This window comes from Grus americana, chromosome 3, assembly GCF_028858705.1.
Source record: "Grus americana isolate bGruAme1 chromosome 3, bGruAme1.mat, whole genome shotgun sequence".
Taxonomy (NCBI): domain Eukaryota; kingdom Metazoa; phylum Chordata; class Aves; order Gruiformes; family Gruidae; genus Grus; species Grus americana.
The window spans coordinates 71,712,287-72,739,425 of NC_072854.1; the positions used below are offsets into that span (position 1 = coordinate 71,712,287).

The following is a 1,027,139-nucleotide window of genomic DNA, read 5'->3' on the forward strand; positions in this document are numbered from 1 at the left end:
TGCTTGACTCTGTGATCTCTTCTGTGTCTCTGTATATCTTTTTGTAATTTAGTTGCCTGCTTCTATTGTGGTTTGTTCATATAGCGTACTGCTGCTGTATTCTGGTGTTTTCTTTCCCACTGCTTTCCACTGTTGCTTACCTTTACCTGTTTTGATATAAATAGCTTAGCCTTCTTATGCCCAGAATCACAGGTGGAGGCTTTTTTCTATCCTCTGATGGCAAGCAACATAGTCCCCTCTTGGAGCTGTGAGAACTAATTTATGGGAAGAATCTTTCTCTGTGCCTCTACTTGAATATTCTTGTTATTGTGTACTGTATAGTGTGTACATACTGAGCAGTATGTACTCAGTCTGATTTAGAGGTTCAGTATGTATCTTGGGCATGGCCCTTTCCAGATGAAATCTGCAGGCAGCTTACTTGAAAAATCCTGTTTAACATTAAAAAAAAACCTTAAAAATTACATTTTGCATAAGATTTATAATTTGGGCATAATCTGGGGAATTTGTACAAGAACAGGGGAAGGAGGCATGTTTTTGAGGCAGAGTACGTTCAGTGTGAATGCTGAGACCAGCACAAAGCATAACAGCATGGAAACTTTTTTGATGAACGGTGCCATTTGTAGTATAGGGAAACAAAACATTTTCCCTTAACCTGTTTTGGAAATATTAGAATATATTTGAGGCAAAAACTTCAAAACCAAACAACAACAGACCTTGTACAACTAATTGGCCAAAGACCACAATAGCCATGCTTCATGCTTAAACTTCTACCCTGAGCCCCTAGTGTGGCAGAGATTTTAATTAGCAGACAACAGGGTCTTATAATGGAAAGTTCTGACAACTGAAACTGCAGTTTGTGCTACCAGCTCCAGCTATGACTAAAGGAGTTTTATTTTCTGAATAGTTTCCATGATGTTGAGTTGTTTTTCTGTTCTCTTGCTGTCTTTTTTTTTCTTTAGTATATTTTGACTCATCCTTTTCTTAGTCCGACACACGTTTCCTGTATCTTCAGCCTCTGTGTTGATATTTTAAGAGTATATTTTTGAATCGTGCTGTTTGACTTGATTCCAGAGGGCAGAAGAGGTAGGGTGTTATGGCTTGCTTTTAGTAGGTAACAGGATGTGGGTCTGGAGCAGGAGGCTGCATTACCATGTGAGTTTGTGAATGGGATTTGGTTGAGGTTTTTTTTTTTTTTTAATACATACAGGTTATGCTTCTGCTTGAGATCTATATTATGACTGTTTCCTTTCTGTGGTTTTTGGTTCCTTGGATTTTTATTTTTATTTTTAAGATAACTGGATCAGTGGAGGACTATAGCTTATCCAGTAGATTTTTGTGAGCTATAGGGGCTTCCTGACTTTCAGATTTCTGTAGTGCATGGTTTTGGCAAAGATATTGATTATTCTGGTTTTAATTTCCTGTTCTTGCTGCTTATTGGGCACTGTTTTCTTTATATTCAGGGTCAAGTTTGATCAAAATCTCTCTCCTGAAAAGGCTGTTTCTGATTTTTTACTCCTTTTAACCTTTAACTAGTGTGCTTAATGTATGTAGAGGTGGCGTATTTGTTCTATTTTTGTGGTATTTCTAGCTGATTTACCTTCAAGTGCAGTTTAGCAAGTTATTATTTTTGACAAAGCCAGCCATGAACTTCTGGAGAAGTGTATTTCCCTCTTTTCATATTTCCTTCCACATGTGTGTTCACCAACACAATGCTGGATTAAGAACTGGGATTATCATCACTTATTGACTGATAAGAGGCTGTGATCCTAGATTGAGAAATCTGGACTTCAGCAGTAACAGCCTGTTTTTAACTTGGCATGCTTTTCTTCCTCTTCCAGTTGGAAAACAGCATGTTTCTGACTTACAGGGCATAAAAGATTTGATTTCAAAATACCATTATTTTTAGTAAGAGTATTTAAAAAATTGACTTTTTTTCTGTGCCAAAGACTTTAAAAAGGCACAATCTTATTTAAGGGGAAACATAACCAATTTTGGGGGGGAAACTAAGATGCAATTAATTCTATTAATTAAAATTACTACTTTTTTCTTTATACTATGATCATATTAGCTACTGTAATGACCTTTTTGTGGCACTTTCAGACTTGCCCTGTACGCCTATACTCTAAATGTTTCTGTGAAGGTCATTGTGCTTAGCTGGCTCCATGCTCATGTGACTTTTTAATCCTTTCACTAAGTTGCCCTTTTCTATGGCATTGAACATAGGCTATTTGTCTTCTCTAACCTGTTCCCTGCCCTGACTTGGCCAGTAGCCTGTCTCCAGTGTCGGCTTGGTAGATTTTTTTCAACTGATTGCTGTTCTACTTTTCTCCTGTTTCTCCTTGTGCTGGGAGGAAACTTCAGCAACAAACCAGCTAGAAGGAAGCAGTGTATCAAGCTCACCATCTGTTTTTCTGGCCAATATTTTTGTCTTGTTCCTCTCTAGTCCACCACCAGCCTGTCCATCTTCTGATATTTACTCAGACCTTGCCACAAAGGGGCTTGAAACCTGTTGTCTTGTTCAAACAGATGGAGGCTGAGGCATTTGGGTACAAGAGTAATATGACTGTGCATCATTCTGAAAATGAAGGGACAAACGTCTTATAGCTGGGATCACCGCTCCTTTTTGATGGAATCATATTTTAATATCTGTACTGAAATAGAGTTTGACAGTAAAGATGTGGAATAAACATTTGGCCACCAGTGAGATTACTGTACCCAGCAGTAGCAGAAATTTTTTGTTATCTAGATAAAGATCAAATCTGTGATTATTAATGTGTATGTTGGTCCAGGGATTTTATGTTGCTTCTTTTAACTCTAGTATTTCAGCATTACTTGCATAATTTGAAAGGTGGTGTTTGCTCTGGGAACCATCCTGATCACTGCCTTTCTGGATAAAAGCTCTGCTTCGAGTAGAGGATTTTGGTTTTTGTTTTTTTTTCACTATTCTTTTAAATAAAGTTTGCTTGTTTGTACATGCAGTATAGGTTTTAACCATACAATTGTGAAAGCTACTGTCATGAGTACATGTTTAGAAAAATGAAAATAGTATCTGAAATTAAGAAAGAAATACTGTGTAATTTAATGCAGGCATTTTTCATAGTTCATAAAGATCTGTGTTTAATAATTGTGTTATTAAAATTCCATAAAATATCATCTGTCTGCTGGAGCATATAGCAATACTAAACTTTGAAGTGATCGTACCTTCAAAACAAAACCGCCAACCACCTTCTTAATAGCAAGTTGTATATGTATCTTTCTGCAGGATTCTGAAGCTCCTCTTGTATTTTGTTTCACTGTATATCTTAGTTGAATAATAAGATCAAAATAGTCTTCAGCAGTGCTTGAATATGTTAGTTCACATGCCAAAACTGTGTTATGTATTAAGAAAATCTTTAGAGTTCCTTCAAATGCAATGGCAACTAAAGTGATCTTTATTTTTTTTACTTTTAAAATTGCCATGATGCTGTGGCCTGTACGGGTGTTGATGTCTCCACATAGTTGTTCTAGCATGTGCTGTGCCATAATCTCGTTAGTGTGACATTTTACAGTCGGAGTAATTAAGCCATCTTTCCTTCATTTACTAATACACTGTCTCAGTGGTTTCATGCTGTCTGCCTAGTGCACCAGGTGAAGCAGGTATTCTACTGACAGCAATTCCTCCTCTGTTGCATAAACCTCATTTCTTTCCAGAGCAAATCCATTCTGTATGCTGAGCCGCTCAGTCAGCATTCTTGGTGACAATATACAGAAAGCCAGGGAAATTAAAAATTTACTCATTTTGGCTACCTGAACTGACAGCATTTTTTTTTTAACATTGTGCGTGTTCTGAAACACCATTACCATTTGTGGTACATATTGTTGGTCTCTCCTTTTTAGGCCATTTTAAATTAGATAGACTTTTACCCCTTAGAGTTTACTATCTGTGTAATGAGTGTATCCTCATGTATGATGGGCCATACCCATCAGCCTACAAAATACAACTAATTTTTCATTGCCTCATTATCATTTGACTGTACATTTAAAAGAATTAGATTCTCCATATTGCCTTTCCTAGTGGACTTCAAGCTTCAAGGAAGTTAAGTAGTTTGTGTGCATGTGTGTGTAGTTTTGGTCTTCGTAACTGTGTCACTCATTTTTCCACAGCCTAGAATTTAGGCCATTAAGGATTATTACAGGCAAGTCTTAAAAAGTGTTCTGCATCTTCATAGCACTGGAATGCCTGTGGGGCCTGAACCAAAACCTATGATTGAAATACTTCCATTGCTTAAGTAAGAAGTCAAAATCCAAATCTAGCTTAGAAGCTTGTGTGATGCTTATGAAGAGTTTGGTAATATGCATCTGAGTTGAATCCCTGATATAACCAGTTTTTGCTCAAGCTACCTAGGAAATACAAGCAGCAACATGCCTGGCAGCCATGCTTTTTTCCATAAATGCTGACAAAAGCTGTAGACTTTTCTTCTTCATGTAGTTACAGTGGAGGGGGGGTTTATGCGTTATCTTTTTGAAATCATCATGGATGCAAATCTGTTTCGGATAGTACCAGCCTTAGCTAAGGAACCACCCATGCTTGACTTTTTTTTTTTTAGTTCTCTTCATGTCTTTTCCCCTTTCGTCTGTAACTGTGTATCTATCCAATTGCTTTAACAGGATTCTGATCGAAAACACGAAGGAGAACGCTGCAGAGAGAAGATAGAGAGTGAGAAGAAAGACTGGCATCGGAGCCGCAGCCGATCTCAAGAGAGAGACTACACTTACAGCAAGCAAAGAGACAAATACAAAGACGACTTCAGAGTAAGAGACTGGGATAAAAAAGCAGACAGAAGCAGAAGTCCTAAGAAATCAAAAGACAAAGAGAGGTCCAAGTACAGATGAAGAATGAGGAAAAGAGAGAGGGGAACTAAAATATGTTTTCTTCCAGCATTTCCAACATTGTCTCAAATGGACGTGCAGTTACTGGGTAACAGCAGTTGCCTTCTGTTGGCAGCTTGGCATTATAATTCAGTGAATGCCCAGTGTATGGCTGTCGGAGTAAGCCTTGATTCCAGAAAGATTGTTTCAATAAAGTATTTCACATTAGTGAAATGGTAAGAAATGTTGTCTAAAGCTTTTTGGAAACATAAACATGCACTAACAAGTGAATTGCCCTTCTCCACTGTGAAGAGATTTGCAGGATGTACCTCCCCTTTCTACAAGGAGTTTGTATTTATCTGTCAGTACTTTCATATGCTATGGTAATGAGTGTGATAGAAGACCTGGGGCGACAGAAACGTGCTGTGCACGCTCCTTCCAGAAAGCACACAGATACAGAATTTTGAGTATTCTCACACAAATGGTATTTCCTTCCTTTAAGTGCTTCTTGTTGGCTTAGTCCTGTCAGCTCGATTTGCTGGCACCACTGTGCAGCAGTGGTTAAAGGCACTGAAGTACTACTGTGCCGCTTGCAATGGCGATGGAAGTGCTGCACCACACTGAATTAATAGCACTTGCTTACTTATGTATGCAGATAACTTGACGTTGTGACATTGCTGGAGGATGCCTCTGAAAACTGAGATTCACTTGATACTTGGCCCATCTGGCCTCTGTAGTGTTGAGGGGGATACAGCTGCTATGATGTCAGGCAGTTTATGTTGGGTGGGTAAGAAAGAAGAAAATAGTCACTAGCAGAATTAGCAGAAAAATAGAATTTGTAACTTGCATTGTATTTGCCGAAGCCTAGGTGGGATTAATTTTCAGGTTTTGTGGTAGAAGCAGGTCAGTTAATAACTCTTCCTCTACTGAGGAGTGAAGGTGATGTTATCAGAGCCTGGCTTCTGGTGAAAGTTGGCAGGCTCTTAAATGCCTGGCTTGCTCTGATAAACAAGACCTTACCTTTTAAACAGTGTTAGCCAGTATGCATACATTTTAAGAACATGTATGTCGTCCAGAGGAGAGGTCTTGCATTGTTAGGAGGGGAGATGTCTTTTCTTCCCTTCCATGGAATGTGTGATGGCTTGGAGGCAGTCTGCTTAGATGAATAAATTAGCTTTTTTTCTTTTGTGACTGTGGTTTTTCTGTAATATTTGCTGTAGCATCTGATTGTAATATGTCATAAGATTTTATAGCTTGATACCTCTCATTGGAATGCGATCTGCAAGACAAAGACTAAAATTCAGGGCAGCCAAGAAGACACACTGCAAATTACTGTGCCCTGGAAGGGCAGTAGCTGTGCCTGGCTAGTGCATTTGAATGGACTGTATGAAGAAAGTGAACTTCCGATTAAGATGCTTCTGTGGGAAGGCTGGTACTAAAGGAATAAAAGCAGCTGTTTACCCCATGGCAGAAAATTCTGACGAAGTAGGCCAGAATATCCAGACCCAAGCTGAGCGAGGATACGGAGGGTATTGTATACAGGAATGTGCTTTCCAGCAGCATCTACCCTGTCTTTGGTTTGTTAAAGGTTAAGCGTATTTGGCTAAGAAGCTGCAATTGCTGAATCTCTCCAACTTTTGTGTGCTTGAAAGCATGCAACTAGAAATCCAGCATTTCTATAACCGTCTCCTGACAAAACATTTCTAAGTCACTGGGGACTGGCAGGGGCCTGCACAGTCTGCGGACTGAGCCAGAGCGCAGGGCCTGCTACCCCAGAGGAGAAATAAATGGGAAACCTGCTCTTGGGAGTCTGTCAGGGGGCCTAGGCCTGAGCACTGCTCGCTGTACCCGTCAAGGGAGTTTCTGCCTTCAGTCTGGGCATAAGAAGACTTCCAGAGAACTGTACTAGACCAGGATATGATGCAGTTGGGGAGTGCTGTTCAGGCAGGAGGTTTTCTCTCGTTCTTCCTGCTTTTAGCCTGCTTTGTTAAAGAAACAAGGTTTGCACTGCCATGCCATCCTCAGTTCTTTTCCGCAGCACGTTTTTAACATGCAAAAAACACTGGCCAAATTTGACAAGGATGTGGAGATGGTAAAGCACTTAAATTCTTGCTGCTTTTAGGAAATGGTGGTCATAGACAGGGTGGGGGAAAGCTTCCATTCTGAGAAAAAGTTGGATTCCTGGTGAACACCAGAGGTCCTCTTATGGGAGAGATGATAAAAGTGACTCAACAGTGTGAAGTGTTTTCACAGACCTTCCCAGGCTTCAGCTAGCCCTCAACCACCTGTGGGACCTATGGAACTTAATGTTTACAAACACCCTATTACTGGCAAATGTGCTCACTTCTCAGCAGCAGCAATGTTTGTTGGGGTTTTTTTTTCCTCACAACAGACAACTGCTTAAGAACTGAACATTTATATCAGTAGTGTATGGAAGTAAATAGTCAATTTGTGTAGGTGGCCAAAGAGTCTTCAGAATAAAGGGTTAATAAATACATCCAAAAGGTTTCAATTCTCTGATTTTTTAATATGCCTTAATGCTTTTAAAAATGTATCCAGTATCTTCAGATGGATGAAATTATGTGTTTATATTTTTAAGCAAAAACTTTCAAATTCAAAATTCAAATTCAAAATTTAAAATCCAAATTTTAAAATTCAAGTAAAAAAATTAGGTGGCAGCATGAATTTCCTATTTGAAGGTAGGTACTTAATTTCAGGTACTGCTAAATAAGACTGACTTTCTGTGCTACTTCTAACACTGGAGGGATTGCAGATCACCTGGTGCACAAGTGAAGTGCTGAGCACTCAGATGGGGTTTACGGTCATTGGAAGTCATGGTTATGTACATGTTCTTCTGGAAATGACACAAATGAGCTCTATGGTCAGCTGAAACCACAAACATTTCCTGCTCTTCCTGTCCTCCCAGAGGTGTTGGAGTGGACAGGACTTTTTATTACCTAGGAGTTGAAAAGTTGGCTTGTTTTATTCTAAAGCGAGTTCACACTTCCCTATCCTTGTTTCCTTTTCGTCAGTGCTATCTACAACCTCAATTTCAGTATTGACCTTTGGTGCTTGTGGTAGTTAACAACCAAGAGAGAACAAAAACCCCATCTTCCTCTATAAGGTTGAGAATAACATTGAAAATGTCACAGTAGACACATCAGCTTCTTCACTTTGACTTAGTGGAGGCCTGTTTGAAGGAGAACTCCATGCTTTAGGTTATCTGTTCAGAGGTTAAAGGCTTAAAAAATCAGCTCCTCATAGTTTTCTGTTGGATTCTCTTCTACGTAACTACTTAAAAATATGATGTAAACTCTGTATGCTCTTGTAGTCTATGGATAAGAGGAGGTTAGAGACCTATTTTGTAGTCATGCACTACAGTTCCTTTAGTTCTCTGTAGGCTTGAGGTGGACTTGACCAAAACCATCTTATGAATGGGGCCTGGTCTTAAAGCTCTAAAGGCAAGTGCGAGAGGCCAGGGTTTTGCAACAAAGATCTCTTCGGTCCCATGGACATCACACAAATCAGTAGAAGTAGCATAAGGATTGTATACAAGTGGTTGGTGTTCCAGCATGGGTGATGTGAAAGCGGTTACCCAAAAACATTCACGATAACTGCGTTTATCCTGGTGTGTGTTCTGCTTGATGGCTGTCAGCCTTCTTGCTGATGGCTTCCTGTTTTTCTTTTCTCAAAGATCGTTAGTGTGAAACTCCCTGAGCATAAACCCAGGTTGTGCTCTGGGTGGGTTAGGGACCTGGCAACACGTAAGCGTTCTTCATCAAAATCCGGTTTTGGCACAATGCCTTGGTGTGTTTGCTCTTCCTCTGGGGTGTGTGCTGAAAGAGTTGTTCTGCATAGTCCCATGCGTGGAAGGAAGAGTGTGCCGTGTGTCCCTGGTTCTGGGCTGCCAAGAATCTTTACTTTCCGTAGGTAAAGCTGTTCCTGCTTCCTTCCACTTGTCAAAAAAACCTCCACCCTAAAACCCATCCAAACAACAAAAAAAGAAAACCCCAAAACAAAGCACCCCCAACACCCCCTTAGTTATTTGGACAAGCGTTTTAATTGCATATTTAAGAAGTTACATTCAAAATTTTCAAGAAATTCAGAAGTATTTCTGAATCTGTTACTGCTCTTATCTTTGTTCATCTCACCCTCTGATAACCTGATTTTTTCATATAAATCTTGTATGTTATTGACAGGATTACAGGTTTTGCTTGTAAGCTTCCTAGAGCATGGATAATGTCAATCCTATTGTATCAGTCACCTATCGCATACACAATGATAGTATAAGCAATTTGAAAAATGTTCAATTACACTAAGAATTATGTAAGTGCTTGTTACAGGGTAGTATTTTTGTGTAAAACTCTTGGTCTGCTTACTGATAGAATGTGCTTTTTCTCAGTGAGCAAGCCACTAGCATCTTGGTGAAACGCAGTAGCTGTGTTAAAAGGCAGCAGTAAAACGTAATACGGTTTAGGTCTTTCAAGCGTACGATAAATCATTGAAGCTGAAAGCCACTTCCAAGAGCTTTCTGAAATCTTAAGCTGAACAGCCGTAAACTTTTGAACTAGAAACTTGTTTGGGACTTTCTGATTGTAAAAGGTACTTTTTATTGTAAGCCTAGTGGAAAACACTTGAGTAATAGCGGTATCTTTTTATATAAAAGGCAGAGGAAAAATAGATATTTTAGGCAAAAATGAGTTGGGATCCCGCTACATCAGATCTTAAGATGGGATTGTAATTTTCCAAGAAGTAAATGAAGGTAGCATTGGCTGTACTATTGAAATCAGTTCTTCTCTATTCTCCCTGTTCTGTGGTCAGATGCAGTGCTCGCTACTGTGCCATGGTTTTGGGGAGGAAGGAAAGGTGGTCATTTTGGCAAGCATGTAAAAATACCTCTTCTAAAGATACCAGCTCTTTACCAGCCTGAATACAGGATTGCCCGTCAATAGCTGATCTGACACTCTAGCAGGACCTGTTAAGTTAGTGATGTAAATTTGGGGGGTTAACACCTATCCCCAAGTCAAAATTTCCAGTGTCTCCAACAGGGAGAGAATTTCACTGGCAGAAAATGTCTAGACTTCGACTAATAGTGTGTAAAAATCATGTTTAAAATTGGGAGCATAGCTTGTACTGTGTAATGGTGACTTCTTGTTCTTAGTGAACCAGGTGATTGAACTGAGGGAGGATGGCTTGAGGGTCTGACCCAAGCCTTGCTGAAGGCAGTAGGGAGATACTCTTCCTCAAGGCAGGGTGGGGAAGGTATTAATTCCAGGAACTATTTAAAATATTCCTGGCAGTAGACCCACATTTGATTAAGCACTTGTTTTATACTGATTGTCTTCTGCTGGTTAGAATTTTCACTGTGATACTACATCCACCTACGCCTGTTTGATTTTCCCAGCAGGTGAACTTTTTCAGATGAGGAAGATGGTAATAACGTTTTTCTCTGGTGCTGATGCAATAAATGACTGTTTCGTTTAGCAAAGCAAATAGCTCGCTGGGGTGTGTAGACCAAAACACCTGTGGTGTTCCACACTACCAGTTTCAAGAGAATGCTTTTTCCATATGAAAGTCTAACACCACCAGGAAAGTGGTTTTGCACAGAGAGCTTGGTCCTCATCATAGCCTCCAGGAGCTTCCACAACAAGGCTGTCTCACTTTGAGGTTGGTAATGATTCTTTCCGGTGTTTCACAAACCAATAAATCCTCTGTCTTCAACTCATCATAGGAACATCCATTAGCGGGGGGATCTTCCCCTCTGAAAACTTCTCCTGCTGCAGCTCTTTCTCTCTTTGACATAACAATGCCATTGAGCAGCAATAAATCTTTGTGCTGGGAAAATTCATTGTGCCTGTCAGCGCAAGGGAGCACAGCAGAGAAAGGAAATGTCTATAAAACCACAGCCTTGGGCACAATGTTTATCTGAGCTGGTGAGCGAAAGGTTTTGAGACAATGTGAAAAATTAAATATGATCCTTTATTTCTCATGGTCTTCTGTCTCTCAACTAACAATCACCTAGGTAAAGGCTCTGAACAGATTCTTAACTGATTTCAGGAACTGGATAAAGGTCTTCCTGGCTGGCTATGATTTGAATTATGTTGAAGTCTTTTGCTCATGGCTTTTTACAGTATATGGGTTTAGTCATTTCATTACAAATCATAGAATCACAGAATGGTTTGGGTTGGAAGGGACCTCAAAGATCATCGAGTTCCAACCCCCCTGCTGTGGGCAGGGACACCCTCCACCAGACCACGTTGCCCAAAGCCCCATCCAACCTGGCCTTGAACACTGCCAGGGATGGGGCATCCACAGCTTCTCTGGGCAACTTGTTCCAGTGCCTCACCACCCTCACAGTGAAGAATTTCTGCCTAATATCCGGTCTGAATCTACCTTCTTTTAGTTTAAAGCCATTACTCCTTGTTGTGTCACTGTATGCTCTTGTAAACAGTCCCTCTCCAGCTCTCTTGTAGGCCCCTTTTAGGTACTGGAAGACCACAATAAGGTTTCTCCGGAGCCTTCTCTTCTCCAGGCTGAACAAGCCCAACTCTCTCAGCCTGTCCTCGTAGGAGAGGTGCTCCAGCCCTCTGGTCATCTTTGTGACCCTCCTCTGGACTGCAACAGCTCCATGTCTCTCTTGTACTGGGGCCCCCAGAGCTGGACACAGTACTCCAGGTGGGGTCTCACAAGAGCGGAGTAGAGGGGCAGGATCACCTCCCTCGACCTGCTGGTCACCCCTCTTTTGATGCAGCCCAGGACACAGTTGGCTTTCTGGGCTGCAAGCACACAGTGCTGGGTCATGTTGAGCCTTTCATCCACCAACACCCCCAAGTCCTTCTCCTCAGGGCTGCTCTCAATCCATTCCTCACCCAGCCTGTAGTTGTGCTTGGGATAGCCCCGACCCACGTGCAAGACCTTGCACTTGGCCTTGTTGAACTTCATGCAGTTCTTACTTGCCCACCTCTCCAGCCTGTCAAGGTCCCTCTGGATGGCATCCCTTCCCTCCAGCGTGTCAACCGCACCACACAGCTTGGTGAATGAAATGAAATGAAATGAAATGGCAGTGCAAAACTATCTTATCTGATTTTCTTCTTGTTTCTTTTCATAAGCTCTGCTTTGTTCTTATTTATAGAGTAAAAAAATGTTTTACTGAGAAGTAAAAGTTAAAATGATACCATGCTATGTCATATGCTTTGTTCTGTTGCCTTCCAGAATTATAAATAGCATAGCAATTTTCTCTTTCCTTTCTGATAGTACTGCTCTGTGGTGGTCTTGTGATGAGGTATGTGTCATTCTGCAAGTTTAAATGGAGCAAAGGAGGTCCTTCTTCTCCAGGGGTATGGAGTTAAAGGCCTGGGTGTTCTGCTCTTATAGCTGTTCCAGGCAACAGAAAATTAACATGTTTCTTTAGTTGTGACCTTAGGAACACTTTCCTATTTCTGTAGCCACTAACCTGCCCAGCCAGACCTTTGTGGATGAGAGGAAGCTTTGTGCCAGAGGCAGGATAGAAGAGGCGGTGTGCTGCCCTTTCATCCTGTGGCTGCTTGGGCACCGCTGTGCACAGCAGCGGGGCAGCCTGGGTCCCAACGAGTTCCCGGGAGCCTGGCATAACCGTCAGCTGGAATCAACTGGGAAGCAGTGGTGAGGCTTGCTTACCGGCTACCAGTCTTTGGATTAACCAGGATGCCACTGCAAAGGGTTTGGCCACCCTCCTTCCTCCCTCCCACAAATTACGCAAGTAGGGGAGAATTTCTGGGAAAGGGCAGCCCTGCTCTGGTGTTGTCACCTTGTGACAGCGGCAGAGGTGCTCTCCTCCGGCAGCGGGGCATCCCCACCCTCCCTGGCCCTGTGGGCAGAGGGCACTGAGCCTGCGGAGCTGTCTGCAGCATCCAAAGGGACCCAGAAGTTAACCCCTCCCTGAGTCTCCAACCCTCCCCTCTGCCTGCAAGTGGATTTGGGGTGTGGTTTTTTGCAGCAAGGTAAGGAACAAGCAGAGGAAAACCTCCGATTTCTATTGGGAAGTGCCTGTTGGTCTTTGCTCTGGACAGGCTGTGTGTCTCTGAAGTAGTCTTCCAATTGAGGCACCAGTAGGTTTGGGGTTTAGTATTTTGCTGTAGTCTCCCAGAGCAGGTGCCCGCAGATGTGGAGGTGTTTGTTTGAATGAGGCTTTGCAATATCAGATGCTAAGCAAAATACTGATTTTTTTTTTTTCAAATATTTTTTTTTCCATGTGTCCCAAAGGTCAGAAATTTGCCAGACACAAGGGGAATGAGATGGAAATAACTTGGTAAAGCATTCCCGGTGGAAAACCTTTCACTTTCCCCAGAATTCATGTGCCATTTTCATACTGCCCAGTGTTGTGGATCCCTGCCAGAGTGGGTTTGACCGATCTTTGCCTGTGACTCAGAACAGAGATGTGTTGGGAACCTCTTTTCTTTTTTTTTTTTTTTCCTTTCCTTTTGAAAAATGAAGTGAAAGTTTATCAACCTGTAGAGTTAAATGAGATCTTGGCCAGCCAAATGAGGAAGTAAAACCTTCCTGTAGAATGAGTTCTAACCTGCTCACTGCACTTGTTTGCTCTCAGTTGATATCAGCCTTGCCATAAAGCCTCTAAACACAGGCTGATGACTTCCTTGTGAGCCCGGTACTGCTCTGAATCCAGCTCGTGGCTCGCAAATGGTGGGACGGTATTGCTGGGACGCAGCTGTCGGGTAAGGTGCAGAGCAAGCGGGGCTACCTGGGAGTACGGCTCGCTCTCTGGGGTGTTTGCTGTTGTTGGGTTTGGCAAACACAGCAGGGAAGGTGGGGGAAGAAAAAGGCAAGTCTTTTTTTAGTCACGAAGACAACAAGTGACTGGTCTCGTTACTAAGAGTTTGCGTGCATCTGTAATTTGTGAAAGTAAAAAATCTTGTTTTTCTGAAAGCAGAGCAGCCTGTCTTCTTTCAGAGAAACAGCTCGTGGAAGGGCGCGAATGGGCTGGCAGGCTGAGGTGGTTTGCAGTGTGATTCTCTGGGACAGAGGAGGAAGAAGAGGTAGCCCAGACCTAAGGCGTGAGGGGGAACGCTACCGTGACAGGGAGCTGTTGCTGTGCTCCTGGTGTTATTTGGCATGCACGCCTAGTTTAGAGAAGACTCAAACCTGCTCTGCCTTGACCGATGCCAGGTCTGGCTGGGGCCGTGTCCCCTCTGCCCCTGCTCGGGCAGGATGGGGCTTTGGTGGGGGCTTTGGGGAGCCCCAGCTCCCTCTGAGTCAAGCTGGTCCTTGCTGTGGTTCTGTGGCCTGAGGCCGCTGGAGGTGCTGCTTAAACACACACCTGCCCAGCACCCGGTCCTGCTCTGGCTGTTTGCAAGTGGAGCAAACACCTGGTGGAAGGACTAGGCAAAAAAGGACTTCTTTAAAGTCATTCAAGATGAGGAATTAGAATATAACCACTCATTTTTTGGAAACTTTTTACAAAAATTTCAAACAATTATTTTCTCATCTTCCAAATCTGTCAAAATATAAAAAAGACAGAAGACCTTGACAGGTGTCTCGATTTTTTTTGGTCAAAAGTAATTTTTTTTTAATACCTAAAATGTTAAGATTAAAATAGAAGGAAGACGAAAGCAGCTTCCCAACAGGATCTGCTGAGGTGAGGGGGGGAAAAGTGGCGGGAGGAAATCTAAGTAGTTTGAAAACGAAGGTCATAAAGTTTATAAATGGGATTTCACAACCTGTTTGTCTGTGATAGCAACAGTTGGACTCTGTGATGCACAATTTTTCCCTCATCATATGTTTTTTGTGCTGGTTTATAAGCACCCAACCGACCTGTTGGACTTGGGCACGCTACTGACTGTTTACTAATGTGAAAGCTAGTGATTTTATTATCTTTTAATTCTCTCTTTAGAAGGGTGACCTCGGTGTTGGCTATGACCAAGGCTTTTATCTCAGGGTTGCAAACTTGTTCTCTCTGTGGTGAAAACCCTGCAGTCACAATATTACTAATTTTTAATATCTGGCCAAACTGCAGCAGAAATCCAGTGGTTAACTTTGCAGAACTAGCGCGTTGCTGGTGATGGCTGATATTGCATCGTATCAACCCCAGGCAGCAACCCAGAGCTCAGCGTTTCCCATGCATTGCCCCAGCTCACCAAGCCGAAGGGTGTACAGAAGGGCCGAGCCTTGCAAACGCTGCCTCCACGTGCTGGGGTGCAAAGTGATCAAGATGTGGATCACGGGCTCGGGGCTTCCTGCGATGGGGCCGGAAAAGTGATGCGGTGAGCAGCCTTCGTGCAGCACGTGCTTGCGTGTGTTGCTGCTGGGGCTGCGAGGTGCACGCTGCGAGACGGACGTGGCCTCTGCACCCTCTGCAAGCTGGAAAGCTCTCTGGTAAAAGTCTGAAGGATTGAACTGAACCTATTTTCCTACGAAATCCAGGACAAGCATACATACAACACAACATGATGCTAATGTGGGAAATTACTCTGAGATATATATATATATAAAAGCATCAGAATAGATAGAAGTACAGGTTTAAAAAATAATAGCGATGGCTATTAAAATAGGTATTAAATATTTTCTTTTCCACCTGAGGGCAGCTAGCAACTGAAATTTTTCATTTACAATAATTTGTTAACATAATCTAGACATAAAACCAAATCAAGTAGTACATTTTAAGTGTTTGGAGCCACTGACCGCACACCTGGAAGCAGGGTTTGCCACATCGCTAGCCCAGCTGTGACAGCTTCAGCTATATTTGGGTACAAAGATACATTAATGGATCTCAGTTCAGAGAGGAGTTATTTCAAAGCTGAGAAACCATTTCAGTAATGAAAAAGCAGGTCAATACCTTTTCATCTTCAGTCCATGAATTAAAAATAAGGATTGGATGTAAAAACTGCTACACTTGTGGAGCGCACTGTGAGGAAAACCAGTCAAGCCTACTGGCTAAAATAAGCAACATTTTGGTACAGATAGAAAATTACACATGGTTACTGCTCTCCCCTTATGTATATGACATACTTAAGGTGTTTTTTATTTTGCTGATGCTATTTGTCACTTCTAATAGAGTGCCAGATTTCTTCCACAGAATAATACCTGAAAGTTACACAGTTAGGTAGAAAAGTAAAGGTCAAAGTTGTATGAGGTGAGTTTATTAACTAATTATCAGGTTTTCCTGCTGAACTCATCAGTTTTATATGAACTGAACCCAATGCGGATTTCTTCTCCATAGCCCAAGGAGTCCTTAATGCCTTGGGGAGGAGCTGCACTCAGGCTCCTCTCCCATCATCTCCAGTCCCTCCGTGCCTTTCTCTAGATGGTTTTTGGCTTCTGAGCTCCTGGGGTGGCCCACTGCTGGGCAGGGAGCAGGTAGCAGGCTGGCGGCATGCAGGGCGGGCTGGGAAGGGGAGTTGGTGGGTGCAATGTGGTTATGGCTCTGGGCTCATCATGGAGGTAGTTGTTGGGTCAGTTAATTCTGCATCATTTGCTGGCCACAATTAGTGAAGGGAAGAGGGCTGCCCTTACAACCTGCATGTGGGTAGATGAACCAGGCACAGCTTTTATCCAGGTGGCACCAATAATTGCAGAGATATGACGAGAGAAGTTTCGGTGTGAGCATGCCAACAGTGACCTAAGATGTTTGGCTTGATGGATGAGCAGTCACCGTGCATGTCCTGCTCTTGTCACGCTTGTTGGGCTGAAGCAGCTCTGGGTACGCCTGCGTATGCTGCCCATCACCTTCAGTTACTGGGTAGACCAGAAATGTAAACAGTGCAGTTCTGGAGAAGTCTGAAGTAGCTTTCTGCTACTTTTGCACACTCATTTCTGAATTACCAGTTTCTCTTGACAAAAAAAAAATCCAAGTGAAATTGAAACCGCTTTTAAGATCACTTGCTTCCAACCACTGCCACAGCGGCTTTCAAAAAACAAGCCACTTCTCTGAATATAAAAGCCCTCACTGAAATAGCAAATAACAGGAAAAGAGTAAGTCAGGCATCATCGGAACAGATGAGTGACAGAATTTCATAAGGTATGTCTGTGTATACACAGACAGACACATACTAGGAAAGACAAAACTATAGAAAAAAGTTCAGAGTTCCCAGCTACTTTGCGAACAACGTGTTTCCTTAAAATCACTTGAAATTTGCTATACTTGTTGAGTTGCTATGGCATCTGAGCTCATCCAACAACATTTGACAGGTTTTCTCTCTGTGGCTCACAAACCACACTGAGCAAATTGAAAATCCCCGGTTACACCATCCTTTATATCATTTCCTGTGAGATAAATCTGAAGAACAAACTTACGCATAGAGCGTGTCTGTGTAGAGACAGGCTTGCATAGCTCATGTAGTAGGATGACACCTCTCTGACATAACGCCTGGAGAGTGACAAACATCACATGGGACACTCCGGTGCTTTTATAAAAAAGAGGGGACCAGAAAAATGCTGAAATGTTGAGAGAAGACCAGACAGTCTCTTCAGAGAGAAGACAGCTGATCAGATAGTCTCTTTGCTGTGCACTACTAGGCAAATAACTGAGATTGCACGTTCTTCCCTAACACTTGTGTTTTGTTTTTTTTAATCTTTTCCTCACCTTAAGCTGATGCCTGTTGGATGAGGCTGGGAAGACAGGAGCACTGGGTTTAAAGGAACGTAAATGCCTGCCAAGATGGCACTGGCCAGTTCACTTTCTGGCAAGCCAGTGCCACCACGCTCCAAAAAAGTTTCTACGGCAGGAGTGGAAGTGCACCAGAGCAAGCTGGATTTTTTCTGCAAGCTGGGCTATGGTAAGCAAGACATCTGCAAAGTGCTGGAGAACCTGGGCCAAGAGGCCCTGGAGGATGATGTGCTGAAAGAGCTTATTCGGATGGGGAGCAAACCTCAAGCTCTGGAGAGCCAAGCTCAACCTTCCCCACTAAAACTTGTTGCCCGTGGATCATGTAGCACTTCACCAGCGTCGAAGTGGCTTGGAGAAGATGACAGTGATTCTACTGATCATTTAAGACCCATTGTGATCGATGGCAGCAATGTTGCAATGAGGTAAGATCTGTTTCCTAAAAGGGATCTCTCTTCCTCTGAAGTTTTTGAATTTTAAAGCTGGTGGCTTGAAGTATGTTTTTTCCTTCAGGTGAGAGGTGCATTGATGTGTTTGATGTGTAATGTACGAAACACTGCTTATTCTTGTTCTTTGGCTGAGGCAGAGCTTCTAGGGACTTGCTGTCTCTACACCCATAAATACGCACGCCAAACGCAATCACTGGCTCGCTCTGCTTTTTGACCTTTTACAAGCCGACAGCTAGCTAACCACCACTGTCCATGGCAGTATGATTCAGCAGCTCGTTCTCCCTTTTAGTTCACCATTGATGTTTACCTGCCTTTTCAAATGGGTACCTAGGATTCCTAAATCTATACACTGAAGTGTTTTCAGGAAAAACTAAAGACCAGATAGACAGAACAGCCCAACTAACCTAAGGAGAGGGAAAATAGAGATGGGTGGCTGTGGTTCCTGACAGCATCACAGTTGTACTGTTTTGACTTGCAAGTAAACCCCAATAATGTTCCCGGGTTGTATATTTTTGTTGGTTTTTGATTTGGCTTCATTTTTATGGAAATATCAGGAAATCAATAGTTGAATTTTGTACTAAATAGCCTAATTTCTTCCTTAATTAATTCTGTTTCTGCAAAAGGTCATAGCAACCCACTCTGGCCAATTCTATTTCCTAAGCAGTGTCTTGACACTGTGAAAGCACTCCTACTGATGGGGAGCCTGGCACGTCCATGGGGATGCGAAGTCCAAAGACAGCAGTGGGCTGGCCTCTGTTTACCGGAGCAATACGAACAGCCAAAGGCCCCGGCAGTTGAGAGTCCAGGACGCACTGGCTATCCACTGGTTTTCCCTGTTAATTGCCTTTCCTGCTCAGCATGGCCAAGCCCAACCTGGGAGGCTGGGACAGGGTGGAGGAGCGCTGCCTGTTCCCATTAGCTCTGGTGTGAGGTGAGATGAGACCACATACCCTCTGGTTAGAGGGCAAAGGGGACAAGCACATTCAGAGCAACTCGAGACTAAGCAAATTATGCCATCTTCTGGATGAAGGGAGAAATCCCAGCCAAAAATGAGGGGTTCCTCTGTCAGGGCAGTACAAGGAGTGAGAAGTACACAACAGAGCAAAATCCCTCAGCCTTGGCCAGGCTGTGAGCTCGGTAGCCAGGTGTTAGGATCTCCAGCCCCAATGTGCATTTTCACCCTAGACCCTCCTTAGGGTGTCCTTCTTGCCTTTCTGCAGAAGAAATGAGCACCCGTCCAGGCAGAGTGGCTGAGCTGAGCACCGACCCTTTCATTGTGTTGGGGGCAAAGCTACCCCTCACTGGCCATGTGCTCCATTCTCCTGCGTAACCTTGTCCTCAGCAATTTACCAGGCCTTTTTTAGAGCAGGCAGAGGTGGGCAAGGCAGAGAACAGCATTGATTCTAAGATGGCAGAAGATGCACCCTTGCCACTGAGCAGGAGGCCCAGAGTAGGTTGGTGGCTAATGAGATAATGCATGTTTTGAGCTTGGAGTGCCCTGGGAAAGCTCCAAGATCATTCTGCAGCACTAGCCCACGCATGGGAGCTTGATAGACAGAGATTATTTAAAACAAATGTCATTACAGGTATGCGCAGCAGATGGCTTCAGCTAGCATGTCATATTGCTTTCCTAGACCACATGCCCACCTAAGTGGGTTTTCAAGAAGCCACCCGTGCTTCTGGCATGTAAAATGTAAATCTTTTTGTAGAATAATTTCCAAAATGTGAGGCTGAGAGACATTTGCCTGCTAGATTATTGAAGGCTGGTGTTCTGCCATTTGTTCCTCATCTTTCACCTAAAAGGAATTAGAGGAATGTGAAGTACTTTTGAATTTCAGAAAGGCAAAGGTTTTACAGCTCCTCTCAGACATCTCCAACCTCTGTCTTGATAAAGTTAAAAACCACTTGGCAGAATAGAGAAGACTATTGAGCTTGTTAGTTCATACTGAACTGACACAGCCTGGATGAAGCTGCTTTCCTCTCCTGGATTCCTTTCCAAAGTGGTGCTGAATGGCATTTATTTTGGCTAATGCAATGGGCTTGGTGAGTGCTTTCGGCATCCTTGTTTTAATTTTTCTGGTTTGCTGCTGTCAGACAGAGAAGGGCTGTTTGCAGCCTAGTCTGGGAAAAGCATTGTTAGATTTCCTTGCCTTGAAAACATCATCATCGTCTACATCAACCATCAAAGTGCAGGAGAAGCAGCAGTTTAGGGATGAAACTGTCAAAAAAGTTGAAACTTGGAGAGGCGGTTGCCTGTGTGGAGAAAAGCACCTTGAGCATTTGTATTTCTGTCTTGGGACTGGTTTTCTGGAGCATTTCAGAGTTGGCATTGAGGGTCCATTGTGGGGTGCAAGGTTTTGAAAAAGATGCATGTGATCCAGGGTAATAGAGTGATTTGGTGGTCTCCAATCATCAATCAACCTGTCCATAGAAACCGAATGGAAAATAACCTTGCCTTCAGCCAGTCTCACTAGTCAGATACCTCAGTACGCTTTGCATTTCCACCAGATGTAATGAGAAACTTAACTCTCTGCCAGCCCATCCATGGGAAGTGGGCAGGGTGGTTTAGCAAGGCTAGTGGAAAAAAACCAAATCAAGTTGTGTTACTATGAAAAGGGAACAGTTGTAACCCTATTTGCTGCACACCGAAGAGGCTATCTAGTCTCATGCTTGCACTTACACCAGGTTTTAAGCTGTGATAGGTACAGAGGCCTTTTCCCAGGCCACCGGAGTCCTGCGTTAGGCTCTCTCCCTTCTGCCAAAGCTGTGGATGATGCTGTGCCATGGCCAGGTGGAGACGGGGCCATTCACAGTTTTCAAAAGGAGTTATTTTTGAATAAACTTCTCAAATTGCACAACTTAAAAAGGCTCCACTTCATGCTAATTATGGATTAATTGCTGGAGTCAGAGCCAGGCCAAATTGCTGCTTTGCTTTCTGAGAGATGGTCCCTGCTGATCTGTGACCCAAGCGCAACGTACCGTGTTGCTGACAGGATGGAGAGTGATGGGACTGAGTTATGACAGATCAGTTACGGTCCATGGACTACAGGGGTGCATGGGAAAGGTGACTGACAGGAGCCAATCTCTTGTCAGGCAACACAAATTCACTGCGCAGGAGAATGAAAAGGTTTAAAGCCCCCAATCCGTTGCATGGCAGACACGGTGTTCCGTTGTGTCGACACTGCCATGCACCATGTGTGTACATAGTTTTTTAGATACACGGTCCCCAAGTTTGGCTGTAGCAATATAGCAGCAGCTGGATTAAGTGCTAACACTGAGAAACAATTCCAGGTGCCTCTTCTCACTTGTTCTTCTTGTCCTTTTGGCTGAATCACTTGTGCTTGAGTGCTTTACCTTCTGCCCTAGGGATACATCTAGAATCACTTTCCTAAAGCTGAAAAGGTTGTATGTATGAGTAGTCAATGTTAAAGCAGGCTGTTAAACTTTGTTTGAGTCATGGCATTAAAGATATACCTAGTTTTCCTTTTAAAGGTTGTTATCTGAAAAAGTCACCCGCACTTCCAATTCACTTGTCCAGGTGACTTTATACCTATCCTGTGTAGATCCTATCCTTTGAAACCAATCGAAACAGTTGTTCTAGAATGGAGATGAGATGTGTCAAGCACTTCAGAATACTTATTATTGGTGTGGGGTTTTTTTTGTTTTGTTTTGTTTTTTTTTAAGATTTCCTGATGCCTGGGTAACTATTAATAAACAACCAGGTTTCCTCTAAACCACACTGTTTTTCATTTGTGGCCATGCACTGAAACTTTTATTAGGGGTAAGATGGAGGTCTGATTACGAGGCTGATCTAGGCAGAACCTAGATTGAATTCCTGGGGGATGGTGGGGAGAGAGGCATTTAAGACTGCGGCATTGTCCTTGACTGGTCCGTCACTGCAGGTATGTGTAGTAACTGAGAGAGTTGTTTACAAGTACATTTTGCAGAGGTGAAAGCCTAAGTGAGACTGCGGTGATATTATCCAGAAAGCTCAAAGTACAAGGATGAGATTTCTGTAGATACAGTGAGGGCGTTTATCCATTTTAGGACTTTGTGTAGAATTTATTTTTGTTTCCTTGTGCAGAGTTAGTTAACAAATTACCTTCCTTTACACGTGCACTGCACTGTAGTCAAATTTTAGATAAGCGAATGAAAAGCAATAAGAACTTCCAATGGGGAGGAGAAACTCAGGAAGAATATCACCCCTAATAGTTCTTCTTGAAGTTCTTCTCTGTGCTTGGTCTGAATATTGATAATTCTCCAGAACTGACCTTGCCTGCATCCTCTACGGTGCCTGTCCTTGGGCTTTCCTACCTCTCTGTGCAATGAAGACAAAATCCACCAACTAAGGCAAGATAAAGATGGGCCTGAGGTGCCTGTGGCCATCTCCACTGAGGTCTTGTCCATTTTTGGTGTCCTGGGTTAGGTTCTCCATACTTCCCACCCTGCCTCTTACCGTTTTCCTTCCCCTATAGTCTGGTTCCTGTTTCCAAAAGAGGTCAGCAGCTGAATGACCTGCGATCACACTTGCAGTCACTTCAGACATTAAAAATCCCTAATGTCACTGTTGCCACACAAGAACATTCCCACATTTTGTTTCTCATAGGAGAGCCTGATGGGTTTCTGCTTGTGCTGGGAGTAACTCTCACTCCTCAAACCATTATCAGACAAGGCACATGAAGGGTCTGACAGAGCCTAAGATCTTCCTGGTACTTTAGGACCCAAGTCCATCCAGATACAGATGGAAGCAACAGCCTTAGGTAGCAGGCAGGTCATAGAAATGAGGGATAGGATACCTCTGTTTTTAAGTATCCAAACTGCTTCAGATAACAAGTTTCTGGTTCTGCTTGAGGACATGTTTGCATCTGTCCAACCAGGAGACCCTGCCACATTGTTTTCTTGGAAACTGGTGAATGACACAAAAGCTGTTGGTTTTGTTGCCTTTTCATTACTGGCTCAGTTAAAGAGAACGCTCAGCTTCTTGAAAGCTTTGCCTCACCATCCTCCTTTTTTTTTTTTTTTTTTTTTTTTTTAATAGTCACGGAAACAAAGAGGTATTCTCCTGCTGGGGAATCCAGCTGGCAGTGGACTGGTTTCGAGAAAGGGGGCACACATACATCAAAGTTTTTGTCCCACTCTGGAGAAAGGAGCCCCCTCGACAGGACAGTCCAATTGCAGGTAGGTCACCGTCCTGGGCATCATTTGGCAACTATTTGGTGCAGTTTGGAGGCAGGGGGTGTGAAGACTCCAGTACAGTTTTGCTCTGTAAAGACAAGCACAGTGCGAGTTGTGTATTAGGTTTCCATCACTTAAACTAGTCATTAATTTAATGCCGCACGCTCCTGGCTAGCAGCTAAAACTGCATACAAGTCTTTGTTACACTACTTCGAGCCTTCTACTTCAGAAGCACAAGTTGCTGCCAGCTGAGTTAAAGAGTGACTGAGTTTGTCAGCTCACAACAAGTCTGCAGAGCTTTTAAGGCCAGCCAGGAGGCAACAACATCGTTTCACACATTATCCAAAGGCGGCAGTATCCAAAGTGTTCACTACTGCATGACTATTACCTGTTAGCCTATTGCCCCGATACAGGACGTACATGGCTTCCTCTTCCCAGAGAAGGAAACGCACCAGCTGAAGTCTCTGGAGGGTGGCGAGATTTAGTTTGTATGGAAATAGATCTGCCAGATTTATGCCAGCAGCTTGGCATCTGCAGCTGCAGATGAGGCGGCTGGGGATCTGCTTTTCTGTGTAGCAGGAATGACAAGAAGCCAGAGTGTCCTCAATGGCAGCAAAAGAAGTTTCTTTGTTTATTTATTTATTTTATCTCCCAGTAACGCTCATATCAGGGCTGGTTATGAGCCTTCTAGCATCTAGTGTGGTAAAAAGGGAACTACAGGGGTTCAGCGTATCTCTGGTGTAGAATTCAAGCCATCCTTCCACGGAGAAGAACTAAAAATTAAAAAAGATGTCTCAAATTTTAAGATTAGGTGCTTTCATAAAAGACCTAATTTTCAAATTGCCAAATAGCCACCAGGTATCAATGCATCTGAAAATCACACTGCTTTAAGTTGCCTGAAGTGCTGGAACATCTTTAGATTCCTGTAGGTTTCTAACACATGATTGAGACCTGGTCATTATTAATTGATTTTTTTTTTCCCCTTCTATTTGTGCCAACCACCCCACCAGACCAGCACATTCTTGAAGAGCTTGAAAAGCAATCAATTCTTGTGTACACCCCATCCCGAAAGGTGAAAGGCAAGAGGGTAGTTTGCTACGACGATCGCTATATCGTGAAAGTTGCTTATGAGAAAGACGGAGTCATTGTTTCCAATGACCATTATCGGGACCTCCAGAATGAAAACCCTGAGTGGAAATGGTTTATTGAGCAACGACTACTCATGTACTCTTTTGTCAGTAACAGGTAAGAGACAGTTGTTGTTTAACAATCTTGAATTTAAACGTTATGGGCCAAATCAGCTCCAACATCAATGCACCTCCCACCGGTAGCAGCGTACATGAGCTTTTTTCTGAAAGGAATTTACTGCAACTTTTCTTATCTCATTTCTTTAGTTCCTGTCCCTCAGCTTTGGTCCTCAACCCTCATGTCACTCTTCAATGAACTTCTCTATTTGAATAGCAGCATTCATAATCAGCTCTGCTTCTTGCCAAACCAAATTGGGATGTGAACCCAAGGCTTGGTATCTTTTAATTTCTATTTCCTATAGGAAACAGAATTAAATCCGTGAGAGGATGCTGGCTGTCTGGCTGTATTTTTAATTCCCCTACAAGGCAGAACAGCACTTTTCCCTAAGTTTTTGTAATCGTAACTTTCTAGAAGAAGAGAGATGAGAAGCGGCCTCTCTGGCCCTTAACCATCCCCACTGGGAAAGTTTTTGATTAAGGCACTTGCACTGTGCCTGCGAAGCCGAGCTGCGTGCTCCTCCGTCTGTATGGACTAACCTTGTCTGAGTCTCCCGGTAGCAGAGGCGTTCGTTAGCCATCACTTTGGCTGGGGAAATGCACTCGGAGAGATCCAGTGTGCATGGGCGAGTGCGAGCGGAGAAGCCGCCTCACACAGCGACACTCTCCGTGGGTCAGGATGGAGACTGGGCTCTGCCACCACCTAAGTTGGAAGGGAGTACTTGGCAACGGGTTTTAGTTTCCCTGTAATGTTGTTCACAGAAATGCAGTCGCTGAACATCAGCATACTGTATTTCTTGAGACTCCAGTCCATTATCTCCAACTACCACTAGGCTTCTTCCCTAGTTACTAATGGGTTACAAATACTTGTATGATATTTTCCTTCCTATTTCATAGGGATTTGCCAGACCTTTTCAGAACCCTTCCCTCGGAATGTCTAGCTGTTACTGTGAAGCCTGTTTGAGTAGTTTCAGCAGGACCTTCTTGCACAGCTTTGGGAACCTCTTGTGGTGGGTTGACCCTGGCTGGGGGCCAGGTGCCCACCAGAGCTGCTCTCTCACTCCCCTCATTCACTAAACAGGGGAGAAAAAGTACAACGAAAAGCTTATGGGTCGAGATAAGGACAGGGAGAGATCACTCACTAATTATCATCACGAGCAAAACAGACTGAACTTAGAGAGGGAATTAATCTAATTTATTACTAAGCAAAACAGAGTAGAGGAATGAGAAATAAAATCAAATCTTAAAACACCTCCCCCCACCCCTCCCATCTTCCCGTGCTCAACTTCACTCCCGCCTTCAACCTCCACCCCCTCCTCAGCGGCACAGGGGGACGGGGAATGGGGGTTATGGTCAGTTCATCACACGTTGTTTCTGCCGCTGCTTCATCCTCAGGGGGAGGACTCCTCTCAACATTCCCCTGCTCCAGCATGGTGTCCCTCTCACGGGAGACAGTCCTTCATGGACTGCTCCAACGTGAGTCTCTCCCACGGGAGACAGTCCTTCACAAACTGTTCCAGCGTGGGCCTCTCCCACAGGGTGCAGACCTTCAGGAGCAGACTGCTCCAGCGTGGGATCCCCCACAGGGTCACAAGTCCTGCCAGCAAACCTGCCCTGGCGTGGGCTCCTCTCTCCACGGGTCCACCGGTCTGGCCAGGAGCTTGCTCCAGCGTGGGCTTCCCACGGGCCGCAGCCTCCTTCAGGTGCCTCCACCTGCTCCAGCGTGGGGTCCTCCACGGGCTGCAGATGGAATCTCTACACCCCCTCATCCTTCCTCCATGGGCTGCAGGGGGACAGCCTGCTTCACCGTGGCCTTCACCACGGGCTGCAGGGGGATCTCTGCTCCGGCGCCTGGAGCTCCTCCTCCCCCTCCATCTGCACTGACCTTGGTGTCTGCAGAGTTTCTTACATCTTCTCACTCCTCTCTCCGGCTGCAAAAGCTCTCTCTCTCTAAGTGTTTTTCTTCTTCTTCTTCAATATGTTATCACAGAGGCGCTGATTGGCTTGGCCTTGGCCAGCGGCGGGCCCGTCTTAGAGCCGGCTGGCATTGGCTCTATCAGACACAGGGGGAGCTTCTAGCAGCTTCTCACAGAAGCCACCCCTGTAGCCCCCCCGCTACCAAAACCTTGCCACGCAAACCCAACACACTCTCTAAAACCACAGCCTGAAGCTGGAGGTCTTAGTCCCATTATGTGGATAACCAAACTCCCCGTGTGCCTCGCTTCCCCTCCTGCCCACAACTCCCTTCATCCAACAGAGAGTTGTTCCATGAGGGGGTGCAGTGCAGATTCATTTGCAACAAGTCCAGAGATGATAATTAGTTTTCTTCCTGAAGCATCACATTCGGGTATAGAAGAATAAACAGTTTTATCTGAGCATTTTGCAGACCTTGTAGCTGGAAGCCTTTACTGAAAAAAAAAAAAAAAAAAAGGCTGGGCTTGTTTATCACACCACATGCATGATCAGCTGTAGCTCTGAATTAACTGCTGGCTTGTTAATCCTCATTCTCCTACAAGTATTTAGTAAGAGAAAAGTGAGTTTGCTGTGGAAAGGACTGATGGTGAGGATTGCGATGCTGGGACCATGCGAGAGTTTGCAGCTGCTTCAGAGAAAAAAAGTGATGCTGCAACGCCTGGGACTGCTGGCAGCCGGAGCTACGCCAAGCTGCCATGCCTTTCCAGTTGTTTTAAGTTATTAGGAAAAACCAACAACTACTGAAGCTGAAGCATTGTTGTCTTCACAGGCAGCAGGGCACTGCGTCTAGTAACACAGCCTGACTCCTGAAGGCCAGGCCATAAAAGGATCACAAGGACTCTCTGCCCTAAGCTTGTGCCACAAGCTGTGATGGCACTTTAGCTCCAAAAGCTCGAGGTATTTTTGTTACCCCTGTGACTTTTTTCTTTTTCAGATTTATGCCTCCTGATGATCCGTTAGGCCGGCATGGACCCACTCTTAATAACTTCCTCAGCAAAAAGCCAGTGCTTCCTGAACCAAAATGGCAGCCGTGTCCCTATGGTGGGTTTCTCTCCATGCTGTGAACTGCCACCCGTCTTTCTCCTGCCCCTTGCTTCCCAGTGGCGCTTTCCTTCGGCTGAGGGCGAGCGCCGTTGCCGTGCGCTGTCCTGCTTCGTGTGGTAGGGACTTGGGTCTGGGCTGCTCAAACGTGTGATGCTTTGTTCCTTTCCTGCTTAAGTAGCTTCAGCCTCAGCGGGGGCAGCAGCTGTTTCTGGCTCCTCCATCCTCCCCTGCATGCAGCACCCAAACCAGGTGCCGCGGCTGTGCTGATCCCCCCCCCAGTCTGCACACGCTTTTCGTTTGGCAGAGCGGACTTGCATTGCAGTGCTTGGGCAAGGCCATCCAAATACTTCCCTGCTCTCCCCTCCCAACAGCTTTCCAGTAATATGGAGGTTTCTCAGATGTAAATCCCTATACCCTTTCTTAAAGCAACCCTTTGTAGCAGCAGGTCTCCCAGCTCACTGAGTGCAGCAAATGGAACATAAATTAGTTTCAGACACTTCCAAAATAGCAGAAACTTCCTTTCACTGCTGCTTCACCCTGCTATTTAGGTCAGCAATATTTAAATCTGGGGTCAAAAGTACTGAATTGGAAAATGGCACTTCCTCTCTTTGCTGTTTTTGCTCATCACGCCACTGCAACTGCAGAGTGCTGGGGAGAAGCGATGAGTTCGTTAATCGACGTGGGTACTAGTGACAACTTTCTGTTTTGTTTTTTTTTTTTATTCTTTCAGGTAAAAAATGCACCTATGGCAATAAATGCAAATTTTACCACCCGGAGAGACCACATCAAGCTCAGCTCTCAGTTGCTGATGAGCTCAGGGCCAAAATAAAGGTTCCATTAAGTCTGGGGAAAGAGGAGAAGTGTAACCGCTCGCCGTACAGGACCGGAGGAGAGCCTGCACTGCCTGACGCAGGCACAGAAATGCTGCGAGAAGCCAGCGGCTGTGCAGGAGCTTCCTGCTACCCAGGGTGGTCCCGGGGCAGCCGTCCTGAGCTGCCATCTGGCACCTGGGCTGGTGGCCCCAGCTCTGACCTGGGGCTGGACCAGCGGTTGCTACAGCTGGAGCCACTGCGAGACCAGCCGCTCCTGGAGAAGATGTCAGCGTTATCCATCGGCGATGACACCTACGGCTACAATCGGTCCATACATACCTCTCAGGACAGAGAGGTGACGGACAGCCATCATCGCTGCAGTGACCTCAGGCACAACCCATACTCGCTTCATCACCCCCACAGCTTGGACTGCACCTGCCTACCGGGATGCCCTTTCCAGCATGCGGTGCTCCCTCCTGTGCGGGGCGGGAGGGTCCCAGACCACAGCTGGCCTCAGGAGTGCTGCGGCATGCACGGGATGGGTCAGAGGAGCCGCTACGTCCCTGATGGCGCTCAGCACAAACAGGCCCTGGAGACTCAGCACCACGTTTTGCCGCAGACCGCAGCTCTTCCCCATGACCTGCTTCACTTGTACAGGGAGCATCAGCTGCAGCAGCAGCACTGTTTCCCCAGCTGGCCCCCACGGCAGCCCTTTCTGCTGGACTCCAGCAACAGGCTGGGCTTCTTCCAGAAAGCCCATACTTACCCCGATGCCTCTTACAGTGACTACTGCTCCCCCCCAGCTGCAAGGCCACCCTCTGCCCAGCAAGCAAACACACTGGGAGCTGTGCTCCCTTTTCCCTTACGGCGAGGTGAACCACGTCATGGCTTTGTACGCCAGTATCAAGGATATTGCTAGCTTGACTTTACTGATTCAAAGACACAGAAACTTGTGAAGCCTCCAGATCAAGCCTTTCCCAACAAGCACAAGCCCTGGGGCAAAAAGATGCTACTCTGGGGCTTAACTAAGTGTTATTAAAGGGCTTTATGGCAAGGGTTATAGCTGTTCCAGGAGCACAACCAGCTCCATGTTGCATGGGGCACCAAGTCAAGGCAACCGCTGCTGTTCACTGCCATGGGATCTCATTCACCTCCCATGGAAGGGAAGGGGAAGGCTCAGGGTAACTGGGCCATCAGCATTTGAACCTTGCTGGTGACTGATTTCAGGATGGCATGGATCTTCATTAATGCCTTGTAACACTAGACATGTTTTTAAAGTCCTAATCTATTGTTTAACTACCAAAAAAGAACCATGCTCCAAGGTCTCCAGTAAAGGGCTCTCCATAGACTGCCCCCCCCATGACTACTTGCTCAGCTAGTATAGAAAGTAATTTGGCTTAGTTCCCCTAATCCAGGGCTGTGCTGTCTGCCAGAAGGCATCTTTAGGTTCATGTTATTGCCTGATACAGGCCCAGCAAGCTTGCAAAGATCCATCTTGTGTTTATGAACCAATGCTGTGAACACATAGAATCCCTGGCAGAGGTGGTGGAGGTGCACCGGAGCGCTAGAAGATGGCTGCAGGTACGTTTCTCAGGGATCACGCACAATGTAAGTCAAATCATGAAAGTCATCTTCAATGTGAGTCCTGGTGTGAACTCGGGGCTCGGGGTTGTTAATTCAAAAACAAAGAAACCCAGGGGGCGGGGGAACTTTAAAGCATCTCTGTTTCATCAAACAAGAAAACTATTGTTTACTTAACCCTTAGTTACCAAACATGGTCCCGTAATGCAATTATACAGCTGACCTATGATTACAAACATTTAAACTGTGTGCTGCTGGGACATGTTTGATTTTTCAGTAAGATGTAAAGCTGCTAATCTCTGCATTATACCACTGAATTCTTCAGGTTATAATACAAATATTAAGGTTGATCCTGAAGGTTTTTGGCATTATACCAAAGTCTAAGTATGTCAGTATGACATGTTTTAAAAATGCTTTAACACATAAACTGGTCATCTAGAACACTTTGTTCTGAATAATGTAGTCTTTTTTTCTTTTTTTTTTTTTTCCCCCATTCCTCTTAGTACTGATGCTTCATCAAGTCCAACATTCAGGGGACATTTAGAAGCTCTCTGCCCCTGCAGTATCTCTGCTAGGTTCTTCTCTGAAGTGCAGTTGGTAATGTTGGTCCCAGGCAGGAATTAAACACAGCCCTCACTGACAACTTGGAATTCTCTTGCTTTTGAAAAGGTGACTCAGGAGTAGTAATTTGCCTTTGGTGACATTATCACATGATACATTTTGAAAGTGGTGATAGTTTGACCTGTTTCCCTCTGGAAGCCACCGGCAGCTTTTTTTTGGTGGTGGTGTTTGAACAATCTTCAGGAAATAAGTATACCGTATCACTTCAATCTCTTATGGCCATGTGGTTGGTTCCAAGAGATTCTAATTTAGAGTTTGGAGGTATGTGTTTTCTTCACGAAACATGATAGTTTTTTTCCATATGTCATGAATAATCCACTAATTATACTCATAATATATATAACTGGATCACCAGAATGGCTTATAAATTTATCCACTGCATATTACATAAAGATTAGCAATGACATTAAAACAAAACTATGGAATAAACACCCTGAACTGCTTTGAAAAGTACTTGAGTTCTACAGCCATCCTTAGTTGCGCTGAAACGTGCCATGCACCGCTCTTAACACACGGAAGCAACCCGAGACATTTAATGCCCATTTTGTGCCTATGCAAGGCCAGGCTCATCGGCTTGCCTAACAACCTGTACCAGAGCTTTCCCAACTACTGCTGTACGCACACACGCACACACGCACACACAGACACACACAGACACACACACACTTGCAGAGAAAGCGTGATGCAGAGGGGGAAATACCTTCCACAAACTGAAACAGAGCAAGTCCCAAATGACAGCATTCAGAAAATGCACGCACAGCAATGGAGCAGGATACGACCTTACATGTCAACATTTATTTTTATGTCTGGAATGTAAGTTACATATTTCAGTACAGAAAGCACTTAAAATCTATAGGAAAATTGGCACGCTGCCTTTATAAAGTGCCCTTGGCTTGCTGGAGACATGCATAAGCTTTTTCTCCTTTTCCTTTGAGGATGCACAGGAATTTGGTGGTCATTCAAAACCCTCTCTTGATGTTTAATAACTTATTTTTCTTTCATTTCTGTCTTATTTACTAGGGAATCAGTAAAACACATAGAATGTGCATTCTGCTGAGAAAATGTCTGAGAAAATAAATCAGACTTTGGCACTAAACAGAACTTGATTTCTCTTGGCTCTTCTGCTCACCAGAGGGGGTTTCTTTCTCATGGAGCTTTTGTTGGAAGGGCAGCTCAGCAGCAGTGTTGTGTCAGTGTCTGCTTGAGATGAACTCTGCCGCTGGCCACGAGCCCACAGAAAGCACAGCCTGTTTCGTTATTTCACCGCAGCACAAGCATCTGGGACTCGGGAGTCTCTGCTGCAGAGCCTTTGGCACTTTCCAAGGCAGGAGGATTTCTTTTTGGCTTTGTCAGCTCCTGAGGTAAGGGAAGGGGCTGCTAAGAGAAAGGAGGAGGCACCTTTTGCACAGGCAGGGTAGGAGGCTGTTGCTATTTGGTGTCTCTGCTGAGATGCATTCGAGTCCAGCTCTTGCTGCCAAGTTGAAAACGAATCCGTAAATCCCAACAGGCTCAGAAAGTCCTTGATGTTCTTTGCTTTTTAGTTGTCAAGACTCTTTTAGAAGAGGACTGAAGCAGTGGGAGCAATCCACTAGGAGACTGGCTGCTTTCCTAAGGGGGCTTTACAGAGTAGACAATTCATTTTAAGATTAAAAAAAAAAAAAAAAAAAAAAGGCATAAAAGAGACTCGATGACTCTTCCCTTCTCTACTCTCACCCTTTCCCCAAAAGTTAGGAAGCCACAGACACCCTCCTTTATGAGGGGCTAGGGAAACTAGATACAAATATTTCACTGAAAAGTCTTGGGTGAAGACCCCTGTGCGACAGCTCCTCTGTATAAAAAGAGGGAAAGAGGGTGGTCGTCTGCACCCAGTGTAGTCCTGGGTGGCTCACAGTACCTCCCTCCCACCTCTTCTTGAATATAGAACTTTCTCCCTCACAGAGCATTGATGACAAGTGTAATAATTTGGTGAGCTTAGATACCGTAAAAATGAATGTCATAAGACAGTCTATGAAGTAGATAATAATCTCGCTCTGTATCAAACATTCGTATTTGCCAATTGTTCTGAGTTTTGTTAATATTTTAACTCACTTCCCATAAAAGCTGGCACGATTTACAAGCCAGCTTCTGAATCACAAACAATTAAATAGAACAAGACAGGTTTCACGGTTTGTCTCCTCCTTAAAGAAGTTGGATTGCTGGGGAAGAATTAGTAAGCCCGCCAAATGCGGTAGACCACCTCTGCAAGTCGAAAAACCCCAAAAGCCTTTGGTGAAAGCCTTTAACAGCCAGACTCCTACGTAGGACACGGGTGCTTTACATGCACATCTCTGAGATAGTAATTTCAATATTTTCTTTCACCTTTTGCATGGACTTTCCCCAAGCCAGGAGTCAGAACATCTCAGTTTTACTCTTGGAGCCGTAACTCATTCACTCTGCCACCATAAGCCCTTTGCTTCTCTGCCTCAGGGTACGCCTGCCCTGCATTCGCTCACACACATACAAGACCGGTGTAGTATTTACCTCTTAAACACTGGTGGGACTGGGATGCTTCGAACTCTTGAGAAGAACAGTTTAATATTACAGCACCACTTGTCATTAGCATTATTAAGAAAGCGCTGTGACTTGTGATCGATAGTGAAGAGATTTTTACAGCATTTTAGCCACGTCCCTTCTCTGCCCCAAGTTGGGCTCACTGCCTTGATGTCTTGCAGGAGGAACTATTTAAGTAAGATGTATTGGTGTGCTGATTTGGCAAATGCAATCAAATTGGACATACCAATGGAGTAAAGCTGTGAATACAGTGATTTGTGGGGACAGCAGAAGCAAGATGGCAAGGCAGAAAGTCAGGACAACGCATGCCGGGCTGGCAGGCAGTAAGGAAATTAGACCACATGCCTCTGCCGATGAACGGCAGCATCAGAATTGCTCACTAACTGCGCTGCCAGCTCCTCCTCTTTAGCTTTCCTGTGTCACATAATTTCCTCAGCTTCCCTAATTTTTCCACATCTTTTTTCCCCCGTTCTCACTGAGCTCAGGATTTCCATCACACTCTTTATGGAGTAGGTGACAAGTTACAAAATGCTTCCCTGTCCTAACCCCTCTCCTTCCCTTCCTCTCCACAAAACCACACTCCCCACCCACAGCCACCCCAAACTCTCGTTTCTTCCCTTCCTTTCTCCATCCCCATCCCAGTTGCTCACCTCCTCCCTTGCTGGGCCAGGTACTCCTCCCACTCAAGATAGCATCTGCTCTCTCCCTTCAACCCTGCCCTCCAGGTGAAGGGGTTTTGAGGTTCTTTTTTTTCCTTGTCTTTTTTTTTTTAATATTGTTTGGGTTTGGTTGTTGTTAAAACCATGACACAGATACCTTCAGCCTGGCAGAGACCTGATATGCTCAGGCTGTTTTCCCATCCTGCCTTAAAGCAGCCTTCCCAGCAAAAGCTGTTGGGGAAGGAAACGGAGGCAAAGTTACATTCACAGGTGCTCGCGCTGACTTCGCACAGCTTTCTTTTCTCTAAGGATCAAACAGGATGCTAACAGAAATTCAGCTGCCATGCTCTCTTAACTACCTTAAATCCCCCTGTAAAAGCAACATTTGGCCTTCACCTACCATCACCAAGACTGTACATTTGAGGGAGTTACTAACACTAATGGTTTCATACAGAAGACTAGTGGGCATTAGGACACTGAATGGCAGAACAAACCCATAAACTAGAAGCAGACAGCAAAACATGGATGACCAAAAAACCCAATCAAACTGGACAAACGGAAATAAATCTTTAATACAAAGGTATTAAATAAAATTAAAAGAAATGTAGTGCTGGTAGAAGCAAGTATTGTATGGTATGATAAATCTCGGAAGGGTGCTGCTGTGCAAAGTAGGATTGAAGAGGGTGGCTGCATCCATCTGCACACTTGCAACACTGAGCAAAGCGGGGCCCAGCTCTCCTGTGACTGTCAGCTTGCTGAATTTAATATCTGTAATTAAATACCTGCAGAGACTACAAACAACTGAGAAAACTGCTAAATAAGAAGCAATATCAACTATAGTAAGTGAATGAACTACAACACTGAACATAAAGACAAGACAAAGATACCATCGCTGTCTGGCAATTTGGTTTCCAGATTGGATCTAGATTTACTACAGGAATAACGTTCTCCTCGCTTTGTCAGCAGAAGAGCTGCAGAGAGACAAGAACTGCCTAACAGGACTAAAGAGCAACCAACACTTGCTAAGGGGGGTAGCAGGAGAAGCACAGAGGAATGGGAAGGCTTTTACCACTTGAAATGGCAAATGGCAAAATGCACTTCATAAAACCACATTCTGCAGCTCCAGGGAAACTGAAGGTATAAATGCCACGGTAGCCTGGCAAAGGCTGCAGTCCATCCGAGCACTGCTCCAAAAGCAGTGCTAAAGAAATTTTAGCTGGGAAGCAAACTTGACTATCACTTGTTATTGCCAAAAAATACACAGCTATTGGCAGGCAATTATAAATGTTACTCAAAACTATCATCGGAATGAGAAATACTGAGTTCTCCCCACAGGAGGTCCTGTTAGGAAGAGACTGAAGGGAGTACAGAAGCTTGTAAAAATGTTATTTCCAGCAGGGAAACATTCTCGGATAAGAACTTCAGCATCTGAATAGCCTTTTGCTCATAACGTAATATATGACACGTGGTAGATTTGGAGCCCTGGCTTCATTTAAAGAAGCAGACAGAAGATCTTTAAACCTTTAGAGCATCTTTATTAAGTTACATAGGGCATATTTAAGCCTTGCAGAAGAGGAAAAAAAAAAGTTAGTATCATTTCAACCTGAAGTCAAAACAACATAATATTACAGAACAGACAGAGAATGCAAGTTCTAGATGAGTAGTAAGTAGGAAAAAATACTCTCCGGTGGTTACTTCTGTTCATCTTTCATGATATTGCATACGTAACCAAGGATGGCTGTTGGGAGACACAGGGTTAGGTCAGCACCTGCACTTTGCTCTTCGATGTTCTGATATTTTTATTTGTCCAAAGGAGCTTAAATAGAATCATTGAAAGAAAAAGTATGAACAGCCAAGCGGACTGCCTCTAGGAAATGTCTAGCAATTGACATCTGTAAGACATACACCAACACTGTATTTTTAAAAAACCATGATGGCCAAGTCCACCACAAGGTGTCAATGTGGTAGCACCAGAAACAGGATTTGCTAACTCCAGGGCTGACTTTCTCAAGCCAGTCCCATCCACTCGCATAAATCCCATCAGCAGGGGTTGCGCACACTTCAGCCGTGCGCGGAACGGAACCAACACGACACGGCAGCACGCGTCGGAGGGTTGCACAGTGGAGTTTGGGGTCTGCTCGGCACGAAGACAACTTCGCCCAGGCCTCCTGGCCAGGGAGGCTCCCACGGGTTGGAAGAAATTAATGTACCCACAGGCAAGGCTTGATCACGTCAGCTGCACTGATTCTGCTGCCTTCTCCTGGCTGCTGCTTCATACAGAGCTGAAATACACTGCATTGTTAAGCATTTACACTGTATCTTAACTTTAGCCCGTGTTTCATGTTTAAGCAGCCCTTAAAGTGCTCACGGCAGCGCAGACTGTCTTTGAAGCTGCTGCACCGCATCAGACTGCGGAGCGGGGAGAGCCAAACATGAGGTCACTTCACTGACGGGTTTCAGAAAGGGGGCATTTTAAAGAATCCACCCTTTATTCCGTCTTTTTATTCTCCCCTCACCTGTGGCTCAAGCTACGGCTGCCCTGATATCCGTGGCTCGGGATTTATCTTGGCTGGGGCCCAGGCATTGCTGCCAGGCTTCCCTTTCAGGGCAGCAGCCCTGGGAAAGTCACTCGGGGTTAAGTTTAGAGTTCCAGGTTGGCACATTCTTAACGCAAGCCAAAAATAAGTGTGAATGGGGATCAATTTTATGAATTTGCTGAGCTGCCAATTATATTTTAAAGCTGAAATCTGAAACTAGGTTTGCCAATTGGATAAGTATCACAGCCAACCCTTAGACAGAAATTAATTGGAAAAACACTTTCTCTTCGAGTCCAGAGAGCATGGCCTTACAAATGTTATCTCTAAAGTCTTTCCACGTTTACTTTAGACATTATTGGTCAATCTGAACACAGGAGATTTTAACTAATTAAGTTTATTATCTTGTATACCTGTCAATCAAGATTTAGGCAGATATAGAACAAGTATTCCAGGCACGCAGCTGTAAGGCAGCATGGGGCAGGGGATGACGACGACTTTCTTCCAAAGCAATTTAAAATGCCACAATTTCCTGTTACATTCCTTTTACACCTCCTTTCCTTGCATTTTTGGGGAGTGGGGTCATCACAGCTGTACAGTTGCCCAGGGTCGGATAGCTGGGTTGTGCACCTCCATCTCCGTAAAACTGGAAATAAAATTCCCCGCTAGCGGGGCAGAGGCTGGATGGGCAACACAGCGCATACGAGCTTGAGCTCACAGCTATCTGAAACCTGCCCGCAGCCCTGTTTCTAAGCTCCTTGCCAGAGGCACAAATAACCCCCTCGGTCCTGCTATCGCGGTGCGGGCACGGCAGCGGCACAGGCTGGAAGGCAGGGTTTCCTCAGCCCCCATGGAGCCCTCTGCAGCCCACAGGCTGGCAGCCGGTTCCCAACGCTGTGCCATCCTTGCTTTCATTTATTCAGGCCTGCTCTAAATACTGCATCTGTGGTGCCAAGCTCTTGGCTTTCAGGGCTCAAAAGGCAGTCTTTTTTATGTTTTGGAGAACGTGGTTTCTGCCCTGTTTCAAGGCAGAATTGTGTCACAGCAATTAGTAATAATATTACAGAAGTTACATGTGCTTTCTAGACTTTATTGTCTGTACAAGAATGCGTAAAAACAAAAGACACCTCCATCCTTCTCGCACACATCTCATTAACAGGAAACTTTTACACTTACATATTTTTAGTAAAATCGCTGTCAAGAGATTGCCATGGTGAAAACAAAGACTGCAAGAGGAATTCAAACCAAACACGCTTAACTGATTTCTTAAGCAGTTGAAAAACTACTGAGTTGTACAGGGTATTAAATTCAAATCTATACGGCAATCCACCAAGAAACTTCCAGAGCAAACCTCACGGAGGACACAGACGATGCTGTGACGTATATACCCCCTGCACAAAGTCAGGTCACATCGCAGCGACACAGAGCCGGGCCCCAAAAGGACCCGCAACCCAGGCTGCACATGGGGTTTTGCTGGCACATCCCCCATGGGTGCTGCTGTGGCCTTGTCTGGGAACGCTGTTCTTCAGTACGCAGCATCTGCAGTGCAGGGTGCTCTGCGCTGGAAGCTGCACACAGCTGAAAGCAAGGATTCCGCCAGGCCGGCCTTGACCCGATTTTGAATCAAGCGGGAAGCACCAGCTCCTCTCCTGCCTGCTCAGGGACCAGACAGCTCTCTGTGGGGTTAAAAGTACAATAAAACGTTGCCAGCTCAGGACTGACTCAGCAGCTTGTGTGCATTACATCAAGCCCTGCACCATCACACACACACTAGCAGGAAAGTCAAGAGAGAACGACAAAGTACAGTTTGGGAGCTCTCTGCACCCATACCATGGTATAACCCTTCACAACACTGCACCAGGCTTACCCGCTCCAGGGCGGAAAGGTCTAAAAATGCAGGGAAAGGAAACTCTATCAGCCTCGATATCAGAGGCTGATGAAAAAACATCTGGAAAATGTCAGCAAGCATGTTGGCTCACGTTACTGCTTGTGGACACACAGAGAGAACTAACTGTGCCTGTGTCCTGACAGCTGGCAGGCACCCCCTCAACCACCCAAAAAAAATTATGGAAAAAAAAATAAAAAGATAGAAGCAGTCAACAGAAACTGCAGGTATGGAGCTGCTTTTGTAGCAGAGTTTCAGACTGGAGAAGACCACAGAAAGCAAGCTCTTTCAAACATGAGCAATGGCTGTTGCTTTAGAGGATCACACAGGAGTTGCTAACAGATGACTAGTGACAGACAAGAGAAGCCTCTGAGCAATCCAGTTTATGCCACCTACCTCAGACTTTGTCCACAACCTCTTCACTCGTGTGCTTTACTTGTTGATCTTACAAGTCTGGAGGTAAATGCTTTTACTCTTAAAAAAATGGTAAGAAAAAGAATTTGGTTATGGCAGTAACAGCAGAATCCAACTGCGCTGTGAAATGAGCTGTCACCTTTCTGAGGCCTTGCTAGAGTCAGAAAATTAAAATTCAGAAAAAAGTGAATTTAATCAACACTTGATAATATCTTCCTTTTGGCCTCAGTAGAAGCCCTTCCACACTAGTTACAAAATGGCAGCTGTGACCAAATGATGGGCAACGCTGAGATTAGCCATTCTCTGTCACCCCTGGGGAGGGTGTACCATTCTGATGCCACAACACAAGATTAATGGATCATTAATAGCTCCACAGAGAATGGGAACATCACGGAGTACAACCCTGTAAACTAGTAACAAGGACACTTCCAGCTGGGGGGGGTGTGTGTGTGAGATGCAATCCCTGCCCCGAAGCATTACTAACACATTCAGTCTTAAAGTCTCCCAAGATGGTTTTCACATGTGAAATTAGAAGATATTAAATGAGTTGAAACCACTACATCACAGCCTACCACCTTCTGGTGCAGTACTAGAACTAAAATGTTTTAAAAACCAAGAGAAGAGCATGTCTGCCATGGAGTCACAGACTGATGTTCAAGAGACGTCTAGATGCTGACTCAAGTTTTGAACTAGGACCACTGTATGCACTCAAAAATCAATATGTTCAATCTTGATAGCAGGATACAGGTATTGATCCAGGAAAAGAATGGGATGAAAAGATAGGAGTATCAAATAATTAAAAGAAAATGAAAGCTAACATGAAGCAATACACCAGGAGATGGATGATAGTTTTTCAACAAAACTACGTAAGACATACCTTTGCATGTTACTTACCTTATATCCACTTTGAACATGGCTGGGCTCTCAAAGTGGGAAGGAGGTATCTGAGCACAGCATCACACGGCGCAGCGATGCCTGACAGTTATCTCGGGTGCCATTATAAATCAAGAGAATAGTAAATTATTTCTCTCCATCACCCAACTGTGCTGTTGCTTCAGGAAGCATTGAGAACTAAAACGTATCACAGTTGCCTTGAAAAACTGTTAAAGCCTGTTTTTCAGAGCAAAACGACTGATAAGTTTGGAGCACAGCTTGATGGCCAGTGTGGTGGGGCTCGCAGAAAAGTGCTCCCAGGTAGATCCCCTGGGGCAGCCGTAGGGTCCGTTAACACAATTAAATTCATTCTCAGCCCCTGCCAGCCGGCAGTTCTGCTTCATGCAGTCCAGAGCCCCAGGGCCAGGAGTGAAGCTCATAGGGCCAGAACATTGGCCCGGCAGCACAGCACTTGGTTCAAAAAGCCTATGCAATTTAAATTAAAAGTATCAAGCTCCAGCAGAAAAACAACATGTTAGTAATCATTATTATAGAGGTAAAGCTTTTGTCATGTCCTTCAGTTCAAAAACCACTAACGTGACATTATTTTCTTTTTCATGTAGAGAGCACCCATGCCAAGGATTAGGAAGGGTTTCTAAAGGCAAGAGTTAAGCTGCCTTTACTTAAGTAGAGCAGCAGCTTACTTGCACTGGCACAGTATGTGAACCCCACTTCTTGAAAAACCTTAACATGGATAGAAGACATGAAGAGATACATGCACCTCCAAATGCTTTCACAATCACAGGGGAATTTCACAAGAAACACTGCAAAAATGGAAAGGTCATACTGCCACCATGGAACCTGGGCAACTTTCTCCAAACCACCCTGCAAGTCTGACACAGCATCGAATTGCATTCAGACTTCAAGTTGGATACCCAATGAAGGCATCCAATATCCTCTCTATGACAGTAATTTTAATCTGTGGAGTTTGGTTGCCAAAAAAAAAAAAAAGAAAAAAAAGATTCTTGCAGACAGAAAACGTGTCACATGACAATCTCTTCATAATTGTGCCAGGTGTCTCTGTTGGAAAACAATGCTTTCTTTCCTCAGGTCATACTTAAATTTGATTTCTGGCCCCAAAACACAGAGGGAAGGAAAAGGATCGTGAAAGAAAACAAAAGACATATCCCAGTTTTAACCTGAATTTTCACTGTAGCTACCAGATAGCTGCAACAAAATGTAGGAAACTTGAGTGGTTTAAGTCTCTAGAGAGGGGAAAAAGGAAAGCTGAAAAGACAAAGCCAGAGGCAGAGATAAGTAAAGAGGCGGATGAAGGCACAGGAACAGCAAAATCTTGGATTAACATTCTGTACACTGCTTGGAGCAGAGCTGCCATGTCACCAGAGCAGAGCATCTTTTAAAAAGTGAGCCAGTGAAATAATATTGCTGAGATAAATGCTTAGCCTCAGATGGCTGTGGTACTACTGCACCTGTGGTATCTTCACAAGTTTGTTTAGTATCTTCTGTGATCCTTTGACTACTTCCCTGCCCCATTCTGCCTGCATTAGCAGCAAAAAATGCTACTGCACCATCAAGATCGTGATAAAACAGCTATTATTTTCAGGATGTCTTTACAGGTTATACACATGAGAAGGTACAGACTGTGAAGTGGTGTTGCAAGCCTTCCAGCAAAGTAGCGCTGGACCTGCTGCTGCTGCTGCTTCAATTGCTGCCCAAGAAGGTGGTTCTTACAACTTTCTTGAGTTGCCTTCCCTGTCCTCTCCAACGAACAGGTCCCTTTAGACAAACTTAGTTTTGGCCAAATGCCTTGTGAGTGGCATTTCACACTTTTTCACTACTATCCACAGGCTCCCAGTCAGCTCCAAAGTAACTGGAGGAGCGGGAAGAGGTGTAACACATCCAAGTATATTCTGCATTGTTCTTACCAACAGCAGCTCCCCAGACCAGGTGACAGTAACCTTTCGTTACAGTACTGTAAGACACTAAGCAAGTCATTCTGGAAACTTGACTAACACAAAACAAAACAAACAACAAAAAGTAAAACTGATAAATTGAATGCTGGAGACTTTTAGAAAATAGGAAAATATTTTGTAAAAAATAAATCTATCAGTCCAATTATGTTCTACCCAGGATACAGCACATGAAATGTCAAATATTAAATAAAAAAAAAGTGCTCCCTGACTTCACAGCTGGGGATGCTATGGATGCTATGCTCTAAGTTCCTGACTCTTCAGCTTTGATGCCTTGTTTATCACATTTTAGTTTGCAAGTTACAGTGTGGTGCAAGAAAAGCAATGCCGCTTGCTTCTGCATATGAAGAACAAAGGGCACAGCATTCCTTAATCCATTTCCTCTCCATCATCTTTGTCTCAGCCCTGGATCTCAATCACTTGCAACAGGAACTTGAATTTAGGCAAAGCTTATCGGTCACGGGCTGATATGGTCTGCTGAATATCTACTAAGAGAAAACTGCATTAAAAATGCTTAATATACATTTCTCCATTCATTTGTTACCAAATCAACTATATCACACTTGTATTGGCACTCCAGTCCTGCAAATGGTGTGGAAAAACAGCAATCACAGAATTTAAGACCGTAACACAATGCACATCCATAAAAAATGGAATTAGGTTTACACAAGCATTTCAAATTGCTCATTTGAGCAATACCCAAATTGATACGCTACTTTTCTCCTACAAAATCTGCACTCACATGCAATATGATAGTGTTTTATTATTTTAAACAAACTTGCAAATAACAGGCAGTTTGAATCTACGTAGATACTCTTTTTGGCTCAAAGTCCCCATAACTACACATAGATATCTGCAACTTAAATCAATGAAAAGAACGGGACACTGCTAAAGAGTGTCAGCTAAACTCATGCCTGCAGCACTTGGCGGGAGATTAGTACACTTTGGTTAAATATAAAAAATATATGCATATTTGATGAAAACAATTATATCTACTTACACTGCTGAGAATCAACATGTCTAAAGTCCAACTGAAGCAAGGACTTCTATGAGTTCTACCAGCTCTGCCTCTGAAGGTGATACCTATTTGAGAACCTCAAGCAAGCACATCACTGATACAGAACTGCTCAAAGAAAAACAAGTAAAAAACATCGAGAATTGTGTAAAAAAAAAAAGTCAGACTTTAGTCTGATTGCCTCATGTTCAACATTCATCATCATTTGGTTGGACTTGGTGATCTCAGAGGTCTTTTCCAACCTTAAAGATTCTATGATTCCCAAGTCTTTGTATAGCACTTGGGCTCATCAAGGAGCCCGAAGCCCTCAAACATTTAATACTAACTCATCTTGTTCTCTCACTCTCCAGTAATTTTTAAGTAGTTTACACAAAATATGAGCTTCACAAGACATTTTAGACTGCATAAAACTAAATACTCTTCCTCAAAGTTAGCACTAAAAGAGCTATTCAAGCAGTCCCACTTGAAAAAGGAATGCATTATAATCCTACTATTCTGTACCAATGAAAACCATCAGAAGTTGAAAGCTAATTCATATTCTGTTCAAATTATAAGGATTTATCAAATAAGAGAGAAATAAAATGTCAAAACATTTCCTTGCTATTTAAAGTTAGAAATAAATATCAGTAAGAGTTGTGACATATTCACAGGATATACTATAGAGGCTGTTAATTAACTATATTGGAGTTTCTGCCACTGGTTTATAGCAATACTCCCACTTCAGAATACCAAAATAGTAGTATATAGTGTAAATACTCGGATTTCAATACTTTTTTTTTTTAATACTTGTTCAACATCTTTAATCAAGTCTTCCTTTAATTTGTGTCCAGGCTCCAGTGTACATTCAAGGTAGCGGAATTTGATTAAAGAAATGCAGTACTGATAAGGATACTTTCCTTAAAATGAAGGACATATTCTCCCTGGGCATCTACAAAATATGCTGAAGGCAGACATTTCAAGATCATAAAATCAATTAAGCTCACACAAATCAAACAAATACACATAGGCACAAAGACCGATGGTGCAGTTTTAAAATCAATCTATCATTAGCTTGAGACTGAAGATCTCAAACTGCACAATTAATTTGAATTTCAGGAGTGCCACACACAACCATACTCCTGGGCAACAGAACAGCTCTACTGATCAGAGACCACAGAAGACAAATGTTTTTCTAATTTATCTAGAAAGCTGGCAATGTGAACTGCAGTCAGTTCTCCAGAGCTGACATGACACAGCAGCCCAGTTACCAGCTCTTTGCCTCAGTTTTTCTTTCTGCATTTCTAAAGGTATCCAAAACTCTGAAGCTTGACCAAGTGATGAACATTTTGCACATTCATGAAAAACAAACAGGAGGATCTCCTAAAGTCAGGAAGTGTACTTCTCCCTTCCTGCTAAAGACTGAAATCCATCTGTTCGGGTTTTTTAAAAATTGTAGAGATCTCTGTACAGAAGACAGTACAGAAATGTAGTCATAAATCAGCAAAGATAAACTACTGATGTTCGCAATATCAAGTTTAACCTTACTGCAAATGGTTCATTTTTTCTATCTATCTTCTATGAGGAAAAAGAAAAAAAATCAGCAGTGAAATCTAGTTCTACTTCATCCTTCAAAGTTTAAACCCTTAAAAACCTACCCTTTAAAAACATACAATAGCAATATGCCAATATACTGGCATCAATTTGAAGGAAGAAGCTAATGAAAGAAGTGACCTGAAATATAGGAAGAACATAAACCCCCCGAAAGTCTGTGGAACAGATGACCCTGGAGATGTCATTTCTCTTGTCCCACTGTTCCAGGATCAGTTGTTGAAAATACAGCCTGGTACACTCGTGTGTTGATGGCTCTACAAGGCCAGCTGGAGCTAGGATGTAAATACTCATTTTTTTCCTTCAGAAAATAAACACTCAAATGTAGGGAGAAGATCAATTACACATTTGATAAGATGAGCAGAATTCCATTTTACATTTTTCCCCAAACATGCTTTTCCCACCCCATAGCTGACTGGAACGTGTGTTTGCTTTTTGAATACAGCTGCCCTTCTCACTCCAACCATTATCTTTCATATGGCAGATTAAGGCACTCCAGTTGATCAATCTGTGTTAAGGAATGTTTTTTTTGCTGGATCTGTAGTTAATCTGTTTACAGATGCCTCCTGAAGGGCTTTTACACAGCACCGCTGTGTCTTAGGAAAGCCCAACTCCACGTACCAGACGTCTGTCTAGACAGGGTCCAAGTGGGAAAGACATGTCCAGGAACACTCCACATCTCATACCACTATAATATACACAGCACCAACATACAGTTTAACCCATATTAATCCTTAAACTGTGCTTACATTAACAGTACACACAGGATGTCATCTATTACCTTGGACAAAGTAGTTGCCCATTTTGAATCGGAAAAATATTTTTAAAATCATAAACCCTTAAAGCACGAAGTAAAAAGGGCCTGTGCCTAGCTTATTACTTTACAAATAAGTGAATGGTTCTTTGATCAGGACACAAGCTTGTCAACGCAACTTTATGGCATGTATTCCTTACACTCACTAAATTAGTATTAAACAGAATAATGCACGGCAGGAAGGACATGAGATTCAACAAAACAAAGGCTTAAATAAAGTCTCTGGTCATAAGAAATCAGCCTACTTTTAATACTGTTAATGCTTATTGTTTCATTGAGTATTCTGTTGCTCCACAGCATGGAAAAAGGCAAACAAATCACAAAACCAAACATTAGAATATAATTTTTTTTTAATTTTTATAAATAACTTATCTGTTACAAAGACAGTTTACCCAGCTAAATCACAAAACCATCAACTCAAGATATCCAAATTAGGTTTTATTAATAAACAGGTAAAAACTGATTTGTCGATCTTCACATAGAACTGCAGATGAAGCTGAAAAACAAGGCCTCATTTTATAAACAAGATGCATTGAATGCAAGTGCTTTGGGTCTACTGCCTAATTACCTGGGATCGGCATTTTCTTCCCACATAAAAAAAATGCAAAGCCTTCAAAACAAAGGCTTCTGTGCATTCACATAGATCACTTGTAAAATTCCTAATAAAAGTGTCCACTGGCAATTGTTTACAGTGGGTGACAGTCTACTTTGTCTCTTGCTACATTGTTAGCACTCCCTCCAGCCTCACGCTAAGTGCTGCTACATAATTCTTTGCGTGCCGTCTTTCATGCATACTGTACTGGAATTCCATTTTCTTGATCTTGGTTACATACATCCCCGATCATGTGAATATTTTCCTTAAAAAAAAAAATCATCAAAATAAAGAGATGCTTGAGGTTGCTTCAGTGTTCAAGTCTGATTTCTCTTTTCCAGCCTTTATTTCAGTTGTCCTAAATATTGCTATCCTTGTTTTCTATAAATACGAGACTTCACCACAAAGTCAGGTTTAGAAACTGGCTGCCAAAACAGGAAAGCATTTAAAGTCCTTGAACAAAGCTGTACGATGCTGCTGCTGTTGATTTTGGCACTGTATGTACTTCCCCAATGAATCTCTCTTCAGGAGTCTGCAAGATACCCAGCAGATGAAGCAAGCTTAAATCGGATGCTGATCTGTTGGTGGGTTGAAAGTTTCTTAGTATAAAGTTTCCTCACACCAGACAAAACGCTACCTTGTGTCACCCACCGTAAAACTCAGTGTACAGAGTGAACTATATGCATAACTCTTCCAACTTTTCCTGCATTTTTACCACGCTGCATCTGCAGGTCTTCACAGATCATCAGCATTTACAAGAGCAATGTACAGAATGAGCAGAGGAAAGCTATTTTGTGCATAGTTTCTTATTAATGCTCTTATTTTAAGGCATTGCTTCTCTCAGATAAAAGCTTAAAAAAAGGGACATGATCGTGCTTAATCACTTAAAGGGAAAAAAAGAAAGTTAACAAAAAGACTATTACACTATACATACAGAAGTACAAGAAAATAATAAAGGTGAAGAAAAGAAATCACTTAAAGCAGGCTCTAGAGCTATGTACAGTAGGAAAAGCTTTGGGGTATTTCACTGTGTGTATTGTACAGACAACGCATGCAGTTTTTCCTTTTCATCTTTAGATGTGATTGTACTGATTTCTGGCTTCACAGAGATGTTTTCAGGGAAGACAAGGCAAAGAGTACCACTGATTCGTGAAGTTCTTCCCTTTATCGAAGGCACTATGTGGCAGCAAACACTTTAAATAGTTAAACCTTGTTCCTTTTAGATCCTCCTCTGTGCATGTAGTGTTTCACTGAAAGCTCTGAAAACAAAAACGCTAGCACGCTATTCCTTTCCCCTGTCAAAATTCAGTAGTGACATCGGGGCAGGGAAGAGGATGGGCAACACCCAAGCACTGAACATGGTGTGTGTTACTGGGATACTGGTAATACTGTACATGGTTCAGGCAGCTGGCAACTGAGTCTTTCAGCAGATTACCTTTCAGTCGATGAAGTTCAACTGCCTGTGACACAACACTGAGGTATTACTAGCTCTGTGGGCTGACATTTAACATTAGCAAAATACCAACTCATCACACCTTCAACAAAATCCTACGCATAAATGCTTTTTTTGCCCCCCAATGACTGGATAGTTCCTTGTATGTTTGCTGTGGTTTTACAAAAGGCAATGGACCTGTTGGCTCAGAAATGCCTGGGCATTTCACACTGTTCACAGCGATTTAAGGCCGGATGATTTAAAAAAGTACAGGCAGTACAACTCCACTGAGCTCCCTCATCTTCATCTGTGTCTGGAACAGTCTTTGGTGTTTTCACAATGGACCTCTGATCTGTGACACAAAAGAGATAAGATAAGCAGTTACTAACCAAGAACAGCATGGAAAGAATTTTGAGATTATTTTTTTTTTTCAGTAACTGAGAACTATCTTGTTCCTCTCAGAGCTGCGCAGTTATTACAAGTGACATAGGCAGCTTTTTACCACCCCCTTGACTACGGCTTGATTGTAAGTCAGCCAAATGGCACAAGGTGAAACTATAAAAAGCAAGTTTCCCATCCCTTCACTCTTCCCTTCTGGTCTCTGTTCAAAGCTGTTGCATGAAAAGGAGATAAAATTTAGAAATTAATCAGCACAGGAAACATGTACAAGATTTAGAAGTCTGAGGTCCATGGACCACTCTAAAAATCATTAGGACAAGAAAGAAGTGCTCTGTAACCTTTTGATATGTTTAACATTTTGACCCTAGAATGAGTATCAGCAGCTCTTCCTCAAACCAGATAAGCAGATACACTAAAGAAAAATCAGTGCCTAGCTCTGTCATGCTATATAGTAATCCTCCCAAGTCTACCTCTTTCTGCATGATGTGTTAGACAACAACCTTCAACTATTTTAAAAGAGAAAAGATAAAGAGATAAAAAAAGATGAAAAGAGAGAAGAGTGACTTCTGAAGTTAAGGGTTCCCTATTTAGGCAACTGCAGCAAAATCTTTTAGCCAATTTTTTCAACTGGAAAGCATCTCAATAGCAACTAGCCAATTGCAACTGCTGCAAAATGGCAGTGACAGCTTCAGGAAGTACAGTGCTACTGATCACCGCTGCAAAAAATTTTTTTTCACTCTTTTGTGAACAGTGGTAATTTTGCTTTAAGTCACAGCCTACATCATTGTTAAAGCGAAACTTAAAATGAACTGAAAATTAAAGCTAATGAAGGACTAAGATACAATAGTGATTCTTTTTCTTTCTTTTTTAAAAAGCAAAACGATAAGAGGAACTTCAGAGGTTTATAAACCAGTCAGGGTTAACTTTGCATTATCAAGATAAGAGTGTATCAAATTATTAAACACTAAATTTGTGAGTTCCTAGAAGATAAGTCAATGCAAATGTTAACAGCTGGTCACAGAAAATTAATTTTCTTCTTTGATAGGTTAGGTTTCTTTTACTGTAAAGGGAACTATGTAATTGACAGAACTTCTGATAAAGTCTTCATGATGCAGCTGTTAAAACACGTCTCAGGACTGTGTATGGATTTGACTTTGCTCAGTACTTTCACTAACAGCTCAGATAATGAAGCATCAAAAAACCCTTATAAAGCATGAACAATAGTACCAGTCTGGAGGAGTTACAAAGTCTGGAGGACAAAAAAAAACCCTCAATTTTTTTAGACCATTTTGAAATATGGAAAGATCAGAAATCTGTAAAATGAGATTCTGTAACAACACTCACTGCACAATACAAGGACCAATCACACACACATATATTATGTGAAGAACTTCCTGGACAGCAACACTGCACAGAAACATTAGTGGATTATTTATTTCATTTGGTGGCCTGCCTATAGGTCATCGCATGATGCTGCTGCAAACAAGTTAATTCCGTTCTCTGCTTTATATAGCACAAGAGGTAATTACTCTGTTTTGTCTGACATCTCATTAGGGCAAAAAAATAAGTAATGTGTAAAATGTAATGACAGAATGTTCAAGACTGACTAATAAATTCAGCAATACTGACTGCCCTATTGGACAGCATTCCTCTCCTCTTCAACTATCTAAAACTATATTTAACAATAGTCTGAAGGGGCTTTGAATACAAATTCTACAGTAGCCAGGAAGTCCAGTCAGGGTGACCAAACCAGGTTATTGTAGCATGTCAATAAATCCACTCTTCCCCAAGGACAATGATGAAGTCATCTAAGTGAGTTTCACTCGTCCCTAAGCAGCACATCTCGCTCATTTTTAAAAAAAGGTGGATGCTTCCATTTACTTAAACTACCTCCCAACATATTATCCATCTTTAAACATACCCCATTTAATATACTTCTCTTCCCTGAATGTACGAATAGAGAGGAAACAAGAGCAAACAGAAGCTTATTTACTGCCAATACAAATAAAATGCAAGGTTTGTATACTTTTGAAGTAATCCATTTCATAATCAACATTTAAACTAGATTCACAGACTAGAACTTGATATTAGATGCAAACCAGATACACTACTATTAAATGCAAATTTTATAAGTACAGTACCTTTGGGTTTTGGCGGCACCGGACCAAGAAATCCAATATTATCATAAAAATTATGAATAGCGCTGGGATTAAAATGTGGTCCTAAAAATAAATAACAAGTGCAGCAGTTTTAAAAATAAACTTGGGTAGGAAAGCAGATCAGGTTTTTTCCCCAGTAATTCTGAAACAGTACCATTATTCACTTATTACCAATGTATCAATACAGACCCAAGCGAGATATTATTGTCAACAATACACTTAAAGAAACTTATTGCCCAAAATATGCAATATAAAGTCAGAAACAGGATCAAGCAGAACAAACTCCTTAAATATCTTTTTTCTACCACTCTTAAATATTTAACAGCATTTTATTAGCAAATTTTACCTGAGACTTTTTCTACATTGTAACTGTACTGAAAGAGATGTACTAATATGCAGATTATATACGCTTAGATTTAATACTTAGAGGAACTCCTAAGTCCAGTTTACTCTAACAACACACTTTATAAAATCACATGCAATTTGGATATTCTATTCAAAGTCAAGTTTTTAGTGCAGCATTACTTTCAGCACACCTGTTTACTTGCTCCTTATCTGCAGGTACATTGTCTGAAGGGGAACTCGCATGGCTCATGACTGATCTGATCTAACAGCTTGCTGCTGAAAGTGGAAAGCATTAGCCCCTTCCCTCTCACTATCTCAGTTCTCCCTTCCCGTGCCTCTCCCTCACATCAGCTGTAGCAAACTTTTCCAGCAACACAACATTTTTCACTTGGCTAGTGAGCAGAATCAGCTCTACAAAGGGTCTAAAAAGCTAATACAGAGCCAGAGCACAGTAAGTGGGAAGACAGAGGGACCTCCCGTTGGCAGCTCTTGAATTGGCTCAGCTGTCTCATAATTTCACCCTCATGACCAAAGGCTGTGTCCCTGCAGACAAGGAAAGTGGAAGGAGGACAGCACACTGGAAGTTACAATTGTACTTTATATTTGCTAACTTGGGAAGCTGCATACAAGACAGAAGTGGAAGACAAAAGAGAAAGATGGACACATATGCATGGCTGTATCATTTAGAAAACTTCTCTCTCTACTGTGATACTCAAATAACCAGATCCCCCTCCACTCCCCCCGGCAGTTATTAAATAAATGGCATCACAAGTTTCTCTCTGCTGAGCCAAGTATGAGAGAGGAATGACCGTGGGATTAGGAAAATCATAAAGCCAACAAAAACAACAGGCTTAGAAGACAATTACTTCCATGGTTTCACTGAAACTAACGTGATGACTTTGCAAATAGTGCATATACCCATCATTTATAACACAGACTTTTGATATATGCAGACAGTGAAAGAAGAAAAAAAAAAATCAACATTTATAGTTGCTGATGTACTAAGACATACTGTACCTCTTGCTTGAAAAAGGTCAATCTCTTTGGTTAGGCAATCTATGTCTATCTGCAGCTGTCTGTTACAACTTCTTAACTGTTGCATTTCTTCCAGCTGAAAAAATAAATCTGCCTGTTAGACTAAATATTCCCATTTTATTATCCGTTATCATTCACACATAGGTAGGCAACATTTAGTTATTTCAGAAGTGAAGATAAAAGAATCTTCCCTTCTAATGACCTTTCTTTTAACCCAAGCATAATCTTACAAAAAGCTTTCAGACCCACTGAATTCTTCTCTCCCACCAGATTTAAGAGCTGACTGAACAACTCCAAGATTGTGGTCAGGACAAATCCAATGGTCCACCAGATCAATGGTGGATCTTCTGGCACTGAACACTGGTGCATTGATCAGTTTCTCTGAGATTGGTATATGCATGAAGACCAAAAAATATTTTGTGTGGAAAGCAGTACGAGTATTAAGTTGTAATCTGAAACATTAGGTGATCATGCCTTTAAGAACATCTGGAAGGACTACCAGGTCAAACCTTTTGTGACTGCCTTTAAAAGCAACACTTCACAAAACAATTAGTGAACTGAAAGGTTGTGGTTACATAATGCATAGTCATACTTTAAACTACACTGTTTACCAGTTTAATTCTAACTATACTGCCTGTCACTAGTATACTGTCAATATATGAGCAACTGTTCTTTTAATTTATTGTGAAAGACCACACTCGTGGTTTAGGTTTATAGCCTACAGACGTTTCAACTTACTGATGGAATTTGGGAAACAGAATTCGATCTTTTCAGGCGCCTTCGTGTTAGATTATTCTCCATTTCATTGACCTCTGATTTTAGTTTATCCAACTTTTTCTTTTGAATCTCAAGTTCTCGTTGAAGTCGCTCCATCCTGGCCTTCTGGTGTACCAGTAAAGCTGCAATATATAAAGTCTCATTTTATCTACTTTATTATCCTTCACACCGCAACATCAGATAAAGATGAAAGTTAGTATTCTTTTGGGAAAATACAGACAAAAACATTGCTACAGATTGCTTTTCCATTTGCCTCAAGTAAGTATCTGCCATAAACCAGAAAGTGTTGTATTTTTTAAAACAGCACAAATCAGTTACAGACAACAAGCAAATACAATGAGAAAGTCATACAATGTAACAGATGACCATGCAAAACTTAGCTGTTATCTGTAAAAATCTTTTTCAAGAAACCAACCAATCTACAAGAACGACTACCAGAAACCAACAACAAACTTTTGCTTGCATTATATTCAGCCCAACCATTGTAAAACAGGTAGTATGAAGAGGATTTCAGAGAGACAGCTACAATACAGAGCACATATGCTAAAAAAGCATCAAGACTTTGATTTTTATTGCTATTTGGACTGGCAGATAATCCAGTATTCTTGTCATAGCAGGAGACACCAAATGAAACTAAACCAGAAAGTACGAGCAGTATTGCTGGCAAACATCAGTTATATTTATCACAGAGGCTAGATTGCATGCCTTTTTATCCCTAAACTCTGGTGCAGAAGCATTAGCTCAGCTTCTAATTTCTAACACTGCTTACTATTTGTAAAGAAAATGGCACGAGGAGACATAACTTAGAAACAATGAAGTTAGCATTTAAACCACAGCTTTTTAAATCTATAAAGAACATAAGTAGCAGAAGATACAAATTCATACAATTTAAGGAGTTTATTTCATTAAAGGTAGGTATACTATTAAATACGACCACATAGGCAGATAACACTGCTTGCTCAAAGCAATAATCCCCTGCTATAAAAATGAAAAAATATTTCATTAAATAAACCCAACAATCATTTCAACTTCTGCACATCCATTCATTCATCCATGAAATTACTAATTCATATAAACTGGGATCAGTTTCAGACTATGTATACCTTTATAGCAGTGTGGAAATTATAAAAAAGTAGCAATAACAAGGTATTTTAAAAAGATTGAAATTTGCCTCACAAGGTGTAAGCAAAACTCTGGCTGGAACATGATGTTTAGCTCACCACCATCTCTTAAGGTACCAAAAAATTAGAAGTACTCAAATTTGGTTGGTTAAGTTCCCTGAGTAGTAGCAAAGGGAAAAATAGCACAAAGATGCAACTTTCCACATCTTCGGAAAGCAGAACTGCCCTCTGCTGAAATTCCTGCCTGTTCATTCATTCACATACCATATTTTGTCTTCCAGTGGTTCTTCAAAAGGAGGAACCATGCCAAACTATTTTTATACAGTGTTACAGAACTGCAAGGCCTTACTGAGATTCAGCCTGGGCTTTTGAGTTACATGTGTTCAAAAGATACTGAAATGACAAAGCTGCTTGAGCTTCTGCTTGGTTTTGTTCAATTTAGAGATGTTTGCATAAATAGGCACCTTTACTTGGGGTAACCACTAGTCACATTATAGTTAAAGTTGGAGCTGTGGTCATACGTAATATAAAAACATAGTAACTGAGATCCCAAGATAAAGATTTTTGTTGAAGACTTGGAATCATCAGGTAAGTAGTCTCAAAAGACAGCCTCCCCTCTTGAAAAGCCTTTCAGCAGTAGCTGAAAGAACTTTTTCCCATTTACAAACTCCAGGAGGTACAAATGTAGCTGCAACTATAAAAAGAGGAAATCAAAGACTATTCTTCTTGCAGGGACAGTACAAACCCTTTTCCCTTTTACTCTTTATTTCCACTTTTAGATAGTCTCTTCCATTTTCATTGCCTTGGTATTACTGCTGAGGCAACTCCCTGAAACCCAGGACATTGGTACTTTACCTGCAGCAACACGGCTATGATCTACCGACCAGGCTCAGAACTCTTCAGACCTGTCAAACTGTGGATGTAGGCTGCTGGTGAGCAGCCAGTACACTGGACGTGGTAAGCAAGGAACAGTGCTACCAGAGTATCTCAGGACACAGGGCATGGACTCAAAAGTTAAGACTATGAATCTTTGCAGAACTTTGCCCTGCCTCCCTCCTCCTCTTTTTTTTTTTTAAGCTACTCTTGTAAAGGGAAAAACCCTGTAACTTCTCATTTCAATGTTCTCCCACTTCTGTGGTTTAGAAATTAAGCTGTTATTATGGAACCGCGCAAGGAGCGGAAGGCGCTGATGGATACCCACAGCACTATTACAAGCTCTTCATTTTCACATCACTTTCCAGACATGATCCAATTTATTCTCCTAGCAGCTTTGTGACTACTTTACCATTTTACAATTTCAAATCCCAACAGATTTTAAACACACTCATTACAAAATTACCATTATGATTAAAGAAAAAGAATAATTTGATATTGCTATGCTAAACTTCTATTAAAAATAATTTGGATAAAGGACTGGCAAAACACTGGTTTAAGTGGTGGCTTTCACATACAATTTTACTTAAATACCAATTTGGCAACTGTAGGAAAAAAAAAAAATGGGGTATGGAAGACAAAGTCCCCCCATATCCCACTGCAGTATTTATTAATGGAAAAGAGCAATTTAAGTATTCAGCTCCCTCTGCTGTTTATCAGAGCTACTGAAAATGTTAAGAAAAAACTGCAGTGCATAAAATCATTTTGGTTGGAAAATACCTTTAAGATCATCTCTGAATCTAGTGCAATTCAGCTACTAGATCCAGTTTACACTGTCCACGAGGAGACATTTACTGGTCTTTTTGATAATCCTGTGCTTCTTGCAGGAAGGGGATTCCACCTATGTAGGCAGCATAGGCACACTCAAGTTTACTCCACACAGAGTAACCTAGAATCCAAGCCAGAAAGCCTCAGGCTTGCAGTTGTTTATTCAAGCATCCTTAAAAAGAAGCTGTTTACTGTAATCATCCTAGCAAAAGAACTACAACTGCCTCCTTGACTTGTCATTATTGTACCACAACCAAAATAGATTTCATGTTCAATTTTTTAATTATGTGCAAACAGGGTACTGTGCACATACTTTTTTTTTCCCAACCTCTGCATATTCACATTCAGCAGATTGGCAAGAACCGTACGCTTCAATGCTCTGGCAGATGCCACTGTTTCCTTTGACATTCAAAGTGCACATTTTCCACAAAAAGGTTGTAAATCAAAATTACAGGGAGCATGAAAGTCTGGAGGACAAAAGTTCACTTTTCCTTGCCTAGAGACCTACTCAAACACGTGCTGAATATACTTGTAAGTTTGAAAATGTATGCATAATTGTTTTCTCAAAGCCTCTGAGTCTGAATTTTAAAGTGTTTCTAAGAAAAAAACTAACCTAGGAACACAATGATTTCACCCTATTCTACAGGCCTATAAATTTCTGAAATTTCTTAGTTTTCCAAATATGGAGGAAAGGGGAATTCTGGTAATGCAATTACTCTGTGCCAGTAGGTTTGTGACATTCTTAGGATATACTTATGTTTGTGCACATTTTCAAAATCTGTATTTGAAGCTGCATAAAAAAAAATCAGTCATTTAATACGTACTTTCAACAGTTCACATTTGACTTTTTTGTTGTTATTCTCCCTTTCCAATCTTCTTTTCATTTAATTTTTTAAGAAGAGTGTCACTCAAGAGTGGGTCCTGACACAGAGCCAAATATAAGGTTGTATTTTTTCTTAAATCACAACGTAATGGGCTTAAGGCCCCTTGGAGCATGGGGCACAGCTGTCTCTCACTCTTTTAAACATCTGCAAGGTCTGGTGAGGATTTTAAGAAATTGTTTCCTGCAGCTTTTTTTCTTTTTGAACATTTTAAAAAGCTCCCAGAAACAAGAGAACTGTGCAAAATGTCAAGTTACTAAACTTTTATCAATTAATATACTTACATTAAAAGCATGGTGGCAAAAATTGCTAAGCAAACATACATCCCTACAGTTTGTACCCATGATTAACTCTATGCATACCTTCCTCTCCCCAAGTTAAATAATATGAAAAACTCAAGACAGTCAAAAGCCAAATAGGGCTGAACTAAGGGACTTAAGCTCCCTAGTCTGAAAACATCAACCTAAAGATTTTATTACATGATTATGTATTTTCTTGCTAGGATGCTTGTTCATTATACAGATGGAAAGCTACACACAGAATGAGCAACTATTAAATAACTGTTTAGCCTCACTATTCAACATATGACTGCATGCATAACGTACATCACAGAAAACATTCCTGAGTACAGAGTTTTCAGTTTCTAACAGGATTTCATCATTTTTCATCCATATGACACTTTATACTAAAGGAAATTATATATTGAAATCTCAGGTAATTACTTCGTAGTAATAAAACTAGTAATATTAGAAATTGAAATCTCTGTTAAGTAATGGAAACTGATACTCCTGTACACACACAGAACTGATACTAACTAGATTAGCATAAAAATGCATCCTTATTTGGTTGTCCTTTTCAACATGCACTTAGCATTAGTTTTTTCACAGCATTATTAATTCTTACTGACTTCAGTATTGGATAAGTGCTCTCAACATTTCCACAAGCAAATCCACAGTATCTCAAACTAGAATCCCAGAAAATTAAAAACATCAATTAGCAACCACTTCTGAAAAGTCTGGTGACAGTGAGTTTCTTAGCATCACAAACTCAGTGGCAGAGATATAACCTAGCATTCCAGGGTAACAGTCAATGTCTTCATTACATTGATTTTATCTGAGCAGTACCCTACTCCTTTTCACAGCACATCACCTCCAGTTCTGGTGGCAAACAAGACAGAGATCTGTGGCAGCCTTCTACTTCCCACTGCAACTTACTGCAGAGAACAGCAGAGGAACACCTGAGAAGGACTTGGGGGTGTTAGTTAATGAAAGGCTCAACATGACCCAGCAATGTGCACTTGCAGCCCAGAAAGCCAACTGTACCCTGGGCTGCATTAGAAGAAGCATGACCAGCAGGTTGAGGGAGGTGATTCTGCCCCTCTGCTCTGGGGAGACCCCACCTGGAGTACTGCGTCCAGCTCTGGGGGCCCCAGTACAAGACGGACACAGACCTATTGGAGCAAATCCAGAGGAAGGCCACAGAGATGATCAGAGGGCTGGAGCACCTCTGCTATGAGGACAGGCTGAGAGTTGGGGGTCGTTCAGCCTAGAGAAGAGAAGGCTCTGGGGAGACCTTATAGCAGCCTTCCAGTACCTAATGCAGGCCTACAAGAAAGCTGGAGAGGGACTGTTTACAAGAGCGTACAGTGATAGGACAAGGAGCAATGGCTTTAAGCTGAAGGAAGGTAGATTTAGATGAGATATTAAGAAAAAAATTCTTTACTGTGAGTGTGGTGAGGCACTAGAACAGGTTGCCCAGAGAAGCTATGGAGGCCCCATCCCTGGAAGTGTTTAAGGCCAAGTGGGATGGGGCTTTGGGCAACCTTGTCTAGTGGAGGGTGTCTCTGCCTGGCAGGGGGGTTGGAACTAGATGATGTTTGAGGTCCATTCCAATCCAAACCATTCTATGCTTTTATGAAATCAGGGGAGGAAAAACAGAAATCTAATCACAGAAAGAGACTGAAGTGCCTAAACACACCATAACTGAAGTAAAGCTTCTCAGGTGGCAGGCAGCAGCACCTGCAGATAGGTCCAACACACCTTCTATTCTCCTGGGTTGGACCATGCATATGAATGTATTTCACTGGAAGAAAGGGAAGGAAATCTTTGACACCAAAGCAACTCCACATTCCACATTCTTTCTACCCCAAGCCAGTTTCAGTTCTCCCTGCCAAGATACGGAGCATTCTGGGCAGAAATGGAAAAGCTGATTAAAATACATTTTTGTCTAATCACGGCCAGAGAAACCACTCATCTGTTCTGGCTAAAATTAAAATGAGACAAGCACCTAGCATGGAAGGTTTTTTGCACAGTCTGGCTAAATTATAAGCAGCTTAGACCATGGCGTCACAATGGAAAGCATCAAGTAACTCACGTTTAGCATGTAACAGAAAAAAAACCACCTCTAAGTAAAAGATTCAAGTTTAAAAGCAATAATTAGGACTACCAGATATCAAGATCATACAAGTAAGTCTATCACACACTTCCCAACTTCCCAAAGACTAAATAACAAATTTAAAAATACTGCACTTGTTGCAGCAGAAATGGAGCAACACAAGCCAGAAAATCTAAACACTTCTGAATGTAAAGAACTTCAGAAGTATGAGCGTACTTTAGATGAACTAGTGAAGGACACAGAAGGATGGCATTTCCCTAAGGTCATCCCAAAGTCAAAAGCTGCACCAGCCCACATCATGCATCTATACTTATCTAAAAACTGCATTTGTTTTCTTGGCTTTAGGAACAACTGGGCTCCACAGCAGGTATAAGCCAGTCAATGCTTTTGAACTCTAGGCTGCATAACAGAAATGGGCATCACAAGCTTGCCTCAGCTTGAAAAACTGGATGCTGATACCCACAGACCGTAGAGATAGTGCAGGAAGTCAGGTTACAGTAGCCATCGCTACCAGAGGTACAAGAGATGAAGGGCCAGACCAAGTAGAAGTCAGTTCTATCAGAAAGGCAGAACAGGAGAAAGGGACACCCTTCCCAACAAGTACCTAAAATACAAAATGCTTGGGAAGCAGGTTTATGATCTCAAAGAGTATTTAGAGCTTAAGGACAAGATTTCAATTGATTAATTTCTGGATATCTAAAGTCTTCTGGAACTAAAACAGCCAGCCAAGTCTCCCTTCAGAGTAAGGAAAGGGAATACCACTTCGGGAAGGCAATTTGTTTTGCTTTTCTACAGATGAATAGTTTTCTGAAGTTCTCTTCATTAATTGCAAAAGATAGTCAAGGATGTTAGTTTTTTGGTTTTGACACCTAATCTTTACACACTTGAGTTAGGATGGATTATTCTCTCAAAGATTCACTTCATCCAGAAATAGTGCACAAGCTATAATCAGTTTTTTTGATTTACTTTGTTACTACAGTAGTCCAGATGCAGACCAGGCTTCCAGGATCCTGATCACTGTACTTAGTTACACAAAACAAAATGGCTAAATGAATCTGAAGAACATTTAGAGTAGTTGTGGAACAAGCCAGTTTTTGTTAATGCTGAATTGTTTGCTAAGTTCAAAGAGGACCAATGAAGTCAAAGAGAAATTATTTTGACAACCTATCCTGAATACTGCTTAAATACAACTCATTCAACATCTTTGTACAAAGAGTCCACAGGAAGGTTAATAAACCATCAAGTTGGTAATAAAAGCACGCAATAACACGAAGACAGAAGAAAAACACTAACAGGTTGGGTTGCTGTATCAAATATTTTAAGTTTTACCCTCCCATTACACCACTGATCCTTTAAAATAGCTTTTGTTGGTGTGGTGTTCCTTCTCACATTTTATAACATAAGTATCAAGACTTTAAGCATTTTATTGTCAGGCACACATTAGGAAACATGGAGGCCAACACTTTGTCCCACTAATTGCTTTTGAAGTCTGCTTTTCCTGCTTCTTAAATAACACTCACAGAAAGTAAAAAATGGGAACGTCACCCAGTGGAAGCAGTATCTTAACTGATTCAAAAATCTGCCAGTAGACTTGCAACTTTAAATTGTTAGGACAAATTGAACAAGCTTAGATGTTTCTTTCAGAACAACATAAAATCAAAGATGCTATGACTCCACTTCATTAAACAGATAACATATCTAATTAAGATAAACAGAGCAATTATCTCCAAGTATTCAGTTACAGGTCTTCACCATAAAAAGGAATCTATGATTTGCTTATAAAGCTTTTTTATTTAGGAAATGTTCATGAATGCTAAAGTTGAAGATACTGTATTAACATCAAAGATTTATCAACTGTTTCCTGTTCTGTAATCTACATTCTGAATTGACAGCTTGGTTGAAATCTCTACTATTTATATTAAGAATATTACCTTGCGTGTAGGCAGCATCATCAGATCCCATACTCAATTTCCGTGCATCACTGATCCTATCCACATGTGCTAAAACAGGGTCAGTAAGATGCTGGATACCCTCTGGTTCAACATAGTGATCAGGAAGGTTTAGAAGGTTTGTAGGTTCAAAGGTTGGGGACACTACCCCTGGGGAAACTGCAGGGGGCTTATTTGGAGAAACTGTAATTTTAAAAGTATATTTTGTGTTAGGCTGCGTAACCACCACTCGAGGAGAGGTTGCAGTGGTGCTGTTGCCCACTGCTCGACTCTTGGGTGGATGGTGATGAATAAATGCAGGACCCATGCTTACTTGACCAGACATATTCCTAGAAGTGGTAGATACTCCAGGATTTGTCGATATGAAAAGCGTGGGCTGGTTCCGCACAACTTGATCATCTCCTGTTGTGGCATTTGCTGAAATGTAGACCTTGGGTTGACTGCGTGTGATCACTTCATCAGTATTTGGAGGACTGGCCGATATGTAAACAGTGGGTTGACTTCTACTTAATGTCTGGCTATTGAGGGAAGAGGGAGTAGTGGAGGTCCGAGGGCCAGTTGAACGCAACTTAGAAGAACTGTTTCTTTGTGGTGGTTCAAGTTTGATTTCAATTTGGTTTTTGCGAGGTCCTGTGGATATATTCTGAATGTTGTATTGGCTATGAGCAGAGGATTGTGAGCTACCAGATGAATGAATCATAGGTGCCTGTGGAGTAGTAGGAGAACTGATAGGCATATAGACATGAGAAGTCTGGTGGCCTTGCTGATTTGGCTGTGTTGAGTGTTGCGATGAGGTATGTGGCGTGGTACTGGATGTAGGGAGAGTAGTCCAGGGACCTGGCTGCGAAGGCTGGTAGACTTGCTGAGGGTGCATAGGATTAAACTGAGATGCCCAGCCTGGCTGCTGCTGCGTCTGTCGAGCGGTACCACTAGGAGTTGTGATGTAAGGCCTAATATAGATAGAATTTCCCTGTGGACTGTTAAGTACAGGAGGAGGTACACCATGTATGTGCAAAGACGTAGGGGTATTGCGACCAGGCTGAATGTTTGGGGCTAAAGTTACCATAATGGGGTTGAATCTGGGTGTTTGTTGAGACAAGTTAGATACTCCTTTGCTGCCTAGGTGAAATCCAAGATGTTGCCCTGGATTAGAAGTACTAACTGTATTAGCCATCCCAAAGACATTAAATCCTTGTGGAACCTGCGCAGGTGCTGTCTGTGGTTCCTGCTGAAACAGTTCATTGTTGGACTGACTGGTTTGAAGGTGTCCATCACTAACACTGTGAGCTAGAGTCCTACTTCCATTCATTCTACTTCCTTCTCTTCCATGGTGATACACATTCTGTGACTGCAAATCCAAATTAAGAGATGTCATGTGATTTCGTAGTCCAGGAATCCCAGAATCATCCGAAAAACCTAGGTCTCCTTCACCGTAGAGATACTTTGTGCTCTCCTGAGAGAGAACTGCACAACAGGCATCCAAATTATTGTTATTCTATAAAAGACAGATGAAAGTTTGACATTACTGATAAAATACTATCACAGTTTTTTATATATATATATATATATATATATATATGCATGAAATCACCATTGGAAAATTAACAAGGTAGCTGCAAACAGTAAGCTTTAGGTGGTTGGCTAGCATAGCTGCTACACATGAACAAGGGGCTTGCACGTGAAGCTTAACTATTTTGAGAACAGCAACTATGTCACTTGGCACCAAGGGTGGAAGTTTGCATTGCTGCTGAAGCAACAACAGGGAGATCTTGGACCTTGACAAGCTAACACCATACAGTATGATACACCTTGGATGAATACTTCCACTACTCCTTTTCAATTTCAGAACAATCTTCAGCAATGACCAAGTCTCTTGTTTGAGGGGGAAAATAACAGAAGGAATGGATTCACAGCACCTGCATATTACTGGTTAATAACTTGAAAACAACAATCAAAATACATGTTTATTTTAAATGTTTTCCCAACCACTTCAACAGCAGTTATGCATTACCTCCTCCTGAAAATGTAAAGTGAGTCTTACACAGAGAAGAAACATGCCAATCCAAGGAGTTGTACATGACTTCAGAAGAAATGTAAAAATTCAGTTTATATAAATATAGCATGATTACTCTTTTGTAAGATGAAACTATTAATAGAAAACCCAGGGGACATTTGTATTTTCATTTTAAACCACTGCTCGCAGAGCTTTTAAATACTTACATTTGCATAGAGTTACTTTATAAAACCTGTAACAGGATGACTTAGAACAAAACCCACAACCTAGCTAATTTGCTTTTTAAGAACATTTCAGAAGCGAACGGCTAATCCCTCTCTTTTTCCACATGTTTAGTAATATTGTACTCAGATCTTCCCAATTTAGTTTCCTACATAAGGATTTTTACAGAAAAGTGAACATGCATCAGTGGCATCATTTCTTACTACTGTGCTCTGTCCATATTACTTTACTTACAGAACTCCTCCCCCTCCCAAGAAATAGCAGTTAATATTTTCAGCCAGAAGAGCATCTGTGGAGGCCCAGATATTACTAAAACTAAATAGGTGTCAAATTCATCCAGCACACAGAAACAGTTACTAGAAAGAATGCATATGATCAAGGCAAAAAATAGAAAAGCCAAGTAGTAACATTATCAGTTAAAGAATAACACAAGCAAGATAAATAGATCCATGCTACATGCTTTGTATCAAGTTATTTTTGTTAAACCAGCAGATAGTAGCTCTCATCTTTCAAACAGGATGACAGGTCATAGTGTTGTGCAGACATAGCAAGACAGTCTCTACCTCACAGATTTAAAAAAAAAAAAAAAAAAGAAAGATGGACACAACAGAAGTGGGAGAGGGAGGACAAGGCTAAACTCCACCCACAAAACAAAGCTATGTGTTGTTACAGGCCAGATACAGTTCTGGCTTCTTAAAAAAAAAATTCCTGCAAAAAAACCCAGCCACAAAACCTTTTAAAATAACAGGATTCCCTAAAGGCTAACTAGCCAATTGTATATAAGAATTGTTGCAGAAAAGTCTTGAGAGGTGAAAATGGGTGAAATTGATTGTATGCATATCAGCTCTAGTTTGAAATAAGCACCAGAGGACAAAGTAATCAAATGAAGTTAGTAGTGAAGAAAGGAACCACACATAGACATAACAGTGGGTAAGAAAAGATAAGAACAATAGCCTTGTATTTGTTGCAAAGGAGAAAAGGGACCGAGATAGGATGCCACAGAAAAACAAGCTAGAAAGATCTTAAAGGCAGATTTTGCATGAACTTAAGTGAATTAAAATTATTAACAGAAAGGCCAAAAATACCAAACCAAAAAGGAACAGGCCAAGCTTGCAAGGCCCTTACATTCAGCTTGAATGCATTTCTTTGGACAATTTTTTTTCTTTTTTAAGACTGCATCCAATCAATTCCAAAATTTCAGTGACGTCAATGAGCAAATTGGAGAACTCAAAGGGGAAACGGGGGCACATGGAACCCCTGGCATCTTCTGGCTGGCAGAGGCAGAGTTTCAACCGCTTCTAGCTCTTTATAGATCAGAGAACCGGTTGATGGCAGAACTGAGCATATTCCAGCAAAACAATACCCCTCATCTTAGCTCTGCCCATGTCCCAATTGAGTTTAAAATGTTGGCACCCTGAAAGAGAAAGAAAAAAAAAGAAAGAATAAGAATGTTGGAGGGAAATGAGGAAGCAAGGAGAGGACGCAGACTTGAGGAGCAGGTGGTTATAGAATGCTCCAGACAAAAAAGAACAAAAGGGGACAGTGTCCACAGACTGGGGACACTGCAGAGACTCCTTTAAATGAGGAGAAGGGGAGAGCTGAATGCAGGAGGCTTGTTGGGAAGAATGGAGAGATGCAAAACTTTTCAGGAGCATTCAATGCTGTCAGCCCAAGAAAGCAATAAAACTTTTTACTCCCTAGATTACACAGGTTTAAAATTTAATCCTATTAAATTTTTGGTGGTCCTCTTTTTAATATCCTAGATATTGTTTAGATACTTCGACAGCGGGCTACTCATGTCGAGACATTTGCATACTCTCTTTATCCTTACGTTTTTCATTATAAGCATATAATGCTATAATCCTTCCTTTAAAAAAACAAGCTGAAAGTGTGTGGCTAAAAAAATTCAAAGAGGAGGACTAAAGTATCTGTATAGTTTTCCTGCATAATTCACAGTGCTCTGAAGTAACTTTTCTTGTTATAAAAGCCCTCCGTCAATACCATTACAAACTGCATAACTGCTCACACTCTTTCAGGTTCTCTCCTGGGATCTCTTATACTTCCTGGTTTAAAAATAACTTCACCCTGACACATGATGCTTGCACACCAGGTACCGTGGGGGCAAGACGAACACAGCATTCCTCATACCCAATAATGTTGTTAAGTACTTATCTCTGATCTTAACCATAGTTACTGCATTTATCGGAAATTCGTTCCACTATGCTCAATTACAAAAAGGCAGAACTCAGAATTCAGACACTGTTCCAACAGTATTTCAATCACAGGCAAAAGTACTTTCAAATTCTACTTTCCAGTCTTTACTGCCAGTCCAAGTACAAAAGTTGTTGTTTAAAGAGGTTAGACTTCTTTTTTTAAAGATACCTATCTTAGAGTAGCATAGCTAGAAGCCAACTGATTCAGAGAAACCAGAGCTCACGAAATTTCAAAGAACCACCAACATGACAGGATTTTGTTGTTGAGTCTTAGAAGCACTCAGTTAACAACAAAAAAAGTACCTTTCTAGTGTTAACGAAGTAGTGTAATAGTATTGCACATATGGAACATTAATTACCCTACACAATTTTTGAAAAAGTCTCTTAGGAAAGCTGATCTGAAACACTCCCTCAAAATGTAAACCCTTCTCCCGTATCTCTGTCAAAGTATGGGATGTGCAGAGTCTTCAGTTATAAGGCTCCTTTTTATGTATTAAAAAAAAATAACCCACTGTGTTCAATGTTATAAAGATTGTTGAATCTCTCAAGAGACAAGCACTAGCTTTTAAATTTATCAAGAATTACATTCAAAAGGTGATTACCGATGCATTCACTCTGTCAAGTCCATTGACCTTGCTCAACAAACAGTTCTCAGTCTGAAGAGCAAAACTGTACTTGTAGTCTAAAAATTAGATTAGTCCCACAGAGAACTAATATAAAAAACAGCGGTGTACAATCCTGAGAACAAATACAGGCAATCTATAGTCTGGTTCAGTTTCTTCTTCAGCTAAGTAAGTAGAGAGCAAGGGTTGGGAAAAGCTTGAAACCTCACAAGCCCTGAGCAGAATATTGCCCTCTTGCAAATCAAAACCAATTCTCTCAACAAACTGCACTTTTCACAACTTCTTACTCTAGCATGAATGCAGAGTCATGATAAAGTCTTGAAAATATGAACATTAAATTGGGACTGTCACGCTTCTACTCCCAACAGCACAGTCCCTGTTTAGATGAGTGTGTGATACATATGTAAGTATACACATATATGTATTTTTACATATAAAATACATATGAAAAGCAAGACAATCAACATTCTTTATATCACAATTGTATCATAACCACAGATGTCCTAGTCATAGTCCAGAGACAGCTAGCTTCTGGGAACTCATGACCCATTCTTTTTTCAATCAAGTTGTGTATACTGATGATCAGTATGAAAATTCAGACAATCCTCTTATTATCCAGAGTACTCAAAGGCTGAATACCTCAGATAATGAAAAAAATTCCAATCAGTATGGATGCTTCGGGATCACTGGAAAATGCAAAGCAAACATGTCTAAGCAACACAGTTAAGTAAGCCTATCAGCATTGGTCACCTGAATACCTAGAATTAACCCTATGTCAGGCTTTGGAAGGGCATATTAATTTATCTTCTGAAGTAACTGTGATGTTATAGAGCAGAAGTTGATAGAAAATATGAGCAGATAAGTATTCTGACAGTGGCAGTATAGAAAACATAGCTGGAGGTAGAAGTTGATGATATGGCAGTTCATAGCCTTAGCACTACCTGTAGTACCAGATAAAAATGCTTTGTTACTTCCAAGCCCATTAGAAATCTATAGATTAACAACATGGACTCCAAAGCTACAATAAACAAACAAAGCCCATCTGGCAGCCAAAGCCCTGGGAAGCACTGGGCAGGACACCAGTGCATTACACCCACTCAAGTCTAACACAGTGGATGCTAGGCTACAACCACGTAGTCCTGCCTGATTTGGGCTGACTCAGAGAACTTTGGTGTGCCTGCATTACACTCCTAGGCTCCCTAATGCAGAAGATATGTAAGACCACCAGCACCAGCTGTGCAGCCCAAGGGAGCTAGGAGTGGAACACAGTGGGGCCAACCTGCATGCAGGCAAGGGCCTTCTAATTACCTTGAAGCCTGATGGAGACCACGTAGTAAAGTTGCTTCTGGACCTGCCCCTCAAAGAAAAAAACAGAAGAAAAAAGAAAAAAGCTGCATTTGTGTAGCACTGCCTTAAATTGTCCCTGCTGGACTCAAGTTGGCTTTGCATCTTTCCTTTTACCACAGTTAGTTTTGGCTCTTGAGATGGCCAAAAGGCATGAGCATACTGATTGGCAAGATTTGGTAGTCTCCATGCACACACTGATTTACAGGCTGGTTTACCTTGGGCCACCCTGATCAGACATGGAAAAAGAGAGGCCAATTTAATACTTAGCTTGCTGTGCAACAAAAAAATTGACTATGTATATTGTTGAAAAAAAATCTGCTTTCAAAGGAGACACCCACAAGTAACACTTAAAATAAGCGTCACTGCTTACTCATACAGTCACGAACAGAACACTGACCTGTAACATGCATCTGGATACAACACCTTCAGGTACCTCAGGAAACTTCTGCCGCAGGTCATGTAAAACCTGAGTATCAATTTGCTGGCTTCCTTGGGCCATTCGTATATTGCCTGGTCAGGATTGGTTTTCAACAGGCAGTTTTAGGCCTTAATAAAGGGAGTACTCATCTCTTCTGTCCCAGCATTTTCTGGAAGAGGAAGGAAAACCTTAAGACACTGGAAGCAGACACTTTTGATGTAACAAAGCCTAACAAAAAACAACCAACGCATATACAAATCCCCTTTCCAATTATGAAATACAAGTTTGTATTTTATGTTTTCCCACACATCACCTTTGGCTAACTAATTGTTCCTAACACACTCATAACCTTGAAAATTGCCCATTTATAGACACAACTCCTGATCAGTTTCCTTCTATCCTGGTTTTTATATTGACATTATAAAAGTATATTAAGAATAAAAAACCCCTTGATTTATCAAAGTATTAAAATTCATAGTTTTAAAACAGCATTTTTACTTATTTAACACACAAGTAAACACAAAGAAGTCCACATCAAAAATAGGAAGACAGTGTTCATTCAGCTTTTGAGTGTACCTAATCTGTTACCTTTATCATCACTGTTATTGTTTACTATCAGAATATGGTGGCTAGAAGTTCAGTGTTTCTAAGTTTCAGGATTTACTAGCAATAGTCTATTTGTTTTTCGCCCAACATACTTAAATATTCTGAGATTATGACTCAAAGGAAATAACTGTTTAAACACTCATGTTTCTTCAACTAATTCTGTTTTGCCTTTGAAGGAAATTATGGAGACTTACGAAGAAGATTGTATCACAATCACCCAATCAACACATTTATACAAGTTACCTGTCCTGGCCATATGATATCCATAGGCTTTTACCAAGAATTTCAACCAATTAAATTTGGAAGAATGCACCTATGTGTTAAGCAACAGAATGGTATCTTCTTCATATAAACTAATAATAGACATAAATGTGACCATATGGTTTATAAAAAAAAAAACCCAAAGCAGTAAACTCCAAAGTTCATTTACCTCTTAAGTTCGCAAATCTTATTCAAATATCTCTATCAATTTATTCAATTTCTCTTCCCCTTCGCTAACCGCTTCTCTTTTTTCTTTGCCTCACATTCAACATGCACTATTACCTCATGTGCTGACTCACAGCAACCTGCAGCAGAGAACTGCCTCCACTACCATAAGGCACATGTACGTGCTGCTCCCTGGGTCCCATCAGCCCAAGTTCTTTCCCAACAATCCGACCAGGACACTAATTTTGTAAATGGGCCTGTGTGTTTATGTTTCTGTACTTCTATGCACTAAAACAGGACTAGTGGCAAGTTAATTGGGGAGCATTAATCACAATTTTCTAGTGCATTAACACCACTTGTGATTCAAATGTAATGTACTGCAATGCTACAACTTCCCTTGAGACTGAAAAGATGGAGGAAAAACTACAAAGAACTGAGAAAGCACAAAGCACACCATTTTCAGCAGGGACAAGACAGGTGTAATACTATTCCAGGACTGAAGTCCTGAACCACTTGATAATAAGACTTGATTTCAACTCCTATGTCTTCTCTGAAGTGATACAATTACTGGTAATTGGACTGAAGCAGAACACCTCCAATAACAGCTGAACATGATCTGAAAAGGAACATGTTAACCAGTTCAACTTTCTGCCAACAATTTAAGAATAGCTCTGAAAAAAGAAAGAAAAAACCAAAACCACCCCAAAATCTATGTTACTCTGAAGACTCCATCTATATGCACTACACATGGGAAAAACCAACTTGCTAGATAATAGAATAGTGAAGACTGGAAGTCCTAAGAATATTCCAGGAAAGGAAACATCTGCTCATTATTTTATTCCCAAAATGCCATCTTCTCTGATACTGATCTCCTCTAAGCACAATACATGCTTAATTAAAAATACAAGCAAGAACAGAAGTTTTTGTTAGAGCATTCAGAGATGTTCTGATAAAATACAGATCACAATCCTACTGACAGTTTTATTGTACATAACACAATATTCCACCATTGAAAACAGCACCACAATTCAAAACCACCTTAACGTATGACAAGTACCAGCCAAGACTGCTAGAACTGGAAACTCAGGTTATGGTATTCCTTCTCAGAATACACATCCTGTTCATCTGACTATGCAAGTTCAGCTTCCCTCTTTTTTGTGCACTTTATTAATGGAGCCAGAGCAGCCCAACTCTTCAGGAGCTAGAAGTCTAGTTCCATTCAGACTTGTATGATTAAAAAAAACAAAACAAAAAACCAAAAAAACCCCCACAACAATCTGCAAAGAGGTGACCAGTATGAAGATCTGGGAAAATAGCAGGTAAGACAGGATTTTGGGAGTCCTACAGAAGTAATTAAAAGTAGCGAGCACACATTTAACACTAACAGTCACAGTGTGATTACAATTTAATTAGATACACACCTGCGCTAATCCTGTAAAAATTTACTCTGCGCATAGCAAGAATGCTATCTCAAAGGGATAGAGAAATATTGAAGACAACTGCTACACAAGGCATCCTGTGGCAGCTGCTATCAGTACCCAAGATCACTAATTTAAATACAGCATGGATATGCCTAAACAAGCTGTGGTCATACTTTAGACTGAAGTTCAGACACACCTAAGAGGCCTCAGAAACTGCAACATTGGACAAGCAGAGGATCAAAATATTTTGTTTTGAACAACTCAAGCTATACATCTGAAAAAACACTGTGGTTCAAGAGCTAAGTGAAGCAGCAAATCTTGGCTTACACAATTGAGAAAAATCACCCTGGCCAGAGAGAAACACAATTAAGTATCTCATCTGAAACAAAAAGCAGTAATTTATTTTCTACCAGAAAAAGTGGGAGGCTTTTACTCTATTATAGAGAAAAAGTTACATTAAACATAACGTTAATATGGTTAAAATAAGGGATAAGAATTGCAAAAGTTAAAATGAAGTCATGAAACAATCTTCAGACACAAATTCCAGCACTAAAGAGTTCCTTTCCCCTTCCACGCGTTGACTAGCACAATGTTCAGTATGCACATACACTGTTAAAATAATGCTAAAGCCTGTTTACATTTACTCAGGTTTAAAGCAATTCATAAAGGTTTGGGAACAAAGAATACTGTAGGAGTCCCTGAAGTCTTGGAGCAAATGGCTGTTCATTACGGCAGACCCGAAGGAAGAGCTGACGATCTAGGCAGAGCCAGAGCAGAGAGCAGGCCCTTGAGCACACACATCCCCCTGAAAGTGCCTTTAGCAGCCACCTGCCCCCGTCTGGGATTAACAGTGATGGGAGATCCTGCTCCCAATTGTTTAAAATACATGCCCTGAGACAGGAATATGTGTGCTGGGTTGACACTGCTCTGAAATCTTGCATTCTTAAACTCGGAAAAAGTCAACTCTGTGGCAGCGGTAAAATGAACGAATCCATGCCTCACTAAAAACACAGCCCTGTTATTTCTTCAATGGTTTAGAATGCCAGACAAATCTGAGCAGTGACAAAACGCTACTGATCTTATTCTTTTTTTAAAGCAATTATCACTATTCAGCACAGAAAAAAACCACAAGAAATTAAGCAATTAAAGAATTCAATTGTTCATCAATGATAACTGTACTGCAATGCTTCTTTAAATAAAACCAAAGCTGGCACGATCACAGCAAATCCAGAAAAATACAGGATTCTATTAACAAGAAGGAAACTGGTTTGCCTTAGTCCAGTATCAAATGACATTTTTCCACCCCTCTTATTCTGAGTAGCCAATTAAACTTACTGCTAAATAAACAGTTAACCTCCCCTCAGTCCTCCTAAGACTTAATTTTTTCCCAATTTCTCTAACATACCTTTGAAGTAATCCATACCACAATATACTATATCATTATCAGAACAGTAAATTCTATACTCTCCATCTTAAATTCCCTGTACAGTACTAAAAAGTTTGTATTTACTCTTTATATAAATTTCCATCTTTTGCCCGATTAATCAGATTGGCAAAACAGCACTTTCACAGCTCTTACAGCAAAACTGCATGGAAAAAGATTCATGCATCCACTCTTTTAATAAAAAACCACGGAGTAGATTCAAAAACATTATTTAAAACACTTAAAACCAGGAGGATGTTCTACATCACCCTAGTATTTCATTTTAATAAACTATTTTTTATTCTAGCTCATTTCTCAGCATCTGTAGTCTTCGTAAAACACACAATGACCACAATTTCCATGTATCACTCCAAAACAGCAAAGGTTTTTTTTCAGTTTCAATTACAATAGGTGCCTAATATGGCTTCACTGACAATACAGCATATGAAAAATGCACTTGTATCATATGAATATTAAGGTCTCACTCCAATCATTGCTTAAAAAAGAAAAACCTATTGCAGAGCTCAAAGAAAGATTTATTAATAAAACTCAAATTAACCTTAAGGAAGTCTGAAGTGGCAGGACAGGCGCCTCGTGAGGCCTCTCTAATACAGACAGATTAAAAGCTTTTTCTCCCAGTTCTTGATGTTGCAAAGGAACTATAAAAAAGACTCAGCATCCATCTTGCTAGAGGAAAGCTTAAAGGGAACTGAAAGTTATTTTGACAAATACAAGCCTAAGGAACAGAAACCTAGTGCTGTTGCAGCCATGGAACTCAGAATCTGGCAGCAGGACATCCAGCATATTGTTAGAAAGTTATATATACCAGTGGAAAATAAAAGGAACCAACGCAAGAGTGAACAGCCAAGACAGCCAGTAACAAACACAGCGCAGACGAAAAGGGTACCAACAGGAGGTAAGGGAAACTGCTGGCAGCAACGTTTTGGCTTCATTCAAACGCTCAGGCATAAAATAAGGGCAATACAGTATTACAGAACTAAACTGAAAAATCTATTCAAGAAATTAATTATCAGCAGAAACAAAATCCAGTAATGGTGACTCAGAGAAAGAACTCTTCCTAAAACCATTAAAAGCAGAGTTTACTTACAAAGGAAAACTTTTAAATATGGAGTGCAGTACAATATAAAGCTATTTTTGTGGTAATGTCCATTTACTAATCCTTACACATACTGCTTTTAGCTATTTCAAAAAACCCTTCAGTGTGACTTTATACTGTTGAAGAGACATGCATTTCAAAGATCCTAGCGCTCACTTATGCCAGAAATACTAAATAAATGGAAGAATTAATTAGCTGTGTTCTTTTAAAGACTACTGGCAAGATCCCCAGATAACTTAAAAGGCCTGGCAATTGTAACATAATGGAACATGGATAGAGATCCTGTTGAAGCTTTATTCTGTGAAAACTATTGATATGAAAGTAAACAACGTGTCATCTGCCAAAGGCTACTCTGAACCGTGAGTATGAGACAAAAAATAAACTGCTTGTTTATTAAAAAACTCAGAGAAGACTTAATGTGAAATATAATTCAGATGCCAAATACTAGGCTGTTACAATGGTGGACCAATAGCTAGACAAGAAAGAAATAAGTTTTTAAATCTCCTTTCCTCTGACAGAGCACATGTTCAACAGATCAGAGACAATTCTTCAATACAAACCTTAAGCTTAATATCATGTTGACTATTCACAGAACACTTCTAACACAAATGTTCTTCAGAGTAAACTCTGCCAAAACTGATTTTATTAAGTAATTACACCTAAAAAAATCTAAACAAAGCAGCTGACAGTCTAGAATGTTATCTGCACTTCTTGCTCATGACGAATCTTTTCTTACTACAGCTTTACACACAGTCTGTACCGCAAGAAATATCAAAGGTAACTGTGCAAATATTAACATAACTGCTGTATTGACCAATTCCAGTTGACCTGATGCACTGATAATGACTGAGGTCCCATTTATGGTCAGCTACCACGCTGGAAACAGTGAGTTCAGGTCAACAGCTTTTGAAAATATGCAGAACACTGCAATGGTAAACATCATGCCCTTCACCTTCCCCAAAAATCAAATAAACAAAACCTTTACAGCTGCCTTTATCCTTCAGTTACATCTAATAAGTAAATTTCTCATGTCTTTCTGTAGTTTTAATCTGGACTTTTATAGAAGATGAACTACTCTGGATCACGTGTTACATGGCTAAAAATGCTATAAAAGTAATCCATCTAAGAGCTTATTTTAGAAATCTGGCTCTAAGTATTTAATAAAAGGGTACTGTGAATGTAGAAACAACAGGACATTTCCTGTAGCATTAATGGTGCAGATTATAGGCTCTGCTTAAAGAGACTGCTGTAATTACAGCAAATTAGATGTTACAAGTTGCAATGCAAGACCAGTAGAGGTTGCTAAAGTGCCTGTTCAGATAGCAGCCAAGGGATTTCTGGCATTTCTTTTGATGGATCCAAGAAGTGCAGAAAGACAGCAGAAACTGATAAGCAATTATAAAGATGACTGGAAAAAGTCCCAAACAACCACCAACAGCCCAACCCCTCTACATTTATCTCAGGTTCCTTCAGCAGGACTCAGTAGTTCCCTAATTCTCCCAAACTATTCACCTATCCACTGGAGAGCTCAAAAAAGGAAACTTTGTTCTCCCCAATCCATGTTCTTGAGCAGTACCATCCTCCATATATGTAGCTACTTTTTTTTGCTGCTATCTTATCTGAACACCTATCCAAGCACCAAGTCTACAGCAAATACTAAAAAACTTTTACAGACCCTGCTTTTCAGCCAGACCTCAATTCTGATGTATCACTCAAGCTGTTAATTCAACTGCAGGCCAAACTCAGGTCACTTTCCATTGAGGATTTCCTTACATTGAACAGCTCAAATTATAAAGTATGGCTGATACAGATATTGCTAGCATTTCTTTCATCTTTCAAGAATACAACGGTGTCTCTGGTCTATACTTAAGACTGGTAATCACATTATAAGCTTATGAATCTCTATCCACAAGAAACCTCTCCTAAGCAGGATCTCATTCCTCTAGCAGTAACAAGCATTGCAAGTTTATTGCCAGTTTACACTTCCTTGCCATGTGTCAACACTCTCCCTTAGAATTAGGCTAGGGACATATTTTTGTATCCCTATTGCTTGGAAAAAAAATAAAATCAGACTGTAAGTGCCATGTTCTCCTCCTGCAACCTGCAAGTCCTTGTTAAATGTGAGACTAGAAGCTCGCACTACATGTGCCTAGCAAACAGAGGAAAGAAAAAAAAATAAAACCAAGAGATACCACTGCATGTAAGGCCAACTTTCCTCAAAGAAATAGGGTCCTAGCTCCAGGGAGGACTGCACAGTTTTAACTATAAAACTGACAACTTGAAGGCAGGAAAAAAGAAACCCCAAGAATAATAAAACCAAAATAGTATGATTCTCTGAGAAGCAACAGTACAAAATACATTTACAAATTAAACAGCAAGAAATAATGAAATAGTCTTTCCCTCTCCATCTAACCCTAACACGCTTTTTTCCCCAAATGCTTACATGGAGTCAAATATCAGGATGCCTGAACACACTTTTTCTTAAAATTTAGAGTAATTATGTAAGGGAGAAAATATAGAAACAAGAACATACTACCATATTCTCTCTGCAAAAGAGATTAAGAAGTGAAATGATAGAATATAGAAGCTTACACTAACATCCCTAATACTTTAAATGCATATTTTAAAAGTGTGAGAACTAGATGATGGAAGCAGGATTATTAAATATTCCTAGCAGAACTAAGACACTACTCAGCTTTTCCATGGCTATTTTGAATCATTTCAACAGCCCTTGCAGTATCTCTAATTAAAACAGAATAATCTTATCAAAACCAAAGTGTTATTCTCCACACACTACCATCTATCTACTAAAAAAAAAAAAAAAAATAAATTCAGCTCATCAAAATAAGTTTCTGGTCTCATCCTTAACCTCCTAAACAGTGATACTTCTACTTAACTATTTGCCAGATCTCTACTCTGCACTGTTCTGAATCCAAACAAGAATATGAGAGAGGATATAAACCCGATTTCATCACATGACCACGAAACTGAAAAAATCAGAATTACAAATAAGCATGACTAAGAGTTCCCCCCCAAAACACACTATTGGATTGGATTAGACCAGAAGACTTGTATCAACTAATTAATGTGACCATGATCAGAGGAAGATGGAAAACTCTGCAACAGTTCAAAGAAATATGTTCCTACGGAAGATCTATTTTAAGTGACCCTTGTCCCCCTCCTCTTTATCTAATGAGGATCTATCAAGCTGTAGTCCCTATATGTAATACCTGGAAGTGATTCATACCTTGAAGCACGAGTTGGTATTTTTTCTCCCTCCAAATTCATTGCAAATACTCAATTCCAGAAATAAACCTTAACACATTTCAGAATGTCTTTTTAACTTCTGGCCTGAACAATCTAATATAATGGGTCCCACAGCAAAAGTGTGCACATATAAAAAATTTAAAGAGGTTTAATCTGTCAGGTATTTCCTTGGAAACTATGAGCACTTACACAATTACTTTTTCTAGGAAAATTAGTTGAAGTTGTACTTTTTTTCCATGTTGCACAAATAAAAAATTAGTTTAGATTTTTTTTTTTTTAAAAACCAACCTGTGAATCATTTTAATTCTTGCTAGGTCAGCCACGCTAGCATTCACATTAAGGGATCCTATTAATGGATTTTACATAATTTTTGAGGTTTTTTCCCCTCCCCTAGAGAATTAATTAAAAACAAGGCCACCTTCCTTTACTGTGGGCTATTATGTGGATTCTGCCAAAGCATAGCTGACTTTTTCATAGCTCAGCAATGTTAGCAAACTTTATACATGAGCACCTTAAAAACAAGGTTTCTCAGGTCACAAGAAATAATTCCTCAGGAGTATGGTTTCATTAGAGAAGAAAACCAACCACAATGGTTACCCAGTTCACCTCAAGCTATTGTTACAGTTGACAGTTTGAAATTTGACCTGCATTTTCCACACAGCACATTAACAATAGAAATCTGGATCTGAAAGCTTTGAAATTTGCAAAAAAGGGTTTCAACTCTTTTTTTACTGGAGATAAAGTAGAGGTGAGGAAAGAAAAGCATCTCTAAGATGGTTGAGAAGGCATTCTGAATTCTTTCTGCGCTTATTCTCAAGGGCACACCAAACCATTTAAGAGCAATGCTTCCCATGTGCTCTCCTGACCACACAGTTCTTCCAAAGCCGCTAAAAGCTTTGCATCACAAGTTAGCCTTCAGGTTAAGAAGGGAATGTACCAGTTGTGTGTCTGTCCCCCCCGCCCCCCCAAACAAATTTATCACACCAAGTTGAAATTAAAAGGTCACAAGGAGAAAATCTAAGCATGCTATTTTTCTTCATTTTTTCCCCTAATAAATACAGTGAAAGTGCAATTAATTGCTATCAAATAACCAATGATTTCTTAGGTATTCACATGAATCTGAAAATAGGGGCTCTACCCATTAAGTTACACTGGGAATATATGTGAAGATAAAAATCAAGATGATCAAACATCATAGGTATGCTACAGTCCTTACTGAAACTCAGAAACTCAGTCTCAGAATCTTATAAATTTATCTTGATGAAGCATTTTCTCTACCTCAGAAGCAACCATACACTTTGCATGTGTCTTGCAGCACCTGTTTCATGGCAACTGCAGGATGTCATATGAAAATGAGGTAGACAAAGTAAAAATTGCATTACATAACCCAGTCAGGGTATTTTTATTAATTAATGAACTCCATAGTAACTCTAAATTCTGCCTGTATTAAGATTCCAGTCTCAGCATCCTTCACGTCAATTTCACTCAGGTAATCAATTCTCTGCACCTTGAAGCAGATTTATTCCCTTCTTTGCTATCTACATATTTGCTTCCGTTTATCAGCTTTCCAATCCATGAATATGAGAAAGCTGAAGGAGATTCCACTTTTTTTTTTTTTTCATTCTGCACCCTCAAAAATTTCTCTACTATGGCTGCAACATAAAGTTTTCATTAAAATAATCCTCTATGAACTCCCTGGAGCATACTGTCGAATGCAGGTATTGCATTTTGAAGAATATGCATTATTTCTAGTGCAACTGTTCTGAGATGTGGAGAAAAAGAAAAAAGCTTAGACAAAAAAATGCCAGAGAAAGAGGCAGGAAAACACACACCTATATGATCAGCCTTTATTAAAAAAATAGTTTGAAAACAATGACGTAGTCTACACAGAAGCAGTATTTGCTTAATTAAGCTCATTATTTTTCTCTTCTTTTCAACTCACTTGTCTAGATTTCCTTTAAAATCTGGTTTTGGTTGATGATTGACAAATAGAAAAAAAAGCCTTCCAAAATGAAGTGATGATTTAAAACAACCAGTTTAAATCTAACTAGATGCTATAGTCTCTTACAGATTCTCTGATAACAATGCGCACTAATGTAAGAACATAAAAAAAATATCCCACTAAGTCGGACAAACAGTCATTTTAGCTCAGTATTATCTGCAACAGGGGCAACAAAAAGCAATATTCAGGAAGAACACTGAAGCCTGAGCCTTTCTGTAGTACGTTCCTCTCATTCTCACGATATATACAACTGAGTGATTAAGGAAATTAGAGAGCAAATCCTTGTCTATTCTCATTACAGACCTGTTGAGATGTTCACCAAATTCCTCCTCTTAATCTGCTGAAATCATCTGCCTCCAAAACACCCTGTGGCAAAGGATTCCAGAAATTTACTACTATGTGCATTTAAAAGTAGTAGTAATAATAATTACAAAATTAAAAAAAAAAATCTCTCAGACTCTTTCTAACCAATTGTCCTATAAGATTTGAGTGCTACACAGTTCTAAGTTTGCAGGGTTTGGTGAGTAACAGTTCTGCATTCACCACCTTCATGAATTTGTAAGCTCCACTCATAAACACTCCCATAATCTTTCCCTCTCCAAGCTGTTAAGTCTCAGTTTTTTAAGTCCCTCCTTGAAAGGCAAGAGCCATCATCTTCATTACAAAAAAAACACCCACCAAAAACCCCAAGAAAAAAGCCAAATAACCCCCTCCCCACAAAAGCAATCCTTCTTGCTACCTTCTGTAATACCAATATATCCTCCCTGAAATATGGTGACCATAGCACCCAGTACTCAAGAGGAGGGCTCACCAGGGCTTTACACAGGAACGAAAAGACACTTTTTCTCATGTCCTCAGTGTCTTTCTGATGATGCCCAACACCTCTTCAGGCTCTTCTGGCTGCTGCTCAATATTGAGCCAATAGTTTCAGGTAACTGCAATGAATCCAGAATGTCTCTTCTGTATTGTAATCAGAGTTCTGAACATAGTACCTGTAAGCATCACCAGGCCTATTACACACCACAAGACTGCCTACTGGAACTTTAAATCACCTATTCCTACCCCTTGCTCCCACCTATATGTTTCCTTCTCCATATTTAGTTCCTTAAACATCATTAACTGTGAAAGTCTGAGAGGTTTTCCAATGTTTTACCTCTTCCTAGTTTGTTGAGTAGGAGATAGCTTGGTAAAAGCCACAACAGAGAGTCAAAGTCCTTAGTACCTCAAAGTCAGAAAAGTGTTAAGTTTGCGATACAAAGCCTGTTGTAGATGCTGGTTATGACCGCAGTAACAAGTAGGGTAACAAGCACCTGAAAGTGTTAGTTTATTTCCATCCCTCTGCTTTCATGCATTTTAATCACTAGTCCACACACAGAACAATTCTAAAAAGAGCTGCCTCCAAAGCAGTTTGTAAAGTTCCAGTTTTTATATCCGACTTCAGCTGAAATCAGATCAAAGTCTTCCTTGAACAAGTTGCCCCTAAAAAGCTGTAGATGTTCAGGAAACTTGCCAGTAGCCTACTGCCAACAGCAGCAATAAAATGGACATGAATGACAAGTTCATTCAATAGCTTCAGGAACCTCTACAATAGTTGACTCCGGGCCAATGGGGACTACCCTGTAGCCTAAGTACACAGAAGCCCATCTCAAAACCTCTTGGCTCCAAACACCCTCTCAATAGTATAAAACCACACTCCAATTAGACCTGGAGCTGCAGAGCTTTCAAACTTCTGGCTCCATCACTGAAAACCACAGTCCAGCATGACTGGCTGCTTCAGAGCTGTCAATCTGAACTCTGGAGTCACTAGTCCCATAGTGGTTTCACTGAATCCACGCAAGATTCAGCTTACGCTTGCTAAGCCCATATTTCATTTAAAAATCTTCAGTTAAATGAAACAGACACCTGATAAAACAAGAATTATGGTTTCTAGGAAGCTATAACCCTAGGTATTTTGCAGTACTTTTTGACAGAGATTTCCCAGTTTAAAAACAAGACAGCACACAAACTAGATATCAAACCGTTCAGAACAGACTGAGGTACGTGATTACTATATGAAGAGCCACCAAGGGACATCACCATATACGAGGTGGCACATAGGAAGATTACGATGCTTTTTGCTCTTAAAATACTGCCAGAAATATCTCAGGCTTCCTCAACGTAAAGCTCTCTTCAAAATTATAATAAACAATGTATTTTTATAAGACATAAATATGACTTATCAGAGAAATAAATTGACATGGAAACAGTTTGAAATTAAATTTAAAAAAGCACAAAGAGAATCAAAGTAAAGAACAATTGCTGGGTTTCACACTGATGAGCCAACAGCTTCTGTGAAACAATATATTTCTGCCTTAACATACATACAACCATTGTAGAGATCACCCTTTATTACACCATTGCTACAAAGTTTCTCACAAATCAAAGTTATGCATAGCTTGCTGGCACTTTGCATATCTTGGGTCTCATTCTAAATAGAATAGCAAGAAGTGTCATCAATTCAGAACTAAATAATAGTACTGTTACTACACCCTTCTCAGCGGGAAGACTGTATCAGAGGCACTTCGAACCCAACTGTTTTGAAACTGAAATAACTGTCAGATTTATCCATGAAAAAAGTTTTGGAAATAATATTCAATTTTGTAATTGAAAGTACATTACTGTTTTTCCTATATTGCTAATTCAAAGATGAAAGAAGGCAAAGGTCTGAAAAAGTGCTAAGCTACATGTATGATATATAATGGTTTTGCTCTCATTTATAGTGACCTACAATTGTTGAATGTAAAATTATCTTCTTGTGACATTTCCACAACAGTTGTAAGCCTGAGAGCGAACTTTATGCCCTTTTACTATGTTCCCACTGACAGTATTACCACATGTCTTCAAAATTCATATGAGAACGTAAACAAGACAAGCAATGTTGTGCCATGTTTTAGCTGCTTGCCAGGTAGTTCCATTTCTGATACGGATTTTGGGCTATTCAGTTCACAGCAGGAAGCTCTGGAAAGCCTCTGTACCCAAACAAATATCTGAACTTCAGCAGTTCAACACAGAAGCCAGCAACAGCATTACAAATCTCAAAGCTTCCATTATGTAACCCAATCTTACAGTGGTTTTGCTTATGACTAGACTGGTATTTGAAAGACTTCTTTCTGTGCTTCATACTGATACTAAAGCAAGTACTCCTAAAAAATGCAAATAAGTTCCATTATCCTACAACTGTAAGCCAGAAATGAAGCTAAGCAGAGATCAAGGGACATAACAGCATTTTAAGGGAAAAATTCCAGAATCAAAGTATCTCAGTAATTGCCCATACCTACAGGCAAACAACTCTGAAGAATGGGTAATGGTTTTAAACTAAAAGAGCGTACATCTAGATTGGACATAAGAAAGAAATTCTTTATGATGAGGGTGGTCAGACAGTGGAACATGTTGCCCAGAGAAGCTATGGATGGCCCTCATTGGAAGCGTACACGTTGGATGGGGCTTTGAGCAGCCTGATCCCGTGAAAGGTGCCCCTGCCCACAGCAGTGGGCTTGGACTCAAATGATCCTTAAAGACCCCTTCAGATCTAAGCCATTCTATGAATCTGTATCAGTGATGTCCAAACTGAAGATAACTGCAATTCTTCTAACTGCATCAAAATCCAATGCATTAAGTAATGTCTTAAGATTATTTTTTTTTTCCTGCAACTAGATGACATTGCTGAAGTGAGGCTATAGAGCAAGTTGTATGCATACAATTACATTAGAAAAACATATCCACAAAAATCCTGGTAGTAACAAGGTATGTCAATTGTTTTCTTATTCACATTACATGCTGTATCCTTTTTGCTAATCTGTGCATTATATTTCTCCTTATAAGAAAGAAATTGCTTGCTTATAATATTGGCCTAAAATGTTGTTATAGCACACCTAGTGTATCAACACTGAGATTTTCTGAAACAAAAACACTCACCCCAAATATTTTTAAAAATTAAGTCAAAGCTTTCTTGCTGCTTTCACTGAAAACATTAATTTATGGAAAAAGAATCCTAAGTCATTTACATCTCTCTCTTTCTTAGACACATATAACATACAGGCTATTTCCTGGTTTCATGAGGAAGTTTTTCTAATTATTTCCCTGATTTCATTAAGTTAGTCTCCATTTTTTACTTAACTTACCTTTCTATTTTTTTACTTGTGCAACCCCAGACTCACTTTGGCGTAAGTTGGCCACTGCAACATGGCCCAGCAAGACAGAGGTGTCTGCTGTCAGGAGATAAAGATACAGGAAGCAAAGATCTGAAAGTCCTGCTCCAACACCACCTGGTCTCATCTTCAGGAAACTGACCTATGCAGCATGGGGCTGAGGGGAAGGGAAGGAGGGAGAAAAGCCAAGCCATAATACATAAAATGTATTTTTTTTTTAATAGGCTATGATTTATCCCCTTCTTCCACATCTCTCTGTTTTTTTTTTTTGGGGGGGGAGGGTGTTTTGTGTGTTGGTTTTGTTTTTTTTTCTTTGGGGGGGTGTGTTGTTTTGTTAAATCTGAAATGTTTATATGAGTACAGAAAGAAACAAAGATGATCACACATTTCAAGTTCAGGACTAGTTGCACCTTTGACAGTCTCTCCAGTTCTTTAAAATTCAAATCAAAACTTACGTGTTCTTATTTGGAAGTTGTTCACCTTCAGCAAATATGTTGTGGGTCTTTTTTTTTCCCCCCCGTTGTTCCCTTTACATCTCTTGAATCTGCTTAAACCAGGTAAGTAGGTAACTATAGCTGTGGTTTAGACAAGCAAATGAAACAAATTCAGAAGATGTTAGTACAGCCCCATATGAGTTACAATAAGAGTGTGTGCTGATTTGAGCTGGGATAGAGTTAATTTTCTTTGTAATAGCTAGTATGGAGCTATATTTGGGGCTTGTGCTAGAAACAGTGTTGATAACACAGAGATGTTTTCATTACTGCTGAGCAGTGCTTACACAGAGCAAAGGCCTTTTCTGCTTCTCACACCACCCAACCAGCGAGGAGGCTGGGGGTGTACAAGAAATTGGGAGGGGACACAGCCAGGACAGCTGACCCCAACTGACCAAAGGGATATTCCATAACATATGACATCATGCCTAGCATATAAAGCTGGGGGAAGAGGGGGGCATTTGGAATGATGGCATTTGTCTTCCTGTCATGTCTACACATGATGGAGCTTTCCTGGAGATGGCTGAACACCTGCCTGCCCATGGGAAGTGGTGAATGAATTCCATGTTTTGCTTTGTTTGTGTGCATGGCTTTTGCTTTATTTATTAAACTGTCTTTATCTCAAGCCACAAGTTTTCTCACTCTTCTGATTCTCTCCCCCATCCTGCTGTGGGGGGAGTGAGCCAGCAGCTGTGTAGTGCTCAGCTGCCAGCTGGGGTTAAATAATGACAGAGAGGCAAGTGGTTGTCTAAAGTTTAACAATTCAATCTTCTTACTGAGGATGAAATATAAGGGTAACTATAAGGGTATAAGGGAATATAAAGCACATAAGGCTAACTCTTGCCATAGGCAAAAGCTGGAGAAACTAAAATGCTGTTTGGGAAAACTGATTTGGAGGGAACTACCACCTCTGCTCTAAGACAAGAATCTTGTTTTCTTTGTAATGTTCCCAGAATAGAGTCAACCAGTCTGACATCTCTCCATCCTTCATTTATTCTGTTGCTCTAAGGGTTGTTTCTACTGCAGCAAGGGCAACGCTGATGCTGATGGTTTCGAATGTAGTTGTCATGGCACAATGCTGAAATCTTCAAGCCATACAATTAGGAGGAAAACTTATTTTATTTTCTAACTCAGCCAACGAGATGCAGTAACATTTCATAAGGCAAGCAAGAGAGGTCTCCAGCTTGAGGAATCCTCATTATCAAATTTTGAAAATGAGCTTCTGACAATAGGCATATTAGAATAATAATAAAGAAGTCTTTAAAACCCCAATTTCCTGTTACAATAAGGCTACTATGAACAATTATTACGAAGAGTACTCCTGCTGGGTCTTTGCCCTTGCAGCCATGCTATGTACTGTCTACCATATTCTACAAAGTCAGACCAACTGACTAATAACAGGCCTCAAAAAAGCATGAATGTACCAAAGGCAAATGAAATCTAGTCGTGATACTTTGTATTACTTATAAATTTAAGGATTATTCAGTCATAACAGCCAAACTCTAGAAATAGTACATACTTTAAATATATCTTGCTTTTTAAGATATAAATTAAGAATAATTAATTAATTGGTGTGTAGTGTTCAACAGTTGATACATCTACTGCAGACTATATTAATGGTGCCTTAACTCTGTAAAGACTTTAAATACACATCCACATAAAATAACATTACTTTTGAAAAAAAATAAATTGAAAAATCAAGCACAGGGAAGTTAAGAATAAAAACATTAGAAACATCACAAGCCATATGATGTGTATTCATACGCACATCACTCAAGTCCTGCCTAACATCATGCAATAACTCCACAGTAATGCCAGGAATAGAATTGCACACTCTGATTTTAACACACTGGAACACAACCAAAGAGACAATTTCTCTCTTCTTATCATACTCCAGCTCAATCACCATCTTTCTTTTGTATTTCACTAGACAAAACACTATGCTTCTGAACTATGATATCCTTCAGTCTTATCAATGCAGTCTCTTTGCTGATCTCATTTTAAAACATAGCAGCAATTCTAATTTGTGAAACAAGAAGTTTTCCAGGTCATAGGGTCAAAATCTCTGATTCGCCATATGCTAAGCAGGCACTTAGAGAAGAATACTAACATTTTGCAAAAAATTATAGCAAGGGCTCTCCTATCTGTGGCAGTCACACAACCAGAAACTGTCAGCACTAGTATACAATGCGCACACACCACACCTCCCCATTCAGCTTGCTGAAGCCACATTCATGTCACATTTCACCGTGATTCACAGACTACTTTGAGAATGTCTGGCTTATACAAAACACCACTCAAAAGAAAAGTGTTGGAAGTGAAAATTCCTGAGCAGTACTACTGACTTTAGAGGGGTTATCTGCTTAGAGAAAACAAAAAAAGATACCAAGGATAGCCTGAGCAATAGTATTTTGAGCAAGTCTGTAAGCTATTACAGGTTACAAACTGTATGATTTAAGAGCAAAATAAATTCATCACATACCACCTTCAGTGTTCTTTCCTATACAGCATAAACACTCAGTTACCCATACGTAAAAGTGTACCTTAGGCACCACACACACGTGTAGTTTGAAGCTCTGGTGGTGGAATTTGTGATCCTGTTTACATGAAAGCTATTGCTCAAAACAGTAAAATAGATCATCACCAACCCATAGCTGTATGCTTGGACTGTTAGTGCACTGCACTAGAAGAGGAAAGAACAAGCTGTTTTACTTCCTCCTAGTTGTCATACATAGCCATGATACCACACAACTTCCTCCTAGTAGTCATGTATAATCCTTACCACACAAGTTTTTGCTTTTCAAGCCACTGAAATTCATATCCATAGTTCAAGCCTTCATTACCACAAACCAAATCCTTTCACTCATGTTTCAATGAAGATGTAAATGAAGTTTAAGTTCTTGACTTGTATTCCTAACTCAGTACCATTAATTAACCAGTCAGTTAAGATCACTCCTTGTATATCAAAGTTTCCTTATGAAACACTAATATCAAAATCATTCCTGTGAAATTTAAGTAGATTTATACCAGGCATAGTATGATGGTTAGGACAAAAGGCTTTTGGACAGTGTGAAGTCCAGGTTCTCTTCAGGGTAGGAGCCTGCTTTCCTCTCCATTAGCACCTGGGCTAGCACTTCCTCCTTCTCCCCTGAGCAAGGACTTGTATGAAAAAATTATGTTATTTATTCAGAATACATCTTAGTCTACTTAGAAATCCCATTTTTTTGGGCTAAGTTAATTTGAACCTAAATCATTTTTCCCAGCCTTGTTCATCACACTGCCAATCAAATGCTTGTGCCAACTAGAGCAAGAGAGGCTGGTAGAAGCTGTGCCAGCTAACATCATTCTCAGAACTATGATCTGAAGATGAAAAGCTGTTCACAGAATGCTAATGCTTGCTTTCTTCCCTGATACTCTTCCCTAGAGGCAAAAAAAAATAATTATTTAGTTCCAAAGAAATAAGCTTTTGCGACGTTTTTTTAAAAGTATGTCTAGTAAGACAGGTACTTTATTTTCTTTAAAATCGAAAAGGAAGGAACACAAATTTAACACCGAAAGAGGTTTCAGCTAGTGTCTTCAACTTTATCCACAGTATAAATTATGTGTGGAAGACAGCTAACAGTTTTTTAAAAATACCATTTACAGAGAAACTGTAAGTAGCTTTGGACTGTTAAGTTTCAAGAAAGCATCAAACAACAGAACACAAATAGTTCAATTTTGTATATATCGGACTTGAGAAAGTATTCAGACAGTTGCTAAGCAGCAGTCAACTATAGGCATCACATGAGATTTTAGTATTTCACTGATCATATATTAGAGAAAGTCTTGGAAAAATCATTTATCTAAATATTTTCTCAAAGTAACTATTTAGCCAGATTTCAACAAAAGTGTATTTTGAAAACTTATTGACCAAACACTACCACAACTAAAGCAAATACAGTTACTCTTAGTGTCACAAGTAACACATATCTGTATTTCAGTAATCTAGAGCAAAAGAATAGAGAACCAAATAAAAGAGAAAGCTTTTAGATTTTGGCAGTGAGCTTTCCCCCTATGGACAGAACAGGCTGTCCCCACAAAACTAGTATTTACCAAACAAGGCTCAACGATCAAATTACACTTTGTCTGGCATTCACCAAGCAGTGAATGCATGTGTCACAAAAAGCCACAAGGAATCAAAAAAGTTTAAGAGTAACTCCCTTTACTTTCCACATACTTCTTTCAGAAAGTGCTCTCAGTTCCCTGCTCTGTATGCAAAACGCCCCCTTATTTTATATATACATATTTCAAGAACAAATAATCTCAATCAATTAAATTAATCTAAAACCAATCAAGTAACTTAAATCATTGGTCCAGGATGGTAATGATACTGATCATAACATGTCAAAAGCAGGACTTTTCTTATAATTCAGACTGCCAAACTAAGAGAATGTTTTATGGCAAAAGCTACACATGGAAAAAGAAAAAATGAATTGCTAAAAAGAGAATTATTCAGATTAAGGACTCCACAAGTAATATTCATCACACTCTTCCTGAAGATTCATAACTTTCCTGTTCTTTGTTAATAAAACAACAACATTTATTTGAACATACTAATGCAAAATAGTAATCTCAAGTTTTACCAAACCAAACTATTTAAGGCCTTTTATTAATTATTCCTTTCCCTCCAAAAGAAAACACTACTTCAAAATATTTTAGCTAAAAATCTACTGTCTTCAATACAAAAGAAAGCTGGCTAGTGAGCCACTTAAGATTTTTCTGATTTTCAGCTCTTCAAAGTAATTTCAGAATTAACAATCTAGCCTACTTTACTTTTGGAGAAGGAGTAGAAAAAAAATCTTCTGAGTATATATGCCCAAAATCTCTATGAACCTTCTCAAATCAAATACAAAGGCCACTCATTGTTGCAGATGCAAACAATGAAGCTCCAGCATTAATATTATTAGATCTGTCAGCTGCTTTCTGTAGCACAAGTCCAGACTACAAGCTACCTTAGCCAGGAAAGGCCAGAACCATCTTGAGTTGATTTGGGGTTTTTTTAACTTCAATTTCCAGACTGCTTATGAGGAATACGCAACAAGTCCACTATCACTATTCTCGGTCACTATGAGGATAAGATTGTCAAGTTAATCTCCCCCTTGATAAGAAGACCTGAGATCCTCTATGAGATGCAAGATCTGCACTGCAAGTTAATTGTCTGGAAGTAACAGTCAACCTTGCATGTTCCTTTATTAATGAAGTGCTTAGAGATTTAGTGTGAAACTACATGAGAAAGTCAAGAAGACTGAAAGCTTCAGTAAAAGAACATATCTTTCCTTCTTCCTCCACTCGGCTCCCAGACATTGCAGTTCTGCCATCTTTCTTGCTCTGGCCATATTTGTTGGCCTCTTCTCTGGGTCAAATTCAAGTAATTAACCTATTAGAAGACAATACCTTTTTTTGTTGGATTATTCTTTATGCTTCAGCAGCAATAAGCTGCTGCATAAGCTCAAATCATCTTGGGTACATTCAGCCATATCACACCCAGCAGATACTAGAGCATACTGGAAGATCCTACCATGCAAAAATTCTGGAATTCCATTATTCTGAAATCAAAGATTTCACTGCTAAACTGAGAGGAACAATGAAAGAGGCTGACATAATCTACACTCGCTTTCCAAGAACTGTAATTAAGAATCTGAATTACAGACCCTGTAAGCATGGCTAGACCAAAAGCTGAATTTGAGTAGTGAGTTATGAGCCACGTATTACATTATTTTAGCAGCCAGCATTGGATCGGTGGTATGACTGCATCATTTGTATATTACACTCCTATGTCCCTGTGGGATTGCATATTAAACCAATGCTACAAATAGAATAGGTGCATAAGAAGACTGATTGCCTAAAAAAACCCACCAAACCAAAACATTTCTAAGAAACATGTAAAAACATATTCTAGGAAGCACTAGTCTTGACTTATGCAGCCTCAAACAGACTGGAATTATATTATCTAAGACTGCTCTGTTTCAAATCACCTCCAACAGCATCCCAGATAAAACAGTAGTGATCTGCAATGTTTTCTAAACTTGGGACCTACAACTCTGAAATACTCTGCAATAAAAACCGCTTTCATAGAATCACTGAAAAATTTAGGTTGGATGGGACTCCTGGAGGTCAACAGCTCCAAAGAGCTCCTATTCAAAACAGGACTAATTTCAGGTTTAAACAAGGTACACGGGGCTTTGGCCAGCCAAATTCTAAACATCCCCAAGGACAGAGATTCTACTAGGTTTCTGGAAAACTTCCTCCAGTGTTTAATCATCCCCACTAAAACCAGCTTTTTCCCTATGTCTAATTGGATTTCCCTTGCTGCAATCTTTAACTTACCCCTTGTCATTTCGCTTACTGCCTGAGAAGAGTATGCCTCTCCCATCTTGCCTGTAATTCCCATTAAAACAACTTAAGATTATACATAAATACACCTTCAACCCTCTCTTTCCCAGATTAAGATGCTGAGTTTCCTCAGCTTCTCCATATATATCACTAACTATCTTAGATGCCCTCAGCTGAACTTGCTCTGGTTCATCAGCATCTCTTGCAATGGCCCTCCTCTGGACTCGCTCCAACAGGTTCACATCTTCTTGTACTGGGGACCCCAGAGCTGGACGCAGTACTCCAGGTGGGGTCTCAAGAAAGTGGACTAGAGGGGCAGGATCACCTCCCTCGACCTGCTCATCACACTTCTTTAGATGCAGCCCAGGATTCAGTTGGCTTTCTGAGCTGCAAGCACACGTTGCCAAGTCACATTAAGCTTCTCATCCACCAACACACTCAAGTCCTTCTCCTCAGGGCTACTTTCAACCCATTCCCCGCCCAGCCTGTAGTTGGGCTTGCCCCGACCCACGTGCAGGACCTTGCACTTGTCCTTGTTGAACTTCATGCGGTTTGCACGGGCCCACCTCTCAAGGTCCCTCTGGATGGGATCCCTTCCCTCCAGCATGTCGACTGCACCACACAGCTTGGTGTTGTCAGCAAACTTGCTGAGGGTGCACTTGATCCCACTGTCTGCGTTGCCAAAGTTGTTAAACAGCGCCGGTCCCAATATTGACCCCTGAGGAACGTCACTTGTCATTGGTCTCCACTTGTACATCGAGCCATTGACCGCAACTCTGAGTGTAACCATCCAGCCAATTTCTTATCTACCAAGTGGTCCATCCATCAAGTCCATGTCTCTTCAATTTAGAGACAAGGATGTCCCGCAGGACAGTGTCAAATGCTTTGCATAAGTCCAGGTAGATGACATCAGTTGCTCTTCCCTCATCCACCAACACTGTAACCCCATTGTAGGCAGCCACCAAATTTGTCAGGTACAATTTGCCCTTAGTGAAGCCGTGTTGGCTGTCACCAATCACCTCCTTATTTTCCATGTGCCTTAGCAGAGTTTCCAGGAGAATCGGCTCCATGATCTTGCCAGGCACACAGGTGAGACTAGCCAGCCAGTAGCTTCCCAGGACTTCCTGTTGTCCCTTTTTAAAAATGGGGGTTAAGTTTCCCCTTTTCCAATCAGTGGGAACTTCACTGGACTGCCACGACTTCTCAAGTACAATTGATAGTGGCTTAACAACTTCATTTGCCAGTTCCCTCAGGACCCACAGATGCATCTCATCAGGTCCCATGGACTTGTGCACCTTCAGGTTCCTTAGATGGTCTCTTTGATATCTTCAGTCTGAAAAGCCCCTTCACCTATGCTTTGAGAAGACTGATACATTGGGAAGTACTTTGAAGTCCATTTAGATTCACAGCTGCTGTCTGAAATACGTTTTTTGTTTAAAGCCAGGTTAATTAACTTGAAGGTTTACAGTGCTTTTGCATCAGCAGTTATATTCTAAATGAAGTAAAAATAGGTATCTAATATAATAATTAGTATAGAAATACTTCTCTACTTTACATGTGTAGTATTTTCAACATTTGAACGTACTTTTAATTATTTTGTGAACACACACACACAACCTGTGGAATAGCATTCAGTTTCACAGCTGCCTACTTAAGAAACTGAAGTGGGGAAAAACGTAGAGAAAAAAAATTATGGGGCTCAATATGCTATAAGAAAGAGCTACAGCAAAAATTATAAGCCTCAGCGCATTTTGTGACTCTGAGTCCAAATTAAATTCAAACCTCTGTGCCAAGTATTTATCTGCTACTGTTGCCCTCTATGCAGATTCTTAATCAGTAGCTTCTGAGTCCCAACTGTTTTTCTAGAGACCTTTAGATACCTCTCCACTAACTAGAAATTTACGTGTTTCAGTGGAATTTAGTTCCATTTGAGCAAGACTTCTTTCTAGCCCAGAGAAATGTCCTTTCTAGACATCACAGACAACCCATTTAAACGTTTGAAACTCAGATTTTAAAACGCCAAAATTCTTAATGCCAAAAATCAAAGCCACTGCTAACAATATTTTCACAGTAGGAAACTTTTAGATGCCAGTATAGACAGTGGAAAACCTTTTTCAATATCCTATACTGCAGTTCAGAAAAAAATTGTCAAGCCCCACATCTTCCCATGCTATGGCAGCTGGCAGAACTTGCTCTGCCTTTGTAGATAAATTCAGGATGGCCATTTATTGATTAAGAGAACAGTAAACCTTGGAAGTCAAAGAGCATACAGATATCAAAAAAGGCTACTATGAGTTGTTACTGACATCAGTCATTATGAAACTAAAAAAAACCCCATAAAAAATACAAAACCAAACCCAAATGGTTTCAGATGGACTTTTAAACTTAATTTTCCCTCCACTGCCTTGAAAAGCTGCTTCTTTCCAATAAGGAATGGAAACTGCTACACTTTCCATGAAATAAAAGTTACCACCATGTTGCAAATGAATGGTTAGTTATTTTAAATGATGTGGTATAGTTAATTCCTTATGTGGAAATAAAAACGATTAAAAATATTTTGAAATGCTGTGGCTTCCTCTTACCCTACAGATCTTCCAGAAAACCTGCTGATGAGTCTGGAGACAGACAGACATGCAATCACTTTTGGTCATGACATAAGTTGTCCTCCAAACAAAAGCAAACAACAACCTGTGAAACAATACTGAAAGACTACACCTCCTTTAAGCTTCAATGTCTTTCTACCTTACTCTTCAAGCTATGTTCAAGCTGTAAAGAAGTCAGTAATCTGCCACATCTGGAAATGCCACATCATCATTCTGACACTGTCAGGGTACTGTTACACACATTTTAAAAAAGGAGCAGTTCTAGTGATTGGGCCACCGAGGGAATCAAACAGTGTAAGATTCCAGGTATCCCTGGAACCTGGCCCAGTCTGTTGATGATGAGGCCTCTCACCTCCATTATAACAGTATTAATGACACTGACCAAGACATCTTAACCATTTCTTCGGAGCCAGGAGGGGATAGACAGCAGCCTGGTGCATAATAATAAGTAACTACATCACATCTGGACAAAGTTTCAAGACATTGCAGCATGAATGCTGACCAAATGGTGCCCTTTTACATCAATGAGAGCTACATAGGTTTAAAATATGTGACTAATTTTAGTCTCTTATAGAGAGGCTTAGTTATGCTGGCCACAGACAGCGTCCAAGGAAGCAAGTAAAATGCAAAGCAAGTCTTCCACGGAATCCACTGAATTTGTCATAATGCAGCACAGTTTACCATAAATAATTTAAAAATAATAAATCTACAGCCATTCCGTTTCAGAATATTAAAACATATTCTGGAACGTTCACACTTGCTTCATTGTTTCAACTACAGTAAAAATCAATCCCTTTTTACCATCAATAAGTCCTACTAGGATTGATTGCTCCAGTCAAATCAAAACTAAATGCCAATACTAATACCACCAACCTGAGAGGCAAGCTACAGGCATGTATTTTTCAGGAACAAGACAAACCAACATACTCTAGAACAAGATCTACCACAAAGACTGCCATTTCAGTTATATGAATTTAGAAAGAAGAATTCTGAAATGCTCCTAGGCCTAGGTTAATAGAATATATTTTAATCTAGTATTATACATATTAATTTTACTATCTACTATAATGTTTCACAGTAAAAATTAACAAGTTACTTGAACTCTACAACAAAAAATGTAACCTGCCTTTGTTTAGAAGTATGCCTTGTATCTCAATTTATATCATAAATAAAAGGCAGTTCTTCTCATAACTTAAAATTCTATAAAGAAATCCCCCTTACTAACAACACTGGAAGTCAAAAATACATTTCTTATAGATTCAAGAGCCAGGAAAGCTACTATTACGGTGAGATGAGTTGCTCATATGCCTTTTTCCAATTTTAGAAGAAATTCTGCATGAGTTTTCTTCATAGCTTCTGAACTATTGCGTAATTTTCTCAAATAGCAGTGATTTTAGCAATTTCACTCTTGCACAGATCAGTAAGTTTACCCACATACTAAAGTTTCTCTTCAGTGCTTAGGAAAGCTACAAAGAGTCAGCAAAAAACCGTCTACAAAGACCAGATTTGTGTTTCCTTTCCAAACCACAAAATGTAGACGTTTAGGAGCTGCTTCCCCCCCCTTCCATTTTAATGAAACCTTAAACTTTGCATAATTAGAAAAAGCTCTTTCCAGTTGTTGCCATAGGGATAGTGAACTCAAAGGAATATGCAAAGCACAATTTTTCTACTGTAACACTACCTTATATTTCTCAATTGATACATGATAAGTAGCATTTGATAAAAGTATTTAGAATACTAGTTTGTTTCAAAACCTAAGTTTTCTCGTTGCCCCTGTATTACAAAGCCCATTCCAGACTGGTATTTTACAAGTATTCCAAGTAGACAGCACAAATAAACAGAGGATGCCTTGACTTTATAGTTCTTTCATTTTCTAACAATCCATAGTAGTTTAAATCTGGGTTTTATACAAAGAATAATAATTTTTATACAGAATTGACAGACATACGTTGTGTATATACATTTTGACAACATAGAAGTATCAGAGCAAATCCCACAATTATTCTTTTCTCCATTCCACAATCAAAATCAACAGTACTGATGAAAACCGCATCTATGTGAGAAATATTTTACCAGCATAGTATAACTCTACCAGCAAAACACCTAGAATACACAGATTAAGCCATAGGCTATAGTTTCACTACACTTTTTCCACTGCCATACCAGCTTAAGCAGTCCTCATCCCTCAGCTGTGCTGGCACAACTGTTTGTGCAGCTGAACAGTGAGGCTGGTCAGGGAATTGATCCAGGTTAAAAATAATATTTTTCTGATGGTAAATTCCACAATCTGCTTTGCTGCATAGCCACCTGGAACATTAACTAGTTATACTAGCACAACTGAGGGGCAAGGCAGGAATAAGAAGCTAAGGTCAGGGCAGCTCCTATCAGTGCTGACATGGAAAGAAATGCTCATAGCAACTACACCCTTGGTCTTTAAATGTTTTGGCATTCTCTCATTAAGTGTATTATCCAAGTAGTGCAGAATAAAAAAGAGAAGACTACTAACTCACAAATGTGTAAAAAAAGCACAGGAGGCTTCCACCCACTTTTCAGGGAATGCTATGCCAGGGCTATACAAAATTCTCTTAGAAACTATTATTTTTTAAAATAAAGGTTACAAACTGCCCCCCCTCCCCCCCGTTTGTGTGGAACAAGTGGATTCTGTCATTTACTGTTTCTTTCACCAGTTCACATGCAAAACTTGGTATTGGATCTCTGCCCTTCAGGCAAACGGGCAAGATTCTACTGCATTTGTTCTCTTAACAAATCCTGGACAATGGAAAAGGAGGGGAAAATAAACTTTAAGCTATGACAGTAATATCCATTTACAGCACCTTCATATGTAAGCAAATATTCTGTGCTATGATAAAGTAACAACAAGAGAAAAAATACAACTCATCTCACAATACTAGCTACCCTGTTTGTGTAAGGGCTACACCCTACCTCCTTGATAAGATTTTAATCTTCAGCAGCAATAGGACAAGCCTTTCTGTTAGTGATCTGCCTTACTCATCGAGTTTTTCAGTCAAAAGGAATTATTGGATAAACATGTCTACAAGGCCAGGAAAAAGTATGAAAAAGCAGCATCCCTGGAACATAATCTTCCTTGTTCTGGTTACAGCACAATTTTTGAAAGGATTGCAGTAAATACCCAAAAGCAAATACATGCTTTTATGTAAAACAAACAAACCAACAAAAAAACCACCCCCAAACAACAACAACCACCCACACCCAAAACCCCACAAAACCAATCACACACCAAAAAAGCCCCACACCCCACAAACAACAACCAACTAATTTGGGGAACAGTCTATTACTTAAGTTCCTAACTTATTCACATACATGGGCAAGTTTTTGTACATATCTCAGAAAAGTTAATAAATCATATGATTCTTTTCAAATGTTTAAATTGAAAATACATCAAACAGCTAAGTCTGACTTTTGTAGCTTCTTTCTATGAATTTGCTTCAAAGCATTTATGAGATTTTAATACTATTAACTTTGAGAATAAGGGTATAAATGGATTTTTTCAGTTAACTTCAAATGTTTATCATTAGATTTGATTCGAAGTACAGTTTAGAACTTGAAGGGAAGAATACTGTAATTAAAGAATGAGTCTTATAAAACTTATTAATATAATACTTATTTATATTAATTATATAATATCAATATAGTAATAAATATATTAATAAAATAATAGAATACAACATAAGAATACACTGTACTCTTTCCAGCCACCACTGGGCAGAGGGCACTTCTCAGATGGATCATGAGCAACAGGTCTTGTTCAGTATTTTGATTTTTTATTAAACTTCCAACGGATTTTACAATATAACAAACCAGCAACAACAATACAGGAAAACCTGTTGACTCAGGATTTAAAAAAAAAAAATCCAAAACCAATCCAAAACACCACCGAACAAAAAACCCACCCCACCTCAAGGAGGGATGAATTTAGTGTGAAACACTGACACAGGCTTAACTCAGGTTAAGACAGAATTACCCTCTACCTTGAATACAACTTATGCCACCATAGATGCTTATCCTCCCAGGAGTTAAAGTTGTGCAATTCCAAATCCAATTAGATAAAAACACAACCCAGAAGTGTGCACTTCTTCAGCAACTAAGAGGCACAAAATAATGATAAGCAGCGTATTTGTCAGACCTAGACCAAATGATCTCAAACTACTGATCGTCCTGCAGTGTAATTCTGCAGTAGTCTGTATGGTAAAGGAAACACCACACTGATGTCCTAAGACAGAAGGCTGGTTTCTCATTTGGTCTGAACACACCTCTTCAGGGGTCAGGTTTCACCACACTACTCTGCTACAGCATGAATTCTGATAGACTACAGTTTTGTTTAACTGTGAGTTTGTGGGAGCCCATGAATACACAACTTTTTTTAGGTACTTGTTCTAGCACCTTATCACAGTTGTACAAGACCAGGTAAGAGTCACAAATTTGATGTGCCAAATACACCACCCAACGCAAGTACTACCTGTTCATGCACAAAAAGTAAAACGCATTATTTAAAATACGTTTCCTCTCACATAAGTCTTACCATATCATTATGGTAACACAGATGTACCTAAATTAGTCTACCTTCTCAGAAAATCCTACAACAAGTAGTTGAGCAAACATCAGCTTGCTGTCACTCGGAGAGGTTCCTTTCTAAACACTACTGCAGAGCTCTTTCGTTAAGTGTCCTCAAGTTAAGCATTCTGCATCACAGCAACTTTCACAGAGTTCTGAGACAAATCCTTTAACAGGATATTGTTTATTAAAAGCTAGCAAGTTATCTTAAGTGAACTTTCTTCATATATCTGTCCTCATGTTTCTCTCCCCTCACACCCTCAATTCAACTCAGTTCAACAGGTTGCTGCTGCCACCTACCGGAAGAGGTCTTTCCTTTCCCTGCCACAGTAACTTTTCTCTGGCTCTTCTGGATTGAAAGCAGCCCTGAGGAGACGGACTTGGGGGTGTTGGTGAATGAAAGGCTCAACATGATCCAGCAATGTGCGCTCACAGCCTGGAAAGCCAACTGTATCCTGGGCTGCATCAAAAACAGCGTGAGCAGCAGGTCAAGGGAGGTGATTCTCCCCCTCTACTCTGGGGAGACCCCACCTGGAGTACTGCATCCAGCTCTGGGGGCCCCAGTACAAGACAGACATGGAGCTGTTGGAACGAGTCCAGGGGAGGGCCACGAAGACGACCAGAAGGCTGGAGCACCTCTCCTATAAAGACAGGCTGAGTTTGGCTTGTTCAGCCTGGAGAAGAGAAGGCTCCAGGGAGACCTTATTACAGCCTTCCAGTATATAAAGGGGGCTACAAGAGAGCTGTAGAGGGACTGTTTATAAGGGCATGGAGTGATACGACAAGGGGTAATGGCTTTAAACTGAAGGAGGGGAGATTAGATATTAGGAAGATGCTCTTCATTGTGAGGGTGATGAGGCACTGGAACAGGTTGCCCAGAGAAGTTGTGGAGGCCCCATCCCTGGAAGCGTTCAAGGCCAGGCTGGATGAGGCTTTGGGCAACCTGGTCTGGTGGAGGGTGTCCCTGCCCATGGCAGAGGGGTTGCAACTAGATGATCTTTAAGGTCCCTTCCAACCCAAACCATGCTATGATTCTGCTCATTGGATACTTCAAAGAGGCAATCCTATTTGCCAGTAGAGCAGAAAGCTATTTTTCAGTGGGTAAGGGGGAGCCTGAATTAGTCTCTAGCAAGTTGAGCTGGCTAGAAGAAGGACCTAAGAAGCACCAATACAATCCCACATCTAGGGGAACAGTACAGACTAGGGAGATATTTCCCTTCTTAACAAAAGGGGACTGTTAGATTGGCACTCTTATTTCCAATTATATGAACAAGCAGAATGACTGTTAAACTCTAGAGCTAACAGCGAAATAACATGTTGCTAGTTATAAATAAAGTGACCATTGCTGCTGTTATCATCAAATATCTAACCATACCAATATTTCTTACAGAAACCATAAAAAGTTGGTTTCTCAAGCCTACGACTTTCACATACACCATTTAAAGACACTTGATCCTTTAAAGATAAACACTTAGCTGACTCTAGGTATGTTCTATAATTCTTGGTCTTGTATCATTTTGTGATTAAAATATAGTCTGAAGTACTGAATTAATATGAAGTAAAGATCATATATATTTGATTCCAAGCTTTCAATGAATCTCCGAAGAGTTAAGACAAACTACTTCTTTGTTAGCAATTGGTCTAGTACCCATCAGGCTGGTAAGAGAACAGAAAGTAATCTCCAAATACCAATTCATCTTTCCAATAATTTCCTTAATATTTGACCCAAGTCCCCTGAAGTTGCAAGTGAACTAGGGCAAAGAGACTAAAATCAAGTCAGCCCAAGTGCTAGATATTCCATGAACACATCCACAGAACAGTTCTACCCCAACATGAAAAAAATACAAATCTGTTGCCCACAGCATGAAGCAAGAGCAAAGCATATCAAGTAACTGAGCTGTACAGTTATCTGGTAATTCACAAAAATAACAGTTTCAAGCTTGGCACCAGATGTGCAATGGTGACACTTTTGCTCAGATCTGTATTTTACCACTCAGTTGTGAAACCACTTCAGAATACCAAATTTTCAACTGAATAGTTTTACAATTGTAACTTTACAACAAATGTAATTTTACATCAATTATAGTCATCCTCAGCATGAAACTAACTAGAAGTGTTTGCAATTCCAGTTTTAAAAGTAAGAAACAGTCATTAAAAGAAGGACGTTGCGACAACCACTGACTGAAAGACTTCAAAGGGAACCTGTCTTACTGTTGCAGCCCTGTCTTCATCTCTCCTGTTTTCCCCTTTCATTTCCACATCACCCAGAGTCCATCCACTCCAAAGATTAAAAAAGAAAAAACCAGAAGCATTCAAAATAATCTGGTTCAAAAAAAAAAGATTAATCTAGAAAACACTAGGTTCTTGTGGTTTCTAGAAAGACTCTCCCCAAAAGTTTTTAACCTTGAATTTTTATATGTGCAAGCTATGTTCTGCAGCCTTGAAGGACAGAGACTTGTGTTTTAAGAACATTCAAATTCTGACTTCAGGAGCTGGAGCTCAAAGAACGCTAAGTATCATGCAGCTCATTGAAAAACCGCAAGAGCTGGCACAGTGTTTCTTCTGCTACTTGTTCCTGTCATTTCTTCATGTACATCCTACCAGTAAACAAAAAAATATATTCAGAAATCACAAAGCAAATATACTCAGAAACCAACACTTCAATTACCCTACTGCCTTTTTTCTCCACTCTCTCATATGTTAAAGAGCAACCGCAACAAGAAATTTCACTTTCCAATCATAACAGAAATCCCACTTGCTACAATCAGCAAGACAAAACCAGCTACAGATGTAGTTTGAAACAGATCTGTCACTACATGCTGGAGGAAAAACTTAAAAACAGGTATAGAAAGAACACAGTCCCGATTCCCTTGTAGGACACTCAGGAAAATGAAGAACAGAGGAGAAGGGTACTGAAAAACAATCACTAATGAGAGTGATGTAGTCTGAAGCTTTTCATAGCAGACAGTTTAACCTCACATAACACAGTTTAAACTGCAAACTTTTGGAGGTGACAGATGAGTTACTAAGGTGAACCTACTAGAAACAGTTTTTGACTACCCTTTATAGAATTCCTCTAACTTATGCGTTATTGATATAAATCCTACCAAGCAGCATTTACAACAGCAAGGTCCCCAATATAAAAGTCCATGTGCCTACAACAACTTGCTAATCCACTTCTCGGAAACTTCAGCTGCTCTTCAAAGATAATTTTACTGGCTCCTCTGCTAAAACTCTCATCTACTTCAAAACATAAGACACCAGCATCTTTTTAAGACTCAAAGCTCAGTCTCCCCCTCTAATTCCTGCAGTTTTCAACATTGTAAATTTCATTCTCTCAAAGAAAGAGGTGACTGAGCTGCAAGAAGAAAATTGCCTCAGCAACTACCTACACAAATTTGGACGATGGATTTCACATGTAGGGACAATAACAACAAAGAAAATCCTTTTTTTGTCAAGGAAAGAAAAAATAAATGTAAACAACATAACTGAAAAAAGAGGAGTAGAAGTCTCAGAACAGATTATCAGAGACCTCCCCACATACGCAGTTGTACAGTCTGACATCCCTGACTTGCTATTTTCTGAAATACTGATGAAAGCAAATATACGTTCTGCACACATGATGCTAAAGGTAAAAATAAACAACACATATGGAATAAATTTAATTATGTTATCAAGACATTTAAGTAATTATATTGCAAATACCTAGAAACTATCATCATGGTCCCTTAACCGAGCAAAGATACTTAGAATATCATTATCCCTAACTGCCAATGAAAGAGGGAAATTAAAAGGTGTCTTTAAAAAAATAAAAATATTGGTGATGAAAAACTCCCAATTCCTTTCCCTCATTAAAAAGTAAAGAACCTTGAATCAGAATTGTCACGAGATCTGAATGTAACCATAAAAGAGATTAAATGAATAATCATTTAAACCTCATTGAGAACTAGTTTGTTCAGAATATTCAGGCTCAAAATTAGGTTCTCCAGCTTTTCAAGGAAAGCATTCTCTGTCTTCCTCTTGACACCTTTTACATACAGCATATTACTTTCCGCTTAAGAAGTTTCAGTTAAAGTGTTTAATTACAGACAATACCACTTGAAAATGCTCATACTAGTTTAATCCAGAAAATAAACAGTCAGCATATTAAAATGTTTCACATATCAATTAAAGTATACCATGCAAAATTATTATGCCTAAATCTGTATCAAACTGAAAAACAGAAGTCAGAGAAAATTATTTTTTTGAAATGTGAATTTCTTTTTTTTTGGAGGTAGAAAATGACTGACTAAAGTAATCAGTCATAGGTGTCTCTTACTCCAGTGAAGTACAAGCTAAGTTGTTCTAATGGGGGCAAAAAACTTTTGGTTATTTTAAGGCTTTGGGGAAAATTTCCATTAAAGAGTTTATCCAAAGAGGTCATCTTCTGAGAACAGCAGGCTTAAAGATACAGCGTAATAACCAAATGTATGATTAAAAGATATGTCCAAACAGAACACATCTTCAGTTTTGTGCATTGCTGCACTTTATTTCACCCATACTTTCCTGAGAAAATAACTTGTAGTCAAAGTTAAATTTTGGGGTTTTTTCCTTCCCATTTTGCCACACTTAAATTTTTTCCAATTACACTTGGAACTGGCATGGTAGGAGCAAACTCAAGGCAGCATCAAACCCAACTCTCTCTCCTCAGGCATGACCAGTGATACCTTGTCCTGCAGCCTCCAAAATGGTGAAGTTTCTTATGGTCAACTCCCATTCCACAGCAAACTGATCAGCTAAGAGGAGGGTAGGTTGAAGGAGGCTAATGAGCAAAGAAATAAATCCACCCACTCCCTGGAAGCACACTGACTATTTTCAAGACACTTTCACTTTTTGTAATAAATATGATAGTGTCACTTATCACTACCAATTAGTAAAAAGAGTAAGATGTGTGACCACTATCAGGCACTTAGGTATTGACAAGAAAGTCCCATGTCCTATTTCCCACAGAAATAGATGCAAGCAGAATGAAAGGTCTGAAGCACCTGGACCAGAAGGCATGGAGTCAGATAACTAATCAGCTAAGTACCATGAGCTCCAACTTCCCTTCTGTTCTCTAATCATAAATTGAGCAACTATAGGACTTCTACTCCCTTCTCATTTACCCTAATTGACTCACCTTGAGAATCATCTCAGTTTATTTCATGAACTTTGAGATTTAATTTCCCAATAACCCTCGTGCTATTCTCTCCTGGTCAAGGAGCACAAAGGAGTGTGTCTCACATACACACTTTTACTTCCAGGTTGGCTGAATGTTTTCTTTTCTATTCTTCTCCTCTTTCCAAAATTCAAATAATTGCTTTAATTGATAGGAGAGGTCTCACTTGTAAATCCAGCATTTGGGTAAATACCTACTGAAAGCCAGACTGGCAAAAAAAAGAAATTCCTTTTTCATCTTAGTCAGGGACTTGACTTGTTTACTCATCATGTTTCAATGACAGTAAGGCTAGGTATTTCAGCCACTCCTTAAAATGCAGTTCCAAAACAATTCAATACTGCCACTGTCATTCCCCCTCCTCCCAGGCATGCGTTCCCCCCTCTCCCTCCTGTGATCTAAGCCAATGCTGGCACTCATCTGATCCTGCAGCAAGCCAGTTCACAGAGCAAAACCAAGAGGGGGGAAAAAAAGAAAAAAAAAGTAGTGTTAATTTTCTGCTAGTTTAGCTTTGAGTCAGATGAATGCCAGTGTGAACCCAGGGAAAGGAGCAGAGCCAACTTACACTAATTTACAAATCACACCCTTAAGTCTTCCTGAGGGCAATCTTGGAGGAAGGGGAAAAAAAACACCAAACCAACCAAGGTTGTACTCAACACTAAAAGAGACTCTTCTGATTTTACATTACCTTAGCTCTAGAATAAACAGTCAGGAAGTTAAACATCTAGCCCAACTACACAAACCTGTCTCTGGCAGCTGTTACAAACAAAACCCAATGTGGGCATGTAGGGTAAGAGGAAGGAAGAGACATACAAGTTCTACAGAAGAAACACAAAAAGGGTTAATAACAGAAAACCACCTCCTGGAGTTGTGAGCAGCTAATTGGGAACAACTGTGTGAGAAGGGGGCACCTGAAGTGAAAGCAGGTGGAGAAGTTTCAGAAAGATTGGTAAGACACCACCAAGAGGGAAGCTACCACCAAGAGGTAGGGAAAAAAGACCTTCAGCTATTTAACACAGTTCCATAAAGAAAAGAATGGCTATAAAAGTCCCCTTTTCTGTCTCTCCTCTTCTCTAGACAGGAAATTGAGGCCCTTGGATAGGAAGGGTGCCCATATTAGGAAGAGGCCTACAGCTGGGCTGCCATAGTCTTAGGCCAACAGAGCTTGACTTTGTATCTAAGCGCAGTTATCTTCACCCATGAGACTAGACTGGCAGAAGGTCCTGGGGTCACAGAGGACTTCGACAGAATAGCTGCCAGGGCAAAGGGGGAAAGAAAGGGAGAAGCACGGTCATGGAAACTAGGAGCTGTTTTTTTTGTCTCTGTTAGTTCCCAAAGTAAAATATTTAAGGACAAAACCAAGACCACCATTGCAATATTTGGGAGGAAGCCTCTAGTTTCCACTTACTTTCTGCCAACTTCATAGTAGTAGGGAAAAATAAAAATCCATTAACCTGGGAAAAACCCCTGTACCAAGATGAGGTAACAGATACTAATAGGCAAGAGTCAAACAGAAATACTCATGGTGGTGTCAATACAACTTAGCTTTACTGTTGCTTTTCTTCAAGGAGCATATTTTATACACAAGGAGGGAAAGTAACAGCCAGCTCCCAATTATTTTTCCATACTTATGTTCTAGGATAAGATACAGATTTCCTTCCTAGGAACCGATAATACATAATTTTAAATTTCGCTATTTATCCCTTGAGTTTCCCATGTTTCATTATGAACTTTCTTCAGAGAAGAGAAGAATGCTACTAGTTCTCCAACCATCTGTAAAGGAAAGATGTAATCACTGCACTTTGTGCTCTGTAAGGGACTAACAACATTAACCCTTTTTTCTGCACTTTACTCCACACAGGATTCAGGGAGAAAAGATTAATAAGGGAAGGGGAGAGGAAAGCTGGGAAGACCAGAAATGCCTCCAGTATTCCAGGCTTCTCAATGTGTACTGTTTCCTGCTGTTATAACCTTCAAAAGATGGCCACTAATCCTTTTACAAATTAACCTATCTTCTACCTTAAACAGTATCTCCTTACAAAGGTCCTGACACCAGATACAGACTAACAAGACAACTAAATAGTCAAAAGGAAAAAAATAAAAATAACCTGCTCTGAAAAAGGCAAATGAGGAACGTAATAAAAAGAAGTTGAGAAAGAATAGAAAAGATACCTCATAGTGCAAGGCAAGAGCTTTTAACCTTGTAAGGTCCTCTACTTTGTCATGCTGCTTGGGAAGAAAAGACTTGCACAACAGCAGCAAGATTTACAGAAGAATAAAATTCACATTAAAAAAAATCCAGAAAACTTGCAACTATGATTCTGTCCCTGTCTTATCCCTATTCCAAGGCCCTTTCTTGCAAACTATGGACAGGGGAACAGAGGGAAAGCGAGAAAATAAACCATTGTTTAAAAAACTAGAAATCAAGATTGAACTATCACCTAGCAGCAAAACCAGAAAAGGGTTCTCTGAAACTGATGTACATGTATTATTAAACTATGAAATCTAATAAGCCTTTTTAATTATAAAACCACCATATTTTGGACATATTAACACACATGCCAAAACCAAAAAAAGTTAATGTTTAATTACTAACATGACAAATTTTGTTATTAACTTGCCAATCATTCTAAAAAAAGAGATAATTTCCCACTCTATTAAACACTTCCCATTCAGACTTTGACCTTCCTCTGTGTTTTCTGGATATTGTACCACCTTATAGCCTTTAACTAAGAAATTAGCTGTGTTTTATCTTTCTCTCTACAACTGGAGTTAAACACTGAAAATATAGAAAGTACATACAAGTAAGAACAACAGTTGAGCCTCAGTGTTTAAGTTTACTCTTCTAATCACAGATACAGCCATGTATCAGGTGTCTTCAAGAAACTAAAGACAGCACTGAGATCCCATTTTATAAAAACAAGTATTAAACAACCCCATGGAAGAAAAATAACTGCTAGTCTGGATAGCTCTTCACAGCTTAGACATACTAATACATTTCTTGCATTTGCAACAAAGATAAGAGGCCTGTTAATAGTAGTAGACCAACTTTTGAAAGATAAGATGAACAATGTAATGCAGATAATGGCAAAGTATTTGTAACTATTATACTTAGCTTCGTATTTCAGAAAGTTTCAATTTTTCACCCATTCCAATTTTCTAACTCTTGTCCTGCAAAAATACTAAACTGTGGATTACAGGCAGGCATAATTCAAAAACACAGATGTAGACTTTTCACAGGAGCTGGCAAGAACAAAGGTATGAAAACACTCCTGTGTTTTAATTTTGTGATAAAAGTGCAATTTTTTCTCCATAAATGAATAGCAAAATAAATATTATTCCTTCCAATTACATATAGTTTCATTGTCACAATAGGTTCAGAAAATAATTTACTGTCACTGTTTTGTCATCCTAAGTTTAGAAGGCAAAGCTGCACTGATAGGCTTCTCCTAAATCAATTTAAAATCCTAGTCAATGCATGTACATCAGGCAAAGCTACAGAAGCCTGAGAAACTATACAGCAATAGTAAAACATGAAATGAGAAAGCGCTTTTGAAATCAGTGAATTTTGACAGTCTGAGCAGTCACTGTAGGCATTCTGCAACATTAATTGACATGACAGTGCAAGGTGATGACTTGCCCTTATCACAAATAGGCAGCAGCTTGAAGTCACACAGACAAAGCTAAAATACTGTTTTGCTCTAAGTCTCATAAAAACTTCAAATCAGAAGACAACTGGTTTTTAATTAACAAAATCTCATGCTAGTATAACTCTGGATATTTTTCTAGCTAAAGTATTTTTTTTCAGTATGAACTTTATTATATTGAGTCAAGTTGCAGGTCTCAAGATCTCATTTGCGTTGGCAAGAATTTCCCCACTCATTGATGGGGAGTGGAAAAAACATTCCGGAGAGTTGCCATTGGCTCTACACTGAAGAAACACAAGCTACAGTTTGGCCTGTTCTTTTGGCTAGCTTCAACAGGAAGGAAGCCTGTAGCTCCATCAACTCTGCTAACACCATTAGGTGGTACTTTGACTTTAAGATACTCTGTCACAGGGAATTTACTTGAAACTAAAATCCACAAAAAAAGTTAAGCAAAACCAATATAATAAACACAACCAAGAAACAAGAAGGAAGTAATGTCAAACTTCAGCAACTAGATAAGGCTTAAACACTTGTGTTTTGTACAGCATTTTGTATACAGATGGACAGTTATATTAAGGTTTAGCTTGAAAAAGTATCTGCCAACCTGAAATCTGAACTAGCAGGCCAGATTGGCAACTACTGTTATGTTCTAAAGTCCATCCAAAATCTGCAATTTAAAGAGAACACCTACACATTAATTTTAATTTACTCATCTTTAAATGAAGGTTTATATTCACTAACATGGCTGAATAGCAGATTATAATTTAATAGATTCACCAGGTTCCTCTCATAACCATTAAAGGTTACAAAAGGCTCTAACTCTAGGCCAGCTCAAATAATACTCCCCTGTAGTACACTGGTGAAATGGGAGTATCTTTACAAACATCTGGTTTGTTATCCCATTTTAACCATGTCTTTCCTCAAGCGTCAACAAGTGCTGCACCTCTTTTCTAAATGATTCTCTCCATCTTTCCCTCTTTCCAGAGTTTACATACCTCATTGCAGTTATGCTTACCTATTAGCCACACTTTCACCAGTTTCAATGGGACTTGAATTTCTTACTCCACTGCAAAACTGGACTACAACATTCAAAGACTAAACATCTTAGAAAAACCTAGCCATTCTTACTGACAAAGAGAAGACTGCTAGAATTCTTACAGGCACCATCACTTAAAGCTCACTAATTAAAACATGCCTGCAAGAAGCATTTAAGACTCCTTGATTATCTCCAGAAAACAGGCGAACAGTTACTGTTACCATCTTTCACCCAGGCAGACCATTGGTGAAGATTTCACACAGCAGCAGAATCCACATATCTGGGTTCTGTGGTGAAGTCAGTTCAACTAGTTCCAGCCCTACTTTTTGAAGGACTAGCTTGTAATTTGCATCATTTCTGCGATTCAGTCAGTGACTCTGTAAACAGCTGCAGTGCCACAGACGGGCAGAGACGAATTCTTGAACTGATCTTCCTGCTTGTCTATTGTAGCACTGCTCTTAGATCTACAGTTTCATGAGAGGCTTTCCCCATCAACAATACCAGCTTTATAAACTCTTATCTCTTCTTCTACTTCTTTGCCATACCTCAGTTGTACAGAAAAGCCTATTTGTGGGATCATACTATAAACCACATCAGTGACCTAAGGAGAAAGGATGGCAAATCCGTACACTGTCACTGCTGTAGTACAAAACATCCTCCTCAGTGTGAGGTTATAAGAAACTACTGATCTAACAGCTCCTCAGCATCCAGGGGTTAGTTTCACTCCATGAGATAGCAATCAACTTTTGCTGGTTAGTTTTCTAACCCCCAGTACATAGACTGACCTGGCTCACAGACAGATGAGACAAGTACCAGAGACCAGCTGCTTGCACCAGTTAAAGAAATTGTCCCTGTTCAGTCACAGCAAACTATCAGACTTGCCCCTGATGCTCACAAATGCTTGCGTTCTTCCATTTTTTGCTTTAAACCTGCTATCTCAAAGCTGTTTTGTTATATTACTCCAGGAGTATTTCATTTACACAGAAATACTGACAAAAAAGGTAAAGCATCCCTTTCTTGGCTGCAAAGGCATACTTTGTATCAATAAAACAAAACTACTCATCCAAGTCAAGGTTAAAGCTCTTCCAGAAAAATAGCACCATTTTGCACGTGCAACTGCAGCTACACTAGCAATCTCTACATGCATACAGCTACATTATGGAAGGATGACGCTTTCACAAATCCAAAATGATGCAGCCATGTTGGTACCATTCACAGCTTTGACAAGACCTACACCATCAGAAGAGTGAAGATAACAGATTATCATATTGTTTTGTTTGTTGGGTTTTTTTTTTTCCCCCTCTGCACTATGTGTATGAAAGCACTGCTGGAACTGATATTTTCCTTTCAGTCTGGAAACCACAGGGGTTTTCAACCCCATGCAGGGGAAAAGAAGAAACAAATAATGGGTATTTTCTCTGAACCTTACCTCTTAACACATCACCTGCTAGAAACAAGAGGTTGGAGAGAACAGAAATTTCCACAATCTGAACGACAGTTCTCTCCCACTGCTTACAATTTATTTTTTTCTCCTTCACCAGATACGGTGGAAAAGGAATCCAAAAAGTGTTACACTTCTTTAGGCCTGGGAAAGAAAGATCAAAACATGCTTCTTGTAGAAGAGTAGGAACTAATTCTTCAGCAACCCCTTTTATACATAGTGAAGTCCTAACTCAGATAACACAACAAAGTAAGTTATATTGCTTAAAATATTTGCTAGTGGCCAAATTTCTCTATGTATTCAACTGATTTTACAAAAAAATGTTCTCATTATGACTGAAGTCCTAAGTGTAAGCATCATAGATGCCATCCACTGTCACAACCTTCCACAGAATTCCCACCTTTGATACATTTACCTCCACCCTAAGCAGCTACCAAGGAATACAAGCTGGTGGTCTAACTCAAGTAACTTCATAATTCTTGTATGAATTGTTCAAACAAATCTTAGAAGTCATGTGTCAAAACAGCTAAATGAATTACAGGTATTAAAGACAGTTAATTCATTTTTTAAGATTGGCACGGTTTAAAATGACTGAAGAACTAACAGGCATAAGAGATGAAAGATAACACAAATACTTCGCTAAATGTCTTTGTCTAATCCAATATATGCATCTTGGTAAACAAACTTTATTATTCATGGGACTGCAAACTCTTCTGGGACTGACTTATTAAATAAATATTTATACAGTGCCTTGCACAAAAGGACCTAATCCAAGCCAAACTCTAGCCAATACCAAAACATAAATAAAATACAATAATCTGGTATTGGCAATTATTCCAGCAAGACAGTTTAAAATACACAGTTTGAGACACACATACAAATTCTTATCCCCATTTACCAAAGACAAGACCAATATTTTTGAAAAAGGGAACAAGATGCCAACATTTTTTATCTGAAGCCACTTCATAAGCCAATGTGAAACATACTGCTTTGTACTTATCAACCTAAAATGCCTTTTTAATCATACTTTTGCTGAGCCCCTGGAGATTCCCTCTTCCCAGGCTTAAACCTGTTAGATTAAAGAAGGCTCTCCAAGAAAGATAATCTACCATTCCCTTTCAAAAAACCCAAGTGTTTATCTGACAAATGGAAAGTAGCAGTTAGAACCAGCTGAATGAATTAAAAGAAATCCAAGTACAGAACTCCTGACACTTTCTTTTTCTCTCATTCTCTCAGGAAAGCCTAAACGGAGCAAGGGCAAACTTAGCAACTGATACCCTGAAGATGAAAGAGAATGAGAAAGAAATTACAAGTGCTGAACTTGTCTCTTAAGAAGGAAGAAGTTTCCAAGAGGAAAGATTAGAAAAAAAAAAGTGCCAAAGAGAAGTATAAACAAGAGGGCACTAATGTTTCAGTTATAAAATATAGATCATATAATGCCTAGGCAAGGGAAAGGGAAAGCGAAGAAAGCATATGAATGAACAGATCTCCTCTTTTCTAGCTTACCTGCAACGTGATAGAATGTCAGTAAAAAGGTGGTTGGAGTAGATAAATTCCACATGGCACAGACTTAAAGAATCAAGAAGAAATAAACAGAAGAAATATGACTGCTATAAAAAGACAGAAGAGTACTGTAAAAAGAGATACATAGCACAGTATGGACACAGGAGGTAGAGACTTTTCTTAAGGGTTTAAACACAACATGAATTATCAAAAGATACAACTACATGCCACACTGTACAACTTCATTTTTTTGAAGTGTATACTTTCTTTTTCACCCTATGTAGGCAAAACCATTCATATTTTTTTCACCTGGGGGGGAAAATCAGGCTTAGGACTTACATGTGGAAAGACTTCTCTGCATTTCTAACCTTTCAGTGGAAAGTAGAAACTGATTTCCAGCCACCCCCAAACAGCTTGAGGAAAGCAGATGATTTATCTGGATATACATATTAGTCATAGCTTCTGAGGCATCAGATCAGAACTAATGTCTTGCAGGGTGGTAAGATGCTGAGACTTACTGTATTTATTTTTTCCCCAGTTAGTTTACCCTGCTGAAAAAGACATTCTGAGAACATATTGATTAACAGATGGATCAACAAATGATATTTTTACAAACATACAACACAATTTCTTTTGAAAAATGCATTCTAAAGCCCTAGCTTTGACAGCCTCTAAGAATCTTCCTAATAATTACTCCCTAAACATATTTATGCTTCATCTTTCTATAAGTCACCTATGAAAATCCCTGGTAACAGCAAAGCATCATCTTGAACAATAAAAATATGCTACAGCAAATAATACTAAAAGTTTGCTGTTAAGAGTGTTTCACATGTCTGCCAGTGATTTCTGATCCATTTCTACTAGCATTATCTACAAAATAGAGGTATACCAGATAAATAATTATTTCAAGATTCAATGAACTACACAAAAATCTTTAGTCTGTAATAAATCTTTAACAAAAAGCAAATAATTTCAGGCTTGTTAAAACAATTTGATACTACCATGGCTCATCTTCACAGATAGATCTGTTAGACTTGGAAGTACCTTAAATATACCATTGTATATGACAGCCCACAGAGACATGACCGAATTATACTATTAGCATGAGACAAACTTCTAAGTCATGTTACCTAAAGAAACCAGAACTATATAAGATGCAACAAAATGCTGCTTCGATAAAGTATTTTGAGAATAACATGTATTTCTTATGCAGCTTAAGTAACTCCTCCCTTACACGTGCACATTCTTGTCCCATGCTGGTACACGCACTGCGTCAGTCTAGGTGTTAGGGCAATCACGTTCAATCAGACCCATACAAACACATAGACAGACGTAGAGGCTCTGTGTGCATGGAAGCAACAGTATCAGCAAACATCTAACAGCCACCTCACCCTAAGAGTTTCTATCACTGTAGTCAAAAGCATGCGACTGTTACAACACAGTCTTAGCAGCCCAGCAGTCTGCTCAGCTACCTTACATCTCACCCTTTTTTCCCCCATTTTGCTTCTTTTTTTTTTTAAATTTTCAGTCTTCATCTTCTTAAGAACCTATTGTAACTGTGATTTTTGTTTAGTAAACCAAAACTGGCAACTGCTGCTAACCCTCCTCTTAAAGGCACTGTCCCATAAACAGCTACAACTAACAAAGCCCCAGTTCCCATAGATTTGCATTCTGTCTCAGCCATTGCCCCTGTGTTCCAAGTAGTCACATTCCACTTCTATCCCAGATGCCTATTATCTTACCCCCTCTCTTCCAAGCACTAGCCACAATATACTTAACCTCTCAAGTCCTCTAACTACTGACTGAAGAAAAGAGTACTGCACTTCATACCTAGTTCTTACCCCACAGACAACTGTTTGCTGGCCAACTGGCAGGCTAAATACAGGTAACTGCTAAATACATGCAAAACTTTCCCCTAAAGAGATGATCTTATTCAATGAAGCCATCAATTTCAACAAAGTTTGTTAAACATTATTAAAATGTAAAATCTTTGAGATCTTGCCCCTTGGCTAATTTCTTTACTGAAATTAGCTGATGAGCTCAAAATGTATTGGGATACAGGACTAAAGAAAACATAATTGCTCGAGATTTGTGCCTTTAGAAAGGTGATTTAAAGATGGTTTATACATTGCACAAACATAAAAACCAAGAGCAACTCTATTTCCTAAAAAACCCCACAGCAAATAGATGCGTCTCCACATCTTATCCATATGAGAACAGCTGATTCTGAACTCCCAAATTGCAAAAAATTATTTTCTAGCATGTCTAATTAACTGAGGTTTCTTACTGCATTTTCACATTCTATTTGTCCATTTAATAAGTATTTGCATCCTTCGACCATTTCAAATGCTGTTTTAAAGGAGGTATAAAAGTCTCAAAGCAAAAAGGCTTCTACAAATTTTGTGAGAACTGGCAGCTTTGTAGAAAAAAGAAACTCGAATTCATGCCTTCAATGACGGGAAAAGCAGGTGGAATTCTGCCTTCTCCACTGGCAGCCCCAGCAGACCAACCAGCCAGCATGCACACTGCACCAGATCTGATTAATTCTGGAACAAGCTTTAGATACTTAGTATTTGAGTGTTTATCTAACTTAAGAAAATCAAAGTATTGAGCATATATAGCAACTTTGTCCTGGTTTTGGTAAACTCTAGCAAGCCTAACAATATAATGACTAGTAGGTGCAGCTTTGGTTGTTCAGGAGGGGGGTTGGGGGTGGTTTTATTTTTCAAAAACTCATATATGCAACCTACAGAAACGTATGTGTTTTTTCTACCATTGTGTGTTCCTAAGTTAATGCTTTTCTAAACACTAAACATCCATTCTGAAACACTGGTTTTTAAACAATGGAAAAATTAAATTCTGCTCATAGTACAACCAGGATCTGAATGAGTTTTAAACCGCTCATCATTAAAGACAGTGAAATTTGATCTATGTTCAGAATAGGAAAGAGCTACACATTTGCCGTATCGCTAAAAAAATTGATTACACATAGCATTTTTCTAAGAATGTAATGCATATTTTAAACAAAATAATCTTTTCTTGTAAAATTCTATGGCCAGATACTAACTTAAAAATTAATTTAGCACATTACTATAAGTTATGCTTAACTTCTTGCCACCAAAAAAACCACCTAACATTCTAAAAATATTAACTATTTAACTACATCTTAACCGCACCTATGGCAACAAGAACATCCTGAGCGATGCTGTTCATTCAACAACAGATATGTTCCATGAATATCAGGATATCATATACAAATGACACAGATCTTTTAACTTTAATTATGTCAAGCTATTTTACTTGGTTTCACTAGAAACCAATAGCTACCGATTAAGGAACACCAAAATTCAAAGGCAGCGTAACACAAAGCTAGAAAGAACTCAGTAAACATCTGTACACTGTTTGGAATACGTTCTTGCATGAGAGGTGAGCCTGCTGATCAGTTCAATAAAAATAAGTTGCTAACTTCGCTATAATTAGGAAAAAGGCCTACAAAAACTTTTGTCAGGGACAGCATTAATATCATGACAGTGATTTTTTGGTAAGCATTCTCAAGACAGGGTGAAACTGAAACAACTATTATACTGAAACCTGACTACAATTAAGACTTTATAAAAAATGTTATCAAATTATGAATTAGACAGCTTTCTTGCTCTCACAGTTGCATCTGGAATCCAATCCAGATCAGTTTGCTAAGCAGGGCTCAAGATATTTTAGAACATCCACCAGCATTTCTCCTGTTTGAAAGTGTATACTCTTCCAGCTGAGATAACCTACTATGCAATTAAAGAGAAAAAAAAAAAACAACCTGAATCACTGTATACATTAGTGGGAAAAAAGTTAACTTTCATTTCAACCTTTTAAATACTTGAGTTTTGAGTATAGCTTTAAAAAAATCCAGTTCTGAATCACTGGAATTTTTGTTCTATTTCCTGTAAAAGCACCAACAGCAACATCGTTCAGCATTCCGCTTGCAGCAGTTCAGAAAAGATCAGCCCGATCCCTCAGTCCTAAATTTACATTCATTTCATAAACTTGAGGTCACATCTGACCAACTTATTTCTTCCAATGTTTCCAGCCATGGTGATCATGATAAGGAGGTGGCACTTGCAATATGATGAAGAGCAATCTAGTTTTATGCTTCAAAGTATAGTCTCACAAAGAAATAGTTTGCCAAAAGCACTGTAATCTGCCTAGCAAAAAAAAAAAGACTCTATATATATAAGTTTGCTGAGAATAATCTCTTCAACAGATGACAGGTTTAATTCTACAAGGCTTGAAAAGTATATCAGTTATCTATAAAGCCAAAGACCATTATGAAATAACACAGGACTTCAGCCTTCAAAGCAATGCTATGGTGAGAAAAACTATCATCTTCTTCCATCCTGTCACTGCTGGAAAACAGAAGTTTCTAACAAGACGTGTCATAGGAAGAATGCCCATTTTCAAGAATTCTATTTTTATATCAGCAAATTTAAAGGAAGAGAGAAGAACTCTCTGACTTCTCTTGATGTTGAGAAGTATATTGGTTTATATTTCACAAAGTCTTTGAAAGCTGGTGTAGGCAAGGGTAACAGCAAGAAGATGGCACTGCCCCTACATGTAATGATAGGGATGATGCTTTATCACATGTCTCTCAGAAACAAAATTGGGATGATTGAAACTGAGTATCTCCTCTGACAGCCTTCTTTTACCCTTTGCAGATTCTCCTGTGAAGCAACATAAGAAAAAACACCCAGGTCTTCCCAGTCTTTAAAAGAAATCGAGCGTCAGCCTAGCCAAACTATTACCTACAGACAAGCCTCCATAAGTTTAACATATGGATAACAGCCACAAGTGACCAAAACTTTCTTTAAATTGAAGTGCAGAACTTACTGAAGCTGATGACATGTCTCCTAATTTGTCAGTGGAACTTCCCTCTTGCCAAAAGCAGACATCAAAATTCTGAGGTTTGGCAAAACCCAATTACAGTAATACAGATGAACAACAAATAATTGAAATGTGTATGAAATGGAAATGCCTGGTTATCTGGTAAATCATTAACTAAGCTGAAAATTATTCCTGATTTCAGCAAATTGTGGCCAATCATGAATATAGTGCTATTGCTATAGAGTCGCTAGCCCTCCTTGCTGTAGTGCATGTGCAGCACCGTTTTGGTAGCTAAAGTTATGATACAAAAACGATTTGAATAGGCTAAAAGAATGACTCTGTATTAAACATATGTCTTTTAAACACCTACATAAGTCAGAGTACTGAAAATTATATGCAACACCATTTTGAGCGTTCCACAGTTGAACTTCAGAAACTGCTTTATTCAGTCTATATCAACTACCCAAAACTTATAAGGACTAAAAAAACCACACCTGAGATCTACTGCTTGCTAAGACACATTCCTTTGGAATTCCTTTTTTAAGTATGTACTTACTATCACTAATACAGAAACACCTACAGGTCTTGGGCACAAACCAGGGTCTGCTGAGCTACCAGGTACAGCACAAAGAACACAAGGTCCCTGCCCTGAAGGCTTTGCCATATCTAACCGGACAGAGCATCCAGACTTAATACAAGCCTTTCAATGAATGAGATAAAGTCCTACACACCTCCGCATAGCGTTCCCAGCTCTCAGAGTGACAAAACAGAAAAAGAGAAGAAAAAAAAAAAAAGAAGCTGTATGCATCTCCTCTCTTCAAAATCCTTCTTATCAGAACCATTTCAAGAATTTCTACTCAACAATTAAACTGACTTGAATAATGGAAACTAACGTTCCCAAATATACTATATATGGAATCGAGCCCAGCCAGCCCCCGCAAAGACACCAGGCACCAAAAGATCGCACCTCTGACACCCAGTTACTCATCCTCAAATGGCGGAGTCTCGCCCAGCGCACTCACACCTGTCACCTGCTAGGCGCCAGGCCAGCCCCCCTCCCTCCCTCCCTCCTTCCCCCCCAGCAAGGCGAGCCGCTGGCAGGCTGCTTCCGCTCCTCCCCGGGCCGCTGCAGCCCCCCGCCGCGGGGCAGGCCGGGGGCGCCGCCACGCACGCCGCCCCGCGCCCCCTGACACGCGGGCCCGCCGGGTCCCTCCCCGCGCGGGGGAAGCTTCAGCGACTGGCGAGGGAAAATAAGTTTCCATTTCTCGCTGGACGCCCCGCTGCGCCGTGGCTTCCCGTCCCTGCCCGGCCCTCCTCTCCCCTCCCCGCCGGGGAGGCTGACTCCCACCCCCACCCCGCCCCACCACGCCGGGATGAGCGGGGTGCCGGAGGGTGCTCCCTCCCGGCGCTGGGCCTTCCCTGAGCAGAGCCCGGGGCGAGGAGAGGGCCCCCTGCCCCTCTCAGGCCTGCGGACCGGGCTGGGCCGGTCCCCCCGCGCCTCCCCCTGCAGCCCCCCAGAGATGGGACCAGCCCCGCCGGGAAGCCAGCCCGGGGAGCTGCCACCAGGCCCGCCTCGGCGGGGTCAGCCTTACCCTGTTGCTGCTGCTGCTGCTTCTTCTCCTCCTCCTCCTCCGCCTCCTCCTCCGCCTCCCCCACCACGGCAGCCGCCGCCACTACCGCCGCCGCCACCAGCGCCGCCGCCGCCTCCGCCCGGCAGGGGGGACCCCGCCGACCCGACCCGCTCCGCAGCCTCCCGCCGCCGCCGTTCCGCTCGGAGGGGGGAGGAGGAGGAGGAGGAGGAAGGGAAGGGGGGGGTCCGTGCTGCCGCCGCGGGCGGGAGAAGCGGGGAGTCCGGGGGTGGGTGGGTACGGTGGGTGGGTGCCTGCGGCGCCGCTCCCGTCCTCAGCTGGAACCGCTCCGGCTGCGCGTCGCTCCCGGCCCCCCCTCCCCCCGCTCGCTGCGCTCCAAATCAAAATAGTGTCACAATATGGCGGCGGCGGCGGCCCAGCATCGCGAGACCGGGCCCCGAGTGCTAACGGGATGCAGCGCGCGCCAATGGGCGCCGGGGGGGAGGGGGCCTCGGGGGCGGGGCCTCTACTGCCCCCGCCCCCAGGGTGGGGCGTGGGATGGGGAGGGGGCGCCGGGCCGCGCGCAGTGCGGGCGGAGGGGGCCGCCACCTCCTCGCTAGGCGGGGGCGGGCGTCCCGCGCCGCGCGCCGGCTGCCCCGCCTCCCCCCGCCCCCCCCCCCGCCGCACGCGCGAGGAGCGCGTGGGGTAACGGCGGCCTCCTGGGCGACGGCCGAGCCCCGCCCCCCTCTCCCGTCGCCCCGGGCTGCGAGGCCAACGGCGGGCGGCCCGGCCCGGCCCGATGCTGCGACCCTCGGCGCCGCGATGTGCGGCACTTGCGCTCCGCCCCGGCCCCTTCAGCCTTTTCTCTTCCCTTGCCCAACCGGCTGCCGGCCCCCTCCCCCGCTGGCTGTGGCCACCGCTCCGCCGGGCCCGGCGCCAGGGGAAGGAGGCGGCGGCAGGGGGTGGGTAGGTGGGCCGCCCGCCTGGGAACAGGGAGGCCGGCGGGAAAGGAAGCAGGGTTTAAGAGAGCTGAGGGAGGAAGGGCAGCCACCAGGCCGGGTAGCATCTGTTGGGGAAAAAGAAACTAGGAAAAGCTGGATTAATTAAAAAGCTCACCTCTATACCTGAAACAGTTGTTCTGAGGGAATTGTCAGACACTTTCTATCAGAAATACTGGTGCTGTCCCTAAATTCATTAATGCTTTGTACAGAGAATGTGATTTCCATCATCCCTCTGAGGTACAGCTCAGCCTAATTCTCTTGTTTCCACAATGCCGAGAGGCGAGAAGGGGCCTGTACGCTGACTAGCAGAGCCCTCCTCTTCCCCCTGCTCAGCTCAGCAGCCACGACACCTGCAGAAGGAATCCCCCAGCCAGTCTGCAGGGCCAGCAAGGCCGTTATCCGTAGGAGGGGAGCCTTGTGGCCTCTGGAGCAAGGAGGCCCCATGGGCCCTAACATGCAGACTTGAAAACAGGGATCAAGTTCCTCCTCGGGTGGAAAGACAGGCATCCTTGGGTTTAGTGGGACATTCAGGAAGGTCTTTTTATTTCCATAATTCGGGAAGTTTCATCTTAAATGAAAAGATAACTTTCAGATGAGGTTGTAAAATCCTTCAGTATATCACTTGGGTTTTGGGAGTCTGATACCTTACACCGCTTACTCTTTCTTACTCTTCTTGTATTTCCTTTCTTCCTGCATCTCTTGGATCCTCCTTCCTCCCTGTGGTGAGCAGGTGCTACCCGTGCTGTCTAACAATGGACAGTCTATCCATCCGTTCTTGGGTAATCCTACTCTGCAAAATACAGTCAGAAACAGAAATGGTTTAAAAGTAATCTTTATTACCTGCAGCGGAAGGAAAACTGTCTGAAACTCTGCAGCCTGGAATGGGGCCTGGCAGGGAAAGGGATGTGGTGGGGCTTGCCGATTTCCCCATACAACCCTGGTGCTGTGTGGAAATTGGTAGAGAGATTTTTATTCCCCACCTTAACTCCCAGAGGCACCAGTGATTTCCAGCATGCTCCAGTATATGAAAGGAGCTACAGAACTGCCAGGCCATAGTCATCTCAGACCTTAAAACCTGCACTAACCATTGCAATGGTGTGATAAGAGGGGGCCATACTTTCTTCATGTGACACCAGCTGTCAGACTGGCCCATTGACAATTGTGAGATAAAATGGCAGAAACTAATACAAAAATAACATGCGCTAGGCAGAAACTAAGTTATTCGTGACAGTTTAGGCTAAGCGTTCTGCTACAAGAAATAAAGTTGACTTTGCCGTTGCAACAATGGATATTTTCAGAAACATTTGAAAATATGTTTTCCAAATGAAAGTGTTAACAAGTGAAAAAATAATAACCTTTCAACTGCATTTAGTTAAAATTGTCAAACAGAGAGAATCCCAGGGTAAGTGCCTGCAGAGACTAGCTTTGCTTAGAGTAGGCAGGGAGAGAGAGAAGACAACACCAACGAGTCTTAACAGTGAGTTGTTATACTGGGAGGGAAAAAAAAAGAAAAAGGGAAAAAGGAAGACAGGTTTTTTCCTCCATGAAATGGGGAAATATAGGTGTGTATATATATTCCAGTAAGAATCAGTTGTTTTCATAAGCTACAACAGAGAAGTCTGCAGTTCTTTTGTACATCAGTAGCATGGTGCATGAAATATGTGTCCAAAGTTTATTATTCAGCCTGTATTGAGTCAAGGTTATATCGGGCTGAGAATCTGCTGAAATTTGTTTGTCAGTTGTAAAGAAAATAGTATTTCCCCAAACCCAGCTGGAAATTAATATAGTCCCTTACAAAAATGAGCAATGTGGCATCTGGAAAGAAGATGCAATGGAAAGATCAGATCACAGAGAGCTGTACCAGTGTTGCTCCATTGTAATTGTTCATGTACATTAATCAAACCTTTCTCTTTTGCAACCCGTGCTGTAGACAATTCATGATCTGCCTGGTCGTCCACTCAAGCACACTGCTGCTCAACTCTTCCAGCACAACTGTTTCAAACTTTGCTAAGCCATACCTGACCTTTCAGACAGATAGGATAGTATACTTACACAAATACTTTTTGTGCACTAGAAACTGAGTTTATTTTGCTAAGTTTAATACCAAGTTAAATATTTGACCCTTCTGCCTGCAGTTGCTAAAACAGGGATTTGCTACAGGAAAGTGGAAGACCATCTCTCACTGCTTCATCAGCAGTATTTACTGCAATGCTTAAGCACTGGGATCATGTGGGTGAGCTGTGCCGTTCTTTCCCTCCTCTCCCAGACTCTCCATGCTGCATCTATGTCTGAGCCGGTTGCTAAAGTTGCTCTTCGCTATAGAGGCTAATTTTGAATAATTTTTTAACACCTTTCTAATATCAAAGAACAATGTATTTAAGAAAATCATTCTGTGTACTGAGATTCAGAAAAGAACTCTTTTCCTATGTATCTGTAACAAGAACTAGGAGGGTGTATCTAATATTAAAATCTGGGTGTAACTCTTACCGTGATGCAAATCAAGGCTTCAGTCACGAGTGAGGCACAGGGAGCTGCCTGCCCAGCAGTCTGGTTGATTCAGAGCCTTACTTCTTTCCCTGCAGATTTTAGATATTACCCATTTCTTTTGGCCATACAAGGTATGAGTTCATGTTTTTAAAACCTTCATCAAAGTGTTTATACTCTTCAATGCTACAAGGTGGAATTAAAAATAGGATTGGGGAATTATTCTAAACATACTGTACAGGAAAACTGTTTCTGCAAAGTACAGTAAATTTTGTTAGCTTGGTACTGACATTTCTGATGCTGAAATTCCCTGAGAATGCTTTTTAGAAAAGGTAAGAGAACAAGTCGAGTTAAAACCAATCCACAACAACTGGCATGATTATTTCTGAAATTGAGTTTAAAATTAGTTTTCCGCAATGGAAAAAGGTGATATTGGCAGCTTTAAAAACACCACTTTTCCCTTTAACATTCACCGGGCAATTTCTTTTTTGCTCTTCAAGACAGAAAGTCTGTCAGTTTTCAGCTTGACAAAAACAGAGGTAGCTTAAGGACAGTCCTTGAAAGCTCCCAGTCTGAGGTTACATCCATAGCTTCTCCTATAAAAACAATAAGAATGTAGATTAATAACGTGACAAGGAAATACAGAAATTCACCTTATGTCACAAGATTCATGCATTGTACTTTTTCTGTTCCGTCTAGAGGTTATCAGCTGTGTACCACAGTGCCCTAATTTGCCCAGCCTGGTGTAGAGAAACGGATATTGCTGGATTTGGAAGTAAATTCAAATGCAGAGCCTCAGCATAAAGCCAAAGCTGTGATCAATATGCAGCATAGCTTTGCTCAAGTGAAGCTTCTCAGCACTTGTCTCCCCTACCCCACTATGAGTGCTTATACTATGTAATAGCTTTAAAAAATCCCTTTTTTTGATTCCAGTGTAGGACTAGTCCAGCTATTGATGTTTTCTTGGAGGAGTGTGTTAGAAACTGTAGTGTCAATATTCTAGTTTACTATCTTTTCCTTCTGTTTTAAATGTCAGTGTAATTCTAAGTCTGGTTTAAAAAACAAACTGAACCCAAACCACTCTTCTTTAATGAGAAACATGAGCTCTAGGAGATCAGCATTTATGAACAATCCTAAAATAACAAACAAGTATAATCATTCAAGTAGAAGAAAATGTTTTGGTAAAGAAATGCGTTTCAGGTCAAATTGTTCAAAGACGATAGTGAGCTCCAGTTGCTTAGATTGCACATGTGTGCAGTTAGGAAAAGCTGTTGTGCCCTGATGTTTTTCTTTTTGATCCACAGTACACAAACAGCTCCACTATCACTGTTGAGACTCCCCTGGTTTTCCAGGCTGCTCCCTTCCTTTCTTCAAGATAGCACCACCTTTTTACTTCCTAACAGCTCATCTATTTAGGAGTAGAGAGCAAACATGACATGTGAGATAAGGATATGATTAAGAGGTGCCTTAGTGGTTCATGAGTTCTAGCAGCCTTGCAAGATTTGGATAAGGCCTTTGCATAGGGGAAATCCATTGAGAGAGACAGCCTACCCTGGCATTTCAATTTTAAAAGCATAGTGAGCTGTGTTACAGTGGAGCGTTACTGTAGGCTATGTATTAATCTGACATGCCAAAATAATGTGTTTTTTGAGACATGGTAAGACTTTTTTTTTGATAGCTTAAAACCCCATTCATTTATACTGATCATGAGTGTCTTAAAAGAATGTTTACACTTGAAGGAAAATAGCTTAGCTTAGCCAAAGCAATTCTGAAATTTTTTAAAATAATTGTTTTAAAACTGGGAAAGAGCACCATATTAAATCAATCTTTTGACTAAGCCAGAAAAAGTGCATCATCGATAGCATCAATGATTTACAGATCTTTCAGTGCTCTGAATAAGAGAATTAAAAATGTATGAATAAAGCTCAGAGATGTTCACATGACGTACAGCTGAGTCAATATCTACTAGGGAGATGAATTTAGTAGTATTTAATGCTACCACGTGCCTCTTTCATGAAAATATTTTTTGATAACTCAGTGACATAAAATATAGAAAGCCAAGACCATTTGAGGCACCAAGATAGTTCAGAAGAAATACTGGCTATGTTTGTTCCCAAATCCACTGTTTCCTATGCTTGGTGGGGAATTCAGTAGAAAGTAATGATAAAAATAAATTTCCGCTTTTCTTGAGATTTATGTAATACTCGTGTATAGTCACTGCATGTCTTTAGGATCTTGATTCAGCAAAACACTAGTCTCTTGCTAAAGCCCATCTTTATTCGGGATACCTTTCAACCACTTGCTTAAACTTTACGCCGTCTTGAAACCTAAGGCAAAGAATGGGCTTAAGTGTTTTTCTGGACAGGTATAACTTGCTGATTTGAGACAGGAAACCTACCTTGAAGTCCAAACAAATGACTTTCCTGTTCCAGATTCAAACCAGGCATGAGTGTTTTCATAGTAAAAACCCTTGCAAAACATCTTACAGCTCTTTCATTTTCCAGCTACTGATTTTAACCTCTTCTGTCTCATTGACTTCAGCCAAATCCCTTTCCTTTACACACTTTGTAAATGTGAGAGTGAGTGCATAGTGCACTATACTTAATCTTATTATATATGTTAACACACAAGGTGCAATAATTATATTGTGTTTAAATTCCCCCAAATGTGGAGAAGGTTATTGGTAGGTAGCTAGTATATTTTTAAAAATAACCCAAAATACTCTCTAAACCTAAATGGTTCACAGTATTAGATTTCTCCATCATCTTCTGGCTCTCTGCCTCACTGCTGTAATTACCTTAACTCCTCACCCAATAATAAAACTCTCTGAACAAATCCTGTGCCTGCTATTAAGTAAAATTAAAGCTTAGTACAGATTCTCTGCATTCTTTCTTCTCTTCAGCTGTGGTGCTTGACAGCTTGCATGGTACAAACAAAACACACAAAGACTTTAAGCCATCCCATGTTAAAAAAAAAAGAAGTAACCCAGAGCTTTCTAATGCTGATATATATATATATATTAGAAACAGTTGATTTTGGTGAAGAGCAGTACCAGATTCTCCATTTCTTTAGAAAACTCACTGGTGTAACAAAAGAAAATCAGCCATGTAAGCTTATATACACACTGTACCGGTTTGTTTCCTCCTGGATCTCATGCAAGCCCTTGTAAGGAGAAGGCAGCTCAGATTCCAGGTCCACTCTGTCCTAGGTCTGTCTGCGATTGCCGGCAGAAGTGAAAATTGCAGGAATACATTTCAGTGTGTAACCAGCTATCCTCTAGCTACTGCGTCAAAATCACCAAGTTCCTGTTCTACCTGTGTGACTTTCAAGTTCCAAGTTGCGCTATGGTTCGGTCATCATCTCTCAAGCTTTTACTGTTCTGTGGGAAAAGATCACTCATACATACCCACAGTTAAAAAGTGTTTCAGTATCCCAGAGAAAAATATGAAGAAATATCGAACTTCTAACTCATCAGCTCACTAGAATTAAGAAAGGTCATCCTGTCGCCAAGCTAAAAAGCTCAATACAACTAGGAAAACCGATACAGAATAAGGTGGTCATTCATGAAAACAATCAGCTAGTATCTCAGCTGTTTTCAGCTACTACAATGTCATACGTAGAGGTGGAAGAGGAAATTGTGGGAAGTTTGTTAGGAGTTGTATAACGTATATTTTTAAAGGAATGCATTAATGTCCAAAATTTTAGTGTTTACTTGTCAGTACATTTTCCTTCTCAAGATCTTCTGATAAATAACAAAATACCTTTAAAGCTCATGAAAGTCTGTTCTTCCATCAGGAAGGTGCCCATTCTGCAATACATACAGTCCTACAGAAACTATAACCCCAGCTAAGCCAAATGCAAATTTGTGCTTAAATTTAGGCGTAGGAACAGTTCCGTTGGCTTTACTCACATGCTTAAAATTAAGCATATGTTTTAACACTTCACTGGATTAGGGCCCATGTCAGCAAAATAAATTTATTGGGAAGAAGTAATAAAAACGCAGCTTGCAGTGAGGGACAGCAGAGCCATTCACAGCTACAGAAGCTTTAAAACACTAGCTGGTATTTATATATTTAAATAAGAAATCAGACATTAAACAAAACATTTATTTTAGATAGCTAGCTAATTGGTCTGCTACAGAAGCACCTTCATTTTTTTTAATTTGATAAAAAACATTTTTTGCATTCTTGCATCCCTGAAAGCAAATTAAACTACACATCAAGGACAAAAATGTTTTGCAAGCACAAGCTTCAAAAGCAACTTTCCCACTGTTTAGTAACAGCCTGGCTGTACCATTGCATTCCCTGGAGAAGGGGACAGACAGGACGCCAAGCTTTTTAAACGCTGAGTTTCATTACACTCATGCACCTGAATTTGCTCATTCAAATGATTTACGCAACAAATAAATCATATAATTGCTTATATGCAATAAATGCCAGCTAACTAATTCTCTTGTATGCATTGTGCACTGATGTGTATTTATTTGTAATGCTAAGAACCTCTCTAAATATTTGGTATTGTACGTCTAGCCTTTAAAGAGAACTTACATCATTTACAAAACCAGAATGGATACGATTCTAGTAGACTGTATCTACGTTCATTTTATTTTTTCCAGCAAAAACTTTCTGTTGCTAACAACAGTGCAGCAAAGTATGAATTCTAGTGTAGATATAGCTCCTTCGGCGTTTTAAGTGCAGCGCTATCTGGCCCCGTTCAGAACAGCTCTGTCTTGTATATCGAGACACCAGTGGTCACAGCAGCTTACTCTGCAATAGCACTTTGGCTCTTCCCAGTAGGAGTGGAGCTGTACCAATGGGCAATCCTCTCACTAATACCCTTACACAGAAAATGTGTTAAACTCTTCATTTACAACAGCTTCATTTATTCCTTCAGCATTACTTCACGCCTGAATCACCAGGCAAGGCACGTGCATTGTATTTTCTGCATTTTCGAAAGGCAAATCCTTCAAAGGACAAGACATAATCATTTGGTTTCAAGTTAGCTTTTTCTCCCACCTTTAGTAGCCCTCTCCTTATAGCAAATTTTCTGAAGGGGACAAGGTTGCTGAGTACACAGCCCACAGGTCTTGGCGCTCATCCCTCCTTCCCAGCCACAGCCTCCGAGCCCATTGGACAATTCCAGACAGACACATTTATAATTCTCAAATTTTTCAGAAAAATATGAGTCTGGGGTGTCCTTGCAAAAGGGAAGAATAAGGATGGGGCTTCCCTCACCCGTATTATGCATGAGAGAATCCACTGGGAACCTCCGCCTTCAGACATAGATCTACAGAAAAAAAAGATTTCATGACTCCACTGTTACCAAATTCCTGATTTCACCAGGATTCAAAGCTCAGCATCCTCAATCCTCTTTTTGTATCTTATTTGTGCAGTCCACTGCTCAGCGAAGACCTGTTCAAGGTCCCAATGCCCTACAGTACAAACAAACATTAAACAGTAAATTTATTGACTGCATAAAACTAATGAGATCACAGATGGGAAGAAAAATGGCTCCAAGAGAACGTTTTCTCCAGTAATCTTTATGCACAGTGATGGGACTCTGATTATCAGGGTTTGTAAAAAAAAAAAAAAATTCTATTCTTCTTCCTACCGCTAGTGTCAGAGGTTGCCTTTTCTTCAAAATTGACCCCTTCACCAACACTTCTGAAGTCCTGTTTTGATTTCTGCAGTGATGGCAGTGATGTATAGGGATACCATTAATCAGGTTAGAGTTTTAAATCGTTTTTAAAATTGCACACTTCTAGTAAACCACTGTGATAACCTGTTCAGCTGGAAATAAGCACTGTGGAACCCACAGCACATGCCAGTCACATCTCACTCCCATTGTATGCCTGTCATCTTCTACCGATGGGCAGGAGACCTGAGCACAAATTGAAGCTGTGTCGTGCTGCATGTGTGCAGGTTTTGTGTCCGGGCAGTGCTGCAAAGAAGCCTCGGCACTCAGCTGCACATTGGCCAGAAGTGTGGGAGAAAGGAAAGTTTGATTTATCAGCAGTAGCAGCGAGGCTGGGGCTAAGTCAAGCTGGCCAGCTAGGCCGAGATGCGCTAACCTGTGTGCAGAAACCAGCCCCGTATACCCGGCTAAGATACGAGATGGCCAGACTGACAGTTCACATTCACCAACAGTTAACTCAGTACTGTGTTTTTAAATAGCTGCAGTAATGGAACCATAAAAACTCCCATCAGGTTGAGGTCTCCAGTTTGGGAGCTTTTTCCTAGTGTACTGCATATTTAAAAGCTTAATCATCAGCCCTTCTTCAAGCAAAACTCCTACCCATTTCAGTTAATCTTTGTCAGAATCAGTCCTGGTACCGGGTAGCAGGCTGCAGTTAAAGTAAAAATTAAAAACAAGTTTCTAATCACAGAAATGATGTTCTGAAATAGTCTTCCAGCAGTAATGGGGAGTGGAAACCAATTTCAAAATGGAATAAAAACATATTATTGCAGCTTCATGGAACTATGTTCGATGAACCACAGAGGTCTCATCCGGCTCAATTTCCTACCTATCAAAATCCAATACCTGAAATTTGTACGTGCATTGAACCCATTAAAACAATTGCCACCGAACATTTATTTGAGTGAGACCATCCCTGTCAGAAAAACAGAAGATATGAACCACTGTTAGTAACTATATTTTTACAATAAGCCACTTGTCAACTTGCTTGTAAATAGCTGATGCCCAACAGCATAAACAGACTTTGGTTTTAATTTAGAGAGAGTCAGTTTTATTTTTAGGAGTAATATTTCTATCCAGAAATTTTGCTACGGTACTATGCACAAATTTTTTTCCAAATAATGAAGGTCTACAAAGGCAATGGATAAATTAAATTACAAAAGCACCCATGCATTCCTAAGGCGATAAATATTCAAATAGTAAGTGTGTTTCAAGTATGATTAGTGCTCTTAAGAACTTTGGGGTTACAAATCAGTACTTTGAAATCTATACTAGCTTCTACCCATCAGCTTATATAGGAGAGAAAAAAACCCCAAATAACATACAACAAAGGACTCAGAAAAGAAAGTTAGGTTTCGATTAGTTACCCTAACCCTTGAAAAACAAAAGAAGATCACAATGAAAGAAAAACAGATGTGGAAAACAATTAAGACACGACATTAAACTGCTGCAGCTGAGACTCAAGGTACCTGTATAAAGAACAAGTGACACAGCATGCTGCACGAGAGGAGGCCAGAGGTGATTTTTAAAGTGTCTAAGTCAAGATGCCCTAAATAACAGGTTTCCTTTTGGTTGTTCATCTGTGATAAATCATTAATTTAATCTATCCAACCTTTAGTTTAAGAATGTATAAGCCATTCATTGAATCACAATTCCACCTACTTTAATCTGCAGCCTGTATTTCTTGTGCCTGTAGCATAAGTAAATTTGTAGTTTGCAGTGTAGATAATTCAGCTTCAGAAAAGGAATGACATAGACCGCGTGGCCATGTAACTGGGCAATTTAACTACAAGTGCTTTCTGTTTCTTTTAGAGGTATGATGAGTTGTACAGGAAAATTACATACATGTAGTCACCCTGAAGCAACGTAGTGCTGAAAAAAACAATATCTGGTATCATTTCAGAATGGAATCCAATAGAAGTGTTGTAAAAGGGAGGGGAAAAAAGTTGCAGTACAATGTGTAATTTTCTGCTGAAATGAAAGGACACACTGTCATAGATGATGCAATAAAATAGTAGCGTACAGCGTTAAAACATGATGCATTGCAATAAAGGGGTTGGCTTGCAGATAGTACACCTACGTTTCCTGTAAGGTGCTTCATGTTGCAATTGTCTCACTAAAATGAAGAACTCTTTCATGGATATCTTGGGGTACACATTGGCTTTTATTCATGTTGATTCATAACAATTCCTAGGAATTGCTCTAACCATCTTATAATAAACAATAAAAAGTGTATCATTTTGAAACAGCAATAATTTGGTACAATTTTTAAGAGAAAATATGTATATTACTTTGGGAAACACTTTTAGCACTACTGTGGTGGTACCATTTCTAGGCACTGAAATGAGGCTGAAAATAGCTGTTGAAATACAGGAGAGCTGCAGTATCTGTATCAGTTTACGTCTTCAGATAATCCAGTGCCCTGCCTTTAAATATGCAGATTAGATAATCAGAGTGTTTAAAAGTACACGTAAAACGTGCTGAGCACAGCTCCAGTATCGCTGCAATGTAGCTAGCAGATACTTTCTGTTCTGGTTACCTGGCCAAGCATTGAGTTAATAGACGTTTTAATCTTTGTACTTCAGGAAAAGATCAGTAGTTAAAAAGAACTTGTTTAACAAATCGGTTATGTATTTTAAGAGGCCTCATTACTGTGCGTTTTGGTACAAATAATAAGCATTTTGAACTCCACAAAGTCTGTGGTGCTGTGAGCATTAATTCCTGGTTTAGTACTAGCTAGGAGAGCATTTAAAACATAAATCTGAAGGCTTTTGGTCATTGACCTTGTGGAGCTGACTAGAGTAGACTGTAGTGAGGTCCTGTGTTCGTGGCATAACTCCACGTAGTATTAGGCAAAATTGCTCTGAGCGTCATACCGGCAGCAATGCGTGCTATGTCAGATCACTCTCTGCGAGCAGAAACTCTCCCATCTGGCTCATAAGAACCTCTGCAGAAGTAGAGGGAGGAACTCAAGGCTGCAGGAAGTACCAGGCAGCCGTTTGTGGCACACAGCTACAGCCCCAGCTGGCTCTGCAGCCCTTCTCGAAACAGACCCCTTATTAATCAAGTTAATTTTACGAGCAGAGTTCTTTCATGTCACTACTCAACACGCAGTACCTGTACCGCGGTGGCAACTTGTGCCTTAAAGACAGCCTGCTGAAGAGTGTGCAATCAGCAGGTACTGAAAGCAGTACGATGTGCCTTCTTATCGCATTGCATAATGCAGGACAGTTGTTTGCATGTGCTCTGTAACAAGTACTGTTTATATTGCTGCCCTGGCAAAGTAAGGGTGGGGACGGGAGAGGGAATGCTGTCATCTTATTTTTACGGGAAAAACAGAATGAAAAGTGAACAAGAGGTCAGTAGCAAGGCCTGAAACACTGTTAATAAAGCCATTGGTTGAGTGCCGTAATTCCTAACATCTGAATTCTATAGGAAGATGCTCACCTGTAGAATATTTATTTCCTTTTGTGGTACAAAACCCCCCTGACTATGTGCCATCCACCTAATTCTGGAGACATTACAAATGTCTTAATTAAAAGGCAAGCATGTAGGACAACACAGCAACAAACAGATTTGTAACGAACAAATCTACATGTAGAAAAACCTCTCCAAAAGCCAAAGAGCAGCGGAATTACCTGGGCAAAGGATGGGTCCTTCCCCCTAGTGCAGAACAGGTTCCTTGGCAGGCACTGAGAAAGCCCAGGCTGAATGGAGGCACACGGGGAGCACAGAGCCATTGGCATTTGGCATGCATGCAACACAAAACAACCTGAAAACACAGAACCCCCTCACTCCAACAACAGCAAAAGCTGGGAAATAGATCAAATGCATCTCCGAATTATTTCAAAATACAGGACAGTGCCATTAGATGAACATTTTTTCTCTTCCATGATACTCTCAACATAACATTTCTGCCTTGTATTAGATAAAATTTTAACTATTATTAGAATTCCTTTAGTTTCCAAGATGCTTAAACAAAAAGAAATGAAAACTTCTACTGCTGTTTGCTGGGTCATTTCTACCAGTGTACTGTCCCTTGGCAAAGCTCTACAATTCTTAGATTTAAACTTACAAACAAGCAGCTCTCCTTGTTATTTGTGCTTCTGTGTTTCCTTTTAAAACTCAAAATCTATGCCTTTTCATTGTGCAGGGTTTTTTTGTTGTTTGCAGCCTATTAAAAACATTTCTACTAAGAGCCAGTTCTTGGTCATCATTCACATTAGTTTATTTCAGTTCTTTTTTTCGAAAATGCCTGGCTCACACGTGTTCTCACCTTCGTGAAATGATCCTTTTTTTAAAACAGGAAGAACTTTCAAGTAAACAATGTCATATTAGACTTTATAAACAAGAGTACAGTCAGCAAGATAAAGAAAGTAATCTTGCCCTCCTCAGCACTGGCTTTCAGAGTTCACTATGGCTTCAGATCAGTTTTATTGAAACCAGAGAAGAGCAACAAGGAAGGATTAGAAGTCAGAAAAATGCAACCTATGAGGAAAAGATTGAAAGAACTGGTGCTGTTTGATCAAGAGAAGAAAAGGCTGAAGACAGATAAAATAACAATCTTCAAATATGGAACAATTGCTTAAAAAAAAAAAAAAAAAGGTTTCAGTTGCTGCAAGCTTTGTGACTAGACCTTAGGAGAACCTTTCTGAACAGTGGGAGCAACAACAGCATTGCAATGGCCAGGGGAGTTCACACAGTTCCATCTTTGGAGATGTCTACGAACAGGTTAATGTATAAACACCTGTCAGGAATGCTGTAGGGTATAGTTCATCCCACAGGGGATGGATTAGATTATGTCTTTAAGTCCCTCCCCAGGCCTATTTCTATTATACACGATCCTGGTTTTACAATAAAAAATTGTAATTAAGATGCAAATATTTTTGTTAGCTTATCACAATTTCTTACCGTTGTGATCAAGTTCTTTATCAATGTAAACCAGTACCATGTTAGATACATGCAAAAAACTGTCATCCAACGTAAACAGAAAAAAGACTTGCATTTTTACAAAGTCTTAAGGTTCACAAGAGGGCCTACCTCTCTTCTTTACCTCTTCCCTCAGACTAACAGGTGATGAAGGAATAAGCCACTTTATTCTTTAATTTGGTATTAGAAATTATCATCTCGTGCACTATCAGTAGGAAGACTGGTCCATGAGTATTCCAGCTCTTATATTCCAAATTATATACAAAAGATTAGAAGGGATCTCCTGGGTCATCAAGCCCAGGTCCCTGTTATCGGAGTCAGCCCTGTAGTCTACAATTTATCAAGCTTAAACTTGTTTGCAAAGTTCTGTCTTAAAATGCTGCTCCCATTATACTGACTGGGCAGCTGTTCCAGACCTCGCTCTTCTGATGTTGCAAAACTTCTTAAGTTTTAACTTCTTAACTTCAATGTAAATTTAGTTATGACAGTTTATACTACTTTTTTACCTTAAATATCTCTTTTCTGTCCCTCGGTGACAGCAATTCTATCCCTCTTGTTTTTTAGATTGAATTTTTGTTGTCTCCAACTGGTCCCTTAGCCACCTTTCATTTTCTCCTATTAATTTTCATCATTGCTGCGTTAAGTCTTGTTTTCCCTGATGTGTTTCTTTGACATCCAGATGGATTGGATCCACTGCTTTCCTTGTCAGCAAGAAGAACAGTTGATAAAGACAGACATGTACCTCATCAGTATGGCATAATCTACTCCTGAAGTAGATGTTGTGCTTTATCTTATTTTTGATTTTTCTCAATATCTTCAGTTTCATTTCCTTCAGTGTTTAAGAGCCTTGTATAGGACTGAGATATGATTGATGGATCCAACTGATTATGTTGTAGGCTTTGCTTCTTCCTAATCATAGGCACAGTATTTGCTATTTATGTCCTTTCCTCACTATCTGAGGGACACCAAGTCTTAGGTATTTATTCAAAATCTTTACTTCCGGATTCCATTTCACGTACCAGTTCTTCCAATATACTGGTTATTTTAATGTATTATCTCTGACCCAGCCTTCAAAGGAGCACATTCAGGTCTTTCAACTTTGCTGCCACCTCAGGTGTGCTCATTTCCATTTCTCACTGTTAAACACCCTTCTCCTGAAACTGTGTATTCCTTACGCAGTAACTTAGAGGCAATACCATTTTTTTACATATGGTTTCACTCCCTTTACTGGTTTCCATGCTCTGTCTTTCCTCAAATGGTTGGTTATTGGCACTTATTTAAAGCGGAGGACACCAATCAATATTCTCACCAGCTACATTTTGTGTGGTAGCCTACAGCACTTACCAGAAAGGAGGCAACTAGGATTTGGCACCCTCCTCGACCAAGTCATTCCTGCATGAACGCTCTGCTCACCTACCCCACTACGGGCAATTCTCACGTAGGGCCTCCCGCATCCCATCTGTTGGCCTGACTTACTGCATAGTTCAAATAGAGAAAAAACCTTATTGGGGCCAAAGGTGGAAGGAGGAAGAAAGAGCTTGTGCCTACAGCCCAGTGTCAGGGTTTTGGGCAGAGGTGACTCCTGAGGTGCAGTCCCCAGGCTGTTGGTGCATTTCACTCGGGTGCATGGCACCGGCTGTCCGTACCAGCTCTCCATGGATCAGATGCAGAAAGGTGGGTGCTCCAAGATGAGATTCACAACAAAATCACCCTGAGTGAATGGGAAATCCTGCGTCTCGTTCGCATTTCGGTACCTACTGAGGGCGCAGGAGAGAGAAACCCACCGCTGTGGTACAAATGAGTGTGCCTTCGGGTGGAGAGGCCGGCTGGGTGTTTTGCAGGCTGCATGGCTATAGTTAGGCACCTAAATTCCACTTTAAACCAAATGTAAGCACTTTGGTGCTTATGAAGTTACTTCTTTATCAACGATTTGCTGATAAAACCTGAGTCCAACAGAAATTAAAGTGAAGCTTTATGGCTGTTGATCACCTGACTTTCCTAAGCACTTCAAACTCGGTAACCTCTGCAGCTTGCCTGTCTGTAAAGGAGCAGTAACACCCTCGCAGAGTTTATGTAACTGCTACTCAATATTGCATTAAGCTTCCTCCATCTGACATGTAAAACTTCCACCTGCTCAGTCACCCAAGTCCTGACTTGAACTAACAACTCTTGATACTACAGTGCTATATTTGCTCCCAGCAAGCTGATAACAAAGTGTACGGAGGAGCGCCTGATTCAATTCATGCTATAGCCTGAGACAGTAATTGTTTTATACTGGCTGTTATCACCTACCAGCAGGATCAGTTTAAGTTTGTTGCTCTCTAGAGAAGGAAACCACAAATACAGTGAGAAATCCATGTGCCGTGGTGTTTTAAAATGTCAGAGAGCCACTACTGTATCATTAACTATAATTTTAAGCTTTGTCAATGCTGTCAATGAGTCTTGGTATTTTGTCATCGCTGTACTATTTGTAAAAATCTGTTTCTCTCCATTGGCGGCTTCTTTCATCTCTGTGGTTGGCAGCCTTGTTATTTGTTTTTCTGTCTAATGGAAATTCTAGAACTACGGGTAGAAAGTGAAGTGTTGCTATGAAAAACACATTATTCCCTTCCCCCTTTAAATACCTCTTTCTTCCTCTCTGTTTAAAAATGAATACTTTACAATGTAAATGAATACTGTTTCCTCCTCCTCCCAATTTGTTCCAAAGGCAGAAGCTTTTAAAAAGCTGTTTCTCTCTAAACTTACCAGTGAGATAATTCTGAGTCACTGTGAAAAGTTTGTTTCTGTCCATCCCCTTCTCTTTTGCACAGAGACATTTTCACAAATCTCCTGTTATCAGGCAGTGCTGAGAGTAGAACAACTGTGTAGTGTCTAAAATGCCCGCAAAGATGATTGAGTTTGCAGTGATAAAGTGCAGGAATAAACAAAACAATGTAGCATGTTTTAAAGATTCAATCCTGCTCTTCGTTTGAGCATTTCCTTTGCCTCATCCACACAAAATAAATATAAAAAAGGCCAGCAAGTACAAAATAAGCCTCTATATTCCACTAGAGCATACTAAAGCAGCTCATAGGCTTTCTCTTTCAGAAACTGTAAAACTCTGGTTTTATCAGTGAAGCTTCCAAACTTCTAAATCTGGCAACTTTTGCTACTACCTTTATGTTCATTTACAGGTCTCCAATCTCCAATTGCCCCCCACTGCGCTCCGCCCCCCCCCCCCCCCCCCCCCCCCCCCCCAAACACCTCCTGTTCCTGCTGATGTATGCAGAATCAGCTTTCTGGATGTTTCCTCACAAAATACAACACAGCTCAACTTACCACCTGTAAATAGCTCCATCTGCTCCAAAACAATTTGTGTCTAAAAAGAAACGAAGAGAGAAAGAGCTCCATTCACCTTGCTAGAAGGCAGTCACTGGCAGTACTTGCTCCCTCTCTACAATGCTCTGGGAAACCAATTTAATGAACCAGCTGGGCAGTCCCTTCCCGTCATTCCCTGAGAAACTACAAGCTTTGCGGTTCCCTTCTTTTCCCAGTTTTTACCTAGTCTGGGAACTGCAGAAGAGAGGTGAGGTGGAAGGTGGTAGCATCACCCTGGCTTCTCCTGCCTCGCAGGTCATTTACAGTCCGGTCCCCAGTGGAAACCTTAAACTCAGCTCTTCCAAAGAGCAACCGGATACTTCAGTTCTGACCCACAGCTAAAGTAATAACCAGCAAGAAGCATGGAAATCTTGCAGGTGGTTTTAAGCCTGTCTGTGGGAGTTTGGTGTAACCATCGCCGTAGAGGCGTCAATGCGAGCAGAACACATCGAGATGCCTCAGGGAGGTTGGACATCTCGGACACAGCGCCTCCCCTAATCGCTGAGTCCTTATAAGATTCTCCTGGGTGTCAGTGAAAGAAATTGTCATCATTTCTAATGCCAATAACCCTCTCTGTCTCAGAGGTTTCTTCTGCTTCTAAAACCCATCACAGTAGCTGTATTCTGATGCTGACGTTTGTGTGGAAAACCTTCCCCTTTGCAATAGAAACTTTCCACAAATTGTGAGAGAAACTAGCTCTAAAGGCTTTATTCAGCCCCTAGGCTAATGTAATGTAATGTAATGTAATGTAATATAATATATATAATAAAATAAAATAAAGCACCTGTTTGTTTCATTTTCACTCTTCATTTGACTGATCAAACACGAGTTTTTAAAATTTCGGGGGCAGGGCTGAAAGCAAAAGGCTGAACTTGATTCACCCAGTTCTTCACAAAAGGTGTTCACCACGGTGTAGCCAAACATCACCATTACAAGCAGTCAGCTCTACCTCTTCCAGGGTGCAAGTGATGAGGGATGCATATGCAAGGTGAGGTGTGAAAATGTCCAAGAAAACTCGGAAGACAGAAGTTCAGGAGAATTCAGAAGGCACCATATAGAACATGACACAAACTCATGTGCCTGAGTGCTGGATTTCATCTTCAGAGCTCTGATTTAGGTTATGAAGTTGACGATACCCTAGGTAAGCACACAATCTTCTACTCCCAAAGTTCTTCTGACCCTAGTTCTCAGGAAGCATATGAATAACTGGCAGATAGGATTAAAACAAGTAATATGTAATGAAATGCCAACTTAATCTGTTGATATTAGCAAGGACTTCATAAAGAAGGACTCTATCTTGTTAGAAAAAGAGTTTTGTGCCAAAGTTACTTCTAAACTGTGAAATACATCTATATCCCATACTGCATGTGCCTGTCTGCAACCAAAGGCCAGAATGAGCATTTAAGAGAGAAAAGAATAAATGCAATGGTGTGAAAAAAGGGACTGAGGAATTAGAGAGTTTGCTTTCCATTTCTAGAGGCACAATGAATCTAAGTGCTTTGCATGAGAATCTAAGTGCTTTGCACGAGCTACCTAGCCAATAGCTTAAAAACATTAGGAAAGGGGCATTCTTTTTGTGCGCATGACCTTTTCAGCAGCATGGCAAATTAAATAAATAAAGAGAGTAGGCCAAATCCAGAGGTGGGTTTATATTTAAACACAAAGTTTACATTCAAGTTTCTAGGAGAAGAGTTGGAACAATGTGGAGTAAGCTTGGATTTTCTCATTCTCTTAAGATCAAATTGCATAGTATTTTTAGACTTTAATACTGTACATGTTTTGACCCAAAATGCAGTTAAAGTCTTCTTTTGTCTTGGATCTATTGTGAATTATTAGCACTTGACATCCTATAAACTGGGGCTGGCATAGACTTTCATAGACATAAACCCAGAATCGGAGTGGGGCTGTTGGGTTGTTGTTTTGGTGTTTGGGTTTTGTTTTTTTTTTTTTTTCTTTTCAGTAAACACAGATTTATAATGTGCCAAAAACTACAGATCCCTTCAATCGGAAATCAAGGGGAAGGCTTTCAAAACATTCTAGGCTTTTTTATTTGAGCCACTTCATAGCTTTTTGTGCAGGCATTCCTTCCCAGCAAATAGCACAAGAGCTAGCATGCTGAACAAATAAGTATACACAGGTTACTGAATGTATAACCCTTTCCTTCCAAGCAACCTCCTCCTACCCTGCATGCACACACTGCAGGTTTGAACTGCAAGCATAATTTTATTCCCTCAGAACAAACCAAACCAAACAAACCCCATAAGGATTCAGAAAAAAAGATTATTGAGTTATGGCAACTTGTTTCATGTGTGAGCTGAAGATCAAAAACCTCCAAAAATAATTTCTGTTTGTTGAAACATTTGTTTAGACCTCGCCTTAATGTTCATGAGGGGCTCCTGTGCATCCTCACCCCTCCACAAGGAAAGACGTGAAGATTGCTGATGAGAAATACCAAGTTCATCTTGTGAGGTTTTCTGACTTGTAGCAAGTTCCTAATAACCATACCTAGCCCTAATGGCATCTTGTTCAGTGCTCTGGTTATATACATGGGGTGAACATGACTGAATAAGGCAAGTAGTCTTGTGCAATAAGGTAAGTTTTTTCCTAATCTTAAATACGTAAGGCAGATTTCGTGTCTTTAAAAGCAAAAAAACCCAAACAGCTCTCATGAAAGAGTTGCTTTGGTAACGCTTTTTGCTAGTGTACCTCAAACTTTACTCACAGTGTCACAAAGCTGCACCTCTCAGTCTCAAAAATGAAGCTACTTTTTCCATAACTAGCCATCTCTGAAACAGGTAAACACACCCAAGGAATTAAAACCAATTGCCAGTTACCATAACTAGACTGGTTCACTCTAGCCAGAGATGAATTTTTGTGCCATAAAAATGATATACTTTTGGGCTCCCAAGGACCAGACCAGAAGTCTTCAGCTTAAAAAAAAAAAGAGAGAGAGTAAAGGAAAAAGAAGCACCCTTACCACAGTATTTCACAACGCCGTATCTGTACGCAAGGTTCACAGCCAGTCCAAGTGCAGTGATAAGGGGTGAGCTGTAGCGTGCTCTGCATTGTCAGGCAGCAAAGGCCACTTCCCCGTGTGCGCACCCGCAGCCGGGCCAGCTGCTTCTCCTGCGGCGAGCCCTGTCGCAGCTTGCAGGGGAAGGGAGGTGAATGGGCTAAGCCTCTGTTTCCACTGCTACTTTTCACGTCATATGAAGGCTGAACGTCTTAATGGAATTTTTCTAAGGTTTTATGTCAGATCATTTGGATCTAGGTCCTTTTGAAACACGTTGTTTACAAACAGCATTAAATCTTTGGAAAAGATACTTTTATAGACCTTTAAACACATAGTTGGAAGATTCTGACCCAGAATTTAATGTTTCCTATGCAACTGATAAAAGCAGACTCTTTCTGCCTTTTCTTCCCTCTATGAAAGTGGCATTAGGGATGCATTAGATGTGAAGAGGTGTTAGAGATCCTTTATCTACTACCTAAAGCACATTCACCATCTCCTTTTTCTCCAAGGAGGGCAGTACCATTCCCTCTTCATCTCCACTTGTTTGTATGGTGGACATCACTGACATGGCGTGACTGGCAGAGGAAGTTCTCCATTGCAGCAGTCACCTGGTGCAATACACCCAGTGATTGCCTTGGGGAGGATGGCTGTATACACAGGAAATCCTTAGGGTTTAGCGTTTGTCATTATATTTTCCCACGAAACCAGAACTGAAAGAAGCCCCAGTTATCAAGAACCGTTTTGAGTTGACCTAACGATCTACTAATTTGGAGTGTTTCTCTGGGACTTGAAAAGCATTAGTAATACGTCGGGCAATGCAGGTATAGAAATAAACCCTACACTTTTACTTATCTCTATATTCACTCTTATACTGCAAACTTTTCACAGTAAGAACTGGTAGAGGCCTGCCATAGTGCAGCACAACCATTTAGAAAAAGTGGTAGCATTGGTTAAGGGCAATAAGAATATAAAATCTAACCCATTTTTCACCTGTCAGCTAAGAGAAAATACTGCCACTAGCATCTCGGGACAGATTTCTCATCTCCTTTGCCATGTCAGTGTTATTCAGTGGTTTCTCCCACTGCTTCCTTTACATAAGTTTTCTGTTTCATGTATTATCTCACCTCGTATATTTCCCAAGGCTCAAGCTGTTTATTCTTCCTTTATCCTCTGTGCCCAGCAAGATTATGGAGCAGATCCTGGAAACTATGCTCAGGCACATGGAAAATAAGGAGGCGTTTGGTGATAGCCAACATGGCTTCACTAAGTGCAAATTGTGCCTGACAAATTTGATGACCTTCTATGATGGGGTTACAGTGTCCGTGGATAAGGGAAGAGCAACTGATGTCATCTACCTGGACTTGTGCAAGCCATTTGACACTGTCCCGCATGACATCCTTATCTCTAAATTGGAGAGACATGGACTTGATAGATGGACCATTCGATGGACAAAGAATTGGCTGGATGGTTGCACTCAAAGAGTTGTGGTCAACGGCTCCATGTCCAAGAGGAGACCACTGACGAGTGGTGTTCCTCAGGGGTCAGTATTGGGATGGGCACTGTTTAACATCTTCGTCAGCGACACGGACAGCGGGATCAAACGCACCCTCAGCAAGTTTGCCAACGACACCAAGCTGTGTGGTGCGGTCGACACGCTGGAGGGAAGGGATGCCATCCAGAGGGACCTTGACAGGCTGGAGAGGTGGGCCCGTGCGAACTGCATGAAGTTCAACAAGGCCAAGTGCAAGGTCCTGCACATGGGTCGGCACAATCCCAAGCCCAGCTACAGGCTGAGCAGAGAGTGGATTGAAAGCAGCCCTGAGGAGAAGAACTTGGGTGTATTGATGGATGAGAAGCTCAACATGAGCCAGCAGCATGCGCTTGCAGCCCAGAAAGCCAACCATGTCCTGGGCTGCATCAAAAACAGCCAGCAGGTCGAGGGAGGTGATTCTGCCCCTCTAGTCCACTTTCTTGAGACCCCACCTGGAGTACTGCATCGGCTCTGGAGTCCCCAGTACAAGACAGATGTGGACCAGACACGGACCTCTGGAGTGAGTCCAGAGGAGGGCCACAAAGAAGACAGGCTGAGAGGGTTGGGATTGTTCAGCCTAGAGAGAAGGTGGCTGCGGGGAGATCTAATTGTGGCCTTCCAGTACATAAAGGGGCCTACAAGAGAGCTGGAGAGGGACTGTTTACAAGGGCATGGAGTGATAGGATAAGAGGTAATGGCTTTAAGCTGAAGGAGGGGAGATTTAGATTAGATATTAGGAAGAAATTATTTACTGTGAGGGTGGTGAGATACTGGAACAGGTTGCCCATAGAGGTTGTGGATGCCCCCTCCCTGGCAGTGTTCAAGGCCAGGCTGGATGGGGCTTTGGGCAGCCTGCTCTAGTGGAGGGTGTCCCTGCCCATGGCAGGGGGGTTGGAACTAGGTGATCTCTGAGGTCCCTTCCAACCCAAACCATTCTATGAACCAGCAGAAATTTTATTTTCATTTTCCATTCCCTCTCCATTTGTCTTCTATTCACAACTTCATTTCTTGCTGGTGGGTTTTCTGCTTCCCATTTCTCTATTTCACTTCCTGGCCTTTGTTTTCATCTATCTCAGTCTATTATCTTGGCTTTTATTCCTTCTCTCACTCCTTATTTTCACAGCCTCTCTTGACATGAGTGAAGTCCTGTGTCACTACAAATAGCCTGCTAAAGTCTCAGTAGCTGTGTGGTTTTGCATGAGGGCACAGAAACACACACACACAGAGACACAGAAACACACTTACTTTGTTGCTTAATTAATTGCCTTGGGCTATCTTGGAGGTCTCCCCCGTTCTTCATGATAATTCAACTGCACAATCACTTTGGGACTCTTAAATGTACTAAGGAGGCTGGTTCTGAAAGTGCCCATAATAAAAAACTCCTTCAGCTTTTCCCATTTCACAGAATGCAGTTTTTGCCTGTCAGAGCCATCTTTAACTCTGTGAGTGCCCAACTAGCCTGCTCCCTGACCTCCTGTACTTTACTGGTAGAAGTCTCTCCTCAACCTCTAACTGCCTGTGCTGCCCACATTCAAAGGAACGTATGAGAAACACACATTTGCTCCCCAGCTGAGATTATCTGGGGTTTCTGATGCATGCAGACTAAGCAGTAGCTGCGAAATAGTCTAGTCCGTAGTTCACATCAGTTCTCTCTCTCTCCGAAATCCTCCAAGTCATCTATTTGGGTTTGCCCTCCTGCTGTTTCCCTGTGTCTTCAAGCCCTGGACTCCCTGGGAAAGGCTACGCGGTGCCTGGCCACAACCAGCTCCCAACCCCCGGGGGTTCCCCAGACACCCCCGCGGTGGGAGCACCCCTACTGCTATGATTAGAAATGCCTATCGCTATTTTGTCGCCACGTTCATCTCGGCTATTCAGAAATGGAGGCCACCCCAAGAAGAATGGCCAGGCCCCCGATTCAATCCTTTGAACTCCGTGTGTAAATACAGCCCGGTTGGAGCGAGGGCTGGATCTAGTCCTTCATCAGGCAGTGAGCGCAGTAGTATGGCTAAGTATAGTAACCACTTAGTTTACAGTACAGTGACCCAATAATTATGCAAGATAATACTGTATGCACTTAGCTCGCCTGTACCATTCAGAGCACTTGCCAATAATACACGAGCACATTTCATTATCTCAGGGCTCTTTATAAACGGTCTGTTTTCTCCCGAGATCACTGGAGCTGTGGCACAGAGGGCTGTCTAGGTATATTTAACCCCGTGGATCATTCCAACATGCTTCTTTAAAAGAAGATCATATTGTTTGTCCTGCTTTCCATTTTTGAAAGGCTAGGCTTTGGCCAGAGGGTACTTTACATATCTGGCTGCAAATAGACTGCTTGGAGCCAAGCAATGCGGTGCCTTGACTAATTTCAGCATTCACTTAAGCTAAATTATTTATGATACTCTCTGCACGGGCCTTTCTCTGTTGTTGTTGTTTTAATGTTGTAATCGCAGCCAGAATAAAAGGATAATTTGCATGCGTTTTCAGCTACTGCAGTAGCTCACACATGGTTCTGAAGACTGAAGCCAACTACAATATATTCAAAGTTTGAACTGAGTGGCCAGAAAAGGGAAATTTTGACGTGCCAGTAAATCATGTCCCTAATGGTGAGAAAGCTTAACATTTTTACATAAGCAGCTGAAACAACATCAGAAACATTTTCCAGCGATACAGTTATTCACTTGTATCAAAAGCTCATCACCTTTGCTGCAGTAACATAAATCAGGATGATGTTAAGCTGAGAATGGTCTATTTTCACCTCCGAGCTGGTATTATGAGTCCAAGTTCATCGCCAGCAGAGCATGGCTCTGTCGTCGTGAGAGCGTAAAACACCGTACAGAAAGAGGGAAGAAATACAACGGTGTTTTTAAGGAGCCTTCTACTTTCCAGCAGGCACGAGGCACAGGAGATAAAAACAAAATAAAAGTTACGAGGGAATGCAGAGCAGAGAGGTACCCCCCGCTTCACCGGCTGGTGGCTTGCCAAAGAAAACAACAGAAGCGGGGATTAGAGCTTGCGACGTGCGCATTAGAGACTACCTATTCCCTGCCTTTTCTCCTCTGAAAAGCTGCCATGTGAGGAGAAACATTCCTTTTATTATTTATGGGGACAGCCACTCTTGTTTATTATGCTCATGTTACTATGCTACATGCCAAGTACAAGCCCTCTTTTTCATAGAGAGGTTTTTCTTTGTACAGAGGGGGAAAAAAAGGAAAGAAAGAAACCCCATCCCTGTTTGCAGGATTAGGGAGGAAATTAAAGCCAGGGTGTAGAGAAAGGAGGTCTTTCTAGAGCGTCGTGATTCTGCTTAGAAAGGTGGTAGGAGTAGAGCACTGCAGTGCCCCGACGCCGTGGTGCTCCAAGGGATTGGCAGGAGGAGATCCGCCTCGGGAGCGTTCCCGCTTGCCCAGCACCGCTCAGGCACCTACAGCCCTTAACAGCCCAAGGAGCGGAGAAGGCACAGGGGCAAAGAGATTAAACAACCGATAATCTGAACATCAGCAGTTGCACCACTTGTAGGACATGGATATTTCTTCCCCCTCTGGGTTTGGAAGAACGTTGATAGGAAGGAAAGAAAAAGTTTATTCCTCCCCCCTCATTTTTTCTTTCTTTTTCTTTCTTTCTTTTTTTTTTTTTTTTTTGTGAGGCAGCTGAAGGACAGCTGACCTATTTTCTGAGTTCTGCAGCACAGGAGGCTCCCCAGCACCTGACCACTTCTTTGTGCCTGACCCCTGAAGCGTGTTTAACTCCCTGGTCAGTGACTGCAAAGGAGGAAACCCTCGGCTGCTCTTGGACCGCGGCCTTCGTACTGAATGCAAGCAAGGATTTGAAACGGTCTGCCGAATGCAAAGCAAATCCCAAAGCAGAGGGAAGGGAATCCAGGCAACAGTTCTTTCTGTGGTAAATGGCAGTGGATTTACCGCCTGGCAGTTCACAAAGTGCCTACAGCTGGGGGAAATTGCTAGTTCAATTCTCCCATGTTTAATGTGATTACTGGTACTAGTTCATAGGCTTAATTTCATTCCCTTGAATTCCTCTCCACTAACAAAAACAAAACAATCAAACAGAAAAAAGCACAATAAAAATCCCTTCCAGAAATACAGAATATAAAACGCATTTTTCAAACCATGAACCTTCACTCATTCTGTCTTCGGAAGAGTTTTTTCTTTTCAACCAAATTATACACAGAAAAAGCTTATTCCAGAAAATGAATATGCTGTGTTGTGTGGAAGGAAGAGAACTCTTTCTCCTTTCTCACTGGAGTTTTTAAAAAAGACCCTGACTGATGCCCCTTGACTGTATCATCTAGGAATTCAATATTTGGATATGGGATATAATGTATTTAATACCTTCCCAAGGCAGGTATCTCCAGATTATTGAATTAAAAAAAGTGATAACTTTCTGTGCTCTTTCAGACTTGCATTGGTGAATTTTGCAGATACGGTTTCTTCCACAGACTGAGCATGGATGTTTTATTTTTAATTTTTCTCATAAAGAAGCAGAAATCATGGCTATGTTATAAACAAAATATTTGATATATGGCAATGCAATACTGCTCTCCTAGTCCCTGTATTATGCTCTGAGTCCACTGTGGAATATGGTTTTCCTTGCTGATTTTACTACCTGTTAAATATATCTTCTCTGTCACCAAGACTGTCCATTTAACTCAATTTACATCTGCTCTGCAACTACTATAGTATTTAAGCATTTCTAATCATGCTTGCCAATGATTGTCTCACTGTCTCTAATTTGTTAATTAGCATTTATTACATATCTGATTATATTTTACTCATTGTTGGCTTAATTTACATTGAATAAGCCATAAACAGTTCTTAGTAGTTATTAGCAGTTTAGCTTCTTACACGATTAATGTTATGCCATTGTTGACATAAAACTACAGTGAATAATTCACTTCACTCCCGTCGGCCTCAGCCCCATGGCAGGCACAGAGTTATTCTCCTGCTGTTGGTACCCCTGACTGCACGGCCCTGCCCAAGCCAGGCCTTACCCGGCAGGTTGAGAAATGAACTATCTTCCAGAGCTTTTGCATCATCACCACCATCATCATCTTCTTCTTTCACCCCCTCGCTGTCCTCACCTAACGAATGTCAAACCAAGTCCATTAGCTTCAAGGGAATTACTTTTATTTACAGCGGGAGGTGGCCGGGCTTAGTGAGCTCTACCCTCCTGCCGCATCCTGACAGGCACGTCTCACTCCAGTGCCCTAGCAGCCTTATCTTCTTTACTCCTTCATTTTCTCCTACTTCAGGCTTCCTTCTGGCTGCCTCCCCTTGTTGTTGGTTTGGGTGCTACCAGCTGAGCCCTCCCAGTCCTGCCCAGCGCTTCTTTTACTGCAAAGCCACTGATCCCCTCTGTGCTCCTCAGTCCTGAACATTTCCACCTGCATTCCTTCCACTCATCAACTTCTTAACAATTTTAGCCACTGTCTTATAATAGAGGGTGTCTGCAGTCTCTTAATACCTCCCTCCCAATCTTTGTGTATTTATAAAAACCACAGATTTCATTTCTGGTGGACTGAGATGATTTTCCCTCCCAGTGACTAGACCTTCTCAGAGAGAAGGAACAAGTAGGCAAGGAAATCCCTTCTCCCAGCCTCAGTGGACCTGATGTCTTCCCTCCTTTTACTAAACTTCATCAGTCCTCTCTCACACCATCCAGACTCTCAGAACAGTACAAGACCACACACTTCTCTCCTTCTCAAAGTCCTCCCAAACTTTATCCACTACCGTCAAAAATCCTTTCCCTTATGAAGGGCCCTGTGCTCCCCCTTTGGTGACGCCTACTGAAGCCCTCGGTAGGGAAGAACCGCAGCCGGGCTCCCATCGCGGTGGCCGTGCCTTGTCCTGCCAGCCCAGCGCCCTGTCCCTGGAGCGGGGGTGACACGCTCTGGGGTGCCCGTCAAACTCAGCACCTGCAGCGGCCAGGCCCCAAACTGCACGTCCAGCTGGGCTGCTGGGGAACTGCTCACACGCCCAGACCCACAGTCTGAAGGCACAGGCTAAGCCTTCTCCAGAATCCATTACCGGCCCTCTCTGGAGGCTGAACAGAAGCCTTTATTTTGTCTGAGGAATGCCTCTTCCTCTTCTGAGAAGGACGGATATACCGGTGTCCGCAGCACTGCCTTTCCCTGCAGTCGTTCGAAACCCTCCCCGGTCGTGTTTGCTCACAACACATGTCCAAAGCCTCCACGTGATTTTATTGTATTGCTCTTCCTGGCTCCAGGCCGGCTGACTGCGTGCTGGGAGTGCACGGTCTTGGTGGGAGAAATGGTATTGACTCGTCTGTTTGTAAATCATTCTGCAAAGTCTCGTTATGATCATCGTGAGGAGGCTCTGGGCACCACTACAGTACTAATAAATAGTCGGTAATAATAAAAATAAAAGAATAAACTAAAACCAAATAGCAGCAGCGGGAGCTGGGAAGAGCCTAGAGACCTGAATGTTTTCTTTCCTTTGACTTTTTATTAAAGTTAGTAAAAAAATTGTATACAAGAAGTTTTTTCCAGCAGAAAAAGCCTCTTTTTTTTTTTTTCCCCCAGGGAGAAAACTCACCACAGAAACACAAAAGTTTCTACAACACCATAGTCAAATTTACTCAATCCACAGATATGTTAATTTACTGAAACAAACCATTTTAGGCAAATGCAAACATTCGATAGGAATTCAAAGAGGACTTTTTAAAAATGTTTAATAAAAATGATGGAAATGCTGAAGAAACCTCAAAAATGAGTAATTTTGAATACTGTCACACAGATCCAGTTGCACAATTCCTGCTAAAAATTTGCAACCTATTTGCATATATTGAATACATAAGTGTGTGTGCATGTACTCTTACATACATACATACGTACAAATACCTATATGTGCTTAACTGTTTGATGGCCTTAGAAAAATGTCATGACCCTCTCAGCTGCCGACATTCACTGCCCTTGCTCTGAAGCAAAGTCTCTGGAAAGACGGTACCTGCTAGGCACTCGCACTACGGCTATCAAGGGTTATACGCAGCCCAAACAGGTTGTTATTCATCAAAAGTTTGGCTGTCCTTAAATGGTATAGGAAGTGCTTTGCTACACTGAAACAAAAGCTACTGGGTTTTCACTCTGTTTCTGAAAGTGCCTCAGCCTCCCTTGCAGAGGAGCTTTTCTTGCAGCAAACCCCGGTGAGGGCCACCCAGCAGCCAGCCTCTGCTCTATTAGAGAGGTGCTTTTGCTCCTGAAGTGCAATAGGTTACCAGCTTTAAAAAGTTTCACATTCCCACCTTGAGTGGAGCAATAACTTTTCCTTGTTATAAATAATGTCATTGTAATCTGGGTGTAAATTAAGGGCCCTGATGATTAGTTTCTCATATTTGTTCTGCATCCCTAAAGGAAAACAGGTATCCAATTAATCCCTCTTCTGTTGATTGAATGAGGTTACTATTATTTCTAAAGACTTTAAAAAACATGACCTGTGCTTCTGTGTTTAATTTTATTATTCCTGACACTTCTGGTCAACTTAATGCAATGCTAGGGCCTTTGGAAAACTTAGGTTTTATAAATAACGTTCACTTTCTGATTGCATTGTGGAGTGTTCCTTAGCTCACATCATTGGGGCAAGCTTGGACTGTATGAGTATCTGCACCAGTCGGTCTGATCCAGTATCCTGTTTCTTACCAGGGACCACAGCAGATGCCCAGAGACAGAAGTAGTAGGGACAGGGTGATTCTTTCTCTGATACGCTCTTCAGCAGTCAGCAGGTAGGGGACTTCTGGAGCAGGAGATGGCATCTGGATTGTTGCATTAATAGGTCTTGATTGAGCTATTCTCTATCAATTGCGTAATATTTTCTTATGAATTAATTTATTCTTTTGGCTGCTGTGGCATGCTGTGGGGATGAATTCCACAGTATAATTGTGCTCTGTGTGTATTGATTTAAACCCGATGCCTGATCATTCTTTTGGGTGATGCCTGTTTTTTCTGATATAAGACATATTGAATAAGTGCTTCCTATGTATTTTCTCCCTTGCCACATTTATTTTACAGCTACCACATCTCCTCACAATTATCTCTTTTTTTGGGGGATAAAAAATGGCAACCTCTTTAGCTTCCCCTCACATTCCATACCTCTTAGCATCTCATCTCTCTTTCCTGACCCTTCTCTCATTTGACCCACTCTTTCTGAGACAGGGGAGCAGAAATGCCTGCAATAACCACTGTGTAGGTGGATGATAAATTTACACAGTGAAACAATGATGTTTTCTGTTTCGCTCTCCTTTCCTTTCTTAGACACTGTTTGACTCTTTCTGAGCCTAATGTAGCCATTTTCAGAGAATTAGCCACAGTGACTGCAAAGTCCCCTTCCTAAACAGCAGTAAGCAATTTAGTACCCAGCATTCTGCGTAGGTAGCTTGATTTCTCTTGTTCCCTGCATCCCCTGGCTTGTATTTCTCATCACTGCATTTCATCTGCCACTTTATCCTCACTCTGTAAAGAGTTAATTCTGAATACAGGGGGTGGGAAAGAACAAATGTTACACGCATTTCTGATGCACACACACTTCTTGTCTTTTAATTGTCTCTCTCTCTGAAAAATGTACTGTCCCCCTTGCTCACCAAGCTACGTTGGTCTCTCACTGACATCCCCAAATCAGAAAGAATTGCTTTGTTTTGTAGCAGCATAGACTGCACAACGTTACGAGCTCTACCAGAAACACCTTGCTGTTTATTCTCTCTGAGAAGTAATTTCTTGTTAGAATATCTGTACTGATGCTTTATTGATAGGACAGAAAATGTCTAGTACATTCTGATTAACACTGCTCAGTTTTTCATAAACATTTTCCATGGACATGTTCCAACACTTGGACATGTTATCACAGCCAAATAATGTACAATTTTTAGCACCATCTTAGAGTTATGAAATCTATATCATGATGATCTGCTTTTTATTCTGTATTTTTAAAACTTTAGTGTTGGATACCTGTTCCATGCAATGTCAAATAAGAACAGTAATTATTTATTCACTGGGAATCAGTGATCAGGATCTTTGGGAATTCTTGTGGCTGAAGGATTTTCCTGGCATAAGCTTGTATCTCTGCGGTAGGTGTGTTACCTCCCTGGCTCCTTCACATACCCCTTCAGGGCTGTGCTGCTTCCCTAATACCCGTTTGCAGCACCTGACTATTTTCTGCACAGCTACAGAAAAATGACGCATTTTGCTTCTCAGTTACTCCTCTTGCCTTATGTCTAAGTTTTTGGCCCCTGTGAGGGAAGAAGTGTGATCTCAATAGCTAGTACTTAAGAATTTGGGAAACAAATGAACATGATCTGGAAAACTGGTTTCAAAAAACACCCCCCCCTCTTTATTACACATTATTAAAATACAAATGAAATAGTTAAGAAAAAATAATAAAAAAAATTTCTCAGAACTAGTGACTACAGATACCTACAAGCTGACATGATGTGGGGCAGCCCCAGAGCTGGAGGTGTATGCAAAGTGTCCATGCCTGAGGGCTGGGATCCCCAGGTGCTGAGTTTTGGGGAAATCCCTCCCGCAGGCACAAACCAGCTCCTCCTTAGCAGTTAGCAAGCAGCAGAAATGATCTTTTGCTTAGAGAAGCCAGGTTGCCACATATTCTAAACATGTATTTTTAAAAGGGATTTTTAAAGCTATACCCTCATTTTTGAATAGTTAAAGCATAAGATGAAGGGACAGGACCTAATTATCATGATTACTATGTGATGATGCATGGCTTAGTTTCTTGTAACCATTTCTTTGAACAGGAACTTTTGAGACTGCTTTTGAAGGACTTTCTCATTAGGTAGTTTGCCAGGAGATCAGGTTATTTCAGAGACTTTGAACTCAAAAAAGTTACATGTAAAAGAAAAGCTGAGTTTCACAGCCATGGTTATGCTTCACGGGAACTAGAGGAAACCCAGGGCAAAGGCAGCAGCACAACATGGATGCAGCTGCCCCACTCCAGGGTGGACAAACCCCGAGCACTGTGAATTTGAGCTGGTCTTTACCACTTGGCTGTGGAATTATAACCTGGAGTTATGGTTATGACACTGTACATAACAAGAAGATATGCTTTGTGTCTTTACAGCCTTTGAGGAAAGGATCTCAAAGCAATTTATGAACACTGAGTTTCCAGGGAGCCTTGTGAAATTCCTGTTAAGAGTTTTGGAGATGAATGAAGCAATGTGCTGTAAGTTTAAAGTACTCATTCATCATCACACAAGTTATTTAGCAGCAGAAGCCCAAAACCCAGAAGCCTTTCTGATGCCTGGTAAGCTCACAATAAACATTATGAGATGATAAAGGGTTACTGAGGCAGGGGCCAGGAGCTGATAAGGCAAGAGTTGCATTCCAGCCTCCTATCTCACGTCTGCTTCAATTTGATCAGTGGGCAGCATTCTTTCCAGTGAAAGGAATAAAGTGGGAATCTCCTTCTTTCCTTCCTTCTGGAGGGCTAGGCTCCATTTCTGGGCAGAGTGTAAGGGTTTACCTTATCAGGAGAAGCTCCCGTGCGGCACAGACCGACAAACAGCTCAGCCACACACAACGTCCGTTCGCGTGCTGTGGCGAGAGGAAGAGCTGGCGGAAGGTGCACTACTCCGCAATATCTTGGGGACAGATAATACCGTAATGACAACGTGATCAAGTCCAAATGGTCTGGGAGCTTTAATGGCTTGTAATGGAGCTCTGCCGCTGGGACAACGTGGTGACAGAGGTTATATGGTCTGCGTAGTTCAGAGCATTCCCCAGTACCTCAGCCCGCGCCAGGCAAACAATGCAAGTTTTAAACTCTCTGGAAAGTTCTTCCCCTGTCAAAGTCACCGGCCAGGGTTTCCCGCTCTGTCATGCGAATGCAGGAAGGCATGGCAGCTCCTGCTGATAGCAGGAATAAGTCTCGGCCTCATGAGGAATTGTTTTTCTCAGAGCTGTCAGGAAGTCCTAGCAAAGGCATCAGCAGCATGGTGCCCTGGAAAAGCCTAAGGCCAAAAGGACACGCTGCTGCTAATCTGTTCAGACAGACACTGCCAGTCCCTCACAGTGCAGGGGGTGCTGGGGGCCGAGTGCCTCGGGACATCCGTAGGAGGGCAGGATGGCTCTCACCAGCTGGAGCACAGCCTGTGGCCCTGGGGACCCGCGGCCAGCACTGCTGCACCCACATGCTGCCTTGTCACCCGGCTGAGTTTGGTTAGCAGCTATGGCATTAAAGGCATCTGTCTGGTTCATCTGGCACCCTTGTTGACAGTGTCCTCAGGGGGAATAAGGAATTAAAGGCACCTTGAAGCTTCACTACTTTTCCCTCAGAGGTGAGGCCCTACAAGATGCAAATATCCTCTGGCAGGGCAGCCTGGGGAAGCTTCTCCCCTAGCTATGCTTGCTATATATGCCCTGGGGATGCCCAAAGGATTTCAGTCTCCCTCTGTCTGCTTTAATAAACGTTACTTCCAATACAAACAATTTAAAAGAAAAAATTTTGGATCGCAGGCTCGGTTTACCGGGGAGGAACACCACACTTAGAAGGAAAGGGAGCCCTGGGATGCACTCAGGGCAGTGGATCCAGCTGATCTCACTCTAGCCATAATCTGCAAGAGCTTTTGCTCAGCTTAGAGGAAACTCCCCTCCTTGAAGCTCTGTTCAAGCTCCTTTTCAGGACCAGCACTGGAAGAGCCCCTGCCTGCATCACGCCACACTGCAGAGTCACTTACCTCTGCCCATCCTGCATCTAAATAAATCCCTGTATCAGTTACTGCATCCCAGTCAAAGGAACGATGTTTTGGTTTAATGAATGTATAAGTTTTTACTACTCATTGTGGAATTTTTGTCAGTTTGTCTCTGCAGGAGGGGTGAGGGATTAACTTTTCGTCTGTATCTGAGACCATGCAAAGATTGGACTTGATTTCAACAGGAGCCTCTGGGCTCGTGTAACACTGATAATAAATAATTAAGCACATTGGGAAGGGCAAATTACAGCAGTTTTTCTTTCAGGTTGTAGAGCGGTGTCTGTCAGCCAGATAGCATCTTTTCCAAAAGTAGAGCATTGTGTCTACAGGTGGGATGCTCTACAAACAGTGACAACTGCATATTCCCAGTACCTTTTGCAAAAAATCTCCAATATCATCTGTTAAAAAGCATCTGGAAAATCCACCTTAAAAAAACCACACCAATGAAACGGCCTGCCAAGCTGCAGCTTCCCGATCCTTCCATTATAAAGAAATTTGCTTATGGTGCAATTTATGTAGGCTCCATATTCCAGCAAAAATACATCAAGAGGTATCAGGTTACCAGAATCAGTCCTAAAGCAACTGTTTCCTAGAGGGGGAGGAGAAAAAAAAAAAAAAAGCAGCAGCAGCTTTGCTTCACATTCAGTAAGTCATGGTGACACAGAGCTCTGAGGGAAGTAACAGGAACATGAGAAATGAGTTTGTTTTGTTTTTTTTTTTTCTTGTGAAAACCTAATATGGTAACTAAAAGCAGAGGAAACACCTACTTTTCAAAATTGAACTGTAATCAATTTTTCCAGTAAGGAGAATGTGTCCCAACAGCAGTCTATCTGCTACAACAAAACAACAACAATAATACCCCTCCCCTCTTCTTTGAGAAGTTTCCTGGAAAAGACATTGTTATCTCTAAATCTTCAAATGCTGTAAACCCCCTTGTTCGGGGGGTTTGAGGGTCAAAATGCTTTGACCCCCTATTTGGGCTCAAAGAGGCTTCCTGAAAGATGTAATGCTACCACCTCCCACTCACTACAGATAAGCTTGCATTCTGTCTTCCAGCAGAAACTCACGTTTCAAAGACATGATTTGAAATAAAACTAAAGGGGTTTTCATCTTTTGCTGAACTGCTGAAGTTTTTCTGTAAGGGAAGCAAATATTAGCAGAAGCCAATGCAGCTGCTACAGAGTTTGATTTTTTTTTTTTAAAGAAGCTACATAGACGCATGAAACAAAACTAAACCACATGTTCAATCAGTGGGAGTTAGAATAATTTCGCTAGAATCCACAATCATACATTCATCAGCTGAAAACATCAGTTTTTATATAGGGATTTTTTTTCCTTACTTTTCCCCACTTATCTGGAGCAGAAACAGCAAGCACAGAAAAAAACTTGAGCCCAGAGAGTTCCTTATTTCAGAGGCTAACCTGACTACTAGAAGAGCACTTTTATACAAAGTGGAAGTGACCTATTTAATGACTGTGACTCGTTTTCCTTTTTCTTTAGGCTGGTAGTTAGCTGCCATGCCCCTGTTGCCCTCACTCTCAGTGGAAGGGATCTTGTTTTGCTGAGCGTATGTGTGTAACTTTAACTGCTAAGCATTGCAAAATGTGCTCTGGAGATGAGGGTGAGCCTGAAGTACCAGGATCTACACAAAGCTTCAGCTTTACAGGAGTCTTATTTTGGCAAGCAGTAACCCTGTAGTTACACAGCTGGGTATTATATTGTCTTACAGGGTAAATCCAGGCAGGTACATGCTTGTTTAGAACATTTTAAAAAATTAGATCTGCAGAAGATACTGGCTTGTCTACTTTCTCAGCTGATGCGATCACCTGCTCCCACTGCTTGACTTCTTGAGCCGAAAGAACAAGGTGATCCTGAAGAGGTGACACCCATGTGAAGTATTTCACTTACATACTGGCAACAGCAATCGAACTTTTGGAGCTAATGCGGCATTATGAATTTGGATAAATGTGAGTAAGAGTGTGACGCTGAGTATTTGATCTTTTAAGTTTCTTTTTGGAAAATGTGAACAAGGGTGCATCTTGCTTGTGGTATCCAAACTTGCCTGTGACTTTTATTCATGCAGCCATGAGCTCCTAAACATGCCATTTAGTTTCAGGGCACTTCATAGTAATCCTCTCATGAATAGTCACTATGCATGCGGAGGAAGAGATTAAAACCGAAATAGTTGACTCATGCCAATCTAAAGACTGGCACGCTGCAGGCTCATTAAGGGATAGCTCTCTGAGCTTCCTACGCGCATACCTGCCGCCTTTCTGGGACTCCAACCTGCCGCTGTGACTAGCAGCTGGGTACTGTGCTCTCCCCTCACACCCAGACCTTCCTCCCAGTATGAGCTGCCAGAACCTACCATCTCCCCAGCCTGACCATCACTGGTGGTGTGGCATCTATTCTGGGGAGCTGTACAGCTGCAGATCTATTATTACTAGCAGACTCAGAGATGGGCCTGGGTTGTCCTTTGCAGAACTGTCTGTGGCTTAGAGAGGAATGACCAAGATATCTGGACCATTTTCTATGCACACAGCCCCTTTAAAAACAAAGGAAAAGAATGGTATTTGTGTAGTTTTCCCTCTCTGTCCATCTGGGAACCATTGCTTTAAATAACGACTGTTAGACTCTTTGATAGTTTAGTTTCACAATTCCAGATTAAAAATAGGTAAGAGTCAAAACTGGGGGCTAGAACAGCCTTATGACAACCAGTGGCATTACAGGGCATTAAACTGAATAAACTAAGTCTTTGAAAAACATCTGTATGCCTCTTGCAGTTTTCCATTAAAAAGAAAGAGTGCCTGTGAGCAAAGTGACTTTCTTATGTCAACATATCTTTACCAGATAATTTCTTTCTTACACGCAACTTACCTTGCTAGAAGAGTCTATGTACAATATAGATTGAAATTTCTTACGGTATTTACAATGTTACTACAAAACAACATCTTATCATATGGTAAAATCATCTCTCCATTTGAGTTCCTCTTTCTGCCAGTGCTTGATGCTTCTCTATCTCTTGTAGCTTTTCTTACCTTATCTCCTATAGCCCTTTCTGGAGATCATTATTCTGGTCTTCTCTGACAACCATAGCGATGTCCTCTACGGGCCAGTTCTTACAATCATGCCATGTGCAATTTATATGGTATTAAGCATGAAAGCTAAAGAAAAAAACCCACAAATAATGAAACCAACCCTAAAAGCTTGGCCAGAGACTTCTCTTTACCTGGTGTTCTTTCACCACATATGTTCAGTGCCAAGCTGGTCTTAAAATAAACTTACTTCAACAGTTTATATCCTCCAACCTGCCCCCCCGCCCTCCCCCCGATAGTTCCCCTCTTATCAGCCTCTTTCATTTTGCAGGTGAGTTTTTTTGGATACTGTATAAACTAAGAATCCAATTAAACAGCAATCAAATTAAAATACTTCATCACGGAGTAAAATGCATAAGGACTCATGCTGCGGGTGTGAGGAGAACTCAGCAAGCACAGAGCAGAGACTGCCAAACGGCTCAGAGGAGCACACACACAACCAGGCCTCAGTGATGGGGTGAAATGTATTTCCTAGAAGATCTTCTCAGAGGAGATTTTGTTGCAATACAGAAAGTTCCTGAGCTGCTGAACTGAGAGGAAGCCTGTAAAAAAAAAAAAAAAAAAGAACCCTTCCTGCCAGGACACAGTGGGCAAGAAGGAATTCAGTTTCCAAATGCTTTCATTTCTGTTTTGTCTCACTCTAAGTTTTATCTGTTTTAAACCCGATGTGATCTAGTTTATGTTAAAATAAAACTTGGGTTTGAGTTTAAAAGGTCTTTTGCAGTCTTCCGAGTGGCCAACTTAAGAAAAAAAATTGGCAGATCTACCCCAATGTTCCAGTCAACTTGGAGTCCTACCACACCACCTTAGGTTGTGAAGAACACATCCATTTCAGTAGGGAGTAACAAGAAATAAGCATTTTGAAGTGCCAGGCTTTGTCAAAATACCTTGCAATATTGTGATAGATACCTATGTCCTGCCTTCAAAGATCTGCATGGTATTTTTACTTGGGGAAGAGACATTTGCTTTCTCTAGTGAAGAGAACACAGAATTTGTCTCAAAACTTTCAGAGTAACTAAGATACAACTATATACAAAGCACACATCAACACAACCTTTTTGTCTGCATTTACTTGCGTAACTCTTGCTGATCTTTGCTGTCATATGAGGTTTATATCTTGATTGTATTACAGTGGGGAATCAGAACAAGCTGCATAGGAAAAAAGGTCATTGGAAGAATGAAGAGATGAATCAAATGGCTTATTTGGGCAGCTAAAGAAAATGGGACTGGGTCTTGCAATACCATTTTTGCACAGAAAGGCAAAAGGATGATTACTGTTACCTGATACACTACACAATTCCTTAGTTTGCAAAAGTGGAGTCATTTGTACTGGGCTCATCACCATCATATTTGAGTATCAGACCGACTTTTCTTTCTTAATTGGCAGCAGCATATCCAGTCCAAACAATGGCTGGGAGTCTTCCATTTGTTAACTGAAAAGAACCCACATTTTTGATACATACCCATTAAGGCACAGCATAAACATAAAAACCAGAATAATTTAGGTTGGAAGGGACCTCTGAACCACCCCACCTCTGCTGTGCAAAGCAGGGATAACTTTCAGGTCATTCAAAGCTTCATCCAGTTAAGTTTGGAAAACCTCAAAGGATGCATTTTATTTCAGTCAGGAGTTCCCTGTTCCCAAGCCGATCCCCTGCCAGGACCGGTCCATTCCAGTGGGCAAGGAAATGAGCATTCTGGGGCTCCAAGGAGACTCTTCTTGAAGATCAAACAAATGTGAACCTCCTTCACACTGCTCTATGGCAGCCTCCCATAGTATCCTGAAGAAGATGGAATCTGCTCTCCTAAAGTCCGGGATTATCACCCTGCCTTCCTTTCTTTCCTTGCATATTTAAATTTTATCATTTCATGGTCACAAAAGTATCAAATTGGGATGTAAAGGCAGGTTGTTAGGTAAACAGCAGAACAGTCAGAATAGAATATCAGCTTATTTAACAGCAAATAGTTTCAAGATAATCCTTTATAGTGCAAATATGAAGCTCAGAAAAATGTTACTGTGATGCAAGGCCAAAATGAGATACCAGTGGGACTGACTAGTGTATATCTTCCTATTACTTGTCATTCTAGTTTTTTCTTACAAGCTTTACCTTGCAATGAAATAGTTAACAATACTAAACTGTATACTGCCACATGACTTAAGCAATAACATGCCATTAGGATTAATGGCAAAAGTTCCAATCTTTGAAGGTCTTGCTCTGCCTGTGGACGCCTTTGTGTTACTTAGCTTTAGCTTACATTTTCAAAACCATCCTTACAACCATTTGAGGGCCAGCAGGATATCTGTAAAATATTAAAGCCAGGGGATAGAGCACAAAGTGGCAATCTCTGCAAGACAGACTCATCTTGTGCTGCCTGTGAGACAGCTCAAACTGCCCACACAGTATGTGTCCACATGATTTGTATGCTTCTCTTGGGTCATATACTCCCTTGCTCTTCCCTTTCTCTTCTGTATCTTTTTATAACTGTTTTAGGAACCCTTTGTACAGATGGAACAGCAGAACAGTGATACTTAGAATGGACATTGCGTTATCTCACTTGTAAAAATACCCACATGTGTATATGTATGTGCGTGCATGCATGCATGTATGTATGTATATGCACATTAAAGTTTAGTGATTCCTGTTTTTCTGCCTTCCCATTCCTGCCTTGTTGACATCCGGAAAGAAGTTGCCATTAACAATAGTTTGGAAACTAGCGAGCATGAATTTATGAATAGAATTTCATTGCTGTGCTATTTTGTCAGTCATTAGTACTTCATTTTACATGCCACCCATAACATCCCCAAACCAGAATCTGGTTGACTGAATGTGTTTTGGCTTTAGCTAATAATAACTATTCTATTTTAGAGACATAAACCATTGCTGCTAAAGTGTGGTCCTAATGAGGAGTTTGTGTTTGAGAAAATCAAGGTCTTGATTTGACCATGGCAGGGAGTTACAGCCAAAACACTTCTAATCTTTTCCTCAGTCTGCCAAACTTCTAATCTGTTCTTCAGCCTGCTTCTGTCTGTCGCTGTATTTAGGCAGTCAGGCAAAGAAACCTCTAGAATTTCAAATTACTTCCGATGTATATACCACATGTAAACCAGAATGCAAATATTATGATATAGTAAATAAAAGCAGGAGAAACTCCCAATAGCATGCACATCTTGAAAAATTCTGACAGCTCAGACTTTCACAGTTCCTCTCAAAATGGATGAAAAGCAGTCTGTCAAGAAGCAGCTTAGTAGACCTCCAGCTCCTTTTCTGTGTCTCCAGACTGTGGCCGAGATCTTAAAAGTTATTCAGCCACCTGACTCTCATTCAAACAGCTTTGGGGGTCTGGGCCTCAGGGTCTTCTGTCAGGGTCATGCAGATCTCTTTAGAGTTCCTGTTACTTGGGGCTCCCTTTTTCTTTTTCATTTCCTATTAGAGTTAGTTACTATTCTGTTTATCACAGCAGCACGTACGTTAGTGCAGAGCACTGCTGAATATACAGATACAGGTTCTCCTTCTTCCCTCATCCAGCCTGCGACTAATAGTGCTGCTCCTGCACCCTTCCCAAGTCCCACGGTAGTCATGGATGGATTGAAAGACCTGACTTTAATGAGGTGTCAGCTGCCCCCACAACCCACCTCTGTCAATGCAATAATCTGGATCTGCTTTGCTCCCAGCAGCTCACAAAATACTTCATCTATATCATCGACTCTCATCTGCTGCATTGCTCACAGCATAAGCTTTCAAATCTACGATTGTAATACGATCCTCTTAGCAATTGCTATTGCTTTTAAAACCAATTTGTTCCACACTCAAAGGCCTCTAAGCTCCCATAATATTAGGATTGGTGCCTGCACACTAAACTCTGCTTGCTAACAGAGGTCTCGGAAAGCTATCTGGTTACACATCAGGCTGGTGCGGAAACAGCGAAAGGAGAAAAGGAAAGAGGCACATTTAAACTACACTTACTAGTCTTTCTTCCAGAATTGCAAGTTTCCCTCTGTTCTAAATTAATGATGAGCAGTTCCCCGCATACTTGTGTGGCGTAATGGCTGTTTGAAAGCTCTTTCTTATCACAACCAGGAGTAAAATGCTCATCTTGCACAGTAGTTCTGAAAACAGAAGGTAGAAAGCTGTTGTTTTAAAATATTTGTAAATACACTTAATGCACTATTACAGTTGTTGTTGGATGAATTTGAACTACACAATGAGGGAGGTAAAATAACCCCACTCCCTGAGTACTTTGATCTCGCTTAATAGTGCGAGAGTTCAGAGGAACAAGGTCTTATGCAAAGCCCATCTGCCTGTCAGCCCTCCTCCCAGTAACTCTTGAACCCAGTGGCCAGTTTCAATCATGTTTGAGAGAGCAGCAGCCTCTTAAAACTAATTTCACAGAAATCCATGAGGAAAGAGGAAGGAGGGAAAGAGAGACACCCAAACTAGTACCCTTCCCAAGGGAAGGGCAGCCATTACCTGTGGCTTTGGTGAGCGTGCAGCTCTAGCCTTGACCTTGCACACACAGCCTCTTGCTCACCTACCAGGCAAAAGTGGTAGATGGTGAAAATATGAGGAAATATTTGAGTTGAGGAGCAGGATGAAGTGAAGTTATCACTGTAAGGGAAAATGCTGAGGACCTGGGATGAAGCAAAGGCTTAAAGGAACCAGAGAAGAAATCGTTCTGGGGACAGGGAAGAACCTGGGGATATTGTCATGAGGAAGCCTTAAGAGACCAAGAAGAAGATGGGGTTACTGTGGTGGAGACCATAGGAGACAAGGGATGCAGATACATGGGAAACCAGAGCTCCCTATTTATACCTCTTATGGGTCAGTAACATGTACTAATATACTACATGAGTCTGGAGATTATTTTTATGAGGTCCAAAGCTTTCAGTAGAAAGGATTCAAAGCTATCACTCATCTGGCATTTCAATGTCTTAGGAATGGGACTGATTTCCAAAGCTAGACCTAACTGTATAACTACACTGATATAAAGACTTGACCTTGATACTACTTTTAACCAAATGGCCCAAGCCGCAGTTCTCCACCCCATCATACTGCATTGTCCAGCCCACAGCATCCACATGGTGGGCCTCATTTGCAAACTGGAATCTCTCTAAAAGCCTTTCTAAGGGTTATTTGCCCCTCCTGATGAGTTTGCATTTAGCAGTGGGCCTTAGAAAGAAGTAGCACAGTAAAAAGGAACGGGAGGGCAATACAAAGGAACTGCTGCTGACAGCTTCTCCTGTTCAAGGGCAGCGGTTATCAGCGGACACACACTGGGAAGTAAGTTTGAGTGACAACATGAGGCAACTGGGGAGCTTCCAAGGTAACAAGCCAGTGGCAAGCCCAAGGACTCCTGGTAGAGCTGGTCAATAGCCCACAGACTGACCATAAGGGTTGACAGTGGCATGGACTGGTGTGCCTGAACTTGGAGCTTTAGCATAAAGGTGTCACCTCTGACCTCAGGAGGTTCCTCAGGCACCAGATGATGAAACTCAGCAGCACAGGCCACTTACACTCTTCTGTAAGCATTGCCTACCAGCTACTGTATGACAAGGATATTACACTGGGGGACTCTTGTTCACACCCTCTTGGCCATTTTTACACTCCTATAAACCCAAATGCAGGTTGCACTGTCATGGCACTACACAGGCCAGCTGCTCCCTAAAGCAAGGGGAGCCAGGAGATGATGGGAACTCAGGGCCAGCAGGGCCCAACCTCCCCAACCAGGGCCCATCCACAGTATCTGAATGAGGTGAGCAGGACATACCTGAAGATAATGAGTGGAACCAGCTGAGAGTCCAGATCATAAGGCAATACCACAGCAATGAGACAGGTCTGAGGTCAAGCTGGAAATTCAGTCTGTGGGTCAGGGTTAAGATCAGGTCAAGCAATGGCTAAGAAGGGTCACAACAACAAGGCTGGGCTGAGGTCATCTAGCCAGGGTGTCAATCTGGCAGGTTGAGGTCTAGATCAACAAAGCCCATTGTGAAACAAAAGCATGGCCAAAGACACAGACAAACTGGAGAGCAGCACTCCTCTAATATAACTCAGCCAGGAGCTGACAGCCTTGGGCTGAGCTGAAATAGAGCTTCTGGGCCCTTGGGTGTGGGTGGAAGCCCCAGCTGGAGCTGACTAAGGCTGTTAAGGCTTATTAGTGCACTCAGGGGCCTGACATACAAACTTGATAAAGAAGATGGGGAGTGGCTCAAAATGGTGGTCTGGGATATTTGAATCTATTCAGCAGTGACAAAGAGCCTGTGACAATATCCCAGGAACAACAAATATGTACTTTACTCTGGCCCAGAGGCTGGTGCGGCTAGGCTAAAAACTTGCACTGAGGATGGCTTGCTGCAGTGGTGGGAGTTGCATTCTCTTGCTCACGCTGTTGCTGTCTTTTCATTTCCTCTGTAAAAACATACTGGGAAAAATAGAGCTAGCATCTTGTTAGCTTTAAGACTTCCTCATACCCACCTGAATCTTAACTGAGAAAAAAAAAAGTCAGCTTCAAAGGGCCAATGTGCCGAAAACACATACATACAACACACACATGTGCTCGCTTTTTATTGAACTTAGATCTACAAATGTAGATCTTATGTTAGGCAAAGCAGACAAGTGTCTGTTCTGGGTACTCCTTTTGTACTGCAATTCATTTTGGCATCTACTGAAAGGATAAGAATTATATTAGTTCCATGAGAGTGATTATGCCAGCCAGTTGATGATACGAAAGTGACTACATTAAAGCTTTTGCTAGGCCACTGAGCATTCCCAGCGTGAGCTCCAGAAACATGAGCAAATTCAGGCTGAGCTGAATTGCTGATTCCGCGATTAAAACTGCAGTGAGTCCTTGTCAGCCAAACCTGGTGCTTAGCAGAGTGTTCACCATCTGCCCCCCGTGCAATACCCATAAATGTTGCAATCAATATACAATTTGAGATGTTTGGGCAATGCTGGAAGGTAAAAATATTCTTTCTTTGCCAGATATGTGTTAATTGGTTGTTTCATTTTGCACACATGGGACAGTAAAATGTATTTGTTTTCTTGCCAATAAAGGAACATTTTCCTATCACTCCTTAGTCACATCATATCTACAAAAGGAGAAGGCTCTGATGTTTCCTGTTGGGTTTATGGTTTACATTACAATTCATACACAAATGCTTTTTGGCATCTAAATCCTGAGCTAGAAGTATTTTTTAAATTATGTCCTGAAATAGGAACTTCAGAACACTGTGTCGGCATCTGGCAGATATCTCAAGAGTGTCATGAACTGTTACTACTTGAGGAACTTGGCAGGCACTCCATGAGCCCTGTGTACCTTACAAGTGTGTAGGAGTCCACTAACGGCTTAATTGTTGAGCGTCTGTAGAGCTAGTCTCTGTAATGGGCATATGTCCACCCACCAACCTCAAAAGCACGTGGTGGTCCATGCAAATTTCACAGGATATGTCTGAGCTCCTGAGCAATGAAGGCTGCTCAAACACGAGTGACAGCAACCCACTATTTTATAAAAGCAAGCATTTCCTCAGGACAAACCCTGAACCACTAATCAGTCTCACTGCTTGAAGAATTTGGCATGTGTGTTTCCATCCCCATGTGCTTTACAAAGTGCTGATATGCATGCTAAGGCTGAAAGCACTTTATAAAGTGTTTGGGATCTCATGTACAGTAGTGTTTCCTGGTAGGAGAGCACAGGGAGCATTCCTGGGGCCCTAGGTGAGAGACAGTGGTGAAGCCAGTGGGCCCCAGAGTATGCACGCATGGCTGGCGATGACCACCGTTCTTGCCCCAGGATGGAAAAGATAAACCACTCCTGGGAAAAAGTAGCGCCATGTTGGGACCTAGAGGATACTGGGTCTTATTGTAGGACTTTGCCGCCAACCTAATTGACATTATAGCCATGCTTTGTGACTGCTCAAGAGCAGAAGCAGCTGTGCTTGTAGACCAAAGTTTGCCTGAAAAGCAGATCTCATATGCATTTGCTTAGCTTGGCCTTTGCAGAGGCCTTTTGGTTGGAGTTGTATATGTGATGTCCTTCAGAACATCTCTGGTCTGCAAACATGCTCTTTCTGCACAAACTATTGCTCTTTTAAGAAGACACACATGCACCATACATTTCCCTATGGTTAATGACGGGGCAAGACTTTTGCCATTTTTGAGGGTCTTCATGGAAAAAGGTTGCATAAGTCTACACAAAAATGTGAATATTTTTTCATGGTTTACTTATAATTTTGGCACAGAAACCACATAGCTCCAGCACAAAAAACAATGGATTTGGCACTGTTTGAGCCATGCAACTAAGGACTGGAAACCCAGGAGCCCGGCTGGGGCGAGCAGCAGCACCAGGGACCTAGGAAAGGGAGTCGAGGCAGATCACCATTTTCAACCTGGGTGTGCATGCCACCATGAAGTGTAAGACAGCTTTTCCCAGATGCCTCAGTGGTACTTAATTCCTTCACCTCCTATTTTGTAACAGAGCAGAGAAATCCCCCAAATTGGGAAGACTGTGGAGAGAGGTGCAAAGGTCAAAGCAAAGTCCATGGAATGAGTTGGTCCCACAGCCCACCTCCTGTACAGGGCAGGAGAAAAGTAAGAAAACTGGAGTGTCAGAAGAGCAGGGCCCTAGGTGAGAGGCAGGTCCTCCTTTGAGGTCTGTGCCACGTGTGCTTATTTAAGACACCAGCTTTCCTAGAGCTGAGCGCCTTGTCAGCCCCGTCCTCTCCAACAGGAGCTGGCATCTGCCCTGGGGCTGTTAAATTTTTACAATTGTTGAAATGAACCAGAATGCTCCTGCTGTCGATCTCTGGGCCTGAGCTGCTGGGACCAGGCAGGAGGACTCATCCCCCCAAGCTCTTGGCTCCAGTATTTATTATTTCTTGCCACGCAGTTTGGACAGTTGTAGAATGTGTTGCAAGACAAAACTTTTAACTCTGGCCTTTATTTAATTTGCCACTGGGTGAGGCCTTTGTTCTGCATCTTTCTTTAGTGGATAGAAAAGTCTTTGGTCTATATTAATTTTTTGTTCTGTACCAATGGTTGGCATCGATTGGTTTCAGTTTTTTTACACTATAAATGTTAAAATAAACAAACCAAGGTCCCAAGTGGTGGTCAGGGATTTTGCCAGACCATGGGAAGTAGTGGGCCCCAAGAGGCTCTGAAAACCACCCAGAGAAATACAGTACAGAAGATCTGCACTGAGCAGGGATAATAATCCGTTCCAGAAGCTAGAAAATATTTTCCAGGAGACTTGGCAATTGTGGCTTGAGATAGAGAAAGAAAGAAAGAAAGAAAGAAAGAGAAAGATGGATAGAGAGAAGCTACCCTTTTTCCAGGAAAAATGGAAATGTCTGAGAAAAGCAAAGCCCCTGCTATTGCAGGGTACTTAGCTACAAGGAGAGATTGACTCAGCAGAGGGTTTGCATCTCCAGAAATGCAGAGACGGTTCTCGCCCACCCGTAGACTCCAGACAGGCGAAAGCTGCAGGAAGTCTTTGTTTACAAGAGAGATGACAAATAAGACTGGTAGATAAGAATTTAAACAATTAAACTAACCTGTACTAGTCTCTTAGATCTACAAAACAAGGGCTGAAGAGGTCAATAACTCATCTGGTCTGAGCCTCCTGAAGCCAGTTAAGTTTCAGTGCTTGGGATGGGCCACTAGGTTTTGGACAGTCATTCTCATAAGAAGCCCAATGGCTCGTCTACCAGAAGCTCGTCATTTAGAAAGGCCTGGAGCTTTGATGTGACGATAGCTTCACATGAAGAACCAACCACTATCTTTGGCAATTTGTTTTAATGCTTACTCTCACTGTTAAAAGTTTCTGATTATTTTCTCATTTGAATTTGCCAGGCTTCCGCTTTCAGCTATTGGCTTTTGTTGTGCATTTCTCTGCTAGATTAAGAGCTCTTTAGTCCATGATGTTTTCTGCCAGGAGGGAAACATCCTCCGTAATCGAGTCGTTTCTCATTTTTTACAAGTCTTTATTAAACTCAACAGACTGAGTTCTCCGAGTCTTTGCTATGGCCTTTTTCTCTAGACCTTGCATAATTTTGGGGGCTGTTTTCTGCACCCACTCCAATATTTCAACAACCTTTTAAAACCATGGGCATTGCAACAATCTCCCTAATACTGTATACAGGGATAAAAGCACATCCCTGCTCAAACTGGATTGGGGTAGCAAAATTTTCTGCTTCTTATTCTGAGGTGATTTTTTTCAGTCGCTATCAGGAGCTGACCTGAATTCCAGTCACTAATGAGGTCCCACTCCCTTAGGTGCTTTGCTGCTGTCTCTTGCTCACATGCTCAAAGTCACACCGATCACCTGACTTGGCTTTGAAAGGTCAAATCATCAAGGATCTTTGTGAAGTTTTCACCTCTTTTTACAGCAGAGATCAGTCATGCATCTTGCACTTGAACAGTTCCTTGCCTGTGTGGCAAGATCAATTCTGCCTCGGTCTCACCTGTGACCCACAGCTGATGACTGAGATGCTGTAGTCAAACTACAACTAACTGCTTGTTGGTTCGGTCTGGTCATATCTAAGCAGGACTGAATAACCTGCTGCATAAAGATGGCTATCTGAAGGAAACGAGGTAAAGAGCTCTTTGGAGTGGCTTCAAGCCCTATGTTAATGCCTTCGGAAGAAACCACACCGACACTGTATATCATTAGTTTCTTTCAAGAATGCTATCTTGTAAGCCAGCGTAGACTTCTAGTGACTGTGTTCCCATCTAATTTAATTAACAATTCATTTTTCTGCTGCCTAGGATCACTTGTCAGGCAAACTAAGCTGCAGTGCTGTCAAGCATGCTGGTGACCTACTGTGACGTTGGCTGAACACTCTGCATTGTTCTAGTGTCCTTCTGGTGTTTCAAGATTCGCTAAAAATTAGTATTTCTAGGCCAGGCTCTTCCCCATCATCTCTGTAGGTCTCTTGACTGCAAGTTTTCTTGTTGTGTGGATCACTTTAGATCAGCTTTTGGTCCTAGGTTACTTCCTTTTAACTCAAGCTTTCTTTCTCTCTTCAGTTTTACCAGATTACTAAATCAGATATAGATGACTGTCGAACACATTTGCTCTAAGTCAATAATCATGAGTCTTCTACCTACTTTTTCTTTTCTCCCAATTCCTCTCAGTTCTGATAAGCTGTTTTTATGAAAATATGTCTATGACTTGTCAGCAGTGTCTTCCATTTACCCCTACTGACTGTAATGCTGCTACAGGCAGGCTACTATCAAGTTTCAGTCCACTAACTAATCACCTTTATCTCCTCTAAAGAAAATCAAAAGATTTACATCTATGGGGACAATACCCTTTTGTTAGAAATTCTTTTCAGACAGGGATTATCTTGTAAGGGAATCTTACCTCTTCAGAATTTTTTTAAAAATAAAGCAGTTAGTCATATCTGCTCCTCCCCAGCCCTCCCAAAGTCTCCATCTGTGGCCTTGTGCTGGAAACAAGAGCAAAATGGGAGGAGGGGTAGGGGCAGACAGACAGAGTAAGGCTGATTGAGAGGCAGACAAATCAGTGAACTTTTACTTCATGGACAGTTTTCTCAACCTTAATCTATTTCTGCTGTATTAAGCAGTATACTTTATTTTGATCTCTGGAATGCCTCTGCCTCCTTTCTACTTAGACATAATTAACCAATACTTGTATTTACCCCAAACTCTGTTTATTTGACACTCCATGTTATTAAAAACTCAAAGCAATATTGCTTAGACTATTTTCAGTGTTGACAGTATTTCTTCCAGTGTACAAATCTCTGATACTGGTGCAATAAGACACCATGTGGGATGCAGTATTCTGATTATAAACCCCCTGATTTCCCTTCGGTAGGCTTTTTTGCTTTGTTTTTCCTGTAACAAAATATTCTTATCAGAATGAAGATAGCTTAAAAAAAAGTTGCTGTTTACTTGTGGCTGAGTTTTAAGTCGCCATTCCAAAAAGCAGAAGAAATAGAAAATGCTGTTTGATGGCAAGAAATTACAAACGTAGTTCATCCATTTTTTTTGTGTGTGAATAGACAGAGCTGTTCAGGGATGCCTCTGGCTGAACAGTTTTCTTAGTTTCTGTTGAGACTGAACATAAAATTGTCTCCTGTACCTTGCATATCAATATTTTTCCTACCATTGTGATGATAGGTAGGGAGTCGTTAAATTCAAACCCAGGAACATAACTGGATAAATAAGCCTAAGGGATCCCAACCCGTAGAGAATTGGTATCCAGGTATTCAGCCAAACCAAACTGAAAATGTTTATGTAAGAAAAGCACTTGTATTTCCTGTTCTGCGCCAGGCCCCTCGGTAATTAATGTTCCAATACAAAACTCTTCATTCACCAATGCCATGCGCACGTTGTGTGGAGCTCTTGCAAAAGTCCTCAGCAGTCCCAAGCTCAGTAACAAGCATAAGCTTGAGCTGTCTGACACAGGTTTAGTGGGAGCCAGAAGAAGCAGGAGTGGGTAGGTGGTAGGAAAGGGAGACAGAACAAAACATACGTTTCAGGTACGAGGTAGCCTATAGCAAACCCGAAGCAACAAATAACCTTAAATCCCAGCACAAGGTCACCTCCAAAGGAGCAGACTGTATCCCACGCACTTGCTGATTAACATTTCACACTGAAATGGCCAGGGAAGACCACTCAAACACTCACACCTAGACAACTGGCTGGTTAACAGAATTCTACAAAGGAGGAATCAAAGCCAGGAATCTCAGTGCCAATTTCAGATGTACATTTGCATTCATCCCCCAGTCTCCTTCCTAAATCCTGAAGGCAGCAGGTCAGACAGTCAGGCAACACCAGAGAGTAATGTCTGAGATGGTTGTTTAATTGCTGAAAAACCTGAATGGTATTTTGAAGCAAAGATTTAGTTTTGGGCTAGCCAAAACTGAAGGCACTGAGGAGACTCGTCAGAGCCAATGAAACGCAATCCCTTACGCCAGTATTTTGCACTTCCAAAGTAATCACAGAGCTGTATCCGTAAACATGCATAGAGTCTGTGCAGGGCCTCGGAGCAGGAATAAGGAAGGAAGGGAAAGTCACTTACTGTGTGACCAACAGTGCTTGCTGTCTGGCATATATGGTCTAAAACAAGCCTGGAATTGAGAAATTTATCTATTGTGCTTTTTTTTGTTTGTTTTAAGAAGCTTTTGCCAAAGAAGATGCCACGCTACCAGGAAATTACTTTTTGACGTGATACCATATTTTCTGCTGAGTTGTTCTGGACAAGTGACTGGACGGAACACCTAGCTCCATGAAAACAATTGAGATCAGGCCTTCTGATACAAAGGAGCTGTTTTCCATTGACACAGGCTGCTTTTTAAAACTATTTATGAAGGCACAGTAAGCATAAGCGACACTGGGAAGACTGGTGCCATCAATCTTTCCAACCTGTGTTGATACGCTCTTCTCAACATAAACCTCTTCATCGCCTCCTGAAGCGAAGCTGATGTGGGAACAAACACTCTCTCTCTCCTCGTTTCACCTGAAGCTGCTCTCTGAGCTAGACGCCAGGCACAGGACGGTCCTAGCAAGACCCTGATGAGAAGACCTCTCCAAACTGCACTTTGGGCAGAATTTGGCCCATTGAATGGTGAAGATGGGCAGGCACATAAGCACTCCTTTGCTTGGTGTTTTAATTTGGCCAGTCCCTCAGATGCGTGTAAACAATCGCTGGCCAAGATAAGCATGGAAAGAAGAAACACGCTGACGGGCACATGGCTGCATCTAGGCTGCCTGTAAAGCGAGGCAACGTGACCGCTTTCAGTATTAGACTTGTTTACCTCCACCTTGCGTGGGTGAGCACCATGGTGAGCCCCAGCTGTGCTTGTAGAGTCCCACACCAGGCACGTGGATGGGACCCACGCTGTGCTGTTTGTGGAAAGACTGCCCCACAGGCACCACATCAGCCTCCTCCCACGTCTACGGTGGCTGAATCCCAAAGTGCCTACCAATCCCCCAGGGGCTCACGAGCCAAATCCAGCCATTCCTATGGGAACATGGTCCACCTGCCAGCTACCATCCACAAGGAAGGAAAGACACTTGCACTGTAAAGGAGTGAAAGATACGTTTGTCTCCCCTTTAAGGATAAAGTACTGGCTCTTTTTTAGCAAAGTATGTGTAAAAAGAGTATGTTTTGATCACAGCAAGGGTCACTACTTTGCAAAACATGAACTGAGTTTCTCTTGGTAACAATTTTCACAGGATCCATTTTGGGCACATCTATCTGATTTTCAGTAAGTCGTTAAAGATATACCTATCCAGCATAGAGGTTGGTTCTGACACAGTTTGCTTCCCACAGCTCAATCATCACTTGGAAAAAAACCCCTAAAAATTTCTTTTCAAAATCTGTGCAGTCATGATGTCTGTCAGGGGAGCAACAAGGGGAAAGCCTTAAGGAGATGGGAGATTTAACTGGCATATATTATCAGTAAGACTGACTGTGGTTGTGTACGTTGTGTATCTTTCATATCGTGTTTGCAGTGAAAAAAGAGTTATTTGAGTGCTTTCCTGCATTTCACCCTAACTTCAAGTTGAACGAGATAGTTAGATCTGACCTGCGTCATCAGGAGTCAGCTATTTCTGAAAACTTTCTTTGGATAGCTTGCTCCAGTGGCTTATTTGGCTCACTACAAAAAAACCGATCATTTACACATGAACTTGGCAAATGTCAATTTCTTCCATTCCAGTCTGGGAGGTTTTATTGCACTCTCTTGAGAAGAGTGGCAGTTGTGTGAATAAGGCCTTTTAAGTTCCATTGGCAGCACAGAAGGGGCTAAATTTGCCCTGTTACAAAGAGCAGCAATTTTCATGATTCTTAGCAGCAGATCTGTCGCTCAGTCTTGCAGGCCTGTCCAAGAAGCCCGACTGGGCTATTATTTCCAGATTCTGAGCTAATAGCTTTGAGGAGACAGCAAGTGCCTGCTGGTCTGGAGCATCGATCGGTGGGAGCGGCGTAGGTTGGGCAGTTCAGGCAGGCCCCCTGCAGCCGCGGGCTCCAGAGCAAGGGGGTGCAGACACTGGAGCATGAGTGAGAAGAAGGTGCAGAGAGATCAGCTGCAGATGACCATGGGCTGGTGTCGGTCTGTCTTCTTTGCTAATTGGTTTTTTTTCTGAGCTAAACGTGGTGCTGGCGGGCAAATAGAGTCCCTGGAGCAATGAAGGGAAAAGCTTCACCGGACGTTAGAAGTTGGCTTTCAACCATTGTGCACAGTGAGATTTTTTTTTTCCTTGATACTAATTTAACAACTCAGCAAACATAAAGCCAATGACCAGATGAAATATGATGAATTTCCCAGACTAGCTAGAAATGAAACGCAAGCAGTGGTGTCAGTGGGTAGGAAGCAGCCCTCTGTTGTAGAAGCTCCTGCAATTTCGTTAGTGTTTGGGAAGCTCCAGTCCAAACCCTGCTCTGTCACACCTGGGTTTACTGGCATGTCTGAGATATCCTAACCATCACAGCAGTGAAGAGCTCGCAGGCCAGATCCCAGCCCTAGGACTGCTTCTAACTTCCAGCAATTTCTTGTTATTGATGGAAATAAAGGGAACAGGAGCCTGAGCAGCAGTACAAACCATTGTGGCTCTGAGAATGAGAAAAATGTTCACACAACAATGGTAGAAAAATATTTTGGATTCCAGCAACAACTACTATGAGAATACGAGTTTTTCTAGGGGCATAAATTTGTTAGTTCTCTAGGATAAGTATGCCATGATACAATATAGCAGTAAAAAAATTACTGACTGAATTGCTGGAGATGGTGCATGGAGAAGGCAGGAGAGGTAATGCTCATAAATCATTGTCCTGTCCAGCAGGCTTCCATAATTCAGAGAGAAGGGCAATTACGAAGGCATACCGCTGCCCCGCTTTCAAAGTTTAACATTCCTGTTTGATATCTGATCTAGCAAACAGTGTTAGGAGGTATCCACGCAGCATGCACAGCACTTTAAACGATTAAGGGAGCAGGGTGCTTGAGCACGTTGGCATTCTAGGCCATAGCTCTCCAGCAATTAAAGACATACATACATACGCATCTCCTTAGATATTTACTGATATGGCACAAATTTCGTTTCACTGAGAAGGGGAAACCACATTCCAGGCTCTCTCTCACTGGTGTGAGGTCTGAGGCTGCTGCATCCCTGAAACAGGTGGGCTTACACTGCCAAAATCAGAAGCTGCCTCCACTTCTTTCCTGTCTAAAGCGATGGTTGTGCTCCTACTGGACTCCAGCTCTCCACTTCCAGAGAAAGGTCACTGAAGTGCTGGCAAGATCGGGTGGGCAGTTCAGACACAGCCACTTCCTCATCTTCCCCAAATAACAGGCTGGTTGGCTCCAAATCCAGTGACTCTAATCCCACAGGACAGATTCAAACCTAGAGATACTTGTGCTCAACTCAGTGAGTGCAATGCCTATCCTTGAAAATAAACCATAAAGCTACAAACTTGCTTCAGCACAAAATTGCAAATACTTCAGTTTCTGCATCTGCATTTATCCCCTGCTATCATTGGAGGGCTGACCATGAATTAAGGAAACAAAAATCTTTCATCTGATTGCATGATTGCCCATCATAATCTTGCTGCCACCTTCCACAATGGTCCCAGTAACCTCTGATAAACTGGAGAATGCTGCGCCACAGGTTGGGGCGTTAACTCTTATCTGGGGTCCTTCCCATTGACCTCGGGTATGAGCCTGGCACCCTGCCTTGACTCTAAAGCCCAGCTACAAAACAGGGCTAACGAGACTCATCTGTCTCACTGGGGCGTGCATTTGTGTGCATGTGCGTGAACATAAGGCTAAGGACTGCAAATGAGATGCTGTTAGTACAGCAGTGACACTGGAGTTAACATCTGGTGGTGTGCACTGGGAAGTGAGAAAGGCGTTAGATGGACTAACAGAGGTAAATTTTTATAAATATCTACTGGACACAGAGTCCAACTGGCTGTACAACCCAGTATGGACTGGGAGTTGAAACATCACTTTGGCTTGCCTGACCTTTAGACTCACATCTTTATTTATGGTTTGAACCACCTTCTCCTCCCCCGAGCACGGTCAGGGTTTAATCATCTGAAAAAGGGAGGCGGCACTTGGAGTAGCTCTAGCAGTGGCAGGGTAAGGATAAAAGCCAGGCAAGCTTTGCAGGGAGAGGTACTTACTGTGCATTATTTCCGTTTGCTTTTGAATGCTTCAACTTTCCATGCCACTTCCGTGGCACTTATCAAGCCTCTTGTGGGTTCAAAAGTAATTTACAGAGCAGGGAGAGAGCTTACTGGAACCAGCATCCCCATACTGCAGGTCAAATGCGCTGTTGTTTTCACTCCTCTTGGCCAGTGACACGGCCGTCCCCTTGCCACTGCGCTGTGCAAGGGAACTTGGAGTGGAAATATGCAGATGGATAGGCAGGGCTTCAGCCTGCTAACCCCGAACTAGTTATGGGTATATGACGTATGCCTTTCATAGTACCTCACATCAGCTTGGGTTGTCAAGTTCAGAGGCTAAAAGCTGTCATTTGTTTTCTGACCAAGATACCCATTTCATTCAGCTGCTACAGCTTTCTTGTGGCTTTCTTGTGGGGAGGACCCACAGAAAAGCTTCTTTCCTGTGGAAAGACCCACTGATCTACCTGACCTATGTTGATTGCCCTTCAGCTGCCAGGCCAGAGGCTGCTTACTGACAGCGATGGTCACAAACAGGCAGGCATCCTGTCAGCATGAGCTCCTTCCTCTGGGTAGTATTTGCTCTGTAAGTTTATAATGGTGGTCCTCATCTCAGTAGTTACTCTCTCATTGGCTGTAATGTTCTGGCATTCAGAAGAGAGATGCTTTCACTTTCAGCAGAGAAAAATACACAGGATCAGCAATCTGCCATCTTCATCCTCTCAACCTTCCTCCCATCTTCCTTGAAAAAGTTCTAGGAGCAAACACATCTATCTGGATGGTTTGTGCTGGATCCGAATGTCCCATCAAAGAGACCCCCAGAAACCAACTCTCTACAAAAAGAAGCTCACAAGTCATGTTAGTATCACTGTGACCTCTGAAGTAAAACACCAGGCTTTGCATACATGATTCTTTGCTTCTTTCCAAGTTTTTGCCACCTGCCTCAGGTAGCTTTTTGTTACAAGCAGATGTGAAAGGCTTTTGAACAACGCATGGTGCAGTCCAACAATCCAAGTGGATTTGCCTGCACTCCACTCAGGAGGCTGGGCAGCATTCTGGTCCAAGGGACAAGGTCTTGTCCATATCAGCAAAATCCAAGGGCAGACATCAGTGGAACAGAATGCCAACAGAGCCTCCATCTGCTTTGCTTTTGCACCTACTGATGACTGTGTCAGTGCCAGCTGGAACTTTTGGCTGAGCTATCAAGGGGAAGTACTGACATGCAGCACCTGAATGGAAAGGTTTCATGTTCCCAGAGACAAAGCCATGGGTACAGCATTTCATACCCAGACAGGGTATGCAGTCTAACCTAAAGCAACCTCAAAATATGGACTGTCCAGGTCAAACCTTTATGTTCAGTGGACGCATTCATGCACTCACATGTGAATGCATCCACACAATGCTACTAAACCAGCATTAATTCTTGTATAAAACACTAATAGCACCCTTTCATTATGCTTAGGCTCAGAATGTTATGAACTCCCCAAAAGACTTAACTGGACTAACCTACTGTTCAAGATCAGTTACCCTGTCATTGGCCATTTCTGTGTTGTAGTAGTAGTACCACTGTTGCCACTGTGAGGTGCACAGTGCAGTAGATGAAGACCTCTCCTATGCTGCTGTAAATTGTAGATGTTCTGTGCTTGGGAGCTCACTTGCTAGGGCACTTGCCCTGGCCACTGAACCACCTAACAGAACTGCGTGCATCTTAACAGAAGGCAAACTGTTCAAGCTCTTGAGTTACCCTCTCTCTTTTGTGCCCCAGGAAAAAGTGCTGGTTTGTATCTCATTTTCTCCAGTCAAAGAGCTTGTTCTGAAAACTAGCTTCTAAGCACTTCTGGTTTAACCACTGCTGACCTCCGAACCCCAAAGTATTCACTCAATAGATATTTGAAATGCCTAAGTGAACTGCACCTAGGAGGAATGCAGGTATGGGAACTTTATTCCAGGCTGCAGAATATTAACTGGTTTTACCCAGCTGACACTGGCAATTTGGTTTTCATCACTCAACATCTTTGCCTCAGAAGAACAAATGCACAAATTGAATTTTTGGCAATGTGTGCCAGACCCCCATTCCAGAAGATGTTTATTACCAGCAAAAGAGCAGAAAGAGGCTTTTCAGAGAGGTTTCATCCTGTTCTCTTGAGCAATCCTTGAGTCATTATCTCAGGATCTCACATTTCAAATACTGTAATAAATGAAACTATTCATTAGGAAACAGGCAGCCCACGGTCACCTTCTGATATCTCTAACTATTCTCAGAGTGACCTGGCTGAGTAAGTCTCTGATTTGGATGGGGGAACTTTTTTCCACAGCTGTAATAAACTCATTGTGACAGTGAAGATCTGTCTGGACGGCCAGTATTTGCTTGGAGACATAGGCTCAATATTTTCCTTACAGTAGTGAAGAATTCCCTGTAAAGATTTGGAAAGTCTTTTCTGACTAACATCCTGGAGGCTGGACTCCTGTAATGCACCTTTACCTTGGATGGCCTTCCCACAGCCTGGTGAAGTGCCACCACCTGGGCACCAGACTTTCCCAGACATAGGTGAAAGCTCAACTTGTCCCAGTGCTAGCAGACCGTTCATCCTGGAGAGACACGTGGAGGAAAGAGAGGCCTGCAGTGCCCCAAACCTACTGCTCTTGTCAGACAGATGTGCTTGTGAACCTGAAGCCTGAGAAAAACATCTGGGTCCGTCAACCTACAATGAGTGCTGATGCTCTGAGCTGCAGAGGTAGCTTCGATTTGGCTATGTAGCAACATAAACTACTAGCAAAAACTGGCCATTCACCACAGCACCTTACGGGCTTTAAGAACTGACCTGCCACATGCATTAAACAGCTTTGTCACTCCACTGCTAGCCACAACCACCCCAGCTGGGCACATGTCATATTCACATTCCAAGAAATTTCACACAACCACACATAGAAATAAGCAGATAAATGTCCAGCAGAAATGGATGAAGCCTTCTGTGTATTTTTTGGTGGCTTGAAAGGTTCTCTCTGACCTTAATGCCCACAGGTATGCCAGCATCTTATGAAAAGAGAGGAAAGCTCAAAACATGTTGGCTGCCTCTGGGCACACTCTGATGCACGGAGCACGCGCAAGCCCCTGGCCACTGCAGCTTCTCACGGCAAATGACAGCTTTGCTTGTGAATGTGCTGAATTTCTCTGTACCGATCAATTATGTCCCACTTAGTGTGAATGACCAACCTCTTGAGCAGGACTGCACTGTTTTCCTGCAAGGGTCAAAACTACTTCTCTCCAATCCAAATCCCAAATGTTGAATCCTAGCCTACACTAATTTATAGTATCCTAAATAACAGGACTCACAAGAGTGTTAGTTTTAAATTAAAAAAAAATAAATCTAAGTGAAATAAGCTGTACTTGAGCTATGCTTATACTAGCAACTTATTAATCCTATGTGAATGAGTGTATGCACACAATGTATACAAGTAATCTGCCTCCTTCTTCCTGAGAAAGCAGCTTTAATAAGTTGTTCTGTTAGCTATTTGTTGAGGATGAGACTGAAAAACAAACCTGAGCTATTTGGATCATCTGCCTTAGAACATCTGAGCTATGTGACTCCCTTTGCCCGTTCCTGACAACAGAATCTCTTTTGCTTCTTACCCTCACTTTGTTGCTGCAGATAATTCTACGTAGCTTTTGGATATCAGCTACGGAAACCATGCCAGCTTCTCCAGAGTAGGTTTTGTTGGTAGCTTGTCACAATTCAGTGGTGAAACTCAGTTTCATTCCTGCATTTTGGAGCAAGTTAAAACACTATTTGATATTTAAGGGGCCTTTGTTCTTTAGCACATAGCTGTTTGCCATTCTACTTTGGCGGCTTCTTCTGACACCAGCACAAGAGGGTTGTTTCTGTGGAAGGTCTGAAGTCCCGAGTTCCTGCTGCTTGTTTCTGCCATGCTGTGGTGGAAGATGCTGTTGGGCCTTGCCATGCCTGGGTGAATCCGACACTTGCTAGGAGCTCTGGCTTTCTACCCAGGAGCTGCTGCAAGTATCCATTCCTTTCTTTCTAAAGTCCTTTCCATCCCTTTTCCCCCTGTCCTTCTGGGCCATACTCAGACTCCCTCATATATCACCTATGCTCAACAGCCATTTTTGAAGGAGCATCCAGGTGACCCAGACCCGCAGCTGCTTCTAAGGTCCGTAGAGAGGCTGGTGTGACAGGCCTATTCTCTTGTTTTAGTTGTTTCTCTATCCCATCATCAAAATTTAAACAATCCTGCTCACCTTGCTCTTTCTTGCGGTCACTTATCCCGACTGCAGGGACGTGGTGCTGCTTCCACGCTGCTCCCTAGCTCAAGGTCTCTGAAAGGAGTGGTAGGAGAAGCGCTTTGCAGGGTGTGTTCCCCAGCAGGAGAGAGAGCTGATCCCACAGGGCATCCCTTCCACCAAGTGGACCGGATGACAGGAAAGAAAAAGAGTAATCATTCTCTCTAAGACCTGTACCCTGCAGAGACAGAGCCACGGACTGCCCAGGTCCTGCCTCCTGCCATTCCTGCAGGCGCAGAGGCAGGCTGCCACGTGCCACAGCCGTAGCAGAGAAGTGGGAGGTGGAGGCTAATGGAGAACGAGAATCAAATCCCTCTTCCCCAGATCATGAACTATGTGCCTTTCAAAGGCAGACATTGCCAACACATTCATGCCTAAATTAGCCCCCACTACCATACACCAGATCTTTCTGATATTCAATATATTGTACCAGCTTCTGCTTCAAAAGGGCTTTCCGAGGTCTGGCAAACTCCCCTAGTGTCTCAGATGCTGGCAAGTTGCTTTTTAGTACTCTGTGCCATTGCTACTTAGCATGGTGTGAGAAATGAGTGGCTGCTCTACCCAGATCCCACCTCACTTGTATTTCCATAGCCACGTCAGGAAAATTACAAGCAAAACAGAACACCTTTCAGCACAAATTCCTTTTGTTAAGAGGCGACCATAGTCTTCCCGTAATGTCTGAGCAAGAGACTATCACTGCCACAACCGCTTGGGTGTTGCTTCTGGAATTTGGAAGGATGAAATCATCACACATCCCACCACCCTGCTCACTTTGAGGCATTTCTGACTAGCCTCATATGATGTGGTTGCCTCCAATTAGAAGGCACTGGGATCAGTGATTCAGGAGGTGACTTCCAGTCCTGCAGCCCTTAAATAGCACGGAAAGACTTAGTCTGAGGTTGCCAGTGGAAGGCAACGATAATTGTTAAAAATGGCTCAGGGGCTGGTAGTGTGTGACTAGGGCAGGAGAGGGGAGATTCGGGTCCCAGCTGTTGCTTAACTCAATTCATGAGTTTTGGCAAATCTTTAATCCCACTCTCCTTTATGTTCCGAGTAGGTTTGTCCCCTGGGAGGGATGGCTCTTCCCAGCCCTGCAAGGCCCTGTGATCTGCGTGTATCCTTGACTCATGCTGGCTCCTGGCAGTCAGTCTGGGTCAGCAGCGATACACTGACTGACCGAATGATTCAGTGCCATTAGAAGTGGCCAGCAGACTTGTTGTACTCCATACAGTTCTGTACCGGTTGCACCTAGATCAAGATGGATGTACTCATCATGTCTGCAACTATCCCTTTCCTGCACTCCGATTCTGTCCGGGCACGTCTCCTTGTAGGATGCAACAGGCACCATTGTGCCTTCGGGTCCAACCCTCTGCAGGGCAGTTACAGTTCAGGAATATGCTTTTCTAATGCAGCTAATTGGCTGGGAAGGCAGCTTTAAGAGCCTTTACTCCTTTAAAAAACCCAAAGTCAAGCAGTCTAATTGACTATCACAACATAAAGCCCTTCTCTTTTTTCCCACGTGCCTGCCCAATATTAAACAGCATCCTCTTGTCCAAACCGGGACAGATCCCTGCACACCTTGGGCACACAGAGCCTCCAAGGAACTTTCTTACACAGGGTATGAGACCCGAAATATTTATGCAGAAATATGTTTATATGGATGTGTTTATATTCACATGTAATTATGCAGCAGTGAGGCATTTTACAGGCTTGTCCTCTCTCTGTCTCCAAAACAGATTGTCTTTAATGTCTCAATGATGTACCAATTCAATGTTTACATCGCTTCTTATTGTCAAAGCAATTGTATGATGTTTGACAGCAATATTTCCTGTCTGTTATAAGCAGCACCAACAACTGATTTTCATTTCCTTAAAGAAGAAATCCACATTTGTGCTCTCTGAAGGCAAAAAAAATGTATAAAACGTGTTTCCTGAGGAGTAATTTCTGGGCATGATGTGATGCCAGTCTCGAGCCCTGATGCTGAAAATTGTTGTTCTGTAACTTATTACAGCTAGTTCCTCCTTTAGTCTGCAGATGAGAGTGCACGTACTAATAACTCAGCAGAATAATACATGTGGTAAGATATTCAGTGATATTCAGCTTTACCCATGCATTCTTTCTCCTCTGTTTTTGTACAGAGTTCCCCTTCTTCTTACAGTTAAGCCTGGACATATTTTTCTATTTTAAATTTTCCAATGATTTGTACAAGAGAGTATTAAATTGCTAAAGGGCATATTAAGTATTACAGCTCTGTTAAACTTGAATGAAGCAATGCAAGTCTGGAACGCATTTAATAAATCTGCAGCTTGATAAGCAAACTTTCTTTGCCGAATCTGACATTCCTTTGCACTAATCACCTACGTGAAAGAGTTGCCTCTAATTCTTTTATTCTTTTAACTTCCTCACCCCAGGACCAGCTGCAGGCCTGCCCTTCTCTTGGCACTATATAATTTAAAATCCTTTCCATAGCCTTCAGAGGAAGGTGTGCAGGAGCTGGGCCTCATTGGAGCACCCCTTGCTTACATTTTTCTAGCTTTTTTTTTGTTCTTTTTTTTTTTAAGTTGGAGAATGAGCACATAGCATGCTCTGCTCTGAGGAGAACTCACAGTGAGTGTGTGGAAGTTGTATCAAGAAAACACCTATGTCAGTGAAAGCAGGGGGAAGAGATCAAACCAGGCCACCCAAAATTGCCTGGGAAAGCTTGGAGACTTAAGACAGGGGTTTTTTAAACTTTTTTAAAATTTTATTTTATTGTTCTTTCACTTGAAAAGCCCATAGGTCATCCCCAGGGTGATTCACCTCCTTAATTTCGCCCACAGGGGCAGTGGCCGTTGGATTGGGCTCCATGCGGAAAAGCTTGTGAAATGTGAGACTGTTACAGTGGCAATGTAAGGTGACAAATCAGTTTTGATGGATGACAGCTCTTCTAGAAGGTTTTTCTTTGCGTTCTGGTTTCTGCTGGTGGTGTATCCCACCATCACGTCTGTCTTGCTCGCTGTACCTTCTTGTCTCACAGAGTTGTTCTGGCCTATTTTCTGCATGCTACACTTATGTTTACCATATTAAATGAATTCGTCTGGGAAGATTATGAAACCCACTTCAACAGAGATTTCACACCTTAGGAGGAGCCTGTATAAACTCTCAGACCTGTTGATAAAACAGCAAAGAGAAAAACCTCCAGGCCTCTATGATGAAAGCTTCTGCTTTCTCATATCATATGATAAATAGCCTTATTAGGGTCAACACTTGTTGCCTGAGATAGCCTCTTGCCCAGCCCTAGACTTGCTTTTGCTCCTAAACTGGAGGGGAAGGCTGACAATGGCAGAGCATGTACAGAGCTACCTCGCTGCCGTGCTCCTGACAACTGCTTTATTCTTAGAGCTGCACCTGTGGTGCTGGACAATTATTTGATGAGATTTAATGCCGCCATTTAACGTCCCCCTTTGCAACGTCTCATAGTAACTTCATTTTAATGTGAAGAGCGATGATTAAAACAGGTGAGCACTATTTTTGTGGCCCTTCACCCAACATGGCTTCACAAAAGAGAAGCACTTCTCTTCGTGGAAGTATGGGTGCTAGAAGATGCTTAAACAGCTGATGTTGTGGGGCTGGCAAACTCAAGGGGAGTTTCTCAAGTCCCTTGACAGCTGTCATCAGGAGACCAAAATTCATGGCTGCTGCCCAGGAACCCAGGCTTTCCCCGGGGTGTAACGTGGTGTAATTGTGTCTGCAGGGACTCCCAATTCCTCCTCACCAGGCTGTTAGCAGAAGGATGTCTTTGAAACAACCCATTTCTGACTGCTCACGTGTTTGAGAGTCTGCCCAGCTGTGTGTCCCTGTACCCAGGTACCGCCTGGGCACTCAGCTTCATGCCCAGCAGGAGCTGGGGAACAAGAGAGGAGGGTGAACAGGCAGAGGAGAGGACAAGGTGCCTGCTAGGTAGGAGGTGGGATAGCATGCAACCTTTTACTCAGGAGGAGAGAAGGGCAAATGGTCATGGCCAACCGGTAGCTGCTGGATTGATGGTTCAGTCCTTGAGCTTAGTGAGAGGAAACTGGGTGCCCTTCTCCTTTAAAGTGAACGTACAGTAAAGGGTCCCCATGCCGTGTGCCAGACTGGCAGGACAGAAAAGGAAAGCCGGTCTGTGTGAAGAGGGCAAGTACTGTATTGACAGCGGGAGCACAAGGCTCCTCATGCTTTTCTGATGACACATTTCAACCCAGATCAAGCTCTTTAGGAGTGAGCTGCCTCATGTGTCATAGCCCTCAAATCCTTGGCCTCTGCACTGAGACTACCAACGAGAATGCCAGCTATGATGGTGGGTTTATTTTCACCAGACTGAATGGACTTCCCTCTCATTCCACAGAGAGCACGAGACAGCTGTAAGTTAGCAACAGCTTTTCCTTGGAGAGGGGCCCGAGGCACAAGATTTAAACCACCTAATCTCTCTCTGTGCCCGTGTCCCAGGATCTATGTTCTGTCCGGACCAAAATAGCGAACAAGGAACCCTGGGCGAGTTCACCTATTGATAACTGCCTGTCCCTCGTAGGGTGCTGCTGGAGGAGAGGTAACGGTAAAGGAGGAAGCATGGGGTGGAAGGCTCCTGTTTAAAGCAAGGTGCTGTGAAGAGACCTAGGCTCCGTTCCTGAAATGTGGGACTGGGTAAGTCACGTGCTCCTGAATGTGCCTGGCAAAGCTGGGATTATAATAGTGAATGATCTCTCAAGAGAGCGATAAGGTTCAGACTATTCATCTTGACTGGGCTTTGATGTCGCCAGAAGAAAGGTACCATCTGTGCAGAAGTTTAATTTGTTCTTCCCACTGCCAAAAGTCAATGGGAATACGGTTTTGCAAGTTTTATGTTTGTTCATCAAAGATTGCTATAGCCCCAGCTTGGAAAGGACTTCTCACATACTTGGTTTCTCTGGTTGGCTCTTGAGAGCAAGCTGTATATTATCATTTCAGTACGCAGCAAGACGCTTCCTCTCTCTTCCTCTCTCCTCCAGCGAGCCTGTCCTTGCTGTGATCTCCAGAGACGTGGCCACTCCCCGGTTTTCCTCTTCTAATATCCTGCCACATCTCACATCATCTCCCGCCTGTAACCTCTTGCCTTTCTCGGTGCCTGGATGCCCGCTGCCTTCCAGAGCCGTTTGTTTGGCTCTGTCCAGGCTCTCTCAGGCAGCTCTCCTCTTCTGCCAGCCAGCCAGCCAGCCGGCCAGCCAGCCCTCCTCCTCCTCCTCCTCCTCGCCGGCTGCCCCGGGCTTGCCGAGGGCCTGCAGGTACCCGGGGCCCGGCCGATGCAGACGGGAGGGAGCGAAGCAGCGCCGGGGGTGCCGCCGGCACCGAGCCACAGCCGAGTAAAAGCGCTAATCCAAAGCGAAGCCACGGAGCCAGCTCCGACAGCAAGTTTCAGGGGTTGTTTTACGATCGGGAGCCACCCCCGGCGCTGCTCCCCCTGCTCCGGGGCCGGGGCCGGGCGGCGGCGGGCGGGGACGGCTGCGGCCGCGGCTCCCTCTAGTGCCCGCCCGGCGCCGGGCCGGGGGAAGAGCCGCGGCGGGGCCCGTAGCGCTCCCCAGGCAGCTCCTCTGAGCTGGCTGCCATTCTTTCGGGCTGCGGCTCAGGGGGCAGAGGGCACCCCGTGTCCCTGCGCGGAGAGGATTACTAGCTTTATCCACTGTTTTCTCCAGGCGGTAATTCTGGGGGGAAAAAAAAAGACAGTCCACCCCCGAAACAGAAAAGAAGCTAAGGGGGAAAGGAAGACCTTCACCTCTTGCATGAAGAATCATTTGTTCGCTTTCCCCCGCTTCTCATTATAGAAGCTATTTTTCCCAAAACAGGATGTTGGGCCAGGGAGAGGTAATATAAACAGATGCATTCTTTGAAAGCTTGCAGTGCATTTTTGTGGAGCACAAGCTCTGCATTGAAATGCAGAGACCCATGAGGTGTGGGAACAAGGGACCTCAGCAGCAGAAGGAAAAACCCTTGCTCTGACAAAAATGAGTCAGCCCAGAGCCTCCTTTGACTTTTTTTTTTTTTTTCCTGGAGAAGCAGAGGGCACAAAGTTGAGATTGAGAGGTGAAGAAAACCTTTAAACAAAGCTGAACGTGGCCAGCTGCTAGAAAAAAGCTTGAAACAATATCATAGGCAGCCTTGCTTCCTTTTAAAGATGTGCAGCATTAGTTAATTTGCACCAGCAGTGGCCTTCACTGACGGGAACCAAAAGGAAGAAAGGATCCTGCCTCTACTCGCCTCCCCCCAGATCGGCTCCAGCACCTGAAAGCCAGTGACTTCCAGGGTTGTTAAGCAGTTTCACCTGGGCCCGGTTTGAATCCTTTCCCTGTTGCTGTGTGCTCCTGTCTTTTATCAGGCGTCGGCTTTTCACAAAATGTGCCCTCAGCAGCAGGGACAGGGAGAGGGGAGCCAGAGAAGCTGTAACTGGCCTTTCTACCAGCTCCCTTACAGATATCCAGCTGCTTAGTACCTGCACCAGGAGTATCTTTCCTCGCCTCCCCTTGCACAGGGTTCTGCTCCTTACACCTCGCCATGCATCTCACCTCTTTTCTGGTTTCTCTGCTCTGGTCTCCACCCTTCTTTCAAACTTTATAGAAGCAAACCTGTTGTGTCTTTCACATCTAAAAACCCTGTTGAGCTCCAGAGGGCCACAGCTAGCGTTCTGAAGCCATACACATATACCTGCTTATGTTCCTATGCAGTGCAGAAACCTAACACGTGCTAACTGCGTAACTGCAGTGCTACGGTGGGAACTTGCCATCGCTGCGTGTGCCAGCATGGTTTTGCTCCACTTGGTTATTTCAGATTGCAGTTCCCTTTAGGGTGGCACCTTCACGCAGGCTCCATCAGCCCTGAGCAAATAACAACAACCATTTAGACAGTTTCCAAGCCCGAAGTCCCAACAGCTAACGCAGCGCTTCCCTGGGAGTGAGCTACCGAGCCCCAGTGCAAGCTTTGGGGCTTGTCCACACCATTTCTCTGCCAGGTCTCCTCCTGAGCAATGCAAATGGGAATGATGAGTAAGGGAACAATACCTTTTGACTCACTGGACTAAAGCAAACCACTTTTGGAGGGAACAGGCTGAAGAAAACAATGGATACTTGGGTTTGGCTTGGCTTGCTATTTTTTTCTAAAAGGCTGTTTCATCTAAACTGAAATGACTGGTGTGCACAGGAGGGGAGGGAAGAAGCAACAGCTAGCTATGCCCAGGGCATCGAGCACTGCAGTCTAGGCCTCCTCAGCAAGAGGCGCTCGCAGTTTAACCTGCGCTCATCCACCTCCCGTGTAAGGCTTCCTCTGCATAGAAAGCATTTTTTTGGTTGTTTTCAATTGCAGCATCTACTGTTCAGTTGAACATTAACACAGTGAGGTAAACACAATATTATTATCATTACTATGTTATTACTATTACTACTTGATCCTAAATGTTGCCTGTAAGAGCAGTCTTCAAGGATATGATGTGACACCGCTGGCTTCACAGTACATAAGGGCTGGCTAAAACCTGAAGAGGTATTTTGGGCAAAGTGGGGATTACCCTGTCCTGTTTCACATTACTTTTCCCAGCTCACTATCTGGCAGAAAAATAAGGAGGTTTTCCCCATGGAAAATTTCCCCAGGTAAATTCTCAGTGCCTCCTTTTTATTTCCGGAGGAATATAAACTAGTGCAAAGTCCCCGAGTGGTTTAGAGAGCGACATTCAGCTGCCTTCCAGTGGTGCCTGGGCTCTTGCTGGTGCCTGGCCTCGACCCAGGAGGAGGGAGGTGGAGGCCGAAGTGCCCGGGGCACGCTGGGCAGTTGCACCGCAGCTGGATTTTGAGCGGTCTGGGGCACTCGCCACTGGGATCGGTGGGAGACAGAGGAGCACGATTCCTGCCTGCAGAGACTGCACGTAAATAAGGCAAACAGCGCAGGCGCTTGGGTTTGCGAAGTCTGGCTCCACCGCAGCTATTGTGATCCCTGTTATTCAGGAATTCTACAAAAACCGTACCAATTCTCATAAAAGTTTTGCAGAGTAGATAAATACTACACTCCAGCCTTCGCGGCGAGGGGAAAAGGAAAGCTTTAAGCAATTAGGCCGGGCCACACAGCGATTCGGCAGCAAGCCGGGTCGCCAGCTGTGCGGGGCTCCCAAGGCAGCGGTGCCGCTGCCTCCTCTTCTGCCGCCTGTGACAGCCTCGGCACGGCTGCGGCAGCCCGGGCAGCGGCCGTGAGGGGGACTGGGGAGGGGGCATCGTGGAACCACGGACATTTTTTTAGGAAAAAAGGGGCCTGACCTTCCTCATGTTAGCAAGGAGCAGGCAGCTTTCTTAAAAGATGCCGACCTGTGGCTAAGTGCGATTGCCCTGGATTGCTCCAGTAAGCTTTGCTATCTATTTGGCACTTTTTTGTCTATTTTGCAGAGAAGTCAGAAGCTCTTCACTTTGGTCAGAGCTGTTCTTGGCCAAGGTTTTGCTGATGCCTCCATTCCCTTTCCCATGGTGAGAACAGAGAAATGAGTTGGTTTTCATCTCCCCTTCCTTGCAGGAGCCAGCTACCATGGTGCTCTACCTGCAAAAGACGAAAATGCTTTAGGCTCCTCTGGGGTGACTGGTACGTGCCCATGAGGGATCAGAGCAAGTTTGGGAAGAGCCCCCTTCCCCCAGGCAAAAAGAGGACATTCTCTTTTCTTTCTGAGAAGCAAAAAGCTTTTTCCTTTGACTCAAAAGATATTGTTTTGGAAAGTCAGAGCTGACCACATAATAATTCCATCTCCTTCTCCCAGTTTTGGAGTGATAAGACATGCGCGATGCTGCTTGACACTGTGATATTTATAAGACAAAGTAGAGGTCAAATTTGCTGAACGGTTTCCAAATTCCAGTGAGGTTTATCACAAAGAGCCCCATGCACGGACCCAAGTGGCGTGACTGACAAGGGCTGGATTGTGGAGTCACCAGAAAGCTCAGTTTCCAGCCAAGGCTGATGGGCCAAATCACGTTCTTTGGGGGTAAAACCTGCTGGAAAGCTACAGTTGTGCGGAGACCCCAGGGAGTTTTCACAGCAGAGTTTCTAACAAGAAACCCCATTGTGAGGAGCTGGGTTTTCATGCTTCAAGGAGCAACACTGTCCTCTATCAGCACCGTCCTGCCCGGGTCTGGTCAGAAACAGCCCGGAGCTCAGCCCCCCGTGGGGCAGGTAGGCAGGAGGCTGCTGGCCTCCCCCCCCCGCACCCTCACATCTCCCCCGGATGCCTCCAGCGTCCTTGGAAGAGAGGCGCTGCCGGGCTCTTCTTGCCAGCTTTCTGTCCCAAGAAGTGTAGGAAGAAAGGTTTTTCCCACAGCAAGTGCTGACAGGACTAGCACAAACTTGTCCAAGGGAGATTTGGCAGAAATGCCCACCAGCTAGCTACGACTGAGAAACTGGCTCCGTTTCCCTCTCCCCGCTCAGACACCGGCCTCCAGGGCTGCTGCTGACACCGAGCGTCTCTGCTCACGTCGGACTGACACTGCGGAGACTTCTTTGCGCCCTGATGCGCTCACCTGCCAGCGCATTTCAGCCTCCCGGCCCGAAGCCAAAGGGGACGGATTTGGCATTGCTAAGCCTCAGTTATTTCAACAGACGCAGGCCGGGACTCGCCCTAATACTCAGAGAAGAAACTAGATCTGGAGCAGGAACAAAGCTGACACCTACAAGGTGGGATCAACCTCAAGAGCCTTCTCCCAGTATCAAAGTTTAGAGCAAGGCTCAGCAGCTCACGCTCCTCCACAAAGCACGGGCACTTGGACAGGGGAGTTTGGATTACGGCCACGTTTCCTCACTCTTCCTTAAGATGCTCCCCAGAAGACGTAGGCAAAAGCTTTAAAGATGCGTACTGTCCAGGTAAGGGATGGACTGGGAGGAGATGAGGGGAAAGCACCCCATCTCTTAACTGAGAGGCATATATCCCTGTCCGATAGCTGGAAAAGCTTTCTGCTTTATGGATACACTGGACAAAACCAGCTAACATGGTGAGCTGAGCGAGAACTGTCTTTTCACCCTGTGTTGATGCTGGTTGCTCTAAGGCATCCTTCACGTTCTGGGTTTTTAAGCACTGTTGGACAACAAAAGAAGAAACAACTTCGATTACATACATGAACACAGATTTGATGACTTTTCAGGTAGGCTACAGGCACCACATATTTCAGGAGGAAGTGTGACCATATTCTTGCTAAATTTGCAAGATGTGACTTCAGCCGCCCGTCCATTCACTTATCTTACTTACTACAGGATCACTTCGCCCAAACATAAAACTACCTTGCAGCCATGCTGTTTCTGCAGGTGTTCGTTACGCAGCTAAATAGATAAGATTACGAATTAATCGTTGTCCCCAAAAGACATAAATGGTCTACTGAAGGGCTACAAAATCATTCACATTTAGGCTGCTATCTGAGAAGTTTCCAGCATGTTAAGGAAAAGACAAGGGGAGACAACTCCATGTAACTAAAATACCCCGTTGTTTTGCCTTCTAAAATCTAGGACTGATTTTAGAGCAGGAAAGAAAGTTCAAGGAGTAAGACACTTGGCTAAATTATCATCATCGCTTTTTCAGAACCTTCCTGTGTGGCATTGTGAATATCACTTACCCACTTGCTGTATCCATTCCCAATGTATGAAATGGGGATAACAGTACTGCTTTACCTCCACTGTGGATCAAAAGGATAAAGATATTAACAATTTTCCAAGATGTTCAGACAACATGGTTAGTGCAGCAATACCCTACAGAGATTGACCTTGGGAAATACACCAAATACAGTCTATGGCTTGTTCGAAGACAAACAACTGGAGAAAGTGAAAATGGGAAAGGCTCACAGCTCTTCAGTGAGGCATAGGTGCCTCATTGCTGCTGCTTCTAGCACGTCTCTCCAGCACAGTCTTGGGAATCTTGTAGTCTTTGGGGAATCTGACACTAACGACTGGAGTTGCTGTCCCCTCCCTGAGCTTACCACCGCAAAAACTAGATCGGAGGCTCCTAGAAGAGAAGTTCCCGTGCTGTGGGAAGCCATACCCTGGACTGTCACTCTTATGTCTGCCGTGGGCTGTAACAGCCTTTTTTTTTCCCCTGCATCTGAACTGGAGATGATCACGAGTTCAACACTGGGAGATGCAACTGGCCTTTGCTACCTGACAATGCTTCCATAACCCTGAGGTTATCTAAAGTCTCCTGTATCATCCTGGCCTGGTAAACTGTAAAACTGCAGGAATATTTTCCCTTGTGGCACAGTAACTAAGTATTGCTCGGCTCGTTAGCAGCACCACTGTGCCGAGAAGGATTTGTTTCACTCAGCTCATTACTTGCACTCAACCTGGAGAGAGGTTTGCTGAAGGATCAAATCAGTGTCTCAGATCAGCTCCTGCACATCACATACGGGCACAGGCTGTGTGCTTATAATCTGCCAGCTTTCTGAGGTAGAGAGACAAATCAGAAGTGCATGGAGAAAGCCAAAAATTCTAACTTGATACAAATCACAAATCTGAAGCAGCATTTGATTTTGAAGCATGATCTCAGTTTTCCAGATGAGCCAAAGCCATAGAGGGAGCAGTTTGTATAACACTTCTGCTGGGTGCTCTAGTATTTAGATCATTATTCTTAACCCTGGCGAGCATCGCCTCCGTGTATTCCTGCTAATCTCTACTTTTCACAGCGCCAATTCCCCCGCGGTGTGGCAGAATGCTTTGCCATCGGCCTTTTTGCCCATCGGAGCCAAAGAAGGGAAAAGAAGGATGGCAAAAGTTCGCATAAAACACGCTCCTGCCATGCCTGCCTGACAGCAGTGTTATTAGCTTACCCTTTCAGCCACAGTTAAATACAAAACCAGACTCGCGTTCTTCCTTTCCGTACTCAGAAAAGGAAATCCACATGTTTATATTCAAAATCCACATTAAAATATACCACTGGCCAAATCTTACAATCTTACGTCACCTGAAAGGCCAAATATGTATTTGCAGAAAACCTCCCCACTTCTCCATCCCCTGCTGCCCCCAGAACAACCTTCCACCCCACCTCCCGGCTCTTCCAATACGACAGCATCAGACATCGGTGCCTGGACACGACCATTCCGGCGTGCTGGTGCTTCCATTACACACATTTGCTTGCAAAAGCTTACAGCTGAGCCTTGAAGGTCACTTCATGCTGCAGCTTGGCATGCAACGCCATTGCTGGGCAAACCGAAGAAAATATATGACAGTTTTTCAGTTGTGAGACATCAGCAATTGATTGATGCTGGTTGAGATTTAACTTTTGACCTTCAGAATAAGATCCCTTCCATTCACTTCTAACATTTTACAGGGGATTTTTTCACCCCCCAAAGGCTGTTTCTCACGGAGCTGCCTCCCAGCACCCTTCCCACCATACCTGTGGGCACCTAAGCAGAGCCTGACTTTGCCAACGCTCCCTTGGGCCAGGCCCTGCAGACGTGGTCCCAGTGGTTCCAGCACCACCAGATGGGCCCTTCCTTGGCTCTTCCCATGGAGTCCGCGTATGGAGGTCGATACGTAACAACGCTCGGCTCTTTCCTCTGGGCTTGGCCCATGCAAGCAGATTGATCGACAGTGTTTTATATGTTTGCTGAACTCTTTGCAATAAAGGCTGATTCCTTAAAAATAAACTAGAAGGAATGCTGTGGTATTGTACTACAGTATTCTAGCTCTCAAAAATGTTGCTATGTTGTTTTAGGCCATGGTCTAACGTCACAGATGTTCCCTTTCTTAAAATGGAGGGAAAGATCAGAGCACTGTTACCCTTAACTGGGAATTACAGACCTTTATTTTTAAAGAGGATATAGAGTTTTACTCTTTGGCGAACGATGTTTTTTCATTTGATAAGAGGGCCCAAGGTGGCATGCAGTGGGGCTTCCTTTGTTAGTAAAAAAATCTACCTTTACATTAAATATTTTTATTACATCAAGTGTTGAAAGGAGGAAGAATTCAATGGCTGGAATCCACAAATCTGTTCTCCAGTGTTTAAAATTCGTAATTTTGTTTGTGTCTTTTTGATACTATGTACCATTCTATATTAGAACATTTAAACAATTCAGCAAAGTTCCAATGATAAATAGTCACAAATAAATGGAAATGCTTCCAATATACACCGTCAGTTTCACGTACCGTCAGTTCTGCCAAGCTACTTCTCTACATACAAGTCGAGAACATTTCAGATACTCGGATTTAGCCTTGCATCATCAGCACAATTTATGTGGAAGAGAAGTTATTTAAACAGGAACCAAAAAATGCACCGTTTGTCACTGTCACTTGAAACGGAAGACTAAAATTTATTTTTTCTGCTGTATTTTAACAATGGCTGATTCTCTCCTTAGTGTGAAAGCACTGATGTTTCACTTACATTACACCACCACTCTGGACTGCTGGAGCTTTTGTGCCTGGCCATCAAATATCAAGTATGGAGACCAAGCTGTTTCTCTCCTGGATAAAACTGCTTTCTACTTCGCAGCCACAAAGCACGTGAGACAATGTACTTCAGGGTACTTACTGCACGTCGCAGGTGAGTAAAATAATTCCACCTTCACTCTCACACCTCCGGACAGTTCGGGACGTAGAATAACCCAGGAACAACCTACTCCCATCTTGCTGCTAAAGTGTGACTTTTAGATGATGAACTATGCCGTATCCATTCCTGTTCTGCTAGGTGCAACGCCAACGTCTTACCCACAGCTGCCATACCCAGGCAAAACGCTAGCGTAAGCAAGTGGACTATGGTGCTAGGAAGAAATGTACAAGTTTTATTTTTAAACATCACTGGACCAAAAAATAGAGAGTCATATGGCTTATTTATATTTCAGGAGATGGTAGTGAATAAGTTAAAGGATATTTCATCCCAAAACATATGTTGCTTTCATTTATAGCTAAGCTAATGTACACATACGTTTTCTTATTTTCATAAATGTCAAGCACCCACCTTTTTCCCCCCACAAAGATTTACAAGTACATGCATGGCACTTCCTACAAAGCTGTTGTGGGCTAACGGCTTACAAACAATGATTTTTTTTTTTTTTGAATCAGAAATATTCATCAAACCAAAATATAATCATTTAAATCAACTTCTTCCTGAGCAACTTAGAATTTGGAATGTGCTGAAAAGTTTCAATAAATAAGTCAAAGATTAACCAGCTTAGAACGTATCTTTTAACAATTAAGTAAAGTATATTTCATGACAGATGAATAGGCTGTAGGACCAGGAATCTTACATGCTATATGCCAGATAAATTTATGAAGTACCATTCAAGGAGGAGAGGCCAGGTTGATTGTTACGAAGAATACAACATTAAAACCTAGCGAGTAAATCATTAAACAGGTTTTGTATTCAGGCTATAAGTAGTGATGGCTGAAGATACCATTAAATAAACAGATAAAAATAGACTTTACGGTAAGCGGTAGTGAACTTGCAGGAAGGGTGAATGTGTTAAGTGACTGATTATTCTATTACAATGCTGGCAAAAAGGATTCAAACAGAATTTCAGAAAGGTGAGAATATTAGTTTTCTTTGCAAAATATAACAACTCCACAGTGTGTAAACTAATCATTACTCTTTCAATGTAATTTCATAGAAACCACTTAAAATATACAATGCAGCAGATTCGTATTTTAGCTAATATGTTAGTTGCTATCTGTGCCATTTTCAGCTTTCTTTAACGTGCTCCCCCCACGGTAGTGCATTGCTACCACCAACCTGGGATGTTAATAATCAGAACAGAATCTTCTACATAATATTTTCTGTGAGTTAGCATCTTGTCCTAACACGATTATACTTCTTTATTTTCGTTCTCTGCGTGTAGGTACAGTAAAGACTGACTGGTGATGAAGATGGGCCATAATGTTTATTGGCTCTCAGCAGGCTCGTGGAAGAGGAAACCCTTGGAAAGCACATTCGAGCTTAGCCCGAGTTTATATGCCTCGTCCATCACAAAATAACTTTTGCTTGTTATTGCAAACCGAAGTTATGACCTTGCAGACGGCAGACACGCTGCTGAGGCAGTCGCAGAATAGGAAGCAAAAATTGTCCGGTAGATGTTTGAGAAGGGACGTGAGTTAGGCAGAGGTGTGTTGCCCCTGAAGCGTTACTGGGACTCATCCTGGCAAGGAGCTGCAACTCGTTGGCTCTGCTTCTTTCCTGTGCTCTATCGCAGGAATTTATTGCTATTATCCTCTACTAGTCGAGCTTCCTCTGGCAACAATGGTGCACAAGATGCCAAGGCCTCATCAAGACCCCCAAATCCCCCCTATTCTGCTATGGAGCAGATGGCCAAATAGCTCTGCCCATTGCTGCATGCAGGTCTGTCGCTTCTGCACCACTGTCCTGGCAGGCTGTGGAACAGCCGGCAAGCCCGCACGTCACAGGGAACCCTGGGGACACCCACCTTAAGGACAGCAGCATGTCAGATTTTGGAGTTATTGCCCTTTCCCCTCCCAGCCTCCACTGATCCCATTGCTAGCGTCTGCTGATAATACTTGCAGTGATTAACAAGGGCAAACTTCCACAGTGACTCTCGTAACAACGTATCATTGAATCAGCTTTGGTTTCAGAGAGTATGCCGCCTTCTTTTCTTTGTTTTATCATTCTGAAATATTGCTACTAGAGAAGCTGTGCATGTCCACATTGTTAATTTTACTTCTAGCCATGCTAAAAGCAGGCGCCTGGTATTTGCGCTGGTGGGGCCGCTGCATTCAGCTTCAGAAGTGAACCACTAAATTCCGTGATCGCAGAAATACCGGTCATAGGAGTTCCAGATCATCTACATTTTTTAATGAGTGACTTTTTCTGTATCTCTTTGGATTTGTGACCCATAAGAAGAATAAAACTCTACAAATACCCTTCCCGAACATAAAAACCATATGCTGCACCTTTTCCTTCACAGTCTAATAGAAAAGTACTCAACTGCAGAAACAAAACTACTGTTTAGGCAACCCTCCCCTGGCCTTTTCATCTGTTGTTCCCATTCACTGACCAGGAAACTTTTTCCACTCTATGAACTAGAAGGGTTTACCAAAACCATCTAGTTCCCGTAACTTGCCTTATGTCCCCTAATATTAGTTTGCCAGAAGAGGAGCCTCGCTCCTCCCGGGCAGGGGAACTGAGCAGGCATTACCTAGCCCCGTTCTGAGCCTGCCCCCCTCGATGTGCACAGACACGGCAGTGGCTCTGGCCGTACCACTGGGATACCGGGGTGCTCTGGGCAGGAGGAGGCACTCTTCCCAAATGGCTCCCTGCCGGTAGTTAATGCCGCAGTGCTGTGCAATGAAGACTTGTTTCTAGAGAAAGAGAGAGAAGAGCCTGTAAAATTTACTTTGCAAGACCACCTAATCTATTCTTTTATGTTTTGCAGGTGCCCAGAGGACTATTGTGTACTCCAAAAGTTATTTTGTGATAGACAGTAGATATTTCTCTCTTGAACTACGTTATAACAAGGATGCTGTAGAGCCAACATCATATAATGAATCAAACCTGCAAAACCAGGTACCTCCCGATGGCCCCAGCATGTGGGAATGGTCTCTTTTGTTCCGTTTCAAATGCTGCTGCGCATTAACTCAGTTCCTTAAGGAATGACTTTTAATAATAATTAAAAAAAAATCTTAAGAAAGCTGGAGGGATCACCAGAAGAGAAAGGATAGTTCTTCCATCCATCACCTTTTATAGATATCCTCTAGCCACTTTTCATCATCTTCCTCATCGTCCATCGGTTCCTCTGTTTCCAGGGGAGAAGGAATGAAGAACTCAGGTCTGGGACGTGGTTTCCTGATATGAGACTTCAGTCCAAACTTGCGCTTTAGCAGGTGGAACTGTTCTTTGACATAGTAATAAAACTCGTATTCATATCTCATGCGTTGGTAGAGGATCTGTATTGCTTCTGGAGAGGGGACGGTCTTTTTCACTGTCACAGTCAGATTGCCAAGTTTCCTATGTTCTGTAAAAAAAATCAACAAGCAACATGGTGGGTGCTGATTAATGAGACCAGACCTAAACTTTTTTTTTAAAAGATTAAGGCATGGGCCTACTGCATTACTGATACAAATGAGCTCAATCTGTCTACTTAGTAATGGATTTATTTTTCACGAGAGACGAAAAAATATAGATGTTTGACGTTAGACTTGCACGTTTATGTATGGCTAGTTCATAGATGGCATTTGGCATTGCATATAACCACCAAGGATCTTAACTGGCAATAGTTATCTACAAATGCAAATTAGGTCATACCAATTATAAGCACAAACTGCATGTAGAAAACCCCATAATCTTGCCTCGCTTTGGAAATTTTGCCTGATGCATGTGAAGTATATATCCAGCACACAGCTGAGCTGAGCTAACCAATTACTTCCTATGTGACACTCTATGTTGCGTCTCAGTTGTCCTCTATTATTTTCAGATCTAAACACGTATGTATCAGTCTGAATCCACCTCAGGCTAGCACCAAAGCATTGTTGGCATCACCACATGACACTTCAAGACTGAATGTCCCTGTTCACCTTCCCATCCTGTTATACCTGTTAATTAAACTAGGCTCACCTTCCTGTTGTGCCCGGGACTGGAAAATTTCAGTATGTTTCTCTTCACCTGACAACTTTTGCTTTGGTAAACTGAAATAAAACACCTTTATTGATGATAGAGAATGAGAATTACTAACAACAATATGGCGTTGCCTCTTTGCCTCCTCTCTGTATTTGAACAAGGTGTAAAGCAAACTCTCAAGGCACTAACTTTTCTGTTTTCTACCAGATGGCAACAGGCTGCCAGAACATCCTAAGTATTTTCTTCTTCTGCAAGACAGAAATATAACTGAAAGTCAACTCTGAAGAAGAGAACAGTAAAAGCTGGAAGTACTGACCTGTAGCATCACTGTATCCCCCCTAACAACTGCAACTGTCTTAAGGAGAAGTGGAGATGAATGTTACACTGCTGAAGTACTAGCTTCTACAATTAGGTTTTCTGAAACCTCAGTGCTCCAATCCAGTAAGTCTCATGCGTTACTCTGGGAGAACGTGACGCCCAGGGAAATGGCAGTAATAGCCTCAGAACAGAGCTGGGTCCAGACACGGCAAGATGATGGGCTTGCATGGAAGCAAGGAGATACCAGTTAGACATGAGTAAAAAGTCTTCTTCATGGCAAGGGTAGTTTGGCAGTGCTGTAGAGTATACAGGTTACAAAAGCTGTATCCCTGGAGGATTTTAAGAGCAGACTGATTCTCTCCTGAGGGAAGCCACTTGACTAGGGGACATCTTAAAGCTGTATTCCATGACTCTAAAACCAGTAGATTAACTTTAGTCCTGTCAGTCCTTACTTCGCTTCCTTGCTCTTTGCTACAACAGCAAGGTCTGCATGAGAACTGTATTTTTTGTTCCAGGATAATGTCTTGGCTTCTGATGCTCATTCTTTTCTTAATATTTATATCCTCTATTTGTGCTGCTTCAGATGCCAAACAGAAATCCCCATATTCTACATGACTACATAGATAAACGGTTGCAATGAGGCAGAGCTGGATTTTGATACGGAAACCTAATTCTTATTGTAACAGCAGTTCTGCAAGCTGGAGGAATTCAAAAGGGTGAGGCCACGAAGCATGGCAAAGAAAAAACTTACAAGGAGGAGGCAGACAACAAAGAATATCTCAAGTTTCCTACCGGGTCCCAGTGGCAAGTGACCACCCTCACTTCCAGAGGGAGTGCCTGAATCAAAATGGGATTTTATCATGGGCAGAGTTTTGCTCGCGTGAGCAGTCCAAACAGAGGTCTTCTGAAGCACCTGCCAGCAAAGCTAAACACGTGCAGAGAAACACGTTTTCACAATCACTTACACATAATGCTAAGGGATGGATTGACGGTTCCTAGTAGGGAAAGTGAGTTGTTCTTGGGATTTCACAAGCAATACATTCATCCAAGAAAAATAACCAAAAATAACTTTTTAGGGAAGAGAGGAATTTTAACCAAAGGCAAACCCATTTATTTCAAGACGTAATAAAAGATGAGTAAGTCCGGCTAGCGAACACAACAGCAATGACCTTCAGACAAAAAAATATGTATTGTACAAGATTTTAAATCTTAAAAAGTACAACCGAAGGGTACAGCACAGCTATGTGAACATAAACGGCTTTCTTTACATTTTAAATGATTAATGTTCATATAGCTTAGGATATACACACCTATAAACACGTTCTAATTTTCAGACAATGGACACACATTTTCCTACTTCAGAGTAAAGGAATTAAAGAAAAACAACTGAAAGCCATTCATGTTAATAGTACTACACGAGACAGCAAGTGATGCTGGGCTGGACATTTTCATATTCATTTGACTCCATTGCGTCACACACATCTGGTGCAGAAGAAAAAAGTTGTATCTGAAAGAGGTATTCTCCCTCTCAGTTTTACTTACCATTTACAGCAGAGTAATTTGAAATGTAGGAAGAATATGATACAAAGAGAGAATAGGTTGACTAGCTTATCAAACGTAATGCTGTTCTAAATCACAAAAAAAATATTTAAAGCATTAATTCTATTTTGCATTTTTACTTTTAATTTCTTCTCTAAAGGAAGGATGGTTTTCATTAGTTGGTAACAATTAAAACATGCTGCTCTGTAATTAAATGGAGCTTTTACACCAAACTTCGTAGTCCTTTACACTGAAATCTCTGTCTCTACTCATATATCTAAGTAATTAAACAACTTAGGACACAGAGTTCTTTGTTCTTCAATTACAGTAATGCATGGAGATATATGCTCTACACTTACAGACTGTTCACGGTTTATCAATTTCTGGAGTTTTATTTAGATGGGAGTGAAATGATTAAAATATACAAAAACTGAATTAAAAATAAAGAAGCGATCTTTAGTGTGCTGTCTAGCTAAGAAAAAGCATAGAGGAAGGATTGTGAAATGCTTGCATTTAAAATAGACATTATTAGCATAGAAAGCGCTACCTGTAGCTAGTGAATGTGGTGAAATATTTTTGGTGAAAATATTTGGGTTCCCCAAGAGCTTTCTACACCACTTTTACCCATAGACCGGAATAGACTAACAAATGTCCCATCTTTTCTGCACTTCTCAGTCAGTTGTTCGAGTTGCCATTGATGGGTATTAGATGAACACGCTCCAGGAAGAACACTGTACTGAGGCTGTCCCTGGGTGAGAAGGCAACTGCTGCCTTATGATTATTGAGCACTTCAAGACATTCCTCTTTCGGTGCTTAGCTGGTAGCTCTCGCCAGCTTTGCAGTCTGGTTTTCTTTACAAACTCAGCAGCAAATATACACTACTAAATATTGCATTTATTAAGCTTAAGCCTTTATACTGCTTGCCAACCTCATTTTTATTTTACAGAGGTTATTTCTGTTACAGAAAACTCCATTCACCTCGCTGGAAAAAGCTCTTTACTTATACGGTCCCTCCAGGACTCTAAGCGGGAAAAGCCACTTCTTACAGCTCCAGCTCCCTTTGGTGGCTGCTCCTCCCAGCAGAGAGAGGCACTTGTGTTCGGCCCAGGAGCGCTGCCAACCGCGACAAGGTGAAAAGCGCTGGCCGGGTGTCCTGGGGGGGCGGGCAGTGTGGGGCAGGACCAGCCGCAGGGTAATTTACTGGTGCGGTGCCAGGTGGGGAGCAGCCCGACGGCACCCGATCTGCCAAAGCAGCCAGGTGCTGCGTGCCACCCTCGCGGCGGGCAGCGAGAAAGCAGCGAAAAAGCAGCGAAACATACTCCTCCTCCGAATTTGCAGTAGTCACAGCATAGAGGATACCTGGATGTGTGCAATTCTTGTTTGCTCTATGCACAAACCTATGCCCGTAGATATATACATATGTACAGACAGAAACACCCACACTCTGGAAGGCTACAGGAGCAATGTAGATTTTCTGGCTTCCGTTGGTTCGCTTCGCAGTATAATCATGAGTAACCGCAGTGCGTAAATAGCTGTGAGGTGCTGGCTGTCAGGCAGCGCGAGTTGGGGCCGTGCCTGGATGCAGGCTCAGCCTTTTGATAAAACAACTGAACTTCGCTTTTTTGCACTTGATTTTTATTTAGACTGGTTTCTAATCTTAAATACTCTTAAAAGGCTCTTTAATAACAAATATGAATGAAATCACAGAACTGCCCCTTGAAGTCACCTTAACCACCTCTCCTCATCATAGAAGCAAAATGGAAAAATTAGGTAGATTTGGCTTAAAGCCAAAATAACAATCTGCATATGTTACATAAACCCAGCTGTCCCACCAAAGGACCCCCATTTTATGACCTTTGAGAGAGCTAACCATATGGAGGGCAACAAACTACACCATTTACTTTTTAGGGTTCTTTTTTTTAAAACTGTGTTTGCTTTGGCATTCTTTTAAATTACTAAAAAGAATGTACTATACAGTAACTCAACCTCCCAGTGCAGCCTGCTCATGCCTTAAATTAAGACTAAATTGGTATGCAGAAATGGATGAAGAAAATTAAATTCTTTTAGGTTACCAGGTGATGAATATTTACCATTACTTTCCCCACTCTCACTTACTTATTTTTTTTTGGTTTTGTTTTTGTTTAACTAAGAAATTGGTGTTACTCACTGCAGCAATCCAAACCATAGGGAAAAGTGGTTTTTATACTTTGTGGCTCAAAAACCCCTGGATTGCCATATTTAGACAAAATGATCCTAAAGGCATTTTCCACCTCAAAAAGAGAATTTCGGAGTGACGCTCTCTCCAGCGCCCTGCCGTTTCAGCGGGTGCGATGCAGAGGTTTGCTCCCCAGTGCTGCTCCCGGACGAAGCCCAGGGAGCCCAGCGCCCTTGGGGATCCGGTGGGGAGAGGTGAGCCAGGCTGGAGCCAGCGCAGGACGGCTGCAGGCGAGTGTAACCGCAGGCTTGCCCAGCTAAAGCTTGCGCTGGAAAAACCTCATGCGGAGCTCTGCTGCTCTACGGCTGTGCGAACACGATGGCTGTCACAGATATAGTAAACTCATTTCCTGGAACTGCACGGGGAGGCCCCGCGTTTCAATCGGATGCAGCTGAGCTGCAGCACATACCTACTTCTCCACAGTTTTAAATGGAAATAAATGTATGTCACTGCGGTTAGATGTGACGTATGAATCAGCGAGTGCCTCTGCTCGATATGCTACTCAAAGGATCGCTGTGGTGCTACAACAGGGCTCTATTGGCTATGCTAGAAATGATCTCCCCCCAGAATATCTAACTGCAGCTCAGCAGAAAATTTTCTGGCACACCTGATCCGCTTTCAAACTTGAAATTTTTAGCTGGGCTCTTGAAGGGTATCCTGGAAAGATGGTTTTGGGAGAACAGATGAGATGCCGATGTGTTTGGGCTCACGGGCTGTCTCTCTGATGCCCAGGAGATGGGGTCCCAGGTCCAGGGTGGGAGGAGGGGGGTGACACACCGTGGCTGTGCTGCACGACCGAGCGCCTCACGTAGGCTCATCTTTGCTAAAGGAAAGCAGAGACGGTGGGCAAAACCTAAAAGGGTCACTGACGGGGAAGAAGTGCATTAAAAACTAAAGTTGATGAAAAAGTAAGTAATAATTTGTCCCATTGCATCTAGTAGCTTTGTCTAAAATATTATGAATCCCAATTATTAACCTCCTTACTGCTAGTTTACTCTCTTCTCAGTTATTCACATCAACAAGATAAGGTGTAAGTTTTAACAACGTGTAGATAAAAATTAGACACTCACGGGCACACTGAGGACAGTTACACTAGGCCCACTAGCAATGCTTGCTTTGTTTTAGCATTTCTGTCCTGAATCATTGTGCTGCTTTGATGGCGTGGAACGACTCCTAACTCCAGGGGATCAGGAGAACTCTAGCCTGCTGGCACACAGAAATGTCCCGTCTCCTAAAGGTCAGATATGGATCTCTCTGAAAGGACAGCTGTCCAGGGGTCATAGAAACATCCAGAACTCCAGAGACCTGCAATCCTAGGCAAATCAGATGTTCTATTTATCAAATAGGGAGCAAATACATGAGACTGTAATTAGCACAGTGTCGTGGTTTAACCCAGCAGGCAGCTAAAAAAACAACCCCACAGCTGCTCGCTCATTCCCCTCATCCCAGTGGGATGGGGGGGAGAATCGAAAAGAAAAAGGTAGTTCCGGAGCCACGCCACCTCCCAGCCAACTCCCCAGTTATATATGGAGCATGACGTCATATGGTATGGAATATCCCTGTGGCCAGTTTGGGTCAGCTGTCCTGGCCGTGTCCCCTCCCAACTCCTTGTGCACCCCCCGCCTTCTCGTTGGCAGGGCAGTATGAGAAGCTGAAAAGTCCTTGACTGCTTGGCGACAACTAAAAACATCAGTGTGTTATCAACATTATTCTCATCCCAAATCCAAAACACAGCACTACTCTTACTGCTGGGAAGAAAATTAACTCTATCCCAGCTGAAACCAGGACACACGGACACTGCAAAACATGGCCGCCAATGACAGAGACTGATCTAAGTGAGACAGTTACAGCAACGCTCTTTCTTCTTTCTTACCACTACAATGAATAAGCAATCCAGAGGGACGAATAATGTCACCGTTAACCTAATACAATTTCATTATTAACATTAACATGGACAAAATACAGAGAACTCAGAGAATGGTAACCTGGCAGAGAAAAATGGAGGGATGCCAAAACAGAGAAGAGCCAGGAAGAGCTCGCAGAGGTAATCTGAAAGACACATAATCAAACAACTACTAATGCTCAAGGATGTAAACATCAAGAAAGCATGGCACAAAATCAGAACAAGGAAGAAACATAAAAGAAAAAAAAAAAAGAGAAAAAAGAGAAAAAAAGAAAAAAAAAGAAAGAATGCTAGTGATAAACGTAAGCAGTATCTTGGGTCAATAAGGCTGAAAATACCAAAAGAAACATCTTCCTACAGTGAGCAAGTAACATATATTGAGAATATATTGCAGAGGTCAATACTGCACTGCTCTGGCTGTCAACTGGACAATGTAACAGTGATAGGCATCCAACAGTGCTCTGAAATACTACTTAAGCTATTGAAGGCATTATATCACTACTATGAAACACCTGCCTTACAACACACTCGGCGATGCAAATACATAACTTTCTCTATAGTTCGTAAACAGCTACCACTCTCTGAGGTCTCTTCTCCAGACAGGAAGTATTTATCATGAAATCTCCAACTCTCTTCTTGGAAACTTCACGGTGTTATGCCTTTGCTCCTACCAGTTCAGAGCTGTGGATCCAACAATGTAGATTTCCAGCTGCATCAGACACCTCAGCCAACCCTCCTGTACCACACGCTGCCTCTGCTGCTGCCCCAACCTGGAGATACATACTGTATCTCACACGTGACCAGATAACAAATCTCAACAGGATCTTCTAAGAGACTCCTTTAGTTGGTGCACTTTAATGTTGTATTCCCAGTTAAGGTAAGTTAACACAGAAGGAAAAAAAAAAAAAGCTAAAAATTAACTCACATTGGTTGAGCAAAAAGGCAGATTCCTATGAGAATGTGGTCAGGTACTTTTATTGCTGTTAAGCAACTTCTAAGTTGAACTAGACAGAGTTGGAGGTGCCAAAACCAAAGTCATCTGCAGAGGAAATGCCAGGGTTCTCTGGTTCGAGTTGCCAAGAGAATTGCTATGGTTGCAATTCACATGCAATTTCTAATGTACCTTTTATAGCTGTATAACTATGAATGGATCCAGTCAAATCTGGATCTGACAAAACCACAATTTAAAAATAGGTCCTTACAGATCACTTGTGAACAGTGTTGCACAGCAGGTTACGCAGATACTAACATTATTTTTTGCAGAGAAAAGAGCAAGTTGCAGTGATTGAGACAAATTTCAGCAACACTCACAAGCAGGAAAAGCTTCACCACAGGTATGCTATGCAGAAAATCTGCAGAGATACAGCCTGGGACTTGAGAACTTAGAGCAGGCATCTTGCCTTTGTGCTCCAAGTCACAGTAGACGGCTATCTGTGATTTTTTTGTCCACAAGAAGGAAGCGATGGAAGAGGCGTGCTGTGCAAGCTTAAGATGTCTAAGAGGGATGGAGCGAGGTGGAGGTGTCTTTATTTCCATATATAGTATTGATGAGTGCAACGCTGGCATATAGCATCCAGTTTTGTAACCACATCCTAAATCAGACAGGGTATGAAAACAGCCTCAGAATGAATACTGGGATTGGAAGGGACACTTTAGAGAAAGATGATAAATTCACTCTGGTCAGCTTACCAAAAAAAGAAGATTGAGAGGTGACTTGTTTACAGTATCTGCATATTTTCATGGTGAGAAAACTATGGATACTGAAGGGCTGGAAGCTGAAGCAAGAGAAATGCGGACTGGAAGTAAGGCACAGCTTTTTAAAGTGGTGAAGGTGATTAATCACTAGAACAAAGTAAAAAGTGTTTATTTGCTATCAATTGATATTTTTACATCAACGCTGGATAACTAAACCAACTCCAATTGCTGATCTCTGTGCAGAAGTAAGAGAAACTGCGTGGCCTGTAGCACGCAAGAAGATAAACTGAATGATCCAATGGTTCATTTAAGTCTTTCATAGAATGCAAGTTCCCAAAGTCTTGCATGTGTCAGCTTCCAAGTCTGGAGTAGCACTTGTGAAAGCCTTTTTGTCAGTGCCTTTGAGATACCTCAGTGTCAATGTCATTTTTGGAAGATGTCTGAACACCTAATTTGCTACCTTTTCCAGTCGTTGGCTGTTCAAACCTAGTGGTAATGACCCTGCAGCATCAGGCCTTGCAGGTTGTGAAGTAACACTAATTTTTTTTTTAAAACTTTGAAAACATGGCCTTAAAAATTATTAGTTCTAAGTGCTGCATTTTCCCGTCTTCCTAGAGTGTACATATGACTGCTTATTGCTTTATATAAGAGTAGAATAACTACTGAAATGAGAAACGAAAGCAAAAATACTAACTAGGACTAAAGTAATGGCCAATAATAAAATCTATGCACTGCCAAGGTAAAACTGCTACAGATAGGGTATATGGGACCGGAAGATGCACATTACTGTATGAAAGCTGCTATGAAAATGGAGGAAAAAAGAAAAAGATATCAGTTCTCTTCTCCCTTCTGAGAAAGTTGCCAGTTCCAAGAAGATTTTCTCCCAACTATGTCTGCACACAGACAACTGAAAGCCCTGAAACGGCTTTATTTCTTATTATTGCAAGTTACAGGCGGTCAAGAGAAAATTCTCTCTTTTGCCCTTAGGTTCTTTTGTGTATAATGAGTGACTGAAGGCGGCCAGGGGCTGAGGCACTGGTGAAGAAGGAAGAATGCTACCAGAGCAGAAACAACACACTGTTCCTTTCAAGTTCACCCCGTCCTGGCCCACAGCCTGACTGCCTTGGCCAACTGCCAGGGTATCGGGACAAAGGCTTCCTCCTCTGGCCAAAACCGAGGAAAAGGGTCTGTTGTTTAACACAGGCAGACTTGTTTCAGCAAGAGAAAAAACTAAAAAAAAAAAAAAAAAAGAGGGGGAATTATATTAACTGGAAGTCCTGGGAGAGAAGAGTAATCTCCTAGTGTGGCTAATGCAATTCTCACCCCATGCTTTTCCTGGAGAGGGAATGTCTTGATTCTCTACCATTCAGGCTAGAAGGCAAAGTATAATGTCTCAACAGGACTAACACCCTAAGGCTGCCAGGGTCTTCGCATCCCCCTAGGTTACTATGAACCCAAAACAAGAATGCATCTTTCCTCCTTCCAGGAAGCCCCAGGTGACCCACTGCTCCCCTCCATGCCTGCACTAACAATCTCGCATGAAGGGCAAGCGTCCTCGCTCATAAAAAGACAGAAATGTCTATGCACCTCGCAGACTTTGAAGAGCCTGACAGACAAATAAGCCAAACATTTAGCTACCTCAGGACTTCATAGTGAAAGAGGCTACTGCTGGATTTCCACAAAGTCATTAAACCCAAGTCAAGGTGAATTCACACCTGGGCTTTCTGCCACCTAGGTATCAGAGCCTGCAGCCCTGCTCTGTGATGGGGAACTTGGGACACCTGGGGCTGAGTCACCACAGGTCATCCCCCTCCCCAAAACCTCCAAGGGAGATGCTGTTGCAGAGGTTACACAGAGACGCAGTGGCTCTTCATGCCAACCTCAGCACCGCTTCAGCAGTACAGCCGCAGGTGAGGGCTGAGGACTTGAAAAAGGGAGAAGAAAATCCCTAGGGCTGGCATGATCCATTTGATTCTGGGCATGGAAGCGCTTGGATGAGGTGGGCTACCTCAGAGGCAAGTATCACAGGATGCAGTGTCTCAGCGAGCTATGGCACGAGACTTCCCTAGCAATTATTTAGACATCTGAGAGTTTTTGGAAGCAGGCCCCCAGTTCAAGAAGTGTGATTTTAATCTGCTTGGGTTAATATAAATTAATACAGGTAATTTTTAGGTGCTTAGACGCTGTTCAAATACTATTGAGATTTACACATGCATGTACTTGCTCTGTACTCCAGGCAATAGATTTTCCTTCTGAAAGGGGGGGGGAAATGGCATTTCTGACACATACTTTGCAGACAAAGGCCTCCTGATGTACCCCGTTCATCTGCACCAGCCAGTAGCAAAGACAGCCTCCCTGTAGTACCCCTCATCTGTCTCCAATGACTTACTTCATCAGCCCAGCACACCTTGACCGTTCCTGCTCGTGCATCAGTGCCAAGAGCAATCCACTGAGCAAACAGCGTTTGTTCAACGATCCTTTTTAATTCAACTCGCATTCAGCATTACTGCGCTGACAGGGAAGAGATACATGGGCACATCGTTCTGCCATCTATCACCTTGTTACAGGAAGTGTATTCTCAGTAGCCTTAACTCTACTGCAGGTTGAAGGAATTAGATGAGAACTGTGAAAACACCCACAAATCAGAACAGGAGATTTAGAGGGTATGAAAAGCCACTGCTCCTGCACTTAGTCCTGCAAATTGTCTTATGTCTGCAATGTTTCAATCAGTAGTTTCATTCCAGTGTTAGAGAGACTGGCTAGTATCAAAGTTTCCAGGATGACTGCACTGTTTTGATTTAATGACAATACTAGCCCTGACATAATGACTACTGTGCTTCATGGCTATACCACACAAAACTTTCCCTTGTGCTTAATAAAACAGGAGACAAAATGACCTGCTGTCTTTTTCCATTTCAGTATTTATGGGCACATGTAAACATTAACACCTCTGAATGATGATAAAATGGGACAGAAACCAGGAAGGATATGACAGCAATTAGGAAGAACTCTTCAAGAAAAAGGCATTTTGGGAGGGAGTGAGGTTACTAAAAAGAACCCTAAACCTGCAAGAAACCAGGCTCTTGTTCAAGAACATTGCCATTTTCTACAGTGCAATCTTCAGGTGTGGTGAAATAAAGGCCCCAAACATTATTCACGAGACATGCAATGTTAAGAGTTGCACCAAGATAGAGAGAGAAACCCCGCTGTGGTGTGTTGACCAGCAGCCAAACACCCATGCAGCTGCTTGCTCAGTCCCCCTGCCCCCACAATGGGATGAGGGAGAGAACAGGAAGAACAAAAGCGAGGAAACTCATGGGTAGAGATGAGGACAGTTCAATAGGTTGGGGGGGGGGGTGGGAAGAGGTGGGAGAAAAAGCAATGCAAAGGAAATCCCTCATCACCTCCCACAGACAGACCAATGCCCAGCCAGTCTCTGAGCAATGGCCACCTTGGAAGCCAAAAATCCCCTTCTTCCTCCTCCACCCCGTATTTATTGCAGAGAATGACATTATATGGTACGGACTATCCCTTTGACCACTTTGGGTCAGCTGTCCTGGCTGTCCGCACTCCCAACCTCTTGCCCGTCCCCAGCCTACTGACCGAGAGGGCAGAGTGAGAAGTAGAGAAAGCCTTGACGCTGCGTGAGCTCTGCTCAGCAACAGCCAAAATACTGGTGCGATGTCAGCTTCGTTTTAGCCACAAATCCAAACCACAGCACTATACAGGCTGCTGCAAAGGAAGTTAGTTTGAACCCATCCAGAGCCAGCAGAGTAAAAATGGCTGCTGTCAGGTGTGGGCAAACCTGACACGCCTGTCTCTGGGAAATTTCAAATACACACAAAATACATATATTATAATGCATTTAACAGGCACAATGGATCAGATGAAGTACCCACTTAGTCACTACACTGAGTATTTGAATGGTGGCCAGTACTGGATGCTGGGAGGAGGAGTGGCAGAGGCACAGAGCATCTCGCAGCTTCTGGTGCTCAGCAGCTCTGTGCCCCTCCAGCCAGAAGCTGCACGGGTGGCTACTAAATGTATATGCACAATAAACTTCTTCACGAATGCAGAGGTTTTGCAATCCTACCAAGGTTTTGATCATCATCATGGTGTGTTGCAGGGAGTTCCACACTATAGTTATTTGTTGACTAAAAAAGCCAAAATCACAACCAAGACCACCCAACCCTTTATGTCTATTTTAAACTTTTAAAAACTGATTCTCCTTGAGAAATCAAGACTAATCATTCTGCATTCAATCTCTTTGCACCACAGTTCATATTTTGTTTCTAGCATATCCCACTTCAGTTGTCTCTTTTCCAAACTCAGAGGTCTATTTATTAAATTTCTTTTCCTATGAAAGCCATTCCATGTCCCTGACCATCTCCCTTGCTCCTGCTTTGTACCTTTTCTCTTTCTGTTTTGTATTTCTTTTTTTGGGTTTTTTTTTTTAATTTTTGTATTTTTGTTTTTCTATTTCTGTTAGATCCTTTTTGAGATGGTGTGATTAGAGCTACAAATAATTAATGGAAAATGCTGCTATTTGTGGTTAAAAAGCCATATGACATAACTAATTTTAACTTTTTTCATATTTAAGAACCAGAAGTAAATGATAGCCTATGTGCCTTTACCACAGATTTGAACTGTTGCTTGTCTCAAAGCACAGACTGAGAATACTTCTTTTACTTTAACAAAAAAGGCAATTCAGGGCAAGAGATTTCTTCGACTTCATAGGCTAATTCTAAAAGCAAGACTGCAACCTATAGGTAAATTTAACTTATCTGGTAAAGTAACACAGAAAACATCATTAAGAACCAAGACTTACCATTTCAGTGCCCAATTTCAACAGATATTCCTCAAAACAACAAATCTGATTCTGAATCTATGAAATCTATTCAATTTGCTAAGCTTACCAGAAAAATAAATGCCTAAATTTCACTCCTGCCCCATGGTTCAAAGAAATCCTGAAAACATAAATGATCAGCTTTTAAAAATCTGCAGACAGACTGCACCATTGAATATATTATGGTTTTTTTTTTTTTTAAAACAGAGTATTTTAATGAAGTTCTGTGGAAAACATGATGAAAAAGTTATCTGAGAGAACAGCACATTCAGGATTTCCATAGTAACAGAAACAATTTAAAACAATAAAAATCAAGAGAGCTTTGTAAAGGCCTGTCCAAAAAATCAAAAATTAATCTCTGGGAGGCTTGGTGTATGTTTGCGTAGAAGGGACGCCTACTGCAATGGATGTATATATGCACTTACACATGGCAACAGGGCACTAAGGCACATGCATTGACCTAGGCTCAGCACCCATCGGAAGACCAACGTGTGCAATCAGATTTTGTCTTCATGCTGAGTATATAGGTCCCAGAATCCAATTTGGTGTCTAGATGGAGGCCAAGTTCTCCTGTAAGCCCGTGGGTGCTGGGAATATGAAATTATGACTCCGAGCTCTTTAAAAATACATTCCTCACAGGCTCCTCTGGTGTGGCCAGTCACTATGGTCATCACTTTCTAAACAAACACGGTAACCCAGGCACATCATGTTCAGCTGACACTTCATCCATCTGCTTGCCACAGTGGTTGACAGCATTTCTGGCACATTCCCAGAGCATTTAATTTTGTTAAGTACATTTACTGAAGAAACGAAAGCCCCCAAACTGAGCAAATACAGAGTCCTCATAAATATAACTACTTTTTTTTTTTTCTTTTTTATTTGGTCTGAGTAACAGTGGGAAATGAAAAACCACAAGGCTGAAGGAAGTGAAGGGACTATTTATGTAGCATGGGAAAAATTAAACTAAGATTCAACACTTTAAAGTGGGTGACATTTGTTTATCAAAATACTTTTGTTGTATCTCTCTTGCCTTTGATTATCCAATCTGTCTGCTAAGACTTAGAAACAGGGATGCGGTGCTAGATTTGATTTTAGTGGCAATCTGTGTAAGTTCTGCCACTACTTTGAAATCAAAATGTTGGTCTGGCATTGCCAATTGCTAATAAAATATACCAACGTATCATGTGCCATTTCTTCACAAAATTACTCACACATGTGTATACAACATGAAAAGATGTGTGGGACTGGGAGCTTTTCCCTTTCTACACATGAGATACAAAGTGTCTATGAGCTAACTTTTTATTTCTGTTAAACAAAACCTGTTGAACAAGTGGGATGTACACCAAGATGTGGTCTGGAAGGGTAACAGAAGCAGTCTGTGAATTGAATAGCTGAATTAAGCAGGGACTCAAACCATTGATTTCTACAAGTAGCTTGCAAAAACATGCACCAAGGAAAATAATTTTCAGTGATTCAAAGCAGAACCTTTGGCTAAGTGGTGAGTCTGCTCTTAAAATAGGCTAAATAACGTATTCTGCAACTGCACAAAGTACTGGAGCCTGCTGGGGACCACACGCCATATTCCACCAGCAGCAGAAGGCAGTGCCAAGTAAATACTGAAATTCAATACACAAATATGCTTTGCAACTTTACTGCTCTTCTGTTAGTAGAAGTTCTAGATGAACTGGGCTGACATTTTTGGTAAGCTGTTTGCTAAAGTATAAGATGACAGACTGAGGTTTCTTGCTATCAGCCACCTGCACTGGCGCCGCTGCACCAAACAGGCAAAGTTGCACAAGCTGCAATTTGTTCCTGTTATTTTCAGCAAATAAGAGCTGAAAATGGTTGACTACAAAAAGGGTTTGCAGTCCCATGGAAGCTGTTCTTGGTTTATCAGGCTGTATGTATATGTATATCAGGCTGTCTGTGTGTATATATATATATATATGTGCCTATTGGGATAATGTCTTTCTTTCAAGGGTTTGGACACCAACAGCACTCATCTCACCCTTTTTCACCATGCTCACTGGAAAAAACAATTTTTCATTTGCAAACAAAGCAAAACAATCTTAATCTGTTTCATTGTGCTTAAAAAGAGCATACATCCTCTATGCTAAACATCACACCTGCTCATTAAAGAAAAATCAATTGGTTTAACACACAAAATCATGGGCTAAACTAAGTAACCAAAACCAGGAAAGACCATGACCTCTTCAAAATGCTATTTGGCATCCAGGATTCACAGATTATACCCTCTCTCTAATGGCTTTCAATCGCCATCACAGACACTCCAAATTTACCACTGAGTTTACCACTTACTGAGCTAAAGAAAGAATGGGAATGGATAGGATAAGAATCTAGAGGGAAAAAAAAACCCCTGCAACAAACCATGCCTGAGAGATCCACAAATCCTGAAATAATAACCCCAAGGAAGACATGGAAAGTATTATTACCTGATACCTTTATGGTGAAACTGGACAAACACTAGTCCCTGTGAACCAGGATTCAGCACAGAAAAACAGACTGAGGACTTCTCAAACACTGAAAAATAAGCTGTGGTCAGCGCAAGACCAGAGATGCATCTCATATGTGCTGCATCCAAAAAGCCTTGGAGAGAACATGGAGGAAGCAACTGGTGAAACTACCTTGCTGCCAAATACCTGAGCAGGTTTGTTTGACCATCGTCCCCTACCCCAGCAGGTCCTGCCACGCTTCACCCTCTTCCAGGTCCCTTCGCAGTTTTACTATCCAAACTCCTTCGCCAGGTTTCCTATCTTCCGCAGTTCAGGCACGCTAAGCACTCTTCTAGCAGCTGCTTTGGTCACCATGCAGGGGTTTCTCCAGAGTTTACTCGAATAGGTTTTACTCTTCATTCATCTCCTTTGCTCTTGGCAAGGAAGCCCTGGGCTTCTGCTGTGTTTCTTTGCCCCAGAGGAAACTAGGTCACAGACTTTGCTCCTGGAAACACTGCAGGAAAAGATACTACCGAGGGCACTAAAAAAATCCCAAACAAACCCCACAACCCATCCCCCCCAAACAATTCCACCAAAAACTAAGCTCAAATAGCACACAATGATGCACACAGCTATCTGTTGGATAGACAAGGAGAGCACTAAGAAGGCATGATATAAACTTTGTTTTTATATGCATACTTCTCCTTGCTCCTACAAACACTACCGCATGCCAAATCCTTGACAACATCCATCTCTATCCAACGGTATGCCAGTATACAGCACAAGTGAGAAATATTCCTGCTGCTGAACTCCAGGCAGCCACTCAGGGCATCAAACAAACCCCCAGAGAGATACACAGCCACTTATCTCTCTTCACTGATCATGCAGAGAAGTTCGGTTTCCCTGGTACGTAATTTAAGCACCTGACATTAAGTAATATCAATACCCAGTGAAGTAAACCAGGTTTGTCAGCTGCCTGAAGACCCTTCACAGATCAGTTCACGGCTACTGTGAAATTGGCAGAGCTCTTACAGGGACAGTGGAGAGCGGAAGAAAACTTAAAAAATAAAAATACGACTTCAATGCCCAGCAAAATATTTAGTGGTATTTAGGTTAAAACAGAGTTTTCTGTGAATACTTTCATTCAACATTTTAAATAAATTTGCTTTGGCTATGCTCTCATTCCTGTCATGTCCAATTTCCACTACCTTTTGGGAGATGTGTATCAGCCACCCATTAATCCCACACTCTCATTTTACGTAACAGGAAAAGCACATGTTCTTGCCCAAGCAGTAAACCTCCAAACCTGCTAACATCCTGAAAACCCCAAGAGCGCAGCTCTGCAAAGCACCAGGGGCTCTGGCCAGCCTGTGCACAACATGCTCCTTGCAAGGCGGGCATGCACCAAATACTCTGCCGCAGCAACATCGGTGCGCTCCACGTCTTCCCTCAACACAGAGCCAACATAACCAGCCACTGGGCTCTCCCAGTAACTTGTGTTGCACTTCTTTCAGGCTAGACGCAAGCAAACAACGAAACAACCCACCTTCTCTCTCCTCTTTTTTTGCTAGGTCCAACGGTGCTCTTTATCCAACTCCTTTTCCCCCTTCCAGTCCACAAAAAGCAAGAAATCAAATAATGTAGCTGATTGTTTGGAAATGAATCGGAGCACGCAAGCAGCAGGAGGAGCAAAGACTGAGACAAGCACACCAATTTTGTTCTGAGCCCTGCGTTTGCATGCTCTGTAATACCGGAGATGTAACAGTCATAATGACTTACAGGTACGTGTGTACCCAAAGTATAGCAATACATCACACAGTAACGCAACTTCATAGACTCTCCAAAACTCAACTGAAAGAAACACTATGGAAGAAGACAGACCACTACAATTACCTTGTGTAAGATTTTCACTACACAAAAAGTATTAGATGGAATCATACCACAACAGGCACAGGAATAGGGTATATTGTTTTATCATTGATCTGGCAGAACACAAGAAGAAAGGTTTCTTCCTATGGTGGATGCGCAGAGCTGATTAATCCCACAGTTACAGGGAAGCCAGACCAGAGGAGTCAAAGCAAGCTGTGGGGAAAGCAAAGGGATTGTGAAGAGAGAGTATTTCAGGGCCTGAGAACAGAGCGGGAGCACTTGCGTGGGCAGACAACAGACGCTGCTCCAGACTTTCAGCAAGCAGCAAAGCGGGGAGGGATGGGTAAATGCTGGGGTTTACTTGTTGTTTTAACTTGAGCAACTGGAGGAAGATGACAATTTAAGGCACTGCCCCCTGGACAGCTCTTCTATTTCTCCTGAGTCTCCAATTATTATTTTTTTCTTTCTCTTCAATACCCTCATTTCCCTTGAGTATGCACTCATCAGCAACTTGCATTCCCCAGAAATCCTCCCACTAGCTATCTGGAAAGACATTCATGCTAGAGGGCATAACACTCTTCTAACATGTAGATGCCTTTAAAACCACAAGTCATCTTCAGAAACCAAATTACACAGAGGTGCATGAAGAATTCCTCCAAGATCTATTTTGGAGGCAAGTGAATTCAGCCAACTCACAAACATCAGCAGTAATTTCAATCCAGTAAGCATGTTTGGTATTCTCAAAATCTTCCCCCAAACCACACACCTCTTTGCACGTGCACCTCTTTTAAAAATACTTTTTTCTTGGTCTGTTTTTATGCTCACTTTTTGCCCTCAGCCTATATGATACAAATGTTTTCTGGGTGAGCCCTGGAGAACTGAGCAGACCAAACACTAATGCTCATATGGAATTTATTTAGAGGGGGGGAAAAAATCCCTTAAGTTGAGTAGTTATGTTATTTTGAACTGGTTTTATATTTTATGCGTACATAGTGGAGCTGGAATTTCAGGGCTGGCTTTTGTTTGCATTCATCATGAAGCATTTGTTATATGAGCTGCTGCTACTGCTACCAAAACAGCTGCTGCTCACTGCTAGAAAACCAGAGACCAACTCAACAATTTCTTTCTTCCTCTGCTAAGTCTAGCTGGTAAATGAGGCCTGGTGTTTCTACAGAAAATTATCTTTGTTTGGCTTCACTGTCATCCTCGCCACCTCTTGCCTACCCAGACCACGGACTTGAAAGAGAACGGATAAATTGGAGCAAGAGCAGGTATGCACTGATGCTCCTGAATCACCTACAATTAAATGTAGGTCAGAACTACAGCTGTGTGAACTCCCTGCTTTGCAACTAAGGCAGCACCTCAAAACTGAACATCTTTTTTTCAGCTGCTCTTGAGAATTAGCCAGGATTTAGCCTTTCTGTCCTGCGTCATCATTTTTTGCCATCTGGAAAAACGGAGCCGTGGCTTGATCTAGCTTTGCATGAAAATTTCTTTGCCATGGAAATGCTGCTGCCCAATAGCTAGGGTGATCTGTAGGGGACTGCTTCCCCCCGCAGAAAGAAAAAAACCCCACCCATCTGACAATCTGTGCACTTTCCTACCAACCTGGACACAGACCAGGACCCCAAGCATCAGCGGACTGCAGTCCTGCGTGCCGAGGACAGACCTTCTCAACTGCACATAAGCTGAATTTTAATGTGTTGCTTTGTTATGATTACTAAAACACTTCAGTGTTGCTCTTGTTGCTTCCTGGGAATTTCACATTGGCAGTGACTTCTCTCACCTCAGTCTCATCTTTTTAAGAGAACATTTGTCCCAGGCTGGAGCACAGTCCCTGCAGGACTCCCCTCTTTGTTTAAAGTAAGGGGAGACTACAGAACAATTAATGCCTACCTCCTTAACCAATTTTACCCTGCCAGAGAACATTCTCTCTCATATCCTGACACTTTGTTTTCTTTAAGAGCTTTTGGACAGAGACCCTGCTGAAAACCACACCTGTACCATCTCATATCCCTGTGCTTGCTGACTCCTTCAAGGAACTATTTGATTTGTGAGGCTGTACAAACACCATACTGACCTTTCCCAACTGTCTATTAATCCTGTTCTTTTAGTTCCTACCAGTGCAAAAATTGGATTCTTTCATCTGTTGCTCTCGAAGTGACCACTGCAGCCCTTTAAAAGCTCGTAGTCATGCTAACGACCTCCCATTCTTCCAAAATAGCTGCTGATTGAATGACAGGACACACTGCAGAGTTGGCAATTTCAGTTTCAAAGAGATCCTTGGTGAATACTAGCTCTGACAGCAGCACTCCTGACACTGCCAAGGAGAAAAGATAGGTGAGGAGAAAAAACCGCCACACCCTAACACCAAATCTGTAATCTGTATTATAGATAGCATCTGCAAGTAACTAAAAAGTTATTTAAATTGAGTGCAAGCAGTACAAGTACAACTCATGTTTTGAGATTTATAAAGTGCAGTAACAATTGTACAAATGTTGGAGATAGAAAAAGCAGCCCAACTGGAGAGAAGATACTAATTAAAGAACACAATGGGAATGCAATTTGGAAGAAAAGGAGGAGACAGAGAAGATGAGCCTAGAGAGCAGCGGAGGGAAGGACACTCTTACTACATTTCTAAATTTATGATCCCGCTCCAACAACAGAGAAAAAGAAGAAAAAAGGAATCTTCCTAGTCATATTTAGTAAAAACCTCTCCTCTTCCTATAGCTTCTTGGAGAGCAAGTTTTCAAGAGGGACAGATCAAAAAGGCTGGGAAATTCCAATAAACTCCAAGAAAGACTCACTCTCTGAAGAGCAAGGGGTCAGCTCTCCAGCACCACAAACTGCCCCCAGGGCAGGTAAAGCAAAGGGGCTGGGAGGCAGGAGCACAGGCATGGTGTGAAGCTGTGCTCAACTAAGCAGATTATCCCCTCAGGAATGATGGCTGGGAGACATATCAGAAGACTCCTGTGTAGCAGCTGAGAGCTACACTACTAATATATTTCATTCATTTTAATTCTTATAACTTTGTAATCAAGGACCAACCTTTGCACTTTGCTGAAATTTATTCTAATTCTTTCCCTTCTTTTCTAATAGTAGTAACAGTGGTATTAAGATGACTTAGAGCGCAATACACCGTGTCCTCTGGGAGTAACTGGTGTATTTATAGATGTACCCTGGGGTTGTGCCTTCCCTGGGAGCGCCTCCTTGCCACCTCTCCCAGCTACCCACTGTCTCCCTCTCCCCAGCTTTCTGGTGGGCCACCTAGTTCTGATGTGGTTGAAAAAACTCTTTTGGTATTAGCTTTAATGCCCTTAGCAAGCTGTATGCCCGAAAGTGCCTTGCTATAATTTCACACCTCACTTGTCAGAATTTATGCTCTTTCATGTTTTCATCATTTTAATGATTACAGCATTTTAATTATTATAGCAGCTCATTTTTATCACTGTATAAACTTGATTTTAAATTGCAATGTTTATATGAAACCCCAAGTAATTCCTTAGGAAGGGGTGCTGGTCTCTACAAAAAACTACAGGCAAAAGCTTTTTTTTTTTTTTTTATAATTAAATTTCTGTAGTTACTTTGCCTTTAATATTTTTCAAAACATTTCTGAGTCATAAAAGATACTCACATTGCTCTTGCAAGATGCCTCAGGGATAAGAACAATCAGTTTAACCTGTAGCTATTCTACCACTGATACAATGGGCAGGACTTAATGATTAGTCTGAGGGGAAAATACAATAGCCTTCTTTGAAGACTGAAAATATGATTATGCTCCTAAAAGCAAAGCGAATACTCAGCTCTGTGATCTGCTCCATACTGTTCCTGTGTCTTCAATGCCCAATACGCTCAGTTTTCAGTTATAACATGTTGCTCCCTGAACACCATCCCTGAAAACATACTGTGGGACACAACGATAATCAAGGTAAATTCTCAGTTGTTTTGGTCCTATTATTAAGAAAAGTTTTTCAGATTCCAGCCCCAGCCACCTCGTGCAACTTGCTTGTTTCCACGTAGGTGAACTGAAGATGTGTGCAAATGTCCTGGATCTGCAGCTGGGAACAGAAGTAGGCTTCTTAACTGGGATTTAATGGCTGCCCGTTGCCTCCTCTATGCCTTCTGTTGCCTGCATAGAGGTCAATATTGTTAAAGAAGCACTTTGCATAATCTGTTACTGCTATAATTTTTATTCAAATGCTATTTTTAAAGCAGAAGGAGTAACAGAGGTTTAGCTGGCATGTTACTGATTAAAATAGCATTATGATTTTATTTAGTAAGTCAAGAAGGAATGAACTGTCGTTGCAAGCTTTAATTGTCTGTCATTAAAAAGTTTGTGGTGTTTTGTCATCAGTGACCCTGGATTATTTATGAGACATAGCTAACGCTGCGCCCGAACACAGCTTTCCCTCTGTACCAGGGCTTTAACAAAGCTGCTTGTCCACGGGTTTTTCATTTTGTTATACTAGGAACAGGAAACATTCAAAAGATGCATCAGGGAATCAAACTCAGATGAATAGCAGGAGCACTGTTATAAACCATAACATCTTTAGTGACTGATATGCTCATTAGATAAACATGACAGTTGCTTGAAAGATACCAGCACCAACCCTTCAAAATGATCTCCTGACACACAAAAAAATACACACGAATTCTTGATATGTGGGATGCAAGGGTTTGGCTGACTGGCCCCTTGGGATTTAGACTACAAGTAAGTTTTGTTTTTACTGCAACGAAGTATGAAATTACATCTGCGTGGGTTTAGTCCAAAAGCAGACAGCCCATCAATAGATCTGATGAAAGGAAATTGAAACAATGCGAGCATCATGAAGATGTGGGATGAAATGCAAAATCTGGAGGCTGAAGTCTTTTGCAATTGCACTAAAAGCTGAAGATGATGCCGCAGGTGGTCGCAGCCTTCATAATCCTGCAGGTATAAACGCATTATACAGAAAATTTAGACAGGGGAAACTGTGCTCATGATGGAGAGGCTCAGACAAGGGACTGCAAAAAAATAAAGCGTGTTTGGCTTCAGGTAAGGACCTTGCCAGTTGATGGGGAAGAGCAATATGAAAACGGTGGTGGAGAGGAAAAGCAAAAAGGTAGTAGACTGCAGAGCACAAGCTCTGTATATACAATATGTATTACAGCACAAGGAAAGGGAAGATTCAGTAATTCTATGAAAAAATACTTAGCATCTCTCTACAATACATTGTAGGTTGCCAGAGCCAGTCTATGAGCTCATGTGTCCATAAACTTTAGTAGAAAAGAAACATTTGATCTAGGTTTTTCAAAGGATGATTTAAGGGAACATGGACGCCACCTTCCACTACAACGCATTCCAAGCATTTAAAAATTCAAGTCCCATGAAAATCCAAGCCTAAAATAAGTCTTCAAAAATCTGCATTGTAACTGGCAAGCAGAGAAACCATATCCTCCCTTTGCCACGTTCAGTGGTGAGACCTGGAATGTAGCCAACCTCCTCCAATGCCAGAAGCGCCGGGCAGGGGCACTGTGGATCAACACTGGCCCTCCTCATTCCTCCAGTTCACGAACCATGCCCACCATCCCAACCTGCCAATATGAAGCACATCAATTTCTCACCTGATCTAAGTGATTATTGCTGGTGCTGCTGTACTTACAAAGACAACCACACATCTTGACTCTAGGAGAAAGCGGTACCATAGTAATATGTTCGGCAGATGGACCAGTAAATTGCACTTCCCTGCACTGTAAGCTGAGGGAGCAGATTTAGAATCATATCATAGAATCACAGAATGGTTTGGGTTGGAAGGGACCTTAAAGATCATCTAGTGCCAACCCCCCTGCTACAGGCAGGGACACCCTCCACTTAGACCAGGTTGCCCAAAGCCCCATCCAACCTGGCCTTGAACACTGCCAGGGATGGGGCATCCACAACTTCTCTGGGCAACACTTATTCGGAGTGAGTATCATTGTTGTGTCAGGCTGCCAGCCACCTCACCTTTCATCTCAAAATGCGTCATTCGTTTTGGGCCACAAGATATATTTATAGGCATATATAGGTATATTTATTTACTCTGCTGCGTAACTATGCACATACAAGCTAACTCCAATCTAACAAGCATATGCTAGCAGGGAATAGTAAATACAGCGGAGTTGAGCCTGGATGCATACAAGGTCCACATGGGCTTGGAAAGCCACACCAAACTCTATTGCCACACCTTTACTGTTGCCTGTATTTTAGCAATGAGACTGATACTATCATGGATAAAGCTTTTGGTGCCACAGTTATGTCTCTCATGCAACACACACATAGTCTGGAGTGGCTTTACCTTCCTCAGCAGAACAGGAACCGCAGCTGTTACGAGCTGCCAATCTTGCTGCAGAACTTGCCACAGAGAAGTTTAGCTTTTAAGACAAATCTTCCAAAGACCTAGCAGAGCTTTTGAAAAACACAGTCATGAGAAAGCCCAGAAGTGCTCAAATCCTTCCAAGAGCTCCTATTCTTAAAACTGCTTAGTTTATCCACAAAGGGATTTGAAACCTCTGAAAGACAGAAAACACCACATTTTCCTTGTATGGAATTGGAAAAAGAAAGGGTATTTCCACTGATTTGGCTTATCACTGATTGGTGCATCCACTAACTTCAAGGCATCTCAGATCAGGCAGTCCAATTTTGTCCTTGCTCTCCAAACCTTGTGTTTTCATTGCTGAAGAGCTAAATAATGTGTCTACAGCTTTTGATACTACCTTCAGCTTTATAAAACAAACCAAGGAGCAGAATGTCCTAGATGCTATCGACCTAACTGGGAACAAACGCCCCTCAGGGATATGCGCTGTGACTCTTCCTCTCTCCTGCCTTTCTTGCACACAGAGAACTGGGAATTTGTTTTACAATACAAGAAACAAAAATAAAATTAAACACTGTTCCTAGAGCTCAAATTGCCTATTTTAGCATACACATTGTTTCAGAGCATTCTAAGTAATTCTGAACGTTCAGACTTCAGAGGGAGAAGAAAGGAACGGTTTGTTCACATTTCCTATTTTTATTTTCTATTTTCAGAACAGGATGTTGGGTGATAAAGAAGAAAATGCCACCCAGGCAGAATGTACATTCACATGTGCTATTACCACTGGCAGCGTTGGCGTCCCCTGAAAGTCCCGAAAAAGCAGGGAGATTACACCACCTTCTGGACAAAACGTTTTCAGTCACACATACAGTTACTTTGCTTCATGTAATGGATGGGAACGTGCCATGGAAGCGTTTCATGGTTAGTTACTTCCCATGTCCCATCTCATGCTTTACCTCCACACAAAATTTAGAATTTTCCTCTTCTGTAGAAAACTTTCATACACAGTGATTCCTCCTGAGAGTACTATTTAGGGAAAACACAAAGCTGCTTTAGAGTGTGAGGCAAAAGAAAAGACAGCATGTTTGGAGTCTCCAAAGTTTTTGAATATATGAATGTGTTCAAAGTTTTCCCAAATTCTGTTTTTAGAAAGTAGCAGATGCAAAGAAGTAATGAAAAAAAAAATCAGAATTTAAACTGAATCTAATCCAAGCTGCTTGTAGGAGAGAGAAAGGTTGTGCATTTGTGCACAAGAGATGAGCCAATGTATTCCCTTTCCACATACCAGTCAAAACCCTCTCCAGAAAGTACAGCTCATGAGAAGCAGGCAGACTATGGGAAGCTGCAGATCACTTGTTCTCATTTTTTCTTTCTTTTCATTTTGTGCTGAACAAAGGCAGAATATAAGACGATCACTTTTTAAGGACACTCACAAAAAGCAATGCCTCCTTCCATCAGACTTCTTTGAACATTTCTTATTCAGAGTTTTTGCTCTTGGAGGTTGTGCCTGCGAAGACATCCATTCCAGTTCCTCGGAGGAGTAAAAAACCAGTGGGATCTTCCCTCCCACCCTTTACTTTCTTCATATCACAGCAACTCTTCCAGCAATGACTCTCAGTTCCTGAACATTTCCAAATGCATAGCATCCACATCTTGCCAGAGCAGCCCAAGAACAGGGTGGGAGAAAGGCTGCCACAAGAATTTAGTACTAAGGGTGTCAGTGAGATTATAGGGAGCACTGCTAAAAAAGTGATAGCCTGGAAGGGAGGATAAGGAAAGAAAGAAAAGCCTCTCTCAGCTTTCTCCACTTGCAAAGAGTTTCATTTTGACAAGCAGTGGGAAAACGCTCAGGAATCATCTGAAGGCATGCCCCACCTTAGTGCTGCCCCAGCACAGGAGCAATCTTCAGCACAGTTGCAAAGGCTTCCGGGGTTGATCCCATCCTTTTCCTACCTCCTTCAAAGGTGGCTTCACCATCCGCCTCACAAGACCTCAGCCTTGCACTGCTGACAAATGGCAGCATCTCCCTCCTTACTGAGTTTAAAGAGAAGGGAAAGCTCATAAATAGAAAGCATCAAGACTGTGTCACCGTATTCAGGAACAGAATGGATTTAAAAAATCAGCAAGTTTATATTACCATGGATAATACTACACTACAGTTAAAAGCATTCCCTGTAAATGTGATTCTTAATGAGACTCACATTTCTATTGCATTTTCAAAAAAAGCACATTTTACAGTTTACCTGAACAATATATTTTCTTCCAGCTGACAGCATGGGTAATTTCATTGCGCTCAATAAAAATCACTGTTTGAAAAGCTTGTCAGTCTTCTTGCCGTAGAGTAAGATCTACACATTCTCCACGCAAAATTTAACTTTCAAGAAACAAAGATTTTTTTTCTGGTATTGGGAAGAAGTGGTTTTATAGGGCTTCTAGTGCCAAAGAAAATTTATGAACTCTTGCAGAAAGGTGAGAGGATGTGGGCTATTTCTGAGGTGATAAAGATTTTATTGCCTATTCTTTCAAATTAGATGCTGTTAACTTTTACCCCATGACACAGAAGTTGACAAGACAGAATAAAATTCTATGTTTTGCTGTGTATAGTGTGTATTTTCTGCCTCTTGAAACCACCAAAGATATGAAACCCAAACATGCCCATGTCAAAAGAAACTGTGTAAGCATTCTCTGCTTTCTGGCTACCGGCCAGGCTATGGAAGTGAGCTACAGCCAGCAAAAATGAACAGGACTGACCAATTATTTTTCCTTCAGTTGTGCTCCTGAGACTGAGGAGAGATTTTACATGTGAAGTTATGCTATAACTATTTCAGGTCTTTCAAAGAGTTAAGTGAATACTACCAAATTTTGAAGTAAATATAATCCAAGGCTCTGTGATTGGACCCTATCTGCTCTGATGCTGGGGAAAAAAGACAATTTTGAGCAAATTTTACTGTATTAGCAAAGAAATCTAGCAAACACAGTAATATATATCTTATTTTAATTTATTCTACCCATCTATTGATCCATCTATCTACTGCACAATCCATCTTCTCTCCCTCCTTTTGATCTCTTGTCAAAGGCAGCTCTGGCTGTCGAGGCAGGAAGAGTGTCATTTTGGCAAAGACAGGGATCAAAAAAGAGAGTCCTTTTGCAATTCTGGACTTGGTATGAACATTACAAAAATACTTAATTTCAAGGACAGAGTGGAAAAAGAGAAAACCAAGAAGCCTGTAGCTCTAAAGTATTCTACAAGATAAAACCAGATTGATTCCAATGAAAACTTCAGCACCACAAAGAGCCTTTACATTTTGTTGTGCATTGTTACAAAACACACAAGTCAAAATATTTGGCATACAGATTAGCTGAATGCAACATTTTTATTAAGGCAATGAAGAAAATTATCCTCCTAGTGTCCTCTGAAACTAAAATTTCCTGTCACGCAGCATTACCAACTCACAAAATTTGAGAAAAATTGGCATGCATTTCAAAATGTGACACCTTCAAAAAGAAAAAGCCAGCACAGAACAAATACACAGGAGCTGGCAAGTAAAATACATTAAAAATCTCGATAACCAACTGTTAGTGATAATGTCTGAACCAGACAATTGCATTTCACTCTTCTAATTTTTTTATATTTCACCTTTCTTCACAGTTTCCTTCTGCCAGCTTATGTAAAACATATCATTAGCATCATCGACAAAAGCACTCAAGTCATATTGCATTAAGCAGTTATCTGTGTCATCACATATACAGACTGACATCCGCACTCACATTTCTGTGCTCTCTGATGTAAATGTCCCACTATCTATCTGATCAATAGAGCCACAGTTTTACTGATCTTCTGCTTCAGAACAATAGCAGCAACGTATTTTTGAAGGTGAAAACACTACAGGCTTTACTTTCTAGCTAGGAGGAGGACACTGAGCAAATGTTCCTTAATAAATGTTGTTACAGGTTGTCTCAGATGAGAAATTTTACCACAGACACAGAAGAAACAAAGAAGCTTGAATATGGTTTGCATGCTTAAAAGAAACAGAGATGAGAAGAAGTTTCCAGATCTCCTGATTTGTATTAACATCAACCTATACCGAAGGCTCCCGACAGTAAGAAGTTTGCTTGGATGGGAGCTGTAGTGATCTGGTGCCCACCCAAAGCACCTGTAACGAGGGTGGAGGGTCCCATCTTTGGGAAGAAAAAGGGGTTTAACCCAGAACTCCCACAGACGTATTGAAATGCACATGTGATTTTATGGGTTTAGTAACATCCAGCAGTTTGCTTCCTACAGCAAGAGGTAGATGCTTTTAGTTTGGTTTAGATTATGGTGTTGGTGGGACGGCAATCACCAATTTCCTACTCTACTTTCTAATCTATGTAATCCACTAAAGCAACACTGGATGGAAATTGCCTTCCTTCAGTTACTTTCTGCTTCAAAGCAGCTCTACAAATCCAGTTTTTGAATTGTGTCTAACCCAGAACTGCTTATTGCAGTGGACTCTGGTGCAGAGATTCACTGACCGGGAAGTGTATCACCTTTCTGTACACAGTCCTTCACTGTGTTTTTCTCATCTCAATATATTCAACTGATAAGAGATAAGTTCTGGAAAAGCTTTACTTTCTTCATATGAAAAGAGAAAAGACTGCCATAAGAGTATCTTGGGTAGAGCAGCAGGTCAGCAGTCAAAACTGTAAATTGTATAGATTTAATCTGCAAGTGTTAGTTCCCACAAAACGTCGGTTTTGGTCCCAAGTATCTGCTGCTTTCTGGGATCGCTACACAGCTGGACAGAATAACATCCCTTCTTCCCAGCACTTCATGATGCAACAGCAGAGGGTGTTGCAGATCAGGTCTCAGGTGCCCTGAGGAGAACGATGTAGGATTTCTTATACAGCACTTGGGATTTTTTTTCTTTTTCTTCTTTCTGGCTGATTCTGTTAAGTTTTTTTGTAAGCATTAGCACCAACTCAGAAATAACCTGAAAATAATTATGACTGGAAAAAACTCCCAAACATACGCATGTATGAAAAGAGGAGGAGAGAGTTAACACAAGGAAACTGTTTCCTTTCTATTCTTCCTTGTCAATAAGTGAATGGGAAAAATAAAAAATTAATTCGCACGAAGAATACTGAAGGAAAGAGGTGAACCTTCAGACATGACAAAAGAGCAGTCTTACACATGAAATCCCAGAGGAAATCGCTGTCCTGAAACAGGGGATCAAATTTCCCCCAGATACTGGAATATACACAGAGAAGAGAAAGATTATTCATCACTTAACTATTCTGGGAGATTGCTTATTTCACACCTGACTGTTTTTAGGGCACTCTGATGAAAATCGAGACCCTGCATGCTGTTTGTCAGCTTCTCCCTATGTAAGAAAAGTAAGAACCTATGGTGCACAGAACAGCTGAGGAAGTCCTATAGACTTCCAAAGAAAAGTCCGCTCATTGCAAAGAGAGCATCCTTCTATTGATCCCCTTGCCTCCCTCTCATCTAACATCCCCATGGGAAAACCATGGAGACTGAATTGTGCAAATCTTTAGGAAGACTTCCATATACTACAAACTTAGATCTTTTTATTTTTTAATGTACAAAGAAAATAAAAATAACCGATTCAAAACTGGGCACTGCTCTCATGTCAATACCATACCATGCTCTCCTTATGTCTGTTACTGAGTAAGATAGCTCTATGGCTGGATATAGCACCACAACAAAGTAACACTCACACCTTCTAAATAGCTGCCTTAACTGCCTTATTGCAAACAGTAATGACTCACTGAAATCATGTTCAGAGGAGGAATGACACGCTGTCCCTGTAATAACCGTATCATTGCCAAATATGAAATTTTCAAAGATGCATCCTGGAAGCAGGGATTGGTGGACAGTCACCCATAAGTCCTGGTTATGGACAGAAGCCCATCATTTCTCCAAAGTGACTGATTACTGTGATAGCTGCTCTCAGTCAAAAGCCAGCCATCAACTGCACGCATTACAAACAAAAATCAATCTTTGATCCATGCGTTTTTAATATACAACTTGGTACAAACCACATATTTCAGTGGCTGTAGGCATTTCATGCTGACATGAATGCAACCCAGACACCGAGCAAGAAGGGAAGTTTTACCCCTCCTTGGTTCATATGGTGTTGATGGCCCAGCCAAACACAAGCAGGAAATCAGTTCTGCTGGAATGACATGCACAGCCCCACAGAAGCATCGTGTTTCTTGGTTTAGGCATAGGACACAAGACTGTCTTCTAAAGAAGTTAGCAATAAATAAGCGTTGGGAGGGATGGACTGACACAGAGAAGAGAGAACCCTTTCAGATTGACTGTGGAGTGCAAATTAAGGGGTAGGTTAAGTGCTCTCTGTTTTCATTTCTCTACTCAAGGCTCGTAAGTCTTCCTCCTCAGCATGCTACTTAAAGTGCTGTAAATACGTGGTCTTATTTGCACTTTACCTAAACTCAGTTTAACTGAAGGTTCGCTTCATTTCAACTCTTAGTCAAGGTTGAGGGAAAATAAATACCCTGGTACTGGAGAATCTCCAAAGCATCCAGCTCCCCAAACCATTTCTTGAAGGTTTACTTAGGTTGATATTGCTGACATCATGTTGAGAATATTTTGACAGTATTATTTGAGAGCTGAGTATGACAGAATTAAAAAAGAAAAAGCCACTGCAGTGGTAAACGGGAAGCTTTCTGGCATGTAAGCAAGATCAGTGGAGCACCAAGTGCTTGCCCAGGAATGAAACCCACACAGTAACATTAAGAATAAAAGCTGAGTATGTACGCTTCCCCATCAATCAAATCTGCTCCCTAACAGGGAGATAAATCTCTTCATTGACTAAACAAGACATAAACACATACCTTTCAGCAGCCACGCACATTTTGCAGGAATTTCTGTAAGAAAGGCTTTTTAATGGAAAAAGTTACCTGGGTTTTTGTAGATGCTAAGCACATCCTTGAAATAATGAGGTAAGAATCTTTCTAATAAAAGCAGCACATCCTCCAACTCCTCCAGAATGCCCACAAGCAGAAAATTTTCATTAACGTTCAGCTTTGCTCGTTCAAGAGCCCATTCACCAGGCTCCCTGTATGAAAGTAATGGAGGGAGAGAGAGGGAGGAGAAAAAAAATCCAGAAGTTTAAATACACATTTACTTCAGAAATTCAAGCCAAGAACACAACTGAATCAAAAAATATTCAGTGTTGTACTTCTAACAGAATATTAAAAAAACCCCCCACCGAACCTGAGTGGCTTACTGAGCTTTTCTGCACAACATCTAGAATTGGTTTGGCATGTAAAAACACGATCACGTTAAAAGGAGGTTAATCACTGCGTGGAAGTACTCCGTTCTGAAGACATCTTCCACCAAGTTGTTTATAAGTTCAAACTTGTGAACTCCTGTATTTCAACTTGGAAACACGACCCGTCTCACAGGAGGAATGACTTCCTTGGGTGACGAAGGGTGCTAAGGGGGGGTGGTGTCTCTGAACCACATCAGAACTGCTGTGAGCAACCACTGCCTGCTGTTACCCAGTGAATACCACACAGGAGGCTACTGGACTGTTTCCCACCTTGTCCTTCATTTTATCTTCTGCCAAAGTCTCCATGAGCTTTCCTTGCCCTGACATTATCTGCGGCTCCACTACAGGATTCACATTTGTTTGCTCTGACTGATACTGGTTTTGAAGATCAGTTTAGGGTTATTCAATCTTTTCCCCCAGTGGGAGAAGCTGGCAGAACACCAGTACGTCTTTATGCTTCTCTCATAGCTTCCTGGAAGCACAATTTGGTTAGACAAGCATGTGAATCCTAAATCCCTTAGACTAACTCATATCAGTTATGTCCTGGGAGCAGCAGTCAGCATTCATATTGATAGGGGATATAATGCCAGTGTCCCAAACTAAAGGAAATCAGCTTTTTCACAGGGTCCAGCTGATGTGATGAACATCTGAGTCACATATGCTACCTCTGAGTGGCTGACTTGTCTTCCCTGACTCTATTAGGCTATTGCAAACTCTATATAATACTGAATTTACCAACATTTGTCAGAAGCTCTTTTGATGACATGTGGAAAAGCTTATTGCTTTACACTCCTACTAGAGCAGACTTGGAGCAGTGTTTTAATTCCCTACCACTTTCTGTGCACTGATCCATTTTCCGGAAGAGCAGAGTGTCCTAACAAATATTACGAGCCTCCTTCTTGCAGCTCCTTCTGAGACTAAGAAGCAGCTGGAGGAAGTGCAAGGGCATGATAAGAGACAAAGATCTGTAACAAGCAATTTACTGCTTAGGAACCTCATAGAGATAGGTTGTGAAACTATTCAGGTATGTGACTGTTGTTAATGGGATTACTCATGCACACAAGTTAAATGTGCAACCATAAGCATTTGCAAATGAGGACAAAATACATTAACAAAAAATGTGTAATGAAAATGAAGTCATGAATCTGTTTTGTTTCTTAATCACAACTTCACTTATGCCAAAAAACTAAAGCATGATTTTACAGCAAAGATACTTAGAAACTGATACATAAGAAGGAACACATTTTCACTTGTTATTACTGTGACAATAAAGTATGGCTTTTGAAAGAAATTTTTGAAAACATGTACAGTTTTTCCACTATGGAGAAGCAGTAACAATAAATAAATAAATAGAATACCTTGAAGTTGAACAAACCTAATAAAGAACATGCTGTGACCAACAACATAAAAGTATTTGAAAACAAGAAAGTATTTAAAATTATTCACGTATTATTGCATAAAAGTTTACTATGCAGTATGATTAATACAGCAATATGAGAATGGCATAAAGAGATATTAAAAATGAGCTAGCTCAATTACAGCAGTAGAAAGCTGCACTTTACAGAGTCTTAAGTATGATTAGTATTTCTTACATGGACATAGAAACCTGGAGTTCCTCATATATAGACCTGACACGAGCATCTGAGCAGACCTAAAACATGTATTACAAAATTACAGTGCAGTTAAAATGAGTAGTGAGTGCTCACTGCCATTCTCACCTTGTCAACCCAGGAAAAAACCCACACATAAATACATTCAGATTTGATGAATTATTCAAGTATTAAATCAAGAAAAAAAATAGTATTACATTTGCATTACCCTCCTTACTCTAAAATATACGCACGCAGTTACCACATATAGCGCCACATTATACTTACACTTTTCTCTTGTACTTCAAATAACTGTTGCCTCTCTATCACCAGGTTCTGATGAAATGTTGGCAACTATTGCTGAATCAATTGGGAAACCTTGTATATATTTACCTGCATCTTGGATGCTGTCCACAGAAATACGGTATGATGTAAAATAACCTGGGATTGGAACATTCAGGGTAGTTTTCAAGGATACATACATTAATGTCCTGTGGGGGAGGAAAGAAAAAAAAAAAAAAAAAAAAAGAGGTTGAATACTGTATTTCCCTTTGTCTATTCAAGTGTTTTCTTTATCTCATATTTTATACAGTCATCTCAGAGTCAAAGAATTGTGCTGAGGCTATGCCAAATACCTTAAAAGTCATCTACCGGTCAATTTACCTACTTCTAAATATGATTAGAAAGTTTCAGGAGGGGGAGGGGGAAAAAAAGTGATTTTGTCCTAGAATGCAAAAAAGACATTTTTTTTTCCTTGCTGCAAATAACACAATTATTATATTGAGATTACTGCATTACTCAAAGCAGAACACATGCATCAACTTTCATTTTGAGCTATATTTAAAATATTCAGATTATTTTCAGTCTCTTCTTTCTTCTAAATACACCTGAGGGAAACCTAAAGTAGCCAGAATAAATCAAACTGAGACAACAATTATTTTCCTTTTTTTTTTTTTTTATTCTGCTTCATTCAATGACTGGAATGAACAGAAGTAAGCTGTAATTCACACATCTTACTCTTGATATAAAAACATACATCACTTGATTACAATTCTGTACATTCCTCAGATGTTCAGAACTGAGCCTATTGTGTAAATCCCCACTGAGAAAAGGGCTTATTAGGAAGTATTTATTATTTTCCTGATTTATCATTCATCTAATTAGGAGCTATTTATCATTTTTCAAAAACTAGGCATAGCTACTGAACCCTGAGAAAGTGTATTCCATTTCTAGCTTTACTCTAGCACAGTAATAAACGTACCTGCAACTGGGATTGAAATCCACTATCCTTATCTAGTCAAATAGACCCACTGTTGGGGGTCTATTTGCTTGGGGGCAAGCAGATCCACTGACTCCAGAGAGACGTACGGGGGGGGAAAAAAAGAAAGTGCAAGACAACATAAGCAAAGATGAAAGCATCTCATCTTCGCAAAACCAATCTTCGTTCTTATTTAAAGGCACGTGCTTTTATAATACAATAGGCTTGATACACATCAATATCAAACCAACGACTAATCAAATCCATGCTTCATCTAGTAAATAAAATGTGATAGAGAACATTCCAGTGGGCAGCACACCCTTCCTGGGCTGGGAAGTAAATCACATGGTGAGGAACTATCAAAGAAAACAACCTAAAAATTGCCAATTAGGCAACCCATCTCCCCTGCTCCCCCCAGTGTATTCCAGCATACTGAGAAGGGCTTGCCTTAAATACATAGAAGTTTTATGGTCAAAACCTGGATTTTGACATTCAAGGCTCTCAGCAGAAGCTAACCAGCCCCCCACTCTCGATGCAATGAAAAAGCAATCTATGCTAATCTATGGTAAGAAATCTACTGGTGGCACAGGAAGGTGGCACAGGCAATGCGTCCCTCCTATCATCCCAATAGGGTTTTTTTTAACATGAATTAAAAGTTGCAGTTCTTTAAAGGTTTTTATTGTGCTTTTAAAATAGACACCACCAGAGAAGTTTTCAGGGATACATATTTTCGGTCTCCATAAGAACCTACAGAGACCTCCAACTTATTCATAAATTGCTTGGATTTTAAAAAATCTGAAATATTGTCCTGACAATACTTTAAATTATGTCCAAGCCAGCTTGCACTTGATTGAAGGATTAACCGAAAGGCAGAAACACCTACATAAGACTTAAAAATCATTAGTAACACCCAGTCGAGAACCATTCCTCTTTTCTCACTCCGATACAAAAGTGAACGGACATTACCTCACAACAAAGAAACTTATCGTTTCTTTGCAAGAATAATGAATACAGTGAGTCAGAAAATATTCCCTGAGATAAATAAGTATCAATACCCAACACAAAAGTGTAACAGGGACCTTCTTGTCATTCTGAAAAAAATAGTTGATTAATACAGCTGGAGAAACATCCATACAATAAAAGCAACGTCAATGCACATGGAAAATCCTGCAGCTTTAACTAGTGAAGAGCTTATAATTAGTCAAAAAGAGATTTTTAGTACTCCCTTTTAGGGTAAACTGCTGTAGGATCACTGAAACAACCAGGACAGCACTAATCTAAACTATTGAGTGGTAACTCCCTTTGAATTTGATTTGTGGAAGGAATGCAAAAGGATGAGAGAGAAAAATCCCCCCCCTCCTCGTTGATGAACTTTAAGATAAAGGCTAGGTATGGTTTCATCTGAACCTACAATTTTTTGCCACACAACAGCACACATTTCACATTCCCGACATCAGAAGCACCAGGTTTTCTCTGCAGTAAAAGCACTGCCCCTTTCCAGTCTCTGTTCACCACCACCACCGTGATCCGTGTTACAGCTGCCGGAGGGTCCTGATGCACTTCCAGCACCTGCTTGCCTTTTCTATTTTACTGTATTCATTATCTGTGAAATAAATGAGCAGCCACCATCCATGCCCTCAGAGGAGATTTTACTTGATGATAATTACGCAGCTCCGTGAGATGTGAAATCAGAGTTTTTAACCAAGAGGTGGGGAAAAAAGACAGGTTTGCCCGAACTGTGTGCTAGTCATTACAAACCTTAAACACACCTACAGGAAACTGCTCTTCTGTTGCTAGCAGGACTTACAGGAATTTCTGGTGGTTTTTTTTTCTGAGCACGGAAAGCTAAAGTGAAATGACATTATTCTAGGCGCTGTTATTCTGTTATCCTAAGCAACATTAATGCCACATTTCCCAGTAAGTGTGTTTTCCCAGCAGGACACGGATCTTTCAGGATAGAAAGATTTTTATGTGAGACTAAAAATTTCAAGGTGACAGATTACAGCCTTGCTCATTTAAATCACTGGAGAAGCCTTGTAAAAAAATAATTATTCCAACACAACCAGGAGAGATACAGAAAGAAAACACACACAGATACTTTGATCATATCCCTCCACAATAAAGGAAGAGGAATTTTATTGTATTCCTCAGCTCCTGGCTACAATCCACACTGCTTACGTCCCGCTGGGCTTCTGTCTCCAGCAGGGCAGAGGGATGCCCGGGAACCAGCCCTGGGGCTGCAAGTAACAACAGAAACTATCTTTCTTTTTATAGCACCGCATTTTTCCATTGTTGTTACAATTTTGGCTGAAATGGTAAATTGGTAATGTCTACTTCCTTCCTCTGAGAAATTGTCTTTCGTACAAAAATCACAACATGCCCTAATCTATTAATCTGTCAACGAGCCAGACTACTCAACTATCAGAAATAGATAAAAGGTGTGTTGTTATATATTTTTTTAAAGTTAAAAACAAACTGGTTTATTTGCCATAGCAAGTTCACACATGTCGTAAGAGGAAGTCAACACATGATTAAAAATATTTCACGGATATGAAATTCCTTGCAGAATTTTAATGCTATCACAAAAAAGGGGCAAATTTCAAATATTTTTTGTAGAACAATAAACAATTTACTTAAGTTAATGTCCTTAACTCATGGCAAAAACTGTACCATATACAAAAGGATGTGACCTTAATTTGAGAGTTTGATTTTTTTTTTTCTTCTAATATAAAATCCTAAGAGTACTGAGGGAAATAATAACTTTTTTTGTCCAGTAGAAGGAACATCTAAGTTTTTTTCAAAAAAGAAATAATTCTTGAGCTTCAAAGCATTCCCTATTTCTTGATCCTCAGTGTCTCAATCAAAAAACTACAGAAACACCAGATTGTGCCATGGATGTACGACAATTCTTAGTACCCCATACAATCAATCGTAACTCAAATAGATACATGCCTTGCAAAGATTTTTCCATTAATCTATGGGAAGCCATAAAAACAGCCTTTCTGTCACAATCAAAATGAAAAATATGACATGTCTTCTTTCCATGCCCTACTCGCATGGGATACTGCAACTTCTGTGGAACCAGGAGACTCCCGCTTACAGCCCAGCCACAGTGCATGCTCCTTACTTAAGTCTCAAGTTGAGGTGTGTCCTGAAGGCTACGGAGGAAGCAGCAACCTAAATAAATACCTTTCAAGTTTCCACAAAAGGAAATGAAGTAAAACGATGTGGAAAACCAGTGAGTGAGCCCAGTCTACGGTGACCTGTCCTGCTTACAAGGCTGTTCTTCATACGCTGCTACAGTCAGCAGTGCAGTCTAGTCCTCACCGTCGCCAGCCAAGGAAAATTCTTCTGCTCTGCTGAGAGCCCCCAAGAATCCTCTTGTGGCTTGTAAAATGTTTTCTCACATACTTGCTCAGTGTTTGTAAAGGGGTCAAACTGACCGTTACATCCTGAGGACAATGTTACATCATATGAACTAAATACAACCGCACTGAAAAAAAAAAAAAAAAAATCCACTGCTTTCTCTGATCCCAGCTAGGGAGCTCTGGGTGGCCGTAGAGTGATGGGGAAGAAAATGTAAACATGACAGCTCAGAAAAGGGCTCACGAGTGTAAATATGAAACGAAAGAAGGAAGAGCACAACTTCCTACAGAGAGACGTTGAAAAGTCAAGGTACAGTTGGCATGAAAATTTTCAAATATAAGTAACATGACTTACTAAATCTTATTTAGGAGCACAAATTTACATATTTTTATGGAAAAAAACCTACAATGCAACACATTTCTAACCCTAATTAGAGAGGTTTTTACTTCATCAGGTGATAGTTAATGTTTCTATTCAACCTCAATCAAGTATTTGGATAACGAGAGTCACACAGCAGCAAGACAATCCATTTCTTTCAAATTCTGGAGTCACCTGGTACTTGTTCGTGCAGCTATGCTAATGGCACTGGCAGCAGACTGTCGTGCATCACTTCCCAACCAGCATTGCCAATGCAACCAAAGCCAAGTGTTTTCCAGCCCATGCTATTGCAGTACTGAGCCCTTCCAAGGAGGGCTGGATTGTGCCAGACTGGGTGAGATGATGGTCCTCTGGAGATGACAGCGAGCTGGACAAGCCTACTGGGACACCAGTGGCAGGCTGCAGAGTGAGCAGTGGGCACTTCAGGGAGAAGCTCCATGATACGGCAGAGCTGATCTAGCAAACCAAAATGTGGGTTTCTGTCCCCAGACCACCCCCTGCACCAGCTGTGATTGCCCCTTCACTCCTGCGCGGGCTCTGTCAGCTCAAAAAGCAACAGAACCCTTTTCTTTCCCTCTGTCGCCTTCTGATCTTCTACCAGAAGAGTGAACAATGTGGAGCTTGCTCACGGAAATACCGTGATGCCACCACAGCACCTCTGCACTCCAGCTGCACAGGGCACATCCCTCTTGGAGTGACACAGGCCACATTTAATGACTTTAGTCACCACGTTTGTTTCTTTTAGTCATTTTGTTAACGCAGTCATTGGGAAACAGTCACCTGAGCACATGGCCGTTTCAGCCCAGCACTGACTCTCCCCCTATGCCCAAATACTGCCACCGCCGCAAGAGCCATCCACACTCCCAGCATCATCTTCCGTGGCACCGTGAAATCCACGGATCCCAGGGACTTCTCTCTCTGTAGCTACCTGGCAGATCTGATGTAGTTACTGACACAGTAGAGGTGGGCCTCACGTTTCATGCTGAAGAGGATCTCAACTGCTGTGAAAGAGAAGACTACAGCTATGAGAGATATCCCCTCAGGATAATCCTCTGGTGGGTCCATGCAACAGATTTTGGTCTGCCCTGTGAAGACAGATGCTACAGCAGATGGAGGCCAGTGACAGGATTTTGGGGTCCAGAGCACAAAAGAGGGAAGCGCCTGGGGCACCAAACAGCTCGGGCTGTGCTCCCCAAAGATGAACTCTTCTAGCTGGCTTTAACCATTGCTTTCCTGCTTAAAGGTCAAGAGGTATGTTGCTTTATCTTCAACACACAGTACATTTGAAAGCTGAGCTAAGGTTTGCATTTTAAAACTAGTTTTCAGTCACAGATAATATTCCTTTCAACTCTTTCTCTTCTGAATGTTTTTGTACAGCTCTTTAAAGGCCGCACAGACATTTCATACCTTTGCAGGTATTCAAGTTCCTTTCCTCCACATACTTGTCAGGAGTTGAAATATGTTTCTTTTTTTTAAAATAAATCCTTGATCTCTTTAATTCCCAGAAAACCCTCATTATCATTTCTTCAACAAACTGCTCTTTGCCTTCAGCTAAATCATGTATTGGATAAAAAGCAGCAGCAAAAGCAATTGAAGAATGGAGAGAAGAGCCCTCTCATGACCCATACTTCTGTAAAGGCCCAGTGCACTGCTACAGAAGGAGACAGTAACAGCCTACGCAGGAGATCAGAAGAATATCCTTTAGAAAGCTTCAGGGACTCCTAGCAGCAGCACGCTGGACAAGCAAAAGCACCCCGTAGAGTCATTTGATTCAAGCTGCTGTCCTCCAGCCATCTTATTTAAAGGTTAGTTCAAAACAGAAGCTAACATGTAAAACAAAGCAATGTACTCTTATAAATGTGTTGGGTTTTTTGCCCCCTCAAATAAATTTTCACTTATTATTATCTGGAAACATACTCGCTTCCCTTCTCCTCTTTTCTGATTTTTCAGATGCTTCCTACAACCTCTGCTTCTGTCAGCAAATCATTAGCCACCACCCACTCTGACAGGTGGGGGAGTTTACCTATGAGCTACAGTGAAGTCCCTCTCTTGCGGAGGACCGGCTTTCCCGCAGGCGAACAGAAGTCCCGGGGATCGAGGGGCAGTGGCAGTGCACTGCCAGTAGCCAGGGACTACAACCTGGCATCTTGCAGAAAGTTTCCGGGAAGCAATGAGGACAACTGGATCCTGCTATGTTTTCCTGGTTATTCACTGGGCTATTTTTGAAAGGACTCTTACGAAAAGTTACCACATACAGTTGTTCTGGAGAAACAACAGCCATCTATGGACGGAGGCAACGTTCAAGTGCCTGCAATTCAGCTATTCTCCATATCAGCCATCTAGCTAGGCTACTGCAAACCAAAAGGCTCCAAAGACATTTTGTTCCATCTCTGAGAGTGAGCTCCCTCTCTGGCATTACTGGTCTGGGTAGCAAGTCACACCAATATGTTGGCTTGAAGCCAGTCAACCATGTGTACAAGCAAAAAAAATATTAAAAAAGTGGGGAACATAAAGGTGTCTGCTCTAAAAAAAAAATCTTTCTTTAAATAAAAACGCACTTTAGAAGCTTGAAAAACCCCTAGTTCTCCAATGTTTAATCTGAATAAAATTAAAGGAAAATAAGCAATTTTTGTTCATTCTCTAGCATGGCACTCTCTCTCATGAGCAGGACTGATACACTCTCCTGTTTGGAGTCTCCAGCTCAGAGACAAGACGGATGGAGAAGGCAGGCCAGACAGCTCCCCTTCCCTCCAGGCAGGGAGAAGTCCATCAGCCATCTTGAGAAGGGGTGGAGGGAGCTGCCTGCAAGTGCTTAGTTGACTTGAGAAAATAAAATTTGAAAGTATTTCTGGTACTTATGATAAAACCTTGGAAAGCCTGGAAACAGTATGGTTTGGGGTTTTTTCAGTTTCACGTCCAGGGAATGAGTTTTCACCAATTAACATGTTTAGATCAAAACTGAACTCAGTACCCAAAACAGCATCCAAACTTAAAGGTTTGAGTAGATATATCTGCTGTTATCTATGTGTAGTATGACTGCTGTTCTCACAGACAAAAACGGCTTTAATCTAGACAACATGTATGGTCAGGTCACCTCCTTGCTGCCCCATATCTTTGGGGTGTGCAAAGCATACCACCACACGGCACCACTGAGCAGCAGCAATGCCGTAACTCCCCATGGCTTTCTGCTAAGCCTTCCTCACCTACGGTTACAAGGACAGCTTATACTAAATATTTCTATATCACAGGCTCCAGGGTAGCACATTAGTGCTGCATTTGAGAGAGGGGATGGGAAGCTTACAGAACCCTTGGCAACTACTGATCACTTGAGATCAACCCTAAATATCAGCAGAGATAGTATAATACGGAATATATACACCTTCTATTCCTTTCCTCAAAGCTCGATACTTTTCCCGAGTAACTGCATTAGTAGTTGCAAGTTAATAAAACTTCATTTTGTTTCATAGTATGAGATATTTTTTCTTTAATTAAAAAAGCCTGTACAGTAAGAGTAAAATTATTCAAGAGAAAATTCTATTATGAAAATCTGGAGAAAAAGTTAAAAGTATTTTCAAGTGTTAGGACATGAAGGCTGGTTCAGTTAAGTCTTCTTTTAATTGTGCTCTAATGAGGAAACTTGACTTTTTAAAGCTAGCCTAGGGTAGCCTATGGCTTGCTTAGATTCAGTATGTGCTGTCTTTACATCAGCTTAGATGTCCTTGATTTTTTTTTGTGTGTGTGTAGAGGATAAATCTGGGTTTTCTTTGAATTGACTTTCCACTTTTTTTCTGGCAAAATATGTTTTTAATTTTTTCCCCCAGACCACATATGCAAATAGGCTGCCAAGTTTAATTCCCACTTTTTTTTTTTGACAAACTCTTTTGGCTGGGCTAATTTGCCTGGCTTTTCTGCCAACAATGTATTCAGCTCTTCTTCCTGGCATCTTAGCAAGTGAAGCAGCAGCTAACAAAACAGCATCTTCTGCTAACCGCCTACATTTTCATTCAGTGTAGGCATAAATTACTCATTCATATACAAACTTTGCCAGTATTAACACAGCAGAGGTGATGAACTATGCCCACAATGTTACTATTTAGATGTGACAAACATTAAACACGTTTGCAGATCCCAATTTTCTAACTTAAAATGATGTACAACATCGGAAAAATATGTAGGTGGGTATATTTCTCTTTTCTCTGTTAATCATAAATCACATTAGTATTTTGTCAAAGACCAGTTTTACCAATTGGAACAGAAGCACTTCATAGTTGTAAGTAGGCACCTTCTCATATCTTCCTTTTCCATTGCTTTTGTATTTTTTACCTTGAACCATCTTAGTACGGGAAATATATGAAAAAAATAGAAAGAAATAATGCCAAGAAAAGGGAGAGCATCATCCAGCTGGAAGAAGTGTATAAGCATTAAATAACCATCCTGTTACAGAGGGCACAGATCCAGGGAAGACCAAAAATACAGACCATTATACTGCAATCAAGAATGAATCCCAGTGGCAGCTAACAGCAGGGAGACAGTACATCTGTTAATTCTGTTTACTAACAACACCTCTTCATAAAAGAACCTGGAAAATTAGTCTGCTCAGATGATGACCCTTAATAAAGTCAATTAGGGATGGCACATATTAAATTCTGTAAACGCTGAGCAGGAAATACTCCCCACCCCAAGGATTCTCAGCCCTCCCTAATGCAGCGCTGCTGGACCCTAGTCAACAGATGCCTGTGAGAAAAGCAGAGAGTCAACAGATATATCCAGCAATTTAATGCTCACAAAAGGTAGTTCTGGAACACAGATAAAGTTATTCTTCAACAGATGACAGCCTCAGCCTGGAGCTGACTATGAGGCTGAAGTCAGCAGGCTGGAAGTGGACAGAGATGCAGCTGGTGGGTGAGGGTCCCCCTGGCAGGGTGGTCTCACCATATCTACCTGGTGAAACGGCGCAGTCCTGGCTGCTGCCTGTCCCGGCAAGAAAGGCTGCTACACAAGACCCAGGGCATCGAGAAGCATTTTAGTCCATCCTTTCTAAGGAAGAACCAAGTTTATCTAAAGTAGGGCTGCCATTTGTCCAATCTGTTCATAAAAATGTTCATATGTGATAGTTCGTATCAGTGCTTTACTGCTCCTACTTGTCAGAAAACCTTTACTAGTATCTGATACAGAACTACCTTAATGTAATTCAAGGAAACTCCTTTTTGTCTTAATCTTGATGAACACAAGGAATAACTGCAGGGCATCTGCTTCATAGGACATTTTTATTCATCTATAGATTTACACTTCCCTAAAGTATTTCCTTTTTAAGACCTTTTTCTGAACTCTGTTCAATTTCTTAGAAGTCCTAAAACAAAACACTTTTTAACTTAGGTGTTTTCAGCTCCAAGTAAAGCAGAAAAGACCCTGTCAGTGCCTTACATAAGTTCTCAGCTGAACAAGAGCATGCTATGGAGGGAATTAAGGAATATTTTCATGTCTCTGGCTCCTGGAACCCAACATCTTCTGTTTGACTTGAAATGTTGGATCCCAGAAACTATTTGTGCTACACATTTTTTAAAAACCAAATTGGAGAAGACACAGAGGAAACCATCATATAACACTGCAGATCATCACCTCTCTAATAAAGCACTCTGTTAATGTTAAAAAGCCTTGCTGTCCAGCCAAGCACATTATGACAGTAAGACTCAGTGTGTCCTGGATTGAGAGCGAGTCCTGCTCAGAGCTGAGCAGTGATATGCATTACAGATTGCTCAGAATGAAAAATCAAGTCACAAAAAATACAGGAGATCTGGGATGCTTTCACATACAGAAAAGGGTCCTCAAGAGGGCGTAGGTCAGGAAAAAAAAAAGTGACAAAGATGCTTTAGAAAAAATGGATAAAATGAACAGAGGACCTGCAGAACTAAGTAGTATTAGAAGACACTATAATGAAGAGCACAACCATCAAGGACAAAAATCAACATCAGCAGAGAAAGCTGTGGCGCTCCAACTCCCAACAGGTCTTTGATTCAGCCACTAAAGATGTGATAAATGCAGTCCTGTGTTCCTCAACTCTCAGGGGAAAAAAATAAGAGGACAGGCTGATAAAGGATAGGAAGCTAAGGACGGGAATAAAATGGCAGGTTTTCTTAGTGAAATGGGACACTGAGTACGGTCACACAGCATCTGTGCTGAGACATGTCTTGTGCATGACAAAGAAGGGTTAACAGTGAAGTAGCAGATTTGTCAGGTAATATTAATGAGAGCAGGTAAGAAATCTGACCTCAAGGAGTTATAGAAGGACCTTATAATGCTGACTAGGCAATAAAATGCCAGAAGAAATTTAGTGCTGGTAAATGCACAGGTCCTTGCAACAGGATACTCTGAATGACAAAGGTGTAACTGGGTTTAAGAAAATCCCCAAAAGAATAATTAAAAAAAGATATATTCATAAAAGAAAGGTCTATCAAGGGCTATTAAACACAGATACGGAAGCAATGTCTGGCTCAGGAAATTGGTAAGCTGAACAAGGTCAGAAGCTGGGAGGACACTGGAGGGGAAACAACCCTTTAGCCTCTCCCCAGCTTCTACCATCTTCCCCAGGTTCTACCATCTTCCCCAGCTGGGCTGGATGGTGCTCGTGTCTCAAGAAGGGCTTAATGCAGAAAGTTCACACCTTTACATGTGACAATGTCATTTGCACAGATATCATGGGATTGAAATGTTTCAAAATAATACTTTGTTGCTACAATACAGGAAAGCCTATTTTAATAATGAGAAATTTCTGTATTTCACATTTTTCTCACATTTTCTTTCCCAGGTTGAATGTTGTCATTCCTTTAAAGCCTGACTGCATGCACAGAAATTATGCTCAGCAGATTTTTAGCCCAAACCTCAAAAACACACAGACTAACAGAAACACATTTAATGTCTATGAATGCCACAACATCTTGAAGCTAGCATTACACTGTTTTTAGTAGAGGTCCACAACAATTAGTTTTAAGAGTACAAAAGTTTGAAAGAGGTTTATTAAAACTCATATCAGAGTTCTGAATGTTAAAGATGTCATCAGAGAGAAGCAATCCATGAGCCAAAAGGAAAGGAATTTCATTGGCTGTGAGTATTAAATATTATTCCTCTCATCCATCCCATCAAGACAGAGGCAAAACAAACAAGAGAGATCATTCCATTTGCATATATTTTGACAGAACTTCACGTGTCAAGAATTAGGGAGAAAAATGCTTGTTTTTTCAATATAAATCTTCACAAATAAGAGAGAGATACATGGAGAAGGGAAGATATGCCACAATAAATATAAAAAAAATATTGCAGCCTTCAGGAAAGCAGTAATTATTACGCTTCTCTCATGTGCAGATGTAGCAAAATTTTCAGTAAAAAAAATGAACACTGGCTAGCTGATGCATCTTAAAAGTTTTATTTCAACATACTGTTCAGTTATAGCATAGACTATCTGCTGTCATGAATGCCAGTGATACAACTTCCTTTCACTGATGCTAAAGGGAGAGGGACTGTATCCAACAGCTTGCGATGTGCACCTGAAATAATCCAGTCGCATTGAGTACACTGCCTAACAAAAAAGAAAAAGAAACCTGCTGCTGACCTCTCCATTAAAAAAGAGAAAATATTTGATGATCATTAAACAGTACAGGTTATAAAAAAATGGGCAAACCGAAAGAAATTTAAGTTAGATGATAAATCTTAAGAGCACAGTACTGACTTTTAAGAAAAAATAACTGGCTTCCTCATAGCAGCCAGGTCTAAATGTCTTATGTCCCCTCGACCTACCACATTTGTGGTGGCACTTTAGCACAAAGCTCTTGAATGGTGAGAAAAGAGCCAGAAGTGCGAGTTGGGTGCTAATTCTGCTTTCTTATCAGTCTCCTGTCCAGCGTCGACTGACTTTGAATCTCTCCCTTCATCTCTCAGGGCTGAAATGCAAAAGGAGCTGCAGAGCAGAGCAAACCACGCTGCCGCTGCCACATGTGGCTTCCCTGCTGCTGCAACTGGGGGTGGTTTCCGCTCTGGTGCCCCTATCTAATTTCCCTAGTTATAATCTTCCCCCTGCTGAACAGCTCTAACGCTTTTCTGGAAAATTACTAATGCTTTGCATCATTCGTAGCGCTGCCATTCTGAATAGCAGCCACAAAATGGAAGAAACATATTGATTCCACTTTTCAGTTTGACAAGACTATTGCTGCATTGAGTATATACTCTGAGTATTTAAATACTCCTAAAATTACAAGGTTCAGAGGAATAATTAATGTTCCTATTTGCCTTTTTTTAAAATTTTTTGAACCTTGAGTCATCTGCTGAAGTTCTTTTCTACAACTATGAAAAACAAAACCATGCTCTGCCCCCGCCGCCATCTCTCAAATCCCCTCATCTCAGGTGCTATGGCTTCAAAAAGCACAGCAAGTAACAAGATAAATTATAAAATCATGGAGGTTAATAACTCTGCTAGAAGGAGGGGAAAAGTGTAAAATCTGCTTTTTTTCTTCCTGTTTATCAAAGACATCACCTCTTTGGATTACATTCTGAAGAAATTCTGTTTTATTTTTTTTCCTTCAACCACTGATGAACACTTTTGTTTTTTCCTTTTAAAGAAAAATAATTTCAAAAAAAAAAAAATCACATTTAGCAATTCATGTTCACCATGGAAAAACTTCTATTTGCTACCAGTTAATGGATTTTTCCCCAAGAAAAAGGAAAAGGAAATTACTCTTGACAAGCTCAGTTATGAATAGTGGCTGGCTTTGCTTGGATCAGAGTTCATAGGAAAAAGTTGTGTTCAAGGTAACCTGACTAGACTGTGTTTCAATAATTCACTGAGCAGTAGGCAGCTTTGCTGAAACAATGGCAGTTCATTTTTCAGAGTCCAGAACAACAAATAATTAGCTAAACACTCTTTGTTAGGTTATTTTTTGTTTTGTTTTTGATTTTATGTAAAGCAACTACAGTTAGAGGGATATAGGAGCTTTGAGAATACTAGTCAACGAGAAAAAACGAATGCTTAGAATAAAAATCAGAAAAAGTCAACGCTGTTTTTACTTGAAAGGAGGATTTCCCTACCTTGTTCATGGGCAACCTATTTTCTCACCTGACACAGAAGGTCTACTGACCTTCTTATTCTGAAAGATGGAATTACCTTTTCATTCAAGACAGGCCCCAACTGCCCCCGTGATAGCTCACGACCATGCAACATCATCCACCAACTGGAGAGGGACATGTGTATTTTTGAATAAGGTTATTCCGCTTTAAATAGTCATCTTAAGGGGGAAAAAAAAGTGTATATGAAACAGCTGACACCTGTTTCTTGTTTTCTCTCATTTCCTTCTTTAAATAAGGTGGAATTATAAGAAAGACAAAAAAAATTAGTTCCTGGCAGCAATACCCTTCCTTAACTTGACTGACTATAAGGAAACAATGGCCAAATGCCCCAAACCCCAGCTCAATGTCAACAAATACAGGTTTGCAGTTTGTCATAGTCTGTTCCCTCACATTTTCTTCTGGCAGCATCATCTCACTAAGCTATAAAAAACTGGTTTTATTTTTTCTTTTGAATTCAAGCAAAATCCACCACAAAAAGGCTGAAGGAATCAGGGTATGCATAGCTTTCTGAAGGACTCACTGTGACCATCGGTATCTCTCAGATGCCTGGGTTTATTTCCATTGGTTTCCCATTTCATTAAGGTGCCAAGATGCCTTAGTGCATGTGGTTTGAATCCATCCTCATCTCAGGGCACAGAGGCCATTAGTCTTCCCAAAGACTGCACTGAGCAGCAAAACTTGCCAACTGCTCTTTTGACTGCAATTGCTTATCAGTCTGGCAAAGGCAGCAATCCGTCGCCTCATTGTCTGCTATCCCTTCAGGAAAAACATGAGAAGGAAGGACATCTAATACAAGTCTGGAGCCTCCATACTAAAAAAGTTCATTTAACTGAAGGTATTAGTATGCTGATAACCTCATAACACAAGTTACACTCTTGCAAAAAAACCCCACCAAACTCTAAGAAAAAAGAAAAAAGAAGAAAAAGAAAAACATCTGTGGCAATGATCTTTATGCCCATATGGAAAATGTGATTTCTGGAATATCTGACACCTGAAGAGCACTCCTGTGGGAAAGCACACCAGCCACTTGCCAGTCACAGCCAAGTAACCGGAGAGAACATCCCAATCCAGTTGCCAACACAAACCTATGGCATTTGGTTGCTGTTTTGCAGAAACACAAATGCACATTTCTACATCACAGGAGCATATTGAAGCAAACAGAGCAAGACTAGACAACCAGCACCTGTATTTTGGGAAAACTATTCCCCAGTTCAGATCTGTTCATCCTGTAACGAGACAGAAACAAAACCTAAATTCACACCTCTGTGCTTCACTTTCACTACTGTACAAAGAGTTCTTTCCTTTATTTGGGTGCGTTTAGTCAGTCAAGAATTATAGTCAATTTTATTTTTAAATGAAGAGACATTACTTAGCATGCAACCAGTTGTGTTCACAATATTGTGAAAGCAAGACCCTTACAATTTAAATATTTTTTGTTACATTTACTTACTACTAACACTACATAGTTTTCATTCCACAAAGTAGGATGCTGATACTTGACACTGCAGATAAACTCATGCCTGTCCTTCTCTGCTCATGAGAGAGACAGAGAGTGCTGATCACAGCGATGCACAGGGAGGTGTCTCTTGCATAGGGAAACGCTCCCTGTCCTCACGGTTTCCAGTGGGACACTCAGGGTAAAGACTGTGTGCTCTAAAATTGGAAGTGTTTCTCTGAGAGGACAAGCGAGTCTGAAGAGTGGCTACAAGATGCTCTCAAATCTCACATGATAAGATTTTTATTGTTGCATCAGACATTACTGCTGGGATTGTTGACATCAGCCCTTTTAATTCAAGTAGCCTTTCTTTTTTTTGTCCCTTCCTCCACTTAACTAGAAAGACCCGAACAAATAGCAACACCATCCTGGAAAACATCATGATCCCTGCACTGAGGATGTGGATTTGAGACTTCTCCTTAAATTCCCACCAGCAGCTCCCCCTCTCCTCTCCTCCATCCACTCCTCCATCTCCTTGCTCTTCTTGGTCCTAAGTTCACGTGATACCCTAATTTGCAAGATTACACTGTCAAACTAAGCAGGGCTGGCATCTTTTCCATGGCGCTCCAGATTTTTCTTCATTGAGAAGCCAAACAGACAGTACTGGATAGGGGTATGCCTCAGCAGAAGATGTATTGATCACACGCAACAGTAGTTTTATTTATAGCCTGGGCAGACAACAATGCACCAGCTTTAGCACCTGAAAGAACCCTGGCCAGTGACCCTTCAGCACCAGTACCTGCTGGGAGGGTGCGTGCTGAGGCAGCTGAGACACCGTGCGGTCACTGGGCAAGGCAGAAGGCAAGAAGTTGTGGAGGCTTGGCAGGCCCTGCCCAGTGGGCACCTCCCCAGCGTGTGCACCCCACCTGCATCCCATGAGACGGGCATTCAGGCACCCCGTGTGCACGCCAGCTCCACGGACGTGAGCTTGGGCACTGACCAGAAAAGAGCACCCTGTGCTCCAACAGGCCCCGGGGTCCATGTAAGCTGGGACAAGGACCAGGCACAGGATTTTACTCTGTAGCCTGGAATAAACCCTAGAGACTCCAGAAGAACTAGGATAAACTAAGTCTTGAGTATGCCTGGGCACTGAACATCCCTTTTTCCTGCAACATGCCATCTCTGCATTCATGTGGTTTCAACATAAACTACTTGAGAGTCTTAAAAACACAGAATTCACAAGTGTGATCCAGTCATTCTGCAATCAACAGAAGAGTCCACACCACCACCAAAAAATTACACGATAGGAAAATATTTTGTGGACGACAAACACCTAAAAGCCCAGGATAGCCTTGGATGCTTTTATAAAAACATAGCCATCCCACACCACGTCAGTCGCGCGCCATGGGCAGCTAGTTCTCCTAAGTCCACCACCCTGAATCCTCCCTGCCATCCACCACCTCAGAGCTGCAGCTTTGCTTTAGCCAACAAGCTTTAGAGATCAGGATTTCAGTTTATTTCACTTTGCTGGCAGCGCTGACAGCCAGAAAACTCATGTATGAGCCACAAAAAGGAAAGAGAAAGGAGAATGACAGACAAGGAATAAAACGGGCAAATAAATTGTTTTATTCTCATGGTTGTTGGTTCCTGCAGGTTCTGACACCTACAGAGTGAAGTGAATATCTGACTGCTTGAAAATACATTATCATGCCACAGCCTGAACGTGTTCAATATATTGGCAGTAAGGGGAGGGCTGCCTCTCTCTGCCCTCCCTCCGTCAAGAGGACTGAAAGGTTCTGCAGTTTCCTTCCCCATCACACTGCCAATAAAACAGTTTTCATTTAAGGTGGTTAGAGCATAAAGCAACCAGGAAAAGGAAACAGGTCTGCTCCTAGCAAGGAGTGTACTTAGGAGGGTATTTGGTAAGTTTTTCTAGGGAAGGCTACCATGATTTCATTAGACAAGACTTCAAAACATTTTTAAAACATGAATACAATACCAAACATTTCAAAAAGTCAGACTTCTAAATACTCTAACACACACATATACATATATGATTGCATTATATTTTTAAAACAGACTATTTGCTGGTCAATGCCTCATCTCTGTTATTTAGGCCATGTATAAACTGTAACTTTAAAAAGATTAATTTTAGAATTTATACTAACAGAAATGGAAATTGAAGGCATTCTTCTGTATAATAAAACATTGCAGTTCTAAAAATCATCCTATTCCAACTTTAGACAAACAAAATGTCAATCAATAATTAGCTTTACTTGATGGCTACTAAAGACAACTCCCCAGCTTCACAACGCACAAAATGTTGTACTAGGCACTGAAGATAACATTCACTTCACACACAGATTCACCTGCAATGGTCACTTGCCAGCTAATTATTGTTAAATCATCACTTACTGGGAACCATTTAAGCTTCTCCTTAGATGTGTCTTCCTGTTGCTTTCACATTAACAAAATATATGAGAACTGAAAGTGCAAATACTCAAACTGAGACTTACAAAAATTATCAAACCACCTGAAACTCATCCATACTGAAACTACTGTACATCAAAACCAAGAGACTTCTACGTTCTGGAAAGCATGCACTGAAAAAAATGTTTAAACCCACTATCTTCAGGATTTTCACATCTTCTGTTTTGGTACCTTTACTATTACCAGTGCACAATGTGAACTCATGGATGCATTCCATACTTTAAATGTATCTTCATATCTTAGCCTTTTCAGATAAATTTGAGAACAGTCACGACAGTATTAACAAGAGCTGCAGCGTCAGTTTGGAAATTACAAAAATTCATTTGACTGGCAGAGCTGTGAGACAACAAAATGTCACTATGGCATAAACCCAAGAACACTCAAATGCTTTAAAAGTCAAGATACAATACATTCAGCTGGAGATGTCTATAATGGTACCTATCTTATATAAATCACCGAGTAGCAGAATTCATTTGCAAGCATGCAATTACAAAGTTTGCTTTTGCGTTACACAGAGCAGTCACTAATTTCAGAAAATCAGCATGGGCTATGAGGACCATCTACTGTATGCACAAGTACCCTTTTCTGGGTACCCCCAAGGCGCCGGCAATGTACTTATCAGACATTTTCTGATGAAGAGATCTTGCCTGGGTAATTAATAGCCTTTGAGGGCTACATAGTTACTCTTTTTAAATAGGATAGAGTAGAATAAACTATTTCAGCTGGAAGAGACCTATAAGGATGTCCAACTGTCTGACCAGTTCAGAGCTGACCAAAAGTGAAAATAAGTTATTAAGGGCATTGTCCAAATGCCTTTTAAACACTGACAGGCTTGGGGCATCAACCACCTCTCTAGGAAGCCTGTTCCAGGGTTTGACCACCCACTCTCTAAAGAAATGTTTCCTAAAATGTTTCCTTTTTGAATACATATAAACTGTTATCCACAGCAATGGCCAGCAAGGACTTTCACAGCTTAATTACATGGTGTTTGAACCACTGCATTTTTCCGTTCTTTCCTGGATCTGGCAACTGCCCATTCCAGTTGGGATCTTCTAGGTCTCGCACCGAAACAGCCCACAAGCAATCATCCTTCATGCATTTCCATGCCTCCTGGAAATCTGTCTTCTCATATCCTTTTCCTTGTTTACTTCTACCTCATCTGAAGAGTTCTAATCTTCATCATTCCTCAAATGGAAATTATTCCATCCTTTCATTGTAGCTCCTATCCATTTCTGAGTATTTTCCAGTTCTTCCAAACCCATTTTGGGAATGGGAGGTCACAAATGTCAAATGAAGGAAGTCTTATGCAGCCACATTACAGATTTATACACAATAAGGTTCTCTCTTTTGTTCTCTATTGCTTTTGATTTGCCTTTTTTTGACTGCTACTGAGAACCGAGCTGATGCTATGGTAGAACCATCCACCACACACACAAGATCTCATTCCTGACTGGTAACAGGAGAACCCATCGCCTTCTATGTGAAATAAGGATTATCCCTCCCAAAACCACCTTCCTGCCTTCACTGAAGGGAAGGCTGGCTTTTATCCCTGGGCTACACAAGAATGCTCATTTCTGTTCTTGTTTCAATCTCCAAAAATATATCTCTTGAAAATATAACACGGACATACCCTCTTTTCTTACACAGTTTATACGGCCTTAGAAGGCAAGCATCAATATATTAGACTCTTTGTTCTACGTTTGGCATTTTCCACTTTACAAACAACAGCTTCCTATAGAGAAGCTGGAGACAACTAGTTCCCCAGGCTACCACAACACATAAACCCCAAAAAAGAACACAAAAGAGAACATCAAGATCTATGCTGTATTTCTGCTCAGAACAGCACAAATAAAAAACTTGGCAAAATCACCGTAAAAAGGAAGATTCATCATTCTCAACTTAATGCAGCTAGGTCCTTAAATAAAAGAACATAAATTACTATATATACACTAATGTCTTGAATACCATATACTGCTTATTGGCGTTACTAAGACCCCACAATAATGTTAGGTTTAAGTAAGATTGTGGGTACTTAGTGCTTGGGACTCTTGCTGCTTGGCTTCTGGTTTCTCGTGTAGTTTCTTAGCATTTGCAACAGCCAGAAATCTTCAGACCAGTACAACATTGCATGAAGAAATACCTCACGTTTTTACGTTCTGAAGCAAAATATTGTGGTTATCCTGCATCCTGCCTCCGCGACAAGGAATGCAATACCAAATGGTAACATTAAAATAAAAGCATGGTATTAATAAAATCCAGATCTTTTTATCTTTGCTATTAATATAAGTATTATGAATTACATGAAAGATTTTAATGCTGCAATCTTAACCAATGGTATATTGCTTATTTACTATGTGCAACTGACTCAGACTAGTAAATGAAAACAGATTAGGAAGGCACATTTCCTTGCTCTCGTATAATTGCACAATGCTGCAATGTTTGGAATGCAAACTCTGCAGGGGAACATTAAAAAATATTGGTTTGTAAATTAAAGTCACTGAAAAGTAAATGTCAGCCATGAAAACATTTCCTTTAATACTACATTTTATAAGTTGTTCAATCAGTCCCTCCTCCAGCTGAGGTCTGAATTATCATTAACTTTGTGGTTCAATAAATTATTAATACAAAATGGGAGAATCTAAGGGAAAGATGGGGCTTTAGAGCATACAGAGCAGAAAAGAGTTAGAAAAAGGGGCCAGAAATTTTGCTGTGAAGAGTTAATGTAGTAAAAGGGAACAGCTGGAGACTATTAAAAGCACTCATTAGAGGGAAGAAGCAGCAAACTGTTCTAATTAGGTCAGCTGACAGGTGGCTGTGCTTCAGCCGTGCCCTCCCGGCACCCCAGCGATTGATGCTACCGTGTGATCCTCGAACCAGACCTACATCTGCATAGCTGCCCTGCAGCTCAGGACACGGTGTGGAGCATCCAATGACCAGTTCAAACCATCTCAGCGCCGATATGTAACACAGGGAGCGAAGTGACTACTGTATGTATGGGAGTAAGTTAGGGAAAACACTGACGGTGCATAAAATGTTTAGTCTCTTAACTACAGCTCAGAACCCAGTAACTGAAAAATGTACTTTTTTATTTATATATTTAACTCCCTAATGTCTGGTATGTGCTGCACAGACATAGGCAAATCATTTTAACTTCTGCATGCCTCAGATTTCCTATCTAAATAATGTTAACCAAGTTCACCAGACCCTCCCCAAAAGGTCCAAGGTTCAATCGACAGACACATGTAGCCCCTTGTGAGGTCCTCAGCAGAAAAATCCCATACAGAAATGAACCCTCTACTCCCCCCTCCACCAAACCTGCAGGCAGGCAACTCTCCTCTCCCACTGCTTTTTTTATACAGACAGACACTCGTGAGAGTGTCAGGCAGGAGGTGGAGGCATGGGCTCCATACCATCATCCCTCCTGGAGGCCATGTCCCCGGCAGACTGAAAAGCTTCAAGAAACGTACCTCAAGTCATGAAGGAGAAAGCTCAATGTGTTACTACTGATGACAGTTCACAATTCAATTAGCCATGGTTAAATAGTTCTGTTATCCAGATAAAGACAGGAACTGAGGCAGCTAGCTGCTCTCAGAAAACCAATGCGATTGGGTAAAAGAATGTTTTTCATTGTAGATAGAAATTTGGGGACATAAATAATAAAAATGGTTAAATGTATTTAGTGAATATTCTTATTTTAATGATAAACAATGTAGTCATAAAAGGAAATTCTCAAAATTCGGGAATACAAAAAATTGTTCTGTGGAGTTTAACTGTTCGGCTTTTTCTATAATTTTGTTTGAACTTTATGAAATAACCTAAACAACACTGGTTTAAATATTTAGCAAGAAAAGCCAATCTTTGCCGCAGGAGAGGTCCCTATTGTAAGAAATTTGCCTTGAAAGTTCCCTGATGTCATTTCAATTTTACTTCCCTTCTTTGCAGTAATCCTAACACACTTTATACAAATATTTTAACATTTAATTTAAAAGACAAAAAGACAGATGCTCCTTTATGGGATTACTTGCATGAGTAATCTTTAGCATAACTGAGGCTGAATATTGTTAGAATATTTTTATTTTTAGCTGAGAAAAGCATATTTATTTTCAGAGTCGAAGTTGAAAGACTATGCTGAGCCTGACAGAGATGCGGTGCAAACTTAACCACTAATTATAATGAAAATCTGAAACATCCTACAGGAAGGTGACAAGTTCTTAATTTACTGAATGATCCTTTTTATACAAAACCTCTCTCTTCTGATAAATTAGCTCACAGGTGTTTAGATCTTGTACTTGAGTGGGTTAGGAGCCATGCTATTTGTGAGCCTAACAGAAATCAGAATCGCATATAACCAGATTTCCTGCAATTCAGGCAACAATACACAGCCCACATCGCTTCACACACTCCTTCAGCCTCAGCTGTCTTAGATCAAAGTTTTAGCAAGTATTAAGGAAAGATGAAAAACCCATACATACCTTTTATATTTCATGTCTTACGCTGCAGTCGTAATAAATACTAGGTAGTTACTAACAAACCTTCTGGAAAAAACAATTCTAATACAAAGCTTTCTAATATTTATGGTAGTCCCTCTCTTTATCAGTAGTGCTTCCTACCTTCTGCACCTTCAAGCCTTAAACTAAATCATCTGGTGCATATTTTTCTTTTGCCTGGTACCAGCAGCACTCACAGCTGCACTGATAAGGGGTTACTTGCTTTATTGAAGCATGTTTACTCTAAGAACTCTAGTTCAACCTGAAACACGTTTACTATGATGGATTTAAACTAACTTTTGTGAATTTATCTCATCTTACAGGACCACAAGGTAGGGAGACTCTTGCATGAGTGTGCTTGAGACTTGACCTGTGGTGCCCATCACCGTTTCAAACCATTAGTTCTCTGCCATATTGCACGGTAACACGTTGCCACTATTCATTCTAGGGAAGCTTGGAAGTGCTCTCTTTAGGTGACTGACAGTAACTCACTCCAGCAGAGGAAGAGCCGGGTCAGGGCAGGGAGCTGGCTGATCTGGGTGGAAAGTCTCACATTGCAGCAGCTGCCTCTGCCATATCTGACTTGTGAATAAAGGGCTTGTTTTCTATCCTGGCTTTCAATTAAATTTTGGTAAACACAGACATTTACCGAAACATTTAGAACAATTTATCTGACTCCTGAATGAATGGTTGTTTTCTCTGGAACAGAGTCAAAGCCTGAAGCTCTATTCAGAGAAAATTTCAAATGATCAGTGAACAGTGGAAATTTCTGTCTCCTTTTCTGATCTTTGCAATGTCAGCAGTTCAGATTTTCAAAGTTAAAAAAACAGCGCCCAAGGTACTACAAGACTTCAATTTTTTTCATTTTTTACTTTTTTTTTTCCAACACCCTTTTCTTCTTAAGGATCAGAATTGAGCAGAGGGAACGTCTCCATTAAGGATATCACAACTCGATGGCCAAGTAGGAGTTCATCAGAAACAAAACCTGAACTTAAAATGCTTTTCCTCCCTTAAGACTCCACTTTATAGAGGTGATGAGCTCCCACACTTCAGTTTGAGAGAAAACGCCTGCTGCCCTCAGGTTTTCAAGGGAGAAGGCCAGTGCTGGCAGCTACTGACCAAGATGCTGGGATGGCCTGGACAGGTTCCCAGTTGCCCACGCCATCTTCCAAGAGATGGGAAGCCAGGAACACCATGCTTGAGAAAAGCACAATATAGGCCCTAATACCCCAGTTTCAAAAGATGTCTATTTTCCCGCAGGCAAACCTGTCTCTCCTGGTAAAACAGAGGGTTTACATTTACAGCTTCTCTGGTCCATTTTGTAAGTCTATAACTGCTGTCAACACAATGCTTCTCAGTCTCTTCAGCAATGAACTCAACACTGTGGAGCAATCAGCAGTTTTGTATTTTCCTAGCTGTTGATCTGAGGCATGATGGAAGAAGAAAAGAAAAAGCTTCTTATATCTTTCCCTCCACTTTCATGCATCTGCTCACAGTCAGGCACACCTCATCCCAAATGACTTGGGTTTAATACTGTGATCAATATAGAAACTATTTAATATGCTAAATCTGAGCTTATCCTTCAAACAGTCCCCTGTAGAAAAGCAATGCTTTATGGTGAGCTTTCAATTAAAAGAAAAAAAAAAATTAGGGAAGAATTGCAAAAGGTATGAGGCCAGCATTCAGGCCAGCCATTGGCCCTGTGCTAAAGAGCCGCACTGGCTCATGCTCAGAGTTAAAACCAGCTGCTTACTTTCTTCACAGCTAGGTTGGGCAATTGATTTAGCAGACTTCTGAAGCTACCATTCCACAAAATCCATTACCTGAATTTTAAAATATATGGCAGGAGATTTCCTTGCACCACTGAGGAAAAGATTAAAATGCAGTCATGCAATACATTATGTGGTTGGATAGAACAAGTCTTAAAAATGCTTAACATTCAAAATGAGTGGCTTTTCTTAAAATGAATTTCACTGGCGGGTGGCCTATACGTTACTGTGACAGGAGTGACCGCCCTCTTTGAGCAGTGCAAGTGACAGCCAAAGTCTGCCAAGGAGAGATGGAGGACACACTCCAAAAACGTCTCCAGGATTCTAACACTGAATTACCAACAGAGAAGATCAAAACGAAAAAGCGAAAACAGTTTTTATAAAGGATGCTGACGGTGCCTCAGACCAACAAACTGCCTTTTGAACAAAATGACTACTGACCTCAGACAGCCACTTTTTATTCCTTTTCATTATAGCTTTTGTAGTGATCTGTGTATGTGTACATATGCATGCGTGCATATAAATAATTTCTTTAAGAACATCCCAACGCAAACGAAAATGCAAGGTGATTTCTTTCTACTAGCTTTTAAACCAACACAAACAACAGGGATTAGATCTATTCGTTTCAGTTCTGTTTGAAGTAAAATTTCACTGGCTGTACATATCACCTTCCAAACTGCACAGGCGTTACTGAATTAATACCAGCTTTTATAGAGTCAGTCAGTTGTGACAGGTGCCAATCACTGCACATTCCACTTCACATGAGAAGTAGAGGCACTCAGAGTGAAATATAGACTGTACCTCTCATTTTTAATGTTTTCAAAAAAGAAAACATGACAGCGCTAACAAAATAATGGTGTAGTAAAAACCCCATCCTGCATTCGTTTCTGCAAACCCCCTGTCCCATTCACAGACAGGGAAACAAAAGTCCACGCGCACAGCATGTAAAGCTGCTGGGGCTGCCTTCCAACTCTGCACACCAGGAGGTCAAAACCTGCTCAGCTGACGCAGGGACCTTTTTGGTATCTCTAGACATATAGCAAACAAGAAATCCTTTACAACGTTATTGTCATGAGTTTATAGCTGTATAGCAGATGTCATTAAAGTTTAAGGCTATATATAGTTACACTGATACCCGTCTCCTTTAATTATTCCTAATTTCTAAGCTTATTTGTTCACAGGGCTTTGCATGACAAACAACAGTAGTAAAGTACAAAAGAAATCAACACAGCCCTGTCATATGGTGAGACCTCCAGCCCGCCTTGGGTCCATCTGACCTCAGCTAGATCTGAATCATGTTGTGCGGCAGTCGTTCAGAGCTGTGTTCTCTACGGCTCACCCTCACCACATCCTGTACTCTACTGCCCCTCCAAAACATCATCAAAATAACCTCTCTCCTTGTTCTCTAAAAGCCACAGCCTTCTCTTGTTTTGACATTACATCTGGCCTGCAACATCTCACTGCAGACCATCAAGCTGTCCTGTCATTCCTGTGTTTGCACATTCAAGTGTGGCAGAAAGATGAGTCCAATCAAAGTGGATCTCCGTTATAGAAAGGGTAAGAATTCATTGTTGTCTTAGGGAGGTGTCGGTGTGCATGCAAAGAGATCATTATCAAACAAACCGACCACTTCCCTAGCTCCAGTGTTTCTCATTCAGCATTTGTACAACACCTACTACCATGGGACCTTGGTCTGTGACAAAGGCTGACAGGAGATATGACAGTTCAGCAGTTGCACAAAATATAAAACTTACTATGAACAGCTTATCCAGCATTACTGCCACCTTCTTAATCCAAAAAAGGCAACAAAACCAAACCAAGAACTGAGATCAGAGCCCCGGTACAAAGAACACCATGCACAGCTTACCAGCAAGAACGTTAGAGGCTTGGGCTCACTGAAATGCTCCATTTCCCAATTTTCCTTCAAGGCTGCACAGTTACAGACATAGCTTCAACCTAAAAATCTGTCTGAATATTCACAGTGATAAATATAGGCAGAATTATTATGCCTAACCACTATCCAGTGCAAATCCAGCTCAGTGAAAGGACCATAATTCAACAGTGGCAATCTGGGACTTGCTGTCAGCTTATACAAGATGAAACCGAATCACTGAATTCATCAGCAACACTATACATACTAAAGCTGACCAAACTAAGGACCAGGCAAGACAAAGACAGAGGAAAAAACGCAAGACAGAAGATGCCCCAGTCTCCCACTTTTCAAGCATCCAGTTTGAACATCAGAATTATGTAACGATACTGGGAAATCGGTAATCAGAGCCTTTTATTTAAACATACCAGATATCTTTCCTCCTGTCTCATGCTGGGAGTACGGATCATGTGATTCTGTTCGCCTCTCCAGTCTCCAAAACGTCGAAAAAAATAATTGGATAAAAATCGATTGACAGGATCTCTAATAATATTGATGTACACCGGCTGGTCTCCTCCAAACCTGGCGGGAAGAAAAATAGGTGAATCTCATCAGAAGGTTGCACACAAGCACACGTATCCATCTTTCATCTGAATGTTTTCAAATTACTCTCTACAGAAGTTCAGAGCTTTTACAAGGTTAGGAGTGAAACTGAGAAGCTTACAACTAGTTATCAAAACTTTGTGAAAGGATGCATGATCTCTTTAGGATGAACGGTAAATATGATATCACTTTAAGCTAAATGCGTACTACTAACATTTCAGTTTAAGATCATGTTTTCTACTACGTCAATAGTTTTGCTTCTTGAGTTTTCTCCTTTCTGTTTTCACATGAAGAACCTGAATTGAGCTGAATCAGAGAATAAGCATTTCTTCTTCTCAATACACGTTTCCCACCTGGGAAGTCATGTCAGAGCAGGCACTGCCGAACACCAACTGCCATAAGGCAGCCTTGGATCGCCTTCACCTGTACAGTAAGTGTAGTAACACGCACAGGATTTTGCAACATTCGAGCTTATTTCAAAAGGCTTCCTTTGGATGAACTGACAGATATGCATGGTATTTCCATCTTTATATATGCTGGAACTTGTGCAGATCTTCCTCCCCTCACCCCCAGCTCGCACCATCGGCTGGATCTGAGGTTATGGCGTGGTTATGCAAAGCCTTACGCTTGTACTACACTTCATAAAGTTTTTTTTAAAAAGAGTCAATATGAAAATTCCTGCTTCAAAAAAGAAACTATCAATTTCCAGTACAGGCAAGGAAAAGGAAATGGTAAAACCAGCTGTGACCAGGCTCCGCACAAAAGCAAAACGCATTATGCAATTTAGAGATGAGGAGAAGATAAATCAGTGCAACCTCATCAGCTCGACTTTACCCTCTTGTACGCCGCCTCCTGGTAGTTAATGACAAACATCTTCAATTTAATAGGTGGGATACAAAAAGAAGAAAGGAGGAAAAGGGAGTTTGAGAAGGTCTGTGATAATACTGTATTTTCACAGTATTAAAATATATTGACTGCATATTTTATGCCAACACACAGCATCAGGAGAACAGGCCTAACTGGAAGAAAAAAGGAAAGTTACTTACAGTCTTCCGTGGTCAAAACTGAAGAATGGACATTTATACTATGGAACAGAATTATGGACTACATAAGATAAAGAACAAAATAAAACCTTTTTGGATTGAGAAGCTCATAGGATAAATTCAACCTGGAATTTGCCTGATCTAAGAACATGAATTACGTTTCTCCCTTCTGTTTCCCCGATTTAGGAGACCTATTCTTACTTAAGCACTAGCTTATGCTTTATTTTTGGGAGCCTGAGAACACAGCCAAATTTAAATGCTGTTCTGATGATTTTCTGAGTCATAATTTATGTTTTTTCTTTTAAAATGTAAAATATTAGATTAGAAGAGAGAAAACTGAAGACATCCTTTAGATTAAAAAAACCTTCTCGGCTTCTCTTCATCTTTTGAGTCAGATGAATAATTGAATATGTATAATAAAAGATCAGGGCACCTCATAAATATTAAAGAGCCAGCAAAATTGTTTAAAAATATGAATTCTAGTAAAAGACAAGATGAAAATCCCATAGAGTTTCACCTTGATTTTTATTCTGCATGACTCCCCAGACCACTAAATACAGTCTGTGAAGGCTTGTCTCATGAATAACTATGCATTTCAGTAATTTAATTGACCTCAGTGTTGGAGGATCACTGCCATAATTTGAAACTGCACTGATAGTATAAAACTTTAAAACAATCCAATGAAGAAAGCAGATGCTCCTTGCTTCCTGATTAATGCATAGCCCAGTTTGGACATGGGTGTGCAAAGGAAGTATCCTGAATTCTTCTCTGAGCTTGTCTCTGCTGGTTTTTGTCTTTATACAGAAATAATACCTGCATTAAAAAAAGGCATTCCTGCAAATACCACAGGACAATTAATGAAGGCATAAAGCTTTGACAATATTTATTCAAATAGAAAGCTTTTGGTAAATGCCATGGTTGGTAGCCATGAAAACTAAATTTTTCAAGTGAAATTGCTGTCAAGAATAGGTTGCACCTAAATTACTGAACATGTTATCTTCCTGCTGCTCAATGCAGATCAGCAATAATCTAAAGACAGAAGGGAGTGGAGAACAGCAAAGAAAAGGGGAAGCAATGAAGACAGTGAGAAGCAATGACAGCGAGAAGCAATGACAGCAGCAAGCTGTCTTAAGATAGGGCCAGAAAGAAGCAAAAGAGCAGGGACATCCTGCCCCAAGTTTTGTAGAGGACGCCAAGCCTAAATGCTCCTCAGAAGAGAGAAAAATCAAAAGCAAGCAGCTATTAGTTGTCTAGATAGAAATATTCAACACATATTGTCTTTTCCAAAGTAAAAGGAGGGGTTGGATTGCATAACCAACCCACCAAAGTGTCAGAGCCCATCCTTTTGCTGGTAAGGTCGTGGCCCTGAACATGTGAACTGTTAAATCCAGTATCAACAGCTCTGAGAGGAGGCACATGCAAGCTTGTCCATCCCAAGAGGACAGCTGAGACGGGAGGTCACTCTTTCACACAGAGCTACAGAGAAACTTCTCATTTCTGAAATAGAGACCATGCCCCCCCAAAACACAGGGACAGCCTGAATTTCTGATTTCCTGCACACTGTAACCAGCCTGGTATATACCCAGCTACAGTTGCTCCACCAGGCAACAAGCAAGGAATTTTTAGAAAAATTAAGTCTGTTCTGGGTCTTATTCAAATCTGCATTTTTTTAAAAAACATAGTTTATAATACTTCAAATTCTAACCATTTGTTTCTATGGACTGTACTGAGACTCTTTTATGGAAGCTAAGCAGCACTCGTGTGGCATAAAAAAATCCTACTGGTTAAAAAGAAAAATAAATCAATAACCTTAAGCTATTTAGAGGAAAAAAAAAGGCCAAATCGATGCTCCATTTGTTCAAGTATGTTCTGCATATTTTTAGGTACCTATCAATCACAACATATTAAATATTACTTAGCTCTCCAGAGTGAAACTTTCCAAATTAACAACACCCACATGAAAGTGCTCTTGCAAACAATAACATATTGTGCTCTAATTATAAATCATGCCACCTTATTTATACTCAAATACCTATTATGAAGGATTCAAAACCGGACACAATCATATTTTTCTAGGCCTGAGCAGAAGGCTTACCTTCTCTGAGTGGGATCAAGACTGGATCCTGCATGATAAAGGTACCTGCTCATTCTCATGCCCAGCAGCACATCGCTGAACTGGGTAGAGTAGGCCAGGACACCACCACTCCAGCAGAGCACTGGAAATGCATACAGCGATCCTCTGCGGTGCTCTTCCTGTACTTAACTTCTCCTGATTTATTTTGTACACACTATTAAATCCCATCAGTTTTAACTGCTCTGTTGTGACAAGTATATTTTTGGAGTCCTCATCAAAATAACTAGAATATTTCTAGGCTTCAATCAATGACACTTAGGTTCATTAGTAATATATTCCCCCATCCCTTTTGTAATAAAAGCGGGGAAGAAAAAGGCAGAGATGTATGCCAGATGTTGCAAGTCTGCCACATCTCTGATGAATTCTAATTTTATTATTTTTATCAATTAGATGAGCAAAATCTTTGTTCAAAACCATTTACAAACCCCCTTATGAGTTTTTTAAAAAAATAAATTAAAATTTCAACCAAAGTGATTTGCTTGGCTTTGAAATGGAGGATCTCTCAGCTCCTATTATTTTTCATTTCACTTCAGGAGGCTGCTGCACTTCTGTTCAGCACAAAACTCTTTGCACAAGCAGAAGCAGGCTGCTTCATCCCTGCAGGAATCCACACTCCTCAAGGAAAAGAAGACTCCCAACCTATTCTCTTTAAGAACTTCAGCTGCGTCTTACTCTTTTAATGTAAAATGTCTCCCCTTAAACAAATAAATTGGTTGCTAGAAATAAAATATAACAGAAGCAAACAAGAACTGACAGTCACCGAATATTAATAAGGACAGGCACATTGTGTCCTTCTTAGAAAAGAAGCCCAATTTCTCTTTACAGTTTCACACAACTGAGAATCACACGCCAAGAGCACAATTGCCCAGCCAGCTTTACTCATCAATTATGTCACAGCTCCATAGGGAGGCCACGTAAAAGCACTAATGTACAACTTTTACCTTTTTAGGATTTGAATAAGATGCACTTACACCAAAATCTATCTTCTGAAAAAGGTATCTTAAAAGGAAAAGTTGTTGTCACATCTTGTATTAGCATGCACTTGTGGCGAAGCAACCCTAGTCTGCACACAAGGCACCAGGCACCTCTGGGATGCTCCAGCGACCCTCCTCAAGGATGAGCTGCAAAGATGCCCAGAGGAGCGGGCTGAGGTACTGCCTGCCTGGGACTATGTGGTATTGCCAGCCTCCAAAACCTAGGAGTTTCTCTTCTTGCTTTTGTCTGTAGTGCCTCGCTTCCAGCTTTTGTGCCTTCACCCTATGCTGTAGTCACATTTTCAAGCTTTTCTTTGGAATTAGGAGTGAAAAAAGGAAAGTGAGTTGAAATAAATCTTTGCGTTGGGTTTGCATGGCAAGGTTTTGGTAGCGGGGGGGGGGCTACAGGGGTGGCTTCTGTGAGAAGCTGCTAGAAGCTTCCCCTGTGTCTGATAGAGCCAATGCCAGCTGGCTCCAAGACGGGCCCGCCGCTGGCCAAGGCCAAGCCAATCAGCGCCTCTGTGATAACATATTTAAGAAGGAAAAAAAACAGTTAGGGAGAGCTTTTGCAGCTGGAGAGAGGAGTGAGAAGATGTAAGAAACTCTGCAGACACCAAGGTCAGTGCAGATGGAGGGGGAGGAGGTGCTCCAGGCGCCGGAGCAGAGATCCCCCTGCAGCCCGTGGTGAAGACCATGGTGAAGCAGGCTGTCCCCCTGCAGCCCATGGAGGAAGGATGAGGGGGTGTAGCGATTCCACCTGCAGCCCGCGGAGGACCCCACGCCGGAGCAGGTGGAGACACCTGAAGGAGGCTGTGACCCGTGGGAAGCCCACGCTGGAGCAAGCTCCTGGCAGGACCGGTGGACCCGTGGAGAGAGGAGCCCACGCCAGGGCAGGTTTGCTGGCAGGACTTGTGACCCCGTGGGGGACCCCACGCTGGAGGAGTTTGCTCCTGAAGGTCTGCACCCCGTGGGAGAGGCCCACGCTGGAGCAGTTCATGAAGGACTGTCTCCCGTGAGAGGGACCCCATGCTGGAGCAGAGGAACGATGAGAGGAGTCCTCCCCCTGAGGATGAAGAAGCGGCAGAAACGACATGTGATGAACTGACCGTAACCCCCATTCCCCGTCCCCCTGCTCCGCTGAGGGGGGAGGAGGTTGAAGCCAGGAGTGAAGTTGAGGCCGGGAAGATGGGAAGGGTGGGGGGGAGGCGTTTTAAGATTGGGTTTTATTTCTCATTCCTCTACTCTGTTTTGCTTAGTAATAAATTAGATGAATTCCCTCTCTAAGTTCAGTCTGTTTTGCTCGTGACAATAATTAGTGAGTGATCTCTCCCTGTCCTTATCTTGACCCACAAGCTTTTTGTTGTACTTTTTCTCCCCTGTCTTGTGAATGAGGAGAGTGAGAGAGCGGCTCTGGTGGGCACCTGGCCCCCAGCCAGGGTCAACCCACCACAATCTTTTAATTTCAAAACTGCATCCTTGGCTGGTCTGGCCTTGCATAGGAAGTGTGCGCGGGGATCCAAAATGCCCAGTGGTTCAAGGTTAACAGCAAAATAGTGCAAACTGGCAACGCTGCACTCATTAATTACCGTTTCTGGAGCTGTGATTTCAATATAAATTTCAGCTTCTGAGGTGATGTATCTGGGTAACATCATTGTAAAAATCACAGCTGAGTCTTCTGGGAATTGCATAGCAAACTGCCTCAGACCAGCAAATGGCTAAAAGATTACACTATAAAGCTTTATATTTCTCTATTCCACTACCCTGTAAATCTCCCAGGATATTTTATGTTGTATGTCTGTCAGTCTCTTACATTCATGCATGCTAAACAATGAGGGTTTTTTTTTTTTTCCTATGCCTTTAATTATGCTGAGGATATCGAAGTAGTTTAATAAATAAATTCATAATGAACAGCACCAACACTGATACAAATCCTGCCTGGGTCTGTATAATATCCCCAACTCAAGTAAAGGCAACACTTGAGAAGGAAATACTAACTGTGTTTTCATTTATGGAACACAGAGTTACAGCTGGAAACAAGTAAGAGAGAAAACACTAATGCTTCACAAAACACTAACAGCAGGTATAGTCAAACTCTGCATTATTTAAAATCACTTAATTCCAGATACCTTCTATTCAAGACTTCCTAAAGGTCTGGCTCAGGATCCCTCTGGGCCTCTGATTAGCATTTCATTATAATTCAGGGATGCAAATATTGCACATTATATAGAGGATCAGAAAAACTAATTATTACAATAAATTTCCAGCAAATAGTAGAACAGCTGATACAGCTCTTTGGAAAGTATTAAATCAACAAATGTGGTGTGTAGAATAGATAGATCTTCAAAATTGGATGAGACCACAGATTTGGCTGAGATAGTTATGTTCATATAAAATCTTGAGACTCGACTTCTTAGGAAGGTTATAATGCAATGGATGTTGCAATGCACTCGGCACTGCATATACAACTTCTTGTATGAATACATTTATCAAGAGTGTCATGGGTGTTTCCAGCTGTCCTGTGGAAATGGCTGTCACAGAGAGCTACTCAAGATAATGCCAGGAATGTTTATATGGAAACTGAAATACAGTAACTTGGGTATAATAAAAAAAATCACTGTAAATTGGCAGTATGTATCATGCATACGATGTATAGAACATGAAAATCAATGTAACTGAAATTGAAAACATGGCTGCCCTGTCCCACATAAGAAATTCTATGTAATTACCATCAAAGAGAGGGAGCTGTGGAGATCATAATGCTCGAGGCTTTGAATCTACATAGTTTAACACGATAATCTGTGATTCAGAAGATAAGTGCAAAACCACGGAGAACATTTTTTCAGATAACAGAGTTGCAAAAGGACAGAATAATGAAGGGAGCAGTTTACTGATGAAGAGCAACTTGAGCCACAGGGCAAGCAAGACATAAGCAAACATCATGCGCTGTAGTATGGCAAATAAACCACAAAGCATCTGGAACCAGAAGCAGAGGACACTCACGGGGAAGGAGCAGTTCTGGCAAGGACTGGCATGCCTCAACAGATTATCAGCAGCGTGTGAGACCTTACAGGGCAGAATAATCCTAGTTTCCCTTTTTCTGAGAAGCAGGAGCAGAGAGGAGCAAAGGCCTTGCATAGCACTGATGCGACCACTAACAGAGTCCATTTTAAACAAAGCATGCACAAAGTTCACTGCACAGTCACGAGAAGGATGAAAAAATGCCTTGCAATGGAAAAATGTCAAGAAACTGAAAACCTTCAGTTTGAAAAGAGAATGAGAATGGAAAAAAGTACAGAGACTGCTGAGAGGTGACTGTACCACAGCGTGTAAGAAATTACCATGAAAGCTTACATAGGGGAAAAATTTGATAAAAGGAGTCCTTACATAGTGGGCAAATATACTCTGAGATCCAAGGAAAAGGAATCAATTGGATTTCTCAGAAAAATTAAGAGGAAAAATGACTCACAATTTACAATCTGAGAGAACAATTCAGTATTGGAAGAATTTACCAAGGGCAGCAGATTCTCCATGACTGGTGATTTTGAATCAAGACTTAAATTTCCTTCCTGAAAGATGAAGGTTTTAGGTTTAAACCTAAATAGTCTGTACCACGCATTACACAAGGGTGAGAAAGACTAGAAATGACTTAGGACTGCCACAACCCATTTTTTCTGCCTTAAGACAGGATCAGCTACGTAATTGCCACTACCAGCTCCAAAATCCTTACGTACAATGTATTCTGTTGCTTCGCTGTCCTTGTTGTTCAAACCTTTTCCTAAGTGTCTGATCTAGAACTGTGTCAAAGCAATTTAAGACCACCACTTCTCCTATCTACTTATAAAGAACCATATCACCCCTTTAGCTCTGCAGAACCTTTTTAATCTAAAATTCCAAAGTGCTGTCACAGTCCGCTCTTTCCCAGTCTTCTCTATTTGTTTTTTCTTTCTCTGCCCTTTCAACCTTTCCTCATAGGTCTATTTTTTGTATCTCTGATCATTCTCTTTATTGTCTTTTGGACTCTTTTGGACTAATGAACATGTCTCTTAAATTAAGGTACTCCCAAACTGGTAATATAATTTACAGTGTGAATGTGAGCACAGAAACCAAACAACAGTAAAAAAAAAAAAAAAGGATAATTTAGGTGGTATGCCTGATCCCACCTTCAGTAACTAAATTTCAAGCATCCATCTCCGTTCTGAGAATATCGTATTACCAGCTGAACGAAAGCTATATGTATATCACGCAAAGAACACAGGAAATCTAGGGAAATAAATTTTAAATCAGATAATCTTAAAATCTGTGGAAAACACTCACCATAGAGCAATGTTTTTTAAAAAAATAAACCCCCAAAAAACCCCTTAGACCATACAAAGGTCAAACTGCACATTAGATTTGTGCTTAGCCTTCCATCAAGTCACAGTTAAAAAACACCATCACACACTCAGATCAGTAAAAAAATGTAGTATAAAAAAGGAAAAAAGATGTAGGAGGGATCACAGTACCATGTGGCCTTTCATGAAACGTATACTTTACAAGGCAGACCTCACATGACGGTAGAAAGTATTTCATGATGTGTTAGCAAAAAGTATAGATTGTAATGAACACACATAAAGACACAGTGTTAAGGCCATGCACGTAAGTTTAGCTGACATTTCCCTACTTTTAAGAGCTTACCCAGAGAGTAATTATTTTTTCATTACCATATTTTTAATAACATTTCCTAGGTGTGTACGGGTTTTTTTAAAGGAGAAAAAATCCACAACTACTTCGGTAAATAATCTTAAGCTGCAATCATTGTTTCAAGATGTTGATTCAAGGAGGCACTGAAAGGGCCCGATCCCTCCCACAGCTGAGCTGGACAGAATCAGTGTGAGCTGACCGAACCACTGCCGTTCATACAAAGTACACCTGAGTTTGCATTCAAAGGGTCATGGACATTCAGCATCTTGTTATGCCAGCTCCTCGCACTTGCCCAGCATGCTATTTTCAAAAGCTAGTGGAGCACACTTGAAAAACATAATAGGCATGTTCTGCAAAACTTCTACACCCTGTGTGGTATTACTTATTTCAGAGAAAGGGATAAAACAAGAATCCTCGAGTTTTATTAATAAATCTGAGTATTGTGACAAATATTCCATGACTCTGTCTTAAGTCAATGAAAACAGCATCACAGAATCACCCTGGTTTTACTGACCTCTTGCCAATCAATACAAAAATTTAAAAGTGAAATTTTATTTCCAAATCAATGGACCAGAGACACATACATAGGTTAAATCATGGCAAAGCAAGATACTTATTTGCCATAAAATATGGCAAATGTATCATCCAACCCTTACAAAATATCAACCACCTAACATGCAATGCTTTCAAGCTCCACGCTGTCAGTGCAGTGTGCTCCTGCTTTCAAATACGCAGCTTACTCACATGACACACAGTCAAATTAATCCTTCAAGATTTACTACTTTTTTTTTTTGTTGGCTATGGACACAATTTACAGAGCACAAGAACAGGGAATACTAATGTCAAAGCACTATGTTAAGCTGCAATTTTTAGAGCTGCTTCTGCATTAGAAAAAACACAAAACTAATGAATAACAAAAAAATCTGCACAATATTCAGAAACTAAACTTAGTTTTGGGCTTATCCAGAACTGAATCTCTCTGCCTTCATTCAGCATGTGATTTACTGCTACCTGTAATTCAGAATTCAGGTCAGAGTTGAAGGAAAGCGTCCAAACTGACCAGCACTGCTGCATATGACACTGTCTGCTGCTATAGCAGCCTGATTTACTCATTTTTATTAGTTAGTGTTGGCCATTGTGTCTGTTTAAAAAAGTAGTACTTAAAAAAAAATATCAGTAATGCTGATACAGACTGTCTACCAAAAAAGACTTTTTCAAGCAAAACAAGAACTTTACTCATTAGCTCTGCTAATGAATAACAGAAAACCAGAAATATTTCTTATGTTGGCAAGTACCTTCCCAAGCCGAAGGCTCAACAGATCTTTCTCTTCTCCCCAAAACCTGTCCCCCCACACCCCTCACGCAGCAAGCAAGAGGGAGACGGCAGAGCTGGGGGTGGCATCCAGGCAGGCTGCAGGGAGGTGGCTGCTGGCTGTGACCCAGCAGAAGGTCCAGCAGCTCTGTTTTCCTTGGCGTTCCCTTCAGCAGATGTATCTGCAGCAGTGTGGTTGTCTCCCAGTCTTCTACTGGCCTTCCAAATTTGGCTAATGGGTTCAGAAATTATTTCGGAATTAGATGTGGGGGGAAACTGGAAAGACACGCAGAACAGCTGGAACTGCTGTATGAGTCTTACTTCCTTAGAAAATTATGCTAAAAGGGAAGGGTCGTCCCTTCCCCTTGAGCACACGCACACATATGCTAAATACACGCCGCAGATATTAAGCTGCAGCTGAGAGGAAGAAGAGGGCAGCAGCCCGACAGCGCAGAAAGGATGACTCCTCACATATTAACACCGGGTGATAATTCATCCTGGCTTAGAACAAATAAGACATACTGAACTGAATTATAAGGGCTAATTAAAATGTAAGATTAAATTGTGTCCATGCTTTATCTCTGCATCTCCTCACCACATCAGAGGAAATTTTAAAGGAGACCATTCCCCAGCGGCCTGTAACTACTGCAGAAAGTAAAGAATTCACGGCTCCAGTGAGACATGAAAAGGCCTGTTTCTCTCTCTGGGTGGTCTTTTTTATGCTTCTCCCTCCTGTGACTTTATCCTGACCTAATCAGCCAGCCTTTAAACAAGCAAAAGCCACTTACCAGTCACTGACTGAGGCACATCTTTAGGTTTTTACACATTTCCCTGTAACGTTCATTTACCCCAAGACAGGAGGGAGCGGCCAAGCTTCCTGCTCTGCCCAAACTGCCCGCGGTCTGTAAGTGCACGCTCGGAAGATAACAGTTTGGGGTCGGAGGGAGGAAAGCTGTCTTCCTCTGTCCAAAACAGGAGTTGTGCAATCTTCCCCATCCCTGACTCATCCTGACCCAAAACCATGGCCTCACCACCCCCTGTGCATTCCTGCAAATGTTCTTTCTGCTTCTCTGAAATCTGTGACACTTGGAGCGCACACCAAGCATCTTGAGTAGCTGCCCAAAGACTGTTATAGTTAGTAATCTTCTGCTGAATTAAGTCAGAGGTCAAGTGGGGCTTTTCCACAAACTTGAAGCTTCTTCCTGTTTAATTTTTTCTCAGGCTAAGTAAATAAACAGATGACAAACAGCATTTATGATAAAGCACAGTGAACAACCTGCAGCTATCCTGAAACAGCTTTTTGTCTCTCTGCAGGTTATTCCAGTTCTTCACCACTTCTGTACTCTAACACTGTACTGCTTGGGTCTACCAATATCAGCATACAAATCTTTTTCTGCTTAAAGTACAGACATTCTTTAATATTTGCTTCTGATTAACATTTTGGATACTTTTCCTAGCAATATTAGTATACACACTTCAATCCAGAAAGAGACAAAAAAAATTATCCATATTTTTACTAATTTAATGGCTCCCACATTTTTTTTTAAATACATGCAGCATTGACTTTGAAAAGGAATTGAATATGACAAAGATAAATGACAGTTGTCATCCTGGTCCTGCAATGTGCCCTTTTCAGGCACACATCCCTGTGTGGAGACAAACCTCCTGAGTTCCGCGCAAGTGGAGGTGGGTGCCTCTGCTCCTTGCACTGCAGACCACAGCACAGGTTATGACCGACAATTTCTAGAGCTCCTTGGGCACATGAGAAAAAAAGTTCTTTGTTTTTTCTTGTCTTTTGTTAACATAGGCCAACGGATCTCAGCATTCTGAGAGTACACATAAATATCAAGGGAGATTTTCTTGGGGTTTTTTTATTTTATTTTTATTCAAAGAATTTTCTACTTCCAACATCCACTGCAGTAGGACAGTGGCTAGTAATTTTGCATGCTTCATGTTGCTCATTTTTTTCCCCTTGGTTGACACATTTAAGAATAAGGCATGAAGGAACAGGAAATGACAGCCTGGTAAACAGTGACTAGGAAACGCACTGGAAAAACAATTTGCCTGGAAAGACCAGATTGCTCTGGTGGAACTGTAGCTTTAGAAGATATAAGCGTAGTGACTGCAAAAGGGTTTTTTTCCTAGATATAGGTCCAGAGAACAGTTTTGATGCTTACACTTAATGAAGACTATGGAAGTACTGGAGAAGTTTCAGAGAAGATTCACAGAGTTATTAAGCAGATGAGGAAAACACCCACTGGCAAGAGGTTTGAGAGTACCTGTGATCAAAAGGAAGAGTGAAAGGTGTTTGGAGACAGTAGTGGCAGACAGATGCATGGGGAGAAACACCAGGGAACAAAACTGGCATTTCAGTCAATAAGGAGCAAAAGCCAGAAAGATTCACATTAGAAATTATCCACAATAATTTGACAGTAAAGCTGACAGACAAGTGCCCAAGGAAGTGGCAGAGGCAGCATAACTCAATGCCTTCAAATGCAGCCTGGATGCTTTCATGGAAGACTCCTGAGAAATAGACTCTTTCTCCAATCAAGAGCAAGAAAATCCCAAGCTTGGCTAGCCCCAGTAGCAACAGCCAGTATGAAACCAAAAAGCACCTAAACGTTTACCTCTGGGTATAAGAACATTTCCAAGTAGGGTTATTAGAAGAAAGCCAGGTATGGAGAGGTCAGTCCAGCATTTAGGATGAAACAAGCAGGACAATGACCACAGAGCCATAATGAAAAGCCTCACCCAGAAATCACAAGTGAAGGAGAATTCAATAAATAGCACCACCTTCTCTAATAGAAACGGCCCCAAAATGGACTGGATGGAGTAGCCACCCTCCCGAGGCACTGGGTTGTCTCCCAAAGCTAGCCCTAGCTGCACTGGAGAGACTGGGGAGAGAAGCTGCAAACCACTGGAAATACAAGCTTCACCTGTTGACAGGTGCTATGTAGAAATGCACTCACATCAAAGAAGAGAAAGAAACTTATTTTTATCTTCTGTTTGAAGCTGTAATTACTTGGATTTATGTCTGTAAAAATTCACAAAAAAGATTTGCTTTAATGCATCCTTTTAAGATTTATCTTTTTGTCCGCCTCTTTGCACTACTTTGGATTGAGAAAAGATAATACTGAGCTAAAAGATGAAGATGCAGTAGAGTAAACGACGATTCATTTATTCAGCTGAACCAGCAGGCACTCTTAAAACACTGTTCAAAAATGAAGGGAAAATGGCCCTGGCAAGCATTCAGGTCAGGATGAGATTTTCGAGTTTTTAGAACTTTGTTCAGCAAAACTAATGGTGCCTCAGAAACATGCATGTGCTCAAATTCACCACTGAAGGCTTAGCTCACTTCCACTAGAGATTTTTTCTGGAAAGAAGATATAGTCCTTTTTTTTCAGTTGGAAACAACCATAAGTAAATGCTGTGTTGCTTTTCTGAATAATCAGAGAGCTTTAAGTGCTGACAGGTTTATAAGCAGGTGCAGGGTGCAAAGAGGGGAAATCCAAGTGATTTGTCATTGCTGCTATTCACATCAGTGATGTCAAACAAAAATCCAGTTTATTTTTCTTACTACTGTTTGGGAAGCTGAGAAGCATCAATAAGTGAAAACAAAGCAGACTCCTGTTTTGCACAACTCTGCTTATATTTTCTCTGCTTCTCTAGAACCTTTGTGATATGCTCTAAACAGCTTAACGCAATCACTACAGATCTTGAAAGCACTCAAGTAGAGAAGTGCAAGGTGAGCGGAAGAGAGTCCTTTTGTCCCAACAGTGACCTTCAAGCTTACCAAAAGAGTAGCAAAGATAACATGCCTTCTATCTTCTACCTGTCTGCCAGCTCAATACACACAGGAGGAAGGAGAATAAAGCATTCCTTATCCCTTCCTGCAAACAAAAGCTTGGTTTCAAAGGTATAAAATGCCAAACAGGAGAAGCAAGTTTAGTCACTGGATGAATGCCCAGGATGGCTGCCCCTGCAAAAATTCATGATTTCTACTACGATGCCATGTAGAAAGCCTCATCCCTTTCCTTGGGAAGGAGCAAGGGTTTCACCAAAATAGGGTTCTTCAGTCTTCAAGCCGAATTTTGAGAGTCACGGATCTGAAGCTGCCCTAAGCCTGCAGTCAGGAGTCACTTGTCTCCTACCCATCCCTGGGCATCCGTCCCACTCCCCACGGTGCTGGCTGCTTACGGCGAGCTGCTGTCTCAGGTCTTCAGCTGTCGGCCAGGAAACACCGCATTGATACTTTGACCATCATTCTTTCAGTTTCTGGGATATTGCATGGCTTTTATGTTGAGCTGGCAGAAAAGCTGGGGTAAATGGGAAGGACCATATTCCATAGACAATTTGAGTTCAGCTATTCACTACAGATAGTCTATAAAGGAATAGTTTCAAAAAAATCAAGAAAAACTAAAACACTTTCACAATACTGTAATATTTATAATGTGTATAAATCACATTCTTGAAATGTCTGCAAAATCAATACTTGACACTCCAGTTCCTAATGAAATTCAATTAAAAAAAAAAAATCATCCTAGAATTAAGGAACAGAGAAAATATTCAAAATCCTATTTCACTATTAGGTGTAACACCACCAATAACTTTTGAAACTAAAGACTAAAACTTTCATAAATGTTTACTTTATTAGAAAACACTAGGAAATGCTAAACCAAAAGTAAGCAATGTTGATGGACTTCAACGATGTCTCACTTCAAAGATTCATCAGCCTTTTCACTACTCTACAGCCACCAGTTAAACCAAGTATCCTCCCAATAAAATGAAAAATACATTTTTCAGGTTTGCAAGGAACAGCCAAAAAGGAAGCTCCACATACCTTTATACTTCTTATATAATATTTATATATTTTCAAAAATTTGTATTGGAAGAAAAATGTAGAGCTATTTAATCTCATGGATACACTACAGAAGAAACATGTTACCTATGTGGCAAGGATGTACCTATGTGGCATAGAAAATGGGATCTTGGGAGGAGCAAGAGGTAACAATGTTCATCTTTTTCGCATGTACCTAATGTTGTGTACCATCTCTGAAAAATCAGTTTAATTCAGAAACACCCCTTTGACCATCAGGTGTGGCTTCTTGTTTGATCTTCTATTTCAGCAGAGAGCTCATTTACCAAAGATGTGAAGTCCTATTCAAATGACTTTTATTCTTTAAAGAAATGGAACTCTCATGGAATCAGTATAGGGAACATGGAAGACGGGAATTTTGTTTAACTCGTTTTCACATAATGAAATCATGCCCATAGTTAAGTTATAGGTCAAGGAAATTTCCAATTGCTCAAAATATTTTATTTTCTAAAACAAAAAACCCAACAGCCCCCCCCTCCTTTTTTATCATTTCTTACTACACTGTCTACCCATGCCTGAAGCCATGCATTCAAAGGGCATACACCGACATTCCTACGTAAACAAAATAACAAAATGCTGGAAAGTTAGGCAAACTCTTGCAAAGGTCTGCAGAAAATTCACGCTTCTATAAAGAAGAAAATTTATCTACATGCGAAGAGTCCAGCCTAGTGGCACAGAAGGCATGGTTCCTGAATATAACTTCCAAATTAAATTTACAGCCTAGGCAATAACCATCTGCAGTCAGTTTTAACCTCTGTGTCCTGGCTAAATGCTAACTGGCATCACTCATTCACATCCTTCCAAAAATTCCTCAGAAGTTTCATCCAAATTCAATTTTCTTCACATTCCATGCTATAAATGTCTCTAGAATCTTGGTGCATACTTTTAAATAGCTGCCAGAAGGGACTGCACTCCCATGATACAGAGCACAATCCGTTTGCACGGTTTATAAATGCTTCTGTATCCTGTGGAATGGGGACTATTTTGTCAGAACAAAATTAAATTGGTTAAATTGATGAAGAGTCATTCCAGGTACAAAATTAATGAACTCAGTGGAGTTTTCAGTCTTGTATTAGCATCTGACTATACAGAGATGAAACATTCACAACAGTCTGCTGCCACTTTTAAAATACAAGTGCACAGTTTAAAGATCCAAGTTACCATCTCATGTTGGCGGGAAATGTAATAAACCAAGATCATCACGGAGGCGAAGGCGTGCAAATAGCATCCTGGCTTTTCACAAACATACTGCACATAACTATTCTGTAGCAAAGAGAGCGCAGCAAAAAAAGCCACAAACCAACTTTTGAATGTGACCTCCAGTGCCAGAAAGGAAGGAGAAAAAAAAAAAAGCAGATTGTATTGTTTATATGTAAAAAAGGAGGGAAAATGTTCTATGTATTACAATTAATAAAAATCAATGAAAAAGGCTTTTAACTGAAAAAATGCCTTACCTTGAGAAGTTGAGGAAATGAACATGTCTAGTGAATAAATAGGGCTGCTCAGCAGTGCTTATGTTTTTAATCAATTCCATCTAAAAAGAATTAACAAATCAAATGTTATGTCAATGCACATTTTGAGACAAGTATCACTCTCAAACAACATATGATGATGTAATTTTCAAGTCTGAATTACTCAAGAACTCTATCCCCACTATCCCTCCCAAACACTGTCATCAATATAGCATGACTACCATTTAACGTCTAAGCAAGAAAGGTTAAGCTGCAGACACCATCCTGCTATCATGGAGTTTATGTACTTCCAAAAGTGGGTATCAGTTTAAAGAAAGGTATAAATTAAAGGAAAAACCTGAACCCTGCCTAAATATGCACCAGAGCTTTGCAAGTGGCAGCTGCCCTCTGCAGACACTGGCTCTATTCACCAGAATGCCAAAATGTAAAATGTCTGAAACTGTAACAGAAAGCAGCAGCTGAGCCAATGACCATTTTCATATAACAATAAAAATTGCCAACACTGCCAAAACACTGACTGATTCGCCTGTTTAAATATTATAGAAATCAGCACTTGCCATTCCTCCTACTATTACAGCAAATTAAGAGCACAAATTAAATGGGCACTTTTAGAAAGATGATGCTAAGTTCTAGTACAGGCACATTCACACCATTTTGTTTTTTTTTAAAAGATACAATATTTAAATTTTCAGATTATTAAAACAGAATAATGTAAACAGCATATGTTGCAGACTGCACACCATGGATATGATTATCTGTGTTGTGCAAGTTGACCTCTAGCTATGATCTAGAGGAAACTGAAAGTGTCTAGTGGAGCATCACGCTAGAGAGTTGAGATATCCTGGTTAATTTTGCTTCCTCACTATTAATTTCCTAAGATTTATTTTCAGATTTTCTATTCTGCGCTCAAATGCAGGTTATATTATGGATATTGGACACAAATGCATTTGAAATGATAGGTTTATTGATTTTACAAACTGGGTAGTAGAAAGTAATACTGAAAGTAACAGAAATTCATAAACTGGAAAAAAACCATATAGGAGAAGGTGAACCAAATATTCTGGTTTGAGTTACATCGATTCATGTACTAAATTTAAACACCATTAAGGATACATTCATTAAAAACCTCCCTATTTCTTAAAGCTTGAATGCTACAGCTGACATAGACAAAATAAGGAAAAACATGGGGTCCAGCCTGTTATGTGGTCAAGATAAACTGACTGGCATATGATGACTTACTGCCCTAAAAGCCTGAAGAGCATGGTAGAAAGTTATGCCCGTGTCGTAAGAAATATTAAACTACATTTAAGGGACAGCAATTGCCAATTTTTTTCCTTTTTATTTCCCACTTTTGATATACTGATATTTTGACATTGTTTTTACACTGTATGTCATATTTTACTGCTTCTCATCCACCTTCCATTGTCCATTTTTTCCTAGGATACATAACCTGTCCTCTTTGTTCAGACAACACAAGCTATAGCCATTTAACTTCTAGGACTGAACAACAAAGCGCTTACACTAACGTGCTTTTCCCTACTTTTCCTCTGCCTTCAACAACTTTATACACATACATGTATAACAAGCATTGAAGCAAATAGTTTAGTTTGTCCGTCTTCTCAGGATGGGCCTTTTCCGGTCAAATTAGTTCAAGTCCCTCAAGGCATACTAGGTCTGAGAAACTATATCAAGGTATATTAGTATATCAAGGTATATACTAGGTCTGAGAAAGGCTGTAAACCCAAGGGAATGGAACATAAAGAAGAGACGACCACCAAAAGAAAGACAATACGAAAGGAAAAGAGAAAAGAGAAAACAGACAGAAGATGTGTGGTTTTTTTTTTTGTTTTGTTTTTTTTTTTTTTTAAAAGGCAGGAAGGGAATAGCCCCCTTGCCTTAATTAGTCATATCTGGACTCTGGACTACTTGATTCAAGTACAAACAGGTCTTTATACAGCTCCTTCATAAATGCTATGAGCAAGAAATTCATAAACCTGAAGAGCAGAACTTGCCCAGATCAGAATTAGAAAGGCCAGGAAACTTTGCAATAATTGCCACAAAGTAATTAGGTATTGTTTGTTAATGCTCTGAAGAGACAAAGGCCTTCCTAGCAAACCAAATAAGTGGACATTTCTTTAGCACTGGTAAGTTTCTTTGCCAAAAAGTTATATTCATTCACCTTGCAGAATGAAACAAGGGGAGACTCTAGAGGCTGGGCATCAGATGTCTCAATTAGTGTCTTTTCTTGTTTTTACCCAGACAAGTTACAGAAGTGAAATTCTTAAAACTGTACGAAGCTTTATGTCATATTGGCATTTTACCTGTGTTACTCCATCTGCATGAATGAAAGAAGGAAGATGGCAGAAGGAAGTTATTGATATGGGATAAAAACTCTATTCATGCCACTACAGTCACCACTGTAATTTCATCTTGGAATAAATGAAATACCATCATTAGAGTATAAATACGGAGATGTAAAGATAGTATACCCACACAAAGTAATCCCACTGAGTTTAAAAAGACAGGCAGCTTTAATACAACACCGCTAGATAAATGTGTGTGTGGGGATACATGTGAGTGTTACAAAGCCTCCCTCGCCCTGGGGCAGGTACCAATTCGGCAGTGCCAGGCGGCTTCCCACGACAGCAGCACCACGGTCACCACGTTTCCCACGGCACTTCACGTGCTGTCAGCGGCAGGCTCCTGCCAACCTGCTGCTGGATGAGCAGAGCCACTTCTGCCTTGGGAGCAAAGGGAGTCTGGAAAGATGCACAGAGAGCAGGACAGCATCTGGCTCCTGGCTTTTTTTTTTTTTTTTTTTTTTTATCTCTTGCTACCAAACTCAATCTCTTGAGCTTTGATAATAGCTTACTCCAAAGCAGACACAGAATTTTGTTTTGACTTTAAGTACCTTCATATTTAGACACTTAATGATCAACTGGACTTGTAAGCAGATGTGGATAAAGCTACAGTGTGCATATGGACAAACAAGTAGAAAACATTCTTTTAAAAACCCTGCCAAAAGGGTAAGTAAGGCTCAACAGAAACAACACACAGATGTCAGGAGGGAAAAATAAATAACCGTAATGGCTCAGGGCCACATGCAAATTGTGGCCATATTTCCCATGGGCCTCTCTTTCTCTCTGATCCCACTGTGCTGAACTGATTTCAGCCTAACAAGCCAAATGTATTGCTCAGGAATACCTAGTGATGCATGCCTGGAAAAAAAAAAAAGAAAAAAAAAGAAGAAGAAAGAGGAAAAAAGAGGAAAAAAGAAAAAGAATAAAAAGATCTTCTAACATCTCCCAGAAGAATAAAGTCTCTAGTGTTTTTTTTCTTCTTCGTGTTTTTTTTTTGTTTGGGATTTTTTTTTTTTTTTTTCACAAGGTGATTAGTGTAGAGAACCCACAGACAGGAAGAGTGACCAGAGAATGAGAGCTCATGAAAGCAAGTACCTTTGGATGGAATGAGTAATAAAGGAGAGATACATACAAGCACAGATAATCTAGGAGATCATCTTAGATTAAACCAATCTAAGTTTGAAAAGAGATGAAAAGGCAGAACCAGCAGAAGATAAACTACCCTGGAAAACACCATTAGGGGAGATAAGAACCAGAACCATCAATGTTTGGAGGGAGAAGATGTAAAAATATCCAGAGGAAGCCTGAAAGGAGCACATGCCCGCTAGGATAAGGGCCCACAAAGGGCCATCCCTTTCTCGCTGCTGCCCTGAGCTCTACTGTGGGAGTTAACTTTTACCTGGTTCACTAACACAGTGCTGAAAAAGACAGTAGTCTGCTTTTGAAATGACCTAATTGCACCAAAGAGTTAATGCTGCTGAACAAGGATCCAAGCAGAGGGAGAGGAAAATGCCAGGACACAAGAGCGTGGCGGGCGAGGCAGACGGTGGCACCCTGTGCCCACGTGCTCGCATCCACCAGTGGAGCCCAGGGCATTGCCCTGCCATTGACAGACATGCCTGGGATTTAAAGATAAACTACATGGCCATAAAAAATCCAAATCAAATCTATCTCTCACCCAACACCAATTAACTGTAAGGAACAGTCTTTAGCCTAAATGCTGATTTGCTCCCTAGCATAACATCTTTCTACCTTTGTGACTCCTTGCTTAAGCTTTTATTCTAAATTTTTCTCCAAAATTAATTTTCTGCACTGACTTTATATGGGACCTTTAAACAAGGCCACATCCACAAACAGAGGCAATCCTGTAAATCACAAGCTGTTTTTGAATCTTAAAGCCCACCTGAGCAAGAACACCAAGAGGCAATACTCCAAGGGAAAAGTTTTTTCCTCAGTCCACTGTCCTACTCTACCACCGTAGGATCTCAGTTGACCATACTGAAGAAATCAAACCATAATGGCTCAGCATCATCCGCGTATTTGTACTCCGCTGTTGCTGCATTGTAAATAACAATCCAGCAGATGGCACAGCGAAATGACTCTGAGAGAGACAGGACGGGGCCCTCCCCGAAAGGGGAGAAACGTGGAGGATGGCTTTGCTCCAGCCACAGCATTGTTCCTGCACAGAAACTCAACTCAGGCTCGTGAGGGAGGACACCTTCTTTCCCTCTTCTGGAAATGGCCAGCCCCCTGTGCTGGCTGCTCAGAGCAGCCCTGTTTGGTTCAAGATTTGTAAGAGGTAAATTCTACTGGGAACAAAAAGAAATAATCAAAATAATAATCACGCCCAGACAACAGTCAAAAATGTTGCTAGCTTTTTAAGCTGCTGTACTTCATTGGGAGAATTCGAGGTCAAAAATGTATAAAAATGGAAAGGCAACTGGGATCTTCCAAGTGAGGTCAGCTGGATGACACTATGGTCTCCACCAACATGGATACAAATAGGACAAAAAAAAAATCTCTGTATCTGTCTGTCTTGCCAGTTCTTTACCTTCTTCTACTGTTTTCGGTCTCTACTGAAGGCACGTAGGGTCCAAGAGGCACAAGTATCTACAGGTATTTGATATATCACTTTCATCTCGGTATTCATTTCCAGAAACAACTCACAGGTATGAGACTAGATCTTCATTTTCAGCTCTCAAAAATTTGGAATGGTTTCAAGAATTTCTTCAGTTCCCCAAGCTGCTATGACCAATCTCTGTCTTTAAAAGTATTTAAGAAAAATTAGTGATGGATTTTTAGTGTGTTAAACTAGAATTATTTATAAAGCTGGCTGCACGGCCATAAAGACGGGTGGTAGAAGGAAACGATATGGGGATAAACTATCAGTTACACCCATATGTGATCGGTATTTGTATCTCTATAGGCATACTCATTCTTACTTCTCAAAATGCAAAAAAATGGGGGGTCGGGGGAAGTCAGGGAAGGGGAAGAATTAATTTTGCAACAGTTCATGTGTCATTTTAAAGCCACATCAATTAGACTGACTTTGTATACATGAACACTATGTATAATTTTCTGTGTTTAATTTACTTAGAAATATTATAGTAAATGGTAAGGCATAGATTAACTCATCTGTTTCCAGAACTCACTCCCTTATGCCCACAGATGTTCAAAGGCTGCACTTCTAATTGCTGGCAGGCACACATAATTCGGGAAAAATTCTTAGTAGGAAGGAGACTGGAAAAGGCAATGAGAATATGGATTCCAGTGATGTGCGATCTCCGTAATCATTATGAACACCTACGTGCTTAACTTCATTTAACAACAGCAGACTGCATAAGCTAAATATTTACAGAAAAGTCTTGGCTGGATCAGGGCTTTAACCAAACACAGAACAGACAAATGACAGAAGGAGGAGAGACGTATCGTCTCGAGCAAGAAGCCTGTGCTCACACTGGGAGCCTACCGCCCAGCCCAGCTCTCTTTTCTCTCGTTCCAATGCCTGGAGCTTGAGACCATCCATTCTCTTAACTTCCTCTTGTGTGCGCCACATTAAAGGTGGGAGAAATAATTTATTTTTTCATATCTGCTCATAAAAAATGAGAAGACAACTAAAAATACCCTGAACAACAGAACAGTTACTGTCTCCAGGCATGTTTCCTGGCAATCAAAGGCACTTTTCAGCAAAAGTACTCATTAAATTATGAACCTATTGTAACTATGTAAATAAGTCATAAATTAAAATAGACTCAAGTTATAGTAGGGCAATCTATAGAGTAAATCATCAGCTCTGTAGCAATACGTCCAGCACCATCTGTGTTCCAGCACACTCACTGTCTAGTAACCTAACAGCTTCTGGAGTGCAAAACATAATGCAGATATTTATCCTCTGTCTGTTGCATCAAAAATAAGTCTGGACCTCTCTGCAATCTCCACATGCTGGACTAAAGCACAGAAGACTGCTGCAATGTGGTCTTGTATCACGTTTAACAAAGGGAAATCCACCTACCAGAGAAAGGCAGAACAGAACTGAAGTAGCTGATGAGGGTGAAAACTGGTGATTATTAATAGCTGTAAGGGTTTTAGGTTTTATGATGCATCTCCCAATCAGCAATGAAACTCAATGAAGGATGTAGTCAAAACAAAACCCAAACAACTTGAAACACAAAAGCTGTCATACCCACAGAAGTCCCCTATACCACTTCCAACAGTTAGGCAAAAAAACTAACTAGGCAGACTCTGCAGCACAGGATAGTTTGACCCTGACCTGACGGGACCATTTGGCGAACTCTCCAGGCTCTGTGGTGCTGCCAGTGGGATACAGAGAGGGATGCTGCAGTAGCTGCAGCCCAGGGCTCTGCTCCTTCCCTATGCCACAGGCAGAGGCAGTGGGGGGAAAGTGTCCTCCCCGAAAGCCTTTCACTGGGGTGTCACACCCAGCCGCACACAGAAGCCTTTGCGCTGGCATGGCAGCCCTGGCCAGCCGGTCCCCGCCTTGGGCTGAACTTGAGCGCCATGTGGGTTTGTTAGGTGAGCCAGCTGCTGGTGGGACCCCCATGGCTACCTTGGAAGGGAGGAAGGTGGGACCTGCAGGAGCAATATCTGCTCCCAAATTTCCATTTGGAATGAACTGCTGTATCTAAAATACCAAACGTATGCTCATAAACAGGCTACAAATAAATCACTCCCGATCACAGCACAGGCCCACATCCATATTTTGATCTTTGCACACGTTCCTCTGTGGTTTGCAGGTTGCTACTCCTAGGAGTGACGCAGGCAGTTATTGTGACAGTCATATGATCAGCAGATCAAAATAGCAGCTGTGGGCAATGCGTGCAACAGTTGTGTGTACAGCATCCGACTACATCCGTGCACTTCAGAGCCTCAGGTTTTTTGTATCACTTGCATCAATACCTAACCGATGGCAGTGATACTTACAGAGGGCACATGGTTACCCTAAATACAATGGAATTAAATATTTGGATCCTTTGTGGAATCAAAGCTGCAAAAATAATGCCCTCTATAACTTTAAGGGAAAGGAGTGAAAAAGGGATGTCTGGGTAAAGAGGTTTCATGTGGTATTTTCATTTGCTTTAGTGAGGGTTGTGTGGTAACATGAAAAAGGCAGATGAGCAAGAGGCTGAGATAAAAATCAAGGACATGTCAGATTACAGAAATGTGGGTTAGCATGGCCCTGGGAAACAACTTTTTGAAGCTAGTGATTACTAGAAGTGAATTAAGTAAGCAAGCAAAAAACCCCCTGTTGGCTATTATTTACTCCTGCTCTGCTTAAAGTGATTCAAGGTAGGTCTGCATAAGATGGCTTGCTTATACGATAAATGGCTGTGCCCTGCAGACACATTAATACAGGTCCCAGAAGCTGTTAGCACCTAACTTCACTTGTACTAACCCTTCTTGCCTCACTGCTGGACTAACTGCTATGCTGACTAAATTCAAGAGCTGGCTCACTGGAAGTTAGTTTTTTTGGTTAGCTTCCACATCATGTTGCTCTTGGCTCTATAATCCATTTCTCCTATTAACTGAAGCCACTTAGAGGATGATGAATTCTGGCTGATTACTCAGGTCAAAGTAGAAGTATGCTTTTTCAATACGATTTCTGCTAGCATATGCCTTTGTTTCTCGCTTTCACAAACATAGTAAGAAATAAGAAGAACAAGAATAACCTACCTGTTCATTTTTGGTCAGTCTTGTTTTGTTATGGATGTCAGATGTAACCAGGTTGAATCCATGTTTTTCTGATAAAATTCTCAAAAGCAAAACCACAGTTCGACTCCCACACTTTCCAACTCTGTTGTAGACCACCTGGCTGGGGAAAGGAAGTACCTAAATAAAGATTGAAAAAAATGGAGTTAGCGTATCAGTATTTTTGTTTCTGTGTACGTCTGAATCACAAAATGTTTTGATTGTAAACCAATGGATATGTACAGGGGAATTTCTAGGACCCTGGCCAGGTCAGAAGCATTCACTTCCACCAGCGAGCTCTATAGAATAGAAACACATGGCTCACGAAGTGGCAAACCGAGATTTCCCCCTCATAATCCAGTTTAAAGTAACAGTGCAGATTCATACCTACTCCTGAAACACTAGGTCACTGCTGGTGTCTTCTAGTGAAGATGATGATGGGCTTAAGCTTGCCGCTTGTAACCTCACTGCAAATAGTCAGCTTTAGTTGACTGCTCCCATACAAAGAACGAAGAGGAGAGAATTTGCACTACAGTTTGGCAACTCAAAGTGAAGTTGACATAACACAAGAGGAATGCTGGAATTGCAAAATTTCAGTTTAAAAACAAAAAACCCCCAACCAACCACCAGTTGTATAGAGCTAAAATTAATCAACAGGAATCTTCCAAAGAGACTCTGAGAACAAATCATGCCACTGGCTAGGCATGTGGAATAAACAACGCCAGGGGCCACAGGTGGCCTGGAGGCCAACTGGCACAGTCCAGTCACATCCGTTCAGGTAATGTTCACTAAACCTCAAAACAGAACAGCCACATCCAGCCTGCCCACTGGGAACAGTCTCCAGCCCACGCTAATTCTTGCATCATGCTCTTCTTCCCCGGAAAACAGAACAAGTGCATAGTAATTGGCTGTCCTGAATTATATTGGATGCAACCTTGTTTTGTTCCTGGGTGATGTCCATGGGCTATTCTTTCAGTAAAAGGCATTCTGAAGTCACACTATCGCGCTGGACAAGTATTTGGTGTATAGCATATAGCAGCAGCATCTGATAAAATAGGCCAAGAGCCATCTGTTTTCAAGCCTTTTGAATTGGCTAATATAGTCCGGAGCTCACAGTTTCGTCCACAGCAGTGCATATACAGAACTCACTATGGAAAGTTCAGTTTTCTATTAAGATGATGGCACAAAACGTTTCCCGACAATGGGGCCTGCATCTGGGTTCCAGGCAACGTGTTCAAGTGCCAAAGCGATGGTGTGTCTTAACCTATAGTTACTTCTGCTGTTGATGCAATCACGTTCTCCTAGCAAAAGGATTTCAAACATAAAAGCAGTCACATGAGGCATATGGGCTTCTGGCACTTCTCATGGTATCTGAACAGCTAATAGATCTTCATCAGGGAAGCAAAATGATTCCTCAGGCAACCCTTCACATTACTTTCAAAGACGACTGCAAACCAGAACAAAAACCAAACCAACAAACAAAAAAAGGAGAAGAAAAAAAGGAAAAATCTGGATTTCCTTATCTATCACGGGAACATACTGGCACTTTGCTATCAACGTTACACTTCATGACCAGAACAACATTACTCTTGCTACTGGTCGCACTGTTTAGAATGTCCTTCACTGCAACATAAACATGGAAGCTGTCATTCTCCAAATTACCTGGGCAAGGGGTAGGTATTTGGTGATCATGGCCTCAGTTAAGCTTTCCAAGTTCTAGGACACCACATCTGCTGATTCAGCAAGTAAACATAAACCTCCCAAGGCTCATACAAAACCCACATAACATGCCAAGTCTTACTATTTTGTAATGTTTTTTATAGTTTTCTACGAGAAACCTAGCCCCCTTACTCCATATCAATCTTTCCTTCAGAAGCCTTGCTTCCTATGAAATGCAAAATCCCAGCCTCAATGATTAGAGAACTCCAAAGGTGATGAATTTAACATCTCTGTGCTACAGCAGTAGCTAACCTTTTCCAAAACAATTGCTAATGATGTCTGAAAGGTTAACATTTGAACACATTTTATTATGTTGATTGTAACACCAGGAACACCATCATGAAAGTTTTTCGTATGCAAGAACATGAGCCATATTCTGGATTGTCCCTTTTTTGATTCATTTCTTCGCATAACGAAACCCAGCATCAGTATTTGCCACAGCCCTGCAGCACTATCCATGCACCACCACTGCAACTTGTGGAATGGGAGTTTCTCCTCTGCTCAGACATGCACTTTTGACACACTTGCACAGCAAAGTATGCCAAAGTCTTCAAGAGAAATGCTAAGCAGACGCTGACAAGTGCCAGTGAAGGAGCAAGAGCACATACAGTGCGTGTTTGCCTAGCATCATGGAAATGTGGTAAACGATGACAGTTTGTAGGGCTATGGAAACATTTAAAAATGCTTCATAATTATTAACTGCTTCGATTTTCATAGCAGAGTTGCACTTTGCAATATAGCAAGCAAAGTATTTTTTTATTGGTACTTCATTCAAGTGGAATTTCGCTGCACGCAGGTTACATTCAAGCTCTAATTAAATCCCTGACTTGAATTTTATTAATATGATTCTTTAAAAAAGAAATAAAATGAAAGCAGACCTTTGTAAAGTCTCAGAATTCTAAGTGCAAACAACTTTACCAGCTAAAAAAAAAAGACAGTTGCTACCAACTTTGGCCAGTTCTCACCTTTGTTTCTGAAATGCACCTTCCTACGTGACACAATTCTGTTCTGCGCACAGACGATAACCATGCCAACCCCCAAAAAGAAACCATAAGCAAACACTGCAGACAGAGAAAACTGAAATAAAGGACTGTTATGTTCAGGCAACTGTTTAGCTTAAAGGAGGCCAATATATCAATGTCTTGATTCAGTAAACACCTGAATGCACTTAGGTAAAATCGGACAAGATTCAAGATAAACGCTACAGCTCAAAGCTCGCTTCAGAAGAACACAGTCATTAACAGTAATCAAAACTTCGCTTGCAGCACTGCTGAATGTGGCAAGCTTTAGGGCTGCACTGCTGAAGCTCTCCTCATGTTTTGCCTGTTTACATCACCGTTCCACTTACACACCTCAATGCACCAGCGGGTGTGCCCAGCACACAAAGCCATGCACCACACATACTTTTGGTACCTATGCAAGTATTTGTTTAATGTGACCAGTTCCCTTAGGACACTGCAAATTGCTTTCTGCATTTTAGAAAACAGCTAAGTAATTTCTTAGAAGAGGAAATACTTCTTCCAGAAACTTGAGTTTGAATCAGGCAGATATAGAAATGGAACAAATTGAAGACTTTTTCAGAGAGGAACTTCTTTCATTTCCCCTTCACAATACTCACAACAGACTCAGACAATACAAGAGATGGTGGCAGAAGAGCCACTTGAAAAGAAGGCTCCTATTATACTAGCAGAAACAAGATGGAAAACAGCAGTTACAGATTTACAAAATACTAATTGGATTACATTTATATTTTACAATGACAGTACATATCATGTAGACTGACTAACTGCTGAGGTGATGCTCTGGCAACAAGATATTCATGTAACAATATATACAACTTCAAAATAATTACAGACTGACTTTATCGAGCACTGCAGCAAAGCCCAGAGGTAATATAAACAATTCAAACATGTAATTCACTTTGGAGTTACATGAATTAGTACTTACAGCTATAAAAGAGTAAAACCCACAGTATAATTACAACAGCTCTCTCCAAGGGTTTGGAAAGTTATATAACAATTTACTTGTCAGTTCAAACTGAGTTTTCTTTTCTTTTGTTCCACAGTTAAAGATGATGTCAAGAACCGTGGCAAATGAATTTGAGGAGAAGAAAAAGCAAGTCTAACCCAAAATCAGTTTGCATTATGAACGATGACTGTCAAGCAGCTCTGCAGGGTAGGTCTGCCAGTCTCAGGAGTGGAGCCATTTCTCAGATAGCCTGACAAAAACCCAGGCTTCCATCTTCAGTGGTGGCTTTGTCTCCAGGTAAACCTTTGCATCATTTAAAAAAAAATTAAGCTGGATAATTACTTGCAGTGTCAACAATTTAGGGACTGACCCAAAGGCCTAATTCATTCCACTTTTACTGAGCCAAATCCAGTATAATTTTGCACATTTGCCAAAAATTTCCCAGCTCAGGTACAATTTGCCCAGACAAATAACTCACATCAGAGATACATGTTCCCAGAAAGCAATCCATTATCTTCACAACTTCTGCAAGTAAGTGACCCCAGTCCTTACTCATGAGAGGGGCCAGAAGCCGGTGCCAGAACTGGCTTCTCCTTTCTGAGCAGACACTAACCTGTGGCCAGATAGTGCTCTGTGTTTATCAGGTGAATGAGGCCAACACACGCAGGCACAATTGGTAAGATCGTGAGAGCAATGAAAAATTTGCTGACATCACACATCTCTATATAGCATCACATCTTCCCAGTGCAACCTCTGCATTTTATTTTCCTGCCCAACTGAGACAGAATTGTAAGAATTTAAAAAAATGACTTACTGGGTCAAAGCAATGGCCCATCTGGCTCGTGAGTGGTGAAAGATGCTCGTTAGGCACCTGCAAACCTGAGCACTGTCAGCAGTCCATTTCTCTCCAGCATCTCCCCTCCTGCTCCAGCGCCCCCAAAGACTGCATATGGGATGTTAGAATGCACATCCTTGCCTGTGGCCTGAAGAATTTCTTAGGCAACCTGCTATACCAACAAATTCCAGAATTTTGTTACCCACTATGCATTTCATTTTTAGCTCATCTTCTACCATTTCCAGAGAATATCTGTTCTGACACTGTGGGTTTCATAAAGACAGATCAGATAATTCAGTCACCAGCTTTAAGATCTTAGATACATCAGGTGCCTCTTTGCAATTAGGGTTTGTCACAAGCCTGCCACGCACTATTTAAAGACAAACTCTAACACCCCTGAGAGATAATGTATTCCAAACCTAACTTCCGGAATTACTGCACAAAATCTCATTCCAAACAAATATCAACTCACTTTTAAAGCAATTATAACGAAGAATTGCTAACACAGAGATACGTCAGCAGAAAACATGACTGAAAGATGAAAAAGAGAGAAAACAAAATAAATTACTAGTTACCCTCCTTCTTCCCCAGGTAAACCACACAGATCCAGTTATGATAAGATCCACCTGTAGAATATAGTAACACTGGACCTCTAGAGACAAGCTTTTGGAATTAACCAACTCTAAAGTAGACCAGACAGTATGATCTTCTCTATGGGTCACCGAAAATACACTAGAAACCACAAGAAAGATAAGGGTGAAGTTTGTTTGTTTTCACAGTTTGAAAGCCATATAGCTGCAGTGGAGGACTGAAAATAAGGCAGAAGAAGAAACAGAAGATTCTTCTGTTGCATTTTCATTAAGCAACTAATTTAATTGAAAAAGGATGACTTCTCCTCCGCCCTGCTCCAAACAATACATTTCATCTGTTTGGCAGCTGACATATTTGGAAGAATAAGTTAAAATGTGTTCTCTAATGATTCAACATCCCTAAGTACCAAAATAAATTGAAAACATAAGCATGGAGCAGAAGCAGCAAAAGGAGACTGGTTGCAGACATAGTCCTCAAACTTATTAAGACTAAAGAAAAGCATTACTATGAAGTGTCTGCCAAAACTAATGGTTCCCGATGTGTCCCATAAAACAGATCTGTATAGCCAATATCAAAACTTCCACTAATTTTTCTGTGAAGTAGTACTGCACCCTTATAAATCTAAAAAGACCTCAGTCCAAAGCACAGTAAAGTCTCCCTGTTAAGTCTCCGATCAGGTCCTACTACAAGATACTACGGTTACACATACAGCAAACTGAAACCATGATAACATCCATAGCAACCTGGGAAAATTACCAAGAAAAGGGTCAAAGATCAAGTTTTCAAAGTTTTGGCTGCCTCCTGTCAACACATTTCATTTTGCTCCTTTTCTACCTTACACCTGATTTACTGTCTTACAACAACAGCTTCCAGCTGAACAAAACCTCTACTGCAGAACCAGGTTTATTTCAGGTATGTGAAGTTACAGCAACGTTCAAATGTACACGTATACATAGAGTCAAACAGGTTGGTAAAGAGCAGATGCTCTGTTCACTCAGCACTTTCAGGTGGTCACTGAGGTTAGGCAGCCTCTGGAGGTGCGAGCAGGACTCCTGGCTCTCACGGCTCAGCAACACCATACACAAGCGACGGCAGCTCCGGTTCCTCTCAGGGCTGAAGCAGGTGAGAAGGGATCACCCTACCAAACAGATAATTGCTGGGGGAGGGGGTACAACCAACACCTGCTAGATTAACCAAATCTTTTCCTTTTGCCCTATCTTAACATAACATGCTTTTCAACCTCCTCTTCATTCTTGTTGCTTTCCTCTGCAGTTCACAACTTGTTCACCTTTTCTGGGATCAAAATTAGATATAGTGCTGTATCTTGTCACCCTAGTGCCAAAGAGAACTGAACAGTTATGCTTCATATCCTGCAGACATCCTGTTTAAATCTTCTCAGGATGGCATTTAGAAGAATCAAAGCATATGGGACTGTCGCTGGTATAGAGAGGGGTGCAGAACATAAAGCCATCACTACTCTTCTTTAGCCTACATGAGTGTATGCAGATTACAACAGAAAAAGAACAGGAAGACCCTTTTCTTCTGAAAAACAGTATTTTCATCTCTTACTTCTAAAGTTCATGACATTGTGGAAGTCATCTTACTGGTACACACCTATCTCGTAACAAGATAGAGGAGATAAATGATATGAGGACATGGTTCACTGACGCTGGTATTGGTTATGGGAACTAGCATGAATTCAGGTAGGTTAAGAATTTTGGTGTCACTTTAATTACCCAATTTTCCACTGGAAGGTTTTCCATGTAATATCAAAAACCTCTTAAGCTGCAGAATTTGTGCAAGCCAGATTTTAACTCCAGAGCAGCTTCACTTTATATGTATATGTATCTTGGAACTGTTAAGTTTAAAACTGCTGTTTTTCCTCCTGAGCCCAGGGTTTTGTACACTCTGTGATGTGCTCAGAACACACTGGCACAGTTATTCTCTGTTTAAGTAGTAAATCCTATCACATCCAACCCACATGTTTATATTGGATACTTACAAAATGAGAGATATTAAGTAGCTAAGCCTGGTTTTAAAGCTTTTTATAATACATCACAGCACTGGTGTTCCCTTAAGTAACCTAACTACCTTACAGTAGTTTCTATCCTTCCAATGCAATATTCACGAATTCACTCCGGGAGCCAATAATATTGGATTTGAACGTGGTGAGTGGTAGACTAAATAATTTATTCCTCTGTATGCACTTGTCTTTCTTCACATTAAAGTTTAACCCTTTTCTACCTGTTGTGGTTGACTGTCTATTAGGCTGCAGCTAGTGCAACAACTCATGGTTTCACCATTGCCAAGGATCTGTCATACTGTGTTTCAGTTTGCCCTCCTGTCCTTTACTTTAGGCCCCCTTCAGAAGTTTCACATTTTATTTTAATGTCTCCAGCATGCTTGTCTTTTCCACTGCACTTTGTGCAGGCACTTTATAAGTCAATTGCAGTATGAAATAAAGGTTGTTTATAGCCATAATTGGATTTTAATTTGTAAAACAGGCCAGTTCTGCTAGACTGTAACCCACAGGCTTGTTACTGATGAGCTGGCTCTGAGATGCTCTCGCTCTGTGTGCTCAGAGGAACTCAAAGGGGCTGAATTTCCATCACAGCTTCTGCAGGTAAGAGATTCAAATCTAGTTCATGACAATGTGTCACCACCTGGAAGGAGCAACACCAAGAAGCACTTACAGGAAGGACAACGTGCTGCTGGCCAACTCTTCCAGCAGAGCCAGAACATAAGCAAAAATTCCAGTGTCATCTAAAATTACTCAAAGGCCCAGAATACCTTCCCCAACTGACCACAATCTACATCTGAGTCACAAGTGGATCCTCTGGTGTTGGAGATGCCACATGTTGGAGGCAACAGTGGACAAGGCCCAGCATCAAGTGCTCCCATTTCACCCTTCTGCAATCTGAAATGATTAATCTAGCTTGCTCAGGCAACCCAAACCTCATTCCTGCTGACCAGGGCAGGACTCCTTTCCATTTCAATGCGGGGAGCTTCTCCCTGCGTCTACTCAAAATCCTCAATGGTGCCAGCAGGACGCTGGGTGTCATGAATGCTGTCCTGAGAATTACCTATCCATATCTGCACTTACCCTGACCTTACATTATTTGCCCAAACTCCTCCTTCACCTGAATTACCATGGTACCATTGCTCTTACATAGACCCCTTCAGCCCAGTCAAGACACTCCACCCTCTTCACCTGATGTTTTGACTCTATGGTTGACCACTCATAGGTGAGCTCATAATTTCATTTTCGATTACAGCTTATGGCCCTTATTAGAGTATTTCACCATTATTTACTGTTTCCTGAACTACACTTTATAGTTTTGTAAAGCCTGACTAGAAAACTGCCAGGACCTACCAGTTCATCGTCAAAATCAATAGGCTTTCAAAATAATACTAGAATTCTTTGTTTTTTTGGTTTGTTTTGGGGTTTTTTGTTTTTTTTTTTTTCTTTCCAGCTTTGCAAGCCTCCAAGTTTCAAGTTTTCAAGTTTTTCTTCTTCAAACATTGTAGCTAGAAAAATACTCCCTCTTTTTTCAAGTCAACTGAGATTCTTTCAGAACTCTTTAATGATAACAGTTAAGGATGTAAGAACACCATCAACAAATATAAGACTCACGGTAAAATCATGAGTGTTACTCAGCTGAGTCACAAGGCTTAGCAACATCAACCAAATCAGTCTGTCACTTCCAAAAGATGCTACCGCTATCCAGAATGGCAGATTTTTGTTTTTCCCACTGAAGGTTTAGGTCATCCAGACCCAGCTGTGATTGGACTTCAGTATTATAATCCAGCACTTCCTAATAAAAATATAATGAAGGTGGTCATGATTGAGTGGATATGATTGAGTGGTTATGACCTCCTCCTACGCTATGTTAGTTTATGAATACCTTCCTATCAAGGAAAGAAGGGGAAGAAGAGGGAAATGTATTGGACAGCTGGAAATTTAAAACTGTAATCCGCAAGAGACAGTCATATGCTGTGAAATAATCTGCATGGATGCTTTGCAGGTGAACAAAAGTCAACTCAGAATGGATTGTGTCCTAAATTTCAGTGAAAACACAGAGGTCTACCAGTTTCAGAAGTGGGGATGCTAATGCCTTGGGTAGATTTTAGCTATGCTATGTGACAAAGAACAAAATCTACAGGTTGCAAAACTGGTGATATCAGAATTTATTTTATGCAACAGTGGGTAGGCTGCTGTGTTAATGCCAGAGGCAAGCAAAATTCACCTTTAACTATGCACGCAGCCTGACAAGTACAAACCAAATGATTAAATATTTCCCAAGCATCTTTGAAATCAGATGTATGACAACCACAGACTACTGTCATTCACAAAACCTGCAAGCCTGTTGTCTCTCGAAGTCTCAAAATTGAGAGGCTGAAAATGTCAGGCTTAGTAGAAAGCCAATTCACTACTGTTGAAACTTCTGCAGGATGTCAGCATGCACAGTACCCCTCACGGATTTATCTTCTTGTGACAGGCAATCTGGCTTTAATTTCCCAAGTCTCTTTGTACTGTCCATTTACTATCAGTCAGCCTCCCCATATCGACACCTTTCTGATATACTATAAACAGAAGTAGTAGTAAAAAATAAGTAATCAGCTTCTCTATTTTGGTAAATAATGGAATAAAAAAATTTCTTGTCTTGAAGATTCTTGATCAATAAATTAGTACGAACAAAAAAACCAAATTAGTACTCTAGTACTATTCAAATATTTTTATGACCCAATTCACACTTAATAGTACAGATTCAATTCTAGCTTTTGGCAATATCTCTGTAATACCAGTGTCCTATATCATTCACCACCTGTAGCTTCAGCAGGTTTCCAACTGATTATAAATGACAGACAGTGGGGAAATCTGGAAAAATCACATTTTTCTTCCCTTGAGATATTGTCATTTATAAGGAAGGAGAACACAATTTAAAAAGAACATGAAATAATTATTCCCAATACTTCTACAATTACATTACATCACCTTTAATAAACTGAGGGAAGTGGAGAAATATTTTATGTTTTTTAAAATCACAGTATTTTATTGACTGTACTAGGCTCAAAAGCTCAGTTATACAGTAAAACAGTACTTCAAACTATAGAGGGGATCTTTGTGGTTAAGGCACTTACTGGATTCTCTTCTAACATTTTGAGTTTATCAGCCAGGTGTTGAGTCTGGTAACCACAGGAAGTTACTTACTTAATCTATTTTAGTGTTTCTAAATTCTGACAATTTTTGCTAGCTGAAAATTTTCACACTACACAATCATCTCATAAATGACTCTTCATTTTAGAAGCAGGATAGGGCTTTTTATAATCACTGAAATCTCCTCCCACCCTGCCATGAATAGATTGCTTGAAAGATTATCCACCATTTGTTTTAGAATAGCTGAACAGAGAATTGAAACTCTATCAAAAATACACACTACTATTCTTGCTCTTAAAACTCGTCATGAGCATGCACCTAAAAGGAAACAAATCTAACTTGTTTTTTGGTTTTTTTTTTTAAAAATCAAGCACTTCATCCCTAGCAAATCAATCACTTAAGAATGTACAGTGCTGAAGGGGTAAACCCATGTTCTCAAAAAAGATGGCTAGAAGTAAAACACAAGTTCAAATGAAACAGGAAGTATCCACTAAAAAAATAAAACTAAAAGAAAAATGCACAGCTCTTGGCTGTTATCTTAGTACTGTTATCAAAAGAATTGGAAAAAACAAAGCTGATACAAACCCGATGAACATAAAAACTCAATGCAATGGAGGCAATGCTGACATCAAGTTTAATAAGATAAATAAAATTAAAAAAATCTTCTTGACAACAGAAGTTCACAAGGACTGTCTACAGTACATACATACTAAAGGCCACTCAAGGATTCTGCTATCTTTTCCCATAGTCGTGATCCATAAGGAAAACATGAACAATTATCACATAAGTACTAGGCTAGAACTGAAAGAATGGTGAAAAGGGTATTTACCCACTTTCCAGCTTCAAACCAATAAAATCAGATCAAACCTATTTTGTGTCTGCATTTCTTTTCATTTTGACCTCATCCTGATCCACATCCATTTTTATATTCACCTAAAGCTTTGAAGCACTGTCACACACGTGCTAAGCACAGGGCTTTGCTGACACCTAAACAGCTGCCAAAAGACACTGGGTCCATGACAGGCATCCCATGGGAAAACTGTCAAGAAAAGGAGAATAGACCACTTGAATGTAATTTATCTGTCATCTATGTGCACAGCTCCTTTACACATATATATCAGCTGCACCAAAAGAGGGACACATCCTGATGCTCTTGCTAAGTTCTCAGGGGAAAAACTTTCAATCAATAGCAACAGTAGGTTTGATAAAGATCGCATCATTTGTCCTAAAGGTCAGCTTCACCATCCTGGATGGAGGAAAAAACCTCAGAAAGTTTTGCTAAGGAAATAGCTAGCCCAAATACTGGAACAAAATACATCAGTTTTAGTCGCCAAAATGCTCAGACATGAAATGTGTCAACTGAACACCATCAGTCACTAATGAACAGCAATTTCATAGGTGTTTTTTAAAAACAGGCTATGATCATCTAAAGGCATCACTTCGACTCCAATCTATAGAGAAAGGATAAACAGATGATCAGTTTGCAAAAACCTTAAAACTGATTTTCAGATGCGTATTAAAAAAACCCAGGAGGCAGTGAGATAGAGATTTGAAGTAGGAAATTCAAGTGCTCTAACTTGAAGAGTTAATTTTTACTGACAGAGTAGAAGGTTACGTTCGGCTCAACTATATTCCCTTTTTATCTGTCACGTACTAACACCAGCAAGACCAGAGGCATGCTAGGGTTACTGGAGGTTGCATCTACCAGCAGAGAAGCACACACAGATCTGTATTAGAACTCGTGAAAATCTAGGATTATTCAAGTCTTTGGTGCCTAAGGGCCAAAGAAGAGTGGCCTATGCCAGACACATAACCTTCATACCACTCGCAAGGGTAACCACTGCTAATCTTTAACAGTTGAGTAAACCTTTAGTGGGGGAAGACTTGAAAAGCTGGTTCAACTGGCCTTAGAGAGAGAACCAGAACCACGCCAACAATGTTCATGTACAGCGGTGAGCAAAGCTCTCCTTCTCTACTTGCACTGAGAAAATTGCTGCTGCCACCTTTATTTAAAAAACCAGCCCAGTACCCTGAGCTCCTGAAATTGGATGATGGTATTCCTTATTCAGAGAACAAGTGCTATTTTCAGTTCTTCCACTGGGAAAAAAAACCCAATGTAGTATTTAAAAAACTCCCAAGTTTTGGCACCTAGCCATGACAAAAAGCCAAAACCAATATGATTTCCAACAAAACACTGGAATGTACTCCACAGAACAGCTACAGTCTGGTGCACATCAACTGTTGGTGGCCTTTCGCTACAGCTAACTACATACTGCCAATATTAGCTATCAATCATTTCAACCCCAGGTAATGGATTGTTGTTCATTATCTCAATTTCTAGTTTTTAAGCATTTTTAAGCAGACACATAAAATTAGAATCCTTTTAACTCTAAAACTTACTTCCTAAACTTACCAAATCCCCCTCTCAATGTTTTCATTTCACTCAGGGCATGCTGTAATTCCCTCTGATGAATATGGCGGGCATTAGGAAAACGCTGAAGAGCTTCATATAATAGTGCCACGTAAGGACTGACCACAGCTGAACGCAGCAGGCCAAAGGTATGCTTTCCAGGGCAAGTGACTGCCAGGATTGAAAGAAACAAATCAAGGGCTTTTTCATCTGTGCATTACAGGTGCTACTAAAGAAAGGTGCATCACGTCATCTGAGTGTTGTGAGGATCATGACTGAAAATACTATTTGTAATGAAATATTTTGAATGTTGGATTCAGGATGAATTTCTTCTGACACCTTTTTATATGTCATTTAAACCATTCATTGACCATAATTATCTATTAGTTTAAGTGTAGACAGTTACCTAGTCAAATGACTAGAGGCTACCTGAAAGATAATGACAATTACAGTGAATTTAGTTTCACTCACACAGGTAGAGTTCACAGTGTGGAGCTGAAGCTGTAGGAGGGCAAATAATGGCACTTAGCCAATAATGCTATACATGAGATTTGCAAAGTGAGAGCATCTTTGTGCAAAACATGACCCTAAGCAAATACCAGGAATTACCTGTCCTTTTACCAATCTCCAGTCATGTTTTGATGAAAAGAATGAAAAACAAAACAAAACCCACCCAAGAACAAGCAGGCTCACCCACACATTGTTCAAGGGATGATCAAAATACATGCATCCATCTTTCATCAATATTTCTAAACACAGGCAAGTAATTCGAAAAGCAAAATACCTGTAATGTATACAAGGCTACAGCCTGTTATTCCACTGAGCTATTCACCAAGCTTTCAGGAGTGAGGATGATTACTGAGGAAGCCCAAAAAACTTTACTGACTGTAAGTAGCTAATCAAAGAGTACCAACACAACCAATCGTGTAGGTATCTAATCAGCTGGCCTTTCTATAGACAGCTGAACAGCAGCTGGATGAAGCTGTGTGAACACAGCCCAAAATTACATGTTTAGATAGGCAAAAGAAATAGTCATAATGTAAACAGGAAAGTGTCTGGGTTGGATAAATCTGTCCAACTGCTATCGCCCATTGGAGTATAGTTTTCCATCCACAGCACCATTAATTGGTAACGCAAAATTCCTGAAGTAAAAGGACCAAAATATGAATAAAGTTTTCAAGGCTAAAAAGTCTCACGTAGATTACAGCCTTTTCCTTACTGGCACAGCTAGGCATTTCTGAATGGTATCGCAGGCATGAAAAATACAGGTTTGGATTAAGTTGTGCTTTACTCTTCTGAGCTGAGTGTTCACTGTGAAGACCTGACAAACATAATGCTTTACTCCATGCAAGCTGCTGTGCTTCTGGGCAAGAGCAGCAGATGGTACCCAAATAGCAAAAAAATATCTTTCAAGAGCACAAAAGGGAACTAAATAAACTTAAATGTGAAACATTTGTTTAGCCTTAGATCCTCCCATCCCATGTCAGTTAGTAATGATGAACTTAACAGGCTGATTTTGTCACTTCTGTCTACATCCATTTGTTTTTGTAACTGTGCATGCACAAAAAGTAAGTAATGTGTGTTGAGAGGAAGAAAATAAGATGTACATCACCCCTCTAAGTGAGATGTCTGAACTTTAAGAGTATAACAAATTTCCACATGTCAGCTGAAAATTAAAGATCTCATGCACACGGAGTTTGCAGCAAAAAGGTGAATAAACCCAGATTATTGCAGCTTGCTTTCACCAATAACTAAGCTAAGTCAAATCACTTTCCACATTACCCTCCTTCCGCTGACCAAAAGCCAACTGTTTCACCACACTGATGCACGCACATGGCTGAGCATTTAAACTCAAGGCCTGGTGACTCAGGATGTAATTTCACAGCCAGTTTGAACCAAGACTCCCACCTGGAGTACTGCATCCAGCTCTGGGGTCCCCAGTACAAGACAGACATGGAGCTGCTGGAGCGAATCCAGAGGAGGGCCACGAAGCTGATCAGAGGGCTGGAGCACCTCTCCTATGAAGACAGGCTGAGAGAGTTGGGGTTGTTCAGCCTGGAGAAGAGAAGGCTCCGGGGAGATCTAATTGCAGCTTACCAGTTTCTGAAGGGGCCTACAGGAAAGCTGGAGAGGGACTGTTTATCAGGGAGTATAGTGACAGGACAAGGGGTAATGGGCTTAAGCTGAAGGAGGGTCGATTTAGATTAGATGTTAGAAATAAATTCTAGAGTGGTGAGGCACTGGAACAGGTTGCCCAGAGAGGTTGTAGATGCCCCATCCCTGGCAGTGTTTAAGACCAGGTTGGATGGGGCTTTGGGCAACGTGGTCTAGTGGAGGGTGTCCCTGCCCGCAGCAAGGGGGTTGGAACTAGACGATCTTTAAGGTCCCTTCCAACCCAAACCATTCTGTGATTCTTTGATTCTATGAGATGAGTGAGGACTACTATCAGAGATAGTGGCTGTTCACCTCACCTCACCTCTAACTACTCACTCTCACCTGCTGCACTTGCATTCATGGTGGGCCACATCAGTGAAATAATCAGTCTGAAAACTAAACTAGAAGACAGACATGTTTTCAGATAACTGTTCTAGCTCACCCACATCAGCCCAGTGGGAATCCTGCACTGCTGACATAAAAAAATGACCCTTTCATCAGCAGACTCCACTTTTTGACTAGAAGTGACCATGGAATCTCACCCTTTCATGGGGAGTTCTTAAAACAGGTAAAATTTCTACTTAAATACCAAGAGAGCTTACAAAAGCATTCAGGCATCTAAGTTCCATTAAAACAGTACTACTTGAAAAGTTTAATATTAAAGAAAGCCATAAGCTATATTATATAAATTAGCCTATGGCTAATTATTATTATATACGTAATCACAGAATTATAGAATGGTTTGGGTTGGAAGGGACGTCAAAGACCATCTAGTTCCAACCCCCCTGCCATGGGCAGGGACACCCCCCACTAGACCAGGTTGCCCAAAGCCCCATCCAACCTGGCCTTGAACACCGCCAGGGAGAAGGCATCCACAGCTTCTCTGGGCAACCTGTTCCAGTGCCCCATCAAAAGGGGTTATGATAGACTTCTTGTCTTCTATCTGGAAAGACAGGCACAAGACAGTACCAAATCATGTTTTAGAGAATAAACCAACACAGAGTAAAACAAAAGAAAACAAAACAAGAGACCCTAAATGTCTGCTTCCACTTTTTTGTCTTGAAGAAACCATCATGACAGTGGTCCTCACTTGAAATGTCACGAGGTGCCATGATGATGGTGAGGGAAAAGTCAAGGCTGCACAGTCATACGCGACGGGAACAGTGTACCCTACCCCTATAAAAGGGCTCATTACACACATTCATTAAAAATATCCTACTGCTCTGCTTGAAAACATTGCAAGGGTAGCAAAGCCCATTGTCGAGGAACTGCTGCCAGCAAAAAGACCATCTTCACTTGACTTAGCTCCAACTGTGGTGTCTTGGTTTTCCATGAAGATGCTGACAGACAAAACATCACTAAAATCCTGCCTCCCTTTGATTCAATGACAAAAATTCTATTAGTTTAATCACACAGAGATTTAACCCAAGTTACTTACAAATGTCTGAAAACACCAGGGGAAAAAAAAGTCAGAAAGGCCAAGTGCCGTTGATGTAAACTCAGCAGTTGCTTTGCATAAAAGTAAACATACAGTTAGTTAAAAACAAAACCAAAAAAAGCAAGAAGAAAGCAAACGCAAAATAACAGCAGCTCACCTTTTGAGGGGGTGGTCCGTGGTCATCCAAATAAGTGGAATTTCCTACAAAAAGAAGGTGGAGATAAACAAAAGTCATCCAATGCAACTTGAAAACTTGCCAATCCATAGAAACAGTGTATCTCTATCCCACTGGTTCTGTGGTGTCAAATAATTCAAGGAAAATAAATATCCTCTGCTTTAATTTTTGATTAACAAGAGAAAAACAAAACTAATTTGTTTTGGCTACAATTGTGATAAAAGATTAGATGCACATTGTCATTTTAGCATAAAACTAAATGTGCCAAAGCAGCTTTAATTAAATAATCATGGCATTCAATTATTTGCATGGCAAAAACCGTCAGCTGCATCCTTGTACGTTTTAAGCAAGCGAGCACAGTTAACTTCAAAAAGATTTCTTAAATAATAAAGTATCAAAGGCCTTCATCAGATTTCGGTCTGATGGAGTTGACAAGCATTCACTTATCTCTCTTCTAACATGGAATTTCCCCAACCTCCAAGCTACTTTTTTGTTCCCGAACAGTATCAATTGAATGGGAGTTGTATTCTGATGTAATTACACCTGCCTTTTCAAGATGTTCTTTTCATTCAGACAAAAAGCTTCAGGGGGGGGAAAAAAGCTTCTAAAATTTTTACGTGCTCCCTTCTTTGTTAGCTACAATTAAAAAGGCAACAATTGCAGACTTTTTACCCATTATATACAAACACACACACACTGATATATAAAATGCACCATCCCACATACACCCGTATGCTTTCCTCCCTGCAACTGTCCTTCCTGAACCCTTCTCTCAAATGATTAATCAGGAGCTTTCCCAACATGTCCCAGCAGAAGATGAAACCTTGCAGTGAGTCTAAAAGTTCCCCTGGGGCCACACATGCCTCTCCTTTCAGTCATCCTCATACCAAAGACAACAAAAATACCTCTGCTCTAACCTTATATCAGTATGGAGTATAAGAATAATTTTTACAAGTGCCTACTAGATATCCAAATGTCAGGTGGAGGAGGACTGTAATAACCATGTCCCACTTGTGAGCATCTCCATTCCTGGGGTGTTGAATGGGCAGCAGATCCCACTTCCGGGGCAACGCAGGCTAGTGGGAGTAAAACTTAATTCGGCACCAAAGACCTTTTCTCTTGTCAATCCGGCCAAAAGAACATGGTTTCACATTGTTTTTTGGAGTACCAGAAAAAACAGAGATTTCTGGATCCATGAGGCAGGAAGGAGAAGTTTGTATGTGAGTAAGCGTGATAAATTTCCACGTACAATAAAAAGTCAGGATTACTTTGCAGAAGTGTTTTGCTTTCTGCTTTTAATATGCTTTTCTAGCATAGGTTATAAAGTTATGAAAACTTGAGTCAAAAGGCTTCCAACTCATCTAATGTCCTGATACCCAAAAGTCATTCTTTTACAGATGTAGGTACCTTGATCTTGCGAGAGTTCGTACAACTACAAAAGCCTGAACAGTAAATTTTTGACGGTCATCTGAGATCATGAATCATCTTCTAAAGCATACCAGAAACTCATCTCTCTATACATTTGACACAAACAACCATCCTTCAAACAACCCAGTTGATTATTTTAATGTCATGGATAATATGGCTGATTCCGTATATTCAGGATAAGTTCTATTATCCATTCCTCTGATACAATTGCAATTGCCAGGGAAGCAATTCAGTTCCCAGACTGCTAACAGAGTTGTGGGTGGCTTTCCAATAAAGTAGCTATTCCATACACAATGAGATGGACTTGAAAAGAAGGATTTCAGGAAAACCCAGAGTCACACTTGGAGAGAAGCAAGCAAAGCTCTGTTAGTGCCTTGCCTTTCACACTCATTCAGGATTTAATTTTGCTGTAGGATCAGGCTGTTACTGTGTAGTTCATAGCAACTTTCTCCTCTTTCTAATTAATTAAATTGAAAGACTGCCACTGTTGTTGATAAAAATAACTTTTGTGGTTTTCTCATTGTGTCAGGAAAATTGTTTTATTTTGATCCATGCAAAAAAGCATTTTTGTTGTCTAAGTAAGTTAACACATTAGAAATGCCATAAACATTATAAGAAAACTACTGATTTCTTAAAAGGAGTAACAAAACTTAGAGTTTTATAATTTGTATGAAGAAGGACACATTAATAGTCATATATACTTCTCATCTCCCCAAAACATAGGCAGTTTATGTTTACCCAAATAAAAAGAAATATTTGCTACATATATATATGCACACATTAACTGTATCTTTAGCAATGACCTATCACAGCCTCTTTTGCTGTAGAGAAGGATTTGAATTACCACCTTCTCTTGAGAAAATAGATCATTACAGTCATAGTTTACACAGCACCTTAGAGAGCAGCGTCAAGAGTGTGTAAGCTATATTACAGAAACCTTTCTGAGATATTCTTTAAAATTAAGGAGCCAATAACATAACCAATTTTACCTTTCCGTGTCAGTAATCTATGTTCTTAGTATGCATGCTGCATTTTCTTTCCTTTGTAATTTTTTAATGATTACAAGTAAATCAAAATATCCCTGGATTTGAACAGGCATCCTGTAGGTTTGATTTCTACTTTGAAAATGTTTTGGGGGTTTTGTTGTTTGTTTGGGTTTTCTTTTTTTGGAGGGTATGCGTGTGTGTTTTGGTTTTGTGGGTTTGGTTTTTTAATACAGCACAGTCTATTTACTACTGTATCCACTTAAAAGACAACAGTACAATTTTGGCCCATTTTAGCCTGGAGAAGAGGAGGCTGAGGGGAGATCTTACTGCTCTCTACAACTACCTCAAAGGAGGTTGTAGTGAGGTGGGTGTTGGTCTCTTCTCCCAAGTAACTAGCAAAAGGACAGGAGGAAATGGTCTCAAGTTGTGTTAGGGGAGGTGCAAATTAGATATTAGGAAAAATTTCTTCACCGAAAGAGTGGTCAGGCATTTGAACAGGCTGCCCAGAGAGATGATGAAGTCACCATCCCTGGAGGTGTTAAAAAAAAAAAATGTGTAGATGTGGCACTTCGGGACATGGTTTAGTAGACGTTGTGGTGCTGGGTTGACGGTTGGACTTGATGATCTTAGAGGTCTTTTCCAGCCTTCTATGATTCTATCAGGGTTTTTTTCATGGCAGTTGCTTGCTCAAATCCAGAAGCAATTAATGGTGAGAGCAACTAATTGCCAGGCAGACACAAGTGATCAAGGAAATTAAGAATACTGATTTGAAACCTAGTCAGAACAGCTTACCAACAAGGAGCAGAGGAAGGAAAGCTGCAGACACTCCCCAGTGCGTTACACTGCCCCAAAGGCCACGTGCTGAGCTAGTTCCCTGCCCTGCCCCATCTCCTACTTCTGCTCTTAAGGCACATGAACCAGAGCCGATCTCAGCATCCACTGCATGCCACATCAATTCAACAGTCTGAACTCTTTTGGGTTTATGTTTAAAACGAGTATTTGTTTTCAGCAATAAAAGTGAAACATTTCGCTGTATGATTCATACCATACCCTAAATAAAAACACTAAAATAACTCAACAAATCCAACTGCGATGGAGCGGAGCAGGCAGGCTCTGGAGTAGGCCGGCCAGTTCCTTAACCCCACGCAGCCCTGCATGAGCTCTCACTGATCATCGTATCACAGAATTGGGCTTGTTTCCATTCTGCTTGCAAAGCAGGGGCCACACTACAGGAAGCTTAATGCATGCAGAAATATCCTGAAAAACGCGCACCTAGGTCAGAATATTTCTGCAGAAAAGCTGCAAGAAAGAAGATGACTTTCTAACACAAGAAGAGGCTATAAAAAACTTACTAAGCATGACTCCCAAGTTGGATATTTATAAATTTTATGAACTTAACACAGGATGCAGCTTTCACACATAGGGCCACTTTTCAGCGAATACATATCAGACTAGTTTAGTTTAAAAACAAAAGAAAAATTCAGCATTATAAATATTACAACAGTGGAGAAATACCAAGGTAATGCCAATCTATGAACAATTGTCCACTAAGAGATGACAAAGTGGTACAAAAAGGAAAGTTGCACAGTAAAAATCAGGGACTTAGGAATTCATTCCATAAACACTGAAACCACTGTTCATAAGCTCATATGTTTAACTACATCAACATGACAAACTTATCTAAGATGGCAAACATTATTATGCAGCTTTCATATGCTCTGGCACAGACAGCATGTGTTTGACATCCCTAAGTGCCACAAGAAAAGAAGAGGTGGAAATGATAAAGCGATAGAAGAAGAGGTCATCTTTCCTCATTAACAATCTAGTCCATTGCCCTGAAGCAACCTATGTGATTAAATTATTATGATGACTTCAGAGAAGTCCTTTAATAAAGCTTTACTAAAGATATCATTGTTCTTGTCTGTTGTCTGACAAGACACTTCTAGATTAATTTTGTTTTTCCTGGAGTATTTATTCTTTAAAAAAACAGATTTTTCTGCCTTATAATATATTCTGCCTTCCTGTAATAGCATGGAAGTTTAAGGCATTAGAAACAAGTCAGACCGAATAATCAAGTCTCAGAACAGTGGTATCCCGCATTACACAAACACGCTCAACAGCACACTTGAGCTGAATGAACATTCTCTTCCAGTCTGTCAGGAAAAAAAAAAAAAAAAAAAAAACAACCCCAAAAAACCCCCTCCCTCAGCTTTATTACAGAACATGGTGAATATGTGGAAGCAGTCCAAATTTTTCCATAATTTATTATCTTTGAGGTTAAGTGAATCAGCTGTATACAAAATCTTTGGGGAAACCTCGTGGTTATGTTCCTTTTTTCTTGGAATCACTAAGTGTGGGGGTTTTGCTTGAAGCGAGCCAACTTTATACACAGAAAGATGGTCAGTCACCAGAATTAAGGATAAATATACTGTGTCCAGTTCACGATCATGGAAAACAAGGACAACTGCAATCCTGGATAAAACCTTTCCAAAAAATGAATGGGGAGTACAGGAAGATGTGGTGAATGGGTTGATGTATGAATGGAAGACCCTTTGATAGCAACCGAAACAGGATCACTCCATTTGAACAATTTAGATATCACGCGGAAAGAACGGAGTAGAGATGAAGGGAGAAAGCCAACATGGAAACTGTGGAGTTTTGACTGTTTTCCTGGAGCAACGTTTTCCCTTGGTGGGAATCACAAGCAGCAGTCTAAAGAAGCTGGGATCTAGCTACTGCCAAACTAATGTGTCTTGTGAAAATTGCGCTTTGTTCTCTTCACTTGGCCACTGTCTCAAACTTCCAGGCGCCAATACAACCTTTACGGGCATACCGTCCCTTAGATCATCTGACGTCTAAAGGAAAGGAGCAGTTTAACAGTTGTCTGATGAGTCTTCTGGTCTGGAACTCAAGGCTTTGAAGAACAACTCCCCCACCAAGCACCCCTAATCATTAAGAACTGCACCTTCAAAATAAATGAAGGTGCCAGACAGCAATCAGAAGAGGATGAGTTCTGCTCTGCTTCCAGACAAAAAAATTATTTAAGCAAGAAACTCGAAATCCACCCACAATCAAAATCAGTTCATGGCTCCCCAGTGCCAGTTACCATTTTATGCTACGCAATTTCCTTGCTCTTTTCCTTCCACCATGAAGAATTTCCTGCTACAGAAAACAGTGGGGAGGCTCCACTGGTAGGAGCGTTAACTCGAACAGGATGCCCATGGCTGGCAGCACGTACCCAGGTCAGGCAGGACTGCTAGGAACAACAGACTAGGGGTGGTTTCTGCAGTTTATTCTCAGCCTCCTGCATTTTATAGGTGTCTTTTTTTTCTTCCTTTTCTTTATTTTTTTTTCCTCCTAGCAGAACAGTGAATATCCTTAGAAATGTCATAGATTTTTACACATCTGAAATAATAAGATGTTCTTAGTAATCATGCCATGGAGCCATTTGTGGTCCAAAAGCAGGAAGGGGGCTAGGGACTACAACTTGAAAACTAACAGCTTAGCAGAATGACGTAGTCCAGCTCAAAGCCAACCTAAAATGAAAACTCTGCTATAGCTGAGGTCAGCAAAGCCATACCAGCTTTAACAAAGGGAACTTTTTCACAGGTGTGCAGAGAAGATTAACATAGCAAAACCCCACTGACCAGTCTGCACTGGAATACCAATTACTGCAATTTCTTCCATTGTAGATAAAAGGCTCTGTACCTACAAATGGTTTCCTCTGTGCAAGACTAACATCCTGTCAAAATTTTCATTTTGACCATGAAGAAAATGTAGAGTAAGCATTATTTTTTTAAAAAAACATTCTGAAATGGATTTTTCTGCTTCTTTTCTTGCCTTTCAAAACATTTTGGTTTTTCCTTATTTTTTTAAATCATAAATACCATAAAACCCCAACTCCAAAGCCATACATTTAAGTCACTCTACATCACTGCATGCAATGAAGTAAAGAAGCTGGAACATGATAAAAATACCTATTTGGCTTTATTACCCAGTCAACTGAACCCTGGAAACTTCATTAAGATATAGTTCAGATTTGTTTACCTACCAGTTTTACACTTCTAACACAATTAGGAGAGAAACTGGCATGCATAAGCGCAGTTTTTTAAAACTTACTGGTAATTCTGTATATGTGATTTATATAAAAGTACCACTGGAATACCGATATAAAAGGTTTGGATAATGGTGGGTTCTAAATCAATGTAGAATATACATCAGAGAAAGATTCTGAATGAAGAAAAATACTTTTATGAAAACAAATATTAAAGAATACTGACTTGCTGTATACTTATCAGTTTGTCCAAATCTATTAGTGTTTAAATTTATACGCTTGCCTTTTAGCATACTCATACCCATAGATCAATTTCTTTGGAAAAGTGTCCACGTTCACTGTATTTGTTATAGTCAAACATACTGAAATGTATGATTATAATTCATACAGAAGACATTCAAAACTTTCAGTGGTTTAGGTCAAATAAAAAAAATTGAAAAAAAAATCAAAATTGTGATATGACCCTATCTATCCAAATTATGTGATCTACAGAAAGCACCTCAAAGGAAATATTGCAGACATTTGGTTTACTGGTGATATTCCTGGTGCTTTTTGCTTTTGTTTCTACTCTTTAGTGACAGACTTTCCAGCCTATAATTCTACAAGATGAAAGACCCACTGTAATGAACGTTTAGAAATGCTGGCTAGATGAAACTGAATCTGAATATTTGATAATGAAAACTCTTGGCTAAAACTGCTTTCAAATAAAGAGAAAAATCCTTCCATCTTACAAACTCAAAAGACAGACCTAGGTGGCCTGACATCAGAAAGTTCATAATCTTCCTACTACAACACCCACATTGTGTATTTGTCCTATATGCTTATCAAGCAGTTGAGTATTTTGCTCCGAGACTCTTGCTGAGAGATTTTTCCTAACTCCCAATTGCTAGACACATGCATCTGATCTTTGCTCTGGAAGTCTTCCACGACAAGTTCACATCAACTTTTTTCTTGTACTGGCCTTTAGTACCCAGAAACCTTCATAGCCCAGTATATACTGGCCCCAGGCCAACATACCCACAAACAGCAGTCTTACTCTCTGCACTGCTACTTCTCAACCCCCTTCTACTCCTCTGAGATCCTCCTCGTCTTTCTCCGAGATCTTTGCAGGTTCAGTCATCCTTTCTGCACCTGACGGCAGCACATCACCTGTCCAGTTACCCCAGTGAGAGGCTGACTGCTGTCCTGCTGGTTTCGGCACATGCAGCAGAGAGGTGCAGGCAGGACAGAGGAAGGTGCACGCTAGGCACAGCCCTCCTCCTGCAAAGAGAGGAGATTCCAGAAGGCAAAGCTGCTCTGAAATCACAGATCCTCTCCAAATTGTGTGGTTAAGCCTTGCTTCAATACACCTTATACAGAAAGATAACGAGCATTTCAAAATGTACAGACAGGTGTTTCATTTTATTCTTTGTTTTGTCAATAAACTGCTTTATTACTACGGGGGGCAGTGAGAGGGGAGGGAAAAAAAATAAAAATCACATCAAGTAATAAAACCAGCCTCAACAGGTATTTTCCTGCAATCAAAGAAAAAGTAGATATGTATCTCTTTGTCAAGACAGTGCAGAGAAAACCTAATGACCAAAGTAATATAAGGTGCCATTAAGCCAAACTATTTCCATTTTATCTTAATGTGTTTTGCTATGAAAACAAAGACTGTGATCTATCTCTGCGGCCAGGTTGCTCTCTACTACATGCATTTCAAAGTCCCATTAATCTATTCTTCATCTTCACTCTACTTTTCAGCTCATTCTCAAATTCTGTTTTCCGGTATCACATAGTAAATGGACACTGATTAAATATGGGGTCTCCCCCTACCCGCCCCCAAAGAAGTTTTTTATCCTACCTTCTGTCACAAAGTGTACCAGATCTCTTGTAATGACTATGACTTGTATTCCTTTCTTGATTTCCTTAGCAAGATTTACATTAATAAAAATGCAGAGTCAGTTCTATAAATACACATAGTACTATGTTTCTTGGTGCCGTTTAGGGTTTCCCTGGGAAAAATTCTCCTCCCAAAACGTGCGGTCAAGCAATACTTAAAGCTAGGCAACTACAAACAAAGCTGTTCAAAATTTAAGGGGCGAGTTGGGAAAAGCTCACAGTTCGACAGCTGAACTGCCACCCACTGAAACTGCACAGACAAAGACTGGGCTGGTCTCCTACTTCATTTCCTAAGTGGCTAACATGAGAAGAATAGTGGAAACCGTGTCAAATTACTATGACTGAATACAAAAAGGATCGGTGTAGTACAGAAACTAGCAAGTTAGACAGTAGTTAGAAATATCTGATGTTTGGAAATGAGCTAGACTTAATGACATTCAGGTAGCATAGTTAGGAAACTGCCTGTGGCAGTCTGCATTAACAGTTACCTTTGAGAATTAACACAGAATGAATGAGTGAAAATCTGGCTGAAAGACAATACTCTGAAAGTAGTTATCAAAAACTAACACTCTTAAACTGGAAACAGACAAATGTTGCAGTAAGTCGGGGGATGCACGCTGGCCACCTCTGGGGATCTCCAAGAGCAGATTAGACAGGCATCTGCCAGGAATGACCCAGGTATTGTCACGCTGCTTTAGAACTAACAGGCAAATCAAACCAGCTCCCATTCCAGCCCTCTTTCTTTTTACTGATTTTTTTAAAAAAAAACAAACAAACAAACAAACGAACTTTCCCTGGGTGTTCTTCTGGGTCCTATCACTCAATATCCTCATTCATGACTTGAAATATGCATTAAAGAACGCTGGTATTAAATTTGATAACAATACCAAATGAAAGGATTTGACATCTGCTGAAACTCTGGGGCGAACACAGAAAGATATTGATCAGTTAAAGTGGTCTGAAAACACAAGATGCAATTCAGTAAAAACAAGCACAAAAATTTCAACTTGGATAAGAGCAACATCTTCATCAAAGCTGAACGGAAACAAAGGGGAAATTGCAGAAAAGAGTGTGGGGAGAGATGATGGGAGGTGAACACCAGTTTCCTTCCTTTGGATCTCTGAGCACTCTGTGAACACTGAGGAAGATCTTGTCACTCCAGCTGAATGTACAGCAATAGTTTCACTAGCTTGGCAAGAAGCCTGTTTTAATTGATTGTCATAGGAAGAAACTTTTTAAGGCTTAGGATTACTCCATTTCCACTTTTCCTCCTGAGTGATAGACAGGTGCAAGAATATTTGCGTCTCTGCATCAGAGAAAACTTTTTTCACCTCTACCCTGCAGAATGCAAGACACACAGGAAGAAACTCTGTGGGTCAAAAGATGGTGGCAGGGCCATGACACTTCCCCTTTCAACGCGCACGCTATCCCCTGCACAGAGCAGCACACCAAATGCAGGAGACCTCCCTCTGTGCATCTGAGGTACAGGACTGCAACTCCACAGATAAACCTTCTTTCTACAAGGCTCTCCTTACCAAAGTGACGACAATTTAAAGGTGAGGTTGAGGGCTGGACAAAGGACATAATGATGAAGCTTCAATGAAGACCCTGTCACTTGCGAGGCCTCTTAGTCTCCCTTCACTCTGCCATTCAGGCTACAAACTCCAGGGAATCTGTATCTGACCAGACCCTTCTCAGATGATACCAGTCTCAAGAGTTTCCTATTACATCCATACCAGACATCCGCTCTGCTCTTTTGCGTGAAGTTTTTCCAGAGACAAGGATTTTATTATTCAAACTTAACTCAACTTGCAAGCTGTACTCCTGTCCGTTGCACTTACGCAGATACTTTCAGATATGCGTCTCTCTTTTCCCCCTGCACAGGCATGCTTGGAAAAGAGCAAGTCAATGAATTTTGGAAAACACCCAGCTGGCAAGTCACCAGTTATTCAATGAAAAACTTTTATTACTATTATTAGTATTATTAAGTACTAGGCTGCAAATGCTGTCCAGAATGGGTTGTTTGTTGGACGCTTGGTTAGAAGCTCCTGTCCCCGGAGGCATATTTCCAAGAAGCTGCCTAGGTCTGTGGTCTGACCCCAGCAGCACCTTCCTAGCGGAGAAGAAATGAACATGCTTCACAGACAATTGGTCACAGAAAGCTCTAAAGAATTATTCATATTTTTATCATGCTAAAGCCAAATGAGTTTGCCTTGCATGTGCTTTTCATAACATCTCGAGTCATACAGTTACTATAATTCTGTCACACTTCTTTACAGAGGCAGCTGCATTTAGGATAACGGACCCCCCATATGAGGATCGAGCTGTATGTCTGTACAGTTTTCCACTGTCTTCAGAGTTCAGGTTCTCTTTCTATCTGTTCTCCAAAAGTATGACTGAAAATAAAAAAAGAGCTTTTATACAAGTCTGTCTCCTTTTCCTCCTCTCTACCATTTTTTTGTGCCACGAGAGAATCACTGTAAAACTCTTTCCTATACTTGTATACATCTTGAAAAGCAAGAGTAGTCTATGTCAGAAGTGGTTATCTTTAAATTGCTTTCTTCTCTGAAGATAACATTTTTAAAAAATTACAAATTGTTTAACCACTATTAACTTCCCATCCTCAAAAGGCCTAACAGGCACAAAATTGGAAGTAACATTTCTTGCCAAGGTCTGTTAGAAGCCTGTAACTGCAAAACAGAATATATAAGTAGATCAGATAAGGAACATACTGTACCTAAATGAGCTATTTCTTCTTTATGACACATTAGCATGAAGTTTTATTAATCTCTATTACACAAAATACTAGAGCTTCAGATGGTTTTCTAGACTTCAATATGATTTAATGCAAATATTTTCCATTACTATAAATGCTTTGGCCAAACTGCTCAATTTTCACACCATCCAGCTACTGGCTTCTGTTCATGAAGACATTTTAACTCCTTTCTACCCGTCTCAAACAGATGCCATTTCAGTGACAAAAAGACTTCTCAGTGCAAGTGTTTTGTATTTTAGGAACTTAAAAATAGAAGTTGCATGTTTAAAAATCCGAGGCAAGATTTAGCAACCACAGAGCATTGGACTTGGCTTAAATCTGCCTTTGCATTTCAGCACCCATTCATCTGCAACTGTGAAAGGAGGGGATTAACCCCATTCCTGTCATTCCAACCCCTTGCAATATATACTTTCTACTGCAGATTTTAGCCTTTAGTGAGAAAAGAGTAATTTCAGTACATGGAAGAGATAACTTTAAACTCAAATTTTCTGAAAGAATTTTCTTCTTCTACAAGACACTGTAAGTGCACAACATTAACATCACGATTTCTAGAAAGATAGCTTTTCCTGCCTTCTTCCTCATTTCTCATGATCTTAAACAAGATTTGTAGCTATTTTTGTATGAGTGCATGATTTGTTAGACTGATTCGTAGACATTCTGTAGGATGCCCTACGAAAAAATAGTTACATGTATTGTTATAAAAACCGTTGCTCTTCAAAATCGAATGCTGTCCTTATTAATGAAGCCTAAGACCCACAATGCGTAGACAAGGCTTACCTGTGTGAAAGAGGTAACACAACCCTCATGACTTTCATCAACTCATAAATGTATCCAGCAGTAAATATAAATATGTACTGATGTTTTTTTCCTAGATTGTAAACAGCAAAGATTTGGCTATCAATTATCGAGCATTTAGTATGCTTTCAATTTGCTAAAGACAACAGACACATGAAGAGTTTTCAGCTGCATTAATTCTTGCAGCCTTAAGCTCTCCAATGACTAAAACAGTATCTCAGAAATGTCAGCAATGTCAGGTTCTGCATTAACATCTTTATGTTGAAAAGGTAACTACATTGGATGCAGCATCACACAACCACACAAGCAGTCCAAGTTTCATCAACCTCAGCAGAAGTCTTCAAATTAGCACTACTTCTCTTGTGCTCTCTACCTGTCCCAGAAAGATTTGCACCTTCTATATATACTACTAACCTAAATGGTGAGGAGTTCAACTCGATGAAGGTGCTAAGAAGGTCTAAAATGCATTTTGACTCACTCGGATAACTGTTTATTTAGGGCTGCTCTTGGGTGCTTTGACCACACTTATGAACTCTGAGATGCAAACATTCACTGCTGGTAACAATTACCTAGGCATGCTCTTTCTTTTTATATCATTTTCCTGTGTTTTATTTAGCTTGGAGAACCACATCAGGATGTCACCACTAAGATGTGGCAGTTTAATAGATCTCTAACTGCCACTCACCAGCCCTCCTGCAGACCATGCTTCTTACAAGAGACATCTTAAAATATATGAAAAACATCTGTGCCATGCAGACTATCACAAAATAGTAGCCATTATCTAAATTCAGCTTCTCAGTGTACATATGCATTAAGAGACTTTTTTTTACTACATCTACATATAACTATATATATCAGCTTGAATGGTTAGGAAACTCCTAAACAACACAAAATTAGTTGTTTAAAAAAGTTAAAATGAAGGTATTCATATTGGCACGTACTACAGGACAGTATAACTTAGACGTATTATTGCTTTATATTATCAGGTGGTGTATTATTTTTAGGACATGCCTGCCAGCCTTCTTTGTAAAAGTAAAAACACTTTTTTTAATTCCAGAACTTTATGGTAATACTTAAACTTTTGCTGAAAGGTGAGAATAGGCTTTTTATTCTAATCATATAGCAGGCAGAGTGGTGTAATTCTACAACATTTCACAGGGTCATTTCAGCAACAGTATTTCATTTCTACAAATTTCCATTGAGCTTGGCTGAGATAGAGTAAAGAAATTGCAGCGCACTGAAATTAACATTCAGATACATGAAAAATGCAATTCTTCGTCCTTTATTCTGTATTAGATTTTATGTTTCTCAGAAAGATGACATTTGTTCACCAATAATGATAGAGAAATCTACTTAGAGAAATCTAATCTAGAAAATTATTTATTGTTTTATAGAAGAGAAAGCTTGAAAACCCTCTAGAGCTAATCCATGCTACTGTTTAATGTTACCTAACTGCCAACAGCAACACTTGTTAACATCATTTTATGAAAATTTCATGATTAACTACTAAAAATAGGTTCTCACTTTTTTATACCTGAGAAAGCAAGAAGAATACAAAAATAATTCATCTTATACAAATGTGATACATAAGTATCTTCTCCTCTCTTACAAAGTTTATAGAGTTCTGGTTTTCTGTGTATTAGAAGCTTAAATACTAACTTAAATACAATTATAGCACAAAGGAGTAAACTGAGCTATATGTTTCCTTAAGTAAAAACATTCTTACAAAGCAAGATCATCCAGATCTCGCTCATTAATTTTCTTACGGCTTTGTCTTTCTTCATATGGGATTTCTGTCCCTTTACAGCAGAGGTTCTCTAAGTACACTAATTCTGAAGTTAAATTACTGAGTTCCCCAGTTAGCAACATATTGCAAAACTCCCTTCTCCTAAATGAGCCCCATTTAGCATGACTGGCAGCCTTTACTCAGGAGATGTATAATGGAGATGCATTCACACAAGCACCACAGAAACAAAATGAAATCTCATTCCATGTATTGAAGTGTTCGCTGCTCATGGGTTTTGTTTCGGGTTGGTTTGTTTGGGGGTTTTTAATGCTTATGTTTTAAAGCCATCTAACAGACTGGATACCTTGCGTCTTGAAAGAAGCCATTTTCAGAAGATAAATGCTCAGATTTTTCTGAAGCTAGGTACCTAAAACTTAAGTAACCTAGCATCTCCAGACATAGAAACGATGGTCTGCAGCGTAAAAATCATCAGGGCAGACAGATGACTATGTGGATGGTGCCTGCAGTACCGATATTGGTTACTCATGGAGAATTTAACACTTCTGTTGATTGTCCTGACCTCTGATCCAAAGACAGAGGATACTTTCTGATGAATTCTGAACTCTCCCTCAAATGGACTCTTATGGGGAAGGGATTCTATTTCAAACACCACCCAAAAATCAGTATAATGCCAAGACCAAATTTGTTTCAATCCGAATGCAGTCTTCACACTTTAAAGGAGCACATTCAACTGAACTGCACTACCACAGCAGCAGGCACGCTCAATTTGCCACCCTGCTATGAAAGTGAAATTATTGTAGCAGATTGCTCAGGGCTTCAGTGTCTTTGGCCTGACAACGCTCTAGGCTTTGGGACACGTGTCAGGACTTTTGTGGCATTATTTTCCTCTCCAGCTCTCAAAAATTAATCTCAGACTTCCTACCACAAGTCATTTCATTCCAGGTCTTGACATCCTTATGGATCTGCTATCGGCGGCTCTCATGCTATGGTCAGCCAGAGTGTCAGCTCCTCAGCTCCCCTAACTCCAAACAAAATACAGCTGTGAAAATACCTCCTCTCTGCTGCCGCTGCAACTTCACACAAGCCCTTTAAGAGGTCTCCACTGTTTTCTTCTCGTTTCCCACAGCAGTTTCCACTGTATTACATTATTAACCAATCAAGAGTCCTCCAGAACTTTTTTGTCAAATGCTAAGAAAAAAATGTAATTCCCCTAGCTGCCTTCTCAAAAAATAGTACATTATTTTTTACTCAAATTAAAACAACTAGTTAAGAAAAAGAAGGAAAAAAAAAATCAACCTGAGAGATACTTCTGGCACTGAACATATGACCAGCTGAAACTGTTGAAAATTAGGAAGCTGAAAATGGGACCTTAAGGAGGTAAAACTGGAGTAGAAACCTTGACAAAATGCCGTGGCACTGGGATTATCAATATTCGTATTTCAGAAGACACCAGTGTATTTACTCAGAACTGTGAGGTCGCAGCCAAGGCACAAGCAATAAAGTCCTTCAAATGACTCAGCTGGGGCCAGAGCTCCTACTCCCATGCTAGGCAGTATTCCTCCCTTCTTTACAATCCTTCCTTAAAGTAAGGCAAAAGAGTGTCACCCCAAACATCTCTAACAGCATTTTTTTTCCTTCAGAGTAATCTTAAAATCCAAATAATTGTTTGGTCTATTTTGTAAGAGCTGTTATAGAAGTAAACTGATCTAAAAATCCTGTGAAAGGTTACTTTAGTACAGTAGTTATTGGAAAGCCATGAGAGCAACTGATGAAATAAGTTTTACATCAGTAACACCTGCAGGATTGAGCCTTCAGATGAGCACCTCTTCAGAAAGAAAATCCAGCCTTCTGACATGCTCATATAGGGCCCAGCACTGACTCCACAATTAATTAAAACACATCAAGTTTCCAACATCCCTAAGAGTTTATTATACATTAAGTCCAGGACTTCATGTACTCTTATACTTTTTACTCTTTCTTTGGGATGTAAACAAGCATTACATTTAGCTCCTAAGAAACCCTGAAATATGCTGCCATTTTAGTTCGTGGAAACTTAAAGGAAGAGGCATAAATATGGTGCTATCAGCTGGAACACGCAGCGAGTGAGCACAAGCAGGGTTTTGCACAGGCAGCTATACAAGGCTTATATAAAACTACACAATTTTACAGCAAGACGGAGACTCTCACATACTACCCTGAGTGGAAACCAGCGTAGTTGAGTTGCTTTTGTTTTCTTTCTAAAACAAATGGCCTGGCGCACGAATCACAGCACGAAACCAGTGTACACCACCCCCACTCCCCCCCCCCCCCCCCCCCGAAAAACCCCAAAAAGCCTAAAGCTCGACAGCAGAACTAGAAGGCCAGCTTTGCCCTCATATATCCTTTTTGGTTTCCATTTGTTTGGTGCTTCTGTCCTTCCCCCTCACCAGCCATTTTAGAAGTGTGTCTTTATTGTTATGGCATCATATGTTATTCTACATACAATCTCCATAGGAAGAAAAGCAACTTTGCACTTGTTTTATCATGTCGTATTAAGCTACAATAATTCTGCCTGGGCTGGGAAGGATGCCATACCCTCTTCCGCCACCTTCAGTCAAGGAAAAGATTTCAGGGCCTTCTGCTTCTTTCTAGCACTCGACAAACTGTAGCTCTGATGATATTCTCCCATTTTATAACACAGCTGAATACAGGATACATTTTCACCATGTATTCTCATGGCACTCGCTGAATGTTTAGTCAAATTTTAAGTACCACGACTGAAAGCTATTAACTAACAGAAGTCACCCCTTGTGAATTCCCTGCAAGAAGAAAAAACAAACAGAAATATGGATATCAGCACCTCATCACTGACATTGCAAACTCTCAGCCCTATGCTGCAGCCTCCCAGGCTACTCTGGCAGCCGGGCTGCTGCAGGTACACAGACCCAAGGAAAAGCCCAGACCCCATGTAAAATACCAGCCTTGCTGCAGGGGGTTGGGCCATGTCCTCAATCTCTTCCACCATCACTGCTGAATCTGGGAATGCTACCAGCAACAGCAGAACCACTTTTTTTTTTTTTTTTTTAAGTTAAACATCTACAGAGCCTGAGAGACAGTTTACACAACTGCCAATGTCCACAGCTCCCAGGAATCACAAGCCTTGGTTTAGACTGCAGAATCATAGAATTGTTTAGGTTGGAAAAGACCTTTAAGATCGTCAAGCCAACCTTAACCTAACACTGCCAAATCCAACCCCTAAACCATGTCCCTAAGCACCACATCCACACGTCTTTAAAATACCTCCAGGGATGGTGACTCAACCACTTCCCTGGGCAGCCTGTTCCAGTGCCTGACAATCCTTTTAGTGAAGAAATTTTTGCTAATATCCAATCTAAACCTCCCCTGGTGCAACTTGAGGCCATTTCCTCTTGTCCTTTCACTTGTTACTTGGGAGAAGAGACCAACACCCACCTGGCTACAACCTCCTTTCAGGTAGTTGTAGGGAGCAATAAGGTCTCCCCTCAGCCTCCTTTTCTCCAAGCTAAACAACCCCAGTTCCCTCAGCCACTCCTCATAAGACCTGTGCTCCAGAGCCTTCACCAGCTTCGTTGCTCTTCTTTGGACACAAAATTTGGACATGTTTGAATGCAAACTCAAAGTTACTGTGGGAACCAACACTGAAAAAGGGCAGTGCAGATGAGTCCCAAGACATGTGGAGTGAAACATCACAGCATCACGTGGACCCCTCTCCTCTTTTACCAAAAACGAACTAGAAAACAAGTATCAGTAAGCTCAATAGTTGTTAAGGAGTTTTCGAACTTCTGTAGTTGTTTCTCCAACTTCTGAATTCAAAAGAGCTGACCCAATACATTGACCGACATTGGTATCCTTGCTGGGGCTAAGGCAGATGATGCACGAGAAGCAAATAGGTTGTATCATCACATTAGAAAATAGTGCTCTAGCCACAAACCACAAGAAATAAAACCAACCCAAAAAACCAAAACAAAACAGAACCACCATTTACCTAGGGACTCCTGATGTTCATTTCTCAACCCTTCTGCAGAACAGATACTCAGGTCATCAGAACCCAAATGAACTTTAAAAAAAATCTCTGCTGGAAGCCAGTTCTGAAATCAGTGGAAACTTCCAGCTACCTAAGTTTTGGTCATGCAAAACAGTTTCTGCTCTAAAGGAAAGAGAGATTTTCTGCACAGACCTGAGCTTTTATAAGGTAGACATTTCTGACACTTCACTTTCCGTGCAATATTCTGACAATATTAACTCAAAAATACCAGTCAAGGCACACTTTCCAAAGCATGCACGCATCCATAAGTGAATAACATGCAAATAAAAAGTGACTGAAGCTTCAAGGACTTCAACGTGTTTATATGACTCTATATGACATTGCTAGTCAGCAATGGCTTCACCCAGACAGAATAGGACAGCAATGTATGTCAGAAGTAGTTAGGGTAGGTTGGGAAATGTGATTTCATAGTATAACTGAGATCTAGGAATAATTTAGTCACTCAAAGATCACAAAGGGAAAAGCAGTTTTACTCCTCCCAGCCGCTGACCAATATCCTGGAGGAGCTACAGTTTCTGTTAAAACAATCACAGAGAAACAGGCATTTCACAGTTTGCAAATTTGTTTTCAGTACAGAAATAAGTGAAGGCAGTTCACACTTTTCAGGAAACTCATAAATGCAGCATAGAAATGCCAGAAACCCAGTTACGATGTCTTCAGTGATTAGAAAATTTCTGCCATTACAAATGGAAGAATATCTTCATGTCTAACATAACACTGTTTTCACACAGCTGAAATTATAGTCTTTTTTATTTCTTTGCAATCTGGCACGCAACCTGTTTTTGACTTGACTTCCGTTGTTAGTATGCTATTTAGTTCTCAGAACATTATGCAATTTTGGCATTTTAACTATTTTACTGCAATTATGCCAATTCCATATTTTTCCACAACTGACCTGTTATTTACTGTCACCCTAATTTTTCTAGATTGTTCCGAAATGTATCTCTGCCCTTACTAGCTTTTACAACATCTTTACTTTAAAATCATCTGCAAATATAATCAAAATGTTAACTCTCCCCCGTCTAAGCATTAAAGCAGACATTGCACAAAACCAGAGTACTGATCCTTAATAGACACCTTCCTTAACATGTACATATGCCACTATAGCTTAGCACCGTGGTATATGAAAAATATAAACTCATCACTATTATTCTCATCAATAAAGAATATGTGCTAATGGAGAGTGAAGGTTAAATGAAGTAAAGAAAATTTGCTTCTATAAAACATTATCAGGTTTCTGATTATAACTGCAGTGTTGCACTCCAGCATACCCTAAATGACACACAACCACATCCAGCAATCAGGCCCTATTCCAAACCAGCAGCATCCTCAGCATTGCAAGAGACCATCGCGACCAGCACGTGGTCATCCCTCTGCGTTCTGCAAACCAGCCTTGAGCTATCCCTGGGCGCAAATGTGGCACCTGCATCACTGACCCCCCAGTACCACCATGCAGCACCCAAACTGCCTCCCACCGGCAGCAGCCTCCCTCCACCTTGCCCAGCCATGGCAGCCGGACCCGAGCTGCACCTCGGGGGTGCTGCTTCCCTTCCGAGTGGGACTGGGGAGTGTCACACCACCCACTCCACGAGCAGCTTTTTCAACACAACCTCTGAGCGCTGAACCACTGCAGCAAGACTGTCATTCCCAGTGTGCAGCAGTTGTCCTCTGGCTCCTCTATGCATTCTGTAAAGCACTTGGACAGTAACGTTTTTATGGCCAATAGCAAACTGTGTGACGCTACATGTGGTGTTTTTAAACTTGAATTAGTTTATGACTGAATCAGCAAATGCAGCTCCAAATGCTGCAGAACTACAATGTGGTATGCATGAAATTATTCACTGAGACACAATTATTTACTGTATTTTCATTTCTAGCAGCCCTGAATTGAAACCATGCATTGTGGAAGTAGGACCCTCGATAAGCTGGTTACTTCAGAGACTTCTGGTTAAAGTGATGAAGGAGACACATGAATTACAAGCTGTTTTGAGATATTCTTTTTTCTCTGTTTCTATGGAAACTGAAGCTTGTTTGCTTTCTCTTCCTTCTGCTGCTTTTAGAAAGACTCAAGTACATTCACACTTTCATTTAATCTCGCTTTTACTTTAGCAGAAATCCCCATTCTGCAAAATACTTAAATAAAATCATACTTCTGGTGTGACAAGAGCATCCCACACCAAACAGCGGCAGAGCTGTGCTACTGCTGCTGATCTGCTTCTTCCTGAACTCCTCCTGATTGGGTCACTCACCTGATCAGCAACAACAGGGGAAATTAGTACAGAGAGAGAAAACATTCAAAGCAATAGCTGAATAACCCTCTAGCGCTCAATGATATTTGAGATTTTGCCAAATTAAACAGAAGGCCAGCTAAATTGCTCTTCCAGTATACTCCATATGTTTAGATTTCCTGTAAACACTTCAACAATGACAATTCTGCACCTTCTTCACCTGTTAGGAATGCCATTTTAAAGCCATAACAACAAAGAAAAGCCCCAATCCACAACCCCAACCATACGAAATTTAAGAATGACAGCATTTGCTCAAGCACTACAGATAGACTTCACTTGCATTACAAACCAAACTAAACCTCCCGACAGTCTCTTGCCGCAAGTCATGGCAAGGGTACAATGCAAGCCAGGCGGGCATCAATTCAGCCTTACAGTCCCATCAGCACTTCAACCACCACCCTACTCAGCACAGAAACTGAAGTCCCCAGCTGAGCTGAGCTGACACATCTCCTCCAAGGGCCTGTTACAGCTTCCCCACCAGCTCCTGTGCCAGCCAAACCCCACGGGGCCCCACAGCAGCGTTTTGCAAGCCTGGCCACGAGGGACCCTTGAGCAAGGGCACCATGGAAAACTTAATGCTCCCCATGCCCACAGGCACCCAGTAGGAATTTCTGCCTCACGCAGAGGCACTGTGGTCCTACAGTAACTCTCAGACCTGCAGCCACGGTGAGTTTGCTGCGGCCACACAGGCAGCCACAGTAGTAATTAATCTAAGGAAAGCTCTTCAGGGCAACAAGCCCTTTTGCTAGTAAGACAGGCCAAGGTACACATGCCAATGAAAAGCATTAGCAAGCACGTAATACATGTACACATGTACATAGCGGCTGGTGGAGTTACAGAACAGTCCATAAAACAATCTCCCTGCGCACAGGGCAGACAAGCATCCTGCCTGAACTGCAGCTGGTGTCATTTGCGCACCTAAAGCTTCCAGAAAGCTGACCAAAACATTTTCCTTTTGGTGTCCAAAAGACAAGGAATACTCAGTTTAAAATGACCTGCAAGCACATGGACCTAACCGAGCTGCCCACCGGAGCACCCGCTGCAGAGGCAAGAACGCATGCCAGCCTCCAGCGGGGCACTGGTGCCGGCAGCAGGAGGCTTTCCTCTCCCACCCTGCCACTTTCTGCCTCACTTGGGACCAGTCTTATGCTGGCACCTGATGAAGATGAGGGCAGCCTGCCTCCCTGCATCACGGATGCAACACAGACTCCTGCACCTATTCTCCAGCTTCTCTACTTATGCTCCTTGGCATCTATCACCAACACTTTTGATATACACTGTCTCCTGATTTTCCTTCCTTGGTCCTTGGCAGCGGTCCTGACGGCACACCACGCTGCCCGGTGACCGCCTGGCTGGGCACAGGAGATCTGCTCTCGACCTTCCCAGGTTGACAACAGAACAACTAATTAAGAAGGGTGACTACTTTTCATGAAAATGGCGAGGGAAACATCACCAATATTTTAACTATCAAATGTCTGCAGCTTCACATGCCATTATTACAACTAAACAGTCACTTTTACTCATCTCCTTCCCCCAGCCAAACCACTATTTTCATAATGTGATATCATTTCTGGCATCAAGTCATGTTAAAAGCAAGGTTGAAGTGAATTTTTATAAATGACATTATTTTCTGAAATCTAAAGACTGCAGAATGTGTGAACAGCTTTGAGCATTTTCCTTCTAAAGTCTTATAATTTACAAAGACTTGTAAAAACAGTGAACATATATTTTGAAACGGATTCTCAAGCTAGACATAGAAATTGTAGCTGGAAACACAACCTGGTTTTTCACTGAGCAGAAAAAAAGGAAAGCAAGACAATACATACAGACAAAAGCTTGATATTGCACTACCCAGACAGTTTTCAGTACACATAAGAAACACAATTATAGAATAAGAAACAAAAGAAATTAAAACTAGAAAAACCTTTTTGCTGAACAAAAAAGTATCCTATTTTTGTGTTTAATTGAATGTTCTCCAGACAAGACATCTGAATTCCATTAACAGAAGTTTTGTTTTAGGGGTTGCATATTTTTTTTTTTTAGTGATTTTGTTTTGTTATTTTAAGTACTGAAAATTTAACTATGTGAACTCATTATTGCTGAATGTCAGGATCACGGGATGGTAAAAGCATAATCCAAGTTTTGAATAGCTCCTTAGGAAAAGCTGTGTGCAAAATAAATGTGGAATGTGATCACGTTGAAATACTGCAGTGAGATGTGCAACAGTCATGCCGTTACAAATTCATATATTCTGAATTTCAGTAGTTGTTTATCCTCAAAGTCTTGAGCATACAGATGATGTGTTAATTTGTTCCCAATGGTCTCATTTTAATGATTTTTCTTCAGAAGATAAAGATTCTTTTTATTCCTGATAATATAAAGGCCGCTCAAATAAATCAGTAAACTTGAAAAATGCATGTAATTAAGAGTTCTTTTCCCCTAGTAATTCCAGATACTGTTCTGTACCCGATATGTGGAGATCGATACACAGAAAGTTCTGATGCAACAACACAGAAATAGTCAGTAGCTTTTTTCTGCTGCGCCTCATGACAAGTTGGGTTTCTCTGGAAGCACAGCCCTGGTTTCAACTTTCCAATTTCTATTTGAAGTATGTCTTATAGGGACTTGACCTATGGGAGGTTTCCTTTGCCTTCCTTTAAGAGGTGTGAATGACCACCCAAACTTACACAACTGCTCCTCCAAAACCTGCCACAATCCCAATGGATCCCGACTACGCCTGGGGCAGACAGTTGCTGTTAAAAGACACGGAGGAGCAGTGGTCTATTAGGTCTGCGAGAACACGCACTGAAAGCCATGAAATCCTGAACACCCACAAAAATCCACAGCAGTATTAGACATGGCACATGGGAGGAAGAGGGAATAGTCTTGCTTAAATATATTAAAATGGACGCAGGCTGCTACTACCAATGAGAGAGAGAGGAGGAGTTTGGGGAGGGAGATGGGTTTTAGCTGCTGATACAGTCAAGCCATTCAATACAGATAAAATATCCATTTCGGACATTTTCAGACACTGATTAATTTGTTAACAGATCACAACAGAATCTTCTCCCAGTCTTTTTGGGGGTGCTACTCTGGCTAACATGCTACATAATATTCTGCATCAGGAGATGCTTCCTCTTCCAGAGGCTGTACATACAGAGATGTCTCAGGCTGTTGTGCCTTGCACAGGTGTCATGACTATTCTTTTCTTATAAAAAGAAAAAAAATCACCATTCTCGTTTCTCATGTCTGACAAAAATATATTGAAGAGTTGTTTGCACCAGATCTACCTTCTTTTCCAGAAGTATTTGTTCAAAAACAAGAGCTGAGACAGAAGTACAGATCTCAGCAAGCAGAGGGTGAGAGAAAGAAGCCTTCCAGCACTGTCCACGTGAATACTTTCCTCTGCACAGCTTGAGCCCATTAGCTTCTTTTGTTGTCTCTACACTGTCCAATAAAAGTAACTAAATCCAGCCTGATTTGCAGTATCCCATTATTTAAATGCAGGCATTTATGCCTGCCTCTCCTCCAGCTTAAATACGACAAGTTTCCCTGGACTAATTAATTGGTCACCCTACTAAATCTCCAGCTTTATGGGAATAAAAGCCTGGCTTATTACAAGGGTGGGGATGTGCATCTTGTGACCTGTGAGTCCTCTGTGGAATTGTAAACACATCACAAAAGACAACAAAATACTCAAACCACACAACAATATCACAATATCTAATCAGCCATGGTAAAGCCAACTCTCATTTTAAGGCATTTTTTTTTTTCTCCAAAGTAGAAAATGTCGGTTTCAAAACAAACAGATTCAAAATTTGAGAAACTTGCTCACACTCTCTGCAACCAAAGCACACACCTTCGAATGAGACTATCAAGCACTACAGAACATCATTAACTTCCATGTAAAGCTGGCAAGAGACGCTATACCATTTCTTGGGGTGTTTGTGTGAGAAGCAACTGTCATCTCTAAGTTCAGAAAAATCATTTCTGTGCCTCACACAGTTTCAAATTACAAAACACTTCTTTCCAAATTGTTACCTATCACGTCTGACTTAACAGCACATTCACAAGAACAAGTATGTTTGTTTTTCCTAAAACAATTCTACATACAAAATTAGCTTGTTTAGTGACATTCTGGTGGTGATCCCAAGCAAAAGCACTCGTCTAGTCTATCTTCTAGTCTATTTCCAGCTCACAGCTAACACTGCTAATGCTGGGTATACGCGTGTTACTCCTGACCCATGAAAGCCTAGGACTAACTGCAATACTGAGGAAGAGCACCTGGGATTATTCAGTTATGACCGAGGGCTAATCTCCTACTTTTCCTCCTATGTTACACTAAGGAATATAGGAGGAAAGAATCATCACTCAGTATGTTTAGTCCTGTTGCTCAAAACATTAAGAACAGAAGTATAAAAGGTCCAGGTACCGTGAAAAGACTGCCTGCCATCCATTTGAAGATGGAATACCCAAGTATTGCAAGGCCAATGTGGAAACAGGGCACTAACACTGATGTTGGTACTTGGCACTGGTTTAGAATTGCTTGGAAATATGCGGTGTTTTGGGAAGGTATATAATATTAAACTGGACATCTGCTTTTAAACCACAAGAATTCATGTGCTTTGCTTTTTGATTTCCAACTTCACTTTTTCAGGAGGTCAAACTCCAAATTCAATTTGATGCTAACCCCCTTGCTGTTTTCTACGAAAAGCTCAAGACAGAGATCCAAGAAAAGCACAAGCAAAGCTTTCTCCTGGCACGTACAAACATTTCCCAGGAGCTGCTATGATTGTTTCGCTGGTCGCTTGGCTCTGCTTCTGGGATAGTCCCGCTCCACTGCCGCTGTCAGCTGTGAGACCTGGCTGGCCGGTGTGGCCGAAGGCAGCCCTTGCTTGCTGGCCGTGCTCTACAGCGCCTCTGCCAGCCTCCCTGGCTCTCGCTGCCTCCTCCCCAGCCTGCTTCCTCCCTCTGCCTGTATGTGCAAAACACAACCCGGCTCCGTCAGGTTTGGGCTCAGCGAAGCACCCTCCCTTGCCCCCGTGTCTCCCAAGTCACGTTGCGCCCACAAGCTTTCTTCTTCCCTTGCAGTCAAAAGGGATGATGATCTTGAAAGGGGATCATGTGGGAGAAAAAACAGATAGGAAACCACTCCTGTTATAAAACTTGCTCAGTGAAAACTTACACAGCTTGTTCGGAGCTCACGGGGAACTCCTTTCCACAACAATGTTGTAGGTCTGCTGGCGACGTCGTCTGCTAGAGCCCAGGAGCGCCCCTCTCCCTGACTCCCACACAAGCTACTTGTTCAAGGCAGCGTCATGAGTAAGCTATTATCCGCAGTTGTTTATAATACCAAGCCTCACAGCGCCTGTAATTTTGTAAAGGGACAAATATTCAGCTCAAGCACACAGAGTTTAACCCTTGGGCAAAAGTATGTAGAGTGAACAAACAGGGCCAAAAATGCCGCATAAAGTTCAAATTCTTTCCTGAAATCAGAAAGCATCTCCCTTCTCTAACCTCTTCTGGCCTGTGGGAGGGGAGTCTCATATGACAGCCCTGTACAGCAGGTTAGGAAATTTTACCCCTCAATTACTGCCCAGTTCTCCCACCCATAGAGTATTTACAAAGTATTTACAGAGTCCATCTGCTTTCAGTGAGAGCTGCCATTTTTGAAGGCAGAAGAAAAGCAGTTGATGCTGCTCAAAACAGCTCAAGTCCATTTTGACAAAGACTGTTGCAGCCAGTTTTATTTCAAAGCTGAAGTGCCACAATGAGGTTGTACAAAAATGACTTATTTTTGGAGTGCTGAGTATTACAACACTAGTATTTGCAAAAGCAAGCAGCAGAACTTTTAAATTTTTCTTTTTACAGAAAAGACATATCTTTGAGTCCTTGCCACAAGAAATGTTTTTGTCCTACATTTTTGATAACCTCCCAGAACATTTTTTCTCCTCCCTTAATTAAAAAATGTGAGTTTTTTCCACAGCTTCTACACAAACAGCATAGGAAAGCCAAAATGCTTCTCATAATACAACTTTCAGCGAAGCACTTACTACTGATACTGACCTTGTTACAGCCAGATTCTCCACAACAGATTTTTCTCTTCACGTATCTTATGGTTGTCCCCAGTTCTCCACATAATCACATTATCGTTGCTATTTCCAATTCAAATTTATCTGACTGCAACGTCCAGCTATTGCTTCCTGTTATGACTTTCTCACATGCTGTCATTTCCTCAGTATTTCCTCCCTGCAAAGGTACTTGACCACTGTGATTAAGATATGGTCCCAGTCTTCTTTATGCTAAACCAAGTTTCACATTGCAAGGCATTTTTGCCAGCCCTCAAATAATTTTCCATGTTTTTTTTTTTCCCCAGTACTGTCTCAAATTTGTTTTTTCCTCCTAAAAAATGTGGTTGTTCAAAACTACACGATGCACAGAGATAAATGTCATCTCACTGTTGTTCTGTTGATGTGTATCAGGAGCAAATCATACCTTTCTTACCACAGCATCAGTCTGAAGGTCATGTTGACACATAGGATAAAGAAAATTACATATAAACACAAGCTTAAACTTGAATATTGACCTATACAATTGAGTTATTTTATGTATTTAAGTATTTGCAAGGATTCTAAATCTGATTGGCACAAACATTATACTAGTGATGTAGTGACTGCTGCTTAGGCCAAAATTAACAGGTATTTAAAGATGTAAAATACCAGTCTATCTCTGCGAGACTGTGAGGATTTTTCAGATTTTAACAACCAAAACAAGTTTTACTCCTTAAATTACTATGCTTGATACTGGCAACACTAATAGCCAAGAAAAGCTGAACAGGATAATGCTGTTTATTAAATAGAGTTTACAAGTATTACTTGTCTGACTCATTTTCCAGATTAGTCTTTAAAAATACTGCCTTTGACCTATGGATTGGGAGTCATTTCCACAGACACAGTATTAAAATCAAATATTTTAGTCAGAGACAGCAGTTACTGACCGATTCTAAATAGACACCAGCAACTGTAGCTCTGTAGCAAATTAATAATAGCTATAATTTAAAACCGCTATTTTGTCAATAGCCATTGAACTATACGTCATGTCGGTCAATGTCATTAAATATTTCTGAAGCAAAATTGTACATCTACATTCAAAAAATTAAGTCTACAGCAGCAGAAGTCAAAGTACGACTTCTAAAAAAATTTATCATCATCTTTGGTCATCATACAGGCGTCACGTTTTGTACGACAACGCTGTTTTACAGAATGACTGGAGATATCTTCCCCCCATATATATATTTCTGCATAATTCATGATTTTTGAAGTCTTCCTTTCGTATGAAGGAAGTATTTGACTGGACATAGCCAAAAAAGCTACAACATCTTAAACTCCAAAGAACTTTACTTGTTGGGTTTTTGTTTTGTTGGGTTTGGTTTTGTTGTTTTTTTTTTTACCATTCTGTAGGTTTTTCCCCTTTTTTCCATAAGTAGAGGCAATTTCCTACACTATCGTGGTGATTTAGTCAGATGTACACAGAAGTGCACAGGCACTTCCTGCCTTCACCTGGGCTTAGCTTTTAAAACAAGGCAAGAAATAGAAATACTTAGCATCTGCCCTTTCAACACTTAAACAACAAAGACAATGCCTATAGAATATTTAGAAGGTTCTTAGGTCCTTCAGTTCCCCCTTTGTATTTAATTATCACAGCATTTATATTTCAGATTATTCTTAAATACAGATCAAGTGAATCTGAACTAGCAATTTCAATTCTAAATCTCTCCAAATGTTAGCATATTCCTCTGCAAGCACCAATTCCTCACTGATCTGCTGGCAGACCTTTAAATTTTGAAGCTCTGCTAGTACCAGAAACAAGAAAAACATTTTTTTCATGTTCCATTTCCATTAGAAGTTTTCCTCCAAACAGCATTTCTCTCCTGCATCTGTTGAACCACCCTCCTGTTGACAAGTTCCTCTTGTAATAAATGATGAGCATCATTAGAGCTGGCCATAAAATTGGTGGAAGGCAAGAAAACACTTAAACATATTCATTTCTAGATTTTGCCAAAATATACACTGATGACAACATGAAAGTATGAAACTGTGGACACCTCTGTGACCCACAGTGGGTGGTGCAGATAGCAAAACCACACCTGGAAACAGGAAGGGATTATCACCTCAATGGAGGGCTGGCACTCAGACTAAGACACTATAAAGCCAGAGTGCACCAGAGTGTGCCGCGCTGCCGATGGGACAGCCTTGTCCAGTGACGCCATCCTGCTGCCCTGGTCCCGTACACGGGAAACATCTGCCCTCACCAGGCACGGGCGTCTCTTAGCTTAGCGGTGCCCCGAATGGAAAAAACCTTGTGGACTGAGATAAAGACCGTTTAATAGGATAACAAAGGAAGAGAATAATAAGAACAACAACAACAACAACAACAACAACAACGTGATGCACAAATGCCATTGCTCACCACATGCAGAAGGAAAAAAAAACCCAAACAAAAAAAACCCCAGCCCGTTGCCCAGTCTGTTTCCGAGAAGCGAATCTGCCTTCCAGCTCACTTCCCCAGTTATGTCTGGAGCATGGCATTATATGGTATAGAATATCCCTTTGGCCAGTCTGGGTCAGCTGTCCTGACTGTGCTCTCCCAGCTTCTTGTGCACCTGGCAGGGCGCAGGAAGCTGAGAAGTCCTTGACTTAGTGTAAGCACTACAACTACCCAGCAACAACTGAAAACATCAGTGTGTTATCAATGTTACTCTCATTCTAAATCCAAAACATAGCACTATACCAGCTACTAGAAAGAAAATTAACTCAGCAGAAACTAGGACACACATCAAACCTTTGTCTTGTGCTGTAGGCTTTCAGGAAGTAACACTTAACATATGCAAAAAGGAAGTCTTCTCTTATCAAATAGGCAAACAATAGCAATGAATGACTACCTGAGAGAGAAAGCACTTGTTTACCTCATCATGAAGAACTGCCAGTGGTAGGTGGCATAAATCTTACTAAGGCGTGCACACGCTTCGTGAGAGCAAGCCAGGAAAAACTGTTTGGTGTAGTACCCCACTGACCCTGTGGATTAAAATAAGGGGGTTACATACAAGCTGAAGAGCAAAACAAACAGGACTTCTGCGATACAGGAAAAGAAAAATATTGAGTATATCTGCAGAGCTAATAAGAAATCCTGCTCTCACAAACTAGTCATCTCAGCTAGCAAAGATTTTTTTATGGAGAAGCTTGTTGGTTTTTTTTTTTCCTCCACTCATAACTGTTATCTAATAAAAACCTTATCCCTCTTTCCATAATGGCAGAAATGGAACATTTTTTCATCTCTTGAAGGCAGAGCAGCTCCAGTACTTCTGCCTGAACATAGCAGAAGTGTCATTGATGCAAACACACGATGGCTTCAACCTGATATCAATACTCAGTAGAGCACTATGGATTTCACCCCATTCATTTCTGGGGCAACTCTCTCTGATACAGTATCCACAGTTAAGACAGTACAAGATATAAGACATAATAACTTCCAGATTTTTCGAACAAAAATCATTTCAATAGTTATGCATTTGCATTTTTATCTTTTGATGTAAGCATTCTTCTCTCTGAAGTCTAACAACAATGTGCGTGCACATGAAGCATCTAGCAGAGAAAGTAAAACTTAAAACCAAACAGTATGTAAATCTGTGATATGACCCCAAGCACCCAGTTTCTAACAGTTATAAACATGTGCACCTTTTTAAAGAAACTGCAAAGACATCTCTGTAACACAAGTGACTCAAAGGCAGTAACCAGAAGCCAGTGTGACAAACGTGCCCAGCTCCTTCCTGACGCAGCATTTTCCAGCCCGTGTTGAGGGGCTCTCACTGCCTCCAGAGCTGACTGGAGCGTACACAGAAAACTCTCAGCACCCCCAGACAAGGGACTTGAGATATCTGTGGTGAAAATATCAAAAGGCTTAACTTGTCCCTACTTGCAAGACTATCAATTGTTTTTCTAAAACTTTTTTTTTTTTGGTGAAGAAGGCAAAATATGAACATTCAAAAGGTCATTTCTTTCTTGACTTCAACTGATCATTTCTCCTCTCTCATCTTTTGTCTTATACAAGAAAGGATGGGACAACTGTAAAAGCTTCCTCCTTCCCCTCTGTTTTTCAGGTCATTATCCACCATCTCCTTTCCCAGCTCTCCAAACAGAAAGTGTCTGTTTTGTAACTATTCCTATCTATTTCCAATGGCTAAAAACCTTCACAAGCTTCCCCAGAGCCTGTACCTCTAGAAGAGTGGTGGCCATCAGATCACCACCACCACAGCCCACAAAGTAACTCTGTCACTGTGAGTAAAATTACTTGTGTAAACAAAGAGAGTAGGCAGGAGGTTTGGGAAGGGAAGGAAGGAATTACACCTCCTGAGACCTGCCACGACTGCAAGTATCACATTCTCCACTGCTCGGTCTCCTGGCATCTCCTTCTGCAATGGTGTGAGCTCTCCCCTGCACAGCTAATTCATCCTCCTCTTGCCCCCACCTCCCAAAATAAGAGTTTCACAGCATTATTATTGAAATAGGTATTCCTAAATAAAGGATTCAAATTTTTCTTCCTCCTAGGAAACATTAACTGAAGTAATATCTTTCATTATTATATAATCCCTATGCTTTAGGCAAATTATCTGAATCTACAATAAGACCTTCCAGCACATGCATGAAATCCCACAGCCTGGGGATTCCAGCACGCGGCAGTTCATTGCCTCTGTGTTGGTATTGTAACTCTCCTGCTTAGTCACCTAACTATGAAAAGCCCAACATGTGTCTCCCATCTTTTTGTACATCTTCAAACCCCTTTGACCTACTTTACAAACAACTGCAACCAGCACACTATGAGCAGAAAAGCTTTCTGCTGGCTTCATACAATAATAATTTCCAGAGAAACAGCAGTAATTACACTCAAATACCACCCCATTTTCTGGAATAAACATGCCATTTGAAAAAAGACAAATTAATTATGAAGAAATAACAAGATTTGTTCTCTTTGAAAGCTGTTTCAAGAGAGGAGGCCCTCACCTGTTTGACAGAAGCATCACCTCTGATGCAGATTCACTGCAGTTTAAATCCTTCTCCCTGCATGTAAGGAAGCAAGAATGCAAAAGCAGAAGTTGCATATGCTCAAACACTTTAAAGATTGTTACAATGAGGACTAAATCTCTGCTGTGCTCTCTGCCTACTGGAGTACCAATTTCTGCAAATATGGGTAACTCCACATATAAATTTTTTTAAACCTTGATTTGTCTGTGTCATGAATACGGATATGGAAACATTTCAAGGTTTTTGCACAAGAAGTGGTATCTGGTCTGAGGGAGAACTATTTGATGTGAGGGAAAAGGATCTAGGATCACAGGCTCTTTCCAAGGACAAGCAGTAGATAAATGCTAAAAACCTCAACTGCTTTCCATCATTCCCTTTAACTGAATGAGTTACACAGAGAGACCCAAACAGCTGCTCCCATTAGCCATCATGAAGGCTGGATTTGCAGACTATGGCCACGACAAAGATATTCCTCGTTCTAGCAAAATCAAACACACGGCCAAAGGAAGGCAGACTGTACCTAGGACAAGCTAAACATAATACTGTAGGTTTTTTTCCTATGTGATGATTGCTGCACTCACCAGAACTGAGATGTAGCCTGACCAGACAACTAGAAAGCTCTTAGGGCACATTTGCACTGCCCAGTGAAGGCCCATGGGAGACATCCAGCTAGTCCTGGAAACAAGCCACTCTGATATTGCATCAGTCTCACTGCACTAGCACAGTACTCTGCTTGAGCTCATTATCCTGGATTGGTATACAAATTATTAAATTAACTAAAGAAAACTTACGGAGACTACAGATTATTCTCTTCTTCTTCTCATCTTCAGTAGAATTGTAGCATTCTGCCACTCCAGTAAGCTTTTTAATGACAAACATACTTGCCCATATTCTGACCAGTATATCCATGTTTTTTCCCTTTCCTGAATGACAGTGGATCTCCTTGGAGACCCTTAACACCCAGGATCTTGCTATTACTTTCTCTCACTTTCACTGCTTTAAGTCTTCCTTGCAACATGGTATGAACAACACAGCTTTACAGTATTTGTCTGAACTCACAAGGTTAGACACCCCAAGTACCTAAAAGTACTCGAACAAAGCTCTCCATCCAGCTTCACCAATCGAAACAAAATTGTCCATCTCCCTATGAGCTAAAACTGCACAGTCAGTCACCACTGCATAAGGAAGGCTGTCTTGGCAATTCCTCAAAATCGCTGAGTTTGAGATCCATCTAATCACTTGAGTCACATGGCATACACATGACAACATGACATTTGAAAACCAGCAGATCCAATCCTGAATTTCCTACTGTTTCAGTCATTTTCGTTAACCTTAAGCATTAAAGATATCAATAGGTTTTGATTCAGATGCATCCTGATAGGTGCATACAGATGGGGTTGTTTGCTTTCCAACCTTCTTCAGGTTAGCCCTCCTTCTTCTGCGCTGGGATATGAAACTACATGCAATAAACCCCACTGTTTTCCTGTGTCTGTCCTACCAGTTAATGAGTAAAAAGGTGACCCTCCCTGGTTCTTATGGTTTAAGCTGTGGAGCCAGCCATTGCCTCTGTCTCGTACTCCAGAAGTTCTGATGTGTAACACAATCTGTTCGTACCACTTGCCATTAAAGTCTCTAAGCAAAATTTAAATACAAGGGAAAACATAGGGTTCTTCATTGTTTTTACTAACTTAGTGAAGGGAAAAGTCTCTAGACTAGATATTTTTCCAGTTACTGTTTAACCTTACTACACGTTTTGAGCAATGCTTCCTCATGACTCTCCCTGAGAAAGGATTGACTCTGATTTCTTGATATCCCACTGCATCTTAATCCTTAACAGGCCAATTACTCAGGTGTATCACAGAGGTTGAACTGTTAATGTGTAAAGCATTAACCCAATTTCCTATAATAAAGCAAAGATTTTATTTGGGAATAAACTATACTTTTCATAAGGTTAGCGGAAGAGGCAAGAAGCTGACTTGTGCTCCAGTGCTCTATCGAGCGGCAAAAACATCAGTCGGGTTTCTTAGGGAGGAACTGTAACACTTTTACTCCCCTCAGCTCTAAGCTTTGAGAAGTATCGTGAAAGTTATTGGAATTTTACTTCAATGCAACTTCAAATAAAATAGTTTGAAGTATGACACGGTGTCATTTTTCACAGTTAACTTAGCTCTGTCAGTTTCAGGCTAGAATAAAATCAAGAATTTCACATAGAAGATGGCTGGCCTCTCCTGCGTTGTTTAAAGACAACCACGTATAAAGCCATTTTAAATGGAAATACATTTACCTAGGAGTGTCAGCAAAATCCACCAATGTTAGGAAGCTCACTGTAGTGCAGGATCACTCCTCTGATTTCTATTCAGCCTTGAGTCTTAATCCACCACCCACTCTATTCAAGGCGGGCGCCTGATGGCCATCCATGCACAGCAACAGTTGAGAAGACGACCAGAGAGAATAAAAAGGCCAGGGTATTAATACACGCTATCCTCCTTTTATTTTGTGGGCCTGTTTTACCCTGCTCAGCCTCTTAGAGGGAGTCCTGGCATGAGGCTCTACTGCACTGCAGCAGCAGAACACCATGGCAATGATAATCAAAACCCAGGGCATCAGATTAAAACCAAACCCAAATCTCCTCCAGCCCTCATTGGAGAGGGGGAACAGTACAAAACTGAAGTGGTAATCCACTCTTGGAACTCCTGGCAAATGAGGACATGATTTCCAGAGGCTAAATACACCACACGCCATCCATCACGCTGGATGTATGTACAGGTCCCATTGCAATTAGATTCTCACAAAGAAGTTGCTTCTTGAATTCTGTATCTTCCAAAAACCATTTGTCTGACATTTGCTTTCCTACACATCCATGATCATGTTAGTAATACCAATTGTTCATGTAAGCTACTACTTCTTTCAAAATAGCCTAAACTATTCCTAACAAAATTCCCTACATCAGGTATGACACTACCAGCTGGTCTAACTACCTGTTCAGGACTGAGAGCAGAAGCACCTGATCGGACAAACCTGCAGCTCAGCTTCAGCACTACTGAGCAGATTGCTTGAGCACTTCAAAACATTTAGTGCACTTCTCAGCATCTAGACAACCTTTCTGTCATTTAACAGATAGAAACAATTGCTCTAAGAAAGCAAAACCAACATACTTAAGGCATTTTAGAAAGTTTTCAGACAGCAGATGTTACTTTCCAAGCAGCCCATTGCTGTGTTATCAATTGCTTAATTCAACAGGAGGAACAAGAGCAGATACAGCCACTCCAGGGCTACATCTTGATTAGGGCAATTTAGGCCAACCTTGCACAGAGCCTATCTGCAAGTCTTTTTAGTAGGGCTTTCTTGCCCCAGCATGAAACTCACCCTAGTCCTCCCTCTACCCCCAAATTCAGGGCCAAACGCTGCCTATTTCCAGCACAAGAAAACATCAGAAGGCTGTCATTTGCAATAAAACACTCAGGTACTTTGGCAACCTTGGAAAACTCCAAGAGCGAAAACAGACCACCCACATGTTAAAGCTCTACACAAAGTTTCTCTTGCAGATGTGCAAGCCTTCTTTTGCTTAATACATCAGATCTCACAGGTTTTACGAGGTACAAACATCTATCCTCATCGTGACAGTTCATTTGCTTTAGCAGACGTACAAAAATATAGGAGACGACAGAGGTCAACAGTCAGAAGTATATCACGTATTTAAATGATGGAAAGATACTTTGATATCTCACATAAATGACTCCATATGTTTTTCCAAAAAGAAAGTCTTCTAAAGGCAGCCAATAATATCCAGAGTCAGCTGCATTATATTTGGCACATGGAAAGGGAAAGGTAAGCAGCTTATACCTAACACACTAAGATTTTACTTGTGGTATTTACTCATAAAATAAATCAATACATTCCCAGATCTTATAGCAACTGTTGAAATGGCTCCATACTGCCAAGAAAACTTTTCAGCACATTATGGTACAAAACTTTTCAACCCTACCTCTAAATCCAAACCACATACATAGAAACTGCCATGACGGAAAATAATTACTTACCTTAAGTTAGTACAGTAATCTTATTCTTTATCATGGTCTTGTAAGATTGTGGACTACAAAACTAAGCTCCCTTCAACAGAGATTTGTCAAAAATATCACTTTAATATTTTTGAAATTGAATTAGAAAAAATACTAAATAACTGTAGGTCAGTGATTTATTGGTTTTTTCCAATTAAAAAAATATCAATGTTGGGAATTTCCAAGTATTTGATGTTACTATTCAAGAAATAAGTAACTAACAACAAGCCTTCAAAGATCCAGTCAGAGCAATCACCCACACATGGATCTCATCCTTTTATCTTGAATTTGGTCTCCTGTGAGCTCTGCCAGGGTTGTGGAAGGAACGCACTGGACCTCACACATAAACTGCCACAGAACTTCTTCAGGTACAGAGCAGAACACATAAACAAAACAGGTGAAAAGTAACAGTAACCGTTATCTAGGAATCTTAGAGTGTTCCTGCTACCATCCATCTCAGACTTACATAATTTCTAATTGTGTGTTCATATTTTGCAAATACATTTGAAGGTATAAGGAAGTGAAATGGCAAATTCGGAGGCAAGGGCTTGTTTGATCTTAGTCTGATATTCTAGAATTGTTACTGTTTCACATGATGACTGTAGATCAACACCAAATCAAAACATGACAGAATTTGGCCCTCTGCTCTTAACGTAATCATTTCTGCCCAGGATAAACAGAAAATAAGTTTGTAACTGTATAATAAGAACCAAAAGTTGCACGAACCTTACTTTGGACATGCTGCAGTCTATAATCAAAATGGCATAATTTTGGTAATTACTTTGGGACAAAGGTTAGGACGGCTGTAATGAAGTTTCCTGGCAACACAAAGCTGGAAGGAACTGTCAGCAGAGGACGATTACAACATAGTCCATGGAGAACTGTGGCGATGCTGAGGGTTAGAGTAACAGAAATGAGGTGAAATGAAATAGTACAAAACCACACATTGGAGGGACCCTCCCTAACAGGACAGGAGCTTTTCACCTGGAAACAACGGACATCAATTAATGCGTCCGTATCTATAAAATTATGATAATGAATGTTAAGAAAAGCAAACAGGACTGTAGTGCGCATTAGGAAAGTTATGCTCATTGGAGGAAAGGAAGTAGTAACACCACTGAACACAGTCTTGCATGAGACTTTATACAAAATACCATATACTATCCTTGTCCATTTTGTTGCGGAAAGAGTAATTTGCCCTGTAACAGGTGCAAGAAGTGTTACTAGCATCATCAGAGGAAAGGAGGGAGTGCAGCCAGAAACTAAAAGCACTGTTTTTCTTTACGTGAAAGAGCTATGTTAGCTTTTACAGGCTCAGAGGAACAACAGCTATTTAAACGGCAAAAAGACTGTGGCACAAGAAGAAAGATGAATAAAGATGCCTGAGTGAAATGTTTCAGCTGAAAATGAGAGGAATTTTCTAAACATTAGAGCAGTGTTGTTAGGTAACAAGCTTTCACTAGGAATGCAAATGTAAACAAACCTAACTAGTTTTAAAACATTTTTAAAATGGATTCTAGGAGGTAGTTGCTTACAATAGCAGAGGATTGGATTGTAGGGTGTTTCCCTCCTGTATTCCTAGCTTTGATTTCTGCATTACATAGGTCACAAGTCTCTAGCTCTGCTCAAGAGAAAGAAAAGAGCACTTGAGATTTCTTCAGGTAGCACTTGGCAATTTTCTCCTTGAAGTTTGGTAGCCTGACAACCTAGCTGATATTATTGGTTATTTTTTCCCCAGTATAGCCGGTGTCCATAAAATTGTCCTTGAAAACAACATTTATGAACAAACCTGTAATCTTTATTTGTTTATGGATTCATGCATATTCTTAGAAGAAAACACAAGGGCAGGGATTTCAGCTGCTGGGCAAGACCCACCCCCTCCAACTCCCTCCATAATCTCATGTTGTTGCCAAAGAATGCAAGTTGGGTTCAGGAGCTCTCCAAAAAGAGGCAAGCTTTCAAAGTGACCCTGGAGGCAGAGAGAACATGAAGGAGAAAGTGCACTGAAGTGGGACGCCCAAGAACATTGCTCAGCCCTTAGCCTACGTTCCTAGAGCCGGATCTTTAAGGAGGCCTCAGTACATTATCTTAAAAACATCCCTCTACAGTTTCAAGTCTATTTGCAAGCTCAGACATCTAAAAAAATTAGTGATTCATGATTAGAAAAAATTATTTTGCTAAGAAGGAGGGGAGAGTTCTCACCTCAGCTAACTAAAGGGGTTGAAAGACCCACACCCAAAAGCTATTACTGTTACCACTTGTGTTCACAGCTTACTGCTCCAGTGACGTGTCTCAACAGACAGAGCAGGGATTCAGCACAAGATCACCGCCCCCATAAATCCAGCCCTTCACCTTACAGCTCAATCAACACACAGAGTCAGCAACTGGTAAGAAATGCACCGGGGAGTCACAGCTACCCAAGAGCTAGACACACTAATCTTCATTTCAATAAAACCTATTTCAGATACTTCCAAAACATTTATCACCATTTTTTTCTCTCTTTAACTTGCATTTCCTTTTTCTTGTTTTCAATTTGTAGCAAATGATGTATGGTGATCTACATTAATAAAAAAATTGCTTGTAAGAAGAAAACATTACAAGCTAGGCAATTTCTAATAATTGGTTGAATGCACACTCAATAGGGGAACTGAATTCCTTCACTGCGGACTTCTGGCAAACGGTGGCTTCCGCACTCTGTTGCTGATGGCCAGCATCCCCATGAGAGGGATGGAATGTCTCTTCAAACACGGCGCCTCATTTATGCTGCGGAACATACAAATCAAGTTTGGAAGTGGTTCAGCATCAGATTTTTTTGGGCTTATTTGCAACTTTCCACACTTGACAACACAACAAGAGCTAATAAACAGAAAAAACCCCAGCCTCATGTTTTCAGCAAATTATGCCACATCATCTTGAAGTTTCAGTTGAATTTTAAAATTCAAGTGTATTGAATTCAAGTGTAAGAGATAGAGTCAACAACTTCTAAACAGGCAGGTTTGCTGATATGCGCTTTTAAAAGCTGCTTATTTTGGTCTGACTCAGACAACGCCAAAAGAGTAGGTTCGATAACGTTCAGAGTCATTCCAGTAATTACACATCCAGAACCACCACAGTGTGGCTTACTATTCAAAAACAAACAGCTTAGCCCATATGCTTATCAAAAGGGAAAATAAAAGTAAGCTATTTTAAACAACGTACCAAATATATCCAGTAGTAAGACACATATATAGAACATCCCAAGCCTCTAATCATGTTTTCCTCCACCGAATTGTTGTTACAAAAATTTCTAAAATGTCGACAGCTCTAACATACAGGAAAAAATTGAAAGAAAACATCTTAACCACAGTATTGCAAAGGTTGTTGGTATCTGGGGGAGATGCACATGACATAACAGTGGTTTTGACTCTTAGCTTTACGCTACAAATGCTTCCATAAAGCTACTGCTCGATGCACGCATTTTCAACACTTCCATATAATGCACTAAGGAAATGTCTGACATCTGCGAAGTTCAAAATACAAAGACAGCACTCCCGGGGAACTTGGCAGGGCTCAAATCAAGAAGTTTACTGCAATCAGCTTTCAACAGCACTAAAAAGCATCTGCAAAACCTAATCCAGTTTATCATCTCCAGCTTTTCTAAAATGTCATTCTCCAAGATCTGCAGAAAGGGCTCAGGCATTTAATGTAACTAATTTCTTGAATTTCGAATTCCCAGTTTTATTATCATCACACAAAACAAACTAGCAAACATTTACTTTCCCATTCAAGTGTTAACACAATTTGAAGCAGCATGATATAACCAGTTAGGACAGATGGGATCTGGTATCATAATCAAGGCCAGAGCGCCCCTTTTGACAGGCAGGAGATTAATTGTTTAGAAAATTCACAAGTGCAGCCTCCCAAGATTTACATCTAAATCCAAAGACAAAGTTAAGGATAAACATAAGTAAATATAGTTTACATATTGTTAATTTATCCAATACACAGTTTATTTCCATATCTCACAAAGTAAACCAGCAAATTTGTTCAGTTTGTTTATCAGTTCGCCACTGGTAACTCCATGACTTAGGATGGGAAGAGAGGACACACGCCTATGGGTGTATTTCAGGACCGGTGCAGGCACCCAGATGTTGCACAAAACAGCACCCTCTTCAGCCTCTGCACCCCCATGGCCTTGTCCACAGCTTCTAGATTCACCACAATACATGACAACTTATTCTACCACACCCCAAAAAAGCTAATGCAGAGCTACAGGGTGCTGGTCCAAACACAGTCAGTGCCATTGCGAGAGGTATTGGCTGGCCATGCAGCCCCTCAGTCAGAGCCCAGAGCAGACCGGGAACCTTGCAGAGGGGGGTTCATGCTTTTTGGAGGAAGGCAAGGATTTATATGTAGCTTAGGTGCCCTGTTGGTAAGGCTGAATGAACATCTTCTGGTCAATACACCGCAAAGCCCTTGCGTGTTTACTCCCACAACCTTCAAGCCATTTTTGGTGTTGGTGGTAGCATTCAACAGCACAAGAGCTACACAGAGCCTACAGTGGCATATCCTGTCATTCTGCCATGGTCAGCACTGACGATTCAGCAACCATCCAACTAGTATTACTCAGCTAATATAATTCAATATTTTAACAGGTAACACTGACTACACTATCCCTAAGTCAGTCATTGAGACTAACAGAAAATTGCAGCTCTGGCAGGGTGACCTCCTCAGCCCAAGACACACCATTTGTGTACCCCAAGGGAAGCTGGCTTTCCCTTGCACCCTTCGCTTCCAGCTCTACAGGAGACATTCACCAGCCAACATGACCAGGACACGGCCTGCAATTACCAGAAGACATGGCTACAGCATGTCCAAAACAATATTCTCATGCATCTGCTCTGTTTATTTTGGGTTTTAAACATTCAGATTTTTTCCCCAGCTGTTCAGTATTACTAGAAGCTTTAATACAAAAATCTGTATTACATTCTTGATACCATTTCACAAAACTAAGGAGCTTTCTAATTTGTCAAAGATGTGCCTATCCCAGGAGCCATCAGATTTTGAGAATGTCTGAAGAAAACAACTGAGTTCATGCTAAAACCTAAGTACAGACAAAATGCACAAATTACTACAGTTCCACAACTCCGAAGCCACAGAAAAAGTTTGTGAACTAAAATATGAATAAAGCCAAAATGCTACAACTTCTGAAAAACCTTCAAAGTTTTATCTTCCTACTGCCAACATTCTCTTTCTCTTTTATTCATCTTGCTTGTGTGCCACTGCCACCACCTAACTTGCCATTATAACATTTTTAAATGCCTTTCACAGAAAGCTAAAAGTGGCTAGTAAATGTCAGGGTCTTCTCCCCCTTATGACTACAATAAAAAGAAAAAAAGAAAAAAGTGGCTCACCTTTGTTCTTCAGGGAAGTAACTTCTGTATTTATGGAATAAATCTCATATGAGCTATAAAACTAAAAACAAATTAATAGTTTTGTGCCTTCCATAATTAGTTTTTTTCCTCTCTTCCTAAACTGTGAGATGTTGCAAAAACAATGTTATTGCAACCACCAAAGATGGTGTTAATTAAAAATAAGTTTGAGTATTCATTTTGTCCCAAACTACCTAGCATGACTCCACAAGAATCACTCAGGACACTACCAATTGAAATACACTTTCAATTAAGTATATTAACATATCATAATGTTCACAGAAGCTGTTACTAAACTCAGATGTTTATTTTGCCACGTCCTTTCAAAGATTTGTTACCAAGGGCCATGTTAGCACTATTTCTCCACCTATTGGGGAACATTTATGTTGGTACATCAGACAAATTGTGCTCAAAACTACACCCAGTGATGAGGACCACTGTTCTGACCAGAGGGTGCTCCACGGCCAGATGAGGTGAGGGGCCCCAGGGTAGCAAGGCCGGGGACAGATTCTGCCTGCCACCTTCCCAGCAAGGAAAGGCTTTTCAGGAGCCAAGTATCAGTGAAGGAGCAGACAGACAGATCCTGGCTGCATGTTAGTGTCCCTGTCAAAAAACAATGTAAAACATTACTTTGTATGCTTGGCAACAGCAGCACCCAAGTTTCTAAAAACACCAAGCAAGTTGCAATCGTCTTGCCCTTGAAAATTACTGGGTTTTATGCAGAAAACAAAACACCATATGCTCCTAGGAGGAGTAAACTCTGCTCCCTCAGTAAACCAGAACTTTGTAACATGAACCCAAAACCAGGTTACCTCTTTGGAAATTAAGACAATCGACACAATTTTTTTCCTGCATGACAAATTATATTCATGCTACCTAGAAGATGCCAGTGTTACACCCTTTCTAAAATACAGTGCATTGGCTAAAACATAACAAACAGGAAATAAATGTTCTTTTGGCTTGGAGCAAATAAAGCATTAGGCTTATTTTTGTGGAGTTCAAAAATAAGATACTGCATCCTGTGGCATCTGGAACAACAGACACAACAGCAATGGAGACAAAACACTCCATGATGGAGGCAAAGTTCTCAGTAATAACTGATGGACATAATACTATATAAAACTTGGAGTCACTTAAAGCAATCATTGGAAGTCAGATTTTACAGCAGTATTGAATTTATATTCACTAGAAGATGATTAGTCAAGAGCTTCTAGTTTGTAAAAAACTTCCTTCCATATGACAAGCTCTAAGTACCTTTCAGTGAAAGGTACAGAGTGATATTTGGCATACCACGATGCGCACAAAAAGCTGCATGAATACACACCTTCATACTTACCACTCTTTATGCTCACCGCTTTTTTTTTGTTTTTTTAGGGTAGTTTCCCTAATTTTAGTCACAACTTACTCTCTTGTTTCAAATCTGCCACATGCAGATTCAGCTGCAGTCTTAACTGAAACATGACATACACTTTTTGCTCCTTAACGAAGGGGTCACACTTCCCTCAACGCAGGAGCCCACCAAGCGGAAATACTTTATTAGGCCACTGCCACCTATTTCTAGATGATATTCCTCATTATCCAAGTGAACCAGGCATAAGGCCTTTTTGGCCAACACATGCTCACCAAGTAGCTGCAGAGATGCTGACTGCAGAATACTGGACCTGCGATCCCTATCCGACAAACGCTGTCACAGAAATGCCTAAGAAATGCTAGAAGCACAAAGGTAAGAGAAACCAGGATGAAGTTATTCTAAAAAAAAAAAAAAAAAAAGTATCGATATGTTTGTTTTAAGCTGAGAAATCTTTAACCCTACTTCCATATGTAAAGTTACCCCAAAAGATATAATTCTAGCCTGAAACCAAACGCCAGAGGAGCCAAGGCAGGCACTGCTGCCTTTGAGCTATGCTATTTTTCAGAGCACAGCTGTTCCCTCTCTCGGTTCTGTTTGTACATTAGCTGGCAGCTACAGCCGGCTGCATTTTTCTGAGAGAAGGGTTTTGATGCAAGTCCAACACTAAGCAGTGGTTATTTGTTCTCTTTAGATCATGCGGTTTTCTTAACTGTTAGTAGTAAATGTCAGCTATGTGATGACAATTACAATATATTTCAAAATTTACAGAACATATTGATATTCACTTTCAGAAAGCCAGATTCAAATGCACATCCAAATTCTTTAAGAGAAAAGCAAAAGAGATATTCAGAAATTCCTGCAATTTCAAACATTCCTCCTTGAAGCTTAAAATACTGCTAACTTTCTGGAATACCATCTGATTCCTGGTTGTTTCTAGATACTTGTTCATGTGGTACAGAGAATGACACACTGTCAGAAATAAGCTTAAAACTCAAGTAATTTCTCATTCTTCCCTATAGCTATAAAAGGTTCCCTCTTTGTAATTCTTGTCTATCTAAATCAAAGTTTGTATTTCATGAAGTTCAGTTTCCTCTTTCTCGTCACAAACATTCCTTTTAAGATATCTGTGCTGGGTTTTTAGTGTTGGTTTCTCATAGGCACTCTTTCTACAACCTTGCTCTGATTATCTAAATTTTTAACTTCAAGACTTCTCCCATTAGTTAGTAAGGAAATTACAATCCAACTGGGGCACGACTTTGAAAAAAAAAAAATTAATCAAAAAAATATGAATCTCCTACATGTAAGAAGAAATCACATAATCATTTTTCCAAATAGTAAAACTCAGTCACAGTGTAAGGTATTGTATGTATTTTAAGGAGATAAATTTTAATTTCCAATGCAACTTCAAAATAATTTCTTTGTGCTATTGCTTACACTCCTGCCTTTCCAAGAAAGGATAGCCTGGAAAAGCAAACACAGTGGATGAGGGAATGCTGGCTGCCATATCATAATGTTGCCATCTCACAAAGGGCTGACAAACAACTCTTACCCAAAGGTTACTTGGAATTTCCTATTCCTTGCAACTGCATGTACAGTTCTACAGAGCAACAAAGTATAGCTTTCTAAAAATAGCATACAAGTCTACAATAATAAAGCACGATTGAATATTCACTTTACAGTATCAACGCTTATCTGTATTCCTAACTCTCTTTATTGCCACTGTTTATTTCTCAGAGCAGAGAATCATCAGCTTTAAATGAGGGCTGGTCAGCGGTGTGGTATCGCAGTCCCCCTTCCGTCTCAAGGCCACCCTCTTGCCTGGCTCGTGCTTGCAGTTTGGGTGCTAGCGGCCACCAACAACGTCATTGAGTCCAGTTTACATCAGAGAGTCAGCTGAAGTGACAGTGAAACAGCAGAAACACTTTTCATTTCTCTCAAGCCAGCCCACCACACTAAAGGAAACAGATCTTTTGCATGGCCTGCAACTAAACAGGGCACGTCCCCGCTCCCAGAACGACAAAGCATTTGCCAATTTGAAGGGACCATTACACAGGCCTGTTATCTGAGAATTGCTGCCCTCTTGTTTCATCTACTTGACCAATTAAAATTTTGACAGATACCCTTCCACAAAGGTCACAAGTAATCTTTTAAGTATTTAATCCTTTTTATTTTCCTTTGTTTCCAAAAAACCCCAACACCTCAAAAACTAGGAAGTGTCCTTCACCTCTCACCCAATGGTGATTCAGTGGCAGACTCCATGTGATAAGCTGAGAAGTCACTTAGCTGGTTTGTCCTTTTCCTGCTACTCTAACTCAGAGGTTCGGGCAATCAGTAGGCAACTCAGTGGGGAGAATTGTAAAGAATAAAGAGAGAAAGCAAAGCCTTTTAAAAGAGGAAAGTACTTGGTATCTGTTTAAATGGAGAACATCACAAGAAAGACTTCTATGATCTATTAAGACATCTGAGGAAAAGGAAGTGGGCAAAAAAAGAAGAAAAATAAATTAAATGCAATTATATACCTCAATTCTATTATTTGAATTATTCAAATTAATTGTTTGTCAACCTGCAACATCACTGCATCCCTTGAACCTCTGCAAAGATATCAGAGCCTGCCCTGATGAAACAGCACCCATCCTTGCAGTCTTGACCCTTTGAAGGTTTCCTTTGAAATTTCTTCAGAAACTCTTAGCCAGTTAACTAGATCTAGTTAACACATGCAATTACAGGGGGACTGTAGGAAAAGGGACGTAAAAGTACTCAATTTCTCTTCCGTTACTCCAGGAAACGGAAATAGTGCTGCAAAAACCCAAGAAAAATTCCTTCAGATAGGAATGCTTACCAGTGCCAAATATGAATGTCATGTGTTTGAAGGAAAATCGCAGAATATTACTGTTCATCTCAGTAAATAAATTAACACAATAGCAATTCCACTCTCAATCCAAATGTAATTTTAAGCTAAGCTTGCTATAATTTTTTTAATATTAAACTATAATTGAAAAAGTTCTTTGTTTTCTTTTGTCTCCTTAAACTTCAAGACTCCCATCCTTGGCACAGCCATCTGAATTAGATCCAACTTGCCAGAGGTATCAATTTCATTGAAACAAATCTGCTTCAATATTTTTCACTTGAAAGAATTAGACCATGCCTTTGCAAGATAGAATCACACTGGAGTCAGAGAAACAAAAACAAGCAGGCTAGATTCTGTCTGACTTTAGCTACGAGACTGAAGCATCCTATCTTTTGAAGTTCATACGTCCTAGAGGCACAATGGATTTACTGTACTACTTACCCGTTCTAAGAAATTGCTCTCCTACTGACCCAAGAGAAAAAACACACACAGTAAGAAGGGGAAAAAAGTGATGGCGCTAGAAGTGGTAAGTGATAACTGGAATTGCTACGGAGCATTCCCTTCCCAACACGATCATATACACCCTCTCTTGGATTTCCTACCCATTCTCTTTCTCCCTCACTCTCAGACACACACATTATCTAAGACTCTTTTTTGGAAAAACATCTTTGTAGAATACATACAGAAGCTAATCAAACAGTACTTCTAAAATGTCTTCAGCTACAGTAAATTGTAGTTGAAAATTGTAAATTTTGATTCCTAGGCTCAAGTCCAACTTGATATTTAACTGTGTGTAAAACATAAACCCAAGCTTATTACCAAAGTCACTACTTATTTTTTGCTTTAATCACTTGGTATATCCTTCTTTGAGTATGACGTGATGCAAGACGACAGGTAGATTTCACACAGCTACTAAAAGAAACCAACGCAAGGGACACCATGATCAAGAAAAGCTTGCAGCACTATATTCTACCTTCCAGCCTAAAAGAATGAGTAAGATTCAAAGTGCCTGAAGTTAGGTAGTTAACAGTCAAATAGTCTGTCCTTCCCTTTGCAACACAAAACTTACATTCTTCCATGTTCAATTAATCAATTCCCAGAAAATAATTTTCCAGAGTCCTGAAAAAGAAAATCCAAGTCTTAGAAGCAACTCACAAATGTGACATGCAATTTTGACATATCAATCTCCTTTAGGCTGTGACTGATACTAGGACCCAAGCTCAGTTCCTAGACCTCCCACTAATCAGCAACATGCCTATCATGGCCATCTTTCTTAATACATGTGTATAGTAGAGTGTAAACAGCTCCACTTAAAGTATACTACTGCAAATAGTGAAAACTGGCTACATGGACTGGACTGTCTTCTCACAGTGTTCAAAGACTTAATTTTACAAAATCTCATCTACAGCAAGACATACAGAGTAGTACAATGAATGCTTTTTGCCTTTCCTAGCACCAGAGAGGAAACATTTTCTCCATGCTTCACGCTAGAGCTGCCTTTTCACTCCTACTCCTAACCAAATTTCTGAAAGGTCAGCACACCGTTAGATTGCAGAGGCAGAGCCTCATGGCACAGCAGGGTGGGAAGGCACCTCAGCAGAGCCTCTTGCCTGCTCTGACCCCCTGCTCAGAGCAGGGCCAGCTGGAGCAGAGTGCTCAGGGGTGGGTTTTGAGTATCTTGGGGCAACCTGTGCCAGTGTTCAATCACCCTCACATAAAAAAGTGTTTTCTTATGTTTAATTTCCTGTATTTCAGTCTGTACCCACTGCCTCTTTTCCTGTCACTGGGTATTACTGGGAAGAGTCTGGCTCCATCTTCTTTACTGCTCCTAATAATAATTAAAATAACAATACCCCGTGGTATTTGTACACATTGATAAGATCTGCTCCAGGCTGAACAGTCCCAGCTCTCCCAGCCTCTCCTCATATGACACATGCTCCAGTCCCATGATCATTTTAGTAGCCCTACACTGGATTGGCTCCACTAAGCCCATACCTTTCTTGCACTTGCTGAAGGTGCACTCTTTCCCATCATCTGGGTCATTAATGAAGATGTTGAACAGTGTTGAACCCGGGATACACCACTAGTGACTGCCTCTGTCTGGACTTTGTGCTGCTGATCACAACACTTTGAGAGTTCACCTGGCAGTTCAGCCAGTTGCCACTCAATCTCACTGTCCACACTTCACCAGTTTGTCTATCAGGATGCCAGGGAAGATGAGAGTCAAAAGCCTTGCCAAAGTTGAGACAACATCTGCTGCGCTCCCCTCATCCACTGATACACTCATTTCACTGCAGAAAGCCATCAGGTTGGTCAGACATGATCCCCCCCTTCATAAATTGTTGCTGACTATTCCAAATCACCTTCTTGTCCTTCGCATGTTCAGACATGGTTTGCAGTATTAATTTGCTCCATCACAAGGATCAAGGTGAGGCTGACTGGCTGTTCTTGCCTTTCTTAAGGATAGGATTGACTTTCGCTTCTTCCATCCCTCAGGAACCACAACCTTTCAAAAGATAACCAAGAGTGGCCTTGCAGTGACATCAGCCAGCTCCCTCAGCACCACTCATGGGTATATCCCATCGGGCCCCGTGGACTCGTGTATGTCCAGTTTGTTTTAATGTTCCCTAACCTGATCTTCTGCATCTGAGATCAAGTCTTCCTTGCCTGGAATTCCTGAAGGCAAACCTCACCAACAAAGGCTGAGGTGAAGATGGCATTAAGTACCTCAGCCTAGCCTGTCCTCATTCAGCAGCAGGCCCTCATTTTCCCTGCTCTTCCTTTTGCTGCTGATGTGCTTGTAGAAGCCCTTCACGTCCTTCACTAGATTCAACTACAGGGGGGCTTTGGCTTTCCCTAACCCCATTCCTGCTTGCTCGAACACTTTCTCTATGCTCCTCCTAGGAAGGATTCAATACAAACCTTATCAGAAAGTCATCAGTGAGTTCATGTGCAGTAACTTATGAAAATATTTAAGAAGTTTGCAGTATAAAGCAACTTTTTACAGAAGCATTTACATTGCTGTCTAAGCTTCTAAATTCCAATACGAGACCACCCAGACAAACCAAAGTTACTTTCAGCAGCACCTCAGACCAATTTCTTCGTAGGCATATTGGTATCTACATTCATGGGCAACCTTGCCATTTTCATCTTGAGAAGAATTTGTATGAAACAGATAAATATAGAGAGTATTTGGGATCAATCTACTAGGTTATTTAACTCGTATACACAAAACTTATTAACTACTTCAATCCTTGCTTAATACCAGCTATCTATTACCACAGATGTAGAACATACATCATCAAGCATTTCTCACCTGAACTTCATGGATAAAGGAGATCCAATGGTGTTTTAATTCTTTATATCCATTCCTTATTCACTTTTAACTCAGAGGGAGGACACAAATACTGACAAGTAGCAAGGCAAAGAAGAAAGCACTGTTTTAAACAATGTATTACACATGCTTCAGCTTTATATTATGCATGAACAACTGCATCCTTTTCTTGTTGATCAAACTGTGTGTAACCTAGAATATGATTTCTGTTTTCATACTTATTTTCACACACATGTACTATTGATTTTTTTTTTCCCAGAAGCAGACTAGGTCTTATTTCTATTACAGAAAAAGTCCTGCAAACCAGTATCTAAGCTTTGCACTACATTTATACACGGCAAAAAATTACTATTAAAGAAAAAGATCCTCCTAAGAAAGAAACTATGGCACTACAGACTGAACTCCAAATAAAACAAACTGAAGATAGAGTTGCATAAATAAAATAATATTAAATAATGAAATGTAAATTCTAAGCAATTTCAAGATATGCCAGTATAATAAACCTACTTTGGTCGCACACTCTATGTTATTTCTAGTTAAAGAAAATAAACATCAGGACCTACTGAACTGTAATTCTCAGCAGGAACCTAACTTTTGTGTCACAGACAGACTAAAGCTGGTAAAACTCACATAATAACCATTAATGCAAACTCTGACTTTTTAGTTGCCTAATACAAACTTCCCAAACTCTAAACTCCTTTTCTCTCCAGGATTTTTAAGCTGGTAAAGCAATTATTTTTTTGTCAAAGAAATTGCAATGCATTCAAAAGCACACAAAAGAACGTTTCACAAGTTTATACTTTCTATAAACTGTTCTTTGTGGTTCACAAAGAAGTACAGCTGCAGCAGAACACATGAAGTCTCACATTAGTGCTAACATCACTTTGCTTTAAGTGTCCAAAAACATAGTGAATGAGGGAAAGAGAAAGAACGCTTTACAGTTTTCCTTGTTCTTTCCACCAACCTTCTTTCCCAGTTGAGCAGGAGCATTTTCCAAACTACAGGTGTGACCAACTCTGTGTGGTATGACCAAAAGCAGTATATGGGTACGTACTAAGAAATTTACCTAGTGATGTGGCATCAGGAACTAAAAGTCCACAGTTCTGCAGTTCACAAACCATTCCCTGCACCAGCATGCCACTAAAGCAAATAAAAGAGATGTATTGAAAATAAGAGAGATGCCTGGCCAGTGAGCAGGACCCAGTACAGTCAGAGATCAGGAGTGCAAACAGTCTAGAACAGAAGTGAAGCATGGGTGTTTGGAGAAAAGGAGCGTACTTATGATGTTATTTATAGAGTATGAGTAAGGAAATATCTTTAGCCAGGGCCATATTACAACTGAATAGCTAAACCTGTCATTTTTAACTCGGACTTAACTATACATTGAATCCCTGTGGGTTTCTTATTTTCTTTGATGTTGACCATATTCACAAAGGAATAGTCTGAGACCACTGCATTTCTTTCTTACAGAAATGAAATTTCAAGCTTGAATGAGGATCCAGAGTACTCTGCCTGAAAACAGAAAATTTTCAAACTTTGTGAGCCAAAACATAATCATGCTGCAAGAGCAAAGAGCTAGAGCATAAGCCATTCAACTGACCTACCATAAAGTTTCATAATTATGTTGTGCTTGTGACACGATAATGATTCTGTTAGAACAAGAAAACAAGTTCTCTGGCCATTTTTCTCATGCAATGCAACTGTTACCTCAGAATTAAGGAAATCTGTGGGTGTAAAATGTTAGCCAAAAATAGCTAGAGGGCCTAACAGATGGATAAAATTTGCATGAGCCTCTCATTGACTCCCTCACATTATGAGCTCCTTTGTATTAAAAGTATTTCTGTCTTCAGAATAAATAAGTTAAAGAAACATTTCTGAGGCTGACTATACAGCTTTTAAGCTGTGTTGGCTACATAAAGCAGCTGTTTTAACATCTACCCGTGCCACAAATACAACTTTTTCCACCCACAGTAGAGGCTTTACTGAGCAAATTCCACAGAGGTGTTGAAGACAGCTGCAGAAAGCAGCAAGAAATACTTTTCAGAGGAAATAGGCTCCTTAACATGCCGTTTATTGCTTATCTGCTCCCCCAGTACTATTCCTGTGTCTCGCAGGCTCATTTTAAGCAGAACACATTAAAAGGTATGCTGTTCTAGATTAAATTGGGAAAGTTTTACCCAGCAACCTGTCCTTCTCTCACCTCATTTTTTCCTCTCCCAGCTATCATTCCCTCCCACACGCTTCTCTGTCATTTTGAGAGTCCCGAGTCTGATGTACAGTTCTGCAGTGGCAGGCTTCCCTGCCGAAGGGAACAGGGTGAGAAAAGACTCTAAAAAGTTGCCGCTTACTGACAGGAAAATGCAAGTTTCAATACCTATCTATGCTGGATGAAGGCTCTGCTGGGTAAAAGCTGCTCCACAGTGTGGTAGACCTGGTTTCACACTTTCCCAAACTATCTTGTGCTTCAGAAGCCACATCAGAAAAATAACTTCACTACTTTTCAGGAATGTTTTGCAGCTATGAGCCCAAGAGATTGTACAAACTCAAGCCACCCCAGCCAGGAGAGGGGTAAGTGCTGAGATAAGGACAAGCAGCAGAGTTTCTGTGTTGCTGAGGATCAGTGTTTTGTCAGACACGCTGCACACATTTCCAGGCAAACCCCTGCCCTTCTAAGGGTGCCGGGAATCATGGCCCTATTCTTGACACTGCTATTGATCAGCCAAATGACACCAAGGCAGGCACGTTGCCTCTCTGTGCCCTTTAAATAATAATAAAAAAGGTGTTAATATTTACCTTCCTCTTTGACCTGCTAGATGGAAAGTGCTGTATAAGGATAAAAACCAAAAAGTTGTATTCTCTCATCAGCAGTAACAGAAAGAGAAGAAGAAACAAGGACGACACTTAGCAGCTCATTTTGCAGAAAATAGAAAGATTTCTTGGTCTATGACACCTAAACAGGAAATTGCTTTTCTTTTTTTTTTTTGGTAAGGAATAATTTTATCATTGATACAATAGCTCCAAACACACACCTCTAACTATGGAGCAGGGTAGTACAAAGAAATCTACTATACAGGCACAGCTCTTACCTTGGGGACAGTTAGGTCCATGCCCCCACAAGCTTTATAACCCTCAGTAACATCTTTCTGAATCTCATTTGCCTCTTGCACTAAGCACAGACAGCGCACATGCCAGCACCAAGCCCAGCATCACAGCACACAGAAATGGGGAGGAAAGTGTAGCAGCTCATTGGGATCCCCACCAGATAAAACCCATTGGATCCTCCACTGCTGCTATACGTTCCCACGCTGGCTTGACATGCTGTATCCCTGAGCCAGTAGAGTGAAGAGGAGAGTAACTGTGCCAGCAATGGTATCACAACAACTTACACAATGAACTTACTGCACGTGAGTCACTGAACATCTCAGCATAGTAATAAGATCCAGTGACCATCAACCTCAGCTGTATTTGAGCTGGGGTCAGAAGGTGAAAGACACTACACGCTATTTAAAAATCTTTCAGCTTCTAACATTCATAAGCAAAACGTTCCAGGGGAAAAAAATATGAAGCTGTCAGCTGTTTCCATGTAGCATGGTGCAAAAACCAGACAACTGCTGAGCTATAAAGAATCGCAGAGCTTTGCCAAAATTTGTCTCATTGATGAGACAAGTATCAGATTCAATACTAGAGAGGGGAAATGCAACAGGCTTAATAGAGTAAGGCTGTTTATCAGAAGATTCAATAACTCGCACTGAATTTGACTGACTCGCCAGAAAAATATTCTTGAATGGATGAAATTAAGTGATTGGTTTTGCTCATTATTAGTGAGGCACTGCAGAGAGCTCGCAGTTAGAGAACGAAGCAGTTACTACTTCAGCTTTCATTTAATCACACTTCTGAGAATGGCTACTTCACATGCAAAAGAGTGGTAATATTACCTGGTTCTTAACCTGAACTTCCATCAGCTCAAAAGTGATTTAAGAAACAAATCTGCATCAGAAAGACAATATACCAGCATGTAGTATTTAATTGGCTTTCTCTCTCCCTCTTACATGTGCTGAAAAGACCTCTAAAGAAGCCCCTACTTTGCAAAGGACTTCCCTCGCACATTCTCAAAGCATGTTCTCTTGTCCAGAAGGTGAGGCCACACTTGGAGTACTTTGTCCAATTCTGGGCTCCTCAGTATGAGACACATGGACATACTGGAGAGAGTCCAGTGAAGGGCCATGGAAGATGATAAAGGGACTGGAGCACCTCACATAAGGAAAGGCTGAGAGAGCTGGGACTGTTCAGCCTGGAGGTGAGAAGGCTTAGAAGGCTCTTATCAACATATATAAATACCTGAAGGTAGAAAGGCAGAGCCGGGCTCTTTTCAATGGTGCCCAGTGACAGGGCCAGAGGCAATGGGCACAAACTGAAACACAGGAGGTTCCCTCTGAACATCAGGAAACACTTTCTTACTGGGAGGGTGACCAAGCACTGGCATAGGTTGCCCATGGAGGTCGTGGAGTCTCCATCCTTGGAGATACTGAAGCCACCTGGACATGGTCCTGGGCAACCAGCCCTACGTGGCCCTGCTTGAGCATGGGATGTTGGACCAGATGACCTCCAGAGATCCCTTCCAAGCTCAACCACTCTGTGATTCTGTGAGGGTGGCTGAAAATCATTTAGTTCTGTCAGAAAATTAAATTGATTGGGAAATACTCAAAAATCAGGGGATGTGTATCTACAGCAGCTGCTCCTTGGTTTTCATAAAACATCAAACTTCCTCCCAAATTGCCTCTGGTTTCAACATTTCCTCAGCCAGTAAGCAGCAACGCATCCTCAGATTGCAGCCAACTTTCAGTCTCTCCTGCCTCCATGCCTGTTCCTAATGGTAGCCAATATGTTTGCTACAAAACACAACACCCAGAAACCCAAAAAACCCCTCAAATAACCACAGGTGGTAATGTTTAGGCCCTGCTATTTTGTTACTCATCCTAATTTACTTATTGTCATATCTCCCAATGGGCAACACAAAAGAAATCTGTACATTTGTATGGCGAGTTCTGATAGGAAAGAACAATCAGCTGCAGATATGAAAGGAATTGAGAAGTAAGCATTTTCACAGCCTTTGCCTTATAATCTGAAATGTTGCAGCAGATATTCTATCAAAGCAGTTCTTTCACACCCTTTTCATGGAACTGTAAGACTTGGGGAAAAACGAACATGGCATCAAATCTACCCATCAAACGGAGATAGATATCCCCTGCAGTGGTATTCTTCCAGGGCTTTATGAGGTCTTTATTTTTAGGCATCCTAAGCACTCAGGCTTCAATGACCCACTGACATGAAGTGACCTATTGATCTAAAAATCTAGCTAGTGTAACTTCCCCCCTCCTCCTCCTCGGAAGCCTTCAACTAGTCATTAACCAATGTTTCTACGAATAAATACCATGATGACCCAGGTTCTTCCCACCAAACTTAAAGCATTTCTCCATTTACAAGTCTGGGGCCCAGCTGCCATAAAGATACAGATAGCCTGAGTTGTTCTTTGGAGATACCTCTGCCTCTCCCTGCTGACTTCAGAGGGAACCTCTGAAAGGAGGAGTCAAGGCCTTATAGACAAGCCATACACAGTCTAAATCTCATGTAACTTTTTCTGATCATCAAGACAACTGTCCGTCCCCTCTTCCCCCCACTAGCTGTCTCCCACTAAAAAAATGTCTTCGTGGCACTGTACTGCCCAATCTGAATGCCACTTCTATCTGTAATCTCATCAAACTTGTACAGAAGAGGTCTACCAACATCCCAGCTCCAAGATCCTTCTGTGTATTTCGAAGTATTTCATTAACATTTTTCCTTACCTTTTAAGAAGGCAAAGGCATGGGCTACTCATGGGACACTTCTTCTAAGATCCCACTTCTGATTTTCAATGCACAGATTCAGATGGCTCTTCTCTAGATGTAGGTCAGACAAAAGAGGCAAGAGTATTTGCTTTATAATGCAAGCCACTGAGGAAAGATAACCTGGCTGAAGGAATTAGGACCACCAGCAAGACATGATTTGGAAGCCACCAGCTGTTATACATGGTCTGGTGTTATACAGGAACAAGAGGACTGGGCAACTACCTGTAAATACAAAAGGAGTGGAAGGAAAAGGATGTGCTCACATCTTGGAAGGCAGTAAGAAAACAGATGAGAGAAAATGAGACTGAAGAAGAAGAGTACATTGGTACTGTATTTATAAACTCCTTTCTGATGAAAAGAGAAGAGAAAAGGGAGAGAAGAGAAAAGGGAGAGAAGAGAAAAGGGAGAGAAGAGAAAAGGGAGAGAAGAGAAAAGGGAGAGAAGAGAAAAGGGAGAGAAGAGAAAAGGGAGAGAAGAGAAAAGGGAGAGAAGAGAAAAGGGAGAGAAGAGAAAAGGGAGAGAAGAGAAAAGGGAGAGAAGAGAAAAGGGAGAGAAGAGAAAAGGGAGAGAAGAGAAAAGGGAGAGAAGAGAAAAGGGAGAGAAGAGAAAAGGGAGAGAAGAGAAAAGGGAGAGAAGAGGAGTGGCCATACTTAATGCTATCTCCTACTAATTGCTAGGAGATAAATGCAGTCATAATAACACTAATCAATTACTGTGGGTATTCACAAAATTACTGTGTCATCTGAAATTGAAGCTGAAATTAGTATATTGTGAGACAAATTCTCTAACACTTTCTGAAACATCATAAGGCTTGTTTTCTTCTCACATCTCCCCATCTGCCCCAATCCCTTCAAGTCTCAAGTCTGTTTAAACACAAGTCACTGCCATGGTGCAAAAGTGTACAACTTCATATTATGAATAGACAATCAAAAAAAAAAAAATCTATTCAGAAAAACAATGCAAGTTCTAATCTGCACAAGAATTCCCAAAGTTTAGCAGATGTTACAAGGTAAAGAGACACACAGCTGGAATTCAGATTTCATGAGCAAGCTTTCAATTTTGGGCTGAAATATTCTGTAAAAAAAAAAAAAAAAAATCTTTGAGATGATCAGAGTTTCCTCCAAAGTAACCAACTATTCTGAGCAAATGCCAAGGCCTGATGGAGACTTCACGATAGTTCCTAGTAGTAACGAGGCAAAAAGGTATGAAACATTCACTTATTTGTCACAAAACTGTTGTACGTATTTTAGAAACACCTAACGTTAAACTACAAGGACAGTTGTAGGGAGCACCTTCTCCCCTCAAACGTCCAAGATTTTCCAAACTGAAAAAAATTGAAATGATGATCGAAAATCCCCTTGACTAGCAGTTTTTAATCCAGCCACTGGCAGCTCATCTCACAGATTTGTCACTTGCTAGCAGTTTGGTGACCTTGTATGAGTACAAGGCATTGTCTCTCTGGGGCAGATACATTAAACTGAACTAACTATCCACTTGACCAGTAGAGGCTTTTCAAACAAACATTCTTGGGGGTGCTAAAACATACTGTTTATGTATGGCAGAGATGCACTGCTTCTTTACTCAAACAGCCATGGGCTCCATGATCTCCGTCCAAGTCTCCTGATGACTTCTACCCCAAATCGTGAAGTGTGATAAGAAGCAAGCTTTGGCAAACATCCCAATGTCTGTTTCTAAAGCATTAGTACTCAAAAACTGTAATACAAAACTAATCATTGTGCTTCCACACTTACAAAGCCATACATCTATTTTCCACATCAGAAGGTCTGCTTCCCCCAGTGCAGCTCTAAAAAGCGAGAGAGTAAAATAAATTTCAGTCAAATAATTGCTCTCCACTTCCTATCCACCCATTCTGTCTCCAAACATCCTCTAACCCAGATTCCAAAACAAAGAAAAACAAATGCCTCATTATATAAACATATGGTATGTTTGAAAATCTACTTGCCTGCTCACCAGTAATGATGGGGAAACCTTCCTTGGTGAAAAGTCATGTGTCATCATTTTCCACAGCTTTCACTTGAAAGTTAAAAAAGTAATAATAATAATAAAAAAAACCAACCCACAACCTTTAGCATAAGCTTTTGAGCCACTGCTGTACTGGTCAGATTAGATCTTACAGGTAAGCACCTCCGCTGCCCAGGGAAAGGCAGCAGCAGCAGTGTACTCAAGCCTGGTGTTCCCTTCCAAGTTAATGGCAACAGGCTACAGATGACTGACATCTCTGAAAAGGCCTGATCCTACTTGTATCATACATCTACCATAAACTGTAATGACCTGGAAGCAGCTCTCACCCCTCACTGACAAAACAGGAAATCCAGATAAATAGCTGAGAGTGATATGAATCTTACAGCAAGATCGAAAGAGACAGTCAATTCTCACCAATTTCAAAAGGATTCTCATGCCTTTCTTGCGCCCATGTAAGAACGAGCAGCCCTCGCACCCTTGTAAGCCCTGGCACCAAAAGTTACTGCTCCAAAAGCACAACAGCACAGAAGGGGGGCAGGAGGACCTCCCCCATCCATCCAATTCTTCAAGAAAGACAATCCAATTACAAAGGGCTGTAAACACATCCTTAAAAACTATCTGCCCTGAATAACAATGCGGTAGTTTATTTTGGTTAAGTGTGTTCAAACACACTCATGAGCACACAGAGTGTCTATTCACCCCCTTTGGCTGTACTCATAACAGCGGAAGCACACAGGGCTTCCTTTCACAGCGCTGCAATTTAAAACACCGCTCGCAGGGGGTCAGCAGCAGGTGCAAAGTCACAACTTCCAAAAAAAAAAAAACCCCACCAAAACAAAACCCAACCAACCAAACACCAACTATAAACAGACTTTTTCCTCCAGTCCAAGATGAAAGTGTAAACTTTTACATCTCACCTGCAAATTTGTCTTTGCACAGAGGGACAGTTACAAAACCAACATAACCAGCAGTGCTGCTCTTGAATGGGTTACAGGAGCCAGAAGCTAACAACGTGCAAGTACTTTCACATGAGGCTAAGACAACAAGCCAGAAAGAAGGGCTCTCTTAAGTGCCCAAAATTTATGTCCAAAAAAAAGGGGTGATTACCATACAAAACACACTCAAGCAATTTCAGTAATTCCAGTTTCTTGCTAGACACAAAAGACATTAGGAATTCTCTCTTGTTATTAATATATGAATTTAAATGATGGGATGGGGGAGAAAGAATCGATTACTGACTGGAAACAGGGGGTACAACAGGATTTCAGGAAAATATGAGATATGAAGAATAAATATATTGATCTTTTTATCCCTTTGTATTTACTGTTTCAAGCTTGTGTCAGAACAGTCCTAGCATCTCATTGGACCTGTTCAACCATTTTACAGAGCGTTCCCACCAAAAATCACATCAAAGTCAAATCCCTCCATTATACCTTCATCATATGTTCTACAAATTCTGACAATATAAACCTATACTAAAATAACAAATGAAAAACTTCCACTTACTGTCACTGCTGATTTTGACATGCACTATAGATTTCAAAACAATTTTAGCAGGAATCAGTGCAGCAGAGCTAGCACAGATGTTAATCTCAGATCCTTCACTAAAGTTAAGGAAAAAAGTTAGCCTTTATTTTCCCCACAGAGCATTAAGTGTCAAAGCTTTTGTATAAGTTACTTTTGCTAGAGTCTCCCTTTCTGACAGCCTTTGATGCTTATCGTTCTTTGTCAAACCCTAAGCAAAAGCAATCTTCCTCCTCCCGAATTTAGTATGAAAATATGAGAACCACTGCATTAACCACATTTTTCCTCCCATGACAGCCACGATTCATTTTAGCTGAGTATTCTCTGACAGAGCACAAAGTGCTTGCCATTCACTTCGGGTGAACGAACCTTCAAGAAACTCTATTTTTACTTTCATTTTTGCAAATCAAGTCTAAGCAGCATCACTGGAAAGAAGAAATAAGTGACCCAGTTGCATTCTCCTGGACATGAAGTCTTCTGCATGAGGACACATAAAAAGTGATGCCCGTTGAGGAGACTCTGGAAACCAATTATAGCAATAACTCCTCCAGTAAAACTGCACAGAGACTGCGTTAATGACCAGTGGCAATACCCTTGAAAGAAAAGTAGCTGGACCACTGACTTGGCCTCAGCCTACAGAGGAGCTCCCTTCTAACGCTCTCTATCTGCCTTATCTCTTTGACGTGGCTAAAATCCCTCCATGACAATAGGATTTATCACAAGTATCCTTTTCCTTTGAGTATTTCTATGGCTACAATCACTGTAATATCAGAGAATATCATATTCTGTTACACATTTATCTTCAAAATGTCCTTTGGACAAAAGGGGATTATATATGTAGACAAAATTAGGACACAATTTCTTCAGTGTCATGTGAAGTCTGTCAAGGCAGGGAACTGAAGCCTCCCTTATCTCCCCAAGCACAAGTGGAGCATCCCATTTAACCAGTAGACTTGACCTCTCACAGGCATACATACACCACTGTCATATAACCTGAAAGGAAACCAAAACCAAATACATTTTTGAAAAAGCTGTAGTAATATTCCCTCTCATCAAGAACTGAATTAATCCTTTAAATCTCTTGTCAACAAAGTTGACAATATGAAACGAAAATGTACACAGTTGCATATATGCAATACCTGATTCCCAGACTGGAGTCTGATTTTGAAAGCAGAAAATACATCTCAGTAAATGCTGTCTAATTTTCCAAATATATTTAGAATATCATCACAACACAGTCACATAGTCTTAAACATTTTTTGCTATGACTTCACTGTACACAGTGTTTTACAGCCAGCCAGAATAACGTAGTCCAGTGACCACTTCATCTTTTTGAAAGGAAAAGGCTCAAGTCAATCATAAAACAAAGTGCACTCTGGTTCTCCGTAGAGTATTCCTTGACAGAATCATGCGTTAGGTAGAGCTTTATTAATCTTACAATCAGACAAGCTGTGAGTGATGAGCAAGTCATGCAGCCTTTTAGCAAAAGCTTCTTGGAAGATGAGGTATATCTTTTGTATTCCAAAAAAGCTCACTTATAACTTGAGAGCTTACAACGTAAGTAGAAGTCCAAACATATTTTATCTAAAAGATAATATGTACCACATTCACAACAGCAAAATGAGGAAGTCCAAAAAGGACAGAAGAGTTAATGAAGAAAGATATAGCTACAGACTTGTCATTTTGGTTCAGATCATCTCTTTTCAAGGTTTTAGGAAGCAGTTTCTAAACTGACCTTTCAGTTCCTTACAATGTTAATGAATTTTAAAATGTAATAAATTCCGAGTGCAATGACATTAAACAATCCACTGAAAAGCCAGAGAAAAATCAAAATGCTTTAAAGTACAGAAGAGTTCGTTCTTGAAAACAATGAGAAAAAAATTGTCAATAAGAACATAACCACAGCCTTGTTAAAAGCATATTCATTTCAGAAACAGGTATTGTGTTACCACACAGTAATCTCATCTATAGACCTGACTGTCTTTCCTTAAGTGTGTTTCTCCTACTCTCACACCTAAAGGGCCTTCAAAACTGTAAAGGATTCATGATCCATGTGCAAAACAAAACGAGATGAGACAACCCTTTTTGGCCATAAAAAGGCAGCTTGCTGTCTACCTACAAGGGAGCATGCTAGGTGCTTTTATTGTTTAGAAAAGCTTGCCCTGAATAATTCTGTGCCTTCCATCATTTTAGATATAAATGTAGAATTAGCAGAATAAAAAACCCAACCCCCCCAAGAAACCCCAACTGTTGTTCCCCCTCTCCTCCCTTCTACAGCTTCGGAATAAAATCTGTATAAAAAAACCCACTGTCAGTCACTTTTATTGTTTGCTTTGGAGAGTCAGTTTTTCTTTTTTGTCTCTCTCAACACATTAACAGGAAAAACCCAGACATTTCAGGAAAAAAAAAAAACCACAACAAAACCGACAATCACCAACCCCCAAAACACCCTACCGAAATAAAGCCAATTCATGGGACCTCAATTAAAAAAGTTTCACTTTGTGTTGACTTTTAAATATTTTGAAGATTTTTGTTACAACTTCCCCAAATACTCAGATTCCTTTCTGCTTCTTCTATTTGAGAAAATTATGGTTAAATTCCCCCATGTGTCCAAAATAAACGTAACTGTTGTTGTGACAACTTTAAGCCTACCGAGCACATCTGGCCAAAATACCTGAGAGCCTCCAGTGGCATGAAGAGTGAGAATAGAGAGCAATTTAGAGATTGTTTGAAGAACACAACTGGCCACTTAAGTCTTTTGTCTCACATAGGAAGCCACAGCACAGGCAACTTCCACGTGCAATCAAACCAGCAAATTTGTTGGCAGGCTCCTGGGGAGTTCAACAGGGGAAATGCTTCAAATGACATGAACAACAAGTTTGCACTGTAAATACTGAAGATCAAAAGATTTTATTTTTTACTGGCCATTGCTACCAGCCCTTGGAAATACTAACTTCTGTATTTTGAAGCCTGTATGTATCACAAACCAAAGCAGGGAAGAATAAAGCAATGCAAAACCAGTGCAGCTGCAGGGGAATGGAGTCCCCAGTGCTTTCCCCAAAAGCCACAGGGTTGTCCAAGATTTATGATTTCTGTCTTACTCATCTAAGGGAAGACTCTTCTCACTTCCTCCCACTGCTGCAGTTGGGTTTTGATTAGTGAGCCAGGATTACCTTGGCAGAATCAACAAGCAAGACCTCATAGATGTCGTGCAAGTCCCAATATTCCAGTTTATTACTGGAAAGCCTGGCAGTTTTTAAACTTTCTGGTTTTTGGAGCTTGTAGATTGTCCAGGACTGGTACACATCCTCGTACAGCAAATTTAAGCCTACTGGCAGCAGCTATGCCTTTAAGTATCTTCCACAGATTCTCTAGAAATAACCCACTAACATCCATGCCCCCAGTTGATTACATGCTGAAAACCAGGGCTCTAGATCTATCCTCATGGGACGCCTACAGTGTGCAACCTGAGCTGTATCCCTGTGAACCACAGCAGATCAGACAGCAGAAACCATTAGCTTTCCACAGACCTTTCTGTCCTCCAAACTATTATGAGCTTGAAGTCAGACTGGGATAAATAACAAAGCTCAGCCTCGTAGCCATTAATCTATTCTCTCATTTGCTCCGTATGAGTCTGCTAGAGTTTACAAAAGAAGAGAAGGCAACGCAAAGTGGAAATACTGAATATAGATACCCTCTTCCCTACGAGCTGCCATAATGTTTTTCTAACATGTGCTCCCCAATCAGTATGGCAATCAAACGAGAAGGGAGAGGCATGTGAACAGGACACCAGAGAAGCTGATCCAAGACACCAGAGGAGTTGGTCCAGGAGAAAAAAAAAAAATTTTACTAACAGTCTGAAAATACACTCATCCCCACAATCATCAAAGGAAAGTTCACAGAAGCAGCAAATCTTCACACTTAATTCCTTTGAAAATAAACTTATTCCTCCTCCTCCACAGTGTATGATGCAGGCCCAAGAACAAAATGAAAGTTTCTCAGCCCCAGTGTTTTCACTGCCTAGATTGCATTTTATGCACACACCTGCTTGATGCAGGTGTGATTTCTATCCTGATCGCTATTGAAGTTCTGTGTTGTTACTTAGGAACACCCTTTCAAATTTTGAGGTAAAAAAACATCCAAGCATTCCTTCCAAATGCTTCTACGTAACTTACAAATGCAAAGTAACATAACTAACCATGAGCAACATACTGAAACTTGCAATGCAAATAAAAAACCCAAAGCCAGACAAGATGACCCCTCCTCACACTATGGAGGCCACAAAGTAGTTAAACTAATCAATTTTCCCTTTGGTCTAGTCCTTCTTGGTTCTTGTAGACTTAAACGCAATAAGGGTGGTTGCAAAATTCACACATTGCACATATGGTTTGCAAATGAACTGCTCCTTTCTGCTTGGGGATTTAAATTTTAAAACTATAAATTGTGGGTTGGAAGGACTGGAAGGAAAGAGTTGCTTGTACACTGGATTTGTGGCTTCAAGGAAAAAAATGTTTTATTTTTTTAATGTCATGAGATTGTTGTATAAAACACACATCCAAATATGTAGGGCTTTGGGAGTTAGCTGGACTGGATGTCAATACCTACTCCTCCAAACACTTCTGTTAGTCCCTCAGGAAACAAGCAGACTACCTGCTTACAAAAAAAAAAGTTCATAATTTACAAACATTGCCACTTGGGTACTCCAAGGAATGTGCACTATTCTTGCAAAACCTACACTTAGTGCAAACCCCCTCAACAACAGTCTTTAGCAATGTCATCCACATGGATCCCCTTTGACAGCTCAAGTGAAACTGCACACCAAGGAAGTGTAAAATAACTTTAGAAAGTAGTATGCCAGCATGCACCTTAGCATCTAGGCAAAATACGTTCCGCTCCTCTGCAGAGGCAGCAGCACAGCTTGCTTAGTGGGTACTAGGACTCCAGCCACAAGGACTCTGCTTCCCTCTCAGCCATCGGCCTGCTGCAGGATGCTAGGCAAGTCCTTGTCTTCTCAAGATGCCAAGTGACTCAGGCACAGAGAGAAAATTCCTATACTAATTGACATAACAAGTGCAGAATTTTGTTAATGAACAGATATTAACAGATCTGTCTACCTTCTCCTGAGAGGAGTCAACACTTCAAAAAAAACCCCAAACCATTTTCAAAGAAGACTGCACTCCTTCCCCAGAGGCTCATCACGTTCAGACACACACAATAAAGGCTTTTCTGCACTTGCACAAAAATGATCATGACCCATTCATCAAGATGCAGTGGTTTCCAAGCCTTTCATCTGCAGGCCTCAGAAGACTTTCCAGCAGACACACAACTACAGGCTAGAGCAGTTAGGGTGGTAGATCCTAGCTTTATTTCCTGAATCCCTCAAAAGCAGTCAAAAGGCCACAAAGCGAGAAGCTGCGTAACCCAGTGTTTCTCACAGTCTATTCCCACACAAACCAAGCAGTGTTCATCCCTGATGAAGATTAAAATAAATAAATAAAAAAAGGCATTAACTTTGTTTTGAAAAATAGAGAGATCTGTGTTTAATCCAATTAAAGAGTCTACCAATTGCAGCAAAACCTGCTTTCATCTTGGTGGAAAATTTGTCCTTTTCCTTTTCAATTGAGAAATTTCTTCCTAATTGTAACATTAAAGGAAGGAAAAAAGTCATTAAAATCCAAGCCTAAAAGGCATTATGTTCTCCTGTTCTCATTTGAGTTTTCACTTATGTTTTTCTCTGTTACAGCAGAATCACAGAACAACATGAACTGGAAGGGACTTCTGTTTACCTGATCCTATCCCCACACCCCCATCCCAAAGCAGGGAAAAAATGACTTTGTTTGCTCAGGGCCATGTCCAGCTGAGTTCTGAATATCTGCAAAGACATCCCAGCCTCCCTGGGTAGCCTGTTCCAATGTCTGACCACCCTCACATTGAAAATTTTTTTTTTTGTATCTCATTGGAATTTCCCTTGTTGCAACTTGTGTCTGTTGCCTCTTGTCCTACCGCCATGCACCTCCCAGAAAAGCCTGGCTGTGTCCTCTCATCTCTTGGCCGCATACCCCCTCATCAGTTAACTGAAGACATTGGATAGTTTTCCCTTAAAGAAAAGCAACACACACAGTTGTACTCCCAAGATGTTCATAAAATATGTACACACAGATACTGATTTTCAGCTTATTTTTCTGAAATACAAGTACTGTCTATTTGTTTGCGACCTAACACTGTCTCTTATGGATTGCCCTTCTGCAGCGTATACCACCAAAGGCTTACCTTCACAGACAAGTAACAGAAAGTATCTAATGTGGTAAAAACTCACACTGCAAATTATTCTGTAGTAGTCCTCCCATACGGACGAACCCTTAGTTTTTGTTCCCTATTTGAACTAGTCCTGCCGGTCTGAAGTACTTACATGACCTCACGATACGCTCTGTTTTTTACAACTTCTCTGTTAAGCAGGGAAGCGACATTTAGCAATGTGGAAACCGGGCACAAAGAAAAACCACGTGCAAACTTGTGGTCCACATGAGGATGAGGACTACAGGCCACAGCGTGGGGCTTGTACCGGCTCCGCCGGGGTCACGCAGGCCGTGGCAAAGCACCGGAGTGAACTCCGGTGTTTGAGCGCTGCTGCTCTGACCCTGCCAGCACACCCTGCTCCTGCCATGAGCCATCTGTAATCCCGTTCCTCCCCGAGCAGGCACAGCACCCCCCTCCTGCGCGCACCTGAGCGGGGTGGGGAGGCGCTGACAGGACGCTCCGCCCGAGCTCCCTGCCCTCCGCTGCCGCCTCAGACCCCACCTGACGGCAAGAGGTAGCCGGCAGATCGCGCTCTGCGACGGTCCCCGGGCAGACAAAGAGCCCCCTCCGGCCACAGACCTGTCCGGGGTTTGAAGAAGGGTCTCACGGGGACTCTACCTCTCGCCAAAATTAACTTCGGAGAGGGCGCATCCCCACGCCCTGCTCCCACGGCGCCGCCGACCCTTTCCACCTCGGTGTCAGACCTCATCGCCCCCCGTCCCGCCTGCCCACCCCTCCCGGGCAGACCCGGCCTCCCGTCGCCCCGGCCCTGCTCCCGCCGCCCGGGAAGCCGGGGGGCCCCGGCGCCGGAGGGAGGCCCCAGCCCAGCCGCCACGGGGGGCGAGGAGGAGCCGCAACAAGTCCCGCCGCCGCCGGCCGCCCTTACCCAGATAGTGCCGCAGGTCCAGCAGAAAGTGCGGGGGCCCCCCGTTGAGCTGGTAGAAGAGGGAGCCCAGGCAGAAGAGCAGCAAGGCGGCCATGCAGAAGCCGTAGTCGCGTAGCGAGAGAAAGGGCAACAGCGAGAGCGGCCGCCGCCTCTTCCAGCCCCCGCCCTGGCCCGGGCCCCCTCCCGCCGCCGCCGCCGCTGGGGGCCGGGGCGCCGGGCAGTCCCCGCCGCCGGGCTGCTGCTTCTTCTTCATCCTTCCCTTTGCCGCCGCCGGGTCACGCAGCCCGCCGGGGAAAGCGCATCCTCCATCCGCCTGCTCGGCTCCGGCTGCCCGCGGCGGGGAAAGTTCCCGGGAGCTCAGGGAACCCGTCCCGTCCCCATCGCCGGCTGCCCCCGGCCCCACAGGCAGGCGAAAGTTCCCGGCGCTGCGGCGGCGGCTGCTGCGGAGCGCCGCTAAGGGGAGGGAAACGAGGTGGTCACCATCCCGCTCCCTGGGGCTCGGCTCCTCTCCTCCGCCGCCGCTCTCGCTCCCTCTCTCCGCTCGGCCTCTCGCTCCGGTGTCAAGTTACAGCCAGCGCTCCGCCGCCGACCGCCTGCAACTCGCGGCCGACTTGTGCGCGCCGCCCGGCCCCGCCGCCCGCCCCTCCCGGCCCCCTCCGGCCGCCCCCGGTCACCGCGACGCGCCCGTTGCCTCCGCGCGAGCGACCCCTGCGGGCGCCGCCGAGCGCCGCCGCCCCACCGGCCCGGCTGCGGCGGGGCCCGGCCCGCTCCGGCCGACCTAACCCACCTGCCCCGGCCCGCCCCTGAGCTGCGGGCTGTCCTTGGGGGCCGTGGGGCTGCGCGGGGAGCGGGGCTGGTACCCGTGGGGTACGGGTTGTGACGGGCCTTCTCGCTGTCCCCGGTCGGGGGGATCTGCCCTCACAGCAGGCCCCGCGGGGAGCAGCTGTTGGGCCCGACTTGCCCCAAACCACCATGGCCTCCTGCCCACCTCCCTCCCGCTGGGACAGGCCTCGGGACACCTCTCCGGGGCCTGGGCCAGGGGTCTCATCCCACCTGGCGGGTAGCAGGACCCCAGTGCCCCCTCCCAGCTATGTCAGGACTGCAATTTCTTTCCCTACAGTGATGATAGCAGTAAAAAGGTTTCATATTCTGGTGATCTAGACAAGTCTAACCCAACATTAAGATCCTGCACCTTTATACTGTTCATGGGGGAAGAGAGGGATCACTCTTGTTGCAGCTTTGCTGGGATGATTAAAGCAGGGCTTTAGACGGAAATTACAAAATCAAGATTGCTCATGCAACCTTAATTTGACCCCCTTGCACATATGGTTTATGATACAGCCTCTAATTACTCGATCATGCTATTTTTCCTAGAGAACCGCTTCCCACCATGCATAGGGTGAATGGCATTCACTCAGCGCTGAGCTGTTTAATAGCTTCATCCTCTTTATACAACATATGTCCTCAATATGTCCTGATAGCTTATATGGAGCTATTCTCATCCTTGGGCATTGTCTGAAGTAGAAATACATTTCGTTCCCTCACGTGGCTGCATTGCCAATGCAGCAGTGTTGTGAGGAGGGCTTGGGGTGGTATTGCCGGTTCACCGTTTCGTTTTATGGACCTGGCTGGAAGGGGGGGCCTTCCCCAAGATCCTGCTCATGGGATCACACAGAACTCTTCGTTTTCATTTCTAAGCAACAGCAAGTTCTATCCACTGTGGTTTGGGAGAAAAGTAGGAAATCATGACCCAAGTACAACTCGCCAGGTCAGAAATTAAAAAGCAATCAACCTCTTCCTTTTTAGGCTTAAAAAAATGCATCGTGATTTAGGGGGCCTGACTCATAATTTTTGCGCACATGCAGCTGGAAATTTTGCTCAGGAGACTGTGTTCAGATGTTTTTGCCACTTATATTGAAAGGCTTGGGTAAATGCCTGAATCTTACCTACGCTACTGGCTTCGATTTTTTACTGGCGTCCAGCAGTGAAGGGCATCTGCTGAAATATGGAAATTAATCTTGCTGGTGTGGACAAGAGCACAAAGCCAGAATCTGACAATAAATAACCAATCCCATTGCATTCCTTCATAAAAAATATCCACGTACTGGCTGAAAGAGCAGATCTTCTCCTACAGTTCAGAGAGGAATCTCCTGGGTTTAGTTACACAGTTTTATGGCATCACTGCACAGATCCTTCACAATCTTACACCAAACCTGTGGCAAAGACAAAGTTAGGAATGACACCTCATTTTTGAAAAAGAGAAAAGTAATATGATAGAAGAAATAATTCCACTTTGGGCTAGTATTTAAGCACTAAAAAAAGAGACAGCAAAAGGTAAACCTTTAGGACTGCAGTTCACTTTAAACAGAAATATCCAACAACTTTCACCAGATAAAGTCGTTACTGGAATTGCACAGCAAAAGTACTACTTTTTAATTTTCATGAATGTTGCTTTGAAACACTTAGGAAGTATCGGGGGCTTATTCAACATGCGCTGCTGCCGTGGATGTTTTGTCTTGCACTGCTTCCACGGATACTTTGCATCACTTTATATTCTTTTGAATAGTTCCATATCTACTGGCTTGTTTGTAATGCCCACGCTGCAGATTTGTTTAGTAGCGCTAGTTGGTGTTGCACATGCGAAACAGGTAAGCACTTACACTGAACATCTGAGAAAAATGGATGCTTTGACAAGAAGACAGACAACACCTGTAAGGTGAATCAATAAATCTTTATTTTTCTGGTTGCAAAGAATGTCTTTGATCTCTAGAAAGAGATTTTTTTATTAAAAAAAAAAAAAAAGATGGAGAAACAGACCAATCAATGGCGTAAAACTTAAGTGGGAAGACTGTACTGTTGAGAGACTACTTGCCGTATTTCTAAGCATCGACAGGTAAAAAATTCTCTTGGGAGGAAGAAGAAATATAAATCTTCGTTGCTGGAATATATACTTAAATGTATAAATCAGCTGTAAAACCAGTTACTTTCACATATATGAACTATCACAACTATAGTATGCTATCAGTTAAAATGCCAAAAGTAAAACTAGGACAACAAGCAGGAAAATAAATACTATTTACTTTGTGCTATAGCTTGATACAGTGCAACTGTTTCCCTATTTTTAATTCCCTTTACTCGTCTACTTTAACAAAAACAGTATGATTTTGCATGCATAGCATAAAGCAGTTAAAACATACATACCTCCTTAACTTATTACATACCCATTCACTCAAAAGATCCCAAAGAATCCAAAACACAAACCCCACGTTAAAGGAATATTACAGTTGAAAAGCCAAGTGTCAACACTTTAGGTTAATTCAAAGGTAAGGTTTTTTCAGACAAACTTCTTTTGAATTGTAGAGGGTATGACTTACAATTTAGCCTTGAATTGTGAGATGATACTGTTTTGCTCAGAGGACCGCTGCCTTGTACAGTGCATGGGATAGATGCTGTTCACTGTATGTGCAGCTTTTCAGTTTATTTTTAATCTCTTTGTTCAACATATGTCCTCGGGCTTTGTTTAAAGCTATTTAAAGCCTGCTTGTAATGTGGAATTATTAATGTCATAGCAGGCTTTTCTACAACATTCATTGTTACAGTACCTTGAGCATATGATGAATGTTTATGAATTCCTTCCATGACATGTATCTAATATCACCATTTTATTGATTGGGAAATGAAACACAGAGAGATTAAGGTTAAATGTGTCTATTAATTTTGGTTGCCAGCCTTGAGATGACTGGGGTTTGCCTTGGTGAGATAGTTAGCATTATGCATCACTTTGTATGTTCGAAGCGTAGCTCCCTTTGACTTCAGATGCAGCTGTGAATGCTAACTACTTCTACAAATCAGACCCCGGGCTCTCAGACTGAACACCAAGCATAAAAAGAGTACTCGCTGGCCACCTGTAGTTCAAGTAATCTGCTTGACATCATATAGGAGTGCTCTGATGCTACAGACACAGGATCAATAATTTTCAGAGCGGTAGTCACTGCAGCAGTCCTCATCCTCTGTTTGCCTTGACCTTGTCCCACTCTTTCTTTTTCCTCCTCTCCTAGATCTAGTCTCAGCTCCAGGATCTTTGTCCAAATCTGTTTCCTTCCATGACCTCATCCAGTCTGGGTCCAGCTTTTGCTCAGACTGAATCCCCCTCCAACTGCAATGGTTCCAGCAAGAAGGACATTGTGAGAGCAGGGGCACTTCCCCAGGGCTGGAAGAGGATGCTCCGTGCAATGAAAGGAGCAGAGAACAGAGCTGCTGAAAATTTCAAAGTGGGTCATACTGGTGCTGTGCTAGAGATTCCTGAGCTGATTCGTAACTCCAAATGGATGGATTCAGAAACAAGTTCAATGAGCAAGGTAGAGAGCGTGTGGAGGTTGTGTGTCTGGCAGTACTTGGCAGAGAGACTCGTTTGGCCACATCAGCATGGGTTACCCACCAGCTAGTCACTTCTGCTGCTCGGTCAGCTCAGTTGTAACATCTTGCCAACTGGGCTGTGCGCTCCTGATTCTGAGCCTACATCACTACTAGCTTGTCTGGGAATGTCTACGCCAGGCTGCTGAGGTGCTGCAGCTCTTTTTTACTGAGCACACATAATCTGAGGTTATGCAGACATCTCTAGCAAAACCCACACACCTAAAACCACACTAATGCTCCAAGGAACAGATGTACTATGATTTCCCATTTTTGCAGTGGTAGGATTTTGCTTCTAACATCAGCAAAATATCTTTCCCTTATTCTTAGAAACATCTGAACACTATTTGTTGAAATGTTCTGAATAAATAAATTCTCTAAATAAATTTTCATTAAGCAAAATTCCCCAACTGGGGATATTTCAGAATAGGCAGTTTGCAAAGGTATAAGCAACTAGAAAGGGATAAGATATAGCCTGGGCCCTAATTTTCATAAGACAGTAAGGATAGAGGAAATGTAGATGCAAGACTTCACTGGGTAAAGGTTCACTGGTATAGCAGAGTAACATAAAGTCATCTGAGAAGCACCCGTGAAAGATCACAGCTTAGATTCCTCCAGCACTCTCTGATTCAGGAAGGGTTGAGAACATAACAGAGTAATTGGTGGCAACTGTGCAGGCTTTATTTTGCTTTGTTCAGCACCAGTTGATAATTTGATGGAGATCAAATAAGGGTGCACCATACCCTTGCATTTCATGCATATGGAACACTTGCAAGTTTCACGTGCCTTGACTGAACTGGAATTGCAGCCCTGTGCTGGCTGGTTGTATTCATCACTGTCCTTTGTGGAGGGTTCGGGGCTATATCCCTGGGAAAAATATGACAGTAAGTATCTGAAGAGAGGGAAATGAGCTTGTGTGCCACATGGATACAACTTAGTGACACTCTGATGGAGCAGGTTCACTTCAGAAGAGGTGTTTATAATTTGTAATTGAAATAGTGTTTGGAATTGCATCAGCATGTTCTATCAACATCACTTGGAGTGTGATGGGTTTATCCAAAGGTATTTATATTAATCCCTTGGCATTGCTGGCTGTCTCCAGCAAAGTGCTACTCATGGGGCTATCCTAACTCCTGATACCACTATTTTTATTTCTTTGCTTGATTTTCTCAGAAAATGGGTAACAAGAGAATTCAAGTAGGATGCTTTCCTTTTTAATCAGCATGCATATGATTCAGAAGAGGTAATTGAAGCTAGAGGTACAAGAGAATGTTGTATAATGTATAGTCTTGAAGATCAATCCTTTCCTCTCGTAAATACCCACTCAGAACCCCCTGAGTTCCCTTTGACTTTGTGTCCTCTATGTATTGATTTTCCAATAGCAGTCTAATTCCTGCATTTGTCTGCAGAAACTACTAATAGAAAGGCAGAAGTTGCAATGTGTAAACATGAGTTTTCACACAGCAGACCCATTAAAAGCTCCATTTGTTTAGACAGTTAACAGAGTAACACCATATGATGTACTGGACAGATTTAGACATATAAAGATGGAGACAGTCACATGGGGAAAATACAGTACTGGTGCTAATTAGGCACTAATTAAAGTAGATAGTTAGGCACTTATGTCTAAACCCAGGAAATTAAAAAATATGTTAGAAACACACAGCTACCTCCAAAATAGCTGGTGCGTGCGTGCACCTCCATGCAAAGCTATGCCATTGTAGTACCAGGGAGCAGCAGAGCTGAGTTAGTGCACGGCTCTCAGCAGGAATAGCCAGGATGGGCAGAACGCCATCCTGGCACTGGTTTACCTCGGCCGGTCCCAGAGCCATTTTACAGCTCCCCGTAGTGCACCGCATTCTGTAGCATGGGAAAAGCTTTGGGGAGAAGTAAGCTAACGCACCAGGGGGTGCATTGGTCTTGCAGCTGGGAATGTCACAGGGGGATGAAACAGACCTTGTCAGACAAAGCCATCTCATCTAGCCTATAAGAAACCTCAGTCTACACCTCTGAAACCACTCCTAAAATTAATATTCTAACTCCTAATATTCTACTAATAATAACACCAGCACTGCTGTCTTATCAAATAAGGCAGACCTACAACCAAGGTCTCTCTTTCCTACAGGTGAGGGCTCCAACTGGTGGGAGAAGACTCTCCAACTTGTTTCTTGGTTTTAGGGATTTTGGGGGTGGAAAAGGTGAGGGAGAAGGAAGGCGAAAAGCCAAAGTTAAAAGAAGTTAAAAAAGTGTGAAGCAAATTCATATGAGGAACTGGAAAAGTGTGGTGCACCAAAGGTGAAGACAGAGAAGATCCGACATCTAATGTGGTATGCAAGGTGGGGAGGTGATTTGTATTTAACGGGGAGAAGAAGGAATTTCCTTCCTAGTGGGATGGGGAAAACAGCACCTGATGTTGGTGCATTTAATCCTTAGCAGTCTCAGACTCCAGGTGGGATTTTCAAAAGCAGCTGTCTGAACAGCTGGGGGTCTAAATTCCTCAGTAAATTTGGCCCTATGTTTTTTCAGCTCATCTCAGATCTTATACATGAAACAATTCACAAGCTGAAAGTTACTTTATTGAATTATTCATAGACACATTGCATGTAATCAAAGTATGTCAGAAAAACTGTTCATTTATCAAAAAGCCAGCAAATGTCAAGATCTTTAGCATGGATCCCTCACTTGGTAATGTGGTACTAACCAAAAAAAATAGTTATGCATTCGCTGCTTTTGTATAATCTGCCACAGGGATGTCATTACATATGTTAGGTCAAACCGGAAAGAGCAATACACAAGAAAGGGACTGACCCACAAGATAAAGTTTACAGTAAAGTCTGTAAATCAGGTCACTTCATCTTCTAACCTCCCACACGAGTGGTGCCCCCACAGTGCATGTGCTGCACCAAACTGCCTTTGCTCTTCCTTCAGCTACCGATGCCCTGCTGCCTCCAACCCCAAACCACAAGTGCACCATATTTCAGATGATACAAACTTTACTCGTGAGCTACAGCAGAGGGAATGTCCTTCAGAACTGTTTGCTTTTGCTGTATAGGTAACTTGGTCTTTTAGGCACTCAGTTTTATCAGCAAATGTTTAACTGTAGAGTGGTGATACATTGCTGAGGACTGAAATGGAAAGTCAAAATGTAAAAACCTCAAGCCAACAGAGTAATATTCCAATTGCTAGAACAATATACGATATTTCTCCCCTCATATCAGGGACTGGAAAAGAGTGGTGCACCAAAGGTGAAGACACTGTCCTGTGTACAAGTTTGCACACACACATATATGAGGTAGCTATAGGTGTAAAATGCTGACTTAGACTCAGGCAGCTTATTGCAATGGCCTAGAGAGTTCTTCTTCTAACTTAGTTTTGACTCATTTCCCAGACAGTTACAGTAACTTTGGCTTCTGATCATTTCCTTGACACATGCACATATAAACCTGAAAATTTTTAAGTTGTGTGTAAAGTTTCATTTTGATTCTATACAGTCAGATTAGGAGTTTTATTCAGTGTCAGCTTGTAGAATAACTGTGGGAAATATGGAACCTTTTAATTTTTTAATTCAGTAAGAATATTTCTCATTTAAATAATTCATTCTTGTTACTCTTGCAGTTCCATGTTGCTGTTAAAATGTGAAATAGGCAAAGCAGCAAGTAGATCTGCATATCATAAACTATCCCCCCCCCGGCTTTTAAATTAGATTCTTTGGCAACAGTATTTCTGGAATGCAGTAAGTGTTTCTTTTAAACCTATACAAAATACATCTGGAAGATAATGCTTACAAAAATGCCTGTTGAAAAAAGTAGACTATATAAATCAATTATTTAGGACCTCTGAAGCAGAGCAATAAAATCTATAAAATGAATATGAAAAGATGCAGTGCAATTAACATAGTCATGAATGTTTACACAAAAATAGCAGCCAAGTATTTGCAAGAGGAGAAAGAATGTCATTCATTTATAATGAATTAAGGCAAATAAATCAAAGACTCCTTGCTCAATTTATTGAGTTTTACCCAACATCAAGGCTTCCTCTGGACCAATTTGATTTTTCTGCAGTCTTTGTCCAGAGCCACGTGACTGGAGCAAAACTATGAATTGCTTTAAGCACTCCCAGATGCTGGGGTTGTCAGTCTTACCTCATACTATTTGCAATTTTCGTGGAAAAAGAAAGCATATATTCTCATTATACAGGGCCTTCAACTGAGTAATCTCCTGATTGAGAGACTTAAGTTTAAAACCCAGAGCAGCAATTGTGATCAACTGGTCTGATTTCTGTTGCTTGATGAAATAAAAATTGACTCTGTTGTTGCTGCTGATATTATTTTGTCCCCCCAATATTTTACTTCCCTGCCTCTTGCTGCAGCCACCTTAGCCGTTTCACTGGGACTGTGTGTGTGCTGCTGGTTGAGCTAAGCCAGACTTTAACATCACACCTTGTAAAGGCAGCTCCTACTGCCCTTATGGGAGGCTCTTTCAAAAGATGTCACCTTTTTTTTCCTTTTCTTTTTATCTCAAATTAACACAAGCAGGCTCAACCATATGTCATTTGCATTTAAGAGAACAGTACGCCGTGTCTTTTGAAGATCTGCTTAAAGTGACGTTGCATTTTCATATTCAAACAGAATACAGCAAAAAGGCTGTATGTTTGTAACTTTATGAAAAATCTTTGTTGGTTTACTGTAAAAGAAAGGGCATATTGCCTTCTTCCCAGCCTTGCCTTTTTATTTCACAACCACATTTATCCATGGACAGAAAACTGTTGCAAGGGCTGTGTATGACAGTCCCTGCTTACAGCCTCAGATGAGTTACAGACCTCTTACATTTGTAGAGTCTTATGTTGGCCGAGGGATGGGAGATGACAGATGTGCATCTGGGTAGGAAATCTCACCCTGAATTGCTTCATGGAAACCCCCAAATACATACGGAGGTCATGTGGTATGTAAATCCCTCTTTCCTTTAGGAGAGATGACAAGAGAAGGGTGGCAAGACAAGGCTATTGCTCCAAAATCTGCATATCGCACCAGCTGCTTCTCCACTCTTCTGGACTTCAGCCTAGGTTTCTTGTGCCAAGCACAGTGTGATGAAGAATTATTCCTCCTGCAATCATCTGTGTCTGATCCCAGGTCAGGAAAAAACTACAGCACTGTGCTGCAAATGTATGAAAAGCAAGTGCTGTGGAAGAAATTACGATACAGGGTCAAAAGTGTGATTCTCCCACTGAATTCAGAGATTTGACTGGCTTGTTGATCTCTGCAAGAGTTGAATTTCACCCCAAGAGGAAATTATGATACAGGGTCAAAAGTGTGATTCTCCCACTGAATTCAGAGATTTGATTGGCTTGTTGATCTCTGCAAGAGTTGAATTTCACCCCAAGAGGATATTTTAACAGTTACTTGAATTGTTATTCATTTGAGTGTTACACCATCAGCATCCATATAGTTATGGATCATAGCAATTAGAGGATAAACTGCACCTTTTATCCTCATACAAGCTCCCCTTCCAAATGACTGCTGTGTACCTCTAAATCTTCTCAAGATAGAAAACTAAAATTGCTCACACAAGTAGCCAAAACGTCTCTGTCTTCACAAATGTAGTATGTTTGCTCAAGCAAGGGGAGGTAGGTGCAAAACTGAACACTGATGTTTTGAAAATTCTCCTTTTAACCAGAAACATAAATATTAGATGGAAATAAATCATGATTAGGCCAAGCCCTCAGCCAAAACCAAAGGAGAAAGTTTGTTGTAGTGATGAGACATTATTTCAGCAAAATAGGAACGTCAAAAGTTTGTTGTGTTTGGTTTTGTTTTGTTTTGTTTTTTAAATTCCTCATGCTTTAAATCTAAGCTTCAGAAATGTGGAAATGGCTTCATTTTTAGCCTTGAGACTTGCCCCAGACATGATCCCCCACAAGGACAAGTGACTGTGTATTGTATATGCATACAATGGACTAACTGTTAGACTAATGGGGGGCTGCAGGAGGTTTCTGGGGCCCCTTCATTAAACTAATGACAAACATTCATCTCTTATTACAGAGGATACATTCTCTCCTATATCCCTTTTGAAACTCCCTGTATTTTCTCTTTTTAAAAAGGCTTTTCACTTGTGTTCTCTGAATTCTTAAGGGAATATAAGATGAGTAAAAGACTTTTATTACCTATTAATTATCAATCAAGTTTCTAATATTATTAGACAGCTGAGGCTCTTGTAATTGCAAGTCTTATAGCTGAGACATTTCAACTTCTCTGGGCTTGTGGACATGGAAGTCTAAATCCATTGTCTGTGTGGTTTGGATGCAAGAACTACAAGCCCAGTTATTTGCCATAGTGTTGAAACAGCAAGCTGGAAGTTTTATTTTTATATATCACTTTTTATACGTCTAAAACCAGGAATACTGAGAATTCAGCACATGAGTTGCATGTGCCACCTACAACATGAGTCCATTAAATAACAGACTTGGTCTGGTGGTCTCCATGCTCTTTAAAGGTCCTTTTTGGAATATTTCCAGCTTACAGTCTCCCACCCTGCTCCTGTATCTTTTGCCTTCTGAAGGCCGGTTTTATTGCCCTGCATACTGAAAGTCAGGACTCCTGTTGCCCTCAAGTTGCAAGGAAGCAACATGCCTTCCTCTCCTAAAAGCCACACCTGTCTCCTGATGATATACAGAAAGCCAAAATCTTGGGTGGCACAATTAATTAATCTTCTCATGCAAATTCCTTTCCAGCCTCTGCAAAAATGAGCGACCAAATGCCCACATAGTATAAGCTTCTAGGTCTTTGCTTTATTTGAAAATGTTTGAAAGGATATCCCCTTCCTACAAGTCTAGAGAAAGGTGAATGAACCTTCAGCTTATGAACCTCATAGGCTGCTTTCCCAAGTCCTTCCCTTTCCTCGGGGAACCCATTTGCTGTTGGGGCAGAGCCACAGCTCACCTGAGGATAGTCCCACATATTTCCCGTATCTCAACCAGACAGATGTTCCTTACACTGGGTTTTTCATCCAATAGATGGAATAGGTTTGCTAGAGCAAACCTATAGCTAAGCAACCAAACCTGGGAGGGGGCGATGGCAGTCGTTTTACTGGAGTTTTACAGCTGGGAAAACTCTGAGAAGCAAACAAATCAATATAATTTCAGAAGAGTTTGGATAACACTGCTTAATGGTGGGACTTATTAAATGGGGAACGGTGAAGGCACATGAGTACCCCACGTGCTGTTTTTCTGCATAGCTCAAGACTTTTGTAAATTAAAGCAGGGCTGGAAGATCCCAAAGAAGTTTGGCAGAGAGACTGTGAAACATTTTATAACATTTACATCATTGTCTTATGTTTTTTAAGGGAAATTACTCATAGTGTGATTTCTACTGTAAGTAGAAATCTACTCCCTCCTGCGGCACTGCACGCTAACTTGCAGAGAGGCAAGGATTAGCTGATGATAGCAAGGTGAGAATTCCCAAAGTTTGTCCAGTGTCTCCTAATTTAAACTCTATCGGTCCTTTACTGAGTGAATGTAAAAACATGTTAACGCTTTGGGGATGTCTGCGGTGAGCAGCTGAGGTGGGACGCTGAACATACTGTGTACATCTCGGCTCTTTGCTTCAGAGGGGCTGCCAGATGTTTGCACTTTGAGCATGCTTTGTAACATAGTCTCCAAAAGGAATAATCACATACCTGCTTTGGCAGGTGTGTCCAACTAGAAGAAATCGTTAAAGACATTGCTTCAGGGACAGCAATGCTTCAAAGAAAAGCTTTTGAGAAAGTTAAGATGTGAAAAATACCACAAGTCTTGAAGTGTGCAGAGCACATCTAACAACAGCAAAATGGGACAAGCTGTATTCTTGCAAGCAGATACAGTTCTAGTTAAATGAAAGCAAACCATAGGAAGGCAATGCTAAACATGAAAAGAATGCAAAAAAAAAAAAATTACAGTAGGGAAATTTCCAAATTCAGAGTCCAAAAAAATTTTCCATTGCCACTATTTTCCAACAGTCTACTTTTTGCTAAATGTGAAATACACATAACGTCACCTTATCTTTTAAAGAAGACATTGCCTATCAAATATAACTAAACTGCCACCGCAGAGTTCAGTTTTGAGCTGTGACTACCGTGTGATGCAAAACGTTCCTTTCGCACTTAAAAATAGTAGTACCAGACTTGTCAGGAATGAAGGACTGGATCTTATATTGAAAGCAAGTGCTACATCAAGAGGTAAGGTGAAGCCTATAGGAATTCTGCTGTGTTTTCTTTATGTTATGCTCTAGAAAGTGAGAAGAAACTGCTGTCACTGAAACTGTCAAGCCCTGTTGGGATTTGGCTGACTGGGAAATGAAGAATGCAAATAACTGAGAATAGGAGAGTGTTTTAAGAAATTCCAAATGCATCATAGTCAGAATATGTGCAATTTTTGCAAAAGCCAGACACAGACAATCTGACACTGTCCCCAAACATGGGTCCTGTGGCTGGCAGGGTGGTAAATGTGCTGCGAAGGCAGCTGTAGAATATGTTCTGATTAAAAATAGGGCCACATATGGAGACCACCTTGCTGCGCCTTAGTGCTGCTTTTTAATTTTAGGTTGAAACCACTCTTTAAAATAATTTGAACTTTGTATTTGTTATCATGTGGACTTTCCAAGCACGTAATTATTGCATTCTGTTATTACAGTGGTAGAATCTGCAGCAGTCTTTCATGCCGACATTTTAATCGCTAGTACTTCCTATTGCAAAACTTCTCAGAGGCAGAACTGATTTGTAAAATCGAATCTTACATAATTTACAGGATTTGACAGCTTACATAATTAACTAATTTACTATACACCATAGGTCATTGATTTTCCATGGAAAAAACCTTGTTAGACTGAAACTTGAATCTATTATTTTCTTCCAATGGATCATTTTGCCTGCTGTAAATGTTCCTTTTCTTATCCATTGTCACTTCCATTAGAGAAATTTTATTACTTGGATAAATGTGTCATGTCTTGCAGTCTGGTTTTCAGGATTATTTCTCTTTTTAGAAGTGCAGTTTTTCTATCTGAATGTGGTTGAAGTAGGTAGTCCCAGAAACTTACCTGACAAAAGGATCCTTTGTACCTCTTCATCTCATTTCAGCCTTTCTATAAAAATCAATATTATGTTTCCATATGAATTATAACTAGCTTATTGAATAACTTACCTTGCATAACGAGTTTTTCTTACTTCTTGCTTTTATTAATAATAGAAGCAAAAAGGGAAGAGAAAAAGACACCAGTGTTTTATGTCATGTCTTCTTTGTATAATATTAATGTAGCTGAATGATTTTTCTAACTCAAGTTCCAGAGTTAGTGTTTTGGAAGCAGAGCAGTTTTATGCTTTTTGTATAATGGACATATAAACATTATGCATTGCATTTTAATTCCCTACAGAAAGGTAGTTTGTTTATCCCCTTTTAGTTTATCAGTTCTCCCTTTCAGGTAAGGCATGGATAGTTAAATATAATCTAGCTGATTTAGAAGATGTATCAGCTTACGGGAGTACAATTCCTTTGGTGTGTTGATGTTACAGATATACCTATCATGTAAAAGGTTTCTGAACATAGGAAGAATGAAAAAATTAATAGGTGATAAAACCATGATACCTAGCTTTGACATGCGGCCTTTCCTGTGGCGGTTAGAAGTGCTATAGGAACACTTACTGTTCTTTTAAATGTTTAGAAAACCTAAGTTCCTGCCTAAAGAACAGGCAGGCCGCTCTTGGCAAGGTTTCAGATGCCCATTTCCTTAACGCAAAGCTGGGTGCAGAACTTGTTCCTCCATGACCTGTCAGGTGCTGTGGACGCTGCTGACTCTGCCTGAAGCCAGGTGCTCCCCGGCTCCCACAACCCTCTGCGGTTCCTTCCTCTCCCTCCTGCCCACTCCTTCGGAGAAGCCTTGCTGTCCTCCCCAGCTTTCTGTGGGCACTGTTGTTCTCTTCTCCCTCCACACCTCATCTCTGGGCAATATGAGCTATGAACACACAGTTATCACTGGTTTGTTGTCTCGCAGATTCACTTCAGATCCATCTCCTGTCCAAGCTAACGTTGCAGCCCATCTCCCTTGCACTTCAGGGATCTTTAGCTGTTCATACAGTGGGAAAAGAACTCAATCTTCCTCTACATGTTCTTCTTCTATTTTCTTCTTCATGCATTTGGCCATCCTGCCAGTCTCTCAGCCCTGACATCTGGGTGTTACCTCTGAGTTCAACAACACAGGCTATATCTAAACGTTACCAATTCACTGTAACCTACTCTGCCTACCCATTCGTTCAGCTTAAACTGCTCTAGGCGCTTACTTTGCATCTCAGTTTTAGTAGTATTTATTTCTCTGTCCTTCTCTGATCACAGCTTAAGCAGAACATGGGGTGAGGCATTAACTACGGAGTTAAGTCCATTTTTGTCCCTTTGGAAATACAAGCTAATGGGAGACGAGGAAAGAAAGAACTTTTGGAAAGCAGACCAGAAATGAAATCTGTTAACACAAAATACAAGCACCACTCTGCCCTCCCTTTGCGTGGGCCAGAGCTCCATGTGAAGACCCAGGGTCCCATCAGCATTCAGCAGTCCTAATGAAACCCTCAGGTGGAGTACAGTTGGCTCATCTCACAAGCTTTATGGCCCAATTACTAGTTTTAACCCCAGTCAGAGCTCTTGTGCATAATGTTGTTGATCTTTCCTGGTCACACCTTCCAAGCATAGCATTTGGGAGATATATGCCTTTTTGTAGCCAAGATCTGAGTCGGTACATTTTTAAATGTCCTTTTGCCCTCAGCGTGAGGTTTTCTGATCCTACTGAAGCCTCAAATTTAAAACCCTGGAGAGTCTAACAGTGTGAGAAGGTGACTGAATCTGATATACATTAATGAACAACTGGAACAGCAAAGGCATAAGTGAAAACCAGCAACAAGAACAAAAGTAAAAAGGTTGCTTATCTGCACACATCCTAAGGAATAGACATTTCAAGGGACAGAAGCAAGCTGCAGATATGATATGGACTAAGACAGATAGAGAGGACATTTAAAAGCTTTGATCTTAATCTGAGATGATCTGAAATGAGAAAGAATCATAGAATCAAAGAGGACAATCAAGGACACTGAAATTAAGCAGGGGACATGGCAGAGGAGATGATGTGCTGAATGATGAATTGAAAGTCATCAGTGGTTAACAGAAGATCTTCAGAAGAAAATGACTGAGTCAGCTCGACCAGGCAGCCTGCAAAAAGCATAGCAGGACTAGAAAGAGAAAAGAGTGTAGATTAGAGGTATGTAAGTAGACTGGAAGAAAATAAAGCTGCTATTCTCTGTACTGTGCATTTTCACTTTTTTTTTTTCTACATTTAAGAATGTATTGGGTCTGGCTGAGATGGAGTTAATTCTCCCCACAGCAGCCCTCGCAGTGCTGTGCTGTGTATTGGTAGCTAGCAAGGTGTTGATAACACACCGGTGTTTTGGCTGCTACTGAGCAGTGTCAGCACACGTCAGGGCTGTCTCTCCAACGCTTCTTCCCCCCCTCAACAGTAGGCTGGGGGGTGGGCAAGATCTTGGGAGGGGACACAGCCAGAACAGCTGACCCAAACTGACCAAAGGGATATTCCACACCATATGACGTCTGCTCAGCAATAAGAAACTGAGAGATAGGGGGAGGAACAGGGTGGGGGCATTAATTTTTTTTTTTCTTTACCTTTGTCTTCCAGAGTAAGGAGTACGTGTATTGAAGCCCTGCTTCCTAGGAAGTGGCCGGACATCGCCTGCTGATGAGAAGTAGAGAATAATCTTTTGCTTTTTGCTTTGCTTCCATGCACGGTCTTTTGCTTTAGCTACATTAAACTGCCTTTATCTGACCCACGAGTTTGGGGTTGGTTTTTTCCATCTTATTTTCTCCCCTCCCTGCCTTGCTGAGGAGGGGAGTGATAGAGCAGCTTGGTGGACACCTGGTGTCCAGCCGAGGTTAAACCACCACACAGAGGTATTAAAGTTTTGTCAGGGTGTGCTACGCTTCTCAGCTCCATAGTTATGAACCAGCAAAGTCTAACGGTGCTGCAGTTGTGATTCAGAAAGGCTCGTGCTTGAGTGTGTTCAGGTATCAAGAACTAAACGTATTCCGTAAAACATGTGTACATATTTTGTTGAATAGATATCCATCTCATTGCTTTAAAAACTTCTCTCACATATACTTTAACATGAAAGGCCTAAAGGCTTTAATTATAGAGGTAGGAAAAGTTTTCTTCCCTTTGAATAACCTTAAATGTGGCATGGAGTGACTCCAGGAACAATCCCAGCCAATTATGGAATCTGAAGGGCGTAACAGAAAAAGGCTGTGCTGTAGTTGTGGTTTCTGCCATTGCCTCCAGTGAAAAAAAGCCTGTATGCAACGGGTGCAGCTATATATCATTCACTCTTTGCTTCTGCGGCCAAGATCATAAACATGAAAAACACTTTCCAAAAAGGCAGGCATGTTTTTGCTCATGTAAAACACCTCTCTTTCCAAGTTATTGCGGTGAAGATTGAGCGTCAAGAGATATTTTTTTTTCTGCTCAAAAGTAAAGCAATTTTCTAGGACTATGTAGGGAGCGGGAATGGGTAGAAATGATGCATTCAGACAACATTTGGCTAAACCATTGCTCAGAAGCCTTACAGCATGAGGATCCCTATATCATTTGTGACCTTGGGGGAGAACAGCATTAGAAAACAAAAAAGGATTTTTTTTTTCCTTTACATATACAGTAGCTAAAAATTGCTGTGTTTGTTTTAAGAGTAGTAGAATGATGGAAGTAGGTCCACAAGGAACCTTGGTAGGTCATTTAGCACATCCACCTCTCCCAAGGCAGAGCTGGCTGTGCCTGGACTACCCTGACAGATGTTTGTACTTAAACATCTGAAGAGAGGTTCTTAAAACCTCCGACAGCAAAGAGCCTACCACCTCACTGGACTCCAGTCCTTCGCTATTCTGACCAGTGATGTCTCAGTTACATCTCACTTGATGCAGTTTGAGATCGTTATGTTTGTCCTAGTTACAGAGGTCACAGAGAACAGTTTTATTCCCTTTTTTCCTGGTGGCCTCTAGCATTTCTGAGGCTTGTTATTACCATTTTTCTCAGTCACCTTTTCTCCAAGCTAAACAAACCAAATTCCTGTGACTTCTGTCGCTGGGCACACATTTCCTCAAGCTCTGCTCACTGCTGTTGCTGTCCATGACTCTTCAGTTGTTGAATACTCTTTTTGTATGTACTCTGTTTACACGTAGTGCTGAAAAGTAGGGGCAGAGCTGTGGTTTGATGACCTCTCACCAGGGCAGGCAGTTTTACCTTTCGCCATGTAAGTCTGCTCTCTGGGACCCAAACTTCTCATTTTCACAGACAATGGGAATGGCAAAGTGATGAAGCGAGAGTCCCAGTTAAGAGAATTAGCTTTGAAAGTTGGACACCAACCCATAATCTTCCAACTAGCATTTTCCCTGAAACGTAACAAAAGACTGAATTCTTTTCTCTTACAGATACAGGGGTATTAATCATAGTTCTGACTTCTTAGGGAACCTTTCTTATTCCCTCCAACAAATGACAGACTATGCAAACCTTTACCTTTAGCTGTTCGTTAACTAAGCTGTTCTTTCCTAAGAAAGTTAATTAGTTAATTAGAAAATGGGAGGGAGGGGATTACTTTCTGTGACATCTGAGTAATTTAGGAGCTTAATTATCTATGAAGATATTAATTTTTTGAAATCTGCTTGTGAAAATGTGGCCTAGACCTAAATGACAATGTAAACCCAGAAATAGAATGTTGAAAGTTTGCATTATGTTTAAAATATGTTTACATATTTTAATGTATGTTTGCCTCCTAATCATTCTTTGTATGTCCTGCTCAAGTCTCAATTTGTTTTGGGTTTGTTCATTGATTATTTTTTGAGAGAGAGATATTCCCCAGATGTATTTTATTCCTCTTGACCATTAAAGCCATATTAAATATACATCTTTTTAAAAAAGTTGCAAGAGTCATCTCTGTTTCTCTTTTCCCAAGCCAACAGCATCCTATGGCTCAAATAAAAAGCCCTTACATAAGCTGGGAAGCAAAATTCCTTCTGCAGTCTGTTTTCCCTCATTACAGTCTACCTCTGCAAGGACAGAAATTGTAGCTCCTGGCCTCTGCTGAGATTCATTGAGCACACCCCTACTGCTAAAGTTAAAAAAAATGGCCATGCAGCAAGCCTTAGCACACGGTATATTGCTCAGATGCTAGCGAGCTCCCTGGTGTGGGCTACACCTGATAACCTTCTCCAGGAGAAAGACTCGGTGAATCTCTGTAAATATTTCACTCCATGGATTGCTCCTGAAGAACAATATGGACACGGCTGCCCCGAGTTTGGCTCCCTCCACCTTGCATAGTTTTCTGACATTATTCTAGCAGGCTTTGTACTACAAAATGTCTCCCACTTGACCCCGTGGCATGTGACAATACCCTCAGCTTCATGCTGTAAAACCATCAATATGGTGGGCTGTAATGCAGCCCAGATTGCTTCAGATGCTCTGAAATGGAAATAAAACCCAAATCCAACCTCTTCCAAACCCTAACTCTCACGTCCCAGGCCCCCAGCACGGCAGATGAGCCCCCAAGGAGGCGCAGAGCACTGTGCAGGACTTACGGGCAGCTTCTGCTCAGAGGGGAGCCCAGCACTGGGAGGACCAACAGGATGCACCCTATAGCACTCGGCCATGTATTGCTTCCTGCCATGGTTTATTTAGCAGGACAGGCATACCCAATGAGACTTGCTCAGAAGCAGCTAAGAGGAGTTATTTAATTGTAAATACAATTTCACGCACATAATCCTCTTAGTACTTCCAGGGGAAAAGTACGTCACAGTATGCACAGTTAATGCGTGTAGTTTAAATCGGATTGTAATAAATATCCGTTTTCTTGCCACAGAAGTCGATTGAAACATAGAGACAATATCTTCCTCAGAGCTCTCAGGTGCCAGATAGACACGCAAAGAGGTTTTGTTTCCACTGGCAATTTCTGTCAGCCTGTTCAGCGCACAGAGAAGACAGGACGTGAGGCTCAGCTCCCTCTCACCCACGGGTGAGCCTCCTACCCAGGTAGATACTGGGCAGGGGCAGACGGTCTCACACTGCCCCTCTTCAGAGGTGCTCCACTTTGCATAAAGACTTAAAGATCCCTGGGCTCAGGAGCGGACACCAGCAGCCCCCGAAGGAGGGAGCTTTGCAGAAAAGTGGCAGATCGGAGATTAGATTGATTGAGGCAAGAGGAAGACTCCACGCTCGCCTCCTACACCTGGCACGGGAGGGCCATGCTTGCCTGTAAATCAAGTGTTGTGGTGTTAGGACCGCTACATCCTTTTGTAAATTTAACTACAAATGAGAACTTGTTTTGCGGTAGATTTAGGGACAGGCAAACAGATTTTAAACTGGCAAACCTTCTGCCAAACGATTAGGTTGTGTCCATGCCCCGTTATAGGTAAACATACAGAGCTGTGAATCACAGCAAGAGTAGAAAGATACAAAATACATTTACTACTGCAGGGAAATAAACTGCTCAGCTGGGTGCATGGTCCTAAAATTACACATTTTTTCTTGTTACATAATGCAAAACACTTTCTGTTCTACTGGAAACATAGACCTTTGCTTACAAAACTGCAGTTTTCAAGTCTCTCACAAGCAGCTCTAATTAATACCTGAACAGCCCGAGCAGGACCATGCCTGTAAGGCTTGTGCAAACACATCCTGCCACTTAATTCCGTTACGATGTAAACAAAAGTCATGCCCCTCAGGTTATAAGAATATAAGAAACAGCAATAAATATTTCATGGAGATGGAAATAAACAGGCAGGAGGAGTTGAGAGATGTTAGCTGGTGTTAGCTTACTGTGTGCTCTGTAAACACACACCAATCTGAACTTCGGTATGACAGGGACAAAGCAAGAAGGCGGAAGGATGAAGGGCACGTTCAATTGAATTCTTGTGCTTCTGAAATTTCTTGTGCTGCATTCACACAAGACTTTACATTGTTATTAGATTTTTTTATCAAGCTGGTGCTCCAAAAGTCTCGCATCCCATTTAAAATAAAATTATGTTCCCGAGAGTCACGGCTGTGAAGAAATCCTTGAAGACATGAATCAAGCAGAACTGACGCAGTCTTACCTTCAAGGGACCAAAGACAATCAAAAGGATGATTTTCAATTGGTCTGAACTGTTCATCCCTATACAATACTGACTCTGAAATCTAAAGACGACAGACTAAACGTTAACATTGTTAACTCTCTTACTGCTGGTCATCTTAGTAGAAATTTAGCTAACATAGAAAACATATTTAAAGACAAGAATATGTTTATGTTCTACTTAGAGCACTGAGTCAACCTGATTGTACAATCAAATTGATTGTACTTGGTATTTCTGAACAGAAGTAAATCTCACAAAAGTATGTTCACAAATTATTCTTTTCTGAATATTTGTGATGAGCTCTAAAATTTGTCAAGGCCATCTAGAAAAAAATTCTAGAGTCAGGAGCTGAAAATTGAATCTACTATCCCAAAATGGAAGGTGATTTTTTTTTTTTTTTAAGGTTTATCATTATTTAGTCACTACTCTTCTGTGAATCAACTGGTCCATGGATTTTAGTTCAGGCAATATCAGCCAAAATAGCCCCAAACTCGTTGCTCCTCCATGGCGGGGCTGGGCCTCTCCTTCCCAAATGACGGTGGTACGCACAGAAGACAGGAAGCAATCTTTGCCCATGGAAACAGCAAAGAATACCCCACCAAGCAAAACCCCACACCCAGAGTACTTCACATCAACACTCTAGGCAGATGAGTGCAGCAAGCATAACTTCTTTTTATTGCTCCAAAATTACAAATGTAGAATGCTAGGTAAATGCTTAGGTTTTACATGGGGAAAAAAAACCCAAAACAACCACACATAGATACAAGAGAGGACCAGATGCGAGATTAAGGAGAGAATGCAGAAGTGAGAAGTTTCCACCTGGAATTTTAAGCCAGCAGCAACAGTGCAAGTGGTCCAAACCAGTACCTGAAGAGACAGTAGTGCAGCTGTAGGAGCTGTACTTAGACCTTTACTTTTTAAGGTAAGAAAGCTTTAGGTGGTTGGAACTTTTGTGGCCACCAACCCCTCTTCCTTGACTGCCAGGCTCCTCACGCTTCATCCCACAGCAGACTGGCAGCACCACGTGCAGTTTTCTCCAGAGGGCATCCAGAACCTGAAAGGGTTGGAGCCAGGACTTCTGAGCTAGCTCCCTTGTCCTCTCTAGCTCAGAGATTTCAGTGCCAACATTTACATCTATATTATTGTTTTCAAAACTTTCAAGACATTCTGTCCTCCTGGAAATGTAAAAAAAAACCCCAAAACCAAACCACAACACCCCCCCTCCCCCCAAACCCAACAAACAATAAAACAAGTAGCTGGGGTGGAAATCATCACTCTTATGAAAAAATGGCAGTAATCTCTCTCAAATTGCTGTGGAGGTCAGCAGCTCAGTTTTACTGTTTCACTTTGAAAATGGCACCTTTCAGCACTGAGAGAGAGCACGTGCTCTGTCCGGAGTAGGAAATGACATCCAGCGAGTCCCTGAGAGAAGCACGGTGCTCGTACATTTTCCTGATGCCTCCTGCCCAGCCGCTGCTCGCATCTGCGGTGCTTTAGCTGATGAGACTTGACACCGCCACTTAAAAAGGCTGGCAACCTCCACCTGCTAGAGACAGTTTTTCACTCTGTGATTTTGACCATCTGGATGCAGCATCCTCACTTTATTTCTTCTTTTTTTTTTTTTTTTTTAAATACCTCTTCTCATGAATTCCCAGGAAATAGGGTTTCGCTCTTCTGCTTGATTCAAGCTGACAAAATCATCTGTCGTTTTCTTCCAACTGGTTAAGCTTTTTCCTTCAAATTCTTTTGGCTTTGGGACAGATCACTCATCCCAGATTTTACTGGGTCTCTCCTCAATAATCTATAGCGTGCCTTTGAAATAAGTTTCTAACACTTTCTCTGCAGGCTACCTCCTTCCTACATAGAAGGTTTAATAAAAAAGAATGCAAAAGTTTTTTTTGTTTATTTAACCTAAGTTGTCACATACTTTCTGAACAGAATGCGCAGCCCTACTTACAATGCCAAAAGTAACTGTAAATGAGTTTGGCATTAGCACTTGAGCCTTAAAAAAAACATTTTCATCGCTAAAAACACTATGACGATCAGTATTTCTCTTGGCAACAGATATTTTAGTATATACTGTGAGCTTCAGTGATGAAGAAAATGTAAAGCCATACCAAGCAGCAGTAAGGCATGCATAGGAGGTGGAGCTTAGATAAGTTGCCTAGGTCAATACTGGAAAATTATCCAAACTTAAAGTGCCAAACCACATATAGGAATGTATACGTATAGTATGCATATACTATAGATGTATTCTATATCGGGCCATGCCATCTCCTTTCCAATGAAAAAAATTGCAGACCCCTACATCAGGGTTTTATTTGCATGTGTCATCAATTTTTATATTTTAAGGTCTGTCTCAAGTTTTAAATGGAGATGGGACAAACAGCCACAATAAAACAGAAATATTCTTTTCAGAAAATGATCTCAATGTAAACCAGGCCAACACCTAGTACAACAACTCTATTTGTCATCCTACTTGATAGATTTTCCTGCATTACTTTCCTTAAAGCTAGCATGCTGCTAGCTATCCTGGACCCTTATCTGCTTTTCCACTAGGAGAAAAACAAATCCAACAATCAAAATTTGTGTTGATTTTACTGAAGGTTTCCTGAACTTGGCTTTGAGTCTGGCTTTACTCCCACACAGTGTGCAAAACTCTGCAACCTCAGTGGTATTCACCTCAACTGATCCAAATGAGATATACTCTGCAGATATTTTGCCTTTTTACCAGGGCATGTTTAAACAACAGTATATCTGAGTAGGTTAATTTTCAAATATTGGTCATGGTGATCCAGATTTGCAGTGCAGTATTGCTTCATAATATCTCTTTATCTAGATACTGCGGTACTGGGCATGGAGGACCTCTTCTCAGGGCACCCAAATATGTGGTTTTCTGTGAGCTGGGAGTCTGTTTCTGCACCTCTTCTTTCACAGAGTGTATAAGGTATTTGCTCAGGTAAGGGGAAGAGAGGACTAGCCTCCAGCAAATGTCGGATCATGTGGGAACCCCAAGGGAATTCTTGCAGCATTTACAATGTAGAACTGGTGGTCAAGAAAGGTAAAGGTGGATACTTGCAAACATCAATCTGAAAATATCACGATTAGCTTTTGGTCTCTAAATTTAGACTCAGCTGCTCAGGTACACTGCATGATAAAGATCATAGATTAAATCTCTTCCTTGTTCAGTTTGCTATACTGTATAGTATCTTGCATACGTTGTTAAATTGTTAATCTGGTTCATCAAACTCTGTTATATCCAGCACACGACTGTAAGCATTACAGAAATTATGCATTAGATGTGCAAATGGAATAACGTGCAGACATTTCATGGCTCGAGTTCTACCCTGTGAAATCTGGGCAACAGGTCATGACAACACCATGCAGCAAATATATATGTTGATCTATATACTCAAAAATTCATAATTCCCAGAGGGCTTGAGTCTGGTATTGAGACGAAAAGTCAGTGTGATCATAACAGACAGTTCAGTAAATTTTAAAAGAGTAGCAGTCAACATCCTAAAGCCTGAATTCCTGTGGTTTTCCATATCTAAACTATGGATGGTGTCATTCCCTCCAACCGCCCCACCACTGCTCAGCTTCAGAGAGGCCCCGGGCAAGACTCCCGGGCAAAAACCCTCCCAGCACAACACAGAGACTTGGGACCGCGACAGACACAGCCCAGTAGCTCAGGTCAGGACTCAGCCAGGAGCTGTTACGCCCAGCACCAAAAACCTTACCCAGCGCTCCGGGACTGCACACCTTTGCTGGGCTTTGCTCAGCTCTCTGGCTCTGGGGAGGCTCCCGCTGTGGTGCGGGGCATGGCGCGGCTCTCCGGAGCCCGTCAGGGGAGGCTGCTGAGCGCCTCAGCAAGAGAGCTCTCTGGGGATGTCGCAGCAGCGCAGCACGGAGCAACCTGGGTGGCTCTGCCCCCCAAACCATGGGGCCGGGCTGAGCACCAGGCGCCCGCTTGTAGGGCTCGTCACCCACAGTTCGGTGCCAGCCACCCTCCTAACAAAGCCTCCTGGATGCCTGCCCGTGCAAAACACACTCACTATTATCTATGCTTTTTCATCATGCCAGTCTCTCTTACTCTGGGTGGGGTAGAGGTAGCTGTGGTCAGAAATCACTTAGACATAGTACATGTAATGCAATGGTGCACAAACACAGCATCTTGCGTTCTTCTGGTAGGCCCCGGTGGAAGGAGAGGACCATAAAGCATGCTAGAAAACACCTAATTATTCAAATGGATACTGACTAGCTCCTAGATATTACAGGAGTCTGCCCTTCTTGGTGTTATGCCCTTTGTTACTAACACATGCACTTAAAAAACAAAACAAAAAACCAACCCCAAGCCCCCACCAAGCATAAGGCCTACGGTAAGGTTCAATAAACTCCAAACCATGACATGTACATTTTGTATCTTAATACTAGAAGAATGTTGTATGTCTTCTGTATTCTTATGAAAGCTTTTTTTTTCCCCCAACACAGAAAATTAATAAAATATTCTTTCATGGAAATAACTAAATGAAAGCTGTTGTGTGTTGGCTTATTGTGTGTGTGCATGCCTGAAATCTTCAGCGAGCAATATAGAATATTCACTGGGTTTGTTCCTCATTCCATAAAAAGAGTTGCTTAAAATGTCATAAAGTTCATGAAACATGACGACAAGTGACAGATGAATGGTCTTGTTGGTTGCCAGTAGAAGATTGCACTTCCCTGAGGTGGGAAAGAAACCTTTGATACTTTTGGCTTTTTTTGGCCAGATTATATTCTGAACAAGTCTGTTAGAGTTGAAAGCGAGGAGAGAAGAGAGCATCATTTTTACACAGTTCTTCACTCAACATGCCCATATGGGAGAAGGGACTTTTTAAAAAAAAAAAAAAAAAAAAAAACAAACCAAAAAAACCCAAGGAAACATGCTTTCCTTTCTATTTTTAAAGAAGTATCTTTAAAGAACACATTAAATAGGTTCCCAGCAATAAGGCTGTTGCTCGTGTCCTGAAGAGTGCTGGCAGGCAGGATGGGGCGCGTGGCACTGTACGAGAGGGGGTACCACTGGGGCACCTGCAGCGCCGTCTGTCCAGGTAGCTGGCAGCACACGTGAGGCCTGACTGTTCGTGCGGGTAGCGTCTGTGAGCGCTGACAGAGGTTGAAGCTGCATGCAGGTCCATCCCCAGAGGACTGTACCCATCTCCAGAGAGTATTCTGGTTCTACCAGACTGATCCTTTGATATCCTAGACTAGGTCTTGTCAAGCAGCAAATTCGGGTTTTCAACAGACTTTGATAGATGCTTTTGTGAAAAAGGTAAACGTAGACGGTGTTGGAGGAGTGTATTTGCTGGAGAGCTTTGGAGATACAGTCAGTGTTGCAGAGGGGAACAGAGTGAGCGTGCGGCACTGATACTTCTGCATAGGAGAGAGCTACAGATCCCTCCCTTTTTATTCCCTTCTTACGTCCCAGCCTCTTGTTTCAGCAAATGCGGCGTTTAAGCATACCATCGAATGGGCAGCGCAAACAGCACGTGTTTGATATATTAGCCCCAAAGCTGTCCCAGCAAAAGTCAAGCTGTTGCAGGGCAGGAAGAACAGGATGAAGATTAGTCTCTTTAGCCTCTCTGCTCTCACTGGATTCCTGTGGCCACCCGCTACCAGGCAGACATTACCCTCCAACAGCACTATATGTAGGGGGAATAATTCCCACAGGTAGTTCATCATCATCTCTTTACAAGTGCTGTCACTTCTGTGGAGTGACTTACCCAAGATAAGGGATGGTGGAAGTTACAGTCACCAATAGCTCAGGCTAGGCTGAAGTCTTGTGCTCCCTGGAGCTACGACAGGCATAGAAGAGAACCAAAGAGTAGCGTAGTCTTCATCCATTTCATGATGTTCATTTCCCCCTCTCTGCTTTGGAAAAACCCTCCCTCTTATTTCCACAGCACAGAGAGAATTAGCTACTGTCAGTCGGTGGGAACTAAACCATTTCTCCCCTTGTGCTGTTGGGGAGGGTGAACGACAGACAGGCCGGTCCCCCACATCTCACACCTGCGTGCTTTATCTTAATTAGAAGATATTATCTTTTCCTTAGTGGCATGAATCTCTCTTACTTTCCGCCGTAACTGCCAGAATTATTTTTATTCTTGTAAGCATAACCCTGTTTACTGAGATTTAAGTGAACTGGAAACAATATATGTATATGTGTATTCCTTAGACCCATGATAAAGCTTCGGTTGCCTCAACCTCAAAATAAAAATGAAATATTGCCTACAGGTTAAGCACTGTGCAAAAAGTGTGCTTACATCACCGCAGACCATCTTGAACTCTTACACCCTGAAGCTGTAGTGGCAGATAAATGATACCATCCTTCCTAAGGGAGGAGGGAATTGTTTAATTTGTATAGCTTAAAGATAATAATACATTTATTAGTCACACAGCGATTCTTTACATCGGCTTTGCCACTTAAAAACAAGTTTTAACACCATTCTGACGGCCTGTGCTAGGCAGCTTTCCCCCCTCCAATAAAAGACCTCACCCCTTTAAAAGCATAACTGCACTGACATTGATTTAATAAATGAGCTGCCAACGTTCTTCCTCTTTAAAGTGGACTGCCTGAAAATAGACGGGCAATTACTCAGCAAAACAGTTTCCTATCATTCTGCTATGAGAGAGCATAGATCAAACCGATTCAGAGTAGGAACATTTATGTATGTTTGTAATGCAAGAACAATCACCTTGTGTTGCAAAGCACCGAACCCTATTGTTAGCATACGCACGGTCAGACATATATAGATGAGAGAGAAAAACTGCCACTGCAGGGGAAAAGCAGATCTGGAAGGTAGAAACTTAGTAGGAGGCAGTGTGGACAAGAGGAAAAGGTCATTCAAAGAATTACACAAGAGAAATATAAACAAGTTGCAAAAGGAGAGGAAAACATGCCGAGAGCTCTCCACCATGGCTTGGACAATCAGGAGGAGTTAAATTGCAATGAAGGCTTTCAACTAAAAGACTATAAAGCTGAATGATAATCCATTAGCTTGAGGAGTCAAAGGACAGGGTGAGAGGGAAACCTATAAAACTAAAAAAGGGAGAAAAAGGGAAGGAATGATCCTTCTGCAGACACAGGTTGAAGACTCACCCACAGGGACGAGGGCCAGCAATCAGTTACCCCTTGCAGCACACCTTACATCAAATCCAACCACAGCCCACACGCTCCCTCAGCTCACCCTTTGCTTTCTGACAATACACATTTTCATTTTTTCAAGGGTAAACCACAGAACTTTCCCCAAGAAATACAATTGAGCACAGAGAACCGTTACTCCTCCAGCCACAGCAGTTGGCGAACACCTGCAGAACATTCAGCTTGGGAAAGAAGGTTTAGCAGGACCCAGACCTGGCTGCTTTTGAGTCCCATCACGTGCCTGCCCCCCTGACGGGGCTCACCCTGTCTCAAAGCAGAGGCCCTCCTCACGCAGCCTCTGCACTAAGTCAGATACCGGTGCAGAGCTTACCTTGGCAAAAACAGCTCAGGGGCTCACTCCCTCCTTCTGACACAGCCTCTGATCCCTGCAAGCAGGGCCTAATTAGCAATTATCAGATGAACCGTTTTTTGTTGTTGTTGTTGTTTTTTTTTTTTTTTTTTTTTTAAATAAAGCTACAGGTGCAGCTACCTTTGTGCCCCTCTGCTTGGCTCCTAGGGCTTGCTTCAGCCTTCACCCTTGCTGCTCTGTGCTCCTGCCTGTCTCCAGCGTGGGCTTGGCATTTCCCACGGATGCTTTAGTGTCTCCCCAGCCCCAACCTCTCTTGCCGCAGAGTGTGAGCGTTTCCTGCCGATAGGCCTGGCGGTTGGCAGCCTTTGGGGACGGGACGGCAGCTCCCTTGACAGCACATCTTCCCCATGGCCGCCGCCGGAGGCTCAGCAGTTCCCTGGGAGCCACGCTGCCCTGCGGGGTCCTCATGTTCTCCTCTTGCTCTAGAAAGCTATGGTGAATTTATCTTCTGAGATGACTCCCAATTATAAGTTTAAGAAACCACATTAAAAAAAAAAAAAGATAGAGACACTTAAATTACCCATGCAGACCATTTCTTCCCTCCGGTAGGATTTTGTGGTTCATGTACCTTGCACGGTTCCTTCTGAGAAGCGTGTTGGAGAGAAAGCCAGAAATGTTGGGAGGAAGCTGGCCCGCCTCATTAAAGGAAGAACAGTCACCTTTTCCATTAACTACATGATGAACGTGCACCACCTCTCACCTCTGCTTTTGGGGCATTCGGCACCTCCTCAGGTGATTTCTGGAACGTTTCAGCTGACCAGCCGATTGAATGCATTCAGGTTATAAGCAAAAAAAGATGTTTTATAAGGCTGCCAGCCCCGCACGCCCTCTCGGGGCTGTGAAAGACAAGCTGTGTTCTTCCTGGCACCGACCGCCCCGTCCATAATCCCAGCCCAGCGAGATGCCTCGCAGGCGCAGTTAAGGTGCAGCTGAAGCTTAGGAGGGATGATTTGTGAGCCAGGTGCAGTTTAAGCACTGGCAGCTAGAAAAAACATTTTTTTTTTTTTTTTAAATGAGAAGATATAAGGTTTGAGTGACTGAGAACCAATAAATACACATGTGTTTTTTTTTTTTTACAGAGTGTCTTTTCAGAGTAGAGGTGGAGCTGGAGCTCTTAACCTCAGAAGCTGGGACAGAGCCATACCATATATGTTTATGTGGCAGTGTAGGAAGAAAGGTTATCATATTTTAGTTAGCTAAAAGAAGTTTAGTCTGAAATGTTAACTTTCTGCTAAACCCAAACCTCAGGTCCCTCCCCTCCCCTTAGATCATAAAGTAATTTCACACCATAAAAGTGAATTTGGAAAACACAGCTGCTTGCCCTGACTCTCTTGTCTGAGTAAAACCGAGCAAAAATAAATCTGGAGGAATCTAAATGTTATCTTTCTCCCTCTTGAAAATTTCACTGGATAATCTACTGGAGTCTTAACTGACCTCCAGAGCCCGCGTCTGCGTGTGGCTGTCCATTTGTCCCTCCCGCTCGCTCGCTGTGTTAGCGGCAGCATCCTGTTCACCACCTCCTTTGGCTCACGGGGATCGCTGCTAATGCTGCTCTGGGAACTGCAAGTCTCCAAGAGCAAATCCACGAGCGTCTTTTATCTGGGCACAGACGTCTTCTTCCCCAGCTATTTACAGACTCCCAAGAAGTGTTAATCAGGAGGTTTCAAATAGTAAAGTAGTTCCAGCTAAAAGCAACCTTTCCCTGAGGGGTAATTATTCTGACTTTGGGAGCACCAGCCTGTGAGCTCAGTGTTGGACTGAGCATAAATAACCCATTAGCACAGGTAGAACATCTTTGTCATCCTCAAAACTCAGTGCTGGGGGATCTTTTAAAAAGACTGCATAGGCAAATCTTACCAAATCTTGTGAGATAAAGATTATGAGAACAGAGATCTGATTCTTGTGATGGCTTGTTATGATTCAACTGTTTTGGGCTACCAAGTTTGTGGTTTATCTGGAGGTCTTTTGAACACCATAGGGTATGGAGTCCATGATGTCAGGTATTATATCATAGATTTTATATATTTGATCCTTATTTCTATATGACTTGTCTTTTAGTATCACAGTTTTATAGACTATTTGGTGCAAAATACCTTCTGGCTTTTCTCTTCCTTCTGAACCTGCCATGCAGGAGTAATCCAGCTGATGCTAGGAGTCGAGGGCAGTTGTTACTGTGGTTCCTCATGTACAAAGTCTTGTGTCAGCTCAGCTTGACGAGTGCTTTCCTGAAAGCTGAAGAGTGCAGGACTCCAAGACAAAAGCATGTAGTTCAGACAGCAATGAGCGAGATACCATTGCTACGGAACAAAGTTTGTCTGGCGTCTGTCCTGACACTGGCAATTCGAGCAATAATTTCCTCCCCAGATGCTGTGCAGTTTGAGAGAGTTTGGCTCAAGAGGTTAAAAAAATAATGGTCTGGCAGTAAACAGCTTTTGAGAAATATTATTTGGAGACCTACTTAAACTTGTGCAATGCTTTGTCTACGGCAATAGGAATTGCAGCAAGTAACAGTATTAGATACACAATATATATCTTCAAGTGATCTACTTTGAAGAGAGAGCCCTGGTGGACTTGGAAAACTTTCTCTTAGGACATAATCTTTTCACCTTCTTTCTTTTTATCCTGCTTGAATCAGTACATAATATGAGCCGAACACCCACGGACTTTGAGAAAACTTGAATCTGGGTCTAAATGTCAGGTTTTGGTTCTGTTCTACAGATTTACTGATTTATTTGTCTACAAAGAAATCTCACAGCTAATAAATGAAGAAAGAAATGTTTGAGGATCCTCAGAGCAATAAACAGCCGCCAGCTCCATTTCTTTCTTTCCCACTGAATTCGGTCATGATTTAAAAATTGGATTCTCTTAAGTCAGTCAGTAAGACTCTTTCCCCGTGAAGATGAAGCATTACTCAGCCTGTGCATCCCGATACTTAGCCTAACACTTGGCCCTAGCCGCTCCGCGTTTCAGAGGCAACAGTGAGGGGATGAAGCATTCTTCAGCTCCTCGAGGGGTCTGGACCACTGAAAAGGTCAAACAAACAAAGTGAAAATAACCATGAGACTTGCTGGCCGGCCAGCGCGCTGGGTCCAAGATCAGCGGTACTGCTGCTTGGTGACTAATGCAATTAAATCAGCTCTCGGTCCCGTCCCGCAGAAACAGATCTTATAGCATCGCGTACTGCTGCCAGATGGATTGCTCAAGCTTGGAAAGCTCCCTCATGCGCACATACTTAATCACGACAGGCCCTATTTGTGGAAAAACATGGCACCGACGGAGGGATTTTTAGCCACTTTCCTGTAGAAAAACAATGGCAGGGAGCAGGCTTCAATGCGCAGGCTGCGGGTGGTGAACGTGGGCTTTGCGGGTCGCAAAGAGCCATTTATTTGTTGGGAACGGCAGTGAAGTGGAGCCCGGAGGAGCGTGTCCCGGGAGAACTTGCTGGAGCACTACGGGGTGGCTGCCGGTGCCGGGGATGCTCTGCCAGGCTCCCCCTGCCGCAGCCATGGCAGCCCCCAGCCTCTGCCAGAGACGGGCGCTGGAGGTCTGGCGGTGGCTGCCCTGGTTGATTCTCTAGTTTGTGCAGTCGCTTTGACCCTGAAACATTAGTAATTGGAACACCAGTGAGAAAATAGATGTCTGGAATTTGTCTGTACTAAACGGGAGGGATAGTTTCTCTGCTTCCCACTTTGCGAGGCGTTAGTGGAAAGCTGGAAGGGAAGGACAGGGGGGCAATGATAGCATCCAAAACATGCTTATGGCACTCACTGCACAGCTGCTTAATTCACAGCAGTCTCCCTGTGATGGGCCTTGCAATGAAAACACTTCTGCTTCCTTTCCTTCTTGTCAGGTACTCCTGGCTTTGTCACAAGCTTCATTATCACATGGAAGGAGAAAAGCAACATCTGTTTAAGGCCATATATTAACACGGAGCTCCATAAATGGTATACAAAAATGGAGCGTCAGCCAGGAGAGATCATTCCTCTGCTGCTGCTGTTGGCATCAGCTGAAGTTTGAGAAGTCCTATGGAGTAACACAGTAGTGAGCTACTCACTTTTTAATGGGAAGGCCCTTTCCTATTTAATTTGAATTCTCACAGGCTTCTGGGCAATTAAACTGGGGTTTGAGGTGCTGCAGACTGCTCTTAGCCAAAAGAAAAGTGATCTCATATTTGACCACTGTGGCTAAATCCTTGTCATTACTGCTAGTCCGGACTATGGAAAAAATGATATACAAGGAGGAAAGCACAAGCTGCACCTTCCAGTCTACCAGTAAGTCTCCCAAATGCATTCATGTAGGGACAGTTGTGTTAGGTCAGACTAAGGGTTTATTCATCTTGGTATCTTTCCTTCAGATGCATCCTAAGCTATGTTTGTGCAAAGAGCATGAGACCTTTCCCCCGCACACTCTCCCAGCTGTCTGTGGTTTAAGTGTGTCCTGATGTAAAGCCTGCATTCACACCGTAATGTTTTTAGCAGCCATACATGAAGCTATATGCCACAACCTCTCCGGTTCCTTAATTCTTGTGGCCTCTGGAGCAGCTTGCTGTAAGGACCGCCACGATTTAACTACACAGTCATGAATAATTATTTCCTCTTGCTGATTTAATATCAGTGGTTTGCTGCGCTGTGAAGTTGCTGAGCAAACTGTTCTCCATTCACATTTTCCCTGGCCATCATAATTTCACTGGTCTTCATCCTATCCTGCCTCGGTCTCTCCTTTCAGACCTCAGAGCTATTGAGTCTCTCTTCATGTGAAACCTGCGCCGCACTGAACATCCCTGTCCTCATCCTGTACCTCCTATAATTCTAACACATGGTTTTCTGAGATGGCAGTGACCTGAATGACATCCAGTAGGTAAGATAGAGATAAACACTTAAACTCCACAGCTATTAAGTTAGGAAGTAGGTTATTCGATTAAATATTACTACCTCAGATAACTGCACTGAAAGAGCAGAGGTCCCCCCCTGCTTCGCTGGGACCCACATTTGCCTTGCAGCAAGTCCGGAAGTGTCCTCTCGGACTCTTCCGACTGCGCCGAGGCAATACTGGACTTGCCCTAGCACAGAGTGGAGTTTGCCCAAAACACGTGCCACCCTAAAGACGTGCCCCCCCAAAGGCACGGCACAGGCGGGGGCAGCCTGCTTGGTAGGACTTGTGCCATGGAGGGGGAAGAAGAGGGGCACTTGTCGGGGGTAGGAACTGCGGGCGGTTAGTTTTTAAGGTAGTAGAGGCTAAAATAGGGTTAATATTGGGAAAGTACTGAGGGAGGGGTTAATGATAGTAGCAGAAAAGAAAGTGGCTGGGCTCGTTGGAGCCCCTGGAAGAATTAGCGGAGGACAGCGTAGAAGGAAGTACTCTGTGTGTGGGTAAGGAAGGCTGAATATGCATATTTTGGGGAGGAAAGGTCTGTCTTTTTGCCCTCAAGTCACACCACTGAAGGCGAAGGATACACAGAATAAATAAATAAATACACAAACCCGTGCTTGGGTGATTATATCAAGCTATATGCTAGACTTCATTATGGCACCAGGGCCAGCAATAGGTTGGTCTATCATTTTGATGAATCAAGATGGGCAGAAGTGCGTGCCTTAGTTCAGGGCAGCCCGTGAAAGTATATTGCAGAATGTCACTATGTTTTGTTGGTTTAAGGATAAAGTAACAAAACTTAAAGAAATAACACGTAAACTTGGCTATAGTATCCGAATAAGATTATTAAAAGGTTTTGCAAAACACAGTTCACAGACTTCTCATTCTCCCACTCCCTCTGCAAAAGACTTCAGCTTCTCCAAGACACAGGTGGCTATCCAGGCTACGTGCTCTGCTCTCCATACCACAGATGGAGCTATGAGCTGACCCACGATGGGAACGTGACCGCTCATTTTCAGGCAAATATAAAGTAGCCACTGGCAGCAAGACACAAAATCAAGACAGTGATAATTTGCTGTTAAGCCCAGATTTCTAGATCCGAGGACAGGGAATTGTTGAAGCAGACGTGGGACTCTCCCCGGTTGTGCATCCGCACGTCAAACCTGGCGGCCGTCTGGGCTCTGGCTGGGCCACCGGCGCGGGTGGGCTGCAGGGGAGAGCTGCCGCCGCGGCACAGCACCCCTTGCCCGGACGCCCGGATGCCCGGCTGCGGGGGGGTCGCAGTGGCACCCAGACGGCACAGGCGGTGGGGCTGCGGGGGAGCGCGGCCGGCTAGCGCCTGGATTTGGTTCTTGTAGGGGTACAAGAAGCAAATAAAAGGGCACGGCACAGAGCTGCATGGAATGTTATTAAACGAATCGCAGAGCTCTTTATTTTGATGCCACTCAGATAATTTATTGGACAAAAGAAATATACTATTAGTTCTGAAGTTTCTGTCTCTTGCACACCGTCTCTCGGAGCTCTGCTTGGAAACTTCCCCAGCTCCCCACCCTGTTTGGCTCTTTCTCTTTGTTTTCAAGAAATATAGTCTCATCAAGATGGAAAAATATCCAAACTGCTGCACAGAAAATTGAACCAAGAGCCTGATCTCCTGACGTGGAGCCTGGAAGATAACTGTACCAATAGAAAAGTGACTTTTTTTTTTTTTTTCTCCCAGTCATACATTGCTCTGTCTTAAGGGTTGCTACAAAATGGGATACCATCAAAGTCAGATGGTGTGGTAGGTTTTCTTCAGAGAGATGCAGCATGCCCTGTATGAGAGGCAGAGAATAAAACCAACGTGCTTTGTTTTCAAGGAAAGATTAGCAGAAATATACTTTCTCTTGAAAAGGGACCCCCCCAAATTAATGTGATAAACACTATTCTAAGAAGTATTAGTGTCCAGCCCTGGGAGGCTGGACTTCCCTGCTTATGCTGCAGACTGATCTCTTTTCTCCCCTAAGAAAAATCATTCAACAGTTTAAGAAAAAAAAAAATAAGGAGAATGATATAACAACAACAGCAACAATTCCTCAACTGTACTTATTCCTCTTTTGTCATTGAGCACTTGCTGCCTCATCACTTTAGGATCACAGCTATTGGCAAAGTCTGGGTTTCATCACTTCTGTGATCTTTTGCTCGCAAGACGTAACAGTTAAATGATGAGGTATTTTTTATTTTGCACTGAAAACGGTCCAGCAAGTCTTAATGCTGGCTGCAGCCACTGTGCACCACGCAAATCTGTTCAGCAGATTTGCTGTAACGCTGCAGGATCTGAACGGGACACTCCCCGAAAAGCCTTTCTCCTGCTGCACCAGCTGAGCCTCAGCAGCAATGAGTGAATAAGCTGTGTTCAGTGAAATACTCATGGCTGTGGTATTCAGCAGCGAGGAATAGGCTGGAATGAGCACCTCAGAACATGAGCTGGTGACAAGGTAAGCAAGGAGAGGTGATGAGGAGAAAAGGGGGACTGGCACAGGATAGACATAAAGAAAGATGGGGAGGAGGCAGGGGTGCAGGTGGGCAGAAGGACTCAGAAGAGCTGTGATGGCTGGAGCACGTTCTTCTTGAAACACAGCCAACCCTCCAATACCCTTCATCTGTCTTTTTAAGCAAAGTAGCTGGTTTTTTCATATTACTTTCTGTGTTACAGGCATGGCTCAAACCAGCCTCAACTGACACAGCCATGAAACTGTTCTTTCTGTTACTGTACATATCTGCCTCGTTTGATGTCTGCCCCAGACTTCCTCAGCAATGCAGTCCACAGTCCTATGGATTCCTTCCCCCCCCCCCCGCTTTAAATCTGCCACCTGGACAGTCTTTTAATGCAGAGTCAGGTTCTGCAGCGATGGAGAGGAGCGTCCTGCAGGAAACACGTTCAGCTCATCAGAGGCAGCCGTAGAGCACTTGGTGGGGTGAACTGAGGCTGTACCACCCATTTAAATTCTTCTACTTCCCATCTTCTAAGAACATTTGACTTCATAGTCTTTAAAAAAAAAATAATTGGAAAGCAGCAAAAGCTTACTTTATATTAATAGGCTTAAATACATAGATTCATTACACAGGCAAAAGGAGATGGACAGAGGGAGAAAGATACTTTGTTTTAATTTGCCTTTGGCATAAATTCTGCTAGTAGTAATTTTATCTCTCAGTAGTAACACTTTTTAGCTATCTGGTAGCCATTCTTACAACTGTTAGACCACAAAGGTCACACAAATACTGACATTCAGGACTAAGAAAGCTTTAATCCTTAGCAACATTTTTTTCTGGCTGCTTATCTAGTAACTCCAGCTCTAACTGGACCATAAATGCTCATTTTGAAAAAAACATTTTTTAAAAAAATTTTTGAAGAGCCTCGCTCTAAAAGTAATGTTTATGTGGTCTAACTCTGAAGATAGTGAAGGCCAGAAGTTGTTTACCATACCAGAGAAACAATTTTATAGGCCATCACAGACTTGGATCAATTGTATAGAAGCAAGGAATGTTAAAGCCAAAAATGCACAGGCAACATAGTTCCCTTACTATGCAATAGCTGTTTGTTGGATTTTTTTTTCTTTACTCTCCAGTAGATGGCAATCCAGTACTTGGCCAATAAAACAATCATGTGGAGAGATTTCTCTGTGTACAAGTCCGTGGGGGCTTTAATTATATATGCTGAGGGCAACTTAGGACTGCGAATGTTATCCAAGTGAATCATTTGATTGGTGTTTTATTATATTGCTGGCCAGCATGAGACAACGCCAGAACAAATAAGACTTGAGAAGCGTGTGTGGAAATGGCAGTGCCTTTCAGCAAAGGGGAGGATTTTAATGTCTTTAAAGGCTGCTGGTTGTTGTAGTGATGACAGTCTCTTACACTGATGTTTTTAGAAGACTTGGGGGGTAAAAACGTAAATTTTAGTGTCCATTTGTTTGGAACGGCGTAAATCCATTTCTTGTGTTTAAGAAACAATTGCACAGAACTCCCTGAATCCTCTCCTTTCTGTTTTACTTTCTCTCCAGACCGTGACCGTGTGTCATACGAGTGTCCGTGCCTCTCCTGCTTCTTCACATTGCTCCAGGGCCACTTCTGGGATTGTCACTGTAAGACCAAACCCTCAGAACATGTCAGATTTGGTGTGGGCCCTGCCTCAGCTGGTAGCCTAGCTATTCACCTGTCCCACCTGCCCAGGTCTCCAGAGCCTTCAGCAGAGCTTGGGGAGGGTGAGAGTGGTGGCATTGCCCTCCAGAGCAGGGAGCTGGGGGAGGTATGCATTTAGGGGCACCAGAAGAGAGATCGGGGGTTTGGCACCAGCTGTGCATTGCGTGACACAGTGGTGGCTGAAGTGGTCCTCACAGTCCCACAGCTGCGTCCCGGCTCAGGGCTGCACAGGCAGGGAGAGCCGTAGTCCAGCTGGGTTACCTGAAGGGAGGCAGGACACGTCCTTCTGTGAAAAAGGGCGGCAAGTCAGTAAGCAACAAAGTGAAGGGAAGGCAGCGCATCAATAGAGATCCAAGTGTACTTTGCTAATATTAAATAACCTCTCCCATCTCTAAGTCTTCTTAGGTTTTCTTCGTTGTTTCATTTATACATTCTTTTTAAAGCTTTGTGATTTCCAGAAGTAGGGATTGATAGAGGCAAAAATGGCCTTCTGTCAAATATTTGACCCTTCCGTAACAGAGATGAAAGCAGCAGCACTCGTGGAACAGTTTACATTTTCAGAGCCTCGTACCAACATCAATTACTGTTTGCGTTCCACTTTGGATCGAAAAGGAGCTGGAAGCAAACTGTAGGTTTGCATGGGGTGCAGATAACGGCACCAACTGGCAGAGTTTCTACGTAAACGTGGTTCAGAGATGCTCACGCTGTTTTTGTCTAATTGGCTCATTAGCAACAAGTGTGGCGTTTCTGATTTGGTGTGCTCTCATCATTTGGATTTTTGTTTGTTGTTTTTTTTTAAAAGCCCTTGGGGTTTAGAGGTACTTAATGCATGGTGATGACAAACCTTTTAGTTGCTACTTTCTAAGTCAAACCAGTGAGCAGAAACTATATGTCTGGGAAAACTAACAGTCTATTTTATGTTCCCACTGTTATGTGTGAGAAAGGATGAATCAGACGCCGTTGTGATTTGGGGTTAGCGACAGCCTGCTCAGAACAACATAGAAACAGAGGAGATTGGTCCATGCTGAGAGCCTGATATCTTGCCTAGTTCCGTAGTAATTGCCCTGAGTCACGAGATGCCTGTGCTGGGGGATGAAAGCATGCAGCTCCCACAAGTGTTTAGAAATAAATGAGAACTTTCTTCTTTTCCTTCAATTCTTTATATATTTTTCAGTAGTTCTTCTTTCAAAAACATCTTCTTAAACTAAGCCGTTAAATGCATGGCACAGCCTCGTCTCATACACACCAAATATACATCTGAGAATGCGAGACCTCTGTGTTCCCAGCAGGTAGAAACACTGCTCTTTCTATGTCATTCATCAGCTTTCCACTAGTGTCCTCACCCAGCCCTTCCGTCTTTCCCCCCTCTCTCTCCCAGTAACCCTCACTGCCACCTCAGCTGTTCCGCGAGCTGGTTGATCTGTTCTCCTTCCTCCTCTGCCCCCATCGCAGCCAGAGCAAACACACGCCAGGAATACTCAGGAGCCGGTTTTCGGCTGCTCGGAGGGACCGCCGCGCTTGGGCGGCTCAGGCACGCCTTGGGAGGGCATGAAGGAAGAGGAGAGGCACAGCCCCCAAATGTTGCTCCCCCCCTGCACTCGCAGGACTGAACAGAGGTAAGGAGCACTGTTGGGGATGATATTGGCAATAACAGAAAACAAGTAACAGAAATCAAATGTCTCCTACTCTGGCACTGTGCAAACCTCGCACGAGCCTCAGGGTGCAACCTGACAGATCTTCGAAGTTTGCTCTAAATATGATTTATCTAGATTTACCTCACTTATATCAAGAAGACAGCGTCTGTGGGATCTCGCTATTATCCACGGTACCTTCCCACTCTCCTGGGCCTCTCATTGCTTGTGCCTCAGGACCCAACGCTCCTGGTAAAACCAACATCACTCAAAATTAAAGAGTGCATCTGGCCTGGATGCTTCTCTCACCCGATTGAACTGAATTTCTCTTCTCCAAATAGCATCTTGGCTTCACAGAACTTTACACAAGTGCTCAGCAAAGTAGATACACCTGGAAAAACGAGCAGAAATAGTCACCAGCTTGGAGGGCCTCCGCTGTTTGGTTTTTCACCTCTGTGTCCCATTTGAACGTGGGATTTTTGTGAGCCCCTGACGAGGTATTCACCAAAACAGTGTCGTCTTAGCTGTGTTTTCCCCATGACACTTTACACCTCTGGTGCTGCTCGCGCGAGGGATCACAGAGCCGCTTTTGTTCTTGCACACACCAAAGTGAGCACCGAATGATGAGCTGGAGACCAGAACTTGACAAAACCTTGGTTTTGGTCTTCTCACATGCCAAACAACTAACATGACAGTAGGATGCAGCTTGCAAAGGTGCAAGGAGCAAGGCTGAATCTATGCAGACAAGCGTGGACAAATGCGTTTCTTTTATGTCTTCCTGGGCATGAAAGATCTATGGTTGGGAAGCTTTGCCTGCAAGGTTAAACACTGTGTGTTGCAGACGCTCGTCTGCTCCAGGGGAGGCACAGCTACTCACTGACCAGTATCGCATAGGAGCTTGTGCCGCTGTGTTTCACGTTAGCTTGCATGAATCCTCACAGGCTTAGGTAGAAGCCTCCCATCTTCCTGAAGCAAGACATGACTGACTGAATTGCTAAAATATACACAAAAGAAAAAAAAAAACCAAAAGTAAGTTGTTAAGCACCTTGGACTCATTCCAGAGGTTTTTCCTGTGTGCCAAAAGGCAAATTTTGACTCACGCTCGCATGGATATTAGAGAGCAGCCTGGAACCCTTTCCTGCTTTGTCATTAGGTTGGGGAGGAGAAAACTCAGAAGGAAGCGACTGGTCCCAAGGAATGCACTAAATCCAGCCCCTCGGGGATAAAAAAAGTCTCTCTCAAAGGAATGAAGCTTAATGAATTGAGAGCGCCTCTCATCTCTCATCTCATCTCATTAGATGACTTTATTAAGCACATAAGTGCTTATTTGTGTAATTGAATTTATCTAAGTCATTCTTCTGCCTTCAGAAACCGCACTGCTCCAAATCCAAAGCATCTTCTGTGGTGCTCGTACTTTGATGCTCATAAGCAAGCACAGCCTGTGCCGCTCCGTAACAGCAGCAGACCTGAAGTGGTGAGCAGGCATTGGGGCGGGAGGCAGAAGGGGAGCAGTCCTGCTTGTCACTGTCGGCAAATGCAGTCTTCCTCGTGCAGCAGCTCCTGCGGATGGCAGGTAATTTGGTGCTGCTAAAAGAAAACAAAAAGGTGTATAGCGTTTGTCTATAGTTTTAGTGTGCTCAGCAGCATCATTAACCTTGCTTTCAGATAGCCACTGTAACTTATAAAATTACTCACAGCTCAGGGTATATTAGATGGTCTACCATTCTTTTTTTCTTTTTTTGGCTTTGTAGAATTGCTAAGACCTGAATAGCAGATCCAGGTTGTTAAGACCTGGAAGCTGAGCTAACCTTAGCTCCTGGTACCAAGCTAGTTCCAGTGGGGACACTGGCACACCGACATCAGAGTGAAAGACAGATTATTCTAACACTGCTAGTACTGTACAGGAAAGGCTCACCGTATGGTTGAGGCGGCATTGCATTTTGTTTTTAATCAACATTGAACTTGCAAGAGAGGCAATTCAGTTTCCCTCTCTGAAGCAGAGAACCGGTCACAGGTGGTGGGGTTTTGTTTGGCTAAATGCAAATCAGCCACTTCAATCAGAACTTTAAAAGTGAATGCTAGTATTAGATAACAGCTTACCCACGCTTTGGTAAAATATAAAAAAATGTAACTTCCATTTTTAGTACCTGGTGAGTATCTATTCAGTATCATAGGAGTCAGTGGAGCCAAAGAGCAAAAGAAATAGCAGATTGATATTCTAATTCTCAAATGCGTCCCCTTAAGGCAGGATTTGTGGACATAAATACAGGTCTTGTTTTCATAAACTTGTAGAAGCTGTGTATGCTTTTTGTGGCTAAATGGAGAAATACAACTCGTGGGACTTTCAGAAAAGTATATGCCAACATAACGAATGTAGAACCTGTCAGGGACGCAAAGAGCTTGGCCTACCTGGGATGGGATCCGCCTTGGAAGAGTCATGTCAAGAACCTCCAAGCCTATGCAGGACTTGTCTCAGAGATGAAGTTAAAAGGCTGGATTCAACAAACAACAAAGCTGTTTGAAGTCAGAACTGTAATCCCAACTCACCTTTCTCTCCTACTCCAACATGTCTAGTCTTGGAAGCAACTAATCCCACCAGGTGTCTGTTTGACCTTAGGCACCTAAAGGTTTCATGAACTCCAAAGAGCAGCCTAAGCAACAAGGTTCCCTTGAAATAAGACCTATAGCCTTGTTCTAGTCTGCCTCTTTTTGGGAGCATACTAATTCCATCATAAATGTCCTGAAAAGTTTTTAAAGTTGGTGGGTTTGGGTTTTAGGTTTTTTTTTTTTTTCAGTGTAGAATATTACAAGGTCATTTATGTGTGTAAAAATTTTTCTTCTCTGTGAAGACAGGCCCAAACCCACCGGAAAAGATAGAATCTCAGTAATACCAGAGCTTTGGGGTCAGGGCTTACATCTGTAAGCACAGTCATGCAGGCATACGTTCAGCATAAATTCACAGTGTTGCAGAATTGAAGGAAAACAATAATTACGTCCATTCATGCAATGAAAGACTGCAGTACCTGCAAAAAGGGCAAGCTTAAGAGCTAATAAGACTTTTGCTTTATATTACTTCCTGAATGTTAAATGATTAACCTTTAGTAGTCTCGGGAGGTAGCTCTGGTGGTATATGTAACATTACTTTCATAGCTTTTAAGTCTCCACGGGCTCACATGTGAACCTTCTGCTCGGGCATAAAGTTTCTTTTCATAAGTATTAGTAGCAGGAATTTTAACACGTTTCTCCCATGTCTCTTTTTCTGGTGCAAACACTTCCTTGTGGAGAGAGATCTTTTAGAACAAGGAGAGGTATGTATGTGTTGAGGGGTGTTTGGTTTTGGCAGCGGCGATGGTGGTTAGCACACATTTGGATCAAACACACTAGCAGGACGCCGAGAGCAATAGATAGGGGCTTTGTGTTTCAGCTGCTCCCAAAGCAATCCTGGAGCGTAGCAGTCTTGGAAGGGAAGCAGTACTCCTTCCAGCTGCAGAAATGGCAAGCGCTCTGGCTTTTCATGTTGTGCGGTGTTTGTTTTGTTTTTTATTTCTGTTTTGTTACTTGAGAGACTCTTGGAAACGGCCTGTCTTGGAACCAGCTGCAGCCCCGGGGCTGGCTGCCCGCAGCCAGCAGCGCGGCGAGTGCCCTCTGGCGCGCCAGCACAGCAGCGGCCGGCTCCTCAGCTCAACCGAGACACGCTCGCAGAGGAGAAAAATGAAGAGTTCACAACCGACACGATACCTCATTCCGACCAACGTTTTGCCACGTTGTATAGTTCTGATGGGAGCGTTGCCCGAGGGGAACCGAAGATTCAGCTGCCTGGATCCAACCCAAATGATAGATTTTTTTGTTTGTTTGTTTTCTCTTTATGTCATTTCCGGAGTTAAGCTTCTGGTTAACGACAACTAATGCAGGCAGAGTCCACCCTTGCTATTTAGGGCTAAATCCACAAAGGATTAACTTCCAGCTATGGCGCGCTGTTGCCGTGTGGGCCTGCCAGCACTCTGTTAGGTAGCTAACTGTGCCCGTTTGGTAGTGGTTTAACCCGGCAAGCAGCTAAAACAAACCCACCGCCGTCCCCTCACTCCCGCCCCTCCCCAGTAGAACGGGGAGAGAATTGGGGGAAAAAAAGGTTAAAGACAGTTTAATACGACAAGAGAATAATAATGATGATGATAATGATGATGATGATAAAAGAATATGGAAAACACATGATGCACAGCACTATCGCTCACCACCCGCAGACCACTGATGCCCAGCTAGCTCTCGAGCCACAGTCTAAACCCCCGGCCAGCTTCCCCCAAGTTATATACTGAGCATGGCATCACATGGTATGGAATATCCAAAACACAGCGCTACAGCCACTACTACGAAGAAAAGTAACTCTATCCCAGCTGAACCAGGACATTTAGCTAGATCAACAAACACAACACACTAAGCAGTGAAGTCGCTAGAGTGAGCTAGAAGGAAGTGCCAGGAGTCACATCTAAGGCTCCTTTGCCCTAAAACCCGGAGGACGTTGGCACCTTATTACAGACTGCAGAGACTACCTGACTGCTCAGGAGTCACCCTCTCCAGGATGAGGCACCTCACAGCCCAATGAAGCGGAGCTGCATTTGAAAACCAGGTTTGAAATCTCTTCTTTCAGGCAAGAGCTGCAAATACAACTCCAGAGCATTATACTGACATGCTGTTTCTCTGGTTCCACCAATTTTCAATTATTCCATTGCAAAGTAGGAAAGCTGCCAAGGGGGGACCTGGGAGACCTCTCGCACACATCTCCCCGAGCCCAGCAGATGGACGTTCATGGGATATGAGAGACAAAGTTTGGACAGTGATGATCCACATCCCACGTAACCACATTTTGAGGGCTTCTTCTAGTCCTGGATTATCAGGGCTTTTAATCTTTATGTTTAACCTTTTTTCTCCCACTGTAGATACGTGTTGGGAGTGCTTACACGATGAGGAACTACAGGCTTGGTAAGCTGGAGGGAGAGGGCCCGGGATACAAGCAAAGACATTAAATAGCTGGACACTGCTACCGGACCAGTAAACAGAAGATCTGTTAGCTGAACTAAAAACAACCAAAAAAAAGAGAGAGACCAAGGAAATTTATTTACTTTTTATCTATGAACAGTATGACATATAATTATAGACAAGTTTTGATACACAGGAAAACCCTTTTGTCAACCATTTTTTTGCTAAATGAAACAGCACAATAATCTTTACACATTCATATTTTGTTGTTTTTTTTTTTTTCTTTACAATACACAGCTTTCTTGGGTTGAAGCAAACTGCAAGGACATATTGAGTACTGGTATATTACAGCTACTTACATCATTTAAGAACAGCAAATGGAGAAAAATAAGTTATTTAAATATTGATTTCATATACAGAAAGTGCAACTTTGTTAGTTGTTACATAACTTGCTTGACAGTTTTGATTCCCCAGAGGGTGTCAATTAAAGATAAAAGTATCTTGGACCAAAAGTATTATTTATTCTAAAAATAATACAGTACAACTGCACAGCTGTGACTTGGTGAATCGACCACTGTTGCTGCTCTTAGAGATGATGACCTGTTTGAACAATACAATGGTTAATGCTTCTGATCACGCTCCCAGTTTGCATTCAAAGCCAGGCTCGTAAGAGAGCACAGGAACTATGGGCATCATTGCCACCTGGGCAGTAACAGAGGGTTGTCGATCAAAGCTTATGGTTATGATGGCATTCGGTAATATTTTGGGCTTGCTGCTTCTATTGTTAAATAGCTGTTTGAGTTACAATGGTACAATGGATAGATACTTAACATTGTTAGCCTGAGCGGAGCAGATTTGGATTCCAGCAGCAGGTTTCTTTCGTGCTTCCCAAGAGTCAAAGAGTGAACTTCTGCTCAGAGCACTGAACGGTTGCAAGAAAATGTAAGAGGATATGGCTCTCATACTGCACCGCCTCACCTGCTCGGGGAACGCCACAGGTCACTGAAACCACAGCAGGGAAGCTCAAACACTGAGAAGCTTAAGGCTTTTTTAGATTAAAATATAAACTAAAATTGTAATTCAAGTAAGACCACAGAGCACAGTCTTAAAAAGAAAAACAAAGCAACTACAAAACCTCACAAATTTCAAACTGCTCACTCTAGTCCTGATGGGTGCGATTTGGTTTCCCAGGGCTACATAATAATTTAAAAATCATGGATTTACAAAGAGTGTTTGGCACACAGGTTCAGCTTATTCCCATAATTCTCCTTCTGTTATTAAGAGAGAGGAGAAAGTAATTAATACAGGAGAGCTTTATTATGTGACTTGCCTTCCCAGAAACATGAGGAAATTTGTTTCCTTTTTTATTGCATACAGCCAGCTTGGACTTTGCCTTCACTCCAATATAGCTGCTGTCTACTTACTTCTACTCAGTTCTGGCCCCTGCCAGCAATCCCAGGAAGTCTCACTACTCTTTCCATCTCCTGCTTACTGATAGTCGCCATGTAAGCCTCAGAGAGGAACAACACACAAATCATCATCATATTGAAAAGACGCTTGACTACTTTTTTCTTTTTACAATTTTTTCTATAGGTGTTTACACAACACCTATACAGTATGTTTCCTGATGCTGTCAATATTAGAACATGCCGATTATCCACACACCAAGGGGAACGTTACAGAAACAGATCCAGAGGAGCTTTGCTCGAGAATAATTTCAAGTTACATCAGTGAATTAGTTGCCTTCACATGATGGTGTGCAGTAGACAGTGGTGAAATATGAAACGAGGAGAGTAAACCTAATACCTATCAATTCTACCAGGAGTCAAATTAATTATCACCTATAGTAAAATGCATAGTTCTTCTGACTTAAATCATGACCATGAAAGGACCGTATATAGTAAGGAATCATGGGGTAAACCACAATTTTTCATTCATCAATCTGAAAGCATTTTATCAGGAAAAGTGTCATTAGCTCAATGTGAGGCTGGGATAACCAAGGCACCGAACTGGGAAGTGCCTTGTCTGTTTTTTTACAGTAAGCTGATATCAGAACTGATACTGGAAACAGCCACATGTCCTGGAGACAGTTTCGATACTATCTCCCTTTAACGTGCCAGAGTAAGCTTGCTCTGTCTTCCATGGAGCGCTCGTGCTACAAGAAGCTGAAGGACACACCATACATAGACCCCAAACAAAAAGTTAGTTATGTGCTATTCATGATAATCTGTATTTGGTATATAAAACGTGTACCCATATAGAAAAATAAAATCTGTCATTAGCCACATATGCGAATGGAATGTTTTACATGGATTTAGGCAGAAAAATATCATTACATCATGGAAAAATGGTTCGCCACATATGCCGGAACAATGCTCTCTTCCAGTGAGAGGTAACATTAACATACAGTCATGAGGGATATCAACTGTTTTAAAATCACAGTGTAATTCGTAAGACTATATAGGATTTTTTTTCATCCATGCAATGGAGTTAACGGATCTGATGATTTCTGTGGGACACAGTTTGCTTTTTCGATGCATTTTATCTCCCACAAGTGAATTTTCATTTGCAGAAACCCACTGTTTGGAATCAATATGGTCAGGATACCAAGTCAAAGCTGCAGCATAATGATTGACAATATAACACAGTACACAGAATATGATTAAAATGAAGCAGTTACATATATACAAGGCAGTATATCTTGGAACAGTTTAGTAACAACAGTAAATGCAGACTGTAGTGAACAAGAAGTTATCCTGACAACCGAAACCTAGCATAACCCTGCATTTATAAAAGCATCTCTACAGAACAGAAGGTGTTATGATGAGGCATTTTATAGAAGCAACTTCAGCTGGAAATCACCCTAAGTGCAGCCTAAGGGCGAAAGGTTGAAACAAGGCTTGAGAAACATGAATACAGGTAAGTGAACACTAGGTAACTGCTTAAAAGCTCATTTTAAGGCAAATAAAAAGCTGATTGCTAGAAAGCAGTTATAAAAATGACCTCAGCTCTGTACAAATAAAAAGTTTTCTGACTCTCCGTGGGTTAGTTGCATTGGAGTGACAGTATGGACCATAATGAAATCTAATTCCAGTCCATTAACTTTGGCCTAGCTAAAGGCTTTGTGGTGTATTGGGACCTATACCAAGCAACAGCAAAGATGACCAGGGGCGGGGGTGTGTGTGTGTTTAGCTCTAGACTGCTAAAATAAACAAAAGGCATTTGCCAAACAGCTTCTACTGAATTTGCATCTTGGCTTGTACCTGGTCTTCAGGACTGACTCCAGGTACCTGGAACCTAGATGTACGGAAGACCCCCAACCTATGGAGCTCTCCACAGAAATGGGGCCTATTACTAGTATTACTTTCACAAACTTGAGGAAAATGTGCAAGGGTCCCTTAATTCTGTGAAGCTGTCTGATTCTCAGGCCAACCCTGTGCACTTTATGAAATAAGAATACTTTACAGGGGAGTGAGGGGGGAGGGAAGTACCACATCTATGTTACCTGGTGGTTGCTTCTCTTCTCCTTCAGTTGCCAAAGACAGCAACAGAAACATTTCATATCCTTTGAAGAAGATATCTGCCTGTCCTTGGGAGCCACTTCCTTGATCCCTTTAGCTATGTGAAGTAATTAGAGCAATATTGGTGCAGGAAGAAGCAGTGGATTCTCGACCAGGCAATGCCACACTATGGAGAATGTTATATTGCCTCTGGATCAAGAGATTTGAAGAGTCTTGCCGCTGCCAGGAGCTTGCTTATGTGTCTCTCCTCTGTGATGCCAGCTTCTTGAAGGCAAGTTTGTGACAGAGAAGGCACTTTGCTCAGTGTGTTGAATCCTGCTTCTGTGAGCAGTCTGGAATACATAGGTAGACCAATGGAAATCAGCCAGTCAGATACAGAGGTGATAAGTCCTGGGGATACAGGTTTTCGGCAAATTTCAGTGAGCCCTCCACTTGGAATCTAGACAATAAAGAAAAAAAAAAAGAAAACAACACTTATTGTTAAACATAACTTCTTGGTTTACAGCTAGTCTTCTTTTTTTTTCCTTCCAAACTGGTAGAATTTCATAGCAGATGTTTCAATTTCTCTCACGTCACATTTGCAGACTGGTGTGGGCTGAAAGGCTAAGATCACTTGGCACAAGAGCAACAGCAACAATTTTGGCAATGTAGATGCAGTGGGCAGTATCCAGCTGCTCGGGCAACTGTCATGTGCCATTCTGATTTAGTCTGAGATCAGTATAAAATACCCAGTGACAAGACTTTCCAGGGTGATCCATTTAATTTCTCAATAAGGCAAGAGAATACCAATTTTGCCTATTACCTCCCCAGATAGACCAAGTTCTTTTATAAGAAGCCATGAAAGCTTTTGATGGTTTCCCCCTCCCACTTTTGCTAAGGACGAGTGGACAATAGCATAGTTTAAGAAATGAAAAAGGAGCGTAAAACCTTTCAGATTTCAATACAGAAGCGTTTAATACACGCCACCCTTAGCGAGCAAGTCTCTGTTACCATTGCTTGCAGTCACCTTAGACTTTAACGACTATTACTCAGTCGAGACAGGGCTACCCGCTCTCCTTTCAACTAACTGTCCTCCTTCAAAAGAGGGGGAGGTACCTCCTGCCACTGTGGTACCTACATTGTACCTGTTGGATGAACACAGGAAGAGCTTTTGTACCAGGACTTCACAGGTACCTGCCTTTACCAGCAGTGAGTCCTTTTTAAAAGTCTGTTCATCAATAAGAAAATTGGGTTTGTGGAAATACTCACTGCCATGCGATGCTGCTTCCTCAACTGCTTTACCCGGATTTGGTCCATATTTGTAGCAACATCCTTTTCAGGCTGGTCTAAGTCTTCGGAGTACCTCTGTACCAAAGCCTCAGGAATGCCACAGCGACCATGCTGAATGTTCCCAGCCAGACAAAAAGGCAAGAGGACAGATGAAAGAAGTGTATCGATACAGACCAATCAATGCAAACATAAAAGAGAAATGCAGGATGGGAACAAGAAGGAGCTTTCTTCGAGATCCCATGAAAGCAAAAAAAGCAATCCCTAAAGGAAGAACTGGACCTTAAGACTCCTTCTTTCCCTAAAAGCTATCCCAATCACTATGCTATCAATTCAGATTTTCTTGGAAGCATAAAATCTAATCATGACTTCCTTTTTCAGCTCTAATTCCCCACACCAGCAGAGAAAGAGACATTTCCATGCCTAGTGCCACCAAGGTACTAGTGGTCTGAAAAGATGAAGGTTCAGAATAAGCCTCGGATTTCTCAGTCCCTGCCCCCCACAACACAAGAGTTACTTTAGCCATAAGGCCTGATAGTAACAACAGTTACAGAATGTCTAATGTCCCAATGATTTATGGTTTATCTAGGCTGGTCACTGACAAAAACACAACATATACGATAAATGAAAGACTGTTCCTTGCTTGGGATGCTAGTGGAATAAAACCGTTGAAACAATGTCCTCTCCACTTACCTTGTCAGAGTACGGTTCTTCAGTAAGATCAATGTCTTCAGACTGCAACTTGTTTTCTATTACCATTTCCAGATCCATTCCCCTGCTGCAAGAGACTTTCCTTGCTGAAGCAGGACCCAGCTTTATCACGTGCTGCTGAACACTAGCAGTCTCTGGGAGCTCCGACAGCCAGGGTGGCAGTGGGCTAGGAGGGGTACTGGGCTCCTGTTCAGAAGATATCCTATGGACAGGTACTCCATGACAATCAATGGGAGTGGATGAGCTGGTCTTTTTTACTGGCAAACACGGTGCTTCTAGACTTGAGTGGTTCCCACTTGCGGTCATGGGAGGATGATATAATCCATTAGAAAGGCGTTCTCGGCATTTTTTGGCAGGGACAGGTGGCGGCTGAGCAGGATTTTTTGGTTGCATTCTCCCCTCATTTGTGCCTTTTTGCTCAGCTTCTAGACCTCCCTTGAGGACTGGAGCATAATCAGCTCGCGCAAGGTCATGAAAGCCTTTACTTTTTATTTCCAGAGGCATCCTTGTTGCAAGATGCGTCACTAAGGCAGGCTGAGCTTCACAGTTTTTCAAGGGGAATGAAGCAGGCTTTCCACCTGCAGTCTCCATTACAGAGCAGTCCAATTCCTTAGCTCTTCCCTTCTGAGAACTAGCAGCTCCTTTACCCTGCTTAGGCATCAAGTCATCTACCATACAGCCGCCTCCATGAGACTGAAGCGGCAGGGCAGAGCCAGTTGCCTTTTTTGCTATATCCAGCGAATCCTGAGGAAAAGAACCTACTTTCTTGCTAGTGTCCTGTAGGTTTGTATTGGATTCTCCCTGGAGATCATCCAGCGAGTGGGATCTTGGCCATGGGTCTACCCCTTGGGGGCCATCCAGAGTTTCATAGCTCCGACAGACAGCAACCGGTAAACTTCTACGGTTCTTCAGACCCGTAACAGCTGGAGGTTTGACAGAGCACTTCAGAGCACGATGCGCACAACTCAAATGGCTTTCTTTTTCCCCTTGCTGTAGAGTTTCTATTGACTTGGTCAGTGGAAGTGTAGGATAATTTGATAGCTGGTTTCTGCTGAAGTCCTTAAAACTATGCTCACTTGCTGATTTTGAGGGCAGAAGACAGGTCCTTCGAGTTTTACCTAGAAGCAAATAAAACACAATCCATCGTTAAAAAAAAAACCAAATAACTCTGCAGTGTAAATAACGGATCACTTCTAAATGCCTTTGAAGCAAAATTATTTACTCTTTTTGTTAACTCTAAGCGTACAAAAACTTGATGCCATTATAAGCATATGAATATGTGAGCTTCAGCTTTATTAATGAAGAACTTTGCAATCATGTAAGAAAAATACGTTTAAAATGCTTAATATCCTTCCTGCTCCCCAATTTGCAGAGATAGGAGGTTTAGCTCATGTACACTTTTTTCAGTGTAGGAATATCCTACAGTTAGAAGTGATACCCTACATCTATTATATGAACTGGTTTGATTCCACACAGAAATAATTCAAAAGACCTACCATTTTTTCCTACTTTCCTAATTTGTTCAGGATATCAATAATTATGTTGACCTTCTAATGAAATTTACTAGATTGTTCACGAAAGCTTTTTTTAAAAAAAAAAAAAATCCTTTTTATTCATTTCAATTACAAAGTGTGCCAATAGTGTTATTTAATCTTTTAAATGAGCAGTAAACTATTTGCAATGGCAAACCAGAGAACAAAAAAGTGTTGGAAGACTGGTGTTGCACCAGTTCCTTTGTAAAGTTACTTTCAGGGACAGCAGTGTTTAATGGAAAAAGGTCTTACACTATGAAGTGGAGAAGTGTTTCAAAAGGGAGGTTGAAGTGTGACTAATCTTAGTGTTATTCTCATGTCATAGTGTTTTACTGAAGTGGAAAGTCAGAAATGTGGTGTTTTATTATAACCACTTAAGATGAGATGACATGAATCAATATGAACCACATGTTCTTTGTAAGCTTTATTTTATAAGTTTTATGAGATATGCACCACTGATTTTAAACAGTGAAGTCCATCAAATCTGCTTGACAGAAAAATTCTGATCAAAGGGACTGAGGTCATTAGAGTATTCATTAGTATGAAATACAAGGTCATTTCTTGAATACTGCATAGATCTTTTTAAATTTCTTTTTAACAAGACAGAAGTAAATTTGTCTCAAAGCAGACGACCTCTCAGAATGACAGCACATCCTGAACAGTTATTGTTTTCTGGGTGACAGAGATACTTACCCCCTTGTGTACAGTAAGCTTTCTAAAATCAGGATAGACAGACAGATAGATAGAGCTTGAAACTTCTTTTTCTCACAGAGAAAAAAACAAACCAAACAACAGATCAACAGATTAGGCTAAATGGTATCAGAAGTCTGTAATAATAAGCAATCAATAGCTGCCAATTAAAGTACCAGTTACTTTTAGAGCCTGAGAAGTTTGGCTAACTTCATTGGAACTAAGTGAATCTGGTGTACTTCCGAGAAATGGATGCTTTCTTCTCATACAGCCTGCCTTCAAAACTTTATCCTGAAAGAAGCTCAGTGCTGGGCTTTTGAATAATACACACTGCTCACTTTGAATATGAATGAAAGAACTTGCTTAACCTAAAAGAGAATTAGCTGTCTTTCTCTCTTTCTCTTTGCCTCCTTCTCTGCTCAAGGAGTTTAAAAAGCAAAGTATCCAGAAAACTAGCAAAGAAAATGGAGGTTACACTTAAAGAGAAATAAGGAAAACATTCTGCTCAAAAAAAGTTGGTTGTGTTTACTGGTATGCCAGCAAGGTTATTCTATCTAAATCCAAGGTGTGCCTACAAGGATAAATGCAAGCATACAGGAACTCCTTTATCAGAAGCTGTACGGTTCACAGTTCGACTCGAGCTAAATATTGCTATTTCCCCAAAATGCTAATAAAACACATCACATGTTAAATTGGCTCCCTTGCTTCTACCTTGAGTTCAGATAGCTCAGAGAAGCAGCAGAAAGATTTCTCTGCCTGCACCTTTCCATGGAGCTAGGCCACCGCCTTCTGAAAATAACTTACAACCACATTAAAAAGACATGTGTAAGAAATGTTACATTCATTTTTTAGTGCCTTCAGGCACTAATGTCAATATGTAATGAGCATGGGAAGGAGTGTTCTCTTTTCATTATTCATATTTGTGAGCACGTGTCTGACTTGTGCAGTAATTCACCATATTGTCTGGGGCTTGCTGTCACAGCTCACGTAACAAAATCCATGTGCCTTCTTTTCAATCTGAAATATTGATCAGGGGTTATACTGGTTTTAGGAAGGCACACTCAGGAACCTCAACACTGAAAGAAAAGTTGTGAGAAATGCTACTAGTGTGCAATATAAGCTCTTACTGAGGCCATAAGGGTATCTAGTAAACAATATTTCATTTTTTAGAAATGGGATATGTCTGTGTAAAGCCAGTAGCCTGGGAATGGGAAAAAGAAGAAATGGGGAACAGGAAAAGGAAGAAGAAAAAAATGAGAAAAATAAGAAAATTTTTTGGAGAGTCAAATCAAAACTTTAGTTCATTGCAGCCCTGTTTTGCATAAAAATACAAATGTGAAGAGGAGAGAATTCAAAAGATTTTGTCTATAAAATATATAACCAAACATGCAATCTTTAAGCTCTCTGCTTCAAAATGGTTTAAAAAAAAGTGCTGGGTTTGATGTTACTGTTTTGTACAAAGGACAGGGGTTCAGAATGTAATTGCTCTTATGTAGATATAAGTCAAGAGCAATAGCAGGAGGGCAGCTGTGATCTCTCTTTTTCTAGCTATTCCTTCCCTCCCCCCGACTGCCATGTGTAATTTCATTATGCTTCTGAGACACTAAGAGAGGAAGATAATATTTCCTGAAAACAGACTTTTAAATATGTTTTTAAGTTGTTTTCATAAAGCAGAGTGCTATATGAACAATGTCCACAAATGTAACATTCCCTCCCTATCTCAGAAAAACAAATAATGAAAAAACCTCCAAGGGTTAAAGTATATAGCTAGTAAGGTTTAAAACACATTTCTAATGTTAGCATTTTTTTATAATAATTCATTCTTATGATTCCTTGGTACAGGTAAGCAGTTTAATGCCTTTCATAGTGCTGTCAACCACAGTAGCATCTCTGATTTAAATGTGTGCAGAAGGGCACAGGTGTCTGGGTAAAAACTAAGATAACAAAGGTGGTCCTTCCACAAAATGAATGGAAAATTTATACTGTTTCAAGATTCATTTCAAGCTACAGGCTTCAACTCTTTTGTTTAATGTCATGGTGCAGTTTTTGTTAGACAATGCATTTTCCACCTCATGATATTTCTTGTTATTAGAATACAGAGAAGGAACTTTTCAATTCCCTGTCATCATCTGCCTCAGAAGAAAGGAGATAATCTTGGGGTATATTTCCAGAAGTACCAGAGCTACAGCAAGAATTTTTCAGTGTTTCTCTTCGTACTTTTTTCTGTATGGAAGATCACCTTCAGAAATTTAAGTACTTGAATCCAGACACAGAATGCATTCAGTGGCCCGTCCAGATCCCAGATTTTAACAACTTCATTTTGGCATTGCTTTCAGTGGCTATATTTTGCGTGCATTTCAAACAGCTCTGTTGACACAACAATGATGATGACAGGGTAGACAATCCTAGCCTCATTGCTGTTTTTACTGATTACAAACCAGCAGAAATGCACATTATGTTATGCAATGAGGCCACCTGTTCTGTTGCTTCCTTTTCTGACTAATTAGCACTGAACGCTTAAGTGGTTAGGATGTCCACTTGGCACTGTGGAAATCTCAGCTTCAGTTTCTGAACAAGTCAGAGAACACCCTTATCCCACCTGATAAAGCCATGGTTTGTCTGCCTCTTCAGCTCTGCGCATTGCATGTGCAATTCTGATCTCTTCACATCCCTTCTCTCCTTAAAAAAACTATACAGCACAAGAAGAAAAGGTTCAAAGAAGCCAGGCGTGATCAGGGACACGAATGACCTATAAGGAATAATTATCAGGCCTTCCCAGACTAGAAAGAGATTATTTGGGAAGGAGTATGACAGAAGTCTATACATAGACACTGCTAGGTATGGAGGTTCTAAGGAAGACCAGGGATGTTCATCAAGAGAAACAGTTTCAGGAAAATGGACAAGTGCCAGGAAACAGTACCCAATTTTTAAGTCCTTAAGTCCTTAAATGACTCATTCCCCAAGAGTACCCTGGGAAGCATCCAATATGCTTGCTCTGTTCCTATACTGTTCTCTAGCTATCTGCTTTTGTCCAGTCCTGTGAGAACTGGATTTCCAATATGGTTTCCAAATGTGTCTCAGACAGACGATGCCTGCACACAAAACAAGCCCAATAGCCGCACCGTTGTCAGAAGTCTAAAGGAGAGCTTGCTCACTCTGCCTTGTTTCAAACCAAGGACTGGACTATATGGACTAATGGATCATGAATGGTTGCTTTCTGCTCTTATGTTCTTCCTGTCTAACACTGAGTAAGTCACAAACTGTATGTTCCGTGTTCTCTGTAAATTGGAATAAAATCAGAATGCTGCTGCTAAGTACACTGTGGATGCCTATGAGAATACCCAAATATTTCCGCAGTAGGACCCAGAGAAGTACCTATAAAAGATACACCTGTATCACTGCCATACTACACGGCAAAGCATTTTCTAGCCAAAATGTAAGAGCAGCTCTGAAATCTTGAACTGATGCCAAAAAGCCCAATATCAGCCCAAAACAGGACACTATACTAGTCATCAAAATATTATGTATAACCATTCCCCAGAAAATCTGAAGACCAATTTCTTCTTGGAATGCATTTCCCCTTTATGAAGAGCAGTTTATTACTGCCAATCTGCACATTGCAATGTTTATACTAGACAAATGATCATCCTTATTTTAACAGATGCAAATCCCATGTATTTTGAAAAAATATGCATATAAACAACTATGGTCCATGAACTTTGCAAAGAAGGTGGAGCACATTTCAGATTAACCAGCCTTGACAAAATCTCTGAATGAATCCCATGCCAAATGTTCTTTTCATAACGGTTTTCAAAGCAAGCACTAAATGCATTCGTGAGCAAAAATGACGCAGAAATGCAGCAAGCCATAAATGAAAAGCAATATAAAAATCATCCGTGGTATTTCACATTCTGCAAAACTCAGATAGAAATATTAGTTTAAATGTAATAGTAAGTATCTAAGCAGACAGGCAATGACAATTGCTTTCTAAAGGTTTTATTATATTGTTAAAATAAGGAAAATGTACAGGCAGCAATTTAACTTCAGTGCTACAGCTATCATTATGATGGCACTTAGAGATAAAAAGCAAAGAAAATTGTCACATATGCCATATATTTAGCTATGATTATATTCCAGCATGCCTACTGTATGGGGATTCATATTCAAGAAAAAAATTGTCCCTGCTTTCAGGAATTTAGTATATTGCTGATTTCAGGCCTTCAGCTTCAAAGCAAATTGCAATTTTCTTCAATAAATGGTTATTTCTGAGTGGCAGACTGACAGAAAATGCACATACTCAGAGAGAGATCTTTAGCTCATATTTTAAATTGGAAAAACGGCCACTACAAGGGGCATACGGTATATTAGGTCTGTTCTTGGTTTCCTGTTTATACTGGATTCTACTGATGAAACCAGGCAGTCTGAGGCCAGGCTAGGGCTCAAATGCTTGGAGTGGTAAGTCCAAAATCAAACCAATTTTATCCATTTTAGTATTTCATCCCTCATGACAAGTTTACACCACCCCTCAAGTAAAGCACGCTCAGTCAGCACAACAACCTGATTTCTTCAGAACAGAGAGAGTAATCTCTATTATCATCTGTCTTGGTAATTTTTCAGTGCATCACCTTTCACTGATGCAGGACAAGGTAATAGGAATTGATATCACAAGCATTTTTTCCCCATAGTTTATTTCCTTGCCAACTTCTCAATTAATTTAACTTGCTAGTGTTCATACACTAAAAAGTCTTGTATCTCTGCAGTTGGCTTCCAATCAGAGGAGAATGCAACATGCAACCTAAGCAAACACAATAATATGGCCTAAAACAGAGAACATTTTTTCTAAACAGTTTTTGTCTGGGTTTACAAGAAATACTCCTAATCTCAGAGTAATTCAGCAACTTCTCCATTGCCAGTGGTCCCTTAGACACGGGCTGTCAGACTGTCAGTAGTGCAAGCCTCATGAGGCGCAGTTGCATAATAATATGACGGAGTGGAGAAGGCAGGGAACAGTGGTGAGAGTGCCTGTTGCCTTTAGGATCACAAAAGAAAGAAGGTTTGTGAAATGTGATCTGTTTCCTACCAATGCAAATAAATAAATTAGAAACAGTAGCAAAGAAAACCAATGGCTCAAGCCAAGAGTCAGTCAGAGCAAATGAGAAAGTATGAAGCAGCTTGTGTTAGCTAGGAACAGGAGTAGAAAGTATATGAAGTCATCTACTGAAAAAAGGCTGCAGGGATTATAAGGCTCATTGCTGTCACCATTACCATTTTCCAGGTTTTCACTGCTTTCGTAGCAGCCAGAATCCCGAGGAGAGCATCCAGTTAGGCCTTGGCCTTCAATGAGAAGTTTCTCCTGAGATCCTGACTGGTCGCTGTTACCTAGAGGATGCAAGAATACAATGAAAAACAGGTAAGCAGAAAATCCAGCTAAACTTAACCTTCCAACACCATTATCTTCCCTGTTGTATTAATTGTATTGGATAACTGTTTTAGAAAAGAGTGACCATTAGCAACAGCCATCACAAATGCTGGGAAGACTCATGCTGTTTGGTAAAGGATTAACCAACAGCCTCAGCAGAAGTGTGAGGGAGCAGTATCGTATATAATGAAAGAAGAATGGACCGTTTGTGCACCTCAGCTGCCTTGGGGCCAAGTCCTGCAACTTACAACCATGGAAATTTATGTAAAATGATGGTCTCAAAGTTCTTTTTAAGACTTAAAAAAACCCCAACACCAAAAACAGAAACAAAAAAGCACTGAAAAGAACCAAATCAAGTAAAAAAGAATAAAATCCTAACCATGACCTACTTCCTAGAAGGGACCAAGAGGAAGGATCAGGAAGGGGTCTGGCAAAGTTAGATACTGTCCCCTAACGAAGGGGGAAGGGACAGGGGAGTAACTAGTGGTAAAAATTCCTTCCTTCCTTGGTCTGTGCAAAGAGCCAACACTCAAGTGTGGTCCATCCAGGCTGCATAGGCTGGATTCCAGGAATTTACCCAGAATGTTTGGTCAGACATCATATTTTGTAAAGAAACTAAATCTGGAGCTGAAGATACAGAAAACCAACTTCATGACGCAAGGATATAGTTTATGCTCTTTTTTTCCCCTGCAATAAAATGTCAGAAATGGCTATTCCGATTCCTATTCTCAGCACATAAAAGGTAATTATGGGGTGGAACTAAGTGCTGCTGCCCCTCCCAGGTTCCAGTTGTCTGGTCCCCACTTCTCTTTCTCCTCAACACTCTGACTTGGAGCTGGAATTTATACTTTCCAACCACCACGTCACATAGTTCTTCAAGTTTTCAAACCAAAATTGAAGGGCCCTAAAAAAATTATTACTTCAGGGAAGTGAGCATTTTAAATAGGTCTGTAAATAACAAAGAGAAGCTCCTATTAGGAGACTAAAAGTACTCTGATATAAATGAATCTAATTCTGCAACTGCAGTTTTATTGGGGGATAGAGGAGGGTGCAGAAAGAGTGGATGCCTCTTCTGGAAATGAAATGAACAAGCAAGCTACACGTCAGTGAAAGTCAGGCCACACAGCACGGTCTAGAGATACCAACCACACATCTCTAACAGAATTAAGCATTGCCCACTTAATAAGTAGCTGTTTAAATTGCTGCTATGGCAGTTTAAGCTAAAATACAGGATTTTGCACTGAAGCAGCTGAGAAAGCCCTCACACAATCCCATTCCACTGATTCTGCTCGGTGGGATGCTAAACTTCTGCTGACACTTAGGGACCAAGGGGAAATTCAGTGCTGTCTTAGGTTGCTGCAACTAGGTATTGAGCGCATCTGAATTCCTTTCCCAAGCTACACTTGCTTTTCAAATGATTCTACTCTACCATGACTACTGCATGGATGGTACAGCCTCGCTTCCTCCTGTGCAGTAAAGACACCATCGAATTTGACTGCCATGACTTACTCTGCCTCCCCTCATCTTTGCAACCACTTGCCCGAGGCCATCTGTACAATGGCCAGAATTGCACTGCTGCACCTTAGATAATTGGGTCACAGTCTTTCACTCTTTGCACTTGACTGACATATTTTCTCCCTTTGAAAACTGCTGTGTTGTCATGTGTACAACCTGAAGCTACCTGTACAATCCTGCAAGTCACAGTCCAAGAATCATATGCGCGTGCAGGTAAAATAAGAGAAAGTTTAATTCGCATTACCCTTTTCCACAGCCCTCTGGGCTTTGATCTTTTTCTTACCCTTGATAACCTCTATCTCTTCCCTCTAGTCTAGAAGTTTCTTCTTTCCTATTCTCCATGCCTCAGCTTCTTGAGTAGATTATCTCAGGATTTATTCCTCAACATCAGTATTCTAAAGGGTATGTGTTGTACATTTGACATCACTTGAATAAGTTGGGTAGCAGGGCTTACATGAACAAAAGAATTCTGGCAGAACAAATGCAAGCCTTAAGTCATTCCTCAAAAATCTACATGTAGTTACACAGGATTACCCTGGAAATAACTACATTAGGGGAAAAAAAAAAAAATCAAAATCCTGGAACCAGTTTTCTGCTTTAAGGGGTTCACAAGGTTCTTGGCAGAGCTCTAGTAAAACTGAAAACCTCAAACACCCCACGTACTATCATACTCCTGTAGAAGTTCCACTGCTGTGAGGAGAACAGCTCTGTGCTCAGGATCTCGGATGTTCAGTTCATCCAAATCCTCCTCTTCTAAAAGCTTAAAGGTATCCAGATCTTCATAACCATTGAACAAAAAAGTGGGCATGTGTTCCTGCATAAAAGGGAAAAAAAAAAACAGCTGTAAGACAACATATTTATTCAATTTATTCTGTCAATAAAGATACTAGAAGAGACTTTCACAACCAGCAAAAATTTAGCAAAAGCAAACCACTGTATAACAGCAAAATCATAGGATTATAGCTTGTATAAACATTGCTCAGAGCTCAGGAAGGTAGCTGTGCCAGAACTAGAATGTTACACATATTTTTGTATTTGGAATGCACTGTATTAAATGGCCTAGGTGGCATGCTACCCGGACACACAATATGGCACAGCTCTGTACAAAGGGAGAGGCAAAAATGGTGAATTAGAGCCACACCAGTTTATCCCTAGCTCTTCTGAACAGAAACATGGAAAAAACCTTCCTCTTTAAAGACAAGGTAACTATTGTTATTTTACACTTTTTGCTTGCTTTTGAAGTGTGTTAGCTAGTAGCCACACTATGCAACGATTTACGGTCTCCAAGTGTGTGGAACTTGCATCCTGCAGCACTTCATCAAGCCTGACAGGCAGTTCTGCCTGGCCTCAGCTATTTTCACTCTGCAGCTAAGACCCGATTCTGCTAAGTGGGGTCATGATCCTTAGGATTATGAATCTGGTGTGCAGCTTTCAAAACTAACAACTCCAAAGGTGTGGTCCCCTTCCCACAAGCAAAACTGAAGGGTAAACAGAAGGAGATAATTCGGACCTTTAAGTTGATGCGATCCAAGAGATCCTCAACTGACTTGGGCTGGGGCGGTCTGCTTTTCCGGCGTCTCCTGGTGGGTCGCTTCGGCTTCTCTTCCTCTTCATTTAACACGTCCACATAGATAAATTTGAAAGTGCCAACTTTGTTGTTCAACAGGCCCATCCAAGTGCCCATGGGGGGTTTGCTGATTATATCAATAATGTCACCTTTCTGCAGACCAAAGAAGGAAGAAAACCATTTAGACATGCCTTCTGACGGACATTCAAGCAAACACACTCTCTTTCTCTTCAATTTTCACGTACACAGAATGGACAACACACTTTAGTTTTCAAAAGGTTAATGACAGCTCTTGCAAAAATGTCTGATTATACTTGTTTTACAAATGGAAGAAAAGGGAATTAAGTGGCATGCCTAAGACCACAAAGCAAGTCAACAAAAGAACCTGGAACGGACCCCAACTGTCCAGATTCACAAACCTGCTTACACTCCAGTAGTGCATCACTGCTGTTTTGTACAGATGCCTCTAAGCGTGCAACTATCTGAAACTGGTGCAAATAAGAACACGCTCAGTGTGTATGGGCACACAATCTCACATCAGATCTCCTGAGGAAAGGAGGCATATGCAGAAGGAACCGTGCAACACTGTTGCTTTTCCTAATGTGCTCCTGACCATAACAAAGAAGTGGATGCACAACTGTTGTTGTATCCTTAAAGAGATTACCTTACCTATATCTGCTTTAATAGGAATTAGCTGCCCTTGGAATTTCAAGTAATGAATGTAAGGAGTCAGATACTTTGAATCAAATATAGCACAACTAAAAGTAATAAAAGCTGATATGCAGAAAAATTAACAGGAAGTGACAACTCACAGTCAGTAAAGTAATTCAATATTAGCTCAAAACAAGTTATGTTAACTGAAATGCCTTTAAGAGACCCTATGTGTAGGTGCATCTACATTTTTTCCATGGATTTTGAAAATTTTTCCCTTGATGGATTGATTCATTGTGGCAGACAAAGTATTTTTCCAATCTTTCAAACAAAGTCCTTGCAAAATGGAAATGAATTTGTGGCACCTTTTTATTTTTCCAGAAACTAAAGACCCAAGTGTCTTTCCCTGCACGTACAGAAATACTAATGCTTACTTATATTCTGTAACATTTTGCTATAATTCAAGCAAATCTTAAATAAGAATAAGATAAGTTAAAGGACTTCAAAAAACCACATGTAAACTGATTAAAAGACTAAGAATTGTATAGTTCTTGCAAAGAGTTCTTAGTTAAGAATTTTGCCAAAATAAATGTTTGACCCCTTAAAACCAAATAGAGCTGGTACCTTGAGCTTCAGAGAGTCTGTATCATAAGGACTTGGGGTAAAATCAGTGTGAACCCTGGCTCTTCCACAAAAAGGTCCTCTGTAAGGAGGCTCTTCATCATCACCATCTTCTGATTTCACGCTCTCCCTGTTGCTGGTTGAGGAATCTGTTGTGCTCACTGTCTGACCACCTGTGTGAGAGACATAGTACCAGTCCACAAAAAAGAATCTCTTCGTGAAGAAGGGTCAGAAAGAGAGGCAAGACAGAAAATGGGTCTTTTTTCTACAAAAAGGTTAGAAGTCCTTAAATGCTGCTATTTCTTACATACACATGTGATGGGAGAGTTAATCTACTTTCCACCCCTGTTTTCCCAAATTCAGCTCCTCAAAATTTAACTGAGCAGCTGTTTAACTAGTGTCTCATCTATGGTACATCACAGGAGGTGTCATCTTTCTTGGAAGTTTTGCCTGGAAAAATAAGCTCTGAATCCTGCATGAGGGTTCCAGAATCCTCCTCATTTCCAGAAATTTGGTTTTATGGCAACACTTTGTATTGATATTTAAAAAAAAACCAACAACAACATAAACCCCAGATGATTTCCAGAACACACCTTTAGTTATTTAACAATAGAGCTTTCTCTTCATTTTTTTTTTTGCCAATATGTTCTTGGTTTCTATTGGTCAGTAATTCATAGTGAAGCAAGTTCTCACCATCCGTGTCCCACTTAAGCTCTGTTTTGTGTAGAGACTATGTTAACCAGAGAGGTTTTAAATAATACTCCTGTAACTAGTTATTGAGAGGACGTCAATGTCTCTATGGAGGGAGGGGTGGGAAGCCCATCAGGAGTGCCCAGTAGAAATCTCATGTAAAGATGAGCCTGTTTACTACTGGCCAGGGATTGTGATTCTCATTCCAATCATTGATATTAAAATAGCAGGACCCAGCAGAGTCAGCCAGAAAGCAGATTTCACTTTTTCAGGGCTCTGTATAAACACAAAGCAAAATAGATCATCTCTGCACCAAAGAGCTTATGGTTCTTTGTAAACCCTTAATGACTAACCCATCAGGCTTTCTACTTTTTAACCACTGCTTCTGCTTTGACTTTCTCTGATTCTGCTTACTGTGCAGATCTCCCTCTCCAAAGCCACAGAAACGGAGCAATGCAATTTCAACTGAACTTACTCATTGAGCTCTGACCGCTTAAGGAACTCCTCAGGCTCTCTACTGAGCCCCCGGCTTTCAGCTTGGGTTTGTCCAGGGAGTCAGAGTCTGGCGGCGGCGACTGCGGAGAGCCCGGCATGACCCCAGGGCTGGACTCCTGAAAGGGATGGAATCATTTCAATTTGGTAAACAAACAGAGGCACTGACAGGAGCTGCTCGTTCATCTCCAAGGAAAGAGATTCTGTTTTCCTGCCCTTTACCAGACAGGATGAAACCTTCTATGTTTATCTACTTATTGAGTGGTACTCATCTGTGGCAGAAACCCCACTTTATTAGGCATGATAGCCTAATATTAGGCATGATAAGCATGCCTTTATTAGGCATGATAGCAAGGACAGGAGCAAATAGTCCAGTCTGAAAAAGCTCATTGTAAGTAGAAAGAAATATTACACAAAACTCTCAATTCAAAGGTTTTAATGACACACAATATTTTTGCCAGCAGTACTTGCAAACCAGCTAATGCCAAATCCAGCCTTCCAAATCAGGATTTTGTACAAAGGTGAATACAAACAAATCAGACAACGCGAGACACACAGCAACATACATCATCTTTTGCAGTGAATTGTTGATATCTTTGCCCATTTACCTCGAAGAAAAAAACGTTAACCAGAAAATGCAGCCTGTGCAGAGTATTAATACTCATAAACATAAATGCATAAATATAAAAAGATTTTGCTATATGTGCAATGGGTGAAGCTATTTCTCCTTTCCTTCAGTCAAGCATCACAGGAAATCAAAAAGGGTCTTTCCTAAATTGAAATTCTGTCAGCCTCTGTGAAGCACAGTCAAAGCAAAGCAGCAGATACTTGTAGCCAGAATAGCTTTTGCTTGTTTTTTTGAATGCAGAAAGAGATACAGGCATATAGTTTGAGTCATGATGCCAGAAAGGTACAAATATTCTAAAACAACTGTGCCAAAAAGTTTGAAAACAAAAGAACTGTAGCTTGCATACAAGAAGAATTTTTGTGGAGATGTGTGGTCATAAAACTTTTAGATGAAAGCTATTATTTGCATGCTGCAGAATCATCAGAAAAAAAAAAAGTAATCCCAGCATATGACTTCAGAGGTCAAGTCAATCTTGGAGAGAGCTAGAGAGCAGAAGTATTGCTAACTCACTGTAAACCAATTTCTCAAAGCATCCCCTTCTCAGGCAGACTTTGCAGAGGGGCACTGTAAGGCCACTCAGACATCAATGCATCTTCTTATCCATATTAAATCATGTGAGACCTTAAAATGTTTTAATGGCAAATTTAAATTAAATAACCATAACTGTACCACTGCCCCTAGTTATGAATAAGTACGGCTAGCGTCTCCAGATTCTGCAGTTCAGGGTCGTTATTTCGAATGTCCGAAACGCTCCTTTTGCAGGCACTAATGCGTTGCATTAGTACCAAAGGGCAGATGTGGGGGGACACGACTCCCGTTCCATTGCCGTTCCCGCCCGGCTACGGGCATCCCCGGCGAGCCGGCGGCCGGTCCCGGGCCACGTGGGGGCGATGTGAGCCAGGGAGAGCTCGGCTCTCCCGCAGGCTTCCGAAGCTGTTACACATCGCAAACGCCAAGATTAAACAAATGCCGAAGAATTTTTGACACTCCACCAAAGCAAGGAACCCAAAGTATACCAAAAGAGAACAAGGCAGCGATTGTTCCTAGGCCACTGCAATTCAAAGCCTAATTTACAACTAATCTACTTCAGGTTTGCCTTTAAGAATAAGCTATAAAAACCTGTAATGAAAGAATAGGAAACTCTTTTGTGGGATGCCCCTTTCTGACTACACTGTGCTTCTGTTTTAATGGGCTGCTGCAGAGGGCAAGCTATGATGGAGAACAGATCTGTAATAGCAGAGAGCAACCGTGTATGTGAGGCTATGCTGGGAATTTAAACTAAGGGGTAAATTGCAGATTAAATATATTACTGTGACCCTGTGTCGCAGACTGGTTCCCTTAATAAATAACGATGATAGACAAAGGAATGGAAATACAGAGCGAGATGTGTAATGCCAGCAACCACAGGCTTCTGCTGATGAGCTACTTGAATGAAAATCTGAAAATGCATTTTCATGGTTTGGCATCTATAGGAAGCCATTTCACAGTGAGGGATTTTATAAGAACATAGGAATAAGCCACACCACAGGCTTGTTAGAAATTTCTTCAGAGATGCCTTGAAGCATGAGAATCAATATTGATTATCACTTCTACACTATTAAGTGGATTCCACTGCAGATCTTACATACCTGCTCAGACAGAGAGCTGCTGTATTTTTTAGACATCCTTTTCTTCATGGTTTCTTTCACAGACTTCACCTTTTTGCCCAGAGATATACGGGAAGCAGAGGGTGATTTGATCACTTCTTTATAAACAAAGTCTCCTTCTTTGCCCTGCAAAATAAAACAGGGTTTAAGCCCATAAAATACAACAGCCTTTTTTTTCCTCAGTCAGCAGTCATTGCAGAGGTATCCAGGCAGACACAGGACAGCATGGTGTCCAATTTACTGCTCTAAATTCACTGCTGAGACCTTGTGCAAACCACTGTAGCAGTCCACTCTACCTTACTCCTAAGGCCTGATTTGTAACCTTTTCTGCAGGTACCGAGTGTAGATGTGTTGGGGTCTGTTAGGATGCCTTTATCCCTTTGAGTTTCAGGAAAGTATCTGACCTGACAGAAAGCACCACCGTTTCCGGCTAAACTCTCCTGACAGGACATACACTATTTGTGGCTCATGTTGGTCAGTATTACATACAGTTTAACAGGACTAAAGGTACCTCTGAGATCCTACCCAAATATATATCTCTGTGTGTATATATATATGGATACCTACATTTGGCTATCCAAATTTACTTTTTATTTTCAGACAGGCATTCAGTTAACCTCTCTTGATGACCATCTCTGTGGTTTTACTGTGGATTGTTTATTAAAAAAAAAACCCAACCCCCAAAAAAAAGCTACTAAATCCATCAACCATGGTAGAAGGTTACACTTGCACAGCTATTCTTAAGACACACAAGAGGGTACTGCTGAACTAAATTAGCTGGTTCATATATAGTGGATGACAAAGGCCAGCTGCTTTGAACGCATTTAACCTTTTCTAACCCAGCTTAAGATACCTAGCATTTACTTATGCCACAAGCACGCGCAAAGAATGAACATGGATCAGTTGACATTTTGCCAAACTTACTTGTATGACTCGGCCCTTATTCAGATTGTCCAGGCAGCATGTTAGACATGGTTTTTCCTTCTACAGCGTGTCAGGACCCACAGCGAGGCAGCTTTATTAGAGCTACCACCAGCACCCTCCATTGGCAAGGGTGCACCAAAAATCACAACGCAAAAAGGACCAAAATCTGTTTGGCCAAATAGAGTGACTATTGGAGTTGGTCTCTGACTTGGTTCAATAATCCTTCTAAGGACAATCTAGGTATATGAGATACAAACCCTAAAGTAAGTGTACACTATATTCTACATAAAAGATTTATCTTTTTTTATAATTTTATATATGTTTGCTACTTTACTAATGTTCTCCCCAAAAGTTTCTCTGAAATTCAGCTGATATTTCATTTCCAACAATTTTTTCCTTTACAAGCTGTTTGTGATTACAACTTCTTTGGTAACTTTTGGTCTTTCAGCAGAAATTAAGGACAGCTCTTTGCCTTATCTTTTTGGAAAAAAACCTTCCACTTAATGGACTTAAATGTTTTCAGGAAAAAAAACCTTGATCTGCATATGTTATTCTGGTGCACCACATCTCTCCCACTACTGATGTTAGTAGGGAAAAATGTAACATCTAGATTTCACACTTTCCTATATCAAAACCAATCTGAAGAAAATATGCCAAAGTACCTATGTTTAAAGATAAACACTAACTTTGGAAGTTAACTTTTTTACTGAGTTGAAAATTGAAGAATAAGCACCCACAGTTTTGGCCAATTTAGGGGTAACTGATGATGTGTAAAAAAAATAAGAAAAGCAAAAACAACCTCAAAAAACCCAGCTGACATAAAAAAATGATATAATGCTGGCATATAAAATGTTTCACAATTTTGGCTTGATTTAAGTGAACAGAGAAGTTATCAGAACCAATGTTGAAATAGAAAAGAAAAACATATATGGGCAAAAGGAAAAAAAATATGTTGGCAATTTCATTTGATATAATGTTTTGGCTCATTTCTGTTCTGTTATTTTTGGCCGCGGGCTGACCAACAGTAACGCTGGGATCAACATGAGTAACATAAAATGGAATTAATTCTCAGGGGAGGTGCTTTTTTTCTTAAACACAAAGAGCTCTGAGATGAATTGCGCAGCACCCAGCACAATGGGATCCTGCTGTACTCCAGAACTCTTAGATACAATGAGAAAACAAATAATAAATCTCTTACATAATGACTTCCACCCAAATAACTTGCAGATCTTCAGCAAATGAAAGTTTGCCTCATCATTCCAAACAGTAAATATTTTTACCAAGAAAGTATACCAATCGTATGTTTTGCCTGGGGTGATGCTTTGAGGAAGTCAGACGTAAGAGTAGCCCACAGATGTGCCTCCAGATCTGCACTTTGATCACTTGTTCCTGCCTCTACACATACGGTATATAAATACTTATACACACATGGATATGGGTGGGTATGTTATTCTCAAAGCTAAGGAAGTTTGAGGTTAACAAAGATACTCTGCTTTCTTGGATCCCCAAACTGTTATTACAGACCTAAATTACACTTCAGTCTATTATAACTCTATTGCACATTTCATTTTATGCTATTTCAAGTCTGCGCCTTCTTGTCTTAAACTCACCATTTGGTCAGAACTGTTTCCAATATGAAGGGAACGATTTGTCAAGTCAAATCCTCCAAAGCTACAGGTTCTCTGCAAAAAATAAGGATGGATACAGTTCTATCACAATGATTAGCTCACTCAAAACATCTATGACTTGGAGAACACCAGTGAAAACACAAATGTCTGCAAAAATGGAAACAAACAAACAAAAGGATGGGAGATTATAAATCAAGAAATCTGTTACAAAGTAATTTGAATAATTCGTCTTTTCCAGAGACAACTCTTTGGCCTAAGGTCTGCTGCTGTTGAGTCATCTATTGCCTACTCTTCTTTTTAAAAAGAAAAAAAAAGATTTCTTGGTCTGACGAAACTGTTGATCTTATGCATCAAGTTTTCCAGGGTGCTGGCAACTCCACCTCAGCACTCCCATCTGCCTTCATAAATAAGTCCACAGTAGCATTGAAACAGAGAACCACCAATCTTTTAAAACATTTCATAACCTACCTTCTGGGAATAGCTGCATAGACTCCATTTCCACTGAAATACAGGGAAACACCAGAGGCCTTGTAAGGCAAGCTCTTCGTAAGAGGAGGGAAGAACCAGCCCAGCTGTCCATAAGCATTGTGTCCCTGCAGCCTCAGCAAGCCCTGATTCCAGATTAGGTATGTACCATCACACCTGTGGTGATAACGTGGCAGCTCTGCTACTTCTTGGAGAAAGTATGCTATATTTACAGTGCCACAGTCACCTAGTGGAGTGACTCAGTTTTGGCTGAATGCACAGATGCAGTTTATCATAATCATCCTGAACAAAGAAAAGAATATCAGCACTATGACACTGCTTCCATCCCACAAGCAGAGGGCAACCAAACTCAGTACAGTTGCATTTCCACAGCCAACCATTGTTTAACTGTGGCAGATGAATCTCTGCTAAAGCTTTGGCATCACTTGAAAAAAGACTAGACACTTAGGGGGCTCAGAGAGAATCCAGCTTTTGCTTTGCAATCCAAAAGGTAAAACCTTTGACTTTTTATTTGGCCACTGAACATCCAGTTGCACAGTACTCAAGTATCTGGCCCTGCCAGAAGTCTCACATAACAATCCAGGGAAATGAAGGTATGGCAGTTACAATTTACTTGCACAACTTCAACTCTGGGCTCTGAGCGTGGGTTGTGAGACAGGCAAATGTCTGTTATAAGTATTCTCTTCAGCATTACAGTTGAGACAGACAGGAGGCAGAAGGTCAACCACTTGCGAACCGTAAGTTCTTAGGGCCTGAACTACCCAAGAGAGTAACTTCAAAGACACCTTCAGACTCAGCTAAGCATCAGATCAGACCTACAAATGATTGCCCAATCAGTACCGTGAGTGTGTACTTGAGAGTCAGTGAAAACCCACCACCTGAGAACTAACACTCTGCTTCGACAGTCTGTTAGGAAGAAGCAAGCTCTATGAACTGTGCCACTTAATAAACAATTATATCAATTAGTTCTATTAAAGTAAATATTCTTCCTGCCCTGTTCACCACTAATCAGCATATATATTAATAGCTTTTAAAAAGTTTTCTTTTCTAGCTTCTATGTTGGGTGCTGTGTACCTACAGTGCTCGGATGACAGCTTTTGTACCCACCACAACTCTACTAGAACTCAAAGCCAGCTTTGTCTAGGCCCCACACACATTAAAATAAATTTAAGTGTTTTGTTTTTTTTTTTTAGAAGGCTATGTGACTATGGCATAACTTTTAAAAATTGGTTTTGGAAAGCACTTGAGACCAACCACAAGTAATAAGATCAGTTTTTAAAGCACAGCACGTTTAGCTATGAGTAATGTTGTCCTTCTGTGAAGAGTCCATTCTAACTAATCCTACAGTGTATGGTAATCCCAGCAATGAAGAGAGGACATCTGGAACTGCTCTGAGCAAACTTGTCTGTCAAACCAGCCAGAGCTCCTCCTAAAGCTCTCTTCTCAGAGAGCAAAATGTCTGTTAGTTAAAAGCTTCTGAATAAATGTACCATAGTAAGGATGCTTATTGTTTCATTATGGATCTCCCCATACAGTTAACTTCTGCCTTCAGATTCCAGTAGTGACCCTGGCAATACTGTACCAAACAAAAGGTCTGTGGATGAGGAGAGGGATATTCAATGGAACGGCCATGCAATCAAAAGTATTATCGTTTTGGGAGAAAAGAAAAACTGATGCGATTTGAAAATTTCATGCATGTCCAGGTCACTGAAACAAATATAAATGACAAAATGAATGGCAAGGCAAGACAGAGTGACCAATTCCACTGAATACATAGGCATTGCAATTTCCCTGAGGTTGCAGCAAACAAACATTAAGTGTTTCTAGGAAAAAGGAATGACATTAATTGAAGTTTGCCAGCTTTTTGCTGTTTCAGGAAGAAGTGTGTTGAAAAAGCCAGTAAAAGCAGCATGTCTCCACCATTTATCCCATTCAAACAAGGCTGGAGGAGCAGTTGACTGAGGAGTTCCTCAACAAGAACAAAACACTACCCATTTCTTCTCTGTCTGTGTCTCTGTGAATAAGCAAAAGTCAGTCTAGATGGTTTATTGTAGTGAGACTACCTATTAGAAGAACTGAAAAGCTTGTTTCTGTCATCTGTATTTATAAAGAGAGTTTTAGATGGTATTTTAATTATGGGGCATCTCTAGAACATATGAGTATGCTCTTTTGCCTGAGATACTCCTATTGTTCGACCCACAGAAGGACGGTTTCTCTTATCATTGTAATATCCTTAGGGGAAAACAATGTCTGTGAGTGGCAGGGCAAGCAGTCAATGCAGACGAAATAGTGAAGCTGCCAAGAGAGAACGTTCATGGTATCGGGTAGGAAAAACCTATCTGTTTTGTGGCTGAAGAGCAAAAGGTGAACCATGAAGGCTTGGTCACCTCCCACAGGTTATTCAAGGAGACCAAGGCTGTGACAATCAAGAATACCTCACATCTCAAGAAATGAAGAAGAGACCTCTCCAAATAAAATCTGTAGTTCAAGAGGAAAAGCTGTTTCTACTATATTGTTCACTGGAACATCTTGCTTAATGTTACGGGTGCACTGCTGTTTCCACCCACTGAAGTAGGGAACATATCTACACTGTCTACTAGACAACAGACTGTCAGCTTTGGAGATCTGGCTGGCCTCAAAGGCAAGTTCCTAGGAAACTCAGCATCATGGTAAAGGGAACTGTAAAAACTGGGTCATATAATCAGGAAGCAGCTTTGGATATCTCTGGAGTGCTCAGATCACTTAATTTCCCATTGTAAAGCACAGTTTCCTTTTTTGGCCACCCCTTACTCCCTTTCCACAACGCTCTGAGGGAAGGTGCCACCTTCACCCCATGCTAGACAGAAGGAGCAGTGGCCAGGGACAGAGCAGAAGGGGCACTTCTGGTGGTGGTGAGCAGCAAGCAGGAGGGCAGTGTCTACATAATGTAAAACTCCCTGTCCTTCTGCAGCTGTGCATGTAAGGGAGAATACAGAGCTGGGTGGATGACTTGATAAGATGCAAACTGAGAAGTGGAGGGCCAATATGGGGCAACGACAACAGAAGAGAAACAGAGCACAGTTGACTAAGGATGCTCTGATCCTCTGAAAATTTTGTTCATTTATTGGTATCCCTTTAAGAGAATACCGACTCCCAAAGCATCACAAAAAACACATTTATAGCATCTCGAAGTTCCTCTGTTCACCTGTTCACCTCAATTTCTGCACTAGGTGAATTTAAAAAGCAGCATTTTGTCATATTTGCTCTCTCTTCATTGAGTTATTCTGTACGCATAGAAACTGCAGACTCCACAAAACTCTTCTCTGACGAGATTATATCAAACTCTTCCCTTACAGCTGAATAAGAGTGCCTAAGAGTTTCTAACAGCAAGGAAAGCACTGAATTTTAGTTAAAAGTATAAAGCAGAAAGTGTTGACTGCAACCTCACAGAAACTGGAAGACCACCTTCATGACAACTCTTTGACTCACAGACTTTTGGTGGATTCTCAAGAGAACCCTTTTAGTACAGCGATCCACTGTAGCAGCCCACTTCCTCTTGGCCTCCTCATCCTCCTCCAGCAGGCATCTCCTCAGGTCCTGCTTGTCGGCCTTGCTCAGGGTCCTGTCAGTAACGGGACGCACCAGCTGTGAGAGGTTGAGGTGACTGTACAGGCTTCTCTCCACCACATAGGTGATATTGAATTCGCTGACAGAAGTGCGCCCTCGTAGCCTTCTGTTTGGGAAGCCACAACCTCCACCCCCTTTCGTTTTGTGCCGCAGTAATTGTAGGTCGCAAGTTGTGGGGGATGCTCCTTTCCTAGCAGGGCGCTGGCAAAGAAAAGCTCTGGAACAGGAATAATTAGTATCCATTTTCTTCAATCGGATCTGCTTCCTTACACTCTGAATCTCCTCCAGGGACACCAGAAGATGGTGCTTGTGCCTGTTGCTGTCATAAAAGCAAATGCTTTCTGTACTTACCCCGTGGCTCAGTGAGCCGAGGCTCTTCTTCATTTCCCCATCTGTCAAGGAGCGGCAAACTTTCTGGGTCTTCTCCTCTTCTGGGTAAGAGAAAAATGTCCCGAGTTTCTTGGGAGGCTTGATAAGGCCACGGCTATCAGTTTTGCTGAAGGTCTTCACCAGCTTCCGGTTAGCTCCCCATGTATCAAGACTGCTGGATGAGGGAGAAGTAGTAAGTGAGTCCGAGTCATCCTCTGGCTGCTTTTCGCAGGAGCCGTCAAAGTAGAATTGCTTCTTGTGAACTCCAGAGTAAAGTGCCGACCTGTCATCCAGTATAGGAGAGTTGTCAAGTGAGTGTTCTTCAACACCTACAGGGGACAAAAGCAGCACAACGCACGTCATCGATCATAATTCTCTAAGATGTTTCCCTGTAGAGCCTTATTGTATTTATTTAAGATATCACCCACTTAAAATGGAAGAAAACTCTTCCTGATATAAGCAGCCCAGAAGTTATTTGCAAGTGGATAAATCTGAAGCAGTTCCTTCCATTCATGAAGTGAGAGTTCTGGGATGAGTTAACAGTAGACAGATGACAGCATCCTGTAAGTAAACTCCTTGTTATTTTAAGTTTCTCTCTTTCATCTGCAGCTAAGTAAGACCACAGATGCTCTCACTAAGAACCCCTTAAAAGCTGGAACTGGGATCTGTTTCTCATGTTTTTCTTCTGATACTTGCATATGATGCTCCGCTCTAGTGAGATTACAATAGGCCACAAGTATAGTCAGATATTAAAAACCAAACAAGTATCTCTCAGGTCCAGTTTTCCAATGCCCAGTGCTGCTGCTGCTGCAGAAAGCAGTATTTTTCCCAGAAAGTTATGGAGCTGAGCTCCAGGATGAAATTAAAAGTTCCGGCTTTTCGATGGGGGAAGAGGCACCAATTTTCATCACACAGAATTTACCTAAACAGATGCAAAATAAAAAAAGTAGGTCGAATTGCAGGTGTGCCAATTTCAACAGTGTCCCGGTAATGACAGAAACACTTGGTTTTCACCAAATATGTAGTACGCAGAAATGGAAGAAGACTTTTTGCAGTGCAAGTACTAGAGATGGGCAAACAGCCAGGTCTCCCTTTTAGAGTGGAGGGAAGGGAATAAAGGACCTGAAATTGCAAATCCTTTTCATATTTATCATTTAAGAAACTTTTCTCTGGTGTTTTCTTCTGAGCAAAGTATAGGCTCAGGTATTAGATGCCATAACGAGGAAAGAGTCAAACAAGAGTACACATCCTCCTCAGTCCTGCCTGACAAATTTCACAGCATTCATAGATATGTATCAGAAACACATACAGAAATGTGACTGTATTTATTTCTTGCCAAAATAAATTTCTTGCCTGACCCAAATTTGCCTTCATCTTTGATTGCTTCCACAGCCTTACAGCAGAGCTGAATTTGAACCATTACCAAAATACCTATGATTTACTAAATTCAATAGCAGAGGACACATTTCAAGATGAGAGAAGATTAGTTGCCGTGTACAGACTTCCTGTCTTACCTTCAGTTCACTCTGTTGGCAAAACATATTTGACACACATTTGCTGAAACCTAAGATGCTATTTTACCAAGATAAAACTTGCTGTGACAGTGAAGGGATAGTGGATCACATCTGACACACAACTTTCACTCTTGAGAACTTTTCTGGGGTAGGTCTGTAGACTGGAGTCTGATTTTGACACCACTTTCACTGGACTGCCCAACTTGCTCTTTTTCCCCTCTACTTCTCCATTTGAACAGAAAATAGACATTCTCCTGGGACTAAGTATGTGCTGATAAACAATTTTAGTCCATCGAGTAAATATGTTTTTAAACAGCTCGTAAAATATGCATTGTGTGTCAACACTGTAACAGATGTTATTTGGAGTGAGTCCATGACACAAAGCCATAATGACACAGATGTAGATGTGATTTGTTTTTAAATGCTATATAAGAATGGTGCCCAGGAATTAGGAAGCTTCAGTTATTTAGCTCACTAGGAGCAGACTAACACAAAATACACACAGATTCATATATTGGCACATTCTAGTGAGTATCAGATCATCAAGATGTATATTTAGTGTGATAACAGTCAATAGCAGAAATGTGGGAGAAGGATCTGGGACTAGTGTACTTTTCTTTAAAAACTAAAGGAACGTATAAGGGAAATTTAGCAAAGTTGTTCTTTGTGAAGAAATTCTTGAGGAGGATTTATGAGGAATCTTTCTTCTGGGGAACTGCACATCAAGTTTTCAAACCAAACCTCCTCTCACACTTTGTTAAAGGCTGTTGAACACTGATGAATTTATTGAAATTTTACTGATGTTAGTCAATCAAAATTTGTAGCCAACTCCCAAAACCCAGCAATTTAGTATTTCAACATTCATAACACAGATTCAAATAGCAGCAGCCAACAACTCAAGAACCGATCCAGTCAACCACAGGTAACTTGGAAGGCCAGACGGCAATCCCCAAATCTGACCACAGTATTTTGTGTGATCTTGCAGAGCCCTCTGACACATCCAAATGGGAATACAGACCTACATTATGAGATATGGGGGTGGACAGCATTCATGAAGCACTTTTAATTTGCCACATAAAAACTTGGGTATGGGGAGAATTTACTGAAAGGAAAGCCATAGATATCTACTCCTAATATAGACTTGGCTACTTAAGGTCCCTTCTACTTATGTAAAAGTTATGCAGAAGTAATTGATGTTCTTAATTAGCAATAACTGTTTTTGCTACAGAGTTTCCCTAGAGCCAACCTATAAAGGAACTCCAGCGTGCTAGATAAAGTACAAACTCAGAGTTATAGATAATTTATTCAGAAAAGCCTGTAGAAACAGAGAAGACAGGTAGGAGATGGAGGAAGAAGGAAGCAGAGCAACTTTTTTTCGGGGGTGGGGGTGTGGGGCGGTGGGAGGGCAGGGGTGGAAAACTGTGGAAAAAAACCTGGAAGGAACTGGGACACTTAAATGAAAGACTGAAGGACAAAAGAAAATAAGGAGGTGAAGCGCTGTAAGAGAGGGAATAGACAGCAAAACAGACAGTTAACATGCTGAAGAGAAAGTCTGGTCAAACCGCAGGAAGGCGTCTGCACATCCAGTGCCCCCTGGGCTGCTTGCTCCTGCAGCTGCTCCCACTCCTGGAGCCTCTGGCTGATTGCTTCCTGCAGCTTTCCCCAGGCACCCAGGGAAGGACAGGGTAGGACAGGCCTCTCTGGGGTCCTTCTTTCCTCAGAGAGGGGGAAAAATAGCCCTGTTTTGTTTGCCCCATCTCATAATCCATGTTTTTGCTTCCAAGGTAACCCAGCTTTATGTGCACCCTATGAGGGGACAAAACCTTTTCAGACCAAGACAGCTACCTGGTCCAGAGCTCTAGACTGGTTGTGCCCTTCACGCCAGCCAGTAACACCATCATCACGCAGGAGAGAGGCAGACTAGATCATAAATCTGCCAACAGCTTCCTGCCACATCCCCAAGAAGATACACACGTTCTCCTTAAATGCACTAGGAAGGAATCATAATACAGCTCAGCTCACTGCAAAGCTGAGGGGAATCGGCACACGATCCCAGGAAGCCCACTAACATAGAGGGGTGCCACAACTCCAGTGAGGACTCAAACAGGGCTGTGCAGAGAAGCTCCTGAGGCTCCATTAATCTGAGTGCTCACACACAGATACAGGTCATCCGGAGTTAATTCTGCGGCATGGCATTCCCAGGGGCTGAACTCTGCTTCCCGTTTCCCCACCCTCCTCCTCCTCCCTTCTCTCCACCTCTCCCCCTCTCTCTTGGCAGCAGGGCTCATTCAGGAACCAAACTGCAAGCAGGCTCCCCTAGAAGTAGGAGTTAATATTACACAAGGCAGTCACCATCCCACAAGAGTGTCTGATAGAGTTTCTGTACTTTTGCCACACGATGATGCCATGGCGCAACTGTACCTACCAACCAGCCGCTACCCTCCCAAAACTAGTGAGAGCTTCACCTGCGTGCTGTCCCAGGCCTTGGAGCAGGGAGCAACATGGTGGTGGCTCTGCTGACCTCGTTGCTGAGCTTGTGGGGCTGCTGGCTGGGATTGCTCTTAGTCTCATTCCCTCCCCAGCATGGGGCATAAAACATAAACCAAGTTCTAATCTCTTAATGAGGGGCTCTCCAGCACTGCTGTGGGAGTACCAGGAGATCAGCAGTAACCACATTCGAGGCTGTCACTTTCCTCCTTCCATAGTCTCAAAATGCATTACTTGGGTAAGGCATGCACCATAGGCAAGGCAGTCTTTCCCACTGTCCCTTAAGAACACTCCACCCCTCCCTCCTCCAGCCCTCCATTTTCTGTGCCCTCTCAATAGAAACATTCATTTACACACACAGTTTTAAACACATGCACAATGCTTTTTACCTTCTGTGCTGGGTTTTTTCATTTCTTCCACTCTTATGAGTTTCTTCCTGACTCTGCGAGTAGAATTCACCAGCTTGTGCAACCTCTTAAACTTCACGGTTTCCTCTGTTTCATCATCGGATTGTTCTCTTGACTGGCAAAGAAACAAAGGGAGTATTAATAAAGTAGTAGTTCCACGGCTTGGTGCTTCAAGTCAAGTTAACCCAGCTCATCTGCTGCGCTGTGTCAATGCAGCTCTGTAACTGACATTGTATTTTCAGCCCAGGTCAGACAGAAACATTTAAATTACTGAGGGTTTTCTTGGTTTTTTTTTTTTTTTCCTGAAAGCATGACATACCATTTTGATTTCTAAATATGTGCAACGTAAGATCCTAGGCATTGAAATGCATTCCTGCCCTTGTCTTTCTTCCCATGCATTGTGTAATAACTACTTCCAACGTCCTCTCTCAGTACGTTTCAGGCAGGGCTCTTTCCTAGGGCTCTTCTTACCATACCAGTTATGCTCCTGCGGTTTGGGTCAGTCACTGGTCTGTCTGGCATCTCAGAACTTGCTGTTTAAACCTGGTTATAAACAGCTTCTCCAAACTGAAGCTCTGTCATCGACGACTTCTCTTCCCCCCCCCCCCGTCTTCCCAGAAAATCAAAAACAGCAGCACAAGAAAGGGATGGAAAGGAAAAGGAAGGAGGAGACCTCATCTGCCTCGCTCACGAACTGCCACAGCTACAAAATATTCCTTTCCTCCTCCCTGCTCCCTACACTCCTCCTGAAGGCTCTCGAGGCTGGAATTAAGATGGACACAGCATTCCTCCAGCACTGACCAAGGGAAAACTCTGACCTTTTCAGATATACAGTGCAGTCCATATTCCCCAGCATCCCGTTTCGTTTTGCATCTGATCCAGTATGCTCAGTTCCAGCTGTTTTCCCTCAAGTATCAAACATTACAGAGACAAAAAAAAATTCCCTTCTCTCCAGCAGCAGTGACACAACAAGCTGAAACAATCCATTCCTTGTGAACAAGACGACGACTTCGATTTTCGAGCCAGATCCAACGTTCTATGTGCTACTTCCTCTGTCTTAATCAGTTCAGAATGTGGAAAGCAGTGGGGGGAAGGGAAAGGGAGAGAGGAGAGGAGGCCGGTAGGGCTCTCCAGCTCGGCCAGGACAGCCCTGGCACTGCACGCCACTGCGCGTTCCTGCACGGGCTCCAGCTGGAGCGTGGTATGGATCGTATACCTTTGTTTTCACCCGCGGTCCCAGCCAATTTGCTGCATTCCTAATGGTCGGCTCTAAAACCCTCATGCAACTTCCTGCCGGCGCAGCTATCTGGGTTTCCACAGCACACTCATCCTTTTTTCTCCTTCTCCTTAATTAAACTTTTAAAAAAAGAAAAAAACCCAAATGCAAGCCAAAAAAAAAAAAGTCACCCTCTCCTCTTTCCCAACAAAAATGCTGTCTTTTCTTACCCAGAGGTTGAATAAAAGAAACAAAAGACAGTCCGAATATAAAAAACGCTTTCTGCTTTTCTAATACACTTAAATATCAGGATGTGGTAACAACGGTAGATGCCACGGGGCAGGACATCAATTAGCAGCTGCAGATGCACAGGTACACTTTCAAAGGCACAAACAGTGCCTGCAGGAGCCAGGGCGGCTGTGAAAGTCGACCTCAGAGGCACGCACCTCACGAGGCCAGCAGAACCACACCAGAGCAAACTTCAGCCACTTTCTGCAAGGGCACTCTCAATTACTGATCTCCCACAAACTTCATGTTACTCCAAAACAAGAAGCAATAGCAAATGGGCCACTTATGGCAGCAGGAATTGCTATTCTGCCATCCGAGACCTGCACGAATGAGTTCATTACAGGTACAGGCTGGCTAGGTAATTAATAATGTTCATTTGGGAAAAATAGGGCTGTAAAGAGGAGTACCAGATTTGTTTATATCAAGAGAAATTAAGCAGCAAGCTGAGCATTAATTGGGAGATTATGGCTGGGACAACTTAGTGGCATGTCAAACAACAAGACAGACATATTTAGATAAGATGACAAATGGATTATTAACCATAATCAAGAAGTTCGTCAAGACTTCTTAGGCCATGAAGCACATCCTGGCAAGCACCCATCATGCATACTCTGCACTCAAATTATGTTTGTTTTAAATGCAATTACTCTAAGTCATTGCTTTCCTTCACTACTTTTCGTATACCCTTAGTTTGCAAGACTACTGTTTGTAAAACTGTGAGCTCTGTATGATTTAGAGAACGGCTTGTACCTGGTCCTCCTGCCCAGGATTTCATCAAAGAATAAGCAACTAGTTTTACTTTTGCACCACTGGTATCTGATAAAGAACTGTCCCCCTCAGCGTTATGAAGACCCAACGACAACAACAAAAGCTTTTACAACGTCTGACATTTGCACTCATGACCACCGCAGTGAAAGTGAGCACCAAAACAGCCTCAACATAAGCTACCGACATCAAACCCAAATAGGTAGTACAGCAGGTCCCCACCACACTTCAAAATGAAGTCCCATCGTATCCAAGAGCCAGCTGTTTTTCCCCAGTGCATCAGGATTCCCGGCACCCTTTGAGCCTGGGTCTTCCCCCACCCTTCCTAGCGCTGGTGCTTGGCCGAGAGAGGCGAGAATAAAACCAAAGTCAGTCTCTCTCCAGCAGCCTATTTCCTATCATATTGGGTATAGCACATGGCATGGAAAATCTCCTGTAAAGGAAAAGGATGGCTAATAAATTTATGCAAAAAGGACTGAAAATGTTGGTGACTACGCCAGTGGTGCTGCTCAGGAAAATTTCTTGTGAAATAATACTATTCCATGAAAATGAAACCATTTTGAAAAATGGTTACTTTTGATTCGCTTCCTGTTTTTGACAATTTTAAAAAAAAAAGGCCTTGAAATTATCAAAAGTTTCCATTTTGGCACATGGGAAACCGAGCTCAATTTTCCAGTTCAAGCAATGCTTTCTTTTACAGCTAATATTAAACAGAAAACAGAAATGTAAAGCATTCAGGCTGTAAGCGACATATTTGGAAATCACTGAACTTGGATGCTTTGACTTTCCCAACCCATTCTGCCCTCCCCGCTTCTTTGGTGACCGAATTGGGGCTTTTTGGTGGCTGTTCCTGACTTCAGATGGGAAAAATCACCCCAATCTCCCCAATGCGTGGCAGGACGGGGAAATGGCTTCCTGGACAGCTCTAGCAGCCAGGCCTTGGCACGGGGCTCCCATTCAGCCGGCTGCCAGCCCCCCCCCCCCCCCTTTCTCCCCCCTTAACAAGCATTTCAGTGTGCTGCGGCACTGCAAAAGGGTAGACACAGTCTGTTAAAGAGGGAATGACACGTCTGCAAGAGGCTAGGCTCCCCAGCACGGGAGGGGGGCATGCAGCATGCCCCCCTGCCCCCCCCGAGTCCTGTCAGGCCAAGCCTCAGCACAGTTAACACGCCAGTAAAACAGCCAGGGCCGCTCCATCTCCCCGTCCCCCATTGCACAGCTTCTCCCCACGCTCCAAGGGGAAAACAAACGGATTTGCAGTACTGTAAATAGGAACAACTTAACTTCCATCTCCTCCGCTCCAAATTTTTCCATCTGAAAGCCCATATGGCTCAACTTTTAATTATTTTGGCTAATGCTGTATGTAGTAATTCTGTGGCGAATGCTTAAGTGTTTCATTTCTGGTTTCCAGGGCAACATTACATCAGATTGCAGACAGCTGGCTCCACAGCCTTAAACCATAACAAATTGGCCAAGCCGATGCACAAAAATCGCGCTTGCTTTAAAGAGAGAGCACAGGGCTCGGCTGGGCTGCCGGGGAGCCAGCGAAGCCTGCGGGGCCCCCTTGGCGGGGCTGGCCGGGCGGAGACGCCTTTCCCCGCGCCGCTTGGAGCAAGTGCATCCCCGACATCTGCAATGCTCTCACGGTGCGGAAACCCGCCAGCTTGGAGAGCTCGGACGCACAAACGCGCGGAGGACTTCAGGGAAACAGGGACTAAATTAACAGCATCTGGAAATACCAAGGACTGCATGCAGAGGACTGCGGCCACCACGTACCACATGGCTGGAAAACTATGGAGAGGCCAAGGCCCATCCCCACCACCCAGCTCTTCGCCGCTAACAAACGTGGCCACAAACCTAGGAAGATGCTCTCAAATCCAGGAGAGATCAATTCCTGCTGCCACCTCTAGCGTCTCCTCCGCTTGGAATACTTCTCCTGCTCGTGCACCTCTAAAGGCCACGCTTTGCATCATCTCGTATGTAAGATCAAAGTAAAAAGCCTTATGTTCAGGAACAAATAGGAAATTAGCACATATACTTCGATATGCAAGGACCTCTTTATAGTTCTGCTCCTGGCGCCCTCTTTGCTTTCTGTCCCACTTTTCTCATGCAGTCTCTTTGCTGCTGCCTGCTCTAGAGGCAAGGCACACGCCTTGCTCTGCCGCTCTCTAACTCCAGCCCATTTCTCACACCATAGAAATAACAATCTTAACCTTCCCCTTTGAATTAGTGCTTCACACATGCACACACACGCACACAGAGAAAACTAACTTTTATTAGGGTACTTGGAATTAATTGGCAAAATGTAAACCAGAAGTAAGTAGGTAGCTTTCGGCAGGACTATGTTTGGAAACACTTCATAGTTATAGCAGCAGCCCTTAAAAAACACAAGATAGGCAAAGCCTGCTAGCCAGGTCCTTATAAAAATGTTTAAGAAACGCTAGAACAATATCCAGTTAAAGCTATCATAACTGATTAATCTGTTTCAGCTCCATAAACAAAAACATATGTGACTTTTACATGAGCTGTGTAAAGCCATTTAGAGTGATGTTAAAATTTTACAATTTGCTTTATGCTCAGTGATAGTTCAGCCCCAAACTGAAATCTCTAGGAAACCTCCCACCTAAGAAACAATGAAATCTCTTAATATCTCATTAAGCCCAAGCTGGAATTATTTTTGGCTATCAGACAATCCTTGTCCAGCAAAGTTGGGCAAAAAACCACATTCAGACTCGTGGGCATATCACATCACACCCCCCAGCCCTGGCTAGCTCCCTTCAGAACTACGAGCTCTGTAGTGAATGCAAAGAGATTTTGCTGTTCCCTTTAGGAGACGTGGCTACACGTGTCCTTTCTTCTTTCTCTCTAACATGCACTCTACATTCGCCAAAAAAAACAACCATTCTAACTTTTTAAAAATTTTTATTAAAGATGCCTGGATAAAGTCAGAGACAGGAAAACAGAACAGAAAATAACTTAAAAGCCCAAGGAAAGGAAGAGAAGAACTGAGAAAAGCTACACATGCTGTGCTGTGCCTAAGAATAACCACAAAAGCCTTTTCTCTTTCTCCCTCTCTGAAACAGGAGGCAGGCACATCCTCTCCACATCACACTTCATGCTCAGTGACTTACCAGCTTCGGCATTTATAGGCCTAAAGCTCAGTTTCGAGTAATTCCCCCTGAGTCCTCAACTGCTGTCAGCTTCGTAACCCTAAAATTTAGGAGCAGACACTTCTTCTTAAGTATTGTATTCGCTCCGAATCCTGCGCACAAAATGCCTCTTCTCTGGAGTTACATTATCAGACACCAAACTGGCTCCGATTCCAGCGCTGAATATGTAAAGAAGAAAAAAGCGTGATGCTGGACTCAATTAGCTGTTTTCTGCTCACTGATTGATTCCCCCAGTTACTCGCTAGCTGCATAACTTGCAAGAAAGGCATAAGTCATCAGCTCTAAGCAAATCTTCTATTCACCACAAGGAAAAAAGGGAGTGTTGTACATGGCAAACAATCCCTGTTTTCACTGACGAAGGCTTGCTGACCTCTTGCTGGCCTCCAGTTCCTTAATTACTGTCTATGGAATTTCAGTGAAAGAAAAAAAATACAGAGAATCTCTGCAAAGCCAGGACGAAGACTGACCCTCAGACACGACCGCTAGAGTAGAGGCTGTGTCTATAGGAAATATAACTTAAGCCCTTTACCAGGCTCTTTTTATTTTCACTTTTTAATTCTTTCGACAAAAAGCCCCCCATAGAATTTCCCTTTATAAAGGACTAATTTGATAGAAAAATAAACCTTGCTTAAATGTTTTTTAAATTAGTGAACTTAGATCCTTTTTTTTTTTTCCCTTTCCCCTTGGTTTCAGTGCGATAAAAAAGAACATCACTAAGAACTGGAAAGGCAAATGATGTTTAATTCGGAAGTCTCAGACTGGTCTAGAATTAGCCACATTGCGGCTTTATGAAGCATTGTAGCATGACTTCCAACTTCTCCTCCTAGGCTGGACTCAGATCTCCCTTCCTAAGAAACAGTCTCTGAGATGGCCAACTGACATTCCTCTTATAGTCAACCATACCTAATCCCAAACCTTGGGACAAATCCAGAATTTGGATGATTCTTCTCAGAGCACAAGAAAACACAGACCAAAACCTCTACTAATTAGGAGCACTGCTATCCAGTGGTGGAAAGCAGTAGCAGAGGCATACCACAACAGCACCCTCTTTAAGCCAAGAAAACATCCCTCTTACTCAGGACCATACCATCAATGGCCAGTTAAACTGGGTTCACCACAGATCAATCGCACAGTGAAATCACAGTGGGACTAAATATTTACTTCCTTTTATGACGGGCTGATTCTCATAAGCCACCTAGCCAAATATCCTTTTCCAATTTTCTCCACCTTTGTACTACTGACCGTACACAACTTTTCTACTCCCTAGTGGTCATGTAAACTAGATTTACTGGCATGTTGCAGCTGGGTTCTTACCCTTGAATTACTTCAGCCCCAAAACTCTGATGTAAAACCCTATGGAAAACTCTGAGCTTCAGATAAAACCAGCTAGTGTTCTCCAATTTCAATAACATACCGACCCACATCAAGTGAAACATGACAGTGACTTCCTTGAAATGCATCCCAGATTCCCTTAGAAGTTCATGGCCATGAGTGAAACTGATCTAAGTTTGGAGCTTTGCAACTTGAGTTTTGAAGGTTTTGGGTTTCATTAAGAAAGTTGCGCAAACCTCTAATCCTTGCAGAGGCTGTTTGTAGAAAACTGTGTGAAGCTCAGATGTGATAATCTGCAGCATATCCTGAGGTTACAAATAAAGGCCTTCAAAATTTTTAAGAAAATTAACAGAGGTAATAAATGGTTTTGCCACTTCACATAATTAACTGCAAAAGCATGAATTGCAAAGGCTGTGGAAGTCTAAAATGTGCAGTGGTAGTGTCAGCCCCCCCAGGTAAGCTGCAGGAAACCATAATCCCATGTCTGGGTTTGGTCTCTGATTACTTACAATGAAATCAAAGGAGCATCCAATGGCTACTTTGGTGAAAGATATATTACACATTAGCTGGTGACGACATTGCTTGCTGAAATTAGTGGGAAATATTTGTCATAAGTAACGAGAGCACAAAAATTTAATTCTCCCAGGAGGTCTGTCTTGGTACCAGAATAGTTGCTTAGGCAAATTCCTAGATGTTAACTGTTTCCACGTTTTACTTAAATAATTTTGAGAAGCATGTTGCTGATGTTTGCATGTGCAAGCCAGACACATTCCTCATGGCAAACTGTTTCTCTCACTGATTAGCATAATTAATTTTAATGACATTACAACTGTACTCATGTATCACTCGTCATAGGTATATGTGGCAGAATGAAGCTCTGCATTACATTATTCCATATCTGTTAGAATACATAATTCCTTTCCCATTCTCCTGCAGACTCCTCTATGCATGGCAAAGAGAGTCTCTAACAAGGCGCTCTCAACTGCATCTTGTGTTTTGGCAAGGCTACAAGGGCCTGGAGAGAATCCCTATTCTTTGGTGTAGGCTGTACTATTAATGAATGAAGTACACCACTGGTGCTGGAAATCAACCTCTCTGCAATTCAGAAAACCAAGGGTGGAATAGCAATGCATGAAAAACAGGGAAATTCATATCAGAGAAAATAAAAAGAGAGAACAAGAGCCCTTTAGTGAAGGGTGTAGTAATTTAAATTACATTCTTATTGTATTTTCAAACAATTTAAGTGTTAATGTTACTGTCCTAAGTGCGAGGAAGGAAACATCAGCGGCGGGGAGGGGGAGCAAGTGGTAACCGACAGGAGCGCAATTAAAATTTTCTATTGTACCACAAGTAAAGATTATTCAGCCTGAGTCTGCCAAATAGGGCAGTGAAACACATGGCTTTTGAGATTCCCAACTCTTGAACTGAGCAAGGCTTTGTTCCAATTCAACAGGCTTGGTCTCAGAAAAGATGGGGGTAGGGAAACCACATTACGGATTACAGCATCTCCTGCTGGCGGATGCATGCAGGGAGAAATCACAGGGAAAAGCTGTTACTGCTGTCCCCCACCCTCTAGGTACTAAGCAGAGAAACTAGGCAGCTGCCCAAGGGCAAAAAGGTGTAAAAAGCCAAGTAATGTGTTAGAATGAATATTAAATTAATTTGCCTTCCCACCTCCCACCCTCCCCAAATACGTGGCCAAACATTTTGTGGTAAAGTAAGGCAATAGGGCTTGTCTGAATGCAGTCAAAACAGAAGTGGTTACAAACACGCTTAATTACAGTCGCTGCCTGCGCGTTACTGTAAGCTCTCTTCTCTGAGTCATGATAGCAGGAAGGTTTTTCTCAGAGACCTTATGATAGCCTAATTACATCCAGTCTTCACATCCGCAGGAGCAGCTCCTACTGGCAGTGAGCAGGAGGTTTACTTGGGCTACATTACTGCTAACCACTCGGTACAATCCTGCGGTGACAATGCTTAGTCCCCCTAGGGACACATACCTAGCCAAGCTGTATGTGATGACAACATGGGCAGGTCTTGCATAGTAAATAATACTTAAAGAAGTGATACAGTTTTATTCCTAAATAAATGCATTTCTCCTGCAAATGCTAAAGTGTTCTGGAAAATTTTAGGCCAAATAGGTGAAAAACTCCTTACAGTGTTCTACAAACTCAAATATAAACACACCGATGGTCTCTCGCTCTGCTATCATCACTCCATAGCACTGACCTTAAAACTTTGTGTCGCGTCCTGGGAACTGTAATGATGATTTGTGTTTCTCTCATGAAGGTTTTTGTATTACTATACTCATGGGAAACCCTGCTCTTATGCATGGATAGAGAGTGGGGGGAACAATCGTAACAAAATACGCTGTAATTCTTTTGCTACTGGCTTTCACCAAGCGATGCTGGACACCATCCCCGAGATCAGTGGAAAGGGAGGGCAGCCAGCATCTCCCAGGACAGGTCCCTGCGTTAGGCACATAGCGTGGGAATTTAGCATTATCATTTTGAAGCCATGTCTCATTATTGGCTCTTCCTTCATCATAATTGTTACTAAGCACTGAGAGTATTATAGGAACTTGGATAGTAATAATAAACACACCATCCAATGAGGCACATTAGTGCCTTTCAGGAAATCTTAACAGAAATTGGGTCACTAGACTCTTTGGAGCAAAGATGAAAGCTCTGCATTCATTCATAGCCATGGTCAGCATCAGCTCCCCTCCGCTACTTCAAAGATCATGCAGAGCCTGAAGGTGGCAACAAGCTCTCCAAGAACTGAAACATAGAAACACCCTCTTCCACCCTTTAGCCTTTCATGGAAAAAAAACCCCAAACCATACAAAAACTGGAAAGTCCTGTGATAACAGCAAAAACAGGGCTAAAATAGTGCATAGCTTTCAAAATGCTCAAAGTATCCATGTTGCTTCATCTTAAACACTACTATTTAAATTAAACCTCCCCTCATCATACCCTAGTCTCCATTGATATCCAATGCTGGTTCCCAATATGCATCAACTTTAAGCTTAGTTCTAGTAAGTTAAACTGACTATACCAAAAGTAGGGCTTTTTCCTGTTTACTGTAACAGTCCTGCAGTATGAGCAATAATAATGTTAACAAATGGTTAAACATTTTCAGAATCTATCTGCAATATGAATAAAAATCAATTTTAAAATTGCTGTAGTTAGAAAGCATCCACAACCTGAATCACTGCAATACAGTATAACCCTGAATAATGTGGATTTGCTGTAGTTACACTTAGATTTACTCTTGAGGTAATTGGTGCTACAGAAGTAATTCTGTAATTATTTCTTTTCTTCCTACTCTTCACATTTACCACACAACACAGTAATGACTGTCGTGAGTCAGAGATCATTCTATCAGACTTTGCCTTTTGTCAGTCAGCTTTGTACCATCGGTAATGCAATCCTGATTCAACAGCTTCAGCATCTCTCAGATTGAAACGAATACAATGCAATGTCCGTTCTCATCTGTTATTCTGCCTTTGACAATGATAGTAGTCACAAACCCACTACTGCACACTCTTTCAACTTTTAGCCCCATTTAACGACTTGGTAAACGGAAATGTCCTCAGGAAATAACACGAAGAACAGGAGCAACAAAAGATTATTTTGCTCCAGCTAGAGCTGTCGCTATGCGGACTCAACTCACTGCCATCTGTTCCAAAGTGGATCGACAGAAGATGGAAAGGAGCAGCAATGCAGGGGAAGTTTTCCCGAGCGTCGGCCTCATGGCAGATGCAGATGTGCATGGCATGCCTCCATATCTGCACAACTGCTGCCACTCTGCCCAGCGAAAACAAATGGGGAGCCAGTTTCATACTGGTTACAGTGCCACGCTGACAGTCTTGGGTGAAGAAGTGTTGGGAGGCCATGGAGGTAAAAGAGCACTGCAGGGCTCCCGCCACCCACCCGCGGGCCATACTGTTGGAGGGAGATGCTGGTTTTGTCCTCCCTGCTCATAAATTTTATGGCCCCTCTCCTGAGGCTGCTAAGGCCACATGTGGCAGGTGGGGAGGTCTCAGGGGAGCGTGGCACAGCTCGCTGCGGTACCCTTCAAAGGAAGGCCAGCTATGCCACCTGGAAGCTCGCATTAACGAGTTCTGGGTGGCTGACCATTATCTGCTGATCAAAACCGAAACACAGAAGCCCAACAGAACAGTTCAGTCCAGGAACAATTACAACTTCATTTAACCTGCATCCACAGAAACTGTCAGCAAAGTTAATTAGTGGTTTATTTCAGTGGTAGCACACATATGATATGCACTTCTGTCACAACCTCCCTCCTGCTTCTCTCCTTTCCCCCACTCCTGCATCAAACACAGCAACTGGTACCAATTAGCAGTCTTTCAGCAGAGGGCACAGGAAAGGATTTATACTGTTTTCTCCTAATACTGGCTCTCCAAGCTGGGCTGGAGCCGTACCAGTGGGGCTCTGGGGATGAAGCAGCCCTGTTTCAGATGAACTGAGAATTTCAGCCCCCAAGAGTTATCAAATGAGCTTCTATCTTTAAGAAGCATAAAAAGCACCTCAGTGTAAAGAAAGAACGTGATACAATTTTGAAGTCCTCTCTTTCCCTGGACTTTCTGACTCCTGAGGACAAACAAGCCCTTATCTACAATCCAGAAAGGGATGCATTTGTAATCTGCACCTGCTTTACATCCCAACACTTGGCACAAGGCAATGAAAGCTTGTCTAGTGTTACTGTGAGCAGCCTTCATTGCAACAAAGATGAAACATAAATATTCAGAAATAAATTTATAAAAAAATGATGAGGCATTTTAGACTTTGGATACACCCAACTAAAAAGAAAAACAGTTTCAACTGCATTCCCACATTAGCAAATAAATAACACGCATGCTTTGTTGTGAAACAAACAGACTACAGTTGTGAGACTGAAAGCTACAAACTGCTCTCAAGTGGCAGAGAACCAAGTCACCTACTGACTTGGCAAGGCCTTTGTTTGTTTGTTTCTAAGAGCAAACAAACAGGACACACAATTAACAGCACAGCAATGACACCGGGCTGCCTCCCTTTGGATGCTGAGATGACGACCCTTCGATCCTTTGTGGTTCAGTTTTGTAAGGGTACAAAATGCAAGTTTCCATTTCCTGGTACAATACTTTAAAAGAGGAGGAGCTGGGAAAAAGAATCCTTAAATAAATCTTTAAAATGAGTTAAGGATCAACACCAGTGATGTTAGTCATAAACACATGATAGTTATACAAGTTAAAAAAAAGTGTTGGTTCTTTTTTCCTAAAAAGGAAAACAACAACAACAACTAATTATATTTGCCCTTTAGATGTTATTTTGTAGGTGGCTGTTCTTATGCTGTGGGCAGAGCTAACCTGAAAGCAACGGAGTACTTAAACCCTTAGAACACTCCAGAGATTCTGCCTTCGTTTTTAGATTCTACCTTTTTTTTCCTGAAATGTAGTCATTGGGCAAAGCTAAACCAAGATCCTCCACAAAAACCTAGTGACCCATCCTCCCAAGTCCTCCTAACTACCAGGTCTCTCTTCCTGCAAAGATAAAATGAGAAGAAAAAGAAAAAAACCAAGGCCATTATTCTAGTGTCTTGATATGTCTTAAATCCCCAAGGTTACCAAACAAATGTACAGCAAGTAAACTAAAAATTATTCTTTTCCTAAACTCCCTCAATCTGCAATTATCCTGCAATTTGCTTTTATCATTTGTGTGTACAAAATGTTTACAAAATGATCAAATATGAGCACAATGTTCCATTAAAAACTGCCTAGTAACAATCTGGCCTTGAGAGTGAAAAAAAAAATCAGAAAAAATGCCAACAGAACCAGAAGAGCCATTGCCCAAGGAGTTTTAATTCAAACCAGAAACTTCAATTTCAGTGACTCATATCTTTAATTATTTTCTGAGGTTAGAAGGCAGTGGGCTATCTAACAGAATGTTTTTAATATATGGAAAAACATCTTTCCTTCATGGCCTCTATAAAAATGAGTGGGGTAGTTTTAAGTTGACATTCCAAATTTGCAGAGTACAAGTCACACAAATGACACTGAAAGTCAAACCATTTGGCAAAGAATGGGCTTGAAAACAGAATCATCTTTGCACCTCTCAAAAGTTGGTTGTTTTAGATTAATAGAGATATCCTCTGGCAAAACAGTCTAGGTGAACACACCCCCTATCTCTAGACATATCTGATACTTTGCACTGTTTGTTTTTCCCTCTTGCATGTCAATTATAGCCCAAAGTCCTTCACCCCAGTTAACTCTAGTTTCTTTATTTTCCACAAAAAAAGAAGCCAAGCTGACTTTTGTTCTAACATGAAGTTTCATTTCTGTGGACAATCTGATTTTCCCTCGAAGGCAAGCAGCTTCACAGCTTCTGTTAAATGTAACCAGGATAAAAATTAGGAGCGAGGGCAAAGATCTTGAGAGGTATCTACAACAATGGAATAGAGATCCCTCATCAAAGGTAGCAGGAAGATGATTCAAATCCTACCAGAACAGCAGAGAGAGGCAACTGAGCTCTTGACTCGAAGTGCAAAGATGGCTTAGGAAAATAATTTTAGAGAAAAGGCGCCTAGTCTTTCCAAATACTGAGTCACGTTCGGTCCTCAGAGGTATACACAGCTTTCAGTAACTTCAATACAAGCGTAAACTACTATCAGAAGATTTAAGAGAGAAACGCAGTATCCTTCTGAGATTTGACCACAGTAAATGAGAGTCTTGAGGCTTTTATACTACAGGTACCTTAGCCAAAGGCCTTAAGAGGGGAAAGTTCAGGCTATAAATAGTAATGAGGAAAACATCAAGAAATCTTTTATCCTACTAAAAAAAAAAAAAAAATCAGTGCAGGACCCTTCCTTCTCTATGCTTTACACATTTCTGATAGATCAGAATAGAGTATAAGGCAACATCAGTCCCCTTCTGCTCCCATCCAAATAAAGATAGGCTTTTTTTTTTTTAATACAAACAAGAAAAATCTTTCTCCACAAAATATTTTAAACATCTCATAAAATGATACAGCATTCCTCTTTTCATTTAGGGAGGAGAAGCTAACTGTCTGCTGCAGTTAGCAGGAAATTCCATTGACAATAAAACAAATAAATCAATCAATGGTCTCAAAAGACTATGATTCAATTTACAAAGAGCTTGGATTTGACAGACGAAAGTGTTCTTCTCCAAGATTTATCTGTGAACTTTCAATTAGAGAAATGAAGTGGAATAAACTACTCAGTGAAAATGAAGATATTTGGAAGGAAAAATTAATTAATTCAATACGGGATGACACAAAGACTGTCTGGTGCCCACAAAAACAACAGAAGCTACACAGCTCAGAAGTAAAAATGGGGGAGGAAAGCTGCCTTACAGCTTACGGGTCTGGCAAAAGCTGCAAACTCTCTCGGCTGAGAGTTAGCAAATAAAGAGATAGAACTGTTTGAAAGCAGCAGGCAGCTAGGGCTTAGCCAGACCCTCATCTAGGATGCATCAACAAGGGCTAGGAAGGCCTGCGAAACTGCTGATTCACAGTAACTGAGAAGTAAAATGAAACAGTTCCTTCTAAACAACGTAAAAATCCTTTCCTGTGCATTTTGGAACATGGGCATTTTTGCCTGGACATTTGCTATTAAGGAAATCACCAGGTAAATCAGGATATTTCTGTACTGCAATAAACAAATTTAAATATTAAATAATCCTGAGGAGCTATATCAGAACGGCAGGTACTTACATTACAATTGGAAGACCCATCAAATGTTGAGTAAGAACCATCAGGCCATTCTGTAGCATCTACAGTACTCGACTGCCTGTGCTGGGCTTCGTACTCTTTCAGCTGAAATTTGAAAAGACAAAGAGAATGTTTTTCAGTGAGAAGAAGCTATCAATCTTCATTAATACAACAAGAGTTAATGTCCTTTCAGGTCTTCTTTCCCCGAAATCATCGTGGAACTGGGAAAATCAGAACTTTTGCATTGTATGTCTCACTTGTTCAAAATAAATTAATTTGCTTTCGAATCAGAAGTTTTAATGGCAAGATTATTTTTTTCTAAAGGAACTGATCTGTAAACACTGAATTTTGATGAATTGTCATTGGTAAAAAATAAGTTAAACATCCCCATCTCAGAAGCACAGTTTCCAATGGATAGACTAAATCACAACAGCCTGCCAATTTCCTTCATAAAGAAAATGCAGTAAAGACTAGGAACCATCTTTCATAATTTTAAAACTAAAGACAATCTTTCCCATTTTCCAATAAAAGGCTTAAGACATAAACCCAATCCTACGGGAGTCAGACTGTTGAGAGGATCAAGAACTGATGATACTTAAAAAAAAAAAGTTGCAGCTAGTAGCTCAGACCACTAGAGGGAAACAGTATGAGTACATATATGAACCATACAGATTAGGTACAACCCCCCCCCAAATTTTTAACAACAGAGAAGTAAAAGAATTCCCAATATTACCATCCGTTAATTCTTAAAATTTTGCATTTTTTCATGATATGATTCCCAGCAAAGCAATATTTTCTTCAGACAATACCACAACCTATTTCAAGATGTAGTATGTCAGTATAGAAATTTATCTGAGTGCCAATTCATGATCAAAATCATGTTTCCTGCACCTCTAATGGAGCCCATACAGAATACCCTGTGTTCCATCACAGTATTTTGCACAAGGGTACAAAATCAAAAGTGGTGTGGAAACTTTAACACTGACCTTTTTGCTCCAGAGCAATTCAAATCTCAGCCCTATTGCTGCACAAATACGACTCATTACAGTTATTTTTCCTGTGGTTTATTAACATTTAGATTTTGTAAAGAAACACTTGCGACAGCCACTTATCAAAAAATACACCTGTGTTAATTTTAATGTCAAATGCCAAAAACAGCTGAGTATGTTTTCTTGAAGGCTATTAAAACAAAACTCCACCTTTTTGGCTAAGAAACAAGCAGAAGAAATTTCAGCTTAAACGTTAGTATTTTTAAAAGTCTTAATTGCTGAAAATGGAAGCCTTCAATCAAACTGCCCTTCAGCCATTAGCAGCAGGAAAATAATAAGAAATATATGTGTTCTGAAACAAATAAGGCAAGCATAGCAAAACTTGAAGCATTCCTTTTAGTACTTAAACAAACCAATGAGCATGCATGATAAATAAGGACTAGTACAGGTGGGATTCATCCTCCTTACCTTTAGACAGCTGCAATGAAAATGTGTACACTTAAGGTTTCTGTCTGGTTGGCACCCTTTATTGCCAATGGAGAGAAGCAAATGCTTTTAGGACTCGCTAATTTGCCGTATATTAGACATCTATTTTTGGTTGAGCTAAATCTCACTTTTTCTCATAAACAAAGGCATTGCTATCTAATTTATGCTACCTAGCACAATGGGGCAAACAGGCAAGCTTTCTCCCCTTCTCCTATGTTTTCTGAGCAAATGAAAACTCCAAATTGGTATATCCTACATCCTAAAACAAGTCTCTCCAGGAAAGTGAAGTGTGTACATATCATACCCTAGCAAGCGCTTCCTCAATGGTGATCATCTTCTCTTTCACCATCATCATCAGCTGGATTCGTTCCTCATCACTCATCGTGATCTCACTGGCCACGTACCCTACATCCTCACCTGCAGGACAAAGCAGAGAGATAACAAGCATATGTTAAGAGGTCACGCGCAGAGCGGGGTTTATTGAAACTGGATTTTACCCAGTGCTCTGAAATCTGGTCGCCACGTGGATCTGGCTGGCCAGAAACAGACCTTCCCCGGAGCAGTCTCATAGTACGATTTCGAAGGACTGAAAGATTTGGAAGTAACTGAGCAAGAAAAGGAAGTAAATTAGGCCTAGAAAACTAAGTCTACTCTGACAAAGCAGGAGAGCACAACAGGGAGAAATAAAACGTGACTGTCATCACACAGTTATTGACCCTGAAAGACAAGAATCGAAAGAGAAAGTGCTAATTGCAGAGAAGTCCTGCACTGAGCCCTGAGGAATACTGTAGTCAGCTGCCAGAGCGGATAGGAAGCCCTTCCAGGAACAGTGTGCTGGGCCCTTGCAGCTCTCTGCTGCTGACTGGCCACATCCCCTGACCTATCTGGGCTACCTAACCAGCCACTGAGCTGGCACGTGGTGCTTGATGCACTGGGGCTCTCAACTCCAGGGCCTCTCTTTTTGGGATGAGCTCAGTGTGTCAGCACAGTTAGAACTTGCCTTGAGAGCCAGCAAGGACCCATGCTTAACTGAGAGCGTAAATGTGCCCCTTTTCAACTTCCTAAGTGGGCTCCTGTCATCTTTCACAATCCATAGTGCCATGGGGAAGCACCTGTTGGCAACAGAAGGATCTAATAGATACACATGGGGAAACAGAAATTTTCTGTGCAAAGAGAAATACTTAAAGCAATGCACAGCTGCATCTTTTGGAAAAGAACTAGAGAAAGACACCTGACAGTTTAAGTGGAATCGATCCTACACTTGCACTAGTCACTTTTACTCCTCTTCCTTGTAGTGTCTTCTCCTACAATGAGAGGCTGGATTCAAGCCTAAAGCAAACAGGTCAAAGTAAGCAAACACCAAAGAAAAGAGAAACATCTTTCTGATTAAAACAGGTCAGCATTTCTCTCCAAGTCAGGATCAGAAAAAAAAAAGGCATCTTGTTCATTTACATATATTACTTATATATTAACCCATTGCTTTGTGCATGTGCATTCACTGGCAGCCGTGTCAGAAGGCATCCCAGCCTCATGCAGGTGCCGTCTCACAGAATATGACCCATCTTTCTGAGCCGTCACGATAAGCCAAACCTGCGGCACTTCCAGATCCACAGACTCCCAACTGCTACATGGTTGCAAATGAACTTTACTCCTTTCTGATGCTGCCTCCTTCTATTTTATATGGATAGGTTGTGTGTCCTTAAAAAAAGATTTACCTTTTGAAGTCTGCCTTATTAGTCCTTTCTGGTTCTTTCGGAAATTCTGCCAAAAAAATTTATTTTTCTTTTTCCAGTCTGCTTTCCCTAAAAGGAAAGTAGGGAGGGAGGATGAGGGGAAAGGGAAAAAGAATTTCAGAAAGAAACATTAGTTAGTAAATGCTAGAGAAGCTTTCAAGCATTAGGTTATATTTTCGAAGTCAAAACTAAGAATTAAAAAAAATAAATCTCAAATTTCTTGTTTTTCTTGATTTATTCTGCACTACAACTATGCTGATGTAGCTATTTCAGGGAAATGCACATTCTTTTATAATTGCCAATGCTATAGAGGACTGAGATAAGCCAGTAACTTACATATTTTGAATTATAAACAGAAAATATTTTACATTCATTTTGATATCTGTTGAGCTGTTAATGTCAAGTCTGGATGTGTTTTTGAAGTATTTTGTTGTTTCATTTTCCTTAATTGAACCACAATTATGCAGACTAAGCCACAACTCCGATAAGTAATTTTCTAGTGTGTCTGTGCATATCTATACAGAAAAGAAATACTTTACGTATATATAAACGCACACACATGTACATTCTGCTACTTGGCATGAGAAATTTTGTAAGACCACCAGCTACATCTGACTCTTGCTGTCTGTATGCCTGGACTGTATAAGGCTGGGTCTCCATGTCCATTAATACCAGATGTGCATATGGCTTCATGATCCAGAAGTAAATAATTTGTTCTAAAAAGAACGGAATCCAGCTCAAGGTAGGGCATATAACTATGTTCTGTTGAATTAACCAGACCACATGCTATAAAGTTTATGCCATCTGCAAAAGAACATACTGTGCCTGATCTGGCAGAAATGCTACTGATACAGAGTTACTTCATCCCACTGCTCTTGAAAAATTCAAATGAACACAGTTTATACTGTGCCACTGAGTTTCAACATGTGACTATAGTGTTTTAGATCTCACCCTAGAAGCCCTCGAGCTGGGTTTACCGACTCTCTGAAACACAGCTTAAGTTTACACTGTGTAAATACCCCTAGAAAAAATTCAAAAAGAAACAAAAAACCCTTCCAGTTTTTCTCTTCCTCTCTAATGAGCAAAATAAAGTTTGTCCAGAATTGTACCAGCTCAGCTAATAAGTTAGGATAGCAATATGAACTAATTATAGTAAGTGGAAAAAAAAAAAAAGGAAAAAGTGAAAGACAATGGAAAACACATATTTAAGAATGCAAAATATTTCAGAAACAAAGGAAGAGACTCTGGCATGACACGAACAAAAATAACAGAAACCCCAGTTATTCACTGGTGGTGGTAATTTTCAGAATACAAACGGATAGGCTAACTGATCTAACATGCAGACATTTGAAATTCAATATAACAAGTCAAAAGATGCCTATTTATCACATGACAATGCTGGTTAGGCAGTCTCAGAGATCACTGAGACACCCAGCATCTGACTTTTAAAGTTGCTAAGACTTGCCTCCCCACGCCCCCACAAATGCTGCTGACTTCTGCCAGCATTGTGTTTACTCAGCTCTTCACATCCCAGCACAAGCAAAACTCAAAACCTGTTTAAGAATTCCACAGGAGTATCAAATAAAATGAAATATACTGACCTACAGAGCCTTCTTCTGAACTTGATTTATGAATGGAGAGCCTAGGACAAAAAAGAGAAATGGACTTATTGATGCAGGCTTCTCACATTTCATGGGAGCTGTCTGATTACAGTAAATTATAGTTTCCAAACAGTATATCATGAGCTGTTTTCTCTTCCCTTTTCTTCCCAACACAGTAAGTTGGAAACAAAAACCAAACCCACCGGTCTGACCACAGTAACTGAGTTCCCCTCTTAAACACGCCTTTTGTGACCAGCATAGGAAAATGCATACCGACAGAAACCTATGGTTAAGGCAAAGGAATCTAAGGATCCCTCAGAAAAACACTTTTTCACATAGTTTCCCACTTTCCATTTGTAAAACAGTATTTTGGCTACCTTAGAAACTGTAGCACAGGGATGGTGTGGTTTTTTAGCTGTATAACAGTTTTCGGCCTCTTTGTTTTTTATCTGAAAATGCTTTATAAATATGCATTCATTAAACTTTCAGAAGCCACTGTGTGCAAGAGAGGAGTAGAGATTTTTTTAAAGACAAGGTGAAGAAAGCTCGTCCAGACCCTCTGAAGCGCAACCATAGATGACTGGAGACTACAGCTTCTTTCTCCCGAGTCCCTTCTGTGTGCTTTCCCACCAGTGTATAGTCCCTTCCTCAAAAGCTAGCTGGAAAGACTTATTTTAACAGAACATGGACGTTACAAACAACCCACCAAAATAGTAAGTAAATCTTTTGTTCTCGGTCTTTATGTTCATTGAACTAGTTTTCCATAATGGATCCCAACTCAGTGCCAACAGTTCACTATGGGTTCTCTGATGAGACAACATCACTCCCCTTCACTGCCTTTTTTCTGTCTGTATAAATGGAGCTAATAGAAATTACCAAACCTTCTGCAATTCTCTGAAGCCTTCCTATGGGAATCACTATTTAACCAAGCTGCGCCATGGCAGCGAAATGACTTCTGCCAGCTTCAATGGCTTTGCTGGAGGCTCCAAATGCAAAGCATTACTGCAGCGTCTTTGCCAAGAGTTCGGCCCTGCAACATGACAATGCCCTATTGTGCCGTGGCCGTACTGCAGCCACGCAGAACGGAAACATGAGTACCCCAGCATACCAAGATGACCTCAAGCCAAATTGTTCTTAGTATGAGCCCATATAACAACACACGCATGCCATCCTCTAGTTGCGGTCCACAGTGTTTGCACAGGCTCCTTGCTTTTTCTTAGACCTCCAGAAGAGGGCAATGAAGAGTTTTTGATCAATTCAGTAAATCACTTGAAGAAAAATTTTAGTTCAAGCCAGTTCGGAGTTTAGAAGATGTAAGCAATTACCGGCCAACATTTTGTAAGCATGAAAAACATGCTCATCAATTTGCAAAGACATCATTAAAGGGGAAATGAGACAGTATGAAGTTTCAGTTTGATTTAGTAATTCATCTAGACAAGGAGGGCTTGGCACAGCGAAGCTCTGAAATGCAACCTCCTTCAACCTCAGACTGATTAGAAATTTAATCCAACACAAACTGCAAACGAATTGAAGCAACCAAATTTCAGATTTGTAGTGCACTGGGTTGAGGGAGCCATTTAGTGTTTTCCTTGCTGATAAAGTTTACCCTTGAAGGGGAAAAGTTAATGATATAGGTGATATACCACCAAACGCTTAGTTTTTAAGAAGCCTGAATAACAAATGCAGGAGAAAAATACCTACCCCATATTTTCTGGGTAAGAACTCCAGAAAAGCCAGTGTCAAAATTTAAAGACTTTCAACAGGGGCAGGATTTCATCCAGACACTTAAAAGTAAAGTTGTCAGTGTTTATTTTTCTAAATAAAGGTAAATCAGATAAAAAGTATGTGGACTTGTATACGGAGACAAGCAAGTAAAAAGAAAGCCAAGTTCTGTTGGAACTGACAGAATTAATCCACTACATGTTTTGCACCCGAGCACAGACCTCACCCATCAAGCAGTTATTCCATTTATCTTAAATGAATTTAGTATCCGTGAAATGCACCAAATCACCATCCTTAGAAACTGAAATCTGTTAATGATCAGAACTTTGCCTCACTAGTGACATCAGCCTCAAAGAGGAGAGGCAGTCTCTTGGACTCTTCAGCCTCCAAATCCATTTTAATCCTTTTCTTCTCTTGCACAGTTGCCAACAACGATGCAAGTAAGTAGCAGGTGTAGCGGCAATGTTTGTGATGTGGACATCTGTTCACTGGGAATTAGCCTGAGGCCACCGACTCCTCACACATTGGCCTCCAAAGAAGGGGAAGAGCAGTAGGAGCAAACTTCTGACACGCTTGAGCTAGAGGGGACGAGGAGAAGAGTGGGATCCACAGCAAGCAGATAATCTTCTCATTTATAACTGATTTAAGAACTATGCTGAATTTCATCAGAGGATGCAAATTCCAATTATCGCTTCATGCATTCCCTAAAGAGGAAATCTTCCATGCCTGGGCTGACCTTGAAAACGCTAACAGCTGGTCTGAAGAGATGGAAATGCCAACAAAACCTACCACATAGCGCCTGATAAGACACTTGCTTTTTAGTTCCACCAGACAACTCTGATGCTTAAAAATCCTCAGTGAAATCAATCACGCGTTTTACTTCCTAGATGTCTGGTGAAAAATTCCAGAGTAGCTCGGAGTCGCTGTATGTTTGATTTGCCAATTACACTCCCTTACTCCGTTCAATCTGCAGCTCCTCTGTGAACGTGCACTGAAAGTGATTTGTGTTCTTCCATTCATAGACTGATAACTTGTACTGAAAGTTAATGATGCAGTGACACTTGGCAGAAGTTTCAGCACTGCGTGTCTGAAAGGGAGCCAAATGCCATTACTCCACTGTGGAGGCCTTCATTTTTGTTGTGGTCTGATGTACAACTTCATTAGCAAGCTTTCACATGAAATGTACTCTGTCACAGCATATAGCAGAAGAAATGTATGGGTATATGTTCAGACAAGAAGGAAGAAAAAAAGATTTATGGCCAGAGGGAAGGAGTACTTTCTTATCAACCCATCATCTCTGGAAGCGAGTTGCAGAAGGGGTCAAAACTTTAATCGATTAATCTCACAAATTCAAACCGATCTCTAGGACAATAGTTAGGGCCTCCTGGAGCCAAACTGCTGAAATAAACAAATGAGGAAGAACAACAACAACAACAAAAAGAGCAGCACAATAGATAATCTAAAAATGGAGCTACTTTTGGGAATAGCCAAATATTACTGTCTTAGAGAGATAATGGGTTTCAATGGAGTTTAGTAAATTACATCAGACCACTCAGCGATCAGTGACGCAAACTTTAGTAGCAAAAGCTGGAGCACAGAACCTGTCCCAGGAACTAGCTGATTAGAAAGGTGGGCCTAACAGAAATGAGTTTACATTCAACGCTAAAATATGCAAGTACACAAGCAGGACTGACACTCAAGTCAGTCTTTCAAATGCTGGAGGTTTGCAAATGACAGAGTACCTGGGGATACCAGCTGAAGAAGGATAACTGAGAAAAAAACCCACGTTAATCCTAAAAGGCACAAGGATGGGAAATTCCAATGGTAGCACAAAGAATGAATATATATGGGAATAGCCGTACAAGCGTCATTACTCATGCTCAAGAAAGATGAATTCAAACCAGAAGTGGTAAAGAGAAAAGCTGTTAGAACAGTCAGGGAACCGGACAGCTTATCTTATGAGAGAAAGCTAGAAAAGTCTTGCCTGTTCAATGTGTCAAAATTGAAAACTACAAGAAGATTAATAAACCAGGCACAGGAACAAGTAGACATAAGCTGGAAAGAAATTAGAAAAGAGGAGTTAACATTTCCTCACTATTTGGACAAACTTCCAACAGTAGGCAGAGAAAGAGAGGGTGGCTTTAAAAACTAACTGCTTTAAAGAGGGTGCTTGAAAGATAGAGACCAGACCAGAGGTCTTTGACAACAAAGATCTGGACATGAGGACTGCCTCTGGAGGGCACTTCTGGGTCTTCTTTTGCAGCCTGAGGGTTATCTATGAACAATGGCAAAGCCAGGCATCCAAAACCATCTTTGAATCTATCTTTCCATAAAAGTGCTGCAGCGGGGATGACCTTGCTATACCTAAGGAATCCCTCCCTTTTATTAATTAACCCTTGAATCCTGGAGGTGGGCTCCAAAACTTGGAGTGCAAGGAAGAACCAATTTACGTCACAAGCCAAGCGAGACTATCTGATTATTAAGATGGGTTTTAACTAGGCTGTATCGAGCTACTACGCTACAGCTTTCCCTGTTAACTCTGGACTGATTCTGATCTCAGACAGAAAAACACCAGGGCTTATCTCGCATACAGAGTGGTTTGATTTTTACAACAGAGAGAGTCACACGTGCCCTGAGATGTGAATGTGCTGGTACACCGCAGAACTGGGAAAGGAAACAAATGACACCATGTGCTGCTTTCATGAATGCGCCTGTTGAATCTTGAAAGCTCACCATTCTCGAAACAGAACAAACATGGGAACTGAGAATGACAGGATTTCTGATGGGTTTTTGTTTCAGTGCTAAGTATTTTAAATGCAGATGTGCTTTAACACACGGCCGCATCTCATTTATGGACCATAAAATCCACAGGTGCATAGCACCATCTGATAATAAAACCACTACTGTTATGATCTTCAATAAACTGATTGTAGCCCTCTTATTCCCTCCCAATGACTATTTATAGCCCATTGAGGAAAATGCTTTGGATGGGATTTTCAATCTACAAATATTATACACGTTCATAGCGGTGAATAAACCAATGCAAAAGCGCATGCTGGCTCTGCTACAAAGCCATTTGGTTAGCCGCGTACATTAGAAATGGCCCAGTCACATAATTAGTATGAAAAACTGACAGACTTGTAACTGATCCTGACTGAATACAAGATAATTTATCTAACCAGAGCTGGCACAGGGAAGAAAATGGGCCTTTGGTATTTTTATCAAATTTGCATGAACCTGAAGAGAAAGCAGGCCTGCAAGGTTCTGACCTTGCTGGCACCAGTGTGAGAAAGGGATGGAAAGCAAAGACGTTTCATTCAATTATCTTCTCATTAGGTTTCCATAGCAATGGCTCTTTAAGCAGGTCAAAACTTTCTCAGTGGAAACAAACACTAAGCTGCTTGTGGGCTGTGCGTGCGGATGTGTACTTTCTGCCGCCACCAGCACAGAAGCCACCACGTTGGTCCCACGGGCTTGGTCTGGTGACTGGTGGCAGGCAGATGAGGCTATGTCATGTATTTTATAACCGACCAGTGGGTCCCAGCCAGGAGGCAGGTTACTGTCAGCTAAAAACTCTTCGTTAGCAAAGAGCAGGGCCCAACATACTGCACGCAACGCACCCCGTTCTGCGTGCATTGCTCACTCCGTGCTGTGTCAACTAGCTGTGACAAGTCGAGCTTTCTTGTGAAAGGCGCCCTTCATGCTTCCTCGTACAAAATTACCGGGCTTGAAATCTTCTTCCAGCTGCTCACAGGCACACTGGTTTCCCTCCTCACGTGTCCCAGGCGGCGTTTGGCTGGCCTCTCACTCCCATTGTGTGGGTTATTGTGGGAGTTTCCTGCCCTACTTCTCTTGAGGAGGCTGTTTAAAGGCAGCATGAATAATTTGGCTTTGACTAAATCAGGCCTCAAACAAGTGAAAACAGGGCCGTACACATTCACTGATTTTTTTTGATTCCTGCAAGCACAGGGTATAAAAAAACCCCCATATCTTAAATACAGACATCTCAAGTACAGCTAGCTCTTACTTCTTTTTCTTCCAATATTCCTTTCCACTTTTAAACCACACAAAAGGAACAATTTATTCTGTTAGTAATTAAGTGCAGCCTTTAGCATCCTCGGTTTGGGGAAACTGCTTGTTTTCTGCTTTGTTCTTCTCAGTTTCTGCTCTCTCTCTGCCTCACATCCTCTGTCAGACCCATGCTCTTGTTTCTTTGCAGATGAGCTTATGAATACCTGCCAAAGTTAATCTGGGCACCTTGAGAAGTTGCCAGAATCAAACATGATGGAATTTAAGCACCCCCATCCATGGCCTGGAGGGATGATTTAATAACCTCCTGCATTCAAAGCTTTACCTGCAGTTTGGATGCTGCAGGGAAAGAGGATTAGGAAATCTAGTGTTAAAAAATATTGGCAAAGGCCAGTAGATTAGTGTACCAAAGGGGGCAGAATTGAGGCTTACACAAACCCTTTTGCAAAACGAAAGTCATTTTCAAAAAGACTGCTGCTTTCACTGAAAATCACTGTGGAAGATGGAACACTGAACTGCAGGCACTCTCCCAGCCTTAGGCTGATTTGGCGTTCAAGTTTATACCATGGGACAGTGACTGGCTTTACTATAGCACATTCACTGCAGAAAATCCTTAAAAACAGATTCAGTCAATAGTTTCTCCTGCAGAGACAACAGCATGCAGATAGCAGCCACTTGTGTTGTGGCCTCATTGGTTGCCTGCTAACAACCTCAGAGAAAGCTGTAACGCCTGAGCAGCCTACAAGTCCTGCTCCGACATTCCCAACAAGCCATCAGGCATCTGACCTAACTGTAAGAACTTAATGAGTGAGGGGCTCGGTTTAAGATGCACGTCCTGCACGGGCAGAGAGGATGACAAAGGCATTCACTCTCGGGAGCAGCTGAAGCAGGGAGCTGAGGACGCAGCTGCCAGAGGCACAGCAGCTCCCCCACGCTAGAGGGAATGCAAAGCCCCCGAGCAATGCTGCCCTGTACTGCCTGCACCCTGCACGTGTCTGCTTTTCTCCAGCACCTTCCACTCGACAAGTCTGTTTCTGCTCAGCTCCCTGCTCTGGCAAAGTCTGGGATTTAGGTCCTGAGGATCACAGGGTTGAGAATGCTTAAACTGTAATGTGTCGCAGGCTGAGAAGTACAGCAGGATGAATTGTGGCACTTAATATGAAGTATGACCATTTACTTGGTCAGGAGTGTGCTCAAGTGGTACAGTTCAAGAAACAGCAGGTGATTCATGTAGGACGTGACAATTCGTAGCACCCATTGCCACGCGAAGGTGGTGGGAATGCCTGCGAAACACCAGATACAGCCACAACTGTTACCTCAGGCGTTGTTTTTTTGTCCTTCCTTTCTCGAGCAGCTGCAAAGAAAAAAATGAGTATACAGGAGTGACTGTACCTCATCCTATCTGTATGCAGTGCTCTTGGGTCTCTCACCCACTTCCTTCTCTTTCCTGACAGTTCTTTGATACGCCACATTTGAAACTTGCCCAGAGGCCGCTGGAGCAAACAGTGACAGCAAACAGATCTATTTCCCAAGAGGGAAAACACACAACTTCCCCTCTGCAACATCCCCAGTTCTTCTAAAAACAGGATGAGTGTCAGGATGCAGAAGCCTGAGTTCAGGGGACTGGGTTTAACCTGGATTTCCTGGCAAACATGCAGAGCTCATCAGTCTGTCATGTAGACTTGAATGCTCAAAAACGGGAACAGGCTAAAAGTTGGATTACATTGTTTTAAAGGCTCTGTTTACAATTATGAGAAAACTCTGCTCAGTCCCCTGCCTGAGTAAACATCCTTGGGGTGTTGCCATCACTTGGAAATAATAGGGATTGTATATACAACATATCCCCAGATCAATGTGGTCTGGGGACAAAGCAGCAATAGTAACTGCTAAGAACACTTTTACTTCATATTTGTTACATTGATGGTTCTTCTGGCAAAAGCAGAAGTCAGTGTGTCTGTAGAGGAGCACCTGCAGTTCTGGGGAGATTTTTGTTTAAAAATAATAATGTTGCTATTACGGATGCTGTTGCCACTTTGCTGAAGGCACACCAAGAATCTGCAAAGTTACACTAGCACCACAACCAACAGCAAGACTGTGGTTTAAAAGACAGGAATCTTGGAAAGGGCAAAGGGAAATGAAATTTATTATTAAGAGAAGCAAGCTACGAACATCTCATTCCATGTTTTGTGTTATTTGTTGAATATTATATGACTCTGAAGCATGCCCAACCATTTCAAATTTACAGAAGGAACTCCAAAAAATCAGAGCAATTGTGAGGCAAAACTTGAACAAACATGACTTTGTTTTCTGTTGTTTATGGATAGCTTTTGAGGCCACATCAGTACCCTTGCTGTTATTCACATAAATCTCAGAGGCCTTTGCTACAGCAAAGACTCTTCTCTGTCAGAATCAATCAAATGAAAACCATCATTGGTAGGGCATTTATAAAGCACAGAGTAGGTTCATACGTGCAGTCTTTTTCGTAGCTTCATCTAATTAACAGGAATAGTGTTGTCTGCAACAGAGGAAGATACTATTGCCCCAAATGCCTTTTGGAGAGACTATGACTTGAAGTGACAAGCAACTCTGCCTCCAGGCTTATTTAACCCTTTTTGCCTCCCTCCAGGCTTTACGACTACTCTTCTGTGTTACGGCACATCACCCACTGGACAGATACCTGTTGAGCAACTTGCTGGTCTGAGGGCACAGACTAAATTCACGCTGGCTTTGAACAGCCTGGGCAGCAGGGTTACTAATACTCAAGGCAAGACTGAACATACACTGCTTGTCCACACAAACAGGATTTTTTCCTACCACGGATCATCAAGGCTAATCTGGTTTCAGTGCAGCGTACAGTAGAGCCTGTCAGGCTCTCTCTTCAGTTGGGCACCACAGAAAAGGAAAACCAAACCAGGTTAAAACAAACATAGCTTCTTCCAGACTCCCTCAAAGACTCCTTCTGTCTGGAATCTCTCAACTCTGGCAAATCAAACAAGCATCCAGGTGTGTTATTTTAAAACTTTATACCCTGGCAGCGTTAAGCTGCGGGGCATGCAGGCAGCAGTGCTGGGTGAGGGAGCTACGGAGAGAGGCCGCCTTCCAGCTGGCCGCTCGCTATCTCCTCCCCATCCCAGCGCAGGTTTTTCCCCAGGACTGCTTTTACTTTCTGAAGCAACCCACTCAGAACGCTAGATCAGAAACAACTTGTCTCACCTCACCCTAAGAAACTGTTTGTATTTTCAATATGCAGAAATATAACTTTTTCCTGGGCAAGCTTTTACTTGGGCTTTGGAAAAGTACTTACAACAACAGATTTCTCAGCTCCTGAAAATCTGGATGGCTATTTTGGGACAAATCTTTCCTTTTACCCTTCAAACCTCTGTGCGAATATGAGAAACCAATGCACATCTGCATCAAGTTTCAGGTTTGGCAAACTGGAGTCTTCTCATTACAAAAGAAGTTTTGTAAAAGGTTTACTCCAGATCTATCTTGCAGCATGAAGGGGCCACAAAAGCAGTGTCCCTGAAGGGACAAGCTTTCCGGTCTCGTAGCATGCCCACACAGCAAATTCAGATGAAAGCCATAAACTAAACACTGAATGAAAAAAACCCCCAACTTCTAGGGCCAACATGCCATCCTCCCCCAAAACCCACCAAATTCAACATGTTAGCAGCAAGTACAGACATATCAGATGGACCTGAAGTGGTCATTTTTCTGCATATCAATTTTATAAACTCTACCTCCCTGGAAGAGGCATTCCCACATCAACGAAGCCCTCCATGCTAGAGGGATGAAACCAACATTGATGCAGCAGGCTGTCACAATTATACAGGCACAAGCCTGTATAATTTCAGTTTTGAATAATTTGTATGGTATTGAGTAGATATCATTTATTATTTTCAACACTTTGCCCAATTAGCATGCATCACCTTGCCTTGTTTCTTATTGCGCAAATATTAGACACAATCTGCCCTACGCCCATTTCATATATCTGATCAGGTTAATTACACGCACCCTTCGAGTGACAAGACAAATCCTCAAACAGGACGCTTCCATTCTTGAAAGGTCCACAAAAATCACAAGCCCCTTCCATCTGAACTAAGATAATGAGGTTAATTTCCTCTCGGTGACCTAAATGGGCTCTCTCAAAACAGTCACTCAGAAGATGTTTTTGCAGATATTGCCTTCTCACTCAGTTATTTGTGGTACAACACCTACACAGAAAGACACTTTAGGAAGCTGGCTAGAACTTGTAAGAGGAGCTTATTCCCAGTTGTGTGCTGTCCTCCTGTGAGATCTTTATCTCATTATTACTTGAGGTGGGATGATGATATTTACCCATGGGGAAAGTGTTTTGAGACTGAGAGAAAAGTAGTATGATTATAGAATAATCTTGGAAGCTTACTTCCCAGATTACAGTTCTCATAATATTCCCATCCACTTGGCACTTCTGGTTTGATTATGTTAGACAGGGAGGTATCCTCGAAGGAAACCTTTCCATCTTTCAGTATCTGAAGCATCTCTTTTAAACTGTAAGCCTTCTAGGTTTTCTGTTAACAGCATGTAACATGGGGACAGTGATGGTACCCAAGGTAAAATTCACCTTATGTGTCTTACGCTGTTTTGAAAATGAGCATCTACCTCAAGCAAACCATCACTGCTTTAAGAGAGAGATGGCACCTGTAAAAGATAATTTATCTCTTTCCAAGATCTTTAGCATGAATCAGCTTTCAGACAATCCCACACAAAGCCCCTGAGCAGCTGTTCTCTACCATACACCTGATTTTAACAGAGCCGGTGCTCAGGCAAGTCCTATACCCCGCATCCGCCACAGCCCCCTCTGGGATTGATGCTCCTTCTAATGAACTAGCAGGAGCAAGGGTGGCAATTCCTTACAACCCTCCTATTACAGTCCAGTGTTGAATCATCAGAAGATACTCAAATGTGGGACTGTAAAACCTTACGAAAGCGCGTCACATCACAATTGGATTCCACGTACTCCCTCTGAACCAGTCCAGCTGGCACTACCCCACGAAGTGCAGGCAATTGGAAATACAGTGTCAGTTGTTCTCATGCACTGCTGCACGTTACCCTTAGCAGTAGGGATCCAAGATCTTCGGATCAAAGGAAGGAAGTGCAGAAAACAAGCACACACGTTGCAGCAGGAGGTGATAGTAAACAGAAACCCTCTCAGACCTCACAAAGAGGTTTTTATTAAGGACTGCTAAAATTAAAGCTCCTTTTAAGTTGGTTTTAAATACTTCATTCCCTTGGCACCTTCTTCAAAAGCAGAGTTACAAACCCAGGAGTGCACAGGAAAAGGAAAGTGGTTTAAGTTTGTAACTCTCCCTTCCCCTATCTCTTTTTGGCTGCATTTAGGTCTAGTCACAGAAAGTTATTCTGTAAGCAGGTTTAATTTGCAGAGAATGTGAAATCAGTGATGTTCCTCAAAAATGACTACCAGTCATATTGGTGTATGCACACTCCAAGTGCTCACAGAGGAGAGAAAAAGATAAGCCTCCTTTGATCTAAAAGGCCAAAATAATAAAAGGCCAAAAGAGAATGAGAGAAGGAGCAGGTTGAAAAATGAGTTTCATTAATAGTGGCTGGATCTGAAATCTTGAAATACCAATATGATCTAAAATGAATTTACTCCAAGGAAAAAGAAAACACACCAGATTTCCCCTGCCTTTTTTCTCACCTCCTGTGTCTTCACTTACTTTCTTTCAGTGTCGGGTGTTGATGCAGTGCTGCTGAGACCAAGTGACTCCTGCAAGAGAAGACATATAGTGGTGAGAGCAGGCATGAGAGCAGCCTTTGCCCTATTTATGCAGAATATCAAATTAAAGAACAAACAAACAAATAAAAACAGATTATCAAAATCAAAGTGCTAACCTCAATCTGGGATCGCAGCTGTAGAGATGTGGGGCTGGCATCAGGTTTCTCCTAAAACAGAACAGATGTTAGGTTAATAAAATATCCAAACACTAGAAAGAAAAAATTGGAAGGGGAGAAAAAGGGAAGAAGAAACAGGGTAACAGAACCTAGGACTACCTCAAAACCATTCAAATGGGAAACATTAACCTCTCTAGAAGGAATCATTTTCAGGATAAATTCTGAAATACTCCAATAAAACAGCTAATTCCATCCTTATCACTGGAGAATATAGAAGAAGGTAACATTACCAGACAGAAGTGATTCAAAACAGAGAGAAGAATGTGTTATTTTCACTGATCATCACACAATTTCTTAGGTAAGCTCAAGTGCAATTTCCCAAAATTTACCTTCAGAACGTACAGGGAAAATCTGCCACTAAACCAGCATTCTCTGAGCTAAAAATATTGAGAGGATTCTGATAGATTTCAGCAAAGCCCATTTCTCACACTGAAATTTGTCACCAGGACAGAATTCAAAACACCTTCCTTCAAACATCTAGGATATAACCATCTACTCCAGGACCCAGTCATCCAGGCTCCCTTCACAGTCAATGGAGAGAGACAGGAGCTCTTACAGAACAACTCACCCGACGGGTTTCAGCTGCCTCAAGTTAGATGAGGCAAGTCCCACCAGTGGTATCTAATTTAAGATTGCAAGCCAGCTGCCTAAGAGGCATCTACTATTAACAACACATCTAGCTGAAGTCAGTGGGAAAACTCCAATTATAATGGAGGAAGAAATTACAATAGCTGTCAGTACTGAGAACTACACTCTGCTGGTTGATCTGCGTGTGAAACCATGGGGGTAAGCTACATATGGCTGTTTTATTCTCAGCCAGTCCTACCCCAAGTGAAGTATTGCAAAGTGAGTACTGTAACCAAAAGGCCATCATAGCTGAGTAAGCAAACCACAGTAGCATACATGCTCCAAAAAAATAAAAAAAGGACGTGGATTTCTCAATACTGGAGGTCTTTTTGTTCACGCATTCCTCAGCCTACATATAAATCTCTTATCTCTGTGAAGAGATACTTCCTATACTTCCATACTTCCTATACCCTTTGTTTACAGAAAGGGTGACAAAACCTTCTTAAGGATTTAATTTAAAAAAAAAAAAAAAAAGAAACCCAGACACAATTTTCTGGAAATGCAGCCTTTTCATACTAAACAGGAAGTTACCACTGAGTGCCATGAAGCCACAATTAGCCCACACAGAAAGTTGGCAAGATCTAGAGAGGAGCCTACTCTGCCAACACATGACTAAGTGGGCTTACATGGCAGCCAGGAGGGCACAGGACAACTCATGGCCATGTGCTTGCTAGTAAACAGGGCTGACACAGGGTCATTGCCCAACTAGGGGATTTTGTCTGACCACGCGTGGTCTGTGTATCTGCTTCTGCTGATTTTACAGCAGGAAAAGGGAACTGAAGTCGTTGAGTGGAAGTTGGCGTGAAAAGGTGACCACGTTCACTTACTGACAGCTCCACCAGGACTCTTCTAGTCAAGCAGAAGCTGGACTGAGCCCAGGGAGATTCCACAGATATTCACAGATCAGGAAAGCGAAATTAGCTATTTGGCACCAGGCATCCCTCTCTTTCTCCATTAGCTCTGTCAAAATGGAATCTGAGAAAGTTTTGCACCTGGAAAAGATGGCAGGCACACCACTGCAAATCCTTCTCGGGCACTCTCCCACCACCGCCTAGGAGTCTGCAAGGAGGGAGGGAAAAACAAGCCCCATGCTCCAAACTCTTCCTATTCATGAGTGCCTTGTTGTTTGTCCACACACTGCTGCACAGGTGAAAAAAGGAGTATTTTATCAGCTAACCCACCTTAAAGTTTCACATAGCCAGTCAGGAGAATCCATCCTAACTTCCTCATGATTTATCTGTTGCCTTAAAAAGCTGCTTGCTGCAAGTGTGGGTTTTAAAAAATATGCTAGATTTGTAAACTATAATTTACAAGATGCTATCTGGGTTCCCAAGGCTTTATAGAAGTCTTTTGCTTGAGCAGTTACTTGTTAAGTTGTAGTATGAGATTGCAATTAGATGGAAAGTTACTACTTTCAGCCTAAAACTATTCAGCTGAATAGCCAGCTGCATCCCATGCAACAAAATCCTAAAAAAGGTGACTGTATTTGCTTTCTTTTTCTCTCACTTACTGTTAAGCCCACCCTGTTAGAACAGGAGCAGTTTTATAGGATCAAGATGACTGTGGAGGACAGAAGCAAGGACAACTCTCCCCTCTCAAGCTCCATTTTGCAATGCTGAAATGCAAACCACCTGATAGTCTTGTACTGTTGTGATTAATATTCCTACCTGCCTACCTTTCCAGCAGAATGATATTTTTCCTATTGTTATTTAGACAAGAAACCAAAGGAAAATACTTAGGAAAATACTACTCTCGACTGAACTTTTGGCATAGATCTATATCACAGATTACAGAACTTTTATCAGCCTTCAGCAATTCTATTTATTTAGGTTAAAATCCATTAAACCTCACATTAAAATCCACAGGTTGTGTTGACTTTAATCCAGCAGGATCAGGGCCTTTTTTATACCAAGGGCTAATTCTAGAAGGTTGAGCAAATGTTGTACTGTTGGCATGCTCTCAAGCACGCTTTAACAACTTTTCAAAAAATATTTTCAAATATTACTTTAATGAAAGTATACCTTTCACCCTTTTGAACCAAATCTTAAAAATTGAAATAGAGGAGGGCTTGGGTTTATAGAAACGGCCGCTGCAGTAACAGACATCCCATCCAGGAGACTGGTCTAGACAAAGCAGGCATCAGAGCAATGGGTATTTCTGTCCCAGCAGTCTGCTGCCCTGGGAAACCGCCCTTCACGTGTGCCCACAAAGTGCACCAGACACTCACGCCACCTACACACTACACAGTGCTGGTGCAAGAAACCCAATCATCTGAGAAAGTACCCAATGGAGTGCAGACTCCTTCAGCTATGTGATTAAATCCACTGTTTCCCAGAAGTGTCTGATTTACTTGCATGGCTTCCAGATTTAAGGGCCCCCCCGCCTGAGTCACCTGTCCGGTACCCAGACACTGTCAGTGCATACTGCACACGTCCGATACACTGTTAAATCACAGCAACTAAGATCTGAAGATTCTGGAGAAACGGAGATATTCATAAATTGTATCTAGCCCCCAGGGAACACATAAGAGGGAGGGCAAACAGTGGCTTAGCACCAGCTTGTCCAGCTCCCCTTGAGGCCCAAGATTAGTGTAGCACAGAATCTCAAATACTGATAATAAAGCCAGAGGGAGCTGTTAAAAATTAGTAATGCTAATATCCTGTAGAGCAAAGCCCACTGAATTTAAACTAGGGATTCCACCATTAAGTCACCTACAGCTGATTTAAAACAATCTCAACTTGCAGAAACATTTTGTTCTCCCAGCTTTAAACCATATTCTTATCAGTCCTATTTCCTTCCTGTCTCTTCCTTCACTCGAAGCCGATGACATGGAGAGGATGGCTGTAGGACAAGGCCCAGAGGTCCTGGCTGAAGCTGTGATCCAGCAGCTAGAGGAAGAGAAGATTCCCAGGGGTCACACTGCTCAGGTGCTGCCTGGTGTCACCAACATCTTCTGCACTGCAGGCACTGCAGAAAGCAACTGAGGAGCCAAACTGATAAGGCTTGGGAGCTCTGGTGCAAAAGCGCAAATCGGCAAAGAGCTTCTTACAAATCTTATTTTGAATGAAAACGTGAGTTGTAAGCTTAACGAGCAGGACTTGTGGCTTACGCTTCAAGCATTAAGTTGTTTGCCTCAGGGCTCAAGAAAGAAGCTTTCTTCACAGGTAGCTTTTCTGCTTACTTTGTACACTGTGTGATTTACGTGATCATTTGGATATATTTTCTTTTCAAATTATTGCAGGCTTCTAAATACTATGATTTTGGTTTTAGATACTACCTTTCTCATAAAAATCTTGAAAACAGTTTTAGAATCATTTGTGAGCTAAGCCTGAAAAACACACACGGGAAGAAAGTACAAAGCCCAAAATACATGGGGAAGATGCTGGAAACCCATTTCCTGACTGGAACGGCAGGTTTTGAATTCATGAAGGACTTTTCCTCCTGTGATAACTTCAGTTCAGTTGTTCTGTATGTAACATAACAGATAAGGGACATCACTTATCTGAAGGCGTTGCTGTTCTGCTCCAGACATACACAAGCACGGTAGAGAACAGCCTCCAAAAGGAAACCTGGGCACCCACGGTAGGGCTCACACGTTCTAGGGGGAATGCGCATATTTTAATTACCTAAACATTAAGCTTCATCTATGCTCCACACCATGACTTAAACAGTTTAGGAAATTACATTCATTGAATGAATCCCTTCTAATTAGAAATTCATGAACATCTTCACAGTTTCTGCCACAGGAGCTGTATCCATTTGAATTATAAATTTAAACACTCCTCTGCAGATCCCAAGATTAATCTCACTGTGCAGACAGCAACTGTGTCAAGTGAGACCCAGGTCAGTGGTGGGAAAATTCAGTGACATAACCAGTGGAAAAGGAGATGGCTAAAATGCTCATAAATTTATAAATAATTTTATGAAACCATTTCAGCAGGTGTAAATAAGGCACCTACAGCAGAAAACTTCTATGAGAAAATTCTGCCAGTCTCTTCTGAACCCAGATATTTTCCCTGTTTGCTCTGAATGCACAGCGCATGCTCTAGCCTAGCTTTTGAAATGATTAAACAAAGCTACATCTGAAAGATAGCCAGAGCACCGAGGATCTCTAAGAGTTTGCTTTACTTTGAAAGTAACCGTTCTGCCTGGCGTTCTCCACCACACACCATATTTCAGCCTCTGCAGAAGTCCTGGAGTAGGTGAAGGGAAGCCTCTGCGCAGAGACAGAGCAGGTATGCAGGTGTGTAATGGAAATTGCCTACAAGACATTAGCTACAAGTCACAGGTCAGAATAAAGAAATAGAAAAGACTTATCCCTGCGGCAAGCCCCTCAGCAAGTGTTCGAGGGAATTAACCAGCTCAGTGAGTTTCCAGTGATAGAGATTAGTAAAAGTCCCAATTTGAGTCTCAAACCGCAACCTCTGGACCATCCCCTTGGCCATTTCAGCGAAGAGGGAAGGCTTTCTGCTCCATTACTCTTGCACGTTAGAGCCAGAGCTGACACATGCTAAATGATAACATCCTGCAGCAGCAGCAAAACTCTGGATCAAGGAAATGAGCTATGCAAGAGGAATGGTTAAAAAAAATGGGATTTCAAACAATAAATACTTCCACACATGAAATAACGGTCCAAGTGTCTCAGTGCCTCATACAGCAGTGCAGACATAGGTAAACATTTCGCTTAACTACTGATGAAATGCAGCTTCAGAGAGAACACACTGCCACAGCACTCACATGTCTGCTTTTAGTATTAGGTAGGGAAGAAAAATCATGCCTCTCAGCTTGATGCAAACGCTGGAATCTATCGAACGTAACACGTCACGGGCAGGAGCGTTTGACACTCTCCCCTCTGCCAACAATAAAAACAGAAGAGGTTTTTTGTCCATCTCAAATACATTGCGTTCAACACTAAGGCTGGAAGCCACAGGGGCTGAAAAACTTTCCACGATGATTTTGAAAAACATAATTCATTAGCAATTACAAAAAAACTGCAGCTTTTGTAAAGCCCAGTAACAATGAAAAGCGAGGCAGCGTTAACTCATAAATCCACTTGTAACAAAGAGAGGCTGAATCCGGCGAAATTACGGCACAAAGACAAAAACCCAACAGCAAAGGGCTTCAGAGAAAGGAAAGTCGATATGGGAACACAGCATTTCTGCAGCAGGGAAATCAAATACCTTCTGATCAATTTTCCAAACAAGATGAAGCAAGCCCAGAACTATGGTGGCTGTCTCTGTGCTAAAAACATATTATTATAAAGGCGTATATATGTGATTGGGACACAGCAGGTCTCTGATTGATGTATTTTATACTCATTACCCAAATGATAAAATAGTAAAGCGCTCTTGTGCTGGCATAACTACATCTATACTAGAGCTCTTGCTAGCATACATAGAATGAGTAAGACCTGCCATCTTTGCCTAAAACTCCTCGGGTCTGTCAGCACTTTTATTGTACAGCTTAAGGCCAAAAAGAACTTTTGTGAGGAGAAATACCGACAGCCTTAGTCACCACCTGACCCAATATCCTCAAATAGTTAGGAAGGCAGCATCTCTGTGAACCACATACCTCCCCCCCCGCCCACACCTTGCTTTCATGTAACTGCAGGGCCAGGAATTTAGAGTGGTTTTGAAGTGAAGCACTCACAGCATTGCCAATAAGATAAAAATTATCACAAGCAGCTCCTCATCTTGAAAGCCATGGCAGAATATGCCAAACTTTGTTCCGAATATTGACAGTCCTGATCTGGTTTTACAGGCTCTTCAAATTCGGGATACCCATTCCTCAGGGTCAGTGATGTTCTCCATTTCCCTCTGTGAAACACTGTTCAGATCTTACCAATTTTTCATTTTCATGTATACAAAGCCGTACTACATTTGTATTAAGCTTATTTGACATTTCTTGCAATTTCTCTTCAATACTTTCAAGAACAACTAAAGATGTATTTTTGTTTTGAAAAGTGGCAACGAAAGAGAAGGGGAAGCCCAGGCTAAGACCAATGCCTCCGGGAAACTTCTACAGCTGTGCTATAAATCTTTTCAGATGTACCATGGAAACATAGGCTAACACAAGTCCACTCTATGTCATGTTTGTATTGAAACTGTATTTGTGCACCTACACGCCAATATCCATGCCTCCAGCACATGAAATTTCAGATGATCTATACTGCAAATGAATGGAAGCTTTTGCTTTCAATCAATCAATACACTGAAGGCTCAGAGATCCTTGTGAAACGGGTTGTTAATGTAATACTGATGAATTTTTGCAAGTATACTCCCTTTCACTTCATCATTTATTGTGCTAGCTAACATTTTAAAACTCTATGTTGTTTTCACTTTATGCTGTACCAAACAATAAGTTACCAATGAATTATTCTGAAGATCTGTAGCAGAAAACAAAAAATACAGTTGACTTGGAGTTCATAAGGCCTTAAAAACCCTGGTGAAATTCAGGAGTAGGTAAATCAGAAGAAAGCACTACTCATTAAGAAATCCACAAAGGTTTTGGTTTTGTGCAGTTTTTTTGTTTGGTGGGGGTTTTTTTTTTGTTTTGTTTTGTTTTATTACCACAGGTGCATGAGGTACCAGCAATGAAGTCCCACATTTTAGGGAGGAAAAAACCCCACAAAACTTTGCATTACTTTCATTCTGAGAAAATAGATTTGTTTTACTTTGTTAAAAAGGAAACATTAAAAAAAAGTTACAAAAGTTACCTAGTGGAAAACAAAAGATACTTTAGTGTAAAACTTCCCCCTACTTTTTAATTTTTTTAATTTTATGTCAAGCTAATAACCTGAAATGCATTTTGTGTCAGAAATTTCCATTATTACAGACACTGTAATGCACACATTGGCTACAGCAGTAAAATTAGACAGTTCCGCCCATTTCTTTTAACCGAGACACCTCACATCAGAGAGACTCAAAACAAAACCCAAACAAATATGAAAGAGATCTGACTCTTTCCGTTGGATCCTTTAGCTGTGGTGGGCAAAACCAAAATTCAGAACTCGACAGCATCGTGGGCAGTGGAAGAAAAGCACCAATTCATGAGAAACCTGGCGCCAACCTTGTTTCTACAATTGCTCCCCTCTGGGCTGCCTGTTGCTGCTATCAGGCCAAGCTCTTCAGAGCTCATGACCTCCTCTTGGTTTCGGACGCCTCCAGAAAAATCTGCACCTACAGCCATGTTTCCAATTTTAAAAAGTCTGTATGTATAGAGGCGTACACACCTTCTCTGTGTTTTCTTTTAAATGTGAAATCGAACCTTTCAGAGCAGGACTAAAACCTTTATTTAATTAAAGAAAATCTACCAGACTTAAGACTTTCACACACTCAGCACAGAATTTCTGAAAGTTTTAGTGCTACTGCTCAGGAAAAGGATTTTTCTTTTTAATTTTTAGAGAAGTAAAAGAATCCAGTAGAAAACAGGAAAAAGAGGCAACAAAACCGTGTAACAGAGTTAAGCTGAGCCAGGACCTGAGCCAAATTATCCCACGGCCTCAACAAATAGTCTTATCATGAGGCTACGCCTATATGCACATTTATTGCTTTTCTCCTCTTTCCATGGAGGAATTCAAACCGCCTCCTGTTGCATCCTTTTATGCAAAAAGAATTATGTCAAAACTTTAAACATTTGGGCAAAATTGATTCTTGGTTTCCAAGTGACAGTAAAGCTGTACCTCTTTTTTCCTCTTTCAGAGGTTAAAAACATCAATGGCTGCAAGCTAAAAATGCAGACATCCTGAGTTCAGGTCTTCCTTGGCAGAAAGCCTTGCGGCCCTAGCTTTGAATCCATCCATTCTCAGTGTTGGAGACTCGGTAGGCCTTTTCTGCAGATTTGCACTTTCAATTTAATGTTTTTAATCCAATTCAGTTCCCTCTTAGTGGCTCCTATGTTCATTATTTCATGAGAAGACCCCAGTCGGAAAGCTGTAATGTATGCTGTGTATTTCATCACTTATAAACACGGAGGGCTGGGGGTGTGTGTGTGCGTGTGTTGACCCCCATTTCAGCTTCTCTGACAGTGGAAACAGCAGGAATACAGATGAGAAAATGTTTTGAAAAAAACTTTCTATCTGACAAGCTTGTGTCAGCATATGGGGAAGTGACTCTTTGCTAACATTTCTTTATTACAGTAAACTCATTCCGAAGAAACCATTCCAGGATCCTTTTTAAGATGACACACTTGGAGGAAAAAAAAATGGTCATACTAGGACAAATTTTTATGTGTGGGTTTGTTTTTTTTTTTTAATCTGACTTTTATAACAATTTAAAAGGCAGAATCAACGTCTAACTTGACATCAAACTGGTTTTGTTTACTATGTAGGTATGTGAAACTGAACACCTGAAAATTAAGGTGGATAATATGAATTCATTCCCTGGAGCTAGGCATTGAACTGCTCGCTCTCAACCTCCATAAACGCACTCCAGGAATGTGAGGGGGTGAGGGAAGAGAGACAGAGGTGGATAGTTGGATGCTAACTTCAAAGTCTCCTAGAAAGTGAGGGAGAAATTAATTTCTTGAACAAGAGAACTGAAAACAAATTAAGCATATTAATGCAAAAAAAGATTAGCCCACAAATTGCTAGTCTGTATTTCTACATCCTCCCTTCTATAAAAACTGCCTTTGATAAAGAGGCTTTAAAATTAGCCGTTCTCTCTCTACCTTTGAAATTGAAGCCTGTATTTGATGGATGCTTTGGGCCAGATCCTTTCTTATTTAAGTCTTCATCACTGGCCATCACATGGTGATTATTATCAAACTGAATTTCAGATCAACTCTGATGCATTATATAGTACTTTTAGGCCCAAAGATGACATGCAAGGTTGTTCCTATCAGAGGGAAAAATTATTGAAGGCCTTTATACCATTTGGCACAACTCTGTGTATTTACAAAGAAAATGCGCAGCATCCTTGTTTGGTAATATTAAGAAGTAATTATTGCCTTCTCCACATTCATGATAGAAATCTGTATCTACACAACTACTGATAGAAATATTCTTCATTTTCTATTTACATTTAAAGTAAGACTGGACTAGAAACTTATGGAGTAGATAACAATGGTGGTGCAGCAAATGGAAGCCATGTTCTATGGGATTACTGGTCCAGCAAGTTTCACTCTGAAGGGTAATGGTGCGACAGTGACACCTGACAGCTTCAATATTAATTGGCACAACTGCTGGTAAGGGGTTAAATTAAAGGCTTCAATCACACCACTGACAGCTCCTGCTGTGAGGCCAGGCTCCAGCCCAGCTGCAGAGCTCCAGCCAGTTCTCGCAAAGCTCAGCTGTTCTGCTGAAAAGGCACAAGTGGGCTCCTACCATGTAACCAGCACTTGGGATAGAAGGTGCCCTGGCACACTGGCCAGACAGCAGAAAAGTGGTTAACAGAGGTTTCAGTGGTTCTTAAATTTAAAGGGAAACAAATTCAAATACTGAGGATCCATATAACGCTCATCCATTCCTGCGTTCAAAGCAGGAGGCCGAGAGATTTTCCTCAGGAGAGGACAGTGGGGACCAGAACCCTCTCCCCAGGGCCACAGCAGCCTCCTGGTGACATCAGGCTTGGGCCATCCCTGGGGGTGACTCCCGCTCCCTCCGGCCCAGGGGCATCGCACCACTTTCAGGTGAGCACAGGGCAGCAATGCACAATTTTGCTTTGCCTTGTGTTGTTTTTACGCAGCATGGCAGTTATCCCATCGCAGACAGAGTCAGGGTCTTTTCCGAATGAAAGGCCAATTGCTGAATGATGAACAAACCTAGCGCCAAGAATGTCTGTGGAAAAAATGTAATGATGAAACTGTTACGTGCTGCTTACAGAGAAAATGGTTGGACCTCAGCAAACAGCTGTCCTTCAGTAATCACAGAAAACTCAGACGTGTGGAATCTGCAAAGCAAGCTGCCACCGCTGCTCCAAGCAAATCATCTCCAGTCATCATCCACAATTCACTAGAGAATTAAGAGGGCTCCAGTAAAGCTTTACAAAATGATTCTCACGTAACGTTTTCTCCCTGCGCAGTTAGACTACGTACTCACAATTCAGCTGCTTAGACCATTTTATTCCTGAAGTGGCAACTACAGTGAGCTTCTTCCCAAGTTCAGCTTGCAACTTCAGCCTTTCTCTGCACCAGACTGTGGGTCACACTTGACTTTGAGAAGGACGCGCTGAATTGGCAACACAGAAACCAACAAAGCAGACGTGCAGTGCAGACTTGCACTCCAAGAGCCACCCGCAATTTTTCAGTGACGCAGCATGTGCAGGTAACACATACACTTCATTCCAGCAAAGCCTATACAGCTTTGTACTCCCTCATGCATCTTCTTATTCACCTATCCACTCAGCACCATATTTTACTATTACAGGAGTATTGCAGTCACAGTTAAGCAAATTATGGCATTAAAAATGCTGGCATGCATTGCTTTGAATTTTTATAACTTGTCTTCCCAACATATATGAAGTGGAACAGAGCCCGCAGCAACCAGTAACTATTTCTGTTTGGAGGTCCATTGAAAACCCAGCCCCTTTGCTAACCGCGCTAACCAGTGTACTTACACAGGCTATGGAGCAGCACAAGAGCTGGCCCTAACTTCCAGGGATGCCATGACCAGCTAGGTAAAACTAGCAAATTACATGAGCATGCCCCACCTGTACTGCTGCAGAGGAGGGTCAGCCCTCCACGTGCCTTAGCAGAATTGTAAAACTAAGTAATCGGAAGGAGGTCACTTACAACTGTCAATGCAAGAAATGCCTTTGTAACCTGGAGGCCAGCTAGAGCAAGTATGCTCTGCATTAAGCCCAGGTGATTTAAGGACAGTATGAAGGCCATCTTTTACCATCTTGCTGCAGAAACCCCTCAAATAGAAAGGTGGTAGCAAAGGTACAAAAGAAACATAAAACTCACAAATGTCTAGCAAATCAGACCTACAGGTCCAGAGACCCTGGTGCCTCTTAACGACATTGTAATATTGCTAAGAGTGGTAACAAGTCTCAATTTCAGTCTAAACTAAATGGCAGTCAAAAGCTTTAGACTGGGGAAAAAACCCCAAACATCTCTTGAAGTCAAATAATTTCAGTTAAAACTTTGCTGCCAAGCACTTTCAGTGCTGCTTTGTCACTGCTGGCAAGCCCACAGAGCAAGCGCACTGCAAGCTGTCTGTCTGCAACAAGCAAAGAGTTTGCTGTGGGAAGAAGCGTGCTGTGTCTTGTCTCCTCTTCCCTCCAGCAAATATAAATTACGCATGCAAAACCCGGAGAACAAATGACCAAACACCCCGTCTTTGCAAATGTCTGTGTAAGCGTTATGACTCAGTTTGCTGGTAGGCCCTCCAACTAAATTAATTTACTGTGGTAAGGAAAATCTGAGCAAAGTAAAATTTAAGCTGTACAAACACCTGCAAGAGTTTCTAAATGCCTGGGTTTTTGCAACCAAGACCTGCTTGTTTGGGCAGGTGCTGCCACTGTTATGGGAGTGTCCATGGTACAAATTCCTCTGCTCAGCTGTCTTCAGAAGGGAAAGCTGCCTTGGCTTCTTGGAAACAAGTTTGCTCTAATTATGACAGCAACAAAATGTCTTGACCAAAAGCTGCTTTTTTTTTCCTTTTTTTTTTTTCCTTCCCCCTGCTCAGACTCACCTTAGTACTTTCATTTTTCTTCCAGGTTATGGCCCTAACAGGGTTTAGTTACAACAGCTTGAGGCTCTCATCAGTGCATACATCATTTCTCTAAAAGTTTTTCTTGTTTCAGATCCAGTTCTAACACAAACTGCTTCTCAATAATATTTTTTGTCTCTTACTCAAGGTTATGTGCACTCTGTGATTAAGTGCATGCCAATGGATACAGAATGGGTTTTCAATTACACAAGGTTTTGTTAAAACCAAGTGAAATAAAAATAGTGCATTAATAGCTGAAAATACAGAACAATCTCCCATATGCTACACTAGGCTTTCACAGATACCAACGGGTCCTGCTATACAAATTAGATCAAGTATATTGCAATGTGCTCAGGTTGCTACTTACTTCTACAAAGAAAGTATGGTTTTATCTACCTCACTCAGCTTTCAAACCAGAAAGAGACACACAGCGCAGTTCATCAGCATCAAGGTACCTTCCCTGTCTTTCTAGTCTGCTCTTCATTTAGCTTAATCTATGATCATTCTTATATATATATATATATATATATAAAAATATTATCTTTCAGAAAAATTGAGGGGTTAGGACAACAAATTATTGAAGCACATGCCTGGCAACAATACTCACGTGTTTAAACTTCAGCATGTTTTTGCATACTTTACTGGACGGAGTCCTGATCCCACAGGACAGGGTAAGAGAATCAGTAAGAGAAGTTAGAAAATAATACAGGATATCTTCATTTTTCATTGCACGAGATTGCAGTTTCTGTAGAAACCGCAGCTTTCATGTTTCACAATGCATAAGCTGCAGTTTCTACACAACTAAGAAAGCCTTTAGAGGATAGACAGATTTTTCTAAATCTGCAAAAAGACTAAAAAAAATTACTCACTGTCCAAGCATATCCAGAGGCTGCTCTTTGTCAGTTCACTGGATGACATGAGGAAAGAAGACAAGAGGGAGGAAACTGGTCAGCGCTAGGAAAGAGCGGGGGCTGCAGCAATGACAGGGAGATTACCTGAAGCCAGTTTCATTATTCACCATTCCTCATAAATGCATGCAAATCCTCACACCCAGGTATGCTCCTCATGCACTGAAACTCTGTGAGGGCTCCTATGGCTGCTAAATTGCAAAGGCAGATGTAAGAGAATTGCTTGGACATCAGAGACCTACTGGGACTCTGCACTTCTGAAAACAACCTCCAAATCTTGACAAAATTGCAATGCCAAAACCAGATTCATTTCTGATTTGAAGCAATGCTTCAAACAAAGAAGAGAAAAAGCCCTGAAAATCAACCCACCAACTGTTTGCTGTTAATTTTTTCCAAAGTACATGACGACACTAGACCAGGTAAGTTATACTTGTATTCAGAACTGATTTCAATTCTTTCTTATGTTTCCCTGTCCTTGACAAGTACCCAATTCTAGCTCCTTGTAAAAAATGCATGGCAAATGTATATAGTGAAACAGAGGCCTGTTTCCAAATCACATGTAGCTCACTAGAACTTTAAAATGCCCAAATTTAAGCTTAAATAAGGCAAGAAGATCAATTTGACGTGATCTTTATCTTCACACTTTTCAAAAAAATAACTCAATTGCCTCTCAGCCATCAGCTTGAATTAGACACTATTAGTTACGTAAACTCAATTATTAGCCTTTTATATTAACACTTTTGTTTGCTCACTCCTTCAGTACCCTTCAGATCTAATTAAGAAACAACTTTTAACACCATAACGCTGCATGTTTCAGAAGGCGTGAACCGAATGGATTCTCACAGCTCTTCTGCAACTGCACCCCTCGACGAGGCCTTGAAGTGCCTGCAAAGATTCAAACTGCTGCTACTGTTGTTTAGGTACTAAAATGTGAGGTTATCTCAGTAGATCACTCCCACTCCAGTCCCTTTGCTGGCTATGCAAGATATCTGCTGTAAAAACTGTTCTTCATGGCCTTTGTCTATTTGCTACTAAATTAATCTGTTTTCTTTGCACGTCCTTGGCTTCTCTAGCACTGGCAAATGCTCATCTTTTATACTATCCCCTTCTATCACTTCAAGTCTCAGTGTTAGAGGACAAAAAGACATTTTGCAGTTTACTGAAAAAAGAAAAATGTTGCTGGTCAGAATGAAAAATGATCTGTTTGCCTTAATATCTTGAAAATCAGTTTCTTGGTAGCTATAAATATGCTTGCTTGTAATCATTATTTTCAACAAGCTTGAAAATAATGAAACTGTTTTGGTTAGCAGTCCATGTAAAATAGGAGGAGTTACAAAAAGAAGATCACTGCAGTTTTAAAGGCTGGCATGCAAGGCTAATTTGAGCCTGTTTCTCTCTTTCCAACTGTATCTCCGATCTCTCTAATTCCGGACATACTACAAGCCATAAATTTTGATGTCCTCCACACCAGGGAAAGGGGAAGTCTTCAAAGAGGAAAAAAAGAGTCTCCTCTAGAGTTTTTTTTCTAGCATATTTTGCACTTTGTACTGCCTCAAGCAAAATATTTGCTTTTTAGAGCTGTTTTTACTATACACTGTCCTAGTCTCTCTGGAACCTGCTCCCACGGGATTTTTCCAAAGCTACACACTTAGAGAAGTGATTTATGTGGTGACCATGAAACACACAATGCACTGTTCTTCCCAGGAAAATAAAAACAAACCCAAAATCCACTCAACCTTGAGACTATACCTACCGCCAGGACAGCCACTGGGTTCACATCTGTCATACTGCTTTGAACTCTCTTACTCGCACTGCTGAAGAGCCGATCAGCAGCTCCATAGGCAAAACTGGGAAGAGCATGGTGTGATGGTCAGAAGAGAACTCAGTGCAAAACCCAAACACACAGCAGACTACTTCAGAAGATGGTGCTTCTTGGGGACGAAACGGCTTGAGACAAAATCAGCAGTGCAGTAAAGTCCTGATGTATCTGTAGATTACACTTGATACTACTCAGACTGCTGTGGTCTTCCAATGGACAGCGAGGCTCCTCACGCCTACTGCTCCTCCTGCAATAAACTAGCTCAATGCTGCTGAGTGACTCTACGGTAGGTTCATCCAGCGAACCTACAAAGAAAAACATTCCGCTTCACTTTTTTTATGTGCTCTGACTGCAAATACTCTGAACAAGCCTCTCCAGGATTTAGACCCTGGACTGGAATTACCCAGGCTATCACATCAAAAAAAAGGAAAAGGTAGCTGTTACTGGTGCCTGTTCTGCCTCAAATTGCCAAAAACATTCCTAACATGCCTCCTACAATGCCCAAAGACAACACAGAGAATCATTTGTTACAAAGGTAAAAAGCCTGTCTGCTGGGGGGTGGGACACCCCCCTCCCAAAAAAAAAAAAAAAAAAAAGAGACAGATGCAGCACAGAAACTAAAGTGTTTCCCTCGTCACCTCCTATGAATGGCATTCGCAAAACAGTAAGAGCGAAGTCTAGAGATTAAGAATACTCAGTCCCTCTTCCAGTTCAGCTATGGGCTGTGTACATTATCTCAAGGGAGTTACTTAAACCTTTGGTGTGTCAATATATTTGTCTGGAAACAAGAATTCTTACCTACTGCACTTCATGGCTTTGTAAAAGTTTTTGTGAAGCTGCCTGAACACCTCAGAAAAGACATACGGAGGTATAAATAACTGGTATTACAGCATGCATCTCCTTTCCTCGGTACCCTGCATTTGCAGCTGATGGCCATCAACACACGCAGTCTCAACTCAGACCACGGTGCCCAAGAGGACTCTGCTGCTCCAACCACGCTGTTGCCAAAACCAGCCTTGAAAACTATCAGCAAGATGATCGCCTGAGTAAATAACCACAAAACACTCTGTGACTGTCTCCCACTCAGTCCCAGACAAACCTCCCTCCATATTCTTATAGGGATATAAGAATGTATATGGTGTTTCTGCCTGTGTATTTTTATTAGACAGATTAGATTTTAATTACACTTGATCACTAAAGGCAGGAATAGCTATCTCTAGGGGCTGAAGAAAGCAGAAAGACACAACACTAAGAGAGAGGAGCTATTTTACAAATAGCTCTTGTGAAAGCAAAGCTGGCAAAGGCCCCAGCAAACAGATAAAAGTCTTGTTGAGTAGGTTAAATAGTTCACCCTACCTCATGTAACTGCATGGCTATTGTCAGGTCCTTAATTTTTAGAGTAAATAATCGTTTTGAAAAGATAAATGAAGGGGACAAAAGAATATAGCTGCTTTTTTATGACAATCCAATTCCCTGAAAACTCATTCTTCTCAGTTTGCCCTGCATGTGCATGCCAAGTCGGGATAACATCTCTTACTGTTATAATTTTGATCTATGCAGCAATTCATGATTTGCTTTGTCAGCTCTGGCTCTGATTCTGGATACACACACGAGCAGCCCTGCAGACTTCACGGACTGTGACTATACTTCCACCACTCATATATAAAACCCAACTGAATTACCCAACTGAATTTTCTTCCTCAAACTTTCCCTGTTTGGAAAAAAACATTTAGTAATTGTGCTCTGAGAGCAGACTTTGAGGAGAATGTGCCAGCACTTAGCACTATGCCCCCTAATTAAACCAACATATTTATGGTCTCCATAAATTCCCTCTGTAGCCATAATGTAATTGTTTCTATATGCCAATTTCACAGTATATGCAAATGTTTTCATATTATCAGCACTGCCTTGCGGAATGCTTAAGATAAGGTTCTCATCTAGCAATGCAGAGGAGACTTAAGCTCTGTCTACTGCGTATTAATGAGAAATGGGAGCCATCCACAGAGAGCCTTCTGCTCCTCCAGAAAAATCTCTGACTCTACAAGAATATTACCTTTTCTAGATGATTTAAAGGGACAGCATTATAAATATATATTTTTTTCCTTCTTCTTCTGACCTAGCATCCCCTAAACAGGATGTCCTTAATTTCTGTTGCAACTCAAATGCTAATTTATGTTCCTTTGGTGATTGTTGCTTTCTGTACTTGGAGAGCTTTTCACATATCTGAATGGATGTCCTGAAATTTTCATCAACTTCAGAGAATGAACATTGCAACATTCAACACTCACAAGCTTAATTTATTTTCTTGCAATTTTGAGAAAATTTATCTTGGCAAATGAAAATCCACAAACAGCCCACAGCCAACTGTCAAGAAAATGTGGAAACCCAAAGCAGCAGAGCATCCTGTATGCCAAACACCAGGAACACTCATGTGCTGTGTTATTTCTCACTGTCCCTGAAGAGGTGTCATGTGTCATTAGTCACATCCAGTCCCTGTTCCATCACAGGCTTCATCCACATCCAATCAAGAGAATGGACTTTGTCAATAGGCATCAGATCAAAACCAAATACTTCCACCAAATTATTTAACTGCTATATGCTCTGTTTAGCCATCTGTAAAATGGATATTTTAGCATCCACCTTTGTGCAACGCACAGATGCAAATCGTATGTAACCATAATCTGTCTGCATACACAGCAATAGCATGGCACAATGAAAGTAACTGCTCGCAGTGCTGTAGATACAGTCTGTCCTCTTCATGGACAGGTAGTCATAATCCACTACCTGAAAATGTGTTTTCAGAAAGAGATGTCATGATGCTGGTGAAGGACAGAAGATATTTTACATGATATGGCCTTACACTTCTAAAATGATTTTTTACAGACCAACCAAGTGAACACTGCAGAAGTCTCCTTTCCTGTACGGTTTTAAACTTTTTTTTGGATGAAGAATGGTATTTTCCACAGAAAGGTGGGGACACACACACACAATGGGACAGCACATGAAAGTCATTTCAGCAGCAATGTTTGTGAATAGGGTACTATCTCATATTAATGAAAACGAGATCATAAAATAGTCTATGACTTAAAAAAGTGGCAAACACCTATATTAAAAACATTAGAGTTTTCCCCATCATAAGACATGTTCAGGATATTGTTTCTGAAACAGTAAAAACTAAATCAGGATTTTAAAACACAATTCCATAGAATAACAGAATGTCTGACAATGGGAAACAAGTTACACAAATAATTGTTTCATACAAAGCAACTGTATAATTGTAAATCTATGCAATATAGTTTGTCATTTGATTTCAAAGTCACCAGGCACAGAAGGAATGCAACTGTGTTTAGTTTGCAAACACCTCAGGAACATTTAAAACCATATACAACTGAGAAGGTATTAATATGACATAAAATTGAGAAAAAATAATAAACACTTATTTTTACAGCTCAGTTCTATTGACAGGAAGGTCAGATGGCAGTCATGTTACTGCCTGAGTTGACCTCTTGTTTCTTCTTTACTGTAGCAAGCAATAAATACAGCCTTCAGGGTTCAAGATCAAGTAATTCATTACTAAATTTATGGAAGGCTCCACTACAGAAATCAATAAATAGTGACTAAAGAAGGCATTACGAATCAAACAACTTAATAATACTGGTAACTCCACTTGAGACGATGGCTAAAATTTTCTACATAGTAAGTATATACTAAATCAATCCATGGAATATAATTTGCATTGAATAAACTATTTAACATTTTGCACATGACCTCAGTGTTGAGACAGGTTAAGTCCTCTTCCATCTTTTTGCAAGGTCACATGTAAATACAGGGGGTTCTCTGGACCCTTCACTGTCACTCTTACTTACAGACTGACCCCTTCCTACAAACACCCACAGTGGCATGTGCTTTTCAGAAAGAGCTGAAAAAATACCTACATCAATTGGGAAGACTAAGGGAGCACATAATGGGACTGCACAACTAAAAACTGCCACCCCAGAACCTTGCCTAATTTTTGCCAAAGCTAGTGTGATCTGTATAAATATACACATATGTATTTCTATATATATATATACACACACATATACATATTAGATCGATAAATATATGCTTGATCTCTGCTGATAGATCAAATGAGAAAGGTGCAAAGAGAGACTGTTGTCTGCTTCTACTACCAAGGAGCAAAGGGCTGGAAGGTGCTGTCATTATCCATTACACAGACAGAGGTTGTTTTCATGTAAGGCTGCATTCTAGAAAAACATGTCAATCCACCACCACTGCTAGGAAAATAACTGAGGAAAAAGCAGGTTATTCTGGCCTAATGTTTGGAAATCAGATGCTATTCAATATGGAGAACTGAAAGGTACTGCATTTAAACAGAATTACCGAGAGAAAGAGATCCAGGGTGGGGAACACCTGGAGAGCTAACAAGCTGGCAGAAAAGGACGTAGGGATTACCGCGAATCATAAACTATGCATGAGTCTTGGTGTTACGCTGTTGCGTAAAGAACCTCCATTGTATTACAAACATAAACAAGATAATGGTGTGCTACCAATCCTCCTGATCTAGTCAATCCTGCTAAGACCTCTGGTGCAATCACGTGCTCTGGCTTTGGTGCTACTGTTCAAAAACAAGGCAGCAAATTGAACCTAGTCCAGAAAAAGAAACAGTGGTATTTGTGAATGTCCTAAGAAATGGTGGAAATTAGCATTGTTTAACCTGTGGGGAAAAAAAAGGAGGGGAAAAAAAAGGGAGAGGGAAGAGAACACAATGGCCTTCGTAACTATAAAAAAAAAAAGTTGCTGTAAAGAACATTTTTGGCATCCGTGAAGACAGCAAAAGTTAGAGAGATGTCTGTAAGACACCAATAAAAACACTCAGTGGTAAGGACTACGCACACTAGAATAGTTTGCCTAGGGAGATGGTGGAATTAACATGCTGGGACAGTTTTAAAGGCAGGTCAGATCAACATCTGTCAGGAATGATAAGCAGACCTGAATCTGTCTTGGGGCAAAGGATGCACCAAGTGATTTCTCCAAATTATAAGATGAAGCCAAGGTAAATTCCACGCCGTAATTAAAAAGCAGAGATGAGGCAGCAGAAAACTTAAAAAGAATAAGTTTGGTAACCCCATCTTCAACCACAACAACACAAAAAATTCAGATCTTGCTATAATTGTGTTTCACTTCTGGTTTATATATTTCACACACAACTACAAACAGAATTTCCACTCCTTCATTTGCAACAATGTTGCAACACCTGCTCTGGGATAATCTGGTGTGGTTGAGATGCAGATTGCTTACAGTGATGTCTAATCCAAAACTGCAAGTAGCGTAGCTAAATACACCAGCTTAACTTTTCAGTTATTTTGTGTTTTGAGAAACATTTTACATTTGCACCATCCTCAGGTCAGTCTTCAAGGGTATGTTTGTGTGTTGATTTCTGATCTTTTAAATTCTTTCTATTGCTATTCTGCAGAAGTAGCATAGCTGCTTTCACAAAGCTCCTGCTCTCCATGAGATAACAACATCCAACTCAGTATGAGAAAGAATAAGGAATACAGAAGGGTGGAAGAAAAGTATGGTGCAGGAGGCACTCAAGGAAAAGAGAAAATGAAGCATGTGGGACAAAGCGAATGGAAGAAAGGCTGCTGCAAGGGCTCTTCTACTCTGAGTACTGAAGTGAGAAATGGTCGCGAAGCTTTGAAAAAATGCACGGGAGGAGTGAAATGAGGAAGGCAGGAGGGCATAGGCTGAGCTGCTAAGGGAAGGGATGGAAGAGGAAGATGACAGGGACTAGTAAGAAGAACTTGAGGGGAAAAAACATGGTGTCAGGGAAGGAGAGTTATCACAGACAAAAGATGGAGGTTCCTCCCACAGCTTTGAGTCTCCTGTAACAAGGCAATACAGAGGCACTATCTGAACTATCACTGAGGGATAGGCAGGTGTTAATTCTGGAACAACGCAACTTCCTCAGGTATTTTATCCTACATCCACCCAGGGAAACAGGCTGACAAATCCAGTGTTGGTAATCAAAACCTTTCACCTGCCATTCAGCAGCTCTGTAACAGTCATGGAAATAAGAGCCTTACACTCAAATCCAGAGATAAAACCTGGTACATTAGAACAATACAAATGCCTGACACATGGTAATAGTCCATGACATCTGCTGTTTTGAACCTATCTTGCCACTCAACTGCAACCAACTGAAAGTGCTGGTAACAGAAGGGGTACAAAGGTTGACATATTTATGTTTCAAGAAACTTTTTTTTTTTTTTTGGTGAAACCTCTTTCTGCAGGCTTATAAATTCTTACTTAAAAGGGTTTACCATGTTCTGCAGGTAATGAACCAGGTTAAGAAACAGGTCCAACTTCTGTAAGCTTTGCTCACCCATCCAATCCTCAGATGAGCAACAGCAGCTACTGACACCAGGATAAGCAGCGTGATTCATGCCAAGTAAAGTCATTTTTCTTAGTATAATACATAAGATGGATTTTTGCACACCCTTATTACAGATACCAAACTCGAAAGCTGGAGACATGGACAGTCAATAGGTTTGTTAAAAACTTCTAATAGGTCACTTTTAATAAAAAGAGCTATTAAAATTACATCAAATACTCATAAGTCACACGTGAAGCCTCAATTTCATTTTCATTCCACTTTTCAGACAGCTGAAAGACCAATTTATGTAAGACATTTAGCCTTCCAAACCTCCTTTGGTGTTTCTATTACCTGTTAAGTGAAATGTGTCATTTCCTTCCAGTTAAAGAGGCGAGACAAGACGCAGCTCATCTTGTATCGTTCCATTTTGGGTGGGTTTGGGGTATGAATAATGCAAGATTCTATGTGCCACGGGGTCAGCATTTCTGCATTACAAGTGTTACATTACATAAAACATTGCTACAATAGAATGTGTGTTCATATAGAAAAAGTATTACGGGAACGTTACTACCAAATTTTTAGGTTTTACTCATTCACAAAGACTCTCCCTGCAAGTAAATGAAGCCGGTAACTTTCAAGGTATCTCTCAGGTAACAGAGATCAACCAGAGGGAATCGCAACAGCAGTAAGAAACAGAATGGCCCTGTCTTATGTGTAAGATTAAATTCAGATTTTTTTAAAGAAGGAAATCGTTAGGCCTCGGGTCCTGCCAAACTGTTGTGATCTCATACAGAAAATACTATACTCCTGTTTTCAAGTCCGCTAGAGGGTGAAAAAGGACTATGATCATAAAATGATAAAGGAAAATGGGTGTTAAAAACCCCCAACAACTCACTGCGCCCCAGAGATCATGAAAAAAATTTCAAGGATGCTAGCCTTTTAAGAGATTCCAGAAGCTTATAGGTAGAGATTTGAAAAATGCTATAATCATCTCTAATGAAAGCTTTCATACGTGAAGCACTATCTCAAAGATAACGGTAAAACATTCTTCAGTGCTAGGAGGACCCCAAGATTCAATAGAGAAGAATTAAAGAAGCCATTTATGTCAAAGACTGAAAGGAAACAAAACAGGTAATTTGCTATAAGCCAAATTATCTTGAGAGCCAATTGCAATGTCTTGCCCTAACTATACTCCTTTTACTGTCAACAAAGGCCACTATTGAATAATTCTTGGTTTAGAAATCTCAGTAATTTCAGTCAGAAGAATCTCAATGCATCACTACCAAGAAGAGAAGATCAATTGTGTTTGCATTGTTTAGAGAAAACAATAAGTATTTCCTGTTCCATGTAGCACGGACATAGGAGAAAATACAAAGAGTGTTTCCTACCATACTTCGCTATGCTTCCCATGAAAGTGACTTTTGGCAAAATGCCAATCTCAAACTTCATTATGAACCTTAGATTTTTGATATCACTCACTCAGCTAAAATGTCTTCCTGCCGCCTTCTGCATTCCCTGTCTGAACTATGGTCAGGAAGACATTTCTATTTTTGTAATTTTTAAGAGTAGAAGAAATGCATTAAAGATGCAAACCCTAGGGATATTCATGCCCTGACATTGCTCCAAATGAGGCTATAATGCACTAAATACCTTTTGTATTCCAGGATCTTCTCAGGTTTTCACCAAACTTGTGCAGTTTCTTCTTAAAAGTTAACAGTTTTAAGTCCTGTCATTTTGTGAAGCTGGACTAAGATATGGCTAACCTCAATTTCATCCCCCCAACCCCCCCCACACTTTCAAGTGCATAAAACACTCTGTGATGAAACTGTTCAACCTTTCCATGACTCTCTTCTTCAACTCTTTCATTTCTCTTTTCTCATTAATTTCATCTTGGAGCTTGCAAAGTTTCAGAGCAACCTATCGCAGTGGGAATCAGAGCTTTGACTGTGGCTCACTGCTTCTCCTGCAGTACCTATAATTAAAAGGTCAAAACTGCTAATCAAAATCTCCTCCTTTGGCCTCATGCCTCATCAAATTGAGCCTGAATTATGGCTAGTGACCATGACAGATTCACAGAAAAAGAGCATACTGCTGAGTGATGATGCTTCTAGCAAACTGTGGCTTCCATTCTAGCTCTAACTCTTAACAGAATTGAAACATTTTTTTAAAATGCCTTAAAATAACAGAAATTGTGCTACGTTACCTTTTTTTTTTAATATTTATTATCACACTTTAAAATATATTATACTGTTATGGTAGCCTGATAAATACGGGCAGTTCAGGGCTCACATAAGCAAAAATAGTTTGCTGCTTTGTAGCAGTTTTTCCCCTTCCAGCCAGAGTGCATCACCTGTTTTTCTTCACTCCCACTTACTTTTCTAGTGACCTATTCACTGAACCTTCTAGCATTTCACTCCCCACCCTAGTAAGCAAGCAATGACCAAATTCCCTTCTTTCCGTTGCTTCCACCTGACAAAGGGACCTGAGAGATCCCAGCTCCCGGGACACCTGCTCCAGGCTCTCTTGGATTCCTTATTCCTTCCTCAGTGCCTCAAAGCTGAGGTTCCTTCCTTCAGCGCTCATCACCTCCTGTACCTGAAAAGTCTAAGTATCCCAACAAAACCTGCAAGAGGGGAAAAACTGTGCAGGAAGCTCCAAAGAGCATGTCTGATGGCCAAAATTTATGTTCACCTTTGTCTGCTCCTAAACTCCTTTATTCCCTTTGGACCAAAAATTCGGTGAGAAAAATTCATGGCTACTTAGCTTCTGTAATAACTGTTTACCTTAGCCAAACTGTAACACAATGAAAAGAATATATTTAATTTGTTTTTACATGTTTTTAACAACATGTATTCCATGTACAACTACCCCTTGTCATTCAGTCATGGAAAGCTTCCTGAAATACTTCGTATTTCCACGTTACCAAAGACAAGTCTAAGAGCTGATGCAAATCATGGTGTTTTTCCATTCCCACTGTTTAAAGAAATTTTGAAGAACATTAACGTTTCTGAGCAAATTGGGATGACTGCTACAAGACATCTGTATATTTCAAGAGCAGAGGTCTAAGTTTACAGGTACCATCTGCAATTCAATAGCCACAACAAAACTAATCCACTAATGCTAAACATAACTGAGTTCAAAGGAGGAAAAACAAATAAAGTTACCAAGTCCCCTGAAATGCTCATCCAGCCAAGCATTAAGCTAAGTTCTACTCTTGCTGTTAAGTTGGGAGGCTACTCATAAACAAAGAGATCAAGGGAGATAATTTGCCTGCTATTGTCTATCCTACAAACAACAAGTTATCCAAACTAGTTATGGAGTCAAAAACAGCAATCAAGAAAAACGAACTTTAATTTTGCTAGAGGGTCAGCAGCTTGGCTCCTTTTCAGAGTATCATTCTGATGTGAAGTAACCAAAACATGTAAAATAATAAAAAAGACAACAAAAACCATTAGGCCAAGATTCATATTCCTACTCTGTTCCTAATAAAGCCGTTGAACCCTGTTTAAAATATTTAAATTCTTTATCCTGCAAGTGAAGAAGAAAAGATTCACTAGCTTTGTAGAGAAGATGCCTACCTGGAAGATGAGACACTGGTGTTCCCATTGCTACACCAGGAACTGTTTATGTATGTGAATAGGGTTGATCACCAGATAAAGTTAAGAAGACTGCAGAATATTAAATTTCAGAGCACTCTGCTTCAAGGTAGGAGATAAGAATTCAGGTTTCCTCAGGCAGAGGAGAGAACCAAACTTTGGTTTTCTACACCGCTGGATCAAACCACCACCTACTACTACTTTGCACACCATGCCCTTCATTTCTCATACTTTCCCACAGGTGTTCAAAATGAAGTGTTCAGTTTGGGGCTTAATGAAAGAGCATTTTTTCCAGCCATCACCAGCTAACATTATTCCAGTGGAACTAATGCACTGTTGAAGTAATGTAAGCCTGCTCCACAGTGAAGTAGCACAGCTCTCTGCCTCTGCGTTTATATTAACGTTATCCCTGCCACACATCAGTCAGTCATTTAAAGTAGAGGCAGGATGGCAGAAGAGATGGCTGGCAGCGAGCTATTCACCAGTAGAGCTAGACTATTCACCAGACGTCCATACTCCAGAGGAAAATAGGACAGTTCTCTGAAAGATGCTAGATCAGGAATGCTGTAATAATCCAGCACAATTTTAAGATACATTTGACTTTTGTTTTTTTTTTTTTTTTTTAAAAGTGTGGTCTAGCAGACTGGACTTTATGCTTGAGCCACACGTCACCTAGATTAGATTGTCTGTCACTCAGTGACCATGCACTGCTTAATGAGCTCCTGTCACCAGTATTTGTTTACATCTACACTGGGGCAGACCCTGACTAGTGGCATTATCTGTTATTAAGTTGTTCTGAACTTACTATAAATTTCATGCTACTCTGTTGCAAACTTAGTTACAGAGTAGGAACTAGGGAATTACATAGGTAAATCTTCATCAGGAGCTGAATCTCAGGGAGGCGAGGCCTTAATAGGGATAATGGTACTCAAATTACCAACCTCAAAGGATGCAACAAAGGCTAATTAATGTTTTTTAAGGGTTTTGAGGGTGGAAAGTGCTACACAAAGGAGAAATAAAACTATTTTGTGAGCTTCTGTGTAGGCTAGCAACTGAAGGCTCCAATTATGTGGCTTTCAATAGTTAACCACAGGAACATAATAAAATGACTCTGACAACTGACTTCCTTCTTACTTCTTATTTGTATGACTTTCAGCACCTCCCACACGCTGGAAAACTTTAAAAGCTATCTCTTCTGTCAAAATGGACTTGAACTATGGCTTAACCTTTGCTGGGATACTAGAACAAGACAACACCTGAACAGGTCTGTGGACTCACCAAGACAGAAAAGCTGACTGAAGCCCGAGATGCGTGCCCCTTGGACTTCTTTCAAATACTGTTTCATTTATCAGCCTAGTTTGTCTTAAAGGAAGCTTCCAAATTCTGATTTGTCTTTTGCAAGCTTTTTTATCTTCCTAGTTTTTCTGGATGGCTTGTGAATAAAGCCTGATATGATGAAAAGCTTGTCTATTTTTCCACAGCTACAGCCATTGATTTAATAAGACATTATTCCTGCAAACACTCGCCTTCTTTATGTCCTTAACTGAGCCTGGGTACACAACCATACTGCCACTATTTTCACACGGAGCCTAAACCAAATGATTATAACTGTGGTGTTATCAGGAACTTCAACAGCAACAGGCAAAAGACACAGGCATAAAAAATTACCAGTGTGTGTTTCATAAGGAACTTCTGAATTCCTAATTTTGCTAGTAATTTCAAGTCTTTCGTCTTTAATTAGTTTCTAATCCATGACTGACTTTGTTCATCATGCCCAGCAACACAAGAAATTCATCCCTCTGATAATGTACTGAAATTGAATCCTTTTGCAAAATATTACCCATTAATTTTCATACGTATATTTTTACAGGATTATTGTTTTCCCCAAGTCAATTTGCTTAAACAGCTAAAAAAGACTTAAGAATCAGGGAAAATCTGGATGCAGTAATCCCAAATTACTTTATTCCCTGATGTAAGATACAGCTGCAATCTAAACTGTTGGGGAGAACTTACAATTATAAATCAAGATGGATATGACATATGGGAGTCAGGAAGAGGGGGTTCCAGCTGATAGCCATTCCTTTTTATTATTTTGTGGAAAACAGATTGATCAATCACCAAAGAAATCACATCTCTTCAAACTGCTTGAGTCCTCCTTCAAACACAAAATTCACAGACCATCTTGTTTGAAACAGAGCATTTCCCTCTGTCCTTCAGGCGACACTGCTGAAACAGGGAACCTACACAACACAGAGAAGATAAAGCACGGAGAGATCAAAGGGGAGTAGCTGTGCAGCATCAGAACCTACTTCATGAAGAGCAGGGCCAGGCTGGCAAAAAAAAAACCCAACAAAAACTGAAACCAATTGCTTTGAATTCACAGATGGACGCCTGCCTTCCCCTGGGCATCTTTGTTGGAGGAGCGTCCTGCTGCTGCGGAGAAACAGATATTCCAAAGCACATCCAGATGTGCACAAATACTCGTGATGTGATTCTCATTCTCATCACAACATGCTCTTGCTTTTTTCTTGATTAAGACCTGTTTGTTTTCCCTGATGACCTGCAAGACTGTTACAGTTCTTACAAGTGTGGTTTTTTAATACCTCACTAACTTCAAAACTTCTGTCTCGAGAAATATCCTTACTATTCCTTGAGGACCCAGGGTGGTGTTCCTCTACCCAAGGACTTAGAAGACGTGCAAGCCAGCGCAACAATTACTTGACATCTGAAGTTGCCGTCAGCCATCTTCAGCACACACAGATGGACTGGATAGTAGCGGTTGGAGGACGGAAGGAGGGTACGCAGAGCCTGCAGACCAAAGCTATATGAGGACAAAAGACGAGTAATCCAAACACAAGATGTTACACCTTCTAGGTTGATTCTTCTGTTGGTTTAGCTGCTACCACATTACAAAGGCTTGACACTCTTCTGACCCAGCCAATACACACTGGTGTCCTTCCCAGAGTAATGCTGCTTAGCTGGGTATTTTGGAATTCTTCTAGCAATATGTGAATGGCAAGCTGGGCTGCATGCCACAGAAACTGTTCACGACAGAGTCTGGGTGTCTTGGGATTATTTTTTTTTTAATTTGTTGGTTTTATTTTTTCTGGGTTTGTTTGGGTGGATTTTTTTCTTCCCCCCCGCCGCCTCCGAGATGCACCTTCTATAAATGACAATTTAATTTGCTTTCCTTTTTAACAATTGTATCCTTTGCAATGAAATTTACCTAATGGTCCAGATGATAGCATGACGCTGTACATTTTCATTTTTGCTGTCATTTTTTAAATTCAGATGGGAGAAAGAAGAAAAAAAAAAATACAGAAAGGGAGCTGAAGTTAGTCAACCAATTTCCTCCTCCCCCCAAAGTCCTCAGGCCTCGATGAGATTAAATCACAGAGTTAATACAAATCTAGTCTGTCAGTTCCAGCAGATACGCACTGCTTCTAGGATAAAAGAACAGCAGAGTAAGAATACATTCAACTGATCTTAGGTTCAAAGTAAAAGTCCTGCTGAATGTAAAGGGACAAGAAAATCACTACAGATGATGCTAAAAGATTAAGAGTAACTAGAAAAACATTTATAACACTAAGGAGAATTTCTCCCCTCTGCAATTACCAGTCAGACTACCAGATTTATCTTTTCTACTTCTTATATAAATATTATTTTATTCACAACAGTATTGTCAGTTCAGAAAAAAAAACCCCAACAACTACTTTTAACGACTTCTTCTTCCCATAATGCTGACATTGCCAAAAATACAAATATTTTCAGAAGACCAGGAGTGTTAAACTGAAGATCCTGCTCCAAAAACCAGGGACCCTCCAAACGTATGAAAGGAAGATAAGGTCACCCAACCCACCATAGCTGCACACTCTGCTGAGTCTCCAGCCTATAAAGTCTGCCTATAAACAGACAGATTTTGCTTAAGGGATTATTCATAAATGGGCTTCCAACAAAAACAGTAGTAAGACTGCAAGAGATCATTGGCTTACAAAAAGTTGAGAGATTTTTACTTAGTCTGCTAGCACTAAGCAGACTAAGAACTGTTTAAGAGTGGTATTCACTTTGGTGTGTATAGAACAAGCCTCGCTTTATTTTCATGCTAGCTCTGTATTTAAATGCCTTCGCTGTCTTGGTGTGTGATACAAGAGACACTAAAAATAGCCCATCTGCTCCAGAATTTCCACTGTGTCTACCTTTGAAAAGCTCCATTAATGATGAAAAAATTACTGTGAATTTAACTTATGAAGATAAAGCCTAGAATGCTGAGAGACAGACTGCATACATAGTAAATCTCTATTATATATTTTCTATGTAAATCTACTTTATGCACCTCATATTCAGGCAAACCCCCCCTCTATTTCAAGCTATAGGGGAAAAAAAAAAATGCTTGAAAGTCCATGTCTTTTACTGCTACTTTTTCTTTTGTGTGTCTACCTGATAAGGCCTGGAAACTCTCCAAAATTTAGGAAGTCTAATCTGTGTGTTCGCCAGCTCTTTTTTTGTGCTGTAGATACCTTTTTAATCCAACTCAGATGTTGTTTATACTTTGAAGGGCCTCTTGCAGCCAGCAAGACAAAACAAAATAGTGGGATCCTGTTCCAGCAAGATATAGAGGTGTCCTCTCAGGACAAAGGTAAAAGCAGCCAGTATTGCATTTGCAAAGCAGAGCTGATCATTTCATGGCAGGGAATAAGCATTCTGTTTTAGAATCCTGAGATTTTAATGTATGTAAGATGCAAAGAATAGCAGATGTGGCTAGAGTCAGCTATAGAGCAGGCACAGGCAGACTCCACAAAGATGCTCAGCGTTGTAACTCCAGCTTCAGTGGCTAACTCCCACAGAGATTTCTTAAATACGCATCAATCACTGACTGCAACAGTTCTGGATATTTTAGTCTCCTTCAGTGAAGGTTGGCTAGTTTCTCAAGTAGTCTTATGATATCGCCAGCCAGCAGTATCAGCCAAATACACTTCTAAAAAGGTTAAAGCTTAATTACTCTATCACTGAAATTACTAATTACTCTACTTTTGCCACTTTTCCTCCACTCTGCCTTGCTGGACACATACCATTTATACATGATGACATGATCTAGATGGTCAACTCCATTTGTAATCCAACAACTGGTTGCTGAGCATCTTACAAAACCATGCACAGCCAAGACTTACGAGGACTACATACGTGTTTGGCAGTAAGGCAAGAAACTTATGTTGGTTTTACATTCATTTATATTTTCTGACTTCATATGTGTACATGAGAAGGTATTGTAAAAACACACAGGATTAGGCAAGTCAATTTGTCAAAAACATGCACTGTACTTTACCACCATGTATATAGAGAGATTCTGAACACTTCCCCTTTTACTCATTGAAATTAATTAAATGGGTGGAGAAAAAAAAGGTATACTTGTGTGCCTTATAGCTTTCCAGTGGCATTCATTTTAAATGTATGTAATTTACAAGTCAAAAAATTAGTGCAACTTCTCAGTGCCACAACCATAGCTGTCAGAGTCCATCAGAAAACCTCAAGCTGTTCTTTGACTTGAAGATCATCAGCTACGATAGAGACCTTGGCAGCAGCAGTTAGCTGGCCACTGTCAGTGATGGATGAGATAAGAGAATGCAGTTTGCTCTTTCACAGCTCTATCAATGCCATCCTGCCCTGCTGACAGGCAAGGCGAACCTGGTTTTGTTAGTGAGCCAGGCAGATATGATCCTGAAGACACAAAGGAAGCAGATATGAGAGCAGTAACAAGATGCCATCCCTACAGAGTCACTTTTCTGGCTGTAACTGCATTTTAGCAGATGTCCAGTTCAATATTACCAGTGATAATATTACCATTATGGGCCTGAAAATCCACTGTATCTACTCTGACTGCAGTTTTTCCCTCAGCCAAAAAACCACATGGTGCACAGGAACAGGCCAAATGCTAGGAAATGTGGGCAACTCCCATGCTGTTCACAAACTTTAATATCCAAACCAAAGCACATTCGCCATTACAAAAACAGAGGCAAAATTCCAAACGCAAAAAGCAGTTACCGTGGTCAGGGACAATTAACAATCCTTGACGGCACTACCATTTGGAAAAATACTCTGTGTTCAGCTCCAGCTACTGTTTTGTTACAAGATATGCTGCTCTCCCAAACAATTTTACCAAGTGATTTTTTAAAAAAAATTCAGCTCCAGAGCAGGATATCTAGACTGAAATGGCCGTGGTCTGATAGGAAAGGGTTGGGGAGCTGATTAGAAAGTACAATATACAATCAAGATATCAACACTTGCTCCCAAACAGCTTAAAATTATTTCAAAGTGTACAGAAACAGCAATAAACAGTTCATATTTCTGTCCTTCCAGTGGAAACACTACAAAGGGCAATCTGGGCAAGCCGGCGCTAAATACATGTTGCTGGCAAAGCTGTGCCAGCTAAGGCACTTCTTTGTTAGCATGCTGCTCCTCTCAACGCAGCCTCCCTGCGCAACTTTTGGAGGACTCTTTGACCCCTGGGGTGACCCACTCTTTCTCTTTGTTCAGAGCATTCGGTAAAAGCAACTTCAAACCTAACTTTGGCCTTTAGTGTTGACGCTATGTGTTATTTGTCACTCATATCGCATTCCAGAGGAAAACATCAGAACTGTCAACCAAAAATCATGCTGCAGTCTCCCAGCTGTATCACAAATGCTGATTGCCTGATCTTTCATGATTATAAAAATCTAAAGATGTATCCCAAGACCTTTTGCTTTACGAAATTTTTTGCACATGGGATCTGTAGCTTTGAGACAGCTGTCAACTGAGACTCTCCCTCCTATCCCCTTATTCCTCATTTAGGTCTGATCTCAGTGCAGGGGTAGGATTTATCCTATGGTACCCCTTCTCATAATTCACTAACCTTCACTCCAGCAAAACCCTGGAAATTTGCACTACCACTACATGTGTATCAGTTCTGCTCTGTTCTTGCACTTTGCTAAAGAGAGAGAGAAGACCATCGGGGTGGGGGGAGCAGAAGTACTGCCCACTTCCAGCTCTGGCACGACCCCACCATTGGGAAGAGAGGGTATACAGACAGCACTGGCTCTCCTCACCCCTGCTAGGAGAGCAATGTATGGCAGAGCAAAGCCAGGCTATACTAACAGCCCCATAATATTAGCACATAATAATTTTGGGGCTGCATATATTTGCCATCATAACACACATGGGTGCATTTCCCCCAGCATTACTCCCCACTGACTCTTCCAAAACACCTCTGCAAATATACTACCTTTCCTCAAGCTGTAAAGAGAGGAAAAACATCGCCACAAACGAGTCGCTCTTCAATTCTGTCTTTCACATTAGTACTCTTGCAGTCACTTTGGCAGCTCTGCTGTTTAAACCAACTCCTGTTTCTACAGCAGATTACAACCAGGCATACTGCTCTATCACACTGAAAACGCACTCTGGTCAACATGGCCATTTCCCACTCCCTGTGTACCCAAGCCAAGGCTGCCTACTTATTGATGAGAGCAAGTTTCAGCTGCAGGCAGTGCTGTTTGGATGCTGTTGTTGTTGGAAGTGAGCTAGTATCTATGGTCTCATGCGGTATCAGCAGAATGGCTATCTGATGTCCAAAAACTGTATTATAGTGGTGATGGACGTAGTAAAAATTGAGCACTAATTTCGTTTTCAATTGCAATATCTTCTCTCTGACCTGACAGTTCAAGAAGTCATCACTGGACTGCTAGAGTGAGCAAACTCAATATGAGAGCCACTAAAGAGGAATCTCCAGGATGTCTTTTCACACAGCCGCTTTCATTGACCATAGCTTCTCTTGAGCAGAATGAGCTAGTGAATCACTCGCTGGTCTGTCTTGGGCTAGCTCACATCTATTTAAACCAGCGTGAAGCTCTGCACCTTTGATGTGAGTTAATTAAGGTCACATGGCTTTCTCCAGCCTGGCTTCTGCAGCTTCGGAAGCGAAGGGAGCCAAATTAGGCCCATCTGTCTAAATGGAAGGGAGTCCTCTCCTGCCATAAGGCATGCTTCACTACCCAGCACAGGAGCTGTCTTCCAAGAGCACCAGGAAAGGGGGTTTTGTCACTGCCAACAGCCACCCAGAGTAGCAGGTATGCCGAGCAGGGAAGGGGGGTTTTCACAAGAACCATGATTCTGTGCTGTCAGCTTCTTTGCACGGAAGCCTCAAGGGTCTATCTACAAGGGGATTTCCTGCAATAACCTTTTGTTTAACACTTGGAACTTCTTGGCAACAACAGATCTGCAAAATACATTTGATTTTTTTCCATTTAAAAATAAAGAAGGATGTAGCAAATTTCAGTGGGGCAGAGGAGATGACTCCCTCTGCAGCCACTCATTGTGCAACTGAAGTTTGTAGTCCTTACAAGCTCTGGAAGCCTCTCAGTTCCTAAACTGGAATCCCAAGAAGAAAGTAAGTAGCCTTACGTAATCCACATCATCTCTGCTAAAGAAAGGACACGAACTACTCCCCGCTGCTAGTCAGTGCTAGGATCTGGGCAAGCAAAGGTAGAAGACCCAATTACACAACTTCAGCTCCCAAATTTGTCTTAAAGAATTTGATCTTGTAGAGGCACTGCAGAACAGTGACCAGATCCCATGCTGGCTCTGCCAGAGTGCTGTGCCTCAGCAGAGGTATTAACCATACTTTGGTTAAGAGTTTCTGTGTTATACAAAAGTTACCACCACAGCAAAATCATAAGTGAGAAAAATAATTCCTTCAGTAATCCATTTTCTGCAAGACAAGACTTGAAGGAAATATCCGTAAGTCTGTATGTAAAAACATATGATAGTGTTGGGAAACACAAACTTAACACTGAAGACCTAACAAAGCAGACCTAAAAGCTTTTTTCTCTGTCACAGATGATCTTTATGAATGTTACGAAAACTAACAAAGAAGTTTACAATGAAAAAAGCACAGCAATCAGTAACACATACACACCCTAAGTAGTGACAAACATTTACTAATGTTACAGGACAGTAAGAAAATTATCCAACAAGTGAAAACACATGATGTTTTTGTTCAGAGTGGCCTGGCAGGAACCTCATGAAATTCAACTTGGACAAACGCAAAGTCCTTCTCCTGAGGAGGAGCAAGGCCATGCTCCAGCACAGGCTGGGGACTGACTGTCTGGGCCAGCCTGTTCTGCAGAAATGGCCTGACGGACAGCAGACTTTGCAGGAGCCAGCAGCATGCCCAGTGAGCAATGACAGTCAGCAGCATCCCACACAGTGTCAACAGCAGTGTTGCCAGGAGATGGAGAGAAGCGATTCTTTCTCTTTCCCTGGCACCTGTCAGGCCATGCTTGCACCACCACCTCTGGCTCTGCAGTCCAGTGCTAGACCAGCATTGATAAACTTGAATAAGTCTGGGAGAGAGCCACCAAGGTACTCAAGGACTTGGGCCCTTGCCCTGCAAGAAGAGCTGGGAAATTCAGCTTGGAGAAAAGATGGCTTCGAGGAAACCTACTAGCAGCCTGCTGGTACCGATGGGGAGGTTATAAAAAAAGACGGAGCCTAGTTCTTCACAATAGTCCATGGCATGGGAACGAGAGACAACAGGTATAAATTGCCATGGAGGGTATCTCACAGAATATGAGGAAAAAAGAAAAGTTCACTATGAAGACACTGAAGCGGTACAACAGGTTGCTCAGACGGTGCAAAGCCTCCATCCTTGGAGGTTTTCAAACCCAGTCAGATAAAGCCCTGAGCAACCTTGTTTGAATTCAATGTCGACACTGCTTTGAGCCGAAAGTTGGATTACAGACCTCCTGAGGTCCCTTCCAGCCTGAAGGACTTGGTGACAGAATGTCCCTCGCTACAGGTTCTGTAATGCGCAATAATGGCAGAGGGTTCACAAAACTGAAGATTGCTTGCATTTGGGAGCCTGAAACTAGTATTTGCACCTTGGAGTTCTGAGCCCCAGTACTTTAACAGTTTGTACACAGCAACTGAAAAACAGCACACAGTTTAGTTGTGCTCACACTGGGAGCGTCTTGGAGCAAGAAAACGATGCTTTCATCAGACACTATCTTGCCTCTCAGAGTTGAGGTTTGCAAGCAAATGTGTGCAAGCAAAAAGTACTCTAATTAAAGAAGAATTAAGAAATGCAGACTCCAAGGCTTAATGAATCATAACAAATACCTAGAAAAAACTAATCCTGCTAATTTCCAAGTGTTTAATTGAGTTGGCCAAAATGCTTGCGTGTGTGAACACAACCACATATTTCCCTGGGTAGAACTCTTCAAGCTGAAATACTGATTCTTCATCTGGGGCATGAATGGCAATCATTTGTTAATAAAGTCATAACTTCTCTACATACCATATCAAGGTCTTGGGAAACCCTCCGTTTGCGCAGCTCTTCCATCCTCTCACACACATCTGTAAAGCAGGTGTTATAGTAGTCTGCATACTGCTGTGCCAGGTCATCAATATTTCCCAGTGACCCATCCTATGGTGAAGACAAAGAAAAGAAGAAAAAAAAAGAGGTTAATCAATTTTAAAATTCTACTTTTAAAGTAATACCACCACTCTGAGGGAGACCCTCTCCCTGCAGCATGTCCAGCACACAGCTCTTGGGTCATCCTCTTAATCCCTACCCCCAAGCACACAAGAACATTTGGGAACTGCAGTACCACAGCAGCTCTTCAGAAACAGGTGGGACCTTGCTAATTCCTACACAGAGAGAGAAGGCAGGGACAGCAACCCACAGCAGAGGAACAACACATCCCCAGGCACTATCTGCCTCAATTCCCTCCCACCCACATGTATTCATATTCCATCTGGTTCTCCTGAGCAGCTGCCCACTCATCCAATAACCAGTCATTACATATATTTCACTGACCTTATTTACTGGGAGTAGCCCTGCTTTCCTTGACAATGACTAACAGCAATTTAAAACATTAAACTTCTTGCTTATAAGCACAATCAGCCAGACTGCAAACAATTCCAGCCAAATGACTTTAACAGGCGAGTTTATGCCACCCACAAAGACACTCTGCCAGTTGGTCTTTTAAGATATACTGGAGGCGGAATCATGGTTTGCTCAGACCCAAATGTCTGCTTTGCTAGGCAGGATTGCCATCCTGTTAATAAAATGGCTATAGGCAGGAATCTAATTGTAATCATCTGTTAATTACAGTCAAAATTCATACTTTTAACATGATGGATAAATAAGGAAAAACCCAAAACAAAACAAAAAACAGGCTGGATTTTAAGTGGCATGTGAAATGCTTCCAAACTCCAGATATGTGTGCCATAGAGGACCAGGCAAGGCGGTGGGCAGGGTACATTAACAACTTTTTTGGTACAATATGCACATACTTAAAATAGGTCTAAAAGATGGGATGGAGTAACTTTGTTTCTCTATTTGTCCAATTTATGAAAAAGCATGTACATTATTATAGACATTATTTAAAAGATAACAATCTATACTTTGTGAATATTCTAAGAACAAGAATAGACTGCAGCACGTTATTTCATTGCTGCTGTTAATAGATGCAACACATAAATACAAAATTATGCCTTTAATATTAAGAAAAAAAAATAAGCAATCGAGGAATCATTTCAAACAATTATGCTAATAATATACATAAGTTGCAATACAGAGTTTTAGCATACCAGCTAGGACGAAATCTTAATTAGAAACCACACCTTACTGAAACTATTGCTATTTGGAAATAAGTATGTGGTCCTGCTCTAGGAGTTCTTGGCTATACTGAAGAGGCAGATCCGCTTTAATGAAGTATCACTTCCAGAGAATTGGAAAAAACATTCCAGTTTAAATCAAAGTGAGAGCCTCTTAAACCTCAGACTCTGTGAAACACACACTCTACTTTTTTTTAAGTGCAATTCCACACGTGCAACAGTTCTCTCAAATGCTCCAGAAAGTTTTGTAGAGCTCATTCTCTCAGAATACAGAACAGCTTGCACTTTCTTAAACTGTGTACAGTACAGGTAGAAAAGAACTTGCATGTCACTTGTTGCAGCAGCAGAAGCAAAATAACTACACTCAATACATATCTATACACACACTCCCTCTTCTATGCATACCTATGTATTTTTTACTGCATTTCCTATCTCTCAACCTGCCAAAGATCTCAAACAGGAGATATTTCAAATGTTACAAGATTGGGTTCCTCAGTGCAAATATCCTTCTGGGAACTTCAGACTTCCCAGAGCTTTGGACAAACAACTTTCCACACCACTAAGCAAGCGTGTAGTTTACAAGGACAAAACAACGGCATCTTTGAGAGCACAACATCGCTACCCTGCCCTTCTACCGGAGTAGAAGCTCTCAGCGAGCACATGGCTTCTTCCATCTGCCTCCTCACCATCCATCACGTCCCAACAAGCTGGAGAAGGAACTTTGACTCTCCACCCATGCCACAAGCTCCACACATCTGCCCGTGCAAGGGGGCACTCTCCCAGGGGTCGTCACAGGCCTGGCTGAGGGGGTGCGCTCACCAATCCCACGCACACAAGAAGCTGCTTTCACGAGGTTTGCACACTCCATAGGGATAACTACCACCACAGTGCTGGGGGGGTGAAATGAACGCCAAATAGAAAAAGTAACCCCAAAGGCTACCCTTCTTTTTGCCTGCAATAGAGAGCAAATGAAAACTTGTATGACTTCCAAAGAGACAACACGACATCTGAATCCCAGCCATGCCATCATAACAAACATCCCTCTCTAAGGGTTACCAAAAATTCCCACCTTGGAGTATCTTCCCCAGCTGGAGTCTGTTTATTCCTTAACAAGCTTTGCCAATTAAAAGTATAGGAGCTGGAAACAGTAATGATAGAAGGGCAAGATGGGAAACCATCATTTTATTAGAACAATATGAAATCTGCCTATTTACTTCATCAGTCCATCTCCTCTCTTAATTCTGGAAACCACTAAATTTCAGGGAGTAAACCTGCTCCAAAACAGGTGTAACTTGTGAAGGTAAAGTCATGACTCTGAAACTGAGCAATATGCTCCAAATCCAAACTCATCAAGTGAACTTCAGCTTAGCTGAGAGCCGGGTGGAGCCGCGGTGAGGATCACAGCACGCTCCAGGTCTCCTCCGCGCACCTTCCCACACCCGCGCTCCTCAGGTCGGCGGTGACGGGCTGCTGGCGGGATAGCAACGGTGCTGCACAACAGATCCAACCAAGCCGAACAAGTGCTCGTTTTTCACTTATGCTGGCGTGCAGTTCACTGTGCTTTTTTAAACGGTGGTCTCTACAAGGCTGAAGGCTTGTGACCGTCCCTAGAGCAAAATTAGCTCGATTGCAGCACCCTGGTTAAAGCCCACAGACCGCGGGTGGCCCTGCCGCCAGCGAGCACGTGGCTGCAAAGAAAGGCCTTTTCACAAGCAACCCTGTCTGCCAGTGCTGCCACGTCCAGAGAAGTTGAGCTGCAGGCACCAGCCTGCCTGACTGACAGAAGGGATTGTTGTCAACGCTCGGGACTCAAATTAGGGGCTATGCTCTACATACGGCTCATGCCAGCTCTCCAGGGAAGGCCAGTCCTGTGTGAAAGCAAAATTAACATCCAAAAAAAGATGAAGGAACCAAAAACTCACAAGATCTTAGAGATGAGAATTGATAACTGGAACATATACTCATTGCAACCCTGCCATACACTTTTGCTGGGTTACCGGACCGAGGGTAGCTGGTTTTACGAGTTAGCCACTCCACAAAAGCGGCACGCAACCTCCTAACTAGATGCAGACAGCTTTGGGGCTTGAAGCCTCTAGCTTCAAAAAATGAGAACAAAAATACAAACATTTGCTTTGACATCTCAGCTTGCCAGGAAGTTGCACTGGAAGATGCCGATTGAATTGTTTGTCCCTGTGGCAAAGAGCTTCTTTTATGAGTTTATGTGCACGGGTATCCAGAAAGCATTGCTTTTGTCCAAAAAGAAACACAGATACACAAATCAACCCAAGCTGAAGACCATAAGTGTTTCACATCCCACGGCATCCATTCATGTTACATATAAGGAAATAATGTCATAACTTAACAAAGGACTGTATATCTGATTTATATGACCTCAAATCTTATCCCTACATATAGTTACCTCCATCATCCTCCTTTTCTCTTCAAGTACTATTAAAAACGTGGCAAAACTGAAATAAGAGAAGATGCTTCAGTTTTTTACTGCATTGATAATGGCAAAGACGACCTACTTTAGATATCATCAAGCCACAAATACAACTAATCAGAAGATGAATTTTGAACAATGGCATTTTGTTTGTATATTCATTAAACTGACCCCCAGCTTCTCCAAACAGTTCTAAAATGTCTCACACAAAATTACTACCAGTGTACTTTGTATTTCTATTTCATTTTCAAGTTAATTGAGTCTTTTAAAAATATTCATATGTAAAACTTAAGCTCCGTCTTGAGAAGTCATTCATTCCCTTAAAAGCACAGAGATTCAAAGGAATGTTGAAAAAAAAAATCCCTAGCATTATTAATAAAATAGAACAATATTTTATAATTTTTTAAATTTTCATATAATAGAATCACAGCATGGTTTAGGTTGGGAGGGACCTCAAAGATCACCTAGTTCCACCCCCCCTGCCATGGGCAGGGACACCCTCCACTAGACCACGTTGCCCAAAGCCCCATCCAACCTGGCCTTGAACACTGCCAGGGATGGGGCATCCACAACCTCTCTGGGCAACCTGTTCCAGTGCCTCACCACCCTCACAGTGAAGAATTTCTTCCTAATATCTAATCTAAATCTACCCTCCTTCAGCTTACAATAATTTTAATAATAATAATTTTAATAATTAAGATAATTTTTCTAAGATCCTTTTACTTTCTTGCTTTCATATGCAAGCCAAAATCTAGAGGCTTTTTAAGACAATGGAAATAAAAGTCTAAACCCATCAGTTTGTTCATTCCTCTTCTTCCTTACACATAGCCCTAAACTGTGGGCTTGATTGCAATACTAATACAACAGGGTCTAAACAAACATTTTAGCTCACAGGCAGGAAAAAGCATAAAGCTATTTGATACCAAAAATAAGCAGCGAATGCAATTTATAATAAGCCTTCAGTTACATGCCGCTACGTCCCATTTTGATACAGACAGGTCCTATATTTGAAACAGCCTATGTGACTAATCAAAAAAGACACAGCTTTCAACTTTATTGTTACTGATACATCTGTAATTCACTAGCTTAACTGCTTTAGGTTAGTAGTATTTTTAAAACCAAGACCTCAAAATAAACTCTTTCTCATTTTGTTACAAATTAACAGTTAAACAAAGCCATACTGTGAAGTCTGCTTTGCACCAGTTGCTTTTACTGCCATACAAACTGCGATGTTCCGGCTATATAATCCCACAGATCTTCTCTGGCGGAAAAAATTCCTAAGCAACACAAATATTGAGCAGAAATACCATTCCTGAAATGCTTTAATTTATTCGTAAAAAAAGTTACAACATGTTTCTCCTAAGACTTCACTACTGCCTGAGACCTTTCCATAAAATAGTCTGACAGCCAGGAAAGTAAACAACCCACTAGTTTTAAAGGGTTAAACCTAAAATGAAGATTTAATGAAATGCTATAATGAAAATGGAAGTTATCTCAGATTTCTATTTTCGGTTGTCAAATACATTCCTAAATTTCCATCTTATAATGTATGCGTGCAACATTTTTTGGCATCATAAAACACAGCGTAAATGATGAATTGCCCTGGAATTCCCAGAGAATTAGTTCTGAAATGCATGTGAATACCAAAGGAATCTGTCAAGATTCCTGTTAATGGAGTGACTACAAAGAGAAGTTGGAATCATTTGACACTTATTATAAAGTTAGGATTTATCAGTCACTGCACATCAGTTAGCTTAATACGCTGGTAGAATCCTTTGTATTTGACATTATTGAAAGTATAAAGGAGAAAAATGTTTTGTCAGAGAACTCTGCTGGCAATAAAACTAAGTAAAAATACATTCATATTTTAATAATAAAATAAAAACCACTATTAGCTAAGGAGGAATAATGGACTTTGCTAAGTACCGTAGGCATTTCATGAACCTGCATACAAACCTAAATACTAGGCACTAGCACAGCATACATACTTTCTGCATAAATTTCCATGCAGAATAAGAGTTTTAGAAAAAGCTACCAAAAATACAACTATTTGAGTTTGTACTTTTCTATCTCAGATTCTTAAAAATATATTACAAAGCTGCATATTCCAGCATATCCTCCTCCTATTCCAGCAGATACTAGGAATGTCAGGAAAGAGGTCTTGATTATCAGATGTATGTGCTCACCCTCCAAGACACTGGGTAAAATTCATGTAACTGCATGAATCTCAAAAATGTAAAAAAAGACGTGCATGCTACAAGCCCGTTTGGTCAGCAAGACAGATGAGTCTCCATCGACACACGGCAATGCAGATTACAGCACACAATGCAGCTATACAGGCTCCTAACTTAAAAACTACTCCAGCTACGGCCACAGCATGTGCATAAACTGGGAGGTGAGGAACAGGTCAGAAACTGTGAGGAAAAAAATAAATAATATCTGATTTTTTCCTATTAAAGTATAAATGCATGTGGAAAGGGCACAGATAAAGGGAAGATGCTCTTTCACAACGCTTTGCAATCATGCCCTGGCAAAGGCATGGGTTTGACCTTCACAGCCCAAGATGAGAAAAAAAAAATCCATTTCCGTGCCTGAAACACAGGACTACTGTGTGGAGAGTCACTATAAACATTAGCAGCTTATTTCTGGCAGTTGGATCTTAACAGGGACGCCTACCAAAAATTTGTGGAACACGACCCTGCATTTCAATAATACCTTTGGTTTGGATAGCTGTAACAAGTATGAAAGCCAGAACCTGGGCCAGAGCAAACAGGCTTGTTTGGGAAGGGGAGAGGGGTAAGAGGGAGGAGGGACCAAAAAAGTGGTGAAATGAGACCATCTGCTGAAGGGAAACATGTTTGTGCCTAATAAACTCACTGCTTTCACCAGGACTTCATCTACATAGCGCACATCCCACGAGATGTTTCAAGTTAAGCAGAACTAGCTTACCTAGAAAGCAAGGGATGCTCAGATTTTCATGGGACAGCTTTGAATAAGACACCAGTCCTTTTCAGATATTTTTCCTAATGCAGTTTCATAGAAGCTCAAGAAACTTGTGCTCCTTCCCTAGGCAACTGCCGACTGGCAGCGTACCTCCCTGCACTGCAAAATAAATTAATACATGAATTCAGACTTCAAGTGATTAATCTGAGAGACACAGTGTATTTCACATTCCTCCACAGTTCTTTCTAAGGAGGCAGATTTAAATCAGATCCAAGCCTTTTCAAAACAGAAGAGTTAAAACCAGCGCGCGCCTCTCTGGCTAGGGCTTCACTCTGAGTTTGCTACAGTAATACAGACTCGCACGATGAGGATAGCCATCTGTAGGAAAACCTGCAGAGCTTTGTGATAATTGTATGTGTTACACATTTCTGACCCTCTTACCTGTCCCTTGCTAGCAATGTATTTCTGCCAGGAAGAAGGCTGATGTTTTGCCTTCTGGCTTAGCTTCAAAATGGTTGCCATTAAAAATAAACCCAACAAGCTGCCAGAGAAGCGTTCCCTTCTTTTCCTTGGGCTCAGAAAAGACAATCTTCCATTCAGCAGAAGTAACAATTCCTCTATCCATGAAGTGACAGGTTCAAAGTCTGTCTTGACAGTCAGTGGGGTCAGAAATGTGAATGAGATAGAAGTGCGAGGCCAGGCAGCCCAGCACTTGCCTTGATATTCAGGGGAAGGCATAAAATACGCAGTGTAGAAGTCATGACATTTTTATATTGAGAAGAGCTATTTTAGAGGATGCTGAAGGGTTGTCATGGTTCCCTTGACCTCTCTATAGCTGGACACTGTGAGAACAAAGAGAACATACAGATCAGACTGATTCAATAGAAGACTTTCCATTAATTTTTATGGCATCTGAGGGTTGAGTCATTAAGCTATGCAGCTTTACAGACAGAGTTACAAAAATAGATCTAATAAAACTGTGTCAAGCTCTGTGCAGCATGATTAAAACAGTTCTAGATTCTGTACAATAAGCAGAATGCACAATGGTACAGTTTGATATAAAAGCTTTTGCAGTAGTTGTCTGAAATAACTGATACAGCCCACTGAGTTCAGAGCACAGTCACTCTAGACCCAGAAACTTTATCTTAAACCACACAGCTATGTAAGCTTTTTTCTAATATATATGAAACCTTGCCCTATCTTTACATAAAAACAAACTCTTTCCCTTTTCAAAATTCTGCAAATAAGTGTTTCCTTCACCATCAGCACCATAATCTTTTTTCCTCTCACTTTTCACTGTAAAGCCCTGAAGTCTTTGTCAAGAAGGTGTAACAAAGCATCTCTGGAAAAGCATTCTGAATGCAATTTACATTTCTCCCTTTGTATATTAAAACCAATTTGAAAGCACACTACTGGGATCCCTCTCTCTGGCATGCAACCAAGGAAGTCCTCTATGTAAAAAATAAAAGAGAGCGTGTGTGTGTATGCATGCTAACGAAAAAGTTGTATCTATGCAAATGTACATTCCAACATACTTAAAAAGTAGGTATTTATCACAAGTAGAACCAGCTTTCACATGCTCATTATCTTGACAGACAAGATTACATGCAAATTTTATTCATGAAAAGTTAGTTCAAAGTACCCTTAATGTCCAGCTTCCCTAATAACAGTATATTATCTTCTACCCTCCTTTCCCTGAGGTGATTTGCACTAAGCTGATCAAAATGTAACTCAGAATTCTTGTCTGCTCCAATACCTGCCAGGCCACCACTACCCACGAGGCTGGTCAGCAGTCAGGCACCGGTTATCACTGCCAACCTGTAAAGCAGAGTAAGTTAACAACTCCTTAAGCTATGTAATAGCTGCACCTAACGTCAACTCTCATTAGTTTTGTTTCCTTCGCTCTTGCTGCCTTCTCCTTTTGCACACTGTGTTTGCTGAGACTTTTAATCAAATTGAGTGGAAATGCATCTCTTCATGCACACCAGCTGCAGTGGACTCCTATCCTGACACTTGGAGCAGAAAGAAATGGTAAACAGAAGCATGGCAAGAATTAAGAAATGAATAGGTATGTGATTAAAGCACCATTAAGGAGATGGAGATCAATTTCTTGTTTCAAAATCAGGAAGTTTAGGATACGTGATGGGGTGGCTTCATGTTTGAGTTAAGTTAGAGTCTAATGAAATAGATATGCAGAAGCCAAACATCTTAAGTAGATGATGAAATAAATCTTTATCTCAGTGAGCTGGCCATATCAACTGCAAGAGTAAAGGATGTCTCATTAAAATTCATATCTTTCCTTTATATATAATAGTAACACAATATGACAAAAACAAATCTTCTGTAACGGTTTGGGTCTACATAACTGAGGTGTGGGCAACTCATTAAAACGGTTGCCTGAAAAAAACAAACAGTGGTTTACAGTATTTCCCAAGGTGTTAAAGTTGCATGGTGGATTCAGAGAAAGCGAACTTTGGTCATGCTTATGTCCAAGTTTTACTACAGAAAGCATAGTCCAAACTGATTTCTACTTTATACCAGCAATCACAAAGGGACATTCCCTCATAGATTGACGTATTGGTGAAACGCAATAAAACAATAAAATGCACTAGTCCAGGTCAATGAACCAAAAGACACTGAAATCCTGCTTAACAATGATTTTGCCTATGAAATTCCGGTTTCATTTTCAACTGAGGAAAAAAAAGTCAGAAACTGCTGTAAAATAAGGGTTTCACTATGAACATACTCTTAGGAGTATGCTGAGAAGTATTCAAAGGGTGATTTTATTTTAGGAATAGGCAATTATTTTTCTACTGTTTCTGCAACTCTATTTGTCTTTAAGTCAACCTCCATACATGAACAATATCCAAAATATTAATACCATCTACTGGTACACTAATATTCTGCTCCTAATCCTTTTATCCTTTAAATGTAGTACCAAATCATAGAATCATAGAATGGTTTAGGTTGGGAGGGACCTCAAAGATCACCTAGTTCCAACCCCCCCTGCTGTGGGCAGGGACACCCTCCACTAGACCAGGCTGCCCAAAGCCTCATCCAGCCTGGCCTTGAACTCTGCCAGGGATGGGGCATCCACAACTTCTCTGGGCAACCTGTTCCAGTGCCTCACCACCCTCACAGTAAAGAATTTCTTCCTAACATCTAATTTAAATCGACCCTCCTTCAGCTTAAACCCATTACCCCTTGTCCTGTCACTACACTCCCTGATAAACAGTCCCTCACCGTCTCTCCTGTAGGCACCTTCAGGTACTGGTAAGCTGCAATTAGATCTCCCCAGAGCCGCCTTTTCTCCAGGCTGAACAACCCCAACTCTCTCAGCCTGTCCTCACAGGAGAGGTGCCCCAGCCCTCTGATCAGCTTCGTGGCCCTCCTCTGGACTCGCTCCAACAGCTCCATGTCTCTCCTGTACTGGGGCCCCCAGAGCTGGACGCAGTACTCCAGGTGGGGTCTCACAAGAGTGGAGTAGAGGGGCAGGATCACCTCCCTCGACCTGCTGGTCACCCCTCTTTTGATGCAGCCCAGGACACGGTTTGCTCTCTGGGCCGCAAGCGCACGCTGCCGGCTCATGTTGAGCTTCTCATCAATCAATATCCCCAAGTCCTTCTCCTCAGGGCTGCTCTCAATCCATTCCTCACCCAGCCTATAGTCATGCTTGGGATTGCACTGACCCACGTGCAGGACCTTGCACTTGGCCTCGTTGAACTTCATGTGGTTCGCACGGGCCCACCCCTCCAGCCTGTCAAGGTCCCTCTGGATGGCATCCCTTCCCTCCAGCGTGTCGACCACACCACACAGCTTGGTGTCATCGGCAAACTTACTGAGGGTGCACTCGATCCCACTGTCATGAAAGTATCTTATCGACATCATAAAACAGTAAGAAAGCACTTCAGATTTGTGAATCTCTACTGCATGAACACATGGCAGTAAAATCTTTATAGCACTCTATATTCTACATATTTACTGCGAAAGTTAATTCTTGCCTGAGACACAAAATACACAGGTTCCTAACAGGTATATGCATAAGGGGCATATACGTATTTGTCACCACACAAGGCAGAACAAATACTTATTTAGTAAAATAACTCTTTATCCAATTTGGTGGTCCCTAAATAGTTTCTCCAAATAAAAGGCACTACATTTGGTTTGGCCTATGGAATGTTTATTTTTCTTTTTTCCCCCCGACACTGAGAAGCTCTTACAATCTGTAATTTCTTTGTGGAAGAAACTGTATTTTATTCTACCTTATGCTAGGTGTTGTATAAAAAACCCAGTGCAGCGACAAGTACCTACCCTGACCTTTGTTCCTCTCTACTCATATATTTTTCCAAGCATCATGGTAGTAAGAAAAACCATCTTCATCTTAAGCTTTGCTATGCTTTTCAGCAGGACAGTTTGGCACAAGCAGGACATACTTTGCCCAGAAAAAGGAAAGTTCACTTAATGAGACTTCTTATCCTCCTTTCTCTGTTCCCCCCACCCCTTTTCCTTGCTTCCTCAGTGTACCTCTGTGTGCTCCTCACCCCTTTTTTCTACTTCTCTGGGTTTGGGGTTTCCCCCCACCCTTTTCAAGAGCCAGGCCTGAGATCCTGAACAGGTCTCCTGGCCCTCCCTAAGGACCACAGCTTCCCCCAGTCCACTGAAACCTGGTGATACTAGCTTCGGGGATGCACCAAAGGAGCAGAGCCCTCCATCCCTAATTTCTCACCACCTCAGCAGCCAAATCGTGCACCGGGACCTTTTCTCCCAGCTACAATTACCCGGGAGCGGAGGAGAGAGCACAGCTCCCTCCCGCTCTGCAGGGAAGCCAGCGCCCAGGAAAGCCCGGCGGGGATCAGTCGCCCCAGGTTTCTTCTGGCTGGACAAGCCTGTCACCTCATTTGCACTTATACAGCAAGAGCTGTGGGGCAGCAATGTGCCTTTATTCACGCAGCACCCAGCTCAGCGATGAGCTTCCCAACATTTAGAAATGCTACTATGCTATTATGAAGTTACGTGTGACAGCAAGCACAATTCCTTATTCCTCCATGTGCCATTTAAAAGCCTAATTTCCATGAGACAGGCACTCTGCTGCTATCCATGTGAAGGTTTTGGAAAGGGAATCTTGGGGTATCTGCCTTCACCCCAAAGCCCAGTTTTACAAGCATGAAAAAATACTGTTCTTCACACCAAGGCGCAATGGGGTCTCTTCTCTCTTTGGGGAGTAGACATGGAAATGTGTTATCCTGGTTGTTGCGCCCAGCAGCGCAGGGTACTGTGCACCCCAGGGACGCGCAGCCCTTGATCTACAGCTGCGAGCACGGAGGGCAGCCTAGCTGTCAGCGGTGGAAAACCAGGATGTCGACTTTTAAACTGCTTTCTCAAACTCTGCTATTCTTCTAATTTTTTTTTCCTGCTAGAAATTCAGCAGCTTGCAGCCTGGAGGATACACCCAACACTTCTGTGTACCCAGGGACTAACCTCGCCTTCACTCCTACCGCTTCCTGACGGGACGTCTTTTACCAGGAAAGGAAACAGCCGTAATTGAGCATGGCAGCAATCCATGTTTCCCCACGTAATTTTAGCAGCAGAAGAAATGGTTTCCTGTAGCTCCCATAAGCAAACTGCACCCAGGCCCCCCCCTCGCCGATGCCGCCCACCCCACCTGCCCATGCTCCCCCCCCCCCCAACCCCTCGCTTCTGTGGGAAACAGGTGCCCACTCCTTGCACAGGTGCAGAGGAGGTCCCACTCTTTGGTGGCATTAATAAGCTAGCTTAAATGGACACCCAGCATTCATACGAATAATGTAAAACCAGAAAGACTGACTCTGCCCTGAAGCACTTCAGTGAAGCCTCAGCTTTTGACTCTAGCAGAGGTACGGCACTGTTAATGCACACTCTCAACCACTGTAGGTAGCATACAGATGAACTAAAAATAAAGCTGCTCATGCAAAACTTCATGGTGCTGGGCTCAGGTTTTTTATCACCTTAACTAAGCATCTTGAAGTCTCTTTGGAGAGTGTTTTATTTAGGAGCAGTAACGCACAGTTATCAGGGGGTTTCAGTTCATTTAATTAAGTTGAATACAATTACACTCCAGTGGGTCTTAAAAATGCAAGAATCTATTTAAATATTATTTAGATGAGTATCTTTTAACTACCACAGACTGCACAGGGCTTCATGTTTATATCAATTAGGGATATCAATTTAGCAATAAGAACTCTATCTCTTGCCAGCTTATAATCCTTTCTACTCTGGGATCTCGTATTTTATTTGCTCATTTCCCTTTATCTGTGTACAGTGAAGATGGGCTTTTTGCGTTCTTATGTGCTCATACTGCTTCATCATTGCCAAAGCACTTCCTAATTAGGCTAAATAGGCCTCTTACCCAAATAAAAGAGAAATATTTCTGCTTACCTACAGAACAAATCCTACAGTCTGGGCTTGAATAACTGTGTGGTTGCAGTATCTCCCAGGTGTTTCGAGCATATATTTCTCTGAAGGGGCAACATGCGATTTATTACTTACAGGAGCTCCCCAAGCAGCAGGATGCTATGGGCTTCTTTCAAGGAAGTGCTTAAGCCCATGGGTGCTGCCAGTCCAGTGGCTCTGCCCACTGATACTAGACATGAGGACGTGGAATGAAGCTGCGTCAGAGGAAGTTCAGACTGGACATCAGGAAAAGGTTCTTCACTCAGAGGGCAGATGGTCACTGGACTGGGCTCCCCAGGGAAGTGGTCACAGCACCAAGCCTGTCAGAGTTCAAGGAACGTCTGGATGACGCTCTTAGTCATATGGTTTAGTTTTAGGTAGTCCTGCGAGGAGCAGGGAGTTGGACTCAATGATCCTTATGGGTCCCTTCCAACTTTAGGTGTTCTATGATTCTATGTTGCTTTTAATGGAGACCGAGTGCATTACTCGAGGGTTGCATGTCACAGAGATGCACCTTGAACATGAAACAATTTGAAGAGCCCCATGTGGCTAAAGAGATGATAAAAAGCAGAAGCTGGCAGAACCCCAGTGTCAATAAAGCTCACAAAGAATTGTGTCTCTACAAAACCCAGTAGCTGATTCTGACCCACCCATGGCCCTGAACCACTAGTTGAAAGACAACAACTGTAAATAAAGACGCTTGCACTCGGAGGATAAGACAAGTTCTCACTTGAGCAACTTCTCTATGAACAGGAACTTGAACATCAAAAGGAGAGCATCCCGCTAACTAACCATTTGTCAGGAGAGTTGTCATGCCAATGAAAAACATCTCACCTAGTTGTAAAAGCAACTGTAACATGAGAAGAAAGTCTCAGATGGAAGGAGTTTGCTCACAGACTCTGCTTCCAAGATGAAAGAAGAGACTGCAGTCCCAGGGAACACCAAGCCATGAATCCAGCAAGAGTAGCAGGACAACCTACCTACCAGGACGCATCTGAAGCACCACAAAAACAGCAGGGAGCTCCCTGAGCAAAAGGAAGATGTTACACCACTTTTCACAGTATGCACCATTATCAGTTTCAAATCAAAGTATGTATAGTAAACAAGCTTCCTCATGCATAAAGAATCAGGACTTGAAGGGAAACTAAGATTGTGCTATATGAGTCTATCAAGGAGAAAGGAGAATCACATGTTTTCAGATGTGGAGAGCTCTTCAAAGCTTGAGAGGTACAACCCAAAACGCAAAGGCTGGTTCAGAATGACTTATGTGTTAACATGGAGTCAGGGCCTCAAACCGTCTCTAGCAAAACAGTAAATCATGCTCTCATCCTCAGCCTGTTTTAGCTAACCAGCCCTCTGCTACAAATTACCCATTTGAAGCATCTGCTGGCAATACCTGAATGGCATGGTTTTACATGACTCATATGCACATCAACGGCTACCCACCTATAGTCTGTATTTGTCTTTAAGCAAAAACAAACCAAGGTGCAACCAAAGAGACACAAAGGCTTACTTTGCCCTCTGATTTCCCTACTCAGTGCCTGAAGTAAGCCCTGTTGTTTCTGACCGGGCTTAAATCTCCATTACTTACTTCCGACGTGCTCCCTGCCTGTCCCACACCGCTCAGCCACCTCCTCTGGGCCTCCCTGAAGCCAGCCTGCACGCTGACCTTCCCCTGCCAAGGTCCCGGTGCGTGCTCCAGCCGCTTCCTGACGTGAAGGCAGCAATTTCTTCCTTTCACATGATCCTCCTAAATCCCTCTTCATAACAGTTGTGCATTACCCTTCTCATCTGGGATTCTCTTTTCACTCTTCTAGTCACAGAAAAACAACTCTGGATACTGAGTCACTGCACTTCCATCCCTTGTCATCTTCTGTTTCTCTTTATATGAGAGGTATTTTCCTAAAAGAGGAATGAGTCTGGAGAAAAAAACCTCATTGTCTCATTTATTTATTTTTAAATTGCTCAAACCCACGCAGCAACATATCTACCCCAGAAAGGCAGAAAGGCCAGAGAGGAGCTAACATACTTTGTTACCTCCCTCCCCTCTCCTTTTTCATGGCAGTTTACAAAATAGCTATCTGTAAGCACTCTGCAGCAGTTGTAATTAGATTTGGCAGATGAAAAATGAAAATTTGTAATCTCTTGTATTCTAAGTACATTTGAGATGAGGATTAAAAACCACGAGTAACTTGGCAAAGATTACTTGAATAAAGTACTGTTCCATGAGAAAGAAAAAAGCAATTTTGTGAACATTCACCTCTTTCATTTCTCTCAACTTTGGTAGTTAGGAACTCAATCTCCACACTGACCAAACCCAATGAGACTCATCATGAACAGGTCTGTAACAAGGATACGCAGAAGCATTCCTTTCCATTCTCATTTATGCATGAACACACACCATATGTGGTATGAAGCAATTCTTCATCGTCATGCCAATTATTTTGATAAAGTCCTTGACCTTATGTTCTCTGTTAACTTCCTGAGTTTAGATAGCTATCATGCAAAGCTTAGGTTTTACAAATTTTATCCATCTGCACATATATACTCACTCCCAGATGCAAAATCTAAACAATACATTGCTGGATCTAGGCTGAGCAAGAAACAATATACCTCACTGAGCCGACATCCTGGTTTCCCTTCAATTCAGTATACCACAGAACACACCACCACGGTGGAGAGGGATGACACAGGATTGGACTCCTTTTAATGCCTCATTGCAAAACACTCAGAATAAAGGTAGCAGTAATTAAAGAGGAAAACAGAACTTTTAAGGACAACTGTTTTGCACTACCTACAGCTGAGCAGTCTCCACTGATAAAACAAGAAATAAAATAGACCTTTCCCCCAAGCCTCTCCAGACAATCAACAGGACACACCATCATAAAATAAAACAAGATATACATCTTCCAATTTTTATTTGTACAGTGCACAGCAAGCAAGGTGGGAACGTCCACATACAAGCTGAAATACTGACAGAGAAATTTGGATAATTAAGAAGAGACACCAGAAATTGCCATTTTCCTCAATAACAAAAACCTCAGAGAAACTTCAGAGAAGCATGGTATGTAAAAACACAGAGAAAAAGGTCCAAAGAATTTGCCATGTACGAAGATTCACAACATGCCTTGCCAACAGGAAATCTGCCTTTACTCAGTCCTTTTTCTCCACTGAAATGAAAACAGACCAACCTAAGGAAACATGTCGGGGGGGGGGGGGGGGGGGAAGAGAGAGACGCCTGCTACTGCAGCCACACCAGTGCTCCAGCCATGCTGGGACGTCAGTGCCTGCGCACCTTCACTCCGGTTCCTGGAGCTACCTCTGCTGTCAACATTTTCCAAGGGATATAAGCAGTCTGCGAGCAGCCTGCTCTTACTTCCACCAAAATCAGTGGCAAATCGCAAGTGATCCCAAGGGAAGCAGGAACATAAACAGCTTCTGTGGTGGAGATCACCCGCTGTGTTTGCTGTGCTGAAAAAGAAGTATTTGTATGCCAGAGATACAGCAAAAAGCAAATACCTGTTCTGAGCCTAATTGGTCCTCATTCTGACACGAAGCATCATGTAAATCTCACAAAGAACAGGTCAGAAACTGGCCAACATGGCTTAGTGCCACAGGCACTGGTGTCCCTGCTCCACTGCTCATCAACTGCTGTATTTCTTGGTATCTCCAATGCAAGTTGACCATGAACTTTTGCTTGCTTGCTCCGCTAGAAATTTCCTGAACTTACTAGATTTTGTTTGTTTTGAAATACAGTATCTTTATTAGTCCTCTGATAAAACATTGCACATGGAAATCTGTTCTCCCCAACTTTTGCATAAAACATGACATATTCCCACAACACACTCTGAAACATTGAGTTTTTGAAGTATAGTCACCTTGAAGATAGAAACTTGAAGACAGAAATTATGACTGACATACACCATCATGGCAGTCTGCCTCTACCTTTTCCCATTTTAGAATGATTATTTATGAATTCTAAAGTTGGAAAGAAGCCTAATAATGGAGTTGAAATCACAACCTGCAAGGTGTGGTGTATATTATGTATGAATATAAATACACTTGTGTATAAGGATTTTTCTTATTTTCATCCTCACAGAGTATACATTTCAGTTTAAATGCAAAGCATTTACTGTCAGCTTTCAGAGCTACGGCACTAAGCTGGCCAACCACTGAAAGCTCCAAAACCCACAAGTATTAAAAATTATTCTGTAGAACTGAAGGCTACGTTTAAGTCTATGCAATGATATTGATAACAACATGAAACATGTCTAACAAGGATGGTGAAAAGAGATGAGACTCCGCTTAGTAGTAGAAAATAAGTATCTTCAATTTACACTCCATCCCTAAGAATGCACTAGAAATTTCTGGTGTAAAAAACTCTTTTAGCTGAATTAGAGTACACGAGAAGCTCCTGCTGCAAGAGTGCAAGCACAAAATCCAAAGAGGATGAATGTGTTTCAGAACCGTAACAGATACAGATAAACAAAGATGATAAACATAGACAAAACAAACATCTCCTCAGGTGTAAATGCATAAAAACCACAGATTCTACAGCAATGACATATCACTTCTAGAGGTACATATTATGACTAGTAAGATACTACTCTGGCAAGCAAAATACCTTAAAAGCCTAAAATGCCTTTTCCTGAAGTGCAATGTAATGCCATGCAATCAGCCCTACGACGTTTTTTCACCCAAGCTCCAGCTGTGGATGTATGCTCACTTAAGAACTTTTAACAGTGCCACTGTGGTACAATGAGCTTTTGCGATAAGTGCTCTTCAATCTACTTTTCCCCTCCGTCGAGTTAAACTGGGGGTACAGTCGAGCTGAGAGCGACCTCTGCGCAGCAGGGTCGGCTTGGTGCTGGCACTGAAAGGACCAGGAGGTTCAACTCATCTGAATTTGTGAAGGAATGACAAGAGTTGCTCTTCCCTTTCTTGTTGAAACCCACTGGCCACACACTGCTCCAGTATAAATAAACTCTGTGCCTTAGGCTCATGAAGTTTTTATGTAAACAGGGCAGAAATAAGACCCTTTATCTTTTGTTCCTTTCTTCATCTTTTGTCTCCATCATACCCATCAGCACTGCACAAAGCATCTTCAGTTGCGAGAGGGTCAGGAGCGTCCCGCAATCAAGAGATTAGTCATGTACTCTCAATTTAATATTGTAACAAGCACAGTACTGTTTTCACTACCATCTATCGACTCTCGCCATGCTCCCTGCAAAGCTTTCAAAGTATTGCTTTTATTGTTGTATTAAATAGTTACCTAACCCCCTCTACACACACACTCCTGCACGCAGAGAATATATTAAAGGTGGAGAACACTGCAATATAAAATTTTAGTATGCTGTTACCAAAGAGTAAAAAGCAGTGTATATCATCATAAATACAGTGAGAATAATGAAACCGAAAAGGATGTATTTATATTCCTGATAATTATATTACCATGCTTGTAAGCTTCAATGTGTGTGTTTACCCATGCACATAAGAACAACCATATTTTTTCCATCTGGAGGCCTGATCATGTGAACTGATTTCGATAGGATATCCCCGTGTCCATGCGGGGCCACAGGCAAATCAAATCAGCAAAATCTAATGGGCTTGTCGCAGAGCAGACCTGCAACAGCGCTCCAATCAGACTGCGACATGGATATTAAGAACGAGTTCTCCAATTTATTGTATGACTTTCCATAAAAAAGCCTGAAAGTGTGATTTATAAATCATTGTTGTATTATAGTCTTAAGCTTGTCCATCTAATTTTCCGGTTATACTCTGCCTAAAACTGTTTTCCAGATAGGTTATACAATCCCCACTCTCAATTTCAAACTCTTCACAAGAAATGTGCCTCTAAAACTAGTACATGGCTCAAAGATGCTTACCCAAGCGTCATAAAAACTTAAACCATTAAGTATTTTATTATACTAATCTTAGTTCAGATAAAAATAGTACATTATGACTTTGTGCTTCAAAACACGGCAGCAGACAAGAAAGGTCTGCTGTTACCGTAAGCCAGGAGAAAGGTTCCCCTCACCTCAAGAAGATCAAAGCAGAGCTGGCGTGCCCACACCTGACCCACACCGCAGCTACTGCCCTGCGGTGCGGCCAGCTCCTTTTATTTTTAGAGCAGTTATTTTCCATAATGGACATCTGTCTTGTGATCTCCAGGGTTCAAATTCATTTCAGTGAACTGTGCTGTTATTTTTTTCCTGCCAATGGGACAGTTAAGTCTCTTGATGGCGGTAAGAAATAAAAGCCTTTTGTACCCCTTTATCTGATGACACAACACACGTCTACCTACTTCCTTAATGGTGAACATGCTTTTATAGTAGAAACTTAATTTTTACAGACTTGCACATATTAAACACAGTTCCTTCTTTTTGTTCATTTCCTCATGAAAAACCTGGCATCCAAATTCTTGCAAAGCCACTCCAGCGTTCCCGCAGTCACAACCACCTTCCTCCTCCTCCTCCCACTGCCAATAATGGCAACAGAGAAAGCAGCAGGTTCATTAGTCATTGCCTGTGTCATGTCATCACAAAGAGGAAAATTATTAGCAGCACTTTATGTTAAAACAGATATTGTGACAAACCACTTTGCTGGGTCATTACAAAGTAATTCTTATTCATCCTGCGTTACTGAACCTCCTAAAGCCAGAGCACAGCGTGTTCTCTACAACCATTAATACAGTGATAATGGGGTAAGTGGAAAAGGAGAAAGCCTGTGCTGCTCCACGAGGGAAAAGCTACAACCAGAGACTCCCAACGACAGAAGGAAACCCAGGAAGGCAGAGGCAGCAGGGCTGGCCGCACCGGCATCCTCTCCTCCACCATGCCACCTCCAGAGAGAAAAAAATGTCCTGAAGGAGCTGAGCCCAGGGCCAAAGCTGGACCAGTTCAGCTGGGGTCCAGAAGGAGAGGGAAGTCCTTCCTCCCCTCTGACTCAAACTCCCCGGCCTTGGGCACTGCCCATTCCGTCTGTCCCTCGGCCCCACGCCACAGCCAGCAGGGACCCCGCTCTGCCGCACTACCTCCGCTCAGCTCACGCAGCTTAACCTCTCTGTGCCTATGTTTGCACTGCATCTTGGGCATCAGGACTCATTTACATCGATTTCTAAACAGCATCAGACTAAGTTAGATTAATCATTATCTAGTTCCATAAAATGTCATTTGCTCTGAGATATACTAATGAGTTTTTCACCTGACTACGGAAGATTGTAAGCAGCAGATGTAGAATAATGCATTGCATCCCATGTAAAAAAAATTCCTTTAAGTGCTCATTGTCCCACATGTGCAACACTTTCATTTTCCACACCAATTTTCACATTTTCTTTCTGTTTAGAGAATCCCATTTTTTCACATCCAGAAAAAGGAAGACAGCATCATTACAAGCAAATTCTGGCAATCTAGTATTACACCTCTCAAGAGGCAGAGAGATCTTGGTTGATTGATTTTCAAAACACGAAAAAATATGAAGAAAAAAAGAGGATTTCCAAATACTGATAACGGAGCTGGTATTCACAGCAAACCAGCAACACTCTGGAAAATAGATTTTATCACCAAGATTCCAGTTTACCTTAAGTTTATAGTTTTCTCTAGTAAACAACAGTTCATAGCAGACAAAACACAGGTGTATAAAAAACTTCCCTACTTTTTCCTCTGTAATTCAAAGGCCAGGGGAGCCCAGAGTTTGCTTTGAACAAAGATCGAAGAGGGCACCAGAACCAAAACCCCTTATCATTCCTGGCTGCATAGGGTCTTGTGGAGACTGTACTGTCTGATGGAGACATCTGTTTTATATGACCTGACGTGCAAGAAAAAGCCTAGACCAAAGGTTATCTCTATGAGCTGTCTTTCTTCATAAAGGGATTAGTGCTGCTAGGCGTAACGTTGCATGGAGATGACAAAGAGGGAAGGGGAGATGCAACAGGTCAAGTTTAAGACATAAAACTGAATCCAACACCTAAACTGACAGTCAGTCACTCTCTGTTTTGATTCCTTTATCTGAAGGCAAAATATACTCCATGGTTTTGTGAAATGCAGAAAACAATACCTGCCAGTTTGAAAAGCAGAGGTCAGGCCTTCTGGGTTTATCCCTACTGTTGCAACTGGGATATACTTTAAAAATGCACTCCAAAGTAGAAGTCAGAACAAAAATGTTTTGAATCAGAATGTCCCAAAGTGCTTTTTGAGCTAATTACAGAGTGCCACAGCCATTTCGCCAACACATCATTAAAAAAAAAAGAAAAATCAGAAAAAAATAAGTATATTGCATTTTCAAAAGCACATTCTACCTGAAGCAGCTACTTGTTTGCCTGCGCTTTTCCACAGAGCCATGGTGAGCGCCGATGGCTTCATCTGGAGCGGCCTCTTGGTGCCAAGCATCCATCAGAGAAATGGAGTCACCTGAACAAGATGTTGGGAGGGCGATGGAGTAGAGAGATTTCCACAGGAGGTCACAGCGAACTAACGATGGTTTAAGGAAGAGCAATCCTGGGAGAAATCTGCAGCTGGTGTGAGCTGCTGTAACTCCTCCTGGCAGTCTTCCGACTGCTGTTATCAGTCAGGGATCTACTTCCCCGATCTCTCCAGATATCCAGGCTCCCCGGCTTAGTATCAAATTCCTCTCCCCAAAGTATGCTAGGCAGTATGTAATTACATGTTATCACAGTAGTATTATCAGCTGGCGTCTTTCTCTCTTTCGGTTTGTTTCTTTATTACTTTGATAAGAAATTCAAATAGTTACTGAAACAAGGAGAGAGAGAGAGAGAGATTATAAATGTAAATATTAGGGCTCCCAGTACAAACCCAAGTGAGCTTTATTGCCCTCAAAATACTCTTTTCTCTTTAGCTAATAGCAGATGGTGGGAAAGCACTGGTTTTCTCTTAGCATAGGTGCAAAATATTATCGAAAAATAAAGAATTCTCTTTTTTTTTCAGCTCTTATAATTGATTCAACAGTTTGAAACAAGAAACTAGCTATCACTTTGAAATAAAAGCTGGAAAGACTTCTAATTTCATTGCATCTCTTGCAAGTTCCTCTATCTTTTGCATTTTGGTCCTTGAAGGCAAAAGCTCCTCACACAAATAGACGTTTTCTTCAGCAAAATCCCTGTTCTATCAAAAATGACCAGTTTTGCCAGGGATCTCATTAATATCAGGATTTGACCCAGATACCTGTTCCAGCTATAGTACACGAGAAGGAAGAACATCCCATTAACAAGAAAGACACCAGAGTGTCTTCCCCATACTAAGGTCAATAGCCCATGTTTTGAAAGCACACTTTTAAAAGAATAAAGTTCATGATTTTTACTTCATATTACGATTTGTTCTCACATCTGATCACATACAAACCTTCAGACTCTCAGCAACAAAGAGTTTGCTATCGCCATATCAATACATGATTCTATGCCAAAAAATATCCCTTTTTATGGTGTTAAGTTCTGGAGATGCAGAGAATTTCTGTATTACTACTCATGATCCACCTACTGCAATCTCTCTCTAAAACCTTAATACACTTCCACCATCCACTGTTGCTTTGAGACACTTCAAATTATAATTAACCAGTACATTCCTAACATGAGCTTGCTACAGAGTAAGCAAAAGCTTTTAAGTATAATTATGTTATCTAGTGAGCTCCATTAACAGCACAAATAGCTTTGAGGCGCTTATACCACAGCTGCAACTATGGAATATTTCATTAGAATAAGTGCAAAAGGGAAAAGTCACATTTACTTCAGCAAAGTCCCAGTACAGCTGCAAGTACGCTCAATATTTGTCAAGTATAGAAAGAGTAATTATGTGACTTCAAAGTCCATAAAATATGCTGCTTACAAGTAGCACTTGAAAAGTATTTGCTTCCCCTCCGGACCTGGGATCTGCCATCACAGGTTCCCGCTAATGAGGTCCTATTTTAAGGAACCTAACTAAAGGTACACAAGCAATGAAATATATTTATCCACTGAGTGAGTGGGGCTCAATTTTATTTTAAGTAACTGCAGTACCAAATCTACCACTTGGGCTGACTTGCATCACCTCTCCTAAACCTGCACCTAGAGAAGACACCACCATGGCCACCACCGTGCCCCAAAAGGCTTCCAACAGGGTCAGTGGGAGAAAGGCGACACCTTCCCCTCCTCCTCCTCTAACTCCTCAGTCTGAGGAGGACAGAGTCAGGCATTTCATCATTTTTATGAAGAACATCTTTTTCACCATAAGGACAGCAAAGCAGTGGAACAGGCTGCACAGAGAGGTTGTGTAGTTTCTGTCCCTGGAGGTTTTCAAGACCCAACGGGATAAAGCCCCAAGCAAACTCACCTGGCCTCTGAGCTCTCCCTGCTTCAGCTCGAGGTCAAGGTAGATGCCGCCTCAGGTCCTTTCTAACCTGCATCATCCTATGATCATTGCTTAAGAATGCAATTTTCTCTCTCTCTCTCATTCGATCAAGCTTTTGATGATCACCTTCTTTCATTTGATTCTAGTTTTCCCCTCCCAAGATCCTGGCTCTTCTCTCCTGCCTCTTCCACCCTGGTAGCACATTCCTTTGGTAGCTTTCAAGCTGTTGCAGGGCCAACCCAGCCAGCCTATTATCGCACCAACTTCGTGGTTCATAGAGCTGTTCCCAGTGAATCACTCCAGTGTCTGCCTCTGTGCTCCCTAAACATTTTGGATCATAGATTACTATAAGTCCCAGGATACTCTCACTTAATCGACAATGCAAAAAAAGCCAGCTAGCTACGCAGGACACTGTTGCAGCCTCGTGGACCATGATCAACCATCTACAGACTTCCATTTGGAAGCCACAAATCTACTTTACTGTTTGCCTTTCGCAGCGAAGCTTTCTCCCTTTCAAACCTGTATGGACTGAGTAGTGAAAAAGGCACTGGAGCTACCTCTTCCTTGCCTTCAGACAAGGACAGAGCACCAAATAAGTTTATACTCAGTTCATATTAAGACATAGTTTACTACCGTAAAGACTAGAAACTATTTAAAAGCCTTAAATGTGAAGAAGGCTGACAGCTTGCAGTGAGAACAGCTTCAGCATGCCCTCAGATAAAGTTATTATTTAAGGCCCAACACTAGGGTATCTTTTCATATTCGTAATTGTGTTGCAACACAAAACACTGCAGTAAGGAGAGATAATAGTGCTGGGTGATGTTTGCACCCGATACAAACCAGCAACTTCATAGTCTTAAGATGATTCCTTCCTGTAAAGCAGATCAACTCTAAGACAAATGACTTTAGCTTAGTTTTATTAGAAAACAAATAATGATTAAATAGCTCTGTTTTCCCAGGAAGGAAACTAGCTTGCACAGCCAGAAGAAACCTATTCAAATTATTAGTTGTGTGAGAATCAGATCTCTTTCTGCACTGAGATCCAGCATGCTAGGCTGTTGGTTTGGCCGCCTCCAACACTCCTTCCCAGGCATCCAATAGCACTTTGCTCTTACTAAATGCAGTACTGAAACCTGCCAGAAAAAGAGAGAAAGAGACCGTTCATAAAGTACCAACTGTGTGCTCCCTACAAACTGGCAGAACTGACTCTGCTTGCATTCTTAGATTAAAATCATTAACAGTGAAAGAGTGTACAAAGCTGGGTGCTATTAAACTGAACGCCATGTAAATGGATAATTTCTATGAGGAAAAAGAACGAGGCAGGTTTTTTAATCTTACTTTATATATTAACAATAAAGTTCCTCTGGAAAAAAATTTGCAGCATAAAATGCTAATTAAATTCTCTGTTCAATTCTACAACACATCTGAATTAGATCCTACCGGTTTACCGATCATTACATTTTGCAGCAGTTTTCCATAAGGTATTTCTCACAATATTCTTTAATGTCTGTTGGTTAAATGTTAACAACAAAAATTACTATGTATTAAGCCTATCCATTTGCTTTTAAAATGAATAAACAGGCACTCTACTGTTGATTACCACATTCCTGTATCACTGGAAAACTGCCAGCTCCCGTATGTATATAACATCAGTATTTGTTTTTTTGCTGAGTGGCAGTCCTCTGCGGTAATTAACATCTTACACCTAAAGTAAATATTATTCTCTCGCTGCAAGCAGAAATAAAGAATTGACTCTTCCTGTCTTTTTACTGTTTGCCATCCAGTCCGTCCTGTCGGCACGCTACGTGCCCCCTAAATATAATTCCTCGAGCCCTTGTTGCCGGAGCCATCTCTTTTGTTTGTAACCAGCGAATGACGAGGATTAGTCCCTCCTCAGAAGATCACCAGCGCAGAAACTCCACGGGCCGTAACCGAGCAACTCATTCCCAAAAAGCTACCGGGAGCGAGAGCTCCGAACCCGGCACCCGGGAGCGCAACAGGGCACCGGGCAGCGCTGCAGGACGGTGCCCCCGGGCACACGGAGCCCCACGGGCAGGCAGCGCCCCCCACGCGCGGGCTTCACGCGGGGACGCCGGAGCACGTGCGTGGAATGTAAAGGCGGCAACAAACCGGCCTTTCGCCCAAATTTAACTAAATCCGCCAGCGTGCCGGAGCAACAGGAAACAATGCGCCCACTGACGGGCCTCAACGAGCGCTTCGGGGTGTGTAAACAGATGCGGGGTCCGGTCTGCGCCGGTAAACAACCCCCAGCCCAGCCCAACCCCAGGTCGCCGGCGGTGCTGAGCGCTCGACTGCCGTCCCCGCCACGGTGACAGCCGAGGAAACTTTCCTCCAAAACTGTGACTGAAGCGGTCGCTGATACAGCGCTGGGGTTTGCCCGTGGAAGAAGTTGTCCGGGGATGTACGAGCACGGCGAGGACTCTCTCCAACTGGGGCAAACTCCGCAGCAGGTGCCAGGGAGACCCGGCGTCCCCGCGACACCCGCGACGGGGGAAGCGGCGCTGGGCAGCGGCGCTCAGGCAGCCCACCCCGTCCCACGGCAGGCTCGCCCCGACCCCCGGCCGCACTCACCAGGATGCCCATTACGTCGGCCCACAGCTGGGCAAACGCCTCCGACGTGCCGCTCTCCGCCGGGGCGGCGGGGCCGCCCGCCCGCTCCCCCTCCATGCCCCGGCTCGGCCGCCGGATCAGCGCCGGCTCCCCGCCGCCGCCGGCCCGCCCCGCCCAGCCATGCCTTCCCGGCCCGCCCCGGGACACCGCGGGCCGCCCTTGCCACCGCCTCCCCTCAAACTTTCGGCCCAGCAACAGGGCGGCCGGCGGTGCCACTGCGGCGGGGGCGCTCACCCGGTGCTAAAGCCCCTCCTCCCCCCGGCCCCGCACCCCCCGCCTGCCCGTGGGCTCGCCCGGCGCACGTGGCCGCCCCGGGGCGGCAACAAAGGGCCCCAGCGCCGCCCCGGCGGGGTCCCGGCCCCCGGCAGCCTCCCCCACCCCAAGAACCGAGCGCTGGGCCCGGGCTCGGACCCGGCGACCACCCGTTCCCCCGCCGGGCCCGGACTCGGGCCCGGCGGGGGAACGTGTGGTCGCCGGGGGTCGGCTTGTTGCTGACCGGGCTGCCCCCGTTGCCGGCGCCTCACCTGACTGCCGGGAGCTCCGGTGGCAAAGCCACCGGCCCTAACACCGGGGAAAGATCAGCTGGGACGTGGTGTCAGCTGCCGCGGTCGTTACATGGCCGGCAAGGAAAGAGGCGCCCAGTTAATTCAGATTTTTAGTTTAAGTACCAGGACCACATCATTCTCCTGAGGAGAGGAGAAATCTGTCACCAATCGCATCATAAAAGGCAAAGCTCTCCTGTGGAAACGCTGCCTCCATCTATGCCTTCTGCTTCCTATTACTTTCCCCCCCCCCCTTACTATAGTGAAAGTAATCATTAATTACAGACAGCAGCAGGAAGCAGCTGAGCGCACACGGACCAGAGCACGCTTGCTGGGGAGGTGTATGGTGGCCGAACCCCGCTGTCCGTGGGAGGTCGAGCCCAAGGGATGCAGTGCTGCTCCTGGCCTGCCCGCCACCTCGCTCCTGCCTTGTCCTGCAACGACATCCTTTACTCTTAGTGCTCTTCCTCAAGCTGTGAAGTGGTTGGATGCGTCTCGGAAACGCTACTGTTTCAAGCTGCTGTTTATTGGAAGCACCTATCTGTGCAGGTGGGTGCATGGGGAAATGATGTACTTAATGGCTATGCAGCTGTCGTGCACCGGCCGAGCATTTTAAGAGCTCCCATCTTTGGGCAGTTAGTAACTTCTCTAGCACCCCACCAGCCCTCCTTGCTGCCAGGCTCGATATCACATGCTCTGCACCACCCAAACGCAACCCAGGGCCTGGCCTGGCACCGGGGCTCCCCGGTCAGCTGCAGGGTCTCCCAGCACGCAGCTCCTCACGGCCGGCCCCACAGCTGACAAGGCTTGCGCCAATTGTGCGGCGCCAGAGCAGAGGACCAGAGCAACACATGACACCATTTGCTAACGGGGCTAAAAATAGTTTCTGGAGAAGCCATAAAGCAGAAGTTGGATGACTCCTCATCTTCTCTCCACATTCCCAGTGATGCTCTTTTTCTGCCCTCAAAGCTAAGATTGCTTATTTTACTTTTTAGGCGAGCACCAGAGAGAAAAGCTGGTTGAAACTCTTCCTTTCTCAGCAACTGGTATGCAAAGAAATGGACTAGACCTTTGTAAGTACTGTGCTACTGCACCTTTTGCGGGTGTGGTGAATAGCACATGCAGAACAGAGAAAAGGAGGTAGGGGTCACAGATAAAAAAACTAAGATAATTATGCTGAGACAAAGTGGTAAAGAAACCATCGATGATGTAGAAATATGCACATTTTTATTGACCCTTCTTTAGGATCAACATGTAGGATACACACTATGTAATTTATCATATTATTGGCTAGTAATAAGAAATAATGAAAGGCTCAAACCAGGTATAAGATCTCTACTAATTGACCTTTAAATTGTATGCGACTATAAGCCTATGAAGTGTGAGAATCAAGGCGTGCCAGTGAAGTCTCTCTGTACTCTGAGATGGCTTGCATAACTCAAAACTGGTTTAATTAGTCAAGGGTAATTTACTTAGTGACCCTCTGAAATCCATGTTGAACCACTTACAATAGTAATGTGAACCTACTTTAAAAAAAAACAAAAAACAAGACACACTGTTGATCTCAGGATTTAAATATGCTGGGCTCCTATTGTGCATACTGTTTTAGGTTCATTGTCTTTTTCATATTTTGAAGGCATATTTAAAAAAAAAAAAAAGCCAACCAAAACCCAAAACTCTGCAGCACAAAATCTAAAATCCTCTCATTGCTCTGACTCAGGCAGCAACAGATTAAGATGAAGTGGGTGCAAGAGGCAGCACTTCCACTTGCCCCTCCCTGCCGATGGAGGTCATTGCTCTTGTGCAGCCATGACTGCACTACTTACAGAGGCAGGTCCCAAATATCTGCACTTTTCAGCCTTGCACTACAGGTAACAGAAACTAGATTATAAATCGTGGTGGTCCAAGAGCTGCTTCCTGAGCCATGATGTCATCCCTTTTGTGGAAGCAGCAACTTTCATCAGAAGAGCATGACGCATGGCTGTGGCAGTCTTGCCCTCAGCCAGTTGACTTAAATTTATCTGAGACACAGAGCCTCTGATATTTAAAAAAAGGGAGACAAGGGAAAAAAGGTCTTGCAAAATCACTTGACTCCAGGAGCAGTTGCTTTAAGAAACAGATTGACATGAGAGAATCACAACAAATCCATAGCAGTTTACAATAGCTGCCATCTTCTATGGTCTTGCAATTCTAGTATCTATTCATCTTCAGACATTCACAAGATGCCTTTTTCCCCCAAGACATTCAATGACTATGACATGCTAAAATATTCCCTCCTCTCAGACAGACCTCCCTCCTTCTAGATATCACAGAGTTCCTCTATTTTAATGATGCCAGTGTTCTGCAGTTATAAATCCCAGGGGCATTTTACAAAAACCGGCTGCAACAAGAACATGGGAGTTTTAGAACAGGCAGAAACTCAGATCTTACAAGGGTTTTGAAGCCCAGCTATGACTGCAGTTACTTGTTTTGTGTTACAACTGCTACAGTAGAATTACAAATTAATTGCAATTTAGCATGTTAGAATACAGTTTTTGTTTGCATTTTTATCTGTAGTTTTCTAGATGATAACTCAAGCATCCACAAAAGACCGTGTTCTAGAAGCATGTTGTACTGGACCTCTGTATGCTACTGGGAAAAAATAAACCTGGTCAATTCTCTGAGACTTTTGGGACATCTCACAGGAGCTCTGACCAGGCACTTCACATTTGGAAATCTTGGAAAATAGTCACTGTGCACCTAGAGGGCAACACTGGGCAGCGGGGCAGTGATCCTGATACGATTCCCCAGTGTGTCACACCCACAGCGCACAGGCTCGTGGTTGCGCTCACATACACTCCGGCGCACTCTGGATGGAAAGTCCCTCCACAGGGCAGCTACGAAGCTCCCTGCAGTTGTTCTCCCGTGAATCTCTACACAGGAGATGGAAATGATCAACACCTATGTGGTGAATCTAGTTTCGCCCAGTTATGGCAGATGCACTGTGCGTATGAGCGTATCCTCCTATCACACCATCAGCTACGCGTGGGTGGGCAGTTCATAAGTTTCCCACATCTAGACACCAGGCAGAATTAAACAACTTGGAGAGCACTCTTCTGTATTCAAGAGAGATGGACTTTCTTCTAGAAGGATACTCAGAGCAGGATCCTAGCTCCAGGTTAAGGTGGCCGTAGAGAAGCTCATCTTTCTCCTTTCTTTACTGAGTGTTCAGGGAGACCTTCACCAGGCCAAACTCTTTCTCTGTGAATACTTCTTCACGAGTACAACTCCAAACACAAACCTCTGAGTCATTAAGACCAAAGATGACAATCTTTCTGTCCTGAACTAGTGTGTATCATCTTACCACCATGTCACACAGAAGTGACACAATGGTTTCAACAAAGCATTTAATAGTGAAAAATTGAAATATGCATCAAAATAAACTGGAAAAGCCTATGTTTTTCATCAGAACCAGACTCTCACAACTGCTGGCAACCAAGTAAAAGGCATTTAATCCAAGAAATCTATACCACAAACAACCCCGAGGACTTTGATATAAATTTTAAACTACATGCAAGAGGTTGGGAGAGGTCAAGTTGCCTTGGAAAGTGTAATGGACACCAAACTTCATGGGCTCCTGATAGATGACCTGAGGGAAACTGCTTCCTGCTCAGAGGCCTGGCAATTACCTCTGTGTGCGTGAACAAAACACATGAGGTTTCTCAACGTCACTAACAACACCCTGCCCAGTATATCGAGCCTAAATTGGAACATCAAAGCTTCAGAGAAATAAACAAACAAGCCATTGTATGCACAGAGAATAGGTACAGGGGAAGGGAGAAATAAAAATTCCAGCTTGTCCCTACAGGTGACCCACAGAAGTCCTAAAACTCTTAACACAGGCAAATTACAATGCAAAACACTATTAGCAGTGATTGTATCTCCTTTCCGCTCTCTCCCTCTTTCCCCTTGGATGTCATCAAATTGAAATATACAGAGTTTCACATCACAGCCTTTGGTTGGAACTGCAACCCTTACTGGCTGCCGGCTCCATCCCATCAACTTGTCAGGATCCATTCTGGAACAATTTTATCTCATGGTCCTCACTACATTTTTTGAAAGTCCTTCTAAAACATTATTTCTTTTAATTCTCACCTGCTACTTATTTTTTTAAAGTATTTTCCTTAAGAATTATTTAAGTATAATTATTATTTCTGGTAGCAGGGTCCCTCGGAGTAGGGTTCTCTGTATCACCGATATCAGCCAAAGGAGCCGGCAGCTGCTCTCCAGCAGAAAGCAGAGGTGCCAGCGGCCACTCCAAAAAGCCTCTAGTGCGAGATCAGGTGGGGACCCACACACCCAGCCCATCAGCCGCTCTGCCAAACAGGCTGTCGCTCGGGCTTAGGCACTCTTGGTACATACAGGCATAAATTACAAGAGACCACTAGATCCATCATGTGCATTTGCACATCAGACTGCTATATATTCCCCAAATGATCAAGTTTCAGCATCCTCTGCCAGTTAGATAACTACAGAAAATATTCCCGATTTTAAAAGCGGTGCAGACAATACTTTTCCAGTGGCTTTAAAACAGACAGTATTTAGACCATATATTCTTTGCTGCACAGTTAAAAATCATTATTCTTTTAGAGGCTAAGCTGTCAGCTCCCAGTCTTACTACCAGCCTCATGACTACAGAGTATCACGTCACAGCCAGAGCACTACACTAATATGCCCAACACGAACCAGATGGAGTTAAGTCTGTTTAATTCTATGAGTAGAAAGCAGTTAAGAGCTACGAATTGCTTTATTCTGATAAAAGTCTGAACTCTCCACATAACACCTGATCCATTATTCCCTTACATATGAGTACCCTACTAGATTAAAAAATGAGGAGGGAGAGACACATGCCCAGGAAAATCATTCTGTTAGTCTTAACACTTCAGGCCAGCACCACATTCAGTAGACATACAAACACTTCTAAGCTTTGGCTTTGCTTAAAGTATGGTGGCTGTGACTTTGCATGAGCAATCATATAAGGAAAAGAAATCTAACTACAGCACAGGACGAGTATCACAGTCCTTCTGGAAGGATACCTTTTGACTCATAAGGAGAAAGGAAAGGTTCCTATCCTCCCTTCCTGCCCGCAGATGTGCTCCAGAAAGGCCTCTCATATCCTGCCCAGCTCCCCTCCCCGCCGTGGAGCACAGCACCACATTTCTGAACCGGGAGGCAGCAGCACGGGCGCAGCCAGCGGAGGGGCTCCGGCAGCCGGAGCGGGACTCCCCTGGGGGCAGCACAGCCACGATCCTGCTTAGGTGCACAGCGCGCTGCTCCAAAACCGCCCGCGGATCAGGACTCTGTTTGCCTCCCATGATGTCAGGCACTGTCTGAACAACTTCCAAATATACTGGGACTCTGGCTTCTTCACATTATTTACTTCTGCCTTCTCCACCCAAACTCAGCATCCCCCCTTCTCTAGCTGTGTGGCAAAGCCAGCTTTGAAGCTTTATTATTTCCTGTCAACATTTAAATAGTTAGCATTCATTTTCTATTAGTTTTCTGCAGCACTTTTTACAAAAAGTTTTAGAAACCTCAATTAATTTTTCAGACAGGACTTTAGCATCCTTTGGGAAGTCTGGGGGCAGTCTTTATACTGTTGGTCACAGGAGCTTGCTCAACTTCTTATATTCTTTTCATAAGCATCTACTAGAAAGAATGCATAGAAATCTTTTTTTGTAAGAGACTTACAAAATCCACACAGACAGAACTATTTAGCTCAGCGTCCTTTGGCTGCTCTTATCCCAAATAATTTTAGAACTGGGGAAGTGAAAAAGGAGAAAAGCATGCCTCAGAACTGGGAATAGGACTTTGGCCTCTCCTTTATCCAAACACGGTGTCCTTTGATTCCTTTATTGAAGCTCTTAGTAAATTACTATTGAGAAGGAGTCTGATGATCTCATCCCAAAGCACATCATAAAACCAGAAGAGAATAAGGTACAACTTGGTAGCGTGTGATAGCCATGTATTTCGGAGATGCTCAGCACTGACGTAAATATCACACCAAGTTGGTTGTTGTAAGATGGGAGGAGCACCAAAGAGGTGGCCAACCTCACACAGTGACTGTTTTATTACTACTCACTACAAGACCAGCTCAAATTTTTCAAATAAGAATGGATACACCTCAAAGACAGTTACTGCATCTCCCTTTCAAAGGGAAAAATATCTTTTCTGAAATTAATACTTTCTGGAAAAAGAAACTCAAGAACTTTCATTAATAGTATCTTTGCAGAACCAGCCAATTATGAAATGCAATGCAGATCTTAAAAAAAATTACCTGCTTTCAGGGGACAGATAAAAATTTACAGAGCTGCCCTGGCAAAATATTACAGCAAAGTACACATGACACAAACATGGCAAGAAAACAAAAGAGAAAGAGTTGCTTAGCTTCTCTTCCAGAATAGACTACTTCCACCCAAAAATCACCTCTCCACGCTCTACCTAGCACCCACTCCCCAATTTACCAATTAAATATTGCCCCAAAACACAACAGAGCACAAAGCATTTCCTCAACTGCTTCTTAATACACCACCACTCAGAACAAGCAGCAAACAGATCCTACCAAAACCCAACTTTCAGTCTCACAAGAAGCCCATACTGAGCTCAGACTTCATGCTTTTTAAGCCTATATCCCAAGTCACATAGATGTGTTATTAGTGAAGGAGTAGGTGGGCCTACTTAATGCAGAAGCCAACCAAACAAAAAAAACCTGCCTGATGATCTCAGCTAGCTACAGGTGAAGAAAATAGACCAGTGACCAGATGTGATTATTCGATGTTTGCTTACAGATCATGTCAGCCTAGGGTCAATTCTCCCTGCTGCTGCCACTGCGAAGAACGTACTGGCTTCTTTCAGGTGCTTCATCACCAGAGCTTTTCCTCCTGCCTCCATCTCTGGAAACAGCTCTCATCAGCAGGCTCTGATGGATGCAGAGCACTCAATTTTCTCTCACTTTCCAAACAGCTGCCCTACTTTTCCTTTTAAACGCTTCCTGCCTGTTCCCCAGAGTACCAGATCAGACCAAAACACGGGTGTCCTCCCCGTCTCAGAGTTGCACCCCTGGGTTAGCTGACCTGTGCACCACTCAGCGAGCCCAGACATGTACATTAAGAGATAATTTATGGAAAAACAAACAGCAGTTGACTAGCAAGCAGTAGGCAAGCAGTTGTGTTACACGTGGTGTTGCGATTTCTGTTGTAATGATAAGTGTTCAAAACTCACAGATGTCAGGCACCTGAAAATTACACTTGTATTTAAATATAATGGAATTTTTAAAGTAAGACTTTTGGAGTGCTTCATCTTCAATTGTCTGAGTCATCACGGTGCACTTAGGTCACATTTTCATGCTTTTATTGGAAAATAAAAGCCAGAATTTACATTTCCATTATTAAAAAAGAACAGCAGCAAATTGAGGTTTTTACATCACTTGGCTCCAGGTGGTAGGATGTTAAATAAATCATCAAGCTAGTGATGAAATCAGAAGCATTCACAAGACCGTGACAATGTAGTCAAGACGATAAGTATTCATTTCAGCTGTGGCTGTAAACACAGGCATGAGCTTGATTCACAGAGCCCGTGCTCTTCTGGAGGAGCCTTACTCCTCACCACCTTCCAAGCTGTACAATCATTCAGGTCTTTCTCAAATCAGAGTTTCAAATTGCCATGGAAAAATATATTAAAACCTGCTCTACGCTCACTAACAAGAGTTAACAAGGAAGCGGAGAATCATATCCGATCTGTACATTTCAATTTCCCTATATTGTTAATGACATGTTTCACTTCATAAAACTTCATAAAGTAATGGAGAAAGGAAAGAAACATCTCTTCACAGCCACGCACACCGGAAGCCCTGGAACTGTGCATTTTACATCCATAAACTCATTGAAGGGGCATGAGACGCTTAGTACTTCTGTAACACAGCAAGGAGGGGGGGTAATTCCAAAGAGCAGCTGCTTCCAGTTAGGGCAACTCAGCTGGAAAGCAGAGGTGCCTGTCAAACTAATTAAAGTGAGGAGAAGCTGTCTATCTGAAACTCCAGCTTTTAAGCACTGGCCAACCCACTCCCAAAATGTAATTTAAAAAAAAAAAAAAGAGAGACAAGTGAAAACAGGCTTAAGCATTGCTGAAAACATACCTCCGAGCTATTCTCTCAATAAATATTTTGGGAAGTTTGTGAACAGAAGGATTATTGTGACTGCGGTGGTGTGAGTGGGAGGAATTTACTCTCCACAACTCAACCAACTGCATCGATGATGATACAACAGCCCTCGAGGGCAATGAGCTAACTGCGCTGGCTCCGTGTTGATGCAGTTTTACAAGGAAGTCATTTTGTTTAAGTATATGTAGAGTAGGCTGGTATCTCTAGTTCTCAGAAAAATGAATCTTCATTTGCAAGGATTTAATAATTAGGCAGTTCTATTTGAAGATGGCCAATACGCTTCTGTGCTACAATATGTATCCTGTAGCAACATATGCCTAAGAAAAAGTAATTGAGATTTGGGTTTTTGAAAGCTATTAATACACTGGATCCCAGAAGTGCATCACACGTTCCTTTCGACTTCTGTGGGAAGATGTGATTTATGAGAATAAATTTAAACAAACAACTGTTGCTTGGCTAGATGAAGGTTGAAGGGACTGGAAAGGATGCAATGATTATCTGAGAGCATGAAGGGTGTGTAAACACCAAGGGGAAAGTCAGATTGCTGAAGAAAGCTCAAGAGGGTGTAACTCAGGGCAATGAGATAAATATATGTGTTTTTAAGCCCTGAATTGTTGGCTTCTAAAACGATGACATTATTTGTATATACAAAAGAAGCTCTGGTCATTTCAGAAGTCATCGTGATTTGTCATTGAGAAAAAAATATGTGAAAATGGACTAAAAGGAACGAAAGAAATTTGCTCTATTGGTGTGGGGAATATGAGAAACAGCAGCAGTAACTCTGTGTGTTGGGGACAAGCCAGGTGACCTTCTGGAGTCACTTTATGTTATCAACCATCTCCACCATTGAGGAGGCAGCAGCAGGGGCAGCGAGCCCACAAGGCTCTGGGCTAGATACAATCCATGACTTAATTTCACATGACTTGCAGCTACGTGGATTATTTTGGGTGGTTTTAATGGATAATTCTAAGGGGTATGCTACCTGGGCAACTGCCTAAGAAGTCTGAAAAGCCTCTGTGGCCCTTAGGTTCCCCATGATTACACATGCGACATTTAAGGAATACATAAGCGTGTGGTAAGACACCAGCAAAGTATTGGGCCTCATTTAGATGATTTTCATTACTCACCAGCTTTCAGTTTTTTATATAGAAATTTTAAACTCCTGGAGATAAAAATCTCTATTATATTTATTGATTATTATTATTTATTTATAATATTTGTAAATGTAAACTGCATGAGCAGACAGAGCTAAGAAAAGTCTGCTTTTTGACTTGTCAGAAAGACAAATTCCTTACCTCCTAAAAGCATTCGCCAAATGTCATGATACCTTTTTATCTCCTAGTATTATCCAGGTAACATACTAACAGACGTCGACTTCCTATGTTAGAGAGGAAATACAATTATTCTCTTGGATAGTTACTCAAGGCAGCTTTCAATGTATTAAACATGATTTAAACTTATGCCTTCTATTGGTTTCCGGTACTTGCCCAGCTATTGTTCAACCAGAAAGGAATTCAAAGGACCAAGTTATTCACAGCACCCCCAAACATGCACGATACTTTCCTGATCTCTAACAAGTTCAAATGCATCCAAAGATTTTGGCAAGGCAGAAACAGTTTTAAAATATTTTAGCACCTACTATTTCCCAAAGAAGCGTGTGTGTATATATATAGGTAACAAAGGTTAAATAGAGGAACTGTTTTTATATGGATGTACAAGAAATGACTGTAACAGGCTCCAGATATGACAGAGGGTTCATGTCAGTGTCAAAGGGCTAAACAGTATTAGAGGCTACTTAGCATGCCTGGTGGTTTCAAATAAGCTTAACCTGTTCACGTTTGTCCAAGAATGCCAAGGCTTGGCTTTAAAATACAAAGATTTTGGCAGTAATAATGGCTGCTGCCTCCATCTCTTGTTCCCACTCCTGCACCATGGTAATTACAAATGAGGGCTCATGAAGAGGAGAGTTTGAGGAGGCTAAGGGAGGGCAAGCATGGGGCTGGAATGGTACGTGGATGACTTCTATAACATTTCTTTTTCCATCCTATTATCCTGTAAGAGTTTAAAACAGCCAAATGGATTTGTCAAGAATTAATTGTGTCAAAGCAATCTAATTTCCCTCCTTGGAGGATAATTGGTACTGGATAAGAGCTAGCAGCAGATGGAGTACATATTGAATTTAATAAGGTTTCTACCTTATTCAACACAGTCAGCTGATGCCATTATAAAGTGGTACACAACTGGTTGAAAAAACCACTTTCAGAGATTAGTTTTCAGTGGTTGGCAGCCAAAGTGAAAGAATATATCGAGTGGGGTTTTGCAGGGATCTGTTCTTCAATATTTTAATTAACAGCTTGGCTGGTAGAATAGAGAATATGCTCACTAAATTTACAGATGACAGAAAGCCGAGAGAGCTTGAAAATAACTACTGAACATGAATCAAACAAGTCATCTTGTTGCAGAGCAGCAAGTTGCATTGTAGGATATACCCAGTACAGCCAGTAGGATACGCAACCACATGCAAGACGTGTCGCAATCTGTACGCTGCTCACCAAGCCCAAGCCCTCAGCTGGAGTTCTGGTTGTGTTTTGACCCAGCATGCCCTAGACCTCAAGACATACATGGACTAATGGGAGAAAATGTAGAAGACAACTACATGAATGAGAAGTTTACGAGCAGAGATTGAAAGGACGAGGATGCTTTATCCAAGGCAAAACAAGATTGCCAGAGAACAGGATAATAATTTTCAAATATGTAAAAGCTTTGCTTCACTAAGAAAAATAAACTTCTCTATCTACTGAGGATAGGGCAAGAATGAACAGGCTTAATTGCAGCAGGGGTGATGTTGGGTTAAACACTAGAAAAAGCTTTCTAACTGCAAGGTTCGTAAAAGTGGTGGAATTGATTGCCTGGGGTCAGTGTGGGGCCTTCATCACTGTCTAACCTGTTCTTGAGAGCCTCCAAACATCCCATTATTTTGGTACAACTGATTCTCCTCTGGGGCTTGGGGTTGGCTAAATAAGCTCTTAAGATTCTTTCTAGTCTTTTTTTTTTTTTTTTAAATACTTTTTGGTGGTTTAATTCTTTAAAACCAGACTGTGAAAGCCCTATGTACAGCAGCCAGCATTTATTCAAAAGGATATCTGAATGGCATTCATGCCAAAAGGCCAACATACAATGCTGCAGGTTAGAATTAGAGCTTACAGGTATCAAGGATACCACAAAAGGCACTGAAATGCTCTGTGTGCCAGTGCCACAGAAACAACTATTGACACCTGGAGAATTTTTATACAGGTTATTTGTAAATCCTGTGATTCTGACAGTGACCTGAAGATCTATCCCAGAGTTTGCTACCACGTGGCCTGCTTTTATATTAACATTTGCACGGGATGTTTGAGTGGCTGTGGCAGTATGTAACTGATATGACTGAGGATGACAGTTGCCAGAGGGACAGGCTGCTGCCAAGGAAGCCAAGAATCTCAAACTCAATACGCGTCGTAAGAATAATCCTAAAAATTACAGCTGCTCAAGGGCAAGGGGTTTGTTAGTTCATTTATACTCCAACTGAAATGCATTAAATATTTGTTTGGGTATTTCTACCCCTCCTGGTCATATCCAATGACAATAACCATAAAATACAGTTTAGCTACCTTTCCAAAAGTGAAATCATCACCTGCTTTATTCAAAGAAGGAACTTCTGGGGAAGCATACATGTCTGTCGGGATTTAAATGCTGGAACCACATTGCAAATGTGGTTTTCTTCCGTACAACCTTTAGCAGAATTTACACTCAAAACAACTATTCTGTGTTTTTCACGTGACACATACATACATGCAAGAACTGAGCATGGGGATGGCATGCCAAGATTAGCAGAAATGATTGGGACAGCCACATTCTTCTTTGAGACCTTCACAGGCACCAGCCTTTTGGAAATCAGACCCTCACTGTGTCTGGAATCCCAAAACCGGACATTCGCAAAATCCCCCCTTTGGGAGCCTGAGAGGGGGAGGAGGCATGGAGAGACGTGTGCCTTCACACATCCCCAGAGACAGCATTTCACAGACATCTTCATGTATTCTACACACATTCAATTACTTATGTCATTACGTGATTGCATAGACAGACAACACTGCTATTTACATTAAAATATAGGCACGCAATAACATCTGTGGCTACAGAGATACATAATACAATGTATGGTAGCCAAGTCAACAGCCAGTGACCGACCAGCCAAAATGGCAAATTCAGCAGCAAGAAATCCCTTCCCTGGCTTATGAATTCCCAAGAGGCTTCACAGGGCAGTTAGCAAGTTATCGCTCTCACTGTTCACCCAGCAGCAAGTGAGTTAAGCAAGTTGCAGATGAGGAAAAAGTGCTTTCCGAGGCTCCACAGCCCACCCTTTCTGAGGCAGGATGCGTGGAGAGAGTTAGTGAGGTTCTGTCAATTAGATACAACAGTAAAATGGCATCCCATCTGTTCTACAAATGTCAAAGAGCTTCATGGCACCTGTCTGGGGGGAAAAAAAAAAAAAAGAGCAAGAGTTTACCACAGGTTTGGATACTCCTGCAAAACAAAGGACTCTTTGTACTAGTGCCTTCTGCAGCAAAAGTCATTTGGAATATTTTTTGCAGTAGTATTTTATATCAGAGGGTGAAAAAAGAGAAAACATATACGTACCCTTTCCACACTAAATGCCTTACCACAAAAGTCAGAGTGAGTTTTGCTGTAACTTTGAAGGTGCAATAACTGTAGCTAAAGACTCCACTGGTAGAAAAACACCCCCTTCAAATACAAATGTTGAAAGAGGAATGAAGTCAGCAACTTACACTTGAAGAATCTCATTTTCTTGCCAGAAGGGTCTAAACCCATTCCTAGTAAATTCTAGGTTTGCACATTGCAAAAGGTACAATGCTGATGGTGAATCTCCCACTCACTTCCCCTGGCACAAGAGCAGTTTCTGGAAAGGAGCAGCAAGAGGTTTCCCTTCTCCTTCATAATCCAGGCAGGACCAGGGAGAGCCACTGCCTTCTCCCTGTTGCACTGCAAAGACAGAAGATCTCCCCTGAAATCCCAGCCCTTCACCCCTGCAGCTTCTCTGCATTAGCTGCTTATGGTTGCTTTAAAATGTCTGAAAACCAATTCACTTTGCACAAACCTCAGAAAATTAATGTTGATGTGGCTATAAAGCAATAACCACAGCTCCTGAAAAGAGCTTTTTTTTCTTTGGTATGACTATCTTCTGTGTTAAAAAACCCAAACTCAATCTAAAATCATCAGTGCTTGGACTTTATCACAGCTGACGATTACCTTGGCAACTGCGGAAGGGAGCTCCCTCTTTTCTAAGCAACTTGCTCTTACTGCCTGAACTGCCATGATGCTGGCCATCCACAATTCAAGATATTGTAATTCTTGCAGTAATAATGAGTGACAATGCTACCAAGGTTAGATTTACCAGTCAGAGGAACATATGAAGTAAAATGGGAGCTTTTGTCTACACATAAGGTTCCAGAAAGTCCAGAAATAAATAATGCAGGAATAAATTCAGGAGCAAGAAATGACAGATAGTGAGACCATGATGAAAATTTTCTTGACAAGTGTTTGCCCAAATAGATCTTTTATGTTGTTTCAGTTTCTGAACATGTTTTATTACATCTTCAAATATTATTTAGCATTTAGCATGTATTTAGTGTTTATTACAGAAGCATCTGGACACTTCACCTAAAGAACAAGCTCTTTCTTATTGTACTAAGCACTGTATATAGATTAAGGGTGTTTTCACTCTATATCTGAGTTGGAAATAAAGGATGAAGATGCACAAAGATGAAGTTATTTGCACTGGGAAACACAGCGGGTAAGTAATGGAGCCAAAAAGGAAATCAGGATCTTTCTGAGTCGCGGCCCAGGGCACTGCCAGCTGGACCATGCCGTACTCCTCGTGCTGTACATAACCCTGCACCAGTCCAGGCTGCACATCACATGCTCCGTGACTCTAAGAAAGCAAAGGTATCTTAGGAAATTATCTGGTTTGCTGGACACCATTTACACAATGAAATAGACATAACATAACAGAAATAAACCTGTCAAAAACATTACAGCAACAACCACAGAAAATACGCAGCTGTAAGCAGACACTTACTTTTGTAACTGGGAAGGGAAAGTGATCTGTAATGAAGTCCCAAACCATGTGAAGACGTGGGAGTGTTTGCTGGAAAATAATACTTCTGTACTACAAAGTGCATGCAAAATGCAGTTTCACAAGAAACCAAACTGATATACCAAATATTTTTAAAGCCAAGTCTTTTTGCAAGGAAACTTGATAACTTAGAACAAAAAGCTTTATAGTCATCTGGAGAACTTTATCAGCACCGTGATCTTTCTGGAAGGTAGCACAGTGACAGGCAGTCATATTTCAATTGTATTTTCCATGTAAAATTGTATTAATGATAATTATAGAACTGTATCATAGTGACCCACGGTCATCATTTGCGGACACAGTACTAAAGATGAGGAATCATGAAGTGTTCAACTACAACCGCCCTAATCTAGGTTTATAAGAATCATAGCTATAGTTTCATCTCTCTTCATTTCAGGCTGTCGCATCGTTGGGATTTCATGTTACCTCCCCATATTGAAAACTATATACCAATATGGTGAAAGGAGAGAAAGAGAAATGAGACGTTTAGAATCATCTAGCTCCTGAAGTTCTTTCCATATCAGTATCAGTGGAGTAAACTAATTGCTTTTGAAACCTCTACTGCTAATCTTCACTGCTTAAATAGATAGCAGGTGACTTCCTCTTATTTACTAGTAGCAATGCAGGTAACAAACACTGGGAATTCACCCTTAATTCCTAATATATTGTTTCTGAAGCTGTGGTTTTCAGCTTGTGGTTCATGAACTTCTGAGGCCTTACTAAATATCTTCTGACATTCTTATAAAGTAATTAAGAAAATGTCTTTGTTTCTAATAGCCTTAAATTCACCACACCAATTTGCATCTATGCCTAGACATCTTTAGGAATACAGAAAGGTTGCAAATCACTTTTGCTGAGTTTCAACCAGACTCTGAAACAAACTAGCTAAGTTACAGTACCAGATCAATGGTTACACATGCAGAATATGCCATTAAACGACAGTATGGACTAACGGAAGCCACAGCAAATGTGTAGGAACTGTTGCAAGCAAAAAGTCTATGGGATAATTAGTTATTCTGGGGCAGCTTAGTAGTCAGTTTAACATGGCAAAGTCCTAGCAGTTACGTGGCTAAGTAGTATAGAGACCCTCAGATACACGTACGCTGCACTGAACTGTGCAGTCTTTAAAGGAAGGAGGAAGAAGCGATCAGGAGGAGGAGGTGGCCATGATGTTTTCAAGGAAATGACAAAGTCTCTTTTAAGACATCAAAGCCCTTAGGTATGCAGGATTTTTCTCACAAGTTTTTTTTTAAAAAAACTGTTCAGAGGTTTGTTTCCCTGTGTTAAGGTCTTGAGCCTCTTCCCTTGCCTGTTGTTTGCCCTTCGATTTGTCAGGAGCCCAGGCACCCCCAGCCCAAGTGGGAAGTGCTCCTGCTCCTCTCCAGGTGTTTTAGGCACCTGAGTGACCTCCCTCCATCCACAGTTCTGGCCTCTTTCAGGAGGAGCAAAAAGCTTCTCTTACTTCAAAAAACAGAGCAGGAAATGCCCAGAAAAAAACCCCATGGATTCCTTAGGGAAAGTGGGACAAATTTAGACAATACTTGGGCTAAGGGAGAAGGTGCAGGAGCTCCCTAAGCATCACCTCAGACCCTACCAAACGAGCGTAAAAGACCAGGCAGAGGAGAGGGACATGCATGGACGTGCACGCACACACGCACACACACGTTGGGGCTGGATGCAGAGCCTGTGCAGAGGACACTGCCAAGCGTGCTTTGACTTCTTTGATCACGGGATAATGGCTGCACGACAGAATCCCTGCTATTCTGCTGTTATCCATCTAGCGAAGACAGACAGAAAACAACAAAGTGAACTAAATTCTCCCCTCTCAACCAAAACAATGCCGACAACGGTCAAACCCAGGGAAGTGATGGAAAGGAGAAAAAAAAAAAAAAAAAAGAGCACAAACTCTGAAGAGGGGGAGAGGAGAAAAAAGATACTGGGGTTCACTGTAAGGTCACAAGAGGGACAGGAACAAATAGCAGCTCAGTCTGGCAAATATATTAAAAGCCTGTGTGCTAATAAAAGAGCTATGAGGAATAAAACAGGAGGAACTGGAAGTCTTGATGCATAATAAAGTGTGAGATTTAACTGGCATAACAGAAACTTGCTGAGAATTCACACGACCGAAATATTAATATAGAAAAGGTACGTCTTGTTTGGGAATGATAGGCAAGGGAGAGGCTTGTATTTGTATTTCAAAGGTAACCTACGCTCATCCCAAACTCTGGAAAGACAGAGCAGAAAGCCCTGTTGGGAGTTTTGGGGCATTAATAAGCGGGAAAAATAACAAAAAGTTACTATTCGTGAATAGTATCACAGAAAGCAGAACCTGCTGGTAAGCAGGAAGACCTAACTACCCAAACAGAACCCACAGGCCGCTCGGTACGTAGGCGAGAGAAAGTGGCTAGAGGTAGTCACGGCAGATGCAGCCTGGGCGTGAAACAGGGAGGGAAACTGAGCCCTATCCATCCCCAGAGAGGTCACCTGAGCAGTCTGGGTCCCCGCCAGCCCCTCGCAGGGGTGCCCCATGCTGCTGTCCTGCCCCACACCACCAACCTGCCCCATGCAGCTGCCCTGCCCCACACCAAAATCTTCCTGGCACACGTCTGGCAAGGCCAATGGCATAGATCCAGGCACAACGATACAGATGGTTAATGTTGTAGGAGACAGAAAAAAGGCAAGTCAACACTCATCTTTATGGGCCAAAAGTAGGTTTTAGGGCACATGAAGATTTCAAGGTCACATGCCTTTGTGAGAAACAATGTGAATTATTGTCAAACAAAGCTAATTTTTGTTCAATGGTACAATGATATACCTTACAAATAAGAAGGAAGCAGATGAGATATATCTCCATTTTCATATAGTTCTCTATGCTGCTTAACATGGCATATGCATGAAGAGAATGGGCTGCATGAAATTGTCAGTGCATGTCAGTGCGTGACAGGGAAACCATATCAAAGAGTATTTATCAATGGTTTCTCATTAAATTGGACAGATGCATCAAGACATGTTGACACTATCCACTATTTTTACAACATACTCCTTTAGGGGCTGTTCACATTTTGAGAGTTGTGACCAAGACATCCATTTTGAGGCTCTTCCATGGCCAGGAACCATCCTCTCCAGATCACGATGCTCAGCAGCAACCTGCAAGAAGTGCCTGAGCCTGCAGAGGCCAACAGAAAGCGCTGGAAACAGTGAGTAAGTAAGAGAGGACCATGTCGTAGGCTAGCCTCTGATGCGGATGATGCAACCTGATTACTGAGTTTTCAGATTGCGCAAAGCTAGAAGGAGCTGCAGGCATATCGGAGAGCATGATTCACAGATGGATATGGAAATTGGAGAAATGGGCTAAGACAAACAGGAGGCAGTATGCAAAAAGGACATATTGTTGCAAAATACTTCACTTGGGAAGAAATAAGTTAGGAGGATGAGCAGGAGATGGGAGACAGCTAGCCCTGCAGCAGTTCTCACAGAAGGATCTGCAGGCTGAACATGAGTCAACTTCTTTCTTGCTGTCATATAAAAGCAACCATTATATCAAGATTTACTAACAGACGGCACATAAAATAAATCTTTTTCTCTCCTCAGCATTGCAAGACCTCCATCAGCTGGGCTACGAGACTCATTGCTGACACTGCACTTCAAAAAAAGATCTGAATCAATTAAGAAGAGTCCTGAAGAGAACACCTTAAATAACCTAGAGGCCTAGTTATTAGGTCTACAAGACAGGTCCTTCAAAAAAAAAAAAAAATGCACAACTGCCTGGGAGTTAGTGCTAGCTCAGTTGGAAGATCTTCAACCTGAGAATTTATGACAGCTGGCATTTCCTTGCCCGTCTACAAACACATGAAGTTCTGTGGACACAATTTTTTATTTTTTAAATGGAAATAGAGATTAGGAGAAGAAAGCAGGGATTTTTAACCCTCTTGATTTTACAGTGCATGAAAATACAACTTCAGCATATCTCAAATACTGAACAAAACCCCACCTGGCATAAAAAGATACCAAAAAATGTACTGAGAATTGCTTAAAGAAGAATTCTCATTATTCAGGAAGCCTAACCTAAGCTTGAGCAGCTGAGATCAAGACTACTACCTACTTACCACAGACTATAAGAGGAAGAAAGCTGAAAGTATTTTAAAAAAAAAATTCTTCATATTTTATGAAGAAAGAGAATAAAGCCCTGTTACTTTAATTTTTTATGATTTTCTCTTAAAGTAGACAATCTGCACTTAGAGATCCCTCCGTAGTGATATCTTCATACAATGTTCAAGTGGTATCTTTCAAATTCATTTAAACCAAATGTATAGGGCCAGTTCATTGTCTTTCCTTTTTATTAACTTCCTCTACTTTCTCTGTTCAAAGGAATACACATTTAGCTTCAGTCCCTTTAGGGTGCAGCGGTTCCCACTGATACAGGGAGGGATGCAAAGAGCCAAGTCTTCACCAGCCAGAATGACTCAAGTCCTATTTTTGTCAGAATCATTTTCCCAAATGAGTCTTCTGAAATCATAGGGACTTTGAAAATATGTTTTCAGTACTTCTCGACGGGGATGCGTTCTCTATTTATTACCACTGAACGAATAGTGAAACTGAACAGTCCAGATTTTTCTTTTCTTTCATTTTAAATTCTTATGCACTAGTATAATAGCACAATATGTGAGATGATTACACTTGTGGAAACCTGCTAATTTAGTTGGAACAAGAGTCTCTACTGGAGCTTTTAAAATAACTTGGTTCAGTTCTACACACAATTGTAGGAATTAAGAATCTTAAGCTTGATTTTATATCATCTATTATAAAGTATATATACTGTAAAGTACCATATATTATAAAGTATACTTTATAGTTTTAAAATTTTTAGAATTCATTGTGCTGAAGCATAGTCTGCAATTTTTTTTGGAAACTAGGCATATAATTGAACAGCTTCTGAGTTAAAGTTACAACTCACATAAAAGGCACTGACACTGAAAAAGTGACAAGTCTTCATTTCAGTGCCAGCAAAGAACCATATTTTTGCAAGCTTTCACACACAGAAAATTTGTAAGTTACGTAAACGTTCCAACTGAAAACTGAACATTTTCTGATTTTATTTTCCTAAAGCCCTTTGGTTTGACACCTAATTTAATTCCCAGAGAGTGAGAAGGGAATATTCTGCCTTATTGTGCTCTGGGATCTTAAAGCTCAGCATGTTGCTAACATCCATGCATCATTGGAAACAGGCCTCGCATGCCCCCAGGCACCTTTTTTCACATCTTGACTGCATTTTCTCAAGTGACTTATCCCCACCCATTTGGCAGACAAAAGGCTCAGAAGTATGCTCTGATTCAAAGGCTTTACTTTGTAAGGGAAAGTCACTCTTAATTGAGATTTCATTTCTCCTGCCATCTCTGGGAAGTACGAAGAGCTTCGGTCTCCCAAAATCACTGAAGTTTTATGTTCTCCCATACCAGTGCCCTGAACAGAAAATTACACCTAGGCCAAGTGAATGTACACGAGCAACATTCAGTTTTGGTTAGCTCTAAACCAATGTGAACAGGTGAGGAATTAGAAGATGTAGCAAGTAAGAAGCAATCTGAACTCAAGCTAAATTCAAGAAGCAAGTTTTCACTGGTATTTAAAGCAGAGAGAGAAAAAAAAAACCACCCAACCAACCCACAACTAACCTTTATCCACATCCTGCTGCTCCACATTTGGATTTATTGGTTTCTTTCCTTTCAGTTTAAACATTCCTCACCTTCGTATTTATCCACAATTTTTCTTTACAGGGAGAAATTAAGAATACAAACCAACACTAAAATCTTACCTGTAATTATAACTGTCTAATTTAATTTCTTACTTTTTTGCAATAGGAAGAGAGCAAGCAGTCGAACTGTTCACAACCAGTAATATCAGAAGTAATGTTTCTATTTCTCAGGGTAAAAACAGTTTGAAAGTAACTATTTTCAATTAAATAGGTCATGCCTGTTCAAATTCAGCTATAATTAACCATAAGACAGCTTTGTAAAAGCATCAATGTATCTGAATGTAGTTTGGAAATACGGGTAAATAGGTATAGAAATATATGAGGGTGGAGTGACCTGAATGACTTACCATCTGACACCAATGAAGAGCAACTGCCTCAACAGGGATTATTAAATTAATTCTTCTTTACAGCCCAGACTATTCTCCAAAGCATCTGTGCCACTCACTTCACCACCACATCCAGACCCAGCGAGAGGAAAAACCCCATCAGCCATCAAAACAGCCTTTCATTCTCCAGACAAAAAGCATCAGCAAGCCAAACTGTCCCGTTCCCGAAGAAGAGCCATGCCTCCTAAAAACGCTGGGTAACCACCCCCTGACACACGGAAAAGTGCATTGGTGGGCAGACAGAAAGGCTCAGCGGAGCCGAGCCAAAGGCTCTGCTGGCTCCCCGGCACGACATTTCAAGCAAAGGCAGAGCCACCCAGCTGCGGTTGCCCAGCCGCTGGCCTTCCTTTGACAAACACCTTTTTCCTTTTCTGCTGGACACGTGTCGTTTCCACCGCTGTGCGCCGGCTACTCGCTAACGCCGACTGACAAAACACCGGTGCGGCGGGGCTGGGCTCTCTGGCTTGCGAGGGCAGCGGGCGGCCCCCCTCCCTGGCATCACCCCAGCATCACCCTGAGGGTGCCCCTCACCCGGAGGTCGGGGTCTTGGCCCTCAGTGCCCAGCCCAGGCTGGGCCTTTCATAACTTCCCCTCCATCCTGCACCAACCCCAGTCCCGCCAGTTATGAAAAACGCTGATAAGGATTGTACCGCCAATTTGTCGTGGCCCTCTGAATCTTATCTAGGACTAAAAAATACAGCAAAAGCTTTGTAACTGCGCAAATGAAAGCGAACTTGGAGCGCAGAAAGCAAGCAAACGTGCTGAAAATTGTGAGTTGTTCCTATATGTACATACACACACAAATTTCTCTTAGATATATGCACACACACTCACAGAAGATTTTAAATGTTAGGCCTTTAGAAAGATCCCTGCGTAAAATTTTCTAAAATACCTTTTTAGTTCTATTTGGAAGCAAATTAAAAATTAAGAAAAAACTCTATCAAAGACATCTATCGCTATGAGTTCAAAAGGGGTAAAATGATTCTGAGCTGGAGTGCCATGTATCAAGTCCCTCCACGCTGTTGGAAGTCACTGATGTTCTTAGACATTCCCTGTCCGCGTTAAAAACATCTTGATTTCGTTCTCATATAACCAAAAATGGCATTGCTGTTTTGGAGTACTGGAAGGGCAGAAACCCATTTTTTACAGATGATGGTGATTGTGGTGATTTTAAGTAATTTCCCCACACTCCATTACTTTCATTAGCTCACCTTTGCAAGCTCAGCAGCTCCTGCGTTTGCAGAGCAAAGCTGCGCTCTGGCAGCAGCAGCTCTGGGCAGTCGCTGTAGGTGGCATTTCCATCTGCAGCTATTAAATCGGGCAATTCCTGGAGGGTCTGGTTCTCCTGCACTCCCAGGAGCAGAAAGAGTGCCTGACCTCAATATTACAGGGACAAACGGTGCGGGCTAGAGCTTGCACACCATCCCGACCCCACCAACCGTCCCCCCCGCTGTGGAAACAGGAATCAGGGCTGAGATTGAGGTGCATGGAACAAACAGCCTCAGCCTTCAGGCTCCGCGACAGGGATTTACACCCGCAGGTACACCCAGTGGCAGTGACTTTGGGGCCGAAGGGAGCGGGAGCAACCTTAGCCCATCCAAGCAAACACCAAGAGGAGCGAGAGGCAGAAGCGCGGAGGGAAAGGACAGCGGGTGGGCTGAAGGGGGGTGCGGGAGGGTCGGGGCTGTGCCCAAAAGCTGAGGAACCCTGGCAGGAACAACACAGGAAGGAAGCAGGAAACGTGCTGTCGCCTGTTCTCGGGATTTCATTTCAAGTCTTGAGCGTCTCCTGTTTTCATTAAAAGAAAAGGAAAGAAAACCCTCTGTTTACTCCTTCTGGTATCAGAGAAAAAGATTAAAGTGGGAAAACTTTAAATGCTTCCTTACGCCTCCACAGGGTTTAAAATTTAGAAAGTAAATACGAAGACTTTACCGATCTATTTTTAACCTCATGATTCAGTCTGATTCAAGTATTTCAAATGTTTGTATATGGCCACGAAGGGAATAAATCCTTCTTAACAAGACTTCCATATGCTTAATGTGCGTGTGTTTGAATTTTATATATGTTTAATGACAAATGTCCAATTAGACATATGCATGCATTCAAAAACATGGCACGACTACCCCACACTAAGAAATCAAAACCAGAAAAAGGACAAAAGGACAGTATAAACTACAGAATTATTAAGACAGTGTCAGACAGAGAATTTTTTGTTTTCAAGTTGATCAAGTTCCCCACTGAAAGCAGAGCTTTACAACCTCTGCTGAACAGCCGCAGTGCCAAGAAAAAAGGCGTAAGGTTTGAAATTTAGTGTATGAGCGGGAAGTAAGCCACTGAATTACCTTGGGCTGTTTCTCCCACCTTACACCCATTGAAAATAACAGATGCACAATATATTTCCCAAGGAAATTTTATTGCAGTCAGTCCTGGGAAGTGCACTGCTGAGGACAGTCTCACTGCATATGCTGTCCCCACTATGCACTGAACAATAAAGGTGTAGGGAAAAAGAGCCCGAAATTCACCCAGGGCCACACAGGATGTTCCTGCAACTGACCATAGTGTCCCAGTGCCAGCAATTCTGTGTGTACCCCATGTCCTCCCAGTGTGGGCTTCTCTAATCCCTCCATGCCACCCATGTCCCTGTGTCCCAGGTACCCGGGTCCTTCAAGTAAGCATGGACATTAACCCATGTGTGACCTCTTTCCCTCCGTTGTGCCTCCATCCCTTGATCCTCACTGAATGCCACAGCCTGTTCCACATAAAACGTTTGTGTCCCCTCAACTTCCCCCTCCGTGTCTCCTGACCAGGATGCTTTAATGCCCTCCTGTACCAGGACCTCCATCTTTTTTAATTTAACTCTCTTGCTAGATGCCTGTCAGCTCTCACTTCCACATTTTTCCATGTCTCTTGGCCAAAGATATTTCAATGCATCTGGCTCGCCTACCAGAGTTCCTCATGCCTCCTCCTTCCCTCATGCACCCTGTCCTCCTCGCTGCTTGTCCTCTGCATTTTCCCACCTCCTGCTGCAAGAGAACAGCACTCCCGGGTGTCCAGGCATCTGCTTCTCAAACTGTATCAGGAGAGTAAGTGGAGAAGCTGGTTTGCTGGTCACTGTTAATGGATATGACTCTCAGCCTCTTGTTTATTTATCTGCCAATAAAGTTATTCTGTTATCTATTATCTGTCAATAATGGAGAGATGTTCTGTGATTTCCTTTAATTCCTCCACTGCCAGTTTGCTTGCTTCAGGCCAATTGTTTATGTTTAAGACCATGAACAGAGGTGGTCACGCAATGTTTATGCATTTAAACATAAATTTATGCATTGTTTATGCATTTAAACCTAAACATAAATGCATTAAATGTTAAATGCATTTAAATGTCGTATTTAAACAATCCCACAATGTTTAAATGCTGCAGATGTATAAACAGAAATGGCGTCTAGTTGAATGAAAGGTCTTCCAGACTGCCCAGTTAAAATGAGGTTTACACACAGTCTTCAAAGTGGAATAAGGATTTACTCCATGTACCTCCTTGAAAAATCACAAGTGCAGAAATTAAACCAAAAATGGCATGGAACAACCCAAGACATTATGCCTCTAACACACACAATCAGTAACTTTAACAATTTGCAAACATATGGCAATTTTCTGCCTAACGTTCTTGACGTGCTTTTTCCAGGAGCGGGCTTAGGATAGCTAATCTGATTATGATAACAGTGCATCTCACTTCAGTGATGATGGCTTTATCGCTTGTCCCTTGCTATGGCTGCCCAGATGGGAAAAAGTCAGCATGTGGAGAACCGTGAGGGCTTCAACAGACCCTCCCTCAGCTCTCCCACAGCCAGACCTCCCCAGCCGGAGGGGCATCCCAGAAGTCGTCCTTGGCCAAGCGAGGAGGTTACCACGCAGACCAGACAGACTCATTACCCCTCGGTGGGGAGTTCACGTGCTTTTGGGAGTGTGGGAATCTGGATTCTTTTGATGTAGGCGGGAAATGTCTCCACCCTTGATGCTTCAGCAAGCTCAAGGGCTGTTTCTCAGGCGCAGCCAGCATCTGCTGCAGTAAGGAAAAAATAGATCGTTTCCCAGAATCCATGCTGGCTTTTCTGTGTCCAGCAGACAGCATGGACTTCCAGTCCAAATGACCAGAAAGGGCTCACAATTTATATAACTCAAACTTTTTGAAGCCTTACTGAGTGTAAGCCTTGCAACAAACTTCTGTCTGAAAGCCCTGACACCTTCATGCACCCTTCCAGCAGCTCTCTGGCCGCCGGCTCCCTCCAAGCCCCCTGCCCGGCAGGGCTGGCTGGGGCAGAAACCAGCCGCAGACAGGGCTCACCGCTCAGCACACCTGGGCGCAGCAGCGTGCAGCCCACCGAGCATCCTCCAGCCTAAATCCCACCTGGGGCTGAGGTGGGAAGGGCAGTAAAGGCACACACGCACACATGCTAGTCTATACGACTGCCTGAGCCACGTTGTCTGGCTAAGAAAAACTCTGCTGTCTGTACGTTGAATGATCAATGAACCGGTCTTGGTAAGTGATTGCTTATTGCCTCTTGGTTATTAGTCTACCCTCCATGTAAGAGTCCTAGGTGAATCGATCACGCAAGCAGGTTAAGACTTCAGGGCCCGACTGCTTTAAAAATACAGCTGGGTTAAGGGACCTGGTTACAAAATGGTTCCAATTTGTAGCGCAGACAGGACCTTAATAGTATCCTATAGGCAAGCACAAGCCCTAGGCTGTCTCATTTGTATTACTCCTTGTTCTGCTTTCTCTTTCTTTTTAAATAAGGAACAATACAAAGAATGAGAACTCAAAATCCAAGTCATGCTGTCAGGAAGAATAATGGATCTATTCTGTACAAAAATGCCTGTATTGTTGGTTTGTTTACTTCAGCTGTTTCAAGGCCATGCTGCTGTCAGAGCTCTGGAGACAAAGCCCCAGCTCTGAGCCTGCTTCTGGGTGCTGGGCAGGGAGATCTTCCCCCTCTGCTCCTTTTACCCGGCTGGCAACAGAAGTTGGTGTCGGAGCAGCATACTCCACCCACCCCTGTCAGCAACGCTGAGGACAGGAGCTGTGAGATCCATCGGAGACATCCAGGCTTCCCATTAAATCCGGCCCTTCTATGAAGATCCCATCTCTCAATGGCACGTGGGGATTTATAGGCAAAAAGCCTATTAAGCATGCAAGGGAGTTAGGCATGGCTAATACAGCTCTGCACATCTGTGAGGAGGCTTAAACCTCAGTGTCTATCACTGGAAGGGCATCTCCAAACACTATGCTCTGCTTCACGTCACCCCAGTAATGACTAATACACTGCCGAAACTTCACTATTAGATTGATGACAAGGAGGGGGTTTTAGAGTCCCAATTCAAATAAATAGCAAAAATAGTCTGTTCCCATACAGCTATAGCAACCACAATCTGCTAGGAACTTTCTAAACAAAATAGAGAGAGACTTACAGACCTACAAGAAATCTAAACAAGGATCTAAATAAGAAAACAAAGACAACGGATAAAGGAAGGGGTAGATTGCACAACCCACCAAGAAAGAATCGGCACAGCAGACCGACATGCATATTAATGGCTGCGTATTTCTGGTTTTGTGGGTTCTGATCTCTTATAAATTTTAAGCAGTTTTCTCAGTTTCTGGAATGATGATTAAAAAAAAAAAAAAAAAGGTCCAGTCACGAGTTACAAAACTACAAGAAGAATAATTGCATCTGACTGGCAAGTTAAATCCCAGAATGGAGGAAGTGAATTCCAAATCTCAGAACAGCCCATGGAAGGAACAATCCTGCTATTTTATTCTGATAACTTTTAATGAAGACATTCTCATACTAGCTAAGCAATCTGAGCTTCTTAAAGAAATAGCAGCATAGCAGGCCTTTTTGATTAAAACAGGAATAAGTGTGTTTTCATAATCAGTTTCTTCAATTGTCAAGAAAAAGCCCAAATCTCCCCCGCCCGCCCCCAGCACTGATGAATTAGCTGTGCTGCTGCCACGTTTGTGAAACAACACACCAATAGAGCGGATGGAGATGTTCTCTGCTATGCAGAGCAGAACACGGCGGAGCTGTAAACGAAGCAGGGACTCAAAACAAAAACACCAAATATTTTGATGGTAAATTTGATTTAGTTGAGCCACCTTCATGCAATGTTATTTTAATTCAGCGTTACAAAAATACGCCTTCATGTGAAGTATTTTCAAATGTCTGTGACAACCTTAGTGTGAAAATTTCTTTAACTCATCCAGTTCATTCCTAGACGATGTTTCCTGCCAGCTACATTCACCACAAATGCTGTCTGGTAAATAGCAGCTGCAAAGGAAGGATAAGGATGCCAGGGTACAGTTCAGTAAACACTCTTTCTCAGTAGCTCACTATATCCTGGGCCAAGCAAGCTAATATACATTCACAGCCATGTTTAAAAATTCTCCAGCGGAGCGGGACTTTGCTTTCGTAACTCCCCTGAAGGTGAGGGTAGGAAATAAAGATGAAGGGCATGCCCGTACCCAGCGCTGCTGTGGTGTGAAGGGACTCAGCGAGGTGCAGTGATTTGGGCCAGCACCCGTACCGTGCTGCTGCTCAGCAGGCGTTTGCCTCGCATGACCACGGTTGTGCCTGCAGGACATTCTTGCGGCAGCACGTTGCACGCTGGCCGCGCACCCGGAGTGGGCAAGCTCCCCTGCCACCCATCCCAGGCTGTTTGGGCTGCGCCCTCCCTTTTGACTGCCAGTGCTGAAACACGAAGGCCTGGAATTAAACCGAGCAATTCTCATGCCTCTTCTTGTTTCCTCGCCCAGCCCGTCTTGTTTTTGCGAGCCGCCACCTTTCCCCAGAGGCAGCAGGAAGGCAATGGGGGTGAAGGCGGTGACCTGCCACAGCCGGGCTGCCTCAGCACGTGCCCCCTCGGCCGGGCCGTAACGGCACCTGGGAAGGATGGAGCTGCTGTTGGGCAGCTCTTCCCCGAGACCTTGTCCAGGAGCAGCTCCCAGGGGAGGACCGCTGGAGCCTGAGAGGCCGCAGTGACCGGCCTGGGGTACTGTTGCAGGCGCCAAAAGCCAGAAGCAGAGACAGGGTTTCCAGGAGCCGGGAGCCACACCTGCGGGGATAAACACACACGCAGGGCAGGCAGCTCTCCCGGGGGAAAAGATTACTGCCCGCTGGCGTCACTGCCAGAAGTTATCAGTCTCGCAAAGGCACTAAGGAAACTGCCGGTGTGAATGGCCCTAATCTGCTCCTCCTGCAGCCCCTGATAACCCGGGGAGCGGCTGGGCAAACAGTGCACTCGCCCAGCACCGCGAGCAGCTGAGGCAAAACTGCCTTTTGCCAGCACCGAGGATGCAAAAGAGCAGGATCTATCCATAGCCCGAGGTGAAGTTACCCTAGAGCTATGGGGACCGAGCACCTTGCGCAAAGTACAAGTACAAAAGCCCGCAGTGGTTTTAGCTGACCCCGACTTACGCAGGAGCCAGCTGAGGGGACGCTAGCGGGGTGCAGTGCTATCCAGGAGCTCGTTCCTCCTGCATCGCTACTGACTTTATGCTGCTGAAATCCTTCCCTGCCTTCTCCCCGGTATCTTCAGTGATACATCTGTTTCCCAAGGTGGCTGCACACCAATTTGATTAACCAGGCAGCAAGCAGGGTAGGAAAATTGTGGACTGTAAGGAGAAGAGACACAAAAGGTAAAGAGAAATAGCACCATCAGAAAGTCGGAGGACAGCTTCAGTCACACAAAAGGAGACAGGTTGGAGTGGGTGGAGGGCCTGGGCCCTAACAGTAGCAGAGGAATAAAAAGAAATAAACAAAAATTAAAAATAAAAAAATCAAAAATGTATTGCTACCTCTCCTCCTCTTCTCCCATCTTCCCCCTCTTCCCCGAGAAAAAGCGAGGGGGAGAGAAGCAGACACATCAGCAGCACTTCCAGAAGCTCACAGGGAGGAGAGCACACCTAACCTCCTTGTCACAGCATGGCTGTCACCAAATGAACTGCACAGGGAGCAGAACAAACGGCAAAAAATGGACTATTTCAATTTGACAAATCTTTGCTCCAGAGAACCCTGGTACATCAAACCTAATGTTGAGTGAACATCACCGGCTCCACCTTCCCAGCAACAGTCTTGGACAATAAATGGGAGGTGTCAAAGGAGACCCTGTGGTTGCGAGTACACCATCAGTGTCTGTACGGCCCGAGGTACCCTGGTCATCAGTATTGCACTCCATTAACTAAACACCCTAAACTCACGTACAAAAGAAACCCAGCTCCATGCCTTAGAAGCTTTTTAGCAGTGATAGCCATAGTCATCACTGTCATTGCTTGAATAGTTCCTCGTGACAGAGATTTTAAAGGCAATTGACAAAAAACAGCTAAATAAAACAAAACCCCTGTAAATAAGCACAAGCTTTCCCACATATACCAAAGCAACACTCACTGACAGGTACTGGGGGAAAGGAAAGGGAAAAATGTGGTGATATCATCACATAAAATAAAATTACTTCCACGCTGTGAAACTTTCAAGATTTTTTTCTCTCTTTCTAGCTACCTCTCATATTTCAGGCTGCTTTACTTAGATGGCTAAACCCACTAAGGACTCCGTTTCTAGCCATGTCACCTGCTCCAATAGTTTACTATCATTTATTACCTAAAATATAAAAGTCCAAACAGTTCAAAACAAAGAAAACACAGGTCATGAGAGCTGAACAAAACCGAGAGTGTGAGAGGAAAACAGTCCTGTGAGAAGCTGCTTTGGCACTAGACAAATAAAATCCCCTCTCACTGGACACAAAGAACGTAACTCTTATTTATGTGAATGGGAAACATGCTCTTGCACTGAGGGGGCAATAACTACCATAGATCAGCAGAACGGCTGCACTGGAGATAGCTAAAACCAGACTACATGTGCAATGAATGTGAAAACCATTTCAGCCATCTGGGCTATGTAATTTTTCACAGATGCTTTCGGAGCTGGGTGGACCTTGCTGCCTCTCTTTTCCCTGACATTTCTCCAACGTTTGCAAATTGCTTTCTGTGACCTGTAGCAAGGTACTCCATAACAGTTTAGTCTGTTCCCTTCTGCTGTCATCCCAAGTGTTCAAACGGACCTCTGTAGCCAGTTTTCCTTCCAGAAGGATTCTGCAAAATGCCCTGTACAGTCGGATGCAGCCGCCTGGCAGGTGTTCAGTCCAGTCATATGTCCACACAGACTGCAGTACAACCACTTCCATAGATGGCTTCAGAAACCTCAAATTGCAAACAGCTTAACTCGTTGTGTAAAAAGCTTTTGCTTGGGTACCTAAAAAATACACCTCCCCGACTCATTAAGATACAGGGATGCTGTTCTCCATTGCTGTAGCTGCCAAAATTAACCATCTTGCCCTCCGTGAAAGAGGACCACCACGAAAAAAACCCCCAAGAAACTCATATTACTTTTCATTCAGCTGCCCCAGAGCAGTTTTGCAAGCCTGAGGCATTAAAAAAAGTAGAGAAAACTGCATGCTAGACTTCATGAGCTACTGGTGGTTTAGAGTTTGTTAGCTGGATTTTAACCAACTGGATTTAGCTGGGCAGATTCAATTTTTTTTTTTCCCATTCCTTTTGTAGCTCTTGTGCAGAATATCAGGTTGTTGTCATATGATGCGGTACCTCTGGTTCTAGGGCACATAGTACCAAATAAAATGAAAACTAGCTGTTTGACGTAAAACACCGAACCTGCCCAAACCTACATTTCTGGTTCTAATTTGTTTTACAGTATTTCTGAAGAACAACTTCTGTTCTGGCAGGAGTTACTCCTGACTAGGAACTGTCTGTCCTCTGAATCCAGCATAACCAGAAGTCTGAAATACACGCTGTTTTGCAGACTTGGGCTAATTGAGTAACCACGTGCCCAAGTCTGATTCGGCATACGTCTACGTGGCCAGTTGATCTGGATCTGGTGTTGCACCCACCTGATCTTAATGGCAAGGTAAGCAGGATGGATGTCTGTGGGACCACAGTGCCAGCACCACCCATTCCGACGGTCACTTTTATTTACATATGGAGGTTGCTTTTCAGAGGCACAAAGCTACTTCTGGATAGTATCCAACAACATCATGTTGAACAACCATAAGCAGCGTGGTTTGTAGCAACAGCACACTGCGAGCAGCCCACACAAAAGAAACAGATCAGGGTGAACCTCGTATTTGTATGCGATGGCTTCCCGGTTTTGTAGAGGTTCTTTGTGCACACACGAAAAGCAGCTGGCAATCTAGATCTGTGCTTTTGCACTTCATACAGCTGGGGCTGTGGTTCTTGCAGCATTTCTCTGATGGTGAGGATAGTTTAAACAGCCTTGGCTCCCCTTCTTCTTCAGACATTGGTGCCCAACCCGCTCCTCTCCGTGTGCTCTGCCAAAGCCAACTATTTATGCAGCTGTGTGGTGAAACGTATCAAGGAGCTGATCCGGGCGGGGAGAAAAGAAACCTGAAATAAATTTCTGGGCTATTTTTCCAGCCAGATCACTTCTGTGATCAGGTACATCAGGAAGCCACATGAACACTTTTGTTGGCGTAGCCTGGGGTGGGAGAGAGGAAAGAGCGAAGGCCACTTTATGGGAGGTGCTATCCAAACAGAGCTGCTCCTGGGTCTGAAGCCACAGCCAAAGCGCTCTCCTACGTCCCCGAGAAGTGGGTTTTGCGTGCACAGTTCAGGCATTCATTAGTAACAGCTGGGCCCCCTTTTTAAACTTTCCCTCCTTCTCACGGGGGTGTGGGGACAAACAGGCCCGTGTGGTTCTGCTAGAATGAAGTTAAAGCCTTGTAAAGCTAAATAAAGCTAGGCACCGTTTTTATAAGCTTGGTAATAGTGCCCTGTGGAAACCGGCCATGATTACAACCATGGCAGTTTCTAACTGCATCTTTAAGTGGCGTCCCAAGTCTGTCACACTGATATTTTTGAAGGGCTTTGAGAAGCAAGAATGATCACTGTTGTTAAGAGTAGGCAGGTTTATGTCTTTTAAACTCCAGCCATGAATGAGACAAAAGTAGGTAAGCATTTTGTACGAATCTGCAGGAAACTGAAGAAGTTGAGGCTGGCTCCGTGACCTATCACAGTTACTATTAATCTTAATAGACAAAACAACTACATGTAACAGGCAAGCCTGACTCATTGCATTCCCTCCCTTTACTCCAGAAAACTGCCTTGTGTCTACTGTTATGTACAGAAAAACTAGACTGCTTAAGAAAGAAGAAATCTTTACCTCCAACTCTAAAACCTCAACTTCCAAATCACTGGTTTTTGAAATAACTAAAACTTATCAGAAATAAGGCTGCCTGTGACTCCTGAGGTTAGCCAAGCTCCAAGAAGTTTCATTTCAAGCCCCAGGGACTACTGCTGGCTAAAACGTCCCGGTGTCTCCTGAAAGAAGGGCTGTCTCGGTGACAGGAACTGTTAAAAGGACGGGGTGCTTTTCTTGTACAATGTCAGAGGCCACATAGCAAAGTACAGCTGAAACCTAAGCAACAAAAAGAAAGGACGGAAGTCCGAACTTCCCTTCATTTGTGATATGGAAACACGCTTTATTTAAAGGAAGCAAGAGGTGTTGGACGGTCTGAAGGTTTTACAGCTAACTGAATCGGCTGCTCTCACCCTTTGCAACGTGTCAGTTTTGCAGATAGGACCTGGAAGACTATGGGAAGAGAAGAGGAGCAGTGACATGCTCACTAACTTTACGGAGATTAGGAGTCCTCCGAGAGGTGCGATACAACTGTTTTGAAACCTGCTAAGCAACAAGATCATATAAAACCAAAGAACTAAATACTCACTTTCCTCCTCCTACCACAGTTCACAAACAGAAAACAATTCACAAGCACTGCAAGCTCCAGCTGGGTCATTTTTAACTTGATTTGGTTTTTTTTTTTTAGTCCGAAAACAATCACAAGCACGCAAACACAACACACACAAAATTCATTGCTCTTCATGTGTTGGCTCAGTTCTTATTTGGAAATGAAATACTTCTCTCTAAATAAACCATCACTCCTCCAATACTCTTTGATTTGTTACAGCATTTAAGGACTTCTGAAGGAGTCTAAAGATGACATATAAACTGACATTTATGTATGATAAAGTGAGAACGCTGCATTCAGCACTGAAACCTAATCATCGCCGGGGCAGAACACAGCAACTCTCCCAGCCGGAGCGGCATCACGCTGACCCGATAAACGCGGAGGTAAAAGCAAGCAGCAACCTCTTGGAAGCGTGCAGGCCTTGGGCAGGAGGGAGCTACTACCCCTGCGATACTTTATTTAATGCAGGGCAGCAGAGCGTTGTTTCACAGCGCTTGCAGCAGCACAAATCCCCAGCTTGCAGATGGTGAGCGGGAGGGAGCATCACTTTTGGCCGAGCAGGGCCCCCTGGAGCACGGGTTCAGAATTGGGACAGAGGAATATCGCTGCCCAGGGGGATTCCTGATCCCTGCTGCCGACCCGTAATTCCTGCTCCGGTTCACATCAACACTGTTTCTTGAAGAATTCAGCTGGATTTTTCAAATTGCCTTGCTCACAGACTGGCTGTGCTCACCCACACCACTCACTGCATTGAGCCTGCACTTTAAGATTTATTTTTTGGTCTTGTTTTAGTCCTAGCAAGGCAAACAGATATGACCTCAACTACATTATCTTCCCATCTAAATCTTACTGGCTTAACATTTAAACATTTGAATTTTTCCATTTCTGAAAACAACACCACCTTCTGATTTTCAAAGCTATTTTAAAAGAGCAGGAGGATGCTGCATATCACTTTTAACATGCATCTGGTGTTATCTGGAAGTGCCTGGTCCCCCAGCAACTTCACCCATTCCCGCCTCACTGGGAGAAAGAGGTTTTACATAGACGTGGCGAATTGGTTACTAGTGTTTCATGTGCTACTCTCGGAAGCTAGCAAGGAGCAACTGGTCTGCAATGCCTGTACCCTAGATCGTGGACATCGCACTCTCAAATACCGTAGCTTGCACTCCCCAATGTCCTATAGTGACTTAAATTCACATGTAAGAGGCAGATTTCAGGGCTCTTTTTCCATTCGGAGTTTTGCACCTCCAGCATATATGTTTTCAAAGTCTTTGCAACCGCAAGGGCTGAATTTTATCGCTGATGCAACTTCTTATTTATTTTATTTTAATGAAAGCTGTCTTTCTTATTTAATCACTATATTCAGTAACTAGGGATTAGCAAAAATACCAAATATCATGAGAAATATAATAAAACGAAAAGAGACAACAATATTCACCACTTGTTCTACACTCCCACTATTGCTTTTGCCAGTGGATCTGGGCCAACAGTTTAGATAATGGAAAACATTTGCAAAGAGGTCTTCATGCGTGAAGAACACTTAACTTTTCATATAATGGAATTCAGCAATATTTTCCTGACAGTGTGGGGCAGTGCTTCTCCAGTGAGGTTTGCTCTGAGTGCTTGCACAACCTTACGTGACTGACAAAAGATTTGCTGGCTTAGAAAACTACTATGGTAGCCAAGTTAGTCCGCTGTGTTTTTGCACAACAGGTAGGAACAACTGTTCTAATGGGGATTTTTTTTTCTTCAGGATGTAATTTCCAGTCCCCTAAGAATAAAGGGGAGTATCGACCATTTCAAAAAGAAACCATGTTTTTTCCTGGATTCCTTACAGGATACCTTTATAAAATTATCTTGCCAGATGAACTCTGACATGTGAAGAACAACATTAAATAATCACGTATACGGGGCGACAGTGAAAAGCTGTATTTTTTCTCTTTAGGTAAGATTCAGAGACGCATCAGTCAAAATGTAAATTGCTCTATGGAATAATTACTGCCTTAAGACTGGGCAAATACCTTCCCTGTACTTACATTATCTTATACTTGAATCAAAGTGCAACCTGAGCCGTAAACTTCCTGTGTGTGGAGGCCTAACAAGAAAGTACAGTAGATTAACTGCAGGGACCAGGAAATGCTTTGATCCACAGTTCAAGAGGAATGTAAAGCAAACAGGCACTACAGAAACCGCTAATGCATTTAAAGATTTTGTTGCTTCTGTTTCACTAACCATGTTAACTGTTATCAGGTGTCTAACACCATTAAGATGAGTGACAAAGGGGTGAGAATTCAGGTCAGATTAGGAAAAAGAAGAGGTTACAGACTACTTAGATAAATTGCATGTTTTCAAACAGGCTAGTTCAGGTTGAAATTTGCCCTAAGGAAACCAGAGAATTAGCTGAAGTGATCTCGACATTGTTAGTGATGCTGCTGGATCCTCCGGAGCGGAGGCTGGCGCTGCAGAGACTGCGAAAAGGCAAATGCAGCGCCTCATTTTGGTGCCTTCCCTTTAGACAGCTCGTTATTATCTGTCTTTCTGTCATAAACTTTAAAGTGTCACTAGTAACTCCTTGAAAGCTCTCAAATTTAAATTCCCCTTGGGTTTGATAGTCTGAAAAAGATTACGTGCTTTGCAGACCGGAGTATTTTTGGTTTTGACAAAGCAGTAATTGCTCACAATAATGGTAAAAGAAAGAATACATGTAACTTTTTACCTTCTGTGTGCATGCCCAAATTTTCGTACGTTCTGAACTTTAAAAAACTGGTGTATTGCTAAGCAAGCAGAGGTTTAAAATGAAAGACTCTTAAAACATTACAGAACACAATACAGTGTATAATTTACACCTGAGTTCTTGACGCTCGTTTGTCCTTTATGTCATATGGTCTATAACTGAATAAATGAAGAAAAACTGTTTTGATAGCTGTAGTCACCTGCTTCTAAGGTACTAACCTGCTTGCAAATCACTTGGCATGCCTGCTTACTAAAAAACCTATATAGAATATTAATTAATATACATCGTCCATTTCCCTTTAGAGATGCTGAGATGGTAAAAAGCCTTCAAAAATTATAAATAAAATAAACTTATATTCCTGAAGTTAATACATGAAAATCTAAGGACACAGACCACATGTCTTAATATAAAATAAATATTTCCCATCGAAAATGAGGATTTTTTTTTTTTACCCTGAATAAACCCTTTAATAAGATCACTATTCAAGATATGGATATGCGTTGATATACAGGATATAGAAAGTTTTGGTGATATGGTCAATAAAAAGTCATGATCTGGTTTATTATCGTTATTCTTCTTTGTTACATTCCCTACCCAAAACTAGAAAGCTACTCTCTCTTGAGTATCAACCTTTTAAAAGTTGAGAGAATGTACGTTGTTAGTACTGGCGACGTTACTTTTGGCTGTGGGAAGAACCCAGTTGCTGAGGATGGTTACAAACAAGGCAAGGCGGAGAGAGAATTAAGCATCAGGGATATTCCTCAGCCATTCTAATGGTGGTTCAACACACATGAAACAAAAATTCCTTCAACCAGCCAACCAGCCAAGTAAGGAGGGAAAAAACAACCACGGTGGGGAAAAAGACAGACATGGACCCGTCCAGAGAGGGCCACAGAGATGACCAGAGGGCTGGAGCACCTCTCCTATGAAGATATGCTGAGAGAGTTGGTGGTGTTCAGCCTGGAGAAGAGAAGGCTCCAAGGAGACCTTCTAGCAGCCTTCCAGTACCTAAAGGGGGCTTATAAAAAAGGTGGGACAGACTTTTTAGTAGGACCTGTTGTGGGTACAGGGGATTATATATAGGGGTAATGGTTTTAAACTAAAAGAAGGTAGATTCAGACTAGATATAAGGAAGAAATGTTTTACGATGAGGGTGGTGAAACACTGGAACAGGTTGCCCAGAGAGGTGGTAGATGCCTCATCCCTGGAAACATTCAAGGTCAGGTTGAATGGAGCTCTGAACAACCTGATCTAGTTGAAGATGTCCCTGCTCATTTGTTGTGGTTTAGCCCCAGCTGGCAGCTGAGCACCCCGTGGCCACTCGCTCACTCCTCCCCCACCGTGGGATGAAGAGGACACTCAGAAGAAAAAGGTAAAACTTGTGGGTTGGGATAAGGACAGTTTACTAGGACAGCAAAGGAAGAGGAAAACAGCAACACCACCACTTATAAAAGAATATACAAAGCAGGTGATACACAATGCAATTTGCTCACTGCACAGAACCCAATGCCCAGCCCATCCCCGAGCAGCGACTCCTCCTGCCCAGCCAGCTCCCCCCTCGAATACCCCTTTGGCTAGTTGGGTCAGCTGTCCTGGCTGTGTCCCCTCCCAGCTTCTTGTGAAAAGTCACTCTATCCCAGCTGAAAACCAGGACATCATTCAGGGAGGCTGGACTAGATGACCTTTAAAGGTCCCTTCCAACCCAAACCATTCTATGATTCTAGGATTCTAAAACCAGTTTTCTTACAGCTGAATGTCCTGATATGGTCACAAGTGTAGTGTAGACAAACCTGCGCTTGGCTTATGCACTTCATTCTGCCAAATAATAAACCAATGTCTTGTTCTGATGAGGTGCTGGAAGGTGCTGCGGCGTCAGTCCATCAGGGCAATTATTCACATATTTAAGACTAAAAATGTGGGTCATGTCAAGTCAACCATTTATATGATTACAGTTAAACTCATGCTTAAATGCTGTGTATCTTGGAAGGCTGTACTCTAGTTATGTTAGAACAGGAAGTAAGAGTCACTTGAGTACATGGTGTAACACTCTGAGCAAATCAGCTGGTAGCATCCACGGCAGATATATCAGGGTTTGCAATAAGCCGTTCACCGCTGCGCCCTGGGCACTGACAGCAGAGCCAGTTGACTGCCACTAAGCAAAAATTCTGTAAAAGTTGATGTATTTTTCTACACAAAAGCTTGATTATCTAATCTAACAGGTGACAAATGCAGATTTCTCAGGGAGAAGCTAAGGAGACAGTGCCCTTCCCTGATTGTACCGATATTCAGTAACACTGGTTCATGTGACGGCACAGTGCCCACATCGTTGCATTGTTCTTTCTTCCTCCGCTAATCTATATGGCACCTTCATTTGGTCTGTTAATGAGAACATATTTCATGTTAATAATTCGTACCTGAATAATTTAGTAAAATAATACTTATGCTTTTGGCTATTTTTGCCCACTATTTCTCCTGCTCTCAGAGTAGAGAATAGAGGTCACTAATGCCTGATGACAATCTGCAAAGCATGCAAGGCCAGGAGTAACTCGTGACATTTCAGCGATTTTGCAAATATTTTTAAGTAAAATTCTGTGAATACAACGTAATCTTACACACACACACAAATTAACTGTAGAGAAAAAAAAAACAAATGTAGAGATTATTTAATATTTTTTTTGCAAATGTTGTCATGTTTCTTCAGTAATAGCATATACAGAAGCCTAAATTAATAATAATGGTGCAGTAGGTTTTCTTTAAAAACCCAGCTTGTGCAATGGTAAAACATTCAAGTAACAGTTTTCTGCAGAAGGACTTATCCGAGCGCAAAGAGCACATCCCTATCTCACCCCCAAGACAGCGCTATCTCTGTCCTTTGAACTCCACTGCCATGACCAGATCATCATCAGCAGTGCCAGTGAGTCAAAACCAAGGAATGTGTACTTAACTTTGATCAAAATGAATTCAAGGGCAAGACAAATACAACCATCATAAGGTAACTTTCCGTTACTCTTGATCTGGAGTGATCTAGGTTTTCAGAGATGAAAGAGTTATCCACTAATCTACTTCCTTAACTGACTCTCAACGACGCATTACTCAAATAGGTTGAGCTATTGATAATCTGTTAATTCTACCAATCGACTTTTTTGGTTTCAGTGTTAGGTGACGACAAATAAATCACCCAAAAAAACCCCAAATAAAAAATCTGGCTGATCATAAGGCAAAGATGGTCCCGTGGCAATCTGCAGTCATTTTTGGCATACATGAAAATCTGACATCATTTAAGGGATGCTGGCATGTTCTCAAAACACAACAAAATTTTGGATCCTCTAAAGAAAACATCGCCTCCTGGCCAATATATTGTTACTTCGATTATGGGAATCTCGTGTAACATAAATTCTCTTAGCACCATCACAATATTTATGATCACTGGACTTAGAGAAAAGAAAGTGGTAGCTGACTAGGTCAGATTTTTGCTCCCACTTTTCTGACAGCTCTGAAAGAAAGGGAGAAAGTTTCCGAGTGACTCTTGCCCCAGCTTTCCAAAATCTTTCTAGCTTTCATTATTTCTCTTATAATGAATCAACAAAAATCCTTCTTTCCACTTCTGTCAGCTATTTGGCTCCCTATCCTTCATGTGGTTTTAGTCACTGGATGTAACTCATACCTCCTGCAGGGAGTCAACCTCTGATTCACAGCCTCATTTCCTTAAAAATTGGGCCTGTTGCCTCCACAGTCTTGTCCTGTCCCAAACAGACAGTCCAAAAGCAATCAACAAAGCGGTTGTCCCATCTCTCTTCATGCTAACCGCTGCTTGAACTCAACATATATCTAGATGATTCAATCTTAATTTTTGTCACTGTTGTCCCAGATGCCAAGAAGAGACTTCATTTTACATGCAAACACCAAAACAATGAACTAAAATAGCAAAGCAGTGTAACTTTATTCATTAATTTTTTTAAGGGGAGGTGAAACAGCCAAGGGCAGCTTCAAAGTGAATGACTAGCTACAGCAAAATGCTCCATGCTTTGCTCAGTCACCTCTGGCATAAGCTGGTCCTTAAATACATCAAACTGCTGAGAAGCAAAATAAATGAAGAAGCAGAAAAGCCAAAGGACTTGGATAATAATTATAGTATGCTTTATATAGTTTTTAAATTTTCACATACTGACATATTGCACTTTAATTTGCTAAAATGAGGTTTTCTCTGGTGAAAAAAATTTAGATCAATCACACATATGTTTAAGATGGGAAGGGTTATAAAAAACCTACCTCGCTACTGGATTTTTTAGATAAATTTTGGTGGCTACCAAGAAGCAGTACTGACTACTGTGTCCTCCTCATTACAAGAGAGAGGTAAAAATGCCCACGATGTAAGTAATTTTTCACTGTGTACCAAAGACAGATTAATCTGAGTAAGAACTGCACTGTATGAATTACAAATACGTGTTGGCTCTACAGACCTGTGGTCTCTTGCACAGTAAGAGCAAATCTAAAACACATGTTAGAGCCTGATACGAGGCTAATGAGGCACCAGCGTGATTAGAGACATTAGGCCATATTTTCAGCTGAAGGAGGAAGCAGCGATGACCATTTAACTGACTGAACATCTCCTGCTTGCATGGGTGAGGCTGAAGCCAACAGTCCCTGATGCTGTGCAGCACAAATTTCCTTGCTACCTGTGTAGTCCCCTCTTTGAGCGCATTATTCCTATCTCACCCTCTGACTAACAGCGGGAGGTATTTTTAAAGAAAAGAACACGTATCTTGTATATCTCCGTTACTCTAAGGAAGAAGTTAATTGCTTGTAATTCCATCATATTTTATTTGAAAATGTGCTTCCCAACTGACTCATTTCTAGCGTATCAGGAATACTGATGTAATGCTCTTTAATGCGGATCTGTTTTCAATTCAGGACAGATGCAGGCTATTTTTTTTCAGCCACAGGGATAATCAAATCACTCTTAGCATGGTGTATAAAACAGAGGAATTGATTCCCGAGGCTTACTTAGGATTCCATCAAACTGTCAGTAAGCATGCGGAAAAATTAGGGCTTACATAACTAACCAATTTTAAAGGAAAAAGATGGGGGTTGCAATGCATCGTCTTAAAAAATAAACAAAATGTTAAGCTCTGCCATTAGGTGCCCGCCATGCTACACATTTTCAACGTGTTCTAACCAGATGCCACGATTCCATTGTAGTGTAGTTAAAAGGCAACAGATTTCTGAAGCAGTTACACGGTCTTGCAACCCAAGTCCTGTTTTCAAAATCAATTTAAACATTAACTGCTTGAGTTTTGAAAATAGGGAACAGAGGTCCAAAGGCACCGAAATCCTGTTCAGCAGTATTACCGCTCTTACGTTTCTCTCTTGAATAAAAGCCAATGACTCCAATATTCCCATTTATGAAAACTGAAAAGTGCTATATATTTAAGAACGCCCTTGCAGTAATAAATATACAAATACTGATGTTGTACTTCTACAAGAGCACCCATGTGTGCTTTCTGCCTTCCTCCCGTATAGGACTAATCAGCATGTCTTACGGTAAAATATGTGTAAAAAAAAAGTTTTGTGACAAATGATCAGAACTTCTGACATGTTGCATAATACCTTCTGATTTTTCAAAGGCAAAATAGAGAAATTAGTAATCACTGGTATACACTGATAAAAACACACAAAAAGGAATATAAAATTGCAGGCAGCTCCATTTATCTTTCTCTAATATATAAAAAAATCAGCATTATAAAACTAGCCATTTAATTGACTTTCTGTGCTTAAAAATAAAGTAATGAATGCATTTATTAGAGCAAGATTACATGAGTAATTGAAAAAAATGACCTATTTATTCTGAAATTATGAGCAATATGCCACCCGGTTCTTTTCCTTAAAAAACCTAAACACCCCAAAACCCCCCAAAAACTCCAAGCTGAAAAGGAATTCTGATCTCTTTACTTAAGGCTGTGATTTTTGAAGCCCCGTTCCCCCTGGAGCGCAGGCTTCATCCCCGCAGCCTGAGCCATGTCTGCCTGGGTGGACCCGTGCTGCAGGCAGCACAGCCTGGCTCCCCGACCAAGGCAGGAGCGGGGTACACCTGCGCTCCCCAGATGGCTTCAGAACATGGAGCTTTTCAGAGGCTCAGAGGGGACGCAGAGCTTCCAGGAGGAAAGAGTTTGCATTTGTATCTCACACCTCGCTGTGGCACGTGACAAAGTTTGTTCCCTTCTTGAGATAGTCTCCTCCGCGCAGGAGCTGGCCTTAGTCTTAAATTTGCTATTTGTGAAGCCCTTCATTAGCAAAACCAGGATTTCTCTGGATAAAAGAAGTATAAATAATAATTTAAAAAATCTTCTTATATTATTATTTGCTTGTGCAAATCCATGCTAACATTTGTTCCACAGGGCTGGATCACAGCATCGAGGAACCTTGTCCCCAAACATTCATGGCCTACATCAAAGGAAACACGGACTTTGCAAAGCACAAATTTTAATGTGGTCCAGCCACAAAAACCTCAGTGCTTATGACTGAAACAAAGGAGAACAGCACTGGGCCAAAGACTATAAAAGAAAGCAATTCTGACATCCGCATTGTTACATTGCGGATTCCTGTTATTCTGTCATTCACCTTTTTGAAAACACTGACTACTGCCAGGTCTTGATGCCCCAGCATCCAATTTTTCTACTTTGAAAGGCTTTTGCCTGCATTGGAATTTGCAGCTGGGAGGAACGACCCGCGGACTAAGTCCATACGGCGAACTTCGGCATAAGGTAAAGGCAGGAACATGTGCTGCCATCATGAACAGCTTGTTGGCCGAGCTCAGCCGCAGAGGACTGCCAAGCAACTGATCTGCTTTCCCACCTCTCCGGTTTGGCTGGTGTGCCCCATGTGAATTAATCTAAACCACTCAATACGATAAGCACAGTCTACCTGTTCTGGGAAGGACTGATCACAAAGGCATTATTTCGATCGATTCCTCCAGAAAGTGAAGATTTAAGGATCTGTCTTTGCATTCTGAGGACCACGTTCCTCAAATCACAGCCGCTTTCTCTCAGTCTTTTAACTTTAGCTTTACTGCTCATTTTAATACTGTTTGATTTTTTTTTTAATATACTTTTAAGGTTTTTTGTTCCTGTAAATTGTAGTCATTCTAACACTGAGAGCCAAATCCTATTCTCATTTGTGGAAATGGAAAACATTTTTTTGATTTTCTGGTAATTTATAGGTATTTCCTGTCATAAACATTTTTTTTAAGGCAGAAATAGGAACCGTTTGCTTAACTCATAAATATGTAAAACACTCATGCATTCCTCAAACCATCTTCAAATCATTTTTACTAAATGTGTAAAGATACAAGATTTAAAATACACATATAGCGTAGCTTAGGTGACTGAGATGGCTACATTGCTGAGGAGGAGGACTGGAGAGTTTTCCTTTTGGCTCACTTAATGACTTACTGCATGGAGCTCTGGAAAAAGCTGAAACATTGTGTCTCAGTTTTCCTGTCCCCTCTATGGTGGTTGTAATGTTTATCCCCCTACCTTGCTGAAGTATCTGGAGGAATGCTTAATTAGCACACCCCTGTGCAGTCCTTTAGGTAGCATACATGGAAAGGATGCTTAGCATGTTTTACTCACCTGTATAAAAGACAAATTTTGATGAAACTTTATATATATGTGTTAAACAGTTATACAGACAATGAATACAACTTACAGGTGAGGTTACCTTTTCCATTGATTGCATTAATTCCACAGACTACAGGAACTGATTTTCCTGTCTACCCTCACATCTCTCTTGCTTCTTAAATACAAGTACATGGAAATCTCAGAATGTTTCCTTTTAAAAAAAAAAAAACAACCCACAACACCAAAACCTAAAAAACATCACCCATCCATACGCTGAGGGACCAAAGGCAGCACTGATACAGCCTGACCTGCCCAGCTAGCTGGCAGCCTTGCAGAAAAACACTGGGGCTCCTGTTGGACATCAAGTTGAACGTGGACCAGCGATGCACCCTTGGAGTGATGGAGACTAGCTGTATACCAGGTTGCATGAGCAAGATAATGACCAGCAGGTATAGGTAAAATTTTTTTTCTCTTTTCTCCAGCACGTGAAACTACATCCAAAGCACTGCGGACAATTTGGCCACCCGGCACAAGAGAAATACTGATAAATAAGAGAAATGTAGCAGAGGCCAGAGAGTTGTGAGGTTGGATCCAACCCAAACGCTGCCGTGTTTGCTTACCTTGGAGAAAAGAAGGCAGAAAGGCAACCTAACCAGTCTTCCCCTACCAAAAGCAGGGCCATACGGAAGACAGAGCCAAACTTTTCTCAGAGATGCATGACAACAGGACAAGAGCCAACAGTCACAAATTGCAACAAGAGAAATTCTGATTGGACACAAGGACAAAATTCTTCACAGCAAGAGCGGTTCAGCGCTGGAAGGGGCTCCCGGGGAGTTAGCAGAACCAGCATCCCTGAAGACAGTCAATAGTTAACAGCACCTGATCTACCTTTGAAGTTAGCCCCGCTTCGAGCCAGCGGTTGGGACTAGATGATCTCTGTCTTAAATTATTGTGTGATTCTATAATTTATGACTAATAAGAGGCATCATTAATATTCCCCTTATTTGCTCTCTCTTCTCTCCCACCCCCTCCTTTCCCTAAGGCGGACATTGGCTTGCCAAGATGCACATAATTGTCTAAGAATATTCTCAAAAGTACACGCTGTCCATGTAAGGTGTCAAGTATGAAACATTGGTGCTGGCAAAGAGCCAGATGCCAAAATATAAACTTCTAGAGCTCAGCTGGATTTTTCACTTGTCAGATCTGTGTCATAATTGCTGTTTATCCACATTCTTCTTTGCTGACATGTATCTGCAGTTTTGTGGTCCCACTGATTTAGCTGGTCATTTTATGTCTGTAAGGAATTGTATAATTATTGTGATTTAAACCTTTCAAACATATTAACGTTACTTGCCAGTAAAGTTCAGTATGGGAAAGAGGACATTTTCAGGGTCTATATTTATGCATTAGCTTTACATGTTTAAATGAATCTACGCATCTTTTAGGGTCTGTCCCCACTGGCAAGTATATTTAAATTTAACATGATTCAGGAATAACTCAGTAGAAAAATTTATATTCCAAAATTAGAATGCCTAAGTTTTGGTAATTACTTAAACGCATTCTCCAAAGTATGAAAACTTAGTATGAAGATTATATTCTTACTTTGAAATAAGCATGTCTACCTGCAGAAAGTTAACCAGGAATATTTTATCTGAAAGAATTATTCATTAATTATCACTGAGACAATTATTATCCAGATAGAGACAAATATTGTACAGCCTACACATGCAAGTCAAGCAAAAAAAAAGCCAAAGTTCAATTACAAATAAGATAATCATATTTTAGAACAACGCCCAATTTTGAAGGTTAATAGCCTGCTTCGGTTCCTCTTGGGGCAGATGGAGGACGCCTCCTCCAATGGACTCCCAAGACTTTTCAGGCATTTCCAGCTCTCCCATTCCAGCCTAGGAAGACACATGACTCTTTTGGCATCTTACAATTGCCAGATAAATGCCATTGCACTGTTAACAAAACACAAGACATCCTCACAAAACAGTGAAAGTTAGACCTGCAATAGTTACGTTGCTTTGAAGAAACTCCAGTCTGATATTTTGTATTCAAGTTTCAGCTCAGAGGTAGGCAAACTTTTATGGCCAAGTTATTAACTCCTTAAAATAGAGCTCTGTAATAGAAATGCTGACAGACGCTTTAGTACAGCAGTGCTATTGGGCACTGCTATAGTCATCAGTTTTAATGAGAGCAGTTAATATCACCTCAATCAAAATGGTTGCCCTGGGCTGACGTCTCGGGCTGTGCACAGGTGCTCTCAGCCAAAAGCGTAATGAAGGTTATTACATTATCAATGAGGCACAGATGTACATCCCGTCTGAACTCAAGGTGGTGTCACTGCCAAGCAGGCGCCTCTTTCAGCAGGTCCCAGGTCTGTTTATATCAATATGCTGTTCCAGCTCAGTGAACCCACGCACAGCCTTCTGCTTCGCCATGGCATCGCCAGCGAGAGACGGAGCAACTTTTAAGAATGCAAGTAGGATCTACCCCTGACGTGCAGGTGGATCACAAAAGATAAAACCAAAAAAAAACCAAACCAGCCCCGGATTGGTTTGTGATAGTCTTTGAACCTGGAATTAATGCATTTGGGTCTGGACCGCTTCAGCATTTCAGAGCAGTTCCTCCTTTTCACCAAGCACAGTAACAATATTGGCTTAAGGGAAAACTCTCTCTCACGTCTGTGTTCCCTCTTCTTTGTCTCATCTGAAATCCAACATACTTTTCATCAGATTTGCATGCTTTCCAAGCCATGCTTCACACTTTGCTCATTAGTGCTCATGCTCACTTACTTCACTATACAAATCGCACAAGCATGTCACATTTATTTTCTATTTTTTTAAAGCATCTCTTGCTTTTATAGTAAATATACGCAAAATTTTCAGGCACATCCTGAGTAATGGGGTTTATACTGGCACCCATAGATACTAGAACGGGTTATTTTTCTAGTGAGATAACACCTGGGCATTCGGAAGCCAATTTGAAATGAGCCATAACCTCCGCTGAAGCCATCCTTCTTCCTTTGCCCTCCTAGGACCGCAGCCCGAGGGATGCAGTACTGCAAGAGGGCTGACGTAAATGAGAAACGGCATCTCATCAGAACAAAGAGCATGTTTGCTTTAGCAGGGGAGGACAACTGCTCACAGATCTCAGCTGGCACAGTGATGTTACTGTGCTCCCAGAAGCATATGTTATACCTGGAAGGAGTGACACGTAGGTAAAGGAGACAAGCTAGCATCACAAATTCTATTGTGTCAAAGACTGAGGGTGTGTATGCGTTTGTGTATGCACACGCGTAAGTGTGCGTGCACACAGGAAAGAGACAGACCTGGCCATGGCAGCCACTACTGCTCAGGCATCCTAAACTTAGTGATTGATGGATTCTGCCTGGAGGATGATGAACGTGCTGCCTTCCCCCTAGCCTTCCTCTTCATCTTTGTCCACTTCAGACTTTACTAACCAGTGCAAAGTGCTGAAGTCAAGCTGTTTATGGTTTCACAACTGCTCCTCTGTAACTTAAGGGACAAAGATGAGCCCTCTCCTCCAGACTGCATCTGGGATCCCTAGCACTGATCCAACATAAATGAGAGGTAGAATGGGCTCCACGCTGAAATCCCTGGCACCGTATTGTGCAGGTGATACCAGTGATTCTCTGGCGCTAAAATCTGTGCTCTAGAACCATGCTGGAAGCTGAATCACAGCAATGAGAGGACAACATGGAGCTGAACAGTGGAGGCAATCAAAGCAGAGCACAGGCATCAGTGTGACAGCTAAAGGTAGAGATAGGTACCCTAGGGGTAGAGGTAGTGGTTAAGACATGACTGGATCATTCAGCTCTGATCCTGGACACTACAGGTGCAAATTAAGCTCTGGTTCCCAAATATCCCCCAACACGATGTTTGGAAGTGATGTGACAAGTCAGCCTGGAAAAGCAGCAAGAGAAGAAATCAATGAATTTGATGGTTCGAGCTTTGAAATAGAATGGCTTTAGATAATTATTTTCCTTAAAAAAATACCAGCCTTGCTCTCGAAAAGGATTAGATGACTGTGATAAGAAAAAACTATATTTAGGTGAGCAATACTAAAACTGGAAGAAAACAAGACGGGAGCTATTGCTCCAGCCAAGCAGAAGCAATACTGCCACAGAGCACTGTTTTTAAATCAGGAGATGTGGGCCAGTGCTGTTTTATTTCTAGCATGAGTAAAGCTGCACTCCCTCATGCCTTCTTAGTCAAATGCCTGAGTGGAGAAATGTTATATGAATGGAGATGCTCTTGTTCTGCATTTCTCAGCAGCAAGTATGGAGTAATCTAGTTTCAATTTATTCTGGCTAACCTAGCATGCTCCTGTATTCTTGTTACTGTCCAAGTGGAAAGAAGTCAATCTGTCTCAGTACGCACAGACCTCCCCTCTGCCGGCAGGCAGTCTACGTACACAGGGCTATGTGCCTTAAGCCCTGCCTCTGCGAGCATGTACGTGCAAATCCCGATCTAACCCTGAAAACAGTTCCCCACAAAGCTTTAGTGTTCTTGACCCATTTATACATTTCAAGCACAACTTCATAGCAGGCAGATAGCAAAACCCACTGCAAGTGACCCAGTTACGTCCTGGAGGAAGCTTATGTTGAGAGTAATTGCTATAAAGAAAACGTTCAGCTATCATGGTCTGAGTAACTTTCAGCCTGGGGCCGAAGGGATAAGGGCAGACCTTCGCTGCTGGCACTTCTCTGCAGCTGCCACTTTTGTTTGCTCTCTGGTCTTTCGAACACCACAAATCCTGCACAGCGTCCCCAGGAGGTGGCCAGCAATGGGTGCGACGGCACAGTCTGGTTCAGGAGGAAAGTCATCGAAACTTTTTAAAGTGCCTTTCCCCTAATCATTATGTACATAGGAAACAGGCAACCCCAAACTTTATCTATAGCGAATGCAGACAAGCATTTTAAAACAACAGTAGCAGCAGCAGCAGCAAAGCTCCCTCCCCACCCCAATATAATAGATTGCTTAGCAGGAAATCAGACAGTGGTTTCCTTAAATGAAAGGTAATACCCTGATTAGCAAACAATGTTTGGGTTAAAAATAGGGGGTTTCCAGCTCAGTTTTCTTCATTAATAATAATGAGTGCTGTAAGATGATAATGATAGCATTTAGTAATGTCAAAGAAAGCAAAATTCCTGATGTTGCACAAGGAAACATTTGCTGAGAGGAGAAGCAGGAGCTGGACTGACTTTCCTAAAACTTTTACATTTTTATTTCCTTCCGCCTCTCATATGCACATTCTTCCTCTAGTAATTTAAAAATAAAGGATGCTATCTGTATTCCAGATAGATCGCGTGAATAATTTTCTCTCATCACAGACCAGCCACAACTGTCCTTGGGTAGCTAACAAGGAACTACAGGAATTACTCCAGCTCCCAGCTGGAGGAAGCTTTAGGTTTATAAATACATTTTAGCATTTTAAACTCAACTGCACTACAGACTCTCTTTTGCACCAAGACACTGAAAAGAAGCAGGACGTTCATCTGTATGTTGAAATAAGACAAAAGGCACCGCATTGCCCAAGAATTTAGATCTGTGCTGTCACACAGTATACCAGTTTCTACGAGTACCCCACTGGCATCAAGAACCTCTTTCCCATGCTAGCTCCATAATGGTTCATCAGGAGACGACTTCTCACGGGTGCCCTGGACCTGACAGCTGCCAGAGAAACAAACTTTTGTTGTCAGTCCTGAAAGAAACAGCCATGACTTTCAGCTCTGTAAACTAAAACTGGTAACTTTTGTGTTACTGTAAAGATTCTTGGAACGAACAGCTCTATGTAGCTACCTCAATACTGGGTGAGAAACAGCTTTTTCCTGAACCGTGGTCCAGGAAGGCATCAGGAGTAAAACTAGCCATCATATTTGATTAGTTACAAGTTGATACTGCATTTGTTTGTACTCGTGAAATAAAAAAGAGCAAGATAGAGAGAAAGACTGACATCCATGGAAATTCAAGAGATACGGCTCTCATGAAATCTAGCCACCCAAAGAGGGACTACAGGCATATCCATATACCTAGTTAAGGTACTAACATTTTGCCTTACATTTCCTTGCCAACTCCTGGGATCTTCCAATTACACTTGCCCTTAAAAATACATGTATTTCTCCTACCAGACTGTTATTTGAAAGACCTACATAATTCAAGAACTAACAGAGCTAAGTCATGAAACGTGAGACCTTTCACAGATCCATGTAAGAACGGTTTAAATTAGCTGCCAACTGTTTCAGTTGCTGGGAGTTAACACTGTATTAATTCCATGAAAAAATCACCGTTCAAGTATGAACTAGCTATCCAAAATAATCTGTAATTCTTTGTCATTTTTGATGGATTACGGCCGAAACAAATTTACCTTTCCTCACAAAACTTTTCTAGTGCTGTTGACAATACCACTCCTCTATCACTCTGGCCCACATTTGGGGGTTGTGTTTGATTCCTTCAGCCTTAGCCACATCCAAATCATCTCCAAGTCACAGCACTTATCACTTCAGTATCTTCAAAATCCACCCTTTCTCCATCCTTAAAGTGCAATCCTTTGCTCCAGTTCTCACACATATCCTATTTTGATTACCGCAGCCTCCATTCCTCCTTTCTGGCTTCCCGCTTGCACAAAGACATACAAATCAAAGTGCTGCCAAATAAACATGTGTTTCTTGCCTGGAAGTTTGATCACCTCTTTTCCTTCCCCCCCCGCCCCTTTCTTAGTTTCACGGTTGGCTTCCCTCCAAAATCATAACAGATGTCAGCACCTTCCAAGCTCAATGTAATTCTGGGTCCTTTTAATTTATCTTCCCCTTGTTAGGTTTTATCTTAACTTCTTCCCCCCCACCCCTTTCCTCCCAGCCCTCCTGCCTGCCAAGTTTTCAGAGTTTCCTTGTCTTTTGCCCCATATTGCTTCTGCTGTTCAAATTTCCCCAAAAGCCCTGCTTTATGAACCTGGCAGATCCAGTGGCAACATGCTGCTTATGCAAATACATTGATTTTTAAGCTGCGCAGAGTAATATTATATCTTTTTGCCTTGCCAGTTGTCCAAGCTGCCATCCTCAAGTGCTTAGACAGTGCCAAGCATACAGCTGGCACTCCTGCAAACACTTAACAGCAGCGACACGGGCACAGCACTGAAAACTGATTAAAGGATATGCTAGGGGATACAGCAAACACAGCTATCCTCAAAATGCTGTCAAATGCGTGAAGCAAACAAGTTGGAAGAAATTAGTACAAGAAAAAGTACTTCATATCCAATTTAGCTACAGGGACTTTGGCTTCTATTTTTATGAAGAATTGCTGTTTCTTTTTCTAAAGATTATGATTGTCGTCTTTACCTCCTCTGTTTATCTTGCAAAATTCTGTGTATATGACAACAATTAATTTCTCTTCCATGTCTTAACCACCCTTCTTCAGGTACCTCTTCCCTTTTACACTGTGGTAAAATCTACGCTAAGGCCACTGTCTCAAGGGAGTTACTCTGGATTTGCAGCACTGCAAGTGCTAACACAAACTGAACCATACTCTTACGGGAATGGGAGAACATGTCCATGACTCAAAATACCTACCCAACAATTTATTTGACAATTAACATTAATCTGCTGCACGTCCAATTCAAAAGTTGCCTGTTTACATCAGTGCATGCACGAACACATCTGTGCATGTGGAGGTTCAGACTCCAGCCTCTCTGCCAGACTCCTGTAAGGCTGCTGCTTGTCTGTGAGTTATCACTAGGAGTCAGCCCTATACCAATGACTAATTTTCGACTGTCCCTTCCCAAGGCATTACAGTCAGAACTTCAGCCATTGTAGGAGAGAAAGCCCCATGCTTATTTTTATAGCTATTGAGGGCCTCAAAGGGGCAAAAAATGAGATTTGCTAAATGATCTATCTATTCTCCTATTAGCAGACACTTCAAAAACCCCACTAGTCACCTTTAGATAACCAAGCTAAAGGTACCTTAGATTTGAAAATCTGAGCCCACGTGACAATATCACATCACTTCTTTTCTCAACATAGCTTTTCAAATCCTGTTAAGCTATGCGATTTAATACCAGAGCTGTCTACTTTTAAGACCACTGAGAGCCTGCACAAGGTACCAACCTTTACTCAAGCAAACAAAAAATTTTAGGGTAGTTCTTCAGCCCCTGGCTGTGGCAAGAGATGAGTTAATCACTGTTTGTGTTGCCAAAGGGGAGAAATTGCATCAATCCCCCAGACTTAAAACCTCAGGAGCTTTCAGTATTTCCTCTCTTAAGCATGAGGCAGCTGTTTCTCCTGGGAAGGTTTCTGGAAGACATCTGAGATGAATGCAGGAGGCTGGAATGTGGGATGGACGAAGGAACGCCAGGACAGGACTTTCACTCTCAGGCAATACCCCCAGCTCTCCATTTAACAGTTTTCACAGCCCTGCCAGCTGCTCAGCTTCAGCCCTTCTGCACACCACCACCCCAGAAAATTGGGAATACAGCTCATCCTCCTGTCAAGGGGCAGAGCTCTTCAGCGTGCACCTTCCTCCAGAGGCTGATGGGCAAACACAGAGGGTGGAAGGAGGCCAGTCTCGGCAAGAGGCCCGCTCTGACACATCCTCACGTGGTCACCCGCTGCAAAGCAGCCACCCAAGGCTTCCATTAGGAACTGCAGAGGGGATTTTTCAATGAACCCAAGATCTCAGTTCAGAAGGTTCAGGCATAGAGTTTATATGCAGGGACATGCATCCCCCATGTGTACACGAAACACAGCTACACTGTTAAAAAGCCATAGCACACATTCTCAGGTGCGGTTAGATTTGGGATTCTTTTAAAACCCATCTAGAATGACTTAGAAGGATAAAAGACACAACTAGTGAATTGGGATTAAAATACAGTATTTTATTATAACAGCATGCCTCGCGCTTTGAGCAGATGCTGCTGGCAAAGAGGGCCGTAAAAGGGAAGTATGTGCTTTATGGCAGTGGTATGTAGCTGTAGGTCATTTAGTTTCAGGGGGAAAAAAAGAAAACCTATGAAAGGATGTGACTACGTGACTGGAAAAAACAGTATTTAAAACAACAGGAACAGCTACTTCTAAACTTGCCTCCTAAAATGTGACCCAAACATTTGCTGCCCAGTTCCATAAGCAAGGAGCTGGCTCTGCTCTGCAGCAGCTTCTGCGGGTACGCGGCAGCGCTCCTCTGCTCATCCGCCGCTAGAGGGGAACGGCATAAAGAGAGAGAGAAGGATCCTTAAAACAGATCACGCTGTGACTAATAATAAAAAGCCCTGAGCCATATATATATTTTTTTTTTAAATATAGGTGGGAAAAAAGGACTCTCTCCTACCTTTTTGTTCCTTTTTATGTTCTTGTTTGTTTGTTTTTAAGCATCACATGATGGTAACAATAGGGTTTTATTTATGTGTTACACTGGTAGTCCAGAGTGGTCCAAAGAACAGGTCTCCTCCCTTATCCCCCTTCCACACCAAGGAGAAAAAGCCTTCATCAGAGGAATCTGATGTCAACTGCTGCCAGACACATATGCTAGAATTGAGTGTTTAGGGATGGTTTGGGTTGGTACAACTCTGTAGTTAAAGCTAAGTTTCATATTTTTGTCCCCCTGCAAAGCAAAGCCTTCTTCCACATCCGAACTGATGGATTGTGCTGGCAGAGGAATGGGGGGAAGATCCAAAGGCCCACTGGAGGCATGAAGATGGGAATGTGTGTACAGAAATGACTTCATAAGAAATTGCCTCATTGTCTCATATAACACGTGTAAGAAATTCCTCCTGCAGCTTTAATGATGGAGTGGGAAGCTAAACCCCATAGGAGTTCCTCCCTCTACTTACCAGAAAGGCAAGATATGGGCTCCAGTGATGAAGTGTTCCATTAATATTAGTGCTAGAGGAAATAAAGTGACTTAATTGTAAACTAACGACCTCATCCTAATAACCAAATTCTAAACAGAAAAGGCAAGAAAAAACCCCTACTTTCAGCCATGCTGCCAACTCATAAATTAAGCAAATGACATTGGGATATAATTATACTAATTAGTACTGATGCCATGCAAACACTATTTATGGATATGCATTTACCCCATTCCTAACCCTGGAGCCTAAATCTGAAATAGTAGCTCAATCAGAGCACACTTTGGAAATTCAGTGTTATTGTTTATGCCATCGTGGATCTAATTTAATCAATACCATATTCTCATTAAATGCAAGGCTTGTTAAAGATGCTCCTTTCACAGGCCCCACAAATGAACTCTATTGGATTCGTCTCATTACATTATTGCTCTGGGCTTAACTATGCATCATTAACAGAAACAATATACAAGTTGAGTATGAGGGTCTATAGATCACCTTAAAACGACAAAGTCACACATGATTACGGTCATAAGTGATTGGACTGATAAAAGCTGGCATCCGCAGTGATTGTCAGATGCTCGTTGGCTCTTTCGCATCAAAAAGGATATCTGAATTCCTGGTGACCTTCATAGTGCCAAAAGGGAAGATAACGGAGATCGGCTCCCTGTTTCCCAGATGCCAAACTCCATGGGTTGAATTTTTTTTTTTGCTTCCTGCTACCACGAGAGAACTCTGAGAATGCCATTTCTTACCCTGAATTTACCCTACAGCTTTTCATGTTCCAGTCACAAAGCAAGGACTGCAGCACTATGGTGCAGTGGGTTTTACGCGGTCAGCACATAGTATCTCTGTCAGAATATCCTGAAGAGCAAGCTCTATATCTTGAACTACTAGAAGTAAGAGTAGACTCATTTCTTCTCTTACTCCTTCCTAATTAATACCAAGATGCATATTATACACATGAAGAGTATACCAGCATTATTTAGCTTTGTAGGCTGCCTCCCTATTTTTTCTTGCTTTTAGATACGAGCATACATTTGTATTTTCCATACCTACTACTGCTCTCTGTTGGTCTGTGTGCTGTGCAATGACAGAGTAGCACATACACGACACATATGGGCCTGTCTGGTTTACATCTGAAATAACCACACATAGAAGAGCTGCCAATAAAATTTTTCATTCATTTTGTTATGGCATTAAGAGACATTATTAAAACTTGCACTGCCTTGCCAGCATCCACTCACTTAAGTATGTACTTAGTTGCAAACCTCTAGCAACTTCATTGACTTCACCAGGTTTGGGGTTTTTTGTTCGGTTTTGGTTTGTTTTTTTCCCTCCCTTCTTTTTCTTTTCCTAGAACTGGCCAACAAGGCCTGTGATTGTCATTTAATTGTTTACTGGAAACATGTATAGAGAAAGAGAGAGTGAGTGCAGAAAACAGCAGAAAATGCTTCCTGGTCAAAATTCTTTTCTTGATATTTCTACCGACCATTTCCACGTAGAGTTCTTTGCTGATTGTAATTGCTAGAAAATTGCATGTTTTTGCTTGTCCCTTTGGACAAATGGGCTGAAATTAGTGGTTGCACAGATCTGCAGCTGACTTATTACAGCATAAAGCAGCCGACTGCAGGGCCTGGGGTTTTTTTGGATCTGTTATTTTAGGATGGAAATTGCTGAGTTGGCAGGCAGTCTGACCATATAAATCAAACAGCAACTGCATACTTTTAAAATGACATGGTGCATAATCAATTTAATATGTGATGTTTGAGGGAAAATAGCTTTATTGGGGAAGTACTGCTAATAAAAATTCAACCTATGGTACCTCTTAGGTCACTAAGGGCAAAGCCATGGGCCAGTATTTATAACGCCAGAAAACTGTCTGTTTCTTAACCAGCCTGCCTTTCTTTGGATTGCTTCTAGATGAACAGTAGCACCTAATAGGATTGATATAAATAACAGAAAGAGACCACTGGTATCTAATGGAGGTATTGCTTTCATCAGCACTTGAGGAGGAACATGAATATTATTAGAGTGCAAAACCAGCATGGATAGTTCTGCCGTGATTCTTTCTTGAAGATCTTTCCTCCGTTTTGCACCAAGAAGTCATGAACACCCCTACAGCATCATCTCCTAAGTCTTCTGGATCCAAGGCAGCTCCTTAAAGAGAAGCAGAAAGCCTGGAGGGAACGTGCATTGTTCCCTTCTTCCTGTGGTGGAGTGACATGAGCTGCAACTTCTCTTTCTGGAGGCATCCTGAGGAGGACTTGAGGGGGGCCCTGTTCATGGATCTAAGGTGTCATATCACACTAAGGAAAAGCAATGGTCAAGTCAAGTCTTGGACTTTACGCGTGGGGAAAAGTTCAAGCATCATTTTCACACAAGATACTCTAGGGCAGAATTTACATAAATCTTTTTAGGGTGGTCCCTTCAGGAGGCTGAAATAGGGAATGGTTGGAACCAATGCACTGCAAGATAGTGCACAATTTTGTCAGTTATGGATGTCAAGACACTTTCTGAGGATGGGAGTTTTCAGATGGAAAGGTATAAAGGGAACCAGGCTGGGGGACTGCATAATGGGACCCACAGGTCTTTCACCACCATTACCTGGAATGGCTCACATCCAGTAGGGTTCATGGAGCTCCCATTATCTGTCTCGCTATCTGGCCCTATATTCAATAGCTGATTAACGGAATTGCTTATCCTCATGTTGTAAACAGGAAAGCAAAAATCTGCTCCCATATAAATGGAATATATGTTTTCTATTCAGTTATTTCATAGGTCTTGACAATATCTCCCTGGAGGTATTTAAAAGACGTGTAGATGTGGCACATAGGGACATAGTTTAGTGGTGGACTTCGTAGTGGTAGGTTAATGGCTGGACTCAATGATCATAAGGGTCTTTTCCAACCTAAATGATGCTATGTTTCTGTAACTGGACAAATAAAACCAAAATATTATTTTTCAAGTATGACTGAAAGTGGCAAGGTGGTCTAAAGTTTGGCAAAGAAAAAGAGCAGAGAGTTAACACACGGTAATATTTTTTGTTCAGGAAATGTTTTTTGAAAACAGAACCGATCAATTTAAAATTACAGGGGACTAGCCCTTTTGTTGTCTATTAATTGCGCATTACGGAAAACATAGAGGCAGATATAAGACAACATAAAATTGGCTTCTCATCATGGAGAGACCAAGGTTGTGTTCAGTGCATCTCACTTGGGTTTGGACATCAGAAGCATCAAAACTGAACAGATTAGATACAACCTATTTCTTGAATTCAAATATTGGAGCACAGAGCAAGACAAAAATCCTGCAGTCATCAATGTATTTGACTAAAATGCTGCAAAGGCTTAGGGGAGGGGGAGAGGGAAGAAAAATCGAAGGGGCCCAGATTCCTAATAGGAACAGGATAAGTATGCCTGAATTAAAAGGACAAAAATAAAATGGAGAGATTTTGAATTTAAAAATATCTTCTGGAGTAATTTATTTCTAGCACTGATTTAACAGTAACACATAAACATTGAAATATATGGAGGTGGTTATTTGGAGTCTTCTGGAAAAGCAAAAATTACTGGGAAAAACAAAGAAACAGGAAACCAATAACCCATTGAGCTTGAATAACTTTGTTTAAACTAACACCTGCTGTAAAAAAATAAAAATGAAACCCCCTCACTTTTAAGCAAATGAAAGTCCTCCTGAGAATCAACTATTTGCTTTCATTCTCCAGAGAGCCTCATAAAAAGGTACAAAATACTTTTTAAAGAGGAAAAGAGGTTTCTTTCTGAAACACAATTCCCACTTTGGCATTCATTTTTAGTGCAGGTAATAGACATAAAACAAATCAAATGTTTAGAAAATGGCTTCTAAAAATAAAGTGCTTGTGCACCATTTTCTACCTTTTTTTTTTTTTCTCATTAACAACACTATTCTCTATTAACCAGAGACAAAATAATTTTAATGTTAGGGGCTTCATTCATACTCTAAAAGGAAGATTTAAGGGAAGATTTTCCAAATGCTGTGGGAATACAGCTCTGATTCAATGAAAAATGTATAGTTAGTAGCCTTTAGAATGGTTTGATGACATATCCCCTGAATAGGATGTGATTATTGATATACCACTGATATCCAGGAAAACAACTGTCACCGCATGCAAATTCTAAGTCTACACGAGAGCTATTTGTTTCTCTACTTTTTTTTCCTGCACTCAACAGCACTGGCTTTTAAAACCACATTATCTTGTCACAGCAGTTGTTTTGCAATGTCTATTTCTACTGAGAATATGTACCGTAAAAAAACCTGAATTGGTAAAATTAATGAACTTTAAGAATCCAATGCATGCATATCTTGTTCTTAGAACTGGTTTGATCTCGATTATTTTAAATCAAAACTTCAGAAAGACAGAGTAAGCAGTACCTGTTGATCAACATTTGCTGACTCTATGAAGTGCAGTGGAAATTACCATGCATTTGTCACAAACTTGACACTCCAGTTCTAGGACTGTAATTAAACCTGTTATTTAAATTACACTTGCTCAGTGCATCAGCTCAGTTTCTGCCCCTTCTACAGGACCAGACACGTACGTGTATAAGCAAGAAAGCAGCTGGCTCTTGCTCACCTAGGTGGAGACCATTTTTCTCCAAGTTCAAAGGAAAAACTCAGGCAAATCATACTTGTCGTACTTGCTTTTACATGAGATTTCCCCCCTGCCAAACTATTGCACCGATGATAGATGCAGAATTCTTATTTGCTACAGCTGTAACTGAACATTCATTGACTTTTTCAAAACCTCTCAACTGAGTTCTCAGGATTTCTGGATTCAGTAGGACCAGTTTTACAGTAACTGAGTGTATATATCCAAACCCATGTATTCAGACATAGGCATCTCTTACAGAGGGAAGAATAGTTACTATCATGTTGCATGAATACCTCTAGTAGATCCTCTTGATTTTCATACCTTTACAGCTACAATTACTTTCTAGACTCACATCATCTGTATTTCTTGTTCTTGGAGGATGAATTTTCCACAGTTCAAAAGTTTTGGAGAACTATGAAAACCTAGATGTTATTGTCATAATTTCTACCATTTCTTAAAAAGAGTTTTTATCACCAAATACCTAGCATGAGAAGAAAAATATTTGGTACCAAAATATTATTTAAGGAGCAATAAGATGCAACTTCCAGTTTTCTAGTGAAAAAAAGATTTTTGTCTTGTCTAAATCTCAGATTTCAGACACACATAGTGATGCAGCATGCAGGCCAACCACACAGCAAAACATCCAGCAAAGCTGCACTGGTGAAAATGCCCGGTGTGATGTTTTCTCATCGAGCAGACTCGGGTAATGCAATTCAGAAGGTGCTCAGAGGGAGGAGCCTCTCTCATAAGCTCAGCATGGTCTGTTTGGATATGTCTTTCTCAAGGCTTTTCCCACCCACGCTAGGGACTGCAAATTTTCCACCCCTTTCTCTTAAAATATGAGTTTTAAAAAAATCTGAAAGGAATGTATCCATGCAGTTCAAAAGATGTGTTTGGCTGAGATGAAACTGTCTGGACCAGTGATTTCAAGGGGGAAGAGGTAGGGGGAGAGGGAAGGGAAAGAAAAAGTTCTCAGGGTCCCTCCTCTTTCTTCTCTAAGAGCCTCGGAGTGTGGCTGGCTGTAAGAGGAAGGCATTTCCTGCCTTCAGTCTGTAAATTGAGAGAATAAAAAAATCCACATAAACTGAAAACTGTAACCCAGCTGGATATGTACCCCAATTTCTTAGGCCTTGAAGGAAATGGTAGGAGGCAGCTCTCCCTCCTTTTTTTCCATCACTATTGGTATAAATATGGATGAGGTAGAAGAGCTGGCGGGGGTGGAATAAGAGATAGGAAAGGAAAACTGAAGTTGTTATTGCATGCACCAAGGAGAACATACAGTCTCTGTAAGTCAGGAATTACACTGTCATGGCAAGCATCCCAGCATCAGACAGGGGACTTACGGTATTAGGGGAAACAAACATAAAAACTTGACCAAAACTGATGTGTGAAAATCAGCCAAGGTTAACTATTTCATCTTCTCAGTCAAAGAGCTGATTTCTTCCTTGTGCTTTTTTGTTTGGTGAAACAAAACAGGTCCAAATCATTACACTGATTTAAGCAGAATGAGGGTGTTGTGGTTTGGGGGGTTTTTAAGTATAATTAACTAAAAAATTTCTGATATATGTTGTGATACAGCAATCTGAGGCAATATTTTTCCTCTCAAAAGAAAAATAACAGACCACATCTAAAAATTTACAAATTAAACAAAGTGATTAAGAAATTTAAAAGCACTAGCATGGGGAAAAAGAAAAAAAAAAGCCAAACAACAACCCAACACATTTTTAGCTCTGCTTTGAAATTAGATGGTGAACAGATGCTTCAGAAAGATAAAGGAGGGCTTCTTTCAGGCAGCACAAGTTTTAGGCAGCCTTTTGGTAGGACCAAAAAGCCTCTGATGCTAGATGAGAGAGGTGAGATCAGACAAAAGCTGTGCGAAAGCAAGGCGACTTTGAAAATGAGGGCCTTGCAGGAGAAAGAGAAATCTTTTGAGAGAGTCGCCACACGTCTGTCATGTTTATGCAGAACCACCTGCTTCCTACTACCACCTCCTACTACTGATAGCAAAGGAGTAGATGGAGGGTCTTTGTCTTCCTCTGGCTTAACTATCCTGTGTTTCCATCATCTCCACTCTGACAGGTCCCTGCGCTCCACAGCTTCTCAGGAATCATACCAGAAAGGCCCTTTTTTTTTTTTTTTTTTTTTTTTTTTTTTGTCTGTTGCATGTGACAAAACCTTTCCAATCAGCCAAAGCCACCCGGCACGCATCTCACCGGAGCACAAGCAGGGAACACCACACGTCAGCTTCCAGAGCATATGTGCAGGGCTCCATGCTGATTGCCCGGTGCTCAGGCTAAAACATCTGCTTGAAATTTTTGTACGCTGCATCCAAGGTTTAAAATTTAAACACAGCTTTCTAGATGTTTGAAACCTAAATGAAACTGCCAGAAAGCCTGTAAAGATGAAAAATATCCAAACCCTCTTGAACTGATGAAAATTCCTTCTCTTAATTTTCATTATACCATTACATTGCAAATAACGAACTTTATCGCTAAAAGATAACCAATGGGAAAGAAATGCTAGGAAGAAGCAACTTGAGCCTATTCAGCTGTTTGCAGGAGGTGGATTTTATAATTAGTTCAGAGCAAAAAATCCCCTTTATTAGCATATTAATCTTGTTGAACAGTATTCGCATTTTCATATCATTTTGTACTGTGCTATTCTTTATCAATCATTCCATTATAACACAGTGAGATTATTGGAATTTAATCTAGGCACTTAACACAAGATTTCTTTCCTCTTCCTCTCCAGACAGGGAATTTGGAAGACTTTGGGCCACACGCTACACAAATCAACGCAATTTCTCAACCCAGATTATACCGTAGTCTAGTCAATGTAACAGGTTTTCAGCTCACATCCTGAGCCCATGGGACCCAGACTCCTTAACCAAGGTCCAGGGAAAGGCACTACTAAGGGGGATTTTATCTGCATTTTGCATGGATTTGAAGGGACTATTTTTGAGAGTAGAGTCAACTGCAAATTTTTTCAATAAACACATGTTATCTTTATAAAAGATTTTAATTTGCCAACAACAAAACTGATTGCAAAAGTTTGTATTTTCTGTGGCAGTATTTTTTTGTTGTTTTGAAGCATTAGTAATTTTAGACCAAAAAACCTGGGACACAAGGTGCAAAATGGGAGGGAAAGGGACAGAAAACAAAAAGAGATGTTGTGATTAATTTTTTATTTATTTTTAGTTTGTGAATTTATGATGCTTGCCAGGATTTAGGCTTTCCATCCTACTTTGAGAGTGAAAAATGTGTTGAAATACTATAAATTCTCACTGCATTAAAAGATTACTTCTTTACCATGACCAGTCAGAAAAAAACCCCCTTTTTATGTTCAGAAAGCTCTAAGGGTTTGCCTGTGTTGCAGCAACCCATTAACGCAAATCTTGCCTTATTTCGGGGTACTGGTAAGAGGATCAGCCGCCTTCTGATTCCCCCTCTTTACTGAGTACTTCTCTCCCAGCGGTTTTTGGAAGGACCCCTTGGGGACCACACTGCTGGCCTCTCCTTCTATTTCCCAAGGGAGCCCTAAGCCTTGGCTGTGCTTTGGCAAACATTTTAGGTAAGCATGCCATCACATCTTTTGAATAAAGATGCCAGCCACACCTAAGGGTGTCCAGATGTGACATGTTAAGTGTGGCTGAGGGGTTATAAAGGGCTGGGCAAGATTTAATACAAGCTGTGACTTCACTCGTTAAGCCGACGGCGAGGAGTGACCAGTACGTGTGGTGAAAGAGTGGTTCTGTCACCCTTGGCTTTGGCTTTGTAACAGAACAATTTGGAGAGAAATACTAAATGAAGTCCAAAGGCAGGGTACGTCTAAGAAGCCAGAGACACTCTTTTGATTTACAGATAAGGACAGCATGTTCTCTGCTTGAGTTTCAAATGCAGCACAACACTGTAGGGGGATGGGTGCTTTAGAAGAAGTTTCACCTCTGCATCTCTGAAAATAATACATATAGAGCTGGAAATAGATAAGATGACAGCTCTATCTTTGCTTTGTGTGGCAATAACAAAAGGTATTGCAGAGTTCATGATGAAGTAAAAATTTACATGAGGGATGGGTACCTTCACTGAAGATAGCACAGAAATTCAGCATCTGTGTGGTGGGATCACAGCTCTGCTTTGTGCAGGGATTGCTGTTAAACAGTTAAAAAAACCCACACGCAAATGGTAGTATGTCTTCTCACAGAGAAACCTCTGCTGCAGCTAGGAGAAATTAACTGACTTATCCCAGCACTTTCTTGCATGTCAATGTCTAACTTTTTAATCACAACCACCCTGCGTAATATGGAAATTAAGAACAGCATCATTTTCCAGTAATTACCAGAAACATACACAGTTTCCAACAAGGTGACATTATGTCATGAATTCCCTTGTCAAGAGGAAAAAAAAGACAAAACATATCATACTTGTTTGAGAAGGCAAAGTGATAGATTTGTCATGAGGGTAATCATCTATAAAAAAAAAAAATCTGCTATTATCAACTTCCTGAATTTCTGAAAAGGGATTCATTTTCTGCCTGAGCTAATAATGAACATTTTTCTTCTATTCATCATCTTCAGTTATTTTCTCTCTTGAGAGTCATTTATCACTAACTACTGAACCCAAGAAATAAAAAATAGGCAACATCCCCTTTTGAAGTAATGGCTTAGAAGACTATTAAATCAAGAGGCAAAAGATGGATTTTGAAGATATACGTTCAAATTCTTGTAGCAGCTGCAGGTTTTTCACAGGGGATCTGCACCGCTGGTTTAGTAAAGGTATTGGGGAAAGTAAGTTCATCCTGTGACAGCACAAAGTGGTGAACGGTAAATTGTTTTTTTCTTTTTTTTTTTTTTCCCCCAGATAGAATTCACAATAAAAGGATTGAAATTGCAGAAATAATGAGATCAATGGCACTATAAAGAGCAATTCATGTTGCAGGAATTAGTTTAGGATGATAGTTGAGGCACATTTTAAATCTGAAATAGCCCACGTTAAAGCAGATCATGCAGATGCCTGAAGCCTTGTGAACTCTTCTGCCCGTGCACAGCTCCAGCCTGTCAGACCCTTCCTTGGGGCACTGATTGACTGTTCTGCACTCTCGAGATATGGAGTGACAGCCACAGTACGGAAAAATGGCCCCAAATGCTTCTCCTATGGTACAGTGGGGCCTGAGGCTCCCCCGAGGATCTCGAAGTCCCAGCATTGCTGAGCTTTCTATACTGCAGGCATCCCTGCTCTTTGGCAGAGATGAGAAATGGGGCATTTCTGGAGGGGAAAGGAGGAAGACTGGGGATTTGCACTTTAATTCTTCTCTTGTAAGACTGCTGTTGCATTGTCTTGTTATCCCTACCTCGTATTTGCCAACAAAATGAGCCCTCATATCATCAGCCTGTGGAAACAGGGGAAAGAAGAACCCTTACAGAAAGGACATGTAAGGAGCAGGACTTTCTTCTTTGCTTTCGAGTAGGATGGAGAGAAGACCTCCCCAAATTCCCTCTTACCTCATCCCTTGCTCAACCTTTTCTGGCACACCAGGTAGACACCATGCAATCGCTGTTGGAGGTGCTTGCCTGATGCTAATGGATGCACTTTCACAAGGTCATTGCGTAAGTGCGTTCAGATCGCTCGGGTCCTGGCAAAGGTCTCTGGGCAAATCAACGAGTCTAACTTCCAGGAGGAGACTTCTGAGAGGTGTGCTTCAGCAACACAAGGACACTAGGGTTCACATCAAGATAAAGGTTTCTGAAATTAATTGGTCCCATACTTTCCATGCTGTCTCACTGGGATGCTGTCCAAACACAGCTTCTTGCTCTAACTTGCTATGCTAAAGCAAGTGTATGGGTTTTGAGAGATTACTGTCCTAGATTCCAGCTTGTTGGTCTGAAGCCAAAATGCAGACAACACCTATGAAGTCCTAAAGCTAAGCAATTTTAGTACACAAGGCTGCCTCTGTACAGGAGGGGCTCAATTTCACCAGCTTGCAAAGTTGATAGCAAATCACAGACCCTCCGTGGTTTATTTCTACTGAGTTTTCAAAGCCATGGGGCAGCTGAAAGGAATGGGTGTAAATTCAGTCTCTGCATTTGGACAGCGGGACAACAGACTTTTCGGTTTTATGAAGTCAACAGCCCGCATGGACGTTCCCTTCATTAAGCCAATACAGTGGCTTTCCTCTAGAGACGAAGCTCAGGGGTTCCATGCTTGGGAAGCAGAGATAGCTTTCCATCGCAAATTCTCACCTCAGCGTTGCACGAACTAAGATCAGGACTGGAGGAGGAGCAGAGGCTTCAACATCTGGTAATAATGCCATCAAATCATGTCACAGGTCAGCAAAATAATTTTATTCACTAGGTGATTTCTTGACAGTGATTGCTCTAACACAGAGCTGCCAAGAAGCCCAGCTATCCCTAGGCAGCACCCTAGATAAGTAAATACTCACAGCTGTTTCTAGAATTTTGCATAGTGGGTATTGAAATGGATTCTCTGCTTAACACAGCAGACAGCTAGCAAGAGCAAAGCATGAAATCAAATTCCATCAATCCCTTAAATTTGTTTACACAACCCATTGTTACTGCTCAAAGAACAGCTTTGGCAGGCAAAGGCCATGACAAAACGTAGCCTTGGTTTATACAGAGCAATTTTTCCCATCTGCCATTTTTGTTGTCAGTTGGTTTATATTGATTTCTCCCCATGCAGTTCCAAGTTTAACCCGGGCACAGCTGCATTGATCCAAGAAAGCTGAAGTAATTTGTCTCTTCTAGTGAAGCAGAAATGGGGCAGAAGACGGTACCTATCACCATTTTTCTGGTAGGAATACATTAGAAGCTCTTTCCCATAGCACTGATATAGATTAAGCCTGCACTTATGGCTTTTCATACAAATATTTCTGGTAATTCCATTTTATCTCTGGCAAGCGAGATGAAATTCACACCGAGGAGCATGTTATCAGGTAACTCTTTCCTTCACGTGGGAATGAGCTGACTCAGCACATGAATTATGGAATCACAACTATGCAGTGCCATACCACAGCCCTTAGATCTATAACGGAGATTTTTCATTAACTATAAGCAGCATTGCTTGGGCTCTACAATAAAGGGATTTGACCTGCATCTACCTGGAGCCCCACTTTATTTATTTGCTGAGCTGGCACACGAGATGTGCCCTACAGGTCGTTCTCAGTGGTCACAAGTGCCACTTCATTTCTGTGGGGTCCCTTCTTCAAAACCCTTCTGGTCTCTGCACAGTCATGAAAGAGAAATTGTAGGCAGCCAGTGTAATCATGGCGACAGAGCATCTGTCGTACATGAGGAGAAGAGCGGAGGCTGTTGACCTTAGTAAAGCGGAGTCTGAGATGGAAACATGCTCACACCAAGCAGAGGGAAGAAAACTATTTTAAGTTAAAAACATCTCTCTGTAAGATGACCACAAGGGCACCCAAATTAAAGGGTTGTTGAAGCAGTGAGGTTTGGGGCTGCCAGCCTAACTACCAGTAAGGCTCCGAAGGTTCCTCTCAGTCCTTTTGTTTCTACGGTAGCTGTAGCCCTGACATGAAAAATTCCCAGGGGCACAGGAGTACTACAGATACATTTAAAAAAATAAAATGTAAATGATAGAAATCATTATATGCTGTCAAGGAATTAATCTGGCTTGATTTTAAGGCTTTTCAGTGAGAAAGGCTCCACTGTAACAGTAAATGCTGTTAGAAAGTGCGATCGCTTCTATTCATAGCCACCTTTCAATGCACTGTGAAGTCAGATGAAATCCAGTGGGTTTTATTTACCAGCAAAGCTTCGTGGCAGATAAAGCGTCAACTGCAAGAAACCTGCAATTCTTTTTTGCTAATGAGCATTGTTAGATTATTGTGTGACAGGAAGAATATGCCCGGGGAATACCACACACCTCCCCTCCCCCATTTCATCCTCCCCGGAATATGCTTTTGTGAGATAAGTCATAATAAATATAATGTGCCAATCGTCTAACCCATCAGGAAAGAGCAGGTACACGACCAACTCGGTGCAAATATGAGAGAACCTGCTGACAGGCATGGACATGGTTTAAATGCCATTTCCAATCAGAGCACTATAGGTAAAGGCCAGGTATGTAGCCCAATCGTGTAATATCTGGAAATTGTCCTCTTGCTGTTGACAGGAATGACTGACAATGGTAAGTCACCTCTTACAACACCTGATACAAAAAGTCAGGAATTATCAAAATGGCCAGCAGAAAACCGCAGAAAAAAAAGAGGTAACTTATAGGAGACCAAAATGACTGATACTAGCTGAGAAATGCAAACTATATCTTTGTAATATGGAATTCCAAACTTTAGCATGCCATCAATGAAAGGCATGAAGTGACCCACATTTTAAAGGTCTAAAGACTACCTAGTTTATTCTTCAAACTAGAAACTTCTAATTTATTAAGAGAGTCAACTGATTTTTCTTTGACAGGGTTTAAGAGCATAATTCACATTTTCACTTTGCTGAGCACCCAACCAGAATGTCCTTCCCTTCTCCCATTTGGATAGCGGTCATTGGACACAGCTTCTCTATTTGCTCCCAAACCAAGCTGTCAGAGCCCCCCTGTTAGCTAAGCATATAAGAAAAAAGCTCCAACGGTTTCCAAGAGGAGAACGATAGACAGGATGTTGAGTGGTAAATGAGGATATTTGGAATACATCTGTGGACATGTACTTTGTCATTCGCTACTCAGCGCATCTCCAGCTCAGAGGAATGGATTCTCTTACGCAGCAGCAGCTGTTATTGTTTGGATTGTAAATAGTCATAAGCCATATGGTGTGGCAGAAGAAAAAAACTTCACACTTTCTCACATGGACAAATATTATTATTGCAAAGCATAAACACATCAATATATGTGTCTCTTCTCTGGGGAAGCATATAGCCCTCAACCTGTTCTAAAAAAAAATTATCGGCTTCTAGATGAGCAGATTACCTGTAAATATTGGGTTTGGATTTTTAGAATTTGGATGACTTGACAGAAAACAAATGCAGGTGCACAGTAGATACAGTGCTTTCAGTTCCATAGATGGGGTGAAAAAGAAACATAAAATATAAATTGAGATAGTAAAACAGGAGTGAAAGTTAGGAGGAAGGGAGAAAAAAGACATTCTATATGCCACTACTCTGGAAAAAAATATTTCAGTATCTTTTGCTATCTACTACCTAACAACACAAAAAGCAGTGGGACTGTGGCATATCATGCAAATGGATCAGCAGTTTCTTCATGCACGTGAATTTGAACTTTCCACTTGGTCAGTGATGGGTAAAACAGTTCAGATGTTGGTGGATTCTATGCAGACAAGAGCAGGCCTCTCAAAAACGGTGGGACCTCTTCTTGGCAAGGGAAGCTGGCTACAAGCAGCATTTCCAGAACTTGGAATGAGGAGAAGATGCAGCCCGCTCCTTTGCTGTGCCTGAGCTTACAAATCAGGCTTTCCCTCCTCTACACCCGGGACTGCAGAAGAGTTGAGTTCAGAAGAAGGGTTGCTTTCTTTTTAAACTGTGGTTTCTTCAGTGTTCATGTTTAAAACCTACTAGAGCTTCTATTTATGATATCGCTAAAGCACTTTTTAGCTTATCTTTTTACTTTAAGCACTTTAATTAAAGGGAAGTGTGATCACTCTTTCCATTGTATGGTGAAGCTGACAACACACACAGTTAACTTACAGTTTTGCAGAGCCAAGTTTCTGAACTACATCCCAAAAATCTTAGCAGAGTGATGCTGCACTTGCCAATAGCAAACACTGGCACATCCTATTCCTAGGGTTAGGCGGACCCCATGAACTGGCAATTAACAGTTCTGTTATACTCTCCTTCTCTGTTTCAAGCGTTGCATTGACACCAACTGGCACACCACGGCAGTTCTGAATTTATACAAAGAAAACCCCCTTCACTAAGAGATTTGGTTGGTGACTTGCTGCACCCCAAAATGAAACGATCCAGCAGACGATAAGGACGGCAGGGCACTCCCGAGCCCACAAGAGTGATGTCCGGGCTCAGCACGCTGGGAGCCACGAAGGGAAGTCAAGAGACCTTCCGTATTCATCAGCCCTTGTTGAGAGTCACAGTTCAAACCTGACCCACAAATACAAAAAGCGCCAGCAAATCAGCGTCTAACAGGAACTGAGGAAAAAACCCCAACCTTTGCACAGGATTTGGTTGCCCTGCATCAAACAGCCGTTTTGCTCTAATGACCTTCCTCCTGCTCCCCAGTTTTCAATGTAAGATGACTATAGGACTAAACACTTTTCTACCACTGTTACACTTTCTATCCTGACATCATTAGCCACATTCTGGTGATCGTGTATTTCTCTACCAAAACTCAAAACTGGAACTGAGGTAAGCAAAATGCCTGTGATCAGGAGAACGGGTCCACTACTGTCTTTGAAGCATTAGCAAGCCTCAAAGTGTTTTCTTCTTTTTATCTTTGACAGGGGATGTGGCTCAGTCCAATGATCCAGTACGGATCAGCTATCCTGACTCACTTTTACCAAGCTGGCTAGATAACCCCAGGCTCGAGACACGTGGGGAACCAACTTGCCAGCTTCCAGCATCGAGATAGTCGGCAGAGCGACTTGAGAATCCCTTCCAGATCTCGGCTCAGCTCAGCAGTGTTAGTGCAAACCTCACTAAGAATGAGGATGCTGGCATATCTTCTTCATGACAATCAGCTGGTTTCTTCCACAGGAATGCAAAGCATTTACTGTTCTATTTTGAAATTACAAACAATATTTCCAGACACCTTTCTTTTAAAATCCTTCCTGAAAATTACAGTGTTCACACAACCATAGCCCTATTTTTCAAAAATCATTTTTGCTCCTTTGGATATTTTAAATTATTAAGCTGTGTTCAAGTGCAAAAAACAATGAAGAAAATTGCATCATCCTACAAGCAATGCTCTGTGACAGGAAAGCATTAGGACACATGGACGCTTATTTGAAAATTTGATTTCAAGAGATGGGAAATCTCATAGAAGTTTTCATTGCATTTTCTTCATGCAGTGTTTACAAAGCTCAGCTCTGAGTGTAGGGCTCTGCTCTTGGCAGAGGGAGCTCACCCGAGAAGAGAGTACAGTCAAGTGAAGATGGAAATGCTACTATTCTGAGAGAAAGGCAGTAAAAACCCCTCAGTCACTGCAAAAAAAAAAAAAAAGACAACAAACTGAGCTGTTCTCAGTTTTATTTTTTAAGAAACATTTAAACTAGTTAGCAAATCACGAAGGAGACACATTCTCAAAGTCGTCACTGCACACCTGAAATAACTAAATTGCAAAGGTAACTTCCGCACATGGGAACTCAATATATACGTTCGAACAACCACAGAGGTTGTCTTTACCCACAAAACTCTTGGTTTACAAGCAGATTGCATGATTACAGCCTAAAGGTTCAACAAGATGATCGTTTCCACTTGCAAACCTGCTGTCATACGTTTGTGCAAATCATATATACAAGACAGCAAAACGAAGAACTTCATAGCTTGCAAACTTGAACTAAGTTGTATGGAAAAAAAAAAACTCCTGTATTTTCAGCAGTTGGACAGCCAAATGGTTATTTTAGTTGCCTTTTTTAAAACAAGGAAATACAAATAAGTCCTCGCAAATTTGAACAAGTTTTATATTAATTACTCTCTCCCAGCTGCAGCGCTGTCTATGGAGGAAAGATCTAGAGATGGCTGAAACAGTGTCACCAAAGACTGAACACACCAATGAAGTAAGAAGCATAGAAGCCTTGTGAAGGAGACAAAAATTATTGATCTTTTAAAAATATGGAAACCTAAAGATAAGGGAGGAGGGGTACCTAACTACATAAATAAAGTACAATTCACTTTGTAAGCAAGTGTAGTAAAATTGGTTGTATAGTAGCTTCCTCAAACTCATAGAAGGCTGCCTGTGGCGGTGCCTGAGACGATAAGCCAGACACACTGATTATATGCTTTACCAACTAGATCACACTACCTCTCTCCCTCAGGAGAGAAAAAAAAAAAAAAAAAAAGTGTTCCTTAAGTTACTTTAGAAAACCTCTGGTTGATTTTTTTCTTTTCATCAGGCTAACATGAATGTCCTGATTACCATCAGCAACAAGAGAAGGCACAATAAAGTTTACTTGCCCTAACCTGCAGCTATGCATATGGTTACCTCCCTATACTGAAGCAGCATTATTTTGTCTGGCCCTTTTGCTCTTATGGTCAAAACTTGGATTTAAAAATCCACCCTCTCTCTTTGGATGAAATCCATAACTGAGTGACTGAAGTATTATTTGTATTCTGATGGTAAAAAAGAGAAAAAAGAAACAAAAGAAAATGGCTACTTACAGAACATGCAGAATACAGTTAATACAGAGAATGCAGTTTCCAGAAAGAGAACAATCATAATTAGTCATTTAAAAAGTTTTCCCCATCTGAAATAAAATCACGTTTTGATTTTATTTTCCCTTTTTTATTAAAGTAAAAAAAAAAAAACCAAACCCAAACCTCTTTAAATATCTAGATAGCAATGCCACAAATGATTTTGAAATTCTAGGTTACTATTATGTTAAAAGCAGCTGCTTAGACGAAATGCATCTATGTAATGAGCTGACATATTTCCCTTTCAGAAGTTGTCAGATGAACTAACTGTGAATCAGATTTGTATCTCAATAATAAAAGAGAATTCACATTCCACTTTCTCATGGAACACGACAGCCAGCATGCCTGTTACTGTCTCACCCCTTCTTTAATCGATATGTTATGTTTTCCTCTTAATAAAAACCATATAGCCCTGCAGTCAGAATACCAAAATCACTTCCATCTTAGTTTTCAGAAACTACTGAATAAAACTCAGAAGAAAAATAATCCCTCTTTCCCCACTCACATGGGTTACTCACCATCACTTTATTCCAAAACTCAGTTTCACTTGAAAAATGATCCATAACAATGAAATGATTTCTTCCTTGTCAAAAGTATCGCTCCAATCATTTAAATTACTGAACGAAGAAAAGGAAACATTGTGCTCCACAGAGCACACTAAACACGCACTGTTGTTTTCGCTGATGCAATGAGGCTTCTAAGCAAACGAGTTTGCAAGCAAGCTGGGTAGTGGCATTTTCCTTATGATTCAAAAGCGAAGTATGCCTCAGCTAACTGAATGCTTGCACAACGTATAATAAAGGAACTCAAGGATTCATACATGTCTCTAACATAATAATTTGTAAAACTTCAACTCGCATTACCAGCTATAAACTCTGCCACACCTCAAAAATGACGTGCCAGATACAAACTTTTACTGGGTGCTATGTGCAGCCAAGAGAAAGACAGCTTCAAGCCAGAGGCTTGTATTTAAAAGTCTCTGAAGCGCAAGTCCCTAAGGTGTATGAAGTTACATTCTGTGTGTGGAACGTAACTGTGGATTCCTGCTTGCTACATATATAAATATTACAAAGTTCATCGTAAGCCACACATTAAAGACATCTAGTCTGCCACAATGCATTACTAGATTAACGCACAAAACTACTGCAATAGAAAGAAGTTACAAAAACATATTTAAATGTGCTTATAATTGCCACTTTTAACAATTTAACCGCCTCCCCCCCCCCCCCCAGACACCAAGAAAAGTACAGAAGAATTTGCAGCACATTTTTTGAGAAATGGGGATAAGATCCAGGGAGAATTTAAATGCTGTGTCTCCTTTTCCACAGACACACAGACCTGTTTGTGCCCTGAGAAGAGAGGGTAAAGAGTTTGGTAACAACTGTCTGCAGTAGATCGAAAAGGAGGGAAATACGTAACAAGCTAATGACTGCCTGCTGGTTAGGAGACTCCAGTGCAACATTTGTCATTTATTTCAATCTGCCTATCTTTAAAGCTTTTGGTCAGCTGCCTTCACAGGTAAACCTCATGAAGTTTCAAAATCTTTCAAGTCCCATACTAAAAATATCACTCCAAGCAAAAAAAGGCCGTTGCAGACCTTTACACGACCGTCAAGCCCTCACCAGATTTATCAGATAACCTTTCTTCCCTTGCAAGCTTTTGCTTTTCTGATACACTGAGGTCAGAGGTAGTATTCACTCTACACCTCTTGACGTTTCCTAACGAGTTGGGACCACTGCAGGTGCTGTGGCTTTGGAATTGCTGAGACAATCCAGAATGAATGTTGCCCACAGCTCCGAGTTTTAATATTTAAAAGCTTACATTTTTCTGCCAAGCTCCTCTCTTTACCATCCTCCTCTGACGCCCTTGCTGTGCTTGCGGGCTCTTCTTGTAAGGAGGAGAAGTGACCAGGCAAAAGCAGGATGGATGGGAGCGGGAGGGGCTGCCGGGGGAGCCCGAGGGGTTCCCGGGGGAGCCCGAGCACCCTCTGCCGGTGCCGGGCGGCCGGAGCGGCGGGAGGCGGCCGGGCCAGCCCGTCGGGGGGGCGGCTTGTGCCCGCCGCCGGCGCGACCCCTCAGCACTGGGCTGGGAAACACCTACCCGGTGGCTTTCCGCTGGGTGAGACAGGAGTAATGCCATCGCCCCGTTCAATCATTTAAAACGCAGGAAAAGCCTTCCACCTTCTTACAGCTTAGGAAATTCTACCTATATATATGATACCTAATAATATACATATAGTAGCATAGCATCTATGCTATTATAGACTGAACCACTTACGCACTTTCAGACAGTTTCAATTAGATCAGTGGGACAAAATGAAAAAGAGAATAAAAATGCCACGTTTTCACCCAATAGAGTTGCCCAGGCTAGTAAAACATCCCTACCGGACTGTGACTGCACACTTTGGCTGGGATATACTCGTGCTGTTTAACACACGGATCAACGCTTACAGTCCAATGATCTGAATTTGGGTCTCCTGAGCCTATGCCATCCCCAAACAATGTGGGATAAATTTAGACGCCCCTTTAATCAGCACTTATTCCCAGTTAATCACCTCAGTGTTCTACTTACAGAAACGAAATGAAATAAAACAGGATGCCGATCATCCTGTATCTGTCCAGAAATAAATAATTACAAAGGATGTTGTTCAGCAATAAACCCGTTATTAGTGCTTTTTGATTTGCAAAAACTAGCAAACTGTTCCTTATTGGCATGTATGTTTTTCCTGCTTTATTCTGTGAATCCTGCAACTTGCAAATGAATAGAATTCTTCTGGCATTTTGTGGAACATAGACATCTTTGTCCTATTGCAAAGGATCCTTAACCCTCTGGGCTTTCCAATTATAACCAGGATGTCTCCAGTACTCTATTGTTGTTTTGAACCATGTATATTGAACCCAGTGGACTGGAAACATGTCCTGACACTGAGCTCCACTGTAAGCTTGAAGGAATTTTTGTAGATCCGTTACTCTATCATGATTATGTTACTTTATTTTACTTAGGCATTTCATTTTGAGCTTCTCATGGTTTAACCTCAGACGGAAACTAAGCACCACACAACTGCTCGCTCACTCCCTGCACGGCAGGATGGGGGAGAGAATCAGAAAAGTAAAAGTGAGAAAACTCGTGGGTTGAGATAAAGACAGTTTAATAGGTAAAGCAAAAGCCTCATGTGCAAGCAAAGCAAAACAAGGGATTTATTCACCACTGCCCATGGGCAGGCAGGTGTTCAGCCATTGCTAGGAAAGCAGGGCTCCATCACGCATAGTGGTCACTTGGGAAGACAAACCCCACAACTCCAAACATCACCCCCTTCCTTCTTCCCCCAGCTTTTGTATGCATGGTATGGAATATTCCTTTGGTCAGTTGGGGTCAGCTGTCCCGGCTGTGTCCCCTCCCAACTTCTTGTGCACCCCTCGGGGGTCGGATGGGGTGAGAAGCAGAAAAGGCCTTGACTTTGTGTAAGCACTGCTCAGCAGTAATGAAGACATCCCTGTGTTATCAACACAGTTTCCAGCGCAAATCCAAAACACAGCCCCGTGCTAGCTACTATGAAGAAAATTAGCTCTAACTCAGTCAAAACAAGCGCATTCTCCACCCCTTCTTCCATACCATTTACACCATGCTCAGGTACCATGCTATCCAATACATCCTCATTAACCACCTCATTAACCCCCCTTCCCATCCTTTGATATAATATGCAGACATCATTCCCTTAGTCTATGTCTAGTGTAAAATGTCTTTAAAATGTCCACAAAATGTCAATTGAGTTCACTTAGTCTGTGATTTTGGACTCCATCTGTTATGGTGGTCACTCAGGACAGGAGAGGTGCTGTGTTGTGTGGAGTTACTGGGCACCAAAGCCAGTCAGGCTTCTTGTAAGCCTTGTCCCTCACTGTTTTAGGTGGTTTCTGCTATAGTAATTCCTACAACATGCAACTTAAATCCCAGGTTACAACAAATTAAAGGTATTTCCATTACAATCTCCACCTCTGGTCCCTTTGGGCCAGATTATGGGGTTTAACACTGCAATGAACTCCTCCCCTGGTCCCTGCTCTGGCTTGGACTTATCCACAGGCTGCAGTCCCTTAGGGGCATACCTGCTCCAAGTGGAGCCTCATCTACAAGCTACTACATCTACTATGAAGAAAATTAACTTTATCCCAGCCAAAACCAGCACAGAAGAGCATTTGAATTTGTGTTATGAAATTTAATTTACAGGGAAAATTACCTCATCTTAGATGAGTTATTTAAAAAACTAGAAAACAATTTTGACAGAAATATAGTGGTGAAAAACTGCGGTGAAAACTCTAAGTTACTAACTTCTTGGTTTCAAACTAATATTTGGAGGGGGAGGGTGAAAAACTAGAGTACAGGGTGAATGATAGCAGTTTGTGCATTATTGGATCCTACAAGCGGGAACTCAGGACAGAGACAGCAAGGAAATCCACAGAGGTGAAATGGCACACAGTAGAAACCAACTTTAAAAGCCTATTTTTTTATTTTTTTCTCCCTTGATTCTCATGCTACACAGCATAAAATCTTCCATCAGGATCATAATAAACATCTATCAAAGATCTTTCTCTGCTACCTTAACAGAAGGCCAAATAATTCAGAGACCAGTTGAAGTTCAATTACATTTTTCTGCAGTAAGCCAGAAAAAGGTGAAAAGTAAATCACCTTTATGTACCCTTCCTGAAGTTCTTTTATATTGATCCTCCCAGAAAACACGTTCTGAACATGTCCATCATCTAGCTCCATGCTTCTGCCTGTACCAGGCAGACCCCCGCCCAACTTTATATTTTAATTTCAATACCTATGAAAAAAGCTCCATGTTAAAATCTTACACTTGTACTAATGTCTTATAAATATTATTCCTTAGCACTTCAGTGCACTTTACCTGCTTTGATTTGTGAGAAAGATTTCCATGGTTTTGTTTCTGTAGCAATCACGAGTAGATTCTGTTTTTAACGACCTATTTCTGAAGCAGACCTCGGTACCACAGTTACATACTAATGGGCCACCTCTTTTCTCTCTGCTGTTGAAGTGCAGCAGTTCATCCCGGCGAGGGGTCGTCTTTACCTACTGGTGTAACGCTGCAGGTTTCCCTTATCCTGTGGGTGATTAGGTCAACCCATTGTGACACTACTGTGCCAAATATGACATACACATGTGTCTTTGTTCCAAAATTTAAAGCACACCATTCTCCAGCATCTCCGCTCCAACCTGACAAGGCAGAGGAAGATTTCACTTCTGGTTTACTGGGTGAGGTCTGGCTTTTGCACCATGAAATAAGGTTGCAAATCAACTTTTATTGACTGATGAAGTCTTACACTGGCACAGAAGTCCATCAGCCTGAATGTTAGGATCTACAGTGACATTCTAACCGCTGACACAAGCATATGCATTGGCTAATATGACATTTAATCATTTTGGACTTCACTAAGAGCAAATTACGTGCTCTTGGAAAGCAAGCAGCTAACTTGCAGTAGAGGTCTACGTCCCCTGCAGCTCTTTGGAAAAAAACCCTAATCGCCAACAAAACTATGTTTAACTGTTCCACAAGTATTAACAAAACTGAGATTATGACTGTAGAAAATATCCTGTCTCCACACCACTGTAGCCTCTGAACTTGCTCACTCAAGTTGTGATCAAGTATGGCTTTTAAACTGGTGGCAACTGGCACCACAGATATTTCTAGATTCAGTCAAGCAGAATACCGATATTAAAAAAACTTAAAACCACACGTTACTGTACGTACCAACCCAGCCGTGCTCACGTCCTGGGCACAGGCAAAGCCTCTAGCAGACAGGGAAACACCTAACACTGTCAACTAAAACCAGCTGGACAAGAGCTTTGCCATAGGCGTGGGACCTGCCAGCATCTTGCTTCCTACTCCCAACTGCCTATTTTATGACTGCTGATCGTACCTCCTGAACAGGGCTTGATGAAGTTATTCCAGGATGTGGCATCGGTAGTTTGATATTCTTTGTCTTAACGGCCTCCAGCAACTTTCAAGCTAAGGAGCACTGCGTACCAGGAGTCTGACTTGAATTAGCAGCGTCAGAAAACTGGTACAGTCCTCCTCCCACTTTATGCAGGAATGAGTGCTGTCAGGTCAAAGCCTTATCTGCAGCAATGCAGGATGCATCTCACTACGTGACGCAGAGAGGAATGTGAGGCACGTTGTGGCCATCGCTTCACTCAGGTTTGTAAGAAATACCACTTTGTAGAAGAAGATATTACAGATTTGGATATTATATAAAGTGGCTGAACGCTTCCAACGTACACTTTAGGGGAACTATAACATAAATACAGAATATTTCACAGTAAGAAGTGAAAGCACAACTGAAAGATTCATAACCTGCAATAGTAATTTAATAATCAAGCCCTTATAAAGTAACATCTAACACCAGCTGACACTGGGAGCTGATGGCACCTCCCCCATCAGTGCTAAATAATGCATCCATAACAATTGCCTCTCACTTGATTATGCTAATATAGTTGATACTAGATGCAATTCAAAGATTAGTGAAGTCAATGAGTGTTCTTCATTAACACCAATGGAATTTGGATCAGATTCATCATGTTAAAATACATGACAGAAGCTAGAAGTGTGGTAGAGGTATAAGCAGCAATGGTGGTTCTAGACCTTGGATATTAAACATTATTGTATGCTTACTATGTACCATGGTAGAAGATCCTTGAAAATAGCTGGTTTGGATTATTTGTGACAAAGGCAAGTGGTCAAACACAACCCTGCTATAAATCCCCACTGTTACCTGTGCACATGATCTCCTTTTCACACTCCAAAAATACCCTTTGGGTCATGAAATGCCAAGTGAGTTTTGATCATAAAAGCCTACAGTACTGAACTCTAAGTAAACTCTCCATGCTGGATTCAATTTTACAGTTGAGATTCCCATTACATGAAAAGGTAACAGTTCTAACTACATAGTCTGAGGGGTGAGAGTAATTCTTTTTCCTGTTTATTACAGAGCAGTACATGAAGATACAACAGAAATGACTCTGGCAATTAATAAAGAGGAAATGGGGCAGAAAGGTCTCTAATATCTCTAACAGTAACTCCAAATGCAAACTATATAGTAAATCTGGATGTACCTGTGCTAAAGGTACCTTAAATTTTACCATTTGACTTTGCTTGTTATACTACAGAGATTTCTAAGGATCAGGACAAAATTTGGTGAGGAAAAACTTTATCACACCTTTACTGCATTTTCTTCAGTCCTTGTTTTCATTCATTTAAAACACCGGAAGAGCACAGAGACTTTGAAAGGGTTGGGACACTGAGGACAGTAAAGTTCATGGCAGGTTTGGGAATTCAAAGCAGAGGTCAGCACCTTCACCCTGTGGGAACACCTACACAGGTCTTCAGCATCAACAGGTACCAAAACTTTGTCGTGTTCCCAGATACTTCTGCCAAAATGGAGCAGCAAGTGAATGCTAATTTTAGTTTTCTAACTATTTATGCTTTTCCCCCCCTCTCCTTCCTCCTCCTTGCTGGAACAATGCTGTCTTTTGAAACCAGTGTGCTGACAGGAAGACTTCTCGTTGCTTTTTTCTTCTTTATGGATCCTGTAGTAGAAAACCCTGGTATGAATAAAAATTTGCAGTAGCAGGTGTCCTTTCACTGCTGAAATGAAGCTGGGACATCAAGATCAACTCCTATGGGAGGTGTAAGAAACGTTTAAGAAATATTGCAAGCAGAGGAGCACAAAGGCATTCCTCTGGATCAGATCTATGGTCTTTGGGGCTGCGAGTTAGAGGTAGCAGATGGTGTTGCTCTCCATCTGGAGCTGGTCTAACTCAAGATGTTTATCTGTGCGGACATGTCCCATGCACAGATTGTGACACTTGGGCACTAAGACAAGCAAAGTAAGGGAATGAGGGAGTGCACAATAAAATATTCACCGTTTTAAAAAAGCATTTTTAGCTACTTTCCAAGGAAGTGGCTCAGTATTTCTTCCTTAGCAGAGTTCACCAGCTTGGACAGACTGACAACAACAATTTTAAGCTTAGTTAAAGACCAAACCAAATGAAAACAAAACAAAACCCACCCCTATTTACTCTTGAAAATATATGATATCTGCTAGCTGCCTTACTTTCATCTGACCTAGGTTTTCTGTACGTGGGTTGTTGACCACGTAGGCTGTGCTGTGTGTTGCAGACAATGTACACAGAGCTCTGCCACTCCGAAGGGAGAAGAGAAAGCCATCAGGCAGCTCTGCTACCTCCGCAGGAGCGGTGCCAGCAACCTCTGTGAAAAGTGGGTTTGTGCTTACATGCGTTTCTTACACAGCACGTTATCCTACAATTTGCCCGTGCTGAAAGGTAGGACACGAAGCCACCGATGCTCTTTGTGCAGACGTGAACATTATGTGTTTTTTGGAAAGAATGCAGTGAAGGTCAACACTGATTTTAAAAAGAGTTACCATCTCATTTACCAAGAAAAACAGAAAGAGAGAGGGAAAAAGTCATCTTACTCTGAACTTTCCAGTGGCTCTGTAAGTGACACTGTTCATGTTGCCGACTTCCTACACAACTTTCTTACCCATTAATAGGGGGCTGCTACCAATTATTAGAGTTACTATCCTAAATCCTAGAAGCTAAAGTATTTTTCAGTCAAGAGGTCTTGACTGGAAGCAAAAACAAGTTGATTTGTTCTTGCATAAAGTCCCCCAGTAAACAACACTCTTCCTGTCTCCTATTTAGACTTGCAAACAGAGTTTTTTAAGCATAATTTTCTCATGCAGCTCCATTTTCCTTCCATCTATGGCAGATAGCTCCTGTGTTCAACTTAACGTAGCAACCTGACAGCATGGGAAAAACATTTATAGCACAAGCTAGATTACAGCAAAGACTGATATGATTGCCTGTCAAAAAAAAGCCAGAATTATATAAAATATATAAATAATCAGCAAGGTATTTATCATACTCCTTGACAGTACTATATGGAGGATAAGTCAGACTTTGATAGTTGACGGGAAAAAAAAAGTCTAAGGCTAGAAGTCAGTATAGTTTCAACTTGGCTCTTAGCAAAAGAGGTGGTTGCCTCCCCATCCCTCCCCAGCATAGAGCTTTAATAGAATAATATTTAACAGTATTGTTGGTAAGTCTCATTCCAGATTATGTGTATATATAATACCCACAGACACTTTGATAACTAAAAATGGCACACAAACCCTAAAACCCCCCAATTACTGTCAATTAATTAACATAATTTTTGCAACTTGGAGCTTCCTCAAAGTTATATAACCATAGCGCTCTCTTTAAAGCTTCCACTCCTGGAATCATGTTATTTATGAGGAGCTCAGTTTTCATGAAGAATATCAGCATGTTTTTAAGTACTCAGGGTCACAAAGAAGGGACATGAAGTCTGATGCCTAAAAGCTATAAACATGATAAGGTAAATAAAACTGGTTTGGTTTTTTTTGTTATTTTTTTTAAATATCTGACATTAGAAATGGGGAAATCAAAATCTCTCAGCACCAATGGATCCTTCAGCATTTTGTTTATATGCACAATTTTCTAGCATAAAAGACAATGGACTCAGTTGCCTCATCTATTTCTGTCCAGAATATCATCAACAACCAAAAACATTTTCTCCCTCCCAATGCATTAGGTTCCATTGATTTCAGAAAGGTAGTGTGGCTTAGCAGGAAATCACACACTGAAACAACTTTTATGTGCTATAAGCAGACTACTAATCTTGCAATGTTTAATACCAAAATACAATGCAAATGCTAGCAGCCTTACAGCAGTGATTTTGGATATGAAGTGACTGTAAATGGCAAATAAATCTGTAATTTCAGATCTAGGACTTGAAAAAAGCCAAAGACATAACTTCATTTCACTGAATAGATGCCAGATAATTCGAATGAACAGTTTGAATGGCTAAATTGTTTAAGTCACGTCATCATCCTTATCTGAAGTATTTAATTTTTGAACACCCCCCCCCCAAAAAAAAAAAAACAAACAAACAACCCAAAACAACCAAACACCAAACAATCCCAAACCAACAAAAAACCTGCAAGTAAAATTATGATTACTAAGTCAGGACAAAATATCAGCTCTTTCCTCTATATTATGTATAAGTTGTGATCTTGTACATAAGCAAATTATGCTTTCCCTTCCTTCTTTGGCCTTTTCAAGTTAAGTTGTGGTATGGTTTTCTTCCTTTTTCCTTCATTTTGTTGGGGTTTTGGGGGGTGCTGGGAGGGAGGCTGTTTGGCATGGACTTTTTCAGCAGACCCAGGGTATTCCTCCAGCAAACATTTACTACTTTTGAAATACAAAAAGCGAATCACAACGCCGATTCCTCCCCTGTTACTGATGTTGCGGGAGACCCCAAAAGCCCCTGATGGCACCCCACAGCGGCTGCTCTGGGCGGCCCAGAGACACCCTCCCCCCCCCACTGCTCCCCAGACCCCCGAGAGCTCCAGCGAGGGCTGTGCCGAACCCCCGCGGCCAGGCGTGTGCCCGGGGAAAGGAGGACCCAGCGCTTCGTGGGCTTTCTCCTCCCCAGGTAATTAATGACAAAGACCCCCCCAACCCAATCCCAGCCCCAAACCCTACCGTTTAAACCCAAGGGACACGTTCTAGGTTTCCCTTGTCCCCCTTGCTTTTATTTTCATCTCTTGTTGTTGTCGATTTTGGGTTTGGAGGGGGTTGCTCGTTTGGCTATTTTATTTTTTTTTGAAGTGACGAAGCGTACTACAACCACCTGAGCCAGGAACGCCCGGGCCCCGGCCGCCGCTAGGTGTCAGCCCGCGTTTGCTGAGCCGCCCGGCCTTGGGGCCGCCGCGCTGCGCCGTGGCTCCGGCGGTGCCGGGCTGCTGGGCGCTGGCCCGGCGCTGCCCGGGAAGGACCTTTTCGGGCAGTCGCTACTGGATAAACGGCCTCCCCAAATTTACAGCTACAGTAGCCTGAGTAGGTGTTGTGATTTCTGCAGAGGACGTGTTAGGATAAAACTTGCTACAAAACTTCCCGGTGGTCTCAAGGATTAATTATTTACACCTGATACTGCGGTGGGTTTTTTGGGGGGCTTTTTTTTGTTTTGATTTTTTTTTTTTTTAATTTAGCAAAGAAAGTTTTGGACAAAACATGCCCACCATCTCTGTTTAGTCCAACCAAGCGAGGTCCATCACTGATGAAATTACACAGACACAAATCTGACAAAGTACTGAATATATTGTGCGCTTTCCCATAAGTAGCTACGATTGCAAAAGCATCTCAGATTTTATGCACGGTCAAATAGTGCCTGTTGGATTGGAGGCCCAGTCTTGCTTTGCCACCCTGGGTTGCCTCCTCACAAAAAAGCAACAAAGATCCATTAGTGATCTGCAAGAACACAGCACTATTTTGCTTTCCATGTTGAAAGAAACAAGAATGAACTATTCCTGCTGAAAATAATTATCTGCAGATAATTATAAAAAAAAAAAAAAAAAAAGGGATACTCAACCAGAGACAGCTTTTAAGAGAAAACAGGGGTGGGTGAATTTCAGACAAGTGCTGCCCCCCCCAGAGCTGCTCGCTAGCCTGGGGAGGGAGGGAAGGCCAGCCAAAGCGTGGATAAGGAAAGGGACTGGACCTGGCAGGTCCTACCCACTAAGCACATCTCCATCACCCCATCCAATATTCTGACCAAGGACCAGACTGGATTGCTAGCACAATCCATTTATTGTTAAAAAGCTACAGCTTTTTCTCTCCCGTCGCCAGACATCTAACACCGAAAAAGTGGTATGGCCAAAAGAGGGAATATAGATGACTAGAGATAAAATATTAGCCTATCCATTTTTATGTCAGGGATATTGTATGCCTACAGTTACACAAGTAAACACAAATTCTGAAACACAGAAGGTATGCGTAACATCAGCGTGTATTTACGTTCATGAGGGTCTCTTTCTTTCTAGAGTGTGCAAACCACAGCAGAGTACTTCCAAGCCTGTTGTAGGCCAGGGAAATGACTGCCAGATTACACTGTAGAAATAAATTGCCTTCTAACTTTCAATGTTGTGTTTGGATGCCTTTTTTGCAGTTCTCTATGGCACAAATCTGAGGGTATATAAAGACGTTTGATTATCCTCATTGTATATCCTTGAGTTAAACTCACAATCTGAATTGTCCTGTTTGAAATGAAGTAAAGAAAAGATTGTATAGTAGGATTCAAACAGCTGCTTTTAACAACTGTATAATAGAATTCTCACATAAGATATGTGCTTTTTCCCCCCCTCAGACAGAAACTTGTGTAAGACAAGTAAGAGCAAATTATGCAAGCTGATGAACACACAAAATATTCAGCAGCTCAAGAACACCCTGAAAAAAAACACTAACCAAATAAATAACTCCAGTCCAGACAAGGCCAAGCATGGGAGGCTACATGGGGGTGATGAAGAGAAACCTAGTTTTAGCTCAGATTTAATGGTGTCCCCCCCCTTTTTTTTCCTTTTTCTCTTTATTTGGTATCCAACATTAACATCCATTGCTGCCAATTTTTCTGAACCCGTTGTTAGCAAACGTTGACAGTAACAGCAGAGCCTGTCCTGTAATGAACTGTGATATCTTGTACATTGAAGAGTCAACTGCTTTAGAACATCTCTCTCTGAATGAGGTTTGTCTTTCTCCAGCCAAATCTTCATAAGACAAATGACCTGAGAAGTGTCGAGAACCTTCCTGCTTTAAAATAAACTATTTCTTCAGGTTGTAATAATTCAAGGTCACGAGGGTTTTCAAGGGGGTTTATCCATTTTCAGAAAGATATTTTCTAGTGCATTAAGACAAACAGAAACCTGCTTTGGGCAATTAAGGCTCTGGAAGACTGCTCAGTAAGGGAAGAGGAGGGAGGGCAAACTGAATTTGCTCCATAAAAGCAGCCTGGCTGAGGTACGAACAACTTTTCAGTTCCTATCTGAAATGCAATGCAGGTGAAATACTGACCCCACCTCTCAGCCTGCACAACCTGTGCAACTCATCTTCTCTGACATGGTTATCGCAACTCACAGCTCTTCCTGGAGTCGCGGACGTGCTGCTCCTCAACTTTGCAGGGCAGAAATCAAACCATGGAGGGGTTGTCTTACCCAAGACCATACAGACAGTCTGCAGCAAAGCAAGGACTTGGAGCCAGGTCACCCACGCTTCCAGCTGGTCACCCTTTCCCAGCCTTTCCCTCAGTCCCACTCTGCAGCCATGGGTGGGATGACAAAAAAGAGGGGCAGCAGGAGAGCAGGGTGGTGAGAAACTGGGTTAAGGATCCAAAATCAGAAGCCTGCTGAATATTAACGGTTAAACATCTTTTTGTCAAATGGAACTGTGAAAGAAAGCTGTGATAGGAGGTTTTCAAAGGCAGCTGGAGCTTATATACATAGGGAAATGATTTGACTTATGACTTAAAATGTTTATTTTCAGGGCGTTGATGGGAATGTGTGTCCTGCCTCAGGCCCTGGCACAGCTCAGCAATTTTTTTCACTCTGAGCAATGTTGTCCTGAGCATCTCAGATGGCAACCACCTGGCACGCACCAGCTGGCAAATGGCCTCACTGTACTCGTATGGCGGCCCATTGCCATGGTTTCTCTGGTATAAACTCCCTGGCTGGGCACTCCTGAAACAAGAGTGACCGAACGAGGAATTATACCTGTGTAACTCAACCAGTTTAATTACACTGACAAATTTTCCCTGCAGACAAGCATTAAAAGAGCTAATTTTGACTCTTTTTCAGGAGACAGTCACCCCGATGTCTCTCCACCTTTGCGAAGTCTGTGAGTGCTTACAGTGCCTTTACCCATAGCAAGAATAACCTGCAACCCTGGATTTTCCAGTTCCTATCACTTTGGTTCAGAATACCTGAGTTTCCTGTGCTCCCACTTCTGCAATAAGTATTCTGTATCTCTCAGAATACTGATATTGCTTGAGAAATAATAATAAAAAATATTAAAAGAAATAACAAAGACACACACACCCCCAAATACTATGTAAAAACACCAGCACCACATACTTTGAGAAATTAATATCATTTTTTCACTGTTGTTGTTGTAAAAGGCTTAATTTTATTACCTATTAAAGATTTTCAGTTGTCCTTGAAGATTTTCAGGAAGCCAATAAAGAAACTAAGCAAACTGACCAAAAAAAAAGAGAAACTGCACAGTACCAACGAGAAGCGTGCATGCAGCCTCTTAACAGCACACTTGATGAAACACACCCCCGACTTCTCCTCTTCCAGCCTGGCGCTGGTCCAAAGCAGACTCAACCACAACAGCAAGTGCCAAGCTGTGCCGCAAGCTCATTACAAGGTCTCAGCCAGGTGACCTCCTGACACTTCCACTTGTTCCTGCTGCTTTGGAGGCAAGAGACCGAACACATACCCCCAGACCTTGTGTCTGAGACTATTCAGCATCTTCCTTCACAATTTTAGAAGCAGCCCAAGCTAGACCTGAAGAAACTTAACACTGGATGTCATACTGACACTAGCATTTAGGTTATGACCTAGGTTTTGACAGCTCCTGTGTGGTTTAACCTGACAGGCAGCTAAAACAACCCCACAGCCGTTTGCTCACTCCCCCCTTGCCTCGGGATGGGGGAGAGAATTGGAAAGGAAAAGGTAAAACTCGTGGGTTGAAATAAAGACAGTTTAATATGACAGAAAAGGAAGAGAGTAATAATGGAATATACAAAACAAGTGGCAAACAGCACAATCACTCACCACCTGCAGACCACCGATGCCCAGCTAGTTCCTGAGTGGCAGTCTAAACCCCTGGCCAGCTTCCCCCCAGTTGTATACTGATCATGACGTCATATGGTATGGAATATCCCTGTGGCCAGTTTGGGTCAGCTGTCCTGGCTGTGCCCCCTCCCAACTCCTTGTGCACCCCCTGCCTTCTCGTTGGCAGGGCAGTATGAGAAGCTGAAAAGTCCTTGACTGCTTGGCGACAACTAAAACATCACTGTGGTATCAACGTTATTCTCATCCCAAATCCCAAACACAGCACTATACCCACAGCTAAGAAGAAAATTAACTCTGTCCCTGCTGAAACCAGGGCAGCTCCCCAGTCAGCAGCTTTCAAGCAGTACTGGGCCTACCCAAAAACTTGAACTTCCCAAACTAGGCACACCGAATGTATCAAAGAGCTAATTTGATTCAATTCCATCAGATTAGATCCCATCTAATCCCATACAAAGTTGTGAAAAATTCACTTGTATAGTTGTTATTAACCAACTCTAAATAGCTAGTAAAGGCTGAGTGAAAGGAAGGTATCAGGTTTTACATGCAATAACTCTCTCAACTGAAATTCAAAGTATGAACCCTTGATCGTGAATATGTACAACAGTTGGACTATTTATCTCAAGTAACAGAGGTATTCTGGGGGGAGAAAAGCGCCGATTCCCATACACCCTAAGAGTCTGAGCAAGTAAGCTGCTTATTCAGGGATCAGAGTTTGCTGGCATTATTCCTGGTTTGAGATGATGGTTTCTGTGCTATGAAAACATAAGTGAATATTTGCTTTCTCTGAAAACTAGTTAAGGGTTGTTGACAGTCTGGTTTAAGGACGCATTATGGGATCCTTTTCCCTGTTTCTCTGCAGGTGAAGAAAAAACCTGCCACCACTCAGCCCTAAAAGCACCTTTAGAAATTAATGGAAAGAAGCGTGACTAGGGCTAACCTAAAGGAAATGGGCAACACTGACTGCACGCTGACAAAATTACAAAGGCCTTACATGGAATTACCAAAAACTGCAGAAGTACTCAGACTTTGGGCCAAACCATGATTTATACTACAGTAATTCTACTCATTTCATTGGATCATTCCAGTTCCAAAAAAAGTTTATTTTAAGGTTTTTACATTTCTCCCCATAATTATAACTTTCATGCATCTTCCATATAACAGCAACAACTTTAGACAAAAGTCTTAAAGTTTTCAACTCTCTGACAGTTTCTTTTCAGAATAAAAACTATTTTGGCAAGAGTAAAAGGAGCTGAGATTTATGGGTATAAAGCAATGCCAAGTAAATATCATCTTCTTATGATGGAAAGTAATTTTTCATGGTGAGCAATTGTCAAACTAGACATTCACCTAATATTTGCCTTTCCAGGACCAGATGTTCTTGACTTTCTCACAGAGATTCACTGATAAATACCGTTTTCAAGATGGTGACATTATAGAGAAATGCAAAATAATTATTGCTTTTGAACACCCTTCCACTGGTTTTGGCTTTGAACTGGAAGATTAAAAGATTCACCTTGTTACAGCAAGGTGAACAGAGAATACACGTGCCTGCAGCGGGAAGGGAAGCAGAAGGTCTACAGCTGTGACCTCTCAGATGCCCCTTTGAATTGGGGAAGAAGTTGCCAAAAAGGAGTAAATAAGCTTAAAACTAACAAGCTGCTGCTGCTACACCCTCCACACAAAAAATGGGCAAGAGATCCTTGTCAGCAGGTTTAGCGAGGGGTGACTAAAGCTGCTGGAAGGAGCCCAGCACGAGTGCAGTCCAAGGGTCTGTCCCAGAGGGCAGCCGGACAGCCTGCCAGCTGGGAGCTCGACTGCATTTTCACATGCGGCTACAAAGCCTATGAATTAGGATTGTTGAGCCTGGAGTTAATATGTGCACGACTCGCAAATCTTTATTAGGGAGGAAGGAGTGACATCTCCAAGAGAGCTTGAAGCTTTAAGGAGAGAAAAGGGGAAAAAAAAAAAAAAAAAAGGGTACTGAAGTTTTGTGGAGTATCAAAAAGGAGCTCATGCTTCTCACTGCTCATAGGGACTGTAAGACCAAAGTAACCTCTTGGTTTTGTTCTTTAATGTTTCACATTTTCATCCAGTGTCACTTGTATGTTTGCTGCTTTTCACCCACAGCCTGATTTTGTGCATAGATTTTAACATGTTAGAAGTGGAGAAGATTCCTGTCATTTGGGAACCTGCCATTAAAAGTACGTGGGACTGTGATTTGTGATACTTTTATGACTACATCATTGGCAGTTGAGAACAGTTTTTTTCATTAATTCTCCCAATATATGTGTAGAGAAATGAAAGAGGGAATGATTTGACTCTACATAAACCGCCCTCATTTCAGAGTTACTGTTCACCGTCTGCAATCAGACCACTCAGTAGTTTGAACAAGCACTTGTTAGTCTGCTGAGTTTATTTTAGATCAGAGGAGCTTACAAACATATAAACCTATTTATTGGAGGTGTTTCAGTGAAAAGTTGGAGCAGAATTTCCTTCCCTTTTCAATGATGTTAAAAGTGTCTCTATTAGCTAAAAGTGGAGAGTGAGATCCTGGCTCCTCTCTTTCCCCAAAGTCATCTGGAGCTTTACTCTCAATCAGCTTCAGTAACGCTTCGTTACTATTGGGTAACAATTTTATTCACAGGACTGATTGTGCAGCAGAGCTACAGCCCAACTGTTCTGTGCATTCTTCATTAACTGATCTCAGTTAATGACTAGCAGAGATTACACAGGCATTTAATTGGAGACCGTTTGAAATGGAAGAATTTTTTGCAATTCTTTAATTTTCCTTTTTCATTGTTCTTCTAACATTGTATTTCATACTTCAATGACTTTTTAATAATAAGAAGGAAAAAGTGTCTATTTTAATGGGGGGGTCTAGTGTTTTTAGATAGTTGGCCCTGCGTATCAATGCATTGTCACTATGCCCTGGTCTAGTCTTACCTAAAGTAACACTTGCATTTCTCAAATACATCTAACCACCCGTGCAGTAGTTTAACACTCCCTGCTATTTTAAGACACTTTTTGTGGTTGTGGGTTTTTTTTTTTTTGGTTGGTTGGTTTGTTTTTTAATCAGGCCTGCAGCTACTCCACAAATACAGTAAGAATTACAGTAACAGCTTCATTCCTACATTAGGGTATCTACAATAAATTGCTTGTAATATACACCATTGGAAGATAACTTTTTTTTTCTGTGATCTCTTTACCTTTGCTGCAGTGGAGCAGACGACAACAGAGAGGAAAGACTTAAAACATGAGAAGTCAACAGCTCCAGCCCGTTCCCACCTGAACCACAGAAGGTGCTCCTTCTGCAGTTGTGCCAACTCATCTTTATGCCTCTGATATTCCCAATGTAGCTGCACCAGCAACTTCTCCTGCCACCCCACTTACTTTCTTTGCATTACAAATACTAACTGGTTAGTAGATTTACTGTCTGGAAGAAACACAGCAAACAGAAAATGGCTTGTAACTATACTCTCCTTGCTAAAACTACCTCAACTATTCCAACAGATATTCTCTAGACAGCCTATGTCTCTGCTCTCTCCACTAATGCTTTTAACCTTGTCTGCCCTACCAAAAACTGCCATTAAATTAGTCCCATTCAGTTTGTTAAAAGAGCATATATATATCAACTTTGGAAACTCTGACTTAATTCACTGTAAAAAAGGAATGACTTTGTTATTAAGAAAAGAAATCCATTTTACTGAGATAAAACTAAAGGCTCAGTACTTAGAATAGCTTTAGAAATCATTTCAGTTTTCAGCATTTGCAGGAGCAATAGTTGCCATATTTCTTTGCCCAAATCACTGTAACAGCACAGTCTTTGACAACGTTGGAGCTAACTTCTCTTTCAAGAGGTTTCTTCCTGCACAGCATATCATCATGTCATCACAAAATGGTTTGGGTTGGAAGCGACCATTAAAGATAATCTAGTCCAACCCCCACCCACCATCTTGTGAGGTATTTTGTTCCCTCTACCAGAAGCACTTTAAGGCACTTTCAATAACATCGTGCACGATGCAAAAACACATCTGCGGTACGTAAAACAAAGCTGCCACTGTAAAGCAAGGACTTGAGGTGCCTGCACTTGCAGTAACCTCTGTGAGCACATAAGAAGTCTGCAGCTCCCAGCACAGTAAGTGCACCCTTCGAACACCACCGCTGCCAGTGCTCTGGCTTAGCCTGGCGTTAGCTCTCCAGCACTGCTGAGAGCTCGGTGTGCCCTTTTCTGCAAGCTGCTCAAGGCAAACCATCCTCAAATACAGAGTAATGTAAGCAATTATATGGTCTGGCTAGACATCGGTAGATTTGCGAAAGATATAAAAATGTATGTCTTATCTTCATCCCAGCTTAAATGTTTTGCAGTCTGGGAATTAAAGAGAACTGATTTAATATATCTAAGATCTGAATTAGCACTGATAACAGCATAAAAATAAATAAATAAAGCTCAATGAGAACCTTTAATCCAAACCTTCTCAACTTCATTGCTCTGAAAGTTCAAATAAAAATGAAACAAGGCACTTTCCTTGGAGTTTTTGCAAAACCAAACCCTGGCTGACAAGGTTTTACGTACATAAAAGCTCCCTCAGGCCCTCTTTAAGTGCTCTGATTTATTACAGCTTTGTAGCTAATAATTACTTTCAGAGGGAAAAAGAAAAGGTACTTCCAGTTTGTAAATTGTTGCTTCATGATGTGGAAGGACAGCAATAGCCAACGTGCCTCACTGAGGTGTACTGCTTTAATAAATTGCAAAGTTAGGACCTACAAGGGAACAGCTTTAACCCCGAGTGAAGCCCTCAGAGCCCAGCCAGCCGCTGGACCGACAGCAATACTGCGTGCCTCACTGGGGGTGAATGCTTGTGGGTAGGGGTGACAGCAAGCCACAAAATGGAGAATAAAAATTATGGGTGCTAAAGGGATCCATCCAGTTGATCTACTTCTAGTAATTCCTGAAAATGTAGTGCACGTCACAGACATAAACATTGCATCCAGATAATTTTCTCAAAGAAGGCCTTGAGAAACGTGATTTGATAGGCAACATCTAGACATTAAACGTAGTAAAAACACAGGTGGGGGAAATGCAGTATTGTTTAATGAACTTGACCTTCCTTCCCCACATCAGAATAAATCATGTTTCTGAATAATAGCTATGGGGTTAGCAAGGTGGTGTACTTGGTCATTGAATGTATCATGAAAGAAAACAGCATACGATGAGCTCTTTGCAAACACTGTTTTGTTTGGGCAATCATTTATTCTCCTGCATTATGAGAGCAATGATTACACAATCAGAACCATTAACAATATCATACGTATGGGAGCTTGACTGCAACCCTACCACCGGTACAGAGCCACTGACAAATACAGTATTTGTGATTTTTTTTTTTCCTGGTATATATAACTTGCCGATTTTAGAATAACTGAATGTAATGCTTTGTAAAACCCAGTACAGAGGCTGTTGAAGAGTGGTGCCTGACTAATGGATTTCTGGAAGAGCAAATGCAAGAATACAGACACTACTGGAAGCAGCTGTCTGTTGTTTGGTGCTTGGACATCTAAATAGTTTTAAATTACATGAACGAATATAAGTCCATTTAATGTGTCGTCCCCCATCCCCAAGTTGTAAGGACACTTATATTCTTGATTTACTGTTTTTGAAAACACAAGATTTTATTACTGTATGAAAATACTTCAAAAGGTTTATAGCTTTATGGCTCTTGATATAACCCGTCTGCTGCCCATTAGCACATGATCGCAGAGAATATTCCCGAATCATTGGGCACCCTGTGTATATGTTAAGACAATACTAAACTGCCCTATTAGATTCACTGCAGCAGTTTCCAATAACTAGAATAAGAAAGTGAAATAAAACTTATTACCACTACAGTAAATATTTCCTTCCACAAAACGCAAAACAATCATCTAATCACTCTAGGAAGGACACTGTTCTGAAATAACACTTGTTCCCTTATTCCTTGCTAGTAAGTTGTTTATTATTGTACCTGAAAGAGGTTCTGATTCTTCTCAGACAGAGAATTCTTACAGATCGTCTCTCAAAATGCTTGTGATCATTATTAATTTGCTTATAAATGAAATTATAAACATTAGACAAAAAGCAAATCAACATTTCTTTCCACAGAAAAATAGCAAGAAAAAGTCCAACTAGACCAAGTAAATTAAAATGTGGTAAGAAAAGACTATATATCCTATGGGAAACATATCATCATTTTATCTTTTGCCCTTCCTTCAAACACTGCAACCATGTAAATTTTAAATGTTTCCCTTACATACAGAAAGCAACTAATTCTAGGACATGCCACAATACACCACAAATAAAGTTCTAGCACTTTGCTATGGGCCAACCGATTGCAGATGGTATTCCTAAAGGAATTACATCAATCCAACCAGTAGATAGAAATGAGGTATGTTTACTTGATCGATGACTACTAGCTAATAAAGCCTGCAGGCTGAATATCAAATATTTTATAATCATAAATTGCATGCAATCTGGAGTGAAACATAAAACAAAAACCCAAAACAGTGCAGCAATTCTAAAGAAAACTCAATTTTTCAGAAATTACAATGTGTTTGAGGACATTTGGTGAGCAGATACAGAGGCTAAATTCATCAAGAAAATTATTCACTCAGCATTAGCATTACAGCTGTGTTTTGCCTCCCAAGACTTTTGCCTTTATTTGCAATTGTGTTGATTATGCATATGCAAAATATTTTATCTATTCTATCTATCCGTTTTCCCTCTAAACGACACACTAATCTGTAATGACAAGCATGGCGCTGCACACGGAAAACTCATCTTCAGGGCAAGCAAGTGCACTTGGTTCATATCTAGCAACTTTCAAAAATCTGAATGCAGAATGAAATTGATATAAATCTTCCCTAACAATATAAATGTGCCATGTTATACACGAATGATGCTCTAGTTTTAGGAAACAGTTGCGGTATGTCAGTTGAATTCATCACTGATTATTCTGAAAGCATGACTGCAGCAGCAAACCAGCACTTCAATTTTAATTTGTGAGCCTTGTGCAGGGTGATAGACATTTGCATAAGAGTGACAGTAACTTTAATCCCCCTATACCCTTGACTTGCATCTTGGCTTCTTTGAATGCATTTCTAAATCAGCAAAGCTTCAGTCAATTAAGAATTATAATACTTCTTGGGAAAGAAAAAATGTTTTCAATCCCAATACAATTTCCCTGAAATAAATTATTTGCATGCAGCACAGCCAGCGCCAGTAAGTGTATTAAAATGCCATTGCTAATTAAATTGTATCCTTTAAAGCCTGACAGTTTTGAGCAGTAAAGGAGGGGAAAGTGTTAAATATATGTATAATTTCAAGCAATATTCTAAACACATGTTACTTGACAAATATTTGCTGAATATTTCCTGACTAAAACGCGTAGCGATAGCTATTTTCCTATTCCCTCATACAAAAGGGCAAGACGACAAAAGCAGCTGTCTGATTAGGGGCACTGTTGTTGTCCTGAATCAATTACATCCCCGCAGCAGACAGCTCCACTTATGCACCTGTTTTTAAATAGAAAGCTTCTGGAGCTCCCAAGCCTTGTACAAGGGAGACGGGGGGAGAAACCATGAGTGAAAGAAACAATAATTCTTCTGAAGGTCAGCCAGGGCATCCTGCATCCCTCACTTTCCACGCTCACTGATTGACTCTGAATAGGAAATCCGCCCAAATCTTCTGTTACAATCAAGAAGAGGGGGAGGAGATCTGTGTCGAACATGTGCCACTTTCACTTGCTTTTGAAGGAATATAATTATTGCGTTTGACTGACTTATCTCATTCCCAGAGCTTTTCGAGCTGAAGGGTAGCAGAGCCGAGGAGCCCGAGCACTGGCTGCTCATCCCGGCTGCAGTGTGCCGCCAGGTACCCGTTAGCGCGTCCCCTCCTCGCTCCCCTTCTCTCTTACCCTCCAGCCCCGGGCTGCTGCTTCAGACTCTGCTCCCGGCAGAGGTACGGGTTCTTGCCTGCGCTGCGCACTGCATGCTGACGCAGGCGGTTCCTGTTCACCTTCTAGCCTGACTGCCGTGCCCTGAAAAACGGCTGCGGGCTGAGAGCCCACAGTCTGGTTATTCTGACGAGCTCAAATCTCAAACGAGGATCTTTCTCTAATTTATCCTGTCCCATAGCTTCTAGTAGACACCTTTCCACATGAAATTCACTTCCACTTACCACCCTGAATAAAAAGGAGACTGTTTATGCAATCTTTTGACATATGCATAAAGATTTCCATATAACATGAAATATTGCTTTGAAGTGTTTCCATTTAGTACCTCTGACCTGTCTAAGCACATTTCTATTCCTAAATATTAATAAAGTCTTAGTCTCTGCTCCATGCATATTTCCTTTTCAACAGGATGAAGAAATTAGAATACATTGTTTTCTTATTATCTGAATGCATGAAGAAAAAGGTAATTGAACTGATGAAACAGAGTGGGCTTTGGCCAGGGCAGCAGTTCTGCAGTTTGTGTATACATTCGTTTTTTGTTTCCACCATTGAAAAGTACCCAAGCTCACGTTTCCTTACGTACATAGCAGAGGACAGCTAGATAGCTACCTTCACGAAAGCTGCTGTACAAATACCACAGAAGGAAGACCCCCTCCATACATAAAAGCATGTTTTAACATAATTTATGAATGCTTTTGATTTTTCCATTTTGCTTTTACATGTAAAAAGGAGTCCGCAAAGTCTGTCAGACTTAAAGGCGAGCCTTGTGGGCTGTGACAGTTTAGGGACTGCAGCTACTTAGAAATGAACTTTTTTATTCTAATAGGACTTACCTGGACAGGACAGCTGTAAGAACACATTTAAAAATCAGCCTAAACAGAGCCTGCCCGAAGGCACTTACTGAGGCTGAAGGCTGACCTTTTTGAAAGATAGTGCTCTGAAAACAAAGCTTTCCACTACACCGCATTATAAGTTGTCTTTATAATTAATAGAAATCCTTTCCACTACAGATATACATTTTTAAAAAGCCTAAAAGAGAGTCTATCACAGCAAATTGTTACTCACTGAACAAACTATGAAATTTTAGTATTCCTTTCCTTAATAGTCTCCGCTACTTCTTTTATTAAATGACAAATATCACTCATTCTGATTTTTACTCAATAAAGCAAAAGACCACTCATTAAAAGAAGAGATTCTAGTCCAGTCAGTCAAAAGAGCTGCTTCAGAAATTTCCAAAGAACAGGGATAACAGTGTCAGCAAAAAGCACTTAAAATAAGGGAAAAAACCACAGATACTTTAGAAGTAAAAGGCCAAACAAGGAAACAAGTGGGCCCGTTTGACTTCAGCAAGGCTTTCAACACATCTCATAATATTCTTGAATCCACGTTAGGATGTTTCAGCCTACGTGGGCACAAAATTGACTGGCTGGTTGGGCTCCAAGGATGATGGTCAACGGGTCGCGTTCTGCCCGGAGGCTGGTTGCAAGCAGAGTGTTGCAGGAGTCTGCCCTGGGACCTGTCCTGGTTAACAGCTTTATCAGTGACCCAGAGGAGGCGGTGGAGCTCACTGTCACCAGGTTTGCACCTCACTCCAAAAATGGTGGGAGCTGTCAATATGCTTGGGAGCAGAGCTGCTGTTCGGGGGGACCTAGGCAGGCTGAAGGAGAGCGCCGACAGAAGCCTTATGAAACTCAGCAAGGACAAATGCAAAATCCTGCACCTAGGGGGAATAATGCCTACAACAGTGCTGGTGGGGGAGCAGTTCGGAGGATGTTGCCCTGCAGGTGCGAGCAGGCACGAGCTGAGCAGAAGCCAGCAGCGGTCTTGGCAGCAAAGCCAGCCAGCAGCACCCGGGTCTGCGTGAACAGGAGCCCCATGGCCACAGCCCTCCTCTACTCAGCACTTCATAGACCAAGATTTAGGCCCTCCAATACACAAAAGACACTGATAAATGGAACCAATTTCAGAAGAGAGCTACCAACATGGTAAGGGCCTGGAACACTTGCCTCATGAGGAGAGACTGAGGGAGCTAGGCTTGTTCAGCCTGGAGAACAGACAGCTTTGGTAAGACCTGACAGAAGCTCCTGGTACCTACAAGGAAGTTACTGAGAAGGCGGAGCCAGCTGTCCACAATGGTGCATGGCAGGAGAATGGGAGACAACTGGTGTAAGTTGAAATGAGAAGTTCAGATTCAATATCAGACAAAGGTTTCTTTCACTGCTTGGACAGTGAAACAGTGGAACAGATTGCCCAGAGAGGCTGTGCAACCCCCATCCTTTGAGGATTTCAAGATCTACTGGAGAAAACCCTGAGCAGTCTCATCTGAACTCAGAGTTGACTGCACTTTGAGCAGGAGGTTGGAGTGGATGCATCCTGATCTTTCTTCAAACCTGAATTATGCTGTGATATATTCAAACTGCAATAAAGGAAAATGAGACCAATTTATTCTTGAATATTAAAACAATTCAAATTTTCTAAACTAATTATAACAACTATAATTTTATATTCAAATATCTTGTTTATAATACTCGCCAAGAAATTAGGCACCTTGCTAACTTCACACCAACTGCCATGCGAAATCTCACATTTTATTGAGAACATGGATGACTTAGGCCAACAGGCGAGACAAATGCACTATTCAGAAGGAATAATGCATATTGAGTTTTCTAAAGACTCATGATGAGATTATTTTGTTCATCTTTCTTTGCCTAGCAAAACTCAGTAAGATTGAGACCTTTAGTGTGTTTTAAGTGCCACATATTATAAATTTGTGCAGCATATACAAACTACATGTCAAATTAAATTACAGTAGGTTTATCAAAGCTCCCATTATATCAAATGCGAAGTGAAAGAGGGGAAAATCTGCTTGACTAGACAATGATAAACAAAGTATAAAACCCTATCCTTTTATACAGCCTGATACTTAAAAATAAATCTGTAAGCATTTTGCCCTGCAAAAGATTTAAAATATTCTTTGCATTATGTTTCAACATTTTTTTTTTTCTTCAGGGTGGGTGTTGAGTTTATTTTGTCATTTGGTAAGTCAACCTCAAATGTTGAAAGTTATGTGTTTGAGGCTACCAGGCAGCATGCAGCCAAGAGCACTATGCACAGATCAGAGATAGTTCAAATATTGTATCGCTCACTTTCCTACAGACATGCCTAAGAGGTAATTTCTACTGCCCCTATTTTAACATGGGTGATATCACAACACTGCTGTATTTAGACACAATAATTTAGACACAATGTCCTATTGCAAGCTAAGTTCCTAAATCACTTAAAATCTAGAATTGTACTTCAAGAATAATACATATTTGTAGCATTTGGTCACTGGAAAACCAGCAGCTTTGTAGTTCTCTTTGTAAAGGGAGATTTCCAGTTGACTATTCAGACAAGATGAGCATCAATCTTACTGGCAGATCATAACTAACACTTGGTACTAACCTTGGCAGTCTAAATTAGAAGAAACGAGAGATTATATTTCCAAGAAGATTATTTTATATTCTATTCATCTGCATACACCAGTTATAATCCATACATACTTTCAAGAACAGATCACGTGATTGACAAATCTGTAAAAAGAGTTCTAGGGATTTAGAGGTCTAAAATATTTTGCAAAATCTATTCATGCCATTCCTTAGATGAAAAGGACCCCCATGATGCAATAACCTAGGTATTATTACAGTTTTATAAGTGGGATACTTAGCTTGTATTTCTTTATCTGCCAAGTGAGGAGCTAACACAACCAGGAAGTACATCTTAAACAGTAAGTGGCATGTTCAATGACTCTTCATTAAGTTAGTGAAAGGAAACGAGTAGAATAATATTTTTTCTATTTTAATTATCTGTATACAGTAACTATTATAGCAACTCTGCTACTATTTACTTTCACAATAACAGTGATGAAATATGTCACAATGTGACAATGGAAATAAAATCAGCTAAAATAAGATAGGGAAGAGGAAATAACCCTTGAAATTACAGTTTGAAAGAAATACCTAAAAAGTCAATACCTAAAAAGTCATTTTCCCAGTTAGAGGCTCTGAAGCTGGGTACACAAAAACGGCAGTATGTGCATCACACGCACTGCTCTCTGCGCTATTAAGGTTTGCTTGACCTGCTAAGATTGCAGCAATATCAGTGTTTGACCTGCAAGAGAACTGTGCACCCTGCATTTCTTTGCTCTGGCACAGCCAGTGTGATGGCCTTTCTTTTTAATTTCACGTGTCCCATTATGGGAAATTATGCCCGAGTCACAAAATAAATCGGGCAGACTGGCAGCAGGTCTTTGCCAAGGGGCGAATTAACATGAATAGAGAGTTAATAAGATTTAATATATTGCCCTTTCATTAAGGGCCTCTGGAATTTCCCTTGAATATGAGGTATGTCCGCCCAGGTTGCAGTGCAAGTGGTTGTAGTGAAGCGAGCAGTAAGTGCATCAGGCAGGCAGGCAGCAGGATCAGCTGGCCAGCACTGTTTGGCCACAGCGGCGAGAGGCTGAGCAGAGCCTAAGCGGTGTGCGTCCCAGAGCAGGGACGCGGCAGGTCTGCCACCACCCCAGCCACCCCGGCGGCTGGCGAAGCTGCCGTGCAGACGCCAGCGAGGTCAGGCCGGGCCCACCGTCAGAGCAGAGGTGTGCCCAGCAAGGCCTTGTAATCTGAATCTGAAATTCAGTTGCAGAAACAAACCCCAGCAATTGACAGGTTGGGATTCATCGCTGAGGACGAGACCTTCTGCAGCCTGAAGACCCGTTCCCTGGCTGAACGCTTTTTTCCCCTCTCAGACTGCTCCAGGGGATAAATACTACCGTGCTCAGGGACCATCTACACCCATTTTTCACAACTTTTACTTCTCCCAGACAGCACATCTCTTCTTTCAGTGATACATGGGGATGGAAAACATCAGCAATAAAAGATGATAGCCACAATGTCTCAGCCCTGACAAGGTTATGTATTTTCAGCAATTCACACCGTTCCCGTGGGAGCCCAAAGCAGCTCATGCCATCGTATCTCCTTTCCTGCTAGAAACAGCAAACAAATCAGGTGGCTGCCTCCAAAGTCCGAGTTCAGTTTCAAAGCTCCTCTTCTCCTGTTCTCCATGTAACTGTGTTATGCCCTGTGACTCTCTGTGCTCTTTTCGACTCTGCCGGTTGCAGCTCCGTTATCTGTGGAAGTTCCTTTAACACCTGCCTCCTGCGCCAGCCAAAACAACACCATCTGTTGCGCAGCCTGCAAGGTCTATGAGCCACAGCGGTTTCTGATCTGCCTAAAATATAATGAATCCCTTCTCCCCGAACACGGCAGGCCAAACAGCCTTCCCAGGGCTCTGCCGGGTGCTCGTTTCTCTCCCCTAGCTCCCTTTGCTCCCACCCGGGCGCAGGGGCCAGCCCCACGCCAGCTCACAGTGCCCGCTGCCTGAGAGGTCACAACAAAACCTCCCTGAAAACAGCTTGCAAACGCATGCCAAGTCCACAGCCAAGGCTGCATGAGGTTTCTAATTGCGGTCTGTGGGATGGAGCGCGATGTTTCAAGACTCCTTGTCGCTCTGCAATTCGGTTTTTCAACAGATGTCAGGGGCAGGTTAGTGACTGGGCAGACCTCGCTGTCAGCAGAGCGTGCGTGCAGGACTGGGGGCTGAGGCTGAGCTGTGCTGCGTTCCCTTCACCCCCTGCTCTGCCCCGCTCCTGGTCCCTTCGATTTCCTTTCCAGTCCTTCCCTTCTCTCCTGCAGTATCTCGGGCCTCTTTCCTCTTCTCACTTTAAGACTAATTGGCACTGGGGTAATTAATTCATTTGTCAAGGCGATAAAAAAGGATGGGGGTGGGATGAGTGAGTTGATGCTTTCAAGTATTACGCCACAGACCGCCAGGAAGATGATCTTGAACCCTTGTCTCAGGATTGTCCTTGCATTACCTGAAGATTTATCCTTTGTCTTACCTTAAAATTTGCACTTGTCTTACTTTCAGATCTGGGAAGTTTAAGTTCAGATTTCCTAGCGGCCTCAGAAACAGGGGTATTCTGTGGAATATAAAGGTTTGTACAAACCACCTGGATATTAAGGAGGAGTGATAAGTCCGATCCATTTTCATTAGCGTGTCTCTGTGGATATTTTTATTTGTAGTCTTTTCTGCCTATTCACGTCAAACTAAGCAGAGGAGAACTGGAAGCTGGCCAGACAAATGGCCAACACAATTGCCTACACTTTGTTTCCTTGGAAGAAGTGGGGGGAAGGGAGCGGTCTAAGCAAAACTGGAAAAAGCTCAAACAATTCTGAAACGAAAGAATAATTGTGCATGTTCTAATGCTCGCTTGAATTCAGTGACTTATCTAAATCTCAAATATAACATTTAATATAAAAAAGAAAAAGCTTTCTGGGATTCAGCTTGGCTGAACAGGCAACATTCAGCTTGGCATAAAGCAACATAAAAAAGAGGCTTGTCAGAAATTAGCAGTATGTTCGAAGGAAATGCAAGTCAGAGTGCTCAGATGAAAATCAATAGTCACGGGCAATTCTTCCAATAAACAGACTTTTCTGCTTCATCCCTGGCTAACGCACATTTCTTGCCTGAAAGCGCAGGATTGTGAAACTTTCCCTCTTTGCCACAAAGAAGGAAGCTCCCAGCTGCACGTAAGAGACAGTAATCTGCAATTATCACGTAAGTAATGCTGCTGTCATGTACCATTACTTCTTTCCTACCTACAATCCTCAGACTTTACATTAAACACAAAAAGGAGACCACTGAAAGCTGCAGGACTCCTGACAAAGATCACGCGATTTGTGCGCGTCGGCACTTGGGGATGGGGAAGCCCGTATGGAGACGTTTGTCATTTCGGGAGGCTGCTGACCTGTCCAGCTGGCACGGCTGGGAGGTAACGGGGAGCGTTCTGCTTCAGACTGAGACAAGTCACTCTTTTATAAGACTAAGGTTCCAGGCTACTTTACATCTGGCCCTGAATCTCCACTGCTACCCACATAGGTGAAATTTAAGCATCATTCTCACCGCAGCTTTGTGTCTACATCATCTGTGATTAGTAAACAGCAATCATTTTTAATGTTCTTTGGAAAATGTTTTGGCTGCATTTCAAGTGTTTTTATGTATTCTCATCACGATCTTTTTCTGTAATTAAATTTAAGATAATTAACATTTTCCTTACAGTCTGTATCTGCACATCTTTCTACCCGTGTTCCAGAGCATTAAATTACATTTAGTAAACCCATTGTATCCTAGAAAACAACTGAATCGCTGAAGGTCAAAGTCTTATTTTTATTCCACGTAAATAATAAATGATAGTGCATATAATAATGCAATATTTACTCCAAATTCTCAAATGGCATTTGACTGGAAATTGGTTTTATATAGTTATTTACTTCCCTTGATATCTAAGATGTACCAAATGTACTTTACAAATACTGGAGGTGAGGTGAGTCACTAGTTCAACAGAGCAATCCACTGTGCATTCAATGATAATGCAAATAACCCTAGTACGGCTGTATTTTATTTTTTTTAAAGCATTAAAAGATCAGAAGAAGAAAATTTGGTGTCATCAAAAAAATCAATAGACACATCAGGCAAAACAAATAAATGCAATTACAGGCTCCGACATTTGCATATTTCAGGCTTAAGATTTATCTAATACATATTTAATATGTGTATTTTAATGTCATTTCAGCTTTCACAGATTGCAGCATTTCCAAAAGATCTATCATGAATTGTCTTTGTTGAAGGAAAGCTTAATTCCTATATCAGTATTTAAATTCACAGACTTCACCCCTAGATTTACAAGTCTTGTAAGCTAATTCTCAATATAATGGTCCATCTGCACTCCACAAAACACTAAAGCAAACACAGAAAAACCTCTACTAGTAATTTTAAGAATAAGAATTTCATAAATGTGATATATTTTGAAAAGGAATAAACAATTTCATAGCACTGTTGCTAAGATTATGCAAGGAAATAAATTGTATAAATGTCACTGATAACTGTTCAGATATATTTGAAAAAAATTATATTAAAAGACAAATAACCTGAAATTACTTCAAATAGCTAATGTTACAGAAGAAGCTTTAGTAAAGAGCCTTTAGTCAAAGTGATTGTAGCCAGGATCAAAATTAGATGCACAAAAAATTGACTTGTCTGTGATAACAGGATAACTCAAATGTTTTTCCAAACTTTTCAACAATATTTACACGATATGCAAGCCTCGCAAATATTTTAAACATTGAAAAATAGCCAGTAGTCAGAAATTTCTTTTTTGCCCCTTAGAAGGCAAATTGATGCTTCGCTTCATACTAACAATTAAAGAACTTCTGGATTCTTCTCAAAATTCTGCATTTCAATTTATAACCAGATTAGTCATGCTGATTTTATTTTTTTAAAAAAAATCAGAAAAAGGAGGTTATAAATTGTGCTGGTGCCCTTTATTGAGCAGAATATGTCCTAAAAATTGCTCAGTAACTTCAAACTGGGTAAAAGACCAACTATTAAGTATAATACTCCCTATACATTACAACGTATCAAGTACTTATATTTAATAAACTACAAGGCACAGTAAAAAATATGGAAAATCTAAAAAATGCACTATGACTCTACTGGTTCCTCTATTATTCTTCTGCTGAAGGTTAACCATTACTAGAACTATGGAAACAATTTTCCAATCTGTTTTCTAAATAGCATAACAACCATCATCTGAATTTATGTGACTTCAGTGAATGAATATTCAAAGCAAGCTGTCTAAACACAGAACATCTTCTAGGGATTCTACGCTCCGACAGCAGCACAGGAAACCCACCCGTTACCAAGGTGTAGGCTGAGCAGCAGTACAGTCAGAAATTCCAATTTTCATTGAGAAAAGGCTCGTCTTTCAATCCTTTACTTTCCAAACAGACAAAGGCGATTTACCCGCAGGCACCATTTTCTGCTACCTCTTTGAACTCACAAATGTTACTCGACGTGTAATTATTTAAATAACTAGTCTACAGTAGGTAAATACGTAGTTGAGAAAAGTTCCAAGTCACTAAGCATACTTTGCTATAGCTCCAGTGCTTCCTCTAAAATGGAGGATTTTATTATTCAAACCACATAATTTTTCTTTAAATTTGAGATAATGACAGTTTAAATGTTTACATCTATGTAAAGTGCAAATCATTCCTGCAGCTCTCTAGCACTATCATAGCTGTTCATAATGCTGAGGTATTCATCCTTCTGTCTTTTATGGCCCTCCCCTTTTATTTTGAATATTTTTTTTTGCCCCAAAGTTATAGGCATTTGTAACATCAGCAGGAACTCAGCGGAAGATGGAGGCTTCTCTCCCCCCCGGCCCAGGCTGACATTAATCCTACCCTGCCTTTGTGAGAGACCCGAGTCCAGTACTCTCTGCGGGTCATACCTAAGTAACATAGCAATAATCACATTAGGGCCTGCTGATGAGCCTGAAGGTGCCTTAGCCCTGGGTGAGAAGGAAGCAGGGCTTCTGTGGAGCCTGAAACCACTCTCGTGCATGCAACCCCATTCGGAGCACCGGTACACACCACTCGCCCAAGTCCCACGCAAACCGCAAGTGAGATCAAAATCTAAAAGCAACACAACAGAAGTCTGTACAAAATATTCAACTTCCATCCTCCTCTTTGTAAAACTTCTGTATTCCTCTTGTTAATAAATAGAATGTAGTTGTGTTATTGAGACAGTTGAGATAACACCTGTCATAACAACCTGCAACTGATTTCTGTTTCCTAGTATTTGCTGACTTAACGTTTATGCTGACGCTCTCTTTCAGTACTCGGTTGGTTGCAACATTTAATACCGCTGTTAATTCATCATGGGTTAACATCAGCCTGTTTCAATGCATCCTTAACCTATAAACATTTCTGATGTTTTCTGCCATATAATCTCTTTCTGACCCCAGAATTTTCACTCTTCCATGCCTTTGGGACATGAGGATGTCCTTGCAGGTTTATTCGTTCTACCCCATCCAAAACACAACCCCTGCCCCTTCAAGCTTCTGGTGTTATGTACTCATCTAGCAAATGTGTCCAAAATTTTGATGAAAACTATCAACTCATATACCACAACCTCTTTATGCTAATAAAAATAAAGGCCTTACTTTCAAATATGTGGAACTTTCAGCAGCTTTTATGAAATGCACGGCATGCTCCTACACTGATGTCATGGTTTAACCCCAGCCAGCAACTAAGCCCCAAGCACCCACTTGCTTGCTCCCTGCACGGCAGGATGGGGGAGAGAATCAGAAGAGTGAAAGCAAGAAAACTCGTGGGTCAAGATAAGGACAGTGTAATAAGTAAAGCAAAAATCACATGCACAAGCAAAGCAAAACAAGGGATTAATTCACCATTTCCCATGGGCAGGCAAGTGTCCAGTCATCTCCAGGACAGCAGGGCTCCATCACGCATAACAGTGACTTGGGAAGACAAATGCCATCACTCCGAACATCCCATCTCCCCCCCTTCCCCCAGCTTTGTATGCTGACCATGACATCATATGTTATGGAATACCCCTTTGGTCAGTTGGGGTCAGCTGTCCTGGCTGTGTCCCCTCCCAACTCCTTGTGCACTCCCAGCCTCCTTGCTGGTGGGGGTGAGAAGCAGCAAAGGCCTTGGCTCTGTGTGAGCACTGCTCAGCAGTAACAAAAACATCCCCATGTTATCAGCACTGTTTCCAGCGCAAATCCAAAGCATGGCCCCGTACTAGCTACTATGAAGATTAGTTCTATCCCAGCCAAAACCAGCACAACTGAGAAAGGATCCCACTACTTATTTAGGAACCTATTAAGATTAGCCTTTGAAAGCCTTTTTTAAGCATAAGACAAAGTCTTTCTGAAGGATAGACTACTTATGTCAGTAAATTAAGAACATAGATAAAAGTATGCAAAATCAAGGCTTTTAAATAACGTAAGATACTGTGGGTCAGTACCAAGCAGGAACACCAAGGCAAGGTGCCAATACTGCTCATAAGCAGGCGTGCCCAGGTTACACCTCTGTCAATCAAACTCTATATGAAAATAAATCATGAATCCAGCTGTTGAAAACCCCCAAAGACTAAAAACAATCCCAACAAGATTAGGGACTAATTTAGGGGTTTTTTAAGTTAAAATTCTATATGAAGTGGTTTTTTTTAATTTCCATATTTACAAAGCAATTTAAACAGGTTCCTGCTAAGCAGCAGGCTGGCACTGCCCTTGACAACTGGTGTCCATGGGTAGAGGTCACTCAGAACAGAACCTTGAGTGGGGTCTGCTTGGAATCGCTCTGTCACTTTATGATAACAGGAAAATAAATGGATCAGAGATGTTCTACATTTGGATCCTGATTTACTTGCTTAAAATAAAGTAACTATCTGAGCTTGAAGCAAAAGCAGAATCCTGTCTTTCTGAACAAGCTAGACTCCCAAGGAAGACTAAACTACAAAGAAAAGCATTATATTAATGAACTTTGATCATGATCCTTTGGTTTTTATATCATCTATGCTTACCCCAGTCTTCCTTCTTAGCAAAAAGTTGGGGATGAACAGAAATCTGCTGCTATCGCATGACAAGTTCAGCCATTACAACACTTCTAAAGAGGTAAAAAGTTGCCCCCAAGAATCCACACGGCGTTCTGGAGGAAGACTTGTTTTATCGGTCTGAGAGGTCACTGCTAATCCTCAGGCAGCTGGGCCACAGGAATCAGTTCTTAGGAGGAGAAAGTCCCAAACAGATGTGCCTTGTGACAGCATTCCCTCAACAGCAAGCTAAGAACTTGGTCCAACCTAGCAACCTCTTCCATGAAGAACAGTTTGATTGAATCTGTGATGTCAGAAATTGCATGATATAAATGATCTTTCTTGCCAATCAGTGACAAAGACACACCCCCCACCCCCACCGTCCCCAAGGCTTGCTGTGTGCTCAGTTAGTTGATATTTTTTCCTACACACTTTTTGCTATGGAAACAAATAAACTAGTAGTACTAGTAGCAGCAGCTTGCCATCTGCTGACATATTTTCATCTGACACTGTCCTTTCCACTACATTTCATCTTTGCATTTGTATAGGAACATCTAACCATCCCCCTACTAGACCTAGTATGATGGTTTCATGAACGCACCTGTATGCAATGTATGACGTACAGCAGCGAGTACTCCTTTAGCACTGCCTTGGTGCTCATGCAGTCAGTCACATACTTTTGGGATTCTACCCATATTTTCCTGGCTGGAGAAAGCAGAAGGGCATTGAAGCTGGAGAGCCATCACTTGAGCTGAAGTGCCCTACTGTAAGATCAGAATGATCTTGAGCTACAACCAAAGTGAAGCGTTTAGAAGACGAGGGGGGAGGAGAGAGACTGATGTTTGGGGCAGTAGAATATATTCAGAATAATACAAACCAGTAGTTCTTAGTAGTAGATTTTAAAAACAAGATCCAAGAATTGCTGTGAAGACTCACAGACACATGCCATTCAGTGTAGGAAAACCAAGGAGTGACATTTTAATAGCAGAAAAAAGCAGCAAATTGGCCGTATGTAGGCAAGAGCAAGAAATTAAAGACACATTCTATGGCCTGGATGAAAAGGCAGGTGCAGAACGGTCTGTATGTGGCTCACGTTGGGCTGATGAGCTTGGTGCACTTCTGCTGATGTCTCACAAGGAAGGAGTTCACAGTCTTGCCTTGGAACGAAAGCCGGGAAACTACTTGTTTCTACTGTGGCATGGATGCAGCCTCTGAGACTGAAAAAACCCCTTAGGAACATGTTATAGTGGGATCTTAACACAATAACTGAGTAACTGTTCAGCTGGGGGAATTTTAACAAGACTGTAATAAAGCTCTTACTATTGTTCAGTCTGATCTATTAGAGAATCTTTTCTCCATTCAGCTTAATTTAAGTTTTTTCCTCCCTGCCCCTCCACCCCTCTGTCCCCAAGTAAATCCAATCAACTAAGTAGCCATTTAGTTAAAATCCTCTCAGGGTCAGAGCCCTCAATTCCTTCAGGACTCTTACAGTCCTATCATCATTTCTTCAACTCTGTTTTTCTAGATCATTGATTTTTTTTTTTTTTTTTCAGGGCCATTTGAAACTGCTCGTTTGGTAGCATTTGTGTAATAGCCCGTTATGTGGCGAGCATCTCCCAGGTCTGACACACACAGTTCCACACCAGAGTGTGCCTCTGACAGTCCATTAGAGCCAGCCTCCGCTGTGGAGAGAACTGCATCAATTTTGATCATTTTATTTAAATTTTTTTCCCACCTTTGACACAGAGATTAATGCTGTAATTCTCTGAAGTCCGTTGAATAGCCTGAAGAATGTGCAAGGGTCTAGCTGCTATCTTGTAGCTGACAGTTGACTCTCACAGTAATACGGTGTGAAACTGGAGGGCCACTTAGCAGAAATTCACACAGATGTTTCTGGCACTTCAGTATATCTTGGATATGCCCAAATACCTGATCTAAAACATGGGCTGAGGAGAAATTCTCTGAATAGCTATTGCATTTTGCTCAACCAAAAACTGCAAAGGGAAGGCATGCACTGCTGGAAACCAACATCAGACCCAGCCAGGACTTGCAGTAGCTTAAGGAGAGAGGGGAGGCAAAAGCCAATGACACGTGAGATTACCATGGAAATAACAAGCGTCTGTGATGGGAAACTACGGCTGCAGATAGCAGGACATCACAAAAAGTAAGCGGCATTCTGTGAAGCTGTCAACCAAGATAGGCTCTTTTTATACAGAAGTAGGTGGTGGTATCTTTCCCACATCCCAGAAGAACGGGATGCTGTTTAGCTTGAGAAAGTCTCAGGTGAGAACCACAACAGATGAAACTGCTGAGTTTGAGGCACAAGCGGAATTACCACAGTTCAGACTGCTCACACTCTGCTTTTACTTCAGGGGAGCCCTGTCAGTCAACACAAAACAGTACAGGACCCTTCAGTAACTGACTATATATTGCCATTTAGTTGGAACTGATGGATTGATTGTAATCGTTTTCTTGTGTTTTCCAGTGGTATTACTGTTGTGTTTGGCCAGGAAATAAAAATATGAGAAAGTGCTGTTAATAGGTCCTGGCACGAGCTAATCGGAACAACATGTTATACAATACTGCCTATTACACTGCACTGCTCAGCCTGATTTTCTGGTGTGGCACAAAGTACATCTGCCAAGCACCTTGGTTCCAAGTAATTATCCCCTAGCATGGGAACAAGAGCAGCCACAGCAGACTTTGATAGGCTTCAGCACATTTGTAACTCCAAACAACCGTCTCCAGCTACACTTCTGGAGCAGCATTAAATGATGAGCTACAGGTTGAACTTTTGTCCTCAGAAAGAGCGCAAGAGATTGAAAGCCATTTATGTTAACAGAAATGGTGTTTTACCATCATAATTTAATTTTCCAGTATTACTGGGGTTATGTGGATAGGCAATTGGAACAGTCTGAAGGCCAGCCTTTAAAAACCAAATTGCCTTAATGCAGCCCTTAATTTGGGATGTTAATTAATTTAAGTTGATTAATTTTCACAAACTCACATGAGGAAAAGAGTAGCTGAAAATGCTGTTTTAAAAGCAGGGATACTATCATTCTGGCTGCGTGGCCATGTACAAATATACTCAGAAGTATTAGGCTGCTGAAACCTACTGCCCATTACTTCTTTCCTGTCTTGAGTACACTGCATTTAAATGCAACAATGAGCTAACATCTGTATACTCCACAAAGGAGAAGGCTGATAAATATTAATGAAATTTGCTCCTCATGTATCTTATGAATTTTTATGTATTCTTTCATCTAGGGGCATCATTGTACAACTTTCACATAAATGATTGCAGAGATCCCATTTCAACCTTGAATTTCCACTTTGCACACAGGCCCCCGCAGAGGGAAAGCCGACAGAGCGCTCACTCGCCTGACAACTCTGACTATTGAAAAGCCGCTAACCCTCGCAGAAGAGGCCTTTTCTAGTCTCTTTAAAGAGCAGTGGTTAGGTGAATTCTCTCCCTAAACAGATTAATTTTAACTCAGCAGCAGTGGAATGAGTCCTTACCAGGTTGCCTTCAGATAGGCAAAGTGCCCCCTACACCTAACCATGCAGCCAGCCACCGTAAAAACGATGCAATAGATCAACAATATTAAGCCACATTTCATGGTGTGTAAGAGGAAAGGAAGTAGAAAATCTCTACTGGTAAATAAGACCATCCGTGAATACACCAGTGTCTCTCAAATGCAAACCCCTTACTCTTCTCCTCCTTTTCTGTATTTTTCCCCATTCCAAATTCATGCTATAGACTCAGCACTCATGAACATTTTTAGAAGAAAATAGCAAAAACCCCTTTTGATAAACACAACCCACTCCAGAATACTGTGGCTGTCTGACCCCTGCAGAGAGAAGCTTAAACAAAAAACCTAAAGTTAACTCTTTGACCAAATGCAATGTGTAGTTTGTGGTTTTTGCTCTAAGCATTCAAGGTTCACTCCCCACAGAACAACAATTTCATGAGCCAAGAAAATATGGGGCTTTTTAAGCTTCCAAGCTCTTTTTATCAATAAAGAGCAAAGAAGAAAAGAGGTACTCTATAAAATACAGAAACTATCTTCAGCGAAACAATTTCTGCAGTGTCTTCTAAAGTTACAAACCAATCTTAGCATTTCATGGATTAAAATACGTGATTTTTAAAATTACTCTCTACAAACATATATGGAGCCTTCAAGATTTATTCCACTTGGTATTTTCTGCTGTTTGCAATCTTTCCTTGCCATAAGTTAATCATGACAGTTGAATTCTTAAACCCTAGGGATCAGAACTTGTTTTGGGGTGACAGGAAGCACAAAATACCCCCAACATGCACCACCTCACCCTTCATCATCTTCAGTGATTCCTTGGTATTCAGCCCTTTCATAGGCAGGTGAACCACGAGATACATGAGGGAATCATGTTTCTCTATTCTTTGTTCATTTACTTAAAGCTCCATTGTATCTGCTTACATTATTGCTTTGCTATTAACAAATTCATTGTTTATCAAAAAATCAAGCTAAGATCCCGCACAAAATCTCAGCCATGCTGACCTGCACCAAAGTAGCTCAGACACACAATTCAAAAAGCAGTGCACACACCAGAAAAATTGAATAATGCCTACAGTAAAATGCCACTCAGGAAGGTAATCATTCAACTTTGGACATCAGGAGCAGAGCCGCTGAGCATGGAGGAGTCAGAGCAGACAACGGTGAAGCTCTGTAAAGGCATCTGCAGACGCATCTCTGAAATACTTCCACTTGTACAGAACTTGCCGGCTCAAAATGATATTATTGTACCATGGTCTTTTCAAAGGCATAACAAGCCTGAAGAAAGTGTAGTGGAGGCCAAACATTTTTTTTTAAAAAAACCATGCCGATAGCTATAGAACAGAAAGGTTTCTTACACAGTCATAACCTTACAGCTTATTAAATAACTTATAGCCAGATTCAATACTCAGCCTGTTGGACAATTTCTCTTTTGATACAGAACTGTCTCTTCTAAAAATGTGATTTAACGTGACTGTTTAAAACTGCACTGATCTCCACCCCTAGACACATATTTCTCCCTTCAATGGGAATATATGAGAAAAAGAACTAGCAAGATCTCTTTATTTCAGTAATTAACAATTGACTGACTGCAGTGTTTACCCCTCCACTATAATCAGTTTACTGAAAATGATCAGCACATAGGCGAAACCCATCAAAAGCCTTTCAGTAAATTCTACCTAAGATATTTTGATCTTTAATTCTTCCAAACTGAACAAAAGATACTATCACAGTCCTTGTGCAGATATTGTAGTAATAAAAAAGAAATTGCATGAATTTTCAGCAATGACATCATCAGAAGGGCTGACGTCTGTCATGCTGAGGTCATGACCTTTTTTTTCCTTTTTTAATAAAGCATTTGCTGTACAGTTGACATTGTCACCTCTCTCAAGAAAAAAGCAAAAATGTAATACATTGACATGTGTCTGCATGACTTTCAGTAATGGCTGGATGGTATGTTGGGAAAGCAAAAGGCCTAAGAAGCCGCCTGTACTTCCACGCACAAGATGCGGGCAAACCCAGGACTGCTCTCACCTGTAACAGAGATGAGAGATTTCTTTTTCTTCTTCCATTAGCTTGCTCTCCAGGGTAACTGAGAATGGAGAGGTTACTGTCAGACAGCTATTGTCTTTTTCCTACTTATCACTGACGCGTGCTGCTGAACTGAACCTCTAAATATTCCTCAGTTGCCATGGAAGCTGTGGGAAGAGCAGTATTATCCCAATACACTTATGAGACGAGAAAGCCCTAATAATGGACTTTCTATCTGCTTTGAATGATTGGGCAAGTCAGATTGAGAGAAAACACCAAACTGCCCAAACATTCTTATCTGCCTGCATTTCCCAATACAGGTTCTCTAGTTAAAATTGCATCCAGATTTTCACTGAAAATGTGTTTTGCCTGAAGGCCACTAAAATGTTTCTTTTTTGGTTGGTTTGTTTTTTGTTTGGGGTTTTTTTTTTTTTTTTTTTTTAAAAAGCTTTAGAGTCATAACTACTTTGGTGCTGTGTTACCATAGAAGATTTTTGGTAAGCTGACTATTCAACTTGAAAAGGCATTTTAGAGATGAGTTTGACTTTGAAAAGCAAACTCATCTCAGAGTTGAAAGGCCACAAACTTTATACAACCTTCACGAGGGCTGAGAAATCACCACCATAGACCCAACCCTACTAGCAATGAATCTGTCAGATAGCACATAGCCTGCACAACAGACAGCATGTCCAGGAGCTGAATATAAAAGAACTGCATTTTTACATAAGACCAGTACGTAACAGCTGGTTTAAACATGCGCGCAGTATGGATAGCTCTGTTAGGAACATATTTGTGTTTTATAATGAAGAGAAAATAGATTTCTTAATATAGAACACATACTGTCCAGTTCTTTCCTTATGCTGTTACATATTCATGAGAAAGCAATATCAGCACTACGCTATCAGAGTGAAATTTCTGTTAGAAGGAAAAATCAAATCTACAGAACATAAACTATTCAGTGTAACCCTAGAATATTAAATCTTGGATAAAAATGGATGGTATTTTTCACCACCTTATGGTACAACATAGGTCTCACTGTTAAGATCATTAAAGGGTTAAACACCACCCCCCACCCCAGTCCTGGAAAAGTGAAGCCAATGTAATTTTATTTTAAAAGATTGCTTGTGCTTGACACCATTATACAAGTTAAACAGTCTTTCAGGCATGCATTCATATTGAAATTCTACATAGGATTTAGCCTTGGAAACTGTGCCTAGTTCCTGCTGGTTCAGAATCTGTGGGAAGTCAGGCAAAAATTAATATTCCCACAGTGTGCCCCTACATTGTCTAATCTGAGATGACTACTAAACTAAAATCCTAGTAAATTAAATAATGTCAGCATTATAAAACATATAATTTATATCCATTTGAACTTATGATACCCTTTTGATTAATCATTCCTGATATATTGTACATCAATAATTAAATGTCTTCCAGAAATGTCAATGCTTATCAGAAAATGACTTAGTTGGGAACACATTAGCCTTATAATTTACCTAATATTTATCTTTAATGCCTGAATTTATGATCCTATTTCTTACAAAGATTAGTAGTGAATTACACATTTAAGACTTAGATCATGAACGTGCATGGGGAAAAAAAAAAAAAGGTGTAGGATGCTCTGAAGACCATCTGAGGTATGTTTTAAAGGATTATGGAATGAATGTTGTATGAAGAATTATAGGAATAACTGGAACAGGTAAATAAAAACCCAGCAACATTAAAAAGAAGTCTCAAGAATATTCTAGCAGCAGCATCATTTATTCAGTTGCCTACAACCAGGCTGAATAATCATTCTTGTCTTTCAACTGGAACGTATCAGGCTAGTCATGAGGAGAAATATGTGTATAAATTATCAGTTAGATCTTGTCCTGCTTTGAAAACAGAAAAAAACTCTTTTTATTTTAAGATTAATTTCTACTTCTTTTGAACAGCCACTGCACAGAATTGACTTTTAAAAGAACTAATCTTGCAGAAGGATTAATAAAGGGATTTGGCATTTATAGGACTAATATGAAGATCTACAATTACATTAGATGGAACAGAAATACTTCAAGGCATCCTGGGGTTAGGAAAGATCTTTTCCTTAGAGCAGCTTATTCCATAATTGTCCACTGTGGGACTTTTCGCACTTTACTCCGAGATCTAATACTCTCCACTGCTGGAGACAGAAACACTGGTACAGATATATAATTGTGCAGATCAAATTTGGAAATACTTTTTTTTTTTTTTTTTTTAAACCGATAAAGGCTTGTCTATCCACTAAGTTTTTTGCAAAAAAATGTTCATATTTATTTTGAGGACTCAGACCAAATAGCAACAGCGCTGCTGAGAAAGTCGTAGGCATAGCTGCCCTCCTGGCCACTGCCGTTATTTGAAGCCACTGTGTCAGCCAACTCTCCATAAAACAGTTCCATTCAACGGGGCGTTTAAAACAAACAGCACCAGTTGTAGCTGCTCTGTACCATTTACACACAGAGCAGATGAAGCTTTAAAAATACAGTGGCGCTCAGTCTCAGAAGCGGCACGTTTCATGGGGAGAACACACATACTAGCTACCTAGAAAAGTATTTTTAAAAACTGAGAGAGAGGAAATACAAATATTATATGCTTAAGGGAGAGTATCTCTGAGAATATAAATAATTTCCTACTCGTTTATTTCTCAGGTGTATTTTTGGTTATATTAATCACTTGGAAGCAGACCCAAATTCCACCACAGTCAATATACTTTTGAAATATTCTTTTTTTCTTCCCTGTCTCTCAACCTGCTAATAAACCTCAAGTGCAGTCAGTACTTTTTGCTGGTTTTGCTGCTGCTGAAATTCTAGGGAGTATTAATCAGAAAATGTCAGGACAGGTAGAGATGTAGCTAATGACAATGGAAGTTATTATTGTCTTGTCCATGCTCTCCTTGTCATAAAAAAAAAGAAAAGAAGAAAGTATCCTTATTTTGTAAAAGGAAGCCAAGACATTAAAACCACTTGAGAAATAAATACAGATCTAAACGCTGCACCTCCTAGCCCTGGGGATTAAATATTCTGATGCTTGCTGGGAGCAAACTGCCATTTTCTCAATTCTGAGCATGAAGTACTGCAGGCACTGAACCACCTTTATTAAAAAAGAAAAAAAAAAAGATCATCACACAGCATAGCTGCCATCCACAGCCCTGGTGAAGGCTCAGGAGACTGCAGAACTAGGGCTCATTTTCAAGAGACCCACGCAAGGAATCTGAGTGAAATGTAGAGTGAGGGCTTCAGGAATGATTACTAAAACCCCCCATGTTTAATTAAGGTATAAGCTTAACATAAGGCTTTATAGAATCATAGAATAGTTTAGGTTAGAAGGTGCCTTTAAAGATTGTCTAGTCCAACCCCCCTGCAATGAGCAGGGACTTCTGCAACTAGACCAGGCTGCTCAAAGCCCCATACAACCTGACCTTGAACACTGCCAGGGATGGGGCATCTACCAGCTCTCTGGGCAACCTGTTCCAGTGCCTCACCACTCTCATCGTAAAAAATGTCTTCCTTATATCTACTCTAAATCTACCTTCTTTTAGTTTAAAACCATTACCCCTTGTCCTATCACTATAGGCCCTACTAAAAAGTCTGTCCCCATCTTTTTTACAAGCCCCCTTTAAGTATTGAAGGCTGCTATAAGGTCTCCCTGGAGCCTTCTTTTCTCCAGGCTGAACAAGCCAAACTCTCTCAGCCTGTCCTCATAGGAGAGGTGCTCCAGCCCTACTGATCTAAATTTATGGCCCTCCTCTGGACTTGCTCCAACAGCTCCATGTCTGTCTTGTACTGGGGCCCCCAGAGCTGGACGCAGTACTCCAGGTGGGGTCTCCTGAGACTGGAATAGAGGGGCAGGATCACCTCCCTTGACCTGCTGGCCATGCATAGATATCTACCTTTACATTACTAGTAGGGCAGTCTAATGTTAGCACTACAAACCTAACACTAGTATAGACCTGTTTTATCAAGTAGGAGCTGTGAAAGGTCTCAAAAAGGGATGAAGATGAACAAAGACTAGAAATGCTCTCATGTTGCTCTATTCTGCTTTGTCCTCTAAACCAGCAGCTTCAAAGCCCAGGAAAATAATTGCTCTCACTTTTTATATTGCTGTTTCTGTACTGAGACCAAACCCAGTCAGGATCTTCACATCACTGTCCCTGATACACAGTACAGATACTGCGTCTAGCAGAAGGAGAAGCTGCTGGGGAGCCTGCAAACACAGCAAAAGGCATTATTTCGTAGTATAAAGAATGCACATAATGGAATTAGAGAGAAAGATGGAGGGTGCATTACATACGTTTATTGATTTCTCAATCATTTTCTTGACCAACTGAACCAGTTAAGATCCTTTAGTCATGCACTGCAAGGGTCTCACCCGAGACCTTCTCAACTTGCCAGTTTCCTTCTTGTACTGGGGACGTCAGAACTAGACAGTACTTCAGCTGCAGTCATACCAAGTTCAAAATATAAAGTTGGTAAGTATCCACAGATCGTGGATCATATTAGCCTCACTGTTGCCTTGGGAAATAATGTTCGACCAGTATCTGCTGCGAATAACAGCTGCAGAACTGCTGTTTCCCAAGGTAACATCCCCCAGCTGGAGGAGGACTGCTTATGTTCCTTCTCTTCACCATTTGAACTCCACCTCTGCAACGGGAGGGAAGATTTTGTCCTACTTACTGCAGTCACGTATTCCTCGGTTTGCTCACTTATCAAAAAGTTTGTTTTCGGTAAAGAAAAACCTGATCAGCTTAAGACACAAAAAGTATGAGGATAGGTGAAATTACTTGTCTAACCTTGTCTAACCCCATCATACAGGGAAATCTTAGGGCTTTATATTAAACAGCAAGGCACTCTGCCCTGATAAGGACAAATTACTCATACAAAAGAGGGCTTTTCATGAAAAGGGCTGACAATACAGAGGAATGGAGGGGTATGTGGGATTAAAAGCAGTTTGCCAGCTGTGCAGAGCTTTTCAACAAATGCCTGAACTGATGTTTAAAGGATAAAGTAAGAGTTTTTCTAGAACCAAGGAAAAACTCATCAAATTTCACAATTAAATGTCATGTAACTTGGAAGATGTAGACAATCGCCCAAATATTTTACAAACGGAGCAAAGATGAAGGTATCTAGTGTGGAGAAAACCCCCGCATGTTATGAGACTAAGACAAACCTGTAAAATACACTGCTCCCTTCCCTCCATAATGCTGGTGGCAGATTCACAACCTAAAGAATTACTTACTGCGAGGCTGCTGACAAATTTATGGCCATTCATTTGGCACAGCCAGGCAAGAGACCAGGTGCAACCCAAAGACCTACACAAGGGTGCTAATGAAGTGTGTACCCACAAGAGAGGGAAGCTGAATCCACACCACCACACCAACCATCCACTACCAGCAGATGCCCATGCAAATGCTTGCAGCCTTTTGAAAAGCTGAATACCTCTTGAGGTTTGCTGTATGTGTCACTAGTCTTACTTTGTAGCGGGACTCAAAAAAAAAAAAAAAAAGGAAAAAAAACCCCAAAAACCAAAAAGCCCCATGGCAGTCTGAGGCTCATCTGACTCTCAGTCATCCCGTCAAGATCACGTGCATCAGCCTGAGCAGTGCAACGAAAGTAGCAACCCCATCCCTGATTTGGAGTGCTCAAAACTGATGAGAAGCACTTTAAACCTAAGAAATAAAATACTAAGCAAGTACTTCACACTGAATTGCAGTTCAGAAAGACTGCAAACGTACATGCTATGGGATTCTGCAGGCACCTGCTCAGGAAGGGATGTTTCAAACCTTTACACTCCTCTCCTAACTTTATGTACACAGCAAAAAACCAGTTCCAAGGCAGCCCAATTCCTTTCTTCTCTTTTACAAAAGTAAGTCACTAACGGTTTGGATACAATCTGACATTTGAAAGCTTGGCATTTCTCCTTGAAGTTTCAAAGGTAAAGAAAAAGCAGGGGTTTTGTTTTGAGTTACGCTATTTAGCTGTCTCTTGGTTTACATAAGGGAACTAAGTTGCAGGGGCTATACTGCAACTTGTTTGTGCAATTTCTTATTTGGCTGAAGCATGGTTTTTTCCCTCAACATATTTTATATTTATCAGCAAAAGGATTTTAGCATAGCCTACCCCTGCAGAGCAAAAAATCCTATATTCAATGCTGCCCCTTCACTCTTCTATTCCTTTTTAACCAGCTATCATTCATTGTCCTCAGGGTGCTCATTAATTCTGAAGTTTAAAACATATCCATCAGCACTGCCATAAATTCATAGATAGCTACAACAGGAACACCTCTCTCTCTAAGCATGACTTTTTCTTTTATAGTTTAACCTCTGTGATTAACTCACACTTTTGTGTCTTGTAACGTCTTTTATGCAAATGGCAGAATTTCTTATAGAAAGACCTTTTCTTAATTATCACATCCTTCCTTGTCTCTCATCTCCAGAGCACAGAGAAATCACATGGTTTTGAGCCATCACATTGTGGCCTACTAGATGCAATCACTATTTGGACCATTAATGGAATTTTTCCCCCAACTTGAAGAAAAAGTTGTTTATGTAAGAGACTATAAAGAGGATTAGAATGATTCAAACAGCAATCTAATAAAAGAAAAAAAAGAAACCATTCTGTAGTTTTGTAGACATGTTAAGTTTCATGAAGCGAACAATTTTCTGCTCCTCTACCCCCAACTAAAACCCTGCCCTCACGTCATGGCCCAAGCCTGTTGGAGACAGGAGGAGCTTTCCCAGTACTTGGCACTTTTCGTCATTCATTGCAGGTGAGCCCAGACTGCAGCCCCAAACCATCTACCTCCAAGTACCAACACCTGCCAGATTCAAGTAGGATTTGTCAAACAGCGACATTCAATATAAGCCATCTACAAACCGCATAATCACCAATCCATTTACAGACTGATACTGTAAATAAGCTTGCTTTTCCTGCCAGCTGAGTCACACTTTCAAATTCTTATTACCAGAGATTACAGGTGGTAGAGCAATAATGGTATAGCGTTACTGTAAACTAAAGGTGTAGCAACATAATTACAAAAGCTACCACAGGCATCTATGTTTTAGCAGCACTAATTGTATCTCAAGAAAAGTGCAATTTCAAGTCAGGTAACTATTAAGAAGGCCCATTCAGCAGAAGCTAAACATATGAAGGGGTGGGACAAACAATTCCACATGGCTCATCCATGGTTCAAAATTACCAGTATGTTATTTTCCACCCCCCAGTGCTGTAATGCTTTACTACATACCATTGATGGAAATGGCTAAAGGACATGAAGGGCTAGCTCTGAGGTACAGCGAGGAACTGCTGAAGGCAGCGGCATAGCTGCGGAGCCAGAGCTGCACAGATTTCCCCTACCTTTGTGTTTACTTGCAACTTAATTTTGGAATGTTTAATTCTTTTGAAATACCCGCACGCACATGACATACGCAGCTTTCCCAGCTTGAGACCTTAGGCTGAACAGCTTGCTTCAGTTCAATTATTATTCAAGCACTGATAGCCAGCATTATCCTAGATGAAATGCAAACCAAGTGAGAAACAGATTCCACATAAAAAAGCTTGCAAGCTAAAAGAAAATGAAATCAATCCTCAGCCTTTCAACTCCTTAAAGTGATAGGCAATAACAGGGCTGCCAAACCAGAGTAAACCTGAAAAGAAACATTTTGCGGCCCATGATTGAAAGGTAACATAAAAGGATGTCAGGTAGATGGATGCTTTATTGCTATTTTAGATTTGAAACCAGCAAACAAGGCCAGGTTGTAGCTGAAGACATGAAATTGCAACTCTTCCATCTATTTTAGGAGACCTGATAGGCTGCTATTGCTAACCTTGTTGTCTGATCATGATCACACCCCTTCATCTTTCCTATACATTGATCAGCTGTTTCCTTTGAGAGCAACTTGTCTCTAACACCTCTAGAGATTTATATTTATATGTGTGTCCTTTTCTCCCCATTATATTTTTATTGCAAGCAACCTATGAATACAACAAGTGTGTTAGTAGTAAATATAGCTGCATAGCAGGGAGGAGCTGATACCAAGTTCTTAACTTCAAAAGGAGAGACTTGGCCCTTTTCACCGTTGCCAGAGTTAGGTCATCACAGACAGTGGTGGGTTGATGCTGCCAGGCAGCTAAGCACCCACTCAGCCCACTCACTCCCTCCCCTGCAGTGGGATGGGGGAAAGAATCAGAAAAGCAAAAGTAAGAAAAACTTGCTCTTGCAGGTTGAGATAAAGACAGTCTAATAAGTGAAGAAAAAAAAAATATAAAATAACCAAGTGGTACAAAGGCAATCACTCACCACCTCCCACCAGCAGACCCACACCCAGCCAGCCTCCGAGCAACGTCTGCTTCGGAAGATCTGCCCATGCCCGTATTACTGCTGTGCATGATGTTACATGGGCTGCAATATCTCTTTGCTTAGTTCAGGTCAGCTGTCCCGGCTGCTTCGCCTCCTAGACTCTTGCCCACCCCCAGCCTGCTCAGAGAAGGTCCTGAAGCTGTGCAAGCTCTGCTCAGCAATAGCTAAAACATCGGTGTGTTATCCACATTGTTTTGGCCACAAATCTAAAGCACAGCACAATACAGGCTGCTCTGAAGAAAATTACCCCCATCTCAACCTAACCAAATACAAAGATCCATCCTGCAGCATCCTCATCTTCTGGTTGCTCTCTCCCTCGGCTCTTTCAGGAAAGCAGATATCCAGACAACTCTCTGCTATGTTTTCCCAATTCTAACTTGAATTTCTCCAACCAGTTAAATGTTTTGGGGTTTTTTTGTTTTCATGAAAACCAGTGCTTTAGTATTTCAAATACACCTCATTTTGATTTAATATGAAAAAAATATTATTAACAAAGAAGAAAGGAAAAAAAATACGCATATTCCTGACTGCATCAAAAAGCAGCCTGCTGAGTGAGTCTACAAAAACATCTAGTACATTGCCCTGTGATCTCTCCCATTTAACTGAAGAGACAAATACATCAATACACTTGCAGTTCAGTTCCATACTGAATTAATCAGGGAATTAATCACCTATCTGCATCAGAACTTCAAATTCAGTGAAAAGGAAGCAGTGTAATCCAAGCTCTTTCCCTTTTGATCTCCCCTAGTGGAAATGGGACAGAAATATTGACATGGAAGAAATGAGCCATGTGTGATTTGGCAACAAAGGCTAAGAAACTGCAAACTCTGACCTTGGCCACGAATGCCACTTCCCTTTGGCCAAGGGGTGGATTCTCATATATTACAGAGTGATTTCTCTCCCAAATGCCTCAGAGCTATGGTTGAGCAAGGACAAAAAAAATTTAAATTCTCTGCTCCTTGAGAACACCATATGAGGAAGCTTTTCCCCCTGAAAAGAATCAAGTGCTCTTTCTCAAACAAAAGCAGGCACGCATCTGGTCTTCCTCTTTACTTATTCATGAGTGGTATGACTAGAAAATTATCTGACCTGAGCAATAATGGAGGTGTGAACTTACATCTGTAGGCACGTGTGTAACTCGTGGCCATGCCGACCAGGTTTCTTTTATCTGTGCTTCCTCAGAGCACCTGGGGTAACACAAAAACCTCCCAGTGCTGCAGAAGGGCCTTTGTGAGGATCTTACCATCAGTGCAAATGGACCGAGCTCTACTAGTGACATATGACTGCATTAACAATCACTATCACGGGTTGCACAAAGAGCTGTATTGCCCTATCATACTGTATTTTGTCATACCCTGACTTTATTCTGCCTTTTAACCTAGGGAGGAATGAAAACCATTTTTTCTTTTATGCAGTCTATAATGCTGACCATTTCTAAAGATAAGATGTAAATGCCTGCTTTGATACATGTGGGATGCAGTTTTGTCATCAGCATAAACCCCAAGAGCAGTCTACCACATGTTCATGATGGCTTTCTCGTGCTTGGGAACATAGCACTGGAAACTATTCATTTTTTTTTTTTTTTTTAAATATTTTCACCGAATTATCAGATGTGAAACTTTCAGTTTTGTTTAATGTTCCCTTTTTCCTCTCTTTACATGACTCTCAGCTCAGCATACTGCAGAACTGCTTCGCTTTCAAAGCTTAGCATTTTTGACTGCCAAGTGATACTTGTATCACTTGGTGATACAGTCAAAGTGTTATCCATTGTTTTTACTGGGGAAAAAAATAATCTTCACTTTCTCTCTTTGGCATATTGCCAAACTAATAATGTGAAAACCAAAACCAACTTCATGGATAAAAGAAAAAAAAAATGGAAAAGGGTAAAATATTTTAAAAAAGCAGGAAAATTTTGTGAAAAATGTAAATTAAAATTTTAGCTTGAAAATTTTGCAAGAATTTTAAATGACAATTCCTTTTCAGAAAGGGTAAACCTTTTTCAGAGAAGATCTCTGAATAAGTACAAACTATCTGTTTTAAGGAATCACCAAAAATAGCCTCTCTTGACAGTTTAGGAAGCCCTAGATCAAGCTTTCAGATAATAGATGAGGTAGGGAAAAGCAAAGCGTGGCTGGATATCGCATCTTTTATTCTACTCATCTAAGGCAAATAGGGAACAGCCAGTGAGGCTCCACAATTGGATTGAGACTTGGACTGGATTTCTAATGCTAAATTGATAGGTGTTCAGATACTAGTGTGATAAGTAGGCTATAAATACACAGAGGCTGACAGCTTAAATAGTTTGCTAAAATAGACAGCTCTAAGAGCTATTCTGGATAACCGTTTATCTATCCATCCATCCAAACTCACTCTCTAAGCTGTCGGTCTGAGTTTTCAGACAGGATATTTTAGCAGGATAGCTTGGTGAAATATAGCTATAGTAGCTATAACAGAGAGATAGATAGCTAAAACAGATATGAAACCTGAATTAGATACTTGGTAATACAGAGAGCACTCCAGGAATCATGGCGAGAAAAAAAAAAAAAAAAAGAAAAAAAGAGCGAGTACAGATGACTGAAGAACAAGTTTGCACCTTACAAGAGAAATAGAAATAAAAATCCTGCTGATGACAACTACATTTTCTCATAGCTTTCTGGTTTGGATAAAAGGTGCCTTGCAAATCCACCTTGAAAATCATCCCAATCCAATTCTCTCAGTAGCGACTGCAGTGCAGATACGTCATTCCCACCTGCAGCACGGAGTGCGGATGGGTTTGTACGGGCTGTACACCTGCATGGGTGCTCTAATCGAGTGTCAGGGAAAATCATTATCTCCGGTATTCCCCTGCTTTAAATGTCCAACATGTCCTTCAGCCCCAAAATTTGTTTTTTTTTCCTTTCGACTATATTTTCCTGCAGTTTGCTGTATCTCATCCTTCTTTACTATTGCCATGTGACTTCCTGCTCACCTAATGACAGTGCAAATGTGTCCACTGAAACATTCCTGCCACAGTTAGGAAACTGAATTTCTAGAACACAGTCTGCCCCCACCCCCTGTCCCTTTTCAGCTCTTCACAGACTCATATCCCTGCAGAAGCCTTAAAACAATTAAAGCCATAACTGGATTTTATCAACTAATTTGAGTTCTGGGTCTTGAATAATTTTATGCATTCAGTAGCTACATGTTTAAGTAAATCACACCACATCACAGCTAGATAGCAGAAGACATTTAAAGGTCTTTTATATAACAAGTTGCTAGTTGCCAGCTGTTTTTCTGATCTTTATGGTAAATCCTGCATTGAAAGATTGCTGCCTAGAAGGCAGGGACTGACAATTATTTAAATCTACTAGCCATCTCTGTAGATCAGATGCCATTATTACCAGTGGAATCAGTATTCCATTCACATGCTCTTGCTTTTCCCTCTTGGAAAATGCTTTACAAGAAATAATATGGAAATATATATATTGATAGACTATGGTTACATATGCTGTGTTCATCCATTGACATGTTTCAGCATAGCTTTCTACTGGACTGTATACAGTATGCATACACACTCTGTATCCTACCATAACACATGCTTTTTAATATACCTATCTTTCACCTGAATGATACAATGAAGATATTCATTTAGCAAATAAATACTGGTATAGTCACTGGAATTTTGCTCCTCCTTTAACGTTTCTTTATTATTTTAAAAATAGAAGAGCATTATAGATATAAAATACATATAAAGTAACAGCTATTCTGGTACCACTTTTCGTACTTTATTATTATCCTATACAAATCAATTCTGAGACAGAAAGCTTATGGATTTGCTCTGCAAAAACCAGAAGAGAAGATGAAACAAGAAGGAGAAGATCTGTCTGCTTAGCGTAGACAACAGAATACACATAGAATTGTCTTAAGCTGCTATTGTTAATTGGACATGACGCATCAAGGAAAACAGAGGTCTTGAATTAGAAAAAGACCAATAAACAATTTTGTCATTATTTTTGACAGGCAAAGTCGCACCACAATACATTGTCTTCAATATCTTGACCACTCACATCAGTGAAATGGACATAACGAGGTGCTGACCAAATGAGCATATTAGTGAGAAGTCAAAATTTTGGAATTAACCATTGTAGCTAGATAAAATAATAATAAAAAAATATCTGATCACTATCCAGGCACAAAGCAAAGATCCATACATTCACACAGCCCCCCTCCCCCCCCCCCCCAAAAAAAAAAAAAAGAGACTTAATGTGATATGTACATAGTTCAGAGTGGTTTAATGTGTTTGTTTCAGTTCTCAGCTACGGCTTTTAACTAGAGAAACTTAAGATAGCAAAGCATGTGTGCTTAGATGTAAATGGGAAACACGATACATATAAATGTTAAAAAAACAGGGAAAGGAGATAAAAAATATGGAGCAAACAATACAATGTCCATATCAGACTTATTAAAAATGAATCTTGCAATGTTAAAAGAAATACGAGTCACAGAAAAAAAGAAACCAGTCTCTTGAAGACAGCAAATCATTACAGGGTGCTAAAAATTTTTTAGTATATTAGCCACCCTTAGGGCTTCTTGAACATAATCCATTTCAGTAACTATTCTCTTCTCCCTTTTCTAGCATGAACAAAATTAACAGATTAGATCAAGCCAATTCTTGTGCTAGTAGTACTGTTCTGCCAATGGCCACTAAAGGGGTATAGCTTGAGAGGGGGAGTGAGTCACAGATACATGGCACAACCTGCTCATGAATTCTGCAAGTTGTGGTTTAATCTAAGTTTACATTATGCATGCAACAGTGAAAGAAGGACAAAGCTATAGGTTAGATTCATTTTTTAACTCAACACATCATAAGATCAATATTGTCTACTGGAGGCAGTGGCATTTCCAAAACTAGAGGAATTTAACATGTTTCTCTGCCCTCCCCAGTGACTCCTGTCCAACACCTTTAATTTTACCTTCTAGTTATCAAAAACTTGGTGTCTCAAGTCTATTGCTGTAGGGCACTGCACTGCTCACCATCGCTATCCCTCTGCATCATGTTCATGGTCAAGTAAACTCAAGAACTCTGCTGCTCCCACCTTGACTGCTCTCCTCTTGCACCACATCATTCCCCATCTCTTCTTCTTTTAATAATTCTAGACTTTGCTGTGCTTCTCATTCTTAATGTTCCTCATGTATGACGTGCTTTTCCTGAGTTTAACTGTAGGACCACGGACTTCTCTTCCTGCAAGGTCCACTCCATCATGCCAACATATGGTGGTAAGATGAAGGAGATGTCTAGCACTTAGATGAAACCTTATTTCTATGTTTGAGGTTACTTATATAAATGGTTAAACAGGGTACAAAGCATGCAAGAGCCTGAAACTAATAATGCTACGCATATTTGGGTACAGGGTGGGATGAACAACAAGGGTGGAGGTAAAATGTTGTTTCTGAAAGGGAAGCTGTCCCCTGAGCTGGACGTCACTCAACTGCAAAAGCCTGAAATTTGTCACCTGCAGAGGAGACGTCTACAGAATGGGTTGTGGAACAGCATTATAAACCAAGCAGTAGTTCCTTTAAGAGACACCTGCAGCTACTACTCTTCCTCTAGAAACCAGACTTTCTACAAAATGTTTAGCAGGAAACTACAAGCTGGAAAGCTTCAATCAGTCTGTACGTATCCCAGAAATTAGAGATGGAAGGATGTATTATGTCAATCTTTCATTCTGTGGCCACTGGTAGATTATTCCCTATTACATACTCCTGAGCTCTTTGTCCACTGTAGTTTTAAATGACTCAAGTGCTTGGACTTCTACCACTTCCCTTGGGAGTCTTATCTATTCTACAGTCTAATAGATCTCACTGTCAGGAAATGGCCTCCATTTGCCTTTGCTCAATCTTATCCCATTACTCCTAGTTATGGTAGTTTTTTCCTGTTGTGCTCTGAAACACCCTTATAATGGCTCTTACCCCAGAATAAGAGTGGAATAACAGCCATAAATGGAAACCTCTTGCCTTCCATTAAGTGCTCCCTTGTCCCCGCAGCCTGGCACGACACACCGGGAGAGACAGGAGCAGTTGCAGCGAGCAGGACCTGGACTAATGCCACCTGAGACAGGCCGTTGCACAAGGCTCAGCCGTAATTACGGCACAATGGGACAGAGGGAACAGCGTGGGATAAAAGTGGTGTCAGCAGGCAGGGACACTTCCTTTTAACCCAGGCAGTCTTTAAGTTACATGCTCAATTTTGTAAATAGCCCAATTTTGTAAATGGGCATTAATCATCTTAGTGAAACGTCTCATCAGCATCAGCGCTCCCGCGTGGCGTGCCTATCTTGTTGCCTCGCTCCTCCCTTCTCATCTTTTTGCTGAACTGCAGCCAAACATTATGCTGCAAACTGTATGACTAAACTTCCACTATTTTAGGAGTTCCTGCGAGACTGAATCCAAATTCCAGTACCACTGACTTTTCGGCATGGCAAAGGTGAAGGTGTGCATTAACGCAGCTTCCCAGTTTACACAGCAGAGATATGTATTTGTGTTAGTTAATGATCACGCTTTGATTTAAAGACATAAGCAGTTTGCTTTGATGCCATCTTGGTCTTGAACAGTAGCAACAGAAATGCAGAGGCGATGGTGGATGGCTACTAGTGTGTAGAAAATCCACAAACTAGCAGAGAAAAGCTCAAAAACATTGCCGGATAAAGAAAAGGATGGTATACTCTGACAGATATAAACCTTTCATCATCACATCAGATGGAGATACAATGTCACCCAGGTAACAAAGGCATAAAAAGTTGGTATCAGCTTATCCATAATTTAACTACCAGTTCATGTTTTCTCCTAGACAGATCTCAGGCAGCAAACCAAATGCAAGTGAGTTTGTTTATGCCACAAAAAAGAAATTATCAGAGAAAAAGGAACTTTATACCAACTTCTCAAGAAATTCAGACACATACAACTCCATTTCCTTTTGTGTTTTTCTAATTCAAGACAGTTTCAGTCACTTCTGCTGCTCATCTCATTCATGCATTATGCTACTTTTAAGTTTTTTGCAGAGATTATCTTACTCTGAAGCTTGGTTAGTTTCAAGGGTATTTTTATGAGACTTTTTGTTTGTTATGATTACAGCCTACCATAACCCATTTTTATTTTTCCACAGGTTTCCCTGTGGTGTCCTTGGAAACACTTGATCTCTATATTATAATCTGGGGACTGACAGAGTAAAAGAAAACATAAATATCAGTGCTGTGTTGTCTGTAACATATTATGCCCTTTTTACAGATCTGTCTTTTATCAACTTCCGCACTATGCTGTTTCATGTAAGAAAAATGAAGTAGCCAAGGGAGAGCTACTGGAAAATATTTCTTCAGGTTACATTTTAGTCCTGAATAAATACTATCAAAGCAAACAGTATATGTGAGGGTGCTCTCTCTGTGATACACAAAGAAATGCAGGTTCTTTCCAACTAATTTGTCATCCACTGGAAGGCACACAAAGTCTGAGTAGCAGGACAGATGCCAAGTTATTAATTAAAAAAAGGCCTCAAAATCTTTAAAGAAAAAAATTTTTAAAAAAGGCACCTAAAATGCATAAAGAAATAAAAGTAGGAATGGTCTAGGCCAAGATGTCTTGCACTTGAAACACTGTACAGGAAAAGGAAAGCAATACTCCCATACTTCACGCTCCTGAATACTTTTCCTTAGGTACATTAAGAGACAATGCAAACAAAAGTAAAAAAGTTTTCTGCTCTTTCTTAGTCGATTTCACAGAAAATGAGGAAAGATTGCAGATAAGAGTCCAACAAAAAGTCCAAAAGGAATTATTAATAGAGCCACAACCCACCCCCGCCATAATAACCTCTCCTAATAAGTGGCATAATGACTGGAAATATGAGTAATTCAGTTCTTTATTACAATGAGCCTTTTTACAGCTACACATTTCACATTGTGCTGGTGTTCGTTCATCATCTGAAGGCTTAAAACATCACAAATTCTTTTCTACTCTGTATATCGGAAAACCCTTAGTATTTCTGCAGAGAAAGGTGACCTTTGTTCCTACCTGAATCTACCTGCTAAATTCCCATTATTTGCATTTGGCATATGGCCAGGCCTATAAGATTCCACAGGAAATCCTGATGTTGTATTAGAAAAGAAATTTATTGCAACTCCTTTACGCTTTGGCTCCTTCGCTTTAGGGTAACAACTGTCAGCATCTGGAGCGCAGCTTCACAACTGCGGTCTCTTCATTTTCATTCATTTACAGCCTTACAGGTCAGAAAAGTGACAATGATGTTGTTTGGGCACCCTGGTCTGCTTCTCTGAAGCACGTAATGAGGAATAAATAGGATCCTGGTCATCCAGATATCTCTAAGTGCTGTAAACACTTTCGATACACAATGTACTCCAGGTACCACTGCCTGGCTTTTCTCCTTGCTCACTGCTCCACAGAAATACACATTCGGGGTTACCCGAGCTCCATGGCTGTCCCCCCCCAGGCAGGATCTTGGTGTAGGGTGGGATCTGCACTTACAGCGAGGCTGTACCACTGCAGAAAGTGAAGCCATTACATTAGCAGCTAACTACCCTTTTGAGGGTTTGATGACTTGATGTGTGAATTGTCTGTCATACCGTTCACCTAGGATTTGCAAACTGGCTGTCTGTTTTTGACAAGAAAAAGTGGGAGCGTAGTGCAAACTGACAGAAGTGTATTTTTCTTTTTTTTTTAGCATCATTTTTTACATTTAGTTGATATGTATAAATAAACATGAGGAAAACATTGTGGTAGACTTCATTATTCGTCTCGTGGAAAGTACTGTATTGCAAATGTGAACTTCTCTGGGGAGATTGCTTCTGACTGGCCAGCAAACCCAATCAAAATAGGACTTTTGCTTCAGCTTAACCGTATTATACACTTTATGACCCAGTGTCTTGTGTAATAAATGTTACTGAAAAGACTAATTTAGGATCTGAATTTATTTTAATTAGTCTTTGTAATGCTGCAGCAGATGTTAGCCTGTATAAAAGCAAACCTGCACTTGCGAGGAATCTCAATGAGAAGGCCCCCAACATTTGATATTCTCAGACATGCTGCCTTAGATTGCACCAGCAGACAGGAGGGGAGAAAGGAAACTAAAGAACGAACAAGAATCGGGAGGGCAAGGAGAAAAAGCCGGGAGAGATTCATTTTGTTATAAACATGTCCTGTTATCAGTCACAGCGCTGTAAAGGTGAGGCTGCAGAGCACCATTAATAACTGACAGTTGTTGTTAACTACCAGGGAACACCAGATAACCTTCCTGAGAATATCTATACCCCCATCTTGGGCAGCAAAGTAATGAGTCCCAGTGGAAAGAAAGCACTAGCCGTCTTTGTTGTAGTTATTGATCTCCTGATGTGATTTAGATAAGGGAGGAAGAGATAATGGCATTGATTATTCTATTTAGGAGCCAGACCAAGACTAAACTCAAGTATAATACATAAAGAAGAAAAATCCACACTCAATCACTCCTTGTCTGTTCTTTACAGTTCAAGGCAATGCCAGGTGGTCACAGCAACAGGGACACACATCTTAATAAACATGCGGGGTTTGGTTTCTGGGACAATTTGATGTACATGAATATATGATGGTGGGTTTGGTTTTGTGGTGTTTTTCTTCCTTCTTTTTTTTTTTTCTCCCCCCCCCCCCCCCCCCCCTTCTACCTTACTTTAATGAGCAGGCATTGTTTTCCTAAAGCAAAGCATGGGCTGAATAGGTTGTTTTCCTGCCAAGGAGGTTGACAGAAGTCAATGATGGAGATCTCAGGCTGACAGCAGGACATGCATAGCTAATTTTACTTTACACTCCTCTCCCCTGTTGTGAAAGGTAGTCAACTCAGGTCAGGTAGTTTACAGGGAAGAATCTTAAAAAAGGCAGAGAATGCTTAAGCCCGTCCACAGCAAGATGTAATTATTCTGACAAGCCATAACTACAGGTCACTTGGAGACATGGATTAGAGCCCCAGGCCTTGCCTCAGCGTTAAAAAGAATCCCTGTTGCATGTAAAAGCAGACACCAATGAGATTTAGAAGTACCTTAAAAAACAAAACAAACAAACAAAAAAATCCCAACCAAACCCAAACCGTTTCCAATCTTTTAAAAGCTGCTGAGCTTGAAATGCCTCTGAATACATCAACAGGCTACAGAAGCCACTGTTCTACCAAGGGAACTCAGTGAGGGGTAGCATGGATTGACAGCCATACTGTTTTAAATTCTCTTCCATACTCTCCCATATTTTTTGGAATACTGTTCTAGACCTGAAAACCAACATAAACTTGTACTTTTAGTTCTGTTCTCCAGTTTTTCAAATGCCAGACTGAGGTTCTTTTAAAACCATGTACATTTAGACCAAGCACAAATTATTCATTTTTTTTATTGGTGTGATTGATAGATATGCTTTGTAAATTATAAATGGAAAACCAGAAGAATAAAGGGTAAGATGTAGGACCTAAAAATAAAAGAAAAGCCTGTGTTCAGTTCTTAGATGTCACCATAAAGTTGCTGCATGTGATGAAGACGGTACTTTCACCTCTTTGAGGCCCTGCCCTTGCCAGCGTCAGAGCGCTGCATTTCACATCAAGAACTGGCTTGAAAATTTTTCATGCAAGTAAATCTTATCTTTTAAAATTAATTTTTTAATAAGTCAATCTTTATAGCCTATTTAGTGTTTTTTTTTCTGGGGTTTTGGTTTGGCTTGTTTATTTGGATTATTGTTTGTTTATGTTTTGGGTTTCTTGACCACAAGGCTGTTTAAAGAAAGTGTGACTGGCTGCCTTATAGGTTGCCCCAGGCTGGGTGCAGGGCAAAGATGCTGGAGCTTCCTGCTCCTGACATAGTAAATTGACCTTTTACAGAGAAGCTAAGAGTGGATTTAAAGCATCCAAGCCGAATTTGACCTAATGCAATTTTTAGGTCTGAACTGAAGTTTCCCACAAACTAGAAACTTTGTTTTTCTGATAATTTTAGAGTGAACCTCTAAGATCTCGTGTCTTAATAAGACTGCAAAAGCTTATTGTACAAAAATCACAAAGCACTCTGACATCTTTGTGTATTGCACTACTGCTTTTTCACTAAAGCTCAGCAAGCTAAATGTGAATGATGCCCAGCTCAGACACAGAGACTACTGGCATCGCTACAGAGAGCACTCAAAACTTTACTGTGTCATCACAGTCACTGGAAGACACAACCCACCAAGTATCGCTGGTTGCATAGAGCACCACGCAACCAGTGCAAATCTGTGTGGCAGGTTGCTGAATCACTGTGGAATAAGAGAGCAGAAGTAGCGAGAACAACCAACCCCACCTAGGCAGAGGCAAAAACTGCAACACTAAAACCAGTCCTTGAAGGATTAATTGAGGTACGCGTACTTCAAACATGAACTTCAGAGCAAACAGTCTAGTTGGTTTATGGGGAAAAAAATCCCTCTAAATCCATTACCTATATATCACAGTAGAAATGCTGACATATCGTCTGAAGGTAAAACAAGCACAGGTTTTCTCTTTCAAAAGGGAATTGATTGAGCCATGCAGGAAGAACGGATTTACTTATTTCCTTAATACAGAAAATAGGATCAGTATTGTTGGTGTTTGAAGTAAAAAACCCCCCCACTTCTGTACATTTCCCTGGACTCCAGGGGTTGTGCTGAAGAACAGTGGAAGATTTAATGGCAGGGAGAGGAAGTGCCTGGTGTGGAAAAAAAAAAATACAACTCAGAATTTCATTACTGTAAACGAAAAGAAGAAAATACACAAAATCATTGGCACAAATCCTTGTTCTTCCCATGTATAGCCTTAAAACACTATGACCAAGAAGTGATTTATGAATAGTGCATCCAGGATTTAGATACAGGCTGAGGTGGCCCCACAAAGTCACACTCTATAGTTCTTGTGAAAGACCATTAGGGTAAGCCAAAATCCCATGCCTAAAACACATCAAAATTTGGTAGGACCTTAAATATCTGAAACTAAATAGTTTTAGCTCTGAATAAGATGGAACCCTTATTTCAGAGCATCTTCAGATTAACACTACAGCATCCGTATTGGCCCAAGCCACTCAGACCTGATCTACCGAAGCATTTAATTTTAGCCTTACTTTTCTTCTGAATCAGAAATCTATTTTCAGGTGAAAGTTGCCTTTAAATGTTCTTCGTGCTTCTAGCAATTTGGAAGATGATTTTGTAAGGTGTTAAAATGAAGCTGTGTCAGTTGACCTGTCTGTTAGCAGATATAAACCAAACCAAATCATTAGATTAAACTAAAATCCCCCCCAGTGGCATCTTTAATTCCATTCAATTTTTTTTCTTGCTCTTAAACAGTAAGTGTTTTGACTGTATCACCACTTCTTTTTCTTTTGCTGTTTGACAGATCTTACAGAGTTAGGTGAATTATTAAAAAAATATTAATTAAAAATATTTTCAGAATCACTAAAGGAAAAAGGTGAATTTCTTTACTACTGGTTTAGAAATAGAATCATACCTAGGCACTAGAAATTCTAATACAGATTATCCATGTATACCATGATTCTCAGCCACTCCCAAGTCCAGTTGCTGTTTTCAGTACAAACTGTTCAAATAAGACAGTCAAATCCTAGTGGAAGTGATCACGTTTCTAGCAATATCTTTTGGGAATTATCTTCTAACATTTCTTTCATTTCACAAGGAATATTTTTTTTCCTCCTCCTTCTAGATTTTGCAGTTCTTTAGCAAGAACTCTCAGGTACATGGTTAAACACAAATTGGATATCAGCTAAGCTTTAGTTTACAAAATTAACTGATTCTTTATCTTCTGCTTAATTGCCAGTTAGGCACAGTGTCAGTTCCTCCAACTTCTGCTTCATGCTACTGAAGTGATACTGAATGGTCTTGTGTGAAGAGAAGTAACCAGTCTGGATCAGTCTTTCAATTAGTTAGAGAAATAGTTAATATCTAGAAAATACTTTTGTTCCCAGGCAAATGACAAAGAGTTATAAGGGAGCTTCCCAGTCCAGTTTGGTTGTAGTTTTTGAGCAACCATGGAAATACTATGTTACCAGGCACCTTTATTAACTGTTGGCTTTAACTGGCAAATGCCCTTTAGATCAATTCCTTTTGTTTAATGTTCCAGCCCTTTCTGGTTTCTAGGCAAGCTGAACAAACACTGAATCCAGCACTAGAAATGTACCTTCATGCAATTCCCTTGGGCCTGCTTGCAAGCCAGCTAAAGCCCGTGGAAACAACTGTTCAGTGCTCACCTGAGAAAAGGTTCTGATCAAAAGGCTACTAGACAATGGCATTCATTTTTAAACACCTGGTTTGTTTTCAGGAAACATACGTCAGTTGTCCTAGGACCATATCAATGGGACATGAGGCAAGTCATAATGCTATGTAAAATAAATAAAAAACTTGATAGACTAGTGTTTATGTTCAAGAGAAACAGAAGTGCATCTTAATTTTTGAGAGGAGGGAAACTGTGCTAGAAATAAGTATATTCTTTCCACTTATTCATTCTTTGTGGTAGATACCTGCCTGCATATAGAGAGGATGAAAATAACCAGAGAACAGACATTTAGTTTCCAAAGGAGCCATATTTTTAATTTATCATAAAATGATGAGTGAATAATTGCAATGCTAACATTTCTTGAAACTTAAAGGCCATACAAATGACTAGTCCTATAGAGAATATTCCACACATTACACATGCATGTGGCAAGGGTAATTGCAAGAGAAGACCACAAGACACCATGTCTTAAGTTTAATAACCCATTTAATATTGCCTTTCAATTCCATTTCATGCTCAGTAAAGCAAGAATAACTGAACCTTTCACTGATGTTGGCCTTAGATGAACAGCTTTCGTTTCAAGGGGTTTGGTTGCAATGCCTTACCACAGCTGACGATTAAGGCCTTGTAGTAAGCGCCAGTGATAGTGTTTAGAGGAACTACTGCTTCTGCACCTGAACAAGGATACTTCTTTCATGGGCTATTTTTCTTAACTAGGGTCACACTAGCCGCTCATATGCCTAGGGAAGAGGTATGGCATGCAGCGCCTTTGTCCTTTCCCCACTGCATTCCCCCATCCTTCTTGTAATGAAGTACAGCGCCTGCAAATGGGCAAGGGCTGGAAATGTGCGTGACACGCTGAAGTAAGCAAAACACAGCGCACTGTCCCATCAGAAAGGTTAATGGTGAAAAGAAACAAGACATCTAAACTCATGACATGCTAAAAAGCCACTTTAAAAAGGTTAATGGTTATTGCTCCCAGTGCTTGCTTGAAGAACAAACTGTGTTGGGACTCAGCCAACCGAGAGGGAAGAATATAAAAAGAATGAGCAATAGCTTGAATCAAAGATTACAAATTGAACCCCTACCAGAGCAGACAGCAAAGGTTTATGGCTCAGTTACACACACAGTACAGCATACCATTATCTTATATTGCTCATAAACAGAATGATTTGATCAGTAGATTGGGGAAATAGTACAGAATTTTGTATTTTGGGTCTATTCATACAGCATAAGCAAGATGACAAGTCACTAATTCTTCAGGAAATTCATAGCATGTGGTTTGGTATTTGTGGTATAAATTGACTCCAGCCGTGCTACTCTAAAGCCTTTAAAGAACCACAGGTGCCATATTTGCTTTTGCCTTTGCATAACCTACTGAGAAATCTTGTGTTTCACCTTAGAAAAGGCAATATATGTCAATAAAATTAAGATAATATAGTATTATAACAGTGACTCAGGCATCCCATGCTATCCTTATAACCAACTCAAAATAGAGAATTAAAAGGACTTGGTGAAGTTTGGTATAAACGACTACTAGAAGTATGAAAAATTATTTCCTTATAGACATGCTGTCTAGCTACAGATTTCAGCAGTTTAGAGACATTGCATTAAAGTTGTACTAGGACAGAGGGTTGACCTACCTGCTTTGTAAAATGCTGAAATTCTGTCACGTGTACCTCAGTAAGTCACAGTTCCGCCTTGGTTACATCAGAGATACACACAGACTCCAGAGCAGTGCAGAGAAGCCGAAGCATTCCCAGAGTAAACAATTCCCCATTATCACCCCAGGTGGATAAACATTTGTCTTTAATTTTCATGGAACTCCCTCATTGCAGAGTTCTGTGAGTTTTGGGTTTTTTTTTTTTAATCCCCACTACCTTCACAAAAAAGGAATGACTTTTTCACTGTATCTATACTTATTATAGTGCCTTTTCCCTTTTTCTGGCACAACTCTCCTCAGTGCTTCTCCCTCTCCTCCTGCACAGTTTCACATTCTTTTGCGCTCCTAGCACCTTCTGAGAAGACAGCAGTTATCTAACCATGTGTTCACATTTCCCCAAAACGTGATGCTGCACTCAACCACAACGTGATGGTGCAATACTGCCACAAATTCCCCCCAAATTAGTGTGCAGACTTGTAGATGCCAAATCTACAATGCTATGTAAAATAAATAAAAAACTTGATAGACTAGTGTTTATGTTCAAGAGAAACAAAAGTACATCTTTCTCACTTAATTTTTGAGAGGAGGGAAATTGTGCTAGAAATAAGTATATTCTTTCCACTTACTCATTCTTTGTGGTAGATACCTGCCTGCATCTACCTTGTAGATGCCAAATCTACAAGTCCCTACCAAAGGACTGCAAAGGCCATAGAGAATCACCAGCTAAAAAGATGAATGTACAAGTCAGAAGGGAAAGGGAGGAAGATTAGCAAACCCGAAAGTGATCATGGTAGACTTTACACTCATTTACCATACGTTCTGTTACCTCTTCTTTTTAATCACCTGTGCTATGCTCTGTTCTGTGTTGGATATACCACATTAAGGGGGAAACTACATCTCTGAAACCATCTTTAAAATATGAAGTACAATACTTGGAATACTTAAAGGGCATATACAACAAAATTTGTTTTGGAGAACACGCTAATTCACACAACAAAAAACCCTACGTTGTTTGAGTCTACAGATGAAGTGGCAACTGTTTTCTTCCCTCAGTGCTAGTACTGTCACTATTAGTGAAGATCTCAGTTCTAGGAAGGGTGCCACCTTGAAACTTTTTGAGTAGCACAGGACAGACAGGGTTTAAAAAGCTGTTGTAATTATATAAGCATCTGTATGCAACTTTCTTTTTTTACTTTTAGATTGTTGTTATTCTTTTATGCTACAACCCTAATCTCTATAAATTGCTTCAAATCATCTAAGACCAACTATCTCAACTTTTGAATAACGTATAAACCACATCATGCATGAAAAAAAAACTTAACATACCAACTGATATGATCCTGTAACATGATAAGTCTCCCTGATCTAATCTTTGCTTTTGAGAAGAGCTTGACAATTCTTATTTGCTCTGAAGTAAAGCAATCTTGCAACTAATTTGTGGAAGCAAAAGGAAGATTATGGGAAGGGATTTTGCTTCCTGATTTCATCGAGCCATTAATACTTTACATTCCCTCACGTTATATGGAAACTGTTTTGCAACCCCAACTATATCAGACATGACAAAGCACCTATTCTTAAAACTATCCTCCTTTGATAAACGGCTTACCCTTCTCAGAAAAAAGGTGACCTTCTGATATTTTGCTAAAGCCCTCTCACTTCAAATTAGTGACAAATTTGAAATTAAAGTAGTTGAGAAGAAAGGACAAACTTAAAACTTTTCTTCTTCTTCAACCCTATCAGTATCTCCATTTTGTTGAAATGTATTTTCAGTAACTGGTTTGTCACAAAATTGAATTTAACTCCTGTGCAGAGCTATTACGTCCACTGTTGTGTGATTGTAGGCCTTCACACCTTTTTTTTTTTTAATCCTCTTCAAAAAAATACAAATATGCAATTTAACATATGGCTACATTTTGTAAACCTTCCTATTTTACTTCAGAAACTTACTAGCTTATACATCTGATATTATATGTTTTTTCTAAGTAATCAGATTAGCCCAAAACTTCCACAATAAGATGATTGCTGCTTACTTTGTAAATTGGAAAAAACCCCAGCTATTAATGCTAATGATGTGAACAGGAAAAGAAAATGCCAGAGGAAAATAGAAGAGCTCAGCAAGAGGATCATTTAAAAGAACTTTTTGAAATCATGCAATAGTTTGGGAAATAATAATAAAAAGTTTTCATATTTTCAGACAGAATCTTCTTCAGATATGTAAAATCAGTTATAAATTCAGAAAGAAGTAAAAAACCCCCCTAATCCAGTGCAAAGGGATTTTCATGATCGTTCCCTGCTTCTGCACCATTAATTACATACTGTGCACTTCACAGAGATCCAGAAATTGCTGTACAAACACAGTCCCAAAGCGATGCTGTTTATGTTGAACCATTCACTGCAGAAACTGTGAATCCTGAGTAGTTCTGCTGTCCACGTCCCACACAGGGAGCATCCGTGTGCCAGATCTCAGCTGGGTCCCGTGCGGTCCCCAGGAGGGATGGCAGCGGGGCTCCCTCCCACTGCAGGCAGAGGGACGCAGCGAGCCTGCGCTCGGCCCCAGGAGCCTTCCTGGGCTTCCCTCGCCTTCCTTCTGCTTTGAAGGACGCAATCCAAGACAAAAATTGGATGAAAACGAACCCTGGGTATAATCAATAGCAGAGAGTCTTTTTAAAAGAAAAATTACTTTTTCCACAAAACAATAAATGGGCTTAAAAAAAAATCAGGGTATTAAAGAGCATGGTTTTTGATTTTTTATCTAAATTGCACGCTGGAGCACTGTTTTCCTTTGGGCGTTATAAAACGTGGTCCCTTCAACAGACCACAATCCTATGCAGCCCATTAGGCCTACATATTTTACAATGTAAGTTGGAAACAAGACTATCTGTGAATTCAAGAAGTTCCTGTGGATGCATATATGTGTCATTGTTATTCTTCATTAATAAAAATTGAATAATATTGCTGAAAAGGAGTCCAAATTTTAAGAGTCAACAATTCATTTCAAAAAGCATATGAAATAGCACAGAACCAGGCAAGTGTCTTTCGTGAAGACCCAGAGACTACGAGACAGATAATGTGAATGTGGCTATTTATACTGACTTATCCCTTGGTTGTTTTTTCTTGATGTTTTGATATTTCTTGGAAGTATAATATGAAGATGAGATCTTTAGGGAAAATACGCATCATCAAGCATAATTATATTGACTTACAGTTTTGGCTGGTAACAAGATATAATAATGTCATGGATTTGCTGAAGTCAATATCTCTCGTGCCAGTAAATCTTGATATTGGCAGGAGAAGTCAATGCCTACTTAGGATTTTTCCAACCATTGACAAAGCATCCTGTTAATATCAGATCTGCGATCATGCAATAAGCAGTTCCTCTCATACTTCATTCTGGCAATGCAATCTGTTTTGCTCAAAAAGCAAATTTCTTTCCAAGTCCCATCACATGCTTAGCTGATGATCGGCTTTCAAACATATAGTCAAGCAGAGAGGGACACAAAAAAAGGCATTGCTTCCATACCTGGACAGGGGACAAATGGTACATTCTTGCACTTAAGTAAGGTGGGTAGTACATGATCGTGTGTAATTCTTAGCAGTTCCTTATAAACCTAGCTTAATGAGACATTTTTTGAGACAGCTGCCTAGCCTCTCAGTACACAAAAGTACAATTTTTTCAGCTTGATGTTTTGAAAGTGGAATGCTCTTGTAAGGACTGGGAAAATCAGGTTTTGGCCACTGTACCCAGAAAAAAGTCGAGGAGCAAATAAAAACTCTTTTTATTTGATAATAGCCAAACCAGAAACTTCCAGAGATACTTTTGTTGAAGTCATACTTATTTGTTACAATTACATTTGCTTCAACAATGCTGGACTGTCCTTCCCCAATGCCAACAGTGACATTTTTGATGTGAAATAAAATTAACAATAATAATTTGGAATCTTTACTTTTAAAGCAACTCTTCTTATTTGTTCACACTCTATTTTCACTCCTGCTAGGCTATTCCTTCATATAACTGGTTACATCTTAAAACTAAAATTTTCCTGTATCCAATCTGATGTACCTTTCCCTGACAAAATTACCTCTCCATAAGAAGGGAATGCATTTTAAAAATAAAATCCTAAATTTGTTAAAAACTAAAAAATATCAAACTTGTCAAAACACTTCGAATATTCCAACACTGGTTTCTAATTTAATTCTACAATTACTAATCTGCGCAACAGTATACAGTGAAAGTCAATGTCTTGATGGATCACTCATGGAAAACTGAAGTAATTACCCTCATTCTAATATTCCTATTTAAATGCATAGAAAAATGATCAGCTGAAAGTTCTTTATGTAGCAGAAATGGCATCTGCTTAATATTTATGTTAATGTGAAATACCTTTTACCCTAAAGGTTAGGGGTGATGCATGAATGAAAAATGAAACCAAATAAAACCAAAACAAATACAAATTCCTGCTACATAATGCCACTTTATTCCTATAGCACAAATTTGGCATTCTTTCTTGGGTGTAACTCAGTTTCTTGGAGGTTTCTTTTGCTGATATAAGCAGAATCTTATGAAGATTTTTTTTTTTTCTTTTTTCCCCTCCTCCTTTTGCTGGTATTACCCAAGAGACCTAAGTTGGGTTAATCCAATGTGCTAAAGACATCTGATAGTCTCTTTAGGGCATATTCAAATCCGTTCTGCATATGAGTGTGAGGTAAGAAATAGCTAACACTACCTGAGTTTTGGATAACTCTCTACCCGTTCCCATCATACAAACTCAGCAAAGGAAGCAAGAACTACACCAGTATTTTGTCTGCCCCACGTCTATCCCGGCTCATCCAAGGACTTGCACTGCAACAATCAGTCCTGAATCGATTCACTCTCCTTTTACAGATTTTAATGGCAAAGTATAAAAATGCTCATTTAATGTTAAGGACCTTTCTGCCAGTCATTACAATTGGTAGGGTGTTCTCTTCCTCTCTCTTTTCCTCCTCTTTTACCTTTTTATAATGAGATAAATAAATGAAAAAAAAAGTATTAGAACTGACAGCTTGATTATAGTTTTCAAATAAATGGTTGATAGCTTAAAATGAGAATTTCACGGGTTGAATTTTAAACCAAGAAGTATTTAAGAGGTGCAGGGAAAGGGAGGATATGGTCAGGAGTTAGAAGACTCCTTCCCTTCTCTTTTTCCTCACCAGACATTGAATATTTTCTATTTTGGGGGAGAAAGTGGGGTGACAGGTAAAAATATTAATTAGCAATGGAACAAGAATAAATTCCTACAAGACTCAACTAGAAAACACTCCCATGGGAATTATCCTCTGTTTGCACACATGGCTTAGCAATTTTAAACCTATTCTGGGTATGTCATTCATTTTGAACTTTTAGCCATGTGATTTCAAATCAAATGCCATATAGAAGATTTAATACTTAATCATAAAGTCACCAAGTAATTTAGGCTAGGAGCATCTTCTGAAGGTGACCTGGTCCATCTGCCTGCCCAAAGCAGGGATGACTTTCAAGTTTAGATGCAATTTCAAAGCTAGATCAAGTTGCAAAGGGCCTTGTCCAGCCAAGTTTTGAAACAATCTTCAAGGGTGGAGAGATGACTACCTCCCTGGGCTTCGGTTTCAGTGCTGAACCCTCATGGGGAAGAATTTTTTCACCCATATGTCCAACCAAGTGTCTGCTGCCACTTGTCCTTTCTCTGTGCACCTCCAAAATGAATCCAATTACTTTCTCTAAAACCCTTCCCTCACACGTTAACTGAAAATTGTAATTATATCCCCATCTTTCCCTTCTTCAGGCTGTAAAACCCACCTCTCAGCCTCTCTTCCTACATTATACTTGCCAGCCTCCTAACCATTCTAATCATCCTCTGCTTTTTTGAGCTTTTCAGTATTATTCTTGTTTCATCTTTGAAGTGGAGTGTGATTAACAAGGCTATGGCTGACTTCTGCTCAGCAAACACCTCTGAAATTTTTCTTTGAAATTCAGTGTCCTAGAAGCAGAGCCCTGAAGGACAGAGCTGTTTGCTCTGCATAACTAGCGAATCTCCCTGTAGAAATCTTCAGTTACGTACGTTCCCCACCTGAATTTTATTCTTTTGGGCTGGGACTGATGTTATTGTAGACTACATACCACCCAACATATATTTTGGTGTTTTAAGAACTGCAAGGGATGGTTTTAAGTGCCAGCAATACTGGGAAGTCTTCTTTGGCACATGCTAGACAAACCTTCTTTTAAAAAACTTGGTACATTTTCCATAATGTGTATTTGCTTTATTTATATTTGCTATTATTAATCTACACTTTTGTCTGTTTCTTTTAACCAGCTTACCCTTCTGGTCATCCGGGCATACAAGACTATGAGAATTACCCGTTACCCAGAGTCAGGCAGCTGTAGGCTCTCCAACACATCGTGTGTCTCTAAACAGTAGGTTTGATCTCTGTGAAAACTTCTGTAAACTACTAGAAGTCCTTACTCAAACACTACCTTAACAAGGACTGAGTACCTCAGAAAGAAGGGATATCAGAAGAAGAGAAGATGCTCCCCCCCAAAAAACCCCAAATAGGAATACTGTTGGGAGTGAAACAGCAACATCAAAAAACCCAGAGCGCTCAGAAGTTGAAAAGAGCTAGGCCTTATCTGTAGACTCCACAGAAAAAATACTTGTGCAAAGCTTCAAGATCCAGAAATAAGGAACTGGGCTCAGAAAGAATGGGAAATCAGTAATTTTCTAAAATACCACAGGACTGAGAGCTATGGAATTGCTATGCACTAAGACAAGATGAGTTGGTCTGTAAGTTATAGTGATTACATCGAAGAATACTGCATGAAATTTGAGTAGGAGGAGCAAGAGTTATATGAGACTGAAAAAGGGAAACGTGACTTTTTTGACTAAGCTTAAGCTGATAAGTAAGACATAATGATGAGACTACAGGTTTTATGACAGAATCAAATAAAGACTAGAAACAAAGATATAAAAAAAGCCACTGAAAAGCCTGAAAAATCTAGAATTCGGAAAAGATATGAAGATGCGTGCAGTCCTTCAGAAAGAAACAAAAATGCATGAAGTCTCTGTGCCTGTATATCTGACAACTAAATATTGAATCTTTATACTATTTCTAGGCCTAACATTTACGTGATCACCAATGGCCAACCTGTGAGGAAGAAAAACTACACAAAGTTCAGTAAAACTAAGGGTGCCTAGTGGGGAACTAACATCTGCTGAATTACTGTATGACCATGAGTTGAAAATTAAAAGCCACCAGTAGAATATTTATTACTGTTCAATACTATACAGAGTTTTGAAAATACCAACAGAAATATATACCTTAAACAATCCATTGAGTGTCTTATGGGAATTAAAAAACTCAGAGAAGAAACAATGCTGGCACATAATGTTGAAGATATCATCTGAACCAGGAATTCATATTTAGACAAAGAGGTTACATTTTACTATTATTACTTATATTTCCAGATATGACAATAAAGGGAAATCTCACATAAAAATATATCATGGCATGCATTACACCTGTATATGCCAGATCAGTGTGCTATAAATTGTAGCACCTGATAATGGCTTTCAGCTCAATAACCAGGACTCACAGCACTTTGCTATTTTAACCTGCACCATCAAGTCCCAGACAGCTTCATTCAAATGGTCTGAGGCATAACGGAGCTTGAACTATTTTTGAAATTTCTAATAAAAGGATTTGAAATTCAATGACAGACCCATACTTGGGTGTATTTGAAATACAGTGGCATAATTAGAACAGACTGCCAACAACTAAAATTTCACTTCAATCTTAATTAAAAGTCAAAATTCCCATCCTCACCAGAGGTTTACCAGAACCTAGAATTGAACTGAGTAAGCGAAGCTCATCAGAGCTTTGAAGCTCATCAGAGACTGTCAGAAAGAGCTCTTGCACATTGTAAAGGTGTCTAATTTTCCAACCCCCCCCCCCCAAAAAAAAAAAAACCAGCCCCAAAACAAACCACCAAAAAAAAGCACAAACCAAAACATATTCCCCCTGCTCCACCTCCCAATTAACCACTAGTTTTTATACAACCTTCCCCCCCCCAGTTTTGCATCTGGACTTTAAGGGACTAAGTCCTTTAGCAGAACTAGTGCAGTGATTAAAAAGCACAACCAAAAAAAAAAAATCAGAAAATCCTTCCAATCTTAATTTATTCTTTAAAACTTCTTTCTCTCTTATTTTCTTGATAATTTATTTTAATCTAGTGAAACTGGTTTCTCTCAATACTTAGAATTAAGTCCAAACCACTGTAAGCACATGACAAGTTTAACCATACACACCTGATTATCACTAATTTTTGTAAGGTGATTCCCCCCCCCCCCCCAATTTCTTGTTTGTTAAAATGAGATTTCAGATGGACTTTATTGTTAGGTGCAACACTGAATTTTAGTACTAGAAATCAAACCCTATAATTTTTAACAATAATTTTTAACACACTAGAATATAAATTATAGGAACCACATTCCCTCTGAAGTGAAACAGTCACAGTTGCTAGCTGGCAGCTGTAATAGAACTGAAATATATTGCTCTGTAGAATGTAAGCAAAATGGATTAATATTTTATTTCCTCATGGAGGAGAGAATTCACATGGTAATGAGCATCCCTAGAATGGATTCCACTCACTGAAAAATACCTTCACAGTTCACATGGGAGTTTCAGTGTTCTTGAGTTATGAGAACTTATCTCAGTTCTAAATCCTGGGTGTGCCCTTTAGGTCACCTCTTTCTAATCCTTTCAGTTTGATGTTAGCAGGTGGTAATCTCGTAGACTTAATACCGACACTATAGTGGTAGGTCATGTCAATCATTATGCCTGTTGTGCTGAAGTCTAAAAATCTGCATTTTTAAATTCAATTCTGCAATCTGTTAAAACAATTGTATTTATCGTAGAGTGTTTCTGTCAGCCATGGAATTACGAGGGCCACGTACATTCTACCACAGGCAGGTTTTTGAAGGGTTAAAAAGGCTTTCATATAGGTGAGGATGTTGTTCTATGGACTGTAAAATCAGTATTGAAAGCAACCTGGCAAAGGATCTTAGGCCTTGGCTTAATTAAAGTTGAGCTTGTTGTGCAAGTAAACGGCACACAGTTGGGATTTGCTCTCTGCATAATTTACACATCCCTTGTTGGCTTGCTCTCAAAGCAACAGAGACTAATTCTAAGGCAAGCCTTGCCTGATTTGATTCAGGGGTCATGTCATTGGAATAAAAAGAAAGAAAAATCAGGCACTGATATGTTTAGGAAAGCTTAGCTCAAAGTTTCAAAGGCCCAGACATTGTTAATCATAGTATGCAAAAGAAATGACATTTGGTTTGATAGTCTGTGGTAGAAGAGTTCAAGATTCTGCACACAAAACAAGTGAAAGATTCATAACAGTCTTAGTTCAATAATAGAGTACTCTATATCAGAAATTCTTAGAGTGAAGTATTATAACTACTTATTTTTAAATGATTGTGGTTATAGATCCTTGAGCGATCATCTGAATGTAAATAAGAAAGCTACCACAAATGCATTTTTATATTAAAAACTGTATATGCCCAACCGTTCCTTTCACTTTTTGTGGGTCAAATGAGATCTTAGGTTCCAAGTTCTCTAGTGGGAAAGAAAAAAAAAAAAAAAGGTATAATTGCATGTGCTCTTGGGCCCACTGTCAGACAGTTTGATGCTTTTTGGCTTTCTACCGAGGTGGTAAAGTTGTTATGCTCTCCATCTGTTGCTCCTTACACTGCTGAATTTGGTAACTGGCAACCCTCTTAAATACAAGGGGTATTTAAATACAGAGGGTCTGTAAGCTATCCACACTTGCTGGCAGAGAAAAATATTTTCAATTACTTCAAGCACAGAAGAATGAAAAAAATTGGGGTGTAAATTGAGCTCATGTCACATAAAGGAAAGTTACAAGTCTGTAATGTCATCAGGTTTCAGACCAGAACTGTACTTTTAAATCATTTGAGAGTCAGTGAAAATGAAGTTTTCACACAGCCTGCAAATACCTATATCCTTTGCTTATAAAGGACTAAACTCTACCTTTGATACAAAACCCAAGGGAGAAACACATGGTTGCAGAGGTATCGGCCAGTCAGTCAAAGGCAAGGGACATTATCAGTGACAGCTTTATGGTGGTCCAGATCATTCCCACCCCTGTGTCAGCTCAGGCACGCTGGCTAGCAGAAAAGGAGCAGTGAGGAAGGGTGTCTGCCTCTTTTCTTATCCATGCTTAACAGCACTGGTTTGCTCCCCACTGGGCTATAACTCACAGCCCAGGCCAGTGGTGCAGAAGACTTCGGGATGCTTTATGTGATTCTTCCTCTTGCAATAGGCACCAGCCACAATCTGGGTCAAAAATGAGCAAGGTGATACTTCACTATTACTTGCCTCGTCTTGTGTTTGAAACATTAATGCATGAACGCAAATGCAAGATTCTGTAAAGAACAAAAGAAAGAAAAAGCAGCTTTCCTTTTTCTTTTAAAGGTTTCAGTGCTGTATAATAGATACTGTGAAAATATGCAAGCAAAGATGTAAAAATTATTTAAACACAGATAAAGAACAAAGCAGTAAAGCAATTTAACTGTATAAAAAGAAGGCCATAAAAAGAATATGCCACTGAAAAAGATGAATTTTTTCTACTACATGCTGATCACAATCACACAATGAATCATGATTTATAACACAATCTTTGCAAATAGACTTTGTGCATTGGACTGTTCTAACAGGTCATGTTTTTTTATATGACTTCAGAATCCTCCTTTCATAATGACAAAACTTAATGCACAGACCTTGAGATTACTACTTGGTCGTAAAACAAGGTGATTCCTCTTGCTTAAAATGAATTAATCTCAGAAAGTCATTCTCCTCAAGACATAAGACATACTATTGGCATAGATCCTACTGCTCATTCTTTTGCCCTCTTCTCTGCAGGTCATTGCTCAGATGGAATTTCTGTTTTCATACAAAGTGACTGACATGAACATATTCACAGGCAACTTTTATAATATATTTTTCATATGGCAGCAAGGGACTCACCGGGAACTGCACGAAGATCAAGTAGCATCTTAAAGGAAAACATCACAGAACATGCCACGTAATAGTAGCTCTTACCTTGGAAAATCTGCCTCAATATACAGAAATAACATTATATGTAGTGGCATCAAATTGTGGATTATTTTCTATCTTCAACATGCTAGACCTTAGTGACCAGTATATTTTGTGTTTAAGCAGCAATTTTGACCAAAAATCTTAACAGACTTTGTCTACCCTTATTCAATCCTAATTGTTTATCCCATAATAGCTTCTAATTTCTGCAACAGCTCTGCTCTTAAAAGAAAAATGGGAAATACACTAGGCATTAAAAAAGAAAAATAAAACCAACTAAAAAACATTCTTGGTTTTGTAAAAAAAATTCGTAAGTTATACTTTGTTAAAATTTGACAACATGCGCAGATACTCCCCCTTGGGAATATCTATCTAGATTTAGATCTCTATTTTATATTCTAAACTAAACCCTAGATGTTTGAAATTAATAGAACTAGACGTGAAATCTCATTAGTACCTCGATTTTGTCAATTATAGTATTTCTAACGCAAACCTTTTTATTAATACCAACTGTTAGACATTAATGTTTTCTGCCATTTAAAGTTACAATTTCATTGTTACAGATGACACACATCATTGATTCCATACCTAATAATTCTCAGGTTAACAGTCATCAACTGCATTAGCTTGGGAAGAACAATAATAATCAGTGATGGCATTTTTTTGCCATACAGTCACTCTTAGCTTGTTAAAGGCATATAGCATCCACTGTTAGTCTCAATGGTATGCAAGAGATTGGAGATATAGGTACTAAAAAAACCCAAACCAAACAAAACCAAAAAACAAAAACCCAATGATCCATTGATCCATCAGGTTATAAGTTTTTTGGAACTAGTTCAGCACAAGCTATCATGATTTTCTATCTTAATTTAGTTTATTAATCTTTCTTTGTAGGTCATTACTTATATATTGTTACAGAGAACAGACTCAAATAAAGTCATCCCAGTCAACACAGACAATTGTGAGGATACATGTATGCCACCAAATAGCACAGATTTCTAGTTCGATCACGGTTCGTGTCCCGCTAACTGTGTCTTTCTTTGAAGAAAGAGAAAATGTTCACTCAGACAACTGCAGTGAGGTTGTGGGGACTTGCTTCGGCTTCTCCTTCCAAGGGGCAGTGTGAATGAGGCAGCACCACTTAATGTCACCTTCTGCCAGGACCAGCTCTCCTGTTGGAGTAGTTGACTACTGCTGTCTGTCATGCCCTTGACATTATGCCATAACCCACCACTCTGGTGAGCTGTGACTTACCTTTCTCTCTATTTAGAGTTACAAACTGAACTTCTCCCCTTCTGTCCCACACCCAGTGCTTATAGAGGTATGTCTGGGAGTGACAGGGGTGCCCCACGTAGAACAGGGGAGACCAATGTGTACATGGTGGGAACTCCATCAAGTCAAGTGTAGAGGAGATTAATGTGAATGCTGTGGACTTGAGGCACTCTGGACCTCTTTATTCTGCAAGCCAGACATCAATCTCTAGCCACTGATTTACTATTGTAGGTTCAACTCATGATTTCCTCGTTCAGCTCACATCTTTCTAATACCAAGCTGCCTTTTTTTTTTTTTTTTACCTATGGTATATAAAAAAAAATCTAAATTTTATTCGTTGTCTATATTAATAGTTGCTTTGTGTTTCGTTTCTTATTTTCTTTTCTGGTTTAGTGTAATCAAAGTGTTTTATAAATATGTGGCATTTTTCCCAAGAAAGTACTACTGAAACTCTTCACTCAGCATAAGCAGGGTTATCGATGACCAGTGATGACCTCAAATAGATCCACCTTCCTATAGTCAGTGCACTGTCATTGATCATTCAGTAGTTTTGGGTTACTGCCTGTCAGTTTTTCATCCAAAGGGTACTTAAATTTAAGTCAATTGGAAATATATTTCCAAATGACATTTCATATGATCTCATAGCAAATGAAAATTTATTAAATCTAGATAACTGTCTCCTAACTATAATGACATTAAAAATGTGATCAAATGAAAGAATGTCATGTGAAGTAGAGGCCATTGCTCTTCCTCTGGGTGGTTCCTCTAGCTCATTAATGACCAGATTCATTCCTTTCAAGCTTATGACTTCATCATACTAAGAACTAACTTAAAATTTCTGGAAAAAACACTATACATAATGCAATATTTGGTAACTTGTGAATTCTCAGTTCTTAGTTACTTCTTACATTATCCAAACACAAGACTGCCACATTAGTTTTATTGAAATGTTTCACCTTGTTAAAAGCACGCAAGAGTTCACAAAATTTTAACAGTAAGGTCACCGATTCAAACCAAATTTATTTCCCATGATGTGGTCTTATAATTACAGGTGTATGTAATACTTATAAACCTTGTTCAGTGCAAAGAGTTTATACCTACAGTCTCAAGTTTCATTTTTAATGTGGTAAAAAAAAGTCCTAAGACAGAGATCAAACATGGAAAAATACAAACCAGAAATTTAAGTCTGGTAAAACTATAAGCTACAGGAAGCAGGCTTCAATAATGAAAGCATTAGGCAACCTTATTTCCTTGCTAGTTTGCCTAAAATTCTTCTGTCAGAAGCAATTTGCCTATTTCCCCTTCAATATATACACTTTAGGGAAGAAGGAACAATTATTTTATAAAATGCAATAACACTGGAGAGAGGATGTGATTACACTGTTTTACAAGAATTGCAACATAGAGGACAGTTATGTAAAGTCAAATTTGGTCTGGACGTCACTAGTTATCACTTCTGAAAGCTACCTATGAAAGGTGAAATACAGTGTCAAAACTTTAAGTCATCAAACCTCAGATTTACAACTTTTCCAAGAGAATGAACTTTATGCAATGGCTTAAGGCAGTCATTTATTCCCCTTTGCCTTCACTAACCACTCCTATGAATCTTCAAGCTCCTGACAGATTTCCCATCCAAGCACTGACCAACCTTCACTGTGCCTTGTCCTTTATCACAGCGAGAGAAGACAACAAAACACTATGGCTATAATATACTATATTTTCCTGTAATGTTAACACTGACGAGTGATATTCAAAGAGCAGTCCTCTGACCAGTAATTGAAGAAAAGAACTATACATCTGCCTCACGGATGTACTAGGCAGGCACTCAAATATTTCTCAAAAGGAAGAGGCTTGTAATACCATGTTCCTTTATCCTTATTTAAGAAAGAAAAAGTGGCATAGCAGGATGCGTGGCACCGCCCCTCTAACTTCTTGAGCTGCCTAGCTCCTCCCTCGTTCTGGATTCCTGGAAGCCGTAGCTCTGGATATGGAGCAAAGTGTTTGCTCTTATTTTGCAGCCCTTCTTGCCCTGCCCTGGTACAGTGCCATTTAAGCATGCTTCTTTGAAACTGTTCCCATTGTCCTAGTCCATTTTTTTTCTGAAAGTGGTCCTTCAGTAAAATGGTTTGGCTTGGAGACAGGTATGTATCTGCTCTTCCTCTGCAGTTACCCCTATTTATAACCCAGGTGTTAGCAGCTGTGTTCTTGGAGTCGTCAGCCACAGCTACCTGAAATAATCTGCAGGTCTGAAAAAAGACATTGCTTTGATGCATTTGCTGGCAAGGGGAGTCTGATGGTAGGGTGGACAGTCAGGACAAGTGCTTTATTTCAGACTTGCTCCATTTTACCTACTAATTCTTCTTTCTTATAACCTGTCTCCAGGGAGGAATAAAATGCAAATCTTTTCTTCTATAGACTGCAGGTGACACTGCAACAGGAAAGAAAATTTCCTATTGTGACCAAGTACAATAATTGGAATGATCTCTGGAAGTTTATTAATTTATATAAGAAGAACCCCTAATAATTTCATTTAACTTGTAAAGACTCACCTAACTGGGATAAAATAATAAATAAAAAGATCCAAGAGCTGGCTTCAGGTGAGCTAAATTTACAACTTCCTTTTGCAAAAGCAAATTCTATATATACTGGAATTTTAATTAAACCCAAATATGTTTTGTAATATCAGTTGATGATATACGAGTATCTACAACACTTAGAAAATCTGATGGATTTATAACTTGCTGTTTAATGATCACTTGGTGATCCGTCTCCAGTTATATCAGTTCTTTTAAAATACTGGCTGTTATATACAAGGTCTATAAGGGAAATACTTAAATACTAGTATAAAAATGTCTGCGATAAAACCAGAAGCTCTGAATTTCATGGTACTTTAATGCTGCCTCTGAAGTAATGGAAAAGCCATTTTCCAGCACTTGCTTCAAGGACTCCACTAATAACATTTTTCACAAAGGACCTATTTTTTCTTAAATAAGTTATTGTGAAGTTATTCTCAAGTATTTAAAATCATGCAACTAAATTGGATCAGAACTTCTCAGCCTTTTAATTCTGTTTAATGAAAGATTTCTTAAATGATTTTTAATCATATTTTCTATTGCAACTTGATATGCAGTCCAATAAGAAGAGTAGTTTTACCAAGTTATTGCTTTAATATCACCTATGACTCTTCTGTACCACTTATCTCCATGAACTAGTTTAAAAATCCATTTTTGACCAAAGCTGAAAACTGATTTGGTGGCTTCAGACAAATCACTGTCATCTAGCCTTCATTGTAAAAACCATTGTACTGCTTGATGTTTAGCAGCTATTGCAAAGAAATAAAGGGGGCTTGCATAGTGATAAAATGGACTACATGTGACAACACATACAAATATTCAGTGCTTATCTGGAATATAGACAGAGGGAAAACGAGTATGATAATGGAAAGTGCAGCAACTCTTGCCAACAGCAACACGCATGTCCTGATAGCTCTGCACAGAGGATACACCCCGCTCCCCATCTTATCACTGAAAGAGTCATGCTGCAACCACCTAAGAGCCTGTTCACTTTCAGCAGCCAATTAACTAAACCAAGTTTTATTTTGGAGACAACATTGGAGATTATGCTGAATGATATTTTTTTTTTTAAATGTAGACTAGGAATGTAATTAAAAGGATTCTTCAACAAATGTTTACTTTCATTTTTCAAGGGACAGCAATTTCTTTTAATATCTAGCACTGACTAAATAAATTTATTTCAAGCCCAACCCATGAGGCCTGAATCTAATCAAGATTTAAAGTCTTTGGGCCTGAGGACTATGTTTTCTCAAAAATCATTTGATGCAAAATTATTCACCGGCTACCCTAACTGCTTTCAGAGACACAAGATCCAGACTCAGTTCTGTCTTCCAGGAATTTTAACTGAAGCTTAAGGGCCTTTGAATCTCCCTCATTCAATCTACCCAATCAATATAAATCTGTGCTGCTCCTTCTGATTTGCAACCCATAACTGCATGGGTAAAGGCACCTTCAGATGTACTCTTCCAAATCAAAGCCTTATATCAGTGGACATAAAGGAGAAAACTGCAGAAGCCTGCATTTGTTTGCCTCCTGCCATGTGCGCTCTCTCCACTTGATCTTCCTTCCCTCCAGCCCAGAGGTGCAGCTTTTCCCCTTCTCTGGGGTGCCAGGACATCCATTCCCTGCTTATTTTTAGCTCCTTTAATAGAGGGAAATTATCTTGAGTCTCCTGAGACACTAAAAGGCAAGTTTCCTTTAAAATCCCCTGCTTGTTTATCTGGCAGATTGAACTCCAAACAGTTCCCATAAAAACTGGCTGAAAAGACCCAAACCATTAAAAACCTGTCCCTAGAAGAAAATAAACATCTATTTTTTAATAAAGTTTCAGAAAGTCTGACATTTAAACCCTGCATCAAGACCTCTTTCTACCAACTGAATACTCAGATACAACATTTTCATGAGTTTATTCAGTTTTCAAGCTGAAGAGCAATTGAACTAAATTTCTGATTGCCAGGTAACAGGTAACTACAAATGTAATTAGCATTGGCTGCCATAAAGTGGTAGAAAGACAAAATGACCATTTTCAAAGGAAAAAAAAAAGTTATTTTACTGACATTAATATCTGTACACCGTATCAGTTTCTCAGAAGCCCACCACCAACCTTCCATGACTCCACACCTTACCATTCTGTCTCCTTACCAGAGGAGACAAGGCCAGTAGGAAACACAGCGAAGCAAAGGTACCATATTCCAATTCAGAAAAATACCTCTCCAGCTACTAAAAATGTAACTCAAGATTTAATGTATTAAGGCTACCAGTGAAATGTTGGGGATTGGCGGGAGTTGGCCAATCCTCCAGTTCATTATTGAATAGCTTTACAGGTATAAAATTCTTTGGTATCTTGGGCTGATGACTTTAAACAGTCAACAACCCACAAAATGAGAAAGTATTACAGCGTTATCTTGCTATTAATTCTTAATTCTCTATACTCGCTTCAGATGCATTTATTTTTACTTTTTCCTTCATATAATTCAGTAGCAAAAATATTAAATGATATGGGCAAGTGTTCTGAGTTTCAGAATGCAAAACATTTCTCCCAGTAAGCTAAAGTTCAGAAATACTAAAGCATGATATCATTTCTACAGATACAGTCAGCTATATTCATAGCATTTTTAAAAATTACCTCTACATTTAAATGTATTGAATATATAACAGTACATGTTTGTAATATGGATAGATCTATCCATATACATATCTAGATATATTTTGTTAACCTCATTTTCAGCGAAGAGGTGAACCAAAGATCACATTTTCAGTACTAGAATTATATGGAAAACATGAGAAAAGAGCCTCCTAAAATTTTTTTTGTTGTAATCTAAATGCACAATGCAGTGAATAAAAAAAAAAAGTCATGGAATTTACTAGTTTTGCTCATGAATAGAAAAATTATAGCTATTTCATTTCTTCTTGACAAAGCATATTGATGTAATACAAAGGCTAAATTATTTCTTGCACAGCCACTAGCAACACTAGCCTCAAGTGTACAGGAGTTTTTAGCTTAAAAGGTAATATACATTATTCCACACAGGATACTGGTCTGAATTATCTAGACACAGCATGGGTACCTGTGAGCTTAGGCCCTTCGAGGGCTATGTTTAGAATACAGATTTATCTTCCACATACAACTACCTAAATTCATGTGGCATTCCTACAAAAGATTTTTTACACTCCTGATTAATCAGGGATTAAAAGCCCTGAACCCACGTTTCTGACATTATCAAAGAGAAAAGTAACATGTTCCTAAAGTTTTTATGCTTGTTGTCAAATGAAATACCAAGGAATTATTTATGGACACAAAATAGATTTACATATAGATGTCAGACGGGTGCAGCAAGCCAATACACACAGACCTTCAGCATAACTATATGTGGCAAAAGAGAAATCTTAGAAAAAGTATTTCTCTGCTGCAGCCCCAGCACCATTAGAATATCCCTCCTGCCTGGCTACACTTCCTAAATCTTTAAACTGCTCCGATGGATCCATCATTTTCCCACTAATTCAGAAATGGGCAGCACTTGGTGGCAATATCACAGAGGCAGGGAAAGGTTTGACATGGATAGTTAGCCATATTTTTGGTGCTACTGAGATAAATTGATCTTGCAGTAACCAAAAAGTTTACTTATCAAAATGCTACCAAGGAGTACCTGACCTTTAAGGTGCAGGTCTTTTGCTACATAATAGGAAAAAAAAAACCCCCACAAACTTTTATTTTAAGGTTGACATTACTGTTTTCTATTTAACATATTACCCTATGATGAGAGGAAATTTCCTTGCCATCTAAACGGTAATACTAACAGTGATGCGTTCAATGCGACAAAATGACATTTTCAAATTGGGCAGAGCAAGAGCTGAACACCTACAATATTTCCTGCAGACACTAGGTGTTCATATGGCTCCGTAGGTGGCTGGGGCCAGGAACGATTGCAGTTACAGTCAGTGATCTTCTACTTTGAGGAAACTCTAAAAGCAAGTGCTGTATTAAAGAATATGTGAATATTGACTGTACAAATGTTTTGAAATACCATATTAACAGTAAGATGAGTTGTTTTAGGCCTGAACGGACAGCCGTTAGCTCCAGTTACGGAAAGGCACAGCCTTGTCAAAGCTTGCCCTTGACCTAAGTGGAAGTCATAGACTGAAAGACACCAATACACGACATGAGAGCTAAAACCAGCCAACAACAGAAGAGCGTGCCCTCCCAAAGCGCACTGCTGGCAGAGGTGTGCCCTGGAGATCAGAAAAAATAATTTCTTCCTATGGAAGCGAGACTTAATGGCTGTTCCAGGCTACTCATATACCGAAATAACAGCGTAACAACCTACACAAAGTGAAAGGTGCAATTCATATCCCTGAAGATTACACTTTTGCTAGAACATGGGGAATGGCTCATTTGACTAATAACGCTCCACTGCGGATCAGCTAACCAACAGTATTAGGAGTACTTAAATAGATTATTAAAATAGCCTGAATTCTTTAACGTTTTTACAGCACGCAACAAGCAAAGAAGGAAGAAACACCAAAATGGAACATAACCTAGTCCAAGGAGAGGAAATATCTGGCAGTAGCAAGATAAATATTAGAATTTATTTTTAATGAATGTCATTGACTTTTAGACAGGTTCATGAGATGGTTTCTCTGTACTTGCTGCTCACTGGCACTATCATACTACATTTAGGGCTGCCTTAGACTGTGAGAGAGAACTGAAAATTTCCAAATTGTCAAGTTAGGAAATAATAGTGTTGATAAAGGAAAATATTTGATATCATACAGAAACCAATAGTTATCATGTTTCGTAATAAAAGATATTCCACACAAATTTCACATTATAATTATTGCTATTTTGAGAGGAAATTTCTGAGCGGAAAATCAGATGTCATACAATACAAATTAATCCGTGGAAACTACCAACAGATTTCATTGCAGTTTTCAAATATTTGCTAGAAGCTGTTCATTGACTGAAGATGCATCATTAATATAAACAAACATTGCAACTGCAATTCATCATTAATAATATAGACAGAATAAATCAATTCATCTAGCAATTTAAAGTTTCATGCAATTGATTATTATTTAAAAACACTGGAAATAAAACATCCTTTAATACAAACACAGCATTTGAAGTAATCTTCAGCTGTATCCCACATTATAGCTAATCCTGTGCTATGTATGGAGAGGAATGTATTTTAGTGTTGATTTCTATTTCCCAGATCTGGTAATCAGGCTTAGTTTACCCCAACTTATGATTTCCTATACCTACTCAAGAGTCATCAGGGTGACTTGGAAAAAATTTATGACATAAAAAAGGTACATCCAGAGTTCACATAACTTTAAGTGTTTTTATTATATTTAGTTTCAGAGAAAAAGCTTTAAAACTTTTTTGATTTCTCCTTAAAATGGAAGACAACATGCTCATACAAATTAAATTAGGATACAGGCTATCCAGAAAAGACCTCTGGTTGTAAGACTGAGCAACTGTCTTCTGCACAGTGCTTCAAGAAGAAAAAACCCAAAGCAAACCACCACAGAAAAACAAACCCAAAACAACCCCCAAGCCAAACCCAAGCTCCACCCCCACCAATCCTTCAGTATCTTCCCTTTGACCTAAAGAAAAATAACTTTCCATTACTGTTGGGTGTTCTGTTAACTCAGTCATCATTTGCAGGTAGTCCTACTGTTTCCATTCCTGACAACGACATAAGGCAGATAATAAGATGTGTCACATTGGCTGCTAACTGCACTATCTATCTTTAAAATTGACCGGATACTGTTGTTCTTCACTCTATATGTGAACTGGGGTTGGATATCATGTACCTCCTCTTGGGTATTGTCCTGGTTTTGGCTGGGACAGAGTTAATTTTCTTCCTAGCAGCAGGTTTAGTGCTGTGGTTTGGATTTAGGATAAGAATAATGCTGGTAACACACTGATGCTTTTAGTTGTCACCAAGCAGTCAAGGACTTTTCAGCTTCTCATACTGCCCTGCCAACGAGAAGGCAAGGCGTGCACAAGAAGCTGGGGGCTGACACAGCCAGGACAGCTGACCCAAACCGGCTGCAGGGATATTCCATACCATAAGATGTCATGCTCCATATATAACTGAGGGGTTGGCTGGGAGGCAGTTTGGCTCGAGAACTAGCTGAGCGTTAGCTTCAGGCGGTGAGAAATTGTGGCGTGCATCACTTGTTTTGTGTATTGTTTTATCATTATTATTATTGTCTTCCTTTTCTGTCCTATTAAACAGCTATTTTCATCTTAACCAAAGAGTTTTAACTCCCCCTCATCCCGCTGCAGGGGGGGAGTGGGCAAAGAGCTGCGGCGTTGTTTTAGCTGTCTGATGGGTTAAACCATGACAGGGATGCATAAAGATTATTAATACCCACAAAATTCTTGTGTCATTCACTTCAGGCTTGGGGTTTTCCCTGGCCTCTCCCCTGCCAAAAGCTGGGTAGATACTGCAGAGAATGAAAAGGAAAAAAAAAAAAATCATGTCTCAATGATGTTGCCATGGTGAATTTAATTCTGCGTATCACTGTGTGAGAAGTCAGAATACTGGGCAAAATCAGAACCTCAACTTTCATAGATGGTTATATGTTTGTATTTCAGTGTCTAGGTTCTCAGCTGAAGAGCCTGGTTCTTATTTGTAGAAGTGATGTAGGTCCAAATTTCTTAGCTGTGGATCCAAGCACGAGCTATATTTTGAACCAAACAGTACCCTGAGAAGCATGATCCCAGACAGCTTAGATCAGGTAAATAAATTTAATTGCTATTTCTGACCGTAATTTAGACTTCTTACTACTCATAAACCAGCCATTTTGATGCTTTTTGTGATAAAACTCTGGAAAAACTAATTTTTAAATGAGGATAATGATACCAATAGCATTTCACAATAGTATTTCACAATAGTATTGTTGATAGGTGTGTTAACATTTAATTGTTTGGACTGTGCAATGATAAAATATCTTTGAAAACTCACAAGGATATAAATTGTTCTATTTGAACAGGATTTGAATAACGTGCAGTAAAGCAGCTATAGGGACTGTACACAAAGAATGGACAGGAGAGGGGAAAAGAGGAACAATCCTTCCTGAATGAATTAAGAGTTTGGGAGGTGAAAAAACATAGTGTATGTGATATAATTACATTGTATATGGACAGGATTTAACGGAGACCATGAAGAAAACCTTCACAAAAACATCTCCTAGCTCCTGAAAGCTAAATGTTACGACCTTAATAAGACTACTTTAACACTGCCTTTTGTATGTGATATTATATAATCTTGGTTTATTTGTGACTTATATGATGTCTACACGCACACATGCATTCCCCAAACTATCCTCACATTATTATTTCATAGCGCATATTATTTCTGTCTCACACCTGGAATATTTTGGCTTATGCATCTGCCAGGTGCAAGATGAACTGCAGATTATAACGCACTGTACTATCACAGCTTTTAAAGCAAGCTCGTGTTGTTTTATACTACACTGCATTAGAGTACAGAGTGCAGAAGCAGTGCGATTCAGTACAGTACCGGTGCTCCTGCAGGGGCCTTTACTGTCACTATTTTCTCCTCCTTCCGTTCACCTCAAGCCGCCGCTGCCGCCATTGCCCCATTCATTTACACAAAGCTGTCCCGACGGGGCAGAGTTTGATGTAAAACGCCCAGCAGAATTTATCAGCTGTGGTAGCCCAAACCCCCCCCAAAATGCTGCTGCGCTGGCACTGGCACACCGGTGGGGATGAGGGTGCTGTGCTGGGTCCTGCCCTCTGTAACCTTGCATTTTTTCCCAGCTCTGCATTGGATCTATGAATGACCTTGGGTGCCTCCTTTCAGCTTACCACTACAACACTGGTTTTACTTTTAGTCTTTGCCTGGCCTATTGGTGAATTTTCAAATGACAGGTGCTCATTAACATGTATAATGTCAAATATGATAAAGCCAATTTTGAAAGGAGCCTCTAGGTGCTACTATAATACAAAAAAATAAATCATTTTCCCCTCTATTCTTGATAAAGATAGGTCAGAGCTGTTGATGCTTTATATGCAAAGCCCCAGAGAATTTAATATGAATATCAAATCAATTCCCCTCCTTTACTACTATTGCTAAAGAGAAGCTTTTTTTTCCTTTCCCTTTAACGACAACATCAAAGAACTAAGGAAAACAAATTTTGCATTAGGAAGACTGTGTCAAAAAAACATTTCACTTCAAACAAGGCACCACACATAGAGCTGGCAAGATGAGAGACTGAAACACTAATTAGCATCAATTTCTTTATTGAATTATGATTTCAAGAAAGTGTTGTGTGACCCTCTAATTTAAATACTGTTTTCCCTTTAAAATGTTTTTCATTGCCAAAATGGGTTCTTAGATTTGTAAACATGGATTGTACAGTTTAAAAGTATGATTTTTTTACAGATTAACCCATGTTTCTACATTTATAACCAAAGGCCATGAGGACTGTATTAATCACAGAATGCATATTCAAGGTCAGAACTGTTTCAGAGTACACAAGATAGTATCCCTATACCACATTTCTATTTGAGAAACAACTAGCTTCACATACACTGAATGGGCAACAGAAAGGACATAGTCTTTACTCTCTTTTAACTACAAGTCCCTCCTGACAAGCAGACAAACATGCTCTGGACTCCAAACTTCTCAAAGAAGGCTCTACAGCAATGGCAAAACTGCACATAAGTGGCTTCTCTTTCCTGCAAACTTAAAGTCACCCATTTGTCTCAATGATCACACAGATGTAGAGGTTCGCAAAAGCACCACAGGTTAATTCACATCTACCTCATGTAAATCCTTTTCTTGAATATTCATGTGTGAAAAACAGATTTCATGGATGAATGAACTTAAGGAGAAGTGGGAGCTATGAATGCTTCTTTCTGTACAGCTTTACCACATGTAACGAGAAAGGAGATTTACACAGGGAGATGAAAACTGACCTAAAACAATTTCATGATAGGGGGCCATGCACAGAGTGAATGCTGGAAGTCTCATTTTATAAGGATTATAAGCAGGTGTGTTGTGACTGAGATGCCAGAACATCAGAAAGGCACCCAGGGGACTGGCTCACCTCTATCCTAACGAGGTTTCCTTGACAAAGGAGAAATATGATGATGCAGGCAGCCTATATATAATTTATGAATTCTTGGCACCATTACAATGTTGACATGTAATTGCTTTAAGGAAGCGTGTGTGTCTGCAGGAAAGGCACCTGTAACACGCCTCGCCTCGGTGGGAAGCGGGATCAGGTGAAGTGGTTAACCCTAACATTGCTGCCCTGACCCAGGAGCAGGCAGGCTAAGCGAGCTGCCCGGGTGGGCAACCAGTTTGTCAAAGGTCCTGTGCAAAGGGGTGCTGATGTGGTCAATAAAAAAGGAACAGAGCCCCTAAAGAGCATTGGCACAGCAGAGAAAGTGAAAAGCCTGCTTTCTTAGCAGGTAGAGTCCTGTCCAAGTACAGAGTCAGACAGAGGGTGAAAGCAAGTGAGCTTAAAAACAGAAAGAGAAGGGTTCTGAAGGACCTTGAGGCAACTGAGAAAACACACCAAAGGGATTCCTATTTGTTGCATTTCCTGTGCAAGTTAAGAAGTAGTTACATTCTAATCCTATGCAGCATGAGCAGTTGTGTACATTATAGCCTACCATGAAGCCCTGAAAAGTTAAATTCTAAGTGTGGAGCATTCAGCAGGCAGACTATTAGAGCACGTAAGCCATCTCCAGGTCTGCCTGAAAGCACAGTTCTCACGGCGGGAAGGCAAGAAGGAAAAAAAAAAAAAAAAGAAGAAAAGCAAATGCAGAAACAATCCTGTCGCTTCATATGCCAAGAGAGGATTCAGAGCACAGCAGTCCAGTAGGTAAACTCCAACAGTACGGAGTTGCTACAGGATTGCAATAACTCCTAAACTTTGATGGCACAACATAATGCCTCTGCTAGGAAACAGTGACAACAGGGATAAGAACTGAAAGTCATGTTCATAACTAGTTTTCAAAACGCATACAACTCATTTTCCTGCAAGAATATTTGGCCAGCTTTTAGATCTTGATATTTTCAGAAAAGGAAGAGTAACAAATACAGCATAAACCAAAACCCAGGATGTAAGGCCCTAGTTGATCTTCCTGCGTGCCAAAGTGAGTATCTAAAGTTTATAGAAAGAATTAAATGAGAGCTTATTATCTACATTTGCATTGCAGAAAAATAACTTTTGAAATAAAACACTTTATATATTTCATATATAATAAGCAGAAAATTCTGAACTGAATTATGCCAGCACACCCAAATATGTTTATCCAGAGGCACTAGAATATCTCTCTATATTAATATTCAGAGTAAGATCCACAGAGAGATACTGAAGATTGCTGTGGTCCCTTTCCTACTGCACTTGCCTTACCAGTTGGTATGGTTAGATGCTGGCTACTCAATGCCTTTTAGTCACAGAATGGTTGTTTTCTACCCTGTGTAGGAGGTGTGCCTGGCTTTTGAAACTAATGATCTGCAAAAACAATTAGAACACTGTTTACCAGATCACACAAAATGTTCAAATGATGCAGCACATCTATGCAAAGAATGGGCCTCAAAGATAAAAGGATTATTTCAAATTAAAAATCATGATTCTTTCTCTGCAATTTATACCACTTGTTATGTATTAGAATATCGAAAACCTACCTCAGTAATTTGGTCAGAATGAGCTTTAGGGCATCTCTAGGGAGACATGTGTGACTTGTTTCAAAATATACAAGTTCTGTTTTGCTGAATGTCCTGGTTTTGTCCTCTGGTTCATTAGGAGGCAATGAAAAAAGCCAAAGAAAAACGTTTTGAATAATTTCAAGCACAAAGGAACAGATAAAAACAATAATAAAATCAGATGGCATAATGTCACAACTGTTTCAGAGGACCTATCCTTCTGAAACGGTCAGAGATGTCTAAACTTGCAAGAAGACCTCCTATTATAAAAATAATTCAGGAGTGTGAAGGGCCTTGATCCATTTAAAGTATTTTGCAACTGACAGTTGAAGTTTATGCTGAATAGGCAAAGCTGTTGTAGCAAAATCAACCTGATTTTCAAAACACATTCAAAGGCCCACTCTGCTCGTGGGTTTTTTGGTTTTTTTTCTTCCCTGAAAATCACAAACATCTCTATCTCTCTTATGGAGGGTGATTTTAGTGTTGTGGATTGCTGAGACAAATAAGCAGCTAAATGCAGGCATTTATCCCATATAAAGCTAAACCCACACTATTTATGTTCAGCTTTCACTGAAGCTCTAACAGATTCAAAGAAAAAAGTTGCCCAATTTACCCCAGAAATCCGAAGTGACAGTACTATCGTTTAATAAGCGAGAACTCAGCCACCTACAGAAATGCTCCTCACATGTCCTCATGGAGCAGTACTGCAGTCTGAGGAAATTAAATGTTGAAAGCTTAGGACTACCTTCACTCCTACTTTCCAGAGCTGCTTTATACCCCTCAGAGATTATAAAGCCCAATATTCTAGCCCTAAATGACAACCAAAACATCCAAAGAAGGTGGATTTTTCCACTGCTGCAAAGTGATGTAGCTGACCAACGTATTACTTTCCCTGTGCAATGGAAATGGATGGTGAGAGACCGTACGTCATCTGAGATGGAGAAGACAGGTCAGGCTGTCAACAGGGCAAATGCAGCTACATGTTGCCAAATCTCAGTACCCAGGATTGTAGATGAATAATAAGGCTCAGCTATGCACACATAATCCCCAGTTCTTCCCCCCCACCGGCATACAAATCAGGTGAGAATTTCTTAGAATTACTGCAGTTTTGCTGATTCTTAAGATTGCTTTTGTGGTAGTATAAAGCCTATGCGGCCTGCTGAGTACAAGTACAAACACTTGGAGTTTTTTATTGGTTTTGATGGGTGTGTTTTGTTGATTTTTTTTTTTTAAGTTAAGAAAATACAGTCAACCATACAACAGAACTCATTTGACGTAACCCAAAGGATGGTAAGGTTGAGGAATGTATCAAGATCTGCTTTCAGAACTGCCAATACAAGTAAATGAATACTTTCTGCGGTATTTTGCTTTCATATGTTAATTTCAGATTCACAGTTGATACCGTATATTTGAAACTTAAATAAAGCATAAAAAGGTTAAAAAATACAGACTGCACTGAATAAAAGCCAACATATCTATCTGGTTAAGCTACATGAGATAATAAAAAAAATTGACATCAAAGAAACTACCTCATTCAGGCCTTTCAAAATACTTGTCATTAAAAGATGGTTTGTTGAAACTTCAGACAGGCTAAATGTATGCCACATTTTGAGTGAAAGAATTACCTTTCCAGGGTTGCAATTACAACTGTACTTAGTTGTCATGGCAACCTGGCAACATATAGATGTTGTCAGATGAAGACATCAAGGGGCAGACAGCGATTTTCAAATCACCGCATGCCAAGTGTCATTTTTCACGGGTATATCTGTGCCTAGTTACGAAAAAAAAAGATTATAAAATGGAAAATTAGCGTTTTAAAACAATGTTTGAATAGCATTCAGATTGCAATACCAATACCCCGTTTTGCTGAGCTATTTTAGTATTCTTAGATTAGTGTCTGCTTTTTCTTCTTTTTTCAGTTAACGTGTTCCCAAAATGTAAGCACGACATGGGGAGTTGAAAGGCAAAGAGGTCAGGCTCAGCTACGAAGGTTACCATGCTTTGGTGATTGCTTAAGTCCTGCTATTATCCTCCTCTTTTCTTCCTGTTTTAATTGTCCTGCTATCTTGACTTGGGTATTTTCAGTCAGATGTTCTTTTTGACCTATACTCCAATTCCTTTTGAGACAGCCAAAGAAAACCGGATCTATACTAAAGGCCAGTGTTGAGCGTGCCCCCAATGATGTGAAGTTCTGCAAATACTCCAGCTGTGATCTATTTGTAAAGGCTGAGGCAGAATCCAGAAAACATTCAGTACAAACAGAGCTTTCAGTTCTCTTCAGTAGGCAGCTTGTCCTGTGGTGCCGTCATCTATACTGCTATTTTTCCTTCTACTGACCAAGGTGGCTTTGCTCTGCTTTATATTAAGGGTTCCAACAAAAGGTTTCCAAGTTCAGTTCATATACGTGGGCTTCTCGTACCATCATTAATGTTGCACCATATAGTACCAGTTTGAAATGGATCAAGCCTGAAGATACCCTTGTGCATCCTTCCGTCCAGACAGAGTGCATGCAGGTGGATATGCTGTAGCAAGACAGAAGCACCGTTCCAGCATAAAGTTTGCCTGAATACCAAATGTTGTAAGCAAGCAGAAAACACCCAATACATTCTGAATCTTCTTTGGACAAAGCTATTCTTTCAGAGCTTTGAAAGAAATTGGAACCGGAATGGATTGTTCACCGTTTGCATGGTTGACACGTTTTTGATCTAGTATTAAACCACTTCAAACTCCAAATTCACCACCTTATTAATCCCCACTTTACTATAAATCTGCCTGGCTTGTTGAAATACCCACACAATATAAAACTAGACACTGCAAATGCAGAGTGGAAGTGAAAATTTGTTTAACTCGTTAAGTATAATTCAAAGTTACTACACCTAGTGCGTACAGATTTGTTAAGACAAATGCCAACATAAGTTTGTTTGGTTTGATTGTTTGGTTTGGGTTTTTTTGTTGTTTGTTTATGAATAAATTTGGAAGCATTTTATTCTGTTATTCCTAAACAGCTTCAGAAACCTGAATGATTTAACAGAACACTTTTTCTCTTCTGCATAGGAAGAGACAGTTCCTACAGCAAAGAATCAAGTAACAAAAAGATAATAAAAAGTAAAATGGATATAAGTACACACTGGAAAGCAATTTCTTTTCTTGGGAAATAGTTTTAGTTAGCATTTGTAAGAAAAGTTTAGGCTGTTCAAAGTATCTAGAAATTTCTCCATAAAGTTACATGCCAGTTTAAATGGTGGTTTTGCGCTTTCAGATTTTCACTGTTAGAGTGCTGAAGAATGATCATCAAGAAGGTAAGTGGTGATCTACCACATGTCTTTTCAGAATTACAACTCAATATTTTTCTTGTCTTTATTCCCTTAACGAATGCTTCAGAAAAACACCACTACTCTTATTGTTAAATTCTATCACCTCCCAAGCCTGTAAAATGAAAACATTGATAATTTAAGATAGTGAACGTTTTTTTTCTTCTCTTGTGTAAAGACAGACAATTTTATTAGTTCAGCTTCACACAAGAGAAGTTAAAAAAAAAAAAAAAAAAAAGAGTAATCTAAGGAGGCCCAGACAGCTCAGGTATCCCACTGTGTGGTAATCATCATCAGAAAACAGAACTTAGTTCATTCCTTAGCAAACACTACATGAGAGAAAAAAGAAAGAACACTGCAAGTATGTATGCATATGTACACCAAGAAAGAAGTAGAGGTCTCTTACTAGTATTAGTTCTATATTTGGCCTGCAGTGACATTTGAAATTTCTCTTTAAAATTGAAATATATTAGAGATTTTCCTGATGCTCAGCAAATTAAATACAAAATGTGGTCAATAATTTGGAAGGCTCTTCTGTCTTACATTAATGAATGCTGATCAAATCTGATGTCTATATTTTTTTAAATATTTTTCTGGAACTCATATCTGTATCAGTCCTCCTTTTGTATTCCTGATTTAAAACAAAATAAAACCAAAAAATTTAATGAAATAGTTGGTTTAGCCAAAGGATCAACTATGTCCTTATTTATGATTTTAACATGAAGACAATTTATATCAATCCTGGCTGAATTGTGCCTTTGCCAATAAAAGAATTTATAGAGGTATAGGTATCTGTCAACCCAAGTTTAGCCTGAAAGAGCCACCTCGTTTTATACAAGCTTCCAAATCTCCACCAGACTATAATGGCCCTCAGTTACTGCTAACTACAGTGGGCTACAAGTTGTCTCTGTATGGAGTCAGTTATTAAGACTTTATATGCTTCCACGGTCAATCAAAGGTCATTGTTAACCTGTAGGTTGCCTGGGATTGCATTTATCACTTACATCACCTGAAGCACTATAACTTTCCCAGCAGGTAAAAGAGTATTTCTAAAAACTTACCAATCTTTCTTAGTTTCTCTCCATCAGGAATTTTAAGAGGCTGCATCAACATTTTTGAAAACAAGGAACCTCAGCACGCTAGCACATTTTAGCCACAGCCTAAGACTTAAGGTGCAAAACAAGTAGGAGAAACATCAGACCTACCAGAAAACCTTTTCCCTAGCTGGAGGCCACAGGAAAATACAGCTGATGAAGAGGGACCTATACTTTCCAAGTGGGATCAAAAATTATCCTCCTGTACCAAGAAGGAAGAGTACCTGCAGGTGAAAAGTTGCTCAAACCCCCTAATTTTTCTAAAATTAGTAGGTGATAAAGATACAGATCCAAAATTGAAACAGAAATTAGTAAGGGCTGGGCAGGGTACAGGCTAACCCTCTAGGAAAGGAGGAGCAACAGAAAGCCCCTCTCCCTGCCACCCCAGCCATTTGCATTAACAAGGAAAAGGACCAAAACTTGCTCAATTGCAAAACAAAGATTTTAGTGAACTTTAGTATGTGCTTTCTCTCTTGGAAATAATCTCTCTCTTCAGTTTGACTTCAGAATCAAGCATTGCTATAAGAGAGTATAGAATATGGTTACATGAAATCGGAACAAAGTACCAACAGAATTTGCAAGAGATTTAAAACTTGAAAATCCTACTTTCTAAAACTTTTTTCTGCTAGGAAAAAAGTCAATGTCTTTGACACTCAAATGCTATTAATTTTGGATGTAATTTAATAGGTCAATCTTAAAATGTTGAGTCTGACTTTGATAGTAAACACTTTAGAAGAAATTATAAGGTAAGGATATCTACAAGAAGTTCATATAATGAGTTATGGCAGTACTATTCCCACCCTTAATACATACATACAAATATATATGCATGGGAATATTATACATAGAGAAGGAGCCATTTCCAGAATTGAGTAGACCCAAACACCTGTTCTGTAAAACAATTTTTCCTCAGCCCAAACAAGTGTGACCTGTCAGGTCAACAAGTTCTTCCCACAAAGAAGAAGAAGAATCAGTCAGGTGTTACTAGATCACAGCAAATTAAGGTCTACCCAATTATCCCAGTATGGAGCCAGATGTCTTGCATTTGACTTAAAGCATGCTCTGGAATTATGAAAAAAATTAAGTCATCATTTTAGCTGAAGTACCACCAAGATGTCCTTCACCTGTGGGTGCTGCCCTGAATTTCAACCTGCAGGATCTTGCAGAAAATTAAAAAGCTCTTTATAAATAGGGAGGGGATTGAAATGGGGGATTCCAGAATTTTCAGCTTCTGAGATTGAGCCTTGGAAATGACACTTTATGCTGTGTTCCTCCCTTCTTCCCCGTGTGCAAATATCACACTTGCCTATCTCAGAGCTGCGTACAAGGTTAACTAAATGCTTTTAAAGTATATTCAGTGTGAAGTTAAATTAAACTTCTCTTTCAAGGCAGAGGTGGTGTTGGGACAAACCAAACTCAAGACTCTGAAGTATCACCTGAGGAACAAAGCTAGCACAGGGAAAAGCCACAACAGAAATGAGACTTACGAGGAGGAGATTCATATTAGGACCCTGGTACATGGCAGAAGAGAGAACTGGTCTTATAACTCCAGGAGCAAGCAGCACATACTGCCATGAGCGGGAAGAACTAGTGAGGGGAAAAGACATCACTTTCCTCAATACGCATTTAGAAAATGAAGGTGTTGAAATTCTACTAATACTTTTTCTGTCAGCATCTTTCTTCAGCTTTCATTCCTTTCCCCTTCCAAGCCACAATGTGGATTTGGAAGGCATAGGGATCTCCAGTGTGATTTACTAGACATCTTGGCATAGCAAGTTACAAATCTTCTACATAGGACACAGAAGTACTTACAAGAAGCAGAGGAACTTACTAGGCAATCTCTCAATCCACTTGTCAAAGCACCTGCAGGGCTCATTTGAAGGCAGGTGAACTAATAAACCCCAGCAAAGCAGCCACCAAGAGAGCATTCTGTTTTACTAAAAGGAATTGTAGCCTTTCCTCCCACCCCATCCTCCTTCAAAACATACACACTTTAACTTACTGGCTCTTATCTCACTCTCTACTGTAATAGATCAGAAGTTGGAAAAGCTAGTGGAGAGCAGAACAATAGAGCTGGAAATCATGACCTTTGTGTGTAGTAATTGAAAACCGCAGAGAGTTCAGAGGGCAGAATGGACTTCTGGACACATCTATGCTGGGAGCCTTGAAGCTTGAAATTATCCACTGTTATAACTCTGGGCTTGCACAGCAGTGCTGTCAAATTGTAAACTGGGGGTGGGTTAAATAATTGTAGTTCACAGCATTAGGAGGTAATTACAGAATCAAAAATACTATACAGATATATTATCGTATTTACAATAGCTTTTTTTTTTTCTCTACTTCTCCTGGGACAGCCAATATTTGTACCACTTGTTAGGATGTGGGAGTTGTAGAAGCGTACGGAGGAGCTACTGAGACTGCAGGGTCTGTAAACAGCTTCAGGGGGCAGCTGTGTCTTGCCATGCCAGTGCTCCCACCATTGCACTGGGCAGCCAGAAATAACGTTGGGAAACTTGAAAAAAAAAATTCCAAATGTAGTTAAGGTAACAATCAGAGTATTTAAAACATAATTCTCTGTCACCACCTGACCTTCTCTATCTTTATTTAGCAGTAACTACTGTACTATTGCCCAGGCACAGGTTACATCACTCAGATGTAAAAAACTCTTGACACGGCAACTTCTGGGTTTGCCACCCTAAGTGAAACAGCAGCATCAGTGGCTTCTGACTCTGGCTTAACTCACTGATGTATTCTGTAAGTTCCTTATTCTTCACCTTCAGATCACTCAAGTTAAAAAAAAACCCCAAACATAATTGTCTTGGCAACCTCACAATCCCTTTGTCTGCTACACCTTTCAGTATAAATATTTTATCAATGCCTTTGTCTTTGGAAGAAGTGTTGTCTGACTGCAATGAGACTATTTACCACCAAAAGACTGAATGCTTTTTGATTTTTCAGTAATAATAAATTTCCTTCAATTGAAAAGACACTGTCTCCATAGGCAAATGAAATGCTCCTGGGGAAGACTTCCGTCTTCTATGCTGTTGACCAGGAGGGTGCTGCATTTGGTACCCAGACATTTCTACATAAAGCAGTGCTAACCTCCAGCTTCTGAAGACTTTTAAAAAATTAAATTAACATCCATTAAATTGCAAACACACTTACTGCAAGGGAATGAAAAGGCCAATAAATAAACAAAAATATATTAAGCGAAAACATTTCAGAATTAGATTACTAAATGAAAATGTTAAACACAGTAATAAATCTGAAGCCATATCTTTTCAAGGCAAAACAAAATGCGTTTGATTTTCAAAACTGCATTATTACCATTTTCATGGAAATGAACATCCCACCTGCAATACCCTCTACTCTTTTTTTAAACACATAACTTTTCAGGAACAGTTTGGGGATGCTGCCACATCACACAATATTGCCATAGTCTACCACCACCTAATTAAGAGCTTAATTAACACATCAATAGAACAACATGAGCCTGTGTTAGAAACCCATTTAAGCTATATTTGTCTGAAATTGTTGCAAATCAATGCTAGCACCACTAAAGTCAGTGCTAAATTTTGAATTCTGTAAATTAAATACAGAGATGGTATTAGAGAAAGCTAACAAATAAAGCTTATAGCCACCTGCAGAACTAAAAATCATATGTAATCTCTTCAACCACAGACTGCAAAAAATATTTCTCTTCATCATTCTGCACCATGAAACGCAACCATACTTATCCCCATTAGCTTTCTTTTCCTTGGCATCTTCAACAGGAACTATTTTCCTCTTCCAGGGGAAACACTTTTTCCTCCATCTTAGCCTTTCCAAGTAAAAGCCAACAAGCCCATCTCTCCCAAGCACTTCACCTTCTCCGCTTATCCCAGTTGTTTGTCTGTCCATACGTACCACATGCTCTTACCAGTTGAGTTGAAAACTATGGACAAGGCTTTTTTGGATAGTAGACAAAGAAACTGAAATACCTATGCCGTAGCTTTAGAGTTTCAATTCAACTTTCCCCCCTCAAGGTGAAGGCTCCTTTCTTTTTGACTATCCTCATCAGTATTTCCATTTACTTTTCCCAAACACTTCAGAAATTAAACATTTGCTAGAAAAAAACCTTCTCAAACAGTTTTCCCCAAGGATAGCTATGAAAACGTAGCTTGGATGTGGTTCTTTTACACCATCAACGTCCTAGCTTTTCACAGGAATGTCCAAACGTGATTTCCTAATTTTTTAAAAGTATAGTAATGCTAAGATTTATAGAAAACAAGGAACTTGCTTATATCTTAAAAAGAAAACTTTGTTTTAAAACTGGAATCAGAACTTTTCTCTTTATATCCTGATAGCTATATACAGATCCTTCAGACTGAGGTTGAAAAATATATTTCCATTAAAATTTTAATATAATCTTTTTCAAGATGATACACAAGAGGAAATAAATTACACCTGCATCCTCTGAACAGCATATTATTCACAGCAGAATTTTTATTATGCTTTTAAAGACTTATGTAATATTTGCATTTTATTACTATGGAAAAAAGTAGAATAAAAATAAGAAATCTAAATCCCCTGACTCAGTTTTAATTTGAAGCAAAACAACCCTTTTGATCTTAAAATCCTTAGCAGAACTGCACTTTTTCACAACAAGGAAAGCATCAGGAACAGAACTGTACAAATACACTGCCCATCCTCTTCAGATGTATCTGTGAATTCACTTCTGACAGACAGAGCTGATTCTATTTCTCTCTGTGCTCTGCTTATGCATACCAATATTTGTTACATATGAAGGCTACAGTACAGTGATAATGTAATTTAGGCTTCTATCATGCCAGCCTCACATAACATATAGTTGTCTCCACATTACCATCTTAGCACCATTAGTTTTATGCTTTAAGACCTAAGAGCAGGCTCTAAATCAGGCTCTACTTCCATACTTCCTATACTTAGCAGTTGCATTCAATGTTGCTTGCTAAATCATCTGAAGCAATTTTGATTACAAATGATTATACAATGTAATGCCAGACTAGAGCGTAAAGTCTGTAAAGTGTAGCATGTCCATGCAAACCTTGTGAACAACAGGGAAGCTGAAAAACTGTAGAAAGAAAAAAACCCCACAAACCAAACCACAAAAACCTAGGTACTGAACCTGGGTGGGCTCATTTCTATTACTACAAAAAAACAGAGTAAAAGAAAACCAGCATGAAAACACAAAGTCCTCTGAGGGTAGAAAACAAAAAGAGAAAAAAAATGTCAAGGAAAAAATAATATAGATTTAAAGACAGAATACAGCATATAAGCTGGGCCCCCAACTGCAGCAGGTAGGCACACAAGGAAAGGGCAGTTGTCAAAACCCTGACATCAAAGTAGGGAAAGGAAACTAAAAAGCCTATGTTTAGAAATGCCATTGATACAATCTCCATATTGTATTTTATATACAGTTTAAGACATGACACACAAGTTTAAAAAGAAAAAAGCAGCTACCTGCAGTGGCCCAAACTGATATGGGACACGCAGCAAGGAATCAAGTTCCCTGTAGCATGCCATTTAAGAAAACATAATTATTATAGAACAGGTACTAGACTATATTACTTCCTCAGACTTATGACTTTCCCCCAGACCTTCATAAGCCTCTTGCACAACGTGAAAAGCTTTGCAAGAGCCATCCGTGGTTCCTGCTCTCTGGAAAGTACATGGACTGTGTCTGTAGTGGAGCCAGCCATGATTTTGGGGGATCTGATCAGGTATTTGAAGCACAGACTGACAGTAATTTTGAAGGAGCAAGCTTGCGCAATACAAAACAAATTAATTAAATAAATTAAAATGATTTAAAATTGCAGATGTTTGGGTTCAGCTTGCTAGGAGTTTTAGTCTTGCGCTTGGGCCAGTTGCAAGGCATTTGAAAAAAGATAGAGTCGCTCTCTGCCATTTTATTCCCGTTGATAAGGGAACAGGTTGCCACGTGTAATGATAACAATATGAACTGTAGTAAAATTAGAAGAAGCCAGAGTTCAAACAGAAGATTATAAATAAACATGGTGGAGATATGGCTGAACAGGCAAGTCATTATAACAATAGACTACATTGACTGACAGCTGAAGACCACAGCAGAGGAAAACCAAACAAGCAGGTAGGAGCAAACTCTTACACCCCTACTTTCCAGCTGAAAAAGCGGCTTTATCAGCAGCTCAGAGGAAGGCTGGGCAGCACAAACCAAAGCAGCCACACGCTACATTCGCATCCAGTACTTGGCACAAGGCTTCTCTCTGGATTCAGATAGATGTGCAAGCGTTTGCAGGGTGTAAGACAGACCAGGGAACGAGGGAGCTGAGGATCTGTCACGATGCCCGTGCTTTGAGGGAGGCGTACGCAAGGGCAGGGTCACGGAAGGGCAGCTCTGCTGGTGCTTTTGCAGTACGTGGGGGAGTATTTCCTCTGCCCTTCCAAAAGGGATCCCCCCTTACTTGAACCAAATGCCACAAATCAGGAGTCCGCTACTTAAAATGCCAACTGGAACAGAAATACGTCCTTGACTTCAGTATTATCTGTTTTTATTTAACTCAAACATTTTTTTTTCCCCAGGAGAAGCCATACTAGAATGCTGAAAGATTACCGTGTTATTCACTGATGGTTAAGTAAGGGAATTTCTATTCTGTTTGGCATGTACAGCAACTGACACAAACCACAGGGAGTTTGCTCTTTTTTTGGTTTGTTAAATTTCACCTGGTATGTGTTAAACTACGAGACATTTATATACAGGCACATACACTTTGAGCGTGTGCTATAAGTACTGTGCCATTGATCTACCGTATGCAGACTAGAGTTATCTGGCCACAGGTGGGATTGACTGTAACACTGTTCAAATTTAATATTCCAAATGGTATTGAAGTGAAATGTCAAGTAACCCTTAAGATCAGGTTCTAAGGTATTTGATAAACTGGATTATTAGTAATAGATTTTCAATGTATGTTTTTAAAAGTATAGATTTGACCTTCCTTTAAAGTATTCCTGTTCTGATATCCCAGACAATAGATTCCCTATTGATGAAGTGATAACTGACTGTATAGTCACTTCACTGAATGCTATATAGAACAGAATTCTGTTATACTGAAAATCACCAGCCCCCACAGATGAAGCTACAGGTGTCAGATGAATTTTAGAAGAAAAAGCTCAGACTTTATGTGAACCATAAAATCTACCCTGTATGTGATCATTTTTGATCTTCCAAAAATATTCCTTTCTTTTCCCATAATCAAACCATACATCTGAGAGCACTGAAAACATGTTGCTGCTCTCAAAGTATTTTTACACATTTACAACTTTTTTCTGTATTTCCATATCATGTTACAATCTGACATATTATCTGCTTCAAAACAGATTATTGTGTTATAGAATCTTACATAATTCCTTACAGCTTCACTTTATTTAAAATTACATGATGTGATTACTCTGGATATGAAGGCAAGTCAGTTAATCAGAGGGCTCCAAAAGTAAAGGCTTGCACTTTAGAGATGTTCAGTGTATTACTGTATTTAACAAAGTAATACATTAAGATATCAATCATACTTTTACAAATAAATGCACAAGAACATATCGTATTTTAAGAGCCCAGCCTAAGATCTTACAAAACAAAATAAAGATCTGAGAATAGCTTGCCTAGATTTTTTTTTTCTTTTTGAGCAAGATAATTGAGAGCTCTAATAAAACAAACTTCAACCAAACTTTAAAGTGGGAAAAAAAATCTGGTATTTCCACTTAATTTCTGTTTGACATCACAAATTTTGCTGTTTCAAGCTCTCCTCCTCTTAACTTTCCTTACCCTAAAGGTAGCAAGGGTGAGAACAACCTGGCCCACTGCTACATGACCTTCTACTTTCCTTTAGAGGAGATGAAGAATAGCTGATGGGAAAGCATGACGCATATTTATATATTAGCAGACATTTAGTACTGGAGCTGCCACCATGGCCACATAGGAGGCAAAGTAATGCCAAAGGCATTCCACTTCATCAACATACAGAGTCCAACAAAGCACTGGAGGCACGCCAACATGGCAAAGTACGCAGAAATTGGGATCCTGCTACCGTAGCCACTAGCCCACCCTAAGAAATCATCCATGTGGTTTCTAGGATCTACTGCTGTTTCCAGGGACAATTCTGCACTGTGTAATGGATTCTCAGGTTGTCTTGGGGATTACTAGAGCATCAAATACCAGTGGCATTCTAAAGCACACTGGCAAAAATAAGATATTTATCTGCAACAAACTTGCTCCTTAGAAGAGAGCACAACAGTAATTGCAAAGATGTACGTGCAACAGCATCAGGATGTCCCATTTCTTACACAAATATGCATTCATCACACTTAAACGACATGTCATCCACACTGATGATAGATTAATCTTTTTCTAAACAATAATTTTTTATTTTTTGAAACACATTCCAGTGCCTTTCTAAATGTGCAATGCATTTCCCTGTGAGAAATGTAAATAAATATCTGACAGAGAAGATTAAGTCAGCTAACTCTTCAATTTGCAGGACTAAAGCATACCAAAGATAATTTTGCTAGATTTCTGAGCAAAATATGAATATAACTCCATTTTCAGCGATACACATCTGCTGAGAAAATATGTTTAATGGAGGTGAGTTTTGTTATCAGTTCTCTGGTGGTGTCTGTTAGCAGCAATGACGTAGTTGACTAAAGGCCAACATTTCCGACTCAGAAAAGAAACTATGGGTTTGAGCTTATTACATAATATATACACCTTACTGCAAAAATGCTGTGCTACAAGTGCTGCGCTGCTTCTACGTTTGGCCGCCTTTTGAAAACAGTTTAGTAGAAAGGAATAATACAAGTTTGAGGGTTTTATGATACTTAAAACACAGATTAGGAAGAATATCAGCAAGCAAGCATCTTCCTTCCTTGACTAGCTAGGTAGACGACAGGCTGAAAGAATACACAGCTTTTACACAACAAAATGTAAACAGATACATATTCATTCTAGCTGCTGGTCCATTTCTGTTGGTCAGAACATTTCCCTCAGGAGTACAGTTTATAAACCTGCCAAGCAATTTCCAGAACTCCTATAATGCAAAATGATGTAATACTGAAAGCGTTAGCATTACATGCTTTCTAGCCCCTTCAGTTTATTCTATTACAGTTTACCAATATCATTCATTTGTTCGCTTTCAGTGTGAAAGGACTCTGCACAGTCAGAAATCTTATGCAGGCTGCTAAGGCTAGAATTAGGACTTTGGTCCCTTCTCAAATCAAATTCTCCATATAATTAGAGACAATATACATTTTACTTACACAACATATTCTTAATGGTCTTCAGATTACTGGAAGAATGGATTGCTCATTAACCTCCAAAACCATGTTTAATTTTAAATAACTTCCCTAACTCTACATAGTTTCACTGTATTAAAAATACAGATCTATTACTTATTAATAATTAAAACTTGAAAACAAACAAATTTAATTTGTCAGAAAAAAGAGCTGACAATCTTGTACATTTGAATCCTACAAACATGTAAGTTTCCCCATTCTCTTTTTGAATACATTCCTGCAGCAGGCAAAAACTAGTTGGATAATCAGGCTTCAGCCTCATCCAGAAAATGCTTTTTTTGGCACTTTAGCTTTTTTAGGACTGCAATCAGAAAGGGCAGATAGTTTCAAGAAAGTTTTATTCTAAGTCATATGACCAAGACAAACAGATACCTAACAGATGGAATTTCTCCCTGAAAGAAGGTATAGGCTGTACCAGCACTGTCATTAACTCAGTCAGAATAATGTTAGTTAAATAACTAAGTCCTTTGCAGTCAACATTCTTTGTCAAGATTTCAGCCTGCTCTTCAAGAAGAATAATCTTATACATTTGCAATTTTAGTTCTATCAGGAGAAGGAAGTACAGAGTATATTTAATTTACATAGACTTCTTTGAATAATATAGTTATGTACTTCATAAAACGTAAAAGTACTGAACCACTCCAAATTTTCAGGTGGATAACTCCAAAGGCTATTAATGGATACTAACAGCTTCAAAGCTGGCACTTGAAATTGGTGTCATTAAAGGGCACTAAATATTGCTAAGGTTGATCCTTTGTACAATTTGAACAATCTTTGCATTTAAATCATTTACTACTTATCCTTATAAATTAATCATATCTTGGTAAAAATACAAACTCAGGAGAAGCAGATACGCAAACACTTGTGATGAAGATCAATAAAGCAGGATACAAAACAGTAAAATTTGCCCATAAAAATGCACAGTAAAAAAATAGCTAGTATTAATTTTCAGTTGAACATCTTCAGGTGCTTCATACCACATGGTTAAAAAAAAAAAAAAAAGAAAAATCTTAGCCACCATCTTCTTGATGGAAATAACTTGCAAGCAACCAATCTGCAAATACACCGAAAGCTCCCTTATCCACTCTCTACATGAAAGAGTGTGCAGCAGCGTAGCAGATGGCTATCAAGGAAGTGAAGCTGAGTGCAAACGGGTTGTAGATGTTTGTGAAGTTTGAAAAGGCATTTATATCTTCCACAAAATTTATTCAAGTTTTCCATACTGAAACCCACAGAGGTTGGTCATATAAATAACCAAGAATCTGGGCTTTAATGAGTAACCAACACATTATTTGTAGATAATGCTAATTGGTAACAGGTGCAGCAAATGATCAAGGAAGTAATTTCTGAACTGAAAAAGGCTTCACTACCAGCTGTCTTCACTGAGTGCTGGTAGAGAAGCCCACCTTGCCACCCTGGGCACCCTCAGAGAGCCCAGCACTTGCCAGGCAATGTGAAGGTCCCCAATCATCCTCCCAAGCCATGAGCACAGAGAAGCTCTTCTAGAGGGAAATCTGGGGGACGGGAAGCCTAGGGACTGCTACAAAAGATGACCAAAGTGGTAGTTTATGCAAACATTTCTCTGTCTAAACAGTTTCTTAGTCAGTGTTCTGTTACCTTAAAAAACCCAACTCATCAGTACATCCAAATCCTGAAAGGAGGGAAAGAAAAGCCAAGATTATTTTATAGGATACGCTGTGATATATGACATGAATAAACATCTTTATAAAAGGAGATGCACTTTCTGAGCTTTGGACATTCTTCAGCTAAGGAAGTTTTGTTAGATTTAAAAAAAAACACCAAACCTCACCAACACTTGTATGTATCAGTTCAGTCCCTACCATGTTGTTATGATTAAAATAATCACAATACCCATGTATCTTCCGTGACCAGTGAAACAGAAAATCATGTATGCTCACCTGAGGTGTTAGAGGTAGGTAGACTCAGTTTAGCTAAGACGAGTCTAGTCACTGGGGACAGATAAAAGCATTGTTAGGAGGCAGGGGGACCTAGATGAAAACTATTATTCCTGCAAGCGAGGCTTAGGCTGACAGGCGAGTTGCCGAGAGGTTTGACAGAGGTTTCCCTCGTTCCTCAAGCCCACAGCCACGCTCCCCTTACAAGTGGCTTCTCTCACACTGGTGAGTTTGTAAAAGTATTTCTAGATCACCCTCAAGAAATTCAACCAGAAAACTGGGAAAAGCCTAGGGCCGATGAGCTGGCATTTTACCTTTATGTAGAGGCAACAAGAATTGAAGTGTTAGCAGCTGTTTGCCTCTGTTTGATCTGATTAACATCCGACACTACAGTGAGGCAAACAGCGTTTCAAGATAGCAAATAGTGCCTACAAAATTCCAAGTCTAAGACCCTGAGCTCCTAAAAAAAGAAAACACAATACTCCCTTTAATCTTCCAAACTATTATTCTACACCGGAAATTACAGAAGTAGAGAGCCAGACTCAGAAGCTTTGTTTCTTGTTTTTCAGTAAACTGTGGGCTGAATCAAAGATGCAGAACAGTTTGCAGGTAAACAAGTTGACAGAGAAAAGGTCAGATTGCTAAAGAATAAACCTGCTGAGACTTTTCCTTGTCATTGAGATTCAGCAGAGAGCTTTATGTCTTGGGAATGAAGGGATATATAATCACAGATGGGAAATCTGCCAAGAAGAAAGTCAAGAGGAAGGAAAAAAGAAGAGATAGTTACAAATTTTGCTTGCTGCTTTTGTTTATTGTTTTATTTTATTTTAAATGTAATATTTAATTCTGTCACAACATCACTTCTAATTATGGGGAGATTAGTCAAAGGCAGTTTACATTATTTTGGCTAATGTTAATATATTTTTTCTATGTGTTGTTCTTGTTTAGAAATTGTTATTGATTCAGAAGATAATTATTTAAAAAACTTGTTCTGAGCATGAAAATGAGCATTTATTCAGTATTAAGAACTTCCTAGTTTTCAAGTGAAAGAAATAGAAGCAGAATTCTCCAGAAAAACCTACTTATTCTTTTCATGTCTTAAGTCCTGATATTTTACATATAAAGAGTCAGTGACCTGAAGTAAGCACCATTAACTAGGCAAAAGAGACACACCCCATCGCGTTATTTATGTTGGGTTTGCATGAAAAACAGATATTAAAGAAGTATATGAAGAAACCTGTAAAACACTTATAGACTGCTTTAAAGATTAAAGCCAGGAATGTCCTTCCTCATTGCCAGAGCTTCCCGAAGCCTACCCACAGAAGAGGGGCTGGGGAGGGGGGAGAGGAAGCTTGACGAGAGCTGGGCAGCCTTGGTTTGCCCTTCACCCCGTACGAGCAATGGCCAGGTTCTCCACTCCTTTAATTCCTCTGCTTCCAACACTTCTAAAAGCAAAGCCGAGAAGGAAGAACGGACATGGAAGGAATTAACCTGTTTAGGGCTGGATTAAATTGGATAGAAGAAAGATGGGAAAATGTGAGGTGATGGCCACCTACCTACTTTTTCACATCACTTCATGTGCTTAAGGGCCTGTAACTTGTCACTCAGGCGAACACTGACAGGTTTGAGGCAATGCACTGTTATCAGAACTGTTGCTCCATCTAATTTCAAAAGACAAATAAGACAGCTGGGTAACAATCTTACCAGTTATTCACAAAGCGGAATAATAAGAATCATGTAGTCCTCTGGTGAATGTGCTACAGATTAAAGATGATAATAATTTCTTTGAAGAAAGATAGCAGAGGGGCGGTGGTGTTTCTTTTATTGGAGGTGTTTGGATAATTGGTCATTTCTAGTAATTAACCCAGAAACATCCTATTTTTCAATTAGACAAGAATCTCATTTGCACGTTCTCAAAGACAACAGGATATTCTGCTCCCTGTGGCTTTTAAATGGTGCAAAGTTAACCTTACTTGTCCCTGCAAAAATATTTCACTCGTGTTTTCGAACAAGTTGCCATATCTTCCATGCAATGGAAAAAGGTAAAAAGTGTCAGATACAGGAGAAGAGACGATTGCAATCTCCAGTCCTGCACTGAATTTAATTTCCTGCAACAGCTGCACAAGGGGGGGGGGGGGGCAGGAGAACACACGCAAAGGTTTAGAGCGTAGTGGAGAGAAAAATCTATCCACTATCCAGGTTTTGCTTATAAATACGGGCATAAAAATCTTTATATTTTATGTTGAAAATTCAGGATTTCAAATGCAATAGCTTCCTATGACAAAAAGAAATTCTGTGTACGTTACTTGAGTAGCATTCTCAGATGACAGAACCTTTAAATTATGGTTAGCCCTCCCAAAGCCCAGGGCAGCTCTAACTCCATAATCGTGTTCCTTCTTGTGCTTGCAGTAAACCAAATCATGTACCTCAAAATTTCCCTACTCTAAAGAGCACGTTTAAAATACACATGGCAGAAGGATGAACCAATGGGAAATTCCCCTGCTTCCCCTTTGCTAAGATGTAGAAAAAAAAAATAAAAAAAAAAATCACTTTCCTGGGGAGGTCCAGAAACCGCTTGAACTCACCTCATTGCAGCATTCAATATGTCCATGTATTCTGTTCTAAAGATCACGTGAATCAGAGACCTGGAGCTATGCAAGAATTTCTCTTTTTTAATCTCATTAGCACTGCCTTCACCATCTCTCAGAGGTGCTACCCTAGTTCTCTCAGGTCTGCTTCAACTCTTCTCTTTCTCACAATGCTCCACTTTGAGCAGAAGCATTAACAATAGTAGTTATTCATTGCATTATCATATACATGGTTATGTCACATTTAAATACATTGTTTGATTCTCTCATTATGCAAAATTACTGGGTAAAATGGCAGGAAAGAGGGGGCATCACTACTGAATTCTCATGTATGTGTTGAAAATACCCCACGACTGTAAGGCCCAACAGGTTTTCATTCTGCCGAACTGGGACCTATTTAAAACAAAATGATACATTTAAAGTGATTTCCTAGTGGATTCGATTAGAGAAATAAATTAATGACTGCTATTAAATAAAACATTTTGGCACTGAATATTATGGTAACTTGATTTGCATAATTTAACAGTTGCAGGGACTTCGGGAAATAACAATGTAAATGAGTGCTGAAAGCGTGCAGTAATGAAAGAGCAGATTTTACCATGCATAAGACTCTCCCCTATGATCTTATTTCAAGCTTATCTTTTCAGTTCTTAATTGCATTTGTAAATAAAGGTTAAAACAATTTGTTGTCAATACCTCTCCTGTCACTCTGTTCTGGTAGTGTTATGTACAAGTTTCTCTTCCCATCTCTTTTCCATAAAGGAAAAATTAAGTTCTGAATATAGAAGAAAGAAATCCTCACAGCTGGCAAAATATTAAAAAATATATTAAAAAAAGAAGTTATTATCAGCAAACTATAAAATAGCATTTTACTGCTTCCTGTCAGGCAGACCCTGAGGAAAACAGATATTTCATATAATTAGGAAAGCCCTCATTCAAATAATAATTGCAAAATAACAAATGTTTCACTTAAACATTTCATAAATCATTTAAAAATAGATTTCAGTTGCAGTTCATCAATTCCACTTTGTTTCAAAAAAATTTCATGGTAGTAAAATGCATAGCTCACTACCTATGTGGCAATCCATGATATGATTGTTAATTTTTGCATGTTCACAGCAATTAAACACACTGGAGTTATTCTGCTCCATAAACAAAACTATGATTCTTTTTTAACATCTGATTTTGACACGCATCACCAGAAAACTTGACTTTCAGTTTGCCCTCGCTAGCTGATGGAAAAAGCATGAGAAAATATCAAGATATTTTCAAGGCTTCATAAAATGTCTAAGGCCAGCCGACTGCTCCATTAACATGTAAAGGAGCAGATGCTTAGTTTCAGTGCCCTGCTATTACTGGCATAAATAAGGGCAGGTAAACGTTGAGCTAAGTGCTCTCAACAGGATCTCCATCAAATCCAAGAGCTCCAATTTAACAAGAAAACGCGTCACCTCCAACTCGCTGCATACTGGGTTTGTACAAGGGACGGGGAGCAAGCCAAGTAAAACAAGGAATCAGAAGCCGTAGCGCCCAGAAGCTCGCTATTCTTGCTGCCCAGAGCGGTTCCATTCACTCTAGCATAAAGGAACAAATCCTGCTACGGAGGATCGTGTGCATCTTCTGGGACTGTATCGACTATTTCCATACAAATTCACCCCTCACTTCCAAAATTAAGAAACCAAAGGGAAAAAAAAAGCTGCAGCCACAAGCTTATTATTAAGCCTTTTAAATTAAATTTAATAGACTAAAAAATACAATGATAAGCTTCTCACCACAATCCCTCCAGACTGGACTTCTGAATTAATGCAACTAATGTGCTTTTTGCTTTATGGAATGCAATTCAAACTAATCCCACCAGAAACATGGTAAAGCAAAGGTGAGGTCATGAACTGTAAGAGATCACAATGCAATACAAAATATCTGGGCAAAAAGATCAGAAAAGTAACGTAGTTCTGATCATCAAAACAACGAATTAGAAAGTATAATCTAGCTAGATCGATATTATAAACCTGCTTCGTTACATATATGCATACATATCTTCACATGTATACAGTTTCAAAATTTGCAGATTAATTTAGGGGTTTAGTTCAACGCAAGACACTGGGTCTTTCTCAGTGGAAGATGAAGTTTCTTTGACAGATAATCAGCCTGCTGTAGAAATAAGGCTACTTAAGAAAATCTCAATAGTATTATCATGAAAAGCAAGTTAGTTGTTACTTAACAGATTAACGCAGTGGGAGTAAATTTATTGGGAGCAATCTGTCATTGCAAATTTCACATCTGTTGCAAAGGCAAGATGGGGTGGTGGGTGATTTTTTTTTTTTTGCACCTTGTACTGTCAGAAGACTTATTTGCTTCATTCTTGTTCATGAAACATCTTGAAATGCAATGATTTATCCTTTAATATAAAAAGCTTAAAAAGCACTTTCTAGAATCAAATAGTTTAAAAAACTCAGTGTTGTTAATAAATATATAGTATGGCAAAAAAAATTTTAAATAATATTTTGGGAAATGTAGCAAGTGAAAAAAACCCACAAGAACACCACACCACCACAAAAAAAAAAAAAAACAAAAAACCACACAAAAAACAATGCTCCTCACCCCTAAAAGGTCATCAATCCAGGATTCTTTTTGAAAGGGAAGTTATCCCATTAACCAGACTTTCTGATAGCCTTCATCTACCTAGGAACACAGGCACTCCAGGCATGCTTCAAAATCGTGGTCGGTTGAAGTGACCTGCTGAGCTGTTGGGAAATCCTCTCCCTTCCCATACGTACGTAGCAAACCTCACAGGTCTAAAGTAATTGAATTATGAATACCAAATCCAACATTTATGACTTGAATTGCTACTTTGAATAGCTATTTTGAAACATAAGATTTTTTAGTGTGTTTTTGATAGTGTAATTTTACATTTGGCATCTCCTTTGAGCAGCAGCAAAAGGCACAGCTGTTGCTTTTGATGTTTTAATATCTTTACTGGAGCCTTTGACTTAGCTATTAATGCAAGAGAACAAGCAACGTGGTAATAACAGCTGTAAGCTAAAGGTTTTAAAAAACGTTATTTGATTTCTGAAAATAAAACTAAACTTGATCAGTAAGAATATAACAAGTGATTGAAGATGGAAAAGTGACTTACAGCCTAAAATAATGATGACCAAGAACACCTGCAAAGCCAGACTAATTAAAATGTTTGCTGTGCATAAAGGATTCAACACTTTTCCCAGTTCCTGTAATACTATTTTGTTTTATTAAGGTTTGTCTACATAAATTTGACAGCAACCTGAGCTGCAAAATGAATTGAAAAATTTTGAATTCTCTGCATTAATCTCAAATTCGGTTCTTTGCATTTTGAAGATTGCTGAAGTACAGTGCAAACTAAGAATATCTATCTGTGCTAAAAAAAAGCTTCATATATGATGATGTTGAGTACAAATGAGGATCACTGGGGGTAAGCAGTATTAAAAATAACAAAACCAAAAAACCTAGGACAAATTGTTAACTGCAGCTTTTACGGTGAAGAGCTTCAGGTGTCAGGAACCAGCACCTTCAAATCAAAAGCAAAAGCGAAAGACAGGCATATCAGTAGACCATTACCACTTGAAATGGGGTGCAGCTGTCAAGCTGTTGGACTGTACGTGGTCATGAAAAGCCACAGCACACGTTTGTCCTGACACTGGTGCGATTTGCTCTGGCCAACCTCCTTTGAGGTAGCTCTTCAAACAACATCTGGATTTCCTTGCCTCTGTCATTCTCAAAAGGGTTCAAAGCACAAGTATGAAAAAGCCTATGCAAGCACAAAACCTGACCTTCTTCACCTTCCTATTTTTCTATTTTCTGATCTTTTGAGTCCTACTTCTTTAATAGAAAAGAAAACTATAACAGGGTTGGGAACAGCATGGGGCACGGACCACAATGTAGTATCTAAAGTAAAATCTGCTGTCTTTAGTACATTTCAAGAAAAACCTCTGCCAGGAATTCATTTAAGTGTTTTTACCCAACAAGGACATAAAATTTAAAAGCTGAAAAATAATATGTAACTAGGCTTGACACTGATATAACTATGTGCTCAAGCACACAATTTTCTTCACACATAAACCACTGGCAACTCATCAGCAGACAGTTTGTATATAATGTTACACGTACACACAGCTTCCTTCCCCCATTATGGTGGGTATCACCAGCAGGATAGTTTCTGGTCTTTGTAACCATACAGCCAACACTCAACTAAAGCAACAGGGATGACAATTTCCATGCGTTTGTTTACTCAACTTTGGCATGAAATGTTCTTCCATTTGGACATTTTCTACTTCTTTGAGTTGTCAGCTTTCTACTGTACATCACTAGGCAATAAATATTTGTGTTGATAAGAAGTAACTGGATTTTTTTTTTTTTTAGTTACTTTGAATTTTCCTACCTGCCTCTTTGGACAAAAAATTTAAACTCATTTTGGTAAGACCTCAAAAAAAAAAAAAAAAACCAAACCAAAAAAACCAAACCCCAAATGTTTCAGTAAGCATTCAGTGAAAAATGTAGGTGAGGGGAAAGGACACTTGAAACAAAATAAGTACTTTCCCAGTCTAACTTAAAGAATGTTTACTTCTTGTTTCAAAAATTTTGATCAGTTCACTGAATCCTATAAAAAATAATTTGAATACAACCTACTTAAGACTTACATGTTATCAAAAGGTTTGGTTTTGTGGGGTTTACTTTAAGCCCTGGAAAACTTTTGAATCATTGGACAACATCTTTAAATAAAAAGTTCAACTATTTAAATATGTACATAATCACACACATGCATTGTGATTTTATCTGCCGTACTAGCTTCTCCTGCACCCCAATATTAGCTCTGCAATTGCAATAAGCCATAGCCTTTAAAAAAATATATATCCAATTTTGATCTGGGTATAGTATTGAGTAAATGTTTCCCTTAAGCAAGCAACAAACCCTAGAAAACAAGAAAGCACAACTGGGTATCCTCCAGCTAGTTTACAAATGCCTTGAGTAAAACCTGAATTTTACGAGTACAAGTTTAACTATGCAATGATCTTTTTCCACAGAAAACAGCCACACCAGCGCAGATGGACTGTGCCAAGCCTTCGTATGATCGTTCTGAAGCAGGACATATTACAGCTTTACCGCTTTCATATTTAATAACCAATTATTTAAAAATTAAGATAACTATCACAATTGTTACCTTTTTGATAAAGCAACAAAGGTTAATGGCAATAAAAATAAATCAACCTTATTGGGTTAAAAAGGTGAGCTGTACTTTTCTGCTATAGTGTACAAACTGCATATATCTAAAAAACCACCTGAAAAAAGTCATTTTAATAAAACAAAGAGCTATTCCACACTAACATAACCTTCTTTATCTGCATCCAAAAATACTATCAATATAAATAATGCTGTTGGCAAAGGCTGAGCCTGCTGGATATGCTTAAAATACTACCATGATAAGTAATGCATTCTTTAATCCAATACATAAATGAAAAACACATAGGATAAAGATTTACATTCACGAAACCCCCAAACTCCTCCAAAAGAAACAAAAAAAAAAAATCCAAGCAGGGTCATAAAATTTCATTTCAAAGCCACGACTGAATAGATGATGCTAGAATGTGAGATCAGAGCCCTTCCAACAGGAGGATTACACACGTATTGCCATTCCCAGGACAATGCCAGAAACACACAAGGAGGTTTCTCTCTCCTGCAGCCCACTGCCTCATTCATCACACACCCGCTTAAATAAAACAACCTGTGGAATTTACATGCCCCAGATAGAACATTCCCCCCTTACCATCTAAAATCCAAGTTCCTAAAAACCAGTCTGTCCTTCCCTTTTACCCAGCTATAGTATGTCAGGAACAGCTAGTGCACCAAAGCAAATCCGAGCATTTGTTTTTTACTCTGAAAAAACTCGTGGCTAGGTGTGCTTTTGCTTTTGCTTTTCCTCCTTTCATACACACATGCAATTCATAAAGTAATTTGCAACTAAAAAAATGCATACAGCAAGAAGTTCGAGCCACTACCAACCAGAACTGTGCTACTACAAAGCAGTGTGAAATAATGCTATAGGTACTGAGGAAAACATTTATTACTATAGCTGAACACAGGAAATTTGGAGTACAAGTAGCCAAAACAGAGACACAGGTAAACCACTTCAGCTAACAAGCTTCTGTATTGTAAGACCAAACGCAACATAACAAACTAATGCTAAACCACAGTTACACGAATAAAAATGAGCAAGGATACCTGCAAGCTGTACAGCTGAGCAGATCTGCGGAGGGCAAATAATCTTCTGTATTCAAAAAACCCCAACAACTTGGTAGGAGAAACAGCATGTGCATATATATGCAGCCTTCTAGAGACCATCCACTGCCAACTGTGAAGCCAACTTCACACAGCTGATCCCTATATTCATGTGATGGAGAACACTTACCACAACAATTAAACACGGCCCCAAGTCACGAAGAGAAAGCTTCCACTTACCTAAAATAAATAAAAAAAGAAAGAAGATGAAAATAATATATTTAGGAAACCTATGTTACAGATCTGACGCTTAGTGGAGGGAAAGAAGTTTTACTTCATTCAGTTTTGACTCTCTCTTCTTCCCCTTCCTGCCACAAAAAAAACCCCAAAACAGAAAAACCAAAAAACCCACAACAAAAAAAAGAGATGTCTTGCAGGGGCTAAAAAACTATAGTAGTCTGCATGTGTGCGACAACCAGCACATACATTTAAGCAATACAGATCAACATCAATATGCCTCTTATCCAAAACGGTGCAGAAATTCAGAACACTGGGAAAAGGATATATAATCTAAGGTGGTGGGGAGACAAACCCTGTCCGGCAGGGAGGGATGGATGGAATGGCTGCTCCGGGCAATTCCCTGACCAGGGGAGCAGCCCCCCACCTCACCTGCCCACTCCCTCCCAGGGCCCTGTCGGGACTAAACCTTCTGCCTGGGGCAACGGCCAAAGGGTGACTCAGCCAAGGCACACCTGGGGCAGCCCCACCCCTTCTCAATGCTTTCATTGATTTCAGTGGCCTTCAGTGAAAACTAAATTCATACATTAATATAAAATCAACAACTATACAATTGGCGTAGTATTTAATCCAGTATGCATAAAACAGTTCTTAATAAATGGAATGGTGTTAGAGCAGAAGTGCTCCATAATTCATTAGCTTTGTAAGCAAAAATTGTGATAATAAGTATGAATTCAGTAAAATCTGAAATGAAGTAATGTCTGAAACATTGGGCTTAAAAAATAGAGCATATTGTCTCCACTGTAAATGTGTACACAGACATTTAAAACCTGTATAATTACTAGCGTGTATCATCAAAGAAGGGGTAGTTTGAGAATACGCCACTGTTCAACCACATGAAATGCTTAATGCATAAGGACACTTAAAAGAGCAGCTAGGAGGAGAGAAAAAGGAAGAGATCAAAGCCACTCATTTACAATTGATATCACCTCTGAACTGTACTGCTCCTTTTCTAAATTCGCCATCATAGGAAGTGTTTGAGTCATTTAAAACATGATGTTGTGCATTGAAATAAGGAACTTTGAAAGCCTGTGAAGGAGAAACAAAGGATTTTCTATGGAGTATGGTTGACTATATCATAAACCTCTAATTCTCAGATTTTAAATAGTTTATATGCAGTTATACCATTCCAACATATATTTAAAGTGCATCTTTTTTTTTTTTTTTTTTTTAACACAGCAAGAATGTTCCTATTATTTTGGAGACAGAGATGGCATCTAGTTAGCACAAGGCTGTGTCACGCAGCATAGTTGCAGAGCCCCTTTCATCATAAAGCCACAGAGAAAAATGGATGATGAGCCACCCCCTGGTCCAGAGGGATTGAACTCCCCCTCACCAGACCCTTGGCAGACCAGGGCGGTCACTCAGCAGCTCCATAGCGGACTGCTCCTCCACCGGGACCTCCTGGATGGTCATGAGAGTACGGATCAATGCTAGCACACCATAGATGTTTTCTACTCACACCCAGCATTCAGCAGATTTCACCTATTACCCCCCTCTTTTATCCCAAGGGAGAGAGGGGAGGATGGGAGGGGGGGAAGGATATGACATGATGGGGATGACACAACAAAACCCCTCTGTCAATCTACGTAAAGCTCTTGTTGACTCTCAGTTTTTTCCAAAACTCGTATCATTTCTAAGGCCTTTTGAGAAATACCAAACTAAGACCTCTTGAGAAATACATTTTCCTTCAACCTTTCACTTAATGATTGCATATTATTCATAACTAAGACACTGTTTTTCTGTGTCCTTTCATCCAGATGCTCTGCAGGAGAAGACTCAAAATGGGCCCTAAACAAATGCTCCTATTTGGACAAGAAAATTCGTATTCATGATACATTTGACAAACCAGGATTGGGGACATTGAGCACAGGTCAGATACTCTTTCTAAGGTACCTCTTATTTCTACGACTATCTTGCCACTACAGGATAGTTACAAACACAGAACAACAGTTGACTTTTAACAAATGTGACAAGTGTGACTAGCAGGTTGAGGGAGGTGATTCTGTCCCTCTACTGTGCACTTGTGAGACACCACCTGGAGTACTGCGTCCAGCTCTGGGGCCCCCAACATAAGCAGGACATGGAGCTGTTGGAGCGAGCCCAGAGGAGGGCCACGAAGCTGGAGCTGGAGCACCTCTCCTATGAGGACAGGCTGAGAGAGTTGGGGTTGTTCAGCCTGGAGAAGAGAAGGCTCCAGAGAGATCTAATTGCGGCCTACCAGTACCTAAGGGGGGCCTACAGGAAAGCTGGAGAGCGACTTCTTACAAGGGCATGGAGTGATAGGACAAGGGGTAATGGCTTTAAACTGAAGGAGGGTAGATTTAGATTAGATATAAGGAAAAAATTCTTCACTGTGAGGGTGGTGAGGCACTGGAACAGGTTGCCCAGAGAGGTTGTGGATGCCCCATCCCTGGCAGTGTTCAAGGCCAGGTTGGACGGGGCTTTGGGCAACCTGGTGTAGTGGAGGGTGTCCCTGCCCATGGCAGGGGGGTTGGAACTAGATGATCTTTGAGGTCCCTTCCAACCCAAACCATTCTATGATTCTATGATTCTATGATCATCCTATTCACGATTCTATTATTTAAAAACCCCCACCAACCAAACCCACAGCACATAGGGACTGAAGGTGCTACCATCAAGTTCATGAATACTAACAGGTATAGCGGTATCAGGAAGAGAGAAGCTGTGCTGCAAGATAAGCCTTTGGCATAAATGGCTTTCTGCCAAGTTTCCAGACTTCAGTCTCAGAGGAAGATAAAGACACCTTGAAATCCCAGATGAGAAAAACTTCTGTGTAAAAGTCAACCTTGCTTCAGAGTCACTTCAGCTTCAAGTCTACATGCTTTACCAAACTGAGATTTTAGAAAAAACAAAAGCTTAGTATGCTATCCCATGAAAGCTATCTTTTATTTAATTCTAGTTAAAAAGAAAGGCTAAATCACAGAAATTTATGGCTATGGCACATATGCAAATACAGTTTGTTTTAGTCCAGAACCAAAATAGTGCAAGCAATAAACAGGGAAGTTTTTCCTGCCTTAAAATTGTTTCTGTTCTACTGACTGTAACACAGCTAACCCCATCAGCATCTACATAGATTTTATTTTAAATAAAATCTGATGTATCCTGAAGTCAGACTATTCCGCTTCTGCCACTTCAATCCTGAGCAGTGTAGGCATCAACACAGAGGACACTGCCTTGCTGCTAAGTCCTGCACATATGGAAAACAAGACAAACAACATTTTTCTTTCTAGCAAGCGTACTCAAGAATATCTATAAACCCTTAGCCTGTATTGTAACCATCCATTTTTATTCTCCTTCATTAAATTCAGTTTAAAGGGATTTGTTTCTGCACCAACTGTGGTGAACTCACGAAAAATGCCTGTAAGATGGAGATAAGCTATGACCACAGTTGCTGCTCTATTAGTTTGCTTGCATGGTGGATGTTTTTGTGATTATAGTTACTCCACGATTTAACGGTAGGAGGCTAATGGAAATGTTACTTGCTACAGTAGCAGACTAAATCAGTTGGGGAAAGGAAAAGAAATGTGTTTACACTTGAAGATGTCACATAAAACAGTGGGAAGCTCCCACCCCTGACACCAGAACTGGCATGCTCATTCAAGGACTCATCTACATTATTACATGCTCCTTCACACTTAGAAATCTATTAATTTACAATTAGTTGTATTGATTTTCTAGCAGATATTTAAGTTCTGTAATAATTTACGGACTACTGAAGAAATTAACTATGCCCCTTCCAAAGATAAGCATTATTGATAAAGGGGCCTTGGCACGAGTTACTGAACACATCGCTGACAGTCTGGATTTTCTGCTGTAAATTCTACATTAATTACAGCAGAACTGATTGGTAGATTCTATCTGTCCCACCAAGAGTTTCTTCCCTCACTCCTGAGAGTAATCCACCAGCAGGAAATGTAATCAGCTGCTGGAGATAATGTCAGCTCAGCCTCTGATGCCTTGTTAAGTTACAGAGATTTTAAATAAAGTAGTTATTGCATATACCATCTCACTGGCAAGGGCACTGTGTTCTCAAAAAACCCCAAACCAACCAAAAGCCAAAAAAGAAAATTTGAAAAGAAATGCTGCATGAAATACAATTTCATCATATTTTGAGAGCTGTATCTACTGTGGCACTGAGAAAATTGACAGAGGCCCAGTGATTGAGAATTAATGACTTCTGGAACATATACTGTATAAACCATGAAAATATATTTCCCAGAACAATTTCTGTTGCTTATTATTTTATAAAATATTCCGTAAAGTTGAGGTGTGTGTGTATTATTTTAATAAAATAGTAAGCCATTTTATAAAATAGGCTTGTGCATATTAGTTCTGGCATATTTTTGCAATCCAAACAAATATGAAAAAATTTACTTCCAATAAAAATCAAATATTTCATTTTTCTGCTTTGCTCAGTATTTCTTTGTGAACTGAATTAATGTCAATGTTGGGTGAATCCCTTTCAATATAATGTTGGTCACGACATGAAACACTTGACCCCAGATTCATAAAACCATGCTACAGATACATCATATCAGTGCTAATCATAAAATCTCTGTGCAACATTGCCCGCCTTTGAGAAATCTTTTGGTTCTGTGTATATCTTCTTTAAAATAAAAATTCTTCTTTTCACTGACAAACTTTCAGTAAGTTACTGAACATAATTTTGTAAACTCTCTGCATCTGGTATCTTGGCACCTAAATGACCTATTATTAAATATAAATATAAAACAAAAAATAAATTCCAAGTGGATAAAACTTGCATACATAAATATATTTCACAACGGTAAAAGTATTGGTGGTGCAATGTTGGTGCCAAAACTTTTATCTCCATGCAGCACCTGCTCAGACAGTCAGACTTCATCTTTCTGAAATTTTGTGTTAGCCCAAGTTGGCACCCCAACAAAATCCTGGCAGAATTGTTAAATTGTACATGGTTAGTTATACAGTGTTCAATCATGGCAGAATCGGGGCAGCGTACAAACTCTGATGAACTTATCTTTGAACACTTCTAAGATGATGTATGTATACGCATACACACATACCCAAGGTACTTGTGCAACTGGAGGCACTAAAATTGTGCGTATGGCGTGTCAACCTTCTAAAAATGAGAACAAACAATGCTGATGATCCGCAGTCAATGGCATTGGTTTTCCATATAGCACTTCCCAAGATCTTGAGTACCGGATGAGGCAGTGGCTTTCGGGGAGTAGGAAAACTAGGGAACGGCACGCCATAATTCTCAGAGACCAAGGAGTTGGCTGGAAGCTGCATGGGCAGCCTGGGCAGCCACACTTTAACTTCTGAGCTCCTGACTTTGCAATGTCACTATGTTCTTTAAAAAACAGACTTTGTAGAACTTTAGAGGCAGGGACCAACTTTTTGTTAAATGTAGTAATGTATTAGCTCACTGGGGCCTTCAAAATACTGCACAGGGCAAATAGTGAACAAAGCAGTATCTTTTCTCATTATCTTAATATTCCTTAAAGCAAAGTATCACAAGAAGTCCTTTGTTGTAAAACTGAGAGCTGCTTAAAGATGAGAAAATGAAGTTCGTAGAGTTACAAAATAATTTTTCCTGAAATATTTAGGACCTTAACAATTAGAAACATAACCCAGATCTTGAATGTCACTTGTGTTTCAAATGCAATCCCACCTGTCCCCATGTGCCTTCACTTTTAGCATATCTTTACCATAAGCAGGTGAGCAAACTAATAAAATCAACATGATAGAAGGGTGGAGAGAAGAAATTACTTGCTTTTGATAGACAATGTCAATGTGCTAATAGCATATCAGAATTTGTACAATCCCAAGATGCTGTTACCAAGAGTGGGAGGAGAAATCAAAGGAAATGTTACAGACAAGCAAAATTAACAACGTCTAACTGGACATCAGATATTATTTCCATCTGAAGAAGCAGCCAATTTTAACACAGATCTTCTTTTGACATATGCAAACAGCTGTAGACTGATGCACATATAGGCAGTTTTTTATTGAAAGCATTTTCAATTTTCTCTAATTTTTATTAGAGGCATTGCCTAAATGATTTATTTGAACAGTGTAGGCACAGACGCTCAGTTACCCAATACTAAAACATTCCAAGTGCTACCAGATAATGCCAGGCACTTAACTATATACCAGCCTTGTAAACCCTCATATTATATTTCGTGTCTGAAAATTTGTGAAGTGTAACATTATTTGACTGTCTCATTTCTTAGCAGCACAGAGCCCTGCTTTCCTCCATCATCGCCTGTTGCCATACTCTCGCCTATCTCAATAACAAATGAGCCCTCGGTGTTTACTCTGATCAAAATTCATTGCTACAGCTAACTGCCGTGGTTCTGCACTCATCTACAGCAGTAAACCAGGCCGTGGGTCTGATTAGCAATCAGCTGGGCTATACATTGCTACTAAAAAAATTCCATGTTGCTCCTGACAGTCACAGTTCATTTACGCCTCATTGTGATAGATGCACAGTCAGTCATGAAAAGAAGGTCAGGAACCACTTACACATACTTAGACCATTAAAATGGGCAGTGTGAACCTCTACAGGTAAATCACAAAGAAACACAGCAGATAAGCAATATCATGTAACACTGAGCTTACTGTGTGGTAAAACATTACCATATGCCAAGGCCATCACACTTAAGGCAGTCTCCGAAAGACTCACTAGATGAGGACAGTGACAGACAAACACATAGTCAAGGTATTTGGTCTGTACAGGGGAGCTAGAAGTGACCCAGTAGCCGTAATCTACCCAAAAGCCAAAGCAGGAGATGTTTGCCAGGCAGGGGAGCTCAGAGACATGCTTTCTGTTACGCAGTTCCTCCTGACCACTCCACCAGGAGCTACTTAAAATTTTGGCCATCGTAAGTAATTTCATCCGTTGCTGTTAAAGGACATGTTCCCTTACTGTTCTCGTGATATAGGTCATAGAGTTTATTTAACTGTCTGCACTGGTTTACACTGGGATAGAGTTAATTTTCTTCATAATAGCTTGTATGGTGCTATGTTTTGGACCAAAACAGTGTTATCACAGGCATGTTTGTGTTACTGCTGAGCAGTGCTTACACAGAGCCAAGGCCTTTGCTGCTTCCCACTCTGCCCCCTTAGTAAGGAGGCTGGGGGTGCACAAGGAGTTGGGAGGGGACACAGCCAGGACAGCTGACCCCAACTGACCAAAGGGATATCCCAGACCATATGACATCATGCCTAGCATACAAAGCTTGGGGAAGAAGGAGGAAGGTGGGATGCTCAGAGTGATGGCGTTTGTCTTCCCAAGTCACTGTCATGCGTGATGGAGCCCTGCTTTCCTGGAGATGGCTGAACACCTGCCTGCCCATGGGCAGTGGGGAATGAATCCCTTGTTTTGCTTTGCTTGCGTGTGTGGCTGCTGCTTTGCCTATTAAACTGTCTGTATCTCAACCCATGAATTTTCTTCTGATTCTCTCCTCCATCCTGCTGTGGGGGAGTGAGCGAGCAGCTGCGTGGGGCTGAGCTGCTGGCTGGTGTCAATCCACAACACTATCCTAATTCAAAACTCAATCATGGGGGTCTTCTAAGGGAAAAACAAGTTATCCCATGGTCAGAAAGGTGTGTGGAAGTGATACAGGATGTTGCACAAACAAGGAGATGGATGATAAGTCTGAATATCTCAGAAATATGATATATTTCCAGGATGTGCTGGGTTTGGAGGGAGAAATAAAACACAGAGCTTTTGGAAGGAAGGAATGTCAATGTTCCTGGCATACAGTAAGTGTTCCTTGCATTTAAATAAGGACAGAAAATTAGGAACTTAAGCAGTTACATAACGAAGAAAGTTCAACCTCTAGGAGAAAAACCACAGGGCACAGTACTTAGGATCAGGAAAGAGCTGGAAGGCTGGTTCACCAGAATATTGTTTTCAGTGCAGGGAGCTATTTATACACATCAGATCAGACTGTGATGTTATCTGTGAAACGGCAGATAGCCGCGGCAGCAGTGACCACACAGCGCTCTATTAATACAAACGCCTATTCAGCTCTGCATGGGCCCAGATGTAACAGCTCTGCCCAGAGGGAACAGACCAATTTATGGAACCAATGCTTAATGTGTATTGAGGAGAGCTTCACTGTAAATATCACAAAGATCACTTAAATGGTTTCTTGCAATGTGACTGGAAAGGAGATCATGAAAAAGGAGGAAGAGCTGACTCTGACACCAAGAAAACTTAAGATCATCAAGTTGCTGAGCATTGTGGAAAAACAAACAAAAGATCCCAAACCCATCTCTAAGAAGCTATCATAAATTTCCTTTTCCAACAGCCCAAGCCTGCCACCTCTGTCACCTGCCGAATTTAAAATTATGGACCAGCTCATTAATTGACTCAGTTCTACTCTCAGAACAATAAACCTGCATGTAAATGGAAAGCACCTGTAAGAAATTATAAATTACAGAAAACCTTAGAAATACTGCAGCTTCCTTCTTTTGTCTAACTTCTGTGTAGCATTAATATGCTCCAAACGCTGTCAGTTGAACCCAAAATGCAGCTTTTGGAATGGCAAAGGGCAGATGTCTGCAGAAGAAAACCTGCACAACTGTAAGGTTTTATTGTCAGGAAACTCCAATGAAGTTATTCTCTGTAAATGTAAAAGCATTATATATATTGAAGTTCGGTATTTAATAAATCAGTGTGTGCACACACACATATATACACACACACACATACAAAACCACAAAAAAATATTTCATTTCCTCACTTTGATTTTTTTAAAGAATTATATTAAATTTCTACAAATTATACCTAAATGCTTACTTTATTCATGAAAGAGTAAAAATATTGGAAGATCGAGACCATGTAGTAAAGAAAATGTCCTGCTTTTATAGACAATCACAGTATGTTTCTGAATATTCACAATTGCAATTGGTGTTTCTTTCAAAAGCATTCTAGATTAAATAAATGAAGCCACATGAGTCCTCTATGTCAAAATGCACAGAGCTGAGAAAAACAGCTTCTTACTGAAGACTGTTAAAGCCATAAATTTGGAATAAAGGAAAGCGATATATAGGGATTCATTATATTTTTTTCCCCATCAACATCACTTTAGAGAAAACTGAACACATAAAATGAGAATACAATTTTACAACTCTAGCATATACTATAAATTAAATCCTTGGGCCTCCTTCTGTTTTCCCTTATTCTGTCAGCATATGCATGTAGACTCTGATATCCAACAACTGAGGCGTATGAATTCTCTATCAGTCAGTACAATAGCAACATGTTTTGGAAATACTATTTTCCAAAAGCAGATGTTTTGAGCCCGCCTTTGCTGGTTAATACTTCACAGTAAACCACCTCCCTTAACTACTCGTTTACAGCTGATCAAGATTTTAACTCACCAGTTATCGTCTATGGACCTGGGGTATCACTTCAGGCTTCTAACACGCCAGTCACTTGATGACTAATTTAAGGTATCTACATGGAGAGAGGTGAGCAGGAAGAAGATTTATTGTTCTCTCTCAAGGAACTTTGAAGCAACAAGGAGGCAAGTAAGTTGCTGAAGGCTATACAAAGCTGAGAACAGCACTGCAAATCCCCCAAATTCCCGTGGTGCGTTGTCTGCAAAATTCTAAACCAGCGGCTGTATCAAGAAGTCATGATTTTGGGTCTGTGCACATACTGGGAAACAGAGCTCTTCTGATGGCTGTTAGGAGGTGCTGGTACAATGAATTAAGGCATCGGGTTATATCAGAAGATGATTATTTCCCATATGAATAGGCTCAGAAAAGGTGTGATTTTTAAAATGTGATTGTACAAAGAATTTTGTAGGGCATAACAGCAACAAGAAGTAAATCTTTACAGAATGGACTCTACAGAAGCATTTTCCAATTGATATGACCACTGTGATTGAAACATGAACTTCTAAACTTGCATTTAGAATTTTCTCAATGTTATACCTTTAAATATAGTAAATAAAACCTGCCAAATAAAACAGCTCATTGCAAGAACAAAAAGCCACATCTTCCTAAACTGTTTATCTAAGAATGAACAGGCATAGTTTCATGAATTACCTTTGAGCCTTATAAATTATAATATTATGAGAGTATAAAATTGAAAAAAACCAAGATTTGGATTGACAAGCCAAGTCATATTGAAGTGTAAGTGGCAATATTCCTGAGGCATGATATTAAAATTGATAAACACTGCTGACTCATATAGTAGAAACCAGTATCTTCAACAAAACCCACTGGAGCGGCAAGTATAAGAATTTGTACTAGATGGTTAGACCCTATCTAGTCAAGGGCATATTGGATACTAAGGCAAAATAAGGCAACCGTAAAGCTGCTTTATGCTTTTCATCTAAATTTTGTTAGTCTGTCTTGCCCTAGTGGCTTGGATTTGTTGCTTTTAAACAATCTGTTTTAATCATCTTCTAGAAACCACCTCAGAAACATTAATGTGCAAGGAATTATCAGGAAAAAAATAATAGCATGCTTTACATATCTGCTCATTAAAACACTATGTTTAGGATGCTGGGGAAGTATCCCTTCAGCAAAGCACTCTAGAATGATGCAGCACTTTGGGACAGAGGGCAGCAGTAATAAACAATTACTCTTCTATAGTAATGAACAAAATCACTGAAGTAATTTATGAGGCAGTCACAAGCACTTCAAACAATGGCATTCCAGTTCACGTCTGTTCTCCAGTAAGAGAATAATTAATTATTCCTATGGTCATTCCCACATTTTCCTGTCTAAAATCTTGTCCTCAGTGGTTCCTAAGTTTTCCAGTAACTTAGTGAAATGAATGTACAAGTACAGAAAACAGGCAAAGGTGATGAGCACATGACTTCTTCCAGCCTTACTCAGTTTTCTGAAAGCTTGGCCGTATCTGAGTAGAGCCAAGCCTTCAGCTCCTCATATTCCTTCAGAGAAAGGAAAGTGGATAAAGTGTCCTCATTTGCTACTTATTTGTTAAATATTTCATTACATATATTCAGAAAGTATATAAAATACACAAAAATATATGCTGTATTGTTTCACTTTGATATTGAGGTAATGGGAACATAATTGGGATGTATTTCAGAAATCTCATGTCAGATCTTCCATGAGGGGAAAACAAAGTAAGAAATATCGTCATTAAAATAACCTAGCAGAAAGAGATACTAGGAAGGAGAGAGAAAAATAGAGACCCACTTGACATTTCTACCAGATTTAAAGATCAATATTTCTTATGAAAAATCTCATTGCCAAATCTGTAATGTGGCATTCGTGCACTGAAACACACTCTTTAGGTCCACTGTAATTAGACCTCTTCCACAAGCTCTGATTTAGAGCTTAAATTGTTTGGGTTCACTGGCATTGAAATGCTAATATCTCCAAGTATATGTTACTCAAGGCCGCCTTTAATATTTTTTTTTTTCATTTTCCTATTTATATTTTTTCCCCACCTTTCTGAAACACTGTCACTTCTAAAGGGTATTTTACAGAACTTGACAAGGTTAAAAAATTGCAGAGTTTAACTTTCCTATCAATTGTAGAAAATGTTGTTTGTATGCAATTTCTAGCATGCCTGTTGTAAATTGAGGCCTTTCAACAGTATTTCCCTTTCCTCATATGATTTGCAGTTACTTAAGGAGCAATTCATTGTGTTCTCTGGTTTGATTCAATAGTTTGTGATGTGTCCCAGCAGTGCTCCCTCCTGAGCTTTAGTAGCTAGCACATGGATATATTTGCATTAGAAACCTATGCTTCCAAGTTATCAAAACTTGTAGTTACAACATCTGATGTAGAGCGTGTAAATGACACCTAAAACATTGTTTTTAAGGTCAGGAATAATTCTCTTGTATCAGGAGTGATTCCTCGTTGTTTACAGGGGAAAAAAAAAAGAAACGTAAAGGGGGAAGGGGTAAAGATTATGATCCGTTAACTATCCGAAAAGTTAACTTTTCAAGGATAGAAAGAATTTAGTTGGTTTATTTACATTTGTCAAGCCTTTTGTATTTCAAGTAGAAGCATAGCAGCTAAACTAGTACTAAGTTGATTTAACATTTTCAGAGTGCTTTGACCCATTAAGTACAAAACATCTAGTTCTTACTTTCAAATTTGCCTTCAACCTTGGTTCTTATCTACAAGGATAACCAGCATACAGCCTCATGTTGTAAGGGTCTTGCATTCAGCTTGATATCCTTATGTATCCAGGGTCAAATCATTCACAACCTTTTCTCCAGTTTCTCAGTCCTCAGAGCACAGGTCATCAGATTTTTCCCTCCTCTTACTTTTTATCAGTTATTGGAGTCAAGCCTAGGGGTAAAATCATTCCCTTTATTATTTCCATTTGTACAGCTTTATAGCATCAGTGCACGTTTGGAGGACATGCACAAAATCCTGTTGTGGTCTACCCTTTATTTTCTCGTTTATTGCTAAGGACATCTCTTTCGGTGCTTTTAGCAAACGTGCGGCCCTCAAATTCTATTTTAATTTTTGTATTTCACTCTGTGGTGCTGACATATGTCACCAGCACTGACAGGAATACACTTAGAAGGAACTAAAAGAGACCCCAACAACCTACAGCCCTGAATAGGATGAATACATCCTAGTTAGAATTCCTAAGGGATGACAAAATAAATACTGCCTAACTTGAGTGCTCAAATGGAGACTCTTTCAGGTGAAAAAAATCTGCATAAATTCAGCTGTAACAGTTGCATTTTAATGTCTCTTGTTGCTGGATCCAAACTACAAAAACACACATTCTAAAGACCCACTTTTTTTCCTGACTGCACCATAAATAAGTGGGATTGATGTGAATGAAAAAAAAATTTAGTATTTTGACTTTGTTCCTGGCTTTGCTGCTAATTATGATTAATTATTCTGAATGGTGATTCTCTTTGAGAAATAATACACATACACAATGCAGCATGGCACAGCCCTTTCACAGGATCAGTGGTTGTGCTGTAATAAAGGAGGCTGCTGCAGCTTAGACCGTCCTTCCCATGGCTCACATTGCATCGGAGGAAACTACAAACTCGAATATAACCACACAGCTTTCAAAAGGAAATTTAAAACTATCCATAGCTGCGCACGTGTGTAGTCATTAATACAGCTACATAAACCACACGCATTTATTAATTAATGAGGAAGGAAGTGCATGAAAGAAAGAAAAAGTGTTCAAGGCCAGGTTGGATGGGGCTTTGGGCAACCTGGTCTAGTGGAGGGTGTCCCTGCCCGTGGCAGGGGGGTTGGAACTAGATGATCTTTGAGGTCCTTTCCAACCCAAACCATGCTATGATTCTATGATTCTATGAAGATTCTCAAATATTTTCAAATTAAGTGTGTGCAAAGTATTACAGTTATTCTACAATAAATCCATTGTTTGGTGTAACATTTCATTGTTGAAAATGTAAGCAACCTTTACTCATTACACACATGTGATGATGTTTTTCTAGTTAGGAATAATGCAATTGTACTAACACTTCACATATAAGTCATAAGCCAAAGATCTAAACAATTGCATGGTGCAAGGAAAGAAGAATTTTATTGTCAACTCAAATGTATTTGGGTATTTCCCTCCACAAATGGATTTTAGATGTAACTGTCTAGCTTCCTCATATTTTATTCTTTTTCTGTTGGTTCTATGGACATAAAAGGGCTTCACAGAAGTTATGAACGTTTCAACATCACTTCAAAACAAGGATTTAACTGCAAAGGTGTTTGTAACCAGAGCTTTTACAGGTGCTTTACTGTAATACTTGCAACAAATTACCAGTATCTTATTATTGCAGGTAACAATGAGCATTTCTTCAGAACATTTCCACTAGTATCTGTGTACAGTTTCTGTGAACACAGTGAACTCAGTTAAATCCTGTAGGATGCATCCCCTCATAGCTCTGAGCAAAGATTCAGTCAGGCCATCAGAATCTCCTGCTAGCAGATGTGCTAGTTTCCACCCTGTCTTTTCCAGTTCGGACTTGCTTATAGCTCTTACTTCATACTCAGCAGCCAAAAGAGAGGCTTTCAAAGTATGAAGAGCTGTTTTCACACAAAAGCATCGAAGAACTAAAGGAGCATATACAACTTACACGGATACTGCTGGCCTTAATCCTCCAAATTAGCTGCCTGGATACTCAAAAGTATCCATAAGAGTAACAAGAAGCTTTCTCATGCCAACTTAAAGAAAAATAAATAATTAGTTCAGCAGCCATAAAGGTGAACTACTAATGCAGAAGACTACTAAATCCTATGAGATCAGTGAGACTGATGTGTTGAATAAATTAATAATAACAACCGCCTTCCCCCCTCTCCAAGCATGTTTAGAGAGTGATCTTGTCTTCAAAAGCATTGTTGTAGAATTCTGCACAGGAAAGGAGAAAAAGATTCAAGTGGAGGAAAATTCTTCTTGAGCTCTTCACACAAATGTACTTAGAAAAAAAGGTGACGAGAGAACATTGCGCAGTGAGGATGTATCCAGCTATTGTATTGAATGTAGCATTCAACAGCAAGAAATTACCTTATGGGGTAATTCCTAACAGCTGCTTTTGTGGCTACCTATTTTGCAGCTGAATTCTGCACTTGCCTTTCAGATTTAAAAGCTTCTTAAACTAAATTAAATTTGTAATAATACCATCTGCTTGGGCATCCCTTCTCTTTTCCCTGGCAGAGAGAGTTCAGTTCGTAGGGTACCTGTACCTCTTTTTTCATCCCGAGTTTCCTCTCTGCCAATGCCTGCCATTAAATCTTACATAAGGGTACAAAGCAATTTTCAGTATATGAGACAATGAGAAAATTTTTCTAAGTTACAGAAATGGCTTAAAACCTGTATGTTTCCATCACTCTCCGAGTGCCTAAGGTCACAGCCCGGTCAAACTGCTAGGCAGCTGTGGCTTTATGTAGACTCTTCCCTCCACACTGAGTGTCGGGAGCTACCCCACAAATCAGTGACATTCAGATGCATGTGACTCCAGAACCCTGCCAGGTGTTCACTGCATCTTTAGGCAGCCCACACATTGAGAAATCTTGTCCTAATTGCTCAAGCTAGTATTTAAGAAGGGACATGGAATGCTAAGTATTAAAGGATGACCTTTAAAATACACGATCCTTCTGGATGTAATTTTCAATCAAGTAAAGCTGACTTAAATTTCATCCAATGTAGTCAACAACCCGTTTTTAGAAGCCGCCTGTAATTCAGCAGTAAAAAGTATCTTCTACAATGCACTTTAAAAAATATTGTCAGTTCTCATACACAACAAATTAACTTGTTAGAGTAAAGCAGCACTTCTAAAGCCACTGAATATGGAAACCACTTAAAGGTTTTGGAGACCAAAGACACATTTCTAGCTCTCTAAATCAGGAAGCCTTAATTCTGATGGCTTATATTTCCATCTTTTCTCTAAACTCCAGCCTATTCTCAGTAACAGGTAAGAAGACATAAGTAACGTAATACCTTGGTTCTCTGGCTAAAGCTCTTCTCTGTAAGTGATCTACATTGTTTTACGTTACATTGATGAAGATTGCCACCTGCTTTGAAGGTACGTGTGGATTGTCTACTTAGAGGACAAATAGATATTTGCATTTCAAAACCGATATACATTTTCCTAAGCACAAATTTATACACTTTATACAACATATGCAAATTAATGCAGGAATGTTGTGAAGACATCAGACCATCTTTAAAGAAGCGCAATTCCTTATTGTTTTATCTATGTAAGAGAACACAGGTTTTCTTGGCACATACTTCTTTGAAGTTTTAAACATCAGCATGAAAAACTGGCTACAACAAGCACAATTAAACAAGCTGCTTTGCATCTGCTGGACCACCATCCAAAGCTGCTCAGTCAGTGTGGGGGCAAGCCTGCAACTGTATTCCATGACAATACAGAAACCTTAAATCCATCTCTCTCTATCCCTCTTCCAAATGAAGTATCTCTTTACTCACAGTTTCTTCCCAAGGTCAAATGGAATTTAATTGAAACAATTTACATTAACCAGAAAAAAACAAACAAAAAATCCCCAAATTTGAAGGACTCCTGTTGAAAAACACAAAAATTGCACAAAAATCAAAAGAAAAAAAAATTTTTTTCCGGCAGCAGCTCCCTTATGCCGTACTTTTAGCACTGTGAACCTCAATAACAAATTACTGCATATCTATAAAGGATAGAGATTACAAGGACCCTACATTTTATTTTCCTGACTTTTGTGGATTTACATTTTTATCCATATCCTAATGTTTGTTTTCCATAAAATTTAATGTAGCTTTCATAAAGTGATTCAGAAGGAGAGAGGGAAAGATCTGAGTAATTCAATCAGAACAGGAAAAAAAAAAATCCTGCTGCGATTCATGCTAACACATCTTTGTGCACCAGTTAATAATTGAGTAGATTTTGCAAAAAAAAAATACTGAAAAAAATGTGTTTATGTTATATAATTAGAGAGAAAAGAACTATATTCCATACATTTTTAAGGCATGAATATTCAGATAACCGGTTTAGATCACTTAAGGTTTGTCAATTCCCCAACTGTTAGCACTCATTTTCCATAAAAGGTCTCCTTACATAACCTCAGCTCACGCATTAGAAAATGCAGTTCCCCAAAGCATTAGTCACTTCCGAATATTTAGGTCAGAGAAGATTTCTACACTTCAACATCAAAATTGTATTTCCCTGAAAACTCACGGGGATTTGATTCTATTTCCTTGAAAAGTTCTACTGAATACAACAGAAAGCAAAGCGCAACCATCAAACCTTTACCAGGGCCTCGTGCCCACACATCAGAGAAAGAGCTCAAAGGGAGAGAACTCCGGAAGGATGAGACCTCTCAGGTGATGTGTGTGAAGTGAGGAAACATTTTGTACCAGTTTTCATCAACTAGGCTCCACAAGTACTTTCTTTAATTGCAAAGCATCTCCTCTCTACTTACCACCTTAGAAAAGCTATAGCAGATTTGATAGTTGGGTGAAGCATGGTTTCTAAGAGGGTATTAGGAATGCGTATTAATAAAATCAAAAATACCCCTCCCAGCCCTCCGGGCCATGGAAATTATTATTTTATGGATTACATTCATTATAAGCAAGTGACCCTTGTCTGTTAAACCTCCCTTCTAAATTAAGTGAAAGTTAGATACAGAAGCATAGAAGGGGAAAAGCTAAATTTTTATCATTCTTTTAAAAATACATAAGTAACAGGTAAAAGTTCATAGAACTCAATGATAAGTGATATCACTGCCATGTTCCTCCTAGTAATGTACAACTGGTAAACCATATCATTAAAGAAAAAACCCAACACAACAAAACCCCCCCAGTAAGTTTATACTAGTCTCACAACCTAGTGTTGTGGCTTTACCCAACTCCACTTTTACATCCTTTCTCCCTATATCAGGTAAAGGAATACTATACACATGTGCTCCCTGCTCTAGATATACACGGAAAAGGCCTAGTCAAGCATTTTTCTCCCAGTCAGTTGTACTCCTTTTCCCAACATGGGCTGGAGCAGAGCAGGAAAACCAAGATGACTACAGATCCCATGAGAACAGGAGCTGAAGGGAGGAACTGTTATGGAACAGCATTACCTAATATCATAACTCTCTCCATGGGTGTAAGTTCCCCATGAACACGTGTCCTGCTTTCAGCTGGGACAGAGTTAATTATGTTCCTAGCAGCGGGTATAGTGTTGTGGTTTTGATTTAGGATAAAAATAATGTTGATAACACACTGATGTTTTAGTTGTTGCTCGGTAGTGCTTACACTAAGTCAAGGACTTTTCAGCTTCTCATGCCCTGCCAGTGAGTAGGCTGGAGATGCCCAAGAAGCTGGGAAGGGACACAGCCAGGACAGCTGACCCCAGGTGGCCACAGGGATATTCCATACCACATGACCTTATGCTCCATATATAACTGGGGTGAATTGGTTGGCAGGGGAGGGACTGCTGCTGCGGACTAGTTGGGCATCGGTCAGCAGGTGGTGAGCATTTGCATTGTGCATCACTTGTTTTGTATATATTATTATTATAATCATCAGCATTATTGTTATTGTTATTATTTCCTTTCCTTTTCTGCCCTATTAAACTGTCTTTATCTCAACCCATGAGTTCTACCTTCCCCCCCCCATCCCACTGCAGGAGGGAGTGAGCGAGCGAAGAGCTGTGTGGTATTTAGCTGCCTGTCAGGTTAAACCACGACACGTCTGGCTTCAAAAGCAAAACCAGATCAATGAAGAGGCAAAGGAATGATGATGGCATGTAAGTCCTCCTCAAACCCTCTCAAAACTGTCCTACAGGAAGGAAAAAATAGTACGGCACACCATAGATTGCAGTGTGCTAATTAGCGTTATCAACACCCTGAAAGATAAATTAAGTTCCCCCCCAAGTGCAGAACATGGACTGTGGCTGTCACAGAGTCACGGGGAGAACACGGAGCAGTCCCAGCTGCTTGCAACTGCCAAGGTAGGAAGGAAGTATGTTCTTTCTAAAGCTGTGGCTCTAAAATGTATCCACTCTGGTCCTGGGAAAAGATCTTGTTTTTACATGTGATGCTAGAGATGGTTACCATTGTGTTTTGAAATTGGCAACACTCATTTTAAGCACAGAAAAGAGCTGGCTCTTCATCATGGTTTTTGGCTAAAATATTCACCCCCAAATAAATATACGTATATTGTGGAAACTCGTAAGTAGAAGAGAGTTTTTATTTATGCAACATTTGCAATTGTATACCTGAAGTTATAACAAAAGTCTGTTTATATTTTTTTTTCAAATGAATGCTCTCTCTTTCTTTTTAAATATGGATGCATTATTTCAGCGTTAGCTACAAACCAAATTTGAAACAAACCAACAAACATAAAACCCCGCTTCGAATCCTACAGCCTTCAACTTTGTTTCTAACTCTGCAATCTAGAAAGTGCTAACTTAAAGAGGCGAGAAGTGTAGAAGTGTTGTGGTTGCCACCTTTAAAAATCTGTTATCCCCCTAGCAGTTTGCTAGCTTCACTAAGAAATAAGACCCTGAAAAACAGTTTTAAAGTCCAGGTTTTAGTGCAGATTTTAGAATCCTTTGTTAGGACTTCAGCTGAGACTTTTGCCATCAGACAGAAATTTCACTATCCATCTATGTTTCTAGCTTGAGAAAGATCAACAGAGACTAAATGAAGGTTAGTCTGCTCAGTTATATAATTACTTAAGGGAAATTATGTTACAAAGACAACTGAGACAAAAGAAGTCCATCAAAAAGTGAGCATAAAGCCCAAATAATTGTTCATTTTAAAGCCCCCTCTGGAGACGCACTTACATAATCATAAAATGTATAAATTAAAAAGACAGTGTCAGTAGATCAGAACTGAGTTTTAAAATGCATTTGCACACTAGAGATACTGGAAGTATTTAACTATGACTTCAGTGCTTCTGCTGCAACATCTGTGTAAGACGTGCCTCCTCACAGGGCTTGTAATGCCCACAGAATGCAATGGCAGAGATTATAACTTGTCCTCATAAACCTTAAAGGAGCCAGGAATGTGATATTAATAACCTCTTTTTAAGAACTACCGAGAGATCAAAAGAAGGAGTGCAGATTAATATGCCATTTGAAAATGAATGTGCTTTAAAAAAAGTTATGTGTAAAATATACATTATAATATTTATATTAGATGTGTATTTTTTATATATCTATAATGTAGTTGGAAGTCTGAGAGAAACTCCTGATGAAGTTCACACAGTTTGCAAATTGATCCTTCTTTGTCTGATAACAGCACCCTTGCATATTATTTCCTGAACCCAATGAATTTTTCTCCCAGCCTTGTGTTACTTGAACAGAGGCATCTTATCAGTGGGTCACTAAATTCCAGGCTTGCTTTTAATTTCCACTTGTTCCAATCAGTTAACTGTGAGTAAGGAGAACAGCCTCTATTTAGCATGGAGTTTCCATTTTCTGCCTCATTTGAATTTTCATCTGCATAATGTCAGAAAATCACCCAAATAACCAAATTATCCCACCCTTTCACAGACTCACATATCAGAGTACGTTAAGAGCAAATTGAAGTATTTTCCTATCCTCGTTTCATCTTTGCATTTGAAGGAGGAAAACAACTGTCTTCTGAGTGGTGTATTTGTTTCCTCAGAGTTAAGTTACTACTACCAGACTGCTCTTCCTTCACAAAATTCACTGATACTATAACCCGGACTATATAACTTATATTTCCACATGATGATGTTCAAGTTGAGAGCCACCCTAGAATCTTCAAATGATGCCCTAAGGTTACAAACGCCACTAATAAGGACTGGTTCTGGTAGATCTCACGTAGTTTATAACACAACACTGCCTACAAACATTAATAGCTCCCTCTTGTACACTGGAATTACTTTGATTAAACCTTTTCTCTGTTGTTTTTCTTTTTTAAGGCATAACTAAAAAGTGCAATAGTTTTTACTCTAAAGCTTAAACAACATTACTACTTGAAGTAAAGACATGCTTTAACTTCATGTTATGAACCGTCATGTTTCTGTCAAAACTTTTCTAAATGAAATCTTTGGGACTTCAGTAGTATCTGTAATGGTAACATGGGTTAAATTCAATGTTTTACATGAGAGGTAAGCCATATCACAAAAACCATAAACCACATCAGCCGCTCAGACAAAAAGTTCTCTGTGCTAATTTTACAATACCTGGCTAATTATACAACATTGAAAACAATTTCCTCATGTAAAAACATTGAGACATACATCCTGAATTCCAGTCTTCTTTCATATTTATATATTATATGGATAACTTTATATGGGAGAAAAGTATCGATAGTTCATCATTTGTGCTTCATTTACCCTTCAAATGATCTAAAACATTTACCTGTGGAGATGTTATGACTGTTTGTCTGACACGTACATATCAGAATTCTTTATTAAAAAGATTTTCTCTGTCTTCTAGGAGATTTTTATCTGCAGACATCCCAATTTAAACAGGCTTCAGAAAAACCCGGCCAAAACCCAGTTTCTTTCATTTAATACTTTGTCATGTTAAACAAACACAGAAGCTTGTCTTTTATAATTCCAAGAAGCTTGTATACCATTAACATTAGCAGAAAGGTTGCATTCTTCTGTCAGGTCATGAAGCAGGGAATAACAGGCAAGCTTTCTCCAAATCTATTGTAATTCTTTGAAATTGTGGACAGAGGTATTCCACAAAATCTTAGGTGAAGTGTGACACAAATCAGAGCCTTCACAAAGCCTCGTGAGATGCAGTTTGGAAGATTATGAGCCTCTGCTAGTCTCCTGCACAGGAACAGGACAAAAGTCACTGTCTACATTGTGCCCCCTGCAGAGGCATGATAGAGGCACAGCTTATGATGAATCACTGCAAAAAATGTTATGTGGTAACCACCTACAGAATAAATTACATTTTTTGTGCAGTAAAACCACTTGATAAATTGCTTTAACCGTGCACCTCAGGCCATCTTCGCCTGCCCTCTGCCCACAAATCCATCTCTCTCTCTAGTATTTCTGACATCCCTAGGTATTAAGTCGTAAGGCGTAGCTACTATTTAAAAATTATCACCCATCTAAAAGCAAATCCTTGTTTTCTCAAACCCCACAATTTTTCTTCTGAAAGAACTTAAAAAACACACAGCAATTAACTTGAACACCTGGAGGCATTACTGAGCCCCAGTAAGCAAATTCTGTCTTTCTGTGGACTTTCAGCAGCTGAGGAAACAGTTGATAGAAATGTCACTTTACTTATCTAGAGAATGACAACTTCTAGATGACTTTTATTGTTGGTGGAGAGAAGCAGACATTTCTCTTGTATTTTTGGCCCTAACCTCAGGATGACCTTGACCACATCTTAGAAAGGCCCTTTTCTCTTCACTGACCACATAAGGACGTCTACACCACCCGTTCACGTGTAGTTGCCTATGTTGGGAATGTTTTAAGTTAAGCAAGATGTGCCATAGTCTCCGTGTAAAACAATGATGCAGCTCTGTCCTGCTTAGCATTCCTATAGGTTACATAACACAGAAGACTGTATGGAAAAAAATATAGTGAACCCTTTGCTTAGCAACAGGTAGAGGAACATAATCCACATACCATGGCTGTGACATACAAAACACTTTGTGTGTCTGGAAGGAAGTCTTGCAATGACTGATTAGCAAAAAACTACAGCTTGAAAAAACCAAAGCTAACATCTTTAACAAGAATGTTATTTCCATTTTCACACATAAAGGAGAAACTGATCTACAGAAAAAAACCAGATGCTTCAGTACTTCCGAATGCTGCAGAAATATACGAAATATTAAATGGTTTGTAGCAAAAGCCAATATTCTGAGATAACAACTCCTTGCCATAAGCATTAACAAAAAAACCCCCACAAAAAACAATGCTGGAGAAGCATAAAAATTCTGCTATGAAAAACGTACCACTGAGCAGACAAAAGAAACATAGAAGACATCAGGTGAAAGCATTGCTCTGTCAAATAGCATGTAACTCCTACAATTTCTTTCTCGGTCTTTCAAAAGCCAGCATAAGTTAGATCCTTGATTCTAGTCCCCATGTTGTTTAGCAGGATGAGAATGACTCAGAAAGGAGCCAGACGTTTATTTAATATAAAAATACCATTACTAGAAAACAACAACCAATAATAGAATTAGAATGGAGATAAGAATAAAACTTCAAAATAGCAAGTTTACGTTCTCTAAAATAACTTAATTCAAACAAAATAATCTTATTCAACATCTAAAGATAACATTGATGCAGTACCCCATGCAATCAGGCTGCTGCATAATGTTCAGGAGACAATCTTTTAACTAAAACCCCCTCTTATCCATCCTTCTTTATGCCCAAAATTTAAGCAGAGCAAAAGGTTTGTAAAGCTGCCTTAATAACATGCAGCAGAGACTGAAAGACAAGGAGGACAGCCAAAATATAAGAACATCCCTCACACGCACCCCCCACCCCAAATCTTATCAAGCAGCCAGCTGTCTGTAATAAGGGTTGCAGAGAGCAAACTGAAGATCATCTTTGTGGAACAGCAAGCTTTTCAGTGCCAGCACAAAAGCTTCGGTTTAATGTGTTGTAAAGCTAGCTTCCCAATAAATGTAAGAAAAGGTCATCTTTGATCGAAAACAGCATTTTGATAATAAGAAGTATCTAATCGACTTGTGAACATGCTTTTCCTTTATTACCAAGATGTCATGAGCAAAGGACCATTTACGGAATAGAAGTTTCCATTTAAGACATTTTTCTTAAGTTATATTAAAGGAAGTGCTCTGGCGTGGTTTTTCCCACCTCCTGTTCTGGAGGGTATGGATATATTGACAAGTAGTCAAATGCTCCTTTCTTTCTCCCACACAGATTTCATGGCTGTTTCTCTTTGAGACTTCAGTGCAAAAGTCTACGGCCTACTCACGTGTGAGGGGTCCCAGGCCATATTGGACCTCTGCTTTTTGGCTTTGACCATGAAGACATATAATATTTCTCCAATACCTTTGAATTAATATCAGAGAGGAATAAAAATAAATTCATCAGTGTAAGAAAGATGTACATGCATAGTCTTGTAGCCTAAGTGTTATTTTAGAGGGATTGATTACTTGAATATTACAATAGAATATACTATTCAAAAAGTATTAAGAGTTATAAAATTAGCAATTTCACTCAATGTTAATGTTATCACAGGACAAATTCAATCTATATATCACACAGTTATGCTTGTACCAAGGGACAGGGAGAGCTTTCTGCACCAAAACTAGGCCCAGGCACACACCGCTTATGCAGAGGGAGCCCAAACAACGCCGGCCTGAAAAGAGTCGCAGAATATATTTCACACCAGAGATGCTGAATGTTTCATATATTCTTGTTCATAGATATTTCAAATTTAATTTTTTTAATTGCATTTTGAATAAAAGTCAGTTTCACAAGCCAGTCAAAGGAGGTTGTTCTGTAGACTGAAGAAAACTTCATCTCCCTCCCCCCTCATTTCCAAGTAATATTTTCATGGAGCTTCCTCCTCCAGCACTTCCCAATGTATTTAATGGCCAAAGAATGAGAAAACATCCCCATGCAAAGTTATAAACAAATACTGTGGAGAGAAATATTAGTGGCCGAAGAATTATAGTGTCAGCATGTCTGGGGTGAGGTCACATCAAACAAAGGGGAGGTAAATGGCTTTCCTGGTGGGCAGAGGACATGGATTGCACAAAAGACTTCCCATTAAGTCTTTCCTGTACGTTTTCCCAATACTCCTTACTCCTTCTCCCGGAAATTCTCATGAAGGTCTGTATGGATGACAGAGAGACGCAGTTTGAGCACACTGAAAGGCACTGAAGAAGAACTCTCAGCACACAGCAGGTGGTCTAAGATACTGGCATTTGGGTGAAGCGGGGAGAGGGCGTTAGTTCTTTGTTTACACCTTAAATTCTTAAACAAAGTTCAGGAAAGGTTTAAGTCGCCACTGGATGACTGCCATCATTTAGCAGAGAGCAGGCATGTAACTGTGGCTAATTACAGACCAAGTTTAATCCACCAGATGATCTGGCTGTGCAGAAGTCTGGCAGGAGCCATTGAGAAACATCACCTTGAGGGGCTGAGTACAGGCAGGCTTCAAAAGCTTTATTTCACTTTTGAAACGTTTCTGCAAGCGCACCAGAAGGCAGTTTAAAAATTAGCTCTGTTTTCCACTCTAATGAAGCTTTTAAAACACTGAATGTTGGTGAGCAAACTCAGCACATACCCAGAGCCAAGGAACTACAATATGCTACCTAATGATGTGAACATAGAGTATCCTGAATGTGTCTTCTGAATATGACCATTAGCTTTCCAGATTTCTTTATTATGCAGGTATTTTACACAGTATCTCTTGTCTTTGACAACCAGCAGTAAATGAAAGCAGAGTCAAGAGTTTCTGGAATGGAGTGAATTATTTCCTTAACTACCAGTAATCATGGATACTGTATTTCCACAAAAGCAGTATTAACACTTGATTTATTTCTATCCAAAAGTTAATGCAGTGTTATAGCGAGGAAGTATAAGAGACAAGCTTTCAAACTGCTCTCCACACTACAACCAGGATGAAGTGAAAACACCACAGTTCAGCTAATAGGAATGGCTGTCTATTTGCCAATTCAGTGTTTTTCAGCCTTTTCTGATTCATGTATATAGAAGAGTTTTCCATGGAAGATACAGCTCCTCTTAAAAGATTAATATACACGTATCTCTGAATGCAGTATGTTCATTACAAATACTTCTGTATTTCCCAACACGTATGCCTCAAAAGCAGCACACGGATCCCCACGAGACCACGGACACCAGGTGAGACTGGCAGCGCGGGCAGGGCAGCGGCTGCGCTCCCGGGGGGGTGAGCCTCCTGCCTGCTCTCTGTTGTGCATCTTCCCTCCCGACCCCGTCTTTGTCAAACGAACTTCAACAAATCCCTACGACCCGGAGGTGTTTGTACACATCTATACAACGCAACAAACTTTGAGCATTTCATCTGCCTTGCCCTGGGAAAGAAAGATTTTACCATTACCAAACACCAACAAAGGCATAAGCTGCACAGACAGCCCCCCCTCCCCGCCTTTACCTGAAATGCCTCACCTGAGAGGTGGCACAGCATGCACACTTGAGCACAGCGTGACTGCTCCTGCATGTCACAGCCCCTTTCTTCTTTTTTTTTTTCCTCTCACTGCTGGATTTTACATTTCTTGCAATTCTCAGCATTTAATAGATGTTTTTGCAAACAGTCAAATACGTAAACGCTGCTTGAGTTACACAGTATCTCCTTGTTTTAAGATCCATCTCATGACTGCGGTGTTCGCTTAGGATGGTTGTATGCTTCTGAGTAATAATTTGAAAAATAAGAGGAATGCAAAATATTAAGTCGCTTGAGAAATGGTCATTATTCTTCATTTTAGTAACATTTTTAGTGAGAATGATTAAGAAATATATGACAACACAGAGCAATGTTTTGAAGGTGACTCTTGTGGTTTTGGTTTGGGTATTTTGGGTTTTTTTTTCCAAACACAAAGAAAAATAACTGAATCATATCTATTTTACCCAGTAATGAGAATTGCTCTGAAAATCCATAAATCATAAAAGTCAGCTTAACTTTTAAACAATTTTACAGGCTGAATTCACCTATGATATAAGCGGAGATTAACCTTTTTGACTGGTATCATCAGTGCAGGATTTTACCATTGGTAGCTTTTCCAACCAGGCAAACCAATCACCTGTTCTGCCCCCCAAAAATCTATGCAGCAAACACAGATGCATTAACACTAGACTAACACACAACGAGCTTTATAATGAAAAGCTCTTCAGAAAATGACAGAGGCAATCTAGCCCTGGAAGGACACCTATCTCAAGTTTTATGGACTCTGTTGTAAGGAAGGAAACTTGGATTGCGTCTGCCACTGCCTGATGTTGGCTCTCAGCAGCCAGGCTCTGGTGAGATAGATCACGCTGCCTCTGCCCTGCATCCTTTGCGTGTAATGGATCACCTTGGCAGAGGGTGATGTTCTGCTGGGCTCTATATTCAAACTCTGCCATTGACCTTTCAATCTGTCTTGAGGCTTGTTTTATCATTTTTTTTTCTTGTTTATTTTTATTTAAAGATTTTTAGGCAGAGACTGTTTTGGTGCTGTCTTGGTATGTGTGCTTTAGTGCCACAGCCACCAGTGCTACTCCTACTGCCAGGGGCACAGGAGCAACCATCACTTCCATCAATCAGTTCCTTCAGAACAAACTCAAAACAGCAGAGCGTACTGCAGCAGGATTGCAAAGCTTCACGTGGAAAGCAGAGCAGCCCCTGCAAGGCCAACAGCTCATGTTTTGTTGGAGTGGGCTGGGAGGAGCCAGGCTGGCAGCATCAGCTAATTTGAAACCCAGGCTCAGCTTCAGGCAGGCGCTGGGGCTGTGGATGCTGAAGGGAGAGAGCGTGCTACTGTGATTCCCTCCAGCGGTGCTGCCGGACCTGCTCCGGGTGCTGACCTCTCATGTTGAGGAGGGCAGCAGGCAACTAAAGCCTGTCTGCAGGGCTTTCCCTCAGCGGCATATGACAGCTACTGACAGCTAAGCTGTTTTCTGACATCTTTCTCACTCAGCTGCACTTTTCTCACTTCTCTTTATGTAAGCTGTTTTGTTTTTTCTACAGTGTTGAATATTTTAGCTGGGCTCCTTAAACTTTCATCACACAGATGCAAGAGAGGAAATTGAGTGAAACTTAAAAGAAACACAAGATTTTGCAAGTAGCTTTGATGTTCTCTAGCTTTTTATTTATAGAATACAGATTAACTTCCCTTTGTTAACATCTATTGTTGTTTTATAATGGGCTCTGCAAATGCTTTGATAAATGAATTGAAAGAGTTTGCTGTGGCTCCTGCTAAGTGCCTTGACTTGCTAAAAAGTAGGTCTTGTAAAAAATATGTTTCTGACTGAAAAATGGACCAGGAAAATTTCATCTGATTTTGGATGGTTATGAAATAAAGCAATTGCTTTGAAGCTGTGAAATGCAATTTGTTTACTCACATGTAACCCATAAAATTCAGTCTCAACCTAATCCACATATCTGCATTAGACAAACACAATCAGTAAGTCTACTCTCTAGCATTTAGCCTTCTTTACATAACTTCATTGTTTTGCTGAAACTCTACAAATCCCTTTTCTTCTGCCTCTTGCATCTCTATTATCGGTATCTTTTTATAACACCTGGGGATATTTTGCTTCTGAGGTGGATGTCAGATTCTTTCTTCATTAAATCCGTACCTGTCTGAAATTTTCTACGTATGTCTAGAATCATCCCAAAAGTGGGAAATATTTTGAGACTTCCTAGGATCACTAGAAAGCAGTAATTGTGAAATCTGTTACAAACGAGGCTAGGTATGTGCACTCTAACAGTAGTGGCTACCGGGTGGCTACTGCTTTTTTCTTTCTTATTTCCATTCTTCCACCTCATGTTGTTTTCATACCTGTTGTTGTCCTCTGTGCCACTATTCCTAATACCAGTGCTTTGGTCAGAGGAGGTTTTCAATTCAGCACTTTCACAAACAGGCAGATAACCTGAACCTCAAGTGACAAAGGTCTAAAAGAGCACAAGTGCTGAGGCACCTAACGTGCGGTTTAAGTGGAAGATAAGTGGCCTGGATCCATAGAGGATGTTTCACAAATTCCAGCTGTCCCCACAAGCCATATCTGTACCAATAAATTAAACAGGCATAATCTCAAGGCCTGCTGGTAGGTACGTAGCAGTTATTTATAGCAAAAAGGCAGAAAGCAGTCGTAGATAAAAGACCCTTTTCAATCTTTATGGTGTTCAAACTGTCATTTCCCATCATGTAGTCTGCAAATGACACATCTTTTCCATCACTCTCCCTTTTGATTGCTCATTTTCTGGTCTCCCACAGCTGCATTCAGCACAATGTTCGGCTCCTTTTAACCAACCCAGATGTCCTCTTGCAAGGTAGCAATGTGCATTTGAGTCTTCTCAGGCCATAGGGCAAGGTGAAGCCAGAACTTGAGAGCACTGGATGAGTGCTCCAATTGCGAGGCTACATGTAAAGGTCAGCAACTTGTCTGCGTAAAAGAAAAAATTAGGTATTTGTCCATAGTCAAAAGGAACGTTTTCAGGGATTAATTCCAGATTTGGGGTTATGAATTTCAATCTTTTACAGTTCCCAGCTCAAGTGTTCAAGGAGATACCTAATTTGTAAAAAATATCCTCTCCCACAGCATAAATTGGTAAATATTATTATAAAAATGAATTTTTTCTTGGATTTATATGATCATATGGCTATAACCCTTTGCTATTTGCTCTTCCCACTAGCTGTAAGTGCAATAGCAGTGTGATTCACCACTTCATCATCTGAAGATACCACTTGATGACATATACCAAACCTTGGGTTACTACAATATTCAGCTTGTTTCTCTTGTTTGGTTGGGGTTTTTTTGTTGTTGTTTTGTTGTTTTTTTTTTTAAAAAAGAATCTCTCCTTCCAGTCTAGTAAATTATTCTCATTGAGTTGATTTCATCTGCAAGGTGATTTCAGAATAGAAAAACATCTCATCTTTTTTTCATTTGTTTATAGGCTCTTTAGACTATTCAGAGCTCCTTTCTCAGCCACCTCTTCCACCTAATTGGCCAGATGAGTAAAAGGCGCTCAAGTAATTAGTGCATTCCTTTTATTCAAATTTTAAACCATGTCATTTTCAGTATTTAATGATTTCCAGCTCAGTTTTGCAAAAATAATACTTGGGGAATTGGACACACTGGTTAGCTGCTATTCCTCTCCTCTTTCAGCAAGCAGAATGCTGCTCTCTCTTCATCTCAGCTTTTTAACCCCAAGGACTTGAACTCTATTTTTAGCCTTTGTATGAATTTCCAATCTAATGCATTTAAAGAACCTATCACAGATGTCTAAAACCTTGGAAGTAATTAATTAAGTCCCGCTATTTCCAGACTACACCCAAACAATTTGTCACTGCATGTAAAATGGTATAATCAAGTAGTATAAATGTTTCAGGCCAAGTCTTGCTATGAATTATTTAGTTCATCTCTCCTAATTAAAGACCTATTGGAGGATTAATGTCTCATAACCTGACAAACTACTTTACTAAGTAACAAATTATCCATATAATGACCTCAAACTAAATTTATATAACTCGAATACCAATTTGCATAAGTATACAAAATCCATTGAAATAGAAAATATTCATCCTTGATATTCAAAACATAGATTTTCAATCTGCATTCAAGGAAGGAATTTGGACCAAATGTAAATTTATACTGGAAAAAAAATAATTCACTGGGTGTCTGTTTTTTCAGCATTTACATAAATATCAGTTTGTAAGGACTGCTTCTATGATTACAGCGAGACAACATAGTTATGCTGTCGAGTGAAAGCACAGGTGCCCTCATGGCAATATGACTTATTTTCCTTTGTAATGTATGCAACACATACATTACTTGGTTATAGAATTTGTATTATAAACCTACAGTAGATGCTATGCACCTGAAAGTGGTTGTGAAAAGAAAACAATGTCAATGGTTCAGAAAAGTAGTGAGAGATGAAATAGGTCAATATAGAAATATAGGTCAATGTAGAAAGATGAAATACTGGGTCAATATAGAACAACTGCCTATATTGATGTAGGGAGGAAAGTAGGATGCAATGCTATGCTTCCACAAACCAATTGTTCAGAAGAGTTTAGTTGCCAAAAATTGATAAAGCTAAATATTAACAGTAATAAAAACAGGCTATAGTGAAACCAGCTGTATAAGCTCCCCCTCCATCTCTTGGGGCCCTGGCCGCCTGTGTTTCCAGGACTGAAGGCCCAGGTCTGATCCAGCCCAACTGTAACTGTGCCTCCAGTTTCTGAGAAAATTACTAATTTGGCAGAAAGAGCTGTGTGAAAGAGTAGAAAGATGAGAAAAGAAAAATTACAAATGGGGTACAGTTGTTGAGACAGGGCTTGTTAGTAGCTCAACTATTCAAGAGGGAAAGGTACACCAACAGGGAAAGGTATGAAATCCTAAAGGGTAAAGCCATGGATGCTGGTCAAGCGAGTCGGGAATCATCGGGTCATGGGTCTGAGCTGCCAGTGACAGCAGTGATGACAGAGCTGATGGCAGACGGCAGCTCAGCAGCACTGCGGAGCCAGTGCCGGGGGCTGCAGAGGCTGACCCTTCCCCGCCGGGCTCACGACGGACGGAGGTGCCACATGCATAGTGTAATAGCTGACGCTAATGCTTGTGGACTGATGCTTAGCCTAATAGCTCATTAAATCCTATCTATCTTCTGTGCACTAGTTAGACAACAATTGCTTTATACTTTATGTTATATATATCCTGCATCCTACATCTTTTTGTACCAGCTAACAACACCTGAACAAACCGATCCAAACGGGCAAAAATGCCTGCCACTTTTGTGTTTCTTCCTCTGAATACATGACCTATTTCTGTTAAGCACAGCAGATCAGGCTATGACTGGACAACTTCCGAGTCCCAGATTTTCAGACTGTAAGCCCAATTACACCTTCTGTTTTCTTTCTGTCGTGATTTTACCAGGACACAGTACTCTCCCAAAATTTTTAGTAAAATGGAAAACAAGTGTCAACTCTTCTTGTCTCCCTTTAGCATCTGCAGAAGAAATTACAATCAACACACATATTCCAGTCTGACTGGAGACAAGTGCTTAGAGTACATAAAGAAGAAAATTTATTAAGTGTCTCTGTCTCTGATTCCACAAACTCTACTATAATACACATAATTATAACAGAAAATGCTGAGCAAAAAATACCTGCACTCATGTACACCAAATGCCTGCAAGAAAAAAGAAAAGTAGCCAGTCAGAACATCTTACTTGGTTTGTAAATAGAAAAGGACAATTGAGTTTGGACCTGACTTCTGCAGTTCTGGGGACAGCACATGAAGAAACATATTTTACTGAAGAATCCATAGCAGGGAAGGCTAGAAAATTCCCCAAACCCATAACAAATATTATTTTAGTACTCATCCAAATCTAAAAGCAAAACAGAGAAAAAACCCAGAACAGACTGAGATTTAAAATGGACAAACGACTCTCTCTGATCGCAGGTTTAACAAGCGTCTGAGTTGCCTACCTTACAAACTTGCTTCTTAGGAGAAAAAAGCCCTTCAAGTGATAGAACAGATGACTCTGAAAACCAGGCAATAGTTAAAATGCACAACTGTTAGTGAACCTACTGGAATGGATTTAGGGTTTGGTTTGTTGTACTCTTGGAATAGAGCATGGCATAACTTCCAATACCTAATAAAGGGTTTTCAAAATTTATGTATGAAAAATGGAAGAGAAGAAAAATCAAACATCTGTACCACATTCTAAACATATGAAAAAATATTACAAATTGCTGAATTTAATGGAGAAGTCTATTTTTAAAAGTCAGAATAATCGCATTGCAAAATATGCTGCAATTTCTCTTTGAGTTAATGCTCAATAAAATGTAGAGAATAACATGGAAAAGATAGTGCCTTCGAATCAATTATAACTGTCTTTGCATTAACCATTCCCTATTTAGGAATGTCTACACGTCTATAAAAATATCCCTCCATCCTTAGAATTCAGGAAGCACCAGCTTCACTGTAGGTCTATCTTCTGTGTTTAGCGTAAGCTACATGTGCATGTGAGCCCTTCTGCAAGGGTGAAGGAAAAAAGTCAGTTTTGCAGGGTTCACTTTTCTCAGGGTCCCGGTCTTTATAGATCTCCTATACAGCTTGTCCTCTATACCAGCCATCTAGTTGTTATAAGACCCAGTGGCTGACGTGTGCCGTTCAGTTTGGCTGAGCCCACAGATAAAAGGCACGCCTGCTTCCTCAGCGGGCAGTTAAAAAAACCCCTCCTTATGAAATACCCTGCTCTACCGATACTGCTTCTGCCCTATCCCAGTAATCCCCTCCACACAAGTTCACCTTGGCACGAGGCACAGCATCTTCCTAGACAGAAATTTAGGGAGACCTGAAGTTAGCAAATGGTGCAAATGAGGACTGAAAAATTAATTTTGATGGACTTCCATATTATTTTAACTATTTCCAGAAGGAGCGTGTTGCGTTGTGTGATTGGTTACCTTTAATATAGAGATTGCATTTGAAATACTTCCATGGTGTGTTTTGGATGTATTTTTGAAGGTTTGCTCCTACAATTCTGGAGGGCACAACAACTTCTTGAAAGCAGCAGGGGAAAAAAGTGACAAGATGAACTCTTGTGTTTTCTACTGGGAGTTGCAAGGTCAATGCTGATTTAATTGAGATCTGGAGAGCACAGCTTTACCCAAAGGTATAAAAGAGAAAGATGCTACAAGGAGATTTCTTCTCATGAAAATTTCAATTCAATCAATATGAAAGCTACACATTTGGATCAAAAATGGCAGGGAATCCTCAAGGACTCTTCTTACAAAGAGCTCACATAATCTTAGAGCAGCCTTTGATAGCCTGAGAGAGATCATTTTGTGGCTTTGAAAATGTTGAAACATCTGAAAAAAAAAAAAAATCAATGTTGGTGGGATCTTTACTTTTAAATTAATGTCAGGTAGTGACATTTCTAACTATTTTGAGTGCTTCCATGCTCATTTCTTTCTTCACCAATAAGGCTCTTCCTAGGAAGGCTATGAGTTCTCTAAGTCCTAATGAGGGTACTTGAAGAAACACGAGGCAAAGGTGGAGGGCCACCCTAGGACAAGTCAATATATTACCTTGATTAAGGGTTTCTGCTAGAAAAATGTTTAACGTCCCAGTATGTTTAGTGGCTCTTTCTCTGCATGTCTGTGCATCTCTCTCTCTCTGTCTTTTGTTTTGCAATATGTATTTTAAAGAAAGTCCTGACTAATTTTTATCCTTCAAGGGCTAAATTAAAACCAAAACAAAACAACAAACAAGCAAACATTACTTAAATACCCTATTATAGTTGTTGTACCGAAATATTTCCATCTATAGCATCACCTCAGTTGGATGTGTTTTCATATAAACTTATACTTAAACAACAAAGTTGTTTCCTCCTAACCCCATTTTAGACCACATTATACAGATCTGAACCAAAGCAAGCCGTACATTAGTAGGTGAGGTGGTCTGAATATTGGGAATTTTACTTGAATTTGACTTGCAGGTTTTTGAATTAGCTTAAAGTGAAAGTATGTATATAGTGTATGCAATATTGTGTTACATTTTTATTAAATGCACTGTATGTATTTACATTTATAGCTTATATTCTACTTATTTTTTACATTTTTAAATATGAAAAGGAATGGTGTTTAAAATTATCTGAGATTTGTGAACTACAACATTAAGTACATTTAAATTTTGTTACTGGAACATTTATACTTTGCTATGTTTAAATCATAATTTATTTTGGAATGCAGCAGCATTGATAATCTCTTTGAAGAGGTATGTGCTCAAAATCTATGACTCAAAACCGAAACCATTTAAAATCAAATAACTATCAGGGGGCATGGGTAATAAAGTGAACATTAAAACAAAATCTAAGCTGATTCTAAGCTTATTTAAGCATTTTCTTCCCTTGTGTGGAATAAATGGATATGCAATTTGCTTTGGATTTATGTTTCGATTTAATCTACATCTGAAAAAAAAAAAAAAAAAGAAGGTTGCTCAATGGATTTCTGGGATAACTAGAAAATCTGACCAAATTAAACCACTCATTGGTCTTATCAGATTTGTCTACTCTTTATACAGCCTGCATGGCAGGCTTGAATCTGAGAATATACACGGCACCAAAACTTAGGAATCTGACTGAAGTAAAGCAGATACTGTGATGGGATACAGACCTAATATACTTAATTAACTAATAAAGATAAATAATATATTAAAAAAATAATAAACTTCTGGTCAAGACTTAAACTTTGATCAAGGTTTAAGAGTCATCGATCATTAAAGATCAAAATTAGTATTAAAAGATAGTAGGACAAGACAGATGAACAATATAGATGGTGTGAGATTTTAATTTGACTGACTGGCTGCTTGAATGATACCATTAACACTTTGTTACTGTGACAGAAGACATAAAAGCTCAAGACTTGACTGTCAGAGAAAATATAGCTAGAACCTGTAATGCCAATTAAAAGAGGAAAAAGCACCTTTGCTTGTAATGGCATGGAAAGTAGTTCCCCAAAAGTATCACCATATTTAAAATATGACTAGCAGTAAGTAACCTGCCTTTTATTTTAACTATCAACTGAACCTTTTCACCGCCCCAGAGGCTAAGTGTGAACTTTCATGCAACCAGAAGCGAGTGCATCTCACACACTTCCTAAAAGGCAGTTGTATAAAAAAATAAATAACGACCACAGTAAAAACCACCACAGAAAGCCTCTCCCTCCCAAAGCGAAAAAAGGAGCCTTGCTCTGCACTGTAATCTTTAAATGAGACCAATTTTTGCTACCAGTCAGATCCAAGCTTCTCTCATCCTTTCTCTTGTCCTTCCAGATCTATCAATTTAGTAATTTGAAAGATTTATGAATCAAGTGGTTTGTTCAGTGAATCCCAGTCTCAAATAACCTTCTTTTAGAGGCTGAGACCAGTAAGTATCGTGTGAAGAAACTGTATCTGTTCTGCAGAAGCAAGAGAAATAACAGGTTCAGAAAAATTAATCTCCTCCCTTTACTTCTGTGTAAGCGTGTAAGTGACACGCAATCTGTGTCAGCCATAAAGCCAGGTCACTTGGGTCAATTTTGATGTCTCAGCATCTCCTTTTGGGGAATGTTCACTTTAACATTAACATGGGACAATGGGGTGGTAGAAGGATTAAGCAGCAGGGAAGACTGAGGCGGATACCCCTTGTAATGAATTCCGAGAGTCAATCAGCAGCCATAAAACCATATACATAATTTCAACAGCCATATTAAGAGTAAAGTATTTGTTGTCCACTACAGGACTGGTTAAGATTTAAACTTTTGTAACTGAAATCTAGTGAAGGAGGTGAAACAGCTCCAGATCGTGTATTTTTGATGCTGCATAAGATGAATAGCAAAAGTTTAGAGGAATATTCCCCTTCCTACTAACATAATTTTAAGTTTCTGATATTGGACGAAGAGCCTCTGGACACCTCCGATGTTACATTGCCTCTGGTGGCTTTGCCAGCCTGCACCTCCTCATTCGCTCTCAGAATTGTGCCCATCCATGTTAGTGGTGCAGGGGGGAAAGGTAAACGCCTCCAGTCATTCAAGTGTGCCTCCTTTCCTGGTCCTGGACCAGCAGAATGAACTAAAGCACCAAAGAACTGAGAATTGGTGACTGGTTCTCTCTCTCTCACGCACACATCCATCTTTTTTGTGCTCAAGCTCTGCTAAATGAACTGGAGAAATGTCCCTTCCTGACCTGTCACATATCTTTTTGGTTTGCAAAGATTCCAGATTTTCTTTTTGCATTTAATAGTATGTGAAATTACACAAGAGCTACAGTAGGAGAACATTAAACACAGAGAAAAATTGGAAGTGAAACACGTGAAAATAGGGAGCAGGTCATCGTCTTGATCCTTAATCTCTAATTGAACCTTACTACTACCCCTAAAAATAATGTTAAGTCATGTAAAATATTACAGAAATGTCACCTAATAAAAAATAAAAACCCTTTAAGAATATAAATGGCAAGAGCCTTGAGCAGTTGACAATAGGTTTCTCCCAGAGAAACAACTCATCTAGACAGAGGAGTGAGGATTACTGGAGCTAGCTGTCATGCAGCGCTCTGAACTTTCTACATTTCTGTTAGCTGAGGGTATTGGCCCGTGCTGACCTTCTGTACTCTGCTTGAGGCAATCACATCAGACTCCCTTTCTGATGAGCCAATGTGAATGGCACTCTGTTAATGACTCTTCCTGCCACATTTCAAGATTCTTGACAGGTACATCCAAAGGAATTATGGACTCCATATCTTTTGCCTGCAATTAATGAAATCCTTTCAGTTCAGAGACCCTTAACTTTAATGCTAATTCAAAGGATATCAAAGTAATTGATAGTCTGCATGAATAAATCTGTGTGCTTTAAAATACTTAACCTTCAAAAAACCCATCAATTTATAATCATGGTGCCTTAAAATGGTGAAATCACTAATCAGAAGAAATTCTTGAGCATTACACATACAGTTGGTTAACCTGTATCAGGAAAAGGAGTTAATTTCCTTATCAACTGATTTCATAAAGGAAACTCAAACAGCAAGTAACTACATCCTGCTGCTTCTATACAGGAGCTCTTACTTGACCTCTGCTCGGAAAATTTCTGCTCAATGCCAGTTCCATAGCTTGCATTTCCAGTGCTTCTCCTGATTAAAAAAATCCAAACTAATTAGCATGTAACAACCAACATTAACAACATATGCTGGGACTTAAATGAACTCCTAATTTGAAAAATGTTCTCAAGGATGCTGTATTATTGATTAAAAATTAACATTTTCTCTTGCTCTAGAGCAATTAGTGAAAATGTAAGATAATGAATATTTATAAAGCTAAGGTAAAAACTTGATCATACCTGAAGACACCGATTTTGTGTTTAATAGCAGCCAGCAAGCTGCTGGCAAGCAGATCCTATATATTAGGTTTTCAGGGCAGAAGTTTGTTCATTGCAGTCTGCTTTACAGCTAGAGCTGAGAATGCAGGAAAAGGGCAATTTCCTTCACAAAAGCCGAAAGGCAGCAGCAATAGCACAAAAAGTCAAGTCAAGCTAACTTTGAGTGCGTGTTCCCAAGTGTTTGTCATCAGAAGAGAAAGGTCAAACCGTCAAGTTAGCTCACACCTTTGATAAAGTCGACAACAACGCTAGTTACAGCTTTGCAGTTTCTGTTCAGAAAAAGAGTACGTGCATGCTGCATTGCACTCATTTGCTTGGACTCCTTTGATGGAGGACAAGGCCATAGCTAGACATCTTTACTGCGCTGGCAAAGGTAAGATTTGGCCTGTCCTTCAGTCTTAGTAACAGCAGCTTATTTTTATGAGCTGTTCAGCTAGCTATGTACTTCATGCCACTCATCACAACCATTATAGCTATTAGCACTTGTCTTAATATCAACATTCCTTCCCTACAAGATTTAATCCTTCCATAGCCCAGTCTGGGTTGTCAACAAAACCTTCTTACTTTATATTTTCTGGTTTTGGTTCTCTTAACCCAGCAGATTTTAAATGTACTAAATTTTTTTTTTATAATTATTAAAGAGATTGCCATACCCGAGGTGATAAAACAAAGGTGTAAAACCTTGAAGGTATATTCACTCAGATATATTCACTCAGAAATAAATTACATTGAAAGAAACACTTCAAAGTAGTTGCTAATGCTAGAGGTGCTAACTTCTGGGAATTACAGCAGAAGAAAATACAAAGGAACAGCTGTCACCAGGGCTTTTCCTCAAGATCAAGAAAAACATTATTGTTGTGTAGCCCATGGTCTTTAGAAACACAGAGATATATTAGGTGGTCACCAGGCAGGGAAAAATGTGCCTGTAAAGGACACCATACCCTTTCAAAATGTAAACATATCCCTAGCAATCCCTCATCTCCAGCCTGAAAGGAAACCATGGTATGCAGGCAGACACGTGAGTATGAAATTTCTTGCTTACTTCTTTTTCTGGACCAGATGGCAATTCAAACTTTTCTTCAGAGCTGCCATCTCAATCTTTCCATAGGCAACTGGGACTGCATGTGTCATGCTGAGAGCTCAAAGTATTAAGTTCTTCATCAAAAAAGATGCTTTCCTCTTTGAAGAAGAGTCTTACGTAATAGCCGTGGCAGCAGAATCTGCTGATTGCAGCTGTGGCTGCAATACTCTCCTAGTTGCAGCCTTCACAGAAATGCTGCTGATAGTGAGGGAAAGGTGGTTAAAGCTGTGTCTGTCACAAACTGAAGCACCATAGGGTTTTTTACAGCTTGAATCTTTCTGGAGTTATTAGAGGTGTTTTGGTTTTTTGGGGGTTGTTTTTGTTTGTTTTGTGGGGTTTTTTCCTATAATGAATAGGTTATATCTACAAAAATAGAACGACAAAGAATCCTAAAAGTAGGCTGCAGTGTTCTCTCTCCTCCTTATTTGCTAGCTCCATAGCTCTGCTTCTCTCAGGTGAAGCCGCAGGTTCATAGTAATTAAAATATTAACGTCCATTTCTGACAAAAAGGATTCAATGGTTTTATGTCACTCAGAAAAAAAACCTCTTATCAGCACTTTTTTTTTTATTGCTAGTTAACTTTTTGAAGCATTAATAATGTAAGTAAATTTGAAGGGTTTAAATTATGCCCTTGACTGCAGAAGGGGTGACTATAGCATTACCAATCACACATGAAACGCTGAATGACAGAAGCTCACTGCATCACACGCATTTCCTCTTGTTAACTTTAGCAGATATGTCCTCTCAAAGGATATTGCTTTGTATTTCATCACTCTCAAGGAAACATCCAAATCTGTTCTTCACAGACTACAGTTTTAGCAGGGAAGATTTCTTGCATAAAATTAGGAAGCAATGTCTCATCCTTTACTTGATTTGGATAGAGGAGATCTGAAAAGTTGTAAAGCAGGGCTGAGCATCCATGTGCTCCAGGATGAGAAAGAGTGAAATTTCCTGTTAAAGCCACTGAAGACGTCATATGTGAGTTATGTGTCTGTTGAAATCCCAGGTGGGTCAGAGATGATGCTCAGCCACCAATTGTTATGTGTGGGAAAGACATGAAGCCGTTCAAGATGAAACTCAGAAGCTGCTTGAAGAGACCCACACCCCCTACTCTGATACAGGCAGAGAAACATCGTAGGCTCCCACAGTCTCTGGGGGGGGGACTGGAGTTGGGTGAAGAGGGAACTCCCAATTATTGCCCTGCCTCTCCAGCTTGGAGGAAGAATTGTGTCCCTACTCCTCCAAGTAGGCATGTAGTGTTGTGCTGCAGTGAGATGAAGACCCTCTATTTTTTTTTGTCTGGTCCTCCTATAAACTCAAAACTCCTCCCAAATACTATTTTGCATTATTTTTCTCTGGTGCTAGGGGTCGAATTATAGTTAATTACTTTCTACCCTGCACCTATGCTAATTTTGTAGCAAATGGGGGAAAAAAAAAAAATCCTTTCGCTTGCAATCAGGGAAGCCTGAAGGGACTGACTATCTGATTGACTTTCCAGCCACAGAAGTTTTGTTAGGATAATTGAACAGTTTTGGCGAAGGAGGAGTTACCTGGAGCTCTTCTGCTCAGTTCAATTAATTTTATTGAACCATTATCCTCTGAACACACTGCTTGCTTCTTTTATCCGCCTTTTCTTGTCAGGCACTTGTGTAATTTTTCTAGGACATTCTCTAATTTCTGATCTTACTAACTATTGTAAATGAACTTCAACGAAAATCCAAGGTTCTAACATATCATAGAGATGAGTAAGGTGATATAGTCTTGAATGACAAATCAGAAGCTAAGAGACTTAAAGTGATCTTGTGATTTTCTTTTCTCATGTCAGAATGCGAAATTATGTGTTCGAAATCATGTAATCAAAGAAAAAAATTATATCTTAACTTCCTGAGAATTACAGATAAAATTAATTACTATGATAATTTGTATAGGACAATTTAATTTCCTGGTATTCCAGATTAGGTAAATATAAGAAATTTTATTAATGCTATCTTTGTAAATTTCTTACAGTTTAACTATTATTTACTTAAGCATGAAACCAGCAAAAACCATTGATGTGTAGCCCTGCTGCCAGCAGCTGTTATTCTTTCGTGTCCCTGATGGAGTCACACAATCGGTGAGTCCTTCACTGTGGTTTCCAGTAGCCTATAAATTGCTGTTCTACTAGTCTTAATTTTTAGTTACCTCTCCCTTAAGATCAGCATGGCAGCTGGGCATCAGCAGAGGATGGCTTCAGCTACGTCCCCTAAGGAGCACACAGGGTAACTGCAGAAGAGAGGACTGACTCCTGCAGCTCTCGCCTCCGGAGGCTGTTCCCACAGTCCGAGGCTCCCTTTGGCACCTGGACCTTGGCGCCTCAGAGGAGGACTGCATTCTCCTGCAGTCAGGTCAAGGTGGCAGGTGTACGCTTTCACATAGGAACAGCAGAAATTTGTTTTGTTGCTCCTCCATTCCCTAATTTTCTCTTTCTTTCATTCTATACAACATATACTATTGCCATTTAATTTATAAAACTATTTACCAGAAAACTTCAGACGTTCATAGGTAAGAGATTTACCAAAAGACTACAATTTCTCTTATTGTAAAACATTCAGCACATACTTTCTATCCATCTCTTTTTTTTTTTAAATTTGCTCTTACATTTTCATTGTCTTCAGTTGTCCTACTCATCATGAGAATTTTTAATCTCTGTACTATTTCTTTTGATTTCCAGTAATGTAGACTATTCATAATCCATCTATAGTTTCTTTTTAGATATTTTAGATTCTCATTTAAAATGTTTTATTCTTAAATGAAAATATTGAAGAGAAGACATAATAGAAACCAGAGGAATGTCTGCAAGTCTTCTGCTCTTCCAATTCACCATAGCTTTACACTTGAATTTTTAATTGATTTAATGTGTGTCAGTATTGTTGTCACTTAACCAAGTTAAGTGATGACCATTAAGATATAATGGAATATTAAACATAGATAATAGACACCCAAACTTTTTTAGTATCTGTTACCTCAGAAAAACATAAGGGACAAGCATTTTTCATTCAGAGGATTTCTGCGATAAAAATGTTTTTGTTCTATCTTTGGTGACTTTTGTGCTAAAGGACCTTTCATAGACTTACGCTTAGTTTCAACTGTGCAAACTACACACTAATTTGAACAATTAATCTTAAAGCAATATGGATCAGCAAAAATCTTTTGCCAATATTAAATCATGGTAGAAAAATAAAGTTTAACAACTTCCATTAAGCATTTTAAGCTCTAGTGTAATGCAGTACTGATAGCTCTAACATATGGCCTTTGCCATCATGTCTAAATTAATCCGAGCCCATGTTCTTACTGTTCTTTTCAGTTTAAAAAAAAAAAAAAAAAAGAAAAGAAAGAGGTTTTATCATTTTTCTTCCTTTAAAATCTTGATGGTTTTAACACAAAAACAGGGGGCTGGGGAAGGAAGGTGTTTATCAAAAACAAAACAAGAACACATTTGGGCAACAGGTGAACACTCAAATAGCCAAGTGGTTCAAGACATGAATTACCGCTGTGATAATTAACATCATTACAACCAAATCAGGTATAAAGCTGAGGCCACTCTGTAAACATTCTAAGATGGACTGAACTGGATTGTGATTGTACCAACTGCTGTTCCTCGATACTGCTCCTCAATTACCAGGATACACTGCCACAGTTTCTGTGGGTTTGTTTTTGAAAGGAGCTGGGTATACATCTAAGCTACTGAAAATCCATGCCTCCAGTCCTCTGCAGCTCCCTGTGAATTTTGATCAAATTGGAAACACCTTACACCTTGAAAAAGCATTGTGTAGTTGGCAAATTAAAGCTCCTGTTTTAAGAATTGCTCAATCAAACCATCAGAGACAGAGTTGCAATTAACTGGTAAATTTGCAGGCCTCTTTTTTTTCAGAATGAGGTATGAACTACTAACCTAGGGAAATTCAGTGCTGTATTTCAGTTTTCATAAACCTTAATTTATTGTGTAATGAAGAGTTTCCCAGCAATACATCTTAGAGTGTTGCTTCTTAGTTTAAAAAAAAAAAAATCAAATACAAGTGTCAAACCAGAACAGAATCTGTGCAAATGTTCAGGAAAGCTGACTTGTTATATTTCAACTGTATTCTACATCAGCATTTCCCAGGCTGACTCAACCCAAGGGTTTTGCTGTCTGACTCTGACTGGAATTACTATTTTCTTTACTAATTCATGCCTAGAAACCTTCTAAATGAATTACTCTCTGGCTAGTGTCAAAGGTGCCATATAATATAAACACTTGCTTAGAGTTATCACTATTATACTCAATTTATTGAGATAAATAAGTAATCCCTTGGCACATCTAGTATTTTACACCATAAAGAGCAGGCTATTTTGACAACAGTCGGCATTATGGGTTCACGAGTAATTACTGACATAAATCAATAGATGCTGGAAATACTGATTATACATTCACCATTAATTTTCTGGCACCATATCTCTAGGATATGACCATCACATCTTTCACTTACGTCTTCGAAAAAAGTCTTGGAAATAAATATAGAATTTCAGGATCTGGCAAAGATTAAATAATTAGTTAATGACTCTTCAGAGAAAACCTTTGTATGTCACTGCATCATCAGACTTCGAACGATCCATGAAGTAATTTATTACCTCCTTCTCAATTAGTGTAAGATGTTAATATGGGTTAAAGGGAACTTTCCAACAAAATGAGAGAAATATGGTAACTGTCATAGGGTTTCCTGGTTGCACTTTTCCCAGTTCTGGTGAATGGAAGTTAAATGTCATCTCCACCTTTAATGCGTTGTGCTTTGATTGAATTGGGCAGGAAGAATATGTTCCAAGATCAGCATTTTATATGCCTTCATAAGAGGAGAGGTTCTTAGCCCAAGTTCTTAGCATCGGGCAGTATAATTTCAGAAAGCTTAAATGGGGTTGAATGGAAAAGAGGAGGATATAACTGTGAGGGATAAGAGCACAGTAATTAATTATAATGGCTTTTTTGATGAATTACGGTGGGTGCACATACGTTTATGTCAAGGAAAATTCTGACCGACAAGGAAAATTCTGACAGACAGTTTGTATTTGGGCATACAGATAATATAAGGAACCGAGCACTTGGGGGTGCAGACGCTAGGGAAGAGCAAAAGACATCAAAGCAAACTGGTCATGTCGGCAAGAGAAAAACTGAGTATAAGCTAACTATAAATAAATTTAGTCTGGGAATTAAAAGGAAATTACTCATCTGTATAAGCAAGGGAGGCAACAGTTCTAATTAGTTTTCAAATGTAACTTGATGAATTTATTACCAATAATCCATCAAGTTGTAGCTGTAATCACTGGAAAGTGAAAATCAGTTTTTTTCCTGCTAAAGCACATCCCCTCAGCTTGCTTTCCCCAAGCACATTGGTTTCCTGGATTTTCACCCTGAAAATATGTAGTTACATTTTATGTCTGCGAGCACCACCCCCCTCTTTTTCTAATGAGAATTCTCCTGTCTTAGAGAATTTCTTAGCCTTTTCTAGGAAACACCAGCTGTATTCACACTGCCGCTGTTCCACCTCTGCCCTAGGTCAGGCACACACCTTTCTGCAGAACAGCCATCCATACCTTTTCAGAGCAGCGTTTCTTAGCGAGGCTGCAGCAGGACCACCTCAACAGGATGTACTTTTGATTAGACCTAATAGAGAATTGAACTGCTGATAAGTGAAATTTTAACTAGTATCTTCATTATTAGTGTTGTAGATGCTTTGCTTCGTAGGATCAGACCCAGGGGCCTTCCAGAGCCACTTCTCACTTAAACAGACCCTGATGCAGTCCTGAGCTGGGGCATTTTCTTAGTACAACATGTTTATTTAGAAAAAGTTGTTCACAAACTCCCCCTTCCTTGAGCACAGAGGTTTATACTTAGGATGTGTGTAAATGTGCTAGCGCAGGAATACCCCCTTGTGCTTCCTCTCTGATTTTCACGAGGCTGTTAAACAGCGTGTACCCCACAGAGAGGTCACTCTCTTCATCACTGTAAGAGAGCTGTGATGATCGCTGCCCTGGTAAGATGATGGAGAGCAATGCAACCCCAGTAATCTTAAAAAAGTCCCTCAGATCTGTGTGTAGCACAAACCAAATTACACTTCCCATTTAACTCCTGCAATGACCAGGCAGACAAGAGCCTTTAGACAGAAAATGGGACCTATAAGATTTGTCTGAATCTGAATCATGAATGTGCCATGTAATGCATACAGAGTCACATGTCTCGGTTTAAAATATACTGTCAGACTGCATATTAAATTAATTTTACCAGATTTGTTTCATTCATTTTAAAGAACCGTATACTCACCACTGCTACAAACTGTATATCTTCTTTGGCTGTATTGTATATGCTTTAAAAGTAATAAAATTAAACTGCAGATTATTTTGTTTATTCTATTGATTCATTCTTAAATCTGGGAAAAACATATTGTATAATGTTTTATGTCTGCACTTTGAAATGATGACTTTCAATACCTTTTTGTCTGTGCATTAAAATAAATGAAATTTTAACTGTAGACCAAAACCAATTGATGCAATCCAGTTAATTTTAAAATACAAGTAAATCAAGTTCATTCCAGATGGCAGCCTAATTCGCTGTCTCTCCCTTGTATCACAGTTTTGCTCTGCTTGACGCTGAATATGGTAGGCTATCCTTTTTAACTAGGGAAATAGATGACATCTGTACTTTGTAGAATTTACCTCTGGCCAAATACCACTAGACCTGCTTTTGGCAATATCATCAACTACAGTGACACTCAAAGGTCTGTCCGGAAAGGGACGACAGCAACCCCACAACCCCAGCTGTGATCTTCCAAAGGCAACCAGACCTGGGTGGAAGGAGGACAACTTGAATTATCTTGTATACTTGCACACACATAGCAACACTCCAAACACCAGCTTTCCTGTTTGATGCTGGAACCAGCCAGCAGTTAGCTGGCTATTTATAACAGGTTATTGTACGAGGCAGCCTTTTTACATGTGCCAGGTACGTGAACAGGCTTTTATGGCCTGTCAGGTAGTATCTCTCAAATGCTAAACAAGGCTTCGGGCACAGTCTTTGCAACTATGTTTTTTACCAAAGATGAAGCATTCCTCTAAATCCAGGTAAAAGATGCCCATGTGCATATACACTCATGTTTTCCTTCATGACAGAACCTCTGTAAAAGAGGCAGCATCTGCATAATCAGCAGCTGTTCACAAAAAAAGTCCTTGCTCTTGCAACAGATGGGACTGCTAATGACAGCAAGCATGACCCATGCTGAGGAATCCCTCCTCCAAAAATACTTGCTTATTTTAAAAAGGCATCTTTTAGATCAAAAGGTACAACACAGAAGTTACTTTGCAAGTCTTGCTTTGCAGTTAAATTCTGGTCTTCCTGCATACAGCTTGCCCAAGAAAATTTTCTTTTTCCTTTTTTAATAAAATATATAACGTGTTTGTTATTCATACTCCATTATTAAATTACAGTTGACCTTTAAAATACACCTTTGGAGAAAGCAAAAATATCAACATCGGCTGTTTCACAAAAAAGTTATTAATTTTTTTTTTTTAACAATTTTGGATGTAAAATAAGAATGTCTATCAAATTGTTAGTTAGTTATAAAGTGCCTACACAACCACAGGAGCGTTACGATTGGTTCTGCAGAACCTCTGCTAAATTCACACTGTGTCACACGTTGCTCATTTCTGAAATGCTCCAACATAAAATGTTTTCTGAGAAAGAATGGGATCCCAGGCAGCAGATTCAATCCAGCTCCAGAATGTTTTGAATTCTTCTTTTGAGATCATAAATAAAGTTGATGCTGGGAATTGAAAAATCGTTGACATATAATTTGTCTCCGAGATGCATTGTGAACTGACTCAGCTGTTGCAGCCACAAAACAATAAAACATTCTGATGTAACCTACCCTGCTTTTGGCATCATGTTTCGTACCTCCCTCTAGAAAATCTCACTGAAATCTAAGATGTTTGTGGATTTTCTTCCTTCCCGACATGGGAGAAACATTCTTTTCTCACTAGTCCTAACCTCAGATCAGTTTAAAGTCTGGAAGAGAAACCACAGACCTCACTTTAATGAGGAAATCTAGTCCAGTTCCTATTTAGACATAGTGCACTGGCTATATTCCCATCTTGTTAACCACCCTATTCATCTATATCCATCAATCTCAATGGATGAAACAAGTACTGACACTAATAACTTTGCTTCCAGTTTCTGAATGCTGCTGAATGGAAGGAGAGTAGATGCAGCTGAACTCTTCTACAGAATGTGGACTTTCTCCTGTTCTCCCCTGAAAATATTTTACAGTGTTTTTGACAGAAAGATTCTGAAGATGCTATACTGACATTCTTTAACATTAAGCATTATTATCACCTGTGTTCTCAGAAATTTTCTGATACCCATTTCTACACAACTTGACGTTGCACAGGCTTCTTGAAATCAGCAGAAGAGGCTGTTCTGACCTGCAAGGTAACGTCTTCTGAAACATCATCTAAAAGTCCTGCCTAGAAAACTTCAGGTCAGTTCTTACGCACTTTGCAAAAAGACTGACTGCTATATTAATATATTATGAAGAGCTGGAAGACTGATTGAGTTCCCACCTTGCTGTAGCCTTGGTCATATCATTAGTAGTTCGTTCCTTCTTTCTTTTAACAGTGGCAACATCAAATCTAACTACGTCTAGCTTCCCAGTATATCCTATACACAATATAATATGCATATTATATACGTAACATTGTATCCTATGTACATTTACATGCATCCTACAAATACTGGTTAATTCTTATCTTTGGCTGTCTTCCATATATCATGCCCACTGGTACAATCTTACAAGGCTCAAATTCTGCTTATAAAAAGTAATTACCATTGTTTTCAGTTACAGATCAACCACTAACAAAGTCTAACTGCTTTCCTAAACTGGCTGACTGAGACCTTATTAAACAAGGAATGTAATTCTGGACAAAAAATTTGCATTTGCTAATAAAGAATGGGCATTAGACTATCTCATTTAGCAGTATATGGGCATTATCTGCCTCCCTCTGCAAATTACAATATTTGATCTTTGCCAAAAGCAGAAGTACACAGTTTAATATGTTAATATAGGACCTGTTGTGAGGTAATACACTCAAAAAAAAAAAAAAAAATCGTAACCAGGCCATGAATGTTAAAATGCAGAAGGAAGGAAATGCCTGTTATTCATCTTCTAGGCAGTATTCAGACATTCATGAAATTGAAAGTTAATGTACCAGGGACTTTCATTATCTGACCCATTCTATACTATCCATTAGAATCCCATAGTACTGGAGACAGAGGACCAATATGTCACTAATACAAGACGGAAAAGGTCACAAAAACTAAGCATCAATAAGACATTACTTCTCTATTAAATTTCACAACACTCAGCAGAAAACACACTTGCTGAAACCAGAATATTTTATTATGTAATGCAGCTAAACTGAGAGAAATATATGTTTACCAGGGCAAGGGCATAATGATTAGTTGTCGAGTGAAAATAATGAGGTTTTTTTCTCCATTTCCTCATTAAAGACATTTTGTTTGTTTAAAGAAAAAGTATTGCATGGTTTGGTTTGCTTTTTAAGGCTATTTCTTACAATAGAAATTTGTTGTTCCTTTGGCTGTAGCAAAGGTTTCCTTTCACACCACTGAAAATACAATATTTATTGGTATGTTGTGAAGTCAAAACAAATTTGCTTTCCGTTTCCTCTAGTGGAATATTTCATTTATTTAGAATAGCTTTCAGTAAGAACAATATCACTACTACTGAAACATCATTTTCATGTAGAAAGATGATGTACTGATTCCCTTGAGCTTTCTCCATCCCATTTCTCCCCTAACGTTGTTGCCCAAGCCCCACCGCACACATTGCTCTTACTATACAGCTAAGAAAAATGCACAGCAGAAACTGTGATGTGTGATTAAATTATTATGAAGCAACTTATAAAAACACTCTAACTTTACTATTTGCTATTACAGAAAATATATGAGCATTCAGAATATTTATTCTAAGTGCTGGAACTAGGTTTTTTGTGAGGCAAAGCTCACTGTCAAAGATCTTGGGACTCACTCAGACGATAACCTCTTTCCTCACGCTACTCTACCCAGTAATGGGTAAAGAGGAGGACTTCTCACAGCAGACCACTCGCCCATGTAAATGAAAAGCAGGCAGGCAGGCGGTTATGTGCTGGTGGACATTGGGCCACAGGATGTCATTCACCACCTTGTGAATTTTGGGGAATGCCACAGGAACAAATGGTTTTACAAATGATTTTACAGTATCACCAATAAACACCTGGAGACTAGGATAACACTTTTTAAAAATGTAAATAAACACACTCAACTCTTGCAGCAAAACAAGCTCCATTTAAATTACTTGAAAAGGTATAAAAGCAGCCTGTAGACTGACTAGAGTACTTAAGGTGTTCTAAGGAAGATACAAAAATGAAAATATGATGTCATTAAGGACAGGGGATCATAGGAAGGAACTTTTCATCTGGGATTCCCAACACTAGACTGAACAAAGTGACACAATGTACTACGCGATGCATGATTTAAAGAGTGACTCTAAACTGGCCGGATAAGAGATCACTACCGTCATCCTGACCCCCCGTGCCTGACCCCCCTATCCCTTTCTGTCAGGATGGTTTGAATTTCAGGCTAATGGTGCAAACCAGAGAGTGGCTGAAGAAAAGCCTGACATAACTTCAAGTCATCTGGAGCCCTGGGATACAACTGCCTCCCTCTTTCTGTCAAGCATCCTTAAAGACACCAAATATTTGCAGTCTTTAATTGGAGATTTGCAGTCTCTAAGACTTTTCTTTTTAGGAAACAGGTAGAATTACTAGAAAAAGATAATTGCAGCGAAAGAAATTCAGAACTGCTGAGTGACAAGAAGTAAACAAAAGGGCTTGAAGACAGACTATTGCCTTTCCTTCAGCTCATCGACTCTCGGTGTCTAGATTAAAACTCCTTGCCATCATATCAGAGGGCAGTGGACAGCCTCCTCTTTTCATCAGCTCAGGGACTGGGCGTCCCAATGCTCATCAGCTTCCAGCTTTCCCAGGGGATCCTCGGCTGTGCCGCAGCTGGAGGCTCCTGCTGGCTGACCTGCTCTGCTCTGCTCTGCCGCGAGTCACAGAAGCGGAAGCTCAATGGCTCCTGGGAAGGAGAAGCCTTCTCTGGAAGGCTAAACCCCAGGTGACCAGGTCAAAGGGAGATCCATCGTGCCTTTATCCTGCCTTTCCTCAATGATTCAAAATTCAATATTTAACCAAGAAATATGAACAAACATCCAGAAAGTTCTACTGCTTATCAAAGAACCCTATATCCATTTATGATATTAATCATAGGGCACATTTGAAGCATCTGCATTTATTTAAAATTAATCCCACTGTTTAAAGAGGAGACAGAAGGGCACATTTTAGATATTTTTTACTCTTGCTTTGGTGAACACTTTGCAATGGAGTGTGATACAATTTTTATTTAGAAAGTTGTCTTTTTAACTGTGCCTGAAAGACAGAATCAATAGTAAAGCAGACAAGGTTAGCAGTTACTGGCTAACCTCTGTGCAAGCTAGCAGGCCCCTGAGGCACATGGAATTTATGCAAAATCAAAGTTAATAGTGCTGAAAAAAAAAAAAAATCTCTGAATCCCTGCGTCTTGATGTTGCCTCCTATCCAATGTGCTCAATGTGTTTGAGATAACAGAGAAGACAACCCAACAGTTCTTTCCCATCCTAATCTCCTAACCACCTTTTTTCTGGGGGGGGGTGGCAATGTGGTATTACATAACAAAGCCAAAATCACAGAAAGAAATTGTGACTGATTTTTTTTTTTTTTTAAATTAGCTTGTAAAAGCCAAGAAAGATTTTAATTTTTTTTTTACATTACTGGAATTCCTTGAATTAAAATATCTGCATAAAGTGATAGTTGCATCTCTGTGCCCAATGACCTTTAATAAGGGCTAGATTGAACTGGAGCACTAGATGATGTGACTGCTCCTCCTATAAGAACCAGTCTGAAGTATTCAACTCTCCTTTGAAATAAGGTTGTTTTTCACATGACATCTTCTGCCTATAGGTTTTGTTATTCTGGAGTGATCCCAACACATAAAGACAGAAGACACTGAATTGCAATCTGAAGATTTGAAGTTTGCTAATATGATTCCTTACTAATTTATCCAGCCTCTGCTCATGACAAACTGGGGAAACCAAGAGAACATTTCCAAGCACTGCAGTTCTAAAAGAATTGCTTCTTTCTTAGTAGATTACAGCAAACCCACCCCATATGTCTTTACATAAAGAGATCAGTATTATGGTACTAAGCGTTAGAACCTGGAATCTATATTTTCCAAAAGAAAATGACAGCTAAGATAACTCAGCCAGCTACACTTCAATAATAGGGCAGGCCATATTGTTGTTTTACTGGGAAGAAAGTACATGACAAGTAAAGCTTTAGTTTAGACTTAATGTGACTGTACCCCCAAAAACAGTTAATCACCACCAAAAAAAAGAAAAATCTCTTATTATAAGTCACTACACAATATGCAAAATACAGCACTGCACAATATTACAGCTTGAACAGGCTACGACAAATATTCACAAAGTCTCTCAAGATACCTACTTATTTATTTGACATGCTTACATGTATTACTGTCACCATTTACTACTATTTACTTTAATTAGATCCTCCAGCCAAAATTCATTATAGAAGAATCTGGTACAACAAAGAATAATAAATTCTGTTCATTCATATGTTTTTAAATTATTTTGCTCCTATAGAACAAAATTGGTATTTCCTACCTTGGCTGCTAGTTAAGAGAGCGCAAAAACAGTCACAACAATTCTTTCAAAACCTTGTGACAGCCATAACTGAGTTCACACAATCTACTGCTAAAGTTTCGTTTAACATAGCTGCATAGGATATCCAAACTGTAATTGAGTGCTGTATTACTGAACCCTATATATCCTATTATGAGTGACACTGAAATTGCTGGCTAGGTGAAGTGAGACAGACACCCCCCAGCCAAGCCCCACCCCCAGATAACATCACTGCAAAAGATGTGACAAGCTCCAAACTTTCGGCAGTGATTAATTACCTGGTTTAAAGACTGGAAAGAGAAAGGTGGTATCAAGTCTCAGCCTAGTGGCTAGAGAACTTGCCCAGGAAGTAGGTGTCCTGCATTTAATTCCGTCTCTATCTAGAGACATTTCAAGGTAATGGCATTAACAGCAGGTTAGTTTTGCCAAGCTACTAGGTATGTATGAGTATACCCATATTCATCCCAACCAGGAATTAACTGCTGAACACACATAAACGATATATGTATCAGCAATCATTTCACATAAATGAGAATGAGAAACAAAAGAAAGGATGGTCACCACACAAGTGCATTGACAGAAAAATCTACTATCAAATTACAGTGCTAACTCTTAACAATTACTGCATTACAAATCTTCATTACAACACATTTTTATAAGTTACCATTATAAAAATTAAATACTTAACAAGTATTTAACAAGAAAAATGCCCATTCTCCCATGTCAGCCTATCTGAAATTCCAATTTTTATTTTATTTTTTCTTGTTTAGATACAAATCCTCCTCTTCTCAAGGAATATTGTCTTCAGGCAAATATTATCTAATTCCTGTCTTTTTTGGAGACGAAGGAAGGAAGAGAGAAATTCTCAGTCCTGTAGGAAATCTAACCCATTTTGAGGCTGATGGAAATTCTTAGACAGTTGTCACTGAAGGATCCAAAATCAAAAGTGTAATGGAAACTTCTACTTTAATTACGGAGCAAATACTGATGCCACAAGAGAAGGTTCATTATTGGAATATTACTTGGGTTACCCTGGCTCTTGGTGATATCCAGGGTGACGTTGTTTGAACTTTCTCACCAAAGTTCCACAAGGATTAAATGGAAATATTACAAAAATTTTCAAAGAGGTTAGAGGAGACGGTGAGCAAAGACAGGAATCTGCTTTTCTGCCCTAAGCTAGACCCTTACTCCAAATTAAGTCCTGCAGGAGAGGCCAGGATCCCATGGTGCAGGCTGCAGCCCAGAGCACTTATAGGACCCTCTCTACATTCTCCCTTTTCCTTGGGTACTGGATTGCCTCCCCGTGCCAGTGCCCCCCCCAAGACAGGAGGAAAATGAAAGCCCTCTTCTGGCACCTCAAGGGATAAGGAAAACCTGCTACTGGCTAGGGAAAAAAGGAGAGGACAATGCTCATCACCAGGACCTCTTTCCCTCCATTTCTGTAAAACTGCTCAGCTCCTAGGACACAGGTGGAGCACAGGTAGAGCTGTGCAATCTCAAGGGAGAATTCCCAGCACGCGAAATTTCATACCACACCCCTTATTTAACTTTATCATTTTCTTCTAACACCATGAAAAAAACCCAACCACAAAACAAAACATCAGAACTTCTTTTTCCTGCAAGTCATGAAAAAACTAAAATGCCTTGCTATCCTTTCACATGATCTCTGTCTTCCATCAGTGGCCTGCACTCCAAGAGCAACAAGCACGAGTGGGAAGAGAGAATCAAGGTACAGAAGAAGATAAATACAGATGCTGGTAGATATAGAAGTTAAAGGAAGAGAAGAAGGAAAAAGTGAGGAAGCAGCTATATTCTCACAGTCTACAAGATGAGAACAAGGGTTATACTAACCTTTGTGCCTCAATAGTTTCTGAACTGCTAAGAGGGGGCAGCAGGCTTAAATAAAGAGAAATAAATGGTGCCCTGAAGGCCTGCTACTTATCCAAGGTGCAGTTTCATGTAACAGCAGAGAAGACCTGAGGAAGGAGTGGAAGCCAGCATTAATTAATTTGATTTGGCCAAGATACTAGAATTAACTGACTTCATTTGGCTGGGCACAATTCAATTACAAAAGGGTTAAACTGATTATTTTGAACACAGAAATGATTTATTTCAGAGAAGTAAAGATATATGGATGGAAATTAACCACAGAAATGCAGGAGGAGGAGCAGGTAGCACCACACAGCATTTCTCATCCCCTTTCAGGTAAACTGACCGAATACTTTAACTCTTGGGATCTGGGAGATTTGACCCTAGGAAGAATCCCCAGCAAATAGCATCTATAAATATTTGGCTTGCTTAAAGTCCTGGCAAAACACATTTCTAAATAATCCAACTAAGTAAACAAATGTTCCAATTTTGAGTCAGTCTGAAACTGAGCACCAAATGGTACACATAAGGATCAAATGATTGTGTGCACAGGCAAGTAACTTATGCATGGCAATGAATGCTTGTTAAAAAGTACTTGAATATGTTCAGATGCCTCCCTGAGACCCTTCTGAAAAGATAGCCTCCATATTTTATTGAATTGCTTATTTTTCCAAGTAGAAGATGTAATGCCAGATAAAGTCATGTGTACATGAATTTTTCATATGTAAAGCTTTTAATTGCATGGCACCTATGTTATAAAGCAGAATAAAGTAATGTTGTCTTGAATGAAAGACTCCAAATGCCAACGCGTTGGATGGAAATAATTTCCTCTCCCCTCTTTACGCTTTTACATGGCAAAGGTAAAAATTAGCATCAATCATATGCTGGCAAACAGCTCAGAGTATTTAGTGTGAGGACACTAATGGGACTCACCTTGAGTGGATGTGAATCTAAGTGGACCAGCAGTAAATAAGAGTCTGCAGTCTTCTTGGCAAGTGAGCACGAGGGATGCTGGCACACTCCTCCATGGTGGTAGTACGTGTAAGGTGGTGGGCGATATTCTACGGACTGAGACCCCATTTATTTCTCACTTCCAGAATTTGCATTTTCTGTGTGAGAACAGCTGCTTTTTACCCAAGAAGCCTGTATATATATATGAAGCTTCCACAGTGTTAACTTCAGATTCTATTTTCAGTTTAGGGTTAAGGCCAGAAGAAAACCTAACATTGGTTCTAAATACACCTTCTCTCACCTTAAACTTGAAGAATCTGATCTTCACATTCCTGAGAACCAATTCATTTCACCCAAACAAATCAATCTCCATTTGCAGTCTGAGCTAATTTGTCACAAATGCCTTCACAAAATGCCTTTATTTGTCCTAATTCTTTTAGCTCATCTCATTTTCTCTTCTACACCTTTCCCTGGCCAAGGAAGATGATCTGATTAAAACTCCTGTTAAAAGTAGCACGGTGCTGACTGAAGCCTTCTTTTGTACCCTTGCCAGCAGAGAATGATCGACATTAATAATAACCCATACTGTAGCTAGTCCCAATAGTGAAAGCAAAGCAATGGCTGATGCAAAGCCAGGACCAGCATTTTTAAAGAGGCAGGGAAAGAAAATGGGCCCACATACCTGGCAGCAATAAGAGCCCCTTCACTGATGGATAGAAATAAATATAAAGGCTGATAGCACAGTAATAAAACAATGATGATAACCCAAAATTATTTATTACAAGGCAAGAACACTGCTGCCTGCTCAGGCTCTGCTGTAAATGGAAGCCGACATCAATGGATGACTCTCAGCGAGAAAACATGGCCCATTTTAATTTGGGAAGTGTCATCTCATTTTTTAAGGCGAAAGCCATTATCAGAGGTGACAAAGATCTATAGTGAATCAAAAGAAACAAAAAACCCCCGTACTTAACCCCTCAGTCCAGTACATTTGCTACAGATAGCGACTTCCTTGCAAGCACCAAAATGACATCTTAGGAAGTTGAAAACCACCATCATCTTCTCAGAAATCAAAAGTCCTATTGGGTTTATTAAAGAAGGACCAGAAGTGGCACTGATATAGTATTTTCTTTGAAGATAATAAAATCAGCCAATATTATTCAGAGAATGACTACCACTGAAAAAAATAGGACACCCCATCAAAATAATGAAAGAGCACAGAATAAAAACCTGGAATAAAGTAAAATTCTGATGAATTCTGCTCAGCTACTCCTAGAGAGTCTAGTCACTGAGGAAAACATTTCTTCTCGCTATTACCTGCCTTAATATAGCTAACCTACATTGACATATTTAAGACAGATAATGTGCAAAAGAAGCCTTATGGCACATCCCGTATAAGTTCTATGGCCTCCAGTAAAATGTTACCATAGAAACACCTTTGCCACAAGGAAGGTGTACTTTTGCAAGGGACCTGGGGGTAAACATTCAGATTCCCATGGCAACTCTTGTGTCCAAAGGCTGAAGTACCATGTGTCAGTATCTTTTGGAGCGGCATGCAGGAGAAAGAAGAAAAAGAAAAAAAAGCCACCCAATATATTCTCCACTGGAACTGGTAATCATAGCTGATAATTGTTCAAGACACCTACCTGAACATGGGATAGCTACAGACAGTATTTTGAGTTAAAAACTGTGGGTGAGATAAGACAGCAATGGAAAAATAAAGGAGAAAAGTAGTATTGATTAAAATGGCAGTGAATACACTGAAGTATTCTCAGGGAGTAACACATATTGGGGCTTTATGTTTTTTTAAAGTTAGAAGAGGGTCTCAAAATTCTCTAGACATGCTTAATAGAAAAAGAACTACAATACAAAAATGTCAGAGTTCTTTTCCCCCATCAGATTTTGTACTTCTAAGATAAGAAATTACTTTATTTTCCTGTCATGCATTCAACCACCACCACCTGCTGGGAACAGATCTCACCTGGAGAAGATGCTCCTTGACAAAGGTGAAGAGTAAGACTATGCTGAAGGAGGGCTACACATTTATCATACTTCAGCAACTTTGGCTAATCTAGAGCAGCCCTGTGGAAAACATAACAAACAGCAAACATTTCTTAAAACCAGACTGCCAGATAGTACTTGTATTTTTAAATGATGTAAATCTTTCTCCCTTCTACTGACAAAATAGAAGATATTTTTGAGAACAATCTCTCTGGCCATCCTGCCATTTTCTTTTTCCCCTAATAAACTGCTTCCCCAAAGATTGCTTCTGCAGTCTTTCACATCTTATGGTTTTGCATTGTAGATCTCAGGTTCAGGTGAACCAAAATTATCAACCCTCCTCCCATGAAATCTAAGAAGTCAAAATGATCTACGTTTCATGTTCATGTTCCCGTGGGACCCATTTCATTCTCTTTGATTTTTTTTTCCCCTCAGTTAGCTATATATCTGGGGTATTTTTAAGAATTATTTAACAATTTTTTCTAGATATTCTTTTGTTTAAAAGCATGCCAAACAAGGAAGGGTATTCCCTTCACTAAGGTGCATATAGCGCTCAATGATCATTTATAGTGGGTCAAACCTTACATCTTGGACTAAAAAGATAGAAATGAGGGAAAAGGATGGATTTTTTTAAAAAAATTTTAGAGCCTTATGTGATCCCTGGTTTGTGGGTTTTTTTTTATTTCCTCTGGTTTGAACCTCTTTAAATATGATTGGATGTTATAGTATTCTATGTTTAAATGTGTTAACTATGTTTTAAAAGGGAGTGAAGTTCTATATCACCTGGGTAGAGGAGTAAAACTCATATAAGTGCCACTTTTTTTTTTTTTTGAAAGTAAGAACGTTTTACCCATTTTAAGCAGCAGAAATCAAATACTCCAGAACTCAAAGCCAGTCCCAGCAGCAGACAACTCCTGCCCAGCTGGGAAGGGAAGATAGCAAATGCTGGAGGAGATGAAGAACTGGTGAAGACATTTGGGAGACCAGAGGAAGTAAGACAGGGATTGTGAGGATGTAATAGCGCCATTTATTGAACAACTTGTATTTTTCTTTTTCTTTTCCCTTTTTTTAAAGTGCCAAGTGCAGAAATGCACTGAAGATACAGAAGCCAAGCAGCAAATTGATAAAATTGAAACACTGCTCTTCTTTCCCCAAGAAGCACCTCTGTTCTTTACGTGAGCAAGGGTAAGTTTTATGAAGCATTACATGCACTCAGAAATGTTTTAGGTATACAGATTGAAAGTAGTGAACAGTGGTTAACAGTAACTACTAGCGTAATTTTTCTCTTCAGTGGTAACTTACATTAATTTGGTTGTGTCAACCAAAGTCGTAGTCAACTAGTTCCATTGTGAAAATCCTGCAGCAGATAGGTAGATGTTTTTTTAATTCTAACCAAACTTTTCAGACGATAGAAAATCCTGCTTTTGGCCTGAGAGCCACAGTACGCAAAGGAAAAATGTGCACAAAAGGATTCCAGATGCATAAGCTGTCATTACATACTAACTCTGTGGGCCCACTATAACTGCTAATAGGAAAATTTGAATAGAAATTTCTTTTTTTAAAAAAAGACTCTCATTTGTAAAATTATCAAGAGTTCAAGGAATACTGAGAGTGAAATGATTAAGTCAAATATTTTCCTGCTAGAATTCTCTATACTTATTCTTGCAGACTTAGTTTATGAATTTGGGAAATTAGAACATGCTGGGAAAGAGATCCAGAACTAGAAGGAAAATTAAAGAATGTTTCGTCCACTGAAACCCAGAACTTCAGAAAACTAGGATATGGGTATAATTAACAGTACAGGAACACTAATGTATTCCTCAGCTGAATTTTGAAATCTTGACCTTTATTGTGCTCCAGAAAGGACAAGTTATTTAATGAATGCCTAAGTTAAAAAAACCCCAAATTATATTTTCTAAGGTTGACTGAGACTTACAATGATGCTTATGGTCTGGAAGGTAAATCCCTTGGTTTCTTGTCCTGAAGCCTAAGATATGAATATCTAGGAGTCTGACAGAAAACTGCTTGTGGATGCTGAATTTGTATCTGTTAAAACATTGAATTATTACCTTTCTGTGAACTGTCTAGTGACTCTCTTATTCTCATTCTCACAAATCCTATTGGATCTGGTAAAACCACTGACCTTTTTTTTTGTTCAGAAGTAGGCACTTTTAGTAATTAGATGCCTGTTTTCTGAGGTCTTTGAAATGATCTTTAATGAGAACTTGGAAAGTAACCAGCATTATATCTGGTCACTGTCAATGTAACTGGAGCTCCTTGAGAGCAAATACTTAGAAATTCTTAGGAAAAAAGCGATGGGAATTTTTTTCTTTGGTATCTATCTGAGCTAAAACTGGAATATATTTATAGAATAGCCAAACCTGGGCTGAGAATAAAGGAACTCGTCTGGAAAAACGATGAAAAAGCTGAAAAGTGTTTTCAGCTGAAAGATTCTGTCACTAAACACAAATGTTATCATTATCAACAAGTTGCATATGCATTTCCTGTCACAATCCAGACACACGTTGCAGACAGAAAAAAACCCAGAGAGGACGAAAAGGCATGGCCTAGAATCAGTCTGCACTATGGCAAAGTTCAAGAAGGACTAGTGACTCAGCGAAACTAACACAGAAGGGCAAGCTTCCTTTTAGGATGATGAAAAATTATGAAACTCCAGGACATAAATATTTTTACTTCCAAGCCAGGGAGATCCAGATTCTGTGAAGGAAAGGTTCTTCCAGTCAGGTGGGAAGAGTCAATATTGAGCAAAACTCTCCTTCTATTACAAAGAAACTTAAACACAACCCCTCCAGAATCCCTTATGGAAAGAAAAAAAAAAAAAAAAGTTAAATATTTCTGGCAAAGGTGATTCACAGCTCTATCCTTCACTACCTCTTTTGTAGAGGTTAAATAGTTGTGAGAATGCACCTCTTTGATGTGGATTATTAAATTTTATTTTCAATGCTTCAAAACTTAAGAGCTCTCTTCACAGGGAAAACATATACTTGAAGCAATTGCATGCCACCAAATCTAGTCCCCTGCTATACCAGACAAGCAATTATGTCACATAATCCTGCTTATAACCTTATCAAGTGTCATCTTAAATCCGGTTAGATTTCCTATTCCCACTGGAAAGCTAGTGCAGTGGTTGTCTCAGTACTTGCAGGAATTTTCTAGGCAAGAGATACACACAGCTGGCTGATACCTATTTGTTCTTGAACAAACATGTCCTTTCCTTGATAACCTGCAATCCTAGGAGTCCTTAGTTACAGTCATTCCAGTATTATTTTCATCTTTCTTGAAGACAGACACGTTCATGGTATTTCAGAAGGAACCTCATCAACATTTTTAATAGTTGATATTACTCCGTACAAGGGCTAGAAATACCTTATCATATGCCTCTTGCTAGTGTGTGTTTTGCACAGCCAAATCTCATCAGTATTTCATAAACATCCTATGACTCTGTAATGCACTTAAGTCTTTTTTATTCTAACTGATGAGAGCTCAGAATATAGCAGAAATTATTTGCTTCTGATGCACGGCTTTGTCTTTTCTATTAAAATCCATCTCTTTTTATTCATTTCAGCTCTTGATATTACTCAGTTCATCCTACTTGTTATTCAACAACTCCTCTGCATTGAGATTGACCCCATCTCTGCTTTATCAGCAAATTTCAGTCATGAGTCAAGGTCATTAAGGAGAATATTAAATATTTTTCACTTGATGAACTCTTCTAATATCCTTTTTCCCTGAAATACTTCCACTTTCAAGATAACCCATCATCCTGGCTAGATAAGGAGCATACATATAACAGACAAAGGGTCAGGAATGAACTCGATTGCTACGAGCCTCTTCCTGGAACAGCAACAAACTGAAACCTGTTAGTATTATCAAAGATATTACATATTAACGTCACTGTGGTATTGGTGGTACCAGACCTGTGTCTCATTCTGTAGTCCCACACGTGGTCTGGCCCTTCACTAAGCCACTACATTTTGTTATGCCAAACTCACCCCAGCACGGGGCAAGCATGGGGACAGTACTACAAGCATGGCTTGTGCACGCCAGCAAAAGGGACTTTTACCAGCAAAATGCCATGTGTGGGGTCAGGGGCTGCTAGAGGGACCTGGAGGGAAGCTGGGAGGGGGCGCTGGAGAAGGAGAGAGAGCCCTCACCAGCTGCAGCAACAGAGCTGATAATACAAGGCAAAATCTCCCAGAGAATTGTCCTCATGTCCACAATAAAACCAAGACCGTCTGGAAGACAGAGTGTAAATGAGGAAAGAGAGGGACTCCCGGACTCTTGAAACATAACCTAAATAGCTTCATAACATCACATATTTTGCAGTATCATGATTCTAACTTTTTAGTATCAGTATTGTGAAAGGTTCAGATGATATTATGCATCCTAGTACAATAATGTTCTGCAATTCTTATGGCTTTGCTGAAGTGGTTTTATAGCTGTACAACAAAATATTGTCCTCTTGCCCTTTAGTGCTGACAGGTTCACAACCATTTAGCCAGTCCACTGGAGCTGGCACGCCAATGGGGCGAGAAATTGGACACGGTCAGCAACGTTGCTTAGATAAAAGCCATTGCTAGGCTTAGTAAGTTTGCAGGTTAAGCCAATCTGGCACAAGGGGGGAAAGGGGGGAAAGGGGGGAAAGGGGGGAAAGGGGGGAAAGGGGGGAAAGGGGGGAAAGGGGGAAAGGGGGGAAAGGGGGGAAAGGGGGGAAAGGGGGGAAAGGGGGGAAAGGGGGGAAAGGGAAGCTTAATTGAACCTCTTCAAGCATATTCCACTTACTTTTGCACCTGTTGGCCTATGCAGACTGGCAGTACAAGTAATGGCAGTAAAAGCAGGTGTGGAGTTGAGAGGTAGAAAATGAAGGAGGGAAAAGAGGAGAAAGCAAAGATAAAATGGAGAACTGAAATAGATTGATCGCATCTAAGTGACCTTGATTCAAGCACATTGCCTCATGATATAAGGAAGTACAAATTGGCTTTTGAAGCATGTTGGTTTACTTTTTAAGGATTTATTGTCAAAAACAGTGTTTTGGTTGCAACTAGGTTACAGGAGTTCACACAGAAATTTGATACAGGCAAGTAAATTCTTACGTTTCCATTGCTCCTCTGCTGAAGCACAGAAGCCCTCAGCTGGCTTCTGGCAGCCATACAGAAACATCCCAAACACAGCCAGGTTGGCAGCTTATTACAGAAAGCTAACTTACAGAACAGTCTGATGGTAAGCTTTTCTCTGTAGGTAGGGCTTAGTTTTTTGGGTCAGTCTGAGGAATTTACAATTTTGAGTTAGAGTTAAGCTTTATAGAATAGTTATAAATTGAGTTTTAAAAGCCCTTACAAGTACCTCTAAGGAAGATACCCATAAAATCCAGTTAAACACAATTTAATTTATTTGAAGACAGAGGCTAATAGCATAATAGAAAAAGAGCTGTGCAATCAATAACCAAATGAATCACGAATTAATCTGGGGTTTTCACAGAACCCTGAAAAATTAGGTGAGCCTCTGAAAATCCCTTTCTTAGAAAAATAGGTAAGACCTAGGGCTTCAAAGAAAAGTCAGTTGTCAATCAGTCTCCAAGAGCAAATGTTGCATGCAAAGACAGGATGTCAGAAGTCAAGGTCAAGGTTTTAACTAGGTAGAATCTCTTTCATTAGTTATTTTCCTTGGATATTAATCAATGTGAGAAAGCAATAACAGAAGTCTAGAAATTATCAAAGTGTGATCTGAAAGAAGTTTCTAATGAGAGCTTCAAGAACTGTATCAGCACTGATACGGTACTTGATTATAAAATCCTCCTACAAGGGAACTTTAGATTGAAGGATACTCAGTGATTAAGGATTACACCAAAAACCTACAAGAGCAGGTTACAAAGATACGCAACATCTCTCAGTAATTTCTTTGTTTTAAACACTATTATACTGAAGCCCCTTTCTTTGGGCTTCACCGGTTCCATATTAGTACTATGAAACAGATAAAACTGAGAAAAGTTCTCCATTTCATTTCCTGTGTGGTCTTGCACAAGTTTCTTGGAACACAGTGGCTGGAAAATATTGTGTCTATCAAAAAGGAGATCAGAAAAAACAGCTGACGTAATTCACAGGAGGGGGGAGGTATTAGGTGCTTTTTAGAAATGGATATGGATTGTTGGCCCTTTTAAAGGAGGTCAGACCATCTTACAAATCAGGACACAGTTGCAAGAATCCTTTCTTTTCACCTGCCTCGTCCTGCATTTGCAGTACAACAGTGAGGACATACACCTGTAGCTGTTCAAGTCAGCAAAGGCAAGTCGTAACAGGGAAATCCCACTTGGATCCCATCAAGTAGAGGCAGAGGATGAAAGGTTGGAAACTCTGCCTCCCTAACAGAGGTAATCAGCTTCTAACAGAGGGAAACTAAAATCTTCTGCTGTAAGAATAATTACCGGTTCTGCAACACAGCATTCAAGACATAATATTCTCTCTGTGCACTATTCTTATTTAAGTTCTTCCTGCAACTGAATTAAAGAAATCAAAGCATGATTTTATTAATCAACATTTTAATTTCATATGCTGAGACCTATTTTAGAGCAAACTACTCTTCCATAGTAGGCACCATTCTTCAAGTTTTACAAATTTCCTTTTCTATGTCTGCTATTTTTACCATTTACGTAAATGAAGTTACGAGCACACAATCTATTGACCTCTTTATGAGAAAAATCTAATGTGTAAATTAGTAAGACATCCTAAGGTTTAGTAAGTAAAAGTGACATGAAATTCCCTTTTGCTTTTTAAGCTAATTACCTAATTGATGCATTTGCTTCATTAAGCTTTAGCTTTTTTTCTTTTTTCAAGTAGCAAAATGCTAGCTGCCATGCATTTTAAAAAGGTATCACTTTCAACTGAATGGTTTAAGGCACATTTTACAGCGATGTTTCTTAGAATCTTTCAGCAAATAAGGGTTTGATTATGATATATAACAACAGCATACAGATCAATGTTTAAAAAGTTGCACAAATACTATTCAGAAGAACACAAACTACATCATCCACCTCAAGTATCTCGACACTAGTTGTGCACAACAGAGGTTCTTTTCCTGCTGCAAGATGCATGGACTTTCAAAGTGCAGCTTTACAGACTTAAGAAATTAGGCAATTCAAGTTAATATATGCATACACACAAATTACTATGCACATTTTTGCAAAGGAAAAAAAATTAGTACCAGATAACTGTAATTATTAAAGCCAGTAAAAGAAATTGAACCATGTGTGAAAAGCCTATTCTCTTGTAACAGGTGAAAAGTCTTTTCAACATGAATTAAAGTTAATCATATCAGGACACAGCACATATTCAATACAATAATGGCTACTTCCTTATTTGAACTGTCATAAGGGATATTATTGCTTTTCCACAACACTATTCCTTTTGTTGAACTTCATTAATAATAGTGTTGAATGCAATCATTAAATATCATTAAATTGTGTAGTAGCACCACACAGACTGTTGAATCTGCTAGCTAAAAAGGGATTTAAACTTAGCGAAGAACAAAGGAGCTGCACTATTTTACATAGGTTTGGAGAGGTACATTATCTGTTCTACATGCAATTCACTATCCCCTCTGCCTGAATCATTAAAGAGGATTATGGCTACTTCTTGTTGAAGTTTCTGTTTCAGAAGCAGATTAGACTGTAAAATATCTTAGGTTTGTGGAGAGAAAAATACTCACACATAATGGAATTTTCAGTCAGCCTTGAGTAGCTACTAGTAAGGTCTACCTATATCGAGGCAGACAGGCTTCCAGCTACAACTGCTTTTTCCAGTTTCCATAAACAACATAATCACACAGGATGGAACTAGGTGTCACTACTATATTGAAGTAGCTGGAGAGGTAAGAGAGGTGCTAAAAGATGTCAGAATGCAAAGGAATACTATTCTGGAGATGTGACAGAGAAAGACTGTCTATTTGAAAGCTGCACCAACTGCTGAGCAAAACCTACAAGCAAGGGGACAAAAATCTGTTTTAAATTTGACTCTTGTCAAACATCCTCCTTTCATGTACATGCACATGTGTTTGAAGTGTCAGGGTGAAATGCAAAGCCCGTATCTCTTCGGTGTGCAGACCAGAGCCCATTCAGGAAGGTGGGTGTTCAATCCACAACATCCTTCTAGCCGCAGTGTGGATGGACCCATTGCGTGGTTAGAGATCTGCGTGCAACCTTCTTCAAGGCATCTTTCTTATTAGTAGGAAACAGACTATTGTGAAATGTTCTTACACTGATTCAAGTTTCCTTAATCGGTCGTGTGCTATGGCAACAAATCTGAAATCCATGTAGGTAAACTTTTGCTGATTTATTCATAGCTGATTTATGGATTTTACTTTGAGGCTCCAGAGGAATTCCATTAAATCCATCATCTGTTTTATCATATTTGATTATGTCGATAACTCTGTTGCCCCTCCTTCTTCTCCTCTGATTTCACAGACCAAATGAGCAGAGAGTATATGGAAAGGAGTATGTAGCTGAAACCTCCAAGCTTCTGCCTCTGCAGACTTCTAAATTCAACCTCAAAATACAAACTCAATGGGCATTTTTATGTTTCAAAATATACATGCTAATGGGATGCTCCAGTGCATGGCTTTTGAAAAAGTCACCATAGTGTTAAAACAGATGGTGTTGAAAGAACATAAACTTCACCAGATAACGTCATTATCTTGACTGTCCTCTTTCTGTAGTGAGAGCAGATGGATATAATTGTCCACCTTTCTGGGGCACTTCTCAGGTATATGTTATAGACTGGGAACACTATTTGTCTAGATTAGAAGGGGGAATGCTATCATTGGGAGTTCAGTGAGCTACTGTGCAGGAGGTTTCTGCTATTTCTGAATAAGTTATCAAAAGTGCATGGATATTTCTGCCCTGTATTGCAGCCTCCTTTCCTGTCTCATCTACACAGTCATATAAGATAGAACTAGGTTTTGCCACTGTATTGAGTAACTAGAGAAGTAAGAAGAGTCCTAAAAGATGTCAGAACATAACAAAAAATTATTTTCTTTGGAAGACTGGCTATCTGATAAAAGCTTGCACTTCAGTTGAGTGGGTGGCTAAATCTATGTTATTCTTAGGAGAACAGAATATTCAGAAAAGCCTAAAAATGACACACAGAAAGAGCACAATAACAACAACAACAAAATCTGGATTTCCTTCTATGCTTTGTGGCTGTTATGTAAATAACAGGTTCTAGGTACACAGATCCACTTCTGAAAAGAAATTCACAGTCTGTGAGACCCAAGAAGTAAACCTTTAGTCTACATCAGCACTTATTTCGTACATGGCTTTATGCTCATGGGTTTGGCTTTCCTAAACCTATCCCTGTGCGCTTGGACGGTGTCTCTATATCCCTCCTATCCCTGCTTCTACCTCTTGTCTGCTATCTTTTTTATGTTTGGGTTCTGTCAGGACTTCCTTGTTTATCCATGCAGGCCTCCTGCTAATGTTGTCTGACTTCCTGCGCGTCAGGCTGGACCATTATGGAGCTTGGAAGAGGAGATCCTTGAAAATCAACCAGCTGTCCTGGACTCCTCTTCTCTCCAGGGCCATATCCCATGGGATCCTTCCAAGCAGGATCCTTTCCAACAGGCAAAAGCCCAGTGTTGTGATCCTGCTTTTTGCCTTGTTACCTCCTTGCAGCATCCTGAACTTCTCCATTTCAAGACTACCCCTGGCCTTCAAGTCCCCCAAAAAATTCTTCCTTGTTTGTAAACTAAAAGTAGCAGAAGCATAAAGAATGAGAACCAGAGGATGAGATTAATTATAAAGCAACTCTCAAAGGTATGGTTTCCTATCTGAGCATTCATGTAGCTCTTACAGAAACAGCATGCATTAAAATGTAGTCAGGTATTTTCTTGGAAAAACTAAGGCAATAGACAAATTCATCTCCAGCTGTCCAGCAGGCTTAAGTTAATTTTTTCTAGCATCTCCTATGGCAGGTATTCTGGTGGTATGCCTAAATTAAGAAACAGTGCAATGGGAGATCCAATGGTCTGCTTATATCTGGTTATCTAATATGACATTGTATGGTGAAGGTGTTTGTCTCCTTGTTCTGTGTGACAGGAGCATCCTTTCTTTGCCCTATCTCTTGCACAGGTTTAGGAAGTTGTCTATGAAACTCACTGGCACTCAGTCAAATTCTGCAGTGGACCAGATGGCAAAAAATAGTTAAGAATTCAGTAAGGTTTGCAGCCTGCAGGTTTAACTACACAGTGGCACCTGCCACACTGTGTCACTGTGCTCAGAAAAACACTTATAATGGTCCATTCAGACTGCCATTACATTTCTCATTTCGATTCTGCACTTACAATATCTTCGCTTACAGTCCAAATTATGCAATGCATTAAAACGTCTTGAAAGTGGGAAGCGAACAGGCACCAAAAATTAGTTTCAGTTACCCTTGCTGTGTGGAAATTGAATGATAACACTCCCTGCAGGGGTGCAGAGACTTACAAGTAATCATATCTGTTCGTACCAACCATTCTGATCCTGGACAATATGTAAATGCCAGGCTCCCTATAGTGTATCTAATAATTTGTCTATGCTCACTTTCAGCTAATAATTTTTTCCTCCCCAAAACAATTTTAAAAGCTGTAAAAGTTTGGTTCAAATCAGATTTGAAGTTTTGTGGATAAAAAGACAAAGCCTTTGAGGTTTAGCCCTACACACAATATAACTAAGTACTTTAAATGATCTCTTAATTAAAACCAAAACAAAACAGAGAGAAAACCTGTACTATGCAGCACAAAAGCCTTTAAAAGTTCATTAATCTATCATTTAACATTGCTGTATGTGATTCCTTTTGACAAACATGAATTTAATAAGAGAAAACTTGAGAAGAATTTGGGGCTTTGAAGGATTTTAGCTGCATTGTGCAGTACCTCCCATGATGGTAAGTTGTGGGTGCTAAGATCAGATAGAGGTTTGCAGTTCAAGAGCTGTGTGTGTACAAGAAGTGTATACATTTTATTGGTGCGGTAGGGAGAAAAGAAACAATTACCATTAACCCTTCACCTATCCCTTTGTAACTTTAAATGTCTTGGTCTAATACATAATGATGGAACTCCAACGGATTTTTTCCTTTTTCCCCGGCATCTCAGGTATTGGTAACTTCCATGGCTTTTTGTTCACTTTAGACAAAATACAGTTGTAACAATTTTGCCTTATAAAGAAGCTGATCTTACGATCAAATACATGTTACTCAAAACAAGGACACGCACACACATCTCTTGCCAAGATGCAGCCACCGCATCTCATCTACACATGAACAACCTCGCCATGATCAGCTTGCACACTTGCAACTTCTCCCGGTTTCTAGCTTCTCCGCTTCCAGGGTAGAAGTTTCATGCTATGCTTTCACATAGGCAAGAGAACTTTTATACATCTTTCATGTTTTCTTTGAAAGATTCCTCGTCTTTCACTGACCGAGTCAACATAAAGTTTTTCCTGGACGCATTACAGCCTTTATTCCTGCTGGCTCCATCTCCCTTCTGCCTCCTCACTGCTAAACACAGCCACTTCCAGGTAAGTTTGAGAAAGTGCAAATAAAGTAAACCCGCATGTTGGTGTGCTGTATATCACTTTTACTATGCAAATGATTGTTTAGAGAAGAATAAAAGGCTGTAAATATTTTGAGAAGTGGGCCCCCAGTGCCTCTTCAGTATGCCAAACGGCACCGTGTGCTTCGTAATTATGTAATATAGAGAATACCAGCTGGTTTGAATCGTTCTCAGGGGCTTTGGATGATATCGAAATGCTCGGCTCCCCCAGTGAGAGCCATAATCAAGCAAGTTATACCGTAAAGTCAGACCAAATTGACATTGAGTTGTTGGCTCTTAACACACTTTAAACCAGATGTTAATGCTGTACACTGTGATTTTGAAGTTCTTTGGGCTTTTTTTCTTAGATGAAGCATTATTTCTCTGACAAAGCAATGCTCTAGTATGTAGACACTCTCAGAAGTTGCATTTTATATTTTCTGAAGAGAAAGATAGCCAGATGTTTATTTTCCACAGCAACGAATGTAAGGGGTACTTGCTTTGCTGTCACAAAGTAGTGTAGGGAGGCAGCCAACACACACATTGTTATGTGGGCAGCATGACAATTGCTTAAAGAGAAGTCTTGGGAGCGAACTTGTCAATTCTTAGAGTAGCACTAACTGAGAAGAAGTGGTAGCTGCTTTTTGTTACCACGTAAAAATAACCAAGAATCTCCATTTACAAAACTTTTGCAATTGATTCTCTAGATCTTGACAAAGCAATAGCTGCCTAGAATTTCTGCAGAGCTCCTGGTCTTTAGTTCTTTACAAAAATGTAGTAATCACAGAAGTAGACCCTATAAGATTATATGAATTTTGTGTAGTCTAGTATAGAAGCTGAGAAAGCTCTCAAGCTGTCGGTACACCAGCTACTCCCCTATTGAAGCATCACAATTAAACCCCTCCTTTCCACGGAGATTACAGCTTCCTTCATCTTATTCTTAATTTTTTTACCATGCTGAGACAACTTTCCATTTTTATGACTGGGCAAAGAGCTCCTTCCCTTTGCATACCACACCTTCCCAGGTCAAAGACCTATGAGCCAAAAAACGAATCATGAACCATTTATCGTGTTTTCTGTGCCTATGACTACTGGTGGAGCTGGACATAACCGGAGAGGCTGCTCTTCTTTCTGTTTACAGCAGCAAGTGAAAAAACCACATATGACCTCCAGGAGGTATCTGATGCACTTTGCAGTACAGACTGGAGGCTCAGCAATCAGGGTGCAGCTCACCACACTGGTGCTCAATAGCCCAATCCTCCTGCACAACCAATGAATACTTTACACAATGCCCACACAAATCCTATTCACCATTTATAATTTTCTCACAGTATTAGCCAAAAATCTGCCAAGTCTCAAGGACCCAAGGACTGAAGCATAGCTGCCATGTGTCACACATGTTCATGAGATCAGTCCATGTTCCTCTTCATCTTTCTTCCCATCCTCATAGCCTTACTAGTTCACCACTATGATCCCTTGACAGCCATTCTGCTGGTTTTAAACTGCTTTGCGTGCTGCCATCTGATCAAAGATGTGGGAAACAAAGAGTGCTAGGAGATTACGGGTGCTGTTAAACAAAGCTACTGTGCAAGGGATAGAGTTCGGCAACTGCTTGCTTGAAAGAAAATCAGAGGAACACCAAAATGTACCAACTGCTTATTGTATAATATCCCAAGGTGAATCATAGTGACATTTCCTCCGAGACACTGATATAGCACAGGTTTTGTATAAGTATGTAGAAATTCTTCACCAAAAATCATTATAATACCCTTTTATCCTCTTGAATAAGCACTAAAAATGTTTTACATATTATCAGTAGCCTCCTTCCAGATAGCTGTGCTAAAGCAGCAAATAGACAAGCCCTTAGATAATGGGAATAAGCACAAGCAATTAAATTATGAATTATTCAGATGGATAACTACTTTAAAGAAGAGAACACAGCTGCTTTAATAATTAATAATATTTAGGACACTAACAAACTACAATGTCACTTGTAGCCTACTGGGCAAATATTTTTTTGAGGAATACATAAAAACAAAGGAGCATGTGAGAGACTTCCGCTTGGGTTATAGACAGATTTTATCAGCATTTCGAGTTAGATTGCACTTTTAAATTTGCTTTCCACAGCTATCTTCTGTCCAAAATACACTTTTTTTTTAAGAAAAGAAAGTCTTGTACTTCAATAGCTAACCTTTTGTTTTCTACTATTTATTGAGTCTATCTTTTGAGATTCTTTTTTCTTATCAGTTACATTATTTTCAATATATCAAAAAATTACTTTCGATCCTTCTTCTACCAAGTATGTATGGAGTCTGTAAAGAATGCATATTAAAATGGAAATTTGCACTCTTCCAGGTGAATGGGTGCTGAGATAAACCTCTTGCTTGGAGCTGGCTGGAATTTTAAGAAACTAAGAACAAGAAAATGTCCAATCATCTCTGGTATTCATTAAAAAAGTTTCTTTTGAGGGGCTTAACAAAAGTGTTTGCACTTGCATTTTTGTACCTAGGATACTAACTCCAGTTTCTGTATCTGCTTTATTAGATATTTTAGTTCCATTTATCCAAGACAGAGAAAGGAATAGAGATATTTGCCCCAAAGAGCACTCAGAATATTCTTAACAGGAGTGGCAAAAGATAGACTCCTAAATCTACACTTGGGTATCTAACAGGTTTGGCTTTTTGGCATGAATAACAAACAGGTCTCTTTGAAGGCAGTCACCATCTTTTAAAATAACTGAAGGTAGGGCATTATTCAATGTCTATTTAAGAATAGGAGAGTCTCTAATTTAGCAGGATGGCTCTTGTATCAATTAAGATTAAAATTGTTCCTACAGGCCTGTGCTTTTTCAAGACTAAGATCCTGTGGCAGGTTCAATACACATAATTTCAAGAATTAACGCGGAGCTGATTGTGGGATCAGAGCTATAGTTTTATTGCTTACATTTGTCCCTCTAAAAGGTAGTTATCCCCCAGGTTTCTTTCCCAGAATCATCTCCTGCAACTGTGCTTCACTGATTGCTTACGATTCAAGGACATGACTGTGCAGGAAATTCGTCACAGCAGGCTGGAGGGGTGTTCCATTTATGTTCAAAAAACCACTGGCTCCATGGTAATATGTCTTCAGACTTGCTCCAGCACAGTAACTACATAGCAAACAGCTTCTCAGAAAATATCAACACCTGACTTCCAGAGGGAGCAAAAAGCAACATGATTTTTGATTCACGACGTGACGCCTGGCCTGCTGATACAGAGATATTTAGAAAAGGATTTGCACATGGAAGCAATTTAACTACACTGAAGTTTAAGGTAATAAAAGCTTGTTTCAAAAGATACCCACAATTTCTGTCAGACCTTAACCATCTGCAAAAACAATGTGTGATTTCTTCAGCTAAACTGATAAATACAGTTGCTTTGCTATTTTTGATATAAAAAAAAAAATCCTTGACTTTTGGATTATTTATCGGAGCTGCTTCTCTCATGATTTTTAGGAGCTCATTTAAAATTAATTAGCAAATTCTATGCAAATAACAAAATAGTAAATTTGTCACTGCTTTGGTAAACTTAAAAATAGGCAAAGGCAATCTTTATTCAAGCACAACTATACAGGTACTGAACTGAAACTCATCATAGGATTCAACTTGTTGATATTTCTCCCTTTCTACCCCCATCTTCCCAAGGGCTGTAGCTAATGCCAAATCCACACCAGAGATCTTGGCTTGGAGAATGATAAAATAAGGGGGAAATTTTTTAGCTATCATTACCAGTGGGATGGATGTTATTTCAAACATGGGCATGAGATCTAAGATCAACCAGAATCAAATCACAGATGGCAGGTATACAGTCATTATGAAAAAGCCTTTAAAATATAGTATCAAGAGAAGACTTAGCAATAGGAAAAACTTCAATTATAGACGGAAATTATAAAACTTCATAGCATGCCAACAAGGCTCAAGTATTCAAATAATACTTGTATTTGCAAAAAGCAGAATGTGGTACTCATCACATGAGAGTGATGAAAGATTTCTTCATTGTGTGAGTAACATAAGTGGATAAATATCTAACATGTACTAGGGATAAGGATTACTAAATCAACTTATTTTTTATAATGACCTCCCAAAGCTCTATAGAGATGGTTGGAAAGATACTTCAACCACTGTTACCAATTTTTATACACACCTCGTAATACTCAGGAAACTTAAGAGATTTGGAAGCATGCTAACATTTCAGTATGCAACGAAGGCAAACAAAGAAGTATGAATGCTGTACATGATGAAAAAAAAGATTGCCAAATATTTGGTTTCTGAAGGTTGGAAATACAATTAAACACTACATTTGGGGTTACATAAAGAAAGTCTTGGCAGCCATACCTAGTTCAACTATTTTAGGACATTATAAATTGGTAACTAAAGTCGGGATATTCTTAGAATTTTCTATTGGTTCAGTTAGAAACATATTAACTACTAATTAGAAAATAGTACAGCACTGGACAATCCTAGTAAAGTGTACATTCAGAATACTAAGTGATCCAAAATTATCTAATACTGAATCATTGTCAAAATGCTGAAAGTGTGATTTTATCACGTTGAGTACTGGAAACAATTTTTAAAAATAATCTAGGAGTAAATAAAAAACCCCACTATTGCCAATTTTGCATAGTATGCAAAGACTGCTTGTAATCTGTGATATGGGGGAGGAAGTAGCGCATAGAAATCAGTTACTGGGAAGGTAAGCACAACGGGGAACCAAGCATGCAGGCCATGCTAACAGAACGGGAGGGTTGAACCCTGGGAAACGGTGAAGCTGAAAAAGATTCAGAGGGAACATGAACTCCCAGGATGACGTTATGACAAGGAGTACTAATGAAATCCTTGGGCATGGCCAGGGAGTATTAAGCAGAAATAAGGACTTCACCTCAGTGCTAAATCGACATAAGAGTATTTCACGTGTATTTGGCATCCATAATCTAAAAATGAGTTTCAGAAACTGAAGACATTTCAAGGACAACTCTTAAAAATAATTCAGTTAAGATATCTCTGTGTAAAATATTCAGAACAGATCCATCTATATCATACATCAAGAAAATTATTGTAAGATGATCAGGTAAGCAGCTTTTTGTTTTTTCCTTATCCTCACCCAATGCCTCTACCTCATCCCATGCCTGAAAGCTGCCACTGCCTCATGCAGCAGTTCTGCAGGTAGGAGTCACCCCACAATACATATGGTGCACCCCATATTTTAAAGTTTTTCTTCTACTTTAATCTCTTTCTGCTTTTGCACACAGAAAGCTTGGTGAAGGTTGGAGGAACTGAAAGAAACTGGCACAACACAGATTCATCTCAGACCCTTGTACGCGATAACCTTTCCTCCTACCCCAGCTCAGACATCATATTGCTCAGAAGCAGGTTTTTGAGGGTTTTGACAGCTGATACTTTAGATGTTAGGTGCCTAATATCTTTAGAGCGTCTGGCAGAGAAGTGTAATCTTTTGGCCAACCATTTTTAAGTCTACCTGTCCTACAGATTGAGCATTCTAGTTGTGCACTGTTGGAAACATTATTAGAACATTTCTGTTGCAATTTTTTGTTGTAAACGCCTTATTTATTAATGCTCACAAAGATTATTTTGCTCCAAGATATAAATGAGGTTAGCCAACATCTGAAGAACTCATATCGCAGTAAGAAATGGTCAAAATTAACCTTCTGGGATATGAGCTGACCCTTCAGCTGGACACATGCTGTGCCAAATACAGCCCTGACTTTTCAGAAGCACAGTTCTACTCATAGCGATGCCCTAAGCAGGAACCTATGCTTTCTAGAGAGAACAGGAATGTCCTTTCATGCCAGCAATACAGAATATGAAAGCCACAAAGGAGAATGAGGAAATATTGGTCTCAATTTCATAGCACTGCTGTGAAAAACATAATTTTCCTTGCCTTACATTCTGAGTGACTGAGAGGGGAAGCAAAAAAGAGAGCGAGATATAAGAAAAGAACTAGCAGAAGGATTTGTAACAGAGAGTTAGAGGGTCTCTTGAAGGAGGAGGAGGAGAAAATGTAAGTGCCCCCTCAATCATGGGGAAGAATACAAGGGTTAGAAAAGAAGAAAACTTGGTGAGATGAGTCAAAGGGCTAGAGATACATACAATACGTGGAAGCAAAGTAAGCAGGTCATTTTTGCAACAGAAGTGACCTTGAGCAGTTAAAATGTAGAAATATACATATGAGAGGCAAAAGGAAGGGTATATATACTGAGTAGCCAGGAGATGTGGAAAGAAGAAAGATGTAGGAGCTTGCAAGAAGGAGAGGATAAAGAAAGAGGGTACACCTCTTAGAAGGCAGATAGGGAACAATATTTTGAAGTGGGAAGTATCTAGGGACGGTGTGAAGGACGATTTGGCAGAAAAATACCAGGAGGCTTCAGGCAATAGAAAAATAGAATTTTAGATTGAGGAAGAATGAAATTGATGCTTGGTAGGCTTGTTTTGTTTTTAAAAGGAGCTTCAGAGTTAAATGATTAATAAAGAGAAAAGGCCATCGATAGAAAGATGGTATGGAAAATATGGGTAGTTTAAGGAAAAAATTCAGGAAATTGGTACTGTATGGGATTTTTCCACTTCAGAAGGCTGACTATCTACTCAGAGATGCCCAAGGTACACAAGATATGGATGAAGAATTTGAGTGGGCCTCAGGAAAGATCAGAAGCTAAACCAAAGATGCAATTAGTGGAAAATAGTAAATGAGTGTTGGCAACAGAAATACAAAGACTACCTGCATCCATGACAAATGGCAGAACCAACATTAACCAATCTAAGCATCCTAAATAAGCAAATAATTAATCAAGGCAATATATAAGGAAATCATATTTAATAGTAGTTAAACCCACATATTTTCTCAGGATGAACAGACATGACTTTCATTAACTTCCAGAGGTCTTTAGTATTCCCACCTGCTATATTCTATTTTTTTTCATATGCTGTACACCTGCAGGCTAAAGGATATATTAACAACACTTAAGTATGTACGGCTCTCTCTAAATCCTCATCTCAAATTGATTACTGGAGTATATATTTACTGCCTGTCTAAACTGCAACTTGAATTACTGAAGGACTCAAAACAATCTCAGAAGACGATGATAACCTACATTACACAACAAGCACATATTATTGTTTTAAGCCCTGCCAGGGAGTAGACATTTGCTGTGATATTGATATGAAAAGATCAGTTACTTATTTCCATCAAATTAACAGGAAATGACTTGACAAAGTAAAAGAAAGAAAAGGCACTATATTTTTTCCTCTTCTGGGTGTGCACTTATAAAGTTGTCACATCTTGTCATGATCAGAGTGGGGGGAAAATCCTTCACAAACTTTTTGAAAGAAATTTTTTCCATCTACTTAATCAAATACACCTACAATATGTTTGGAAGTACTCCTTTTGGCAGAGGTCTGAAAAGTTACTCAAGTCTCACTTGAGCCTATGAATCAGAAACTGGAGTTACTCATGATGTCAGGCAGCTTCAGGGACTCTCTAGCAGCAAGCTATTATTGCACTTTGCTCACAGGTATCCATCAACCTCAATCACCTTTGCTGGTGTATTTCTCATATTTTGAACTCCTCCATTTCACTTTATCCTGTCTCAGCTTTTGGGTCCAGGACTTCAGAAATGCAATTTCTCACTTTCGCCACTTCAAAAGCATCCTGTTTGCTCAGCTGTCCCCATCATCTATGAGTGCTTCAACCTCAGTGTTTTACGTTTTTTTCTGACCCAGGACAGCACAGTACTTGTGGGATTTGTCCTTTGTATCTTCACAGGACTGAAAACAGTACCAGTGAGGCAACACCTCACAGATTTGTCAGTATTACAATACGGCTGCTTGTGAAAGGTGCTGGCAGCAGCACAGTTCAGAACTCCTGTCTGCCAGCAAAAGAAGGTTATTATTTGTTATCATCTTCTAGTTCTAATATAAGCCATGATGTGGGAATATCAGAGAGAGAACTATCCTTGAAATAATTTCTAGGGCTATTTTAGCTCCTTCACTTTAACACATAAGAGCTTGGGCCAGAGTAAAGTTTTGTTCTGTGTCAAAGAGTTCCATGACTGGTAAAAAAAAACCCTTTTACTGTTCCAACCTGCCTCCTGCCAGCTTCAGTTCAGCTCCTTCTTACTTATAGAGGAAAATGTGATTAGCCTATCCAGGCCACTCTTAGTTCTCCTGAATATTAATGGTGAGCTCAATGCCTTCATTTTCTGTGTGAAGTTTGGACTTTTTTTCCTATGTGCATCACTTTGTATCTATTTACATTGCATTTCATTTGCCATTTCACTGCTCAGTCACTGATTCTTTTAAGTTCATCTTGCAGTTTGTTACTGATGATCCTTGTCTTTACTATGCTGAGTTAATTTTAACATCATCGTCAGACTTGCTCACATCTATATTCATTCTAGTCATTTCTATTCTTTGGTTTCAGCTTTTTGATCCACTACCTGACTAAAGAAGAAACTGTATAGGCAGCAACCCTTTATTCACTTAATTTCCATAAAACTTTTGGGAAAGAAGTATTTTTGAAGGCCACCTGGAAATTCTGACAATCTCCTTTACCCATGTACTTGCTGACAACTTTGAAGAATTCCAGTAGCTTTGTGAGTCAAGCACTCCATTTAAAAAGCCATCGTAAATGTTCATCATATTTATCCATGTGTCCATTAATTCTATTTTTACCACAGTTTTTATTAATTTCCCTGAAAATTGTGTTTATTACAAACACCTGTGTAGATTACAGGTCTATGTTAAGCCTGATTTCCCTCTTTAAAAACTGGTGTCACTTTTGCCACCTTCCAATCCTCAAGTACCAGAGTGGTTTATGTGATGAATTATAGGTTGCTGTTACACAAAAATGATGAATAAACACCTTTTAAAACCAAACCAAAACGTCATTTTCAGCTAATGATGTGTCTAAAGGATCTAGAGGTGTTGCTCTACTTTTTCTCAACTGCATCTGTCTGCATATGTACTTTATCCACTTCAAATTGAAAGTAATATCCCTCTCAATTATCCAAAGACAGCAATTTTCTGATTATGGCCAGAAACTGGTTTGTATGCAGTTCCTGCTAGTGTCTCTCTCTCTCTACTGGCAAAAGCAACTACAAGAACTCGAACCTTAAACAGCAGCCTTCCCAAGAATTCCTGCTTAAATTTAATTGGATATGATGACTTCCTGTTGTCTCCAGAATTTGGTGTAATTAAGTTCATATTTAATTATAATTGAAAATACCCAGATTTCTGAGAGCTGCTTAGTTGTGAACTTTTCTTACCTTAAAGGCCTCAAATGAAAGACTGCAAAAGATTTAACAGAACTGAATATGTCTGATGCAGATACCTGTCATCTATGTCAGTGCTTCTCAGTAAACCCATTTAAACAATTTTGTTCTCCTGTCTCACCAGCGACCACCGCTACTCAGGGTTACTTTTAAGAAATACAGATTTGAATTATGTACATAAAACATGCATTAGCCGTAATGCAATGCTATCTACAAATGTTCATACTAGGTTAGGTTACTCTTCATGCAAAAAACATTTGTTCTACTACGCAATACATGAGGAAAACATTGCTGTAGATAATATGTCCACACGAATGGCCAAATGATATATTGAAAATAGTCTGTACATACACAATCTCATTTTATTCTGGTTACAAAAGCTGTCTCTAATAAAGACACAATAAATGGCACGTGACTGAAATGCCAGTGCATTTTCTTCCAGCCTTGATTCAAGGAGGGTTCTCTATGCTTCACCAAGCAGAGAAAGATGGTTTTCTTCCTTGCATCAGACACAAGCAAGTAGAAGCCTTTGTGTATTTGTCTCATGACAACATTTCATCTTAATACAATCTGGTCACAGCAGCTACTGCAGAAAATTGCTCGCAGTTTGCTGGCACCATGGGAGACCATCATTACTGACAAGATTGAGAAACCCATCAATGACAATTCAGGACTCAATCTAACTGTGCCATCCAAGTGCTGTGCTTTTTTTATTAGTGCTATTTTCTTGCATCTCTTTAATTCTTATTCACGTCCATTGGTCCTTGACTCACATTGCGATTCAATGCAATAAAGGCTTCAGCTCAACTGAATTCAATCTCAGAAATCATCAAAAAGTAAGATTTATGTAGTACTTTTTAGAAAACCTTATGATGGCCACCAATTCAAGTGAGGAGATGTAAGCTCTTCTTCAACAGTATTACAAATATGTTCACCTATCTCTTTCATAAAAAAATCATACAGGGCAGCCTATTCTGTATCATGTTGTGATGACATAAGTCATTTTCTCTGTGGATGTTTGGCAGAAACCAGTTACCACCTGTGCCAGCATCTTTAATAGGTTTGATTGATTGAAACTCAATCATATGGTAGTTTTTTACAGACAAAATATATTCACCTTTTAGTCTGACTTGATCATGAGACTGAAGTCACTCCAAATCAGATGAAAGTCATCACTGCTCTTAAAAATTACTTGAATAGGGTACAGAACTATTCTTTTGAAAATACATGACTTGCTGAGATTACCAGTGTCACACAACAACCAGTAGAAAACAAGAACCAAAAAGCACAAGTCTATTTTTGGCTTCCTTGTTACTGCAAATGGTTTACCTATACCTGCAAGGCAGAGAGACACTGACATTCTAGAAACAAGACAAAAATACATCTTTCTCATGAACACGGAATAAGACACAAACATGCATACTGTCTTCAGCTGAAGTTGATGCACCTGTCATTCCTATGCTGCACCAGTTCTCTGTTTTTCATTTGCTGTACAAATCTCATCTCATACAAATCTACTATTCCACACAGTGGCAAAAATTTACAGCTAGCTTTTTCCAAAGCAGAATTAATCAAATCTGTAATCAGAATCTCATTTGCAGGGGCAGGGAGAAAGTTGAATTCTTCCTATTTCTTGTTTTCTTACATTAACCTTCAGTCCCTGTTTGGAAGATCTCTCAAAAAACTACATCCCCAGTCTCTCACCGGTACGTGGTAGGGTATTCTAGCTTTTGATTTTCATCAGTTATTGAAAAACAATCTCTTGAAATACACACAGAACACCTTGTTTCCAAATTTAGTGCAGATTCCCAATTTCTGAATATCTGTTTTTGACAAATAACTCTGGGGTTTTTTTGTGGGCGTTAGGGGGTTTTTAATGTTATATAGTCCGGCAGAAAAGAGGTTAGGCAGGAGGATGCTGAAGATAGCCCACAAGATTTTTAAAGGTATTATAAAAAAAATAAAATCTGGCTGGTTGTCTTTTGTTTCCTAAAGCTTATTCCATCCCAAGTGAGGTCATCACAGACCAGCTTCATTATGGACAACACATTAAGCTATCATGTCATTAAACAAGCAGACTCGATTAGGTCAATGCTAAGAAAAAATTCCTCTCTTTCATGACTACATTACACAGATTCAAAGAGAGATACCAGATAGATCACAGTCCAAAGGCAGTATTGGCAAACTCACTAGCAACCCAGCAAGACACAGCCAAACTTTCGTCTGGGAAAGCGATACTGTGCAAATGGAGAAACACATCTGTGCGCCAGGGTACGCTGACCTGTTCTGAACCATATGTTCAAATAACTCTCAAACAAAGCATGTGGCGAGACCTATTCATTCTTTACATAAGTAAAATAAATGTAAGAAACACAACAAATAAAAACATATCCGGCACTTAATTACAGTCAGGAAATAGACTAAGTAGACATAGTTAAAAAAGCCAGGGCTTTCTTTGCCCAAGTTGATTTCCTTATATGACTTTTTTCTTTTTCTAGCCTCAACCTGTTTTTAATCTTTAGACTGTGAACTATTCTTTTGGCTCTTTAAGCTCCTCACTGTGATCTTCACTGAAATATTTCAGTGATACAGTGAGACAATTATTACTAATAATATACCTAGGATTTTATTTTTCCTTCTGGTACTTCTAACTATTCAACTTCTGTTAATTTTTAGGATGTGTTTTCAATATTCATGCGTTTGTCTACTTTTAAAAAAAAAATATACTGGGCAAAGATAAATTCACTTTAGCTTACAGGTTCCCTCTTATCAGGCACATTTAATATTGCACTGAAAGGTACTTACACTGAAATGGTGGAAAACACAGTATATAAATATTGCTATTTATATTGACTTTTGAAGCCTCAGATTTGTGTATAAACTAATATAAAAGTATCAGCTTCACATACCTATGCATATGTACACACCCATATTTTTCATTGTTTTACTTGAAACATCTTAAACATATAAAAGTCTGTTCAGAAGAATTTAGGTTATTGTTGAATGAAACCACAATGTATTAATTTATCCCTGTAACTGTTCTCTCTGAATTTACTCCTTAATGACTGGTACTTTCTTCTTTACCTGCAATCTGATTTTGAACGAGGTTTAGTTTCAATAAGGCTTACACTGTGGAGGACCAGTACTCTATGGAGAAGATAAAAAATCTTAATGCTAATCCTGCAGAAAACAGTGTGGATAAGATCCAGCCTCTTTACCTACTTCTCTCAAGGTCCCCACAAGACAGTAGTTCCACTTTTTCTGTCATCAAGTTAGATGACAGCTCACCTGTGGCAATCACTCTATCCTAGGAGTATTCACACTTTGGGGAACATACTCATTTTTATAATAGGGAGAATATTTATTCAGCACAAAAGAGTAAAGTGTTGAGTCTTTTATGCCTTATACAATAGAAGCAGCACGATGAAATAAGGTATCACACTATGGTCCAAGGAATGGGATCTTATAGTTACAGACCATGCAGAGTCTTAAAGTCAAGTCATTCTAAGAGTTACTAGGAAGATCAGACTTGTGAAGGGGATATTTTTCCCATGGTTAAAGACTACAAACTGTGATTAAAATCAGGGAAATGCCCCATTAGAGTTGCATCTGTAGATTCTACAGGTCTTCATTAGGTGAACACCTAGCAATCAAATCAGAAAGGAAAAGAAAACCATTTCCCTTTAAAAAAAAAAAACAACTTGAAAATTATGTTATTAATGTTTGTATCCTATGTCCACATGAGGATTTTCAAAGTAGAATGAGCTTTACTCTTGTCCTAACCAATTTTACCCGTTTTACCAGTTTTCAAACAGGAAGCAGTGGATTCCACAGGTTAAATGCAATGATACTTTTTTAACTATGAAGAAAAAAACGCCAAAACACAACCACCCCCAAACCCCCCAAAAAACCAACCCAAAACAAAACCCTGAACAAAAATCTATTCAACTCCAAAGTTACGAAATTAGCTGTTCCTTAACCTGAGGTACAATGGACCTCTATGAAGTTCCCCACTGTAAAGACTGATGCAAAGCCACATTTACACTGCATTTCTGTTCATTGCAGCAAATACTGTGTTTATAAAACAATCAGATTGAATGTCACAAATCTGTACAGAAATACTGCAAGTCTCTTCCATAATAGAAGTCATATTGTTTTCCCGAAAACTACTGTATAGCACTGGGATATGCACATGTGCTTAATCACAGATACACAGAAGTTCCCATGTGCTCAGCTTAATCAACAATTCCTGGACACAGGAAAATAGTGATATAACCTAAGCTGTTTGGGCTGGACAAATAACTTATATTCCAGCATTTTGTTAACCTTGTACATATTAGGTACTTGTGGAGTAGAAGCTCAAATTGGATTGCTTGAGAAGCTTTTCCATACATTGAGAATATGAATAGAAAAGAATTTACTGCCCTTACATGTGTTTAACTGCTCACTTTTCCTCATGGCAACAAAACCTACTCATGTGCAGGACTTTTTTGGTCCATTATGCTAATTCTTTCTAGTCAAAACAAAAGCTCTGGGGAAAAAAAATGTCTAAAGCAAATTTCTACTGAAAAGTGCCTTGTCCACATATAGAGGAATTGACTGAAAGGAAAATTATTTGAAGCTATCTTGTATCACTGATTTTTAGGTAAATGGGCATCTTAAATTCATTCACTCTTCAGGTGTTTCTGGGGGGAGTAGTTTATTCCCATCTGCTACCTGTGAGATGAGAATCACATTGTGTCATGCCTCTATTGCCTGAAGCTAATTTTGGTTTCTTCTTATAACTTGGAAAAAGATAATAATCAATCACACGTACAATTAGAGCAGTGAGAGACTGCCATTAAAAGTATTCAACATACGTCTAGTTGCTCAACAAGGATAAAGGCAGTCTCTCTTTAACGCAAACCTAATTAAAACTAGCTTACATAGAGCGTCTCCAGAGTATGCTGAGACAATATGGAAAATATGCACATTTTAAATCCCTGGATTTAAATCTAGCAGAGCAAAGAATGCAAAAGAATGTAGACGGAGTACTTTCAATGAAGTTTAGAATCCTAAGTATTTTTTTCTCTTTTGCAGGTAGGATCTTAAGTTATTTGGACATATTTCACAATTTTATCTTTGGTCTATAAGACAGGTTTTCCAGCTGGGTCTCAGATCCTGTAGACAACACCCCAGATGAGTAACTTGGCTGATATGATTACAAATACTACGTGATAGAAGAACTGGAACTTTACATAATTCTGCTTATTCTTTGGAAGACCCGGGAACATCTTGTGAAGAAGCCTATTCTCTATTAAGCAGAAGTGACTGAAAACGCATCCCTAAATAAGGGTCTCAAGCACTGTGGTCCAAAGCAATTTCTGAACAGCATCTAGCACCAGGAAGAAAATGAAATTACAGAAAATAATCTGAGCAGGAAAGATGGAAACATCTGGATATATGGAAGGCAACTGCAAGAGGTCTGAACTGCATTCTGTATTTTAAAGGAAAGGGTGCTAGTGAAAAGAAAAACATGCAGAGAGCAGTCTGATAGCAGCAGATTCCTGTGTTCTTGATGTGTTTTGGTTGGCAATCATGCAGAGGGAGCTAACTGTGCAAGTGCATTGCATGTAGCTGCAGAGAGGCATAGCTCATGTAAGACCGACACATTTGTTTAAAAACACGTATGTTTTAAGCTTGAGGACAGAAGATAAATTAAACCTTGAGAGAAGTGTGTGGCTGATCTAAGGCTGAAAAGCTGTTTGCAACTTTGAAAGGATTAGCTGAGATAAAAGGCCAATTCTTGATCAGACTACAGGACAGAAATCTCGGAGATTTCGAGGAGACCTAGAATTAGTCCTTTACAAGGTGATTCTCATTTTCCTAGCAACAGCCACCACATTGACCAGGCTGAAGTTTCTGACTCCATAGGAAAGACTGAAAATGGAAAAGTATCACAAAGAAGGGCTGGAAGCAAAAAAGAAGTGGAGCCAGTTCAATGTATATTTAATAATACCTGAAGCTTGCACAAAGTGCCAAAATCGGGATAATATAATGAAGCAAAAAAATACAAGGGATGCCATTAATTTTTATTAAAGGATACCAATATGCAGAATCAGCTGACATACTGAAGGAACGGTGACAGCACTGTGACTGTATGTCACCATATACCAATTGTCTACAGTCCATTAGAGTCCCAAAATAGGCACACTTAGACTGTTTATTCTTATGCTCATTCTTCATTTTCAGAAATTTATAGTCACGAAACAACTCCATTTCAATTTCCTAGCCACAAAATTGGTATTTCTGCATATGGAGAAGCACCTTAGTCTGTGGAGAGGCGTCTATCTGTCATTTAAGCTCTGGTGTACCTATCTCCACCAAAACTCCCCAGAGAAATAAAGTCAGTAGGTACATTTAGAACAAATCTCTCACAAATGACTAAGGCAGCCTGCATTGACTGAAACGGGAAGCTCACACTGGGCGGACGAAGGCATGCCTGTCTCCATGGGGCATCCAGTAGTTAGCATGGTTGCCGACAGAAGCAGGACCCAGGCATTCCCAGCCTGAGAGCATCTGAAGTCCACCACTCAGGAGTGTCCTGCTCATCTGACAAGAGGCAGAACTGAGAAGGAGCTGCCTCCTCTTAGAGCTAGGAAACTGAGAATGGAAGAGGAGAAGGGCTGAAGAAAGAATGAGCATGAGAAAGGCTGACACAGTAGCTCTGTTCCTGTTCAAGGATCATTGCATACACTTCAGCAATGGTTTTGAGAACAGGGACCAGCATCCTGAACTCCCAGAGGAGTTTGCTCTTCATTAGGCTATGCATTGTGTACTTGACATTTAACTTTAAATTTAATAGCCTATGTTTACAGTAGACTATACTTTGCAATTTGCAACTACAATTTCCTAGGAAACCATCACAATAACTTACAGAAGCCTAAGCAGCAGGTTATAGCACTCATAGTCTGGTCTGCCGGAGCGCTCAGCTATACCAATGAAAAAACAGCAATTTATGAATGCTTGAATTACATAGGAGAGGATGGGTCAAGGTCAAACTTCTCTACTTTGCATTTCTGATTTTATACAGAAGAAAAATATGCAGGGCAGTTCTCCAAAGATTTACATGTCATTCAGCTCTTCTGCTGACCTGCTTAAAAACTTGAACTTTATTCTCATGGAATGACTGAGAAAGTAGTGTAAAGCTGCATTTTCCTTGATAGTTCAGATCTCATCAGGAAATGTCCAGCTGCTGAGTCAGTAAGTTTTTTAAAAAGCTTCTCCATAAAGAAGCCCTAATACTGGATTACTTCCAGTCTACTTTTTTGTCCCCTTGTTGAATTATGGGGCATAGATTTTTCAAACAAAGCCCTTGCTGCCTGCCATTAATCCTTTTGGGTAAGCAAATCAGCAAGCCTTTTAATCACTGGGATTGATACAACCACTCCTAGCAAAGCATCACAAACCATCTGCCAATTTCACAACTATCAGATCCATGAGTGAATGAAGGTACAAGATAAACAGCATGGTACGGAATGCCACAGCTGAATAAAAAATTAGAACCCTCACAGGGGAGACAGATTACTGCTTTATTGTACTACAATTCACAGAGCAGTTAAATCTCAACACATCATTCCTGTTATGGTAGCCTTTGCTCCAAACTGCAAGTCTAAGCATAAATGCATTTCTGTCTATTACGAAAACAGAAGAATACACCCACATGCCAAGCAAATATGAATATAATGTACATTTTCACAGGCTACCTTGTTCCCATTGCCTGCTATCTGAAACAGCACTTCAAAACAAAGAAATCTTTGCAGTCTTCTCACTCACAAATGTTGTAATGTGTGTCCTATATAGTTATATAGGACCAAAACTGCTCAATGGAATATGAAATACTCCTTCAAAATGATGACAAGCCAATCTCACAGCAGACTAGTTGCTAAAACTAAGTGCAAAACAAAACCCAGGGCAGGTCTCTCTTGAAACAATCAAATATGCAGGTTTGAAGGGGAGGGGAAGAAGGGCTGCAGTCCTCCCTCTGCACACTTAGATTGGAATAATTTATCCATTGATTTTTTTTAACATACCTAATCCTCCTAGAGAAAATAATAAAGGATAGAAACCCCTAAACTATGTTAAAACCTAAAATCACTGGAAAAAAATAATGTCTAACCACCATCACAATTCATAAGAATCAATGCTGGCTCCAAGTAGAACAAAGGAAACAGCTTGGAGCTCAGCTCAAAAGCGCTGGCAACTAGTCCTCTCAGGCCCCTTCTGAGCCTCCCTGAACCTTGCAAAGATCAAAATACTCACCTCAGGCCTTTGCAGTGTAAGTTCAAAACTTAGAGAGCCAACTCTTTAAGAGTTACAAACCCCCCCCCCCCCCCCCCCCCCCAAAAAAAAAGAGGCCAGCAGTAATACAAACTGTAAAAATTATAATTTCTGTTTCCTTTCCCCTTCTCCCAGGCAGAGATTTCCACCTCCATTGGCAGCAGTTGCATCAAAAGTTTAGAAACAGCAGTTGATTGGGCATTGATCACAGATTACAACTGACAGAGATATACATCCAGTGGGAGAAGACGACAGCAAGAAGGGAGGGACCCTCCTCCACTAGTTTGGCTGCTTCTCCCTAAGCTTCTGGCACCGCAAAAAACAGCTGCTCACCCCCTCAGCTGGGCAGGGTCCCAGCACCATTCCTCATGGTTGAGGGAAAAGCCACTGCTGGCATGGCAGAAGCAGGCCAGACTCTCTTAAAATGATGCTCAACCAATTACAACTTACAAAAATGAGAATAAATAAGCTGCTAGTGAACAGCTCTGCCTGAATGTTGAGAAGGAAGTCAACCAGGACCTGTTGATCCTCAATGCGTTCCTAAGGCTAAGGCAATCAGTAGAAAGGTAGAAGATGACACAGACCTGTAGCCCAGTTCCCCCAGCAACACATGGTAGCTGCAGCCACACTCTGAGAAGCTCTGCTGGCCAACACATCTTTGGGATCTTCTGAAGCACTCAGTGGATCAGGCCCCTCTGAATATTCAGGGAGAGGACTGCCTCCTTTCTGGATCCTGACTTAGAAGAGGCACCAGATGAATTTGAAACACAGGTTCCCTCCATGATGCTGAATGGCCACAAACTGATCCATTTGTGTTAATTGACACCCACCTGGCTACAACCTCCTGTCAGGTAGCTGTAGGGAGCAATAAGGTCTCCCCTCAGCCTCCTTTTCTCCAAGCTAAACAACCCAAGTTCCCTCAGCCACTCCTCATAAGACCTGTGCTCTAGATCCTTCACCAGCTTCATTGCTCTTCTTTGGATGTTTATTTCTGATGTTTAAACATGGACTTGGACTTAGATACCTTACTTAAGTATCCCAGTAAGAAAATGCCAGCATGACTATTCAGTGTCCAAACAGAAGGTCTTCATTAAATTTAGTTTATATAAGTCCAAATCTTGAAGGACATTTATCTGCAGGACACATGCAAAACCTATTCCCATTAAAAATTGGTGATATTCACTTAAAAAATATCTATGACTTTAATGGCAGAAGTGATTCAGCAGGCTAAGTGACAACATTACCACAGGAGAAAGCTATCCAGAAATGTATTTATTTATTGGCAACTGTGTCTGAGTAATCAGAGCAAATCAATCAAGAAGAGAAGGAGTTACTACTTGCTGACTGTCTAATACTGTTGAATCTAATTATTGCACATGACTACAATTTTTAATAACAGTTTGTTATATTTTAAATTTAAGGCTTACTTGGTTTACATTACTTATTTATTTATTTATTATCTGAAGAGTCATTATTGGATGCACCAGGCACTTCCTGGAAATTAATGACCAATGAAATAAACAGAGACTGCAGTGAGGTATTAACCCTTCCAGATGACAGAAGTACCCCTTTGAGGTAATTTATAGACATTTCAGTGTCATAAGGAGTTCAGAAATAATCACTTCTGCTTTTTAGCAAAATTATTTTTGAGAAAAGCTACAGTTTTGTTTGTTGCAACCCTTTCCTAAAGCCTTTGAAAGACCTTCCTGATGCGCTGAGACTTTCTGAAGGCCTTAGGCTCTGAAATTTGGCACATTCAGCCTCGATTACAATTTCTAATGTTCTGCCAGCAGAACCTGCAGTTTTAAGCATCAGGGGGGATATGTGCTTTGTTAAATTGAGTGAACTGGCCTGCTCCTACTGGAGCAAAGGCTTTGGTATATTCATGGAAGGACCAAGCCATGATCTGGCTTCAGGTTTGCTATTATCTCTGGAATCTTAGAAGTCATCATTATTGCTAGATTCTGTGAAATATTATATAAGTAAACCCAGAAAGTTACAGTATCCTACAGGCAGAGCCTCCCAAACTTCCAGAATGGTTCTCCTACTTTCTATATATTCTACCTTTCTGACATTTTCTCAGTGCCTTTTATCTTTGTGTTGGGTTTGCGTGGCAGGGTTTTGGTAGCGGGGGGGCTACAGGGGTGGCTTCTGTGAGAAGCTGCTAGAAGCTCCCCCTGTGTCTGATAGAGCCAATGCCAGCCGGCTCTAAGACGGGCCCGCCGCTGGCCAAGGCCAAGCCAATCAGCGCCTCTGTGATAACATATTTAAGAAGTAGAAAAACACTTAGAGAGAGAGCGCTTTTGCAGCCGGAGAGAGGAGTGAGAAGATGTAAGAAACTCTGCAGACACCAAGGTCAGTGCAGATGGAGGGGGAGGAGGAGCTCCAGGCGCCGGAGCAGAGATCCCCCTGCAGCCCATGGTGAAGACCATGGTGAAGCAGGCTGTCCCCCTGCAGCCCATGGAGGAAGGATGAGGGGGTGTAGCGATTCCACCTGCAGCCCGTGGAGGACCCCACGCCGGAGCAGGTGGAGACACCTGAAGGAGGCTGCGGCCTGTGGGAAGCCCACGCTGGAGCAAGTTCCAGGCCGGACCGGTGGACCCGTGAAGAGGAGAGCCCACGCCAGGGCAGGTTTGCTGGCAGGACTTGTGACCTTGTGGGCGACCCCATGCTGGAGCAGTTTGCTCCTGAAGGTCTGCACCCCGTGAGAGGGACTCCATGCTGGAGCAGGGGAATGATGAGAGGAGTCCTCCCCCTGAGGATGAAGAAGCGGCAGAAACACCGTGAGATGAACTGACCGTAACCCCCACTCCCCGTTCCCCCTGTGCCACTGAGGGGGGGAAAGGTTGAAGCCGGGAATGAAATTGAGCCCGGGAAGATGGGAGGGGTGGGGGGAAGTGTTTTAAGAGTTGATTTTATTTTCCCATTCCTCTACTCTGTTTTGCCTAGTAATAAATTAGATGAATTCCCTCTCTAAGTTTGGTCTGTTTTGCTCGTGACGATAATTAGTGAGTGATCTCTCCCTGTCCCTATCTCAACCTGCAAGCATTTCGTTATGCCTTTTCTCCCCTGTTTAGTGAATGAGGGGAGTGAGAGAGTGGCTCTGGTGGGCACCTGGCCCCCAGCCAGGCTCAACCCACCACAATCTTCCACATCCCCCATTCAACTGCTGTCTCTTATCCTTTCTACAAAACAATAATGGAGCCATTTTCAGACTTCATTAATTGAATTTTCATAGCTTTAAACAAATTTTTTATATAAGACTCCTGTGAAGTGTGAGGAAAAAATGAATACATGTTACAGAGTTCAAGATCTGAAGCACAGAAGGGCTGAAGGCCAAATCAGCTAATATCCAAATCAAAAGACGACTGATTACCTTTGTAGACATGGACCAAAAATGTATTGCTTTCACATTGAGGCATTGCCCTAACAGTGGAATCCAGGCTGCAGAATAACGTGGTTTGCTCTACAGTGATTATAATACTTATATGAATTGCAGAAGCACTAACCTTGCTCTACTCTTAATCCATACCTCAACCAAGCCTTGTCCTCAGACAACAGGAAGGGGAAACAGGTACTCAGTGGAGTTTCATGACCTGTACCAGGTTAAATCTGCTCTGCCACCCAAAGAAGCACTGCTGCCCTTCACATACATCTGCATTCCTGTTTCCCCTCCTTCCCTTGAATCAGCATATAATTTTTGCAAAGGTACTAAAACTCTTGAAAAAAAAAAATAAGACATAACAGTAATTATGATCCAACTTGAGAGACTAGAAAAACTGGAGGAAGAGCATCAGTTAAAGTGAGCATATTTGCTGGCTGGTTTGTGTAAAATCCCTACATAGTCCAAGAAGCAAGGAGCAGAACTAGAGTAAGGATGTGTAGGCAGCTGCCCAGGACAGCCCATGCTTGCAGCCAGCATCCTGGCCTATGTCACCTGTGGTCTTGGCACTTTCTTAAACTGATCTAAGTCCATGTTGATCCTGAAAAGGGCAGTTCCTCTCTTCTCTGCACTCTCTACTTAGTGTTTCTACCCTCCACTCCCTCACTCAGCCTCAGAACTTGAGCAATTGCCTACAGATTTTGAAGGGGGAGAGAGATTTTCACTAAACCAAGTCTTGAAGCTTTCACCTAAACAAAAGTCATTGCTACTACATCACGCTATTTGTGATTTACTTGAAAGACGCTGGATACTTCCAGCCACTTAAATAAAAATAATACATATAGTTTGATATTCCTAGTTCCTGTAGTGAACTACTACAAAACTATGATTTACAATCAATGTCTTCACATCTCAGGAGAGTGCTATGCCTTTTACTGGTGATTACTACTGAAAAAAGTTACTTAGATGCTGAAAGGATGCATAAAACCCAATGCAGTTGCTTTGTGAAGTCTGAAGCCCTATTATAAAACCATGAAATGTATTTCCCTACAGTTATTGTGGATATACTTGAAAAGAACACAGTCTACTTTTTACGATAGAGTATTCCATGCCAGAAATAAGGAAGTGAAGATGAAAATTGCTATCAGATTAGAATACCCTCAATCAAGCACTCATTAGAAACTGAAAGGTAGCCTATATGCACACATACATGTACACTTCTTACATTTTACATCTTAAAGACTACTCTGAGGGTGAATTCTGTATATCAACTCTGAATCCTTTGAAAACTTTGAAACATACCATTACAGTAATTGTATGACCTTGTAGGTTTGCTCCTTTTTACATTAGTCATTTGCAATTGAAGATTAAACTCTCGTAGTGAAAGAACGGTCAGCGCAATTTTAGAGCATTACATAAGCAAGAGTAAACCTGCGAGTTTCATTATGTGAACATGAGTAAGAAGTGACACTGTGGCAGCTGCAGTATACCTCCTTTATCTTCTTCAAGATTTACTTGTGTACTTGCATAGGCTTGTAAGCAAGCTATTGTAAAAACATGGAAATGACCTAGTGAGTCCTCTATTGGATGGACATGCCTCTAACACATGGCTATACCTGTTGCCTCTCACATGACCTAAAATCCATTGAGTCTGTCTAGTGACTAATGATGTCTTGTGGTCCTGGAGCTCTCAAATGCGCTATCATTTCTGAAATCCCAGAAACCAGCTAGCACTGGTGTGACTTGGTAACAGCCTGGTCGTAGCAGACTGTTCTGAAAAGGCTGTGTGGATGAGGCCAAGATATGTTTTGGAGGAAAAAAGTTAGCTATATGGGTGCAAACTCTGTTGTGCTACTTGAGCTTAGGGCCAAGGAATGGGTCCTTGCCCATAGACATTGCCCCTACATAATTAACTTCTCTGCTGACGAGCTAAACCTTCTTGGAGAAACATGGCAAGAAGGCAAAGAACTGAGTCTCAGCAATCAAATTTCTTAACTTTATAACACCTCTGTCTGAAGAAAATACATTAGAGAGTTATCAGACTGACAAAGAGCCATGAAAAGAGTATACTCCTTATGTGGCACTGATCCCTTTGCTAACAAGTTTCACTGGGCTATGCAGCTAAGCCTGCCTATGTGGACCTGGCTGACTATGATTACTTCTCACTGGAGAATTTCAGGGCTTTGCCTTCTCCATATTCTCTTCCCTCAATCCCACACATACTTATTCTCCTTTATTTTCTCTGAAGAGTGATTATAAATGAGAAACTATCATTGTAATAGGGAAATGAGTTTCAGTCAAAGGCTTTTTATTGCACGGTGACCACTTGGAGCCTGGCACTCCACTAGCTCTCAAGCATCTGCGACAAAATTGTTGCTGTAACCCGCTCCAACAGGCAGAGAAGATGACACTGCAAAGGGAAGGCTGCAATGTGGAGCTAAGCCCTTGAAATAAAATGGCAGTTTACCAACCTGAGACATTCTGATTACAACAGGTTATTACTTTGTCATACTACTGAAGGTTTTTTGTTCAGAATGTTGTTTTCTTGACCTAAGATTCAAAACTTCTAAAGGAAAGTATTGTGCTTTCTTCCTTACCCTTTCTTGATATATCTCTCTACTCAAACACATGATTGTGGATGGTTTATTGAGAAACTTGCAGATGGTTGGCATACCCTATCCTCTTCCTTTTTGCTATGCTTTTTAAATAGAAAATCTTAAGATACTCTATAGATGAACCAGGAACAAAGAAGAATCCTGTATCAGTCTTATGAGCATGACAGAAGCCAGTAACTCAGTACATTGGTATGGTCAGAAAGAGCTCTCAAGATTTGTTTTCTGTTTTAAAAAGTCCTCCCAATTTCTTCTTCACCTTCTTCATCTTCTATTATACTTCTAAATAAACCCTTATAATCAACACACCACCTCACTCGTGTATGAAAAAATACACATCAGCTGTCAAGGAAAGCATTTGTCAGAATGCTTAAATCCTCCTTCTAGAGCAGCTAGATTTCTGAAAGTATGCATATAGACTAACCTAATAGCATGGACAAAGAAAAAGACAATGTAACTTCAAAAACTAACCCTTCTTTAAAAAATGGAAATGAAAAATCAAGCTCATATTCAAAGATCCAGTTATTAAACTAGGTACTATAACTCAGGCAAAGGATGTCATGAATCCTTGTCTTCATGAAATGAATACAGATTTTAAGGATCAGATGTATATTTTGCCTATCAAGCACCCACAGTAACTGAACATGCTGCTGTTCCACAGCAATATGTTACTGACTTGGTGTTTGAGGTTACTGCATTGACCTGCATTCTTCAGCCACTTAGAGTGAAATCCAGCAGCTCAGTCCAAGCCACATTTCAATGACAGTAAAAAATACACACACTTAACATCGCACTGGCTGAGGAACTCTCACATGACCTGTTGACGCAGCTGTCCAGCAGGAGCAGGCAGTTGGTTGGTTGTTCTTAATCTTTTGCAGCTGATTGCCATATGACATTCACTTAAGACTTTAATTGTAAAAAGCTGAGAATTAAATACAATTTATACCCCTAATTTGCTCTTTCAGAAGCCAGACTGCTCTCTGGAGCACTTTTTGGTCTACTTCACAAGTAGGACTGCTTACAAGTCTAGAATTGGTGCTTCGGACCTTTCTATAACCAGCCCAAAATTAATACACAGGTTCAGATCTCTCAGTGAGAAAAAAAGGGTTTTTTTAAAATACATTCGGGGAATGGATTTCATTACTTAGTCTCTTCCCGCTACACACTCTAAACAAGCTAATTGAAACAAGGAAACTTGACATTTATGGTTTGCCCTGAGGCAAAAGCCCTAAGGAGATGTAGGTTGCAGAACTAAAGCTGTGACAATCTGTACAACATACGTAACTGTAAAAAAAAAGTGATGGAGTGAAATCATCAAGCATCTGAAAATAAAACTCCATTTTCTACATCAGAAGTTATCATACAGTACTACCAGTATACAAAGCTTACGTGATTGAATTAAGCACATATCACATTCACACTGATGGAAATGAAGATGCTTGTAACCATGTTCTGTATTGTCTGCATAGTAGCTCAGGACACGTTTTCCTAATCGTCAGAGTGGAGAAATGTGCTAGTGGCAAGGGATCTAAGGAAAAAATGTCATTTTCAATTATTTATTTGGTCAGCTCCTACACTACACAGCATAATCACTTCTATAAATTATGGAAACTTTACTCTTGTTGTAATGACTCGGTAATAAGTCCAAATGCATTGGAGCACAATATAATATCCAAACCATTACACAAAGTTTAAAAGATCATTACCTGGTTCAGAAAGTATTATTGTAAATAATATCTTGTGCAACAAATTAACAATCTCCATTGCTTTTGTAAAATGACAAGTTACTTTCAGGCAGCCTAGACATTGCTTCTCTATCATTTGTGTATTATTGTGAGTCAAAGGTATCTTTATAGTTAGAGCCAAAACTCTTAAAAATTTGGAATGTATGTGTTCGAGGAAGAGAGAATGTGGATGTCTTAGTTGGATGTCCATCTGGTTTGGATGTCATCTGCTTGCAGTATGTGTTGAACTGCAGGATGTGATAACCTCAGACACTCTCTGAACTGGATATACATTTGATAATTTTCTGCTTTGCAGAAAATCGTCTAGATGTAGGTCTTGGCTATCATATGCTATCCATATGCTTCTTATCTATTATCAAAACATAATAAACTTGTTTCATCATAAAATAAGCTTGTGTAATTTGGGAGAAAAGGCTTTTAGATCAGTAAATAATGAAAGCTGCCTTCTCTGCCCTCTTCCTTAGGGGCACAGGACAATTTCAGTTTTTTGAATACCACACAGTTGGAAAGTTTCTAATATGTTTTCTAAGAGCATAAAATCCATTTTAATTTTGATACTTCATCATTGTGGACCCTAAACCATCAATGATACTGTTTTCAGTGAAAAGGTAATATGATTACAATGAGAGTGTGCAATTGATGAGAGTGTGGTCCTCTATTTCCAAAAGAGACTGCCCTCTTTTTTAAGACCATTTATGAAGTGACACATTAAAATCTAGCATTGTGCAACCCTTTTATGTTGAGCCCTTTACCATCATGAAGAAACCAAAGTGGCAGTTCCAACCTCCTCTGCTTCACCAGAGCACTTTAGTAATAAAAAGCAAGAAAGGATTTTTCTGCAGCTGGAGAAAAATCTACAGAAGGTTCTCCTGCCCCTGTCCTAAGTCCAGGAACGCACTACCCAGGGGATAGTGCTTAGGTGCTCGTTATGCTATTACTGCAGTTTGACAAGTTTCAGTAGCCTCTGGTTTACGTTAGTTACTTTTCTACCCCTTCCTTTCTTGTATCTCTCCATCTTTACTCTCAGTGTATAGTAAGCACGCTAAATGCAGTTACACTGACTCGAGCTTTTGACCTGTATTTCAAGATCTGAGCATGTCTATTTCTGAAACAGAATCAATGTTCTCTAATTATAGCCACAATCAGGGAATATTACTTTATTTCTTTAAATAAATACATTCACTTTGCCATATTTTATGTCAGACAAAAAATGCAGATGTGGCTTCTCAAAGAAAATGGGGTGTTTATATATCTATATATGTATATGAGAAATATAACCCACTGCTCTTTAGATCTTCATAATACATAACATCCAGAAATAACAGGAAATCGGATAAGCAGCAAAACCAGTCTTGACAACAGAAACTATGTTCTCTTTCCACTGCCTCTTTATGCAAAATCCAAATCACAGTCAAACTGAAAATTTTTTGAGCTTTGAAAAACTCAGCTAGTTTTTTTCCCATCAGCATTTTCTTTTTCTATGATCTCCAGATCACGGGAATATCAGACACAATGCCACTCTTGTGGTCAGACTGATGAGAAGCAGAGAAAGTTTCTTTTCAGTTGTCCTGGACTGGTTTGTGGAGTCAGTATATTCAGTGAATGAACAATCCTCTAGATTTCTGCAAACATATTCAAACTGTTTGAGATTCTTCCAGAAGTAATACTAGGAAAGGCAACACTTGCATTCTAGCAAGTGCTACTTTTATTAGCTAACAGCTCCATAAAAAACCCATGAAGACTATCAAGACCTGTTTTATACAAATCCACAGCCCAAACCACTACCCACTTTTCTTATATAAAGCAGCTATTCCAGAGACTTAATCAGCCTTCTTAAAATGTACTAAGACTGTTACCAAGATTGGATCAAAGGCCCCTTAATTTCTTTAAGGTATTTCTGACCTGCTAGTTCCTACTCCTATCGAGTAAATACTGCAGTACATCCTACATCAGAGATTTGCTAAAGCAAAGTTGTGAAGCTTTGACATAGAGCTGATATATACAATCAAGTCAGTAACTTTTCCAGATTCTCCTTTCAGAGTGGGTCCTGAACCCTTGTGAGTGCCTTCTTCAGTGAGAGCAAATAGAAAAATATTCCAAAATCACTGAGTGATCCTGTGTACAGATAAGCTGAATAATGCACCACCTTATACACAATCATTATTCTTCTGCTCTACAGATCTGCAATTGTAGGCATCGTCTGATGTACCATGCTGTAATTTAAATGACTGTCCACACCATATAGCTCATTAGTAAAAGAGCAAAGCTGAACTCTCTCCACCTTACTGTATTTCCTTAATTAGCACAAAATCTCCTCTCTCTCACTGCTATAATGTATATTAATGAGATATATTTCATTCATCTACTAATTTATGATAAGGTTTTTATTTCAAAAACTGGATTCTGAAAGGAAGATTCATGGTTACTGTTGTTTTCATAGCTCAGTTTTTTGATCATCTGATAGTTAGGAAACACAGTAGGAGATGCCTTGTTTCAGGGAGGTAACAAGGGACTTTTACCAAATCAGAGGATTTATCTTTACTTAGTTGTGCTATCAATAAAACAACAGAGCTCCTGCTAAGGAAGCAGTTTGCTGGGGGCACGTAGCACAGTAGGAACACCATGTCTGTCTTTAAGGGTGACCTGAAAAAAATTATGTGATGCTGCTGAGCTATTTATTATGGGGCCTGTTCATTTTACAGCAGAATACCTGTCACACTCAAAAATTACTCCAAAACATTACTCCAAAACACCTTGTTTGAGAAAACCTGCAGGAAGTGCATCCCAGCGCACAAAGAGAAAGGGTCAGCAGACATGCACAGTAATGATGTAAGCCAGATACAGTACAAGTTCACACACTGATAGATGACAAACATTTACCAGGGAACAATATCACTAATCTTTTGCTATGCCCTTCATTGCTTCAGCAGTGACACATTTTTATTTCCTTTTCAGAAGACATAGGTCAAATCTTACTTTTTTCTTTTTTTTTCTTTTTTTTCTTTTTCTTTTCTTTTTTTTTTTTTTCTTCACCACCGTATCTCAAAATACAACCAGCTCAGGCTGTTGAACGACTCTAGATGTGGTTCAGGTATCAGAGCTGGGCTTGGCAGATATAGGTTCAGTTCCACATCACTATAACTTTTCTCTCTCTTGTCTTTACACCATATTCCCTTTAGACCCTTTACCCTGCTCTTTGGCAGGGAGATCACCTTTTTCTAAACGTACGTGCTTTATGCGGGCATTGCAGCGCCATTCTCAGTGCATCTCAGGGATATGACTGTGGGAGACAAACAGGCCTTGTAGGTGAGTGGCAGTTACCTTGATTATATAAATTGTATCAACTACATATACACATAGTTCACAAAACATCTCCCTCATCTCTTTTAGCTATGCTAGTCTCCTCCCGCTGGCATAATAGGTGAGATGACAGTAGCTTTTGTAAATAAAGAATACAGTAAACTACATAAATAACTACAATTCATCTATCTTAATTTGCTATCCAGTTCTTCATTAGTTTAAATTCATACTAATCTCTTCTTAGGCTGAAGATAAATATCTTCATAATTTCAGCCTTTAATTTGCTCCATATCCTACTATCTTCTCCCCTTCAATGGGAATGAAAATGTGATTACTATCTTTAATATATATAGATATGTATGTAAAAATAAATCCTCTCCTGATGGTATGGGCAGATTGCCTAAATGGCAGCTAAGCTACGTTGCATCCCCAACTGACGTTTGTGCAGCCTAAATTCCATATTTTACATTTTTTCCTTTTGGAGGTTTTTTGTTTGTTTGTTTGTTTTTGACTTGATTCTGCTTAGCCCAAGTACTCATGACCCTAACAATCAAAGAGCAGCACATTGGTCTTTATATCTATGTTAAACATATATTGACCTTTAATTTGTGCTAGCGTCAGTAACATTGCAAATGACCATGAGGTATCTATTAATACAGAGAGAGAGATAATCTTAACACATTGATGAAATACATTTAGTTGCCACAAAATGTAAGGATAATTACAACATGATTTTACTAAGAGCTAGAATGCAGGTCTTTAACTTTGTATTTTGGCAAAAATGTCATCCGTCTTTGAAACGGAAAAATAAAGATGCCTGATGAGAGCATATCCCTCCCAGAATGTGGCCTTCTGCACCAAGGTCATACAGTTATGAAGATGTTTTTCCTCCATTAGAGCACAGTGTCATTATGATTTATGACTGCAAAAACTTTTTCAAATTAAGATTTGTTTGATTGTCTGTTTCTATTAAGGGTATCATAATAATATTTTTCCCTTTTCCAAACAAATGTTCTACATGGGCTAGCATCCACAAGACACGAACAAGTATGTGACAGTGATTAATTTCTGTTGCTGAATTCTTTATTTCCAATAACTAATTTAAGATAGTCACCACTTTTTAATAACTAAAAGATATCAATTCTGCAGGGTATTTTTGCTTAGGTAATTGATAAAGTATCTTCATATTAATGACTGTAAATTATGACTATATTATATAAATGTGTCTCCTCTGTAGTCTCCTGTAGAACATGGCAGTGTAGGCAGCTGCTGCGCACTGAGGCATAAAATTTATACTTTGAAAAAGAACACATCCCCACAATGCTAGAAGTTGTCTGAACAAATACAAATAAAAATATTTTTTCTGCTTGAATTTTATCTGGATGATAAAGTTCTGATGACATCATATATAATTGAAATAAATTATATTTAGGGTTGTTGAGACTCATTGAATATCATCTTCCAAGGCAAAAGTACAATTTGTTTTTCGTTTTTAAAAGCAAATTAAACAAACCACTGGAAAATTGCCTGTGGAGAGCAATGGTGCAGAGGCAGACAGAAGGACAGGTAACTTAACAGAACTTCCCTAATATCCAAGAATTCTCAACCTCTGGTCCTTCCTTAGGTAAAGCTATAATCACACATAGACAAAATTGGATGCAGTTGAAAAATAAATGGTAAACTAAATCTACATTCTTAAAGCAAGCTCATAAAAAAAATTTCACCTTTCTTCTACAGGATCCTTTCTTAAAGCTGAGGCCCACATTAGAATATTAGGAAATTTTCTCATGTCATACCATATGTTATACATGCTTAAAAACACCTTAATGTTTAGAAAAGAATTTAGTCCTATGATTTCTGTAGGTATGCCCAACTACTTTTGAAGAAGCTATGTGAAGTTACTCCAGGCAGTGATGAACCCCAGTCATTGTACAGATGGATAATCAGACTTCTTATGAGAGAAGCTAACAGTTTGGTTCCACCATTTCATTCATCTGTAAACCACTAAATCCTCCAGAAATGATTTGGCAGCAGTCGTATGCTGATATTTCATCCAATATTAGTATCCATAGGTTCATATTCAATTTTATTGTGCCTTAGAAAATTACAGTCCAAATCTTTGGGTTAATAAAGGTCGAGATTATTTCCCACAGAGAACATAAGCCTGAGAGAAAGACATGTTGAACAGAAACCCAGTCTTCTGAAACATTTTGTCAAATATTCTCTGCTAAGAACAATGTCTCTTTGGGCATTTGACCAGACCATAGAGGGGAATAAAGGAAAGTTCTTGAGATACTCAACAGCTTTTTTTTTGTTGTGTATTTTACTGGAATTCAAAGACGACAATATTTCAATAATGCATCTAATCGCATGTATTGTATCTATACAGAGTGAAGGCCAGGTCATCATTTATTTGTACTGCACTATCTTTGGTTCTATTGCAGCTATCCTTTATAGTTGCACAGAAACAACAGGAGCTATGGGAGATACAATGACACTGACACAGTCACTTCATCATACCATACTTGTGCACCTATATTATACTGGTGATTAAAACCTCTCTAGGCTTTCTATCCAAGAAACCTACTATCACTTCTATCCATGCTACTACCTACCATTTTTTGTGTGTACAGGATTTTATGGTTTGTCAAAAAACCTGTCAAACAGCTTTTCTTGGACAATACGCAGGACAGTAGAGACCTTGTATGTGAATATGCAGCTGAATTTTAACAGCCCTGGAAGAGATGACAGAGAAAGGGTTGCAAAAGGAAGAGGACTCTTAGACTATAAGCCAGTATACAAAAATAGTATCCTTCAAACATGTAAGTGCTTCTCAGACATGCTTTTAACAGCTTTGTTGTGTTAGTCAAATTTAACAACAAGAAAGAAAATTCAGCTGATGCTGTGAGGAGAGACAAGTTACTATTTTTTAGCATGCTGTCCTTTTAGCGATATCGTGGGATTTATTCAGTGCCAGTCAGTCACGTCTTCCAGGGAACGAAAGTCTTCCTGGAAGTGACAAAGGCATTGTGTTACATTATTTTTGTGCTGTAAAGCAATTTACCAGGCATGGAGTAGCGTAGTAAAAGAAAATTACAGTAATTCTCAAATTGACCAGGATGAACACGCTCCTACCTTAAGCACACGCTGAGTATTACTGAAAGGAGAGCCCTGAATTCCAAACAAACCTTGACATGCCTCAGCCTGCAGCTGAACACACCCTCCTTCCTCTGCACTCTTACTCAGAGGTGCTACGCTGCAGTTACCCCAGGCTAGACGCTCTGCTGGGGTCAATTTTGTCTTACTCCAACAAGGCTATTATGTAGGAAAATTTTAGTTTTCAAATTGCTGCAAGTATAAACACCTCTCTGTTTTTGCTAACAATAATGTAATTAGAGACCATTATAAAATAATCAACTCTGAACCATAATTTTGCATGTTTTCACTAAAAACGTACAGACTGTCATGTTTAAGTACTGTAATTATTGCTTTTATCATTCAATTAACGTTTCATAGAAAAGCATCAGTAGAAGCAGATTCTGAAGGACCAGATACCCTGAACAGTTGCAAAGTCATAACCGAACTAACAGTTCCAGCCTGTACCTTAAGATTTTACAAAAGAAATGTGCTAAAAGCCTTGAAAAAGACACAGATTATGTTTCATATCAATGTCTCCAAAGTAACAATTTTTAAAAAAAGGGAAAAGAAAAAAAACCAAACAAACCACCTATAGGCTAAAGAATAATTTTAGAGGAGTAGCAAGGCTACTTACACTGGTAATTTAATAGACATCTTTTAACAGTTTCTCTCAAGTAAAACATTTGGGTTGAGAGTGAACAAAACTGTGAGTATGTCATACCATACAGAGGATCCAAATTAGTGAAAACTTTCTGACTGACCAATCTTTCAAGCATGTAAATGTATGTTAATGTATGTCATATTTTACTTTTGCTTGTAAGAATTTATTTGAGAAAGGACTTCCATTTCAATACCTTCTTTTCTTGCTCAATCCAATATTGAAAATACAGTGGAAGATATGTACCTATTCCAAATCCAAGGACTTGGCTGGAATGAAACTTTAGGTCTGATAGTTACCTACAGCTGAGGAATGAAGCAGCTACACAAAATATCAGATGGAAGGAAATACTATCAAAATACGACATTTCAGAAAATCACTAGACATTAGCAAATTCTGAATCCTTCACTTTCTAGGAAAGCCTAACAAAGATACTCAACTATCCTATAATTTGCACCTATAACTTAATCTAAATTTAAATATAAACTACATTTACCTTAAGGATTATATCTTTAATTTTAATGTACAAATAGAAAAGCAGTCCAGAAAAATACCTCTCCACAGTCAAACCCTAAGCCTTCTGGTTTTAAGTGAGAATTGAATAGATGAGAACCACAGTCTCAGAATCCCATGGCCTAAGGCAGATCTCCCCAGGAAATTGCCACGGGTTTTCCTCATGCTGAAAAACAGCCAAGAGAATGGAGAAAAGAGTCACTGTGAATAACTGGAATGGATTTGAGATTTAAAGGAGAGATACATGAAATATTTGTACATTTTATACTTACAAAGGTACTGCATACATTGAAAATAATTTAAAAATACATAAGCAAAACTACAGAAGGTAGATTTGAGAAATATGGTAGTGAAAACTACGAAGATTTAAAGGGATTTTTGCCATTAACTTCAATGGCACTGAAAGTGTTATTGAATTAAATTTAGAAATGTTCCCTTTAAGTAGTAAGATCAAAAGTACATTACAAGATAACAGTTTTCCATCTATTTTTAGTAGCAATATCTGGCAGCAGCATGAACAGGATGTTTTGCCACAACACTAGGCTTTATTTATCGATAAAGTAACTTGTCCATAAGTATCTCATGTTGTGACCAAAAAAGCCTGACCCTTTTGGCTACTTCTGACAATGAATTTCCTTCAAAATCTGGGAAAAAAAAAGAGAAGACGTGAAGTTTCCCATGTCTGAGCACCCTGCTATTAAAGCAGCGAGCTTGCTGTTCACCATCCATGCAATGGCTACCTACATATAGCACAGGGCAATCCTGAAGCTGAAAACACAGCTGAGTCCACCTAATCCTGGTATAGCAAGATGAGTTCTTATAATATTTTGATTTGTATGTCTGATGGCAGCAGACATGGAGGAGCTATCAGAGCACTAAAAGAAAATGCTGTGTTAGGCTACTACGGTGCAGTGCCCTTCTACATGGCAGTGAAAAGTGGTTTCAATGCCTTGCTGTGCTTTGTTTTAATAGTCATTGGGAACATTTCATATGTAGTAATTTGATTTTAAAATTCTAACACTTTATGCATTTATGATGTTCAGATCTTAATTAATATCCCTGGTTTAATTAAAAGCCTGGTGAAAGGTAAGTTCTCAATGCAACTAGACACTTGGCTGCTGACACTATCCAATCTATGGCCACATGGAATGAACCAAGCGTGGAATGAACAACACATCCTTACTTGCTTCCTCCTCAAAAGGGCATTACAGCATGAGGTGTGGTGCACGCACGCGGTGACATACTGCGTCTGCTATTCTCCTCTTCCTCTTCCGTGTTATGTCCTTTCTCTGCCTTGACTTTTTCTGGTCAATAGTGCCAGCTTGAAAGGGACCTTCTACTAAAGCATTTGCAATGAAGCTTTGGATAAGATGACCACACTGATTCCACATTTGGTTTTGACCTTAAATGCAACCTTATCATGGAGAAACTTGATCACCGGGCTAAGCCATGACACAGGTAAAAGAATTTGTTCAGAATAGACATTAAAACTGGACAATGCAGAACAGCTGCTCCACATGTCCTACAAATACTGCTACTGCTCTTATTGTCTTCATGCATTTTCATGCATTCCAATTTGTCACAATCTTTTTTTATTTTCTCCTTAAGAGCCATTATATTTGAGCTGTTCATTAAACTATTTTTACATAAAATGTGGGAAAAAAATTGTGGTTAATTTCCTGCACATTCCATTTATTTTTCTCTTTTTCATGTCTATCTTATTAGAAATCTTTCTCCATTCTAACCATGTTATTACCTTTTCTTCTTATTTTCCTTTGTTATGCAATCCTTTATTGCCCCCAGCTACCATTATTTCCCTATGCTGCAATTGCTGTACCTATCACTAAAGCTATTTCAATCTCCCCCTGTGTCTTTTCTGAACATCCCTTTTCTCTTATCCAGCATCTGCATGGTCCAAGTCCTTCTTGTCTTCCATTAGTAGTTCTTCCTAAGACACTGAAAATATGATCCCACTTTCATGTTATCGTGTATTTTTCCTACTTTTCGGTTCTCCCAAATCTAAACCAAACATCTCTAGCAAACTTCAAAATAATCCCTGAATTTCTCACTTGTACTTATACCTTCCCTTACCATGTGCTAGAATTTAATTCTCCTCTTTATATGACTCACATGGTGGCTACATCGCCAAAGAAGAAAAGCACCACAGGAATCCCTCAGAAAAAGTACAGATCTCCTAGCAGAGTCAAGAAGAGGAGAAAGGCTGAACGAGCCCTCCTCTCACCATGCTATGCTGGAGCACATTCTGTGATATCCCATGGGGGCACAGATAATTAAAGCAAGAAACAATTCAGTAGGACACAACAGGGAGCAAATAAAGTAGCATGCATATTACTCAGCAGGCATTTCTGAGTGAGCCTGAGAGAAAGTATTTTGGGATACAGAAAGAAAACAAAAAGGGCACATACTCTGGGGTACACAGAGAAAGAATTTATTTGAATATGAGGGTGTCTTCTTCCAGTTGTGGAACATGACATGACACTAACAGGCAAGAGCACACCCTGTCCTTGTCAGATTTCCAAACTAAAGGAAGAAAAAGGGCTTTCACTTTTATTACTGCTTTTACTGCACTGACCATCACTGACATAACTTGGAAAAGAAAAACTTATGATGGCAGTGTTCTGCTCTATTTTAACTGCTGCTCTCACATGGCTGATGAGAATAATTTCCTAGAGACACAATTGAAGATATTTTCAGAATTATTTGAGTAAGACGCTGCTGCCCACACAATTCTCACTCCCAATTCAGACCATGAGCAAAATTCCTTGAGATCAGCTCAGAGAAAACACAGCATTCCCAGAGTTCACCTTGTGGTCTGGCAGAAAGTAAAAAATTGCTATGCTTACTGTAAGGAGCTTATATCTGTCATTTAACAGTTTCCATATTTCAGTTTCTACTATACAAAGGGAAAACATCAAAATGAAGGATAAATTTGGGGGTTTTTTACAAGCTTTTCAGATCATTATTTGTTTTCAATGCTTCTAGAAATGCATATTTCTCTATGGCAAATACCCATCTTTCCTCTCATCTGTTGTCTTGCATACAACAGAAGAATATTATATGTTTCTGCTGCTAAATCTTTAAAGTACACTTGAAAAAACTCCTTTCAAGTGCTATAACACAGTACATGGCTACAAGGCACTGTAGCCTTAAAACACATGACGAGTCAAGCAGAAGGAAATTCAGATTTGGGTTCCACTCTGTTTTGTTTTGTTTTATTCAAAGGACAAGCATAGGAATATTTACAGGTTAGGCCATCTGACTTTATTTCATTTGTTGTTGACTTGAAAGAACAAGTTGCTTTACTTCATTTAATTTTCAGCAATCTAGCATTTGATTCAGAAGATCATAGAACAGCTGTAGCACAAAGAGAAGCCTTCAGTGAGGTCTAAAGATGTAATGAGTCCTACCTTGTAATGAATTTATATTCTCATTTTTGTGTAACTAGCACCACCACAAGAGACTATATAATACACAGTTGCATCAGAAAAGCATCAAGATTATTTCCTTTCATAACTTAGTCCAGGTATATATTAACAGACACGTGTATAAAAGTAAGTTTAAGATTCTGTTTCAAAATGGAGCTGATCTGTGATACAGCCTCTGTGTGTATGACTAGGAGAAAACAAGCATTAAAAAAAAAAAAGGGTATCCAAGCAAATAAGAAGAGAGATGCATCCTGGTGAGCACTGGCAATAACATTCATACATACAAAGTGCAAAATGTTCATTATATAACAATGTGTTGCATAGTCAACTTAATAGATAGCTTATCTTTTTTCATTTATGAGTCACATTATTAGCATACAATATTAATAACATTTATCTTACAAATTCACCTTTTTTTAAAGGATCCCCAGGAGAAAGTCAGATTTAAAATCTGAGATCTTGAGCACTGGCTACCTCACTTTGGATATTAGCCTTTGAGTAGATTTTACATCCAAAACAATTCAGTTTCTCTGCATTCTTACGTCAAGGATTCTTGTCTCTCTGCCTTGCGTCAGATTTAGTGAATTACGTAACTCCATGGCAAGTTAGTTCAATTGGCTCATCCTGTGGAAAACTAACTCTGCCAACACAGAAAAAGAAAAGGAAAGCTTTCTGATGGATCAACAAAATATACCACCTCACCTTCTAGTGATAAAATTACTTGATCCAACAAAAAGTAGAGAAGTGAGAACATGGTGTTGGGGTAGGAGAGCAAACAGATGGTTCCTTTAGTAGTCACTTACCACAGGGTCAGCTGAACCATAGCACCCTTCACGTGTCCCCCACTGTATAGGTCATTCCTTAAATTTTACCATCCCAGGTTTCTTCCTTGGCTGTGACCTAACAGTACTTTCTACTCCTTTTTCTGGGAAAGGTGAGATTGTGCCCAATGACGTCAGTGCGCTTACAGCACTCTTGTCAAAAGATGAGGTTTTCTAATGCTGTTGTGTGTATGTTATTAAAAATGTTGTGATACTTCTCCCAAGTTATCCATGATTACTTTTCTTTGCAACTTAGCCTTTGATAAATTCTTAAACCATATCTTAGGAGGTGGACTAGGTGTGGAAAGCACCTGATGATGACTGTCTCATAAATTTGGAGAGGCACCATTATTAAAAGAGGTTTTCCTAAAGTACTCCTTGCCTTCTAGTGACTGAAAAAATAGAGGTATGAAAGGCAACCGTGTACTCCAATTCCTCTGAGAGACACCTTGGAACACCAGGATCATTTAAAAGAACTTTCTTTGAAAGAAATTCACAATTCAGTGAGATTTAGACATCCAAGGCCTATAGGGCTCCTGAAAAACACAGGACGCTGAGAACAGGTGATCTGTCGCTGTAAGGAGAACGTCCCCTTTTCATTTTCTGAAAATGACTCAATGTATTGCTCCTTTCTGTGAGATCCGTGAAGGAGAAGTGACTGAGAGAGCACCCTGGCTTCTCTTCAGAAACAGATAAAACAGAGACAAGATCATCCACTGAGGGCCTGGATCTGCAGAGTGCCAATTTTACCTCATGCTGGTTTAGTGGAATTGGAGCTTGTAACTACCTGAATATCATACCTTTCATGAAGTTTAGTAGTGCAGATTTCAACACTGAACTAATGTGGTTCACTGGCTAACGTCCTGAGCAGCTTCAGCGATGAAATGTTCGGTGCCGAGCTACGTGGCCTGACAAGAGTTGACCGGTGCTAACACCAAACCTGCGGAAATCACAGGTGTCTGTGTCTGAGATGCTGCAGAGGAGAAAACACCAGATGCATCATAATCCTTTGACACAAAGAAAATATTAATGCTTACAGGCACAAGTCTTGGAATAATGAGCCTAGAATCAAGAACAACAGCCCTTGAAAACAGCAACTGTGAAGTTTTTCCTGGCTTCTAAGAAACAGTTGGTTTGGAGCCTCTAACAGCAATAGCTTAATTGTTTGACTGTCTCCAGAGCTGATGAAGCCACAAGAATCTCTGCATGCTGAAGAACATGGCAGGCAAAGGCCATGGGGATCTGCCCCATTGACTAAAGTAGCCTCTTGAAAAGGGTAGTCAGTAGGGAGAAACTAGGTGTACAGATAAATGCACATAAGTTACTTTTTTTTCCTTACAAAGACCAAATTTATAGAAGCTCAAAAAATAGGAGAAATAAAATCCAGTCACAAAATGAGAATGCAACTGTCCCTTCCATACGTAAGCTCAGTCATAGAAGAGACAGAACACGTGGCCAGCATTTGGTCTCACACTAAGCTTGACTTCTTGGTCTTTTGTTGTGGTCAACAACCGTTTCTTCACTGTAATGTACTCACACAGTCTATGTGAACATTCATGTGAGAACAGACAGATATTTGAGGAACAAACACAGTTACAAGTCACCTAAGCAAATTAACACAATTGAAAGGTGGTGACTAATTCTCTTTGAAGTTCTTCTCTCTCCTGAATGTATGCTTCACCACAAACACTATGGTAGTCTCATAATTGATTTGTTTTCTCAGCTCAAACCCTCTAGTTACTATACACTGAGACTAATTTAACACGATTAATTCAAGGGAGCATTTTAGGATCTTCTTAAAATATTGTGTAGTCTCCCCTGCAGGACTACTTTTAATTATGCTTCCTCTCCTGAGCTGATCGAATACCTCCAGCTCCTCTTTTGTTACTTAGGTACCTGGCAGCAAAGGTCCCGTTTGAGAATCCTAGACTTTGTTATTCTGTGTGTACTCAGCCCAATGCAAATGAAACCCCAGATCACATCCAGTACTGAAGAACATCTCAGTATGCCCTCAGCATTTGATGTATTGGTCATGACAATGAAACTCCAGAATCCAGCATAGGTTGTGCTACTCCAGCAGCTCAAGGTGTTGAATATGGTGACTGTACAGAATCCAAGACTCAGGGGGAAATGCAAAAAGATATATTATCATTGTACTTCAAGTGAAGTGAAAATCAGATCTGTATTTTTCCTCATAACTAAAAGATGAATTATCTTTGCAAATGAGAAGACAGATTTCATTGTCGTTTGCTACTGATCTGAGAAGAGTGCAAGCAACATAGATAAAGCTAGTGACCATTTTGATCCTTTTTCTGTTAACCAGTGTTGGGACAGCTGACCTGGGGAAGGTTCAAATATACCCTCAGCTTTTCTGACTGTGACACTGAAGTCATTGGACAATGCTGATTAAGTAGTCGAAGATATGCTGCATATTTTCTGTGGGGTGTGCAGCTATTCCACAATCTCCAGCATCCAAAATCATCTCTGGATTTAGATTTGTTGGATGTTCATTTCCACAATGATCAGCGTACATTCCTTTTTTTACATCCTGAGAAGGCTGTGAGCAGAATGGCCAAGAAAGGAAGAGAGAAAGGAATAGAAGGACCGCTGATGAGAAAGTCCTCTGGATTTGACTATGTGATTATACCAGCAACTACAGTCACTGAGGCAGCAGATGAGATTACAGCATAGTGCAGATGAGGACAGACTTTTGTCTTTTTATTTTTTTTAAGGATCTTTCTGAAACACTGTACCTTCAGTCAAAATGCCTAGCTAGGACTATCTTATCAATGATTCTGCAGCCAGCACATAACCGCAGTTGCTCTGAGGAAGTACTTTGACAACAGAAAACAAGTTTTTAGATAAGCAAGGGTAATCTTATGCCAGGAATTTTCAACAGTAGCATCCATGACCACAATATTTACAGTAGTACTCAAAATAAATCTAGTCTCATGTACATGAGTCACACATGAACCAAATATAGAGTCTTTGTAGGGTTTCAGTCCAAGAAGAAACAATACAAGAATTGGGTTGCCCCTAAAGATAGAGGAGCAGAAACATCAGTCATTGGTTCTTAATGCTAAGAAAAGAATTAATTCATACTTTCTCAAAAAAAAAAAAACCCAAACCCACAACCAAAAAAAACCCCAAACAAAAAAAACCCTCCAAAAACCACCCCAAAATCAAAACCCCAAAACTGAAAAACATAGAAGTGCAACAACAAAATCTACAAGTTTAAAATAAAAAGCTATAAAAAATTTGGATTGAATATTAAAGAATAATTTTTCATTCAAAAATACCACAGGGCTGCCACAATGCTGCTATAGACATTAGCATTAATGCATAGATATACTGCATATTCTGACCTTTAAATTTAAAACTACCTAAATCATTGCAGATTTTATAATGTCTGCAAGATGCTCCTTTTCACATTCTACTACTTTCCTGAAATTTAAAGTAAAAAAAAAACCTAAAAAAAAGGGGGGTGGGGGAGTAGGAGTTAGACTTGGTAATTTTGTTTGTCTTTTCCATACTTCCTTCCATGATCATTTTTTAGTATTTGTGTTTTGGATATTTTAGATACGCAATCTCAGCAGACCTCCTGAATGCAAGGGAAAGAATTATGGAAAGGAGAGCAAATTACACAAAAAACAGCTATACACATTAGTTAAGAAAAGAACAAACACTGTAATCATACTACATATTATTGAGAAACTATATAGAAAAAATCACCAAGCAATTTTCCATTATATCAAATACAGCATCTAATTCCTATATAATAATTATGGGTTTTATTCAGAAGTCTCTCTCCTAAAAAAACCCCCCACCCAATTTAAAAAAAAAATCATACACAATTTCCACAGGAAAAAAAATCTGTGGTTTTGGCCAGTTCTAGAATTATGTACTCAGTGCTGCTCTGGAACCACAGCAGAGACTACCTGCATCTCCAACACTTTGAAAGGGCACTGCTGTCATTCCCCTCATGCCTCACATCAGAAATATTAGTTGAGCGCTGCAGGTAACGCTGCTAGCTAAAATATGGGATGGTTTTCCTGTTGCAGTCAAAGTACTACAGTGCTGAAGTTCTGTTTTTTAGATGGCAATATCTAACTATGAAGGAGGAGAGGGTAATGGAATAATATGACTAACATAGATGTCGTGGGTTTGGGGGTTTTTATTTATTTGTTTTGAAAGCCCACAATATTCAGGAGAGGAACAACACACCTATCAAGAGAAAATTCTGTTCATAAGAAATGTCAATACATCTCATTACAGTGACAGCGCAATAGCATGGCTTTGATATTATTAAATTCACAGCTTTGATAAACAGCCCACAAATTACCTCTTGAAGGGAGCTGCATAATAATACCTGAAGCGTAAAGAGAGGAAATGGAGTTTAATTAAGTGTTGCCCAGCTAAATCACACTGAGAAAAGCGTACGGAGATGGGAAGAATACTGAGGACTTCAGCTCTGCACAGAGGTGGTAAGACAGAGCGGTTAGGCAAAAGGCTGCATCTGAAAAAATGCTGAAGCTAGAATGGGTTACACAGTGGCAGTTTCTGATGAGCAAAAATTCTCACTCCTCTCCACAGCATCCCTTTCAACATGCAACATTCATTTTCTCCCCCTTCTACACAAAGGGTGAAAAGCAGTATCATAAAACAAGGAAAAATGAGTAACGCCGAACTGCATGTGTTCTAATTCATATTTAATACTTAAAAAAAAAATACAAAGCTGTATTGCAATGTGCATTAGTAGCCCAGCAGGAAAGTCCTGGGGAAAAAAAAAATACATAAAGGCAGATGGAACCGTTGTAGAGAAAAGCTGCCAGTGTTATACTGTGGTTGGAAAGTGATGGTACTCAAACGTGGTATTTTTCAGAATTACTGGGTATTACCAAAAGCATGTTGCCATAGTGCTCCAGTACTTACTGACATCATTCTCACAGATTAAAATGAGCTTGCATTCAACTTTCTCTCTCTACTAATAATCCTTGACTCAGACCATTTCATTTTGCATTAATGTTCTATTGTCCTACATAAACGAACTTTGAGAAGCAGACAACAGATTAACAGTGTCCTAAATTTAGTGGCATTGTTTAGGAATAGTGTTGTAAGTAACAATTCAGCCATTTGATAGGATATAAATTTCTAGGCTTTTATGACTGTGAGAAACAATTCCAGCTCTTGTTTTTCCCCACTCTGAGCCCTAAATTGAAATCTGCCTTCGATATATGCGAGTGTACGTACGATGCCTAATAGTTTGAAAGTGGAGTCCAGACACGAATTTAATGTGTAGCTAGCTTCATAGAAAGAACATCCCAATTGCAGTGCACACCAATAATCCAAGCTAGCTTGCACTGAAGTCAAGGAACATTTTGCAACTGACTCAAAAGCAGTGCACTTGCCTTTTACAAACAAGCACAGGCAGATATTGTAATATCTCTTGCAGTTTTGCCTTTGCTTAATTAAGAAAAAGCTTTTTAAAGTGTTTTATGCAACATTACCCCACAGAAATATTTCTTGACAGAAATTTCATGTTTCTTAATAATGTCAATTGGCCAAATGCTAACCTAAAACTCCAAGAAGGCAGCTGCTACACTGCTTGTGCTTCTCTACTGATACTCAACTCTTAGCTTGAGACTGCACAGTCAAAACAGAAAACAAGTTCAGCAGCAAATTGCCTGTGCTAATAACAGAGACAAGGCATGATCTACTAATTAACACACCAATAATTGAATATTGATTAGAGTTTGTCACTTTTAAAATAATTAAATCCATCTCGCTTCTAACAACCGAGAGACTATTAAAGATTTGTAATAAACAAAGGATCTGCAATTCAGGAATGCTTTGTCAGCTTTTCCATTGTGTTCTGTACAGTGAAAGATGCATTCGAAGTATTTCCCACTATTCGATAATTTTCCCTATTTTTCAGTTCCCAAAGAGAAAACACTTGTGATATCCTGAGTGCATAAAATTCATACATATTGTCTTGTTCCCATGTACAAAACTAGATCCATGTACAAAGGATTTAAAAGAAGTAAGACCTGGTGATACTGCTAAATGTTACCTCATTTACGGGAAATGTAAGATAAAGTTATAAGGGTTGCACAGCAGCTATGAAAGGTCAGTAACACAAAACAGAAAGTTTTTTTCCTGGGGTTGGTGTGGGTTTTATCCCCAGGTATTTTTCTGGAGGCTGAATTTTCAAAGAGATGGTTAAAGTATAAATTGTGCATCTACCAAAAGCTTTTATGCAATTCCATGGAGCCATCGAGTCCTGAGAAATGGCAGCACTTGAGATAAACTGGAAGAATAATGTTTGGGAAGGTATCTGCGTGGTTAACAACAGTAACGAGTTAAGGGTATAATCCTGTTTCCTGTCTGGGAACAGAAATGCCATTAATCTTCAAGTGTTTTCTTCTTGGGAGTGAGACGAATATAAGGATATGAGACCAAAAACCAAGCCCAAACAGGAGAAATGACAGTAAATGGAATACTGTTCAGAAATATTGCCTTTGAGTGGTTTTAACTTTTCATGAGTTCCCTCAGTTTCAAGTGTCCGTAGTCCTTAACAGTAAGGCCTCACAAAACATAAGATTGGTTTAAAAAGAGTTGCTTTTAAAATAACAACACTGACCTAGTCATCTTCCACCTGGTTCTCACCTTAAGATTTCATGTTTTCAAGAGAGGTTACTTTCTAAGTTAAAAAATCACATGTGACAATATAGATATGTGTCATATACACACACACATGTGATTTACCAAGATAAATTTAAAAGGGATGAAGAGTAATTTAATATTAATTTACTTTCAATTTATCAAAAATTTGAGCTTTTTCTACCACAAGGATTCAAAAAATGCATTTCTTAAAAAAAAAAGTCATCCTGATTCCCCCATTTTGTACTAAACCAAACAATTTTGATATTTGCTTCCCAGATGTTGAAGTATAAGGAACTTAGTAGCTGAAATTTCCTGTTTACACAAGTGACTTCTCAGATCTCTATTCTCCAACCTGAAAGAAATGCGAGGGCTTAACAAACCATAAAGCAAGAAAAGCAATTTCAATGGTTAAACGGTACTTTAAGTGTAACAAAATGAGGCGTTACTGGTCAAATAAATAAATAAATGTATTCTACCATGTTTAACTAATGGGTCAGTCCATAGGTATTCCTTTCCTGTTCCACGTTTCTCACAATACTAAACTGAGGCGTCCTCTGCAATTTATGCAGCAGCTGGGGAGGAATGGTGACACATATCCCACCAAATACCCCTTTTATTCCCCTCACAGAAGGTTTCTTCTGTGGATGGATTTTGGGGGAAACTATCCTGGATGGAAAAGTCAATTTTTCATTAAAAGCCACTGAAGCTCATCTTTATATCGGTGCCAAAAATTGCTCTTGCATTGCGACCTTTTGTGTCCAGATTCATCACATAGGGAAATTTTACAACAAATTCGACACCTCCTGCAAAGCACGGTTTAAAATGGAAGTTTCGACACAGCATTACCAATGGCCATGCTATGATAAGAGAGAAGAGAATGCGATAATTGTTATCATTTGCTAAGCTCCACCTGGAGGACCTGGTGGCTAAAAGGATTACTCACTGATTTTCACCTCTGGGATTCCAGCCCTGACTGGAGTGACTGAAAATCATTCTGATCAGTCAAGTGAAAAAAGACCAAAGTGAAATTAGACTGGTGGTTTCAGCCTGGTTCCCTCAGTGCTGTACTTCCAAATCACAAAACCACAGCACGTTGAACACTGCTAGCAGGGGAGAAAGTGAGAGGCTTTGAGGCTTAATGAGCATGAATCCAGCTGCCTATCCAGCACGCAAACACCTTAACATAGACTATAACCACCCCATACAAACAGGCACAAAGTAGAATAAATGACTGTGGATTACCATACAAATTAATCAGAGGCAGTCCCTTGCGAATATGTATTGAAATGTCTGCATTGCCTATCAAAATAATATAATTGTTAATCATATTAGATTAACTCTGACAGCTAGATGATACTTTGGTAAATGTTTAAAGAAAGTCTCTAGCAGTATTTGAGTATTATTTCTATTTAAAAATATATGCCTTTCTATTTTCATTGCATGAACAAACACTAAATAATCCTAGCATATCCCATGACCTGTGTGTGCAAGAATTATTTCAATTTAAAAATGGAGGCACCGGGGAACAGAGAGGTTGAAGTGCTTTATCCATAGATTTTTAAGGCCAGAAAAGGATATTATAATCATCTAATCTGACATTACACTTCCCACCTTCTCTGTACAAGGCTGGACAGTGAGAATCAATAAAGAGAACTGCTGTTAGGATGCAGGAATTCAAGATTTCAAACCCCAAGCTCAATTCCCTGATAATTTATAGAACTAGGCGTAGAAAATTTGCCTCAAAGCCAGTGTTTTACTGCAAATAAAACAGTCTTGCCCTGTGCTGCTGTCTTTAGCTGTAGCTCAGCCAGATAGAGACGAAACCCCTCTTCCTCCAGTGAGACAATTTAAATGGGAAAGAGAGCTAGCACACATTAAACGTGTATGGAAAAAATCTCATTAAATTGCTGCTTGGAACCAATCAGGAGAAAGATCTCTGTCATAGTTTAAATAATTCAGGGTTAGGTTTTTTGTTTGGTTGGGTTTTTTCTTGTCTGAAATAATTTTATAAGACTGCTTCTTTATGGCAGAATCTGCAGAAAATACTCATTTGCTACCTGAACATGAGTGACAGTGTAGGTATGGAAGAAATTGTGATTTTGCAGGCTAGAGCTAAGACGTCTCAAAAAGAAGTCTGATAAAGAATACTTCCTATGAAAATGAATATTTTTATATATGAGATTATTATTATCATCTAGCACATTGTCATGTTTTTCATTAAATGAAAAATCAATTGAGAAAAAACCAGAGCCAGTGAATTTCTCTAGGGGATCAGCCATTGTTTCTCACTCGAAAGCGATGTTGGTTTTCCACCTCAGAGCTTTCTCAATTCTCACATCAGAGCAACAAACAGAACAGGAGTTCTTACAAAGCAGCCACAGCAGCTGAACTTCTGCTCACAGAAGTCTCTGACATTATTCTCCTCCCCTACCAACTTTCCATCTTCCATGCTCTGCTTAATGAGATTAGGGAATATTAGCAAATATGCAACATTGGACTGTTGTGAAAATGTGGGAGAAAAAAATTTAGAAGTCTATTGAAACATCCTGTGTACGTGGAGAATTTTCAAATATGGCTCACTGCAGAAGCCTTGATTAGCTAGATATGATTGCAATCACTAATGCTCTTCTTTAGGGTCATATGACTGCTCAGATGCCCAGGAAATTTCAATTACAAAGCAAATAGGCTGTGTGTGCTCCATGACTGTTTCACTAACCAAATACTGAAAAGCCTCCTTAAATACTGCATTTGCCCATAGCTCATGCAAGGAATTTCATGCTTTAGAACTATTTGACTTTATTTAATAATAATTGCTTTATCGGATATTTCTTGGTTTATTTAAAAATGGTATACAGAATAAAACTGCTTGTAGAACTTTTGTACAACCTACATTTAATGAAATAGTATGCCAAAAGACCTTCTAGAAACCTAAAAACAATTTGAACACCTGACAGCTACTTGGTTATTGGCAAAATGTACATTTCTCCAAATTAATTTATTTCATGTATTGCACCTACCTTATACTGCAAGGCCTCTACATGTCTACACTTCAGCTCACTGCCTTTTATACTGTTGAAAGGAGACTGTATCCATAAACTGGACTTTCTTTTTTTGGATCAGCCTTTGACAACTGAGACACGGATTACTTACTACAGTCTATTGAGTTAGGCTGCTACTGAAAACCATGTGACCTTATTTTTCTCCGGCAAGTAATACGCATTATAATGCAAACTGGGTCAGTGAGAACCTCAGTAAAAACTAGTCGGAAATTAATTGGTCTCCATATAGACACAAATATGAGACAAAGGACATGATACACTCTATCATAAAGGAAAGATCAGATTTGCTAATGGCATTTACTGCTATGCAAAATTAAGGAGTTAGATGGAAGTTAATTGCATCTGATGTTTCATCTATTTCATCGTAGAAACTCTTCATGTGTTCTGCCTTAGAAGAGCACCGCTATAGAAAATGATGTTATCTTTCTTTTGATGCATCACTAGAAATTGAAAATGGCTTTTTAAAGAGTCTGTTGGGGAACCAACATATTTTCCACAATTTTTTCATCCTTTGTTTCCCCAAAATGCATTTCCTTATTGATTTTGGAGCTATCATACATTTTTGTTCACAGTAGCCTGGCACACTGAAACATTGCTGGGCACGTCTATTTCTTTTGCTCTCTGCTATTCAGATTTTGCATCATATAGTCATTCATCCCCTAGTGTTCAAGTTGGCATCACTTCCATCTGTGAAATCTATTAATAATTTTTAACTTTACTTTTACATCAACCGTTTTTCTTACCAAGGTTGGTAAATCTTAATTAAAAGTAAAAATCTTAAAATCTACTCAAGATTGTTTTAAGTAAGCCTATAACATTTTGTTTCATGTCAAGAGGAACATACTCGTTTAATTCCTATTTTACACTTGCAGCAGTATCCAACAAAATATCACTGCTCCAACAAAACAGAGCTAACAGAAAAAAATGTTCTTCCAAAATATTTCTTCCAAACATGCTCTCTCTTCAGAATGGCTATCTTAAGTCTAGTTTCATTCAAGAGCTAGTAATGAGTCAGATGCTTTTTTCTCATTTAAACACAGGCTTGCATAAAGAGCCACTGTCTGTCTACATTTGTACAGAAAACGTAGCACTTGGAGCATGAACAACATGAGCTGTGAGCCACTGCTTGTGAATCAGATAGAAGGGTTTACCTCAGAACGGGCTAACACTGATGCAAGACATCGCTAAAATGTTGAGACCTGGTTACACATTCTTCTCCTCTGCCTGGATATGAGATTACAACCTGATACCACGTCCAGGTTTGCATTTCTAGAAGTTAGACATTACATTCAGTAGTCAGGGATACTGTCAAGGCATTCTGAATTACCCTCTTCCACAGCAACGGAGGGAAGAGAATGCAACAGCATCCTTAGCATCCTAGGCAGGTTTACACACGTAAAAAACCCTGCATCTTCAAATGAGGGCTCTACGTAGCAAAAAAAGCACTGGATCCCAGCTATGATGTCATGCTAGCGTCCCCAGAACAAGATGTAACAAAGAGAAAAATATTTTGGAGTTAATCACAAGTATAGGAAGATATGACCTTGATTTTTCCTGTATTTTGCCATCTCAAATTCCAATAGAGATGTTAATAATGTATTTACCATGGTCTAAGTATTAACATCCTAATTTTATGTGAACATTTGTCTTTCATTAAGGATGTTTTTTATTCATCCTTCCATACCTCTAACTATAGTTAGTGGGGGACTCAACAGCTCTGACAGTACCCAACGCCAGCAGTCGAAAGGGTGGGAGGGGCTCCTGTGTAGAGCTGCAGTGGCTGACGTGGCAACAGATAACGCAAGGCATCATCCAGAACAAAATGCCTTCCAACAACCAGCCTCAGCCAGAGGGTCCTTAGCGAGCAAGGGCAGTGGGAGAATGCCTAAACCTCTGTGGCTGTAACAATACGAGACCATTTTTTCCTAAAGGAGCCTTTTAGATTATTTAAATTTCTTTGCAAAATATTAGTTTTTCTCCAGCTTCTTCAGACAGTGGGGACTGTACGCGAGCCATGGTTAGAAGCTCCCATTCCCTGAATCTCTCACTACTGTGATGAGGTACTTAAAGTGGAGGCATAAAAGTTAGCCCCATTATGCTGCAGTGCCACTCCCACTGGGTTTCCGAGACGCATAATTCTCCTCTCTCTCAAAAAAAAGCCCAATAACACACATTTAATATGCCAAGAGGAGACCATCTCCCTACCAGTTATCTTTGCTAGAAGGGCCCTTTGAGCACCCTGGAGTTCATTTACGCTGCTGATATTGGCAAGGCTTTGTTTTCCTCTTACTGGTGATTGTTGCTATTTTAGGGGAAATGCTGTTTGAAACAAAAGCACCTGTAATCACTGACACTTCATAAAGTGCCCTCAGGCACAAAAGCAGATGAACAATGGATGCCTCCTCATACATTTGCATATATTGGGTCTCTCTATTCAGGGGAAAAGTTATTAGACATACGTGACGTTTGAGAATGTCAATATATAAAGATAATTGCATAACATATTTAAATTAGCCTCCCCCGCCCCCCCCCCCCCCCCCAGTAATACCGCTTGGAATGGGTAGTTTTAATATAGCACAAACAGAAATTTCAATAAGACTAGGCTATCATGTTAAAAAATGGGGGTATATGAACAACTGAAATTATAGCAGCATATCCTACCAACAACCGCTTGGGTTGGTAGATGTCCAGACATGGTCCCTAATGAATCAACTTTTCCACCACAGGTAACATTGAATGTACAGCCCCAGACCACAGGCACTACCCTCAAAACTCTTCAGTCTCTCCCTAAAATAACAAGCTTTTTCTTTAAATAGCAGCAGCTTTTTTATTTCCTGAGGAACAATACATTTTTACCCTATTACTGACCTTCTCCCTCTAGAATTTGCCCAGTTATCATCAGATCATTGTACAGGAGAAGGAAACCAGAACTGGACACAAGTTCTCTAAAAGCAAACGTTCCTAAATTGTCCACTTCCCCAACTATCTCCAAGAGCTGCAAAAGGTAGCAGCACCCAAAATAAGACTGCCAAATTAATTGTGGTGTTGAATATTATCTCACTACTAAAAGGTGGACAATACTTTTATTTGGTAAATTTTGGCTAACCTAATATTATTATTCTTTTTATACCTGGATGAACTTCAGAAATCACAATCCTCAGAACTGCTGTAAGATTAGAAAATACAGCATTAAATATTTTTCTGTATCAAATAGGCTCTCTTAAAAGAACACTCTAATTACAAATACATAAAATATTGATCAACTTTTACAAAAAATAAATTGGAAAATTGTAGACAATATATATCATATATATCATGCAGCCTTACCATAAAAGCATTACCATTTTGTAGTTTTAATTAAGAGCATACAGGATTTATGCAATTAATTTCACTGTGAGCACACAAAGAATTTGTTGGGGTTTTTTTCGTTGGGATTATAAGCTCATGCTACATCCAAGCTAAAATGAAAGAAACGAGTCCTTGGGGATATTACTGGTTTCTTGTGGTACACAAACAAATAAGCGTAGATTTATGTCAAAACTACATTTCGTATTTGAAAAAGGTCAACAATAAAAGTGGGAAAACACTGGCATTTTATAGACGGTACTTCATGTCACTCAAACTTGATTTTTAAATCTCAAAAATTTAGTTAATAAGTAAAATATAAAAAAGGTTCTTTGCACTGTTTTCACATAATTTGTTCAACCTGATGTACAGAGAGATTTTATTCTTTAGCACTAGAGGATCACTGAGTGTTTGCAGCTTCTTCTCAGTACAGCTTAACCTGAGAAAACTAAAGATTACTCTCAGTATTGTCCTGAAGGCGTTTGATGTTCAAGCTTATATTTCTGTGAATGGCCAAATAGTTTTGCTCATTCTGCTACACAAAAATAAAAAGATAAACCTGGAAGGGACAGCCCAGGAAGTGCAAGCAATTCCATCTTTTAAACTTTTACGCCGATCATTGGTCCTTTCACAAGTCACCACTGATGCATTGTAAAACTAATCCTTTTTTTCACTCCCTTTGCTGCTCTTGGCAGGTTGCTCCGGAACCATACCTGTCTCACGGTGAGAAACCTTCTGCCAAGCCAAATATATTCAGGGACAGTTACATTAATTTTGCTCTTGTGCTACCACTGCCCTTTAGCTGTAACAACTATTTCACTTCCTTCTCTGGTGCCTGCCCCTGAAGGAGTAATCACACTTCTTAGCCTTAATTGTACTACATTTAACAAGCCAAGCTCTTTTTGTCCCCTCTGCAAGGCAAGCTTTCCATTTCCTTAATTACTCTAGCTCCAGTTGTCCCATTTCAAATTCATTTTCCATGAATGTGGCTAAACAAAACTGTCAGGTGAAGTCTTTCCACTGTCCTGTGCAATGTCATGAACGCTCTCCTCTCTCTACCAAAATGCACAGTTTCCCACTGGCTAATACCACAGCCTGATTTATGGACTCAGCATACAAGTACCTCTGGTGTGTGGGTTCTTAGCAGGTCGTTGTTTCTTTGTGTTGGGTTTGCACGACAAGGTTTTGATAGTGGAGGGGCTACAGGGGTGGCTTCTGTGAGAAGCTGCTACAAACTTCCCCCATGTTCAACAGAGCCAATGCCAGCCGGCTCCAAGACGGACCCGCAGCTGGCCAAGGCCGAGCCCATCAGCAATTGTGGTAGCACCTCTGGGAGAACATAGTTAAGAAGGAGGGTGGGGGGACACGACCACCAGGAGCAATTACAGCTGGAGAGAGAAGAGAGAATATGTGAGAAGAACAATTCTGCAGACACCAAGGTCAGTGAAGGAGGAGGGGGAGGAGGTGCTCCAGGTGGTGGAGCAGAGATTCCCCTGCAGCCTGCGGAGAAGACCATGGCGAGGCAGGCTGTCCCCTTGCAGCCCATGGAGGTTCATGGTGGAGCAGATATCCACCTGCAGCCCATAGAGGACCCCACGCTGGAGCAGGTGGATGCCTGAAGGAGGTTGTTACCTTATGGGAAGCCCACCCTGGAGCAGTCTCCTGGCAGGACCCTGTGGAACCATGGAGAGAAGAGCTCACACCGGAGCAGATTTGCTGGCAAGACTTGCAACCCCATGAGGGACCCACGCTGGAGCAGTTCGTGAAGAACTGCAGCCTGTGGGAAGGACTCACATTGGAGAAGTTGGTGGAGGACTGTCTCCTATGGGAGGGACCCCACGCTGGAGCAGGGGCAGAGTGTGAGGAGTCCTCCCCCTGAGGAGGAGGGAGCAGCAGAGGCAACATGTGACGAACTGACCACAACCCCCATTCCTCGTCCCCCTGCACCATTCAGGGGAGGAGGTAGAGAGATCAGGAGTGAATTTAAGCCCAGCAAGAAGGGAGAGGTGAGGGCAAGGAGTTTTAAGGTTTGGTTTTATTTTTCATCCTACTCTGATTTGATTGGTAATAAATTAATTTTCCTGAGTTGAGTGTTTTGCCCGTGACAGTAATTGGTGAGTGATCTCTCCCTGCCCTTATCTCGACCCACGAGCCTTTTGTTATATTTTCTCTCCCCTGCCCAGCTGAGGAGGGGAGTGACAGAGCAGCTTTGGTGGGCACCTGGCCTCCAGCCTGGGTCAGCCCACCACAGTTTTACATGTTAGTTTGTGACTGAAGGGGGCACATCAATGCAGAAGCTGGTAGCCAGTAAGGCTAAAGAAAACAAGTTCCAGGATTTCTCTATCCCTAAAGCCATGCACGCACTGCACAGCATTAGAGTCTATGATCAGGAATATTTGGCCCAAGGACACGGTGATGATGGCGATGACTATCATTGTTACCATTAGTATTACTATTGCTGTTGTATGGGGTTTTTTATGTTCAAAGTATCTGAAATAATGAGAACCCCATGCTGTAGCCCACCACTGTAGTATTTTTAAGCTACAAAGTGGAGAGCATGTATAACGTGCAGCACAAGGCTGCAGTATGCAAGCAAATGGGAACATTTGAAAGTGCAAAGCCTGTGAGTGTTAGGTGGTGTCGACACTGATATTGTCTTACCCAAACTGGCTGTCAGGAGTGGTGTTTAGAGCACGCTATTCCCTGAGCCATACCTGATCGTTGTCTTGAAGAGGGCTAGTTGACGTGGCCCAAAACCACATCAGGGACCATGCTAAAAATTAAGCAGTAAAATCTGTAGTCACTGCCTGATTTCACGATCTATCTCCATTTTATTTAGCAGTCTACATGTAATCTACAGGAATGATTCTGTATTTTCTAAAACTGAATTTCATTACATTTCTGTTGCTATAATCTTCCAGTTCATCTGGTTCTTCTCATCCCACTATCTCAATCCTCTTTCTCTGTTGACAGTCCCTCTGAAATTTGTGTCAACTGCAACAGCAGAGCACTACAACTCGATACAGTATTATTAATGAAAATACGACTAACTCCATTAACTTATTAATCTTTGGGAAATTCCACTGCTTTTCCCCCCTCAAGCCAGTATTTTCTTTTTCAATACAATCCACTGTCATGTCCCGTTAGCCAGCTCTTCCACTTCCTAATATTTCACATACTAAGTCCCATCTTCCCCAGTTTTGTAAATAGTTTTTGGCATTCCTCTCTAAAAATAATTTGCTATGCTTCAATATTACTCCTGTCATTGTAGATCCCTTCAAAATTATTAATTCCAAACTGACGATCTTATTTGCAAATTTCCTCAGAAATCTGGGGTATAAACTATGCAGTTCTCCAGAACTGAGCACATGAAGCTCTGGAAATTCAGATGCAGTAATTTCCATTCTCAGGCAGTCAGTCCACACCTCCTTGTGCTTAAGCTCAGCGCAGCCTTACACTGTAGAAAATACAATTCTTCATTACTCCTTTACATACAGAGTTGAAAAACTTATTTCTAAAGTTTTATAAGGATTTAAAAGTAGTGTAAAAGTGCCAAAATATGAGTCTTTTACAGTATTATGACTTTACTTTTATTACACCTGCATGGCAGAGTCTCTTCAGTGTTGTCTTAACACTCTTCAATTAAATAGTTATTTACATGTATGCTTTGGTTCAGAACCTCACAATAATGGCAATGCAGGTTCACAGCAATTAACAGATGAAACTTTTTGAGCTTTTCAAATCCTGACCCTACTGATGAGCTGCTAATGAGTCCAAATTGTACTGTTTAAATAATAATAATAATAAAAAAGAACTTGATTTTAAATTTACATTTATATTGATATTATTTTAAGCTTGCTTTAATGAAACATCTGTAATACCTAGTAGCAAGAAAGTATATAGGTTTAAGAATTCTTTATTTGATTAAAAGTGTTCTCTCCCTTAAAAGTAAATGGTGTCAAACATCATGCTATCAGTTCTTTACAGCCTATTGTTGAAAGGTATAATATTTTCTTTCCATCGCTTAGGTTTTGAACAATTAGATGATTACAGTTTGGAGGGGTTTTTTTCAAAAAACCTTCTACTTTGGAACAAACTTTTCAGCTATTCTCCCCAGCTACTTCCAAGAGCTCCTAAATTTGATATATCTCTAATACAAGAAATGAAAAAATGAAAGGTGAAATACAGCCTCTGTCAGAGGGAGAAAGCAGATAAGGACATATATCGATATAGATGGTTTACTATTTTACATCTGTGAGCTTGCCAGAGATCACTGGCTACAATGAAGCAGTGAGCTCCTGATTCATTCCAGGCTGTACTCCACTTTCTGGCGGTTCAGACAGGTCATATTTTTCAGTTATTTGCTTTGTGCGAAAAAACAAAACAGAAAATATTTATATCGCTTTTGTTTCATTTTTCCTATGAGAGGAATGGGTTTAATAGTGGCACGTCTCCAAGTGCTCCATTCCTCCAGTAACTCTCAAACAGGGACACCAGACTCAGTGAAACTTTCTTACTATCCCAAATGCGTTTGTGCCTGACACATTCCAAAAGAGACTATACAGAGGTGAATTTAAAGAGTTTTGTGCGTCTATGTGGGACTTTGAGGAAGGTTTTTTTTCCTAACAGGAGGAGAGGATTTGATTTTTCTTCATTCATTGAGACGTATATAAATGCCCCTAAAAAAATGAATTTTATTTGCCTCTTGTTCTCTCAATTAAAACACACAGTATAACAAAAAACGTATTCTGATTAGTATTCCACAAAATCACCAACCACTTGAGCTTGTTCTCTCAACAGCTGAAAGGAAAAGATAGGAACTAGAGCCTTTTTCGTCATAAAAAGCTGTCTTTCTGTGCAGTCTAAGGTGCAGTTTATTTATTATTTGTACACTCTTCCATTCATCATGCATTCCAGTAGCCCCTTTGACCGTAAGAATTACTTACACCTGCAAAACTAACAGAAAAGCTGACTTTTAAAAGTTGTTCTTGGTCTCTTCTTTGCCAGTACCTCTCGACCCAGCTTCCTCTGCCTCTCTGGAATTAAATGAAAACCATATGCTAAAAACACGTAACTTGAACGCTCTCCCAATGTTAGCAACCTTATGACTTGCACTGACAGAACAATACTAGAGGAAAAAAACAGCTACTGTAGTATCATCTTTTCAGAAGCCCTGCACACATCCTGACCTGCTGCTAGTATGTCGAAGCACAGAAAATTCATTTTTGGAGACAAACCTACAAAGTAATCTGACAGACATTCCTCCCCCTCTCCCAAACACAACTAATTGTAGGATTCTTTTGAAGAAGAAAAAAACCCCAAACGTTCCCACGTTTCTACATAGAGAGGTAAAAACATAGTCTATTTATGGTCTGACTGAGAATATCCATGTAGACAGAAACATGCACTGCACTCTGCCAGATATTTTTTTCTTGGCATCAGATGCAAAGCAATAAAGTGTAAGCATGCAGTTTGCACAGGAGGATTGCTTTAATAGAAAAAAACCACCAACAAATGCTTCAATGTGCTCCTTGTCATCACAGTCCAACAGCACAATGATTTCTGAGAAGTATAAATGCATTCTCACACGAAAGGACCCAGGAAACTGATCCTTTTATACCAGAAAGCTCTGGCCAAACTGAAATCCCTCATTTTCAGGATGGATTAAATCATAAACAAACTCCTAAAGAGAAGTCATACAAGAGTGAGTTGTGGCTTCCAGAAGGTTTCTTTCCTACTTTAGCAGATATTTTAGGTCTGCTCTGTATATCATAAAATTAAATTCCATTTTTTTAAAAAAAGCCATATTATTCTATAGAAAATGGAAAGTAAACTCCTATCAGGTGCATAAACACTTATTCTTTTGAAGTGTCATTCCTAAATAGTGAAGATTTGCACATAATCTCCACTTCTACTGGAGGTGGTGGTAATGCTGGTGATAGTCTCAGAAGTTTCATCTGCATCGATTTTTAAAGAACATGAACTACTTCCATATTATGGTAACTCCAACAAGTAAACATATTTTTGAAAAACAAACCATTTTTTTCTCAAAGATATAAATTAAAAAAATGAGAGCTTTCTTATACAGATTGGTGTTAATGAATTTGCTTAAGTATCCGTCATTATCACCTACAATTCTTCCTCTGTGGTTCACTGCATTTCAGCTACAGTTCCCAACCTGCTGAGAATGGATGCAGGTTCACTTCCCCAGAAGGTGATCAAAACATCTAATTTTCTTTCAGTCGGAGCTTTTCTCACAAATGACTTTTTGCCTGAATGCCCTACTCTAAAATCTCAATAAAGTTTTCACAGGCAAAATTATCTTTTACCATTTATAGTTTCTTTTCTTTTAATTAATAACTCAGGATATAATTGCAATATGACATTTCAGAGAGTGCAATTATAGTTTAATAAACCATGCAGGGCATTTAAAGGCAAAGTGCCCTAGGTTTTCAAGTACTCTGCATTATTTGCATACTCTTTGACATGCTTTGTGGCTTAGTCTGATGTGGCTTTTCTAATTAGAAATAAACAGAAGTTAATCATTCAGGAGGCAATGGGAGAGTCAGAGAAATATACCTATTTTGCAGTTACATCTTAATTCCATGCAGTAATTTAGACATAATTTTTCTTTTTTTTTCTTTTTTTTTTTTCTTTTTTTCCCAAATAGACTGAAGAATTAGAGTGAGACTGACAAGGGAAAAAAGATAAACCAGATAATTTACAAATGTTAAGGCATAAAAAAGTTTCTGTTAATATTTGCTTAAGAGTCTATATATCACCTCTGTCCACACTGGCTTTTCTGGACAATACCCTGTAGTGTTCTTCCATGGGGAACAATAAACACAATTAGTTAACCATATGATTCAGAAAAGAGGAATTTGATAAGGATATCACCCAAGTTGTAAATGGAATCTGCATGACTCATTTGTCACTTAAAGTCTATGATATCATTCCATTACTCATTTCCTAATATTTTGGGACTGTCTAACTTCAGTGGGGATAATTACTTGGGAAAAAAGTACAATCGAATTATCTAGGAACAAGGTCAGATGAGCATGCAACCCAAAGACTTTATTAAATAAAACTGTCCAGCTGCTGTCTTGTGGAAGCTCAGAAAAAATAAGGAAGCTGTGTGCATGCAAAGATTTTGACACACTTCATAGTACTGAGTGGAAAATGCTTAAAATAGTCATCCTAGTGAATAAATTCTAGTTTAGGATATGTAATTTAGACTCCACTTTCAAACTGTGCTATTTTCCTAAATAACTCACTACCAGAACGCTCAAGGTCTTTGGGTGCTCACTGCTACAGGCAGGCAGCTCGGGACCTTCTCTAATGCCTAACTTTGATACCAGGTCCTCCTGAAAATAAGATCTCTTCCTACCTCAGACTGCTACTGAAGTCAACTATTTTTACAACAAATATTTTTTTGTGATAAGTCTGAATGAAGAGAAAACAAAGAAATAGATCAACTCACCAAGGAAAATCATTAGGAATCTGATTAAAAAGAAAAAAAAATGTTCTTATAGTAATGACAGCATAGGATTTTTTTTTTCAGTTCTCTACTTACACTTTTTGTAAAAGTTTACCTTCAAATATTGATTTGCAACTATTATCTAAATAAATTTCTAATTTTTCTTACTAAATGTGTATAAATTAGCAAGCTAAGTTTTCTGAGAAGCATGCAGTGTGTCTTCATTGCTGTCCATATATTCCAAGTGCATTAACTGTTATTTATTTGACTACTACTTTCTTTTTGCCTATTTAGTCCTGTGTGTTCTTAAGTGTTTTGCTAAAATGGACCCTCAAGGAAAAACCATTATTTACTTGGCCCTCAACATTCTCACCATTAATTTAGTAATCTCAAAACAGAGAATTGCAAAGTACAGTTAGTTCAGCACCACACACATTATTCAATCTAAAGAAATCTCATAGTAATATACCAGAGCCTTGAAAGAATTTAGTTGCACTTTTTTTTTTTTGTTTTGTTACTTTCATTTAATAAAGAACCTTTCAAATGCAGAGACTTTAAATCCACAGCTGCTAGGAGGACTATAGAAAAGCTCCCAACCACCAGGTGCCTACCTTATGCTCGAACTGGGAGACTTTCTTTTGCTAAATTCCCATGGAACTTTTAATGAAGTATTTGGTTCAGAAGGTGCTCAAAAGTGGTTGGCATTTTTATAATTAGCTAACAACCCCCAGTTCCAGTGAACGGAAACTACTCACTACATGGGCTCATCTTCCCAGCACCTGTGGGAGCCACTAACAAAGCAGATGGCCAAGAGGAGGATGAAAAGATGACGGATGAAAGAAAGAGGGAACCAGACGGACAAGTCACGATGGTATTCGTCTAATTCTTCCCAGTTCTTTTTACCTCTTTCCTCCCTTCTGTCTATCTGTCTGTTCCAGTCTGAAAATCAGTTGCCCTTCCTTCAGTACATTTTACAATTTTACAAACAAACTAAACAAACATATTAATTCTGCTTTTATGGTGCTCCAAACAATGAGCAAAATAAATGTTCCTTTATAATAGCAAGAATGCTAAACAAAACATGTGTTTATGCCTGCAATGAAATGGCTTTCTGATTCTGTGATTCTCGCATCTCATAAGCACAAAATTGTTTCACAACAATTCAAAGACATTTCTGAATTTATCTTCCTCAATTCCAATAACTCCTGCATTTTACCTCTGCTTCTCAACCTCCTTACTCCATTTCTGAAACCTGTTCTAATACACAAGTAAAACATTACTAAAAAGCATATAATTAGACTTAAATCAATAGCTGGATATCTGGATTGTGCAGTGGCAAAAGTCAGGCAATTCCACAGAAACAGCCCCTGAGGAATATCCTCTGCTGCTCTATGAGGTTTTAGATTTTACTTTCTGCATTTTGACTGATTAATACAAAATGTATGTTGGCATTTTTGCTGCTTATAATGCAAAAGGTTTACAACATTCAGCAAGATACACTAACATTTGCCCAATATTTCTAATACCAACCACTACCTTAAATATTCTGAATTACAGCAGCAGATTTTATTAGGCTTTTTCCCCCCTCTCTTGGTAAAAACAGTAACTATTCAATGTTTTTTAATGAGAATTAAAAATCTGTTTATTTGATTTAATCAGCTCATTGAGTATTTTCTTTGTACCTCTAATCCCTTGAATGGGGATGTCAAGTCATGTGATAGCACATAGCCATGACAATAATCTCAGGAGGTTTTCCATCGCTGCCATTTATAATAAGTAATGCATTTCAGTGCTAAAGAGACAGCTATACTCATTACAGGGGAAATCTGCTCCTCCCCATGCATAAGAGCAGCAGCAGCAGCTGGCTTTGGCCAAGGAATTATGGAGGCCTTCAAGGTACAGAACCCATTTCCAAAGCAGGAGCTGGCTCTGTGGCCCTACCACTCCATAACCTCTTTTTCTGCAATCTCTAGCTCAAGGAGTAAATGATTTACCTCCAGACCTTCCTTCTGTTTTACCACATTCAGAGGCTGCCATGGACCCACCACTCTGCCACTGAGTATGAGCACTATGGGGCCCACCAGGAAAAAAGAGCCTTCCCTATCCAGTTATGAATAGCTTTCAGCATATACGTGCATGTGGTGGATATAGCATTAGACTCTGAATGGATTCCTGTGTACATAAAATATATACCCATTTTTACCTCAGAATTGAGCACCTTCAATTAGCCATCCCTGCAAAAGAAACTCTTTTCAGAAGTGTTGAGTAATGGCTCTAGCAAAGGCTGCCAGAACCTCAAACAAGACCAACCTATTTTAGCTGTTTCAATGTAATTTTAGTTTCTTGCACTCAAAATTGAATATTGTTCACCAGACATGTTTACGAGCTAGGTTAGAGAAAAATATGCTGCAACAAACAAGAAAATTTTTCACCTGGAGGTGAAGATGCAGGTTGTCCCACTTTTCTTATTATGTATACTTTTTTTTTTTTGAACACAGAGTCAGTTTCTTCCCACTCCAGTCTTCTGTTCACTACAATCATTTTTCCTGATACTCACCCTGCTTCTCTTTACAAACTCATCGGTGCTTGAAGTTGCACTTCATGATGAAAGAAAAATAATCAGCAACATGCTTCAAAGGATTGTTCAATGCTGACTAGCATTCATTTGAATGACGTGTCCAATCAACAAGGCACGTAAAATAAGTCAATAAGGTTATCATGATTGCTCAGTCATTCTGTCTCTGGAGAACTACACAATCAGTTCAAGTAAGGCAATTTTTGCCTCTTTTCTTAACTTACTGAGATCAGAAAAGTTCAACCATTACCCCTTCTACCTCAAAGGGAGATGATGGTTTCCCCACTAAATTGCAGCTCCAAACTTTCAAAGTACAATGAAAAACCAGACTGCTTGTGCTAGCACAGAAGGACCATAAAGTCTTTCAGGTTTATCACTGTCAGGTTTGAACTGCATTGTGTTATTTTCTTGAAATGCAATGGTTACTTGCATTTGTAACACTCTTACATTTTTTTACACTTTGTCTAGTGTGGGACGTGTGTTGCCTTCACACAACTGAAAACGCTTCTGGGATTTCTACTGAAGCTTAAGTCTGCTGCCATTATTTGAACATGCATATTTATGTTTAAACTTTAATCTGCAGAAACACTGTGAATATCAATCACAAAATTCCCATCTCAAAGCAGCAGCACAATATAACCTCTGTGAAGTGACTAAATCCTTACTAATTGTCAGCCTGAGGTAGCAGGACAAGTTCTGTTCAGCTTTGTGTGGAGGAATAATAACTTTCTTAAATGCAGCAGTTAGTTACCCAAGAGTCTTACTCAGTGACACTGAGAGCAGAACACAATCATAAATAGCAGCAGATAAGACAGCACCGTATATGCAGTGATGCTTACCTGTTTGTGCTAGAGTTGACTCTGATCTAAAAGATGTATTAGTGCAGAACTGAAGAACTACGATATCCAAATTCCAATTTATTTCTCCTAGAGATAAATCTCAAAGGCTGCAGAATCAGATTAACTTTTTTATTGAACAAATTGATGTTTTTAAGCATTAATTCGCTAATCACAAGATCATATATCCAAAAACAGCAACCAAGGATACTACAAAGTATTTTACAAAGAAAAGATAATTTCCATACCACATTTTTTTGAGACATTTAATGGCTGCTCAGTCATCAGACTGAAACTTGACTTTGATCTGATGTCCACTCCAGGGAAAGCATCTTTGAAGAGTGCATCTCCTTCCCTCTGCACAGGCAACTGCACTGACTAGAAACAACTGTAGTTCCCCACCAGAGCTGGTTCAGGAATTCATTCACTGTATTGAGAGAGGTAGGTTTGAAATCTGCTTGAGACCCCGCTCACTCCAGTAACTAAAGAAAAGACATCTCCTGGTAAAATACTTCCTGAGCAACAGAGAAATACTATGAAAGCAATTAAAGACAGCTCAAGTGTCAATTTAACCACGATGTAGACCACTAAGAACAGAGTATCTCACAGTATACCTGTTGTACCCCCTTAGAAGAACCCACATGCATGAGAAACTTTAAGGTAACAAATTCAGGTGGGTAAAAGTGACAGACACCACGGTTGCCTTGCGCAGTGAAGTGTGCAGGGAGGAAGAGCTTTTTCCACCAGCTGTAATGAATTCTGTGTAAGCATATTAACAAGCCACTCGCTTCTATTCTGATTTATCTTTGCCATCAATTAAACAACTTTTATTTATGCCTTAGGGCTGTGCTGTGTTGGCACTTGCTGTGCACTGTTCCCTCAGTGAATTTATTAGCCAAAGATGTAATTTAATCAGTGATTTCAATTTACCACCAGCAAATCACATTTACCATCATTGTTTCCAATAATATTGTTTTTAAATGATGTGGTGCTTTGTTGTCTCACTTTTAAATAGTGTCTTCAGTATTGTCAATCTGGTCACATTAAGCCTCAATCTGCATAAAGGAATGTGCTAGCTCCCCTGCGGAGCAACTTTCTGTTCTTCCGCAGCATACCACACGTCAAAAATATCATCAAAATTTAAACTAATGCCTCAGGACAGTTGCTTGTCTACCTTTTCCTGCCCTGGTCCCATATATCCTAAAACCCACTCAGCTACAAAAGATTGAATCAGAGTATCATATGTGCACGGATGATTAAATTACTTTCATACCTCAGTTACAGCTCTGTTACTTTCTGGATACTGATCCAAATGGTCTCAGCAAAATAACTCAAGAGAAAGTAAGTGACCAGATCAACTAAACCTGTGTGAGTAGGGCAGGAGTGACAAAGGGCAGAGGAGCCGCTGCTCTGTTTGAGCTCTTCCTAGGCACCTTTTATCATTAGTTTGTGATATTACCATTCCTTGTGAATCACGGGCATGTCTAGGACAGGAGCTGAAGTAGCCAAGGAGCAGTTACCATAATAAGTATACCATCAGATTTCCATGGATATCCCAGTTGATTACACCAAAGAGCCCCCCAAATGTCTCATACTGCGTAGTAGCTGCAACAGGAAAGACTTTATGAGGCTCCCACCTACCGATGCTGCTAACAGCCTACCTTGGGGAACCGGCTGCAAAAGGTGAGAAGGGCCCTAAAGCCACAACAAAAGAAGTCCCTACAAGGGATCTTACAGGCTCTGCAAAGACGGAAACAGACTTCCTCAGAGATTTTCTTGGCCTATAATGCTGAAGACCTGTGTTTGCAGTTTAAGGGTAATTCCTTGTCATCCTTAAAGGTCGTAATTCCTTTGTTACCTGCTTTCTTGTGGAGTGGGGAAACAGGGATCATTATGATTTTTATAATACATAAATAAATAAAACAAAACCAAGGGAAGACTGAAGAGCTTCCTCCAAATAAATGTGACATTTATAATTTTAAAATGCAGGCCAATCTGAATATCTGACAGTTTTGCATATAAGCTCAAGGCACTGAGCAAAAAGGTGCTGCAACGATGGTCTTCAAAAGAAAAGAAAGAAAAAAAAGAGGAGATGAATGGTGAAAGGTGAACAACTAATGAATTTATTAGCACTAAAAAGACTCACTTCTTAAAAATAGGTTCTCTCATTCCAACCATTCATGATTCTCTGTAGTTGATATTAAAATGAAACCATTAATTACAGATTATTATTCCTAGAGAATTTGATATAAACTCTATAATTCAGATGTCGAACATCAGGCTGTTACTGAACAGTATTCTGTGATTTATTGATTGTATTATGCAAACATAATTTTTACTTTGGTTTATATACTCTGCTTAGGGTTAAAAGTTAACAATTTTTCATTCGGTGCTATGGAAAGCGGACTCCCTTAAAATTATGAGCTGATGTGGTGAACAGGTCTCAAAAATCTTATATGAGAAATAAACCTCTGAATAACAGTATTTTATACCCATTTTATACCATTTTTTAATGAGTAAAGACTGTTAATAGCAGCAATGAACTCAATGAGTGAACATGTTTGTGTTAGTCTTTATTTGTTCTACAATTTAGTTCTTCACATGCACATTTATAATTAGCAAGAATTAGGGAAAGCGAAGAAAGTCTAACCCCTTAGGTATCGCTAAACCGGAATATGTTTTCCCTAAGGTTCAAAAGGCCTCTTAACATGGTACAAATATGTGAGGATGAAGAATCCAAATTCCCACCTACTGCAGGTCTCTGCCCTTTCAAGTATACACACTCATACCCTGAGAGCCTCACAAGGCTCAGCTATCACTCAAAATAACCGGGGTCAAATCCTCGGATGCAACACCCTGCCTTTTTGGCAGGTCAGTAAGGACAGATTGTAGGCAGATCATCCCACCTGGCGTATCTAACTTTTAGCTCTCTATCACCCAATATAACAAATATGTTAATGAGATAATATGGCCAGGGCTCTATTTTACTAAGTATTTCAGTCAATTCATATACAGAACAGAGTAAAAAAAAAAAGACTGTACTAGGCCCACATGGGCACAGACTTTCATCAGAATCAGGAGCTACAACCAAGCACTTTTGGACAGCTAGAAATCCAGGCCACTGTCTTTACTTGGTTTTGTAAGTAGCTTTGGTTATCTGCCTGCGGTCATCACCAACCTGCACCATATTCACAAAACGAATTAAGGTCCCAGGTTATCATTCTGTGCAATAATAGAATAAAATAAGCTTTCATTTGCATGGATACAATCCTGCAGAAGATCCTTTAAAGTGAACTAAAGCCAATGGGGTAAGAACAAAAAACCCTACAAGCCCTCAGAGAACAAATCATGATACTTTCTGAAGCTTACTCCTTAGTTCACAGCATACAAAATAGTGTCATGGACTTGTGCCTGATTTGGTACAAATTTAATTCCTTACTTGATCTTTTCTTTCAGCTGTAACAGAAACAGAATAAAGTTCTTTACAATACATTTAATTTGTTCTAGCACTCATCTTCCTATTGAAAAACTAAGAAATTTGTTTATAAGTGAAACTAAGGTTGAGTCTTGCTTACTGAATTTAAAAAGTAAACAAACAAAAACAACAACAAAAAACCCCTGCCTCAGAGCTTTCCAGATATCCGGTTGGGACTATCAGTTTGGTAATGAAATTTTCCTGCATTATGTGTCTTCAAAAGTCAGAAGACAGAGGCATACTTCCACACAGTATAGCCTGAATCATCCTGGTGCTAACAAATAATAAAGATCGGGCATTAGAGATTTCAGAGGTGTTATCACAAAAAATAATCCTTTGTGCTTCATCACAGTACTGAAAATAACATCCAAGGAGATAATTTAGGTCTGCAGCTCTCAGAGGAGTGAAAACAAATCATATTCCATTCTTAGGAAAATTTGGCCAAGAGAGTACACTGTTGATCAAAAGTCCTATGTATATAGGGTTTGCACATACATTAAGAGTTATCTGAGGGAGCTGCGTACAATGCTAGTTAGACAATAAAGTGTGGACTTTATCCTTATTTATATAAGGTTATCCACTTCAATACTTAAAAAATGAAAATGAGAAGTCATCAAAATGCAAACACAGTGACTCAGCAGCTAAATAGTTCATTACTTCCACCTGTATGCTGCCTTTGAACTTATCCATTTATAATATAGTGATAATAATAAATTGCAAGGCAGTATGAACCTTTCAAGGGCATGAAGAGCCGTTATCTCCCACTGAGGACACGGTGAGGTGGCAGTGCTCTGCACTAGAAGTTTCACTTCAAGCCAATGGGAACTAGAGTGTCCTAAGACAGCCCTCTTCGGATGGTTAAAATACAAAGACATCTTCGGATAGGGATGCAGTGAAAAAGCTCAGGTCCTTTTTTGATAAGAGGAATGAGGGGAAATGAAGGGAAGCATCTGTTCAGATGAAGACCAAGCACACTCAAAATACACAGTCTTAGTCTGCCAGAAACAGAGGATATATGAAGATAGCACACTGGCTTCTAGATTACTTTTTGAATATGTTACTGCAAAATTAAAAACTCAGCAAATTAATTTCCTTGAAGGGTATCCAAAAAACTTGGGTTCCCAAGGGGTGAGATCTAAAAAACAATAAATGTTCTTTGTAAAAATGTATGAAAAGGACTCTCAGCCTAATTTACCACTTAGGCAGTTAAGAAGTGCTTCTTCCAGCATCCTCTGTGGCCTGTGTCAACCTCATTATTCTTAATAAGATAAGGATGCCTTGATATATGTTTCATTTTCTGTGATAGTCAAAATTGGTGATGCTAGAAAAGGTTTTCAGGCACATGACCTTCCTCTACATAACTGCAAGTCAGCTCTTGTAAACAAGTGCTTATATTGTGTTATGCTGGTATCATTATCACTATTATCTACAGCATAAATTGTATTATAGATCTCATTTTTTAATGACTTATTTTTTGGATGAAAATTCTGTTTGTATGATACCACAAAAAGCTTTCCAGGCAAAACAATATTGGCAGTTTTATAATTTTTCCAACCTATTACTCCTAATAGTACTTCACACTTCTGCCACAAGTCGTTTGCTGGTACCCAAGTGCTATATAAACAGTAATTAATTAGATTTCTCAACATGCTGGTGAGGTACTATGGCTATTATTTCCATCATATCAAGAGATTAAATGACTTCAAGGATGCAGAAACAAATCAGAGATTCAGATGGAAGGTCTGAATCCTAGGTTCCTGCTGTTAATGGTGACCAACTCTAACTTTCATTTTGCTGGAGAGAAGCCATCATAAAAATTTTAATGAGAAATCTGTTAAACATCTAATAGCGCATTACATGGACTACCAGTATCAGTGCGCATAAATACATGGTCTCCAAGCATTTCATCTTCACTCCAAGACAAGGAACTTCAACAATAATGAAAAAGGAGACATATCAGAAAAAGAGAGCAGAGGTTAATTATTATCACATTAAACTCTAAAAATATGCTCCCCTTTAACACCTTATGACAGATGCCAGAAAAGCAGACAGAATCTGTCACAAGGGAACAAAAGATGCTAATTTGCAGATAAGCCAACTATAGTCTACAGTAATAAAGTCAGTTCTTGTTGTTTCTTAATAATGAGCTGTCAGATGGCAGGATTATAGTGTGGTTTGACACCAAACTACTACTTACAGAGAGCCGCAGCGTTGTGACACCACCTCCTTCACTCTGCTGGGATATTTCAATTCCATTACTTATAAACCGGAATCCAATTTCCAAAATGGTACAAACCAACTTTGCAACCCTTAACGTAATTCTGTAGGGAGGGTGGGCATGAAGAGAACCACTTCATAGGCAAAAAAATCACATTACTAGATTATCATTTGTCACAGACAGACTCCCTGCTCTGCCTGGTACCCTTTCTCTTTTGCCCCTTGCCCCAGGGCACAACACAGTACTGTGCAGCATATTGCCTTATGAATCTTCTTCAAGTACCCAATTATCCTGGTGCACCAGACTTCTCATTACCATGACAGCTGCGTGCAGTATGCAGTACATGCTGTCAGAGGTGAAAGAGTGTATACAGGCATCCCGCATTTCCATTACAATGTGGAAAGTGAAGGGGAAGGAAGAGACAGACACAAACACACACACCCCCTCGACAAACAACTTTGCTGAAGATGCTGATTAAAAGCAGAGGTTAAGATCATTTTTAAAGTGGTAATATAATTGCCAGACATTCTGGTGCTGTCTCTGCCTCCAGCAAAATTCCTCCTGTGTATTTTTTGTCACGGTAATCACTGAGGTAGTGTAAGTACATTTTGAGCACTTTTAACAGAGTTGAATAAAACAGCCCATCAGCCTGCAGTTCCTCCAGAAGGAGAATTAAGCTTTGTGTTTTCTTCCTCTGACCAGTTTTCTTCTTTTTAAAAAGTAAATACCCCATCACCACTCACACAGGAAGACTCACCCACCCACAAAACTCTGAGGGCTGTTACTGCAGTAGTTGAGCTGTGCTGGCTCCAGTAGGCTCCTGGGTATAGGAAGGGGTACGGAAGTGATATAGGACGCTCGCCCTCTCGGTGAGCAATACTGGCTGAGCACAGAGATCTGACCCAGGACACATCTGGGAAACTGCATTGTGATGGATCAAAGCGGGCACGCGCACGGAGGGAGGTAACTGATGTTACCCCTCTGAGCATATGTTCATGCAAGGTGACGTACGCCCTCAGTTCCCACTAACATCAACGGGAATTGTAGCCTGCAAGCATCACGGTCAATATCTCACAAGATCAGGCCTTTAAGGACAAATACGTAGCGCAGATGAGTGGTCACAGTTCGTAAGAATGCACGGCAGATTTTCTAATTACACACAGTGTTCAGCACTTATGTTCTGCGTCTCACTTCCTCCTTCCTGAATTATCCCCAGCAGGCCCCTACCAATTCTTCATGTGATCATGCAGTTCATTACAGCTGTAAATATAAACATCCTTTTTTTCACAACCTATCATTATTAGGAAACCAGATGGGAAAAAATATCCAGATTAACAGTAGACATACTGAGATTTCTTCTTCCCTTAGTAATGGATTTTCTATTTTAAACCAATGAATAATAAGCTTGTAGAAAACATTAATTACAGTATGTATAGCTAAGACAGTTAAGGATTCTTTCTAAAGACAAGCAAGCAGAAAAGGCTGTGTAATTGAAATAACTCATCATTCAAAATTAATTTCATCTACATCAACAGAGACAAATGGAAGCAACCTGAAACCTCTGGTCAAATATTCTAATATCAGCACTCAAGGAGATATATCTTCACAGTCTGAAACGGAGGAGAAGGGGAGCAGCTGTGGAGAGAGAAGGGAAGAAAACAGAGAACTCCCACCTGTCCTTTGCAAAGTGGGAATGAGGTGTTTATTACTCAGACTCAGCTGCTTGCTTTTCATAGGATGATATAACACACGAAGCTCCTGAATGAAATCTAGAGTTAATACCCTGTGCAGACACTCAGCACATTTATCTAGCTGGAGGACCCGGGAGGGTCATGGGGAGTCAGCGTAGCTCAGTGAGACGCCTTTCGCTCAGCTCTGCGTGTAACTAAAGGACAAACTTTGTTGATTCAGGGAAATGTAAAAAAAAATAGGAATTGAAACACTTAGTCTTCAATACCAAACACTTACTCTTCCATAACTTTGCTCGACTGCAAAGGCCTGGGAGCATCACTCTATCACCTTCTTAATGGTGTACTCACACCAATTTCGACAACAGACTTAAGCCTGTTTGAAAAAAGATCTTTGGAGATGGGGTGGGAATGATTGCAGTGAGATAAGGGAATGGAAAAAGGGGAAAAAAGGAAAGAATAACAACAGTAGCAGTAACAGACTGAGCTCTAAAAAGAAGAACTTAATACTTCTGTCTTATCTTGTAACAGCAGCTCTGACAAAACCCAAATGCAGCAGTTAATCTGACAAATATAAAATATGCATAATTTTTACTAGTTATGAAAAGTGCAGCTGTTTTATAGCAGAAGGTTATAAATTTCCATATGGTTTAGAATATTATAATTTCTTTAAAAATCTACAGCAACCTAACAACCAAGTGGAATTCTCATTGCTTTGATAATAACATTTTTTTATGTGAATCGCTTTCATTTTAAATGATGCACTATCTTTTTTTTTTTTTGCAAAAACTAATACTTATAAAAATTTACAAATACATGGTTTATCACGCATTCCTAAAGTAAACATCCTCTTATGAAGCTGCAAGGTCAGAGGCATAAAATGCACACACGACCATGTTAGCAGCAAGGAGGAGCTATAAATATCTTAACTAATTTTATTACTGATCTTCCTCTCAAGCTCCCTTCAATTCATTCAAGCTAGTGAATCTTCTTCATGTTGCTGAAGCTTTGTAAATGGGAGCACTACACAGCCAGAGGATGTGACAACTTTTCAGTCATAAGGATATGCTTCATCATACCTGGACAGTATCTACATGAAGGTTGAAGTTTTTTAAGGGGATTTAGTGTGACTAAGTTCTAGTTTGTCTTAGCTCTACAAAATGACTCTCATGCTTAAGATTTAATTTTTTTTTTTTTTACATCTCTTTTCCCTCTTGACATTTTGGTACTTCTGAATGTTAAATTATCCACAATTCTGGCTGTCAAAAATAATTTTGATAACCTGGGATTAAAAGTCTTAAATGACATTGTGCATTTTGCTAAATACATACAAATGTCTTCTTAGTGTGCTACACAGGAAACCAGCGGTGCTAAATGCAACTTCCATTCTAAAAAGCAACACTGTAAAATTAAGGTATACATGTCTGAGTCTTTCTGAAAGGCAACAATAATGTACTATCTTGACTAACAGAATGAGAAATTCAGAAATCACTCGGTGATAAAAAGATAAATTTCCTTGAGAGGAGGTAATTGCTCACTGAATATTTAGTCCCCCGCCTTTCTGCACACACTTATATCCCCAACAACAGAACCTAAAGATACCGCTCTGGGAGACGAAGACCTCAAGTTACCAGAACTCATGAGACCATTCGCGGTCCTTGAACCACTGATATCAGCAGGCTCTCCACACATGTAGACCAATGAAGATGTATCACAGCTCCTTTTCAGGAAGTTTTATTATTGTAATTCTGATTAAAATTGAGCCTTTGATTTTGAAGGCAAACATATTATCCCAAACCTGCACTTCCATTACTATTACCATCATTCAAATTACTAATTAAATTTTCAAAACTGAAAATGATTCTTAAAGTATACTTTAAAACTATTTAATACAACAAAAGCAGTTCAGTAATGAAAATTAGCACCTTTTTGATTTGAAGGAGGAAGAAAAATAATAAAGCATGTATGATTAAATTTAAAAATATCTGAAGCAGTATTTTCCCATTATCTCAGTACACCTGTAGGAGTATGTTGTATTCATACCTTAAGTTAGTTGTAATTATTGTTGCTGTCAATATTAAAAATTACAAAAAACCTAATAGAAGTTAGTGAAAGAGGACAAAAAATTGTAATCAAGGTATTCCACTTGAGTAAATCCAATAGTGAATACCCTGCTTGCATAGAGAATTAAGTCTGAGCCTCTCAAAATCCTTCTGTAGACCACGCAATGCTGACAGACCATGGTGCTACTTGGTGCAACTGTTTCAACTGCCCTTGTACTTCAACAACAAAACCGGCTACCTTTTGCTGACTTCCAATTTATTTTCCTTTAATCTGCTGTTATGTTTTATTTCAATATTAGGCCTCCCCTACCTAAACCTATCCAATTGATACCTGTAGGTCACACTCAAGAGACTGGGAAATAGTCTGAGGAGTGTTTGTAGAACCAAATATTCTAATAAAGTGTGTATGTACAAGTGTGCCACTGAGCTCTTACAGAGCAATAACAATGCAAACTACTTGTATTAAGCAGCCATGAGGAAAAGTTCAAGACATGGAGCTCAGTGGGTTAGGACTCAGCCAGAGCTGCTATCTGAGCATTCAGTAGAAGGAGCTCTACACTGTGGCAGTGTGTGACTTCAAATCGATGTAGCCATCTTGTACTACAGAAACAGGAAGATATTGTGAACCTATGGCGAAACCTACCTGGGGATCAAAGCCTTAAAAGAAATTATTTATGTACTTGTAGGGGAAACACTGCTGATACCTACTGCTCGGGATAACATCAGGCACTGAAACAGTCTTCATTTTTTCATCGCAATATCGTAATAATTTGGATTGGCAGAAATTTAAAAAAATACTAAATGCAGCATCATATTAGAAAGATTTGAATGTATTAGCAATGTAAGTCTTCTGGAAAATTGCCTTCACGCATAGACAGTCTTGTAATTTCCAGCTTTTCTGTTCTTCTCTTATGCGCTTTTTAATAACGTGGCATATTTAAACTGCCATGGGACAAAAACATTTATTAGCAGAAATACTTGACAGCAATAAAGCTAGGATGAAAGTTATCTTTCTTCCTTAACTGTGTTGCAGAGCAGCAGCCCCTTGGTCTCTTCCATGCCCAGACTCTCTGTAGAACGGCTGCTAAACCTGTGTAGGAGCAGATGTACCAATTCTCCTGATTTTCTCCTGGTTGTCATGACCTCTATCTCAAATCCTGCTCTCTGGGATTGCACAGACTTGTCTGAAAAGATGGTCTGTTCCTTGCAGGGACACTCTGCATAAGTGCCCCAAAATATTTTAGACTTCCAATGCAGTAGCATAACACAGACCCTTATCAACATGATTGAATCAGGGGTGTGGAAGAAAAAGAAGAAATTGCTCTATCTGCAGTAGAATTTCACTCTCCAAACTACATCTATGTTCCAAACATCTCTTTTCAAAGTTTTTTAGTACATCTTTCTGAGCAAAGATATTCTGCATTTGTTTCTATCAGTCTGACATTTAAGAACACTTACAGAGGAAAAAAATGCAACCCCATTTGGTGCAACTGATAGGCAATAAAGGTAAAGATCATTTATGAATTTTGAATCTAATCACAGCAAATTACTAAGATGCTGACATAAACTAAGACATAGCTTGCTTGGCTTTTTAAGATTTTTTTCCACCCCATTTACAGTAAACAGCAGAAATGTCTTTAGCATTTAAGGAATGCTAAGGTTGTCCGGGAAACTGTTCTCAATTTAAATTCTATTGCCATTTAAAAAAGGAGAGGTGGGGATAGAAGATAAATTCTCCATATCAGGGGAATTACAGCCAACAAATGGCAAAACAAATTGTGACATGTAGCACGCGCTGCCCAATTGCTCTTCAGTCACGGCTTGGGGCCAAGCATCGCTTGTCTATTTGTTTCGCACTAACAGCTGGACACACTTATCCGTGGTAAACCGCCTTTCTAATGAATTATGTTTAACAATGTAATTTATAGATCTTCTCCAAAACCAAAATGGAGACACTACAGAAACTTGAGATGCATTACAGGCAGAGACCAACCTTCGCTTCGTACAAGGCCCCACACAATGGAGGTATGCACAGCGAGTACTTCTGGCCGCACAAGAGGTGATGGGCTGTGCCAGTCCTCTCCAAACGCGGGGAGGGAAAACGAGAAGCCTTCTAGCAGGTCTTCCTTCAGCACGCGGCTGCACTAGGAAGCACGCGCAGCTGCAGTGCAGTGCAGCAGTCTCCAAGAGGCAGATGTATGAGCTTCTCGCTCTGGTATGTGGGGTCACAGGCTGAAAGGAAGGCCAGTGCCATCCTTCAAACCTGCAGGACTTCATCTTAGCTTGGGAGAAGCTGGAGACAGAAGCACGTCTCACGTGTGCTAGGTTGGGCAGGACTGAGATGAAGCTGTACATTTAAAACAGTTTGCAGCTGATGTGGAAACGGTGCTGTGGCGGTCTTGTCACAATGCCCATGCAGACATCGCATGAGTCTTAGCCACAGCTCTGAAAGATGTTGCTTCTGGTAGGCAGTTCCCCTTGCGCATCTAATACCCTCTCTCTCCCCTCATGTCCATGCATGCTCCTACTTCACTGTGGTCTGTAATTTAAAGATATACTTTAGGATATAACACCTGAGTAGAGAAGAACATGGCAACTGTTCAGCTTTCCCAAATACATACTTCCAATCTCAGAATTTAACCTCAGTTATACATTGGGAGGTCCAGTGTAGCTTCTACTCTTTTGCAAAAAAGAATCTCTACAAATTTGCAACAGTAATTGTTATTGAGTTTTTAGTTAATAATTTTAAGGATATCATAAAAAGATAACATAAAAATGGAGATCATTACTGTTAAAAGAACCTGAAGCTGTTAAGGCATCTTTACTGGTTGCTGCTGAATGCTCAACTCCAAGTCCTTTAAAAAAATTCAACACAATTCATTAGCCATCTACTCAATAGCAATGCTGGAAAGTTCTCATAGCTCAAAATCTCCAAAGAAGATGACTTGATTATTTTTTTTAAACAATGCGCACAGCGGTACATGAGTTCTAGTCTGTGTGTGTGCTTTGAAAAGGGGCAACACTCAGTGAGGTCTCTTTTTCCAAGCAATATTCTCTAAAAATAACTCAGAATAGAGAGACAGTAGTAGCCTAGAAGACGACTTATTAGAAATACTCCTTGGTTACATCCACAGTAGTAAATTTTACTGTGCCAGGGAATGTTCCTGGGTGCCAAACCTTAGTTGTCTCTACTATTAAATCATTAGAATATGCTTTTGGGCTGTGATGACCAGTGCGCTCCCTAAAAATTTTCTGCCACAGTTCAGGGGTTAGTATACACTAGAGACCATTCCTAACGGGCAGTTTGCCTGCAGCCATGCTGCCTCTGCTTTGGAGGACACGAAAGGAGTGTGAAAATGTATTATGAGGGTATGGATATGCCATAACAGTTCTTGGCATGTTTAATTTAGTAATGACAGTCTGTGTCATTTATAGCAGATGCCAGAGGTTGATTCAAATATGTTCAGAGCAAGCTATTAATAGCTACTGTGTTCAGCAAGAGATAAATGTTTTAATTTTTTAAAGTACATGTTTACCTTTGCACAGCTGGTGTGTCCAAATGGCTGCCATGAATGAAAAGAGGAGACATGAACCATTACTAAAGAAGTAAAAATTACCAAAAAATTTGCATAAAATTTAGAGAAACAGTAAGTGCAGTAAACTGTGTCTGCGCTCAGCCAGTGAAGTTTTATTTGCAAATGTAGTTAAGTTACTACAGTGGGAAAACATCACTTCAGGGTAAAGATGTTTGTTAACAGAAAGGAGGTTCCTGCAGTAGGAATTTTTGTATATTGTGGATACACAACCCAAGAAAAAAGTGCATTGCACTTGTGTGGAAAAAAACAACTAGTGTAATACAGTAATTGCCATGAACTTTTTAAGGTTACTATTTTCTGAGCACTGAGTGAAAATAACCTGTATAAAACTAGACATTCAAGTAGTGTGCAACTCTCTGCTGCTACCAGATGTATACTGTCTGCATTATTTGGTTTTGCTTGTTTAGAATATAAAGGAACTTTTGTTCTTCAGAAGAAAAGAAAATTGGCAACATTCCACCAAATGCTCTTACGTGCTGCACCTCGGGGGTCCGGCCAGTAACTTTATTTTGCTTTTGTTTTGTCTTTACATAAGGGTCTCCATATGCTTTACCAACATATCCATATGCCTTTTCTTTGTTCGTCTGAACAAAGAATTTAATGTTTTCTTTTTTTAACTAACAAAGACTTTGTTAACATTTATGTCATGTGAAATGAAAGCATGAAATGGAAATAAAAAAAAAAAAATAACAAGCTTTCTTTTCACCTCTGGAAGTCCACAAATGACTAGTCTTTTGCTACCATTCTCAATACTCAGAAGTCAGTTCTAATACTCAGAATGTAAAACATGATCACGTATCATAGGGGATTTGGGACAGAGCCTTCTAAACAGTATCTCCTCAAAATATACAGCTAAATTCCTGTCCCAAGAACATATAAACATTTTGAAAAAAACATATATGTCAGAAGAAATATGGCATACAATTTTGCTTGAATGACTCTTTATTCATACTGCTTTTGCTAAAACTTTAAAAGCAATGGCCTTAAGAAGTTACCAATAACTACTATATCACAGTATATTACATGTAATTGTTTTTTTTTCCAGGTCACATATCTGTTATTCCCCCCCTCCCTTTTTTTTTTTTTTCTTTTTTGTAGATTTGTGGTCTATTACTAAATAAAAAGATGAAACAGAATAATAGCAAGTAGAATTCCTTTCTCTTTCAAGGTCTCTCTTTACTACAGCCTCTTACTTAAGTCCATCCAAATAATATTAGTTTGCACATAGAGTAAGAACTGTGAAGTATTTACCAAAATATATAAATAATTGGAAATTTTATAATTTAATATGGGGAATAAAGATGCAAGTCTAGGGAGACAGACCTTCTTTTATGGAATAACTTTTCATTGTGTAATTTGGGTTTCTGTCTTCCACATCTCTGAAGTCCTTTCTAATATAACACCTCTTGTTTTCTATCCTTTGTGTTCTTTTTTCTTTTTTCTCTTTTTTTTTTTTTTACAATTCCTACACATACAGCATTTACCCATCTTACTATCCAAATATTTTATATATTTATGTATATATGTGCATAGCCACTGAAAGATATAGATAATATGTAAAAAAAAAAAGATTTCCTTACTCGTATGAGGTGAACATCTGCAGCTGGTCACCCACACACCTAACAGCAGCTAACTCTTGCAGACAGGGAAAATACCAAGGGTTTTTCTCATGAATCACAATAATATCTGATCTTTGTTATTTCAGACAAGCCCTTACATTACATATTGCTGTTTCAGTCAGTCTTAACATCATCTTTTCAAAGGTTAAAACTCCTGCATATTACATTTACTTTTGTAGGAAAATGCAAATAATATGTAAGTACACAGAATATGACTTAGTATGACAGATAGATACTTATTTTATTCTGAACAGACAGCCATTTCTTTGTGAATTTTCCCTTCCCATGTTGTCCTCTCCAGGATACTTCCATGGAAAGGGAATATAAACCCCACAAAGACATCGTCACTGAGGAACATGACTTTATAAAATAAAAACTGGATTATGTAATCTGGTAGATACACTGAGAGACAAGAAAAAAACAAGCGTATTAATAATACTTAGAAATCTTCACTTTGCAAGTTTGAAAGCAAAGAAATCACCATCACAAGGAAGCACCTGCAAAACTACATTGTGCTTGCAATGAAAACACACGCACTGCATCTGTGTAAATACTTTAAGCCTCATTTCCCTTAAAATGCTGATGTGCGCTGGCAAAGTCTCTGCAACCTTATCAAAATAAAAAAGCAACCTAACATGTTCACGTTCAGATCAGCCATAAGTCAATACAGCTCCTGCCCACTAATTTTATTTGCAGTAAGTGCCAATGACTCCCAGGAAGCCTGTGATTTCTATCACGACAATGATGATCCATTGTCTCTGTTCCCTCTGCCTTTATGCATCAGATACTCTGTCTTAAAGAAAGTTTTCTGTTAGTCCTGTCCCGCCGGGCACTAATTCCTGTAAAAAACTAGCACTTTCGGGTCACCACGAGCAAGTGCAACATGAAATGTAATGCTGCTTGTGCCATTACAGTAGCAAAGGGGCTATCTGCCTCTTCCATTACCCTACCTTAAGGGTAATGTGAACTTTTCTACTTCTTAAAGCAGCAATCCATAAACACTCAGGACAGCCAGAGAGAATTGCAGCACATTTCACTATGAGAGCCCAGACAAGAGATATTCTGCAATAACAGGGGGAATTAAAAAGCCCATAGTAGAGGAGAACATATTTCACTCTAGTCTGACATTCAGCCACCATGTTATTCGGGTGGTGATATAAAATAAAATTAAAATAAATGTGTTTCATACAGCTCAAGGCTAAGAAAAGAATCACAAAAAAAGACAGGGTGGCAGATCATAATTTTTTTTACGCAGTGAGACTGGTTAAAATCATCTGTGCCTGGCTTTCCATATATTCTTATGTTGGCAACAGTTTTAGAGTATCTTTAAGTGCTATCTGACTGTTAATTTGATTTTTGTAGGATTCTTTTTTTTCTTTCTTTTTTTTTTTTAAATATCATGCACAATTATAACCTGCAACAGAATAATTTTTGCCACAGACTTCATATCCTGTAAGTTAAACAAGCAGGAAAAAAAGTATATGGAGAAATCTAGAGAAAGCACTTCATAGTTTTCAACTACTCTGACATCAGCCAAGAAAAGATAGTCCCTCATACTTCAGAGAAGCTAAGAGGTGAGATACAGAGTTATGAAATGGGCATCTTCTCCATAGGTACTGCCTCATAATTGGATACTCACCCAAATACAACCCTTCTGAAGCCATTTGGTTAGACAACTCTCCTGATAAGAAAGAGTTGTGGCTTTAAATCCCAGTAGTCTATTAGGATGCTTCCAAAAATATCTCCTTCAGCCTTGATCCCCCACACCCAAACAAAAAAGTCCCCACAAAAATTATCAACGACAACCAACAAGAAAAAATATCTTAGAAAGTTTTTATACTGTTGTGATTTGTGTTAGCTCTTTGTGTTCAGTTATGCCTTTGCTCCTCAGACTAGGGTGCTTCTGGCTGCACACAGAAGACAGCTGAAATATTTTTGAACTTGACATGAAGTGCTAAAATGGTTTTGCTTGACTTTGAGTTTTTCCATTGCTCTTTCTTCAGCCAGAAAGTCTAGATTTCTCTTGAACACAGCTTCTCTGTATCTCACTGACTTCTGAGACACGAACATTTTCCCATCAGTAAAATTCATGTGGCTTTGCTCTGAGAAGCTTTTAAACCCAGTTTCATGGATGAATTAAATTTTCTTACTCTGAACTGCTCTTGTGTTTTCCACAGCATACACAATTCTTCTCTGCACTGTTGATAACTTGCACACAGTGGAAGATTTGCTTTGTGTCTTTGTCCTGTAGCCTGGAAAACTAAAGTGAAAGACATTGCACTTCCAATTTTATTTTTCAATGTCCAGTAACAAAGTACATGGATATCATATAACGCTGCCACAACAGTATCCACATCTTTCTTTATGAACATTTTATTTCCACTTTTCTACTTCTTTATGAAAGACAACAATTAAACTGATTTCACCGTTGGTTATACTTACCATCTCAGAGTTAATTTTCACTTTGCTATTTCCTCTACCACGCAGCTGAGTCACACTCCAATTCCACTGTTACTTCATTCTTAACATCTCCAAAATCCTACTGCTGTTTCCTACAGACAACTCTCTTACTCAGACCCTCACTATATCCCATCTTGAGCATTGGTAAATCCTGTTCCTTGATTTGCCAAAAGACTCTCATTCCATGTGAAACACAGCTGCAACAGCTGTCTTCCTCACCTGTCAATTTGATCATGTCAAGTCACTCCCCCTTTGAAGTCTTCCACTTCTATCACATCAAATTTAAGCTTCTTATCATCACTTTCAAAGTTTTAAATTGCCTGTCACTGTCCCCCCATTCCCTTGACCGGTTTTCCTTATGCTGCAAGTTCCCTAGAGCAAAGAACGTCCTCCTTGAACACTTGTAAAGTCATTAGTTGTATGACAGAGGCTATCACCAAAAATAAATCACAAACAATAAAGATCGCAGCAAACCTCATTTTTTATTTCACTGTTAACCTCATAAGCTAATTTCTACAGCTTAGAAAATAGTGACACAAATTTCACTTTCTGGATGACATCTGCAAAATTTCTAAGTTATTGGCCACGAAAACTCTCTTCCCCAGAGTAACAGAGAAAATTGCAGCGTAGAGAGAGAAACAAAGAAATGTGCAGAATGCACAGAAATTGTTTCACTGACAGAATTAAGGACAAAAGAACCAATATAAGTTCTCCTCAAAGGAGGCTTACACAACAACAAACAAATGCTCTTTTACTTCTAAATAAAACCCTGCAGAAGGGTTTTAAGACTCTCTGTGCACATTATATCACACCGTGAACTAACTGCTTTCCTACATGCCACTCTGCGGAGTAGCCCTCTGTTTCTCAGGTGTGTCAAACATGGAAAAAAATTTCACACTTGCTTTCACTGCTTTACAAGATTATTCTGCATAATAATATAGCTACTTTTTGTGCTTTCTCATCTACTTGCATATTAAAGTCATATCTGAGTAATCCATATGTAGTAGTAGTACACTTGTGTGGTGCTTGGCTGACTGGAAGGAAAGGCTTCAAAACTGGAAAAGCTGTGAATCTCCTTGCTGTTTCTTCACCAATTTTGATTTCCACAGGTTCCCAATATTTTGCTGCAGATATTTGGCACAACAACTTTTTTACAAATGGGCTTTTTGTGGATAACCAGATTCCTTAACCTTAAATGCTGAAAAAATGAGAGAGAATTGTGCTTCATCATCTAACTCTTCTGTCCAAAGGTATGTCATTCTGAATTTGAAATGAGAGCAAGCTGGCTAACCAGCTGAAAGATCCCATATCTGCTCTGAAGAACTTTCCTCTTTATATGTATTCCAGCTTTCTGCGTGTTAATTAAGACAAGCTAGATTTCCAGTTGAGCTAACTGCAATATGTCAACATCTGCAGCAGATTTAATCCCTTTTTCTGTAGCTGCCATTACGTCAAATGCATGCTATATTTTGATCAGTTCTCTGCTTGCTCATGACAGATTTAAACACTCATGACAGCTCAGCACAAAGGGAGGATTCAGGCTTTTGAGAATTCCAGAAAGAGCCACTGGGAAACCTCTTTAGGCCACCACACTGCCCTACAGCCTTCACATTTCCTCTGTGTCAGTGAAAGTACCTGTTGTTCTTACCACTACACACTCCTCTCCTTTTATTACTTAAATATTTAATTCACACACTGAAATTAGCCTGTAATGTTTCTAGAGCATTAAAAAAAAAAAAGTATCTGTCACATTCACATAAATATTTCAGGGAAGGCAGAGGGATTAAAATGGGAAAATCTATTTCACTTTTTTTCTGCAGCAGCTGTAGTTTTCAAAACCTTGCCAGAAGTTCACGAAGATCATAAAAACCCACGATGACAGTACAGTCTGGTGGGTGCAGGGTTCCTGAGCTAATTACCAGCTCTCTGCTGCTACTGGCTTCTCTGCACCTCTGTTTCCTGGCCTCAGCTTTACCTGCTCCTCTGGTTATGGTGCTGGGGAGAAGTGGCATATTATGACCCAAGCTGATCCGAAGTACACTGCAACTGAAGAAGGAGCTCCCAGTGTTGCCAACTCTTCTGCCATTTCCCCCCTCAATCCCAGTCACTTCATCTGTCCCTCATCCTCCTTTGCACCACATCAAGTGCTTGTCTGATTTTGCACTGGGTAGAGTCATTCATCAGAAAAAAAGCCTGAGAAAAGGAACTGAAGAACTTTCTGCTGAATTAGCAAGTTGAACAAATTAAATGAAAAGCTGGTAAGAGCCAAAGCTGTAGCAAAGGCTATGGGCAGAACCAACTGTGTGGTTAGCAGCAGACAGGAGGAGCAAGGGAGGACTCCTCTCTACAGCTCTCGATGAGCTCAGCTGTAACATGTAACTGAACCTTCAGGCTGAGGCTCTAACAGCAGGCTAAAAGAACCAGCTACTGGCTACTTGGACCAGAGTTTTACTGGCTTGATGAATACCAGAACTGGCACAAGTGAATGGGATGAAACTATGCAGCAGAGAAAGGAGGAGAGTGGGACTATGCAGCCAGCAGTAGGATCAACCTTAATTCTAGTTAGGTGCTTACAAGCACTTCAGTTACTTTTCTGAGACAGGAACTTGTCTCATCTGCATTCCATGCAATACAACTTCAAACTCAATGAGGCCATTAAGTGCAATCACACTGGAAAACATTCAATAAAATAGATAAACTAAGATGATGTCAAAGTGAACAAGCAGCTTGTAAAGTTTGCTGAACTGGCCATATTCTTAGTAAGTGATAGCATCAGATGCATCAGACATTTTGCTTGGAAAATACCTCAGTGTATTTCACAGGCCTCCTACAGACATACAAAATGACAGAGTCCAACATGAAGTGCTTTCATTTTGGAAGATCTATGGGCATCAGAAAGAGAGCACTATATATCCTTTATATTTTGTTTCCAGACTGTTTTTTGTAAGACAAGTAGGAAAGATGTATCGACCTAAACATACTGCACTAATGTAGCAATGTGTGGGACCTTGTTTAGCAGACTGATGCTCTTTCTCTGATGATTTCTAACCCTTTTTAAAGGCTATTCAAAGCTTAAATAAAATTTGATAGTTTTTTCCTACCATATGTAGAGGTAATGAATCTATCAAGTCTCTTGAGGCAGTCAGCAATTATCTCTGACATCAGATACAACACACTTGCATTTACTCACACAAGCATAATTTTAACTATGGGCAAGAATAATTAAAACTTTGGAAGCTACTATGAAGTAAGGACAGAACAGCTGGTGAAATGAAAGAGCACTGCAAATAGATTTTGAAACTGCAACGTGCTGAATTTCTCCTGATTGCCTTTGTGGCAATTAAGGATGTCCATCAAAAGATGTTCAATGTGACAGTTTGGCCCAGTCCACCACTGAACAGTTAAAACATCTGCAGGCCCACTAGATCCAATTCTCTCCAGGTCTGACAAATACCTCCTCTCAATATTTTGGTGCACTTTGAATTCACTCTTCCTCAGTCTTTCCCCTGACTGCAGGCTCCTCTTGTTCATAGTTCTACCACTTCTGGCTAAAGAAGGGAATTATTTAATCACAGCCATGATACTCTAAAAGGTTTGGAAATTGTATTCCAAACCATAATAATAAAGACACTGGGCTTGCCCGCTCTTGTCTGATCTCACTGAGTCTGAAAAGTGTGAGACTCTGCAGGCAGTGTCTCTTGTTTTCCTGTTCTCCAGTCATCTTTGCACAGGAATGGTCAACAAACCCTTGAATGCACTGTCTCTCTACCACATAGGAAGGTTGAGGCATGTCAGAAGTTATTAGTTATTCAGTGATGCTTCCACAGAAAATTCACTGTCCCTGCTAGCTAGGCCAGCTTTTGAGAGACAAGCCAGATTGATGTCCAGGATCGCCTTGCAATGGCCCTCAGGGAGAAGCTGTCAAGTGCCCCTCTCAGCAGGTAAACTGTCTGCAGTACACTGTTTTGGGCAAGGTTAGTTGTGTTCTTACTCTCATAGAAGGTGGAGATCCTAATGCAAGACGGAGTGACAGTCAGATGCAGATGTATCTTACTGTCATTCTTAGAAATTTGTACTTTCAGACCTATGCAAGTTAGAGCCAGACAGTGATTTCCACTATGCAAGCCAGTGAGAATCTTCCAGTCTCTTCCTTTACCCAGGCTATCAAGTCCTCAAGCCTATATCACAGGAGAAACTTGGACTGCTTTCACCTCATTCCTCTCAGAGTAGACAGTTACTGCAGAATTTTCTTTCCAGGTGGCCACATATACTAGCCAGACTCGCTTAGTGAGTAGCATATATACTGTTGTATAGGTCAGCAACTACTTGTGAGCAAACAGAAAGCTGAGAATAAAATGCAGCTATTGATGTGCCTGTTTCTGCTCACATCACCGCTGGTGTCCTTCAGCAGTGGTACAAGTCAAGCACTAGACCTCTTCTGCAGCAGTGCTCAATCCTGCAATGAACTGCTGTGTATGCATATAGGACAGTAAAGTCCACTTTCACTGCAGTGCTCGCATCTCTGTATGGAGACATTATGCCTTTGGATATATGTGGTCTGTTGTATAGGACAGATACAGATCAGGAGGCTGCACTGTAAATGGGGGTGGGGAGGAAAAAAAAATGAAAAAATGGAGTAACAGAGTGACTATTTTCATGAAACAGCATGTCTACAATACAGCTGAGAAATACAGCTCTTTTAAAATTACTTTTAATTTCCTTCACCAACTCTCTGGAACTCATGAATGCTAGAGACCCCTGAAGTCAGATTTTCCTGGCACTGAGCATCAACCCTGCTTGGGTTATGCTCACTTTGGAAAATCCCTGTTGTCAGCACCATGGGAGTTTTTCAGGCTTGCTTGAAAAATGTTTCTTTTAGCCTCAGTTCTACAAGACAGAACCCACCCCCAAAGCATTCCCCAGTTATAATTATAAACCCACCATATGTTTGAAATAGACATGTGCAAATTAACATTTGCCTCATAAGCTTACTAATCCTTCAGAATGGCTATAGTTAAAATTTATTTTGACCACCTCTACAGCTTTCCATTGTGAGAGCATGATGAAAATTAACAGATTTGATGTATATTATGGAAGGTGCATGTTAACTTTTGTGCCTACCTGACACAGCAACTGGAGGGAGAAGCAGAACAGTAATTAACAAACTATCTGGATGTTATGGCAGTGTTAATTAGATACTGCAAAAGCTGATTTAGCTCCACAACAATTTTCACTTAGGTAGTCACTTCAAGCACTTCTTAAGGGGTCTTTCTGTCAATCATATGAAAAGATTCCTGTTTTGCTTTTTTTTTTTTTTGTTCTAAACTGTCATAACATACTTAAAAAGTTGGCACACAAAAGAATTAAGATCAAACTATGCCTCATCTCATTTTCTCTGCAATCAAAACAAACTCAATACTTGACAAGTCAGGTTTATTTAAATTGTGCAGAATATGTCCCAGCATAGCCGTATTTAACTGCGGAATGATTTAACATACTAGGCCACAGGGCAAAACAAGAGTTCAGTCACTGCTTCCACTCTATTCCTCAGAGGTGATCTATGTAAAAACCAAAAGTTTTAAAGAAATCTACATATTTTCCACTGGAAGAGAAAAGGAGGCAGATCTAAGAAAGCAAGACAGATTTCTGTAGGAGAATAAAATTGTCAGGCTTGTAGTCCTAATGCACCAACCATGCAAGATATGTCATGTCCACAAATTGTTGCACTTGTAGCTGGCATTTTAGAATGAATTAGGTGGGTGGATGGTTAAATGACAACAAGTACTGTATATCTCTAGCCCTCAAGGAAAAGAGTACTTCAGATCCCCTTACATGTCTTTTTTTTTTTTTTTTTCTTCTTTTGGGTAATAAATTTTTCCAGGAAAAGGTCAGGCCAGTGTGACAGAAAATCATTCTGATTTTAAGGCTGTTAGGAGTCATGAAAGTAACACATCCTGCTATATTCAGCCTGGCTGGATGTGTGCAGAAACGTGCACAACAAAAACACTGGAGGTGGTTTTTAAAAAAAAAAAAAAAAAGAAAGAAAAAGAAAAAGAGAAAGAGAAAGAAAATCCCCACAAAGTTTTATCAAAAATACAACCAACAAGGGGAGGAAAGAGAGACAACAGTACTTGCTTTTGAATACAAAGCCTCCTATATCTCTGCTAGCGCCATTTTCTACCATTTTTTCCATGTGAGAACGGGTATTTCTTAGAGGATTTTGGAACAAGTTGGGCTAAATGCATTTTTGAACAGCAGTAAAGCTTTCAAAAAGCATGGAGGGCCCAACTGTGAGGTGACTTGAATCTCTTCCTTTAAAACGTGTTGACCAGAAGAGGTGAGCTAATGCAGAGGCGAGATAAGCAGTGGCAGGTTTAAAGCTCGTGATAACGCAGTGATCTAGCTCCAAGACACGTACAACAAAGCTTCTTCGAAGACTTATTTCACTGCATTCTTTACCAAACAAGGAAATCTCCTCTAATCTGCAAGTGAAGGAAATGACAAATGTGAACAAAAAAATGAGCTGGTTACAGACTATTCAACCTTAGATTATATTACTCTGAACTGTTAATTAAACTCTTTTTATAACTCTCTCCTGAGTCTGCCTGGGGCTATACCTTTAAATTACCTTTTAATGGGAAATTGATGTGAACAGCATGCAGCCACAAGACCAGGGAAATGTGTCCCCATTCTTAGGATGTCTGCTGTACACATCAATGGACATGAGGGGTCTGTGTAGAACTGCTACCTCTATTCTTGGCTGTGTGAAGAGCTAGCCAATTAATTGGCTGTCAGGAAAACGCATACAGCACTATAACACTCGGATGGAAAATGAGAAAGAGCATACAAATCAGAGAAAAGAATACAAGATAAGCAGGTCAACTATCACAAAAGTGTGAAAAGGAAAAATAGCTACTGGAAATACATGAACACAGCAGCTCATACTTCCAATTCACTAGAGTTATACTGAGGTAAGCTTGGCCAACATGTTTATACAATGACATATATCACACTGTGATATATTCTGGAACATTTCCAAAAGCTTGATTTACATTTAAAAGATAACCCCTGGTAGCACATGTCAGATGAATGGCGTAAACGAGATTATTGATATGATAAACTGTTACAAAAGAAAAAAACAGAGAAATAGCAATGGCTTTATTTTATAGATTTGAGTTAGGAATGTAGGGTAATGCTAAGGGTTTGATGGGGTTTTGTTTCATTATTTCAGCTACCTCATTTTGCAAATATAGGTCTGATACAGGCAGTAGCTTTAGCATCTTAAAGCTCTTTTGTCAAAGACAACATTTTCCACTGGGTCTATCCTGAGAAAATCCAGATGAAATACAAAGATATAAGATGCAAGGTATGAATTTATATCCATAAAAAAGTGAACTGCAAACTGTGTCAAATAGGTCACTAATAGAATGAAATGAAATCAAGCCAAGTTCTGCCCTCATGTTGCATCATATTAAAATCAGCTTTCAGACAGTGTACAAACATGTTTGGGGAAGACTAACTGAGAACGACAGAACTAGCAGAAAACATTAAGCATTCTACAATTTAAAGAAAGTCAACAGTCACCTTTTTTGAACAAACGAAAAACTACATGAAAAAATCACTACATGATGTATAAATGGTTGAGGTCTTGGTTCAACTTCAGCAGTGATATAAAAGATAATAGCTATGATGGGACCTGAATTCATGACAGAATTACAGGTCAGGTCCAGTGCCCCACTGCTCAGACATTCCCAGGACCGGGGAAGCAAAAACAAAATAGCTCCCAGGAATAATTATTGAAATGTTCATTTTTTAAATATATATTCAGCTACATGAAATCCTCCTATTCTTACTTGATAAACTACTATGTAGTATAAAAACCAAAAGCCAATGCATTTTTTTGGAATTGAGGGCAGACTTTACTGTTTACTAATAAAACCAAAACTATAAATCGAAAAATCTTGTTAGAGTTTGAATCTCATAGCAGTTGATGTTTACACAGAAATTATAACAACTGCATCAGTGCAGCACCATGCTGTGCACTTCTGTTCTTAGTAATTTCTAAATGAACATCACAATTTTAACTAAGAAGCATGAAGCTAACCACATACAGTAGAGCAGAAACAGGCATAAGATCACAAGCCTGAGCATCTTGGTTCTGCAACAGCAATGGTTATAAGACAACATTAAAGACGGATTGCACTAAAAAGCCTACTTCATTAAACATTTCTGAAATAGCACCCATATTTTCAATTTGAATACACAAGGGCTGATCATCAGATAAAAAAGGAGGTAATTCAGCATTTCATATCTAAAATCTTATCCTCCTTTTTTTCCTCCCTTAAGCAGAGCCAGCAGGAGGGGGAGTAATAATTTGCTATTCCGCCAGGTTATCGGCTAATTGCTGTAGTCATAGAGAGAAGCAGCAGCAAGGAGGGAACTGTAGGGATGGGCCACATCCTGCTGACTCAACACAGCTTGAAGAAAAACCCCTTTATTTGAAGCAGGAATGCAAATGCTCATGATGGATAAATTCCTTCCCATTTCCTCAAAGAAGAGAAATGTGATGTTCGCATGCAAATGGCATCCTCAAGAGTTATCATTTCCATACTGTGTTTCAGGATGTTGACATGTTACCTGATCTTTAAAATTCCTGAATAGGACACGGTTGAACCATATTTGCCTCTACCGAAGTTATACTGCAATTGCCAAGAAACACCATTTCTCTTGAAAGAGCCTCAGCAAAGGTAACCATGTAGCACACAATAAAAAGTTAGGGGCCAAGTTCCCCTCCTAGGAAAGATGTGCCCTTCTTGAGAAGGTCATTGAGAACCCAAAGAAACACAATAAAATGTAGACTCAGTTGGCTAAGGGTTTAGCCTACCTAGTAATTTTGAAGCAGATAAGTGGAACATTTTACTGCACAAAATCAACAAGGCACAGCTGGAAACAAAAGAGTAAGTGCACAGCATTTAAACTTCCAAGTGGTTAAAGGCATATGGAGACATCAAATAGGATGTAAACATATCTTGTCAGAATTTAAGAGAGGTAATCTAAGAAGCATCCTTTCCGTGGAGGGGTTATCTGTAGTGGAGTCTAGCTCTTAAATGACATGATTTTGCTGTTTACTGTCATACCCACTAATGCTGATAAAATGCCACCACAAGGAGAAAAGGAATCTTTACAGCAGGCAAATGACTTTGCCAATGGCAATGCTGAGAAAGTAACTTTTAATAGACAATCAGTTACAATAGTAACAAGTTACTGGATATGTTTGTTTGGTTTGCACTGAGCTCTAGTTTCAGACTACTTTAAAATGTAATCAAGTATAGTTAATTACTTTCAGTTACTTTTTATTCCACTGCATATTGGTACATGTTGAAAAGAGAGATTGATAAAACACATGGACACTTCCTCACTCCCTCCTCCTGGGAAAGAGGAAGATTCAAGTATCCAGGAAAGAAGAGAGGCTGCTGCTGGCCGCTACTTCAAATTGCACTGGATCACTCTTCCACTCAGCTGTATAAAAACAAGCTACAGAATGAAAAATATTACTCATATTCCCAGTGCACCTGAGTAGAACGTGCATTTTACTTGCACACATTTTTCTTGGGTTTGAATGCTGATGTCAACAGAGCCTTTACAATAGATTTTTCCATTTGTTTTCCTTGTGGGGAGAAAGATTGGGAGAAGGAAAAGGAGGGAGAAGGGATACAGACTACCTATGGAAGTAACAGAAAACCCCTCAACCTAAAAACTCACCATTTCAGACAGCTTTTAGTCAGGATAAATACAAAGGACAAGAATATTCACTCATCATCATACCTGGGAGAAATTTCTTCAGAAACCCCTACACCTAGTCTCTTCCCTCAAAACCCTCTGCTGTCGCATCTACCAGAGCGTGGTAATGGTGTAGGCAAGGCATTGCTGCAGTACTATTCATAGCCTTGGGTTTTACAATTTATTGTGGAATGTTGCTAGGAATATACATTGATTTATACATATTTTTCCTTACACATATTATTTCTAACATCATTTATTTTTAAGCATGATTTACAGATACAAACAAAACTGTAGTATGCATATTTTTAAAAATAATATTTAAAAACTTTAGAACATGCACAGCATCTGGAAGCTGCCTTCAGACAGGACCGTGTGCTGGGATGAACGGAGCCACAGCCTAAGAAGCAAGGAGGATATGCATCCTCAGGCATCTCCCATGGCATACAAATATCCATTTTCCCCTTTTCTCCTCCCAGATGTTAGCATAGATTCTCATAGCTTACACCCTCTTACTAAAAAGTGTATATGGCTGTCTAGATAGTTCAGGCCTTTCTTCTTTCTACACAGTGATTTTATAGGATGTGTTCTAAACCAGTATATAACTTTAGTCTGCTACCTTCAATAGCCACATTAAAAACATGAGCTAACAAAATTATCAAAAAGGGAACGGTGACCTGAATTTGAGATTAGTGTCCAGTTACTTTTTGAGTCCCTCATGTTCCACGCACACAATGAACCACCCTTGGGTCCAGAAATGCTCACAAGTACCACAGCTTTCCTAGATGATATTTAATTTGGAGGAACAGTTTACTGACTGATAGTCTATAAAAACCCCTTCACATTAATTAAAATAATATATTTAGATTAACTTTCCCATAGGTTTTATCCTAATGCATTATCTGACTCCCCCTGCTACACACAAGGGGAAAGATGCAGGAGGCATACAACACTAAAGGTTATCCCTGTTTCCTATTACCAATTTTAAGATCGATACCTGAAGGACTCAAGCAAATGTATACTAAAACATAGCAGAATGCCCAACAGAGCTATTGCCATTACAAGAAAATAGTCTTAGGCACTAGAGGGAGCATCTGCCTTTACAGTCACTGAAAAAAAGTTTCTATGTGCCTACAACGTGTACCTTATAATATGCAAAAAATATTTTTGCATATTATATGGTACAAGTCCTACCTTTCTCACAAAAAAAAATCAAACAAAGGAAATGTCGATATTACTTAGCCATCATTTTAAATAAATTCACTTTCTCATCTAGTTGACCATAATTTTAAATTATTTTCTTAAAGTTCAGACTCTGAAAGTGGGGGTTTTTTGGGGGGGTTTTTTTGTGCAGTTATCTGAATAGCCTAATAGTGTTAGAATGCCATAGTTTGCATTGTTCAGGAAATGAAAGCAATGACATTTTATTTTAAGGACACAGCTTCAGACTTCTGCAACGCAGACATCCACAACTTGGCTAGCTGCCTAGACTCACCATGAGAGAAGGGCATTTCTGGGCTGTGATTCACCTGACCAACTCTGGACATCTGTGAGAGGATGAACCTGTGAATCATTTTCTCTAAGTGCCACTTCTATGAACTGCAAAGGTAGCTGAATTCACATGTGGATGTGTACACCACAGATGACTAGGTCACAGGATCCCCACCCAAAAACATAAACAGAATACACAAAGCAAAAAGATGCGTGACAACATTAGTGAACAGAAATTGGGAGAGGGCAGGGAGGGTGAGAGAGCATATAATATTACGACCATTAAGACTAACTAATCTTGCTGAATTACCAACACTAAAAGGATTCGTTTAAAATGGAAATAAGTTCCATGTAGCACTGCTATTATGACAGAGTCACAAAGCCTTATGAAAACACAGTGGCAATAGAAAAGTATCATTCTCAGCAGAGGATTGTATTGGCTGGTTACCTGGAGCACACCGGGACCATAAACTCATCATACCTTTTCTAGTACGATAAAACTCTTCATTCTTGCTATGTGCAACAGATTCAGTTAAGGAAGTAAAAGGAAAAGAGAAAGAGCAGAAATCCCTTATTACAGCCTGTAAGAAATAAGAGAACCTAAACACTTACCAAGCTTGTGTAAAGATACATTTGAAACACTAACAGTATTTTTTTTTTTTCCTGAAAGCAATAGGAAACAAAAAGTATCTGCCACCTATATTTCTCTTTAATGCCTCAGCGTTACTATGAATTCCCTTGCTGACTGGCAGGTACACATGCTCACTTCAAGATAGCCCTCAGCTCTCTACCTGTCTGGATGCTGATACCTGAAAAAAGGCTGAGAATCATAGCTTAGTTTACCTTATACAATTTACTAGCCATGGGTTTAACATCAGGCATTGTGCTCCCAGACTAAGTGCCAAACCCTGAGACAGGAAATTCTATGTTCAGATCCATCAAATTGGTACTGCTGCAGTCAAGGATATTAAATTATGTAGTTTTAGTTTGTTGTGTGGTTTCTTACTTTTGTCTACAATCATCAGCCACATAAGACAGGCTGCAAATTTTGGGAAGAAATATCATCTCCACTTAGGTCCTCTGAAGAAAGTACAGTGACTGTGGTTCTCTGGAATTTTCATTAGAAAGCTCCTTTCTTCTTTCCCTCGGCATGAGAGTCCTTCCTTATTTCTAGACAATGAGGACTATGCAGTACAAAGGCAAACCTGCAAAGGTGTCTTCAGTTATCCTCCCAAATTAGCAAAGCAAAGTGATTTCCACATATGACTTTTACTGAAATTGTGTAAGATACTGGCAGCCTACAAAATCTAAACTTTCTAATACTGCTAAGACCATTCAGAGCTGGAATATCTTGCAAACCCACTAGTTTGAACCCTGATAAAGCTGAATAGAAACTATTTTACCAAAAAGGACTTTGAGCACCTGTAAATTTCATATCTGTTTTAAAGAATTTCTCTTTGCACTTCAAATATTTTTGTAGTAGCATAGCAAAGCCTCCATGAAACTAATACAAGCACTTATCATTAAAATAATAATAAAACAAATATAGAAAAATCACAAAAATAGAACTTAAAAGGTAAAATTTTCAAGATTTCAAGGGTTTCAGAATATAAAAATCTCTCTATATAACAAAATTTGCCTAGTAGCCCTGTGGCTATCTCCTTTGGTGCTGCAGTAACAAGGCAGCTGGAGATTCTCATCGGCACTGGCGCTTGTTAGTCACAGACTGTGCCTGAACTGCAGGGCACTCAACCTGAGCGTGTGTGGGTGCAGGCAAATGATGAAAAAAAAAAAGGGGGGGGGGGCAAAAGGAGTAGGAGGAATTACTGTGTGGTCTAGACTTGTCCCAACATGAAGTTGGGACATTACAAGACTCATAATTTAGAGATGAGCAGAGGTGAAGAAATAGGCTTTCATCTTTCTCACTTTTTCTCCATCCACTCAGTGTAAGCTTCAGCAGAAACAGAAGTGCCCTGTTCCTCACGTTACATATGCCATATATTCCTCATCCTACAAGAGGAAAAGCTGTTTTTGAAGTGCTGTGTGAACTTACATTCACTTGACAGAAAATGTGTATTCTGAGCAACTAAGACCCACAAAAATCTAAATCTTTGATTAACTCCTATGTACATGGGAGACATGCTGTTGGCCACTGAACCGAGCCCTGAGGCAGAGATGTTCATGCTACAAGCATGAATCAACTGAGGAATCAGACAATCCCAGTTTTTTCCTTGTGGAAGTGAAAGACAAAAGTTACAGTGATCAGTAATATTATGGTATGAAGACAGAACATTTTAAGTCTAGGAAATGACTCCTTCCCATTGCTATCTGCTTTTTAAAAGCAGACAACTCCTTCCCGTAACAACTTCCTAGGGACTTGCACATTTTGTTGTCTGGCCAATTTTTTTTTGTCCAATTCTTTCTAAAATATGCTAATTTTAAGAAAGCAGCCACAAACATATGTATGAAAAGTGATTGGTTCTGATTGACAAGCTTATTTCTGTTTAATCGGGACCACAATAATCAACTGCTATAACCTGTGCTGTGTGAATAAAGAAGTACAGCAGAGTAGACTCAGTCTAGGAGAATGAAGAAACCAAAGTCACCTTTATGCCTCCTGGATGTATTAAACTGCCTAGAGGATGCTCCGATGCTTCTTCCCCCAGTTACCAGAGGACAGCTCCATACCCCAAAATAGCCAGAGCAATGTTTCTGTTTGGTCCACAGGCTTCTTCCCAAACACAACGTATGGTACTACATGGTCTGAGTGGGAAGGCTACTGATTACCTACATCACTCCTCCTCCGTTCCTTGTGCTTTGGGGAGGAAGGGGGAAAAGAAATAACAACAACAAAAATCTATTATCTATTTTGGTGCAATTGAATTCCTGCCATGTTTCAAAAACAAAGCCTTAGTAGCTATACAGGCATGCTCTTTTTTTTTTTTTTTTTAATTTAACAGTGAAATCTGCTAAGGCTGTATCTCTTCAAGAGAAGGTTACAGACAATGTTATTTTTCCATGAGCTCTGAAAATTACACAGTAGAGCCCTGTGAATCATTTTCTATACAAACTGTGGAATACTTGCTGCCTCAGACGCAATCCATAAATATGTATTACTAGTTTATAAATATGTATTGTATTACAAATGAAGAAAACAACTGAATAGAAGGCCTCATAATTGGCATGATCCTTTATTTAGAAATAAAAATAACGTAATTCCATAGAGAATTATTTTTTACGTAAGCATGGAAAGATAGTGTAGCAAAATAGTTCTTTATACTTGAATGTAGCATTTGTGGGTTTGGAGGGGGGGTTTTATTTAGTTTTGGAGGGGGTTTGGGGGGTTTGTTTTTCTTTGGCTGTTTTTTGTTTGGTTTTGGGTTTGCTTGGGGTTTTTTTTCTTAGTTCTGTGATTTACAAACTGATGCATTAGTGTAAGTAAAAAGAGGTAGAATGAGCTGACTGCATTGCTGGGAGAAGGAAGAAGGAAGAAAGCTGATTTGTATCCATCCACATGGCTACAATGTTTATACAAGCTCACAGCATCTCACATCTTGATTACTGTATTATCTTTCTTTCTAAAGCTGGTAAATGCCACAGTGCTCAGTTGTGACCATTTCCTCAAGCTATTGCTTTGAGTATGCCATCCACATATTGCATCTCATTTTCTATTGCATTGAAAGAAGCAAGTGTAGAAACATGACTGTAATTTTATGCAAGTTTTCCCTATCGAGCAAGTTGATCAGCTATTTGAAGTCTGGCCATATACTTCGAAATTCATAAATACAAGAAAAAAAAAATTAGTTGGTTGAACCTCCCTTAGAAAAGCATGAATTTTGTCAAATCTATTTTGTGCATCTAAAATGTTCCCAATTTAAAAAGATATCCACAGATCAGCCAGATACTGCACACCCCTCAAAAAATGCTGGGCAGAGTCACTGGTGAAAGAATCCCCAGCTGCTCAGCACTCAGCTGACTGGGTACAGGCATGAGCCATCGGAAGAGACACACACAGGTCCATTAGTTTAGGCTGTTGAATCCTGGATGTTAAGTGAAAATACCAGGAACCTGAATCAACCAGACAGGAAAAAAAAGTCTGAAGCCAAAGACTAGCCATGTAGAAAACTAAACTTACTAACATTCTGCTTTAGTGCAGAATTAGAAGTCATAAGAATGGATTAAGTATAATTTTTAAAATAAACACTGATAATACCAGTAAATATGGCAATTCTTTCCTATTTTTAAAAATAGAGATAAAAAAATAAGAATTATAATGAATGAAGGAGACTCATTATTCACTGTGAATATTGCCTGTACCTCAGTTTATCTATTAGACATTATCCAATTGTACGGAGCTATATCAAAAGCTTGCTTTATAGATATTGAAGATCTCTAACCAATTGTTACCATATGTGCTGCAGGCTGGTTTTCCAACGGTCAGTTTAAGACTAAGATCCACAATAGAATCATGGTACATAGATGGGGATTTAATAAGAATAATTTTCGTGCCCAATGACATGATCTTCAGACTCTTTACTTTGTGTTTTTGATGCCGTTTGTAAAGATAATTCTACCTCCATTCCCAGGGGTAAGCCTGAAGAATTTCAAACCCACAAAGCAAGATTTGAACAAATATGATGCTGCAGCCTGATGATCCAGCTCAAAGTGAGCTGCTCTGCTCCAGAAAAAGAACCAGAAAAAAAAGTCAATCATTTGAATTGCAGAAGCTTGTGAGTTGTCCTAACATCCTTGTGCCCAAATCATCTCACCTTCATGTAGTTTTACATATGAAAGGTGGAATTGCAGGGATAGAAAGAGATCTCTAATACTTCCATAGCATCCATCACACTGATTATTTTTCCACACGTAAAATTAATACAGACCTGTTTAGGAAAGTATGCCAAAGACCAGGTAGGCTATGGAGAAGGGCCATCACCTTGTTACAAAAAGTGACACAGCCACAGACTGTGACTGTATCTTCCACGTAAGACAAGATTGTAAAGGAAGCAGGCGGCCAGGGCAAGCAGGATGCTGTCTTTCTATGGGACCATCAATTCTTTTGTGGCAGAGGAAGATCTGGGTCTTGGGCTGTATGTCTTCTATTTTCAGGAGAAAAATGGCACTGCCACCTGAGTATAATGTATCACTGTTGTTTAATGTTCTGCAATTTAAATGAAAACAAAAGCAGGCTTTGCAATTCAGTAACTTGAAGTTCTGAATTAATGGCAGTGAGATGATGAGAGGGGAATATAAACGAAAGGTCTCAATACTAGAATTCACACAAATAAAGATCCAAAGATTTGTGAGAAACAATTTCCAAAAATGTCTGATTATTTCACTATTATAGTTCAGTAAGGACTAGAAATATAGTGCCATTTTCTGGCAATCCACTAATGTATATCTTTAGTGAAACTAAGTGTTTTATTACAAAATTAAAAGATAATTTACTGGGATTTTATGAGTAAGAAGTTATTTTACACTTCCTAATCTCCCTCCCACCCAAATACCATAAATGTCTCATTGTTCTCCTGAGAGCGAATCTCTGGTGGAACATAAAGATGGTGCTTACAGCAGCATTTTGAGACCGTTAATAGTTAATCGTATGTAAAACTTAAAAACTAGGGGACCAAATAATTTTTAAACCTCCCTCATGCATTCTGTAATTGTACCATGGGAGTCTGCCAGACTGATGAATAGTGGGTCAAAGTTTTGCAAAATGCATAGGGTTTAGGTGACTGAGTAGGTAACACAGTAATAACAGCATGGAAATTACAAGGGAAAAAAGGCTTCAAAAAATATGACTACAGGAGATGTAGACATGTTTAAGCATGTCCCTCAGGAAATGCAGGTCTCAGGGTGGCAAGCAGAATCAAGGGTTCTAAAAATCAAATGTCTGGTCAGACTCACAGAACACAAGAAGGGCAAGTACAGTATGTTCTATTTAACATACCTCCTTACTGTCATATCGAAATGGGGTGCAAGAGTTGTCTCCAACATTTCATGGATTTAAGCCTTTCCTCCGTTTCCCTTTGTCCTGTTCATCTATTTGGACTCACTGCCACTTCATTTTGGGATTCTTTGGATTCCCATTTGATTCCTGTTTTGGACTGATGTTCATACCACTCCAATACATGCAGCACAGCCTGCAGATCTTATGTATTCAAACCCTATCAGAAAAACCAAATTAAGTAAGTAGCAGGGAAGACATTCTCTCACAGCAGCACATGTACTATGGTGACCAGAGGACCCACATTAATCATCACTAAAGGATGATCTCTATGTTCTGAACAAAGTCTCTGGTGTCCATTATGAGGGGTTTTTACCATTTCACTCTTTTAAACAATGGCTTTAGAGACTTACCCATTCTCAGAATCAACAGGAAGGCAGGAGACAGGCAACCTGGCATTAGCCATATCATCATATCATGAAAGCTGTTGCTCATCATATAATCCACTGTAGGGTAGGGAAATCCCTCAACTGATGATCCTGCATTTCATTTAAAAAAAAAAAAAAAACAAAAAACCAAACCCAAAAACCCCTCCAAAACCAAAACACATCAACCGTCAAACTCATCTTTCTACAATAGGGTAACAATCCTCAAAAGGTAGGGGGGGGGGAAAAAGTGCATACTTGGACTTTGGGCAAGCTTCATGAGTTGTGAAAACGACTGGGGTGCCACAGAACAGAAACCACATTGCTCTTTTCTTTGAAACAAACAAACAAAAAACCCCAATGCTGCAAAGCCCCACGGTTTAGACTCCATGTCTATTTCCACTGGAAGAAGTCAGCAGAGGATGGGTTTTGTTGGTTTGCTTCTAGCACACCACAGTTAGCAGTGCAGCTCCATCAGTTCACTATGAGCAACCTTTGTCTCCTTGGCTGCCTGTTCCTTTCAGAATTGTAGGATTTCAACAATCAAAAAAACCCTTGAAACCACACTGATTCCCCAACCATATCAGGCAATAAAAGATAATACCTCAGCCTCCTCCTGAAATCACTTATACTCGAGCATAATTTGTTTCTAACTTTTTTTCTATGAGTAACTTGTTGGAAACAAAATTCCAATATTTTAGTGAGTTACCTATGGAGACCATGAACCACATTCACTGACTTGCCCAAGAAGAAACAAGGGACAAGAAGAAGCCTAAAATCAAAACCACTTCACTTGGAGTTTTGGAAGCCCTGTCAACATTACAATGTGAGATTTTGGAATTGAATAGCATGGCTATACACATAAAGCCATACAAATGTCTTTTTTTTTCCATATTATATAAGAACATTTTAAGATGTGTCACAAATAACATCAAATTATTCTTCCTGGACATTTGGTATGTCTGATCATCTTTGCACAGTACCTGGCTATTAAGTGTGGAAACTCCCTTTTCATGTTGTACATCACTGAAAAAAACACTATTAACCATTTATTCTTTACTTTTCACATTTTGGGACTAAAAGGAAGGAAAATATATTTATAATAATATTCAGAACAGCATATTAAATACTTTGGAAATGCAAAAAGAACAGCTCTAAAATCTGACCATGTCACACAGAAGTGAAAAACATGTCTGTACTTACTACTCAGCTGGCAAAGAAGCTGCTTGTGTGAATGCCAAAGAAAATTAAATAATATTCATTTGGAAGCCATTCAGGGTTTAGTTTCACATGATTATAATGAATTAAAAGCAGCCAGGATTCACAGCATCAAAGTACTCAATGAAAATAAAACAATGAGAAAATAAGCAAGCGAGCCTGATGATTTAAATATGAACAATTATATCACAGAGCAAATAATTTTCAGTGACACAGCCAGGGTAAAATGGGTAAACCCCCTACATTATGCATTTTGCCTTTTGGTATTTTTGCACCTACTGTAGAATGAACACCATTTGTTTGAAAATATATAATACTACATTAAAAAGTGAAACAGACTTGATTGACAGAGAGGGACAGGGATTAAAATCCCCAAGGTTTACTAGCCTAAAGGCAGCCATGACAAACTGCTGCCAGTTGCCCAAAGCCTGCACAGCTACTCGAGCACACAATCCTCAAAATAGTCATATGTGGCTGAGGACAATCCCTGCTGTGCAGAGCTGAATTTCAAACTGGGCTCAAGAGAAGGGAAAACATCAACACAATCACACACCAGTCACTCACATCTTACATTCATTATCAGGTTTTTCAAAGGAATCCCCAAGGCAGCTGTATTTCACAGAATTGAAGATTTAAAATAAAAGAGAAAGAAAACCAAAGCAATTCCCTCTACTCAAAACTGTATTTATGCTAGTTTATAAACCCACAATAAAACATATGAAATAAAATTGCTCAAGTAGATTTTTAAGACCAAAATTAGGTTTTGGAAAGTGAAAAATAAATACTAAGGGTGTAGGTAACCAGAATAATACTGCTACCAGGCATTTGAATGCCATCCAATATATGGATTCTTAGCCAAATGCTATATACTATTAAGAACCTCACTTTCCAGGAAAACCTGCAAAGAGATTTTGATTTGCTGTACAGAAAGCATAGCTACCCATCTTGCCCTTTTCTCTGTATCACTGCAAGTAAATATAATGTATCAGCAGTAGGATGTGATATGTTAATGTGCTCTAATTTCCATTACTTCAGCAGAACTGATGTGTGAAGAAATTTAAAGTCTGTGCATTAGACGGATTAATAGAGTCTAGGAAGAAATAAAATACACAATTAGAAAATTTTGTTTAAATTAAGAAGAGAATTTTCGGAGAGGAAGGCACATTACATTCACGTGAATTGTGATCTAGTGAATTTTTTTGTGCTTTCTGATGTCAGACTGAAATTTTCTTTGCTAGGGTACACTGAAAAGAAAAGGGTGGGAAAAGATTAATACAGTCTTCAGAAGGTTTTATGCACATTTTGCCAATGTGGGTATAACATACTTCTTCAAGAAATCCAGTAGTAGTCAAAAATAAGGCAATATTACCAGTCACTCCTGCAGATAGTAAGCAATCCAAACAAACATGCACATCCCATTGATACATTACATGTATAGATAAGAAAGTTAAGTACAGCCTGGGAATTGCTGGTTGTTCTTCCTCTTTGTTTTACTGTGAGACATCTGTAGCCCACGTACAGCACTGTCCTAGTGAGAACCCTTCTTCCACATTACCCTTTTTCACCACTGGGAAGTATTTAATAAAAAACCCCTGAGATTAAACAGATCAGAGCAGTTAGTGAGACTGACTGCAGCCAGCAAAGTCATTGTCATTACCCCATTCTATGAATTGCCAATCACTCTCACAAAAGAAATGTGGCAACTGGCAAACCCTGGTTGTGTCAGGCACAGATGGGAAAGCTCCCTCCGTCTGCTAATTGACTGGGAAGAAAACTCATTAAATAGCGTTTTTCACCTGTCACAGTCCAAGAGGAAACTCAGCAGCCCTCTCGGCTGCCCACCTGTTGGAAGAGGCATAGCTGATGCTACTCTGGATTCTCTCCTGCTACCAAACAAATGCCCCATTGCTCGACACGAAAAAGCAACAGATCATCCCTCTGATAATTAAGCTCCAGTAAACCACAATGTCATATGCACCATTAAGTTCTATCTCCACCACACACACACAAAATCTAATCCTAATTTTCATAGACAGTAAATAACAAATAAGCTAGAGGATGAATTCTGCATTTTGTTAGGGCTTTTTTCCTCCCATTTAAAGCACTGTCAGCACAATGAAGTTTTATGAAAGACATTTTGATTAAAAAAATAAGAAAATGACTGAACTGTTTTCATGTGAGTTTTCCTTTTTTCATAAAACAGGCCCATCACTATTATTTGCACTTATTAGAAAAGAATGCAAAAGTAATACTGAGAGATTTTATTTCTGCTTTGTGCTCTATTTTATTAGTATGCTTAATTTAATAGCATAATTTTGCAAAGTCCAAAGAACTGAAGGCATCTATCACATTAGTGTAAATCCATGCTAGACCAGCAAATCCTTAACTTCTGTGTTACACTGGTATAAAACAGAACAGGATTTGGCTTATGGCATTTGCTGGAATAGTTAAAATAGTTCCTAGACACTTGTGCTGCTTCACTGGGTTGTGAAATTTGCCAGTGGACTTACAGAGCAACACACTTAAATACTGCATCTAAAAATTAATATATGATTGTAATGTTAGGTTCAGAGTAGATGTTGATGCCCTATAAAGGAAGAACCTACAACTGTAGTGATGTATACTCATATATAGACAATACTGGGGAAAAAGGAAAAAAATCAAACAACCAGAGCTATAAATCTCACAAGAAATAATACATACAGTTATTTCAGAGTACAACAGCAATCAGGAAGAATGTGCAGTTCTCATCAAGGGACCAGTGGAGAAAGGATAGTGAAGGGTTTTAGCGAAGGGCTTTGTGCACCCTCAGAAGCACACAGGGTGCCCCATCCCCAACATACAGTTTTAAAGGGAGTTCAACCAGATCAGCAAAGTGGGAGAATGGTCATAAATCAAATCTATAATCAAAATTTCTCCCACTGCTGCTGTTCTCCTACCTCTCCCACCCCAAAGAAAACCCCACTAATGCTTATCTGTACTGCTATTATGTCACGGCTGGTCTCTCCTGTGCACAAACCTGTCCTTGTATGTTAGGTGAACAGGGTTGCAGGAAGAATAGAATTTTACTTCAAAGCAGTACTTCTTTCAAGAGCTGCTTAACTACTAGTCTGGTTTAACTTTCAGATTTGTATGCCAACTCTAAACCACAACAGAATTTTCTCTCATGAGCACTGGAGATAAATATTTCAGGGTGCTGACACTGAAATTGAAAAAAACAATTAAGAAAAACAGTCCTGAAATAAATCCTATTGCAAGGAACAGTGCCAGGTGGCATTGTTTCTGAAAGGAGTGGTCCTGATACCTCAACCACTTTTCTAATTTAGCACTTTTTCCTGAGTGTTGTTCTCCTTATCCTTCCATTGTGTCTTTCTTTAATGCAACATGCTAACAAATATGAGTAAGATGGCTTACTTTCTGCCTTAGCCATGGATCAAGATCTCACTGTGGTAGAAAACAGAATGAAGAACAAAAGGACAGTCCTTACTTTTAGTAACATATTGTCAATAGGGAAGGAAGGGAGATGGATTTGGAGAGATGGAAGTAAAATAAAACAAAAAGTAGGAACAGTGTGAGTCAGGCCAACAGCCACCTACAAAGTCTGTCTTCCATAGGCCTCATGATGAAGGACAGTTTAAAGGAGGGATGTGAAAGAGAGCAACGAAGTAGTTCTGCAGATCTTCATGACGAGCTCCAGCCAAGTACGGAAAGCTGTGTGCGAGAAATTGCAATGGGTGCTCATTTGAGAATCTCTTTAGTAGGAAATAGAGACAGAGATCATAGACTGATGCAAGGGAGAAGATGATGTCCCCAAGAGCAGTTTCATGTTAGACCTATCCAGTGCAAGAGCAGGCTGCTGCCAAAAAGGAATGGATCACAAATAACAATCAAAGGCAAGTATGTAGTAGAAAAGAAGGGGCAAGTGCACAGACTCAAAGAGCAGCACATTCAATGCAATAGGCTAGGAAAAGCACATACCATGCAGCAACCTGAAATGAAGACAAGCAAGCTTTATTTACAGAGGCAAAGAGAAGGGTGAGTGTCTACAGAAGAGATAGGATGAGCACTAAGTCTGTCCTCCATTTTTTTGACAGCTCCAAGAACTGTTGAAAAAATGATGAATGAAAAAAAAAAAGTAAAATATGAAGAGATATTCTCTAAAATGTCATTTTCAGATTCACATTTTACTGTTTGCCCACAGGGTAGAATCCAAGACTAAGCTGTTTTCCCTCTTCTTAAATTTCTTTCCATGAGACATGATGGTAACAATCATCAGGTTAGACCAAATTTGCTGCATAGATTAAATTTGTTTATTTTTCTACTTTGTGTCCTACTTTAACTGACAATACTCCAAACAAAACTATTGTGTAAGCTCTTTGGTTTGGTTGGGCTTTGTAAAGATTACCACAATGTTACAAAAAAATCTAAAAGAATGCAAACAAAAACCCATATTGTGAAAAGTTATTTGGTCACTGCCATCCTATTTGAAATGCTTTTTTTGTTCCTTCCTTGCTTCAGATGGAGTGAGCCTGTTATGTTTTCATATGTCAGACATGGTTAGTGAACACAATGCTGTCAAACTGTAATGGACAAAGATTTTTTTTTTTCCATAATGTGTTTTGTTTGTATGAAGAACTGTGCCAAGTAAAGATCTGCTAAGTTATATCATTTCCTTCAATGAAACTAATTTACAAGGAAAATGAATCATGGGAAAGGCAAAGAAGATATCAACTATTCTATATCCACCCTGTTCCTTCCTGTATCTGTGCCTGGAAAAACCAAGCAACAGAAGCACAATAGACTAAACTGAGATCTGGTGTAATGCCATTGAAGTCAATGATGTTACGGCATGAATGAATTTGGCATAGTATCAATTAGATTTTTAGTAATGCCAAAGCCAATCCCAGAATGTTAAGGTTTGCCAATTACTTCACAATATGAAGATAACTTTTGTGTTAGAAGCACAATATGCTGCATCCATTCTAATTAGGAATTTGCAGGTAAGCAGGAGGCATACGGTATACTTAGCTCTAAGTTAATGTTACAGAACAACAGAATAAACGCTCTAACAAGTTGCATGAAGGATTCAGTAACACCAGCAACATATTGCCACAACAAAAAAAAAAGTCCAATCTTGTTTGCTACATTGAATGCACAGACTTTAGGATCAGAGGGACAATGTCATAGCTATGATTGAAAAGTAATTTTTATCATAAGTCCCTATGTCAGGCGTTTGCATACATTTTCTTAGGAAGGTCATCCTTTGGGATGAAATTTCTTATGCTTGATTTGTTCCCATGATTTCTAAGGGTATCTGCCATTGTTGTAAAAATGCATATTAAAAAAACCACACGGACCCCCAAAAGCAAACAAAAACCCCCAAAACACAAAAAACACCCAAGCATAAAAATCTTCCATCACCAATTTAAGGATTATACAGATGCTTTTCTCTCCCCACTTGAGTACCTCAAATGTAAAATTATTTTAAAACTGAAATTTACTACCTATTCTATCTACATTACAAAAATGAACCACATAACAAAAGCCTACATAATGCCTCTTTGATTTATTTTTTCTCCACAGTGTCTCACTAGTAAAATGCACACTGCCACTAAAGTCAATGATTCTCCATAGCTCATGAGAAGGTGTGGATAGAGGAGGTACAAACACTGTTGCAAAAAGAGAAGATGAGATGTATGTAGGCCTGGATCAAAAGTTATGCTGATGGACAAATAACAAGAGATGAAAGTCTTTTTACTTATTTTGGAATTACTTAAAGATTTTTGAAGTGCATTCTTGTTATGAACAGCAATGAGACAATAAGACTAGTTTGTTTTGTTGGGTTTTTTTACGTCAGCGAAGAAAACATGGTTTCCCAGTCCCCCATCCACTGCTCACACATTCCCTTTTGCAGCATACTGAAATAAACTCCATCCCCACATAGATCATACCCACCACTTCAATTCGGTTTCAGAACAATTACATGTCACCTGCTTTCAAAGCCATATAAATCTAAATGCCCATTTGAAGTATCTCTGAAAATCTTGTTTGAGTACTGCCATTATCTAATGGGTGTTCATAGGGCTGTAGTGGGGTGTAAAATTACACCCCTGGATTGCGCTCCTTGAGTAGTGTTGCATGGCAAACACCTTCTCTCTCACCTGAGCTGCAGCAACTGTGCTTGCCACTGCTATCCATGGCTTAAAATCACAGAATACATAGAAACTTCTACTCCACCTTTTAAAATTAACTTTTATATCATAGAATCCTATAATGGTTTGCGTTGGAAGGGACCTTAAAGATCATCTAGTTCCAACCCGCCTGCCATGGGCAGGGACAGCCTCCACTAGACCACGTTGCCCAAAGCCCCATCCAACCTGGCCTTGAACACTGCCAGGGATGGGGCCCTGCACAATCCTTATTGTTGAAAACTGATCTTAGATTAAGAATGTGCAAACATAAAGATTATTATGGAAATCCATCAACCTTTGCCAAACCGTAAAACAGTTTTAAAATTAAACTAACAGATAAGGAAAAAACAGAGATGGATCAGGTACAATGTGAAAACAAAAGACTAAAAGCAAAAGGCAACGACTGATTCCAGAATATGGACATTTAACAGCATTAAAAAAGTCTTTCATACCATAATAGGAACAAATAGTCCATTTACATAGTGCTCTCATGTATCCAAAGAGCACTTGAATCAATCACCCTGTCATTGACAACAGATGGGCCAAACAGAAGTTAACGGCCTATAGTACCGTGTGTTGGGCTGGCACTGGGAGGACTAAGACTTGCCAAAGCCTCACTGACCTAGATATATCACTTTGCAACTTTGTGCCTCAATTTCCCAGTCTCCAAAATGAAGGCCAATGGCAATAACCGTACTGAAGTGCTTTCAGATTTCCTCAGGACAAGCACTACAAATGCTAGGAGCTGGGTGTTATCGCAATTAGTAGTATGTCACATGTTTTCAATCACACAAGCTTAACTACTTAGGACTAAAATATAGCCTTGTGCAGGACAGTTCGGCAAATAAAACCACTCTGGTCCCTGTTAAGTTCCTATAAAAAGGCACTTTTTCCTAAATTTGCAATCAATGCAGGTCACAAGCAAACAGGATGCAGTTGTACAGCCTCAGAAACAGTCTAAGAGGGAGACTGACTCAGTTTGTATTCTTCTCCTCCTCATGCTCCAGAAGAGAGTAAAGCGTACAGAGTCCGTATTATTGCAGTATATGTTCCCTAACACTTCTCTGAGGCATTGCATTGACAGGAACACAGCACAAACTCATCTGAAAATATGCGCTACATTATCTAATTCCTTACATGAAGGGTTGCTTTCTTTTGTAGGTCCAGTTTCTATTCTTGTTTTCCTACCAGCAACTCAAGTAAGCAACAGTCAGCCATAAAAGGACATCTCTATCCCTTCCCCAAGAAGCCATTCTCCATTTGAGGGTTGTTTGCACTGTCTCAAAAAACAGATCCAAGCCATGCGCTGAGCATATAACAAGGGCCGTAGTCCATCACTTTGCTTACTATGATACCATAAAATTTAGTGATTGTAATTCAAGCAAAGGACTGAATGTAAAGATAGTACATTAAAAAAAAGCAAGCAAACCTTGAGGAAGAGAAAGAGAAGAAACAGAAGAAAAAATGTAAATGCAAGGAATAAACCACAATTCTTATAGATCTAGATATCTTTCAGGGACTGCCAAATTAAAAAAAAAGATTTTAAATTGATTTCATAAATGTAGTATGGGAAAGTATACTATATTGCCAATTAAAAAAGGCTACAGCTTAGTTAAAATAATAGTAAAAATACTCCTTTTCAAGTCTCTGCTAAAACAATGTTTGAGTTACAACAGCATGATTCCAAAGTATAGCACTACTTGTCCAGAAACTTATCACAGGCACAGACATAAAGAAATGAAGGCAGACAGCCAATATTTACTGAAGGCAAATAAATAACAGTATCTAAAATCATGCCAAATATACACAATGATATGGCCATATATTGGGGGGGCGGGGGGGAAGAGCTAATCAACACTTAAAAACAGCTCCAGCTAGAGATCTTGGTGTTCACTTTTCACCCATATAACATTTGCATACATGCACATGCGAAATCGTGAGTAGTACTGAAAACGCATTATATTTTCTTCAACTTGTACAGTAACATGCAGTACCATCTTAATCATTCCCTAGGTATGCTGGCAGCAGGGCAACACAATTGGGACAATTGAATTTTCTTCTGTAAAGACCAAATCAGCTTTTAAAGGTTTAGAAAGGAAAAGTCCTAAAGCAGCTTATTATGTATGAACCATTTGTTCTTCAACAGAAGACAAAACAAATTCCTTTTTATTTAGAGGCCATTAAGAAACACAACCTATTAATTAAATTCATTTTTAGAGGCTTAAATTTAATTAAAATACTCTCTTAAATATCGCTTAATGGTGATTTTTGCTGCATTATGAGCAGTAGGTTCACTTTACTGAAATGAAGCATATACATATGCTGAGGTGATAACAAGAGTACATATATTTTATCCCCACACGCACTGAAGTAGTTACTTATTCTTCACTAGATTTTTTTCCCCCCTCAGAACACACACAGAGCGAATGTTTACCTCTATGAACTCCCTTCCATGTCCTTTCAGCACCATTTAGGTTACCAGAATGATGTATTTTTTTCATATTCATTGTACTTATATTTGTTAAGTTTAGGAAATTAACATTATTTAACACTATACAGAACATTATCATGCAGTATATTAGGCATAAAGCCAGTATCTACCTACTTGCAGGTTACTGAAAACCACTAACAAAATTCTATTACCTTTAGTCTAACATAATCATCCAGAGAAATAATTTTGACCCACATAACCCTAATCAGCCTTACTGCTAAATTCTTTCCTATTGGACAAAACTGGAATGTAAGAGGTATTTCCTACAGTATAATGCCCTGCTATGTAGACTTATTGCAATTACTCTAAGAACACAAAAGGTCTCATTGACTTCCGTTCAGGGGTAAGCACCTGCACTGCTCTGTATCATTAATTACTCCACACCAACAGATGCAGAGCCTTACTGTAAGTTGCCATCAATCCAGGATAGACTCCCACCATTGTACCTAAGCAGTAATGTTATGCAAAAAACATGCAAAAACCCCAAACCCAATAAAAAATTGCAACAGGAATCTCTCGTTTTCAAACTGAAACAAATGTAATAGATGTTGAAAAGGAGCCCTTCCAGACTTGCTTGCCTTTTGATGACAGATAAAATTATTTCACTTTCTTTCCTCCCATCCCTTCTCCCCTCTACTAAAAAGCAAGGAGGTGGCCTGCTTAAAATATAGCTACTTAAAACAGGCTATTGTTTCCTTCCCCTCCAAGACCACCCAGATTTTCCATACTGAATCATCTTTACACTAGACAGATTAGACTACTAACACAGCTCTCTGCAAAGACCTGCTACTCTGCAATATATTTATCACTATTTACCACCATCGCTGCATAAACAGAGCATACTGTGCTGGTTAAATACATACACATTAAGAAGAGACAGCAAAAGTTAGGAAAAAAAAAGTGAAATCTTAGGCATTTGGGGAAGGGAGAGCCATGACTAAGGCCCTCTTCAAAGCTCAGGAGATTATGTTTAAAAATAGGCTTTCTTTTAGAGACTGTATGTAAAGCCCCTTATTTTCTTTAGACATTTAGAGTTTTAAGTCTTATATTTTCAAGCTAGGGGTTTAATTAAAATTTAAAAAGGAAATGGAAGTTATCACATAATAACCTAATGCCAAGCTCTAGCATTTCTGGAAGGAAAGAAAAAAAAATCCCTAAAGGACATTACAGTTTGTCCTAGAGGTTAGGGCAGCACATTGGGAGTTCGAAAATACAGATTCTAATTATGGCTTTCTTGTTATCTGCCTTGTTGCTTGTTATAGCTCATGATGCTTCAATTTCCCAGCCAGAAATTGGTATATTGCTACTGATCTCCACTGCATTTTGAAATCCACAAATGAGAAGTAGAAGGTATGACAAGATCTATGCTGTTATGAAAATGAAGTTGGGAATCACACAAGTAATGGATACTGCTTAGGGGTAGGATTTATCTATCTAGTTTTGGCCAGCAGTAAAAAAAAAAAAAAAATTAAAAAAAAAGGAATCCAAGCACTTCTCTTATCACAGGAAAGGCTAAAGAGCATCTTTGGAGGTAGGCAAGAAAAGACACAGTGTAGAGATGCTCAAGACTGGTGCTTGTCCAGACAGCTAGATTTAGGTGACTTGAAACTCATCCTAGGCAACAAAATAGAGCAAAAATATATACATGAAAAACATGTCAGGCATTTGTGCTTGGCTCATCAAAGCAACACTGGCACCAGTGTTGTACTGTATTCTATCACATTTAGCATAATCAATGTTTACTGTGATCAGCTGTACATGTTCTTTACTAATCATGAACTTGCCACCCCACAGTTTATGTAACTGGCATAGAAACTATCCTATAAATCACAGCAGCTGCTCAGCAGCAAAGTGGGACAGGCAAAGGAATTCCTAAAAGGATGATTGAGAGAGGGCACTTCTTTCTCTTAGGATATATATCAAGGAGCATGTTAAGACAAAGTTATGTTTGAAGTGAAGACATGTCATTATTAAATCTAAATAACTAGTATCAACACAGAGTTAGACTGGAAATGGTAAAAAGGAGGAAAGGTGTAACACTAGACTCCTGTCAGTAATAACATTTAGAGTCTATCTGGATGTGGGTTGTATTTTAAATATGGTATTAAGATATGCATTTTTTAAACCAGGAAAAAAAATCAGATAGAAAATTATTACTCTTGCTACTGATATTTAATATGATACATAAAGCAAAATGCTGCACTTTACATGTCGGTTTTGTATTCTTAATTTCTCCTTCTGGCTCCCTGCAAAACTATATGAGTCAGAATGTGCAGCTCCTCTTGGAAACAAGGCTGCTTGTTCTTTCTTTCCATTACAGGCAGCATGGATATTATAACATGGCAATGAAAGCTAGCTAAATGGGCAGGGGGGAGGGGAGGGTTTTCTGAGAAGTGCACAGGGACAGGATGAGTGACACTGACATGGGCTGTAATTCAGGAAATTCCAGTGAGGTATTAGGAAATCAGTTTTCACAATGAAACAGTCAAGTGCTGGACCGGGGGCCCAGTCAGGTTGTCAAATGCTCATCTTTGGAGATACTCAAAACTGGGTTGGATTGAGGCCCTGGGCAACCCGCTGTAGTTGGTTCTGCTTGGAGTGGAGGGCTGGACTTAGGTCTCCAGAGGTCCCTCCCAACCGAAATTACTCTGATTCTAAACCACTCTGAAATATCTTTACTTTTTAAATGGCTACTATTTCTAAGCCATTCAAAATGGCCACAGTTAACAAGAAGGTACTGTTTCCATCACGTATATTTCCCCAGAAGGCACATTCCTGCTTCTTAGGTGGGCAAATAACCCATGTACCATGGCCTGGGAGCCTGCCTTGAACATCTTAAGCTTCCTCAACGAAAGGTGATTTCTTTCTTGCAGTCTTGGCACACTTCCTTTCACCTCCATCCCTTAGGATACTAGGAGGGGATCCTAGTAAAAGCTGTGGCCTTTAACTAGTTTTCTGTGTATAAAATAATCAGTGGCATTAGTTCTTTGTAATAATTACATCGCACTTTTGCCAAGTTGCAATTTTTAATGAAGTTTGCTGTTGCCCGCTTCCAGCCTGGGCTTTGAATCCCTCCACATGCAGAGAAGCAAAAAAATTGTTTGTGCTTCTGTAACTCAAGCTTAACTGCCCAGAAATAAGTTATTCATTGGGACGGGCTGTTCCCAAAAATAGATGCATCAAAATAGATTAGCATACAGCTAAAAAGGTGGCAGTTGATAAGCTTTCAAGCAGTCCGATGGCCACACAGGCTCACATTAACTCTCCAATAAAATCATACACATATCCAGAATCTATGGGAGATTTCAAAACAGCAGCATAGTTTCTGGGGTAGGCAGTCGTTCCTTTTCTCCACTTTAGTACCAACAACTTCACAGGAATCACTCCAAATGTAAAAGGTCAAATGGCTACAGATATTTCACAAAGGTTGAAAATAATTTATCAGTGAAAATGTTCCTGCCATTTTTTGCCAACCCTGAATTTGGTCCTAACTTGGTAATATGGAAAGAACAACCACCTCACAGGCATTTGGCATTGACAACCGCATCAGATTAGGCTTTGGACAGAGTAATAAACTAGTCTTCATTATCACCATGATTGTTATTATGCTGTATATTCATCACATACTGATCTTTTGCACACACTGGGGCACCAAGACTATCTGTAATGTTACAAATACCAAACCCATCTGCATGAGTGAGAAGACACAAAAGGAGCAAAAGGGAAAACAGGTATTTAAACTATGAGAAAATGCTCAAATGGAGCGGTGGCTGTTGCTTTCAGAATATTTTAAGACTACAGCATATACAAACATATTCATATATTTATGACATTGACTTTGTCAATTGAAGGTTAGCAGTTTTCTCATGTCATTCATAATGATTTCCTCTTATGTCTAAGAAATATAGTCTTACCATATTTTTCCTCCATTCATAATTTCCAATATGAAAAGCTAGTTTATACACAATATTAATGCTAGACCAAGATGGAAGCTGTTTTACTGTCACACAAAATTTCAATTTCTTTTTTCTAACTATGAAAAAACGTCAAAAATCCAAACACGGCCTTAAGCCAAAAGTAATCCTAACTAAACCTAAATGTTTTATTTTGATGGCTGCAATTTTTTTGTTTTACTATAAATTATTACAGCTTTTGAAATAAACACCAAAGAGTAAAGCAGAACTATTTCATTTAAACAGTGTTAAATTAGAATGTCACAACAATTTCAAAAGTCCATCAAAAACATTTCAAAGCAGGAAATTCCTGACCATTTCCTATTAAGGCTGAAGCCAGGAAAATTCTGGTGTAGCTTGCTGCTTAGCCTGGCCGTCGTGTGCATGACATGAAGTATTTCGATTACAGAACTGCAGTAAAGAGACAGCATTCCAAACTCAACCATTTTAGAAATTGGAATGAACTTTGAGGTACATTTTATAAACTATATTTACATAAATAAATGGTCACTTAATAAGAAGAGTTTAAGTAAGGAATACAAAACTGCCTGCATGTAGCTCTAAGAAGCAATATTAGAGTATCTTATGCTTTGATTTTTAATTCATTGCTTTTATCGGTGCAAAAAGTATTTGAAAAATGAGTGAAAAGCTAATGAGTTTCTGTTGTATACTCTGGGTAGCGAGTTAATCTCACACACTAAACCATCCACAGGCATCATGAAATACAACAGAAAGGGATGCTGTAGATCTGTGGCTCAACATTGAATGAATTATTCTGTCTCTGGATCACCACATTTAATCTTTAGATGTGTTACAGCTGGTCTCAAGATTTACTGTTAATTCTTTAGATGTACAGGATTTAAAAGCATTGCTATGTTTTGGAGAAAACTGTCTGGAAAAAAGTAAAATCTCTGGCTTTTTGACCACCACCTTATATGTGGACATGCTAAGCACATGCTGCCTCCTTTGTCCTGGTACAAACTTTTTGCAATTTTCAGATGGGGAAATGGCTTGGGCTAATGCTAATCATGAAGTTAAAGTGTTTAGGTAGGCTACAAATCCTGACTTATGAAGGAAGTTTACAAGTTATTTTCTCTTGGACAGAGAACGCAACCTGATAATTACCTTCTCTGGGAAGAGATACAGCCTCTGCTTGGCTGAGGTACCTGCTGCCTAGATTTCATTGCCAAATTTCCAGGCACTGTCCTTACAGCCCTGAGCAGGGAAAGGAGGTGCCTCACAGGGCACCCTCAGAAACCAGCAACATGCCAACATGCTGAAGTTAGCTAATGGGAACCATAAATGCAAGTGGGGAACCTAATGGCACATCTTCAACCCAACTCTCCCTGTAGCACAAGCAGCAATGTGCCCATTTAAACAGTTTTGAATGTGGTCCGAGAGTCAGATGCATAAACATTAAAAATCTAAACTCTTGTTTATTTTGTTTTTAGATGAGTCTTGCATCTTTTTCTGTGAAAAAAAAAGCAATTTCAACTGAGGACTGTACCTCAGCCCAGATGAGTGTCATCTGCAAGGCAGATTCCCAGATGGAAAATCTCTCATATCCTTGCTGAACTCTCAAACAGACATGGTAAGGCTTCCTCTCCCTCACATTGTGGGGTGTTGGGGTTTTTTTTTTTCCCCTTTTGCAGCCCCATTGTGATTTTTCAGTGTAGTAAAGTGACAGGAATAATCACATGAATAGGGCAGACACTTTAATGCCTAGGCAGAAACAGAGTTTCCAGCTCTCCAAGTTTTAATAATAAGATCTGGGCGCTAACTGACCTAACCTGTGTGCTTAGGTATATCTTGAGAACATACTTATGCTTCTAAATTTTTTCGCTATCTAGCTTAGGTCCACTGAGGCTTGTACCTCAGTATTTCATTGGAATGCATGAAAATGGAAACAAGAGTAGCAAAACAGCAGAAAACCGTTTGCCAGTGAACACTTTGCAAGTACTTCCCAAGTGCAAGATGCTCTGAAATATCCAAGAGTAACAGAGGACATTTTCCATTGCATCATGTCCCAGAGCAGAATATTTTGTGTATTGAAAGTGTTCAGCATCATGTACTACTCAGTGGCTCCCAGACACAAATGCTTTCACTTGCAGTCTGACAGTCTTGAAAGATTGGGAAATGGAGGCCCAGGGTTGCACAACTTTCAAAAGTCCTGTAGCAGACCTGGAAGGCCATTCACAGCTTAAACCGTCCTTATCAATCCTCAGGTGATATCTGAGGCATTAGATGATTTTACAGCATTCATAATGTTATTAAATACTTAACAGATTTATTATAACAAGAGCAAACAACAGCTTTATAAGAAACTTCATGTTCTGGGGGAAATAGCATTTTTCATACTTGACAGATTTCTGACACTGGTTTTCATTTGCTTCATTTTGTCAATGAAGTTGCTATTTTGTAGGCATCTTTCAGTGCTAATTGGACTGTTTGAGAAATTAACTTTAGTTGTCTCAAGCTACTAGTAATGAGCTTCAGTCCCATCCAGTTTTACAGCAGAACAAGAGCAGCATCAATGGCTACAGGAGTTTATTGCAACAGAAACACATCACTGGGGTGTTCACAGAGACTAATATACCATGCTCCTACATTTTCCCAGCAAGTTATTCCCTTATTGAAAGCAAATGAACAAAACCAAACCAACCATCTATTCCATATTTCTGAAACTGGCTTTTTTTTTTTTTTTTAAACTAGGTCGTATTTTGGGGAGCTCTTTCCCCTCGTTCAACTACAGTGAGGATGAAATAGGTAGTTTATACTGCTGAATAGCAATTTCAACAGAATTGCCGGTTGATGTAAATTACCTACCCCCTGTGGCATGTTTACTAACCAATCAAAATATTTTCTTCAGACAAAGCCCTGCAATAAATTTAAATGAGAATAAGGACAACCACAAGACACATAATAAGAGATTTGTGCACAGCATGGGAAGTATCTTATAAGTAAGAAAATTATGTTCATGCTTTACAGTTCAGAATTTTCAGAATAATATAGCATATTTATCATTTGCTGCAGAACAGTTATTTCCAACAACTTAATGGAAAAAAAACCTCTAGTTATAAGTTGCTATCAGACACACTGGGAATAAAAAATTAATCTGAGCAAAGCATTTGAAAAACCACACATATTCTATCAGAGCAGATCTTTTATCAGTCTTTACTATAAAGAACACTTACTGAAACATGCATTACAGCCCTACAAGAAAATTCAGTCCCATGATTTCTGGGGTCCATCACAAGCATAGATGGAGTATAACACAGCTCTCATCAACAGTTATAGGACAAGGTATAAATAACAGCTGAACAGAAGAGATTTATGAATACCCTTCAAAATAAGTTCACATAGCTTCAACAGACCAGTGTTAAAGACCCTCATTGCTAGCATGGTTAGAAAGTCTTTCTCTTGGTTTTCTTCCGCTTACTGAAGAAATGGCCCACCCAGAACATCATACAAAATTATGTCTTTGTAAAGTGACATCTATTCCAAAACAGGGTAGAAAGCATTGCATAAAATACCTCTTCATCTTCTTCTAAGGGGTACAGTCCTTTGGTCTGTTTTGGTCTGTGAATCGACAGTCCCAGCATCTTTCCGTGCAGCATTTCCCTTTGGCTTAATTAGTACGTCATATATTTATATATGATGTAGTATATATACACAGGTACATACGCACACATATATATATTAAAAAAAAAGAACATTTTTTACCAAAACGCAATACAATTTCATCCCTCTTCAAATACAGTTTTCCCAATATGGTGGCGGTTGGTGGAGCTGACCTGCTGCCACAGCACGAGGCTACCTCTTTCAGAATTCTCGGCACAGGAGCCTCTAACACATGCAGCTGAAGTAGATGATTGCCTACAGCAGCGGATGGCTGGGGACAGCAAAACAGTCCTGTCCCTGCTGCCTGCTTTCCCGTGCCAGGTCTCCGAGGAACCGGAGGGTTGAGGGGTGACACCAAGGAAAGGCACAAGGCATGGCGGTAGAAAGAGCCAGCTCTGCCCTCCCAAGCAGCCGGCCTGCCCCAGCTCCTTTGTCTCTCTCTGCCTCTCCAGCACTGCCCCTCACTTCTAGAGGAAAAAAGAGTTCAGTTTTGCTTGGAGGGCTGATCCAGTTAGACCTGGAGACCTGTGGCCTTCGCAGAGCCCTACGGCAGACCCCTACGGCAGAGTCCCCCGCCTCGCAGGCCCCACATCCGCTGTGCATCCGCCAGGCCCCGGCATGGCTGGGCCTGTCCAGTTGGGCCTCCAGCCATCTGTGACAAGTGATCAAAGCAGACTTAAAACACAAGTAGAATTCACACTGCCTCTAGAAAAAAGGCATTTCTACGTGAAACTATTTACAACGAGAAGATTGACTTGTCAAGGGAAGGCATCAGACAAATCCAGCCAGCATCTTAGTTTGATTCTCTGCTTTCCCTCACCAAAAAAAGTCATACTCTCTCAAACCATCCCCTTCCCTCAGCTCTCCACTGCATTGCCACCTGTCCCTGTCCTGTTGCTCTCCGACAACAGCTCTCAGACATTTGTACAGAAGTAGTTTCCTTTCTGATACTCATTTTTGTTACTACTTATTTTTTTCCCAACAGCTCCCTACTAAAATGAAGCTGTATATTAAAATGGTAAATATATCAACAATATAGCAATACACTTAGTTATGCAATCCAGGCTCAAAAACCAGCAATTTAAATTTATCACCTCTGTGCTATGAAAACAAGTACACCATGAGAGAGTAAATTGCCACAAGTTCTTGACAGGCAAGAGACAGAAGCCGACTGGCCCAGCAGTTCCCAGCCACCTCCATTACTCGTCCAGCCAGAGCGCTTGTTCATCCACCCTGCTGCTCCACCTCTTGTCCAGAGAAGACCAAACGTTTGAGGTATTTTAAAATAGACAGGACATCACAGAACTGGTGGGGACAATGCAGAGGCAAATAAGAGGCATAGACAGCTGGGAATAATGTGAAGGGGAAAAGGGAGAGGCCATACACACAGGGAAACGTGCAATGGTCTGTTGCGGTCCATCCACACCTGATCTGTGCCATTCTGATTTCGGGAAATGGGAAAACCTGGTAGCATGAAACTGAGAGACTGAAATTTTAAGTCTTTTTGCTTTGTTCAAGCAAAAGAAGAATACAAACAGCAAGGATATAAAAGTAAAATAACATTTGCATAGAGAAGTTAGAATCAGAGTCCCCTGTCTCGCACTACAAGAACAGAGTCATGCCATGAAACTGAAGGCAGAGTAATTCAGAAACAAAAAAGTGATCAGTATTGTTTTACAGGAAAAAAAAATCAAAATAAGGGCAAGGATATAGCTAAAGTTTTGACAGCCATACGTAACTTGCACAGCTGTCAAGGATACTCAGATTTTGAGAGACCAACACAACATTTTGAAAAGCTATTAGTCTCATGTTTTATGGTTTTAAATCTGTCTTCAAATATATGTAATCAGGATGAAAACAGTTGTGAAGAAGAAATTATCTGCCCACTGTGCCATTTTTACAACTTTAGTTATCTGATGCTGTCAAATGCACTGTCAGAGCCAGGACACCAGCCAAGGCAGCACTGGGAACTCGTATTCTCACAAACAAAGGGCTCATGCTTCATCACTGAGGTTTCCCATAGCCATGGTTCTGCAAACTCAGTGATTCTCAAATAAATCAGGGTTCACAGACCAAAGGAACAACTGGAAAAAAGGCTGTGATGCTGGCACTGGATTCACAAACACCAGAAAAATCAGAAACCACTGATCTGCATGCTGTGCTTCATTAAGTATGCTGGATTTTGGTTAAAAGTTTAAACAGGAAATTACGGTATACTGAACAGAGAAAGAATATATTTGGGGGGAAAAAAACCCCCACCATTATGTTTTTAATTTACTCTACTCTTCCCCCCCACAACAGGGGAAGATTTTAAAATTCTATATAACATCTTTGGCTTAAATAACTATTACAACATCATGACAGCTTTAGCTATTCAGCTAAAACAAGAGCTGTGTCATCCAAAGTGAAAAATCAAGCCCAGAGCTGAACTGAAGAATTCTGCCTTGGAATGGTAAGAAAAACAAAACCACATTGATTCCAGTCAGGTCCTGGGGTTTTTATTTTTTATTATTATTATTTTGCATGGAAACTTACAATTCCCCCAAGCTTCTTTTAAAGACTGCAATTTGCGTATTATCTCCAACTACAGATACAAAACCAAACCATTTCAGTTGAGAAAGTTAATGAAAAATAAAGTAAGCCCTGTCCTTTTTGTATTATCAATAGTTTAATGTTTTTACTGAATCTTGGCTGAAACCTCCTCACCTCCACAAAGACAAATGGTTAACTTGAGTTGGGATATCTTGAACCCTGACTAGCTAGCACAGATGGCAGTGTGGCTTAGAGCCCAGGATCTAGTTTATAGCAAGTTAGCACCTGCCCATTTTGTAGAGAGAATATAAATGAAATAACACTGAGAATCCTCCAGTGCCCCCCCCCTGCAGTCCCTATTGCCCTATAAAAAAGGCTGGTTCTCCACATCCGGCTGGGATAACCTTAGGGCATCTCAGCTCTGTGGGACATACTTGCAGACATGTCCACACTGTTCATCAAACAGTACGACAGCTACATTTAAAGAAAGAGATAAGCTAAATCTTAAGGTTACAAACATGGATTTACAGTACCTGAAATCTGTTTCCCAGTCTCCATCACCTTGGATGAACCAGTTTGGCTATCTGTATATGAAAGTGTTTCTGATTAGCTCCATGCGTAGGCACCCCTATTGCTAGGGTCTGGATGTGGAGCTGATCAGACACAGCTATTACACTCTAAATTCACACTCTGCTATAATAAGAAACATTTGGAAGGGGAGCTAAGGCTGAGAAACACTGAGGCCTCAGGTGGCTGACAACTGGGATACGACTGAGATCAGCCAGCGGGAGCTCCACAGCTCTGAAAACTGCAGTAGGTGGCCAGCTGTATCTGCAGACATGGAAGTGGGCTGTCTGATCAGTCAGTGGAGATCCTGCGCAGTCTTTCCCGTCTCACATGGGCCAGATGCCTTGCAGCAGGCAGTGCTGGGGAAGCAGCAACACTTCTCCACTTCTGGAAAACCCATGCCGGCCTAGAAGCTTTCCAAAATGAGCAACTATATTTCCATCTAGATCCATTTCTCATCTGTGAGTTCTGTGTAGTGCTTGCAGTGTTCAGCTTTATCGAAGAAATAGAAATAAGGTGGATTCAGTCAGTATCTTTTTACTCTTTACTCTCCTTTTACTGGCACCGTTTGGAATTGTTCATGTTCCTATTTCAAGTTCACCAGTGGCTTTCGAGGGGTAAACACAGCAAAACCTGACCACTTAGAGCACTACACTGACTTTAAGAGAGGAATGAAATCATGCAAACTATAAGTTTAATATAAAATGTAAACCTAAGCAAATATATAAATCTCAATAATTTCTATTGTTTAATATGCTTATTAAAATAAATCATATACAGTAGCTTCTAGTTTTTATACCAGTATTTACAAATTACTTTTCACCTTCCATTCCATTAGCACGTTCTAATCTCCAGTTAAGTACAGCATCTCATAACCTTCAATAAACTTTTCCTTCCAGATATCTGGCAGGCAGGGAAGTGTTATTCTCCTATGCTTCATAAATATGGTGCCTGGAAAGTCATTATTAAAACCATTTTTGTGAATGCTCAAGTTCTAATTCATGACTTCTCTGAAACTATTTAATGAAACCAAGATGTCTGATAGTCAAGAAAGTTCTTCCAATGGGCATGAGCAACAGATCTTTCACAACCTGTTAGAAGATGTGCCAAGACTAGTTCCTTTCCTGTGTAATAGAAGCCACAGGAATCAAAGTTTCTGATCAAAGTCCAGCACCTCAGCAGTGCCAAAAGCTGACAAGCCCTTTTTCCTCTCTTTCCTGAAAACAGCTCTGTAATCACACTGGATTTTAATAGGATAACTATCTCTTGGACTCAGGCTGAACTTGGTTGTATTAAACTATGATTAAACCATATGACGGTTGCTACATATAGCATTACTTCATACATTTATTTTTAAAGTGTGCTGAGATTCTTACGCAACCTACTACCGCAGTCCAGATTTTTTTTTTTTTCATACAAATACATTTTTACTCTGTCAGGGACATTGTATTAAGCATGAAACAAAATATGCAAGCAGTAAAGTGTGCTGTATTTGCTGAATGTCAGTCCAGAATATATACACTGGATTTAACGAAGCTATTCCATTTTGACCAGCATATCTATGAAGAGATTTTAACACTTGGAAACAAATTCTCCTGAACATTCTTTCACGCTGTGGAGCAGTGCAGAATAACTACTCCTAACCTTTTCATAGCCATGGTTCTTGTGAAATTGTCATGGCTACAAAATTCCCACACCAAGATTTAGGGACTGAAATAACAAACTGACCATGCAGAAAACCAGTACAAGTCTGGCAAAGTTTATCCGCTCGTATTTTGCATTGCAGCTCACAGACAGTTTATTTCCAGCTCACCAGTGAGGCACACCCCACCGGTGGGGGATGTTACCTGAGGCCATGTGAAGCTGTCTTTAAAATGTGAAAGTGGTGTAAAGCTGAGTAAGAACCAGCCTTAACAGGGTCTTGTGTAGACAAAAGAAATGAGATTTAAATATAATATTCCGAACAGCCATTTGACACTCAAGGGGTGGGGAGGAAGAAGGACATTGAGATCTCTGTGCGTGCCTTTCCATGGCTATGCTGATGCAGTGCTTCCCGCAGAGCAGAGGCACAACCACATGCACAGACTGAGCAACTCAAGCCTTCACTGAGGAACTTGGGTGGACAAATGCCACTCCAGCCAGCCAACATCCAGCATCAGCAACAGACCTCATTTTCTGAAGTAATTTCATACCACTGAGATCCTTTAAAAACTAAGACTTCTGTCAGTTGTTCTCATACAAACTAGTAAAACTGCTTACTAGTTTTGGATGTGTAGCTAACCTTTAGATGTTATTTAATTAAATATACTGGAGGAAATAGTAGTTCAATAGTAACATAGAGCAGTCTGGACTTCTGAATTTCTTACCTCTTCGTATTACTGACTTAGTGTACAGCCATAGCAATAGCCCAGAGCTTGCTGGTGCTTCAGTTACCAGGAGAAAAAGTAAACCAAAGTCTAATGTTTAATTAACATTTGCAGAGTTTAATTAACATTTGCAGAATACCTTGACAGCCTTGTCGAAAGATTCTCTGGAACTGCAAATTCCAGGATAAGTTTGTGAGTTTCCTATCACCGCTAAGGCAGTGTATTGCGGGTCTTGGAATTTTTAACTGTAAAAATGTTCCATACTGAATAGTCACAAGCTTCAACTTAAGAGCTTGAGCTCATCTCCTTGAGTGTGCCCAGCCATAGCAGTTATCCTCGCCAAACCGTGTGTCTGGTGGGAAGAAGAGAAGTATCCTCTGGTACAAAAAGGTCTAGTTGTCCTCTGAAGGAAAGACAGTGATCTAAATATGTAGCCTACGATGAAAAGTCAGAAGGGCTTTAGTACATAGAGAGCTGCTCTTTTCCTCAGGGGGCAAAGAAACAGTTCCACTTCTTCTGTTTGAGTCAAATCACTGTTAAATGTGTGCACCAATGACCTAATTCTGTTTTCTAAAGATGTATTACTTACGCAAGAGAGACCATAACAACCTCTTCACAACTATTCCCAGTCAATTGTGGAGTTACATATTTGCAATACATACAGTGCGTAGTGAAACTTAACGGTAAGAAAATATGCAGAACTCAATTTAGCAGAGGGATTATAACAAGTTAATAGAGCTTCAGTTACATCTCAATTCAGTAAAAAACAAATCTAACAGATTTCATGCCACGCATTTATGGAAATTTTAGCACCTACAGAGAAATCAGTTAGGTAACTGAGGCACTCATATTTTCAAATTTAAGATGTTATGGAAGCATAAAAATACCATCAATAAATGATAACATAAACCTCTGATTTAGTGTCATTTGTCTTTTAAACTTACCAGATGGAGAGAGAACCTATTTTCTCTCACAGTTCTCTCCACTCAAGTTACTTATATGTCCACAATATTCTTCAACTAAATAAGATCCAACAACTTACAGTGGAATCACAGTTAATATTTTGAGAGAGTTTCCATAGGAAACTTAATTTTCGCTGTATGCTTGAACTCATATTAAGAACAGTTCTTATGAGTAATATTTTGTGTTGATTCAGCTGCAAATTGCTGACATAAAGCCTTACAATTTGCTACATTGGCTAAATTCTCAGCAAGGACTAAATCACACGGAGGTGTAACAGGTTTGGCTATGACATACCATTCTCTCAAACTGTAATTTTGTGGTAGATCTGGTAAAATCTGGTAAAACTATTGTTGCAACCTAACTTAGACATAAAGACTTTTTATGCCTGCCTACACCTACCCTTGAGTTTCTTCTTATGGGCAGGAACGATGGGAGCATGCACCAGACTCCTCTGTATCTGGTAATATTTTGGTCTGTTTGGGGCAGCTCCAGTCAGCCCAGGGCTTCCAGCATGGGGCTGACATGTGTAACCTCCCAGCAGTTGTCGTGTGAGAAAACACCGTGGGCTTGGGCACAAGTGGAACCAGCTTGGTATCAGAGCATGGTTCATTTTTTCCTACCCACTATCGGCCTGATACTCTTCTCAGTCAAGTTCATGAGTTTTCCCTACTAATTTCAGTGAGAGGAAAATTTTAATCTGAAAACACTCTCATTATTTTAAGACCCCTTCACATAAAGGTAAAACACCCAAGTGTCATAAAATTGGAAAAAAGGGGTATTTCTCTCTAAGTGTAGAATCTTTATAATAACAGAAACAATCTGAAAAAAGCCCAACACCCAAATGTTACCATTTACAATGAAAGACCTAATATGCATTACAAACCTGGATGGGTTTTACTGTACACGTTATATCTAAAATGTAGCTGTTCACATCCTGGCAGAATCCAACCAGCCAGGAAAATGTCTGTGCTCTGCTGTTCTGCCAACAGTTACTTTACAGCTCAAGCAGGTATTTAAGTTGCTTCCCATTAGCTTCAGTGCTAATTTAGCTGAAAAACCAATCAGACCAAACTCTTCTCTTGGTGAAGTGGTCTTTACTCACCCCACCTCACTACCACACATACATACACACACACGCTCCTTTCCCTTTCCAGGTGATGGCTGACTTGGCTTGGAAATTCTTCCTGGTGTAATCCTAGCATAGGAGAAGCAAAGCTGATCCCTCTGCCAGCGTTGCTGCTTGGCCAGAGTGCAGGAAACGGTTCCCTTCGCACTGCTTAAGAGGAAGCAGATTATCTCATATTATTGCCAAATGGGGGAAGTTAAAGTCACAACAAGTGATCATGTGCTTCATAATGTTTGTACACATGATGATCACACTTCCTAGTAAACTAATTAGGGTATTTTGGCATGCTGTGTTGGGTTTGCATGGCAAGGTTTTGTGGGGGGGGGGGAAGCTGCTAGAAGCTCCCCCTGTGTCTGATAGAGCCAATGCCAGCCGGCTCTAAGACGGACCCGCTGCTGGCCAAGGCCAAGCCAATCAGCGCCTCTGTGATAACATATTTAAGAAGAAAAAAAAACAGTTAGGGAGAGCTTTTGCAGCCGGAGAGAGGAGTGAGAAGATGTAAGAAACTCTGCAGACAGCAAGGTCAGTGCAGAAGGAGGGGGAGGAGGTGCTCCAGGCGCCGGAGCAGAGATCCCCCTGCAGCCCGTGGTGAAGGCCATGGTGAAGCAGGCTGTCCCCCTGCAGCCCATGGAGGAAGGATGAGGGGGTGTAGCGATTCCACCTGCAGCCTGTGGAGGACCCCACGCCGGAGCAGGTGGAGGCACCTGAAGGAGGCTGTGGCCCCGTGGGAAGCCCACGCTGGAGCAAGTTCCTGGCAGGACCTGTGGACCCGTGCAGAGAGGAGCCCATGCCAGGGCAGGTTTGCTGGCAGGACTTGTGACCCCGTGGGGGACCCATGCTGGAGCAGTCTGCTCCTGAAGGTCTGCACCCTGTGGGAGAGGCCCACGCTGGAGCAGTTTGTGAAGGACTGTAGCCCGTGGGAGAGACTCATGCTGGAGAAGTTCATGAAGGACTGTCTCCCGTGAGAGGGACTCCATGCTGGAGCAGGGGACCAATGAGAGGAGTCCTCCCCCTGAGGATGAAGAAGCAGCAGAAACACCGTGAGATGAACTGACCGTAACCCCCATTCCCCGTCCCCCTGCCCCGCTGAGGGGGGGAGGAGGTTGAAGCCGGGAGTGAAGTTGAGCCTGGGAAGATGGGAGGGGGTGGGGGGAGGCGTTTTAAGATTTCATTTTATTTCTCATTCCTCTACTCTGTTTTGCCTAGTAATAAATTAGATGAATTCCCTCTCTAAGTTTGGTCTGTTTTGCTCGTGATGATAATTAGTGAGTGATCTCTCCCTGTCCTTATCTCGACCCATAGGCTTTTCGCTGTAATTTTTCTCCCGTTTAGTGAACGAGGGGAGTGAGAGAGCAGCTCTGGTGGGCACCTGGCCCCCAGCAAGGGTCAACCCACCACACATGCTTACATCCATAAGGGTGTTACAAGACATCTATGCTTAGATATTTATAAGTGAAATTACCTGCCATTGTGGAAAAACACATACAACTAGAAAGAATTGAGAAGAGAGGGCGTAGTTTTCCAAGTTATTGCCATTCAGAAACAAAAAGGTTAAAAAGAAGAGCTAAAATTTAGGTACGTCTTGCTACATACTTGCCTTGCAGCCAGGCAGGAATGGTTTAACAACCTATTGGACAGCGTAAACCTGTAATCCCTGTGCTGCAACCCAGAACCAAAGTGCCAACAAAAGTACACAGCTGACTCAGAACAGAAGACCACATGGTTTTCCACAAGACCGGACATATTAATGTCAGTGCTGGATCTTCCAAACTACTACTTTGCTGCAGTTCACTAAAATAATGTTTGAAAATGAGATGTGAAAATAAAAACTTTTTAAAATTCTCATATCAAGCGTTAAAAGCCCAGACACATGCATCCATCATGTCTTGGAATTAAAGCTACCATTATTTATGGGGTTTCAAATAGCAAAGCACACTGCGACAGTAATGAACAGGAAAGTGGATAAAGACTACCTATTTGATGTACACAAGAGAAATAGTAAAATTTGTATTGCAGAATTAAAAGTGATTAAAACTGTTTTCCTGCATTTTTTTTTCAATTGTATGGTGAGAAAAACAGAAAAAAATGTTGAAAAGAAATTTCTTTTTTTTGGCCAGTTCTAGAGACCAATATACCCTAAACATATCTCCACATGTTTTGGCAAAATTCTGCAAATGCCAAACCCTAATATGCCATTTCCCTTATCTTTTGCTAGAAGACACACAAATTTTTGGTGAGTAGAGAATGTTTACTGTATCTCACATTGCACACTTCTGAGATTAGATGGGGGGGAATGAAGGAATATTCCTTCACAGTTACAATTTTCCTGAAACCTTACTGCCCTAGAAAGCAGCAGCATTGCAGTACGTCTTTCCTCACACATACATATTAAAAACCTCCAGATAGAGAGATGAGTTCGTTAAACTGAAGACAAGCAAGATGAAGCATCTCAAAATGCTTATTTTCCCATTAATTGTTTTGACATTACAAGATAAAAATCTGTGAAGAGACTTTCACAACAAAGCAGTGCCTGTAAAGCATTTTGTAAAAATAATAAGCCTTCACACATCAGATTTTGGTCTGGTTCCCCAAGATGCCACCTATTTCAGTTTGTCAAATAAAAATAGATAACTAAATAGCTAAGAAATTAAATCAGCATTAGTGTATGCTTAAATTTTTAAGCTCTGAGAATTGCTATAGATGTAATGTCAACCATATGCTTAATATCTAGCTGAATTATTATCAGTTTATCTAATGGTAATTAAGAATTCCCATGTACATGTTGAAGAAATCTAACTATTTGCATATTGCATAAACCATAGTGCATTATGGCTTAATCAAAAAAAGAAAACCCCACGCATTCATGTTTTCCTGTCTAAACTGAATTAGGCTTCTTTACAGGGAAATGACTTCATATCATGTGCAGCTTTTTATCTTACATCGACTACATCATAATATGCCTGAATAAAATATCAAGGAGTGTTTATATTCTGTTGTCCAGTCATTCTAATTTCTTATATACTCTATCAAGAACGATAATTCATTGCAAAAATGTGTGCTTCACATTTGTTTCCAGGAGTCATTCCACTGCCATTTAACTAACATGGAGATGGCCATAATCCAGTCTTGACAAGTACTCATCTCATTAATGCCTTTTTAATCATCAAGGATGACATCCCTGACAAGTTCTAGATAAATTATGTCAAAACACATTCAACATACAAAAGCATCGTTCTCTCATACATTTGAGTATAAATGGGCTTATTATGTAAATCTGAAAAGAAAAAACATTGGGCAACAATGTACAAGTAAAAGAAAACACGTAAAAGCAAGGGGTTTAGGGACATGTTGAAGAACCAAGGAGTTTTTTGTTTGGTTTGGTTTTGTGGTTTGGTGGGTTTTTAGTGGTTTTTGGTGGTTGGCTGGGATTTTGTTTTGGATTTCCTCTAATCCCTATCTTCCCCTGTGTCACAAAAAAGGTATGAACTACCAGGATTACTATTTCTCTTTCCTCCCACTGCTGTCATTCCACTGCCACTAAAGCGCTTCAGCCATGCTCCTTCCCTCTTGCCTTGCACACTCCTATCTGACAGCTTCTTCCACAGCCTTGCCTCAGGGCCAGCACAGGGTTCACCAAGAGCACAGCAAGATAGGGGCTACGATACCAGTTTCAGTGCTAGTTCTTCAGCTAGGAGCAGCAATTGCAGTAAAATGAATCCAGCTTTAACGATGTAGCTCCAGGCTAAAGCATATTCGGTATCTCAGGGGGGTTGCTATGTGCACAGACTGGTCAGCACTAGCAGAACTAAAAGGTGCAGCAAAATGCTTGCTCACACACAACTTCAGAGAATTCAGGAAACCTTAAAAGGAGTATTCAGCAGGGCTAACTTCAGTCAACTTCGTTTTGTCTCCCTTGACTTCCTCCAGAAGTAATGAAAGATGAGAACAACTCAGCAGGAACCTAACTTTGATCCTTTGAATCAGCCCTGGAAGAACTTCTCTTGCCATTAACTACAGAGAAGATTAGCCTTTTTCAATACCTCACTTTTGTCTCTACTCAGCCCATGCAAGCAGACTTTCAAAGTTTATAATTTGGCAAATGAATAACGAAAGACATATCTCTGACAAAAAGGCCACCTGCTCCTAAATTTCAATGCTGTGCCTCCAATTATGGAACTCAGTAGATAAAGCTAATAATAATAACAGCTGCTGGAATTATTTTAAGTGTAAAACATTTTTTCTCCTCATCTCATTTCCAGAAACTGAGCAAGCATTTTGGCCAAAACTTTTAAAAATACTCAAAATAGAAATTCAACTACAATGGAAAAGTTAACACCTGCATGTACATGAATGTAGTGCAGAGTCCCATAAAGAATATTATGTCTTGGTTCCCATAGGTCATTCCGGTGAGGTATAAAGTTATCTGAAGTCAAACAGTGGCAAATTACCATACCTCCAAATACATGCCATATTGAGGGAAAAAAAAAAATATCTACAGCTATTTACTGAGGATTATTACACACTAAATTATAATGTCATGCAACAGGGAGTTGCACAGAACGATCCATTCACAGGGGTCAGTTCGCAGCACTATTAAACATTGTCATCACTAAGCACATAGAATATTTTTTGACCCAGACCCTTATTTTCAAAAAGGAAACTAAAATTGTGAAGGCTGAAAACTCTGCTAGATGTCTATCCTCAAGATTTGTCCCAACAAAAACATGTCCCTCCCCATCAAAGATGTCCTAAAGAAAGCCCCAAACCTACTCCTTCTCACTTCCCCCCTGCCCCAAGAAAAGGGACCAGCACTGTAGGAATAAGCACTAATTTAGCTGCATTTCACCAGATGTTTTTTAGGTAAAAATTTATAGCTTGATTATTGTTGTTACCACAAAATGAGATCATAAATATATTCAGACCATAGAAAATTGTTACTCAATCCTTAATTTTAGCAGTTCCTGTATTCAAAAGTTTAACCATGTAAATGCATTTCATGAAGACATGCTTTTAATGTTTTTTTTTCCTAAATGGATTAACTGACCACATTGTAAAATTTTCATTATAAAGGTCTCTAACATTTTAAGATCTTAAAAATCTTTTTTCAAAAAGCTGTCTAGACTCGTCAAGGTAAAGCAAGACAACAAACACACAACTGAAGGAAATTTTGAATAAAGTTTTCAATCTTTTTCTATATGCCACTTGTTTCAATAAAGTGCAACTAAGGCATAATTTGACTTTTCTGGTAATACCTGATGAAACAAACTTTTTTGCTATTATCTGTGTCTAGCATTTGGAAAAGTTCATGGGAGAGTTGATAGCCAAGTGGTAGCTTTAATGAATTTTATTTTTTGAAACATTAAAAAGAGTAACTATGTTAATATATTCATATTCATTGAAGGCTTCTAGGCATGCCTTTGAAATAAGGTTTTGAACATCTGTCAGATGAGTAAGATTGCATATCTTCGCATCGTCTCATCTGACTCATATTGGCTAAGTATCTACACTGCTCCTCACTAACACTATAGCTGCAATTCTACCACTCAGGCTTTCCGATTATCACCCATAACTCCCCCTTCCCTCTGTAAAGAGATTATAACCCTTTCTTACACATGAGCTTTTCAAGATAGAAAATATCATTTTATTATATTCCGCAAAGATCAGGAGAAAAAGAAAATCCAGTGAAATGTGATGATACTAAAAAAATAATCAACTCTAAAGAATTCCTGCTTTTCCAGATATCGCCCCTTTTGATGTTTATTAGGTTCCGTCCATTGAACTTAATGGCATTGCATGAACGATCTGAGAAGAGAATTTGGCTAAGAACGGTTAGAAAGTATGGCAGTGGGTCAATATTTAGACTTCTCTGCCAAGGGCAACAGAGTTGAATATTATAAACTTTCTGCTGGGCTTCAGTGTCGCAGTATGCCAAGTTGTTCCCTTCCCACCTATGGGCCATAAACCTCTGGAAGCAGAGGCGGCAATCTGGGGCTTTAAAGCAGCTTATGACAGTTAGCCGTTGAATGCCCCATTGACCGGGCATTTAATTCCTTTTACTCCCTCTAAAAAATCTCAGCTTTCTTGAACAGTCTCCTAGCATAATGGATGCCACACATATAAAATAATGTTGCCATACATCAGGTTTCTAAAGTTATTCAGCTGTCTCAGTGCCTAATGGGATTTTCAAAAGCACTGAGTAATTTAACATTTATTGATCTCAATGGAGGTAAGCATTCACATGATTACCTGCATCTGTAAGTAAACTAACATATATAATTTAACTGGACTTATAATGAGATCACCTAATTGGATACTCCAATTCTGTCATTGCTAGTGGTGTGACTTCCAAAGATGCTGAGTCTTTGCAAATCCAAGTGACTCAGAGCTTTGTAGATGCTCAGCACTTCTGAAAAGGCAGGCTCTAAGCACACCTGCCCTAATCAGAAGTAGAAGTCTACCTTTGATCAAGTATGCCTGACACAGCACGTTTATTTAAAGTGCTGAAGTATCACACACCATATATTGAGAGAGTCTGCCTGAACAGGAGACTACGGGGCTTGATGTTCCAGGAGCTGTGTTTAGGTAGGCTGGAAGAACAAAAAGCTATTCGTATTTCAAGGATCCTTACCACATACATCAAAGACCAGAAGGTTCAAACTAAGTTGCCTTTAAAAACTTGTCTTTACCAAATATAGTGTAGCCTCCATGCTGTCCTAATCTTTGAAGAAATGGGACCAAAGGTATGAATCCATTTCTGTGAAATCTACTTTGGAATTTATTTACACCTGCTTGGAAAGTTGGCTGGCACATCACTGTCTCCCAGATTTCAAAAGGATCTTGTTATTCGTGTAGCAAGAATCTACTGTACTCAAGACGCCCTGACAAAGTAAAAGTGTCTCTAAACACTACAAATAGCTAGCGTCAAAGGAATGAAACAGAGCAGGGTGGTAAGAAACTGAAGCACGTAGAAGAGTTTGGCAGGGAGGTAAAGACTACCATTTCCTGCAGTAATCTCACCTTTGAGGTATGCTTTTAACCCATGCTCTTCAGGGAGTTCTCAACCCTAGCTGAAAGTGGAGATCATTGCAACAAATTACCTACTTTGTCCATTCTAGAAGGATGTTTCTTATTAAGTTGTGGAGATCATAAAACCATATTTCTTGAGCACTTAATGTGGAAATCTATAATAGAAAGTAGATACAAACAAGATAGGGAAAAGGTTCTGTCTTATTAGAGTTGTCTTTATTAGCACTAGTGTAAGATGCAGAATAATACAGCAGTAATAGCTATGTGGTGCTTTTTTCATAAGTAGGCTAAAGAGGTTGGAGTAAATATTATAAATATAGTTCTGGTTAGGACACAAAAAGGGGAAATCAAGACGTTAGTAGAGCCAAGATTAAAAAATGGACCTTTTGATTTCACTGCCAGGAAACAATTTCAAAGGCACAAAGTACAAGGACATGCTCCAAACTGTCTTGTAGATCAGAACTTGGGCACATCTTAATTCTGCCTCTGAAAACTTCTAGACCCAGGTTTTGGACCGCACTGGTTATCCTTGAATTCAAATCCATGAAAACACTGAGGCTGAGGTTGGATAAAAGGATTTCTCAAATGTTTTTATATTGCAGACTATGTCTTAACATATTTCTTAAGCAGATATCCTTTCTTTCATAGGCACAGACAACTTTCCTTTTCCATTCACAAGTCATAGAATAGCTTTTCAATGACTATATAAATTGCTCACATAAGAGAGCAATATTGGCAATGTGGTTTTGTCTTCCTTTTAATGCAATTTTAAAATTGAAAATGAAGAGGACAGTTAAAACCATACGATTAGCTAGCTCTCTAAGGATCAAATACTTGCCATATACTTCCCAGACCACCAATAACTAGTGAACCACAGAGTGAAAACCTCTATGACACAGTGGAAAGTCAAGAGCCCAGAAGCAGGCAAACAGTGAGTATTGCTCATTTCAACTTTACTGCTCAAATGATTCTTAGCACTGTTGCCTCAAATCCACAGAATATACAAGGACTAATACAATATCAAGTGACTGTAAAATTCTAAAACTAGGTAATGAATTGAGCTTAGGATGAGGGGGTGTGTGAGAGAGACACAGAAACTGTTTTCCAGTTTCTAATTAGCCAGATTCCAAAGATTCTTTAGGCAGAGGAAATATTTAAGATGCCACTATACAAAGCTCTCCAACAACACAATCATTTGTTTTAGGGGTTCTTACTCTTTTCTATTAAATGCCTACATAGTTAAGGTTTTGGTGTTGGGGTTTTTTTGAGGAGAGGGGTTGGTTTGTGTTGGTTTTGGGTTGAGTTTTTCTGGTTTTCTAAACACCTATTTAAAAAAAGTAATGATTTTCACAGTTATTGGAATACAAACATATTCTATAAATTACAAGAAAAAACCACAAAATACTACTGCTCAGCTGCCACTGAAAGGTTTTCAATTAATGATATGTCAGATTTGTTTTTTAAATCCCAGCCAAAGAATTTAGAGGAACGGGAATAGTGAAAATTTTTTTAAGATGAGCTAAATAAAGCTTATGCCCTTGAAGCACATTGAGGCTTTTCCTAATTCAGAAGAGTTTTATAGAGCTAGGTTTTCTATTTTCTTCCTTTAATAGATTGAGGATTTATTTCCTTGGTTGTTCAGCATTCTTTCTATTTTCCAGTTAGTCCTCTGTGCTTGGTTAGCCACACGCAGACAGCTACTGATATAGTGAAACTGTAGGTTTCTGCACAACATAGTACATACAGACAATAAACACTGAACAGTTATCTCTAGCTCAGTCTATAGCTAGAAAGAGAATTATACCCTTGCTCAGTCTTCAGTTCCCAGAACTCAGCTGGAAGCTGAGCCAAGGTAATCTCAACGCTCCCTAAAATATCCGTGTTAACACTAAATTAGATGGACAGAAGCTGAAGGAACCCGAACAAGATGTTTCCTGAGTGAAGCCAGTTTCACTCAGGTCTGAGCTCCTACAAAGTTTTACTCAAAGTAGTTGTTTCTTGTTGCCAATAGCTTGCTTAAGTTTGATGCTAGCTGGCAAAACCCAGCCTGCCACCTCAATAAAACTACCGCCTGAAACAGCACAAGCCTCCAGCAAAATGTCACTGCGGACAAACTCCAACTGAGGACATATGTCCTCGGCTCCTCTGACACCCACCTCTCCCAGTACAGCACCTTTCTCAGCACAGACGCATGGCACTGGGAAAGGCAGCCAGCTCTGCACGTGTTCCAATAATACAGCAACATTGGCAGCTGTGGGCTGGCGACTTTTGGAGTCTCATGCACACCAACACAGGAATATAAGAGGTGTGGATTGCATTCTAGGATTTTAATTAAAATGAATACAATTTTACTGAGGCTTAAATTCCTTACCTTCTTTTGTACCTGATAAATGAAAAGGGAGGGAATTTTAAGAGGAAGGAGTGAGAGGAGGAATAAAATAGGTCCTTGCCTCTGAAGGAGACAACGTGCTAGCAAAAACGCAGCCGCGGCAGCTTAGCAGTTACATTCTAGCCTATTATATGATAATTAGAACTGACGAGGTAATTTATACCTTGGCTTCTACAGAACAGAGAGGGAAGCGTGATCACTGGTTTCATTACTTTTAGATGACTAAAGATTTCATTACTGAATAAACTGAGAACTGTTTTAGTTGTGAAACAAAAGATGGTAAATACCAAGATTTAATATTTAATTTTGGAAACCCCACTTTTTCAGAAGAAATTACACACCAAGCAGACCAGCACAAACATGCACAGTATATCCTATCTATTTCAGCAGGCAGAGAAACTTTTTTTCATCAAACCCATGCACATAAAGATATGCATACTGTGTAGTCAAAGCACTTTCCATTGCTGTGGTATAAACAGCATCAGTCAAATTAAACCAGACAGGATGACTTTGCCAGACTTGGCCCAAACAGCAGCCCATCGCAGGTAAGAGCGGAGTGTTGGGAATGATACAGCGCACACTGCCCTCGCACAGGTTGGTCTCCCTGTACCAAAGGCTGAGAAGGACAACACACGATCTCTAGGTGAAAGCAGGCGTAATAACTTTCCCTGTCCTCACATGCGTATACTTTGAACGAGGGAAGAGATGAGCATGTGGGAGGGCAGCAGGTAGGTTCACCAGACCTTTAGTAATGGCTTATTATCCAAAAGTTTTGAACCAAATAAAGACCCTGGGCTCAGCAACCATGTTCTCATTCAGTAGTATGAAAATACCAAAAACATCCAAGTAAATGCAAGAGTTCAGCAGCAAGAGTATTGTAGTAAGATCACGACTTACTGGCACAAGTTAAGTAGGTTTTTGAAATTGAAAGCAATTAAGCTATTTGCATGTTTATATGGTAACATTCATTTTTGCAAGAGCTTTTTTCTGGGTCACTGGAAAGGAGGCATTTGAATAACAGCCCCTTAGATTTTAATCACACATTGTCTATTCACAAGTATGTCAGGTGGCTGAATGGAAAACATAACCAATGATAATTAAAAATAAATTTCTACTCAAAGGAAAAGAGGAAAGATACAACTCTCATACTTTAATAAATCCAGCTCCTGTTTAATACACAAACAAATGAAAGATCCTAGTTCTTGGTTTACAAAAATTCAACAACTAATATTGCTGCTCAAGGGACAGTATCTCAGCAGACATCTGGAGAACCTACTGATTAATTAATAGATACATTAATTAGACAGCTGTAGCATTAGAAGAGAATTTAATTGTTTGGATTAATAACCCCACTAATTAGTCCTAAAGAAAATCATCATCAACCCGTAGAGTTGAGAGAATGCTGACTTCCTAAATGCCCATCTGCATGATTAACTTCACGTTTCTAGAACATGTTAGCTAACTAGTGACTGACTTACAAGACCGTATGTGCTGTGGGAACACCCAGAGCAGCTCTAAAAGCTGTGCTATTTTTGGTCTCTAACATATATACCGCTGGAGACAAATGCTATTAAAAATCATTTACCTATTTCTTTATTCTGAAGTATGGCAACAACGTAGGAATATGAGAAAAAACAATTATAAATACCAAGCCTGTGAGGGGATACATAAATCATGAGGCAGCCTATGAGTATTACTTAATTTAAAATCATCAAGTTATGCAAGTGATACACAACAGCAAAGAGAAGCCTATGCAAAACTATGACAGGGCTGCAGTGTTTGTGAATATCCTTATTTAATGGTCTTATCTCACCAAGATGGGCATTTCCCCTTTGCACAAAAGAAATATTGTAATTGTATGAGGTATTTCATATGAACCATAATCCTCTACAATGTATGACACCCAGCTTAGAGTGCTGTTTAATAACAAGCTAAAAACGTCACTGTAGAATGCTCCTGTCATCGTAGTTGACTGACAGTATGTCTATGCGATGTTAAATATGCTAAAAATTCTGATACTGTTTTTCCTCCTTTGTATCTAAGTTACCCAAATGTATAATGGAAGAATTATATCAAAGGATATTGTGAAAATAAATTAATGAACTGTGTGAAGCACAAAGATGCTTTACTAACATCCACTTCAAAAGCCCACAAATTAATTTTTTTGCTTTAAATATACTTTAATTAGCATACAAAAAAGTACTAGGGATATAGTGAGGAAAAAAAGTAACATTTTGCACATAAAACTTCCCATGTGATGAAAAAATTTATGTCCAGTTGGTAAAAAATAAAATAAAATTATGAAATAGCATACACACGGAAGGAGAGGAGAAAATGTAAAGTTAAAACTGCACAGGTAGCCTCAACTTGGTATTTTCTCCATTCTGAGTGCATATTTCTGCAGCCATAATAATCTCTTCCTGCATTCTTGAATTCTTCAGCTTATTAAGTTTTAGTATGCTGTTTATTTTTGGAAAACCAGGTGTATTGCCAAAGCCAAAAACTGAAAGAAACCACTCCACATTAGATTCTAAAAGCTACTTAGTAAAATAAAAATTCACCGAGGTGCCTGGCAGCATCTGAATGGGTAAGAACTACCAAGGATTTTTTATTAAATCCTACTGCATCTCTTTATGCCCAATTCCCTCTGACCCAGGAAGTCAAAGAAAACTCTTCATGAATGCGTGTCACATTATTATACTAGACTACATGACAACAGGAAAGAAATCTAATTTATAACTGAAGTGAAACTATCAAATATATATCGGATACTTGTCACTGTTAGTTTTGTTCAGGGTTCTTATTTTACCTGCAGTGTAATGCTTGGATATTACCTATCAAAACCAAAATTCCTGGTCACGAATGCCCAAAAATTCTGCAGTTGCATGATAAATCAGAAGTTTCTTATCAGAATATGGGTCAAGTAAGTTTGGCTGACACTTGCCATTAACTTATGTCCTACCAAGTAGCTGCACACAAAATTCTATACATGAATTTTAAGAAACAAGTCCAAAATATAGCAAAATATGCTCAAAGGAAAGTTGTGTTACAGGAAACCACCTTCTTGCCTTCTGTAAGTATTCCAAAAGTTAACAAAAACACTCCAGACAAAACCAAACATTAAAACCTATGGTAGGAAAAATTCTCTAAGTAGGTTTACTTCAGGGCTAAACCCCACAAATTCCTATTACATGGTGTTAAGGAAAGACAGATATCTATTTAGATTGCTGTGACTGCAGTCAATAAATGTATTTCTTCACTGCTGCTGCCAAAACAGTCTGTACAGAAATGTGTCTGACCAGCATAAAAAGAACTAAGAGGAACTGAACGACTTATTGTTTGAATTACATTAATAACTGAAGTGTCAGGAGAAAGATGGACCAAGTGGGATCAACTGGTTAAAGATAAATCATTGATATTACATTTTTAAAAATAACCTTTATCTATAACTTATATTGTGACTTTTCATATTACTTTTTCCTCTGCATTTGACACCCCTTTCCTCCTGAGGCCTATTTAAGAAAGTATCACATACAAATCAATGATTCTGTTCACCTGACACACACACACACACAAATCCCTAACATAGCAGTTACCAAATCAGACATTTAAATCGCAAACATCAGCTGAAAGTAGATGATTTTCTGAGCATGGAAGAGCCTAATTGAACAGAAAAGTAATTGAAAGGAGAATGTATTGAGCCAAACTACTGGAATTAAACAGCCAGCATGGGAATGCTATTGGTGATGTTAGTAGCACCTCTACGGTTCTTCAGCTTTCCCTTTTTCCTTCTACTTTCTGGCATTTAAAAAACCCCATATAATTCAAACTACATAATTATTTAGGGTGGTGCAGATTAAGTCAATTAAAAGTGCAATAAAACCAAATTCACCAGTCCAATAAACATGTATTTGTTTTAAGAGAGGCTAATTTTTATGATGATAGAATGTACAAGAAAGGAAAGGAAGTTTATATGGGGGAAAAACAATAGTCATAAAATAAAAATTTTAAAAGATCGAACAATTTGGAAACACAAAACTGAGGACTGGAGTTCTACCAGTGTGAAAAGAGAAATCTGGGACAATGAGGTTTTTACACCTGTGCCTGACCATAAAAAAAGTCTTGTGACACCAGTATATTTAAATGCAATTCTCACTTCTTTGTTTAGATACTAGTAGTAGTTGGTTGGATTTTTTTTTTCTTGGTTTTTGTTTTTAATATGCATATCAGCCCAATAATTTAGAGTGTCAAAATATAAGTGTCAAAGTCAGCCTGCCTTCTCTGTCACAAACACAGAGAGGATATGAGCATGTTGCCAACTTCTACAACACTGTCAGAAGTGCTATCAGCGCTTCCCCCCCATGGCATATGGTTAAGTGACAATCCAATGAGCATCCACTCGTTAATAATGTGTTCTTTGTAGCTGGGTGAAAAGCTTAAAAAGCACAAAAGCAGAAACAACAGACAAAGACTAAATGTCAGAACTGGAAGAATCTGACTTCATCTCATGATTTTCAGTCAATTTCTTTTTTTTTTTTTTTTTGAGTGGCAAAACAGCTGTGGTGGCCTGGAAGAACAAATAAAGGCTTCTGCACTCTCAGTAAGATCTGTGGATGGCAGTACCCTAAACCTAGTCAAGAAGGAGTTGAAGTAATTAAGAGTCACCATCAAGAGGAAGGTACCACCAAGATGAACATGCCAAAGTCTCCGGTATGCGCAGATGGAGAAACACGACAGCTCCTCACCACATCCAGCACAAAAGGGAGATTTACTGCGGAATCCACTATGTCCCTTGTAGGTAAGGGTGAGGGTGATGAACCAAGTCAGGGTTTTGTGCAAATATCTAAATAGGCCTCTGCAGCAACTACCTTCCACTGACCAGAGCTGGGTTAAATTATGCTCACTGCTGGACCAGCATTCCTATTCCCGAGAAAACAGCTGAGGTTTTCTAGCATGAGCACGTGATGTTTTAGCAATGTTGTTGTTCATAACCATTTAGAGGCAGATCTATTGCACATACCTACATATGTGATTTTTCTTTTCTTCTTTTTTAAAAGTAACATAATTGTACTCATTGGCATTACACAGTCCTTGGTTCCCAAAGAGACCACAGAGAACAGAATTAAAATACACTCTGTAAGTCATGAGGATAGCATCCTTTCTCCCCCATTCACATCATCCTCCTCGAATCATGAATTCTCTGACCATGTTCTGGGCAATAAATCTGGCCCTGCTGAAAAGTAATACACATTTCCATATTTTCACTTTTTTATACATACTCTATCCTAGGTATTTAACAACTACCTCATGGGTTTTGATAAATAAAGCTTTAGAAAGAATGTCACTGCTCTGCAATGGATTCTTATCTCAAAAGGCCCATGTCTTTCCATGGGGCTTTCTGTCAAGGTATGTCAATGGAAAATAAATAAAACTGCACTATAAACAAACATATCCACATCACCACAGTATAGGGGGTTCATTTAATGTGCACATCAAGTATAACTACACTTCCACTGCCTGCTCCACCTTCAGATCACAAATGCATGAAAATATTGAAAACTATCATAAAAAGTAGCAATTACGGTTCTTTAATGCTTGCATTTCTCATTTTCAATGGGAGGGCAACCTGCAATGGCACTTTTCTGAAACAGAGCAGCATTTTTCATGGCTCTGCAGTATGCTGTATTATGGAATATCTTATACTGGATTTTATAAATCAAATTTAAAAAGTGTATACATCAGTGTAATATACAAAAAATTCCTTTTGGATTAATCTCTACCATGCAAGAAACTGTCTTTACATATTTTCACTGTGCATTACTTAAAAAAAACCAAACCAAAAAAACCAAAACCCAACCACACACAACAAAAAACAACCCAGAAAATCTGCCACCACAATAGGCTGGCTTTTAGGAATAATGCAGATGTTTAAACAAGGGCCACAAATATCCAACATTTAATTGTTGATTCCCTTTTTAATGGTATCAAGTTAAGTGATTCTTGGTAAATAAGTAGTAATAAAGGGGAAAAAAACCCACGTTGGAGAAAAAAGTACTGCAATAAAAAAGTTCTGAAGCAACTATTACACTTAAATGCAGTTGCTCTGGATTTATTTAAATTCAACTGTGGACATTATTAAAACCACTGGAGTCCTCTACTTCTTGCCGTAAATTTCAGTTTCTACATCTGCAAATCAGCTTGCTGCTGGAAGTACAAATAATGAGATTTACGGCACATGGGAAAATAGCAACAAACATCTCCAAGGTCCTTGAATCAGCAAAACTATTCTCTTTTTTTCAGAAGCTACTAAATGATGTAATGAAAAGGAAAGGAAAACATCTTTCTGAGTATAATTCCAGCCATTTACATTTTCACAACTAAGAATTTGGCAGAACATTTCTTTCCATTCAGGTAGCGGATAATACCCGTAAATCTTCCACAATACTTGCGCCAAAATATTATACTCCAAATGCTGTGACACTTAAGCCATGATAATTTGCTGTATCGTAAGGGACTGGCGAGTGTTACCCCCGTAGGGTTTTTTTCTCTCTCAGCAAACTTGTTTTCCATTTGATCCCATCCCTGCAGGACATGACACCATTCCGGGAATAGTAGCCCAGGATGGTCCCAGGTTCTGCTCCACTCCTCTCGCTGGAGCTCTTCAGTGTTTTCTACACTCTCACACACACGGTTGTTCATGCAGCTCGCTACTGCCCAGAGTCAAAAGATACTCATCAAATCACACACGTAAGCGAAACCCCAGACGAAAACCCCCAACCCCCTCCCAAAACCACCTCATATATTCTTACAGCTCCATGGTCCTAGGTTTTGTTTTGCTCTGTTTAATTCTGGTTTTTATCTCCCCTTCATTTTGTGCTTCTCACGTTTTGGAAAAGCACGAGGCAAAAACTATTTTGTCAGGAATTCTTAAATCCTCTTAAAATTTTAATCTCTCTCTTCTTCCTTCCCTAGCAATCCTTTTCCCCCTCCGAAGTAGGATGATGGCTGGTCTTCATATTGCAGCATGCAGCAGGGGAAAGGATGGATTTATAGAGAAATAATTCTATTTCTGTGCTACAGATTTCTATTGTATAACTTATTGCAATAATTTATTCTTAGAAGCAGTAACTCAGACTAAAGGAATAGATACACACAGTCAATTCCAGGTAAAATACAGCATGTAAATTTTAGTTCTGAAATACTTAAAAATCTAGGGTGCTCTGTATCCCTCTGAGCTGATTTGTGAGGACATGGGAAAGCAGGTCCAAACCAGGAAGTACGTCTGAAATCAAAGCAACATGCCACTGTGTTAAGTGTTGCCAACAGTGGCTGCAGAAGCATTTGTGCAGCAGTCATAGGATTTCTGTGTAAACAACCCAGGCATGTGCCCTCTCTCAACTGAGCTGGCTCATAGGCATCTGACTGACAGCTTGCTGCTTTTAATGAACTGGAAAACTGTATGTTTCCTGCCTCTGCAGATTTGGGCAAGTTGAGCTCTACCAGATATCATGAGCTGCTTTCCTTACCTTTGCCCTCCATCATCCCACTCCTTTCAACAGCCCACTCTGGGTAATTAAAAAGACAAAGGCTTGTTTTGCGTTTCGAAAGGTTTTCTTGACTCCTAAGACCTATCACTTTATCTTCCCTGTAGCTTTGTGTCATTCAGACAGACGATTCAGATACATTTGGAAGCTACAAGGCCTCACTGACAAAATCTTTTATTCCCATACGAAATGAGGTCTTCCTTTTTCTTCTTAAGATATGTTTGTATTCATTAGCAAGATGACATTTTCCACAAAATTGCATCTACAGAATGGAACATGTCACATTCATGTCACCCTACAAATAACTATGCTGCCTTAGACCCGTGGAGCCAATATTCACATAGTGTGTAAAAACCGTTTTTGAACATTATAGAATAAATTCGATGATAGGCAACTCAGTTATCTTTAAACTCCAACTTTTTTTTTTTTTCCCTTCTTGTTATGGTTATTAGAACTGGGAAAAGTGCTTTGATTTAAAAAAATAAAAATGAGGAGGGTGATAGGAAAGCTGTTTCCTGAGCAAGGCACTACTACACAGGATGTGGAGGTTGCTGCGATTCTTCCTTGCTGTGAAATTAAATTAGTCTCAATTTAGAGCTGACTAAATGCTGCAACTGGTACCACTTAACTGTGTGGCAAGAATCTAAAGTTCAAATCTCAGTCTATGTTTTTGTGAAGTTGCTTTTAATCTGTATTCTTCTTCATCTTTCCCTCACTTCTACAGTTTTCACCAGCCCAGAAAATGTTTCCAGATAGGTGTGCCTGATTTCCCTCTGGCAGCTCCTCCACGGAGCACATCTCTGCAGCGGCCTGAGTAAGGTTACTCTTCACAAGGCAAGGGAATCTGCTTCTGACACCCCTCTTGGAGCACTTTGCACAAGCACTGGCAGAAGGCCACCACAATCCTTGCCGATACGTCATAGCTGCTGAAGGAGGAATACTGTTTGCTATGAAAGTTTCTGAATTTGTGCCCTAATGCAAGAATAAGAGTAGAACCTGCAACTTTTAATAGCTGCAATCTCAAAGCTTTTGCTTTCTAGCTCACTGGATCTCAGACTACACAACTCTAGATTTCCCCACTGTTTCAGTAGCTTTCTAATGCTGTTGGTGCATGGAAGAGCCATTCCCTCCAGAGGCCCCCTGTGACGTCTGTTGAAACATCTGCTTCATTATCTGTTCTGTAAAATATCCATTAAGAAAGCATTCAAAGAACCCCCCCAAAACCACAAAACCACTCCACAAAAAAGCATTTGCCTTTTTTACACTTAAAACATAACAAAAGTATACAGCACTTGTAGAACTTTTAACAACTTGCTCTCATTTTGAGTGACATAGTAACACATTTTACAGGGAGAGGAGGTGCACTTGAACACCAGTATGCCCAGTGTATCCTATGACATTTACTTTTCTCTGTCAGTTCCAAAGAAAACATGTTCTACACTACGCAACAGAAAGTGGAAAAACGTGTATCTCATCATGAGTCTACATTTGCAACGCTGCCAAACTAAATATAATCAGCGGTAACTGAACACCACTACTTTCATCATAACCCAACTTTCTTCCCTCACTTGTCCTTATTCTTTTAGCATACACAAGGACAAGAACTCAAGGATTTTTTCAGCAAAGGTCTGTAGCGCTCTGTGCTCTGCTTCATCCCTAGAAATAAAATCAGACCAATCAGTATGCTTATTACACACTTATAAATCACTAAGAAGTTTCTGTTTGTGAAATTTTAGTAGTAATGCACTACCAATTTAGAAGTAATGCACTGACAGGAAATCATATCTGCTGATTTATTTTAACGTTAGAGTCATAAGCAAATTTCACAACTAAGTGGTGAAGTTAAGGGTTTGTCCTTGTTCTTATCACATCTTTTAAAATAATGAATCTAGTACTGAGAAAAGATGTGGGTTTTGCAGTTTTAAAAAGTCCATTTATCCAGGGAAAAGAGAGAATGTAGATGAATGATGCATGTTTTTAAACTCAGTCCATCTTGGTGCAGAGGGTCACACCTAGGCTGTGAAGAGAAATGAGATTAGGTTTTCTCTTCTATGGATCAAGGCTACTTAAAATGTCAGTGAGATCTCATGTCCATATCATACAGTTCCTCAGATGTGACCCTGTCTACCAGTACTGACATAGAACAAAAACTGGACTTGTGACCTAGGAGTTAAAAACTTCCAATCTTGTTGGTGACAATCCCTTGCTCCACCTGTGCACGTAAAGGGAAAACAGGAACAGCGTAAACTGGCATAAGAAGGGTAGATGAAGAAACAGCTTCTCAACAAGACAAAGTGTTTTAAGAATAGGAATATTAAAAATTACCATTAAGAAAACATTTTTCAAATGAAGTTCAGCAGAGCAGAGCTTAGGAAAACAATGCTTTCTGCAGCTAAACATGTTTTTACACTGTTCTCCAAATTACACTCTTGCTTTTCTGGATCTGCCAAACAACCAAGTTTGACCTTGAACATGCGGTTTCAGGGAGCTTTTCAGGTACCCAAAGTAAGTGCAAATCCATTAAAAACCCACATGTGCTGCACTTGCATCACCTGAACACAGCCTTCTTTGGGGACATCACCCCAGGGAACATGCTCCAAATACTCTAGCTACCTGAGCAGTTGCAGTTCAAAACAGTCTGAGGATTTCTGGGCACTGAGCAGAACAACTCTGGTACAAACCACGTGCCAGGCTTCCCAGAGCACAAGACGTAGCCAGGTGCTACTTGGACGTTGGTCCACGCAGATCCAGAAAGTCTGTTCCTTTGCACCACCTCATTTAGTTCCTGTTACTTTACTAGTCAGCATCTGAAACCCTCCATCCTCACCTAACACTATTTTGAGGATCAGAGGGTTCAACGCAAGGGGCATGAGGTGGACTCTTCTCCACGCTGATCAGCACTGTGCTATATAGCAAATTTAAATAACAAGAAAAAGCAAGCAACAAGGCCTGCTGGGAAATCTTGGCCTTTTTAAAACAGCCAAAAGTGCTTCTATTTTAAAACTTAGGCAGTGTTATACCCCTTCTCCTGATTTTGAAAACAAGACATTTTGAAGCAGCCTGAGGAAGAGCAAGTTACAGGCAGCAGAAGGAAAATAGTCATAAGCATAAAACTGTGCACTATTCCATCCTTGTAAGTCTAAGGCATGCTTTTTTATCCCCAAATTCCCAACGAAACTCATTTGCAAGTGCTAGCTCTCTCTTCCAAAACAGTATTTCCTATTACAGAGCATACTGATTTTCAACAATGAGGATCAAGAAAAAGAAGGAAGAAGTAATTTTGTTATTTTTCAAGTTCTGTTGATAGAAAAATTTTGAAGAGTAAAACTTTATGAGCTATACCTTATTTCTAACATATCTACCCTTATTAAACCGACACAGCTAAGTAGCTGTTTTATTCCCAACAACTGTTGACCTCAAGCAAATCATGGTATTACCATACTAAATAATTTAACACAGCTTTTGATTTTCTAAATTAACATTCTTTATTAACTTCACTGACACAAACTGGTTTTCTTCCCTTTAAAGGAAAATTCACTTTTAACTATTAAGCAACACAATGTGTAAAGAATCATAATACAACATGAAATAAAATATTAATTATATTGCAAGCTTCCCTAATAATTATTGTCAACAAATCCTTAAACTAACTTGGCAGGATTCTGAAACGTTAACAAAGGCAAATGCCAACTAATACATTTTGACAAGTGGTAGACTGGAAGAAGAACATTTTGAAATACTGTGAGAAATAAGACACCACATAAACTGTTGTGTAAATAGCCGTATTTCAGAATGCTTTACATAGTGAAGGGCTGTCAAATGCACAGATTATCTCTCGAAATACAATCTATTTAATAGATCTATTAGTCTGATGCATTTGGTTTTTGCAATAATTTACTTAATATTGCTGTACAGATCTACAGGGTGTCTCTGTTCTGGGCTACTTCTACACAGCACATTGGAATTTTAATTTAACTTCTGTTTCAAACATATCCTTTTAAATATATGACTATGTACGTTAATTTTGTTTTGTGCTGCAGCTTGACATGACGTTCCATTTGCTTTCTTTTTTATTATATAAAAAGGCTATTTTAAATCAAAGTTCTTGCCTTGATTTTTAATGAAGTATACAGTTCAAAAAGCAGTGAAATACAGGGTTCACAAAGAGTCCAAGTGATTGTTCAACTAGATTTTCTTCACTTGACATATTTTGTCTGTACACACAAGGGGGAGGATTGAAGTAGGAAAACTGATGAAAATAAGAAAAAGGCTTAAGTAGAGAATATTCAGCCACTGCTTTTAATATCATTCAGAATGACACTGTAGGCAACTGCAGTTATGATGTTCAACTGCACCCTGCTGTTTGGGATGGATTTCAATTCAACCACACAATTTTGTTTTCATTTTTTTTTTTTATTAAATTTGCTCTTATTTTTAAGCTAATATGAAATGAAGAACTATGATGAGCTTATTCTGGGCAACACAGTGTTAGAGCCACCCACCAGAGTATGTCTCAATATATTTGCAATATTACAGCTCAGGGGAAATATTGAGCAAAATGGTTGTATGTTATATCCATTGAAGCAGACACGACTTGGTATTAAAACTTACGATCCTGAATAAAATCTTCAGAGACAGCAAATACAAAAATGACTTCTGGATGAACTGAAGGAAAAGATACAATTAACAATACAATAATAAGTAGAAGACCTGAAAGGGCAAGGTAAAATGATGGAAGAGGAAAGCGTACAGCATCCATGCCACAAATTGCTCAGTGAGATACAGGGATCATCTACAATACCACAAGACAGTTCAATTTAACTGTTCTTAACACACATCAGGAGCCTGAGAAATGATCTAATCATGCCAATTGTGCTACACATTTGGTTTGGAAGAGCCGGCATCTTTCACGATAAACATTGGAGACTAGGATGGTTGGAACTCCAACACACAAGTTTTCTTTCAAAGTGAGAGGACGAAGACCTTTGGGAAGGTAAAAAAAAAAAATGCATGGGATGTTCTGTTTTGTATTTACTTTTTTCTTTTTTTGACAAACTCTAAACTCAGGTTGAGAGTCATGCACTTTTGTCCCTTTTTATTACATTTGTAGGTTACTGAGATATTCACATCATGAGTAACATAGGGGAAAAAACCCAACAGATCAAGTTATTTCACGTAAGAGAGATTACACAACACCGGAAGGTGTAAAAGGAAAAGCGAAGCGGCACCTGCGCAGGGCTGTCCCCACAGCGGCCTGGGGGGGTTCTGCAGTAGAGCCCACCGGGCCTACCCCCAGCGAGTCCCTCCGCCCCTGTGCTGGAGTTAATCTCAAAACCGGATAATCTGCCCCGGGTTAATCAAAACCAGACCGTAGCCAACCACGACATACAAATACCATTTTGTCATTCAAAACATGGGTAGAATGACGCAAGGATTGAGCAGGAGAGGGGAAGACTTTCAAGAAGAGTCAGCATACAATATTTAAACTTTTCTTTTGGTAGTCTAGCATCTGAACAAAAGTAACATTTTCTTCTCCTGAACACTATCTGAAACTGTTCTTTAATGACTATCATCCTTTACCTAATATTTATAGACAGCATTACACAAACCTTTTTAAACATAAAAGGTTTCCATTACTTTAGAAGTTTGGTTTTGTTTGTTTGCTTTTCATTAAAACCACTGAAAATAAGGTAAGCAACAATTATCTGATATTTGATTTTGATACAATAACCATATATGTAGTCCAGTTCAGGAAAGAAATGAACACAGTTTCACAAACTCAGTATTAAGACATTGATTTCTTTTTTCCCCATGTTTGTGCTGGTTAAATGCTCACCCTTAATTACAGAAATGCACACTGCCCCTAGGCAACCTGAAAAATGATTGATAATCACATTTACAATTTGTTCAAGGCTTCTCCTTTATAATTAACCTTCTTTCAGCGAGTAGAATACATTTTAGACATATACTAGTATAATATTCAACTGCTTTTTGACTTGTATGAGGCCAGACTTACATTATCTCACTGACATAAGATGATTTAAACGAGTGCGTTCTGCAAAGCATTCTTTTTCTGAAAGATTTTTTAAATCTACCAAGTAACATGATTTGTAAATCTTTATTAACAATCATCAAGATAACTACTTCTTCCACAGAGAGACCTAAACATTTAAAAAGTTGTTTGTATTTTATGCTTAAAGTTAATAAAACAGTCAAATTCTGATCAACTAACACAAACAAGTGATTCGAATTTGGTATTTACAGAAGTTACTTGTTTTAGAACCTGAATTTATAGTTTTAATTGAAAAATCTTGAATTTCAACTACCTAGGAAAGGTAGCCATACTTATTACAGCTAATACAGAACAAGTGAGAGTAACGTATGTTATTTAAAATGGGAGCATTCAATCTAGTGGAAGGATTTTCAGGATGGAAGCAGAAGAGTAACAAGATGCAAACTTAAGGCCTATCACTTAAAAAAATAAAATCAATCACATCCTAATACATGCATTTCAAGAACATTAACAAGTTAAACTCATGCAAAACCCCCTGTGCTAAGTTTCAGATCTTTTTGACTGAATTCTCATCTCAAAGCAACAAGCATTTCAAGTGCTTCAACTTTTTTCTACAGCTGGATTTTCTCCTCTCATCTGTTTCGTACACTAGAAAGGAATGGGAAAGGAGGTGGCATGTGAAACATTTGAATGAGACTGAATTTTTCCAAGGTACTTTAATTTTCTACCCCAATTAACAGTAAGTTGACTTGATAGCAAAATAAATTCATATATTCTTCAGCACATGTTCGAATTTATTGAATGCATAGCTATTTTCTCCCCTTACTTAACACACTCCCTATGGAGAATACTTTAGGTTTTGTTATTTTGCTTATTGCTATCCATACTTCCCATTTCTTGGGCTCTTATATGCAACTCTCCAAGCTCTTCTCCCCTTGATCTCTACCTCTTCCATTTGGAAGGCTGACAGAATATATTTGTCTTCCACTTTTCCAGGGGAACTGACTCTCAAGGTGAATGAAAATGTTTAGATTTTATTTTTTTAAATTTTGGTATTTTTTGGTTTTTAGATTTTTGGTATTTTTCTGGGTTTCAACCTAGTGAGGCTTCTGGCACCAGACTTGGGGGGGAAGCGTCCACAGATGCACAGGCAAATGAGGAAACCACTGTTAAGGCAGGTGCTCCCAAAGCAAAATATTTTGTATTCATTTCTCCTTCTTCCTAATTTTAAGAATGAAGGATGGCTGTAACATTAAGTGTTTTTATGAGACTGACTGTAGCTATAGCTCAAGTGACAGTTTTATTAACTTTTTTTTAAAAAAAATTACCATTTTGGTTGAAAACACTTTGGTTTCCTTTCATTTAAAAGAAATAATGTATTTATGATAGGGTCAGTAGAATTCTTGGAAGTGGTTTTACCCTCTTTGTATGTCCCAGATGATCCCCTGCCTACACATGCAATCAGCTAGTTTAAAAACCAGACTTTTTTTTGTTTTGTTTCACAATGAACTTTGAGGCCTCAATCATCTATATTTGACTCCAGAAGGACAGGTCCCAATCACCTATATGCTTGTGGTTCACCTTGTCCAGCCAACATTTTAAGTGTTAATTTTAGCGTTTGACAAATTATACACAAGGCCTCCCACACTTCTGTTGGCTGGAGCTGGCACATAGCTGCAGACCATTCCCACCACCCTACACATGCTTTTCTGACACAGTCACCAGCATGATTTGCTTTCAACGGCAACTTAATGAATATTCAAGAGAAAGCAACAATAATAATCACCAAAATCATTTCTTTGTCTTTCAGAATACGTGCCCATTGTCCAAAATTTGGAAACCAAATGTCTACATACCATTACCTCCCTGTTCATTGAATATACAGAAGGTCTGAGAGCTGCCCAAAGCATGCAAGTTCTTTCCAAGGAAAAGTGAGGGAAAATTGCTGCCATCATTGGACTAATTTGTTGATCTTGCAAGAATAAAAATAATAAGCTATGGAATTCTGCAAGTCACAATAAAACTAAAGTTATTCAAACTATATGAAAAATTGCGCTACTTGTGTTGGTTTCTCTAGAAGTCCGAAGCTTCAAGACCCTTATTCTTACAAGTAACAGCTTATAGATGGAATTTGGAAATACTTCAAGGATAAAGTGTTATTCAATGGAAATAATGGCATCAAGTATAGTTCTACTGCAATAATAGCTTTAAGTAAAAAGACAGAGAGGGGGGAAAAAAACATTTATGCTGTCTTGAAAAGAATAAACAAACTGCTTCAGCATTACAGGTCCCTCCAAAAAAAAAAAATCCAACAGGGAAATACTTTTAGGACAGTATTTAAATAAAAATGAAGACCCCACACACTCTTATGTAAGCACTTGCATTGTTGAACTAGCCCCAGAATGATTTTTCAGGGACTGGGCAGATTTCCGTATTCTTAGAGGATTTTACTGAATTAAACCATAAGTATATGAACTAGTTGCTAAGAATGTTAAACACTTAGAACTATTAAAGCAAATACAGAACACAGTGACATGCCTGACATTTGGTCTCAGGGATGTACTACTTTATCCTGTACGTATTTGTAAGACTGTTTCATTTTTGAAATAATAAATGTTGTCATTTTTATAAAAGTCATGATACAAAATACAACCATAAAAAGATTTTTCCGGTCTTAAATTATGTTTAAAAGTTTATTTCCTTCCTAATGTTCCAGTGGAATGACTTCTTGGCAGAACTAGCTGGAAAGTAGAAGCTAGATCTAAATGCAGGGTTTAACCCATTTATTCCTGATCTGAAATTAATATTAACATTTATAAAATTTTGAGGTCTTCCCAAAGCTGCAAGTTACAGAAATAAATCTCTTCTTTATTCATTTAATTTGCCTTTTGATATTTATTCCCCCGAGAAATTCAGAGGAGATTACTTGAAAAACTAGCTGAAGAGTCCAACTTTCCTTTTTTTCCCCTCAGCTAGTTGACTTGTTTCTTGGTATGACTCTCAGCGGCACTTCTCAGCGGGAAAAATTATTACTGGCCTGATTCTGTAGTGCACATTGATGTGCACTATCCACTGCAGCCCTGTAATGTTTTGTCTTAAAACTGCAGAAACAGGAGTTAGAATTAAATACAAAGACTTGTAAAATAGACTCTATTCCATAACTTGAGCTGATCATTGACTATGGCATGCAGCTATTGGCCCAAGACCAAAGTGGAGAAAATTGGAATTAGTTAATATTTTTCAGTTTGGTATCACACTCCACAACAAAAGTGAAGATGCCTGAAGTTTGAATGAAATCAGAAGTGTCAGTAAAAGCATGTGCAAAACATTACACAGAGATGCAAACAAAAAGAATATAAAAACACACAAAAAGGGGGGAAACCTCAAACCCAATCCAGCACCCCCAAGAAAACAGAAAGTAAAAAACCCAAACTCACCAAAACCCTTGGTCAAAACTTACTTTCTCTTCAGAAAAGCATTGCCTTTCTTGTGGGATATGCAAAAAAATGTAATAACCACAATTTTACACTAACTCCCGTTCCAGAAAACAACCTCCATGGGATTAAAACTTCAAAGAATTGAATGTTTCCTTAACTGTAGACATGAGGGAGAAGTACTTTTTCTTTGAGTGGAACAGCTCACTTGTATAAATCCAAGCTAACATCATTAGTGCTTATAGATCCTTATTCTAAAAAGCCAGTTAATTGCTCAGTGTATCAGTTTTATTAGTGCACAGCAACTTTATCTGTCTCCTTCACTAGCTATATTCATTCCCACAGTGGCGTATTTCACTGTAAGTTGCTTACAAATTTCCAAAAGCCAATGCATCCCTCCTCCTAAACAGCTGTTGTTTCTACATTACAAAGAAGTAAATAATATAAATTGTAAACAAAAAAATCAATTTTTATATGCAAGTATTATGCACCCAGGATTTTGCAGAGTTTTACATGGAGGTTCTGCAGCATTTCTTGGAACTGTTTAGCACAGGGATCTGTAATTCTAAGCAAATACTTTGGCAATAATTAAAAATTAAGCCAAAGCTCTACTGTACAGCTTCCATCACACAAGGCTGTCATTGGTTTATTTTGAATAAAATGCTTGTAGTTTTACAAAAGCAGGTTGTCTTGTCTTTCTGTAGAAATACTATTAAAGACAAAAATAGAAGTAGCAGTGATGAGCTTCCACAGAGACACTAAAAAAGTATCAGTCAGGTTGTTGTATGGTTTTTAACTATTCAGTGCACAGTACCTAGCACTTTTTCTGCCCTCAGATAGTAATCTGGGGAGAGGAGAGCTGAGTTCCTTTCCCCCATGTAGATTTAATTTGGACACCCTTGCTATGCCGGAAAGTTGAAAGGGAAATTTTGAATTGCCCCTTCAAGGACATACATGAAATGGGCTATTGCCTTCATAGCTGGTGTAAATTCTCCCCAGCTTCATATATCTTTTTTGTGTGTTCCCACAACAACACAACTTACCAAAAGCATTGCAAGCTCAGCGAAGTTCACACATGCTACTGACAAATTTCAATTTGCATCCTATTGTCACACAAGGCTTTACTGTTTTAACTAGTAATATACTACTCTACAGGTTGAGGGTGGACAACAAAGAGCACAGGTCTCTCAAAGCGATGGAAATGTTTGAGGATAACACAGATAAGCCATTTATTACAGTAAAATTGATTCTTGGCAGAAACCATTATCTTTAGTTCTGTAAATATTATGGACAAGTGTGGATATGTGTACGGACCAGCATTTTTAATAATTACTGAACACTTGTAGAGCATCCATGTGATTTCTACAACAAGAGTCATATGTTATCACTACAAATCCCTCCTATCGTATAGGGTCATGTAATTAAAAAGCTGAAGCCACTTAAATTGCAATAGTCAAATAAAAGGGAAATCACACAATACTCCATGGCTAGTGGCAGCTGTAAGTGTGTTCAAACAATACTCTTTTCTAGTTAAAGCCACACACACTGACAGAAAACAAATTATTTCTGTATGCATGATTCTCAGCAATTACTTCACACATTTCATGATCTTTTCTCCATTTAATTATTTTCCTCGGGGATTACCTTATACTACAATACTTCATATTCTATTTCATTTCAAAGGATTTTGAAAGACAGGCCTCTTCCATCATTAAGTTTCCTACTTTTAGTCCTGCTGAAAGAGCCTTACACCCAGGGCTCATTTCTCCTACCTTCCTCCAAAAAAAAAAAACCACAAAAAAAAAAAACCCAAAACCCTGGGAAGTGACAAATACAAAGATGTTTTCTTCTAGAAGAATTGGTATCACAAACCTTAGTAACTGATAACAAAATTCACTTCTACATTGCACTCAAGTAAAAGTACCTAAGCTAGCGAAGAACATAGAAATACACTGTATCATATTTTATTACTGAAATCCACCAAGGAAACCTTGAGTATGCGCTGGAAAATGCATATATAAGTTACATAAAATTATGTGCTGCATTAGAATGGCATATTTATCCATGGCACTGTAATTAATAACCAGCTGTCAACATACTGGAGTAGTTTTGGAACACATTAAACATCGGATGCTTAAAGACTTTTTACTTCTTTTTGTTAACATGCTGCTTTGAACAAGCAGAATTTTTTACATAAGCACTGCATTATTATGAATGCCTGAATGGGATTAAGAGCCTTTCTTGAAATGCAGAGACCCAATCGATTTCATCTGCTATGTGGGAAGCCAGCACTGTTCACGGGCGTCTCAGGTTTATATTACATTCATTATCTTCAAGCACTGTTAGGTGTTGACAGTTTTAACTGCCTTCGTTGGAACGACGGCCTCTGCAAAACCGAACACGAGCAGAATTTACGATTTACCGCCCATCTGTCAAGGCTGAAAGTCAGCCCTTCGGAAAAGCGCATCACTGCGCATCTGCCCTGACTCCTCTGGGGGAGACGCGGGTGGTGAGTCGGGGCCGGGAGGGGAAGGGGCTGGGGAGAGGAGCCCCGGCACTCCCTGCGAGCTTTGACGGAACAGCCACGCTCACCTCGCTGCAGGAGATCACGCAGCCTCCCAGGCATCAACAAAAATCTTACTAAGAGGCTTACAAATAGCTGAATTGGAACATAAGTCTGTGCCTCAACCTGCTATTGTGGAGGAGTCAGCATAAGTGTATACTTCAATAAAGATTTCCAAGAGTAGAAGCATGGGTGAAATTGGGAGAGATTCCTTGGCTGGTGATATGAAGATGCTTAGATGATCTCATGCTTTGTTACTATCCTAAAACCCAGGAACACCTACCCCTTATTTTACTATTAAAAGCAATCCAACATTCTGAAGTATTCTTAGACTTTTTTTAATTTCCCTTCCCATCAAGAACATAAGCTTTGTCTATAGATCACATAAGGTTTTTTCAAAGCATATACAGATATATTAAAAGCATATTTTTCTCTTATTTTTTTCATTATACTATTATTTTAAATTTCATTAAAACAACAAACAATTTTTAGGGATCAAATAAAAAGTCACACTTGAAATAATTGCCTGCTGGTGCCAGTATGTTAACTACAAGACTGTTATTAATTGATTTCTATTAATTGATTCGGTATCCTACCAAGTTATGTAGTGCAACCACAAAATACTAGATGGATTACACAGAGAATTTCACTCATGCACCTTTTCGAACTACTGTTTATGGGTTGGGTTTTTTTTAAATATTAAAATACTGAACTAAGGGAAATAAATCAATACTTTAATACAACAACAAAAAAGTGGCATTGTGTTGTTCCATACCAAACCCTCTGCTATCTATCTTTTGTTAGTGAAATTCATTGACAAGGAATGAACTACAATACTTAAAACATCCTTTTTTGTGTGTTGTTTAATCTTAAGCCAAGTTGATAGAGAGACACAAAAGTCAAATGATGAACTGTAAAACTTAAATTGTAGTGGATGTCTACAGCATGCATTGTTGTATTTCATTTTTTATGACATGTAAGTGAAATATAAAAAAAATAAACTCTCTGATGTTTGCTCTTGAAAATAATCCTTTGAAAGGTCCCTTAGAGCTTTTCTCCAGCTCTATTCCATTCTGTTATGATCTTAGAAAGAAAACTCCCACATAAGCGTACACAAGGTAAGTAGCTTTGAAGTCAAAAGAACAAGTCATAGCCTACGTTAGACATTTAAGTAACTGATTAAGTGGAACCCAGAAATACGATCCTGTGAAGGCTTATACTTATGCTTAACTTTCCATAATAAACGTACACTTACTGCTGGGTTGCTCACAGCATTCATCAAACTTTCACACAGAAGATCACCAAAATTTTGCTGTATCAAATTCATCTTAAACACAAATCTGAAGCTATGAGTGAAGAACAGTGTTGTATTGAAGAAGCCACAAATACAGAGTTATCTCAATTACTGAATCTACCACACTAATTAATTAAAAAAGGGAACTAATAACAGCAAGGCTTAGTGGCTGCTAGAAGAGGTAGAAAATAGATTATTTTCATCAGTCATTAAAAAAAAAATTGGGATGATGGTGTTTAAATTTAAGCTATGGACCAAAACCTACTTTGGCTCGGTTTTCAATAGCAGAAGATACAGAACATGAGGGCAGGAGTCATGAACAAGGGAAGATGAACTCAGACTAATCAAGGCAGACATTTATACTTGAATTTGAAGAACTAGATGATCTGCATTCCATAATTGTGAGCAGGAATGACAGTCATTAAGTCAGTGGGAAGATTTTTGCATAAACCTAAGAAATCACTTGTGGCAGAACAAGAAAAATGTCCCAACGTTTCAGACACGTTTAGCCCTGTATTCCATCCCCAGCAGCAGCAATGGGAAAGGGGTATGGAGGGAGCACGCGTGGGAACGGCCACTTTCTGCATTTCATCTCCCTCCCTGTTGTGAGGATGAGCAGTTTTAGAACTTCTCTACTTGCTGTGCCAGGAATGCTTTCTTTATCCATTTTACACCCATATCCTACAAGTTTTGAGTCCACCGTAGTTTTCATGCCACAGGATTTGGCAAATAACAATCCACTCTGTATTGTTGTAATGTTCCCGCGTTGTAAGTGGCATTTCCAAAGTTAGAAATATGTAGACCTGGTTTGGATTATTCTTCTTCTCAATGCACTACTTACATATTTGTGCCCACCAAAGCTGCTCTGTCACTCTCCTCAGCTGGGCGGGGAGAGAAAATATAACAAAAGGTTCGTGGGTCGAGATAAGGGCAGGGAGAGATCACTCACCAATTACTGTCACAGGCAAAACAGACTCGACTCGGGGAAATTGATTTAATTACCAATCAAATCAGAGTAGGGTAATGAGAAATAAAACCAAGTCTTCAAACACCTTCCCCTCACCCTTCCCTTCTTCCCAGGCTTAACTTCACTTTCAAATCCTCTACCTCCTCTCCTGAGCAGCACAGGGGGACAGGGAATGGGGGTTGTGGTCAGTTCGTCACATGTTGCCTCTGCTGTTCCCTCCTCCTCAGGGGGAGGACTCCTCACACTCTGCCCCTGCTCCAGTGTGGGGTCCCTCCCACAGAAGGGAGCCCTCCACCAACTTCTCCAATGTGAGTCCTTCCCACAGGCTGCAGTTCTTCACGAACTGCTCCAGCGTGGGCCTCTCCCACGGGGTGCAGACCTTCAGGAACAGACTGCTCCAGCACGGGTCCCCCACGGGGTCACAAGTCCTGCCAGCAAACCTGCCCTGGCGTGGGCTCCTCTCTCCATGGGGCCACAGGTCCTGCCAGGAGCCTGCTCCAGCACGGGCTTCCCACAGGGGTCACAGCCTCCTTCAGGTGCCTCCACCTGCTCCAGCATGGGGTCCTCCATGGGCTGCAGGTGGATATCTGCTCCACCATGGACCCCCATGGGCTGCAGGGAGACAGGAGTTCCGGCTGGCATTGGCTCTATCAGACACAGGGATAGCTTCTAGCAGCTTCTCACAGAAGCCACCCCTGTAGCTCTTCTGCTACCAAAACCTTGCCAAACAAACCAAATACAATATTTTTCTATACTAAAACTATCTGCTGCCTTTTTGCCCACTCAGTTTGGTGAAGCTCCTCCTGCAATTCCCCAACATCGCCACTCAAAAAAAAAAAGCTCAACATCATCCATAAGTTTAGGGATTTTACTATTTCAATTCTTCTCCACGTCACTGAAGATACTGTTCAAAACACGTCCCAGCGACTCTTATCCAACCTGAAAATTGACTATTAGTCCCCAGCTCTTTCCTCCCTGCCCCTTAACCCATGAAAGCACCTTTCTTCCATTTCCATGACAATTTGGCTTCCAGTGGAAGTTCCAGTTTGGTGTGGAACCACAGAGACTTTCTGAAAATCCAATGAACTTATGTCCACGTGATCCCCTCCCCTCCTTCACACACCATGCACACATACAAAATCCTTGCTGGATTTCCCTTTACTGAAGCTGTGCTCACAGTCTTAAAGCATTTAGCCATCTTGTCACTGATCTTATCCTTTATCACAGGCTCTACCATTGTACCATGGGTACCAGTCAGACCTACTGCTCAAGTTTCCAGGATGGCCACTTAAGCCCTTTTTGTACATGGGAGCCATACTGGCAATCTGCACAGTGGCCATCCAAAATGGGATGTTACTCAGCTTGGCCAACAGCTCAGCAATTTTATATGTCACAGTCGAGTTCCTTCAGTGAATGGCATCTGGTCCTGGTGGCCTGTTAACACCTCATCTGTTCAGTCTCACATTTCCTCCATATTCACAGCAAATTCAAGTTTTTCCCCTACAAGGACTGCAAGGTGATTAGTACATGAATTTGAAAGCAGTTAGAGATATAGCTATGTTATAATGAAAAGGAAACTATGCAATGCAAACACGGTTGTTGCTGGTGTTCTTCAGTGATCAGTGCCAAGATTGATCTTATTTAGTATTTTCCCTGATATGAAAAAAGGACCGAGTAGAATTTATGAATGTCAAAGCAGGGGAGGTTCACCCACACAGAAGAGGTTCGGTCTCACACAGAACTGAATGATCTTGAGGATTAATGTATGGAAAAAGGACAGCTATAACACTTCAGAGTGCCAGGTCAGTTTATTAAAAAAAAAAAAAATTAGAAGAGGAAAGACCTGATTACATACATCAAACTATAATTAACTGTGAGTGTCAGCAGGACAATAACACCCACAGGTAAAGCAATTATAATCCAGTGATGGATCAACAAGGTATACACAACGGAAATATTCAATTTCAGCTGAAATAAATCAAATTCATGCATATGGGGCATTTATGTTAAGATGGAAATAAAAGTTTAACCCCACTTCAGAATGACTTCTTTTGATCTGTGCTGGAAGCCGAGAATAACCAGTCTCACAGCTTTTTCAAAAAGACAATACTGAGACCTCAACTCAATCTTTAAGAAGGGAAAACACCAAAACCAAACTTTATAGAAAAAAAAGATAAATCTCACTTTATATAATAAACCACACCCCCCCCTTTTTTTTTTACATTCTTTTAGACCATAAAGATTGATGTCATTGGAGACAGCTTTGTCTGAATTTAAAAATTATATTAACAGTGTAGATAATTAGGAATATTAATGATACTTATATAATAAAATATAACCTTGCAGATAATTATATTAACCTTGCAGATAATTAGAATAATTAGCATTTGCAAAGAGCCCCGAGCAGGCAAGCACTATATATAACACTATATGCGCACACATATGCTACCCGTTACTATTTTTAGTAACTGCCAGCTATTCTTTTCAGGAAAAATGGAAATTTCAGGAAAAAATCTAGCTGCACAAGGAAGTATTTTTTTATTGGAAAGAAAACAAGAGAGTGGCACAGGAAAATTGTGTTTTATTCCCAGATCTTCAACTGATCTAATGAGCACATTCAGGTCGTTTACTTTTTGCTATTATTCTTAAGTTTCATTACTTCTCAAATGGTACTTATTTCCACTGTAAAACACTTGAGATCTACTGATGAAGACCTCTGCATAATCAAGTACTTTTATTTTTCAGTTCACTAAGTAGGCATCTAGGTCAAGAGATTACAGAATCTACGGATTAAAGGAACAAAAAAAATTTATCACATGCAATATTAAAAAGTATTCCCACAGCCTTGAGAGTATCACTGCTGAGATAATGCAGATTAAAAAATCCAAAGCCCTACTGAAATAATTGTTCCCACTTTGTAAGAAAAAGCCTTTTGTTGGAAAGTGATTAATTTATTCCAAAAATCACCTATAGTTTTCTTGAAAAAAATTAATTTCTCAATTCAGCTCAACTAAATATTAATTTAGATTTGTTTATATTTTTTGACTTCAGAAATATGACTGCACTGGCCGGAAAACCAAGAAACTTATCAACTATGAACTGTCCCTTTCTCAACCGCCACGAAACCCAAACTGCTGCAACATTAAACACCAACTTGGAACCATTGATACTTAGCAACAGTGTTGTTTAAAAACCCCACAAACAAACACGAGCAGAAACAGAAGTCAATAGTAAGCACACAGCAAAGTAGTTTGCAATTATGTTTTACAGAACTACTGTCTTCCCATCTCTGGGGAGATATTACTAAGTCTTTGCTTACTTGAAAATATACGTAACAAAGGCATTTTTGCCGATTACACTGTTTATGCTCAGGTTACTCTATCACTGAAAATATTGTGTATAACACTCAAAAACCTTTACATTTGCTGAGAAAAATAATTTTGTCATTGAGAGGGTTGGAAAGATGAAGCAAAATGACAGCGTTTGTGGGGTGAAAAGGAGGAGCAGACAGGAACCGGGAGGCCACCAGCCAGCTCATCCTCCATCACTGCTACCTGCCCGCAGGGGGTAACGGGAAAACTCTTCTGTGGTTTCCGTATACTCCAAGCAAGATAAAAAAATTATGTCACTTGGCACAATGGCAGCACCCGATCACCAAATGCAGACTATATCCCAGGACGAACCGTCAGGCTTCATACATTAAGAATCAGCCAAAAAGAAGATTCCTAGAGGAAAACTGCAGGGCTGCTGAACGAAGGACAGGAGCAGCTAGGGGGAAGGTCCCCATTTCCCTTTACCAGCAGTCAGCATAGCTTTGAAGACAGGAAAATTTAGTCCCAGCTGTTACACTCATCAGCTCTATCCTTCACCTTTTTTTCTGTTTCATAGTTTGTCTTGCCTATTCAGATGGTAAGTCCAAGCGACACTCTCCTTAACTCATTCATAAAGCAGCATGGCAGCAAGTGCTAACCCGATACGAAGATAATTCTCATTAACACACACCACGACACTCAGTACCAAACCAGAGATTTTTCAGCCTGCCACCTCAGGTCATCGATCCTGTAGGCTAAACTGGAGCCTGGGTGATACCCAGGGATGGAATAATAAATTCAGCAAATCTCCATTAGCTCGCAGGTCTGCTCTTTACCAGTAGTCTCCCAAACCACTTACTGTTGACTGAACATGGTACATTAAAATTATAAAGGATATGAGAACTATTTAAGATTTTCTGCAGTAAAACACTTGCCTGCAATAATGCTACCTTGACTAATGCTAGGGGTTTGGAGGTTTGGGGTTTTTTTGTTTTGTTTGGGGGTTTTTGTGTGTGTGTGGTTTGTTTTGGTTTTTTTTTTTAAATGGCTCCTGACTCCCTTTCACATTGATTACTTAGTTCAAGATCAGAACATCAACAAATTCTCCTCAGAAAGTTTCCCATGAATGGCTGATCCACACTTTAACCTCCAATTCCTCCTTCTACCATCCTCAGAAACTTCTGTCTTCTGAGAGCTGTTGCTTCTAGTTGGAAAATCAACACACAATGTGCAGATGATAGCATAAATTCTGCGCACTGATTAACCCTGTGAAGTCCCGGGACTGAAGTAGTGCAAAAGAAATTTAATAAATGCATATAGACCTACATTACACAAATACATAGTAAACACCCCATTCAATTGCAATTACGTATCTATTTTCCTGACTCCAGCTCCAGGACTTTAATCACTGTCCTTCAGTTGGTTAAAGATGGAAGGAACACTGCAGTGCCTTTTAATAAAGGCACTCTAATAAAACCTGGATCACTTAAAAGTGAAGAATAATAATTTTAAAAAAGTAACATCCATTTCAATAAACATTGTTGGGTTTTAAGACTCAAGAAACAATCTGCATTCCCAAATGCCTTGTTTTTTCACATATATAGCAATGAGGAGTTCAACCAAGTCTGCTATTGAGAAGATTTTTTTTTTTTAGTATAGAATTTAAGTGCATCCATTTATCTCTGTTACAGCCCTTCTGTCATCTGTGACATATGATATTTCTTGAATTCATCATCAGATGACTTGTTTCATATGTCACCTCTTTATGCTGCCGTACATGAATTCCAATCACTGATATTTTACCACCAGGAAAAGAATCTTCTGATTTCCAGACACAGAGGGAGACTAATGACAGAGCCCTCAGCAGGACACTGCATCTCCTCGACACCAATCAGAGATTACATTTCCTGCCTTCCACTGCAGCAGGAAAGTGCCGGCTGAGCAGTTCAGAGGAGATCCAAGTAGCTTAGAAAAAAAAAAAAAACCCAGAGCCAATCACAACTGCCTACTGGACACAGCAGCCGCAAAGAACTGGATTAGCATGCAGAGCAGGAGGAAGATGCAAGTTATTTATTAACTCGGTCATCTGGGTGCCTTATTAAGCAACTGGAGAGGAGGCAAAAGAGACAGAATATGATAAAAATAGCATTAGAAAAAAAAAAATCCCCCTCTCCTATGTCAAAGGCTAAATTGATTCACACAGCTATTCAAATACTAGTATTCTTAGATGAATGATACAACTCCTCTGCTGTCTTACCTCCACACAGATTTCTTAGAGGGACAGGAGGATCCACCAGTCATCTCCCTTCCCAACTATGTCACCCTAAATAGAAAGGGCAAAGGCTGGAAAGACAAGGGCCTGAGACCTTTGGCCAAATAGCCTCCTGAACAAGAAAAGGTCATCATCTTGTCTGGACAAATGGAAATCTTGAGACACACACCATTCTTAGGTTGGGCTGCACTCCTTCATAGCATGTCAGCAACAAAAATAAACATCTGCAACAAATTACCAACATTGACATATATGTGTGAGTCTTACTCCTGAAGCAATCAAGATGAGGGAACAATACGTAGAGATTCTCTGTACATCACCTACAGAAGTCAGCTTGACAGTATAAAGAAAACCAAAGTTAGCAGTATAACTTGAAATGGTGCTATAAGTAGAGAAATTTGATTAGGATGGAAATCTCATCATTTGAGATCCTATGCAGCAATCAAGGTCTGATTTAATTTCAGAGTTGTACGAACGTAACAAGAACAGTTCTATGTAAACCTTACGTGATGCATTCTACGTGCTAGCTGCAGTAGAGACCTAGTTTGGGGTGTACGAAGGAAGAACGACGATGGGGAGGAAAGTTGCTATCATTCATCACAGATCGGAAGAGGATCTGGAAGGAATCCTTTGCAACAAGTAGCGATCAAAAGGCTTTAGGTGGTCAGCAAAGAGACCACCAGTCGCACAATGCCACGACTAAGTTTATTTTGGAATACTGATGTGCAAACCTTAAGGGTAGAAACAAACACACAGAGCATGTAGATGTGCTTTAGAAGATTCCAGTTATCTAAAGCATGTCAAATAGTCACTTTCTTACCTGACAGCATTTAGCTATCACTGTTCAAACATGAAGCAAGGATAACAGTATCTGTTTATATGTCAGGCCACAGCTTTAATTAATTCCCATAATATGAAACAAGTCTCCCAAAAAGCAACCATAACCAGGCACACACTAGGTTTGGTACTTCTGTATAGGATGCCTATACTAACCTGTACTTCCATCTCAGCCTTCTTTGTATGCCCTTTACGCTGCAACATTTCCTTCTCAGTTTCAAAAAGAGAAAGAATAAACTTGTAAAGACTCTGCTGGGTGGCCCATCATATCCCTTACTTCTGTCTCCCACATTCCTTAGCTTGCAAGTCTTGCATCAGCACCAACTAATTTTTTTATTTCCAGAAAAGAATCTCATAATGTCCATAGAGGGTAAGACCAAGACAAAACAAACCCCAAAACACAATACATTCATTTACTGTGAGGGTGGTGAGGCACTGGAACAGGTTGCCCAGAGAGGTCGTGGATGCCCCATCCCTGGGTGTCCCTGCCCATGTCAGGGGGTTGGAACTAGATGATCTTTGAGGTCCCTTCCAACCCAAACCATTCTATGAGTCTATGATGTATAGACATTTAAATAAGAGTACTCTATTTTAAATTCACCATTTAAAACCTTTTTTAAAAACTATAATGAATGTTGCTGTTTCTTGTGAAAAACTGAAACATTAACAAAAATGCTGTAGTATCAAGTCCTACATACTTAAAAAAATGCTTCACTAAAATATTGTCAGAAAAAAAAATTTCAACCAGCTCTGCTGCCCAATTAAGTATAATAACAGCTGGTTTTAAAATTTGGACAAGGGAAGTCACAGGCTTCTCAAGTTTTAGGATTATAATCAGGTGCAGAAAATTCTGTCCAAAGAACAAACAGGGGTTGCAAACTCCAAAGAGCTCATTTGTGCATCAGTGTCAATTAGCAGGACAAATAAAACTTAGCTGCTCACAGCAATATACATTTGCCACAAGCACAAAAACCCGAACACAATGTCTTCCTTAGCCTTGTGAGGCAGAGTACCCTATTTGTACCTCTTCCACATTTATATTTGGGGCAGGAGAATATTAAAGCTGTGGTCTGCTTTTTAGTCAGTTAATATATTGCTTCTATGTGCACTCATGAGATGTCCTTGGCGACTAATGATTTACCTCACCTGCTCCAGGAACAAGCTGATTGTAATAAATTACTCTGGCTTTCAACACCACTTCTCTATCCATATGGCCCCTATATACTCTCATCATTTATCTACAAGGTTTTCTGAAACAAGTGGTGCTGGTGAAGGAAACGCTTACACAGTAAAATAACATTTCCATTTATTTACAAGAGGCAAGATTTTGAATGAATAAGTGTTCATGGCAAGCTTTGATACTGAATGTGTCCTAGGACTGATCAGTCATAAGTGTCTGGTTCCAACTGAGCCTTTAAAATTGCACCTTTTAAAACTATTTTTAGGCCAATCACTGAAATAAAGTGTCTACTACATATTACTTCACAGACAAGTGACAGCACTATTGCTGTAGGAACCAATACACCAGGTATTAATAATGTAGACACTTACTATAATCACAAGACAATTTCAATTTCACACTTGAAATTATGTAAGTCCATGCCAGCTGCTGCCATTTCACACATGTACTCTTTATTGCTCAATTTCCCTATTGCAATATTTTTTTAAGAACTTGTAAGTAAAGAAAATTGTAACACAATGCCTTACCTCCCTTTCACACAGTTGCCATATAAGCCTCAGTATTTTGGGTGCTGGTGTAGTGCGTTGCATGCTTTGGTACTGCATGCTTGCTGAGGAGCATGCGATAGACGTTCATACGATGCACAGACAGCTCATTTGCAATGCAATAAGAGAGAAACCAGTAAGAGGGAAAGAGCGGTGTGAGCTCTCCTCTCTCTCACACTTCTGAAGACCATTACGTAAATGAATATAAAAGAACTAATATCTCTGTAACTATATCCATAATAATTGAAGAATTAGTCTAAAAGCAAATAATGCAGTGCTTCAATTTTCCTAAAGTCCCCGTAAATCTATCTTGTGACAATATTATTTACCAAACTTCATGCCTTAAAATTTACAGTATCTAAAATATAAATCTACATTTGCTTTACTGAATACTGTTCATTCTGCAACTACTGTTTTAGTTTCAAAAGACACACAAGACAAACCACACCAGATTCAACTCTGCAGTGACTCCACAAAAGTTTTGTGCTTTACATCCTGCCCCTCAAGTTTTGCGAGCAGTCAAGAAATATGCTATCAGCCATACAGGAACACAGAATAATACGTCTCTCTCCAGAAGCAACTCGACCTAGGGAAAAAGCACCCACCCCTTGGGCAGTGTGAGAGCATGCACTGGCAGGAGGTCACGGCAGCCGTCGCACACCTCTTGTGCACACATACTGGCTGTGAAAGGGCACGGAGCCCGGCACGCTCTCAGGCTGCGGGTGTGGAGAGCAGGGTACCAAAGCACTCCAACTGCCTCGGGTGTGCTGCTCTCCGATGTCAGAGGAGAGACGCTCCCCTGCCACCAGCAACCTGAGTCTGCCCAGACATCTGGAGCGGTGGTGAACACGGCACCTTCCATTGCCGCGGCTCCTCAGTGCCCTGGCTGCCGTTCACAGGTACCTAACAGAGCTCCCAAGCAACTTATATGGATTTTATATTATAAAAAGTGGATACAAGTGAGTGAAACTTTTGTTGATAAGTTATATTAAACCATCCCAACAAGTTACGCTCTGGTCTCATGTGCAGTCACTGTAGCATAATTCAAACTCATGTTTTATATTTGCCACAAGAAAAACTGTTCAAATAAAGTTCTTACAAGAAGACCCTACATCCTAGCAGACGTAAAGATCTCCTTTATACACAGAGACTAACCCCCACCAATACCTTCAATAAATTCCATAGCAGCTTTTATCACTTCTGAGATTAATAAACAAATAAATAGTCAGTTCATCCCCATCTATACTAGTTTAGCCCAGGTACTTCAAATACCCTTTCTGAGCCCAAAGGCTTACCCAGCAGTATAACTCTGCAGAACAATGAAGCTTTAGCTAATTATGCTAATTAAACTAATTAGACAGCTTCAGCTAATGCATGTAAATGCAGCTGTTTCAGAATATTTCATCTTAAAAGGCTAACATAATTCAGCATGACTGAAGGCAAGCAGTCACTTTTATAGTAAGTGTTAACAACCAGCTGTAGCGGGTTGTCTTTGCACAGGAAACTGTTGCTGTCTTATACTCCCACAGCGAGAAATGCTCAAGGGACTCAACAGTACTTAACAAATGGAAAAGACTGAACTCAGCTCCAGGACAGCGAAAGCATAACTCGCACATCTACCTAGCGTGCGTGCCTTGCTGCCCAGAAAATTCCCAGCAGAATTTCACAGTCGACACTGAAATCTAAACTGCGATATTACTGCCATCATCTAGCTAGCTTTAACCAGAAAATCTAATTTTGCCTTTGTGCAGGCAGAGGTCATGACTGTAACAGAGTCATGGGTCTATTTTGCCTCACAGACCACAAATACCCTATTCAAGCTTCACAAGCTAAATGATCAATATGGAATTAGCATGATATAATACACTTTTGGCTTATATATTCAACCCCTTTTGGAGTTGAATATTATAAGCACTTCAGTGTTAAAAATGTATTAACATGTCTTTGATTTTTGCTAACATAAAGATTAGCTATGGATTACTACTGTCCCTTGAAGGTCCAAAGGCCTCAAATGTAATTTCTATTGCTAGGCTGAGCTTCAAGTGATAGATTCATTTCAAATCTGTCCATTTCACATTTTGGTAAGCCATTCACATTTGCAAAGTGTGCCTCTTCCTCATCTTGCTGCGTAAAAGCCCTCATTAAGATGACATTAAAAAAAAAAATCAATATTAGGGTGGATGAGCATAAGGTGGGAGAAAATGAAAGTGGCAGAAGGAACATTTGAACTTTAACTCTGACCTATATTTACTTTGCTAGAAGTATGAAAGGCCGATAGGCTTTAAAACTAGAACCTGAGACCATATATTTTGGTAAAAAAAGGTATTGAGATCTTAGCAAGAAAGAATTCAACACAGCAAATGACAGTTATGATTAACTAAAACTAAGAGCAGCAGCATACTGGCGGTCTATCCCATTTTTTGCTTGCTGTTTATCTTATTCCCCTGACATTAACGAAATACCTCTTTTCCCTACATGGAACTATAGTGACATTTGACAAAGTAATTAAGAGAAGGACGATCATGATCAGCTGCCTTTGCCCTGATACCAAACACAGTCAATACACGGTTCATGACTCCAGCAGATGTTCACGCTTTACAGACTTATTGGAAACTTAAGGTCTTACTTTTTCTGTCCTTCCTGTATTACATGGAAAACAGAGCCTAAACAGAGAAACCACTGAATTATTAGCAGCAAGTATTAACCCATTAATCTACCACACAAATCAACAAAGAATAAACTCTGCCCATTGGTTTTATTTCTGCAAATCCATAGCTATTCTGAAACAGGCAGGCTAGAGCTCTTGACAAATGGAAGAAAAGCTAGTCTGAGCAAAGGACTCTGTCAGGGCTGTCTGCTACTCATCCATCATCGCTACCCCTTCCAGTTAATACTTGGTTAAAATAACCCTGCTCACAAAACATGAATCTACAGCGCATAGGATGAAGGGTCACATATTTTAAGGAGGCAGAGGCAAACCCTGACTCTAAAGAAGCATTCATTAATTCTCCCCATCCCTCATGTCCTCGTCTCTGCCTCTACTCCATCTCCTAATGCTCCTTATGCCACCCATCTTCACACGACCATGAACTTGCCCATACCACAGGACTAATCCACGTCAAAACTAATCCTTCTCATACAAAGGGAAGCTTTTGCATGCGTGTATGCTTGTACAAGAGAGGAAAGCAGCACAAATTTAGAACTAACTACCTAAAAAAGACCTTTTTAAAAAAAAACAACCAACCAAACCAAACAAAAACAAAAAACCAAAACACCACACAACCAGTTTAAACTACCTGGAAAATGAGGGCCTAATTCTCTTTACCTTCACTGCATTAGCTGAAATACAGAAGTTAAAACCTGATTTGGCAAAAGGCATCTTTAGTCATGCAAGAATGCAATCTCACTGTGCAGCTGTGAGGGCTTGCAGGATATATGGCTCCTGGGCAAACTCTTCCTCACCCTGACAATCAATTCCTGGACTTCAAATGCTGGAGTGCTGACTACACAAAACCACCTGGGTTTCACAGATATCTCAGAGACTGGCTGAAGAAACTGGGGCCAGATACCAGCTAGGGATTCTCAGGTCCTCCCAGTGAGGAAGAGGTTGAGAAGGAGAAATGAACAGATAAGACTTTACCGACCAGACTGATTCTGCTGGAAGCCTGGGCCTAGTTTCATCAGAAACCAAAAGTTCACTCAACCTGGAATAATTGAAATGAAACACTTCAGACTCTTAATTTTAATCAAAAAAATATCCAACAATCTCTAGACCAGAATACATTATGGTGAAATAAAACCTATTTGCTGTTGAGGATTTGGGTTTCATCTCTCCTGACTGCATTTACAATACTTAAGTCCTTAAACATGATAAAATAAAGATAAAATCTTGCTATTCTAATTTTCCGGTGCACCCCATCTCACCCTATCATAACCACCTAAACAAGGTGCTATGGTGAAAAAGAATCTGCCAGAGCGTGCAAACCCTAAAGCAACTAGTACTGAGGTGGTCTCCGCTGCATTTCAAAACCCTTTTTCTGATGAAGAATTTTGACAAGGACAGTTCCCAAACTGCAAACAGTAAGATGAATACAACTGTTACTGCAAGATAATGATTAAAACTTCAGTCAACTATGGATTCCACATAAAACACAAGCTAAAATAAGGTACTGTAAGTTTATTCTAGCAACACTATTGATCAATGGGACACTCTTTCCCTGAGAGTTTGTAGAAACAACCCAATGTCATCCAACAGTTCAGAAAAATCGCTGGTTTTAAGTTTTCCAGTCAGTATTTCTAACAAACAGCTATATAATCAGTAACTATGCCAGTAGGGTTTACATCGTGACTTGACTGCTAATGTACCTGATCGCTATCTTATCTTCATCAAAATCTAGGTTTAATAAGGGAAAAGTGCTGTTTATGCTAATGCTTGAGAATGTTCTAAAGAAACACATTATTGTTAAAATAACTTTAACTCTTAATGGTTCCCAAATGCAAAGCCCAATTCAGAAATACTTCTGGAAGGTGGCAATCTGTCCTCCTTGAGTTTTGATACATTGAAGGTATGAGAAAAGAGGAAATATTCAGGAAAGGAAGAAAATGGACAGGAAGGAGAAGCGTGAGCAAAAAGCCTCCATATTCTTACCTTATTCCAAAGGTACTGAAATATAATTTGCAAGTAAAATCTGTTGTCCTTCTTTCTATATGATTTTAAACGTTCACAATTACAGTATATTAGATATTTATTAATTCATATATACCTAGATATGCATTTGGAGTATAGGGAATGGTGAAGGAAAGGACTTCTTTACTTCACTTGCTAGACAAAAATGAGTCTGGCAGCTAACCTCAAAATACTTGGACTGTAACGGAAACTAGGAGAAAAAAGTATACGTGACTCTGGCTGTTGTAGTTCAACTACTTCATTTTAGTTGTAATTAATTTCCAGCAACAAAAGAAGATACAAAGGGCTACATATGTATTCTTTAATGTACAAGATTATAATTAATATAATGTCAGTTTTAAATTTATTGTTATCATCTATTAAAGAATAAATAATTTTACAGCTTTCTAACGTGTAGCTCTTAAGCTCTAAATCACTGACCATAACTAATAAGCAGTGTAATAGCATGAGTATCTGAAGTAAAACCACAGACTGCAATTTTGTTGATTGTAAATCATCATCATTTTTAATGCAAAAGCAACAGCAAATCTCTGTAATTACTGGGTGCATTTTGAATCACTTTTATGATTACTGCTCCATACCCATTAAAAATCCAAAACACTGAACTGCACAGGGTATAAAACTAGAATTATGATACACTACAAGCTATAATTGAAATCCATAAATTTCCTTACTAGCGTTCAAGATTATTTTGTTGCCAAGAATTGCAGCCCTGCAGAATTAACTTTAAAAACATTTACTTGATCTAACAGAGTGGTAGTGGCAGGGACAGTAGTAGTTGCTTTGGAGTATTTAAAAGAAATAAAAATGTTGAGGATCAGATTTGGCACTCCTGCTTGTTCGCATAATACATTTGGCCATCAAAATCACAAAATTTTAAAAAATCTGCTCTAACTGTGTAAATACTGAAAAGGCCAGCAGTAGCATACACGTAGCTTGGACCTGTAATTACAAACTTCAAGACACAGCTTATAACACCTGGTATGACTTACTACCTACAGCACTACCCAAGAACATTCCACAGAGTAGTAAAAATCTGTATATTATTTTTTTTATTTATTTTTAAGTGCCCACACACTACCTGGGAAATCTATTGCATTTCTTTAGTAATAAAAAGAAAATTGGCTTCTAGAAATTTATGGGTTTTAGAAGGGGTGGAAAGGAAATCAGAAGAATTAAATCCTTTGTAACAGGAAGAGGTTTGAATGTTTTTAGAAACATGAAAGTGTATGCTAGACATCTCAGAATACTAGAATAAAAAAAACCTATCTGGAATAAACCTACATAAAAAAAAGAGATAATACAAACTCGGACAAGTACAGGAAAGGGATGTCAGGATGTTCATGAATTTGGACAGCCCAATTTACAAGGAGAGACTGGAAGAGCTTGCCTTGTTTGAGCTATCAGAACGAGGACGCTGAAGAGATATGACTGCTCTCATTATGCTGGTGGATCTGGGGTGTTCCTTGAGTAGGAACTACTGTATGGGTGCAAGGAGATACACCCGTATTGGAGACTCTGCACAGGTGGAGGGGCACTGCGGTGTTCTTTTTCTTTTTTCACTGTACCCAACTTAAACTAACAGTCATCACTAATTAAAAAAAAAAAAAGGAATAACAAATCACTAATACACATGGGTTGGAAATTAGAAGACAGTTCCTATTAAAAAAAAAAGGGGGGGAAAAAATCGCAACAGTATTGAGGATCTTGAAGCACTTCTATTAGGATGAATGATAGGATAAACCAGTTTCCTAAATCAGAAAGATTCTTCCACATGTCCATACTGATGTCATTGTCTGGTCACCAAAGTTTATTTTAGTAGAGATAACAATTGTTGTTCATTCCGGTGGGATTTTCCTAAATTAAAGACACTAAAAACCCCCCCAAACCCTCACACCAAACAGTAAGACACAATTTGTAGATCCATCCTACAGAACTTCCAGGGATAGAATTTGAACAGAACAAGGTAAAAAGTACACTTTGTCCTCCCTCCCCCCCGCAACTTTAATATGAAAATTTCTATATGACCAGATTATAACATCTTATTATGACCCATAGTCATGGTTGAAGAAGCATTCCTTAATCTAAATGTCCCTTTTCACTGATTTATAACTTCCCCTAAATTATTTCCTAATTTTCCCAAAGCTCCAGGCTAAGAGCAACCATGCAAAATATTTCCCCTAAAAGCAATATATTGAACTGTTTGTTTTCAAGAACACTGTGTGCTGAAAGTGTGTAACATCAGCTTTATTTAAGAATGTTTTCAGCTATTTAAAAATAAACTGTTGAAAATGCCAAACTTCATATAAGTATATGTAGATGAACGTGTGGTTCAGTAATTAAGTATAATCTCCAGTATGTTATAGCTTGCCCCTTTCACATTAAGATCAGCATTTGTGAATCAAAACATATTCAGTCCATTAGAATGATAATTCAGACTACACTTAAAGACACTAAATGGGTTCTCACTGCATTAAACAGGAAGATCTGCTTATTATACAAGCAGGGAGTAAGATATACGGCACTATAGAGGGAGCAGACATGGGGATACAGATGCTGCTTTTCCTTATTTTCCCCTTCCACTGCTAAGGCTTAAGGAAACGCAAGAATCGCTTGGCTCTGGTTTTCTCTTGCCTGGGCATTTAAACTCTCCAGGGCCTTTCCATGAACTTGATTCCTTTCAGCAGCACTTTCTTCCCCACAGTTACATTACAAAAGCTGTGTTTCAGGATGCCGTGCATATGACTGAGCACTTGGTTTAGGGTCAGGAAAGAATTTCTTCGTTAGGCCAAATGCTTAAGGCGTGATAGTCAACTGCTCTTGCTTCTGCCTTTTGCAACGTCACAGCAGGTAGATCCCCACAAGGTACGGCCATCATGCAGTGCAATTAGTAGAGAAAGAGCCCTTATTTGGAGGTAATGGTATCAGAGATTTCATTACTGGACTGCTGTTGACAGAAGAAGAGATTTACAATAGTGCCGCTGTGGCTCTCCCACGTAAGAGACCGGTTAGGTGGGTTTAAAAAGTGATGAAGATCCTAGGGATTAGAAGCACAAATGATGAATTCCTGGCAAAACAAGAGTGAGATGCACAGTGCGGAGAGAAAGCAGAAGGCACCTTTTCTCTGTGCAGAATGAAAGAAAATTTTGGTGTGCCTTGTAAGTCTGTTCCTGTGTCAACCATTCAATTGCTTATACTTGTGCAGCAGGATACTCTGGGGCCTTTGTCTCTGGCATGTTGTGTAAACTAGAGCAAACTAATCAACTGGTTTATGTTTGGGTTTTAGTTTACCCTTTCTAAACAAACACACACACACCCCTCCCCCCCCCCCAAAAAAAAAACCCACAAAAACTGAAGGATACCTCTGCCCGTTGCCAGACCTACAAGAAGTCTGTGAAACTTTGAGGTCTTGATGCAAGAGGAAAAATGTAGAATAGCAGAGACTCCTTGGGAAGAGCCAATCTACCAGGTTATCTAGAGAGAGGGAGGGAGATATCCTTGCAAGTATATAATAAAATCCCAGAGGCCTGTGATTAAAAACCACATTAGTCCTACCCCTAGTGACCCTGAATCAGGTCGGTATGTCTGCAGGTAGACGCAGAACGGACACATTTATTTTTACGACATGCCCAGTAGGAAAAGTGTTTCCTACAGTTTATACTTTTGAATCAGACTAACATAGAATAAAGAGATGTCTGAGGGTTGAGAAATTTAATCATGATTCGTGTGTGACCCAGGCACGTTATGGCTTTCTTCAACTACATCCTGAACGACAGAATGAATGCCACACAGCATTCAACATGCACCACGCCAGATCCTTGTCAGTGGCCAAAACACATACAGCACTCCCGAGTAGAGGATTTAGATGAGTATCTCAAGGCCTTCCTTTGCAGATCCTGCTTTTGCACATACACATTCTGTAGTGCCTATGGATGAACTCCTCGGGCACAAAGTGCTAAAGTGCAGCACAGAGCTATCCTTGGTTCCCTCTACCCACTGGAGAGCTAGCAGGAGCTGAAATGCAGAGGACAGACAGGTATCTGTGCTTTTGTTTCATGAATCAAAAAGTGACAAGATGTTTAACAGTCAACATAGATTTGTCAAGAACTAATGTCAAATCAGCCTGATCTCTTTGTACACCAGACAACAAGCCTCCCAGCATAAAGGAAGATAGTAGATGCCAAAAAATCTTGACTTCATTACATCTTTTGATACTGTTTCACAAGACATTTGTATTAGCAAACCAGGGAAGCACAGCCTAAATGAAAATAACAAATGAGTATAAAATAGGAGGAAAACCATATTTGCAAACTGTCTATGCCAAAATTTGAAGAGGTCTCAAGAGAAGTTTTTCAGGGGGCTGTCCTCAGTGCAGCAATAATCTTTCAGTTCTGACTTGGATGGCGAAACGGAAGATGTTCTTTTATATCAGCAGGTCACATTCAACTGGTTGGAGCATTCACGCACAGAAGGCCAGGCTTAGATTTCAATAGGGCCTTAAACTGGAGGGAGAGCCTGGTAAATACAGGGATGCTATTCATCAAGGACAACAGCAAGAAAGTACACCTGACTATGAATCATTACGTACACCAACAATGGGAAACAGATGGCTCACTCTGCTACCTAAAGGTCTTGGGGCCTCCTGTACATCCAAGGCACAAGTCAGCAATATCATAATGTTACAAAAAGGGTAACAGTCATATGGAGGTAAACGAACCAAATTATAAACTGCAAAGGCAGAGTAACTTCTGTTCTGCCCAACACCAGTAAGGCCCCCCCAGGGATACCATGTCCAGATCCCTTCAGACTAGCGAGGGAGAGCGTGTAGAAGAGACCAACTTCAAAGAATGAGAATTAGTCTAGAAAGTGTAACTTAAAAGGAGGATTAATGAACCATACTCTTTATTTAAGCAGAGACATTTAGGTAGGACTTTGTAGTACCCTCAGGTAGCTAACGCTTGCCACCAGAGGAAAAGAAAAACACCTCTGTTCTCTGTGCCCCAGCAGACGTGGCAAGAAGTAACAAGCTAAAATTGTTGCGTGGAAGATTTAGGTAAGATACTAGGAAAAAAATTCTAATGGCAAAGACAGCTTAACATTGCAAACAAATTAATAACCAAGATTAAGATTGCCAGAAATGCAGCCTCTGTAAAGTTAGACAACTGCTTGCCAATCAGGAGTTTCAAAATCCAGCTCACACTTGAGGAAAACCCTTGCCACTGTCACCTCTGTTCAGAGGTATTGGACAAGTATTTCAATCACAAAAATCGCTAAGGGTTGGTACTACCAATTAGCTAAACAGCAGAAGGATGTTTAACTCCCAGTGTGGATCTGATGTCGCGTAAACAGAATTATTTTTTCAAATTTGGCAATATCCATTTAGTCAAACCTTAAATATATTGAAGGTGAACTCATGGAAAACTGCTGCACCAATTTCACTGCTTTTTGTGCTAGAGAGATGCAGTTGGTTCAGTTCCATGCAGCACTACCACTTATTTGTACAGTGGAAAAGAAGCTTGCATAAAACTGCAGGAGTCTTTTTCTAAATATATTCTTCAGCTGCAAGCTGTCTAAACAACATCCAGAGCTGCAATTTAAACATGAACTTATGGAAAAAAAAAAAGATTTGTTTTTCTCTTCCAACTTTTTCTTGTATTTAAAAGATACTGACAGTATTTGGAAACCCAAGATTTAAGTATTCTTTATAAACAGTTTGGGGAATATAGAAAGAAAACTCCCTTAAAGTGTTATTTGCATACCCTTTTATGCCTTTTTTTTTTTTTGAATTCCAGGCTGACAAAGTGGTCTACATGGGCACAAGCAATGTGTTTACAGGGTCTAAAAACCTGTGTGTTTATCAGGAAAGAGAGCAGAAGCCAGATATTCTGAAGGAAAAGTAGAGGAGCATATGGGCAAACAGCCAGCAAGTCCTCTGAACACATCACTTAAAAAAAATAAAAAAGAACAGGAAATTAGTTACAATATCTGCCAAATTTCCACCTTTAGGATTGACCAAACACACAAATAAGCCAGTCTACCCATTTCCAAACAAATCCCACCATCTCACCAAAGTCTCCTCCTTGGAGGATATAGCTCCAAAACACGTGATACAAACTCATATTCTAAAAACCTTTTCCTCAACCAGGCTGCTCTTGACATTTCTTTACTACAGCTCATATCTTCTTTCCAAGTCTAGCTCCTCCCATGCTGTTTAAGCTCAGTAAGGCACCAATAACTAACATATAGGATTACTCTTCTTAAACGGGCTAAATATCCTTCTGAAAGGGCTATCCAGCATTAGAAAATAATTACAGCACGATTACCAACCTTTTCCATTTCTTGCCTTCTAAATATTTTTCATGTACCAAAAAGCATCTCTTTCTTATTGATTACATTTTCTATTCCATTACTGCTAGCTTAAAAAATGGAAAAGTATCCAGAATTTCATCATACTATTTGACAGACTAGGGCTTACTTCACAAGTTTCCAAACTTGAATAAGAAAAGGGGGGTGGGAGGGTGAGAAGAAGGCAAGAAAGAAAAAACTAAGGGAGAAAAGAGGTACAGATAAATTTAATTGTATGTGGATGGCAGCATTAAGCAGGGGGGCAGCATCCACAATCTCAGCAGCTTGTTCCAAAGAGAAGACTTCTACCAGCTCATTAAAATAGCAGCTAATAACAATATGTTTAAAATGTCATTGAGATCAAGGCAAGGTTTCAAGCAGAAACCATAATGATTACATTTTTTAATCTAATACTTTGAAAGCAGAATTGTAGGTCCTCTGCAAACACGTTGGCCTGTTCCCAACAAAATCAATAGCAAAAGTTCCACTGACTTTCATGACAGGGGGTAACAGGGTCAGAGCCTACACACCTGCCGGAATCTATTGTAAACATGCTTTTACTTTTGAAAATCCTATTATAGAAAAGGCAACTGATAACATTTGCTGCTTAAACTGCTGAAGTTTCCTCTTACATCAAAGAGCTATTTACTTTCCAACGTACACGTTTCGGTACATATTCTGCACGTCTCCCTTTCAAGCAGCTAGCAAACAGACTGCAGGAAAGCATGCAAAAGGCAAAATTTCAGTGCTGTCGTCAGTTTAGAGTGCATTAAAAATTCCTTAAAACTAAAACCTAAATATTCATGCATGCCCCTACAATTATGTAATAGAAAAACCATAAACATCACTCTGTTAGCATATTATTCCTTGTTTGTGTGATATACATAATCACTAATAGATCATTACTATTCAGGTAACTATCTGAAAGACGCTACAGAAGTTCAGTGGGGTTTTTTTGTAAGTTCAACACTTTGCAAGCCAAACCTGCACTAAAATAAAAGCAATACCACTTAGAATGCATTTTTTTTCTCTTTTGTCAGCAGGAGCCAGAGAAGTAAAACCATATATCAGCAAATATTGGGCGGGGAGGCAAGCAAGCTTACACTAATAAAGGGCCAAGATAAGTTCTGGGAGGGACTGCCTAAAAAAAATTAGTGAAAACACCTGAATCATTCTGGAATTCATTCTTAAGACATCATCTCTGAAAGTTCATAACAAAATTTAAATATTGCGTTTTATTTGAAGGAAAAACAATGCTGCTGCTACTACTTCAGTTAAAAATAGCAGATCTTGAAAATTTAAAATTAGACACTTAGGAACTGAAAACTATCAAGTACGTGAAGTTTATATTCATACTGCACAAACTATCAGGGTAAGTTACAAAAAAAGGAAGAATATAAAGTTAGTGTATTAATTAAAAGGAGGACATTGTTTTTGTCCAATTGCATAGCAAATTCAAATTAGAGAAAGACATTTTTCCATGGTAAATATGACAAGAGAAGTAAGGAGGGAAAAAAAAGGAAAATAAGCTTTTGAAATTCTTTCACTACCTTGGTCTTGAATTTGATTCGTATTCATTGTAAGTATGAAGCTATTTCTTATTAAAAAGATGATCCTCATTTCCTTACCCATGTAGGAAGAATTGTGTTCAGCACAAAGGGATTTCCAAATCCAGATCAATACTGTTAACTATTACATCAATTTCAGCCACTGAAAGATCTATAAAACAAATTCTATGAAAACAATTAGTTCTCCTGGACAAATCTGTGGTCCTTCCAAAACCAAAAGCATCATCTACACACACAGAGGAGAGATATACTGAAATGGCTTATTTCCTGTTAGACACCATGGGAATTAATTTAACGAAGCCAGTGGTTGCATGAGCAGTTCTTTTTAACATACTCAAGTTTAGAACACAAACTCTCTTTGAAGTAAGTTTCCAGCTCTAGGATGAAGTAATCCCTTAGGCAAACACCTTAATCCTTTACAACTTCCTATATAGATGAATTAAAGGCTCGTATGAAAATCACCCAAATTTGTAAGTGATGCTTTATGAAACACACAGCACCCACGCTATCACATACTCGATGCAGTATCAGTACAAGCCAACTTCAACAAGAGATCCAGACTACCTCTAATTATGATAATTTCTGCTTTCATTGATATGCATAAAACTTACCTATGACAAGTGGTATTGCAGATTATCCTAACTCCATTAGAAAAATACCCCAAAGTGGTTCAATCCTACACAGTGCTACTCATACTTATAGAATTAAATGAGCACTGAGGCCACTAGCCTGGGAATACTCAGGAGCAAGCCTGGCTCAGCTGATTTCCATTGCTACCTGATAGCAATTAAGTTAGTTCTCTTCCTTTCACTATGCAGCATGTGCATGCCTTTCTCTCAAAAATAATAAAATCTTTTTCCCAGGGGATAATAGCATCAGGACCCAAAGAACTACTGAAAGGAGAATTTTTTTAATACTGCTTCAAACACCGAATTTCTAGACCACAAAGCTGGGAAATAAAGTCAAATTTTTAGGAGAATTTTGGCATAACCTTTATTTGGGTTAGTAATCTTACTTCTTAAAGAGATACAAAATAAGTGACTTTGGGGTTTTTTGTTTGGTTTGACATTATTGGCAATGACACAGACATATTTTATTACTTCTATTCACTGGCTGCATGAAGTATGTCCTTACTGTATGTAATTTTTAGACCTGGACAGAAACCAGCTAGTGGTATTCCTGTCAAACATCCTCTTGCTCCATCTTACTCCACAAGCTACAGAGCGTTATTTTTACCACTATGTAAATACCAAGTATATGCGAAAATCCTCCCCCTGAAATAGTCTCTTGGCAAAATCTTCTTTAGAAGTTATCATAGCAAAAGTCCAATGACTCTTCTTCGCATGAAAGTAACAAAGCAGGTGAGATCAAAATTACTGGGTTTTTTCCAGATCTCTTGGTAAAGTTTCAGTCCCATTTCCTTATTTTCTGTTTTTCCCCTTTTTTGAATGTTAACACCTTAACCTTTCCACAGTTCTCTTTATTAATCCTTGAGTTTCTTCAGGATAGAGTTTTAAAATGATATTTCCTTGTGATGCTTGGTCTGATATGAGAGAGAATGTAGACTCAGAGGCTGAAATCCTCACTCATTCTTATCTTTAGGTTGAAATTTTTGGCCTAGGAACTAACACATGAAGATCTGTAACAGACCTTCTCAAGGGCAAATTTGATTCTTGATGATCCTTTGTTCTGGTACTTCTCATTCCCTAGCTATGGAAAAACCTCTGTGAAACTAATAGCTGGATATCTAGGGGGAAACCTTAACTATGAGGTATACAAAAGATCAGAGATGCATTGGTATAAAAATTCTCAATGCAGTACAACACAAGCAGTTATTAGTAGAGCAGGTTTAAACAAAATTTGAAGAAAAACATTCTGGCAACCACTAAACAATCGGACAAGAATTCAGAAATGCTGCAATTAGAAGCAATTGTCATGATCACATGGTTAGCACTAAAAAATCATGCCAAAAAAATCTTTCAACACGTTTGCATTGAACTCATAACTTTTGATGAGGTTAACAATACATTCAGTCTTGCTTCAAAAAGACCAAGTTAGTCCCATACATATGTTCAAAAGCTATAATACATCCTCCTTTTCCTAGATCGATCCCTTCTTTCTGCCACAGAACTGGGGCTGGAGGGACTTTGTATAACTGCAGCTTGCAGCACTTTTAATATTGAAATTTTGAAGACTGAAGTCTAGAGCTTTGGCTCCATGAGACAACGGCCTGGGCTCAGCCACATGCGTTGGTCAATGGGAAGGCAGCTGGGGCACTGAGCGCAGAGACAGAAGTGATGGCCCCACTCTCCCGAGTGGGAGAAAAAGCCTCTCTTCTCATCAGAGAGAAGGATGTGGACAGCCTGGGACTCCAGGGCAGCAGGAGAGGGAGATGGAACGAAACTCATATGGGGCTTGGGATGGAGTGGGATAGGATGGGATCAAGTCAGAAAGACACAGCATGGTCTCAAGCTGTACAAAAAGGTGTTACTGCACCAATTCCGTCTTTCCACCCAAACAGATCCTGGTTAACACTCCTCAGCTTCGTGGAGTGAATGCAGATTGGGGGAGAAAAAAGTCAGGGAGACTTAAGGCAAAAGATGTACATTCTTGGGTGGGAAAGAGATTGCTCTTAGGGAAGAAGATAGTGTGCCTTGAGGTACATTTAGGGGAAATGATTTAGGAGAACTCAGGGAATGGGTAGCTCTGGGGCACACAGAAGGCAGGGACAGCAGGGCTGGGGAATGTGGACCCCAAGGGACAGGAGCTTGCTAGCACAGAAGAGTCGCTCCCAGCAAACATCTCTATCCACAAACCAAGGGCATTGATGTAGCACTGGCACCCACTCCTAGTTCTGGTTTTTGAGGTGTTTTTTTTTCTCTATGGAATATTGACTTATTAAGTTCTTGGTTTATACTGGCTTTTGGCCTTTTCACAGCATAAATAGCCTAGCTCCAGCTCTCAGCCCCTGAAGTTCTCAATCCCTTTTTCTGCTAATAAAAATATTTCCTTCCATGCATGTGACAGCATGTCCACGTGGCCACTTAACTAAGTCTGGGAAAAAAACAGTACAAGCTTTTCTTAGTCCCCGACTGAAAGGCAAGGGGTTTTTTCCAGCTTTTTAAATCTTTTCTTAACCACGCCAAATTTTCCATGTGGTTTCCGAGGCACCGACATCAGAACTGGACTTAATTTCCCCATGAAGTTCCAACTGACATCATATGCAGTGATAACACCACATCCCTGCTTCAGGGTGTGGACACTCAAAACCAATGTAATTCTTCTTGGGAAAAAAGAACTTGTGGAAGACATATATTTGTACCTGGTTGTAAATTGTATTTGATATACATTATTGCCATTTCTCCCTGATTTTAAGTTACCAAGAGGACAGCTGTAAACAACTATGTGTACTTGATTCCAACCAATATACATTAGTGGAGATTTTGGAGAATAATTTCCAAACATTTATTCTAGCACAAACCTGTAATATCTATGTTCAGAACTCTGTCTTGCTGCTGTTCAAGCTGCTAATGGTGATATTTAAAGCTCTGAAAAGTTCTGATTTCTTTTTTTTTTTTTTTTTGCATGCTACTGCTGTATTTATCGTTCTCATCTCATGTCATCTTGTTCTTACCCAGCACAACAATTACAGTTGGTAAGAGTGTGCTTGTTAGCTGATTTAAATTTGAACATTTCACGCCAAACCCAGCATCAAATGAAATCACTGGCAAAACCCCCACTGACTTCACTGGGAATGAGACCAACTGGAGGAGCAAGGCTCCCATGAGAGGCATGCATCACTGTCATTCACATCCTGCTGAGTTTGTGAGAACTGGGACTAGATACTATTTGAAGGCCCTTCTACTTGTGTTTCATGTGACGCACCACTTCTCCTTTGTTTTGCATTAAGAAAAGTTTTTTTACTATCTGCAAGTAACAAACCGAAGAGGCTGGATGAGTCACTGGTGATGGTTTTGGGCCAGCCCAGCTCGCAGACTGCCAGTGTCAGGGAAGGTTCACCCGATTCTCCCCTTCCTGCTGCACAGCCGGTCTCAAAATAACGTGGCAGTGCTAAACATAGCGCTGCCGTGCTCTTTTAATAAACGACGATTCCTGCAGTGTGTACGAGCCACCCCATTTGTCAAGATAAGCACATCAATATGAGATGTCATATTAGCCTAGACAAAGAGATTGAGCCAGATAGCTTTGTCAAACACCAAGCAAAGGGGCTCATTCAAACTGACAAAGCAAGAAATGTAGAAGTTGAACCTACCAATCTAGTCTTCACTCATTCCATCCTCTCCTGCTTTGGAAGAGTCTCAAACCAGTAAGTGAGCTCCTGTAAGTGATATAATAAATTCATTCCTAATGCACAATAACAATATTCCTGTCACTTCAAACCCCTCTGCTGCACTTTTGAAAAGTTCTGCACTAGCTGTTAGTATGTTTCCAATTATACCTATGGATTTATATACCTTAGCGGTTAGGGACTTTTCATAATGACATATGCACACAGGGTATAACTAACAAGCAAAATTAACAGGCATAACTAATTGCTATATAGCCAAGTTACTGGTTATTCCTTGATCGCTTTTCTGTTACTTACACGTAAGGAACTTCACTCTTAGTCTTCAGCAATGGACAAAGACACTGCAGTAGTGGGTCCCAATGCTTCATCTGTCTAAAATTTTTATGAATTTAGGCAAATTGTTCAATTTCATATCTGAAATCAGGGACAGAGCTGTCCTATATATTATGGTATATGTGAGATTATGATATTGGTCATAAACAAAACTAGGAACGTGGTTCACAAGATGACTTCATTGGTGAGAAATTATCTTGGTTTCTTTGGTATTCCTCACACATGGTTGTGTGCAGGGGCTTCATCATCCTACATATGGTGGAGACAGAAGCTCTGGGGGTGGGGGTATCACAGAAATATTTTCCTTAAAATGTATTTTCTCCTCAGAAAGACGTGTGATATCCAAACTTATTTAAAACAAGACAGGTTTATCGGTGTGCGGGAGTGAAACTGGTCGTTAGACTTTTGCTGCACCACTGGCGATGTCCCTGATGATGTGCAGCATGCACGCAAAATCCCACATTATGTGAGAAAATTCAGTTCAGCTTTGCACCACAGAGGTCTGACTGATTCATGTCCTTTGGGGGAAGAAAAAGCCTTTGGGGAACTACAAGAAGGTAGGTATTTCTCTTTTGCAAGGGACGTGTAATTTCAGCTTTTCTGTCAAACTTAGAGCCATTTGGCGGATGAAGGAAGGATCCCCCTCACAGGGCAGCTGCTGCTGCTCGCAGTGGCACGCTGCTCGGCCCCGCACAATTCCTCGGAGCTGGGACCCACACGCTCCCCTTCTCCTCTGCCAGCCCCCACCATGACCAGAGCTGAGAAAATACACTGGGGAACTGAGTAGGATTGTAGGAAGGGAGCGAGAAGCCTGTGGAGTTCCTTTCCTCTCACAGGACTCCACCTTTAATATACCCTATTGGGATCTTCCTCCCCTCAAAACTGAGAGACAATGAAACCCAGGAAGATTGCATTCAACATTTCCAGAGGAGATTGAATACACTTTAAAATATTCAGGAACAATTCAAATGCAAATATGTACAGTACTGTATTATTCATATTCTGCAACATTTTGCCTTAATGGTCTGATTGGAAGAAGATCTCTTCCAGTTTGTTTTCTCTGAGTTTAATAAACCGGGACTTTGAAACAACTGCCCGATATATGAGTTGCTATATTTTCTTTAAAAGAAAACAGAGTTATGAAGTCAAAGGCAAATTCAGTGGTTTCTTATATAAAATACCTTTTCACTTCCTGAACATTGCCTGTAGCTTTGCTAATTTATTGCCATGAAAATATTGTTACTACTTAATGCACTAGTACTTTTGTCAATAGGCAGCTTTCCCCAAGGCATATTTGAGAACGCTCTGCTAATCAGAGTTGATGCAGTTATTCCAAAGCACACAGGTCTTTAGAAAAAGGTTCATGTTTAATTCCAGTATGGGGGAGTGTTGCCATTTCTTCAAAGCACAATATTTTTAATTCACTGAATTCACTTCTGTAGATATCTAAAGCTCTGACTACATTATCCAGCCCCAGACTCAGCTTGAACCAGTGTATTTCAAAGCAGTATTGCTGGCATCCTTACCTCTTAATATTTAACTTATGTGAAATATTCCTCATTTTGTAGTGGCAAGGATTAAACAAAGATTTAATCGGAACCACAAATCTGTGCTATATCACCAGCACAGGACTTAAAAAAAATGTGGTTGGGTCTTTAAGCAGATACTCACTTGGATCTGACTTTTTACTTTTCTACATCTGCTTGAACTCTTGAGATTATGACCTCAAACGCAGCTGAATTTTTAGTGGGTTTTTTTTTCCAGGCATGCTGATAATCATGAACAGTACGGTGACTGACAATGAGATCACGTACACATACATATGTCACACTACGGTTTTATTCTCTCTAATAAATACTGAAAACTACATGAGTATAACCTTACTGAGCTTAAGCACATCATCTTAATTGGTGTGGGAGCTTTTAATACATGTACGTTTTTGGTGATTTTTAATGTATTTGCAATTCTCTACAGATGAAAAATTGAATAAAGTTCCTCAAGAAACAGGTCAGGCCATTTATTTCAATTAGAAATAGTAATGAAATTCCAGTAAACTATTAAATGTCACTTAATCTATATTCCAGATAAATAGAATACTTAATTTCTCTTGGCATGTTCCACAACAAGGTACCCTACTTGTCTTTATATTGACAAAATAGGTGCTCCTCTGCTTTCCCTACCACAGTGACATTTAGCGACATTACTCCTTGCTCAAACCCAGCATGGACATAATCCATTTTGCAACAAGCCCACCAAGGCAAGAAGTGTCTTCACATGGAGGTAAAGGCTCTACTTCCTCTGCTCCAGCAGGTTCAGGTCAGTACTGCGCTTTCCTTCATTCATCTTCACTGAAATCCAGGAGGGCTGCTCATTTTGGTTTGCTTCTGCCCCATCCCCCAAAATTTCTACATTGCAAAGAGTATTAGTACTATTCCTACACCGGGCATAGTTAATTTCCTAATTAAGGACAGAATTACAACCATCAAGGAGAACTTTTTAAAAGCAGCTAGATGTTTTGAGACGACACAGATGTTTCACTTGTCTCAGAGAGGTACCACGGGTCCTTGTTTGAAGGGCATTCAAGCCCATCAGCTCTGCGAGAAGTTTCTTAGATACGTGAGACTTCTAAGGCTATCAGCCAGCAACGGCAGGCGTGAAACTAAAACAGAGAGCTTTGAGTATTAAGGAGCATTACCAACATGAAACAAAATCTGACTTCTGCAGAGTTCTCCTTAGTTACAGTTATATTCCCTGGTTTATACCTGAAAAACACATAAGATGCAATTTGAGGAGGTGAGGCCTTGTTCTAATTCTCCATGGAAATAATCAAGATGGCTTGTGATAATTCTCCACGTCTGGTCGCCCACACACATGGCTTCAATTCAAAGTTTTCACATCTTTAAGAGATTTATATTAAGCTCTGCTAAGTAGTTGTTAGTCATTTCTGCTGACTGTAATCAAACTAAGTTAAACTAAAATTTACCATGCCAATACATTTCTATCCTTCCCACTCTGTTGTTTCACCCTTCATCTGAAAATACAGCAACAACACTGGAAGGAGAGCATAAGGATGCTTTTAACATCTTCACAGCCACATTCAATACTCATTTTTGATCTTTTGACACGTCTACGGCTCAGGCAGCTAGCAAAAGGCTATAAACAAGACAGAGAGGCAGCATTTCCAGTTCTTAGGGACGTTTTCAAATAAAACTCCAAAATTATCTCAGAACTATGTAACTGAACACATGAAGTATTCTTCAGGAAACAAGTAAAATGCACATACATATATGAATACATACACACACACAAGCATGCTCCTCCATTCGTAGATACTACTTTCCATTCATAGATACTAAGAGGCAAAGATGATGCATTCTCCATGTAAGCCATGGAGGGAAGCAGAAGGCTAGTCGGCAGCTCAGCAGCAGCATGAATGCAAATAGATGTCAAATAGGTCACTGTCTAGTGCCTTGCTCCAGAATATCCACATGACCATCTGTAGATGGACATGTGATACATGTATACAAAAAACTTGACACATGCCTCAAGCTGATTCTTTAATCCTGCACACAGCAGAGAATGCATCCAGTTTCTTTTGACATGCACAAGTCTGTACACTGCATATTCTATACAAAATTTATAACAATAATATCCACAATTTTCTAAAGATTTTTTTTTAAAAAAGAGACACTGTTATAATACAGCTCTTTCCCAAATGAAAGAATACAGTATTTCATTTTTCTTACTCTAAACAACATCCAATGAGTAATGTACAGTGACGTGATCTTTTGCTATTCCCTTTAAGCTGTTTTGGAGATGGATTGCTACGGTGGGTGGCATTCAGAATAACACATGTTGAGCAACACACAGTCATATCTTGCCAGTTTTATGGTTTCTTACAACATGCTATGACGTGAAGTGATTCACACTGAGGAAATGGAGAAAGTTTTTCTATTACTGTAAAAAAAATTATGTTATATGTATTTATTATCCAAAATAAATACTTTAACACCATGGGCTGAAATAAAACTAGGAAAGTAAGCTTGGTTCTTCTTTCTGTTTCAAAATATTGCATTTAGATTTAAACCAATTAAAGCTTAGTGACACTTTCTGTGTAAGATGAGCTTGCCCTGGCACACTGCTATCAAACCCATCAAATTAAAATAAGGTGAGCTATAGAAGAAATCAATAGCAAAGATTTAACTTTCCTTGATGGCATAGGCTGGCATCTTAGAAATTTTACAATTCCTGTGGAGGAGGTATAGAAGAGAGAAGGTAGAGGATCCACTTGGTAAGACGGAATTGGTGACTATGAACATACACAAAATCAAAAGCAAGAAGTGAAACATAGCTATGGAGGTGGGTAATGGGCTGCAGCCACGCTGATAAGCCAGAACTTCCACAGAAGTTGTTTTATGTAAGACACGTAATGGGAATTTCAGAAGGGTGTCAGTCCAATGGTGTATCACCTCAAAGGGAGGGCAAAAAAAACCAAACGAAAAACCTTTCCAAAATGATACAGTAACTTTTGGAAGATACTGTACTTAGACTAGATGTTCATTTGGCTACTGTCCTGTCAGATTTGATACACCATCCGTGACAATGTCATCAGCCAGATGTTTCAGGAAAGGAGAACAAACAAATATCTCAAACCAGTCAACTGTGCTGTACTTGAGAAGTGACTAGTGGCCCTTTATCACCAAGCTGTTAAAAAATTGGAGTCCTGAAACTTACTGTTTGGAGTTAAAAATTGGAGTCCTGAAACTTATCAGTCTCATTATCTGCACCTCCACATTGTTATCCAAGGTGAATCTTACTCGTTATCCTCACACCCAGGTCCCCTATAGCAGAGAATTCATTCTCCATTTTAATTCCTCACATTTCTGTAAACCCAGACCTGCAGACTTCCCCATCACCTTGCTTCCATACCTTCATAAGCTTTTCAAAGGTAAAAAGTGCCCACAAGTTGAAGGTCGACTGCAACTGCTCAGTCTTTCTGAAAAATCAGACTTCAAATCATTAAAGAAAATACAGGCAACTTGGCTCATCAAACAATTTTAAAGCACTTCATTCTGAACTCTGAAGCAACCATGCATTGTAACACCTTCCATTTAATTCTATTGTTTTATTTATTCTGCATATGATGTTTTCAGCAGGAAATCTACAGAAAACTTTAGACAAAACAATTTCTATCTTCCAAAACACATTAATCTTACATTTTCACCTTTTCAAAAGATAAGAATTAGGTAAATATTGGGGTTTCATCAAACTGGAAAGTACTCTTCTGAGACCTGCACTTTTCTGGCCTTTCAGCAGACTGTGTGTCCTGGAGATGGACCGACCTGTGCTGGAACGGCTGATGAATAGTGTTGACATTCACTAGTCACTACCGTCCTCCAGTAAATAAATCCAGGCAACACAAGGAGTTGTTCCTCCAGCCACACTACCACTTGCTTCACGAGCCACTTTGCCAACTGAAACTGACACTAAAATATGACCTTTAACAAAAGATGAGAGAAGCCATCACCCTCCAACACAATGGAAAAATTTCACAGAAAAGAAAAACAAACAAACAAAACCCCAAACCATTAAGACCGTCCTGTCAACTTCTGCCTTCACGCCCCAAACTAGACTGGACTAAAAGAACCGGTTAATGAAAAAAACCCTAGAGGCGAAACCGAAACAGGCAATGCTGCACCACCCTGTATGTCCACATCAGGCCAACAAGCGTCGGTGGATCTGACCCGCGCTGGCCTCGTTCCTCATCACACCTGGCTGGTGCTCAGTTCTGACCATGTTTCCCTCCAAAAATGCCACAGGCACACCTGAACGCTCAGCATCAGCGCATGGCAGAGGTGGGACCAGGCCTGCCAGACCCCTGCATCTCCGGGTGGATGCCACCCAACCACTGCCTGTGGGAGCACTTGTCCAGCTCCCACCACACCTGGGACCACCGCCCCTCCTTGGGGGCAGCGGCCGGCGGGGACCCTCTTACCTTGTTGGAGTAGGGGGCTTTACTCAGGTTGATGCCGTCGCGGATGAGTTTGTCACGGATCATGATCTTCAGCTTCAGCCTGGGGTAGGCGGCCAGCCCTCCGCCGCCCGCCGCCCCCCGCCGCCCGCCGGGGCGGTGCCGGGGGGCCACCCCCCGCCGGGCTTCCTCCTGCCCCCCCACCCGGCGGGGGCAGCGCCCGGCGGCGGGGGGCGCCGGTCGCGGGGGCGGCGGCGGCGGCTGCGGCTCCAGGGTGAAGTACAGCCCCGCCGCCGTCTCGTCCGCCTCCTTCAGCCGCCGCACGGCTTCGTGGATCCGGCGCCGGTGGTGGGGCACGGCAACGCCGATGGCATCCAGGTCCGGGTCTCCGATCTGCTTGCAGACCTCCAGGTCGTCGTAGCCATTATCGACGAAGGACTCCGCGTACTGGGGGAGCTGCAGGGTCTTCAGCCACTCGTAGACTATGTTGGTGCACATGCTGGCTCCAAAATAAAAATGATTGCAACTTTCAGCACCGAAGCCAGCCTCCCCCTTTCCACTCCTCGCCAAAGGAAATAAAAACGCAAAACAAAAACTGCGATGCCACTAAAAGGTCTCAAAATCAAGGTCAAGAAATCAACATCCACCAGGAAAAAAAATATCCTTAAAGCAGATCAGTAGGGCATCGCAAGCACCGTTGAACAAAACCCTCCTGTTTATTCCTCCTCCTGTTTTCCTACTACCAAGTACAGCCGCTTTCTGTCACCGGAGAAGGGAGACTCGGACTAGAGAGAAGGCAAATGTAAGGGTGCATCCCCTAAAATCCCAAGTCGCTGCTGCACAACATCCACCCACTTTCTCTGGAAGTAATTCGCAGTCGCTGTCTTTTTTTTCCCCTCTTCCTTTCAGTGTTAGTTTCTGTTTCTGCTTCTGTCTCACCTTCCTGCGCTCTGTCGCATGATGAATCTGTTTACTATGTGTAGCTGCTTTGGTACACGGTCATGTAGGGGGACAACCGAGCGCAGGGTCCCGCAATCTCACCCAGCAGAGGCAGGGGTGCCGGTGTGCAGTGCCCTCCTCTCCCGTATCTCTCCCGGCAGCGGGTGCACACGGCGGCTTTTGCTTTCCTTTTAAACGGGTCCTTTCGGATTAGGAGGAAAAAAAAAGAAGGAAAAAGAAAAAAAAAAAAGATAAGAATCCCACTCACTTTTCCGAGTTACTTTCCCAGTTCCCGTTCATCCCTGGGATGATGGTTAAATGCGCTTCGCCGGCAGCGAGCCCAGAAACTGCTTTCCAACCCCACTTTCTCCGCGCTGATGCCGGCGGTGCCCTCCTGCCCCTCCGGGGCACGCAGCCCTGCGCCCGGCGCGCACAACTTTCCCCGCTTTCCCCTATCCCCGCTGGCCCTCACGTCGCTGCCCGCAGCCGCCCTCGGGAGAAGGCGGCGGCGGCGGGGCCGTGCGGGCAGCCGGCGCTCCGTGCATCCTCCGGCGGCGGCGGATGGGCTGATCTGCGGCAGGTCACTGACGCTCCCCCCCACTCCCCCGGCTGGTGGCGGTGCTTTCCCCTCCCTGCCAGCGGTACCCCGGAGCGGTGCTCCCCTCCCGGGTCCTCCTTCCTCCCCTACCCCTGAGGCGCCTGACGCGCCGCCAGCAGATTTCCTCCGGCTCCTCCCGGTGCTCCGGTGCGGCTTCTCCCCGCTCCTCCCCCGCGCCCGTCACCCCGCTGCCAGCCCCCTGCCCCGCGCTGTCCCCAAGCCCTTTCCAACTTTTCCCGCTGGCAGCTCGCAGTCCCCGCCGCCGGCCGTCCCCCTGCCCGACCCGCCGGGGGCGCGGGGAGGCGGCGTGCGGTCGGCCGGGGGCACGGCAGCCAGGCCGGGCAGCGGCGGGGGGCTGCCTCCGCTCCGCAAGCTATCCGGCGGGCTTGCCCGTCCGCGTTCCCCCCGGGAAGGGAGAGGCACCGCGCCGAGGGGGCACGGCCCGGGGAGCTGCCCCCAGAGCCCTTGGGACAGCCGGACCGACGGCAGCGGCGGCTCCCCCGCGGGGGCACCGAGCCCCTTCGCGGCCGAAGGGCGACCCTTTGGGAGAGACGGGGGGAGCGGGGCTGTCGGCGGGGGCGAGCGTCCCTCCGCGTCTCCGGGAAGCGGTGAGGAAAGGCGGGAGGCGCTGGCCCCGCTCTCCCACCCGCCGCCGCGGGCTGCCCGGGGCCGGCGGAGGCTCCGCACGCTGCCCGCCGCGCTCAACCCGCAACGCCGGGCTCGCAGCGCCCCCGCCAGGCCGCCGCGCAAAGCGCCGCCCGGCGCGGCCCGGCCCGGCCCATCGCCCCGCCCGACCCGGCGGGCGGCGGGGCGGAGAGGCCGGGGGCTCACCGCTCCCCTCGCCGACCACAGCAGCGGGGTGAGGCGTGGAACCCGCTGCCATTTTAATTTAAAACAGATTGAAACTTGGGGTTTTTTACGAAAATCCCTCTTCGCCAGCAGACCCTTCAGCCCCGATGCATGGGGTGCTGAGGGAGGTCGGAGCATTTCAGGCTGGCCCTGCCTGTCGGGTCTTGTCAGAGGGCTGGGGCGCGGGCAGGGACAGGGGCAGCCCTACTTGGGCTGAGGGGAGCTGGGGACCAATGGTGGGGGCACCCACGCTGTCTCCCCACAGCACACCGCTGCTAGGAGCAGGGGTGCCGGAGGAGGAGCATGCTCCCTTTTGTAATTTGTTGGGGTTTATTCGTAACAGGTTTCCCGAAGGACCTTTTTTAGCAGATAGGCCCACATTTGTCCTCGGGACTTCAGGGTAGTTCACCACAGGATTATGTAGCATAGCATCATTCTCACAAAAAGCATTATATTGCAAGGTGTTTTGAAAAGGTTAGATACTTACAAATGCAGTCTCTGGATATAAAGCCTAGAGATCACAGATTCATGTGCTAAAAGGGGAGAAAGGGAGGAACAACATTTTATTCCTTGTAAAATTTCCTTCCATCTTACTTCTTTTTCTGTATCTTATTTTCCTTCCAGGCCACATCATATTTCAAACCCTCTTCTCAGGCCAGAGACAGAGATTGAAGCAGTAATTACCATCTCTTCACAGAGTTGGTGAAAGACTGACAACGACAGAGAAATTAGCAAGGAGGTTCTGTGAACTGGAGCTGGAATTGATGGTGTGAGAGATAGGAAAAACTGACTGGTACAGCCCATATTCATCAGGCTTGTTGACAGTACGTACAGAATTCTATCATTTTTATGTGTGCTTTTTGGAAGGGCCTTGGAAGGCTTTTAAGGTATTGCAAATGTTACGATTCAGATGTGCTTGGCAAACTGCAGGTCTCCCACCTGTAAAAGGGTAGGATCCTCAGCTTCTGACAGGATGGCAGGAGGAGAAGTGGTGCACCCCCATGGGAGCGTGGAGTTTGGCAGCAGGTTACAACATTGTGAAACTCTCTCTGGTTGTGTTTGGCATTGATTTTAGTTTCACAAAATGAGTTCACCTGGTAGTAAATACTGCAAAGTTTTACATGACTGTGAAATACAAAAATAAACAACAATTAAAAAGAAAATGTGATGTCCGCCTTTAAAAAAAGACAACAAGAAGTTCAGGGAACAAAAGACCACTCCACCTCACCTCAGTCCCTGGGAAAACTTTGGGGCAAGTCTTTGTGAAGACTTACATGAAGTTTTGAGGGGCAGTTAGAAGGGGTGTTCCTCAGGGGTGGATACTGGGGCCAGCACTGTAAAACATCTTCACTGATGCTCTCAGTGACAAGGTGGAGTGCATCCTCAGCAAGTTCCCAGATAACACCAAATTGGGAGGGGTAGTCAATATGTTGGGGAGCTAATTTGAGAGTGACAAAGGAGGAAGGTCACAGAGTGGCAGAGTAGAAAATGGAGGTATGTTTTGAGTGATAACAGCAAACTCAGTTTGAAAATCTCCTTTATGTGCTTTTTATTAAGGGCAAATTTATTATTAAATGCAAAAAAAAGTTAATTTCTGAGACATTGAACCATGGTTTCAATCCAGCTAAGAAACCCAAGAGTGTATTTGCTGATTGTAAGGCCCAACCTATCAAGCATATTGTATTTATGGAACCATTAAAATCAATAGGGTAGTATCACTCTGAACAGAATTTCTTACAGTATTTGCAGATTAATTTCAGTGGTGGAATATAGACACTGCATATCACCTTAAATTTAGCTTAGTACACTATTTATACTTGTGTTCTATACACGTACTAATTAAGGTGTTTATATGTTACAAGATGGGTGAAGCTTTCCCTGAATGCATAGGGTTTCCTGACATACGCTGGAAATAGGTTGTGCCTAAACAAAGAGCTGGAGCACGAGCGATTTGTAAATGAAAGGAGCACAAGCAGATAACTCATATGGGTGAGAGAAAGCACATACAGGTGAGTCTGCCTTCAGCTCCAGTATAAACAGAATGAACTATGATGAGTTAAAAAGTAAATATATTGGCGCCACACATCCTGGCTTCCTTCATTTAGTACAATACCCTGCTCTCATCGTGCAAAGTCATCCTCTTTTCTAGGATTACCTAAGCCTGTGCACAGGCTATGGAATGGTCTGTTGTCTCTGACCTTGCCAATGGACTACGTAAGAAAGGATGAGCCTTCCGGAGGAAATCTGAGCTGCATTGTCCTAGGAAAGGCACGCAGCACATAATAAATAATATTTTCTTACCTGTTATAAGCAGGTGAGAAAAAGATAGTTGTCCCTGCTTTCCATACTTTGTCATTCAGATAAAGACCACTTCTTTCCAAGCTTATCTGAGCTTAAGTTAATCAATTCACAGTACGAAATGTATTTGAATTGTGTGGGCTGTTGAATATTTGACACAATGGGCTTAATTTCTGAAGTGCGCCATATGACTGGATCGTCTCCAGCATTTCCAAACTCAGTCTTGACTTTCTTTTTCAAATTCAGCAGATAACGAAGATGGGAAGATGTATTAGAAGTTGCACCAACAATATAGGGTTGCTATGTTGCAGCCACAACATACGTACACACGTATGGAGAGCAAGCACAGAAATGTTTGCCATGAGGTTGCTGGTAGAGTTTTTACATGTAAGCAGTTTGGTAGCGGAGGGTAAGGACCAGATTTTTGCATTTAAGTGTAGCTTCCAGCAAAATGGATAAAAGTTATTTCTAACTTGTATTCAGAAGAACCAAGTCCAGATGAAATGCACGGCAGAAAAAATACTATTTTTCCTGAGGAATTTTGTCTGCTCTGTAAGCTTTGCAAGCCCGCTATGAGGAAAAACTGAGACTCCTGGCAGGTTTCAGCATGACAGACTGTATCATTCATGTAATACAACATAAATGCGACTGATACTGCCAAAAAAGATACAACATAGCAATGACAGATTTGCTTAGCAAATGTAAAGGATATTTTAACTGAATCATTGATTTAGGTATCCTTTAAAGAGAGGGCACCCTACATTTATGCAGTGTACCAAGGAATGAACTTGAACTTCTGTTCTGAAGGGTATTCTATTAAAATCTATGATCATCTCTTGGATTACATTATCTGACAATAATATGTGATAGATTTTGCAAAACTATGGTCACACATTTTCTATACCATGAGATGTTTTATGTAGTTATTTTGCTTGGGATGAGATAAATAAAAATGTAGCTGAACACTAATTTATACCTAGATACAAAATGTATTTGGGAATCCTTAGAGCTGTTTATTTTTTCTACTTCTATCAAGACTTACTCAATTTTTGACACATTAAGGAAGCAGTATGGGCCTTTGCTCTGGATACCTAAATACTTTTCAGTGTTTTGAACCATACACTGATGTATTGATGGTTGAAAAAAAGCTAGACGAGAGCATAAATACTTGAAAGAGTAATCACATAGTGGATGAATGTAAGGAAGACTCTGAAATGAATACAATTCTGTTAAGATATTTGTGAAGTTGTTCAGCGAGGAAAGAAAACAGGTTCCCACACAGAGTGAGGGAGAACCACATGATGATGGTGCAATGAATAGTGTGCAATGAATGAGTGCAAGCTAATATTTCTGTACTTTTCTAAAACAACAGAAGCAGATTCTCAAATACTTTTCTAGGCTTTCCACTAGGGCACAAGGTGAATAATTCACTAGAATGAATGGAACTACTCTGACATAATGGCAAATATTTGCAGAACCAGGATATTAGTTCAGGTAAATAGAGCTATTTATACTTCTCTGTAAAATGTTGCAATTATTTGACTGTACCTGGCATACATTGGCAAAGTATCCAGAGGAAAATAATGATGATGGTGAGAGAAGGTTTGAAAATATCCCACAGCTTATCCAAAGTGTAAATCCTAAAGAATACATAGCAACAAAACTCAGCATCTAAAGGAAGATTTTCTCATGTAAACTCTTCAGAGAAATAAGCTTATATATAAAGCTTAGAACTTCAAATATTGGTACACATCATGTCCACTCCCATGAGCTTGTGCTAACTCTAATGAATAGTACTGGCTGTTAAGTATTCTGGAGATTGACTTTTCCTCATTAAAACATCAGATGACCATTATCTTAAGTACTCTTTCACAGAAGATGAGGAAAATTTAGATTGGAAAGGACCCCTGGGGGGTCACCCAGACCCATACCCCACTCAGAGCAGGGCTAATTGCAAACTCCGATCAGGTTGCAGATGGGCTTGCCCCGTTGACTTCTGAAAATCTCCAGGGATGGAGATTCCTCAGCCTCTCTGGGTGGTCTCTTCCAGCACTGACCCACTCTCACCATGAAGAATTTCTTTCTCTTGTCTAGTCAAATCAACCGTGACCTTCGTCTCATGTCCTTTTGCTGGGCACGTCTAAAAAGGATTTGGGTCTGTCTTCTCTGTAGCTTTCCCCATAGATAGCGAAAGACTTTGCCTTCTCGTCTCTAGGCTAAACAAACCAAGTTCTCCTAGCCTCTCTTCATATTTTGTCAGCAGACAAAAATGTGAAAAGGTGCTGTTTGTGAGGTATGAATGGTTATTTAAGCAAAAGCTCTATCATCGAAAAGACAAAAAAAAGGAGACTAATGAGAACATTGCAATAAGGAATGTATATAAAATTTAAATGTAAAAATAGAATTGTTTACAAAACCAAATTTATCACTTAGTACTTTATACAAACAAAATGATGCTTTAATTTTAAAGAAAACTTTAAAGAAAATATACAAAAACATTGGCCCCTGCCCTAAATTTACTCACTATGTTTGTAATAATGTCGTGCTCACTGGGACTATCTAACTGAGAATGTAAAAGGGTCAGGCTGATGAAACATCCCTTTTTCTCTGTCATGAAGATAAACTTATTTTAGATTTGAGAGTGCATTTGAAACAGAGCAGCTCTTTTATTTACTGTGATGCTCCTTTCCCATAAACATTTACAGGCATTAATTTAAGATCAAATCTGTGATAACTAGAAGATCACTTTCTGAATGCAACGGAGAAGCAAATTGAACAGAAACTGGAATAAATATCCAAATCAAGGCTACTCTTTACCTCAGACCAAGTTCTGTAACCAGAATTCAGTCTAAAAATGTAGCCTCTCTTTCCTCAGTGACAGAAGGAGAAGGTATAAGAGCTAAAGTTCCACGGAACAGCAAATTCTCTATTCACCAGTCAACCTCTAACATTTTTTTTTGGTATGTCACTGTCAATGAGAAGCTAAAACTGACTCGCACAAGTACTACCTTCTTAGCCTTTCATGGCAAAGACTATCCTGAAAGAAAACAAAATTATCCTAAAACAAAACAAAAATACACTTTATCCCTAGAAATATATTGTGACTGCTGTCTTACCAGGTGCTGACAGACACCTTTTTCATAAATAAATGGTGCCATATAACAATTCAGGGTAGGTTTGCCTTTACAAACTTACACCACTGACCAACTCTCATTACTATTGGATTTGAGCCAGAAGATAGCGCCGATATGGTGTGCATGCCGTTGAATTTTACCTGTACTCAAAACATTTTGCTTCACACTGAATGCTGTTTAAATGAACTATTTACTGCATATATAGATAGATATATATAAAATGAAATCCTAAGTTATTACTAATAATAGTGTTCTTGCTACTAAAGTTGTCCCTAGAAATACCAGCTGAGTGTCAGCACAGTGAGTAGAAAACTAATGAATATTTACGTCCTCACAATTTACAATCTAGCACTTCTATATGATACCATCTAGGAATCATAATGAACAAAAAGCTGAAATCTTTGCTTACTTTGACGTTTACTGTGAGCTTCTGTCTCCTTTTTTCTATGGACTTCCACATACTCCTCTTCATCAAGAAGAGCTGCTTCGTCAGACACATGCTCAAACCATGAAACAGCAATCTTTATGCAGCTTTCAAGTTGTTGTTTGGTTTTTTTCCCAGTGAGAAATTGAATTTAGAGCATACAGCTACTGCCTAATAAAATTGAACTCACTTACAGTCAGCATAATCATATGTCTTAAATACATTGTGAAAATCTGCAAACATCAGGCACCAGGTTTCCAGGACACCAAAGCATTTTATGGAGAATAAAAAAAAAAAGGGGGGGGGGGGCAAAAATGGATCCATCGTTTTTAACTAGCCTGTGCAGCTTGCCCTAAAAATCATGGAACTAGCTGTAATTACCAGCTGAAACTACTGTGGGATACATAGTGTGTGTCAGGGGACCGGGGAAACCCTTCAACCCTTCAGAAATTATCCTCTCCATTCCAAAAGGGTCAGTCCTCCAATGTCCTAGGAATGCAAGGTAGTATCTTAACCCCAGGGAAAATTAGGGAAAACCCCCTGCCATTCAGTTCAGAACCGCTGCGGCTTCTGTGCACTCCTGGAGCAATGTCACCCCTTCCTTTTACAGAGCTCTCGGAAAAGCTGCCCTATGACAGCCAGGACCTAGTTTCTCCCATGTTTGTTTTTACTCTGTTTCTCTTCAGAGGCATATAGGCAAAGACCCAGATGTAGAAGGTATTTAGGGGAAAACAGATAGAATATAATGAAATTTTCACAGTTACTCAAAACCCAGACTCTCTTAAGTACCTAAGCATTAAAACTGTGTTCTTAAATTCCTATTATGCACATAGCTAACAGTAGAAACTGGCTGTTCTTATTACCTGCTGGCATATGCTCAGTTCCCTTATTCCATGGGCTCTTTCTCTAAGTCCTCCACTCATCCATCCTTCCTCCATGCCTATTATCCCAACCAATTTCCTGCGGCTCTGCCTGCCTCACGGACTGTGTTTTTCATCACCTCCTATTTCCACAGTTCCTCCCTTTTTCCTTCATGACTTCTCTGCTGAATGGCTTTTTTGTTAACACTCTTCACTTTCAGTTATTTCCTCCTGCTCCAACTATGTCCAGATCTGATTCTTTCCCTCTGCCCCTCCAACAAAAATAGTTAAGTTGGAAAATTTCCTTGTAATATTTTCCCTGTTCCTATTCTTATTTTTTTTGCTTAGGCACCTGCTACCTAGACAGGATATTGGGCTATAGGGACTTCTCGTCTGATTCAGCATGGCCATTGCTATGTGGGGTTTTTGTGAAGAGCGAAAGCACTATCCTAGCTTTTGCTATCTCTCTTGAGCTCAGCTGCTGTAGATGGTATAAACACACACAGAGCTTCCTGAACAGCACTTGAGACACAAGACATAAAAGCAGGAGCCATGCTAAGTAGGAATCGGCAAGAGTAAAGCAGCCAATACTTATTCTATTTCTTGAGGGTCATCAAACATAAAGTGCCTAGTTGCAAGAAGAACTCAAGATTGTTATCCAGGTGGCTATCAGGTAAAAATTCCTGGAGCCAAGCAGCACTGCAGGTTAGCAGTCATGATTTTTCCTCTTATGGACCTGAGCCCAACACATCAACAGGACCTCTAGTCCTAGAAGAGGAGGATGAGAAGGAACCAGTTGGCATGAAAGGGTACAGCATGATCCAAGTAAGTTAGACCCTCTGAAACAGCTAAGGATTTGGCTCCTGGCTTTGAAATAAAGAGTGCTGGTGGTGCTGAGACTCAGAAGAACCTCCACCAAGAAATTAGAAAGCTCCCGCCGTGCCATTTCAAAACAAAGACAGGATAAAGTGTTTGGATTTATGCAAAAGCTCCTCTCCAAATAATCAATGTTTGAAAGAATCAAATATTTCCCTGAATTCCCCTCAGACAGTCCCATTCTGGATGAGTAATAAGAAATTAATCATCCTGTCAGAATAAACACTGTGAGACCTTTTAGTCATGCTCGCCCCTTTCTCCATAATAGATTTTTGTCAGTCATTCAACCAGGTCTCCCAAAAGACAGCGCTGCATCCCAGCTCCCGACTTTTGTGTGGTATTTTTTTCTGGCTGGGACTCGTTCCGCCATTCCTTGGCATGTCAGGAGTCAATCACGCGTCACAGGAGCCCGGCCCATCACGCCCACCTTGCCTCCGCCGACTGCCACACCGCCGCACGGCACCGACTCTTCATTAAGTCAGTGTTGATTCGAGTCTTCCTGCAGCTGATACCCGCTATCTTCCTGACACAGGCAGTCATGGCTGGTGCATCTGTGGGGTTTTAACTGTTTAGGTGGGTGAATACAAGACTGGCAGAATATTGTGAGATCAGGGAATTAACAAACAAAAGTCCTCACAATCATATGAAGTCATTTACAGCACACATATTTCTGCTAAAGTTGATATAACGGTATAATTAGAAATGCAGGGAAGAAAAAGGAAGAAGTAACGTGTTTTCTGTCCTTCTGAGACAATTCTTCCTTGTTATACAGAGTCGTGCCAGCTAAAAGAACCCAGAGTTTTTCCATAGATACAAAGTGGGGATGATGGGGTTTATCTCCAGGGAACATATCCAATGTTATGTTTTTGATGTATTATATTTCAATTCCTTTTTCAACAACCAGTAGCTCAACAGAAGTTTTTTATCATTGTATAACTGAGTCTTCATTTGTCTATAGCATGCACGCAGTTTCCATTCATTTACAAAGCCTTTCATTTGAGTGAACCCTCGTCCATCTTTAATTATCAGCTTGTATTTGAAGTGAATCTCGGAAGACTGCTGAGGGGTACAGCCCTTGGCTGCAGAAAGATGGACAGATCTGTGGGTTAGCCTCTGCACCTCTGGTGGGACAAAGATGAGTTATAAAGCAAATAACTCTCAGATTTAAAAAATACCGTATGTGCAGATTGCTGATGCTTGTTAACCCTTGAAGTGTTGGTAGGGAGGGGGAAGAAATGTTTTCTTCCCTTCCAGGCTTCTGTAGGCTTTCATGTCTCATCCACTTCCGCTGAGTATGCAATGTAGGAGCGCACTGTTGTGAAAGTGAAAAGGGGCTGCACATACAAGATGATCCATCAACTCTGATCTAGGCATGGGTCAAACCTAGTCCAGAAGCAGCCTCATTGACACCACCTTGGCATTTGTCAACGTCCTGATTCTTGTCGCCATTTCAGGTTGCCAGATTCAGAAGACACAGTTGTAAGTTTATGGCTCTGCCTTTTGAGCATCAGAGAAAGTCTGTATCTCGGCTTGGTGGACCAAGGACATTTCTGAGCTCCCAGGTGTCCAGGTGAATTCTTCAGCTGTGTCACAACCTCTTATCAGAGTAGAATTTGGGAGTCCAGGTAGTTATCTTTGTATTAACTCATATGGTAAGAAAAGCAGTCACACAGCCTGGAAGACAGCTATTGCTTGTCAATCAAAACCTTGATTAAGATGATGGCTGAGAGACCAGGACTCAGAAGTGTGCCAAGAAGCACACCCACCTTTCCATCCAACTGCAGCCTCTGGGTTTCAGTCTTGCTAATGATTTGAGACAGGTTAAATCATGTCCTCATCAAGTTCAAGACTCCGATTAGGAATTAAGATCCAAGGTGTGATCTAAAACAAAATTAATACAGTAACGATGAATTAGCTTAATTTGGATTAGTTAAATATTAGGGCAATTCCTGTTTCACTCAAGCCTGATTGAAGACCCAGTTAGAAGATTAATGCAGCTTTATCTCTGACCAGTCTTAGCCTCATAAAATCAGCGTTGGTTCAGACTGTTCAGCTGAAGTGTCAGAATTACTCTGCAGAGATGTGCTGTAATGAATTATTTTTCGTCTCTCCAGATAAAATAAAAAGCCAACTCTTTCTAGTGATGCCGGTCGGTAAATTTATGAGGCAATCTGTAGTTTACCTTTCCATTAGCAGGCATATAAGCTACTGTCACAGGCATCCCCTGTCTTTTTATAGTAAAAATCTCACCTTTCTCATGGCAGCAAAAATCAAATCAAACAAATCTTCATCAGCTCCAGCCTGTGCGAAATGCTCTAACTCCAGTGCAGGGCTCATGGGTTTTGTGTTAAAAGCTTTTAACAAAATTCCATCTCACCCAAATGAGCGCTTTTACTTTCAGAAAAAGATAGTCCTTTATGGATGCTTTCAATCCGAGCTTTTAAACCCCTGAAGACCCTGTTTCACAGATGTTTTCTCCCTTACCCACTGCTATGCTAAGCCATGCACCACGTCTACTGTAGTTGTAGGAGGGATCACTGGAAGTGCCACGTTGTTGAAGTTAAGTAAGAGCAAGAGAGAGGCTAAAGATTTTTGTGAATTAGGTAAGGAATACAAAATGGAAGATCCTATCGATGAGATGAAAGAAAACTGTAGAAGTGAAACATGTATGTCTCTGTGGTCTGCCTACTAATTCAGCCTTAAGACACATGAATGTAACTTTTAATGAAAAATTAATTTAATGAATAACTTTAAATGAATTTTTTCAGGCACTTTGTACAAAGCATGTGCATAAACCTTTATTATGCTAGAAGACTTCACTGAACTTCTAGAATAAACTAAATTTGAACACTAGCTTACTCCTAATTGTGGCGTCTAGTAATGAACAGTATTTATGGAAGCCAGACCAAGCATGTCAGGAGTTTCAGAGCTCTGAAGAATAATGATGGAATGCCATATTATCTTCATTTTGCCTCTGCCTGAACTACAAATAGAAAACCGTGTCATTTTTCACTGCAAATCAAAGATATTTAATGCTGCTTTTTAACAATTGGCTGATCCGACCTATGCTCCAATATTCTCTGCAATTCCCCTAAAACATTGCTGCGGTTATCAGTCAAATACGTCGTTTCTAAAGTGCTAATTCTGATTGTTGTTTAAAGATAGATTTCTCCAATAAAATATCACAACTGCTTGTCAGACATGGCTTTTTTTGGTTTTTTATACGTTAAAATAAATATAAAGAAGGACAAGTTGCTTTATTTACTTACCTTCCCCTCAAGGAAACACCTCAAACTCATGGAATTGCACGTCTATTAGAAATCTTCCTGCAGAGATGGCAGCAGTATATGTGGTACATGTCTACTTGCATTTAATGTAATTGTATTAAAAGATGCCTGTAGCAAGGTCTTATTACAAACAAACAAACAAACAAAAAGCAGCACACTGAACAGGAGTATTTACTATAATTTTGGCACTGCACAGTTCAACTTCATTTTGGAGATTTTAATTTCATGAGGGAGAATGGAAAAGCTTCCTTATTACCTCAGATTTTTACTCCTAGAATGGACAAGGAAGAGAGAGGACTTGTGGCAATCATTCTTGACAGCAGTGCACTGTAAAAATAATAATACTTAGAAACTGGTAATGGCAGTATTGGTTTTATACTTTACAATGGAAACACCACAAATACATCTGCCTCTGTTAATAGTCAGCTATACTAGTAGACAAAAGCAAGTGACTGAAAAGCGCAGCATTCTGAAAATCACTGAAATGAATTGATTTAAGCATTATAAATTGGATTCTGTTTTGCTTCAAATAATTTTCTTTTCTCTATGAAAAATATTTTTTCCAGTTTTTAAAGGGGGAATCTAGCAGTGTAGTTAATTTTATTTTCCTTGTTAAGCTGCAGAACTTGCTCTTGCAGACTGAGCTGCCTAACCCAATGTCATCAACAAATTATCTGAAACACATCTTGAGCAGTTCTGCATATTTCAGCACAAGTTTTCTTTGAAAAAATTACTTATGTAGGTCCATATGCAAGAAGAGGCTCCTTTGGGGAGTTTAACAGACACTTGCAAAATAGAGGCAGATTCTGATCCTGAAAGAATTGTCTTTTAAAATGGTGCTAGAGGATTGTTACTGAGGAGAGAAGGAAGGAGGAGTGAAGCATGCCTGGAAAACATTAGTGCTGGTCACTGGTCTGAACTACTTTGAGAATTTGTTCACTCGAGCAGATCTTTTTCTCCAACTATTCTAGAGATCTTACAGATTTAAAGCACTTTCAGATCAAGTTTTTGGCTCTGTTTCTCCATTTCCATTTTTTCAACGTAACATTCACACAGCTACATAGAGCTTTACAAGAGACCACAAATAATTATTATTCGTGGTTTTGACAACTTGAAGAGTCATTACTTAGGAGATTCAACTCCTTCATAAGTGAGCTGCCTAATATTCTTTGTTTCTGTAGCAACCAATGTGTTTTCAATCCAGAATATTCAGAAATCATGAACTAGGTCTGATGTTTGATGACATTAATTTCATTTTCATGACAACTGTTTTTTGAGGGGCAGCTGAGAGTGTGTGGGGTTTATTTTTATTTTTATTTTTTTTTAAGAAAGGTGAGATTTTTAACATAATCACTTGCTTTAGGGATTTGGAGTTTCTGTAAACTTTGAAACTTTGCATTGGATGCTTTGTCTAGCATCCAGTGGGCATCCAGTTCACCCTTATGTCTACTGTGGTCTGGAAAGAATTACGATCTGTCTGATAGCACATGGTAGCTGAATTCCTCCTACTCACCTCCATGTGGCTAATTGTATCAAAGTCATTATTGCCCTGTCCAAGTTGGAAAAGAGGGACAAGACCTAAGATCTTTAATTAGTTTAGTTTGGTCTGATGTGTCTGTTTCAGCTTAATGTTTCCTCTTCTACCTGTGAATGGTCAGAGGATATGGACAGATACATCAGGTTGTGCAGGGAAGTGGTTGAGTCACCTTCTCTGGAGGTATTTAAAAGACACATAGATGTGGTGCTTAGAGACACGGTTTAGAGGCTGGACTTGGCAGTGCTAGGTTAATGGTTGGACTTGATGACCTTAAAGGTCTTTTCCAACCAAAATGATTCTGTGACTCTATGATTAACAGTGAGCTGCCACTATAGTCAATACACCCCAAACCTGGCACGTACACCCTCCCTCCCTGAGCTTGAGTAAAATATCAGGTAATCAGAAGAGGTTGGTAGCATGGTGGTAGGACATCCAGAGAGATCAAAGCACTTAATAAACATGTATAAACTGAACTTTAGCATCCTATTGCTGCATTCTTTAGAAACAGTTAGATATTACCAGATTAGCAATTGTTTCTGGACTTCCTTGCTTCCCATGTGAATGCCAGAATAAACACCCAGAGATCAAGAAAATCTGCAGGAGTGGAACTCTCTGGAAATTTGATCCCGCCCATGGCAGCGGCAGGCAGCGCTAAGCCAAGGCTACCCTGCCGCTTCACCCCTTCGGCTCTGACCCCACGGGCGCTCGGCATGGGCACAGGGCTTTGCCTGCGTAGTTGTTCCTGAGAAAGGCTAGAAATAAGCGTTCCTGCTCCCCTGCCTTCCCTCCGCCGCAAACACCTCAGCAGTCATCTGAGCGGCAAGGACTTGTCATGCCTTCCTTCATCAATAGCGAAATGGGAATCTTGATTGCCATTAAAGAAGCCTTTTTTTTTTTTTACATTTTCTCTAGGCTGTAACAAGCATTTCAACTGTTCATTTGCGTTACTGTTGCAAGATAGGGTGTAACCTGTAGACTAACTAATTAAATGCTCTTTGATTTTGAGTGAAGCAGTTGGTACAGTTTAGACAACAGAGTCTAATTAGCGCTGGATGTTGAATGGAACTAAAGACCCATGAAAAGCAAGAGGTGCTGAAATAAAAAGTCAGTGAGAGAGATGTGAAGATAAATGAGAGTAAAATAAGGAAAATAAAATAACCCTTTGCTGTGCTAGAAATACCATTCCCTCTGAAAACCCTATATTAGTTATGAAAAAGTGGTAAAATCTCATCAATCCAAATGTCCAGCTGTTTAGGGTAATATAATGGAAAGCTATCCAAAACACATTATGTCAGCAAGCAACAGATTAAGGTATCTCACAGCATTTAATTTCTTCCAGGCAACAAATTCACCCCAGTATTTTTACAATGGAATAAAAAGTCTGTATGTATTGCTTTGTGCACTATGATTCACACCCGCTCAGCAGGAAAGAGCATGTTTGCCTTAGCAGCACCTTCTTCTGTCAGTAAATGCAGCCAATTTATGGTTTTACTTGGCCGAGAAAAATGTGTATGTAACTTTCTACTAGTATGTAGTTAAGTCCATAAACTTAAAAAAAAATAAAAAAATCCTAATTGATGGGTCTACAGCATAGCTCTAAAACAATAAACTTCTATTCAATGCATGCATCCTCTTTAAGAAGTTACTAAGCTGAATGGTTTAGGAGTAACAAAGTCTAGATTGTATCCCCAGCTCTGCATTAATTCCTTGGTACTATCATCTGCTGAAGACCTGGGAACAAAGTGTACCAAAGCAGCGCTAAAAGCCATGGCCAATTCAGTTTTTCAGCACATCTGGTTCCTAGGCACCACCTTTTTTTTTTTGCAATGGGGAGATTTCAGGTTGTTGGGCCTCTTGTTTTTTTCTTTTTTCTTCCCCCCTCCCCCCCCCCCCCCGGCCTTTCAATGTATTTTCAATGTATTTATTCTGGAGGAAAGGTGGTGAACAATAAAGTCAGAAGGCTGGTCATACATTGTATGTTTACACTACCATGATTAGTCCCTGAATAAGGATGATATTTAAAAAAAAAAAAGGCACCCAGAATAATTGCAGTACAAACGCAGATGCCTTAATCCTGCAGCAGCAACATGTAAATGAGGGTAGAATCCACCTTTTCTCGGAAATAATATTTGCTTAATGATGTGCAGCATCCCTATCCGCTGGTGTGGAACAGGGCAAGGATGCCTAGGGGGACAAAGCTTCCCGAGGAGGGACGTGCACCCCGTGCTCCGCAGCAGGCTGCCGGGCAGCGCGACTGTGGTGCGGGTCAGTGCAACGCAGAAGTGGTGCCTGGCCCCGGTCAGATGCTTGAGCAGCTCAGACCTTGTGTGTAGCTGTCAAGGCGCAGAAATAAAAATGGCCCAGCGGTTCTGGAAGCCTCTCCCTGCCTCTGAGCCCTCTGGCCTGTCTCCTCACACCTCACTGCCCACATACAGCGTCAGACAGTGTTTGCCTTCTACACACAGCCACCGTACCCCCTTCTCTCTCCTCAAAACACAGAAAACAGGACGAGATACTCCCCGGGGCTGGACTCCTGTGCAGTGGGGAGGCATGCTCTTTGGGAGAGGCCCCCATAAGTTATGGCCAAAGTTGCTGGGCAGGACTTGCTCACGGTCCCCAGGAGCTGCTCCAGTCGCTGAGAAACTCGCAGCGGGGTTTGGAATCGCAGCCTCAAACAAGCTTATGTGGAGACCAGGCCCCAACCCCAACGAGTCATATATGATCAGACCTTCTGACACAGGCTCCGTGCTAAAGGTCTCCATGCCAAAACAAGGCCAATATGTTCTGCTGCCCTTCGGCTGTGTTTTTCTTCATGGGCTTCAGGCAGGCTGCTTTTTGTATATGGATTAGAATGAAAGCCAGCATCGAGCAGTTGCTGAGCTGCCGTCTTATAGTGCCGCTTGGAGCAAAGTCCGAGTCATGACTGCAAACTAGAGTGCTGCAGTCACTGAAGCCTTGTGTCCTTTGGCCATTGGTATGAAACGGCTGCTTCACAGCCCACCGCAGGCAACGTTTTACACCACAGCGTCCATGTGTGTCATATGGAGACTTGTATGTGGCTTATGAGTGAAAGAGGTCACAAAGCTTGCTGGGATAGTTTTGGAAGACTATGTCGGTCTTAGAAAGCCAAACAGTTTTGTTTACATCTGCACGGGCATGGAGGTTGGCATTAGCAGCCCTCTCATCACAGCCATGTTTTCTTACCAAAGGAAATGGTTAGTTCAAACCCACTTCAAAGCCAGGGCATGAATTAACAACTCACAGTTTTGACATCTGTAGGGAAATGAGTCGGATATTGGATCCCACAGAGGGCATTGCTGCTACAGATGAGAAGTTTGGCACGCATAGGGTGTGCTTACGGGTGTGTTTTAATCTGGATCAGGACCACACTTGTGAAGCATATCTCCCAACTTTTTCCACTTTCCACTTTGGTAAACTTGGTAGAGCTTGGCAAGTGCTTGGTGGGCATCACAGAGCAGCCTTGAAGCGCAGGAGCTGATTTCTAAACTACAAAAAATATGTGCTCCAGCAACACAAGCAATGTGCTTCATCTATGGGGGTTCAGCCCAGGGCACCGGAATCGACCTAGTCCAAAGCAACCCTCCTGACTTGGGTATGGTCTGAAAGTCAGGTCTTTAACACTGAGTGTTTCTCTCTACAAATATCTTTCTATTGGGCAAAACTATTCTCTAATGCAGCTGTAGCCTCAGTGCTCTGACACTGGGTTAAATGTTTTCACCTTCGCTGCTTGTCAGTCTCGGCGCTACTGTCATCGCAGAGGAAAGGAGAGAACTGACTCAGCGGTTACAGCAGCAGGGCTTTATACAGATCAGCACAGCACACAACGTGGCACCGTATGTTCCTGCCCTTCGGCGTCTAACAAATATCAATTAATTCCAGCAGGCACCAACACAGAAGGAAACACTAATTAGAGATTTGGAGAAAGGGGTGGTATTAGCAGTCTAAATATTGGGGGAAATTCATGCTATGCTTAGAGGCAACTTGAAGGAGGACAAACTGAAGGTCATTTGCATGTTTGCATTTAAAAAGCTGTGATAGCAGTCAGCCGCCCCCCGCCCACATGCTAAGCCAGAGCTTGCTTGGTCAGAGCTAAATCACAGGAGATTTGGAAAACAGGCTTAGAAGCTCATGTTTGGTACAATGAAGAACAGCAAAGCAGTGAAGGCTGTCCCGTGAGTGGCTAAAATGAGTGAAACATTGAGCTACAAGAAAGATACCTTCCCTCTGGAGTTTTGTGAATGTCACAGAGCGCCTTGGTGCTACTTATACATTACTAACAAAATAACAAACAATACTTTTTTAAAAGCACAAATGTATGTAATTTTAATTATTTTGGGGAATCCATCACTAGTTATAAGTACACTAAATTTTAACTTGGATTTACTGTAGTCTTTATAAGGCATTTATTCTTTGTGACTGGGAAGCTTACTTGCTCACAAGGAAGAAGGATTTGTTTTTTAGGCTTAAGAGCTCTTATATTCTCTGGATAGTGACAAAGCAGAGTTGTATCTTTTTTTTTTTTTTTTTAGGGGCCATTTATTATATATACACAAGCAAAATCTGTTGATTTCTTTAAAGTCTTTTAAGTGCAGTGACTGGGTGACAGGACTCTACTGCCAGCAGGAGAGTGGAAGTTGCAGCTAGGGACTCCGTCTACGTGAGTCCCAGCAGTAGGATGGAAACACTGTAAGGCCAAAGTTCAGCCTTTAGAGGTTGGGTACCCAAACTCTTTCAAAGATTCCAGTTCAGAGAATTAGAATATCATCAGCAGTGACATCATCTTCAATATGTGCAGCTGATTAAAAAAAAAAAAACCAAAACAAAAAAAACCCAACACAGATTTAAATGCAAGTGCATATTTTTAAAGGCAGCAGGAGGAAGAAGGGCCAAAGTGCCGACAGCCATGGAAAAGGGGCTTTCATAACAGTGACCACAAATTAACAAAGTCATTTTTGAACTTACACGCCATCACCTGCAACCTGTCAGACCATTTCTATTGCAAAGTACGCTAGCAACCATAATTATTTACACACACACACACAAAAAATACTAAGAAATAATTACTGAATTTCCAAGTATATTTTCACAGAACTTAGAGGTTGTCTTTTCCTCCAGTGCTAGCGTCAATGAAGTCTCTGGAGACCAACAACATGAGTATTTCTCTTGGAGCAGCGCAAAGTCATGCCACTGGTGGCATGCCCGTCTCCATCAACTTTTCTTTGTTTTCTGAGATAGGTTAATGCAGTCCTTTGTTTTTGTTTTGGGGATTTTTTTTTTAATTTTATTTTTTTTTCCTGTAGAATCTTTGTTGATGCTAGAGGGGAAATGATAAAGAGCTAGCTCAAGCTGAGAAGATGAGAAATGTGGAAAACTTTACTCCAAGGCTGGTTTTCATGATTGATTAAATAGAAACAACTGGAGCAACAAGACTACTGCTAAGTCTGCATGTCATCTGCTGTTCACATGGATTAGTGCTGAGAATGAAGAAATTAAATGGATGAAACTCAGAAACGTAGACAGTACTCTGGAATACTGCTCATGTAATTAGTTGAAATTAAACTCCTCAAACTTGAATTAATATCTGGTGCTGTGTCTTGTTCTGAAGTCACAGCTGTTGCTTTATGAGGAAGGAGGTGAGGGAAAGGGGACTTCAGTGTTGCTGGTTTTGCTCAGCTTGCTGCGATAATACCAAATCTGTGAAATTCAAGCATAGCCCCAAAGTATGGCCTTTTCACCGTCCATCAGTTCATATTGCTTTGAAGACTGGGAATGGCACAAGGTCACCAAACTTCAAAAAGCATACAAAAAGGCCTTTAAATGCTTACAAGAGAGAAAGCACTGAGGTTTAGGAGAGAAAATTTTGCACCAAGAAGGGCATTCATTAGAATGTACCACCTCCTGATCCTAAAAATTGAAGGCAATGTGAGACATGGCTTCAGGCCAGTTCGGTGGTTAGGCAAAAATGGAGGCAAAATACCAAAACAAACAGTCATTATACCCAACATCACTACAGTTTCCAGTGATTTTTTTCTTTTTCTCCCCCCTTGCCTTTTTCAGCCCAGTGGCTCCTTGAGGGCTTTACCCATCAAATCATCTACCTTAAAGGCAGGTAGGGCCTGACATTGTGCCATTGTCACCACCAGCACTTTTCCTAGTCACTCTAACAGCCCAGCACTGACTTTCTTCCAGCTCAGGTCTTTCCTTTGATCCAAGGACTCTAAAATCCCCTGCACTAAGCTTTGTTGGTCCTTCGAAAGAGCAGGTAATATTCAGGTGGTTTACTGACCTCAACCCTACTGTCTAGAAGAAAAGAGACTACTCACAGGATGGCCTGAGTCCATTTTCCCTTCAGGAGACCATTTTATTAATGACCTAGACCAAGGAAAACTCTGAAATCTTCAAGGCAATTTAAGTCCATAGGCTTACAGGTAGCTGAAGAAGTTCGTGCGTCATATGAAAACAAATCTAGAAGACAGAAATGGATGCTAACCATGCAGCACAAAACAATAAGCGCACTTGCAGTCACACATTTTGGTGTTCTAAACACCTAAAAAATTGGGCTTTTGATTCATACCACAAACCTCCTCCCTGGTGGGGGGTGGTGGTGGTTAAAAATCCTAACCTCCAACCCTGGCCTCCAGGCACGTTTCATTCTTGGTGAGACACTGGAGGTGCTTGAACTGTCAAAAGACTCTTAAACAACAAATGCAAAAATTTCATTTGTGTGGCTATCCTGCTCTCAGGAAGGTGAAATTCAATAGCAGAAAGGGGTTTTTTTTGTTTGGTTGGTTTTGTTTTTTCTCTTTCTGAAAAGACTCATAATTTGTGATAGAAACTCTAAAATGCTTAATCCTAATTAAGATATGACTATAATATTTAAAAAATATGTGACATGGAAAGAAATGGCATTATTGCATTACTTGTCTAGCAAAATTCTGAAGATATTCTTCAGGCTCTGAAAACATCTCATGGGAGAGTTTGCTAGAAAGGAGAGTGATGCTCTTCTGATCCGACTGACAGCTGGAAAGGCAGCAGCAATTTTCCTGTTGAATTCAGACTGCTGTATGATAAACGCTGCTTTAAACTGAAAGCTTGAAATATGAATGTAAATTGTATGCCTCAAGAAAGGCATGGCAGAGCAAAGGACACGTGCTAGGTAGCACAGGTTATCAGAACGGTATCACCCCAGCCCTGCTGTCTTTAGCAATTCTATACCTAACAGCAAGTCAAAGGAAAGGTTTGATTCACCTTGTTTTGTGAAAAAATTGTAATTTGTATTTGCATAGTCCAATGGACTATGGAATTCAGATTTGTAATTGGATCAGAACGAGTGCTTACCTCTACAACAACAGCGTTTCGCTTTGTTTCCTTGTCAGTTGGTTCAGGAATCTGAGGTTTGTAGCTCACTACAGCATGGCACTGAGATGATCAAAACATTTGCCATGTTCAAGGCTAAATACACAAGCCACTTCTTTGACCTCCTGTCTGGAGAAAGAGGTAAATGCATCCTTTCCGCACTCAGTAGTTCTGGGAGGTGCTGGGATGTTAGTCATCTGTATAAGGACCTCGATCAATAAATTGCGAGACAAAGGCAAAAAGGAAAAAAGCCCAGCCACCTAGCACAGAAAGCTCTGCTGAGGCTGCACTCAAGGTGCTTTTATAACATAAATAACAAAAGCAATTTTACGGCTTGGTGACTGAAAGGACATGGCTGTATGGAGCAATTATTAAAGTGGACAAAAAGCAGATTTTCCCACGGGGGCCAAGACCGTCGCTAGGGCTGTGCAAAGCTGTGGGGTGGAGGAGGGGACAGAGCATCTTACACCTGGCAGCGGGCTCTCTGGTGAAGGGAGTGCTCCTGGACTTCGGAGTGAGCCTTGGTCACCCTTCTTGGTGCCCAGAGGCGGGGAACGCTGAGGGACTTAGTGAAAATAAAATCATTTGCTAAACCTTGTCTATTCAATTCAGCAAATGCTTATCAAGGTTTGTTTATTTTCAGGCAGAAAATGATTGGTTCAACCCTTTGGGAGTTGAAGGAAGATTAGATGGGGCTGGGAAGCCAACGCCAGACTGTGGAACTGGAGTCAAAAACCTGAATACTGAAGGATCTGAAGAAAGTCCGGTTGGCAGGAGCTATAAGGGAGTGACAGAGTAGGAGACCAGAGATGGAGCAGACTGCTGTGGAGGAAAGGGCAGAGCCTGGCAAGGATACAGACGCTGGAGATGTGGGGATAATCAGCAAAGTGGGGTTAACAGGATCCTGTCTGGACCTTCCAGGGTCCTCCCGGCATGAAGGCAGGAGAGACGAGGGCATGGCTGAAAGACGTGAGGTGGTGCAGTGGTAGCTGGTGAGATGAGCTGCAGGGCAGAAGGACCAGCAGAATGGGCATGGTGGGGACAAACTACCGCTCCAGTGGGGGCCCGCGGTCCCCAGCAGTACCCCAACAGCCAGCCCGGGCACCTGGGCAGCAGGGGGGGGTGGGGGACACTGGCAGAAAACCTGGTGTGTGGGAGCAGGGACATGGAGAAAAGGTCTGTCTTGTAACCAGAATTGCTCCTACAACATACATCCAAGGCAAACTTATTTTGTCTTAAGTGGCTTGAATTTTCCAAAATAGGAACGTAATCTGTTCTGACCTGTTTGCTGTGTTTCAAGTTAGCATAAAAAAAGTGTAAATATTTCATGCATAAAATATGAAGGATTAGCATAATTTAACATCTAATGTTCAACTTTCCATCATAGCTGTCTTATTTCTGTTCTAGATTTGAAAGGAAAAAAAAAAATCACTCTTTGTTTTAATCCAGTTTGTTTTCCCTCAAAGAATTTCCTTCAGAATAAGCCGTGCTGACCCATCTCTCTGGCCTGAAGTTGATTAAATTTCCACCTGCCATTATGCCAGCATTTACTAAATTTCCTAGAAATTTTTAAAAGCAGAGAAAAGGGAAATGGCAACTAGGCAAGAAGGGGAAATGGCAATTCCAAGATCTTAACCTGGATTAACAGATTTTTTTGGAGGAGTTTGTTGGCAAATGGACAGCGGGCACAGTTTCTCTATCAACATGGGATTTTTGTTCCTTGCCTTTTAATTCGGTACAATTATAAGTAAAATAAATAGTACACAAGCTTGGGCGTGGTGACCAGATCATGCAACACAAATAGATGTGGAGGATTGCAAACCCTTCGGCCTGACACAAAAGGGACGTCACTGTTGAGTGTGACAAGATGGGTCGTGAGCAAGGGAATGGGATCCAGACTGCCTGTCTCTGTTTGGCAGAAATCTGAAGTAGCTTGTCAGATGGAAACCGTTAGGCGACAGTATGATCATAACACTGCTTTGAAGACAATTCTAAGGAAAAAAAAAATCTCTCCTCATAAACCAACACATTCAACTCTTGGGTTCTTGCTCATAAATACTAAGTGCAAAGCAGCTGTATGAGAGCCCACACACCACCACGGGTTGACGAACTTTACTTACCCTGGGGCAAACTGTATTTTTCAGAGTTGATCCTACCAGGGATGCACGTTCCAGCACAGAGTACAGCATTTATGCTACAATACCACAGAGGTCTTGCTCTGAAATGCAAGGAAAGTGCAAATGAAAACATGAAATGTCTGTACGGTCATTTTCCTGGGGTCAGAGACAATTGCTTTGCTTGACATGAAGACTTAATGTAGTTCCTCAAATCCAGAGAAAGAAAAGAAATGGAGGGTACACAGCGCTATTGCTGGAATCTACTTCTGAAGAAAGTTCCTGATTCTGTTTTTGCTTTTCAGTAATGGCCTTTAAGATATTGCTTTTTTTTTTTCTTTGCTTGCTTGCTTGTTTATAACAACGATGATTATACCACAATAGGAAGGAAAACAAGCAATGTGTGGCATGGGCTGCATTGTCCTTGGCTGGTGGTGGCCCTGCCATCCCCACCTGTGTGAGGTCCAGCCTCCTGTCCCACTCTCCTCCTTCCTGCCACCCTTCTCCTCCAGGGAGGGAAATGGAGCACCTCAGCCCGACCAAACCATCCCGTGTCACCCCACGAAGCTGGCTCTGTCACTGCCTGGCTCCCAGTGAGACTGCATCTACCATTTCAAATAGCAGCTGTGTTGGTGCTGCAGTTTAAGCTTGCGATTAAATTGTGGGTTGAGGTCTTTTATGAAAAATGCCATGGGATTATGAATGATCACAAGCAATCAAATAAAACAGGACATGACTAGCACGAGGGGGCTGCTGCTGCTTGTTGGTGTGTCAGGGAAATAGTTCAAGTACTTATCAGCTGTGATACCATTTACCTGTTGTGATTTAATGAGATCTTAGCTCCACAGGCAGGAGTCTTAGAGATATGTAGATACGCAAGCATGGAGATAGGCACCCAAAAGCAATGCTTAAACCCCTAGGGTCACAGCTCCCACAGAAAGCTGTGAAAATTCAGTGCTTAACTGCTTCTGAAGATTCCCCAAGAAGCAAAGCTTTACAGATAAGCGCTACCTGGCTTCTGCTAATTTCAAAGAGCATCAAGCAGCCAAATATCTTTGAGGATCTGGTCCTAATTGCTTTATGACATGGGGCCACAGTGTAAGTTGGAGCCAGACCGTAAGCTTGTGCTGCTTTGTGTTTTCATTAGCAGTGACTAGCTGTTGCACTGGTTTACATAGGGGTGCTATCAGGCAAACTTCAGAATGATTTGCATATGGCCAAGCGTTACGTAGACCACACTCAGCTTGACTGGCTGTTGTATCCATAATATTTTGTATGTTGTAACACTGTTCTTGTTGTATCCATACTGTTTTGTGGTAGAATTTGAAGAATCTGAAATAGTCACTCTCTATCACATCTGGACTTGAAGAGAAACATGCAAACCTCACCTGTTTTTATGGACCAAAAGGAGAATCGAAACTGACAAGTTGCTACTTTGCAGCTGGTGTTGATGCACCTACACACTGTATGTCTTCTGCCAGCCAAGAAGCTCGGCCATAATGCCCATGGAAATGTGGTTGGGCTTGCATACGGACACTCTGAAGTAAAAACAGAAGCGGCTTTGGGAGACCGTGGTCTGTTCTAGAGATGCCATATCAGCAAACGGGAACCGCAACCCGTGTAAAATGCCCGAGGAGACTGAAGGAAGGATGAGACACGATACAAACTCCACCGGGCTCTGGCTGTCCCAGGGGACAAAACATGATTTGTTAACGCCTGCAGTAGCTGTTTGTGGCAGAAATATGTCAACAAGTATCTCTCATATGAAAACTCAGCAGAACTCCTGTCTCAGCAAAATCATTTGAGAATAGGGTTTATCATAAGCCGCCGATGTTACAGCTATCGTATCAGGGCGTTGAAAGGCATTAATTTTTTTCTTTAGAACAACTGCACGAGACGTACCTGATGGATATACAGCCTCGCTACATGGGAGGAAAAATTCATGTGCCTCTTTTGTCAGGAATGCATAAGTAATTATTTGCACTTGTTCATTCTGGAAGAGAGAAATTGTTTGCATGTGAGCAATAATAAATTACGCATTTTAAATATTTGATCCTCCGCTGTCAGAAAAATGTCAATACAAAATCAGTCTCCAGTAGCTAAGATTTGCAATAGAAATTCAAGCCCTTTGTGGAAAAGGCCTTGGATTTAGGGATCTCATCTTTTTTCTGTAGCAGAAAAATAAGTAAGAGCATTGTCTGTTTAGGCAAATCTATACGCTTGATAAAAGCTTTATAGGTTTTTCAACTGGCTATTAGATTTAGAATGAACCCATTTAACCATTGTTATTCTTCCCCTTGTTTTTAGCTGAAATGCTGGATTTTGCTAATGCACATGGCTGGTTAATGGGGTCACCACAATATTGAAAGAATAATTGTCAGAAACAGGGTAAATTGTTTTCTCTGTGTTTTATTGTTACCATTACTGTTTTGAGATGTATATCAAACCAAGCTACCTAAATTGCCTCTGAGAACCTCATTGCAATGTGATGGATTCCTACAATTTAGCTGGAAGAACAGATTGCCTTGTGATGCTAACACACTGCTCTGCTTCCCACCCCCCTCCCCAAACAGACATTTTGGTTTAGTTTCTTAATAAAAAGTTATAGTTGTGCTACTTCACCTTCATCACAGTGCTGTGCCTGTAAGTATTTCAAGCACACTTTCTATATTTTTTAATAATTCCCCAGGGCAAGGATAATTATTCAGGTTATAAGCATAGTTTCTTCAGAATACTTTATAGTAACCCCTCTGAAGAGGGTATCCACGTAAAACTGAATGGAAAGAGAAGTACGCAAGACTTAACGGAGTCCTGAAGTAAAAAAATTTAAGAATGTTTCTTCTGGAGCGTAGTTATGTAAAAATGACTTCTGATTTCCGACTGATTAGCTCCGTACAATATCCAGTCATATCTGCTTACTTGTTTGACATAAGTGACTTTTATTGCCTCTTCCCCTTGAGATACGGTACGTACCGATGCCGTTTGAAAAGTCTCCTTTTTAGTGCAGAACCACGTCTCGCAGCCAGAAATAGACAAGGACTTCAGCAAGCCCTTTCAGACCAGCCCGGCTCTCCGCTCCCCCCGCTCGGGCACGCTCGCCAGAAAGATGGTCTTGCTCTAAATTCTCGTGGAGTTTTTGGGGGGTTTTTTGTTTGTTCATTGGGGGTTTTTTTGGTTTGTGGGTTTGGGGTTTTTTTGTTTTTGTTTGGGGGGGGGGGGGAATTTTACAACTTGTGATTTATTGCAGGTATCCAGAGAGGTAAATTGACAGGCAGTTGCACATTAGGGTGATATTTCTCTCCTTACAACACTAGATGGACCCAGACATAGGAAACAATGTGGTATCATGAGATATTTTTGCTGAATATGATGCTTTCAGTTGAGCATCTTCAAGACTGCTTCAGCTTTAAATCTGAATTTGCCAGATATAACAAGGATTTGACATTGACCCTTCGCCTGACAGTAATACATTTTTTATCTTTTAATAACATACAGTAGTGCCGCGTTGTGATTTCAGGAAGCTCTTTGAGTAAACAAATCATATTCATTGCCTAGAGACTAACATGCCTTCCCAGAGTCTATAAAGATGAGAGATAAGCTGAAAGAGAGCCTTGGAAAAGTTTTCAGTTGGCTGATAGCAGGATTTTTTTAGGAGTACATTGCTGCACCAGTTAGAAATTAATGTTTAAAATGATATTGTTTATATGATTTTTTAATTGGTTTCTTGGTACTGTTTGATCCAAATGTACTGAGGATTTCAAACTGGATCTTTAGCCTAGTTTCTCAGGAAAACAAGTTTTATGTGCTCATTGAGTCTAGCTGCCTATGCTGAGCAAATTGGTTTTGAACTTAAGCTTCAATTTAACAACGTCAGTTAAATGTCACATCATGCTAAAAGTAAGTGCCTCCAAAATCTGATTCATTCTCTGATCATCAACAGTTAGAACGAGAAAAGCAGACATACTGGCACTATCGCACCTCACCCCATGGCAGAAATGCTGAGGTGTGGACAGGTTTTGGGCTGGTCCAGCCTGCCCTATGGGCAGAAATACAGAAATGAGCGAGGTCAGTATTATAGTAAAATTAAACTTTCAGACAGTGATGCTTTCAAATAGAAAATGAACACCGCACCAATAAAATTGAGGAATTTTGTTCAAAAGGCGTTCTTGCAAAGAGCGTCCAGGGAAAATCGTGATTGCAGTGAGAAACCAACCCAGGCGTCAAACGCTGCAGGTACCTCCCAGCAGAGAGCAGCACGGGCTTTTCTCCAGATCCAATTTTGGATGACAGCTGCCACTTACAGGGAACTTCGTTTGGCATCTGGTGGTAGGAATGAAATGTGTCCAGCACAGTAGGACAACAAAAAAATAATTAACTGTGGGCTAGCTTAGGAAATTAGCTGGCTGAGGGGGAGCAGTAAGATTTGTCTGAAATTAGAGGAATAACCTCAGTGAAATATTTTAGAACATAAGGGGTGGGGGAGCGGGCGCGAGCATACTGGCCAACTGAGAATGGCTTCCAAGGATGTATTTGGAAAGCGAAGGCAGAAAGACACACACAACATTGATGAACCGAGGACTGAGCATTCACCCACATAGTCTACATATATGTCCTAAAATTTCTAATGAGAGTTTTGAAACTGTATTCAAACTGGAAGGGAATATTTTTGTGTAACACAACGGAGAATAATTACCGACAGATTGAAGCGAACAGCATGCGTATTATACCATTTATTTTATCAATTGAATTCTATGATTTGTTCCTCATCCTACAGTCTCCTAATGGCATTAAGCAATGATTGTGTGCTAGCACGGGTAATCAGAATGAAAATTAGCCTTTTTCAGCTGAATTAATTGTCTCTATTTATTCAGCTTCCAATTCAGTTTTTAGCTATTATTTATAGTCTATTTAAGAAAGATTGCATCTCGTCTGCAAAACCACTGTCTTCAGCAAAACCACTGTCAGAAATAAGAGCAGTTTTACAAAATCTGAAATAGCGCAGCATTTCTCATTTCAGTTGGATGTGCCTTCTATACTTAGTTTTTGGCTTGAAAAGAAAGCCATTATATTCAGATAATAGTTTTCCCAGCCAAAAGCATGCACTCATATGGAAAAGATTGACTGTTAAACTCTAGCGAAATCTGTAATCTACACACAATGACATTTTATAATAGAAGCCTATGCTAAGTAAAGGCATTTTGTTTTTATTTTTAAAAACTCCTGAGAAACCACAGGGTTGATGTATCTGAACCAGACCAGGAGCCTAATGGCTCACCGTGCTTTTGAGAAAAGCTGATTTGCTGAGCGCTAGAAAAGACTGAGGTGGTTGTTTCAGAGTTGTTGCAATATGGCAAAGGTTGCTATCTGTAAAACCTTCATCTTTTATAGGAGCTGGGTACATTAATTCATGAAGTGCTTATTATCGATCAACCATAATAATTGTTAAATGACCCAGGGCTCACTTTATTACAGTCAGACCTAGGTAAAAATCCACACTGTTGCCTTGATCACATATTTTGAGGCAAATCTTTCCCCTTGCTCCAACTCTCAGCCCCCTAGACGGGCAGTAATTACAGGCCTGTGTAGAGCATCCTCTGAGAAACAAGAATTTCCCAGCAAACACAAGTTGGAGGTGAGTAGGATTATACAGCGTGCAGCATCCCCCAGTGCTTCATTCAGTCAGATTTTGGGTGACCCCCACACTGGTGCTGCTGTTCCTGTCCTTGGGAGATTTTCCTAAAGCTTAAGATGGGTAAAAGGCTGTGAGCTCTGCATAGCTAATCCCTGTGTTATCTCCATTTGTCAGAGGATGAGTTTAAATTGAAAACTAATAGCATGAGCTGGAGGAGTCAGAGAACCCAGACAGGTCTGCAGTGATGCCTAACGTCTACAAAATAGGACGCTAGGTCCTGGCAAGCAAAGCCTGGTTCTGCTGCGTGGTTGGAGCAGCGACTCCCCACGCAGACCTCTTCCCGCCGTCCTTGGCCAGCACCACCTCCGCCATCCCCAAACTTGCCAGGTGCCCGCCACTGCGTTGGCAATCCACAGGTTTGGTTTTGTCTCCCGGTCCCTCACCTGCCTAAAACACAGCCTCACATTGCCTGAGCTCCAGCAGAGCCAGCCGGGGCCCTGCCCGGCCCCCTCCTGTGCTCCAAACCCCACCACTGCCGAGCCTGGGTCCCTCCAGCTCTTCCCCTCCCACGCAGCCCAGCACCTCGTGGCCACGTCAGCATCCTGTCCCCCCCGAGGTGTCCCCAGCCGCACAAAACCTTCCCCGTCCCACCCTGCAGCCTCCCGCCTCTCCTCCTCCTCCCAGTGTAAACACCACGCTCTTCACCCACCTGACGGGCAAAGGGTGGCTGTTCGTCAAGAGACAAAGTCTTGGAGGAGTCTTCCCCTTCCGCAAGGTATGTTTGCCATGCCTCCGCTCCTGTGGCCCAGCTGCATTTATTTGCCTGGCATGATGGGCAAGGAAAATCCTCCGCGACAAGCTGCCATGCTGATCTACAAAAAACTGGAGGAGAGGCTTTGGGAAAGCTTTTCCTGTAGCTCCCGCACAGGTAGGAAGAGTTAAAACAAAAAAAAATAATCAATCAAACAAACAAAAGAGCTGAGTGTGTGAATCTTTTAAGTGACCCTATCAAAGAAAAAATTTCTAGAGACCCATATTTTAGTTATATGGGAACTTTTATGGGAAGTTTTACTATGGCATATACTGTTACTGTATTACTCAGGTGTGCAAAGGACTAAAGGATAACGCTATCAGGAAGAAGTACAACTCCCAGTTGCCTACGCACTAAATCTTTCAGCGGAGGGGAAGAGTCGTCTGCAATTTCAGTCATCCTTAATGCCCTATGATGTACCAGCACAACTTTTAATTATAATTATGGAGCAGGAGGGGTTTTTATTTCACTCCAGAGCAGGACAGGTGGTAATAATGAGAAGGGGATGGCTCTTTACTTATTAATTTGCAATATTACTAGTACTTCTCCCATGAATATCCACCTGGTGCCCGAGAGCCACAGGGCTTATTACTCACAGGGCACGTTGGCTGCCGAGCCCGTGAATTTTCTGCAGATCCCGCTCACAGTGACCTGGCAGTGAAGCTCAGGAATTTGGCATGCCCACGAAGCCCTGTCTCATGAGTCTTCAGCCAAAATGTGACACTTCACTGTGAGCTCTGGGAATAAATGAAAAAAATCTGCTTTTATGTCACGTGTGTTGCCTTCGGGGAGCAAGAGTCCCAAGGTAAGGCAGACCTGCAGAACAGCAACTGTGAAGCCAAACGCTACTTGAAGGGCACTCAAATTAGCAACTTCTTCACACAAGAGGGTGCTTGCATCTGCAATGCCCTATGGACAGATGTGGCCTCATGTCAGCGCACTGAGGTAAGCTGCACACGTTGTGCCTTAGTTACTTTAAGCAACATTGCCAGTTAATTTGGCACAGAGCAGTGGGGAGGGTTTTTTTTTGTTTTTTTTTCTCTTAAAGAAAAAGATCTATAAAATCAAAGGTTGATTAATTTTCACCTTCTCTGCTAAAGAAACCCTAAAAGAAAACCTGTCTTTTTATGTTCAGTTCAGAGCCACCTTGGAAAACCTCGAGGGTCAAAGCCTTGATGTCAGCATCAGCGCAGCCAGCAGGACCACGTGAGGGGTCCCTGAGTCACCCTCACCAACTGTGAAGGGCAAGAAGCCCACTTGTGTCGCTTTGAGAGGACAGAGATCCTGGTCTGGATGCTGGGGAGGAGGCAGCAGTGTCAGACTCTTTCTTTCGGTTTCCTTGCTGCTGGCAGAAGAGCCCTGGGGTCAGCGCTCTCCTCATCCTGGCTGTCAGACAAATTTGGAGCCTGTCACAAGTTGCAGTTCTGCTCCAGGTGTGACTGTGTTTGGAAACACGTGGCCCACCTCTGGTGCTGTCTGTATGCAGAGCGATGCCTGGGGTAATGTGGGAGCTCTGCTTGGTCAAACAGGTGGCTCCTCAGACACCATTTCCAGCTCCTCTCCCCAGGCACTGACGACAGGGCTGCCTGCTGTCCCACAGGCGCTTTTTTGCACAACGCTTCTAAAGCAAAGCCTGTTGTATACGTCCACACGACAAAGCTTCACATCAGCGCTTGTTTAGATCCTTTCCGCTGGTTCTGACAAATGCCATCCTGCGCAACGCAGCCGCAAAGATCATTTCGAAGCCTGCTGCGTCGTGCTTGTTGCCTCCCCCCTGTGCTGCCTTCCCTGTGCTCCCCCCTTCCTGACAGCGGCAAGCGCAAGCAGTTTGTCTCCATGTTTATGGCCTGCTCAGCACCCCGTCCCCTCCAGAGCTATCATTGCTCCTTTACTGGCATGCCAGATCTCTCATGATTGGTGAACTAGACCAAATGCTATCGATTCTGGTTAGATTTTCAAACAGTCCCGCTTCACTTTTTCCATGCTGTTGTTTATTTCAGGGAACAGCTCCCTGCAACTACCAAACCAGCCACTTTTTCTCATTTTAAATGCATTCTTGAAAGCATTTCTTTGCCACAATAGCTGCAAAAAATGTGGCAAGTAGTGAAGCGGTGTTGTGCCAACCAGGTCAGCCAAACCTCATTTCCCTTTTTCTGCCCTCTTGCCTCTCTGACCTACATCAGTTGTTCTTTTACCAGGCTGAAGCCTACGGAGACAGGCTTGGATCAACATTTTTTCCCATGTTTTTACATCACCTTTAATAATAATGTAGGCCATGACTAGGGCTCTCGATATAGCAGCTCATGCTCTGACCAAGGTGAAACCACAGCCTTGAGTTTATAATGCAGATGTAAAGAAATTACTTTCAAAAGCTACAGGAGAAATTTTAGGTTATTGCTTGCCATCAGTCCCATGTAGGACTATGGCAAACAACCGTTATTGACATCAGCTTTGCCTTTTCCCCAGTTTAAACCACAAGTTGCAGGGTGTTCAGGCTTGAAATTGGCTCTTCGGGATGTGGTACGTGGCCAGTCCCTGTCACCATTTATATTTTAGAAGACCATGTCCATTCTTTGCTTGAAGCTCTGTATTAAAGCCCTCAGTAAACCATGTATCCACTTCAGACTGACAGCCATTCCCATTCCCAGAACTAAAACACAATGAGATAGTGAAAGGCCTCCGATGCGATGCTCCCCGGTTCTGACATGGCGTGGGTCCCAAGGCGTTGCACTGCGCCCTGCAGAGCGCACAGGGGGGATTTTTGGTTGTCCCTTTGGGCGTAGCCTGCAAAATACATTCAAGTAGTTGTGATGCTGGTATCAGAGCCTCCCAGCCAGCAACGTTCAGGCATTTTTCAGTTCTCTTTTACCTACAGGAGTAGAAAGTTTGCACTGGTGACTACAGCCCACAAGCTACTTGCCGAAATTGGTGCATGCAGCATGACTGGACTAGTGGAGAAGCAGAAGCTGCTTCCAGAAGAATCCCAACAAGAACAAGCAGTTGCGTGTTAGACGTTTGGAGCCAAACTGACCGCTGACCTTTTACAACTGGAGGAAAGCTCTAGAGGTTAATGCAGGTTCCATGAATCTTGCTCTGCCAACAAATTACGTTTAAAAATGTGCAAGAAACCCCCCCAAAACAACAAAACTTTTCTAAATGGGTTTAACTGGAACAGTAGAATAAGACAATTGCTTTCTATCTTCCCAGGCGCTTCATAGATTTCTTTCAAAAGATGCTGAAAATTCTAAAAACCAACCAGAAACTGCTGTGCTTAAGGACAAAATGGAAAGTAGGTGAATATTGGGGTCTCCTAAGTTCACAGCTAGAATTGACTTTGAGTTTGAACATAGTAAAGAGAAAACCTGATACAATGACCTTGACTAGTCTTTCTTTTTAATAACTACATTTTCATCTACCCCTTTCATAGGGGATGGAATTTAAGAAAACAGCCCTTCCTTATGTGAATTAGTATTAAGTTGTGATATACATCTTGAACAACAGGCACGGGCATACTCAGCCTAAAGACAGTAGCTGTAATGAAGAGAAGCCTCATGAGGGCCTGGCCCCCTGTGCTATGTGCTTGGAGATCCCAAAAGAAAAAGCACCACAGTTGGTAGGTGACACACTGACATTCAGATAAAAGGTACTTAGAGAGCTGGTGCTAAGAGACTTGCAGGTGCCCAAGAGAATTAGGAGATACCAGCTTGAAATTGGTTTCTATTCAGTCCCACACAGGATACTGCATTCCACATTATTCTTCCCAGGAGTCTCTTGCACCACAGAAACCACAGTTATATGAAATTTCTCATTGTGTCTGCTTAATTAGGCAGAGGAGTTGGTAAACTTATCCAAACATAAGCACAGTCTGACATTGATTGCAACCCCCTTCAAACAATCAACTCTCAGTGAAGCCCTGCTCACACTGTGAATGCAGCAAGGTGCAGAAACGCTGCCATCTGCTCCAAACCGGAACATAAATCTTTCCATTTTTCTCTTTATTATGGCTTTGCTATAATTCTCCATCACCCCTTCTGAGTAGTTTTGGAGTCAAACAGCTCCAAATGAGTGTTTGAGTCTAAAGGAGTGCTCCCCAGGTCTCAGCCAGCCAGGGGGTACAGTGCCCGCCCTCCCGAGCAGCCTGCACACAAGCCTCAGCCCAGGCTGTCTCCTGTGGCTGAAAAATGCAGAAAACTGTTTGCTACAGCAACAGAGCTGAACTCTGCTACTATAATGAGTTACATATGCAAGCCCCCAAGCCCTTACTAAAGGAACATTAATTACATGTTATGAAAAATCAGCCAGGAACCCAGACAGTGAGAAGCTGGTGTTTGCTGGCACTCTGCTCTCTTGGGTTTATCTCAGTGCAAGACTGTGAGGAAAAACATCCTCTTTCCTTCAGCCAGACTGCTACATCTTAAGAGAGGAAACAGCCAGTGTCCCTTGCTTGGCAGACCCATGGCCAAGGGAGCAGCCCAGGTGCACCAGGGCAGAAGGAAGGAGCAAGCAAGATCAGGACTACCATGGCCCTGAGCACCTGCAGGCCAGTGAGCAACAAGGAGGAGCTGGTTCAGTGACCTAGGTTGGGTGACAAGACTGCCTCCAGGAGCTGGGACGCAAGCCTGGTCCCTGCATCTGTACTCCGTCCTTAGTACTGCCCAACTTACAGTCCCTCTGTACTGTGTCCATCTCAGCCTGCTCCCAGGCACAGCTGGCCAGGGGCCATCCCAACAAAGGATTTAGATAGGGAACCCTTGGATGGTGGCACAGTTTATGGGTAATGGGCTTACCATCACATCTGTAGGTCTTTGATGCATTTAATTTACAGTACATTGGCACCGGAACTGCTGTGACACATGGTGTGCAAAGAGACCAAGTTTTACATATGTCTCATCAAATCTTGGCCTTCACTAAATCAAAGTGCTTCACTTTGCAACCTCAGTGTGACAACCCGTTCCTCTTGTCAGTGCATTGATGCTATGTGCAGCCCTGCAGCCCCCAAAGGAGGGAGCTGGTCTTGCTGTGCCACTGGTGATCACAGCAGGGATTATCAGAGCTAGCAAGTAGCTGGAGGCAGCGTGACAGCTCCAATGCCTTCAATTTAATTGGACTGAGATTAAAACCATTTATTCCAATGCATCATCCTATTTAGGACTTCATGTGCTGCAGAGCTTAAAGTTCAGAGTATGTAACTATCAAATATTGGAGAAAAAACAGGAAGGCAGAAGAGGTCTGGAACCAGCAGAATTTTGCCATAGATGAAACTGCATCCTTACTACATCAATCACATAGTAAACAAACACTGAAATATTTTACTATTTGACATCATGAGATGCCAAAAATTTCACTGAGGTGCAGCAATTTCACTTCTCAGATTTACTCTCCCAGCCTCTCTTCAGATTCAGTATTTCTGCATCACTCGGAGCATGTTTACAAAGGTACTCCTCCCACCCCGAAGACAGAAAATTTAATGGACTGCAAGCTGGAAATTGGTCTGTGGCAAAGCTGAGCCTCAACCACAGAAAAAGAATGCATCTGCTGTGCCGTAAATATGGCAAAGAAAAAAAAGTCAGCTTCATATCTTCTCCCCAAGCACTCTGGATTCTTAACGAACACTGTCAAAACACAGCTACAGAAAATACATTGCTTTACTGAGCGTGTAATATGAATGACCTTAACTCTTCTGATAGCTTAGAAAGGATAACAGGGCTTCATGCGTCCCTATCGAGAGGTGCCTTTCAGGATGTTTTTAGACCTGCTTGGGAACATCACCGCGCATGAACCATTTTGCCCTTTGTGCTCCTTAGGAGCTACTCACTGCCAGCCTGGCTGCTACTGCTTCCAGCGCACGCTGCTCGCTCGTTCTGAAGCGCATCACACAAACCGAGGCAAAATGAAACAGCCTCTTTTGGCCAGGAGTCACCGCACGCCCCAGCCAGCGGGAAAAGAACTGGTTAGGAAGAAAAGGAGGAAGCTTCACTCATTTCAGGAGAGATTTGAATAGTTTATTTTGCCCAATCAGAGCCCTTCAGCATAATGACACATTCATATACACATATATGAACTTTTTTCTGAAACATTAATGTATAATACATTTTAAATTTAAAATACCAGCTGCACAGGTATTTTTATTTACAAAAATATTCCATACTTAATTTTTTAACTTTGTTATGATGACATAGTTCAGTTCAAGTACATGTAAGTAAAATAACTCTATGCAATCTAACATAGTTGTGTTTGTAACAGGACAGTTTGCAGTTCATATGAAACTATATTTGTAGACAGATGGATTCGCAACCCTACCTAAAAAATGCATATTCCAGTAATCACCCTCAGAAGAGCTAGTGGGGCTCAGCAAGACTTAACTGAAGAATAAGTTGCAATGAACAAAAAGAAAAAAGAAAACACACACATACACACTAAGATATACATAAACGAGAACTGCTACACATCAAGCATGCTTACCCACAAGTGGGCAATGTTAGAAAAATTTACTGATTTTTTTTTTGTTTTTACACTTTTCCCCCATTGTGCTGGTACAATGAAACAGTAGCATAACTAGAAAGCAGCATGTTTTCCTAAGTTCTAACCACTACAGTTAGCAGAGCTCAGGTCTAAAATAACACAGTACTGCTTATTTACAATTCTGTTTTAAAAGGGAATATTTAAAACATGTTCCCACCCCTCTCCCTTTGCATCACCTGTTACCAAATGGTCGTGGTAATCCACATACAACTCCTTACGTGTTTTCAACTGAAACAGTTTAACTTCTAGTTATTATTTGCCTGGTAATATGTAACTTAGATACTAACAAAAAAGTAAGTGTCAAAGTAACCTACAGCTGTATGACTTGAACATTTCTATACGCTTTACATGGAAAACAAAAAGGAATACTGATGGACACCTTTCATTTGATTGTTCTAAGTTTCTGCCTTTTTCCTTTTTTTTAAAAAATAAAAAATAACGCCCACACCTTTAAGCCTAAACTTTATAAAGTGTAAAAGAACTCAGAAACACAGCACACTCACCTGGCTTGCAACAGTAAAAAAATAGATGATATACAGCACATCTTTATAACATGCATAATAAGAAGAAATTGGCCCAGCTTAACTTAGCTTTTCAATGAAAACTGAAATAAAATCGGTTTAGCTGATTCACCTACACTACATATTTTTTCTGTTTTACTTCCTCCCCTCAAACATCATTAATTTCTGTCTACAAAGTATTGAAGATTTTGTGGTAGTAGCAAAGCTATCAACAGCCACCCAAAAACCAGATTTGGCTAGATTTTACAGGAGATTGGCTAGCACAAAGCAAAGGTTCAACCGACAAGTTACACTGCGACTCGGCGAGGGAGGCAAGGCGCTGCACTCCGTCCCCTCCGCACCCAGCGCCAGCTGCGGTCAGTGCCTGCCCGGGGACCTTAAACCACGATGAGAGAGAGAAGGGCACTCCAGCCACAGCCTGCAAGTTTGCCAACACCTTCGGTATACAACCCCCCCCGCAATGATTTACATGTAAAGAGCTGATGTATAGTCATACGTTACTCAAAGGAAATGTTTATTGGACAAACCTCACTTCAGTTTTGGGGAATTTTAAAAGTCTGAGGAACAGAGCTGAAAAGTCTTTCACATGTATACCTAAAAAAATTACGAAATCATAGAAAACCAGTCAGCTGCAGACTGCAGCTATCGAAAAAACTTTTACGTGAGGTTTTCTGAATGCACTATCTTCCCTCTCCATACTTAGGAATTGTTTAAGAATGTTCAAAATGGGAGGTAAAAAGAAGTATGATTATTTTCTGCAAAGCAAATGGGCTATTTGTTTTCATTGCTTAGTAATTTTATCATCTCGATATGAGATATGAATGTATTCATAAGCTTAAAACAACTTCTTCTATGGATAATATACATACTTTAAGTACTTTGACTTAAAAATTGAACATAATCTTTTTAAAATTAAAGATAGAAGTGTACATATAAAAATTATTTAAAACTAAAAGTATATTCTTAAGCAGTATGTATAAATATAACAGATTTTATTGTATTATCTAGTAACAAATCTGAAAGTGTTGCAGTAATTTATAAACTGAATGCTGACACAGGATAAGTGCCTTTCATTAGATTCTATATTGTATATACTTGTATATACATATTTTGCTAAGAAAACACACATTCTAAATGATAGTCACATAATTAGCAAATATGCCCAAAAGTAATCTGTTCTATAGTCTTTATTGAATGTGTGTGTTTATATACAAATAATGAACCTGAACTGCACAAGTGTAGAAAGAAAATTAAGGAATAAAATACCATGATTGAATTAAAGTGCAGGAAAAATTCAAGTTTAAGAGTTCAGGTAAGATCAGTGCCATTAATTAAGCAAAAAAAAAAAGGAAAGAGAAAAGGAAAACAAAAAGGGAAAAAGGAAATGAACTTGCTTCCAAAAGTCCTCCTTTGGATGTAGCTTTCCAGCATCACCTGACATGCAAGTACCACCGCAGGCAAAAATCTTTGCATAAAGACAGACAAGGAACACAGCTATATATTATTATATTTTATAACTGACTGTTTGCTGAAGAACAATCACTGGAAATGCCTGTGGTGTAACACTTTCAGACTTATTTGGAATACACGCATATTTACACATATCAACATTCAAAAGTTACAATTTGGCAGGACTAAGGTGAAGAAAAGCTTCTTCAGTTTACAGTTCCTAATGAGACACACTACATATAAACAGGTAGCAGCAGTTTCTTACACTTCCATCAAAAAAAATAAAAAAGTAATAGCTCAATTGTATTTTATAGTTTTCCAGACACTCTAAAAAAGTTTCACACTACTAAAATGCTAGCGAAAAAAACAGGGGTGCTTCCCCCCAAGGATTTCAATGTACTTTGCTGTACAGAAAGTGCACCACCAATAGCAGAATAAGATGCAATGATGCGTGTATGATCAACTTCCTTCCACAGAGAAGGAAAAAGGAACGTTTTAGACTAAAATTGTACATAGCCCCTTTTATTGACCAAGAACCATTTGTGTATTCATCCCATGAGCAATCATTTAATTACTTTTCAAATCTAGAAGCATGCTCTGAACATATGCAACAGAAAAAAACCAAACATTCAACTATGCTAAATTCTGTAATACCAAATAAGCCACTACTCTTCTCGTACTAGCAGACGGTCTCTCACTGCCTCTTATTTTTTTTTTTGCTTGCTGGTGGTTGCCAAATGTTTCTTGATGGGAAAGTTAAGTACACTTTTCTTTCAAGCCCATGTCATCTTCCATCGAACTGATACCACAATATGCTGAAGAGTACTTTTCCCATCCCCTCCGCGAGAGGCTGACCAGACTAATTTTCCAGGATTCTGTTGCTGTGAAATATAGTTCATCTTCACCAGGTCAAATACTAATCAGGTATCTCAATTTATAAATGTGAGATAAGGAAGGGGACAAGTGTCAGCTAGGGTGGGGGTTTTTTTGAAATGGTATGGGTAGTAGTTTATCTAGTTTTCTTCTACCTGGATTTTAAACAAAATGGTGTTAAATACACATTAATTAGACACTAAAAAAAGAAATTAACAAGCAGAGGCAAAAAACTGTGTGGCAAGCCGAGTTAACCGGAGTTAACATTGCCTCAGCAGGTATAGGACAGAGCTATCAAGAAATCAATGCTGCTTGTTCAAATTGTCATGTTCTGATTTCAGTTCTTTGAACAGTGGACATGGTATGGTCTGCCCTTGTACTGGCAACAGAATTCACCTGTCTTAAATGTTACTATACAGAAAACCAGAAAAATCATCAATTTGTGCTACAAAGCTCAAACATTTGCTTTTCATCTGAAAAAACTATTTAAGAACCATCAGTAACTTTACTATTTTTGCATCCTTTAAGTGTTTTGTAACATTACCTTATCTATGTACCTGCAACATCACTTTACAAATATGACCAAAGTTTTGCTCTGGGAACATTCAGAATGTGTGTTAAAAACCCCACACAAAATGTGATGCTTGGAGACACAAACCCAATGACTAATTTCAGATAATGTAGACTTATCAGCTTCTAAGTACTCCCTTTTATAAAACAAAACTAGTCAGTAACTATTTCTGCTTTGAGGAAAAAAGTCTAAGTTAATTTTTGAAAAGCAAACATTTAAAAAGAGAGGATTCCTCAAAATAAAAGAGCTCTGGTCATTCCCCCTGTTATAGCTTTAGTGCAGCAGTCATTAAGAAGTTAGCTCAGCTACCTTATTTACGTTACCCAAAGTGAACATTATTTCACCAGTTCCTGAAGTTTTACTGGACACTTACCACTGCCCACACTGGAAACAGTGCTTTAGAGACTAAATCCAAACTTTAGGCCCAGTGCCTGTAGTGCTGGGTGCAGCTGAGATAGCTACTTGTAAAATAGCTCTACTAGACAGGATTTACAAATTTGCTCAATAATATACTGACAATTATTAAACATTAGATGCTTGCCATTATTCACGCATCAGCACCTCCACGGAGTGTAAAATTGTTTGAGAACCTGAGTCCAAGATTATCTGATTTCATAGTAAAGGACTAAAGGGGCACCTAGAACTTAAGGTTTGAGCAAAACTATCTCAACTATTTTAATTAATGGCTGTAAAGATACATTCTGTTAAGCATTTATAAAAAAATCACAGCATTAATGGAACCCACAGCCAATTCTAAATGTAATACAAACTGAATCAACAGCTATTTTTGGCAAAAAATATTTAACTGAACAGAAGTTAAAGTATTCTTACCACAATGAAGATGTTACCACATTTCACGTAGCACGGCTATAACACAAATGAAAACTCCCAGCATGACACATTCCAGTCATATTATTCACTTGACTTTTTTAATGCAAAAATTGTGTATTCTCTTATTTTGCACTTCACAGAATATGATGTGAATAGAAGAATACTAGATCAGGGGTCCAAGAAAAGACTATGCACAGGTCAACTATGTATACAATTTTCAACATGAAATCTTCCAAGCTTCCAGCTTTTCCGACGAAAGAAGCAACAGCAAACTTCAACTCTTCAACAATAATAGTAAATACAGCGAGTCCTAGAGAGGGTAAGTGTAAGTCAGCTACTGTCCAGTGAGACAAAACTTTATTCCAGCTCTTGGACCCCTGATTTATTGCCTCTCCTCACAGGAGGGTATAACACTGGCAGCAATTACAATAGCACAAAAACTTTTGGCATATGAAATATTAACACAGGATTGACCCTGCATTGCCCCTGCCCATCTCACACTACGTTTTCCCTTTACCCTCTTTTCCACATGTTCTAGTTACCTTCTGTTCCAACTCTCAGCTAACCAACAGCTAAGAAACACTCAAGTTTGGTTTTTTGTGTGTGTTTCTTAAATATAAAGCTCCTCAGTTAAAGCCACGACTGAGGTAAAACAGTGTGTGATTTGTGCTAGGAAACAACAGTATCCAATGGTGAATACTCCTTTAAATTTCAATGGTCCTGCCAAAATTAGTGAAAAACCAAGATTTTTTTTCATCAGGACAAAATTAAACAGATGTAATTGATGAGCATCATCAGAATTGGTACCACTTCTTGTCTTTGTACTTCAACATCATCTAAAAAACAAGAAAAAATTTTCTAATTACTGTTTCTATTATGTACCAAAAAGTAAAATGATACAAACAAATTACACACTTACAAAGCAGCATGAGAAAGAGGGACTTGAGTAAGGCTTCTCCAAACTGCAACAACATTACTGAACTGTGAGGGTTTAACGTGACGAATTTTCTAATGGTAGTATCACTGCTGATCTAGCCTCAGATAGAAAAAAGGCATTTTTGGGAGGATAAGAAGGTAGCACAAGAGTTTAGGGGACCGAAAGAAATCTGCATGGACATGGAAGAAAACAGCCATCCTATGTAGTGAGGAAAAAAATTAACTTGGATTCATGGGGTTTGCATACAACTGGATCTTAAGAACCACAGGAATCTCTCAGAGCATTACTCTTCTTATCCAATTCAGTGACAAAGTCTTTAAGCAATGGGAACTGAGCCACACTTTTGGAAGTCTACATGCCACTCAGACAGAAGGTCTGCTCTAGACCAACGTGCCATAAGACAGAACTGCTTACAGTAATTATTAGAAGCAATGATTGATAGATCAAGTGAAGTGTCCTTTACCAATGATATTGCATTCCCTTTAGATACCTCTAACATGCCTTCTCAGAAGTTAGTTACTTGCAAAACTTGCATTTATTTGCTAGAGAACCAGTTTAATGGTCTCAATTCAACATGCAATGGACTCACCTCATGAGCATGTTTAGAGAAAGAATCAGCACTGTAAAGCATAGCTGCAGTTTTTTCTTCCAGTTCTCCTAGTTTCTGTCCTCTTTCATCTAGTGCCAACCGGGCTCGTGCTAGTTCACCAACTACACCAGATGCTGCTCCTTTGACACCTTCAATACCTCCAGGCCCTGGAATATGCTGGGCAAGACTTCTTGATGCCTTCCCAGATGCTGATTCTCCAACTGGAGACATTTGCAAAACAGCAAAAACAATAGTAAGGTTTTCTATGGTTATTACATAAATACCAATGTAACTGCTTTATAAAGAGGTGTCATTTCTTTGCATGGATACCAAACTCCTAATCATAGGCATGACTACGAGCAGTACTCTCTAATACTTGCTGTTACTAGATGTTAATATTAAATAAAATTGAGATTTTTTTCAAACATATTTCAGCAGTTTCCAGGCAGGTTATAAAATTACGATCTTTTCACAGCTTGAGTGTGAAATTAAAACTCTCTCAACAGTGCTGGCATCACAATCAACAACAGAATTGTGCTGGTGAAGTGGTTTAACACTTCAATAGATTGCTTCAGAGGGAAGGTATTGGGAATTCAGCAGACAAAACAGGAAAATTTTGAAAATACAAGCTGCGTCAGTTCTGGAGGTGCTTTGCTGCTGTAGCCAGCCACCTAGTTCAAGTCTAGGCACTTAACGGACATGTCAATCTCATGCTGAATTGTATACTCTAGAAAAATTTAAGTAAATGCCAAAACATTTTTGGATACTCAAGTCAAATCAAATAATCTTTAGCTTTTTAAAAAAAATTAAATTATGGTTTAAATATTTTTTTTTTTTTACCTCTAGGAAAAATAATATTAACTCATTTAACAAGTTTTGTTGTAGTATTTCAAGATTTTCTGATTTGATTTTATGCTTCTAGGAAGAACAATTTAGATTTCAACTAATACTATAAACATTTTTAGACTTAGGAATTTACAGAAAGAAATCATTTCACTTATTACAGGTTCTGCTATGACCCTCATGTTAACTATGACAATTCAAAAGACATCTGAAAATTTATTGAAAATAGTCATTGAACTCATTTCCAGGCTACAATTCATTAGGCTTTTTTCCCCCCAAATCAATACTATGTTCCTCTTGAAGATCTCAGTCAAAACAGGTCTCTCTATCAGAAGTCAAAGTCTGAGACTGAGTTATACAAACTTTGTAATCTCCTTAAAAATAGGTCAGAAGAATCAGGGCAAAATGGTGGAAACTTGAAATGATGTAAATAGCTTTTAAAGTTACAAGAGTGTTTTTCTGTTGCCATGAAGAGGCAGTTTTCCCCTGTCCCAGTGATACTAATTAAACATATCTTTTGTGCACACAAATTTCTCTAATAGAATACTTGACCAACCTTTCAAAGTATTACACGTATATAAATACAAATGGAATTTTTAATGCAGAAAGCGACCTCTAAATATTTGATATTTGTTCAAAATGTACAGGCATAAGTAGTAAAGACTACTTTATTATTGGATAGATCAAAAGAACCAATAAAAGAAAGAAAGGATTGCCAGGGAGTGTTGTCCATTTTAACAGCTATGTTTCATGATAAAAAGGAAACATTTCTTCTTCTAAGTAAACTTGCATAATATAATGTTTCATCTAGCAAATATCTGAATAAGTGGAAGCTATTTTCCTTAAATATATTAAAATTCTGCGTGCAACCACAGTAAAAAACTGATCAAAAAACAATGAGAAAAAGATAATGCAGTAAAACCTGCCAAATCTGAATTTTACTGTCCTATAGAAAAGAGGACTGAACTGAACTATCATACAGTTCTGTCCTTGCTCTCATTCCTAAGGCATGTCTGCACAAGTCAAATGAGGAAAAAGAATCCAGCAAATGAACTGAAGTAGAATGGAATTTTAATTTTCTCACTGTCCAGAATAATGTTCTTCAGAACCAGCCCCTTTTGGCTTAATTGCATTAAGAAAATAAGTCAATACTATACACGTCCTAAAGATGAGTAAAAATAAGATTGGTTGTCCCATTTCTTGTTTTATAATACACTCCTGAATAAATGAAGTAAAGAAGCCTGTGAGAAAACAGTACCAAGCTTTTCTGATCTTGTCGGTAAGGCGTACAACACAAAAGCTATGAAAATAAAGTTGTCATTCCATTTTTTACTTTCCTCTTTGCAAACGTGATGTTCTATTAACACAGGTAATACATTTCTCAAGGACACTGGCTTCCTTAAGTAGAAATACCAGAAAGATAACGAATACTAGAAACTTACAGAGTTCTTCTCTGTCAAGTGACTGTGCCCCACCTCCAAAGAGGCCTTTAAAGAAGCCCCTGTTCGGTGCTTCTGGTGTTTCTACAGGAGTGAAGAGCTCACCCAACATTTCCTTTGCAACAAAGACAACACACAACAAGGCATATGTTATTTCACAGACAAATTAATGGCATATTCTTTCACTTTAAGGATTTATTTTGTGGCTTTGAATTTCAAAATGAATACGCTTTAATAGGCATCTGCCTTTGTAAGGTGACTTAGGAAATAAAAAATATAGACATATCAGGAAATCTGTCCAAAACATCTGTTCTTATAGTTGGAAGCTGCTACTGAATTTCATCAGCTATAAAAGAAATGGGTTCGAGTAAAGTTGTATTTGCTCCCCCAACAATTTGCACAACACTCCTGATTTTATTCTCTTAAAACTGTATCTACAAATGCTCATATCCATGCACGGTATGAAAGTAGAGCTGACAGCCTGCATCTCTGCTATTTCAGTATTCTATACAGCTTCCAAGCTAAAGCATGGTTGAGAATCTTTTCAAGGTGTTAACACCCCTGAATCATAATGGCTTCCTTCAAGTATCCTGAGTTAGCATTCCCCACTTGTGTCATCATGCACCTCCACCAGCATCAACTGAACAAGGGAGTTTTGTCAACTGCACATGTTAAACAAGGAAATTTCCCACTGATCAAAAAGGAAATTAAGTAACAAACTGTTTCAAATACAAGAGGACAGATGAAACAGTAAAATTTAAGAGTACGGAAAGTGATTCATCCTGAATTAGAATCTACAGTGAGAAAAATCAAAGCACGGAATCTGAAGTGCTCGGCTTTATGACAAGCTTAATTACTGTAAGCATCGTGAACCTACAACTGTGAACCTCAGAATATACTTATGTCAGAAAACAGACATTATTTTTAATTCATTACCTGAAGATTTTCACATGTTTCTTGACTGTAGGTGAGCCTCTGTATTTCAGTTGGTGAGACAAGATAGAGTGCTTGTCCATTATTGGTAAAGCAGAACGTTCTGGCTATCCGCATATTGGTGAGTGGCAGGTAATATACATCCAACAACGGCCTTAAACTTGGCAAACTTAAGAAAAAAGAATTAAAAGAACCCATTAAATATAGGAGGATTGTCTATTATTTATCACATGGCTCATTTTTAAGTTACAATACAATATTTTTCTCTTCATCATCTGCATAAGTATCACATAAACAGGGTATCATTTAATGCAATTAGAAAAATCTCAAAACAAATATTTTTCAAGGTAGCACCTCAAAAGTGAAATTTAAACATCTGCATCACAGATGCATTTAAAAGCATCATTTAAATGATACTCTGAGCATAAATCAGATTCACTTAAAACATTATTCAGTAATTACTAATGAAGTATTTTGATAAGTATCTGCCAAAAGTTTACAATTAAACATCCTGCCTCTTCTCTCAGGTGAAGAATTTCTCCTTGACTAAAAATACAAATCTAAAGATCTCACCTCAAGAACACTTGGAAATATGCAGGGGTGTGCTTTCAAAGGAAAACAGAATTCAGAAGCCTCAAACAACAATCTTATGAATTACATCCACCTTTTTTTTTTGCCTGACTGCATATTTAAAGGAAGTCCTCTTAGAGTAAAGTTTGCTTACCTTGTATTTTCTGATTGTGCATAGGTAACTGCAGTACTTACTGCATCAAACTACTGAAGAACAGATGCAACACACTCGGGCTGTAACAATGCTCTTGCTACCAAACATTCCTCTCCCTCAAAGTAATGATAAATGCAAGTAAGAAGTGACTGACCACCTGATGTCTTGATAAAGAGAACCCAAAATAAACCGCTGTCTCAAAAACATCCCCTGTGAAATTTTTGTAAAAACATAATTTACACGAGATGTTAGCTGCAAACGTACCAACAATACATTAAGCAGCCTCTGCTGCAGATACTATCCGCATAAGACTAGAAACTAGAAGAGCAGTAAAGGGGCAAAGTGAAGCTGAAAGCAATGAAGAGGAAAGATGTAGTAACCGCAACAGTAAGTACTGGGATTTTTTTTTGTATGATACTGAGATTTCTAAATGTTAAGCTTGCATTTTACAGATTGTGGATTGTCTCTTAGCAGGAGACTTCATCTATGGCAAACAAAAGGAGAACAGGTAACATGAATTTGGAGGCAAGTTCTAGAGGTAAGAAATAAAAACCCAATATTCTTTTCTAAGCACATCACCCAGAAATGACACATCTGCTGCGCACCTATCTAAAATAAAAATATTCTTAAGAGTAAGTAACAGGGAAGTGCTTTGCGTCAGACCGATGGAAGCGTAAGATGTCCTTACAGCTTCAAGACTAAACACAGAAACATTAGATCAGATAGGACAAGCATGACATCCATGATAGCATTTTCAGAGTATCAAATCTATAACGGAATTGTAAGTCCTATCTAACCCTACATCAGTATGTAAGTATCTTGAGTATGATATAATGCTCTGACAATGTTACACAGACTGCATGTTAAGTCCACTTCCCAGCAGCAATTCATGCTTATGAAATGGAGTTAGTTCTTGGGAGTTCAACTTCCCTACACAATGTAACAAGTCAATATTTATAATTCAGCACCTACCTGTATGCAAAGTTCTTTAGAAAACTTTAGAAAATGAATCCTGAGGAAAACATAATTTATTGGAATATATATTACCTGAACATTATTAAGTTCAGTTTTAATTAGGGGGGAAAAAAAAAAAAAAGAGTGCTTGCCCTGCAAGGTGAGCAGCATTTTCTAGAGATGTTTAGAATATATGTTGGGATACAGATTAATAAAGTTAACAGACTTCACAATCAAAACTTGTTTTGTAATTGTAGTATGCATCAGATGAGCTTTAGTTTTATTCCTAACAACTTCCTGAAGAAGTATCTTTTTAGATATTTTCCCAAGCTGAGAGCTTGTTTTTGCAACCTTAAAAATAATCTTTTAGGAATTTTACTGGCACAATTTTATAATGCCATATTCCACATTCATCTTACCATTAAGCCAGGACTAAAATGTAGGTGTAAGGGTATAGATATACACACACTACTGTTCCGAATAAAACATTTGGAAATATTCAAGAAGGATATGTTAAAAGTTACATACGTGACATGTAAGTATTCAAACATTACTTTTACACATTTAAATCCCTTTAGATGACTTATTTCTATACTACAACTGCTAGCAATTCATCTTGCCTTTATAGCTTGAGTTTAAGGCCTTTAAGACATGAGCAAGCTACTCAACAAAAAAGGTAAGCTCAGGGTAGCTTGAGCTAAGCTGGTAAACTTTTATGTGTTAAAGGCATAACTAGTAGGAATGCATAATCAAAATTATCCAGGCCCAGGTGTTAGAAGTTCACTGACACGGAGCGAATGCAGATTTTTTTCAATTCATATTCTTTATGGAAAAGGAAAATTTTATCTAGAAGACTGTTTGTTCTTTTTATATTTAAGTTACTTTCACACAGGTCTTACCTAAAAGTCATAATATGTCCATTGGCACAGAAACACGCAAGGCAGACACTGTTACTCAATGACACTATATCTCCACGAAGAACAAAAGAAGTCTCTGTTATGTTTTGCTTATAAATACAGTTCTGAGATGGCAGTGAGATAACTTTTGCTTGCTTTTCCGAACATATCACTGCATATTGGTTTTCACTGATTTCCTGAGAGGAAGAGGGAGACACTGAGACAGGTCGTCGCTTTTTTGATTTATCTTTTTCATCTTTATCTTCAGGAACATTGTGTTCTCTCCAGGGTTCATGTGCTGGTGGGAGCAAAGATCCCGTGGTATCCAGAAAAGCCATTCTCAAGATTGCCCCTTTTAGCCTCAGGATGGTTCCTAGGAAAAAGAAGTTGAGCACATTTCTAAAGCAGTTCTCCTAAATTGCTGTTCAAGGTACATACATATTCAAGAAAGTGTTAAACCAGTTTTCAAGGGTTAAGTGTACGCATACTCTTCCGTTAAATGTATACGTTACCATTGAAGTTATTAAGAGACCCAAGCTGGAATACACATTCGTATTCATGTTCAATGTCACAAATGCAACTAATTTTATTTTCTCCTGAGGAGTACACAGTGTGCTTAATATCAACAATACATGTTATTAGTCAAAGGTGAGCACCTACTTTTTCTTCAGACAGGTTCAGAAACAAGCAACATGTAAGGTTTTTTCCCCCCGCTGCAGTTCACACTGGAATCCACTTCTTTCTAGCATAAACTGAAAGAGGAAAAGTTTTCCCTCCCCACTGTTTAAATCACTATCTCTGTAGGCCAGATCTGAAGCTAATAAATTTCTTATTTTACTTATATTAATTCACACGTGAGTAAAAACATGAGCATTTGCTAAGTACACAAAAATCATACACATGGCACTGTTTAAGGTTTGTGCTGCAGATCCAGTGATTAAAGATACTGTCAAGTCTGCGGCGTTGCCTTTACAAACATTACCAAATCTGAATACTGCTGCCAATGCCATACCCGATAAGCACAGAACAAATATCGTCTAGAGGTCACACTATTCCTAATCGTTATTTCAATCAAACAGCATTGCAATTTCCATGTCCTGATACCATCTGCATGAGCAAAGTGGAGCAGTGCAGCATGTTCTGCATGAGACAGTAGTAGCAGGACAGCTAACTCTATGCTTAACAGCACATTCAGCAAACCCTTAGTACATAATTATAGCAAAATCAGTTGCTGTGTATCAGGAAAACAAGATACAAGATCTCTCACAGCAATGCGAAGGAATATTTTATCACTAATATTTAAAGCTAGTTGTTCAATATACAACCCTTAGTTTGTATTCCCTTTTCATGATGCAGAAAAACTGAAAGTTTTCTACCTCATGATAAAAAAAATGAGCATTTGAAATAAAATCATAGAATTGTTTTGGTTGGAAAAGACCACCGAGTCCGACCATTAACCTAGCACTGCCAAGTCCATCACTAAACCATGTCCCTAAGCACTACATCTATGTGTCTTTTAAATACCTCCAGGGATGGTGACTCAACCACTTCCCTGGGAAGCCTGTTCCAGTGCTTGACAACCCTTTCAGTGAAGAAATTTTTCCTAATATCCAGTCTAAGCATATTCATATCTTCTGCTATTTCTGTTTAACAATTGCTATGTACATTAAGGTTATAAAACATGCATTTCTCAGCAAGTATACATTAAAAACATATTTTTATATTATATGAGATCATATTTTCAATTTTGCAGTTTTAAAACTCTGGTAATGAACTACCCAATCTAGATTGCTAACCTTAGTAGTTAAATCAATGAAGTATATAAAGTTTCAATTAATCCATAATTCAGAAAAATATTTTCTTTAAAAAATATAAAGAATTACAACAATACTTTATTAAAGTATAAGTTAGCCTGTCTGCTTTGTACGTACCACTAGGAGAAACAATTACTGGCTGAAGAAGTCTTTGATCTCCTCCTGGGGGTAAGTTCAGCACAATGACAAGCACTGTACCCAGCGTTGTCCCAACCCACAGGCATGGGGAAGGTGATGTATCGGCCTTTCTTGTGAAAGTCTCACAAAAATGAAGAGCTGAAATTGCCTCGCGTGACTCTTTATCAATGCTAGTTACACTAGAACTCCGGGATCGACTGAAAGAGTTGTCCTTGACATCTGAAAATAAATCAATATTAATTAAAAAGAATGGCAAAATGCAGGCATTAAAAGAATTCAGATTCTGTTTTTTGTTCTTTAGTATGAAGTATATACTAACTACCATTCTATTAACTCCTGTATTCTTTCTTAGTCATATTTCCTTTTGGCCCAGTTTTCAACACTGTATCCTGAACAAAGAACTGCATGTTTTTTTGCAGAGGTTGCCATTAGGTAATAGTCCTGAATAATTGTTATGCATATTTTTGTTTTCTTGGGACAGAGAACGACAGTCAAACAGGACTCCTCCTTTAAAAAAAACAGAATTACAAACCTCTCTGCCAATTAATTCATTGATCAGATTAAAAAATATTGGCTTCTATGGAACACTTTAATCTTACGAAGATGCAACTATTTTAGTTTAAGAACTGCAGTGACATCCAGACAGCATGCTAACATGTAACCTGTAATGACTCACAATAATATTGTCCCACTTTCCTAAAGTGTATGGAGGAGGACTAACAGGCTATTTACACACACCCAAACTTTTAGATGTCAAATGCTAGTAAATGCCACCGGCCCTGGTATGCAAAGCTGAAGATTTCTGTTTTGAATACTGTACAAAATGGGCCTAAAACTTTTCAGGACATCTTTCTCATTGCTCAGCAAATGCAGTTCTTGTAACAGAGAGTGAATTCTAATATAACAAAAGCCTCAAACCAGTAAATATGCCACTCCATTCTAGCTGTGTGCTGTCTGTGCATGTGGTGATACTTAACATACCAGCATGTCTGAATTTATCAGTGCGTTCACAGATTAATGCTTTAACTCATTATTCCAAAGTTTTAGCACAAGAAAACCCTCACTAGGAAAAGCTTGATGCAATTTATATCATGACTTTGAAAAAATTAAGTTGTTTCAGATCTTTGGGTAAGGTATAGATGCAGTGGGCATCTTTAAAGCAAGATTAAGAACTGAAGAACAACATTTAGCCACATACTTTCTGAAGTATCACTATGCTAATTTCATTAAACTATTGCAAAACTTTTGACAAAGAACATCTAACATGCATTTGAAAAGCATACAAGCTAGATTTCAACTGACTAAATACAGACATCTACTCAACACGAACTGAGTCTTCTCAGGAGATACTTGTCTTATTCCAAGAAGGACAGAAAAATTATTGTTCTGTCAAATTTTAGCTAAATCAAATGTAAAACATGGATTATAAAAAGAAACTAAGGCCAACCACTCAGATGTTGACATCCTAAGTTCTCACTTTTAAAAAAAATCAAATTCAGAATAAAACAATGAAAACCATTATTTGTTTTTATAATTCCTCTAATGACCACAACCTCTTAAAATACTTGTTTGTTCAGGCTCAAATATTTACTGACAATGTTTTTTTCAACTCTAAAATGGATTAATCAGTCTGAATATAATCATATGTTAACTGCAACAGATTAAATGCGCATTTGTTGAGTTGCATCTGGTTCAATATTTGAAGAGCATGTGTACAAATTCCAGAAAGATTGGAACAGACAGGAAAAACCCCATAAAAATTAACTTGCCAGACAATAAAGGCATTGTGGAGAGTAGACATTCATTCAGGAAAGAGAACTGGAGGTAAAGAGTTTAACTTCATTAGTGTATATTATTTATCCTGAAGTCAAGGAAGAATCCATGGTTTGTTAACAGATTAGTTTCAGACGAAGAAGAAGGAACAGTGTGATGACCCACTACACACCACTTCACCCAAAAAATGGAAAGATGAGGCGCTCTCGAGACACTAAACCACAGGATTTGACCTAGTGGCCATGGTACCTTAATCATCTGGATTACAACATTGAAAAGCAATGGTATAATGCAGACTAGAGTATGTTCAAGACAACTTCTGTTTTAGAAAGTGGAGGATAAATACAGAAGCACATACTTTAGATTTTGTTTTGGCTATTTAGGAAGGAAAAGAGGTAGGTTAAAGCTCTAGACAGAAAAGTAATTTGAAAGAATGAGATCATGGAAGTGATAAGGATAATGAACTTGGGAGAAAGGCATTTCAGCTGACAAGTAAGCTGACAATCTCTGAGGAATATGCAAAAGGTATCCCACTAGGAGAAATGATAGAACTAAAATAAAAAAGATCATAATGGCCTAAGGAAGTTATTTACAGACCTGAAAACCTAGAAGAATTTTACACAGAACAAAATGAGGCATCTAAGTGCAGATATCTACACACATGCAAAGTCAAGTAAACCAGTCAAAGACTATTACAATTTGGAAGGTATAAACTATTTTATGAGTATACCAGAAGATGACAAAATTCCATTATTTCAGTAGAAAGAACAGCAAATATTAAGTGATATAGAAAACACTGAAACTCTTTCAGCATTCGAAAATACCAAAAGAATTTCAGCATTCTCTTTTCTCCAGTCCTCATAAAAAAAAAAACTTCTGTGTACTAAAACAACAGTAGAATTATAATGAATTGGATAATAAAGTACAAATGTGGTCCAGTCTGTAAAGTATGATAAAATTCACCCTAAGCTGAAGTTATCCCTAACCCATCAGAAAACTAATAAGGAAGAACAGACACACATTGAAAAGAGAAATCAATTTTTTCTGCTCTTTCATGCCAACAAGGCCACAGTTAAATCCCTCTAGTTCCGGGCCCAAAAGTTTTAGAAAGATGAGGAAAAATTCCAAGTCCAGGGGAGATTAACAGAAGCCATCCTAGATTTAGACAGCATAACCTAAAAAAAGGAGAAGAAACTGAACTTTGTAAAAAAAAATCTGCAAAAATGAAGATTAGAGATATGATGACAGTGTTCAACAGCATAAAAGATGGCTAACAAAAAGATAGGGAGCACTTATCCCTGTTTATTGTGAAAAGGACAAGAAAAAGTTAATATGGAAGCAAGGAAGATTGATTAAATAACAGGAAATTTGTCTAACTGACTATAAAACATTGAAACTTTCTGTCTGGGATTTTTCTAAGAACTTATTTATTGGAGGCTCATGAAGAGATGAGAGGTTAAATTGTCAGACATCTGGATCCTTGCCATAGCAATGGATTAAAAGGATCTCTGAGGGTTCCTTCTAACTTCACATCTCTCTGAGAAGAGCAAGCTGTAGTTGTAAATTGTAAATCAGGGTGGTCCAGCTCAGTTTCAGGATATCCCAGTGCTGTGGACTCTGTCCTTGCTGATAGCAGCAGTTGTCAAATACACAGTTCTGCAGCTGCCAGACTGATGCTGGTCTGTCTTCTGCTGGGGTTGTGGTAGCAATGCTGCTGCAGAAGGGGGAGCGAGCTGTGGCACACAGAAGGCAGCTTTCACATTCAGGCTACATCTACTGCTGTAGGTCTACAGCTGTGCCCCATCATCTTTAGATAAGAAGGCAGGGGGGCTGGAACTGATCTACAAGCTGGCAGCCAAAGTACTACGAAAATAATAAATCTACTCATTTGTATGCTGCTTTAGTTATGCAATTAATGACCTTTAGTACTACAGACTTCACAACTGAACTGCTTGTTATATAAAAAGGTACTGTGCTTTTTCAAGAAAAATTAAATTCTCAGACTGGTCATCCATCCAAACAGCTGTATATTATTTTCATTTAGAGAGAGTGGTCACAAGACAACATTTGTAAAACTATGTCCAACTATTTGTTGAGTGGCCCTCAACATATCTTGTTATTCTTAAGATACTTCATTTTTCAATTTAAAATGTATCAGATGCTTCTAAACAAGCAGCAATTTTCCTTACATTATCTGCTTATTCACACTTTGGCTATCACAGCACTGCTGATAAAGTGAGTGACAGACGCCTAAAAACTATGATGAAAGTGTGATAAGCCATGTACAAGATTTGCAGGCTTACCTTACGATGACAGCAATGACATTTTGTGCCTGAGAGCCCCCCAAAAGAGTGGAATTAAAATTTTAGTGCTACACTTCAGATAAATGCAACAAAGTCATAATAGTTTACATAACTTAGGACCCTTACTTTAATGTACTGGCATTCTGTAAAACAGTTTTAGTAAAAATAAAATCAACTAGGTAAACTTACCTAAATCAGGCTTTAACTCAGTTGGCAAACTTAGCTTCCTGGACATCTTTGCTGAAAAGTGAAGTATATCTTTTTTTTAAAAAGAATAAACATGATTCTGCTGGCCTTTATTGCCTCTTTCCCAGCATTTAATATATCATTGCTTATTACATTAATTGCAGTACTTAACAGGATTTCTACTAAAACAGAGCCTCACTCCCACAAGGGAGGGGTGCAAAATGAAACATGGAAGATACCAAAATCCCCAAATTCAGCATTTTATGACTTTTGCCAAGCTTCATTTCTCCTCAGGCTTCAGGCAGCACTTGATGGATTGGATGAATTTTGCTTTGGCTCAACCTCCAGTTTTATCTCCTCAGGTGAGAAGACAGAATACAGACTCTTGACTATTGCAAGAACATGCACTGAAGTTAACATCCCAGCCCCTCTTCTTCTGCCCTAACTCCTGATCAAACCAGAGATATTTAAAATAGAGACAAGGTGAACTTTTCATTATGCTAAAACATTAATGCACGTGTAAAAATCTAGTAACATGAGATGCAATCCACAACCTTAGAAGAATGAAGACGTTACAGAAAATAATTATAAAGTCAGCAGCATACAAACACTTGTAACTGTCAAACAAAAGACAGTATAATTTTGATATTATTGCTAAAGTAAAAAATAGCCCTTGAACTCATCCCTGACTTGGAAAATTCTCTTTACAGGAATGGAAATCTTGTGGCTTATTTAAAATGCAGTACAATACTAACAAATAATAAAAGTCACTAGTAAACTAGTAGCCCTACATCCCTCTTCCATCTTTCTTTCAAGAATTGCTGGAGAAGGAATAATTTTGATGTAGCTTAACAATTAGACCGGGGTAGACTATTTCCCAGCCACATGCTCGAATTTTGATATATCATTTAATTCTTCACTATCTTGTAAGGGTAATACTTCTCTACCTAAAGTAGATGTTGAGAATACCCTCATAATTCTATGAGTACCTTGTAATGGATACCAGTCATAAAGCAGCCTGAATCTTATTGCTTCTCAGCTAAAAATTGAGTTAACTCATTCTAATTATTGTTTTAACAGCAATCATTCTGTTTTCTACGAATCCAAAAGACCAATATGTGATTTAAAGTTACTTCCACTCCTTCATTAAGTGAAATACTTCTTTATATGATCAGTTATGCTCATCAATATTGCAAATGCTAGTTATCTGAATAGTTGAACAGTTTTATTCCTGTCATACATTATAAAAATTCGAGAATAAGACTCCAGAAATAATCTTCTAATTTCCTTCATGTGTCAATTTTGCAAAGTATGTCCTATTTAAATTAAATTGAAATTACTTACTCTCAGACTGACATGCTAGTCACTAACTTATTTTAGTGTAGGCTGAAACCAAAAAGGACAGCCTGACTACATGTTTTCTACCCTCATCCATGCATTGGCACTGGCATCTGCCTTGCTTAATGGCGAGGCCAAAACTCCCAAGGCCAACTCCTGTTTCAGATCAGCACTCAGCTATACAAACAGAAAGCCATGGTACAATACAGCACTAGCGTGCAGGAGCACATCTTTTTGCTGTCAGCTTGAACTTACATCAGCTTGAAAAGAGATCATGAAACCTTGTCTGGAATAGTGAATTAAAAAAATCGGTGTTCCTTATCATAAGACTTGTTTTCTGTGTTAAACGTAAACCGTAAAAGCTGAGATACTGAACAAAAGCTTAAGTATGCACACAGAAAATAATCTGAGCTATTTTTGGCTTTTCACAGCTTTGACCATGTGTGAATATGAGCAATGATTAGTTAACTTAGTCACTTTGAAGACCAGAGCAGTCACTTTTGGCTTTTCAAGTAGAAAAGTTTAACACACAATTTTAATGAGTGAGAAAATTGAAAAAAATAAGATACTAGGTAACAGGTAATATAGCAGGTAATAACAAGTACAGGTAAGCATGTTGGATTCTAAGAGTCAATTCACTATTTTAGCTTTTTGTTCCTTAGCGAAAGGCCAGCTGCATGAATTAGGCTGATAGAGGTAAAACAAATTTGTCAAGACATCACTTTCTACAGTGGACTATGCCTCATTAATAGGACAAGAGGATACATGAATTGTTAAAAAGGTAGAAATTGTGAATTAATGTGCTATGCAAAAAATACATTTTAAAACATACATTAATGTGTCAAAAACATCTATAATTCAAATGTAAATAGGAAACAAGAACCTATTTAAATAGCAGCAGTGCCATCTTGTGTTTACAGAAAAAAGTGCCTAACAATGCAATAAGAAAATAGGAATATTTCACCAGATAAGCAGTTTTTAACTAAGATGACTTAGTATTAAAAAAGCCTGCTTGTACTCATCTCTGGCTTACGGTTTACAATATTCGTGGAAAATTCAGTTTTTGCTGTCTCTCAGATGAAAACCAGCAATATGCTAGACAGGTTCTACAACACGAAGAGATACATCAGAGAAATGGAAACGATAGGATGGAGATCTACAGAGCGAGCGCTCAATGTCAGGCTTTTTACTCCAGTGGTACGAAGGGGCAAAGGTGATGGTGACTGCTCCTGCTGGGTGTGACCGACCTTGAGCAGTAGCTGTCACATCAGAGTTTAATATCTCTCTTGGTGGTGGGGTGATTGCTGCAGCACCTACAGCCAACACTACCCTTCTGCAGCTGGTGTGAGGCAAGGAGACAGACCCAAGAGCTGTTTTGCCCCTTCTTGCACACTGCTGCCTAAGGCAACAATGACTATTTCGCCTGTGTTTAGACCTATATTTAGGTTTTCTAATTTAAAGGAGTATTAGAGTCATGCACAGGCACACACACAGTCTTTCTGTTGCTAATATATAGTTAAATGAGTATTATAAAAGTATGATATTGGAGAATTGTCCAAAAACAACATTCAGGATTCTTGGAGATTTCTCATAGGTCAGGCTTGAGTGGCAGGTGTTAAAATATGAAAGGTTACCTTGGCACACGTGTTATATTTTGGCACTGCAAGCTCAACCAACTCAAAGAAAACCTGAAGGCTGAGAGATGACTGAGCTATCAATAGAAAGCTGTGGCTTAAAAGTAATAGTTACATTTTATTTGCAGTGGGTTATCCTGAGCTGATACTTTATAACACATAGCACATCAGTTTGAAAGCTATAGACTTATTTCTCATCCATTTCCTATTTAAGGATACAGTCACAAAAATTTCTAAAGATTATAAAAGAGACAAGTGTCTTGGTGTTTTGACAGACAAGAGGTTATCAATGCTGAAATCTCTAAATTTGATATAAAAATAATAAAACCATTTTACAAGAGAATGTAAGAAAAGATGCACTTGATATATTCAAAGTTAAAGTATTAAAAACTCACTGGAAGAAACAGTCTTAGTCCGGCATTAGGGCAAATGAGAACTTTGATTCCATGAAAACACCATTAACAGTCAATGATTTCAGCACTGTTTGAAAAATTTTGGTGTACACTTCAAATGTAACAAATGTGAGAAACCTTGTATCAATAGTAACAGCAGGGATTATAGAAGTTCGGAATTAAAGCCACTCTGCTTAGATCTGCCTACTAATATTGTTTGCAATTGTTTTTAAATTTATAAACTGCAGAAAATAAAACAAACTTTCCTGAAAAGTATTTGACATGTAGCCTAGTGGAACAGTTATGAAGGGCTTAGTCTACAATATTTTGCATGCACCTTTACTCAAGCTTCTTCCAGTAATGGATGTTACAATACCTCAGCTTCTGACCTGATTCGTAGCTATATAATCGCATATATCTCTTCATGCCAAATAATTCACTGACCTAAGTACAAGTAAAACAGCTTAAGATTTTGCTTCTATGGAAGTTGGATCACAATGCCTTTCTATAAAAAAATGACATGACCTTAGAAATTAAATGCTTCCTACCAATTCTTCTTCCTGCAAGTTCATCTACACTTGGTATATTTCTCTGTATTACCTTACAGCACATTATTTATACTTTCAAATATTTGCCAAATGGCTGCTTTTAATAATGGCCACAGTATTTTCTATAATTTCTAGAAATGGTTAGTTAAATCGAGAACCTCCATATATCTAAGGTAATTGTAACTTTTTCAAAGATCACCTCTGATGCAAATAAAATGGAAATGTGACCCAAAAGCAACATACTCACAACAGGTCTTTAACTTGAGTTAATGTTCCGTTCTACGGAACGGATAGTAATAACAGAGTATTTAGGAAAAAAAAAAAAAAGGAGACCAACTGATCTTAACAGTATACATGAAGCATTTACATTTTGTTCTATTTATGCTAATGTTGCAGTCTTAGATGGTTTTTGATCCTTTAGTGATGCAAGAATCCTTGTCTGATACTGTCACTAATGATAGAAAACTGTAGAAATGAAGATCTCTCTACGTAAGTTTCAATAAAGTGATTAAATTGACAATGGCTTCATGATACCACCTTATCTCCCTATCACTGAAATGAAATTACTTCTCACTTTGCAAGCAGTATTCCCTTACTTACTGTTCCCATGTGACAAAAACCACAGGACTTATTAACAGCAACTGAAATTATCAATGTAAATAATTCTTGTTCTGTTTCACAATCCATTTGAAAGGTTACATTTCACACATTGACAATGAATGAAAAGAACCTGAACTGATTGCACTATATGCCAGTACAGAGAGCTACAACCATGCTACATCAAATTCATTCATGTGAACACAGTTGATGGTAAACAATTTGTTTCATACGGCATGAAGTTAATGATATTAAGTGACACTCACATTTTACAAAACTCATTGTGCATTCACATTTAGTTGTCAATTCAGTTTAAAAAAATGAAATGCAAAAACATGCAGCTATTAACACCAAAGAGGTGTTTTGCTTATGTGGAAGACCTTAGAATGTAAGTTCAGAAAGAGCCATGCAGAGTAAACATGCCAGATAAGGTATAGAAAACACGGCAGTGAAAAACCCCCAAACATTCATTGCACTGCATCGAACCACACAAAACTAACAGCATGAAGATGAAATAATTAAGTTCCTTTGATCTTCCAATAAATTGTGCAAGTTACACAAATCACAGTACAGGCTGACTGGGAGACGCTTATGAATTACATGTCAAATGCATTATTGTCTCAACTCTGCATTTAACTTATACCCTGAAGAATGCATTACTTGTAAATGTTTTTGGTTTTTAGCTATAAAAAACATTCACAATACTTTTATTTGAAAGGCTTCAAGCTGAAACAGATGTCAATAGTTCTATAAAATTTTCATTAGCATGTTTTATTAATACTGTAACATTACTTTTTGCAAAAAGTGAAAAAATAATGAAGTGCCAATCAAAGATACTATTTTTTGCATAAGATAGGCTGTCTTAAGTTCAGAAGAAACTGCTTTAGGACAAAAGAGAAACATTATCTCATCAACAGGCATGGACATAACGTGCATGAGATTACGTGTTTTTCTCATTAGAAGAATTGAATGTAAGTTTCTAGTTAGCCTGAATTTCCTTTAGGAGAAGACATTAATCAATACTCATGTAAGTGATACTCGATCTTTTTTTAATTACAGATGAATTGACATAATATATTGACAGCCGTTTACTTTCTTGAATTATATTCATGCTTCCACAGTCTCAGAACTCATCTTCCTTAACATTTCCGTTATCACGGCAAGGAGGGCTCAACACAGTACTGAGCAAAGGGAATATTCTTGCTCTTCCTCATTCTGTACCTCAGATTCCAAAGACGACTTCATCACTCATATTTATCTCACTGAATTTTGAATGACTCTTCTCCTCAATTACTGAATTGTGAAGAAAGTGTTTAATGGTTTAGGATAAAAGTTAAAGTGCCAAACAGCAAATCAAAGGGACACTATAGGAAAAGAAATCACTTCCTCCCTAGTTTTAACCTATGGCTCAACACAACCTATGAAATAGTGGTTTAGCTAACAGTTTTACTATATAGTTTCAACCTTTTGATCTGACTAAAGAGATAAAATGAAATCCTCCTACAATGATATACTAATGTACTAAATGAAAACGAAATGAACCATTAACACAGTAATCCTGAAATGAAAATAATCATATCCCAGTTTGGGAAGAAAAGTCCCTTTCCCAAAATTAAAGCATACAGCCTCTTGTCTTCATTTATTTAGTGACCCAGTTGTCAGAAGCAGAGTTAATTTCCATTCCAATCATAAAAGGGTTCAATCTACCTGCATACAACATATTCCAAGACAATTTTGTCACCAAATTTTTAAGATACAAGTCTGGAGCTGGTAGGGTATTGTGTCACTGTTGGATGCAGAAAAGTAAATAGTTCTGGAACAGTAATGGGGTGTATTTATATATATATATATATATATATATATATATATATATATGACCTCCAGGTGATTAAATGAAAACATGATATTACCTCTATCTTGACCACAGTCACATAGAGATCTGATCATATGGCTATGAATGCAACACAAAAATTTAATCAGCCACATGTTCTCAAAGAAAGTGTACCTTTGCAAAAGTAGTGGAATAGTGTTGTGACTCGCATAGACTGAACTCTTAGTACAGATTAGAATTTCACCCATTCAGAAAACAGAGAAGTGCAATTGTAAAATCAGAGCATTTAAACCACCAATATCCTTGATTAAAAAAAAATAAAAAATATCATTGTGCCCAACATATTTAGTATAGAGACAGCCCAAAGAATTACCAATTAGCATAAAGAATGAAAAATTAATAACTTAATGGATTGAAATTTGAATTTTATTTTGGTTTTTGCTGCTGGGTTAGTGTTGCATAGAATAAGGCACTGGATTAGGAACAGAGCAGAATTTTTCTAGTTCCTACCTATGTCATTGGCTACCATCTTGGAAAACTTTCTGCTTTTGGTCTTCACTGTAAATAATATTTTAATAAAAAAGATCAATCTAAGTGTATCAAAGGATGAACTGAAGAAAAATAAGACTATAGAAAAGAAAAATACTGTACCCTTTTCTATAAAATTATTCATTTTTTGATCATCATCAGAATTGTTTGGTGAACCAGAACCTATGAGTGAAGACAGAATGAAATGTATACACAAACATATATCTTTGACACAAAACCAATGTATTAATACAAGCTTTGAGTTTAAGGAAGATACAAAGATGTATTAAAATGTCAAATACTGATACTGGTATTCTCTGTACTTGCACTAGATACTATAAAGTACAAATTATTTTGTTATGACAGGAATACTGCCATATTGAGATTAACCACAAAAATTATAATACAATGTACAATGTAGCACAGTGCAAGTTTATAGCTAGAAATATTTCCCTAATTGAATAAAATGTTTACATTGAGTAACTAGATTGCTGTCCTAATCATAGATCCAGACACAAATATTAACTTAAATTATGATACACAGAACACAGCCATAACAGTAAAGTCAAGTTTTGAAAACTGTTTTTTTTCCAATCCAGTAAGTCATTGTTGGGCCACAGTTCTTCAACTCTGAGCTAATGCTGCCACCTGGGATTTTTCTGAATCCTTAACACAGAGAAAACAGTGGTGGCTATAGGCCACAACTTGACACTTACCATTGTCATGAAAGCAAAACATAGTTCAACTAAAAAATGCCAAATTCAATTGGATTTTATAGTGTGGAAATGTACAATAAGAATAGAATGCAAACCTTGACACTTATGAACACAAACTCACAAGTGTTTTACGGGTCAGATAAATGCTCCCAGAGCCTAAGCTTATTACCATTTAACTTCTGTAGAAAAAGCAGGAGATAAAGTTATTTCTCTTGCATTTGCACAGTTATTTCTATAGTTCTGTGTTATTAAAGCTGTAGGATATTCTCCCAACTTGCATAGGCAGGTAGTCCCTTTCACAGTCCTCTTAACTGTATAACCTCCCACTGGAGGAAGTTAGCTTCCACTTCTCTTCGCCAGGGCATGGAAAGGTGGAAGAGGTAGAAGATTTACATCACTTAAGCGAATGGAGACTTCAGCCCAAAACAGTGGCTGGTCTGTTTTTACAGACCATATTGCAACAGTCAAAGCCAATAATGCACTCAATTGCCAATCCCATCCTTCAATCTTAAAGCTAGTAACAAGCAAACTTGTTGTGCTAGTGTAGTTTCCTCTTAACTAGAGAGCCCCTAGACTGGAAAAAGTTCATTTAAATCTAGCCTCTATCTTGCATCTCAAGCTCACCAATACTGTGCAGCTGATTTCCCAAAAATGTCCTCTCATCTCTGAAAAAAAGCATGCCATTTTCAAGCTGCTTTTCAGTCTTCTGCTCTTGCCCAGGAAAGATGTAAAACTTAAACCAAGCCTAAGAAACTGCAGAGCTCTTCTCTCTTCACAAAGATCACCAAATGATTTCCATATCAGGGAGGTGCCTTCCGCCAAGTACCTTTCTCAAAGGAACACTGGAAAAGCCTGTGTAGGCTGAACCTTATCTCATTCACCAAGAGCTGGTAGGAGAGGGCAGAACCAAGGGAAGCCAGGCACAGTCCCACCTTGCGACTTCCAGTTTCTGTTTTACAGAGGAATGCAACACCAGCTTTTCCCCTCCATCTTTTCTGCATTCACTATTTTTGGTATTTTAGACTTATTTCTCTTCAGTATTGTGTGTGTACCCAAGACATTATATACTTTTTTCACAGAATACTCAGTTCTCCAAACTTATAGATTTTATTCTAATATGAGCTAACTTCAAAATAGTCTTCAAAATAGTCAAATCAATCTCCAATTTGAGTTCTGCCTCTCCAGAATCAGGAATTTCCCCAATTCCGTTTTCTTTCAGGACATTCGAATTCATCTATTTAAGTCTCCTCCTTTTTTGATCCTCTTAAAGAAATATCCAAATTGCAGTAATTTTTAACCTACTTCACCTAACACAACTCAGGAGGGAGGTAAACAGAGAGGGAGGGGAAGCAACTTAAATTTAGGATTTTTGCATATAGACCTTGATTTTTCATCTTTGGGCTTGCTTTCATTGCATTGTTAATGAAAACAGTGAATTGAGTTTTACTCCAACTCCAGATTACAGAAGAAATCCTCTAATTCAAATGATACAGTGTTTTAAGTTTTAGCAGCACCAGTTGGAAGTGGTTTGGGCTGATGTTTGAGCAATGCTGGAGCAAGGGGAAGAAGGATACAAATTAAGAGTTACAACTCATTAGCTGTTCACTGTACATATTTTATAGTAGTCTATCAGAAACTAGACTTAGCCTGGACTTTAAGTTGGTCAAATTCAAATACCTTAGTAAGAATCATCAGCCTCCTTAATCTTGACAGAGAAAGTGATTTACTGCAACTGCAGCACTGCCCAGCAAGTTGTTTACAGACACGGGTGTCAGTATTTAAAAATTAAATAGGAAAGATGAACTTTATTCTAAACACCACAAAATATGCTTGCATTAAAGATGTTGACAACTTCAGCATGCCAATACTTATCATTACACAGGTTTGTCATGAAAGCACATCTTAAGACTTTAAAATTTCCAGCCAAATTTTGCTTTAATATAATAAATCTAATTTACTCTAAGAAAGGTTTAGCAAAAAAGAAAATTACATTAACTGACCTAGATGAGTTTTGCACAATTTGAAGTTAACATCAAAAGACAGCAGTTGTCAAATCAGAAATTAAAATTTATGTTAAATTTCTACTAGCGCTACAAACAAGATATTTTGTTTTGTTATGCTTTCAACTTGGCTTTGATAGGTACAGGCTACAACAGACAAGGAATCTACCTTTAGATTCCTACGTTGATTACCATTTTGCACTACATTGTAGAGTGCACGTACTACTTTAGGTACTTGAGGCAATTTTGTCCTTTTCATTCAAAGCTGTACTGAAAGAGTAAAAGATAGTGACATTTCAAAAATTCGCTCAGAGTAATGGTGAAGATAAGTGATAAGTTTTTAGCTACTACATGAAATAATAATCTCAAATACTATATATTGGCATGCACTATGAAGTATTTACATGGCTATAGCCTCAACTAGTCAATATTAAACAAAATACTAACTAGTACTACATATTGCTGAAGCTTTCATTTAAAATATTCACATACAGTAGTGGTAAGTAAAAAAAGGGGGAGGTGTTAAGTAGGGAATTCCTACTTTGTAGGGATGCCAGTTTCTGAAGACCTCTTGATTACAAAGAAAAGTAGTAATTTACCGCTTATGAGGAAGCAGAAGTAAACCAGCTCTTTTTACAGAAATAATGTTCACCACTTTTTAGGACTCAAACACAATCACATGCACTATTACAGGAATTTGTGCATCTCATAAGTGTTTCAAAATTCCATTGTGCAGTATGGTCCCTGAAGCATAAATATTTCAGATTATTCACTCATCATTATGACATATTCCTATTGCATCTCTTAAATCAGCCTTGTTTTCAAAATGCAGTTGTGCAACACAGCAAAATTTATGATAGCTCTAACAGTTTGTGAGAAGACAACAGGTTTTATATAATTACTTAACCAGTAAACACTGACTTAAAGCATGCCATCTTCTGGGCAAATAAGAAGCTGAAAAATCAGAGAAAGTTATGATTACCTGAAGTGGGTGATTTGCAGCGATCTTCCGGCACCATTGTACCTTCATTAATATCACAAAGACCTGCTGGAACACAAAAACAGTGTATAATAAATACAGCTGCTATTTTATCCTTTCTTCCACTGAAGTTAGGAATTTCATTTCTTATTAGCTAGAAACCAGCCAGTTGTGATAGAATTCCTGTTACATACTACTTTTTAAATTTAGACATTACCCACAGTGATTGTAGAGTCACTTCTTCCTATTAAAGTTTTCTTTACAAAATACACTTCCTCATTAAATTTCAGTGAAAACCACCATATTTTCAGCAAGACAGACTTATCAGAACAGTTAATTATTTACATGCTGTACAAATATAATTTCTGGATTGAAAAATCCTAGAGTTATATTAAAAATGTAATTGCAAAAGAAAGTCAGATGAAAGAGGATCTTGAAGATTACAATCACGTGTGCAGTATGACGTGTGGAACTACAGTGCCTTTTTTCAAATTATTTTCTCACTGTTAGTGATATGCTTTGTATTTATTGTTACATTGCCAAGTTTGTTTTCCAGCAAAACTCCTTATTGATGTCCAGTACAGAATTTAAGTTTTAGGGTGCTTATGAAAGTGTTCTTCCTTACATGGAGGAATTTCACTAAATTCTCACATCAAACCTGATCAACTGCAATATGTTAATATCTACAAGCTCATTCCTTCCATTCCAGTGAAGGAAATAAAGCATAGGAGTCCAAATCAGATGCTAAAGATGAAAGCTGCTTCATAAGGGTCCTAAATATTATTCCACAGCACTAACTAGAAGTATACAAGGAATTTTTCTATTTTCCTTTTTGACAAGAAACTGCTGTCAAGACAGCCCATGATTAAGAAAAGTTGAATTTTATTGTATTAAGGCTAGTAATGCATCTTTAGGTTTATATAATAAAGTTTTCCTTCAGAAACATCATGATGTGATACTAATGCAAGCAAGCATGTAATACCTAACAGTAGTTAAGAAATATTTGTTAAAATGAAAGGTTTTTGCATGCACACAAATATTTCAAGTAGTCAAAAAGCTTGAGAGGTGTAATGGTTAAGGCAACAAGAGCTTACACATGCAAAGCCTGTTTATACAGCTGTACTCTACATGTTCACTAGCACATCTGTACATATCTGTTAACAGACAACAATAAAATAATATGGGAACAGTACTACTCTTTATCAAAGCTTTAGAATTTCCAAATACTAAAACAGAAGTTTATCATTTAAAGGAAAAAAGGGTCTCCTGAAATATCATATCGATGTGGAACACATTAAAAGTATGTTGCATTCACACGCAGTTTCACTTACGCAAAACAGTCTTGACTAAGATTACTAAGAGCATGTACCTCATGCTCCAAGATTACTAAGAGCTTGAACCTCAAAACTCTGTGACTAGGATTGGTGTGAAATTGCCAAATAACCTTAAGGCTTGGTTAAAGCCTACACTTAACAGTCCTGGAATTGATTTCAATTGTAAAATGTATGGTAAAATCTCAGATGGAAGCTATACCTTTCCACTACACAGGAGGAAAAAAAAGCAATTTATTTCTTTATCAGTAAATCAATGAGCACTATGGGATAATCATGATACATATTCTCTAACAAAGCGTGATTTAACCTCTGAAAGCAGCAGAGTTTTAAACATGCATGGGAGTCTAAATGGTTTGTATTAGACAGGCTTGTGTAAAAAGATTTTTCAAAAATCCAGGTGCTCCTCTCCCAACAAGCAATACAAGTTTTAGATAGCAGCAGTGTTGGGAAGACAAACCTTTACTGTGCTTTTAGAAATAGTTATGTTTCTAGATCATGCTCCTTTGGGAGCCAAACTGCACAAATCCAAACATGCAGTTCAGGAACTTAAAGAATTTATGGGAAAAGAGGAAATTATCTTCATAGGAAGAGTTTAACTTCTCACACTAGTTTTCCTGTGAAGTGAAATCCTGCATTGACAGGAATAGTCTTTAGGCAAGAATGAAGTCACACACCTGCATGCTTGATTTCTTTGTAAGAAGTCTTGAGGCTACAATTTGATTAATATCATCTTAATGAGTAACTCATATCAATTGATCCAACAGAAAACCCCCAAAATACTCTATCATAAACCTATACACTAGTGGGATAAATCTTACCTAATCCATAAAATTAAAGAGTAAGTGGGCATTATGACAATCATTATGGCACATGAGCCTTGGAAATGTAAGCCATCACTGCTGCTATTTAAGAGAAAGAAGGAACAGGAATAGATAAAAATTAATTTTATATATGACTGTATTAGTAATTAAACTAAGCAGGGAATAACAAGAGTGATCTCAGTTAAGTTTGTGAACTATGAGGGTCTGTCCATGACCAATGAGAAGAAACTAGTATAACAATTGTTATTGCTGTTCATCTTACAACCCCAGGTACCCTGATAGAAGCCGTGTGCACAGTGGCAGTAAGACAGCTCTCCTGGAAGAGTTCTCTAGTTTCAGGCTTACAGCATATGTACAAATTACTATGGATTACAAAAGCAAGTTGACCCAATATTTTCCATTTCAGAACTGCAAAGATTACAACCTGACTAGAACATAAAAAGATATGGAAAAGTGACCTTCTAATAAACTTTTAGGCTTGCCTCTCTGAACTCTAGTAGCAAGAAATTTGAAAAACCCAAAAGTGAACAAAAAAATCAAATAATGTCGTTAAAGATATATAAATTAATAATAGTTACCATGGTGCGATAAAGACTCCCTAGAATTACTGCTGAAATTAACTGATGCATAAAGTAAGTTTCAGAAGATATTTATTAGTTTCTCACATAAGCTTTAGGCAGATATACCTCTAAAGAAACTACAAATTGACTGGAAACCAGCCTAATTAAAAATTACAACTAAGTTTTAGCTTGATATGAAGATACAAAAGTTAGAACAAAAAATTAACCTGAAAAATGGAGTAAAAAAAACCCCCAAACCCCACAATCAAACTTTCTGATTCAGTTCTGGATTTGGCTTGGTCACAGCTGATGTTAGTCTAGTTTAGTTGACATTTAAGGTAAAAATTTGAATAGACTTCATGTCCAGATCCAGTTCAAGGAGAAAGGGGACAGGGAAAACCACTAGAACAAGCAACCCCAGGCATATATTTTCTTCAGGTTTGATTCAACTCCACTTCTGAAACCTTTGTAGATTACATTCAAAAAAGGCTTTTTCATGTATTATAAAAATGGAAAAGTCACATGCATGCAAGAACTGCTTCTATTTTGTCAGAATCCTAAAGTGTCTCTGATAGAATTAAGTAGTACTAACTTATTAAAAGTTGTATTACATTGTACTACTTGAGAAGTCACACAAAACCTTGTAATTCCCACCACCAGTAAGTTGCAAAAGAGTTAAGACTGGTGTCCTATGTGAACTTACTTATGTCACTAAGCAAGGAAAAAAACCAGCTGTCATAAGTTTTGGTGTTTGGTCATAAAATTACACATTGTTTGATAATTTGGTACCAATATTGCCTTCCTTTTTAATGGCTCCTGTCATATTTAGCAAACAGTATATGAAGCAAAGGTCTCTAAACAATGTAAGCCTCCACTTTGTATAGAGTTTTCATCACACTATGAAGCTTTTACTTACACATCTGTGTTTTGGCACATGGCTCAGGTTGTTTTTGTTTCCCCCCACTATTATGACCTGAAGGCAAAGGTTGACCTTATTTTTATCCTTGACAAGCACCTGACAACAGTGTCTAGAAGGCCTTCACAAAACACATACTGCATGCTTCACAAACTATAAATTGCCACCCAAAACATGTGAGTAATATACCTGGTATGAATCACTGATAAATTCCAAAACACGATCCCAACTGGGAGCTTGTATCTGTTGAGCTAGCCTGAAATGACAATTTACAGTCTAGCTAGTGTAGAGAGCCTTGTCTCTAAATAGATGCTGCTTTAAGACGGGAATCTGAATTTCTTTTCTGAGTAGAAAAAATGACAGAAACATACATCATATTCTTGCAACACAAGTGAAGGGAAAAAT

General features: G+C 40.5%; 6 protein-coding genes and 2 long non-coding RNA genes across 25 annotated transcripts in view; 3 read left to right on the forward strand and 5 right to left on the reverse strand.

Annotated features, from left to right (window-relative positions):
• The window catches only part of PPIL4 (peptidylprolyl isomerase like 4), a 21,696-nt gene extending 16,604 nt beyond the window's left edge, over positions 1–5,092 (forward strand). The window contains exon 13 of the mRNA XM_054821020.1: positions 4,648–5,092. Coding sequence (XP_054676995.1) covers positions 4,648–4,872 — 225 coding nt within the window. The 3' untranslated portion in view covers positions 4,873–5,092. The remainder of the gene's footprint in view (positions 1–4,647) is intronic.
• Positions 5,093–17,301: 12,209 nt separating this feature from the next.
• Positions 17,302–30,327, forward strand: ZC3H12D (zinc finger CCCH-type containing 12D). Its single transcript, XM_054821213.1, is given in 6 exon segments — positions 17,302–17,868; positions 22,931–23,070; positions 24,078–24,312; positions 27,220–27,326; positions 28,060–28,975; positions 28,977–30,327. Coding segments are annotated over 6 exon segments (1,902 nt in total). The 5' UTR covers positions 17,302–17,485; the 3' UTR covers positions 29,098–30,327.
• A 14,673-nt stretch (positions 30,328–45,000) lies between these two features.
• On the reverse strand, positions 45,001–114,491 carry TAB2 (TGF-beta activated kinase 1 (MAP3K7) binding protein 2). 3 transcript variants are annotated; one of them, XM_054820303.1, is made up of 7 exons: positions 114,078–114,488; positions 66,267–66,456; positions 59,433–60,945; positions 51,366–51,526; positions 50,610–50,703; positions 49,230–49,310; positions 45,001–47,041 (listed from the first exon to the last, which is right to left on the reverse strand). In XM_054820303.1, exons 2-7 carry the CDS (start codon positions 66,366–66,368, stop codon positions 46,896–46,898), a joined length of 2,097 nt encoding a protein of 698 aa, XP_054676278.1. In that variant the 5' UTR covers positions 66,369–66,456; positions 114,078–114,488; the 3' UTR covers positions 45,001–46,895. The 3 variants fall into 3 exon arrangements, with proteins under 3 accessions (XP_054676278.1, XP_054676279.1, XP_054676280.1); XM_054820304.1 differs by lacking the exon at positions 114,078–114,488 and adding an exon at positions 113,217–113,432; XM_054820305.1 differs by lacking the exon at positions 49,230–49,310 and having other exon boundaries at positions 114,078–114,491.
• A 1,804-nt stretch (positions 114,492–116,295) lies between these two features.
• On the reverse strand, positions 116,296–131,574 carry LOC129204930 (uncharacterized). Its single transcript, XR_008576541.1, has 4 exons — positions 131,480–131,574; positions 126,871–127,004; positions 122,773–122,824; positions 116,296–118,134 (listed from the first exon to the last, which is right to left on the reverse strand). It is a non-coding gene; the product is annotated as an uncharacterized LOC129204930 (long non-coding RNA).
• A 57,119-nt stretch (positions 131,575–188,693) lies between these two features.
• Positions 188,694–192,218, forward strand: LOC129205041 (uncharacterized). Its single transcript, XR_008576570.1, has 3 exons — positions 188,694–188,821; positions 190,079–190,312; positions 190,773–192,218. It is a non-coding gene; the product is annotated as an uncharacterized LOC129205041 (long non-coding RNA).
• On the reverse strand, positions 188,815–354,984 carry UST (uronyl 2-sulfotransferase). The gene is made up of 8 exons (XM_054822007.1): positions 354,377–354,984; positions 289,686–289,729; positions 273,241–273,396; positions 265,172–265,251; positions 248,524–248,677; positions 222,322–222,419; positions 219,966–220,123; positions 188,815–189,269 (listed from the first exon to the last, which is right to left on the reverse strand). Exons 1-8 carry the CDS (start codon positions 354,627–354,629, stop codon positions 188,989–188,991), a joined length of 1,224 nt encoding a protein of 407 aa, XP_054677982.1. The 5' UTR covers positions 354,630–354,984; the 3' UTR covers positions 188,815–188,988.
• A 45,379-nt stretch (positions 354,985–400,363) lies between these two features.
• Positions 400,364–959,217, reverse strand: SASH1 (SAM and SH3 domain containing 1). 8 transcript variants are annotated; one of them, XM_054820868.1, is made up of 22 exons: positions 959,136–959,217; positions 958,448–958,649; positions 957,533–958,007; positions 496,849–496,977; positions 461,486–461,536; positions 461,311–461,360; positions 449,840–449,880; positions 448,221–448,307; positions 446,810–446,922; positions 445,034–445,135; positions 430,512–430,644; positions 425,615–426,450; positions 421,643–421,714; positions 419,091–419,234; positions 416,818–416,953; positions 415,656–415,825; positions 414,324–414,533; positions 413,477–413,627; positions 411,145–411,258; positions 403,640–404,775; positions 402,929–403,060; positions 400,364–402,119 (listed from the first exon to the last, which is right to left on the reverse strand). In XM_054820868.1, the coding sequence occupies exons 2-22, from the start codon at positions 958,465–958,467 to the stop codon at positions 401,859–401,861; spliced, it is 4,563 nt and encodes a 1,520-aa protein (XP_054676843.1). In that variant the 5' UTR covers positions 958,468–958,649; positions 959,136–959,217; the 3' UTR covers positions 400,364–401,858. The 8 variants fall into 8 exon arrangements, with proteins under 8 accessions (XP_054676843.1, XP_054676845.1, XP_054676844.1 ...); XM_054820870.1 differs by lacking the exons at positions 958,448–958,649; positions 959,136–959,217 and adding an exon at positions 958,716–958,970 and having other exon boundaries at positions 426,104–426,450; XM_054820869.1 differs by lacking the exons at positions 957,533–958,007; positions 958,448–958,649; positions 959,136–959,217 and adding an exon at positions 522,918–523,083.
• Positions 959,218–994,224: 35,007 nt separating this feature from the next.
• STXBP5 (syntaxin binding protein 5) overlaps positions 994,225–1,027,139 on the reverse strand; it is a 114,857-nt gene continuing 81,942 nt past the window's right edge. For 2 of the 9 annotated variants that reach the window (XM_054819751.1, XM_054819750.1), the window contains exons 20-29: positions 1,023,107–1,023,172; positions 1,019,532–1,019,591; positions 1,019,391–1,019,438; positions 1,012,544–1,012,594; positions 1,008,258–1,008,497; positions 1,006,330–1,006,699; positions 1,003,756–1,003,921; positions 1,002,823–1,002,934; positions 1,000,538–1,000,758; positions 994,225–999,847 (exon numbers count right to left, since the gene is read on the reverse strand). In XM_054819751.1, the coding sequence (XP_054675726.1) occupies positions 999,806–999,847; positions 1,000,538–1,000,758; positions 1,002,823–1,002,934; positions 1,003,756–1,003,921; positions 1,006,330–1,006,699; positions 1,008,258–1,008,497; positions 1,012,544–1,012,594; positions 1,019,391–1,019,438; positions 1,019,532–1,019,591; positions 1,023,107–1,023,172 (1,376 nt within the window). In that variant the 3' untranslated portion in view covers positions 994,225–999,805. The remainder of the gene's footprint in view (positions 999,848–1,000,537; positions 1,000,759–1,002,822; positions 1,002,935–1,003,755; positions 1,003,922–1,006,329; positions 1,006,700–1,008,257; positions 1,008,498–1,012,543; positions 1,012,595–1,019,390; positions 1,019,439–1,019,531; positions 1,019,592–1,023,106; positions 1,023,173–1,027,139) is intronic. The other 7 variants (XM_054819752.1, XM_054819754.1, XM_054819753.1 and 4 more) reach the window with 7 other exon arrangements.

Bases quoted from the DNA above. Each gene is read 5' to 3' on its own strand.
- TAB2 (XM_054820303.1), bottom strand. From the start codon at position 66,368: ATGGCCCAAGGAAGCCAGCAAATTGATACTCAGGTTTTACATGACCTG. The intron at 51,527-59,432 runs GTAATATTCTTA...TATATATTGCAG, and splicing joins TGATGCTGCCTACACGCAAG to CTTTACTGGTACACCAGAAG. The intron at 49,311-50,609 runs GTACAGTATGTC...ATTTATTTTTAG, and splicing joins TGACCTTTTTCAAGCAAGAG to GACCACATTTTAATCCCAGC.
- UST (XM_054822007.1), bottom strand. From the start codon at position 354,629: ATGAAGAAGAAGCAGCAGCCCGGCGGCGGGGACTGCCCGGCGCCCCGG. The intron at 220,124-222,321 runs GTAAATATATAC...ACTTTCATACAG, and splicing joins GGACAGCATCCAAGATGCAG to GGAGCCTGGTGAATGGGCTC. The intron at 189,270-219,965 runs GTAACTTTTTCC...TTTTTTTTACAG, and splicing joins TAGCATCTACAAAAACCCAG to AACATAGGAAACTTGGCAAT.
- SASH1 (XM_054820868.1), bottom strand. From the start codon at position 958,467: ATGCGACAGAGCGCAGGAAG. The intron at 496,978-957,532 runs GTAAGAGGGTCC...TCTTCACCATAG, and splicing joins AAGCCCCCTACTCCAACAAG to GATGGGTCACTGGGAAATAT. The intron at 449,881-461,310 runs GTAAGTGAAGAC...TTTTTGTCCTAG, and splicing joins ACACCCGACACTGAAAGAAA to GCTCTCCATTCATAAATCAA.